At 37.2% G+C, this 1153433-nt stretch overlaps 5 protein-coding genes, 2 long non-coding RNA genes and 3 pseudogenes across 19 annotated transcripts; 3 read left to right on the top strand and 7 right to left on the bottom strand.

Moving 5' to 3' along the window:
• Nucleotides 1-14022: 14022 nt before the first annotated feature.
• ADAMTS20 (ADAM metallopeptidase with thrombospondin type 1 motif 20) lies at nt 14023-211378 on the bottom strand. The gene is made up of 39 exons (XM_055358826.1): nt 210980-211378; nt 210058-210419; nt 192996-193155; nt 161993-162252; nt 153008-153091; nt 152343-152467; nt 150577-150617; nt 134815-134920; nt 132871-133014; nt 130818-130959; nt 129128-129235; nt 120169-120314; nt 118777-118958; nt 118537-118673; nt 112817-112934; nt 109992-110084; nt 106087-106259; nt 105812-105941; nt 100404-100530; nt 98784-98994; nt 98486-98650; nt 97513-97677; nt 96527-96646; nt 95793-95900; nt 94806-94970; nt 94412-94702; nt 93484-93645; nt 91684-91860; nt 65557-65724; nt 44383-44556; nt 44137-44307; nt 37941-38138; nt 37100-37229; nt 36812-36906; nt 36633-36724; nt 35954-36087; nt 30196-30287; nt 17764-17868; nt 14023-15558 (listed from the first exon to the last, which is right to left on the bottom strand). Exons 1-39 carry the CDS (start codon nt 211068-211070, stop codon nt 15469-15471), a joined length of 5742 nt encoding a protein of 1913 aa, XP_055214801.1. The 5' UTR covers nt 211071-211378; the 3' UTR covers nt 14023-15468.
• A 16516-nt stretch (nt 211379-227894) lies between these two features.
• On the bottom strand, nt 227895-294944 carry LOC101141093 (52 kDa repressor of the inhibitor of the protein kinase-like; annotated as a pseudogene).
• A 23648-nt stretch (nt 294945-318592) lies between these two features.
• LOC101141460 (putative elongation factor 1-alpha-like 3) lies at nt 318593-319874 on the top strand (annotated as a pseudogene).
• A 65596-nt stretch (nt 319875-385470) lies between these two features.
• On the bottom strand, nt 385471-416356 carry PUS7L (pseudouridine synthase 7 like). Of its 5 annotated transcripts, XM_055358818.2 has the most exons (10): nt 416113-416193; nt 415685-415824; nt 412616-412660; nt 405836-405995; nt 402929-403121; nt 399343-399441; nt 395189-395270; nt 393264-393544; nt 388581-388634; nt 385471-387577 (listed from the first exon to the last, which is right to left on the bottom strand). In XM_055358818.2, the coding sequence occupies exons 1-10, from the start codon at nt 416130-416132 to the stop codon at nt 387251-387253; spliced, it is 1401 nt and encodes a 466-aa protein (XP_055214793.1). In that variant the 5' UTR covers nt 416133-416193; the 3' UTR covers nt 385471-387250. The 5 variants fall into 5 exon arrangements, with proteins under 5 accessions (XP_055214793.1, XP_004053035.4, XP_030856967.2 ...); XM_004052987.5 differs by lacking the exon at nt 415685-415824 and having other exon boundaries at nt 411735-412660; nt 416113-416356; XM_031001107.3 differs by lacking the exon at nt 415685-415824 and having other exon boundaries at nt 411735-412660; nt 416084-416221.
• IRAK4 (interleukin 1 receptor associated kinase 4) lies at nt 416282-445433 on the top strand. Of its 6 annotated transcripts, XM_019038990.4 has the most exons (13): nt 416323-416399; nt 418322-418369; nt 425531-425700; nt 428619-428764; nt 429579-429761; nt 430309-430469; nt 431361-431425; nt 435057-435171; nt 435620-435729; nt 439651-439834; nt 441010-441072; nt 443742-443900; nt 444020-445433. In XM_019038990.4, the coding sequence occupies exons 3-13, from the start codon at nt 425540-425542 to the stop codon at nt 444053-444055; spliced, it is 1383 nt and encodes a 460-aa protein (XP_018894535.2). In that variant the 5' UTR covers nt 416323-416399; nt 418322-418369; nt 425531-425539; the 3' UTR covers nt 444056-445433. The 6 variants fall into 6 exon arrangements, with proteins under 6 accessions (XP_018894534.2, XP_055214799.1, XP_018894535.2 ...); XM_019038989.4 differs by lacking the exon at nt 418322-418369 and having other exon boundaries at nt 416282-416399; XM_055358822.2 differs by lacking the exon at nt 418322-418369 and having other exon boundaries at nt 416353-416583.
• Nucleotides 445434-450392: 4959 nt separating this feature from the next.
• TWF1 (twinfilin actin binding protein 1) lies at nt 450393-463037 on the bottom strand. Of its 3 annotated transcripts, XM_055358815.2 has the most exons (10): nt 462888-463029; nt 461171-461248; nt 458961-459139; nt 457118-457213; nt 456080-456184; nt 455241-455261; nt 454384-454509; nt 453978-454128; nt 453651-453772; nt 450393-452428 (listed from the first exon to the last, which is right to left on the bottom strand). In XM_055358815.2, the coding sequence occupies exons 1-10, from the start codon at nt 463012-463014 to the stop codon at nt 452258-452260; spliced, it is 1176 nt and encodes a 391-aa protein (XP_055214790.1). In that variant the 5' UTR covers nt 463015-463029; the 3' UTR covers nt 450393-452257. The 3 variants fall into 3 exon arrangements, with proteins under 3 accessions (XP_055214790.1, XP_004053037.1, XP_055214791.1); XM_004052989.4 differs by lacking the exon at nt 455241-455261 and having other exon boundaries at nt 462888-463037; XM_055358816.1 differs by lacking the exons at nt 455241-455261; nt 462888-463029 and adding an exon at nt 462507-462561.
• Nucleotides 463038-492302: 29265 nt separating this feature from the next.
• On the top strand, nt 492303-1042525 carry TMEM117 (transmembrane protein 117). Of its 2 annotated transcripts, XM_004052995.5 has the most exons (8): nt 492303-492753; nt 501148-501452; nt 602568-602700; nt 798496-798595; nt 860583-860680; nt 948927-949086; nt 1029343-1029472; nt 1040793-1042525. In XM_004052995.5, the coding sequence occupies exons 2-8, from the start codon at nt 501176-501178 to the stop codon at nt 1041437-1041439; spliced, it is 1545 nt and encodes a 514-aa protein (XP_004053043.2). In that variant the 5' UTR covers nt 492303-492753; nt 501148-501175; the 3' UTR covers nt 1041440-1042525. The 2 variants fall into 2 exon arrangements, with proteins under 2 accessions (XP_004053043.2, XP_055214789.1); XM_055358814.2 differs by lacking the exon at nt 798496-798595 and having other exon boundaries at nt 492332-492753.
• LOC109029262 (uncharacterized) lies at nt 634824-639138 on the bottom strand. Its single transcript, XR_002008340.2, has 3 exons — nt 638944-639138; nt 635476-635749; nt 634824-635194 (listed from the first exon to the last, which is right to left on the bottom strand). It is a non-coding gene; the product is annotated as an uncharacterized lncRNA (long non-coding RNA).
• Nucleotides 667325-668845, bottom strand: LOC101154632 (zinc finger protein 75D-like; annotated as a pseudogene).
• LOC109029263 (uncharacterized) lies at nt 732236-735659 on the bottom strand. The gene is made up of 3 exons (XR_008670546.2): nt 735613-735659; nt 732929-733019; nt 732236-732578 (listed from the first exon to the last, which is right to left on the bottom strand). It is a non-coding gene; the product is annotated as an uncharacterized lncRNA (long non-coding RNA).
• Nucleotides 1042526-1153433: the final 110908 nt, after the last annotated feature.

Genomic DNA, 1153433 nt, shown 5'->3' with positions numbered 1-1153433 from the left:
GTTATCCTGATCAAAATCCTATGTTAGGACAATTTTGTTTAATGAAGATTAGGCTACAAAAAATATCCACCAATAGACTACTTTTATGATGACTATATTACATGCTGGAGGAGATAGCAGTGTAAAAGCCCCTCAATTATCTAGTTTCCTTGTCTTTAAAATCACCTTAGAGATTGCTCTCAGGGCAGTTTTGACACCAAAGCCTCCATCTGCTTATAATCTCCCTTGCCTTCTGAGAGCTATTTCAGTCCTTGCTATTTTGCTCAGCAGGAAGTTACCATCCCTGCTACTCACTTTTATTTTTCCTTCCTGCCCTTATTAGAGGTCACAGTCCTTGAAAGCTCTTTGGAAAAGCTTTATAAAAGGCAACAGCATCCTCTACTGACCGTGACTCATAATGTCAAAGGGGCACCAACTCTAGCATTTGAGCATGATTTGTGTTACTTCTGCTTTAGTACCCTTATCAGGGATTTGTTTTATGTCCTTATTTTATGCTGATTTTCATATTAAAATGAAACATTGGTGTGTGAACTAATTTTGAGTAGTAAAATAAAACGGTTTTCAGCAGAATAGTACACCAGGTGTTGTTTCGAAAAACATAATTCTTTGCACATGGCATGGCCTTGTTTCAGAACCTCCAGGGCTTGCATTGTGATTCTTTGCCTAAGTCTTGTCACAAATTCCACATGACATTTTTCCCACCATTGATACTTCCAGCACCATAGGGCCTGTCAGATCACATGGTCCAAGTGGCAGGGCTGCCTGGACCCCAATCTGAATGAGCTATAAGCCCTTTCCCATTCTAGACCCAATTCATAGAACCCACACACTATCCCATAATTCAGTATAAGAGCCAAAGCAGTGTTTTTAGTTGTAGAATATGTTGCCTCAGAACCCGAAGAAGTCTTCCAGCTATTTTGCTCTCTTTTTCATGGTAAGAGCTGTAAGATACGAAAGTTTGATTTTTATCAGGATAGGATGTCCCAGCAGAGCTCTGATCACTAAAATCCCTAAACTCATAGGTTTCTGTCAGGTTTCGACATTTTTATGGGGTTTATCTCCCCTCCTCTGGAGTGGGTATGTTTTACTTAACGAGACCTCCATCATCCACTTCTTGCTCATCTAATCCAGTCTACATATGACCATCAATGTAATGGATCAATGTGATGATCAAAGATGACCACATGATCTGTATTTCTTTGGAGTATGACTGTCACAGAAGATGAGAAAATTAATACAGTCTTGAGGTGAAGCATAATTGTAAATGTAACTTTTTGGGTCCAATCCATGTGATTATTAACCGTTTCTAATCTTCTTTCCTTTTGGGGATAGAAAAGAACAAATGTGGTAAATCAGTGGCTGCAGACCATGTGTCTGAGGTCATATTAATCTGTTATAGCAAAGATACCACTTCTGCCACCAAGACTGTGTTGAGAATTACTAATTGCTTGAGTTTGTGGTAGGCTATAGTCATCTTCTAGGATTCATCCAGTTTCTTCAGCATACGAACTGGTGAATTAAATGGAAATAAGATGGGAAACACTATCCCCAGAACCTGGATTCGTTAGATCCTTAAGGGCACTAATCTCTGCCATCCTCCCTCAATATCACTACCTCCACAATGTGATAAGACTTCCAGACTGGGTGTGAGATTTGGAGACCTCCATCTTCCCTACTATGACAAATCTCACCCTACAGGCCAAGGACCCAATGTGAAATTGTACCAACTGCCATGTGTTTCAATCCCAGTTGTACCTTCAGATTATAGGAATGATCACCAGGTGAACCTATGGATCTATGGACCTAGCGAACCCCATATAAATCAGAACATAGCCAGGATTCCATTTATTATCTGGACCCCATCCTAATGGTTACGATGACATTTCATGTCTCCAGATGTAAGTATTATCTCAGACACAGTATCTAATGGTCTCTGAAATGCATAGACATTCCCATTTCCTTAGTGCACAATATCTGAGTAAATGTCCATAGATGTTTCAGAGGAAGGATTGGGAAAACTATTAGCATATAAATTCACTGGGATTTGGCAGTCTTTCCTCCTGGGGACCAAGCCACTCCTCAATCAATGGGTGTTGGGTCTGAAAATTGCCTCAAGTCCAAAAATTTGGCAAAGAATGACTGTGCTTGGCCTCTTTTGATGTCTTCTACTGGTACACGCTGAGTAATGCCCTTGTTGACTCCCCTCATATTTTGACCCTTTAGATGACGTGTTCTGTTGACTATCTCCATAACTCTCAGCAGGGCAGGCCTCCTCAAATGCCACTTCTGCAGCTTCTGCCAGTACATGTTGGCTAGGTCTTGCAGCTCCTTTGGGAAATATCTCTTTTCCTTTGTTATAAAGCCCAGTAAGTCCCTAGCTGTGTCATGCTGTGACTTAATCCTACTTATAGGTCCAGTGTCCTAGTGCCCAGGAGGAGAGGGAAGGGCAGATCCAGAAAGAGGTACCTAAAACTTTGTGGAAGAGGGGCCTTTGCATCATCTTTCAGAATGCAGGGTGTACTGGTTCATACTAGGGAGAGGCTGGCCATTCCTGTAGGCTCAGAAAGTTCAGAAGTCTTTCAGTTCAAAACATTTGGAGGAATATCAGGCTAGATGACTCTCTTCATGTGTCCCAGGGTTTCCCAAACAGGTCCTACCCTTAGTTTGTCTTCTTTTTGCTTCCTTTTGTTGCTAACGTTGATCTTACAAGCTGTGATCGTGTTTTGCTTTTATTTAAAATTACAAAATATTCTGAGTCTTTCTCCAACCTACAAGTTGTTTGGAAGTTTTGTTTTCCAAATTAAATTTTCTGACACCATTACATTTTCACATTTTTTCTTGAAGGTCTGTCCATTTTTACTTTTATTTTGAAGCTATGAGTTTGGGTGCGTGGGTTCAGGATTGCAATATCTTTCTGATAAATATTTTCTCTGGTTGTGTCAGAGGCATTTGAACCAGAGTGACTCCATCTTGAATAGGGGCTGTGTAAAATAAGACTGAGACCTATTGGGCTGCATTCCCAGGAGGCTAGGCATTCTTAATTACGGATGAGATAGGAAGTTGGCACAAGATATAGGTCACAAAGATCTTGCTTATAAAACAGGTCGTGGTAAAGAAGCTGGCCAAAACCCCCCAAAACCAAGAGAGCAATGAAAGTAACCTCTGGTCATCCTCACTCCTCATTATATGCTAATTATAATGCATTAGCATGCTGAAAGACACTCCCATCAACACCATGACAGTTTACAAATGCCATGGCAACATCAGGAAGTTACCCTACATGGTCTAAAAAGGGGAGGAACCCTCAGTTCCAGGAATTGCCCACCCCTTTCCTAGAAAACTCATGAATAATCTACCCCTTGTTAAGCATATAACGAAAAAAAGTATTCTTACACAAGCAGCCCATGCTGCTGCTCTGCCTATGGAGTAGCCATTTTTTATTCCTTTACTTTCCTAATAAACTTGCTTTCACTTTACTCTATGGACTCACCCCAAATTGTTTCTTGGGCAAGGTCCAAGAACCCTTTCTTGGGGTCTGGATCAGGACACTTTTTCAGTAATAGTTGTTTGTAATAACTGTCTTTACCTTTTCCAATGCTTTAGGCTTAAAGAACATTTTGCAAATTTTAGTAATTCTACAAGGTTCATACTTACCTAAAATATCTCTTCCTCAACCCCTTATTTTTAACTTTTGCAGTCACTACGTTTTATATGCATTTCTTTAAAGCACATAAGCTGGACTTGAAAAACGAAAACAAAACCAAAATTACTGATATATCTTGATTCAGTTTTGCTGCCTATTTTGTGCTATTTTTTTACCATGCTTTCTCTTTGCTTATTTTATTTTCCTCCGTATCTCCTCCCTTGATGAAGTTTTGTTTATATTCTCTTTCTCTTATCCTTGTTTAGAAGTTAGAACTTTCAATAGTCACCCTTATAATTTTAAACATGCTTATTTAACTAAAGTCTGAATTTTGTCTCTCTACTTTATTCCCGAACAAAATGAGATCTTCAGAAAGCTTTAATTACAAATCACCCTCCTACCTCTTTCATACTCGTTGTAGGTCAGCATTTTAATTTTTTAAAAAAGGACATTTTTATTGTTAGTTTTTGCAGTCAGGGCTTATTCAGATTTACACAAATGTTAACTAAATCTTTGCATTTACATTCTGAGATCCATGCCTTTACTACTGATGTGAAATTTTTAATGGTCAGTAAAGGGTCCATGAGCAGGTCATTGAGCAAGGGTCCATGAGTAGGAAACACAGTCTTTGTATGAAAATAACTTTATTCCACATTTATTGCTATTTTTCTGAGTATACAACATTAGAATGACTGTTCATTTCCCTCTGCACTTTGAGCTTGGCTATGCATATTGTGGTTGCTGCTGCTCTATCTTATCCAGCATCTCTGCAGTGAGGGGGAGGCCTATGTTACCCCAGCTCACAGAGTGGCTGTAACCAGAAGATTTCTCTAAGAAAAGCCTTTGATTAGAGCCTCTTCAAGTTGGGATTTCCTTTCAAACAAAAAAAAAATCTAATTTTTAAAGCTGGCTTTGTCTACTCATGTGTTGAAGATATGAGCAGGGTTTATAAAATATTTTCCCACTACACAGCCCAAGTCTAAATGAACCAGATTAATTCTTCCTCTTTGTCCCATTGTACCCTGCACCAACTTGAATTATAGCACTGTCACAAACAAATTCACTTACTTTGCATATGCCTAGCTCCCACACTAGAATGTAAACATGATGAGGGTTGAAAAGTTACATACTTAGAATTGTATCCCTAGCTCTTCATAGGGTACGTATATAAACAGTGTTTCTTAAATGATGCAATGGATAAACAAGTTATGTTTTCTTTCTTTTCTTTTTTTTTTTCATAGTTAGGGTCTCAATCTGTCTTCTATGCTGGAGTGCAGTGGCACAATCATGGCTCACTACAGCCTCAAACTCCCAGGCTCAAGCAATCCTCCTGCCTCAGCCTCCCAAGTAGCTGAGACTACAGGCATACTCCATCATGCTCTGATAATTTTTAAAAAATTTTAGTAGAGATGGGGTCTCACTACGTTGCCTAGGCTGGTCCTGAACTCCTGAACTCATGTGAGCCTCCTGCTTTGGCCTCCCAAAGTGTTGGGATTATAGGTGTGAGCCACCGTTCCTAGCCAGTGATGTTTTCAACAGTGGGAAATCTTAGACCTACTTCTGAATTTCAGTGGCTGTTCTAGTCCACTCTCATGCTGCTATAAAGAGTTGCCTGAGACTGGGTAATTTACAAAGGAAAGACATTTAATTGACTCACTGTTCTGCATAGCTGGGGAGGCCTCAGTAAACTTATAATCATGGTGGAAAGAAAAGCAAACACACCCTTCTTCACATGATGGCAGGAAGGAGAAGTACCAAGCAAAGCGGGAAAAATTCCTTATAAAACCTTCAGGTCTTGTGAGAACTCACTCACTATCACAGGAATAGCAGGATGGGGGTAACTGCCCCAATGATTCAATTACCTCCAACTGGGTCCCTCCTACAACATGTGGAGATTATGGGAACTACAATTCAAGATGAGATTTGGGTAGGGACACAGCCAAACCATATCATTTCACCCCAGCCCCTCCCAAACCTCATGTCCTCACATTTTAAAAAACAATCATGCCTTCCCAACAGTCCTCCAACATCTTAATTCATTCTAGCATTAACCCAAAAGTCCAAATCCAAAGTCTAATCTGAGACAAGGCAAGTCCCTTCTGCCTATGAACCTGTAAAATCAAAAGCAAGTTAGTTACTTCCTAGATACAATAAGGGTACAGGCACTGGATAAATACACCTGTTCCAAATGGGAGAAATTGACCAGAACAAAGGGACTACAGGAACTCATGCAAGTCTGAAATCCAACGGAGCAATCAGTAAATCTTAAAGCTCCAAAATGACCTCTTTTGATTCCATGTCTCACATCTAGATCATACTGATGCAAGAGGTAGGTTGCCAAGGCCTTGAGCAGCTCCACCCCCATGGCTTTGCAGGGTACAACCCCCCTCAAAGCTGCCTTCATGGGCTGGCATTGAGTGTCTGTGGCTTTTCCAGGTACATAGTGCAAGCTGTCAGTGGATTTACCATTCTGGGGTCCAGAGGATGGTGGCCCTCTTCTCACAGCTCCACTGGGCAGTGCCCCACTGGAGGATCTATGTGGGGGCTTCAACCCCCCATTTTCTTTCCACACTTCCCTAGCAAATGTTCTCCATGAGGTCTTCACCCCTGCAACAAACTTCTACCTGGACATCCAGGAGTTTCTATACATCCTTTGAAATCTAGGCTGAGGTTCCCAAACCTTAATTCTTGACTGCTGTGTACCCCCAGGCTCAACACCACATGAAAGCTGCCAAGGCTTTGGGCTTGCACCCTCTGAAGACATGGCCTGAGCTGTATGTTGACCCCTTTTAGCTATGGCTGGGAAGCAGGGCACCAAGTCCCAAGACTACACAAACCAGCAAGGCCCTGCTCCCAGCTAATGAAACCATTTTTTCCTCCTAGGCCTCTGGGCTTGTGATGGGAGGGGCTGCCATGGAGAAGTCTGACATGCCCTGGAGACATTTTCCCCATTGTCTTGGCAATTAATATTTGATTCCTTGTTACTTAGGCAAATTTCTACAGCAGGTTTTAATTTGTCCTCAGAAAACGGGTTTTTCTTTTCTATCACATTTTCAGCCTGCAAATTTTCCAAACTTTTATGCTCTGCTTCCTTTTTAAACTTGTTTCAATTCCAAAGCATATCTTTGCAAATACATGTAACTGAATTCTTTTAACAGCACCCACGTCACATCTTAAAAACTTTACTGCTTAGAAATTCCTTCTGACAGATACCCTAAATCATCTCTTCCAAGTTCAAAGCTCCACAGATATCTAGGGCAGGGACAAAATGCCACCAGGCTCTTTGCTAAAACATAGCAAGAGTGACCTTCATTCCAGTTCCCAACAAGTTCATCATCTCCATCTGAGACCACCTCAGCCTGGACTTCACTGTCCATATCAGTTTCAGCATTTTGGTCAAAGCATTCAACAAGATTCTAGGAAGTTCCAAACTTTTCCACTTCTTTCTATATTTTTCTGAGCCCTCCAAACTGTTCCAACTTCTGCCTGTTACCCAGTGCTAAAGTCACTCCCACATTTTTGGGTATCTTTACAGCAGTGCCCCACTCAGTACCAATTTACTGTCTTAGTCCATTCTCATGCTGCTATAAAGAACTGCCTGAGACTGGGTAATTTATAAAGGAAAGAGGTTCAATTGACCACATGACTGGTGAGGCCTCAAGAAACTTACAATCAAGGGGAAGAAAACACATTCTTCTTCACATGATGGCAGGAAGGAGAAGTGCCAAGCAAAGGGGAAAAAGCCCCTTATAAAATCATTGGATTTATGAGGACTCACTCACTATCATGTGAACAGCAGCATGGGTGTAACCTCCCTCATGATTCAATTACCTCCCAACAGGTTACTTTCATGACACATGGGGATTATGGGAACTACAATTCAAGATGAGATTTGGGTGGGGACACAGCCAAACCATATTAGTGGTGGTTCAGATATTTCCCAGACTTCCTTACTAAGGCAAGTTGTCTACAATCTCAACTAGGTGAGTCATGTAGAATCTCAATAAGCTGGGGCTTTGCCATTAACGAATACATCTTTATTTCAGTAAAGTCACTCATAAGCTTCTTCATAATAATAATAAAAACATTGTACCACTTTATGAGGAGCACTTATATTTGAATTTGATGTGCATTCTGAAAGGTGTTTGCAGAACAGCTATCCTTGGAACAGACAAGACTAGAGGTAGGTATGTCTCACCAGAAATGTACAATCAGATATGTTTTTACTTTCAAACAAGACTTCATACGTTTTCACATTTGCTAAAACCTATTAGACCTTAGAGAAGCAGGGCTTTTATTTTGCATGGTTGTAAAATTCATGTCTTAATCCCCAAATTTTATTTACAAACATAGACTAAAAGATTCAAAGAAGCCATGTTAGCCTAGAAAAGAAAGTTAATAATTTTATGTGGGTTATGATTTGGCATATGGTTAGAATTAGAAAGTGACCTCTATCTCTACATTTTTGAGAGAACTGCCTCTGGCAACAATAAACACAGACTGATATTAAGTAGAGTTTGCATAGTGATCTTTTTTCTTTTCTTCCCTGTTCTTTGCTTCAGAAACTGATTCTGGTTAATTCAACACAAAATAAATTATTAAAGCATATCCAGTTGCTTTATATAGCATAAATATAAGCTATATATTATATATATCTGAATTATAAATAATATATATATATCTACATTATAAATAATATATAGCATAAATATAAAGCAAATAGCAGGAAGAAAGGCCAAAATCACTCCCCTGGTTGGTGCATTGAAGATTTGCTGACATAGCAGCTGTGCATTGGACTCGTCAGCTTGCTCTACTGATGCATGATGCTACCACAAGAGCTCCCGCTGCTGCCTCTGGGCCCTGAATCTAGGCATCACCAATGTGCCATCTGTCACTGGTGTGTACTGCACTGCTTCTACTTCTCGGAGTCACTAACTTCTGATGAAAATCAGTGATGGTGCATCCGACTGTTGGAGCTGAGGTCATATGGCTGGGTCTTAGTTGCAAGGGAGGTCAGGAAAGCAAGTTGTCTGATATTTTCAGCCTCTACACTGGGAAACATGATCCACCTGATAAAGTGGGGCATGCATGAAACATAAGAAAAATGATGTAGATACTAAACACAAAATAAATGATGACTTTTCTCCAGGGAATGTCTCCAGCAATATTAAACTATCTTTGCCCGAGATTCCATGCAACTTTCCTTTTCAGTTACTTTTTCTCACACCCTTCCCTAAATCCCAAGTCTGGGATTTGCCCCACCTATACCTCAATGACACAATACCTCTTTTTTTTTTTTTTTCTGGCTAGTCCTAATTAAAAACAAAACAAAAGCAAAACTCCAACACTTGCTACTTGAGAAGATACTAAAAACTACATACCAAACTAATTATATACTCTGTGATGACAGGCACTGTGTTGACTTGCTCAATTATTCTTAGCCTAGTGTCTTGGCTAGAGTTGTTTTCAATAAACACATGCTGAATGGCTTTGGGAAATTCATCTCTATCGAATTATGCCATTAGGCAAGGCTCTGGGAAAGTTGATTCCTCTTGGCTATCCAGACCTTGTTCAGAGAAAGCAGAGAGATACCCCTTCATGTGTCAAATTTGATATACTGGTGGTGGTTACCCAGCAAACTATACTAAGAGTTTTGAGGATATATCCAGATTGATTAGTAGTAGGAAATGTCTGGAATGATTAATGCCTACTCTGGGTGCCAAATAGGAGAGTACTGGCACGTTTCCTGGTATCTACCATCTCTGGTGTAAATACAGATACATCATTATTACATTTTTAAAATTTTGTTTTAAAAAAAAGCAAAAGAGGTTTTTTTAAAAAAAAAAAAAAAAAACACTACTTTTATGAAATGATGGAAAGACAGAACCAAAAGTCAGAATACTAACTGATGGAATAGGTAAGTGTTGCCCTGTAAAGAGAGTCCTTGTGCTAATGTAACTGAAGTTGGCTACACTCTGGCTTGGTTGGCACCTTCACAGATACCTCACATTGAGATCATCTTTTTCGACCATCTGGGTTACACATTTGATGAAGCTGCTTAGAAAGCACTTGACGTTACCTTCCAAGATGGTTTTATGATAGGTCATGCCAAGGCATTCATTATGTGATATGTTGAAACAGAAGAGAAATTGGGCAAGGGAAAAGAGCAGAGAATTAAGAGGAATATCAGAGGAAAAAGGAGTCAGAAGGGGTAGAAACGGCAAGGTCTAAATGAAACCAATATTGAGAGGTCTAATCCACACATTGGACTATGGCTAATTCTTTCCAAGGTGAGGGGTGATTGCTAATTCAGAGCAGGTCAGGAGCACAGCAGTGGTGTTCAGTAGAGATGGATGGTGAGAGCATCAGATTTAAGTCAGATGGTCCAAGATGATCTATACTGCGAATAATGTATGGAAAAGCAGAAAGCCTCCTCATTTTCCTTGGGACTTGTGTTTCCAAGAGGCAACACTTCCTCTACTCCCCACTACATACACAAAATGTTTGTATGCTTTAGAATTAGTTTACAAAAGTATTGACCCTACAGCTCATCATGACAATAGTAATGATAGCTAACATTTATGAAAACTTATTATGTGCCTGACTTAGTGCAATATTTTACATATTAATATCTGCAACAAAATGAGACAGGTACTATTAACATTCCCATGAAACTCAAAGAAATGAAGTGATTTTCCCAAGATCACAGGGCATACATAAGCAGTAGAGCTGGAGTTTTGACCTCAGAACCAGTCTTCTACTAACTATAATGCTTTCAAAGCTGCTTTCTATATTTAAAATAAAGGGATTTTGCTAATTGGGCCATTTGTACTACTGAAAACATTTTTAGAAGAATAGCTCATTTAACTTCACAATTTTTATGCTAGGAAGGTAAGCAAGACGTTTTTTCTTCTATTCGTTTTGCAATTGAGAATACTGAAGTTCAGATTGTATCAGTGTTTTGCTATGAGACCACACATCCAAAAAGTGGCAGAGCACATCAAAAACTTGGGTTTTCTTAATTATAAAACACTGGGTATAAAACTGGGAAGGGAGTAAATCTGTGCTTTGACATATGTAAATTGAACAGTTTTCTGTATCACAAAAGTGAAGAGTAGATTGATAAGCTACCCCTGAACAGTTTTTTACTCATATTAAATACCAAGTAGCTTTACACATTTAACAAATAGTAACTGCCTACTAGTGCACCAGACACAATTTATACATATAAACTTTCACAGCTGAAAAGTACCTTAGAAGCTATTTGTTTTGAATTTCTGATTTTATAGCTGAGGAAAAAAAACCCAAGTGGTGAACTTATTCAATGTTACCTTATTCATTACTGCTACACCCTGGTCCAGAAAGCCTCTGTTCACATTCCACATTTCCCCCCTTTATAGAATAAAAATTCCTGAACAAAATTATTACATGAAAAACTTCTTTATTTTCTCCTGGAGGTCAAGGAAGATTTTGTATTAAGAATGTTCTCAGATTGAAGTTGTAAAAAGAATGCATGTATGTATGAATGTAGGATATTAATATAGATGTCGATATTGATGTTAAATTGGGTTAAAGATGACTCAAAGATAGTTCACCTAATGCATTGCAATAGTTGTGCCTCAAGATTTCCAAGAAACTACGGAAGAAATTAGGTTGGCAATTTTTCTTGATTCTTCTGAGGAATCATTATGGCCAGCAGATGCCACTGTTGTCAGTTGTAAATATTCTTTCAAGTTTCAAATATGGAAAATTACTAGAAAAAGGGGTAAGTGAAAAGTAGCAAAAGTAATCCTGTTATCTTTTAAAGATCGAGTAGTGCAAGTACTGTATAATTGAATCCTATTATTTACCTTTTAGCAAAATATTTAAGTAAACACTTAGCAAATAAAGACACTCTAAAATTATAAGAAAAAAATTAACAGGGGAAAGAATGAGTTCTCTATGTTTGAAAATCCTACTCATTTTTAAAAATTAGAAGTCCATACGATGGTCAATGTTGGCTGGTAGCTACATTTAGTAGCCAAGATATATTTTATCCTGATGAGTGACACTGAGGGAGAATAAAATAAATTAATTCTGTTCCTTTTTGTTATTATAGCATCATAAAACAGTTCTATATTTTTCAAATCTGTACTCAGTTGTGAACAAGTTGTTATTGCAAAATTTGTTATGTTACTATCTTCTATTTCCATCAATGTTTGTACATGATGTGAGGGTTTTGTTTATTTGTCTGTTTAAGAGACAGTCTGGTTCTGTCGCCCAGGCTGCAGTGCAGTGGCACTATCATAACTCACTGCAACCTTGACCTCCTGGGCTCAAGCAATCCTCCCACCTCAGTTTTCAGAGTAGGTGGGCTTACAGATGCACACCACCATACCCAGCTAATATATAAAGGATAATTTATAGTATCTTATTTATTTTAAAACACACGTTTAAAGCAAGAATTTATATAAAATTGTATTTGAAGTTTGTAACACTGAAGGTAGATTATGATAGGTTAAGGATCCATATTGGAATTCCTGGAGGAAACACTAAAAATAGAGAGAGAATTATCTGTTTTACGATTTTTTTAAATTGCAGTACTGACTATATTGATTACAATCTCTCAATAATCAATACTACAATTAGAAAAATCAATAAATATATAGAAAAGATTTAAACAATATGATAAACTAACTTGACATAATTATTGATTGGACAGGAAAATGAGATATTTTTGTTTTAATATAGAAGAGAGGCAAACATGGTTTTTGAATGAAGAAAAGGAACCAGTGGTGAGAGAAAGGAAAGGGAGACAGAATAACCAATGGAAAGAAGTCTTAGAGAATTCAGAGTGGGAGAAATCAAAGGCAGAGGTTGAGTGATTGTCCTTAGACATGAGCCGGGTAATTGTTTCTCCACCAGGGCATGAACAAAAAAAGATAAAATAGATGCAGGGAGCATGTCTTCTTAAATGTTAAACAAGTAAATCGTTTTAAGTTGTGTATTAATATTTGCAACTAATTTAAGGTACAATACAAAAGCATGCTTTTTGGCAAGAGATTCTCAAATGTTTTCAATTGCATTCACATAAAGCTGCTTGGCTTTTATTCAGAAATACGACTTTTTTTTTTCTTTCTCTTTTTTGGGGCAAGGGACATGGAGAGGAGACGTAAAAGTGGCAGGAAGTTGAAAGAATTTATTTTCAATGGTTTTCTTTCTTGTGAAATAGAAAGTAATGCTATGTACTGAGAATTTGGGGTTAGAAAGGAGACAAAATATTTGAGCAAAACAGCAACACTTTGACATAGACACAGAAAAGTGACAAAGAAAGTGAATTTAAAATAACAGCCCCAAACTGTAAACTTATATTTTTTTGTTCCCACCCTGATGGTAACTATTAAAAAGCCCTTTAACTTAAAAAAAATCCTAAACCAAAACTGACAAAGATAATAAAAAAGCGATTCTCAGAAAAAGAAACCAAATGTAAAAAAGTATGAGAGATCCCCATCTACTCTGGTATTCAGATAAATATAAATTCAGACAATGAAATACCATGCTATGTCCCACCAGATTAGAAAACAAAACAAAACAGAAATTCAGGTGTCATTGAGAATGTGGATCAACTAAAATTTTTATTCTCTTCCAGTGGTAATTTAATTTATTTAACCACTTTGGAGGTACTTGGGCAAATTCTAGGGAGTTGAAGATGATATATCACAAGGACCTGCTTCTTGCCTTGGGAGAGATTGTTAAGTCCCCACCCATTTCCATAGATCTGGCCATCCCGCCCTGCAGGAGTACATTTCCCTGCCCCACTGCCTACGATTTGGTCATGTGATCTGGTTTGGTCACTTGAATCTGAGTAGACACCAGTAGTCCTTGTATATACAAGCTTTCAGAGGCATTGCAAGCTGTTGCCAGGTTTCCTGCCAGGTTTCCTCTGCCATGGGGGCATAGATAGGAGGTGTGCTTCATCCTAACTGCACAAATTTGATTAAAACTTTCTTAGAATTGTCCAGGCACGGTGGCTTACGCCTGTAATCCCAGCACTTTGGGAGGCCGAGGTGGGTGGACTGCCTGAGATCAGGAGTTCAAGATCAGCCTGGCCAACATAGTGAAACCACGACTCTACTAAAAATACAAAAAATTAGCTAGGTGTGGTGGCAGGCCCCTGTAATCCCCTCTACTAAGGAGGCTGAGGCAAGAGAATCGCTTGAACTCGGGAGGCAGAGGTTGCAGTGAACTGAGATCGTGCCATTGCATTCCAGCTTAGGCAACAAGAGTGAAACTCCGTCCCCCCCCCAAAAAAAAATTAGAATTTCTGAAGTTTTAGAGTTATAGCTCTTTGCAGTGAAAGTTCTTTTTTTAACATGTAAAGACAATAAAAACAAAGTGCTAATGAATCATAAAAATATGTTTATTTAAATGTTTATCAATTGTAAGATTCTAAATATACATGAAAAGATTCCTGGAAAATGTCACACATTTTGTCTTAATGCTTGTAACTGGCTTAAGGCACATAATACAAAATACTTCTTTTGATACAGACATCTTCAAATGTTTAACCACATTGAAACAAAATTGCATTAGAGCTTTATATGGTACAATACACCTGTAAGAAATGTTTGGGAGAAAAACACTTTGTGGGTAAAAATGTACACTAGTATTCACTGGCAAAAATCTATTAGTAGATTCCATTTGGTTTTTTTTTGGTTTTCCGAGTAGATTTCCATAGAAAAATATTATTTGTCTACATGTCTTTCAAAAGTATATTATTATATAATACATGGTTAAATTATCTGCATGAAAAAAACTCAATACCTGAGAATTTGCCAATTAATAGTTAATTTTTATACTCCCTTATGTTCTGGCTTTGAGAAACCTCTGATATAAAATAACTTAAACATCTCTAATAAAACTTTTACATATGTAAATATATTTTTCTGTTTACCAAAATAAGATCTTCAAAATTAAAAGAATTCTCACATATTTAATTAATAGAATACAGTACATAACTTTGAGAAAATAGATTTTTAAAGAATATATATACACATACAAGAATTATAAAGGCAAAACAGAATATAAACATTATAAAAACAATGTATTGTTCTTATAAGTACAATCAAATTTGAGGTAGATTTTAAAAATTAAATTATATCATATCTTTATTATACCCACAGAATTTTTTATTTACTATTTAACCCAAACATACATTTTTAATACACAATTTGTACCTCATTTTGAGGACTATTTTTTAATTGAAGCCCCATAATCCACAAGCAAAAATTAAAGAAAAAATAAAAGAAGGTATCTAAACTGTATGAGTACAAAGTATAATGGCTCTGTGCTTTTTTACGTAACTATTGATTTGCTATTTGTCGGAAGGATTCAATAATGTTTATAGTAATTTTGAATGTTTATTATCCTAATATTTACTTGCTTCATTTTAGCAAGTAGAATAAACATTTCATTGTACAATACAAAACTGAGCAGAGATTTACATGTGTGTTTATAGGTATAAAATAAGTGTGGTCCAGGCCAAGATGTTAAGAGCAACACTGTCTTGGTATAATTCATTCAATCCTGGTATTCTCTATTATAAATTATTATGTTCTTTAAAAAATATCCTGATTAGATATAAAATAAATTAAGATAGCTCTTAAATTTCTTTTATAGACCTTATTAAGCAGTGATTTGAATCCCTGATGAGCACCCTGAAAAAAAGGCAGAGACATATTGGACATGGAAATCTCGGGAAGGGAGATATAAAGAAATGAGCACCAGTTATTTGAATATTCCAGAGAATATCCCCTCTTTAGGGCATACTTCCCCCTTCTAAATGTTCATATGACTTGAATTGGGAGACCAGTAGTCATGTGAGGAAGACACTTTCCACAGTACCCTCCACATTTGCCGAAAAATCTAGTTCCATCCTGAAAATTGGAAGAAGAAATACAGAAGAATCTTATACAAGCTGGTATCTGTATGCAAATAGCAGAAAAAGCAAATGCTTTGAATCATATGGCTAAAATCATTAGCAGAGGTTTCCTATAACAATTGCATTTGAGGTCAAAGATCATACCCCTTTTGATATTAGTTCAAATTGGTGGACATGGGAAAGTTAAAGGATATTAGATAACCTGAGATTCATATTAGCTAGTTGAATATTATATACCATACTATAATTTAGACAATTTAAATCTCAATTAAGATTTAAATCCAATCCACATATTTCAATCTCAATCCACATATTTTTCATCTAGGTATCTATTTGCTTCAGTGAGTTTATTAAAACCTCTCCCAATTTGCAATCCAGTATTTACATAATTTTATATAATAATCTCTTTAAATAAAAGAAAGATATTGTACAAACTTGACTTTAAAGGCATATAATTCATTTTCTATCCCATTTATTTCAAGCATCTCGTGGAGGCATTAGAAACACACTCTGGAGAAAAGTATAGAAGGTGGTAAAATGGAGAAAATAAATAAATAAAAACTGGGCTGAAAGCAATCATTAGAATTAGAAAAGAACTAAAATGGGAGATTGTTCCATAAGCAGAGCAGTTCACTGAGGAACAGGTGGCAGAGGTAGGCTGAAGTGGGTTGGTCAGGACGTGATAGACGCCTCACGTCTTTAGGTCTAAAAGTCAAGACTGAAGACATTTCCAGAACATGAGACAAAAATAGGTTGAACTCCTATCATATCTGGAAAAGGTAATTTTTTTAAGTCTAAGAGAATAAAGATAGAGAAGAAAACTGTAGGTTCTTGGGACATTTTGAGATGGAAGAATGTTTTGAGACCGGAAGCTTTTGAAGTTACCTTCTCTTTCTAAAGCAATTTTAACTCTGGAGAATCTGAGTACACAGAGAAGGGAACGGCAGTAAAATCTCAGAGTTGTATAATTCCCTATTCCCTCTGTTGAAGTAAAAACTCTATCTTCATTAAACTTATTGGCAAAGGAAAATATGTTTGCATTTCTGTAAGTATATCTGGATTTTACCAGTCAGTTTCACACCAGGCATCAGATTTCAAGAACTAGTTATGTGCAACATTTTTGATTGAGATAGAACTTCTCAACGAAATGAATAATGAATTAATCTTTAGAAGTTAATAAAAACACAAATCCTTCGTTAAGCACAATTTTATCATCTTCAGAAATAGAATGTTTTAAAGGCTATGACTATCAGAATACTAAATTTCATTTATGAGAAATATTTATATAAATAGGAGTATAACAAAATTTACTTTTATCATAAGAAATAAAAGTCATAAAACATTAGAGTATACCGGGGCTGGTGCTGGTGCTAATTTATGTGCGATACAGGTGAGAACACATATAACCTAGATCCAGATTTACTATGAGCAGGGCTATGTTATCTAAGACACAATAACCATAAGTAATAGAAAGCATTTCATGAAGTGTACATGTTAGAACACCATACCTGCAGAAAATTAAGTGGATTCTACTTTGGATAATACAACATGTGCTATAGTTACAATAATTATAAGAATAAACTATAAAAATAGTTATAACTATATATATAAATACTACATAACAGTCTACATTTTTATAGATAAAATAACAATGTTATCTAGATAAAGATAGGAAAACATGAGTACAACATAAATACATAATCCTAATTCTTGAAAAAACTGTGAAGAATATTTGTTATATGACAAGTGTCTCCAACACCACCCCCATCACTAAAACAGTGAGGGAAGAAAACAAAAAATTTAACCCTCATTTTGAAATATTAAAACCTGTAAACCTTCAGTAATTAAAGTATAGTAAAAAGCATACCTTTCTTGAACATCTGTATTTCAAGTCATTAGCTCCAAACTTGAGATAGACAAAATCTATATGTCCTGGCATTTGGCAATTTATGTTCAAATATCCATAGCCCATATATGGATTCATAAATATACAAAACCGCCACATGCACATTAATAGAAATGAATCCCGTTTCATTTCATAAATTAATGTTGTGCTCCATTATATGTAATATACCCATTATATGCAATAACTCTTTAGTCATCAATTTCATATAAGTTTACATTTTAGGCAGAGAACCTTTAATGCTAGTTCATAGCTCAGAAGTATTTCAAACAGGCTTGTTGGTCCCGCAGGACTTACCTCTGATCTTCGTATGCTGACAGAGGTATAACGCCCCTGAGCGAGCCACTTTGCTGTGCTGGATATCTTCATCCCAGTTCCTGACAAATTAATGCTAAACTGTCCCTGGATTGTAAATAAAACAAAGAAAAATAGATGAAATTTACAAAATATATTTGATTACAAATAAGTCTTCTCAATTGCAAGGGGCAACTGAATTAATACTATATAATGTTATTTGTGGAGAAGTAACTCTGCCCAACTCTAGGACTCTATGATCCGACAATTAGAACTAATGGTCCTGTAGAAATTAGCAAGTTCTGACACAAATAGTGTTCATGGGGACCAACATTTGCTGCACTTTAACATTTCTACACGTTCCATTTTTGACCCTTCATCACTAACTTCTATGCTGTTTCACCTATTTGACATATTTTCCAGAATCTCTGTTATTGCCCCATTCCTTTTGTGGTAAGAATATTACTTCTTAACTCACCACACAAAACTATCTAATATAATATTATTGTCCTGGCAATTACATCCATTTTAAACACCAGAAACAGTGTGCAGATGTGTGATGCCACATGATTTACACACATTATGGTGTGTGGGTCCCCTGTGAGCTTCATGATCTAATTCTTTCCAAGTGCAAGACCATTTTTATGTCAAAATACTTCAGACTATCTTTGTTAACAGTTAAATTGTAAATATTAACTGAGAAAATGTGTTATTAAAATGGGTAACATTTGTGTCATATTTATATAATTTTACAGTACAGATTTAAACATTGAAAAGTAGAACTGCAAACAAGTTCAGTCTACTGACAATGTTCAGTAGGCATATAGATTCAGAACAATATTATGACATTCTTTAATTACCTCACAATATCTCAATGGCTTAAGACTCATGAATCTTGAGCAAGATTGTGATGAAACACTGGATTTTATATTATATGAATGAAAATATTATCTTGTCATAAAAGCAAAAGCTAAATAAACTCTCTCTATATATAATGTGAATTATTAATATTGCTAAAACAAATAGATATCAATGTAGTCATTAACTTGGATTTCTTAGCAATCTTATATTGTATATTTCTCATTTAAAAACAAATAAAGATCAAATATTTGCATAAAACAATGACAATAAATGGAGAATTTTCCATTGCAGAAATAATTAGTTTTAGATAAATTTCAAAGAAAATGTATCATATACAACATCACTTGGTTATGAAATTTAGAATATGAACTCTATGTCAGCTTCATTGCTATATTCCCAGAGCCCAGAACAGGGCCTAAGTTCTCAATAAGTGTTTTTGAATGGATGACTTAAGTGCAGCATTAAAAACATTAAATAGTAGTATTATAAAAGTAAATACACAAATACATATATAAAACTCTTCAGACTCTGTGATAATGAATGACACTAAAACCAGACAAAGTCGTATTTTATGTTCACAAATATTTGAATAAAAAGAATTGATTCTTAGGATATATTATTCTATTTGATACTTAATCAACCTGATACAGGTTTTGCACTGTATACCTCCAATCTCACATTCCTTCTCAGATAGGTTTTTCACCAAATAAAGTTATTTAAAAATGAAAATATATTCTACCATGTAAATTTCTTGTAACCAGATGCTCCTTGAGTGCTCAATTGGGCCATGCAACCTAATACTGTTGTTCCATTCTTCCATTTGCTCTCTACCTCCCTGATCAATGTGCCTTAAAAATATTCAAATGTATACACATTGGAAGTAAAAGGAATAAATCTGACTGACTACTGAGAGCCTTAGGTGGTCATTAACACAATTAGTTGAGTCTAGAACTATCGATTGTTCCATTTCTCTGGACTAATTTTCATGAGCTTTACTTCTGTTCTTAGTCCTCACTTAGAAAGCTACATAATATGATCTCAAAAAAATGGTAAAACAATTATCTAAAATTTGGTATGATGTTGACGGAGGTAAAAATACATCTCACTCATTTGTTCAAAATTAACTGACTGGCAGACATGGTGTCAAGTACCATGAAAGTTCAGACAGATCTCACTCTAAATTTGTTAAGTGAAACAGCATATGTACCTAAAAAAAGTAATTCAACAAGAGAACTATAAGTGCCATAAAAGGTACTTATACATTCCTATAGGATTTTAGAAGTAATAAATGAGTGTGAATAAGTGTGTTAATTAATTCCAATACTTCATTTAAGATTAAAATTTAAACCTCAAACCTAATCTTTAACTTAAAAATTAGTTCAACATACGAGGTCCTCTCTCTCTCTCACTGTCTCTCTCTCCATACATGCATATGTAGTATGAAATGTCAGGAGAGTAGATACGTAGTATGAAACTTATCTCCTCTTCTACTCTCCTGACATTTTGAAGAAGCAGCCACTACACAAAGTAAAATTCCAGTAGCCAAATCACAAATTGAAGGTAAAATGATTCAAAAGACCTAGGAATTCAATAAATTGGAATGTTTATTCTTGAGTAACTTGCTGCATCAAAGAAAAAGGTAAGTATGGGTATAAGATAGAGGAGAAGCATATAGATAGATGCAAGTTTTAATGTTTCACTTCTTGGATTGACTGGTTGGTTCATGTATGCTCATTAAATAATTATGTTTTACAGTTTTTAAATGTACTGTACACATTTTATTATGTATGTAATCTATAGATCTAATATAATACCAATACAAATTTTCCACCCAGAATCTTTGTACATACAGAGAGTTGATTCTAAAATTTATATAGAAAGGCTATGGATTTAAATAGTTGTAATAAGCTTACAAAAGAAGAATGAAGCTGGAGGACCCATGCTACTTTAACACTTATCGTAAAGCTATCCTAATCAAGACGTATGGTGTTGGTGAAGACAGAGACATGTAGATCAAAGGAAAAAAAAGACCCACATAAATATGACCAACACTTTTGACAAAGGTAGAAAGGCAAATAAGTGGAGAAAACATTGTCTTTTCAACACATGGTGTTAGAACAGTTGTCTGTCTATATGTTTTTGACTCAGACAAAAAAATCAAGTCTATAAATCCCTCAGACTTAATACAAAATTTAATTAAAAATAATTTGTAGGTCTAGGTATAAAGCATAAAACTATAAAAAGTTTTTGAAGAAAATTTCCAAAAGGAGAAAAATCTTAGTAATTTGAGTTTAATGATTTCTCAGAAATGACTCTAAATGTACAGTCCATAAAAGAAAAATTTGACTTTATTAAAATTGAAAACTGTTTTGTGAGAGATATTTAAAAGAAAGAAAAGACAAGGTTCGGACTAAAATGCCGTATCCAACAGAAGACCAGAACATATAAAAAAACTCAAAACTCAACCGTAAGGAAACAAACAACTCAATTTTTAAAATGAGTAAGACTTGAAAACACATATCACCGGCTGGGCATGGTGGCTCACGCCTGTAATCCCTGCACTTTGGGAGGCTGAGGTGGATGTATCACCTGAGGTCAGGAGTTCAAGACCAGCCCGGCCAACAGGGTGAAACCCTGTCTCCACTAAAAATACAAAAATTAGCCGGGCGTGGTGGCAGTCGCCTGTAATCCTAGCCACTCAGGAGGCTGAGGCAGGAGAATTTCTTGAACCTGGGAGGCAGAGGTTGCAGTGAGCTGAGATTGTGCTACTGCATACCAGCCTGGGCGACACAGCATGACTCTGTCTCAAAAAAATAAATAAAAATAAATTTTAAAATAAGCATAAAAAGACAAAGGACATAAAAAGAGAGTAGGGGTAGCAATGTTGATAAAAGACAAAGGAGAATTTGAGTCCCCAATCATTAAAACATGCCAAGGAAGTGCTAAAAGTAATAATCCATAAAGAAGACATAACACATAATAAATATTATGTATCAAATCATACAGAACAACTTTTATGAAGCAAAAACTATGAGATATGCATGGAGACACAGACACACCCTAATAATAGGAAAAATCAATATACCACTTCCAGTAACAAGAGAGATCAAGTGAACAAAAGTAAGGACATGATCTAAACAATGTAATCGAAAGGGTAGATCTTATGGATATATATATTAAACTCTACACCCTGATAATAATGAATACACATTCCAAATATCTAACAACTGACTCTTAACATTCAAACTGGATGCTGGCCAAGACCCACTGACATTAGCCGAATATGATTATTTCTCTTACTTTTATGTAATTACCAACCAGTTAAATAGATCCACATTACTTTTGTTTTTTAAAAGTTTTTGTGGCTTTGCAAAAAGTACAAAACATTTACTTTACTTTACTTTCGACATATGCATTCTAAAGTTACACCACACTCCTTAACTTCATCTCATATTGCAATGTGGTGAAGTTTATTTTCCCTAAAGAGTGCCATATGTGTCCATACTCTTTTTAGCATTCCTATCCCAGACTATCCTGTCACATGCAAAGACAGAGGATTTGGGTTTGATGAATCCCAAACAACAGAATAAGTTCTTTCTGTGACATCAAGCATCTGGAGAGTATTCATGCAAATGCTGTGTAACATAACACAGAATCTGGTTTATATATTACAGAACATCTCCAAAAATATTGGGCAGTTTGTATTTTTGGTAACAGTAGCCTCAAGGAGATAAATACAGGCTGAATATAGATGGGCACAGCTCCTTTTGACAGCATGTGTCTATGCCCAATAACAACCAATTTTGGAAATGGAGCTTTGCATTTCAGAAATGCCTAGAAAACCATGCAAGAGAGACATCTCGCCCCAGTGGGCAGGAAGAGCATTTTATTGCCAGTTCTGCCTATGACTTTCTTCAGGATCTTGGACAGACTGTTAACATAGAATGTCTGTTTCTTCAGCTATAAACTGGGCAATCGCAGTTTATAGTTATACGACTTTTTCAAGATCTTATAGGGAAAAAAGAGGATTACAGAGACATTGGAGAAAGGGAGTTAGAAAGAAATGGAAATAGCTATCTTATGATTTAAAAACCTGATTGTGCAAATATCTCATTCAAATTCCATGTACATGAAGAAATATTTTATTTGTAATAATTGGACTTATGTTAAGGTATTTCCTATAAGAAAATTCATTAATAAAATAAAATAAAATTTTAATTCCATTTGACAGTTATATGATTTACTTGTATATGCGTCTCCTGTGATTTTCTTGATGTCTCATTGACCAGACCTTTCCCAATACAACATGTAATGACAAGGACCAGATTTCCAGAACTGGGCGACCTTTCCAAAGTAACAACATTTGTTAGGCCTTGTATTAGCAGACTAGGTTGCATTGTCAATTTACTTATCTCTAATTACATCAAATATATGACCAGAAGGCACAGCTTAAAAGGAGGATGGGTTGTTGGACAAAGTTGACCAGTCTTGAGATAGGTTAACCATTGTAGAATGTATAATCTCCATTTAAGAGAGTTGAAATGGATGTGTCACCAACAAAAGACATCCACATATCAAGGAAAAAACTGTTTAGAATGTTAAAAGTTTTAGATTACACATCCTTGACTTAAGAACAGGTATAAAAAGAGACAGTGCAGCAGAGAAAGGACAGTCCTGGGAAGGCAACTGAATGGAAAGTAGTAGGTCAGAGCCACCATGTTGGAGGTAGGTACTCATCACCAATATGGGTGAAATAGGGAATTGGGAAGAAGAATGGAAATAAATAGGGCTAACCAGCCTCAAAGATTGAATGAGAACATAGGATTCCTCTGCAAAGTTGCCTGCCTTTAAAAATACAATCATGTGAGGAAACACTTCTAGAATGGTGATGTGAGGAGCCCATGGACACTCTCTCCAGTGAAACAAACATGACTGGTGAAAATGATAACTATAACCACCACTTAAAGGCTCTGAAATTTGTTCTATGGTTATACGGAAAAGGGAGAAACATTTATTCAAGAAAATCTTCTTCAAGAAGACATTTATTCAAGAAGAAAATCAAGAAGATTTTCTTCTTGATTTCACCACACCAACATGGCACATGCATACATATGTAACAAACCTGCACATTGTGCACATGTACCTTAAAGCTTAAAGTGTAATTAAAAAAAAAAAAGGTGAAAAGGGGCCAAGAGGCAGGGAATGCAGGCAACTTCTAGAAGCTGGAAAAGGCAAGAAAACAGATTATCTCCTAAAGCCTCCAGAAAGGAATGCAGCCCGCTGACTGCTTGATTTTAGCCCGGTAAGACCCATTTCAGATTTCTGACTTCCATAACTGTTAAATAATAAATTTGTGCTACCAAGAAAAACAAAAGAATATCTATTAAATCTAGGTAAGAACAGTGAGAACCTGTGGCATCTGAACCATGACTCACCCTCTTTTCCTCCCACCTCAGCAAGATGATCGTTCTAATCATGGTGACTGCAGTTAAGGACTCCATTTCCCCCTAGCTCCCTGTTAAGGCTATGGTTTCTCTTTGAGACAGGCAGGCCACCAGCATTTCTCATCCCACCCAACTCTGTACTGCAGAAGTTGTATTATAGGCAAGAGTAGCTGAGAGTCTGAAGCTCCCTTCTTCCACCCAGCCCCTACTCACAGAGCAGTCAATCTATTCCCAGGCATGGTAGATCAAGCACACTAGGCCTGAAATGTCCCCACAAAAAATCACTGGTAAGGCAGACACTCCATGCTGACAAGGTCAAAAGCCAAGAAGACCAGGGATTACTGCCATGACTCAGCACTCTATTTATTGAGCAGGGGTGTTACTCTGAGGAATGGGCCACTGTCCCTGTCCCCAGATCCACAGTATTGCAGAGCTTCTTCCCAGGGAGAGAATCAAGTTGTAAAAATAGGAAATTCACTAGCTTTTCCTATTGTGACTAGCTTATTTGGAATAAAACCTGGAGAAGTTCAAGTTTAGGTACTTTATGGAAAAGAAGATTTTAGTGGTGTGTTGTTAAGAGGAGGGTAGTAGCTCATTGAAGGCAAATGGTAGATAAGATTGAAGTTTAACAGAGAGAACCAGGGAATGAGGCAGCTAAGAAAGGCTCTTCTTGGGGACTTTCCTGATCTCAAAGACTATAAGACTAATTGAGGCCATGGGGCCTCTATTTAATTGGATCAAATTATGGAGTTATTTATTCCCCCAAAATATTGTTGAAAGAATAGGGAAATCATCTAGCAATTAGTGGAGATTAAGAGCTAAGCATGATATCAGTAGAGACAGACCACGCATAAACTCAACACAATTTCAGGGAAAGAGAACTGAAGAAAGTCCACCTAAGACTATTGTTATCCCTGAAGGAGAGGAGCATCACGGTCACCGTGCATGCCCAAGACTGTGCCCAATGAGGAGTAACATCAAAGGCTGCACACTACAAGGGAAATAGAATTCACTGAAACAGTTCAGCCAGGTAATTAAAAAAAATACACAAACAAAGAAGTAAACAATAACCATAACAAGAAGCCTCAGAAGGGAGGGTGAAATCAGTAATCACAGTTGCTAAAATACAGTACCTGAAATGTCCAGTTTTCAACAAAATTTATGAGGCATACAAAGCATGATGCATACACAGGAAAAAAGTCAAGAAAAACTTCCTTTGAGAGATATCAGATGTCAGACTAAGCTGACAAAAACTTCAAAGCAGCTAATATAAATATGTTCAAAGGACTAAAGAAACCATGTTTAAAGAAGTAAAAGGAGGTATGATAACTGTGTCTCATCAAATAGAGAATAACAATAAAGATGAAGATATCACATTTTACAAAGAGTCAAAGGAAAACTCTGAAGATGAAAAGTACAATAATCAAGATTAAAAAATTCACAAAGGGGCTGAAATTGTCTACTGGAGCTAGTAGAATTCGCAAACTTAAAGGGATGTTAATGATGCAATCTGAAGAACAGAGAGGAAAAAAGAAGAAAAATGAATAGGGCCTCAGAGGAATGAACGCACACCATTAGGTGCACCAACATATGCATAAAAGTAGCATCAAAAGGACAGAAGAATTAAAAAGAGCAGAGAATATATTTGAAGAAATAATGACTGAAAATTTTCCAAAATCAGTGGTATATATTAAAATAATGACTGAAAACTTTCCAAAATCAGTGAAACATATAAATTTACCCATCCAAGAAGCTTAGTGGACTCCAAGCCAAGTAGACACAAAGAGATGCACATCAAATACGACACAGTAAAGACATTGAAAGACAAATGCAAAGAGAAAATCCCCAAAAACACCAAGAGAAAAAGGACCACATCCATGGAACCCAATAAGATAAACAGCTGACATCTATCATCTACTTAGAAGTCAGACAGCAGTGTGATGACATATTCAAAGTGCTGAAAATAAAAAACGGTACATCAATAATTTTTAATAAGCAAATCTATCATTCAAAAAGGAAGGCAAAATAAAGACACTCCTAGATAAACAAAACTGAGAGGACTTCTTGCTAGCACATCTACTTTACAAGACATACTAAAGGAAGTTCTTCAGGCTGAAATCAAGTAACATCAGACATTAATACAAATCAACTTAAAAAAATCAAGAGTACTGATAAAGTTAATTATGTAGATAATTGTAAAATACGCTATAATTGCATATGTCTTCACTTTTCTTATTTTAACTGATTCAAAAGCAATCGTATAAACCAAGGTGTATATAATTATATTATTGACCTGTAATATATAGACATGTAATATATTTGACAATAATGGCACAAATAAGACAGGTGGAAGCAAAGCTGTTTTAGAGTTAGGAAATGACACAAGACGATAAGTCAAATCCACAGGAAGAAATAAAGAGAACCAGAAATACTAAATGAGAAGGTTTACGTAACAAACTCTATGAATATACAATTGCTCTATCTTCTCTCATATTATCTAAAAGCATAAAATTATTTAAGTTAATATAATAACAATATGTTGCAAGTTTGTTGCCTTTATAAATGGTATATGTATAACAAACATAGCAGAAAAAGAGAAGAAATAGGTCGTTTATAATAGTACTGTCTTTATATTTCACTGGAAAGAGAGGAATGTTCAATAGTAAAATGTAAAGTACATTCTGATAAGATATATATTGTAAGCCTTTGAATAACCACTAAGAAAGCAATTCAAAAATAATGAAAAAACTGAGGAAATTAAAATGTTACACTAGAAAACATTCACTGAATAAAAAGAAAGCAGTAAGGAGGAACAGTTCAACAAAGACAACATGAAACATAGAAAACAAAAAGTAAAGTGGCAGATGTAAATCCAGACATAGCGATAGTGACGTTAAAAAAATCCAATCAAAGGCAGTAATCCAACAAAATACTCTATAAGAGACATTTTTAAGAGCCAAAGATATAAATAAGTTGACAGTAAAGGGATGAAAATATATACAGCAATTCTAACAGAGCTGGAGTGGCCACACTAATATCAGATAAATTAGCCTTTAAAACAAAAACATTACTGTAGATAAAGAAGAATATTTTATAATAAAAAGGTCAATATGTTAGGAAGTTATGACAGTTATATATTTGTGTACAACAAAATCTCAAAATAAATGAAACAAAACAAAATACATAAGAGATTGAATTGAGAAACAGACAATTTAAAAATAATAGTTGTAGAGTTTCAGCAGATAGAACTAAGCAGAAGATCAACAAGAAAGAAAGAGTTGAACAACACTATAAACCAATAAGGTCTGTAGTCTATAGAACACTTCACCCAACAACAACAGAATGCACATTCTTCCCAAGAATGTATTGAATGTGTTCCAGGACAAACTATATGTTATGACATAAAATAAGCCTCAATAAATGTAGTGGATAAAATAACACAGAGCGTGTTTTCCAGTCACAATAAAGGTTGAAATCCAAAAAAAGAAAATTTGGGAAATTTACAAATATGTGGAAATTAAACTCCACATTCTTAAATAACCAATATATCAAAGACGTAACTATAGATAGTAGAAAATAAAATAAATGAAAGGAAACACACAACATACCAAATATTTTGGGATGCAACAAAAGAATCGATTAAAGGAAAATTCATGACTACAAATGCCTATATTAAAAAGGAAAAATAATCTCAAATCAATAATCTACCCTTCTACCTTAAAACACTGGAAAAAGAAGAGCAGAGGATTGTAAGGGAATACTATGAACAATGTGTGACAACCAATTAGTCAACTTAGATAAAACAAACAAATTCCTAGAGAGACATAACTACCAAAACAAATTCAAGAACAACAAAAATTTGAATACATCTATAATAAATAAAGAGAGTAAATTGGTAATTAAAACAACTTTCACGAAGAAAAGCCCAGGCTCAGATGGCTTTGCTGGTAAATTCTACCAAACATATAAAGAATATTTTTTTCGCAAACTCTTCCCAAACAGTACAAGAGGAAACAACATGTCCCGCTACATTCTATAAGGTCACTATTTCTGTGATACCAAAATGAGACAGATATCACAAGAAAAAAAATGATACAACAATTTCTACTACAAATATGAATGAAATATTCTCAAAAAATAGTAGCAAACCAAATTTAGCAATATATGAAAATAATTACATCCCATGACTAAGTGGGATTTATCACAGGAACGCAAGGTTGTGTTTCAACATATAAAAATAAATCAGTGTGGTAACACTCTATCAATCCAGTAATGGACAAAAAACCACAGGATCTTCTCCACAGAAAATCCAGCATCCTTTCATAATAACACTTAAGCTAGAAACAAAAGGCTGTGTCCTCAACCTGATCAAGGACATCTAGAAAATACTCCTAGCTGACATACTTAACATACACATGAAACTAACATACTTACTGCTGAAGGACTGAATGCCTTTTGCCTAATATTGGAACACAAGGATGTTCACTCTTGCCACTTTTATTCAGTATTGTAATAGAAGATGTAGTCAGCACAATAAAACAAGATAAAGAAATTAAAGATATCTAGATTGAGGAGGAAGTAAAATTATCTTTATTCACAGATGACATCAATGTGTATAAAGAAAATCCTAAGTAATCTACCGTTACAACTAATAAATGAGTTCAGCAAAGTTGCAGAATTCAAGATCAATCCATACAAATATAGGCAAAAATTGATTATTTATTTGGGCCCCAGATTTGGGTTCTCCTTACCAACCACTCTACCTGTCAAAGCCTTCTTAATGTTGAGCTGGAACCTACTGCCCTATTAATGCCTCCTGGAGGAACACACACAACCTCACTCCTCTTTCATGGTAGTTCTTTAAATATGTAAAGATCGTTACCATTATCTCTCACTCTTTTCCTGGCTACCTTCTCCATTTTCCTTAGTTGACATGATTCAAACCCTTCTTTCTTTCCTGTGATCTCCTCCTACTCCTAAATAGATTGAAAATGATGTTTTACAGACAGAAATTTTAAAATAACTGTAATGTTCCAGTGTCAAATAAAAATAAATCCTTCAGTCTTGCTATTTTGTTTTGGAACCTTACGATTATATTAGGTTGTTTATAAATCACTCCCTGCTCTAAAGGAGTCATACTGAACTCATGCTGGGCGAAGAAACACCTATGTCTTTTTCATGTAACATCACCACTTACTGTTTGAGTTTCTGGACCTAAGTTAAGATGTATAGATTTATTCAGGTTCTTATTCATTTTAGCCTGTAGTTGTAGTGTCTCTTGATCTCCTTTAAGTTCTCTAACAGAAAATGTCCTCTCTTCCTAATATAAGCATAACTTAGATGTCATATAATGAAAATTATAAATGGAATAGTCTAAGAAGAGACTATGACAAACTATTAACTACTTCTCTTCAAAATGATATCAATATAGTAATTACCACTTGTCTTAGGTAGTAGATTTGATTCATATATTCAATTAGCAATGAGTCACCTAAAAGTGCTATATTCATCTAGCTTACAATTCTTCATCTATCATAAAAATGTTTTTTTCATTATCTATGTAAAATCTCTAGTTAATAATGTGAGAGAAAATTTTCTTCTAGGAAACATGCTCTGTATTGGAAATCATGGAAATGACATAAGAGCATGTGAAGAGAACTCTAGAAATAAAGGATAAAAGCGAGAATAAAAGTATGAAAATGTATTCAATATACATTTTATTGATAACAGACTGTCATTTGGAGGACGTTACAGACCTAGGAAGCTAATAGAACTGATGTCAGCAGAAGTGTATGAAAGTCACATGCTTGTGATCCGTTCCTTTGCCTTTTGACAAATATCTATTCATTTCCATGGACTAAACGGAAAGATGAAGAAACTGATAACATATTATGGAAGAAGAAATAGAATCTGTTTAAAATTATTGTTATACCTTTTAAACAAACCCAAAATTGGCAAAGATGCTTTTCCTCCAAAGGTTATCTATAACCTTTGAAACAAAGCGCTTATGTGAAGTTTTGCATTTCTATTCACTTATGTTTCTTGCAATATTCTGGTTAAAAAAATGAATGAAGAGAAGCTATAATTTTTTTCGCAAAGAAAGAAGATTAATCAAACAAATATGAAATACCTGTGGGCATCTGAAAGCACTGTAGCAATCTCCAGCTGTGGCAAATGGAACTGCATTTCCAAATATTGTTTTGGAAAAAAGAAGGTCCGTAGCTAGAAAATAATAAATAAAACTCTTTAGCATGGAGACAATAATGCAATCTTTGTTGTCAAACAGAGTTTTCATATTACTTACTTAATAAATATACATATTTATATATTAAATTTAAAATTTTAAGCACAAATGCCACAATTCTGGTATATATCATAGAATAAGCTCTCATTGAACAAATTTTGTTTAATACAAAAATGTTCATATGATAAATTGCCCTAACAAATGGCAAGCACATTTGTAATTAAACAGAAGAGTTAAAACTAAAGAAATGCATTATTACATTTGAAGTCATAGAATATCTGAAATAGGTAAAGTGGGGTCAGGAGCAAAATCACTGGAGAAAAAAAGGTTATGTAAACATAAATGACAAAACAATAAAATTGAAGGCTTATAGACAGCACATATAAAAATTCATTTAGGTAATTCAAAATCTCTCCACAAAAAAGTATGCCATTTTCTTTTTTCGTGTCTTATTGCATTATGTTATTCTATTCATTTTTTTACTTTTGCTAACAGTGTTAGCAAAATTTCCTGACTGGTAATAATGCTGAAGAGTCTACATAAAGTATCAAAAATAGAGCCATTGGATTAAAACAGGCTGGAAGGAACACTAAAAGTCAGCTGCTTCAATCACCTATTCATGTTTGAATCAAATATTATCCCAACCAAATCATCTAGCCAGTGGCTGTTACCTCCACTATGTATTCCAAATCTCTTCACTTTCAAGACTGCAAAATCACTGCATGTCCCAGGATGACATCAGTCTTTCAGAGGCAATTCCCAAAGGTAGCATTTCTGGAAATATTTGTCATATCTCCAAACGGCAGTTTCAAAAACCAGGAAGCTCTCCATGGTTTACCAGAGCCAGCTTGTACCAAATAGTGAGAGCCAACTCTGTGCATTTCTTCCCAAGCCCAGGTACAATAAGGTCATGTTGGTAGCTTACGATTGGTCAGGGTGGGAATATATACACCATGTATATATTAGTGCCTGACACCACAAATCAGACTTTTTCTTCCCTAGATAACTGGTCGTCATTCATCTGCACACCACTATTTATTTGTGGCATTTGTGGATTAGGCTGGGGCAGAGCAGAGACACAACTTTCAAAGCATCTATTGTTACTAACTCCAAAAGCATGTCAGTCAACAGCCAGTTTCATCAGCCAATTACACAATGATGACTCAAAAGTATATATTCCAGTCCACCTGACTCTGATGAGTTACAGAACATATATCAATTTCCTATTGGGCATCATTACTTGGATGGCCTACAGATATCTGTAATTTAACATGTTCAAAGCTAAATGCATTATCTTTTTCTCCAAATTTATTTGCCCTGCTCTATTTCCCATTTCACTAAACTGTACTACCATCTGTCTTGTTATTTTAGAAACCTTTCTAAATATTCCATGTCACTAATTCTCACACCCCTTCTATCAGAAAATCCTGTAGTGTCTACCTCTTTAATATTTCTCAAACAGGTATCCTAACCCATGTTCCCAGTACTCATCACTTTTTATCTGAATTGTTACATCCACTTCCTAATCATTTTTCATGGATACAATCTGTTCTGCCTCCAACCAACTCTATTCCTTCCCCTGCTTATGCCTTTATGCCTTTATTCCAATGGCTCCTATAACTTGCAAGATAAAATTCAATTGTATAGTTTAGTATGCACTGTTCTTCATGATCTGCTCCCTGCGAACTTTTCTAATAAGCTACCATCCCCCAACCTACATTTGATTTATGTTAGACAAAACTAGACTGCTTTTTATTCTCTGACATCACCAAAATGCTTCTCCCTTCCATGCGTTTGTTCACGCTTCTCCCTCCTCCTAAAACTCATTTTTTTGCCTCTTTTGTTAACTCAAAGTTGTCTTGAGATTGTTCAAACTATCTGTTCCTATAAATCTCTTGAGAAAAGCGAGGACTTTTAATTCAACAGATACTTATTTACAATATATTTTGCATTGGGCAGTATTATAGATATTGCGAACACAACAGTGGGTGAAACAGAGGCCAATGGAACCTGAGTCTTACCAGGAAGAGACAAGTTATAAAACAAATATTACAGTATGTTAGGGGTGATACTTGCTATGGAAAGAAAATAAAGCAGATAATAGAATGGGGAGGAGGAGAATTTAGTGGTGGAGAGTGGTTCTGGATGGTCTTATTTAGAAGATAAATTTGAGCAGAGACCCAAAAGAAATGAAGGGGTAAACCACACAGACAGCTACAGATGAATGTTCCCGGCAGATGGAACAGTAAGTGCGAAGGCCTTAAGATGGGGGCATGCCTGGTGTGTTCAAGGAACAGCAAACAGGCCACTGTGTCTGTAGTAGGAGTGATGATGGGGCTCAGGGCAGCAGAAAACTGAGAGGGAATAGAGGTGGGAAGGTCATGGTGACTCTTGTTGACCGGTGAAATGCACAATTTTGTCCATAACAGCATGCACATTGAAAATTCACCTGACAGAAGTTGATGATGAATTACATGTGGGTGTGGAAGAAAGGTAGAAGTTGAAGATGTTGCTAGGTTTTAGCTAGACTAAGTAGATTATTATTGGTGGCATTTACTGCAGTGGTAAACATTTGGGTTTGACAGCAGGTTTGGCAGGAAATGTTAGAAGTTCAGTTTTGGATACATTGAGTTTGACATGCCTATTAGACATTCATATGAATATGCTGAGTAGACAGTTGGATTTTGGAGGTTAGGGTAGCAATCCAAGTTGGAAATGTGCATTTGGGACTGTCATTTAATAGATGGTACTTGAAATCTATAAATTTAATGAGATTCCCAAATAACAACTGAATCCTACAGCTCCTCAACATTCAGAGTTGTAGAAGATGAAGAATAACTTGCCAAGTCGAGAAACAGTGAGAAAGACAGGAGAAGGAGTGGTCAAGAAAGGCACAAAACCATTAGAGGATGGTGTCCTGGGATCCAAATGCTGCTGATGAATCATGTAAGATGGAAAACGAGACTTTATCGTTGAATTTAGGGAAACAGGTATTGATGACTTTGATAAGGACTGTTTCCTGGAAGTGATATGAATAAGAGATTGATTAGAGCATAGTATGGGGAAAGAGAAATTGGAGAGTGCAAATTATAACTCATTTAAGAAATTTTACTATAAATAAACACAAAGAAACTGGTCAGTGGCTGGCTGGAAGGGTAGAGGTCAAGATGATTTGCTCGTGATTATGATGAAAGAAATAAAATGTTTCTCTATGAAGAATTTAAATGATTCAGCAGCAGAATTGAGGATGTGAGAGATTAGGAAATATGCTGAAATAATGTTCTTGAGTAGGTACAAGGCACTGGGCCTAGAGGACAAGGAGCAGGATTTGCCTTGGATGGGAGCATGAAGAGTTCATCCAGAGTAAACAGGAGAAAGCAAGGAGATAGGTAAAGATTCAGGTAGGCCGGTAGATGTGGCAGTGGCAACTTGAACAATTCCCTTCTGGTTCTTATTTTCTCAGTGAAATAGCGAGCAAGATCACCAGCAGTGAGTTAGTAGAGTGGAGGTATTAAAAATTTTGAAATTTGAAGCTACAGGAGAAGGTATAAGTTAGACATTTAGAAAAGTAGCAGAGAGAATGGACTAGGGAAGTGCAATAGGATTATTTGGCAGTGCCATGGATCCGTGTAAGCTTAGTACTTATGTGTTTAAAATGGTATCAGTCAGAAGGGCTGTGTATTATTTGCCACATTCAGTTTTATGCTGCAAGCACAGAATGGGTGGAGATTTAATTTAATCAAGGCTGGATTTTTACCATGCAAGTTTAAGGAAGAAAAAGAGAGGAGAAACTGTATATATTTGACATTGCATGCTTGCATGCTCTGGGCCCAGACCAATGCCTGGCAAAATGGCAGCTTTGTTAAAAAGCAGTCTAGTTAACAGCAAATAAGCTATTGAGTGTCTATTAGAAACTTAGAGTGCTAATAACATACTTATAACCATATACGTCATTAAATAATAACCAATATTTATAGAGCATGTACTCTATCAGGGATGTCTAATCTTTTGGCTTCCCTGGGCCACACTGGAAGAAGAATTGTCTTGGGCCACACATAAAATACACTAACACTAAGAATAGCTTATGAGCTAAAAAAGTCACAAAAAAAATCTCAAAATGTTTTAAGAAAGTTTACAAATTTGTGTTGGGCCACATTCAAAGCTGCCCTGGGCCACATGAGGGCTGCAGGCTGTGGGTTTGACAAGCTTGTATTATATGTAAAACAATGACTAGATATGTTAGAAATATCATCTCTTAATCCTCACCAAACAAGAATAAAAAAAGAAGGAAAGAAAAAGGAAATGAAGAAAAAAACCTTAGTAGTAGTTTCTCATTTTACACATGAGGGAACCGAGGCTCAAAGACATATGCCCAAAGTCACAGAGCTGATAAATAAAGAATTACACCCAGACAGTCTAGAGTTTATTATTGTAACCATAGTAATATAATGCTTCCACACTGTAGTAGATGGTGGATGTTCAGTAAATGATAGCCATCATTATTAATAATAATGGTTCATAATTTTATGACTATAATTTATATATTACATATTCATGCATATACTGTCTTAATTTTTTTATTGCTTTCTATGACATGCACCATGCTAGGCACTGATGATTCAATGGCAATTGAGATGGAGTCTCTGCTAGTGAAATGCACTTTTTTGCCTCTTCATGTAGATATGTAACTTTCTGGACAGCAGGCTGCATTTGCCAGGTGCATATGAAGTTCTATAAATATGTTTCGACTTGATTGTATTATAAATTACTTTCTAGATAAGCAGTATGATCTATAATATAAGGTCTATGAGTAGGACTTTGTTTTCCCTAATGCCAGTACTAACTATATGAATGGAACAAATTGCTTAACTTCCATATTACTTACAATATTGTGATATAGTATCTGCCTTAACTAATACAAGAGTGTTAAAAAGGTCAAATGAGATAATGTGTGGGAAAATACCTGATAAATTATCATTAGAAACTAATGTAAATGATTACTTTAAACTCTGCAAAAAGCTTCCACAAGTAGACCGAGAATATTAACTTTCTTATCCTTAATGTACCTGAGGATTTTAAGGTAGAGGATTTTATCTTGGAAGGGCAGTGTCTTACTTGTTACTGTCATTACATTTTTATTAAGAGTCCCCAGCTGGGAGTGGTGGCTCACACCTGTAATCCCAGCACTTTGGGAGGCCAAGGCAGGTGGATCACCTGAGATCAGGAGTTCAAGACCAGCCTGACCAATATGGTGAAACCCCATCTCTACTAAAAATACAAAAAGTTAGCTGGGCATGGTGGCGTGTGCCTGTAATCCCAGCTACTGGGGAGGCTGAGGCAGGAGAATCGCTTGAACCCAGGAAGTGGAGGTTGCAGTAAGCCAAGATCACGCCATTGCACTCCAGCCTGGGCAGTAAGAGTGCAACTGAGTCTCAAAAAAAAGAAAAAAAAAAAAAAAAAAAGCCCCATGGTGCATGTCATTGCAGAGGAAGTAAGTAGCTAACTGTTTTTAAAAAAAGTAAGTAATTTTTGCACAATGTCAGGTCCTTCTCTGTACCCTGGCTACAACATATACCAACATATTATTTGACGTTCATAAGCAAATGGAGGCTTTTTGATTTTAAAATATAGATTGAGCACTTACTTTTAATTTGCATGGAAGTGAGATCAATTCTTATTTTGCTGAAAACAGTGTATCCAGCAGCTAAGTGTCCATTGTCACATTCACAGTCTTTCCTCCTACTCCCATTAAAAGGACATTGATATGGATTTTTTAGTCTGTAACAACATTGGAATATTTTAGTATTAGATGCAGTTACGAGGCCATAATGTAGACAAACTTTGGGAGTAGAAAAATAAAACACACTCCTGCTCTTCAATATTATAGTGTCAACAAGTTAAACAAGAAAGAAGCAAAAATCACTTAAGGTGAACATACAACATTTTCAATGAAACATCTAAGAAGAGCTTGTAGAAAAATAATTCAACTGCAATTCTTCTAGCTTTTATTACTGGAATTAGTTTGATTTTATGAAAATGCACATAGTTCTTAAATTCTTCCCTTCTCTGTGTCCTACTTCTCACCCACAGTATTCTTAGTCAATCTCTCTGTTAATAGTCAATATTAACAATACGTGTAAATATTCAAGGCTTTATTTCTGAACAGGCATTAACAACATCTGGTTTAGGTCCTAACATGTCTACCTGCTCCTACATTATTTGTCTCACATGTAAGCTATTCAAGTATCACTCTGAAGGCTAGAAGTTCCAATTCTCTTGGAGGACCATGAAAATGCTCAGATAGACCAAAACACATCTCGTACCTAAAGCCATACACTTCAGAAAAGTTTTCTTCACCTTGGACCAGTGTTAAATATTCCTTAGGGTTCTCCAAGTACATGTCTGCACAATAAATCTAAAGAAAAAATGTAAACATCTAGAAAAACTTATTCCAAAGTCAATGATCAATGTTAAAATAAAAAAGGAACTGTTTTCATAATACCTTTATTATTCTTCCCTTAATGTTAAGGTAATAGTCACCATCCTTTCTAATGTGGTTTTTCACTTGAATTTCTTTGCAGGTGGTAAATGATTTACCTTCAAAGACAAATTAACACAACTTAACACAGAGCAAATTACAAACACAGCAAGAACTTAATCATAGAAATATTGCTACACTCTGAATATCTGACACTTTGTTTTGTGGAGTGTAAAACTACTACAGATATTTATTTTAACTGAAACTTATTAGAAACCCTTAGGTATTAGATTTTTGAAGTCTACTACTTACAGTCATTGGCATAACATTTCTTTTGAGCACCTGGTTTTAAATGGTTTAAACATAAGTCACTGGACAAACCATGTTTGGTAATGCATTTCACTTGTCTCTTCATTATCCCAATTCCACAAGTCACTGAGCACTGTGAACAGAGTAAAATTTGAAGGCAAACTATATTATGAATCTTAAGGCCATAAAATCCAAGTCTCCTTTTCTTAGACCAGGTATTTCTGGAGCACACTGAGGGTCAGTAGTGGCTAGATCCACAGAAGACACAAAACTATGCTGGGGGCTGGATAGTCACAGGTGGGAAAAATCCTTAGGCATGAGCCTGAATCTATTATTTCTCAGTTACTGGCTTCTTTTAATTCATTTTGTGCAGTTAGCAACAATACATTGTAAATACTTAATAAACATTAGTCAGTGATGGTAATTAAAACTATCTCATTAAGTTATATGCTAAGTTTGCAAAGTGATATTTACTTGCTTTCTATCAATTAAATTGGAAATAGAATATGATATAAATAACTTTTATTACTCATATATTAGATTTATTTACTTCTTCACTTAACCAATAAATATTTCTTAAGCACTTACTCAAAGTGCAAGCCACTGTGCTAAGTTATCTAAGGAACAGAAATAAGTATGAGTTATGGTCTCTGCTTTAAGCGAGTTATAGCAAGCATCGAACAAGAGATAAAATATTTATATAAATAACTGGTAATGTGGTTTTTAGAAAATAGTGGTCTGAGGCAACTCTGAGGATCTAGTTAGACATACATACAGATTACCAGATTTCCCACACCTAGAAAGTCTTATTCAGAAGTTTTAAAATTCATAATTGTACACCGACCTTGCTCCATTTTCCAACTTTCCAAGTGGCCAAATGCAAACAGCTGTTAATGCATTTGTAAACCTGAGAGGAAGGCACCACAGGGCATTCTTGATAAACTATAGGCCGAAGTCGATGGAGCTTATGTTTTTTAGTAGATGGGATCTCGGTGCAATATGTAATCCTTTGTCTGTAACTAAATCCACAGTTGTTTGCACACTGAAAAATACATAATTACAAGAAAGAAAATGTCATTAACTTTAGCCAGGGCCTAATATTTGTCAGATGCTTAATATATATTATGCTGTGTCATTTCCACAACAATCCTATTTAATTAGCTTCATTTACAGATGAGCAAACATAGGTTCAGACATTAGACAAGTTTCCCAGAGTTGTACCAATAAATGAAAGAAACTCAGATTCAGGCTAGATTTTCTAGCTGTAGTGTCCGTGTGTGTGCGTGTGTGTGTGTGTGTGTGTGTTTTCATTACATTACCATCTTAATTGTATGAAACTATATCTCCCAATAGGCACAGCATTGGAGGAATAAAACATTTTGAGGGTCCTTACTGGAAATAAAGGGTATCTATTAGCCTTAGATCACTGGTAACTATGTATAAGTTAGCACACATGTATCTTCATAGATATAATGTAAAGTCTAATAACACTTAACTAAAATAGGTAAGTGATTTAGGTGTAAATTAAAGCCCCAATCCAAAAATGGGCAAATAGATTCCTGCTTTTAGCAAAAGAGGAGTAACAAGGAATAGATTTACCTTCTAACTTTAAACAACTAAAACATCTGAACAAAATATATAAAGCAATGGCTTTTAAGACACTCAACATTAGACAATAAAGAATAGTAATCCATGACAGATGAGAAACAAAGTGACACTATAAAATCATTCCAGCCTACTGCTTTGAAAAACTTTCCAGGTCTTGGCACAACGAAAGGAAGACAGCAGAGCTCTGACCAGTAGTGTGTACATACCTGCGAGGACACCAACCAAAGTGAGGCAATTAACCAAACAAAAGGCTTAGAAGTTACTTTCTCTAATGATCACACAGAACCAAATATAGTGCCTATTCCCTCCAGCTAGACTGGAAAATTTAAATACATGAGGAAATAGGTAAAGTACTCAAAAGGGTCTTGCCACAGTAGAGAGGAACAGTTAACCCTAGATTAAGCAATATACTGATCTGCCTACCAAATCTTAAGTGCAAAGCAAGAGAGAGTCAAACTGTTCTCCAACAAAATAAATGCAACCCATAACAAAACTCAAAATACATGTATAGGAATAAAAAATATCTAGTCACCAAAAAGGTAAAATTCATGGCTGACATGTAACAGAAAATTAATTGGAATGCAAAGAACCTGGAAAATAAGACTCATAATGAAGAAAAAACCCGTCCATCAAAACATCCCTAGAGGGGTGACATCTGTGAAAATGGAAGAGTAAGGACATCTAAAAATTCTCTCTTCTATAACAGCAGTGACAAAATGGGCAAAATTTGCCCAATCAGTTTTTTCAGAACTCTAGAAACTGACCAAAGACTTGCAGCAATCCAGAAGGCATTTATTCAATAAACATGGCTAACTCTTGGTAAGAAGAGCAAGTTTTGTGATGGTTTAACTTCCCCTATTTCCATTCTCTTCTTTCTAGCTCCATGGTAACCTTCAAAACAGCCCTGTGATTATGGTGAAACCAGAATTCTGGCAGCCACTGGAGGGTAGCAGAACAGGCTTGGATATCATTCAAAGCCTCATTCCCAGAGAATTGTCATTATTTGAACTGTTTAGTGGTTTTCTGGAAGACCCCACTTGCAAGAATGTCTTTATTTGACCTGACTTGCTCAGTGCTAAAAATCTAGGGACATTTGTTGCGCTCAATTAAAAACCATTGTTTAACTTTGCAGTTTCCAGGATGCTGAATAAGAGTTGGAGCAACAACAGGCTAGCTAAAAATGCTTAAAAGGAAAAGCTAGGGAATCAGATATCCATCAGAGCTTTGAAAAGCTCCAGTGTATTAATGGGATCTAGATGGCCGTGAACATGCATCAGATTGTACACGTGTCCAGGTCTGTCTGCAAGCTCAGGAAGCAACTGAGGAGGGCCTGCAGCCTCTCTTCCAGCTGACCTCAAGGCTCTACACAAGCAGAAAGTTAAGATTAAGGAACAGTTGTCAACAACCTGATGAGTGTTGAAGGCCACACCCTACTCCCAACCCCCTAACACACAGTACCTTGGCAAAGGCTAGGGAACCAAAATTATTGGTTCCAGATATTAAGGAAATTACTGCCTAGTCATAGCTGATGACTAAACTGAGCAGAGAATTCAGTGGCCATGTATGACAAAGAATACAGACTTAACAGTTAGTTCAGAAAAGTCACTAAAAAACAAACAACAACAAACAGTAGCAACAACAAACCCTGGGGAGGAGGAAGAATCTGATAGACTTATCACAAGTAAAGAGATTACATTTGTAACCAAAACACTTCACACAAGAAAAGCCCAGGACCAAATGCTTAAAGAAGAATTAGCACCAAGTCTGCCAAAACTCTTCCACAAGATAGAATAAAAAGGAGCACTGCCTAACTCATCCTATGAAGCCAGTATTTCCCAAATCCAGACAGACATCACAAAAAAAAAAAACTATAGACCAGTAGTTCTTAAGAATATAGATGTAAAGTTCTACAACAAAACACTAGCAAAACAATTCTAGCAACACATAAAAAGGATTATACACCATGACGAAGTAAGATTTATCCCAGGAATGCAAGATTATTGTAACATATGAAAGTCAATCTATGTAATACACCATACTAATAGAAGAATGGACAAAAAATATGATAATTTCAGTAGATGTAGACTAAACATTTGACAAAATCTAACACACTTTCATAATATAAACACGAAGCAAACTAGGACTAGAAGGGTACTTCTTCAATCTGATAAAGGGAATCTACAGAAAATTCATAGTTAGCATACTGAATTAGGAAAACTAAAAGTTTTCCTACAGAGAGCAGGAACAAGACTGAAATGTCTGTTTTTACCACTTCTATTTAACATTATTCTGGAATTTCTAGACAGGGAAATTGGACAAGGAAAGGTACAAAAGGCATCCATCTTTAAAGAAAGAAGTAAAACTATCTCTATTTGTAGATGAGATGATATTGTAAGTAGAAAATCCCATTTAATCCACACACTAAATAATTAAATCCCCCCCAAAATTTTCAATACACAAAAAACAATTCTATTTCTATACACTAGCAACGAATAATCAGAAAAATGAAACTAATAGAACAATTCCATTTACAGAATATAAAAAATACTCAGGAATAAATAAAAAGAAGTGCAAGATTTGCACACTATAAGACACACTTGAAATAAGTTAAAACCTAAATTAATGGAAATTCATTCCACATTCGTAGAAAAGAAGACAATATTATTAAGATAATAATATCTACCAAGTTGAACAAGAGTCATTGCAACCTCTAACAAAATCTCAGCTGGCTCTTACACAGAACTTTGACAAACTGGTCCTAAAATTCACATGGAAATGTAAGAGACTCAGAATAGCCCAGTAATCTCAAAGAGGAAGGAAAAAAGTTGGTTCACTCATACTTCCCGACTTCAAAACTTACTATAAAATTACAGTCATCAAGACTACATGGTAATAATATATTGATAGGCATATAGATCAAGAAAATAGAATTGAGAGTTCAGAAATAAACCAATACATTTATGGTCAATTGTCAATTGATTTTTGACAAGGATGCCAAGCTAATTCAATGGGGGAAAGAATAATCTTTTCATGCAGAAGGATGAAATTAGACCCCTTCCTCACATCACATATAAAAATTAACTCAAAATGTATCAAACTCCTAATTGTCTGAGCTACAATTATAAAAGTCTACAAAGAAAACATAGATATATATCTTTGTGAGCATGAAGTAGGCAATAGTTTCTTAGATATGATACTTAAAGCCAAAAAACTAAAACAAAAAACAAAATAAATTTCACTTAATCAAAGCATACTATTAAGAGAAAAGATAACCCACAGAATTGGAGAAAATATTTGCAAATCATCTAACTGATAAAAGTTGGTACCCAGAATATATAAATAATTTACAACTCACCCAGTGAAAAAATGAGCAGCCAGGCATAGTAGCTTATGCTATAGTCCCAGCACATTTGGAGGCCCAGGAGGGATGATCCCTTGAGCCCAGGAGTAAGAAACCAGCTTGGGCAACACAGGGAGACCCCATCTCTACCAAAAAAAAAAAAAAAAAAAAAAAGCCAGAAATGGTGGCACATGGCTGTAGTCGCAGCTACTCAGCAAGTTTAGGTGGGAGGATTGCTTGAGCCTAGGAGGTCAAGACTTCACTGAGCTGTAATTATACCACCACACTCCAGCTTGGGCAACAGAACAAGACTGCATCTCAAAAAAAAAAAAAAAAAAAAGATGGGCAGAAGATTTGAATAGACATTTATCTAAAGATATACAAATACCTAAAACACACACAAAAAGATACTCAACATCATTAGTCATTAGAGAAATGCAACTTAAACATAAAATAGATACCATTTCATACATACTAGGATGGTTATGTTAAAAAAAGTTGGATTATAACAAGTGCTGTTGATGACTGATGATGATATGGAGAGAGAAATAGGAACCTTTATACATTGCTGATAGGAAAGAAAAATGGTGTGGCCACTGTGGAAAACAGTTTGGCAGTTCCTCAGAATATTAAATAGAGTTATGATACCCAGCAATTCTATCCCTAGGTATATGCCCAAGAAAATTGAAAACATACGTCCACACAAAAACTTGTATGCAAATGTTCCTAACAGCATTACTGAAACATCAAAATTGGAATCAATCCAAATGTCCATCAACTGACAAATAAATAGACAAAATATAGTATATTCCTACAATGGAATATTATTTATCATAAAAAGGAATGAAGCATTGATGTATGATAAAACTTGTATAAAGTTTTAAAATATCATGCTAAGTGAAAGAAGCTAGACACAAAAGACCACATATGGTATGATTCCATTTATACCAAATGTGCAGAACAGGCAAATCCACAGATACGGAAAGCAGATTAGTGGTTGTCTGAGACTAGGAGAAAATGTGACAATAAGGAATTACTACTTATGGGTGCAGATATTTTTTTGGGAGTGATAAAAAGGCCTGGGATTAGATCATGGTGATGCTTGCATATACAGGTGATTATACTAAAATTAGCTAAATTATAAACAAGTGCATAGATGTTAGAATTAGATGTCCAGAAGAAGATGTTAAAAAGATAATTTTTTAAAAAATTCAAGAAAAAAAATAAAATAAAAATTGGAAAATTTTACCTACAAAAATAAAAGTAACTATGTTTCATATGTTCAAAATGTTAAGTAGAGATATGGAAGATATAAAAAAGCTGAAATTAAACCTCTAAAGATGAAGATGATAATGGCTTAGATAAAAAACAGACTGGATGGGGATCAGACATCAGAAAGAAAAGAAAAGCAAATGTAAAGACATCCATATAATGGAATATTATTCAACAATAAAAGAAAAAACTATTGATACATACTACAACCTGATTGAATCTCAAAATACTTACCTTACAGCAGACAGAAAAAGTACATACTGTATGATCCACTTATATAAAACTCTAGAAAATGCAAACAAGTATAGTGATAGATCACTAATATAGAAAACAGATAAGGTCACTTATTGGGTGAGGAGGGAAAAGAGAGGGGGGAAAGAGATTATAAAGCAGCACAAGGAAACTTTTGGGAGTGATGGAAATGAAAATGGTACTGGTTTTATAGCTGTGTACATGTGTTAAAACTTATTAAGCTATATATTTTTAATATATTTAGTTTATGGTTCATCAATTACACCTCGATAAAGCCATTTCTAAAAAGTGGACAACTGTACAGTGCCAGTTTGCCAAATTGTTCCTGGTGGTTGGTTTCACAGTTGGCACCTACTGACACTTGAGACTTGCACTAGAGTTTAACACATATGTCACTATTACTCTATTTGCACCATCCAACTGTCAGTGGTCTCATTCCTTAGATTGATATGCATACCATCATCTGCCCTCATATTCAAATTTTATACCCAGTTTCAGCTGTGTCAAATTGTAGATCCAGCTGTTTTATCAAGGAGCAAAAATTCTCAACTTCCTTTCTTTACCTTACCTGTGATGAGTCTGCTGTTACCACAATGTAATTGCAAGGAGGGTTCCTGCAGTTCTTGGATGTAAGAGATATGGTTGAAGAATTATAGACTATTTCATTCACTTGTCTGATATGGTTATCTGTGCACTCCATTCGTTGATGTGAATCTTTTCTCTCACATGATGTTGAACACTAGAAATGCAATAACCAAATGAATAACACATTCTTATATGCAGTGTCTTTGAAAACTTACATGTCGATACTCACATTCAGGCTCTCTCTTTCCATCCCCTTGTGCTGCACACAGTCCTGACTCCAACATCGCCTCTGAGAACAAGGTCGGGTGGACTGATCACACATTTCTTCAACCACCTGACCAACACCTTTCAGTCTGCAGTATACATCCCTCTGCTGAACTCCAGAGCCACAGGTCACAGAGCACTACAAAGGAGTCCAGTTGATTTGAACAATTAGCTAAGAAATACCAAATTATATAAAAATAGCCAATGGAGCCATTACATATTATTTATTTTAAATACAGCCTGGTATTAAAACATGAATTAGATTAAAAATACATACAATAAGTATTTTTACCATTATCTCTGTAAATGTATATTTTCCCTGTTTGGCATAAGGCACTTCAAGCTTTACAGAAACTCTGACAAGCGAATCAAGTTATAGTAGACAGCATCTCAATCAATGACTCTGTCTTCTACTTAAATGAGTATAATATCTATAAAAATTACCACACGATTAATCATGAATTATTCCACAACATTGCTTTTAAATATCAATTAAATTCTTAGACTATACTCATTATATCTCTCAAAGAAACAATAATTTCCAAGATTGTGTTATATTCATCTTTTTATCTACAGTACCTACTATAGTTTGTACCTGTTATGGAATCTAAATACTTGCTAATTTTTTTTAATACTTTAAGTTCTGGGATACATGTGCAGAACATGCCGCTTTGTTACGTAGGTATACATGTGCCATGGTGGTTTGCTGCAACCATCAACCCGTCATCTGCATTAGGTATTTCTCCTAATGCAATGCCTCACCTTGTCCCCAAACCCCCTCGACAGGCCCCAGTGTGTGATATTCCCCTCCATGTGTCCATGTGTTCTCATTGTTCAACTCCCACTTATGAGTGAGAACATGCGGTGTTTGGTTTTCTGTTTCTGTGTTAGTTTGCTGAGGATGATGGTTTCCAGCTTCATCCATGTCCCTGCAAAGGACATGAACTCATCCTTTTTTTATAGCTGCATAGTATTCCATGTTATAGATGTGCTGCATTTTCTTTATCCAGTCTATTCTTGATGGGCATTTGGGTTGGTTCAAATTATTTGTTATTGTGAACAGTGCTGCTATAAACATATGTGTGCATGCGTTTTTTATAGTAGAATGTTTTATAATCCTATGCGCATATACCAAAAATGGGATTGCTGGGTCAAATGGTATTTCTGGTTCTACATCCTTGAGGAATCGCCATACTGTCTTCCACAATGGTTGAACTAATTTACTCTCCCACCAACAGTGTAAAAGCATTCCTATTTCTCCACATCCTCTCCAGCATCTGTTGTTTCCTGACTTTTTAATGATCACCATTCTAACTGGCATGAGATGGTATCTCATTGTGGTTTTGATTTGCATTTCTCTAATGACCAGTGATGATGAGCTTTTTTTCATATGTTTGTTGGCCCCATAAATGTCTTCTTTTGAAAAGGGTCTGTTCATATCCTTCACCACTTTTTAATGGGGTTGCTTTTTTCTTGTAAATTTAAATTCTTTGTAGATTCTGGATATTAGCACTTTGTCACATGGATAGATTGCAAAAATTTTCTCCCATTCTGTAAATTCACTGTTCACGCTGATGATAGTTTCTTTTGCTGTCCAGAAGCTCTTTAGCTTAATTAGATCTCATTTGTCAATTTTGGCTTTTGTTGCCATTGCTTTTGGTGTTTTAGTCATGAAGTCTTTGCCCATGCCTATGTCCTGAATGGTATTTCCTAGGTTTTCTTTTAGAGATGTTATGGTTTTAGATCTTATGTTTAAGTCTTTAATCCATCTTGAGTTAATTTTTGTATAAGGTGTAAGGAGGGGGTCCAGTTTCAGTTTTCTGCATATGGCTAGCCAGTTTTCCCAACACCATTTATTAAATATGGAATCCTTTCCCCATTGCTTGTTTTTGTTAAAGATTTTGTCAAAGATCAGATGGTTGTAGTTTTGTGGTGTTATTTCTGAGGCCTCTGTTCTGTTTCATTGGCTATTAATTACTGCCTCAATTTCGGAATTTGTTATGGGTCTATTCAGGGATTTGACTTCTTCCTGGTTTAGTCTTGGGAGGGTGTATGCGTCCAGGAATTTATTCATTTCTTTGAAATTTTCTAATTTATTTGCATAGAGGTGTTTATAGTATTCTTTGATGGTAGTTTGTATTTCTGTGGGATCAGTGGTGATATCTTCTTTATCATTTTTATTGTGTCTATTTGATTCTTCTCTCTTTTCTTCTCTATTAGTCTGGCTAGCGGTCTACCTATTTTGTTAATCTTTTCAAAAAAACACGTCCTGGATTCATTGATTTTTTGAAGGGTTTTTCATGTCTCTATCTCCTTTGGTTCTGCTCTGATCTTAGGTATTTCTTGTCTTCTGCTAGCTTTTGTATTTGTTTGCTCTTGCTTCTCTAGTTCTCCTTTGCTTATGAAGCTTAGTTTGGCTGGATATGAAATTCTGGGTTGAAAATTCTTTTCTTTAAAAATGTTGAATATCGGCCCCCACTCTCTTCTGGCTTATAGGGTTTCTGCAGAGAGATCCGCTGTTAGTCTAATGGGCTTCCCTTTGTGGGTAACCAGACCGTTCTCTCTGGCTGTCCTTAACATTTTTTCCTTCATTTCAACCTTGGTGAATCTGTCAATTATATGTCTTGGGGTTGCTTTTCTCCAGGACTACCTTTGTAGTGTTCTCTATATTCCCTGAATTTGAATGTTGGCCTGTCTTACTAGGTTGGGGACATTCTGAATAATATACTAAAGAGTGCTTTCCAACTTGGTTCCATTCTCCCTGTTACTTTCAAGTACACCAATCAAACATAGGTTTGGTCTTTTCACGTTGTCCCACATTTCTCGGAGGCTTTGTTCACTCCTTTTCATTCTTTTATCTCTAATCTTGTCTTCACACTTTATTTCATTAAGCTGATCTTCAATCTCTGATATCCTTTCTTCTGCTTCATTGATTCAGCTATTGATACTTGTGTGTGCTTCACGAAGTCCTCGTGCTGTATTTTTCAGCTCCATCAGGTAATTTATGTTCTTCTCTACGCTGGTTATTCTAGTTAGCAATTCCCCTAACCTTTTCTCAAGTTTCTTGGCTTCCTTGCACTGTGTTAGAACATGCTCCTTTAGCTCAGAGGAGTTTGTTATTACCCACCTTCTGAAGCCTACTTCTGTCAAATCGCCAAAATCATTCTCTGTCCAGTTTTGTTTCTTTGCTGGCGAGGAGTTGTGATCCTCTGCAGAAGAGGCATTCTGGTTTTTGGAATTTTCAGCCTTTTTGTGCTGGTTTTTCCTTATCTTTGTGGATTTATCTACCTTTGGTCTTTGATGTTGGTGACCATTGGATGGGGTTTTGGCATGGACGTCCTTTTGTTGATGTTCATGCCACTGCTTTCTGTTTGTTAATTTTCCTTCCAACAGTCAGGCCCCTCTGTTGCAGGTCTGCTGGAGTTTGCTGGAGGTCCATGCCAGACCCTGCTTGCCTGGGTATCACCAGCAGAGGCTGCAGAACAGCAAAGATTGCTGCCTTTTCCATCCTCTGGAAGTTTTGTCCCAGAGGGGCACCCATCAGATGCCAGCTGGCGCTCTCCTGTATGTGTCTGTTGACCCCTGCTGGGAGGTGTCTCCCAGTCAGGAGGCACAGAGCACAGGGATCCACATGAGGAGGCATTCTGTCCCTTAGCAGAGCTCAAATGCTGTGCTGGGAGATCCGCTGCTCTCTTCAGAGCCAGCAGGCAGGAACATTTAAGTCTGCTGAAGCTGTGCCCACAGTTGCCCCTTCCACCAGGTGCTCTGTCTCAGGCAGATGGGAGTTTTATCTATAAGCTCCTGAATGGGGCTGCTGTCTTTCTTTCAGAGATACCCTACGCAGAGCAGAGGAATCTAGAGAGGCAGCTTGGCTAGAGTGGCAAAGCCGCAAGCTAGAGTTGTGGAGGGCTCCACGCAATTTGAAAAAATGAATTGTGGTGGGCTCCATCCTATTTGAACTTCCCTGTGGTTTTGTTTACACTGTGAGAGGAAAACTGTCTGTCAAGTCTCAGTAATGGCTGATGCCCCTCCCCCCACCAAGCTCCAGCATCCCAGGTTGACATCAGACTGCCGTTCTGGCAGCAAGAATTTCAAGCCAGTGGATCTTAGCTTGCTGGACTCCATGGGGTGGGATCTGCTGAGCTAGACCATGTGGCTCTCTGGCTTCAGCCCCCTTTCCATGGGAGTAAACAATTCTGTCTTGCTGGCATTCCGGGTGCCACATACAAAAAATAACCTCCCGCAGCTAGCTTGGTGTCTACCCAAACAGCCACCCAGTTTTGTGCTTGAAACCCAGGGCCCTGGTGGTGTAGGCACCTGAAGGAGTCTCCTGGTCGGTGGGTTGCAAAGATCAGGGGAAAAGCATAGTATCCGGGCCAGATAGCACCGTCCCTCAAGGCACAGTCCCTCATGGCTTCCCTTGGCTAGTGGAGGGAGTTCCCCGACCACTTTTGCTTCCCAGGTGAGGCAACACCCCGTCCTGCCTGCTTCTGTTCACCCTCCATGGGCTGCACCCACTGTCTAACCAGTGAGATGAACTGGGTACCTCAGTTGGAAATGCAGAAATCACCTGCCTTCTGCATTGGTTTCACTAGAAGCTGCAGACAGGAACTGTTCCTATTTGGCCATCTTGGCTAATTTGTTGATTCATGATTATATTTCAATGGATAGGAGTTTTGGAAAACTGGCTGTGTTAACTGTAAACTTAGACAACCTTGTCCAAGTCTTGTTTTTCTTCTGTGTACAATTTTGTGTTACTTGTGAAATATCACAGAACACTTTCCATACATTTATTCCTGTCAACAGCTCTATAAAAGCGGTACTATGGCTGAGGACACTGGGACTCAGAGAGGTTAAAGTCCCTTGCCTGAGGTACTGCCTATAGTTAGTGATTGTCTTAGTCTGTTCAGGCTACTAGAACAAAATACCATAAACGGAATGTCTCACACACCAGAAATTTATTTCCCACAATTTTGGAGGCTGGAATTTCAAGATCAAGGTGCTGGCAGATTCTACATCCAGTGAGAGTCCACTTTCTGATTCCTACAGGGCACCCTCTCACTGTGTTCTCATATGGAGGAAGGGATGAGCTAGCTTTCTGGGGTGTCCTTTATAAGGGACTAGAAAAGGCCCCACCTCCTAATACCATCACCTTGGGGGATAGAACTTCATCATATAAATTTTGAAAGAACACAACCATTCAGATCATCCCATTCTTTCCCTGCCCCACTCCTCAGATTCGTGTCCTTCTCACATGAAAAATATATTCATTCCATCTCAATAATACCAAAGCCTTAGCTCATTCTAGCATCAATTCAAAAGTCTATAAAGTCCAGACTCTCATCTCAGTATCATCTCAATCATATATGAGTGAGTTTCAAGGTATAATTGATTCATCCTGAGGCAAATATCTCTTCAGCTGTGAACCTGTGAAATCAAGAAAGTTATGTGCTTACACAACACAATGGTGGTACAGGCAAGCCATAGGGTAGACATTCTCATTCCAAAAAAGAAAAGTAGAAAAGAAGAAAAGGGTAATAGGACTTGAGTAAGTAAAAAACCTAGCAGAGCCAACAACAGTAAATCTTAAGTCTTGAGAATAATCTTTGATGCAATGTTCCACCTTCTGAACACACTGGGGCAGGGATTGGGTCCTCAAGGCTCTAGGTGGCATTGCCCCATGGCTTTGTTGGATTCAGCCCATGCCACAGTTCTCATGGATTGTAGTTTGGTGCCTATGGCCCTTCCAGACTGAAGTTGCATGCCAGTGGCTATAGTGGTCTGGGGTCATGGGGGCAGCTCTGATGCCATGGCATCACCTTAGTGGGGACAATTCAGCCAGGTTTTTTTTGTTTTTGTTTTTGTTTTGTTTTTTTGCCACTTTAGAACAAGGATGGACTTTCCTCCACTGTCCAATAACATGATAACATGTTATGATTTCCATCTGAGACCTCATGGCCTTTACTGTCCATATTTCCATGAACATAGCTCTGCCCTTGCAATGGCCCTCTTCCTTGCTCATGTGCCCAAGTCTGTAGGCAGCTCTATCCTTTGAAATTTAGGCGGAAGTTGCCACACAAGCATGACTCATTTACTCTGTGTGTCAGTGGAGATAGTCCCACTTGGACACTACTAAAGTTTATCACCTGTGAACTCTGGAGGGATGGCCATCATAGCCATTGCTGTACTTGGGACCATTGGAGACACACCTGGGGTAGTTGAGGACTGCTGTGCCAGAATGTGGGAAGCAGAGCCAATAATATGGGGTGGCACCAAACCATTGCAGCCCTGTTCTGTCCTTAGGCCATTGCACTCTGGGCCTATGCAATCCCTGAGGAGCTTCAAAATGCTGTTGGGAGGCCATCCTTCCATTGTCTTAGACAATATATTATGGCATCTGTTTAGATAGCTGTCTAATCTCCCTGTTGTACTGATAAACAGCTCATAGCTTAGATTGAAATGGCTGATTCAAACTAATCAAACTAATCTAATTCAGCCACATCTTTTGTATTCTCTCCTGAACAAACTTTCTCATTTTTTCAAATATAAATAGGCTGAGAATTTTCCAAAATGTTAAGTTCTGCTTTCCTTTTTATTAACAACTCCATCTTTGTATCATTTCTCTTTTTAAATTTTTCTATTAGCAGACAAGAGAAGCCAAGTTGCACCTTCAATACTTTGCTTAGAAATATCCTCAGCCAAACAGCCAATTTCATCACTTATCAGTTCTATCTTCCACAAAACACTGGAACATGAGTACAGTTCTGTCAGGTTTTGTTTGTTTGTTTTTTGCCACTTTCGAGCAAGCATGGACTTTCCTACACTGTCCAATAACAATTTCTATCTGAGACTTCATGGCCTTTACTGTCCATATTTCTAAGAACATTCTGTTTGCAACTACTTAGGTATTCTCAAAGATTGAGGCTCTCTCTAAAGCTCTCCTCTTTTCTTTATGGGCTTTTACAAGAATAGCCCTTAATGATCCATTCGTGGCATCATACTTTTTCTAGCATGCATTTCAAAGCTCTTCCAGCTGCTAGTCATTACCCAGTTCCAAAACCACCTCTGTATTTTAGATATTTGTTATAGCAGCACCTCATTATCAGTACCAATTTTTTTTATCTTAGTCTATTAGGGCTGCTATAACAAAATACCATAAACTCATGGCTTATAAACAACAGAAATTTATTTCTCACAGTTCTGGAGGCTGGGAATTTCAAGATCAAGGTGCTGGCGGTGTCAGTGTCTGGTGAGGGCCTACTTTCTGATCTGTAGAAGGGTGCCTTCTCACTGTGTCGTCACATGGGTGAAGGAACAAGCTAGATCTCTGGAGTGTCTTTTATATGAGAACTAATTCCACCAATGAGTGCTCTACCCTCATGATTTAGTCAGCTCCCAAAGTCCCTACCTCCTAATACCATCACCTCAAGGATTAGGATTTCAACACATGCATATTTTTTTTCAGGTGTAGGGTTGGCAAATATTCAGATCATAGCAGCAGTGAAAAATAGTTGAAGTTCCGTTCTTTTTTACTCCAGACTGAGCTCTTACTGTGTTGCCTCCTGGGGATGAAGAAGGACTTGGCAATCTTTCAACTCTAGGATGTCACATGTTCCAAAATTAAGTAGTAAAGCCATATAATAACAGAGCTTAACTACAAGAGCTGTGATGCCAATGTTACCAAAGTGTAGAGTATGTCTAAAGATATTTAATTTGTGAGTTTCATTGTTTATATTCCTTGTCATTCCAGTAGGAATTGGAGGTCATAATGAGTAATATTGTTTGGGGATCCATTAGTATTCCCAACTGTAATATTATAAGGGGGAAAAATCAGGTTATTCACCAAGTTCATTATTTCTGCAGGATTCCAGAGTAACTAATTTCCTTTTCACAACAGTAAATATATATCTGCAAAATACAGTTTTACCCTGAAAGAAAAAAATTTAAAGCCCACAAAAGCTAAGAATTTCATTTACCCAGTAGACTAAAATTCCTCTCATAAACTGTGTCAACATTTTTACTGGAAAAGCACTTTAAAATTTAGTTTTCTCTCTTGTGAGTATAAGCAGCAACCACCAACTTCAAAGAGAATTTTTGTTGTTTTACTTATGAAGTAAAATATAAGGCATATTTAAATGTATGAAATCTTATGCACATCTACATAACTTACACTGACCTTCATGTTATGCTTAAGCAGTTGAATTTTGCCAACTCGTTAAATATTTTCAGAAAAAAATATACAGTTCTTTGTGTAGAGAATAATAATTTCACATGCACTTTGTGTATGGCACAATATTAAATAGACTAAAATGTCTGGATGTAGTTTAACTTAAATGAATCTCTTATGAAAATGTCTAGCCTATAAAATAAAGCTCCTGAAAACATTTTTCACAGCTAATTTCAGAAATATAAACTATATTTGGAAAACATCCTGCCTCTAAGCCTGAAAAAGAATTCCTGGAAAAAAATAGTTTATAAAACACAGTTTAGCAAGAAGTTCTATTAGATAAATATAATTTCCTACAATTCAATAAACCACACTTAATTATTGGTCCTTTGATCCTAGCATGAGTTTTTAAACATCCACTAAGAGAGCAGCTAGCTACTATATTTTCGATATGAACCTCTTCTCTAAAAAGAAAAAGAAGGGACTACTACTTGGAAGAAAAAAAGTACCTTGTTTTTCAGTTTTTAGGAATAACAGTACAAAAGCATAAATCAGTATGGTTTTAGATTTTAACACAGATGAATTCATTGCTTAAATTGAATATTCCTTAGCCTGCTGTCATCAATAACCCCAATTGCTAAGTCCAATAGAAAGTTTTCAAATCTTTTCTTAGTTAATCTCCTGAACACATTTGGCACCACTGATCACTTTCTGTTGAATCATTCTGGTTCTGTGATTGAAACTCCTTTAGTTCTAGGGGGTCTCCTCTTACCTCTTGAATTGCTCCTTCTCAGGGTCTTTTACTATTTTCTCTGCATATTCTTTAAATGTCAGCATATCCCAGGGCTCCATTTATAACTGGCTTCTCTTAAAAAGCTCTTTCTGAGCAATTTCTTCTATACATGAGTAATTTCTAAATGTTATCTCCAGCTTTGATCACAGTTCTGAGTTCTGCATTTACATTTTCATGTATTTATAAGAACCGTTTCATGTATTTACAAGATTTTTATATGTTTTCTACTTAGATATGTCAAAGTCACCTAAAATGTAACATTTCCATAGCAGAACTCTTTCCCTTTTCCCAAAGCCATTTTCTTCTATGGTTGTAGATACGGGGAAAACACTATCATCCACTCTTAAGTGGCTTACTAGAATGGCTTCTCAAGGTACATTATAACTCCTTAATATGTATCCATTATTTTAATAGTTTTATAGAACTAATATTTATAAGCATGTTAAATTTTGTCTTTTTAAAAAATCCAGGTAATGAATGTAAAGGCATTGTGAAGCTGTAAGTGCAATTATAACACCAACTAATTGATTGGGATGTGCTACTTCATCTATATTACATAACTCAATCCAGACAGTTCATAAATATCCTATTTATGAACAAATATAACACTGCATACATTAGTGCTTTAAAGACTTGAGAGTGGAAATGGATTAGGTAAATTTTAGCAAATCCACAGGTACTGTAGCCATTATAGTTATTGTGGACCAGAGATAAGGAAATATTAGATTGTGCATTGCAAAAATGGGTTCATCAAGGCTGACTCACTCTGCTATTTAATAAATAATTATTTAAAATGAAAATAGGGAAGTCTTCTCTTTTGAAGCTTTGTTTATAATTTTTTTTTATTATGGATAAGGTTTTGATTTCATTACAGTCACTTATTTGCAACTATGGTTTATTTCAAGGGAATCAATAATATAGTAGTACCATTAGCAGTAGTATAGTATTTTGAGGTTAAAGAGACTCTAGGAATAAGTAATCCTAATTTCTCTTTCATTATGAAATCCTTCTATAACAATAATGAATGAGTGACCATAAAACCTACCCATACTTAACTTCATTGTGGGTATGTTCACTGTATTGTGAAAGCAGCCATGGCATTTTTAAATCTGCAATATTAGCAAATATTCTCTTTTATTGAACTAGAATATTTTTTAAACTTTAATGCATTGTCCAGAATCTGTCTGTCTTTTAAATGTAGAACAAATATATACCTAATTTCATGTCAGAAAGTATGAAGATGTGAGGACTGGAACTGTGGCAGCCATTTTATGACCATTACAAGTTGAACAACAGAATCACAGAAATGCCAATCCAGCACCCTAATGTTGTAGAGCTGCTGAATTAAAATTAAAATCAGCAACACTCTGATTTTGTTATACGAACAATAAAAGTCTTTGTAGTTTAAACCATTAATAAAATCAGGGCTCTTGCTACTGGCAGCAGAACACTAGACAACTGACATAGCATAGTTGCTACCATTTAATTGTTTTTCTCTAGGGATATGGAAAATTGTCAAGATTTTTCTTATAATCTGTATTCCAGAATAGGCACCACTCCAAATATCTGATCAGGATATATCAGTGCCCAACACTTTGAACATCATCCTTCTGTTAATTTAACCTAGTATGTTAGTGATTTAAGCAACTCCATCATATTTAACATGTGATCAACTATATCCTCAGTTATTTACCCTTTAACCTGTAAAATCTATATATATATAATATTTCATATTTATGCAACAGACATTTTTACATTAAAAACTTGCCATGAATTCAGCACAACTTAGAAATTACATTTCTATTGACTACATTATTACATGTAGTGCAGTGACGGCCTGAAATTGTGAACTTCATGTGTCCTTCTTGGCCAAAGGGGCAATAATTTGCTAAGGAAATATAAGGATGAGCTAATGTATAATGATAATAATGGGATAATGATAACTAGTATAATGGAGAAAGCTCAACTAGACCTGTGTTCAAATCCCTGCCCCCAACATTTCCTGCACTATGACCTACACAAGCTTCTTAACTTTTCTATAAGCTGCTGTTTCTTCATCTGCCTAATGAACGTAATAATACCTGCATTTGTGGGGAATAAAAACTCTTATATAGTGTCAGGAAGTGACTGTCCCTTGCTGCTCCCTTCTTCTCATTTTTTTACTTTTCTTATGGAGATTCAACCATTTATGCCTTGAAAAGTTTGATAAATGCCCTAAGTTAGAGTGCTAGTCACCTCAGCCTACCCCAAGAAAGGCCATTTTAAATATCAAGAAAGATGATAAAGGAGGAGCATTAACAGATAGCACTGAAATGAAAAATAGAATTTCACTATCTAGAAAAAATTAGGAAGCAAAGTTTAACCAGCGCTGGAAGCAGGAAGGCATCCTCCCTGTCCCCGAACCCTAGTCTACCTTCACCAGTAGAAATGTCACTGAATACCCTGACATTTCAAATGAAGGGATCACAGATTCTTAGGAGCTTTAGGGACTTAAAAAGTTAACATTTACTATTTTTCAAATTATAAAACATATATGTATATGTCAGAAATTCTGAAAATATAGAAATAAAGATTTATACTTATGTATTTTTGAAATATAGACAATATGGAATTACAGAAATATAAAATATCTTAAACATCTAGCATTTAGCATACAATTTCTTTCCTTTCTTTTTTTTCCAAATTAGGGGCTTTGGGTGGGGAGCACTGGGCAGCAGATCTGTGGGATTTTGGAATTTATATCACCTTTGGTCCCAGCTCTGGTCTTAAAATGCAAGTAAGAAAATGATGGGTCTCAAAGAAGGTGTAAGCAGCCAAGAGGCTGATTTGACCTGGTTCTACATTGAATACTGTTGTGTGAGATTCTTTAGGTATCTAAATTGTCCAGCAGGTTTGCCATGATTAAGGGGAGGTGAGAATTCAGAATATTTTTTTTTCTAAATAGAGATTGTGCATTTGGATGGCACTAAAGTAAGTAGATGGGACCTGAGACAATGAAGAATCTAGAACCATACTAGCTTTAAAAACTTGAATGTACAAGTGAAGCTGCTATTCCCAAATAGATAAAATTAAATGAAAAAAAAATCCCCTCGCTTCCAGGAAGTGGGGGTGGGGTGGGATTATTTTTTCTTTTAAATGATTCAATTATTTAATTTGCATCTAAGGATATACATCTGAACATAGAGGACAAATGGCCCTGTATAGCAATGTTTGTTCCTTTTTAGCAACAGTCATTAAAATGCATTACTATATCCTTTCGTTAAAAAAAAGATACAAATATCAAATGAAGAATGTTCCTTCAAAACTCATTTAAGCACCTCTGTGGTCAAAATTTACCAAATGAGTCTTTCCATTTGAGGCATCATGTAAAATAGTAATACAATGAAATTATTTTAAGAGTGAGTGATTATATTAAGGCAATGTTACAATTTATACAATCGGAATAAAGCAACAACCAGTGATTATCTTGTAACTACCTCTGAAATTACACTTCTGTTTTATACATTATTATATGTAGTGCAATGACAGCTTGCAATTGTTAACTTCGTGTGGGTGCTTTTTATAGAATAAATCAAAAGGCAATGACTTCAAAAGCGGTCATTTGTTTCTGGCAGAGATTTGGGACTGTGTGGGTGAATGCAACTAATTTCTATGACAAGGAAAACTAATTCAAAGAGAAGCAAGCAAATTATATAAAAAAGCATCTATTTTTTATAGTCCTTAAATATTCATATCTGTATTTTTGAAGCCCCAGAAATATGTTCCTTTAGCAGATTTTATATAATTTCATATTCGGTGGTAAGCCAAGGCCAATTTGTTACCACGGATGATGGATTCACTATTGTGGAGCTGGAGGTTCAGAGACAGAAAGTGTCTCTCATGAATATCAACCACAGCAGCTGCAGCAGCTGCACAGCAGCAAAAGAATCTTTGGGACCAACAGGAATATTGGTGGCCAAGACACAAAAAGTCTCTCCCACTTCCACTCCCATGCCCCCGTGGCTCCTGCCTGATGTAGGAACTGGGAGTTAACTGCTGGACAGATCTGTGGCCGTTCATATTCAGTGCCTTTACAATGTTTCACACCCTTAGGGGAAAGCTACTTTGCCATTATCCTGACACACCTCTATCCAGATCAAGTAAGGCAAACCTCCACTTTAAGCAAAACCACAATATTGGAAACATAATAATTTAAGAGATGGTGAGTATTTTTGCAATTAGATCACAGTATTCAAAGTAAGAAGTATTTAGCTTAGATACAAAGCTAGGTGTGGAAACAAAATATCCATTGTCGCCAAGAGGAAAAGAGATACTGGTCTGAGATAATTCTGAACAAGTGAGCATGGGTTAGGTTTTAGTCTTACTCCCTAAGGATAATGCTTAGTCACAGATGATATTAAGTGACACAAGATATTAAGTGACACAAGATGATATTAAGTGACACAAGCATATCTGAGTTCTTCTGAGCTCACACTATGTGAATGTAAATAATGGCCAAAATATACGTAGAGAGGCCATTACAGGCTCAGGAACAGATGATGATGAACTATTAAACTAGACCGGGGTGTGTGCAATGGAGATTCAAGAGCTTAACCTGAGGAGCCAAGATGGCCGAATAGGAACAGCTCCGGTCTACAGCTCCCAGCGTGAGCGACGCAGAAGACGGGTGATTTCTGCATTTCCATCTGAGGTACCGGGTTCATCTCACTAGGGAGTGCCAGACAGTGGGCGCAGGTCAGTGGGTGCGCGCACCGTGCGCGAGCCGAAGCAGGGCGAGGCATTGCCTCACCTGGGAAGCGCAAGGGGTCAGGGAGTTCCCTTTCCGAGTCAAAGAAAGGGGTGACAGACGCACCTGGAAAATCGGGTCACTCCCACCCGAATATTGCGCTTTTCAGACCGGCTTAAAAAACGGCACACCACGAGACTATATCCCACACCTGGCTCGGAGGGTCCTACGCCCACGGAATCTCGCTGATTGCTAGCACAGCAGTCTGAGATCAAACTGCAAGGCGGCAGCGAGGCTGGGGGAGCGGCGCCCACCATTGCCCAGGCTTGCTTAGGTAAACAAAGCAGCCGGGAAGCTCGAACTGGGTGGAGCCCACCACAGCTCAAGGAGGCTTGCCTGCCTCTGTAGGCTCCACCTCTGGGGGCAGGGCACAGACAAACAAAAAGACAGCAGTAACCTCTGCAGACTTAAATGTCCCTGTCTGACAGCTTTGAGGAGAGCAGTGGTTCTCCCAGCACGCAGCTGGAGATCTGAGAACGGGCAGACTGCCTCCTCAAGTGGGTCCCTGACCCCTGACCCCTGAGCAGCCTAACTGGGAGGCACCCCCCAGCAGGGGCACACTGACACCTCACACCGCAGGGTATTCCAACAGACCTGCAGCTGAGGGTCCTGTCTGTTAGAAGGAAAACTAACAAACAGAAAGGACATCCACACTGAAAACCCATCTGTACATCACCATCATCAAAGAACAAAAGTAGATAAAACCACAAAGATGGGGAAAAAACAGAACAGAAAAACTGGAAACTCTAAAAAGCAGAGCGCCTCTCCTCCTCCAAAGGAACGCAGTTCCTCACCAGCAACGGAACAAAGCTGGATGGAGAATGATTTTGACAAGCTGAGAGAAGAAGGCTTCAGATGATCAAATTACTCTGAGCTACGGGGGGACATTCAAACCAAAGGCAAAGAAGTTGAAAACTTTGAAAAAAATTTAGAAGAATGTATAACTAGAATAACCAATACAGAGAAGTGCTTAAAGGAGCTGATGGAGCTGAAAACCAAGGCTCGAGAACTACGTGAACAATGCAGAAGCCTCAGGAGCCGATGCGATCAACTGGAAGAAAGGGTATCAGCAATGGAAGATGAAATGAATTAAATGAAGCGAGAAGGGAAGTCTAGAGAAAAAAGAATAAAAAGAAATGAGCAAAGCCTCCAAGAAATATGGGACTATGTGAAAAGACCAAATCTACGTCTGATTGGTGTACCTGAAAGTGATGCGGAGAATGGAACCAAGTTGGAAAACACTCTGCAGGATATTATCCAGGAGAACTTCCCCAATCTAGCAAGGCAGGCCAACATTCAGATTCAGGAAATACAGAGAACGCCACAAAGATACTCCTCGAGAAGAGCAACTCCAAGACACATAATTGTCAGATTCACCAAAGTTGAAATGAAGGAAAAAATGTTAAGGGCAGCCAGAGAGAAAGGTCGGGTTACCCTCAAAGGGAAGCCCATCAGACTAACAGCGGATTTCTCGGCAGAAACCCTACAAGCCAGAAGAGAGTGGGGGCCAATATTCAACATTCTTAAAGAAAAGAATTTTCAACCCAGAATTTCATATCCAGCCAAACTAAGCTTCATAAGTGAAGGAGGAATAAAATACTTTACAGACAAGCAAATGCTGAGAGATTCTGTCACCACCAGGCCTGCCCTAAAAGAGCTCCTGAAGGAAGCGCTAAACATGGAAAGGAACAACCGGTACCAGCCGCTGCAAAATCATGCCAAAATGTAAAGACCATCGAGACTAGGAAGAAACTGCATCAACTAATGAGCAAAATCACCAGCTAACATCATAATGACAGGATCAAATTCACACATAACAATATTAACTTTAAATGTAAATGGACTAAATTCTCCAATTAAAAGACACAGACTGGCAAGTTGGATAAAGAGTCAAAACCCATCAGTGTGCTGTATTCAGGAAACCCATCTCACATGCAGAGACACACATAGGCTCAAAATAAAAGGATGGAGGAAGATCTACCAAGCAAATGGAAAACAAAAAAAGGCAGGGGTTGCAATCCTAGTCTCTGATAAAACAGACTTTAAACCAACAAAGATCAAAAGAGACAAAGAAGGCCATTACATAATGGTAAAGGGATCAATTCAACAAGAGGAGCTAACTATCCTAAATATATATGCACCCAATACAGGAGCACCCAGATTCATAAAGCAAGTCCTGAGTGACCTACAAAGAGACTTAGACTCCCACACATTAATAATGGGAGACTTTAACACCCCACTGTCAACATTAGACAGATCAACGAGACAGAAAGTCAACAAGGATACCCAGGAATTGAACTCAGCTCTGCACCAAGCGGACCTAATAGACATCTACAGAACTCTCCACCCCAAATCAACAGAATATACATTTTTTTCAGCACCACACCACACCTATTCCAAAATTGACCACATAGTTGGAAGTAAAGCTCTCCTCAGCAAATGTAAAAGAACAGAAATTATAACAAACTATCTCTCAGACCACAGTGCAATCAAACTAGAACTCAGGATTAAAAATCTCACTCAAAGCCGCTCAACTACATGGAAACTGAACAACCTGCTCCTGAATGACTACTGGGTACATAACGAAATGAAGGCAGAAATAAAGATGTTCTTTGAAACCAACAAGAACAAATACACAACATACCAGAATCTCTGGGATGCATTCAAAGCAGTGTGTAGAGGGAAATTTATAGCACTAAATGCCCACAAGAGAAAGCAGGAAAGATCCAAAATTGACACCCTAACATCACAATTAAAAGAACTAGAAAAGCAAGAGCAAACACATTCAAAAGCTAGCAGAAGGCAAGAAATAACTAAAATCAGAGCAGAACTGAAGGAAATGGAGACACAAAAAACCCTTCAAAAAATCAATGAATCCAGGAGCTGGTTTTTTGAAAGGATCAACAAAATTGATAGACTGCTAGCAAGACTAATAAAGAAAAAAAAGAGAAGAATCAAATAGACACAATAAAAAATGATAAAGGGGATATCACCACTGATCCCACAGAAATACAAACTACCATCAGAGAATACTACAAACACCTCTACGCAAATAAACTAGAAAATCTAGAAGAAATGGATACATTCCTCGACACATACACTCTCCCAAGACTAAACCAGGAAGAAGTTGAATCTCTGAATAGACCAATAACAGGAGCTGAAATTGTGGCAATAATCAATAGTTTACCAACCAAAAAGAGTCCAGGACCAGATGGATTCACAGCCGAATTCTACCAGAGGTACAAGGAGGAACTGGTACCATTCCTTCTGAAACTATTCCAATCAATAGAAAAAGAGGGAATCCTCCCTAACTCATTTTATGAGGCCAGCATCATTCTGATACCAAAGCCGGGCAGAGACACAACCAAAAAAGAGAATTTTAGACCAATATCCTTGATGAACATTGATGCAAAAATCCTCAATAAAATACTGGCAAACCAAATCCAGCAGCACATCAAAAAGCTTATCCACCATGATCAAGTGGGCTTCATCCCTGGGATGCAAGGCTGGTTCAATATACGGAAATCAATAAATGTAATCCAGCATATAAACAGAGCTAAAGACAAAAACCACATGATTATCTCAATAGATGCAGAAAAAGCCTTTGACAAAATTCAACAACCCTTCATGCTAAAAACTCTCCATAAATTAGGTATTGATGGGACGTATTTCAAAATAATAAGAGCTATCTATGACAAACCCACAGCCAATATCATACTGAATGGGCAAAAACTGGAAGCATTCCCTTTGAAAACTGGCACAAGACAGGGATGCCCTCTCTCACCGCTCCTATTCAACATAGTGTTGGAAGTTCTGGCCAGGGCAATCAGGCAGGAGAAGGAAATAAAGGCTATTCAATTAGGAAAAGAGGAAGTCAAATTGTCCCTGTTTGCAGACGACATGATTGTTTATCTAGAAAACCCCATTGTCTCAGCCCAATATCTCCTTAAGCTGATAAGCAACATCAGCAAAGTCTCAGGATACAAAATCAATGTACAAAAATCACAAGCATTCTTATACACCAACAACAGACAAACAGAGAGCCAAATCATCAGTGAACTCCCATTCACAATTGCTTCAAAGAGAATAAAATACCTAGGAATCCAACTTACAAGGGATGTGAAGGACCTCTTCAAGGAGAACTACAAACCACTGCTCAAGGAAATAAAAGAGGATACAAACAAATGGAAGAACATTCCATGCTCATGGGTAGGAAGAGTCAATATCGTGAAAATGGCCATACTGCCCAAGGTAATTTACAGATTCAATGCCATCCCCATCAAGCTACCAATGACTTTCTTCACAGAATTGGAAAAAACTACTTTAAAGTTCATATGGAACCAAAAAAGAGCCCGCATCGCCAAGTCAATCCTAAGCCAAAAGAACAAAGCTGAAGGCATCACACTACCTGACTTCAAACTATACTACAAGGCTACAGTAACCAAAACAGCATGGTACTGGTACCAAAACAGAGATATAGATCAATGGAACAGAACAGAGCCCTCAGAAATAACGCCGCATACCTACAACTATCTGATCTTTGACAAACCTGAGAAAAACAAGCAATGGGGAAAGGATTCCCTATTTAATAAATGGTGCTGGGAAAACTGGCTAGCCATATGTAGAAAGCTGAAACTGGATCCCTTCCTTACACCTTACACAAAAATCAATTCAAGATGGATTAAAGATTTAAACGTTAGACCTAAAACCATAAAAACCCTAGAAGAAAACCTAGGCATTACCATTCAGGACATACGCATGGGCAAGGACTTCATGTCCAAAACACCAAAAGCAATGGCAACAAAAGACAAAATTGACAAATGGGATCTAATTAAACTAAAGAGCTTCTGCACAGCAAAAGAAACTACCATCAGAGTGAACAGGCAACCTACAAAATGGGAGAAAATTTTCGCAACCTACTCATCTGACAAAGGGCTAATATCCAGAATCTACAATGAACTCCAACAAATTTACAAGAAAAAAACAAACAACCCCATCAAAAAGTGGGCGAAGGACATGAACAGACACTTCTCAAAAGAAGACATTTATGCAACCAAAAAACACATGAAAAAATGCTCCTCATCACTGGCCATCAGAGAAATGCAAATCAAAACCACTATGAGATATCATCTCACACCAGTTAGAATGGCAATCATTAAAAAGTCAGGAAACAACAGGTGCTGGAGAGGATGTGGAGGAATAGGAACACTTTTACACTGTTGGTGGGACTGTAAACTAGTTCAACCATTGTGGAAGTCAGTGTGGCGATTCTTCAGGGATCTAGAACTAGAAATACCATTTGACCCAGCCATCCCATTACCGGGTACATACCCAAAGGACTATAAATCATGCTGCTATAAAGACACATGCACACGTATGTTTATTGCGGCATTATTCACAATAGCAAAGACTTGGAACCAACCCAAATGTCCAACAATGATTGACTGGATTAAGAAAATGTGGCACATATACACCATGGAATACTATGCAGCCATAAAAAATGATGAGTTCATGTCCTTTGTAGGGACATGGATAAAATTGGAAACCATCATTCTCAGTAAACTATTGCAAGAACAAAAAGCCAAACACTGCATATTCTCACTCATAGGTGGGAATTGAACAATGAGATCACATGGACACAGGAAGGGGAATATCACACTCTGGGGACTGTTGTGGGGTGGGGGAGAGGGGAGGGATAGCATTGGGAGATATACCTAATGCTAGATGACGAGTTAGTGGGTGCAGCGCACCAGCATGGCACATGTATACATATGTAACTAACCTGCACAATGTGCACATGTACCCTAAAACTTAAAGTATAATAAAAATAAAATAAAATAAAAAAAGAGCTTAACCTGTTGAGTGACTAACTATGGAGGCAAGGAAAAAGGATAAGGATGGATCCAGTATTTCTTTCTTGAACAACTTAGTAGAGAGTAGTGACATTTACAAAATAAAACAAGTTAATAGAGAAATCTTTTAAATCATGACCTCTGGTAAAGCATGAAAAATAATTGATTTATTTGATGAACATTCAATATAGAAGCAAATGCCCAATAATGCATCTTTTTTTGTGGGATAAAAAACAGAGACGCATTAGCATCTAGTTTTCAATTAAACATTGACCACAAGCTCCAGCACATTAACACTTGACAGAGGCTGCCTCTTCTACAAAGAAATTTGAGATTTTTACTCAATTTGGGAGGCTTTTATTCAGTATCAGTGAGGCACTGACATAATTCCACTCCAAAGCTGTGTGCCCTGCATTGACATGCTGAGCGCAAAGAGAGAATGATGATGACTTTTGACCCCAGGGGAACTCCATTTCCTTCTAGCTCCCCAATAGACATAACTCAAACATCTGACAGAGATAAGGAAGTTCCAACATCAGAAGATGGGTGTCTTTTTCCTTTTGCAGGACTAGGCCCTTTAAGAAGTAGATAAGCTCTCTGAGGTACTGCTGAGAGCAGCCAGATGGCTACATTGAAAGTCTAGACACATTGAAATTAGTCCTCAGGAAATTATTCCAGTTATCTTTTCTGACTTCATTAATGGCTTTTATCCTGTCAATATTTCCCAAGCTGGTGGTGTTTGACAGTCATTTTCAAATGCATGCCTACCCGAATTTAAATTTTGATCTCTTTTCTCTGAGTATGCCAAGTGGTATCAATTACCCTTCTTTTACAGGCTAAATTGTCAGCCAGGGTCCCATTTATTTATCAGCTTCATTTTTGCTGAGTCTCTTCATTTTTGCTGAGTCTTTTCATTTTTGATGAGTCTTTTCATTCTAGTGCAGCCTAGGCTATCTATCTCTGACAACTCCCTAACTCTCAATCTCGGATTACAATCCCATCTGGAATTTACCAGTCCCTTCTCCAGGATTCAATCTTAGCTAAAATCCAAGATTTGGGGGTAAGAAACAAGGCAGTTACTAAATGTATCATCATATATATTTTTCTGTTAGCCTGCACAGAATAGTATTATGATTATCAGTAGCCTCTGCTAGTATTCAGTAACAAAATTTCTTGTTAAGTTTATAGTCACAAAAATCAAATGACTAGGCTGGGCACAGTTGCTCAAGTCTGTAATCCCAGCACTTTGGGAGGACAAGATGGGAGGATTGCTTGAGCCCAGGAGTTTAAGAACAGCTTGGGCAACATAGCAAGAACTGGTCTTAATTCTTTTAAAAATCAAATGACTAATTTATTATTTAACTATAAACTTAGGAAATGTGTTAACACTGTTTAGTATTAATACTAACAGCATAGTGCAAAAAAGTATATAACAATAAATTTTAGAGAAGCAAAACATTCAAGGTTATGAAAAATAAGAATGAATTTTCTTTTTAAACACAAAAAAATACATATATAATTATAAAATATACATCATATACCTCATTCCAGCTATTGGCTTTCCATGAAGGGCATCTGACAGATCTACAGGCTTTGTGAGTTGGAGGTTTCTGTACTTGACTGCAATTTGTGTCTTCTAATTTCCTTTGGAATTGGTCAATGCAAAACACTTCACGGTACTTTCTACCTTTACCACAAGAAGCTGAGCACTAGAAAAGAAATATGAATGCACTTGATTCATTTTCTTCTTGTTTAATTTAAGCTTATCTTAAAAAAGTACAAAATGTAACAATCCACACATAATTCCTTTGATATTTTTATGAAGATATGCTCTAGTATTTCTAATTAGTGAAAAGTTAAAATTTACCAATCTGCTCTGGACCATCAATTAATGTGAATATCATAAAGTAATATGATTACATTTTTATAATTTATTCTACAAAAATGTATTGATTGTCTACAATATACCAGGTACTCTTCTGACACAACAATGCTTTAAATCTCTTAAGGTTAGACTATCCTCAACTAACTCCTTTTATCATCCAATAAAACTTGTATTCAATCTTGTAGCATCAATACCCATTCTATTTTTATCTCCACATGCTTTTCTATACTGCAAAGTATGTTTTCTATGTTAAAAAATTTTAGTAATCTCTCAGTGCAGAAAACTGATTGAGAAAGCAGAAAGTTTATTTTTTTAACAGCATTTCAGTTCAGGTTGTTTTTGGCATCAGTCTGGAAGATGTCTTTCTTTACCATCGGCCTTCTGATTTATTTAGTAAACAAAAAATAACTGAAGTCTTTTTAAACATATAGGTAAAATAATGATTTGACTTCATTTGTCAGCCAGTTTTCATTTTATGAGTGCGGACAGTGCAATATGGTAGAAAGCACTTGGGCTCTGGCATTGAGTATCAGTTCTGCCACTTATAGCTGGGTGACTTTAGGCACATTTCATAACCTGTCCAAGTCTTGATTTTTTTTCATTTATAAAACATGAGTAGTAGCATCAATCTTACAAACTTGTTATGAAGATTAACATAAGATAAAGAATATGAAATGTCTAACCCAGTCCTACTACACTTGGTAGATCCTCAGTAAACATTAGCTTCCTCTTCTACCATTTTCCTTCATATAGTCTCAGAGAGGATACTGACAATTTCAGCATGATATATGTACCAGGGGAAAGCTAAGCAAAGAAGTCATGGAGTTCAGACAACCTTTCTCATTCCTCTGAGACAGTTGTTGGCATATGGTTTCATTTAGAAAGACATTATGCATTTTATGCATATTGTGAATTCATAGAATATTAGACTATATGGCCTATTTGATACTCAAATACTTTAAACTTTTAAAAAATGAACAGTCTGGAGATAATTTACCTTTTTATATTACTAGCAATATGTTGCAATAATGCATTGATTATTAAGAACTATTATCATATCTTAGATGTTCTCGACCTCTCCTCCACCTCATTAATACTTACAGCCATTCCATGCCGCTTAGAACACACTTGGTTCTGTGAAAATCTCTAATGGATCTTCATATGTTGTATTAAGATACATTCTTTCCTTCTATTGATCTAGACCTACCTATATGCTTTACCGTTCCTGACCACGTTATCTTGGGCACTTACCCTGCCTCTTTCTTTTCTTCATTGTTTATTTTTCAGAGTATAACCTATTCTATACTAAAAAAAAATTCAAATATTATTGAGTATCAAGTGTATACCATGGAGTGTGCTGACTACTTCGAGTATGTACATGTTCACACATGGAAGAATAATTTTCCCCAAAATAATACTTTTAAATTGTTACTTTTTGAACAAAGGAAGCATTTATTACTCCCTCTGCTAGCCACTTTATTAAAAGGTAATAATTACTGTGAATAGTCATGCAAAGATTCATTAAACAGCATCTCTTGCTTTTGCCCTTGATGTATCCTCCAAGTGCTTATAATCTAAGTGATACACATCATCTATGAAGTGAATTATACCAGTGTAGGTCTTAATATTGCACTCAACGAAGATCAGAAAAACAAAAACACTACACGATACTAAATACCATTAAAAGGATACAATAAAAAGTATGATAGAATTTAAAAATTCATGAAATGTAGCCATTTCTTTCTAGGATATTTGTAAGTGTTCAAAGAGAAGATAGTATTTAAATTCATTCTTGAAGGAGAGGTAGGTTTGTTGATGAACAAAGATGAATGGTCTTATGTGTATGTTTGATATGACTTATCTAGACATTGTCCAGGTGTGTCTGTTTTGTAAAATTCCCAGAGTTCTTTTAACAATGCCAAGAATCCAAGAATCAGCCAGTAAATATAGAGTAAGTTGTTGGCATTTCTGATAAGAATGGCCAATTCATTTACAAAGCTATGTAACATAAGAGGATACAGGTTAAATTCCAAATTCTAATTAAGAATTCAGCAATACATTTCCTCTATAAGCATTATCTATGAGTGGAATATAAACTCACACATGTAGTACACTGCCAAAGTTAATAATTATTTTTCAAGAAACTGAATAGTCTTCTACTCTATAACTTTAGGTCAGCTTTGCTTCTCTCTCTTCATTGTTACTTTAATCTATTAAACTAATATAATTTATTACTAGTCTAATCCAGACTGTTATTGTCATTTAACATAATTTAAACATAAATCTATTTTTATCAATCTTTATATTTTATAATTTATAAGTATATTTTTATGCTTTTTTTTTTGCTCAAGTGCTAACAATGGCTCTCTTATTGTCTTGATAGTAAACCAAACTTATACTCCTTGCTTTCTTGATCCACCAAATTTTAGTCAACATGCCTTTCCAACTTCATATTTTGTTGCTTTTCACTGTGCAAACCTTTGCTCTTTTTAAGCATAATTGCTTTCTCTTTAATGTGACACATTTGCTCAAAAACAGGGCCTAACTCATTATTTTCTTTACCTAGACTAATCACTTCCTCTAATAATTATCCTTAAAGCCCTAATTCAATCCCATGTCTAGGGTAAATACACATCAATCTTTCACTTCCCTGAACTCTTCTGAGTCCTACCCTGTTTTTAGCACTTCATCATTTTCTGCATTTTCAACTTTTGTCACATGCTTCATCTACCCAGCTTCCTGAAGGTCAAGTCCTTTTAGATCACCAATATCACCTACAAAGTGGCACGTGTAATAACTATCAGCTGATGGATGTTGATTAATGGTATAAGCAATTTTTAATTTGCTTTTATTAAACTCTAAAATAATTTACTTAAAAATTTTAAATTCCATGAAATATATTTATTGGTTAAAAAACCAAAAGTCCTCTAGGAATGATAGAAAAAAATACAAAATCAAAGAATTATAAAATAAATTATGCTTTAGATACACTTTTAAAGTAAAGTTCTTTTTCTCCAAGATCTGAAGAGGGTAAGTACAGATTCTATCTTCAAGATTTAAAAAGGAATGCATCCAGTATTTTATCATACCTGATGGAATTCCATCTGGGAATTTCTTTAAAGTAAAACAGGACATGTTATGCAAACAGTTATGTTTTAGTTGGAATGAGGCATCCATAGAGTAAACAACTAGTGAAATGATACCTTCCTTTCAAACCATAATACATTCTGAGTTGTAAGGATTCCACAAAATAGCCCATTTGGTAGGAGTATTCAAACATGCAGTTTTTTCTTCTGGTATCCCAGCAATCTGCTGTTTTTTCCCCTCCATTTTATAACTCTGACACCATCATAGTCTTGAAGTTTTATTTAGTGCTGTATAATTCATTTCTAGCATTCTCATCAAAAGACTTTTTCTCAAAAATCAGCCCTAGTTCCCTTAATTGACATAGTCTTAAACTGTTACTGAGATTTTTTTTTTTCCATGACTACTATGGAGCAGTAGATACAGCACACAACCCATTTCAGAAGTAGTGATACTAAATAAACATACAAGTGCCCTGAACTGATAATTCTTATAAATTATGTGCAGACAAATGTCTAAGATAAAACAGGGCATTTGAAACAAATGCAAAATTTGCAAGGCCTGAAAATGTAGTAGATCTTTAGAGTTGTTCTAGTTGGCTGGTACTTTGCCTTCCAGAATGGAGAGCTGAAGTTAATTAGTCCCCTCTAACATGATAACTTTGGAATAAGTATATTTTTATTTTTAGAGAAAAGCTGTACATAATTATAGAATAAGATTACTTCTCATATTTGAGGTGCGGATTTTTTTGTTTATATGTAAGGAAACTGCAGAAGAATGAATATATTGACTTAATTTGTGGGAGTCTTGTTGATTAATTCTGGAAACTTAAATTATTAAACAAAATAAAATAAGGAAATAAAATTCATTTAGTTTCAGTTGTAGGAAATGGAAGCCTTGTTTTTTTTTTAGGCTTCCCTAAACTATTATATTGATCTGGCACTGTATCCTTTCTGACAGTAGGGGGAAACATACAGGTACTGGTTAGAATTAATATGTACCCTAACTAGTAATTGTATATCCCTGAAAAGTAACTATTACACTAGTCATGCATAAACTGTGCCCTTTATAGATTTTACAAGCTGGGTAACTATAAGATACCTATTTCATATACATCTCTGGGTAAAAGTAAGATGAAAGGCATTTTTTTTTTAAAGAGAGAAATAGCCAAACTAAGAAAACTCTAAAGACATCTGTAATGCTATAGCAAAATGCAAAGTAAAATAAAATCAATAAAGAACTAAAAAGAGTACTGCAGAATATCACATTGATTAGATTCAGGACAAGACTGAAAATGTCTCCCATAAAGCAAATGGAATAGTGAAGATGAGACAGATACAGAAGAGATGGAGAGTCGACGTACGAATGTTGTTTCCCGGAAAATACTCTGTTCATTCCCAGCTCAAGTCATCATATCATTGCACATGTCATCATATCATTGCACATGTCATCATATCATTTCCTCCCACCCCAACACGTTCACCCATTTCATCCCCACGTATTTTTCAGTGCTGAGTTTAAATCTCATTTCCTTCTCGAAACTCCCTTCTCTGATGGAGGATGTCTGATGTCCAATTTAGACCAGATTAGGTAGGGTTCTTACAGAATTTTTTTAGCATCCTTTGCTATACTCAGTACACCTGGAAGTGTCTGTTCTATGTCTCTTTTCTTTTCCAGACTATAAAATCTGCTGAGAACAGACATATTGTGGGGACACACACACACACACACACACGCACACACACACACAAATAGAAAGCACCCAGAATCACTCGTTTTTAATTTAGTGTGTCATGACTCATTCTACCTTTCTTTTACAAGGAGGAAATAATACCAACGCAACATGAACCACAGGATCTTGCATCAACTTACTGACCAATGTTTGTCTGAAGTGGTAGATATTCTGCTGGCACCACATGAACTGATTTAGATGGTACATTTCCAACGTAATAGTTATTTTACATAGTAATGATCATCCTCAATTTTAGCTATAAAAATCCCTCAGCTGGCTATTTGAAAAAAATATCTGGTTTGGTGTATAAAAAATCAAATGAAATTAAAATTAAGAGTAAGCATTATTTATCCACTGGATCTTTTAATTAAGCTTGGCTACAAAAGCAGTAAATATCCATTTCATTTGCTACTACATCATTTCATCTATGGATGAAAATATATATATTTGTTTTTATGTTAATCATCTAAACTTTAGTTAAACTTCTCTAAGAGTAAGTATCAAAACTAATATTTAATACACTAAAAATTAGTCTTTGAAACACAATATTAGAAAAAGGCTTTGACATCAACTGTAAGTTTTATGTTAAATATTTTTAGTGACTATTAAGATAAAGTTGATTATTGAGAGGCAGTTTAAAGAAAACCTAGTTTACCTTCATACATGTTTCCTTCATATAAATTATTGTGTTATAATTTAAAATTTTCTAAATCCATACATAGCCTAAATTATTGCCAGCTGAACAAACTTTCAATGAGTGAATTTGGCAATGACTCTTTTGCTGAAGCAGAGATTGTTTAGTTATTCCAGGTCAATCAGTAAGAACTAGAAGTATCTTACAACAGTTAAACTACTACTCCTTAAACGTGCCTCCACATTTGCTGATAAGGAAAATATTTAAAATTAAATAGAGGCCAGGTGGGGTGGCTCATGCCTGTAATCCCAGCACTTTGGGAGGCTGAGGCCAGAGGATTGCTTGAACCCAGGAGTTTGAGACCAGCCTGGTAACAAAATGAGACCTCATCTCTACAAAAAAAAAAAAAAAAAAATTAGCCAGGCATGGTGATGGTGATGCACATCTGTGGTCCCAGCTACTTGGGAGACTGAGGTGTGATGACCCTTGGAGCCCAGGGGACGGAGGTTGCAGTGAGCCATGATCACCCCACTGCACTGCAGCCTGGGCAACAGAAGAAGAGTCTTCTCTAATAATAATAATCATCAATAAATAAATTAAATATTTCAAAATTTGATAATATAATTGTAAACATTTCATATGCTTTTTCAAAAACCATTTTGGGGATGGTTAAAAATTATGAAACTTAAGTTTTCAGCTACCATAAATAACCTAACTAGACATAAACTTCATAATTATCATTTTTCTCCCTCAACCATTTTATTTTAGTCCTCTATTGTTATTAAACAAAAAATGACGATAAGAAAATACAAAACTGAGTAAAAATAAATGAGGTGATATTATTCAATTTCACTTTGGCTTTTGAAGTTTTCTGATTGTTTTTCAAAACATAATAATTAAGAAGTCATCAAATGATCAGACAAAAGCAGATTTTTACTTTATTACTAGATATGTCACTTCTCTTTGTCTGCTTTCTGACAGCAAGGTGCATAAGTCATCGTTGAAAATGTAAGCACTTATAACCATATGGCTGGATATTGTGTCTATCCTATTGCTCATTGTATGCCAGGTATTAGCTAATTTCTGCAGACAACCAAAGAAAACATGCCGAGGGTTCATGCAACCTTTTCGTTTAAGTAAAGGTAAACTTAAGGAAACACACATATTATACATTACAAATTCAAATCCAGCTTCTCATTACAAACCAGAAATCATTTCCATCAAGATAAGTGCAACTTCATAAGATGTATCATACAATACATAAAATAGAGTGGTTTTTCCTTAAACATCCACATATTATAATAGCTAAAGATAATCAGATGTTGGAGTGTCTCTCTTGGAACAATTTGAGAGGATTAGTTGTGTTTTCTTTAGTCTTTGGCAATTCCAAATGTATCAATGAACTTTTCAACATTAGAGTATGTATTATTTATCCTGTTTTTATCTCTTTTCAAAATTAAACTATTTTATGCATCTGCAGCAAAGTCAAATTAAAAATTTTTAGTAAAAAACATATTATAGCTATTTTGCTAAATAATTCTTTAAATATGTTTGAGTGATTATACTAAATGTCTTTAGAACACTATTATGAAATAAAAGATTAGTGTATGAAACAACATATTCAATCAGGAAATGATAGAATTTCAAGTCAAAACAGACCAGAAATTAGATATTCTGAGAAACAAAACACTATCATGTGTATGCATCCCTGTATATGTCTTTCATTTTTTTAGAAGCCTATAATAACATTCTCTAAATAAAACAAAGAGGCTATATCTAAACCCCAATAGTTCTGAAATCTTCCAGAAGCCAATGATACTTGTAGATCTAAGAGAAAAGCCCACTACAGTAAAATCTTAGATATGAGTTTATACAACTACTTTGTAATTGAGGGAATTACCTAGAATGAAGAAACCTTTTTTAAATTGAGCGTCTCAATTATTAGCAAAGTAAAACATTAAAGTAGCTATAATAGAGTAGTAGGATATATTTCTGCTTAAAACAAAAAAATGACAAAATATGCATATTAAGACTAGAGTGTCAACTCTGAAATAGTACTGCTACTGTTCCTTTAATTCAATACACATGTGCTCTAGGGAGTAAGACACTAAATCCATCAACAGGGACCCCATTCATAGTGCTTCCTGAAAGATAATACTTACAGTTTTAAAGTTTAATGGAGTTTGAAAATGTCCTTTTTAACTTGTTACAGGCGTTCTTTGACTATTCAGCTCTAATAAGCCAAGAAAGCATTTGATTTTAAAAATATTTACCACTGAAATATTTCATTCAATTGCATTGCATCTAATCATATCTAAAATTTGTAGCTCCAGACATTTAAAAATTTAAAAATCAGATTAATTTGCAAATATATTTGACTCTCAACTTAAAGGAAAAAACCAAATGATTAACAACAAATATATCCAGCAGACTTCAATTAAATTAATATCATTGTAATAATAATATATAATTTTGTATTATTTTGAGCATATATGTACATGTATGTACACTCATAATGGATTTACAGTTCTTGGCTAATTCATGCAATATGAGAGAACTTACATGTAATTCATCTAACTCAATTGGAAGTAATATTTAAAGATAATTTACTACAATTATTAATATTTTCTATATTATAACTTTGGAAAAGTTTTGTGATTATTTTCACTTTCAAATATAAAACCTGAGGGAAAGCTGCAGTAACTTATATCTTGTACAGAAATATTCACTTATCTCATTTTATAATATTATTTTCCGCAAATAACTATTAGAAAATCGGAACAGGAAATCATCCTAGTGAGTGAGAATTAAAGGACTCAATTATTGGATTAATTTTCTTCAATAATAAGTTTTGATAAAGAATCATTTCAAACCTGCAAACATTAGTTATTGAACTTGAGTTTATTTTGGTAGAAGCAATAGTAAATGTAAGTCTAACTCAAGATGTGAGCACTATTTGTAGCAAAAAATACTCAAGAAAAACTGCCATTCATTTAAAGCTTGTAATTTATACTTTTAACTTTCTAATAATATTCTTTGTATGTACTACAAAGGGGAAATGAACATTTCAGACTCCTCTATAAAATCTGTTTAGCAAGTGGAACTCATCTAAAGAGTTCCTGTTTGGAGTTTTTATTGACTCATCCAGTAACATGAACCTTTACAAGTATAGGGTGACATGGAGAAAAATGGTATGGTTAATATGAGAACAATGCAAATCTTGTCTATTTTTATCAATTTCTTTGGGGCCATTATTGTGAATTTACTTTTTCTTAATGTTTTTACACAAATCAAATGAAACACTGCTTTTGAAAGAATGTGTGCCACATTCCACTATAAAAACTCCACTCCCATCTTACCCCTGAGAGCCTACATCCAGAAGCATGACCGTCTGCCTTCCTGGACTGACAAATGCAGAAAGCTATTCAGTGTGAGTAGACCATAAAAAGCTAAAGAGATTAGAAAAATATCTAAAGCATACCTTTTTACAAAAATATTGTCTTTTAAGGCATTACTATGGTAACATTTACAAAATTCTTAAAATCAAGTGCCAACAAAATAGCAGGATTTACCATTTCAAGTTCCCACAAATGTTTTATGTGCTAGCTGTGGGAGTTAACAGCCATAAAGCCAAGAACTATGCTTTTAAGTAGGGTTATAAAGGCCTAAAAAGGAATATGCACAGAGTACTCTGAGATGAGAAATAAATGAGTTCTAAGGATGCTTTGAAAAGAGAAATGTCAGAGTTGAGATTAAAAGACCATACCCACTGCACATATTAATGTCTGTTTTCCATATGTAAAAAAAGCTGAGGGGAGAATGTTTTAGAGATTAATTTCATATTTCAATGAATTTAAGTTAATTTCTAAGATTTTGCCTTTAATCATACAAAATTAACTATTTGTATCAATATTTAAGTTGGGGTTTCATCATTTTCACTAGTGGAGAGTAGTAGATGGAATACTAATCTAGTAGTACATGGGATTTGGTGTCAGAGGCCTACAATTGAATCTCAGCTGTCAGAAGCTATGATAATAATAACACTTACATCTCAAGGTGGTTGTGAGATTAAATTAGATAATGTATGAAGAAACCTGAAATAGAGCTTGACACAATAACCTAAAAGCATACTAACCTGTATTCCTTTTTTTTACTTCCTTTCTCAAATCCTGAGTGTGTTTTTATCAAGAGAAAATAAAGAGAAACTATCCCCTGAAAATAAAAATACTGTAGTTATGAGAGAAATGTAGATCCTATATGGACAAAACAAAAATAGAATACTATGACACTAAGACAATAAGAATGCAAGACAAACCTTTTGATAATTAAAAAATATAACTAAAATAAAGAATTCAATATATAGTTTAAATATTGATAAAGTTTCCCATCAAGTAAAATCAAAAGACAGAAGTAGAAATAGGAAGATAAAAACAAGAAAATTAGAAGACCAATCCAAGAATCCCAACATTTAACCAGAAAGAGTTTTTAAAAAAATGGTTGCATAGCAATTATCAAAGTGTAATACAACAAATTTTCCCGACACAAATCTTTTGAATGAAAGAGCTTACAGAAAGAATGTATAGCAAAGTAAATTTTAAGCACATTCGTTAACACTAAGTCACTTCACCAGAAACTGTAAGAATGACAGGGATAAACAGAAAGAAAATACCAAAAGCTTCAGTGGAACAGGCATGGAAACAAGGGCACATTCAATAGGGAAGGAATCAGAATGCATTTGGACTTCTCAATAATAGCTCAGAATGCTAAAGTAAAATAGGCAATGCCTTAAAAATTTTGAGGGAAATTATCTTCAAGCTAGAATTTTATAGCTAGTCAATTATTCCAATATAAGGATTGACTAAAGACAGTTCCAGGTTTGCACAGAAGGAAAATTGTACCTCTCGTTTTTTTTAAATTTTAAGGAAGGTACAGGCAGGAAGAAGTGTTTTAGTATGAGAGGGTAAATCAAAAAAAGAGAAACATATGTGATGTAAGAAAAAGTTACCAAAACCAAAGACCAGTGAAAACACAGGATGACAGACTGGTACAGCAGGGTTAAGGTCATCTGTGCCAGATCAGAGGAGGCAGATTGGGGGTGGAGGGGTCTCTGGAAGGAGTCCAAAACAGAGGAAATATCTGAGCATTTAGAAAAACCATTCATAGAGATTTTACATAGCTGTTCAAGCCCTTAAGGAAAAAAACAGTGATTAAAACATAACGAAACTAAGCAAATTTTAAAACAAGGCAATCCTCCCCAGGAAAAATGAAGAGTTGTGTAAGAAAGGAGCAGCGTTTCAAAGTACAGTACACTACTTGGTTCCACACTGACATTGCAGCACTGCTGACTTAATCAAAATTGATTTGGAATTAATTTGGAATTCTCAACCTCTATAAAAGGGAGTCAATAGGTAAATTTGTTTGGATATATCCAGAAACAGCTGAATAAGCCTATTATTTGGCAATATGGACGGTAAATATCAAAAGATATAGATGAAAGCATTAGAGATTACTTCTAGGGGAGGAAAGACTTGGATTTCTGGAAAGCAGAAGGTAGAGAGAAACAACTGTCTTCAAATATTTGCCCTATAGAGGAGGAATTTGATTGATTCTTACTTCAGGGTGCAGAATGAGAATTGGAAGCAAATGTTTATTTAGTTTTCCTAAAAAGAAATGGGCTATATTGTATTATGTATGGCCTCCAACTTTAGGAAGTTTCACTAGGACACAATTGAAGCTTTATGCACTTCAATTGAAAATTGTCTTCAAAGAATTTATGTTTTGTGTAGATAAGAAGGGATAAGAAAGAGAAAACTGCAATTTTAAAGATATGATAAAAAGAGAGGGAAAAACATACCTTAAAAATATTTCAAGAATCACAATAATTTAACTCTTTAGATATATACAGTATTTATGAACTAATGAAAACATATTGCATTATTGTTGTTTACTCAGATGAGAAAAATGCAAATTCTACCTGAATTATGGGGCATCCTTTGACAGAAAGGGATTCTGCTATCCTTTAGTCTTCAAAATTATCAAATAAGTGTCAAAGTTTTATATTGCCTCTTTTACTATGACATCAGGTGTCTAAATGAAACCTTTAAGTTTTCCTCAGACTTTAAAATTTTAGCTTTTGATAACATTGATTTTCAAAAAAGCATCTGTTGTTTGTTCGTTTGTTTGTTTGTTTTTTCAGATAAAGTTTCACTCTTGTTGCCCAGGCTGGAGTGCAATGGCACGATCTCGGCTCACTGCAACCTGTGCCTCCCGAGTTCAAGCGATTCTCCTGCCTCAGCCTCCCAACTAGCTGGGATTACAGGCGCCCACCACCACGCCCAGATAATTTTTGTATATTTAGTAGAGATAGGGTTTCACTATGTTGACCAGGCTGGTCTTGAACTTCTGACCTCAGGTGATCCACCCACCTCAGCCTCCCAACGTGCTGGGATTACAGGCATGAGTCACCACGCCTGGCTCAGCATCTGCTTTTTAATACCATAAGCTAAACATCTTTCCAAGTAATGTCTCTTTTAAAAACTTTTCTAGAATTTTTCTAAGCATCAAAAATAAATAAAAATATAAAGAAACATTTCCTCAATCTGTAAGAAACTGAGTTTTATTCATCATAGTTTTCTCCACATTTCGACTTTAAAAATAACTATGTAAAATTTTCAGAGCCTCAGAGTGACACAGAAAACTTTAGAGAGAACATTTAATAAAATACAAAGAAATATCTTAAGGTACCTCCTCAATGTATACCATAATATTAAATCACCTACTTTACCATATATGAAAAAATGGAATACCTTATTAACACACTAGAAATTTGAATAAAATGATGAAATTATAAATGAGAATGCTAAACTCAATAACGGCAGAAACCAGTTCCATAAATGTTTACTGAATAAAGAAATGAACCGATGCTCTGTAGGAAAAAACCATAGGAGCAAACATGTATATATAGAGTTAATCAGGCTTACATATGCTTTCTGTATTTCTTCTCAAATTATTTTTATACTTTTTTTACATTACAAAGCTTCAAATTGTCTAACATTTTTGCTCCAGAAACGTAAGATCTGATATACTATTCTACACTTACTCTTCAGTAGAGAGAAAATTCAGTTGCTTGAGCATTTTTATTTAAAGGGTGAAGTTTTACAAAGTTGCAATGTATATGTACAACAAAGACCTTTTAAATATGCAATCTAGTTTATCTGAATGGCGCAGAGTTGAATGAGCTTTAGTCCCACAAAAATAACCTTGAAAGAAAAGCTACATGTAATAGATCTCTTTTTCAAGATTTCTGTTGTTCTGTTCTGACTCTAACGGGTATCCTGTAGATCAGCAGAGACAAGAAAGTTCTCCTGATTTCACCTAAGATTGACACCTTGCCAGTTTTAGATGAGAAATGCTGACAAGGAGACAGGATCCCATTTGAGCCACTATCCGTGAGCCAGCTCCCTGTCACAGAAGAAATGTCCACGAGTGAGGGAGGCATCATGTCTGATTATCTTCCCTATTTCTAGATGTGAAAATTCTCCTAAGGCCCATGAATAAACAATAAAGAGGTTGCCCTTAGATAGATTCTCTAGTTAGCAGAATAGGAAATAATTTTTTTTTTTTTTTTTTTTTTTGAGACAGAGTCTGGCTCTGTCGCCCAGGCTGGAGTTCAGTGGTGCCACCTCACTCACTGCAAGCTCCACCTCCCAGGTTCAAGCCATTCTCCTGCTGCAGCCTCCCAAACAGCTGGGACTACAGGCACGCACCACTACCCCCAGCTAATTTTTTGTATTTTAGTAGACATGGGGTTTCACCATGTTGGCCAAGATGGTCTCGATATTCTGACCTCGTGATCTGCCCGCCTCGGCCTCCCAAAGTGCTGGGATTACAGGCATGAACCACCGTGCCTGGCCGGTAATAATTTTTTTATTAGTGTATCAGTATAAATTTTCTTTTATTCTTACCTTCTCCTAAAAAGAACAGTCACATCGTTTACACATTATCATTTACACATTATCATTCACACATTTTAATTATCACACCATATTTAATGACATCCCTAACAGAATGATTAATCATTAATGATACAAAATGTCTTCTGATTTTTTCTATCAACTATTATAGGGTTTGTGTATGATGGGCAAAATCTACTATAATAGAAGACATGAACTTTCCTAAATTTTTCAATGTTTACACCTTGAAAAAAGTTACAGGAAAGAAATAGAAATGGTTCTACTGTGGCCAAGTCTTTTTCTGACAATTTTAATGATTATAAGAAAGTAGATCTTGCTTTGGTATTTTAGGTATGTTGTTACTCATATTTTAGAGATATTTTAATTTAGAGTAATTCTTACTATTAATAAATATCACCTTAAAAGAAATATTTGTCTCAAAATAATGTGACAATCATGTCTAAGTATTTCAATAATCTACACTTAATGATTAAACATATCAAATTGATTTTATAAAACTATTTTTTCCTGCAAATTTAATTTCATTGCAAGTTTCTACTGATTTTGAATGGATTCTAACTTCCAGAGGTAGAATTCTTTACCAAATATCAAACTGATATTTAAAACACCTGAAAAAGCTAACAATAATGAAACTTGACTGACTGAGAAGAAAATTCATTTCTTCCCTTTTCAGTCCTTCAGGAATCTTTCCCATCCCATATCCCACCACACTCCTAAACACTTTCCTCTGCACTCACAAGATTGTGTGTGCAGAACTAACCACATGTATATTCTTTCGTTTTAACATTTTTTAACCTCCCGTAATAAAAACTCTCTTATGTCCTGATCTAATTGTATTTTTATCCTCCATATCTATTGGTATCTAACACACAGTAACTTCTAGGTAAATATCTACTGAATAAATAAACTTAATAGAAATTCATAAAGATTATAAATTAGGGATTTAACATTTTTTAAAAGGAGAAATAGTGCAGGGAGACTAATCTTTCTTCTCTTAAGTAAACCAGCAGAGTAAAGTAGCAAGTTTTCTCTCCTAAAAAGTTTGCCTTTCAAATAATTTTAAAATAAATCTTTGCTACACACACAAGCCATCCATTCTCTAAACAGAACAGTTTGCTGTTCTCTCCATATTTGTTCACTTTAATCCTCTCAGAATCTCCCATCTATCTACTTAATGCAAAGAAATAGAAACTCGTTTACTGTTGCTACTTCTCAGTAGCTATTCCTGGGATTGGATGACCATAAAAGACTGAAATGAAGAGGTGATACATCCTTCAATACATATATTTAATAGGGTACTTATATCCAGAACAAAAAAATAGCTCCCATATATCAATAAGATAATGCAGAAAATCCAACAGAAGAGTGGACAAAAGACTTCCATAGGTGCTTCAGAAAAATATGATATCCCCTGGGAATAAACAATTTAGCCATCAGAGAAATGCAAACTACAACCACAAAGAAATACCACGACACACTCACTAGAATTGCTAAAATTTAAGAGTCTGATAATATCAAGTGTTGGCAAGGATTTGGGGCAACTGGAATTCTCATACAGCCACTTTAGAAAACTGTCATATAGTATGTACTAAAACTAAACTAGTTTACACTAGTTTATAGTAGATACACTAAGATCCTGCAATTCAACTCCTGGCTACCTAACCAACAGATATGGATATACATGTTCACCGAAAGACATGTCTGAGAAATGTTCATCACAGCATTGTTTGTAGGTCCCACATTAAAAACAATCCCAAACGTTTGTCAACTGAAGGATAAATATTAATACAAATCATATTAATTCATGTATTCATAGAAGTCATACAAGTTATATACAAGTCATAGAAGTTATATGTTTATACAATACAGTACTAGATTGCAATGGGAAACTACAATTACATGCAACGTAAATGAGTCTCAAGTACAGTATCCTAACTCTCACAAATTTTCTAAGTTCCATTCAAAAAAGTTCAAAGGCAGGCAAATGAATCTACTATGTTTGATGTCAGAAAAGGGTTACGTTTTGGGAAGATAGTAACTGCAAGGCGGGATGTGGGGAATTTCTGTGGTGCTGATGTTCTTGGTTTGAGCATTGTCTACATAGATGTGTTCACTTTGGAAAATTCATTGAACTGGACCATTATGATTTGAAGTCTTGCTGGATGTCTTATTTCCATAAAAGTTTGCTTAAAAGAAAACAACTGCAGTCCAAATTGATTTCTCTCTTATACTAGAGTACAACTTTCTCAAGTAGACTTGTTTCAGATTGTTTGAAATATCATTAGCCTTTTCTACTATATTTGGATTTCTAACTCGAGGAAAAATAATATATACTTACTGGATAAGTGATAACAATAAGCAAAATATATTGAGCCTTTATGTCACAGGCCCTATTTCAACCACTTTTCCTATTCCATTTTATCCTTAAAAAATACCCTCCTTAGTGAGCTACTATTTTCATTCTAAGAAAATGAAATGTTAGAAATGCTAAGTAACTTGGCAAAGGTCACTGAGTAAAACAGGAGTCAAACTGAGGCATTCTAATACCACAGCTCTTATTCTTACCTACAAGATCTAGGATAGACTTAATATTTAATATTTCAAGGCTTAGGAATAATATGTCTTCAAACTCTTTTGGTAAATGAAAGTTGACATTTCTTTTGGCAAAGTCAAGATTATATTCTCTTACATGAGACTATCTAATACAAAATCTTGCTATGCATCATCAAATGGGCCCTTCACACTGCAATGTGTAATCCTAGTGCTCTCAGATTGACTTTTTCACTCACTGCCCAAACTTTTACTCTCCTCAAGTCCAAACTTCCCTGATCTCAAAATTACCCATCACAGCTTTTCTCAAGTTTATTCTGTTCAGATGTTGTCTTATACCTCTTTTACTCCTACCTTCAGATGCCACCCCACCCTTGGGTCAAAAACAGCCCCATCAATCACTCCTCCACTGGCTTCTTCTACTCTACCTACAGACACTTGAGTGCTCTGGGTGAGTAATCCATAAACATCTGATGACTAGCTGCACGAATGGCCCCTAAATCATCCTCGGCTTTTGGAACATTCCCTCCTTGACTTTTCGTCTCTAGTCTGTCACTTTTCAGTTTGCTGATATTTTATGATGAGAATTGTCCACTAATCTTCTCAAGACACAGTTCTGACACCCAGTCCAAAAGAAAAAAAAGATCAAGTTTTTCTATACCTATAGAATTTTTTAAATTTCTTAGGCATGATCCTCATTGGTCTTCCTGACATGGCCCTAATTCATATTTCTAACTTTATGCCCACCCCTTGTTCTCACAAACTAGTTTCACAAACTGGCTTGTCATTACAAACTAGTCAAACTGACCTTTTTTTTTTTTTGAGACGGAGTCTCACTCTGTCGCCCAGGCTGGAATGCAGTGGAGTGACCTCGGCTCACTGCAAGCTCCGCCTCCCAGGTTCACACCATTCTCCCTCAGCCTCCTGAGTAGCTGGGACTACAGGCGCCCGCCACCACGCCCGGCTAACTTTTTTGGTATTTTTAGTAGAGACGGGGTTTCACCGTTTTAGCCAGGATGGTCTCGATCTCCTGACCTCGTTATCCGACCGCCTCGGCCTCCCAAAGTGCTGGGATTATAGGCGTGAGCCACCGCGCCCAGCCAAACTGAACTACTTTTTTCTGCTCTCTATGGTTTTGCTATAGGTGGTCTCCTACCTAGTACCTCTTTTCCCAATCAAAATCCTATCTACCCATCAATCCTTAGACATATACCTTCTCCCCCATAAATCCTTTCATGTTTCTCCAATTAGATGCATATTTTCTGACTTCCTATGACATCCCTTTCTGGCTTGTTATAGTTATTTGCATGTATATTTAATTTTTCCTAGACTGTGAGTCCTTTGAGGAGAGTATGCCATTCTTATTTATCTTGTTTCCCACAATTCTTAACCCAGTGCCTGGTAGATATGGGATCTCAATAATCTTGAGTGGAATGGTAACATGCAATTCTGGCAGTGCAATGGCCATGATTCCCTTCATAACTACTTCTAAGACCTCTGGGTTTCCCTGAGTCACAGCTGCAAAATACCAAAAGCTGTCTAATAGGATCACTTTTCAGTTCAGTTAACTGACACAGAAGGATTTACTATGTGACCTAATAACTGAACTATCAAAAACTTTGCAATATTTCATTTAATTCTTACAAGTAGATGTATAACATATAATAATGTATAAGAGTTTTAATACATAAAAGGCCATGTTACAACATAATGTGATAACAAAGTACCTTCCTAGATATGTCCTACCACTGGTTAGGAATTGGGTAAATTAGTGTATGAGCTGAAGTATAATCTAGGGGGTGAGGATTACAACCAGGAAGCGGTCAATGGTGGCTATAAAAACAAATTATGTAATTCCAATACTGACTCCAATTTATAAGGTTTGAGAGATCTTATTGAACATATATTCCTCATAAGTATCAGAGTTTCTAAGTCACAGTCTTTCAAACGGATATAGTGCTCAGAGGTGGCAAGGGTGATTCACTGGAGTGCCCAAAACATTATTTTTTAGGACATATACTCAATTTGTTTTATCTAACACTCCAGGAAAATAAGCAAGATTTACCACATGGGGCTATATGCCAGTCTGACATACAACATTTATAACTCATTAGATTTCCTGACAGAAGAAGGAGACCATCACTCTGTCATTCACTTTCAGTGTACTCACTGCAGCTCATACATGCACACTGAGGAAGATATATGAACTCTATCATACGTATAAACTCAAAATCCTCTGTAGTGAGATGAGGAGTGCCAGGAGGAACTGCAACTACAACTGCTGCTGCTGCTGGTGGTGGTTGGTTTATGTTTTAGTTTTAAGCACACAGACTTTTGCTGGTTAAGTTTAAAGTCATAATGATGAATGGGCTCATAAAGATGAATTACCAATTTTTATATTACCAAAAAGAGGCTTGTTCCAAATTTGCTGAATTTTTTTCTATGAGAAAAATGTGATACCTAACATCTAGTCTTTAAGGTGAAGAAAACATTTAGCAGCAGTTGAGAAAGCAACTACTTTTAGAAACTCCTACTCAGGAGAGAACATTTTGAAATGTTTGGAAACGTTTCTCCTGCTAAGTGATTTTGCCCAGGGCATTTGTTTTTTTGAGAGGGAGTCTCATTATGTCGCCAGGCTGGAGTGCAATGGCGCTATCTTGGCTCACTGCAACCTCCGCCTCCCAGGTTCAAGCGATTCTCCTGCCTCAGCCTCCTGAGTAGCTGGGATTACAGGCACGCGCCACCACGCCCAGCTAATTTTTGTATTTTTAGTAGAGGCAGGGTTTCACCATGTTGGCCAGGATGGTCTCGATCTTACTGACTTCGTGATCTGCCTGCCTCGGCCTCCCAAAGTGCTGGGATTACAGGCATGAGCCACTGCACCCAGCCTCGCCAAGGGCATATTTTTAAAACTTTGAAGCAAACATTTCAGAAACAATATGCCAATTGTATATTTCTAAAATGTTGAAACAAAAATTTCTAATCTGTTTAAATGGCTTCCGAATATTTCAAAGTTTCTTTGAGTTTTAAAGCTTCTTGTTAAAATATTGAACTACAGCTTCTTTTAGTAGTACTTCAAGAACTGAATAACCTGGAAAATAGAAATTTGCGAAGCAAATTTCAATCTTTTTCCAATAATTATTTATACTGGATTTGAAGTCAATTACTGGTATATATCAGGAGCATTCAGTGACAAACCTTGTTATTTGGAGGTATTTTGTGAGGTATATTTTTCAGCTAAAGAAGTTATTGAAACCACATATTGAAATAAACCATATTTTAAAACTGCTATAGCACAGTGTTGAAACAAAATTTTCAAAACTAATGAAACAATCTACTACTTTTAAAAAAATTAAATGGTTAGAACAGTTGTGAGAGAAAAGTTACCATTCACAAAATAAAAATTATATTTAACATTAATTATTCAACTTACCCTTTTAAATTTACACTTGTATATCTTCTATAAATCACATAATCATATGTTAGTTTATGTGTGCAATGTATGACTATATAATACATATATATGGGCACATTCTCAAAATGTTCTACTGAGAATGATACATATGATCAAAAAATTAAAAATCAAATGACTTAAAAATGTTTATTCCTAATAAGGAACAAACATAAAAACGTTAATGTCTGAGTGATGTGATAATGTAGAAATTAAAGTATGATTTTCTCAAACTATTGGAAGGTAACACACAAAGTTTCTATAACAAAAATTTGGGATATCTAAATGTACTAAGATTAAGAATGCTTATATATCTTCTATAAACAGCCTCAATATACAGCACATAGATATTGTAGAACACTGACAACAATTTCTTGAGATGCTTAAACATTCCTAAAGCATTATGCCTGAAAAATAGGAGAACTGCCATGGAAACATGGACACTTTCACTTTCTTTAACATGGAAACATATAGAAAAAAACACGGCCTATACCCATTTCATATTGAGAGTTTTTAGGGTTATTTTATACTGTACATTCCAACTTCACTCAACATTATAACACACACACACACACACACACACACACACACACACACACAGTCTCTTCTTTTATGATCTCACCATTAATTAGAGTATCCACTTAAATTTTTCCCAGGCCATACATTTCAAATCTGCAGGGCCCAGTTTTGTCTTCTAAATTATTTTCTGAACATCATATCTAGGACAAACTATACATCCATCTACATTCTCTTCTTTGGTGACATATGAAATCCACATGTGCAGAAAAGGTAGATGCTGCAATTGTGCAAAATATTATTCTTTTATGGTAGGGAATTAGGACACTGCTTATCTCTTGCCAGGTTATGACAGAATAGCCTACTAGTTTAGGCTTTGTAGAAGGAACAATTGCCGAATTATTTTATTGTTAAATACAATCTTCATTACTAATTCTTGGATTATCTCAACCTAGTAAGCCCCAAATATTATGGGTCTTCAGTATGATAAATCACATGGTTGTTACTGAAATGTGTTAGGAATCTCACCCTGCATTCTGGCCACCTGTTTATTAATTACATTCATTGCTAAACTGCAAACACCTTGTCCACAGTGCCTGGTTTATTTTTAGTGACCATTACGATGTCTAATATGTAGTAGATACTCATACTTTTGGGGAGAATCAATGAATGTACTTTAAAAAGATACAGTAGAAAACATAATAAATGGAGAAATACTAGTTAAATACTTAATTGTTATGAGAAGTGTATTATAAAATTTATTTTTAAAATATATTTCTAACCTGTTTACTATACTTATGTGTCTTTTTCAAATTTAAGAAAACAATTACTATGTTTTCACTGAACACTCCACTTTACAAAGTCAACATAAAGAAGTGGCAGTTTCTTGAAACTATTTGCCTACACATTGCCTGGCTCCTGCTGGCCTTAGGAGCAATAGAGGCAGTTTCTTCCTGAGTGCATTTCTCTTAAATGGGAGCTACAGGGGGAGGCAGAGCCCAACACCCTTTGCTCAGACCCTTAGTGCTCTTTTCAAATGGACAAATGTCAGATTTACCGGTGTTTGCTGCTACTACATGCTCATTTCTTCTTCTTCCTCTTCTTCTTCTTCTCCTCCTCCTTTTTTTTTTTTTTTTTTTTTTTGAGATGGGGTCTTGGTCTGTCACGCAGGCTGGAATGCAGTGGCACCATCTCGGCTCATTGCAACTTCCACCTCCCAGGTTCAAGCGATTCTTCTGCCTCAGCCTCCAGAGTAGCTGGGATTACAGGCGCATGCCACCATGCCCAGGTAATTTTTGTATTTTTAGCAGAGACGGGGGTTTCACCATGTTGGCCAGGCTGGTCTCGAACTCCTGGCCTCAAGTGATCCAGCCGCCTCAGCCTCCCAAAGTGCTGGGATTACAGGCATGAGCCACTATGCCTGGCTTACATGATCATTTCCGACAGTGCTTCTATTTGTTGCATTCCATTATATCATATAATAGATTTAGTACAGTATATATTTTTTTCTGCACAATGTTTCAGAAGGACATTTTTTTTAAGAAGAAACACAAAGTGAATGCGCCAGAATTTAGGGTTCAAGTAGCAAGCTTTCATTTACAAAAAACAAAAAACAACAAAAAAAAAAACTTTCTCTTTTTTCGTGTGAGGAAAAACAGTCTTTAAGGCAAAAAGGAAAAAAATATATATTCTCTTCCCTACTGTTGGATAGTCATCATTCCCAAAGCACACTGAATACACACTATTTGTTTACCAAATATGATTTCATTCTATGTGAGGAATAAAAACATTCCAAGAAAATAAATAACTTCTAAAATGAAACTTAGTGAGAAAATTTAAGTTAAGTAATATGAATTTACTTAAAGAGCATTTGCTAGTTGAATTGTGTTACACATAATGTCCCTTACTATATATGAATGAGAAAAGTAAAACTTTTACTCACCTTTTAAAGACTACCTTGGTCATAAGCATATCTATTTTTAACTTATTAAATAAATTTGCTTACATCATTAATTTGTATTCATTGTTTATAATATATAAAAAGAAAATTATAAAAATTTCACAGTATTTAAAAATTGACTGCTAACAAATAAGTCTTATACTTTTAAATCCCAGTGTTAGTTTCTAACAAGAATATTATGTAAAAAATACAGTAGCTTATACATAAACTAAATACAATTATGAAAACATATACTATTCAACAATTAAATGTTTAATAAGAGAAATTAACAGTTTGTTATTTAAGAAAAACACCACCAAAAGAAAGGAGGCATTCCTTATATTAATAATATAAGATCTGTTCAGTGACTCGGAACATTTTAAGTGCAAGGAGTAAAAATACAACATACATATGAATGACATAAAGCACAAAGCCACAATACCCACTAATAAACGGGTTAAAATACAATCATTTCACGCTGACTAATCACCAAAACTGTAGCCATTAAATTAACATAGGTTAAGATTTATTTACTCCTTTTTTTATTACAGCACAAGACTTTCTACAACATGAAGAAAATTTAAATGTATCTTAAAGCTTTCTAATAATATTTTAAATAATTTTACATTTCACATTTCATTTGCTTTAAAATGAAAAATATTTCTGAGATTTCATGTCACTCACTCATACACACACACATGCATGCATACACACTCTTAATTTTCTACTTAGTCAACAGGATCTGTTGAAGTTAAAGTTATCCATGAAAGAATATTAATCTAATATGCTAATAAGCTATTCTGAAGTTTGTCTAATATGCACCAACACTGAAAGAGGTAAAATGTCATATTTGGTATTGACAACAGAACTTCGGATCCCCTAAACCCATTTAATATAAAAGGCTAATTTAACAAATAAATATGCTTCATATAATAAAAGAAATCCAGTCACTCTAATGATATGTAAGTACTTCATACATATAAAAAAGTAAATATGATTGTAAAAATTCTATACAAACCTTTATTGTGATTTTTAAAACTTCAATATCTTCAACTTATCAAAAAAATAAAAATACTACATTTCTTCATAGTGCAAAGAGTGAATTATTCAACGAATTCCTTTTGGGATATACATGTAATAACACTAAAGAATTCTGCACATCTTTCTTACTATTTGGCAATCTGTGATTATTGTTTTCTTGGTCATTTGTTTTTGTGAGATTGAAAAGTCATCTATACAGAGGACTTTAATGAGCATTCAGATTTTTCACTTGTGATATAATTTACATACAAAAAATAGCATAACAAAAATATGTTGGAATATAGTAGTAGATACATTTACATAAACATTGCATGAATATCACAGTGGATATGTAGAGAAGGTTGATAAACCTTAAAATGTAAAATATCAAAGGATCAAAAACATCTAAAACTGACCTGGAATGAATTATTTGTAATTTTAATATTCTATAAATCTAAGTACCTTTTTATGTTAAACTTAAAAGCATTATAATGTTTATTAAATAGAACAGGGGTCAGCAAACTTCTCCCAGAAAAAGCTAGATAGTAAATATTTCAGGCTTTGTGAGTTGCAGAGTTTCTATTGCAACTAATCAATGCTACTGCTGTAGTGCAAAACCAGCCATAGATAACACATAAACAAATGAGCATGACTGTGTTCCAATAGAACTTATTTTAAAAATAGGCAACAGGCCAGATTTGGTACCCGGACCATAGTTTGCTGACCTCTAAAACAGAGAATCTAACTCACAAACACTTAATTTTAATTGCTTCAATATCTAGTATAAAGCATGAGACCTAAGTAAATGTTTAATGCTTGGTGAATTGAAGTCATGAATGGGTAGGGAAAATAAAATGTCTATGCTCAGAAACAAATGCCATTACAATTCAATCTCATTAGCAGTTAGGATTCTGCTTTCCTAATTGGGAAAAAATTCCAAGAAAGTAATCCATAGTCTTCTTAAGAACTAGGCTTGCAAACTAAAACCAATAAAATGAAAGAAGATGCAACAGAGACACAGTAAGCAGAAAGTGGATTTCCAATCTAAGATAGCTAATAAAAATATCTTTTTATAGTGAGTTCTTATAGTATTTCAAATCTCCCCAAGTAAACTGTAAACTCCATAGGGATAAGAAATATGTTTCAATTGTCTCTGGATCACAGTGCCTAGGATATAGTAGATGGTCAGTAATGACATTTATTAAATACATATGTGAGTGCTTTCCACGGCAAAATATGTTTTTCATTAGTTCCCACAAGATGATGGTCCTTTGAGGCAGCAATTTCACTTTAAGATCCTCCTATAAAGTTAAAATGTTCTGTTGTTTAATATCATCAGTCACACTTTGACTATAAAGATGAATTTCAGCCTGAACCAGAGCTTGACCTACTCTTCAAATAACATGACTTGAAACTTGGGTTTACATCTTATTGTAAAGATGTTTGGGTAGGGCAAAACAAAACAAGAGCAGGCATCAAGGGTTGGTGATAAAACTGGAGTTATAACTAATTTTCAAATAAAGAACCACATAGCTTTATAAATTTAATTACAAATAGATTATAAACTCAAATCAGTTTTTCACTTAATGGAAATGTACTTGGTCATTCTTGATTTAAAATATCAATGGTAATCAAAATGCCTATTTCAATACAGTTATATATTAATTACTCTTCAAAAAAAGATATTTGAAGGCTACTAAATAATCATTCATGAACAAAGTTTATGAGTTTTGTCTATGGCTCCAATAAAAACCCAGAAAATTAAAATATTCCCAAACCACTAACTCCACAAAGTGGGAGAAATGCATAATCATATAGATTATTACATAAATTAAACTTTTGCATGACATATGTAAAAAACTGTAAACAAGTTATGTTATGGAAGTAAATTTCTCTACTTTTTTAAACATAATATTTTCACATTTCCAAACAAAATAATAAGTTGGATAATGACAAAAAACAAGTTTTAAAGAATACTATTTGGTTTTTGGAGCAGTTATGGATATCAACAGATGAAAGCCATGTATAACAAGACACAGCCTTAATTTGCCATTTTTACAAGCACAACATCAACATTATATATAAACGTAAATAATATAATAGTCCTGATTAATTGACAGCAAGCCAAACATAAAACGGAGAAAAATATTTCCATTAGAACAGTAGTATGGTTCAAAGTTCACATATTAAAAAATAAATATATAAAAAAACTATTATATATGTTACACTACTTGAAATTAAATAGATTCCTCTTGCAAACTATCAAATTTCAAAACACAAACCAAGAGGGCCAATGATATACTTTAAAAAGAAACTGGAGAAGACAAAGTGTATGCATCCCACAATTTATAAAGAGAATAAATTAAAGCAAAAGAGACAAAACAAAACAAAACAAAAAAGAATAAGAATATTATCATACCATACATAGCACAGAATACTATGCAGCCATAATAAGGAATGATATCACGTCCTTTGCGGGGACATGGATAGAATTGGATGCCATTATCCTCAGCAAACTAATACAGGAACAGAAAGCCAAACACTCGAAGTTCTCACTTATAAGTGGAAGCTGAATGATGAGAACACATGGCCACATGGTGGGGAACAACACACTGGGGCCTGTTGGGGGAGGAGTGCCGGGGGCAGGGAGAGCATCAGAAAGAATAGCTAGCTAATGGATGCCATGCTTAATAGCTAGGTGATGGGATAATCTGTGCAGCGAACCACCATGGCACACATTTACCTATGCAGCAAACCTGCACATCTTGCACATGTACCCCTGAATGTAAAATAAAAGTCGAAGAAAAGAAAAACAATGAACTCTCCCTCACTCAGACTCAAACTTTAAAGTATGACATGTTAACAAACAAGAGTGCTATCATACCGATGTCCATGGTTCCTGATGCCATGACACATCAGCAGGGCAAGCATGCATATGACACTGTATTACACTAGGTGGCTTGTTTACGATTTCACAGTTGTGATCTTCTAATATTTGGCCATTGGGAAATTGACATATTACAAGTCTTGATTTTATTCCTCCTCCACATGTTTGTGAACACTAAAAACAAGAATAGGAAAATTCAAAACTGTGGTTTTAAAGAGAATAATGTATTGCTTCATCCAATGTTTAAACATAATTAGTAATTATGTTTACTCTAGTAATTTTAACATAATTAGTTTACTCTAGTAATGTTACTCTAGTAATGGTAGCGTTTAAGTTTATGATTACTTCATAATTATCAACATTTCTCCCTAGACAAAAAAATAAATCAAAGTTTCAATTCCACAACTTCAAAAATTGACCAGATTTTGAGGATTAGTATCATAATATATTTCAGTAAGATATCCAGGACCTATAAGATAATGTTGGCAGGTTAAGCCAGAATCAAAATTTATTTATCTAAGTCATGAGCATTAATTACATAATGTACAATATCCAATCAACAGGTTACTAAGTAACCATGAAAGCTATTAATAATAAGGTACGTCTAATTTTATAAACATGAAATGTTCAATATATATAATATAAAAACAGCAAATAACAAAACAGCTGTATAATGTGAACCAATTTCTAAAACTCATGCAGAACAAAAGCCCGGCAGGAAATATACCAAATCTTGCTAAAAGTTTGTATCTCTATTTGGACATATAATTTGAATTTTCAAAATAAGTGCATGTAAACTCAGAAATAGAAGTTACTTTAGTTTTGGAAAACAGTAAAACCGTATCTTAAAAATGTGCTTGATATGTATTAACACCTGGTCTGGGTGTACGTTAAAACATGGTTTCAAACTCCCAATGAACAGAAATTATGTGCTAAAAATCATTAAGCAAAAACATTTGACTAATTAGGTCATTCATTTTATTTATCCAAAGCTAATAGAAAACTTTGCTTCTTATTTATTACCATTCCAAATTACGAAGGAGGTTAGTATTAAAAGTGACTTTAAAAAATTATCTTTTTATTTCCAGTGCCTAGAGAGTGCCAGTGCATGAAGCAAGTGCTCAATAACTGACAACTATCTGGCTTAAAGAAAAAGATTTGCCAAATGTATAACTTAGTAATAGGATTAAACATGCTTTATATTTTATTCTAGTTTGCTATGTTTATATCAACCTAATTTTCTAAGAAATTAAGAGAATAAACCAATTTTAGAAAGATACTAGTAATTCAAAGACATATTGCCTAGCATATTAGAGTCTGCTGAAAAATCTAGAATATGCATTTTTTAAATCATGAATGAGTGACCTAAACCATGACAGAACATCTATTAAAAGAACATGGTTTAATCACTCAATTAAAAAAAAAATTAGTCGGGAGAATCACTTGAGGCTAGGAGTTCGAGACCAGCCTGGTCAACATGGTGAAATTCCCATCTTTATTAAAAATAAAAAAAATAGCCAGGCATGGTGGCACACACCTGTAGTCTCAGCTACTCGGGAGGCTGAGGTGGGAAGATCGCTTGAGCCCGGGAGGTGGAGGTTGCAGTGAGTCAAGATCACGACACTGCATTCCAGCCTGGGCAACAGAGTGAGACCCTGTCTCCAAAAACGAAAACAACAAAAATTCTTTTTCTACATAGTATAGTGAAATCAGATTATCGAACAGTATAAGATGCTTTTTACTTTCAGTCTTCAGAGATGTAATAATCTCACAAGTTTAGAAAATATTATGACTTACTTCTCCCCAATTTCCGTAGTTCCACTGTGGACAAGGCCCTGGACCACAGTGCTGTAACTCTGGAGGCTTGGAGGCTGCATCGCAGTAACTAGCACTTTGTCCATTTTCATCCTGGCAGACCACAGCCCTACGCTGAAGACCTCCAGAACAACTGCTGGAGCACTGACAAGAATAAAACACAAAATATGCACAAACTGCGGATTCCACATCATGAATTAACATGGTAAAAAAAATCAGCATTGACTCAATGAAAATCAAACCCTACATTAGAATCTCCTTCATTGGAATCACAATTTGAATTGAGAAAATCTGTCAAAACACTTGAGTTATACTGGGAGCTTCATTAGAATTTGTTGATGAAAAGGTGGGACTTTCAAGTTTGCATTAGGAAACAATTTTCACTTCTATCATAAGTGTTAAGTAAAAAGAAATTAAAGTTTTGAGGTCTCACTAGAAAGGAATAAAAGACAGTATTAAATTACTTAACTTTACACTGGTGTTTTTCTTTATTTTGTATTATTAATGTTATGTAAAATATGAACTAAAACTATACCATTTGTAGTTTGTCATGATTTTATACCAGCTTATTGTATTGCTGTCATAATAATTTTGGGATTTAGGTTTATTCATAAACATTTATAGTCTTACCCCTTAAAGCATTTTCTTTTGTTTTTATTACAATGAATTCTAATCAGATTGTTTTATAGTACATTCCTCTGTAATCATAATAACACATTAGTGCATAATTCAATAAGAACTCTAGCATTTGTAATGAGCATCAAAGATGCTTAATCCTTTTAATATTTAAACTATTGATCTTGAAATAAATTTAGCATTTAAAGTACTGATGGCATCATATACATACCTGTTAAAAGGATGTAATATAACAAAATTACAGAATTAATATAACTCAATAAAGATGGCTTACTGATCCCCATGGTCCGGTTCTCCACTGGTTTCCTCTGACTGATGGATGGACCACCTGATTTTCATTATCTTCAAGTTTGTGAGTTAATGGCAAATTCGTGCTTAGATAATAGCTTGGCTGCACAGGGGAACTAGGAAAGTGGCTGTGTGCAGGAGGGCAGACTGCCAGGCTACATTCCTGTTCCATCAAAGGGCGAACTTCAGGATCACAGTAATTCTCATCAGTTGGCTGATGGTAGTTCATGCATAAAACTTGTCGAGTTGTTTTTCCATGGCCACAGGAAGCTGAACACTGATCAAAAATTTAGCCAATGGTAATATACAACATTAATTTATATTTAATATCAAATATATTTAAATTTTTCATTTTCATTTTTTCTCATAAGAATACTTACGGGTGACCAATCCCCTGCTTGCCACTCTCCACAAGGGGTAAAACAGTCCCTTATTTCAGCAGGTCGGGGTAAGTGGGCACAATATGATTCATCTGCTATTCTATCAAGAGCATCACGACAGCTTACATAGCGGGCTTGAGTACCTCTTCCACAAGATATGGAGCACTTTTTAAGAAATCAAATTGTATCCAGGCATTATACAGTAGTACCTCACCCATGTCCCTTTTACATAGCTGTTACTCACATTTCTAAAACATCCAGTTTCTTGAGAAATTTTAAATTATTATAGATTTACCTGACATCACTTCTGAGTCAAATAAAGATGGGGTACTGAATATTCCAATCAGTTTAGATCACAAATTTCACAAATAATGTATAGTAATTTCAATAATACATAAATATAATGATTTAAAATAATGCTTAGTTATTTGCTAAAATTAAAGATACTGAAAATATTTTAGGTAAGAGAATCTTATGATATCAGTAAAAATAATTTTGATATATAATATCTACTACTATCTAAGTAACAGATAGATATAATTCCATAATTAAAATATTCAGAGAATATATGAAGCTTAAAAATACATATTCTACAAGATTTTAGCAACGTATACTCCACATACGTTAAAGCTTTCAGTGTAGAAAAACAACATGAAAATGTTTGTAGTTCAAATAAAAGCCGATACAGCCTAATACTAAATCTGCTTCTCATAACAACCTGTGACATAAGTATTATTAGTATTCCCATTTTGAAGGTTAGAAAATATACTCAGAAAACTTCAATTTCTTGTCCAGAGACACAGAGCTCTTGAAAGGCAAAGGACTTAGCCATTAATTCCTGATTCTAAACCCTATACTTCTTTGATGCCATCAAAATACCTGAGAATAAATGTATACATTAATTTGTGAAATCTCTAGCAACCATTTTGTTGATGTCTAAAAGCTGCCATAATAGAAACACCGTATCTATTAAAGAAATTCACTTACTGGGGTCCAAGAACCATGTCGCCATTGTGCCATCTTTTTTATGAGAACAGTTGGTAATAAAGCGGTCTCAAGTTTAGAAATAAATGAGCAAGGTGTAAGTACACAGCTCTGTTCAGAAGAAAAATGGTTCTCGTAAAACATTAATTAATGACTGATTTATACAAAATCTAATACTTCACTTCTTCTGTATGTCTCAAGAACCGTTCCATACTAAATTAGAAATTGGTAATATGAATGTTTTCATTTTCAAAAGCACTAACTACAGTATCGTCAAGTGTCAGTAGTGGATAATGACTGAATCCTAAAGTTTGGACCATTCTGTTTGATTGCTGAAAAGGAAAAGAGCATCAGTCCTTTAAAAATACTGCTCAGCTAAAACATTCTGAACGGACACAAAACTCTACCTTAAAAAGCACAATACACTTTAGGAGTTCATGATATTTATAATAATAGATATAACCTTCTTCTTCAGTTCAAAGAATGGAAATTCACAAGTTAAACGAGTGAGCCCTTAGCAGATAAAGAGTAAAAAAAAAAAAAAATTCATTGATAAAGCTACAAAGCTGGCAAAACCAAGAACAACAAATTCTATTTTTTTGCCTCTCTCTCTCACATACAGGTTTTTAAGGCATACAAGTTTAAGTGGAAAAAAATAAGTAAAGAAATAATTTTAACACATCAATAATCTTTCTGTCTCATAAATCTTTTTGTTTGTAAACCATGATTCTTTTTACCTGTCTGTCACTGGGGCGACTAGCTTCATGGCATTCTGTGTCCTCTAACACTGCACTAGCTAGCTCGTTGACACATTTAACATCTCGCATCTGATACCCATGTCCACATGTGGTTGTGCACTGAAAGAAGAATATAAATAGATACTAAAAAAACATTGTTTCCCAAAAGTTACACAAACTTCTATTTTCTTAATGAATACCCTGTTAATAATATACTTTCAATAATCTTTTTATCAATCCTTTATACTAGATTTGACTTAAAAAGAGCAAATTCAATAAATATGCATATTTATTCAAATTTAGTAAATACCAGTCAAATATTGAAGTTAACCAAACTGTACAACAATTAATTTATTCTGAAAAGTTGTCATATAAAAATATAAATAGAGGCCTGATATTTTAGAAAACAGTCAATATGATTTAAGGAAACTAAATACTTTTCAAACACCACCTAGTGTATGCATGTCTTTTAATATACTAAGTAAATTTTAAAGAGACAAAGAAGGAACAGCATATAAAGTTAAAGGGAAAATGAGAGAAGGCTTCCTGTCAACTGTGGCAACCTCTACAGAATAATAAGCTACTCCATCCTCATCCAGCCTGATCATTGCTCATCCTGCAGACTCCTAGCTGCCTGTTCAGCAAAACGTCTAAACAATGCCTACCCTAAAAACAATAAAGATATCAATGCAGACACAGAGATGAAAATATTTATAATCTAAATAAAGCTGATAAAAGCATAAAGTCTGTAGCATTTCGGTTAACAAAAGGGAATTCAAAAGCAAAGCTGAAATATTTATTACAGAAAAATTAGCAGTACTGTCAACATGTTACACATAAAGATTCACATTTCAGGGTTGCTGTTGTTTTTTAATAAACCAAGCCAAATTCCACTGCATCCTCTAAGGGAGGAGTAAATATAACACAATTTTTGTGCTATTCTGTAAAGATAGATCAAATTAGAAAAACCCATATCATATACTCACAGGACCCCATGGTCCTACTTGCCAGGAAGCACATGTATGAAGTTCACATGGACTCAGAGATTCAGGTTTGGTACTTGAATTACAGAAGCCATCACTCAAGTGATCTACATTCAGCTGACACCATACCTGCCGCTGCTTTGTTCCTTTACCACATGTAACAAGGCACTGTAAGAATAAAACTGATCATTATTTATTTGCAGCATTAGTCAACACAAATGCCTTAAACTGATGCAATGATCAATTTGTATATACAAATACAGTTGAAAAACCATTCCCAAATGCATTTTCCCTCACTCCACCAGATATTCACTGGGTAAAATCAGCCTGCCCCTAACTTCTGCTGCCCAAGTCCCACTGAAACATCCATTTATCCTAGAAACAAAGGTGCAAAACTAACCTTAGAATAAGTATTCATCCCAGGCTGCTGTGGACCCTGGCACTTTCTTATGCAAAGGGTTATAGATTAAATATCAGTTAGTGTTATTACTAGTCAGATACTGTAAATAGTATAAAGACAAACTAGCTTGTATATTTCTTTTTTTTTTTTTTTTAGACAGATTCTCACTCTGTCACCCATGCTGGAGTGCAGTGGCCAATCTCAGCTTACCGCAATCTCTGCTCATTGATACCTCCACGCCCCAGACTCAAGCAATCCTCCCACCTCAGCCTCCCGAGTAGCTGGGACCACAGGTGTGTGTCACCACATCCAGCTAAATTTCACTATGTTGCTCAGGCTGGTCTTGAACATCTGAGCTCAAGCAATCCACCCACCTCAGCTTCCCAGAGTGCTGGTATTACAGGCATGAGACACTGTGTGCCTGGTCTGTCTTATAAATTTCTGACAGCTTTGATAATAGTTATTTACAAAATGATGAAATAAATTTAAGCACTTTTAAATTTTGTAAAGTCTTAGATTACAAAGCTTTACTAACACAATATTTTAATAGTTCCAAGCCTCATGTGTTTAATGTACCTCGCTCCATTCACTAGCAGCCCAACTGGGACAGGAAAATTCATTGCAATTCTCTCTCGTCACTCGGGACAGTTCTTGGCATTCATTGTCAGCAAGACGATGGCCAAAGTTATTCATACAATAAGATTCTCGAGACCTTTCCCCTCCTCCACAACTCCTGGAACACTGATTTGAAAAAAAAAAAGTGGTAACTAATGGAAAAAAATCAGATTTTCAACAAAATTATATTTCAGAGTAACATAAATATATAATTAGAAAGAAAGGGGCAACTTTTTTTAAGCAATCATTTTTATTGTACCTGAGACCACTCTGAATAATGCCATCTTGTGAAGACACAGTTACCATGGCATAGTTCTCGGGTAGGAGGTTTAAGCTGGTCACCACAGTAGTGGTCATCAACTTGAACAGTCTGTCCTTTATGAATGGAATACTTCATGCAATGGATGTCCAAGGTTCTATATCCTTGACCACATTGGGATGAACATTCACTTTTGCCAATAACATGCCACCTTGAAAAAAGATGTTACTATACTTAGGAGGTATATTACATAATTTAAAAACAGATTCAGAGACACTCACGCATTCAGTTTTTAAAATCCTAAAAGTTAATAGACAAACCACCAAAAAACAAAACCAGTCTGCAGCCAGGAAGCCAGCATTATACTACCGACCTCATGCCAGCATTTGGTGGTAGCTTTGGAGGTGCGTCCAAGGAACCCCAAGCTTCCTCAAAAACCTCTGAAAACAACTGGTTTAGATTATGATTACCCAATTACTTAGTGGCAGATTTAAGATAATAACTGAACATATCTGACTGCCAATCAGATAGTTTCTCCCTATGCAATCCCTCTATAAGTATTTCGATTTTATGACCAGGGAACGTCTAGGAATTTGACTACATCAATAAAAATAAAGCATTTAAAAAGTTAACTACTTTTTGTAAAGTACACTACACTTTCTCATTCATTCCTGTAATCTATATTTAGACATGTTTCCAGGTAAAACATGTTTTCCACAAGTAAAAATGTTAGTTATAGCCAAATTATCCCAATTGTAGTCTAGCATTCATCAATGTGAGGGCACCAGTATAACAAAACACTCACAAAATTCATTTCCGTCCCTAATAGCATCTCAAGAATTTCACTGTGCTTCCTTTTACTACTATGTAGTGGATGCAACTTATATAGGCAGTTCTACTACTGTGCTTCTGCTATGTCTTCAACCAACATCATAAATATATAGAAATTCTCATCAAGTGAAAGAGGTTCTGGCCATACCCGAATGTTAAATGGCACCTGCTACAATGCTAAAAATAAATGTATAAATATGATAGATGGACTCATTGTATACCATGTCACTACAAGACCAATCACGCACACACACACATGCACACACAAACACACACACACACACACAAACCAAATAACAAGAAATTTAAATTAGAAGTATAAACTTGCTGTCATGATCTAGGATCAATTTCCCTAAAGTTTAATGGACAAAATACTGATAGAATGTCAAGGAAATCAATCAATTTGATTTCTCCAAACTTCAGCAGTTTACTGGTTCATTAATTCAGTGGAAAGTAAAGAATCATGCTAAAAAATTTATTGTTTCAGATCTTTAAACCATCCATTTTCAGATAACAGTTTACTTATATTTATTTTACAGACAAAATTACAATCCTATTCTACACAAAATGTTGAGGCCTATATACTGGTATTCAGAAAATACTATGAATGAAAATTCAAATCAATTATGTACTGAGTTTTACCATAAAATAGTGAGCCTGCAATTTTTTCATGGCATGGCAGATGATGAGTAATAATTGCATGTCCACGCTGTGTCAGTCACTGTGTTAGACATTTTAATCTTAGCTCACTTATTAATCTGGTTATATTACATATTATTTCTCTTTTACCTTAGTTCACAGTCTGTATTGCAACTTTGAGTAACAAATGATGGAAGTGGCAAGTGGTCACATTTTTTATCAGACACAACACTATGATCACTCTTATGTATGCAAGTTATGTTTCTTCGCTGAAGACCTTGGCCAAAGTCAAATGAAAATAAAAAATGAAAGAAAAATTCACAGTTAGATGTTCCATAATTATGTAATTCTGCTAATAGCTTAAAGGAGCCAGCTAAGCAAGTAAAAATTTCCAATGCAACATACAGGATATACTAGTATATTAATCTAGTGAGGAATGACTTTTTATAATAAGTAAGCTGAATCCTGAATGACTGAAAGTTTGCTTAATGAAGAGATGTACAGAAGATGGGACAGGCATTGGAGTAAAACGAAATTCACTATAGTGGGATAGAGTGGTTGTTGGTGAATAATTGAGTAGCTAACGACAGCACTGTTGCTATACAGTACACTATATTACTGTCATCCATCAGCTACCTCAGCTACCTCCCATTTTCCCATAAGAGGATTGCACATCTCTACTGCTGCAATGTTATAGTAACTTCCTGTAGGGGAAGAACCCTTTCCTGTTGATTGGCATCAGGCTTTTTATCAACAGACTGAAAAGGAATGTGACCTATTGCAGTCCCACCCAGCTCTCTTTCCTTTTTCCCTCTGCCTCCAGAACATCATTTCCCAGATACAGCTGATCTTTCAGCCTGGAATCATGGAAAAAAAAGGCATAGACAGGCAATAAAAAGATCAGTGTCTGTCACCAGTTGTGGGGGAAGGAAGGAAGAATAAATAGATGAAGCACAAGAGATTTTTAGGGCAGTGAAACTACTATGTATGATATTATATTGGTGAATACATGTCACTATACGTTTGTCAAACCATAGAATTTACAACACAAATAGTAAACTCTAATGTAAACTATGGACTTTAGTTAATAATAATGCATCAAAATTGGCTCATCAATTGCACAAATGTGCCACATTAATGCAAGATGTTAATAATAGAGGAGTGTGGAGGAGAATGGCAGAGGGAAGAAAGATGAATATGCAAACTTTCTGTACTTTCTACTCAATTTTTCAGTAAACCTAAAACTTCTCTAAAAAAATAAAGTCTGGGCCGGGCGTGGTGGCTCACACCTGTAATCCCAGCACTTTGGGAAGCTGAGGCGGGCGGATCACGAGGTCAGGAGATCAAGACCATCCTGGCTAACAAGGTGAAACCCCGTCTCTATTAAAAATACAGAAATTAGCCAGGCGTGGTGGTGGGTGCCTGTAGTCCCAGCTACTCGGGAGGCTGAGACAGGAGGATGGTGGGTGAACCCAGGAGGCAGAGCTTGCAGTGAGCCGAGATCGCACCACTGCACTCCAGCCTGGGCGACAGAGTGAGACTCCATTTCTAAAAAAAAATAAAAATAAAAGAAATAAAAATAAAAATAAAATAAAAAAATCAAGTCTATAAAAAAAAAAACAGGGATACAGATACCAAGTTGGAGTAGACCCATAGCCAATTAGCAGCCAAAACATGACATGAGCAATAAATAAACCTTTATTGTTCCAAGCCATTAAGATTTGGTGGTTTGCATGCAAGATAACTACAGCAAAAGCAAACTAAGAGAAGTGGTCATAACTGACCAGAGTCATTTGAACTTTATGCTTTCTGCAATGAGGAGACAGTAAAGAGTTTAAGCAGTCAGTGACATGAACAAATTTCTGTTTTATCAAAGTTCAACTTTGTGCTTCCAGTTAACTAAACGTGATCATATATGTTATCTCTGCTCCTTTCTCAATATCTTTTGAAATAACTATGAGAAATTCTGAAAAGGCATAAACGTAAAAGAACAAAAAAAGGAAAAGAAAAAAACAGCAAGGAAATGAAATTTTGAATATGAAAAGTAGATGGAAATAACTATTTAACAGAGCCAAGGAAGTTGGAACCTAAGCCTGCAAAGTGGGAAAGTAAATAAGCAACAAATCATTCATGACATAGAACCCAAGAGAGGCCCAGGAATGGAAAACACCAGGTTCCTCTGACAGGGCGAATGTGTGAGGGGTAGGCCTGAAATAATAAAGAATTAACTGAAAAGTATTTAAAAAGAATGGTTAGACCACTAGCTTCCTAGTTGAGAACAGCACTATCCAATGAAAACAGTATGTGAACCACATCTGGAACTTTATATTTTCTAGTAGTCACGTTAAAAAAAAAGTTAAATTAATTTTAATAACCTTTATGTTTAGCCCCAAATATTTAAAATATGATCATTTGAACATATCAACATAAAATTATTAATAATATATTTTACGTTCTTTTTTCATTCTAAGTCTTCCAGATTTAGCATGCATTTAATACTTACAGCACATTTCAATAGATTAGCCACACATGGCTAGCGGCTACCATATTGCACAGCATAGCTCTAGAAAAAGTGAACTTGAGGGCATAAGACACAGCTGAGAAAAGCTGGGAACACACTCTACCGAAACAAGGTGGCTAAATAAAATTCCCCACACTGAATGATGTAATTCCAGCCCATTCAGCGCTCAATCTCCTGCTGGCACCATGCCAACTTCTGTTCTCCCGCAGCACCCTCATGATAATCAGAAGACGAGAGAATTCCTCTCTTGCAGGACCGTTTAACTCAAGAAAAAAGATCAACTGACAATAACATTTGAGACTTCTCTCCAATGACATATGAGAGGGCTACTTAATGACCAAATTACTCTATAATGAAACTTCTAGTTAACTTGTCTGACCCACAGAGGACTTTCAATCAGACTTTTAGTACTTTTAAAATATGAACAATCAGCGCAAGATCAGTAGACATTCTAGGAAAGCCTCTAACACACACAAAAAAGGTAAAATAAACAAAAACAAAATAGACCTAGGATGAAACACATATAAGTGAGGGAGCAGAAGAAAACTTAAAGACTATGATTAATATACTCAGAGATACGATAGAAGGTATTATATTCATAAAACAAAAGCAAGATGTTATGAGAAGAAACATTAAGAAAACAATGAAATTGAGAGAATAAATTAGAAAAGAAATATCAGTTTAGGAATGTGAACATCCAAATAATACTAGTTTCCCAAAGATAAAAGAGAAAAGTTAATGTGAGGAAGTCATCTAAGAACATGATAAAATTTCTCAAGACAAAGATTTATGTTTCCAAATTGGAATGGCATCTTAATTACCCAGAAAAATAGATGAAAAAACAACCAAATCAAGGCATATTGTCCTGAAATTTCATACCACTAGAATTAAAGACAGGATCCACAAAACTTCCAGAATACAACATGTCATGTACAAGCATGACAAGCATGAAATTGGAAAACAAGCCAGAAAACAAGACCTTCAAAATTCTAAAGAAAAACATTCTCTATTTATACCAGCTAAACTATTGATCGAGCGTGAGAATATAGTTATGTCATTTTCAGATATGAAAGGTCTCAAAAATATTCTTTTCTTCTCAAGAAAATACTGAGGGATATGTTCCACCCAATGAAAGAAGTAAATCAAAAAGAGGGACTGATAGGATTTAGAAAACAGGGAATCTAACACAGAATACTGAAGAGAATTCCCAGGACAATAATGAAGGGAAATCTCAAAATGACAGTCATTAAACAAGCCTAAAAAACAACATGAATGAATTAGAGAAAAGAGGGCCACAGTAGCCAAAGGTAAAGAAAAAGTGAAAGAAAAATCAAATTGATAAATTCTATAATATGCTTGACAATATTAAGACAAAATGTAGAGTTCTGACAAAAAGTTTGAGGACTGATAACTTTCAGTACACAGAAACAAACAAAACAGAGGGAATTTAACTTTAACTTTAGAGAAACTAAAAAAAATTACACAAAAAAGGGAATATAATCAGAGTTCACTATATGGTAAAAGAAATAATAGTTGCTTTTCCCCTGCACGTGATTGTTTAAGAGAACTCTCCTGCTTTGGACTCCCAAATCGTCTCTCACCATGTTTGTCCAAACTTCCATTTTGAATCTTGTTATTCTCTGTGTGTTCACTGCATTTTAAAATGTTCCTTCATTCTCCTGTTTCTGAAATTTCTCCTTCTAGCTCCTTATATCCACGGTCACAGATGAGCCTACCCACTCAAGTTGGAATGCTGATCCCAGCTCCCCAAATTCCAATTATCTTCTAAAAGGATATTCAGGACCTTTCTGTCAAAATAAATTTTTCCTTCTTCTATGTTAACCAAAGCTCTGTGTTTTCTACCTCTAGCATTTATCCCCATCTATCTTGCATCATTTCCTTGTATCCCTCCACTGAGACACTGCTAAAATAGGAACATTTGTTCCCATGAAATCATTCTGGGAAGCACTGTCCAGATGACACAGGACCAAGACTGTGCCTTTTCCTGAATAGGGCACCACAGTTCCTTTGGCACCTCGTCAGGTCAGATGGTAGACTGTTCTTCACATTCTCACCATCTTTGGTCACTGCCTCTGGCTGCCCACTTTCTGTGATAAGCTCATCTCCACATGGTTCTGAGCTTCCCTTGCCCTGACCCACTCCTGCCCTAATTCCCAAGCTGTTTCTCTATTCTTCATGAAAACTTTTCTTCCATTCTATACAAAATTCTCTATCTTCAGCTTCAGTCTCCTCAAAAACTGCTCCCTCCACCTTTTCTGAGGTCCACACTGTGGGTATCTATAGTACTGTATTTACCATTTTATTAATAAATTAACATATATATTCATGCATCTGTTTCAAGCACTAAAATAAAACATGAATTCAGAATTGGGATCTTATTAATAATCTGAGCATATTCCCTCAATAAATATTTACTGCATTGAACATAATATTACGCAATTAAGTATTCATAATTACAGACTGCAGACTCTAGTCTTTCCACTTTTTTCCCTACTATAAATTGCCCTGCTGTTCCCACTCTGCTCCTTTTCCCACTCTATTTCTTTCCATTTTTCATGCCATCTATACAATTATACTTTCTCGTGGTCAGGGAAGGAAAATAAAAGACGAAAGAATGTTTGATATCTCAACAATAAAAGAGGAAGCCAGGTTGTTGAGAAAGACTGTGTGGAGATGAGTGGAAGAAGGCAGATATTTCACCAGGAAGCAGGATATATATAAGTTAGAGAAACTTTCTGTGGCTGTGAAAAAGAGAATGAGAACGGGAAAGTAAAAGAACAGTAACAGATAGAGAAGGGTGAAAAGAGTAGCATTAAATAGTGCTGTTAAGTATAAGAAACAGAAAAAAATTAGTGAAAAAAGTAGAAAGGAAAAAAAGATTGAAAACCTTTGTATGTCTGTGGGATATGTGTATGGACAGTGGGGAGGATTCCATAGGCAGCCAAGACTCAAAAATACCCAAAATGATGCCAGAATGCACAGTCAGTCTTTTGTCCCTTATTGAATGCCAGCGTACCTTGACACATTTTGGTACAGCCTTCCCATGGTCCATAGGGGTCCCATGTGAACATGTCACTCCTCTCTTCCAAAGGGATATTGAAGGAATAATGTACATCAGGGTTGTATAAATTACCCACACACAACACCTCAATAAGAATATAAAAGAACATACAATTAATACATAAAAATATATTCTTGACATCATTTTATATTTGATATGGTTAAGCACTTAACCAGTAGTTTACTAATAGAATTAAATCCAAGTGTTATTACTGATGACTGAGAATTTACCTGCAAAATAAGTTCTTTCTCTTGTCGATTAGTACTATTAATTCTTTCAACTGCGTTATTTGATCCACTGTATTCAATAACAGTTCTTGTTCCTTGCACATTTATTTCTTTTTTTGATGTACTTAGAAGAAAATTTCCATTGAAAAGAAAATTCCCTTCAGCGTCAGATAATGCTGTAAAAGAATAAAGCATAACTCATGAAATAGTAACACCAATCAACAATACAGAAAACACTTGTTTAACTTTTTTTTTTTTTTTTTTTTTTTTTGAGACGGAGTCTTGCTCTATCTCCCAGGCTGGAGTACAGTGGCACGATATTGGCTCACTGTAACCTTCGCCTCGCCTCTTGGGTTCAAACAATTCTCCTGCCTCAGCCTCCCGAGTAGCTGAGATTACAGGCATGCGCCACCACGCCTGGCTAATTTTTGTATTTTTAGTAGAGACGGGGTTTTGCCATGTTGGCCAGGCTGGTCTCGAACTCCTGACCTCAGGCAATCTGCCCGCTTCGGCCTCTCAAGTGCTAGGATTACAGGCGTGAGCAACCGCACCTGGCCTTGTTTAACTTTTAAAGTTCAAATCCTTTTTTGAAATTAAAGAATGCAAACGTAAATTAATGTTGAGGAAATAAACTTTCTTTTACTGTAATGTGGGATTTTAACAATAAGTTAGGTAACTTCAGCACATCAGCCAAAGATATTAAAATAAATTCACTCTATACTTTTCTATCTCAGATGGTCATCTTCTTTCATGAGGTATGTAGCTTCAGAACAAGCAGTGGGAAAGCAGAAAGAAGTCATGACCCCAGCAGACAGATTGGTTCAATCATCCTGGTCATCAATGGTAGGGAAAGAAGGAGCAGCCAGACTGCTGCATCATTCCATTTATGCTTATCTTAGAAAAAAGGTACAAAGCTTTAAAACTCTAGGGTCGGGAGGCCGAGAAGGGCGGATCACGAGGTCAGGAGATCGAGATCATCCTGGCTAACACAGTGAAACCCCGTCTCTACTAAAAATACAAAAAAAATTAGCCGGGCTTACTGGCGGGCACCTGTAGTCCCAGCTACTCCGGAGGCTGAGGCAGGAGAATGGCGTGAACCCGGGAGGCGGAGCTTGCAGTGAGCCGAGATCGCGCCACTGCACTCCAGCCTGGGAGACTGAGGGAGACTCCGTCTCCAAAAAAAAACAAAAAAAACTCTAGGGTCAAAATTCTAGAAGGCCATGCAATGACTATGCCATTCTCTATACAAACGTCTAGATCTTCTATAGAAAAGCCCTCTATCCCTGTTAACACATACGTGGGTATCTGCTTTTCAGAATAATACTCCTATTTCCTTCTCTGTTCATGTCACCTTCTTGTTCTCTCTTTTTCCCAGTGACAGACATTAATATATACCTATAGAATATGTATATGTGTGTATATTTATTTATATACTATATATATACAAATAGAGAAGACAATTATATAGTATGTATTAGTAACATTACTTTTTAAATATAAAATTACATGTCACCCACGATCATGCGTAGTAAAAAGAAATCAATGTGGGATTAAAACAATGGATTTAAGTTTAAGTTGTTGTGATTAATGTCTATGTAATCTTGGACAAACCTCATGCTCAGTTTCCTAAACTGCATAATAGAAATAATAAAAATTTCATTTCAGTCTTTTAATCAGGATCAAGTTTGAAAAATGTTTGTAAGTGTGTGCATTGTAAAGTACTGTGCTATTTATTTTTAATTTTCAAGAGGATGTGTAATACCTAAAATTTTACACTAAGAAAACCCCCATATTAATCAAATACTTTTTTGCTTGCTTAAGTTATACTTTTCAATGGAATAATAACTTTTCCAGAAAACAGTTGTTTGGCATTCCAGGAAACCTCACTGAAAGCGCACAATTATCTATGGCTAACTTCCTAATATAAATACAATACCCCTCTGAAAAAGCAATATTGAAGGGATTATTGTAAAGTAAATTTGGTGTTTCTGTGTATATGTGGACTAGTATAACTGTCTTTATGTATTACGCTGAATTCAGTGAGGAACAAATAAAGTTCTATATTTAGTCTATGACATAGACATTCCTCTATTTAAGAATCTGCGCTTTATCAAATGTGGCTAGGTCTATTTAAGGGATTATTGGTTATGTTAAATTTAAGGGAAATAAACAAAACCTTACTGGCTTAGAAAAAAAGTCTACACATTTCACTACTTTTAGTTACCAAACGTCATAAACATAAATGTTTTAAAAATTCCTTCTATTGACATCACATGTCTATTTTACTCACTTCAATTTAGACTTTGATATTTCCGTTTATAATTTTCTCACAAAGTATATTGATACTTTATTGGTGAACATTTCTTTTTTTTTTTTTTTTTTTTTTGAGACAGAGTTTTGCTCTTGTTGCCCAGGCTGGAGTGCAGTGACACAATTTCAGCTCACTGCAACCTCCGCCCCCCAGATTCCAGCGATTCTCCTGCCTCAGCCTCCCGAGTAGCTGGGATTACAGGCATGCGCCACCACGCCCGGCTAATTTTTGTATTTTTAGTAGAGACGGGGTTTTGCCATGTTGGTCAGGCTGGTCTCGAACTCCTGACCTCAGATGATCCACCCGCCTCGGCCTCCCAAAGTGCTGGGATTACAGGCATGAGTCACCACGCACGGCCAACATTTCTAATTGTTAAAGTTGAGAATAACCTGTGATCCAGTCCCAGAAAGATATATTTGTCTACATTTGGAATCTAAGAGATACCTATTAAATTATTTATCTCCAATATGGTAGCGTATATCTATGTAAATGTACCGAAGCAGTATTTTTAGCACAAGGAAAAGAATTTCAACTAAATGTAAAAGGCTAATAAATCAAACTATTTATGTTTGATTTTAATAAATATTTTGCATTTTGTATTGAGGTGAAACTGATATAACATAAAATTAACCATCATTAAACGAACAGTTCAATGGCATTTAGTATATTCACGATGACGTACAACAATCACCTCTATCTAGTTCCAAAACCTGTTCACCCCAAAAGGAAACCTTGTACTCATTAAGCAGTTGTTCCCCTTACATTTGGCTTTATAGTTCCAAATGCAATTCCTGAGATAGGCTGTTCATTATAGATTCAGATTGCCAGTTACATAAGTTAATTATTTGAGTCAATATTTCACATCTTATTAATGTACAGCAGATGCTTTCTCAATATCAGCTCTGCACCATTACCTACCTACTCCAGCTTGGTGAATTATAGATAACTCACTATTAAGATATTTCACAGGCAGAAGGAAAAGGTTTTTGAAGCATCATTTTCATGTTTGTGTCTAAAGTGAAATTCTTTAAGCCTGAAAGCTAATTTCTAAAAGTAAATAACATAAATTAAGTTTATACTTTAGAAATAGCTAACAGACAATATACTGTGACTACATTCATTAGCATATAAAAATGTGAAACCACAGTTCTTTTTCTGACTTTTTTAAATACAAGAGCTTTTAAAAAACTGTATTTAAATACTTTAGCTACATAGTAAAAAAAAATTAAGAAAATTATTTAAAACATTTAACCCCAAAGAATTCTATAATTAATATTAGACAAAATGATAGAAGAGAATTTTATTCTAAATACACATGCAACTAATTGAATATAACTTCTGGTTATCTAAAATACTCACACGAGAAAAAAACTGAAAACAAATTATTGTTCAGAATTTCATTAAGTTTTTTTTTTTTAGTAATACATTTTTGAGTGCTTAAGAACATATGTATAGGGAGCCCTAAGCTCAGTATGAAATGAAATTGCATGTTTGCTAAAGGGACTCCTGTTGTCTTCCAAGAATTCACATCAACTACAGACTTCCATGAAATTGCACATGAGCCACATACTGGCTGTTGTTTACGAGAAATGTTTACCAAGGTAACTGTCATCTGGTTGTCCAGAATAGCTGTACTGACGAATGTCAACGTTTGTTGCTCCTGCGGGAATCTTTACAACAACATTATAACCTGCAATATAATTTTACATATGTTAAATTTCACAAAAAGCAGATGGCCCAGAGGTTATTACTGCTGAATGGATGAAAAATTCGAATAGCATAGTCAGACTTAATTTTGTTGTGTCTTTACAAAATTACACAGTGGTTATTCCTTTTGAGTCAGTACCTTACACAAATTACTGAGGATTGAGAAAAAGTGGTTGTTGTCAAGAAACAGAGTTTAAGATTCTTAACTTTTCCTAATCTTTTCCTACTTCTAATATTCTTAATATAGAATGGAATGAAGCTAGTATTTTAGCTCCTGAGACCCTTAGTACACATACCCATTTTTAAGCTTTGTTAATGCTTTTATATTTTATACTGGGAAAAAAATAGAAGATTTCAAATACAGTTCACAAGTCCAGGAGATATTAAAATAATTGGTCATTGCTATGATATATTCACACAGACTCAGTAAACAGCAAAATAATGAAATTTTTCAATTTCATTATTGAAAAATCATAAAAAAGAAAAAGTTTAAAGCTCAAGTTTTAGTTTGTAGTATAAGCAGGAATCTCTTCATCTATTCCCCAAATTTTACATTATTTTTACAAGAATACTAATAAACTTGTTATGAGAAAAGTAAAAAGTTTACTCAGGTGAAATGAATGTAGTATTTCCATTTTATGAGGCCAAATTCAGTGACATTGGCACTGCTCAAAAGAGGAAACATTTTATCTAACATATATTAAGAAAAAACATTTTCATGAAAACTAAAAACACTCACATTACATAGTTGTCCAAATACGCAGGTTTTTAAATATACAATTAGTTATACTCTAAGGATATTATTCTAAGTTTTTCCTTTTCCTTATTTATTAGGATTTCCTCCTAGTTAACTGCACCATGAGTAAAAAGTAATTTTTCTCATACACTACCTTTGATAAATATGGAATTAACTTAAGAAGACAGTTCAAAAAGAGCTTAAATTTACAACCCTAATGTCAGACTATCTTGCATGTGTTTTAGAGCAGACTTATTTCTATCTAAGGCATCACATTTTTAGTGTAAGATGATAAGAAATAGTTTCATGATTCGGTATACACTATATGCCTACTGGTTGTAGGTTATTGACCTACAAGAATAATTTTAATTAACCTCCTTTTCACTATAAAATATTCTCACCCACTACTTTTACTATTTATATCTTTACTATTTATTATATTTTTTTCAAGAAAGCAAGCCTAAGGCATTGCAAAGGTGACAAGATGAAGGCTACCACCAGGGGGCAGAAATGTGACAAATGCTAATCAGAGCTTGCAAATGAGTTTAACGCATTGTTCTGTTTGCAAACTGATTAATGCACAGTACAATTTTCACAAGATTACATATTTGATCTTAATTTGGTTCATGTGGCTTTATCCTGGAAAAAATATTTTTCAGTAAATACAGACTGTAATAAGTATGTGCCATGCATTATAGAAGGGAATCAAACGTGTGTAGCTCCCAAGAAATAACTAGAAAAATCATATATCAAATCATCTAGTAACCGAGATTTGTAAATATCAGAGTATAAAATGTACTATGTTTTTCACATACATAAAAACATAAATATTAAGTTTTAAATTATACTGTTTTAATGGAAGTAAGTAACAATTTGAACACACATGAACACAATTTAAAGCTGAACAGTCAGACTGTAAAAAATAGGCTAGGTGTGGTGGTTCATGCCTGTAATTTCAGGACTTTGGGAGGCCGAGATGGAAGGATCCCTTGAGGCTAGGAGTTTGAGACCAACCTAGCAACACATTGAGACCCATCTCTACACACACACACACACACACACACACACACACACACACACACACAAATTAGATGGGCATGGTGGTGAACACCTGTAGTTCTGGGTACTGGGGATGAGGAGGTGGAAAGATTGCTGGAGCTCAAGAGTTCAGAGCTGCAATGAGCTATGATTGTGCCACTGTACTACAGCCTGGGCAACAGAGTAGCACCCTGTCTGTAAATAAATAAATGAATAAATAAGGTTGTAAGAAATAAATTTAATTTGCAAAGAAAGTTTTAAAGATCTGCTTTAATTATCATAAAAACAAAAAAGGTTTGCCCAGAAAACATTACAATGGAAAATGCTTTACATAGTCTCATGATATTTTGGAGAAAAATTAAGTTATGGCCAATGTGTGATCCAGATACTGCCTGGAAAATCAAATGTGACAATAATTCTGAAACATTTAATTTAGAAAATATATAAGTTAATGGTTTCATCCTTCACCTTCAATCAACATTTTCTATGTACTATTAATAAGAAATGTAACAGATAGGTCAAGTCATACCAAAAAAAGAAAGTGATTCAAGTAATGAAAATATTTGAAAGCAAGTTTCCTGGGAAAAATCACAAATATATACATTTTAGGTTATAGGAAAAAAACCATTTCATTAATGGGAGGATTATTCACATATCACACATCATAGTCAAATAGCACTGAATTTACTCTAAGAAATGCACCTAATACATTTTTAAGAATCAGATTTGCCTGGGGCAGGTGAATTCATTAATCAAGGATACGTCTGGTCTAATACAGTATTTAATATTTTTATATTTAGGAAATTTTTCCTTAGCAATCATTTTGGACTAAGGGTATAGAGAAGACAAAACAGTAACAAAGAATTACTGTTACACCTTCTTTACAGACTCCATTATTATACTAAATAAAAGCGAAATCTAGAAACAAATACACAACTTACCATAATGAGAACTGTTGAAGACACCTGTTATTGTCTTGCATGAAGAGTTGTCCCCACCACACACTCCACATTTGTCTATCTTGACACTGGAGTTTAACACGTGATCACAACCAGCTGCCTTCAAGACACAATTACAATCAATATTATAAGAATGACTAATTATGAAGAAAAGAGAGAAGATCCAAATACATACAATCAGATATGACAAAGGGGATTTACCACTGACCCCACAGAAATACAGATAACTCTCAGAGGCTGCTATGAACACCTCTATGCACATGAACTAGAAAACCTAGAAGAAATGGATAAACTCCTGGACACCCTCCCAAGACTGAAGGTGGAAGAAAGAGAATCCCTGGACAGACCAATAATGAGCTCTGAAATGGAATCAGTAATAAGTAGGCTACCATCCAAAAAAAGCCCAGGATCACACGATTCCCAGCTGAATTCTACTAGATGTACAAATAAGAGCTGGTACCATTCCTACTGAAACTATTTAAAAAATTGAGGAGGAGGGACTCCTCCCTAACTCATTCTATGAGGTCAGCATCATCCTGATACCAAAACCTGGCAGAGACACGACAAAAAAGGAAAACTTTAGGCCAATATCCTTGATGAATACTGATACAAAAATCCTCAACAAAATACTTGCAAACCAAATCCAGCAGCAAATCAAAAAGCTTATCTACCACAATCAAGTAGACTTCATCCCCGGGGTGCAAAGTTGGTTCAACATATGCAAATCAACAAATGCAATTCATCACATAAACAGAACAAAATACAAAAATCACATGATTATCTCAATAGATGCAGAAAATGCTTTCAATAAAATTCAACACTCCTTCATGTCAAGAGCTCTTCATAAACTAGGCATTGAAGGAACATACCTCAAAATAATCAGAGCGATCTATGACAAACCCACAACTGCTATTATACTGAATGGGGAAAAGCAGGAAGAATTTCCCTTGAGAACTGGCAGAAGACAAGGATGCCCTCTCTCACCACTCCTATTTAACATAGTACTGAAAGTCCTGGCCAGAACAATCAGGAAAAAGAAAAAAAGAAAGGGCATCCAAATAGAAAAAGAGGAAGTCAAGCAATCCCTGCTGGCTGATGACATGATTATATACCTAGAAAACTCCATAGTCTCGGCCCAAAAGCTCCTTAACCTGACAAACAACTTCAGCAAATTTACAAGATACAAAATCAATGTACAAAACTTACTACCATTCCTACACACCAATATTAACAAACTTGAGACCCAAATAAGGAACACAATCCCCTTCACAATGGCCACCAAAAGAATAAGATACCTAGGAATACAGCTAACCAGGGAGGTGAAAGATCTCTACAATGAGAATTATAAAACACTGCTCAAAGAAATAGAGATGACACAAACAAATGAAAAATACTCTATGCTTACGGATAGGAAGAATCAATATCATTAAAATGGCCATATTTCCCAAAGCAATGTACACATCCAATGCCATTTGTATAAAGCTACCATTAATATTCTTTATAGAACTAGAGAAAACTATTTTAAAGTTCACATGGAACCAAAAAAAGAGCCTGAATAGCCAAAGCAATCCTAACCAAAAAGAACAAAGCTGAAGGTGTCATGCTACCCAACTTCAAACTATACTACAGGGCTACAGTAACCAAAACAGCATGGAACTGGTACAAAAACAGACACACAGACCAATGGAACAGAATAGAAAGACCAGAAATAAGTCCATACAGCTACAACCATCTGATCTTCAACAAAGCTGATCGAAACAAGCAATGGAAAAAGGACTCCCTATTCAATAAATGGTGCTGGGATAAATGGCTAACCATATGCAGAAGACTGAAACTGGACCCCTTCCTTACATCATATAAAAAAATCAACTCATGATGGATTAAAGACTTCAATGTAAAACCCCAAACTATAAAAACCCTGGAAGACAACCTAGGCCATACCATTCTGGACACAAGAACTGGCAAAGATTTCATGATGAAGACACTGAAAGCAATTACAACAGCAAAAACTGGAAAATGAGATCTAGCTAAATTTAAGAGCTTCTGAACAGCAAAAGAAATTATCAACAGAGTAAACAGACAATCTATAGAATGGGGGAAAATATCTGCAAACTATACATCTGACAAAGGTCTATTATCCAGCATCTATAAGGAACTTAAATAAATTTACAAGAAAAAAAAACAATTCCATTAAAAAGTGAGCAAAGAACATGAACAAACACCTTTTAAGAGAAGACATACATGCAGCCAACAAGCCTACGAAAAAAGCGCAATATCACTGATCATTAGAGAAATGCAAATCAAAACCAAAATAAGATAGCATCTCACACCAGTCAGAATGACTATTACTAAAAAGTCAAAAAATAAAAGATGCTAGAAAGATTGCAGAAAAGAGAACGGTTATACACCGTTGGTGGGAGTGTAAATTGGTTCAACCACTGTGGAAAGCAGTGTGGCGATTCCCTAAAGAGCTAAAAACTGAACTACCATTCAACTCAGCAATCCCATTATTGGATATATACCCAAAGGAATATAAGTTGTTCTACCATAAAGACACATGCAGGTGTATGTTCATTGCAGCACTATTTACAATAGCAAAGACATGAAATGAACCTAAGTGTCCATTAATGGTAGACTGGATAAAGAAAATGTGATACATATACACAAAGGAATACTATGCAGCCATAGGAAAGAATAAAATGACGTCTTTTACAGGAACATGGATGGAGCTGGAGGTCATCATCCTTAGCAAACCAACACAGGAACAGAAAGCCAAATATTACACATTCTCACTTGTAAGTGTGAGCTAAATGATGAGAACATATGGGCACAAAGAGGGGAACAACACACACTGGGGCCTGCTGAGGGTGGAGGGTGGGAGGAGTGAGAGGATCGGAAAAAGTAACTATTGGATACTAGGCTTAGTATCTGGATGATGAAATAATCTGTACAACAAAACCCTGTTACACGAGTTTACCTGTATAAAAAACTTGCATATATACCCCTGAATCTAAAATAAAAGTTAAAAAAAAAAAAGAATGACCAACTATAAGCATGGCGCCTTAAAGTTTACAAAGTTCTTTTCACAAATATCCTTTCAATTAACAGGAGATTCAGTACAACAGAATTGTTTCAACATATGTACTCATCTAGTTGTATGTCAACATTTTCACATATTCATTTAAAAAGCCAAGTTTATTAAAGGGTCATCCACAGACCTCCTGCATCAACATCATATGGGGTGGTATTTAAAAAGACAGTATCCCAGATCTTCTGAATTATAATACTTGGAAATAAAACCTAGGAATCTGTATTGTAACACTGACATTGATTCCAATACCCACTGTCATTTGAAAACCACTCCTAAAAGAAATGTAATTCAAAGAGACTAAACTATGAGTATGTAAGTAACACATTAGAATACTCCAAAAAGATGACTTCCATGGTTATTATTTTAACTCATGACCTTAGAACTCTGCAAATAGTCTTAGCTTCAAATAAGTATTTAAAAGTAACATTTTCTCTAAAACTAATACCCAGCATAACAGTGCTTATTTTTAAAAATGAATGAATAAATGAATGAATATGCAAGTAGATGGCTCGTTCCAGAAATTTCAAAAAAACAAATGCAGCTCCTCTCCATGAAGAAGCTGTCCTCTGCATACATTGCAATAACTCTTTCCATTGTTTGGAATGGCCCTCTAAATTTAGTGATCAGTAAAGAAAATTTCTTAAGCCTAGTGAATTTTTTTATATAAAAGGCAGATATTTTCAAAATCAAAATGTTAAGCATATATTTTCTGAAAGTAGTATGCCTCTATATGTTCAGATAATCTTCACCATAACTTTTGCATTGTCATATGACTTTATGCTGCTAATTTAAAGCACAACTTTTTTCAGGCCACTGAATAACCTTTTCAGTATTTAAACTGTTTCCGACTTAAATTATTTTAATTCTCTTTGAACATCTCATTAGCTCTTTGGGTGAAGAGCCTTTATCACTGAGATAAGGTAAAAGGTATTTGTTTATGGGGAGATGAAGTTGGCCCTATAGAGCTCCACTTTAACCGAAGGAATAAGTTCATAAGCTTATACTTATATTTTTAATTATTTTTATCTTTTATTTTTAAATTGACAGATAACATTGTATGTTTTTATCACGTACAACATAATGTTTTGAAGAATATCAATACATTAAGGAATGGTTAAATCTAGCTAATTAACAAATGCATAACTTCACATAGTTATCATTTTTGTGGTGACAGCACATAACATCCACTAAAAATAGAACTACCATATGATCCAGCAACCTCACTACTTCCAAAGGAAATGAAATTAGTGTATCAAAGAGATATCTACACTCCCATGTTTATCACAGCTCTATTCACAATAGCCAAAATATGAAATCAAACTAAGTGTCCATCAGTGGATGCATGGATTTAAACAATCTGGTTTATATACAAAATGGTATATTATTCAGCCATAAAGAAGAGGAAACCTTGCCATTTGTGACAACATGGATGAACCTGGAGGACATTGGGTTAAATGAAATAAGCCAGACACCAAAAATCAAATACTATATGATCTCATTCATATGTGGAATCTAAGAAAGTTGATCTCATAGAAGTACACTTACTATATTCTTTAGACCACATTCACTATCTTAGTTCTCAAACTCGCCATCCATTCTCAAGACTGCCATTGCAATGTTTGTGCTTTAACTCAGCATCTTATCTGCTCTGACCTACAACCCTGTTAAATGGACCACCTGCCTCCAATCTTCTAAACCCAGTATTTTGAAGATTCCAATATGCAAATCGAATCACATCTCTCCCTTGACTTCAAATGCTTCTATGTGTTTCCAGGGAGTTAAGAAAAAAAAAGTGCATTTGACAACCATCTGCTAGTCCCTAACTCCAACTCTGCTCCCATACTTCCTCATCTTCCTAAAACCTACTCATTTCAATACTTAGCACAAGTCTTATGCGCTCCATGAAAGGTTCTCTGAATCCTTTACCCACCTCCCCATAAAATAAGAAACTCCTTTCAATATCTCCATGCTACCTTGCAGATGACCCATAGCACTACATTCTAATTGTTTACATGCCTATTTCCCCCACAAATCTGTGACCATCTTGGAAGTGGGGTTCTCTGCTCCAATCTTTTATCCTGGTGACTTGAACAGTATCTGACATCTAGTAGCTACTCAATCAATGTTTGTTGAATGTACATAAAAAATAAGTGACAGAGAGCTGGAAAGAGGAAGGGAGAATATCAACGGTTTCAACGGACAAGGAAAACGTTACTGTAGAAGCTTACATTTAAAGTAGCAAAATCTCCTTACAATCCTTGTATCTTATTATTTTCTATCTTTTTAGGAAGCTGACCTCATTCCTATTTTGATTATGAGTACAATAGACCACAGAAAGTCATCAAATTTATCTTAATGCTTTGTTGAGGCATTCTTGATGACAGAGAATTCCCAGTAACCAGGCTAACCATACTTCTATAGATAGCATGATAACAAAGGTTGCTTTGTTGGAATGCATAAGAACATATGCTGAAATAGTATATGTTATATAAATATGTTATATAAATTGGTTATATATATAGGTTATATATATAAATTTGGTTATATAAATCGAAAAAAACATTATTCTTAAAGTCACTTTAAATCTAATAGAAACTTATAGTTTACTTACCATACACTGGCCTTGAACACAGATGTCATGAGTTTCAGTTCCACAAGGAGTACCATCTTCAACCATATCCTTCAATAGGTAGAAATAATTGGTTCCAGCAACCTGACAATAAAGTTTACAACGATCCTTTGTGCCAACTGTAAAAAAGAAAAAGGTCAAATTTTTAATGTATAATAATAAAGCTATGTGTTCTTATGTCTCAGAAAAATTTACATCAAAGAAACAGCATAATTTACTTACTGCCACTGTATCTTGGAAGCCACCTCACATTAGAGGGAATGCCACTGATGTCCAAATGTTTACCATTAAAATCAGAGCACTGCTTCTCTCGAAAGTCTTGTGTGCCTTTTGGACATGAATCAGTATTACATGATCGAAATTTCATCCTGCGGCCCACACAGTAATTTCCTCCGTTTCTTGGCCTAGTCAAATTCATTACATTTTAAAGCACATCAGTACAACATTATTTGTGCCACTTACTTCTAAAAGTTCTATTCTTTTCCAGGATCTAGAAAACCAGTGAAGTCCCACTAACACTTTTTAACAGAAGTATGTAACATGAGTTTTAAGCAATTCTATGGATAATGAACCACAAAAATATCCACCTTAACGTGGACAGTGAGCCTAGAGGGCAGAAACGATACCTTATTCTTGACTAGGTTAACTAGCAAGAAACCAACAATGGAAGTTTTTTCTTAAACTTCCAAAAAAGGGTTTGCTCACTTTCTGGAAAGAAGAAAAGACATGTGGTGAGCCAAAGACAATAACAAAGGCAGATGCCATGTTAAATAAAAAGGAAATGTATACACATCTTTGTCATGTATATCTTATTTATCACTCAATTCAAGGAGTTTTATGGTATCAATCTATATCCATGTTATTTTGACTTATGCTGGAAAATAAAATTTTTTTGCAGAATTTTTGGAATATAAAGACTTCTAGTATAATTTATCCTAAAATTTAAATGAACCAAGATTTTATTCAGAGTAAGTCACACTTCTGCATTAAAAATGCTTATTAATAATACTTTAAAGAGTATCATATTGCTTACCAACTTATATATCATATATACAACAGAAACATTAATTTAAAATCTTAATGCAATATTTAAGCCCTTTTAAATAGTTTGATGAGGGGGAGATATGCTTTAGTACTTATTCAGCTAAAGACAATGATGCGTCTATAACACAAGAAGCAGAGAAAAGAAAGTATCACACGTCACAACGCACAAAACAGTAAAAAATTGGTAACCAAACTATATATGTTATCCAGAAGATCCAAAACATAAGTGAAAGTAGCCAGGATATTTCATTAGGCATACAGTAAATGTGAAAATGCCATTATATGACTGTCATTCATATTTATATCCCAAAATTTATACTAAATTAAAAAACAAAAAAAAATGAAGAAAATGGATCTCAGTTCAGATTATAAAATTTAATCTATTTAGGGTTTTTTTAAAATGTCTGAATCTACCAAAATATAAATCAATGTGGCTTAAAGTGTTCCAGAAGTTTTCTGAATCTCAGAAACTTACGGACTGACCTCCAGTTTTAGAAGTGAGTGAAACTGATGTTTACTTTCTGGTGCCTTGAGATAATCTTAATTTATAGTGACATAAAAAAGACATACTCAGGATGATTACAGCGCCTGGTTGCGCTTTCGATTCCGCCTCCACATGTTCTTGAACAAGAACTGTAAGGTTCCCATGGTCCCCATTCACCATTTACAGGACGTGTTTCCGTTTCTTTGTTTACACATAGCCCATGACGGCAATGCTATAAAAATAATAAGCACAAAAAGAAACGACGCGTATCTCTAATTAGAACATCACAAAAATTATAATAGCAGCATAAAGATCAATAGAAGAACAAACTAAACAATTTGAAGCTAGCTGTTATTAATTCAGGTTACATTTGAAACGATTTTATGAATATTTCCTACCTACTGAGTAAGATCTGTGGAATAGAAAAGGAGTGTAATATTTCTCCTGGCTTTAAGATTTAGAGTGTCATTGGGGAGGAAGGAAAAATTAAATAGTAAAATGGAATATGGTGGGTATTTTTTGAATAGAAGAAACCAAATACCAGGTTAATATGGTATATTTCCATCCTTCCATTTTTTTACTCAAAGTATCTGTACACTCTTCCACTCTTATAAAAAGCTTTCTACTTTATTCTATCCGAAGTCTCAAATGACAACCTTGTTTCTTTATTTTCATCAGGAAAATGGAAACTTACAGAAGAATCTATCCACAGTCTCTCACCACCTGTTCTACCCATTCAACAGCATCTGCACTCACATTCAGCCTTGCTACCTGTTAGCACACATGGAAAATTCACTATCCCAGACAAAGTCAATCCCCCTGCTTGTGCACTTAATCCATCCCTTCTCACTACACCAAACATCACTCCAGCAATTCTCTCATCTCTTCTACATCATCATTTCAGTGATAGCTAATCAAAGTATGACCATGCACTCATGCCAGTCTATGAATTAGTTACCAGACTGAGAGACGATAACACAACTTGAGAGTAAGCATTAAGAAATTTTTGTAAGATTTTTACAGAGAAATTTTATGTCTAAGTAAATAATTTAAAATTTGGCTTATGTTTATTTTTAATTGTGGCAAAACATGCATAACATAAAATTTACCATCTTAGCCATATTTAAGCATATAGTTCAATAGTGTTAGGTATATTCATTGTTGTGCAACCAATCTCCAGAACTTTTCCATCTTGCAAAACTGAAGCCCTATACCCATTAAGTGACAACTCCCATTTTGTCCTCCCTGCCACCTCTTGGTAACCACCATTCTACTTTCTGTTTCTATGAATTTGACTACTCCAGATACTTCATATAATTGGAATCATATAGTACTAGTCTTCATGTGACTGGCTTATTTCACTTAGCATAATATGCCCAAGCTTCATCCATGTGTCAGAATTTTCTTATTAAAAATGAATAATATTCCATTGTATGTTGTCTTAGTCCATTTTGTGCTGCTATATAAGAATACCCAAGATTGGATAATTTATAAATAACAGAAATTCATTTCCCACAGGCCTGAGATCTGGGAAATCTAAGGTCAGGATACCGGCAGGTTTGGTGTCTGATGAGGCCTTTCTCTTCTTCCAAGATAGCACCTTGCATACTGCATCCTCTGTAGGGAGAGAATGCTGGATCCTCACAGAGCACAATACAGAAGGACCGAGACAGCTCAGTCCTGAAGGCCCTTTTATAAGGTATTAAACCCACCCATGAGGGAAGAGCCATTATGCCCTAGTCTTATCAAACAGGACCCATCTCCCAATACTGTTACATTGGCAAATATGAGTTTGGGAGGGGGCAAACATTCAAACCATAACATATGCATTTACCACATTTTATTTATCCTTTCATCCATCAATGGACACTGGGTTGCTTTCATCTTTTTTTTTTTTTTTTTTTTTTTTTTGAGATGGAGTCTCGCTCCGTCACCCAGGCTAGAGTGCAGTGGCATGATCACAGCTTACTGCAACCTCCGCCTCCCACATTCATGTGATTCTCCTGCCTCAGCCTCCTGAGTAGCTGGGACTACAGGCGCACGCCACCACACCCAGCTAATTTTTGTATTTTTAGTAGAGACAGGGTTTCACCATGTTGGCCAGGATGGTCTCAAACTCCTGCTTTCACCTTTAGATATTGTGAAAAATGCTGCTATGAGCATGAGTGTACAAATATCTCTTTGAAATCTTGCTTTCAATTCTTTGGGTATATATCCAGAAGTAGAATAGCTAGAGCATATGATAATTCAATTAATAATTTTGTGAGGAATGGCCACACTGTTTCCCATAGAAAAATATGGCTTATATTTTGGATGTCTTTTTTGCATTTCATTTTCCTAGTCAATAATTTTTATTACTTTGTACAAAAGTATCAGTTTATAAATAATCAGAAATTTCAAAAAAGAACAAAGACGATCTTTTACTACAGATAATTTGCAAAGTGGTTTCCTAGATTATCACTACAGATAATTCACAAAGTAGTTGCCTAGATTATTCTCATTAACATACAAACACAGCTGTTATTTCTCTCACTTTAAGAAAACAATAGCAACAACAAAACCTGTCTTAGATCTCACTGCCCTTACCAGCTACTGCCCTGCTTCTCCTTGAAAGAGTCCGCCATGTACATTCTTTAACTCCCTGTCTATTCTCTCATAACCCCGCCCCATGAGGAATATATCCTATTCCTCCATGAATCTGCTCAAATTGTTAGAAATGCAAAATGCTTGTTCCTCAGTGCTGCAAAGAAATAGCACTCGAACATAAATTTAAGTTTCTCAGCAAGGCAATTTTTCCTTTCTGCAAAAAGTGTGCTCCTCACAGATGGAACAATGGCGAGAGCACACCTGGACAGGGCAGGGGCAGGAGTTCTTACTCCTGACACAGATAGCCCCTACTGCTGTGTCATTCCCTACTGGCTAGGGTAGGACCGCATAGTCTAAGCTAATTCTGATTGGCTCTTTAAAAAAGAGCAGGAGTACAAGCCAGAGTGGCGGGGTGAGTAGTTTGGTGGGAAGGATGGTTAGGAACAGGTAACTAAAGATGACTTAGGTCAGAGCAGGTAACCAGGGGAACAGATATGAATTACTGATTAGGAATGGCAGGAAAGTTGTTTACTGAAACTAGAGATAAGGAGGCAAAAAGAACCAGGAAGTTAAACTTTAAAATGGAGAATCAAAGAATAAGAGAGCTGAACATACTGACATACTGATTCTTTGAAGAGAAACCTGGGTTTCACTATATTTAACAACGTGTAGGACACCAATAGCCAGTTCTCATTCTCTGTCTTCCTTGACTTATCAGCAATGTGTGCACAATTAATCACTCTTCTTCTCTGACATATTTTTTTTCTCTTCATTTCCAGGGCTCTACACACTTGGTTTTCTTCCTTTCTTCAAAACTAATTGTTCTCATTTTCTTCTGTTGTTTTTTCTTTTTCTTTGTGATAACTTAGTGTTGGAATGTTTCTCCAGGCTCACATCTAGTTTTTTTATTCTTTTCTGTTAACAGTCACTTCTAGTCCAGATCTCTCTCTTAAATTCTCTTCTTCTCTGTGACAACTTAATGTTGGAATGTCTCTCCAGGCTCATATCTTGGTTTTTTAATTCTTTACTATTAACAGTTACTTCTAGTCCAGATCTCTCTCCTAAACTCCGGACTCATATATATGCCTACTTACTTATGACTATTTACTGGAATGTCTAATAAACATTTCAAGCATAGCATATCCAAAACTGAATTCCTGCCTTCCCAACTCAAAACCTACTTTTACCAAGTTGATCTAAGTTGTTCAGCCAAAAGCCTAGTCATCATTTCTCTTCTTCCTCTTTGAACACTCCACATCTGATACATTAGCTAGAATAAATGTTCTAGTTCCTTTTAAAATATATCAAAAATTGACCTTTAATTATCTCACTACTACTACTCTGGTTTGAGCACTAGCATCCCTTACTTCTATCACTGAAATAGCTAAGTGGATGTCTGTTTCCACTCTTGTCCCCGACAGTTTAGCCTTAACACAGTTGCCAGAATGATCTCTTTTTAAACTAAGTCAAATCAGGTATGAATCCATTCATATCTTTCATTATTTTACTTTGAGTAAATATGCAGTTCTCACAATGACCTGTGTGAACCCCAAAAATTTAAGACAGGTCTCAGTTAATTTAGAAAGTTTATTTTGCCAAGGTTGAGGGCATGCCCATGACATAGCCTCAGGAAGTCCTGATGACATGTGCCAAAGGTGGTCGGGGCACAGCTTGTTTTTATACATTTTAGGGAGACATGAGACATCAGTCAATACATAAGAAGTACATTAGTTCTCTCCAGAAAGGTGGAGACAGCTCAAAGCAAGCCCCTCCCCACCCCCCAATGGGGACTTCTAGGTCACAGGTAGGTGACAGACAGATGGTTGCATTCTTTTGAGTTTCTGATAAGTATTTCCAAAGGAGGCAATCAGAATATCCATCTATCTCTGTGAGTAAAGTGATGACTTGAATAGACTAGGAAGCAGGTTTGTCCTGAGACATTCCCAGCTTGAAGGGTCCCAAGATACTTTTCTTTCACACCTGCAATGCCCTACGAAATCTTCCTTCAGTTACTTCTTATAAGTCTCTTTCTCTCTTCACTTCACTCCAGCTAAAATGTCCTCCTTACTCTTCTTTGAATACTCCAGGCATACTCCAGACTTAGGAGCTCAGCTGTTCCCTTTGTTGGAAACTCATTTACGCCAGATATCCTCATAGCTAACCCTCTCATCTCCTTTAAGACAGCTAATTTGGTAACTTCATATGTCTGTCCTGACCATCATATTTTAAATTGCAATCTGCCCTCTCCTACTATAAAACTTCTAATCAGCTTCCTGCTCTATTTTTCTGGTGCGTGGCACCAATCAGTTTGATGGTACTATTATATTAATTATTTATAATATTCTAGTCTCCCTCTAGAACTTGAGCTACATAAGGGCAGAGATCTTGTTGAGAGACAGGACTAGCTGGATTACCTAGGCTAAGAATCCCTAAGCCTAGCTGGGAAGGTAACTGCATCCACCTTTAAATACAGGGCTTGCAACTTAGCTCACACCCAACCAATCAGGTAGTAAAGAGAGCTCACTAAAATGCTAATTAGGCAAAAACAGGAGGTAAAGAAATAGCCAATCATCTATCACCTGAGAGCACAGCAGGAGGGACAATGATCCGGATATAAACCCAGACATTCGAGCCTGCAATGGCTACCCTCTTTGGGTCCCCTCCCTTTGTATGGGAGCTCTGTTTTCACTCTATTAAATCTTGCAGCTGCACTCTTCTGGTCCATGTTTGTTACGGCTGGAGCTGAGCTTTCACTTGCCGTCTACCACTGCTGTTTGCTGCCATCGCAGACCTGCTGCTGACTTCCATCCCTCCGGATCCAATAGGGTGTCTGCTGTGCTCCTGATCCAGCGAGATGCCCATTGCCGCTCCCCATAGGGCTAAAGGCTTGCCATTGTTCCTGCACGGCTAAGTGCCTGGGTTCATCCTAATCAGGCTGAACACTAGTCACTGGGTTCCATGGTTCTCTTCCATGACCCATGGCTTCTAACAGAGCTATAACACTCACAGCATGGCCCAAGATTCCATTCCTTGGAATCTGTGAGGCCAAGAACCCCAGGTCAGAGAAAACGAGGCTTGCCGCCATCTTGGAAGTGGCCTGCCGCCATTTTGGAAGTGGCCTGCCACCATCTTGGGAGCTCTGGGAGCAAGGACCCCTGGTAATATTGTCTGTTTTGTTAACTCATGTATCCTACAGCAACAGAAGAAAATGAGAAATAGTGTACCTAAAATAGTGCCTGACATAATAGGCCCTTGATAGATCTTTGCTGATTGAATGAAACCTACAGCCAAGCTTATAGCAGTAAAAATGCTTTGTGCTTTCCATTAGAAAAAGTCATTCAATATAAGAAAGCCATATTAGAAGTGAAAAAAAATCGTAATGTACTATGTGCATGTGCATTTTGTTAGCATCTTGCACAAAAAAATTAAGTAATCCTTACTCTTTTTAAAAAATAATTTGATAGACTAGAGCATGAAAAAGTTATAACGTTATACTATTCACCATGTAGTAAAATTAACTCATTATCAGAAGGGTTCACCATGGCTTCACACAAATTGATTTACTACCAAAAGTGTTCAGCACACACACTCATTAGATAGTCACAAGATAAACAGAATAAAGAAGAATGTTAAGGCAAAATTATAGAATATTTGTTTCAAATGTCCCTTCAATAAAAGGTTTATTTAGTACTGAATACAGCTAAATATATAGGGGTTCACTGTGTTTTATTAATTTTAAAAAGATAATTTATACCTATTATAATCCACATGATGCTACCCCAAATACCACCTTTGCTTTCAATCTGCATTGGCTCTAAAGTAAATCTTAGCATCTCATCACATTTACCTTGAATCTCAATAAATCCATGCCTATCCTACCATCTCATTGGGAAAATATTCAAATGGCTAATAAGCACATGAAAAAATGCATAAGATTGATAATAATCATGGAGATACAAGTTAAAACCACAATGAGATTCCATTTTATACCTAGTAGAATGGCCAAATTTTTTTTAAAGACTAACAGTATCAAAAGTCGGCAAGAAATACAGAGTAATTGGAACTTTACTCCATTGCTGGGGGGAGTCTAAAATGGTGCACATACTTCAGAAAACTGTTTGGCCCTGTCTTATGATGTTAAACATACACTCACCCTATAATCCAGCAATTCTACACCAAGAGAAACACAAACGTATGTCTACAAGAAGACTTGTACAGGGATGTTCATGGCAGCTTTATTCATAATAACCAAACACAAGAAATGATTCAAATATCTATTGACAGGAGAATTGATAAATTATAGTACATCTGTATAGCTGAATTACACTGTGGTATAAAGGAATGAACTGCTAATGCACACAATAATATGGATGAAGCTTAAAAATATTATGTTGAACAAAAGACACCTGTCCCATTCCACTCCTTCAAAAAAGATGACGCTGTATAGTTCTACTTACAACAAGAACAAGAAAAAAACGAACCTCTGGAAATAAAAATCAGAATAGGAGTTTTCTCTGGAAGGAAGGAGAGTTGTCTAGATAGAGGCACAACTAAATTTTTTAATTTTTTTTTGAGACGAAGTCTCACTCTTGTCCCCTAGTAGTGCAAATGTGCGATCTCAGCTCACTGCAACCTCCGCCTCCCAGGTTCAAGCGATTATACTCAATCAGTCTCCTGAGTAGCTGGGATTACAGGCGCCTGTCACCACGCCTGGCTAATTTTTGTATTTTTAGTAGAGACGGGGTTTTGCCTTGTTGGCCCGGCTGGTCTTGAACTCTTGATCTCAGGTGATCCGCCTGCCTCGGTTTCCCAAAGTGCTGGGATTACAGGCATGAGTCACCGTGCCCGGCCACAACTGAACTTTTTAAAGTGATAGAAATCTTCTCATTTTTATTGGGATGTTGGCTGTATGTGCATCCACATTTGTTAAAATCCATCAAATTGTATACCTAAGATCTATGCATTATACTTATATATACCTTAATTTCAAAAAATCATGTTTATGCCCTAACTGGATTTAGAATATTAATAAATTAGCTATAAATAGTATATCTCTTAATATTTATAAATATATCAATCACACTTTTGCCACAAGCAATCAGTCCTGAAGGTTCATGGCATATAGTAACTTGAAAAGTTGCTAAGGAACAGAGGAAGGTGCCAGTCCTGGATTTTAATCAGGTGAACATCTTGGAGCACATCTTCAAATGTGCCAATATCAGCAGCCCAGCATTCATACTTCAAAAATATTTTTTTTCCTCTGCTGAGCCTCAGGTAGTCACTCTCACAAATGCCACCTTTTACTCAAAAATCTATCTACTAATACTAGTCACAGGAACCGAGAAAAAAGTAAAGTCCTTTAAATAACTCTTATCCACCAAATAGAAACATTATATAAAGATTGAATTTTAAAATTCAAAGCCAGCTGAACTGAAAAAGACCACTAGAACTTTCGTCCTAAAATTACAAAAAGGTTATTAGTGTGTTAGATGATTTCAATGAGTACTTCAGCTGCTACAACACTTGAAGTTCCAAATAATATATTAGTAACCAATTAATTTGTGATGTGAGCAATATTCACAGGAAACACATACCTTTTGATGCAAGTGATTCAAGAGAAAAGCAATAGGTAGTATAAATATTTCAAGGAAGCAAGAAGTGGTAAAGGCAAAGTTCAGCTACTGAACTGACCTTATTTTTAAGAAGTTTATCTTTTTTGGCTAATGTGAAGGTAAAAAAAGAGGCACAATTAGCCAATCCATTGCCAAGGAAGTGTTCCTTTTACACTGAGGGAGCTCAGAGATGCTGACAGACTAAACACTTAATGTAGTCAACACTGGCCACTGAGGCCATCCTGGAACACAAAGTACACTCTGACTTCATCCTCTCACAAGACACTTTTCATTATCATGGTGAGCATTATCATTCAACATCATGTTGACAGCTTTAGATAAGTTCATGACTGTTGGAATAATAAAGACCTAGCATGGTAGGTGGTTGATTTTAGCGGTATAATGTATCTTGATACACTTAGAAACAATAAAGGTCTAAAGAAGCCACTTAAAACTTTCAATTGTAGTAACGGAATTTTAAGGGAGAAAACGTATGAAATGGAAACATCCCTGAATTTGGAGAATTTGCCAAAATATTAGGACTGTTATATCTGTCCTCAATTTTAATAATAATGTTATAATATACATAGATAACTATATATCCATGTAATTATTTATATGCTAACTATACAAAACTTTAATATTCATCTGCCATAGCTTAGAAATAGGGTAAAATTAAAGATTTAATTCATTGACAATGTACTATATCAAACAAACATGGCAATAACATTAATTCGACTAGCTGAAGAAAAGTTGACAGCAAATAACAAACAGAGTGCTAAAATGCAGAGCAATCACATCCTTGGATAATATCTTCATACAAGACTCACCCTTCAAGAAAACCTACCATTCCAGGACCGCAGTCTGTTCCATCTGCTGGTGGCACGTGTTGAGTGAAACAGCCTTTGTGAAGCTTTTCTGTGCTTGTGCACCACAGATGCATGCATATATTCTCCTGAGTAACAAAAGGCAGGCAAGCCAGTGTAAAGATAACACCACAACACTGGTTCAATTCAGTATTACACATTGGTTTATAAATTGGTCTGTTTCCTAGTTCTATGGTATAAGCTGAAACTAATCAGCAAATTTTTTTACTAAGTTCTAGTCATTAATTTTCTTCTAAATACATAAAATTGTGACATTTTCTTTAAAACTTTTTTAAAAAACTTTATTCATACATTGAATAGGAGTTATAAATTGGAGTGGAAATTTTCAAAATTATTTGAGATAGTTTTCTCTCTTTACAAGATATCTTTCTAAAGAACTTTTTATTGTTAAATGTTATTCGTAAGAATTTGCCAAAAGCTGCTTTTGATACAATGGTGGAATGTATGAATAATCTGCATTGAAATAATGTATAATGTATACTGAAGTTTCCTATTTTGTGAATATAATGCGTACTTTCAACTTTTGAACAAAGGGCTCTGAAGGTTTCGAAAGAAACAAAAGTCCACAGAGGTCATACGAGCTATACCCAATATAATTCCTTTCTTTTTCTGAATTTAAATTCAAAGTTTATTTAGTGTCTAAATCAGATTGGAAAGAAATGTATCTTTTACAATGATATTTTAAGGTAAATCTTCCCCACTTCACAGGAATGTTTAAAGGCTTATTGAAATTTAAGGTTTTAGGAAGAATAGTCACTATATGAAATGAGTTTTGCCTGTCCTACATTCTCTAATTAATTAATTCTTTCAACATTCAATAAGCATTTATTTTGTGGCATGTACTGTGTGACAAATCCTAAACTGGACCCCAGGAATAGATATAGATATTTATTTTAATGACTGAGTAAGTCTACATTCCTGGTCCAATGATCCTCACAACCTAGTAGGGAGGGAAGCAATTAGGCAAAAATATATAGGGAATAAGGAAAACTGAATGAGTACTCTACATGGAAAAGTAAAGCATGGATTCACTAAAGCAGTGACATTTATTTTAAACTAAATCCTAAATTTACCCCCATATAAAAGAAAATCATAATTATAGATCTAATAAAAGTGTTAGGATCAACTATTTCAATGACAAAGGTATCTCATCTATGAAAAATCCTCAAAATATTATAAAATAATAGCTCAATGAAAAACTAAACAATATGCCCCAAATTTAATTCTTTTGAATTCAAATATATGTAAAGGAAAATGTACTCTATTAGTTAGATTCCTGGTGCCTTTAAAACAATTCAGATTCAAAACACCTATATTTTCTCCTTAACCTCAAAATAATATCATTTGAAAATAAATATTTCAATAATTTTATTTTCAAATTATATAACTTCCCTATTTTCTAAATGAGAATACTTCATAGGAATTTGAGAGTTAACAAAGATAATTTTTAAGTACCCAAAACAGTACCTGACACATAATAAGTAGTCAATAAGTTTTAATTTTCCTTTTCTTAACCTCTTTTTGATAAATACTAAATTATCAGACTTAAAAGCTATATTTAGTTCAAGAGAATAAACACATTTTGAAATATATTCTAAGTATAACTTTATGGCAGTTTTTGAACAAAATAAAGGAATTTTCTTTTCTTACTATATGGGGACACATTTGTGACCCAGGACCAAACGCAAGCTCACACTGCTTGTTTCCATCATATCGTGATCCAGGAAGTTCTGAAGGCAGATTATATATTTCTTCATCTGGTTTGTCAAGAAGACATTCTCCGTAACCAGTACTGTAACAGTGACAGAAAATAAAATATTGTGAATACACATGGATGCATTCCAGTATGATTCTTTATCACATTTTTTGTAGTTCTTTACTTTCAAAGAGAATATCAGTATTTATTCACAACTTTAAAAACCAACTCACATCAATATCAGTATAGCAATGTTCGTACACATAAGGATGACCTCACAGTTTACAAAAGATCTTTAATATGCATGTTTGCACTTAATCCCCACAACCATCTTGAAGGTGGCAATTTTAAAAAATGATAAGCAATAAACACAAATTCATCAGAACATTATTTATGAAACATACATCCATATCACACTTTTGGTCTACTTTGCTATCCAATAGTAATGCCTCAAGTGTAATGACTAACTGTTAAAATGTTGGAAAAATAAGTTTTAAAATCACTTGAGAAAGCATATTTCTAGTCCTAAACAACAACAACAACAACAACAAACAAGCTTCAAAAAGTTTTATGCTGTCTCCACCTCAAGAGGTCTTTCAAGGTGGGAGTATAGCAGAGTCAAGGTCACTGGCTTTGGGAGCTTACATTTTGGTTCCCATCAATTCCTAAGATGCATGGCCATGGAAAAATTTTTTAATCTCCCTATCTCCCTGAACCACAGTCTCCTCATGTGTAAATTCAGAGTGGTAATATCTTTTAACATGCTATCAGAATACATGATATGTTTGAATGACTTAGGAAAAACATGAGAAATATACATATTACTCCTAATTTACCATGCAATGTCCAGTATGCAGAAAACTCTGTGGAAATATACAGCTATTCCAATTGGGCTAAGAGCAACAATTTGTCCCACTGCAATAATTAAAATAAATCTTTTTTGAAAAATTTTACTAGCTAAAAGGGAAAATATAAATTTTCCAATTAAATGAACATGTAATCTTAAAAATTTCCTTTGAAGAAAATCAAAATATTACCCCCTTCTAAAAAGAAAAGTGCACCATTGGTATTTTTACATGTCACATCAGTATTTTTAACCTTTGAACAATGCTATATACAATTCTGTACAGATCAGAAAGTATAAGTTGTGCTTTTAAGTCAAGCTCCTATAGAAGTATGTATTATCACTGTTGTTTATAATTTGAGGATATATTTATAAATATATATTCCAAAGCATGATTTTATTTGTTCCCATAGGTTTCATAAAGAGGGAATTAGAAAATAACTGATGATAATTGATGATTTAGAATACATCCATAGAAGAAGTGGTGTTACATTTATACAAAAAGATTATTGGGAAGGAGCTCAGGCTTGCCTTTTGGAAAAGTTTCAGTGACTGAGAAAGAAACACCATTTGGATAAAAGAAATTGGGAAGCAGAGAAACCTGAAGGAAGGTGGAGAAATGAGGCAAGAAAAACCTGGATCTACTACCTCTCTTCAGAGCTAGAAAGAGCTCCTGAAAGAATACGTAAAGTTAGAGACTTGGCATCTCTGTGGCTTTAGAGAACTATCAGAATAATTTATAGTTTGACTTTAGCTATTCTCTGTCCTTCAGGGGCACCTCAAACTTGAGCCACTCAAATTTCTCTCAAAATATTACCTAGTCACTTCGAAAAAATTCAAAAACACATAAGGAAACTGGAATTCCCATTAGTCTCCCATCAAACATAGTTTTCATCACAAGAAAGAATCCAGAATAAAAAAATAATAGCTAGGTCTAAACTACAATAAAAATATTTATTTTAAAGAGTGAAATTATATATATGTATATATATATGTACACATGCACACAACTCTTCTTGTTCTTAAACATCCATTTGTACAGTGAAAGTAAACATAAATTTAAACAAGAAAAAGCTAAACAGAAATTGAACCACCTTTAAAAATATCAATTTCAAATCTTATAATCGAATACATGTTCAATTATTTAACATAAATTTACTTACTCTAGGAATTCAGTAACATATTTCCGACTACAGTTTGACCAGCTCCAAGGACTCATGTGAAAACTTAAAGCAGGGGCCATTACATGATACTGTGTAACTTTCATTTCTTTACATCTAGGACTATCATCATGTTGAACACCAAGTCTAAAAATAAAAATAAACACTTAAAAGAAATATCAAAAGATGCTTACAATATTAGTAACAGATCCTTTATAGTCACATTATAATACAATATAAAATATAGATAAATCTGGTTATATCATAATTTGAACTCCATCTATCCGTAAGGCCTTACAATGTTCATGTTTAGAAGTACCTGATGACTGAGAAATATTATAGGCTGGTGATCTGGCATCTGAATCTACACAATCAAAATATTTGGACTCTGTTGCACCTCATCACAATATGGACCACAGCATTGACATAAAAGTGCCTGCAGGTTCAACATGGATATCCCATGTTGTGGATAGAGATGTGTGTGGATAGAGACTAGGTAAAGGTAATACCACACTAAATTCTAGACCATTGACTATAGCTACAATACCACAAGAACTTCGTGAATCCCCAATTCTCATCATTCTACAGTATCCATCTATTTTATATGAAAGACCCTAAATACTATTTTAGGTCCATACTTCCTAAGTGATGCCCAACAGAACTAGAATAATAAAAACATTCCTAAAGGGCAGTCACATCTTCATGACTTAATTATTAAGTAATTAGCAGGTTGGCAGCAGATCCTATACAATTTGGGGGGAACTCAAGTATAAGCTCAAGTTTAGAAGGAACACTGAAACCACTTAATTCAGATCCTTGCCTGCTAAAATTTGTATTTAAACAATTTTTTAAATTAAACAACTTACCCATAAACTAGAGACACCTAAAGAGTTTCTCAGAAAGAAAACAAATATCTAAGATGGTACTCTCTGCAAAAATCGTCTTCTACTGGTTAGCAGCCTTGAAAACCAGCACATAGTGCCACCCAGATGTTGCCGCAATACTTCTGTCCTCAGATATTCTGTTCATCCTATCCCCCCACTTCATAAACAACTTACAAAATAAAGTGTGTAGCTTGTTGATGATTATGAGATATAACCATGCAAAAAGGGAACTGAAGAGATGATCGTTTACTAAAAATTATCTCCATTTGAAATTATTATTCCCCTTGAATGTTCTAATGATTTCTCAAGGCATGACTAGGAAATTAAATGTGGTCAAACTAACAGAGGCAACTCTAGACTCAGGTCCTTATTAGCAGATAACAAAGAAACACCAGGAGTTCTGAGGGGTACATTTAGAATCTTTTTTCAGAGGATACATTTGTAGGGGTTTCTGATTTTCCATGGGAGCTCCAAGGGTATCATGAGAAATCACGGCCTCTATTCTTACAACACAGAACCCCAGCATATTTTTCAGTAATGCAGGAAAAGGTAAGAGAATCCCAAATTTTTATGAGCAACTATGGAAAAAGTGAATACTTAAAAAAAAATCTTTTAGTAACTAAGAAATTCCCATGGGCAATATCCTCTGTTGGGGCACATTACTGAGAGCAAGAAATGAGTTGGTATTACAAATATTTGGGGGAGTCCCCCAGAACCAGGAGCCCATGCAGGCCCTCCCATAAAATGGTAGAGGACAGTACCTGGTCATATATAGGATAACAAGAGACAGAGGCCAGAAGTGCTTGTCATGTATCCAATACAGTAAAGGAAATAAAAGAATTCCCAAGTTCTAGTTCTTTGCTTAGTCTGTTGATCTGTGCAGCCTGTCTGACCTAACATAGATCACAAAAGAGCCAGAGTTAGCATTTCAGGGAAGAAAATTACACTAATAACATTTTATGAAGAAACAAAGGTACTAATTACTCAACTGAAGATAGAATTTCAGGCATTCTGTGCAAAGATAAATAGAATGCACATTAAGGAGGTGACAGAAGGTACTTACGTGTGCCCAAGCTCATGGGCTATAGTAAAAGCAGAAATGAGTCCTTTTTCTTCATTAATAAAGCAGCTTTGTAAAGGATCACATATGGTACCTAAGTATGATAAACCTGAAAAATTTCACATTTGTATTTCATCAAAATGGAAAACACTACCAAAATCGTAAAGAACTTAATTTTGAAGCATTTAACCATTGACGTTATTACTTAGAAAAGAATGCAGAATTGGCTGTTAATATTGAATAAACGTTTTAAAAGGTGAAAAAAAGAGAATGGAATGATTTATCTGCAGTTGAAATCATCTTTGCAAATTTTGGGAATCTACTGAAGTAAATAATCCAAAATGTAGAGTGAGCAAACAACTTTTTAAAATATTTTTTAAAAATTTTTAAGAAGAAAAGAATATTTGCAGGAAGTATGAAGTGTTTTAACACATTAGCGTGGGTAGCAGGAAACAGATTAAATGTGTTGATTGGTAATAGAAAAGCTAATAGGAGAAAAAAATGGCACAGAACTCTACAAATCTATGAAGTTTCTTTACTTTTTTAAGGTTTAAAGCAGTATACAAATATTCAATTATCACATGACATGAGTAAAAAATATGTTAAGTGGTAAGAATAATGTCTGGCATTTAATATATGTTAAATAAAATAAAACGAGTTTATAATATAAGAATTACTGCAGTCACTGAATAATTTTGTAACATTTCCGCAATAGGAAATGTATTGCAAATCAGGATATATTTAGTTCTATGTAAAGAATAACATGCAACTCAAATGTGCTGTTGAAAGATGAAGGTATGAACTGTCTGGACACCAAAGATAGCAATAATTATCGTATATGCAGTCCTCTAAAAATAATATAGGATAAGAAACTCAAAATAAATATTCATTACAACAATCCATATTTCACCACCAATCATGTCAGTTTTTCATTTACTTATTTTTTAGCTTAACATAATCCCATGATTTTGCTATTATTATCCTTCAATTTGGTTGTAAATTTATCTGCTTTCCTAGAACTCTTCCTTTCACAAAAAAAAGATTTTTTCATAGATAATCAGTTTCTTACTGTAAAGCTTTTGCATTTAGAAATGTCTTAATATAGAACAAACAGACTTCATTAGCTCCTAGTTTAGCTCTTCCCTGCTATGTCATCTTTTATTCTTAGGAGTTAAAAACCTGAACATCTTCTTAGCATTTAAGGTAGATGTCCTAACAACTAGAATGTTTTTGTTGTGCTTTAAGAGAAATGGAAGTTAAACTGAGGAATCCAAATAAGCTGGGGAAAAGTCAAAAGATGAAGAAGTTCATTAGCCAATACTTTTTAATAAAAAGGAAAGATTTGCTCTCCTTCTGACCACACCATCAAAAGGTCTTGCTTCGGGCAAGGTCCCTCCAGAAAACGAGCTTTTTCCTTACAATGAAGACTAAAATCAAGCAAGGAAAAAAATTAAAAAGAACAAAAAAATTATTTCTCTGTAGAGAAATTATTTCCTCTGTAGAGTGTGAGGGAATTACTGGTTTCCTTAAAATTCTACAATTCATGCTTGCATGTTCAGTTTTTTAGTGGATCATCATCTTATTATATGTTTCTCTTTTGTCAGTATAAGTTTAAGGGAAACACATTTCTTTCATGGACATCCTACAGTAGGATTTGTTTGTATTTTCAATTTGCCAAATTACACAATTCCAATATTTTCATTTTTAGCACTATGCAGATATTTGGAACACATTGTTGAGTCCATTACCAACCAAACTTTATGTTTCATGCTTAAAGGTATATACATTTTAAACTGAACATTTTAGTCACATAAGAGATTTGTAAAAATATATATCAAATATGATTAGAGACCAAGCTCAAATATTCCCATAAGCAGGCAACACTTACAAAACTCAAAGTAAATGGTTAATATTATGGAAACATGGCGCTGGTTGATGGTTTGTGTCTAGACTCATTCAAGCTAATTCTGGGTTCTCTAAAAGTCTAAAGATAGAATAAGGCAGCATGGGCCCAAGCTTGATACAGGTTCCCTGTGTTTGGAAATACAAGAAGCTGCATACAGCCACCCAATCTAGCCATCCTGAAGAATGAAAATCATTCTGCAACATATTTTGCAAAACATGGTCAGGGACTGAGGCAACAATAAACGTAAATGGAGATATAACAGAAAATCTAGTAATTACTACCAACATTTTGTGTTTATTATTAAGAACTGTCCTTAGTTTGTTATTTTCACATATTTCAGATGAGAAAATAAAATACTAATATTTGCATTAATATAAGCTGTGTAGTCTTGTGCAAATTATTCATCGTCATCTATAAAATTAGAATAACAGTTGTTCAAATATAGTATCTCATAGGAAGCATTCAAATACCTTAACTATCATTATAATCATTACTCTTGACTTAAGGGATAATAATGCTTTCATCATCATATTATACGTTTCTAAATGTCATTATAATTTATGTACACAGGAGTGGCAGAAAGCTATAAAACCATAATTGGGGACTAGAAGACCAACAATTTCTATAGGAATAGTCCAGAATGTCTAGCATTCAAGCACTAAAAAAATAGTAAGAAATGACAGATACTCAGTAAAAGTTCATACTACTTAAGTTTAAAGATGGGACAACAGGGTATAGATAATGCAAGAAATATATTCAGTAGATTCTTATTAAGTGATCTCATAAAACACTCTTAACAAACCCAGATAATAGTTTGTAGGGAGGAAGAAATTCAGTCTGTTGTAAAAATTAGAGCAACAAGTGCCTATTTCTACAAGTGTGGAAGACTGGCATTTCCAAAGAACCCCTTAACATAAAGAACTAGATATTTAATAAAAACTAGGTTTTAATGAAAGCCTAGCTCACATGACTAGTGAGGACTATCAAGTCCAAACCTCAGTGACTTAGCACACATATGCACTCTCTCTCTCTTCTTTGTCTCTTTCTTTCTCTCTCTCTCTCTCAATACACAAGCATGCAGGCATATGTACACACATACACACACATTCATACTTTTCAAATTCTAGGTGGTAAGCAATGAATAATAAGGATAGATGCTATTCTGAGGGCAAATACTGATAAAAGTAATATGGTCCAAAGAGTAAGAGCTTGCTAGAGGAAGCTTCAAGGTGCATGTGGATGTTGAGTTTTCTTCATTAAACCAGGGACTCAAGTTATGAACACCCTTTGGATTCCAACAAGAAATAAAAATCTCTAGAAGAAAGCACACACTTTTTGAGCTAGCAATTTTTCAACCCCATGGCTTAATATTAATAAATATAAGCTCAAAATCAAACAAACAAATAAGAGAACATACGTAAAAGCAGAAATAAGATGTATGGCTATCATGTATTTGAGATATGTAAATTTTCAGATATGTAATATAAAATTATTCCACATAAGATGTTTAAGAAAATGAAATTCAATTAAAAACATGCACAAATATTTTTTAAATGTAAACAAAATGAACAGGTAGATTTTTAATAAGAACTAAATAGTATCTTTTACATTGAAAAATATATATATTTTAAAATATAAAATGTGAAGGATGGGTGAAATACCAGATTAGACATAGCTAAAGAGAGAGCCAAATATACTAATTTATATTAGTAAAATGGAAATTAGAGCTGCTTGAATGAGGCATGAAGAGAAAAAAAATGAAAGCACAGACAGCAGAATGAGAAGATCTAATACAGATGTAGTAGAATCCCACAGTGAAAACAGATAAAATAATAAGATAAAATTTGAAAGAAAAAAATGAAAATTTTCCAAAATTGCTGGAAGATAAACAGTAGATATAGGACTCATGACATAGCCCAAGCAGGATAAATAAAAAGAAACATATCTATATTAGGATGAAGTTTTAATGAAACTGCTTTATATTCAAGACAAAGAGAGGATCTTATAAAAGACAGATCACCAAAAAGTCTGCAACTAAACCCACTACAGGTTTCTCAATAGCAAAAGGCAGGCACAACACAATCATATATTCAAGATATTGAGAGAAAATAACTGTCAACCTAGAATTGGTAGCTAGAAAAATATATTTTGAAAATAAGAGTATTTGCCTGTTAAATCAGGAAAAAACTGAAACCTATGAGTTATTTTAGTAAATTACTGAATCAGAAAGAGTCGGTTGTGAGAATCCCTGACTTTGCAGCTAACTCAGACAGATGTGTAGGTACCCTGGGCACCTAATACTTGCAACTGGTGCCTGAAGTAAGGACGGTTTTATAGGACTGAGCGCTTAAACCTGCGGAGTCCGGCACAAACTCAGGGTAGTTAAGTATCAGAAATGAATTGAATTGTAGAGTATTTAGTGTCTGGAGAGTTGAAGAACTGGTTGTTGATGTGGAAAGAACCCATACATTTATTATGAGTGACAACAGCTCGACACACCAACTCTATTTTTTCTTTAAAAAGCATTATCAGAGATAAAGAGAGTCACTACACAGTTGTAAAAGGTTCTATTCACTAAACTATGTATCTAACAAGTTAGCCTTAAGCTAGACAAGGTAACTAATTGTAAAATTATATGAAGAAAGTGATAGAGATATACTTCATGTTTCAATTAGTAATGTAATTAGTAAAAAAAATAGTTGATTTGAACTACACGATTAGCAAACTTGATTTAATAGACAAATACAGAACTCAAAGAATATACATTCTTTTAAAGTATACATGGAGTATTTTCTTAAATTGGCTACATAATAGATCATGAAGGAAATATCAAGATTTCAAAGAATATCAATAGATCACATTCTCTAACTACAATAAAATTAAGTTGTAAGTCAATAAATAAAAATAACAAGTCTCCACACATTCATAAATATTTAAATGCATTTTTATGTAATTCATGAAGCAGCAAATAAATCATGATGGAATTTAAATATGATTTACATATATTTAGAATTTTTAATGACATGGAAAATACCAATAAAAACTTATGGGACACAGAAAAGTGATACCTTAAAGTAAATTGATAGTCTTAGTAATAAAATTAGAAAAGAAGAAATCCTGGACATTAATCAGTTAAGCAATCAACTTACAAATAGAACAGCAGGAGTAAATTGAAAAACAAAGCTACAAGAAAGATAACAAAGAGCAGACATTCATGAAATAAAAATAAGACACAAAAAGCAAATAGTTGGTTCATTAAAAAGACAAATGAAATAAACAATATTTCAGTGAATTGACCTATTAAAAAAGAGAGGCACAAACAATATCAGAAATAAATTGAGACACAACTAGAGTGAGAAAGCTTAAAACAATAAGAAAATGCTATGAAAATCATTTAAGCTAATAAATGTTACTAGTAAAAGAAATAGTCAAATATCTAGAAAGAATAACTTTTCGAATATATTTAAGAAGACATAAATAAAATCTGATTTCCACTGGAGAAACTCCATAAATGGTTAACCTTCCGCAAAGTAAATATGATGGCAAGTAAAAGCAAATGGTTTTCCACGTGGGGCCTACCAACTGTTCAAATGTTGAAAGGATGTATCATTTCAATAGCACACAAAATCTTCTAGACTTGGGGAAAAAATAATACACCTTAACTCATTTTATAAGGTGAATGAAACCTTATAATCAAAATTAGAAAACTACACTAAAAGAGAGGAAAATTACAGGCCATCTTCACTCCTGAAAATGTATGCATGAAATTAGCAAGTAGAATCTAGCAGTGTGTGGGGGGTAAAGAAGGAAGAGTCTTGTTCAAGGTTGGTTTACTGTTAGAAAAATCTATGCTGCAATAAACATGGAAGTGCAACTGTTTCTTCATCATACTGATTTCAGTTCCTTTCGATATATATCCAGGAGTGGGATTGCTATATCATACGGTAGTTCTATTTTCAGCTTTTTGAGAAATCTTCATACTATTTTCCATAATGGCTGTAGTAATTTACTTTACAGTATACAACATAAGTATACATCAATGCATAAGTAGATAAAGAAAATGTGGTATATATACATAATGGAACACAATTCAGCCTTTAAAAAAGAAGAACATTCTGTCACTTGCAACAGCATGGATGAATCTGTAGGACATTACGCTCAGTGAAATAAGCCAGGCATAGAAAGACAAATATCACATGATCTCATTTACATGGAATCTAAAAAAGTCGAACTCTGATAAATAGAGAGAAGAATGGTGGTTTCCACATGCTGAGGGAGTGTGGGCAGATATTAGAGGTAGGGAATGGGGAAGTTCTTAGTCAAAGGGTACGTAGTTTCAGTTAGGCAGGAGAAATACGTTTTTGAGATCTATTGCACAGGAGGGTGACTATAGTTATCATAATGTATTATAATAACTAAGAAAGTAGGTTTCAGATGTCTCACTAAAAAAAAGAATAAGATAATAGGTTTGTTAATTAGCTTGATTTAATCATTCCACATTGCCTACATATATCAAAACACTACATTTTACCCCCAAAAATGTATATAATTATGATTTGTCAACTAAAAATAATATTAATTTTTAAAATCTATGGAATTCACCAGATTAACCCATTTATACAGGAGGTTGCACATTTTTTGTGTGAAAAATCAGACCTTGGTGATGACCTTGAGCAGTAGGATATAAATAACTTCCACAAGCTTAGCGTTCCAATAATGGAACACTAGGCCTAAATGGGTTAAGATGAAATAATCATATGATCATTTCACTATCTGCAGAAAAAACACTTAAGAAAATAAAACATGTATCATTTTTTAAAAGACTCAGAAAACAAGGATAATAAATTTATCTGCTAAGAACCTACAGCAAATATTTTTCTTAATGGTGCAACCTTAAAGTATTCCTTTTAAAATCCAGAAACGTCTCTTCATCATTCTATAAGAGATTTTTATCTTGCAGTAAGACAAGAAAAGAGTTATAAGGATTAAAGAAGAGGAAATATATTGCCATAATTCACAAATATAATTATTCACATAACAATCAAAAAGAATCTACAAGTGAAACTATGACAATTAAAGTGATGAATCAGGTGGCTGCATTTAAAAATCAACAAGCCAAATAATCTGTTGCATTTCTATGGACTGGCATCATAAAACATTTACTTTAACAATAGAAAATAAAAGTCTTTTTTTGTTTTATTTTTTTTCTCCAAGATGTCTAACTGGAGGTATTTTTGGCATGCCTCTCCCACCCGGAAAGACAAAATAGCGTGTGGAACTCACACTGTGAACTTTTTTCCAAGGAGCAACACAGGAACTTAACCGAAAAATGGAAAGAAACCACAGACCCTTTGAAGGAAGCAATGGGCAACAGCCTACATCATGAACCAGACGGAAAATGGAGCCTCCCAAGGGTGAATTGGGGAGAGCCTGCCACCGTGACACACACTCCCACTGGGAAGCCAGGAAATCCAGGCCATGGGGAGAAGGCGTTAACCCTACCCAGTGCTGCAGCTGATTTAGTGAGCAGTGGGGAATATATGAGAAGGAACGGCATCATTGTGTACTCCCAGTCTCCAGCAGGGATGGAAGAAAGCCATTTCTGATCCTTTCTCACAACGAACCTCGCAAAAGTTGGCCAGCTAATTCAGGCAGTGGTCACAGGCTGAGAGAAGCTCCCAACTGAGGTTTGCAATATAATCTCAAGTGGGAACGAACCTCGTTGGCCAGACCCGAGGAGCGAGCCTGAAGTGTGTTGTCACCACGGGGGCAAGAGCTGGACACCTTTGCTTCATGGGCAGACAGGAAAGGGTGTGGCCTGAAAGTCACTCCATCTCCATAGGGAAGGCTTATAGTCTGGGGAAGTTTCGAGTTCTGAAACAAGCTGCCTGAAACCCAGTTAGCTGCTGTTAGCAGATCACTGTGGGTGTAAGACCTGCCTTGCAAGAGTGTGGGAGCTGAGTGGGGCTTACTGCCACCTCCCAGTGTAGATTCTTTTGTGTAGCAGAGGCAGCTGTGCTCCTCCCCGGAACATTACTCCAGCAGCCAGGGAGCTGCCTTCTGCTTCCCACTGGGGTCGCTTCTTATGCCTACATGTGGGGAGCCAGAGCACAGACTTGCCTGACCCGTCCCCAACCTAGCTTTACCCCTCCACCTGCCCTGGTAGCGTAACACAAAAGACAAGGACACTTGGGAGTTCCATGGCTCCACCCATTGCCTGAGACATCAGAGTACCTCCCCTGGGTAATATGAGGCAAGCACAAATTCCACTGCTACCACCATAACTGCTATACTTTTGAAAGCACCATCTCCTGGCTGGTGTGCAACTGAACAGCCAGTTACAACATCTGTAGGTCAGATAACAGATTGTATCTCCTCCCTGGCTCAGGAAGGAGAAAACCTTTGCACAACCTCAGCTGTCACCACTGCCTGCATCAGCCTGGCTAACAAGGAGATCTTGAGTCTGTCCATGAGCCAGTATATCACTACTACAGCTGACATTTGAGAAAGCCAACACACTAAGGCTACTTATAATGAAAGAAATCTCAGAGTCTACGTCACTCCTCTTCCACCTCCATCAGAGCTGGTACTGGTACCTGCTACTGGGAAACTAGAGGACAGGTCACATCTCTGGATTCCTTGCAGACATTCCCCAGCACCAACCTGGGGTGTGGCAGCCTCACTGGGCAGCTAGACCCAAAGAAGCAGCAAGATTCACGGTAGCCTGGCTCTCAGGGACTGCTAATTCTAGGGGGAAGGGGAGTGTACCATATTAAGGAAGCATCCTGTGGGACAAAAGAAACCAGACTGGAGGCCATGAGTCCCTGAATTTTCCACCTGTGGGGAGTTTCAGCAGAGGCATAGGTACAGTACTGAGCTCAAGAGTCAGGCAGCCCTGGTGCTCATGAAGGGTCTTAGAGAAGGGGACTTCTCCCCCTCACCATCTGTAGACAGCCTTACTGGAGTACTTCAGGGTGACAACATCCCCACAGGAGGAGCACCCTCCAGGTCCAGGCTTGCACAAGAGGTAGAGTCACAACCCCTCTCTAAATGGAACATTAGCATTCCTAACAATGAAATGAGGTGTTTGTCTGATCTGAATAACCAGAACATTGGGTGGGGAATGTGACTGGGTGGTGGATCTCTTTCCTGCTGGCTTGGAAGGAGAGTCACGGTGGCTCCTTCTCTTCCCCTTGAAAAGTCCTCAGTGCAGCTTCCCCAGCCTGCTCTGTCAAGGCTGAGATGTCTGCCCAACACTGGGGTATTGCACTTACTCACCTGCTTTAGCCGCAGCCAGTTTTTACCCATGGGTACCGCTTACTGGACTGAAGCATGAACTATTCAATCCAGTGAATAAAGTAATTGGGATAAAACACTTTTTAAAGTGCACACCATGGGGCAACAAGATAAGTGTCACGAGACCTCTTCCATTCCAGCCACACAGGAGACAGTGAACCCATAGACCCACCACATCACTATGACTACCAGCATCTGAGAAATCCATTGCATGAAGATTTTTCTATAATCAAGGAACTCATACTGAGTCCACCACTGAAAGCAGCCAGAACCAAAGCTAGGTGACAATAAACTATAAACATTAAAAGCACATCCTCAAGGGGGAAAAATGAAATTCTTAAAAAAACCCAGTTGAATCAAAAATAAATACAAAAATAATTAGAAGACATAGTCTACCCAAATGAGAAGGAACCAGAAAAATAATTCTGGCAATATCAAAAACAGGGTTCTGTGACATCCCCAAAATATTATACTAACTCTCCAGAAGTGGGTATAAGCCAAAATGAAATCTTTGAAACACCAGATAAAGAATCCAAAAGGTTGATTATTAAGTAACTCAAGGAGATACAATAGAGAGGTGAAAAACAAATAGGATTTTTAAAGAATTCAGGATATAAATTAAAAATGTTCTAAAGAGATATTTTAAATAAAAAAAACAATCAGAACTTCTGGAAATGAAAGACACATTTACGAAACTAGAAAATGCAGTGCAAATTTTAACAATAGACTAGAAGGAGTCTAACAACAGACTAGAAGAGATAATTTCAGAGCTCAAAGACAAGACTTTCAAATTAACCCAGACAATTTTTTTAAAAAAGAATGAAAAGAAATGAACAAAGTCTCCAAGAAATATGAGATTACGTAAAATGGCCAAACCTAGGAATTATAGGTGTTCCTAAGAGAGAAGAAAAATCAAAAAGTTTGTAAAATCTATTTGAGGGAATAACTGAGGAAAACTTCTCTGGCCTTGCTAGAGATTTAGACATTCAGATACATTCAGACATTCAGAAGCTCAAAGAACTCCTGAGAAAATCATTGCAAAAAGGATATCACCAAGGCTTACAGTTATCAGGCTATCTAAAGTCAACATGTAGGAAAGAACCTCAGGGTCAGACGGATTCACTACTGAATTCGATCAGACATTCAAACAAGAATTAGTATCAATTCTACTAAAACTATTCCAAAAGATGGAGGAGGGAATCCTCCTTAACTAATTTTATAAAGCCAGTATTTCCCTGATACCAGTCAAGAAAGGACATAGCCAAAAAAAAAAAAAAAAAAAAGCAACAACAACAACAAAACCACTACTGAACAATATCCCTGATGAATATAGGTAGAAAAATCCTCAACAAAATACTAGCAAACTGAAGAGTGCATCGAAAACATAATTCACCATGATCAAAGAAGTTTAATTCTAAGAATGCAGGGATGGTTCAACATAAACAAGTCAATAAATGTGATTCATCACATAAACAGAATTAAAAACAAGAACTATATGATCATATCAATAGATTCAGAAAAAGAACTTGATAAAATCCAGCATCCCTTTATGATAAAAAATCCTCAAACTAGGCATAGAAAGAACATATCTCAAAATAATAAAAGCCATATATGACAAACCCACAGCCACAATCATATTGAACAGGGAAAAGCTGAAAGCATTCTCCCTAAGAAGTGGAACAAGACAAAGATGCCCACTTTCACTACTTCTATTCAACATATTACTAGAAGTCTTAGCCAGAGCAATCAGGCAAGAGAAAGAAATAAAGGGCATCCAAATTGGAAAAGTGGAAGTCAAACTATCTCTGTTCACTGATTATATGATCGTATACCTAGACCATCTTACAGACTCCTCCAAAAGACTCCTAGATCTGATAAATGAATTCAGTAAAGTCTTAGGTTCCCAAATCAACATACACGAATCAGTATCACTGCTATACACCAAAAACAATCAAGCAGAGAATCAAATCAAGAACTCAACCCCTTTTACAACAGCTGCAAAAAATAAAATAAAATACCTAGGAATACACTTAACCAAGGAGGTGGAAAATTGCAACAAGGAGAACTATAAAACACTGCTGAAAGAAAACATAGATGAGTAATAAGTGAAACAAACAGAAATACATCCCATGCTTGTGGACTGGAAAAATCAATATCATTGAAAATGACCATATTGCCAAAAAATCTACACATTCAATGCATTTCTATCGAAATATCAATATCATTTTTCAAAGAATTATAAAACTACAATTATAAAATTCATAAAGAACCAAACAGGAACCCAGTAGCTAAGGCAATCCTAAGCAAAAAGAATAAACCTGGAAGCAACACATATCCAACTTCAAACAATACTACAAGGCTATAGTAACCAAAACGGTATGGTACTGGTATAAAAGCAGACACATAGATCAATGGAACAGAATAGAAAACCCACAAATAAAGCCAAATACTTACAACTAACTGATTTTTGACAAAGCATACAAAAATATAAATTGGAGAAAGAATAGCCTATTTAATAAATGGTGGTGGGAAAGTTGGATAGCCACATGTAGAAGAATGAAACTGTATCCCTATATTTCACCTTACACAAAAATCAACTCAAGATGGATTAAATACTTAAATCTAAGACTTGAAACCATAAAAATTCTAGAAGAAAACCTAGGAAAAACTCTTCTGGACATTGGCCTAGGCAAAGAATTTATGACTAAGACCCCAAAAGCAAACGCGACAAAAACAAAAATAAATAAATGGAATCTGATTAAATTCAAAAGCTTCTGCACAGCAAAAGAAATAATCATCAGAGTAAAAAGACAATGCAGAGTGGGAGAAAATATTTGCAAACGATGCATGTGACAAAGGACTAATATCCAGAATCTACAAGAAACTCAAACACATCGGCAAGAAAACAAATAATCCCATTAAAAAGTGAGCAAAGGACATGAACAGACATTTCTCAAAGGAGATGTACAATTGGCCAACAAACATATGAAAAAATGCTCAGCATTACTAATCATCAGGAAAATGCAAATTAAAACTACAATGAGATACCATCTTACCACAACCAGAAAGGCCATTATTATAAAGTCAAACAACAACAGATATTGGCATAGATGTGGTAAAAAAGAAATGCAAGTACACTGCTGATAAGAATGTAAGTTAGTATAACCTCTGTGGAAAATAGTATGCAGATTTCTCAAAGAACTAAAAATAGATCTACCATTTGATCCAGTAATCCCACTACCGGGTATTTACCCAAAGGAACAGAAGTCACTATATCAAAAAGACACCTGCACACATATGCTATCTCAGCACAATTCACAACTGCAAAAATACCTAAGTATCCATCAACTGATGAGTGGGCAAAGAAAATGTGGTATGTATACACCATGGATTACTACTCAGACACACACACAAAAACAATGAAATAATGTCTTTTGTAGCAATTTGGATGGAACTGGAGGCATTACTATAAGTGAAGTTACTCAAGAATCAAAAACCAAATACTGCATGTTCTCACTTATAAGTGAAAACTAAGCTATGGGTATGCAAAGGCATACAGAGTGGCACAATGGACACTGGAAGCTCAGAAGAGGGAAGTGTGGGAGGGTGGGAGGGGGGTGAGGAGTGAAAAACTACCTATTAGGTACAATGTACACTACTCAAGTGATGGGTGCACTAAAATCTTAAGACTTCACCACTATATAATTAATTCATGTAACCAAAAACCACTTGCATCCATGAAACTATTGAAATAAAAAAATTAATAAATTAAAAAATTAAAGTCTAGCAAAAGTTGTACATGACACACTGAAAGAAAATAATTTATTATTGAATGACATTTTAAAAGTCTTACTTAGACAGATAAATGTTTTGAGAACTTGACATGCTGATTCTAAAACTTCCATAGATGAACAAAAGTCCAAAAATAGCCAAAATATTCTTGAAGAAAAGAAGCTGGTGGTATATACCCCACTGATTAATATTTATTATAGAACTATAAAAATGAAAATATTATGGAACTGATGCATGGATAAATAGCAAGCATGGTCCCATAAAATGGTGGCATGATGTTGCAGACTCAAGTGCATACCGAAATTTTATATATGACATTTCAGATTCTAAGAAAAAGAGAGGAATTATTCAATGTATAGTTTGGGGAATTGATTATTCAAATAAAAAAGGATTATGAATGTAATTTCACGGTGAACTTCAAAGCAGTTGTTTATTTTGAGGGTTAGAAGAAGAGTTTTTTTGTTTTTGTGTTGTTGTTTTTAAATCAGGTACAACTGATTTTTCAGAGTGGTTCAATTTGGGGAGTTGAGCGAGGGAAGAAAAGATGTTAAAAAGTAATGTTTAGATGAAAACAAAAGGTATGGATGTGGTTATAGAGTTCAGGTTTAACAAGGAAAATTTTTGGCTTTTTTTTAACTTATGTGTTATATGGTTAACCATCGAGGGGTATGACAAGTTATTCCAGCTTTTCCAAATATTAATTATATTGGTTTTAAGAAGTCTCCATAATCACAGGTGGCATTTTCCCTTTATCTGTGGGAGTAGATGATGCAACCCACACAGTGACTTCGAACTTCTTTGATAGAATTTCCACTGCCTTGTTGAATTTCTCACTGTATCGCATGTCTTGCCAAATGTGAAATAATGAGTTTATGAAAACTTCAAGACTACACATCATTTTGCATGAATAATACCCATTCGAGCTAAGGAGACTGACATGTTTTGTAGCATTTCCGGTTAAATGAAAATTTTACTGGCATTCACCATTTACTAGCTTTGTACAATATTATAAAGGTAGAAGCAAAACAGCAGCACATTGTGCTTGGCTTATAAGGATTGCTTTAGCACCATTACGTAAAATAAACAATGTGCATAGTGTATTGTAAGTGCCTACTCTTGCAAATTTACAATACTTAAATATACTTAACATTCTAATGTATTAAAAGTATAAAGAAAAAACTAAACAAACATTTATAGCAATACTATGAAATCTCCAATAATTGTTTTGACTGTTGCCTTTGGCTCTTTAGTGCAACTTTTCCACATTGTAATTACTACATTGTATTGCTTTGTGTTTCCTATTTGTTATACATAACTTCAGAGTTAAGTACCAGTACACCAAGTACTGCAATTACCTTTCACTTATTGTACATGCAATGTAACAGCACACAGTTTTGGTGCTTAATAATATTCCTTTTTTTTCTTTAATAGAGGATATTTATTTGAATTTTTTAAAGGAATAAAACTAAATGTCTACCTAATATGATGTCAAAAAAAATTACCCCAATGGATTAGAGATTTAAATGTTAAAGGACAAATTTTAAAATATTTACAAGAAAACAGGATAATATGTTTAGACCTTGAGTTACACAATGGTTTCTTAAAGAAGAAACAAAAAAGCTAACTCTAAAAGAATAGGTTTATAAATTCAGCTACATTTTATATTTTCACACATAAAAGAATGAAAACAAACCAACAAACTGCTAAAAGATGTTTGTAATATGTATAAACCACAAAGGATTTGGTGTCAGGAAGTTATCAAGAATACCTGAAAAGCAGTAAGAAAGCAACAAATACCACACCACAAATATGGGCAATGTTTCTTTCATTGATTTCATTCCTTACAGAAAAAGAAATACAAATATATGAAAAGATGCTTGAATTCATTAGCAATCAGTGAAAAGAAAATTCTAATGGTAATAAAATATATCACATTTAGACTAAAAAAAAGAAATCTGAAGATACCCAGTATTTATAAAGATATAATCAAAAGGAATGTTTATTGATAAATGTAAAAATTGGTATAACCGCTTTAGAAAATAATTTGTTATATCTTATAAATGTGAATATTAGCTCACTTAATGGCACAGGCATCTTAATCCTAGGGATATACCCTAGCTCTTCCAGTGAAGTTCATGACACAAAAAAGTAGAATCAGCCCAAATACACACTAATATGATATAGATATATAAACTGTAGATGAAATATATAACAGTGAAAATGCATGAACTTTGACTACAGAATTTAAAAATAAGCAAAAGTGATTTTTGTTTAGGAACACATATATATGTAATAAAAGCAAATAGTTTTTGTTTAGGAACATACATATGTAATAAAACTATTTTTCAAGAGACAGAAGGAATTGGTAAATACAAAATTCATGCTATTGGCTACCTCATAGGGAAAAGTAGAGTGATGGAAAATGACTGAGCATAGACCAAGCAACAGTAGTGGCAAAGTTCTAACTTAAATCTAATGGTGAATTCATGGCTATTCATTTTATTATTTCCCTTTAAACTGGCATATAGGTGATTACGTATTATTTCTCATGCACAGCATTTGATATTTAGTAATTTGCAAATAAATGTTAGTTCTTATCATTTTGTAAAATTTACAGCAGCAGAATGAAACAAGTGACAAGTGTAATAATTTATCAAGATAATTAATCAAGATTACTAAAATGTAAAATAAATGGAAAATAGCCTAAACATTATTGTAAATAATTCAATAAACAATTACATAAGCTAAACTTAATTGACAAAATAACTTACCTAACATGTTACATTTCTCTTTAGATGAACAAATGTCTTCCCTTAAAATAAAAGATTTATTTTGAAGCATTTTTGGAAAATATTTTTGCAACAAGCCAAAATAAAAATAAATAAGCTTTAACTATGACATGACTACTACCACAAACTAACTTCTAAAATCTAGTTCACATTAACCTCTCAAAAAGTCTAAACCTAGAGTAACGCACCATTTTTCCACATCAATAAGCAATACGTACTATAAAATCAGTGTTGTAAATAGTTGAATCATTAACCAAGTTCAATGAAAAACTTTCATATTTTTAATGTCTCTGCTTTTACTTACACAGTATATGTAATATAGTTTACCCTCATGATGATTCAATGTCATCATCAGCTTCAGTTTTCATTCTCTCATGCAAAATAATGGTGTTCTCAGATGTTACAAAGTTGATAAATTTTTTTTGCTTCTGCATTACTTAGTCCATGGCCATTCAATTTGACAGTTCTTGTGTCTCCTTTCTTATCACCTTTTTCTCATAGCCCTTTCTTCCTCCCATATTTAATCTGCTATCTCCAATCTCTCCTGCTTGGCTTTTAACTACAATCCAAGGAAGAACCATGGACTATATATAACATAATACTATGTATAAAATTAAATCAATTCTACTTTAGTTTTGAAAAGAAATTAAAGTACAGTCATGCACTGCATAACATGTTTCAGTCAACAATGGACTGCATATATGACATCGGTCCTATAAGATTATAATACCATATTTATACTATACCTTTTCTATGTTTAGATAGGTTTAGATACACAAATGTTTACCATTGTGTTATAAATGTCTGTAGCATTCAGTACAGTAACATACTGTACAGGTTTGTAGCCTAGGGCCAGTAGGCTATACCATATTGCCTTGGTGTGTAGTAGACTACACCATCCAGGTTTGCATAAGTACACTCTATTATGTTTGCATAAAGACTAAATCGCCTAATGATGCATTTCTTGGAATGTGTCCCCGTCATTAAGAAACACATAACTGTACATGAACTACATGTTAGCTATATTACATTGGCTGAAGTTTTTCATTTCAGGATTCTAGAAAGCTGAGATTTCTTTGAGTTTGATGCCTAAATAAAGGATTTCTTTGGTTAGTCAACCAAATATCCAACCTAGGATTTATATATTCTGGTAGTATCACTGTTGCTGAAAGAAAGGTGTAAATTAACAATGTATAGCATTGCTTGTAAAATGAATAATAATTTTATAACAGCAGAAGCTGTTTTTCATATAAATAACTAGGTTTGAGAACAACCCTAGCAAAGGTAGCCTGGTAATTAAGGCAGGCATTAAGCATCAAAACGAGGAACAGATAAACAGATTTTTCAAAGGAAAGGGAGTCCAAAAATTGGACAAACGAAAGATGAGCAAAGTTGCTCTTCTTTCCAAGCAACTGAAATACCAAGAAGGGAATGAACAAAACCTGCTCTCAGTTCCATAACTATGTTAATTTCTTAATTCTCTCATTCTGTCACTAATATCGTAAGGAAATTGCTTTGTTTAGATCAAACCATTACTCAGCAACCTGACATTGCTAATTTCCTAGAGAACTAACTAGTATTCTGGTTTGAAAGAATAGAAGAATGCTTTTATTCGATAGTTTCTTTTGTAATACAAATTCTTATAGAACACTTGTGTGTATTATTAACAAAGAATTAAGAAGAAGTATCAGTCATGCAGGAGGGAAGAGTAAAGGATTGTATGGGAAGGGTTATTTCTATAACCATACCTAGTGATAAGAACAGCAGTGTCATGGTGGGAAGGGTGAACATCATCAAGTTCATTCTGAGTTTGTTGCCATGAACAAAAGTTCTTTAATGTGGTAGCACCATCAAAATTAATGACTGGTCCTTCCTATGCAAAATAAGCAATGCAATACTATGTCAAAATATTAATGTCCTCTTTTCCTTCCAAGTTTATCAGCATCTGCACAATTTATCAAATAGCATTCTCACAGGCGAATGAAGGAGTGACAGCATCTCTTCTTCATATATTAACTATAATGTATTTTAGCAATATCTAAAACATTATGATCAAAACTGAATCTAATTAGATCTTCTTAATACAACCATCCAATATTTAGGAAAAAAACTTTTAAAAACGACTATATTCTAAATCCTCTGACATTAGGATTATAAAAATGAATACTAAGGTTTTCAATATTTTATTTTTGAATTGTTTATTCACTTTTGTTACTTCCTTTACTCAGTTAAACACTGTTGTCATTCTATTTTATTTCCATCACAACAAATAAGGGTAATCTCATTCCTTCTCAAATCAAGTCTTTTAAAATTTTAAAAATATCTCATTTCTAATAAGAGTTCCATAATCTCTATGTATTGTCTCTAAAAGCTTACTACAACTAAGGTTACTAATTTTAGACCTGTTTCTTACCTCCTCGCGGTGAATCATAACTAATTTTACCACTACTATGTGTATCAGATTTCCAATACTTGGATCTTTGTAGATTGTTGCAACCTGCATGTAAAAAAAATGTAGGATTAGTTGTTTAAAACGAATACTTCTTCTCAAAAGTAAGTTGAAATAGTCACAGAGTATCAATTCTCTAATTGCAATGCACGTAGGAATCTTGGAATCTCTTAGAGTGCTTTAACAAATCCTCATGTTCAGACCACATCCCTTACCAAATAAATCAGAATCTGCAGGATTGAGACTCAGGCATCTTAAAGATTCTCAAAATTTGAGTATCTTAAACCTTGCTACTGAGACTGATCCATGGATCAGCAGCATCCACATAACCTAGAGCTGATATGAAACACAGAATCTCAGGCCCCACCCTGGATTAATGATTCAGAGTCTGCACTTTAACAAGATGTCAAGTGATCTGAACACATGTTAGAGTTTGGAACTGCTGTTATGGATGATTCAGCAAGAAATTCACTTCATTCTGTGTCATAATCCACAATTTACATGACAATATTCCATAAAAATATGTAAGTTTTACCTATTCTTTTCTGATAGTTCACCTAATCTTTCAGCCACAGTTGCATATTTCCAACTCCAAATATGGTTATTATTTTTAAAGTTTAGCATCACCAGAATCCATAGAGGCAGATCCATCTAGAATCATATAAACAGCCCTAGAAGAGGTCATGAGTCACAACCTGGTCCTCAATTTTCCAGGATTGGAGAATGTTAGGCACTCTGAATGGGCTCTGCATGGGCTCATTTATGATTCATGATCAAAGTGCCATCCCATTCGCTAATTCATATTCTCTTCTTGTAGCCATTATAGAGGTTGCCACTGCAGTAGGAGTGTCTTCCATGGCCAATGCCTCTGCCTGGTACTTAATTAGAGGCATATCCCACTCTGGATCTGGGCTACCTGTGCAATGAAAACTGCTTCTAAACCCTAGATCACCTTCTTGTTGGCCACTGCCTAAGTCAAGGCAGCAATTGCTCCAGGGTGTGCTACTTCCCTCAGTTGTTTAATAAAGAAATGTTCAGTATCTACTCATTGCTTTGTTGGCTAGAGAAGCAGATATAGATAAGAGGACAAAGGCCCTGACCTTATAGAGCTTACAGTTTGTTAGAAGTATCACTACCGGAGCCCTCACTCTATCAGACAAAGCTGCTTCACCACAACATATAACATGACTGCTACCAATGTCTCTTGTGCCAAAAGGACTACTACCAGAACTAGAGCCAAAAGCATCTTTAGAGCTGCTGACACTGTAGGGTCAGCATGAGCATAAATACATAATCCAGCATCTTTACTACTGTTATAGCTGTGCAGCCTCAAATATTTACAGGTTTGTCATCTGTACCTATAGTGATGACTTTGGCTCTGGTGGTAGCATGTTTTGGCAAGAGTGGAGGTAGCCCCAGTGGGGTTGACAGTAAGTTAAGACTGGGATGGTCAGCTGATTGGTGATTTCAAGCAGGTCTGTTAGCAATGCAGTATTTCTCACTTTAAAATAGGAGCTGTGAATTTACAGTTGAATTTATATATTCATTTTACAGGCAATGTTTTAAAATACATCTACCATGGAGAAAAAAAAGCACACCTGTAATTATGATTTTGGAGTTACTTTGATCCTGTGAGTTTAAAAGTGGATGCTTTTCTAAGTCAAATTACTAGGTAAAAGACGAACCTCAAAGGTATTTATAAAAGCTCTTTTTCCCCTATAAATGAAAAACAGCTGTGAAGACTTCTGTGTCTCAGAATAATATGCATATCCAGTAGTCCACAGAAAAAAGAGCATATGCACTATGAGGTGTCTGCATGGCTAACTACTATATCCATTGTCCCAAGTATTTTGACTATGAATGAAAATCTGGATGTTATAATATCAGCTATAAAATATATAATCACAAAAATATTTCCAGTTTCGGAAGGAAACAGATGCTGCACCTTTATTTAAAAGTGACAAATCTGCAAGCTAGAATTTGGAAAAAAATTCCCAATATTCTGATAGTATAATTTAAAATATATTACTACAGCAAAATATCCTTGAATGTAACACTAAGGAAAAGATAATGCAAACAATTGTTATGCAAGGTGGATAGTGGCTATAAAACATAGTTATTTAAGGGAAACAGACACAGGTTCCAATTCTAACAGCCATTTGATAAAACCTACTTCTAGGCTACTATAAGGATTAAATGAGATGGTCTGCAAATAGTACTTAGATTAGGGCCAGGATCAAAGGGATCAATCACAGTGGCTATTGTTCTTATTGCTACTTATAAAGCTTTTTCAGAAAAAAAGGCATAATACAGATACAGATATACATAATGCTAGTTCTAGTACATGTGTTTCAAGTTAATTATCACAGTATGTCTAAATTGGAAGCAAAGTATCCAAAAGCATGATTGCTTTATTATCTCTTTTAGTACTTACTGAATATCTATTGCCCATCAAACCCTGTGTTGCTTACTAAATATACAGAGCCAAACAAGGCATAATCTCTGCCCTTAACTCACAGTCCTCTGGGGGTAAAAGATACAAAAACAGATGGTTTGATTTAAATAATTTTTACTTCCCCCAAAGAAAGTGATATTTTGCTTTTACACTAAAATAGTATATTTCATTAAATAATTAAGGATGTCATCATGCTCATTTTTTCTAATTGTATCTCTTATTGTTTTACTGACCTTTATAATTTAAGTGCTCATATAGGATATACGTATACCTTTAACTATATTTAGATGTTTAAAGGTGATGTTATTGAACAACTCTATTCAATAAAGCTAATTTGTGATTCAAGCAATGAATAGCCACAAGGCCCATTTGGTACTCAGAGAATTTTTGAAGCAGTATGTACGATGCACTTCTCTCCTTCCTAAAACTACCACCCCAAAGTAGATTGCCTTGATGATAGGATACTATGTTTGCTATAAATAATAAATGAGTAAATATTAAATGATACATAAAATATTTATTTAATGTTTATTGTGTGCCAGATATGTTCAAGTTTAAATGTATTAATTCATTAATTATCACAACAAATCTTGTGAGATAGGAACTATTATAGTGTCCATTTTACAGATAAGAACAGTAAGACACAGAGAAGTTAACCAAGACACTGAAAGTTAGGCAGCTGGTAGCAAACAGAACCCAATTTTCATTCTGTACAGTCTGGCTTTAGAGCACTGACTACTTTATCTGATCTTTATTCAGCATTCTGAACCAATTAGTTCTTGGTACAAAACATTTCAAGACATTTCAAAACCCTGCTGCAACACATCCCCCGGCCACTGGTATTGTCCTGTTATGGTCACTTGCCCGTGGCCTCAGAGAAGTCCTAGGCAGTCAGCAGACCTGGTCTTTAGCTCCAGCTGTATTAGTAGCTACAAGCTAGTTGTTCAACCCTGGAAAATGAGTCGATTTTTTTTTTTGTCTTAATGTCTTTAATATCCATGTTGAGGCACTGGGTACCCTTGGGTCACAATGTCCTTGCATATTGGATTAATATTAACCAGGTGCTGTTGGGAAGAGTTGTGAAAGACATTTGTTTTAAAGAACAAAATCATTCCACAGTTTGAGAAATGAGCTAAAATAATTAGATATCTTCATGGAATCTTGAATAGGCTAACACACATATACATATATTAAATCTATGAGACAGAGATATTATATACAGCATTTCATGCAACTATATGACCACAGTCCTTAGCCCCCCCACCATGGAGCGTATCACAGGACTAATATTCCATTCCATAGACTACACTTCAGGAAACACCAGACCAGATTTCTAACGTATCATCCTATTCTAAAAGCCTTGTAATATTTTCAATATATTACCTTAATCACTACATTTTAGAGTGCTATGTATTCGAATTTTTATTGATCTACTTAAAATGTATTTAATCTTTTATTCCTTAAATGTTAGTTTCCTTCACTTAAGTAGTTCTGACTTGTTTATAGGTTTCATAAAATAGTAAATATTATTCTTTCATGGATATTTAATGAAAGGTGAAGAAGAAATGGTATGAATTGTATTGTTGAAATCTTTAAGAAAATTCTAGGCAAAATATACTTCATACAAAGCATGAAACAAATTGCTATCACCATTAACTTACCAACCATTTTGAAAATAATTTCTAGATAGAGCTTTAGCAAACATTCACATATGGTATGCTCATAGGCCACCTTCATTAAGAAGTACAAAGTCATCTATAAAAAACTGATTTTGACAAACAAATTTTGTTTACAAAGATCATTACTCTTTACTTCTTTGGAAAGATCTTTTCATTTTTAAATTGAAAATGATGAAATTCTACATACATACAAAGCGAATATGTGCAAATAATTAAGAATATGCAGAGCACTAAATTGAAGCGAAAAGTAATATAAATGGTTATACCTGAAGTATGAAAGCATATCATTAGTTTTTATTTTAATATAGTTAAAAATCTTCCCCATCCTAATAACGTCAGTAAAAGCAACTAACAAGATTAAAAGTAATGGTATAAAATCAATGTAATGCAAACGAGGGTTTTTAGTTGATATATGCCTCTAATAATAGTAACCATATTTTAACGAAAGGGTTAATTCTTGAGGATTACATGATGCTCCTTAAATTTACATTATTAAATCTGCAACAGGATGAATATTATAGAGTCAAAGCCTTACAAACACAATGAAGTGTGGAAGTCTTTAATACTTAGTAAATATTTAAGGTCTATTAAATAACAAATTGAGTATCAAAATAAATATACTGAAGAAAAAACTGCTCTAGTTTACATACATTTTAGTAGCTTAATAATGCATATATATATGCCATTTTAACCTGGTGTTGTCACCCAAATTCCCTATGAATAAAGGTTTTAGAATAACAGCTGAGTATCTCTGCTCATTTAACACAAACACTATTTCACTAGATATATTATACATCACAAGTGTGTTCTTCCCCACTAATTTTAATGTTAATTCCAGAAACCTTTAAGTAAGAAGGGTCTCTAGGCTATTCTAACAACATTAAGTGCAACTAAAAAGTGAATTAAGTCACATTCTTTATTTCAATATCACTGCACTCAGGTATTTCGTTAAATTGTTGAAAGCAAAGAAAAAGTTTAAGAAGACAGCACAATTGTTTACTCTGTGCAGGATGAGTAAGGATAGATAATCCAAGTTGTGTATATAATCCATTTGCTCAATCCTGAAAGCATTCCCCTATTTCCCCCTTTATATCTGGAGCTCAGCAGACAAAAATTATTTTTTCATCACTTTGAACTTGTCTTTATCATATACCAAGCCTATGTCACATTGTCTTGACCTTTTCCTAAATTACCATGACAGAATATCACCAATAATCCATGTGTATGTTTGAATAAATGCAGTTAGTGCCTTCTAAAAACTGGAAAAAGTATGCAAAACCTGAACAGCTCCTTCCTAAACTGGAAATATCTGTGGACACTTATGTGCAAATAGCATTTCTCTTACCTCTTTAAAGCGGTTTTTGAAATGGCCTTAACAAGTAGCAATAAAACAAGTTGGACTGGATTTGATCGCTACATAGTGTGATCAACAGTCCCAGTTTGCTCAGGACTGAAGGGTTTCCAAGGACATGAGACTCAAGACCAAAACTGATCAAGTTCCAGGTAAAACAGGGAGAGTTTGTCACCCTTTCTCTTAAGTTCCCTTTCACCTTTAATATTTTTGCAACCATAAATATAGTTGTGATCACTGTTTTTTAACCAATAAAACAACAATTTATGTACAGAACCATAGGGTCTACTAATTTTCCTATGTCCTCATTTGAACATTCTTTCAGTGAGAGAGAAGAAAAGCACTAAACCCAGGTAGCTTAGAAGTCATCTGAAATTGGGCTTCTTAGGAAGAAAGAAAGCATATACAAAAACTCAAAGTATCTCAAAAGAGAGACTTACCCTCCTTAATTTTTCCTCCTACCCCACTTATATTTGGAATGCACACCTTTTCCTCAACTCTGCTGCATCTGTCTCCCTAAGAACAAAAGCTTAACACAAACCAGATGACTGTGTCTATAAAAATTCTGTCTTCAACAGAAACCTGCCCTCTTTCTACTAGGCCTAAAAATCCAGAAAATGATAAGTACATGCATTGGTCTGTTGTTTCAAGCAATCTCAGATGCAGATTTGCTTTCCATGAAGTCAAAAGGTCTGTCTCCATTCCCTTCAATTAACTCTGGCTTTAAACCTTCCATGGAGAACTTTAGTTATCTCAAAGTATGTCACAATATCTTCTAACAGTGATGATACTGATTTTTTTTTTTTTTTTTTACATGGAGTCTTGCTCTGTCACCAGGCTGCAGTGCAGTGGCACGATCTCGGCTGGGAACCGAGATTCCCAGTGGCAACCTCTGATTCCCAGGTTCAAGCAATTCTCCTGCCTCAGCCTCCGGAGTAGCTGGGATTATAGGCACATGCCACCACGCCCAGCTAATTTTTGTGTTTTCAGTAGAGACAGGGTTTCACCATGTTGGCCAGGATGGTCTCTATCTCTTGACCTCATGATCCACCCACCTTGGCCTCCCAAAGTGCTGGGATTACAGGCGTGAGCCATGGCGCCTGGCCAATACTGATTTTTATGTAAAATATAGATAACAAAACCTTTCTGAGGGTGGTGATGTCACCAAGAATGCATGAAACTATTCCAAAATTAGTCCTGTGTTTATTCCTTTATTCCTTCTAGTCAGTATGCCCAAAGCACTGACAATAGTTATCTGTCATTTACTATGTTTTAAAATCTATCAAATCTAGTATTTTCCTTCAGTATCTCTCCCACCCAACTTTCTTTCCTTATTGCTTTTTTTTTTTTTTTTTTGAGAGAGAGAGTCTCAGTCTGTCGGCCAGACTGGAGTGCAGTGGCATGATCTCGGCTCACTGGCAACCTCCATCTCCTGGGCTCAAGCGATTCTCCAGCCTCAGCCTCCCAAGTAGCTGGGATTACAGGCATGTGCCACCACGCCTGGCTAATTTTTGTATTTTTAGTAGAGACATGGTTTCACTATGTTGGCCAGACTGGTCTCGAACTCCTGACCTCAGGTAATCTGCATGCCTCAGCCTCTCAAAGTGGTGCGATTACAGGCGTGAGCCACTACGCCGAGCCCCAACTTTCTTAATGAATGTCATCTCCTTTAACCATTTTCTATTGCAAAGTATATCCCATTGTTCCATATAATTGATACAATCTTGTACATATCAATTGACATCCTCCACACCATAGTTTTCATTAGAATCCCTTCATAATTTAGAGTTTGCCATACCAACATTTAGATAATTATACATCTAGGTAATATATGTAGGTAATTTTACTTCAAATTCAGAATTTAAAAAAAGTAATTAGGATAAATTTCTATCTATACTTCTGTTGTCATTTAAAAAATTCAATTGAAGTAAACAAAATAAGGGTAAATTTTACACAATTTCAAAAAATCATTTTATATATTTGTTTTTATTTATCACAATGCACTGGAATTCTGAAAAAAATATTACTTTTATTAATACTTTAACCATGTCTCCATTCATTCTTTCAGTAACTATTTATTGAGTACCCACGCTGTATCATATACTGTGTTTAGGCAACATAGACTATGGTATAACAATAAGAATTTAAGGTAAAATGTCATATTTTAGAAAAATGATTGTCTCTTATGATCTTCATGTCACAATGAACTGGGATCTAGCTAAGGGAAATTTACAATATCCTATAGATATGCCCTTGCTAAGTCTTTTCAACCAAGTGGGCCTGAATTCCCTATATGTGAATAGAAGTACTTCCAGCAATGAGATATGTTCCAAATACCCTGAATCTATAAATAGGTGGCTATGTAATTCTTTTTTTTTTTTTTTTTTTTGAGTCATAGTTTCACTCTTGTTGCACAGGCTGGAGTGCAATGGCACGATCTCGGCTCACTGCAACCTCTGCCTCCCGGGTTCAAGCGATTCTCCTGCCACAGCCTCCCGAGTAGCTGGGATTATAGGCACTCACCACCACGCCTGGCTAATTTTTTGTATTTTTAGTAGAGATGACGTTTCACTATGTTGGCTAGGCTGGTCTTGAACTTCTGACCTCAGGTGATCCTCCCGCCTCAGCCTCCCAAAGTGCTGGGATTACAAATGTGAGCTACCACACCTGGCCAGTAATTCATCAACTAAACTAGCATGAAAAGGGCTACCCTTAGTGATTACTCTAAAATAACAGGCCTAATTCAGGAATGTCCCAGGGTGGTGGAGGGGGATACGCGCGCGCGCGCACACACACACACACACACACACACACACGTAAGGATGAAGGGTGATGCCACTTACACAGGATTGACACACCCTTCACTAGCTCTAGAATTCAGTTCTGTGGGTACTAGCACTACCACTGCTTGACAAAGATAGTAACATCAGATCAAGGACCCTTAGAGTTATCGTGACCTTATATTCCAAATTTGTTAGGACTGTTGCATTAGTAATAACCTATCCCTTTATCGCCATAAATACATGTATAACTTAAAATATTAAGCATCCAAATTTCTGATTTGGAGAATATAGCCATAATAAAAATAGTATCTTCTCCCCTCTGTGCAGAAATAGGGTAAGGTTTTAAAATTCAGTTTCAAAGAGCAAAAAGATCAATGCAACTAGGATAGTCCTGTCACTAGAGGGCAGAAGCCATTCATGTGAGAAAGTAAAGAATAATTCAAGCATTTTCTATAAGCGGTTTTGGGGATTTTTAAATGTTTTAGAAAGGTGTCCAAGTAACAGAATAGGATACTTGCTATAACTCTATCTAAACTAAACTTCAATGAAATCTTATTTTTGGCTTAAACCTAGATACAAAATTACATCTAAAGAGTTTGGAAAAAAATTTAATTCGACATGAAAAAATTTCATTAAGCTAAACATTTTAGGAAATATAAAAGTCATATTAAATTTACTTACAATTGACATTAGAGTCAGTATATAGTTTTGCAAATTCGATCCATGAGCAGAAACCACTTTAGCATCAGCTGTAACCATAATTTCAATGTATCTTGGATATGATATAAGACGTTTTTTCCTGGAATGTAATTGACTTCTTTCATCTTTCAATGGTACATTTTTTGATGTGTGTCCTAAAACTCTTTCTTTCATTACATTAAGATCTTCACTCATGTTGCTGTAGGTATGAAAGGGTAAACTGGTTTCCTTTATTTGACTTTCTAGGGAAAAAAAAAAGAATATAATGCAGAGCCATTAAATTGGATGTGACGAAAAATATCGCAAAAAATAGAACACCCAAAAATATTTAATACTTACATATCTGTTCCCAACGTGAAAATAAAAGAACAAAGAGAAATTATTATTTAAAATAGTATTGTACAGCATTATCATGAAGATTGCTTTTTATAGTAATAAAAAGTTTGCAAAAGTTCACATTTTCTTAGATTTTACCAACAAGAAATTTTATCTAAGTCATATTTGAAAAGGAAGGTATGACGATTCAAAAGCATTTATTAACTACCAAGTAGAAAATAAAAATATCCAGGACTTCTTATGTTTTTCTCAGCATGTAAATGTCAAGTCAACAATGACATTTAATCTCATTACAGAGTAGTACCATTTTGCAGGGTGAAACTTCATAAAATATAGAACAAAACAAACTTTATTTATACTACATGCGAAAAGCACCAAGAACAACAGAAAATTAAGCAAAATAACAATATGTGGGTGAATCTATTGAATCCAGAAAGTCAAATGTTCCTATAAATCTTTTAATACTTGATTATATAAAATATCTGATTTATTATGTTTGCTTATATATAAATACTGCATGAAAAATAACTGAACATTAAAGATTATTACAGTGAAGTAATATGCATTTAAGTCCTACACACTTACAGAAACTTACACATTTATGCCTGTGCATTTAAATCTTAATTAATTGCCCTAATGGAAAAAAAATTCATAGGCTGCACAGGTGCTTGTCCTATTTCTCTCCCCTTCATTTTGTTCCTCTCCTTTCCTCTTTACTTCTTCCTTTTTTCTTGGCTAATTTTTCTGCCAATTGTTTGGTGGTGGTATTTTCAATAGAAAAGCGGACCAAAGGAGTCAAGTGAGAAGAAATAAAGGTCCTGGATAGTTTACAAACCAAATAATCAATACCAAAATAATCAACAACCAAGACATGGCTGTATTATAAGAATTAGATATAAATATAAAAACATATTTCATTATTATTAAAATAATTCATTTTAAGTACGAATGTAATCCTATGGCTGTGAGAAAGAAAGAACACTTTAGACATTAAGTTTCCACAGATGAATTTTTTTTAATTAATATAAAAAATTTTATTCATCTTATTCTTTTTTTTCTATTTAATTTTTATTTTAGGTTCAGGTGTACATGTGCAGGTTTGTTCTGCAGGTAAACTCGTGTCATGGGAGTTTGGTGCACAGATTATTTCGTTACCCAGGTACTAAACATGTTACCCCATATTTGTTTTTTTCTGATCCTCTCCCTCCTCCCACCATCCACCCTCAAGTAGGCCCAGGTGTCTTTTACTTGGTGTGTCTATGTATTCTTGTTATCTAGCTCCCACATACAAGTGAGAACATGCGGTATTTGGTTTTCTGTTCCTGCGTTAGTTTGCTAAGGATAATGGTCTCTAGCTCCATTCATGTTGTTGAAAACAACATGATCTTATTCTTTTTATGACTACATAATATTCCATAGTATATATGTACCACCATTTTCTTTATCTAGTCTATCACTGATGGGCATTTAGGTTGGTTCCATGTCTTTGTTACTTTAAATAGTGCTGCAGTGAACATACGCATGCATGTGTCTTTATAGAACAATTTATATTCCTTTGGGTATATGCCCAATAATGGGGTTGCTGGGATGAATGGCAATTCTGTTTTTAGTTCTTTGAGGAATTGCCACACTGCTTTCCACAATGGCTGAGCTAATTTACACTCCCACCAGCAGTGTGTAAACATTCCCCTTTCTCCACAACCTCATCAGCATCTATTTTTTTTTATTTTTTAGTAATAGCCATTCTGACTGATGTGAGATGGTATCTCATCATGGTTCTGATGTGCATTTCTCTAATGATTAGTGATGTTGGGCATTTCTTCATATGTTTGTTGGCTACCTGTATGTCTTCTTTTGAAAAGTGTCTATGAACTTCTTTTTCTAATTCCTAAAAACATCTAGCTTTTAATATTGTTATGTTCCTAGGTTTTAAAATTTATATCAGTGGGAAATTCTGGAAATTTGACAAATTGTGCAGTCCTAAAACCTTTTCTTGCCATTTTCTCCTGAAGTGACTTGGCCACTAAAATATCCATGACCAATTACTGGACCCTAGAGGAGATCCCAGATATACCTGATATATAGAAATCTCAATCAAGGAAAAGATAAATATTTATGCTTTGATTTATTTGTTAATTTAAAGGAAATATTGCATGTCTAATCCATATCAGGAAACATTTAGGTATTGAGGAGCAAATAGCACCTCATAAAGCTTACACTCTAGTTGAAAGAGGCAAAAAATAAATTAACAACATAGTAAAGATAAAATTTCAGGTATCTTTAGGTGCTTCAATACCAATTCAACCAAGAGACAAAAAAAAATATGATTCTACCTACCAGAATGACTAAAATTACAAAGAGCAATAATAACTACTGGTACAATCACTTTGAAAACCAATCTGGCAAATTTTAAATTAGACATGCATCTACCCTATGACATTGCAGTTCCACCCCTAGGTATTTATCTAAGAGAAGGAAAATATACATTCACAAGAAAATTGGTATAAGTTCATAGCAAAACAAATATATAGACTGATGAACTGCAATGGAGACCCCGGATATAAACCCTTGTGTATATGATCAAATGATTTTTGACAAAAGTGCCAAGACCACTCAATATAGAAAGACTAACTCAAAATGAGTTACAAATCTAAAAGACCCAAAATATTAAAACTCCTGGAAGAAAACATAGAGAAAGTGTTTCATAACATTGGATTTGGCAGTGATTTATTGGATATGGCATCAAAAGCACAGGCAACAAAAGCAAAAATAGACAAATGGGACCACATCAAACTTAAAAAATTATTGTTCAAAGGACACAATCGACAAAGCAAAAAAGCAGCCTATGGATTAGGAGAAAATATTTACAAACTATATATCTGATAAGGAATTAATATCTAGAATATAAAAAAATTCCTACAACTCAACAACAGGAAAACAAACAACCTGATTAAAAATGAGTAAAGACTTGCATAAACACTTTCCCAAATATATTATACAAATTATCAACACACATATGAAAAGATGCTCAGTACAATTAATCATTAAAGAAATGCAAATCAAAACCACAATATCACTTCACACTCATAAGAATGGCTACTATTAAACACACACACACAAACAGAGAGAAAGAGAGAATAACAAATGTTGACAAGTATGTGGAGAAATTGGAAACCTTATGCACTGTCGGTAGTGTTGTAAAATGGTATAACCACTACGGAAAACAATATGGATGTTCCTTAAGAAATAAAAATAGAACTACCATATGATCCAGCAATCCTACTGGGGTAAATATCCAAAAACAATGAAAGCAGGGTCTTGAAGAGCTATTTGTACACCCAGGTTCATTGCAGTATTATTTACAATAGCTAAGAAGTAGAAGCAACCCAAATGTCCATTGACAAAGGAATGAATAAACAAAATGTAGTATACACATACAATGAAATATTATTCAGTATATAAAAGGAAGGAAGGCATACGTGGTGGCATGCACCTGTAGTTCCAGCCACTCTGGAGGCTGAGGTGGGAGGATCACTTGAGCCTCCAAGTTTGAAGCTACAGTGAGCTATGATATACCACTGCACTCCAGCTTGGGTAAGAATGAGATTCCACCTCTAAAACAAACAAACAAAAACAACAACAACAACAACAAAAAGGAAGGACATGCTGTGACATATGACAACATGAATGAACCTTGAAGTTATCATGCTAAGTCAAATAAGCCAGTTTTTTTTAATCCTGTATGATATTACTTAAATAAGATACTTAAAATAGTAAAATTCACTGAAACAAAAAGTATACTGGTGGTTACCAGGGGACAGAGAAAGGGAAAATGGGGAGTTGTGAATGGATATAGTCTCAGTTTGCAAGATGAAAAAGTCCTGGAGATCTGTTGCATAACAATGTGAATATACTTAACACTACTGAAGTGCACACGTAAAAAGGGTTAAGATGGCAAATCTCATGTTACTTTTTTTTTTTTTCTTTTTGAGGTGGAGTCTCGCCTCAGGCTGGATGGAGTGCAGTGGCGCGATCTCGGCTCACTGCAACCTCTGCTTCTCGGGTTCAAGCAATTCTCCTGCCTCGGCCTCCTGAGTAGCTGGGATAACAGGCGTGCGCCACCATGCCCAGCTAATTTTTGTATTTTTAGTAGAGATAGGGTTTCACCATGTTGGTCAGGCTGGTCTCGATATCGTGACCTTGTGATCCGCCCGCCTCGGCCTCCCAAAGTGTTGGGATTACAGGCGTGAGCCACCGTGCCTGGCCATCTTTTTTTTTTTTTTTTTTTACCACAATTAAAAAATGTTTCAAAGAATGTTTATAGCACTTTTATTCATAATAGTCAAACCTAAAAATAACCCAAATGTCTGTCCACAGGAGAAAACTAGAAAGGACAAGAACTAAGTTTCACAAAGGGTAGAACAGTGGTTGTCAGGAGCTGGGGAGTGAGGGAAACGAGGAGAGGCTGGTCAGACATACAAACTTCTAGTTATAAGATGAATAATGTCTGGGAATTGAATGTACAGCATAGTGACTATAATTAATAATACTGTCTTATTTAATGGAAATTTGCTAAGAGAATAGCTTTTATGTGTTTTCACCACATACATACAAATTGGTAACTGTGAGGTGATGATGTGTTAATTAATTTGATTGCGGTAATCATTTTGCATGTATACATATATCAATCATCATGATGTATACCTTGAATATATACAGTTTTTATCAATGAATTATACATCAATAAAGCTTGGGTGGGGGAAGTTATAATGAACAAAGCTTCAGCAAGAGATGCTTTCCTTGTCCATACGCGGCATCCTATTCTGGGAAAGGCTGACTATGCTAGCTGATGTAGCAGCACTGGATATGATTTGCAATGTGGGACTACAAGCAGCCCTCATCTAAGAAGAGAAAAGCCTTCTCCACACTCCTCAAAAGAAAGCATCCCTCTTGTCAAGTAATTTACCACTTGTCTCTAGCAGAAGAACAAATCCCATCTTATCTTCTACTGCCTGTTAATATCGCACTGCCTGCAGAATCTCCCAAAGTCTGTCTGGCCTAAGTGCTAAGAAAGTATATATCTCAATGGCTAACAATAATAAGTAAAAAACAACACAATTCAATTAAGAAAGCACTATGGTTTGAAGAAATCAGGCTGACAGAGACTAAACTAGAATAGATGGTTTCTGTGCAAACTAAAATAATGAAAGACTGCCACATTATTCATAATCCTAAGCGCCCATCAATGACAGAATGGATAAAGAAAACATGGTATATATACACCATGGAATTCTATGCAGCCATAAAAAGGAACGAGGTATCTTTTGGAGGACACGGATGAAGCTGGAGGCCATTATCCTTAACAATCTAATGCAGGAATGGAAAACCAAATACTGCATGTTCTCACAAGTGGAAGCTAAATGATGAGAACTCAAGTTCACAAAGAATGGAACAGCAGACACTAGGGCCTACTTGAGAGTGGAGGGTGGGAGGAGGCAGAGGAGCAGAAAAAAAATAATTGTTGGGTACTGGGCTTAGTACCTGGGTGATGAAATAATCTGTTTGACAAACCCCTGTGACACAGGTTTACCTACATAACAAACTGGCACATGTACCCCAAACCTAAAATAAAAGCTAAAAAAAAAAAATAAAATGATGAAAGAAACAGTTTCTGTCTGGAATGAGAACACTGAAGGAGATGATAATTAGATCACAGAAAAAAAGTCTGCAATAAAAAAGCATAAATTTATAAAGAATATTATTATCATCATTGAAACATTTAATAACACCAAATAAGATAGGTGCTATTGTTAATCTCATTTTACAGATGAGGAAGCTACAACATACAGAGCTTAAGAAACTCACACAGTTGCTAAGTAATGGAGGTAGAAATAAAAACAAATAAAAGGAACAAAACTAAACAGATCATTTACCATGATAAAACTGAATGGGTTGAATTTGTCCACCAAAAAACAGAAACTTTATAGAAATGAGTTAATGAACAAAATCTAGCCATATGTTAACTAATCAGTAGCATGGCTGGGATTCAAATCCTGGGGACCTGGTTCAGAGTGTTTTCTTAATTAAAATTTTTTTATCGTTAAAAAATATTTTGTAGGTACATAGCAGGTATATATATTTATGGGGTACATGAGATATTTTGATAGAGGCATATAGTACATAATAACATCAGGGTAAATGGGATATAAATCATCTCAAGCATTTCTCCTTTCCTTGTGTTGCAAATAATCCAATTATACTCTTTTAGTTATTTTGAAATGTACAATAAATTATTGCTGACTGTAGTCACCTTGTTGTACTAGACTTTATTCATTCTGTCTAACTAGGTATTAAGCCCAGCATGCATTAGCTAGTTTTCCTGATGTTCTCCCTCCCCCAACCCTGACAGGCCCCAGTGCGTGTTTTTCCCCTCCCTGTGTCCATGTGTTCTCATTGTTCAACTCCCACTTATAAATATTGAGAACATAAGCTGTTTGGTTTTCTCTTCCTGAGTTAGTTTGCTGAGGATAATGGCTTCCAACTGTACCCATGTTCCTGCAAAGGACATGATCTCGTTCCTTTTTATGGCTGCATAGTAGTCCATGGTGTATATGTACCACATTGTCTCTTTCCAGTCTATCATTGATTGGCATTTGTTGATTCCATGTCTTTGCTATTGGAAATAGTGCTGCAATGAATATATGTGTGCGTTTATCTTTATAATAGAATGACACAAGGACTCTGCTTGACAATGACGTTTAAAGACAAAAGGAAAGAGAACCAAAATTTAACAACAAATTTTGGTTGTTGTTATTGATATTGTTATCAATATAAATATTGATAATGTTATCAATATAAATATTGATAATGTTATCAATATAAATATTGATAATGTTATCAATATAAATATTGATAATGTTATCAATACATATCTCAGGGGTTTAATTTCATCAGCAATGGAATCAACCATAAGAGAACATTCTAAACAACTCTTTGGCAAAGTAATTGAACAATTTTGAAGAAATCTATAATTTCTTATTTGAACACACAACAGTGTTAATAAATCTTGTCACTATAAGTAAGGAAAGTGAGAAAATTAAATCCAACATAGTTTTTAAAATATAGTTAAAAACTAAAATAAAAATATATGTCATATATGGGTATAATAACATCACGTAAGAAGAAGAAAGCAAGGAGATGACAAACATGGAATTAAGAATGCTGGTTGCTTCAGGTAAGGGGAGGCAAGTGAACAAAATGGGTGACGGGAGTGAAATTATGTGGTTGCATTTGGGTTGTTATCCAGGTCCTATATATTGTATTGGGTCATATATTCATCAATATGTGTTATATTATTAATAAGTTCTTAGTAAATAGTAATATACCAAACTGACTGCTATAAAAGCAATATGCTGGCTCTCATCACTATCATATAAAATTGTTTTAGTAATACTAGCTAAAGCAATAAGAAAATAAAATGAAATAAACAGTATGAATATTAGGAAGAAAATTTTTTCATTGTTCTGATTTTATTTTGTAGATGAAAGGCTTGCATAACTGAAAAACCCAGGAGACTAAATAGGAAACCAATTAAGACAATAATCCTCAATAGAGAAGTAGTTAAATAATGTAATGTTAGGCAGTTGTTAAATGAATGAATTAGGTCTATAAATTTTGATATGGAAGGATGTCCAGAATGCATTTTAAGTAAAAATATAAATGGTGTTTGTAGTTTAATCCCAGTTTTGTAAAAACAAACTCTTTTCCAAATACACAAGTACTCATAAAATTTATATAATGAGCCTAAAAGGTATACACCCCAAACATTTAACAGTAAGTGAGACAGAAGACAGAGACAGTAAAACTATTACATGCTTTCTTTAGCATCTCGGTGCCCTTTAAATTATTACGATGAGCTTATTTTATTACTGTAATTTTAAATTTAAATTATTATTTTTAAAAACAGCATATATTACTATTTTCTTGGCTAAATATCTAATCTCATTACTTTTTTTTTTGTATTTATACCTAAGTGGTGTTACAAATGTTGATACAATTCCTTACCTTTCCAAATACCCTACATAAATGGCCACTATTCAAAGCACATTGGCCAGTTTAATTACATCATTTCTATGTAATACATCCCTTTCTATTTAGGTCCCATTGTGTCAAATGTTAAAATACTGTGTTGTCTTTTATTAATAACAAGCGTATTATGACCCAAAACTAATTTAGACCAAACCAAAATACAAAATCACGCACACCATGCAACAATGATAATCTGCCCACTAGAGCATAAAACACTTGAAAATTACAAACATGGAATATCTCTTATAACAGCATGGTGTATTCTAGAATGCAAGGAGGATGTTAAAATAATAATAAGAATATAAACTACCAGAAAATTACCGTTAAATAATAATATAATTAGAATCCCATAATTCTACTTGGACGTCCTACTGGCACCTCATATTTAAACATACAGAGCTGAATTCATCATTTTCTTCTCCCATACACAGTTTCTCTTTCTATTAATGTGAGAAATAGTCTCCCGATACCTATAACTGATATTCAAAACTGAACATTACCATTGGGCTCCTCCTATCCCTCCTTCACCCTTTGTATCTAGTCACCAAGTTTGGCCATTTCTCCTTCAAAATGCTCCTTGTATTGCTTCTCCTGCAGGGTCCTTGCCTCCAAACTCATTCAGGTTCTTCTCACCTCAGAACATTATTAGAATAATGAATACAAAATTAGACACAGAGTCTCCCAAATGTTCCTGCCGTCTTCAATCTCTTGTCCCTCCCATTCATCCTTCATTTATGTCCAAAAAGATTCATTTTTAGAAACATTCCTTTTATCTCATCCCTATTTAGGATGAGATATAATGGGTCCTCACTGCCCATAAGATAAAGTATAAGCCTCTCCCTACTAGCCCACCCCTAAACACAGTCACCACCACCAAGCTATAAATTCCCTAAAGACTGAGAACACTGTTAGGCAATGTGTTCTGCCTTTTATAAGTGCTCAGTAAATGTTCGTGGAAAGAAAGAAAAAGGATTAGGTTGAAGAAAGGCAGGATAATGGAGGAGGGAGATAGAAAGAAGAAAGGTAGTGAGAGAGTGAAATGAAAGAAAAGAATATATTGAAGAGCAAGACAAAAGAGTTTATCAGGCCAGATCTTCAGGGTAGGAACAATAATTGTGATGTACAATAGGAACAATTCAAAGACAGCTATGTGCTCTTTGATTTGCCTAATATTAAGTACAATATTAATTCTGATGTCTGTACACAGGCTAGAATTGATATAATGCTCTATATTTGACCAGATAAGGAAACGCATTTTACACTTCTTCACTAACATGCAACAATCCATTTTTTAAATGAGGACATAAAAGTGAAATAATACTTGTTCTAGACTTAACATCTCAAACAACTTGCTGAATGTGCAACAGATCAAATACCGGGGTGACCCTTGAGATAAAGTGTGACCATATCAGATGTATTGTGAAATCTCACATTTTCTTACGATTTAAATTGTTTTCTGGATCTATTATATGCCCTATGTTGCCACACTATTGAGTTTTCTTATTAATACTACTATCAACAACAATAAAGATATAATACTGAGTGCTTATTACATATCAGGTACTAGTACACTTCACGTATGTTTTCTCATTTAGCATTAACAAAAACCCTATGAGGTAAGTACTATTATTATCCTCATTTTATGTATGAGGATAATTTTTATATGATGATAATAATAATCATAATTTTATATATGAAGATAATATTTTATTATATATAAGGAAAGTGAGGAACAAGAAGGTTAAACTGCCTATTTTAATATAACTAATAAAATAAAATACCCTCATTTTATATATGAGGATAATAATTTTGTATTTATATATGAGGATATTATTATTATTATATCTAAGAAAAGTGAGGAACAGGAAGGTTAAACTGCCTATTGTAATATAGCTAATAAAATATAAACCTGAAATATATTTATTTTAAAAATTAGTAGTATTTCATAACATAAAAGTGTATGAAAATGTACAGTCCTCTGTGATTTCTCAATATTATTAGAAATTTCAACCAGTACTTTAGAATTATGCCTTGCAGCTTATCAAATATTTTATAGTACTTTTTTCAAAGAGTTTCACGAGTTAATAATTGGGGCCCCAACTACTAATAATAAATTTGCAGAAGATTATGAACTTGCCAGTGGCTAGCTGAAACTTGAAACAAATCATTACACCATCAGTCTTCCTTGCATCCCCTGAATCACTCACTATTATTGTGTACATTTTAAAACATAGAGACATGTGACACAGATGAGGTGAAATTTCAACAGCCACCAACTGAATAAATGGCATAGCAAATATATGAATTCAGATTTCTCAGTATCAATTATTACAGCTGAACTCCACATCACATGACTCTTCTAAAGGTTGAATGTGGTAATATATGAAGACTGTTGAGAATGTAGTAACCAGGGTCATGTTGGTAAATGTTGATTCCTAGAAGACTAAAAGACTAGCTACTCATGTTCACAAAAATATGCATTACAGAGGTCCTCCTTGCATTGTAGAAGCATAGAACTGAGCCAAGATTTGGATATAAAGGCTTTTGGCTCTACTTAGAATAAAAACCTGAGACAGATCTGATACTGTCCTTTCATCTAGTGGCCTTGAAGGAAAAAAGAAGGCACTAGAAACCCCCAAATTACCCCCATTAATCCTACAGATATCAAAAAATTCTACCTCCTCCCACTATGTGTACTAACAAGACAATGGAGCACACTGGTCAAGCGTCACAGAGTAAATATTTTTTATTCTTCCACATTCTCAAGAAACCAACCCATAGGACTTGTTCTAAAGAAGTATAAGACACACTTCCCTTAAAAGCTGCATCGAAGATTCCTGCATACATCGGGAACTGAAAACAGGCACATGTTCATTCACAAACTCAAAGCCTTTTAAGATTTTTTTAATGGAAAGGAACATGCATACCTGCTGTCTCTTTACAGCTTTTGGCATCTTAACGTCTACACTTGAAGAGCATTAAAACAAAGGGATCTAGAACTAGAAATACCATTTTGACCCAGCCATTCTATTACTGGGTATATACCCAAAGGATTATAAAACATGCTGCTATAAAGACACATGTACAAGTATGTTTATTGCGGCACTATTCACAGTAGCAAAGACTTGGAACCAACCTAAATGTCCAACAATGATAGACTGGATTAAGAAAATATGGCACATATACACCATGGAATACTATGCAGCCATAAAAAATGATGAGTTCATGTCCTTTGTAGGAACATGAATGAAGCTGGAAACCATCATTCTCAGCAAACTATTGCAAGGACAAAAAACCAAACACCGCATGTTCTCACTCATAGGTGGGAATTGAACAATGAGAACACATGGACACAGGAAGGGGAACATCACACACCCAGGCCTGTTGCGGGTGGGGGGAGGGGGGAGGGATAGCATTAGGAGATATACCTAATGTTAAATGACGAGTTAATGGGTGCAGCACACCAACATGGCACATGTATACATATGTAACAAACCTGCACATTGTGCACATGTACCCTAAAACTTAAAGTGTAACTAAAAAAAAAAAGAGAGAATAAACTCTAAAAAAAAGTGAGGGATCATTTGTGTAGCCCTCTGCATTTTCTTTCACTATATTGACCAGGCTGGTCTTGAAATCCTGGGCTCAAGCAATCTTCCCACCTCTGCCTCCCAAAGCTCTGGGATTAAAGGCATGAGCCCCCATGCCTGGCCTCACCTTTTGCATTTTAAAAAATGCTTTTCCGGCCAGGCAGGGTGGCTCACGCCTCTAATCCCAGCACTTTGGGAGGCCGAGGCAGGCAGATCATGAGGTCAGAAGATCGAGACCATCCTGGCCAACATGGGAAACCCCATCTATACTAAAATTTCAAAAATCAGCTGGGTGTGGTGGCACGTGCCTGTAATCCCAGTTACTCGGGAGGCTGAGGCAGGAGAACAGCTTGAACCAGGGAGGCAGAGGTTGCAGTGAGCCAAGATCTCGCTACTGCACTCTAGGCCGTTGACAGAGTGAGACTCTATCTCAAAAAAAAAAAAAAAAAAAAAAAAAAAAAAAGCGTTCCACATCTTCAAATGCAATTTGCCAGAAATTCTAAGTGAAGAAGTCGGACTAAGATGAACCAATGGATCCTAATGTCAGATTTAGATGGATTATTATATGTATAGCATTGTGATATTCCAAACTCTTCCTCTATTATTTCTTGAAAAGATGTGCTTTTGAAAATCTTATATCAGTGAATTAAATATATACTCTAGCATTTGAACATGTAAATGAAATGTATCATTTTGTTCTTTAAAGAAAAACCATGTGTTCAGAATTCATGCTGAATATCGGTATCTACTGAGTGACTCTTGCAAATGTGTGAGGCTGCTGAAATTAGAATATGGCATAACGCTATTAAAATTGACAGTAATACATGATTCTACTACATTAATCTTATCTTCCTATTTTCAGATGAGCCTTCATGGCACTCCATTTCCAAGCCATGTCCACTGACTATGATTTAACAGCAGACAACAAATAACTCCCTTTTGTTTTTCAAATTTTTATACAGGTTGTTTCTGAGCTAGATCAACCACAATCTCTAACTATCTGCTCCATGTGCATAAAATCATTCTAGAAATACCATTGAGATAACTTTAAGTACTAAGAATTCTAAAATACTTTCCAAAATACAAAGGTAATTCAAAGTAACCATTTATAATTTTTAACTTCTCTATTTACTCCATCAATTCAAGTATTGATATAATACTATTTTCAACACCATTTTCAAATAATTTGATGAAATATTAGTATGAGCTTTTCCTTTTGTTATTAACTCTGTAATTTATGATGAATATTTGTTTAAAAAGTCATAATTCAGATATCTAAGATGTAAGCTAAGTTTACACTTTAACTCTTTCTTAATTCTAATGCTACTATTGCCAATTTTTTTATTAATCTACATTTACTCCTCCTGGCTCTGTAATTTCTGAAAGAGCTTTTGACTGAAAACAACAGAATTCTCATATGAAATGTTCATCTAACCTTTTATATTTCCTTAAAAGATTTTGTAAAATAAGAAATATTAAAGATATTTTCCAAAGTAAATCTAGTGTTAAAAAACTTAGAGATGTAATTAAAAGATTGTCACTAAATGAATATTAAATGTTAGAAACAAAAATTCTATGTGATATATTAATAGTACTTAATATGTTGATTATGGAATCAGTTTTATTCACATGGCTTTTGTCAGCTGTTACTAAGTTCACTATTTTTAGATGTTGACAAAAGTAGGAAAAAATCAAACTTTAAAATTGTTTATAGATAGAACACTTATTTTCAAACAGGTATTTTATTTTATGCTACATCCCAGAATTTAATAATTCACCATTTTTCAAATGAATGTTTTGTCGATCTTATTTAACACCAGGAAAAATCTAGTATCTGGATACAACTGAATACGTGCAAAAGAAATTGCAGACTGACAGGTCAGAGTGGGGAGGGAGGATCTCCCCCACCCCACCGCCCCACTGCCTTCAGTTTTCTGGCTCTCTTTCAATGGAGAAAACATTACTCCTGAGGTCCAGTAGTCTGAGATGCTCGCCACATGAAACAGTATATTTGTTTCCTGTCCTGGTGATGGCTCCAACTCACTCCAACATATGATCTTTACAAAGTACTGAACACATGCTAGGGCCAGCCAAAACCATGAACCATCCTCCTTTTGCAGTTTTCCCTTGCATTTGTACTCTGTGAATGCAGCCCAGTCAGACGTGTCAATGTCTTTAAAAATAGGGCTGCTTCTGAATGGTGCAATTCTGAATCAGATTCTAATTGCAAATAATTAGAATTACTGCTTCCTTTTCATAAGCAAAGCATCATGTGGCTAAGCAGCTCTCTACTAGAGCCAAAGATTCAAATTGACTTCACTAAGCATTTACAATTAAGTGGTTGGTAGACCAAAGGAAAACTATAAAAGGATCTACATGGCTGATTAGTGATCTACTATTTTAGATAGAAAAAGTTGTATATCTTGCTCTCTACAAATCTATTTATTTTCACTTATCTTCTTTACCTGGTGAGTAAATCTAAATGAGCATCAACTGTATAAAACAAAAATGATGTCCTTACAGAGCTTATATCGTATGGTCCATTATTTTAATCATTCCCTTCAATAGGCCCTCATCGTCCTTGCTCTTCTTCTATCCAACACAAGAAAATTACAAACCATGCACATTGTGCACATGTACCCTAAAATTTAAAGTATAATTAAAAAAAAGAAAATTACAAACTAAATTGACTCTTGAACATAGATGCAAAAATTCTAAAGATAACATTATCAAACCAAGACTGGCAAAAATATAAGGTAGACATGACATTTGAGAATCAATCACATTCATCACATTAACTTAAGAAAAGGAAATATGTATATTTATATATCTATATAATCATCTTGGTACATGCAGGGAAAAAACTTGATAAAATTCAACATCCGTTCATAATAAAGATTCTTAGTAAACTAGAAATTTAGGAGAATTTCCTTAATCAGATAAAGGGTACCTAAGAAAAACCAACAACAAACATCATATGTATTAGAAAAGGTTGAAAGCTTTCATTCTAAAACTTGAAATGAGGCAAGGATTTTTGTTATTGCTATTTCTAAGGACAGTTCTAGAAAATCCAGCCAACGTAACAAAACAAGAAAAATAAATAAAATATTGAAAGATTGGAAAGGAAGAAATAAACTGTCTACATGATTACCAAGGTACAGAATCCAAAAGAATCAACAAATAAACCACTAGAGGACATAAATTTAGCAAGGTTGCTGAATATAGGGCCAATATTTTAAAATGCTTGCATTTTTATATAGAATAAACATAGCAATTAGAAAATAAAATTTTTAAATGATATCATTTACAATACTGTCAAAAGAAAACCCACCAAATGCCCAAGAAGAAAACTAACAAAAGATGTGAAGAAGTCCCCAAAGAAATCTATTAAATATTATTTGGTAAATTAAAGAATAAATTGACGATATAACGTATTCATGGGTTAGAAAACACAATATTATAAAGATGTGATTTCACCACCACACTGATCTGTTGACTCAATGAAGTACAATAGATATCTCTTTTTTTCTTTTGGGAAACAAGATGATTCTAAACTCTGTATGTAAAATTTAAAGGGTCAAGAATGGCTAAGAAAATCTTGAAGAAGAATGAAGTCAGAGGCTTCCTCCAACATATCAAGACTTATAACAGAGCTATAATGTCTCTAAAACAGTATGGCATTGGCACAGACAGACCAATGGAAGAGAAATCAATGTCCAAAACAGATCTACAATATAGATACTTTTTGAATAAATGTTATACATGCTACGTTTTTAAAATTCCTTCGAAATATCTCAATTATCTTTTACAAGATAAGGTTTTACTAACATTGCTATTGATAATTTTATTTTCCACAGTTTTTGGGTTTTCATAAAGGAATAAGTCAAAGTTTGAAATTATTGATAAATCGAGTTCTTATTTTCAAAAAAGGCATTTAATTTCATTTTACTTAATGCTATATCCCAAAGTTCAACATATCACCTTTTTTTTAATGAAGGTTTTTACCACAATAGGATTAGTCTCCAACAAGGAAGAACTAAAGACAATTCATCTAACTCTTAACTCTCCTTTATGATACCTAAGTTTTATAAGTTTTACTTATGCAAATATTCTCAAACACATTCCAATTAGCTTGTTAAGTTCACCAATCACCTACTTTGCAAAATCCAGTAATCAATTCTAAATCTTCATGTGCTTTGAATTCTTGATACCATTTAGCCAACTAATCAGTCCTACCTTCTTGTAAATCTTTCCTCAAGCGGTTTTTGGGCAAACATTCCTCAGTCTTCTTAGAACGTCCTTGACCTCTACCTTTAAATCTTCCTAGTTGATTTCTCCTCATCTCCCCAACTGCCAACTATTGGCATGCCCCATAGTTCAGTCTTTGGATTTTTATTTTTTCTGTCTATCTAGTCTATTCCCCAGACAATCTCATTCAGCCTTATGTCTTTAAAAATCATTGGTATTCTGATTCCTAAATTCTTATCTCAAGCCTAAACCCCTCTACTGATGTTCCAGTTCACTTACTCTATTGCCTGCTTCTCTCCCTTTGGATTTCTAACAGGCACCTCAAACTCAAAATGCCTAAAACCTAGTTGTTAATATTCCGTCCTGAACTTGTATTTCCCACAGACTTCCCCATCTTAGTAAACGAGAACTCCATCCTTCCACTGGCTCAGGAAAAAAATAAATAAATAAATAATCTGACAACTCTCTTACTCTCAGCCCTCACCTACAACTTACCTGTCAGCTTGACCATCAAAATAAATGCAATACCTGGACACCTCTCGCTTTCTTCATAGTTACCACCCTGATTCAGCACCTCACCACTTCTTAACACAATTATTGCAGTATACTGCAGTACCTCCTAATTGATTTTCTTGCTTTTGCTTGTTCCCCTAGTTTTTTTCCCACATAATCTGAGTGATCTCTTTAAAATGTGGACTGATTATATCATTACTATGCTCCATATCTGACAGTAGCTTCCAATGTTAGAGTTTAGCCAGATTCAGTACTGTGACTTAAAATGTCCTAAATGTAGAGGTGGATTCACCATGAACCTAAAAAAAGCTTAAACTTTTGGTCTCTAAAAATTATGTATTCATAATTTTCTATTAAAGAGCACTTCAACTGTTTAATCTTCAGGATTCCACAACCTGGAGCCACCCATAACTACATGATCTGGCCTCCCACTACCATTATTTCTACTAATTTCTTGCTGATTTCCTACAACCCCCTTTCCTCCCTCACTGCACTTGTACAGGATAGTCCTGCAACAGTGAGGAAGGTATTCAGTAAATATTTTATGAATAAATGAACAAATAAAAAAAAACCCATGCTGGGGCAAGGTTGACACCTCATCTTGCAGAGTTCTTATGTGGAACAAGAACAGGAGTCTCCTCTTAGCAGTCAACTTTTTTCTTCACTTATTCAATGTCCAACTCCACTCTCATATTCTAACGTGGAGCACGAAAAACTTGTATGCATCTTACCACTGCACTCTTCTGGCTTTCCTTCTCACTTCTTCTCCCGGCACACCTACTCCATGGTAAGAAACTTTCCATTTATTCACTCTATGCTATATTTTCTCTTTTCAGCTGAATGCTACGCATTGATTCCTCCAGAGTTAGTACTCAGTATACAAAAGAGAGAGATAACGAATTCAGAAATTTATCTTATTTGCTGTTGTACAATCAGATTTTGAAAATTACAACCTTAATATCACCTTGGTCTTTCTACCTGAAGCCTCTCCACCTCCCAAATAAAAAATCTGAAGAGTGGTCATCAAATAATCCCAATTTGCTGGAATATACACAAAATTATTAAATGCCATGGCAAAAAAGAAATGATTTAACAAAAAACTGGGCAGTTTTGCACTATTTCTAGTTCTTGTTCTTTTACCACAGCCTGTATTATATTTGCTAATACCTCAGTTAAAATTTTTTTAAATGTAAAAAAATAAATTAGGCACCAAAAAAGGCTTCTTTTGGAGGGTATAGGTGAAGAGAGAGGTAAAAGGGAGAGAATGGCTTCAGGCTTAACTGTATTGAATCTCAGATATCACTGGTACATCCAAGAAAACATGCACATCAGGCAGTTTATAGACCCGAGTTTTAATCTAAAAACAAGCGCTTAAGTTAAAGATTTAACATCATGTATCATTTAAATTTGTAGTTAAAATTAAGAAAGTAGAAAAAAATACATAATCTAAATTAAAACATAGTCTAAAATGGTGGTCCAGGAAGAGCGCTTTAAAAAATGCTTAACTTAGGAGATGGGAAACCAGTAACAACCAAGAAGGGAAGTGGGAGGAAAGAAAGAAAGAAAAGAAGCAAAGTTAAAAGCAAAGTGTGCCAGTTAAGCCAAAGACATAAGAAAATTCAGTTAGGATAAGCTGATGGATAGTGTGACATGTTCCTCAAAACTGTAACAGTAAGACCAAGAAAGATTAATGCTTTTAGCAAGTAGAAGGTCATAAGTGATCTTTGAAAGAGTAGTTCCAGTAAAAAAGTTGGAAAGGAGAATATCTCTATAGTCATCTCTACATAGATTTAGAAGCTTAAGCTGACTCTTTAAAACACCATTAACAAGTTATAGTACGTAATAATGGGCATGGTCATGGCCATATTTATAATCCTCTGTCCCTACATTAATTAATGGCACCTTCTTCTCTGCTCACACATTTATAAAATGTTATAAATAGTAGGGGCTTCAGAAATCAAGTAAAAGATTGCAAATGAAATTCAGCTCTCATGTTTCTTTTTGTTTTTTCCACTTTAAAAAAAGAATCTAGATTTTCATCTTCTTTGTAAAGTACAAAAGATCTGGTAATACTGATCTCACATTCCCAAAGCATCTTTTGCAAGAAGCATGTATATTCCAGTGCCCAGTGGACAGCTCAGTTCCTTCATGATACCTCACCTTACTCCTTTCTGGTAAATGCCTGATCCCTTTAGCTGTAAGGTTAAAAAGTTAATAAGTTAAAAACTCGTAAGCTTGCCAATTAGTTGAATAGGAAACTGATTAAATTCATTAGCTATTCATTATCTACTTTTGGTAAGACCTAGAGAACTTTAGGTCTCAAAGCCAGTTAGCAGCGTAGCCAGAACTCTCTTACTGAGCAAACTCTGGCCTCTGCTGAAACTAAAAACCCTGGACTTCCTCCAGACCAATGCTGATTAAATCATTACATTTAAAGGAATGGGAAATAATCTGTACATAATTTTATTTAAAAGGCAGTTCTCATGTATTCACAAAAATATTTTCCAAATAGATTACTCACAAAAAAAATATAAACGTCTCTTCAAAGTTGAGAAAAATGTTTTCAGGAAATTATCTTCAATTTACTTCTTTATGTGCACTTTTCCTTGTTTGACACTTAAATCCTTTGTTGATAAGATGGCTTTTTTCTTTAATTCAGTCTCCCCACCTTCGGCCTCTTATCATTCAAAGCCAAAATTACATATTTTTTTAGAAGCTGCCACAGCAACTAATACAACTATTTTTTTAAAGCAAATTATATAATATCTGTTTTAAAACATTTTTGATAATATCTCTGCTTTAAATTTTTTTTTGTTTCCCCAATGCCTATGGGGTAAGCAACAAAATCCTTAAAGTTCTTTCATAACTGGTCTCTGTGAGCCTTGCCTGCCTCCCCAGACTACACACACACCTGCACCTTACTCTCCTAATATAGTAAATGGGTTACTCTTTTCCACACACATCAGGACTTAGAAGATACAAATGTCACATTCTCTCTTGGCTGGAGAGCCCTGTTCTAACCAATCTTTATACATTCTGTAACATTAGGTACTCAAAGACTATAAGAATAAATAAATTTAGAAAACTTCTAGGAAAAACAGAAATTTAAAGCTGGCTGACATCATCTTAATACTCAGCTGTATTAGTTCGTTCTCACGCTGCTATGAAGAAATACCTGAGGCTGGGTAATTTATAAAGGAAAGAGGTTTAATTGACTCAGTGCATCATGGCTGGGGAGGCATCAGGAAATTTACAATCATGGCAGAAGGTGAAGTGGGGAAGCAAGGCACGTTAATCACAAGGCGGCAGGAAGGAGAAGTGCAAACAGGAAATGCCAGACACTTAGAAAACCATCAGTTCTCATGAGACCCACTTATTATCATGAGAACAGCATAAGGGAAGCCACTTCCATGATCCAATTACCCCCACCTGGTCCCACCCTTGACACATAGGGATTATGGGGATTACAGTCCAAGGTGAGATTTGAGTGGGGACACAGAGCCAAAGCATATCACCATCTAAAGACATTTCATTTTCACTTCCATCCAGTCATCTGTTTTATCGCTCTACAAATCCTTTGCATCCTAACCCATGACACTGAGATGAGAGGGACAGAGTGGGTGACAGAGGAAGTGGAGCAAAACTAATGAGGTCTCCTGAGGAACACAGACTGGTTGTGATCTGCCCTTAGAGACAAGCCATAGCAGAACTACACTTCACAGAATTCAGAGGCTTTGTTTCATTCCTGTGAATCTTTTTAGGGTCCTTCCTCACTTGGGTTTCTTTATTTTGTATAGTTTTGTTTGATGGTGGTGTTTGTGGGGGTTTTTTTTGGTGTTTGTTCATCTCATGGGTTTTTAATTTGCTTGCTTTACCATTTCCACAGGATTTTATTTAGAATATATCTGATATCCATTTGAAAGCCTGACATCCACAGTGGCTAGGTTTACCAAACGTAAGTTGGATGACCTTGAGGCACACAGTGAACTTTGACCTTGGAAACAATTTAATTCAAGGCTGAAACCACCATGAATTGTAATATTTTAGGGTCATAATGAATTAAAACTATCAACAGAAATACTGTATCAGAAAAAGATATCACTTTTCCTTTTCCATTTAATCACTTCGTCTCATGTGCTAAATCTGTAGGCCCACCTATTTAAAGGATTCTCTGGGGAACCTCCTGAAGGTTCATCCATTAGAATATATAAGACCTTTGGTCCCCAAAATGTGCAAGGGGGAGAGACTGCCTCCAGGAAATACACCCCCACCAGGAAACCTGGGAATCCAGGTCACAGGGCAAGGCCTTAACCATATCCAGAGCTGGAACTGATTTAAGGAAAGGAATATAAAAGTAGGAGAGGCAGTGGAAAGAGTCTTGCATGCATTCCCAGTCTCCATGCAGAACGGCGGAAGCCATTCCTTATTTTGTCTCACAGGGGACCTCATGGAAGTTCTGCCAATTAACTCAGGCAGTGGTCATAACTTGAAAAAAGCTCCCAAATGAATTTTGTGATATAACCTCAAGTGGGGAAGAACTCCCTTGGCCAGAACCAGGTGGGGGTGGGGGGCAGGTGGAAAGAGTGCAGGAGTTGGGTACCCCAGCTGTGCAGGCAACCTGGGAGGGATGTGGCTTGAAAGCTGCTGTTGGGTTCTGAGCTTAGATGGCCTAAAATTTAGCTTGCTGCTGCTAGCAGAAAAATTGTGACTTTGAGATCTACCTTGCCAAGTGCACAGGAGCTGGGTGGGGCTTACTGATGCCTGTTACTCCCTACTCCCTGGGTGAATACTTCTGTGCAGTAGAGGAAGCTATGCTCTCCTCTAGAACATGAGACCATCTCCCCAGTGACCAGAGACCTACCCCTTGAACCCCAGAGGGGTTGTTCCTTGCCCCACACTCAGAGAGTCAGAGCAAGGACTTGCCTGACCCAGCCCCCACCTGGCTTTGCCCATGCCCCAGCATCCCCCTCCCCCCAACCACCCTGGTAGCTTAACACAAAAGACAGACACTTTGGGGGAGCTTCATGGCCCCATACATTGCCCGAGAAACCAGAGTACCTGCCCTGGGTAACATAAGGCAAGCACAAATCCCACCACTGCTACTGTAGCTGGTGCTCTCCTGCAAGCACCACCTCCTGGCTAGAGGCCAACTGACACAGTCCATTACAGCATCTCCAAGTAAACATTGTGCCCAGGAAGGAGTTAACTTGCACATGACTGCAGCAATCACAATATTCTGCATTACCTTGGCTAATCAGGAGGTCCTGAGCCTGTCCAAACAGTCCAGTAATTAATGGGATCAGTTCATTACTATCACAACTGGCTTTTGAGCAAGTCAACACATTGAGGCTATCGACAACCAAGGAATCTCACAATCTATGTCACTCCCTCGCCACTCCCATCAGAGCTGGCGCTGGTACCCACTGCAGGGAGACTTGAGGACAGGTCACATAATTGGATTCACTGCAGATGTTCCCCAGCACTAGCCTAGAGTGTGGCAGCCCCACTGGCAGCTAGACTCAAAGGTGCCACAGCATTCCCAGTAATCTGATTCTCAGGGATTCCTACTCCTAGGGGAAGAGGGAATGCACCACATCAAGGGAACACCCTATGGGACAAAAGAACCCAGATGGCAGGTCTTGAGTTCCAGACCTTTCTGCTGGTGGCAAGTTTATATCAGCAGAGGCACAGTTGCAGTATTGGGCTCATCAGGGAAAGTCTGCAGCTCTACCCCAACTCAGGTAGCCCTAGTGCTTGTGAAAGGTCTTGAAGACAGAGATTTTTTTCTCCCTCATCCACCACTGCAGACACAACTGAGGCTTTTCCCATAGGAGTGTGGCATGAGTACACCTACAACCAGCCTTTCTGGAACTCTTCGGGGTGACTGCATCCCCACAAGAATACTCCCCAGATGCAGGTTTGCAAGGGAGGTAGAGTCCAGATTCCTCTCTACTTGGAACATCGGTATCCCTGCAGATTAAAACAGCTGCCTGCCTAATCTGAACAACTGAAACACTGGGTCAGGATTGTGTCTGGGAAGTGGATAGCTTTCCTGCTGACCTGGCAGGGGAGCTGAAGTGGCTCTGGCCTTTCTGCCTGATAAAACTTCAGTGCATTTCACTGAGAGCTTCCCCAGCCACATCTGTCAAGGATGGGCCCTCTGCCCACCATTGGATATTGCATTTACTCACCTACTTTAGCCACAGCCAGTTTTTCCCTATGGGCCCTTCCCCTACTGGCCTGAATATTCAACCTAGTAAATAAAATTCTAGGAAAAAATAAAGTACACACCATGGGGGAATGAGATAAGCTTCAAGAGACCGCTGCCATTCCAACCCTATAGGACACAGTGAACTTGCTCAAACACTGAGCACATTGCTACAACCAGCATCTGAGAAAGCTATCACTCTCTATAATCAAGGAACTCATACAGTCTTCACCCCTGAAAGCAACGAGAGCCTAATTACACTACAGTAAACTGTAAACATTAAAGTCACACCCTTAAGATGGAAAAAAAGAAATTAAAAAACACAAATCAAAAATAAATTCAAGAATAATTAGAAGAAATATTCTACCCAAATGAGAAGGAACCAGAAAAATAATTCTGGTAATATGACAAAACAAGGCTCTATAAAACATGCAAAAGAACACACTAGCGGTCCAGCAATGGATCCAGATCAAGATGAAATCTTTGAAATGCCAGATAAAGAATTCAAAATGTTAACTATTTAGTTACTCAAGAAGAAAGGTGAAAGGTAAAAACTAACATAAAGAAATTTAAAAAACAATTCAGGGCATGAATGGAAAAAATTCTAAAGAGACAGATATCAAAGAAAAATCAATTCGAACTTCTAGAAATGAAAGATATACTTAGGGAAATACAAAACGCAGCGGAAACTTTCAACAACAGACTAGAACAATTACAACGAAGTATTTCAGAGCTCAAAGACAAGGCTTTCAAATTAATCTAATCAGACAAAAATGAAGCAAAAAATAATTAAGAGAAATGAACACAGCTTCTAAGATTATGTAAAACAATCCAAGTCTGGGATTAGGTAAAATAGTCAAACCTAAGAATAAATGGTGTTTATGAGTGAGAAGAGAAAGCAAAAACTTTTGAAATTTTGTTTGAGAAAATAATTGAGGAAAACTTCCCAGGCCTTACTAGAGATTTAGATGTCAAAATACAAGAAGCTCAAAGCACTCCTGGGAGACTTATTGCAAAAAGGTCATCATCAGTGCATATAGTCATCAGGCTGTCTAAAGTAAACATGAAAGAAAGAATTCTAAGAGCTATGAGACAAAAGCATCTGGGAACCTATAAAGGAAATCCTATCAGACTAACAGTAGACTTCTCAGCAGAAACCTTGCAAGCAAGAAGGGATTTTGGGTTTTAGCTTTAGCCTCCTTAAACAGGACAACTGTTAGTTAACAATTTTGTATCCAACAAAACTAAATTTCATAAATGAAGAGGAAATAAAATCATTTTCAGACAAACAAATGCTGAAGGAATTTGTTACTACCAGACCATCCCTATAAGAAATGCTGAAAGGAGTTCTAAATCTTGAAACAAAAGCTTAATATGCACCAAAATAGAATATCTTGAAAGCATAATACTCACAGGGCCTATGAAACAATTACACAACGAAAAAAGTATCTAGGTAACAATTAACATGATGAATGGAACAGTATCTCACATCTCAATATTATGACTGAAAGTAAATGGCCCAAATTCTCCACTTAAAAGATACAGATGGGCAGAATAGATTTTTAAAAATCACAAAACCAAATATCTACTGTCTTCAAGAGACTCACCTAACACAAGGATTCATATAAACTCAAGGTAAAGAGGTGGAAAAATACATTGAATGCAAATGGAAACCAAAAGTGAGCAGTAGTCAGTCTTATATCAGATAAAACAGACTTTAAAGCAGCAACAGTATAAAAAGAAAAAAGTCAAAGAAGGTAATTATATAATGATAAAAGGATCAATCTAACAAGAAGAAATTACAACTGTAAATTATATGCACCTAACACTGGAGCTCCCAGACTCATAAAACAATTACTACTAGACCTGAGAAATGAGATACACAGCAACATAATAATAATGGGGGAATTCAATACTCCACTGACAGCACTAGACAAATCATCAAGACAGCAAGGCAACATAGAAACACTAGGCTTAACGTACACTCTAGAACAAAGGAACGTAAGATATATGTACAGAATATTCTACCCCAAAACTGCAGAATACACATTCTTCTCATCAGCACATGGAACATTTTCTAAGACAGACCGTATGGTAGGCCACAAAACAAATCTCAATAAATTTTTAAAAATAGGAATCATATCGGCCAGGCGTGCAGTGGCTCACGCCTGTAATCCAGCACTATGGGAGGCCGAGGTGGGCGGATCACGAGGTCAGGAGATGGAGACCATCCTGGCTAACACAGTGAAACCCCGTCTGTACTAAAAATACAAAAAGAAATTAGCCGGGCGTGGTGGCGGGCACCTGTAATCCCAGCTACTCGGGAGGCTGAGGCAGGAGAATGGTGTGAACCCGGGAGGTGGAGCTTGCAGTGAGCCAAGATCGTGCCACTGCACTCCAGCCTGAGTGATAGAGCAAGACTCCGTCTCAAAAAAAAAAAAAAAATAGGAATCATATCAAATATCTTCTCAGACCACAGTGAAGTAAAACAAGAAATCAACTCCAAAAGGAACCCCTAAACTACACAAATACATGGAAATTAAACAATCTGCTCCTGAATGATTTTTAGGTTAACAATGAAATCAAGATGGAAATTCATAAACTATTTAAAATGAATGATAACAGTGACACAAGTTATCAAAATCTTTGGGACAGGGCAAAAGTAGTGCTAAGAGGAATGTTTATTGCACTAAATTTGTACATCAAAAAGTCTGAGAGATCACAAGTTAACAATCTAATATACACCTCAAGAAACTAGAGAAATAAGAACAAACTAAATCCAAAGCCAGCAGAAGAAAATAAATAACAAAGTTCAGAGCAAAACCGAATGAAATTGAAACCACAAAAACAATACAAAAAAAAATCAATGAAACAAAAACCTGGTTCTTTGAAAAGATAAACAAAATTAATAGACCATTAGTGAGATTATCCAAGAAAAGAAGAGAGAAGATTCAAATAAGCTCAATTAGAAATGAAACTAGGGACATTACAACTGATGCCACAGAAATACAAAGATCATTCAATATTACTATGAATACCTGTATGCACACAAACTAGAAAGCCCAGAGAAAACAGATAAATTCCTGGAACCATACAACCATCGTAGAGTAAATCAGGAAGAAATAGAAACCCTACACAGACCAATAACATGCAGTAAGACTGAATCAGTAATTTTAAAAATTGCAAACAACAACAAGCCCAGGGCCAGATAGATTCACAGTTGAATTCTACCAGACATTCACAGAAGAATTGGTACAAATCCTAATAAAACAATTTCAAAAAATTGAGAAACAGGGAATCCTCCATAAATATCCTATGAAGTCAGCATCACTCTGATACCAAAACCAGGAAACGACGTAACAAAAAAAGAAAACACAGACCAATATCCCTGATAAAAATGAAACAAAAATCCTCAACAAAGTACTAGCTAACCAAATCCAAAAAGACATCAAAAAGATAATACACCATAATCAAGTGTGTTTCATCCAAGGATCCAGGGATGGTTTAACATACACAAGTCAATAAAGGTAATATATCACATAAACAGAATTAGAAACAAAAACCATATGATCTCAAAAGATGTAGAAAAAGCACTTGAAAAAAATCCAGCATCTCTTTATGCTAAAATCCCTCAACAAACTAGGCATAGAAGGAACATACCTCAAAATAATAAAAGCCATATTTAACACACTTACAGCAAACATCACACTGAATGGGGAAAAGTTGAAAGCATTCCCCCTGAGAACTGGAACAAGGCAAGGATGCCCACTTTTACCACTTCTACTCAATATAATACTGGAAATCCTAGGCAGAACAATCAGGCAAGAGAAAGAAATAAAGGGCATCCAAATTGGAAAAGAGGAAGTCAAACTATCTCTGTTTACCAATGATATGATTGTATACCTAGAAAAGACTAAACAGTACTCCAAAAGACTCCTAGATTTAATAAACAAATTCAGTAAAGTCTCAGGTTATAAAATCAACATAAACAAACCAGTAGCACTGCTATACACCAAAAACAATCAAGCTGAGAGCCAAATCAAGAACTCAATCCCTTTTACAATAGCTGCAAAAAATAAAATAAAATACTTAGAAATACACTTAACCAAGGAGGTGAAAGATCTCAACAAGAACTACAAAACACTGCTGAAAGAAAGCATAAATGAATAACAAACAAACAGAAATACATCCCATGCTCATGGATTGGAAAATATCCTGAAAAATGACCACATTGCCAAAAATTCATTTTCAAAGAATTAGGGAAAAAATCCTAAAATTCATATGGAACTAAAAAGGAGACCAACAGCCAAGGCAATCCTAAGCAAAAAAAAAAAAAAAAACCAAATCTGGAGGCAATATATACCCAACTTCCAATTATACTACAAGGCTATAGTAACCAAAACAGTATGGTACTGGCATAAAAGTAGGCGCATAGACCAATGCAACAGAATAGAGAACCTACAAATAAAGCCAAATACTTACAACTAACTGATCTTTGACAAAGCATACTACGTAAATTGGAAAACGGGTGCCCTGTTTAATAAATAGTGGGAGAGTTAGATAGCCACCTGTAGAAGAATGAAAATGGATCCCTATCTCTCCTCTTGTACAAAAATCAACTCAAGATGGATTAAAGTCTTAAATCGAAGACCTGAAAGCATAAAAATCCTAGAAGAAACCCTAGGGAAAACTCTTCTGGACATTGGCCTAGGCAAAGAATTTATGACTAAGACCCAAAAAGCAAATACGACAAAAACAAAAATAAATGGAACTTGAATAATCCAAAAGCTTCTGCACAGCAAAAGAAATAATCATCAGAGTAAACAGACAGCCCAGAGAATTGGAGAAAATATTTGCAAACTATGCATCTGACAAAAGACTGTTATCCAAAATCTACAAGAAACTAAAATAAATCAGCAAGAAAAAAAGCAAATAATTCCATCAAAAAGTGGGCAAAGTCCATGAATAGACAGTTCTCAAAAGAAGATATACAAATGGCCAAACATATGAAAAAGTGCTCAACATCACTAATCATCAGGGAAATGCAAATTAAAACCACAATGGGATACTACCTTGCTCCTCCTGTAAGAATGGCCATTATTAAAAAGTCAAAAAGCAATAGATATTGGCATGGATGTAGTGAAAGGGGAATGCTGATACACTCCTGGTGGGTATATAAATTAGTACAACCTCTATAGAAACCTGTACGGAGATTCCTTAAAGAACTAAAAGTAGATCCACTGATTGATCCAGCAAATATGATGACTGGGCATCTACCCAATGGAAAAGAAATCATTATATGAAAGAGACACATGCACACATATGTTTATTGCAGTCAAATTCACAGTTGCAAAGATATGAAACCAACCTACGTGCCTGCTAACCAACAAGTGGATAAAGAAAATGTGGTACATATACACCATGGAATACTACTCAGCCACAAAAACGCATGAAATAATGTCCTTCGCAGCAAGTTGGATGGAGCTGGGGGCCATCATTCTAAGAGAAGTAATTCAGGAATGAAAAACCAAATACCATATGTTCTCACTTATAAGTGGGAGCTACGCTATGAGTATGCAAAGGCATACAGAATGATATAATGGACTTTGGAAACTCAGAAGCGGGAGGGTAGGAGGGGGGTGCGGAATAAAAATCTACATATTAGGTGCAAGGTACACTACTTGGGTGGCAAGTGCACTAAAATATCAGAATTCACCACTATATAATTCATCCATGTAACCAAAAACCACTAGTACCCCAAAAGCTATTAAAACTTTTAAGAAGAACATATAAAACCTTCAAGTATTTCTAAACAACATGTGAACTGAGGGAGGAAAAAAATACCTTAGATAATTTTAATTGCATTTGCAATGCTCCACTTTTACTAAAATATGAGTATTTGTTAGCTAATTTTTAGGTCATTAATTAATTGCCTTTATTAGTGATTAAAAATGTGTATGCTGATTGTACCTAAAATTGGAGGCAATTTAAGACTTGAAAAAGATACTACCTTTTACATTTTATTGGATAAATATTGTAGAAAAATGTATTTTATGATTAAAAGAAAACGAAATTATGTAGCTTTCTATTTGCTTTTTATTTGTAGCTTTCTAATAAATCTTTAGTATAAAACTGTTTAACAAAAAAAAAAGCCTAGCTTTCCTTGAATTATATTCTTGCTTGTGAATGCAAAACCTTCCAAATTATTTGAAACATTTATGTATTCAGAATATTACTTTGTGGTTTTCTTCCTAAGAAGCTAAACAATTCATTAAACAAGCTGCTCTTGAATAGGAGATCAGAACAAGCATAAGCTGCCTTCTGTAGAATTCTATTGTGAAGCTGTACCCGTTTGTGTTTTCTTTGAAGCCATAAAAATGAAACCCTTATGCTCATATTAAAAGCATAAGAAAGGCATCTATTATGTCAATAGATTTAAAACACGGCCTTAGACACAGTGAGAACCACTCTAAAGGTTAAGAAGTGCATTCCCAGGGAAAACCATCAAAGGCCTACATATCATTATATCTCAAAACAGATGGCATCACAGTGTTTGGAACTATAGTTTACGGACACCTACGATCTCAAATAAATCCTTGCTAATCCCGCTCTTTTGTCTAGATTTTGTACTTTGATGGTAACTGCAGGTGCCTTTTCTCCATCATATCATTGCATGTCATTCTATGAATCATGAAGATACATGTACCTATATGGACACAACTCTTAATAAATACAACTTTTATACAATATGTAAGTATTTTACCAGCCACAAATATACTCTTTGTAGAAATCTATGCTTCTTAGATTCTAATCTATTATAAATCTTCAGTAGTCTAAATTTTATAGAAAAAAATGATGAAAATATACCTCTCTCATAGATTGGTGAAACTATAATATTGATTTAAAAATCACTTTGTAAAACAATGTGGAATTATCTAGTATCTAGGTGTATATCCTGGAGAAACTCTCAAAAACAGGAGATGGGGACAAGAATATTCACAGCAGCATTGCTTCTAACACCAAAAAACTGCAAACAGCCCAAAAGCTCAACAGGAAAATTGATATATGAACTGTGTTACCCTCAAACAATGAAATGTTGTACAACAATGAAAATAAATGAACTGTTCGTACATGCACCAAAATAGATGAACCCCAGAAACAATACTAAGCAAAAAAGATAAATCACAGAAAACTATATAAAATATGTTTCCAATTTATATAAAGTTAAAACCATGCAAAATTGAGCAGTGTGTTTTTACTGTTACTTAGGTTCAGGAATTTTTTTTTCATCTAAAATCCTGCTGAAAAAAATTAAATAATACTAATATGACTAACAGATTAAAGTAAAATTTTTCTATGATTATTTGCTACCAATCTCATATACTGAAAAACTTTTGGGATTCAAATTTAGTTTATTACAAAAAAAGTTATCTACAGACAGAAAAATCTCTCATGCATCCATACAGGTGAAAAGATTGTTTAAAAGATCATGTCCTTCAATATTTAAGAAATATCATATGACCTTATTTATATGTGGAATCTAAAAGAGTTGAACTCATAGATGTAAAGAGTGGAATGGTGGTTACCAGAGGCTGCAGTTGCAGGGGGGAAGGAAAGATGTTGTTCAAAGGGCATAAAATTTCAGTTAGATAAGAGGAATAGGCTACTGTACTGTACATGGTGACTATAGTTAATAACAATGCAGTGTATTCTTGAAAACTGCTAAGAGTAGATTTTAAGTGTTCTCACCACAAAAAAAAAGAAAAATAAGTACATGAGTTAATGCATTTGTTAATTAGTTTGATTAAGCCATTCCACAATGTATGCATACTTCAAAGCAACATGTCATACATGCTAAACATACACTATTTTTATTTCTGAATTTAAAAAATTAATTAAAAATAAATAAAATATTGAAGGGAAATATGTAAATTATAACCTATAAAAAAAGATTTAAATAGTATCACTATTTAGCTGAAAAGAGTTCTATTTCACAGTTTACCTGACACACTGCAATACTTCAGAGTCTGCAGAAAAGAGTTATTTAATTCTTGTCTGTATATAAGATGTGGCTTGTTGTGACCATCTTCATATTCATTCCCATCTGCCTTCATTATAGGTTCTAAGAAATATTCACCGTTCTGTCCTTTAAATGTTCCCGTCTGAAAATAAAGGAAACAAAAATGAATTTTTCCTAACAGTCGCCAAGAAGAAAAAACACATAATACCACAGGTTAAATGAGCAGACAGAAGCAAAACAGCAAGGAGTCTGTTCACTAAGAGCCATCAACTGAGCATAAAAAGTTTCCCTTCCATGGGTCACTTTTCTCTCTCCACTCCTATATATAAAGTCATGAAGACTGGATAGTATTCCAACAGGCCAAGCTAAGTGACAGGCATTCCAGGTGCAAAGAACAGCATAGATAAAAGCATCAAAATGGAAAAAGTGTTTAGAATAGTCTATAAATAATAAAGCCTGTGCTTTTGATCTGTGGGAAAATAGATACTTTAATACATTAGTGTTGAAAATATAAATCAGTACAATCAGTATGCAAAGCAATTTGGCAATATTTAACACATTAACAATGTATTTGCCCTTTAACACAGCAATTCCCCTTCTGAGAATTTATCCTACATATACCATACATTTGCATGTGTGAAATAATATACTTACAAAGTTATTAACCATAACATTGTTTTTAATAGCAAAATATTGGAACTACTTCAAAAGTCCATTGATAGAGTCTGTTTACATAAACTTTGGCACAACTATGTGATGGCATCCCTTGAGGTTATAAACAAACAAACAAAAAGAGAAAACATTCTGTGTAGTGATATAGAAAGAACTCCAGTGCATATCATTACACCAAAACAAAAAAAAACTACTAAACAGAAGGTATACTTCACTACTATTGCATAATAAAGGAAGAAACCCAAAAACTAAATATTTCTATTTGCCTGGTTACTACTGAAAAAACTCTAGAAGGATTATTAGGAACAGTGCCGATAGAAGTGGGAGAAACTGGGTGCATGTAGGATGGACTAGGTATGGCATCGTGCTTCCAACATGCTGTCCCTCTACCTAAAATGTTTCCCTACTTCCCACCCTTCACCTCTACCTCTGCATCATCACTCTCAGTCTGGCTGGCTTCATCTCATCCTTCAAGTCTCAGCTCAAATAACAACCACCCAGAAAGTTTTTCCTTGACCAGTTTTCTAGGTAACTACATACCCATCCCTACTCCTAAAAACACATTACATCTGCTTGATTTCTTTAGCACATTTATCATATGTTGCATTTATATGTTTGTTTGCTATTTAAAACTATTCTTCCCCACTAGACAGAAGTCTTCAAATAAGCAGTGACCTATCCCTGAATTTCTACTGCTGAAGAGACTATCTGAGACCTAGGCACATGTGGTAAGCAGTAGGTATTTGTTAAACCATGAAAGCTATTATTTCCTACCTTTGCAAGCTCAGTTTATGTTAAGCAAAACTAGGGCATAAATTTGAAAACTTAGGCTAGACCTAGAATATAAAGACTCTTGCTTGCAGGGATTTTTGTCAGAGGAGTCCATAAACTTGGGTGAGAAAAAAAATTACATCCTTATTATCATTAACCTAATTATAATTAACCTATAAACTCCTTCATGAAAGAAATGCTAAATTTGAAAGTAGGCTGCAAATTCCAGTAAGGTTGTCAATAGAAAGCACAGATGTTTTCATCACATGATGGTGTTTGAAATATCTAAAAATATTGTTTATGCTTATCAACACTTCAAAATTAAGGTAGTTATTAGTCTGCCATTAGATCATATTATTTAAGGTGCTAATAAAAGATACATAACTTTTTTGAACATCTTGATAACTATATTTCAATATAAATGGTTTATTTTGTATTTTTATTAATATTTTAGGTGCATTGAGATTCTGAGAAGGGTTCATTTAATCATTAAAGAATTCAAATAAAAGTGGCAGTGGAGAGCAGAGTCAAAGCAATAACTTTGAAAGACTGAACAATTGTACAACTAAAGAAAGACTAGTGAAGGGAAATGTTTAGCCATCAAGGTATGAAATAACAAGGACTTGCACTCTGTTGGAAAGAAGCCCTTAAATGGTCAATTTATGTAGACAGATCCCTCTCTCGAGTCAGGTGAGGCTAAGTCATCCAAGGGAGGCATTTATAATATTAATAGCTAATACCCATATAGAGATCAGACATTATTCATTTATATATATTCATTCATATACATATTTTATATAAATATATAATTCTTTTCCACCTAATAATTATTTAAAGTAAATTATATTATTATCCCCACTTTACAGGTGAGACAAATGAGGAACAGAGAGGTTAAGTCACTTGTCCAAGGCTCATACCTAGTAAGTGGCAGGATCAACATGTGAACCCAAATACTTTGGCTTCACAATTCATGCCTTAACTCATTACACTGTGCTCATTATCACATACCAATTTTGATAAACTCTATGAACTAGTCAACAAATATTTAATGGGCACCTACTATGTGCCAAGAACCGTTCTAGGGACTAAAGATACAGAGATAAATGTGACAAAATCCCTGCCTTCAAAGAATTTATACTCCTATGGAAAAAAGGCAACCAATAAATAAAAATATAATAGAATATGCAATAAGTGCAATAAAAAATAAAATAAGGAGAGAGAGAATAAAAGAGGGTGAGAGTGGGGAGGCACTCTGGAGGGGACAGCAAAGCTGAGGCTAGAGTAATCAGGAGGTAGCCGTGGAAAATTCTGGGAGGACATTCCACATAGAAGAGAATATTCCAAATGGTGACTGAAAGGCCTAGAGATGAAAAAGTCTTGGCAGGTAAAGTGACAGAGAGAACAGTGAGGCTGCAGCTGTGCCAGCTAGGAGATACAGAGTAGCAGATGACATCAGACAGGCAGAAGCCTGGTTGCACTAATTATGCTTGACAGAAAAAAGCACTCCTCACACCTCAGAATCACACAAATATATTTACCTACATTTAAAACTTTGCACTTTTCCACATGCAAAGGCATGTTTCTGTGAAGACCCAATTCAGAAACAAATTACTGAATTGCAGGTAGTATGATAAACATAGTTTTAGTGAATGAGACTTCATTTCCATTTCTTAATCACAAATATCTTAATATAGAGATACTTTGAAATCATTGTTTTAAATTCCACTGCAAATAAAAAGCATATTTTATTTTATTTTTCATTCATTTATTTATTATTTATGTATTTATTTATTTATTGTTACCAAGGCCGGAGTGCAGTGGCATGATCTCAGCTCACTGCAACCTCCACCTTCCAGGCTCAAGCAATCCCTCCACCTCAGCCTCCCATAACTGGCGGAATTTTGAGGAGTTTTTTTGTATTTTTGGTAGAGATGGGGTTTCACCATGTTGCCCAGGCTGGTCCCGAACTCCTGAGTTCAAGTGGTCCGCCCACCTCAGCCTCCCAAAGTGCTGGGATTACAGGCATGAGCCACCACACCCGGCCCTTACTTTTATTTTTAATGTTTGTGGGTACATAGTAGGTGTATATATTTATGGAGTACATGAGATATGGTGATACAGGCATACAATGTGAAATAAGCACATCATGGGGAATGGGATATCCACCTCCTGAAGCGTTTATCTTTTGATAAATGCTTTTTGAGTTATAAAAAATCCAATTACATTCTTTATTTTAAAATATACAATTAAATTATTATTGACTATAGTCACCTGTTGTGCTAGCAAATAGGTCTTACTCATTCTATTTTTTTATACTCATTAACCATCCCCACCTCTCCCCACCCCATGCACCCTCTCACTATCCTTCCCAGCCTCTGAACCATCCCTTCTACTGTCTATGTCCATGAGTTCAACCGTTTTGGGTTTTAGATCCTACAAATAACATGCAGTGTACATCTTTATGTGCCTGGCTTATTTCATTTAACATAATGATCTCCAATTCCATCCCCATTGTTAGAAATGACTAGATCTCATTCTTTTTTATGGCTGAATAGTACTCCATTGAGTATATGTACCACATTCTCTTTATCTATTCATCTGTTGATGGACACTTAGGTTGCTTCCAAATCTTGGCTATTGTGAACACTGCTGCAACAAACAGTGGGAGTACAGATATCTCTTCAATATCCTGATTTCCTTTCATTTGGGTGTATACCCAGCAGTGGGATTGCTGGATCATATGGTAGCTCTACTTTTAGTTTTCTGAGGACCCTCCAAACTCTTCTCCATAATGGTTGCACTAATTTACATTCCCACCACAATGTACAAGTGTTCCCTTTTCGACACATTCTGACCAGCATTTGTTATTGCCTGTTTTTTGGATATAAGCCATTTTCACTGGGGTGAGATGATATCTCACTGTAGTTTTGACTTGCATTTCTCTGATGATCAATGATGTTGAGCATCTTTTCACATGCCTGTTTGCCATTTGTGTGTCTTCTTTTAAGAAAGTCTATTCAAATCTTTTGCCCATTTTTTGATCATATTATTCAATATTTTTCCTATAAAGTTGTTTGAACTCCTTATATATTCTGGTTATTAATCCTTTCTCAAATGGGTAGTTGCAAATATTTTCTCCAACTCTGTGGGTTGTCTCTTCACTTTGTTGATTGTATCCTTTGCCGTGCAGAAGCTTTTTAACTTGATGTGATCTCATTTGCCCATTTTTGCTTTGGTTGCCTGTGCTTGTGGGGTATTGCTTAAAAAATTTTTGCCCAGCCCAATGTCCTGAACATTTTCCCTAGTGTTTTCTTGTAGTAGTTTAATAGTTTGAAGTAACATATATTTTAAATCACTATTTTAACCGAACATTTAAAGACATTTAAATGATCATGGCAATTGTAGCCATAAAGTTCTCTTTCCACTGATATTTATTATTACATTGAAATCTCCTTAAAGGTAAGAACATATTTACTATTTTCAGAGTTCCAACATCTAAAACATTGCCTGAAACACAGCAGGCACTCCGTAGACAGCTGCAGAAATGAACATTTTTGTAACAAACCTGGTGAAGTACCTGGTTTTTTCTCATCCTATACCCTTGGGTAAATAATTCTTTAATTTTTTTATGAACATTCTTTTTTTTTTTTTTTTTGAGATGGAGTCTCACTCTATCGCACAGACTGGAGTGCAGTGGCGTGATCTTAGCTCACTGCAACCTCCACCACCCGGGTTCAAGCAATTCTCCTGCCTCAGCCTCCCAAGTAGCTGGGATTACAGGCACCTGCCACTGCGCCCAGGTAATTTTTGTATTTTTAGTAGAGATGGGGTTTCACCATCTTGGCCAGGCTGGTCTTGAACTCCTGACCTCATGATCCACCCACCTTGGCCTCCCAAAGTGCTGGGATTACAGGTGTGAGCCACCACGCCCAGGCTTTAATGAACATTCTTAAGTTATGTTACTCTTGAGACATGTCTAGGATATAGTTATATGATGGTTTTCTTTCAATGCTGAAAAGTAAAATGTTTAGACACCCTTATATAGTGTGCTAATGTGTTAGGATTACACGTTTTTAAATAGTTCAAAAATTAATGAAATTCCATCAGACTACTGACTATAAAGCACTGAAATTATAGTCTATAAAATAAAAGGCAAAGCTACAAATATTAAGAATTCTTATCTATTTCTTGGATACTTTTCTAGGGCCAATACCCTACCATATTTCACTAATTCTACCAGTGTCTATTTTCTAAAGATAACTACAAATCACTTACTTTCAACAAACACCAATACTCTAGCATTCTCTGCCTTCCTAGAAAACTAATTTTACCCATACTTATAAGAAGTAAAAAAGACATTGTTTTGAAACCTGAGTACATGGATCCATGGAAAATCCCTTTCTGCCTTTTTTAAAAAGCATGCTGAAGAGGGGAAATGTGATACTATCTTGACAAAATATACTAATAGACATAAGGCAGCTTGTTCACTCAACTAACTGTACCTACAAAGCTACTTTAAATAGCATCACACTATCTTCAAGCAAAATTAAAAGTACTTATATTAACCATAGATTTTTTTTTTTTTTTTGAGACAGAGTCTCACTCTATCGCCAGGCTGGAGTGCAGTGGCACGATCTCAGCTCACTGCAACCTCCACCTCCCGGGTTCAAGTGATTCTCCTGCCTTAGCCTCCCAAGTAGCTGGGACTACAGGCGCTTGCCACCATGCCCAGCTAATTTTTTGTATTTTTAGTAGAGACGGGGTTTCACCATGTTGGCCAGGCTAGTCTCAATCTCCTGATCCGCCCCGGCCTCCCAAAGTGCTGGGATTACAGGCGTTAGCCACCATGCCCGGCCAACCACAGAATTCTTTTAAGCTCCTTTTGGCTCAAACTCTGACTAGGAGGTACTATTTTAATATGCCAATAAAACTGTACATGGGTCCAATCTGTGTTCCCATGTAAGAAGAAAATACAGTTCTATCCAGAAACCATCGGTACCTCTTTTTAAGTTGTGCTAGAACACGCCAGCCTTTAAAAAATGTTGCCTTTATAACTTAAATGAAAGCTTGTATGTTTGGAAACACTAAGTTAAAAAATAATGGCAAATATTTGTCCTCAAACTGAGGATAAATACTTGTCCTTTTTATTTATTAATGAAAGACTTAGAAGTATTTTGCCCCCATTGATTTTTCTATAACCTATCCCACTGCAGTGGACTTTTTGTTCAAATAATTAAAATATTAGAGCTTTGCCTAAAGGCTCCTAAGGAAGCACTTTAAATTTTTTTTTAACTTGGAAAGAACCCAGCAAGGAATTAGCAGACTTAAAAAAACAGGTGGTTCATAGAATTGTATTTAGATCATGCCATATTTTTAGCAACATGACTATCTGCAGATGGGCCCTGCAATTTGATTCATGATAAATGCCAATCAAATTCCCAACACTTTCTTTCAATGACTATTAAAAACAGCAAAACTAGTTTTCACTTGGGTAGGAGTTTCTTGATTACTTAATGATCTTCTATTTGCCAAGCTGTTTTGAAAGGCAGTTAAGTGACTATACAACTGGCTCCAATTTATTATCATAGGCCAAAATTTTTATATGTTTAGAAGATTCTATAAAATTGTTTTTCCAAAATATTCTTATTTCAGTATCATGGCATTCTTCCATATATTTTTTTCAAAATACATAGCAAATACATGTACTTTTGCTACAACCAATAAGGTACTCTCAGATTTCATTAAAGGGTGATAACAAGTACAAAATACAAACCCTTTGAACTCTTTTCCCAAATCATTTATAGTTATCACATTAAACACTGTCAACTGGAGAACATTCGGAAATAAGGTACTGCTGAAGTGTTGACTAAAATACTTAGTTTTTCCATCTTCAATCATAAATCATATCATAAGAATCAGTATGATGATACATAAGAAGAAAGCCTAGGTATGAGTTCTGGGTTTGTACTCATAGACTCTTATGTAAATTACTTTATATCTTTGACCTTCAGTTCCATTGTCTGTAAAACAAAACTGAAATAATTGTATCTACCCAATTTCCTAGGAAGGTTAATGTGTGTTTAAGTGATATTAATAATAGGAGCTTCAATAATTATTTTGAAATTGAATGTATTTTGGAGCAAGATGAAAAATTCTCCGCTAACAACACAAATGTGACAGCCACTCTTTTTACCACTGGCAGAGTATAAATGTTATATAATCGAAGACCACAAATATGAACTCTGAGATTAATTTTTATTTGGGGATAAGTAAAAATGTAAAAAGTTTTCTCTCTCTGACAGTTTCTCCTTATAACACCATTAATCATGCCTAGGAAATAGTGTATTATACACAAACACACATTGAATAAATGAATGAATCAATGACATAAAGAAAACACAAGAATTAGCTCCAGATGCATAAAACAGAAAATTCTTAGTAAGGGTTTTGTTTTGTTTTGTTTTTTAAGATTAGTTTTTCTTCTCTTCTCTAGCAGCATTATTTACCTTCCCCATTCTGAGACAATTCCAGATCTCTAGTATAAAAATGAAACAATAAAAGGGAAATAAATACGTTGCTGGTACCTTACCTTTTTAAAAGGGACTGGTCTCCTGCCAAGTCCTGGCCTATTCAAATCAAGAAAATAAAACAAAGACTGGACTCATCTACCCAAGTTTTATGTATCCAAAAGACACAAGTTCAAATAGTGTGCCCCAGCAGCCTTGATAACATGGAGCAAATTCTGTAATATTTCTCATTCTTGTGGGCACTGAGGTGTTATGAAGTCATATGAACTAATTAAAAAGAGGAAAGAACTGTCAAAGAAATGGCCACGTTCTTGTGGGGTCTGCATAGTGGTCCTCAGATGGCCTCTCCCAAACTGTCTCCAAGATATCCGTGAAAATATGAAATCAAAAATCATAACAATGAGAAATTTAAAATAATAAGAAATCATTAAAAACTATTTTGTAGGTCTATAATGGAAACATACTCATGATATATTGTCAAAATATTCTAAAGCAATATTACTTTAAAACAAACATAAAAATACATATAATATCTAGAGGGACATATGCCATACATATGCCAGACCACCTGTAATATTTGTAGCGTATATTTTCCTAGTTTATTTTTAAATTTTTTTACAATTATTTTGACATGGAACTCTTCAATTATCATTTGGGCCAATCTATTGGTTTTTTTTTTTTATTTGTTATTTCTTGTATTTTTCCCTATCTAAAAATTACAATATAGTGTCATTTTCTTTTACTTTAGTACGGTTGAAATTTTATTTGGTTTACCAGTAAAGTGAGAATTCAAAATTTAGTTTTTCCCTATAATAAGTTCTTGGCATTAAAAGATTTAAAATAAATGCCTTTTAGGCTTTGGCAACTGTCACAGAAAACTAACTTGAAACAATTATCAAAACTTGATCTGCTGTCAGAAGCCAACTAAGTTTTAGAGGGATTATACTGTCAAAGAAAACACTAGCCTGGACTGAAAAAGCCTTTGACGAAGTTCTTTGTAAAATAACCTATAGGCTTTCAGAATTACCCCAGCATTCTTGAAGCTCCCCCAAGACAACATCCTCCTGAGAGCCCATTTTAGATGTGGCCATGGAGGAAGATGGACAAGACCGTTCCAGAAGGTAGAACCAAGGATCTGGGCAATTGAGGTCCAAGGATCCCAGCCAAAACCAAGGGCTGGGCACTTGGCTCATGCCTGTAATCCCAGCACTTTGGGAGGCTGAGGCAGGAATGCTGCTTGAGGCCAGGAGTTCAAGACCAGTCTGGTCAACATAGGGGAACACCATCTCTACTAAAAAGTTTAAAAAAGAAAAAAAAAAACTGGTCAGGTGTGGGGGGGGGGGTGTGCCTGTAGTTCCCAGACACTTGGAAGGCTGAATCAGAAGTATTTGAGCCCAAGAGTTCAAGGCTGCAGTGAATTATTATCATGCCATTGCACTCCATCCTGGGCAACAGAGCAAGGTCTTGTCTCAAAGGAAAAAAAAGAAAGAAAAGTAATCAAGGAGCTCCCCTCCTTCCACAGTAGTGAGTCTCCACACTTCCTCTTCAGGAGTCAAAAACTGCTAAATATCAGTGACTACTAGGTGTCTCCTATTCTTCTTTCTGTAGCAAGTTGGGGTTAGGGTTGCAGTCATGCTGGTCATGCTGTATACTTGGCTGGTAGCTGAAGATAATTTATCTTTTTAATTCATATTTTTCCAAGCTGCAAAGAGCCACATCTTGACTTTATGGAGAAGACTGCATTATCCAGAGATCCTGGACATTGAGCCAGAGTCAGTGCCCCTGTGGGAACTTTGAGTTTTCTCCCTATAGACAAAATGAGTATGTTTGATGTGTGATCTGTTTGGTGAACAGAAGGGCAGCCTGTAATAAAGATTATTGGTGATCACCAATATGGGTGTTCTTTCTTTCTCCTAGGAAAAATCAATGCCTCTCATTTTCTCCAGTCTTTTTTACATCTAGGTAGAACCAGGCAACTAGTTCTCCTCAATAGAATATACATAAAATTGGTTTGCATCACCTTTGGGCTGAGAAAGTCAAGATCCAGTATACCTTCTCCATGCTCTTACTATAGTTGTAAATTATATAGCTCATAAATATATTTGTAATTAATAAACAATATTTTTCAAATAGAAAACACATAACTGTACCACCAAAACCTAATAGTGGCTGTTAGGTAATAAATGACTGATAAATATTTGCTGAAAAAAAATGAACAATGTGTTTCTTCCTCTGCATATTAGTATGAGTTGGACAGCTTAAATATATTTCATAGAAAACAGTAATTACAATAATTGCAACAGAAATAAATCCACAAAAAACAAGGATGTGATGTAAGCTCAAATGAATGAACTAATAAATAGAACACAATCAACTTAGGTATCGTCGGAAAAGATTTAGTCAATACAAAATTTCTTAAATGTGCCCAAGCACTTTAACTAAAATTGGTAAAGTAATTTTCCTGCATCGAATGACTGAGGTAAAGATGAGCTAGCTAAATATTTGGCATACATAAATAAAAGTTAGCTGCTTATCTTACTCATAATACATGTATTGAGCAATTCTATATGTTATATTAGGTGCTAAAAGAAATATGACTATCATTTCTACCTTCTAATTCTATAAATGAAATAGAAATGCAGACACATAGCTTTAATTTAATATGTAATGAGAGTACACATGCATAAAACGTCAACTGGTACAACAAGGACGCCCTGGTCAATTTTGCCAAGAGAAGATCAGGGGAAAAGGAAGGCAGCTCAAAATGGATCAGGAAGGATAGTTAGGAGGTTGAGGGAAAGGACATTCTATACAGAGAGAAGAGCAAATATAAATTCCAGCAATTATGAAGATTAGAGTAAATATGTGATAGAATCAAACAAGTGTCTCCAGAATAATTACCTTTCTTGCCACTTCTGTCATTGCCGTTTTTGGTTAACAGCCACAAGATCATTCAGTCATTATAACCAGAGTCATTAAAACCTTTTTGGTCTCCTTCACCAATGCTCCAGAATTCTAAGGGGTCTCCTGCAAGGCTGCTCCACGTCAGCACTATGGACAGCTTGATAATTCTTTGTTGTAGGGGGCTGTGCTGTGCATTGTGGGATATTGCTGGCCTCTACCCATGCTCTGCCAGTAGCATGCTCATCTCAATGAACCCACAGTTGCAACAATAAAAATTGTCTCCAGACATTGCCAAATGTCTTCTGGGGGACAAAACTGCTCCCAGCAAGGAAGCACTGGTCTGCTGTAGCATACGTTCCATAGGTACCCACTCTTCTCCTTCCCCACTGCAACATTACTTTAAATAGCCTCTCTTCCTTACCCACAGTAGGGTAATAGACTACAACACAGGTCTTCTCAGTGACTCACTGCCTCCCCTGTACCCTGCACAATGTTGCATAAGAGGAGATGTGCCTCCTAATACATTGAACAAACCTACCACATACTGTTCAAATCCTCACTCCTTTACAATGCATTTCAGGACCTTAACAATCCAATTCCTTGGCCTTAAACTCTCACTACCCAATCTACCCTGTTTTTCAGCTGCACAGATCCACGAGAAGTCCTTGAATTTTCATATCCATGTTCATTCATTCCTCAAAGTCCAGTTGAGAAGTCTTGCCCAGCAGAGGTCTCACAACTCTCTTAATCACTCCTTCCTTAATTATTTCATTCCTCAAAGTTTACATAGCACTTTTTATGTTGTCTACTTTAGCAAGGGCACTTTGAAATCCATCACAGTGTTTGCACCCTGGCCATAGCTCCCAAGGACTTCTCCCTGTCAGTAACTGAGTATGGTAGGGATATCATGGCAGACCTGTTCTCGAGAGCCATAGACTCTTGTTCTGGCCAAGTCTGGCTCAAGGACGGCTTTGCTCAACCTTGCTTGGACTGCCCAGCAGCCTAGGATGCTACTACCCAACATTCTCATCCTTTTTTTTCCTATGTAAGCCTTTTTTTCTTACATAAGCTCTTACATAGCTCTCCCAGCTCTCTCCTTAGTTTCTCTAACACAGACACTTCCCCTAACTAAAATCTTATCTTTGCATCTGTCTCTTGAAAGACCTGGACTAACACACACTAGAATGTTAAAAGAACAGCATAAGAAATTTTCCGTACTGCTGTTTGACTAGTATTGCAGCAAATACATGAATAGCCAAAAGAGGTTCTTACTAGTTTTCCCAATAAGAAAAAATATGAATACAGAATGGCATGTGTAATAATCCAAGGCTATATTAGTTCTGGGAAAATAGAAAGTTTGGAAAATAATAAAACTAAAATTTTGCCAGAATACACAAAAAACAGTAAAAACACTATTGATAGTTTCTATATTTTTATTTCCTGTCTGAACAAGAAGTTACTAGAGCAACTCAATAATCAGTCATCAGAGAGGTAATGCTTGACATGTTGCAGAATGGTTCATGTGAGAAACTTCAAAAGTACACACAGCCATGACAAGCTCTACTCCATGTATAAGTCAGATGCAATGTCTGGTTTTATGACATCTGGAAACTGTTTCCTTCAACCAGAAAGACTGCATTGCCTCAAATCCCACCAAGAAATAGTGAAGTTAACTGTCTAGGCAGTTGAGTTAATCCCTGAGGACCTTGGGAAGACATGAACACCCTAGGTAATATGAGAAAAGGGCTACCAGAAGCATGAGGGATTGTCAGAAACAGCCTGTGTAAAGTTTGTCAATTCCATCCTGACAAGTATATGCCAACTTATTAAATACTGATCTCTAAATACTTTGGCAAGAGTATTTATCAACATTATGAGATGATAAATAATACGACCATAAAAAAGAAGTTTAGAGTTGGATACAGGGATATTAAGTCCTGGTAACTATACATGCTATTAGATAGCCTATCAATGGATTAAAAACATAGAGTTTGATTAGCCATTACATTACTTATAGATAATTTTATGATTCAGTTCCGTTTTTATACTTTTTATAGATCTTGGAAATGTATAAATAAATCTCTATTCAGAAATGTTGGAATTATGGGATGAATAAATACTTACACTTATGGAAAATAAAAATTATAGAGAAGAAAAGATTAGAAAAGCAAGAATTATATACATGTTAAACAAAGAAAATTTCTGCCAGACTCTTAGACTCTTCTGGTTCTTGGGCTCAAAATACTTACGAAAAAAACTAAACAATACTAGTTATGGTTCAGAGAAAAACATAAATACCAAAACTTCAAAAAGTGGGGGAAATTTAACCATATAGAAATTAAAAGAAAGTATTAGTTCACATGTTTGGGGTTAATTCAAAACTAACAACTAAACAGAATCAATAAATACATTGGGGTGTCAACTTTAACAAATGGTTATACAGAGATATTTTGAAAATATTAATTTGATTTGTTTTTCATTCTTTTTCTCTAAAAGCCACATTTGCTGCCACCAGAGAAGGGAAGGAGAGAGTCTACCTCAGTTGGGAAGACGGAAAGGCAAAAGGTCAATTAAATGAGATGTGAAAATGGAACTCAGTAGATACTGGGGGGAAAAAAAGGCAATGGAGGCAAAGAAAACAGATGGTAAGATGTATGTACATTAACTTCTCCACTGGGGGTTTAAAATCCCAGAAACAGAAGGCATATTGCATTGTTCAAAGGGACTGCCCAAAGAGGTGTTCCAGGGTGCTGACTATGTGGGACTCAAGGGAGGAACCCTCTGAAAGGGTTCCCTACACACATCAAATTTAGAGGTGTAGAAGAGTTTGACAAAGAGAGGAACTGAATCCCTCTTGACTCTCAAATGCCATAGAGGGCTTCAGGCCCTTAGAGGAGTCTGCAAGAAGAGCAATAGCATCACCAAACCAGTTTACCTGGAGAAGGTGACGCAGCAGGACTTTGTATTTGAAGGCTGCACAATGAATCACTGAGACAAGAAATCAAATGGATATTATAGCCAGAATTCAGAGGGATATACAGAACTAGTGAGAGCCCAGAGGAGGATGAGTCAAGACCAGTGAGCTCTCACTGAACAAGGAGAAAAAAGGCCATAAGTTCTCAGGCCCAGAAATCAGCTGCTGTTAACAGAAAAGTGCAATGAAACTATGGCACAAAGAACATCATCAGACACTTGAGGAACTGAAGGATGGTACAATTTCCTCACCCCTCTCCCAAACAATACAAAGACCTCATAACACTTTATGACCCTGTATATAGTCAGTTTCTATCAATGGTCAATGAATTCTTGAATCCACCAATATATGAAACAGCACTCATTAGCAGAAAAAGAAATGAAATTGGATGCTCATTTCAATATATTCAGGAAAAACATTTAATAAACTACAACATCCATTCATGATTAAAAGCAAAACTAAAGTAAAGCAAAAAGCAACTAGAAAAAGAAGAGAACATCTCTAAATTAATAAGACTAGCTCTGAGAATCCTTCAGCAAATTTCAACCTTAATGTTTAATGGACTGAGAGGCCAAAGTCAGATATCAAGTACACAAGGTGACAAAGATAAACTAGGAAGCAAGTAGGAGCAGGGCCATCAGGTTAGCATTACTGAATTCCCAAGCTTTGTATCAACATTGATCCGCAAACAATTCATCTGGTCCGGGTTTCGGATACTACAATTTACCTAGATACAAAGACTAAAGGCTGATCTGAGACTAAAAAGGGGAATCTGGTATAACTACAAATGGATTCTAAAATCTACCAGGTTCTATTATTTGATGAAACTATTATTAATCCAAAGAAATTTAATCGTAGAGTCAGTGTAGAAATAAATATATGTAAACATAAATAGGTAGCTAATATCCATTTTAGTGCTAATATAAAAAAATGCAAAATTTTTAAAAAGTCACTAATCTCATCAGTAATTTAGACTTACAATTGATTATGATCACACTACTGAAAAAAATGTAGATCTTGATACCTCTAGTTATTTCCAATGTTACTGGAAAATTTCTGTCTCTACAATGATTGAAGTATGCAACTAAGCCTTATGCAAATACAGAGAAATTATGTAAAATAAAGCTAAGTTATGGATGTATGAAAAGAAATGTTTAAATGTTTTATCAACTACTTCTGATAATATCAATAAATTATCAAAAGCAAAGTACATAAATGGGATTATTTACTTGCCATTGAAAGTATGACTCCTATAGGTGATTTTTCCTCTTCAAAAATTTAGTAAAAGAACATTCAGAACAAATCATTTTATTTGTTTGTAATTTCTAGTAATCCCTCAACTAAATTAAATAATTTTTTTCTGAATGTTTTATTATAAAATTTATATAACATAAATGATCGATTTCATTTTTGATTAATGAGTACATTGCTAAAGAAGATAAACATTGCTGATTAACTTACACATAATATATTGTATAATACATTAAATTATCCACATAAATGAGGAAATAATAAATCTTCACACGTAACATTATAAAAACTTAATATTAATTTTTAGATATGTTAATAAAATGAACTAGGTTATAAAACAAAAAAAGTATGATGATGACTTGGGCAACTGTATCCAGAATGACACAGTGACTAGAAAGTTATGACTCAAAAATCTTTAACTGCTTTCTGAATTCAAAAAGAGGATATTGATCATAAATATATATACCTACTATGTACCCACAAAAATTAAAAATTTTTAAAAAGGATACTGAATAATAATTTAACTACATCAACATTATGAATCAAAATGAGCAGAAACAGCATTCCCTATAATGCCTTCCCATCTGGAATGCTTTTCCATGAGAAAACATAATGACCATGACAAATTTGTGGTAGCAAGTCTAGGATTTTCCAGACAAACTAAACATTATTTTAGAAAGGTTTTAGAAGGAGAATTTTTTATCCTTTGAAGTATAGGTGGCTATGTAAATATTAGAGTGTGATTCTGCCATTGTGATGTTGCAAGTATTTTACATGGAAGAAAGAAAGGAAATGGTTCTAGCCATTTCATGTAAAAAACAACTCAAGATAATCACTTGAAAAAGAGCTCACATCCAGGAAGACATCTTAAATCAGTTAAGCTAAAGGAGTATTACATTTGAACTGCAGAGAAATGTTATCAATTTTTTATTTAATCAAAGAATAAACAGTGTTGATGTTCTAAAAATATCTTTGAACACCTTCCAGAAGTATCTTTTGTAAAAGTATGTATCTGCTAAACAAAAGCTAGATACTTAGGAACTGTAGAATCCTGTAACCAAATTCCTAGTTCTTGTTTTTTCTTGAATATGTATTTGTCAGAGGAGTTACTGATGGAGTGAGCCTATATGTGTTTTAAAACAACTGTCCTTACCCTGGGGTTCCAGGAACTTGGATGGAAAAAAGTTACATCTTTATTTTCACCAACCTCTGATACTGAGCATTTCCTTCAAGTATGAAGGTAGGTGAAACCACAGACATTGTGGCTTTATCACCAATAAAATAATACTTTTATATCACATTATGGTTGGTGTAGCTATGTGTCAACTGATTACCACCACAAAAATATAATAGACATAACCAATAGATCTCTGTAGGTAGACTGTTTTCATGTATGATGCATTTTAAACAGGTTCAACCTCTTCCCTACTCTACTTCACAGGCCATCCCCATACCATCAACAAAATGAACTTTTCCTATTCAGACCTTGCCAGTGGGAGCCATTTCATTTTATGTATATTCATTCTCCTTTCCTTCTATCAAATTCCAGAAACAAACTTATCTAAGTAAATCCAGGGGATTCTGCCTCAATAGGACCACGAAAGGGTACATCTGAGTCAAACAGCCTGCCCTCCATTCGGAAACCACACTCCATTGTAACAGTGGTCCCACAGGCCACTCCCTGATCACCACTCCAGGGATGATGAAAGAGCATCTTTCATCAGCGTTGCACAGAGGGTCGGTTTTGCCCAGCAGGCAGAGACCTGCTCATCCTGCCACGAGAGCCTTCCGAAGGAGTTGCCTCTGGCTTGGTGTTAATCCTTCTTGTAGCCCAACCTGAACTCCAGGGTCATCAGCCACCAACTCGAAAACCCAAGGCCCCGTTCGCTGAATGTAGCCCTTGCCTGGATCCCAAGAAAATGCCAAGGGACCCGAGGACACTCACCAGGCCTCCGCATAAGCTGACGACGGCCTTGTAATCCTCCTGTGAGTTGACCTGGCCGCGGTAGAAGCAGTGGCGCAGGTCTGAGGGCCCTGCGTCGCTCTCCCAGGCCCCGCGCTCCGGGGTTCCCAAGTGCACCTCGGTGTAGCCGGCGGCCAGAAAGGATGCATCGGCGGTCAGGTTCAGCTGGAAGAGCTGCCCGTAGGCAGTGAAGCGATAGTGGGTTCGGAACGGCATGGGTTCCAGCGCCTCGGAGCTGCGTTTCTGCCGGCTGAAGTGGTGGCTCTGAGGGAACACTTCTCCAAATTCATTGACCCGCTCGGGAATCACTACTTCGTAGGAGGTCAGTGTCCTCACCAGGGCTTCTGCAACCACAGCGACAGGACCAGTGAGCTCCCACGCGTTCCTCATTGTCCAACTCTAAACTTCTTCCACCAAACGTCCCCGCTAAAGGTCCCAGGTCCCAGTACAGCCAGGGACATGACAAATGCACACATGCTGATGCGCACGCACACACACACACGTGCACTGGGACTGTTAGTGCTCTGCTTTCCCACACCCCCAACTTGCCCTACCCTCCCCAAGCAAAGACCCTACCACTAATGGCCCTAAGCAACCCACTTCCTTCCCCAGTACCTCCTAACCTCCCCGCAGCCGCCAACTCGTTCCCTCCGGGTGCAAGCGACCCCCTGCCCCTTGCGCCCCCGCCGAGTGGTCCTGGGAGTGCGATGCGTCTTAGGCGCGCGCGATTCCTCGAAACCCGGCGCAGTCGCGACCTCTCGGGCTGACTGGTCCGGGAGTCCCGGGAGCTCCAGCAGGGCCAGCGTTCCCCAACGGGCTGAGCCACTCGTCCCCTCGACCTGCATGTCCCACTCGGGCCCCGCGCCCCCACTTCGCCGCTGAAGGCGTCTCGCGGTGACTTTACCTTGCCTGGGGTGGAAGTGAACTTCCCAAGACCTGGTGATGAAGAGCGAGAGATGGTAGAGCAGCCCAGTCAGCCACTTGGCCACCCACATGGTTCCACCCTGGGGACCCCGATCGGGGAGGCCCACCAGAGCCGCCGGCAGCCAAGCCGGCTTCCCTCGCGCTCCGATCCCTCTCCTCCCTCTCGCCCGCTGCTCTCCGCGCCGGCCGCCGCTCTCCGCGCCTCAGCAGCCTAGGGAACAGCAGCGCGGGCCCTGGGCCGGCTGGTCCAGCCACACCGCCTGTCTCCGCTCGCTGAGCCGCTGCTTCATCGCACTGCAGCCTCACTCCCCTTCCTGCGCCCGCACTGCCCTCAGAAGCTCTCTGCTCAGGTTCAGCTCGGCGCGGGGAAGCAACTCGACCTAGCAGGAATGGTGCCAATATAGCCACCCCGGACCGGCGAGCGCCGCGGAGAGCCCGCCCCTATGGGCTGTTCCCGGCCAATCAGCGGGAGGCGCGGCCCCTGCTCGCTTTTCCCCGCGCAGCCCCCTCCCTTCTCCACTCAGCCGCAAGGGGACTGCGGTACCCTTCTGCTGCCCCAGTGGGCGCGCAACTTGCTGAGTAGCCCCAAGGCCCGGCTGGGCACCAACTCTGGACCTATGAAACCCAGCGAGATGCAAGCACCCGCGTACGTGAAAGGTGCCTAGGGTTTTGAGCTCTTAGATGAAATGACAAGCATCAGATAGAACGTTTCTGTTTTTTATGTTTTACGGTACTTTTAGGCTTCTCAAACAAAATAAAATAAGCTACAACGGAAGTTCTTGTAGGCAGAGGATGCTACCAGTGAAGTTCAGTGACCGGGCCTCACTTGCATGGGCCCCTTTGTGTGCTGGGAGTTGCCGGGAGTTGAGTGCCATAGGTGGGGCAAGGAAGCCGAGTTTGCACACAAGCACTTCTGACAATTGCCGAAATAAATTCAGAAAAGGATCTGAGTCTCCAAAGTTTTAGTAACTTACTGTGGTTTATTTTTCTTCTTTTAATATTCATATTTGTACTTAATTTTGTATCAAGAGCCCTCCAAAATTATATAAACGTCAAGACCCAAAAAACTTGGATCTGCCCTGCCTGCGAGAGTTTTTGCCGTTAGTTCCACAGTATTCATATACACTTTGTTTATAGTATACAAATAATCCCGTATATTCACAATTATCCTCCTCTACAATTACTGTGGCTCTGAATCCGGTTGTCCCCAGGTGTCTGTTAAACTGAATACACCCCAGTGGTAGCCGAAAGCAATTATTTTAGTACGATTTCTCATTTCTCAAATCCACCTGTTTGATTTGCAGGTTACATAATTACTTTTCTGTATATCCAGTATGAAAGCAAAGGGGGTGGGAGTAGTCAGATTGTCTTGAAATCCAACCAGGGGAGAGAAAGAATATAAGAAAAAAAGGAAAGGAGTATATGAGTAAATCTTCACACACACAATGGAAAACACTTTTAATTTAGTTCCTGACTGCTCTACCTCCTCTGAGCTCTCAACAATGGAAATGCTGCACTCTTTGAATTGACCTCTGATGGCATGCCTCTTCGCTTTTATATCATACACTTGGTCATCTGTTGTTCACCACAAATGTGGAACAATCTTGTTCAATGAAGGAGGGTTTAATCTTACATCTCCCAAGGAAATCACCCAGCTTGGTGATAGTAATTCTTCCATAATCATTCCCCTTCTTTTGTACTCTTTTCTCACAATGAATGAAATGGTGACATTTCATTCACCAAAGAATTATAGACTTCTGGTGGGATTTTTTTCCTAAGCTAAACATAGTATTAGGATTTTTTTCCTAAGCTAAACATAGTATTATTCTCAACAAAACAAAAATGGACTTTACTCACATCTGTCTATTTAGTGGTTACCTTCAGTACATTATAATTGAGTCATTTTAATTACATTGCAGCTCTGAATGTGTCTTCACATTAGGAGTCATACCTTCTCTCCTACAAATACCAGAAAATAGAACTGCACCTGTTTAATTGGCGATCTCATTGCTGACTACAGGGAAAATTTGATATTTCATTTCCATCACTGAATGTTTGTAACTCAGGGCAGTATTTACAATCAAGCATTTGATTTTCAGCTTGCTCTAAGAATGGGGCGAGGGATTTTTTTTTTCTTTTTCCTTTTTCCTTTTTTTTTTTTTTTTTTTTTTGAGATGGAGTCTCACTCTGTCACCCAAGGTGGAGGGCAGTGGCACGATTTCGGCTCACTGCAACCTCCACCTCCTGGATTTAAGCAATTTTCCTGTCTCAGCCTCCCTAGTAGCTGGGACTACAGGCACTCACCACCACGCCTGGCTAATTTTTGTATTTTTAGTACAGACAAGATTTCACCATGTTGGTCAGGGTGGTCTCAAACTCCTGACCGCAGATGATCCACCCTCTTCAGCCTCCCAAAGTGCTGGGATTACAGACGAGGGCCACAGTGCCCGGCATCATTTTTCAAATAAATGACAAGGTATGTGGGGTGGGTATGCTATATCATTATTATCTTTACAATGTTCAGTAAAATGTATTGTTTTCCTCATTTCATAGAAGATAGATGCTACATTGTCATACAGTATCTAAGCTGGATTTCTACTAATCCTTTCTGACTCCAAATGCTTTTTCATTATACTGAGCTATAAATGTTATGATATTCACATTATCTCTCTTCTTTCTTCCTACTCTGCTAATGAAAATGTCATGAATAAGCTAATCTATGCCATTTAATTCAAACTATTTCCTCACATGGATAATTAGAGCTATCACTTATGGAATTCTTTGAAATGTATGAAATTTGAAACCAAAGAGATTTGGGTCTAACTTGACGCTAATCCAGAGTGAATTATATAATCTCTCTGAGCTTCATGGAGGTAATAGGTAAGTTAAATGGTATGTCAGAGGAATTTCATAAGTGGTACCTGATCCCAGTGCTTTGAGAGGCAGAGGTAGGAAAATCATGTAGGCCAGGAGTTTGAGACCAGCTTGGGCAACACAGTGAGACCTCCTTTTCTAAAAAAAAAAAAAAAAAAAAAAATTAGGCATAGTGGCACTTGCCTGTTGAACTAGCTACTAGGGAGACTGAGGCAGAAGGATCATTCCTGAGCCCAGGAGCTCAAGGTTACAGTGAGCTATGATCACGCTACCATTCCAGTCTGGGCAACAGAGTGAGACCCCGTCTCTAAAAATAATAATAATAATATAATATAATAATTAATAAAATATTGTTTGATTTGTAATTGAGACATTAATCATTATAAACACAAGCCATGTGATCAGTTTTTGGCACAGTGTGGAGAAAATATATTCAATCCTGCAAAGGAGAAATATTCTCACTATACTTAGGGGTTAATAGACCTTGTTTTATAATCCTAATTCTACTGTAAGCAGCTGTATAACGTTGAACAATTTGCCTAATGTAAGCCTACTTTTTCTCAGTTGTAAAATAAAGTTAATAATAGTAATCTCGTGCAATTGTTAAGATGATTAAAAGAGACAATACAGGTAACATTCTTGACATAATACTGAACAAACTATGTTCTCAATGCATATTTATGCTGATTATGGAATACTGAATGTTCATACTAAAAGGAACAACTCTTTGAATATATACTGCTTTTCTAATATTAATAGGTAGTAATTAGGATGGTCAACTTCATGATTTACCTGAAACTGGGGAATTTCCTAAGATGCAAGATTTTCATTGCTGAAACCTGGGAAGTCTTTTGAAAACTAGGATTAGTTGGCCACTGAAGTTCAAGGTTTCTCAACCAAGGCACTATTGACTTTTGGGGTTGGATAATTACTTGTTATTGGAGGCTATGCTGTGCTTTGTACTATGTTTAGCAGTATCCCTGGCCTCCACCCACTCGATGCCAGTAGTACCCCACCCCTGTTGTACAACCAAAAATATTTCCAGATATTGCCAAATCTCCCTCGAGGGCAAAATTGGCCCCAGTTGAAAACCTCTGCTCTAGTACAGGAAGAAAACAGATAAATAATAAATGCAAAGTGGATTTTGTAGAAGACTCCACAGATACTGCTTCATTTGTAATTATAAATAGCTGACTGCTTAGTAGAAACTCTTCATATATTTTAATTGGTATGAAAATTATCCAGCAGTGTAATTAAAGCAGTGCAACCTGTGGTCATTTTGTTAATAATTTTAAAACATTGTCATTGTTTCCAGGAATGCAGAGAAAAATCAAACTCCTACCCAGCCACTTATTACACTCTGTATTAATTGTATATTTACTTACCTGCATTTAATACTAAATTATATCACCAGAACCAAGTTCTGCTCCCCCTATGAAATAGAAATACATTAAATATTCATTAAATAAATAAATACAAATACTAAAATGTATATAACCTAGGGATAATTGGGCATACTATCAGCCAATCTTACCATCTCTGTCTTTTAGTTGGGATATTTATGCCATTTATATTTAATGCAATAATTTATATAGTTACATTCAAGCCTATCATCTTGCTATTTGTTTTCTATCTGTTCTATCTTTATTCATTCCTTTTTTCTTCATCATCTGTCTTCTTTTGGGTTAAATTAATATGTTTTTGATTCTATTTAATCTCCTTTACTACTCCATTCCTTGTTTTGTTATATAAGTGGTTATTTCAGGATTTATAGTATACATATTTAGCTTATCTCTATCTTCAAGTAATAGTATGCCAATGCAATTTCTTTCTTCCAATCTTTTTACTTTTTACTTTTTCATATGTTATAAATCCCATATTGCATTGTTGCAATTTTATCTAAACAGTTGCTTTCATCTAACATCAATTTTCTTTTCCCTGGAAAGCTTCCTTTAGCCTTTCTTACAGTGTAAGTATGCTGATAATGAATTCTCTCAACTTTTGTATGTCTTAAAAAGTATTGATTTCATCTTTATTTTTTAAGCCTATTTTTTCTGAGTATGGAATTCTACACTGAAAGCTGTAGGTTTTCTTTTAGTAGTTTGAAGACATTGATTAATTGTCTTCTTGCTTCTTTCTAGATTTTTTTCTAACAAAAAATATGTCATGAATGAAAAATCTGTTATACTCATCTTCTGCAATAGGGTATCTTTTTGTTGTGAAAACTTTTAAGATTTTTCTGTCATTAGTTTTGTGCAAATTGATTATAATAAGACGACGTGATTTTCTTAATGTTTCTTGTGCTTGGAGTTCATTGAGTGTTTTGGGAACTGTGGGTTCCCAAATTTATTTTCATCAAATTTGCATAATTTGAAGTTATTATTTTTTCAAAACTTTTTCTTTTTTAGGAGAATTTCTGCATACCTTTCTTCCTGTGTTCTCTAATGTTCACATATTACATATATAACTATAGTACAACTATTATTATTTTGATTTTTTTTATTTCCATAGTTCATTGTGGAACAGGTGGTGTTTTGCTACATGAATAAGTTCTTTAGTGGTGATTTGTGAGATTTTGGTGCACCCATCACCCGAGCAGTATACACTGCACCCTATTGTAGTCTTTTATCTCTCAACCATTTCCCCCCCTTTCCCCCTGAGTCCCCAAAGTCCATTGTCCATTTTCTCATTCTTATGCCTTTGCATCCTCATAGCTTAGCTCCCACTTATGAGTGAGAACATATGATGTTTGGTTTTCCATTCCTGAGTTACTTCACTTAGTATAATAGTCTCCAATTTCATCCAGGTTGCTGTAAATGCCATTAATTCATCTTTTATGGCTGAGTAGTATTCATTATATATATATATAATATGTATATATACACACACTACAGTTTCTTTATCCACTCGTTGATTGATGGGCTTTTAGGTTGGTTTCACATTTTTGCAATTATGAATTGTGCTGCTATACACATATGTGTGCAAGTATCTTTTTCATGTAATGACTTCTTTTCCTCTGGGTAGATACACAATAGTGGAATTGCTGGATCAAATGGTAGTTCTACTCTTAGATCTTTAAGGAATCTCCACACTGTTTTCCATAGTGGTTGTACTAGTTCACATTCCCACCAGCAGTGTAGAAATGTTCCCTGTTTACCACATCCATGCCAACATCTATCATTTTTTAATTTTTTGATTATGGCCATTCTTGCAGGAATAAGGTGGTATCACATTGTGGTTTTCATTTGCATTTCCCTGATTATTAGTGATATTGAGCATTTTTTATATGTTTATTGGCCATTTGTATATCTTCTTTTGAGAATTTTCTATTCATGTCCTTCACCCACTTTTTGGTGGGATTGTTTGTTGTTTATTGCTGATTTGTTCAAGTTCATTGTAGATCCTGGATATTAGTCCTTTGTCAAATGTATAGACTGTGAAGACTTTCTGCCACTCTGTGGGTTGTCTATTTACTCTGCTGACTGTTCCTTTTGCCGTGCAAAAGCTCTTTAGTTTAATTCAGTCCCAGCTATTTATTTTTGTTTTTATTGCATTTGCTTTGGGGTTCTTGGTCATGATATCCTTGCCTAAGCCAATGTCTAGAAGGGTTTTTCCAATGTTATTTTCTAGAATTTTTATAGTTGCAGGTCTTAGATTTAAGTCCTTAATCCAGCTTGAGTTGATTTTTGTACAAGGTGAGAGATGAAGATCCAGTTTCATTCTCCTACATGTGGCTAGCCAATTATCCCAGCACCATTTGTTGAAAATGGTGTCCTTTCCCCAACTTTATTTTTGTTTGCTTTGTTGAATATCAGTTGGCTGTAAGTATTTGGGTTTATTTCTGAATTATCTATTCTGTTCCATTGGTCTATGTGCCTTTTTTATACTAGTACCATGCTGTTTTGGTGACTATGGCCTTATAGTTTAGTTTGAAATCAGGTAATGTGATGCCTCCAGATTTGTTCTTCTTGCTTAGTCTCACTTTGGCTATGCAGGCTCGTTTTTGGTTCCATATGAATTTTAGATTTTTTTTATAATTCTGTGAAGAATGATGGTGGTATTTTGATGGGAATTGTGTTTAATTTGTAGATTACTTTTAGCAGTATGGTCATTTTCACAATATTGCTTCTACCCATCCATGGGTATGGGATGTGTTTCTATTTGTTTGTGTCATCTATGATTTCTTCCAGCAGTGTTTTGTAGTTTTGTATTTAAGTTTTTTTTTTTTTGCAGCTATTGTAAATGGGGTTGTGTTCTTGATTTGGTTCTCAGCTTGATCACTGTTGGTGTATAGAAGAGGTACTAATTCGTGTACATTAATTTTGTATCTAGAAACTTCGCTGAATTCTTTTATCAATTCTAGGAGCTTTCTGGAAGAATCTTTAGGGTCAAAACTTTTTCTGTTTCCTCTCTCTGTTTTCTTTCAAGGACTCCAGTTAAACATATATCAGCTTGTATGAAGTCCCACAACTCTCTGAAGCTCTGTTTCCTTTTTTAAATTATCTTTCTTTTTGTGTTTCATTTTTGATAATTTTATTGCCATGTCTTCAAGTTTACTAATCTTTTCTTCTGCCTTGTCTATTCTGCCGTTAATCCTATTCAATGTACCTTTCATTTCACATATTGTCATTTCTATCTCTAGAACTTTAACTTGAATCTTATTTTGTATCTTACATACCTCTACTTAACTTTTTGAACATATGAAATGCAGTTATAATTCATTTGATGTCCATTCTAACATAAGGGTCAGTGCTCAGTGAATTTAGGTGAAATGATTTTTCCCTTAATATTTGCCATATTTTCCTGCTTCTTGAATGCCTGATGATTTTTTTTATTGGATGTCATACACTGTTAATTTTACATTTTGGGGTACTGGATATTTTTGAATTCTTGTAATTATTCTTGAACTTTATTCTGAATGAAGTTAAGTTGCTTGGAAACAAGTCGTCTCTTTTCTTGCTTTTAAGATTTGTTAAGCAAGAGTAAAGCAGGGCTCAGTCTAGGGCGAATTATCTTCTACTACTAAGGCAAGACCCTCTGTGTACTCTATCCAATGCCCATGAATCAAAAGGCTTCCCAATGTAGTTAGCAAAAACAGACTGTTCCTGGCTTTGTAATAGCCAGAGGCACTGTTACCTCTAATGCTTCTCGGTGATTCTTTCCCTGTTGTCCCACAGTTACTTCACGTGCATGTGCACTATTTTTTAAGATGGTAATGCTTCATATAGATGAAATATAAAGAAATTAATTTAAAAGATGAATATTACTATATATACCAGAATAGTTTACTCTCACTTCCTGAAAATTTTGTTTTTTTAAAGAAGAGAGATAACTCCCAGATCACATAACAGCTACCATAAACAAATGAGGTAGAAGCCATATGGAGAAGTAAACTATCCAGAGAGGAGCAAGGAGGCTTAGCAGAGGCAGATGTCAAGTTACACCAGAAAAAAAAAAAAATGTGTTTGCTGAAGGTGAGTGTTAACCTTGTTTTGTGAAAGCTACATTCCATCTGTGGAATATCAGAGATTGAGCACATGAGCATGTTGCCAGCAGAAGTCCTCTTGGAGCAAATTTTGACCAGAAAAGCAGAGGAAGTGAGCTATGCAAATAATAACAAAGAGGAGCCAGAGCTGGAAGAAACAATCTGTCTCTGTAACAGCAGAGGACTACAGAGGCTAGAAGGCTAGTCTACACCTCTCAGCCTCAATAAATAGCTAGTCCAAGAAAATCCAGCTAATTCAAGGATGTTTTATTTTATTTTATAAATTATTTTATTTGTTCCATGATGATTTAGAGGGACTGTCTTCAAACTGGTACAAATGTTTCATAAATAATATCTGACCGTTTTCTAACCAATTGAGTAATGTGTTGCATAATAAGCTACCTCACATCTTTCAGCAAGAAATACTTTAAATTTGAATAGTAAAGACATTACGTAATGAATTAGGACAAAATTAAAATTTACTTTAAATGTTTCTTTGCGGGAAGAGGACACCACACTTCTATGAATGAAGAGAAACATTTTTACAGTCCGGAGGTATTTTTTTTAACACCTATTATGCCATGAATTCATAGGAAATATGAATAATTCATAAAGAATCATTCATCGAGGGAATAGGTTCCAGCAGCTCAGGCTCCTTTCCATTGGTTCTCACAAAGCGTGCTTCTCTGAATGGAGCAGGCTGGCACTTCAGTTGAACCCAGGTACCTTTCTCCTTGGCTTCCTTCTTTTTCTGATCATTTTCCTTCACGCATTTCGGGAAGCTATCTCAACTCTTAGAGTGCGTAATGTGTTCAATACGCACATTCATTTTCTTGGCAAGAATCTTGCCCTTGACTTGTTTACAGCAATGCCAACAGCATGTTGGGTGACATTGTAGACTCTTCCAGTTTTGCCATGGTAACCCTTGTGGGGCACTCCTTTTTGAACAGTATCTATTCCCTTGATGTCGACAATATCACCTTTCTTATAGATTCGCATATATGTGGCCAAAGGAACAACTCCATGTTTTCCAAAAGGCCTAGAAAACGTGTATCAGATGCCTCTCCTCTTTCCCTTTGTGTTCGTCATTTTGGTGAATTACTGGAAGATGGTAGTTCTGGCTGAAAGAAGGATGTTTTATTTTTCAAGGTTTGCATTTAATAAATAAAAATGTGTTATAAGAAACAAACATGGGAAGGAACATCAAAACTTACCTACAGATGAAAGAACACTGCAAACAAGTTGCCATGGAGCAAACAAAAGTCGTCACCAAACATTTTGTCATGGATTTTTTTAAAAATTAATGAAGGGACTACTTTTGAAGTAAGACCTCAAAATAGAAACATAGGAACTCTGGGAAGATATAGAAAGACAACAGAAAGAAATAAAATATGATCTGGAAGAACTCAGAAAAGAAGTAGAGAGGGGAAATTATCCTAACAAAATAAATTGAAACTTGCATAAGGGAAAATAGGCAATATGAAAAACACAATAAGGAATATGGAGAAAATGGGAAACTGACCACATTGAAATGAAAATAAACAGGAGGGAAGAAAGGAATGTGAAAGGAAGGGTAGGGGAGGGGAGAGGAGAGGAGGGGAGGGGAGGGAAGAAGAGAGGGAGAGAGAGGGACAGACTAGGGAGATAGGGAGATAAATATAAATAAAAGATATACATTGGAGATCCACATATACATGTTGGGAGAAGTCGCTGAAGAACAAAAAAAATGAACAGAACAAATTTTAAGGTATAATTCAACAGTGCTTTTGTTAAAATGAAAGACTTAAATTTTCATATTTGACAAACACATTGGGTAGCAAGAAATTGACCAAGAATGGTTAACATAAAGACATTTCCTAGTAAAACTACTGGGCTTTAAAATAAAGATTAATTTTCTTCCTAGCCAGGCAAGATAAATATTATTTATGAGGAAAAAGTCATAGGTCATACTCATATTTCTTCACAGCAACATTTAACAGCAGAAGACATCAGAAGGCATTCAACAACCAAACAAGATTCTTACTGTGTATTAAAGATACAACCTTTAATGTGTATCAAGGAAAGAAATATGAGTTGAGGATTCTATCCAGCAAAACTATCTTTCAAATACAGACTATAGACAAACAGTTCTGAATCTGCAAGAATTCAAAGAATATTTTCCTGAAGGCCAAAAGGCAACCAACCAAAGAATGGGTAAATTAGAGCAAAAGGAATGATAAACAGTTTTGAAAAATTTTAACTGACAGCTAAGACTGAAATCAGTGTTGGGTACTGAACCAATCCAAATGTTACAGAGTGAAATGAAAAATTAATAAATATATGGCAGTTATGAGTATGTATGTAAGTGCATAGCATAGCAACCACCTCCACGTAGCAAAAATTGCAAGCATTATAAGGAAATATAGGAAAGGATAGACTAGTAGTAGTAGGAAAGTAATAGGAAATATAGGAAAGAATAGACTAGTAGTAGGAGTTTTTAATTCATACCTACCATTTCACGACAGGGTAAAAGGGCAAGAATATGAATGAGAATGTAAATAACCTTTATAGTATAACTTAAAAAATAGTTGTGTCTAGACTGTTTGTTTAACATTCATAAATTCCAAAAAGTAGAACTAGTTTAGCTAACATTCTCTGATTACAATGTAATAAACTAAAAAAAGCAGGAAAACTAAAAGTTTTCTTCAGAGGGAGTTTTTGCTGTTGTTGTTCGTTTGTTTGTTTTTTGAAATGGAGTCTCGCTCTGTCACCCAGGCTACAGTGCAGTGGCCTGATTTCGGCTCACTGCAACCTCCGCTTCCCGGGTTGAAGTGATTCTCCTGCCTCAGCCTCCTGAGTATCTGGGATTACAGGTGCGTACCACCACCCCCGACTAATTTTTGTATTTTTAGTAGAGACAGGGTTTCACCATGTTGGTCAGTCTGGTCTCAAACTCCTGACCTCATGATCCGCCCACCTCAGCCTCCCAAAGTTCTGGGATTACAGGCATGAGCCACCGCGCCTGGCCTCAGAAGGAGTTTTGTTGTTGTTGTTGTTGTTGTTGTTATTGTTTTTGTTTTTTTGTTTTTGTTTTTGTTTTTTGAGACGGTGTCTCGCTCTGTCGCCCAGGCCGGACTGCGGACTGCAGTGGCACAATCTCGGCTCACTGCAAGCTCTGCCTCCTGGGTTCACGCCATTCTCCTGCCTCAGCCTCCCTAGTAGCTGGGACTGCAGGCGCCCGCTACAGCGCCAGGCTGATTGTATTTTTAGTAGAAACGGGGGTTTCACCGTGTTAGCCAGGATGGTCTCGATCTGTGGACCTCATGATCCACCCGCCTCGGCCTCCCAAAGTGCTGGGATTACAGGCGTGAGCCACCGCGCCCGGCCCTCAGAGGGAGTTTTAAAACAACTCGAGTCAAGTAGAAAATGCAAACATTTATAGTTGCGTTGTATCCATGTGCATGTTTATATGCATATTTTGAACATTGTTTTAGAAAATCATCAATAGGCCAGGCGCGGTGGCTCACGCCTGTAATTCCAGCACTTTAGGAGGCCAAGACACACGGATTGCTTGAGGTCAAGAGTTCGAGACCACCCTGGCCAACATGGTGAAACCCCGTCTCTACTAAAAATACAAAAATTAGCTGGGCATGGTGGCAGACGCCTGTAATCCCAGCTACTCAGGAGGCTGACGCAGGAGAATCGCTTTAACCGGGGAGGTGGAAGTTGCAGTGAGCCTAGATCGGCCCATTGTACTCCAGCCTGGGCGACAAGAGCAAAACTCTGTCATAAAAATAAATAATAATAAAATAAGAAAAGAAAAAAAAATCAGCAATAATGAAAAGCTACACATCAGAACAAATGGGATAGAGATACAACAGGACTCTGAAGAAAATTTATTACCTTAAATTTTTAGATAATTTTTTAAAAGGAATGAAAAATTAATTCAGCCAATAACCAAAATGTTGGTTAAAAAAATCATGTAAAACAAAATGCAGGAATTAATAAAAATACAAGCAAAAATGAAAGAGTTAGAAAATAAACTACAGGCCTTCATGATTCTAAAGATAATGTGTTTAACTGACTTTGATGGGAAAGTTTGCCATAGGAGAAGGAAAACTCAAAAGTCTGCTTGAGAAGTTAGCCTGTAATATGTGAAACAGGCCCAGTGCAGTGGCTCATGCATGTAGTCCCAGCACTTTGGGAGGCCAAGGCGGGTGGATCACCTGAGTTCAGGAGTTCGAGACGAGCCTGGCCAACATGGCAAAACCCCATCTCTAGTAGAAATACAAAAATTAGCTGGGCATGGTGGCAGGTGCCTGTAATCCCAGCTACTTGGGGAGGCTGAGGCAGGAGAATCGTTTGAACCTGGGAGATGGAGATTGCAGTGAGCCAAGATCACACCACTGTACTCCAGCCTGGGCAACAGAGTGAGACTCTGTCTCAAAAAAAAAACAAACAAACAAAAAATGTGAAACAAAATAAGAAGGCATTCACATTAACTTAGAGACATTTTGTTTTGTTTCATTTTGTTTTTTATCATGGACCAGGAGGGTGATTTTTTCAGAAAAAGAACTAGGCTTCTTAGTCTTAGTTTATATAACTGAGAGAAAAAAATAAAGAATATCTTTTTCATCAATACCATTATGTAACAAAACTAAAAGGTAATAACAATAGCAGTGTGTAGAAATATACAAATCACAGTGTCAGAGTGATACTCTTGGGTGGTAGAACATTCTGCTTTCTCTACAATGAATATGTATTCTTTATGTAATAAAAATTAAAATACGATTCCCTACTTCACAGCATACCCAGAAATCAATTCCAGATGAATTACAGATTTATATGTGAAAGAAAAAGAATAGACCTTTTAAGGAAAATGTAAGATAACATATGGGCCTTGGGAATAGTTAAAAATTTATTTAGAAAGATTCAAAACTGTCAACCAAAAATGATAAACTGGATTACAGTAAAATTGAGAACCTCTGTGCATCAGATACCATTTGGAGAGAGAGAAGTATGTTGGAGAAATTATTTGTAATTATATAAAATGACAAAGAACTTCTTTCTAAATAGAGAAACAAAGGAAAAAATAAGACATGGGATTTCTAAAGGAAAAATAATACATGGGATTATAGGAAAATTAAGAACTATTTTAAGTCACTGTCAAGAGAGTGAAACGTGTGGGAGACCTATTTATCTAACAAAGATTTGTATCCAGAACATATTACTAAAGGCTCCTCTACATTAAATAAAAGACAACCAAACAATAGTCAAAAGACTTTAAAAGACATTTCACAAACAGGATATAAAAATAGCAAATAAACATTGGAAAATTTACTCAAAACCATTAATCAAGATAATGCAAACAAAAAAAGCACATACCCACAGGCTGAATAAGTTTAAAAGACGGATAATATCAAATGGTGGCAATGACACCGTGCAACTGGAGCTCTCAGACACTGCTGAGTGGGGATGCAAATTGCTACAACCAGTTTGAGCTAAACCTAAAAACTACCCAAAAGCCAATCATCAGTAGAAAAGATCAAGAAATTGTGCTATATGTGCACAATGGAATACTAGACAGAATGAAAATGTAAAATCTGCAGTTACATGCAACAATATAAATAAATGTCACAAGGAAACTGTTTAGAGAGAGACCCAGACCCCACAAAAAAGGATAAATATTGCATGATTCCATATCTATACAATATGAAAGAACAGAGAAAAATACTCTATGTCATTAGAAGTCCAGGTACTTGCTAACCCTTGGGATGCAAAGAGTAGAGATTAGAGTGAAGTTAAGGGATTTTCTAAGATGGTAGAAGCATTCTGTTTCTTGATCTGGATTTTAGTTGTACAGGTGGGTTGTTTTGTGAAAGTTTATACATCTACACTCTTACATTCATTTTTCTATGTGTGGGTATGTAATACTGTATTTTTATTTAATATGTTAATATTGAAAACACTTTTTTTTTACTATATGGGAAAAGCTTAAAAGAACCTCAGGTAATTAAACATTAAAATAATCTTTGAGGGTAAATATTTATTTCCGGACACAATTTAATACAAAAATTGGAGCCTATAACTAGACTCTCACAATCCAAAAATATCAGGAAAATTCTGACAAAAATATCATCTATTGCTATTTATGAATCACTTAACAATGTATTCAATTTTTCTTTATATTTCCTCCAAAGAACATGCTTGCATTTAATTAGAATACATTGTCAACTACATGGCGCTTAACTCATGAGTTAAAAAATAAAGAAAGAAAAAAGGAAATTAATAACTTTCCCTTGATTTTGAGGGATTCATTAATGATTTATTCGTTTTCTTTTAAAATATGTAGTGCTGCTAAGTTTACTCAAGAGAATGTAGACTCCTGATGGGTCTAATCATCATTTTCTATTTTATTTGAAACTTCTTGACTTTTTACACCATTTTGCATATTAAGGTCTATATCCTGTTGTACAGTATTATAGGATTATTTAGTAGAAGTATTTTTTCTGACACAATGGATTCACACAAAATACATCAATTGACTTCTATACAGAGTGATGTTTCTAGTCCAGGAAAAATGAAATATAAGTGGAACAGTCAACTGCTTTAAAGGAAATACATTTTTCTAAACAATTATACCATTGTTTCTGTTTAAATGGTCCTTATATTGGAATTGTACAAAGCATAATGAACTGATGTGTCTTGCTCCTGAAATTTGTCTTTTGGCAAAATGTTCTGGAAAATAAGTTCTTATATCTATGGTTTAAGGGCCATATAAGTAAAGTGTTTCCTTCTATACAAAGTATTCAAATAGTATATTCTGCATTTCAATTTGCTAATGAGACAAAATTTTAGCAGTCTGTTAGGGGCAGAAAAGGTTAAAAGAATTATTACCATTAAGATTTTTTTTTAATTCTACACTAAGGCAAAGATATATTGTATTGAGAAAAAGTAAAAATAATTGTATTTTAAGGAAGAGTTAAACAAAAAATAGACATTATGTGGCATTTAACTACTAGAGGGTTTTGCTAGGGAAAAAAAAATGGCAGAAGATTAGAGAACACAGGAACCAGTCTTGGAGTTTGCCCCAGTGACCTGACTGAATGACAAATAAGGTGGAACACCACCAACACAGGGAGAAAAAAAGGCAAGGAGACTTTAGCAAGCCCATGAAGGAAGGGAAGATATTGTTCCAAGGATAGAAGAAGAAAGGAGATACTCTCTCCCTATCCAGCTTAAGTTACAAAACTCTGGAAGCAATGGGAGGGGCTAAAATTACAACTCTGTTCTGGCTGGGAAGGTGCCTGGAAATCCATCAGGCTAACATGATAATGACTGAATGGTTTAAATATAAGACTCTCTAATATGTTTGCAAAGAGCAAAGTAAATGCCTGCACTAAGGAGCAGGGATTTGCTGACTCTGAGCAAAAATTCATACAGGCTTTTTCATTCCAGTATACTTCACCACATTTTTTCAAAAACAATAACTATTTATAACCAATATAGCCTAGTAAGAGTGATACTCAAGACATTGTCACACCAAAGAACATGTATGTCAAACTTCTTCTTCTTTTAAGGTCTCTGTTCTCTTACCTGTAAAATCAGAAGATTGGACTGGATAACTTCTGTGACCATTTACACACACAACATTTTTTTTCTATAATTTTATGATTTAGAATAAAGTATAAAATATACAAGACCACCTGGGAAGGGAAGAGGTTTCAGGCTAAAGAAGGACAATATGAATATTGAATCTTCATTATGAAGGGAGGGTAGCAAAAAATAGATGTTGCACTTTGGGATATTATATAGGAGCTTCAAGAAATACCTTGTTCCTTGATGAAACAAAGTAAGGTGGAAATAAAAAGCTGAAATCAATATTTTGGTATCCAAAAGAGGCCTACTAAGCTCAAATGAATTACATGTAGTCAATAAAGCTTTACAAACAGCTTAGAGAGAAAAGGGTGCATTACGTGGTTTCTTTTGAGAAATTTTGTAGATTATGCACACTGACTTCTTTTGTTCCAACATTTTACACTGCACACATATATAGAGACTTAAGTATTAGGGTCATTTTAAAAACTGAAATGAACTTATCAAAGTGCATGGTTTCTATTACTGAATATTCTCACCCTCACGAATCGAGATCAAAATTATATTTTATGTAAAGGAATGTACTTTTTATAGAAAATTAAAATCAGATATATCCCAATAAATAAATTAAGATAAATAAATTCAAATTCACAGGAATTACTTTGAAAATACACCAGCCAAAGGGATGCCTTACATAGTATTTCTTTACTTTCATGGTTTTTGTTTGTTTGTTTTTTAAACAAAATTCACATTTTATTTAGATTGAAATAAACTACACAAAATTGATTTTCTTCACCAAAAATAACAGCAATATTTTCCATATTTTTCTAGATAAACCTCAACACTTATTTTTGTAGGTTTTCCAGGTTTTTCTTATAAATCAACATGAGGCAGTAGATAAGAGTCATGGAAAAAGACATACAAAAAACAGACAAATCAGTTGTCAGTATCCATGGCCTCCGATTCTGCCTTCACCATGAAACAGAAGTGTTCAACATATACCTGCTAAAAAGCTTAGGAAGATGTAGGCTCCACAAAGGAATGTAAACAGCAACAACGAGATGTGGGAAAAAAAACAGGCTCTTCCATTCAAACTTTGACTTTTGTTTGTTCCTTTAAGTTCATTTGAGAAAGGCAAAATCTACACTGAAGTCCTTGTTTGGAGAGCTCACAAGCTTTTCTCTGGTAATTTCTTGTAACTGTCCAGTATAGATTTTTAACATACTTAAAACTCCTATTAGTCAAAGGTCAGTTGTGGGCTTCCCTGTAACATTTTATAAAATGTATTCCTTCCTCCCATACCTCTTCAAAATATATTTCTTCAAAGAATTCATAACACCCAACGAGTAGAGATCCACAGTGATAATAAATGTTATGTCTAAAATGACTTAACTAAAACAATTCCAGAGTGCTGCTAGCAGAGATCACACAGAAGGAAACATGGCACTTTCAGTGTTCTCTTCTAGAAGAACAGATAGGTCTTCAAAGCATTCGAGTTCAAACAGGGGCCATTTAAACAGGTAGATTATCAACGGCTAATGTACTCAGTGGAGTCCTATAGGCAAAGATATTTAGTGATTAAGTGGCCTACATACACCTTATGGCTTTTCTTCCAAATATCAAATATGAGAAAGCCAATTTTTTTTTTTTTTTTTTTTTTTTTTAGACAGTCTTGCTCTGTCACCCAGGCTGGAGTGCAGTGGCGCGATCTTGGCTCACTGCAAGCTCCGCCTCCCGGGTTCAGGCCATTCTCCTGCCTCAGCCTCCTGAGTAGCCAGAATTACAGGGGCATGCCGCCACCACGCCCAGCTAATTTTTGTGGTATTTTTAGTAGAGACGGGGTTTCACCATGTCAGCAAGGATGATCTCGATCTCCTGACCTCGTGATCTGCCCGCCTCGGCCTCCCAAAGTGCTGGGATTACAGGCGTGAGTCACCGCATCCCGCCAGGAAAGCCTATTTTTAAAAGTCTCTTACGTATTTTCCACAGTTTCTGAATTATCTGTGGGAAGCTCTAACTTACTTGTATAGAGTTTAACGTATGTGTCCACCATTAAATCCAGGTCATTTTTTATATCAAAATTTATGTTAAGCAAAGCCAAGTTACTCGACCTTTGGTCTGTCAAAGTGTTCCACAAATAGGCCTTAAGACTCTTTCATCCGTTTTCATACTGCTCATTCTCAACCTTCATCACAGGACCTTCAGCAATGCATACACATTAGGAAAAAACTTAATGTCAGGCATGTGGAAGGCTTCATAGATGGTGGATGGAAGCTGTATATTTTTCCTCCTGTGTTTCCATTTGATTCTCCAACAATGAAGCTCGGCTGAGACCATGTTGGGATTGGGTAAGTCACTACTATACAGGTCAGCATGGTGTTCCTCCAACGTATTGACTTTGAGTTGTCCCATGACTGAGGGTACCAGAGATAAGCATTTAAGAGCTTTGAGGTGCTGTTCTGAGAATATGTCTTTAAGTTCCTGAATAATGTGCTCCACTGTTGGGACACTTAGGATTTCTTTATAGTAACTCTCAGAGGTTAGCTGAGATTCCAAGTTACCCTGGTGAGCTCTGCGGAATTTCCCAGGAAGTTTCATTTGAATATCAAGTTTGGTTGCCAAATTTGTGGCTTCCTCAAACCGAAATTCATGATAAACTTCAATATTTTCCATCACTTCGTTGAGTGAATGCAGTACTGCAGTCAAGCCACCGGCTGCAAAGAAGACATCAGAGGTTTGCGCCTGGAGGTTTTTCCCAAAGGCTCTTGTAAAAGATAGGACACTTTTAAGAACAACAATAGCAACAATGAAATCAAAATCTGTTACTGCACTGCAGAGTACAAATGCTTGGCCAGCTATACAGTTATTGCATTAATATTTGTGTCACTATTTCTACCATCTAAACATAAAACAAGTGCTTGCAGGAGTTCCACTAAAATTTCAAAAGCATTAGGCCTGCCTGTCCACTGAGAATGGCAGATTTCCTTCAGTTCTTTACCCCTTTCTTTACTATTCTGAAAAAAAAACAACAACCAGAAATTACATTGTCAACTTCTAAAAGCAGTTGTGGTGATCCATGGAAAAAAGAACACACTTCCTCAATTGTTCCTAATGCAACAGATACTCCCATAACAGGTACTGATTTTGCCAACCACATATTTAAGGCACAGGAAGAGTAGATTGTGTAGGTAGCTTGGGGATATTTCTTTAAAAGTCTGGAAGCAACACTTTTCATTTTGGAAGAAAATCCACTAGACACAATGTAAGCCTGGTCACGACAATACTCCATATTTAATCCCCACTTCTCAATTATCATAGTGTGAAATTTCACAGCCATAATTTCTGCTTCCGCTTCATAAGGCAGGAAGCCTACAAATTCCTCTCATAGGTTATGAGATTCATCAACAATCCTCACCAACACAGGTAGGTGCTCTTCCCCTGATGTCCACTACGTCGTCAATGATAATGGAAAAGAAGTGTGAGTCTCTCACTTCCCTGAGAGTTTCTTCTCGAATACAGCTCTCACAGATCTCTAGAACTGCCTCTGCTGTGTTTTTGAACAAAACAACGTTTTAACTGCTGTTGCCTCAAACCGTTTTCTCAGAACCTCTTCACCAGAATTTATCCGGCACTCCAGCAGTGCTTGAAAGTTATCTGGATTAGAGACCTTCTGGGATTTCATCAGCCTCATGTCCATCCAGAGGTATGTTTTGCCTTCCCATCAGAATCAAGATTTCAAATAGAGATTTTAGGTATTCCTTGTTTTCCTTCTCTTCAAGGGTTAGAGGCAAAATGTCCTCATCTTGCCCTTCACCCTCTTCTTCACTGGGGTTGTGAGCATTGCTATTGTTGGTTTCTTTCTGGTTTTGTTCCTGCTCAGAAGTTTCATCAATTTTTTTTTTCTGTTTCAGTGTCCTGATTTCGTCTTCACTCAGTTTTTTATTTGTTTTCTGTGTCTACTATGTGGGTTGTTCAAATGACTGGTAAGATCAAATATTGTTGATATCGCATTATCTCGAAGAACTGTCCTATAAGGACTAGTTCTACAAATCATAGAGGTCGCAAAATGTTTGGCACATAATCGATAACGTTTATTTAGCTGATCATGTGTTTTACCTTCTAAATCTGCTCTCCTACAATTCTCTACCCACTTCTGGCATCTGGCCGGGTACCGCGGGAACCTGAAGAAGGCCACGTCGGACTGTGTGCTCTTCCGCATGCGGTTGAGGGCAGCGGAGAAGTTCGGCACCGTAGCCCGCCCGCCGGCCGGCCCAGCCCTGCCATCCCCGCCTCCTCAGGGGAGTACGCCCGCGCATCCGTGCCGGAGAGGGGAGCCAGGCTGGCCGGCGGGCCGGCTCATCAGGGCCGATGCGCGGGGGAGGGGCGGGCAGGCGAGAAGCCTACTTTCATGGTTTTGTATAAATAAGTGCTATTGTAACTTTCCCTGTCCTTTGAGATGATGCTAAGAATAATACACAAAGATTGTTCGTATACAAAATAGAAATGTTGCTTCAACGCAGACCAGATATTGTCATCTCTCAACATCATCTTTTCTTGATTCTTCCAGAAGAAAACAGAAGTTTTCACAGACACACTGAGCTTGTGCCATGTAAACTTGTAAACATTGAAAATACCTAGATTCCCATTTCCTTGAATAAATACAAGATAAGGAGCAGCAGGCTCAGTCATCTATTTTAGAGTGGTTCACCATGATTGTGGATCAGATCTCACCGCATCAAAATATTTATTGATTATTCTTATTTGTGCTTTTTCTCATCGAATGTAAGCTATAGTGAATGTAGGAGTAGAGAGCCCAAACCACATCTGTCAGTAAGATCAGCCATGATTCTGCAATTTTTGTTGCAAAGTACCACATGTGAATTTACTTAAATCCTCTCTCTCTTACTATGTCTCTATTTTGATTTCATACAGTTGTCAGGGTTTTGTTTTTTCCAGAGTAGCTCCTAAATGAAGCATATTGAGGATATCTGTTTGCGATCTCCCCTTCCCCTCTTTCTCCCTGTTTTTCTCTCTCTCTTTGTTTTAAATACGGGAACACCTATAAGGATATACCCACCTCTGTGGGATTGGTTTATCACACTGGAATATAGAAAAAAAATTCTTCCAGCTTGTTGTTTCATTAAAGCTGCTAGGATGGTTCATTTTAAGAGGCTATCTTTAAAAAATTGGGGAAAAGGTTAAAATATGAGTTAAAATTGGATTACTTAAGAGCCAGAATATTTCTGGAAGGACCATTAGTCAACTAAGAATGGGGAAGAGGTAAAATAAAATGAAGAGTGACAATATCTACTGGATTTCACAAAAAGAGAATCATCCATGATGTTAGTGGACCCATTAGTGTGAAACGAGTAGATCATACACCAGGAAGCAAGGCAGGTTGATACAATGAACACAGACACGTGTTTCAGAAACTGAGTTACGGAGAGAGCATGAGCTCTGGGAGACATATGGTTGAAGAACTTTTTAAAGATAAAAGTGTCTTGAGAATATTTAAAAGCCAATGGAATAGAGAAGGAGCAGTTGAAGTTTCAGGAATGAAACAGGAGTAAAGATAGTATTCTGTAAAGTGGTAGATGGATTGGTCTTGGGCAAAAAGAGAGACATCCAGTCAGTAAAAGGATGGTTTATTTCATGTAACATAATGACCTCCAGTTCTGTCCATGTTGTTGCAGATGACTGAATCTCATTCTTTTTTATGGCTGAATAGTACTCCATTGTGTATAAGTGCAATATTTTCTTTAACCATTCATCTGTTGATGGACACAAGTTGCTTCCAAATCTTGGCCATTGTGAATAGCAATGCAATATGCATAAGAGTGCAGATATCACTTAAGTAGAGGATATATTTTTAACACAGATATTTGGAAGAAATACTTAATTCTTAATACTCTTCATTATTCCCCAATATTATAATATGAAAGGAATAAAGAGCAAACACCACCACACACGTAGAACTTCAAAGAATACTACACACAGAAAAAGTAATGGTTGCTAAATATTACTACGTGACAAGCAATCACCTAAGATTCTTTGGAGAGAAGTTCCTTCTAAGGGAATTTGCAGGATGCATCTCCAGTGATAGAGAACAAAGGGGAATCTTTGGATAGATTGGTTGGAACATTCAGATGGCATCTCATTCTCTAGCTGGATGCTTTCTAAGCTACATAAACTATTTGGATCATCCAAGGCTATTTCAAGAATGAAGCATGATAGTCTTTGAGAGAACCTAATAAATCCATGGAGTTTGGAGAGCAGAGGGTCTAGGTGTGTGGCTCTCATGTGGAGCAGTCTGAGGGTGGCATATGATTGCAGTTGCCTTTGGTTGCTAAGTGAATAGAGAGGAAAGGGAAGGAGTGGGAATGGCCAGCTTGCATTTCCAGAGTTTTGCAGGACTAGTCTGCATGAGTTCTGGGGGACCAAATGAATGTCATTGAAATAAGCCTGACTCTATTTGGAGAGAGTTGTCTGCCTAACACCTGCCTAAGAGAGTTGTCTCATGGGAAACGGGGGACCAGGAGAGAAAGGTTGTGTAGGGTCTACCTCCAAGACAGAGGCCTGAAAACCTGAAGGTTGCCCTGCAAAGTAAGGTAGAGAGAGTATCACCTATGACAGAGAATGATAATGTAGAACTCCCCAAAGCCTTTAGATGGCGTATCTCAGAGGTAGTCCAAAAAGAGCCTGCATCAAAGAAAGAGCAATATTTGGGCATCTGCCCTACAGAAGGCCCCAGCAGCCAGATAACAACAGGAGCTTCCGTCAAACAGCAGTCGTTTTCCTCCTATTGACCTCCAAAATTACTTTCTGATCAGCTGTCTTTGAATTCAGCCTGTTTAACCAACTGCTTTCCTCTTAATTTGCAGTAGTTTCTTGACTGGTCTCCTTATCCCCAGTCTAGCAGCTCTTTTTTTTTTTTTTTTTTTTGAGACTGAGTCTCGCTCTGTCACCCAGGCTGGAGTGCAGTGATGCGATCTCGGCTCACTGCAAGCTCCGCCTCCTGGGTTCACACCATTCTCCTGCCTCAGCCTCCCCAGTAGCTGGGACTACAGGCACCCACCACCACGCCCAGCTAATTTTTTTTGTATTTTTGGTAGAGATGGGGTTTCACTATGTTAGCCAGGATGGTCTCGATCTCCTGACCTTGTAATCCGTCCGCCTCAGCCTCCCAAAGTGCTGGGATTACAGGCATGAGCCATCGCACCCGGCCTCTAGCAGCTCTTTATGCAACATTTTCAATGCTGTCAATATTTTTTTAGAAAATATTGCCTCCAGGTCAGACACTATGACTCACATCTGTAATCCCAGCATTTTGAGAGGCCAAGGTGGGCAGGAGTTGAACCCAGGAGTTCAAGACCAGCCTGGGCAACATGGTAAAAATGCATCTGTACAAAAAGACAAAGAAAATTAGTCAGGTCTGCAGTCTCAGCTACGCGGGAGGCTGAGGTGGGAGAATTCCTGAGCCCAGGAAGTCGAGGCTGCAGTGAGCCATGATCACACCACTGCACTTCAGCCTGGGGGACGAAAAGTGAGACCCCATCTCAGAAACAAAAACAAATAAACAAACAAAAACCCAGAAAAGAAAATATTGCTTACTTGCTCAGATAACTGGCCCCTCCCAATTAAGACTTAACTCTTCAGTATTCATATATGGGATTCAATAATCATTTCCTTTTATTCACTTTCCAACAAAAAAGCATTTTGAATAGTATTAGGAGCCACTTTGAAGGGGAACATTTTAAAGGATCTTTAGGAATACATTTTGTTCCCCCAGAGTTCTGTGACCATGCAATTTTATTTCCCCAAACCGGCCATGGGTGTCACAACTCTCTGTCTATGTCAGTCTCTCAATCTAAAGTGTTTCCATACCCCCAATCAAAATCCAACCCACCCTTCAAAGCTCAGCTCAAATATCACCTCTTCTTAAAATTGTTATCTGATTCCCACAGTTGGAATCAGTTAGTCCTTAGCCTGCATTCCCTTGACCTTTTCTGTATTCTTTTGGTTTTGATCTTATTTCATTCTGTTTTATATTATAGTTATGCAGCATGGGCATCAGGCAAAGCCCAAAATGTACATCCACTGTAAACTTCCAACATATCAAGGAATAAAAGAAAAGAACTTGGAAGATTCTAGTTGCATGCAAACTAAACAGCCCACTTGAAAGAAGTTTCTGAGACCCTTGAACAAATAACAGGGTCAAACAAACCTCCCACTCTGTAGGGAGTGAGGTCTTGAGATGGACCTGAGTGAGCAGTGTGGAAGAACTAGAACTGTACTGGGGCACTAGCAGAAGTATGTCAGGGATGAACTCAAGGAATCAAACAGTAGTTAAAATTACCAGCACCCAACAATGGGTTTGGAAGCCTCAGGTGAAGAATTTTTAAAAACTGAGCCTAATAAAGTGTTTTTATCTCTAGAAAATTGCAAGGGATACTATTTGGGAGCTGGTTAGGAGTTACTTCACTGGAGAGAAGGCTATTTCTTACCTAAGCTGAAGATGAAAGTGATGGAAAAGAGAAAGTATCGACAAGTGTGATAATATGGGCATGAGACCAAAGAGAAGATGACAAATCCAAGTCATAGCAGTCAGCTTGTATGAGTGTGGTTAGGGACCGAACAATAAAGTGTGTGGGGTCAGTGTGTGTACAGGCAGAAGAAGTGGGACCAACAGGGCAGCTGTGACCATGATGTTGTGGTGTCAGCAGCAGGGCCCTCAGATGAATTAGAGAATTCAGAATTACAGAAACAACCACATGTGGCTACAGTGAGGACATTCCAAAAGTCACAAGAAGGATTCATAAACCACTCCACCAAGGCAAGGGGTTTGAATTTGAGTTTTAGCTACTGCTCACTCCTATATCACAACACAGAAGAAACTGTACATAAAAGTTTACAATTGTAGACAATTAATAAATATGAATTGAATAAATAATAAACATATTGTCATTTTCTGCTGGAAATTCTACGACCAGTTCTTGGAAAACAGCATATCCAGCAATTCTCATTTTCTCAGTATATCCTTAATTTTCCATATAGTGGCCATCTACATTTTTGCATGCTGAACATGCCTCTTTCTCCTTCCTCTAGTAAATGCAACTCCCTTCTTTTGGGAAACTGGTTCTTCCCTGCTCCAACTATTTGACACTGGTGAGGCTGCCAGTTGTAGACACACGAACAAGCCTCACAATCTCAACAGTATCCTGTTGTGTTAGCAGCAGAGATTGGTGTCGAGGACAGATATAAGACTGAGATGTGGTCAATCAGAATTATTCAATAGGAGTATTATATATGGAATAAGGTAGAGAGAAGCCCTGTCTTTGCTCAGAGTCATGAAATTGTCATGTTTACAACCTCGGAGCGGCTGCTACCCATCGTGTTCTCTATCATGTGGGGAAAGCCTGTTTGAAGGAGGGGAGAATGAAGGAGAGCAAGGACAATCTTAGGGGTGTGTGTGTGTGTGTGTGTGTGTGTGTGTGTGTGTGTGTGTGAGAGAGAGAGAGAGAGCACGAGAGGGAAAAGGGAGGGAGGAAGAAAGAGAGAAAGAAAGAAAATAGAAGTTTTATTAGGAAAGTAGTAACTTGAATATTTTTCTGTTTGTATTCTCTTTATTAACATTTTATGCTGTTTAAACAAAAATTTTTTTGAATAAAAAGAAAACACAAACGTATATAATAAAGCACATATCGGTAAGACACATGTGAAAGTTTATCATCATTTAGCTGATCCAGCCTCACCAGGCTTGCCTGTTTTAGACTGTTTATTTCCAGTCTATCACCATGTGTGACACTAATGAAGATTCTAGCTTCATAGCGCATATGCTAGAAGCTGCCTTGTTTTCTCTAACATGCTGGAGTCCCACTATAAATATTTAAAGCATGTCAAGCTCATTATCTACAAAAGAGATTATGGGCAAGAATAGAGCTTTAAAACTCTCTTAAAACATTAGAGTGGGATAACAGAGTCGTTATAAAACCATAAAGCCTTGTAAAATTCATGCTGACTTTTTTTATTTTAGATTTGGCATTTTTTATATCATTCTTTGTGTTTCTTATTTCTGACTAGATAGTCCTGCTTGATATTTCTAAAGCATTAGATCATCACACTGATTCTTAGAAATCAATAAAACTTAAAGCAGAGGAGGAAAAAAAGCCAAAAACCTTGGGATGAAAACTTGGCAAGGAAGAAAAGTAAATCAAAATTGTCTTGAACCATCAACAGGTTTAAAAGTTGAATTTTTCAAGGCAGCACGTTTTCTGTTTTCCAGCTCTATGCTGCAAGTATTGGAAACAGAAACAGTGGCATTGTTATATACTTTTCACTGCCAGCCTTTTGCTGCCACCACAAAGCACCCCAGCCTCTGTCCTTATTGCTAGTGGGCAAGAACCTTGCATGGAAAATAACAAGCAGAATCCCTGGTTCTGTTTTTAAGTGATAAGGACACACCTTTAGACTTCTACAAAGAAACTTCTCCATCCAAACTTTCCCTAATTAATTTGTCTAATAATATTATCAGGTAAGATTTGCTTTCATCATTTTTTTCACAGTTAAGACAGAGCTGCAAACATAAAGATTGGATGTAAGAAAGTGAAACGTTTTTGGAAAATTCATGCAATTCCCATAATTTCTCTCCAATTTGTAACATTTACGTCGACATTGTCCACAATTACCCTAAAATCATGTAAACGATAGACTCTCTCTAATTTCATTACATAATTTCACGCCTCCCAACTTCATAGTTTTAAAATAATTGGGACTGCAACAAAACACTGAATTCAGTTTGATTTTTCTTTATCCTTTTTCAAACAAACAATTTTTTTCTCTTTGAAGTTTTCTACCCTTCATTTCATCAGGATGGTCCATGGGATTTTTTTTTCTTACGTGAAGGCAGGTCTAGTCTGTCTGTAATTTGAGAAGCCCTGAAGAGACGCCTTGCCCACAATACTTTTTTTCCTCTCCCAAGACTACTTTGTATTAAATCCCACATCTCTAGAAAGCTTCAGTTATACTTCAGGGAAACAAATACCTGGGAGGAAGAAGAGAAGTTGGAGAGGGCCAGTCACTTCCCTGGGAAGGGAAAGCCCAAAAAGAGACAAGCAACAAGCAAAGGAAACACTGAAAAGCTTTGGTGTCAAAAATGAGTTGAGAGTTTTATTCAGATTTCGGTGATGCAGCACATGTGAATGCACTACCACAAAGCTTTGCATGACAAGCTCTACTACAAATGTTTCTGTCTTTCCTCCCTCCTTCCCGGTTCTCCACATAACAGAGAACGAGACTGATGTAGGATGCCACCGAAGACCCCCCAAAACACACACATGTCCACATTTCCAACACTAATTTGGATGTAAGCTAACTCGGTACTATGCTTGCAGCAGACTTGTTCTAGACAATACATGTCTAATGAAATAAGTTTGGAAAGACTAAAAGTTCCCGCTATATCTCTCAGCTAAAATTACATACAGATGCTGCTCAGTGCTTGTATTAACTTGTAACTGTGAACAAATTATAAGGTTTTAAGATCACAGAAAAGTTTTTGAAGTTGAAAATAACCACCATTACAGACAAAATAACCTGTCACTTCTTTTCGAGTTCAAGGAAATAAAATGTTGGTAAGAAAACAAAACATTCTGGCTTTGGGCCAGAGCATAACATTACATTCTCTCACGTGCTTCTAAAGTGCTGAGTGTCAGCAAGTGGCTGTTTGTTTAAATCCATGTATCTTAAAAATATTTAAGACCTTTTTAATTGACAATATGGAGTGTCTGATATATATGTGATTATGTATTAACTTTGTTCTAAAGGCAATAGTATCCAAACCTTTATTTCAACTGAATCAAACTTATATTAATTGCAAAACTCATCTGCAAACCAAGAAAAGAAAAATATTTGATATCCACAATAAAGTGACAGCTGTGTGCATTTTAATTCCGCAATGTGTTTATTTTCCTGTATTTTGTCATTTGAAAAAAACAATACACAGAGTTTAGAATGTATATATAACTTAAAATTTCTGTCTCCAGATACTTTATCTTGTAAACATAAGATGTAAGTTCAGAAAACCTACCTTGCATTATTATTATAATAATGTAAGTTCAGAGAAAATGAGGTCTGATAATAATCTTGAGTATCAGTTTAATCATAAAGAATAAATAACTGATATGAAATTAAACGAGAAGTTGCTTTCACCAACACTCTACCCAGAAAATACGCATTATAGCTCTCAAAGGGGAGAAAACCAGTTCTCTTGAGATTTCCCATCTGCAGCTGTATTCTACAGAGACTGAAAAACCATTGAAATGAATTGCCCCAAAGTTCAACTCAAGGTTTTACTTTGAAGGGCACACTGAGGGTAAATTTTTGAACCTAATTATTATGCCACTTCAGATACACTCCTTCAGCTGATAGGTGGAACACAGCCATCTATACATAGGTTCAGCATCTCAAACATGTACCCTTCTGACCCTTCTCTTTTCCTCTTCCTCGATGCCAAGCTACGCTGGCTTTTATTTTCTTCATTCCATCTTTCCTGTTCTCAAGGAGGAAAAACTAATGCGAAAGAGACTGAACCATGTTACCAAGTCCTTGGGCATGTAGAAAAGCAGATAGAATTTATCAAATATAGATTCTAAACCCTATGTATTTTTTTGAATAATGAAAATCAAGAAAATGATTTGTAACATTCACTAGCAATATTGGGTCCATTACGATATGTCAAACATGCCAGAAAGTTTAAAGTCTGAGACTACCTTCTGAAGAGCGGAATTGATGCATCATACCATTTAGCATAGGAACTACAGTTTAGTTTTGCCTTTGCATTAACAGGTATTAATGCTTTGGGGTATTTTGGAATTGTATTAATTGATTTAAAGGTCACGAGTTTCAGATCACACTCTGCCCTCAAAACTCTGTGTAATCTTGAGTAACCCCCACGTAAGTTGCTTGTAAGTTACAAGTTACTCAACGTGTTTCCTTATCTATAGAGTAAGGAAGTTGAGCCAAATCCATTTCTAACCCGTGAGTCAAAAACCCTTTCAGAGTCATGGGGTTACTGAAAGGGATAAGGTAAATCAAATGCACAACTGAATAAATGCTACTATCACACAGGTATGTAGAATACTAGTGTCATCAAATGTGTGCACATGCTATCGCTATTAGTAAAATATAAGTTCACTTAAAAGTCTTACTGAATTTAGAACAGCATTTTGTTACTTTCATTTCCATTAACCATTCAATACTAAAATTACATAAGAGATCTGAAAAAATGGCATTAAAGAGAACCCCCATAGGCTGCTTTACAGAACAGCTATAGAAACTTTGAAATAGAGCAGCAAATGGGTATCTTTTTGTCCTGTAGGCTGTTTTCCACCCAACTAGCCAGTGAAGGCCTTTATGGAGTATTGGAGCTATGGATTCTAACCGAGAATGCTTCAGACTCCAACTTAAGCTAGGAACACCGGATATCTTCAAACATGTGTATTTCTCTTTCTCAGAGTTACCTATGAAAATAGTCATGCCTATAACCATTGCAACATTTTTCTTTGAACAGAAAGTTTAAGCTACAATATTCAATGTTAGAAAATAGTTCTGAGACTTGACATAAGAAGTTTGTGGTAATTCTTCTAGAATAAAAGCTAAAATTGAGGAGATAATACAATTCTATAGAATTTTAACCAGGGAGACAAGAAAAACTATCTTCTGTATCCATTTTGATTCTTTAGGCATGATAGGTTTTCTTTTTAATTCTCTTTTTTCTATTGTCTTATGTTAAAAAGTATCTTTCTAAAATCAGAAGTAGAATAAAGTCCTTACTGGGGACACCAATTGATCAATTATCAAGACAATTATAACAAATTTTTCTTTCTTTGCATGATACTTCCACTGTCTATACATCCTCACAATCCCTTCAATGGAGTTTTCTCAGTGTCCCACCACCCGCAAATCTCAAGAGCTCCCAGATTCCTCTCATCAGCTTAGAGAATGCTGATGCTCACCTTCCATCCACGCTGATTTCTTCTAGTTCGAGTTCATGTTGTCCCAGTAGAAAAACCCAGTCCTCGTCCCCATCCGTGACTGATTCTAGGTCACTGCCTACTCAAATTCATCCTATCCTACCATCAGAGTTATTTTTCTAGAACAGTTTACTTCTATTAACAGTTTACTTCTATTAACAGCTGCACTCAGATTTTGTTTAAATCTTCAACTACTCCCCATTAGCTTAAAGAGAAGGTACACCCTACTTAACATAGCCTACAAAATTTCACAACCTAGTTGTGCACCTAATTCTTTAGCCTCACCTCCAGCCAACTTAGTCTTAGTGTATTATTTGAATACACCATGTTTTTTTTGCAAGTCTTTTTCTTTCCTTCTGCTACTTACTATGTCTAGATTATTTTCTCCCCAAAGCCTCCCCACTCCTGTATCCCTTTTATTTAGTCTTCAAGATCCAGATATTTTCTTCCTATATTTAGCTTTCTCTTACTCCCTTCTCCAAAGCAGAATTAATTGAATCTCACATGTAACACTAACTGAACATCTGCTATGTCTAATAGCACATTAGATACTGGGGGTACAAATATAACAAGACTAGTTCTTACCATCCAAGAACCTTCAGACTAATAAAGGAGACAGTCCTGTATAAAAATAAAGGCAATTGAGTTATGTTAGCTTTATGACAGAACCCAGTACAATTGACCACAAAGAAGGAGGTGGTCTGTTCTACCAGAAAAAGAGGGAAGGGAACAAGAAAGGCATTAAAGAGGAAATAATAATTGAGCTAATCTTGAAAGATCAACAGATATACAATCAGTAAATAAATAATCATCAAAAGAAGGGGGAAAGTAGAACCAGAAATACCATTTGATCCAGTAATCCCATTACTGAGTATATACCCAAAGGATTATAAATCATTCTACTATAAAGACACATGCACACGTGTTTATTGTGGCACTGTTCACAATAGCAAAGACTTGGAACCAACCCAAATGCCCATCAATGATAGACTGGATAAAGAAAATGTGGCACATATACACCATGGAATATTATGCAACCATAAAAATGATGAGTTCATGTCCTTTGCAGGGACATGGATGAAGCTGGAAACCATCATTCTCAGCAAACTAACATAGGAACAGAAAACTAAACACCACATGTTCTCACCCATAAGTGGGAGTTGAACAATGAGAACATATGGACACAGGGAGGGGATCATCACACGCTGGGGCCTGTTGGGGGGTGGGGAGTTAGGGGAGGGATAGCATTAGGAGAAATACCTAATGTAAATGACGGCTTGATGGGTGCAGCAAACCACCATGGCATGTGTATACCTATGTAACAAACCTGCACGTTCTGCACATGTATCCCAGAACTTAAACTATAATAATCAAAATAAAATAAAATAAAATAAAGAGGGAAAGTCTATTCAGTCGTTCAATTATTCATTCATCCAACATTTATTGAGTGACCATGATATTCCAGGCACTGCACCAGGTGCTGAAAACACAAAGATAAATAAATTATATTCTTTGTCCAATAAAAGACAAACAATTATATAATTATATTACAATGGATACATTAGACAGCTCCCAGTAATAAGGAATCTGACACCAATTTCATTTTTGATGTTTGACTATTGACAGCTTTCATGCCCTACCCTATGCCTTTCCCTTTTGTCCCACATAAGGGGAAGATAAAAAGAAAGCCTTGGGGCTCCATTCGTTGGTGCTGGTGGAGAAGTGCACACCATTCAAACCCAGTTCCTCTGGGAACACTCACTACAGCCCCACCCTCTCAGCACAATAGAAACCAAAGCCACTGGCTTCCCTTTTCACTCAAGACATTCCAGACCAGCTTTTATGCCTGCCCAGCTTTTTTTTAGAAAGTCTCATTATGTGAGCAATAAATCTTTTCCTACCGCTTGGATGGAGGGATGGAAGCATCTTCAGTCTCACAGTCTCATCATCCTAACCAATTACGGATGAGTGTTTATTGCCCTCCACAAAGCAACCACAAAACATACCCCTGCCTCCTGGTATTCATGCCCTTGTATAATTCTCCCCACTTGAATGTGGGCTGAGCCTAGTAACTAGCTTCAAACAAATAAAATACAGCAAAAGTAATGGGATGTCTTTTCCAAATTAAATGTCAAAAAGACTCTTGGTTTCTCTCTTGCTCAACTTCTGTTGCTCTCTTGCTTTCTCTGATGGAAACCAGTTACCTATGAACAGGTCCACATCATCAGTAACTGAGGGAGGCCTGTGGTCAATAGCCAGGGAGGAACAGAAGCCCTCAGTCCATCAGCCCATGTACAGCTGAATTCTGCCAATGACAATGTCAGTGAGCTTTGAAGTGGATCTTTCTCCAGTTGAGCATGTATATGAGACCGTTGTTCCAACCAACACCTTAAATCGTAGCCTTTCAAGAGACCCTGGATAGAGGACCCAGTTAAGCCATGCCTGGATTTCTGACCCACAGAAACTGTGTTACAATAAGTGTTTGTTGTTTTAAGTCACTAGATTTTGGGGGAGTTCGTTAAACATCAATAGATAATTAATACAATGGAGTAGTGCAGTAGTGGTGAAAATATACAAATATATTGACACTTTGGGGTGATGGTTAGGGAAGGAAGGGTGGCTAACCCAGTTTGGACAGCAAGGGTAAAATATGGAGACCAAGAAACCTGGTGAATCAATGAAATGTAGGTGCTTACAATAATTCAATATGGCTGGACTAGGAAAAAGGAGGAGAGTTTGTGGAGTGCTGAGTCTGGAGATACATATTGAAGCAGGATATGAGAGCGCCTTGTAAGACCATGCGAAGTAAGCAGTTATTAAAGAATTCCAAACAACACAACGACATGATTATATCTGTGTAACCTGAGCCTGAGCTGTTTTTTGCCTCAGATTCGGACGTGTCCAGACAGGTATTGAGGGCAGGTGGCCCAGGCCCTCAGTAATCTGTTTGCCTGAGTAGTCAAGAAACTTCTTGGGAAATAGTCCATCCATAAGAAGTAAGAGTTCCAAGAACTCTTGGAGTAAGTGACAAAAGACCAGTGAGTCTAAGCTTAGGAATGCAATGTCTGTTCCTGATTGTTCTCCTTCCTAGTCCCCAGGGACTGATGCCTCAGCCCCAAGGAGAAGGAATCGCAATGTTGCAATGACAAGCAAAGAAACACCTGTTCCACAAGATGCCCATGAGAACCTCAGATCCCAAGACAATATCATCAAATCAGCGTTAAACATCGGACACCAACATTGACATCAGTGCCATGGTAAGAACTCCAGCAGAAGGCGTTATTCTCTCTTTTCTTTGAAAGGACAAGACAGAAGAAACGGTGGACAACAAGACTATTTCAGAGCACACATTAAATGTCACCAGCCACCCAGGCTTCTGTATTTGGATAAAAATTTGAGGGATCTAGAGCTTCCCACAGAGGGAGGGAGATTTGGGAAACAGAGAGAGAGACAGAAACTATTTTTTATTAGTAGGCTATTTTGTAGTACAGTTTAGATTTACAGAAAAATCGAACAGATAGTAAAGAGTTTCCACATGCCCACCCCCTGTGGTTTCCCCTGTTATTAACATCTTATATTCATATGCTAGATTTATTACAACTAATAAACCAATATTGATACATCAGTATTAACTGATGTTCATAGTTTAGTCATATTTTCTTAGGATCCCATTTCCTTAAGATTCCATCCAGGATACCACATGACAGCTGGTTGTCATATCTCCTTAGGCCCCTCTTAGTGGTAATGTTTTCTCGGACTTTCTTTGTTTTTGATGACTTTGATAGTTGTGAGGAGTACTGGCAAGATATATTGCAGAACCCTCCTCTCTTTAAATTTACCTGATGTCTTCCCCATGATGGGTTTGGGGTTATAAGTTTTGGGAGGGGAAGTACTATTTTGATATTGATGTTGTGTCCCCTTATTACCTCCACACTGCTTTGACCTGAGAAATATAGTGTATTTCATTTGTATTTTGAAAGGATCACGATTGTAGCAAAAATATGAAGGGCCAAGAAACTAAGCAATATGACCAACTTGAAAACTATTGCAACAATTCAGACATAAAGAGGATACGGGCTGAGGCAACGGTGGTGTAAAAAGAATGGATGAGGTAGATAAAATATACGTTAAGAACGCAGAAATCACAGAATTCTACAAACAATTGTATTGGTTGTAGATACATGAATGGGGAAATCTGTAAAAGTGGCTGAGAAGAAATGGTTGAAAATGTGAAAGAAGAACCAGAAAGAGCAGTGTGCCAGAGCTGAAGGAAAAGAAAGTCTCAGGAATGCTGTAGTAATTCAAACAAATGAGGACCAAGCAACCTTTGGACTTGGAAATTAATATGATTATTAGTGAGCATTATTGGGAAGGTCTGGAAAGTGAATTCGATGTAAGGAAATAGAAATAGTGTGCATTAATATTTCTAAGCATTCAAATTATAAAGGAAAGGAGAATGATGAGGGTCATAGCTAGAGATATATAGAATTGAGGACTTTTAATGATACAAAAGACAGGAGCAAATAAAGAAAGATTGAAAATACGGCAAAATGAAAAACTGGTCTTAGAGCAGATGAAAATGTGAAATCATTAATGATAATAATAGTTACGCCCACTGAATATCTATATAACTGTTTCAGGTCCTGGGGCAGGGCTTTAATGCATAAATGACATTAACCTTAACACTCCAGGGAGGTAGGTGTGTGATTATTCCTATTTTATGGACAAAGAACTAAGACAGAAAGGACTGTGAGTCAAGATTTGAACCTAAGTAGCTTAACTCCACATGGTTATTCATTGCTATACATTGCTTCTCCAAAGCCTGTGTGGCAGCCTGAAACAGCAGAAGAGACATCTGTGAGATGAAGGAAAATTAATGAGTGTGGGTGGCACGTGGTGGTGGTTGCATAATAAATATTTGTAGGATGAATGGAAGAATAACAGAATATAGATAAAGATATGTAGCTATAGGGCCAGAAGTCAATAGAGGTCACAATTTATAGTGCTGATTACATCACCATTGATGAATGTGTACCATGTTATGCAAGAACAGTACAGCACTTTTTATTATGTTACAACTCTGTGTTTCACCTCTGTCTCCTCATTTATCTGAATCCCACTCCCTCAGCTATGAGATTGGTTGGGGCTAACCTATCTGGCCTGGTTCCTTAGGCCAGAACTGGAAAAGACCAGGAAATGTCAGAAGCAAGGAGAAAACAAAGCTCAATGAAAACATGAAATCCAATGAGCTGAAAATCAAAGATCCCCAAATAGGTGGAAGGAGCAGAAGCAGGTGTGGAATTCAAGAGTCTGAAGCCCAGAATTTGAAATCCTGGGAGTCAAGAGCCAGGAGAGGGCTGGAAAAAAATGATCTTAACAGATTTCACCTTCTGAGTTTTATTTTTATCTGTCAGTCACGGTGATGAATGGCCAAACTGGCTACTTTAAAAGGTTGCAAGGGGCCAGATACCTCCAGGTAGCAAACATCCTGGGGGAATGGGCTATGTCTTTTCTTTTTAAAACCTGTGATTATGTCCCTAGTATCTGACACAGTGCCTGGCATAGAGAATGTGTTAAAAAAAAAAAAAAAAAAAAAGACTGAATAGAATGGACTAATCATCTATGGGTTTGAGTTAAATATTTTGGGGGAGTGATTAATAACTATTTTGAGTTATAAGATATCTGAATTTGAACTTGATGATCTGAACTTGATAACACAAATTTAAGCTAAAACGTCACTTGAATTTGCATCTTACAGAACATCCCTGGCTTATCACTGGATGTTGTTGACACATGTAATCTATAATCCTACTTAAGGTGATAAATAATTACCTTTCAAAGGGAGCAATAAATAGAACCATGATTCATAAATTTATTAATCCTTCTTTCTAATGGCAGACAGCTGCAGTGTTCCAAAACATTTTTACCAAATATATAACCAACCCAGGTGCATCTATCTGGTCTTCAGGCTTTGCCAAGTTTACCAGTTAGGATTTGATCAGTGAAGTAGAAACACTGTAATTGCTATGGGATGAGGGATTTATTATGGAGATTAGGCCTTAGGAAATTGTGGGAACTGATAAAGAAGTCTAAGGAAACACATCGTCTCTGCCTCTGGTGATGGGCCTGAAGCCACTGCAAGACAATAGGACTGACAGTCTGGATGTGAACTGACGTTGTCTAAGGACAAACTAGAACCCACAACAATAAGGAACAGTCTCTCACTGTTTCTAATCCTGAGATGCAGGTGACACGCAGAAGGGATTCATTCACTTCTTCGTGGAGCTGCACATGTGCATGGCTCAGGACCCCAAGAAGCTGAAGGAAGACATGAGGGGAACAGGAGAAACTGCAGGCCAACTACAGCCCAGCACCAAGAAATTGGGCCAGTAGATCAGCAATGAAGTGCACAACCTTCAACCATGCCTAGCACCTTTGATGGACTTTCAAAGCATAGTTGCTACTGCTTTTCTTCTGCCTCCCAAATATCACACAAATTTCTGCTGAGGTCAGTTCTAATCTGGAACCATACAGTAAAGGGATTCTGGGAAATGTTGTTTCAATTTGGCTGAGTAGACACAATATAAAACCAGCATACTAAGTCATGTCTATGTGCTCTGCAAATTTGTGTTGGCCCCTCAATCAGGACCAATCTCACTCCAGGTGCTTTACAGACCACTTCCCTTTTTCTCCCAAGTATTTTGTCAGGTTGTTAACACACATCATCCTATTTCTACTCGAGTGTGGGCACAGCCAAGTCTCTGCTGAAATGTTTGATAGCCTGGAGTAATGGAAGTATGACATAGCTCTAGAAGTGGCTAAGGCCAATGGACCTCCTTTTACTTCCACCCACCAGAAGGAAACTCTAGACATCACTGACCCTTGAGCTCCCATATCAACCACCCATAGGACTAGAGAAAAGAGGCAGATTTCAAATTCCGAGCACCACACCCCAGTTTCCGTATCTGCCTCTGCCTGGTTTCCTTCCAAACCTTTCCTCCATGGGGAATGACAACTTGAAGAACGTACTTTCTTTCCTTCAGGGAGAAAATACTCTCCCGCACCTATCAAGTGTGGTTTGGCCCGCATGGCCCAGAAAAGGAAAAACAATGCTAATCCAGTAAATTTCCTAAATTAATCTTAAATAACACCCTTTGTGGGATGCCAAAGTGATGTTAAGTTAGTATGTGAAATGTGACCTGGCTCCTTTTTTAGCTTTTCCTGATATAAGATGAAGAAATCATGTCTGCATTTCTTTTCAGCTGTGATCTAGTCTTGTGACTAGCTAATAACAAAGTTTGAGCAAAGAAAACCCTTCCTTATGTACGCAAACGCATACCTTTCAAGAATACTAATGCTCTTGGGCATTTGGCAGCTTAAGACCAGAATCGATAAAAGAGAGGAGAGAATTCTGTCTCCAGCGTGGAATGGTCCTCCTAAAAATGTACAAAATATTTTTATTAAATAGAAGCTTTAACATCTCATATGAAACACTGCCTATAGAGTTCATGATTGCTTTATTGTTTTCTCCAAGAATAATGGTTCGATATTTGTCTTACATTTGTCTTATAACTAAAGGACTGCAAATATGTATTTGTATAACTAAAGGAATCTAGTGATTCCCGCAACCTCCACCACCAAATCAAAGTCTGTTCCAAGGTAAACTGACATCTCTACCTCTAGAAACAGAAAACTGTTGGCAACTCTTAAAGATTCTTCTCTAATTAAAAAAATTTAAAGACTCAACGAGCCATGCTATTGCCTACCTAATGCACCTTCCCACAGAGATTCTTTCACATCTCTGAGCCTCAGTTTGTGAAATGGGGACAATACCTTCCTTGAAGAGGTATTATAAGAAATAAATGAGATTTGGTATAATATTTTTATGGCACAAACAACATATTAAGTACTCATCTTAGTCTATTTAGGCAGCTATCAGAAAATGCCATAAAGTGAGTAGTTTATAAACAATCGAAATTTATTTCTCACAGTTCTGGAGGCTGGGAAGTCCTCAATCAAAGTACTGGCAGTTCGATGTCTGGTGAGGGTCCACTTTCTGGTTCAGAGATGGCTCCTTCTACTTGTGTCCTCACATGGTGGAAGGGAGAAGACAGGTCTCTGGCTTCTTTTACAAGGGCACTAATCCCATTCATGAGGGCTCTGCTCTCATGGTCTAACCACTTCCTAAAAGATCACAGGTCATAATACCATAACCATGAGGTTAGGATTTCCCTGTAGGAATTTGGGCAAGACACAAACATTCAAACCACAGCAGTGGTTTGAATCAATAGATAGAAGCTATTATTATTCTATATTACCTATAATATTCATTTCTGACATTTCTGACATGTATGTGTACAAACATATGGATGTATGTATGTATGAATACATTTCCTTATATATTATCTACTACATATACCAGAGAAAAATAATTCTTATTTCCATATTGCGCACATGTGTGAAAGAGAAAGAAACCCATCTGTATAAGGAGAAGGACATGGAGTGAAAGAGAGCAGTACTGGGTGAGGAAAAGTTTAGTGAAATAAAACAGAAACTCTCTCTCAGTTAACTGTAGTGAAATCTCACTTATTTTCCAGCTTAGACACACCACCAGATATGCTTGAAGAGTTTATTTGATGTCAAGTTTACTGAAATCAACTGCCCTTGATTTTTATTCTTACTTGCCATAGAAATAATTCTAAAACTTTTGAGGACAGTGAGTTATGACAAATTTCCAGCATTTCTCATAAGAAGAGGTGGTGTACTGTCTAATTTTTCACCTCATTTTTCACTTATGCTAAATCATAGCATGTGCTTTTTATACTTAAGTGTGCAAAGTTGGAACAATGTTACTTTTTTCTGTCATTTCTTATTCCTCAAATATTTTTCATTATCTTCCAAAATAAAGCTATTTATATTATATGGGGGGGAGGAATCTCTCCATTTATCATGCTTTTCTCACTTAGCAAATAATAAATAATTTGACTCATATTGCTAACGAATTCTCCCATGTGCCCAATACTCTCTGAAGAGTTATTGAGATTCTTCTGTGTACCATGCATTTTTCTAGACCCTGGAGAAGCAGGAAGAGGTATCAGTTTCTGACTCTAATAGATTATTAAGTTTACTACCAGGATATTCAATAACCATACAGTGTGACCAAAGATAAATACAAAATACTATGTGATGAGAAAGAAGGGAATAAACATTCTGTAGGGGACAAAGGGAAAGTTAAAAAATACTTTACCACTGAGGTAATATTTTAACTGGTTATTGGTAGATAAACAGGAGCGGCTTAGACAGAAATGATAGAAAAGGGTTTTCAGTACAGGAAATAGCCTAAGCCGTGGTGGGGAGAAATGAAAGACCATGAAGCTTCCTGGGTTAAGGAAAGTGATGCTTCAGGAAGGGAGTTTTTCAAGTCAGAGGGAAACAAACACAGCAGAGAAATTTAGAAAGGCAATCTAGGATGCAAGTGGAAGAATCTGGACTTTGTCCTATCAGCACAGAACCCTTCATAGATTTATTTTCAAAATATTGACTTAGCTCAAATATTCAAAAAGTGAAAATCAAATAAAATGGTATGGAATTGTTATTTTTCTGTGTATTTCTTCCTCAATTTTAACCTAGGCACTATAATATTTTACTAGGTTTCCATATATTTAAAAGGCCTGCTGATGGACTGTAAAACAAAGCCACAGAGTGAAGAAATTTTAAATAATGCAAGTCTGGGAATAAATTCAGAATAGAATGCAGCTTTCGGTTTTTGTTTTAAGGCTCTCTATCATTACATTGTGAGAAGATTTGGTGGAGGACCTAAAATATTGAGGAGTCTTTCTCTTCTAACTTACCTGTCAGTAGTGACTGCAAATTATTTGTAAGACAACGTTTTTAGTAATCCATTAACATATAAGAACAATATATTCCTTGGTGGGGAGGAAGGAATATGTATAAGAAAGGTGGAATAACAAACTAGGGATTTTAAAGATGCCTGAGACTGATCTATCAGCTGTGATGCAATGTCTTTGAAAAAATAACAAGTAATTCCAAGCAATATTAAAACAATCCCAGAAGCTGACACTCTCCCTCTGAAAAGAAGCTAAAACATTGATAGAAAGAATGCAAAACTGAAATAGACTGATTTTCAGAGTGTCACCAAACCAGGGAAGAAGGCGTGGTGGCTCACGCCTGTAATCCCAGCACTTTGGGAGGCTGAGGCGAGTGGATCATGAGGTCAGGAGATCGAGACCATCCTGGCTAACACAGTGAAGCCCTGTCTCTACTAAAAGTACAAAAAATTAGCTGGGTGTGGTGGCGGGTGCCTGTAGTCCCAGCTACTCGGGAGGCTGAGGCAGGAGAATGGTGTGAACCCGGGAGGTGGAGGTTGCAGTGAGCCGAGATCGATCCACTGCACTCCAGCCTGGGCAACAGAGCAAGACTCCGTCTCAAAAAAAAAAAAAATCACTACCATTCATAATTGACTTGCATGTGAAAGCAAAGTAGGCCAGGAATTAAGAGGCCATCCTTTAGTCCCAGCTGTATGTATTGTTAATATCCCAAGTCACTTTACTGCAAACTATATTACCTTCTTCAGACTTCCTTTTCCCAATTTACGGTAGAATGTCTGAAAGGAAGATTTAAGTCTTCTGGGTCCCAGATGCTGAGATCCTGAGAAGTACATTCATTCATTAATTCATGTACTCATTTATTTATCCATTCAACTAACATTTACCGGGTATCACAACTGCGCAGGTTCTGGGATACAGTTCCTGGGGATACAGCAGTGGAAAAGACCATCAGAAATCCCTGCTTTCTGAAATTTATACATTCATGATGGGAAGTAAACAATAAGCCAATAAGTAAATTGGGTAATGTCAGATAGTTATAAATGCCGGGAATGTAATAAAGAAAATCCAAGAAGAAGCAAGGATTTGGTTTGGGTACCTGTGTACAAACTGAAGTACAATGCAGAATATACTTTGTCTTACAGTGCTTCATCTTTGGGAAGTGTGTCTTGCAATTAAATTACCCATGGTACAGTTAGTAAAAACAAGATGCTTACAGGCATTTGATGTTGTTCTTTATAGATCAACTGCCCAACACTGACAAATTCCCTTTAAAAATATCATTATAACCCAGATCATATAGACAGAATATTAACATGGAAACGAAATATATTTAAGTGAGAAAGATGAGAAAAGGGCCATTCACTTGCTCCTTCTTGGGGCACCATGATGGATCAGAAGGGGGTTAATATTTGCCATGTTCAGAAAGGCAAGGCTGAGTCAAGAAGACTATCAATCCCAGGTTTTCTTTTATAATTTCCCTTAGACTACAAATATCTTTGTTTCAATGTTTTTCTTTTATTAAATGACAAAACTGTTTGTCCCTTTTTATTTAAAGACAAATGTATAATCTCCCTAAATATGAGATGATTTTTTGCTACTATGTGCACATTGTTTTACAGAATCTATATTCATCTCTATAATGGAAAAATGCCACTGCATAATGTCACTAAAAAGTGATTATAATTTTAAAAAATAAAAAGCAGGTGTAAGTTTTAGATCACAAACTCAAGAAATCCCTAAGGCCATTTTTTTTTTTTTTTTCTGAAATAGAGTCTCACTCTGTCGTCCAGGCTGGAGTGCAGTGGCGTGATCTTGGCTCACTGCAACCTCCGCCTAAGGCCGTTTTTGTCATAGCTGATTTGGTAAACAAGTTCTGCATCTTCTCAACGCGTATGTTTCAAGTAGTACTATGCAAAATGAACTAGAATTATTAAAAAATGAAAAAACAGTTCAACCTCTAGGTGATGGAGGATGTCTACTTTGTTGATACATTTATTCACATAAGAGTTTTGGAAAATAATATTAAATATGCCCCATTCTCCTAGAATTTTAGCAAGGAGAGCATCTTCCCTTTATGTGGATATCACATCAAATGTAAAAAATAAAAATAAAAAATAAACTTTCTTTAACAGGCCAAATTACACTTCCTTTAAAACATGGGGCCAGTGTGGTGGTTCATGTCTGTAATCACAGCACTTTTGGAAGCCAAGGCAGGAGGATCATTTGAGCCCAGGAGTTCAAGACCAGCCTGGGCAACACAGTGAGACCTCGTCTCTGCAAAAAATTAAAAAATGAGGCCGGAGGATCACTTGGGCCCAAGAGGCCAAGGCTGCAATGAGCCATGATCATGCCACTGCACTCCCACCTGGGTGAAAGAGCAAGACCCTGCCTCAAAAATAAATAAAATAAAACATGGATGGCTTGGCCATCCCTAGAATGCTAATCACACCAGCTTATAGCAGAACAGCTGCTGCCTAATCAAAGAGTTTTGGTCAATGCAACAGGACAGAGAGGAATAAGTATACCTCAGCCGAAGTGCCTGTGACAATGTAACTGTAGATAATATAATCCATGCAATTTTCAAAGTAACAAAATTACTCTGAGAAAGTACCTCAAAGTCAGAGCTAAAGATAATACCACTAGATTTTTAGATCTAAAATTTCTCTTCCACAGTATGGAAACAAAATATACATACTTAAATCATTTTAGATAACATTGTCTGGAAAATTATGAGTTCAAGACACTATTGTATTCACTTATCAATCTATTTGCAACCATAAATAATGACACATTTTGCACTGAGGAAACTATGAAATAATTTTTAAAACAGCTTTTTGGTAGTGATAGATATTCTGAAAGTAAAAGATGATTTGTTTTAAGATAAAAGCCTCTATTCAACTAGGTACACAGATATAAAATGAAAAAGTATCCCAGCTCCTTAAAAAATATGATAGTCAGAAGTGTCATTCTGGCTATGTTATAAAGAACACAGAGTATCATCCTGCATGCCATTGTCCACATGGGCCCCATGACAGGTTTTGGTACAATTGTGTATGTTGTTGCCCTTCATTTTTATTTTTTTTTTAAGTTTTAGCTTCAGGGAACACACGTGCAGGTTTGTCACATGGGTGTATTGGGTCATACTGTGGTTTGGGTTTCCAGTGAGCCCATCACTCAAATAGTGAACATAATAGCCACAGATAGTTTTTCAATTCTTGCCCCCCTCCCCTCTTTTGGAGCCCCCAGTGACTATTACTTCCATCTTCATGTTCATGTGTACCCATTGTTTAGTTCCTTGCTCATAAGTGAGAGGATGGGGCATTTGATTTTCTGTTTCTGTGTTATTTCACTTAGGACAATGGCCTTCAGCAGCATCTATGTTGCTCCAAAGGACATGATTTCATTCTTTTTTATGGCTGGTAGTATTCCATGGTGTATGTGTACCACATTTTCTTTATCCAATCTACTGTTGATGGACATTGAGGCTGATTCCATGACTTTGCTATCATGAATAATGGAGGCTGAAATGGGACATTTAGGAGCAAGCATTTATCTTTTCTTTCAGTTCTTTGCTCTTTGCTCAAGATATACAGGCACAGTGAACTGTCATAGCATGGGCAAAACTGAAGACAGGGTCAAACGGCCTAAATAACTTTCAAACCAGCTATGCTACTACCAAAGATTGTAAAGAGCTATCCACTCACAGAATTTTTGAATTGACTATCCCTTTCCACCTTGAATTCAAAATTAATTTGTACCTCATTTTGTCTATAAATATAGAGCTTGGAGTTATTCAGTGGATACTTTTCACTTTTTCTTCCAATTTAAGAGAGTGCATCTTGCTCTCGTTGTCCTCAGATCTCCCACTAATTGGTATGGCTATAATTTTGTACATGACAATGATTTTCAATATGTGGAGGTAAGTAAAAGGCTACAGTGTTTTCTTTCCCAAATTGTGGAAGTAAAACAAGTTAATAATATGTCTTCTAATCTTAAAATGATACCTTGTTTTTCTGGCATGCTTGCATGACAGTAGCAGAGACCTGCCCTCTAATATCGCATTAAATCTGCAGAGCAAACAATACACATAAAATATTTCAAAGATATGTGAAAATTTTCTTAACCCTTAGGTTAGCCAAATAATAGTTTATGGTTAACATAATTCACCTTTATTTAGTCCTTTTTCTTTTAATTTGCTGCTACTTCTCTCCCATTCTCCATTATTTTCTTCTTTCGAATTATTCTAAACAAACTGCTTGCATGGATCTAATACTGGCTCAGTTTGTGTCAGTCATTAACAGTCCTTAAAAACAGTCTAATTGTTTTTAACTCATAGGTACCTTCATAACTTCGATTGCTATCATTGTTCAAAAATATGGGCTGGTAACATTATAAATGCTATGTGTTCTTGAAATATTTTGGTTTCATTTTGTGGAAGACACAGAAGCACCAATGGGGAATGTAAGAAGAGAGAATAAATCCATGTGCTTGGTGGAGAATATCAGGCATGTGGAGGTTTATACTTGGCTTGTCCGATTGCTACTTTGACTCCTGCTGAGGAGGTGTTGTAAAGGCTGATGAGACAGCAGCCCATACAAGGCACCAAACTGGAGCCAGAGACAAACCAGGCCCACCCTGCCTAGACCTTACAGCTTTGATTTTGTTGTTTCTAGTTATATTGTTGCACATACTTATAGGAATTGAGTCATTTCATGATAATTTAATAGTATATTAATTTTAAAAGAATCAAAGTAACAGGGAACAGGCTGTATGAATGTACAGATGTTAACATTTTATAAATTAAAGGTAAAAATATTATCTCCATACACCACAAATGTACATTTTTCTCTAAGTATCCTGTTAATCTGGGTATTCACCAGATTTCAGCCTTCAATCCTCATTAATCCTCAACCTCACAATCTCCATGGGGGCAGCTTCTGTTCTCATGACTCCAGTTACATCAATAGATTATAATCCCCAAATCTATATCTTCAACTGGTCTACTCATTTGAGCTCCAGGCCCATACATGTGACTGCCTGCTAAATATCCTGCATCTTTCCTACTTTACATTTCCAAATCTGAATGAATTCCACCTCCACTACCCCTAGTATTCTTTATCTTTGTACGCTGTCAGTGAATGCCACCACCATTCACCTAATTATCAAAAGCAACACTGGAGGGCTTGGCTTCTTTCTTCTTCGTCACCACAACGCCAACAATTCTGGTCTTCTAAATTCTTTTCTTATCTAGATCTCAAAGCTGCCCATTCCCTTAGACAATTCCTTTATATATATAATAGGATATCCCAAGATCCCAGAAGACTACTAGATATAGACTCTCAGTTATGCTTTCAATAAATATTTGTTAACTGCTTGATCACCCAATTCACCAAATACAATACACTTAATAGATCTAATATAGATTTTAACCATTTTATATATCAATTTGCTTAGCAAATTTCTTGCATACCCATGAGTCCAGATTTTTTATAAGACACTGCATGATAAAACAATGCTGATCAAATCCATATAAAATATTTATACTCTATTTACTATAAGCCAGAGATGTATTATATCAGAGTTCCATTGGCCAATGATTTCATCTTCTTTTGAGTACTCAGGCTGAGCAAAAATTACTAGAGAGAGAGTGCAAGGGAATAAAAGAAGTTGGACAGAGGAGAGGATTTGGGGTTATTTAGCCTTATTTTTCCTGCCTTCTAAAGTCAGATTTATCTACATTCAGTATAGTTTTAGATCTACCAGTTGGTATGTGATCTTAACAAACCAGAAAAGAAGAAAGAATGTGTCAGCAAATTTGGTTCTGTCTTGACTGAACTTTACCTTGTTGGAATGGTCCTTTTTTGTGCCATATATTTCTTCAACACTCTAAATGTAAGAGGTATGCTCCTTGTGTTAGCATTGATATGATCCCGGAATTGTTAATTCTACATTTTGTCCAAACCTTTGTTTTCCATGATAAACATATCCAAATCTACCTGAGATATTTAGCCTACCCCCAGTCACAACTGATGACCTTTTTCTTTGGACTATCTTTGACCCTCACCTTTGGTAATGATGAGTGACTGGGGAGAATTACTTGGGGAAAGGTAAATTAGCTTCACATTCTTTACATTTAATCTCAAAAGAAAGTCAGATTTATATATTCCCTAAAGAAAGCAGCTCCTAGGCCTACAAGAGGTGAAGATAATTTCATTTAATGTATTAACTTATTGATACTCAAAGTGTGGTTTATGAACCAGCTATACTGATATAACTGCTAGCTTGTTAAGAATACAGTATCTAGGGCTCCATTTCAGATATACTGTATTATAATCTTTTTTAGAAGATCCCTAGGTGATTCTAATGCATATTAAAGTTTGAGAAGAGCTTTATTAAATTATCTCAAACAATAATGTATCAAACCAAAGGAATATTGATCAATTATGAACACTATTTTTAAAATGCTTGTCCCAGAAGAAAATGATCAGAGTCTATTCCAGTAGAGTTTAGGGGAAAAAAAGTCAGTCTTAAAGTATTTGCATTGGCAGAGTCACTCCTACTGTGAGCTCATCCTCTATAAGCATTTCTCCACAAGTAATATACGCCTAGCATTTATAACTGTCCTTAAGAGGTGGAGGAATTAGGAATCATAAACCCATTTATGACCAAAGACACTCCTGGATTAGATACGGGCACCTTAAAGCAATAGTTAAAGCTCATGTGCTCCTTATTTACTCTATATTGTTATTCTTATTATAACAAAAATCCTTATCATAATTTTTTATTCTTCTTATGGATTCAGCAAAGAGCCTTATTTTATATCTAATGAAACTGTTCCAATTCTGAACTCTTCATCAGTTTGAACAAATCTTGTGTAGCTCTTTTTGCCCATAAAATTTGTCACTGTGTTTATACCTAAGTTTAGAAAAACTCAAGCCTATAACAATTTATGACAATTAGATGTTCAGTGCCTTGGTTTCTCACTCTTTCCTTTTTATATAGTCTTTATTCTTTTCTTTCATTCTTTTCATCCTTCTTTCTTTCCTTTCTTCTCTCTTTCCTTTCTTCCCCATCCCTCTACTTCCCTTCCTCCTTTTATTCCTTGCTTTCTTCCCTACTTCTTTCCTATTACTTCTAAACCATTAATACTGTAAATATCTCTTTGTTTAAACCATTGTGCAATCTACATACTTAGGAGATATAAGAATTTCCCTTGTACCTTCTTCCAGATTGGTAACCAATATCCCCAGAAAATATGACTGCAATTTTCTGTATCAGATGAGATTAAGGAATAAGGAATGCCAAAGGATTGGGATCAAGGAATAAAATATCTATTTGCCAAAATCATTGTTTTAAATAGGGCAAATCTTTGTGTCAGGCCCAATGTCCATTCATAAGAAACAGTAGACCTTCTCTTTTGATAATCTAATGGTGGAAACTCCCTGCATCCTGGCAAGCAGTGAAGAAATGTTGCTTCAAGCAGGATTATAGATGCCTTTAAATCATACCAGGTAAGGCTGCCTAGGTAAAGAACTAGTTCAAATTTTTTAAAAGAAAAGTCATGTATCTTGAGAGCAAGTGGGTATGACAAAAACAGCATTAAACTGTAAGCTGACGACTCAGAGAGCTAGTCCTACGTTCTGCAATTCTCTGGCAATTGCTGATGAGTTACTTCAAGTCTTGGACCCTCATGTGTTCAACTGTAAAACGAGAAATCGGATCCTTTCAGTCCCTTCCAATTTCAATATCCTTTTTTCAATGATTCGTCATAAAAATGAACTCAAAAAATAGTAGTGAGGTTTAAATGAAATAAGTGAAGAGAAAAATAAGGAATATGAAAGAGAGTGGGTTGAAGTATGGAATGAAATAGTTCCATACTGCTATGGATGAATGAATAAATATACAGCTATTTATTTATGAACAAATGAGACCAATTTAACAGACAAATTCTTGCTATGCTTGTGGTCTATGGGTGTTCTAAATGTGATGCAGTCTGCTCACTGGCAGGTCAGAACCTTGTCTGGTCACTACGCTAAATTTCAGCAGTGAGCTTGAGATCCCACAGAACATGAAGGGTGTGTTTTCAGGAGATGACATAGACTCCTAGGGACCATTACTACAGAGGGAAAGGTTCTCTGTTCTGTTTCATGGATGCTGTTTGACAGCAAACACACAAGCACTGAGTATATTACTTGTTTTTTCCTATGCTTTCTATGTGAATGAAAGGGGTCAAGAAAGCAGAAAGTGTCAGTAAGAGTTCTCTTAATAACTCCAAAATAGATTATGACAGTTTGATAGAAAATTAAGTTTTTAATTTCATAATTTCATTCTTTGAGTCTCAGAAGACTAAGACTCTCCTCCCTCTTTCTTTCTGTCTTTTTCTTTTTTTTTTTTTTTTCTGAGATGGAGTCTCACTCTGTCACCCAGGCTGGAGAGCAGTGGCACAATCTCAGCTCACTGCAGCCTCTGCCTCCCAGGTTCTAGCTCTTCTCTGCCTCAGCCTCCCGAGTAGCTGGGATTACAGGCATGCACCACCATGCCCAACTAATTTTTTTTTTTTTTTTTTGTATTTTTAGCAGAGACAGGGTTTCACCTTGTTGGGCAGGCTGGTCTCGAACTCCTAGCCTCAGGAGATCCACCCATCTCCCAAAATACTGGAATGACAGGCATGAGCCACCGTGACTGGCCCCTCTTTTCCTTTCAATGTATTTATTTTGAGAAAATTATATTGAAATGCTGACTTTAAAACTTTCCCACTTAACTACTCTATGATTTCTGCAGAGCCTGAGTAACTCTCAAAGTTCAAAGATCACAGTTCTTTACAAGTCCGCTCAGTATAACATGCTTGTGTTCACGCAGAGAAATGAACTGTAGTATTTCATGCTCATTCAGAGTGTTAACTGTTGGCAGGGCAAAACTGTTGGTAATCCTTTCCCCAGCTACAAAATAACCTCTGGGTATCATATCATTAGATCTAATGACAATAAAAATGCACAATAACTTAACAAATCTACATTTAATTAAATTATTAAGACTCAAAAAATTAAGATTACCAAAATTTCACATGCTGACATCAAATGATCTTATTTGTAGAAGGTACATATTAAATTTGTTTGTTACATCACATGAAATTTACATTAAATGTAACTAACTTCATCTGACAGTGGTTTATTTGGTTAGGACGCACAGTAATATATACATGCCAGGAAGACTGCTGTTTAATAAGCAGAAAAATAATTGAATTCATAAATGTTTGTGGAGGACTGGAATGTTCTACACTAAGACTAAATTTCACTGATGTATTATTTTTAAATTATAACAACAGTTTGGAATGTCAAGTGTCTGATGTACTGTGTACTATGAAACTATATAAAAATACCCTCTATTTTGAGACAAATCTAGAAGTTTTAGTCTTTCCACTGCCACCCAGACGGGGTAAAAATCAACAAATCAAAGGAAAAAAGCTTCTCTACAGTCAGCTACTATAAATCAACATTAGGAGGAAATTATTCTGCTAAAGGGTTTCTTCAGAAATTTGTGTATGGAAACCATCAGCCAAAGCAAAACAAAAAAAAATAGAGAAAATTTTTAAGTGACGAAGAAAATAATCCTCAGGTGGAATTTATACTTAGCAAGCATGCTAGGGATGGGGTGTCAGGTAGCTGTATAACGCATGCTTTCTTGGCGTAAAGCAGGAAATGGAGCATTTCTAAGCTCATCCCATTACTTAAATGCATGAAAGTACTCACTGGAACAGCTGGGTTTTTTTCAAAGCTTTAACCCTTCATTTAGTCTGGATAAAGTAACTCATTTTAAAGCTAATTGTAGGTTGCTCCTAAATACAGTGTGAGGGTCTCCAATTTATGATTCTCCTTTTCTTTATGGCAAAGATAAAAGTACTGTGTGTGCATGTATATGTATGTGAGTGTGTTTCAGTTGAAAGACTTTAATACGTTTATTTCCTAGAGTATATGAATGGTCTTCTTAGCAGAGATATATTTTTGTTCTATTGATATGTTTCTGGGTAACCCTTTATTCTTTTTTCATTTTAATATATGTTTTATGCTTTTCATTCTTCTAAACAGTTCTCAGTAGAGTTTGATCAGAAAATGTGATACCTTTGATCAGAAAAGGTGTTTCCACTATTTTACTAATAAAAGATATTTTTCATAAAATAAGCATTAAAAGTTTATTAATGTCACTGTACACAGCCAGTGGGAGATATAGATGCGAAAGCTCTGGTCCTTAACTTTCAGGAGGCTTATAAATTAATGTACGAGATAAATTTTATGTATATATTTTATGTAAAAATATACAAACACACATTATATTTGACTTCCACATTATATAATGACATATATGAAGGAAGTTAAATTTATAGTTTATTCTTCAATACTTCTTAAATTTTTATGTTTTTAAGTTGTCAATAAAAATTGTATATATTTATCATGTATAATATGTTGTTTTGAAATACAGTATGTATACGTTGTGGAATGACTAAATAGAGCTAATTAACATATGCATTACCTAACATACTTATCATTTTTCTATGGCGAGAATGCTTAAAATCTACTCTGTTAACCGTTTTCAAGAATGCAACACGTTCTTATTAACTATGGTCACCACATTGTACAATAGATTATGGTACATCACTTGAACTTATTACTCCAATCTACCGGAAATTCTGTATCCTTTAACCAACATTTTCCCATAACCACTATTCTATTTTCTACCTCTATGAGTTCAACTTTTTTAGATTCCACACATAAGTGAGATCATGAGGTATTGACCTTTCCATGCCTGGTTTACTTCACCTAACATAACGTCCCCTAGGTTCATCCATATTGTAAAAAAATGACAAGATTTCCTTCTTTCTTCAGGCTGAATAGAATTCTATTGTGTGTGTGTGTGTGTATACACATACCACATATATATAAATGTGGTATGTGGTATGTGTATACACATTTATATATATGTGGTATGGGATACATATCACAATTTTTAAATCCATTCATCCATTGATGGACACGTAGATTGGTTCCATGTCTTCGCTATTGTGAATAATGCTGCATTGAACATGAGAATACAAATATCACTTCAAAATACTAATTGCATTTCCTTTGGATATATACCCAGTAATGGAATTCCTAGATCATATGGTAGTTCTTTATTTAATTGAGGAACATACATTCTGTTTTTCATAATGACTGTATTAATTTACATTCCCACCAACAGGTAGATTACCTTTTATTCACATCCTCTCCAACATGTATCTTTTGTCTTTTTGATAATAGCCTTCCTAATAGGTGTGAGGTGATATATCCTTGTGGTATGAGTTTACAAATTTCCATCATAATTAGTAATATTGAGCATTTTTTCTTATATCTTTTGGCCATTTGTATGTTTTCTTTTGAGAAATGTCTATTCAGATCCTTTGCTCTTTTTTAGCTGACTTGTTTTCTCACAACTGAGTTGAGTTCCTTATGTTTTGGAACATAATCCCTTAACAGATATACAATCTGCAAATATTTTCTCCCATTCTGTAGGTTGTCTCTTCACTCTGTTGATTGTTTCCTTGGCTGTGCCCACTTTTTAGTTTGATGTAATTTCATTTTTCTATGTTTGCTTTTGTTGCCTGTGCTATTAAAGTCATATTCAAAAAAGTCATTGTAAGGATATGAACAGACACTTCTCAAAAGAAGACATTTATGCAGCTAAAAAACACATGAAAAAATGCTCACCATCACTGGCCATCAGAGAAATGCAAATCAACACCACAATGAGATACCATCTCACACCAGTTAGAATGGCAATCATTAAAAAGTCAGGAAACAACAGGTGCTGGAGAGGATGTGGAGAAATAGGAACACTTTTACACTGTTGGTGGGACTGTAAACTAGTTCAACCATTGTGGAAGTCAGTGTGGCGATTCCTCAGGGATCTAGAACTAGAAATACCATTTGACCCAGACATCCCATTACTGGGTATATACCCAAAGGATTATAAATCATGATGCTATAAAGGCACATGCACACGTATGTTTATTGCGGCACTATTCACAATAGCAAAGACTTGGAACCAACCCAAGTGTCCAACAACGATAGACTGGATTAAGAAAATGTGGCACATATACACCATGGAATACTATGCAGCCATAAAAAATGATGAGTTCATGTCCTTTGTACGGACATGGATGAAATTGGAAATCATCATTCTCAGTAAACTATCGCAAGGACAAAAAATCAAACACTGCATGGTCTCACTCATAGGTGGGAATTGAACAATGAGAACACATGGACACAGGAAGGGGAACATCACACTCTGGGGACTGTTGTGGGGTCGGGGGAGGGGGGAGGGATAGCATTAGGAGATATACCTAATGCTAAATGACGAGTTAATGGGTGCAGCACACCAGCATGGCACATGTATACATATGTAACTAACCTGCACATTGTGCACATGTACCCTAAAACTTAAAGTATAATAATAATAAAATAAAATAATAAATAAATAAATAAATAAATAAATCCATTTTGTAGAGAAGAAAGCCGAAGTACAGAGAAGTGCAGGTAGTAAGTGATGAAGAAGAACTCTCACGTAGGCAGGCAGACTTGGAATGCCACTTTCCACCACCATGTGGACATATACAGAAAATACTCCTCTGCCTTTTTTCCCCCAACTGCAAACATTTCATTCAATTTTATACTTCCCTGTATTTTACTCAAGTGAAAATTAATCTGTAAAAAATAATACTCACAGCTGTTCAATCTGCTCAAATTCTTTCCCCTCATCTGTGTAACAAAAGAAGAATTTGACTATGAAGTTGGTTTGTCATTTTTATGGAACATATATGCTCAATTAAACCTCCTTCCTAAGTAAGAAAGTACTATGCTGTTTCTCTTGTTTGGAATGAAGGAGAGACATGCTACCTTAAACACCTACACCTCCTTTATCTGCACTACAGACCTTATCTGCATTTCTGATCAAACATAGTTTAGTGGCCTGATATTTTCAAAAACATGATTGCTTAGTTGGTCATTATTAAAATCATTAAAAATTGAGTATAAAATCAGGAAAGAATACAGGATGTAAGGTCAATTTTCTCGAGGATTACTGCTTTATCAACCTGTAACCCATCAGGCACAGGCTGCAAAAATAGGAAATGACAGGATGGTCTCTCTTTAATGAGAACTCTGGAATGGTTAATAAAATATATTTTAAAATGATAAAAACCAAAAAAACATAAAAAAGTCATTGCTCAGCCCAGTGTAATGGAGCTTGTTTTCTTCTAGTAGTTTTTCAATTTCAGGTCTTAATTTAAGTCTTTAATCCATTTTTAATTGATTTCCATGTGTGGTATGTGATGACAGTCGAATTTCATTCTTCTACATATGGATATCTACTCTTCCCAGCACCATTTATTGAAGAGGCTGTTCTTTCCTCATTCTGTGTTCCTGACATCTTTGCCAAAGATCAATTGACCATAAGTGCATGAATTTATTTCTGTGTCTCTTTTCTGTTCTATTGGTCTATGTGTTTGTTTTCATGGAAATATCACAGTGTTTTGATTACTGTAGCTTTACAGTATATTTTGACATCAGGAGTATGATGTCTCCAGCTTTGTTCCTTTTGCACAGGATTGCTTTGCTATTCGAGGTCTCTTGTGCACTCCCTACAAATTTTAAAATTGTTTTATGTATTTCTGTGAAAAATGTCCTTGCAATTTTGATAAGGATTGCATTAAATCTGTAAATTACTGTAGATAGTATGTACCTGTTAACACCATTAACTCTTTCATTCTATCAACATGGGATATCTTTTCATTTTTTGTGCCTTTACTTTTATCAATATTTTATAGTTTTCAGTATACAGGTCTTTCATCTCCTCAATTAAATTTATTCCTAAGTATTTTTTGTAGCTATTTTAAATTGGATTGTTTTCTTGATTTCTTTTTCTGATAGTTCATTGCCAGTGTATAGACATGCTACTGATATTTGTGTGTTGATTTTATATCCTGCAACCTTACTGATTTTGTTTATTAGTTCTAACTGGTTTGGGTGGAATTTTTAGGGTTTTCTACATATGAATTCATATCATCTGCAAACAGGGACAATTTAGCTTCCTCCCCTTCTAGTTGGATGCCTTTATTTTTTTCCCTTACCTAATTGCTGTGTGTAGTAATTCCACTACTGTGTTGAATATAAGTGATGAGAAAGTATTCTTGTCTTGTTCCTGATCTTACAGGAAAAGCCTTCAACTTTTCACCATTGAATATGATATTAGCTGTGGGTTTGTCATATATGGCCTATATTGGGTTGCAGTACATTCCTTCCATACCAAATTTGTGGGTTTTCATCGTGAATGGATGTTTAATTTTATCAAAGGCTTTTTTTGCATCTATTGAAATGAGTTTGAAAGTATTCCTTACTCTTCAATTTTTGGGGAGAAGTTTGAGAAGGATTTGTATTTGTTCTTCTTTAAATGTTTAGTAGAATTCAGCATTGAAGTCATCAGGTCCTGGGCTTTTCTTTGATGGGAATCATTCTACTGTTGATTCAGTCTCATCACTCATTATTGGTCTGTTCAGATTTTTTATTTCTTGGTGATTTACAAATTAATATTTTATGATCAAGTTATATATTATGTTTCAAAGGCAAAAATATGTTTTGCTATTACTTAGCGAAGAACCATCAGAAACATCCATCTATATTGCTTTATTTTGTAACTACATTAAGGTATAAGTGAGGTCAATAAAATACCCATATTTAAATTTTATAATTTAATCATCTTTGACATAAGTATACACATGTGAGATCCTCACCACAATCAAGAAAAACGTTTCCATCAACTCATACGCCCCTTCGTTATCCAACCCTTTCCCCACCCCCCTCCCCAATCAATGATCTGGTTTTTGTTCCTATAGATTAGTTTACATTTTCTAGAATTTTATATAAATGGAATCAAAGACTACCTACCCTATTTTATCCAGCTTTTTTCATTCAGCATAATGATTTTGTGGTTCACCCATGTGATTGTTTGTATTCATTTGCCTTTTCTTAAATGAAGACTAATATCCATTTTATGTCTATACAACAATTTGTTGACCCATTCTTCTTTTGATTGGCTTTGGGTATTTACCAGTTTGAGGCTTCTACAAACAAAGCTGCTATAAAGTATCATGTACAAATCTTAGACTTTTTATTGACTATCTTCCTGGAAATTAAAAGGTCAAGTTATGTAGTATATGTATGTTCATTTAAGAAAGTACCAGACTCTTCCAAAGTAGTTCTATCATTTTATATCCCCTTCAGCAGTAATGAGAATTTCAGTTGATACACATCCTTACCAACACTTAATATGGTTACTTTAAAAAATCTCCACCCCAAATCAACAGAATATACATTCTGCTGAGCACCACATTACACTTATTCTAAAATTGACCACATAATTGGAAGTAAAAGACTCCTCAGCAAATGCAAAAGAACAGAAATCACTACAAATTGTCTGTCAGACCACAGTGCAATCAAATTAGAACTCAGGATTAAGAAACTCACTCAAAACTGCACAACTACATAGAAACTGAACAACCTGCTCCTGAATGACTACTGGGTAAATAACGAAATGAAGGCAGAAATAAAGATGTTCTTTCAAACCAATGAGAAAAGAGACACATTGCACCAGAATGTCTGGGACACATTTAAAGCAGTGTGTAGAGGGAAATTTATAGCATTAAATGCCCACAAGAGGAAGCAAGAAAGGTCTAAAATTGACACCCTAACATGACAATTAAAAGAACTAGAGAAGCAAGAGCAAACAAATTCAAAAGCTAGCGGAAGGCAAGAAATAACTAAGATCAGAGCAGAACTGAAGGAGATAGAGACACAAAAAAATCCTTCAAAAAATCAATGAATCCAGGAGCTGGTTTATTGAAAAAATCAACAAAATTGATAGACCGCTAGTAAGACTAATAAAGAAGAAACTGAGAGAAGAATCAAATAGACACAAAAAAAAATGATAGATGGGATATCACCACTGGTCCCACAGAAATACAAACCACCACCAGAGAATACTATAAACAGCTCTATGCAAATAAACTAGAAAATCTAGAAGAAATGGAAAATTCCTGGACACATACACCCTCCCAAGACTAAACGAGGAAGAAGTTGAATCTCTGAATAGGCCAATAATAGGTTCTGAAATTGAGGCAATAATTAATAGCCTACCAACGAAATAAGGTCCAGGACCAGACAGATTCACAGCTGAATTCTACCAGAAGTACAAAGAGGAGCTGGTACTGTTTCTTCTGAAACTATCCAACCAATAGAAAAAGAGGGAATCCTCCCTAACTCATTTTATGAGACCAGCATCATCTTGATACCAAAGCCTGACAGAGACACACAAAAAAAAAGAAAATTTTAGGCCAATATCCCTGATGAACATCAATGTGAAAAATCCTCAATAAAATACTGGCAAACTGAATCCAGCAGCACATCAAGAAGCTTATCCACCATGCTCAAGTCAACTTCATCCCTGGGATGCAAGGCTGGCTCAACATACACAAATCAATAAATGTAATCCATCACATAAACAGAACCAACGACAAAAACCACATGATTATCTCAATAGATCCAGAAAAGGTTTTCGACAAAATTCAACAGTGCTTCATGCTAAAAACTCTCAATAAACTAGACATTGATGGAACGCATCTCAAAATAATAAGAGCTATTCATGACAAACCGACAGCCAATATCATACTGAATGGGCAAAAACTGGAAGCATTCCCTTTGAAAGCTGGCACAAGACAAGGATACCCTCTCTCACCACCCCTATTCAACATAGTGTTGAAGTTCTGGCCAATGCAATCAGGCAAGAGAAAGAAATAACGGGTATTCAATTAGGAAAAGAGGAAGTCAAATTGTCCCTGTTTGCAGATTACATGATGGTATATTTAGAAAACCTCATCATCTCAGCCCAAAATCTCCTTAAGCTGATAAGCAACTTCAGCAGTCTCAGGATACAAAATCAATGTGCAAAAATCACAAGCATTCCTATACACAAATAACAGACAAACAGAGAGCCAAATCATGAGTGAACTCCCATTCACGATTACTGCCAAGAGAATAAAATACCTGTAATCCAATTTACAAGGGATGTGAAGGACTTCTTCAAGGAGAACAACAAACCACTGCTCTTGAAATAAGACACAAACAAATGGAAGAACATTCCATGCTCATGGATAGGAAGAATCAGTATCTTGAAAATGGCCTTACTGCCCAAAGTAATTTATAGATTCAATGCCATCCCCATCAAGCTACCAATTACTTTCATCACAGAATTATAAAAAACTACTTTAAAGTTCATGTGGAACCAAAAAAGAGCCCACATAGCCAAGATAATCCTAAGCAAAAAGAACAAAGCTGGAGGCATCACACTACCTGACTTTAAACTATACTACAAGGCTACAGTAACCAAAACAACATGGTACTGGTACCAAAACAGATATATAGACAAATGGAACAGAACAGAGCCCTCAGAAATAACACCACACATCTACAACCATCTGATCTTTGACAAACCTGGCAAAAACAAGCAATGGGGAAAGGATTCCCTATTTAATAAATGGTGCTGGGAAAACTGGCTGGCCGTATGTAGAAAGCTGAAACTAGATCCCTTCCTTATACCTTATACAAAAATTAACTCAAGATGGATTAAAGATTTAAACATAAGACCTGAAATCACAAAAACCCTAGAAGAAAACCTAGGCAATACCATTCAGGACATAGGCATGGGCAAAGACTTCATGACTAAAACACCAAAAGCAATGGCAACAAAAGCCGAAATTGACAAATGGGATCTAATTAAACTAAAGAGCTTCTGCACAGCAAAAGAAACTATCATCAGAGTGAATGGGGAACCTACAGAATGGAAGAAAATTTCTGCAATCTACCCATCTGACAAAGGGCTAATATCCAGAATCTACAAAGAACTTAAACAAATTTACAAGAATAAAACAAACAACCCCATCAAAAAGTGGGCAAAGGATATGAACAGACACTTCTCAAAAGAAGACATGTATGCAGCCAATAGACATATGAAAAAATGTTCATCATCACCGGTCATCAGAGAAATGCAAATCAAAACCACATTGAGATACTATCTCATGCCAGTTAGAATGGCGATCATTAAAAAGTCAGGAAACAACAGATGCTGGAGAGGATGTGGAGAAACAGGGATGCTTTTACACTGTTGATGGGAGTGTAAATTAGTTCAACCATTATGGAAGACAGTGTGGCGATTCCTCAAAGATCTAAAATCAGAAATACCATTTGACCCAGCGACCCCATTACTGGGTATATACCCAAAGGATTATAAATCATGCTACTATAAAGACACATGCACACTTACATTAATTGCAGCACTATTCACAACAGCAAAGACTTGGAACCAATCCAAATGTCCATCAATGATAGACTGGATTAAGAAAATGTGGCAAATATACACCATGGAATACTATGCAGCCATAAAAAAGGATAAGTTCGTGTCCTTTGCAGGGACGTGGATGAAGCTGGAAATCATCATTCTCAGCAAACTATCACAAGGACAGAAAACCAAACACTGCATGTTCTCACTCATAAGTGGGAGTTGAACAATGAGAACGTATGGACACAGGGTGGGGAACATCACACACCAGGGCCTGTCAGGGTGTTGGGGCTGGGGGAGGGATAGTATTAGGAGAAATACCTAATGTAAATAACGAGTTGATGGGTGCAGCAAACCAACATGGCATATGTATACCTATGTAACAAACCTGCATGTTGTGCACAGTACTGTAGAACTTAAAGTATAATTAAAAAAAAAATCTTAGACATTTTAGTATCTGAGTTGTGGTATCTCCTTGTGATTTTAATTTGCATTTCCTTGATAACTAGTAACTTTGAACATTTTCCCATCTTCCATTAGGTTGCTTGTCGATCATTTACTTGTAAGAGTTCTTTATATACTTAGTATATAAGTCTTTTGTGTGATATGTGTGTTGGAAATAATTTTTACCAGTTTGCAGCTTGCCTTTTGATTTGCTTAATTGTGTGTTTTGAAGAGCAAACTTTTTAATTTTGATTAAAACAAATTTTTTTTTGAGACAGGGTCTCACTCTATAGCCCAGACTGGAGTAAAGTGGCACAGTCTTGGTTCACTGCAACCTCGACATCCTGGGCTCAAGCAATCCTCCCACCTGAGCCTCCTTGAGTAGCTGAGCCTACAGGTGCATACCACAATGCCTGGCTATTTTTTTTTTTTTTGAGATAAAGTCTCACTCTGTCACCCAGGCTGGAGTGTAGTGGTGCCATATCAGCTCATTGCAACCTCCACCTCCGGGTTCAAGTAATTCTTGTGTCTTAGCCTCCCAAGTAGCTGAGATTACAGGCATGCACCACCACGACCAGCTAATTTTTTTTTATTTTTGGTAGAGACAGGGTTTTGCCATGTTGGCCAGGCTGGTCTCGAACTCTTGGCCTCAAATGATCCACCCACCTCCGAAATAAGCACATTGTGAAGAATGAGATATCCATCTCCTCAAGCATTTATCCCTTGAGTTGCAAACAATCCAGTTACTCTTTATTTTAAAATGTACATTTATTATTAACTATGGTCACCCTGTTTTACTAGCAAATAGTAGGTCTTATTTATCCTTTCTATTTTTTATACCCATTAACCATCCCCTTCTCCCCTCCAGCCCCCCACTACTCTACTCAGACTCTGGTAACCATCTTTCTACTCTCTATGTCCATGAGTTCAGTGGTTTGGTTTTTAGATCCCACAAATAAGTAAGAATGTGTGATGTTTGACTTTCTCTGCCTGGCTAATTTCACCTAACATAAGGATCTCCAGTTCCATCCATGTTGCTGCGAATGACTGAATTTCATTCTTTTTTATGGCTGAATAGTACTCCATTGTGTATATGTACCACATTTTCTTTATCCATTCATCTGTTGATGGACACTTAGGTTGCTTTCAAATCTTAGCTATTGTGAACAGTGCTGCAACAAACATAGGAATGCAGATCTCTTCCATATACTGATTTCCTTTCTTTTGTGTATATACCCAGCAGTGGGATTGCTGGATCATATGGTAGCTCTACTTTCAGTTTTTTGAGGAATTTCCAAACTGTTCTCCATAGTGGTTGTACTAATTTACATTCTCATCAACAGTGTACACCTTTTTTACACATTCTTGCCAACATTTGTTATTGCCTGTCTTTTGGATATAAGCCATTTTAACTGGAGTGAAATGATATCTCCTTTTAGTTTTGATTTGCATTTCTCTGATGAACAGTGATGTTGAGCATCTTTTCATATGCCCATTTGCCATTTGTATGTCTTCTTTTGAGAAATGTCTTTTCAAATATTTTGCTCATTTTCACTGGATTATTAGGTTTTTTCCTATGGAGTTGTTTGAACTCCTTTTATATTCTGGTTATTAATCCTTTGTCAAATAAGTAGTTTGCATATATTTTCTCCCATTCTGTGGGTTGTCTCTTCACTTTGTTGATTGTATCCTTTGCTGTGCCAAAGTTTTAACTTAATGTGATCCCAGTTGTCCATTTTTCTTTGGTTGCCTGTGCTTGTGGGGTATTACTCAAGAAATAACCCATATGCTGGGGCCAAAAGACATTGCCCATACCAATGTCCTGCAGAGTTTCCTAGATGTTTTCTTATAGCACTTTCCTAGCTTGAGGTCTGAGATTTAAGTCTTTAATTCATTCTTATATGATTTTTGTATATGGTGAAAGACAGGGGTCTAGTTTCAGCCTTCTGCACATGTATATCCAGTTTTTCCCAGCACCATTTATTAAAGAGACTGTCTTTTCCCCAGTGTGTTCTTGGCACCTTTGTTGAAAATGAGTTCACTGTAGGTATATGGATTTGTCTCTGTGTTCTCTATTCTTTCCATTGGTCTTGTGACTGTTTTTATGACAGTATCATGCTATTTTGGTTATTATAGCTCTGTAGTATAATTTGAAGTCAGGTTATGTAATTCCTCCAATTTTGTTCTTTTTGCTTAGGATAGCTTTGGCTATTCTGGGTTTGTTGTGGTTCCATGTAAGTTTTAGGGTTTGGTTGTTTTTTTTTTTTTGTATTTCTGTGAAAAATGTCATTGGTATTTTGATAGGGATTGCATTGAATGTGTAAATTTCTTTGGGTAGTTTGGATATTTTAACAATATTAATCCTTCCAATCTCTGAACATGGTATGTTTTTGTTCTTTTCATTTTTGGGAGTGTTCTCTTCCATTTTCTTCACCAATATTTTACAGTCTTCATTATAGAGATCCTTCACTTTTTTGGTTAATTTCTAGGTGTTTAATTCTATGTGTGGCTACTGTACATGGAATTATTATTTTTTTCAGATTGTTCACTGTTAGCATACAGAAATGCTAGTGGTTTTTGTATGTTGATTTTGTATCCTGCAATTTTACTGACTTTGTTTATCGGTTCTAATAGTTTGCCTTTAGAGTCTTTTAGTTTTTCCAAATATAAGACTGTATCATCAGCAAACAATGATAATTTGACTTCTTCCTTTGCAGTGTGGATGCCCTTTATATCCTTCTCTTGTCTGATTGCTCTAGCTAGGATTTCCAGTACTATGTTGAATAACAGTTGTGACAGTGCACATCCTTGTCATGTTCTAAATCTTAGAGGAAAACCTTTCTGTCTTTTCTCATTTAGTATGATACTAGCTGTGGGTCTGTCGTAGATGGTTTTTATTATGCTGATATATTTTCCTTCAATATCCAGTTTTTTGAGAGTTTTTATCACGAAGAGATGTTGAATTTTATCAAATGTTTTTTCAGCGTCATTTGAAAGGATCATATGGTTTTTGTCCTTCAGTCTGTTGATATGATGTATCATATTGATTGATTTGCATATGTGGAACCATCTTTGCACCCCAGGGATTAATCCCACTTGGTCATGATGAATGATCTTTCTAATGTATTGTTGATTTGGTTTGGTGGTATTTTTTTGAGGATTTTTGAATCAATATTCATCAGAGATATTGGCCCTCAGTGGTGAGGTCTGTGGGCACTCGAGTTCTGACTGTTGGGATCTGCAATTGTCCTCTGACTAGGGCTGGTTTAAGTGCTCTGTCTGTGTGTGGGTGCCAGCTGAGTTGGGTCCAGTATTTCTTTCTGCCTTAACAGGACAGCACTGAGTTCAATGCCTCACAATTGCTGTGTTCTCCCTCCGCCAGTGTACAAGGAAGCTCTCCACATAAGGCAGCTGCTGCCCAGGGTGCCGGCAAGGTGATGTTGACTGCTCAGGATTTTTTTTTTTTTTTATCTCTTCGGTGCCTCTTTCAGAGATAAAAAGTTAAATCCAACCAGTGCTATGAGCACTTGCCTGATTCCTGGTTCTTATGAAGGCATTTTTTCTGTGTAAATAGCTGTTAATTTGGTCTCCTTGCAGGGGAGGGGACGATCGGTGGGGCTTTCTATTCCACCATCTTGCCTACATTTATGATTGTTTTTGAGCTAATTTTTATCCATGATGTTCAGCAAGGATTAATTATTTATTTCCATTCAGTCAAATCTAGTGCCTTTTGTTGAAAAGATGTGTCCCGTTGAATTGCCTTAGCACTTTTGTTATAAATCAACTGGTTATATATGTATAGTTCTATTTCTGGTCTCTGTTTAGTTCTACTAATCTATATGTCTCTATTATCATGAATAGCAAACTATAGGGTAAGCCCTCCAACTTTCTTCTTTAAAAAAAAAAAGTTTTTTTTTTTAATATATAGGGATTTGCTATATTTTAGGAAGAAGTTGAACTTTTCAGTAAATGGTGCTGGTACAACTTCATCTTTTTTTTTTTTTTAATTTTTTTATTTTTTTTTATTTTTTATTGATCATTCTTGGGTGTTTCTTGCAGAGGGGGATTTGGCAGGGTCACAGGACAATAGTGGAGGGAAGGTCAGCAGATAAACAAGTGAACAAAGTTCTCTGGTTTTCCTAGGCAGAGGACCTTGCGGCCTTCCGCAGTGTTTGTGTCCCTGGGTACTTGAGATTAGGGAGTGGTGATGACTCTTAACGAGCATGCTGCCTTCAAGCATCTGTTTAACAAAGCACATCTTGCACCGCCCTTAATCCATTCAACCTTGAGTGGATACAGCACATGTTTCAGAGAGCACAGGGTTGGGGGTAAGGTCACAGATCAACAGGATCCCAAGGCAGAAGAATTTTTCTTAGTACAGAACAAAATGAAGTCTCCCATGTCTACCTCTTTCTACACAGACACGGCAACCATCCGATTTCTCAATCTTTTCCCCACCTTTCTCCCCTTTCTATTCCACAAAACCGCCATTGTCTTCATGGCCGGCTCTCAATGAGCTGCTGGGCACACCTCCCAGATGGGGTGGTGGCCGGGCAGAGGGGCTCCTCACCTCCCAGTAGGGACGGCCAGGCAGAGGCGCCCCTCACCTCCCGGACGGGGCGGGTGGCTGGACAGGGGGCTGACCCCCCCCCCAACCTCCCTCCTGGACCGGGCGGCTGGCCGGGCAGAGGGGCTCTCACTTCCCAGTAGGGGCGGCCGGGCAGAGGCGCCCCTCACCTCCTGGACGGGGCGGCTGGCCGGGCGGGGGGCTGATCCCCCCACCTCCCTCCCGGACGAGGCGGCTGGCCGGGCGGGGGGCTGACCCCCCCACCTCCCTCCTGGACGAGGTGGCTGCCGGGCGGAGACGCTCCTCACTTCCCAGACGGGGCGGCTGCCAGGCGGAGGGGCTGCTCACTTCTCAGACGGGGCGGTTGCCAGGCAGAGGGTCTCCTCACTTCTCAGACGGGGCGGCCGGGCAGAGACGCTCCTCACATCCCGGACGGGGCGGCAGGGCAGAGGTGCTCCCCACATCTCAGACGATGGGTGGCCGGGCAGAGACGCTCCTCACTTCCCAGATGTGATGGCGGCCGGGAAGAGGCGCTCCTCACTTCCTAGATGGGATGGCGGCCGGGCAGAGACGCTCCTCACTTTCCAGACTGGGCAGCCAGGCAGAGGGGCTCCTCACATCCCAGACGATGGGCGGCCAGGCGGAGACGCTCCTCACTTCCCAGACGGGGGTGCGGCCGGGCAGAGGCTGCAATCTCGGCTCTTTGGGAGGCCAAGGCAGGCGGCTGGGAGGTGGTTGTAGTGAGCCGAGATCACGCCACTGCACTCCAGCCTGGGCGCCATTGAGCACTGAGTTAACGAGACTCCGTCTGCAATCCCGGCACCTCGGGAGGCCGAGGCTGGCAGATCACTCGCGGTTAGGAGCTGGAGACCAGCCCGGCCGACACAGCAAAACCCCGTCTCCACCAAAAAAATACGAAAACCAGTCAGGCGTGGCGGCGCGCGCCTGCAATGGCAGGCACTCGGCAGGCTGAGGCAGGAGAATCAGGCAGGGAGGTTGCAGTGAGCTGAGATGGCAGCAGTACCGTCCAGCTTCGGCTCGGCATCAGAGGGAGACCGTGGAAAGAGAGGCAGAGGGAGACCGTGGGGAGGGGGAGGGGGAGAGGGAGAGGGAGAGGGAGAGGGAGAGGGAGAGGGAGAGGGAGAGGGAGAGGGAGAGGGCTAAAAAAAAAAAAAGTTTTGTTTGCTCTAGATCCTTTGCATTTTCATGAAAGTTTTAGGAAAACTTTGTCAATTTCTATTTAAAAACATGCTGGAATTTTATTTGGGATTGCATTGATTCTGTAGATAAATTTGGGGACTTTAAGATTATTAGTTGGCTTAAGAATATTGAGTCTTAATTTCTTTTCATATATGTGGCATTTCTTTAATCTCTATCAGCTATGTTTGCAGTTTTCAGTGCAGATGTCTTGGACACCCTTTGCTAGTGTCATTCGTCAGTATTTTATGTTTTGACTTGTTTTTTTGTGTTATTCAGGAAGATTTTTTTTTTCAGTTGTTTCTTGTAAGTATATAAGACTATAACTTTTGTATATGAACCTTGTATCCTGCTACAATGCTAAATCCATTAGTTAATTTAGTAATTATTTTGTCAATTACCAGAGGTTTTTCTACATAAACAATTACAGAATCTGCAGATAGAAACAGTTTAATTGCCTTTTTTCAATGTCTAAGACCTTAGACCACTGTTGAGTAGAAGTACTAAATCAGGCAGTATTGGTTTGCTCCCAGGCAAATGGGGAAACAATTCAGTTTTTCATCATTAAATATGATAGCTGCTTGCTGGTACCTTTTATTTCTTTCAGAAAATTCCCTACCATTTCTACTTTGCTGATACTCTCACAAATATAAGCTGACTTTTGTTAAAAGCTTCTTCTGCATTTATTGAAAATATGTGGGGTTTTTTATTATATGAATATAGCTGTTGTTTATACGAATATTACTGATTGTTTTTTGAAAGTTAATCAACTTTGCATTCAGGGTAAGTTCCATTTTATTATAATGTCTCATCCTTTTTAAATGTTTTTAAAATTAATTTACAAACATTTTGTTAAGGATTTTTGCATTCTGATTCATGAAGGATACTGGCCTATACATTTCTCTAGGATAATGGCTTATAAATTTCTCCTGTGTGTGTGTAACATTTGTGTCAGTTTGTCATATTAAGGTAATGCTGGCCATTAGTCAGTGATCCCTCCTCTATTTTCTTAAAATGTGTGTGTAATATTGGTCTTGTTTCCTCCTTTATTTTCTTTTTTTTTTTATTTTATTTATTTTTTTTTTTTTTTTTGAGACGGAGTCTCGCTCTGTCGCCCAGGCTGGAGTGCAGTGGCGCGATCTCGGCTCACTGCAAGCTCCGCCTCTCGGGTTCACGCCATTCTCCTGCCTCAGCCTTCCCAGTAGCTGGGACTACAGGCGCCTGCCACCGCACCCGGCTAATTTTTTGTATTTTTAGTAGAAACGGGGTTTCACCGTGGTCTCGATCTCCTGACCTCGTGATCCGCCGCCCACCTCGGCCTCCCAAAGTGCTGGGATTACAGGCGTGAGCCACCGCGCCCGGCCTCCTCCTTTATTTTTAAGAAAATTTTCTGGTGATAATCTATGGGTTTCGAATTTTCTTTTTAGGAAGATTTTAGATAAAATAAATAAATTTCTTTCATTGACATGGTAGTTGAAATTCCATGTTAAAATTTTACAGCAAATTTTGGTATTTTTGAATGAATGTCTATTTTATCTGAGTTTTCAAATTTGTTAGGCATACATTTGATTATAGTATTCTCTTATTATCCTTTGGCTGTCTATGTGATCTGTGATAGCAATCCCTTTTTCATTTGTGATTCTTTTCCCCTTGATTAGTCTAACTAGACTTTTGTCAATTTTATTGATCTTTTCATATAATCTGCATTTGCCTTCCTTCTTGTCTCTATTATTGGCCTGTTTTCTATTTCTTTGATTTCTGCTCTTCATTATTTCCTTTTTGCTGTTTAATTTGGGCTTACTTTGCTCTTCGTAGTCTAGATTTTTAAGGTGGAAACTTAGGTAATTAATTCTAGATCTTTCTTCTTGTCTAATACAAGCATTAGAAGCTAAAATTTTCTCCCAAATTACTTCTTTAGCTATGTTTTACTTTGACATAATATTTTCATTGTCATTTTGTTCAGAATATTTTTTACATTTGCCTTGTGATTTTGTCTTTGACCTGTAAATAATTCATAAATTGATTAATTTTTAGATATTTGAAGATTTTCTAAGTACTTTTTTTTTTTTTTGAGATGGAGATTTGCTCTTGTTGCCCAGGCTGGAGTGCAATGGTGCAATCTTGGCTCACCGCAACCTCTGCCTCCCGGGTTCAAGGGATTCTCCTGTCTCAGCCTTCCAAATAGTTGGGATTACAGGCATGCGCCACCACAGCCAGTTAATTTTGTATTTTTAGTAGAGACAGGGTCTCTCCATGTTGGTCATGCTGGTCTCGAACTCCCGATCTTGGGTAATCCACCCACCTCAGCCTCCCAAAGTGCTGGGATTACAGGTGTGAGCCACCACACCCAGCCCTAAATACTTTTTATTAATTTCTAAGTTAACTATGTTTTGGCAAAAGAATATACTTTGTGTAATTATTGATCCCTTTAAATTACTGAGGCTTGTTTTGTTCTCTAATTTATACTCTATTTTGGTAAATCCACTATACACACTTGAAAATAATGTGAAGTCTGCAATTATTAGATGTGGTATTTTATAAGTGTCAATTAGATCAAGGCAATTGGTAATATTATTGAGATTTTCTATGTCTTTACTATTTTTTATTTTGTCTCCTTGCTCTGTCAATTGCTGAAATACTTGTTTTTAAATCCCCTACTATATTTGTGTAGGAGTATACTACTACTTGCCTTTTAATTCTGTCCATTTTGCTTCATATATTTATGGATTTGTTATTAGGGGAATACATACTTATAATTATGTATCTTCCTGATGAATTATCTGTTTTCAAGCAAGATCATTTTATCATTATTATTATGATGTACAAATTTATGGGGTACACGTGAAATTTTGTTACATATACATAATGCACTGAAATCGAGTCACTATTATCACAGGGTATTTACAGTATCCATCACTTGAGTACAATACATTTTTGTAAACTCAATCACCCTGTTCTGCTATCAAACATTGGATTTATTCATTTTAACTGTATGTTTGTATCCATTAACCTACTTCTCTTTATCCTCCTCATTTCCCCCAAACTCACTTTTTCCAGTCTCTGTTATCTATATTTTGACTCTCTACCTCAATGTGATCAAGTTTTTTAGCTTCCACATGTATGTGAGAACATGTAATATTTGTCTTTTTGTGCCTGGCTTATTTTTCACTTAAGATAATGACCTCCAGTTCCATCTAGGTTGCTGCAAATGACATGATTTATTTCCTTTTCATGGCCTAATAGTACTCCATTGTGTATATACACCACATTTTCTTTATCCATTCATCTGTTGATGGGCACATACCTTGATTCTATATCTTTGCTATTGAGAATAGTGCTGCAATAAACATGTGAGTGCAGATACCCCTGTCATATATTGATGTCTTTTCCTTTAGGGAGATACCCAGCAAAGGGATTGCTGAATTGCATGAGAAATTTTTTGAGAAATCTTCCTAATGTTTTACATAGTGACTATACTGGTTTACATTCCCACCAGCAGTGGATAAGGGTTTTCTTTTCACCACATCCTCACCAGTATCTGTAATACCCATTCTTCCTGGGATAAGATGACATCTCATTGTGATTTTGATTTGCATTTCTCTGATGATTAGTGATGTTGAGCAATTTTTCATATACTTGTTGGCAATTTATGTGTCTTCTTTTGAGAAATGTCTAGTCATTTCCTTTGCCCACTTTTTAAAGGAATTATTTGTTTTTTCTTGGTAAGTTGTTTGAGTTCCTTGTATATTCTGAATATTAATCCCATGTCTAATGAATAATTTGCAGACATTTTCTCTCGTTCTGCAAATTTGACTCTTGACTCTCTTGATTTTTTTTTCTGTGCAGAAGCTTTTTAGTTTAATTAAGTCTCATTTGTCCATTTTTGGTTTTGTTGCATTTGCTTTTGGAGTCCTAGTCATGAATTCACTGTCTAGGCCAATGTCCACAAAATTTTTTCCTAGGTTTTCCTCTAGTATTTTCTTAGCTTCAGGTCTTACATTTAAGTCTTTAATCCATTTTAAGTTGATTTTGTATATGGTGAGTGATAAGAGTCCAATCTCATTCTTACGTATGTGGCTATCCATGTCTCCCAGCATCATTTATTGAAGACAGTGTTCAATAAATGGTGGCAGTTAATAGGGTGCAGTTAATAGTGGAGGCTGTGCTGTGTTTTGCTGGTGATTAGGATACCAGCTTGGCCAGTCTTTGGGCCCTAGTGGTGGCAGCAATGGACTGAGAATGTCTTTTGGGCAACCCAGGGCAGCTTACAGTATTATTGGTTCCAGGAGGGCTGATTATTCCAGTATTGGGATCATGTGTGGGTGTGTGCTGGCTGCGGTGGTATTGGAAAGTTGAATCAGCCCAGCCTCAGAGTCTGGGAGGAGTGCTCAGGTGTTGGCAGTAGTAGGCTTGGCTGGAAGGTTTCCATAGTTCTGGATGGCATGCTCAAGTACTGGGTAGAGGGGCCTAGTCTGGAAGACTTGTCCTCAGGCCCCGTGGTGGTACATTCAGATATTGGCTGTGATAAGCAAGGGATGGTGGTCCCCAGGCCATGGCAGAATGCTCTGGTGTGGGCAGCAGTGTCTATGCTGCATACCTGCCACCGGGGAAGGTGGCTCTCCTCTTAGCTGGAGAAGTATAAGCAGGTAGCTGTGGGGAGAGCAGTTTACTCATGCATTTGTCACATAGCAGCCTACAGCAGCAGCAGTGGGGTTTGCACTAGGTGTATGTAAGTGTGCCCAGCCTTCCTTCTTCCTCCTTGTCCCAGCAGTGGCAATGGCAGTGGCAGTCCAGACACCATTGCAGAATGTAAACCTTTGAAGGCTAGGCTCTCAGAATAGTTCTGGCTGTGGGCTTACCACCAGGGAAGGGAGGACCCTCCTTGGCTGGACCAAAAGGCAGGTAGCTATGGGGAGTGGAATTTGCTTGCACCTTGGTCCCACAGCAGCCCATAACAGCACAATGGGACTTGTTCTTGGGGTGCATGGGAGCACCCAGCCTCCCTTCTCCCTCTTTAGTCTAGTGGCAAAAGCTGTGGCATTGTTCCCAGGGCAAGACACAATTCTCTGGGGATTTGGCTCTGAGGATGGTGCCAAGCTGCAGCTGCTCAGGGCTTGGATACCTGCGAGACGTTACATGAGTTCCTTCTTTCTAGCAATGTGTCTGTGCAATCTCTAGGCCATTCCCTATGTTAGTTTCAAAATTTGTATGGGTTGAGACATTCTCCCATAGCTAACATTATAAAGGACCATGGTGGAAGTATGGAGCCCTGGGGGTCTCTCTCTTACGCTTTCCCTGCACCCAGAAGCTTCTTCTGCATCCCAGCCAATTCCAACCAAGCAAGGACTCACTCTCCCCATACCTGCTTTTGGTGCTTCTCATCACTTCTCTGCTGAATCCCAGTGTTATCTTCTGGATGATCTATTTGAAATGCGAATATCCACTTGCCATTTTGGTTCCTCTCTGTGGAGGAGGTTCATACTAGCTGCATCTAGTCAGAAATTTTGAAACAGCATCCAGGTTTTGTTTTGTTTTTTAAGATAGGAAATGCTTGAATATACTTGCAGAGTAACATAAAGGAATTTAAAAGGGGAAGAAGTGAAGTTTTTTTTTTTCTTTTATTATACTTTAAGTTTTAGGGTACATGTGCACATTGTGTAGGTTAGTTACATATGTATACATGTGCCATGCTGGTGCACTGCACCCACTAACTCGTCATCTAGCATTAGGTATATCTCCCAATGCTATCCCTCCCCCCTCCCCCCACCCCACAACAGTCCCCAGAGTGTGATGTTCCCCTTCCTGTGTCCATGTGATCTCATTGTTCAATTCCCACCTATGAGTGAGAATATGCAGTGTTTGGTTTTTTGTTCTTGCGATAGTTTACTGAGAATGATGATTTCCAATTTCATCCATGTCCCTACAAAGGACATGAACTCATCATTTTTTATGGCTGCATAGTATTCCATGGTGTATATGTGCCACATTTTCTTAATCCAGTCTATCGTTGTTGGACACTTGGGTTGGTTCCAAGTCTTTGCTATTGTGAATAATGCCGCAATAAACATACGTGTGCATGTGTCTTAATAGCAGCATGATTTATAATCCTTTGGGTATATATCCAGTAATGGGATGGCTGGGTCAAATGGTATTTCTAGTTCTAGATTCCTGAGGAATCGCCACACTGACTTCCACAATGGTTGAACTAGTTTACAGTCCTACCAACAGTGTAAAAGTATTCCTATTTCTCCACATCCTCTCCAGCACCTGTTGTTTCCTGACTTTTTAATGATTGCCATTCTAACTGGTGTGAGATGGTATCTCATTGTGGTTTTGATTTGCATTTCTCTGATGGCCAGTGATGATGAGCATTTTTTCATGTGTTTTTTGGCTGCATAAATGTCTTCTTTTGAGAAGTGTCTGTTCATGTCCTTCACCCACTTTTTGATGGGGTTGTTTGTTTTTTTCTTGTAAATTTGTTTGAATTTATTGTAGATTCTGGATATTAGCCCTTTGTCAGATGAGTAGGTTGCAAAAATTTTCTCCCATTTTGTAGGTTGCCTGTTCACTCTGATGGTAGTTTCTTTTGCTGTGCAGAAGCTCTTTAGTTTAATTAGATCCCATTTGTCAATTTTGTCTTTTGTTACCATTGCTTTTGGTGTTTTAGACATGAAGTCCAACTTACAAGGGATATGAAGGACTTCTTCAGGGAGAACTACAAACCACTGCTCAAGGAAATTAAAGAGGATACAAACAAATGGAAGAACATTCCATGCTCATGGGTAGGAAGAATCAATATCGTGAAAATGGCCATACTGCCCAAGGTAATTTACAGATTCAATGCCATCCCCATCCAGCTACCAAGGCCTTTCTTCACAGAATTGGAAAAAACAACTTTAAAGTTCATATGGAACCAAAAAAGAGCCCACATCGCCAAGTCAATCCTAAGCCAAAAGAACAAAGCTGGAGGCATCACACTACCTGACTTCAAACTATACTACAAGGCTACAGTAACCAAAACAGCATGGTACTGGTACCAAAACAGAGATATAGATCAATGGAACAGAACAGAGCCCTCAGAAATAACGCCACATATCTACAACTATCTGATATTTGACAAACCTGACAAAAACAAGCAATGGAGAAAGGATTCCGTATTTAATAAATGGTGCTGGGAAAACTGGCTAGCCATATGTAGGAAGCTGAAACTGGATCCCTTCCTTACACCTTATACAAAAATCAATTCAAGATGGATTAAAGACTTAAACGTTAGACCTAAAACCATAAAAACCCTAGAAGAAAACCTAGGCAATACCATTCAGGACATAGGCATGGGCAAGGACTTCATGTCTAAAACACCAGAAGTGAAGTTTTGAGATAGAGATTGAGAGAGAGGATTATTGGAGAAGCAGGGAGGAGAAGGAATCTAGAAGCCAGGTAGAAGGATCAGCCATAGAAAGAAGGAGAGAACTGTGAATTGGCACTTCAATCATTATAAAATATTTGTCTCTGGCAATACCATTTGTCCTAAAGTCTATTTTATCTGATACTAAAGTTTTCACTTCAGCTTTTGTATGTATACTGTGTGTATGGTAGATCTTTTCCATCCATGTGTGTATCTTTTTCTGTCTATATGTGCCTGTATATTTGAGGTTTATTTCAAAGTATAGTTGAGTTTTGCTTTGTTATATGCTCTATCAATCTCTATCTTTAATTGGTGTATTTAGAACCTGACCATTTAATATAATTATTGATATGGTTTGGTTTAGGTCTACCATTTTATTATTTCTTTCTTATATGTTGCCACTGACTTCATTCCTTTGTTCTCCTTTTCCTGCATTCTTTGAGATTTTTGAATATTTTTAATGTTCCAATTTAACTTATTTATTGATATTCTGTCTATATACTTTGTTTGATATAATATAATCTACAGTTGCTCAAAAACACAGCAGACAGTGTTGTCGTTTTTGCTTTAAAGAGTTATTATACATATCTTAAAGAATTTAAGAGTAAAAAATAATATTTTCTATTTGGTCAGATATATTTACCACTTCTTTCTTCATGCCTGATGACAAACATTTCCCTCTGACATTATGCCTCTTCTCCCTGAATAAATTATTTAAAAATTTCTTATAGACTATGCTAACAACATATTATCTTATTTTACCTTTATTTGAGTATATTTTTATTTTATCAGTTTTAAAATTTATAACTATTTCTTTAATTTGTAATTTTGTAACACAAACATTATCTCTACATACTGTAGTTTCAATTTATTTTAAACTAACTTAAATAAATAAGATAATACATTTTAAATTTTCAGCATCTTTCACTCAATAGTATGTTGCTTATATTTATCCAGTTGTTAATTTTATCATCTAGCATTCCATCAATGAATGTATAGCATTTATTAATTCATTCTACTATTGACAGATATTAGAGTTCTTTCCAGTTTGAGGCTATTATGAATAATTCTGCTTTGAACATTTTTGTACATATTTATTGGTGCTCATATATATGTATTTCTGTTGGGTATATACCTATGAGTGGAATTTCTGGATCATAAGGTATGCATATTTTGAACACTAGTATGTAATATCTAATTATTATCTAAAGTGTTTGTACTAATTTACATTCCCACCAGCAATGTAGAAGAATTTGGATTACTTCATATTCTCAACAACACTTGGATTGTTAAGAATATGTAACAACCCAAATTCTCCGTAACATAATCTCAGTAACACTTGATATTGTCACCCTAGATTCAGCTTATTCCATTGGGTATGAAGTGTTATCTCATTTGTTTGCATTAATAAAATTTAGTTTTTAGAGCAGTTTTAGGTTCATATTAAAATTGAGTGGAAAGAATATAGAGTTCTTATATACTTCCTGTCCCCACACACACACAACTCCCCCTCCACTACCGATATGTAGCATTGAATGCATATATTAGAAAAGAAGTTTCTTCTTCTGTATTTAATGCTATAAATTTCTCTCTCAGCACTGCATCCCACAAATTTTGATAATTTGTATTTTCATTTTCATTTAATTCAAAATATTTTGAAATTTCTCTCCAGATTTATTCTTTGGCCCATGTGTTCCATTCTTATCCAGTTGATTGATGGTGCTATTGAGCTGAATCATGTTTTTACTGATTTTCTTTCTGCTAGATCTATCCATTTCTATTAGAGCAGTGTAAAAGTCTACAAATATAATGGTAGTTTTATCAATTTCTCCTTACAGTTCTATCAGTTTTGCCTCATGTATTTTGATGCTCTGTTGTTGGGCACATACCCATTAAGGATTGTTATGTCTTCTCAGAGTATTAACCCCTTTGTCATTATCTAATGCCTCTCTTTTTTTTTTTTTTTTTTTGGTAATTTTTCTGCTCTAAATTAACATAGCTACTCCCACTTTATTTTTATTAGTAATAGTATGGTAAATATTTCTCCATCCTTTTATTTTTAATGTGCATATGTCTTCATATTTTAAGAGAGTTTCTCATAAACAACATATAGTTGGAAACTCCTTTTTTTATCTGCTGGGGCAATCCATGTCTTTTATTGTCATCTTTGTTCCTATTTTTTTTTCTGTACTTTTTCTTCCTTTTATGGTCTTAATTGAGAATTTTATATGATTCCATTTTCTCTTCTTTCTTAATATATCAATTGTACTTATTTTTAAACTTTCTTTCGTGGTTTCCTTAGAGTTTGCAATACGTATTTACAACTAATTGAAGTCCACTTTCAAATAACATTATACCACTTCACAGGTAGTACAAGTACCTTATATAGCAAAATATTCCTAATTTCTCTCTCCCATTCCTTGTATAATTGTTGTCATTCATTTTACTTATGCATAAACATTCACGTGTTCACTTATATATGTATGTATATGTGTGTGTGTGTGTGTGTGTGCGCCTATATAATTTCCAACAAAGTCCTTGAATTTTTATTTGTCCTTCAACTTAAAGGATAGTTCCACAGGGTACATAATTCTAGACTGGTGGTTTTTTTCTCTAAACATTTTAAATATTCTACTCTAATCTCTTCTTGCTTGCATAGTTTCTGAGGGGAAGTTGGGTGTAATTCTTAGCTTTGCTCTGCCAAAGATAAAGTGTTTCTCCTCTGGATTTTTGGAATATTTTTTATTTACCTTTGATTTTTCTGTAATTTGAATATTACATGCCCAGGTGTAGTTATTGCTGGAGGGTGGGGTGTGGGTGCTTATCCTGCTTGATATTTTCTGAGCTTCCTAGATCTATGGTTTTGTGTCTGGTATTAATTTGGAAAAATTCTCAGTCATTATTATTTTAAATATTGCTTCTGTTCTTTTCTCTCTTTCTTGTCTTTCTAGTATATTCATTATGCGTATATTCATTATGCATATATTAAACCTTTTTTGTTGCCCCACAGTTTTTGGATATTTTAGGGTTTTTCTGGCTCTTTCCCTTTGCTTTTCAGTTTGGGAAGTTTCTATTATCATATTCTCAAGCTCAGCAATTCTTTGCTCAGCCATGTTCAACCTACTAATCAGTTCATCAAATGGATATTTTTATTTCTGCTACTGTGTTTTATCTCTAGCATTTCTTTTTGATTCTTTCTTAGAATTTCCATTTCTCTGTTGCCCAGGCTAAAGTGCAGTGGTATGATATCACAGCTCACTGCAACCTCTGCCCCCCAGTTTCAAGCGATTCTCATGCCTCAGCTTCCTGAATAGCTGGGATTACAGGCACATGCCACCACACCTGGCTAATTTTTGTATTTTAGTAGAGACGGAGTTTTGCCATGTTAGCCAGGCTGGTTTTGAACGGGCCTCAAACGATCCACCCACCTCAGCCTCTCAAAGTGTTGAGATTACAGGTGTGAGCCACCATGCCCATTCTCGCTCCTTATGTTATTTATCTATTATTGCATATTGTCAATAAAGTTCTTAGCACATTAATTACAGATTTTAAAACTTTTTTATTAGATAATTTCAACATTCCTTTTATATCTAACTCTGATTCTGATGCTTCTTCCATCTCTTTAAACTGCGCTGGATGGGGGTTGGCATTTAGTGTGCATTGTAACCTTTTGTTGAAAGGTGGACATGACATACTAGGTGAAAGGAACTCTGGTAAATAAGCCTTTAGTAATATGTTGATAACATGTGTTGGGAGGGGAAGTGTATTCATCTGTTCTCACACTGCTAATAAAGACATACCCAAGACAGGGTAATTTTTGAAGGAAAGAGGTTTAATGGGCTCACAGTTCCACATGGCTGAGGAGGCCTTACAATCATGACAGAAGGCAAAGGAAAGACAAAGTCACGTCTTACATGGCGGCAGGCAAGGGAGCTTGTGCAGGGGAACTCCCATTTATAAAACCATCAGATCTTGAGAGATCATTCACTACCATGAGAATAGTATGAGAGAAACTGTCTTCATGATTCAATTATCTCCACCTCGCCCAGCCCTTGACGCATGGGGTTTATTATAATTAAAGGTGAGATTTGGGTGGGGACACAGCCAAACCATATTAGGAAGCATTCTATAGTCCTATGATAAGGTGTCAGTCTTTTGGTAAGGCTGTGCCCCTGGACTGTGAACTTCATCAGTACTTCACAGTTTTTACCCTGCTAGATGGGATATGATGGCTAGAGGAAGCCCGACTTGGATATTTCCCTTCTCGCATGTGTAAAGCTAAAGGGAGTTGAAGTTGAGTATTTCCTTTCCCTATGTGGAAGGCTACAGCTGGCTGGAGCTGGGTATTTCCCTTCCCAAAGGGAGGTTTAGGCTCTGAAAAAAAAAACCCAGCAGAGTAGGCTGTGGTAAAATAGTTTCTCTTGAGGACAAGCTTTGCTAAAAACAGAATGCTCAAGTGTATTTCAAAATGGTTCTTTTTCCCCTCCTCCTATTAGATGTGTGAGAAGATTTTTCTCCAATATACACTGTAAGGACGTGGCAGAGTTCCTGCAGGTAAAATTCACAAAATCATGGAGGCCTCCTTATGACTGGGTCCTCTGGAGTTCTTAACTCAGACTTGTTCACACTCAGCCTCTAGTAATTCATGAAATACAATTCAAGTTTTCATACCCTGGCACTGGTTCCCTCAGAGATTTCTGCCTTATGGGTTTCTTCTACTCCAGTAAATTGTGATGATAGGTGTTTACCTGTCTGTCTCTCCAATTTGGAAAGTGGCATTTTTCTGTGGCCTCACTTCCCTGATAGATCTAAGAAATGGTTGTTGATTTTTCCGTTTGTTTAGCTTTTACTTGTCAGAATGAAGCTGGAATAGAGACCAGAAGTTTCCTATTTTACCTGTATCTTTAAAGGATATTTTCACTGGCTGTAAAAGTCTAGGTTGGCTGTTCTTTTCTTTCAGTACTTTAAAGATGTTATCGCACTGTCTTCTGATCTCCCAGGTTTTAAATGAACAACATGCCATTGTTCAAATCCTTGCTCCTTTGTATGTATGAAATGTAACCTTTAAAGAAAAAAAAAGTGCTTATAAGATTAAAAGAAAATCTTTGGTTTCCTGCATTTTTAGTATTATTTGTTTAAATTTGATTTTTTAAAATTTATCTGGTTTGTGGATCTGCTGAACTTCTTAAATATGTACATTTTTATCTTCCACTAATTTGGAAAACTCCAAGCCATTATTTTTCAAATATATTTTTTTATCATCCCATTCTCTTTCTCCTCTCCTTCTGGAACTCCTATTGCATGTACTTTAGACCTTTTTATACTGTCACACATTTTTTTTTTCTGTCTGTTCTTCAGATTTGATCAAATTACCTGTCTTCAAGTTATTTTGTCATCTACGTTCTGCCATTGAGCACATTCAGTTAATTTTTTATTCTTAGGGAAACTACTTTCTAAATTCTAACCTTTCCATTTAGTTAATTTTAAAGATTCTTTTCTGTGATGGCAAATTATCTTAATTCATTTCAAATATGTTCTTCTTTCTTCATAAAACCTACTTGTAATAACTGCATTAAAATATTTGATTATTCCAACATCTGGGTTATCTAGGAAATCTGTTTATTTTTTTCTCTTGATAACTGTCCACATGTTCCTGGTTTTATGCTGAATAATTTTGAATTGTATCCTGGACATTGCAAATGTCATGTTGTGTAGACTCTAAGTTCTGTTATAATACTCTGGAGAATGTTGATTTTTCTTTAGCAGGCAATCAACATGGCTAGGTTCAGATCACAAAGTCTGTCTCACTTTCTTTGTGTGGTGGTTAAAATCTCAGTTCAGTTCCAAAAACACTTAGTCCACTTGTTTGAGCTTGTCTCTCGCATCCATAAATAATAAGTGAGCCTGAAACATCTGCAGGTTTTACATAGAATCAGGGGACTCTCTTTTCTGGTTCTCTCTTCTCTGAGATTCTCTCCTCTCTCCAGCCCCCAGAATCTTCTTTGTTGGTTTCTCTGGTTGGAAGACGAGCTTCCTATCGAAGTTTTAATTATGCATCCACTGCTGATGCACTGCTCTGTGACTGGGGCTCACCCCTGGGGCAAAGCATAAGGGAAAAAAAAATGCAAAAGATACCTTGTACATTTACTTTTGACTCTTTGTCTCCTACTTTTGTTTATTTTTTTACAGTCCTCAGGTAGTTTCTTTTTGTTTTTGTCAAGATCCTTTTGTTGTAATTAGTTGGAAATCTGGTTTCTAGTGGGCTCTTGTCATTATGCTGGACACAGAAAATTCTTCCTTAATGTTTAAGTCACTGTTTCTCAAACTATGGATCATGATCATTTGTGGGTCATGAAATTAGTTCTGTGAATTGTTGATTCACATTTTTAGAATTCGGTACATTAAAGACTAATCTAGATTATATCTTATTGCATCATGTTGTAAGAAATGTAAATAATTTTATAAAATATAAAATACTTGTTTACTTGTTTTTGGTTTAACAACTATTTGTTGAATATCTACTCTGTTAAAGACCGTTAGGTTGTGGGAAATATAGCAGTGAAAATAATATATGAACATGCACACTTTTTAAAAAATGAGTTGGAAGATAAAAAATGTACAACATATAGTGTGTTGGAAAAATAAGAGAAAAAAAGTACTCCAAACCTGTCTAATCTCATGAGGAGGGATTCTGTGGGGAATATTGGGATGCAACAGTAAAGAAAAGTGTTACCTCCCAAAATTCTTCACTCTACTGACATCCACATGGGGATAGTTGTACTATACAAAAATAAACAGAAATCTAAGTTTTCTAGGCAGTGATTGGCAGCAATGTAAATGGTAGGCCAAATTAGAACAAGAGCAAACAGAAAAATAGCTACAGTGAGGGTTGTCTCCAGAGTTTCCATAAAGAAACCTCTTTTTTTTTTAAACAAGCCTCTTTTCCCCCAAAATGTGCTGAAGGCTGATGGTTTTACACTGTTTGTGGAAATGAAGATGGAGAAGGTTTTTGTCACAGCATAGAATGGAAAGTTAGAATCACTATTGTTAAAAATTCTACTACCCCACAGTCAGGAATTCTCTACTGAGCACATTTATTTTTAGGATGCAGGCTCCTGAAATAGTGTCTGGCCTATCTTTTCCCGCTCTCCCTTCTCTTTTCTGCTACTCCCTATCCTCACATTCCTGTTTATTTCTACAAGACAGTTTCAGTTTTCCTTTCTTCGACTTCTTGCCCCAGAGTTAATGGTACATCAACATGAGAACCCTTTCTATAGCCACCTATCATTCTACTCTCCCTTAGCAACAAAGCCTATTTCTTCCTTTATATTTGGGGACAGGTAAAATTTGTGGTCTTGGTCTGCCTTCGGGAGTCCTCCTATAACTCCTGCATTTGGGAAAGGAGTAGAGCTAAGTCCTATGTCCTCATATCCTGGTAGCCCCCAGTAGTGAAGGTAGCAGTTATGAGGGCATGTTTTTCTCTCTTCAAATGCTTCTGACTACTAATTGGACAGCTAATATCTAAGTAGATCAAAGAATTATACACAGTCATACACGAAAATATATATAGTGACACATGCTTTTTTCCTATGCTATATTTTGTTACTGACATGCTTGTTTTTAAGAGAAATGCTACTCACTTAGTTCTGATATGCCATTAATACTGAGATGGGAGCTACAGCACAGCTTCCCATTCCATGCGTCTGGCTGAGATCAACAACTAAACAGCTCTCTGCGACACTCTACCCCCATCTTCAAAATCTTTCCCAACCCAGGCCTAAGATAGCCAAAATCAGTATTGATACAGGAAAGGAATTCTGTGTGTCCTCTCTACTTTTGGTTAATAGATAAAACTTTCCCAGAAAGCTATGTTTTTGCCAATTTTTACAAATAAATTTGCATTGCCAGATGATAATAGCTGAGTAATAAAGCAATAGAACATCAAGGCACTCTTCTATAGCAATGTCCATTCTAACTCTTTAAAGGTGTTCTAGGCACCATTTTAAACTACAGAGAAAATTAACTGAACATATGTAACTAAAGAAAAGGTACATTTGGACAAAAACAAATATTATTTTTAAAGAGCAAATATTTCTTTCTAGTGTGCTTATTTTTAAAATGCAGATCTGGAAGCAATTTAGGAAATCTACTGCATGTAAATTATAATTAACTTTGGATAGAAATGATTTGTTTTCTTTGAAAGAGGTAGATAAACTCAAGGGCAAGGAGGTCGGGTTCAAATCTTAATCCCAAAGTTAAGTGAGGCAGAAACAGACCCTGTATGTGATGCCTACTATAAATATGTGCGAGGCTGTTTAAATTGCTGACCACAGTACAACATTGCTAGTTTGCAGTAACAGAATCTTACACATTTATTTATGGTTTTGACTACACAGAGATTTTTCTGAGTATGATCATTTAAATTCAATCTGCCCATTATATAAAAATTAAAGTAAATTAGAATTTTACACCACAAGCACCAAGCCTGATAAATGCAGTTTCATATTCAATCAAAGTTTGTTCAAATATGTTACTGAAAGCTCTTAAATAAGTTTTCAGTATTACTGAAATACTGAAATAAGATTTCAGTGTTACTGAAAGCTCTTAAATAAAATAATATCACTTATGGGGTAAAATGGATGGATAAAAGCAGAAATTAAAATTCTGATTAAAAGAGAAATGGTGGTATTCTGGAATGTCTACACTACTCACACTTCTTGAAGGGATCTTCTGCTGGTCACAACTTCTGCTGAGTGAATAATGGACCCTATGTTTCTACCTCTCTAGGCTATAGATGGCTAAAGGGGTTCATTTTGAACCATGAGTAAGATAAGTAATCATGGGAAATTTTTAAGAGAGAGAGAATGAGAGAAAGAACAGAAGCATACAGAAAAGCAGAGATGACTGAGAAGTATCTAAAATAGAAAGAGTAGTCCTATCTCTCTGTACATCAGGGAATCTGAGGTCATTGAATTTTTCCTGGGGACATTCCTCAAGGATAAAGTTTCAAAAATTATGCCTGTGCAAAAGTAGACCTCTGCTTGCCAGTGGACCAGGTTCAAGGCATTTGTTGTCATTGAGGACTAGAATGGGCACATCAGACTAGGTGTCAAGTGCTACAAGAAGATAGACAAGGTAGCTGGTCAGAAGGAGGGACATATGTCAAAAGTTACTCTTTTCTCCTGTTCTTGATTCTAATCACCTGTGTCCCCTAACACATTGCTTCATCAGATATGCAGATATGCATCTCCCCACTCAATATTTTCATTCAGCCTAAATATCTCCCGTCTTAACTCCCTCAACACTTCATCTTCTTGCAACTAAAAAAACAAGACCTTTTTTTTCTTTCCCTTCTCAATTAAGCATTTTGAAAGCCTACAGGTGTATCTATAGTTTCACACCTCAATTGTCCCTCTGCCTACTGCAATGTGGCTTCTACCCTCATCCCATCATGTTCCTTTCAAGGGTACCCTTGAAAGGAACCCTTGATCATCAAATTGCCAAGTACAGTATCTTTTAAAACCTAAACGGAATATTCTCCACTTACCCTACCAAGTCTACTCTCTACTCTTTTCCACTCTGCTTTTTTTTTTTTTTTTTTTTTTTTTTTGACACGGAGTCTCGCTCTGTCGCCCAGGCTGGAGTGCAGTGGCGCGATCTTGGCTCACTGCAAGCTCCGCCTCCCGGGTTCACGCCATTCTCCTGCCTCAACCTCCCGAGTAGCTGGGAGTATAGTCGCCCACCACCAAGGCCGGCAATTATTATTTTTTTTTTTTTGTATTTTTAGTAGAGACGGGGTTTCACCGTGGTAGCCAGGATGGTCTCAATCTCCTGACCTCGTGATGCACCCGCCTTGGCCTCCCAAAGTGCTGGGATTACAGGCGTGAGCCACCGCCCCCAGCCCTCCACTCTGCTTCTTTATCAGATAAGCTGACCTATATGAACTACATCAATAACTTTTTCCTCTGACATCCAGTTGGGTTTTGTCAATGGGAGGCACCATAAGAGGCCAGAGTATGGAAGGTATTCACCCAGCTCCCTTCCTGCCATCCCGTGGTTTGGCTGCAACTATATTTTTCTATTCATGACCACAACCACCCATGTCAGGAGGTTCTTGGCTCTTCTACAGCTCTTTCTCTCTCTCTCTCTCTCTCTCTCTCATTCTCTCCTTAATTACCCCACTTGAGGGAGCCAGCTATTTCCTGGCAGAACCCTGCCAGGAATCAGTTCCAGTCCTTATCTTGTCTTTCAATAACATTTGATACTGTTAAACATCTCCTTCTTGCTATTCTTCAGTTTCTCAGATTCTTCACTTTTTGATTGACCATTCTCATCTACTTTATCAGTTCTTTCTCTGTCACTTTTTTTTACATTGGTGTTTCCCAGAGCCTGGGTCATATTTTCTTCGTGTTTTCATTAGGGTATCTCAATTTAGTCCCCTACCTTTAATGTTCACCAAAAGCATAATTCTTGGGATCTAGTAGGTACTCAACAAATGTTCGCTATACAAGTGAGTGAATATGTATGCTGATGACTACCAAAGCTTAATCTCTACCACATGTCTTCCCTGATCTGCCTATATGTATTTCTTACTTTCCACTAAACGGCTCTACTTGGATGCCTCACAAGCATCTCAAACACAATGTGTTCAAAACTGGATGAATTATCTTTATCCCCAAATCTTGATTCTTGTAGTCCTATATTATTTAATACCAACTCTATCCACCCAGTAAACACTTCAGAAATCTAGGAGTCATACTAAACAACCACCTAATTCCACACATTGCTCACTAAATCTTGTCAAGTCTATCATGTGCATTTCTCTGTTGTCCATACCTTGCTCTCCATTTGCTACTCTTGTCATTAAGGCCCTCTTGGTCTCTCATCTGACTAGTGCAATGTCTTCTTACCTGGGCTCTGTGGCTCTTGCTTTATTCCTTCCTAAGGTACTCTTCAAATAGTCTTCAGGGTGATCTTTATAAACCACTTCTCTACTTAATTTAGTGGATCTCATTCGCATGACGTTCTTGATAGGCTCCCTACCTAACTTTCAAGCTTTTCATCTTTTTCTTGCAACATGTACTTCATACTAAAAATCTGACATTACTGAGAATAAACCTTACTATTTCCTCTGTTAGAATTTGCTTTCCAACTTAGCTTTTCAAGCTTCTTTACATCATCCAAGACTTAACCTAAAACTGATCTCCTCACTGATGCCTTTTCTTATTTTTTAACTTTCCCACCATTCTATTCTTAGATGGTACTTTGTAAATATTTAAATTATACTTCTAAATGAATTGCATTGTAATTAGTTACCTACTTATCTGCCTCATCCAAGAGACTGTAAAACCCTTGAGGATATATATATCTTATGTTTACTTAGTTTGGTACCTATAATGCCTAGCACCATGTCTGGTGTATAGTGGAATTCAATAAATAATTATTAGATGAGTTTATCTTTTAATTCTTGTTATTGTTATTCAGGATTAAATTGTGTACTCCTACCCCAAATTTATAGACTGAAGTTTGATTCTCCAGCACCTCAAATGTGAATTATTTGGAAATTGAGTCTTTACAAAAATAATCAAGTTAAAATGGGGTCATTGGGGTGTGACCTAATCCAATATGACTGGTGTCCTCATAAAAAGAGGAAATTTGGGCACAGAGAGGCATGCATAGAGGGAAGATGATGTGAAGAAATACAGAAATAAGACAGTCATCTACAAGCCAAAGAGAGAGGTTTGGAATAAATCCTTCCCTCACAGCCCTCATAAGGAACCAAACCGGCCAACATCTTGATTTTAGACTTCTAGTCTCTAGAACTGTAAGACAACACATTTCTGTTGTTTAAGCCACACAGAAATACTTTGTGATACTTTGTATGGCAGCCCTAGCAAAAAAATATACATTGCAATTTAGCAATAATTTTTTACATTAAAATAAATTTGTCATTTTTATTAAATCTTTAGTTAAATCACTCACCTGGACTCTGGGCAACTTGCAATAGGTCTAGTGTTGGCAATATTTTACCATTAAATTTCTTTCTCCGAATATCTTTCCAGTTTAGTGAGTCAAAATACAACTGCCAATGTACTCCTGTCATATTCCATTAATACTTTCAGTGGACCTTGAAAATATCTCATTAAATTAAAAATTACAATTATGCTACTTGGGGTTTATTTTGCATTTTCTCTGGCTCCACTAATTTGTATTTTTTTGCCACATATTACTTTCCTCTTAAATATTTCCTCTCTACTTAAGTTAGCCAATTAATGACCCCTATAAACTTTTTCTGTCTGAATTTTTAAACCTTATCATTCATTCATTTCTCAGACATTGATTGAGAACCTATAGAGTTTGACAAATTGTCCTAAGTACTGAGGGTGGTAAAGGATGGGGCCATCAAATAGTCTCTGATCACAAGAGGCATGTAATCTAGAATAAAGGATAAAATGAGTATAGGTCTTGAAATTATGACACACATGTCCAAAGATGTTTGTCACCAAATACCTTCATGTAATTTATCAGTGACCTCACAGCTAAAATGGGTGGAATAATACAAGCATCATGGGATATTTTGACAACTAAATGAAATAATGTATCACAGAGAGTAGCACTGAGGCCTGGGGGGTGTAGGCTCTGTGTGTTTGTTTAGCCTTTCTTCCCTACTCTATGATTCATGTTCACACACCAGCCTTGCAATATTCATAATTCAAAACAATACCTCAGCAAAATATTACATGCCATGGGCTTTTAAGTCTGCTTCAAAACCCTCAGATGACAGGGCTTATCCTGTACCTTAGATGGATACCATTTAAGCAGGTTTCAGAGAAAGGGCAAATCATATCTGCTTGAATTAGAACACACTGAGTAAAAAAGAAATTAATAATCTGTGCTCTCTAAATAGAACAACAAAGCCTAAACGACAGCATATCTGTTTATAGCATGATTTACTGAATATTTTAAGCCCACTGTTGAGAAGTGCTCAGAAAAAATTCCTTTCAAAATAGTACTGCTCATTGACAAATGCACCCAATTACTTAAGAGCTCTGATGCAGACATACAAGAAGATGAATGTTGTTTTCATGCCTGCTAACACAACACCCATTCTGCAGCCCATGGATCAATGAGTCATTTTGACTTTCAAGTCTCACTATTTGAGAAATACATTTTAAAATGCTATAGGCGCCATAGATAGTGATTCCTCTGAAGGATCTAGCAAAGTCGATTGAACCTGCTGGAAAGGATTCACCATTCTAGATGTCATTTAAAACATTTGTGATTCATGGGGGAAGGTCAAAATATCAATATAAATAACAGGAATTTGAAAGAAGTTTATTCCAACCTTCATGAATGACTTTGAGGGATTCAAGACATCAGTGGAAAAAGTAACTGCATATGTGGTAGAAATAGTAAGAGAACTAGAATTAGAAGTGGAGCCTGAGGATGTAACCAAATTGCTGCAATCTCACGATAAAACTTTAACAGATGAAGAGTTGCTTCTTATACATGAGCAAAGAAAGTGGTTTCTGGAGATGGAATCTACTCCTGGTGAAGATACTGCAAACACTATTTAAATGACAACAAAGGATTTAGAATATTACATAAAACTGATAAAGCAGTGGCAAGGTCTGGGAGGATTGACTCAAATTCTGAATGTTCTACTGTGGGTAAAATGCTATCAAACAGGAAAACATGCTACAGAGAAATCTTCTCTAGCAAACTTCATCATTGTCTTATTTTAAGAAATTGCCCCAGTCATGCCAGCCTTCAGCAACCACCACCTGATCAGCCAGCAGCCATCAACATCAAGGCAAGACCCTTCACCCACCAAAAGATTACAACCTGCTGAAGACTCCGAAGATGGTTAGCATTTTTTAGCAATAAAATATTTTTAACTAAGGTATATAAATGTTTTGACATAATGTTATTGCACACTTCACAGAATACAGTATAGTGTAAACATAACTATTATATGTACTGGGAAACCAAAAAATTTGTATGACTGGCTTTATTGCGATATTCACTTTATTGCGGTGGTCTGGAACCAAACTTACAATGTCCCTGAAGTATGCCTGTATGTATCTTTACATACTTAAACAACTTTTCTGGGAGAGAGATTAGACTTCTACAGGTTCCCAGAAGGCTTAACAACAATTGATCTGTGGGAACATAATTTCTGTAGGCAGATTGTGGCTTAACATAATGCAATGTCAAGATATGACAAGTAGCACTGGATAAGAAATTGGCTGTCTGATGAGGTGCCTGGCTTTCTGAAAAGAGAGTTTTCTAACAAAACATGCCAAAATGTAAAGATTATATTATTAGATATGATCTTGCATTGAAAGATGGTTAGATTAGAAACTGCTAAAATCTTTCCAATCTCAAGTTCTAGGTTCAGGTTTAATAGTATTATATTTTTAGAAATATGGTTTACATTTAAGTCATAATTAACAAAATAAGTCAAAGACTTCCGGAAGTAAAATACATATTTTATAAGTTCCATTTAATTTTAGTGATATATTTAAGCAAAATGAAGTATAAATTAGTTTTTTTTAAGTTATCTGGTTTCTAAAAAGAATGTTTCGTATTTAAAAAAAAATCATTTCTGATTCCTTAAAGAATGAAATATATTAATGACTGAGGTTTGTTCAACAGATTTGGAGAAAATCCACTCATGATTCATTAAATCAATTTGGAGGAGGTTGACTAATGTTTTCATACCTTCTGTCTAGACTAGAAGCTTAAAAAGCATACCTGTGACTCTCCAAGCCTCTGATAAATCATGTCTGTTAAAACAAGAGTATAAAGAATAAAAAACTCATCACCCACAATACCCACAAGTATGAATCTGGAGCCTGGGGATGCTGAGAGTCGTCATTGTGTTAGGAGTCCAAGTGCTATTTACACATGGCTCCAATAGATCTTCCAAAGAGCTTTTCACCTTTGTGTTAGTGCAGAATGTATATTCCAGGAGCAAGGTCGAGGAGGGGTAATTGTGGGAATGAAAAAAGTATGAACCATCTGTTAGTGTCCGCTCCATAAAGTCTCACCACTCTTCTTCATAAATCATTTGCAGGGGCCCTGATTCTTTTTTTCGTTCCCTGCCACTCCACCGGTACTTGAGGTTCTGACACTCTCCTAGTTTAATATTTGAAAAAGTCTGATGTTAAAGCAGTAATACTGATTTATTCACTGTGCTTTAAGCTAAAATGCAATACAGCTTTTTTAAATTATCTCATTGGGCAGGTATAGCCATTTATTAGGAAAACTCTCTGTTCCATGTTTGCCAAAATATAGAAATTAATAAAATAATCCTTCAAGTAATTAAAAATTTTGGTAGTCATTTTTAAATTTTGGCTTTTAGCAGTTAAAAGATTTTATCAAAGAAATTGTATTGGCTTTCCCAAGTTTATAACACAAAAGCTGAGCATCTCTGTTTAAAATAGCCCTAAAAAGCCTGAATCCTACCCACTTCACCTCCCCAGAGACCTGCCTTTAAATCACCCATTAGTTCCGGAGGCAACTCTGTGACTAATAGATGAGAAAGACATGTAAGTAATACAATACAAAGCAGAAATCAATAATATAGACAAAGGAAATATTAAGTTCTATTAGGGTATTTAGACAGACATCACAGAAGAATTGGCATTTGCATTGTACATTGAAAAATCAGCAGTGTTTTGACAAAAATATAGAAGGAAAAGAGGGAAAGAGTGTAAGTGAAGAAAAAGCAGGAACAAAATTCACAGAAGCTTGAAAGTAGAAGCGTATTTTCAGAACAAGTCAGAAAAAGTAGACCCTTGGTCTTTGTTTCCTAAAAAGTCATTATTTATCCTTCACTCTAGAGTGATTGGCTATGAATGATGTAGCACTGCACAGAGTCACAGAGTAGGTTCACAGGCTGTAGAGAAGGCATTATCTCTGCTCTAAATAAGCTTGCTGGCCAAACGGGAAGATGAGACAAGTATATTATACATAGGCAATGTTAATATAAATGCACAAGACCTTCTTACTGAATTTTAAATCGTTCAGTGGTAAAGTTATATCCCTAATTTGCTTTGATCATTTCTTTTTTTTTTAGTGTTCCTATTGTTATAGTCACTGAAATTTTCCCAGATTAATAGATCAAAGAGAATAAAGATATTACCAGATCACAAACCATTCTGGAGCTTTTCGCCTATACTAGAAAATAAAGGAGTTGGATAAGAAGGCCATAAATGTCCTTTCAAGTTATAACACGTTTTGATTGTATTTGCATAAATGTAGTCAGCACATAAGCTCTCTCTCTCTTTTCCTCTCCTTTCTTCCCTCCTCCATGTTCTCTATCTCTCTCTCTTTTTCTCTCTCATACATGTATAATAAAAATATATACATTTTTAACAATAAAAAATTACTTAATCCTCAGGTTAGACTGACATTTTTATACACAGGCATTTTGTCTCTAAGTGAATATTCTTAGAGTATATTTGCATATATAATCTAATAAATATAAAAATATATGGCATGAACATGTGTGTGTTATCATTGTACATATATGCTGAGGTTTTGAAGAGTTGATAATATAAAATGGTTAATGCCAAATGTGGGTTGGTACCACTCTTCAACTTGGAAAGTATCAGAGAGTGCTCAGAGAGAGAGAGTTCCAATATGTTATTTATTTTGGTAGCATTCCTAAGGCTCATCAGAACTCTCCTTGCCTCCAGGCTCTAAGGTCAAAGCAGCAGTTAGGTCAAGTCTAGGGACTTCATGCTAATGAACACTGATCACTCCTTAACACTTTCTCAGTCCTCACAGAAGAATGAGATCAATTCTTACCTCCCTAGAAGAAGTTCATCTGTGGTGATCCTGAACCCAGAGTCCTTGAAGGCTCTGTGGGACTTTCAAGACTGATTTCAGGGAAGCTGAGGACTTTTTTTTTTCCTTTTTCCTTTTTTTTTTTTTTTTAATTATACTTTAAGTTCTGGGATACATGTGCAGAATGTGCAGGTTTGTTACATAGGTATACATGTGCCATGGTGGTTTGCTGCACCCGTCAACCCATCATCTACATTAGGTATTTCTCCTAATGCTATCCCTCCCCTAGCCCCCCAGGCACTGACAGGCCCCAGTGTGTGATGTTCCCATCCCTGTGTCCATATGTTCTCATTGTTGAACTCCCACTTATGAGTGAGAACATGCAGTGTTTTGTTTTCTGTTCCTGTGTTAGTTTGCTGAGAATGATGGTTTCCAGCTTCATCCATGTCCCTGCAAAGCACATGAGCTCATTCTTTTTTATGGTGTACATGTGCCACATTTTCTTTATCCAGTCTATCATTGGTGGACATTTGGGTTGGTTCCAAGTCTTTGCTGTTGTGAATAGTGCTGCAATAAACATACGTGTGCATGTGTCTTTGTAACAGCATGATTTATAATCCTTTGGGTATATACCCAGTAATGAGATTGCTGGGTCAAATGGTATTTCTGATTCTAGATCCTTGAGGAATTGCCACACTGTCTTCCACAATGGTTGAACTAATTTACACTCCCATCAACAGTGTAAAAGCATTCCTATTTCTCCACATCCTCTCCAGCATCTGTTGTTTCCTGACTTTTTAATGATCATCATTCTAACTGGCATGAGATGGTATGTATCTCATTGTGGTCTTGATTTTCATTTCTCTAATGACCAGTGATGATAAGCTTTTTTTTTGTATGTTTGTTGGCCACAAAAATGTCTTCTTTTAAGAAGTGTCTGTTCATATCCTTGGCCCACTTTTTGATGGGGTTGTTTTTTTCTTGTAAATTTGTTTAAGTTCCTTGTAGATTCTGGATATTAGCCGTTTATCAGATGGGTAGATTGCAAAAATTTTCTCCCACTCTGTAGGTTTCCCATTCACTCTGATGATAGATTTTTTTTGCTGCACAGAAGCTCTTTAGATTAATTAGATCCCATTTGTCAATTTTGGCTTTTGTTGCCATTGCTTTTGGTGTTTTAGTCATGAAGCATTTGCTCATGCCTATATCCTGAATGGTATTGCCTAGGTTTTCTTCTAGGGTTTTTATGGTTTTAAGTCCTACAATTAAGTCTTTAGTCCATCTTGAGTTAATTTTTGTATAAGGTGTAAGGAAGGGGCCCAGTTTCAGTTTTCTGCCTATGGCTAGCCAGTTTTCCCAACACCATTCATTAAATAGGGTATCCTTTCCCTATTGCTTGTTTTTGCCAGGTTTGTCAAAGATCAGATGGTTGTAGATGTGTGGTGTTATTTCTGAGGCCTCTGTTCTGTTCCATTGGTCTGTATATCTGTTTTGGTACCAGTACCATACTGTTTTGTTTACTCTAGCCTTATAGTGTAGTTTGAAGTCAGGTTGCATGATGCCATCAGAAGCTGAGGACTTTTAGGACTAGTATTAACCCAGGCTTCAGATAGACCCTAGAAAACAACTTCCACTTAGAACTCCATCAGTCCTAATACTCACTCTCCTAGTAGACTAGACTCCCTGGACTCAGCAGAAATTTCTGGTACATATTGAACCTTAATGCTGAATGCTTAAAAGGAAGGTAAGAGCTAAACTATGCAGAAGTATGTGGAAATGCTGATCTAGCCCATGAATCAGACTATAGAAAGTCCTGAAAGACTGGCAAAGCACAGGGAATAATCAGCTTAATCCATACAAAGAGAATCTCAAATGATTTTGTATTGCGCATAAGGATATTTGTCTTCTCTCAAACATTAATTCATTAAAACTATTTGGATAATAATAATAAACAAAAAATTTTTCTAAATTAATAGCAGTTGACTATTATACAATAAGTCCTTACAAAAAGACACAGGTCAATCTGTTTATAGAAAATTTCATAAACTTCAGAAAAGCCTTATTCTAACATCTACACTTCAGAAAAGAATAAATCATATGGAATTCTTCAACTCAGTAAATGTCAGTAGTCAAAATACTTGTAGACATCTTAAATGTTCTGATTTTCTGAGGGTTTTAACAAACTTTGCCTTGTGTTCTGACATCAGCACATTGGTAATAATATATATTCCTGGAGAAATATTTAATTGCACTAGAGCAAAACAAAGAGAACTTTTCTAATGAAACGAACCACAAAATAAACATACTTTTTAAACTAAACTAAGAAATTTTATAGAATGGTTGGATTAAACTAGCCTTTAATTATATCAGAACTATTAGTTCTGGGATGATTAAATTATAAGTTGTCAACATTTCCTTTTAACTCCTTACATTTAGTAATTAATAATTTGATGAGAAAATTTTACTTTCAGCTAAGGCTAAAATATGGAATGGATATAAGTTAATTATGAAACTAGCAATAACAACCTCAACTAAGACACAGAGAGCCAAATATAATTATGCAGGAATTAAGTTTTTATCGCTTTTTCAAAGGTGTCTATTTCAGATTTGCATTGGTTAATTTTAGGTTGTTAGTTACCTGATATAGGCTGTTTTCATGTGTCATTCCTATAAAATCAAGTTCAATATAATTTCAGAAGTAAAATTTGTATATTTCCTTTAGTAGTTTGTGCATAGAACTCATGAGTTGCAGAGGAAAAATGTGTTATTACCTATACAGTGATTTTAGAAAGAGACATATTAATTTGTTATTTCAAAGTCAAACTGATGAGCTGTATATTTGATGAACAAATTGGCTCTGAAGCTTTTGTTTAAAAAAATAACACTAACATTTTAAGAAGTCAATTGATATTTGGAACAGATTACTATTATTTTTAAAGCAGACCAATTTTAAACTTTGAATTACAGAATTATTTTAAATCTGTGGCTTTCTAGGAAATATATATTTTTAATTCTTGTGAATATATGAACAAATTAAATATTCTCCTAGGGAACAATTAGAGTATTAACTACAGGTTTTAAACTTGTTTTAATAAGAATTTAGATCAAATATTGAATAACAGCAGAATAGAACTATGCCCAAGACAAGGAAAATTATTTTTCAACTTCTCTTAATGGCACCATGATAGAGAATCTTATAGTATTATCAAGTACTGCCTTATAAAAATATTAACTGTCTTATGATAATATTTCACTGTCTTACAGTATTATTAAGAGAGCAACTTAAATATCCAAATCTTATGGATTTCAAAATTAATTTTTTTGACATCCAAGTATGATATGTAGTGAAATTTTGTAGTTACGTTTAAAGTAAGGCCACTATAAGTTCTCAAATTATAGAGTTAATTCAGACAATTGAGTAAGCTGCCCCAAATCTTCATTTCCATATATGGAAAAGAGATATAAATGGAGTTTGGGCCCTCTTCCCAAGGTTTCCCAGTGCTTTTTTGATCATATAGTTCAACTACTTAGCAATTTGGGGGATTAATTAAAGATAGTAAAGAAAAAGCTACAGGAAGATATTATAAAATATCCCATGCTAAAAAGATTATGTGGTTTAGGCTTGACAAATGTGAAGTGACATCTGCTGGGCCCTTTTGTAGAAAGGGATAAAGGAATTGGTTCATCAAGAAAAAAAAGGATTCTTACCAGGAACCAGTGAGAGAAACAACACATCTTCTAAAAAGGAGCAGGGCTAAGCAAATGATTCACAAGGCTAAGCTCACAGTAGATGAAAGGCCATGATTTTTAATTCATTTTCTGTAGACCACAGATAAGGAATCCTCTAGATCAAAGCCTGGTAACACAATGGATACTAGCAAAATGCAACTAGGTCTAAAAACAGCTGTCAAGGGTTTAATGTGCACAAATGAAATACTTTGGCTGTACTGGATGATCTTTAAAGACTTTCATAGTTCTATTGTTGTATAATATTATACTATAAAATATGAACTAAAAGGACCTGTATATCTTCAAGTTGGTACTTCCTAATGTGGAAAAAAAAAAAGTACCTCACCTAGCAATGAAAAACTGGGCTACGGCAAATGGCTGAGGTATAAGTATTTTAAGTTGAACGAGAATTTTCAATGCTGTATCATTTTCAGGCAAGATTCCATGAGTTTTAATGTTTAAAGTTGATAATTTTGGGAGAAAATATACACTATTTTATTAATTGGGTCAATGAGTTTATTAAAGGTTATTGACTAAATTTCAAATATCAGGCTCATATCTTCATAATACTTTCCTCATTGTGTTCTAATTGTCTTCCCATATGTGTAGCAAGTAATTAATAGGGTCACACAGGAGAGAATAGATTTATAACTTTGTTTGGTGAAGACTCATTTAAGTGATCTTCTATAGTGATGAAAGTGTCGGGTCTATGGGTTCCATTATTCCAAGTAGAAGATAAGTAACTTTAAAGAGATAGCTCTTTCTTGTTTTGTAAAGACTCACGTCACCTGTCTTAGGTATATAGATGTTCAGCTAGGAATGCCATTTTTGTTTTGACAAATTTTTTGAAAAACTGTCTCACTCAAGTGTAGAAAGATTTGGTCACCTGAGAAGATCTGGCCTGCAAGGAGGTCCTGAGGACACCTTTACAACTAGAGCATTCCTGGACAATATTTTGGAGGAACTGGAGTCTTGGAGTGGGATAGGCTGTACCTTTGGACTTCCTGCATGAAAAGGTTTGAACACTGCAACCTGGGGACTGCTGAAGAAGGGTTTTTACAGTGCCTGAGAGGCAGAGTAAGAGTTACAAACTCATAAGTCTACAGATGCTAGACAGATGTATTACCTGAGGAATGGGAACTGGAGGGCTTGCCTCACCTTAAAGGGACAGTTGCTTCATGGCTCCCATTCATGACATGGATTTTTGCCATGAATAAATGTTTTGTCTAGAATCGCCAGACTTTCTGATTTTTCAAGACAACCGAGAAATCCAAATTTTCATGCAAAAACTTTTTAAGTGTAGCCAACGAATTTAAGATTTTATTAAAACACTGTGAGGATTATACAAAACAAATCTAGCAGGGTGGATTCAGCTCAGAGTGGTTTGCATGCAATCTCCAGTATAAGGGACACACAACTAGAATGTAAGCTCCTGGAGGGAAGGACCTTGTCTTCAATACCCCTGCTAATATCTGATACCATAGCAGGTGTTTAATATGGAGTATCAATTCACATGTAAGTATTTTTATGTATGACATATTGACACCTCTAAGCTGTTCACTGGTAGGAGACTTGCAGAAGAGTGCTTGGCAGAAGAAAGCCTCTGGTTTCAATTTTCAGAGCCCACAGGAGCCTACATTTTGTTTACCTACTTGGGATCTTGGATTCAGGTTCAAGTTCCCTCCCTCAGCCAGAGTTTCCTTCTTACCCCATCTCTGTTCTTACCTTATCAACTTCATTCATACTCTCCCCACAGTTGTGGGAGGTGATGGATTATAGGGTTTTTGGATGACAAATTAGGGAGCCTGGAGAGGAGGAAGTCACATGCATTGGGTGAACCCCTTCCTTAGCTTTCATCGGATTCTAAATTACAGTTAAAAAATATTTCTCAAATGCTATTCCAGCTAAGTAGTCCATGCTTAGTCCATGCTTATAAGTCTGAACATCAAGTGTTACTTGACCATCTAGAAAAAGTGGAAAAGTGAGCAGCAGAAAAAAGTGAGCAGGGAAATACCTGGCCAACATCTTACATGGGATCTGTGAACATTCCACTCATATACTGTTATATCCTGTCCAAAGGAGGCTAAGCTTGCACGAACCATAATTAAGAATTTTGTTTTCTGGCTCGCTGGAAGTGGACTTCACCTTTAATATATGACTATTGATAAAATTCTCAAATACATTCCCCATTAAATAAGAAGTAAGAATGACTGTAAAGATCACTGCTCATTTAAAAATTTAGCTGCATTGAGAATTTCCTGTTAGAACAGGATGTAATAAAATGAAAAGGAGAAATCCATTAACTCAAGGTATGGTTATGTCTCTTGTCATCTCAGAAGTCTGTTCTTGGCCTTTTTTTTTTTTTTTTTTTTTTTTGAGATGGAATCTTGCTCTGTCATCAGGCTGGAGTGCAGTGGTGCGATCTCAGCTCACTGCAACCTCTGACTCCCGGGTTCAAGCAATTCTTCTGCCTCAGCCTCCTGAGTAGCTTGGGGCTACAGGCGCATGCCACCATGCCCAACTAATTTTTGTATTTTTAGTAGAGACGGGGTTTCACCATGTTAGCCAGATGGTCTCGATCTCTCGACCTCGTGATCCACCTGCCTCAGCCTCCCAAAGTGCTGGGATTACAGGCTTGAGCACCGCGCCCGGCCCAGCCATTTTTTTTTTTTAACCTATTACACTATGCACTCACCCTAAGTCATATTCTTCACTATTTTGGCTTCAATCGTTATCTGTACACTCATGACAACCAAATATTTCAGCCTCCATGCCATAGACCAAACACTTACCAGATCACTCTTCACGCACCACCTGTTCACATGGCTCACCTTTGTTCATTCTTCAGAATACAGTTTATTAGCACTTTCTCTGAAGGAAACTTCTCTGACCTTCTAAGACCAGTTGCATTTTGCCCTTAATTTGCTCCTATCAGAGAATTTATCCCATCATGTGTTTATTTAATCAGTCAATAATTGAGTGCTAGGTGCTTGGGATATAAAAATAAGTAAATACAGGCAAATTCCAAGCATGTTGTAGATGCTCAATAAATATTGAGCATATTGATGTTAACTCCAGGCTAACATCAATATCCAAATTGGTGCTTGATAATGAGTGAGTCCCAACAGAATTCTACAATTCTGCTCTAGGACACTGTTCAAAGAAGTGTGATCTGGCCAGGCGCGGTGGCTCATGCCTGTAATCCCAGCACTTTTGGAGGCTGAGGCAGGTGGATCACTTGAGGCCAGGAGTTCAAGACCAGCCTGGGAAACATGGAGATACCCTGTCTCTACTAAAAAAATACAAAAATTAGCTGGCTGGGGTGGCACATGCCTGTAATCCTAGCTACCTGGGAGGCTCAGGCAGGAGAATCTCTTGAACCCGGGAGGCAGAGATTGCAGTGAGCGGAGATCACACCATTGCACTCTAGCCTGGGTGACAGAGCAAGACTCAAAAAAAAAAAAGTGTGATCTATAGACCACCTTCTGAGCTCAACCCCAGATCTACTGAATTAGAATTTCTGTCAGTGAAATATGAAGACATGTATTTTTAGAAGCTCCTCCAAATGGTGTTTAATTACCCTGATATTTGAGAGTCATTTGTCTAAGCCAAGACAATGGCAATGTCAGGCATTCGATTTGAATCATGAACTTAGCCAATAGCAGGAAATCCAGATAGAAAACAGGTTCAGTTACCTCACAAAGGTTGAGAAGGATATCACCAGAGTCCCAACTATGTGTGCTGCAGATTCATGGCAGAGTCCAGTATAAAACAGTGAAATGACAAGCTGTGATGAACCATAGAAATGGTCCCTAACTTCATAGACAAATAAAGAAGCAGAGTAACTTCATTTATGAGGCTGTGCTCTCTGCCACTCTGCAATGCTTATTCAATAGAGCTGTTTTCCTTGTGGAAATCTAAAAGTTTTGCCTCCTAGAATGCTAACCACTTAATAAATATTATTACACAATTACAAATTACTTCCAGAAACATGGTAATGGTTAGTGATGTCCTAAATGACCTTGTGGCCCTCAGAAAGATAACTTGATACCTATTCTCCGAAATTGGATATTCTAGAGCCCTATGACGTTAGTCACTCTTTAAAGGCCAGAGAAGATAGAAGAGTAGGTTAAAATGAGATCAAATGGCCAGTAGTGTCAGAGGCATTTGAACCAGAGTAACTCCATGTTGAATAGGGGTGGGATAAAATGAGTCTGAGACCTACTGGGCTGTATTCCCACATGGTTAAGGCATTCTAAGTCACAGGATAAGACAGGAGGTCAACACAAGATATAGGTCATAAAAAATCTTGCTGATGAAACAGGCTGCAGTAAAGAAGCCAGCTGAAACCCACCAAAACCAAGATGGCCATGAGAGTGACCTCTGGTTGTCCTCACTGCCACATTCCCACCAGCGCATGACAGTTTACAAATGCCATGGCAACGTCATGAAGTTACCCTATATGGTCTAAAAAGGGAGGCATGAATAATCCACCCTTTTTTTTTTTACCTTATCACCAAGAAATAACCATAAAAATGGGCAACCAGCAGCCCTTGGGGCTGCTTTGTCTATGGAGTAGCCATTCTTTTATTCCTTTACTTTCTTAATAAACTTGCTTTCACTTTAAAAAAAAAATGACAAGCTGTGACTACATTCATTAACAGTGAATATCTACTGAGGTTATACAATAGTACAGGCTCTAGACTGAATGATTTATATAAACTATGTGCACTTAAACTTCACAACAACCCCATAACATTACATTTTTATTATCCCCAAATAACAGACAAGAAAACTGAGGCACAGAATCATTCACTAAACTACCAAAGGACTGTACAATTAGCAATGTAGAGTTTATATAAATCCAGGCATTCTTCCTCCAGCTGCAATCAGGGAGAACTTTCCACTTGTACAGTAAGCTCTGCCAGGCAAAGCAAAAACCGACAAACTAGGAGACTATCGTGGAACAGCAGAATCTCCTGGCCATGCTTCCATTACTGGACAGTGACCTATTGAAGCTCAACTTTCAGAACTGAGAAGGGTGGATGAGCTTGAAAAGTGTCTGGCTTATGGAAACCTCACATGGCTTCCCATAGTGGGCCCTCTTTGGAGACGTCACCCTTTCACTGCCCAACATTGGTTCTCAATGACCTCAGTGTGGCAGGTATCCAAAAGCTGGCTCCTCTAGGGTCCTTACCACTAAACAGTTCTCTGAAGTAGAAAATCAGCTCCCCACCAAAGGAAGATTGTTTGCAGCCTTTTGCCGCTGAGGTTCTTCATCCAGCTTAGGTATCAGCAACACAGGCCAAGATCAGCTCTCCTCTGTGAGAAACTCACATATCCTTGCCAAGCCAAAAAGTGAGAGTGAGGGCATCATGCTGCTGTGAGCCTCACATCTCTCTCCAATTCTTCCCTCCCCTGTTCAGGTAGTGCAGACCCAAATCAGCAAAACTGCTGATAAGCTGATTTCCTACTGGGGAACAAGATTCCCACCTCCCTTTGCTGCATCCTTAACCTTGTGTAAGTGATTATCTTAAAACAACCCTCCTTGACACTGAGGATTGCAAACAGCTCCCTCCCTCTCGCCTCTCTGCATGGACACTACTATCTCCAAAAGACTGATGATGACCCTTCTTTCACTTGGGTTTGAGGAAGAGGGGGTGAAAGTGGTTGTTGGTGACAGGGTTAGCTATGTAATTAATGAAGATCTGCAGGAAGATAGCTAAATTAATTTCTGGAAGCTCCTTCAATGTAGAATATACAGAGCTTAGAAACTTTTGTTTCATATCTTAGAAACTTTTGTTTCAGTTTTTTACCTTAGCATAAATTTGAAGAAAACAGGAAAAACATCACTTGGCTTTCTGTTACAAGAGTTTATCTTGTAAAAAAAAAAATACCTCTTCATCTTATCCCATTCTTCATCAATCCATAGGCGTCTGGAATTTTATGGTGATAAAGTAAACTGTACAGTCAGTATTTTATTCCCATCTGTTTTTTCGCTTTATTTCCCAAGTATCAATCCAACTATGATGATAGACATGTGTTACTGGAGAAAAGTTGAACCAAATCTATTACTGCCATGGAATATCTCTAATTCAGAACATCTCTAATTCTGTGAGTTTAAGTAATTGGCCACTTGCTTGGATTATCTTCACTCTCACTGAACATCAGGGAGAATAAATGAAACCAAAGATGGATTGTTATGGACATTTAGGTCCCTCTTCAAGGAGGAAGGGCTTATTTCCCATCTGCTGGAAATATGGCCTGAAAAGAGCCCTCAATTATCAGCCTTCTTTAGCTGGAATGTCATGGCTCTAGAAAATTGCCTCCCCCAAAGTTTCATCTCCTTCCAAGATCAGATCATATCCAATAATTAATTTACATGGGGTATAACGGCCAGCCCCAGCCACAACTCAGAATAATTGGAATGACCCTCTTAGATCCAGAGCTCCCCATGTGTTGGCTGAGACCTTCACTGGGATCACATCACAGCTCCACTTCTCCCTATGCCCAATCTTGCTTCCATCACGTCCCTTCCTCTGTCTTTGTCCCAAGAATACTTCCTAATAAACATTCCACATGGGTTCCTGGGGTACCTGAGATATAGGCAGAGGTCAGAATCACAGCATTTCACCAGTTTCATTATTTTTTTCATTTAAATTATGGAGAAAATATTATTTAAGGAAATATTTCATTGTGTAAGATAAGATTACAATTCTAGAAGTTAATTTTAGAGTCTGAAGAATATTTGGTTTAGATTTAAACAGTCTCAAAGAGAATTATGGAAAGTGGAATAATGATAGTATTCTGTATGATTTCTATAATTTATTGTTTTTATGAAAATATTTGTGCAATTTTTAAAAAGAAGATACTACATAGATGTATTCAATCAAATAAATTAGGGGATTATTTACTGGCATGAAAACCAGAAGAGCATCTAATGCTGGCTCAGAAGAGAGAACCGATATGGTAAAGAGAGTTGCAGCGTTATACTAAGGCCAAGATCCATACACAAAACCCTAGGAAGATCACTATCTATCTACTCAATGTCTCTTTTATGAATGTTTTTCCAGTCCAGCTCTTTGGTAGATGGCAGGCTTTATACAGAAGAGGAGTCTCGCACCAAACAAATTCTATGTTCCTTCAAAAGTTCTCTACTTTACAACCTTTCTTCTCCAGTGATGGGTTCTACTTTCCTTCTGTTCCAGTGCAGAGTCATGAAATTCAATCTCCATTTTGCTGCAATGTGGACAACTCAATACACCATGCCGTAATAAGCATTTTGAACATAATTGATTTTCAAGTAGATGAACTCTACTTAGTTCCTTTTAAATATTTTTCTCTAATTTTATCAAACACACAGTTGGAAAACCTTACAGATATATTGGAATAACTTCTTTTTCTAGCAGCATTTTGCAGAAGTTATCTAGGGAGTAAAACATGCTGTATTAGCACTTCTCTATCCATCAGAAGTTTTCATTAATTCTGACCAAATAGATCAAATAAAGCTATTTCAGTGGCATGATGAAAGAGTAATTCTAATTAAAGGCATTGGAATAACAATACATAGGTTGAACCTTCAGAGACTACATTATAAATCTGGCCTTATACCATAGAGCAATTTTGCCCAATATCCCAAGAAAAGGAAGGAATTTGCCGAGCTTACCTATTTATTTCCAATCATTTGTAATGTTTAAAATACACTTATAATTGTCCATACTTTTGAATTTATTTTTAATAAGAGTTATAGGAAAAACTTTTAATTAAGCGACTGAAATATAATTTTCTGAAATATCTCAAGTATGTTCTTGGATCCTGGAGGTTTACATGGCCTTGATCATGGCATTTTCTTCAGGCACTGCCTAGAAATACTTTCTCTGAAGGGAATTGAACCCAACTGTCTACTAATTGTGTTTAAATTAATTTATTTATTTTTGGAATCAGTTTTCCACATTTTAAAAAATTCATAGCTCCCACAAACACATAAATAACTTCATGTAATGTGAAATTTTGGTTGTAATACACATGTTAAAATGCAAAATAGTCTTATCCTTAAGATTTTGATTTTATCAATTTAATATTAATTTTAATTTTAATGATAATTGTGCACTTTTTAACGAAAATAGTCTTATTAAAATATGTTATGAACAGATATGATCTTATACTTTGGTTTTAGAGCAGCAAAGCCATGGTTTTATTAAAATATGGTGAGTATATTGAACTCACTTGCACTATTTGCATACTTGTAATATTTGTGGATTACTAATTTCAAAATAAATCAAATAGTTGGTTATGCAACTTAAAAGATAGATAATAACAAAGAAATAACAAAATGGAATCCACAATGGAGTTAAATTTACCAAGTGATTTTACTTATATTGGATACACCATCCCTTAAAAGAGAAAAGAACTAACGTGTCAAGTAGAAAACATGCATTTCACTACATAGTAGCTCTCTGAACATGGGCAACTTATCTAAATTCTAAACTTCAGCTTCTTTAAATAGAGGTGATAATTCAAAATGTGATTGTAAGAATAATTGAGGTAACATAAGTAAAGTGCTTATAGCACATATAAAGTCCCTTGCATATAGGAAGGATTCAAAAAATCATAACGATCATTAATATTTGCTATCAACGCATCTGCATTTCTGTTTCTATCACTAGCTATGAGTCCTGGGCAAGTCATCAAGATCCTCTGACTTACATTTTCCTTGTGAGTAATATAGGGCATTAATAGGACTTGAATGGTCTTCTGTACAAGCTGTTTTGAGGATTAAATGAGATAGTATATGTGAAGGTGAAATGTCCATCATTATCGTCCTAACTTTTCAGATGAGGAAACTAAAGGCTAATAGCTGAAAGCAAACTATTCAAGGTCAGGTTACTAGCAAGTAGCTGAGCCAGGGTTTAAAAACCAAACCTTCAATTCCTGAACCCACGACTCATTTCATCTTATCACACAGCTGCCTCTAGTAAAGTTTTTAAGAACTTCCTGTGCATAGTCCAGGATTAGTCCCAGGGCATGGGACAGGATTAAGTTTTTAAAAGAAGCAAAAGCACCTCAGCTGCTAGGGTGAAAGGTCATGGGAGTGGAGAACTATAACACCAACCATACTATTTCTAATAATAGGCCTCCCTGACTACTGAATTCAGTAGTATTGCTGAAGTCAATCTTTGACTTTTCCTTCATCACCCACAGCTACTTTTGCAAGTCTCACTCTTTCTTCCCTTAAAATATTTCCATTATCCACAATTTTCTCCCCATTTTCACTGCTAACACTCCAGCGCAGCCTTTATTGCTGTGTGCCTGGTACAGCAAATAACCTTAGGCTGTTATCTCCTCCCTCTACCAATTACCCTCAACAATACTGCTAGATGGCTCTCCCAGAGATATCACTTTTCAGATTTACGATGCCTGGGATTATCCACTGGTGTGCTGGACCTGGCTCTCACCAGCTGGAGAAAGTGGATTGTGCACATGTCTTCTCAAACACTGCCTTCAGGGAAGTCATGTTGATAACTTTAAATTGTCCATTGTGGGTGCATTTATACCATAGACATCAGCAAACACTATGAATCAGGGCATATTTTCCCCCAGGGGCTTATTGTTAAACATTTAGGAGCACTGATTACATCTGACATAGTCACTACTTACAGGTACTATACACAGCATCTGACGTACAGTAGTACTCAATATACATTTGCTCAATAAATTACAGATGTTCGCCCCCTCATAAATCTGTATGTCTTGTCTGCACAATTCATAGTCCAACTCTACTGCCTAGCTTTCTAGACTTGCCTCATTTGGTCCTCCACTAGGAAGTCAATGTTTTTATTCTTTTATAAGACTGAGTTCTGGGCTGGGCATGGTGGTTCACACCTGTAATTCCAGCATTTTGGGAGGCCGAGGCAGGTGGATCACTTGAGGCCAGGAGTTCAAGACCGCCCTGGCCAACGTGACGAGACCCTGTCTCTCAGGTGCGGTAGCACATGCCTGTAATCCAGCTACTTGGGAGTCTGAGGCACAAGAATTGCTTGAACCCAGGAGGCAGAGGTTGCAATGAACCGCTATTTAAAGAAGCTGAAGTTTAGAATTTAGGTAAGTTGCCCATGTTCAGAGAGCTACTATGTAGTGAAATGCATGTTTTCTACCTGACACATTAGTTCTTTTCTCTTTTAAGGGATGGTGTATCCAATATAAGTAAAATCACTTGGTAAACTTAACTCCATTGTGGATTCCATTTTGTTATTTCTTTGTTATTATCTATCTTTTAAGTTGCATAACCAACTATTTGATTTATTTTGAAATTAATAATCCACAAATATTACAAGTATGCAAATAGTGCAAGTGAGTTCAATGTGCTCATCATATTTTAATAAAACCATGGCTTTGCTGCTCTAAAACCAAAGTATAAGATCATATCTGTTCATAACATATTTTAATAAAACTATTTTCATTAAAAAGTGCACAATTAGCATTAAACCATATTGATGGCACCACTGCACTCCAGCCTGGGTGACAGAGCAAGACTCTCTTTAAAAAAATTAAAAATAAGACTGAATTCCACTTAAGCTGCTGGGGCCACCACTGTTGCTGGCATGGTCTATGACTAATCCCTCCTCTAGGCCTCAGGTCCTTCTCTTTCTCCCACCTGGAAAGCTCTCTCCTTCTACTTGTGCAAATCCTGCTAGTTCTTTACAGTCCAGATCAGATTTCACATCTTCCCCAAAAATTCCATCATTCTAAGACCTTCTCATCTCTATATAGTTAGTCCATTTATTTAGCATTTCATTACTTTGTATTGTTTCATTCCCATTAGTTTTATTTCTGTAGCTATATCACGAACTCCTTAAAAGCAGGGTCCACTTTTTTTTTCTTATTTGTACTTCCACAAGTCAGGTAATATACATTAAGACGGAAGAAATCCATCTGCCCAGTTGTTCCCAAACACTTTTTCATGGTCTGATCCAAAACATTCTTCTCACATAAATTCTGGACTGTTGCTTTTGAGGCACTTAATGCCCACACACCTCCAACCCTCAAGCTCACAGTGCTCAGTATAAGGGGAACCTTTGAGCTTCCTAACCACAAGCTGCTCTAGCGAGTCATCCAAACTGCAGCCAAAGGTATGGCACAATCATTGCTTGGACTTTCAGTTTAGTTTTCCCAGAATATTCCAAATGAAATAAAATAGGTTTTATTTTCTATTTTTTGCCAACACTTCTATGTATTGCAAATAGTATTTTCTATGTTAAACTGTGAAAAAATAATATAGTATAGGAAATAGTTGGATGAATAAGCTCTACTTTGTGATATATAATCAAATATAGATTTCCAAATTGATAATTGTTCAAGGAAATAATTATTTATGGAAATGGTATAAAATAAGCCTTTATATTATAAATGTATGCATTTTAATAATATTTTTTCTCTGTGAATACATATGTGCATATGTATGCATAAATGTCTTATCTCGATAAGGACACCTGTATTCTGCAATTGAGTCCCTCTACCTTTTTTTGCTGGTAAAAATGACCTTCGTCTTATTAAGTAATGGTGATAGTTGAATACAGTTCATTTAATAGCTTTATTTGCAAAACTAAAAAGTTGGCAATTCAATGTTTTTTATTCTACTCCAGCCTCATCAAAACCTTGAATATGTATATATACATATATCTTATATACATCTTATATATATATATATTTATGTATCTGTTTATGTGTATGCATACATATATGTATATTTGCCTTAGTTCATTTGGCTGCTATAACAAAATTACCACAGACTGAGTAATTTATAAAAATAGAAATTCATTGTTTACAGTTCTAGAGGCTGGGAAGTCCAATATCAAGGCACTAGCAGACTCAGTGTTTGGTGAGGGCTTGCTCTGCACTTCAAAGATGGCACCTATTATTGCATTGTCACATGGCAGCAGCAGAGAATGCTATGATCTCACGTGGCAGGAGGGGCCAGGAAACTGCTTTTAAATTTCTTTTATCAGGGCATTAATCCCATTCATGAATGTGAAGACCTCATTACTTAATTACTTCCAAACAGGCCCCACCTCTTAGTGCCACCACAATGGGAATTAGGTTTCAACGTAAATTTTGGAAGAATTAGACCAAAGCAATATGTATAGGTATATATGTCTGTTCAGTAAAGGGTTAACTTGGACTTGGGCTATTCAAATACTGTGCATTCCAACTGTCTTCAAGGCTGGCCTTGACTGGCTCCTAAGAGATAACCCATAAGGTCTTGGAATATCCTACCTAATAAACATGTCATTTTATATATGAGTTTGGGCCATGCCAGAAGTGTTTCTGCTAACAATGTGATGTATGGTGAATGTCTGTTTTTGTTCACCTGGGATCTAGGGCCATTCTCTATCAGTTTGACCTCTGGGAGGGACTGGAGACTGAGTAGCTAAGGTCAGTCACGACAGCACCTCATGCCTACGTGACTGACCCCCAAAACTGACCCCAAAAATGCTGGAATGAGTTATCCTGGTTGGCCACACATGCTGTCACACCTTGTTACTGAGAGAATTAAGCACTGTCTGCTGTTTCTACAACTTCACTTGAAGAAGATACCTGAATCCATGTGCTTACCTCTAGATTTCTGTGTGTTTTTCCTTTGCTGATTTTAATCTGTATCTTTTCTGCTGTAATAATCTGCAACCATGGGTATAACAGCTTTCTGAGTTCTGTGAAACCTTCCAGTGAAGCATCAAATCTAAGGATGGTCTTGGGGACCCCCAGTACAACATATATGGGTATATGTGATTCACTGGTTGTGAAACTCAAAACCTTGATAACCACTGAGCTCAGTTCATCCTCCCTCATTTCCACCTCCAGCATACCCCAACTCTACCCTGCCTCACCCACATCCCTATCTCCTGCCTCCTTTTCTCCATTTATAAATGAGGAAACATAGGCCCAGGGAGATTAAGTAATTTTCAGTATAATATAATATTTAACATTCTGTAATATAATTACTTAGTCATCACAAAAATCCCAGAGGTTGGAACTAAAATCTTTATTTATAAGTGAGAACTCCGAAGGCTTGAGTAAGATACTTGTCAGAGGTCATCAGCTAGTTAAGATATGGAGTTGGGATTTAAGTCCAGATATTCTGACTCTAGACCCCAGCTCCTAACCTCTGTGTTCTAGTGTCTCAATGAATTAAGGAATGAGTGAATTAATCACTGCTATTAACCCTATCAAACCTTCTGTTCACTTTCTTGGGATTACTCGCACACATTGTCTACAATGAAGCAGCCATTCACCATTAATGACTTAGACCAAAGAATACTGACTTACATAGCAGAGCCAATGCACTTAGCCGTATAGGTATGTTGTGCCATTTGCCATGTGTGCTCTATGAGTGACACCTCCTAGAGGTATTCAATGCAGTGGCCTAACCCTAAGCCTAATTGCTGAACAATTAGGCAATCTGAGAAGTAAAAAGCTTAATTCAGGGGGCATACAAGGTTTATAATTGGGACTATTCATCTACCTGCAAAAAAGATTCCCTTTGAAGTACAATGATTAAATACTTATGTTTGTAGTTTGCTAAGAAATTCAGTATACAAGGATAGATCAGATAACTGTTTCTGCACTTATATTTCTTAATATTTAATTAGGGAGAGAAGCCAGTGGTTCACTCACAAATTATAATTTGAAGAACTCACTATAAAGACTGAAATTCACCAGGCCATCATTTTTTTTCTTATAACAATGCAGTCAACTCATCACCACTTAATGAGAGGCAGAATAACTAGGCAGTTAAGAACACAGATTGGAGAGCTTGAATCCCAGCTTCATTGCCAGAAGTTTTGTGAATTTGGCCATGTTACTCAACCTTTCAATGCCTACATTTCTTCGTATGTAAAATGTGAATGATAACAACAGTATCTACTCTGGGTATTAGGAGCTCAAAATGAACTAATGTTTGCAAATGTTTAGCACAAGTTCAAGCACATGGTAAATGCTGCATAAGTATATATTAAGTAAGTATTGTGCTTGGAGAGAACTTTAAATCTTTTTTTTCATTCTCACTGATTTATCATTTCTAACATGTCTTATACATTTAGAAGACTTTAGTTAGTTTATGTTGTTTGGTCACATTTAAGAATAAGATGAAAGAAAAAGAGGAGGGGAAATAATCCATATTAATATCACTGCTTTTCCTTGCCATCAGTAGATTGAAAATCTACTCAGGATGCACAGTTTCTGGTTCTGGGAAAACTGTTAAACACACTGGAATTATTTCGTATCACAGAAACAAACATACACAAACATTTTATGAACTCTTAACCAACAGGTGAGGAAATTAAAGCCAAGCTTAAAGTCTCCATGAAAAAGGCTCGAATTACAATACAAATTTGCCCTCAACTAAAATGAATGACTTCAGAAAAAAAACTGGAAATTTCAGGGGCTCCCAAACAAAACAAATTCAAAGTTTTGGTTTACCTCATAATTGTCTTTTGCAGTCCAAGCAGGCTGACAGAATGAATCAAACTTCTAAGATGTGGTGACATTTAGTTATCCTACTTAGATAGGTACAAATATTTTTAGAAATTTGCCCAGAGTCTAACAGGAAAAAGTATTGGAACAAAAGAAAGATTTCTATATTTGCTGCATTGTCCTTATATTAACTCAATAACGAAAATAAGAATCAAGGAATATAACAATTATGTACCCACCTCTGAAGTGTTTAAAGGAGTAATTGACCTTTCACAGGCTGAGGTAGTTACATACATTTTATTCCATAATTATTTACTTTGGAAATAACAGAGTAGCTATTTAACTTCCTTTTTCTTTCCTTCTACCCCATTGATGTGAGGCAGACCTTTTCTGTAAAAAGAAACAGGATCTTAATAAATCATTGGCAACAATCAAACTTAATCATAATCACCTCTCACCTACAAGAGGTATCAAAAGTTAAATCTGCATATTTTATTTCCATCATGACTTTCTCTCTATTTTGAAATTATCTTGTTCAAATGTATCCAAATAACAACCTTCACTAATTTCGCTTGAAGATACTAGAAAATGCTGTGGCAAACTGTCCAAAATAACTTCCTAGAAATTCTGAGCAAATTGGACTGCTTCAATTTTACAATACCTATTAAAAATACAAGAACAAGAAAAAGCGATTAAAATTACCTTCCTTCAAGTATGCCTGGGTCTTGGATAAACTGAATGATGAGCTTGAATATTGTATCACCATTGATATCTCCCTGTGGAAATTTGAGACCAGCAAGTACTACGTGACTGTCATTGATGCCCCAGGACACAGAGACTTCATCAAAAACATGATTACAGGGACATCTCAGGCTGACTGTGCTGTCCTGATTGTTGCTGCTGGTGTTGGTGAATTTGAAGCTGGTATATCCAAGAATGGGCAAACCTGAAAGCATGCCCTTCTGGCTTGTATACTGGGTGTGAAACAACTAATTGTTGGTGTTAACAAAATGGATTCCACTGAGCCATCCTACAGCCAGAAGAGATATGAAGAAATCTTTAAGGAAGTCAGCACTTACATTAAGAAAATTGTCCACAACCTGACACAGTAACATTTGTGCCAATTTCTGGTGGGAATGGTGACAACATGATGGAGCCAAGTGCTAACATGCCTTGGTTCAAGGGATGGAAAATCACCCATGAGGATGGCAATGCCTGTGGAGCCACGCTGCTTGAGGCTCTGGAATGTATCCTACCACCAACTCATCCAACTGACAAGCCCTTGCACCTGCCTCTCCAGGATGTCTACAAAATTGATGGTATTGGTACTGTTCCTGTTGGCTGAGTGGAGACTGGTGTTCTCAAAAACGGTATGGCAGTCACCTTTGCTCCGGTCAATGTCACAACTGAAGTAAAGTCTGTTGAAATGCACCATGAAGTTTTGAGTGAAGCTCTTCCTGGGGACAATGTGGACTTCGATGTCAAGAATGTGTCTGTCAAGGAGGTTCATCATGGCAACGTTGCTGGTGACAGCAAAAACGACCCACCAATGGAAAAGGCTGGCTTCACTGCTCAGGTGATTATCCTGAACCATCCAGGCCAAATCAGTGCTGGCTGTGCTCCCGTACTGGATTGCCACATGGCTCACATTGCATGCAAGTTTGCTGAGCTGAAGGAAAAGACTGGTAGCACTTCTGCTAAAAAGCTGGAAGATGGCCCTACTTTCTTGAAGTCTGGTGATGCTGCCATTGTTGATATGGTTCCTGGCAAGCCCATGTGTGTTGAGAGCTTCTCAGTCTACCCACCTCTGAGTCGCTTTGCTGTTTGTGATATGACAGACAGTTGCTGTGGGTGTCATCAAAGCAATGGACAAGAAGGCTGCTGGAGCTGGCAAGGTCACCAAGTCTACCCAGAAAGCTCAGAAGGCTAAATGAACATTATCCCTAATACCTGTCACCCAAGTCTTAATCAGTGGTGGAAGAACAGTCTCAGAACTGTTTGTTTCAATTGGCCATTTAAGTTTAATAGTAAATGACTGGTTAATGATAACAATGTGTCATAAAACCTTCAGAAGGAAAGGAGAATGTTTCGTGGACCACTTTGGTTTTTGTTGTTGTTTTCTTTTTTCTTTTTCTTTCTTTTTTTTTTTATGTGTGTGGCCATTTTAAGTCATTAGTTTTTAAAATCAGTACTTTTTAATGGAAACAACTTGACCAAAAATCTGTCACAGAATTTTGAGACCCATTAAAATGAAGTTTACTAAGAAATATATATTATATATATATATATTTTTTTTTTAAGAAATAATAGTAATCTCACCTAAGTTCTCCCCAAGAATAGGAAACAGGAAACTCTTCCCACTTGGGTGAAATTTGATGAGAAAGAATGATGTGAGTAGATTTTTAAAGTAGTTTAGGGGAGTACACACCATAAACTTTAGAAACAAATATAATTTTATAACTGTTCTGATTTTCAACTCTAATTAAAGCTCAAAAAATTTGCTTCTTGGTGTAACTAAATTTTTACTAATAGAATAAAGAAATTCATGTGTACGGTATTTGTTGAATACCTCTCTTCTCCCTTCTTTTTAACTTCTCCCCTGACAGTGGCTGTCCCTCATGTATTAACATGTGCAATTGCCTTCCTTCCTCAAAACTCTCCCTTAGCCCTGTCATTTCCTCTGCCATCTACTCCCTACCTTAGCCATCCAGACTTGAAAAATTAACTAGATTTTTGTCTCTAATTTTTCACTTCCCATTTTTTCTTTTAGCTTCAGCAATCTGATTTTGGTAATTCTACTCAAAATGCTTTCAGAAAAGTCACAAATGAACCCCAAATTGCCAAATGAAATGTGAGCTTTTTAGTCTTTGTTTTGCTGGACTTTTCTGCTGCACTTAACACTGTTAATGAGGAACTGCTTCTTGAAACTTTTCTCCATTGACAACTTTAATAATAATATCTCTGGCTTTCTAATCATTATGTTTCTGCCTCTTTGGGTCCTTCCTCCTTTGATTACTTTATATCTTTCCTTCAGGGGCCCAAGAGGTATGAAGACTATATGAGTACAGTTTCAAAAAGTAAACAGCCTTTCAGAAAAATTTAAGGAATGCAAATTTACTGTTTATATACATGAAGTAGAATTGCATGAATATATTTCTAAATAGGTGCTCTATTCAACTTTTTAATATATGCAATATTTTTATTCAGCAAATTAATTTATGTATTTATAATTGCTCTGCTAAAGCTTTGAAGAAACATTTTACTAAGTTGATTAAATATTGCCTCTCATTTTCTGTGAATTTATTATGAAAAATGTAAATAGTCTGGAAATAATATTTAATGCTATCTGAAATTCTGATTTAATTAATTTGTCTGAATCTAAGTTAATCAGAATTGCAACCAACTCTATGTTTCACTGATTAAAACATTTTAAATGCATCATGATAAGTTGTATTACTATCCTTAAAATAAGTAACCATATTCAGAAGAAAAAATAGCTACACATTTAAACTTCTATCTTGCTCATCTTTGGAAACTTTAGGGATGACCCTTCCTTGCTTTCAAGACAAATCAGAATTTTCAGCATTCAGAATGTAAGTGACAAGGTTGATAAGACAAGACATATATTACTTTCTACGAAACCTTTAAAAGGCAAACCAGTTACTCACCAGCACAGCTCCATACACAACATAGAGACTGAGACAAAGTCTTCCTAGAAGTACTTCACAATTGGCCCTTTCTACAAGTGAAATAAGAACATAATTGTAATCTCTACCTAATAGCCTGAAGCCTTTCCCTGGTAGTCAGTTTAAACTGAATTAAACTACACAGAAATATACAAGTCAACAATTAAAGGGAGATTGCAAAATATGGGCCAAGAGAGTCCTGACTGAGATGCTAGAAAATTATGACTTGTCTAAGTACCAGAAAGTATTTATATTAACTTGCCCTTTTGCAAGAGAAAAAAAAAAGTAGTTGAGAAGTAGTTTTATCAAACACTTTTTTGAATCAGAAAAGCAAGTGCTATTCACCTCGCTGTAACTGCAAGTACGGTTTAAAGTCTAAATGTGTCCTCAAAATAAGGAACACATGCAAATAATCATCTGTGAACTTAATATATATGATTCTGATAAATTCTCTGAAAGCAGTATCTCAAGCTGGGCAAATTTACAAAATGGTAAAATATATGTTGAATTCACCCAAACAAATAATTTCAGCTATTTGTCTACAAATTACAATCTCACATTGGCAGTTGCTCACTCACCTAATAAATTATAACCTTCTGATTAATGATCTAGTCCACAAAATCAGAGAAAACCATAGACCAAAATTTAGGATGTTTATTTTCAATTTTTAAATCTTTCTTAAAACAGTTTTAAAATATTGTCTCACAAAAAAAGTCCTTATTCTTTAGTTTGACCTTAATTCTCATACATTCTTTCAGTGAGTGAATATAAATCATTTAAAAATGGAAATTTTCTAAGCAGGAAAAAATCAATGAAAAGGAACTTGTGTAGTAGACTACTCTACTTGGAAAGGTATAGCTAAGTTTTTTAATACATTTTCATGTTTTAAAGAACATGAAATTTTTAAGTTGAAACAGAATCTGCAACTCCTTCATTGTATTTCAGTTTTGGGTAAAATTTCTTCACCAAACATGAGGCTATTCTCACAAAGAATTCTCTTTTCCTACATAAAATGCCCAGCTGCCCTTTGGGTCACTGTGGGAAAAGGGTGTGTGTAAAGCAAATATGTGCATCGGCATGTAATCCAATCCTAAGAAGGAACTCATTAATTTCATTTTAGATGAGTCTTCATAAGGTGGAGCGTGTCTTCATAAAGTGAAGCATATTGTAAAAATGCTGGAAGGGTCTTCATACTCATGGTACAAAGACTGAATAAAGGATACCATAATGGTGCCTAACATATTTGATATAAATTCAAGCATTTGCAAGAGGTGTTTTGATGTCTGTTTCCCATTAATGACAGAACAAAGCAGCTACTGCCTATGTCCCCCACCCACCTCAGTTTGCCCCTGTCAATCTTAACTGCAGCAGATTTTTCCCTTAGCTGACATGAACAGAAGTGCTCTGCCATATCATATAACCCTAGCTTTTGGGAATGACTTTTTGAAAATCTAGCAGAACCAGAAAAAGGTGAATGAGGCAAGAACAAAAACTGAATCAGAGTATGATTTTTGCTAACCCTAGCCTTGATTTACTTCCATCCCAGGTTTCTTGTCTGGCCCTTACCACAACAGAGAGTGGTCTAAATTTGTCTAAGGTTGCCTTTTGTACCCTGTCAGCTCTCACACTTTCCTCTTGATCAAACTCTTCAGTCATAGCACCACAACTGCCTTCAAGGCAAATCCCTGTTTCCTATTAAAATCTACTTTCTCAGTTCTCAACCTCCAACACCTCTGCTTCTTCCAAAATGTCTGAATTGAAGTAACAACTGTAATGAATTAATCCATTCTAATGAAGATGGGTGGAGAACCCTAAAACCACTCCCTATTGCCCAAGAAAATTAATACATTTTAACAATAACCTGAAATAGTGAAAGATAATATTTCTGGCCTCAAAAAGAAGACATTTAGAGATTAGATGAAACCTGAATATCCTTCCCTCCTTTTTTCCACTTGTGATATAACTTATATCTTTTTAGTTGACTCCTCAGATATGCATGCCGCCATAAAAAAAGTCAGGTATCAGAGTCTGCGACCCTCTCTGCAACTTACTAGGTGTATTTCCTAGGACAAGTCATTAATCTTCCTAAGTTTTATGCCCACCAATTGTAAATAGACTTCATAAAATATCTAACTCATAGAGTCATTACATGAATCACACTGACTTTTCATGAATATGAAAAGCAACAAAAAATTAAAAATTCTCCATTTTTTATTTAGTCTTACCACAAATCCCACCACTTCTATTACCTGACCTTAACTTACTAGTCATGATGATACTTTTTTCTAGTTTTAATCAGTGAGCAGACTCTTTACTGCCACATTTTAAAATTTATCACAGCTTTAACTATATACAGTTGATAACTTTTTCCTAATGAACCACATATTATACTTTCTTTATAATAAATTACCAAGCAAGAATAACTAAAAGCAAGACCCTGGCATGTGGCCAAGCTGTCATCATCAAAGCTGGGTTTGGCTTGTGTGAAGAGAAGACTGTTGAATTTCAGATGGTCCAAGAGCAGAAATATATTTTTCATATGCCAAGCAGGCAGCAAAGAAATAAACATGTAGTGATATAACTGTAACCTTTTGGCGTAGCTGTGGGAAACAAGGAAGAAGTGAAATAAATCCACCAATTCCCAGAAATGCCATCACAAAAAAAAAGGAGGTTAACATTAAAGAAAGGGTCAGAAAGTCATGAAGTAGAAAAACAGAATCACTAGGAGTGACAAAATTTCCAAGTACATAGTGGTCCATGGTTAATGTTGACTTGAGCTACTATGGAAAGACTGATGGTGGCAAGTTGACCTAAACAGCAAGATTTAATGACAAAGTATAATCACACGTTTTATTTTAAAGCCTCCAAGAATCTTTTTATCTGAATGATAACTTATTTGGCAATAAGAAAGTAAAATGGCTGAGTACCTCAAAATCACATGGTCCTAGAAAAACCTAAAATAGATTTCTTACAACCATTGTTCTTGTTGCTAAAAAAGACAAAGAGAATTTTATCTCTTTGAAATGGCTCACTGCTTTGGAACACAATCTTCACATTAATTTAAACATAGAAATCATGCTGTATGTTGGTTTCCGTCTTTTTAAAAAGTCTATTGTTAGAAAAATATTATTTCATTCAAATGTAAATATAGATTAAAATTTATTTCTGAAACAAAGCCTCCTTCATCCTTCCTTATTTTCATGATAAAATCACTCACCTTGAAGGGTCACGAACTCTTTTTTTAAAAACAATGTATAAACAATAGAAATGTATTGCTTATAGTTCCTGGAGGCTGGGAAGTCTAAGATCAAGGTTCCAGAAGATTCAGTGTATGGTGAGGGGCTGTTCCTCATAGATAATGCCGTCTATGGGTTCTCTTATGGCAGAAGGGGCAAACAAGCTCCCTCAGACCTTTGTTACAACAGTACTAATTCATGAGAGTGGAGCCCTCATGCCCTATCACCTCCTAAAGGCCCCACCTCTTAATATCGTTACCCTGGAGGTTAGTTTCAACGTGTGAATTTGGGAGACACAAACATTCAGATCATAGCAGGCCTCATCATCTGTGATTAGTTCTTATTTTATTATTTTTAATTGGCAAACAATAATCATATATATTTATGGGATGCAATATGATATTTCAACACATGTATACATTGTAGAATGATCAAACCAGGCCAGTCAGCATATCCATCACCTCAAATATTTATCATTTCTTTGAAGTGAAAACACTTAAAATCCTCTCATTTACATGAACTCTTTTTATAAAATCACTGATAATGACTCATGTCATTGTCTCTGACATATTATCTTTCTGAAAACATGCTGCAAATAAGAGTTATTACTCTATTACTCTATTACTGGCAACATTGCTTTGACTATGAGGGATCATTTAAGCTATTTTTAAAAGAATATAAAGTATGGGTTTGTATTAATTAAAAATGTATATGTGTGGGGGAGTTCTTATAGACTTTGTATAAATATGAACTTGTTTAAATAATGTAAATGGTATTTTTATGATATAATTTATTCAATACTTTAATATTAAAAATTATTGGTTTCATTTTCTTTTTATTTTAGACTTCGGGTGGAACTTTCTTTCAACTAAGGTCCAAGGATCTCTTCAGCATTTATTTCTTCTCTTTGAGCTGTGAATAATGTTATACTTATCACAGAAAATAGTCATGTTCCTTCACTGCAGAATTTCAGATTAATGGTCCAGGATTCCACTAAAAAACTAATAATTTATTTAAAATAGTTATTTTCTCCCAATAAGTAAAAAGTGCCTTTCTTCAAATCTTGAAAATGAATTTAAAGATGTTTTAGGAAAAGAATGGAGCTGACCCAGGGGATAGGAAAAAGTAGAACATCTGTGAGAATGACAGTTGACAGTTTTTTTAAAAAAAGAACAGGATTAAGAATGAAGACAATCAATAATTATATCAATAGAATGAATATGTATTATTTAAGAATTCTCAGAATTTTAGAACAATACAAATGTGGCCAGATAAAAAGTTTGTTATTAGAGGTTTGTTCTTTTATAAGGTAAAGATTAAAATAGACATCTAAGGTTAAAAAAAGAAAAATTGCAGATTACAGGTATAGTATGCATTGTTAAAGAAAATATAGCATATTTGAGATATGTCTTACCCTTATGATATTGATATAAAACACAGTTACCGCTAGTCCCCAACAAAAACCATAGTTTCACTGTAAAGAAAATGCAGCAGGATTGGTCAGATGCAGGAATTTCAAAGCCAATTTTTAAGTCTAAGACATTTTAACAGTAGTTGCTATTTCACAATGATGACAGCATAAGTAACTTGTTTCTCTTCCTATTTTTACAAGTGTTCTCTAAAGTTTTTATATGTTTTTTTCACAATGTGTATGTGTGTGTATACATATGTGTGTTATGTATGTATGCATGTATGTATAAGTCTAAAAGTATAGATTTGCCTGTTCATATATGATTAACTTTTTATTTTATTTTGTTTTAATTTTATTATTATTATACTTTAAGTTTTAGGGTACATGTGCACAACGAGCAGATTGGTTACATATGTATACATGTGCCATGTTGGTGTGCTGCACCCATTAACTCGTCATTTAGCATTAGGTATATCTCCTAAGGCTATCCCTCCCCCCTCCCCCCACCCCACAAGAGTCCCCGGTGTGTGATGTTCCCCTTCCTGTGTCCATGTGTCCTCATTGTTCAATTCCCACCTATGAGTGAGAACATGTGGTGCTTGGTTTTTTGTCCTTGTGATAGTTTGCTGAGAATGATGGTTTCCAGTTTCATCCATGTCCCTACAAAGGACATGAACTCATCATTTTTTATGGCTGCATAGTATTCCATGGTGTATATGTGCCACATTTTCTTAATCCAGTCTATCGTTGTTGGACATTTAGGTTGGTTCCAAGACTTTGCTATTGTGAATAGTGCCGCTATAAACATACATGTGCATGTGTCTTTATAGCAGCATGATTTATAATCCTTTGGGTATATACCCAGTAATGGGATGGCTGGGTCAAATGGTATTTCTAGTTCTAGATCCCTGAAAAAATCAGTTTTCTCTCTAAACTTTTTTGAAATCTAAATTTGAGGGTTCACATAGCATTTTTCTGCAGTTATCAGCTATGCTAGTTTTAAATTTGGAAATGAAAGTACTGTGAAATGTCCGAGATTTTATTCTACTTAGAAGCCAGCAAATTAGCCAGCCATAGTTTACTGGATGTTTGTGGAAGACATGAGTCTCCTGAATCAGAGACACAGGATAGTTCATTAGTCACAGCAATAGAAGCAAACTATTTATTAGTCACAGCAATACAGCAAATTTGCGCTCTATCCCTGAGCCCCAATTCCTGTAAGGTGACAAAGAGAGACCCAGTGAATCGTGCACGTGTAGGAGGTTGCATTATGGGAGTGGAATTCAGAGTTTAGGGAACTCGAATCTGTTCATAGCAGGTACCAAACCTGCCCAATCTTGCACCAAAAAGAAACATATTCATTATATTGGACAGTAAAGAAACCTGCTGTATATAGAGATAGATGATAGATAGATAGATAGATAGATAGATAGATAGATAGATAGATAGATAGATAGATGAGATAGATGCACATCTGTGTGTATCTATCTCTAATATACGTATCTGTGTGTATCTATATCTATAGATACAGATATCTGTGTGTGTATATGTGTATATGTATATGTCTGCATATATATATTTATATATATAAAATACTCATAGGAGTATTATAAACTCATACACATTCCTTAGATATTCTCTAGAAAACACAATTAAGAACTTGAAGGATGGCAAACTATAAAGATGGTGGTGATCTCTGGAGAATCTGGAGAGGTCCAAAATTGGGAGCAAGTGAGATTTTAGCTTTATCTCTAAAATCCCAAATTGTTATTTAAATAGACTATATATTCATATGTGTGGTAGGCTGAAAGTGCCCCAACCCCCAAAGACACAGGTTCTAATCCTAGAACCTAAAAATGTTACTAACACGTCAAAAACTTTGCAGATGTGATTAATTTAGATTATTCTAAATTATCAGACTGGGTCCTAAATGTAATCACAACTGTACTTATAACACTGAGGTAAAGGGAGACTTGACACAGACACACAAAGGAAAAGGCAATGAAAAGATAGAAAGAAGAGAGAAAAAAGTTGGAAGTTGCTGGTTGGAGCGATGCAGTCACAAGCCAAGGAATGGCAACAGCCATCAGAGGCTGGAAGAGGCAGGCAACAGAATCTTCCCTAGAGCCTCTGGAGGCAGCATAGCCCTGATCACACCTTGATTTCTGCCCAGTGGAACTCATTTCAGAGCTACAGCCTCCAGAACTGGAAATACATTTCTGTAGTTTTAAGTTACCCAATTTGTGGTAACTTGCTACAACAGCCACAAGAAACTAATACAATTTGTCATTTATGAAATCTTTTTTAAAAAAATACACATAGAGAAAAGACAAAAGCACAAAAACCAAAATGTTAACAACTATTAGTTCTGGGTCACAGGATATGGGTCATTATTCATCTCTTCCCTTTCTGAATTTTTCAAATTAAAAAAAAAAAGGAAAATGACAACAACAAACAGAACAAGGAGGATGCTAAGGAGATTCACTCTGAGAAACTGTCAGAAAATCAACATTTACACAGACAGTTTTACTTTAAGGCTAAGTTTCTCAGGTAAGGTATTAAATATAGAAAATTGATTTAAATATTATGTACTCTCTAAGATGGATTAATGTCTGTAAAGCAAATGGCCATTGTTTAAATAAATTTGATTGATATACAATCCAATGCCTCTGGTATACCTTGAGGAAAATCTGTTCTCTGGAATACTCTTGGCATCTCTTGGTTGTTTCCAGGTACCTTGCAATTAGCATTCCACAGACCATAGCTCAGTTTTGACTTTTATATCAAAGAAGGTCCTTAGTCTCTAATGGAGAACACAAGGCTTGGGCTAGGGTAATGCCACAAAGAAGTGACCTGTAACTGTCCATATTAGCAGTCTTCGAATTGGCTTATACTTATTCCCAGATATACACCTAAGTGGCACAAAACAAGGATATTTTTCAGGCAATAATTTTTGTAAGAACCCTGAAATTTCCCAAGACGCTGACTGAGAAAGTATCTTTGCTAAAGAGGTAGGTTTTACTCTCCTATATCCCCTTTCATGATAGTCATTTTCCCCCTTACAAGGAAAAACGTCATTCTCACCCATCCTGAACCTTACCATGATATAGTCCCTTAGGACATACCCTAGCGTTAACTAATAAACATCTGTGCATACAAACTAATTAGAGAAAATAGTTCCATATCCAGCTCATTAAGATCCAGGTTACCAATAAAAGTTAATTTTTATAGTTACCACCCATTTATCAAATGCATAACATATTCATGTTTTTGTTATTTGTATTTTCTTGATAATTATAATAATTATTTAATTCAGACACTTTTTGTACTTATAACTTTATGGTCACAGGTCATAAAAAGTTCAATCTTAATTTGTATACATGTTTTTATGACAAATAAATATGAAAGAATGCTTATCTTAGCCTAGCCTAAAGTGATCATCTAAAGCCATCATCTTAGTGAGGGATGTAAACTCAGGGCATCAGGAAAAAGGGAGAAGGAAAAAAGAGGCAGGGAAGAAGGGCAAGCTAATATTAATACAAAGGAGGGCAAGATTTGTGTCCAATACCAAGGAGGCACAAACTGGGAAGCGAAATTATTTCACCAATCTTGACTATATCAAAGAAAAATATATGTGTACTGGCAAAGGGGCTGAATTTTTCCGTTACCAAGAGTCATTAGGCCTGAGATTTTAGACATTCACCTCAATTTTCTATTACTTAAAAGACCAAACCCTCTGCTTTATCTGTCCTGTTTGATGTGTTTGCTATTCTAAAAAAAATTATATGAGAGGAAATATAGATCCAGATTTAATTTTACTGTTGCAAAACCATTTATCCTCCTACTGTCTTTAAAAGAGAAGAAAAATAAAATTTATGGCCTTATAGATGTTTAATTTAAGGATTTTGGAATACCAACAGTTTCATTAACCCTAATCACTCCATTCAAGTGTATAAACATCTTGAATGATGAAGGGCATTTTCAACAGGAAGACAGATGATTACATTACCTTTAGTTTGGACATTTGATCAAAGAGCTTCCTGTCACCTTGGAACAGGAATTTCTATTTAGATTGCCAGTCAGATAGATGCTCTATCATCTTTTTAATCAAGATAAACAACTCTACTGCCACAGTTACAGTGCAATCAAAAGAAATATAGGAACATACACTTTATAGGTGGCGAAGATGCAGATTATAAAACAGTACAATTAGCTGTTTGCTCTTAGTTAAAAGGACCTTCCCTGATTATTTTTAACAAAATTTAAAAACCTCACTAAAATTAATTTCAGGTATATTTTGCCTATAACAATGTGGGGCCAAGCTATAAGTCACAGCGTCTATTAGATTATAAAGCTTCTCAAATACTCTCTGTATTTATTGAACAATACACTCCCCACCCTCTTTGGCTTCACTGATTCTTTTTTCTGAAGTGCCACATCTAGGAAATTTTATGTTCAAAATCAAATTATGTGAGTTGTGTCTCTACTTCCTGGTTAGATTACAATTATTCTTTTAGCTTTTGTATTCCTAGACCGTGGGAGTAACTATAAGAAAGACCCTTTTCTACACTTGGAAGTTGTCTCTAGCTTCACAGAAGCTGGACCCAGATTTGAGGAAGGAGTGTCAGGGGATGGAAAGGGATAGAATGAAGCTAGTTTTGGTATTTCTCTAAACGTTTCAAAACTGTAGTGTCAAGAGATAAGCCACCGGGTGTGGTGGCTCGTGCCTGTAATCCCAGCACTTTGCGGAGGCTGAGGCGGGTGGGTCACGAGGTCAGGAGTTTGAGACCAGCCTGGCTAACATGGTGAAAACCTGTCTCTACTAAAAGTACAAAAATTAGCTGGGTGTGGTGGTGAGTGCCTGTAATCCCAGCTACTCAGGAGACTGAGGCAGGAGAAGCTTGAACCCAGGAGGCGGAGGTTGCGGTGAGCCATGATCACGCCACTGCACTCCAATCTGGGCGACAAGAGTGAGACTGTCTCAAAAAAAAAGGAGATAAGCCAAGAGTCTCTGTTTCCCTACCACGCAACCCTTAGCTAACTATTTCTGTGAAAAATTCTGTGGCCTGATTTTTACTGAAGGATTGTTTAAAAATCCAGACAAGAAGTGTTTTCTTTTTTAGATAAAATGCTTTAAATTGTTGTTTAAATAAATATTGTTACTCTCCAAGTAAAATAAATGTTCAGTTAATTCTTATCTTTGAAAGGAATTTGATTATCAAAGACAAAAGCTCCCTCTTTTTGTTGAAAAGCTGAACAATTTTCTATTGTGTTTCCTTTTAAGTAGAGGCCTTTCAATAATGTTCAACCTTCAATTAAAAAAAACAACAACTGTTGTGGGGTGGAACCATCAGCTCTGGGTACATCATTATTTTTCAGAATGATTGGTGATTAACAAATAAATTACATCATCCACTTGCATTTATTAAGTTCCCAAATGAACATAAAGTTATGCTGCATGCTGTATGAGGCAAGTTAAATAGACACAGTCCCTACCTTCTAAGAGGGAATTAATCCTATTTGTCAGATAACAGCATGATGTAATCCATGCTATCCAATGTAGCATTGAATGAGAGCAGATTTTACTCATAGGAGTATTATAAACTCATACATATTCCTTAGATATTCTCTAGAAAACACAATTAAGAACTGGAAGAATTATTCCTGTCTTTCGCGTAGGTGATCTGATAGTGACCCTAATTATTTGCTTTCTGTCACTAATCATCCGGTCATCATGAAATATTAAATTTTAGGCAAATTTTTATTTATATGATTAATTAAACTGGTTATAATAGAGTTTCCCAAAGGGTAGTAAACTTACGATTACCTAAAAATAATTTTAGGTGTCATATGCATGACATTTTTTACTTTAATAGTAATATATTTATTGTAATGCATAGAAGACATTAATTTACTGCCTTCTTAAATCTGTGATATAACATTTCCTTTTAGATAAATTTATTTATGTTTAAAAAGTGATTAGATTTTTTAAAAATATATTAAATGGCATGTAGATATGACAAGAGTCATAAAGGCAAAAGGAAAATAATAAAGTTTAGAAAACATTTGGTTAGAATATGAACTTGGCATGTAAGTAGTAACAGAGTAGTGCCAAAATGAACTAGCTGGCTTTTCACATAAAACTGTCTTGTTTGACGTGGTAATGACATCTTTTTGCATGGAATTACAACAGTTGAAATATTAGGTAAGAGACTAAATAAATCAACAAAACCTACCAAAACCGCTTGTTAAATAATTCGAGCTGTATACACTAAAAAACAAAAAACCATTTCAATTAAGTAGTCTAAAAATACAACGGTATAAAAAAAAACTTAGGAATAAAATTATTATTATTACTATTTTTTTTTTTGAGATGGAATCTCTCTCTGTCACCCAGGCTGGAGTGCAATGGTGTGATCTTGGCTCACTGCAACCTCCACTTCCCAGGTTTAAGCAATTTTCCTGCCTCAGCCTCCCAGGTAGCTGGGTCTATGGGTGTGTGCCACCACGCCCAGCTAATTTTTTGTATTTTTAGTAGAGACAGGGTTTCACCGTGTTAGCCAGGATGGTCTTGATCTCCTGATCTCATGATCCACCCGCCTCAGTCTCCCAAAGTGTTGGGATTACAGGCTTGAGCCACTACGCCTGGCCAAGAATAAAATTATTTTTAAGTACAAGACTTGTATACTGAACACACCGTTGAGACAGATTAAAGACCTAAATAGATGGTAGACATTCTTTGTACATGGATTGGAAAACTTAATGTTGTTCAGATGCAATACTGCCCAAATGGATCTACAGATGTGATGCAATCCTTAGTAAAATCTCAATTGGTTCTTTTGAAGAAATGGACAAGCTGATTCTGAAATTTTTATAGAAATGCAAGGGACCCAGGTTAGCCAAAACAATCCTGGAAAAGAAAACCAACGCTAGAAAACTCTCACTTCTTCATTTTTAAACTTACTGCAAATCTACTGTAATCAAGACAGTGTGGTACTGGCATAAGGATAGACATAGAGATCAATTGAATAGAAATGAGTCCAGGAGATTAGATTCAAGACAGCTGACTAGATGCAGCTAAGATGTGGCTCCTCCACAGAGAGGAACCAAAATATCCAGTAAACCTTCACACTTCAAATGGATCTTTAGAGAGAAAACACTGAAATGTAATAGAGATGTGATGGAAGGCACTGTGATTGAAGAGGAAGGAAGTGGAGTATCCTGCTGGGTGTTGCTAGGTGACAGAACCAACCCCTAGACCCAGACTGAACCCCAGGAAAGGATGAATGAAGGAAACCCAGGGCACCACATTCCCACCGTGGACCTCTGAGATCCTAGCTACAGGAGTTCCCATGACTCCTGCAGATATTTGGAGTGGCAAGTAGAGCTGTCTGGAGAACAAGCAGAGGCACCGCTTAAACCTGCATGGAGCCCTCAAGATTTCAGCGTGCTGGACAGCTATAGCAAAACATAACTCTAGGCACCCATCCCCTGAGGCTCTGGGTCATGCCCTAAGTGGCTGCAGCTCCTGCCATCTGTGGAGGCCAGGAGAGATTTGAGGCTTTGTGTGCTCATGGGCCCAAGACAGAACCCACCATCACTGTCACAGGACTGAGATGCATCATATCATGTGCCCCTCATGCCTGCTGGTCCCTCTCAAGACTACCTGCTTGTCATTCCCACGGTGGGGCAAGTGGGCACCCACAGCACAGTCTCTATTGCCCTGCCTGGAGTGGTTTGTTGGTGGCCTAGGAGCAGTTCAACACCTCCATCACAGCCAGTGCATGACCCTGAGTGGCCAGGGGACAATCTGCTGGTCTGGTCCCAGTTCCCCAGGACTTGACCACACCGCCTAGGGGTATGAAGATGAGACTAGTGGCCTGATCTTTAGCAGGAGAGGAGCCCCCAGTGTCAGAACACAGAGAAGAGTTTAGTGCAGGTCCATGTCATGACGCAGGAGTTGGGCACCCCTCCTTTCACAAGACCTGGAATGTGTCTGGCCTGATAACCTTACTTTCTGCCACAGGGAATTTTATACTCTGGAATGCCTGGAATGGCTCAGTGATCTGGGCATAGATGACATGGAAGTAGCCTAACTGGTTGGGCCTGTTGCCAGAGCCAGACACTGAGAGGAGGAAGACCCACCAGATCAGGGTGTGGGAGCTGGGTAGGCCCCACAGCTCCCTACTGCGCTGAAAACCCCAGGCCACCCCTCTTCCTCTGAGCTGGCTCTGTGGCACAAGACAGATGCCTCTGCCCTTCCCTGGAGGGTTGTCCCAGTGGCCTCAGAGCTGCCCCAGAACTTCACCAAGGTCAGCACCTGTACCTGCCCTAGAGAGACTGAACCAGCCTGACCCAGCAGTGTCCAGCTTTGCTGCCTCTAGCTGCCTTGGCAGCAGAGTGTGGGGAGTGACCCCTGAGAGCCACACACCCCACCCATCGCCAGGGACACCCCAGTACTTCCCCTATCAACAAAGGCCAAATACAAATTCCACTACCAGCTGGGCACAGTGGCTCACGCCTGTAATCCCAGCACTTTGGGAGGCCAAGGTGAGTGGATCACCTGAGGTCAGAAGTTCAAGACCAGCCTGACTAATATGATGAAACCCCATCTCTACTAAAAATACAAAAATTAGCCAGGCATGTTGGTAGCTGCCTGTAATCCCAGCTACTCTGGAGGCTGAGGCAGGAGAATTGCTTGAACCCAGGAGGCAGAGGTTGAGGTTGCAGCAAGCCGAGATCGCACCACTGCACTCCAGACTGGGTGACAGAGCAAGACTCTGCCTCAAAAAAAAAAAAAAAAAAAAAAAAAGCCATTACCATCACTGTAACTTCATCTTGCCTACAAGCACCATCTATTGGCTGGGAGGTCAAACCGTACTGTCCATCACAACTTTTGACATTAGTGTACGACAGCCAGTTGTCACTCACAAGCACCACCTACTGGCATGCGTGGTGAACTGTCCAACCCAATGTAATTCCTGCTAACAGAGGTGCTGGAGAACAAAATATGGCTCTCTCTATCTTTATTGGAAACAGTGAACCTGATCACACATACAGCACACTGCTACTACAACCTACAAACAACTAGCATTAGAGAAAACCACTACACTATCTATAACCAACTAATTCAAACAGAGATTTGGCCACATGAAACCACATTAAAAAAAAAAGCCAGCATATGCAACAGTCACACTCTCAAGGAGAGAAGAAAAAAACTCACCCAAATGAAAGTAAATTCAAAAATAAAAAGTGACAGTTTCTACAGGTAAGAAGCAACCAGCACAAGAACCCCAGCACCATGAAGAAACAAAATGCTGTGATACCCCCAAAAGACCACACCAGCTCTCTAGCAATGGGTCCTAACCAAAATGAAAACTTTGAAATGACAGATAAATAATTTAAGGTATGGGTTGTAAGCAAGTTCAGTGAGATCTAAGTGAAAGTTGAAAAATAACACAAAAAGGCAGAAAAACAGAGCAGGAGTTCCGTTTTATTGAAAACAAACAGTTATGTTTTACTGAAAAACAGAACTTCTGGAAATATAAAATACACTGAAGGAATTTCACAATACAATTGAAAGTTTTAACAAGACTACACCAAGCAGAAGAAAGAATATCAGAGTTTCAACATCTGTCTTTCAAATTAACACAGTTAGACAAAAATAAAGAAAACAATATTTAAAAGTGAACAAAGACTTTGAGAAATATGGGATTTTGTAAAGTGATCAAACTTACAACTTTTAGGCATTCCTGAGGGAAAAGAAGAAAAAGAGGTTTGGAAAACATATTTGAGGGAGTAATTCAGGAAAATTTCCCTGATCTGGCTACAGATGTAGACATCCAGATTTAAGAAATGCGAAGAATATCTGCAAGATACTCTACATGATGAATATCATAAAGCCATGTAGTCATTAGACTATCCAAGGTCAACATGAAAAAGCAAATCTTAAAGGCAGCTAGACAGAAGCATCAAATCACTTACAAAGGAAATCCCATCAGACTAACAGCAGGCTTTTCAGCAGAAACCTTACAAATCAGAAAAGATTGGTGGCCTATCTTTAAGCTCTTAAAAGAGAAAAAATTGCTAGTCAAGAATTTTATATCCTGCCAAACTAAGATTCATAAATGAAGAAGAAATGAAGTATTTCCCAAATGAGCAAATGCTAAGGGATTTGTCACCACTAGACAGGTCCTACAAGAAATGGTCAAAGGAGTCCTAAACATGGAAATGAAAAGGTGATACTTGCCGTAATAAAGGCACACATAAGTAGAAAGTCCACAGATCCCATAAAGTAATTACACAGTTTAGACCCCAAAGCAACTAGCTAACAAAACTATGACCAGGAGAAAAAAAAACCTCACATATCAATATTAACCTTGAGGATAAATGGCCTATATACTCCACTTAAAATATAGAGAGTGGCAAATTTGATTAAAAAAAAAAAAGACCCAACTATCTGCTGCCTACAAGGGACCTCCCAAATAACTAAAGACAGACTCAAGGGAGTGGAAAAAGATATATCATACAAATGGAAAAAAAAAAAAAAGCAAGCAGAGTAGCCATTTTTATACTGGATAAAACAGACTTTTAACCAACAACAGGAAAATAAGAGAAAATGGGTATTATATAATGATAAAGGATTAAATAAAGCAAGAAGATTTAACTATTATAAATAAATAGCACCCAACACTGGAGCACCCAGATTCATAAAATAAATACTACTAGACCTAAGAAAAGAGCTGACAGAAATACAAAAATAGTGGGGACTTCAACACCCTATTAGCAACACAAAACAGGTAATCAAGTCAGAAAGTCAACAAAGAAACTCTGGACTTAAGTTGGACTCTGGACACAATAGAGCTAATAGACATTTGCAGAACATTCTACCTAACAACCACAGAATATACATTTCTCTCATCTGAGCATGGAACAGTCTCCAAAACTGACCATATGCTTGGCCACAAAGCAGATCTCAATAAATATTAAAAAATCAAAATCCTACCAAGAACCATCTTGGACCACAGTGGAATAAAATTAGAAATCAATACCAAGAGGAACTCTCAAAAATACACAAGTACATGGAAATTAAACAACTTGATCCTGAATGATTTTTGAGTAAATAATGAAATTAAGTCAGAAATCAAATATGTTTTTAAAATGAATGAAAACAGAGACGCAACATACCAAAACCTCTTGGATTTAACAAAAGCAGTGCTAAGAGAAATTTTTATAGCATTAAACCCCTATATTAAAAATATAGAAAGATCTCAAATTGACAACCTAACATTATAACTCAAGGAACTAGAAATGCAAGAACAAACCAAACCCGAAGCTAGAAGAAGAAAATAAATAACAAAGATCAAAACAGAACTAAATGAAATTGAGACCAAAAAAAAGATACAAAGGATCAACAAAATTAAAAGATGGTTCTTTGAAAAGATAAATAAAATCAATAGACCAGTAGCTAGTTTAACTAAGAAAAAAAGAGAGAAAATTCAAATAAGCACAATCCAAAATAAGGGTGCATTACAACTGATACCACAGAAATATAAAGAGATCATCAGAGATAACTATGAACATCTCTATGTGCACAAACTAGAAATCCTAGACACAATGAATAAATCCCTGGAAACATACAATCTCCCAAGGTTGAACCAGGTAGAACCACAACCTATTTATCAATTCCTTGTTGTTAGAAATTGTCATGGTTCATATCTTCTAGTATTGTAACTGTGAAGAAACAAGCCACTTCATATATACATCTTTGTATACTTGTCCAATTATTTATTTTAAAAATATTTGTGGATCTGAAATTGCTGAGTTAAAGGTTAGGCTTTTCATACATATTTCTAAATGGCCATTCATATTATTCCCCAATTTTGAGTACCAAGCTCTGCCCCAGTTGTAGAGGTGGACAAGATTAACAAGATGGTGATTCTCAGGTAATTTGCCTTCTATTAGGATGGATACATTTTGGATTAATAAATATAGGTATGATTTGTGTTTCAGAGAGGGGAAACACAAGGCATTTTACTTGCCTAGAAGAAGTGCCTCTCTGTTCAGTTCAGGCAATGCTTTACCAAGAGATGTTTAAACTGAGATCCTGCAGAGTACAGGTTACAAAGGAAAAACGTGTTTCAGAAAGAGAGAAGACAGTATAATAGATGAACCAGGGATAAGACAGAATATGCCATTTGGGGAAAATAGGTAAAGCCCAGTTTGGCTAAAGCCAAACTGTATGACAGATAAAAAGTTAATATCCTTACTATACGAAGAACTCTTACAAATCATAAGAAAATTTGAGTATATCAGTGGGAACAGACAATTCACCAAAAAAGAAATATAAATATATAATAATTTTAAAAGTTCAATCCCATTACTAAAAAAATTCAATTAAAAATGAAAAACATTTTTAAAATTTTTGCCTATGATACTAACAATGTTTTGAAATAATCAGCATCCAAAATGGATAAGGGTCATTGTGAACAATAATACATGGTGGCTAAGAGCTTGAATTGAGAGCCAGACTGCCTAGATTCAAAACCTGCCTGTTACTAACACCATAAGACAAGGAAAGAAAAATCAAAAATTAAACGTTTTTAAAAATCTGCCTGTTTCACTTACCACCGATATGATCTTTGGCAATTTGCATAATCTCTCTATGCCTTAGTTTCCACATCTACAAAATAAGACTAATGCAACCTTCTAAGTTTACTGTGGAGATGAAATAATATATGTCAAGTGATTACAGCAGCACCTGGAACACAGTGAGTAACCAGTAAATGCTGTTATTATTATGCGACCTTGCTCAATGGCTTTCCATGCCACCGTATCCACACACTAAATCATTATAGATATTTTGGCTTATTTTTAATTGTACAATCTGACACTGGTACAATACTGAATTGATTACATAATATATGTTAATATGGAACATGTTCATTGCTGAAGTCTTACATATTAAAATATATTTCAATGATAGGATAAATGTCTTGGTTATTATTTTTTGAAACATTTTCTTAATATTTCTTATACATTTTTTCTAAATGCACTATAAAATGCCTTTTTAAGTTTTCAAATTCTAAAGTAAAATATTCCAAAAGCAAGACTTGGAATTACATTTAATTATAGATTAATACGGAGAAATTACACCTTACAATTACAAATTACAACATTGTAACAATATTAAGGATGTCCCATATCCATGTTTATGTTATTTCCCTTTATTTATTTTACTCTTATATCTGCACACAAAAATAAATACAACCACAGCAGTATATTTTGTAGTTTTACATATATAGGTCATGCAGAGGATAAAACTTTGTGCATGAATGTATGTGTATGTGTGTGCATGTATATTCATATAGGCCACACAAGAGATAAAACACATATTTACATTTTATTTATACATACATGCATACATATATGTATGTATAAAACAAATTATGTGGGAAATTCCAAAAAAATTCAATAATATTGGAATAAATGCATAAGCATATCACTTGCAAAAACGACTCCATTTTAAAGAAGAAACATATTTATTTCAAAATATGAGTGTGTTTAGCTAAAGATGAAGCTCGTTACTTTATAGTTAAACTATTTATTAGTAGCCTGTAAATATAAAGTGTCAGGAATTTTTTTAAGTAATAATACTTGCCCGCTTTACTGATGAAATTATCATTTATATTCACATACACAAAAACACCCAACTTTCTATTTCCTAACTTAGCTTATGAAAAATTCATAGAAGTTATAGGATTATTGTCTTAGATATCATGGCATTTGGAATTCTACTTGAAATACTTTGTTTATAATGGATAATAAATATTCATAGGATAAATGGGTACCATCTAACATGATTCTTTACAAGGGAAAATTTATTCATTAATCATTCCCCTTCCAGGTTAAGTTCATATTATCTCTTGTTAGAAAAAAACAAAAGGGCAGCCTCTGGGTTCCGGCACATAGGCTGAAATAGGCTGTACAGGAATCATGAAGAGTTGGGCTGCACTGCCCAGCTTCTGTTCTGTCATTTAACAAACCCAGTGTTTTGCCCAAGAAAGTCTAGTGAGTCAAAAGGAGGACTAGGTGAAGTATGAGATAAATCAGTGGCAAAAATCTGCACAAAATACATCTGAACACTGAACCAGATGCGGACTTTCTGTGACGCTAAACATTTCGGGACCTCTCCTTTGCACAGGCCACCATGGTTGCATGATCATTTTTGTAAGCTTGTAAAGATATTTTGTATTTTTATTCTTAAACAGGAGCCTCCTCTCTCCCATATTAAATAAATCTCAGGCATCACAAAACCTGAATCCACTCCTGCTCTTCACTCTTCTAACAATCACTTCCTGCCCTTAATTTTTTGAGACCTCTCACTAAATAAATATAAAGGGAATACATTCTCTTGGCATTGTCAGAATCTCCATGACTGTTGGATATCTGCATCCCATCGCCCTGGTAACCCAAAGGAAAGAAGAAGGATGAATAACTTCCAACTCATTTAAACTTAATTAGAAAGAGAAAAGGATAGTTTGAGTGAGGGTGGGGACCGGGGGAGGGACCTAATTTTATTGCACAGAATGTTAACGGCCAAAAGATAATATTTGTGTGCTACAAAATATATGTCAACATTATTTTAAATTCCTAGCTATATTTGAGGAGGAGACCAAGAAAGACCTCTTTTGTGTTATCATCCCCCTTATTCTAAAACACAGCTGCTCTCAGACGCAAAGAAAGGAAAAGAGTGGGCAGTAGATGCCTCACACTGTCTCTAAAGTTTTATTTTGGTTACAATTTCACAGCAGGTAGATGAGAAAAATGCTAACATTAATGAGGAAATATAACTACTTAATAAATGACATTTGTTTGAATGTAGCATTAGAGAATTCAATCCTTTCAAGAGCAGAAGTTCTAGGAACACTAAGCTTTCCTTCACAAAGTAAGGTATAAATTGAATAAAGCGGGTTTTTTTGTGGGGGGAAGAGTAGCACATCTTTCATATCTTGCAAGTGCAGGTGCAAAAAAGGAGAAAGTTGTGAAAAACAAGTGATACAAATAATGATTTAAGAGACCACTGAAGTTGGAACATTGTTGAATTAATGTTTTCTTTAAACTGGCGTGAAATATGTTTCTAGATATTTCTTCCTCATTTTTAAAATTTATTCATATTCAATATGAAAATAACCAAGACTTTCAAAAGGTAACATAGTTATATTCAGTATTTATCACAAAGTTTTTGTTCTGCAACATTTGCATGTCTTCCTAATTCTTTTTGATGCTAGCCCAACCAGCCCCCACCTTCTGTTAAATGATGCTTGTCAGGATTTCTAGTTCATCTCCTTTGTTTCAGTGAAGTGTACTGTTCTTTTTTCCACACTCAAAGCAATGATATAGGGATATAAAACTACTGAAGTTCTATTTTATTAAGGAGTTTTATTTCAATTTCAGATAATTTTGAACAATTCGTATTCTTTATACCTGACCTGCTTTGATAAATAGATTATTAGGACATATGGATAATGTGTTATTTTTACTATTTACTTATTTTTCTGTCCCTTATTCCAAGTATATTTAATTTACTAAGTTGACAGGGCACATGGCAAGTTATAAGATATGAGCACATTGTGATTTTTATATTAAAAAATTCCAGTGACTATCTTAAGGTATTCTCCAATGACTTAGTATTTCCATTTTTATTTTCAGAGCATCTTTAACCTAAAGTAACTCTCATATGGTGGTACAGACTCCTCATTTCCCCCAGTAGTTCTCCTTTTCCATAATAAAGAACTCTTGACTTTTTAGTTAGACCCATAGACACCCAGAATAGGAACTACATTTCCTAGCTTCCATTGCATCTTCAAGCAGCATGTGACTGGATTCTAGCAAGAACATATAAGCAAAACCTTTCTGTAAAAGTAGTTGGCCCACATATTTTCCTCCTTTTTTGGTCAATTTCCCCCAACCCCCCACCACCACCCCCCGGCCTTAGAAAATGTGAATGGAGCAGTGAACTAGGACCATGAGTAGATGCTAGGAATGGAAATCTACACATTGCCAAACAAAAAGGGAGGAGGAATGTTTCCCAAGAACTTTGTGGAACAGCTATTTCTTACCAGCATTGTACTGCCTATTTTGGAATTTTACTTAAGATGTAAATAAATTACTCTCGTTTAACTCACTGGTATTTTGGGTTTCTGGTACTGATAACTGAACATTGCCATATCCGATATGTGGTATTGTACCAGCTAATTTCCTTGGACATAAGCACCAAATACAAAGATCCCTCTCTAGCATGTAGGTCCTATTAAAACTTTATGTATAGAAAAACATTCTTGCACAGTATTTACAAGCTTTATTCTGGCAATGAATTTATATTTATGTCTGATATCAAATACTGCAAAGCTGAAGTTACTACTACTAGCTACAGAAAAAGCAGCAAACCTTCAAGGAGAAAACTACCTTGGAACTATACTCAAAAGTTAAACTCTGCACATGACATTCCAATCAGGTATGAGTCTTTAAATTCCTTTGTTATCAATTGGCCAATAATTTAATTCCATCATAACCTTTGAGGAAATAAACTACAAAGATATGTATAAATAAAATAATCAGGTCCAAAAATGATAAAGAAAAGCAAATAATGTGGCTAGTTGAACCATTCATTCATTTATTTAATGGGCATATGTTAAAATTCTTTGTACTATTTCTTGTGCCAATTTATTCATACACATATAAATAAAACATGTCCCTCCTAGGGTATTGCATTTTTATATTTAAAGAGAAACACAATTCATAAGCAAAGGATAAATAAGATACTTTTCAGGCAAGCAAATGCTAAGAGAATTTGACTACCAGACCTGCCTTACAAGAGGTTCTGAAGGGAGTAATATGGAAAGGAAAGACCAACACGGACCACCAAAAAAATTCACTTAAATACATAGACCACTGACACTATAAAGCAACCATACAAACAAGTTTGCATAATAACCAGCTAACAACATAACAGGATCAAATTCGCATATGTCAATATTAACCTTATATGTAAATAGACTAAATACTCCAATTAAAAGGCATAGAGTGGTGAGTTGAATAATGAAGCAAAACCCAACTGTATGCTGTCTTTAAGAGACCCATCTCACATGCAATGATACCCACAGGATGAAAATAAATGGATGGAGAAAAATCCATTAAGCAAATGAAAAACAGAAAAAAAAAAGCAGGCATTGCTATTCTAATTTCAAGCAAAACAGACTTTAAACCAACAAAAATTTTAAAAGATAAACAAAGAAAGGCATTGCATAATAGTAAAGGGTTCAATTCAACAAGAAGACCTAACTCCCCTAAATATATATGCATTCAACACAGGAGCACCCAGATTCATAAAGCAAGTTCTTGGAGACCTAGAAAGAGATTTAGATAACCACACAATAACAGAGGGAGACTTCAACAGCCCACTGACTGTATTAGAAAGATCATCGAGGCAGAAAACTAACAAAGATATTTAGGACCTGAACTTGACACTTGACCAAATGGACCTAATAGACATCTACAGAACTCTCTATTCAAAAACAACAGAATATACATTCTTCTCATCTGCACATGGCAGATGATCTAAAATTGACCACATGCCCAACCATAAAGCAATGCTTATCAAATTCAAAAAAAACTGAAATCATACCAATCACACTCTTGGACCACAGTACAATAAAAATTGAAATCAATGTTAAGAAAATTGCTCAAAATCGTACAATCACATGGAAACTAAACAACTTGCTCCTGAATTACTTTTGGGTAAGCAATGAAATTAAGGCAGAAATCAAGAAATGGTTTGAAACTAATAAGAACAAAGATACAACATACCAGAATTTCTGGAACACAGCTGGTGCAGTGTTAAGAGGGAAGTTTATAGTGTTAAATGCCCACATCAAAGAGTTAGAAAGATCTTAAATTAGCAACCTAACATCACATCTAGAGAAACTAAAGAAACAAGAGCAAACCAACTCCAAAGCTAACAGAAAACAAGAAATAACCAAAACCAGAGCTGAACTGAAAGGAATTGAGCTATGAAAAACCATATAAAAGATTAACAAGTTTGGTTTGTTCATTATTTAAAAGAATAAATAAAATACATAGACTGCTCATACTAGACTAATAGAAAAAAAGAGAGAGAAGATCCAAATAAACACAATGAGAAATGACAAAGGGGACATTATCACTGACACCACAGAAATACAAAAAAATCTCAAGGACAAGTAACATCTCCATGCACACAAACTAGAATCCTAGAAGAAATGAATAAATTCCTAGAAACATACAACCTCTCATGATTGAACCAGGAAGAAATTGAATCCCTGAGCAGACCAACAATGAGTTCCAAAATTGAATAAGTAATAAAAACCCTACCAACCAGAAAAAGCCCAGGACCAGATGGAGTCATAGCCAAGTTCTATCAGAGATATAAAGAGCTGGTATTATTCCTACTGGAACTATTCCAAAAAATTTAAAATGGACTGCTCTGTAACTCATTCTTTGAGACCAGCGTCACCCTGATACTAAAACCTGACAGACAGACAGAAAGACACACACACACACACACACACACACACACAAGAAAACTTTAAGCCAATATTCTTGATGAACATAGATGCAAAAATCATCAACAAAACACTAGCAAACCAAATCCAGCAGCACATCAAAAAGCTAATCCACCATGATCAAGTAGGCTTTTCCCTGGGATGCAAGGTTGGTTCAACATACGCAAATCAATAAATGTGATTCATCACATAAACAGAACTACAAACAAAACCATATGATCATCTCAATAGGTACAGAAAAGCTTTTGATAAAATTCAACATCCTTCATGTTAAAAACCCTCAACAAACTAGGCATCAAAGGAACATACTTCCAAATAATAAGAGCCAGCTATAAAAAAACCCACAGCCAACATCATACCGAATGGACAAAAGCAAGAAGCATTCCCCTTGACATCCAGAACAAGACAAGGATGCCCAGTCTCACCATCCCTATTTTAACATAGTTCTGCAAGTCCTAGCCAGAGAAATCAGGCAAGAGAAAGAAATAAAGGGCATCCAAATAGGAAGAGAGGAAGTCAAATATCTCTGTTTGCAGATGACATGATTTTATACCTATAAAACCCAATACTCTCTGCCTAAAAGCACATTAAACTGATAAACAACTTTTGCAAAGTTTCAGGATAAAAAATTAATGTACAAAAATCAGTAGCATTTCCATACACCAACAACATCCAAGCTGAGAGCCAAATCAAGAATGCGATCCCATTTACAATAACCATAAGAAGAATAAAATACCTAGAAATCCATTTAACAAGGGAGGTGTAACATCTCTAAAACAAAAATTTCAATACACTGCTCAAAGAAATCAGAGATGATATAAACAAATGGAAAATATTCTATGCTCATGGATAGGAAGAATCAACATTGTTAAAATAGCCATACTGCTCAAAGCAATTTAAAGATTCAATGCTATTCTTATCTAACTACCAATGACATTCTTCACAGAATTAGAAAAAAACTGTTTTAAAATTCATATGGAACCTGTCTACAGCCATACCACCCTGAATGTGTTTACTCCTGTCTGATCTTGGAAGCTAACATTCATATAGAACCAAAAAAAAAACAATCCAAATAACCAAGGCAATTCTAAGCAAAAAGAACAAAGCTGGAGGTATCACATTACCTGATGTCAAAAACAGACACATAAACCAATAGAACAGAATAGAGAGCCCAGAAACAATGCTACATACTTACAACCATCTGTTTTTGACAAAGTCGATGAAGACAAACAATGGGGTCTGAAATCCCTGGTCAATAAATAATGCTGGGATAACTGGCTAGCCATATGCAGAAGATTGAATCTGGACCCCTTCTTTTCACCATATACAAAAATCAACTCAAGATGGATTAAAGATTTAAATGTAAAACCTAAAACCATAAGAACCCTGGACGATAGACTAGGAAATATGATTCTGGACATAGACCCTGGCAAAGATTTCATGATGATGACACTAAAAGCAATCACAACAAAAACAAAAATTGACAAACGGGGCCTAATTAAGCTAAAGAGCTTCTGCACAGCAAAAGAAAGTATCAACAGAGTGAACAGGCAACCTACAGAAAGGGACACTCTATTTGCAAACTATGCATCCAATAAAGGCCTAATATCCAGAATTTATAAGGAACTTAAAACAAGCTAACAAGGAAAAAACAAACAGGTGCATGACAAGGCAGGCAAAGGACTTGAACAGGCACTTTTCAAAATAAGCCATAAATGAGGCCAATAAATATATGAAAATATGCTCAACACCACTAATTATGGAGAAATGCAAATCAAAACCACAGTGAGATGTGGTTTCATCTCATACCAGTCAGAATGGCTGTTATTATAATATCAAAAAATGACAGATGCTGAAGAGGTCACAGAGAAAGGAGAAAGCTTATATGCTGCTCATGGGAATGTAAATTAGTTCAGTCATTGTGGAAAGCGTTTTGGTGATTTCTTCAATAACTTAACATAAAACTACCATTTGACCCAGCAATCCCATCACTGGGTATATACCCAGAGGAATATAAATTGTTCTACCATAAAGACACATGTATGCATATGTTTGTCACAGCTCCAATTCACGTAGCAAAGACATGGAATCAACCTAGATGCCCATCAATGGTAGACTGGATAAGGAAAATATGGTACACATACACCATGAAATACTACACAGCCATAAAAAAGAACTAAATGATGTCCTTTTCAACAACATGGATGAAGCTGGAGGCCATTATCCTAAGTGAACTAATACAGGAACAGAAAAACAAATACTGCATATTTTCACTTATAAGTGGGAGCTAAACATTAAGTACACATGGACACAAAGAAGGGAACAACAGACACCGGGACCTACTTGAGAGTGGAGGGTGAGGATCAAAAAACTATGTATCAGGTACTATGCTTATTACTTCAGTGACAAAATAATCTGTATACCAAATCCTTGTGACACCGTTGTGATTAAATTATAAATTATAAAGGCTAAGAGTTGAGAAAGACAATATTTCTTCCCTTATACATAATGTTCAAGTTGCTGAATTTGGATTGAAACAAAAAAGGCTGGAAGTTTCAGGGACAGAATTAAGAATTTGGCTATGAGAGAGTAAATGTTAAGGCTATGATTAAAGAATATCTAAGCAGGCAAAGATCCAAATCAAGAATATTAACAAAGACAGGTTGGAGTTGGCAAGTTCCTTGGAATCTAATTACAAATCAGGTAGGTCAGTTATCTGGGAGGACTTAAAGCCATGCTGGAAGACAGAGGCTGAAAATTAGAGTTTCTGGGCAACACAAGATCAGAAAATCAAGCCAAAAAGCAATGCTCAGATTCCAAGTAGGTGGCTTTAGTAACAGGCATGGGAAGTCAACAATATAAATGAGGTTTATTATTGAGCTAAAGATTCAGTGAGCCTAGGGCTTTCTATGTGTTTAGCCCAGGGCTGGAATTTGTCTCATAGCAAGAGACTGGCATGAAATTTCAGATACTTTTCACTTGGATGAAGAATTAAGAGAATGAAGAATAAGGCAATTCTTGATGTAGGGATCCAAACTCTAGGTATATTAGACTTTCTTGAGCTAATTTATGAGCATGATAGAGTTTTAGCAAATACAGGATTATAAAATTGTCAAATTAGGATCTCTTAAAATCAATAGTTGGGTCAATTTCATGGAGACTCTGATATGACATTTTTACTTTGGTAGGATTAAATGTTGCTGACTAGTCTTGTGTCTTCAAAAGGATAATGCACAATCTAAATTATTGCTGAAAACCTGAAATAAGACATTCGGTTTCACATGTGAGAATATGGAGTTTTGCTCTTAGGCACTAGATCTGAGGGGACAAACCCTTCAACCCAAGAGGTTGAGCTACCTTGGGTCATAACAGCCACTGTGATTGCTGCTATGAGAAAAAAGCAATCAGTATGCAGGAATAGGCAGTATAATTAGTTCTCTACATCAACACACAGAGATACTCAAGCTTTTTAACAGACACTGAGCTCATTTACACTCAAATCTGCTTATGTACCTCAATGTAGGATTGAAGTCTACCAGAGTTTCCATAGAAATTTCTATCTTACCCAAATTTTACTTACTCCTGAAATTTCATTATCATTAAAAAATATATAAAATGCTGGTTTTTAAATTTAGATTTATAAAAAGAGGTAGAAATAGATTTTTTCCATCCATGCATAGTTAAAATTATAGAGTGAACTCTAATTAATACATATGTGATTAACAGATTAACTTGTTCTGCTATGGCCAGCATAAAAAAAATAGTCATTTGAACAAGCAGTATAGATGAAGAGATAATTCTATAAGAAAATAAATAGAAAAAGATTCCTAAAAGAAAAAAAGAAAAAGAAGAAGAAATCTAAAGTAAAGGGGTAAAATCACAAATGGGATTTCAGACAAGCAGAAGTGTTCCAGGCAATGAAGGATGATTGAAGACTTGAATTAAAAACAGATTCAACCGACAAGAAATACATTTTGTGAGGAAGGACAGATGTAATGGCTTGCGGGCAGAAAGGAAGTAAGCAATGGAGCAGTGAACAGGAAAGAGTGACTCAGCTATGCAGTCACAGAGAGGTGATCTAAGAAAAGATGAGGTTGGAAAGCACAAAATGAAGGAACAGAGACTGACTTTGCAAGTCAAGCAGGAAATTTCAAATTAGTTTCAGAATTTGATTAGAAATAAAATGGTAGCTGATAGATAATTAGCCCTACCTTATTCTTAAAATACTTAAGGTTGGAAGAGGGGAGTTGGCAATAAACCAGGGAGAAACTCAAAGAAATTAACAACTGTCTACACGTAAGAAAGCCTAAGTAGGCAAAGATTTGAAGAAGGGACAACTCATCAATCACCTAATTTATTTATTTTAAATTTATTGTTTATTACTATTATTATTAGAGATAGGGTCTCACTGTGTCACCAGGCTGGAATGCAGTGGTGTAATCATAGCTCATGACAGCCTCGAACTCCTGGGCTCAAGTAATTCTCCTGTCTCAGTCCTGAGGAGCTGACACTACAAATGAGAGTTACCACGCTAGCTAATCACCTAATTTAGCATTTTCAGTATGCAAAGTACTTTGGCATGGGTCATAGCCTTAGGTTCAAGCCTTGGTTTCACCTCCTACAATATCATCTCATGAAGTTCTTGGCTTATTTGAGCAAAATAATCTTCATCTATGAAGTGAGAGTAACATATATTTAATAGAATATCATCAGAAATAAATCCAATAAATCGTGCTAATGTTCTGGATAAACTGATGCTTACTGTTATTGAAAAATAAAAGCAGGTGGCCGGGCACTGTGGCTCAAGCACTTTGGGAGGCCAAGGCGGGCGATCACGAGGTCAGGAGATCAAGACCATGCTTTCTAACACGGTGAAAACCCATCTCTACTAAAAATACAAAAAAATTAGCTGGGCGTGGTGGCGGGTGCCTGCAGTCCCAGCTGCTCGGGAGGCTGAGGCAGGAGAATGGCGTGAACCCGGGAGGCGGAGCTTGCAGTGAGCAGAGATGGACTCCAGCCTGGGCGACAGAGCGAGACTCCGTCTCAAAAAAAAAAACAAAAAGAAAACCAAAAGCAGGTATTTCTTTTAGAGTATTTTTAAGCAAAAGAGGAAACTACTTAGAGAAATTGAGTCCTATGCCCATAAGAAAATAGTGACAGAGCTGACATTCACCCAAGGCATGCAGCTATAGAGGCTATGATTCTAAACGATTTGTGTATACTGCCTCAGTCCCTGATTTCAGGGAATTTACGATCTAGGTTGAGGTAAAATATATGGAATACTGAATAATAAGACAAAAAACTTATCACAAAGGAGCCTGTGATCCCATATTAGATGACTGTTAGAGACAGGGAACTTTATCGTGGGATAGTGTTAGAAGACCTCTTAGAAGAGAAAAAACATTTATAATAATGATTGGAATTGGCCGGGCGCGGTGGCTCACGCCTGTAATCCCAGCACTTTGGGAGGCCGAGATGCGTGGATCACAAGGTCAGGAGACCGAGACCACCCTGGCTAACACGGTGAAACCCTGTCTCTACTAAAAATACAAAAAATTAGCCGGTAGTTGTGGCGGGCGCCTGTAGCCCCAGCTACTCGGGAGGCTGAGGCAGGAGAATGGCGTGAACCTGGGAGGCGGAGCTTGCAGTGAGCCGAGATCGTGCCACTGCACTCCAGCCTGGGCGACTGAGCGAGAATCCGTCTCAAAAAAAAAAAAAAAAAAAAAAAAGAATGGTTGGAATTGGCTAATAAGAATGATGAATAAAAATAGAAGAACAGGAAAATAATGAGGCAAAAAAAGCATAGATATTAAGATTACTTAGTCCCATTTATGTTAAAGAAAAAGCTCAAAAATAAACTTTAATAAAATTATAAATACTGCTTTCATTAAGCTATATAATAATTATTAGTATTTATTTCTATTGAATATAGTAAATAATTATTCAATTCCAACATTAGAACTTAGGTCCTAAAATTGTCGTTATTTACTATTTGAAGGATATTTTGAAATAAATGATTCTGGGATACACCAACCAGAAACCAAAAAATCAATAAAAGAAAATGTAAACCACAATAAATAAACCATAATTTTTAATAAAGTGTTTTATATTTATACAAAAATAACACTATTAGTAAATAATCTTATTTTAGAATATTACTTCCTGCTTTTAATGCTTATTTCAGATTTAAAGTTTAACAAAATTATATTCAGTTTCAAAAAGACTTGTGTTTCTTGGCCTTGAAAGAAATTATAAAAAGAAAATTTTAATCTTAAGACTTTTTTATACTATTAAAAAAAATGTTAAGCCTTACTACAAAATAGTCTTACAAAGTATAAAAACTGCATTGTATAATCTGTATTTATTTTGTGGGAATTTTGAAAAGGCAAAAGTCAAACTGGGCCAGGTGCGGTGACCCACCCCCGTAATCCCAGCACTTAGGGAGGCCGAGGTGGGCAGATCACCTGAGGTCAGGAGTTCGAGACCAGCCTGGCCCACATGGTGAAACCCCATCTTTACCAAAAACACAAAAGTCAGCCGGACATAGTGGCGGGTGCCTGTAATCCCAGTACTCAGGAGGCTAAGGCAGGAGAATCACCTGAACCTGGAAGGCAGAGGTTTCAGTGAACCGAGATTGCACCACTGCACTGCAGCCTGGGGGACAGAGTGTGACTCTTGCCTCAAAAAAAAAAAAAAAAAAAAAAAAGTCAAACTGGAAATACAAATATAAAATACCATTAAAAAATATAGGAATCTGTCTCTATGTTAAAATTAAGTTTACCAAAACTTTAAGGTGCTTTTAGGCACCAAACGTCTGGAATAAATTCCTGCTCACTTTATCTCTCTGCACCCTTCTTCTTTGCTCTTTTGGCTCCTGTCCAAAGTGTGAGCTGTGAATATTATCTCTGTGTACTACAAGAGTGAGAAATATTGTTCAAGATGGTCTCTGGGCATCTTTTGATTTAGACCTTACTATATTATGACCAACATATTTTTTCCACTAAAACATTTCTTATGAAAATGCATACAATATAGGGCAGGAATAATACATATCACTATTAAAACCATGATTAACATTCATGATCAGCTTAGCTATGTATTTTCCTGGCAGGACTTACTTCCCTAGAGGACTTATTTATGGGAATGGAAGTTAGAGAAGACCCTGTCATGACTTATGTATTAGTTCGGATACTTAAGTAACAAGCAACAGAAACCAAACCTGGCTAACTTAAGTAAAAGAAAACATGATATGAGCAGCTCATAGGACCTAAGAGAGAGCTGAAGAAAAGGGATGGAAAAAGTGAAACCAGATAACCCCCAAAGGTCTTTCTAATTCCACATGACCACCACTGCTCAGATATAAACCTGAATTTTCATCACGTCAAGAATACAGATAATGAAGCAGAGTTAACATAAAAAGAGCAAAAGCAAGGTACCATTAGAAGAAAAAAAAAAGAACAAGGTTTGAGTAGCAAATAATAATAATAATAATAAACAGCCACAATACAGAGTCTTTATGGAAGGTTCTCAAAGGCAGCAGACCTGGCTAACTCCTTAGTTACTATTTGAGCAATGGTGAAAATGACTGAATATAAAATATACTAACCAGAAACCAAAATTTAATAAAAACTGTATGCCAAATAAAGACAATAGTATTTTTAAAAATTACAACAGTATTTTTTTTAATTAATGGATAGACCAAAAAAAAAAAAATACTATTGGATAAGAGCACAGACTCTGGTGCCAGCTTGATTTTGCAACCCTGAAAGAGCTACTGAATCTCAAATGATTTATGTAACTTTTTGTACCAAAAATCTTGTTTTCATCCTGCCAGACAAGGCAATATTCCTGAGATGAGGCCGGGCACGGTGGCTCACGCCTGTAATCCCAGCACTTTGGGAGGCCGAGGCGGGCGGATCACGAGGTCAGGAGATCGAGACCAAGGTGAAACCCCGTCTCTACTAAAAATACAAAAAGTTAGCCGGGCGTAGTGGCGGGCGCCTGTAGTCCCAGCTACTTGGGAGGCTGCGGCAGGAGAATGGCGTGAACCCGGGAGGCGGAGCTTTCAGTGAGCCGAGATCGCGCCACTGCAGTCCAGCCTGGGTGACAGAGCGAGACTCCGTCTCAAAAAAAAAAAAAAAAAAAAATATTCCTGAGATGAGTGGTATATGTAACACTTAAAAATTGCTCTACAAACTTGGGGTACACCCCAAACTTGGGGTCACTTCTTTTTTATTTTCCCAATTGATTGCTTAAGCATGTGCCTGCCATTTTAGTAGTAAGTTCAACATTTTTCTTTGAGCTCCACCTTTCCCCTGAATTTTCCAAAATCCCTGGCTTTACCCAGTAGAAGAGAGGTTCATTCTGCCTTTTGCACTCAAGCAGAAAGGCAGCTGGTTCCGCAATTGCTTCTTTCTGCTACATGGTGTTGCTGTTGACAGCTGGTCCTATAGCCTGGCAGATAGTGAATATCTAGCGGTAACACACACCCCTGCTTAGGCTGTGCAGGTCATGAGGAAGGATGAGCTGATTCATCAGGGGTTAAACTCCGCTGAAACTGCCCGATACTTGGTTCCCAGGGTTTCATAGGACTGTTTCCATTCTCTACCACATTAAGTACTTAAAGACACAGAATCACTCTTTCTTCCCTCCCTAAAGATCTGGGAGTGTTTTTTCTTTGAAATCCCCCAGATCCAAATGTTCTGATTACATCCTTTTCCCTCTGATAAGGGGGCTTCTCAAATATTTTCCTAAGGAGCAATACCCTCAGTGTGTCCTGGGCATTATCCCCTCCCACCCTCCTTTCGCACACACTTCTGAAGGACAGCATTCAGTGTCTTCAAGGTGATTCATTGGCCCAAAGAAATTCCCCAGATAATGAAGATAATAACTTACAATTTCTCTATTGAGTCCATATTGTCTTTGAAATCAGTATAGGCACAATTAGTTTGTTTTATATGTAATGCCACACAATCCTCATCAGTGAGTACCCATGCTAATTAAGTTGTGTGAACTTTTCAGTCACTTCTTGTTGCATGCGGAAAAGAATCCATGGGTTATAAAACCCAACGTGATTTGGCTTTCTGAATCTTATCTCATACTGTGTAACCCCTTGCCCCACTAACATTAGCCTTTTTCTTCCTTGAATGTGCCAAGCTCACATCCTGCTAATTGCCTTGAACTTGATGTTCCCTCTGAAGACTTTCCCATGGCTGGTTCTAACTCTTCACTTCCCTTTTCTTTTTTTTAACTTTAAATTTTTGTCAGTACATACTAGGCATATATACATATGGGGTACATGAGATGTTTTGATACAGGCATGCAGTGTGTAGCAATTACATCATGCAAAATGGGGTATCCATCTCCTCAAGCATTTATCCTTTGTGTTATAAATAATACAACTATACTCTTTTAATCATTTTAAGTGTGCAATTAAATTATTATTGACTAGAGTCACCTGTTGTGCTAGCAAATACTAGGTCTTATTCTTCCTTTCTAGATATTTTTTGTACCCACTAACCATCCCGGCTTCCCTCTCAACCCCAACTACCCTTCCCAGCCTCTGATAAACATCCTTATACTCTATCTCCATGACTTCAATTGCTTTGATTTTTAGATCCTACAATGCATAAGAACATGTTATGTTTGTCTTTCTGTGCCTGGCTTATTTCACTTAGCATAATTACCTGCAGTTCTATCCATGTTGTTGCAAATGATAGGATGTCTTTTTTTTCAATGGCTAAATAGTACTCCATTGTGTACATGTACCACATTTTCTTTATCCATTTATCTGTTGATGGACACTTAAGTTGCCTCCAAATCTTGGCTAGTGTGAACACTGCTGCAACAAACATGGGAGTGCACATATCTCTTTGATATACGGATTCCCCTTTCTTTTGGATACATACCCAGCAGTGGGATAGATGGATCATATGATAACTCTATTTTTAGTTTTTTGAGGAACCTCCAAACTGTTCTCCACGGTGTTTGTACTAATTTACATTTCCACCAACAGTGTATGAGGGTTCCCTTTTCTCCATATCCTCATCAGCATTTGTTATTGCTTGCCTTTTGAATAAAAGCCATTTTAACTGGGGTGAGATGATATCTCACTGTAGTTTGATTTGCATTTTTCTGATGATCAGTGATGTTGAGCACCTTTTTATATGCCTGTTTGACATTTGTATGTCTTCTTTTAAGAAATGTCTATTCAGATATTTTGCTCATTTTTTAATCAGATTATTAGATTTTTGCCTGTAAGTTGTTTGAGCTCCTTATGTATTCTGTTTATTAATCCCTTGTCATATGGGTGGTTCACAAATATTTTCCCTTGTTCCGTGGGTTGTCTCTTCACTTTGTTGATTGTTTCCTTTGCTGTGCAGAAGCTTTTTAACTTGGTGTGATCCCATTTATCCACTTTTGCTTTAGTTGCCTATGCTGGAATTTTTGCCCAGACCAATGTCCTGGAGCGTTTATCCAATGTTTTCTTATAGTAGTTTCATAGTTTGAGGTCTGAGGTTTAAGTCTAATCCATTTGATTTGATTTTTGTATATGGTGAAAGATAGGGGTTTAGTTTCATTCTTCTGCATGTAAATATCCAGTTATTCCAGCACCATTTATTAAAGAGACTGTCTTTTCCCCAGTGTATATTCTTGGTACTTTTGTCAAAAATGAGTTCACTGTAGATATGTGGATATGTTTCTGGGTTCTGTATTCTGTTTCGTTGGATTATGTATCTATTTTTATGCCAGTACCATGCTGTTTTGGTTACTATAGCTCTGTAGTAAAATTTCAAGTCAGGTAATATGATTCCTCCAGTTTTGTTCTTTTTGCTTAGGATAGCTTTGGCTATTCTGGGTCTGTTGTGGTTCCATATAAATTTTTGGAATTTTTTTCTGTTTCTGTAAAGAATGTCATTGGTATTTTGATAAGGATTACATTGAATCTGTGGAGTGCTTTGGGTAGTAGGAACATTTTAACAATATTGATTCTTCCGATCCATGAACATGGAATATTTTTTCCATTTTTTGGTGCCCTCTTCAATTTCTTTCATCAGTCTTTTATAGTTTTGTAACAGATCTTTCACTTCTTTGGTTAATTCCAAGGTATTTAATTTTATTTGTGGCTACTGTAAATGGCATTACTTTATATTTTCTTCTCTGATTGTTCACTATTGGCATATAGAAATGCTACTGAGGGGGTTCTGTCTCTCAGTTTTGGAGCCCCCCTCCCTCTGTCTCTGTACAGGGGAGCTTCTTCTTTTTTTCTTCCCCCTTCTTTCTTGCCTATTATACTCCCTGCTCCTTAAAACTGCTCCTCCTGTGCCTGTGTCGTTTTTTCTAATTCAACTCGAGACGAAGATCCTGGCATTCCTCCACTCATCAGAGCCATATCTTTTGGTGCATTGGCTCGGAATCTGAGGTACAGCCTTCATCGGAGTGGTGAGTATGGGAGCAAGCTTAAAATCTGTTCTGTCATTCCGAAGTGCTCTTTGCCTCTATATTTAAATAAATCCAATAAATCAGTGGGCATTGGTCAGCCTAGTACACATGCTTAGCGTTGGCTGCTGTACTCAAGTCGTGGATGTGAGGCTGGCTGGGAAGAACGTGGAGAACCCCCACTACCCATGGGTATTGGGAATGTTGGCCATGTTTGAACTAGTTTCTTTTCATGGGGAACCTTGCCATTGCACAAGGCTGGGAAAAGTTCAGAGGCAACCGAGAATTTCTGGCCAGGGCACACCCTGGTGTGATTCAAAGGCCTCTGGACCAGACACAGCCTCTGACAGCCCATCCTGGGTGTTGGCAGAGAACCTCAACTGTCCTGTCCCATAACTCTTCTTCCTTCTCTATCCGCAGCCTCTTACTGTTTCTCTGTGTGAAATGTGCAAGGATTTTTACAGTCTGGGAATAGAGTTTTCCCATTTTCCCCTACAGTAAGTTTACTTGCTACCACTTCTCTGGCAAGCACATAGCATTTCTAAGCCAACAACATCACCTCATGGAAGTAAATCAGAATCTAGGCTCTTCTGGGAACTGGAGGTTTCTGCCTTCAGCAGTTAGGAGTAAAATGTCTTCCATAGCCAAATTTTAGTCTCAATATTGTCCGACTGGCAGGGAAACGTCTATTTGGTTCCTAAGTTCCTTTAAGGAATCAGTTTTGTCTCCTATTAAGAGAGTACTTAATTAGTAAGGGATTTTAAGTCCGGAAGTTAACCGGAACCATTTTTTAATGGGTAAATGCTTTAGCATGGGCTATAATAGCAGGATATAGAATTCAATCTAGCACGCCCTCTCCCTTAAAGGGGCCTTGCCCAATTACGTGGTTTTTCTTGAAATTCATTGTTTTGAAAGGCACAAGGCAACACAACTCTAGAAGGTCAAAGGGAAATAAAAAGCAGAGAACTGATTGCTTGGGGACAGCACGACTAAGGTCCAAACTCAGTTCCTCTGGTGCCATGGCTTGGAGGGTCACACCTGCAGTCATGGGCGGCACATTTAAACAGGTGCTGGGAATCCAGGAAAGAAGGAGAGAAAATAGTTGGGGGGACGGACGCCTCCTACTACTTACTCCTCCATCCTGGATCACATACTGAAAGGAAAGAGACTAAAAGAACGCTTTTCTTCTCACTTCTTTTTCTAGATGGGTAGCAGATCGTCTTCAACATGTACTCCCCTGGAGTGTATTTTGAAGCACTGGGACTCCTTCAACCTTGAAACTTTGAAGAAAAAGTGGCTTATTTTCTTTAGTGGCCATATCCGGCAGGCCCAGGGAAACTAGTTCCTCCAAATTAAAAAAGGGAACTCTCAGGGAAATCATCTGAGAGTCCCCCTTATTTGGGGCCCCTTCATGTTCTCTTCTCATTGCAGGACACTAGGCAAGTAGAGGGAGACTTGGGTCATTTTTCTGATGACCCTGATAGGTGTATAGAAGCTTTCCAAAATTTAACTCAGGTATTTGACCTTTCATGCAGGAATGTTATGCTGCTCCTAAGCCAAACCCTAACCACGGTTAAAACAGACAGCTCTGACAGCAGGAGAAAATTTTGGTCATGAGCAATATGCCTCCTGTAGTAGGCCAAAAGGGAAAAGAGAAAATAGGGAAGGCAAAGAAATAGGAGAAACACCATTCCCAATAGGAAGAGAGGCAATAACTCTTAAAAACCCTAATTGGAACTCCTTTTTGTGGTGTTTTTCCTTCTTTCATGGGTTAAAATGGTTTTTATCTCTTTTATAATGCTCTTCCAACCTGGAAGAAGTTAAGTTTCCAAACCTTAAAAATGCTTGGCTTAGAGTTGAGCTGGGGGAAGGGAACCCAGAAGCCTGACATGCTGGCAATAGGGTAAAAATTTCTTACCATTAGGGCTTTTGGCTTCTCTTTACCTGTGCAAACTGGTAAAAGGGAGAAGATTAGAAACCAGGCCCAGGATCCCATGGGCCTGCTGTTCAAGCCAACCCAGCAAAATGATCAGTAAGGAACTTGGCCACAGGCCTCCATCTTATTTCATGTCCTTGGGAACATAATCTGTAACCATGTGGCAATACTTTGTTTTAGTCTCAGCCATTTTTCAACAGGAAGTAGCCTCTTCTTGTGCTAAATCAGATAAGCCAGTTTGTCAATCTGGGTGGTGCCAGCTGATCCATCAAGGGCAGGGTTTACAAAATATCTTAAGCACTGATCTTGAGAGCAGTTTAGGGAGGGTCAAAAATCTTGTAGCCTCCAGCTGCATGGTTTCTGGGCCATGGTTTCTAATCTTGTGCCTAGTTCATTGGTCTGGTCCCCAGGAAAAAAGGAAGTGTATCTTGGGAAGTGCCTGTTATCATCTTTGCTTTAGACTATAAACTGTAAACCAGGCTCCTCCCAAGGTTGCTTCAGCCTATGCCCAGGATGGGCAAATACAGCTTAGGGGTTGGAAACAAAATGGGATTGTTTAGGTCCAATCTCTTCCACTGTCACAAATTTGCAATGACAGTTTCAAAACCTGCCTATCACACCTTTAAAAATACCTTGTACAATTGTGGTTAAGTCATAACTTAATTAAGGCTTGTTGGTTTCACCTGTGAGGTTATTTTTTGTAAAATTCAAAAGCCAAAAATCTTAACTGCTTGGCATGGCTAAAGTCAAGTAACAAGTGATTTAAAAGGATTTTCTTAAAGAATGCTTAGCTTAATTAAGAGTGGATATTCATGTTATAGGCATATTTAAAAGGCCTTTATGTTTTTCTCTTCTTGGATCTTGTTTTTCTGGAAAAAGGCTCTTTTCTTCTCAGTTGACTGAATTATTTTTCTCCATTTTTTGTCTTATCACTCTTAATGCATGCATAAGAGGCCCTAAAGTAACTTCTGGCAGTATGGGACTCGTGGAGAAAAACAGAGGAGATGCAACAGACTCCAAACCCTGATTTGGGGAAAAAACCTCTGTTTTCCTCACGAAAACCCAGGAATTAAAAGGAGATAGATCCCTCTCAAAATCAAAGGCTCTGTTCTCTTTTGCATTGTGTTATCTGACAGTTTTGAGTTTTGGGGGTATCAGAAATTACTTTGCATTATGAGAGAGCTTTGGTGTGTAATAACTAGGTAGAAAATACACTGTAAGGGATGGCTAATAGTTGTTATAAATCAGAGAAGCATGTTCTTGGCCATCTGGAAAATAGGGAAACATCCCCACCCCTGACTGGGAGATGAGAATCCCATCAGGGATGGGCTGATTACAAAATAAGCCAATTAACTTTGGGTTGCCTTGCAATGAAATCCATGGTAAAAGCACTATACTGTCCTCTCCCATAGTATCTATATGGTCTTTTCATAAATTGAGCATTGAAATAAAAGCATAGCAAAGAGGGCTCTAAGACATTAATCTGCCCTTCAGTAAAAGGGTTATAAAAGGTTTGTAAAGATTTCACCTCATTGTCAAATTGATTAAAATAAGAAGAAATGATCTATAAGGTTTCATTTAAACAAACTTGGGTTAACATTAATAAATTAATGCGAGGGTAAAATTTGGCTTTGAACAGGATTTTCATGTCATAGTAAAGGCTAATGAAAGGTTTTTGCCTTTTGAGTAATCATTTTGGCAAAATAATTTATGGCAATCTGGAAATTGTCCTTCCTGATGCCTGGCTTTTTAGATGGATCAGAGTGTCCCTGAAACATTTAAAAAAGAAATAAACAGGATTATTTGACATATTTAGTCACATGAGATTGCCAAAATGATGTTCAGTCTTCTTTAAGTTATATTTTGGTGAATAATACTATGTTCAAATATTGTATGGAATTTCTAAAATTCTAATGTCTAAGTATACGCTATCAATCATAAATAAGGGTAAAGTTATTGTAAACCACGGAGATAAACAAACTTCTTTGTCAGTCATGTTTTTAACTGTTAACTATCCTGGAAATGTTGCCATTCACAGACAATTGTTGTCTTGCTTTGTACCTTCTCAAAAGATGGTTTATAATCAAGCCATATTAAGGACTTTAACAGGTGTTCTCAAATGCAGGTTTTTAATAGCTTTGAAGATTGTAACACTGGAATAGAGAAAGAATGTACAGGACTCCTAAAGAACTGACATGTTCACAAATATCAAGCAAAACAAGAGTTAACTAAGTGGACTCCACTGAAAAAGTTTAAGCAACCTTTTCAACTTTTCCTTGGAATATTGCTGATCCTTATTTTGTTTTTCAGAGTCAAGGAAACTTATTTTAAACTATTTATGGCCTTTAATAATTGAGTAAGGTATACTACTGTGAATAAAATTTGGGGCATGTTCAATTTTTCTCTGCCTGGTTCCTCTAAAATTTGGAGACTACCTGTAAGTACTCTTAACCTACGGCAATATACTTGATCGCAACAGTGCAATAAGAATCCATTTTTCTTTGTCAACAGGACACAATTGGAAAAACTGGTTATTTACCAAGGCTTTAACTGAAACGGTGCATTTCCCTTTAAGGAATCAAGCTTGACATGCAAAGCCAATAAAAGCCCCTTGGGGAAAACTTGTCTACACAGTCCCCACACAGGATTCCTAACCTGTGGTCAGTAAAGAGTGTCACTTTCTAACAGGTCTGGGAGCTCTGAGTTTATCTTGGGACCTCAAGAGGAGAGGATTACTCAGCTCGCAGGTACTGGAGGATACAAACCCATGGTTGGGCTCAGCTTTAAAGGTCTTATCTGAGATTCCTTGTGAAACAGAGTTTCATCAAAGCCAATCCAAAAGGCCTATGTAAAAATAACCATTCTTGCTGCACTTTATGCAAATAATCAGGCCAAGTATAAAACTGAAGTTTATTCATAATTAGTTTTTACCAAAAATGGGACCGGAGAGAAAAAATTTGCTTCAAAGCTTATCATACGTTTGTCATTAAATCCTAGTCATTAATTGTTTTTAAGCTGCTTGCCTGCATTTTAGACTAACCCTGCTTATTCCTGTGAATCAAGTGGTGATCTCCTGAAGCTTGGAAGAAACAAGAAGGAATGGGTAACGTAAATATCTGGATCAATATACTAGTTCTGGCAATTATCTTGCAAATTCTGCCAGGTAATCAAAGTGAATAGGGTGCCCATAACCCAAAGATTTATTTTTTTAGGAAAATAAAACCAAGGAACTTCATAGACCCCCCCAAAGGAAAATTCTATATCTTGGCAAGTAAATTTTTAAATGGAAATTATTTACTACACCACACTTGTGGGAATTGCTATACTCACTCTACTATTTGCAATGGGGTTATACACAGTAGCACCTTCTAACTAAAATATTGGACAGAGAGTTTCCATTGCTGTCATATTTTGCTTAATTATTAACCTTATAACCGGGATAATAGTTACTAACAAAAATGAAGCATAAAAGTTTTACTATCATTAAGTCTGCCAGGACTTTTTATTGAATTTACTGATGCACTTTTAAATGAAACACGCTGCTTTTGGATTAACACCTCCAGTAAAGTAAAGGAAAATCTACAAGTACTTAAAAATCAAATCAAAATTATTAACAGGCTCAGGGAAAATGCCAACTCCAGCCCTGGGTGGCTACAATCCCTCTTTAATGAATTCCAGTCTTCTTTATGGAACTGGTTAGTCACTTTATTAAGCCCTCTCTTGCTTATATGTCTTGTATTAATATTTAGACCTTGTATACTCAATACTATAACTTGAATTGTTTCTTCTCGCCTAGAAGCAATCAAACTCCAAATGGTGCTGCAAACTGAACCACACATGGACATGCCATTCTTCCGAGGACCCTTAAATCAACCCCAGGAGGAGCCCTAGCTGCTGTTCCCCATTTGACACCCCTTTTCAGCGGGAAGTAGCCAGAAAGAGTCATCGCCCAAAACCCCCAACAGCAGTCAGTGTGGCATCTCCACAGGGAGGAATGTTGTAAGAGTTAATAAGAAATTATTAAGAAATTATTTTAGGCAGATAGAAAAAGCGGTCTTGGGAAGTTTTCATTTTTTAAAGCATCTCCGGAAAAGTTTCTTGTAAAAAGCCCCGGCTCTTAGAGCCAGGCCAGCAACCTTTAATATGCAAATGCCAGCTGTTAGAAACTGGGTCCACCCAACATGGAGATTCCCACGGCCTTCTTGCCCTTGCCCCACATGTTCCTGACAACATGGCTTCCCTCACGTATCCCCACGTGTGGAGAACATCATGGCGCCCTCCATTTGCAATATTAAAAGGCTAGGGTGAAAGGGCCAGCATTTTCACCTGCTATGTGAATGACATGCCTAGTCAAACCAATCCCCTGAGCCGTATGAAAAACAGACACCACCTCCTCCAGCCTCTGCATATGGGCAATGGTAGGTGGGGTTCTGTCTGTCGGCTTTGGAGCCCCCATCCCTCTGTCTCTGTACAGGGGAGCTTCTTATTTTTTCTTCCCCCTTCTTTCTTTCTTGCCTATTAAACTCCCTGCTCCTTGAAACTAAAAAAAAAAAAAGAAAAGAAAGAAAGAAAGAAATGCTATGCTACTGATTTTTGTATGTTGATTTCATATCCTGCAACTTTACTGAATGTGTTTACCAGTTCTAATAGTTTCTTCATGGAGTCCTTTTTTTTTTTTTTTTTTTTTTGAGATAGGGTCTCGCTAGTGTCACCCAGACTGGAGTACAGTGGCCCAATCTCGTCTGGTAGGACAGGGTCCTTTCCTTCAAGGTAGCAGCTTCCCTTCTGGCCCAGAGTGTGTCTAGAAATGTCATCTGGGAGCTAGGACCTGGAAAAGGGGCTTCATGATTCTGACCAGTGCCCTACCCTGCTGTGGCTGAGCTGGTATCAAAGATGCAAAATAAAGTCCTCCCCACTTTTCCCTCTCCTCTTCTCAAACAGGAGAATGTCTCTTGGAGCCCTGAGCTGTGCAGACTGGACTTAGGGGAGGAGTAGTGCCAGCACTCCTTTGGCTGCCCCAGCTAGTGTCTCAGTATGTCACATGTAACCCGAGTCCACTGTCTCTGGGCCAAGTGCTCTAGGACTTGCCTAAGAGCTGCAGTCCTTATGGCCTAGACTGCCTTTCAGGTTTACTTAGAGAGTGGGAGCACTTTGGCCCTCAGTGGCAAGGTTTGTGGGAACTCAAGTCCAGAGGGATCTGTGATGTCCCTCTGGCTAGAGCTGATTTAAATGCTCTGTCTGTGGGTAGACATCAAGTGAGTTTGGTCTAACAGGACAGCACTGAGTTCAATGCCTTACAATTGCTATTTCAAGAAAATTTTCAATTTCCTATTTAATTTCTCCATTGACCCACTGGTAATTCAGGAGCATACTGTTTAATTTTCATGTATTTGTATAGTTTCCAACATTCCTCTTGTTATTGATCTTTAGTTTTATTCCATTGTAATCAGAGAAGATGCTAGATAATTCAACTTTTTTAATGCTTTAAGACTTGTTTTGTGACCTAACATATGATCTATCCTTGAGAATGATTCATGTGCTGAGGAAAAGAATGTTTATTCTGCAGCTGTTGAAGGAAATGTTCTGTAAATATCTATTAAGTTTGATGTTTCTTTTTTGATTTTCTGTCTGGAAGATCTGTTCAATGCTGAAAGTGAAGTATTGATGTCTCCTGCTATTATTATATTCAGGTCTATCTCTCTCTTCAGCTCTAATAATATTTGCTTTATATATCTGGGTACTCCATTGTTGGGTAAATATGTATTTACAATTATATCCTCTTGCTGAACTGACCGCTTTATCATTATATAGTAGCCTTTTTTGTCGATACTTTTGGTCTTGAATCTATTTTGTCTGATATGAGTATAGCTACTCCTTCTTTTGTTTGATTTCCATTGGCATGGAATATCTTTTTCTATCCTTTTATTTTCAGTCTATGTGTGTCTTTATAGGTGAAGTGTGTTTCTTGTAGGCAACACATCACTGGGAATTGTTTTTTCATCCATTCAGCCAGTCTATGTCTTTTGATTGGAGAGTTTAGTCCATTCACATTCAATGTTATTATTGATAAGTAAGGACTTACTCCTGCCTTTGATTATTTGTTTTCTGGGTTTTTTTTTGTACTTCTCTTTCTTTCTTTCTTTCTTTCTTTCTTTCTGCCTTTTGTCCTTTCTTCCTTTTAGTGATGGTGACTTTTCTCTGGTGATGTGACTTAATTTCTTTCTTTTTATTTTTTGTGTATTCATTGTGTATTTCTTTGTTTAAGGTTACCACAAGGCTTGCAAATACTATCTTGTAACACATGATTTTAAACTGATAACAACTTAACCCTGTTGGTATAAGCAAACAAACAAGAAAAAGAAAACTACTAAAGGCTCTACCCTTTGAGTTTGTCCCTCAACTTTTTAACTATTGTTGTTTCTATTTACAGCTTACCATACTACCTATGTCTTGAAAAGTTGTTGTAGTTATTATTTTTGATTTGTTCATTGTTTAGTCTTTCTACTTGAGATAAAAGTAGTTTTCAAACCACAGTTACAGTGTTATTATATTCTGTGTTTTACTGCGTGCTTTTGTATTACCAGTGAGTTGTCTACCTTCAGAGGATTTCTTAATGCTCATTAACATCCTTTATTTTGTCATTGAAGTACTCCCTTCAGCATTTCTTGTAGGACAGGTCTGGTGTTGATGAAATCCCTCAGCTTTTGTTTGTCTTGGAAAGTCTTTATTTCTCCTTCATGTTTGAAGGATATTTTTGCCAGATATACTATTCTGGGTTAAAATTTTTTTTCTTCCAGTACTTTAAATGTGTCATGCCACTCTCTCCTGGCCTATAAGGTTTCCACTGAAGAGTGTGCTGCCAGATATAGTGGAGCTCCATTGTATATTATTTGTTTCTTTTCTCTTGCTGCTTTTAGGATTATTTCTTTATTCTTGACTTTTGGGAGTTTGATTATTAAATGCCTTGAGGTAGTATCCTCTGGGTTAAATCTGCCTGGTGTTTGATAACCTTCTTGTATTTGGAAATTGATGTCTTTCTCTGGGTTTGGGAAGATCTCTGTTTTATGTCTTTGAATAAACTTTCAGCCCTTATCTCTTTCTCTACCCCTTTTTACAACCAATTACTCTTAGATTTTCTCTTTTGAGTCTACTTTCCAGATTCTGAAGGCATACTTCATTCTTCCTATTGTTTTTTTCTTTTATCTCCTTTGACTGTGTATTTTAAAATATCCTGTCTTCGAGCTCATGGATTCTTTCTCCTGCTTGATCAATTCTGCTATTAAAAAGAATCTGATCCATTCTTCAATACGCCAATTACATTTTTATGCTCTAGAATTCTGCTTGATTCTTTTTAACTATTTCAATCTCTTTGTTAAATTTGTCTGATAGAATTCTGAATTCCTTCTCTGTGTTATCTTGAATTTCTTTGAGTTTCCTCAACACAGCTATTTTGAATTCTCTGCTGAAACATCGGATATCCTGTTTCTCCAGAATTGGTCCCGGGTTCTAATAAAATTTATCTATCATATTTGTCTGATAAAATTTTTCTGGTAGAATTCTGAATTCCTTTTGTGTTATCTTTAATTTCTTTTAGTTTCCACAACACAGTTATTTTGAATTCTCTAACTGAAAGGTAAAATATCTCTGTTTCTCCAGAATTGGTCCCTGGTTCTTTATTTAGTTTATTTGGTGAGGTCATGTTTTCCTGGATGGTCTTAAAACCTGTAGATATTTGTCTGTGTCTGAGCATTAAAGTGTCAGGGATTTATTGTAGTCTTCTCATTCTGGGCTTCTTTATATTCATCCTTCTTAGGAAGTCTTTCCAGATGTTTGAAATGATGTGGGTATTGTGATCTAAGCTGAATCTGTGTTAAGGGGCACCACACGCCCTTTAATATTGTGCTTCTTTGCAGACTCACAGAGGTACTGCCTTGATGGTCTTGGAAAAGTCCAGAAGATTTCCCTGGATTACCAGGCACAGACTCTCATTCTCTTCCCTTACTTTCTCCCAAACAAACATATTCTCTCTTTCTCTCTCTCTCTCTCTCTCTCCTCTGTTCTGAGCCAACTGGAGCTGGGGGTGGAGTGATACAAGCTCTCCTGTGGGCACCAATACAGGAACTGTGCTGGGTCAGATCTGAAGCCAGCACAGCACTGGGTCTCACCCAAGGCCTGCTGTAACCACTCCCTGGCTATCGCTTGCAAGCTCTACAATCAGCAGGTGGCAAACACATCTAGGTCTGTGTCCATCCTTTCATGATGGCAATCTTTTTCAGGACCTGGGTGAGTCCAGAGCTGCCATCTTGGAGCCAGGAACTAGAGTCAAAAACCTTAGAAGTCTACCAGGTATTCTATTGTACTGAGGCTAAGCTGCACTCAAATCACAAGATGCAGTCCTTCCCACTCTTCTCTCCCTTTCCAAAGTCAGAGGAGCCTCACACCATGGCCACTACCACCACAGGCCCACAGGAAGTACTACCAGACTACCACTGATGTTCCCTTAAGGCCCAAGGGCTCATAAGTCAGCTTATGGTGAACGCTGCCTGGCCTGGGACTCACCCTTCAAGACAGTGGGCTCCCTTCTGACCCAGGGCAGGTCCAGAAAGGCCATCCAAGAGCCAAGTCTTGGAATCGTGGAACCCAAGAGCCCACCTGGTGCCCTAACCTTCCGTGGCCAAGCTAGTACATAAGGTGCAAGACAAAGTCTCCTTTACTTTTGCCTCCATTTTTCTCAAGCTGTAACCAGGGGAGGAATCTCATCATGTAACCACTACATCTGGGAATGTGCTGAGTCTCACCTGAGGCCAGTGAGTCTCAGAGTCTCACCCCCCTGACGTAGTACCTGGCTATTGCTGCTGGTTATTCAGGGCCCAAGCGCTCTTCACTTAGCAGTTGATGAATCCTTTGAAGGACTAGATCTTTCCCTTCAAAGCAGCAGGTTCCCTTCTGGTGTAGCATGTATCTAGAAATGTCATCCAGAAGCTGGGGCCTGGAACGGTGGGCCTCACGACTCTGGCTGGTGCCCTATCCTGCTGTAGCTGAGCTGGTATCCAACATGCAAGACATAGTCTTCCCCACTCTTCCCTCTCTTCTCCTTAAGGAGAGGGAAGGAGTCTTGAAGCTATGAGCTGTGCAGCCTGAGGTTAGGGGAGGGGTGATGCCAGCACTCTCTTGTTTGCCCCCGCCAGTGTCTCAGTAGGTCACATGTACCCCCATTCCACTGGCTCTGGGCCCAGTTCCACATTAGGACTCAGCTAGGAGTTCAGGTGAGTCCTTTCAATCTTTTCAAATTGCCTTTCATGATTATTTAGGGCCCAAGAGCACTTTAGCTCACAGTGGCAAGGCTTGTGGGCACTCAAGTTCAGACCGCTGAGATCTGCTATTCCCCTCTGGCTAGGGCTGATTGGAATGCTCTCTCTGTGGGTGGGCATCAGCTGAATTTGGTCCAGTTTTGTTTTCTGCTATAATAGGGCAGCACTGAATCAATCCCTTTCTCAAGTGCACAGAAATGCTCTCTGCAGCATGCCACCACTATCAGAGAATGGGGAAAGAGTGGTGTTGGTGATTCAAGACTGTTTTTCCTACCTCTTCAGTACCTCTTTCAGTTATGTGAAGTTAAAGCCAGGTACTGTGAGTGCTCACCTGATTTTTTGTTCTTATGAAGGTGCTTTTTTTGTGTAGATAGTTGTTAAATTGGTGTCCTTGTGGAGGGGAGACAATCGGTGGAGCTTCTATTCTGCCGTCTTGCTCCACTCCCCTCCCCTAACTCTTTATTTTTCAGTTTCTGTGTCACAACCTTAAGAAAGTCCTTCCTTGAATTCCCTCTCTATAGTCACTTTCTACTTGCGTCAATCTGTTTGTTTATTCTGTAATACTTACCAGATTTTTTAAACTTACTTGTTTATTGTTTACCAGCTCCCTCCCACCATCTTCACTAGAAGGATCATTCTCTGTCTTGTTCATTTCTGTGACTCCAACTCCTAGAGAAATATTTGACATACAGTGGGCCCTCAATAAATATTTCTTAAATTAAATGAAATACAAAGCATAACTTTTTAAGTATCTGTTTCTTTATCTATATATTGGATACAACATTTGTATGAGAATCAAGAAAATAGTCATGAGAACCTTCTATTACAGCACCATTACAAATGTATAATTACAGTCATACATAAAATATTAGAAATAGAGGATTGCTAAGTTCTTCAACAGTTACCTCCCGCGCTGTGAGTTCTTTGAGGTCAGGAACTATGTCTATTCCCCTTATCACTGTTTACTTCATGCTTAGCCTAGTGTCTGCCATGTAAGTAAATATTTGTAGAATGAGCAAATAAGTCAATCAATGAGTATATCATCTCTCTGCCTCCAGAGAGACTTTCATCTACATGGAATAAGTTTAGTTGTAGTCCTTCACAAAGAATTACATCAATAGTATTGTCTTCTATTCTTCATTTACTCAGTCATAAGAATTATTGAGTACCTACTATGTGCCAGGCACTGTGCCGGGTGCTGAGGATACAGTGATAAAAACCCACAAACCAACAATATCCCTGCTCTCATGGGACCTCATAGTACCTGTGTTTTTGCTATATGCCTTAATCATTTCTACTTGTATTAAATTGTGATTGAAAGATGCTTCCACTCTTTCAATGTTATGGGATTTAATTTTTTATGTTTGTAAATATATGGCCAGTTCCCATAGACTGCTACATTGGCAATGAAAACAAGTTTTATTCTGTATTCTCCATGTATATAGCTCATTTTATATATATAAAATATCTACCCTATGAATTAACATAATTCTTTCATATCTAAACATATTTTTTCCCACTTACCCTGTCATGGATGGAGAGAAGTGAAGTGTCCTAAAAGTAGTATATTTCTATCTTTCCTTCTATTTATATAATACCTGCTTTTGGACTGATGAAACTCCTTTTATTCAATGCATAACTATTCCAGCTTATTATAATTTTGTAATCTGGAAGTTTTAGCACCGTAAAGCATCCTTCTTTGTCTTATTTAATGTATTTTGACTTGAATTCATTCTAAACTGACATTAACATTATGACCTTTGCTTTCTGTTCATATTTGCCTTTGTTCACGACTTTATATATGAGCACTTTGAATCTATTTGTTTTAGGTGAGCCTGTATCATACAGGATAGAGTGAGATTTGCTTTCTGCTATGATATGACATATTTATGGCCTCATTTTCCTCACAGTTTTATTTTAAATTGATAGTTTGTGTCAGAAGCCAAGATGGAATTAGACATGCAAAAGGTTTTGGGGATTAATGACTGACAGATAATGAAGAGAAGGAGCAAGAGTAGGCAGGGAAAGCCTTCAGACCATGGTATGGGTCTGAAACTTGAGAAGAGGGAGGGGAAGGAAAGGACAGTTGGGTTGGGTAGGAAGATCCTCTGACTGCAGTGCAGCTCTGAAAAAGTCATGGCCAACCTTACAGGGAGCTCCAGAACAAAGACTGTGCATTAGAGAAGCCTCACATTGGGCATAGATGTGGCCTTAATATCCCTGCCCTGCTAAGCACTGGTGGAGTTGCAGGAGAGAACATGTCCTTGTCATCAACACTGCAGCACATCCTGAAAGTATGTAGGTAACTAAACGCAGGCCTGTAGCTAACTGCATGCTGCCTGCCAATCTCACTCTTGAAGGAGTATTTGAGTGAAAAATTGCCATGGCTACCACACACATTTTATAATATTTTTATTCAAGTATAATTTACATGCAGAAATGCACAGATCTTAACTGTGTACAGTGTAACAAGTTTTGACAAATTAATAAATCCATTTATCCCATCTCAAGGTACCAAACATTTCTTTCACACGAAAAATTCCCTGTGGCCCTTGGATCAAATCAAACCTCCTTCCCTCTGCACACTGGCTTTCTTCTCCCCCCTACAAACTGAGGCAACCATTGTTCTGATTTTTATTACCATAGTTTATTTTGCCTGCTTTGAACTTCATATAAATGAATCATAGTACATGTTCTGTTTTGCTTCTGGCTTCTTTTATGTAACATAATGTTTTTAATATGCATGCATGCAGCGTGATCAGTAGCTTAAAATTGTTTTTTATTCCATTATGTAACTATACCATCACTTGTTTATCCATGTTCCTTTTGTGGACATTTGGGTTGCTTCCAGTTGTTGACTATTATAAAGTTACCATGAACATTTATTTATTAATTATTTATTTATTTATTTATTTTTTGAGATGGAGTCTCGCTCTGTCACCAGGCTGGAGTGCAGTGGCACGATCTCAGCTCACTGCAACCTCCATCTCCCAGGTTCAAGCGATTTTCCTGCCTCAGCCTCCCGAGTAACTGGGACTACAGGCACGCGCCACCACACCCAGCTAATTTTTTGTATTTTTAGTAGAGACAGGGTTTCACCATGTTGGCCAGGATGGTCTCAATCTCTTGACCTCATGATCCGCCCGCCTCGGCCTCCCAAAGTGCTGGGATTACAGGTGTGAGCCACCTCGGCAGAGCCCAGTTACCATGAACATTTTTTATCCTTCTTTTGTGTAGACATGTATTTTCATTAATCTTTGGTAAATACCTAGTTTGGAATTACTGAATCATATTGTAAGTGTATGTGAAATTTATGAGAAAATGACAAACAATTTTCCAAATCATTGTTCCAGGGGTTCCCAACTCCCGGGCCACAGACTGGTACCCACTGGTACTGGCACTGGACTGTTAGGAACCCGGCCACATAGCCGGAGGTGAGTGGCAGGCAAGCCACCATTACCGCCTGAGCTCTTCCTCCTGTCAGATCAGCGGCAGCATTAGATTCTCATAGGGATGCAAATCCTATTGTGAACTGTGCATGCGAGGGATCTAGGTCTTGGGCTCCTAATGCCTGATGATCTGAGGTGGAACAGTTTCATCCCAAAACCATCTCCCCACATTCCCTTGCCCCGTCCGTGGAAAAATTGTCATCCACGAAACCAGTTCCTGGTGCCGAAAAGGTTGGAGACGGCTGATTTGTACCATTTTCACACAAACAACAGGCTGTCAAACAGAGGTTGTGTTTTGGTTGGCATTTAATCTAATCTGTACACCAATTTGGGGTAAACCATTTTAACAACATTGAGTCTTACTGTCATGAACATCATACATCTGTCCACTTATTTAGGTCTTTTTAATTTTTCTCTCAGAAGTGTTTTGTTAACAGTGTAGAGAACATGTAACCACTTGTTAAATACACTCCTATTTGTTTTATACTTTTATGCTATTGTAAATATTATTGTTTTTAAATTTTCATTGTTCAATTATTCGTTGCTATTACATAGAAATAGAGTTAACTTTTGCACATTGACCTTTTAGTCTGTGAAGTTCCTAAAAGCATCGATTAGTTCTGGCTGTTTGTAGATTCCTTTGCATTTTGTATGTCCACCAACATGTTGTCTTCCAAAGATAAAAATTTATTCCTTTCCAAACTTTATGTATTTACATGTTATTTCTTTTCCTTACTTTATCTCCCTGGCTAGGACCTCTACTATCACGGAAGTGGTGACAGCAGACATTTTTGCCTTCTTTCTGATCTTTTAGGAGAAGCTCTTCAATATTTTAACGTTCAGTGTTTTCTTCATTATGGATCACACTTTCTTGCTTCATTAAATGCCTTATTTTAAAAATTCAATTCCCAACATTGAGTATAAGATATCAGTGGTGTTTTGTTTTATTTATTTCCCAAACAGTACAAGCTCTTTCCTTATTTGGCTATTGGAAGAAAGGCTGTTTATTCTGACTTTCTAGAGTTTGAGTCGAGCTTAGGCTGGTACACAGATTATGTTAGGTTGAGTTTACCTACCCTCAGAATGGGAGCTAATATGGCTCTCTGCTTAGCCATAAAGAATTCATGTCAGCCTGGGGCAGTGCCTTGTGCCTGTAGTCCCAGCTACTTGGAGACTGTGGCAGGGGGATTGCTTGAGCCCAGTAATTTGAGGCTGCAGTGCCTTATGATAATCACACCTGTGAATAGGCAGTGCACTCCAGCCTGAACAACATAGCAAGACCGTGTTGCTTAAAAAAGAAAAAAAAAATTATGTCACCCTTATAGTCAGTCCATCAAGCTTTCCTTAAATTCAATACCCTCTGTTAATTCCATGGGAAAGTATAATTTTTGTTTTGTCTCAGAGATTCTTGTTAACACAAACATAAAGGTCTTTTATATCCTAACCCATTAACATTTCATTTTATTGTTTTTCTTGCATTTGTGGGTATCTGTTGTGTTTTTAAATCTTCATACTTGGGAGAGCTCAACTTGGTTCTAGTGGTAGTCTTTGTTTTCTCTTAATTTGTTTTCCTCATTGTCTATTGTTACCTGTGCTTCTTTCAATTTATTTCCATTTTTCTGATGATTTTGCTTTTGTCTTTTGCATCTTTCCTAAGATCCACTATCTCAGGTTTCATCTCCTCCTCCTTTTGTCTTGTCATATCTTTCCTGTGTTTTTATACTTGATCCATTTCTTTTTTATAGTCATCCTTTATAGAAATTATTATTTTACAAAAAAATTATGTGTTTATCACATTTTTTATCTTCTTTATGGCCACCTGTGTGTAGTTTGTTGGTAAATTTTGCTGCTCTCTTCCACATGTTTATCTTACAGTATCTATGTATTGAGGCCATGCCAGTATCTTTTATTACTAGTAATTCAATGAGTTAAATTTCCCAGAGCAGCTATTTGCAGGAAGATCTTGATTAGGAGGGAGAGGCCAAGAAAATCTTCCAAGCTTTATAACTCAAAGATTCCCTCTTCCACTTCTACAACTATAGCACACCATTGTTTATGATGCTTTGTTTAGCCCCAAGTCAGGTTCAGCAGGGTTTCTGCTGCCAATTTTGCTTACTTAATTTTGTACACCCTTGACAATAAGCAAATTAACTCTTTTTCTTTAGAAAAAGCAGTTTTGCTGCTTTTGAGATCCGCTATTATTGAACAGTCTTGCCACTTTTTTCATTCTCTATTATGCAAATTTTCAGGTCATCTGCTCTTGGTAGCTCATAGATGTCGTTAAATTTGCTTATTATATTGTTTGTAGGGGTTTTTTTAACGTCATTTTTCTCATTAGTTTTGTATGACTTCCAGAAGGGGGAAAAAATCCCCACTTACACAGCTATGTTCATATCAAAAGTCACCTAAAGGTGTTTTGGCAGAAATCTAAATTCTAACTCATGTCTCATAAGACAGTGTTTTATCTAGTCTCTTGGATAACATGAAATACAATTGTAAATGCAGTAGTCAAGGATTGAAAATGCTAAGTTTGCTAATTTTTCTTATCAAAGAACGTATACAGAATATTTCCCGGTAGCTCCTACTAAAAGAAATTCTATTCAACTGCAATTGCTAGAGCTATTCAGCTGATTATCAAAATACTTTAATTCATCAGCTAAAAACTGATTGCATAATAAAAATAAACATCCTAAAACTCCAGAAATAGCCAGAGTGAACTGTAGAGTAGCCCCCAGCTTTTCTTAGTGCACTAAGCCATGCAAGTATACCCAGTAGAGTTACATAAGCTATGAGGGGGTTATAAGTGCAAGGATATATTTCACTGTGAAATTAGAGCAGGCATTGAAGTTGAAGGATGGCTCCTAGTGAGTTTTCTTTTGGGAACACTAAGTAATCATCAGTACAAAGGTCACAGAAGTATCTTAAGAAGCCAACCAACCACCTATGGCTTTCTGTGGCTGTGGAACTGATCAAGTCCAATGAAGACTGAGAGCATGGGGGCATGGACCAAAAAGAGAGAGAAAAACAAAGAAGAAACACACAGGGCAATAAATGTCATTTTTATATGGACATCATATTTTATAACATTATTTATTTTTAATATACCTTGAAAATGCAGAATGGTTAAGAATAATGAGGAATTTTGCCTTCAGCTTCTTCCTCTATTTTATCTGACTCCATATAGTGTATTGCTCCCCAACTTTTTCCCCTCACATGAAAAAAATGATAATTGTGTCTCTCTAAAGTAGACTGGAGAGGATTAGGGGTATCAGTGGGGGAAAAAATGATTACCTTTCTTTACATAATTATAAGAAAAACAAAATACAACTACTAGGGAAGATATTAAGTATAGAATTTGTATAAAATTTCAACATAAAGTATTTTTGCAATTTTAATGAGACATTCGCGCTTGCTTTTCTGACCATAATACTTTAATAGTGGGTTTTGTGTGTGCAATGAGTATATACACTTCTTGGCTAAACTTAGGATTAAAAGAATAACAGGCAAAGTGTTTGTGACAGTGCCTAGCAAATAGTAAATGCTATTTAACTGCATATAAAATTTTTTGGAAAATTTTAGTCTTCTTTTAGAGTCATCCAAAGTTTGCAGCTATTGAAAAGTCCTCCAGGTTCATCCATGTTATAGCAAATGACAGAATTTCCTTCTTTTTAGAGGCTTAATAGTATTCCATTGTGTATATGCACCACATTTTCTATATCTATTCATCTGCTGAATGGTTGGTTTGTATTGTGGCTACTGTGAATGCTGCTGCAATAAACGTGGGAGTGCAAAGATCTCTTCAACATACTTACTTCATTTCCTTCGAATATATGCCCAGTAGTAAGATTGTTGAATCATATGGTAGTTCTATTTTTAATTTTTTGAGTAGTCTCTATACTATTTTCTATAATGACTGTACTAATTTACATTCCCACCAACAATGTACAAGGATTTCCTTTTCTCCACATCCTTGCCAAGATTTGTTATCTTTCATCTTTTTAAATAATAGCCATTCTAAGAGATGTGAGGTGATAGTCACTGTGGTTTTGATTTGCATTTCCCTAATGATTAGTGATGTTGAGCATTTTTTCATATACCTATTGGTTATTTATATGTCTTTCTTTGAGAAATGTCTATTCAGGTCCTTTGTCCATATTTTAATCAAGTTTTTTTCTTGCTATTAATTACTTTTGGATATTAACCCCTTATGATATGTATGGTTTGCAAATGTTTTCTCCCATTCTGTAGGTTGTGTCTTCATTCTATGGATGGTTTCCTTTGTTGTCATGGTAATCACCATGGGTTTTCTCATAGACTACTCCCCTATTACGTTTAAAATGCAAGTTCACCAGCCGGGCACGGTAGCTCACCCCTGTAATCCCAGCACTTTGGGAGGCTGAGGGTAGACTACTTCCCTATTACATTTAAAATGCAAGTTCACCAGCTGGGCACAGTAGCTCACACCTGCAATCCCAGCACTTTGGGAGGCTGAGGGGGGCGGATCAAGAAGTCAAGAGATCAAGACCATCCTGGCCAACATGGTAAAACCTCGTCTCTACTAAAGATACAAAAATTAGCTGGGCGTGGTGGCACACACCTGTAGTCCCAGCTACTCGGGAGGCCGAGGCAGGACAATTGCTTGAACCCGGGAGGCGGAGGTTGCAGTGAGCCGAGACTGTGCCACTGCACTCCAGCCTGGCAACAGAGTGAGACTCCATCTCAAGAAAAAAAAAATATATATATATATATATATATATGCAAGTTCAATATACGTGTTCGTTTGTGTGCATCTGCGTGTGTGTGTGTTCCCCAAACCCCAAAGCAAAAACAGGGCAGCTTTTAAAAACGAATCTGTTTCAATAGAGCTGAAAGGATTATTAACAGATTTAGTAGTTTCCTCAAACCAAAGGATGTTTTATAATATTTATTCTTGCATTCTAAAAAATTTGATACATAACAATATAAAAGTCCTTAAAATTTATTGAAAGTGTAAGTAATATTTTTAGAATATATACTCATGTAACCAAATTCAGGCCAAAAGATAGTCTGAGAATGGAAATTTACATTCCAAACTCACACTGAAATAGAGATGCAAAAATCCTAAACAAAATATTAACAAATAATATGATTGATCTCAGAAACAGTATTGAGTAAAAGAAGGAAGACACAAACACAGATATGTACAATTCCATTCACATAAAATTCAAAATCAGACAAAACTGTGTATTTTTTAGGAATGAATACATGGGTGGTAAAGCTATCAAGAAAAGTAAGAAAAGTATTATAAAAGTTGAAATAAAGCTAACCTTGGAGTTGAGGACTTGTGATTAAAGAGGTGTTCATGAAGGATTTCTTGGATGCAAAGCAGTCTTCTATCTTTTAGGTGTGGTCTCATAAAGTAAGAAACAGGTGGGGGGACTCTTCTTTATTTTTTCTAATCTCAGGAAAGTTTGTGTAGACTTGAATTATTATTTTTTTGAATGTCTAGTAGAACCAACCATTGAACCCATCTGGCCCTGACCTTCCCTATATGGAAAAATTTTAGACTACTGGTTCATTTAATGATTACAAGATTATCATTTCAGTATTCACATAACATAATACTGTCAAATTATATTTTTAAATGAATTTTCCATTTTATCTAAACTTTCAATAATATTGGCAGAAAATTGTTCATAATATTTTATTATCTTTTTAATTTTTACTGCACCTATAGTGATTTCCTTTCCAATTATGATATCGGTTAGTTGTAACTGCATTATTTCCATCAGTCTCACCACAGGTATGTCAGCTCTACTAGTATTTTCAACAAACCAACTTTTGGATTTGTAGATCGTCTCTTCTATTCTGGTTTTATTTCATTCATTTCTGTTTTAAGTTATCCTTTCCTTCTTTCTTTTGATGTTCTATTTGATGTCATTTTCCTAACTTCTTTAGATGGGTGCATAGCTACCTAATGTACAGACTTCCTTCTTTCCTACCATAAGCATTTATGAATATAATCTCCCTCTCCATGCTGCTTTAAGTGCATCCCACAAGTTCTGATGTGTAGTATGGTTTAATGTCATTGACTTAAAAATATTTTCTAATTTCATTTTGTCTTACTTGACATATAGATTACTTAGAAGTGTATCTCTTCATCTGTAATCCCAGCACTTTGGGAGGCTGAGGCTGGCAGATCACTTGAGGTCAGGAGTTTGAGACCAGCGTGGCCAACATGGTGAAATCCCGTCTCTAATAAAAATACAAAAATTAGCTGGGTATGGTGGCACACGCCTGTAATCCAAGCTCCTTGGGAGGCTGATACAGGAGAATCACTTGAACCCAAGAGGCAGAGGTTGCAGTGAGCCAAGATCGTGCCACTGCACGGGTGATAGAGTGAGACTCCATCTCAAAAAACAAAAAATAAATAAGTAAGTGCATCTCTTAATTTCTGATGTATAGAGATTTTCCTGTTATCTTTTTGTTGTTCATTTCTAGCCTAATTGTGTTGTGGCAAAAGAATATACTCATATGGTTTCAGTCATTTGAAATTTTATTGCATATGCTTATAGTCCAGTGCATAGTCAATTTCTATAAATGTTCCATGGATGCTTTAAAAGAATAGAGGTTCTGTGGCTGCTGAGTATATTGGTCATTCAGTATACTGTTAAAGCTGCCTTTAAGGTTTTTCTTTTTATTATTGATGTTTTGCATATTCACTATGATGTATCTCAACGTAGTTTTTTAATTTACACTGCTTGGGATTCACTGAACTTCTTAAATCTGTACTTTACTGTCTTATTAGTTCCAGATAATTCTCCATGTTTTCTCTTTCTCTAGTTTCCTAACTGCATTCTATATGTGTCCTCATCTATAAAATGAAAATAATAACAGTACTTATCCCACATGTAAGTACTTGTTGATAAAATATAAAATGCTTAATACACAGTACTCAATGATTGATAGCTATTGTCATTACAACACTTAAAGTGAATTTTCCCCAACTTTCCTTAATGTCATAAAGTTTTAGAAATATGCAGATAAATTCAGAGACAAGCAGAAATTAAATAATCACTAGCTAGGCAAAGTGGAAAACTGAAGCACTTTCCATTAGAAATCAGTAGAGCAAAGTGGTTATCATCATGCCCTTAAAACCAAAAAGGGCCAGGTTAAACTCTCTTTACAATCTAGAGGAAGCTACTTAACTTCTTCAAGCCCTGGAATCCTCATTTGTTAAATGAGACTAGTTATCATACCTGACAGCTTGTTCTAAATTTTAAGTGAAATTGTACAATGCATTTAATATTTCAATAAAAGGCAAAGATGAAATTATTACAAAAGAAAGAGCATTATAAAGATACCCAATTTTAATACTCTAAACTTTCTATGAGGGGAAAGAACTATTTCAGAACTTTCTTGAGATGTGTATTCAGCAAATAAATTTGCTAAGGTATATTTGCAGTATTCACTCAGCATTTTTAACCCTGTTATATGTCAGGCACTGATAGGTGCCAGGGGTATAAAGATCAATGCTCTTGAATAATTCACAGTAGATGATCCAGATATTTAATCAAATAAGTACAATACAATGTGAGCCATGAGATGGTAGAGAACTATACAAAAGGCTATGAGAACACAGATTTCACAGAAAAGACATTTAATATAAACAGAGATGTTCCAGCCAATGGGGATGGGAGGTTGAGGTGTATAACATGGGAACATTTGCTATTAGGCTGAGCATCTCTAATCTGAAAATTCAAAATCCAAAATCCTCCAAAATCCAAAACTTTTTGAGTACTGACATGATGCCACAAATGGAAAATTCCACACCTGACTTCATGTGATAGGTCACAGTCAAAATGTAGGTGCACAACACATAGTCTATTCAGTGTTCCCAAGGGAAAAATAAATTACCTTCAGGTTATGTGTATAAGGTATATATGAAACATAAATGAATTTTGTTTAGACTTGGGTCCCAACTCTAAGAGTATCTCATTATACATGTACAAATATTCCAAAATCCAAACATATCTGAAATCTGAAACTTTTAGTCCCAAACATTTTAGATAAGGGATATTCAACCTGTATTTGTGAAACAGCTGTAACAAAGGGTATGTACTATGGAGTAGTGACAGACGCCACTTGAAGATTTGGGGCCACACTTGCAGGTGTAAACGTGCTACGTTGAGGGGTTTGGACTGTTACTGCATAGATACTAGGAAGCTTCTGAAATGTTCTATGGCCCCAAAACAATGACATTTCTACTTTTTGGAGAATAATTGACATAGTAAACAAGATGGACTGACCAGAGTGAAAAATGAAGGCCACCCAGTTAGAACATTATTATAATCATCAAAATAAAGAAGACATAAAAAAATAGTCATCAAATGTTTTCAATGCATTGGGAGAATGCTCTTCCAACTTAGAATAACTGCTTCCCAGATTTGCTATTGCCTCCCAAATGTGAAAATTACATTATTATTTACATAGAATAAAAATGTATTCGATTCCTTTGCGATATTTTATAGAAAAATAAATTAGTTTCCTTTTGAAAATCATATGCAAAAAAATTCATTTTATTATAACCTATCATTCATTTTATTATAACGGAATTATAAAGGTTATAGAAAAAATATCCATCTTCCCTTTTTAGAAAAGAACACTAGTCCTTTATGTTCCCCTGCCACAGGGGAGGCATTGGAAACAATGATCAGCTCAGATTAAAACCCTATTGTACTGAAAAACTCAGAATCCTGACTTAACTAGTCTAAGGAAATGCCAGTAAGGCTTATTAGAAAAGGGAGCCTTGGTATAAAAGCATAAAGAACTGAGTTCAACCCCCTCCACTCTTCACCCTATCCTGCTGCCCAAACACACTTAGTTAAGGAGTGACCAGCTCTTTGATCTCTTCTCTTTTAAAATAACCAAATAGCTCTTGTTTTGACTCCATGGCTAAACTCCATCCTTGCAACAGGAGTTTTATTTCTACATTGGTAGTTGAGTTTCTAACAAAAAAGACAATTTAATGTATCTTATATTTTGTAATATGTTCTAAAGACTAAATTTAAATAATTTCATGGCTATTCTGACTTCTTTCCATAGTAAAATTTTTCTTTTGTAAGAGACGGCCTATGTACACAGGCAGAGTAAATTAACTCCTGCCTCAAAGTTGCTGAGAAAATGAATTGCTTAAGAAGATTAGAGTCATTTTCTTTACTTAGAGGTATTCTTGACAACCCACACTGAAATTACACAAGATTAACTCCATTAACACCGTTTCCCATTCTTTAAACTAGTAGCTTTTTAGAAAGCAGCATTTAGACTGAATAGTTCAAAGCATATTTTAAGAGGAGATCTCAAGATGCTTAGAAATGCTAAATAAGTATCATTTAAGGATTTAGAATGGAGTGCTGAGAGGTCAAGTAACATATTATTGGTCATACAGTGAGCTGTAAGTGAAATGAAAAGATGCTGCTTGTTTTTCTCTTTACCATTTAGTCTGCATATTCCACTTGCAAGTGGCATTTCAAATCAAATGAAAACAAGGGATATTAACACTGTTAATCCCTCAAAGAAAGGGATATTATTTATTTTTGTCTTTCCCATAGCATTTTGTAGAGTACCTTTCACTTATTCAAATATTTGTTGGTTATTATGCCATATATTTGACATTACTTTGTGGTCTATTAAATATACATAAGTCAGAGGGCTTAGAAAAACAGATTAAAACAGTACTATAAGACAGAATCTTTCTGAAACTAGAAAGCAAAATCTATTAACACAGGCCCTAAACTTTAAACTAGTTATCCTAGCTGCCATTGGTGCCATTAAAATGTACAATGCATAAAAATCTCTCTCTCTCAAAATGTTGTCATGAGCCACCAAAACCATTCTGAACAAATGCAATCATAACCCATTAATTCCCTTAAATTTCCCTCTTTGATCTTTATGTAATCTTCAATGTTTTTAACTGCAAAATAATACACAAATATACTCATGTTTGAAATTCAAACATCAAAAGTAAATGGAGGAAAAAAGTCCTATTTTCCTACCTCCCCATATCTTCCTCCAACCTCTTTTCCTACCCTTACATTAATGTAAAAGACTTTGCATTAAATTATATAGAGTTTCATTTTCTTTTTGTTCTCTTAAAGATTACTCCCAGGTAGAAAACGTTAAGGAACATTGACCTAGACAGCTCTTAAAGATCCTAATTTGAATGAACTACTGAATCCTCATATTTAGAAATAGTTGTTTCTACTATTACAAGAAAAAAAAAATCTCTAAAAATATAAATTGTAATTACTTTATGCTAAGACTAAGTCAGATCAGACCTCAATGGAAAGTCATTAACCATTTTATTATAAAAATTTTATCAGGGAGCATAGTAAAGTAATACTAACTGTAATAATACTAGCTGAAATTTACTGAGAATTTGCTAGGCACCAGTCATTGTTCTTAGAGTTTCATAAGACTTGCTAAAATCAACTATCAGTAAAATTTTAAGATATAACATGTGATCATCAGTGCCTCTGCTCATAATGTCTCAAATTTGTATATATTTCATAATTTTGTTTGATGCAATACTATCCTGGACTGAAAAATGATAACTAACAGTACTTGAAATCCAAGAATTCTACAATAGAATCAGTGGGTTACTAAAGTCGCATATTAAAGCAGTGGTAGAGCCCATCTCTGATTTCAGGGATTCTCAACTGTACCAGTATATTTCCCACACTCTAATCATTCATGTATTGGTATCATAATTACTGCTATGTCTATACTATTATTTATTTAATACCTTTAAATTGATTCTACCTCTTTAAAATTAAATTTAGTTTTAAAGGAAACATAATACCATCACAAAAACAGGAAGCCAGAATTGATTACCATAAATAAAAGGGAAGATAAATTCAATAAAACAATGCAATCCTATTACATTCTAGCTACATATTATATTGTTGCCTGCTGATGTTTCTGAGCCTGAGGCCTGCATAGTTGGCTAAAAAGGTAAATCAGCCAATGTTGATATATGTAAATAGTATCAATCAGCTTTCTCCTTCCTTAAACAGAATGATTGATGCAAGGACTGAAAGTATATTGAAAAAGAACAAGTTTCTCACTATGCTTTTTCAATGATATTTGTGCCAGGTACCATCTAAAACACCTCCTATGATCTATAATGATTTTACATATTATTGTGATACAAATCCCAAAATACTTTGGGAAAACTCCAAAATGATTTGGGGATTTCCTGAAGGGATCCCCTTTACTTTATATTTTGGTCTCAGAATCAAAAGGTATCTTGTCTCTCCCAAGACATGCCCCAATATGCCTATTAAATCAATGGCAAGTTATATCAAGTTGGTAGAAATGGAAGTTATATTTTAATTTTTAGTTTAGTTTTTTTTTTTTTGAGGCGGAGCCTCGCTCTGTCACCCAGGCTGGGCAATCTCGGCTCACTGCAACCTCCACCTCCCGGGTTCAAGCGATTCTCCAGCCTCAGCCTCCCAAGTAGCCCAGCTAATTTTTGTATTTTTAGTAGAGACAGGGTTTCAGCATCTTGGCCAGGCTGGTCTTGAACTCCTGACCTCATGATCCACTCGTCTTGGCCTCCCAAAGTGTTGGGATTACAGGCGTGAGCCACCGTGCCTGGCCTAAATGGAAGTTAATATCCAAAAACTTGTTCTCAGAAGGCAAATGTTAGGTAGATGAAAACAGTACTGATTTAAGAAGCATAATCAAGCTCAACCACACGCTATTTTGTTTGACCTTGATTAGGTTAATAAACTACTCAGGTATGTTTCCAATCTGCAAAATAAGGGAAGATAATACCTCCACACAGGGTGGGAATATGGATTAAAGTGTGAGATACTGACACAATAGATACTCAGAAAATGTTAGTTAAATCAAAAGTCACATGACTTTCAGTTTTTTACAACTCACAAAAAAAATCAAGGTGTTTTAATCTTAATATTAGTAAAAGACCTCAATTTGTTTCACCTAACTGACTCCCAGGCACTACTGCTAGCTCAGCGTCAAACAACCTTGGCAATTAAAACTAATTCAAATATAGCAACAAGGGAGGCATCACACAACCTGACATCAAACTAAACTACAAGGCTATAGTAACCAAAACAGCATGGTACTGGTACAAAAACAGACATATAGACCAATGGAACAGGTTAGAGAACCCAGAAATAAAGGCCACACACCTACAGCTACTTGATTTTTGTTAAAGTCAACAATAACAAGCAATAGGGAAAGGACTCCCTATTTAATAAATGGTGCTGGGATAACTGGTTAGCCACATCCTGAGGATTGAAACTGGACCCCTTCTTTTTACCATATACAAAAATCAACTCAAGATGGGTTAACAATGTAAATGTAAAACCTAAAACTATAAAAACCCTAGAAGAAAACCTAGGAAATATCATTCTGGACAAAAGACCTAACAAAGATATCATGACAAAGACTCCAAAAGCAACTGGAACAAAGCCAATAATTGACAAGTGAAGGCTGGGCATGGTGGCTCACGCCTGTAATCCTAGCACTTTCTGAGGCCAAGGTGAGTAGATCACTTGAGGTCAAGAGTTTGAGACCAGCCTGGCCAACATGGTGAAACCCTGTCTCTAACAAAAATACAAAAATTAGCCAGGTGTGGTGGTGGCCACTTGTAATCCCAGCTACTTGAGAGGCTGGGGCAGGGGAGTGGCTTGAACCCAGGAGGAGGAGGTTGCAGTGAGCCGAGATTGCACCACTGCACTCCAGCCTGGGTGACAGAAGGAAACTCCATCTAAAAAAGAAAAAAAAATTGACAAGTGGGACCTAATTAAACTAAATAGCTTCTGCACAGCCAAAGAAACTATCAACAGAGTAAACTGACAATCTACAGAATGGGAGAGAATATTTTCAAAGTATGCATGAACAAAGGTCTGATATCCAGAATCTATGAAGAACTTAACAAGCAAAAAATTATCCCATTAAAAACGGAAGAAAGGACATGAACAGACACTTCTCAAAAGAAGACATCCATGGGCCAAAAGCATATGAAAAAATGCTGAACATCACTAATCATTAGGGAAATGCAAATCAAAACCACAACAAGATACCATCTCACACCAGTCAGAATGGCTGTTATTAAAAAGTCAAAAAATAACAGATGTTGGGGAGGCTGCAGAGAAAAGGGAATGCTATACACTGCTGATGGGAATATAAATTAGTTCAGCAACTGTGGAAAGCAGTTTGAAGATTTCTCAAAGAACTTAAAGCAGACATACCATTTGACTCAGCAATCCCATTATTGGTTATATACCCAAAGGAATATAAATTGTTCTACCATAAAGACCATGAACGCATATGTTCATTACAGCACTATTGACAATAGCAAAGACATGGAACCAACCTAGATGCCCATTACAGTGGACTGGATAAAGAAAATATAGTACATGTATACCAGATAATACTACACAGTCATAAAAAAGAACAAAATAATGTCTTTCCAGCAACATGGATGTAGCTGGAGGCCATTATTGTGTAAGCAAATTAATGCAGGAACAGAAAACCAAATACCAAATGTTCTTACTCATAAGTGGGAGCTGAACTTTGAGTACACTTGGACTCTAAGAAGGGAACAATAGGCACCACGGCCTACTTGAGGGTGGAGGGTGGGAGAAAGATGAGGATAGAAAAACAACCTATCAGGTACTATGCTCATTATCTGGGTGATTAAATAATTTGTATGCAGAACTCCCACAAAATGCAATTTACCCATGTAACAAACCTGCACATGTACCCGCAAACCTAAAATAAAAGTTGGAAGAAAAAATAAAAATAAAGCAAAACTTTGGAAATGGGGTTATAGAAGGTCAGCAAAGGGTAGGTTTGAGATGTTTGGGTAGGTTAAGTGGGCATTTTGATGACACAGCTTCTCCTTCGGCATGTTTAATTGGCATGTGATGTTTAAAGGACATCCTTGCAGTTTAAGATGACACTTTAAAAATAAATTAACTCCTAATAATGAGGTGAAGAAAAAAAAAAAACTAATCCAAAGATCATGCTTATGAAGGTCTGAAATGCCCCAGCAAAACTGCAAAAACCTAAGTGACTAGTCATCAGTTGGTCCAAAGCATACTATTAATAATAAAAGTCCTTAAACAAAAAAAGTTTAACATGGCGTCTTATTGGCATATAAAATAATATTCCACATGAATGATATCTCAATACATTTTATGGTGATGAAATAAACTTAGTGTTCCTTTATACACTGCTGAAGTATTTACTAAATAAATCAATAAATGTCTAAAATTATAGTGCCATCTGCAGGCAAAGAAAGTAAAATCAATGATATATTTTCATGCTTTCGTTATTTTCTGATTGCTAATCAAAACTTTTAAAAACTAGGATTTAATAATGTATATAACTCATTTTATGATTACATTTATAGGATACGATTTATCACATAAAATAAAACATTTTTTCTAAATTTTTTTTACTACCTAATAGAGGATCACTTCATTCTCAACATAACATTAAAATGATGGCAGTAATCCAAAGAAAATCAATGGTACTACAATATCCAATTTTGTGTATTGAGAATTATTTATTGCCAAAACATATAACAAAAAAAACTTTTTAGTATTAAAAAAAATCCAAATACCCCATCATCTTAACAGGAAGGCATTTTCATTTATTTGCTTTTCTCTTCCAAACTTGCATCTGCAGACACTTACTTAACAATAACTAAGTGCCAGGCACTTTTTAAAGTTGCTTTACATATATTAACTTAGAAAATTCTCACAGTAATCCTATGAGGTAGGCAATGTTAACATGCCCATTTTACAGATGTTGAAACTGAACAGCCCATGAGTTTAAATAACTTTCCCAAGGCTGCAGTACTATACGTGGCAGTGCCAGGGTTCAAACTGGGTTAGTTTGTCTCCAATATCTGTGCTTTTAATCACTATGCTAACATGTCTCTTATTTATGAAAGATGAATTCAGAGTATTATTGCAGTTGTAACATATGTGTTCTACTTTTAGGGGGCAACATTTTCTCATGAAACTAAATTGTTCATTGCTTTTTTAAATAACTACATATTTTACCATCAACTTGATACATATCATTTTACTTACTTTAGTTATGTAATGCTGGACTTCGAAAACTGTTTTTAGTGTCTTTAATTGTATATGAAAATATTGCAATAAGCAAATTTTGCATTGCATATAGCTTCTCTTCCTTCTTTTGGATTTTATTTCCTAATGCTAACATTTCCCAAAATGGTTAAACTGGCTTAAGTATATATATCGCATTACTGATATATAATGCTCCATACTGCTTTTTAAATGTCATCATTATATCTTACCAACAATGAAAGAAATGCTCAGATCCTCCTAAATCAATACATGTCTACATGCCAGTCATTCCTCCCCCACCTACCCCCCATATTTAACTGATATAAAATGGTGAGGGATGATTTATAATGTCGGATAGTTAAACCAACAAAAATTAAAATTTTCAAATGGACACAATGTTTTATTCCTCCAGCAACAGAAAATGTGGAGATAATCCTATTATTTGTCATTTATGCAGTTGTAATTGTCTTGATTCTATCAGTAACCACAAACAAAAAAATCAACAACATACTCAAAATCACTAGTAAGTGTCAGAGCTAGAATCTAAGAATAAATCTGTCTGACTCTAACACCTGTTTTAGATAATATGAAAAAATTATGAATGGTCAAGAGGGTCAGCGTATGCCAAGATATAAAAATTGGATGAGAAATTGTATTTCAATCTTCATCAAAGATTACTTGTCTCACAAAGAGGTAATAACTACTCTGGGGTACCTATCACAAATAGAGGTATGGCATTTCCCTTGTATATTGTTCTGATCAATAATTTCAAAAATAGGAAAGGAGGACAATAATACTTAGCAAAATGCTTCATCTATCTTTCTTTCCAACATTTGCTTCACTGCGACCTAATTTTACCAGTGTTCTAAGCAAGGAGCTGGAGGATATGAATATTCACAACTTTTTTTCTTAAATGTTATCTTGCAGTATTATATATATTCCTAATGGTTTTAAAAGATTGTAACTTTATGACACAGAATAAAGGTCACTGAAACATATAATAGAAAAAAAACACAGGCTTTGGGGTCACATGGACCTTAAATTTGGACCCTGACACTTACATGTCCTCTATAAAATTACAGTATCAAATCCTAACTTCTCAGGATGCTGTAAAAATTAAAAGAGATAACAATTATGAAGCTCCTAACACATGGAAGGTGCTTAAGACATTTTAGCCCCTTTTCCTTCAAAGAGTGACATATATATGGTTATACCAAGGGTATCAGTTTTAAACGTCATGCTTCATTATTTCCTTCAGACAAACGGTAGCATAGCATGAAGCATCAAGATCAAAAGAGATCAAAAGAGACAAAGCTGTTTCATCAATGTGGGAACCTTTCGTTTTGACATCAATGTCATGATCTTCCATTAGTTGGTATGAGAGATTACGGGGATGTTTCAAAATCTGTCTATAGCAACCTGGTACATTCAGTTTCAGAGTAGGTACTTTAAACCTACATGTCTGTAGTCCATCTCTGCCAAGTATGTCATGGTACCACTGCCCTACTTTGTTCTTCGGGTACTGAATATTGTATCCAAGTATTGGAAGAACCACCTGTGAAAGAAAAGAGGGAAAAAATATGAAAATAGCCTTCAAAAAGATACATGATCATATTTTTAATGTACTTTTATGACTGCGACCTGGATTTGTAAAAGTAGTCTCAGAATATAAACACCACAATCAGCCTAAAACATGCTTTAAATAATATGCTATGATATTTTTATGCTGCCAAAGAAAATAGCTAACTAAAATCAAGGACTCACAATAACTAAGGTAACCAACTCAAATCAGATATTATTAAACAATCCACTATTTAAGAAGTTTAGGTACACTTAATTAGCTGATAAAGACTTAATCTCTATAAAATAAAGCATGTACTTTCTATAACACAAAGAGTAACCTCTACTGCTCAGTCACATTACTGGTATTTTGGTGGACAATTTTAAATTTTCTTATTTCTTCCAGAACAAGAAAACAAACACATAGCAACACATTCAATGTTTATTTTCTTAGCTGCTTGTGAGTAAACACTGCATTTTGTGGGGTGTTCTTCCTTTGCTGGTGTCTTCTAGACAGTTTTCTTGAACAGTACCAAAAGGTAGTCAAGAAAAGGAAGAAGGTAAAAAATTCAAATATACACAATATGAATGAATCTGAAATTCACTATGCTAAGTGAAAGATGCCAGACACAAAAGGCCATATACTGTAGTATTCCATTTATATGACATTATTTCAAAGGCAAAACCATAGTGACAGAAAACCGATCAGGGGTTGCCAGGGGTGAGGGATGGGAATGGGCGCAGGAAAATTTGGAGAGGGGAGGAAACTGTTCTTTATGATTGATATTTGTGGTGGCCACACAGTCCTACATTTATCAAAAATATGTTTATCAAAGCCTATACAATTGTAAACTAAGTGAATTTAATTGTATATAAATTATACCTTAATTTAAAAGTTGTTTAATAAAAAAAGAGGAGGGGAACTAGTCAACATTTTGCTTTTTGGGGACAATGTCTACCCTTAGATCTAAGTGATAGTAATTTTTAAGCAAATTTACCTGATGTATTGCATACATATTAGCTGATCCCTCCTCTTCAGTTACCAGGTGAATCTAGTTTTAAAAAATATGAAAATATGAATGATTCCCAAATGTTCCAAATTTCCGCCACTTTCAATTTTCCCTAACTCTATTATATATAAAGCAGTTCCTATGCTGAATATACATAAACCCAAACAAGATCTTATCATAATTTGTTTCTGGAGGAGTAGACTACATAAAAATTAGAATGATTCTTCCTGCTTTAACCACTAATCACTGAATTTGGATAACATGGAGAAAGGTGGGCTGCTGAAAACTCTGAGGCAATACTTTCACCTCAATCACCAGCAATCCTTTTCTAAATCACTAAGTTTTTCTTTATTAGGCTGAATTGAAAATCTGCTTCTATAATATCAATCCACTCCCCACCCCCACTAATCTCTGTCCCCCGAAAATATAATACTCTATACAGAACTGATTTTTCTCTGGCTGGATGTGGTAGCTCACATCTGTAATTCAGTGCTTTGGGAGGATCACTTGAGGCCAGGAGTTTGAGACCAGCATGGACAACATAGGGAGACCCTGTCTATATAAAAAAAAAATTTTTTTTAATTAGCCAGGTGTGGTGGCACATGCCTGTAGTGCTAGCTACATAGGAGACCCAGGCAAGAGGATCACTTGAGCCCAGGAGCTAAAGACTGCAGTGAAACGTAATGGTGCCACTGCACTCCAGCCTGGGTGACAGAGCAAGACTCTGTCTTTAAAATAAAATTGAAAAAAAAAATTTAAAGAGGTGGTATTTCCCAGCATTTGTTTCATAGAATGGTAACAGGTGTCACATACAAGAGGGAAAAAAGGTGCATGACAGATTAACTATGAAATGTGGCTCTAGGATATCACAGAATAAGCAGTTCTGCTTTCTCTTATACATGAAAGCTCAAACAGAAAGGCAGCTATTCTCTCTTCACAAGGCTTCACAGCATTCTCATATTCCTAAAGCATTCATCACACAGTACAGTGTCTAGAGCCCCTCTAAATCTACCTGATTTCCCCTCAACTCTCCCTAGTCTTATCAATAATGTTGCTCCTTTTTGTTTTTAATTTGGGGTTTGTTTTTTTGTTTATTGGTAATTAACCTCTTTCAATTACTGCACTCAGAAACAGAAACAAAGCTCCAGATGTGATCTGATCAAAATACAAGAGACAGACTACATGGAATTATGATCTCCCTTGCATCACCATTTCTAGCCTTTTTTCTTTCACAGAGTCATAAGTATACCTACATACTGTGATTTAAGTAATTTATGAAAACATTGAATAAACATGGTCAGGTATAAAACACCATGCTTTGTCTTTAAAGAATTCCCTCCAGGTTGATATCCAGCAATTCATGAACAAACATGCTTTCCTTGTATGGCTGCTCCCCAACTATAAATTCACCTAAGTTTTTAATTGTCTAACTCGCATTTCTCCATCTTGCCCACACACACACACACACACACACAAAGAAAAGTTACCAAGTGATTTGAAATGTAGATACACCTGTTAGTCTAGTAACTCTATCAAAAGAAGGAATCAGATTAGTTTTCTATAATTTTTAATTGTAGATGCATATTATGTGCCCCATATACCATTTATTAAGAATTTTATTCTTTTTCCTTTTCATATTTTATATTTTGGGCCTCCAAGTCCTGCCTTTTCTTTCCTCAGTGCTAACTAATAAAATAAGTGATCGATCTTAAAACAATAGAAACATTGTTTTTGCTGCTCATAAAAGGAAATTCTGCAAAATATGTAGGAGAAAATGTTTTCTCTTCTCCTATAGCTCCAAAAAGAAAGAGCTAAAATTCCAATCACAAAACTATCCTTGTAAATGTTATTCTGAATGAAGAAGTCTTATAAAACTCATGCATTTCAAAAATTGTTGCTGTATCTTGTGAAAGTAATCTTTAACTTCCAAAAATCTGAATTAGAAATGGATGACTTACAAATTAGTGTGCTTTCCAATATTTAATTGGACATGTTTTCTGGGAGGTGTTAAGAAATGATAACGATTTTTTATTATTTATCAAAAGGGGATCATTGACATATCTCTTCTCCCCACATGAGGTAAGATAAAACTTATAATGCTACTAGATTTCTTTTCACACAGTTTGAGTCTGTATCTCAATTAAATTACCATTCTTAGTAACATATGCTGCCTCCTAGTGACCATTTTCTTATCATTTCTTTCCTATTAGGTTGGAGCACAAGTAATTGCAGTTTTTGCATATTCATCCATTTAATGAAAAAGTGAAGCTGACATCTGATGTTCTGGCTTATGCAATCTTTACTCCCTCTTTTCAAGTAGTGGCACTCTCACTTTCCAGGGGACCTCTCCCAGGTGTCAGATGTGGATTAGGGTCCCAGGAAGGAGCCCCAGGAATGCAGGTTTAGTCAATCACATACTGCAGTTCACACTTTCTGGTTTGGTTCTGTACATATGATCCAGGCCAGGCCATTCCTAGCCACTGAGACTCAATTACACAGCTTTTGTTGACACTGTTGGGAAAGAAAAATCATTTTTCTGCAGAGAAGCAAGTCTAGAGTGGTGAGAAATAAGCCTAGAGTCGTTAATAATCTCATCTTGCCACCAAAGGTGTAAGCTAGACTGGGAATGGATCTAACAGAGAAAAGCAGAGCTGAATGATGAAAAAAAGGAGATTGTTTAGGACACTTAAGTTCCAAATACAGCTGCGCCTGAATCAATCATGGGCTTTCAGTTATGAGGACCAATAAATTCCCATGTTTCTTTAAATTACTGTGGGTTTGAGGTGGGTTTCTATTACTTAAAACCGAAAAACCTTAATTAATACATCAAGAATTCTGACATTAATTTAGATAAAGTTTGCTTTATGTAGAGTTCAGAGTCTGTTCTACCTCTATTTTTGAAAAACTGGACCATGTTCTAGTTCTCACTACAGACTACTTCTCTATACTCCATGATTTTTCTAGTAGAGACCAAACAGGGCTAGGAGTTAGGCAGCCGGGTCTTTTTAATTCCACTACCTGTGTGACTCTGAATCTGTCTACTCTCCAATCTGGGACCCAATTTTCATTTCTATAAAATGGGAATTAAAAAAGAGTGTCTCTAAAATCCTTTTGTTCTCTAAAATTCAATGATTTTACTATGTTACATACGAAAGTGTTACTCAAATTTTCACTAATTTTTAAAATTTATGAGACTGACTTATGATAAAGTTGGAGAATAATAATTTGTTCTTTTTGCATTACAGCACTATCAAATGAATTTCCTTGCATGATTTATGGAACCCAGTTTCATTAGTTCAAACTCACAGAGATAAAAACAACTGGATGGCCGGGTGCGGAGGCTCACTCCTGTAATCCCAGCACTTTGGGAGGCCGAGGTGGGCGGATCACGAGGTCAGGAGATCAAGACCATCCTGGCTAACACGGTGAAACCCAGTCTCTACTAAAAATACAAAAAAATTAGCCAGGCATGGTGGCAGGCATCTGTAGTCCCAGCTACTCAGGAGGCTGAGGCAGGAGAATGGTGTGAACCCGGGAGGCAGAGCTTGCAGTGAGCCGAGATTGCGCCACTGCACTACAGCCTGGGTGACAGAGCGAGACTCTGTCTCAAAAAAATAAAAAAATTAAAAATAATAATAAATAAATAAATAAAAATAAAAAATAAAACTGGACAAGGAGGAAATGGAAGGACCAAGCTTTATAATATAAACTATATTATAACTTCACTAATATAAATGTCTCTAAGACATTGTTAAGAGGAAATTATGAATCATATTTAGATAAAATCACATTTCTATAAAAGAAATACACACATTACATTGTTCCATATACCATTACAAAAATCATATTCCTTCTCCTCTCCATATTTTAACTTTTGAGTCTCTAAGTCCTACCTTTTCTTTTCTCGGTGTTAACTAATAGAATAAAAATAGATTTTCAATGGATATTTATGTGAAAACATACAGAAAGGTCTAGAAAGACACATAACAAACAACAGAGGTTGAGTCTCTGGAGGAAGCAAAGGGAATCACATTAGGACGCTAGCAGGGATGGCAGCCTCATCTGTAATGTTTTTATTTTTATTTTTAGGCACAGTCTCGTTCTGTTACCCTGCCTGGAGTGCAGTGGCACGATCTCGGCTCACTGTGACCTCCGCCTCCCAGGTTCAAGAGATTCTCCTGCCTCAGCCTCCTGAGTAGCTGGGATTACAGGTGTGCACTACCACACCTGGCTAATTTTTGTATTTTAGTAGAGATGGGGCTTCACCATGTTGGTCAGGCTGGTCTCAAACTCCTGACCTCGTGATCCGCCCGCCTCGGCCTCCCAAAGTGCTGGGATTACAGGTGTGAGCCACCACGCCTGGCCTTGATTTTTATTTTTATGGGCTGTTTTGTGCATTATTTGTGTAATCTTTTTTAAAATGGGTTTTTTAAAGGAAGCTTTACTACCTATATATCTTTCACTCCATACCACTATTTTTATCTTTCCATTTACCAACATGTGTTAAGCCTAAACTGACAGCAGACTTGAAGCAGGAGATGAGTAAATATAAGTACAAATAGATAAATAAATTACATGTATGTTTAAAGTGTCTCTATAATCAGGGCTTTTGAAAATTCATGTTCTGGTATAGTAACTACTCTTGGAAAACTCTGATGGAATGATACTTACTTTACCATTTGGGAAATTCTCGTCATCAATATCTTCATCCAAACAGACCAAATCACCCTGCACTACTCTTGCTCCATAGGTTTCAAGTCTGTAAGATACTGCCTCATTCCAAATTTTGCTGGTATATGCGTGAACATAGAATATGCGCATGGAATGGGGTAAAGAGAACCATGCCTGGATACAACCTTCCTCGGTCATGCCAAAGCGGTGCAATGCCTCCAACAATGCTCTCTCACGCACTTTGAATTCAGGCATCAATGAAAGCGTGCCTTTAGCATCCTCTGAAACAAAGGGTAAATCAGGTATAGTCAGTCACTTTTATTTAAAGGCCAGTTATAAAGGCTTTTGTTCTAATCTCAAACTGAGGCAATGAACATGGGTATTAAGATGATATTAAACACTTTCAGTTAAACCTAGCTACACTTGAAGAGCTTTAAAAAAAAATAATAAGCATAATATGGCCCTACTTTCACTTTCCGTTATTAAAAAAAAAAGGCAAGATTCCAACATTAGTAACAGCTTACTAAAGTCCCTTACTTCAGAATAGAGAGAAACTAATGAAGTTATTCACAGGACTGTTAAAATCAAACAAACAAACAAAAAACCTAAAGGATTAAATAATTTAATTGCTGAGCTAGCAGAGGCTTGAGATTTTTAAAGAGCTATTCTGGACATAAACAGAATTTTTTTACTAAGAAAGGGTTGAGATCTGGAGCCTTCAGGCATACTATCATGCCTCACAAATGCACTTTGAAATGTAGATGACTGGAGTCTACCACAAAGATGCTTATTCACGTATGGCCTTGGAATTGGCATTGAAATAGATGTACCAGGTGTTTCTTACGCATATGAATGTTTAAGAATCATTGCCATACGGAAATTATCATCTCAGGACTCTACAACAGACACAAACAAGTCATTTTGAATTTTCCTTAGTATTACTTAAATTACTCTTAAGAGTTAGAAGTGTCCACACTGTTTACACATTGTGGTATGGCACAAAAATACTACTTTCCTGTGAATAGCTGCACATATGTAATATGTACATAATTAAAAATAATAAATAAATATTTGAAAACTGACATCCTTTATTTCAATGTAAGTGAAATTCAGTATGTCGGTCAGATATCTGAATGAATCTGAAATGGTGTGCTTGCTGTTTTTATTATTTAAATAAAGGTAATATTTATAATATTATAAATAATATTATTTAAATAAAGGTAATATTTATCCATATGTAGTACACGCAAGGCATTATTCCAAGGGCATATCTAAATCTCATAATACTCTTTTAGGTACTGTGATTTGCTTCAATTTACAGATAAGGAAACTAACACAATGATGTCAAATCACTTGCACAAAATCATACAGTTGGGAAGTATTAAAGTTGAGAGTTAACCCCATGCAGTCTGACTCAAGCCATACTCATAACCACTTTTCCTTAGTGGTTTTCATCAAGCATTCTATATGTATTCCATCATATTGACCTAAAGTTTTAAAAACTGACAGGGCTAATTGGCAACTAGAATGAAAATAATGTGTAAAGTTTGGAATATCATAAATGAACTTTTATTTATTTGTGTTTGTATCTCCCCCAGCTGCAATTAATTATATTGTCATCAGTGCCAGATTAGAATTTGGAACTCCTCTCTCTTCAGAGGATTTCAGCCAAGAAAAACTAAGAAACTATTTCTCCCATTGCCCCTACCCCTAGACAAGAGTTAGCATAGACAAAAAAAACTTCCAAATCTGACCAAAAACGAAGTGAGTGCCTAAGTCATGTAATAAAAGTATTCAGTATGTAATATATTATAATCTATTTCTTATCACATTTATGTTACAATAAATGCTCTCCTGCTGATAAAACATTTATGGTGTGTATCTGTATCTGCATGGCTATGTACAGGATAAAGAAACGTAAATACCAGTTTGAAGAAAATACTTCTTTGCTCTATTTACAGGATCATCCAAGTCTTCTGGTGTAAGAAACAATTTTATGGCTTTCATCTTAAAAAATCAAGCAAGTAAACATTTGTTAATAAAAATGTCAAATTACTTTCTTAAAAAAAAGATGCAAATTCTCTAGCATCCTAAAAGAATAGGGATTTAATAATTATACTTGATGCTGCAATTTTCTCTTTAGGTTTGCAAAAATTAAACAGTCATTGTTAAATGTAGAAATAAGCCTTCTGCATGAAGTAATTTTATATATAGGTTTAAAATATTATGGACTGAAAAAAGTATTTCCCTATCACTTCCATAATTCTACTTTTGTCATTTTTTTAAATATTAAAGTTAAAATGTATTGACATTCTTAGTAAGGTGTAAGAATTCTGAAAAGCTTAGGCTAAATGTATTAAACCCTTATTTTTAAACTGTTTCCAAAAGCAAAAAAATTAGCAAGTATTATAAATAGTAAAACTTTTTTGCAGTCATTTCAGGTTCTTAACAACCCACCAAAGAAGCACCAAGAAAACCTAGCATATTTCCTAAGACAGTGGAAACTGAGCCCCTTCTGGCCTAAAAATAAATATTAAATAGTTCTTTAATATTTAAATAGATGTATTTGAAAATATTTAATATTTAAATGGCTGGAGTAGAAGTAAAATTAAACCAATGTTTGTATTGTTACAGAAGAAAAAAGAAAAAAAAAAGGGCAAATGAAAAAGGAAGACAATGTCCAGATCAAAGAGTTAAATATGGACACAAGAAATGCAAGCAGCTGTAAAGTGAAAGATCAAGAACCACTCTGAGGGCTCAGAAGTAGAAACTAGTGAACTCCAAAAGCAACCCTCAAAGAAAAAGAAAAAGCAAGAAAGATTTTAAGTATCCAACTTACCTGAGTCAAAAAAGGGAAGAAGAAAAGAAGTAGCTCTGAAGATGTAGAATGCCTCGCTCCCAGAGCAAAAGTAAAGAAAATCGCTCAGAAAGACAACATTAAAAAAAGAAGCCTCAGAAGTTTCCAAAGAAAACACAGCTATAACTTTCAGGTTAGGATTAAATGAATTCAAGTTATGTTTCTTTCACCCATTTCACAGCCACAAATATCTTTTTTGTTTGTTTTTTTGAGACAGAGTCTCGCTCTGTCACCCAAGCTGGAGTGCAGTGGCACGATCTTGGCTCACTGCAACCTCTGCCTCCCGGGTTCAACCTATTCTCTTGCCTCAGCCTCCTGAGTAGCTGGGACTACAGGTGCCCACCACCACGCCCGGCTGATTTTTGTATTTTTAGTAGAGACAGGCTTTGCCATATTGGCCAGGCTGGTCTCGAACTCCTGACCTTGTGATCCTCCTGCCTCAGCACAAATATCTTAACTGGCTTTTTTATTTCTCAAGACTTAGAAGTCCTTGAAGAACAAAAGGATGCTGGAAATATAAAAGATGGTTCTCCCTTAAAACCAAAAAGGATTCATAAGACAAAAGATAAAGAGAAACATAAAATTGGAGAAGAGATTATATCGAGAGTACTATCAAAGTAAGTACACAGTATAAATTCTATTGTCATTGGCAGTTGACAGACAACCTAGAGTTCTGTCATCCTTTATCTCTATTATTGAGCTAAGAACACAAGGGTAAAATAATGGCATAAATTTCAGACTGGACCAACACACATGACAAAAATACGAAAGTAGCAAGCAGAGGGGAATGGCAAGCCCTTAATTTCATTTGTGCTCTCAATTTCCTGAATTCTTTGGACTTAAAAATAGTTGCCAAAATCTTAATGAAAAAGTTGCCAAATTTAATATTTTAAATCCTAAATAGATTAAAAGATGTTCCTTTTTTAAAAAATAGTATCTACTAGTTCACATATCTTATCACTGTCTTTAGCACTGGGATTTATTTCTAAAGCACGTGTCTTAGAGTAGGAAAGGATCTTAAATAGGTCATTTGACCCAATTTCCCACTCAATTTTCTTTTACAGCATTCATTTATTCAAACAAATATTATCAGGTATCTGCCACATGCTAGGTACTGCATAGAGTATTAGGGACAGAGCATTGAGTAAAAGAGTCATGGTCTCTGTTCAACTAAAACTTTCTGCCTACTGACAAAATTAAATAAGCAATAACAATAAAATATAATAAAACTTAAGATGGGAAGCCCAAGATGATTCAGGATCACAAAATAAGAGGAATTCACTTTTTCTTGGGGAGTAGAATGAGAATATTTAAACTGAGACCTAAAGAATATACAGGTTTGGGAGGGGGTGTTTCAAGCAAAGGAAAGAAGATATAGCTTTTTAGCTGCAGGAACCAGCCTCTAAGATGGCCCCCAGTGCTCTCCATCACTTGGTCTTCACACAAGGTGTAGTCCTCTCCCACACTTATCAGGGTTGGTCTGTGTGGCCAGAAGACAGAAGAAGTGAAAGTATGCCACTTCTGAGACTAGGTTATAAAAGACACTGTGGTATCTGTTGTCTCTCTCTCTCTCCTTTGCATCCTTGGACTTATCTCTCTAGGAGAAGCCATGCCACAAATAGTCTTAAAGCAAGAAAATAAAGTCTCCTGCCAACAACCACGAGCATGAGCTTGGAAGCAGATCCTCCATCCCGGTCAAGTCTTCAGAGACTACACATCCGGGCCAATTGTGTGACTGCAGCATTACAAGAAACCCTGATCCAGAGCCACTCAGCTAAGCTGCTCCCAAATTCCTGACTCTCAGAAATTGAGATAATAAATGCTTGTTGTCTTCAACCACTACGTTTTGGGGTAATTTGTTACACAGCAGTAATTGATTATTACTACTAAAGCAAAATTTTTTAAAAATTCAAGAGCATGTAATATGAGGTTTGAAAGAGGTAGAGGGGTAGCCATCCAGCTTTTGCTTAAATGTTATGAGAAATAGGACATTCCAGTTATTTGAACAATTGTTAAGAAAAAGTCTTTCTTATGCTGGACTACAAGTCCCTTAAATATCTAGCCCATCCCATCTATGGATGCTTGTCTGGCACTGTACTAGCTGCCTTCACAAAAGTTCTTTCATTTGATTCTCAGAAAAATCTTGTGACATACATGCTATCTCCATTTTACAGATAAGGAAACCGAGGCTTGGAAAAGTTAAGCAACTTGGAAAAGTTAAGTACCTACAGTAACACATGTGACAAATGGCAGAACTCAAGTAGAATATCTGCTGCATCCAACAGGCCCCAAACTATTAAGTTCTTCTTCTGTATGACAAAATTTTAAACATTTTACAAGTTAATTTTCAGAGTTTTCTAGACTGAAGAACCACTGCTGAGGTAAACATTTCTAGACTCTTTATTATATCAGTTATATTCCAGTTGCTAAAATCTCCTTTGAAATGTGAAACCCAGAACTAATTATAGATTTGCAGATGTGGTCTAAATCATCAGCTCTGAACATTGTTTGATATGTAAGATGATGTTGAATGCACTACGCTTCTCACAAAATCTTTTACTGTTTCTTTCTCTTCCACTCAAGAAATCATATTAGAACACAGGTGAGTGAACAAGATACTGTCATAAGAATAATCTTGCATTTGTTCAAATATATAATTTTTATAGTTTTATAGTTTTCCTCTATTATGTGCACTCCATTTTAGTGTAAAAATATGTAATTATATATAAAAATATAAATTAAAAGTAGATATACACACATACACTTTTAATATTTCAGCAAATGCAGCTTCTTAGTTGTAACATGCATTTTTAGCTTCATTTTGAACTAGTCAGATTTTGTTTTCAAATTTACTGCTCCCCTTTTAGTCTCTGGACTCGTGGATTCCTATCTTTTATATGATCTGATATCTGATTTCTGGGATCGTAGGGTCAAAATTTCCTCTAAATCGTCTATTCAGTTCACTAAAATTGGAAAGTGATGGTCATTTCTGTGTCAAATCTCAAACATGTACTAACCACAAGGACACTCACACAGTTGGCTTTCTTGTAATGTGATATCAAGGACAGAGCAGCAGCTTACTAAATGTTCAGTGATGTAATATATTTGGTATGGGTGTGTTTACACGCATTTATATGCTAGAGTTAAGACAGCAAGGAGCTGGATTATGTAGTAAGTATAATTGACAGAAACAGATAAGATTACATTTTTCAAAATCCATACCATTTCATTCTTCAGCAAAGCTAGTCCAATTTGGTCTGTGTGAACTTTCCTTCCCTTCCCAAATCTCTGTGGTCCGTAGTAATTCACAAAGCCTTTTTTCTATGTATACAAAATAATCAACAAATCAAGAGTATATAAATACAATTATGTGTCAAAATAAACAATTGAATTTTTCTCTTCATAATTATTTTAACAGAATAACTCTGTAATCAGCAGTATACACATAGGGACCAAATGGTCTGAAAAATGCTGTAAATTAAAGAAAAGGAAAGAAAACACAGAATTAGAAGTTAGAACATAAAACCAATGAAGAAAACTTTAAAAATATGTCAGCTTTCCATTCATGTTACTGAGGGATTTCCTGGGATGTGAGATTTTCAGTGTTAAAGCCAGAAAAGTTCTGGGCTTCCAAAATGAGTTGATCACCTAGTACCAAGATCTGATCCCTACTCTGATGCTCTTTCTTATTTTGAGACTCTTCGGCTGTCTGGAGATGTCGGGAGTCAAGAACAGGCTCACTTTCAAACCCCACATATCCTGGCTCTTTTCTACATAACGTTCGTTCTTTAGTTCATCTCAGTTTCTTAAAGGCTGACCTGAGACAATGGAGCCACTTCAGCAGTACTCTACCGGTCCAGCTATTCCAGCACCTGGAACAGTCTATCCCAGGGGAAGAATACAGACTTCACTTCCTGCTGGAGGTGAACCATACGGGCCATGTTTTAAAACTGTCGCATTACTCAGAAGAAATAGAAAACTGTAACACACTACCGCAACCATTAAAGAAATTGGTCAGTCATTAAACATGTGCTCACAAAGAAAACACCAGGCCCAGACAGTTTCTTGAAAGACAAGAGTCCTCCACACTTACTTTATGAGGAGAGTATGCATTTATTCAGTCAACAATTATTATTGAATACCAACTCAAGAACTTTTTAATAAAAGATGCTGAGCCAATTTGTTATCAGCATGGTACAAAAGCAATTGCATCTTTATCTCATGTCATTTAAAAAATTAATTGCAGGCCAGGCGCAGTGGCTCACACCTGTAATCCCAGCACTTTGGGAGGCCAAGGCGGGCGGATCACGAGCTCAGGAGATGGAGACCATCCTGGCTAACACGGTGAAACCCCGTCTCTACTAAAAATACAAAAAATTAGCTGGGCGTGGTGGCGGGCACCTGTAGTCCCAGCTACTCAGGAGGCTGGGGCAGAAGAATGGCGTGAACCCGGGAGGGGGAGCTTGCAGTGTGCCGAGATCGTGCCACTGCACTCCAGCCTGGGTGACAGAGCGAGACTCCATCTCGAAAAAAAAAAATTAATTACAGATAGAATAAGTACTCCCTGAATTAAATCTCATAAATATTTTGTTATTTCAAATTTGAAAAAATAACATAAGATGACGTCCTAGAGTAACCAGAAGAGTTTTAAATTAACCCTCCAAAGTACTTAGATATAACAAAAGGTTTATAACAGAGATATAACCCCTTGAAACAAAACTTCAAAGACTCTTTATTTTCAGGGTTTCTCAATTCCTTTCTCACATCATAAGAACTAATGGAAGTTGGCTAAAACTAAGATTGTTTCTAATGGGAATTTTGTAATAGGCAGCTGTATGTTCATAAATAACAAATGAAAGACAGGGAATAAATGCTACCAGAGTTCAAAGAAACTTCTACCTTTTTTAAGATATATCATTTTAGTAACAGTTTTTGAGGAAAAAAAAGTAGAATTTTAGGTGGGTCAAGGAAAACGAAGGTAAAACAACATATGATATGGTTTGGCTGTGTCCTCACCAAATTTCATCTTGAATTGTAATCCCCACAATTCCCACATGTCATGGGAAGGACCCGGTGGGAAGTAATTGAATTATGGGGTCGGTTTTACCCCATGTTGTTCTCATGAGAGTGAGTTCTCACGATAGTGAGTTCTCACGAGATCTGATGGTTTTATAAGTGTCTGGCATTTCCCCTGCTGGCATTCATTCTCTCTCCTGTCACCCTGTGAAGAGGTGCCTTCTGCCATGATTGTAAGTTTCCTGAGGCCTCCCCACCTATACGGAACTGTGAGTCAATTAAAGCACTTTTCTCTATAAATTGCCCAGTCTCGGGTATTTCTTCATAGCAGCATGAGAATGGACTAACAAAACATATAAAGAGTATATAATCAGATAACTTCCATATACAGATGAAAGTGCTGGATTTAAAAGATCTTTAGTTGGAAGATATTTTCCTAACTACAAGGCAGATGAATAACCAGTTTTTGTTTGTTTTCCTGTTGGACAGGTATAAAATTGTGTAAAAAGGTCTTTGTGGTCAGAAACTTGAATCAGTGTTTCTCGGTATTGGCTCTAAAGTACAGTCACCTAAGAAGTTTTTCAAAAATAAGTACTAATGCCTAACCTGCATCCCCAAATGTTCTTTTTTAATTGGTTCAGGAGTAGATATCAATGGGTGAAATTTTTTGAAAGCTCCTCAGGTTGAGAACTACTCATCTAGATCAGGGGTTAGCAAACTACTATAGCCCACAAATGAAACCTGGTCCAACACCTGTTTTTGTAAATAAAGTTTTATTGGAACACAGCCATGTTCATTCACTTATATATTGTCTGTGGCTGCTTCCATACAATGGCAGTAGATTAGTTGCAAGAGGAACCATATGTCTAAAAGGTCAAAAATATTTATTATCTGGCCCTTTACAGTATAAAGTTTGCTGATGTCTAGATGATCTAAGATGGTCTAGTCTTGAAAGCTATAGTTGTATGTGCACATTTAAATGTCGGGAAAATGTCATTTAGAAACTTATGCTAAGTAATTTTTTACTGTAAAACATAAAGTTTATGATATGTTTGGCTGTGTCCCCACCCAAATCTCATCTTGAATTGTAGTTTCCATAATCCCCACTTGTCATGGGAGAGACCCAGTGGGATTGAATCATAGAGGTTGTTACTCCCATGCTATTCTCATGATAGCGAGTGAGTTCTCACAATATTTGATGGTTTTATAAGGGGCTTTTCCTCCTTTGCTTGGCACTTCTCCTTCCTGCCACCATGGGAAGAAGGATATGTTTGTTTCCCTTTACACCATGATTATGAATTTCCTGAGGCATCCCCAGCCATGCTGAACTGTGAGTCAACTAAACCTCTTTCCTTCATAAATCAACCAGTCTCAGGTATGTCCTTACTAGCAGCGTGAGAATGGACTAATACAGTGTGTGTGATTTATAATGTGTATACATCAAAATTTCCAAAAAATAAATTCCCCTGACTAAATACTACTCTATATAGCAGGTGCTTAAAAAAAATCTCTCTTATGAATGTAGATTGTCCCCTCTTCTCTGGAGGACACCATATCCTGCATTTTTAAAATCATGTTTACATATTTTGTTTTGTTTAAATACAAAAATGTATTAAGCTGAAAATAAAATATAAGCCAAATGGCCCTAATTATCACTTTAGAAAATAATTAATCACTTTTAAAAATCCCATAAAAAGGTACAAAAGAAAAAGAAGTTTCCCCTCTTGCCTCAGTGTAGAGAAAGAGACTATGAAGATTTCCCTGGATGCCTTTTAAAATTAAGTTTTCTTACCTTAACATTTTCTATTGCTTCCATAATTCTCTCCCTCAGGTTTGCAGAATCATTTATTTGTTTTTTTAAATTTCTAATGACAATATCAAAGTGATTTCCTTTGAGCTGACCAAGTCTCAGGGAATCATCTACAGACCGAATATTAAAGACATTCATTCTTTTCTTTTCAATTTCTTTTTCAATATTTTTCAACCTGTAAGTAATAAATCATATAAACTCAGTTAAATTTTACATTTAAAAATTACTTTAAAATAAGGTTTTAAGTGGCAGTTGCCAAGCAACCCCTTATATGAGAATACTAATACAATTTTTTAAGAATATTCTAAAGTTAATGTTATTTCACCAAATGTGTGCTTAATACCCATTATTATAGGATTGCATTAACAGAACTATTTTAAAAACTTGAACATATATTACTAATGTTATCACTCTTCCTGTGTAGGCCTTCTGACTTCTCCTTAGCTCGAGTGACAGAAGCTCCTAGCAGTTCTCCTGATCTTCCTGTCCCCAACTCTGCTCCTTTCCTTCTCAGTCTCTTTACCCAACATTACCAAGAAAAATCACTAGCACCAGAGGATTTTCCTGAAATTCTGCTCTGACCACTTCCTTACTCAAACTTTCAATTCTTCCCAACACCTAAAGAATTAATATCTTCAATATTTTTAGAGTAACTTGTATGACCCTATAAGGGCTGATTTAAAATTTCCTTTATAGCCATATCTTCCACAGTCCTTATAGGAATTATATACGTGACAGACTATTGAGTTTACTGCCCGCAAATGTATCTCTAGTTTTTTGCGTCTGCTAAAATCTTACTATTACTTGAAGTGTAATTAATATTCCAGACTCATAAGCCAAATTAAAGTAATCTCTCTTCCTAAGAGGGGAGCTTTCATCTTAAATACACTTTAACATCTAAAGTTCTTCTTTCTGCACTATCCTGCACTTCTTGACCACAAAAGCAAAATCAAACACTTTTTTTGCCCCCCATATAAGAGCTTAGAAGCACTCAGAAGAGTCTACTTGCACATAGTGGATACTTAAACATGCGTTAACTAAGAATCAATATATCGATATTACATTAATTAGGCTGAATTTTGACCCAATCGTTCATATTTTGAAGTTTATCTTAAGGAAATTATAAGTTACAGATTTAAGTATAAGACTATTACTCATGGTATTATTTACAGTGAAAAGCTGGAAAGAATTTCAATTTTCAAAAACAGGGAATGTTAAACAAATTAGTCTATATGATAGACATAATTTATTTCATGACATAAATTTTCATCTAACAATATTATTTTATTTTATAAAGTAAAATATAAACTGTATATGCAGTATGATTTTCATACATATAATAAATGTTGGCTGGGTGCAGTGGCTTATGCCTGTAATCCCAGCACTTTGGGAGGCTGAGGCGGGTGGATCATCTGAAATCAGGAGTTCGAGACCAGCCTGGCCAACATGGTGAAACACCATCTCTACTAAAAATTCAAAAATTAGCCAGGCATGGTGGTGGGTGCCTGTAATCCCAGCTACTCGGGAGACTGAGGCAGGAGAATCGCTTGAACTTGGGAGGTAGAGATTGCAGTGAGCCAAGATTGCGTGTTGCACTCCAGCCTGGGCAACAAGGGCAAAAATCCGTCTCAAAAAAATAATAAATAATAAAAAAAAGTTTTTGTGTGATGTAGTCTCTGAAAAAGGTCTAGAGAGAAACAGAGAAAAATGTTATTGTAGTTATGTATTTTTGTTTATTTTTTTGAGACAGAGTCTCGCTCTGTCGCCCAGGCTGGAGTGCAGTGGCATGATCCCTGCTCACTGCAACTCCCACCTCCCTGTTCAAGCAATTCTCCTGCCTCAGCCTCCCAAGTAGCTGGGATTACAGGCGCACGCCATCACATCCAGCTAATTTTTTATATTTTTGGTAGAGATGGGGTTTCACCATGTTGGCCAGGCTGGTCTCGAACTCCTAACCTCAAGTGATCCACCTGCCTCAGTCTCTCAAAGTACTGGGATTATAGGCGTAAGCCACCATGCCCAGCCTATTGCAGTTATTTCTGAGTAGTAGGCTTACCAGTAACTTCACTTTTAAAAAACTTTTTTCTATTTTCTACAATAAATATATGTCTTTTACAGTAACAAAAAATATTTGTAAAATTTGATTAAGCTGACGGAGGCTAAATTTGAGTACATTCTATTTCACAAGGATTTATTTTAAATGTAAGGATCCACGATAATAAAGGCATAATATAATTAATTAGGAAAACATGATTTATGAGACACTTTTCTGAATATAAATGCGTATTTGAATACAGTACAGGATGTTTAGAAACAATTTAGACAATTTAAATCTTCCACTTCTCAAAGTTTCAATCCTAAAATTTCTTATATTTTCAATGTAAACTTAAGACATATCTCTATTTAGAAGATAATTATGAATATAGAATGTGCTGTTCAATAAGCATATAATCAGTGAATATTGAAAGTGAGGTTAATATGCTCCCAGTATTATTCTGAGCTTTCGATCTTATACGTATTTATTGGATGAAGTATGAAAGTAAAGTTCAGCCTTTTTTTTTTTTTTTTTTTGAGATAGAGTCTCGCTCTGTCACCCAGGCTGGAATGCAGTGGCGCTCTCTCTGCTCACTACAAGCTCCACCTCCCAGGTTCACGCCATTCTCCTGCCTCAGCCTCCTGAGTAGCTGGGATTACAGGCGTCTGCCACCACGCCCGGGTAATTTTGTTTTTGTATTTTTAGTAGGGATGGGGTTTCACTGTGTTAGCCAGGATGGTCTGGATCTCCTGACTTCGTGATCTACCCGCCTTGGCCTCCCAAAGTGCTGGGATTACAGGTGTGAGCCACCGCGCCCGGCCAAAATTCAGTCTTATAAAGTAATATCTTATTACCTCTCTGGAGTCACTTTTCTAACAACCATTGCTTGATAGGTGATGGCTTTCTTGTCTTTAAGGCCTGCATAACTAAAATCCGAAGGAATAACACCAAGTTTGATAGCTAAAAAACCAATCGCTTCAAACATTTCCAGGTTTTCCTTTCGTAGGGTAAAAGCTGAAACAAAAAAAAAAACTTAGATCACAAAAAAAGCAGCTACCATACATCAATTACATTCTTAGCTAACAGATTAGTATAATAAATCAAACTATTAATCTAAGGAGTTTTTTTGTTGTTATTGTTGTTTTGAGATGGAGTGTCACTCTGTCACCAGGCTGCAGTGCAGTGGCGCAATCTAGGCTCACTGCAACCTCTGCCTCCCGGGTTCCAGTGATTCTCCTGCCTCAGCCTCCTGAGTACCTGGAACTACAGGTACACGCCACCACGCCTGGCTAATTTTTGTATTTTTAGCAGGGATGGGGTTTCACCACGTTGGCCAGGATGGTCTCGATCTCTTGGCCTCGTGATCCACCTGCCTCAGCCTCCCAAAGTGCTGGGATTACAGGCATGAGCCACCGTGCCCAGCCGTAAGGAGTACTTTTTAATGAAAATATAAAATCAGCATGATAGATTTCAGCTGTTATTTTTAAACTGCTGGTTGGCTCATTGAAGGCTTACAGGCAAAAAATTCCAAATTCCTTAATTTGGTATTCATATCTGGCCCAAATCCACTTTTCCTGTCTCCAAGTGCACCACTTCCCTTCACATATCCTGTAACCCTGCCACAGAGAACTTCTTGTAATCCCTGGATTAACTAGAGCCTTCAACAGTTTTGTACTTTCGTACGTTTAAGTCCTCCGTCTAAAACATGTGTTCCCCTTGTATGTTCATTGCAGCGCTATTCAGAATGCCAAAGACATGGAATCAACCTACGTGCCCAACAACAGTGGATTTGATAAAGAAAATGTAGCTGGGTACTGTGGATCATGCCTGTAATCTCAGCACTCTGGGAGACTGAGGCAGAAGGATTTCAAGAGCAAACAATCTAAGACCAGGCTGGGCAACATATGGAGACCCCATCTCTACAAAAAATTAAAAAGTTAGCCAGGTGTGGTAGCAAACACCTGTGGTCACAGCTACCCAGGAGGCTGAGGTGGGACGACTGCTTGATCTTAGCAGGTCGAGGCTGTAGCAAGCCACGATGGTGCCACTGCATTCCAGCCTGGGTGAAAGAGCAAGACCCTGTCTCAAAGAAAAAAAAGTGGTACATATACACCATGAAATACTACACAGCCATTAAAAAGAAAATCATGCCCTTTGCAGCAACATGGATGCAGCTAGAGGCTGTTATCCTAAGTGAATTAACAAAGGAACAGAAAACCAAACACCTCATGTTCTCACTTATAAGTAGGAGCTAAACACTGGGTACACATAGACATAAAAATGGAAACAATAGACACTGGGGTCTATAAGAGGTAGGAGGGAGGAAGGGCATAAGGCTGAAAAACTACCTATTGGGTACTATGCTCACTAGTTGGGTGATGGGTTCCATCGTACCCCAAATCTCAGCATCACACAATATACCCTTGTAACAAACCTGCACATGTACCCCCTGAAACTAACATAAAAATTAAAACATAAAATGTGTTCCTTCCATTTATTATTTGTCTTACTTCTATGCATTCTTGAACGTCCAACAGCAGCAGCCATTCGCCCTAACAATTTTGGACATGTCATTCAAAAAGCTCAGCAATTTAAAAGAAATCCCCAGCTTGTTTGAGATATCAGTTTGTTGCTGATACTAGCCTAGGTGGATAAGCATTTTTTCACCCATAAAGATTTAGAATTTAGTATAGAAATATATTTAAGAGAATCAAATCCATGATACTGTATTAATATTAGTCTGTATCTACATAAAAGTTTATGCGCTTGAATGTTTAAGAGAATGAAACTTGTAGTTCCAATTTAAAATATTTAATTCATTTAATTTGTCTTTTTACATTGAATCTTATTTAGTTAGTAAGCAATATGGGAACATTTACAAAATCTTAAGGGTCACTAAATTTATAAGTTTAATGTATAAGATTTATAACATTTTCTTAATTACTTGGAACAATTACATATTTAAAAACAAAGTCAATTACACTTAATTTTAAAATTCAATTTTAGAGACTTCCACTTTGAGCCATGTTGGAATAACTGATACCAGATGACCTCCCACTGTAAACAAATAGAATACTGAACAAAACATGAAACAGCCATCTTTAGAGACTGGCAAATAGGTACCACAAAACTGTAATCTAAAAGAAAAGAAAAACAAATGAGGAGAGTCCTAAAATACTCTAATTTTCTGCCTAGAAGTACATTCTGGAACATAGCACAGACAGAATCCAGGTAGAGCACAGGAGTTTTGCTGAGTTAAGAGGGTAGATATTGGAATTCAGGAAGGCTGAGTGGGCTGGAATTCACAGGGAGAGTACCTGATAAGACAAAGCTTTGTAGAGAAGAAGTTCCAGAAATCTACGTAAATCGTTCCTTGAGTTTGTTGCTGATCAGTAATTTACGCATGTCTACGGTTAAATGCTATGTATTATTTATTGTTGTGTAACAAGTCACTTCAAACCTTAGTGACTTACAATATTCATTTATCTCCTGTAGTTTCTGTGGATCAGGACTTCAAGAACTCTTTGGTTTCGTGGTTCCAGTTCAGGCTCTCCTGAGGTTGCATGCAGTTAGATGTGGCTAGGGCTGCAGTTATTTATTTATTTATTTTTAATTTATATATATATATATATTTTATTATTAAGTTCTAGGGTACATGTGCACAACATGCAGGTTTGTTACATATGTATACATGTGCCATGTTGGTGTGCTGCAACCATTAACTTGTCATTTACATTAGGTATATCTCCTAATGCTATCCCTCCCCCCTCCCCCCACTCCACAACAGGCCCCAGTGTGTGATGTTCCCCTTCCGGTGTCCAAGTGTTCTCATTGTTCAATTCCCACCTATGAGTGAGAACATGCAGTGTTTGGTTTTTTGTCCTTGTGATAGTTTGCTGAGAATGATGGTTTCCAGCTTCATCCACGTCCCTACAAAGGCCATGAACTCATCATTTTTTATGGCTGCATAGTATTCCATGGTGTGTATGTGCCACATTTTCTTAATCCAGTCTATCGTTGTTGGACATTTGGGTTGGTTCCAAGTCTTTGCTATTGTGAGTAGTGCTGCAATAAACATACGTGTGCATGTGTCTTTATAGCAGCATGATTTATAATCCTTTGGGTATATACCCAGTAATGGTATGGCTGGGTCAAATGGTATTTCTAGTTCTAGATCCCTGAGGAATCGCCACACTGTCTTCCACAATGGTTGAACTAGTTTACAGTCCCACCAACAGTGTAAAAGTGTTCCTATTTCTCCACATCCTCTCCAGCACCTGTCACCTGTTGTTTCCTGACTTTTTAATGATCGCCATTCTAACTGGTGTGAGATATCTCATTGTGGTTTTGATTTGCATTTCTCTGATGGCCAGTGATGATGAGCATTTTTTCATGTGTCCGTTGGCTGCATAAATGTCTGCTTTTGAGAAGTGTCTGTTCATATCCTTTGCCCACTTTTTGATGGGGTTGTTTTTTTCTTGTAAATTTGTTTGAGTTCTTTGTAGATTCTGGATATTAGCCCTTTGTCAGATGAGTAGATTGCAAAAATTTTCTTCCATTCTGTAGGTTGCCTGTTCACTCTGATGGGCTGCAGTTATTTAAAAGCCTGAAAGAAACTGGAGGATCCATTTCCAAAGGGGCTCATTTACGTGGCTGGAAGGTTGGTACTGGCTGTTGGCATGAAGCTCTAGTTCCTGTCCAAAGGGCTGTTTGAGTATCCTCACAGCACAGCAGCTGGCTTACCCCAGAGTGAGCAATCCAAGAACATGACAAGAAGTGTAATACTTTTATGACCTAGCCTCAGAAGTCACCTCACATCCACATTCTCCCTCAAATTCTTTCCAAGTTCCAAGGCTGAATGCTTCCAAAGTAAATATCATGTGTGCTTTACTGACCATTATATCCCATCCACTGGCAGACGAATGGGTAAGCAAAATGTGGCATACACCTACCATGGGGTATTATTCAGCCTTAAAAGGGAAGGAAATTCTAACACATGCTACAACATGGATGAATCTCGACAACATACTAAGTGAAATAAGCCCATTACAAAAAGACAAATACTGTATGATTCCACTTATATGAGACACCTAGAGTTGTCTAATCCATTGAGACAGAATGAAAAATGGTGGTTCCCATTTTTCAGAACTGGAGAGGAGGAAGAATTGTTTAATAAATAATGGAGTTTTAGTTTGGGATGGTGAAAAAATTCTGGAGATGAATGGTGGTGAGGGATGTACAACCATGTGACTGTCCTCAATGCCACTGATACTTAAAAATGGTTAAGATGGTACATTTTATGTTATGTATATTTTAATGTAATTTAAAATTAAAAATAAAAGGTTTTTTGAACCATCATTCCTCCTTTTAACATATGCCTCCAACTATTCACAACTTTAGAAAAGTGAATTTAAACTAATATATAAAGTTCTATAATTTTTTTACTCATTAACCCAAATTAATATTGTTAGAATTTCAAGTAGTATAAGATAAATAAGAATTCCTAGAGCTGCTTAAATCACTCACCAGCAATTCCTCTTTCTACAAGTAAAGCTAGTATTGTTTTTCCTTCAAAATGGATATATCTGTTAACACTTACTATATGCCTAATATTAAGTAACTATTACATAGTAAACAATTTCATTATTTCATTTAATCCTTCAAATATCATTGTGAGTCAGGCTTTCCTATTACCCCATTTTTCAAGTACAACCAAAAGTTATGAATTATTAAGTAACTTGCCCAAGGTATTCTTCCCATTTTTACATTTGTGAAATCAAATCTTAAAGATGTTAAAAATTTCGTAAGTCTTTTTGTGAACTAAAAGTCATAATATCAAATCAAACCCACATAGTTCCAAGGTCCAAACTCTTTTCATTTGCACCTGTAGTCCCTACATGGCACCATCCTATTTCTGTGTCACTGTGCAAATTTAGGTTCCTGGTTTTATCTTAAAATATCTTGCTAAATAAATTTATTAAATATGATCATCTGAAACAGTTCCCATCCTTCAAGTAGAATTGAGGCCAATTAAACCTAGTCAGCTGGACTTTTACAGTGAGAGTTCATCAGTTCCAGCCACCATGGGAATTAAACACAGACCCTAAAACAGTGATTCTCAAAACGTAGCAGACCAGGAAAAAACACTGCCTGGAAATCTGTGAAAGCCCCAGAATCAGAAACTGAGAATGGGGCTCTGAAATCTGTTTTAACGAGAACTTTTGATGATTATATGCATGCTAAAGTTTCAGAACATCTTGTCTAAAGACCAGCAGGACCAAGTTTTCAGGTTCCCTACCTTGGGAAGGGAAATATAATTTGTTTTGGATTACAGAGTATCTCTTCACTTTCCCAAGCACAGTAAATATATTCTTCTAGTCTCTAAAAACTTAATTTTAATTGAGATGACTTCCAAAATATGAAATCAAGATTTACCTTCAATAAAACTTATTAAACACAAACCAACTGCTTCAACTTTATACATTTGTGAATAGGCTAATATAAATGCCTAGGTTATCAGTAAGGCTAATTTTTAAATTCAGTGTAATTTAAAAGGTTTTATCATCTTCTAGTAAGTAACAGAATAAATAAGAATTCCTAGAGTTGCTTAAATTGCTTATCAGCAATTCCTCTCCCTAAAGGTAAATCATATATTCTTTCCAATCTCTCTAGCCAAGTCTGTTCAATTCATTTTCACAATTTTAAATTTAGCTAAGCTTATCCAAGAAAATGGATGATGATTTATTAAATTACCTGTATATATAACTTTTCCTTCTTGGCATTCAGAAAGAGGCCTTTTCCCACGTTTGTGTGCTTTTTCCCGAAATCTTACTGTTACCACCACATTCGGATTACCAGCACTGCAATTCATTTCAGAAAAAGATTTGGTTTCCACAAGGTTTCCAAACTTTTTGTTGACAAAATGGTGGACAGCTTTTCTGTGGTCTTTGTTTGTATCAGGTTTAAACGTAAATTTGGAATTTTCTTTCTTTGCATCCAAATATTTAAAAAAGTCAAATGCTTCCTCTTCAGATACCAAATGACAAAGTTCTTTATACTCAAGATTTGGTTTTACAACAATTTCACTGTTTTTTCCTACAGTTATTAAAAATGGAAATCTCTGCCTAATGGCACTGTGTAAACTAGCCCTCTGGTTTTTGTCAAGGATTCTGCCTATTGAGAATTCAGGAGGTAGTCCAATTAGCTCTGTTTTAGAAAGCCACTTCTCTCTTATATCACAGGCAAAATTATTCAGTAACTCATGAGTTTTTTCATCCAAAAAGGAGCTTAAAACATCAGCTTTTTCTTCACATTTGGAAGTTCCATCAACGATAGTATCTTCCTTTTCTGAACCAGACTGATGATTTTGGTCACCATCAGTGTACTTAATCAAAGTATTAACTTCTTGGTCTCTTCCATCTTCAAAGGACAGATTTTGAAGATCTAGTTTTGGTTTTTTGGGAAAATTATTTGGCTCAAGTTGTATTTCACTAATCTTGAAAATAGGCTCATCGATGGTCTTATTAACTAACTGTCCCTGTTCATCAATTTCAATAACAATAAAGTCACTTGGTGAGCTTTTTATAGTGCCATGAAATCCAACATGATCATTAAAGAAACACAAAGAACTAAACCTGATTCTATAATCTGTATCTTCTTCCATTCTTCTATAACAGTGCCTAGAAAACAAAACAAAGAGGTGGTTAGTTAACAGAAAGAGAAGTTATGTATGACCAAATAGGAATAGGTTTGCAGGATTTAGTTAATTCTGTTTCTCTTTTAATTCTGAGTCTTCTTAAATGGTATCATTAACTTAATTTATAACTATATGTACTTCCTGTGTACTTTGACTCTCCTATACCAAGCTGAATTAATAGGCAAACTATTTCTGGTATAGCTAAAGATTTGTTAACTTGTATCTTCACTCACTCCAGATTTGTACCTATTATCCAGGATTAAAATGAGTCAATTTTATCTTAAAAATATCATTTGTAGGCCCACAAGAAGAGGTGAGAACACAGGACTATAAAACAAAGATTTGTCCAAATTCCATTCCTGGAGCCTAAAATTTCCAGCTAATTCCAGAGAACATGTGGCTAAGTTTTCTTATATTATTAGTGGTTAGTGACAGGAGAGGTGACAAAAAGACAATAGGAAAACTGATGGGTAAATGAAGTTCTAAATACAAATTTGTGATTTGATTATATTTCAAGGTAGGATTAAGTCAGTCCTGGGTCTTCTCTAATGCCCCCATTAGGACAAATAGAAGCTTTCAAGGTTGACCCAGAGGAAAGTTCTAACTATATCATCGGCATCAGACAGAAGAAACCCTTACAGAGCTTCCTGGAAACACTATGCAAGAGAATAGTACTCTGATCTCTCACTTTTCACACAAACCCATGGCTACCATACCATATGGAGCTGCAGGAAAGATAAATTGCCCAGGGGCCCCATACTACTGAGTTCTGTGTTTCCCCCACATTCTCCAAGTAACTTATCATCATCTGGACCATCATCTCACACCTATAATGTATTCTACTAATCTGAACCAATTTAGCAAATCACACCTTCTCAATCCTTTCCATCATGCCATATAGAAATCACTACAAATTCTCCATATCCTAATTTCCTAAGGAATATATAAGATACATTTACTTTCCTTAATTACTTAATTTCCTGTACAGTTCCCTCACTTTCTTGCCCTAATTGAAATCTGGCTATTTCTTCAGGCTGCTTCTTCTTCAGTCCTCTCAAGTAAAGGCTATTTTTTCTTTCCCACCCATCTACCTTAGGACCTGGAGGCTGTAAATATTGGTCTATGTTTGTCACTGTTCCTTGCAAGCCATTTCTTCCTCTACTACCTCCAAAAACCCCAATTCTTTTGAAGAGCCTGCCACTGGGCTTTACCATCTGCTGTCATCCTCTCTCAGATCCCCAGACAACTCTGCTTCATTCACTGATCTCTGGCTCACTACCTTCTTATCCAAAATGATTTTCATGATCATCTATATGGATCATCCATTCAATGTCTTGGACCCTCAAGTCCTCAATCTCAACCTCAACCTCACACCTCTACTTCATCTTGGTCATCCACTGTCACGGTCATAACTTTGACTTTCTCATCTCCAAAAACTGCATTAACCTTAAGCATCTGATTCTTATGACTCCCAATGTCCTTTATCACACCAACTTTAATACTTCCATTCCAAAAACTTTTAGATATTATGAAGGTCCCTAACTCCTGCTTCTACAACTAGCCCACAAACCAGCCAGAATGGTCTTAAAAGCTAAATTAAATCATATCACAATCCAGTTTAAAACCCTCTAGTCACATTTGCAATAAAATCCAAATTACTCACCCTGGCTTCCAAGGACATCTAAGATTAGGGACCCTGCTTATTCTCCAAACTCATTTGTACCTTTACCCCATTACCCACTATACTCCAGCTACTCTGGCCTTCTTCAATAGTTTTGTGCTAACTGTTCCTGTTGTTTAAATTGTTCCCTCCCCAATCAAATAGCTGCATCTTTTAGGATTCATTTCCTCAGAGAAGTTTTTCCTGACCAATAATCTACAGGAACCTGCAAGTGATTCTCTTTTTTTTTGAGACGAAGTCTCACTCTGTTGCCCAGGCTGGAGTGCAGTGGCATGATCTCGGCTCACTGCAACCTCCGCCTCCCGAGTTCGAGCGATTCTCCTACCTCAGCCTCCCGAGTAGCTGGGACCACAGGGGCGCGCCACCACGCCCGGCTAATTCTTGTATTTTTTTAGTAGAGATGGGGTTTCACCATATTGGCCAGGGTGGTCTTGAACTCCTGACCTCGTGATCCACCCGCCTCGGCCTCCCAAAGTGCTGGGGTTACAGGCGTGAGCCACCGTGCCCAGCAAGTGATTCTCTTTCACAAAACCCTGTTTAATTTTCTGCATAGCAGTTCTAGGTAAAGTTTTTCTTTATTATTTATTGTATATCTCCTCCAAAGAGAATGTTAGCTCCACGTAAGGAGTAACCTTGTCTGCCTTATTTACTACTGATGATCACACATTTTGAACAGTGTCAAGCACATGGTAGGTCTGCAATAAATACTATTGTTAAATAAATGAAATAACTAGTACAAAATAAGAGCTGCAGGAATGAAGTGGAAGATAATTAGGAGAGGCATAATGCAAGAAGTGGCCATCTAAGTCCTCCATAGTTCAAGAGATAGAAATGAGGCAGAGACCTCACAAGTAATGTACAAACAAAACATGCAATGTGTGCAAGAAAAACAAGCAGTCCAGATACAGAGCAGTGGGGATGGGAATGCAGGGAGACTACAGTGCTGGAAAATGTAGCTGAGTTAGTACCAGATTATGGAAGATGTTGAATGCCCTGACAAGGACTTAGAATCTATTGGGTGGTCAATGGATGGCTACTGTTAGTGTTTGAGTAGAAAAGTGACACAATTCCAAAACATGCTTTTGGAATTGTAAGATGATTCTGATGGAAATGAGCAAGATGTATCCGATGGAGTAACAGTTAGAGGAGTTCAAAAACAAAACAGCATGGTCAAGAACATAGCTGTAGGGATTGGCCCTGAAAGAATAATGATCTTTTCTTTCTCCCAGAAAAAAGGAGGAAGACAGACATTCTAAGCAAGTGAAACAGGTAGGGAAACTTGGGGAGAATGTAATTCCAGCATCCTGGTAGAAGAGTGGAACTGACCTGGAGGACAGCAAAGGAACCCACGTGGTGTTAAGCCTGAAGGTGCAGTATTCCCATTCAACAGAGACTGCTGATGACAGTGGGCGGAGGAGTAGTTTGCTTGGCCCGTGGTTGAGGAATTCGTTGGCAGAGGAGGGATCCTGAGAAGGTATTAGAAACACTGAACCCAGTCCTGCAGAAGCTACTTAACTTCGCAGAAAACTAGGGCGTCGTTGCCCTCCAGCACGTCCAAAGGTGTCCCCGACAAGGCCAGCAGCTCTACCTGTTTCTTCTCCCTCCTCTTACTCTGCCTGTCCAAAGGCGCGACACTAGTCCACGTCACCTTTCTTTGGGGGCAAAGGGTATGGATCCTCAATGCCAACCTCGTCACCCCCCCCACACACACACACACAAGCCCACCATCGCGCAAGAAACTCGACCCGGTCTACCTCGGTTCAGTGGAAGGCATTCATTTGCACAACGCTGTGCGCATGCCCGGAAGCCTTAAGTGTTTCAGCCTCCGACAGGGGCGTAATTAAAGGGGCAGGCGCCCACGTAAAGACGCGCCCTACGCAAGACGTGGAGTTTCTCACTTTGTGGAGCCGCCTGGAGGCGCCAAGATGAAGCCCATCGGGGAAGTGGGGCGTGGCCAACCCGGCAGGCCCCGCCCCTTCGCGGCGCTTCCTAGTTCGGCTGGTTCTTCTGTCGCCGGCTTCAGCAGCCCGCGCCCGGGCAGGTAAGGCATTCCCCGCCTTAATGCCTCGGTCAAACGTCGTCCGAGGTCCGCTTCCAGGCCTCGGCACCTCTGCCCCAGGGTTGCTGGGGTAGGTTGCGGAACGGAAATCTCTTTATCATCCGTGAGAAAAGTTAGAGAGGAAGTGGGTTCCTTGGACAGAGCTTACTCCAGAAGAAAGACTTGGGTAGGTCCCCGGGAATCAAGAAGTTCGTCGGCCCTGAGGAAGAGCCTGAGGCTTGGAGGGACGTCACCCAGCTGTTCTGGGGCGCAGTCGGACCTCAAGTTTCTCACCTCTCAGGCCCTGGATTCCGTGAACCCGACTGCGAAATGAAGTCTCTTTTCCCCAGAACCAGGAAGTCAGGCCAGCACCTGACAGATGCCTGTGGCGCCAGCAGCTCGCTGAGCCTCCACACGATTGTAATTCGCTTGTTTCTGCGGCCTCCAAGCTTCCAGGGAATTAGAAAGTGGAGGCTGCTTATGGGATCAGATGAGTACATTCGCAGATGGGGGAAAAAAGTGTACCTGTCAGCTTGGAAGCCAGAGAGAGACAAAGGGATAAAAGCAAACCCTGTCCAGGTGCGGTGGCTCATGCCTGTAATCCCAGCACTTTGGGAGGCCCAGGCGGGCGGATCGCTTGAGGTCAGGAGTTCGAGACCAGCCTGGCCAACATGGTGAAACCCCCGTCTCTACTAAGATACAAAATTTAGCTGGCATAGTGGCGGGCGCCCGTAATGCCAGCTACTCCAGGGGCTGAGGCAGGAGAATCTCTTGAACCCAGGAGGCAGAGGTTGCAGTGAGCCGAGATCGTGCCACTACACTCCAGCCTGGGCAACAGAGGGAGACTCCGTCTCAAAAGAAAAAAAAAAAAAAAAGCAAACCCTGAGAAAGCGAGAAAGCACTTTGAGCATTTAGAATGGGAACAAACGGCGCTATTAGTGCTTCAAAAACGTAACTGCCCAAGGCCCCTGGTAAGCAGAGGATACTAAAATCTGCCTTTTCCCTTTCTTGGAGTGGTCCTTGAAGAGGGCTATCGGGAAGTTCAAATTTCTTCTGTTCTCGTGCAGAGCGTTCATTTGAAGTTTGCTTTCTACCTCTCCAAACTGAGCTTCTGATATTCCAGGCCAAACTTGCTCCTTCCTCAGCCTTCTCTATCTCAGTAAATATCGGTAAACTTGGTTATGCCAAAAACCTTGGTGCTGTCTTCTCACTCTCCACATCAGCCCATAGATTTCTATTGGCTCCACCTCAGAATCCTAGGACTTCTGCACTTGCTCTGCTACGACCCTGGTCCCAGGCTGCAGCACGTCCCACCTGGCTTATTGGTAGGCTCTCCTAAATGCTTCTTTCTTGCTTCTCTGTCCTTACTCCAACATCCTTTATTCCCAGCAGCCCCAGTATACTTCTAAGACATGAGTTCAGAGCATGTCTCTTTTCTCAAAACTTCCAGCATCTACATCTCATCCAGAGGATAAACAAAGTCAATACAAAAACTCTAAGGCCCTTGAAGACCAGGCCCCTTTACCTTTCTGACCTCATCTGCTACTTGCCTGTTCCCTCCTCTGCAGTCTCACCATGTCCTTGCTGTTGCCTAGTGGGCCCACTTCCAATCTTTGCATTTACATTTCGTTTTGTCCACAAACTTTTCCCACAGATAGTCCAGTGGCTGGCTTTCTCCTTCTTTTTGACCTTTAATCAAATGGCACCTTCTTATTGAGGCTTCCTGTGACTACCATATTTATAATTACAACCTTTTCTCTATTTCGTTTTGTTCTTTCATTTCACTTGGCATCATCTAACATACTATAGAGTTTATTTATTTGCTTATTGCCTTCCTTCCTCCATTAGAATATAAACTCCATGAATTCAGGTTTTGGTTTTGTTTTTTTTTTTTCTCTCTAATTTTCCTAATGCTTCATCTCCAGGGGCCTGGAGCAGTATCTAGCACAAAATAGACACTCAGTAAATATTTGGTGAGTCAATGGTATTATATTTTGTTTTTTAAATATATGCAAAGCATTTTCAATTACTTACTGTTGTGTTGGATCAGTGTTCAAGAAAGATAAGTTAAGTTTAATTTATGGTACACCAGCACATATCCCAGTTTGTAATAGGCAGCCCTATCTAATTTAATAGCTCTGGAAGCCCTCACCAGCTTTTGTTCATAATGATGATGTTAAAGTATCTAAAAATAAAGATTAATGGTTATACAGCATATTTTGCTAAGAATATATGGAAGTAAATAGTGTATTTTAGAAAGGATATAAATACATTAAAATTACCATGGTTGATCAAATAAGACTGCCACCATCTCAAAAGCTTAGCTATTTTCTCAGACTTGTTATTTGTACGCTTTCAGTAGATCCTCACTACTGTTCTGGAAATTGAACCTAAATACAGTCTGCGCATATCTTTAAAAATAATGTGATATAAGAATAATTTCTGCCAGAAAATAATAATTGCTCCCTTTTTTTTGACCACCTATTATTATGTGACAAGATTTGGCCCTTTGCCTGTGTTGATTTTAATTCTTACAGCAATTCTTAGGTATTACTATCTCTGTTTTTCAGATAAAGAAAAGCAAGGTCCAGGGAAATGTATTTACTAGCTCTGGTCACAGTTGGCTTTGGTTAGAACTTAGGCCTGTGCAACCTCAAAGTTCATCTTCCCTCCACCCCTGCACAATCTTTTCCTCTGATCAAAGTGCTAATGAAGCAGTCTTAAAACTTTATTAACACATTTGACAAGAATCTTTTGCCCTCCTGTTTTGGGCACAGTACTTTGGGAAGGCATTGGATTCCATAAGCAGGTGCTGATTTTAATATATTTCTCAATCACCACCCCACCTTTTATACTTGTCTGAGTTGTCTTATTTGAAAATATGAATGGGTTTTCTTTACTATGAGAGTTAGTGGTATGAGGAAACAGTCATGAAGGTATTTACTTATTTGTAAGCAACATATCCTGTTCCACCTGTGTTAATCCTAAGTGTACTAAAGTAAATCTTGAAGAGTTTGAAAGAGATGACACTTTTTAAGTTTTCATTATTACTTAATGAAACCAGTCTGTTTTCATTATTGAAAATTCAGAAAAGCAAAATGAAAACAAAACTATCATAAAAGTCGTCACCAAGGGATAACCACATTAATATTTTGGCTTATGTTCTTGTAAGTATGTGGTTGGGAGTGGTATATGAATATACATTTAAAGTAAAATTTTAATTTCTGGGATTTTGAACTTCTGGGCACATGTGTGGAGGAGTTGCAGAAGGCCTTCTTTTTCCTAGTATCCCTACACTTATCACCTCTGCTGGAAGCCTGGGTGCAGGAGAGCTACCAAATTTATCCCTGGCCTTTATATAGTCTGGGTTTTTTCCTCAATTCCTTGTATTTAGCTCTAATTTATAAGACTACTAAGCAGTTCTATCTTGTCTAGCTTTGTCAATCATGTTGTACCTTACAGTAGAGAGAAATCTTAGTAAGGAAAAATAACTTGAAGAGAGCAACTGCAGAGTCTATAGGTAACCTAGATACAATTTCTTAATTAAAGTTAAAAAATCATCAGCCTTTCATTCAACACAAATGTTGTGAGTCGTTGCTGAGGTGAATTTGGTTGGGTCCTAGCTCAGGAGAGCACCCATCTAACAGAGAAAGCAAACACATAAACAGTAAAACATAATAATTATTATAACAGAAGAATGACTAGGTGACATTTTGGAGCAAAAGAGATGACAATCAGGGGAAGCTAACAGTGCCTTTTGAATTGGGCTTGAAGGAATAATAGGCATTTACCAGGTGGCCTTTAAGGTACGTGGGCTATTCTTTTACCTGGCCCTAGATGACTTCACTTCCTGTTTCACAGAAAAAATAACAGTATGTGGGAACTCTTCTCCCTTCAAATATATCTGTATTTAAACCTCTGCTTCCTTCTTTCTAGATTCAAAAGAGGTTTCTCTCTATTCAAGGCTGATTTCTTCACCCTATATGCTATTCATTATCCCATTTGTATTGCCAAACAGCTTAAGTCTTAAATCCTTAACACCAACAGTTCTCAAAAGTCTGGTTGGAGTCCCTAATGTTCTTTCAGGAGATTTGTAAGGTCAAAATCATGTTTAGTTAAAAGATTCATTCAGAGTGCAATGGATTTTAATGTTCCAAGTTAATTTATACAGCTTCAGATTCCACATTGCAGCTTACCTTTAGGAAGTTATTTCTTGTCAAATTTTAGTGTAGTATCAAAGAGAAATATCTACTACTTTGTGAAAAGGCTATTAAAATACACCTTTCTTTATAACTATATGTCTGTGTGAAGCTGGATTTTCTTCATATACATCAACGAAGACAACATGCTGCAGTGGGTTGAGTGCAGAAGCAGATACAAGAATTCAGCTCTCTTCTATTAAGTTAAATATTGAAGAGATTAGCAAAACTTTAAAACAATGTTGCTTTTCTGTTTTTGAGGAAAAGGTAATTATTTTTATTAAAATATATATGCTAACATCTATATTTATGATTATTTTAAATGAATTAATAAGTAATTTTTAAGTTTCTCAGCATCAATTTATTATGGTAAATATTGGTAGATATAACCAACATAAACAAAAGCCCTCTGGGGTCTACAGTAGTTTTTAAGAGGGTAAAAGGTCCTGAGACCAAATTTGAAAACTGCTATTCTCTTGCATGCTCTCCTCCCTCTCTTTCCCTACCCCTCCACCCTCATTTTCCCTCCCCTCATACTCCTCTCTCTCTCTTTCTCCTTCCCTTCATAACTAGACTTCTTGGAAAATCTGTTTTTGCCATTCACTCACTTTTTCACTATAGCTGTTCCCAAGTCACCAATGGCCTTCTGATTTCAGAGTCTAACATATCCATCAGTGTCTATTTGACCTCTCTGAGTCTTTTATACCAACCTGCCACCTTTTCTAGAAGTCTCTGGTATGCTACCATCCTGGTTTTTTTCTTGCCTTCATGACTAAGCAGTATTTTTTAAAATTCTTCTTTCACATCATTCCTTTCCATTCTAAGCATTCCTAATAGGCAACCTCATTTTATTGTTGCTTCAACCGTATATGTGTATATGCTCTTAATTTGTATAAGGGCATTTCAAAAAGTTTGTGGAAAAATTGAATTAAAAGATAAAAAATGTAAACTTTGGCTCAGCGCTATGGCTCATACCTGTAATCCCAGCACTTTGGGAGGCCGAGGTGGGCAGATCACCTGAGGTCAGGAGTTCAAGACCAGCCTGGTCAACATGGCAAAACCCCATCTCTACCAAAAATACAAGAATTAGCTGGGTGTGGTGGTGCACACCTGTAATCCCAGCTACTTGGGAGGCTGAGGCAGGAGAATCGCTTAAACCTGGGAGGCAGAGGTTGCAGTAAGCCAAAATTGCACCACTGCACTACAGCCTGGATGATAGAGCGAGACTCCAAAAACAAAAACAAAAACAAAACTGTAAACTTTATTTCTGAACATAAGCTCCATGAAGTTCAAGACACTTTTGTAAGCGGTAACACCAGCCATTTGGGCCATCCCTAAAGAACTGAGAGTCCTGGGAATTTAACCATGTCAATAAAGTCTTTTTTACATTATTAACTGAAGAAAAATGGGTGCCCTATGAAGATTTTTCAAGATTGGGAAACAAAAAGAAGTCAGAAGGAGACAAATCAGGACTGTAAGGTGGATGCCTAATGATTTCCAGTTGAAACTCACAGAATTGCCCTTGTTTGATGAGAGAAAACAGCAGGGGCATTGTTGTGATGGAGAAGGACTCTGTGGTGAAGCTTTCCCAGGTGTTTTTCTGCTAAACATTTGACTAAAGCTGTAACAGAAAAGCTTTAGTTTAGAAACACTTAGAAAAGCTACTGTTTCTCAAAACCCTCTCTAATAAGCAGATGTTACCATTCTTTTTCCCTCCAGAAAGTCAGCAAGCAAAATACCTTGAGCATCCCAAAAAACTGCGGCCATGCCCTTGCTTTTGACTGTCTGCTTTTGCTTTGATTGGACCACTGCCACTTTGCGGGAGCCATTGCTTTGATTGTGCTTCAGGATCATACTCGTAAAGTCATGTTTCATCTCCTGTTACAATTTTTTGAGGAAATGCTTTAGGATCTTCATCCCACTTGTTTAAAGTTTCCATTGAAAGCTCTGCTCGCATCTGCAGCTGATCTGGGTACAACAGTTTGGGCAGCCATCAAGTGGAAAGTTTGCTCAACTTTAATTTTCAGTCAGAATTGTATAGGCTGAACTAGTTGTCTATGGTGTTCACTGTTGGTTCTGCTGTTAATTATAGGTACTCTTCATTTAGGGCACAAACGAGATGAATGTTTTCCTCGAAAATCGATGTGGATGGTCTGCCGCAGCAGGCTTCATCTTCAACATCATCTCATCCCTTAAAATGAGTTACTGATTTGTACACTGCTGATTTTCTGGGGGCATTGTCCCCATAAATAAAGCATCAGTGATTTCACGATTCTTCCAACCAACCTCCACCATAAATGTGGTGTTTGTTCTTGCTTTAGTTTTAGCAGAATTCATGTTGCTGTGGTAGAGGTTCTTTTCAAACTGTCTTATTCTTCTTAGTGTCTCAACTAGATCCTGTTTAGACATGAATGATAAGTTAGTATGAGTTTATTTTGGAAATACGTTTTGCAAAAAAAAAAAAAAATTGAAATCCATGCATGGTTTTTGTACAATATGCATTTTCCATGAACTCTTTGAAAACCCCTTATATATGAGAATACTTACATAATGAGCATTCTTTGCTGAAACCTCTCTCCTAAGCTCCAGACCACATATATAAGTACTTGGTATGAAGGCTCCTAGATAGTGCCAAAGGTAGATATTTCACATTTAACATGAGCCAAAAAAAAAAAAAAAAAAACTATATTCTATCTCCCTTTCTTCTAATCGCTCATCTCTAGTGAAATTGTTTTGATTTGGCCTCCTAAATGTTTTGACGTTTTACCTCTCCATTCCCCTACCCTATACTTTTTCTAAGCTCTCATTTCTGCTCACCTGGATTATTGCAGAAGTTTTCAAACTAATTTTCTTGCCTCAATGTACATCCCTTTGATTTTTATCCAGAGGAATCCACTTAACCATATAAGATTATTTAACATCCCTCCTAAAAATCCTAAAGTGGCTCTCCTGTAACTTTTAGTTTATAAGTTCAAACTCTTTGTCTTAGCACATGAGGTACATGATGATCTGGCCCTGCTACCTTTCCACCCTCATCTCTTCTCACTTAATCACAGGCATCCTGTGGTCCAGCCATAGCAAGCTCTTTGCCTGAGACACACAAGCTCTAACCTTTTCCCATGCTATTCCCTCTGCCTGGAATTTTCTTTTGGGCTTATCCTCATTCCCTTTCATTCATCCTTCCAACCTCCTACTCCAACCAAATCTGTCTTGATATCCCTATTCCAGACTGCCTCTGCTTGATGCCCCTTTTATGGGCCCCATAACACTCTTGCAGCATTTATCACTCCCTGTCACTGTTTGTATCCCCTGGTATACTGAACAGCTTGGAAACAAAGATTTTCTCTTCTCTGTGCTCCCATTTGTTAGTACAAAGACTGACATAAATATTTTCTGAATGTATTCATGAATGAAAGGAAAGGAATGGTCTTTCTGAAATAGAGAATGGCATGAACAATGCATTGTGTTATAAAAGCAGAGTTGTATGGCATGACTTTTGGAGTCAGACATAATTGTAAGTCCTGGATCTCTCACTTACCACCTTTGTAAAATAGAGATGATAAAACTGTACTGGGAAATAATTTAGTTGTTCCAAAAGTAAATACTGAACAATACCATTATCTACAGTATGCAAGTCACTAGGTGTATATTCATGAATAAAATTAGCATGGTCCTGAACTCATGGATCTTAAAATTGAATATGGGAGACAGTAAACAGGTAAACAAATAAGTATATGATTACAAATACATTGTGCAGTGACGAAAGATAGTTAGGTGAAGGGCAGCTAGACCTATTTAGATGTGGTCAAAGAAGTCCAAAGAGAAGAAGTGAATACTGACATAGAAGCCTATGATACAGAGAAGCTTTTCGCTTTTTACTCTTTTTGATAGTTTTAGAATGTTGTTCCATATGAACACATTATTTACTATAAAATTGTATTTTAAAAATATATATAGGGAAGCAAAAATAATTGACAGAAGAATATCTGAGTCTATTTGTCTTAATTGGAAGGAAAGATCATTTCCTATTGAGAATGAGGGACACGCAGAACAAATAAAATCCACATAGAAAGAAGTAAAGGTATGAAATAGTCACTAATGACTATGAGAGAAGACAAGTGGAAGGATTAACGGCAGTGTTGAAGGCCCTGTGGAAAGGGGGTTACCATAAATTTGTATTCACATCAGCAACCCTGGTGTACAAGTAAAGTTGTTAGATTTATCCCTGGCTGCAGCTCTCCAGGATGGAGTAGCAGAAGTAAAGGGGGATTGCAGAAATAAAGATTCTGTCTAGAGAGTAGTTGAAGCGGTGAAGCACAGGTTTTGGTGTAGTAGCAAATGAATTGTGGTCAGGCAGATCTCATGGACTCAAAAAATGTGCAGAGGTCAAGGAAGAGCAAACTATGTGAAAAGTGGGTGGGTGGACCATATCTGTTAACGCTACACAAATCATTTCAGTACGTTTTTTTTTTTTACTTCTACCAAAGAATGTTGCATGAATTTTAATTGTAAGTAAGTACTAATTGAGAAACATATTAAATTGAAAGGTAAATGTTTTTATTAATAGATTTGATTTCTGAATATGCTAATTCTGATAGTTTGTTGATATTACTCTTAAAAAGAATTTTTCTGATAAGTTTTTTGCCCCTTTCTATAAATTTTACTTGGAAAATATCAGTGTTAGAAAAAAGTCCTCCGATTTTTATTGCTATTAATAGGTGGAAAAAGGAAGCAAACCCAGAAGATAATTGGACAAATGAATTACAATTTTAATTTCATCTTAGGATATCAATGACTTGACTTTGGAATGTTTCTTTATTATGGTATAATCAGTTGCTGACATTTCATATGATATAGCAAAGTGTGATATATAAGCTTACAGATGTCATCTCTAAAAGTACTGTAAAATTTTAATGAGATTTTTCCATATTTTAGGAATAGAAGATGAACAAACCCATAACACCATCAACATATGTGCGCTGCCTCAATGTTGGACTAATTAGGAAGCTGTCAGATTTTATTGATCCTCAAGAAGGATGGAAGAAGTTAGCTGTAGCTATTAAAAAACCATCTGGTGATGATAGATACAATCAGTTTCACATAAGGTAACAGATAAAATTCTTTGTATTTTTAAATTCTTACATCACAATATGGAATGATTAATTGGTATAAGTACTGTCTAATGTGGCAGTTTAGAAAGTAAACCTCTCCACTATGGAGGAGACATTGGTAGTAGGTAACCTCTTTTTGATTGTTCCTTTTGCAGTTTTGTCTTCTTTGTCCCATATGTCAATAGGGCTAATACTGTGATCTCTCAAATAAGTTTTTTGGGTTAGAATCAAGATTCCCACCTTTGCTGTGGTTCCCTGTTTGGCAAGCCAAGTGAAGTTCACTCTGCCTCACACTTCTCATTTCCAGATTGAAGGAAAATAAGAATGTTACAAGAATGTCTGGTAAAAATCTAGAGCTTAAATTTCAAAGTGTGTGAATCTCTAACGCACTCTAACAATGTATTTTGGGACTTTTTCAATTTGACGTTTTAAAGTTGTTGCTTACAAGTGTACACTTCTGAGCACAGAATTCTTAAATCTTAGCCAGGATTTCTCAGTGCTGTCTTCAGATAATTTCAATTTTTCCTTTTTACTCATCTCTGCTCGATTTAGTGTAAAATATGCATGCATATTTTATTTTTGTCAGTCATTGCAGTTAAAACCTATGTCAAAATGTTTCTTTGGTAGCAAAAGGAAAAGAAGACTATTTGTTATTTTCAGCATTAATCTGGGAAAGAACCTAAAAGCCTTGGCTCCCTTGCAGGAAATATTTCCTCATAAGAAAAGCGAACATGTTAAATTACTTGAAAGAAGCTTAAGTTTAAACTGTGTTAAGCCAATGTTTAAAGATAATTTTTTGATATTACTGTTAAAAACTTATGGAAGATAATTGGGGCAGTGGTGGCAGGAAGATAAAGCTCTTCTCTTTTTTTTTCTTTTTTCCAAGACTCATTCCTGTGACAGAAAAAGCTTTTCTTTACAGAATAATACCTGCAAATAATTGTGAAAAGAATGGTAGAATGAGAAAAATACCTATTTGCAACCACCAATGAGTAACTGATTCATGCAAGGCTCATCACTGAACCTAAAAGCATAAGGTGAAAGGTGGTTGTTCTCGTGCATGTGAGCAGGATATGCACAAGATTTTAAAGTATTATAGGCTGAGCACAGTGGCTCATGCCTGTAATCCTAACACTTGTGGAGACCGAGGTGGGCAGATTGCTTGAGCCTAGGAGTTCAAGACCAGCCTGGACAACATGGTAAAACCCCATCTCTACAAAAAATTAGCTGGATGTGGTAGTGCACGCCTGTAGTCCCAGCTACTTGGGAGGTTGAGGTGGGAGGATCACCTGAGCCCAGGAAGTCAAGGCTGCAGTGAGCCATGATCATGCCACTGCACTCCAGCCTGAGTGACAGAGCAAGACCCCCTCAATAGATAGAGAAAAAGTATTGTACACAAATTACTTGTGAAGTATGAAAGGGAAGGGTACATTTTTAATGAGGAAATCTGAAGTACACTTCCTTCACCAAGTGATCAAACTTTAGCACCAATAATAATGGTACAAAATGCTAATATGTACCCCTGGATGTGATACAATGCGAAGGGCACATTATACCTATGTAGTATTTCTACCAAAATGCTTAATCTGAATTTAATCATGAGAAAGTAGTCAGATAAATCTAGGCTGTTAGACCCATTCTATAAGACATCTGGCCCGTATTCTAAAACACACACACCCACAGACACAGATTGAAAGAGAGAATGCACAAGAGCCCAGATATGGCACAATTTTCTCAATTATTCAATTGGTGAATCTAGGTGAATGGTTGTTCATTCTATCATTTTTTCAACTTTTCTGTAAGTTTGAAATTTTTTAAAATAAAATCTTTAGATGAAAAACAAAGAAACAATATTGGTTAAATTTTTAAATGTTACTTTTCAAAACTAATTTTTGATTTTAAAGAAATGGAAAGAAATGGGTTGAAAGCCGACTTTGTGATTTTTTTTCAATTTAATTGAATTACAGTTAAGATCAAAGGAATAATTTCCTAAGTTTTTGTGTGTTCTGTTTCTTTAATTAAGCAGGTGCATTTATTAAAAATTATATAGCTATCAGAGTCTTAAGTCATGTGGGAAGTAATATTTCTAGTAGATTAAGAATACACTCTTATGTCAAATGAGATCTGAATTTGTACCTCAACTTGGATACATCATATTGGCTGTGTGGCTATGGGCTGGTTACTCTACCTCTCCAAGCCTGGCTTTTTCACTAGTAAATTCATATGATAATCATAATATGCTCATGTGTGTGCATCCTATAACCCACTAAGTAAATATCCAGTAAGTACCCAGTAAATTATTATCATCATCTTTGGCATCTTTTTTCCTCCTATCTTTCCTGTCTCTTTGTAATTCTTGCTGGTTCTCTTGTTGTCCCTTTTCTTTAATGTTATAGGAGATGCTGTGGGCAAAATGGGCAGGGGAGATCAACACCTATTTTCATATGACCTCAGTTTATAAATGCTATTGTTTGAATGTGTCCCCAAACTTAATACCCATTGCAACAGGGTTGAGAGGTGGGACCTTTAAAGGGTAGTTAGGCCATGAGGGCTTTGCCCTTATGAGTGGATTAATGTTGTCATGGCAGGAGTGGGTTAGTTATCTAGGGAGTGGGTTTCTGATAAAAGGATAAGTTAGGCCCTATTTTTCTTTTTCTTTCTCTCTCTTTTTTTTTCTCTTTCACATGCACGTGTGCATGCTCTTTTGCCCTTCTGCCCTTCCACCATGAGATGATGTAGCAAGAAGGCCCTAACCAGATGCAGCCTCTCGATCTTGGACTTCCCAGCCTCCAGAACCGTGAGCCAAATTAACTATTGTTTATAAATTACCCTGTCTGTGGTATTCTATTATTGCAGCACAAAATGGACTAAGACAATAGACTAATTTTGTTTCTTTGTTACTTACTTTTAAGGAGATTTGAAGCATTACTTCAAACTGGAAAAAGTCCCACTTCTGAATTACTGTTTGACTGGGGCACCACAAATTGCACAGTTGGTGATCTTGTGGATCTTTTGATCCAAAATGAATTTTTTGCTCCTGCGAGTCTTTTGCTCCCAGGTAAACTGATTGTGACCAGGGTGTCCACAATTAGGGTGGAAAGACAAATGGCAGAAATATAAATGTTTCTTCTTACTCTTCCTTTTTTCTCATAGTAGATGAAGCTTACATTTGAGAGTCCCTTTCTTTCAGCACTCCTCAACTCTTTAAAAAGCAGCACAGACAAAGGACACTGTGGACTCTGCTGCTAAGGTGATAGAAGCTTCGTAAGAGTTAGATAGTTTTGTGCCAACAGGAAGTTTAGAAGGAAAGACTTCATACATCTGGCTTAGGCTGTAAGAAAGTAATTATAATTTTGAGTTCTTCCTTTTTTTCATCTTCAACTTCTACCCTGATGGGACTCTATAATCATAATTTTAAAAAATTGTATTCTGATGTGGTAGTGTCTAGTTGCCTCCCTTATAAGCTTTCTTTTTTTCCTTTGATGCCTTTCACACCAGTGGTTCTCAACCTTTATCATGCATAAGAATCACTTAGGTTCTGGTTAAACATGTAGTTTCCTAGGGTCTGTTCCAAATCTACGTAATCAGAATTCTGGAATTGGGTTTAAGGTCTATATTCTTAAACAGGTGCTTCAGTGCCTCTGATATAGGTGGCTTATGGATCACTGTTTGAAAACACTGCCTTACTCTCTTTACCCATCTTCATTATAACTTACAGATTCTTACTAGGCAGCTTCTTGTGTGTGCTGTGAGAATATGAGACCAACCTGTAGAAACTGGAATGATATTAAATGAACCAAGTTTCTAGTTTAACTTTTTCACAACCACTTTTTCTTACTGAAAAACCACTTGTATCTTACTTAATTTGTTAGATGCTGTTCCCAAAACTGCTAATACACTACCTTCTAAAGAAGCTGTAACAGTTCAGCAAAAACAGATGCCTTTCTATGACAAAGACAGGACATTGATGACACCTGTGCAGAATCTTGAACAAAGCTATATGCCACCTGACTCCTCAAGTCCAGAAAATAAAAGTTTAGAAGTTAGTGATATACGTAAGTAACATTTTCAGCACTTTCCACTAGGGATTTGTCATTAAGACTACCAGTGCTTTAAAAGAAAGCTCTTGCTCTTGTTTGTGCAGCAATCACAGGCACACTGGCAATAGCTCTTTTGTGAGTTGTTTCCTCCTGATATATTAAGAACCATCTTCATTGTATTAATAAGTGATTAGAGGCAATAGGACATGCAAACAACCAGAGAAGCTATGAAAAAAAATAAGTAAATATTTACATAACTTGGAAGGGTCACTTTTTAAAATAAAATATGTGACTAGAGTTTTGGGTAGGTAGACTAGACCCACTCAAATGTGTGACTAGAATTTTGGGTGGGTGACTACAGTGTTCAGGGGGTAGGATCACCAAACAGAATTCTCAAGAAAAACTTATAATTTGTATTTTAGAAATGGTTTTATCTTCTCTCATCTTGTCTAATTCAAAATCATAAATATATGCATATATGTGAAATCTTCAAATGAGAAAATATTAGAATTATTAAAACGAATTTTTAAAATTTAAGCATGTTTTTATTTTGACATTATAGGTTTTCACAGTTTTTCATTTTATGAATTGAAGAATGTCACAAATAACTTTGATGAACGACCCATTTCTGTTGGTGGTAACAAAATGGGAGAGGGAGGATTTGGAGTTGTATATAAAGGCTACGTAAATAACACAACTGTGGCAGTGAAGAAGCTTGCAGCAGTAAGTTATATTTTCAGGAATAAAAAGAAAGAGTTGCTTCATAGTGTGCTCTATAGTAGGTTTTAAAGTTAATCTTTAGGAAATACATTATTTCAGTATGTATTTTCTTTAAATAAACATCATTCTAAACAGTAGTTCTTAAAATTTTAAAATCTGTTGAACACTATGGACCCTGCCCCTAGAAAAACGTGGTTATGTACGTGTACACACGATCATACATACAATTTTGGGAGATTCACAAAGTAAAGTTGAGAAGCCCTGCTCCACATAGTGCTTCATGTGTAATCAAGATTAAAATGGTAAGATACCAGGAAAACTATTTTAAAAAAACCTTGTTTGCATTACTTTTCCCATTTAAAAATAAAATTTAGGAAGTATACATTAAGAAAAAACATTAAAATTTTTTTTATCTGTGTCCTTTGTTGCCATTTCTACTGAGGTGTTTACCTTTTACTTACTTGTTATATTCTAAATCTTTTGTTAGAGCCTAAAAATATCAATAGAATGCATATGTATGTGATAAAGATAGTCACTCTTTGTCATATACGTTGCAGGGCTTTTGTAGGGTTTTTTTCCCATTTTGCACTTAAATTGCTTATGTTTTCTGTTTCCTAGAATTTTTTTCAAATTTTTTTGTGTAGTGAAATTTCGTGTTATTTCATTTTGTTTCCACAACTCGGTGAAATTTATATATATTTTTCATTCCACTAACCAGCCATGGGCCTTGAGCAAATCACTAGTATTTCTAGATCTCAGTTATTCTGTAGAATTGGGAGAATAATACATTATTGTTTTAAAGAAAGGGAGATGAGCCAGCTGATCTCTTGATCCCTCTGAGCATTAGGAACCTTAGAATTGTGTAGTATTACATTGTATATTTTATTTTTTCAGATGGTTGACATTACTACTGAAGAACTGAAACAGCAGTTTGATCAAGAAATAAAAGTAATGGCAAAGTAAGTCTTAATCTGGCAGTGCGGTGTAGTGGAAAGAAAAAAGACAAGGAGTAAAGAACCTGGTTCACTCTAGAGTATGCCATGAACTAGTGATGTTTGCACATATATGAAATTAAAATAAAGTGTTTAGATTAGAGAAATTGAAAGTACTTTTGGCTCCATAATTCTATGATTACATATACTCATATGCCTGGAGATTAAATAGCAGTCATTTTTATTTATTTTTTTTTTTTGAGACAGAGTCTCGCTCTTTTGCCCAAGCTGGAGTGCAGTGGCATGATCTCGGCTCACTGCAACCTCTGCCTCCCAGGTTGAAGCTATTCTCCTGCCTCAGCCTCCCGAGTAGCTGGACCTACAGGCGTGTGCCACCATGCCTGGCTAATTTTTTTTTGTATTTTTAGTAGAGACGGGGTTTCACCGTGTTAACCAGGATAGTCTCGATCTCCTGACCTTGTGATCCACCTGCCTCGGCCTCCCAAAGAGCTGGGATTACAGGCGTGACCGCACCTGGCCACAGTCATTATTTTAAGTCACAACAAAGTTACGTGGAATTTCACTATCATGTCCTTCATTATCATGTTTTCCACTTCCAGAATTCATGAGAGATCAATTGTAGAGATACTTAAAAAAAACTATCCATAGAGTAATAGGCCCTTATATATAAAGTAGCATCTATAGAGCAACTAGAGTCGTGTTATCTGTAAGGATGCTTAGAAGGCATTGATCCTGTGTGCTGGAAAATTGTTGGACATCATCAGGAAAAGTAGAAGTGACAAAGTAGGAAATGTATTCTAATTATTATGGTGATTAATAGTGATTGATATTTGAGTGTGTGCAACATGCCAGACATTGTGCTATGTACTTTATGTGCATTGTCTGTCTAACCCTTACAACTGTTACAACTGCCCATTTTGTTTGTTAACTGAGATTTAGAAACATTAAATAGCTTGTCCAAGATCACATAGCCAGTAAGTGTTGGAGATGGGATTGAAATCCAGATCTGTTTGATTGCAGAGCCTGAACTTTAGATCTGAATCGTAATGGGATTTACCAAATTATACCCATTAAACCAACTGCTGTAAATCACCAATCATAGTTACCTAACCTCAAGTAAGAAGAATAGACTAGAATTGATTTATGCATGGTAAAAATGATACATGCTGAAAAAAGATCAAGCTTTTTTTTTCAGGATTTGTCTTCTCCACTCCTACCCCTACTCTCCAATTCTAAAAGTAACTTGTTCACAGTAGGTCATCTGGAAAATACAGGAAAACATTTTTAAAATATACAAGCCTATATGCGTGCAGGACTTAATACATAGGTGATGGGTTGATATGTGCAGCAAACCACTATGGTACACGTTTACCTGTGTGACAAACCTGCACATTCTGTACATGTATCCTGGAACTTAATAATACAAACCATCTGTCAAATATATCACTCAGAGATAACCACTGCTAATATTTTTATATACTTGCTTCATGATGTGTGTGTAGCATTTTCCCATGTCACTAAAAATAATTTGAAAACATTTTAAATTATTGTACAACAGTCTAGCATATGTGAAAATCATATTTTATTTAACCATAACTAGGTTTGTTTCTAATTTTCAGTATTAAAAATAAAGCTTCTTTAAAGTTCTTTGCACATAGATCTTTAAATGCAGTTATACTTACTTTATCATCTAGGGTAAAGTCCTAGAAAAAGAATTACTAGGTAGGAATGCATGAACTTTTTAAAGACTTTCTAAATACACATTCAAATGGCTTTTGAGATAAGTTACTACCAGCAGTGTATTACAATTTCAAACTTTACTGGTTCCTTACCTTCATTTAATATCATTACTTTTTTTTTTTTTTTTTTTTTGAGACGGAATCTCGCTCTGTTGCCCGGGCTGGAATGCAGTGGTGCGATCTTGGCTCACTGCAAGCTCCGCCTCCCAGGTTCACGCCATTCTCCCGCCTCAGCCTCCAGAGTAGCTGGGACTACAGGCGCCCGCCACCATGCCCGGCTAATTTTGTTTTTGTATTTTTAGTAGAGACGGGGTTTCACCACGTTAGCCAGGATGGTTGAGATCTCCTGACCTCGTGATCTGCCTGCCTCGGCTGGGATTACAGGCGTGAGTCACTGCGACCGGCCTATTATTACAATTTTTTAATAAGTGCCAGTCTCTGGATCTTACTAGCAGAATGAACTTGGCCAAGTTTCTTAACTTTCTATTCGTTAATTTTCTCATCTATAAAATGGAACAATAGTACTTTCTTAAATTATTGTGAGGATTAAATAAAACAGGTAAATCACTTGCCACACTGCCTCGTATATAGTATAAATTCAGCAAATGTTAACTACTCATGTTTAAAATGTGCCAGTTTGGTGGAAAATGGGACACTTACTGTTTTAATTTGCACTTCTTCAAATATTTATGAGACTAGAAGAAATCGATATAATGAACTGCTAGAATTGTGGATCATTTTGAATGAACAAAATGAATAAGCACTTAAATAATAAAACACTTATCATGTGCCAGATATGTTTCTAGGCTGTCATGTTTACATTTGCTCATTTAATTGTCTCAGCATCCATATTACATACTATTTTCTGCATTTAGCAGATAAAGGAGCTGAGGCTCAGTAAGGCTGTTAACTTGCGGTAGGTCACATATCCAGGAGGGGGCAGAACTAGACTTTAAATTTAGGATGTATAACTGAGCCCTGTTTTCTTTCGTCTTACCACAGATGCTGCCACTTTATTAGATTGTAGGTCTCTTTAGTTTTATTACTTTCAAGTATATAAAGACACTCAAGTTAGGTTATAAATAATCCAGTGTGATTAAAGATCAAAAACATGTAAATTAGATGTGATTCAAGATCATGTCTGTAAATCAGTGCTTTGAGTGTGTTAGAAAATTCTTGACAGTATTAGCATAAAAATTCAACGGACTTCTTGAAATCTTATTTGTGCCATCATTGAAAATTGGGCTAAAGAAAGTGAGCATCAGCCTAGTCCTTAACCAAACTTATCACAAGTTCCAAAAATCTGAATTATTTAGCTTTTACTGTAAAATAGAAAGAGGTTTGGCCAGCTGTAGTGGCTCACGCCTGTAATCCCAATACTTTGGGAGTCCAAAGTGGTAGGAGCACTTGAGGCCAGCAGTTTGAGACTAGTCTGGGAAACACAGTGAGACCTCATCTTTACAAAAAAATTTAAAAAGTAGCTGAGTGTGGTGTACACCAGCAGTCCAAGCTGCTTGGGAGGATGAGGCAGGAGGATCACTTGAGTCCAGATGGTCGAGGCCACAGTGAGCTATGATTACACCACTGCACTCCAGCCTGGGCAACAGAGTTAGACCCTGTCTCAAAAAAAAGAAAAAGAGGTTTTACTTCTTTTTTTTTTTTTTTTTTTTTAAGAGGTTTTACTTCTAATGTTGATTAATACTGGCTGAAAAGAGAAGTATTTGCAGAAAATTATAAACAGTTACAATAAACATATATAAACATAAACATCAAGTTAGAAATAATATATAACATACTTTTTTTTGCTCTTTTTTCTATTAAAACTTTGAATAACTTCCAACCTATAGCTGAATATATATCTATTATAATAATTTTGCATGAAAAATTATTTGTCACAGGTGTCAACATGAAAACTTAGTAGAACTACTTGGTTTCTCAAGTGATGGAGATGACCTCTGCTTAGTATATGTTTACATGCCTAATGGTTCATTGCTAGACAGACTCTCTTGCTTGGTAAGCTATTTGTTCATCAGATTGTTTGGCTTTTTGTTGATATGCTGGAATATTAATATTCATTTTGTTACTGGATTATTTAAACCAAATTCACTTTCATATTTTTCCTGCTCTATGAAAATTATACAGTTGATATGTCAACAAATTATACAGTTGATATGTCAACAACTGGGTTGCCATTTTATTAGGTGGTAATCTTAAATGTAGAATTCAGTTAAGACTATACTAGGAAGATGCTTTTATATATTTTTATCTTCAAATAACAAATGTAAACACCCATTTGAGCTTATTTAGATATTATTTTTAATAACTTAAAAATGTAGTCCTAAATTATTAGTGCTATAACATCATCTTCAGTTGTTGCCTAGAAAAATATTCTGTGTTATATATTCTCTGTAAATTTTTTATTATTCTTTCTCATTTTTAATTTGGTTTATTTCTTTATAAGGATGGTACTCCACCACTTTCTTGGCACATGAGATGCAAGATTGCTCAGGGTGCAGCTAATGGCATCAATTTTCTACATGAAAATCATCATATTCATAGAGATATTAAAAGGTAAATGCTACTGTTTAAAAGCTTTTGGAAAGCTGTCTTTAAAGAATAATTTGCTGTCACTCTATTCACGATTCACATGCATGTCTTAACCTAGAGCATCTGGACTTTTTTCCCATCACTCCATGAAAGCTCTTCTCAATAAGGACATCTATAATCTCCTTTATTCCAAGCCCAGTGACCTACTTCCAGTGCTCTTCCTACTTGACCTTTTTTGTTTGTTTTAATAGTAGTTTATTCTGTTCTTCTTGACACTTTTGCCTTATGGAAATTAGTTGTTTTCTTAGTTTATGGATCACTATTCTTTTCTGAATCACCTTCATCCTCCATGAGTACTTTTCAGTTCTCTTTCTTTCTTGTGTATTTATCTAGTTAAATATTTACCTACTATAAGTAACATATTAATATATAGAGCTCAACATCAATCAAATAATCACAAAATAATTATATAATGTTAATATGTACAGTTCACATATATAATATGTATTATTATTATATAGTATAGTACATAGGATTAATATAAAGAAGGGTTTCCAAGAAAGTGACATTTAAGCAGAGATTCAAAGAATGGGCAGGAAATAAGTAGACACAATTTGAGGGTAACTGTAGAATGGATGATGGGGAGAAGAACATTCTAGGCAGAAGGAACTGCATTTGTAAGACCAGTGGTGAGACAGAATATGGGAGCATGATGAGTTACAAGAAATGAAATATGCTTTGGGAGCCAAGATAGGAGGATCATTTGAGGCCAGGAGTAGCAGACCTGACTATGTTCCCTGAACAACATAGCAAGACCTCATCTCTACAAAAAAACTAGTCAAACGTGGTATTGCATGCCTACAGTTCCAGACACTAGGGCAGCTGAGGAGGGAGGAGGCTTGAGCCCAGGAGTTCAAGGTTGAAGTGAGCTATGATCGTGCCAGTGCTCTCCAGCCTGGGTAATAAAGTAAGACTCTGTCTAAAAAAAAATGAAGTAAATGCAGTATGACTGAGATGCAGAAAGTTATAGGGTGGTGGATTGGAGATAAAACTACAGAGAAGTGTAGGAAGCTAAGTCCTATAGGACTTAATAGATCAAGGTAAGGCTTTTAGTTTTATCACAAGTGTAATGAGATGCCATTGAAAATTTTAAGTAGGAATATGGCATCATATTTAAGTTTTGCAAAGATGATTTTAACTCTAGTGTAGAGAACAGTTTGTAAGAAGAGGCAGTTAGTAGGCTGTCATAGGTGGCAGTTCATAAGAAGAGAGGGGAGCAGATTAGAAAGATTAAAATGGCAAAACTTGTTGATAGCTTGGCTATGCAGGGGTTCAGGAAGAGGGAAGTATCAGGAATGACTCCTGGAATAATGGCATCCAGACTTGCATTCTGGAGTGATTATGGCATGATTCACTTATGTAGAAAGGACTGAAAAAAGACCTGGTTAGGTTGGGGTTAGAGAGATGGTTAGAAAATGTGAATTCTCCTTTGTACATGTTGTGTTTGGGGTGCTTTTAAGATGTAGTAGTAGAGATGTTAGATAGTGTGATATATAGATTTGGAGCTGAAGGTCTGAGCTGAAGATATAAATGTGTATTACTTGCATACAGGTGATAATTGAAGTGACTGTATTCACTTGAGGGGAGATGTAGATTAAGGAAAGGTCACAAGATTAAGTCTTGGGGAACCCTAAGACTTAATGGCCAAATAGAAGAGATCATCACAAAAAGGAATCTAAGGAAGTACACATACAGAGAAGGGTAAGATGAAAACCTGGAGAGTGTGGAGTCCCTGAAAACGAGGAAAGAAAGTGTTTCCCAAGAGGGAGTAGTCAAAAAGAGTCAAGGGCTTTAATCATTGGATTAGCATCACCATGGTCTTTGGTGACTTTATGGAAACCCATTTCCAGGTAGTAGTTGGTTTAGAAATCACATTGTAGTTGAGAGCATGAGAGCTAGAGAACTGAGATAGGAGTATAGACAAGTCTTTTAAGACATTTTACTAGTGAAGGGGACAGCTAGAAATAGATAAGTCATTCAGGAAACTTTTTTAAGCTGGCAGAGATTAAACTGTGCTTATGTGCCTATAGGAAGGATCCAGATTAAAAGGGAGAGGATACTATGGAAGAGAGAAATGAGATGATGTGTTCAGTAGGGTTCCTGAGAATGTAGAAAGCAGCTCAAGCAGAGGAACTGACCCTAGATGAGAAAAGAAACACCATCTCCTGTCCTTCATGGATTGGTACTTTCTTGTGTTCTTACATCATTGTCTCTTTTCTCCCTGTATGTTTTTTTTTTTTTTTTTTGAGACGAGTTTCACTCTTGTTGCCCAGGCTGGAGTGCGATGGCGCGGTCTTGGCTCACTGCAAATGTCGCCTCCCGGGTTCAAGAGATTCTCGAGCCTCAGCCTCCTGAGTAGCTTGGATTACAGGCATCCACCACCACCCTCTGCTAATTTTGTATTTTTAGTAGAGATGGGGTTTCTCCATGTTGATCAGGTTGGTCTTGAACTTCCGACCTCAGGTGATCCGCCCGCCTTGGCCTCCCAAAGTGCTGGGATTACAGGCATTAGCCACCCGCCTGGCCTCTCTTTGTATGTTTTTGCTGAGTGATATTATGTTAATTTTAACTGCTACTTATATGTGAGTGTCTTTTGAATCTGTATTATTAGCTTCCAATCCTGGATTTTTAGTATCCCCATACCAAAAACACTTCATCTGGGTATCCCACAGTAGCCTTTAAGTCAGAACATTAGAAATCAAACTCATCAGCTCTTCCCAACCTAAAGTCTTCCCACATTTCGTTTCTGATCCAGTGAAGTCACTATTCATTCTGTCTCTCAAGCTGAAGACGTTCTCATTCTCTATATCATGCTAATTACAAAATTCTGTTGTGTGAGCCTCAAAATTTTCACTTTCCATTTATCCCATGTTATGACCATTTAAACCCTCATTATCTCCCATTTGCTTTGTTACAAACCTTCGTAGTCAACCTAAATCCAGCCTATCAGTTCTCATCTATTCACTACCACACTACCAGGTCATGGTTCTAAAAGTTAAGTCTAATAACATCAGTTTCCTACTGTGAAAACTTTAGCTGGTATCCTATTGCTCACAGGATAAAATGCAAATTATCTCCATGTTTCTTGGACACTGGTTCCTTGAAGTTGACCATGTATACCGTATCATGTTTTTGTCACTTTGTACCTGTTACTCCATTTGCCTGGAGTGCCTTTCTTTCCCTCATATAACTATTAACTTCTAATAATCCTTCAATACTAAGCACACTTTTCACCCTCTGTTTGAAATTTTTCCTACTTTTTCCAGGTACATGGTTGTTCTCTCAGCATTTTGTACCTAATATTACCATTGTTTTAAAAAATTATTTATGCCTTTGTCACAGACAAGATTTTAAGACTCCCCCACGCCCAGCAGTGAGCTTAAATACTACACAACATAGGGAGTTCTCAATAAGATTGTGTTGAATTAAAGTATGAAAGCACATAATGAATTAATGGAGATATTTTGGCCATATTTTTTTCTCTTCAAAAGCCAGATAGTACAGAACAAAAGAATAAACAAATTCATAATTGAGATACTTTGGTTGGAAATTTGTTTTGAAATGAATTGATACATACTAAGAAAGGAATTAATAAAGGTGCCTTGGAAGACTTTGTAGTAATTTACCCTATAATAAATGATTTGTGGAATAATGAAAATCTCTCTTACTAATGTAGACAGTTTTATTTCATTTTTATTCTCCTAAATGTTTTCCTCAAGAAACATAAAAAAAGAGGACAGTTGTATATATGTGTATATATATACATATATATGTGTATATATATACGTCTATACATGCATACATATGTACATCTAGCTAAGGAACTGTTTGACTTTTTTGGGGTAGGAAAAACATTTTTTTCTTCAAACTTTACATTTTTTTCAGTGCAAATATCTTACTAGATGAAGCTTTTACTGCTAAAATATCTGACTTTGGCCTTGCCCGGGCTTCTGAGAAGTTTGCCCAGACAGTCATGACTAGCAGAATTGTGGGAACAACAGCTTATATGGCACCAGAAGCTTTGCGTGGAGAAATAACACCCAAATCCGATATTTACAGCTTTGGTGTGGTAAGTTCCGTATACATAATTATTAAAAATAATCATTGTGCTGTAATTTTGAAAATGAAGAGAATATTATTTAATACACCCATCTTGTTTATCTCTCTTATGTAACAATATAAGTTTTTCACATTAACCTCTACTTATACCAGAAAGTTTATAAAAACTTCTTCCAATGTGTAAAACTTTTGAGTTGATTTTTGAAATGACTACAAGAAATGATTTTCTTGCCATCTGTCTTTATGAATTAGCATGACACCTAATGCATTAAATGAATCATGTCATACAGTATATACTTTAGTCTCACATTTTTTGACATTTACTAATCTACCTCTCTATTCCCAATAACTTTTAAGATAGAGCAAGAGATAGGTGTGGGTGGTTGAAGAAGCCGGGGGCTTTTTCTTCATTTTATTTTTTCATACGTGTTTCATATATGGACATTTAACTTCATAGCACTGAAAATAAGGCATAGGGCTATAGAATATGCCTAATGTTTAGAAAATAATATTCTCCTAAGAGCCAGAGAAAATTATTCTTGTGAAGAATCCCCAAGAGGCAGGAAAAGGATTGGGAGTTCTTAGAATATATGTTGAGTGGCGCTGACTCTTTAGTAAGTTGCCAATAGAAAAGAGCTGCTTATGGTCATGATGGAGTCCAAGATGTCCCTGAAGGAGGGATGGTGAGAAATGCCCAAAGCTCATGTTCTTTCCACTTTAATATCTAAAAGACATAGCTTTGTATAGAATTATTAATCAAATTTTGTAAGCAAGATTCATATTCATTCTAGTTTATTTTTGTCTTGAGTATTATATATATAATTTATTAGTATCACGTATAATATATATATTTTTTAGAGAGACAAGGTCTCACTCAGTCACCCAGACTGAAGTGCAGTGGTGGAATTATGGCTCGCTGTAGCCTCAACCTCCCAGGTTCTAGTGATCCTCTCACTTCAGCCTCCCAAGTAGCTGGGACTACAGGTGTGTGCCACCACACCCAGCCAATGTTTTTTTAAAATTTTTTGTAGAGACAGGGTCTCCCTGTTGCCCAGGCTGGTCGTGAAGTCTGGGGCTCAAGTTATCCTCCCACATCTGTCTCCCAAAGTGCTGGGATTACAGGCATTAGCCACTGTGCCCAGCCTATCTTGTGTATTATATTAATGATTTTTTTTGTCTTCATAGGTTTTACTAGAAATAATAACTGGACTTCCAGCTGTGGATGAACACCGTGAACCTCAGTTATTGGTAAATGAAATATTCATTTTCCTCAATCCTTTTTTCTCTGCTTTTGTAGTCTAAATTTATATGGATAAATTTGACATCTAAAAATAACATTTTCTATTGGCAATCTTTCCATTGGCTATTACACGATAGCATATGGAAAAAGCATTAAATATTTTTCATTCTCAGCTCTCCCATGAAGTATTTGTGAAGCCTAGAAAAGTCACTTATATATTCTTTGTTCTGATTTCTTTGTGGGTAAAATGAGAATAGAACTAAATGATTTCTGAGGTCCTCTTTAGCTTATGTTTATTTTGTCACTTTTGGGGTGGCTACTGTTAATAACAGTGTTTCCAGCATTTTCAGAAGGGGAAAAAAAAAAGGCTTCCATTCAAATTTCTTTCAGAATAAAATTGCTAGTAAAAGTTATCACTTATTTCTATCATGGGGTATTTTATTTATAAAGTTACAATAAAAAACATACCAAATTTGCTATTGTTAGGAAAAATTCATATCATGTTTTTCCTTTGCTCTCACACCACAACAACAATCAACACAGAAGATTTCTGTGACCAAATGTGAGTGGGGAGAGTTTCTCCCCACCAACAAGCAGGCAATCTACTTTGCAGCGGAAGTCAGCTGGATCTCCTCCAATTTAATTCTGACACTACGTTCCTGGACATAGCATCAGAGTCAGATCCCACAGGTTAAGGGCTCAGTCTCCGAGACTGCCATCCCACCAGACACCAGTTGTAAGTTTAGGCCTCCAGAACTTCTGACCAACTGCCTTCAAGTTGGAGTTCCTATGACCTCCTCTGTGGGTATGGAGGGCTCAAGATTGAACCCAGATTGATTCACTAAGTTGCAGCATATACTTTACCTAAGTTTTCCATCGTTTTGCCTAAGACTTTTTCCTTCAAAATATATAAAAGCCTCAAAACTTTGGCTTGAGTAAGAATGAAATGCAGAAAAACATAAGCTGTATCTCAGTCACAAGTTTTGCATTTCATCATATAATAGTGGAAATCATAAATCTTTGGAGAAGGTTTTACTCTTTCACCCATTCTTAAGGTTTGACTGTGGTGTGAGTCTAAAGTAATAAGATTTTCATACAAGCACAGTTTTTAAAAAAGTGATCATCTGAAAAACTGTTATGTCACTAGATTCTGCCGTTGTCAAACATTTTCAGAATTTATCTTTGAAAGTGGTTTTGAAGAGTTTACATCCTACCTTTCATGAATAGTTTTTTTCATCTGTATTAGTTTCCTAGGACTGTTATAAAAATATACCAAAAACTGTGTGACTTAAAGCAACAGAAATTTATTTGCTCATAGTTCTGGAGGCCAGAGTCTGAAATCAAGGTATGGACAAGACTGTGCTCTCTCTGGAGGCTCCAGAGAGAATCTTGCCTTGCTCATTGGATGTAGGGCTTACCTCCAGGATTATCTATAATCTGGAATGATCTCATCTCAGGATACTTAATTACACCTAAAAGGGCCCTTCTTTTCCTAATAAGATCACATTCACAGGTTCCAGGAATTATGACATAGACATGTTTTGGGGGACCATAATTCACCCAACTCCACTATCTTATTCCTACACTTCTCTCCCTGTTAATTTTTTTTTTATCATGGCCTGCTCCCTATTTTTTCCCCTCCTTTTTTCTCTTTGATTCAACAATCTTAGTACCCATAGAGAAATTTGTTGGGTACAGGGAGGAGGAGTCAGGGTCCAAAAGTTGGAATTGCGCTATTAGAAGCACATCAAGAAGCAGACCACCCTGTGCTGCCCACCTAGTAAATGCTGCTAATGGGAACATATAAGCAATTAGCTCATAACATAGATATAAAAATTGGAAGGCAAATGGGCGGAAGTATCTAGGAGGTATAAATAATTAAATATACATTTATATATATGTGTGTGTATATATATATTTATATATATATACACATACCCAGTCATGTGTTGCCTAATGACAGGAATACGTTCTGAGAAATGTGTTGTTAGGCACTTTCATTGTGTGAACCTCATAGAGTGTACTTACACAAACCTAGATGATATGACCTACTACATACCTGGGCTATATGGTATTGCTCCTAGGCTACAAACGTATGCTGTACAGCATAATACTCTCCTGAATACTGTAAGCAATTGTAACACACTGGTAAGTGTTTGTGTATGTAAACATAAAAGAGGTACAGTAAAAATATGGTATTATGATTTTATGGGACCACCATCTATATGTGATCTGTCATTGACCAATTGACCAAAATGTCATTTTGTGGTGGATGGCTGTACTTATTTACATAGGATTTGTCCTGTATGTCTTCAATTTTTTTTTTTTTTTTTTTGAGACAGAGTCTCGCTGTGTCACCTAGGCTGGAGTGGCGTGATCTCGGCTCAGTGCAACCTCTGCCTCCTGGGTTCAAACGATTCTCCTGCCAGCCTTCCAAGTAGCTAAGATTACAGGCACGCACCACCATGCCTGGCTAATTTTTTGTATTTTTAGTAGAAACAGGGTTTCACCATGTTGCCCAGGCTGGGTCTTCAATTCTTAGTAAGGTTTTAAGATAAGATAGTAAAATCAGAGCACATGTTATTACAAAGTAGATTAATTTAAATAATTAAAATACATATTCTATTTTCTTTCACTATGATTTGAAGCTCTTAAAGTTTTAACACTCATTTTAAAGCTAGATATTAAAGAAGAAATTGAAGATGAAGAAAAGACAATTGAAGATTATATTGATAAAAAGATGAATGATGCTGATTCCACTTCAGTTGAAACTATGTACTCTGTTGCTAGTCAATGTCTGCATGAAAAGAAAAATAAGAGACCAGACATTAAGAAGGTATGCATTTTTTATACTTATTTAAAAAGTGAAAGGGGTGGGGTTCATCATATTTTCCAGAGTGTACATTTTAAAGCAACTGTATAATGTGGTTCTTTTTCTTTCTTTCTTTTTAAAAGGTTCAACAGCTGCTGCAAGAGATGACAGCTTCTTAAAACTTTATTGGAAAAGACTCTTGACTTTTTATATACACCTATCTCAACCATTTTTTTAACTGATTTTTTTCCTAAATATTCTTCTTTACCTTTAACAAGGCACAGGCTGTTGCAGGACAGTGGTTATTAAAGCATGGGTTGAACTTCCAAAATATAAAAATAGAGCCACCATATCAACACTTAGCCCTACCCATTAGTATCACCCCCAGTTCTTACAGTAATCCCTGAGAAATCTCCTTCAAGCATCACCAAACACAGTTTGAAAATTACAGGGTTAGCAAAAAGAGCCTGGGCTGTATGTAGGGTGGAAACACTCTGATCTGAAGCCCAACTGACTCCACTACTAATTTGCTGTAAAGCTTTGGACATACACTTAGCTGCTGTGAGCCACTAATAACATTGGGCTAATATCTGCTGTGCTTCTCTGACACGTAGTCATGAAAATCAAATGATGCAGAATGTATACAAGCACTTTGTAAATTGTAAAATGATACAAAATTTAAAGTTTATAGAGCCAGTTACAAAATCCTATTAGTCATATATTTATAGATTGTGTTCACAGCAATCATTTAACCACAAATAAAATATCCCTTGATGATACTGCCATAATGATATGTCCATTATTAGATTATGTTACATGACAAAGTTGAAGGAATTTGGCAGATGCAGTTAAGGTTCCTAAACAACTCACTTTGAGACTGTTGAAAGGGCCTGACCTAATCAAGTGAACCCTTGCAAGAAGAATTCTTGTAAGCCTTGAAGAAGTATGTGAGAGGGCGACATTGGCTAAAACCTAAAGGTGGCCTCTAGGAGATGAGACCTACCTTCCAGTTGTCAGCAAGCAGGAAAAAAAAATTGGGACCTCAGTTGCAACCACAAGGAACTGAATTCTGCCAAAAATCTGAGTCAGCTTAGAAGAGTACTCCAAGCTTCAGATGATAACCACAGCCTGGGCTGACACCTATATTTCAGCTTTGCGTGATCCTCAGTATGAGAATCTATCTGTTCTGTGCTGGACTTCTAATATATAGAACTGTAAGATAATGGGTCACATTGGCTGGATGTGGTGGCTCATACCTGTAAATCCCAGTACTTTGGGAGGCCGAGGCGGGCAGATCACCTGAGGTCAAGAGTTCAAGACCAGCCTGGCCAACATGGTGAAACCCCGTCTCTACTAAAAATACAAAAATTAGATGAGTGTGGTGGTGGACGCCTGTAGTCCCAGCTACTTGGGAGGCTGAGGCAGGAGACTTGCTGGAACCAGGGAGGTAGAGGTTGCAGTGAGCTGAGATCGTGCCACTGCACTTCAGCCTGGGTGACAGAGTGAGACTCCATCATAAATAAATAAATAAATAAATGGGTCACATTAAGCCTTTAAGTTTGTGGTAATTTATTATGCAGTAATAGAAAACAAATACAGATACTCTCCCATGATGTTTTTCCCATGATGATTTCCCATGATATTTACAGGTTTTGCCCACATTTGAGGGGTATGTGGAAATTATACAGAGCATGTACAGTGGGAGGCTTATAGTGTACGTACTGAAATGTGGGGTTGGAGCCCCAACACAGAGACCCCAGCAGGGCACTGCCTAGTAGAGCTATGGGAAGGGTGCTGCCACCCTCCAGACTTGAGAATCGTAGAGCCACCAGCAGCTTGCACTCTGAGCTTGGAAAAGCCACAGGCACTCAACTTCAACCATGAGGGAAGCCACGCACCCTGCAAAGCCACAGGAGTGGAGCTGCCCACGGCCTCGAGGGCCCATCCCTTGCACCAGTGTGCCAGGATGCGGGACATGGAATCAAGGAATATGTTGGGGCTTTTTTTTTTTTTTTGAGACAGAGTCTTGCTCTGTTGCCCAGGCTGGAGTGCAGTGGCACGATCTCGGCTCACTGCAAGCTCCGCCTCCCGGGTTCACGCCATTCCCCTGCCTCAGCCTCCCCAGTAGCTGGGACTACAGGCGCCCGCCACCACGCCCAGCTAATTTTTTGTATTTTTAGTAGAGATGGGGTTTCACTGTGTTAGCCAGGATGGTCTTGATCTCCTGACCTCGTGATCCACCCGCCTCGGCCTCCCAAAGTGCCAGGATTTAAAGTTTAATGTCTTCCCCGCTGGGTTTCAGACTTGCCAGGATCCTATTGCCCCTTTCTTTAGCCAATTTCTCCCTTTTGGGACAAGAATGTTTTACTCATTGCCTGTACCACCAACTGTATCTTGGAAATAAATAACTTATATTTTATTTCAGGGCTCATAGGTGGCAGGAACTTACCTTGAGTCTCAAATGAGACTTTGGACTTTTGAGTGATGCTAGAATGAGTTAAGACTTTGGGAAGGGATGATTATATTTTGCAATGTGAGAAAGACATTAGATTTGGGGGGCTGGGGGTAGAATGACATTGTTTGGAAGTTTGTCTCCTTCAAATCTCATGTTTAAATGTAATCCCCAGTGTTGGGGGTGGAGGTGGGGCCTGATGGGAAGTGTTTGGGTCATGGTGGCGGATCCCTCATGAATGGCTTAGAGCCACTGGTGATGAGTGAGTTCTCACTCAGTTCGTGTGAGATCTGGTAGCTTAAAAGAGTCTGCTCCCCCTTTGCCTTCCATTGTGATGGTAACCTTCCTGGGGCCTTCATCAAAGGCCAGGCAAATATTGGTGCCATGCTAGTATGGCCTGCAGAACCGTAAGCCAAAACAAACCTTTTTTCTTTATAAATTACCCAGCCTCAGTTATTCCTTTATAGTGATGCAAAACGGGCTAACTATATAAATTTGTAATTTTTAAGTTATAGATTGTTTTTATTAAACACTTATGAATACTGTTTGAAGTGCTTTAATTTTTATAACAATCCTATGAATTTGGTAATAATCACATTTTACAGATGAGGAAATTACCCAAGATTATATAGCTAATAAGTTGCATGGCAGAAATTAGCATCTGGTATCAGATTGCAATCTTTACCACTAACACTATGTCTGTGCATCATATTAATCCTAATCATTTTCTCTGTCATATGTTGAAAGTTATTGTGCCAAACATTGTGCTAAGAGTTTTAGAAGCGTGATCTGATTTGATAAATCTACAATGTAGGTTCTGTTCTTTTACTTCTTGAGGAAATTTTGAGACCCCCAGTGATTAAGTAACTTCTTTCCCTTGTTCATTGTATTAGACTGCAATTCTCCACTCATTATATTTGATGCCTTTTGCAATATGGCTTTGTAATTTTTCCCATCAGGAAGTAAAGTCTATTTCCTCAACCATTAAATCTGGGCTGGCCTTGTAACTTGCTTACAGAAAAAGTGATGGTCAGTTCCAAGCCCAGGTCTCAAAAGCACTAATGCACTACTTCTCTCATTTGGAACCCTGCCACTGACATGAGAACAAGCCAAGGGTAACATGCTGCTGATGACAGACCATGCAAAACAGAGACAAGGCATCTCAGATGAGGTCATCCTTAATCAGCCCACCTGCCAGCTGATCACAAACATACATGAGACATGAGAGGTCAGCCAACTGTAGATTTGTGAGGGAGGGTAGCTGTTGTTTTAAACTACTTTTTTTTTTTTTTTGTAGAGTCTCACTTGGTCACTCATGCTGGAGTGCAGCAGTGTGATCATGGCTTACTGCTGCCTTGATCTCTCAGGCTCAAGTGATCCTCCTGCCTCAGCACCTTGAGTAGTTGGAGTACAGGTGCGTGCTACTGTGCCCAGCTAATTTTTTTTTTTAATTTTCTGTAGAGACAGGATCTCACTCTGTTGCTGAGGCTGGTCTTGAACTTCTGGATTCAAGCAATTCTCCTGCCTCAGCTTCCCAAGGTGTGAGATTACAGGTATAAGCTACCATGAAAATCACATCTGGGGGCTAGTTTGTTATGCATTAGTATGGTATGGTTTGTTATTCGTTAGTATGAAGATTACAGGTATAAGCTACCATGAAAATCACATTGAAAATCACCTAGTTTGTTATGCATTAGTATGACTAAATCATGATTTAGTCATGTAGCCAGTAAGTGGCAGTCAGAAACACACACACACACACACACAAGGATGTGGCCCAGTTTGTCTTATTATAAATACAGCTTGGTAATAGAAAACTAAGAAATGCAATCTAACCCCTGTTCATGGCTTGCCTCTTTCCCATTAACCATCCAGAGTTCACTAAGAAACTACAGCCTGGCTGAATCCTAGCAAATGAGGGTGGTAGTGCAGCAGCACTGACAGTTGAGTAGGCTGGTATCAATCTTTTCAGAGCACAGAATCAGCTGAATGAAGATCCCTACTGGAAGGCATTTGATGCTCAGGAATGGGTCAGTACTGCCATTTTGTGTGGTAGAACCCATGGCTTTCGCAGGGCAAGAGATTTTGCCAGTGCTAGTGAGTTTTCCTGTGGCCAGAAATAAAATGATGGAGGCTAGATCCTCTGGTGACCTACCACTGCTGGCATGTGCTCCTTTCACAGCTGTTCTTCAAGGAAAGGTAAATTCATTTATTCATTCAATAAATTGAAAAATGCCCACTATATCATAGAAACTTCTAGGTGCTAAGGATGTAGCAGTGAATGAAACTAAGCTTCTTGTCCCCATTGAACTTGTATTTTAGTGGAAGAGACAATATATGCACAGATATAGAATACCTAAGTGCCATGAGGAGGAATAAAGCAGGATTAAGGTGAGAGGAACAAGGAGTACAATCAGATTGGGAAATTAGGGGAGACTTCTCTAAGGAGATGACACTGACACTTGAGCAGAGACCTGTAAGTGAGGAAGGCATGTAGATACCAGGTTAGAGTGATCCAGTATGGGGAACGCATTCAGTGCTCTTGAGGCTGTGCTTGGTCTACTAGAGGAACAGAGAGCTGTCAACGAACTGAAGCAGACTGACCAAGGAAGGTAGAGAGCCACGGGCAAATCATGTAGAAGCTACTGGGCAACAGTGAGACCTAAACTTTCTTCTATGAGATAGTGCCACTATCATAACTAGTACAGTGTAAAACTTCAGTTTGTTGGCTGAATTGGGGTGGGGGAGAGCTACAATTTATATGATTTAAGGTAAACTGTTCCCAGTCATGGCTAGCCATGAATCATTTGTAGAACTATTTGATTCCTGGACCCACCTACTGGGTCAAAATTTAGTATGAAGCCCAGAATTAGTATTTTATTTAAAAAAGAACATTCCAGGCTAGGTGCAGTGGCTCACACCTGTAATCCCCACACTTTGGGAGGCCGAGGTGGGTGGATCACGAGGTCAAGAGATCAAGACCATCCTGGCCAGCATGGTGAAACCCCATCTCTACTAAAAATACAAAAATTAGCTGGGCGTAGTGGCGCACACCTGTAGTCCTAGCTACTGGCGAGGCTGAGGCAGGAGAATCACTTGAACCTGGGAGGTGGAGGTTGCAGTGAGCCAAGATTGCGCCACTGCATTCCAGCCTGGTGACAGAGCAAGACGCCATCTAAACAACAACAAAAATTCCATCCTGAAACGTATGGCTCTATTTGCAAAGAAAATGTCAAAGGATATACACCAAACTGTTTACAGTACGTACCTCAGGCACATTAGTACATTATTTTAGCTCTGAGTAGAAATGCCTTAGCTTAAATGTTTAAAAGTTTTAACAATGAGCCTTTTGTTTTTTGAGACAGTCTCGCTCTGTCGCCCAGGCTGGAGTGCAGTGGCGCAATCTCGGCTCACTGCAAGCTCCGCCTCCCAGGTTCGCGCCATTCTCCTGCCCAGCCTGTATCTGGGACTACAGGGGCCCGCCACCACACCCGGCTAATTTCTTGTATTTTCAGTAGAGACGGGGTTTCACTGTGTTAGCCAGGATGGTCTCGATCTCCTGACCTCCGCCTCGGCCTCCCAAAGTGCTGGGATTACAGGCGTGAGCCACCGCGCCCGGCCCAACGATGAGCCTTTCTAAAGCTATTTCAGCATCTTTTGTAAAACTGCTACCAAAGACATCCATCTTGTCACATCTCTAATAAAAAGGATTTGAAACCAAATCGCACACAGGAGTGCATTCAACATTTTTCACATGAATACAGTGGCAAGTCTGAGTTTAGTGTCAAGTAAATCAGTACTGGGGTGCTTCTGTTACAGAAAATGAATAACTCATGGCATTTTTATTATTGCTACAACAGTGGGAAATTTTTAATCTAAGCACTCTATAGTCACAATTATTCTTGCCTAGGTTTAAAGCTACTTAAAATCCTTTTTGGACTTAGGCAGACTAATTAACAAATAAATGAATGGGATTCCTAACCTAACACCAGGTACTGAATTATGAAACATTACACAAACAATTAAAAAAACTATAGTAGAAAAACCAACAGAACATACACAACTTAAAGAGAAAAAATTTTTATTGTGATATAAAATGCACTTATAAAATGTCCACCAGAAGGCATGTAATTCTTCACTGCTATATAAATTTACTGGGAATATGTTATTCACCATCTAGGTATGATACTGCCAACTAAAACATACTGTAAACGATGAGTTATACTCTATAACAAATGCATCACTGATTTTCAGCAATCATTGGTTTAATAATAATTAGTTTAAGACTATAATCACATCTATATTCTGGAATGTCCATTTACTTTAATGTAGTGTAGTGGAATTTAGAGTATAATTGCACATAGATGGTACAGAAAAACATTCACTTCTAAATTATTTTATACCTTCATGACAGGTAGTCTTCCTGACTGAAAATAACAGCTTCAGCTATGGTCTGCTCCAGGATTCTTAATGCAATAATTTGGGTGTATGTGTGTCTGTCTACGTGTACACCCATGGAACAACTTATATCTTTAGTAAACAAGTGCAACATTATTGTCAGTTATTTTGCATGTTTAAATATTATAGTCTGATTATTTGTAAACAAACAAAACCCCACACAAATACTCTAAATTCTATTTTTAAAATCTGTCAACCCATAATTATTCTAATATGCTTTACTTACTCGAACACAAATTTCTGAAAGGTGCATATATTACCTTAGATAATAAGGTTTAGAAATGAGTGCTTCACACTATGAAATGTGCATTTCCGATAAGTGATTTATGCAGCATAAAGTTTAGGTCAAGAAATTACAAATCCTGGATCCCCACAGTTCATTTAGAAAATGCCTCAAAGTTATGGCTCTTGCAGCAGGTTTAACAGATTAAACATTAAGTGTTCTAGCTCCCTCTATTTCAAGTATCAAAGAAATATGAGGCTCAAAATCTCTCTAGGTTGTAACTGATAATGCAAAGCATTAGAAAACAGTTAAATGTGTTTTGAAATACAGTATTAACTGAGATTATTAAGGTGTTTATCTACGTTAGCCTGTTAAGTACCAGGACTTTAAAGTAATTTTAAATCTGAGTATTTGCTCCGAAGTGATAAAGAACACAATTTGCCTATAAATGTATGGTTTTGGAGAAAAAAGTCAATCCTGATTTTTAAAACTCAACATTTTTTGTTTCCTTTTGAATGATATTAATTTAAATTTCAATCTGAACAAAATGTTTGGCCTCACAGAGCATTAGAAAGATAATTTACTAAGGCTGTTTAAAGTCTTTCAATGTCATCAGAAATCCTGCAGTATAGAAAATATCTGGTACCCTTAAAGTTTCAGAGTGAGCTGATCTGCAATTTTAATGCTATTAAAAAAAAGTCAAATATAAAAGACTGCTGCAATATAAAGCACTATTTCTAAAAGTTGCAGACATGATCCTACAGTCTGACAGAGCTAGCACAGCTACTCGGAGTAAGCAACTTGCGGCCTTTTCCGAGGCACACTAAGTTTCCAGCTTAGAAAATACTCTAGCCCGGTCCTTAACATATTCATTAAGTAATATGAATATTTTAAGGTCTTTCTGTCCCACAAGAAAGTAGTAAGTTTACCCTTTGAGACATCAGACTTTCTAGAACTGGCCCAACTGTATAAAATTTTAAGAAGTATTTGAAGTGTGGAATCAACACTACGAAAACAGTGTGACAAAATTAAACATTATGTTGAACCGTTTTCTAGCTTTAACTCAAAAATAGAAATCATGAGTCTTCTATAACATTAATTTTAAAAACACACAGAAGTGAAAAGTGCTATTTTCCAAAAAGTACAATTTTTTTCCCTACTTTATATCAACATGGAATGATTTCAGTTCTCCTGTACTAAAAGCTGGACTTTTAAAAAACTAGTATTACAATGTTTAATGTGATGACTTTAATCAGTAGTAGCTTCAGTTTCCGCTGGGCCCCTAATTAGTCTTCGAATTCCTCTTTTTCCTGCAGGACCTTTTGGTTTTGCAAAACTTTGCTTGTGTGCATGCTGCTTGGGATGTACTTCTTCATAAAGGAAGTCTGCAGTCAACTCATCCCCATTGTCTATCTCGATCTGTAAAAGATAAAATTAGAAGCACAACATTCAAAACCTAATACAAGCAACAAGCTGGTTTTCAGGTATATGAATGCTCACAAATAATACCCTTTCCAGTAAGGCAGAATCAAGGACCATATGTAAACAGTTTCACTTTCTTCTTTTGGGGGAAGGGGCTAAATGAGTTACTTGAATATATAATCAGCTACATTCACTTCCTTCTTGGTTCTTTCTTAGTGCTCCAGTTTAAATAATGTTTAAAAGTAGAAGCCACCACTATATTCTCAAGTTGCTATGATACACTATTTATTCAAGGAACATTTACTCATGACCCTTTCATCACTTGGGTCACTTGAAAGCCCTCTACAAGAGAGGTAAACCATGGCCCGAAGGCCAAATCTTGCCCAAGGTAAGATTGTTTTACATTTTTTAAGGGTTGTTAAACAACAATAAGAATATATGACAGAGATTGTATGTGGCTTGGCAAAGCCTTTACTTACTATTTGGTCCTCTGTAGAAAAAGTCAGCTGATCCCTGCTATAGAAGGTGCTACCCATGATAAAGTGATTGATTCTTAGGAACTTAAAAAGCATGAAGGGTTCAGAACCTAAAAACACTGGTAGTTTTTAAGGACCTGTATTTTTATGAGTTTAAGGGCTCAAGAATATATATCTTTCCCCATGCCTTATCTGTACTTAAGAAAATTAATTTAAGAAAATTGGTAGCTTAGTTCCCAAAATTCAAATGTTTATGCTTATTCCTTCCTTCCCCCAAACTGGAAAGACTCCCAACCATCCCATAATTCAGTCATAATGGAGACTGTAATTCCTTATTAATATGCAGTAGAAATAATCACAAGTATGTAGCTCTGGCAGCGCTGTCCAATAGGACTTTTTGCACTGATGGAAATGTCCTATAAATTCTGCACTAACCAATGCGGTAGCCAGTAGCCACATTTAGCTAATGAGAATCTGACATAAGGCTAGTGGAATTAAGAAACAGAACTTTAAATCTTATTTAAAGTTAAATAGCCACATGTGGCTCACTAGAAAGTACAGATACATATAGAGATGGGGATCATGACAGGTAGTCCCCAGGCACTTAGAGGAGATCCTAAGGATTTAGGATGATAACAAGAAAAATAAATATTTTCATTTATAAATCACAGTACATCATAAACTACATAGAAATGAAAAGAAAAATTTAGCAAAAACTGAAGATTTTAAAATAGGTGGGCTACCTTTCTAATTACATCCATTTGTAGTTGTCTTTCTACAATTTCTAGCAGAGGGCTCTTGCAGCTAGAATACAGCATCCGCTCTCTTATACTGCATGTGTATCCAGGCATTGAATAAATAAAAACTGTAAGTTCAAATAATAACAAATTTAATTAGCATATCGATACATAAACTTCATAAAACTACATATATAAACTTCATAAAAACAAGTACAGAAACTTCATAAAACTACAGCTAAGCCCTCTGGGGCAAGAAATAAGTAAGAATATAGGGCTGATACACCAATAAACAAACTGAAAGTAATGTGTTAAAAACAATGTATCATATACCTATGGACTCTAAATAGTCTCCTTCATGGGAATGTTTATACAGAAAGAAATGGTAACGAGCTGAATCCTTGGGAATCCTCTTTGGCAAATCTTTCAGTTCTGTATTTGTTGTGTTGGCCAAAATTATAATTTCATTTTTTATATCTATTTCCTGCCAATAAGAAACAAAATATGTTCATTAAAACCAGATATAAGGAAATTAAGTTAAAACATATAATAAAAAGACTAAGAGATAAAGGAGGAACTTAGTTCTGGATGGTTTGACTTTTTCACAATGAACATTTACAAAATGAATTTTAGAAATCAGAAAGCTATTTAAAATGTAAAATCCATTAATAATAAACCCTATATGAGTCATAAACTACCAAAAAGAGCAGCCACTTAATAATCATTATACATCTCTTACCAACTGCACATAGTTGAGCTGTCTGTTATTCAATTTTTCCAAAGCCTGAAAGGCTTCTCGAGAAATGGGAAATGCTACTCCTTGTAGTGTTTGATGCTTAGTGTCCACACCCACGTCAGTCTGTACCTAAGTATGACAGATTTAATTTACAAGTTTAGCAGTTAGCAGTATCCTATGGCAAACATAAGAAAACCCAACCTCTATAAAATAGTATCATTCAACCCTAGCCCAACCTATAATTAAAATTATTTTTCACATTTGTTTACGGTCCTGCTAGCATTTTGTCAACATGCAGAGTGCATGACACATCTTTACAACAATGTTGGAAGTGAACATTTGAATGAGTGTACAGTTAGTGGGGTTTGGGGGGGTTTGTTTTTATGTTTGGTTTGGCACAATTTCTTTAGAGTGTCATCAGATTACACCACTGATTATAAAATTTTACTTGATAGAATTTATAAACAACAATCTACATACAATATGTATAGAACTTTACTTTGTTCTGTTGGACAGAAAATGCAACACAAACATCATGCACTGAATTGAAAGGAGTACAAACAGTGTACAAAGACAACACAGCTCAACAAGTTATACTACTGCAGAAGTTCCAGACTTAAGAGATTTCTTTACTAAGAACATGGTGTGCATGTACTGGAAGAGGAGAAAGATAAGAAAGCATTCAATGCACATGTTTAAGATTTTTATACTTGATAAATGATAGCTAGTAGAGAGTCTCATTTGCAGTGTTGCAACAGAAAGTCCAATAGAAATTTTACTTTTAAAAAAATGAATGGAGATTCTACAGCATAAATGATATTGGTTAATGAAAACATCATAGAACATATGCGAATGCATACCCCAATATGATCCTCTGGGCTCTGATTGCAAGGAATAAAACAAACTATCAAACTCGTAAAAAAAAAAAAAAAAAAAAATCACATAAAAAGCCCTACTCAAATAATATGAATTAAAATAATATGATAGATCCTTGCTACCAGTTTAATATTAAATGATATTCAACCATTCTCCAGACTGATTCCTACTGTCTGTGACTCAGGCTAATGAACAGTGGTTTCAGCTAATGAATAGTGGTTTCAGCCACTTGTTCTTTTCTGTAAAGTCCCAGTAGAAATACAGTAGTTATTCCAGTATGTTAGAATGGCTGTAGAAAACACATTAAAAATAATGATAAACTACAAAATAATATGGCTGAAATTTATTGACTCTAATATGCTCAACAGGTACTCAAATAATAATCTTCCATATATATCTCTATTCAAGTAGAGTTCATAGAAGTTAATTTGTAGACTCTCTAGAAAGCCAACAAAACAATAATCTGCTTCAGGCAACCTTATTAGATACATTCTTTGCACTAAATGGGTAACACACACTTTTTCTCTATGTAATATTCAAAGTACAAAATTCACAACAGTTGTACTTCAAAAGGAAGATTTACTATTCTGACAGGAAGATTATAGGAAAAGCTATTTATAAAATGCATATAAAGTTTAATATTCATTTTAACTTTTTTTTTCTGAAAAGACATTAAGCACATAGCCTTATCTCTAAACTAAACGGAATAAACCTAAGCTACCTAACTTCTTTAATCTCTAGTTATCCTCCCACATCTATTAATTAAAAATACAGTATTTTCAAACACTTAAAATCTTGCAAAGACTTTGTAGTTGTAACTTACCTCATTGATTTTAATCTGTCGTAATTCTTCCTCAGCTGCAGTCAGTGGGGCAGGGGAAGATTGTGACAGCAAGTATTTTTTATATCCATGTAATGATACATCTTCCTGTAAGTACAGAATAGACTATAATCAGTAATTCTCTAGAAGTAAAACGACAGTGAAGTTACTTTAGGAAAAACAAAATCATTAACAGAAAAGATTTTAAATGAAAATAAATGGCATTATGAATTTTAATATCTTTTTACTTTTCTTTAATCCTCAATTTTAAGTTTCAAAACTTTTTAAGGGGAGTACCCACTGTTCATTTTATATGAAGCTTTATAATTACTAAATATTTTGTATGAGTTTCATACTGGCAAAGTGAAATACTGAACCTGGTCATCCTGTAAGTCTATAGGACAACTGTAATTAACCTTCTGGAGAAAACTGCCCAATGATTATCCAATAATCAACATATTCAGATTCTGAATACTATGTTATAATGCTTTATATAATTTCTTTGTAATTATTCATGGAAAATTATTATAGTTTTCATGTCAAAAGAAAAAAATACTACAAAGAGGTCTACCTATCATCAAAATTTTGTGGTTTAGAAGACTAAGACTCATGAAATTAAGAAACCAGCCCACTTCACAATTAATGGTGAAGAAGCAATATATTCCCATCTAGTCTTGTGCTCTATCCACTAGATTATATGACTTTCTGAATCAGAAAAGCTCTAAACAAACAAAAAAGTTCAAAAATATATTTCAGTGTTTCAATTTGTGTATATATGTGTAAATACATATATTTACCATATACTTTAGAAGAATCAGTATGTTTCAATATCACTTATTGTCAATGTCAAATAGATACAAATGAATAAACTCAGTTACATATTCATTACAGCTAACTTTAATATTATATGAAATACAGTATTTCTCTTATTCTCATGTTTTCAGATTATCCATCTGAATTCGTATCAATTACCCATTACCTAGGAGTTCCTCTTTAATCATTTTAATTGCAACATATAGAATCCACATACAAACATAATACCTTTACTGTTCCAAATACTTCATCTTTAATGTGGCCACCTCCAAATTCCTTCTTCAGAGTTGCTCTTGTTGCTGCATACAACATTTTTTGACGAACCTATTCAGTTGTGAAAGTTTACTTAGTTTATAGATGAAAACATAACATTACAAAAGCAAGCACATTCTGAATGTATTAATATCCTAAATCACATTAAAAACAAAACTGAGCTGAAGTCCACCCACTATAATATGCTAAAATACGTGTGTACAAATAACCGTCATTAACACGGGCATCTAAACTATCAATGGTTATTAAGATGGACTTCAATTTACAATGTCACTTTTTTTGTTTTTTGAGACGCAGATTTGCTTGTTGCCCAGGCTGGAGTGGAATGGCACGATCTCAGCTCACTACAACCTCTGCCTCCCAGGTTCAAGTGGTTCTCCTGCCTCAGCCTCCCGAGTAGCTGGGATTATAGGTGTGCGCCACCACACCCGGCTAATTTTTTCTATTTTTAGTACAGACGGGCTTTCACCATTTTGGTCAAGCTGGTCTCAAACTCCTGACCTCTGGTGATCCACTCTCCTCGGCTTCCCAAAGTTTAGGGATTACGGGCATGAGCCACTGTGCCTGGCCACATTTTAAAGCTGAAAAAAATATAAATTGTTTAAATTCTTCATTTTTCAAACTCATAAGTTCAAGAATAAAAAATTAAAATATGAGGAAAACTGAAATGAAGTAACTTTGATAGTGACATTCTTCTCAAAGCTGTATCAAAGATTACGAATTAAGTTGTTAAGAATCAAAATTCACGGCTTACCGATGGCACATACCATTTTAGGGGGACACAAAGATGGAAAAAAAAATTCAAGAGTCAACTAGTATCTATGGAAAGCTACTAAAGATAACTACCAATTAACAAATAATTTCATAATCCTGCATGGTCAAACCCAGTATTTCTTTCAGATAGAACATGGGGAATTAAAGAGGAATGGGATGATCTTTTGAGAATATCTAGATAACTTTAAAAATAATTATTTTTTAATAAGAAAAATTCAAATTAATTTTTTAAATATCGGGCCATATTCATATATTAATTCTGTCTATTGTTCTATACAGTCAATCTACTACCAGCTTTCCTAAAATACTTGTTTGTACGCAGGCCCATCACTTGAATGGTAGCGATTAATAAATGTATGATAATACTAACAAAATTTAATATTATGTTCAATTAGTTCTCAGATTTATTACAATTATTACTCTCAGGGCCAGGCAGTTTCCTTCATTTTTCAGAGGCCCATGGAGTCATTTTAAAATTACCACAAATTAGGTTGGACACAGTGGCTCATACCTGTAATCCCAGCACTTTGGGAGGCCGAGGTGGGTGGATCACTTAAGGCCACGAGTTTGAGACCAGCCTGGGCAACACAGTGAAACCCCGTCTCTACTAAAAATATAAAAATTAGCTGGGCGTGGTGGCACATGCCTGTAATCCCAGCTACTCAAGAGGCTGAGGTGGGAAAATCACTTGAGCCTGGGAGGCAGAGGTTGCAGTGAGCCGAGACTGCACCACTGCAAGCTGGTCTGGGTGACACAGTGAGATTCTGCCTTAAAAAAAAAAAGAATTGCCATTGCCACAAATTTTTAAATCTTAAATCAGTAATAATTATTTTGATTTCAAGGACAAAACTCCCGAATCTAAGCACATTATTCCTGATTCTCCGTTATCAATCCAAGGATTTTCCTCATGATCATTCCCTTCTATGGGAAATAATTATTGCTTTTTAACCTTTATTTGACCTAGAAATTTCAAAAACATCTTTCTAGCATTTAATGTTAAACAAACTATAAAAAAGTTACTTACATGAGAATGATCTGGAGACCATGCAATGAATATCCATTCATATCCCTGGGCATTCTGAGAATCTAACCTGAATAATATATAGCATGGTTGTTTGTCCTCCAACAGGGGTAAAACAAAGGAATCATAATCCTTATCCCAGGAATCTGAAGGCTGACTATATGATCCAATCACAAGTTGCTCTATGAAAAATTATTTTTAGAAAGATAGGTAAATGGTTTGAAATATCAAGTGGTAGTGTGATGAAGACTAGAAAAATAAATATATAGTCATTTCCCAGTTACTATTATTCACATCAAAAAGTTGAAAAGAAAAATGTGGCAACATAGAAAGTAATTATGACATAGAGTATTATAAAAACTGTTAACTTTTTATGAACATGGTTAAAATTTTTAAAATATACACAGCCTAAGAAAGAAACATATAAAAATGATCATAACAGTTGAACTGAATGGTCAAATAATGTAATGACCTACAACAGTCATTACATTTCTATTTTCCAAAATGTTTGTGCTTAAGTTATCAACAAAATATATTTAAACTACCATTCAAAAGTATAATTTCTGACATTAACAATGAATTGTACAGTAAGAAATATTAAATAAAACCATGTTTAACTCCTTTTTATTTGGCCATAATGCTACAGATTTAAACATTTGCCTAGATGTATACACTGGTATAGCCACTTAGAAATGCTATTCGGCAGAATCAAGTAAAATTGTTAATCTACTATGCATACAGAATCTCTTATACATAAATACAAAGGTGTTCACTGCAGCACTATACAGTAACAGTGAAGTTATAGCCTCAATGTTCATCAATAAGACAATGGAAAAATAATGTGTGGCATAGTCATATAACATTCTGTTCAGATTTAAAATGAATTATTGAGCTATCAAAACTAATTGCAAATGTAACATTTTCAGAAAAAGGAAAGATACAGAATAAGATGGTATCATGCAGTTTATGTAAACTCAAAGAGCACTATATGCTATTTAGGGATACATGTAAAAACAGACTGCACAAGTATCAGAACTCCCAATTGTAGTTGCCCCAGGGTAAGGAGGTCAGAAGCAAAATTGTTTAAAGGGGATGCTCTTATACCAGAAAAACACTGAATTTTCTAAAATGCTTGAAGTAAATAAGATAAAATGTTAGCAGTTATTAATAAAGGGGAGATATAGGTATTTATGATACAATTTTAGTCTTTGGAATTTTCCTTATTTAAAAATTTTCCCAAAACAAAAAAGTAAAACCAGAAAATAATAACTTAGGAAGTAGTGCCATTTTCCTTCTGTAGAGATGCTAGTTAGATTAACTTTTCCATTTTAGTTCCTTAACTAGTCACTTAGGAAGTGATGGCATTAAAAATTTTAGCTCAGTATTTTTAAAATATGCTGTTTTACAATATACATATATTCCTATTGAATGTTGTATGTAAACAAATGCATATCTTACAAACTATTCTGGTATTTTTTATATAAGCAGAAAATAGAAAACAAATTAGATTTACTTCCAGTTTGTGAAAGAACAAGTTACTTCTCCAAAGCAAAATATTTTCAGATATTTAAGAAATTAGGCCGCTGGAATATTTTAATATATTCATTTGTGACTGAGTACCTATAACAGTAATTGTTCAAATTCAATTCTGCCTGATTTAAAAGATTCTCCCACTCAACCAGATTCCCTGTTTACAGAATTATTTTTAAAGAATCAATTTGTAGTTTGTTATATTCTCAGAACTTTCCCAAAACAAGAAAGGGAAATGATCATTTCTGTGGCAAAGGTTGCAATCAAATGGAGAAAATGGGAGTTTGAAATCCTTTGTTTATATTTAAAACAAACTTTATTGAATAATTCACAAGTAACTATTTTTTTTTTTTTTGATAATCACCTGTTTAGTGATTTCCATTCCAGAGATGGAAGCACTGACATTAGAAATGGACTGTGGTGCAGAAACTGAGACACAAAAAGTAAAAGAGGAAGAAGTCACATCAAAAAACATCTTTCTGTTTCCCTGATAGTCACATAATTCAGAATGAAATTAGGGGCCCATAGGGACCTGCACAAAATATGAGGAATCCAAGTTACCGTAAGATTTGAACTTGCTTCACATTAATTAATAGTTCAAATCACTGACAACACACAGTAAGTTTAAAAATACAACAGCCACTAATCCAGGAACAGAAAATATTTTAAAATATTTAACTAACCATTTTCAATAGATATTTTCAGAAGTCTGTACTTTCCATTTCTGGCTCTGGCAAAGATCTCTTTAACATCTTCACTTGCTGTGGAAAAAGATAAAGAAAGTAAACTTTTTATACTTACATATAAATACTTTCCTATCTATATTGGAAAAGTTAATTAGAATACAAAGAAAAAATCTGGAGCATGTAGCATCCTTATTATCAGTATTATAAAACTTTACCGCATAAAATAACGAAGACTGTATACAATTAAGAAATATAAATATTAGCATTTTAAAAGTATGTTAATAATTCTAATCTGTTTTAGCTACATAATTCTGTGCAGAAATAACACTGGGGTAAATATACTTAAGTTACTCAAACCCAATAATGAGCAAATTACAATTTTGAAAAACTTTTCTTGCTCTTTTGAAAAATATTGAAAACCTGCTTTCATTCTCTAATTCAGTTTCAAGCTTATGACAGACACTCCTTCATCAATTCACTTTCTGTATTTTCCCGTTAAAAACAACAGTATATATCAAATATCCTAACTTGTTTAAAGAAAAAGACAATAAAATGCATTCAATCTTAACTCTGGTTATATTTTTCTAACTTGCATTTCTCAAAAGCTAGATTAAACTCATTGAATAAATATGTATTTAATAACTAACCCTTGTGTTCCTATTAAAGCTTCAATTTCGTTCTAATTTCGTTGCTGTGTTGTCTATTAGCAGCAAGAACCACTATGTAAGTAGGTAGTGCTTGCTATAAAGCTCAAGCATGAGAGTCAATAACTACATATTTATATATCGAAATTAATGCGGATAAATAAAACAACGTTTTCAGATTTGAGACTATTTTGCTTCTGCGTGCGTGCAGGGGGATGTGTGCGGTGGTGTCAAAAATCTTTACGAATAAAACATACAATTAAGTGTTCATCTGGGAGAAAGACTCGCTATTAACAGTAAGAGCTTGAGTTTACACTAGAACTCGTTAAGTGATCGCGGGTAACCCGGGGATATATTATTTGACTCTTGATGAGGTGAATACCTGCAGGCTGCCCAATTTCAAACCAGGAAATAATGGAGGTCAGATATAACTGCATATTGAACTGTCTGCACGCATTACATGCAACCATACAGATCAGTTTCCCTTGGGGAGTATCTAGGAAAAAGATCAAAACACACGCTTACACTCGAGATTTCTCAGAACATAACTCTCACTTTCCTATTTGGGGAGAAAATGCGGGAGAGTTTTGGGAAGCACCCCTACTGATGTGAGAAAGATTCTGGCATGGTTCTTTTTGCAATCAAAGTCCTGTAATATTCTCCTTTGGACCATGAAAAAGAAAACTCGCCTGGCTCTCGACAGCGTAGTGAAGCCCCAGTCGCCTCCACTGTCCCAGCTCTTCCCTACGTGACCAAAAGGGGGAAAGTTGGGCGACTGTCGGGGACGGTGGAAGGCACGCCCCCTTCAACCAGGCCGCCTCGAAAGCCAATTTCCTTCGCTCGCCCGAATTTCGGATCAATCTGCAACGTGACGGCAGCAGGGACCGGGCTGGAGGAGGACGCAGGCCGGCAGCGCCCGGGAAGCAGGAGCGCGGAGAGGCGCCGAGGCCCGGCTCGCCCCGCGACACCGACTTCCGGAGCTCCCGGCCCGACTCCAGCCCTGCCCGTCCTGCAGCCCTCCCGGCTCTCCCGGAAGCCCCTTCCCTGCGAGTCGCGCCGGGCGCTGTTACCTTGGATGCCGGTCTGGTGGGACATGGCGGCAGCCGCTAGCTCCCGGCTCCGGCGCTGAGTGCAGCCAGCGGCCCCGGCCGGCGGCTCCAGGAAGTGGCTGCTCCTCCGCCAGCCCCGGCGCGTCATCCGCCCGCGACCCGCGGCCGCCCCGCCCCGTGAGGTTGACTGAGTGCCCGAGCGTCCCCGCCGCTCCGCCGCCCCGCCGCCCTTCCTGGCCACCGGGCTGCGGTCCAGCCCCCGGCCTCGCTATCCTAGCTCTCTGCTTGGGGTCCTGCTTCTGCTCTTGCCGCCGCCTCTCCCGCTTCTTCCGGGGGGGAAAGCCGCAGAATCTAGACAGCTCAGTGCTCCGACGTCTGCTCTCTGACGACCCCGCCGACGCCGCCATTCGCTGCCTCAGCAAAGGGGTGCTCAAAAACGGAAGTGATCATTTTACCAAATAGGCATTTTCCAGCTTAAAAAAGATGTGCACATTATTTTTCTTGGTTTACTCTTCCTATAATCGATACCGTTTAGTGTAGAAAAGCCTTCTCCTTGCTTCATTGTTTTGAAAGAATTAATATAGACTGCCTCTCATCAAATTTTTCCACGATTTTAAATTAAGTTAATCTCAGACTGTTAACTTTTCTTTTCAGCTGGACACATTTAGAGACTCAGTGTATCTTTCTCTTCACTCCGGAAAGAGACAGCCACTAAGAGATTAGCTGATTTGAGTATCCCTCTGTGGTCGATTATACCATTGCAAATCCTGCTCTGCTTTAGGTTGGCAGTTTATTATTTAATCCAGTAATTATTCAAAATTCACTTGGACAGATGTGTAAGGTAGCAGCAGATATTACTTAAAAATCTTTTCCTTTCCTGCTTTTACAAACGTAGTTCCTTCCTGAAAGGTAATGTTAGTTTTGTGGGGGGTTTGGTTTTTTTTGGTACTGCTTCTCTACTGCTACTAGGTGGGAAGCTAGTTCTTATTTTTAGGGCCTTGAAGTGACACATACACAAAATTATAATCTGCTAATGAACAAATAATTTATTCAGGTCAATAATATAAGTGCAAGTTAATCACTGTTCAAATACTATACGATGTATTTTTCATGAGTGATGAACAGGCCTGCAATTGTTTTTCTTTACAAGAATCACAGCAAACAAGGTTATGTTCTATTCCCTGTTATCTGAGCTCTGTTTTTCAGACATATTCTCATATTCAGGAATAAACTAAATCTGAGTTTTATGACTTGTGTGGATTTAAGAAATGTAGGGAGGAGTTTCATTCTAATCAAATTCTTCCTGACACAATGGTTCACCCTGATTTACCAGTTTTTGACTACATTGCTGAGCAGAGAGAAAATTGCAGAGTTGACTTGCAGTATTTTGACTGATTCATGTCCTAGTGCTTCGGGGAAATTGCTTAAGGAAGTTGGCGTTGCTCAAAAGTACAGATGAGCGAAATATAATCCTTCCATATTCGTGCTTGGGAAAGGCCACTGTATTCTCAGTCCTGAAGAAGAGGAATGTCTAGTTAGGTTGGGACCACCCTGACAGCCACCAGAAAGTGCTTATTTACTGCCAGTACAATAGTTTGACTTAAAAGCTATGAGCGTCTTGGGTGCCTTGCTCTGCTCTAGCCACAAATATTTTCCCACTTTTCTTCATCTATTGTGTCTCCATTTAGTGAACATTTGCCAGAGCTGTCATGAGAATAATACCTTAGATTTGTATGGTAGTTTACAGTTTAGAAATAATATATAATAGACTTATTTTGAGTACCAACATAATCCTGTGTGACGAGCTGAAAAAAATAGCAGGTTTTGTTTTTTAACTTTAAGGGGTTTGGAAATTGAACCACAGAGTTGGGAAGTCAGCAGGTTTCAAGGCTAAGACAAGTGTCTGTAAGAAACAAACCATTTGAAAACAATGTATGGAGATAAGAGGGTTTATTATAAGGATATTGGAGGATCTTATAGATCTTGACAACTTGGTTGTCACCTCTGCTTTTCTCTTCTTTTTCTCCAAATAAGATCTCTCTGCTTGTGCAGTCAAAATGGCTGAATATGGCTACCCTACACTTTCCAAATTGACAGGGTTGTAGCTGCATGCAGAGATTACATAGCTCTTCTAAGTCCAAGTTTAAAGTTCCTAAGAGAAAGCACGTGAATGACCCTGCTTGGCTTGTGTCAAATCATTCTTGGCCAAGGTGGCTGGTTTACCCAATATACACTGCCCATGAGTGAAAGGCAATTATCACAGGAGGGGAGATGGATCTTGGGTGTGGGAAACAGGTGTAGAATTCCTACTTTTTACAGTTTGGTAGAGGTAATGTTTAGAACCTAAGATGGTGGTCACAAAACACAAATGCTTATGGGGTCAGTTAAATAACATAAATGAATGAAGCTAATAAATGGAGACTGTGGCAATGAGAGGGAGCACAGGATCCATCTAAAATGAGCTACTACTAGGCCAAGTGGGATGGCTGACACCTGTAGTCCCAGCTCTCAGGAGGCTGATGTGGGAGGATCACTTGAGCCCAGGAGGTAGAGGCTGCAATGAGCCATGATCACCCAACTACACTCCAGCCTGGGCAACAGACCCTGTCTCAAAGGAAAAAAAAAAAGGAGCTACTACTACTCAATTCAATTCTGACTGACTGATGCTCTGTGGGAATTCAAGCGCAAGGTGACCAATCTTATGTTTTGCAAGTGATGTCGGAAACTGGGATTTTATGTAAAATCTCTATTTCAATTATGTAGGAAAACAAAACAAAAAGGGAACTATAACTGCAAGTCAGGTTTGACCTATGAAATGGTAGTTTAGGACTTCTGACCTAGACCATCTGTGTGGTCAATTGCCAAATAATGACATTTTAAAATCACACCCTCCATAAAGTCTTTTTACCATAGGAGAGACTATGATGTGTGCCACATTAATGTGAGCAGTATACATGTTTGTGTATAGTGCATATACACAGGAAACTATAAAAAAATCATTCATCCATCCATCTTGTTTCTTCTCTGAATTGAAGCCTTTTTGATAGATTCATTTCTTCTTTACTTGGTGAGGTAATTATAAACATCTGCACTATTTGCATTGGATTTTCCTAGAGAAGAAACCCTGCTGTAAAATTTTTAAAAACACATAGAAGTTGTATGACCATGAACAACATTACTTAACCTCTCTAAGTCTCCATTTTCTCTCTGGTTATGTCATACCCATGTCTCATGGTTGTCATGAAAATCAAGTGAAATATGACTTTATGAAGCTCTAACATGTATGAATGCTCAATGTATGTTAGGCTTCATATTTTGTTAGAAGTAAGTCTAACACAATACATTACAATACAGTATGATTCAAAATAAAAGGTCATTTAAAACAAAGCAAATGGAGTTAGATTGAATTTCCAAACCTCAAAAGCAACAATCCAAAGTTGATTTCTTATATAGGTTCATAAAACCACAATATCGCTGGGCCCTGTGAACTGCTGTGTTTTGTGTAACACGTCCTTAGATTTATAAAGCATTAAATAAGAAAAGTAACCCTTTGGGTTATAAAAAATGAGGATCAAGAATTAAGCAACATACCTTGACTGAAATTAACTTTTATTATATGCATGTAATTATAACCCTCAACAATTCACAATAAACACCTGACAAGATTGCTAAAACTTCTCACGAAATGGAATATAAAAGATAAAATTCTTTCATTCCTATTGGACTCAGTGGTGCTTGAGAAAACAGAACAGAGAGTCTGGGTTAAGGAATAGTTCAAGCAAATGATATTTCTTTATTATTTTCCCAAGTAAAATCTAGACTGAAGTAATATTAATAAATGATACGTACTTTCCAATGAAAGAAACAGGGAACACTTTGGTTCAAAAGAATTGTTGATAATGATAAGGATGCATATTGGAATCAAAGTGCAGGAAAGCACAAAGCAACCAGCTTTCTGATGTATTATTTATAGTGAGATTTTCACCCTGGGTTGGAAAAGTGCCTTAGCAACAGCATCTTGAATCTCTTTCTCATTATCTCTAACATGTCATGTGGGGTAGGATGGTTTAAATGCCTAATAGGAATATTTGCAAATCACTTTGAACATACTGCTTGCTCTCTTTCTCTGTTTCTCTGTCTTTGCTAGTGATGCTAATTAACACCCAAAAACCTTCCCTAACGTTTAAATAGCATGTACAGGAGATATTATCTCATACTGAGTCCACAAACGGGGACAGTCTTCCTTGTCCTTTATGTATTTCCGTAATCGCAACACAGGCCACTCCAGACTTTCCATATTAGATAAATTTAGGGCTGGAATCTGCAATCTGGTGGGAAGATGGTGCAAGGGGAACTGTGAGCTGAGCTTGCATAGCAGGGTTTGTTTGTTTTGTTCAGATCTGCTGTATTTTTTAAAATAAATTCAAGAAAGGCATTCATAGCAAACTGACAAGCAGGGCGAGAGGGCAGGGATGCTCAGTGAGATTATGGGAGAGTTAAAGCTCCTTCACTTCCAGCCTAAACTACTCTTTGGAGCTGCCTGAAAATCATAGCCTCATGGTTGGGATCCAAAACAGATTAACCCTTTCACTAAGCGCTGCTCCGTAACAAATACTTTATCATAAAGCTTCAATGTATCTGTTATGTTTTTTCAGAATAGGCTAGGTCAATATGGTGACCTTTATTTAGGGGTGTGCCAATGAAGGAGTTAACTCTTACATTTGATGTTAATGATGGGAACAGTAATATAATGTATCCCAGAAAAAGAACTGTTCAAAAGTAATTTATTAAGATAATTATATTGGCGCATATGTGTTTGTAATGCTTTAATGATAGTTTTTGGTGAGATAGACTGTTGCTACACAATAATTTTTATTTCTTAACAAAACAACTAATATTTGATGTGGCAAGGTGCTTAGCTAAAAGTTCACATTTCTACTTCCTTTGCAGCTTGATGTGGCCATGTGATTAAATTTCAACCAATGATATGAAAAATTGTTGGGTGAGTCTTCTTGAAAGGCTTCTTAAGTGGGGCTAGATAGTGGATGATCCTTTTCTATTTCCCTTCCCTGCCTCCTCCTGTTTTCTGTTGGAATGAAGTTGTGATGGCTGGAGTTCCAGCTGCTGTCTTGGACCTGAGGGTATCTAAATGATGAAAACCACAAATTAGGATAGTGGAAAAGAAAGACAGAAAGGAATCTTCTGCCTCCTTGTTGATTGTCACTCTCCCCTACTGGACCTGGCATGCCTCCTCCTAGAATTATCTTACATTCAAGAAAAATAACTTCCATTCTATTTAAGCCACAGTTTATTACAGTCTGTGTTACTAGCAGCCAAATATATTTTGTAAGTGAGGCACCTTGTTTTACCAAGACTGTTAAGTAAAAATATCCTTCATCATACAGTTCATTGGTTCATAGAGTGAAATCTTTCATAGCAGGTTAGTACAACAGGGATGCTGTGTTACCAAATTCATTTGATTCCTAAATTTTAGATTGCAATTAGTGAGAATTTGAGCAGCAAAGGACACATATAGTTTTAAAGTTGAAATTACAGCAAATTAATCTACATTCTTTGCATGTAACTAGATAGTGGCAAAAGTTTCCTATAAGTTTGCTAAATAGAGAAGCAAATCAGCTGAGACCTGAAAATATTCCTTTGCATAAAAGCAGCTAAATATGCCTTGGTTATCAGATTTAGAAATACTGTATATCTTTCAGCATGTATTTATTTATTCATAAAACTTTAATGAGATTCACTACTACAGTAAATGAAAACATTGTAAGAGATACATATATCTTCTGAATTTCAGCATTTTTATTAAATATTGACTCATCCCAAGGTTATATAAAAATCCAAAAAGTACTCACCATCTGCAAAAAAAAAAAAGTTTAAGATTCTATTTGTTGAGTAGCTTTGCTAAACAGCTGAATAGTACTGCGAACAGACATCAATAGTCTCTGAATTTATGATGTAATCTTACAATTCTGGTTCCTACTTCATTCTTTGTTACCTACAGGCTTAGACTTGACACTATTCTCTCTTAAATGAGTTCTCAGAGACAGCGCCTAAAAGAGAAAACCCTCGGGAACAATTTCTCTCTGGCCTTTCATTTCAGTTATGTTTGACCTGCTGTCAATGGAGAATCAAGCTTGTTAGAGGGTTGGGTGGGCTGGGATCAAGGAATCCACAGAAGCATGGAGCTTGACCCACCTTTTCTTTCTGTTCTTTCTCTTTACTCACTGCAATGCAGCACATTTTACTACAATTAATGTGCACCTTGGAGAGAAAGGAAAGTGAAGGATATATTTACATACTAGTGAGAGAAATGTCAAATTCTTGTTTTTGTGCTGTTCAATTATCAGGTTAGCAAAGGTTTCACAAGTTAACCGTACTCTTCCAGGTTCTTGTTTCTGCTCCCGGGTCCACACTAGCCCTTGCACTTGGCAATTTTGATCAATCTTATTAAGCCAGTTGACTTTGATCCTATACTAGGCTGGGCTTTTTTAAAGAGAAGCCGAGGTCGGGTGCGGTGGCTCATGCCTGTAATCGCAGGACTTTTGAGGCTGAGGAGGGAGGATTACTTGAGGGAAGGAGTTCAAGACCAGCCTGGGCAACAAAGTGAGGCCTCCCACTCCCCATCTCTACAAAAAGTACAAAAAGAAAAAAAAAGTAGCCTGTAGTCCCAGATACTTGGGAGGCTGAGGTGGGAGGATTGCTTGAGCCCAGGAGTTCAAGGCTGCAGTGAGCTATGATCATGTGCACTATACTCCAGCCTGGGCAACAGAGTGAGACCCTGTCTCCAAAAAAAAAAAAAAAAAAAAAAAAAGCAGCAGCAGCACCAGCAGCAGCTGAGTCTGCCACTCAAGTTTCCAGATTAGATTTTCCCTTCAGGCTCCCAAGAGCACTTTTCTGTTTGGATTCCTCTGACTCACTGACTCCGTAGGTCCATCCCACTTGCCTTCATAGTCATACTCCTACCAGCCTTATTCATGATCCTAGGTGCTATTTCATTCAGGTTTTCTGAACTGCTTTTCTCTTGTTTTTTTTTTTTTTTTTTTTTTTCTGAGACAGCGTCTTGCTCTGTCGCCCAGGCTGGAGTACAATGGCGCAATCTCGGCTCACTGTAACCTCTGCCTCCCCAGTTCAAGTGATTCTCCTGCCTCAGCCTCCAGAGTAGCTGGGATTACAGGCGCCTGCCACCATGCCTGACTAATTTTCGTATTTTTTAGTAGAGACAGGGTTTCACCATGTTGGTTAGGCTGGTCTCGAACTCCTGGCCTCGGCCTCCCAAAGTGCTGAGATTACAGGTGTGAGCCACCACACCCGGCCCTGAACTGGTTTTCTTTCTTACCTTTCAAATCCTGAACTCTTTTTCCCTCCCTTTCTCTGAGATAACATTACAGTTTATTTCTTCACACAGTGTGCCAGCCTACATGAGTCTCATCAGTTCATTTCCCTAGGCAGTGTTTTCTACGCTCTCAAAGAAGCTCATTTCAAGGCCCTTCCTTACTCAGTGACTGTTGTTTCCTCGTGAACTGTTCTTTCACAAACAATAGCACAGGTCCAGCTAAATCACAGTTCACTTTCCCTGGCTCTAGTAGGTAACCTGCAATTCACTTTAGCCTCAATTTTGTTTCATTTTAAACTCTATTTTTCCCTCCTCCCTTCCTTTTTTTCCCTCCCTCCCTTCCTTTCTTTTACAACCATTGTCAGTGCCCTGATATTTCCTATTTATTCTAGCTCATTAACAGTGAAGTGGGATAGAGGGCAAAGATCCCTAGTAGATTTTCAGGTATATTCATACTGTGACAGCACAGCTTAGATGTTTATAATGGAGATGGACTAACGTGTTGAAAAGGACACAGACCTTTCTGTTCTACAGCTCTGGTCTGGAGCAGGAATATGTTTGAAATGATATGTAATTTTCATTAAAAAAATACAACTCTAAGTAAGCTGAATTGCACTTTGAGGAATTTAAAGTTTGAGTACACATGAGAGAAGCAGTGTTTCCCCTATGGAAAAAGCTCACTTCCACGACTGCCTACTTGTGTGATGTTGAATGGGAGATGGTCAAAGGGAGAAAGAAGGGACCACAGCAGCAGGGTCATCTTTGAACAAGAGTATTATCCAAGAATTGGTTTTGGTGTTTCATCTTTGCTGGGCTCTTTCTTTCTATTCTCTTCCCTACCATCCTTCTAACGTCATAGCATATTTGTGACTTTCTCCCCACTGGCTTCTCTAGATGTTATCTCACCTAACCCTGCTCGTCCTGGCCCTCTGTTCTGGGCTGCATCTTTCCTTTCTCCTAGCACAGCTAACTTGTCCAGACTCTCGCTTGTTCAGAATACTTGCCAGGTAACTGGAAGCCAATCTGGTAAACTAATTCACCACGAGGAGCTCATTCACTGATTCATCAAACATTTATTGAGCACTGCAGCTCCTGTGGAGGTGTGAATGGCTGACCAAGGCTGTTCCGCTGCATTACCAGTGTACAATGCAGCAACCTTGGGTTTTGGGGTCAGGCAGTCCTGGGTTTGAATCTTTTTTTTTTTTTTTTTGAGACAAAGTCTCCCTCTTGTCCCTCAGGCTGGAGTGGAATGGCGCTATCTTGGCTCACTGCAACCTCTGCCTCCCAGGTTCAAGCAATTCTCCTGCCTCAGCTTCCCGAGTAGCTGGGATTACAGGCACCCGCCACCATGCCCAGCTAATTTTTGTATTTTTAGTAGAGACGGGGTTTCACCATGTTGGCCAGGCTGGTCTCGAACTCCTGACCTCAGGTGATCCGCCCACCTTGGCCTCCCAAAGTGCTGGGATTACAGGCATGAGCCACCACACCCAGCCCTGGGTTTGAATCTTACCCTGTCACTTGCTAGATGTGTCGTCTAGGAAAAATTCCTTAATCTTTCCAGACGTCTCACTTTCCTCATCTGTAAACTGGGGACAATAATAACATCTTGCAGGCCACGTTGGGTTTTAAGGACAAGTATATTCAGTGGCTAGCTCCTAGTCAATGTTAAGTAAATAGTTCTTGTTATTATATTATTGGTTATCTTTCTCATTTATCATTTATGGAGACCTTTAATGCTTTAACTTTGGATACAAATTGTCAGTGCCTTAACAGTTAAGAATTTTAAGTCTTGTGACGAGTTGGCAAGAGCTATTTAGGAAGTCAGGGAAGTTTCTGTTTGCCTCTCACCAACACCAGTTGTCTTAGTTCTGTCAATAGAATACCCCAGTATCAGCTGTCTGAGGAACTGATGCAGAGTGAATTGCTGAAGACACAGGAGAGGTGTTATAAGGATACACAGAGGTACATTTTCAAATGAGGCAGCCTGGCGATAAAATACCAGGAAACAGCAACAGCAGATCATGAAGTGAAAAGTAGGTCATTTGTTTGGAGTCAAGGTGTCAGGTAGCATACAAGGTGAAGAACCCAAAGCTGTAAACAGTAACAGGCTGTAAAAATTGCTACTGCAGCCATAAACCAAAGGGCTGCCTTTTCACATATGCTGGATGGAGAGAACTGCTGGTCATGCAGCTGTCTTTTTGCCACAGTTGCACACATGCAAAACAACACCGTCAGCCATCAGTGGCATCATTTTGAACACCGATGACAATGATAAATTGAGACCCAATAGCTGGCTCTGCACAAGGGCAGGAAGGCAGTGCAAGAGAAAGGAGGACAAAACTCCATTCCTTTTGTTTGCCACTCAAATGTGTTGTACTTTACAAATGTTTAGGGCTTCAAATTTTTTGCGTTAAATTTTGGAACGTCTAAATAAAACATCCATTTGTTTGCATATTCGTGTATATTGAGTAGGCTTTCTATTATCTTAGGTAGTTTTTGTGTTGTGAAGATTTTTTTAAATACTTATTTTGTGCACAAATTGTAAGGGTTCTAAGCTCAAAGTCTTTGGCTATCACTTCAAATGGCATTTGAGCAGTTATCTGGGGTTGTCAGTTTGGGGAAAGGGACGAGGTAGACAAAATGCCATTTGGCTTGTTGGCGGTAATTGTGGGCAAGGTGTTCTGTTCTGCTTCATTATACTCCAAACCACTTCATTTCTTTCCACACCACAGTTAGCTCACTTCTGACTTTACTCACCTCCTGTCCACTACCCACGATGTTACTCACCTCCTGTCCACTACCCACAACTTAACTCACCTCCTGTCCACTACCCGCAAATTTACTCACCTCCTGTCCACTACCCACAAGATTACTCACCTCCTATCCACTACTCATGACTTTACTCACCTCCTGTCCGCTACCTATGACTTTACTCACCTCCTGTCCACTACCCAGTCTAAAACTCTGGAGAGATGGTCGAGTAGCTGGCAGAACAGGGATTTTGATAGGCCCTGCATTTGGAAACTAGCTGCAAAGAAAGAAGATACTTAGCCATCATATGCCAGTGTTTCACCTCGGTGATTTGATTCAAGCAGAATCCTCCAAATTTCTCAGGCTTTTAAAATTAACTGCACTATGAACTAAACATTCTCTAAAATGAAACATCAATATTGTTGAAGTTATTGAAAATAAACTACCTGAGACCCAAACTATAATATGATGCCAGCATTAATTTATCTGACATCTGATGTATATTAATTTTATACAAGATGGTATAATTAACATTTCACACAACCTGAATGCATTAGGAATTTAGAATAAATTGAAGTTATTTGGAAACTGGGAACTATGAAAGAATGCAGAAATATCCTGGCTGCCTAGCTCTTTCAGCCATCAAAGAGCACACTGGATTCTTCAGCATTCTGAGCAGATGTAGGGCCTTTGAAAGGCCCACATTTAAATGAATCTAAATACTGGTTTTAATATGCTCTTCTTAAAATAGAAATAAGTAACAGAATTGAGTAAAAATTCATAGGGTTTTCAATTTTCAGGAAAAGCAATTTGGGTGCAAACTGTGCCTGTTAACCTACACTCAGAAAAATAACCTTTGTGGATCTCTGTCAAATGCGTTGGCCTTACCTGAAGAGATAATGAGCTAGTTAGGGAAATATATTTCTGCTATAAGAGTTATGTTTTGAAAACATAGTGATTGAATAAAAACTCCTCTTGGGAGAATAATGAGTATGATTTAGGAGATATTCCCTTGATTATATGATTGAAAAGAATATATACATTTGTTTATTTCCATTTGGAGTCCTGAACTGACAAAAGCAAAACTTGAATTTTGACCTTAAATGACTGGAATGAGCTTAGGATTTTTATATATTTAGGCAGCACCTAAGAAACTCTTCCACTACTGAAGGCAGTGGAAACTATTTAAATATTTCACAGCGGACTTACAAGGAACTACATCATTCCTTTGAGTTAAGAAAAAAATCACCTTTTATTTTTCAGGCAATAAATTATGTTAGTGTATGAATACAGTCATCCTAGAGTATTTCTGAAGGTACACTTTATTAGATTAGTTGATTCCACTTAGCATCAATGCAGAAAAAATAAAAATACACTTCTTTTCTAAGCTCAGGATTGGACTATGAATTATTTCATAATTCTCCACTTGCATAAAATTTACTCTTATCAGCTACATTAATGCAAGCATAAAAGCTTTATTCTTCAGAGAGTTTAGTTTTGCGTACTAAATTTAGAGCCATATCTCAGTTTATCTCATGAGTGAAGAAGCTATTTTTAAAAAATATACAGAAACAAGGAGACTCCATGTCCACTTTTGACTTCTACTGCTTGAAAATATGTACTTAGTTATAGCACAGGTATATACTTGCACTTATTTAGCAGCTCTAAAATATGGGAGAGGTTTAACTTTTCAAGGATGCCTCTCTGATGAGTTTGTAGAATGTTAATTTAAGTCCACCTTCATACTGTTATTGAAATAAAGGACTTTGATTTTTCCCCTCTCCATACACGTTAAAACTTGCAAACAAAGTTATACAAATACATTCTCACTTCTACCCATTTATATGTGATAAGCTTTAAATGTTTGAGTGCATCAAATTTCCTGTGAGAATAGAAAGTACATATAAGTAAGTACTGACATTTTTTCCTTCTACTTACTGGAAAATAAAATGAACTTTTAAACACCTTTTTTTCTAATTTATAAACAATCTGCTCCCCCCACTCCCACACCCCACCCACCTTAACCTAGTTTTCTTACTTTGAAATTTGTATCTGGTTTTTTTTTGTTTTTTTTTTTGAGATGGAATCGCGCTCTGTCGCCTGGACTGGAGTGTAGTGGTGCAATCTTGGCTCACTGCAATCTCCGCCTCCCGGGTTCAAGCAATTCTCCTGCCTCAGCCTCCCGAGTAGCTGGAACTACAGGCGTGTGCCATTATGCCCAGCTAATTTTTGTATTTTTAGTAGAGACGGGGTTTCACCATGTTGGTTGGCCAGGAAGGTCTCGATCTCTTGACCTCGTGATCTGACTGCCTTGGCTTCTCAAAGTGCTGGGATTACAGGCGTGAGCCACTCCACCCGGCCTGTATCTGTTCTTTTAATCTTAACATTTTAATATTACCCTTATGGTCTCAGTTCAGATTTTGATACACATTTTAATGGAGTCAGAAATAGAAATTAGAGGGGTATGTACATCCATAATATTTTAAAGGAACCTCTTTCCACTTTTTATTTCTTCCTATAACTTTCTTTTTCCTTCCTTGTCATTTGTTCTTTCAATTTTAAATACATCTCAGTGCCACATCACTCTAACAAAACCGATAGGGTTCCCATAATTCTCCATGATGTGATGCATAGATTGAGAACACAGGGTTAATAAGAAACTAAAGATACAGAATTGTACAGGGAGAGGCAACATTACCCCACAGCTAGGGATTAAGTCACCAAATACATGGCAGAGGGGAGGAGGGGAAGGAGGGATTTGTTGAACCAGTTGTTTGATTGTAGACCTAAAAATCCACTTAATATGAAGTACTGTAGACACAGTGTATGCCAAATTCTTACTTGCTTTCTTGCTTCTTAGTTTTGGTAAAGGAAAAAAAGAGTGAAGGCCTCCACCGGTCTTCAAGTCTTGCTATTTATTGTAGATCTTTCTGATTTTTGATTCTAAAGTTTGATTGGTGGCAGATTCCACTGTAAGCTGAACTTTCCTATCTTGTTTCTCAGAAAAGTATTGCATTTCCCCTTAGGGTATTTCAGAAGAGATGTCTGACCCAACAGCATTGATTTTCTCTATTATAGTACCCATGACTGGGTGGTTAAATTGAAACAGGCGGCTGGGCGGGATGGCTCACACCTGTAATCCCAGCACTTTGGGAGGTTGAGGCAGGCGGATCACGAGGTCAAGAGGTCGAGGCCATCCTGACCAACATGGTGAAACCTCGTCTCTACTAAAAATACAAAAATTAGCTGGGCGTGGTGGCGCGCGCCTGTAGTCCCAGCTACTCTGGAGCCTGAGGCAGGAGAATCGCATGAACCCAGGAGGCGGAGGTTGCAGTGAGCCGAGATTGCGCCACTGCACTCCAGCCTGGTGATAGAGCGAGACTCTGTCAAAAAAAGAGAGAAAGAGAGAGAGAGGGAGAGAGAGAGAAAGGAAGGAAGGAAGGAAGGAAGGAAGGAAGGAAGGAAGGAAGGAAGGAAGGCAGGCAGGAGGGAAGGAAGGGGCATCATTACGTATGAAACTCTGTAGGCTGATGCTGAATTCTACAAAAGAGTTGTATTTGGCATCCTAATTATTTTATGGTTCTCTTCTATATGGAAAGATCTAAGCTTATATTTCCCACATAAAGGCAGTTGAATAAATATGGTAAAATTAAACTTGTAAAAAAAAGAGAAAAGAAAACATTATTATCCATTGCATGTGCTTTCAGATATTCTACCTCTCTAGCTCTTAACAGGGTGTAATTACAGGTGTATTTTTTTTTGTTTTTGTTTTTGTTTTGTTTTTGCCAGGTGGAGTGCTGTGGCGCAACCTCGGCTCACTGCAACCTCCGCCTCTCCGGTTCAAGCGATTCTCCTGCCTCAGGCTCCCAAGTAGCTGGGACTACAGGCGTGCGCCACCACGCTCAACTAATTTTTGTATTTTTGTTTATTATTATTTGAGATGGAGTCTCGCTCTGTCGCCCACGCTGGAGTGCAGTGGCACAGTCGCCACTCACTGCAAGCTCCACCTCCCGGGTTCACGCCATTCTCCTGCCTCAGCCTCCCGAGTAGCTGGGACTACAGACACCGGCCACCACGCCCGGCTAATTTTTTGTATTTTTAGTAGAGACGAGGTTTCACCGTGTTAGCCAGGATGGTCTCGATCTCCTGACCTCGTGATCCGCCCACCTCAGCCTCCCAAAGTGCTGGGATTACAGGCATGAGCCACCACGCCTGGCCACAGGCGTATTTTTTTTTTTTAATAGAATCAATACATTGCTGTAGAAAAATATGTAGCAAGCATTGTTATTCTGCAGGTGTGCAATTTTATGCATTTTGCCCACTTTATTGTCCTCATAATCAAAAGACAGCAGGAAGGGCACTGCTTACTCACAAATAGAAATTAGTCTCAAACACACATAGACAAGTAATAAGTTAAATGTTTGCCAAACCCTTCAGTCTTTCTATAAGAAGCATAAAGTGGCCGGGCGCGTTGGCTCACGCCTGTAATCCCAGCACTTTGGGAGGCCGAGGCAGGCGGATCACGAGGTCAGGAGACCATCCTGGCTAACACGGTGAAACCCCGTCTCTACTAAAAATACAAAAAATTAGCCAGGTGTGTTGGCGGACGCCTCCAGTCCCAGCTACTTGGGAGGCTGAGGCAGGAGAATGGCATGAACCCGGGAGGCGGAGCTTGCAGTGAGCCGAGATCACGCCACTGCACTCCAGCCTGGGCAACAAAGCAAGACTCCCTCTCAAATTAAAAAAAAAAAAAAAAAAAAAGCATAAAGACACAATATGAATAAAATTTGCATTACCACTTGATACAAATTATTTAGGACTATAGAATTTTAGGGACTAAGCAAATATTTTTTAATCCAATACCCTTATTGTGTGACTGAAATCATGAAGAAATCTTCTGCCTTAGCAAAAATACACATAAGCACATGGGATGAACCTTGGGTGCCCACAGAGGTCTTAACAGGCTGGAGTGCAGTGGTGTGATCATAGCTGGCTGCAGCCTCAACTTCTTGGGCTTATGCAATTCTCCTACCTCAGCTTCACAAGTAGCTGGGACTACAGGCACACACCACCAGACCTGGCTAATTTTTGTATTTTTTATAGAAACAGATTTTCACCATGTTGCCCAGGCTGGTCTCAAACTCCTGGGCTGAAGCAATCCTCCCACCTTAGCCTCCCAAAGTGCTGGGATTACAATTGTGAGCCACTGTGCCCAGCCAAGAAGTCTTAAGATTTTGTATATTAATTTCATATTCCCCAAAATGCCTGAATCTAAGGCCCTGAAAGCACAGAGTTAAGTAACTTATCCAGGATGATACAAATCAGCAGTGGCAGAGCTGAATAAGCCCGTCTTTCATGATTTCCATTTGTATTCTGTTTGTGTTATACTTCAAATGTGACTATCTGCAAGGATACCAAATATTAAATCATTGTTTTGTTTTTAGCGGAGAAGGGCAGGGATTTGGTTCCTCTCAAGAAAGGTAAGTTTTTAAAGCATTTTTAAAAGAGTATTATTTTGTGCATTTCTAAGGTGTCAGCCATGAGGGCCTAGAACACTATGTTGGGTGACCTAGCTGTGGGTGTGACCATGTTGTTGTGAATGTATAATTTTGCCTGTCTCTTTCATGAGGAAGCAAAAGATGATGAGTCTCAAAGAGTTTTTATAACTTTAAGAGGTCCAGACATTTATGGACATGGAACCGATATTCAAGATTTCAGGACTTCTCTAGGGTACTGAAGATGTATTCCAGTGCATTTTTTATGTGTATTTTTACTAAGGCACAAATGTGAGTTGACTTCAATGTGAGACTGGCTTTGGGAAGACAGTTACTTAACTCTTGCGTGAGCCTAGATAATTACCCAACATCCACATTAAAACAAGATTTTTATTTTCTTGTTGTTAAATTGGACAGAGAAACTCTCAGAACACATTACAAATTTTGGTTTTGCAGACTTAAGTAAATTCGTATCATTTATTACACTACATTAATGATTTTCCAGTAATGATTTAACACAGTTCAGTTTGGTGACAAAATTAATTTGTGTAATTTTATAGATGGCCATAGCCTAGTATTTATCAAATCTTTAAATATCTTTTTTTTTTTTTTTTAAGATAGAGTCTCACTTTGTCACTCTGTGAATCCTTTCATATGTCTAGGTGAAACTGGTGATCCAGTACTCTGTGTTCTCATGAGACACTTATTCCTCAGTTTCTATAAGTTAGTATAATAAATATGTTTACCTGTCTGTATTATTTTTCTATCAGATGAGCAGGGATGATGTTCTTTTAGCTGCTCCTATAGTAGACAGTAAATTTTTGCTGAGAGGATGAATGAAATATTGATTGAAATAAGTGGCAATAGCCAGGCATGGTGGTAGCTTCCTGTATTCCCAGCTACTTGGGAGGCTGAGGTAGGAGGATCACTAGAGCCCAGGAGGCAGAGGTTGCATTGCAATGAGAAGAGATTATGCCACTGCACTACAGCCTGGGCAACAGAGTAAGACCCTGTCTCGAAAACAAAAAAAAAAAGGGGGGGTAATCTACTGAAATTTGAAAACCTTTTTCTCTCTTTAATAGAGATAATTATAACTATTAGACCTATTGTACAAATGGAACCCACAATACACGTTTAAGGGATATCAGGTCAAAGTCATGGACCCAGAGGGTATGATGATACTTTTCCACTGAATTTATGGCAAAGCATTTATACAGAAATTTTATTATAAAAATTTGAGGACATTTATTAGGCCTACTATCCACTGGAATGAAACTTGATGTATTAAGAAGGTAATAGGAGATGTGCCAGGATGTGTTTACTTATACTATTTCATTTAATCCTCACTGCAGTCCATACATTTTATATGATTAGCCAAAAATGTTAGATATGGGTATGTGTCTCAGAGAGGTTAAACAACTTGGCCAAGTTCACAGATAGAAAAGGTAGCAAAGTAGAATTTGAATCCAGGCCTAACTCCAAAAATCTACCTCCTTTCCATTATACTATACATTTATTGAGGCTAAACGATGAGATGATCAAGAAAAGGATAACTACATTTTTTGGTGAGGCTGAAAACAATCTCACAGTAGAGAGAACAAATTTGTGTGAGTGTAATTTCATTTTTATTTATTTATTTATTTTTTTTTTTGAGACAGAGTCCCATTCTGTCTCCAGGCTGGAGCACAGTGGCATGATCTTGGCTCACTGCAACTTCCGCCTCCCAGGTTCAAGCCTCAGGCTCTTCTGCCTCAGACTCCCAAGTAGCTGGGACTACAGGCACGCGCCACCACACCCAGCTAATTTTTGTATTTTTAGTAGAGACGGGGTTTCACCATGTTGACCAGGATGGTCTCGATCTATTGACCTCGTGATCCGCCCGCCTCAGCCTCCCAAAGTGCTAGGCATGAGCCACTGCACTGGCCATGAGTGTAATTTAAAAAAAAAAAAGCTTTGTGTGCTGATAGTGATTAAATTGAAGTACTTTCCATATCAGTTCAAATGCTAATTTCCTATTGTTTTCCTTTTTACTGTAGATAAGAAACATTTGTGCCAGCTTAATAGTTTTAACAATAGTTTGACAAATTACTTACATTAGTATACATATACATTCTCACAGCAGGAAAACAATAAAAATTTCAGCTGTCTAGCATTGATATTTTAAAAAATAATTAATTAGCTAATTAGTTAGCTAATCCATTAGCTAATATTGTGATGTAATTAAACAAAAGAGACTTGAGAAAGTTCATTACTTGAAGGAGGGGCAATTTTCTTGAATTTCTCTCACCAAGCATGTCTATCGAATTCTAATACAGAATCCAGCCTTCCACAGTCCTAGGGAGACTCTCTGGTCAAACGAGGTGGCATTGCTTTCTCCTGAAGAAGAGTGATTTCACTAAGGCTTGAGGGACTTGCCAGGATTCATTCTGGGAGACCCAGGTGTCCAGCTAATTTGTGATTAGGAGGGAATCTATCCCTGTTGGTAGAATGCAGAAGTATCAGTTTTGGTGTCAGACTTCACTTGGCCTGAGGTGAGTGCCGCTTCCAGGGTAGCAGCTCTAGTTCTCTCAAGAGGACATGAGACTTTGGCAACTATGGCTCCAGGAAATGGGCTCTAGGAGAGGATAAAACCAGCAGATAAGGTGGAGCCTGTTTCATGTGATTTTCCCAAACCATTGTCATGCTTGCTCAGGGAAACCTTGAGATCTGTGACAGGAGAGGCTAGCGTGGGGCCTTGGATGCAGGAAGGCAGATGCCGAGCTAAGAAAGCCCTGTAGGGCCGGGCGCAGTGGCTCACGACTGTAATCCTAGCACTTTGGGAGGCCGAGTCAGGCGGGTCATGAGGTCAGGAGACCACCTTGGCTAACACAGTGAAACTCTGTCTCTACTAAAAATACAAAAAACTAGCCGGGCATAGTGGCGGGTGCCTGTAGTCCCAGCTACTGGGGAAGCTGAGGCAGAATGGTGTGAACCCGGGAGGCGAAGCTTGCAGTAAGCCAAGATTGTGCCACTACACTCCAGCATCCCAGTCTGGGCGACAGAGCGAGACTCCGTCTCAAAACAGAACAAAACAAAACAAAAAGAAAACCCTGTGGTAGGGTGCACTATAGTCCCCAAATGCCTTCAGAGGCCAGGCAACCAGGTGGGGAACTTAAATGACTGAAGACCTTGTTAGGCAACTGTATGCCATTCAAGAATGTAGACCCTGTAAGGTCAGTTCTTTTGGTTTTCATGAGAAGCTAAACATTCTGTTTTTGTTTAAAGTGAAATCTACTGGTTTTTAAATATTTGCAACTCAGCTGAAGTTTTAAAGTAGTATGAGGATCAAAGAAAATAATCCACAGGAAAAATTGCCACTAGTTTACAAGCGTTGGCGTAGAAGCAGCTATTTGGAACTATGGAGGGAAGGGGCCTGGCCTACCTGCTTTTAAGGAATATTGATTTCATTAGTCTGGCTGGGTGGACCCCAAGCACTGGATTATCCCAATACACAGCAGGGGTTGATCCCTACTCACTTAAAAGGTGGTATGAAGTGACTGGATTCTAGGCACCACAGGGCCCTATCCATAAGCCTTTCCTGGCTACCTTCTCTCCTCATTCTCTCTATTCTCCTCAGGTGATTTTATCTTCATGTGAATGAATAAATCACAGATGCATCTGTCTGTGTTTGGTTGGCAAATCCAATGACCAGAATACTCCCTTTGACATAAAGAACGTGATTGTATTTATTATTAAATATTATGTGATTATATTATTATTAAATATTATACTATTCAAATATAGGAAGAGCAGTAACATGAATAATTCCCTTTCTATGTGTTTCTCTGAATTAAAAGTGCATAAGAGTTATTTAGGAAGTTATTACAATGAAGATTACAAAACTCCACCTCAAGAGATTCTGGTTTAGTAGATAGGGTTCTGGAATTTGTTTGTTAACAGCCACCTGAGTTTACTGTAACACAGATGGTCTGGAGACCACACTTTGAGAAACACTGACTCATAATGGATGCTGATGGCTGGCACATCTCTTATTTCAGCCCTAGTTTCTTGCCTGAGTTGTATAAACAACTGCCTAATAGAAATCTCCACCATCTCTACCTGGATAACTTCTCATTGTCTGAATCCAAATGTATTATTTTCCTCCAAAGCCTGAACACAGACTTTTAAAAAAACTCCATTGAAATGCACCATCAAAGGTATATTTCTCTTGCCCAAGCCAGAAATCTACATTTGCACCTTTGGTGGGTGGATGCCAGCAATCAGGGTGCATGCAGTATGTGGCAGGCACCAGTGTGCCCACTGAGGCTTTGCCATGACTGCTCAGTGAGTCTACCTTGGCTTTCTAAGGGTAATCCAGTTCTTCTGGGACAAGCCAGTAATAGCAAGAGCTTTATTTATTGAGGTTTACTCTGTGCCAGGCACTCTTTTAAGTGTTTCACATGTATTAACTTAATCTTTTCTTGAAGCCACTGAATTCTCTGTCCAAGTTTTTGGCAGCTCAGTACCCCCTGAGGCTAGATCTACTCCCCATATTTCCAATTGCCAGCTGGGACTGCTGCTTCAAACAGATAATGTCATCTTTTTCCCACAATGAGACCACCCACCTAACTATAGACTTCTAGAGTTGGGGATTCCTGCTACTGTTTTCTGCTCATAATTCCAGGGATATTGGTGGCTGCCTAAATTGGAAGCTATTTAACATATCTGGCTAGCTATTGTAAATTGGGTTGCTGCCTACCTTAAAACAATAGAGTGCAGGGGTAAGAAGAAAATTCAGAGATTGTCTAGTCCAATTTCCTTACTTTATAGACTTGGAAACTGAGGCCTACAACTAAAAAGTGATTTACTAAGTGTAAGAGAGGAGTAAGAGAGCTGAGGAGGAAAGCTCGGTTTTCTCTCTTCACATCTCATGCTGGAATGCAAGCCTCATTCTAACAGAGTTGTGTGATACTGGGGATTTTTGTCTGTGTTGATCATTTCTGTATCTGCCTGCAACTAGAATAGTGCCTGGAATGCAGTGACTGTGAAGGAATACATCACAGATGCGTTAGTGTATGGTTGGTTGACGATGCAATGACCAAAATACCCTTTTGACATAGAGGACTGTGTTTATATTACTAAACATGGTTATTTGAGTTATATTCAAATATAGAAAAAAATACATTTAATCTAGTATGTGGACTACTTATTGCCTCTAGTAAGAATGCAATGGAAGAAACAGATGTAAAATAGACTTAAGTAGCAAGGAGGTCACTTAATTATTCTGCATAAATGTCACCTCAAAGGAAATCTGCCCTGACCACCCTTTCTAAAATTGTCACCCACATCCTTCTTGATGCTCTGATTCTACCTATTTTTCTTAATAGCACGTCTCACAGTCTAACATTACATCATTATGCATTTTGTATTTACTGTCTGTTCACTCATTAGAATAAGCTGTTTGAGCCTTGAGCTTTATCTTTCTCACCACCAAATTGGCAGAACATTGAAGTGCCTGACACAGAAGAGCTTTCTGAAAATGATGGTTTTACATTTTGGAATGGTAGCATAATTAACATGCAATACTTTGGGATTCAGAGGCCTAACATACCTCAGCAGATAGAAGCAAAATAAAAACCCAGTGCTGTACAATGCTGGAGTAAATGTGAGAGATGTAAATAACATTATTGGGGGGGATATTTACAAAAACACATTATCTTTATCATTAAGTAAATGACTTCTTTTATGTATTTTTAGACTTCTTTCATGTATTTTTACCGCATATTGAAGAAATGACTGGTATAAGTAAAATTATGACATATAGATGAGGGATAGTTGCTTATTTAAAAATGTGATGTAGTGGGCTGAATAGTGTCCTGCCCCCCACCCAAAATTCATGTCCACTTGGAACCTCAGAATGTGATCTTATTTGGAAATAGAGTCTTTGCAGATGTAATTAGTTAAATCTCAAGAAGAAATCTTCCTGGATTTGGAGTGAGCCCTAAACCCAACAATGTGCCTTTCTAAGAGAAGATAGAGATTTGAACACACAGACACAGAAGAGAGGACGCGTGAAGATGGAGGTACAAATTGGAGTGATGCGTCTGCAAGTCAAGGAATACCAGGAACCACCAGAAGCTGCAAGAGACAAGGAAGATTCTCTTCTAGAACCTTCAGAGGGAATGTGATCCTACTGGCACAGATAATTTTACACTTCTAGTCCCTAGAACTGTGAGAAAATACATTTCTGTTTTCTTAAACCACCAAGTTTGCGGTAATTTGTTAGGGCAGCCTGGAAAATGAATACAGTGAGGATAGGAGATACATGCTAACTTGAGAAAAAGAGGATATGGGAATTGTACCTTAGTCTACAATATTTTGAAGTATTATTATAATACCTAAAGCATATGAGTGCTCACTATGAGCAGATAATGTACTCTGTGAGATTCAGCTCTTTAATGGCATCCTAAAACTCAGAAGAATGGGCCAGCCAGGCCTCAGGGCTCAGCAGCTATGATGCAGGAAGGGCCTCAGACATGTCTCAGGTAGTTCATCGGAAGAAGGCATTCCAGCCTCCCTACCTTATTCCTTCATATGAAATACTAGGGGTAGGGGGTTGCTCCCCTTAACCCTTGAGAGGCAGAGAGACCAGCCCTTCCAGTCCATGGGGAAAGGATGGCTCTTACTGTTTTTCATTTCATGGCAACTGGTACTTATAACCCTTGTCATGAAACAAAGAAATAATTTTTGTTTCTTATTATTTAAAATTCCTGGTGCCAATTATTTCCCTTGACTTCCATTTTATTCTCCTCTATCCTGAGTCCCTGCCCCCATCCCCTTACTGATAAAATGGCTGGACCTGAGAAGTCCATTCTCAACAATCTGTTTTTTCCTACTACTACAAATGATATATTTCACTATCCCCCATGAGTCCCTGCTCTTTTGAATGGACCACAACATTCTGGCTCCTTCTGGCTTTTTTTCTTCGTCTTTCCCTCTTTTCTTTCCTACCCTTTTTGCTGTCTTTCTCCCCGCTTCAGCACTTGCTAAGTGAGAGCCTTTTGGTAATTAGAGCCTTGGGCATTGGGATTTTTTATTTTTGTTTTTTAAAGAGACAGGACCTTGTTATTTTGTTGCCCAGGTTGGTCTCGAACTTCTGAGCTCAAGCCTTCCTCCTGCCTCAGCCTCCTAAGTAGCTGGGACTATAAGGGCATGCTACTGTACCCAGCTATCATTACTGTTTCTGTGCTGCTCCTCATTGCCTGGAATTTCTTTCTTCCCCCCATTACTGTGTATCTAAATTCTCCTTATCCTTCAATGTTTGCTTCAAACTTCTGTCTGGCTTTCTACAGCAATTCTTAGGGATAGTTTTATTTTCCCATTTCAGATTTCTGTAGCCTTTATGGTCAGTACAATGCATTTAGCCCCGATCATCTGTAACCTTGCATTACTATTTATGGTGATTATAAGCCATCTATTGTCTGCTCATTTAGATGATGAGTACCCTTAGGAAATAGACACAATGTATTTATATTAGAAACCTCAACATTTTCAAGTGCTTGATAGACTAGTTGCTTGGAGATGTTCATTGATTGGGTGGTGTATTTGGTACTTTACATGAAGTCAAGAGCTCTCGAAAGCCAGTACATTATTCTGTTCCCCCAGATTAAGCCTCCCTTCTACCTTGGGTTAGGTCTATCAAACTTGTCTGAGGTCTATTTTGAAGAAAAAACGTTTCGAAGAAAGAAAAAGATCATTTGTTTTTGAACCACGAAGAAAAGGAACGTCAGCTCAAAACTCCCCAAAGGCAAATTTGCCATTTAAAACCAGCAGTCACATTCCTGTTTATGAGGTCATCTAAGCACTGCACACTGGAAGTGGGAGCCTCTGTGTATGTGGGAGCGAGCATGGGGCAGAGGAGAAAGCAAGAGGCAGTAAAAGGAACTGTAGGCCGGGAGTAGTGGCTCACGCCTGTAATCCCAGCACTTTGGGAGACTGAGGCGGGTGGATCACGAGGTTAGGAGTTTGAGACCAGCTTGACCAACATGGTGAAACCCCGTCTCTACCAAAAATACAAAAATTAGCTGGGCGTGGTGGTGCGTGCCGATAGTCCCAGCTACTCTGGAGGCTGAGGCAGGAGATGTGCTTGAACCCGGGAGGCGGACGTTGCAGTGAGGCGAGATCACGCCACTGCACTCCAGCCTGGGTGACAGAGCGAGACTCTGTCTCAAAAAAAAAAAAAAGGAACTGTAGGGGGACAGGCAGCAGCACAATTGCCCCTCTCTGTCAAGGTAATAGGAATGGCCCTGTGAAGAAACTGCTGCATTTATATAGATTCTGCAGGACAGTCCTGTGTATGAATCAGGAGTGATGCTGACCACCCCACCAGGCAAGTAACAGCTGTATTTCTGGTGTGACTGCTAGCCCACCCTCTGTTTGCATGACTCCTTTGCTTTGAAAACTGTTTAGAGCCAGGTGTGGTGGATCATGCCTGTAATCCCAGCACTTTGGGAAGCCGAGGCAGGTGGATCACGAGGTCAGGAGTTCAAGACCAGCCTGACTAACATGGTGAAACCCCGTCTCTACTAAAAATACAAAAAAAATTAGCCAGGCGTGGTGGTGCACGCCTGTAATCACAGCTACTCAGGAGGGTGAGGTAGGAGAATCGCTTGAACCTAGGAGGCAGAGGTTGCAGTGAGCCGAGATCATGCCACTGCACTCCAGCCTGGGCAACAGAGCAAGACACTTGTCTCAAAAAAAAAAAAAAAGAAAACTGTTTAGAAAAGTACCTTTGCCCAGCCATTTATAGGGTTAAGCCAAGGCTAGGTGAACCAGTTCTTTTAGTAAAAGAAACTCTGTGGGACATGAAGAATATAAGCAGGGCAGGGGTGAAATGAATAATAATGATGATAAAAAGAGCCAACATTTATGGAAAATTTAATACGTACCAGACCAAATGCTAAAAGTGTAACATTCATTTTTTAATCCCTCTAAGACATGCAAAGCAGCTACTTCTAAAGTACAAAGAGGTTAATTAATTTGCTTGATATCATATTGCTACTAGTTGGCATCATGGGGATTTCAGAGCACGGGTTCTAGTATTCCAAGCAGCATACATGTGATGGCCATCTTTTCACAAGCAAAATTCAGGATATGGGGCTTAAAATATATCAGCATGCATTGGGCTCAATGAGAATGAACACTTGAAATTAGGATTGTTGAGGAAAATCCTAGCAGTAGAGTCATTGCCCTTAAATACCAAAGAAAATTATGGATCATAATTTGTCTGTGTTTGGTTGGCAAATTTCTATTCTTGCCTCTTTGGCAATAAGGAAATTATGCTGTTTATATTCAGAGTATGTAATTAGCATCATCCCGACTGACCTATTGGAAGTTAAAAATAGTTTTGCTCAGAGTCCATCTAATCACTGACAAAAGCATTTACCGATTGACTTGGTAGAGGTTACTGATGATTACACCTATACTTTCCCCTGGCTTTCAAGATGCCATTTAGAGAGGATAAATTGGTTCATAATGAAAGCTCTCACCAATTTTTGAAATGTACATTGAGCATTGATCTTGTCTTTTTCTTTTTTTTTTTTTAATAAAGACTGAAATGTATTATTGAGGTACTGGGACATGTGAGGTGAACGGAAAAACATCATGTCTCATGTGGTTACTTCTGATTTTTTTTTTTTTTTTAGACCAAGTCTCACTCTGTCACCCAGGCTGGAGTGCAGTGGCACAATCTTGGCTCACTGCAACCTCCACCTCCCAGGTTCAAGTGATTCTTCTGCCTCAGCCTTTCAAGTAGCTGGGACTATAGGTGCGCACCAACACTCCTGGCTAATTTTTGTATTTTTGGTAGAGATGGGGTTTCACCATATTGGCCAGGCTGGTCTTGAACTCCTGACCTTGTGATCTGCCTACCTCAGCTTTTTCAAAGTGCTGGCATTACAGGAGTGAGCCACCGTGCCCGGCCTTACTTCTTTATGTTTTTTTAACTCTTGGATCAAATTTTACAAAGGAATGATATGTAAACAACACACATTTTAAGCCTATGTGGAGGTGGAGTAGGCAGATGATTGACTAGTGTGATCTGAGAGTTTTCAAAAACTATTTCTATTGTTACCCTGACACTCTGAAACTGTGGCCAATTGGCTAAACTCCTGCATATAAAAGAAATGGAGTTGTTTGGGCTAAAATATGGATGAGAGAGTGGGAGATTTATGCCCTACTATCTTGGTTTCTTTTTGGAACTTCTATCTGTACCCTTTGAAAATCACTGCTGGCCAACACTGAAGAAGTGGTTAACTCTGCGTGAGTAAGCAATCACCACCTGGCTACTGGGCCAATTGATTTTGACCTAGAGGAAAGTTTTCATAGAACGGTAATGTTTGATAGGAAGGAAGAATGGCCTTTACTGAGTACCTATTACATGGCAGACACTACAGGTGTTTTATAGATGTTGGTCATTTAAAACCCCTAATAGGTCTGTGTGGTAGTGATTGGGATGGAAGGAGACTGAAGAATAGGAAGAACAGTAGCTGAAATCCTGAGTGAGATCTCTGTGTGAACAGATTTCAGTGACCTACTTTGAGCTCCTAAGTCCACATCCGGATCTAACATCTCACCACTTCAGTGGTGAAGAAGGAAGATCTGGGGATTCCTATTGTAATTTTTCAGTAGCAATTTGTATAACTTTATAGCGAGTAAGCAGTGGAGCCAGAATTTCTACCAATATTCATTATATCAGGTCTCCTAACCATAAAAGCCACATCTCTTTCCTCTTATATGGGGAGGAAGTATTATGTAAGATGAGAGGTTAAAACGTGGGCTGACAAGCCACATTGCCTGGTTTCTGATCCTTACTCTACCACTATGGCTACTTGTGAGATCTTGAATGAACTACTCAATCTCAGTATGCCTGTCTCCTCAAAGGTAAATGTAGAGAGGGATACTCCGTGTTTAGCAGCTATCTCACAGGTCTTTAATACATGTAATGAGCTTGGTATACAATAAGCCTTCAATAAGTTGAGCTTTTGTCACTAATTGTTATTGTGATCAAACTGAGAGGCTATTCCTCTGTCCAGTTCTGAAACAGGGCTGAGCTGGAGATCATGGCTGGCTACCAAGGCAAAGGGCACGGGCTTCTTGGTCAGTGGTTAAAAAGGGAACATTGATGCTGAAAACAAGCCTTGCCCATTTCAGTATTTTGCCTTGAAGTGGTCCTAGAGAACTACACTCTCTAAGCCCTGAGGTTTCTCAACAATAAATAGTAAGCATTGGTAGAGCTTATTCTTAAAATTATTATTACATGAAGAGAGATCTAAAGGTCTAAAGGTTGGCTAACAAGTTCCATGTAAGTGATGCCAGACATTTCGGTTCTGATGAACTGAAGTTCATTTTAGTAGACACTCATGTAGTTCAATTGATTATGGAGTGGATTGAGTTCTATTTCTTAAGGAGACAGAAGACAAGCTGCTGAATGATTTTTATCCCACTATCCCCTGAAATACAATATATTTTTCAGCCTCTTTCTCAATGAAAAGGAAAGTGCCTCCTCTTTTCCTTTATTTTCCCTTATTTTATTTTGTCTGGAGGTGACAGGGGGTTATAAATTACAGACCTCAACTGAGTGCTGTGGCTCACCCTGAAATCCCAGCACTTTGGGAGGCCGAGGCTGAAGGATGGTTTGAGGCCAGGAGTTCACAATCAGGTGGGCAACGTAGACCCTGTCTCTACAGAATTAAAAAAAATTAGCTAGGTGTGGTGGTGTGCACCTGTGGTCCCAGTTACTTGGGAGGGTGAGTCAGCAGGATTGCTTGAGCCCAGGAGTTTGAAGTTGCAATGAGCTGTGATTGCACCACTGCATGCCAGCCTGGGTGACAGAGCAAGACTCTGTCTCTTTAAAAAAGAAAAAAAAATAGGCTGGGCATGGTGGCTCACACCTGTAACCTCAGCACTTTGAGAGGATGAGGTGGGCAGATCACTTGAGCTCAGGAGTTTGTGACCAGCCTGGACAATGTGGCAAAACCCTGTCTCTACAAAAAATACAAAAATTAGCCAGGTGTGGTGGTGTGTGCCTGTTGTCCCATCTACTCTGGAGGCTGAGGTGGGAGGATCACTTGAGCCCAGCAGGTCAAGGCTGCAGTAGGCTATAATTGTGCCACTGCACTCCAGCCTGGGGGACAGAGTGAGACTCTGTCTCAAAGAAAATAGTAGTAATAAAAGAAATAAATTACAGACCTCAGTATTCTGTATAATTTGTGAAGCTTTACTATTTTTCAGTTTTAACTGACTGAAGAGTCCTTGCTTTAAATGGAGATCCAAGGAAAATATAGCATATGGAATCTTTGTTAAAGTTACCCACGTGTAACAGTTTAAAAATTCTTTAGAGAATAATATTACAGTTATAAAAGCACAGTGGAATATAATGACTAATATGTGGAATTAATCCACTATCTATGAGCCATTACTATAACTTACTATGTTAGGTACTAAGGATACAATCATGAGTAAGATTTAATCTCTGCCCTTGAAGAGTTCATAGCGTAGTGGGAGAAAAAAGAAGTTGCAAAAAAGAACAAAAGTGTAATAGTAAAATGTACCAAGTGCTAGCATAGGCAACAACTCTTTCTGGCAAAACTTGTTAAAGCATTACAAAAGAGAACCTTACTAGTTAAGAGTTCTGTAAAATGATCACAAATGATTGACTACTATATATCCAGTGGTGTGGGGATGTGGGGGTTCTATCTCTTAAGAAGACTGAAGACAAGCTGCTGAATGACATTTCGGTTCTGATGAACTGAAGCTCATTTTAGTAGACACCCATGTAGTTCAACTGATTACACAGTGGATTGAGTTCACTCTCATATACATGAGAGGCATATATATATATATATATAACCATATATACATGGTCATTCTTGGAAGCTAGAAAAATGTCAAATTAGTGGGAAGTATGGCAGTGAATTCCCAATTATGCCTATGCAGATAAACTACCCTGTGGCACTTGGGCATGGCTCTCTCCATCCCATCTTAAAATCCGCGGACACTTCAGTTCTCCCTCTTGCCATCCACCCATTCCTGAATCAGGCTACCAGTACAGCGGAGGGCCTAGCTCTGCCTTCATAAGTTTGCTAATATGGGCATATAGAAGTCCTATTTTCCATTTGATTGTACAAACTAGTGATAACTTCCATTACACAAAATATTAGCATGCTGGATAGCAGCTGTTAACACATTTTCAGCAACCGGTAAACTGAGGTAGCAGTTGCTATTAGGTGTGGAAGGAAACAGAGGCCACACATACATGATGGAAAGGAGGTTACATTCAGGAAGAGAGGAATTGGTCAGATGTAGTCAAAGGGTCTTCCTGCCCTATGCCGCAGAGGTATCATTTAGGTATCATAGAATGACAGGCTCCGGAGAGCCTCAGACTGCAAAAAGTTTAAAAATTGTACATGAGTATGTGTGCTGATGTATATATGTGTGTATGCATGTGTATACGTGTGCTTATGTGTGTATACATATGTATGCATGAGTGTATTTGTGCATCTCTATGTGTATATGAATGTGTGTATGTATGCATATGTGTGTGTGTGTGATACCAGGCAGGTTGGAAAGTAAGTGGAAGACTTCTCATTCTCCTCATCGGCTCTGCCTCTCCCCACCCCCACATCCCCACACCACCAACAGACAAAAACAGAAATCATGTTTTGCGACCTGAGATTGCTTTCGAAAGTTTGTAGCTCTTCGAGGACATTCCAGTGGGACCCTCATTGGTTCCCTGCAGGATGGTGGATTTTCTGTCAGCCGCCCCCCAACCCCCACCAGGTTCCTGAGTCCGTCCCTCGCCTGCAGCTGCCGCTCTGCAGAGGCGGGCCGGCCCGGGCAGGCTCGGCCCGTGGCGCACGCGGCCCGCGGGCTGGAGTCAGCCCGTGGTGCGGGCAGGAGGGCGGGGGCGGGGAGAAGCCATGCATGCCTCCAGCTGCAGAGGTTGCACACAGCTGGCATGATCGCGGTCACCTGCGCGGCGCCGGTGCCCTTGCGCTCGCGTTGCCCGGCCCGCGGCCGCGGACTTTGCGGCGGGAGCGCGGCGCGGTGAAGCACCGGCGCGGAGGGCGCCCAGCGTAGGCGGCGGCGGGTGTGGGCCGAGCCGGTATTTATAGCTCCGTGACAGCAGCAGCGGCAGCAACGCCGCCGGTCCGTCTCGCCGCGCTTCCCAGCGAGGCCGCCGGCGCGCCGAGGGCTGTGCTCGACCGCGAATCCCGTGTGCAGTCGCCCCGCGCCCCGCGCGACCCTTCGGGTGAGTACGTGGGCCCGGGCGTTGGGCGAGCCTCCACAGCCGCTCGGTCCAGCCGCAGCGGAGCCCTCCCGGCCCTGCCGCCTGTGTCCCGGCTGCCACCTCGTCACTGCCCGCGAGTGCGGAAGCAGCCGCGGAACCGCGGCCCGGCCCCTGAATTCTCCGGCGCCTCTGCTCCTGCCTTCCTGGGGATGGCAGCCAAAGAGGCAGGGTGAAGTGTCAAGGAGGGAGGGGGGACGCGCCAGCCCTCTGGCTAAGGGCAGAGGAGACTCCCGGGCGAAAGGCTCTTGGTGGGAGTCCTCAAACTCCCGGCTCCAGGGTGCAGAGATACGGCGGGAGAGCAGACCTTGAACTTTCCTTGCTTCAGCGATTCCTAGCCTAGGAACTGAGTAAAAGCCCTATTTTTCTTAATTAAATTAACAGGTTGCAGTTCGTAGGTGTTGTTCTTGGGAAAAAAACAAAGACTTGGGTGTTTGGGTGTTTGCTAACTTCATCGTGACTAAATAAAACTATTTTTTTTCATTCTTATTTTTGAAAATGCCACAGGCCCACAAGTGTGTTCTACCCTCTGTGGAACAATGAAGTGTGTGTATGTGTGTGTGGGTGTGCGTGTGAGAGAGAGAGAGAGACACGGGAGTAAACATCACATGCTTATCAGGAACCAAAAAGGAAAAAAAAATGAGTAAAATTATGTTGAATATAAGGGTATGTATTGCCCCCAGTTACAAATGATGTATTGTCTGAAATCCAAGGAAGGACTTCTAGGAAGCTACAGGGTTTTGTTTTGGCTTCAGAAACAAGGTCTTCCAATTTATTGAATATAAAAGTAGTTGAATCCCTGTAAACCCCATTTTTTTTTTGTAAAGTATTGACATTTGACCGTGGATATACTTTCTTTTATCCCCCAAGTCTTTATAGTTTAAAAGTAATTATGGATTTTGACATTTTGTCTCAGGCATTTATCCCTCCTATTCCACCCTCCATCTGATCCGTGTGATGAGAAACTGGCTCTTGTCAGTTTTATCTAAGTTTCTTTAAGCTGTCATTAAAAAATAAACTTTTCACATGAATTCTATTTAATTCATTAAATGTATTTTTCTTTGGCATTGTGTTTGGAATATGATCATGGCAATTTCTTTTCTTTTCTTTAATTTCTGTCTTTCTTTCTTTCATGGAGTTGGGCTCTGTCGCTCAGGCTGGAGTGCAGTGCCATGATTTCCAGCTCACTGCAACCTCCGCCTCCCGGGTTCAAGGGATTCTCCTGCCTCAGCCTCCTGAGTAGCTGGGATTACAGGCGCGCGCCACCATGCCTGGCTAATTTTTGTATTTTTAGTAGAGATGGGGTTTCACCATGTTGGTCAGGCTGGTCTCGAACTCTTGACTTCGTGATCCGCCCGCCTTGGCCTCCGGAAATGCGGACATTACAGGTGTGAGCCACTGCTCCGGGCTGGCAATTCCTTATTGCAAACAAATCACTGAAAAGGAGGTCTAAACATTTTTAAAGGATATAGTAGTGATTATATTTTAATTTTATAATGTGCTCGGGCTCGTAAATATTTTGCCATTTCAATGGAGAGTTTTCTCTGTTCAGAGGACCCCTAGACCTACTTTGCTTTTGGAGTTGCTGTTTTAAAAACTTGCATTGATTAAGCAATTTGTTTACCCAAGGACTGCAGGATAGGAACAAGGGAAGAAAAATCACTTAAAGGTTGAGACAATGTGAAGAGAAAATCTAGGAAGTGATTTATAGATGTAAACCTCTAAATTAGCTAAGGTACCACAAATATTATCCTGGAATCTATCAGAACCACTTATGGTGGTTTTATTGATTGACTTAAAAGGTTGCTTTTTATTTAAAAGCCCCTGTGGTCTTTTGTATTAGACTAAAAGTAAGAAGTTCTAACTTTATTTCTGTTATTATTGCTATTTGTGTTTTTTTTTTAACCTGTATTAGGCACTTGCATTATGTAAAATGCTATGTATAATCTTTTCCTGCCTTTTTATCTAACAATTTAAGATAGTATACTCAGACCTGTCATTACCTCAGGACTGGTCTGTGTGTATGTGTACATATGTGTGTGTGTGAGACCAGGTAGGTTGGAAAGTAAGTATAAGACTTTTCATACCGCTTGTGGGCTCTGCCTCTCCCCACCCCCACATCCCCATACCACTAATAGACAAAAACAGAAATGATGTTTTGCCACCTGAGATTGCTTTTGAAAGTTTGTAGCTCTTTGAGGACATTCCATATATTTGGTTTTTCACCTTTCTTCCATTTATCCTTTTGCAGATTTGGATATGTATTATCCAGACTCTACTCTCTCTCGAATGGAGTCTTCCAGTTTTTTTTTTTTTTTTTTCCCTCACCCAGGCTGGTCTGTTACCTGTTATCCATACATCTGTTTATTCATTTATTCATCCATCAGCAAATATCTATTGAGGGCCTACTAGATTCAAGTCATCACTTAGTACTTACTCTTACTTCCTTCCCATTGGAATTTTATTCTGTGTTTTATACTTCACACAATGGTAACTAAGAGTAATAACTTTGGGGTTATATAGAGGTAGTCGTGCCTGTTTCTGTCAGCTGGTAGCTTTATGACCCTGGACAGATCATAACCTCTCTGAATTTCTGTTTCTTCACTGGTAAATCCAAATGGCTGGTATCAGGAATAATTGAGAGAATACATGGAAAGTGCTTTCCAAGAGCCCAACCCCTAAAAGCGCTAAAAAGTGTTAATTACAAGTTTGCTGTCTATATCTACTGCATCCCTCTTCATCTCAGGAAATGCATTTTCCATCTCAGGAAATGCATTTTCTATCTCAGGAAATGGCAGTTCCATTCTGGATTTTGCCTAGGTCACATCTACATCCAATGTATTAGTAAATCTTATTAGTTATTTTTGAATGTGTCCAGAACCAGAGTTGTTTAAACTGCCTTAATTTCTCTCTGCTTGGTCCAAGTTGCTGCATCTTTGGCAACGGCTTCCTCAGTAGCTTCCCTGCTTCTGTTCCTTGCCCTCCTTTCTTACAAAATATTTTCAACCAGGAAACAGACAGGCCTTTCTGTCATATAAGTCAGATTGTGTCCCTCCTCTGCTTCCTATCCTACTCAGGGTGAAAGCCCACATAGGAGGGCTTCAAGGCCTGCTCATGATCAGATGCTACCTCCTGTACCTAATCTCTTTCATACTCCCCTGCACCTGCTCCCCATCCAGTCATACTGCCCTCCTTAAAGATCCTTAATTTGCTCTAAATATGCACCCAACAATGGCCTTTCCAAGTTTTGTTCCCTCTATCTGGATCACACTTTCCCTAGATAGCTGCTGGCTTCTCTCCCTTCTTTCATGCCTGTCTTCTAATGTCACCTTATAATGAGGTCTTCAACTTCCCTCACACCTGACACTCCCTGTTAACTTTTCCTTGCTTTAATTTTCTCTATGAACTTTCTTAAATACTGTGTTTAGTTTTTATCTGTTTAATATCTGTTTCCCTCAAAGAAACTATCAGATGCATGGCAACAGGACTTTGTCTGGTAGTTACCCTAGCACATAGGCCAGTGCCTGGCAAAAAATAGGCAACTGGTAAATATTGAACAAATGAATGAATGAATGTTATTATGGAATTAACAAATCTGTACATCATCACTTTTATATGATGATCAGCACTCTTTTGCTCTGAAACTTTTGATAATTCTCTATTTTCAGTAAAATACAGACCAACACTTTTGGATAATCTTTGTTGGACTGGCTCCAAATTATCCTTAACTCTCACAGGATAACTCCAAGCACCCAGTGTTCCAGCCACACAGAACTAGTGATACATCTCTACATCAGCCCCAGGTGGTTTCCTTTGTGCCTTTGCACAAAATAGAAGTACTGTGATTTTTTTTTTTTTATATCAGATGGCTTTATTTTTCTAACTAATGTAAAGGGTAAGATTTTAGAATTTATGTCCTTGTGTGTGGAAGGCATTGCATGGAGTGTTGAAGCCAGGTGGCTTGGATTTAAATTGTGGCTCTGATATAAATTAATTTTGTTATTTTTTCAAGGTACGGAACTCTAAGTCTCTGTTGCAATATTTGTAAAATGAGGAAAATAATATTTTCTTCATTGGGTTGCTATGAAATTTAAGAGATGCTTGTAAAGCTCATCAGCATAGTATCTGGTATATAGTATGTGCTTAATAAATGTTAGCCTTAGAAATATTAATTTAACACCTCGTGCTGAAATGAGAGGGAGTTGAGGGGGGGTGCATTAGTATTGTTACTGGCCACGTCATCAATGCAGTCCTTGGACTCCACTGCTTCTCTTCGCTTTGTTTCCCTTAGCGGAAGTTGAATGGCAGGTTGCTCCACCTTCTCATCTCACCTAAACAATGAGGGAACTTCTCTTTGTGAGTGTACCACTCAGCTCATCCAGCAGATGCCTACTGATCACCCAATATGAGCCCAGTATTGTGCTGTGCCCTGGCAGTAAACAGCCACTTCTCTGAGGAGCTTATGATCAAGTGAGGGAGACAAACGCATACACAGATAATTTCACTATAGTGAGCCAGGAGCTAAGATAAAAGCTCATTCTCATCTGTGGTTATAGAAATGAATTTTTAAAAATGGAAAGGTTTTGCAGACTATGTGCCCTGTGTAACACAGTCCATTTGAACAGCCTCAAGCCTGCATTTAAATTAACAGTAGATACACCAAATGATCGTACTGATTGTAAAGATGTTTTATGTGCACTACAGAGGTGAAAACAGTTTTGGTTCTCTGGATAATTTTGGGGTACCTAAGGAACTAGAAAGTAGGGCTGAGATGACTAGGCAAACATTTGCAGCCTGTGTACGAAGTCATGAAGTGAGGATAAGCAGAGGTTTAATTCAAATTATTATGTAAGGGTTTGAAATTTGGGACCCTCTAGAAGATATCACCTCAACTTCAGAATTATGAGGCAAGAATAAATTCCAGCCAGCTTAAATGATCAATAATGGGGTCCTGTTTTGTTCTGCTAGTTGAAATTGTTAGTGGAAATAAAGAATGAGCTGTAAGCATGATGGGAAATATCTTACGGGAAGAAACACTTCCAGCTTTGTGGTAAATTAGAAAGATTAAGGGCTAGGTGTAAGTCTGGATTCAAATCCTGATGTTTCCACTTGTTATGTAAATTAAACAGGCAGCAACTGCTCTGAGCCTTTGTTTTCTTCCCTGTAATGTGGCAGTGATAGTAGCATTCATGGCATTACTGTGGTAATTAAATAAGATCATGTACTAGTGCAGGATTATTGCTATAGTTCTCTTCCCTAAATAATATAAATGCTGGAGAGAAACAGCTGTCTCAGAAATTTTTTGAATGTTCTAATCTAACTTGAGCATGTGGACATTACATAGCCCACGAAGCAAGTTTCCGAAGTTAAAAACAACAAGAAAATAAGTATGTGCTAGCCTCCAAAATGCGTGTATTTAACAAAAGAATCAAGATTGTATGTATTGGAATTGATCTGGCCGTCTGCAGGAAATGGTGATCAGGCCCTGGAGTCAGCCTCAGAGGCTCAGATCACAGCTCTTCTGAGAGGTGACTTTGGGCCAGTTACAAAGTCCGTGTAAGCCTCAGTTTCCTCTCTGTAAAATGAAGTGATAGGAATGATAATAATGGTATTTCAGTAGTATTTCTAAATCCTACTGCCTTAATTGTGTGTGTTCATGGTGGGAGGGGAGGTGGTGATAGCAACCATATCAGAATTCTTCACTGGCGAAAGAAGCAACAGCAGCCTGTAATAACAGCTTCTTAAATAATACTCCTTTCTAGTTCTGATGGGCATATGGGAACTATTTCTTTTTCATGACTCACTGGTGACCAGTGATGAATTTTTTCTGTAGTGGTGGTCTTTGGACACTTCCAAAACTGTTGTGTGAAATCGAGTTCAAAACCAACCTATTCTGGCATTCTTACACATTGAATATCATGAAAACACATAAAAGTTCATTTTTTGTTCTTCACTACTTGCTCTGCTCTCTTTGGTGTGAGAGTCACACATATAAGTTTCTGCTGCTATAGCAGGTGATGAGCCTCATACTAAAAAATATGAAAACAAAAACAAGACTCTTGAGGTAGTCACCATTCCTAGGTGGTCCAAGCTACAGCCCCTGGGGACAGATTTCAGAGTGTTCACAAAGATAACAAGGGACTTAAAATTGCTTAGAAGGCTTATGAATCCAAGGCACAGTCACTATTTGCTTGGCTGAATTCTATTGCCAATGCTTTTGCATGTTTATATTGCTTTTGTAAAATAGTCATGACAAGTCCTCATTAACTAAGATTGTGGGTTGAATTGGCATTCGTCAGCCCAGAATATTGGATTGGGACTCAGGAGCCTTGGAGGCTATCTCAGATCTTCCATTGACTTCAGGCTTGTGGCATGGTCTTTGTGATTTCAGTCATGTATAAAGTGAGAATATTTATTAATGGATACTCCCCCCACCAAGTGTTCAGGGTTTATAAAGGATTCTTTCTCAACACACACACACACACACGCGTACACGCACACACACAATTTTTTTTTATGCATTAGAAGTAGATATATTACAGAGTTATTATAATTGTGTCTGAAGAAGAACATGTCTCCAGAAGACATTTAAGGGATGGCATCCCTGGGACTGGGACGTGGGCCTGCTCTCTAGGCAAGGAAGATGCAAGGAGTTGATCTGGCTGTCTGCAGAGAATGGTGATCAGCACCTGGAGTCAGCCTCAGAGGCTCAGATCAGAGCTCTCCTGCTAGGTGACTTTGGGCAAGTTACAAAATCTGTGTCAGCCCCAATTTCCACCCTGTAAAATGAAGTGACAGGAATGACAATAACAGTATTTCAGGGGGTTGTTATGACAAAAATGATACAATGATACACGCAGACATCCAGCACAGAGCCTGGCATGCAAACTGCTGTAGGCTTTGTAAAGGACCCTCTTCCCCCTCTTCCCTTTCTGAATTCTAACTAAATTGGGAGAGAAGAAAAATGAATTGGCAGATGGCAGTCAAATTTTTGTCTGTATTATTTTTGATATCTAAGATTTAATCAGTGTTATTGCTGAAAAACAGACATAGTTTAGTCTGAGAGCCAAATGGGCTCACGAAGGCCAAACCCCAGAATTAGATAGACATAATCATCCACTTACAAGCCCTGGTGGACCCAGACAGATCTCTTCATGTGGAAGTTACAGCTTGTGTTCTTTATGGGCAGGCTGGTTCCCAAAGAGGGAAGAAGGAGGAGCTAAGCAAGACTTTGGAGGTGGGCCTGAACATTTTCATTTTAAGACAGCTATGTACTTCCAGTGCACATATTCAGTTTAGGACCTACTACTGTGGGCATATTACATATTTTGCAGTGCTCTGTGCCTTTGGATGTGCCGTAGCCACTGCCTAGAGTGGCTTGCCTTCTATCTGTCCCTTCTTCACTAGTAAAAAAATTCTACTAATCCTCCAACCTTAAACTTGGGGATATCCTTTGTGAAATCTTCCTCTTTATTCTCATTCACCCAATGCAAAGTTGCCCAGTCCTTTCTGTGGGCTACTACTCTACTGTAGACTTAGCTATTTCATAGAACTTACTCTCTATTGAAATTATTTGATAACTAGACTGTGAACATTTTAATAAAAGTTTATTCACCTGTATACATTTGTCAATGTTTAGAAGAAGATCTGAAAGTAATTACACCAAATTCATAAGCAATCATAACTCTGAGGAGAGGAATTTGGGCAGAGGAGAGAATATTGTTTAACTTTTGTTAATATATGCTCATTTTACCTCTATATTGTTTTGATTTTGTAACAATCAAAAAGAGGAGGCTGAGTATGGTGGCTCACACCTGTAATCCCAGCACTTTGCGAACTTTAGGTGGGCAGATCATTTGAGCCCAGAAGCTCAAGACCAACATGGAGAAACCCTGTCTCTACAGAAAATACAGAAGTTAACCAGGCGTGGTGGCACATGTCTGTGGCCGCAGCTACTGGGGAGGCTGAGGTGGGAGGATCACTTGAGCCCAGGAGGTGGAGGCTGCAATGAGCCATGGTTGTGCCACCTCTGCATTTCCGCCTGGGAGGACCTCTACATGTCATCTTGGTCACCATCCCAATTTTGGACAGTGTTCTGCCCTCTCACATCCCATTGTCTCCCCATACTCTTTCACTGTTTTTCTTTCCTACGTCCCCAGATGATCAGAGGTATGATTAGATGTTAGGGAAGGGACAGTATTCGCTTTCCTCATTCTCAGACTTGTCTTGGAGCCATGAGTAGGAACAGGTATCATCTTTTCCAAATACATTTTTATGGAACTGTTATAAACCTGAACTGATAAAAAGAAGAAAGCCACTACTTGTTTTCCTCCTCTAACCCTATCTTTTCTTATACAGGTAAACTACGAACTGGGAGTTCTGAAGAATGGGTAAAGACTTTCGTTACTATTTCCAGCATCCCTGGTCTCGCATGATTGTGGCTTACTTGGTGATCTTCTTTAACTTCTTAATATTTGCGGAGGACCCAGTTTCTCATAGCCAAACAGAAGCCAATGTTATTGTTGTTGGAAACTGTTTTTCATTTGTTACAAATAAATACCCTAGAGGAGTTGGCTGGAGGATTTTGAAGGTGCTTCTATGGCTACTTGCCATTCTCACAGGACTAATAGCTGGCAAATTTCTGTTCCATCAGCGTTTGTTTGGTAAGTACCATGACCCATGAAATGTAACATCACTAATTATTTAATTTCTATTCTCCAAGATACAACTTTGCTATTTCTAAGTGCCAGTGTAGGAGGCATTTTAGTTTGTCCTCCTGCCTTAAGTTGTTATGCATGGTTGTAACTGGGTTCTTCAACTACTCTCTGTTAATGGTTTACTTTTCCTACTGTCTAAGGAAAATTAGCACGAGGTAAAATTAGTACCAAACTTCATTAAAAAAAAATAGCATTAGGCCAGGTGTGGTGGCTCACGCCAGTAATCCCACCAATTTGGGAGGCCAAGGTGGGCAGATCACTTGAGGTCAGAAGTTTGAGATCAGCCTGGCGAACATGGTGAAACCTCATCTCTACTAAAAATACAAAAAATAGCCAGGCGTGGTGGTGCATGTTTGTAATCCCAGCTACTTGAGAGGCTGAGGTGGGAGAATCGCTTGAACCTGGGAGGCAGAGGTTGCAGTGAGCCAAGATTGCACCACTGCACTACAGCCTGGGTGACACAGTGAGACTCCATCTCAAAAAAAAAAAAAAAAAAAAAGAAATAGCATTAGAGATAAAATGAATATATACCTAGTCATTTTTTAAAAACTTTTTTTTATTTTTAAATTTTTTTTTATTATACTTTAAGTTCTAGGGTACAGGTGCACAATGTGCAGGTTTGTTACATAGGTATACATGTGCCATGTTGGTTTGCTGCACCCATTAACTCAACATTTACATTAGGTATTTCTCCTAATGCTATCTCTCCCCCTGCCCCCAACCCCATGACAGGCCCTGGGGTATGATGTTCCCCACCCTGTGTCCAAGTGTTGTCATTGTTCAGCTCCCACCTATGAGCAAGAACATGTGGTGTTTGGTTTTCTTTCCTTGTGATAGTTTTCTCAGAATGATGGTTTCCAGCTGCATCCATGTCCCTGCAAAGGACATGAACTCATCTTTTCTTATGGCTACATAGTATTCCATGGTGATATATACGTAATCTTATTTAGAGAAGATATGAACATGAAAATAGCTTTTTCCCCCATAAATAGTACCAAAGTGTTGTAGAGAGTTTATAAATCATAAAAAAATGCCTCCATATCACAGCACATTTTCATTAAATATATTTTACACATATTGTTCATTCAGGGAGTTGGAACTATAAACTTTTACTCTCTCTTTTTTTTTTTGAACATTGGCTTTAGGATGTTTATTTTGAGCCTATCCAGCCAAAGAATAGTATATTAGTAAGGGATCTCTTGATAATGACAGAAGAAGAGACTAAATTAGTTTAAGTTAAAAAGGTAACTTACTATAAGGATGTTAGGATATTTCAGAGACTGAGGGTAGAATGAAGTGACAGGGACATTGGGACATTGGGATAAATGAAACCAAGGGCTTGACATCTGTTATGATGCTATTTGTCTCACTTTCTCTATAATATCTGCCTTATTCTCCTTTTACACTGAAAATGAATTTTTATTACCTAGAGAGACTGGGTTGACTTTCCTGGTCTCAAGTTTAAACTCTCAGGGAAGAGTGTGAAGTTGTCTCAGGGTTTGGTTCCCACCTCTGAACTAACCGATTTTTGCCTAGAGGTAGGTGGTATTTATTCAATGAATGTTCATCGCTTATTACATGCCAGACACAATTCTAGACAGTGAATCAAGCAGGCAAGGTCTTTGCCTTCATAAAAACTTACTTCCTACAGGAGAGAGAAAGACTAAACAAATAAATGTATACTCTGTATGCAATGGGGGAAAAGAAAGTAGTTTTGAGTGCTGTAGCTGGGTCAATTAGGAAGAGAATGTAATAATAGAGCTTTGGACTTAGCAGTGATAAGATAAATAGGTGACTTACTGAAGGTATTTTTGGTCTAGAGGTTGGGTTAGAAACCAGGCAATGTTTTAGGGAATAAATAAATAAATAACTATCCATACACACACACATACACATAGTATTATGTATGTATTTTTCTCTGTTCCTCAAATTATTGCCATCTTTCTATTATATAAATATATAAAATGTACATATTTTATATCGTCTTGTGCATATATGTATAAAATGCACACATATGTATAGATGCGCATAGTTTCTAGACATTTGGTGAGAAACTAGAAGAAAGAAATGGAGAAGTGCTAAAAATGGAAGAAGGGCCAAGGGAAAATTTTGTTGTTGGTGGTGGGGCAGATAGTTTTATTTGGGGGATAAGATTAATTGACCTGCTGATATTTGTGGGAGAAGGAGCTAGATTAAAGTGGACATAAAAAGATATAGATGAAAGATAGCATCTCTGAAGGTTTCTGTGGTCTGGGACTTAAGACACAGGTAGAAATGGTGGCTTAGAGAGGACAAGAGGAGAGACCCTGGTTTCTCAAATATAGGCATGGGCAAGATAAAGACTGGTACTATATTAGGTATTTTTGAGGTATGGAAACAGGAAGGTGAATATTCTTCTCTCTGTTGAACCTGATAACTTTTGAACCTGATAACCTGATATCTCTTTAACCTGATAACCTCTGTTTTACTGTGAAAAAGAAGATCTGATGATAAAGATGGAGGGGCTTGATGATGCAAGGGGTTTAAGGAAGTGGTCAAGGTTTGGAACAGTGGCCCTAGGGAGTTGGGAAGGGAACTGACTCAGAACAAATGAAAGGGTTGCTGATTATCATGAAGATTGTTAGCCACTATAAATTTGAATGATACCAATCTGGATTGTTGAGCAGTGTTCTTTTTGAGAGCTCAGTCATCCAGAAGAGAATTTCAGCATGATTCATCTGGGTGGGGACTGCTCAGGCTTGCTGTATTGGAAACAAAGGATGGAAAATAAATGGAGAGTTCTAGTAAAAGCATTATTCATTTGATTGACAGGGGGTTGTGGTTGGACATGGAAAACAGGTGAGGGAGATGATGGTCTGGTATTGGGGGAACCTGCCCCCAATATTTTAACGTAGGTTCTATTTTCCATAAGTGTCAGCCGGCTGAGAAATAAACAGAGACAGTATAAAGAGAGGAATTTTACAGCTGGGCTGCCAGGGGTGACATCACATATCAGTAGGACTGTGATGCCCGCCTGAGTCTCAGACCAGCAAGTTTTTATTAAGGGTTTCAAAAGGGGTAGGGTTGTAAGAACAGAGAGTAGGTACAAAGATCACATGCTTCAAAGAGCAAAAAGCAGAAGCACTGATAAGGGTCTAAAAAAGATCACAGGGCAAAGGGCAAAAGCAGAACCACTGATAAGGGTCCAACAAAGATCACAGGGCAAAGGGCAAAAGCAGAACCACTGATAAGGGTCTATGTTCAGCGGTGCACGTATTGTCTTGATAAACATCTTAAACAACAGAAAACAGCATTTGAGAGTAGAGAACCGGTCTGACCACAAATTTACCAGGGTTGAGTTTTCTCAACCCTAGTAAGCCTGAGGGTTCTTCAGGAGACCAGGGCTTTATCTCAGTCCTTATCTCAACTGCACAAGACAGACATTCCCAGAGCGGCCGTTTATAGACCTCCCCCCAGAAATGCATTCTTTTCCCAGGGTATTAATATTAATATTCCTTGCTAGGAAAAGCATTTAGCGATATGTTTCCTACTTGCATGTCCATTTATAGGCTCTCTGCAAGAAGAAAATATGGCTCTTTTTGCCCGACCCCGCAGGCAGTCAGACCTTATGGTTGTCTTCCCTTGTTCCATAAAAATCACTATTATTCTGTTCTTTTTCAAGGTGCACTAATTTCATATTGTTCAAGCACACGTTTCACAATCAATTTGTACAGTTAACGCAATGATCACAGTGGTCCTGAGGTGACATACATCCTCAGCTTATGAAGATAACAGGATTAAGAGATTAAAGAAGGGCATAAGAATTATAAAAGTATTATTTGAGAACTGATAAATGTCCATATTAAGATGAAATCTTTACAATTTATGTTCCTCTGCTGCAGCTTCAGCCTGTCCCTCTGTTCGGGGTCCCTGACTTCCTGTAACAGTCTGGGAGGAGTGGGCAGGGGCCTAAAGATTTGGATGAAACTCAACAGCTGAGATGGGAGTAAGAAAGGGGAAAGGATTGGTGGGTGTGGTCACATGACATGTTGTAACAGAAGTAAACCATTCTTTAGTAGTGATTCCCAAGTAGGGTGTGGTCTTTAGAGAGTGAGTCCTAAAGTGGAGTGGAGAGATGGGTCATTGACACAGAGAATATTTAGGAACTCAGTTGGATCATCCACCAAACATTAAACAAGCATCATGTCCTACATAGTAATTATATGGATAGAAGAGGATAAGGGTGGATAGCAAATGGGAGTGGGTCGTTTTCCAAAAATGGATGGAGAGTGCTGGGGAGACAAAACAGTAGATACCTGTTACAAGCAATGGCTTGGATGTATTTGGATCCCATTCAAGAAATTTTCTCAGCATAGGAAGCTAAGGCAAATTTAGACCAAAATATCTAGTTTGGAGAAAAGTCATCTGTCTGTATTGAAGATTGATTGAGAATCACACCATTAAGCTAATGGTATTAATTATAAACAGGACATTTGGTTTTGTAATTGCAACATTTTGTTAAATTATTCTCTTGCAAACTTTTATCTCTTATACTAAAATCACATTTCAGTTATGGCTTAGATTTTAATTCTCCTGGTGGTATAAGTAATCAGCCCTGAAAAAGCACTTTCGATTTCAAGTGATTTATGGAGTACAAATTATTTTAAAATAATGCAAGTGAATTCTCTCTCTCTCTTTTTTTTTTTACTTACAGTAGAAAAGATTATATGATGTAGTCAGCTTTATTTCTTCTATTTGGCAGTTTCTCCTTTTTTTCTTACTAAAAACCTATGAAATTATATGGAATATTAGAGAAGGAATCATAACCTTCTGTAAATCTTGGTGAGGACTCTTGATTTAATTTCCTGATGAACTCCGAACTTGTCACCTCTCATTCTCTGATCCAATTTCCTAATAAACTTTGAACTTGTCTTCTTCTGTCTCTGCTCATGGCAATTGATTCTTCATTACTTCATGAACTATTAATCATTTCCTCCTAATAGTTATCTGCTCTTCTTGTTCATTATGGATTTTGCTAGTGGAATTATTTTTTTCATATTGCTAAATGGCTTCTACCACTGTTCTGTGGTGAGCAGGTCTGTGCAAACCTATCCCCAAAGACTGAGGAGCTGAGAGGCTGAAGAAAGAGGCTGACACATCCGTTTTCACAGGAAACAACATTTAATAGGGCCTTACTAACAGAAGCCATGTCTCGGTACCTGTGGGATGATGGATCCTTGCCCTGTTATCCTCCAGACCCAGGGCTTATACACCATGGGGAATTTGCCTAAGGGAAGGATTCATGGTAAGTAAAAATCTTAGAGGCCTTCTTAGAACTAGGGTTGATCAGAAGTCAACATGATGGATTAGCATTTAAGATGGAGTTACTTTGACCTGCAGAACCACCAACAGAATAAAAGCTAAACTCCTTTGATTGATATCCGAAGCTATTTATCATCTACTCCTTCCTCACTCCAAATCTGATCTTTCACATTCCACATACTGCAGGGAAATATTTTCTTGTTCTCAAACTTGCCATGTTATCTCATGTCCCAGTGTTTTTTTGCATATGTGCTCTCCCATGCCCATTATACTCCTCTCTGCTTTGTCACCTTGGCTAGTTTTCCATTTTCCTTCAAATCTCAGTTCAAGCATTATCTCCGCTGTGACACTTTCTCTGACTCCCTCCCGTAAGACTTCAGTTGTCTTCTCTTCAGCTCCTGCTTGTGACTACTTGTACCAAAGAGTCACAGCCATGCAATAATATGGAAAATAATTAAAAATTTAATGCAAACATTAATGTTCTTATTGGCTTGGTATGTGATAAATGTTTCTGCCCTGGTTCCCAAATAATTAGCATTTATTCATTATTCATTTTTAAAAGGACATACTTAACAATTTGTACATGCAAACTTCTGATAGGTGATGATGATGGTGGTGATGATGATGATGATGTGTGTATGTTGGGAGGAGTGGGATTGCTAATGACGAGCACAGAAATTTTTGTTACAGAAATATTGGAATGCCTTACAAAAATGATCAGAATCATTTCTTGAGATCAACTAAACAGCTTCTTTTTTTTATATAATTCTCTAATAAGATACCAAATACAAATATTATATAGAATGCCAGTATCCCTTTCATTTAATCAACTTGTAAGTCTTCCTTCATTTATTTTGTTATGGGAAGTCTCTTCTTAGTAGATTCCAGAAGGACAATACAGTATTGCCAATTTAAGGGATGTGTGAGAAAGAGTGAATGATTCTGTGAGCACATGATTTAATATACTTCATTGGTTATAAATTTAATTTTTCTGTGAGACATAAATGTTATGATTTTGTGACTCTTTAGGTAGTAACATAATTCAGGAGCAATTCTGAAATCAGAATTGATATGTTTAGAATTTTTTTTAGTTTAAAATGGAATCTTTGGGTATTAGGATTTTTAAAAGTTAAATTCCATTGGAATGTCAGTTTATACTCTTCCAGTACCTCTCTCTCTCATTTGCTTGGATGATTCTAGTTTTTTTTTTAAATGTGTTTTAATAATGCATCCTAGCTTTTTGGGGGATTATACTTTAGACATATCCATGAATAGAGACATCCAAAATTCTTATGCTGACAATTAGGACTTATATTCAAGGAGAATTTAATTTCTTGAGCTTATTCAAGAAATAATTTTTATTCCAAAAAGGAATTGAAATTATTTGCAACATACATGCATAATACAGTAGAAGTAGAAAATCAGGACCACGGAAAAGGCAGAATCAAATTTGTTTTGATTTCATGGGTTTCAAAACCTTGCTTTGTTTTGAGCTTCCTCAGAGCTGAGCACAAGGGGAAACTACATCACTGTGGTTATCAGCAGTGATGAAAATTGTAAGTTCAACAGAGGTCTTTTTCTTTGCACCAAATTGTAGAACTTCCTTGCTATAAATTTTAGTAAAGCATTTCTTTTTTCTTGTGCTTGGTACAGGAGATGCTGAATGGTGAAGTGGCAAATGCAGAAATGGATTTCATATTCTTGTGTCTTAAAGCAAACTTTCATCAAAGTGTAGAGTATAACATTTAACCAGCTGGGCGCAGTGGCTCACGTCTGTAATCCCAGCACTTTGGGAGGCCGAGATGGGCTGATCACGAGGTCAAGAGATCAAGACCATCCTGGCCAACATGGTGAAACCCTGTCTGTACTAAGAATACAAAAACTGGCTGGGCACGGTGGCTCATGCCTGTAATCCCAGCACTTTGGGAGGCCGAGTCGGGCGGATCACGAGGTCAGGAGATTGAGACCATCCTGGCTAACACGGTGAAACCCAGTCTCTACTAAAAGTACAAAAAATTAGCCAGGCGTGTTGGTGGGCGCCTGTAGTCCCAGCTAGTGGGGAGGCTGAGGCAGGAGAATGGCGTGAACCCGGGAGGTGGAGCTTGCAGTGAGCCGAGATCACGCCACTGCACTCCAACCTGGGCGACAGTGCAAGACTCCATCTCAAAAAAAAACAAAATACAAAAATTAGCTGGGTGTGGTGGCGCATGCTTGTCGTCCCAGCTACTTGGGAGGCTGAGGCAGCAAAATCGCTTGAACCCAGGAGGCAGAGGTTGCAGTGAGCTGAGATTGTGCCACTGCACTCCAGCCTGGCACAGAGCGAGACTCTGTCTCAAAAACAAACAAAAACAATTAATCATGAAAGCAAGCCTGTGATGCTTTATTTCATGAAAACATTTCTATGAAGGGCAAAGTGATAAGGGTTCAAGTTACTTTGACTGAATAGCTTTATCTGAGGATGGATTTTAGAACATCAAGGCTGTAATAATGTATTTCTCAGACAAACTCCTTTCCTATTATTTACCTTCTCTCTTTTTTGTTTTCCAACATGTGCAGAGATCCTCTATTAGTTGCCATTTTCTTTTTAACACTGCCCTTTTAACACATTGTCAGATGACCTCCACCATAAGGAGCTGTCAGTCTCTCAACAAGAATGATGTTCTTTGTATTCATTGAAGGTATTACTTAGCTGAAACTGGAGTGGTTGGAAGGCAGGCCACCTCAGAATGAGTTGGTAGGTGTAGCATCTGAAAATGATTCTAAACCTGTTAATACTGCATACTTCCTTTTCCAAACATGTGTTTGCTTATATAGTTATTTGTATAATGTTTCATTAATGTCTGATTTCCCAGCTATACCCGAAACTCTATGAGTGAGAGATTATGTTGATCTTGCTTACCTTTTAATTTTCAGTGCCTAAAACAATGCCTGGCACAGTAGCATTCCATACATTTGATTGAATAAATAAATTTGTTTCTTCATCCTTTACATGTTATCTTTGCCAGTGTTACCTTTTTTATTTTTTGAGACAGAGTCTCACTCTGTTGCCAGGCTGGAGTGCAGTGGTGCAATCTTGGCTCACTGCAAACTCCGCTTCCCAGGTTCAAGCTCTTCTCCTGCCTCAGCCTCCCAAGTAGCTGGAATTGCAGGCACCTGCCACCATATCCAGCTAATTTTTGTATTTATAGTAGAGACAGGGTATCACCACATTGGCCAGGATGGTCTTGATCTCCTGACCTCGTGATCTACCTGCCTCAGTCTCCTAAAGTGCTGGGATTACAGGCCTGAGCCACCGTGGCTGGCCCAGTATTGCCTTTTTATTGTAAGATATAGAAAGGTATTTATTTGTTCATTTATAAAAAGTAAGACATGGTCTCTGATCTCAAGGAATTTAAAATCTGGTTAAAAAGACAAGATACATATGCATGAAAAATTAAACACTCTTGATGATACAAGAAAATGTGTATCGAGTATCAAATGAATAGTATGGACTGTGAGTGCTGTGAGAATTTAGGAGAGAGGATCATAGTGGGACAGGACGGGGGAAGAAAGCTTTGTTGCCCACGTGGGACCTAAATTGAGTCTCAAGTGTGAGTGGGATTAAAATAGTCAGATATGATGAAAAGGTATTCCTTATAGATTTCAGGTCATGGGGTAGAAAGTGTGAGCAAAGATGGAGACAACTCAGCTTTTTTTTGGAGTTGGGGGAAAAGCTGAAGAATTCATGCTCATTTTGACTGAGAACAATTTATGTTAGGAAAGAGGCGTTGCAGTGAAAAGGTAGTTTGGGCCAAAATTCTTTGGTCTTTAAATGCCAGTCTTCTATCTTTAGACTTTATCTCTTCCATTACAGTCTTTAAGTCAAGGAAAATATTTGAACAATGTGTGAGATGATGACAAGATTAATCTTGAAGCAGAATTTAAGGGGAATTGGAAAGGGAGAGATTTGGGGAGTAAAACGGAAGTAAGAAGGTATTTTAGGCCTGCAATAATTCTGGCTTATGTTTGTTCAGACCAGTCTAAAATAAGGGGTGGAGCAAAGGCAAGCAGATTGGGGTATGTGAGGCGATGTGAAACCTCCACAACTGATAGGATATGAGTAGGCAAGAGTGAGAGTGAAATGAAAGGTAACTAGGAAGATTAGGCTGGGAGACTGGAGGAGTGATTATCCTACTGAAAAAAAAAAAAAAGGTCCATAGTGGAATCCGGTTAGAGAAGAAGATAATGAGTTAAGGAAGTGATGGCAGCAGGTCATGAGCACATAAGTGATGGCACATTTACCTTGAACAGTTCACAGAACAGTAAAGGTGTGTGTTACTAAGCTTAGTCCAGGCACACTTTTTAAAAAATTTTATTTGTATTTATTTATTATTATTTTTTTTTCTGAACCTCGCTCTGTCACCAGGCTGGAGTGCGGTGGCGTGATCTCGGCTCACTGCAACCTCTGCCTCTCAGGTTCAAGCGATTCTCCTGCCTCAGCCTCCTGAGTAGCTGGTATTACAGGCGTCCACCACCACACCTGGCTCATTTTTGTATTTTTAGTAGAGACAGGGTTTCACCATGTTGGCCAGGTTGGTCTCGAACTCCTGACTTCAGGTGATCTGCCCGCCTTGGCCTCCCAAAGTGCTGGGATTACAGGTGTGAGCCACCACTCCTGGCCCAGGCCCACCACTTCTTATCCAAAACCTTGAGGCCAGATGTGTTTAAGAATTTAGAGCATTTGCCTTTATTTAAGGTCACCCTGCTAAATACCCCATCATCAGACATGTTAATATTTCTGTATATATGTATACATATTTACATGAAGTTGGATAAGTAAAGACCACAGACAGACTCAAGTAAGTTCAGGTTAGGTTTTGCTACTAAATGGATTCAGGTTTGGTCAGGTTTTGCGAATAAATTAGTTACAAAAATCAGAGTCTTTTGGATCTTGGAACTGTGGAAACTGGATTGTGGACCTGTACTTGACTATGATAAGCATTTCTTTTTTTCTTTTTTTTTTGAGATGGAGTTTCACTCTTGTTGCCCAGGCTGGAGTGCAGTGGCGTGATCTTGGCTCACTGCAACCTCTGCCTGCCGGGTTCAAGGGATTCTCCTACCTCAGCCTCCCTGATAAGCATTTCATATACATCTTTGCTTACCCCAAGATAGCCAGCTGCATAAAAATCATGATTTTTTAAAAATGCTGTAGTTAAAAAAATAGAATAATTTGATAACTAAATATCTGCAATAGATGAATACATGCTAAAGATGTACTTTTCTTGTGTTTATATTATGCAAATCATTAAGGGGTTTGCTATTTTCTATGTACCTATGTCTGTTTTAGTTTGAAACAGGAAGTTTGGGGACAAAAGCATTCTCAATATATCCAGAGATTTGGGAAGACAAATTCTAGTTTGTATATTTCATTTTACTGTAACAAAAAGGATATCTCCCATACAATACCAAGTAACTCAACAATATTTTGTCATTTAATGAATTTAATAAAGTGAAATGCCTGTTTGTCTTCTATTTTCTTAGCTTTAAGCTTAGTTTGAATTTTTTTGGTATGTTGAACTGCACATATGATTTTATCATTTCAAAATAGAAGAGGTTAAAAGATTCTGAAAAGCATGGTCAAGGTAGTCATGGTAATACAGGAATATCAAAACATGAATAATTAGACATTCAGGAATAAAAAACTATTATTTTAATACAACGATATGGGTATGGTTTGACTTCCTTTGTGTTAATTTGAGATCTGAATAGCTGAATAGTATAAATAACCAACAAGTTATCATGGTCGTTGAGAGTATATTAAAACTATTTATGACTACTCAGGGCAAATGTCAACAACTGATTATTTTAATAATTGTATTATCAGAGTGCTAAGGACTTTTTTGGGGAAATTATTTGAACAGACGCTGTCTATGTAGCCAAATGCCATGTAGAATATCTATAGTTTTAAGCTTTGCCCCCTCAAAATGTTATATTTGATACTCATGACAAATATTTAATGTTGTGTCACCATCTTCATTCTCAACCAGTCTGTACGGAGTTCTGGAATCATACTTCTTCTAGGTGCTTGAATTGTCAAGACCCAGTCCTTTTTCACAGAGTTAGTAATTTTAGAGCCCAAAGTGACCAACAGAATTTAAGTTAGAGAAAAATGTTATTTCAAAGTTTGGAGTGACCTTCTGGCATAAGGAATTTAAAAAAGCAGTTCCTCATGTCTATCACTATGAAACAGTCCCTCATACCCCATCACAATCCTCCTCCTCCCTCTCCAAACCACTCCTGTCAACTATAAATTAGTTTGCATTGTCTAGAATTTTATATAAATGAAAACATACAGTATATACTCTTTTTTGTCAGGCTTCTTTCATTCAGCATAATTTTGAAATTCATTCATGTTTAATGTATCAATACTTCATTCCTTTTTATTTCTGACTGGTATTGTGTGACTATGTCAAAATTTGTTTACCCATGGTATCTGTTGATAGACATTTCTATTTTTTTCAGTTTTTATATATCACAGATCTATGAACACTCATGAAAAAAAATAAAAAAGCAGTTCCTTAAAAAGACATGAGATAGATTAGGAAAGGTAACCTGGAAAATTATTCATATTTGATGTTTTAAAAAATTCCCAGGAACACCCTTCTTCAGAGGGAGATTTGGTGTGTTGGAGCTACTGAACTTTGTAGCCCTTTTCAAAAAGCTGATCTTGTTACTTTATGTTCCTGTTATGTTCTCTCTCCTAGAGCAGGAAAGCAAGGTAAGGCTGGAAATCCCAAGTACATGGCCATTTCCTCCCACACCTGCTTATTAGGTGCCTTCATTAGTTTGCAGCGCAGTCAGTTGCACATCCATTAGCGCTAAAGGGCAATGAGCTGCATGTAGCTTTCAGTGTGATAGAATCGTCTGGCTGCTCTAGTTCCCCTAGGACAGAGGATACAAACACTGTAAAAGGATACCTCAAGGACTTAATAAACTAACTTAGGTTAGAGCATTATAATTAAGCGATTATGAACCAGGGTGCCTTTCTAGGTACTTTTTTTTTTTTTTTATTGTACTTGATACAAATGAGTCATTCAGGGACCAAGGGACTCTTTTCTTACCAGGTCCAATCATTGCCTCCACGTCCTTTTCTCATTTCCTACCCATGGGAGGTAATGCTAGAAGTTTTTCACAAAGGGGGCTATCACATGGAATTACAGAAGGCAGACTCATATACATGGTGCAGAGGGAAACCACTTCACTATTAGTGAGATGTAACCAGCCAGGGTGGAATTTGACAGCTGGTTAAATAATATATGGTAAAATTGAAAATGAAAAGTGCTTGATTACTTGATTCATTTAAAACCATATTGATAGAGGTCTTAGTTTGCTTATTCTTCAAATAAAGGGGTAATCAGTCCTGGCTGAGTAGAGTACTGTGATTTGAGAGGATGCTGCCAGAATTTTCCCCTGATTTATTTCCTTTTATCTTTTATTAATTCCTACAACTAGAATCATTTCTTGAAGATATTTTCACTGGGTTTAAAATATTATGCTACTTGAGAGGTGTGATGAACTAACAAGGATGTTAACAATCCCATCATAGAGAGATCTGTGCCCAAAGGATAAATAAGTGGTGGTAGGTGGGAGGAAGTAGGCGAATGTGCTGATACGGTAACTATGTTGCCCTGCACAGTTCTGGATAGAAGCACAGGTCAAAGAAAAGCTGTTAGAAGATTTAGGGATATGCAGAGGGTCAGACTGGAATAAGGGGCCTCTCCAAAGACAGGCTTTAGTTGTTTTACAGTGGTGGCCTTGACACTATATCTGATTTTGAGTATCACAGGTGGTCCAAGCAGTCCTATTGTTTTTAATTTGGATTCCTATCGTGGCTGTGACCCAGAGTTATTGTTGATGGGTAAATAGAAATGTACAGGGTTGATCTGCCTGCCTCCAAGGTCATAACAGTAGCCAGCAGTAAAATTGGAACATAAACCGAAGCCTCCTGATTCCCAGACAGGCGCCTTTTCAGGCATCCCAGATGGCGAACTGGCAGCCGGTGTGCCTTGTCTGCCTTAGGACCGGATTGTGCTAGGCCACTCCCTACAGTTTTGCTCTGCATTGCCTGTGTTCTGGCATCTTTTTCTGGCACCACCTCCTGCCTGACGAGCTCTCACTTTTGGTTAAAGAAAGTCATTTAGTCGCCCCCACAAGAAGTTCTATAGTTTCAGGGCAAAGTCTGTCATTGCTGCGGAGCCCAGAGAAACTCAGTACAGTGCTTCCTGTCCTTGTGGCCATCAGTAACCTCATGTTCTTGGCTGGACTATACTTTTTCCCCTTAATTTCAGAGGAGTGAAATCTAGATATTCTTAGGCTACTCCATGCTTGTTATGATACTTCGTGTGTTGTTGAGGATGTAGCCATTGAAATGGACAGACTAGCTAAGAGTAACCAGCAAATACACTCAAACCTGAGAGAATGAGTTGGAACTTGCTCTTCAATATCTCAGGGAAGAGTGTTTTTTATGTCCTTTCCACTTTATTCCTGTTTGAACTGTGCTGTTTTTCAACATCATCATTGACAAATGTGTTGAATACCTGTTATTTGCAAGGGAAAGCACCAGGTGCCATGAGCCTCTGCCTTTTAGGAGGGAAAATTATCAAATATGATAATTGCCAGCACTGCAGTGGGAGTGGAAGGGACAGTCTCTTTTGAAGGGGGCAAGAAGTCAAACCGAAGAGAAATCATCAAATAAAGCTTCCTAGAGAAATAGGAGTTTGTGGGAATCATAGAATCTCAGAGTGAATGGAATTGGTGAGAGCTTTCTTGTTACATTTTCAGCCAATCTCTGAGCACCTCCAACAAAGGCGACTATCCCCAAAGAAGTCTCTGTGTTCGATTATTGTTTCTGCATTTCCTGTGTGTGAACCTGAGCTTTGCCATTACAACTCCAGCAGAATTCTATTGGAGGGAGGAGGGCCCTCCAAGCTGGAGAAGTGGCAAGCGCAAAGTTGTGGGGAAGGAATGGGCAAAATGGTTGCAGTGTAGAGCGTGAACAGGCCAGTGTTTCTGGATCAGTAGTTTTGGGTAGACTGGCAGCAAGAAAGAGAAACTTCAGTGCAAATTGTGAAGGGTCTGGAATTCCAGATTTGGGAGCTTAAAATTCATTCTGAAAATGATAGGAAGCCACGGAGCATATCCCTCCCTTCTTGATTTGTAAATGTAAAAAGTTATATAAACCTATTGTGGGAAAAAAAACAGAATATATGAAGTCAAAGAAGAAACATTTTTTGATCAAAAAGATGACAAGATCAAAACAGTATCGTAGGAAAATGCATGCAGGCTTAGTTGGCCTTGAGGAAGGGAGGTGTGCCACAGTTGCTGGGGTATACCTGACCTCAAGTGATCAAGGCTTGATTTAGAAGTGGTGGCAATGAGAATGAAATGGAGGGGAAGGAAGGAAAAGAATATGTGAGGAAGACTGATAGTGCAAATACAGTTTTCTTCTATTCTAAATAACATCATTTTAAGGACTCCTATTCCCTGAGTCCATTCCCATCATATACTGAACATAAGGCATAACAATCTATTTCTAAAATTGGCAACTTAAATTATCATTAGATCATCTTACTTTATTCTCCAAGTTTGCTGAAAGAAACAAATGTGTGGTTCTGGTGGTTATTTGTGACACTAGAAGAGACTTTAAGAAAAAACAGATTTATGCTCACTGATACTAAGCTATGAAGGTGTTAATGTCATTGAGTTTCTTCTTCTTATTATACTTTAAGTTCTGGAATATATGTGCAGAATGAGCAGGTTTGTTACATAGGTATACACGTGCCATGGTGGTTTGCTGCACCCATCAACCCATCACCTACATTAGGTATTTCTCCTAATGCTGTCCCTCCCCTAGTCCCCCCACCCCGTGACAGGGCCCAGTTTGTGAAGAATTTCTTTTTTGAAGCTTAGCATTTGTTGAATTTGTGGATCATGCTCATTAATTTGTCTCATTTGCAAAGTACAGGAGCCTTAATGATATAGGACTTGATTTTGTTCATTCAATAAACACTTAGAATTTTCTAGGCCCTGGGGATCCAGCATTGAACCCAACAAGGTCCCTGCTGTGACTGAGCTTATAGTCTAGTAGGAAAAGATGGATAATAAACAAATAAATCATTATATATTATATCAGAGGGTGATAAATGCTGTGGTGAATAATAAAGCAGGGAGAGTCTAGGGAGGGGTCCAGAGAGTTCCCAGAATTCCCTCCCTAATGAGATGATCTGAAGAAGATGAAGGAACAACCTGTGTAGCTTTCTGGGGGAAGACATCCCAAGAAGAGGGCAGGGCAGCCCTGAAAGCCCCAAAGCAGTGGTGTGTTGAGAGTGTTTAGTGAACAAGGTGGCAAGGAGGTCAGTGGCTGGAGCAGAGGGAACAGAAAAGAGAGTAGGAGGAGAAGTGGAGGGAGGAGGGACAGCCGGTCATAGGTTTTATAACAAGGCTTTATAACAAGCCTTCTCTCCTTAAGTAAAAGGGAGACACCAATAAACACATAAATCTGTATAGCTTTATTTAGTTTCTAAATTAAATATGGTATATTTAAAGTTGGTGTTTTAGTGACGCCCTTGAGCTCATTGTCTTAGTTTATTCAGAGAGAATGCAGGATCCATGATTTTTATTCTGGCAGTTCCTTTACTCTTCTCAGCTCCCCATTATGGCTCCTTTATGGGGCTGTCCACCTCACCTCCCTCCCTCCAGTGGGACATAGAAGTGAAGGAAGTTGCTTTTTAGGAAGGCTGATTTATTTAATAATTTTTAAGAGAGATTCTTCTCTGTGCCTGTTCCCCATCCCTGTCCGTAGTGGAGGCAATGCTAACTTTGTAATAGTATTTTCAGCAGTGGAGGTGGGGAGCGTGGTCCTGGAGGCAGCCATGTGGAGAAGTCACAGTTGATTGTCTTTAAAGTTCTAACTCTCAGATCCCCCCATAGAGTAAGAAAAGCATCTTTCTTTCTCTAGGGATGAATAGATTTTCTGTCCATGTGGGGGAGGGGGTTGTAGAGATGGAGGTTCACAGACCTCTCAGATTCTTTCCCTGTTATAACCCCAGCCATGAGTCTGCTAGTTCAGGCGCATGAAAATGACTCTTATCTGTTTTTTTCTGGGTTGCTCCCCTGCTTCTATTTAGAGCTTAAACAGATTACTGAACTCTATGCTATCCACTGAATTTTGTAAACACAAGTGCTTAACAATCTATGTTTAAAAGAGGACAGAGAATTTGCTTAACAGCTGAATTCTAGATGACAGATCAAATTGAATATGAAAGAAGAATATTTTTACTCTTCTTCGGAACACTGTCACAGTGGGTGGAGGAAGATCTTTAGATACAATACTTTGAGCAAATCTAGACATATTTTAGCTTTAGGTGTGCAAGAAAGGGTAATAAAAGAGACGTTATACATTCATTCGAGAGATATTTCTAGTGTGCCTATTATGTGGGAGGATTGATTCTATGCACTAGGGATACAGTGGTGAATAATAATAATAACAAAACACGCAAGATTTTTGTTCTTATAAGTTATGTATTCTGATGGGGGAAAATATACAATTGTGGTCGGTCATTCCTGCAATTCATCAGATATTTTTGTCTCATCATGTCTGACATGTGGTGAGGTTGTACTTGTGATTAGTTATGGCTGGTTAGGTCAGAGCAGGGGTGATGTGTGGCATTTCTGAACTAGAGCATTTGATTGCACATGCCAGACCCTCCAGCTTCTTTTTCTCTTCCTTGGCTATCAGCAGTTTTCCAGACAGTTGCTTCGCTGTCTGCTTGAGTCTGCCAGAGTGAAGGCAATGTGGAGTAGGGCCCTTAACTGATCCTCAATGGATACATAGTATGAGAAGGAAATAAACTTTTGTCTTTTTTTGAGATGGAGTCTTGTTCCTTTGCCCAGGCTGGAGTGCAGTGGCGTGATCTTGGCTCACTGCAAGCTCCGCCTCCAGGATTCACACCATTCTCCTGCCTCAGCCACAGGAGTAGCTGGGACTACAGGCGCCTGCCACCATGCCCAGCTAATTTTTTGCATTTTTAGTAGAGACAGGGTTTCACCATGTTAGCCAGGATGGTCTTGATCTTCTGACCTCATGATCCGCCCGTCTCGGCCTCCCAAAGTGCTGGGATTACAGGCGTGAGCCGCTGCACCCGGAAAACAAATGTTTATTGTTTGAAGCCACTGAGATTTTAGAGTTGGCATAACTCCAAGCATGGCATAACCTAACGTCCTGAATGCCTGACTGGGAGAAATTAAAAAGTCCTGACTGATATAGAAATTTAAAAAGTAACATTTTAGAAAAAGAAGTACTTCTAGCTAGTGATATAGTCTATAAACAAAACAAAACAGGGAGCTGTGACAGAAAATGCCTGGGGTGGAGTGCAGAGGATACTCTAACTAGAGTGGTTAGGTTAGCTCCCTCAGAGGAGGTTATACTGAAACTAAGACCTGAATGATGAGAAGGAGCTAGCCAAGTGAAAATCTGGAAGAAGTGCATTCAAACTGAAGGAATAGCACATGCAGAATATGAGTGGTGAAAACATTTGGTACATTTATAAAACATCTGGGAGGCCAAGACAGGAGAATCGCTTGAACCCGGGAGGCAGAGGTTGCAGTGAGCTGAGATTACGCACTGCACTCCAGCCCGGGTGACACTGCCAGACTCTGTCTCAAACTGAAAAACAAAGAAAAAAACCAAGAAAAACAAAAACATTGGCCAGGCACAGTGGCTCACACCTGTAATTCTAGCATTTCGGGAGGCCTGTGGTGAAACCCTGTCTCTACTGAAATATAGAAAATCAGCTGGGCATGGTGGTGGGTGCATGTAATCCCAGCTACTCAGGAGCCTGAGGCACAAGAATTGCTTGAACTCGGGAAGCAGAGGTTGCAATGAGCCAAGATTGTGCCACTGCACTCCAGCCTGGGCAACGAAGCGAAACTCTGTCTCAAAAACAGCAACAACAACAAACAAACAAAAAAAACTTCAAGGAAGTTAGTGGAGCCTAAAGAGTAAGGAAGGAGGAGGTAGCTAGGAGTTTAGTGATGTTAGACTTGATAGATCATGGTATTTCATTTTAAGAATAAGCCATCATAGTTTTCAGCAGAACATGGATATGATCTGAATTAGATTTTTAGAGTGACTCTTTGAAAAGATCAGACTATTACGCATGGGGCATCTCTGACTCTAGAAGAAAGCCACAATTCTCTTGATTTGGGGACTCAGAGCATGGAGTTCAGGGCTGACAAAACAGTTGGAAAGTAATAGAGCAAATCTTAGAAAGGGCAGACCCACAGAGGGAAGCCCCAAATTTTATGTATAAACTCTCCTTTAATTCTTAACTGGCCCTGAACTGTTCACACTTGAGGGAGTTTTTAAGAAGCCCAGCAAAAGCAATGGCTGAGAGGTGGTGAGAGGGGACAGCGTGCTGGCAGCGCTCGCAGCCCTCACTTGCTCTCGGTGCCTCCTTGGCCTCAGCGCCCATTCTGGCCGCGCTTGAGGAGCCCTTCAGCCTGCCACTGCACCGTGGGAGCCCTTCTCTGGGCTGGCCGAGGCTGGAGCTGGCTCCCTCGGCTTGCAGGGAGGTGTGGAGGGAGAGGCACAGGTGGGAACCGGAGCTGCACCCGGCGCTTGCGGGCCAGCTAGAGTTCTGGGTGGGCATGGGCTTGGTGGCCCCACACTCGGAGCTGCCGGCCGGCCAGCCCTGGACAGTGAGGGGCTTAGCACCCGGGCCAGCAGCTGTGGAGGGTGCGCTGGGTCCCCCAGCAGTGCTGGCCCACCGGCGCTGCACTGGATTTCTCACGGGGCTTTAGCTGCCTCCCTGGGGGGCAGGGCTCAGGACCTGCAGCCCGCCATGCCTGAGTCTCCCCCACTCCCCCCGCAGTGGGTTCCTGCGTGGCCTGAGCCTCCCCGACCAGCACCGCCCCCTGCTCCATGGCACCCAGTCCTACCCACCGCCCAAGGGCTGAGGAGTGCAGGCACACTGTGCGGGACTGGCAGGCAGCTCTATCTGCAGCCCCAGTGCGAGATCCACTGGGTGAAGCCAGCTGGGCTCCTGAGTCTAGTGGGGACTTGGAGAACCTTTATGTCTAGCTAAGGGATTGTAAATACACCAATCAGCACTCTGTATCTAGCTCAAGGTTTGTAAACACACCAATCAGCACCCTGTGTCTAGCTCAGGGTTTGTGAATGCACCAATCGGCACTCTGTATGTAGCTCAAGGTTTGTAAATACACCAATCAGCACTCTGTCTAGCTCAGGGTTCGTAAATACACCAATTGACACTGTATCTAGCTAATCTAGTGGGGATGTGGAGAACTTTTGTGTCTAGCTCAGGGATTGTAAAAGCACCAGTCAGCACCCTGTCAAAACAGACCAATCAGCTCTCTGTAAAACAGACCAATCGACTTTCTGTAAAATGGACCAATCAGCAGGATGTGGGTGGGGCCAGATAAGAGAATAAAAGCAGGCTCCTGGACCCAGCAGGGGGTCCACACTGTGGGAACTTTGTTCTTTTGCTGTTTGCAATAAATCTTGCTGCTGCTCACTGTTTGGGTCCACACTGCCTTTATGAGCTGTAACACTCACCGCAAAGGTCTGCAGCTTCACTCCTGAAGCCAACAAGACCGCAAACCCACCGGGAGGAACGAACAATTCCAGACCCGCCACCTTAAGAGCTGTAACACTCACCGTGAAGGTCTGCAGCTTCACTCCTGAGGCAGCGAGACTACGAACCCACCAGAAGGAAAAAGCTCGGAACACATCCGAACATCAGAAGGAAAAAACTCCGGACCCGCTGCCTTTAAGAACTGTAACACTCACTGCGAGGGTCCACGGCTTCATTCTTGAAGTCAGTGAGACCAAGAACCCACCAATTCCGGACACAGTGGGAAGGGTTGAACAGAGATTTTAGTGCTGTCTACTGCAGTAAAGACAGAGTTTGGGGTTTGAGTCATACCAAGTTAGAAGGATTGGTAAAGTCACGGGCATTGAAACCCCAGAAGGGTGCCCCTTAGAAATAAACAATACATCCTTGGGCTATAGGAGTTGCCTCAGGATTGTGGGCAAAAACTAATGTAGATTTGGCCAGGTATAGTGGCTCAGACCTGTAATCCCAGCACTTTGGGAGGCCAAGGTGGGTGGATCACTTGAGGTCAGGAGTTTGAGACCAGCCTGGCCAGCATGATGAAACTCCATCTCTGCTAAAAATACAAAAATTAGCCGGGCGTGGTGGTGCATGTCTGTAATTCCAGCTACTAGAGGGGCTGAGGCAGGAGAGATGCTTGAACCTGGGAGGTGGATGTTGCAGTGAGCTGAGATCGCACCACTGCACTCCAGCCTGGGTGACAGAACGAGACTCCGTCCCAAAAAAAGAAAAAAAAAAACCACAACTAATATAGACTCATACATACCAAGTATCAAATCAAGCCTTCGCAAGTTCAAAGTGATTAGCCAGTAATTTTAAATTTAATTTAAAGTGATTAGCCAAATCAGGCCTTCACCAGTTTGAAATGATTAGCCAATAATTAATAATAATAATTAGTAAAATTAATACTCTTAGAGGAAGATAATAAAACAATGTATCATCTATAAAGTCCAGTTTAAAATTAAAGTTTATTGTACATACAAAAAACCAGGACAGTGTGACCCATAGTCCAGAGAAAAAGTAGTTAATAGAAACAAGCACTTAGATGATCCAGAAGCTGGCATTAGCAAAGACTTTATAACAGTGTTCATACTTTGTTCATGGGCAAGGACATAGAAAACCACCAACAGTTTCATAGTCAAACTGCTGAAATAAAAGATAAAGAGAAAATTTTGAAAGCAGTCAGAACTAAGGTCACATTTCACATAGGGGAATGAATATGAATGATGGTTAATTTCTTATCACGAACAAGGGAGGCCAGAAGATATCTTTAAAGTACTGTAAGAAATAAAAATTTCAACCTAAAATTCTATATCCAGCCAACATATACTTACAAAATGAAGGTAAAATAAAGACACTTTCAGGCAGGAGGATTGCTTGAGCCAAGGAGTTGGAGACCATCCTGGGACACATAGTGAGACCTCATCTCTACCAAAAAAAAAAAAAAAAAAAAAGTTGTGTGAAGCGGTGCACACCTATAGTTCCAGCTACTTGGGAGACTGAGGCAGGAAGATTACCAGAGCCTGGGAGGTCGAGGCTGCAGTGAGTTGTGATTGCATCACTGCACTCCAGCCTGGGTGACAGAGCAAGATCCTGTCTCTTAAAAAACAAAAATAAATAAAAGACACTTTTCAAACAAATCAACAAGACAGTTATCTATAGCAGACCTGCTCTACAAGAAATGCTAAGGAAGGTTCTTCAGGCTGCTGATCAGTGAAACCATGTAGAAATATCAAATATACAGGAAAGAATGCAGAGCATTAGAAATCATAAATATAGGGCTCAATTAGAAAGACTGTTTTTTTTCTTAATTTTTTTAAAAGACAAAAATGTTTAGGTTGGCGCGGTGGCTTACGCCTGTAATCCCAACGCTTTGGGAGGCTGAGGCGGGTGGATCACCTGAGGTCGGGAGGTCGAGACCAGCCTGACCAACATGGAGAAACACCGTCTCTACTAAAAATACAAAATTAGCTGGGTGTAGTGGCGCATGCCTGTGATCCCAGCTACTTGGGAGGTCGAAGCAGGAGAATCGCTTGAACCCAGGAGGCAGAGGTTGTGGTGAGCCAGATTGCGCCATTGCACTCCAGCCTGGGCAACAAGAGCAAAAACTCCATCTCAAGAGAAAAAAAGAAAAAAAGAAAAGACAACAATGTTTAAAAGGAAAATTGTAATATTGTATGTCATGATTTTGTAACATGATACTATAAAATATATGACAATAATGACAGATTGGAGGCAAATGGAATTACACTTTAGCAAGATTCTTGTATTTTATATGAAGTGGCACAATGTTAACCCTAATTAAACTGTGATAAGTTAAAAAGGCATGTTTCAATCTTTAGAACAATCAGTGAAAAATATAAAGAGGATACATAAGAAACCTAAATAGGATGTAAATTATACTAATAAAATAATATTATGCCAAAAGAAGGCAGGAAAAGAGGAGCAGAGGAAGAGTATACAGATGGGACAAGGATAAACAGCAAAGTGGTAGACCTAAATCCAACTGTATAATTTTTTACGCAGAAAAACTAAACATTCCAATTACAAGGCAGAGATTGTCAGACTGAATTTAAGAAGTTTGATCCAAGTATATAGTGTTTATAAATGATGTATTTTAAATATAACAGCAGAGCAGTTGAAAGCAACAGGATGGAAAATGAATATATCCTGTAAACAGTTAACAAAAGAAAACTAGTGTGAATATGTTAATATCAGACAAAGTAACCAAAAAGATGTTTTAAAATAATGAAAAGGGTCAATTCATCTGCACAATAAAACAGTCATATACCTATCTAGAGAATCAAAATATCTGATACTAAAACTAACAGAGCAAAAGGCATAATCGTAGGTAGATAATTTATTGTCCTTCTCTTACTAATTGACAGAATTAGCTATACAGAAAAATCAGTAAGAATATAGACAATTCTAGCACAAACACCTTGATCTGATGTTCACAGAACATTACTCCAGAAAAAGAATACACATTTTTTTCAAGTGCAATGGAATATTAATCAAGATAAAGCATATATTGATCCATAATAAAAATTTTCAAAAGATAAAATAATACAAAGTATGTTCTCTGACCACAAAGGAATTAAATTAGAAATAAAAATCAAATATACACACACACAGACACACACACACACAGACACACACTCTGTCTGCTGTCTCTCTCCCTCTCTCTCTCTCTTTCTGTCTCTCCCCCTCTCTCTGTCTCTCCCTCCACCCAACCCCCGCCCCCCACCAATTCTCTTTCTCTCTCCAAATATTTAGAAATTAAAAAACACATTTCAGGCCATGCATGGTGGCTCATGCCTGTTATCCTAGCACTTTGGGAGGCCAAGGCGGTTGGATTGCCTGAGCTCAGGAGTTTGAGACCAGCCTGGGCAACGTGGTAAAACCCTGTCTCTACTAAAATAATAATAATAATAAAAAAAAGCCAGGCATGGCGGCCCGTGCCTGTAATCCCAGCTACTCTGGAGGCTGAGGCAGGAGAATTGCTTGAACCTGGGAGGCGGAGGTTGCAGCGAGCTGAGATGGTGCCACTGCACTCCAGCCTGGCGACAGAGTGAGACACCGTCTCAAAATAAACAACCCCACCCCACCCTCCAAAAAAAAAAAACACACACTTCAAAATGCCTATGGATCAAAGAAGAATTTATAAGATAAATTATAAAATATTTCTAACTGAATGATGAAGTTATATAAAAGTGTATGGGATGTGACAAAACAGTGCTTAGGGTAAATTTATATTTTAAATGCTTATATTAGAAAAGAAAAAAGTTGCAAATCATTGCTCTGTTTTTATTGTGAGGGGTTGGGAAAAGAACAAATCAAATCAAAAGTAAGTAGGAAGGAGGAAATAATAAAGCAAATAAGAGCAGAAATAAAAAAGGAAAAGGAAAAAGAAAAACAATAGAGAAAATTAATAAATCCACATGTTGATTATTTGAGAACATTAATAAGACTAGAAATCTCTAGAAATATTGGTTAAGAAGCAAAGAGAGAAAACACAAATTACCAATGTCAAGAATTAAAGATGGGATTTCATTACAGATCTAAAGTGATAAAAAGTACAGGGAATGCCAGTTTATGCCAATAAATTCTAAAAAATCCACTAACGAAATATAATAGAAAAAAATTCTTGATAGTCATAACTTAACAAAACTGACATAAGAAGAAATAAACCACATAGCTATATATTTATATAAGAAATTGAGTTCGTTATCAAAAACCTCTTTAGAAAGAGATTTCTTGGCATAAATGGTTCCCTTCTTTTGTGCTCTTGGGGACTTGTAGCTGCCATCCTTCTCTTAAGCAAAAGGGAGAGTCAAGGCTTCACTTATTTATTTACTTTATTTAATTCTATTGTAGCATTTATGATGTGCCAGCTACTGTTCTGAGCACTTTATAAATAATAACTTACCTGTCAGAGATGTGATTCATAGTAAGGACATGAAGAGATGAAGGAAAATTTCAGGAATGTTTATTTTCTACAATATATGCAAGTAATGTATACTTAACAGAATTGTTTTCTACCCACTGGTGACAGAACCTTGTGGGCAAATGGGAATATGCCTTTAAATGTGTACTCTGATGGCAGGAGCAATCAGTCAGTGGCTTACTCTCATTTTCTCTCTGTATGACGAATAGAAAACAATTGTTAAAACCTGGAATATGAGGCTAAACTGTAATGCTTTCTTTTTCCTGTTCTTGCTGCATGATTTTCTGCCTTTCAGGCTCATGCTATTTCCTTGGATCTCTACATTTTTTTTAAAATTTGTTATTTCCAACTTTTTATTTTGAGTTCAGGTGTACATCTGCAGGATGTGCAGGTTGTTACATTGGTAAACGTGTGCCATGGTGGTTTGTTACACAGATTATCCCATCACCCAGGTATTAAGCCCAGCATCCATTAACTTTTATTCCTGATCCTCTCCCTTCTCCCACCACCCCCCATACCCTCCTACAAGCCCCAGTGTGTGTTGTTCCCCTCCATGTGTCCATGTGTTTTCATCATTTAGCTCCCAGTTATAAGTGAGAACATGTGGTATTTGGTTTTCTGTTCCTGCAATAGTTTGCTGAGGATAATGGCTCCAGCTCTATCCATGTCCCTGCAAAGGACGTGATCTCATTCCTTTTTATGTTGCATAGTATTCCATGGTGTGTATGTACCATATTTTCTTTATCCAGTCAGTCATGGGTGGACATTTAGGTTGATTCCATGCCTTTGCTTTTGTGAATAGTGCTGCAGTGAACATGTGAATAGTGCTGCAGTGTGCATGTGTCTTTGTTTTTTTTTTCTTTTTTGAGATGGAGTCTAGGCCTGTCGCCAGGCTGGAGTGCAGTGGTATGATCTCGGCTAACTGCAACCTCCGCCTCCTGGGTTCAAGTGATTCTCCTGCTTCAGCCTCCCGAGTAGCTGGGATTATAGGCATGCACCGCCACACCCAGCTAATTTTGTATTTTTAGTAGAGGCGGGATTTCACCATGTTGGCCAGGATGGTCTCAATCTCCTGACCTCAGGAGATTCACCCACCTCGGCCTCCCAAAGTGCTGGGTTTACAGGCGTGAGCCACTGTGCCCGGCCTTGTGCATGTGTCTTTATAATAGAACAATTTATATTCTTTTGGGTATATACCCAGTTATATACCCAGTATATACCCAGTAATGGGATTGCTGGGTTGAGTGGTATTTCTGCCTCTAGGTCTTTGAGGAATTGCCACACTCTCTTCCACAATGGTTGAACTGACTTGTACTCCCACCAACAGTGTAAAAGTGTTCCTTTTTCTCCACAACCTCACCAGCATCTGTTTGCTTTTGTTTTCTTTTTGAGACGGAGTATCGCTGTTGTTGCCAGGGCTGGAGTGCAATGGTGCTATCCCCGCTCACTGCAACCTTTGCCTCCTGGGTTCAAGCGATTCTCCTGCCTCAGCCTCCCCAGTAGCTGAGATTACAGGCACCTGCCATCACGCCTGGCTAGTTTTTGTATTTCTAGTAGAGACAGGGTTTCACCATGTTGGCCAGGCTGGTCTCGAACTCCTGACCTCAGGCGATCCACCCGCCTTGGCCTGTCAAAGTGCTGGGATTACAGGCATGAGCCACTGCACCCAGCCTTCTTTTTGTTTTTTTTTTGTTGTTGTTGTTGTTTGTTTGTTTTTGAGATGGAGTCTTGCTCTGTCGCCCAGGCTGGAGTGCAGTGGCATGATCTCAGCTCTTTGCAACCTCTGCCTCCTGGGTTCAAGTGATTCTCCTGCCTCAGCCTCCTGAGTAGCTGCAATTACAGGCGTGCACCACCATGCCCAGCTAATTTTTGTATTTTTTAGTAGAGATGGGGTTTTGCCATGTTGGTCAGGCTGGTCTTAAACTCCTGACCTCAGGTGATCCGCCTGCCCCTGCCTCCCAAAGTACTAGGATTGCAGGCATGAGCCACTGTGCCTGGGCTTTTTGACTTTTTAATACTAGCCATTCTGACTGATATGAGATAGTATCTCATTGTGGTTTTGATTTGCATTTCTGTAGTGATCAGTGATCTTGAGCTTTTTTCCTGTTTGCTGTCCACATGTATGTCTTCTTTTGAGAAGTGTCTGTTCATGGTTTTGTGTCTGGAAATTAACTCTGAATAAAATATCTATCTTTAGCTGTCTCCACAACAATGACTAGTATTTAATTACAACTAGGTAAGCCATTACAGAGCAGTTTTGCAATATTTGAGAATTGGATTGACTTGTTATTGATCTGATTTGATAATTTTTGTTAATTGATGTATGCTAATAAGAAGCTAATAATGTTTCATAAAAGAGTATTTGGAAGTACTTTTCAAACATTATTGAGGAACCTTTTTCACTTTGTTCACAGCACAGTACTAGGCCCTATTTAGTCCAGCAATTTTTCTAAGTATTGTTCTGATAGCAAAAAAATATACATATCAGTTGATCAGTTTTCTGGGTGCTCTCTTACCTTAAATGGTAGATGCTCAAAGGTTATGGATGTGAGTAATCATAGCTCACTGCAGCTTTGACCCCCTGGGTTCAGGTGATCCTCCCGCCTCAGCCTCCTCAGTAGCTTGGACTACGGGAGTGAGCCACCATGCTCAGCTAATTCCTTTTTTACTTTTTAATTTGTAGAGATGGGGTCTTGCCTTGTTACTCAGGCCTGTCTTGAATTCCTGGCTTCAAGTAATATTCCTGCATTGATCTATTCCTGCCTTTTTAGCGGAGTGAGATGTGACTAAGGCATTTCAAAGCACTCTATCTTCAGAACTACCTGCTACCTATCTCAATTGCAGGTTCATTATTTTCTATTTTTGGCTTATATCCTGTAGTAATCAAAGATTGGCTTGAAAACAATATTGGCACAGACCATCATTATGAGCACGAATACTATTCTAAAAATAAATGAAAAAGGTGTCTGTACCTCTAACTACAGAAAAGCTATGCTGAAGGCATTTTGACTGTTCGGCCAGTGGAACTCAGTGACATAGCAGGTATTAAGAAATAGGGAACTTTTCTGTAAGATACTTTCTTCTGGGCATCTAATTTGCTCATTTTTAGTTGAGAATTTCAAATACTTATTTTTTCAGAGCTTTTGTATGTATTTTAATGTTACCAGAGAATTAGCTTATTCAAGAATGGAAGATCATAAATCATTACATGACATATTGTACAGGAAGACATTGAGCATAATTTGTTGATAATGCCCACTCACAAAGGTATTTTTGAATCTTTCCATCTTCCAGTTATGACAGTTAAGATAATAGTGTGCTTTACCATTCTACCATCAAGTAGTGTGTCGTGCCTTATGGTACAAAGAAATTGTCATGAAATAAAATTCAACCAGTCTTTGAATTCTTAATACCTTAATAGCAATATGAAATTTCTGTAAAATCCACAGATTATAGCTTTCTTTTTCCGCTCTTGATTCTTATTTTGTGGCAAAGAGAGAAAAATAAAAAATGATGATGCAAATGAGATGTTTTATAGCGCTGGAAAATATCTTGAAATAAAAGATAAGTCAGACTCTAAAATGTAGGGGCAATATGAGGATGTAGGAAGATCAGTAGAGAATTTCATCAAAGGTGCCATGAGAAATAAAATCTTAGGAAGAGGATGCTCAATAGTGATGGATGCTTGAGGAGAGACAGAGGATTTTGCAAACTGATTAAAGGTGATAGAAATAATAGTTTCTAATTAAAACTGCTTCTAATTAAAACTCCTTTTAATGGAAGGATAATAGTGAATTTGAGTTCTCAAAGTACTGACTTACAGTTTAAATATGAAAGTCTGATTTTTCTTCTAATAGGGTTAGTAGAGTATAATTAGGCAAACTTAACAAGTGTTGTGCAGCACAGAGATTATTTTAAAAGTTAAGTATTTGAGAATCCACTTTAATCAAAACCTTTTAGTATGTGAGAATATAATTACATTTTACAAATATATTTGAAATTCTCTTTATGATGGAAAGGTATCAAATTCATCCAACATTCAGAGGTTTAGTACCCTAATGACGTTCTTATTTAACAATTAATTTTAATACCAAAATGCAATAAAACACATTTAGCTATCTTCTTGCTTGTCCTGGATATTAATAAAAATCTGAGGCTTATGCTGAGGCAGGAAAACATTCGTTAATTTTATGTCATTAAAAAAAGAAAACTGTACTCACTTTTGTTCTAATCTTAAATTTTGTCTTTCTTTCTGTACAGTTTCTACCTATTTTTACTGTATCTTTCCAGTTTTAATTTTTTCGTTTTATTTTATTTTATTTTTTCCTTTTATGTTTCTCAAAATTTCATTCTGAGAGCCTTTTACCAACAAGGCTCTCAGAAGAATACTTTGATAAGTTCTCTTAAAGCTTTGCTGTTTTATTTGTGTCTTTTGCATTCCTTTTTCTCTACCTTAAAGCTATCTGCATATACTTGTTTTCTCTTTCATTTCTTTTATTCTTCCAACTGCCTTTTGATCATTTATTATTAAAGCCAGTGAATTATAATTATTTTTTGTTGTAGCTTGCTTTTAATTTGAGCTGAAAAATCCATGTTTTTTTTTCATTTGTTATATTCTAGTCTTACATTTTAACTCCCTTCTTTTCATTTCTTTATTCTGTTCTGTTTTCCTATCTTAGTTTTTCCCACATTGGTAATTATTGCTTTTTTTCTCTTTGGACTAGATAAATTTCTTAGTTCAATAACATTGTAGGAAGGAATGAAAATAGTGAAGACAACAGGACATTTAACTTTTGCATTACAATAAATAGGAAGGAATTATGGAACTTTAATTTGTCTCCTCATTTCATTGGTAAGAGGTCAGAAAGTTTTATTAAAAAACATATTAAGGCTGGGCATGGTGTCTCATGCCTGTTAGCCCAGCACTTTTGGAGGCCAAGGTGGGTGGATCACTTGAGGTCAGGAGTTTGAGACCAGCCTGGTCAACATGGTGAAACCCCGTCCCTACTAAAAGTACAAAAAAAAAAAAAAATTTAGCCAGGCCTGGTGGCAGGCACCTGTAATCCCAGTTACTCAGGAGGCTGAGGCAGGAGAATCGCTTGAACCCAGGAGGCAGAGGTTGCAATGAGCCGAGATTGCGCCACTGCACTCCAGCCTGGGCGACAAGAACAAGACTCCGTCTCAAAAAAGCAAGCAAACAAAAAGCCATATTAAATCCTGGGAGATAGCCTCATATAGTCTATTTTCCCCAACCATTTTGTTAGTCTACACAGGTTCTAGGATAGTTGATCCTGCACTTTTAGTATTCTTTTTAATTTGACATGTTTTTCAGTTTAAGTCCTTTGTCAATATAGCACAGAATGAGTACTCCGTTTGTATCAGTTGAATTAATTTGAGCTACTGTCTAATGTACTGACTTCATTACCATTTAAATATGCACTGAAATCCTTCATTTCTGGAAGAGTAATGGGGATATCAAATTAGATCCGCTGGGATGAAGTGAGGCCAGGGTCACTGAAATCCCTCTGGGGATGCAGGTGGGAATTACATTTTCTCACTAATAAATAACATTTGACATTTGATAAGTATTCTTAAGTTCAGGGGAGCTGAACTTGTTCATACAAACTGTGTTAATTATCTTCCGTAAAAAACAGGTTAGCCTCTATAATTTTGAGCTGCAAGTAATAGATACAAGTCGCCCAAAATTATTTTGTAAATGATGTATTTGTAAGAAGTTAAATACAAACAGCTTCTTTACAGCAGTAAGATTTGCTTAAACTCAGGACAGGGGGTTGAAAAGAATGGTGGGGAAGTGTGTGTGTGTGTGTGTGTGTGTGTGTGTGAGAAAAGAGTCAGAATCGGGTAGGGCAACAGGATAAGTAGAAAGGGTTGTGCTAAAGGTGTGCCGGGAGCCATCTGACTTGTGCTGGAGATCCAGTAGCTGAATGTCACTATCAACAGTAGTGAGGGCTCAGAACGCTGAAGCAGGTTTACATGATATATTTTTATTTTATTTTTTTGAGATACCTGGAAATCCACATCTGAGCTTTTGGGATATGCTGTTGCTTTTTGCTTTCAGTAGCTTAAGCAATTCAACTTGGCTTATATGTTTCTCATTTGTAATCTAAAAGTCATGCAGGACTGTGTCCAATAAAGTTTCTCTCATAAATTCATTTCTCTATCTCTTGATTATTTTCTTTGCCTTTTCCTCTGACTGTGACTTTGGTTGGACTGATTATCTAGCTGCCTAAAATTCAAAGAATTAAATTTGGGACAGAGCCTAGAACAAAAACCTGTTGGGCTACTTTATTTACTATTGAAAGGAAGAATGACAAATTATCACTCCATTATTGGGCCAGGCTAACAGTGAATAAGGGAAAGAAATCAGAGGCTACTTTAGCTTGCACTCATGTCCTACTCACTCTTCTCTCTTCCCCATTATATATTACGTTTTTTTTCCCCCCGGGATGATATGAGTCCACAAGCTTCATCTGGAAAACCCGCATTTAGTCCCACTTGGTCCACTTATTCATATGGAATAATTCTGATGGCTTAAACTTTTAGTCTTCAAAATTGAAAACCTTGTTGGGATAGTTTTGATTGGCTTAGTTCTTTTGAGTAAAATACTTAGTATCTCAGAATTCTTCTTCCTCTCCTCCAAGATGTCATCTGAAGGTACAAGAGAAAAGTGTGCCCTTCATGATCTGCATGGTATCCAGTGGCTCATCCTGTTCTCATGACTTTGTCCTTTCCTTTCCGGTTATTGTTCACCTTGCATTTATGATGAAGAACAACAGCTAGTGTAACTCATGATTTGGTTTATCTAGGATTATTGAGCTGTGGTGGCATTCTCTGGCTGATTTTGCTCTCTGAGTCTCTGTTGTTTCCTAGAGTTGAGACACACCTTCTTGCCATGCGGGGCCCAACCAGACTGTGGGCTTTCAACTTGGTTTCCTCTGGTATTGTCTTGTCATTTCTAGGGTCATTCAAGAGCTTAGGTTGATCTTCAAGATGTCGTTTTCTAGGAAACTCAGCTCATATCTAGCTGCCAGATGGAGGATAAGAGGATGGAGAAGACATTCTTATTTGCTCAGTAATCTTAGACAATTTATAGAAATTTTGCAGTGCACTGAATATGGTAATATCTCACAGCCTTGTTAGAATGATTATACAATTTCAAATATTTTTTGAGCCTTTAACCTGTCCTGTCTACCTTCTGAAGCTCCCCTCCCCTCACCTTTTCTGAGCTTCCACTTTCTTCCTGCCTCATAGACACACAGGATAATTTTCATTAAGGTATTGCGTTTTCCAATGCTGTGCTTAGCATAGTTTCTGATATATAGATACTCAGTAAATATTTGTTGAATAAATGTTGGATAAACAAGACCTATGAAGTAAATAATTATACTTAGTTTAAAATACTATATAGAAATAAGTATTACTAGTATTTTGTCATATCCTTTCCCTCAATACCCCTCTCTTTTAAATTATTTTATGACAGTGACATGTAATTAATTTTTCTTATTTTTAAACATCTTACTGTGTCAATAAGCATATATTTTCATAATGTGTAATGTATAATATAAACCCAATTTTAATGTCTGCTTATTGTTCCATTGAGTGTGTCTAACATAATTTATTTCATAGTTTTCTTGAATTTGGGGTGTTTTCTATGTTCCTCTTTTATAAACAGAGCTTTAAAGAATGTCCATGTACATACATACATTAAAAATTATGCTCATTTGCACAATATATTTAAGAAAAATGCCTAGAATTAGAATTTTTGAGTCAAAGAATGTGCACATTTTTCACTTGGTATATATTTCCAGGTTGTCCTATGAACTTTGATCTTCAATTTGGAGAAATATGAATTTTTGAAAAGAAGCTATAATCTTTGACCCACTAATTGAGAGAATCTATCTCATAGAAATATAAGTAGTTTTGACTGGGTACGGTGGCTCACGCCTGTAATCCCAGCACTTTGGGACACCGAGGCAGGTGGAACACCTGAGGTCAGGAGTTCGAGACCAGCCTGGCCAACATTGTGAAATCCTGTCTCTACTACAAATACAAAAAATTAGCTGGACATAGTGGTGGGCGCCTGTCATCCTAGCTACTTGGGAGGCTGAGGCAGGAGAATCACTTGAACCCGGGAGGTGGAGGTTGCAGTGAGCAGAGATCGTGTCACTGCACTGCAGCCCGGGCGACATAGTGCGACTCGGTCTCAAAAAAAAAAAAAAGTGCTTTTGTATAAACATATATGTAATATTTTGAGGGCTTGTAGCAGCTAATAGCTGAAATCAGTGTGAATGACCACATATAAGAAAAAGTTTGAATAAAATGTGGATCATTCATGTTACATAATATTATGTAGCCCTTGGTTTAGATCTGTTAACTCATGGTAATGCCCATGATACTAAGTGAGAAATACCAGTTGCAAAGTAATATGGATAGTATGGTTCTTTTTTTGTAAAAACAAAACACACACACACACACACACACACACACAATAATACTTTATATATGTTTATGATTTGTTTGAATGTACAGGAAGCTGTGAAAGGATACACTCAAGTTCTTAAAACTGTATCTTAATGTGTGCATGTATATCTTAGGATTGTTTCATGTTTTACAATGAAAAAGTTTTGCTTTTGTAAGAAAAAGTAAATAAGGAAGACAAAGAAAAAAATCAGGGCCTTAACAAACCACTCTGACTTTTCTGCAAACTGTGCTTTCAAACTAGACAGCTTCCTGTAGTTCTCGGAGGAATTTCAGGGCTTTAAAGAGTGTGTCCTGAAGTCAGGATCACTTTTATAGTTAGCTTAATTGGTATATTATTTTACACAAGATAACAGCGAAACTGTTGCGATTTCTCAAGTCATTGATGTTCTCAGAGGTAATCATCCTCAGAAAGGCTGCTGAAAATATGGTCAGCTTACATCCTGGTCTGGTTCATGTCAAACAAGCAATTTTTGTAGAAGAGGAAATAGAGGATGAAATGGCAAAAATGTTTCAATTTAAGAAATTGTTTTCAGAAATAATCTATACTTTTCTATTGATAAGAGGAAGGAACAATTTTTGTTACAGCTAAAAATATAGAATAAAATAAGGTGACAACAATAGGTTGTAGCTAAATGCATGCTTTTATTAACTCACTAGATGTATGCTGTGATTTTGATTAAAATTTTGTCTTTCTGAAGGAGAGAGGTAAATATTAAAAAGGAAAAACCTTGGTATGTCTTAGAAAATTTTAAGCCTAGTAGCGCTATGTAAAATCATTTTAAAATGAGAAAGTTTAGAAACTTGGAGAACAAAAGTGAAATAAAAACTTTATTTGGAAAAGTAAAATTGGTTATTGCTCATGGAAGAAATCTTGATCATTCAATGTCTGTGAACAGAGATGTTGACACAGTGAATTAAATATGGCAGGTGACCATTCATAAATGTGTACCAATGATATATTGAAAATATCTAGTGAAAGAAGTTCCTGGAATACTGTATTTATACTTGATTAGCCAGTAATACTTGGGTTAAATGATAAATGCTAGTCATAAATGCTGATGAATGAATAAGTTTGTCAAGCATGATCAGATCAGGGATCTGAAAACCCTGTATGTTAATATTATTTTTAATATAGGTAGATATTGGATACACATATGAACAGTTTTATCAAAGGATATACTGAAATTGTCTATTCCTGTGCGAGCCTCAGAATTCAAAATCAAACTATAATTTTGACATAGATCATAAATAAGTGATAATAAGTTAATGAGTAAGGCAGATTTTATTTTATGTTTGCTAAAACTTTATCATCAAAACAGTTTAAAGCATTGTATTCAATGTCAATGAAATTAAATACTAAAATAGAAACAAAAGTTTCCATGGGGGTCATTGGTGACTACTGTATATTTCAGTGTATAATTGCATATGCAACTCCATTGCTCCCTGTTGGTGAGGTCAGTGTGAGTGCCATATCACTCTGAAGCAAACTTTTATGTCTTCTCAGTGCAGGCCTCAAAGTAGTATGCAAATATATTTTGCTATTGGATGAGATTAAGTGTATCAATGCGTATAGCTAACCAGTAGAGGTACAAGTTGTGCCTCCTCCTAATTCTGGGTCTAATGAGGGCTATGTCATCTCCATAGTTTGATTCTGAACCATCCTACTGTGCCTGCTTGCTGTATTTTTGGAGAGCCCCAACTCCTTTCTACGTATTTCATCAATGTACATTGTATCAGCATGCATAGTTTGAAACACTAATTTATTCAAGTTTATCTAATTCAACTAACTGTTAATTTGTTTCTGCTGCCTTTGGAGTAATCTATCTCCAGGCCTTCCTGTGTTATCTTGAATAATTGAGAGTGTACTCGTAGAAAGAGCCACATTGCTGCAGAAGATGCTGCTAAGCCTCCAAGAGGTTCCCTTCACTTGAGCAAGATTGAAAGTGATTCCAGCCGGCTAGAAAAAATTACACGAAGGCTGTAATAGACCTTTAGGAAGGAAATCTGTTTCTACCAAGACAGAAGAATAATTCATTTGTAAGGAATATAAATTAAAGCTTTCTTCAAGTCATTGGAGTGTCTCTAATATTTTTCAGGTAGCATTTTTCATACTTCCCTATTTCATCAACTTTTAGTACGAAATTTTCCAAGCTTTAGTTTTCTCATTTATAAAATAAAGTAATAATGCCTGTCCTCAATTCTACGAATTTATGAAGATCAAATAGGAGGATGTAAAGGCTCCTATAAATTATAAATTTACCCACTATCGTAAGGCATTGTTTTCTTTATCAGGGTGGCTTTTGCTTTTTTATTACTTTTCATAACTACTTGCACTATATACTGTTATTTGAATACAGTAACATAAAACCAACCATGTTACATGGTTACATAACTTTTTTAAAAAAATTTCTTTCTAACTTCAATTTTTATTCCTTTTATTTTTCCTGTGCAGAAAGAAAAATCAGCCTGTCAGCTACTCATGTCTAATTTCAAAATTATCTCGCAGAATTAAGCAGTTAAGACTTTGTAGAAATTTGGGGAGTATAAGGAATTGCAGATGAATGCCAGCTCCTCCTGGGCATACTGTTGTTCTTAATGTAAAAGTCCGGTTTTGCCCAGCATCAATTAATGGTGCCTTGGAACTGGGTGCAGGGGTCCCTAAAGATCTCCTGCAGGCTGAGACAGTCTCCCTTGAGCCATTTTCCACAGAGCCAGAGTGGTGTGACCTCTTGCTGCTGCAGTTTTTCAAAGTGATTGTATTTCACTGCTCTCATAAACACATCTTGTAAAAGAAACAAGGTTGTCTTTTAAACTGTGCTCTTGCTTGACAGGAAAAATAAAACCCAGTCTACTTTCAGGACCTTATGGCCTAATAAGAAGTCAACCCTTTTCATTTTTGTTAAGAATACTTTTGTATCAACTTGCCATTCTTCATGTAAAAGTATAATTTATTATGAAAGAAGAGAATCTGGATGATAAATAGGACTTTTATGTTCTTGTTACCTGTGATTCAGAAAATTCTAACTCACAGAGCTGGTTAAATAGAGAATTCTAAAACCGACAACAAGGAGATGCTTGTTAAATCTACTTTTTAATGCTTGTTTATTTTATTATACACATGACATGTACTATTCACTGTTCATCTTATGTATATGGGAACTTGCAATTTTTGGTCTATTATACATGCCTATATATTTTATGTTTGGTGCTATCAGGAACATAGATATTATTAAACAAGGCTAGGATTTATTTTACTTTATATTTGTAGGTTATTATGCAGTCCAAAGATTACAGAGATGAAGGGAAATTAGACCAATTATTTTCATATGATATATAGAGAAAAGCATTTGTGCATTCCTTTGTGTCAGTAAGCATAAGAACTCTCTGTCACCCAGGCTGGAGTGCAGTGAATACAAAGAAAATGTAAGATATTTTACTAATACTTTTTATATTGATTATGTGTTGACATGATAATATTTTAGATATATTTGATTAGGTAAAATAGGAAATTAAAATCAATTTCACTCTTGAAAGAATTTAAGGCCGGGCGTGGAAGCTCATGCCTGTAATCCCAACACTTTGGGAGGCCAAGGCCAGCGGATCACCTAAGGTTGGGAGTTCGAGACCAGCCTGACCAAAATGGAGAAACCCCGTCTCTACTAAATCTACAAAATTATCCAGGTGTGGTGGTGCATGCCTGTAATCCCAGCTACTCAGGAGGCTGAGGCAGGAGAATCGCTTGAACCCAGGAGGTGGAGGTTGCGGTGAGCTGAGATGGCCCCATTGCACTCCAGTCTGGGCAACAAGAGTGAAACTCTTGTCTCAAAAAAAAAAAAAAAAAAAAATGGCCAGGCACAGTGGCTCATGCCTGTAATCCCAGCACTTTGGGAGGGCGAGGTGGGCAGACCATCCTGGCTAACACAGTGAAACCCCATCTCTACTAAAAATACAAAAAATTAGCTGGGCGTGGTGGCAAGCGCCTGTAGTCCCAGCTACTCAGGAGGCTGAGGCAGGAGAATGGCGTGAACCCAGGAGGTGGAGCTTGCAGTGAGCCGAGATCGAGCCACTGCACTCCAGCCTGGGAGACAGAGCAAGACTCTGTCTCAAAAAAAACAAACAAACTAAACAACAACAACAACAACAAAGACTTTAAAAATGTACTTACTAAAAAATTTAAAATTATGTGTGAAGCTTGCATTATATTCCTATTGCACAGTACTTCTCTAAGCAGTCTTGGCATAGAAATATTATGGAAGGCCAAGGCGGGCGGATCACCTGAGGTCAGGAGTTCAAGATCATCCTGGCCAACATGGTGAAACCACGTCTCTACTAAAAATACAAACATTAGCCAGGCTTGGTGGCAGGCACCTGTAATCCCAGCTACTCAGGAGGCTGAGGCAGGAAAATCGCTTGAACCCGGGAGGTGGAAGTTGCAGTGAGCCAAGATCACACCATTGCACTCCAGCTTTGGGGACAAGAGTGAAACTTCATCTCAAAAAAAAAAAAAAAAAAAAAGAAATATTATGTTTATATCCTTTATCCTTCTTTACCAAATTACCTCACTTTACCCCATATTTTGAGGACAGTTTAAAGAGGTCTGCACATTCTGCAAGCACTAATTTCTGTTGTCTCACATCAAAAATTTCATTAGAAGTACCTGAAGAGTTTGCTCTTCTCTAAGAGGTTTCATCTATAAAAAGTTGATTTTAAATTCACTTTAGGTCAATGAGCATAAATGTTGTGGAGTTTAGCTGTGCATGTATGGAAAGGAGGCTTTCTTCCTTGGGCGAGGGCACCTTCTGGTGGAATATACTGAACATAGCAGCTTATTCGATGATCAGATGTAGACTTTAAGATTCTGGAATTGGCAAAAAAATTCATTTCAGGTGTTTGGAGGAAAAAAACTAAGATTAACAATAAAGATGTTCATTTCTCTGCAGCATCTTTTATAATTGAAGCTCATCTCAGTTCTGGGACTTATTTTTCTTAGTTACACAAGGCTAAGGTTGAGACAGTATAATAAGAGCATTCTGATTTGGAGTGCTTTTTAAAATTGCAAAGTTCTTATTTGAGTTTTTGGGTTATTTTTCCCAAAAGTTTCCAATGGTGGTTTTCGTATCCATTATAAAAAGGAGAAGAGTTCTATATTTTTGTTCTTTATAATGTAAAACTTGAGGATGTTTAGGTTATTTAGTATATACAAGTAAGCTTCATTAGATAAATGAGGAATAAGAGGTATAATAAATAAGCCCTATTACATTTTCTCAAGAAGTAATTTTAGTTATTTTGGAGACATGCATTTAAAAAGAGAAACATTGTTGAAAGGCCCAGGATCATGTATTTCTTGTCTTTTTCTGTTTCTTCTTGATGTATTATAGTACATATGATTATTCAAGTCATATCTCTTCATCACCGCATTTCATATACAAAGCCTGCCAAAAATAACTATGAAATAGCTGAGATCTTAAATACTGAGAACAAAATAGATTTCTCATAATTTGGAATTACATTAACCAGAAACAGTAAGACAGTTAAAATATGAGCCAACATCCAGCTATCAGCTAAATAAAGATTTCCAAAACCACTTATTGCCTTTCAGGCTGATGTAAGAATAGTTATGAGTGGTTATAAGGGAATGCATCAGTTGGATTTCCTTTTAATGTAGAGACCCTGGCAGCCCATTTCTAAAATTGTGCTTTAGTTATGCATATTACCTTCTTTGGAACCTAGTAAAAATGTGAAAAACGTTCAGATGATGAAAACATAACACAAATACCATTCTTTCTTTGTATGAAAGACAAAACAAAAAACAAAAAACAAAAAAAACCCCAAACAAGGATCTAGCCAAGCAACTCTATTCTAAGGGAGGAAATATAGTAAGAGTGGCCTGTAGCCAGGCATAGTGGCTCATGCCTATAATCTCAACACTTTGGGAGGCTGAGGTCGGAGGATTGCTTGAGCCCAAGAGTATGAGACCAGCCTTGGCAACATGGCAAAACCCTGACTCTACAAGAAATACAAAAATTAGCTGGGCGTGATGGCTCACACCTGTAGTCCAGCTACTCAGGAAGCTGAGGTGAGAGGCTCTCTTGGGCACAGAAGGTCAAGGCTGCAGTGAGCCATGATCACACCACTGCACTCCAGCCTGGGCAACAGAGTGACACCATCTCAAAAAAAAAAAAAAAAAAAAAAGAAAGATTGTATTACTCTATTAGTGAAAGGAGCCAAAATTTACCCATATTGATAGCAGAGAGCTGAAATGACTATTTTACTTGTATGAAAATATTGTCTTTGCTTATTAATTAAAATGCTTTCATGAGTTGATATGTGGTAATATACTTTTAGATCAGTGTATGAAATAGCATATATTATTATATTGTATTATTTATTAGGTAAATCTCAATGGAATAAAAAAATTCATTCAAACTCATTTTCCCAAAAAGGCTATTTTTAGATTTATAGTATTTGTTTTAGTGATAACTTCTGTTCAGTTCTCTCTAGCATTTCCAGAAATCTATGCTTGTTTCATGGCCTCCAGTAAAGGCTTCTGTTGATGAGGGGGTTTTGATCCCATGTCTGTCCAAAAAAGACAATTGGCTTTTCTTGGTAGGGAAGGATTCATTTAAGTGGAATCTTCCAAGCAACTGTCTCTACCATCTTCCATATTCTTGCTCCACTCTTACTGTTTTGTTTGCCTGTTGTGGAGTCCTAATTAGGGAAAAAGTCTCAGGCTGGTGGGAACAGGGGAAAGCCAAAAGAAAAAGCAGATAAGCTAAGTCTGCCTTTCTTCCTGGTCCAGGACATGTAGCCCTCCTGCACAAATGACTCACAATCTTCCTGCATTCAACTTACCACCAGACCCTACAAGTTAGCACACTGCATTCTTGGCATTATCAGTACTGCACAAAGCCCTCTTCAGCACACAGCACAAGCACCATCCTATAAAATCCCCAGCCAGCCTTTGTCTCCTTGCAGTCAGCTCCACTCTTGCTGACTTGCCCATGGCATGCTCGCAACATATTTTCATACTTTCTGCTTTCTCTAATAAATCTGCTTTTCTTTACTTACTAATGTCTTGGTAAATTATTCTAACTGCCTGCGCAATACAGGCCCCAGATAGTCACTACCCGAGACACCTATCCCATCCCATTTATGAAAGTGAGGCAGCAAGCCAATAAACACTTCATGGATTCGTAGCAATCACCGTCTCTTGAGAGCAGGATGTCCACCTGACCTCTTTTGGTGTGAACAATTCAGCTTTGTGTGTATTGGTCCTAGTCAGGGCGGGCTGTGTAAGGACACTGTTTCGAGATCAGCATGCCCTGTGCCTGTGTAGGCTTGTTGTCAACATGTGAGTGCTTCAAAGAGAATAGAGTACAGCTTCCCTCCTGACTTGTTCTCTTGCTTTCATAGAGATTTAAGGGCCTCCCCTATTTTCTTTTTCTTTTCTTTTCTTTTTTTTTTTGATATCCAGATACAGTTTATTTTCATGAGAAAGGACTTTTTTTAAAAAAAAAACAAATGTGAATTCATTGTAAAGCATTAGGGAAATGCAGCCAAGAGGGAAAAAAAAGAACAGTATCTATAATTTACCATTTTGAGATGACTACTGTTAATACTTTTGGGAGTTTTCTTTTTAGGCATAAATATATACTTTATTTTTTTTAAATAAAGAAGATTTATTACTTTTTGGCTTTTTGGCTAAGACCAAGTGTAAATAAAAAAGCTTTAACCTTAGCGTGTGAGACAAATATGTATACAATAAATTTCACCATAATATGGTAGAAGCAGTAATACGGATATGCACAGGAAGCTCTCAGAATACAGAAGACAGACATTTAGTTCAACCAGAGGTAACCAGTGAAGGCTTCCTGGAGATGGTTACACAAGAGATTAATTTGAAAGAATAGGTAGAAGTTAGCTAAGTACGGACAAGAGAATAAGCATTCCAGGTATGAGACATTTTACTATGAAACAGTATGTTGAGCACAGATAATTACAACTAATGAGGTATTTCTAGAATATTGAGCATAAGTTGGGATAGAGATAAAGGCAGTCACCATGACATGGGGGAACCTTGTGTATCATATTATCTGTCCCATATGCTATAGAGAGGCATTAAAAGATCTTAAGCAGGAGAGTAATAATTTAGATAGATGGTATAGATCACTTTGGCAGCAGAAAGAAGGATTAATGGTGGAAAATCCTGGAGACAGATTACAAGAAAACATCTAAGGAGGTAAAGAGAGAGGAGAACAGGGACTAAGGAATATAAGGGACATATAGAGGGCGGTGTACCTGCAAAGAAGAGGAAGAAGAATTGCTAGAGATGGAGGAAATATCTAAGAGAGTGTGGTGTCATAGGCATCAAGACAAGAGAGTATTTCAACAACAACAACAACAAAATGGTCAAGTAGGGAAGGACTGGGATGTTTCACTTAGATTTGTGTGTAGATCACTTAAGATTTTATAAAAGATATTTCAGTGGAGTGGGGATAGAAGTCAGATTGCAGTTGGTTCAGGAGTAAATAGTACTTAGGCAAATTCAAACAGCTTGCATAGCTTAAAAAATTGGGCTTTGAAGGTGAGGAAAGAGACAGCAATAATTTGAGGGGGACATAGGTTTGAGAAATGTTTTTTTTCTGGCGAGGTAACCATTTCTTTTTTTTAACTTTTAAGTTCAGGGGTACACGTGCAGGATGTGCAGGTTTGCTGCATAGGTAAATGTGTGTCAAGGGGGTTTATTGTACACGTTATTTCATTAGTCAGGTATTAAGCCTAGTACCCATTAATTGTTTTTCGTGATCCTTTCTGTCCTCCCACCCTCCATCCCCAGAAAGGCCCCAGTGTGAATTGTTCCCCTCTATGTGTCCGTGGGCCTCACCTATTTTCTTTTTTTTTGGAGACAGAGTCTCTCTCTCTTGTCCAGGCTGGTGTGCTGTGGCGTGATCTCGGTTCACTGCAACTTCTGCCTCCTGGGTTCAAGCAATTCTCATGCCTCAGCCTCTGGAGTAGCTGGGACTACAGGCACACGCCACCACACCCAGCTAATTTTTATATGTTTCTGTAGAGATGGGGTTTTACCATGTTGGTGAGGCTGGTCTCGAGCTCCTGACCTCAAGTGATCCGCCCGCCTAGGCCTCCCAAACTGCTGGGATTACAGGTGTGTGCCACAGTGCCTGGCCTGGGCCTCACTTATTTTCAGTGAGGGGTTGGGTGGCTGCACCTGCTGTCATTTTTACCTAAAGCAAGAAGCAGAAGTACTGCTTGGGACAAAGCTAGAATCCAGTGCTCAGGAAGTTTCCTAGGATAAAATGTTATTGAGAATCTTATAAATAGCTATTCCCTGGGGAGAGTAATGATTAATGCCAGTTAAAAGTGAAGAAAGTACTTCTCTTCCTGCTGTTTTGTGCAATGTACACAAAACTGAGTAAAACAAATTATTGTAGGTTGTTGAAATAGCATCATGAAAAATTAAACAGTTGGAAGACAACCATTGTGGCATATATAGGGGCTTTTACAAGAAACTAAACTAAGGATGTTCTTTAAAATGTGGAACTGGAGTCTACTTAGGGTTTAGTCTGGTTTGTGACCATGCCCTTCAGCCAGTGCAGACATTTAATCTCAGGACAGGTGCCTCTACTGCAGAAGACCGCCAGCACTCTGACTCCAACAGCTCTGATGCATCTCACTGCCAAGGCCTGGATGGAAAAAAATTCAGCAGAAGTTACACTTATGACGGCAGAAAGTTCAGCAGAAGTTATACTTATTTAGGATCAGATAGAGGGCTGGGGTAGCTTCAATAGCCAGACAAGGACCAATCTACTCAAGAACAACAGTGATGAGAAGACAGATTTTATGGACTGGGTGTGGAAGGAAAGGGGCTGTGGCTGTAAGAGTAAATTATGTGGCTGCAGGTGAGACCATTTGTTTGTTTCATAGTGAGGATCAAAATAGCAGTTACAGATCCCTTCTTTCTGTGCTATGCTGTGGAAGCTAAGATGGCTCTATGTGTTTTTGTATAGCTGGTGTGCCAAAGTTAGCCTCTATTTGGGGCAAATCTGTAGAAGAGAAGTAAAGCAAAAGAGATTCTATAGTATAATACAAAAGTCTAGGTGCAGAAAAACTAAGTTCAGATGTTGGTTGTGCCACTTACTAGATGTGTAACCTTAAATAATTTACTTTCTCCGAACATCACCAGTTTCATATCTGTGAGATAGGCATAATACCTACCTCACAGTATTGTTTCAAGGATTAAAGAAAATATAAAATGCAAAACACTCCACATTGTACTTCATATATTCTAAAGGCTCAGTAAAGACTAATTTACTATTCTGTATGTGATTCTATGTAGTATGAATAATCGTTTCCCATATCTTATTGATCAGATATGCCATCCGTTAGCCGTACAACTATTTTATAATTATGTGCTCTTTGTTAGTAGGGGTTTGCATCATCAGTGCGAATGAATTGCTTATGGAAAAGCAATTGTGAACTCATGCCCCATGGATAATGAACGGAGAGAGGTTAGGGGATATTTATTGAGCACTTATTGTGTATTTTTGTGTACATTAGTTTTCTTTTCTTTTTTTTTTTTTGAGATGGAGTCTTGCTCTGTCACCCAGGCTGGAGTGCAGTGGCATGATCTCGGCTCACTGCAAGCTCCGCCTCTCAGGTTCACGCCATTCTCCTGCCTCAGCCTCCCGAGTAGCTGGGACTACAGGCGCCTGCCACCACACCTGGCTAATTTTTTTGTATTTTTAGTAGAGACGGGGTTTCACCACGTTAGCCAGGATGGTCTCGATCTCCTGACCTCGTGATCCGCCCACCTCGGCCTCCCAAAGTGCTGGGATTACAGGCGTGAGCCACCGCACCTGGCCACATTAGTTAATCATTACAACAACTTAATGAGGTAGATACTATTACAATTTTTTTAAATCATGAAGAAACTGAGTATCAGAGATTAAGTTGCCCAAGGTAATGTTGATCAGCGGTCCCCAACCTCTTTGGCACCGGGATGGGTTTTGTGGAAGACAGTTTTTTCAGTGACCAGGGTTAGGGGAGTAGGAGATGGTTGCAGGATGAAACTTGCACTTTAGATCCTCAGGCATTGGATTCTTTTTTTTTTTTTGAGATGGAGTTTTGCTCTTGTCACCCAAGCTGGAGTGCAATGGCATGATCTTGGCTCACTGCAACCTCCGCCTCCCGGATTCAAGCAATTCTCCTGCCTCAGCCTCATGAGTAGCTGGGATTACAGGCGTCTGCCAACATGCCTGGCTAATTTTTGTATTTTTAGTAAAGACGGGGTTTCACCATGTTGGCCAGGCAGGTCTTGAACTCCTGACCTCAAGTTATCCACCTGCTTTGGCCTCCCAAAGTGCTAGGATTATAGGCATGAGCCACCGAGCCTGGCCTGGATTCTTAAAAGGAGCACACAACCTAGATCCCTCGCATGTGCAGTTCACAATAGGGTTCACACTCTTATGAGAATCTAATGCTGCCACTGATCTGACAGGAGGTGGAGCCCAGGCAGTAATGCTTGCTCTCCAGCCACTCATCTGCTGCGCAGTCCAGTTCCTAACAGGCCATGGACCTGTACCAGTCTGCGACCCAGAGATTGGGGACCCCGATGTAGATAATAAATGGTGTGGTTGAAATAGTTTTGTTTGAAAGTAGGATTTATCTTTTTTTTACTTTCTAATGTTGCATTTACTTATAAATAAGAGAACTGTTGAGGGACAGACTATAACCACTTTGCTGAAACTATGAAAAAAGCAAGACATAGATTTTGTTTATATTTAATTCTTAAAACAATGGGTGATTCTTGCATCTTTCTTGCAGGTTCATTGGGTAGCAGACTCTGAGAAGGAGGTGCAGGAAGTTCAATGGGGAGTGGTCTTGGGAAGGGAAGAAGGCAGAGCAGGATAAGACAGAGGCACCAGTTCGGTTGCAATATAGTCACAACAGGGTCCCTATGAGCCCCACACAGGGAGCTCTGAAACTAGAATAGTCCTTCAGAGTAGGCCTGAGTGGGATGAGGGCTTGGGCTTTTATACAGTCACACAGATCAGCCATTGGATCAGGGCTGGTTTGGGAAGGGAGCATGACCTTGGGAGAGACAGCTCTCTTCAGGCAAGGGCAGTTCTTGGAGAGGGCTGAGGGCTGAGAGTTGAGATCAGTCAGCTGACAATCTTCCCAGCAGCTTGGAAAATCAGTCATTTGGTCTTAAAAGGGGTATATGGGAAGTGCCACCCAGTATTCATGACATGTTCTATAATATGTAACTCATAAAAAGGAGAAAAGTAACATTTAATGTAGGAATATAGATTTATTTTTAGTGTTCTCTTTTTGAAGCAGTTATGAAATAAATAGAAATTTAATTTTTGATATTTTCCTTTCAAATGTTAACAATTCTTTTTGTAACTTCTGGGTTAGGTTGACATCGTACTTTGGTCTGGACTGTAAGACCGTTAGTGAAAATCTGTCAATAAATCTCACCCCATACAGTGTAAAAGTACCTTTTCTCTCTTCATTCAAATGAGAATCGTTTAGATGTCCTGTCATTCTAGATGGGTTTTGAAGACAAAAGTAGCGTCTTTCTTTTTCATCAGATTTTAGGGCTAGAGAAAGAATTTATCCAAGGGATATTTTCTCTTCTTTTTTGTTTTTTTGTTCTTGTTTTTGAGACGGAGTTTTGCTCGTCACCCAGGCTGGAGTGTAGTGGTGCAATCTCGGCTCACTGCAACCTCTGCCTCCTGGGTTCAAGGGATTCTCCTGCCTCAGCCTCCCGAGTAACTGGGATTACAGGCATCCGCCACCACACCCGGCTAGTTTTTGTATTTTTAGTAGAGACGGGGTTTCACCATCTTGGCCAGGCTGGTCTTGAACTCCTGACCTCGTGATCCACCAGCCTCGGCCTCCCAAAGTGCTGGGATTACAGGTGTGAGCCACCGCGCCCAGGCCCAAGGGATATTTTCTTATGAATACTTTTAAAGAAGACATTGATTTGTCTCAGTTCACTTAGATGTCATGTTATATATATTCTAAAAGTATTTTAAAAATTCATCTGACTTTTTTTTTTCTAAAGAGGAAATCTCGGCAGAAAAACAGTACTTATTTTTGTTATTTTCTTATTGATTCCTAATGATTTCCCCAGAGGTGGTCATGCATGTTTCCTATTCTGTTTAAGGGCCATCCTCCTCCACACCCACTAGCTTCTTACTTTACTGACAGATATGATAGAATCATCTTTGACATGTCTCAATTCTATTCCTCCACATTTCAGGATTTATCTACTTTTAAAATAATGGCCCTTCCTTTTCCCTTACCATTTGACGAGTATTTGTTGAGTGCATACCATGTGTTAGGTATTCTTCAAGGTGCATGGAATATGCCAGTGAACAAAACACACAGAAGTACCTGCCCTCATTGAGCTTACAGTCTTAACTTTTCTAGATTCCATCTTAAGGCATCTTCTAACATTTCTTTTGGGAAATACCTCTTGAATTTTTTTTTTTTTTTTTTTTTGAGATGGAGTCTCGCCCTGTCACCCAGGCTGGAGTGCAGTGGCGCGATCTCAGCTCACTGCAAGCTCCGCCTCCCAGGTTCATGCCATTCTCCTGCCTCAGCCTCCCCAGTAGCTGGGACTACAGGCACCCACCACCATGCCCGGCTACTTTTTTTTAGTAGAGACAGGATTTCACCATGTCAGTCAGGATGGTCTCGATCCCCTGACCTCATGATCCACCCGCCTCGGCCTCCCAAAGTGCTGGGATTACAGGCATGAGCCACCGCGCCCAGCCAGAAATACCTCTTGAATTTTTAAGCTTTCTAACTGCTTTCTAGAAAACACTCATATCCTCTTATTTTATATAATTTTCTCCTTATCAGGCTACCCTAAAACTACCATACTCTTATTTTTTTCGTCTATTGTTTTAAAGTAGTCTGCACTTACTCTCAGCTTCCTTAGTTCTCTATTATTCCTTAACCTCTTGTGATCCAATGTCTTTCATTAGAAGTTTGCAAAACTGTCCCGTGGAAAATATACTTTAAAAAAATCCATTTTTTTTGCCTCCACTGCTACACTGTCAATATCTCTCTCTTGGACCATTGCAATAGCCTTTTTCCAAACTGGCCTCTTTGTCAATAATTAGTCATCAGATCTACCTTATAAGCTGCTGTCAAAATACTCCTGGTATCAGGAGGTCAAGACTACCCCTAGTTTTAATGACTCATGAGGAGAATTCACAGGCCTCAGCATATATTAGGACTCATGGCTGGGATTTATTATGGAGAAAGAATCCAAAAGAAAGTCAACTAAGGGAAAAGGTGCGTGGGGCAAAATCCTGGGGAAATTAGGCACAAACTTCCAGAATTGTTTCCCAGTGAAGGCACACAAGACACACTTAATTCCCTCAGCAAGGGATTGTGACAACACATAGGAAATGTTGCCAACCAGGAAAACTTGTTAGAGACTGACTCATTGGCCAGGGTTCTTATTGGGTGCTGGTCTTGTGGGCACCCTCTGCCTGGCATGTAACCAAATTCCAGGCTCCCAGAAGGAAAGCAGGTGTTCAGGGTAAGCCATATCGTTTATATAAACATTTTAGGCATAATGAACCAGGCTTTTAAATTATGGAATGATAGGAACCTTCCCCAAATCCAAGTTCCCAGATGCCAGCCAAGGGCCAACTTTGCAAGCAGGCTTTTCTAAGGACAGCAATTTAGGCCTGCTATGTTAACTATTTTCTGTACACTCTTCCTAAAGTGTAGCTCTAATCTAACTTCCTTCTTTCCTTCCGGAAATTCCAGAGATATTTATTGGAAATCTGCAATGCATCAGCCACTATTTTAGATACTGGGGCTACAGTGATAAACAAAATAGATAAAATCCTGTCATGTTTTGATCTATAAGAGAAGATAGACTATAAAGAGATAAATGAAAAATGAATAGTAAATGTCAGATGGTAGTCAAGATTATGAAATAAAGTAGTTTAAGGGGGAAAAGAACAAGGGATGGGGTAGGCACTATTTTAGATAAGGTCATCAGGGAGGCTTGTCTGAAAAGGTGAGATTTTATCATAGACTTAAGGGAATGTCTAGGCAGAAAGAATAGCAAGTGAAAAGCCCAGAGGTGAAATGAGCTGGATATGATGTTCCAGAAACAGCAAGAAGGACAGCGTAACTGGAGTGCAGTGTGGAAGGTAGAGCGTGGAAGGAGATGGATTTGGTAAAATAGGCAAAAAACAGATTATGTTGGCTCTTTTAGGAGGCCACGATAAAGAGTTTGGATTTTATTCTAAGTATAATGTAAAATTCTCAAAGCATTTTGAACAGGAAGGGAGATGACCTAATTTATATTTTTAATTGATTATATTAGTTGCTGTGTCAAAAACGAACTGTAAGAGAACAAGAATGGAAGCACAGAGACAAATCAAATGCTTTTCTAGAAGTCTTAAGACATCATGGAGGCTTGGACTAGGGTGAGAGCAGTGAAGAGGCGAGGATATTATGACACTTTAGTGCTTAAAAACTTAAATCACTCAGTTGGCTACAGTATGTAGTTCAGATACCTTCAAGGCATTTTTTGAAACCAAGTTTCAGTCTTGCACTTATTCCCACTAAAAATTTCTCAAAATTCTGCCTTTTTCAGTGCATATTTAAATCAACCTAAATCTCTGTCCATTACTTAGACATTCTAGACTTTTTTACCTCCATGATTCATTATATACTCAATTCTCTTTGTGAAAAATCACAATCTCCTTTAGCCATTTTTTCCATCCAAATGTTACCTGTTCTTCAAAACCAGCTTTTCATGAACCTTTCCCTATTCTCTACTTTGAAATTAATTTTTCTTCTGTTATCCCATATATTTCACTTATCTATTACTGCCTAAAACCCTAACCCAGACTTACTGGTTTAGAATATCAATTTTACCTTGCTTCTGATTTTGTGGGTTAGAAATACATGAAGGACTCGGGTGCATGACTCATCAGCTGAAGTAGCTGGGACTAGAGGATCAATTTTCAAGATGGCTTATTCACTCACAAGTTTGGCACCTCAGTGCTTCTTGGCCTTTCTCCACCTCTGCATGGCACCTCATCCTTCTGAGCTTTGGCTTTTCTCAGCATGACAACTTCTTAAAGCCATCAGGAGACCAAGATGGAAGCTGCCATTCCTCTTAAAGGCTAGGTCTGGAACTGACATACCAATACTTCCATGGTACTGTATTGGTCACTGAAATCACAGGCCAGCTCAGATTCAAGAGTGGAAAGAAAGTCTCTGCTCATTGCCAAGAGCATGGCATGGACATACAGGGAGAGAAGAAATTAATGGCAGCCACCTTGGGGACAGCTACCAAAGCATACTCCCTTACTCACATTTCCATTTTCAAGGTGTTGGTTGGTATTAAATGTATTTTCACAGATGTCTCATCTTCCTTATTAAATTGTAAATTCTTTGAGGGAGAGAATGGTGGCTGGTTCATTTTTGCATCCCTAGTGTCACATTACAGATTTTCTTTTTCTTTCTTTTTTTTAAAATTTAACTTTTAAGTTTGGGGGTACATATGCAGGATGTGCATGTTTGTTACATAGGTAAACATGTGTCATGGGGGTTGGTTGTACAGATTATTTCATCACCCAGGTATTAAGCCTGGAACGTACTAGTTATATTTCCTCCTTCTCTCCCTCCCACCCTCCACCCTCCAATAGACCCCAGTGTATACTGCTACCCTCTGTGTAAGTCCGTGTGTTCTCATCATTTAGCTCCCACCTAGAATTCGTGGTATTTGGTTTTCTGTTCCTGCATTAGTTTGCTAAGGATAATGGCCCCCAGCTCTATTCATGTCCCTGCAAAGGACTTGATCTCATTCTTTTTGTGGCTGCATAGTATTCCATGGTGTGTATGTACATTTTCTTTATCCCGTCTGTCATTGATGGACATTCTGGTTGATTCCACATCTTTGCTGTTGACATCACAGATTTTCAATGCCCTTTTTTTTTAATAGAATTTATGTGGCAATATTTTTAGAAAATATATACAGAAATAAAAACTAACTCAGTTGAACACATAATTATTGCATATGTACTAAGTTCAATGGGTTTATTAATTGTGAGGATTGAACATTTTGCTTTTTTTAACTTTTATTTTAAGTTCAGGGCTATAAGTGCAGATTTGTTACATAAGTAAACTTGTGTCATGGGGGTTTGTTGTGCAGATTATTTCATCACCCAGTATTAAGCCTAGTATCCATTAGTTATTTTTCCTGATTCTCTTCCTCCTCCCACTCTCCACTCTCCAAAAGACCTTAGTGTGGTGGGCTGTTCCTTTTTATGTCTCGATGTGTTCTCATCCTTTAGCTCCTGCTTGTCAATAACAACATGAGGTGTTTGGTTTTGTGTTCCTGTGTAAGTTTGCTAAGGATAATGGCCTCCATCTCTATCCATGTCTTTGCAAAGGACATGATCTTGTTCTTTTTTATGGCTGCATAGTGTTCTGTGGTGTATATGCACCACATTTTCTTTATCCAGTCTATCACTGACACGCATTTAGGTTGATTCTGTGGCTTTGCTATTGTGAATAGTGCTCCAATGAACATATGCGTGCATGTGTCTTGTTATATTTGAATAGTTTTACAGTTTATAAATGAATTAAAGCCATTATACATTTACTAGGCAAAGTTCTGTGATGGGTGCTGTGGGGAATACAAAGGTGAATGACACCATCTTCAATACAACATTATTTAATTCACATATCAAAACAACTGTCTGAAGTGGTGGAGAAAATTTGCCAGTCTCATGTTATACATGAGAAATGGTCAAGGAAACTTTTATCAGATCTGGTGCTATAATTTAGTCTCTTTGTTTCCAGGGCAGTGATATTCAGTACACCATGCTAAAGGTCCATGCTAATGCTAATGCTAATGCTTAGTTTATGTTCAAGGCCCTTCATAATATGTCCTTAAACTTACCCTTCCTTTTATGTCTCAATAGTCTTCAAGTACTGAATATTGTTTTATCTAAACAGGCTCAAAACATTCTCATAATTTTGCTTATGAAGGCTGTAAGGCTCAGCAAATCTGCGATTTCATTTTCTCCTGCCTGCTTTATTCCAGCCACACTGGCAGCTGGTTAGATGGGATGGTGCCCATTCAGATTGAGGGTGGGTCTGCCTTTCCCAGTCCTCTGACTCAAATGTCAGTCTCCTTTGGCAGCACCCTTAAAGACACACCCAAGAACAATACTTTGCATCCTTCAATCCAACCAAGTTGACACATAGTATTGACCATCACAATATTTAATAATAAAATACTAATATTAATTGAGCTCCTACCTTGCAGCAATAGTGTATGAGGCACTGGAGATATAAAGGTTCGTGGGAAATATTCCTTACCCTCAGGAGGTTCTCAGACTAGCAGTGGAGACAGTGTCTTCTAGATTGTGCCTTCTCCTTCCCAGTCTCCCTGTTTCCATCTCTTATTAAAATTTTAGTCATTTTTCAGAGCTCAGCAAAAATGTCACCTCTTCTATTAAGTCATTTGTGTTTCCTCTAGTCATCTGATCACTTTTATATGGCATTTACATTGTTCATAGTTTGTTGTTATATGGTTGTCCTCAACTTGCTTTGTCTCCTACTCTGCTGACATTTGGGAAGACGCAACATTTGAGTTCAGTCTATAGCACCTTGTACAGGGTAGGCAACCCCATGTTTTTGAACATTGGATTCATTGTAACGGTCACTTCTAGGTTGCCTGAAATAAACACATTTTTTTTTTGTGGTCCACACTTCCTATACATGCTTTTAAAATTTTTTCTCAGTCCATGGCCTTTGCTGGAGGCTTTGTTGGCCATGGTTATAGCATGTGACTCCTCCCTCACTACAGTTGACTGGATAGGAATGTGCACATAATCCGAGGCTGGTGAACTCAATTGCTGACCCACAGCTTATCATTCTATCATATTTTCTAATCAGTTTGCATTAATATGAGGAGGTTTCAGTTTATGGTGGGTGTTTGCCCTATAATTTAATATATTTTTGTGTCAGGCAACCATATTGGTCTGTGTGCAAGAAGAGGAAGCTGCTCAAGAGAAAAAATAGAGAAGATGAGATTCATCATATAAACTTCGAGAGAATGACTAGACCTAGTTGCCTGAGTCAAGTGCCTATAAGACAACTTTTTCTTTGTCTGTGAGATTGCCTCTCTGATTATTAAGTAAATTCTCCCTCACTTGAACTATATTGAGTGTTCTTTTGCAACCCAAAATGCTTTGAATAAAACATTGCCACATTCAGTCTTCTCAGTCTACATTTTCCTCAGTCTCTCACCATATTCTTAAACTTCTGCCGAGAGCTGCTTTCTTGAAATGTTTCCTTGGACTTTTGTGGTACTGAATTATTTCAATTCTTTTCTCACCTATCAGTTCCATCTATACTTTCCTTTTGTAACCGTTCTTTTTTTTTTTTTTTGAGACAGAGTCTCACATTGTCGCCTGGGCTGGGGTACAATGGCATGATCTTGGCTCACTGCAACTTCCGCCTCCTGGGTTCAAGTGATTCTCCTGCCTCAGTCTCCCGAGTAGCTGGGACTACAGGCATGCACCACCATGGCCCAGCTAATTTTTGTATTTTTAGTAGAGATGGGGTTTCACCATGTTGGCCAGGATGGTGTCTCCATCTCTTGAACTCGTGATCTGCCCGCCTCAGCCTCCCAAAGTGTTGGAATTATAGGCGTGAGCCACCGCGCCTGGACTTTTCTTTTTTTAGAGACAGAGTCTTGCTCTCTTTCCCAGGCTGGAGTGCAGTGGCATGTTATTGGCTCACTGTTGCCTCTGCCTCCTGGGTTCAAGCCATTCTCCTGCCTCAGCCTCCTGGGTAGCTGACCACAGGCGCGTGCCACCATGCCCAGCTAATTTTTGTATTTTTTTTGCAGAGGTGAGGTGTCACCATGTTGGCCAGGCTGGTTTCAAACTCCTGACCTCAAGTGATCCACTCCAGCTTTGGCCTCCCAAAATGCTGGGATTACAGGCATGAGCCATTGTGCCTGGCCTTTGCCTTCATTTTCTTTGTCCATGCTTTTTCTCTCATGACCCTTGTCTAATTCCCATGGCGTCGGCTGTCAAGGCTATGAATGTGACTAATATACTGCACACACATGCACATGCGTACACACACGCGCGCGTGCACACACACACACACACCGATTTCCTTCAGTTTTAGCTTCTCTCCTAATTTCTGCTCTTTACTTATTGGCATCTGAAACTTAACAGCTCAAAACAGAATTCCTCATCTTTCCCTCCAGGTGAGTTTGTAGATTTGGGATGATGTTTGAAGTACTTCTTCACTCTTAATCCTATGAATCTGAGTTCTTGTGACTTTACTTCCTGTTAATGGTGTAATTTTTCTCTTAGTAATCTAGCTAGACATATGAATGCCCTTTTAGGTATTTTAGTGTCAAGCTGGACTTTCAGGATATATTGTGATTAATATATATTATTAATAATATATATTAATTAATAATATATTAATAATTAATAATACACTTCAGGACATATTGTAATGATTAATAATAGACCCTTTCTATTAAGAATAGATTAATAATAGACCCTACTTGAACCTCACGTTTCTAGATCTATTCTAGATCTGGCTGTGGGATGGGAGGCTGTTTTCATCTCATCTGTAATCCACTTTAGATATCTAGGATACAGGAAAAAAGTGCCTTCAATGTTCCAGGAGTGAATTAATCTTATTGACCTATTATAGTGTCCCCTGCACAGTTTTCCATGGCTGAGAGCAGCATGTGATGTCGGTGTTAAATAACTTACTTCACAATGTCCAACACAGTAGTTAGTTGTACTGTAATAGGGTGCTTCTCTTACATGATACTTTCTTGAAATTCAACTCCTGAACTGATTCATTAGCATTTGCAACAGAACCGGAGAGTCTAAGAAGATCTACCGAAAGTAGGATTGGCTCTGAGACAAAAGTGGCCCCATAAGTTGTTGAAAAAGTAACCGATCTGACGGACTTGAGAACTTCCAGATTCTTACTTCAGCCAAGAAAGACAGCGGCCATTTTCTAGTTGGGATGGAGCAGCTGTCCGTCAGTGGATTTCTGTCGAATATATGTTATAGGCAGATAACCAAGTATTATGGCAAGATCAGAAAGATCTTGAGAATGCAGCCGCTGCCCTTGCACAAGAACCTGTCATACTGCTGAGAATTCAATACAAGTCCTAATCTAACCACATGAAAGTAGCTGTTTTCTGTAGATTCATATTGCTTGAAGTCTGATCCTAAATATGTTTAATTACAAAACCCAAAATATTTTTCTTAGCTGCAATTGAAAGCAGCCTATTAGCAATGAACTTTGTAAGGTAGTGAAAGTTGGATTACCTAGGGCTCCTTTTACTGAAAATCTTTACTGATGAGTACTGTTTATAAACCACAGTGACAATTTATGTTGATAATTTGTAAAAGATTCTGAACTTTCTTCATCGTTAAAAATATAAACTTATTTTTAGTATGTGGTTGGGGGTTTTATTGTATGTACAATGTAAAACATTGGTAGTTCATATATTCATTTTTAAGTGGCAATAATAGCCAGCCTCCTATCATGATCATTCTGAAGAAACAGTAGTTTGCCATATTGTGAATTCTGCATATTGGAGTCCTGGGGAGTTGTGCTTTGTTTCCTCAGTAAGCCACTTCAATTAACAGAAGATCTTTGAAATTCATTTCAGGTGTGTTTCCCTAAATTTTTATTTTTTTTTCAAATGAGAATGTACACAAGTTACTAACTTTTAGCAATTATAAAAATGACTACTATTTATTGAGCACCTGCCCAATACCCATCACAGTGCAAAGTACTTTACATACATTCTCTTTAATTGTCCTCTTTTGAATTGGCAGGATCTTTAGTCCTAAGTAGTGTATTAGAAAGAAAATGAGCTTTGGAAGCAGACAGAGCTGGATTTGCCACTACCTAGATATGTGACCTTGTGCAAACTGCTTTTCTTCTCTCTGAAGAGGTTTATAATAAAGATTTATATATATTCATTTTATTCTCATGTGTATTACTATGAAGTGGGACAAAATTGGTAAGCACTCAGTGAGTGTTCACACCATCCATGATCATTTCCTGCTAATGGTTTATAATTGAAGGTGGTTTATAATCGAAGGTAAGTTTTAAAGTTTGGAGCCCACTCACAACTCTTTTCTCAGCTTATTCTCAAATCTGATCCTCCAAACTACAGTAAAAATCTACTGGTGGGATTAGACCGCTGGAGTTTGCTGCAGCGTATTGTATTTAAATAGGGTACTTGCATATAGGGTTTTTTGGTTTATTTGCTTGCTGACTTTTTCCTTAACATCTGCTTTAGAGATCTGCTGGGACAGTGTTCTGAGGATGGGGGCAGTCATTACCCAGAGGTAGTTTAGGAAGTTACAGCAGCGACCACTGCTTTTTGGAAAATTACCCATTAATTTATTAAGGAATTAAAAAGAGAAATCAATTAGATTTTTCTTTATTACACCTGAAGAAACTCTCACGCCCTTAAATTATCTTACATTCTCGGCTGGGCACGGTGGCTCACGCCTGTAATCCCAGCATTTTGGGAGGCCGAGGCGGGTGGATCACAAGGTCAGGAGTTCGAGATCAGCCTGGCCAATATGGTGAAACTCTGTCTCTACTAAAAATACAAAAATTGGCCAGGTGTGGTTGCACGTGCCTGTAATCCCAGCTACTTGGGAGGCTGAGGAAGGAGAATTGCTTGAACCAAGGAGATGGAGTTTGCAGTGAGCTGAGATCGCGCCACTGTACTCCAGCCTGGGCGACAGAGTGAGACTTTGTCTCAAAAAAAAAAAAAAAAAATTATTTTACATTCTCTGCAATTCTTTCTTTTTGGGGGAGGGGTTATTTAAAGAGCAATGCATGTTAAGTATAGAACATTTGGAAACTACAGAACAGAGAGAGAGAGAGACAGAGAGAGAGGAAGGAAGAAGAAGAGGAAGAACAATGAAAAAGGAAAAGAAAATTAAAATCACCTACTATTCGAAGACTCTTGACTAACCAGAGCACAATTTTTTTTCTGGATTTCCCTGATTTCATTAAGTATTATAGCCCATCATATAGATAGATGTACTGTGATTTATTGAATCAACCTTCATTGCTTACTTAGGTTGTTTCTATTTTTCTTTTGATATAAATGAAACATTTTTGTATATAAATCTTTGAATAAATGTCTAATTTTTTTGGAAAGACTCCTAGAAAGAGAATTATTGGGTCAAAATGAGTTGACTTTAAGAAAGCTCTGGAAACAAATTGTGCAAAGGCTTTCTGAAAAGAATGAAACAAGTTATGTTTCTGCTAGTAGCATATGAGAGTTATTTTTCTCCAGATGCTTTCTTTTTCAACAATAGATCATTCATTTGCCCCGTTTTTTGTTTGTTTGTTTTTGGTTTTGTTTGTTTTTGAGACAGAGTCTTGCTCTGTTGCCCAGGCTGGAGTGCAGTAGCGTAATCTTGGCTCACTGCAACCTCCGCCTCCTGGGTTCAAGCCATTCTTCTGCCTCAGCCTCCTGAGTAGCTGGAATTATAGGCATGTGCCACCACGCCCAGCTAATTTTTGTGTTTTTAGTTAGAGACGGGGTTTCACTATGTTGTCCAGGCTGGTCTTGAACTCCTGACCTCAAGTGATCCACCATCTCAGCCTCCCAAATTGCTGGGATTACAGGCGTGAGCCATCACACCTGGCTGGTGCTGTTTAACTTATTTACATGTGTCATTTTCCTCAACAAGAAAATTATAAAGTGAAATTGCTAGTGTACAAAATAGAGCAGAGCATCACAGTGCTACTAACCAACTTTTTAGGATTATGAAGAATAGATGAAGCACCTGAAGGCATTTTTAAGGTCTCTATTTCAAAAAGAAAAGAAGTAAAATATATGTATTCCATGAAATTATGAATCTGTTTGCCTAATGTTTTTTTCAAGAGCCTAGGAGAGAATGGGATTTAGTATTCAGTAAATATTGTACCATTTCTTATAACAATATACAAAATTTACATTTTGTGGTCTATTCTGTGGTGATAATGGTGGCATATTACATAGAGAAAATGATAATGTTAACATTTTATGGATTTGGGAAGACATTTGCTTACTCAACCTACATAAATTTTATAGGTTTATAAATCTATGAAAATACGCTGTTTGATCAATTGTGCATTCTGTTGGTGAATTTACAACTGGTTGTCTTATATTGCAAGGCAGAGTCACACCTGACGGTGTTAACTGGAACAGAAGTGATCTAGGGAACCTGGAAGTTGGAACTAGACATGTCCTTGAGTGAGGGAGGCTGGAGATGGGTTGGGACCAAGGCATAACTATAGACACTGGGGGAAAGATTATTTCAGGAAGATACTTTATGGTATCCAGAGAGCTGACATAATGGTTTTATCAGAACAAAGGCCCAGGCACAGAAGGAAATGAGCAAGGGACCCAGTTACCACATCTAGAGGATCAGCTGGGACTTGGTTTCAGGAAAACAAGACAGAAGCCTGTTGTTAGAACTTTGCCAAAGAGTCAGTTTTCAGAATTGAACTAATAGCAAGGTTGACTTGATATCTAGTGCTCTACATTGAGCTAAAGTTCCCTTCTTATGAGGATGCTGTTGGTCCAAAGCCTGAGATAAGATTGAACATCCAGGAAAGCTTAAGTGGCTTCCACTGCAGGGAGAGAAGGGATAGGGGTAGGAGGGTATTGGAACCAGACAGACCATGGTAGTATCACCCAAAGGTGACTATTAATGTTTTAGAAGTAAGAGGGATACATGATGACCCAGAGGAGCCAGTCCTAGATTCAGTGCTATTTAACACTTCCATTTAATGGATAGATTAGAGAACAAGCCATTAGTTACTCAAATGGCATCAAGTAAAAATAGTTACTTGCATATTAGTAAATAAGATTTCAGCATAATCTTAAAAAACTGGATAACTGATTAAAACCCAAGAGTAGCTTAACAAGGACAAAAGCACAACAGTACCTTTAAATAGAAAAAAAAAATGCTACAAGTAAATTATTTTTCCTAAAATTATAGACCAAAAAATGGAAGACCTTTATTTTCTGGTTGACCTTTTCTGGAAAACTCATGAGGTATTGATGGAATTTTTAAACTGTGACATTAGTAACTTTACTCTTCCCAGTTTTAAAGTTTTCTGAAATTTACTTGATTTTCTAAAGTCCAGTTATGCTTAGAAAAAGAATAAAATATTATCAGACCTCTCTTGGTGCTACTTGATATATACTTTTCAGAAGAAGTATTGTATATATTTTTTGGGTACAAGTCAAGAAGAGTGGATACCATGAAATTATGAAAAGTATAATCTGATTTTTCTAGTGCTGGATGGGAAAAGGTCACTAAGCACTACTATTCACTGCTTCTGCTGGTGTTTTAATAAAAACTTTTCTAAGAAATCGAGTGTTGAGGATATAAAATCAATTGAGTCCAAGAGGGACTTATTGAATATAGAATAAAGAAAAATACAGATTAAGGGACATTAGAATGAGTCATCTCACATAAAAAATGGGATATCAGTACAGCAGAAAATTTTTTTAGAATGATTTTTATGTGTTGCATTAATAATTTACATTCAATTTCATTTAAAACTGGTTAGAATATTTGAAAAATATCTACTGAAGTTGGCAGCTTTCTTTTTAGATAAAGATAAAATGAAGAGGCAGGTGATAAAGGAGCATTTATAGCCTAAGATGTGGGTTTAGGGGAACTCTGACATTAAAGAAAATGTTAAAATGTTTGATATGTCTGCACTTTACAAAAGAGTTTCTGCTAGTGAGCTTTTTCTCTTGGAGATTATTCAACCCAAGGAACACTTGATCTTGCAGTGCAGCTCAGCCTGGGCCATTTATATCCTACTCATGGTTATCTGGTTATCTGACCTCTTGGAACAAGAATCCTGTCCTTTCTAATTTTCCTACCACCAAGAATGGCTGAGCAAGTGTTTAACCCTGCCTCAATGACTCCTTTATGTACTCAAATGCCATCATTCTGATGGCTTAACTTTTTCTTCCACAAAAAGAAACAAAGCCCAATTCTTTAACTTTCATCACTATCATATTTAATGATCATGCATTCACAGAGTATTGTGTTATAAGTGAATGCCTGGTCATTTTGCCAGATGGTATCATTTAAGAAAAGAAGTATTTTGATTTTTCTAAGATCAGTTTGCATGAACAACTTGACATGTTCACAAATTAAAAAGAATGATTTCTTAATTTCCTCAAAATCATACAATAAAACAGATTCATTAAATAGTTCACAAGAAGAAAGTTTATTTCCTTAAAAACAACCTTTTAGGCCAGACACGGTGGCTCATGCCTGTAATCCCAGAACTTTGTAGGCTGATGGGGGAGGACAGCTTGAGCCCAGGAGTTCAAGGCTACAGTGAGCTATGATGGTACCACAGCACTCCAGCCTAGGGTACAGAGCAAGATCCTGTCTTTTAAAACAAACAGACAAAATTATTCCTAATGATATTAGTGTTTTAAATTCTATTTAACTTTTAATATCTATTTAAATTTTAATGTCCCCAATCCTAGACCTTTCATCAGGCCCTTTCACAAAGCAGTCTTTCTCCTGAGGCCCCAGCCAGCTCTTTTGGAACAAGAATTCTGTCTTTTCTAATTTTTCTACCACCAAGAGTGCTTGAGCAAGTGCTTAACCCTGCCTCAGTGACTCCTTTATGTACTCAATAGCACTACATTGATCTGTTGATCATTTATCACTCCCTGGTTGGTGCCTGACTTCCATTTCCCTGGTCCTAAACATTTACATCTGAAGAAGAAAAATCAGTTATAAAACTAATATTCTCTGTACGCAAGAAAACTTTTTTACATTGTTATACCAAGCAGTTTAGTCCCTTGTTGTTCCAGTTTCTTCACTCCAAAATAACATTTGCATCAACATTTGCTTATCAAACGATCTGTTTTTGGCTGGGCGTGGTGGCTCACGCCTGTAATCCCAGCACTTTGGGAGGACAAGGCAGGCGGATCACCTGAGGTTGGGAGTTCGAGACCAGCCTAACCAACAAGGAAAAACCCTGTCTCTACTAAAAATACAAAATTAGCTGGGCGTGGTGGTGCATGCCTGTAATTCCAGCTACTTGGGAGGCTGAGGCAGGAGGATTGCTTGAACCCAGGAGGCAAAGGTTGCGGTGAGCCGAGATGGTGCCATTGCACTCCACCCTGGGCAACAAGAGCAAAACTCGGTCTCAAAAAAAAAAAAAAAATTGTTTTTGAGCATGTCTGTGCCAGTGTATGTCTCCCCTATCCTGAAGATTTCTAGTTCCCCTTAAGTTATGCAGAGAAAGCTTAGAAAGGGCAGCTGCAGTTGCAAGGCATCAGATGAGTTTCTTAGTACTCAATCTAGAATACTTGAGTATTCTTTCTATTCATTCTCTTATTCCCAGTATGCACTCATCTGCATTTTCTAGGCACTCAGTGGGAGGGGTGATGGACAATCTTGATGGGGAGTGGGGACCAGAAGATGATCACCCTTCTTCTCCTGGCAGACCCCGTGGCTGAAGACATTCTTCCATTAGATTATATTAACTGTTAGTCAATTAACTTAGACTTTATTTATTTTTAAATATTTATTTATTTATTTGCATTTTCACATAGACTCTTAAAACCATAATGGGTAATAGCAGAAAGCTGTATTTCTGGGCTCTTTGATATGCAGCTTGAGAGTGTTAGAAATAACCTAAAGTGTTCAGATTAGAGAAGGATGGAGACTTATTTGCTCATTTAACTTAGGAAAATGATTTAGGCTTGGAGCAAGAACTTCCTTTTCTATGAATTTCTGGATGTGGCATATCTTTATATTTTTAGAGAAGGGAGCAAACTCAGTCCTGAGTCTGATGACATCCTTATTTTCTGTTTCCTCCATGTTGTGATCCTGCATTCCCAAATCCCCCAAATCTTTCTGTAGCTTTTGCTTAGATCACATGAATAAATATAGTTTAAAAGTGTACTGTATATTCTCTAAGAATTGTCAAGCACTTAATATCATTACTGTTTATTTGTATGTTTTGGTTATAATAATTCTGTTCATTTTAACCAAATATTTATACCAGCATGCTAAACATATATTGTATTTTGCCATCAATAATTTTCTACCCAACCATTATTTTCTCTATAAAATACTTTTTAAACTCCTACTTTATTTTTTCTATTTTATTTCTATTAACACATTCATACTTGTGCAATACATTTTAGATGAGTTCAATTGTTAAACAAAGATGGCAGAATGAGACCTAGTGCTGTGGCTCATGCCTGAAATTCCAGCACTTTGGGAGGCTGAGGAGGGTGGATCTCTCGAGGTCTGGAGTTCGAGACCAGCCTGGCCAACATGGTGAATCCTCATCTCTACTAAAAATACAAAAATTAGCTGGGCATGGTGGTGCACGCCTGTAATCCCAGCTACTCGGGAGGCTGAGGCAGGAGGATCACTTGAACCTGGATGACAGAGGTTGCAGTGAGCCGAGATTGCACTACTGCTCTTCAGCCTGGGTGAGGGAGTGAGACGCTGTCTCAAAAAAAAAAAAAAAAGTTGGGGGGGGGAGGAGCCAAGATGGCCGAATAGGAACAGCTCTGGTCTACAGCTCCCAGCGTGAGCGACGCAGAAGATGGGTGATTTCTGCATTTCCATCTGAGGTACCGGGTTCATCACACTAGGGAGTGCCAGACAGTGGGTGCAGGTCAGTGGGTGCGCGCACCATACATGAGCCGAAGCAGGGCGAGCCATTGCCTCACTCGGGAAGTGCAAGGGGTCAGGGAGTTCCCTTTCCTGGTCAAAGAAAGTGGTGACAGACAGCACCTGGAAAATCGGGTCACTCCCACTGGAATACTGCACTTTTTCCGACAGGCTTAAAAAACGGCGCACCAGGAGATTATATCCTGCACATGGCTCGGAGGGTCCTACGCCCGCGGAGTCTCCCTGATTGCTAGCACAGCAGTCTGAGATCAAACTGCAAGGCGGCAGCGAGGCTGGGGGAGGGGCGCCCGCCATTGCCTAGGCTTGCTTAGGTAAACAAAGCAGCTGGGAAGCTTGAACTGGGTGGAGGCCACCACAGCTCCAGGAGGCCTGCCTGCCTCTGTAGGCTCCACCTCTGGGGGCAGGGCACAGACAAACAATAAGACAGCAGTAACCTCTGCAGACTTAAATGTCCCTGTCTGACAGCTTTGAAGAGAGCAGTGGTTCTCCCAGCACGCAGCTGGAGATCTGAGAACAGGCAGACTGCCTCCTCAAGTGGGTCCCTGACCCCTGACCCCTGAGCAGCCTAACTGGGAGGCACCCCCCAGCAGGAGCAGACTGACACCTCACACGGCAGGGTACTCCAACAGACCTGCAGCTGAGGGTCCTGTCTGTTAGAAAGAAAACTAACAAACAGAAAGGACATCCACACCAAAAACCCATCTGTACATCACCATCATTAAAGACCAAAAGTAGATAAAACCACAAAGATGGGGAAAAAACAGAGCAGAAAAACTGGAAACTCTAAAAAGCAGAGCACCTCTCCTCCTCCAAAGGAACGCAGTTCCTCACCAGCAACGGAACAAAGCTGGACGGAGAATGACTTTGACGAGCTGAGAGAAGAAGGCTTCAGACGATCAAATTACTCTGAGCTACGGGAGGACATTCAAACCAAAGGCAAAGAAGTTGAAAACTATGAAAAAAATTTAGAAGAATGTATAACTAGAATAGTCAATACAGAGAAGTGCTTAAAGGAGCCGATGGAGCTGAAAACCAAGGCTCGAGAACTACGTGAAGAATGCAGAAGCCTCTGGAGCTGATGCGATCAACTGGAAGAAAGAGTATCAGTGATGGAAGATGAAATGAATGAAATGAAGCGAGAAGGGAAGTTTAGAGAAAAAAGAATAAAAAGAAATGAGCAAAGCCTCCAAGAAATATGGGACTATGTGAAAAGACCAAATCTACGTCTGATTGGTGTACCCGAAAGTGACGGGGAGAATGGAACCAAGTTGGAAAACACTCTGCAGGATATTATCCAGGAGAACTTCCCCAATCTAGCAAGGCAGGCCAACATTCAGATTCAGGAAATACAGAGAACGCCACAAAGATACTTCTCGAGAAGAGCAACACCAAGACACATAATTGTCAGATTCACCAAAGTTGAAATGAAGGAAAAAATGTTAAGGGCAGCCAGAGAGAAAGGTTGGGTTACCCTCAAAGGGAAGCCCATCAGACTAACAGCAGATCTCTCGGCAGAAACTCTACAAGCCAGAAGAGAGTGGGGGCCAATATTCAACATTCTTAAAGAAAAGAATTTTCAACCCAGAATTTCATATCCAGCCAAACTAAGCTTCATAAGTGAAGGAGAAATAAAATACTTTACAGACAAGCAAATGCTGAGAGATTTTGTCACCGCCAGGCCTACCCTAAAAGAGCTCCTGAAGGAAGCACTAAACATGGAAAGGAACAACTGGTACCAGCCACTGCAAAATCATGCCAAAATGTAAAGACCATCGAGACTAGGAAGAAACTGCATCAGCTAATGAGCAAAATAACCAGCTAACATCATAATGACAGAATCAAATTCACACATAACAATATTAACTTTAAAATGTAAATGGACTAAATGCTCCAATTAAAAGACACAGACTGGCAAATTGGATAAAGAGTCAAGACCCATCAGTGTGCTGTATTCAGGAAACCCATCTCACGGGCAGAGACACACATAGGCTCAAAATAAAAGGATGGAGGAAGATCTACCAAGCAAATGGAAAACAAAAAAAGGCAGGGGTTGCAATCCTAGTCTCTGATAAAACAGGCTTTAAGCCAAAAAAGATCAAAACAGACAAAGAAGGCCATTACTTAATGGTAAAGGGATCAATTCAACAAGAAGAGCTAACTATCTTAAATATATATGCACCCAATACAGGAGCACCCAGATTCATAAAGCAAGTCCTGAGTGACCTACAAAGAGACTTAGACTCCCACACATTAATAATGGGAGTCTTTAACACCCCACTGTCAACATTAGACAGATCAACGAGACAGAAAGTCAACAAGGATACCCAGGAATTGAACTCAGCTCTGCACTAAGCAGACCTAATAGACATCTACAGAACTCTCCACCCCAAATCAACAGAATATACATTTTTTTCAGCACCACACCACACCTGTTCCAAAATTGACCACATACTTGGAAGTAAAGCTCTCCTCAGCAAATGTAAAAGAACAGAAATCACAACAAACTATCTCTCAGACCACAGTGCAATCAAAGTAGAACTCAGGATTAAGAATCTCACTCAAAACCACTCAACTACATGGAAACTGCACAACCTGCTCCTGAATGACTACTGGGTACATAACGAAATGAAGGCAGAAATAAAGATGTTCTTTGAAACCAACGAGAACAAAGACACAACATACCAGAATCTCTGGGACGCATTCAAAGCAGTGTGTAGAGGGAAATTTATAGCACTAAATGCCCATAAGAGAAAGCAGGAAAGATCCAAAATTGACACCCTAACATCACAATTAAAAGAACTAGAAAAGCAAGGGCAAACACATTCAAAAGCTAGCAGAAGGCAAGAAATAACTAAAATCAGAGCAGAACTGAAGGAAATAGAGACACAAAAAACCCTTCAAAAAATTAATGAATCCAGGAGCTGGTTTTTTGAAAGGATCAACAAAATTGGTAGACCGCTAGCAAGACTAATAAAGAAAAAAAGAAGAATCAAATAGATGCAATAAAAAATGATAAAGGGGATATCACCACTGATCCCACAGAAATACAAACTACCATCAGAGAATACTACAAACACCTCTACGCAAATAAACTAGAAAATCTAGAAGAAATGGATAAATTCCTCGACACATACACTCTCCCAAGACTAAACCAGGAAGAAGTTGAATCTCTGAATAGACCAATAACAGGCTCTGAAATTGTGGCAATAATCAACAGCTTACCAACAAAAAAGAGTCCAGGACCAGATGGGTTCACAGCCGAATTCTACCAGAGGTACAAGGAGGAACTGGTACCATTCCTTCTGAAACTATTCCAATCAATAGAAAAAGAGGGAATCCTCCCTAACTCATTTTATGAGGCCAGCATCATCCTGATACCGAAGTTGGGCAGAGACACAACCAAAAAAGAGAATTTTAGACCAATATCCTTGATGAACATTGATGCAAAAATCCAATAAAATACTGGCAAACTGAATCCAGCAGCACATCAAAAAGCTTATCCACCATGATCAAGTGGGCTTCATCCCTGGGATGCAAGGCTGGTTCAATATATGCAAATCAATAAATGTAATCCAGCATATAAGCAGAACCAAAGACAAAAACCACATGATTGTCTCAATAGATGCAGAAAAGGCCTTTGACAAAATTCAACAACTCTTCATGCTAAAAACTCTCAATAAATTAGGTATTGATGGGACGTATCTCAAAATAATAAGAGCTATCTATGACAAACCCACAGCCAATATCATACTGAATGGGCAAAAACTGGAAGCATTCCCTTTGAAAACTGGCACAAGACAGGGATGCCCTCTCTCACCACTCCTATTCAACATAGTGTTGGAAGTTCTGGCCAGGGCAATTAGGCAGGAGAAGGAAATAAAGGGTATTCAATTAGGAAAAGAGGAAGTCAAATTGTCCCTGTTTGCAGACGACATGATTGTATATCTAGAAAACCCCTTTGTCTCAGCCCAAAATCTCCTTCAGCTGATAAGCAACTTCAGCAAAGTCTCAGGATACAAAAAATCAATGTACAAAAATCACAAGCATTCTTATACACCAACAACAGACAAACAGAGAGCCAAATCATGAGTGAACTCCCATTCACAATTGCTTCAAAGAGAATAAAATACCTAGGAATCCAACTTACTTACAAGGGACGTGAAGGACCTCTTCAAGGAGAACTACAAACCACTGCTCAAGGAAATAAAAGCGGATACAAACAAATGGAAGAACACTCCATGCTCATGGGTAGGAAGAATCAATATCGTGAAAATGGCCATACTGCCCAAGGTAATTTACAGATTCAATGCCATCCCCATCAAGCTACCAATGACTTTCTTCACAGAATTGGCAAAAACTACTTTAAAGTTCATATGGAACCAAAAAAGAGCCCGCATCACCAAGTCAATCCTGAGCCAAAAGAACAAAGCTGGAGGCATCACACTACCTGACTTCAAACTATACTACAAGGCTACAGTAACCAAAAGAGCATGGTACTGGTACCAAAACAGAGATATAGATCAATGGAACAGAACAGAGCCCTCAGAAATAACGCCGCATATCTACAACTATCTGATCTTTGACAAACCTGAGAAAAACAAGCAATGGGGAAAGGATTCCCTATTTAATAAATGGTGCTGGGAAAACTGGCTAGCCATATGTAGAAAGCTGAAACTGGATCCCTTTCTTACACCTTATACAAAAATCAATTCAAGATGGATTAAAGACGTAAATGTTAGACCTAAAACCATAAAAACCCTAGAAGAAAACCTAGGCAATACCATTCAGGACATAGGCATGGGCAAGGACTTCATGTCTAAAACACCAAAAGCAATAGCAACAAAAGACAAAATTGACAAGTGGGATCTAATTAAACTAAAGAGCTTCTGCACAGCAAAAGAAACTACCATCAGAGTGAAGAGGCAACCTACAAAATGGGAGAAAATTTTCGCAACCTACTCATCTGACAAAGGGCTAATATCCAGAATCTACAATGAACTCAAACAAATTTACAAGAAAAAAACAACCTCATCAAAAAGTGGGCAAAGGACATGAACAGACACTTCTCAAAAGAAGACATTTATGCAGCCAAAAAACACATGAAAAAATGCTCACCATCACTGGCCATCAGAGAAATGCAAATCAAAACCACAATGAGATACCATTTCACACCAGTTAGAATGGCAATCATTAAAAAGTCAGGAAACAACAGGTGCTGGAGAGGATGTGGAGAAATAGGAACACTTTTACACTGTTGGTGGGACTGTAAACTAGTTCAACCGTTGTGGAAGTCAGCGTGGCAATTCCTCAGGGATCTAGAACTAGAAATACCATTTGACCCAGCCATCCCATTACTAGGTATATACCCAAAGGACTATAAATCATGCTGCCATAAAGACACATGCACACGTATGTTTATTGTGGCATTATTCACAATAGCAAAGACTTGGAACCAACCCAAATGTCCAACAACGATAGACTGGATTAAGAAAATGTGGCACATATACACCATGGAATACTATGCAGCCATAAAAAATGATGAGTTCATGTCCTTTGTAGGGACATGGATGAAATTGGAAATTATCATTCTCAGTAAACTATCGCAAGAACAAAAAACCGAACACCGCATATTCTCACTCATAGGTGGGAATTGAACAATGAGAACACATGGACACAGGAAGGGGAACATCACACTCTGGGGACTGTTGTGGGGTGGGGGAAGGGGGGAGGGATAGCATTGGGAGATATACCTAATGCTAGATGACGAGTTAGTGGGTGCAGTGCACCAGCATGGCACATGTATACATATGTAATTAACCTGCGCATTGTGCACATGTACCCTAAAACTTAAAGTATAATAATAATAATTAAAATATATGTGTGGATATATATATATATATATGGCAGAATGAAAGCTCCATGTGGGCAGGGATTTTTATCTGTTTTGTTAACTCCTATATCCTTGGCACTTTTAAGAGTGCCTGGTACATATTATACACTCAGTAAATATGTGTTTAATGAATGAAAATAATGGAAATATGTCTTTTTTTTCACCTTGGTTAATATTATCCTTAAAGTACTGATGTTTTTATTGGTGCTTTTCCATGTGATTTTCAATTAATATATGTGTAGCCTTTAATGCATGTACCCCAAGAAAATTAGTCTAATTTATAGTTATATTCATTTTATCCAAAAATAAACTACACAGTTTAGGCATCTTCCTGTTGTATCTGTCTGCCGTGTTTTTGCATGACTTTAAAAATTGGAGTCTTCCTCCAAGAAAGGCTTGTCATTATTGAGATTATTCATAAAAGCTATCCTAGGCTTTGAAACATTCCAAAAGAAAAGTTCAAAAAAATATTTTGAGCATCTGGAGCTGTTTTGAGAAGTGGAATACTTTATAAGCCTCAAGGCAGTCATTCTTAACTTCATTAGGGCTACCAATCCTTTTGAGAATTTGATCTCTGTTGAACATATGGCCCTGCCAAATGCACATACCAAGACGTAAACATGCTACATTTATTTAAGGGATTTCTAGGCTTCTGGAAGCTCATTCATGGACTGTCTATGAGTCCTTGGACTCCAGGTAGGAAGCCTTGCTTTAAAGGCTTACCTATGAAGCTCTAAATCCTTGAATATAGCTGCTGCATCTGCTTCATTCTTCACCACAGGAAAGTGCCTCATATTTAATAAACATTGCTTGAAACAATGTCTAGTAACAAAAAAGTCATATTGTTTTATAATCATATTTTGAACTTCTTACTGTATATTTATTCATATAGATTAATGAAGTTTGTATTAAGTATCTGTCCCATCATGTTATGGGATAAAAGATCCCATTTACCTGAAGGAAAGGGAACTAACAGAGAGGGACTATTTTTGCCTGATAGAGAGGGCTGGGGCTATCTGAGTGACATCCCAGAGAAACTGGGGACAGAGAGAGGAGAAGCAGACCATGTCCAACTGGCATTCTATTTAAATCTAACATCCAGGTGTTCTCTGAGTTTATGAGTCATTCCTGTTTTTGCCACTGTGTGACAGTTGCTTTTACAGTATGCATTATATTGTCTCTAGAAAATCAATACAAACTGGATTTATGCAAGGCACAGAATCACACAACATGCTTTAATAAAAGAATAAAGGAAAATTTTGGCATCTTTTAATTATTCATTTTGTTCACTTTCATTATGGCAGAATATAAGATATGTTTTATTTTTAAATTTATGTTTACAGAGAATAGAAGTATTACACGTGACCAAATATTAACTATATCATGTCAAGTAGGACAAAAGTTCTTATGGGCTTTTCCATTTATAATGATGTATTTTAATTGACTTAGTTCTGTTAATGTTTTTGGGATATCAGGTATAAACGCCCAGATGTGAAAGATAGAAATGCTTTATCCTTTTCATATTTCCTCTGGTGCATCTGAGGGTAGACAAAGTATCACAGGAGAAGTCTTTGGCTAAATTCAATCAATTAAATGGAAACCGTGATCCTACAACCCCATGTATACCAATGCATGGGAGAGTCGGGGGACATGCAGCAGGTTCAGGAGGGGATGTGCTTGAAGGCTTGGTACTAGGAATATTTATCTATGGGGAAAACCTTGAGTTACTAAACTTTCTCTGATACTGCTTTGGTTTTGCTTCTCTTCCCTCTATTACTGCTTTCTTCCTTTCTCAGACCTGCAGGTCTGCTAAGAAACTTAGCTCTAATGAACCCGCTCCTCAGTCTTCCCCTAGATTGTGATCACATTTTATTCTTCTTTATCCCTGCACTAAGTCTGATCTGGCAATTGAATGAACTAATTCATTTCACAAATATTCGTGGTGCCCCTTCTATGTGCCAAACACTGTGCCGGGAATTCAGTGGAGAACAAGACAGACACAGGCCCTGCCAATGGAGCTTTCAGCCTCCAGTTAAATGCATGATAGAGAGGATGGGAGAGAAAGACAGTGGGGAACAATGGGTTACTTTTACTGTCCCTGACTGATATGTCTGCATATAAAAGAACAGTCAGATTGGTGAGATTTCATGGTAGCCGTGCCTGCTCTTTATTCTCCTGTCTTTCTTTCATTCATGAAATAAATCAAATTTTGGATTGAGGAGCTGACCAAAAAGCATTTGGGTATGTGGAAACTTTGAGATCAAAGGGAGAGGAAGCTGAAACCTTCAGAGGGTAGAGATTGATGGTATTTGATTTTGTTCATAGTGTAGTATTTATTAATAGTTTTGTAATATTTGGTGGTATAAGTTCTGGTACCCCCTCCTTCAGCAAATTTATATTAAAACTCACTGTACATCTGCATATCAGAAAGCCTAGTATCTTCATGGGATTTTCTTCTCATCTTGATTTACCCAAGAACCCCTGAAGCTTATACTGTGAGAGAAAAATCTGGCTACTTTCTTTCCCTATGGGAAAGCACTGATGTTTAAACAGTGTTACTGCCATTTCTTCTTTGCTTCCACATGGTGTCAGTATTGAGTGTTAGTTCTTTCCAGGCATACAGACATCCAGGTTCTCAAAGTCTAGGTCTTACCTATACCCCTTGGAGGGAGGCTTGGCCACCCCTCAGTGACATTTACCAAAGGCGCTCCACACTTTAGACTTCTCCTTCAGTTAATATTCCCATGATGAGTCATTACCTCTTAGGATCCAAGCATTGTGCCAGGTGGCTGGAAACAGAGGGGCAGACCCTCTGTTAACCCTCCTCTGTGGATCTTGGACTTCCTGTCTTGAGTCTGGTTCATCAGTCATAGTTCTTCTTGCCTCAAGGTTATTTTGTTTCTAGAGCTTCATTACCCTTTCTTACCACTTGACCTTGTCCAGTCCACACCCATAACTTTCCTTAATTTCAAATATCAGTGCTTCTTATACAAACTGATCTTCATCCCCTTCAGTGACCAACTTTGCATAGCTAAGTACTCTTGCTTGGTCACAGAAGGGTTTATTGCACTTAGTCCCAGGCCAGTGACTATCTGCTGGCTCTAGAATTGTCTAATTTAAAGGCCTGCTCAGGTGAGGCCTAGGAGAATAGAGAAGGCTTGTTTCTATTATTAAAAAGAAAGAGGAAGAAAAAGAAAGGAGGGGAAGAAGGAAAGAAGGAGTGAAGAAAGAAAAAGAAAGAAAGAAAGAGGAAAAAAAAATCCAGTGGTGTTTACTGAGTATAGTGTTTTCAAACTAGAGGAGGCAAGGGTAAGGGAACACTTTTTTTATTTTTATTTTTAATATGGGAGGCTATGACCACATTTCACTGCCACTGTTGCAGATATTACAGCTTCAGCACCCCCCTCAACCTCACCTCCCAACCCCACTCTAACAACTCTCTTGTCTGATCTAGCAAAAGGACTGCTGTGGCCATTATGGTAAATAGTGGCAGGGAGAGGGTGATGGTTGGGCAAGAAAAAAGTGGGGGATAAATTCATAGTCACTACTAACTTATTCTTTTTCCAGCCACATTTTGAGCCACCTTCAAATCCAACAGAAGAGGGGAGGCATGGAGGGAGAATGTTAGAAGGGGAAGTGGAATGGAGAGAGGGGAGGGATTCCCTGTTCCACCTCTTTGTTCTTCATTGCCTAATATTTTTCAGTGACTTAATGCCAGCCATGGTGACCTCTTTATTTTCTTCAAAATGTTGTTTAAATTATTAAACTAAAACAAGAACGTTGTGTAGAATTTAGAAAATGTAGCAAAGTTCAAAGAAGAAAAAATTCTCTAGCAATCTGTCATCTAGAGAACACCACCATTAACATTTTGGCAGTTTTCTTATGGATATATGTTTATAAAACATGAATTTATTCTGTGTATTCAATATTTATAATGATTCTACCCCATCTAGATTATTAAATATCATGTATAAGCACATCTTAATGGTTGCATGATTTTATCACTTTATTGTACCACCATATTTATTTGAACATTTAGGATGTTCACAGGATGCTGCCTTTATTTTACTACTTATATCACTCTGATGTGGATGTCTTAGTCCATAGATCTTTGAACATTGTCAGAAGGACAAACACAATGAAGAGTTGTTACATTACTGTTGCTGGAGTATGAAACTGATGAGTCCTGATGGTGTTCTCTCTTCAGTTACTGGGACTAAAAAATTAAATGGCATCTCAAAGTTTTCCTACTTCATCCTAGGAATTGAAAGGGCTAAACATAAGCCAGGTAGATATATCTGATTTCTTGTTGGCGTGAAGTAGATCTAGGCTTCTTTTCTGATGTTAACAATCTCACTGTTAGAGCCTAGACTCCCCTCTCTACTCCTCCCAGTGGTCCATCCTTCTCCCCTGCTACAGTCAGATCCATGTTAAGGTTGCAGCCTCCTAGAGCATAATCAGATTACCTGAAGCCATTAGTTACCTTAACCATTTATTTACGACCTCCCTATGCCCAGTTTTAGATGTGATGAGTTACATGCAGAGATCAAATATGATTTATTGATATAGTGATACAATAATAGTACTATGGCTGGGCAGAGTGGCTCATGCCTATAATTCCAACACTTTTGGAGGCCATGGTGGGAAGATTGCTTGAGGCCAGGAGTTTGAGACCAGCCTGAGCAAGATAGCAAGAGCCTCATCTCTACAAAAAAAAAAAAAAAAAAAGCGTGCTGTGGTGGCACGAGCCTGTAGTCCTAGCTATTCAAGAGGCCAAAGCAGGAGGATCGCTTGAGCTCAGTAGTTTGAGGCTGCAAGATCTTGTCTCTAAAAACAAAGAAAGAATGCTAACTCACCTTGAGTGCATGCCCTGTGTCAGGGCACTTTAGTAAGTGGTTTATGTAATTCACAATGTAATCTTCACAGCAATCTTATGAAGTGGTTACTATTATTACCCTCATTTTACATATAACCAGAAGCAGGGAGAAGTTATGTAACTGTCACCCCAGTGGGCAGTGGCAAAACCAGGAATTAAGCCTCAGCCATCTGTCTCTCAAGCCCTCACCTTTACCCATTATGCATATCATAAACATAAACATTTTTAGCTTTTAGTAACATTTATTTTTAAAAGATCTTGGGCTGCAATATTGGGGTTCATAATTCTTACCTGAATTTTCAAACCAATTCTTTTATATGTATCTAATTTTAGGATTCTTTTAAAGATTTTTATCAAGCAAAAGGCAAACATTTTTATGAGGATTTATAAACTCATAGAAGGTGGGAGCTGGAGTGAGTGACCTCACAATCCCCTTGTCCTGTCACCCTCTTGCACAGACTTGGGTTATACTTTTTTAGACATTGGCCAGTTGAGGTTGATTTAGGTTTCTATAGAAGGAGTTGATCTCTATTCCAGTCACTTGGTCTATGGCATTGAGTCATCTTTACTAGTTTGTTAGATTGATTTCCTAGGGCTATTATCTGGTAGATAGGGAAATCCTTCAGTTTCTATTTCTGCTCCACTAGAACACTCTTATCATCAAGGACATAGCCTGAGGTGGAACATAACTGTCAGACACACTCACATTATTTGACAAAAATATAGCCTACAGGGTGCTGCAGACTGCCTGCAGAGTGCTGTGATTATAACTGTTACAAGGGGGGACGTCATTCTGTCATTGCCTGGAACAGTTCTTTTTTTCTTTTCTTAATATAATTACTGACAGTACACTTTTTGTATATGCAGGCTCCATCTGGTCTAGTCTGATTAAAGTTGATGGCTATTTTTATGTCATCAGCAATCATAATTTTTTGTTTCATTTTTAGAACATCTCTTGCAGGGGTTTTGAATACTTTTTTTGACTTGTCTTTTTTAACTTGTCACCCAGTTCTTGCCAAGGTTAACAGCAAAGTTTACAAAGGTTAACAACCAATCTCACCTGAGAATCACTGCCTAAACAAAAGGTTATTTCACCATGCTAATTCTTTTGGATAGCTTTGTCTAGCTGCTTAGTTAATTAACCAATTAGAAGCTACTTCTGATATTATTTTTCAAGATACATGCTTGCTTGTCTGTAGGCCTTTTCTTTGAATTTATTTTCCTTTTTTAAAAAACATTAATTTGATGCTTCCTTCGTACAGATGCTTCCAGTGGGTCTTGTTAGCCCTTAGCTCTATGCCTGCCTCTTGAACACTGGGAATTATCCTGCATTCTACTGAGTTCCACAGCTGTCTGCCTTACCAACACTCAAAAGCATTTTAATATTCTCACCATGCCTCTGAAAATACTTTCTTCAGTCTCAATTGACCATCACCTACCAAATCCACTTTTCTGTCTTAATTCTCTAATCTCTGTACAATTTGATACTGTAACTGCACTTGAAGTTTTCTCATTTGATTTCCATAATGAAAATTATCTACTATATACTCTGCTTTTTTGGTGTCCTTTATTGGCTCTTCTTTAATTTCCAGTTTCCTACAAGTATTAAGTGAGCCACATAAGAGAGCTGCTTCCCTAGTTCAAAAACTTCGGTGTTGTATCTCCAGCCCTGCATTCTTTCTTCTCCTTTTCTCCTCATTGTATGCATCCACTCTCTTTTTAAAAATTTTATTTTATTATGGTAATAACACTGGACATGAAGTATACCCTCTTTAACAAATTTGTAAGTGTACAATACGTTATTGTTGACTCTAGGTATAGCGTCGTACAGCAGATGTCTAGGGCTGATTCATAGTTGTTTAACTGGAACTTTATGCCCATTGATTAGTATTTCCCTATTTCCCCGTCCAGAACCAGACAACCACCATTGTACTCTCTGTTCAGTGCATTTGACTGTTGTAGATACTTCATATAAGTGGAATCATGCTGTCTTTGTCCTGTGACTGGCTTGTTTCACCTGGCATAATGTCCTGAAGGTTCATCCATGCTGTCTCATATGGCAGGACTTCCTTCTTTATTAAGGCTGAATACTATATCATTGTGTGTATATATTTCACATTTTCTTTATCAATTTATCGTATCAATTTCTCTGTCTGTGGACATTTAGCTTGTCTATATAGCTTGGCTGTTGAAACTGCAGTGAACATGAGGATGCAGATATCACTTTGAGATCCTGATTTCAGTTCTTTTGGATAGATATCCAGAAATTCAATAGCTAGGTCATATGGTATCTATTTTTAATTTTTTGAGAAACCTCCACACTGACACAGTGGCAGCACCATTTTTTATTCTCATCAGTAGTGTGTAAGGATTCCAGTTTCTCCACATCCTTTCCAACACTTTTTGTTGTTGTTGTTAATTGCCATTCTGACAGGTGTGAGGTGATATCTCATTGTGGTTTTGATTTGCATGTTCTTTTTTTTGGTGACTTTATTCTCAAGAATTGACTGATCAGCTCTAAATTGATGCAATTTGTATTTATATCTCTAGGTCCAGCATCACTCACGATATTTTCATCTCTCTTTAGGACCTCTTCATTCTGTTACTTTAATGGAAATCCAGATTCAATCTTCTCCCTGTGGCATAACCCATGTCAGTAGTTAATCTCTGCAACCTCTCCTTTTTTACTGGCTTTACCATTTCCCCAGTTTCCTGAGTTTGAAACACTGAAGTTGCTCTCTGACCTCTCTCTCCTTACACTCAACAGGATAACAGCTACCAAATTTTATAGATTTTATCTCTAAAACATCTTTGCACTCCTCTCTTTAAAAATTACTTTTTGTTGGTCAGGCATGGTGGCTCACGCCTATAATCCCAGCACTTTGGGAGGCCGAGGCGGGCGGATCACGAGGTCAGAAGATCAAGACCACGGTGAAACCCCGTCTCTACTAAAAATACAAAAAATTAGCCAGGCGTGGTGGCAGGCACCTGTAGTCCAAGCTACTCTGGAGGCTGAGGCAGGAAAATCACTTGAACCCGGGAGGCGGAGGTTGCAGTGAGCCGAGATCACACCACTACACTCCAGCCTGGGTGACAGACTGAGACTCAAAAAAATGACTTTTTGTCATACCAGTTCAAACCTAGAGGGCCTTTTTTTTTTTTTTTTTTTTTTTTTTTTGACAGGATCTCACTCTTTTGCCCAGGCTGGAGTGGAGTGGCATGATCACAACTCACTGCAGCCTCAAACTCCTGGGGCTCAAGGAGTGATCCCTCTGCCTCAGCCTCCTGAGTAGCTGGCACCATAGGTGCACCACCACACCTGGCTCTAAATTGCTTTTTACTGTACTATTTCAGTAGCATTTTAAAATCCATCCTTTAAAATGTGGATTACTTCCTGTAAAGGATAATTCAGAGAGTATCTCTTCTCTGCTTGACAATCTAGTTATTTGTTATGCTCAAAATTAAGTATAATATCTTAGCCAGATATTTGAAGTCTGTCACCTTCCTGTGGTTCCCTCCCTGTATCTTACACTTCAGTCACACTCTGCTTTTTGTTAGTCCTTGATCTGCATTGTGCTTTCCACTTCTACGCTTTTACTTATCATTTATATCTGGAGTAGCTTGTTCCCATTCTTATAAACTTGTCTACCCTTCTGTGTTTCCTAATGTGGCCCTATTGATGCTCTTAAAATAATGTGATCTTTTCTTATCTGAGCCCATGGCATTTTCTCATTTTTCTTTGGTACTTTTTTTACTAAGCTTTGCATTATTTGTTGGTTTGTCTCTATCTGTCTTATCTATCTACCCACCCATCTCTAGCCTAGAAGCTTCAAAAATGTAGAAAAATATTTTTCTTTCTGATTATTTTTCCCCAGAACATGCATATACTCAAACAGAGAGTCAATTAATATTTGGTGGATGAAGGAAAGTGTTTTGCTTGTTTTCCAGTGTTCAGTTTCCTTTACATTTTTTTTATTAGTATCTGGTAGAGAGAGAATAAGATTTGGAGTCTGATAGATTTAGATTTAAATCCTAGATATCCCACTTGCTAGCTGTATGACCTTAGAGAAATCAAATAATCTCTCTGAGCTTCTACTCTCTCATCTACAAAATGGGAGCAATTATACTTAGTTGCTTATTTTGAGATTTGAAGTATTATGTGAAAGACCTTTGCAAAGAAGAGCTCAGTAAGTTTTATTGTTTCTACCTTCTCTTTCTTCCTTCTGATTTTCTCTATTCTCATATATTAAATTTGTTATACAACTCCACTGTTAATCACATTTTGTTTTAATGCTATTTACCTTTTCGTTTCTATGTATCTCATCTTCTCAACTAAATATCAAGTTTCCTGAGGGAAGGAAAAGTTTTTATGTTCACAGCTGCAGTTAAGGTTAGGTTCTGCATAGAGAGTCACTCAATGAATATTCATTGAATAAATGCATTCCCCCATTTGCTCAGCTGACATTCTTTCCGTTCCACTGACTCCATGTTGGTGACTTCTCCATTGCCACCTCTGTTTGGCAGCTTTCTAATTATTACCAGGTGTCCCAAATGTCCACTGTCAAACTCTAAAAATGGACTTTCTTCCTGAACTCTACCATAAAAGTCGTAAAGCTTCTTTCTTCAAATTAAACCTCCATGTAAATTGCCCACCTTAGGGCACCTTCTTGTCAGCAGAACCAGCAAAAAAGCACAATAAGGACTCCTTGGATTTAACCAGTGAGTCAGATATGTCTTACAAACTGTGGTTTCTCTTAACACTTGTGTGGTCTCTCTTTCTGTCTCTGCTTCTCTCTGTCTCTCTCTCTCTCTCTCTCTCTCTTTCTTGGTATTAGAAGGCAATACGCGTGCAGTGGGTTCTCTAAATAGAAAGGGATATAACACTAGAAATTGGAGCAGTAATTGAATTGTAATTATTTCTAGGTTTTTAAAAATTGAATTTAAGGATACATTAAGAAATAAACCATCCCTGGTGACTTAGTGAAAGAAAGGAGAATGTTATATGAAATTAACATATAGGTAAATGTAGCCATTATTTGTGTTTTGGTTTAATTATACGGAATAATGTAAATATTTATGTGCTTTTGTAAGGCAAAAGCATTACAATAGAGTGACACATTTGGTAAATTTGGATTTTGTGTTAGCATGACTTAGCCTCATTAGGGCGTTCCGTTTAGCTTCTCAGGTCTGTTGATGGCTAAAATCACCTTTGCTTTGAGGTTTGGTTAAACATGTTATAGTTTGCTAACTTTACACTTGATTAAGTTATTTGAATCTCTTCATTGTAACTTCAAACAACATAGGTAGTTTGCAAGAGAATGAAAGTTGGAACTCATGAAAATGCTGGTTAGTGTCCGGGGTGGTTGTCTTTGATCATTTTGTAGACTATTTGGTTCTTCTCACCACTGATGTTTTTAAGTCCCTTAGGAGGCCCAAGAAGAAGTACCCCTTTTCTCAGCCTATGTTTTAAATAGAGAAAGAAATAAGACAGAAATAAAGCCTGTGGTTACCAAAATATCACCTTTATTCCTAAAAGACTGTATACTGGAGAATCTGCAGGCATGGGACTTCCCAATACTAAACTCCAAAATTAAATAGATTTCCCTAGTCCCTGACAATACTAGGTTGGACACACCTCTCCTGGAGGAGCAGAGCAGAATTTGGAGTGCTCTCCCAGGAGAGATTTGGTCTCTAGAGAAAAGATGTTGACTTATATATGCCAAATTTATTCTTTCAAAATGGTCTATCAGATATGTTGCTTCTTCCCTGGAAGTGGAGAGTGGGCCGTTCTTTATCTGGAAGGAAACACCTAGGACTAGGGAATAGACATTCTACATAATAGGGCCAATCCTCTTGTGTAATCTAGTTGGTAGAACAAATGAGGTGGCCCATTATAATGGATTTATCCCAACATATTTGTTAAAAGGAACAGTCAAGATTTCAAGTAATGCTTTGCATTTAATAGCTACCTAAAAATGATTTTTCATTTGTTAGATGTACAGACCAGGGTGGCATCTGGTCACACATTTTTCAGTTTCACAAATGTGACAATACTCCTACAACAGGTATCACTGTTTTATCTTATGTGTTAATGATGAACCACAGCAGAATATAGTGTGTTACAATGAGTCAGTATTTTTCATCACAAACTCATCACGTTATTACTTCTTCCAGGCACTAATGGATAACTATTTCTAAGACTGTATAAGAGGCTAATTCAAATGATATTATATTTGGAAAGACTCTCCTACTAATCTCTCTGAAGTTGGAGGTTTGCATATTTGGTTGAGTAAAAATGTATAAGATAATTTTCTGTCATAATTTCAAGTTAGTGTACAATAAAAATTATCAATTTCTTTTTACATAGCCATGTAAAACCATTGAGTACAGACGATGCTGGATATGGAAAGTATTGAGTAATATACTAATATTCTAACCACAGATTTTTCATGTCCTTATATGTAGAAAAATAAATGTCAGTAATAGTCAGCAGTGTTTAATTCATAGATTTATTTGTGAAGTTCAGGAAGGAAACACAATTTATACTATATAGATATTAAATATTATGACCATCAAGTGTTAGAATAGTGGCTAAGTAAATTACTCTTTAATAAAACACAGAGCCTAGGACACAGCACTATATAAATGCCTGTTAAATAGGAACCAAATAAAATAGTGAATTCTGTAGGAGTGGGATTTCAAACAAAAAATGGCACTGTGAATCTTAATGGGTTTTATATACTAATCTCTTTTCTGTAAATACAATTTCTTGGCTCTCCAGAGTGTGGTGTGGCTCCTTGTCTATTCTTTCTATAACTGAGACGTTACAAATCTCAGTAGATTAAAACTTGGGAGGAATATTGCCTGAATTCTTAAAGATGAAAGAACCCTAAGCATTTAAATTATAGTGCTTTATTATTCATTGTTTGCGTAGACACTGGTCATATAAAATAACTCCTATGTCTATTATTTTATTGTCAATATAGACATCAACATTCTGACTAAAAGGATATAAAATATGGTAAGAAAATATGATACATTATGTGAATTACAGTAGAGATAAAAAATGCCATTACTGACATTTACTACATAAAAGTTGCCCTTTGAAATTATTTAATTATTTCAAGTATTTCATGCTGTGAAGGTTATTTTCACAAATGTTCTTTTGCCCTGTCTTAATAAAATGTCAAACATTTTAATAATGTAAAATACATATTTACCCTATGAATATTGTACTTTATTTCTAGTTTGTGATCTCACATCTCTCCTCATAAAAATTGCATTATCATATTACATTTTTATCATGTTATTTCCATGCTTCAAGTTCTCAAGTGGCTCTTATTCATTTTCAGAATAATTATAGAGCACAAAGTTATTTATTGCTGTGTAACAAACACATCCAAAACTCAGTGGCTTAAAACAAGAAAAAACATTTGTGATCTCATAGTTTCTGTGCGTGAGGAGTTTGGGAGCAGGTTGGCTGGTTCTGGCTTGGGATCTCTCATGAGGTTGTTGTGACTATATCAGCCAGAGCTATAGTCATCTGAAGGCTTGACTGGAAAGTTACCTTCCAAGATGGATGGAAGATGTTCTCTCAAATGGATGGCAGGTTGGTGCTAGCTGTTTGCTGGATCCCTCAGTTCCTCAAGTGGAATTTTTCATAGGGCAACTTGATTGTCCTCGTGCCGTAATAGTTGATTTCCTCCAGAGACAGCAACTCGAGAGAGGGACCACGGTGGAAACTACGATAACTTTCACAGCCTACCCTTGGAAGTTCCTCATGTCATTTCAACCATATTCTGTTGGTCACATAGGGAAGGCATAATTCAGTGTGTGTGGGGGTGTCTAGCCAGAGGTGAGACTCATTGAGGGCCATCTTGTAGGCTGGCTACCACACTTGCCAAAAAAAATTTTTTTTTTTTTTTGTTAAAAGTATTGAATTGGGTTAAATGGTCACATTTATTATATGTGCAACCCAATTTCACTGACTCTTTGTAACCTTCAATTTCTAATTTTATTTAAAATCTCAAACATTTATTTCTTATCTCTGAGTGTGTCATATGGGCTTATAAAATCGTCTGTCATATTCTGTTCTGTGCCCTCTATTGATGTTGACTTCCTGGAAGCTGGTGGAGGCTAGTGCTCCGCCACAGCTGCGGGCTTTAGGACTCCACCTCGTCAGTCATCCATGCCAATGGTATGGTTTCCCAGGGTTTCCATATTTATAAGCCCCCAGGCTGCTAAAATGAAGGTGAATTACGTGAAATCCTTCCTATTTAAAAACCTGTGCTTATTTCCACCCAGAAGTGGAAAAAATATTCCCTTTTCTACCTATGAATGATATATATTTATCCCCTAGTACAAGATAGTGTGCTTCTATATCTGGTGGGGCTTAGACCAGGATCCATGGGCTGAGCTTGACCCTCGTGTACCATCATGTGCTTCAGATGCAATGTTGTGTTGCCTATTTCATTTGACATTTAGTCGGAAAGTAGACTATTGAAATTATTGGAATTCTTTGCTTTCAGTTTAGCAAGCCAGTCTGGGTCCCAGCTTTAAGCTCAAACTAGCCACTTGCCATGTATGTGCAACACAGAACATATTAAACATACATATCCCCAGTGCCATTAGTAGCTGCATAAATAATGTTTGAGGTTAATCTGTATGCTAATTAAATATATGTTTAGAAAAATTCAGTATATATCTAAATTTTGGTCTTATATATCTTGAAGTTATTCGTTGCATACATCTGTCAAGGAACTTTTATACTTTAATGGAATAATTCAATTCAAAATTGGCAGTGAAATTCTTACCTGAAATCAGTAGAAGCACCAGGGTGCTTTAGTCCTAAAACATTGGCTGGCATATCCTTTCCATTAATGGATAATTGATTTGTTCTCCCTTATATAAAGTGAAGTGCTATGCAACTGTAGATTCAACCCTCTTCTCCTCTCTTCCAATCAGCTTACTGCTCCTCTTTGTAAAATCCAGGAGTTATATTGCTTAAAGTCTTCTGATAAACATTTTCATAAGCTAGGGAATATAGTCTGAGAAAAAAATAAATGTTTACATCGGAATTTCAGATTTAAATTCACATTAGTCATTCTTATAAATATCTACCCTTTTAAATTTGATTTTTTAAGTGGATTATAAAATCTTAGGGAAGAAGAGTTTATGAAATATTGGAATTAATTGTTACTTGAATGTTTGAAAGAACTCCTCTCTTAAACCATTTAGACATGGTGTTCTCTTTACCGAAAGGTGCTTGAACTACTGAATAAAATATTTTTTAGTAATAGAATAACTCAGGTTTCATACTTCTTTAATCATTTTGGCAAATAATATCTTTATCAAGGTATTTATCCATTTTTTATCTCTGCTATGTTTGTAGTTTTTCATTTCTAATACTTTTATTACCTTATCTCTTTTTTCTTCATCAGTCTAGTAAGATTTGTTGGTTTTATAAAACTTTAATGTTTTTGGCTTCATTGATCCTCTATATTTTATTTTTGCCTTTGACTTAATTATTTTTTCGTATCTTTTAATATCAACTTTCTTTTGCTTTCTATGAGTTTATTACCTTGTGTTCTTTTTCTTCTTAAGTTGGGTATATAGCTTATAGATATTCAGCCTTTTATAATCTATTGAAGACTAAGTTTCCTATTTTCAACTATTTTTGTTGCATTCCAAAACTTTGAAATGTAGTCTCTTGATAATGTTTCTTAATCTCCATTGGGATTTTTGTTTTATTCATGAATTATTTTGAAATGTGTTTTTAAATTCTGAAGTATGAGGTATAAAAATTATTTAACATTTTGTCATTAATTTCTAATTGATTACATTTGTTTGGAAATGTGGTCTGTGTGATATCTAATCTTTGAGCTTCACTGAGGTTTGTTTTGTCAGTTTTAAAGCTTCCAATGCATGTTGGAAGAGAATATGTGTTTTCTAATTGTTGCATGCAGGGTTCGATATGAAGTCCATTAAATCAAGTTTTAATTGTAGTATTTAAATATACTATATCTTTGTTAAATTTTTTTGTTTTTGGGTTTTTTTTTTGGTTTGCATGACTTATTAAATGAGAGAGGAATGCTAACATCTCACACTGATTATAGATTTTTAAATTCCTTCCTGTAGTTTATCTGATTTAGTTTTACATACAGTATTTTGAATCTATCTTATTTATATAATCTATCTTATTGATCAATTTTAAAATCATTCTATTAACCTGGAGAATTTATTATTTGTTATTATGTAATGATTCTCTTTATTCCTAACATTGTTTTTTAACTTAAAATCCATGTTGTCTGAAACTAATACATATTCTAGCTTTCTTTTTGTTAGTTTTATCTGGTATATAATTTTACAGCCTATTACTTCCAACACTTCTGCATTCTTAGTCATATCTCTTGCAAACACACATCTTTGGATTTGTTTTGCTCTCAGTTTTCTATCTTCTATCTAACAATTATTGTCTTTTAACTGGCAAGATCAATATATTGAATTTATATTAGGACTTGATTCTGCCAAGTTTTTTTGTGTTTTCTGTTAGCACAGCTTTTCCTTCTTTCTTTTTTCACTTTTTTTTGCACAGATTGAATTTTGTTTATTCTTTTTCTCTTTCTATCCCTCCTTCACTCCTCTACTAGGTTTAGAAATTATGTATTAAATATCTACTATTTTAGTGGCTACCCTTGATACTTTACTATGTATATTTAAAAAGGTAGCTATTCTAAAGCTGATCAATATCTTAATCACCTGCTAAATAATAAAAGTTCTCTAGAACGTTTTAACTGTAATCAACCTCCTCTTACTTCCATGGGATTGCTGTTCAGGGTTCTAGTTCTTTTTTTGTTTCAACTCCACAAAGTAGATGTTAATATTTTTATTATTTTATATAAATAATGTTTGTCTAGATTTGATACATTACTTACTAGTTTATTTTATCACCATTTCTTTTTCCTCAGATATGTCTTCTGAGATCACCTCTGGAATTAGGTTCATTCTCCTTGAAGTACTTTTAAATGAAGGTGTATAGGAGGTATACTCTCTCAGTTTTTGCTTTTTGTTTTTTTCATTTTTAAAATCCTGTAGCAAATGTCTTTTAGTGGAGTATTTAGTCCATTTGTACTTACATAACTATCAAATATTTGCATTTAAATATATCACTTTACCATGCTAGTTTTATTTATTTATTTATTTTTTATTATTATACTTTAAGTTTTAGGGTACATGTGCACAATGCGCAGGTTAGTTACATATGTATACATGTGCCATGCTGGTGCGCTGCACCCACTAACTCGTCATCTAGCATCAGGTATATCTCCCAATGCTATCCCTCCCCCCTCCCCCCACCCCACAACAGTCCCCAGAGTGTGATGTTCCCCTTCCTGTGTCCATGTGTTCTCATTGTTCAATTCCCACCTATGAGTGAGAATATGCGGTGTTTGGTTTTTTGTTCTTGTGATAGTTTACTGAGAATGATGATTTCCAATTTCATCCATGTCCCTACAAAGGACATGAACTCATCCTTTTTTATGGCTGCATAGTATTCCATGGTGTATATGTGCCACATTTTCTTAATCCAGTCTATCATTGTTGGACATTTGGGTTGGTTCCAAGTCTTTGCTATTGTGAATAGTGCCACAATAAACATATGTGTGCATGTGTCTTTATAGCAGCATGATTTATAGTCCTTTAGGTATATACCCAGTAATGGGATGGCTGGGTCAAATGGTATTTCTAGTTCTAGATCCCTGAGGAATCGCCACACTGACTTCCACAATGGTTGAACTAGTTTACGGTCCCACCAACAGTGTACACCATGCTAGTTTTTTATTTACCTTCTTTCTTTAGTTCTTTACTCCTTTTTGCTTTGCTTTGGATAAATAAAATATTTTTAATATTTTATTATTACTACTATACTACCTTGTTAATTACACATACTTTTATTCATTTAGTGATTACCCTAAAGAGTAAAACACACATAATTGACATTAAAGCCTACCTTTAATTAATATTGCCAACAATTTCCAAGAACCTTATAGCACTTAACTTTATTGATCCCTTCTGCCTTGTAGCTTATTTTTGTCATAAACTGAAATTCCACATTTTAAATTCTAAATGATATTATTACTGTTGTTTTAGTCTTTAACAGCATTATTGAGGTATAATTGACATATAACAAACTTCATATACTTAAGTATACAGTTTTGTAAGTTTTTGATGTATGTATATAACTGTAAAACCACCATGACAGTCAGGATAACCATGTCTGTGTGAGCTTTTGTAACCTGCTTCTCTTATCCTTCCATACATTCACACAATCACTGTTTATTTGCATTTTCTAGAAATTTATATAAATGGAATAATATATTATGTGCATATTTAACAGCTATTAAATCTATCCATTGGTTATTTCTTTGGTAAAATTCATAATCTTTTTATATATTTCTTTGAACATATTAATTGCAGTTTTCTGACTTCTACGTTATAATGCCAATCTTTGCATCATCACTGAGTCTGCTTATGTTATCAATTTTTTCCCCGCTTTTCAGTAATTTTTTTATGTCTTGTTTCCTTATGTGCCTAATTTAAAAAATTGAATATTAGAGATAATATCTAAAGAATTGTAGAGGTTCATGATGATACAATCTTCCCTAGAGAAAATTTTATTTTCTTCTGGTCTGTAGATACTGGGTTCAGGCTTTCTTTGGTTTGATCTGTTTCTGATTTGTCCTTACTCCTATGATATTGCCTTTGATATATCACATCCTAAAGCCTGAACTCTGCCCAGAATTCTTCTACTTTGATGTTCCCTGAATTCTAATTTTTGTTTACTCAGCATCATGAGACTAAAATTTATGCTTAGTTTTTTTTGCTTATCAGCAGTTCTATGCTTGATCTTACCTCTCACCTACATAGTTTAGTAGGTGTCAGCAAATGATCTATGGGAAATTGTGTTAGAATTTTGGGTCATTTCCTGAGTTTCCTTTTTTTTTTCTGGTATTTTGTTCCCTCATGTCCTGATTGCATTTGTAGACATGAATTTCAATTTTTATCTCTGGCCCAGTGACACTGCCTCAAGCTCTAAGCCAAAGTTTTCCATATGGTCCCTATGACACTGAAAATCAGCAAATCTCACAAGGGGAAAAAGATGCAATAAATTTGGCTCATCTAAGTGCATTTTCTTTCCTTAGTGATCTTGGCCTTTCAAGTCTTGCCTGCCTTGCTTGCTTGCTTTTTGATGCCTTCATTATGATAAATACACTTGCTAGGTACACAGCTATAGATTGATAGTTATTTCCTCTTAGCAGTTTGAGGCACTGTCTTATGACATCCGCTGTTGCTGTTGGGAAGAAATCAGTATAATTATTGTTCCTTTCAAATAATCTGCCTTTATTATTGTCTGATTTTAAGATCTTTTTTGTCTTTTAAGATAAATAAGCCCTGCAGTTACTACAGCTTACTTCCTGGAGAGTTTTTTGGCCTCATTGCAGGAAGGAGGAAATCAGGCAGAGGCCAGGGTCTTCCTGAATGGAGGAGATAGAGCTGGGTGTGTGGGGAGGCCAAAACAGCTATTTCATATGTCAGAGTACCAGAGTGAAAAAGAGAGCACAGAGGAATAACCCTAGAGATCTGAAGATGCCTGTTGACTCTTCACTGAGTAATGATCACCACAGGGATGTGAGAACCCACCCCAAGCTGGGGAAAGTATCACTCAAAAGGAACACAGGAAAAATTCTTAGAGCTCACACAGGACTAAGAATAGTTTGTGTCCCTACAAGGCAAAAACACAAAACCTTGTCATTTATTTGCCATCAGGTAGAGTAATCAGAATGGTAGAAGTGGGGCAAAATTAACCTGAGGGCTCCTGCTGCCTAATAAAGTTTAATAGAAATATTCAGTAGCATCAAACTATTTCCAAGTAATTTAAATGCATCCAAGAACAAAACTCAAGAGTACTTACAGGCATACAAAAATATCCTGCACCCAATAAAGTGAAAATTCACAATGTCTGGCATCCAATCAAAAATTACTAGACACACAAAGATGCAGTAAAATATGACCCATAATCCAGAAGAAAAATAAGTCAAAAGAAGAGCCCAGGAATGGTACTGTTGATATAGTTAGTAACAATGATATCAAAAATTATAACTATGTTCCATATGTTTCAGAGGGTAGAGAAATGCTCGTGTGTTAAATTGACACACAACAGATTTCAAATATTTTATATTTGGTAATTTCAATATTTAAAGTTCTTGTATTGTCTAAAGTTTTATTTGCTATTTCTATCAACTCTCACTCATGGTAGCACTTCTTTTTGAGTTTAGTGAATTTTACTTTGAACTCATATTTTAATAATGTAATCTATCTGAATTCTGAGGATTTAAATAAAGCTTGTTTTTCTCTAGAGAGTATTCACATTTGCCAAATTTGGAATCCAAGAGATACAATAGTTTAAGGACAACTTTACATTCTTTGAAGGGTCCTGATTTATTATGGGAGACTCAGGCTTGGCATCTCCACCTTGCAGTGTCCTTGAGCTTACACTTTTATTTTCTCAGTGTTTTTATGGGCGTTTGGTCTGAAAGTAAGTCTAGATTTTAAGTTTGCTTACTGGTACTCTTTAAATTTTAGCTGACTCTTCTTGCCTCTAGCCCTTTTGATGTGCGTGAAAATCTATGTTTGTTGTGTTTCCCCTATTTACCATCATATTTACAGTACACAGCACTGGCCAGGCTCATAGTTAGAATTAAGAATTTGCCATATGAGTTACTATCATTAATACAAAAGCCTATGGTGTTTAAAATTATATTGTTTATTTCTAGATTTTTTAAATCTTAGGAGTCTAGATAAAATAGAGAAAATGACTACCTCATATAATAATTTATATAAAATAACTTAGATTTTTAATAAAAATTCTTTGGTAGTCAGATTTACTTTGCTTTGATTTCATTAAATAATTTTTTTTTTTCAGAACTGGATACTTTTTGTTTGAACACCTTTCAAATACCCTTTTTGATGGTGATCACCAAAGTGATTCCTGCATCCTGTTCTTTTGATTCTACTTTAACTTGGGCTTGGATAGTTATTGGAGAATTGTCTGAAAGATCTTTACGCTTGGCTTAAAAGAAATAATGATTGATAGATTTGTCCTAACTCACCTTAAAGTACATCAAAAGAGTCCTGGACTCTGCCTTCAAACTGTTGTGTGACTATTGGTGGGTTATTTGAACTACTTACACCTCAGCTTTCTCATTTATTAATCAAAGGAGTTGAAATACATTATTCTTGGATATTACTAAGGGATTAAAAAGCATAGCAACTTAAAATTAACACCTGTCTATGATACTCCTAATCTGTCATTTAAACTTGTATCTTATGAATTATTAATATATTTTAGTAAATCTATAAATGGAATGGGTAGAGACAATAGCACATTTGCAGGTACAAGACACCAGTCTGAAAGACTTAGAGGACTTGTGGAAAGTCGTGAATGAAAATCAAATTCAGGATAAAAGGGAGAGTCAGAGAGATCTGAATGCATAGGTACAAATAATAGGAATACTATAAATGTGGATGACATGGCAGAATCTTGGCCTTGGCATCCACCCCTTGTGATTGATCAAGATTGCTTAAGACCATGGAAATCAGCCTTCAGGGGACTATTCTTGACAATTTAACTTTTCCTTCTTAATTGCATTAATATAATGCCTGAAGTTAAAGGAAAACCTATTTTAAAATTGTTAAGTATTCTTGTTTTTTAATATTGGTATCAGTATAATGATGAAGATGTAAGAATTTAATAATGGTAGTAAGATTAACTTTTTTTTTTTTTGAGACGGAGTCTCACTGTCGCCCAGGTTGGAGTGCAGTGGCGCGATCTCGGCTCACTGCAGGCTCCGCCCCCCAGGGTTCACGCCATTCTCCTGCCTCAGCCTCCCGAGTAGCTGGGACTACAGGCGCCAGCCACCTCGCCCGGCTAATTTTTTTGTATTTTTAGTAGAGACAGGGTTTCACCGTGTTAGCCAGGATGGTCTTGATCTCCTGACCTCGTGATCCGCCCGCCTCGGCCTTCCAAAGTGCTGGGATTACAGGCGTGAGCCACTGCGCCAGGCCAGTAATACTAATTTTTAACAATTGGGAACTATACTTTCTATCTCATTGCCCATTTCAAAATACAAAATTTCCCTTTTTTTTTTTGAGATGGAGTCTCACTCTGTCGCCAGGCTGGGGTTCAGTGATGTGATCTCGGCTCACTGCAACCTCTGCCTCCTGGGTTCAAGCTATTCTTCTGCCTCAGCCTCCCGAGTAGCTGGGAGTACAGGCGCGTGCCACCACACCCAGCTAATTTTTGTATTTTTAGTAGAGACGGGGTTTCACCGTGTTGGTCAGGATGGTCTCAAACTCTTGACCTTGTGATCCGCCGGCTTCAGCCTCACAAAGTGCTGGGATTGCAGGCGTGAGCCACCACTCCCGGCCCAGAATTTCAATAGTGACAATCTCTAATGGTTCAGAAAATATTTTGTTTACTTTTACTTGAATTATAAAAATAGATTCAAAGAATTTTGATTATTAAATGTTGAAATAATGTTTCTAATATAATTATTTTAAACCTATTATAGCTAGTTATGTCGTATTAAGTTAAGTGATATCAAATTGCTGATATTTGGTGGGTTTTGACCTTAAAAATGCTATTTGATATAATTTCACTTAGTAGTAAAATATAGGCCAAATTGATTCTGTCAAAATTAGAGAACATAATATATGTATGCATAAATTAAGTGTGCTGATAAATTCTACCTTGGGCTACAAGGTAATATGTAGTATTAATATAGCATTCTTTTTATTTGATGGCTAACTTTTCCTTAAAAGGAAAACTAATAGATTCTAATAAATGAATACCTTTATTTCCTCTTGGAGTCATGTTTTTTCATGTTGAGCAATAAGCAATTTGATTTAGTTAAACTTGAGGATAGTTTAATGGAAAGAGCCAAATAGTAATAGTAAAATATAATATTCAGACTCTCTCAAATGGAAGGTTTATTACTGTGTTACTGAGACTAATTTATGTCAACGTGTTTATTTAGTAATTTTACTAAACATTTATTTTAATATGCACACTTTTGAAATTGACATTAACTTTAGTTAAATTGACATTAAACTTTAGATCTGAACACACTATTATTCATGCTGTTTCTAACCATGCTTTTATTTTCCTTTTTTTATAGAACCTCTTTTGAATTTCACATTGTAATCTTTGTTAGTATTATATGAGATTGTATCTCAATATTCAGTGTTTGATATTCTGTCAAATTCAGTGAATAGCCGACATTTCTTGAGTATGCTCCTATTCCTAATAAGAGATGATAACCATCTGCTCAATATTTTTAAATTCTCTTTGTACCCTGAAATAAGATTTGATCTGAATATTAATGTAGTGGTACTCTTAGAGTACAAAAGTTTTATGATCTTTCATTTATTATATAAAGCCGTGTTTGTCTAACTAGACCATCCTAACCGCCATAATGATACTCTGGTGTAGTTTGTTAGATAACTTTGTTGATGTCCCATTCATGGAATAATTCTCATATTTTAGTTATTTTTATTCTGTTACCGTTTTTTATTTTTTATTTTTTTGTTTGAGGCAAGGTCTCACTCTGTCACCCAGGCTGGAGTGCAATGGCATGATCATGGCTCACTGCAGCCTCAACCTTCTTGGGCTCAGTCGATTCTCCCACCTCAACCTCTAGAGTAGCTGGGACTACAGGTGCTCCACCATGCCTGGCTAATTTTTTTGTATTAGAGACAGAGTTTTGCCATGTTGCCCAGGCTTCTGTTACCAGTTTTTAGTTAGTGAATTTAAACAAAAATAGTCATATCATGTTTTTATAAACTATAAATTTACACAAGCTTGTGATGAATTCTTAATATACTTATTTTAGTCTGACCAGAAGTGAATTTCAATTAATTTTCAACTGCTGTAATCAAATTTCATTTTATCTTTTATTCTCTTCTTCCAGCCATAAGAAATAGGGATTACATTTCTTGTCAAGTATTCTAATATTTAAAATGTTAAATATTAAGTTGGCCTTTAAAGAATGTTATCAGTTTGTTACTTCGGGTTCATTTTATATATTAGAGAAGCATACATTGAGAGATAAAATATAAGGAGGAATATTTTTTCTTTTAGTGGGTAAGGATAATATATATAGCAGATTTTGAGCTAATCTCTCACTGACAAAGCAAATCATAAATCTCGGAATTGGTCTGGATCTTAAAAGTCATGTAATCCAGTCTATCATTGTTGGACATTTGGGTTGGTTCCAAGTCTTTGCTATTGTGAATAATGCCGCAATAAACATACGTGTGCATGTGTCTTTATAGCAGCATGATTTATAGTCCTTTGGGTATATACCTAGTAATGGGATGGCTGGGTCAAATGGTATTTCTAGTTCTAGATCCCTGAGGAATCGCCACACTGACTTCCACAATGGTTGAACTAGTTTACAGTCCCACCAACAGTGTAAAAGTGTTCCTATTTCTCCACATCCTCTCCAGCACCTGTTGTTTCCTGACTTTTTAATGATTGCCATTCTAACTGGTGTGAGATGATATCTCATAGTGGTTTTGATTTGCATTTCTCTGATGGCCAGTGATGGTGAGCATTTTTTCATGTGTTTTTTGGCTGCATAAATGTCTTCTTTTGATTTATGTTCTGTTCATATGTGTCTGTTCATATCCTTTGCCCACTTTTTGATGGGGTTGTTTGTTTTTTTCTTGTAAATTTGTTTGAGTTCATTGTAGATTCTGGATATTAGCCCTTTGTCAGATGAGTAGGTTGCGAAAATTTTCTCCCATGTTGTAGGTTGCCTCTTCACTCTGATGGTAGTTTCTTTTGCTGTGCAGAAGCTCTTTAGTTGAATTAGATCCCATTTGTCAATTTTGTCTTTTGTTGCCATTGCTTTTGGTGTTTTGGACATGAAGTCCTTGCCCACGCCTATGTCCTGAATGGTAATGCCTAACCCAAATGTCCAACAATGATAGTCTGGATTAAGAAAATGTGGCACATATACACCATGGAATACTATGCAGCCATAAAAAATGATGAGTTCATGTCCTTTGTAGGGACATGGATGAAATTGGAAACCATCATTCTCAGTAAACTATCGCAAGAACAAAAAACCAAATACCGCATATTCTCACTCATAGGTGGGAATTGAACAATGAGATCACATGGACACAGGAAGGGAAATATCACACTCGGGACTGTGGTGGGGTGGGGGGAGGGGGGAGGGATAGCATTGGGAGATATACCTAATGCTAGATGATGAGTTAGTGGGTGCAGCGCACCAGCATGGCACATGTATACATATGTAACTAACCTGCACAATGTGCACATGTACCCTAAAACTTAAAGTATAATAAAAAAAATAAAAAAAAAAATAAAAAAGATATTGATCAATATTTGGATGAAGACTCTTTCATCTGGTGAATACCCAGGTGAGCCTAAACTTACACAAGAGGATTTACTGGTTTATGTAAGTGAAAATTCCAAAGGTACATCATTTGAATTCCAAATTCAAATGATGCCATTGCTGCTCTCCTCTGCATTGACTTCATCATCGGTTGGGGTGGACTCTTCCCTTGTGGAGCTAAGATGTCAGCAACAGCTGTGGGCTGTTACCCTCCTGGATCACACACCCCAACACTGATGGGGGTGGGCTGGCAGTAGTTCAAGTAGAAGTCCTGGAGTTGAGTCTCACTAGACCACCTTGAGTTGTGTGTTCATTTCTGAGCCAGTCCCTGTGGCCAGGGAGATGTGATCTTGGGCAGGCCGGAGTTAATAGTTGACTACCCTGCTATTCAGGCAACTCCAAAAGCTTGCTTCTGTAAATAGCAGTATGTTTTGAGAGCCGGGCTCTGAGCTTTGTAACCAAAATTCAATTAAAACTGTTTAAATGGGGGGGGGAAAAAAAAAAAAGTCGTGTAATCCAGCCTTTTAAACTATGCTTGGCAACGGCCATTTCTCCTTGTCTGCACTGAAAGGAACTTACTACCTCCTGAGAGAGTCCATTCCATAAGCTCTTTCTATAATCCCAGATATAAAATATTAACAAAGAAGACAACTTCCCAGAGAAGATCATTTCTGACCTGCATTCTGGGCTTTATAGGAAGTAGAGCAGTTAGTTGAGTTATGGAGAAGGAAGGAAGGTTATCCAAGGCAGAGGGTTCAGCATGAGCATAGAAAATGCAACTGCTTAGTGTTGATGGAAACAGAGTGAAAGGATGGGAGTGGTGAGGGAGGAGAGGGAAGTATGGGTCAAATTAATTCATGCCTTGTATACCATGTTAGGGAGCTTGGATTTTATATTACGGGAGAATTGTGATTATTGAAAGTTTTTTTAAGTGAAGGGGTGACTTGATTTGACCACATAGGATTTTAGTCAGATCTATTGGCTCTGTGGTGGATGGATTTGAGATGGAAAAGGTTGGAGTAAGACAGGCCAGTTAAGAGGGCATCGCAATAGGTCTTATCAAAAGACAGAACCTAAATTATGAGAGAAGAGTTTGGATGTAAGGACATAAAATGATAGGACAATTGATTGAAATGGAAGGTGTGTAGGAGTAGATTTAGGGATGGGATGGGTCAAGTTGCAAATAGCGGCATATTGTATGTTGGGGCAGAGGGTAGGGATTTTGGCTTTGTTTTTGTCTACTGAGTTTGATTTGCTGGTAGGATATCTAGGACTATAGTGGGCAGCTGACTTCCAGCATGAAGCTCAGGAGGAAAAATTTCTACTGGAGATATGGGATGTTGAAACCATGGGAGAGGATGAGATCATATAGTGATATGATGAAGACAAGGACTGAGGACAGATCATGGCACATCATTATTTATGGGGTAATTGGAAGAAGGGATGCCTAAAATGGTGACTGAGAAAAATCAGGAAAATAGAAAAAGAATGGCATATTTGGTGTTAGGGAACCCAAGGAAGTAGTGTCAAAAGAGATGGAGAACAACTGTTAGGTCAGATGCAGCCAGGATGTCTTGCCAGTTAAAGACCAATATATTTATTCCGGATTTGGGAGTGGTGGAGGTCAATGCATTTGCCAGAACAACTTCAGTGGAATGTTTGCATGGCAAGTAAGATCTCGGTGAGTGGGTGTGATAAAGATTACTCTTTCTTGAAGTCTAGATGAGAAAACAAGGAGAATGGGTGGAAGTTCAAGGACATTTTTTTAGGATCAACTTAAGAGGCCTCAGAGGTGGAGAAAAAAGAATGAGGAGAGAGGGAGAGATCAGATATACAAAGGAGTGAAAGGATGGCTGGACCAAGTCCCCCAAGAGAGGAGGGGGTGTGGTTTTAAAAAGGCACAGGTAGGGTCTTCTTTGGGAGGAGTGCTCCATCCTTTGAGGAATAAGGGAAGGAAGTTAGGATAGTCATGAAGGTAGTAAGTAGATGAATGTGAGCAGGTAGGAAGTTGAGGGAAAATAATGTTTGATGACAAGGATGTCTTCTTGAGGTTGAGACCAAAGTCATATTCTAAGAGTGAAAAGGGCTTAGTGGGAGCTTTGAGATGAAATTTGAAATAGATATTAAGGAGAACAGGAAAGAGAATTGACAAGGATAGGGAAAAGCATTGATGCATTAATGTGCAGTGCTGTGATAGCAACTAAACTCTGGATCATGATTGTGTAGTGGCTTCTCAACTGTGTTGTGCAACTTTTTTCCACGGTAGTCAAAACTGGAGAAAACGAACTGTAGCTGTACATCAGAGTTGGGTGTTTGCTGGGATATGTAAGACAAATATAGGGTATACAGAAATGTATGTGGTGTTGATGAAAAGGCTGATAAGGAAGCAGGAGCTTCTCGCCAAATAGGAGGGAACAGAATTTAGGAGGTGGCTTATAGATGGGGAGAAAGTTGGGGAGGAGAGCAGCTTAAAGAACTGAAGGGCTCAGAGGGCAAGTATAATAGGACCTAGATGTAGAAAGATAGGATTCCATACAGTGGAATATTATTTGTTCATTTATTTGTATAGCCTTTTTTTTTTTTTAAATCCACTGGACAAATAAGACATACTGTGTGCCAGGTACTGTGCCATGAGGACATAGTGGTAAAGAAGATCAATCTGGTCTCTACTGTGCTACAGTTTATAGACAGGTGTAGCACACATATAGTAGACAAAAAGTATACATATCTTTGGGTCTCAGTGTTATAGACCACAGGCTTTTAGGCTCCCGTGTAATAGAAATTTACATAAGGCCAAGTAGATTAGCCAGACAAGGCTTTATTTTGCGGCTTGTGCTCAAGCTCAAGGGAGACAGTGGAGGTAAAAGAATTCTCTGGCTGGCTCCCTGAAAAGAGCCCGTAGGGATTTTTTATTAGGCAGTGTGCAGGAACTGACATCGGGGGAGGGTGTGCAGGCTGGGCTGGGTAGAGCATGTGAGGGCTGGGGTATGCAGGACAGCATATCTGGTTGTGATGGTTTGAGGTAATGGGCCACCTAGTGGTCTGGCTGGGGGCAACAAGGCTATATCATATATTATATATTATTATATATTAATTGTATATTATATATTATTATATATTATATATTATTATATATTATATATTTATTATATATAATATATATATTAGCTAATCCTAAGGCTTAGTTAAATTGTTTTTCATAACTCTGGCTAGGGTAATTGCTTCAGGACCCAAATGAGCCCGAATAGAATAAATCTCATAATTTTCTCTAGAAGTGCTAGGGCAAAAGCGTTATCTTTTCATCCATGGACAACAATGAAGAAGCAGCCCCCAGGTTGTTATGGTCATCTTGGGACAACAAAGGGTGTGTGCATGTGTCTTGGAGGAGAAAGTAGTGGGAGCCTGCTAGGATAAGACGCCACACTGAGGAAATGGAGCTGGCAAATAGAGATTAATCAAGCCTTGATAATATTATCTGAGTGCTGGATCAGGCTTTGCTTGAAGTCATTCTATGCCTTTAGTTAAACTAGATCTACAAAAATTTTGTTTAGAGAACAGACATGAGAAAAAAAGATGGAAAATGTGAGAAGGGCCGGGCATGATGGCTCACGCCTGTAATCCCAGCACTTTGGAAGGCCGAGGTGGATGGATAGCTGAGGTCAGGAGTTCCAGACCAGCCTGGCCAACGTGGTGAAACCCCATTTCTACTAAAAAATACAAAAATTAGCCAGGCACGGTGGCGTGTGCCTGTAATCCCAGCTACTCGGGAGGCTGAGGCAGGAGAATCACTTGAGCCCAGGAGGTGGAGGTTGCAGTGAGCTGAGATTGCTCCATTGCACTCCAGTCAGGGTGACAGAGTGAGACTCCGTCTCAAAATAAAAAAAAATAATAAAAAATAAAAAAAAAGAAAAGAAAATGTGAGAAGGAAGCCAATAAAGAATCCTTATAATTTAATCTAATTTAAGTTTAGTTTTTGTTTTCGCTTTTGTTATTTGCAACAGGAATATTACTGGTATGTGGAATGCCTGCTATGCTGATTTTTTGACTATTATATCTTTTGACTCCAACAAACCAAATATACTCCTTTAAGTAGCTGCAGATTCTATTTGTTTCTTGTATATATGAGTGGGCCAAATCATATATAGGTTGGCCAAATCATATATAGGTTTTAGAGCAGAAGACTTAATGGACAGTAGTGTTAATTTCAGTTTGGAGTCCTCTTGAGGAATGAATCCCTTCATTTGTCCTTTTATATTTCCTAGTCAGGGTCTTATGTGTAATGCCATACTTTTTCCTCTAAATTAAATCTTACTCTGAGTTTTTGCTTACCAAGGTAAGCAGAGAGTACAATATTAATAATATTTCACATCACCTTTTCTATCACTAAGGTTTTATAGGAGTTCCAGGGCTACAGTTACTGAAAAGACTCCTTTAGCTTGTTTTTACTTCTCCATCCCTTTTCCTACTGCCACTTCAGTAATGGTCTTCTACCACTTTGGCACAATGACTCAGACTAAGGTGCCTGGGATCTGCTCAGGTCATTGTGCACCTAATAGAGGTGGGTGGCTGCCCTAACTGGCACCATTCCCCTGGGACTAGCTTAGTTTGGTAACTCAGACTTCCAAAGCCATGTGTATTAGTCTGTTCTCATTCTGCTAATAAAGACATACCTAAGACTGGGTAATTTATAAAGGAAAGAGATTTAATCGACTCATAATTCCACATGGCTGGGAAGGCCTCACAATCATAGCAGAAGGCAAAGGAGGAGCAAAATCACATCTTGCATGGCAGCAGGCAAGAGAGAGCTTGTGTAGAGGAACTGCCATTAATAAAACCGTCAGCTCTCATGAGACTTATTCACTACCACAAGAACAGCACAGGAAAGATTCGCCTCCGTGATTCAGTTACCTCTCACCAGGACCCTCCTACAACACTTGGGAATTATTACAATTCAAGGTGAGATTTGGGTGGGGACACAGAGCCAAACTGTATCAACATGACCCTTGATACCTTGGCCTTGACCAACATTCATGTAGTCATCCAAATGAGGCTCTGCCACCTTGGAGACCTAAATCCTTGTATTCTTTATGAACCCAGAAGCCCTCGGTCTATGTGATCCCTGCTTTAACAACCTTCCAGAGGTAGGGCTCCCCACATCTCCTACCTGGAAACACAAGCACTTCTCCTTCTCCTCTGAGACTCTTTAGTGTATTTCTTTGCACAGGCTCCATGTGAAAATCACTCCTAAAGAAAAGGGACCTAGAACTCTCAATTTAAAAAGTCTAGCAGTGAGGTAGAAAAGAAATTCTTCTTTCCATTCTTTTGGTGAAGAGAACACAGCAGCAAAAAGGCCAAGAAACCAAGTAGTTTCTCCATAATTCTCCCTGTCACAGTTGTCTACCTCTGTTTTCCACAACATATGTTTGCTCATTTTATATACACTTTTTTTTTTTGAGATGGAGTTTTGCTCTTGTTGTGCAAGCTGGAGTGCAATGGTGCGATCTTGGCTCACTGCAACCTCCAACTCCCGGGTTCAAGTGATTCTCCTGCCTCAGCCTCCCAAGTAGCTAGGATTACAGGCGTGCACCACCACGCCTGGCTAATATTTTTGTATTTTTAGTAGAAACCGGGTTTCACCATGTTAGCCAGGCTGGTCTCAAACTCCTGACCTCAGGTGATCCGCCTGCCTCGGCCTCCCAAAGTGCTGGGATTACAGGCATGAGCCACTGCACCTGGCCCATAATATATACTTTTAAATATGCTTTTATATCATTAATCTTGTTAGAATTTTATGACATCTTAGTGATCCTAAACCTACTGTATTTCCAGAAAAAATTCTGAAGTTCTAGGCCATTTCACCTGACTTTAGCCAACATTCATAATCATCAATCCCTGTGCCCTCCCACCCTCTCCACCTTCATATATACAGGTTTGTGTCCCACTTTAATGCTTTTGATTTTTCTAAGCTGTATTTTCTAATTTCTTTGACTGTATTGAAGGTAACAGTCTATATACTCGAAGATGGATCTTATTAAAACATAAATACACACTCCGATTTACAAATATTCATGTATCTGTGATTAAAATAGTCATGTTTTTGACCATGTCAGAAATGTATCCCTCTTAGTGGTGTTTTCACTTCTGTTGGCCTGTAAGGATTGTTGTCACTTGGTTGTCTCCTGAAACTCCTCTAAAAGAAGGTCATAAAATTCTGAATTCTGGGACCTATAGACCTGTAGGAAAAGTAGCACATAATTTATTTTCCAAACCAGCATACCTAAGAAAGGAAGGGGTTACTATTAATAATTATGCCAGGACAACAATTATAAACCACTACTGTCCCAGGGAAACCACATATATAGTCACCCTAAAGGGCAGAGACAGTGTATTTCCATCTGACATCCTCAGGCAGTTCCAAGGTTCTTGGTCTGATTACATTGCATGGGAGGAATCCTTCATGAGAACAGTAAGCTGAGGGCAGTCTATGTGTATATGTTTCTAACATTTGAGGGTTACTTACAGAGTTAACCTTTAAGTAGCTTATGGGAAATTTTTATAGTACAATTTGACTGAACACTTGGGTCATACTAGTTCTGGACTTAATATTTTGCAGCACTTTTATTGTTCTCTTCAAATGAATTTCAAGTCATGTTAACCTACCATTTTGTTCTAATGACACTAATGGCTGAAATTAGTGGCAGACGATGAGCTTGGCAGTGACAGCATAAATGGTACTGCCACATCTCTCTTTTTGCTAACTTTGTATTGTTTCCACCTGTGTACAGTTAGTCCACAATGTTTTATTTGCAAAGCACTGTTAAATCACCAGCATTATTATTTGATTCTTAACATACATTTGTTAGTGAATGTGTTTGACATATGCTTATGTTAAGAAAGAAATTTACATTTAAATCTTAAAGGAACTCTAATTGCCGGTCTTTGAAGTGCTTCATTATCAACTGCTGAATTAAATAAATAGGTCTTGGTCTAAAGCTGAAAGGACTTGCAGCAAAGGGACCCCTGAACAAAGAGAGCCCATGAGTCCAAAGTAAGGTCACAATTCCATTAAATACTCAAATGATAATTGACTTCAAGCACTGTCCTGCATTGCTTACAGTTGAATCTCCAGCACCTAGAACTGTGTCTGGCATGTAATAGGCACACATTAAATATTTGTTCAATGAATGAATAAATATTCTTTATAGTGTAAAATATTTGTAGCATGTGGTTTTACTCTCAAGCATTCTGTGGTTAATATATTTTTTTAATATTCTTGTCAGTATGTTGTGTGGAGGCTTGAAAATCCCTGGTTTTTCATAATTATTGATTAAATTAATCAGCAGGTTCTATGATCTTATAATTTGTGGGGGCTAGTATCATTTGTTTTAGTAGAAGGTTTTCCACATTCTTCTTTTAGTTATACAGTCACATTCTCCCTGACTTTCAGTTTTAACCTTTGCTTCTCTTGTATAGGCCAAGAATCCATGGCATGATGTAACCAAATCTCCTCCCCGCTCTTTTTTATTTACTCTTCATCTCAAGTTTTAGCTAGGATAATGTTTCTGTTAGCCTAGTTTCCAAATGAAATCTAAAGTACTGTTTTCATAAAGGTGAGATATAAGGAAAAGTTCAATAGTTAAATCTTAAAAGATTATTTCTTCCTATGCTCAGTGAGATATATGAGAGATACTGTTTGTCGCTAGAGAGATAATTTCCAGATAGAAATACATACATATATTTCATAACTGACATATCATTAAAAAAGGGAATATTTTCTAATGTAAGAAATTTTAGGATGGGCATGGTGGCTCAGGCCTGTAATCCCAGCACTTTGGGAGGCCGAGGAGGGCAGATCACGAGGTCAGGAGATCGAGACCATCTTGGCCAACACAGTGATACCCCGCCTCTACTAAAAATACAAAAAATTAGCCAGGCATGGTGGCGCGTGCCTGTAATCCCAGTTACCTGGGAGGCTGAGGCAGGGGAATCACTTGAACCCAAGAGGCGGAAGTTGTGGTGAGCTGAGATCATGCCACTGCACTCCAGCCCAGCAACAGAGCAAGACTCCGTCTCAAAAAAAAAAAAAAAAAAAAAAAAAAATTATTGTAAGATTCAGGTCTACTCTACTCTATTTTAATTGTAGTTCCTATATGCACATCATCTCCATTATTATTCTTAGGAAGGGAGGTAAGTATAATAGACACGGTTTATCTTGGGAGAAGCCAGGGTGACCTTTGCTCACTTCTTTCTTACTCCCAAGGTTTTTTACCTTCCTCATCTTTCAGGGTACTGGTGCCATCATTTCTCTTTACCATAAATCAAAACATTTCTCTGATCGAATTCTGATATTAGTAATTTTTACTTTAGTGTTCATCTTAATATATGTTTCTTCCTTAAAGTGTTTGCATCTTAACATTCTCTCTAACTTTAGCATTTGTCTTCATAAATAGAATTTTATCATCAGGGTGAAAACTATGTTTTGCCAGGAGCCACACCAAGCTTCATTAACACATACATTGTCACCTCTCATATGCACTTGTGTTTGTACTTGTACAGGGGCATGTGTGTTAAGAGTGAGGCTAAGCTGCGTGTTTTATAACAGAGACTTAATTTTTTCTTTCAAGTTTTCATTTACCTTAAACAATTAGACCTTGTAAGTAAGGTTGGCCTGGTTTTATCATCTGGCCAGTATTGGGAATGGATCTATAGAAGCAAAGGGAAACGATATGGGATTCATGCAACTTCTTTACCGTTTGCTATGAACCAAAAACATATTTGTAAAATAAAAAATAGCAGGTAAGTAGGGCTGTAATTCATCTTGTTTTCATGCTAGCATGATGAACTATCTCTGAACGCTAGATTCTTGGATTAGTACTATTTACTCTAGGATGAAATGTGATATGAGGATCGTCTTCGACTTTATTTATGATCATTTATTTACAAAAAAGCAAAAAGAACATTATATTGTGGCTTCACTCATAAGGCAGTCTTATGGCAAAGACTTCAGAATATAGTGAGACATTAAAAGATTCATTAAAATAAAGCAAAGATCCATGAATTTTGAGTTACAATGTACATTAATTTTTAATAATATTTGTATTTCAGGTCAGTTGCTCCGATTAAAAATGTTTCGAGAAGATCATGGGTCGTGGATGACAATGTTTTTCAGCACAATTCTCTTTCTCTTCATATTTTCTCACATATACAACACGATTCTTCTAATGGATGGGAACATGGGGTAGGTTATCTTTCCCCTTTCTACTGTGGTGAGTGTTATGTTTGAAACTAGTAAGAATTTAAGAGTTTTTTAGCTTGTAGTAGTCTAAGTCTGCTTTACAAATATTCTACCCTAAGAAGAAGGAGTATTTTGTGTATTTTTCTTACCTAAGACATTAACATTTTTTTTTCCAGGAAGCATATAGTACATTACAATATTTAGATTTTGTTCTTTATCCTTTAGGACTTTTATATAGGGTGGTGGGAGGGCAGGTACTAATTTCATTATACTGACAAGGGGGTATGAGAATCAGGAAATCTTATTGATTTGCATATATTCAAATTATTCATAGAGTGGGGCTAAGATGAAGGTTTCCAGGTTTGCAATTTCATTGGTCTGCAATGCCTGGCTAGATAAAAGTGGTACAGGAGGCATTTTCTTTAACTCTCTTGACAGTCCTGAGAGAGAGAGACCTTTGTTATAAATAGGTTGTTTTAAAAGTGGGCCACAGCTCGGCATGGTGGCTCATGCTTGTAATCCCAGCACTTTGGGAGGCTGAGGTGGTGGATCACAAGGTCAGGAGATCGAGACCATCCTGGCCAACATGGTGAAACGCCATCTTTACTAAAAATATAAAAATTAGGTAGGCATGGTGGTGCAGGCCTGTGGTCCCAGCTACTTGGGAGGCTGAGGCAGGAGAATTGCTTGAACCCAGGAAGCAGAGGTTGCAGTGAGCCGAGATCGTGCCACTGCACTCTAGCCTGGCAACAAAGCAAGACTCCGTCTCAAAACAAATAAATAAATAAATTTAAAAAGTGGGCCACCCTGTATTAACTCCTAGCTTGTGATATATACTTATCAAATCACTAAGACATGAATATGTTCTAACAAGTAGTTGTATAATTTTTCTAACTTTTTTCACTTCTTTCATTATATAATGAAACACAAGGATTGGTCTTTCAGTATAATTTCCTCTTGGTTTGTTCTCAGTAAGTTTTTTTTGAGAAGGAATCTCACTGTTGTCGGCCAGGGCTGGAGTGCAGTGATGCGATCTCGGCTCACTCACTGCAACCTCTGCCTCCCGGGTTCCAGCAATTCTCCTTCCTCAGCCTCCCGAGTAGCTGAGATTATAGGCGCCTGCCACCGTACCCGGCTAATTTTTGTTATTTTTTAGTAGAGGTGGGATTTCACCATGTTGGTTCGGCTGGTCTCGAATTCCTGACCTCAGGTGATCCACCCGCTTTGGCCTCCCAAAGTGCTGGGATTACAGGCGTGAGCCACTGCGTCTGGCCTGCTCTCAGTAAGTTTTAAGGCCGGAATGTAAGGAGATTGGCTTAGTATTAAAATTAGATTTGTGACAATAATAAACCACTTTAGGTATTTGTTGTGTGTTGAAATAGTTACTGAGAAAGATTTTGATCTATTTTCCCCAATAGATCAGAAAGCTAGGTAATATCCTTTTCTTCTAAATGTAGGCTAGGCAGGATTATTGTCCAGTTCCATGGGAAACACGGAACTGTTTTGATGTTACGTATAGATTTTGGCTACCATTGTTCAGTACTGAGAGGGAAGCTCATTTAGAATTTCATTGTTTTTCCCTCACCACTAAAGGAGATGAATAGCAAAGGGAAAAATACATTTCACATGTTTTATATTTTAGTTTATACTAACAAGTGATAAATTCAAGAATGTGATTTTAGATAAAATGTTCAGGCTTTAGAAAGTTATTAAAATACTTTGTAATTATTTCTTGGACTTAGAATGATAGTTTTAATACCAGGTCTGTTTTGAAGGCTGTAACCTATGGCTAGTCAGAATATGTCTCAGCCTTGGAGCAGTGCCTGTAATACTAGAATGGGTAATGATTGGAGTTAGCTAACACAGCCAAAGGTTTCTCTGTGAGTTGTTTTTGAACTCAAAGCACTGAGAGCAGAAGGAGAAGGAACCTCTGTGAAACTACATTTTAAAAGCAATTGCTGGAAATAATACATGATATAATATATAAAATATATCTTCTGCTCAGAAGCAGACTTTTGATATAATTCTGTTTTTTTTTGTTTTTTTTTTTATCTAGAGCGAATGAGGTCTGTGCTAACTGGAAATGCTTATTCTGAGGAAGGGAGCAGATTTGAAAGCAATAAATTAAATGCAATAAATAATTCCTTGTACTCTGTAAAGCACTTAATAGCTGGAAATAAAATGAGAGTTAATAGTTGTTGAGCATTTACACCAGGCATGAATTATCTCAATTAAATCTCTCAGTGACTCCATGGAATAGGAGTTATTACCTCCATTTTGCAGATCAAGAAACTGAGGACTAGAGACATTTTGCCACTTTGTTGTTTAAAGGAGAACACAGGTCCGATTGATGGTTGACCCTGTTACTCATTCGCCATATCCTATTAGCCTTTCTCTGTATTTTATTATTCAAGCTGAATTTGACAATGAAAGAAGCAGGATATATGCTTAGGAAATAAGAGAATAGTTAGCCTAGAATTTATGTGTAGCCTAACTAAAATTGAAAGTTGTCTTTTTTATTCTCAGACTAAATATAATCTTGCAGATTTTTAGGTAACTGTTGAACTCTTCACCATTATGCCTCATCTTCATAGGAAAAGCATCATTTACTGAGAGGATATATTAAAGGTGCCACATTTTAGAAAAATTCAAAGCAAGGGACAAATGGTTTAGTTCTGCAGAAAAAATAAATCAAGGCTGAGCATGGTGACTTATGCCTATAATCCCAGTGCTTTGGGAGGCTGAGGCAGCAGGATCAATTAAGGCCAGAAGTTTGAGACCAGTCTGGGCAACAGAGTGAGACTTTGTCTCTTACAAAAAATAAAAAAACTTAGCTGGGGATGATGGCACGCCTTGTAGTCCTAGCTACTTGGAAAGCTGAGGCAGGAGGATTGCTTGAGCCTGGGAGTTCAAGGTTACAGTGAGTTATGATTGTGTTACTGCACTCCAGCCTAGGTGAAACAACAAGACTCTGCCTCTAAAAAGAAAAATAAAAAATAAAAATTAAATCACCATTTATAAAAGATGTATTATTAACTTTGATGACACACATCATTTGATCAAGTGAGCACATTGAAATAGGAGTGTAAACTTGGAGGAAAATCAGTTCTTAGAGCAAGTGGATACAGCTGTGCTATTGGGGTTGTCCTAGAAGACACCATGTTTTCTGAGGTATTGCTTCATCCCATGTAGCACAGGGAATCATGGAGCCAGAGAGTGCAGAAAGGACAGTGAGCACACAGACATCACAAGTAACTGGTTTTATGTCAGAAGATTCTTGGTAGTAGAGAGGAATTCAGGATTCTTTACACTGAATCTCATTTGCATTACACTGAATTTGTGGGGAGTCCAATGTGTCTTTGTTTATAGGTCTCTCTAGGAATGCTGGCCTAGAATTATTTCCAAAACGGTTTCAAGAATATCCTATGATGACTAGATCTGTGTTAATGTATTTTAGGATTCCTTTCCAAACTGGAGGAGTTCAGGACTAGAATGAATGGTGAGTGGCTGTAGGGTTTCCAAGGGGAAGAAGGAGTTTTCTTACACTGGTCTGCATTTTGTGTGCATGTATGCCAATTTTAGGAATGGTATAAATTTAATCTAAACTGGGGTCTCATGATCTCTTACTATAGAGAAAAGAATCCCTAGGTTTATCTAGACCGGAACCTCAAGAATTTTTAGCCCAGAGTTGTCTGGCTCCTGTTCTTCTCATTACAGTGGATTCCCTGAAGTATGCACTAACTCTTATGGCTTTAGACATCTCTGGGGAGCCAAGCTGAAAGGCAGTCAGATGGAGAGAGAAAGAGGTAAGTTAGTTCGTTGAACTAAAAAGGATCAAGGCTCGGACAATCCATATTTGTAGCACCACGAGGAAAAACCTTGTCTCAAATTTGACTCTCTTTCTGCACCTCTGTACCTTATACCACTAAAATGCTGCTTATTGTAACCTCCTTTATTCTTTTTTTTTTTGAGACTGAGTCTCACTCTGTCGCCCAGGCTGGAGTGCAGTGGCATGATCTCGGCTCACTGCAAGCTCTGCCTCCCGGGTTCATGCCATTCTCCTGCCTTAGCCTCCTAAGTAGCTGGGACCACAGGCGCCTGCCACCACACCCGGCTAATTTTTTGTATTTTTAATAGAGACGGGGTTTCACCGTATTAGCCAGGATGGTCTCGATCTCCTGACCTCGTGATCCGCCCGCCTCAGCCTTCCAAAGACAACCTCCTTTATTCCTTAAGTCACCAAGATGTAACTAAACTCATCATTTTATAAATGTTGAGGGTTCTGCTGAGGAGAAGGTGCTGATCCTGGGCATAGTTTTGCATCTAGCTATTTTATGAGTAACTTCTTTTTTTTTATAAGGTGGCAGACTAGGTAACCTGAAGCCTTGCCTACTACAAAATCTTTAGAACAGCTGGAAGAGATAATGCAGCTTGGTATACTCCTTTAAAATGCATAGCTGAGTTTACCCAAAGGTCAGGAAAAATCCCAGAGGACAAAAATGCAGAAGGATCTGAAAACTCGGGCGGTAAGACTAACAACTGATTGATACTGAGATGCTCAGTGGAGGTGACTTAGGCACTTGAATTTTAACCTTTATGTAGGGACCAGAAACAAGGATTTGGCTCATATTAATTGAAAAATTGAAAATAGAAATTTCCACACAGATGATCCCGCAGTGGGCTACAGTGGGAGGGGGAGGTGAAATGGAAAACATGTAACTGTTATCAGCAGTGAATCCATCGGATCTGCAGCAAACTGGATTTTTGCCTTGTTGGAGGAAAGAATTCAGCCAAGGGACATAAGGCAGAGTGAGAGACCGAGACAAGTTTCAGAGCAAGAGTGAGAGTTTATTAAAAATTCTAGAGCAAGAATGAAAGGAAGTACAGTACACTTGGAAGAGGGCCAAGCGGACAACTTGAGAGATCCAAGTGCCCATCTAACCTTTGACTTGGGTTTTTATACGTTGGAATGGTTCTGAGGTTTGCATTTCTTCTCCCCTGATTCTTCCCTTGGAGTGGGCTGTTTGCATGCTCAGTGGCCTGCCAGCACTTGGGAGGTGCTGCATGTGCAGTGTGTTTACTGAAGTTGTGTGCATACTCATTCAAGGCATTTTTCCCTTAGCAGTCAAGTGTTCCCAGAGGAAGGTCATATACTAGTTAAACTCTGCCATTTTGTCAGTTACTGCACATGCTTGAGCCCACTAGCCCAACTTCTGAGATCTTATCGGGAAGCTGCTGATCACCAAGAGTTTGCTATCTGTTGGGAGACTGCCTTTCCCTGGCACTGGCTGCGACCAATTATTATTTTGGAGAGACTGTTTAATGACTGCCTATCACCTGATGGTAGCCTGACATTCCTGAGGAGGGCCCTCTCCTGCCCTGCTCATGTCTGCCTAGCTACCTACTCCAACAAAACCACTTAGCACAGGCAAGCATCAAGGAAGCTTGTACTTAAACTGGGCTCTGGGGGAAAAATATCTCCCGGGGAACTGCTACCATAGGTGCAGTTTTGTGATTTTAATATACAGTTTCCTTTGGATTTTAGAACCTCAAAACATTCCCAGCTATTCTCTTCTCCCAGTTTCAGGTTCTTACTTTTCTCTGGACACCCCTCCCCAAATAACTTGAATTCCTGTTTTATTATGTAGAGCAATTTAGTTTCCTTTTGCCTCAACTTCTATCCACTTTTATTTATCAAGGGCTTTTCTTTTAGTGAAAAAAATCATATTAATGCATTTTCCAATCAAAGGAACCAATACTCTGGTTTGCTGTTTTCTCAGAATATGAAAGTGTTGACCTAAAAGGAAGAAACTGAGGCAAAATTAATATAAGTAGAGTTTGTTTAGGCCAATCTTGAGGACTGCAACCCAGGATGATAGATTCAAATGGCCCTGAATATATGCTTCAATTAACAGCAGTTATAAGTGTTTTTGTTAAAGGAAAAGAAGAGGCAGATTTTGAGCTGTTTACCAAGAATTTATATTAAAATAACACAAGCTGTTGATTGGCTATACAGCTGGTCAGGAACAAAATGACTTTAAACAGTTGCCCCCAGGCATGGGTGATGGGTGTGGTGGAGGCTGGGGGTGGGGTCTTGTGGGGTTGGGGGCAATGACTGAAGTTTCATACTCATGTCTTTCTGGGCGTGAGTACCTCACATAGCTCAGAGTGCTCTGAACTATTTTTTTTTTCTCAAAAAAAAAAAAAAGTGTACTTTTGTTAAACAGTCTCTCCAAAATAATAATTGGTTGCAGCCAGTGCCAGGGAAAGGCAGTCTCCCATTAGATAGCAAATTCCTGGTGATCAGCAGCTTCCCGATAAGATCTCAGAAGTTTGGCTAGTGGGCTCAAGCATGTGCACTAACAGACAAAATTTTTTTTCTCAAAAGAAATATTTTCCTCAGTATTTTGGCTTTGTTTTAGAAGTAACAATTGTCCTTATTTTTGTAAATTCTACTATCAGTTTAATGATCTCTTGTGGAACAAAGGGAAGATGGTGGGAGGGGCCAAGATGGCCGAATAGAAACAGCTCGGGTCTGCAGCTCCCAGGGAGACCAACACAGAAGGCAGGTGGTTTCTGCATTTCCAGCTGAGGTACCCAGTTCATCCTACTGGGACTGGCTAGGCAGTGGGTGCGCCCCGTGGAGAGTGAGCAGAAGCAGGGTGGGGCATTGCTTCACCCAGGAAGTGCATGGAGCCCAGAGGAGTGGGGGGACCTCCCTCCCCCCAGCCAAGGGAAGTGGCAGGGGACTGTGCTACCCACCAGGGTTACTATGCTTTTCCCGTGGATTTTTGCAATCCATGAATTAAGAGATTACCTTGTAAGCCTACACCACCAGGGCCCTGGGTCTCAAGCACAAAACTGGGTGGCTGTTCAGGCAGGCACTGAGCTGCAGGACTTTTTTACATACTCCAGAGATACTTGGAGCTCCAGTGAGACGCAAACGTCCACTCCTTTGGAAAAGGGGCTTAAGCCAGGGAGCCAAGTGGTCTTGCTCAGTGGCTCCCACTCCTATAGAGCCCAGTAAGCTAAGAACCACTGGCTTGAAATCCCCATTACCAGCACAGCAGTCTCAAATCTGCCTGGGATGATCAAGTTGCCAGGGGGAGGGGAAGCGCCATTGCTGTGGCTTCAGTAGGCGGTTTGGGAGGTTTGGACTGGGCAGAATTCCCCACAGTGCAGCAAAACAGCTGTAACCAGACTGCTTCTCTAGATCCTTCCTCAGCAGGCAGGGCCTCCCTGTAGAAAGTCCACCAGCTCCAGTTAGGGGCTTACAGACTGAACTCTCATCTCCCTGGGACAGAGCACCTGTGGGGAGGGGTGGCTGTGGTCTCAGGTTCAGCGGGCTTAATCTTTCTTGCCTGCCAGCTCTGAAGAGATTGATGAGGGCTCTGATCCTGATGAGGGCCATTCCCTGAGCACAGCACACCAGCTCTGCTAAGGGACAGACTGCCTCCTCAAGAGGGTCCCTGACCCCATGCCTCCTGTCTGGGTGAGACCTCCAAACAGGGGTCAGCAGACACCTGATGCAGGAGAGCTCTGGCTGACGTCAGGTTGGTACCCCTCTGGGAAGAACCTTTCAGAGGAAGGAGCAGGCTGCAATCTTTGCTGTTCTGCAGCCTCCACTGGTGATAACCCAGGCGAACAGGGTCTGGAGTGGACCCCCAGCAAACTGCAGCAGACCTGCAGAAGAGGGGCCTGATTGTTAGAAGACAAGCAAACAGAAAGCAACAATAACAACAGCAACAACAACAAAAAACACTCCACAAAAACCCCATCCAAAGGTCATCAGCCTCAAAGATCAAAGGTAGATAAATCCACAAAAATGAGGAAAAACCAATGGAAAAATGCTGAAAATCCCAGAAGCCAGAACGCCTCTTTTCCTCCAAATGATCACAATATCTCTCCAGCAATAGCACAGAACAGGGCTGAAGCTGAGATGGATGAACTGACAGAAGTAGGCTTTAGAGAGTGGGTTATAACTGATTTCACTGAGCCAAAGGATTATGTTCTAACCCAATTCAAAGAAGCTAAGATCCATGATAAAAGATTACAGGAGCTGTTAACTAGAATAAACAGTCTGTAGAGGAACATAAATGACCTGATGGGGCTGAAAAACACAGCAAGAGAACTTTGTGATGCAGACACAAGTATCAATAGCTGAATTGACCAAGCAGAAGAGAGAATATCAGAGCTTGAAGACTGTCTTGCTGAAATAAGGCAGGCAGACAAGATTAGAGAATAAAGAATGTGAAAAGGAATGAACAAAACCTCCAAGAATTATGGGACTATGTAAAAAGATGGAACTTACAACTGATTGAAGTACTTGAGATGGGGAAAATGGAACTAAGTGGAAAAACACACTTCAGGATATCATCCAGGAGAACTTCACCAGCCTAGTAAGACAGACCAGTATTCAAATTCAGGAAATCCAGAGAACCCCAAGAAGATACTCCATGAGAAGACCTACTCCAAGACATGTAAATCACCAGATTCTCCAGAGTTGAAATGAAGAAAAAAATGCTAAGGGCAGCAAGAGAAAAAAGCCAGGTCACCTACAAAGGGAAGCCCATCAGACTAACAGCAGACCCCTAAGCAGAAACCCTGCAAGCCAGAAGAGACTGGGGGCCAATATTCAACATTCTTAAAGAAAAGAAATTCCAACCCAGAATTTCATATCCAGCCAAACTGAGCTTCAAAAGCGAAGGAGAAATAAAATCTTTTTCAGACAAACAAATGCTGACGGATTTTGTCATCACCAGGCTGTCTTGCACATTTAGTACTTCCTTCAGGAAGCACTAAATATGGATAGGAAAAACCATTACCAGCCACTACAAAAACACACTGAAGTACACAGACCAATGACACTATGAAACAACTACATTAGCAAGTCTGCAAAATTAACCAGCCACCATCATGATGACAGGATCAAATTCATATGTAATAATATTAACCTGAAATGTAAATAGGCTAAATGCCCCATTAAAAGACACAGAATGGCAAGCTGGATACAAAGACAAGACCCATTGGTGTGCTGTCTTCAAGAGACATATCTCATGTGCGAAGACACACATAGACTCAAAATAAGGGGCTGGAGGAAAATTTACCAAGCAAATGGAAAGCAGAAAATAGCAGGAGTTGCAATCCTAGCTTCTGACAAAATAGACTTTAAAGCAACAAAGGTCAAAAAAGACAAAAATGGGCATTACATAATGTTAAAAGGTTCAGTTCAACAAGAAGAGCTAACTATCCTAAATATATATGCACCCAATACAGGAGCACCCAGATTAATAAAACAAGTTCTTAGAGACCTACAAAGAGACTTAGACCCCCACACACAATAATAGTGGGAGACTTCAATACCCCACTGTCAGTATTAGACAGATCACTGAGACAGAAAATTAAAAAATATATTCAGGACTTGAACTCAGCTCTAGACCAGGTGGACCTGATAGATATCTACAGAACTCTCCACCCCAGAACAACAGAATATACATTTTTGTTTTAGCACCACATGGCACTTACTCTAAAATTGTTCAAATAACTGGAAGTAAAACACTCCTCAGCAAATGCAAAAGAACTGAAATCATAACAAAAGTCTCTCAGACCACAGTGAAATCAAATTGGAACTCAAGATTTAGAAGCGCACTCAAAACCACACAACTACATGGAAATTGAACAACCTGCTCCTAAATGACTTCTGGGTAAATAATGAAATTAAGGCAGAAATCAAGAAGTTGTTTGAAACCAAAAAGAGCAAAGAAACAATGTATCAGAATTTCTGGGATGCAGCTAAAGCAGTATTAAGAGAAATGTATAGCACTAAATGCCCACATGAAAAAGCTAGAAAGATCTCAAATTGACACCCTAATATCACAACTAAAAGAACTAGAGAACCAAGAGGAAACAAATCTCATAGTTAGCAGAAGACAGGAAATAAACAAGCTCAGAGTGGAACTGAAGGAGATAGAGACATGAAAAACCTTTCAAAAAATCAATGAATCCAGGAGCTGGTTTTTTGAAAGAAAAATCAATAAAGTAGATTGCTAGAGAGACTAATAAGAAGAGAAGACTCAAACACAATCAGAAATGATAAGGCGGATACCACCACTGACCCCACAGAAATACAGACAACCATCAGAGAATACTATAAGCAACTCTATGCACATAAACTGGAAAATCTAGAAGAAATGGATAAATTCCTGGACCCATAAACCCTCCTAAGACTGAACCCAGAAGAAGTTGAATCCCTGAATAGAGCAATAACAAGTTCTGAAATTGAGGGAGTAATAAATAGCCTACCAACCAAAAAAAGCCCAGGTCCAGAATTCTACCAGAGGTACAAAGAGGAGCTGGTACCATTTCTTCTGAAACTATTCCAAACAATTGAAAAGGAGGGAATCCTCCATAACTCACTTTATGAGGCCAGCATCATCCTGATACAAAAACCTGGCAGAGATACAACAAAAAAAGAAAACTTCAGGCCAATATCCCTGATGAACATTCATGCAAAAATTCGCAATAAAATATTGGCAGCAGACTGAATCCAGCAGCACATCAAAAAGCTTATCCACCACGATCAAGTTGGCTTCGTCCCCAGGATGCAAGGCTGGTTCAACATACGTAAATCAATAATGCAATTCACCACATAAGCAGAACTAAAGACAAAAACTACATAATTATCTCAATAGACACAGAAAAGGCTTTTGATAAAATTCAACACTGCTTCATGTTGAAAACTCAATAAACTAGGTGTTGAAGGAACATACCTCAAAATAATAGGAGCCATTTATGACAAAAAACAGTCAATAACATATCAATAACATACCGAATGGGCAAAAACTAGAGGCATTGCACTTGAAAACTGGCACAAAACAAGGATGCCCTGTCTCACTACTCCTATTCAACATGGTGTTGGAAGTTCTGGCCAGGGCAATCAAGCAAGAGAAAGAAAGAAAGGGTATTCAGGTAAGAAGAGAGGAAGTCAATTTGTCTTTGTTTGCAGATGACATTATCCTATATGTAGAAACCCTATCATCTCAGCCCAAAAGCTTCTTAAGCTGATAAACAACTTTAGTGAAGTATCAGGATACAAAGTTAATTTGCAGAAATCACAAGCATTCCCATACATCTACTGCAGACAAGCAGAAACCCAAATCATGAATGAACTCGCATTCACAATTGCCACAAATGAATAAAGTATCTTGGAATACAGCTAACAAGGGAAGTGAAGGACCTCTTTAAGGAAAACTACAGACTGGTCAAGGAAATCAGAAAGGACACAGGCAGATGGAAAAACGTTCCATGGTCATGGATAGGAAGAATCAATGTCATGAAAATGGCCATACTGCCCAAAGCAATTTATAGATTTAATGCTATTCCCATTAAACTACCGTTGACATTCTTCACAGAATTAGAAAAATCTATTTTAAAATTGATATGGAACCAAAAAGAGCTCGCATAGCTAAAGTGACAGTTGTAAGCAAGAAGAACAAAGCTGGAGGTATCACGCTATGATGCCTTTAAACTTACTACAATGCCACAGTAATCAAAATAGCATGGTACTGGTACAAAAATAGGCACACATAGACCATTGGAACAGAATAGAGAACTCAGAAATAAACTCGCACATCTACAACCATCTGATCTTCAACAAACATGACAAAAACAAGCAATGGGGAAAGGATTTCCTGTTTAATAAATGGTGCTGGGAGAACTTGGTAGCTATATGCAGAAAATTGAAACTGGATCTCTTTCTTACACCTTATACAAAAATTATCTCAAGATGGATTAAAGCCTTAAATGTAAAACCCAAAACTATAAAAACCCTAGAAGACAATCTAGGCAATACTATTCAGGACATAGGCATGGGCAAAGACTTTATGATGAAATTGCCGAAAGCAATTGCAACAAAAGCAAAAATTGACAAATGGCATCTAATTAAACTAAAGAGCTTCTGCACAGTGAATGAAACTATCATCAGAGTGAGCAGACAACTTATGGAATGGGAGAAAATCTTTGCAATCTATCCATCTGACTAAGGTCTAATATCCAGAATCTATAAGGAACTTAAGCAAATTTACAAGGTAAAAACACAACCCTGTTAAAAAGTGGGCAAAGGATATAAACAGACACTTCTCAAAAAAAAAAAAAAGACGTACATGCAACCAACAAACACATGAAAAAGAGCTCAATGTTACTGATCATTAGAGAAACGCAAACCAAAACCACAATGAGATACCATCTCATGCCAGTCAGAAAGGCAGTTATTAAAAAGTCAGGAAACAACAGATGCTGGTGAGGTTGTAAAGAAATAGAAACACTTTTACACTGTTGGTAATGTAAATTAGTTCAACCATTGTGGAAGACAGTGTGGTGATTCCTCAAAGATTTAGAACCAGAAATGCCATTTGACCCAGCAATCCCATTACTGGGTATATACCCAAAGGATTTATAAATCATTCTATTATAAAGGCACATGCACACCTATGTTCATTGCAGCACTATTTACCATAGCAAAGACATGGAATCAACCCAAATACCCATCAGTGATAGAATGGATAAAGAAAATGTGGTACATACACACCATGGAATAGTATGCAGACATAAAAAAAAACGAGATCACGTCCTTTGTAGGGACATGGATGAAGATGGAAGCCATCATCCTCAGCACACTAATGCAGGAACAGAAAACCAAACATTGCATATTCTCACTTATAAGTGGGAGTTGAACAATGAGAACACATGGACACAGGGAGGGGAACAACAGACACTGCGGCCTGTTGGGGAAGAGTGGGAGTGGGAGAGCATTAGAGAAAAGAGCTGATGCATGCTGGGCTTAATACCTAGCTGGTGGGTTGATAGGTGCAGCAAACCACCATGGCATACATTTACCTATGAAACAAACCTACTCATCCTGCACACGTACCCCAGAACTTAAAAAAAGAAAAAGCTATAAAAAAGGCAAGATATTCAAAGAAAAAGGGGCTAGGCAATCAACTATATTAAAATGAGAATTATATAGTAATCACAGTTGAACTTTTGCAGTGACTATACAATATGCTACATTATTTATATATAGGAATGAAGCCTTGAGAAAATGAGACATCAATAGAAAACTATTTTCTTCCATAGTAACGGGATTTGACTTGATTAAAAATTATTCCAGATACATTTTCTAATTTCCTCTCTTTTCAACTATGTACCCTGAACCAGTCTATTTAGAAATTATTTATTTGGTATTAATAAAGAGAGGCATGCTCCCAAGTTCAGGTCAAAATCTTTACTGACTAGAAACTGAAAAGGTCACCCAGGGCTGGGAAGGATTTTTCAGTTTTGGGTACTTCAAACACTTTTTGAAGTTGTCTTTCTAAATAATTTCTTAGTAATGTAATTTTTATAGCATCCATAGTATAAAGCCCTAATTTAGGAAAGCCTTGCTTGGTCTTTTCAAATATTCGTGTTCCCCAAAGGATGATAATGTATAATGTACAAGGAAGGAAGTGGTGGGGGAAGCAGTGCTAGCACACCATGACGTTGATCAGAATATTCTGAAAAGAGCCACTTGATGGCAGCAAAAGGCATGTTTTCAGCACTGATTGTCTCATTAATGAATCACAGGAAAGGAAGGGTATCTTCCCCCTTCTGAATTTCTGAAACTTGGTGTTGAAATATTCTCCTGCTGTGTTGTTAATGGGCTTTTTGAGGAAATCTACATAGTGAACTCTATAATAAGCACTTGTTATTTTGTGATGTGCTTGGCCCCTTTTACTTTATGTTCCAAAACAGGTTTAAATAACAGTATGTATAGATACTTATATGCTTGCATATGCATCTATATGTTTATAGACTTATTTTCATATTATAATGATAAATACTGTGTTTAGCACTGAGGGAATTAGACATTTGACTCACTGGTAAAAATCCTTCTGTGAACTGGAATGTTTCCAAAGAGTGCATACTATTTGGGGCAGAATATGAGGAAGCTGATTTTTTTAGTGTTAATCAAAAGGAAAAGTTCCATTTTTCCTGATACAAAGCCTTTTCCAGAGAATAAATTACCAATATTAATACATCACTATGTGTTAAGTATTTCAGAGAGAGAAATTGAGAAATAAGACAAAGTGATGCAGGCAATTTTGAAAATAAATGTTACTATTTATTTGAAAATAAATGTTACATATTCAGGACCTGAACAACGTGAAGGTGAAAGTTAGGTGGTGACTGTAATGAGAATGGAATAGACTCTGTCTCTCTGTTCTGTTTCCTTTTTGATAAGCTTTAGTAAGAAGTCACATGGAGAACTCATCTGGCTGGGTGTGGTGAGTACCCTCAGTAAGTGTGATCTGACCAGGACGACTGCACCAAAGGAGGTGGCAGGAGAGAATATCTGAAATGGAGACTTTCCTAAAATGTAAAACGCATGGTTTCTTTGTTTGTTTGTTTGTTTGTTTGTTTTTGAGACGGAGTCTCACTCTGTCGCCCTGGCTGGAGTGCAGTGGTGGGATCTCGGCTCACTGCAAGCTCCGCCTCCCGGGTTCACGCCATTCTCCTGCCTCAGCCTCCCGAGTAGCTGGGACTGCAGGCGCCCACCACCACGCCCGGCTAATTTTTTTGTATTTTTAATAGAGACGCGGTTTCACCATGTTCGCCAGGATGGTCTCGATCTCCTGACCTCGTGATCCGCCCGCCTTGGCCTCCCAAAGTGCTGGCGTTACAGGCGTGAGCCACCGCGCCCGGCCAAAATGCATGGTTTCTATGTACTGAGGGGGCAGCAAAAGCAAGCAAGGATAAATAGGAAAAATAAATGAGGGAGAGACGGGCATAGACTTGGAAGGGTGAAAGAAATTGTTCAAGATCTAATTAAAGTCCATGCACCAAGCTGACTTAGGCCTTAGCCTCTGGAGCTCTTACATTTATCCTGATTTTTAAAAGAATCACTAATACAGTGGTTCATAAGTATGAAAAGACTCTCTGATTTGTAGCTTCAGTTTCTATCGTCACAGTTGTAGGCTTCAGCACATAATTTTTCTCAAGGCTGAATTATCATTTAGTGGAAAAAAATCAGGGTGAACTTTTACTTTAAGCAGTAGTTTATTTTTAATTAAAAAATTTTTGTTAAGTTCACCATTTTCAACGGCTTCAGTAATGCTTTCTGATCCCTTACACAAACTTTTTTCCTTTTCTAGTCAATATTGATTGAGTAGTAGAAGCCCAGGTGCACATTTTTACTGATAAGAACAGTGATTTTCACTTCTTATTGCTCTTCAAGTAATAAGTTGGTCAACCTGCTTCCATTGTTTACACCGGTAGCTTCCTTCCAAGGAAGGAGTGCTTGTGTGTTTGCTTCTTTGTTTTATTTATTTTGGGAGGTGGTATTTGTTTGTTTTGGGAGGTGGTATTTGTTTAATTTATTTTGGGAGGTGGTAAGAAAAAATTTAAATTTAATAAAATATAAGTGACCTAAACTGATGAAACTATTGAAGTACAAAGCTACCAACTGTAGCAAATTAAAAAAAGAGATACAATATGATTTCCAAAGGTATGTAGCTAAACACAGCATTTAGGGGTGGGTAAAGAATGGACGACTGGGAAAGGGTTCAGGAGCTGGTGTGGGAAGAGAGCCGAGTTGTATGTTTTAATGAAGCCCAGAACTCCTTGATTCAATAGCTGAAAAGCTTGATTGTCTGCTCATACAAGGCTGGATGCAAATTCTGCTGGAGTGGTGCTTTAGATAATTTGTTGGGTTCACTCTTAATTAGGCTAAACATTGACTTGCTTGTACGATTAATTCACAATAATAGCACAATTAATTACTAAGGCTGGGAGTAAGGGGCAGAGCCAGTTGCTGAGAATGGGCTGGTGGCAAGAAAGGCTGGAAATGAATGGCTGATTCTGGTCAAGGGGGTTGACCCAGGGAGGCCCTGGAGAGGGGGGTTGAGTAAGGGGAGAGAGAGAAGGAGAGGGAAGGGGGTAAGAGGGAGGAAGAAGAAAGAGAATGAGACTAGACTTATTTAGCTAGAGGAAACAGCAATAGGGCACAGTTTGCTGCTGTTAATACTATTGGTTTTGCATTACTTGGTTTTAATAGTACAAAGGTAAAATAGCACAGCATATCCAAATTATCACGAGTTTGGTTAGTGTTGTTTGAATTGGTGAAGTTTTAAAACATTAATGAAAAACATAATCAATGTTGGATCCTTGTTACTCTGTGGGAGTGCTTTGTTACCTATTCAGAATGAACACTGATTTGACACACTTAAGAGGTGTTCTGTGATCGTTATTCATGGTTGTTTACTCCAGCTCTCTTATTAAATATTTTATCAGCTTGTTAGAGGGGGAAAATTCTGATTTGGCAAATAAAATACTTGAATGTTAACTACATAGAGGCAAAAATAATGTGGAAAAGTTAGACAGTTTTCTTATTTTCTAGAAATGAGTTGTTATATCATTTATAGTTAATGATATTAATAGTGATATTAATATTACTATTCCTGACATCATCATCATCATCATTAATCCGGGGGAAATGCATGCTTCCAAAGTGAAGAGGCAAACTAAATTTTTAAGGTCGCAAAAAATCTTGGTTGTCTTTGGCTTTATTTTATGTGGGAGGCGGTGTGATATAATAGAAACAGCATGGACTTTTGTCCCAGCATTCTTTAGCCATGTGACTCTGAGTAAACTATACTTTCTGAGGCTCAGTTTCCTCAAGTGTAAAATGAGGATGTTAGTACCCATTTCAGGGTTGTTGTGACAATCCAGGAAGATAATAAATGCAAAACAATTAGTATGATGCCCACCATATAATGAACTCTTGATAAATATTAGTAGCTATTATAAAAACAGAAAATATATATTTTAGTTGAAGTACTTTAACTCTCAATAAATATTAATTGCTGTAATTAAAAACAATAAGTAATTTGGCCAATATAATGAAATGACCTAATTTGTGGCAATAATATTATTACGTTATCTTGCAATTGTAATAATTATTATTAATTTCATACAAAATGCCCAAATGAATACCTGGCTCCAGTAGGTCTTTAATAAATAGGAATGTCTTATGCCATAGTACTTAATGTGTAATCTTAAAGATACTTATGGAGTGAAATTAGCCCATGGAATATATGGCACCTGGCTTGAATGGTATTGGAATGCATCTTTATGAATGTAAAGCAGTTCCTTATTTGATTTTCCATAAATGAAAAGTAAATATTAAAATCTATAATATTTCATTAGGGTTCACAAGTTATATTAAGTAACTAAATGATTATTTGATAATTCTTTTTAAAAAGAGGGAAAATTTGATACAATTATGGATGATAGCATGGGAATTAATGACTTAGTGGCCTGTGTGTATGCACATGTTGTGTGTGTATTTGTTATCTAGAGCCCATACGATAATGAATATCTTTAGATCTATCTGAGTTCCTTCTTCCCAGTGGTGAGTATGTAGGAACTAATTACGTTCTAGTCATGGAAAATTGATGTATATTGATAGCCTGAGGTTTCAAGGTTTACCAAAAGTTATATAGTCTGATTTAATAAATTAATAAGAGATCGCCCAGCACCATCTGAGAAAGTGATATTTCTGTGACAGGTTATCCTATTTGTTATTAACTCCATAGTTATTCTTGAGGAATTGATGAAAACAGTTAACAGAGTCCTATTAAGAAAATATTTTAATATTTAAATATTTCCCTCCTAAGGTAGCATCAGTGACAGTACAACTGTTATACATTATCCTTGCTCCTGAGTTAGAAATGTCTACAAACTCTTCTACCGTTCTGGTACCAGGTCAGGAAGGTAATATTTTTTTTCATAGTGGACTTAAGTAAGCTGCCTGTGCTTTCTTAAGAAGAGCATCACATTGGAATTGGTTAACTTTTCTCTATTTCATTTGCCTTTAGGCTACCACCAGGGTACCCTGACACTCTACTTTTTCTTTTTTTCTGGAGAAGCAAATATGCATAACATAATTAAGTTAGTGTCAGAAGACGTGGGATTATGGGACTTGGAAGAGCAAAATATTTACAATAGTAAAGTTCTTTAGAATTGGGACACTCAAAGACTGATACCGATTTAAGTAACATACTAAATTAATATCCGTATTTAATTTTAAGAACCACCACTTTATGTCATTTACAATAGAAGATCAATAAAATAAAAACAAAATATGAAGAAAGAAAGGGAAGTATTGGATTTTGATATATATTTTGTAGCCTACATAGTTTAATTCTCTCTCCCTAAAATACATATTTTAAAAGATTAGGAGGGGCCGGGCACGTGGCTCACACCTGTAAACCCAGCACTTTGGGAGGCCGAGGTGGGCAGATCACGAGGTCAGGAGATAGAGACCATCCTGGCTAACATGAAGAAACCCTGTCTCTACTAAAAATACGAAAACAAAAAAAATTAGCCAGGCATGGCGGCGGGCGCCTGTAGTCCCAGCTACTTGGGAGGCTGAGGCAGGAGAATGGTGTGAACCCAGGAGGCAGAGCTTGCAGTGAGCCGAGATTGCACCACTGCACTCCAGCCTGGGTGACAGAGTGAGACTCTGAGACTCCGTTTAAAAAAAAAAAAAAATTAGGAGTATAGTTCCTAGGCATATTGCAAAGCATACATTATTCAGCATCCTATGTAGTAATAGGAAATTATATATATATCACATATAAGATGCTTATATTCTTTTAGCAAAATCAGTTGGTTTTTATTGCTTCAGTATTGCCTCAGATTTCAATGTTGCGTCAATATTTGCTTGCTTAAATATGGTTAATACAGCTACATATGCATATTCTGTTATTTTAAATATATTATAAATTATATTTTAAATATATTACTTAATGTATTCTAGTATACACTATATATATATCTCTATGTGTATGTGTAATATCCATTATTAGGTAATAAAATCTAGTTATTAAAGCATTTTACTTTTATTAGAGAATTTGATGTACAAACTTACAGCTGAGTATCCAAAATAAATCACTGATGATAAAAAGTTATGAGTAACAAAGAGATACATTTTGAACCCTACAGAGGCATCTTAAGTGTGTGGAGATATAGTTCATAAAACTGAGACATCAACAACATTTCATAGAATAGATCTTAAAGGAGCAACAGATGTGTTATTTCTGTTGGGATGCTGTCAAGTTAATACAGGGCTCAGCGGAAAAGAGATGAGCTAGGAAATTTCAGCTCTAGCTATAGTTTAAAGACAGATTTCCCTGACATCAAACAGAGTTGGTTCAAGAAGTAGGTCATTGACACATTTTGTCATAGCCATACAATGAGTGATGATGGCTTACAAAGGCAAGGTAAGAATTTAGGACTAGAAGATGCAAGTCAAGGTTGGCATGATTGGAGATCCAAGTCATTAAGATTGTCATTTGTGGTAATAGTCTAAACTCATGGATTACTTAGGAATTAGCAATAAGATGGAGCTAAAGTCAGGAGTTTTGGAGAATTTAATGAACTCCATGGACCCACTTCCTCCAGCCTCCCAAATTTTGTGTACAATGTGAGAGAGTTTACAGACTCCCAGCCATTGAACTAAGTATCTCAGAATTAGGAGAGTAAACAGGAGACCTCAATGATAAGCCCTTAAAACTAATATGTATCAATCAGGATAGGTTAGATTATGCCTCAGTAACAAACAAATCCAACATCTCAGTGGTCTGAAACAACAAAGTTTATTCCTTGCTCTCACTACATTTTCATTGTGAGTCAGCTGGAGGGCTCTACTGCTTGTCGCTGTCTCTCTGGGATCAAGGCTGAAATAGCAGTTGTAATGTGGAAGGTTGCTAGTAGCTCTCAGGGAGGTCTCAGAGCAGTCAGTAATTGAACATTCTGTCTGGAAGTGACATAAATCACTTCTTCTCACACTCTGATAAGAACTAATTATTTGGCTCCACCCAAGCACAAGGGCATGGTAAGTGCATGGGCCTGGGAGGGGGAGAACCAGAAGCATTTTCAGGAACAACTCTACAGACTACAACATGAGACCACTCCTACCTCTCAACTAGAAAGGGATTATATACTTCCTGATCTCTTTCCTAAAATTTATCTTTCCTACTTCTTTCCTACTTCTCTTTCCTAAAATTCTTCTCCACCTTCTAACACACAATGTCTTTCTTCCTATGAAGGAAATATATAGAATATTTTAAAAATCATCCCATCTATGGCTTGACATAAAAGGTGTGGATGCATTTCACATCAAAATCTAGTTCTTTTTCCAATTGTACATCATAGTGATACCAGTTGGCCAGTCAGGATAAGTGTGCAATAATTGAACAGAGGAGAAATCTATTTCATGAGGAAGGTAAGATGTCAGGATTAGTTAGACACTGGACTGACTGGTGGCTACTACGCTCTGGTTGGTTTCTTATCTATAATTAGTACTGTATACATTCTGATACGGTCACTACATTCATTCTGATTGGTACTTCTTATGCCATTTTGGTTCTAAATACTTTGAATGTCATCCTTAGTTAATAGAAATAAATTAGTTATGTTATTGAATTTCGAAGAAAAGGAACAGGTCAACAGAACTTTATGGAGATATGGATAAAACATGTATAATAAGTCAGAGGAATTATAAAATGTTATACCTTCTTATGTCTACAAATTTAAAATAAGTCAAGAACACAGTTGGAATTTGATCATTTAAAATAGAGGCTCCAACTGTGGCTGAACTTTTGCACTCGTCCTGGTTGCCCTAGTAACAGGGCTCCCTTTCTATGCTAGTAATGTTACAGTGTGAGTGAGGTAATAATTGGCAGTAGAGACATACGCGTTCAAGTCAGCTCCTACTTCTGGGTAAGTTAGGAGTTTGCTGAAGGCAAAGGATGAGGTCATAAAGGGACGAATTTGAGTTAAAAAGAAAATAAGGAAAAGAATTAAGTTGAGCCTTATCTTGAAATTTTCTGAGCAGAGCCCCACACATCACATGCATTTCTCCTGATCTTGGTTGAAGTCAGGGTAGACAGTAAGTCATGTGATTGTATATCTCTATGAGGTCTTCCATCACAGCCCAGAGGAAGCACTAGACTGGAAAATTGTAACCTGTGCAAATTGGCTTGGATTAGAGCCACCTGTGTGTGGATTACTCTGTCTCTCTTACAGTTACCCAGAAAGTTCTCATCTGCCCAAAAGGTTCAAGAGGGAGTCAAAACAGGCTTGCTCATATTTTTCTGTAAATGTTGTTTACTTTCTATTTGATATTGTCCTTAGGCATATTGTATCCTTGCCAAATGTATCTGTTCGAATTCTGCTTAATGGTCTGAGCCTTTTTTTGCTTTCATTAAATATATGTCAAATGTACACCACTGCTTGGACTGAGATTAGGAAGAGTAAGCAATGAGCACTTCACTGTTTTTTCTTTTTATAATTTTGACTTTTATTTTAGATTCAGGAGGTACATGTGCAGGTTTGTTACGTGGTATTGCGTGACACTGAGGTTTCGGGTACGATTGATCCTGTCACCCAGGTAGTGAGCGTAGTAACCAATAGTTAGTTTTTTAACCCTAGCCCCACTCCATCTCTCCACCCACTAGTAGTCCCTAATGTCTACTGTTGCCATCTTTATGTCCATGTATACTCAATGTTTAGCTCCCACTTAAAAGTGAGGACAAGTGGTATTTGGTTTTCTGTTCCTTTGTTAACTCGTTTAGGAGAATGGCCTCTAGCTGCACCCATGTTGCTGCAAAGGACATGATCTCATTCTTTTTTATGGCTGCGTAGTATTCCATGGTATATGTCTACCACATTTTCTTTATCTAATCCACCATTGATAGGCAACTAGGTTGATTGCATGTCTTTGCTATTGTGAGTAGCTGAGTACTTCACTCTTTCAATCTGTTTTCTCTTTATCTAAACCTTTCCCACTAGAAAAAGAAGGGGATAAGAGGTGCTTCCTCTGTTCCACTCTTTAAAATTCCTGAAACAAAACCCAATAAAACTATAACATAAATAAATTAAAATAATACACATTACCTAAAAATAGGATGGTTTTTAATTTGTTATTCAAATGAGGACACCTTTGAAAGTGAAAGAAGGTACTGTTAATAATAACACAGAAGAAAACACATAGATTATGATGTCCATGCCTAACTTAAAAATATAGTCACCATACCTAAAGCCAGTAGGAGAGAACAGAGAGATAAGGAGGGAAGGAGAATTACCTTGGGATACTCTAAGGGGAAATCTTCACCTTGATGCACACTGAGTTTTCATACTCGCTTGTAACTAATTTGCAGCCAAGTTCAGTACTATTAATAATAGAGAACATGAAATTATTTTAAGATAAAAGCTCTCTTCCAGGAATAACTTGTATCAGGCTGACTATTTAAGAATGAGTTACTAGGCAAAGAATAAAGTCATAGAAATCCATATTCATAGTGAAGCCTCAGAAATGGTCTTAGTGACTGACAAAAGAATTGTCAGATTAAGGACTAACTCACTAATTTGATTGCATTTTCTGTGCCCATGACAATAATTTAAGAAAATTAAAATGAGCTCCACTTTTCTTAAGGCAAACCTGTCATGCCCTGCCTCAGATTTCAATAGGACTAAAGAAGAGTCCCTAGAATGTGAGAAATGACTATAACTGTGTAGTGGGCAGCCTCTGAGATGGTCTCAGTGATCCCACTTCCTGGTATTAAGCCCAATCCTTTATTCTTTTCCCCTTAAGTATAGGTTGAACCCAGTGGATCCTGCTTCTAATGAATAGAATTTGATAAAAGTAATGCCATGTTACTTCTTCTTCTTCTTCTTTTTTTTTTTTTTTTGAGTGAGGTGTCATTCTGTCACCCAGGTTGGAATGCGGTGGCACAGTCACAGCTCACTACAGCCTTGACCTCCTGCTCAAATGATCTTCTCACCTCAGCCTCCTGGGTAACTGGGATTACAGGCATGTGCCACCATGCCCAGCTAATTTTTTGTATTTTTTGTAGAAATGTGTTTCACTTGTTTCCCAGGCTGGTCTTGAACTCCTGGACTCGAGCGATCCTCCCACTTGGATTCCTAAAGTGCTGGGATTACAGGCATGAGCCACTGCACCCAGCCACATGTTACTTCTGAGGCTAGGGTGGCTTCTGTCTTGCATGCTCTTTCTTGCCCTCTTTCTGGGAGCCCTTACTCTGGGGGAAGCAAGCTGCCACATTGTCAGTATGTCGTCCTATGGAGAGGCTTATGTGGCAAGCAACTATCTCCAGATAATAGCCAGGAAGGACCTGAGGCCTGCCAACAACCTCATGAGGGAGTGGAAGCAGTTCCTTCCCAGATCAAGCCATGAGATGATTATAGCCTCAGCCGATGTGGTGATTATAGCCTTGTGAGAGATCCTCAGCCAGAGGATCCAGCTAAATTGTGCTCTGATTCCTGACCCACAGAAACTGAGATAATGAATGCTTTCTGTTTTAAACTGATACATTTGGTGATAATTTATTCCCTAGCAGTAGATAACTAATGCACTGCATATAAAATAAAATAGTGTGTTCTGAATGATGAAAATACACAGAAACATGCGTGTGCGTGTGGACACGCACACATACACAGAATGGCTACAAAATCCTTATGTGTGAAGGATAAGAGTTTTTCCTATGCTCTCCTGCATTCTCTGCGCTGATTTTATTTTTTGCCATGTGTTTTTCTGGATATTTTCTTCTATGTTTATGGTAGGGGGACTTTAAAATGGTTCCACAGAATATTAGCAAATAATAAACAGAAGACTTAGGCTCAGGCATAGAGACCACATATGATATTTATTATACAGCATATATTTGGGAGAAGCACTATTGATCTTTCTTATTGAATGCAAATTTTTCCTGTGAGTTTTCATAAAGAGGATTCTCTAAAATGTAGAGAACACCTTCAGTGACATTCTAACAACATCCTTACCGTAAACAGAACAATGAATGTTAGCCGGCTGTTTCTTTTCAAGTCTGTCAGTATGGTCTTTATTTGCAGTTTTAAGGACTAGCCTAATTGTAGCACATGGCACCCAAGTGGAACTTACTAGCCTCCAAGGAGAATATCTTGCATATTTGACTTTTTCAACAATATCAAATGTCATGACAAAGGAGTTCATCAGATTTCTTCTGCAGACGGATGGTTGTCTTTTGGGAATGGTTTAAGTTCTACTTGTGACAAAGGAAAAAATAATTGGCAGGTAACACCTTTTTTCCGGCTATATAGTTCTGTGATTTGTTGTCTATAACTTAACTTTTAAGTTATTTGTTCCAAAAAGGTAAATATTCAGCTTGAAAAGCTGCTGAAGGAAGATTAAGTCCAGGCTACTTCTCATCCTATTCTGCTATAGGGGTAGCTAAAACCCTTTGCAGAATTAAAAAAAAAAAATCTCTTTAGCACAATACAAATTATTAGAGTCATCAGATTATAGGTGCCGTATACCACATTAATCTAGGAATAATGGTGTAATGCTGTTTCAGTTATTTATGAGAAAGTACCTGTATTTAAAACTGTTTCCAGAATTGGCAGTTTTTACTGCAGCCTGCACATGGGGAAATAATTCTTACTAAAATCACTTAACACTTCCTTATGAGCTTTGTGTGACACACGGATTTATGTGCATGTCCTTTTAGTAGGAAATGAGTTTGAATTTTACTTTGGGAAGTAAGATTTATATTGTAAGCGGAAATATAAAAAGATATAATAAAACTGTTTTGGCTGGTAATGTCACAGTATCACTAATCAAAGAAAGCACAACAGAGCCATAGAAATATCTTTTTACTTTACAGAATGAAGTAGAAAATGCACTTTAATTGCTGTCAAGAAAAGATAGAAGCAAAATATTGTTTGTGATAGATATCTGTTAGTGTACAGTACAGATTTATCAACGCTTTAAAACTTAATTTAAAATTGGCCGGGCATGGTGGCTCATGCCTGTAATCCCAGCACTTCGGGAGGCTGAGGTGGGTGGATCACGAGGTCAGGAGTTCAAGACCAGCCTGGCCAAGGTGGTGAAACCCCGTCTCTACTAAAAAAAAAAAAAAAAAAATTAGCCAGGCATGGGGGCGGGTGCCTGTAATCCCAGCTACTCGGAAAGCTAAGGCAGAGAATTGCTTGAACCTGGGAGGCGGAGGTTGCAGTGAGCCAAGATCACACCACTGCACTCCAGCCTGGGCAACAGAGTGAGACTCTGTCTCAAAAAAAAAATAATAATAATTTAAAATTATATTTTCATCCTCGTATGAAAACCCTTGGAGGCTTCTGGCATTCAACTTGTACTTCTTCCATTCTGTCATCTGGCAACTTGCTGAATATTCCTTCTCTCTCACTAAAAGGTTTCTGTGCCTGTCTCACAGTCTTGGTCTTTGCTTCAAGTCTTGCCATCATCTTGGGTGTTTCTAAAATCCATACGGTCACCTAGGGACTCTGTCAAATCATCCAGTGGATGCTTCCCAGTCATTATTCTCCTTAACCTCTTTCTCTCTCCATCCCTTGACACTTATCACCATTCCTGCCTCCTGGAAATACTGTATTTCCTGGGTTCCTAACACCATTCACTCTCCTCCTCTCTTTAATCTCTCCTCTAGGTATAGCAGTATCTCCTTATCCCCAGTTTTTCTTTGCAGTTTCAGTTACCTGTGGCCAACCATGATCTGAGAATATTAAATGGAAAGTTCCATAAATGAAGAATTCATAAGTTATAAGTTGTGAGTCATTCTTAGTAGCTTGATGAACTCTTGTGCCATCCTGCCTGGGATGTGAATCATCCCTTTGTTCAGCATATCCACATTGGATATGCAGGAGGCAGGTCTCGGTTATCACTGTCTTGGTTATCAGATCGACTGTCAGTGTACAACAGTGCTTGTGTTCAAGGAACCCTTATTTTACTTCATAATGACCTCAGTGTGCAAGAGTAATGATGGTAGCCTGTTGTTATAATTGCTCTCCTTTATTTATTTATTTTTATTATTATTATTTTTTTTTGAGATGGAGTCTTGCTCTGTTGCCCAGGCTGGAGTGCAGTGGCTCCATCTCGGCTCACTGCAAGCTCCGCCTCCTGGGTTCATGCCATTCTCCTGCCTCAGCCTCCCGAGTAGCCGGGACTACAGGCATCTGCCACGACACCTGGCTAATATTTTATATTTTTAGTAGAGACAGGGTTTCGCCATGTTAACCAGGATGGTCTCAGTCTCCTGATCCGCCTGGCTCGGCCTCTCAAAGTGCTGGGATTACAGACATGAGCCACTGCACCTGGCCTGCTCTACTTTATTATAAAGTATTGTTGTTAAGTTCTTCCTCTGCCTAATTTAGAAACTAAACTTTATCATAGGTATGTATATATAGGAAAAAACAGTGTATATAGGATTCAGTATTATCTGTGGTTTCGGGCATCCATTGGTGGACAAGAGGGGACTACTGTACTGCTTTTCAGTTTTCTTTGGGCTCTCATCACTCAGGGTTTTAATCTTGTTTTCTTACTCTAGTTAGGCTACTTGTATGGACCTACCTTTCTAGCTTGATTGACTGTCTTTATGCAGGAGATTCTAAAATATGTATGTCTACCCTTGATTTTTTTTTTCAGCTGAATATCATACTAGCTACTAGAAACAGCCATTTGAATATGTCATCAGTATTCAACCTGATAGTTTAAAATTGAACTCTTCACTTCTCTCACCCTACCCTTGCCACCCTCTCTGTTCCATATCAACAAATAGCACAGTTATGTACCCAGTAGCTAAGGCCAGACTTAGGTGTGTTGTTCATTCTTTTTTTTCTTCTCCCTTACCTCATGCATATAGTAAATCACAAAGGTTTATTGATTCTACCTGCTAAGTGTCTCTCAAATCCATTTAATTAGTCCTACCTTACTGATGCTCTCCTTATTATTTCTTTCTTGGATTACTGCAACAATTGCCCTTCCTAGTTCAATATGTTCATGTGGTGGTAATTCCTCTAAAACATTTATGTCCTGGCTTCTAACTGTTCACTGAACAACTTATCATTGTCTTCAAAATTAAGTCCAAGTCCTTCCCGTGACTTTTACTACTCTAAGTAACGGCCCCAGCTTATCTCATTATTCTGCTCTTTTGTAATTTTTGCCCAAAGGCTAAGTTCTATCCAAAGTGAACTTCTTTCAGTTCTATGAAGAGGACTTTCTTTTTCAAACCTCTAGGTCTTGATATAAACCCCTTCAGCCCCTACCCTCCATGCCTTCACTGCCTATACCCTGGCAAGCTCATACTTATTCAGGTCTCTGCTTAGACATCACTTCCTCTGGGAAAACTTTCCTAACGCCTTAAGGTCAGGTAAAATGTTTCTTCTGTGTGTTCACATGGAACCATGTGTCACTCACATCATAACATTTAGCACACCATGTCCCTCCCACCTCCAGTACTCTAGATGAAAATTATTTTTTATGTGGCAAGAACACTTAACGTGAGATCTGTCCTCTTAACAAATTTTAAAATATACAATGCATTATTGTTAACTGTAGGCACAATGTTGTATAGCAGATGTCTAGAACCTAGTCATCTTGAATAACAAAAACCTTATACTCGTTGATTAGTAACTTCTCAGTTCCCCATCCCTCCAGCCCCTGGTAACCACTACTGCACTCCCTGCTTTTATGTGTTTGAATATTTTAGATACCTCATATAAGTGGAATCAAGTTTTTTTATTTGCCAGTTCTTAATTGGATTATTGGCTTCAGGGTGGAGCCCTTGGAGGAACAGGGCCAGGATAACATGCATTGTTAGGGCCTAATAGGCACAGCTGAAGGCAAAGACAAATCCCCAAAATTAAGGGTCCCATTTTATACTGGATCTTGGATCCCCAACAGGAAGGAGATACTATGGGAGAAGACAGCACATACCATGCATTTCATAATAAGGCAACCCAAAGCCAATCAACTTATTTTGTAATCAGCCCATCCCCCATGGGAGTCTCATCTCTTAGTGTGGGGGTGGGGATGTTTCTGTGTTCAGAGTTGGTTCCTTCCGGTGGGTTCTTGGTCTCACTGACTTCAAGAATGAAGCCGTGGACCTTCGCGGTGAGTGTTACAGCTCTTAAAGGTGGCATGGACCCAAAGAGTGAGCAGCGGCAGGATTTATTGTGAAGAGTGAAAGAACAAAGTTTCCACAGCATGGAAGGGGATGCAAGTGGGTTGCCGCTAGTGGCTGGGGTGGCCAGCTTTTATTTCCTTATTTGTCCCCGCTCACGTCCTGCTGATTGGTCTGTTTTACAGAGTGCTGATTGGTCCATTTTACAGAGCGCTGATTGGTCCATTTTACAGTGTGCTGATTGGTCCATTTTACAAACCTCTAGGTAGCCACAGAGTGCTGATTGGTGCGTTTTTACAGAGCACAGATTGGTGGATTTTACAAACCTCTAGCTAGCTACAGAGCGCTGATGGCTGTGTTTTTACAGAGCACAGATCGGTACATTTTACAAACCTCTAGCTAGCTACAGAGCACTGATTGGTACATTTTACAAACCTCTTGTAAGACAGAAAAGTTCTCCAAGTCCCCACTTGACCCAGGAAGTCCAGCTGGCTTCACCTCTCATTTGCATATCTTTCAGGTGACCAAGAGCATGCTTCTGTGATTCAAATGTGCAAAGAATTAAGTATCCCTCCTTAACTATTAGTTATCTTTTAAAGTATATTTCCTACCTAGTTGTTACATATAAAAGCTCTCATAATATTAAGTAATTTGATACCCCCAAAACTAAAAACTTAGCTAACACAGTGTAAAACAGAACAGAGCCTATGATTTTGAGAGGGAACTCTCTGCTTTTAATTCCTAGGATTTCATGAAGAAAACAGGTTTTTTTCTGAAAACAGGTTTTTTTTCCCAAAACAGGGTCTGTGACACCTCCTTTGTTTTTCCCAAGGAGTCCCAGGCTACCAGAATTTATCTTAAGGCCTCTCATGTGTGCTTTAAGAGTGGCAAGACAAAAAATGAAGAAAAATAATTCAGTCGACTGAGAAGGAGAAAAAAATTTCCAGAAAAATAAGATTCAAGAAGAGAAAAATGTAAAGGCCTTTTAAATATACTTGTAACTTGGATGTCCACTTTTAATTAAGCTGAGCACTCTTAAAGAAAATCCTTCTAAATCCCTTGTTACTTGACTTTAGCCACACCAAGCAGTTAAGATTTTCGGCTTTTGAACTTTACAAAGAGTAACCTCACAGGTGAAACCGAGAAGTCTTAATTAGGTTATGACTTAACTGCGAGTGTACAAGGAATTTTCAAAGGGGTGATAAGCAGCTTTTGAAACTGTCATTGCATTTGGTTGAAAGTGTGAGACAAGACCAGCAGCTCTTTGCAATGGCATGTAATTTCAGATTATCATATACTTACTGCTGCAAGAGCCTGGTATTCAAAGCTGCTACAGCAATTTGGGGTTCTTGGCTTTGGACTGGTTTCCCAGATGTTATAATTCTTTCTGGGACACTTATTTAGAAGTCTACCATCAAGGAAGCCACATGTGAACTTCTTTGACTATTCCTAAATCAGGATCATAACCCATTTTCATATGCCACATTATAGTGACTTTAAAATCTTTTAAGTAGAAACGTTTGCTTGGGTAGTGAGACTTTTTAGAAGCAAAAATACTATTTTGTATCTTTTTTGTCAGTTTAGATTATGTTAAACAAGAAGTCTTTTGGATTATACCAGAATTTACTTGGCTCTTTCTACAAAACTTCTCTAGTCACCAGACCATAGAAAGAGGGCTTGATTAAATTGAATCAAGTAACTTTTTCTATACCCTTCAGCGATTTGACTTTAAGCCACAGTTGGAAGAGAACAGTTTCCTGCCTTTGTCAGGTTCTGGAAAGATTTATTTGTTTCACTACCTATTTCTTCACTTGACACAGAGTAGTGGCACGTTATTGTTTTTTCTTGGGGACTGCAGTGTCTAGAGAAACTCTAATTGTACTTCTCTAGTTGAATCCCAATATTAAAGTCTTTTAAGTATTTTATAAAGGCTTTTAAGTATTATAAAGGCTTTAGCATTTTAAAATCTGACTTTATTCGGAAAACTTTTCCTTTTATAGGAGACTATTAATATTATTTATTTAAAATGAAGGGATATATAGCTGGGAATTATCCTTTAGAAAGTATGTTTTGTAAAGGACTTGTTCTATTTCTGAGTTCTTGTTTCTTTCACATGTTTTAAGAAAGTGCTGAATGATTGATTAAATAAACTTTAGATTGGTTAACACCTGATAGTGAGAAGACTGCTCCTTGGAATTTCTGTTTTAATTTCTCTTTATCCTCTTGTCTAATAACTATGATAGGCAAAATTTATGATCTGTCTCTCTATCTCAACTTACCTTGTTCCAGATGTACATTTTTGATGTCTGTTATTCCGGTTATCATGTATTTAATATAATTTCCTCGTTTGCTACAACATGGAAATAGGCTTTTTTACTAAAAATTATAAAGTAATTATGTCTTCTATGTTTATATTCTTAATAATATTGACATATTTGTTAATAATATTTAATGCTAATGAATAATTTAGTTTCCTTAGTGATAGTTTCCATGATGTTATAATTAACATCCCTACCTATGAAAATGTAGGGAGCTGTCTGAAGCCCAGGAAGGTCAGGAAGGTGTTAAAAACCAGGACAATGTATTTAACCTATCACAATCAAAATGCCATTCAGCCTTTGCCCTCAATATTTGACAGCAAATGAATTTGTCATTGCCTCACAAATATCCTGCCTTGAGCTACCACTTGTCTGCCTTGTAACTCATCTTTTCCGTGACCTAGTTCTTAACCTGGTTTTTGTCTTTAAGTTGTCATTATAAAATCTCTAACTGGGAGATATCTTTGGTTGCATTGTTCCTCTTATGAGTCTCAACACCTCATATTTATTATTATATCAAAGGATATGGTCAGGAAGACAAATTGTATTTGCTAGAGGAAAAATAAAATTAGTTCTGTGTGCCCTTGACTCTATATATTTGTAGTGGTTTTGGGGTCAGACAAACTCTGCTTCAAATCCTGCTTCTGCCACTTCTCAAACTCTCTTGTCCTAGGTATAATAATTATAGATAATGGTTATCAAGACCTAACTCTTTGCCAGGTACTGTGTTACATGATTGATGTATATCATTTTATTTAATGCTCATGACAGTTTAGGAGGAGAGACAGACCACTAACAGAGGTTAAGTAGTTTGCTGACCGTCATGTAGCTGATATCATGTCAGGCAGAGTCAGAATTCAAATGCAGGCTTTCTCGCTCCAGAGAACTGGCAGTGTTAGCTACATGGAGTTTTCCTAGGTATAAAGTAAAAATGATAATATCATATCTACTTTATAGGATTAGTGTGGTGATTAAGTCATAGAATATCTGAAAAATACATTCTCTTCTGTTTAAAATAAACTTTTATTCACCAAGCATTAGCAGACTCTCAGGGAACATTGCTTTTATCCATTAAACAAAGGTGATCTTTGCTGGAAACCCAGTGGCTTTGTGATACAATTCATTATGCTGGACTAAAAAGCAGAAAGCATTATGGCTTTAGGTTGACATGGAAAAACATACACTGAAAAGACTGATAGCCGGATGACCCTCCACAGTATCTAGCAGCATGCCATTGGGCTCTGGATCTGCCACCTATCAGTCTTTGGGATGATGGTGAGAGAAGTAGCTAAAGGAATCAGAATTACAAAAAGTATCCATAGGATGGTGTGATGGCTTGAAAGTACCAGGACTAAAATGAGAGACAACTTTAAATTCTACACTTGTATTAAGTATCTCCCCGAAAAATAGAGAAGTTTGTTTTTAGTAAAGCTCTTACACTTCTAGTCGACTGGAGGCTAAATGGGAATCACCAGTGTGACATGACTGTTAAAGGAGCTAATGAGTCATAGGTAGCATTGTTTTCTAAAATAAGGAAATTAATAGTATACTGCAGTATCAGACCATGTTGCCGAGTCTGTCCTGCAGACTGTGGCAGAGCAACAGATGAAAGGATTTCTCAGACACAGGTATCCAGTAAAAGAGTGGGCTAGGGGACTGCTGGCACTAGGGTCCCAAGAGAGTTAGCAGCCCCCCTAAGCTGGCAACGCTCACATTTATTTAGTACAGATTTAATGACAAAGGCTTGGAGCAAACACAATTTGTGGGTAATAAACATTGTCGACCCCCTGAGTAGAGAGCATCCTGAGCACGAATCATCAAAGGTTGGTTTCTGGAGACAGGAGTGAACAAATTTATCTAGATAGATTTCTTTACATTCCCTTGTTATCTGCCCTCACCCTTTGCCAGGGTAAGAACAGCTGCCTTCAGCTCATTCTTCCCTGAAGCTTTGCAAAACCTCCTGGCCTTCCAAGAAGGTTTGCCTTTTTCCCTATAATTTTTATAACTTTTCCTACCAGCCTGACTGATCTCCTACATCTCCCCCTTTTCTGATTTTTGCATCAGGTTTTGTTGATTGAAGAGTATAGATGTGTGCAGCAACAGGTTTGTCAGGTGCCACGGTTATAACTCATGTTCTGGCTTTGCATCCTAGAATTAGTAAATAACATAAGACAAACATGAGTGTAATCAGTAACATTCTTTTCTAATCAAAGAGTGACATGTAGTATTACTTGGCACCTCAGTTCAATGTGTGCCGTTACTAAGGAACCCCCCACTAGGGGTATGTTAACCCCTTTCAGCTAAGCAGTTATGTTATTAGAGACTGCCCAAGTAACAGGGTGGAAGAAAGGCAGATCTAAGAGATGAGCCTAATAGAGTATAGCAGGTTCAGGTTGCAGGCAGAGTGAGAGCATAAAAAGGATAAATACCCTATGTGAGTTGTGATGTACAACAGAGAGTATAGCAAGGAACAGATTATCTGAAGTGAATGGTGTCTGTTTCTGGAGCAGGATTCACTCAGCCTCCTGAGTTGTCTTCTTCAGCATTTCCTAGGTAATGTCCGGGGCTTGTGTCATCCGAGGAAGCTGCATCATCCAGGGCTGTGGGTTCTGCAGGGACATTTCCTTCATTTCTGATACCAGGTTGGGTCCTAGCCACACCATGATATGGGTTTGATGTGTCGTGCTGGAATCCACAGAGGACCTGAGGGGGTATGAACACAAGCATATTCTCTTCCCCATGTTAGCAATTTGTTTGGACCACTACATACATTACTGTTTACGTCTTTCCATAAAACTGCGGGTTTTATGTCTAGAGAGGTTTTAGCAAAGTGCTTTTCTATAGCTAACTGGAATTTATTATTTAAATTTAAGAAATTAAGGGTAAATAAGGCTTGTGCTAGTAGTGTTGCAGGGTCCTTACTCATATTCCCCCTTTTTTGTTTTCTGAGCATATTTTTAAGAGTGGAATGGACACATTCTACTGTGGCCTGTCCTTGAGAGTTATATGGGATGCCTGTGGAATGTTGGATGTTCCACATGTGGCAAAATTGTTGAAATTGTGAGCTGGCATAAGTCGGACCATTACCAGTTTTAATTTTTGTGGGCCACCCCATAAATGCAAAAGTTGAGAGAAGATGTTTAATAACATATTGGTTGGACTTTCCAGGAAGAGCATGTGTGCTAATTAGGTGAGAATAGGTATCAATGGATACATGTACATATGTAGTTTTAGTTTTCTGAATTCAGGGACATGTGTAACATCTGTTTGCCATAACTGATTAGGTTCTAGTCCTCTAGGGTTAACACTTGTTGAAGGAGGGGACATGCCTGTGAGCTGGCAATCTGGGCATTGCAGGATAATTTGTTTAGCTAGTATTTGGGTAAGTTGAAATTGTTCAGTTAAGTTCCTCCAGTTTTGGTGGAAAAATTGATGTGATTGGGTGGCTTGGTCAAGCAGTGAGGTCATAACTTGCAGGTCTGCTTGATTATTACCGTAAGCCAGTGGGCCAGGCAGTGAGCTGTGGGCTCGAATATGTGTGATAAAAATAGGACGTGTACGTTGATCCAGCAATTGCTGAAGTTGAAGAAAAAGTGCACACAGGGTGGGCTCAAGAGTGGACTTAATGAGAGCTGTTTCAAGGTTCTGCAATAAATAGAGTAAGCAGAGTCACTAATAATATTGATAGGCTGAACGGAAAAGGTCTCCAGGGCCAATATTAAGGCTCTAACTTCAGCTCTCTGAGTGTTAGTAAGTCCAGAACGAGTGAGGGAATTATGTGGTCTCCACCAAACAGCCACTTTTCCATTTTTACCAGAGCTGTCAGTAAAAGGTGTTAAAGCTTTAGGTATGGGGGAGTGAACTACTTTTGTAGGCACAACTACAGGAGTATGAGATAAGAACTGAATTAGTTTGTCAGCAGAAAGGGCATGCTCTATATGGCCTGTATAATCAGAGAGTGTTATCTGAAGATCTAGAGATAGGGGCATTATTGCTTCAAATTGCTTTTTACTTAAAGTAATTCTTATGACATCAGGGTCATAACCTACCAACTGATTGCATCATCTGTGGCCTGTATAGATGAGTTTACTACCTAGCTGGATATAGGGAGATAGTGTTTTAGTCCCTGTATGTGAGCAAAAATCTCATTCTAGGAAGTATAGCCTTGGGGCCATCTGTCCTATTAATCTTGTTGGGGAATGTTTAGTAGGAAAAACAAACAATTGGACTGAATATTTTGGGTCTGTGCAATCTAGTTGCCTCTGAGAAATAGTATGCTCTATTTCCTTAATTTCCCTTTTTGCTGCAGGAGTTAAATGCCTGAGGGAGTCTAGGGCTGTATTGCCTTTTGGGATAGAAAACAGGTTTTGTAACTTATCAGTAGTTATGTTCAAGGAGGGGCGAAGCCAATTAATGTCGCCCAGTAATTTTTGATAATCATTTAAGGTGTGTAAGTTGCTAGTATTTAATCTTTTGAGGTCTTATTGACCAGGAAGTTAATATGTATCCAAGATACTTCCAAGGAGAAGACAATTTTACTTTCTCAGGTACTATGATTAAACTTCCTAACTGTGTGTTCTTTATGACAGAGGCATATAAACTTAAAAGTACTGGCTCCACTGGGGCTGCTAGTAAAATATCATCCATAAAATGAATAATCTTGCAATTAGGAAATTTTTTTCTACTGGGGAGCAAAGCCTGATTTACATGATACTGACACATGGTAGGACTGTGTAGCATTCCTTGAGGAAGTACTTTCCAATGAAATTGGCGAGCTGGCCTTTCATTATTGATAGTTGGTATTGTAAATGCAAATTTTTCTCTGTCCTGTTTTGCAAGGGGAATAGTATAAAAGCAGTCTTTTAAGTCAACAATAACTATAGGCCAATCATAAGGAATCACTGTGGGGGAAGGGAGGGCCTGTTGAAGGGGCCCCATAGTTTGCAAATTAGCGTTGATAGCCCATAAGTCATGCAAAAGTCTCCATTTGAAAGATCTTTTGGGAATGACAAAAATGGGCGAATTCCAAAGGCTGTTTGATATTCTATATGGCTGGCTTTAAATTGCTCCTCAGCTAATTCATGGGCTTGTAATTTCTCTCCCTTTAAAGGCTACTGTTCTATCCAAATAGGATTTTGAGAGAGCTATGTCAGGGGTAGGGGAGGAATAACAGTGGCCATTATTAGAAAGGGGTCTGCAGAGTGACCTCAATTAACCCTCTTGTAAATGGGCTAGCAGCTCCATTTTCTCTAATGCTTTTTCTTATCTCTTTATAAGCGTCAAAAGAAATGGGTTCATAGACCTGATTGCCTTGTTGATCTTGTATTACTGGGCAGGCTAAGAGCTCCCCTTCTAATGACACTTGCCTAAGATAGGGTCCCAGAGCTGTAGTGTATCCCTTGTCTTTTTTCCAATTTATTGGAGGAGGGGGCTTAGGCAAAACCTCCGTTTCCTCTTTGTTATTTTTGCCCAGTAATGGCTTGGCTAAGGGAGAAGGAGGAGGTAGTAAGGTAGGTGATAGTTCTTCTTCCCTTTCCCATTTAGGCTCTTCTTGTGGAGTGGGATCAAAGCAGCCCTAACTAAAGCCCATAATGTTAGAATTGTTACTGGGACCCTTTGCCTTTGTGCATGATATTGTTTAAGATTTCTTCCCACTTGTTCCCAGAGTTCTACATCTAGCGTACCTTCTTCTAGGAACCATGGGATATGGGATACAACAGTTTGCATTAGGTCCCTTAATTGAGCCTATGAAACTGAGGCTGTGGTAGCTTTAAGCAGCTGCTTCAATACTTTTATATACTGTTGCTCTTGAGCTGATAACTGTTGTCCCATGATGAAACCCTAGCCTGAATAATTCCCTTAAACTTGGAAATCCCGAGTGGGCACCAATGACTTACTGACTTACTGACTGTGCAGTCTCTTCACTTCCGTTTTAGAGGGTTCCATTGTGATCTGTTGCAGTATTCCTCACATGGGGCACCACCTGCCAAGTCTGTCCTGCAGACTCTGGCCAAACAACAGATGAAAGAAGTACTCAGACACAGGTATCCAGTGAAAGAGCAGGCTAGGGGACTGCTGGCATTAGGGGCTGAAGAGAGTTAGCAGCCCCCCAAGCCGGCGATGCTCACATTTATTTAGTACAGATTTAATGACAAAGGCTTGGAGCAAACACAATTTGTGGGTAACAAACATTGTTGACTCCCTGAGTAGAGAGCAGTCCTGAGTGTGAATGATCAAAGGTTGGTTTCTGGAGACAGGAGTAAACAAATTTATCTAGATAGGTTTCTTTACATTCCTTTATTATCTGCCCTCGCCCTTTGCCCCAGGGTAAGAACAGCTGCCTTCAGCTCATTCTTCCCCAAAGCTTTGCAAAGCTTCCCGGCCTTCCAAGAAAGTTTGTGTCTTTCCCTATAATTTTTATAACTTTTCCCACAACCCTGACCGATCTCCTACACCATGTCTAGCACATTTTCACCACATCTCAAGTCTATATTCTTGAAGGTTCATTGGCCATTTGATTATATCTGGAGGCCAGACCACTTGAATAAAGGCTTTTCTGACCATTTTATTTCAGGAATTGTTCAATCTGGGTTTTAGCTTGGGGAATGTTATCACTATCTTCAAATACTTGAAGAGCTGTCATGTATAATTGGGAGTAGACTTAATCTGTATAGTGCTGGAGCACAGAAAGAGGAAGGATGAATGGATCATAGTTATAGAGCTTCAGTTGGGGCTTAATATAAGCAATAACTTTTTAACTGTTAGAGCCACGTAAAACTAAAGTGCCTGCTTTGTTGGTAAAGCAATGAGTTCCTTACTGGTAGAAGTGTTCGAGAAACTATGAGATAGACTGCCTATCAGGGAGAATATAGATAAGATTTCTGCTTTGAGTGATTGGTTAAACCTTCTGACTTATAATACCTCTACCTAGTCCAAAATTCTTTAGTATTACAAAAAAGATACAAATGTTTGCAGTAGAGCAAAGTATTGCCTCAAAATGAAATCTAAATGAAGAGAAAATGGGTTCTACTACAAAAATTACCTTTTCAAGAGATGTTCACTCATATATGGAATTGCAAAGAAAAAAAAATGTTAGTATCATAGAAGCAGAGAGTAGAACAGTGATTACCAGAGATAGGAAGGTGAGGGGGAGGAGAGAATGGGGAGAGGTTGGTCAAAGAGCAGAGAGTTACAATTAGATAGGAGGAGTAAGTTGTGGTGTTCTATTGCACAGTAGGGTGATGATGGTTAACAGTAAGGTATTGTATATTACACAATAGCTAGAAGAGAGCCTTTGAATGTTCTCATCACAAAGAAAGGATAAATGCATGAGTTGATGGATACACCAAATACCCTGACTTGATCATTATGCAATATATATATGTATAAAAACACTAAATTGTACCCTGTAAATATGTAGAATTACAATATGCCAATGAAAAATTAAAAAATTTCATTTTAATGTATAAATAGGAATGTGAGTTCATTCTTTTAAGGTGAGACTACAAATGTCAGAGAAACCAGATGTGTGGGTCAGCTAAAATAGTTTCCCCGAGGAATACAAAATGATCAGAAGGGTCCAGGGTGAGTGTGAATCTGAATAAGGGAAATGGGTGCACTATTGAGTGGCTCATGACATCAGGTTCTAATGTATCCATGTTCACAAAAGGGAGATGTCTGGTAGGCAAACTGAGTCTACACACTAGCTTCACGTTAGGTACAGGAAAATATGGTTACTGCTAAGAAACCCCCATACTCTTGTTTTCTAACCTTTTTTTTTTTTCAAATTAAATGCATTAAAAAAGAATACCTTCTACCTTTTCTACATTATGTAATTATTTAATCTACTTCCCTACATATACTTGACAAATTATTGAGATGGCATCTTAATATTTTCCACTTAGCTCATTCTGGGAGAAGACCTTCTTTTCCTCTTAAAAATTATCTTGTGTGCTTATCCCTTTCAGGAAAAATCACAGAACAAATTCCTCAGTCACAATCTCTCCTGGGAGATAAACTGTGAATAGAATGACTCTTCTTTTACTTGTTCTGTCATATTGCCAAATAGAACACAGAACGTATTCACATATTATGTATTTTGTTTAGAAGCTCAGCTATCAAAGACTTGAGCTATACAAATTTCCCGGAGAAGGTATTTTGACCCCTTCCATATGCTACCTCATTTTCCCTGGCCAATGATATCCTTAATCTATTATTCTCAAGCAGATTAACAGATCTCACTTTAAAATTCTTATTATAAAGTTGAATAAATACTATGCAGTTAAAGGAGTTGCATCATAAACCACCTCAATGTTTAGAAGCTTGAAACAGCAACCATTTTATTTGATTGCTGATCTGTGGGCCAGCAATTCAGGCTGGGCTTAGCTGGATATTCTTTTGCCCATCTCAAGCAGCTGTTTTCTGACATGCTTTAAGATGACCTTACTCACATGTTTGGTGGTTCTGGCTGTTTGCAGGACTACAAGTCTCTGGTAGGCTTTGCAGGTTTGTTTACATGGTGGCAGCCTTCTAAAAGTAGCAAGAAAGAGTTCCCAGCACCAAGAGGGCAAGATCCAGTGCACGAGCAATTCTTAAACTTCTGTTTGTGTCATGTTGGCTAATACCTCTTTGGCCAAAGTAAGTCCCATGGCCAAGTTCACAGTCTGTGAGGAAGAGGGCCATGTAGGGTCATGGATACAGCGAGGTGTAATACACTAGGAGTCACTGCTGTAGCCTCTATCACACTTCGCGCATGAATTTATAGGTTGGTGCAGAAGTAATTGTGGTTTTTGCCGTTACTTCCAGTGGCAAAAACTGCAATTACTTTTGCACCAACCATATATATATATATATATATATATATATATATATATATGGTTGGCATTTAATATTTGGCTTTGATCAACATAATATGAGGATTTACTTTATATATAAGTAACAAAGAGTAGTGTGAACAGGAGGGAATTAATCTACATTGAGAACTCATGATATGCCAAGAACTTTACATATGTTATTTAATTTTGTAAACTCAGAGTGAAAAAAACTGAGATACCAGGAAGGTAAATAACTTGTCCAAGGTCACAATTAGCACTTTACACTCCAGTCTATGGGATTCAACAAGCATTAAAAAAATCAAAAAAGAACAGAATAAAAAATATCAGTAATGCATATATTAATAATAGGTACTTTTTCATAAACTGTATTTGCTTTTTTGTGTTGGCTTACAATGCATAATAGAATTCTTGCCATGAATTGTTTGTTTTTGTTTTTAAACTGGAAAGCTACTGTTACCCCATATAGACTCCCATAAGCATGTGAAACCAGAATGGTCAGAACCAGAGGGGATTAAAAGTATATCATGGCTGAGTGGGGTGGCTCACACCTGTAATCCCAGCACTTTGGGAGGCCTAGGCGGGTGGGTCACTTGAGGTCAGGAGTTTGAGGCCAGCCTGGCCAACATGGTGAAACCCCGTCTCTACTAAAAGTACAAAAATTAGTCAGGTGCAGTGGTACACGTCTGTAGTCCCAGCTATTCGGGAGGCTGAGGCATGAGAATCGCTTAAACCCGGGATGTGGAGGTTTCAGTGAGCTGAGATCACATCACTGCACTCCAGCCTGGGCGACAGAGTGAGACTCCGTAACAACAACAACAACAACAACAACAACAACAACAACAACAACAACAACAACAACAAGAAAAGCATATCATTAGCTTCCCAATCCTGATTTAGCTGAAAGGTGTACCATGACTACTATATTACATTGAGATAGTGTTTTCATCAGATGAACACCTGACTCTTTCCACTGCAGTTAATCTCCTTTTATCAATATCTGCTAACATTTCTTTGTGACTTACAGAAAATCATTATCATAGGGAGAGATTTGAATTCTGGGTGGAATAAATTAGAACATCAATTTCCACTATTGATAGACCCTTGTAGGAACCAATAACTAGTACAAGAGACACTTGAACAATTTGGATGTAATGCCTTGTGTTTGAACCAAAGCATTTATTACTCAAATATTTAGTCCAAAGAGGTAAAGGAAAAGTATTATTTTGTAATCTATTTTTTTTTGTTAATCTCATTTGTCTTCAGTCATGCAAAATGGAACGTTTGTTTTAAAATCGGCCCACATACCAAAATCTCTTTTATTTGCAAAATGAAGCCATGCCATTAAATATTGAAGGAGAAAGATTCTTTTAAAGAAATATCAATGAAATGGGAGCATTTCCAATAGAAATTTGAGCTGAAATAAGTTCCTGTGTGATGGCTTTATTTGCAACTTCTCTCTTTGAGATTTTTTTTTTTGTACTTACCTAACATGCATAAAGATTGCATATTAATAAACTGGGAATCATTTGATGGAAAACAGTGGGAGGGAAATGTCCATAAGTTCCTACATATCTCTACATGCAAAGAGGTCGAACGGTTGCTTGAAATTCTCAAGAATGTTTTATAGATTGAATAGAGATTTTTTAAAGCCGTTATCTTCTGTGCTCACCAAGTAAAGTGTAGGCTAGAAAGTTATTTTAAAGTCATTTTATTGCAAGAAAAACAGCAGGATCCTGCCAAAGCCCAAAAGCCAGTAAAATTGCAATGAAACATTGAAAATTACAAGGTCAAAGCTTTATATTTATATGAAAGTAATATTTGAACCAAAAAAGGTGATATACTTTTAAAAAAATTTGGCCTATTCCAAAGAAACACTGAAAAACAAAATAGCTGGGTTATTTATCATTGTATATTTTGATTGTTACCCCAAATTTAAGAAATTATTAATGAAGAGCATAACTTTTTACATATTAATTATGATAGTTATTCATTTAAAAAGTGCTTGCAAAAAATAATTGTGGATGATTATTTCTTACTGTTTTTATTTTCAAATGTTTGTGTATGGAACATTGTTTTGGAAGGAAAGATTTAGCAGCATCACTCAGCTTATAATTAGTGTCAGATATGTTAATAAAAACTAATCAAGATGTTGGTAAGCAAATGCTAGAAACTGAAAATGAAGGTGATTAAAAGAAAGTAATTTCTGAAACAAGCTAGGATTAACTGAGGATGGAATCCCAACAGGATTTCTGCTTTTGTTCATTGGCCTTGCCCATCACTGCTGACATAATATGTCATGCTGAAAGAACAAACCTTCAGTGAGGGGTCCAGAGGACCCCTCAAGTATTCAAGTTGAAAGTTCTATGTTTGTTGGTTCAACAATGCTGAGTTAATTACATTTTATAATTCTGCTATACTTGAATTCTAAATTGCAGTCCCACGTCTTGTCTTAAATTGTTATTATTATTTTTTTGGTCACACATTTTATTGGGAAAGAATCAAAGTCTGAATGAATGATATTTATTCTAGTGGGCTCTGAGATGTAATACACCAGGAAAGAAAAATTACTGATTAAAGTGAAGAAAATGACTATGAAGTTATTCTATTTAGTTGTCTTAACAAAGATGAATGTGTTTTAATTAATTTTTTTGTGTAAATGTAAATTGTTAATGTTAAAATGATAGAGGTTAAAAAAATCAACTAATTACAGAAATTTTTGAAAATACAGAAAAATATAAAGAAGAAATAAAAATCATCTACAGTTAATGTACTTAGAAGTACTCATGATTAAGTTTTTGATATAAAGTATTTTTCTTTTCCTTTTGCATTCTCTTTTGAATGATAGTATAACTGGATATAGGATTGGAATTTGACTATTATTTTCCGTCAGCACTTTGAAGACATTACTTTGTTGTCCTATGGCATCTATTATTGCTGATGTCTTTATGATTTTTTTCCTTCCATTACTGCTTTTAAGATCTCCTTGTATTTGAAGTTCTGCACTTCACTACAGTACATCTAAATGTGGATTTCTTTTCATTTGTCTTCCTTAGAATTTCGTGGTATTCCTAAATTTTAGAATCAATATCTTTCAGACTATTGGAAAATTCTCAACCATTATCTCTTTAACTATTACCTCTCACTCACTTCTGTAACATCCTTTCTGGAATTTCAATGAGACATAAATTGAACCATCTCATCCTATTCTCAGTTTCTCTTAATCATTCTGTCTTATCCTTCACCTTTCTATTTCTCTGTGCATGTTGATGTTATCCACAGGTGTTTTCCAGTTCACTAATTCTCTTTTCAGAACTCCAAACTGAACTTCTGCTGTTTAACCTACCAATTAGATTTTAAATTTAAGGCTATATTTTTTTATTTCCATAAGTTTTATTTTATTCTTTTTTAAGTCATATTTTCTCCCTTCTATACAGTTATAGGCTAAAGGGCTAAATCAAGTCCCCATCTCCCAAATTCTTTCGTTGAAGCCCCAGCCCCCAGTATCTCAGAATGTGATTATATTTGGCTACAGGGTCTTTAAAGAGATGATTAAGGTAAAATGAGGTCATATGGATAGGCCCCAATCCAATATGACGTGTGTCTTTATAAGAAGAGTTAAGGCACCAGACACAAGCACACATAGAGAGAAGACAGTGTGAACACACACCAAGAAGGTGGCCATCTGCCAGTTAAGGAGAGAGCCTCAGAAGAAACCACACCTGCCAACACCTTGATCTCAGACTTCTAGTCTCCAGAACTGTGAGAAAATAGATTTCTGTTGGTTTAGTTACCCAGTACATGGGATATTTGTTATGGTACACTCACCAAGTCATGCACATGCTAGAGTGATTTTTTAATGTGACTTTTATCATTTTTTGATATCTTTAATTCTGTTTAACATATTTTAATCTATTTTCTAGCTTTTTATTTCTGTTATCTTGTCCCTATGATACTCACATTGTCTTGTTTAGAATGTACATTTTACTGTGAATTAACCTCTCAATGAAGCTTTTAGTTAGTTTTTTTTTTCCCCTTGGGAGTCTTATGTGCCCTGAGTCAGTTTAAAATCAAATGGACAAAAAATTGAGTATCATTTTAATTTGTGTTATTTTAGGTACTAATGAGTTAGAACTTTTTCATGTGCTTGTTAGCATATGCATTTCTTCTTTCGTAAAGTTAGGAGCAGTGTTCATATTTATCCCTATAAAATAAAAACATGTACATTAATCATGGACTACATTTTGTTCTGATGATTCAGTGTTATCGATTTCTGAGCTCTGTAATATCTGCAAGTTATAAGTCTTTCTTGGCTTCCTCCAGGAAGTTGAAAGTTAATATTTATTTCTATATTTGTCAGGAAAACACATGAATGTTTGAAGATGGGGTGGGATTTTGTTTTTAACTCTATATAATATCTGCAGTTAATCATGGCAAGCCACCAGTTTCAATTTGTCAGGGTATTGTTATCATATTCTAATTTTGTATCAACTAAAATAATATATTTCTTTTTGGTTGAAATGCCTTTAGAATCTTAGAACAAGCCTTAGGAAAGACATTACTGCCTATGGAAAACATGAAAATTTGAAATATTGTAATAGAAAGGTTTCATTTAAATATCTTTTTATAACAGAGTAAAATAAGATACTGTGTGGTAATAAGCCTTCACAGAATTGGGCACGTTGGATTCACCTATATATTAAAAAATGTGTGTATGTATTAGATGCCTGGCAGCATCTAGTAAAATGAGATCTACATGTGTGAATTTGTGTTATTTAACCCTTGGCTTAAAAGTACCACTCACAGAAATAGAAGTGTGAGTGTTAAGGTTTTGCTTATGTCCATATATATCACACACATTTTTCATATTTTAATGACCAAAAATTGGCAGTGTTACAATTAAATTACATTCATATGGTAGTGCTTTATTTCTTCTCCTTCAGGAAAGCTGTTATTAAATTGCAGCAAATTAGAATGAAAGTATGTAGTCTTGAGAACATATGGACTGTAATGCACTGGAAAATTCTACAAAGAACAGCATCAAGTATTTCAATGGTTAGCAATGGGAATTGCATGGTGATAGGTTGGGGTGTGTCAGTAAGAGTTTTGTGGGTACAATGTATATTATTTGGGTGATGGATACCCTAAAAGCCTCTGATTTCACCACACTGCACTGTATCCATGGAACAAAATTAATGTTTACCCCATAAATTTATACAAATATTAAAAAACAAAATGAAATAAATATGAAGCTGCTCTGAATGATCGTTGGTATTTTGCGAAACGTTTACAAGTATGTATTTAAGTGTTTGCTAAACATAATACGTAAATAAGAAACCACTGCTTTTTAATTATAAGCACCTTTTCCTTATGAGTTTCTAAGTTGTAGATAGGAAATAGCTGTCACCTCAGAACACAACTCCAGTTGATAGGTAGTGACTAAGTGGGGCAATGTTTTCAAAGGGATTCAAAAACCCTCCCTATACTCAGTGAGAAACTATCATTTTTCAATAAGTTATGTTTACTGTGGGCAAGGGAAAAGGGAGCGGTGGTACCATTATGAGGCATTTACTGACTCTTCTCCAAGTGCTAATAAGATAGCACATGTCATGTTCAATTTTTTATTGGTCCTGATGAAATATTTAAAAAGTAGGTTTACAAATAGATAAAACTTTATGCCTTCCAACTTTATATTTCTGGGACAGGTTTTCAGAATCTGTTCCTCTTGGGCGTATGTTTATATTATTCATTGCTTTCTAGTCACTGTGCTTGATTCAGACCTCCCTGGAATGGGAAGTAGGCTGACAGGTAGTTTTGCAGTTATGCTTTCCTGATGACTCATTTGTATTTGAAATTTAGTTTTGGTTTCATAAATATAAGACCTAGAATCTCTCTACTGCTACATTTTTTTTTTAAACTGCAATCTTATTCTACATTCTATAATTTGTTCTACCCGTGGCTGGTTTCTCTCTTTTTTCAAAGAATGGTTGATATCTGTGAAAGCAGAGTAACATTTGGATATTAGAAATTTCAATTGCAAGATTCCAATCAGAGATCAATGACCTCTTTTAATTCAAATGTATTTATTTTTCTGGACAATTGTTTTCTCTGTTAGAGGATGCTGTACTTAGCTGTTTAAGCCTTATGAGAATGTCATAGCTCTTGTTAGGAATCCTGGATCCATAAAATCTGTTCCTCTGTTCCTCCAGATAATTATTATTAATTATTGTTATTATTTTAATTTATGCCTAAAATTTTAGCCTCAAACAATAATCTGGAGTAATTGATCTTCATTTGAGAACTTAGATCTTAAAATCTGTCTTATCTTGTGGATCAGTGGCATTTTCTGACTCTGAAACAAATGTTTATTTCTGTGTTATTTCTGCATACCTTCCATACAATGCCTTTGAATAAGACAGTGACTGTATTATCTACTAGCTCTCAGATGGCATTTTAGACTATATTTCTAAAATGGGAAACATGCCCTTTGGTAAGATTTAAACTAGTACATAAATCAAGGCCAGCATTTCCTAATATGGAAGCTGATCTGCCTTAGGAAATATTAATTATAAGAAAATTGATTTAAAAAACTCTTAAAGGTAGTTCTTGAAGTAGAGGATATTAGAGCAACGGATCATCATCCTTTAGTCTAGAACTCTGTCATTCCTGGCAGCTGTTAACCATCTGCCTGCTTTCAACCCACGTGAAACATGTAGATGAGCACAGGAATTGAGGGTCAAATGAATCTGAGGTCTTTTTTCTTGCAGTTTAAAAACTTAGACTTTACACTATTTTATTATCCAAAAATGACTTTAAGGTAACTCCAGATTTCCTTTTAAGATACTATCATGGGACATTTCACTATCCTTTGAAGTTTTAGAAAAAAGATGGAATTGAGCACTACTGGCTTTTAATCTAAAAGGAGAGGGCATTTATAAAGTGATCTTTTATTTTAATGTTTTCATACCTCACACCGTAAAAGATTTTTTATATAGCTTATGATATCATGGTCCATTCCTCTGAAATATATACATTTAATAGGATTTGTGTGCCTCTTTAATTCTTTAACATTAATTAGGATTTAGTGTGCTGGATCTTTCATCCAAAGATCTCAAAGCATCTTGCCTGTCTATATTAGCTCATTATTTTTTCAGTATGTCCCTGTGAGGTAGCTGTTAAGTATTATTCCTTATTTTACAAATGAGGTACAGATGAAGCTGAGAGAGGCATAAGAGACTTGCCCAAAGTCCCAGAGCATGTTAATATTAGAAAAGCAATAAAGGCACAGTCCTCTGATTTGAGAGATTTTCAACCTTTCCTTGGAATATATCCCTAATTCCATTCTAAAATGCTACATTGTCCATGGAAATTAGCATATTATTATATGCTGGTGCTTTAGGAAATTAAAGTGGACTTAAGAATTTAATAAAATATCACTGTGTCTGTACTATACTTTGATTAGGTTTTCAGGGAAATATGTGTGATCAGTGTCCTGTCACACAAAGCTAGGTATTTCCTTTTGCCCTGTCATATGGGGAGCACTGAAAGAGGGCCTCAGAAATAGTAGCCAGAGAATATGGTGACTGCAAGTGTGGGTGACACTAGTGATGATTTTCTTACTGGTGGAGAACCTTGCAAGCTCAGAGGTTTCTCTTTTAATGATCAAGTCATGCATCCTTTGAATTCCTCCAATTATAAAGTCGTCGGAATGTTAGTATTATTAGGGGCCTTAGGATTTTCTGAGAAAAACTTCCACACAATATAGGATTTTGTTTCAAAACATCCTTGACAAATCGTCACATAGTCTCCATTTGAGCACCTCGGGAGATAAGAAATTGTCCAAGAAATTTTGTTCCACTGGATAATAATTGTAATAACCAATCCACAAATATTTATTGTTATCTATCTATCTATCTATCTATCTATCTATCTATCTATCTATCTATCTGTCTATCTATCTATCTATCTGTCTATCTATCTCTGTCTATCTATCTGTCTAAAATGAAAGAAATATAAGATATTGTCTCTGACCTCCTCAAGGACCTCGGCCAAGTAACTTGATTTCAATCTGTTTCCTAATGTATATAATGAGGAACTGGCTTGTTTTGAGGATTAAAGGGATCAAATATAAAGCACTTAGGAAAGAGACTGCTACGTAATATATGCTCAGTAAATATTAGTTCTAATTATTATCTACGGACAAAATGAGAGAGAGAGAGAGCAAGAATGAGAGCAAGAGAGAGATTGCTTATTACATCTTATTTTGTTTTCCATACTATCATCTTAAATGAGACCGTCATCCATTCTCATTTGAATGACGGCAGCAGCCTCCAAACTGCTCTCTCCGTTTCCAGTCTCAGCCTTTGTGACCCATTTTCCACACTGAAGCCAAACTGAACTTAATGCAAGTTTGGGAGGCCTAGGCGGACGGGTTGCTTGAGCCCAGGAGTTTGAGACCAGCCTGGGCAACATGGTGAAACCCCATCTCTACCAAAAAATATACAAAAATTAGCTGGGAGTGGTGGCACATACCTGTAGTCCCAGCTACTCAGGAGGCTGAGGTGGGAGGATCACTTGAGCCTGGGAGGTGGAGGTTGCAGTGAGCTGAGATCACACCACTGCACTCCAGTACACTCCAGTCTGGGTGAATGAGTAAGATCCTGTCTCCAGGCCGGGCGCGGTGGCTCACGCCTGTAATCCCAGCACTTTGGGAGGCCGAGGCGGGTGGATCACGAGGTCAGGAGATCGAGACCATCTTGGCTAACACGGTGAAACCCCGTCTCTACTAAACATACAAAAAATTAGCCGGGCGTGGTGGCGGGCGCCTGTAGTCCCAGCTACTTGGGAGGCTGAGGCAGGAGAATGGCGTGAACCCAGGAGGCGGAGCTTGCAGTGAGCCGAGATCGCGCCACTGCACTCCACCCTGGGCAACAGAGCGAGACTCTGTCTCAAAAAAAAAAAAAAAAAAAAAAAAAAAAAAAAGATCCTGTCTCCAAAAAAAAAAAGCAAGTCTGAGCATAATAACCACTGTCTTAAAATTCATTGCTCTCAATGTACTTCTGAATTAGTTTATTTTAATTTTAACTTAATTTAATTAATTTGTTTAATTTAGAGATGAAATCTCACTGTATTGCCCAGGTTAGAATGCAGTGGTGTGTTTCCAACTGCAGCCTCCATTTCCCAGGCTCAAGTGATCTCCCACCTCAGCCTCCCAAGTAGCTGGGACTACAGGTGCATGCCATCCTGCACGGCTAATTTCTTTTTTGTTTTTAAAACTTTTTGTAGACACGGGGTCTCACCATGTTGCCCAGGCTGGTTTCGAACTCCTGGGTTCAAGCAATCCTTCCATCTCAGCCTCTCAAAGTGTTGGGATTATAGGCATAAGCCACCATGCCCAACCTGACTGCTTCTTCAGGCTTGTTTATACCACATATGTCCTCTGACTTTGTGTCCAAATTCTGAAATAGACTGTGTTCCAGCTCTCCATGCTCTCTCAGGTATGCATGTGTCCAGGTCTGGCCCAGGCCCCCAGCTTCACTTCCTGCTTGAGCTGTGGCACAAGTTGCATTATCGGACCCCATTTTTCTTCCTTTCCTCAGGCTATGTTCGACTCATCATTCAAGGTTCGGTTTATATGCCAACTCCAAGAAATCTTCCCTGATCCCTTAGGTGTAATAACCTTTATGTCCTTGTTTATCTTTAAACCCAAGAGGCTTGAGGTTAAAGACTACGTCTTGTTCACTGGTATTTCCCCAGAGTCCAAATCTTGGCACAAAGAAGATACTCACTAAATATATATTGAAAGAATAACAATACACAGCAGTGTGGAGCAAATGTTCAGTAGTTCGGACAAAAAGTGCAAGAAAAGCTAAAGAAAGTAGACACTGCCTTGATTATGTAGGCAGAGAAAAGGTCACATAAATGTGATACTTTAGCTAAAGTCTTTTGCTTGGTCTTTCTGGAATAAAGACATTCAAGTAAACCTCTAGGGCATCAGTTAGACAAACTGTAGTCTTTGTGCCAGAATGCAATCCCAACTGAGCTACTTCCTGGCTATAAAATATTGTACATCTGTTAAATGGATGTTATAGTAACACCTACTTTACAGACGTGTTGAGAGAATTTTATAGTATGAAATGTGAAACGCCTGGCACATAATAGATGCTCAACAACGGGTGTTTGTTACACTTATCATTATCACTTGTACTATATGCCTCAGCTCAATCTAAGGGATCCTTAACTCTTTCAAGGGACAGATTACATAGATGTAAGCATTTCCTAAGACTAATGATTGAGCACACATATATCCCTGGTGCACTAGACTCTTGTGTTAGGGTTTGGGATTGAGAGGAGAGACTTGGAGAAGATGGAGGAGGGTGGAAGATGTGAGGAGAAACTGGGAGGGAGGTGAAAAAAAATCACTATGTATCTATCTCAGGCAGGCAGCAGATATAGAACTGTTTATATTAAATTAAAAACCACCTATAATTCAGACTTTTTTTCTCTTTTTTCTATTTTTTTGAGACAGGGTCTCACTCTGTTGCCCAGGCTGGAGTGCAGTGGTACAATCTTGGCTCACTGCAGCCTCAACCTCCAGGGCTCAAGTGATTCTCCCAACTCAGCCTGTTGAGTAGATGGGACTACAGGCATGTGCCACCATACTCACCTAATTTTTGTATTTTTTGTAGAGACAAGGTTTCGCCATGTCGTACAGGCTGGTCTTGAACTCCTGGGCTCAAGTGTTCCACCCACCTCAGCCTCCCATAGTGCTGGGGTTATGGGCGTGAGCAACTGTGTCTGGACAAGATTTTTATTTTCTTTCAAAGCTCATGAGAATGTTTTCATGAGAATGGAGATGTTAATGTAGAATATTTTGATGTTCTTAATCCTGCTAAGTCAGGGACCAACCTGAGTCCATGGAAGGCCTATAAAGGTCTTCTGGTTCAGGTCAGCAATGCCAAATTTCATACTTGCAACTTGTCTGTTTTTGAGGAAAGGGACCATCGTATTAAAAGTTTCCATGCCCTTTCCAGAGGTAAAGAAACATTGTTATTTTTGTGCTTTCTCCAGTCAGAACTAAGGCAGTGAGCTACATCTCTGAGGAATGGAGGCATGTTTATTAATAATAGACCCCTTAAAATATTTGGTGACTATGGAATATCATGATTCCACAAGAAAAGTCTTTATCTTATATTCCTATTTCTCATTATAATAAAAAAGAGTTTCCTAAGTGATTTTAAGCCTAGCATTTGATGATGGCCAAAATTTTTTTCCCATGGAATAACTTTTGTGCAATCTTTAAGCTTTGTTATTTTGGAGGATCAGAGATTGGAAAGCAAAACAAACATGCAAATAAACAACATCAACAAAACAGTAGTAAAATCCAGGATTTTGTTTATTAGCAATAGTTACATGGTCCGAACATTTCATATAGTTTTTTCTTTTTTATCTAGTAGTGTATTTTTTAGCTACTATTCCTTTTCATTTAATTGAAAGAAAGGTTTATAATTATCCTTTTCTCATAGTGAATATATATGCTCAAGAGAAATCATGTTTTGCATTTATTTATTTAACATATTACGTTTGATGGAAAATGGTCTTCGTTGGACTGGGAAGAGGAATTGGGATGGGAGATGAAGGAGGAAGTGAACTTTTGATGAGTGCCTATTGTGTGCCAGAAGCACTACCTGTGATAATGAGAATATCATGTGTTATCTCATCCAATCCAACAGCAATCTTATATGTTAGAAGCATTATCTTTATTATAGGTGAGAAAATTGAAGCTTCAGAAATTAAGGAATTCAGTCGGGTGTGGTGGCTCATGCTTGTAATCCCAGCACTTTGGGAGGCTGAGGTGGGTGGATCACGAGGTCAGGAGATCGAGATCATGCTGGCAAATATGGTGAAACCCCATCTCTACTAAAATACAATTAGTCGGGTGTGGTGGTGCATGCCTGTAGTCCCAGTTACTCAGGAGGCTGAGGGAGGGGAATCGCTTGGACCCGGGAGGCGGAGGTTGCAGTGAGCCGAGATTGCACCACTGCACTCCAGCAAGGCTCTGTCTTAAAAAAAAAAAAAAAAAAAAGGAAATTAAGGAATTTGCTGAAGGCCGCAGAGCTTGCAAAACTGGCCTTTAAACTTTGACTCTGAAGCCTGTGGTTTTTTTCCCTCTGACTAGATACCTTTTGTAAAACCTGGTATCTCCTAAAAGTGATTGATTTTAGATGCCTTAGTGTTTACACAGGGATTGACGTTGTTACCAGATAGATTGGAACTCTCTCTCCATACTCTTTGAAGCACTGTAAAGAAGCCATCGCTAGTGATTACTTGTCTTCTTGTTTTTTAAAATTTTTATGTCAATAGTTTTTGGGGAACAGGTGGTGTTTGGTTGCATGGAAAAGTTCTTAGTGGTGATTTCTGAGATTTTAGTGTACTCATTACCTGAGCAATATACACTGTACCCAATATGTAGTCTTTCATCCTTCACCTGCCTTCCATTAGATAATGCTAGCTAGTGATCTGGACTTTGTATGATCTGTGGAATACTGAATGCTCAGATATCACAGGCTACAAGAAGACAGACTAATAATCCGCACATTACCGAAACAATAACAGTAATATGATAAATTTCCAGATTATAAAATTAACAACCGATGTGATTTTAATGAATCATCTCTGAAAACTCCTTGTTCTGGAGTTTTGTCTCCAAATAAACTCATATATTCTCTGGACAACTTTCACAATTACTGTAGAAGTCACAAGAAAGCTTGTAGAACTTTGTCTCATTCCCCTGGATTTTAACTAGGGTTATGTATGAGCCTGTCTTAATGTGTTGCAGAATTTAACCTGAAACAAATATAGGTAATATTAAAAAAAAAGACAACAGAAATCTTTTACTGTTTCATGCTGATTGTAAAAGTAATACAAGCTTATTGAAGAAAAAATATAGAACAAGTAAAACATTTAGAAAAAATGAAAGTTATTCATGATTCTATTATCCAAGTAAACACTATTAATGTTTTAGTGCATTTTCTTACAGTGATTTTGGTATATATTATGCTTTCTAAAGTTGAGATTGTTTCCTAGATACAGTTTTATTTCATTTTCACTTAAAAGTTAATGAATCCATTTTCACTGAAATGTATCATTAAAAGTTTAAAGAAACATTATTGGCTGGGGCCAGGGGCTCACACCTGTAATCCCAGCACTTTGGGAGGCCGAGGTGGGCATATCACGAGGTCAGGAGATCAAGACCACCCTGGATAACACGGTGAAAACCTGTCTCTACTAAAAATACAAAAAATTAGCTGGGTGTGGTGGCGGGCGCCTGTAGTCCCAGCTACTTGGGAGGCTGAGGCAGGAGAATGGCGTGAACCTGGGAGGAGGAGCTTGCAGTGAGCTGAGATCACGCCACTGCACTCCAGCCTGGGCCACAGAGCAAGACTCCATCTCAATAAATAAATAAATAAATAAATAAAGAAGTAAATAAATAAATAAATTTAGTGAATGTCTGTGGGATTTTCTCCCAGCATGATCCTTTCTTCTGTTGTCTACTATGGTTACTATAGGAGCAGCCATCATCTTATATAACCATATCCCAGTGGCAATCTTTAGTTGGATCAGAGATGGGCACTTGACTCAAAATGAGCTTAGTGGAGCACTACCTTAGGAAAAAAATTTTAACTTGGAACCTCCCTGGTAGCTGAAGCAGTGGGAACTTTCACTGGGCATATTTGTTGGTGTCAGTAAGAGGAAATTAAGTTGACAATATAGAGAGCAGATACAAGAGTCAGAAAAAATATCCAGACAGTGCCTGTGATTCCAGTTGTTCTGGCGGCTCAGTCTTAAGCCAGTAGATTCTTTTTGTTGACACTAGTTTGAGTTGGATTTCTGTGGCGTTTTACAAAATGTTCTAATACATTTGCTTTAGAAGGGTAAAGATAAAAAATCTGAGGCCCTGAGAGATTAGGTAAGCTGGAAAGTGGTAGAACTGACATAGAACCCAGATATATTTGACTCCAAAACCTGCATATGCAACCATTAAGATTCATAGTCTTGAAGCAGAGTATTTCTGGAACTTCTCTCTCCATGTGGTTCTCTCCAACAGAAATAGCAGCAAGAACAGGTGAAATGATGCATAGGTACCTGCTTGTTTTAGTTTTGTTTCCATTTTTCTTCTTTTTTTTTTGGTATAAGGACAGGGGACTTAATAAGAAACAGTAAGGAGATCTTCCTTTTTTTCTACTTGAATATCTCCACTTCTATTTTCAATATATACCCTGTTCATCAAGTTCAGACTACATATTTAACTGGGACTAGTTATCAGTTTCTTTGCTAAAGATGACTGGTTTCTTTCTGCTTCTTCCTTTGCATCCTCCAGTTCTATACCCCTCAAGTTCTAAAAATAAGAACACCTTATGTAGAACACCATATATAGAATCTGTAATTTCTCATTTTCATTATGATCATTACCATTGTCACTGGCATTGTATTTACTGAGTGCTTGCATGGGTCTGGCATGAATTAGGCAAATCAATATTATCTCATCTAAGTTTTACTATATAGCCCTGTAGGCCCACCTCCTCTTCACCTCCTACTACCATTCTTATTATTGATATGCCATTGTTGTTATGGTTCTCTCCATTTTGTATATGAGGAAACTGAGCCTCAGAGAGCTTTTCTGACCTTTCCCAAGATCACATACCTAGTAAGTGTTGGTGCCCAGATTTGAATCCAGTTCAATCTCCTTTTAAAGTTCATGCATGCACTCATGCTAATATTACCTCTTATGCCAGATTCTGTGATACAGCTGGTTCTCACAACTGCATAGGGTAAGAGAGGGAGATAAACAGATAGTGTTCTTACTAGTCTAGTAGAGTGTCTGGCTGCTAGGCTATAAGTCCAAATCAGTGTTTAAAGCACTATGGAATCAACTAGGGAAGGTAAGATCTATAGCAAAAGTCCCTCACAACTGGTGCAATACCTAGATTATTTTGTAGATAGGATAGTGGTTCTGCCTACAAGCACAGGACTTAAATTGCTGCTTGGGAATTCCAGAAACAAAATCATCCAGACATTGGTAGAGGGAAAGGCAAGGACTGGAAATGTTGTCAGGGCTCCAGTCAAGAATATAACTTTCTTTTAATTAGTGTTAGCATAGTATATCTTTATCTATCCATTTACTTTTAATCTATATGTCTTTATATTTAAAGTGGGTTTCTTGTAGACAACATATATTTGAGTCTTGGTTTTGGATACACCCTGATAATCTTTCTTTTAATTGGTGTTTCTAGACCATTGATATTAAAATGACTATTATTATAGTTAGGTTAATGTCTACCATATTTGTTACTGTTTTCTATTTATTCATTTTGGACATATCACATTTTATTTAAGAAATCAATTCCAGATGAAGTATAAGTCTAAACTTGTAAAATAATACAACTGGGAAATTAAAACATAGGAAATTATTTTCATGATTTTGAGTAGGCAGTTATTTCTTCACCAGAACTCCAACAGCACTAATAATGAAAGAAAATATTTGATAAATCGGACTACATTACGACTTGAAACTTCCCTTCATCAAGGGACATCATTAACTGAGTGAAACAGCAAGCCAGGAAGTAAGAGAAGATATTTGCAGTATATATATCTAACAACTCAAATTTAGAATCAAACAAATCAGTAAGAAAAAAGATAGACATAGAAATATGGTCAAGAGACTTAGCAGGCACTTCACAAGAGAATATTCAAATACCCAAACACATGAAAACACATCTTAATTGATCATCAAGGAAATACAGATTATAACCACAACACAGTACTACAATTCACTCACTAGGAAGGCTAAAATGAAAAAGACAATTTCAAATGTTGACAAGGATAAGGAAACCCTCATACACTGCTATTCGGAATGTAAATTGGTACATTTTGAAAAACACTTTGGCAGTTTATAAAGAAGGTGAACATATATTAATATTCCAGTCATTCCACTCCTAGAATGCTAGAATGCTGCTGTATGTTATTTTTCTTGATCTGGATGATAATTACAAGGATGTTCACTTAGTAACAATTCACTGAGCTTTACACTAAATACTCCTGTTTGTGTGTCATGCTTCCAAAAAGGTTTCTTTTAAAATTCATATAAATAGAAAAACTTTCTTGTGACCAGGAGGCTAAGTGCTATGTTTCTTCTGACTGAGCTATTACAGTTATTAAATGCTTTTGATCAAACCAGAAAAATGTTATACATTTAAATAATTATGAGGAAAAATTAAAATGTATTAAAAATCCCACTTCTAATGATGCAGATGGTTTTTGTTTGTTTGAGACAGAGTCTGGCTGTGTTGCCCAGGCTGGAGTGCAGTGTTACAGTCTTAGCTCACTCACTCTGCCTCCTGGGCGGAAGTGTTCCTACCACCTCAGCCTCCCAAGTAGGTGGGACTACAGGCACACGCCACCACAGCCAGCTAGTATTTTTGTTATTTGTTTTTCTTTTTTTGTAGAGACGGGGTTTCACCATGTTGCCCAACCTTGTCTCAAACTCCTGAGCTCAAGCAGTCCACTCGCCTCAGCCTCCCAAAGTGCTGGGATTACAGATGTGAGCCACCGTGCCCGGCTGGATATAGATGGATTTTTGAAATTAGTTCATACCATGAATTAATATTAGTTATTTCCAGAATAAAGCTTGGCTCACCACCAATTAAATCTCTATTTCTTATTTTCAGAGATGGTATGTTAGTGGGAATGAAAGGAATTTTCTTATAATAAGGTCATTCAAAATTTTAAATTTCCTTTAGAGTTATATGGCACAAATTAAATCCTGAACTATCATGAATTTTGCCCAATGATCAGCTGACTAATTGATGAAGTCCTTCTTCAGTTCTGTTGAAAGGAAAACACAGGAAATCATTTGCTATGCAGGATTTCCTTCCCAGCCTTTCCTCCTTTCCTGGGCTAGGATATTTTGAAAGCCCCTTTGGCTCCTGGGAGGCGGTAAACTCTGGGGCAATGTACCCGGGTAAGTTCAGGGAAGGAGAAAGTGGTGGAAGAGGTTAGTGAAAGGAAGGCAGGAGAGAACCTCCCTCGAGGTTTCTCTTGGATAGGTCTGGGGAAGAAGTATGTATGGAACTGAGGATTTGAAAATAGATTCCTTTAGAATTCTTCATGCCCACTATTCCCGGGGCAGTCTTTGTGTACTCCCAGAGGCAAGTGACCCTTGTTTGAAGACAGCTGACTAAGGACTTCTCAGGACTTGCTCCTCAGACTGCATCTCCAGAGGCCTCTCTGGGTCTTAAACACCTGTGCTACTGCTGACTTGTAGGGGCTGAGGAGCTGCGGGCCCCAGAGGTGAGGACTCTCTGAAACCACTAGAGGGAGCCCCAACTTTCTCAGAGGACTTTGGACAGGCCTGGGCAACTGGTCTGAGTCTTACTCAGCACACTGTCAACTGTACCTCCGGGACACTGGATGGATCTAGCCCCTGCCCACCACCAGAATGAAGCAAGGGCTAAGAGTGTTCAGAGAAAATTGAATCTCCCTGGAGAGAAGTAGGTCCCTGCACTTCCCTGCTACATCATTTCAGGCTTCTCTGTGACCTCTTCCCGGGTCGGTTTTCAGTGGGGACAGCGTGCAAGGTGGGCTGAGTTGCAGAGGTCCAACAGGTAGCAAAGTGGAGGAGACACAGCACTAGAAAAGAGAAAAACCAGTTTGCAGAGATGATTCCTGGGTGTTTAGGTCAGTTCCACCCTTAGAGGTCACCAGATCCCAGAGGTCCTCACTATGTATCCAGCTTTGAAGTTGTGGTGACTGATGTGCAAGGGCCCAGAAAAGCAGATGGAAGAAGTGCTAGTTCATGAGTTCCTGCTCATGGAGACCCAGAGGTCTTCGACTCCTCGAAGGCTTCTGGCAGTCCCGGAGACATCAGGAAAATTAGGAAGACAGGCATTGGAAGCTTCTACATTGAGGGAACATATGGAGATTTTGTACCACTCTTAATTATTGGTGCAGATTTGCCAATTGGATGAAAATAAGGTACATATTAAGTTCACATTTAACCCTAAAATGGTCAGGCCCATCTATTCAGAGAGTGTATATAGATACCTAGCTCTGGGCCAGCCTTTGGTAGAATTACTAGGCTTCTAAGGCAACCCCTCCCCTCTGGAGAAAGTACAGGAGAGGTGCTCTAAGATAGTAGTTCTCAAAGTGGGGTTGCTGGAACATCAGCATACCTGAGAACTTGTTAGAAATGCCAGTTTTCTGGCCCTACTCCAGACCAATTGAAGTAGAAACTGTGGTATAGGGACCCACTGATAGGTGTTTAATCAAATTCTGGATTCCAGAAGCTGTTCTAAGAGGACACTATGAAGTGAGTTTGCGGGGGCTACACGGAGGAAACAGGGTGTGATGCCGAAGAAAGGATTTGGACAGGTCAGGAGGCGATATTAGGGGCTAAAAACAAAGCATAATCAAAGACAGATTCACAGCCTATTTCAGCATCTAGTATATGTGAGCTGGAACAGAGGAGAGAGAGTGGCTATCATCCAGGGCAAGGCGAAGTAAGGCCTTGAGGCTGAAGGAGGGAGTGGGACTTCAAGGGTATGGGAACTGGGAGCTGTTGCAGCTTTACGAGTGGAAGAGTGACATTGTGACCATTGTATTTGAGAAAAATTACTGAATATTTGGCACAGAAATCTCAAGGTGGGATGTTTTGAGGATTCTGCCTTTCCGGGGGAATTTCCCTGTGTCCATCCTTTCCTGTGACTCTCCTGCTTCAGAATGGGTAGAGGAGGGGCAATCAGACTGTATACAGGGACAAGAAGTGCTCCTGGAGGACATGGCACCACCTGTTAACAGGCCAGCTCTTTCTTAAAGAGTTCAGGAGTGAAACCTCTGCTGAGGGGATATCCTGAGAGAATAGGTTTGGAACCCTCCAAGAGGAACAACAACAAAAAGCCCAGACCATCCTAAGAAGGGATTCCTGGACTTATAGGAGACAGCCAAGAGAACACCTGCACCAGGCTTCAACATAGAGAGTGCCACCAAAATAAGGTCTTTACACTCTTGTCACTTACAGCAGAATGGGCCCAAGGTGAATAAATAAAATTAGAATAACCCCTTTTATGGAAGCTGAGGGCCTCCCTAATGGAGGCCTGGAGATGGGCAGATGCACGGGTACAATCTGAAGAGACAACCCCCTTTAGGGATGAGATCTTTTGCTACCAAACTCAGAGTCCCTCTGAAGTGTCTGCTGCAGCTCTCGGGTTGGGGTCAGTTCCTTTTTGTCATCCAAAGTCTCACCCTGAGATACCCAGAGCCTGAGGAGGGACAAGGGAAATCTTTCTAGGCATTGCCTAGCTCTTCCTCCCTACTTCATCCCTAACTCCCAGCCCTGGAGCTGGGAGTTTGCTTCCCAAAAGCTGACCTGGCCTCCTTCCCTCCCTCCTTTCCCTGGGTTGTCCAGATCTAAGGGTGACATTGTCCTTCTACTGCTCTCAAACATGGCTTCTGATCTCTCCCCTCATATCTCATGATTATTGATCCTTGAGAGTTTCCCTGGTTCCCTGTCCCTTCTTCCTTCTATACCAGTGTCCCTTGTCTGAACCCACAGTGGTAGGAAGGAGTGGGCAGCATGGACGGAGAAGAGGCAGGCAAAGAAGACAAGAATGAGAATGGGAGGGCTTTGCTGTTGAGCCAGGGACAGGACTTTGTAGGTGGCTCCCTCCTTTAGGTTCCTCCCCAACATGGTCATCGCCATGCCCACCTACCTGCCATTTACTATTTTTCAAGGAATAAAGAGGAGGTAGCAAGGAGGGCCTTTAACTTACTTGACAAAGACTAGGCCATCATTCTTTTTTGTTTATTCTTTTCTCCCCAACCCTGCCTGCCATTCTCAGTTATTGTGCCCATTCTTCTGGGAACAGTGGAACACAGTAACACTCACTAGGCCCTGCCTCTGGCCCCCTCCTCCTCTACTGCCCTGGGAAAATGGAAGTGGCAAAGTGGCAGGGGCAAGATTAGCTTGTGGCAGAGGGAACAAGGTAATGAAGGAGGAAGAGGTTTCTTGGGAGTGGAGAAAGACCTAGAAGAAACTTTAAAAGGCCCATGGGTAGAAGCCATGTCGTTGTCTGCTGGGAGGGAAAGATGGAGACCTGAATCTAGCACAGGGTAGGCTTGACCCACTCACATGCTCTTGTGCCTCAGCCACCGCAAACAATGGCATTCTGTCCCTGAATTCCTGACTTCCAACCTCAGGCCTCACAAATGCACACAGGTGGAAAAAGCCTGCAGTCCTCTGCTCTCACAGACCCTTTCTTGTCTTTCTCCGCTCAGCCCATCTTCTCTGGGAGACTGAAATATGAACCCACACCCCCTCACACTTGGTTCAGGTCTTCAGTTCCATCTCTGCCTGTGGGATCTGGAGTTGGAGCATTCTGCCTCTTCACTCTGTCCCATGCATGAATAATCTGTCCATTTCTCTAGTTCCTGAGCTTTTGTATGCTGTCTTTCTCTTGTGTCCTCAGAAAGGCAATGGAGTTTATGTCTCTTAGCCATGTGCTGAGGAGGTGGTGGGCAGATATGCAGTAGAATGACATCTTTCTCCTTTATCTCATTTTGCCATTTCTTTCCTTACTGCCCATGTCTCCATGGACATATGTTTTTTCTCTTTTTCTATGATGGCAAGGAAATGACATGAGTAGTCAGGATGCATAGGGAATGTGGCCCTGGGGGACTGTGTCAGAGGGCTGAAAGGGCAGACTGGGCACTAATGAGTCAGTCAGAAGCCCTGACATTCTGATCCTGTTCTACAACCTCAGGGATGAGAATATGCTTTTTCCTGGAGCCCTTGTACTCAAATAATGGTGGAGTATCTGAACTTGGAATAACAAATCTCAATTCTCTGTTTCTGCTCAGACACATCTAAAGGTAATCATTCCCTGCCACCTGCCATAAATAATTGATCTCTCAAATAGAACCATGTTTCCTGCTCTCGAACCCCGTTGGTAATGATGCCAGTGTAGATGGACCTGCACGATAAGCTTTGAAGCTAACAGGGATTATAACAGGGGTAAGCAGCTTTGGGAAAATGGAGTGCTCTTTTGCTGACTTGTTTTTGGGGACTTTGCTGATCCTCATGAGGAGCAATAACTGCTGGGTCCATTGATCTAGTACATCCTTGACTTTTTGAGTTAACTTCTTTTCTTTCTAAAAGCTACATGAATAAATTCTTTGGAATGATGGTATGCTAGCATCTATCCGGGATGCCAGCAAACATGGATTCACACAAAGAGAATGGAGCCCTCTGCAGGAAGTTGAATTTCCCCTTTTAATTTCAAGCGTATAATCTCAGATCATTATAGGGAGGATGGTGGCACAGTCGTAATCTTCAGCCTTTGGGAATATAATGAGATCTTTTCCTCCCAGATCGCTTCCTCCTCTTGGCTTAGCATTTTCATTATTTTTAGTGGCCAGTTTATATGATCACCTCTTTCCTCTTTCATTTCTACTTTATTGGCTTGACGATGCACCTAAGAGCATAAATATTGTCTACAAAAATTCCACCTCCAGCCATCACCTCCCCTCCATTTTCAGGAATGTCAAGTTGGGGGTTTCTAGTGTATTTTTGTTTTATTACTCATGAGCAGTATACCTAGCTGAGTTGGGACATCAGTGTATTGTTTCAGGCTGACTGGAGAGGAGCACCTCCAGAAAGAAATATCATGCAGAAGGCTACCATTCTGACCATTATTAGTGGGCCTAAATACCAGCTAGAAATGTGGGAAAACTCATTAATGAAGGATGCTTAAAAGCCGGACAAGTAGACAAAGCTTATTGTCTAATAACTAGCTGAAAGAAGAATGAAGAAAGTTCCACATGTTTAGGAAACATCTACTGTGGCCAGTCATTGTCAGGCATGCTCACATGTGTGCATTTAATCCTCACAGTAGCCCTAGGAAGTAGGAATTATTATGCTCATTTTACAAATTTGTAAACAAGATTAGAACGGATTCTTGGTAGAAAAAATACCTGAAGACCTCTGTTTCAAATAAGTGAACATTGGCCATTTCTGGGTGATTTGGTAACAAAGTTTTGTTTAATGTCTAAATTTAACGTGAAACGTCATTTTCATTAAAAAGTGCAATTTTATGAAATACTAAATATATAGAAGCCTTGGCCAACATTATAAACCAGGATCTGACATAAATCCATACCTTCCAACTTCCTTTGACATCACATTATCTTTTCATAAGAGATAGTCACATTGGCCAATAGGGTAAAGAAGAAAACCAATAACATCAGAAAACAATTCCATCCAGCCTTACTCTGACTGGGGTCATCACTCTAGGCCACATGCCTTATTTTGCTCTGACACTTCAGGATGTTTCCTGCTGGTATTAGCTGTGCATCAAGGCTAAGAGGTCACAGGGCTGTCCTTGCCATTCTCAATAAATCAGTTTTGCAAAATCTCCAGGCCTTCTTGCAGAGGATTCAGACATAGAGGGTGATATAGGTGATATAGTTTTGCTGTGTCCCCACCCAAATCTCATTTTGAATTGTAACTCCCACAATGCCCACGTGTTACAGGAGAGACCCAGTGGAAGGTCATTGAATAATGGGGGTGGGTCTTTACCATGCTATTCTCATGATAGTGAATAAATCTCACAAGATTTGATGATTATATAAGGGGGAGTTTACCCTGTACAAGATCTCTCTTTTTTCCTGCTGCCATCTGTGTAAGACGTGGCTTTCTCCTCCTTACCTTCTGCCATGATTGTGAGGCATCCCCAGTTACGTGCAACTGTAAGTCAATAAACCTTTTTTTCCTATATAAATTACCCAGTCTCGAGTATGTCTTTATCAGCAGCATGAAAACGGACTAATACATAGGGTTGTAGCGGATCAGCTATAAAGATGGGCCTCCCTTTAGGCCAAGCAGCAGTATGGCACCAGTTTGAAAGCCTCCATCCAGTCCACATAATGAAAATCAGAAAAAGAACATTCACCACTTATCTGTGCTTTCTGCAAAGAAACAGATACCGGGGTGAGGACCAAGACTGCCTTCTTCTTCATGTCATTTTGTATGTCTGTGTAGACAGAGTTGGCAAGAAGAGAGATATGAAGTGCTTGCAAGGTACCTAGATCTGTCCTTGCATCCAGACATTCCCTTGCTACTTGTAATTCCTTGACAGAAGACATTGTGGTAGTGGGTACTTAGGAGAGAAGCAACTAGAATGGGGCATTTTTCCCAAGGCAAACATTGAATCCTCTCTTGCTGTTACAGAGTAAAATTCCCTGAGGCCTGGGCTTGGTTTTTCATGCAGATTGAATGATAGCTTTTAATACTGTCTCTAATTTAGTAATTCTCTGTGAGCTCCGTTGAGAAGAGGGCCCAGGTACTCTTATTTTCCATCTCTCTCAAAGAATCAATAATGAAACTAAGTATTGACCATTATATCTGTCAAGCATATGATACCTGAAGAATTTAGATGGCTGGGGGCGGGGAAGCTTTGAATAACCAGATACATACATATAGATAGATAGGTAAAGATATCTCATAGCTCCACTTTCATTTTTTTTTTGTTTATAAAATACTTACTATGTGTAAGTCTTGTGCTAGGCACTGAAGACGCAATGCTGAATAAGACAGCTTGAATTCCTTTTTGTGAAGCATAAGATGTATCTCTCCCAAATATTCTATTGATGAAAGACTTCTATCATTAGAAGCCTCATAATTTTGTATTCTTTCATCACTTCTAAGGTCAAGCTTTACATGGTAACCTTCCTCAGTTTAGACACATACTTGTTTTCTTACTTTTTAGATATTTTTCCTAGAGTTTGCAGTATACATTTACAAGTAATACAAGTCCCCTTTCAAATAACACTATACCACTTGATGGGTAGTGCATGTACCTTATAATAACAAGACATTCCTAATTCCTCCCTCTCACCCCTTGTATAATGGCTATCATTTGTTTTACTTATACAAAACTATACCTAAGCATATACACATGAGCATACATAATCAAATATGTTTTTGCTCTTATTTTGAACAGATTGTCAGATTAAGAATAAGAAAAAGAAGTTTTCATTTTACGTTCATTTATTTCTTGATGATGCTCCTTTCTTCTTTATGAAGATCAGAGTTTCTGACCTGTATCATTTCCCTTGTCTCTGAAAAACTTTTTTCTAACATTTCTTGCAATATAGGGCTACTGGCAATAAATTTCCTCTTTTTTTTTTCTTGCCGAAGAAAGTCTTTATTTCTCTTTCACTTTTGAAAAATAATTTCACAAGACACAGAATTCTAGCTTTTTTCAAGAAAAAAATGAGTTTCTTTCTCTCAACCCTTCATTACAATGGTCCCTCCTATCCATAGGGGATACATTCTAAGACTGCTGGTGGATGCCTGAAACTGAGGATAGTACTAAGCCCTCTAAATAGTATTGATATGGTTTGGCTATGTCCCCACCCAAATCTCATCTTGAATTGTAACTCCTACAACTCCCATGTGTAGTGGGAGGGACCCAGTGGGAGGTAATTGAATCATGGGGGCTAGTATTTCTGGTGCTGTTCTCGTGATAGTGAATAAGTCTCAGGAGATCTGATGGTTTTGTAAAGAGGAGTTCCCCTGCATAAGCTCTCTCTTTTTGTCTACTGCCATCCATGTAAGTCATGAATTGCTCCACCTTGTCTTCTGCCATGATTGTGAGGCCTCCCCAGCCACGTGGAACTGTAAGTCCACTAAACCCTTTTTCCCATATAAATTACCCAGTCTTGGTTATGTCTTTATCACCAGCATGAAAATGGACTAATAGAGTTGTAGCTGATCAGCCATAAATACAGGCCTCCCCTTAGGCCCTGCAGCAGTATGGCACCAGTTTGAAAGCCTCCATCCAGTCCACATAATGAAAGTCAGAAAAAGACCATTCACCACTTATCTGTGCTTCCTACAAAGAAACAGATACCTGGATGAGGACCAAGACTGCCTCCCAGATTGAATGATAGCTGTTAATACTGTTTCTAACTTAGTAATTCTCTGGGAGCTCCCTTGAGAGGGCCCAAATACTCTTACTTTCCCTCTCTCCTGACAAAGAATAAAGAATGAGTCTTGACTGTTATATATCTGTCAAACACCTGATACTGGAAGAATTTAGATGACTGGGGCTGGGGAAGCTTCGAATAACCAGATACATACATATAGATAGATAGGTAAAGATATCTCATAGCTATACTTTCATTTTTTTTGTTTATAAGATACTCATTATGTATAAGTCTTGTGCTAGGCACTGAAGATGAAATGCTGAATAAGACAGCTTAGATTCCTTTTTGTGAAGCGTAAGATCTATCCCTCCCAAATGTTCTATTGATGACAGATTGCTATCATCGAGTGCCTCATAATTTTGTATTCTTTCATCACTTCTAAGGTGAAGCTCTATGTGGTAACTCCTCAGTTTAGCGACATTGAACATGCCTTCCTTCTTCTGTGGCTTTTCTGGTGTCTAAGACAGTTCAACCGCCTACTAAAGTTTCTTCTGCATATGACACAAGTATAAGGCAGTTCACCTGTGTGGGTTCTCTGGTGTTTAATAAGGTGGAAGTTCTGAATGAATCTTTTTCCATGTTCATGACGTTTAAAGGACTTCTCTCCCATATGAATTATTTGGTATGTGTGTAGATTTGTGTCATGACTAAAGCATTTCCCGCACCATGAGCCTCTATATGGTTTTACTCTTTGATGTGTCATGTAGTGCGTATTAAGATCTGAACTCCATCTAAAGCTTGTGTCACATTGGTGACGCTTATAGGTCTTCTGTTGAGTGTGAATTCTTTGGTACTTAATAAGATCAGAGCTAACTGAAGCTTTTCCCACATTCCTGACATTTAAAAGGTTTCTCTCCTGTGTGGTGTTTCCCATGAAGACACATAAGTTTTGGAAGCTCTTGTTTACAAGTGGCAAGTTTCTTTACTTCCTTGGAAAAGCTCAGTGCTGTTTCTGTACCTTGTGTATATCACCATGATTTTCCCTGCCTGTTGTTTTCTGGGCAATTTCATTCTGGTCTGTTTTGATATTTTGCATCCTAGCATTTGTATTTCTGATGCAGAAACCGATACAGGATGATCATTTCCAGTGTCATATTTTAGCTTTAACCATAGAGAGATGACAGCTTCATAGATACTCTGCATTACAACATCGTAAAGTCTTCTCAGGAGGATGCAATAATTGACATTCTTCCTCAGAAAAATACACAGCCACTTCTTCAAATGTCAGCAAACTCTGGGACTCAGGCAGGATGAGCTGAGATGCCATCTTCCAGTCTTTGGTGCTTTTCTGCTCAGCACGGGCTAAAACCTGTTGAGCATACACAACTCTTTCATATACGGGCTGGGTTTCTTTGTGAGTATTCCAGCCTAGCTGTTCTTGTAGTACCCAGTATATATTCCAACATTCTTTCTGGAACACACGCTTTGGTTGGGGCTCCGCTGGTTTATACTTGAAGTCTGGGGTCACTGCTGTTCCTCCCAGGAGCACTGCCTTCTCTCCCAGCTCATGGGCTGTGACCTTATTCTTTGTTTGACCAGGTTCTCTCTGCAAGCATTTCACCAGGACCAGAGCCTGTTTTGACATTCTGTGGATGATGCTTCTGCACCCAGTTCTGGGTATCCTTGTGCAAAATGGTCAGGAACTGCTCTAACATCAATATTTCCAAGATCTACTCTTTTGGGTGGATCTCTGGCTTCAATCACTGATGGCATAATTTCTGAAGTAGGCTGATAGCCTCCGGAGTTCCAGTTGCTTTATCGTATCAGAAGGTCTGGAAGTGCCTGTGAGTGCCCTCAGGCCGAGATACCCTATTTATGTGGTGTATTTCTTACTGGGACTGGAGTTCTCTCTCACAGACCCATTAGTCTCCCACATAGCCCCCATCTGGGGGTTCACATATGCATCTGCCTTCAGCTCTCTTATCATTGTTTGCTCTAGGAACAGTTTTAACCCTGTGTGTGACACTGACACCCACCTGGGGCCACCTCTGACAAATGAGGGTGCATCAGGTTTGGTACAATATCAACGAGTAGATCTTCCTAAGAGCACTTCAGTCAGCTCTGGCTTCCCTGGAGGCCACTTTCCTCTTCCTCAGCTTGACTACCCTCTGTTGCCATGTCTCCCTGCTGCTCTGGGTATTGAAGCTCTGTTCCTGCGCCACATGGGGAAGCGGTGTCAGGAAAGTGCACTATGCCTGGCAAGTGAAGCTCCAAGATTTTCGGAGCCTTGGAAGGGGCCCTGGAAGATCAGTTTTCCCATTCTATCCCTCCACCTCCCAGAGACCTTACCCAGATTCACTATTCCTCGGTCGACGTCTGTCTATTTTCTCTTTATTGCGCTTGTTCTTTGCTTCTGTTTTTGTGTTTCACACTTTTGCTGCCTTTTGTGGTTTAAATTATTTTATATGATTTTATATTCTCTCCTTAGAATATTACCATACTTGTTTTCTTACTTTTTAGGTGTTTGTCCTAGAGTTTACAATATACATTTATAAGTAATCCAAGTCCCTTTTCCAATAACACTGTACCACTTGATGGGTAGTGCATGTACTTTATAATAAGATACTCCTAATTCCTCCCTCTCATCCCTTGTATAATTGCTATCATTCATTTTACTTATACAAAACTGTATCTAAACATATACACATGAGCATACATAATCAGATACATTTTTGCTCTTGTTATTTTGAACAAATTGTCAGAGCAATTAAGAATAACAGAAACAAAAGTCTTTATTTTACCTTCATTTGTTCCTTCACAATGCTCTCCTTCATGAAGATTGGAAGTTTTGACCTATATCATTTCCCTTGTCTCTGAAGAACTTTTTTCTAACATTTCCTGCAAGATAGGTCTACTAGCAACAAATTTTCTCATTTTTTTCTTGCTTAAGATAGTCTTTATTTTTCTTTCACTTTTGAAGAATAGTTTCAGAGGGTACAGAATTCTAGGTTTTTTTCTAGAAAAAAGAGTTCCTTTCTCTCAACCCTTTATTACAATAGTCCCTCCTATCTGTAGGGGATACATTCTAAGACTTCTAGTGGATGCTTGAAACTGAGGACAGTACCAAGCCCTGTATATACTATTGTTATGGTTTGGCTGTGTCCCACCCAAATCTCATCTTGAATTGTAACTCCCACAATTCTCATGTGTAGTGGGAGTGACCCAAGTGGAAGTAATTGAATCATACATGGAGGTCTTTCTGTTGCTGCTCCTGTGATAGTGAATAAATGTCATGAGATCTGATGGTTTGATAAAGAGGAGGTCTCCTGCACAAGCTCTCTCTGTTTGCCTGCTCCCATCCATGTAAGACGTGACTTGCTTCTCCTTGCCCTCCGTCATGATTGTGAGGCCTCCCCAGCCATGTGGAACTGTAACTTAATTAAACCTCTTTTTCATCCCAGTCTTGAGTATGCCTTTATCAGCAGCATGAAAATAGAGTAATATAACTATATTCCTTACTATATATACATACATACATATGTATGACCAAGTTTATTTTATAAGTTAGGCATAGTAAGATATTAACAATATTAATGAAATAGAATAATTATAACAATATACTGTAATAAAAGTTATGTAAACATAGTTTCTCTCTCAGAATATCTTATGGTGTTATACCACACTTCGTTTTGTTGTCTGTTCTCTGATAAGTGAGAAGACTATTAAGTGACTATATACATTTATAGCATATAAACATATATACACTGGACAAAGAGATGATTCACTTCCCAGGAGGGATGGAATGGGATGGTGTGAGATTTCTTCACACTACTTAGAATGGTGCATAGTTTAAAACTTATGAATTATTTATTTGTAGAATTTTTCATTTAATATTTTCAGACCACTGTTGACAGAGGGCAACTGAAATCATGGAAAGCAAAACCATGGATAAGGGGGACACTGTATTTCACCCCAGTCTCTTTTTATTGCGTGGTTTCTGAGGGGAAGTTGGATATATTTCTTATCTTTTTTCCTTTATATGTAAGGTGGTTTTTTCCCTCTGGTTTTCTTTTAAGATTTTTTTCCTTATCTTTGATTTTCTGCAGTTTGAATACAATTTTCCCAGGTGTTATGTGCTTTTTTTGGTACTTGTTCGCCTGGTGTTCTGTGAGCATCGTGGAGCTGTGGTTTGTTGTCTAACATTAATTTGGAAAAATTCTCAGTCATTGTTGCTTCAAATATTGTTTCTGTTTTTGTTTTTTTTTCTGTTGCTTCTTTTTCTGATATTCCCATTACACAGTTATACCTTTCATGGTTAACCCACGGTTCTTATATATTCCTTTTTATTTTCTTTTTTTTTTCCTCTTTGCTTTTTAGTTTTGGAGATTTCTATTGACATATTCTCAAAAATAAAAGTTCCGATTTTTTTTCCTCAGTCATGTCCAATCTATTAATGAGCCCATCAAAAGCATTCTTCATTTCTGATCCACTTGTTTTGATCTGTAGCATTTAAAAAAATCCTTTGTTAGAATTTCATCTTTCTGCTTATGTTATCCATCTGTTCTTGCAAGTTATTTTTTTCGATAAAAGCCCTTAGCATATTAACGATAGTTTTTAAACATTCCTGGTCTGACAATTCCAACATTCCTGGCATATGGGACTCTGGTTCTGATACCAGTTCAGTTTTTTCAAACTGGGGTTTTTGCTTTATAATTGTTTTCCTTGTAATTTCTTGTTGAAAGGAGGACATGATGTACTGGATAGAAAGAAGTGCAGTAAATAGGCCTTCAGTGATGCAGTGGTAGGGTGTGGGGGGAGGGGAAGTCTTTTGTACTCCTCTGATTAGGTATCACACTTTTTTTCTTTTTTCTCTTTCTTTCTTGCTTTTTTTTTTTAGACAGGGTCTCACTTTGTCACCCAAGCTCGTGTCCAGTAATGGCGTGAACAGGGCTTGCTGCCGCTGCCTTAACCTCCCAGCCTTAAGTGATCCTTCCGCCTCAGCCTCCAAAGTAGCTGGGTCTACAGGCTCACACCACCACACCCTAGCTAATGTTTGTGTTTTTTGTAGAGATGGGGTTTCGCCATGTTGCCCAGGTTGGTCTCGAACTCCTGAGATCAAGCGATCAGCCTGCAGCCTCCCAAAGCGCTGGGATTACAGGTGTAAGTCACCGCGCCCAGTCTAGGTCTCAGACTTTTAATGAGCCTGTGGCCCTGGGCTCTGAACTTCACCAGTGCGTCACAGTTTTTCCCCAACTTAGGCTGGATATGATGGCTAGGGTGGTCTGGAGTTAGGTATTTCCCTTCCCCCAGGTAGGTTAGGCTCTGATAAAATTCCAAGAGGTTAGGGTCTGGAGGGCAGGCCTTGCAAAGAACAGAATATCCTTTCTTTCATATTTCAAATGGTTCCTCTTCCTTCCCCACTGCTGAAAGTACAGGGGAATTTTTCTCTGATAGTCGCTGTGAGGGCCTAGAGATAAGACCCACAGAAGGGTGAGGGTCCTCCGTGGCTGGGTTCCCTGGAGGTTTTAGCTCTCAGACTTGTCCACACCGAGCCTCCATCTGTTTATCAATTGCAGCTCAGATTTCTGTACCTCAGCATTGGTTCCTGAAGAGGTTTCTGCTCATGAATTCCTCCTCTGGTAAGTTGTGATTCTCTGTATTTGCCTGTCTGTCTCTCCAATTTGTGGTGTAGGGTTTGCCCTAAGACTTCACTTCACCGACAGATCTAAGAAGAGTTGTTGATTTTTCAGATCACTCAGCTATTTGCTTGCTGTTAGGATGGAGTGGCAACTTCTAAACTCCTGACATGTTGGAGTGGATACTGGAAGTTGAAAAAGGGTTTCAAACCTAACAAACTTTCAGGGGAGGGGCATAGGGAGAACAATAGACACCTCAGATACAACTGTGGACTAGAGAAGGAAAGACTTGTGTCCTTTTCACGGTGAAGCCTGGGCAGTGGGAAGCCGTATTCAGAAGTCCCCCTGTCCCCCACAGCACAAAAGCAATAGAGCTGAACCGGCTCTAGGTAGATAGGCCATTGCAGGTAGAGGGGCCATGGCAACCTTGCAGAGTTCCAGTCACCCCACTGTGGTGCAGAGAATAAAAGAATCATTTTCTCTTTGTCACTGAGGGTGGTATGGACATGCTCCCTCAGCAGACCTGATGAGGCCTTGGGGTTAGGATGAGGGGGATAAGATAAGATTGAAAGATGAGGCCGATGACTGTAGGCCAGGTGCCTGAGGAGCTGAGTTTCTCATAACCTAACATGAAGTGTCTGCTTCCAGAGAGGATATGAGCCCGAGGTAGAAATAGCTGGGGTATGGCCTGAGAATTTCTAACACTTTCCCAGGTGATGCTGATGCTCCTAAATCTGGGATAACACTTTGAAAACCACTGCATTGTTTTATTCCAAACTTCCTAACCTCCTATTATTTGTTAAGTATAAGTAGATCTATGCATAATCAAAAGATACGTTACACTACCCAATTCCACAGGTGGTGTACTTTCTTGTATATGGTTAATCACCTAGATGTAGCAAGGAAAATGAACACTGGTATCTCCCATCTGTTGGTTACTGCTATTTTTTCCCCTTGATGTTGTGCTTTTATGTTGACACTTTTCTTTCTTTCTTCCTTCATTTTCTTTGTTCTCCTTACTCTGATCTTTCCTTATAGCCTCTATTTGTTGTACCGTTTTTTTCTATGTTCTGTGAAATACTGTGATCAGTATGTGAAAATAATATCATTTAATTAAGCTTTAAGGCACACTACCTTGCATCTAGCCTGAGAACAGCACAAGCCTGCTGTAATTTCTATGATTGGCCTCACTTAGGAGATTTTATTTGTTGAGAGGCACCTGAAAAATCTTAGCAAACTCGGTTCAGAAAAAAAAATGGTGGCTACAGTAATAATATATAAATCAGAGATTTGAGACACAGATGATGTAGTTACCATAGGAAATTTTTTTCCTCTTTGGCTGTTATTACTCGTACTGTCTACAAGATCTGTCCAAGAACAGTGTATCATCTAAAAGAGGGGATGCTGCACTTAAAAAAATAAGTGAAAAAGAAAATTTAAATTAGAAGTCTTAAGTCAGTCGTTGTATCCATATTGATATTCTTAACTGAAAAAGAACAAAACCCAGGAAGGCTTTTATTTATCGATTCCATGAAGAACATATTTCTTTTGTGTCATGGTGATCAGTGATTTTTGATTATATATATCTATAATATACTCAAATAAGATTTCTTGGTATTTTTTGGACTTAAAATTTTTGGATTGTATGATTCTGAGACTTACATGCATATGTTCATCTCATAAGATGGAAAAGCTTTTGCTCAAATTTTTTTTTGTCCATGTTGAAATGAGAATTAAAACCGCTAGAGGGCACTGTGGATAAGCATTTGTAGCAAAGATACCTATAGGAGCTAGAACTTGCCAGAATTTAGTTGTACAGGAAGTCCTCAATTACCGACATGTACTGGTCCAAAAATGTGCTTATAAATTAACTCTTTGGAATTCAGGATTCAGAGTGTATTTTCCTAATAGAAACAATAAAATAAGTAGTAGTATAATAATTTCCCAAGTTGACCTCTAATAGTCTGTTAAATATATATATATGACACAGGTTTGTTTGTTATGTGAAGGTAAGCAGCAATAACAAAAACAAATATTATATACCTCATTGAGATATAATGGGATTTACCAAACAACAAATAAGACTATACAACTCATTTAGATATAATGGGATTTAAGAAAATTTTGATGTAGAGAGTTTTATTTTGGTGGGAACTGGCTTAATTACAAAAACCCACTGGCTTGGAAATATTACAGAGTTGCAATCTCTGTGTCTCAAAAACAAGAATAAAACAAAATACCCAGGAATAAACTGTTAATCTGTGGGTCACCCCCGTTGAATGGATTGATAGCACTACCCCCTCCTCCCAACTCCCTTCAGTTTTTAGTGGAGTGGGGTTCATACGGTTCTGCCTCCTCTGCACCCCACCTGGCTGCTTTGTTCTTATGTCCACTACCTCTCACTACTGCTGCTTCTCCTCCTGGTGCTGTTCAGTGGCATGTTTGGCTTCTTTCCCTTTTCTTTAAAGGCATCCAGATATCCAGCCAGTCCCAGCCTCTGGGTGAAGCCATTCCTCCTAGTTCCAAGCTAGCAAGGGTAATTTAGCACTGTTTGCTTGCAGACCTAACTTTGGGAATTCACTCAGTTCACCTCCCAGGTGGAAACGGGACCATCCCTATGGCCACAGCAGAGTCTCCCTTTCTCCCTGTGTCCCACCTGCCCTAGGAATGGTTCCCCTTTCCTCTTTCTTTCTTCAGCTTTCTTCCGTCTAACTTAATTACTGTTTTGGGATTATTTAATTTTTTTTCTCTAGGGCTTTCACTACGTAAGTCTACATTTCAATCAATGAATGTTTTAAACTAGATGGGAAACAGTACATGACTTGACAGTTAATTTGCCCTGATTTCTTGCCACACTTCCCTTTATTCTTTAGTGGAAATACAAAGTCACAGTTTTCTTTCATCTTTTACGAGCTAATGGGAATGAAGGCAGAGGTCAATGGTGAACAGAGTGCCTGAAGGTTTGTGGATGATGCAAAGTATTGGGGGAGTACGCTGAGCCCCACAAACCACCTTTATAATTTAGGTTGCATCAGTATCACCTGGGTGCCTGCCAAAAATACAGATTCTGTGAGGTGTTAGGTGGGACTCAGAAAAGTGCGTTTTAATTAAGTATCCTTGATGATTCTGATGAGTGTTATTCTGGCCACAGATATAAATTGATAAATTATATAATAGTCCCTCCATCCTTAAGCCTCCTTTCAGGCAAATGTGTCATGGATTTTAGAGTGTTATCTTTTGTTTATGGGTTTTTGTTTTAAGGTGGCAAATGTGTCACTATCACCAAGGAGATGGGAAAGGTATGATTACTTTGATTTTTGGTGAGGTTGTGAAAAAATAATGTTTAGTAAAGATGAGCATCAATCTGATCTGCTCATTTAGCAGGATACATGTAGTATTTCCACCTACACTTTTCACAAAAGGAGAAAGCATTATTTATGAAGCCTTCTGTGTGTGTGTGTGTGTGTGCGTGTGTGTGTTTTAGGTGATAAATAATTGAAAGTAAAGGTTGGCATCACTATGCCATATCAAGCTTTTCCTTTTCTTTCTTTCCTTTTTTTTTTTTTTTTTTGGTAATGAGACAGATGGTATTTTTTTCTATAGATGCCAAAAAAGGAAAAAAACCCAAACCCACCAAGTCTCACAGTCGTGGAAAGAAATCTTATATGATTTCTAAAAGCAAGGATCTGCTGGCCCTCCTCTTACCCCAAAGACTAGGGACAATGAATCACTTGGAAAATAGATTTGTGTATTCTGAGTGCTTGTCACTGGGTTGGCTAACTTAGAGGGGTTTTTAGTTGAAACCAGGGCTTTCTAAGTATGCACTTGATAAGCATGTAAGAAGTAAGAATGAAATATATCCAGCTGATTAATAATGATATATTTCAAATATACTGGTGTTTATATGGATATTAGACACTATGTTACCCTCTCCACCACTTCAAAATATTATACCATGTTAGGCTTTATAGTCTTTCATGACATCAAAGGTAATGTTATTATTTAAATAGAATAAGGACATCTGTTTTAGAAAGAGAAAACAGGTTCTTCAATGTGTGTTTTGGCTAGGCATATGATAGCAGAAAAAACCTCTAATGCATCATTTTTAAATAGATCATTGAAATGACAGAGTTTTGATTTTTTTCAATGTTCTTTTTAACATCTGACAAGTCTAAGTACTTCTGTCTACATAAGTCACATACTAATTAGTAATTAACCACTGTTATTTAATTAGACTATCTAGTTGGTACATCATGCATTAATCACTCCCAATTTGGTATGTGCTGGCTGCTCTTGGTGACTAGGCCACTCTGCTGGGGTTCATTTCATGCTGTGTGTTGCAGCTGTGCCCAGACACAACCTTTTTCTGCCTTTGTCTTGAAATTAGATAAGAAACATAAAAATGTGGAGAACTGAACTAACTCTAGTTAGTCAACTAGATTTCCAAAATGGTTACAAAAGTGAATTTTTGCTGATTGAATGAAAAAAGGACTCTTTCATTCAAACATTCATTTTTTTCTCCTTTTTTATGCTTCAGATTTTCTTTCAGATGATTTGATAATGATATGTATGCTTTAAGGAAAGGTCAAAATTATATTTTAGACCTACTGAATTTGCAAGTGTTCTAAGCATGCAATAAAAACGTGTAAAATCTCTACACTATATTAGATGAAACATATTTGAAGTAATTTTAATTAGAAATGGCCAAAGTAATTTAGAGACAATTGTTTTAATAAAAATGGTACATTTCTTAGATTATGAAACTAACTTTTTGCACTGTTTATTCCATTGGTTGTTACATAAATGGAGACTTCTGCTATTATCAATTCCTTAAACCACATAGTATGTCTTAAGCAACTCCTAGGACCTTATCAATATTTTATCCAGAAAGTACTCTTGATAATTAACTCTACTGTTTTTTTTTTCTTTCTTTTTCTTTTTTTTTTTAGAAGAAGTCTTGCTCTGTCGCCAGTCTGGAGTGCAGTGGCGCAATCTTGGCTCACTGCAACCTCCGCTTCCCAGGTTAAAGCAATTCTCCTGCCTCAGCCTCCCGAGTAGCTGGAATTACAGGCACACAGCACCACACCTAGCTAATGTTTGTATTTTTAGTAGATACGGGGTTTCACCGTGTTGGCCACGATGGTCTTGATCCGCCTGCCTCAGCCTCTCAAAGTGTTGGGATTACAGGCATGAGCCACCGTGCCCAGCTGATTAACTCTACTCTTGTAGCTGCACTCAACCCTAAGTAGACTTCACCTAAGTCAGTGGTTCTCAGCTCTGGGCAGAGGCCAGGGAAGGAGGAGATTTATGTATTCAAATTGCCTATAGAGTTTTTTGCTTAATTGTCTTTTTGTATGAAAGAATGTTGTCTGGGGTGGGGCTTTATGATGAATGGCAGCCATCTAGTGTGACCAGACCATCATTTTCCCAGGATATGATGCACACAAAACCCTGAGACAAAGACCATCTCAGGCAAATCCTGTAGAGCAGATTGCGCACTTCCCTGAAAAGACTAGACACAGTCAATTCTCACTCCCCAGGAGACCCATTGTAGTTTCGCAGAAACAGTCACTTACAGCAGCCCTGACAGAGTGGCAGCGGGAGAAACAGAGGCTTCAGGAGGGTATTGGCTCATTCAAATCTGCACCATTAATAAGCACTGGAAGTAGGACCAGGTTTCAGATCTTTAGCTTCCTGATCTGGGGCTCTCTTCTCTATACATTTCTCTCCTCTTCCTCCTCATCTTCATCTTTCTTCTTCTTCTGGATAAAGACATTTAGGCAAATAAGTTTAATGTGCTCATTATTTCAAGTTTTATGTAATGTTATTTCATAAATGTAATTTCTGATTAATTTTCATTTATTCTAGTTGGCAGGTTCATTAATCAGTGTAAATATGTGTAGATTATAAACTATGCAGGTGGTGCCTTTAATATTACATAGATATGTGGAAGTCCTTCCTTTTATTCTTAATTATCAAAAGATGGAATTCTGTCTCTAGAAAGTTTTGGAAGCATTCTAATAAAGGCTCTATGAACGTGAGTAATGAATCCCCCCAAACTTCTTTGATTTTTCCTCATTCCACATATGACAATCCCCAATTTGAGAAAAAAGCTCTTTTAAACAGAGTGAAAGGTCTGATTGTTCATATTTTGTAATAGAATCTGGTTGTTAAAAATATTCAGCAAATAGACATTCTTCCTCCCACTACCTCTGTGTAGCATAGGGAATGGTTTAGTCAGTAATGGTGTTTTCTTAGAAATTTCTAATAATTGTGCATATTAAAAATAAATTTTAAATTCAGAACAAACCAGGATTAAAAAATTCCAGGTTTTTTGGTCAAATTCAATGATCAGGTCTATGATATCTTTAATAAAAGAAATAACTCTTTCAATGAAAATAATATGGTCTGTGTTAGCAGTATCCAGATATTGTTATCAGTGGATCATTATTCCCTCACAGTTATTTTATGTCTTTTTTATTATATGGAGCCCTATCTGACAAGGGTCAGCATTCTAAAAGTACTACATGGGGCAGTGGTTATGCCTCTTAACTATCCACCTTCGATGTATTCTCTTGGTCAAAGACCAACTGTGAAGGATTTATAAAGTGGTAGCATGACATAGTTCAAGAACTCAGTTTGAGCTAAGATTCCTGACTTCTTGTGTATTGTTACTGTCATCTACTTTTGTGTCCCTGGGACATCATTTATTCTGATCTACAAATTTAAAGGACTTCCCTAACATTATCATTTGTGCCTTTTAACCCTAAAGTTTTATGTGAGTATTTAAGCAAATATGTTGAAAACTTTGGGCACGCACTAAGGCTATGAATGCTGATTTAAACCTAGGGCTAGGGATTTTTTATGTAAATTTCAGTGATTCCATAAACATTCTGTAGTTCTTGATAGGGTATTTTATAAATATTTTAAGGAGTCAACAGTTTGCCAGAAATAGCTAGCAGCCAGAACTCAGCCCACAATCTACACGTCAGTTGGAGAACATGCTAAAGACAGAAAAGAGGCTACAATACATAGAAATGGCAAAATCCAAGATCCAGTTTATACATCAGTTGGTTAAGCAAATAACATATACCATGATTTGTGATGCTAGCTGAGTTTGATGATAATAACTATAGGGCTTGCAAAACCCAGGCATTTATTTCTTTCTGCTTGTAGTGTGAAATCAGGGTAATGAAGTAGTTTGTTAAAAATATAAAGAGGAGGAAAACCCATGGATTTAACTATTGTTTTTCACTGTCTCACAGATTACCTGAAATTCAGTCAGTAGATGAGAGATTTGTGTGTGTATATACATAAATAAACTTATTTTAGGATCGGGGGTACGTGTGATGGGTTGTTACATAGGTAAACTCATGTCACGGGGGTTTGTTGTACAGATTATTTCATCACCCAGCTATTAAGCCCCGTACCAAATAGTTATCTTTTCTGCTTCTCTTTCTCCTCCCATCCTCCACCCTCAAATAGAACCTAGTTAGTGTCTGCTGTTTCCTTCTTTCTGTTCATAAGTTCTTATTATTTAGTTCCCACTTATAAGTGAGAACGTGCAATTTGGCTTTCTGTTTCTGCATTAGTTTTCTAAGGATAATAGCCTCCAGCCTCATCCATGTTCCTGCGTATAGTGTTATAGAACGGGCTAAAGAAGGCCCTGGTGTATTAGCTTGATTTGGCCTCTGTGTTGTTCGCTTCTTCATAGCAGGCTAGGGTGGTTAGCTAGAACCAAACTCAAATTCTTACACATCCAGTTGCTTTAAATATAGCCCAAATAAGCATATTTTTAGACACTTAGAGCTTGCCTGTTTTACATAGCTTGTGAATCTGCACCCAGCATCTGCTAACCACAGATAAGACAAACTCCAGCAATAAAGACATGAAACCCTGCTGCCCTTTGATCCCTCCAACCCAAATAGTTTGCTGCTGAATGCCCTAACATAGGCATGTAAGCCACCTCTCCAAGTTCTCCTCCCCGGGAGATCCCTTGCCCTATTCTCCTTCTGAGTAGTGGCCACCTGCCACTGTCTCTGGAAGTACTCTTGCTGGGAGGAACTTCCTCTCTCATGCAACCATAAGTTGCAATAAAGCATGCTCTGTGGTAGTGCCTCTTGGGGTCTTGCCTTTTCTGTGGTCAACCCCCAAATCCTTGAACTTACCACATATGTGTAATATATATCTATGAGTATGTTATTTAAAAATAATAAGCCAGGTAGGTTTGTTTCTGCCTTGGCATGAAGAAAATAAATCTACATAAAGGATGCATTAAAAATTGTTGTTCCTTCATAGTATGAAATTGTAATTTGGTTCCTGTTTTTATGTGAACATTAAAGACAACATTATATAGTGAAACACCAAAGGACTTAAAGTCAGAAGCCTTGAGTTTGAGCCTTGATTACTCATTAGCTGTGTGAACTTAGACAAGCCATTTAGCCTCTCTGAGCTGTAAAATAATGATGATACTACCTATAATTATTTTTATTGACCAAACTACAACACAAAGGTGACATAAAGGGTGTAAAACAATGTAATTAAAACAGTGTAATTAAGAGAGTGAACTCTTCTTTGAAATTCTGGCCTCATGACTTGGGCGTCCAAAGGGGGAACCTTTTTGAACTTGTTTTTTTAACCATCAAATGAGGATAACAATACTACCTCATTCATGTGGTTGCTCTAAGAATGAAAAGATGTCTCTTTTAAATGTTTCTAATGCATAGACGTGCATATTATGTGTGTGCTTCAATAGTAAAGTGAAGTACAAGTGTCATCTAAAGCATTTACAGGTGTCATGAGGAATGTGAGCATAATAAAGAAGCATGATGTTGAGGAGGGGGTGATATTCAGTTTTAAAAAGCCATGAAGTCTTTAGGCAGTAATTTTGTATTGATGTGAAAAGTGTGAAATATTAGGAAGGGATAACACTCAGCAATAAAAGTTTCCCCAAATCATCAAAATAATTGTTGTATGTTCCTTTCTCATGATTCACATAGATATAGACTTCACACATATTATACTCTAAGCACAAAAATACTACCCAAGTACAGAGATGAATTTAAAAGGAAAACAAGGAGTTTTCATTTTAATTTAATTTCCAGACAGTGGATTACATCAATGAGGTCTGGCATCTAATCAAAAACTGCAAATAAAGGAAGCAGATCAATTATCAGACTCCAGTTCAGTGGCTTCAACATGATGCCGAGTGCTTTTATTCATGTTACACAGATGAACCCAGCCCTCTTAACAGAAAAAAGCAAAGACTGCCCTTGCATGAAAACAAGGTGACTTAGTTTCCTAAAATCCAGTAGGAATGATGATTTCCAGTTTCATCCATGTCCCTACAGAGGACATGAACTCTTCATTTTTTAATGGCTGCATAGTATTCCATGGTGTATATGTGCCACATTTTCTTAATCCAGTCTATCGTTGTTGGACATTTGGGTTGGTTCCAAGTCTTTGCTATTGTGAATAGTGCCGCAATAAACGTATGTGTGCATTTGTCTTTATTGCAGCATGATTTATAATCCTCTGGGTATATACCCAGTAATGGGATGGCTGGGTCAAATGGTATTTCTAGTTCTAGATCCCTGAGGAATCCCCACAATGATTTCCACAATGGTTGAACTAGTTTACAGTCCCACCAACAGTGTAAAAGTGTTCCTGTTTCTCCACAGCCTCTCCAGCACCTGTTGTTTCCTGACTTTTTAATGATCGCCATTCTAACTGGTGTCAGATGGTATCTCATTGTGGTTTTGATTCGCATTTCTCTGATGGCCAGCGATGATGAGCATTTTTTCATGTGTCTGTTGGCTGCATAAATGTCTTCTTTTGAGAAGTGTCTGTTCATATCCTTCACCCACTTTTTGATGGGGTTGTTTGCTTTTTTCTTGTAAATTTGTTTGAGTTCATTGTAGATTCTGGATATTAGCCCTTTGTCAGATGAGTAGGTTGCGAAAATTTTACAATGAGAACACATGGACACAGGAATGGGAACATCACACTCCGGGGACTGTTGTGGGGTGGGGGGAGGGGGGAGGGATAGCATTAGGAGATATACCTAATGCTAAATGACGAGTTAATGGGTGCAGCACACCAACATGGCACATGTATACATATGTGACAAATCTGCACATTGTGCACATGTACCCTAAAACTTAAAGTATAAAAAAAAATCCAGTAGGAAAACCCATGGATTTAACTATTATTCTTTTCCATGTCACTGATTAACTGACATCTGCTCGTTCCACATGAAGACAGGAAGCCCTTTTCAGAAGACTAACATGGTAACGTGAGATCAGAAAAAACAATGAACTGTAGACATTTGCTCCTTGTGAGCCTAAGCGTAATATTGCTAAGTGCACCACTAAGGAGATGTGTATAGTTTGTCTTGTGCACTGCATTAGGGTGTGACGGCAAAGAAAATGTAGCTAAAATGAAGACAAGTCAGTTGATATATCTACTTAGATTATATGCTGAGCAGCAGAAATGCCTTTGATGGATAATGAAGTCATAAAAGTAAGGTGACCTCAACAATGTGTAGGATAAAAATATGAGTGCTGTATGGGCAGATATGAAAGGGAGCAGTCCTCACCGTTACAGTACTTATTTCTGTGATGTACAGAGAGCATGGATTGAGTGCATATACTGATGAGAACAAGTTAAGAAACAAGAGCAGGGGGATTATTTAGTATCTCATAAACTTTTGGGGAAGAAAGCAGGGTATATAACTAAATGAAAGAAAGGAAGGAAGAATGGAAGGAAGGGAGGAAGGGAGAAAGGAAGGTAGCAAGGAAGGTGGGGTGGGAGGAAGAGAGAAGGCAGGAAGGGAGGGAGGGAGGGAGAGAGAGAAGGAAAACAGCAAATGAAAACAAAGTGGAAGGATTGTGGTGATTGAAAGTCAAATTTACCCAAACGTTTCATATTAGATTTTCTTAACATAAGGAAAAATTATTTTGACGATTAGTCAGTGTAGGTATAAAAATATTATGCCTTTGAATGTATATATACACACATGTATGTGTATATATGTATATCTACATATATATTTGTGTATGTATATATATGTGTGTGCACACACATATATGTACGTACATATAAGTACATATACATACAGAGAGAGAGAGCGCCTTCATCTATTCCTAAGTATAGGAAGGTTGGAGTGCTTGAATCAGGAGCTAGATTTCATGTTACAACCAAGAGGTGACTAAGTTGCTCCACCACATACATAATAGGACTCACTGTGTAGTAACTGAGTGATTGACCTTAGGCAAGTAACTTGACTTTGCTAGGCTTTAGTCTGCTCCTGTATAGAATGGAGATTATAATGCTCAAATGGTTGTTTTGAGGACTCAATGAAGCAATGCCTGTAAAATGTTGATGTGAATTAAAGACTCCATCTTGTATAATAATAATAATTGTAACACAATGAAGCAGATGTCAAGTTGAACAGATACGGTTCGGGGGCGCCTAATCACCATATGCAACGGGTGTGCAGCTGATTGGATTCATCCTGACTTTTATTTAAGAGGGAATTAGATAAACTCCAGATTTGCTTAAATTAATAATTATTAATAATAGGCTTCTCCTTCTGCTAATGTGGAAATAGAGTTTAAACTTCTGTGGAATTTTAGGAAATTAAACTATATAGGTTAATGAAAGATATGGAGGAATAGGTAAGTGTTAAATTAACCCTATTTAAAGATAGAAAAACAAGAATGTAGAGATCTATTCCTCTTTTTTCATGATTGTATTGATTGGTGTTGAAAGGACTTTTTATAAGTTTAGGAGCATGTAGTAATGAAATGCTGGGACAATTTGTGAATTCAGCTGTTGTATTTTCGAAAAAAAATGTTGCTGGCAGCCTGTTGGAACATCTCATTTTTTATGCTACTAAATGAGTATTAAAGAGTCTTCTTTCCTTAAGAAAAGGAACATTTCTAGAGAAAATTTTTGAAGTTTAAATATGATAACAGATGGTATTTCAAATTTTCTGACAATTACATGTGTGATAGAACTCCAAATTTAGATTCATTACACAGCTACAATTCTTGACGAAGAATTTATGAATTTCTGGTATAATCAAAGAATTACCTATCCACCCCCCCACCCATAGAGGTATGTGTATATCCTTTTGGAGGAAATTTTAGGTGGGCCAGGTCACCGTTCTTCTCATTCAAAGATGACTTTAGTTGTCAGCACAAATAATCTTTGTGCTGTGGACCAATAATCTTTTCTACCCTCTGCACTGGAAACCATACTGACTGTTTTGTGGCTATAGCCGGTGACCCTGTTATATGAATTATCACATCTTGGTCTTGTGATTATTCTCATTCTTTCACTCAAATGAGAAATTTCATTTCAAAGACTTGGCTTGCTCCTTGCTGTGGTTGTTTTTAAGCCATCTGCAGTGGTATTATCTTGTTGGAACCATGTTCATATGTCCAAAATAATTCCATAGGCTGTTCTGATTTTATACTCCTGCTGCTCTGGTACCCTGCTGCCACATTTTTTTCTGTCTTTCCTTGTAAATTTAGACTGTGATTAAAAACCTGGGGACCCACTTCAAGACCTTTGCACATGCTGTCCCAGATGCCTCTGTTGCTTTTCCCTGGGTTTCCACGTGCCTCTGAAGAGACAGGTTTTCACATGTCACCTTCTCACTGAGACAGTCCCTGACCTTTACATCAGTGGTTCCCATTAAAACCTTCCCAGTCCCATTATTTCTTAATTAAACACTGTAGGTTTTTTTTATAGCATTTATCATGATTTATAATTATTTATTACATATTTTACTTGTTTCTTTATCTTTCTGTTATACTTAATGAGAGTAGGACTGGAACACTTTTATTTTCCCAGATCTCTTAATTGGCAAGTATGTGTTTAATCATTTTGTTAATCTTTAATTTGAACTCATTTAGAACTTACAGAAAAGTTGTAAATGATACTACAAAAACTTTCAAATATTCATATTTAGCAATTATCACCATATTTTAAAATCATATTTGCACTATTATTTTCTGTTTGTATATATCCCTAAATAGTTGTGTTTTCTAAGAACAAGAACATTCTTGTTTGTAAACACAAGACAATTATCAAGACATTTAACACGGATACGGTATTAATAATCTATATTATTATGTAGATTTTGATAGACATTTCGATAACTCTTTCATTAATGATTGTTCTATCAACTGTTTTACCAGCCCAAGATGCAATATGAGTTGCATTTAGTAGTTAGCTCATTGCTTTGGTCTCTTTAAACCTCAAACCATTTCTTAGCCTTTTATATTTTATTTTATTTTATTTTATTTAGAGATGGAGTCTCTCTCCGCTGCCCAGGCTGGAGTGCAGTGGCACAATCTTGGCTCATTGCAACCTCCACCTCCTGGGCGCAAGCGATACCTCCCAAGTAGCTGGGATTACAAGCATTCACCACCATACCTAATAGCTATGTTTGTATTTTTAGTAGAGATGGGGTTTCACCATGTTGCCCAGGCTGGTCTTGAACTCCTGACCTCAAGTGATCTGCCCGTGTTGGCCTCCCAAAATGCTGGGATTACAGGCATGAGCCATCGCATCTGGCCTTCTTAGCCTTTTATAACCTAGACATTTTAAAAGAGGATAGGATAGGTCAGTAATATAGTAGAATGTTCCTCCATTTGCAGTTATCTGATGTTGCTACATGATTGGATTCCATGCTGCATTTTTATGAGGAATACTACATGAGAGGTGTTTCCTTCTTACTGCATTACATGAAGAGGCACATGATGTCAGATGGTCATGTTTAAATCATATTTCTTAACAGTGACTAAATGGATGGTAGAGGGTTGTATTCTAGGACTTTAGACCTATCATTTGATTGTTAGGATACCTTACAAGTAGTATTAAATAAATTGTTTAAATATAGAGAGAAGACATGAGTGTGAGTTCAGGCCTTTGGAGCCCTCGTGTTAGTCTAGAGTTAGCTGTTACACACTCTTAAGTTTTCTGTATTTGAAACATATGCTTATTATTTACTGTCAGAAAGCTGTTTGAGGCCGGGCGCGGTGGCTCACGCCTGTAATCCCAGCACTTAGGGAGGCCGAGGCGAGTGGATCACGAGGTCAGGAGATAGAGACCATGGTGAAACCCCGTCTCTACTAAAAATACAAAAAATTAGCTGGGCGTGGTGATGGGCACCTTAGTCCCAGCTACTCGGGAGGCTGAGGCAGAAGAATGGTGTGAATCTGGGAGGTGGAGCATGCAGTGAGCCGAGATCACACCACTACACTCCAGCCTGCGTGACAGAGCGAGACTCCGTCTCAAAAAAAAAAAAGCTGTTTGACTGAGTGTAGATTTTTTTTTAAAGGTATTAAAACACTTCCATCATTCCAGTATCTGGAACAAAGGCATGAGGTGAATGAATGAATGAATGAGCAAATCAGTGTTTAAGCTTAATGTTATTTTGTCAGAGGCATGTGAACCAGAGCAATTCCATCTTGAATAGGAGCTGGGTAAAATAAGGCTGACACCTACTGGGCTGCATTCCCAGATGGTTAAGGCATTCTAAGTCACACGATGAGATCAAAGGTCAGCACAAAATACAGGTCATAAAGACTTTGCTAATAAAACAGGTTGCAGTAAAGAAGCTGGCCAAAACCCACCAAAACCAAGATGGCCACCAGAGTGGCCTCGGTCATCCTCACTGCTACACTGTCACCAGTGCCATGACAGTTTACAAATGCCATGGCAGTGTCAGGAAGTTACCCTATATGGTCTAAAAAGGGGAAGCATGAATGATCCACACCTTGATTAGCATATCATCAAGAAATAACCATAAAAATGAGCAACCAGCAGCCCTTGGGACTGCTTTGCCTATGGAGTAGTCATTCTTTTATTCCTCTGCCTTCTTCATAACCTTGCCTTCACTTCGCACTGTGGACTCACCCTGAATTCTTTCTTGCACAAGATCCAAGAATGGAGTCTGGATTGGAACTCCTTTCTTGTAACATCTTTCTGGTGACCATGGAAGGGACTATAGTGTGGAAACCCCTGACCCGAATGCTAACTTTGGATAAGTGGTGGGGTCCAGTAACTTCTTTCTGGCGAACCCTGAAGGGATGATACTGAGAGACCTCTCATCCAAAGGAAATAGACAGCACTGATTGGATGACTTTGGGTATATGCATACCCAGGAAAAGAATGGAATTAGGTTAGAGGCTTAACTCAGGGGAGTTAGAGTGTCTCCTAAGACAGAGAGGGTTAAAGGCTTCTCTCAATAAAAGGCAAGGATGCTTGACTGACCTTGTGTTAGAGGCCTGACTTAGGAGGGTTGGAGTTCCTTCTAAGATTTAGGGGGTTAGAGACCCCTCTTAGTAAAGTCCCTCTTGGTAGAGTCCTTCTCGTTTAAGTCCTTCTCGGTTAAGAATAGGTTTGGCACTACGGGATGTTAACTGCTATTCTCTTTGGAATAATCTGCTTTGCACTCTTTGCTTATGACTATGGTAAGCCTAATCCTTAGGCATGTACAGGCATGTACAGGATTAGGCATGTTCAGGATCATGGGACATGGGGAGCTTTTTCCTCCCTAAATGGGGAAACTTGAGAGCTATTAGGACTGCTGGAAAAGATTCCTTCACTACTGACAAGCGGCTGCCCAAACTTTTCAGTGTCGGCTGCAATGGGGGGTCTTTCTCTGGCCTCCCTGAGTGCCTCGCTTTCCCCACTCTGCCACAGGCAATGCTCCTCTCTCTCTCTCTCTCTGCAAACTGATTGAAAGAATGGTAAAAATCATTGTTTATTAAAGTTTTGATTAATGGGAAAAAGGATTTGCGAGGCTAATCTTAAGCTGTTGTGAATTCGGTGTGTGTGTCTTTCTGTGTTCTATAATGGAGAGGGATACCTTAGGATAGAACACAGGCTTAGGACACCTGTAAGCCCGCTTTTCAAGATAGCCCAGCAAACTGTTCAGGTAAAAACTTTGCTGCAGTTCCCTGAAAAAACTGGATGAGGTTTCCTTCTTGTCTTGTATGTCCTTGGGAGCTTGACCTTGTAACCATGTGGCCATGCTTTCTCTTTTCACAATGGCGGCCTGCGTTTAGGGTTCAATTCCTGGTTTAGAGATGAGTCCTTTATCTTCTGTCAGTATGTATATGTATATATGTTGTGTGTGTGATATAAAAGAGCTTTGATTAATTGGCTTAAAAATAAGAGCTTAAATCAAATATTTTGTTAGAAAAGTAAAAAGTGTAATGCTTTTTAGTTCATGTGACTTAAGTAATCTTTAGGAAATAAAGACAGTTTTAAAGGTTATTGGTAAAATAAAAATATCTTCAAAAATGTAAACATTTGGTCTAAGTTATGCACGTTCAATATTAGGTTTGCTAAATGCTTTAAGGTCGTAAACTGCTTCTTTGACTTTTGAAAATTGTTCAATTTACCTACCTTGGAGCATTAAATTCTAGATAAAGCCTGGGGACATGTGGAGTTAGCCACGCTGTCTAGCTATGCTGGAGTCAGCCCTTATCTGCACTTCTGCCTGGTGTGTCCTAGGATAGGCTCCACACCTAGTACATAATTAAAATCACTTACTAACCAGGATTTTCACCAAAAGTAAAAGTCACTAAGAGTTAACAGTGTAACGTGTATTTGAGACTACTAAAGAAACAGTTTTACATGCAAAGTGTGTAAGAAAAGTGAAATGTGTTTTTGGAAACGATTATAGAAAGGCATGGGAATGTGGATTTTTCTTGCCTAAATTAAAGGGTTTAAGGATTGTTTTAACCTGTATATGCCTAGTGTTCCATTATTGGAACGCTGAGCTTGTCCTACTGCTCAAGGTCAACACCAAGGTCTGATTTTCCACCCAAAATTTGTAACCTCCAGCATAAATGGGTTAAGTTAAATAGGATAAAGCTGAAGGTTTAAGCAAGTTATAGAAGTTTGCGAGAAGTTAATTATAAAAGAAATTCTGTGTGTGAATATACTGGCTAAAGTTAAAGTGCCATTATTCAGTTTTTCTGTATATTGAATTTTGCAATAAAAGCACAACAGGTTTTTCTTAAAGCAAAAACTTGCTTATAATCTGCTCTTTAACAAAACTTATAAAGGGTTATAAAAGGTTTATGAGAATCTTACCTTATGGTCAAACTAATTAAGATTAAATTTGTCTATAAGGTTTTATTAAGAATTGGGTTTGACATCAATAATGCACTAATGCAGCAGTGACGTTTGGCTTATTTGGTACAAAAATCATGCAGGTAGCATTGTCAAATGTAAAATAGTGTTTGCTTTCTTTGGGCTGTATTTGTATAAATGTACTATTGATATGTGTTGAAAATGATAGGAAACTCCTATAATTCTGATATAACTTAGTGTATATTAATAATAATAATTGTTACATAAAATCATTGTGTGCCACAGAGGTAACCAAAATTTGTCAATTGTGTTTTTGACTGGGGCTGTCCTAGAACGTTTTGCCATCCACAGACAACCGTGTTGTCTTGTTTTGGTCCTCTTTACAAGATGGTTTATAGTCAGGTATAGGACTTCAACAGGTGCATTTAAATGCAGGTTTCTGATAACTTTGGAAATTGTGACATTATAATAAAGGAAACAACTTTCAGGACTCTCATTGATAGCTGAAATGTTCATGAATATCAAACAGGAGTTAAATACATAAACTAAACTAAAGAAATCTGAAGTAATCTTTTTACCTTTTTGCTTAAAATGCTGCTGATACTTTGTTCTATTTTTCAGGGTTGAGAAAACTTTTCTTTTGAGCTATCTACAGCTTGTAGCAATTGAGTAAAGTATACTCAAGAACAAAATTTGGAGCATATTTGTTTCTCTCTACCTGATTTGTCCATAATTTAGAAACTATTTGTGAGTATCCTTAATTTATGGCAATGTAGTTATTTGCATAAGTGCAATAAGAATCTGATTCCTTTTATAACAGGACACAATAGGAAAAACTGGTTATTTTACCAAGGCTTTGGCTGGAATGGCATGCTTTCCTTTAAGGAATCAAATTTGACTTGTAGAGCCAATAAAAGCCCTTTGGGGAAATGTCTCATACCTTGTCTCCACAGTTCCTGTACAGGGTTTCTGACCTGTGGTAAGTAAAGAATGCCACTTTCTAACAAGTCCAGGAGCCCAAAGTTATCCTGGGACCTCATAAGGAGAGGAATTTACTCAACTCATAGGTATTTGATGGTACAAACCCATGGCTGTGCTCAACTTTAAAAAAGTCTTAATTGAGATTGCTTCTATGGAACAGAGTTCCATCAAAGCCAATTTAAAAAGAGCTTATGTGAAAAATAATTATTCTTGCTACACTTTATACAAATAAAATGGCCAAGTGTAATAAAGCAAATCAGTCTTACCGTGATTTGTCTTTAGTAAAGATGGAAAACTGGAGATAGAAATATTATGTTTCAAGAACTATGGTACACATTATTAAATTCTAGTCTCATCAGTTGATTTTAAGTTTGTTTCTTCAATTTAGGCTAATGTTACTTATTCCTGTGAACCATCCAGTAATCTCTGACAGCAGCTCAAAAGAAACAAGAGAGATGGGTAATGTAAAAATCTGGATCAGTATTCTAATCGTGGGCACATATTGGAATCATGTAGCAACCCCATATCAGCTTGGTTCCAACAGTTGTCCAGTTCATGGAAAGCCTTCTAATTTAGTTTATTTGAGATAATTTTACTTATTTCACTTTACTGTTGTGGAATATTTTACTGTTGTATTCTTGGTGTAGGAATGCAGGACAAGCTTATTAAATGTTTTCGTAAACACTTACTAATCTTTCATACAGCACCTTTTGTCAAAACTCAGAGTTATGAATGACCCTCACCATACTGATGCTTTCTGACTGAGCTCCTCTCTACCTTGAATACAAGAGACCCTATAGTGAGGTAGGAATATCATTGCCCCTGTTCAGCCTGAAGAAGTTACAGAAGATGGATCTTCATCCCTCTGCAACCCTTAGGATTAAGGGTTCTCTTATAAAAGGGAGGGGAGGAATGTCAGAGGCGTGTGAACCAGAACAACTCCATCTTGAATAAGGGCAGGTTAAAATGAGGCTGGGACCTACCAGGCTGCATTCTCAAATGGTTATGGCATTCTAAGTCACAGGATGAGATAGAAGGTTGGCACAAAATACAGGCCATAAAGACCTTGCTGATAAAATGAGTTGCAGTAAAGAAACCAGCCAAAACCCACCAAAACCAAGATGGTGACGAGACTGACCCTCTGGATGTCCTCTCTGCTACACACTCACCAGTGCCAAGAGAGTTTACAGATGCCTTGGCAACATCAGGAAATTACCCTGTATGGTCTGAACAGGGGAAACATGAATAATGCACCCCTTTATTAGAATATCATCAAGAAATAACCATAAAAATGAGCAACTAGCAGCCCTCTGGGCTGCTCTGTCTATGGAGTAGCCATTCTTTTATTCCTTTACTCTCTTAATTAACTTTCTTTCACTTTATAGACTCACTCTGAATTCTTTCTTGCGTGAGATCCAAGAACCCTCTCTGGGAGCCTGGATCAGGTGGGACCCCTTTCCTATAACAATTTTATAATAATGTGCCAGTTTTGAAAACCGATCCTTTATCTCCATAATATGTCCTTGATAGAGTCATAATATGTCCTAGCTGGAAAGCCAACAAGCTCAGCTAACAGATGAAATAAGAGGCCCAGGATTACGGAGTGATTTGCCAAAGGTCACACACATGATGTGATTTGGATCTAAACATTTCCTCAATGATGGTCATCAGGCTTTTGGATAATCATCTTAATCCCTTCAGTAGAAAAGATTTTCTAAGCGTAGAAGCACATTTTGACATCATCTTCAAAGTTTTTTCTCTTTCCTTCAAGGAGGACTGAATAGAATCTAATAAAAATGCTTTTAATATAATGTGCCTTGATTGGAGATGAATAATGGACTAGACAGTGTTCTGCCACTGGACGTTACTCATCCTGCCTTCAGCTTAAAGATGCTGGTGATCTTTTCAGAGCAGAATCAAAGACCATTAATGAAGTTTGATGTTTTCTTCAGTTCAGTGGAGGGGGAGATGTAGTGACTGTTTCTTGTGATTCTTGTCTACCTAGTCAATGGCAAAGATCATGTATATCATTCTTGTGGTATCCATTTACTCTTGATACTGTTAATTTCGTAGAGCATTTTATACATTTCTAAGTCCCTCAACAAAAGCAGGATGAGAAAAACATGCAGATGGAAAACAATTTCTTTCTTAGGCAACAGGTTAAAATTCCTTTAATTACACTGTGATAGATTTTACGTCCGAAAAAATCCTCCTGCTACAAACATAGAGAAATGCTAGGTTAGCTACAACAAACATCCTTTTATATTAGTAGCCAAGAAAGTAAAGGAAATTCACAGAGGCTAAACTATGAAAAAGGAGTAATGTAAACAGGGCAGTGAGGGGCTCTATCCTCGGGTTCTTATGGCCTCATAGGGAAATCAGTAACATTTATCTTTGCATGGTATAGCATTGGTATTAGATATAAATAATTGATATTAACAGTATAAATAATAGTTGTTAAATTAGTCCAAATAGATTAAAATATATGTGTGATGTTTAATGCAATTAAGTCCATGGTGATTACTCCTAAAGTCATGTTAGAATTCTGCAAATGCAGAATTTACAATTTTTGGTAGCTATTTTTAGACTGCAGTCTTGAATTCAGAGTGGGCTCACAAGCTGTCCACTCAATACATCAAACTCAATTGAAATTAAAATTTGAGAAAATGAAAATTCAAAGTGAATAATTCTTTTACATTTTGAAAAACCTGTATTCTGTAGGAAGGTAATGCTATTATGAAGTACCTTTTAACATTGTGACAGTTTTATGCATCAGCTTGAATGGACACAGGATGCCCGGATTAATTATCAGTTCTGGGTGTGTCTGTAAGGATGTTTTTAGATGAGATTAGCACTTGAATCAGTGGACTCAGTAAAGTAGATTGCCCTCTCCAGTGTGAGCAGGCACCAGTCAATCTTTCGAGGTCCTGAATAGAACAAAATGGAGAGAAAGGAGGAATTTGCCCCTGTTGCTTCTCGCCTTAAGCTGGAACATCTCATCTTCTCTGGTCCTCAAACTGGAATTTCCACCATCAGCTCCCATGGTTGTCACACTTTCAGACCTGGACTGAATTACAGTGCTGGCTTTCTGAGTCTCGCGCTTGCTGATGGCAGATTGTGGGACTTCTCAGGCTTCATAATTGTGTGAGCCAATTCCACTATAATAAATCTCCGTGTGTGTATCTTCTACTGGCTCTGTTTCTGTTGAGTTCTCTGATTAGTACAGTAAGGATGCAAATGAAACAACCCTGTAGACATTTTGAGAAATCTGGATGGTCTCATTTTTCTCACCTGTGAAACAAAGGAATTGAGTAGATGACTGCTTATGTATTCTGTGATTATATCTTTATTCATTCATTTATTTAATATTTATTGAGTGTTACTATATGCCCAATGCTGGACATTTGAAGAAGAATAAAATACATTTCCTTTGCTCAAAAAACGTATGTTCTAGTGAGAGAAACAATAGTAAGCAAGTAATTAACCCAATATGTTATTTAACTGGATGTATATGTAGAATTGACTGACTGAATAAACTTGAAGCAGGAGACCAGCCAGGAGATGACTACATTAGCCTAGGGTTAACATTGAACGTTGATTCTTTCTATTCATTGCTTTTTACCTTAATCTAGGTTGTTAACTTGAGTGTACTCTTTTCTTAAAGTCTATAATCTTTATTAATGTATTGAATCTGGCTTGGATTTTAGATGACTTTTACCTGCTGACAGTGCTGAAGTGTTGAGGTCTTGCAATTAGCTAAATAGGTTATGCTTGATAACAAATTGATGTGAGGTTACACCAGGGAGAGAATGGGACCATGAATTTTCTGTCATTTGATTCAAGATGAAAATGATGGGAATCACACCTGAAGAGAAAGGAAGGCAACTGCAGGACTGCTGAGGGCCCCTGAGTTTTCTTAGTATCTTTTATCAAATGAAAGATATGGCAGGTGTTTTATGACATGATAGAAGGACATATCTCATTCTTTCCCACTAAGTGTTTTCTAGCTCTTTGTTCTCTGATATTTAGCTCTGTGCTTTTCTATACAGTTTTGGGACACTAATAATATAAAGTAGAAAAGTAGAAAGTTTGTAGATCACAGAGATCATTACAGATCTCAGTGGTTGTCATCTCACATTGCATTAAAAATAAATCTCTTCCACTGAAGTTGCTATATACATTATCCTTTTTAACAATGATATATGCATTTTGAAATATGTAAATATAGAAAGAAGTATATAAAATATTTGTAAGTTTAAAGAATAATAGTGAAAGGAACAGTCTTCTACCTACCACTCAGCTTAAGCAGCTAATGTCCTGAAGCCTTCTATGGACATCTCTCTGATCTTCTCCCACTCCCCTACTGCCTCCTTCCAGTGGAAACTTGTATAATTAATTATGTGTTTGTAATTATTTGCCTTTCTTCATATTTTATCAGGTATAAATGCATTCAATTAATATGTTATTTTTCATTTGTGGAACTTGATATCATACTCATATAATATACACTGCCAAGACTTGCTTTTTTCACTCAACTTTATTTTTCTGAGATACAGCAATGTTGCTGTTTATGACTAAGGTATTTGCTTTTATTACTGTATTCTGTTGAAGGAAAATAACATATAAAATCTTTTTTTGTCCTTAGTGGAAATTCTTGTTGTTTATAGTTTTCTTGCCATTTCAAATATTGTTGCTAAGAACATTCTTGTAACATGTCTCTTTGGGTACAAATTTACAGATAACAAATATACCTAGGAGTCAAATTGTAAGGTTATATGTTATGTGTATCTTCAACTTTGTTATGTAATGCCAAATGATTATCCAGGTTGGTTGTACCAATTTACACTCTTATCAGCTGCAGGTCTGTTCTTATTATGTAACAAACTACAATTTTTACCCATCTATGTAATATGTTATCTCTTCATGGTTTTAATTTTAATTTCCCTGATTACAAATGAGGTTGAAATATCTTTTCATATTTATTGATCTTTCATATTGATGGCAGCAGCGGCCCACCTGGAGTGACCGCTGCAAACACACTGGCTACAGTGGGGGAGGTGTGGCCAGGGCTGCAGCTCCATGGAGCTGGTGGGAGCTAGAAACAGGTGGAAGCCCCACTCCCTTCCAAGTGGGCAGGTTAGGAGCCTTGCACTTCCCGGGAGAAGCTGCAGCCACCCAAGCCGTGGCTGCAGACTCAGAAATCCCTGTGCTCTTGGGGGCTGGAAGCAGGCAGGAGCCCTGCTGTCCTGGGAAACAGCTATAGCCATCCAGCCACAGCTGCAGGCCAGGCATCTTTGTGTTCTTGACGGCCTGGGAAGCCCCCCTTCCCTGCAGCTTGGAAGTGCCTGCTCCTGCTGCCTGGCCTCTCCCTGCTCCTGATGCTCACTCCCATCTTCAAGCAAAATTGAGGCTGAGCCTGGGTGCTGTCACAACCCAGCCACTTGGGGCAATGCTAACATGCTAGACTCCTGCTACCTCGGCCCCTCCAGACACTGGGCACTGACAAGTATTGGAGGGAGGCTAAGGGTGGCTGCCGGGGCCTGCAGGCACTCCTTGTCACAAAGAGCCTGGGCAATGACAGGAGGTAGATAGGCTCCTAGGCAGAAAGGGGTGGGTCCCCTGTGAGGCCCCATCTTCAAACCAGGGAGGGCCTGAAGACTGGGGCCTGGCTGACGGACAAGAATGGGAACATATGATGCTTTTTCTGGGCCCACCCATGTCCACCCATGAACCAATTAGTACGCACTTCCTCCTCTTTGAAGCCCCTGAAAACTCTGAACTCAGCCAGACCCAAGTAGATGACTGGATGACCTGCCTGTGGAAAGGAGTGATCCACTCCAGGGTCTCTTCTCTGCTGAGATTTGGGCAGACGTCAGGACTACCAGCTGCAGAGAGGAGCTACCCACTACAGGGTCTCCTCTCTGCTGAGAGAGGAGCACTCCAGGGTCTCCTCTGCTGAGAGTTGGGCAGATATTGGGAGTACCAGCTGCAGAGAGGAGCTACCCCCTGGGGGTCTCCTCTCTACTGAGAGCTCAGTACTTGTCGGGATGCCCTGCCTGCAGATGGGAGCTACCCACTGAGGGTCTCCTCTTAGCTGTTCTGTCACTCACTACAGCCCCTCTTTATCTTGCTCACCTTCCACTTGTCTGCATACCTCATTTTTCCTGGACACAGGACAAGAACTCAGGACCTGCCAAATGGTGGGGCTAAAAGAGCAATAACACAAACAGGGCTGAAGCATGCCCCTTGCTTGCCTTGTTGCAGGTGACAAGAAGGAGAGAAGAGAGAATGAGAGAAAAGCTGTGGCCCCTTGGGGAGCCTATACCTAGGAGCTCACCAAACCAGGGCTGTGACACCCTCTCGGGCTCTGCAGTTCCTCGCATCTTCAAGCTTCTGGGTGCCATTGTGTTCCCCAGTGCCAGCCGTGGAAGCTGCTTGTGGTACACCTGGTCCAGTCACAGCCTCACAGGGAGCCGGCACCCTTCTCAGAACCCGGAGCTAAGCACCCCACCACAGCCAGTGTGCATGGCTGTGCACAGTGACTGCACCCCATACTCAACTGCTCACACACCCCTCACCACTCGCGCCTGGCTTGCCCTTGACAGGCATGAGAGTCAGACCAGTAGTGTGAGCAGAGCACAGTCTGCCAGTCTGAGTGGGTGGAATGAGCCCAGCAGGCTCGAGTAAAAACTTGGGCAAAGGTGCCCCTGGCCACAGAGGTTTCCAGCTGGCGAATCAACACCTGACGGATCCTGTGACAATATTCCTCCTGTGTAGAAAACATATTTATATCTGGTGGCCATTTTCTTTTCTACTGAATCCTTTTTTTCTTATTAACACTTTAGGAGTTGTTTAAATGCTTTGAATATTAATCTTTTTTTTAGTATGTGTTGTGAATGTTTTCTGCAAATTGTGGCCATTTCAAACACATGTAAAAGTAGATAGAATAGTGGTACCCACTGCTCAGCTACAACAGTATCCATTTCATCAATTCATGGTTACTCTTATTTCATCAAACAGGTACTCACAATTCACCACCTCCCCGCCAAGCAAATGCCAGACATCATATAATTTTACTGTGGCTTGTTTTTCATTTCTTCAATGTTTCTTTTGATAAACGAAAGTTTGTAATTTTAATGCAGTTGAATTCCTAAGTTTCTTTCCTCTATGGATTGTGTGTTTCTTATTTAAGAAATTCTTCTGCAAAAGATTGTGGAGATATTTCCTAAGTTTTTGTCTAACTGTTTTAAAGCTTTACCTAGACACTAGTTATAATAGCCTTTCCCCATTCTTTCACAGATTTCTTATGCTATCTCTGGCATATCAATTTTACAAATCTGTGAGATCTGTTTCTGGGCTCTGTCTGTACTCATGCTAATACCATATTTTATTAATCACTATACCCTTATAATAAATTAATACTATATATTATTGTATCTATAGTATTCTTATATATTATTGTATATATAACTATATTAATAATTATTAGGGCAGGAGTTCCCAACTTTGCTCTTCAGAAACTTTGACAATTCTTGGGCTTTTGTTCTTTCATGTAAATTTTAGAATTAGATGATGAAGTTCTACCAAAAACTTTTGAGATTTTGACTGGCAATCCATGTATAGATAAATTTGTGATAAAGTTACAGATTTTATGAAATGCAAAAGTATAACATATTCACAGATTAAAATTCCCCAAATTTGAAATATTTTGGGGTTTTAATCTGTGAATGCGTTATACTTTTCAATTTATTTAGCTTTATTCCTCTTTTTATTTAGGTTTTTAATTGGCTTTTTCCTTCTCAATGAAATCTTTACCATCCAGACTATTTAAAAAGAAACCCCACCCTCTGCTAGAATATTTGTATTTTACTACCATAGTTCTTAACCTCATATTACATGTTGCTTCTCCTTGATATAAATGATAACAAAGAGTTTTATCTGCCTGATTATTTCCTGGAATAGTCCCTGGTATATAGTAGGTGCTCAATAAATTAATTTTAAATAATTTTTTTCCATAAAGGTCTTTTAAATCTTGTGATAGATTTGTTCTTTGGTTTGGTGATGTGCCAGTAAATGTTTAACAATAGGTTACCTGGGGAGTGGGAGAAGCAGAACAACTTGTAGATTTGCTGATTTCCATGCTGTAAATTCTCCTACCATGGCCAATATCAAGTTATTGACATGACATCACAGAATGGGGGAGTTGAGAAGAGATGTGGAGTAGTGTGCCATTATATGGTATTCCCACTAAACAGAAACAATAGATGCCAGTAACCTCAACAATGTAAATAATTGCAAAATGTAATAATAATTATTAGTAATTATAAGTTTATATAATTTAATTTTTAATTATGATCATATTTAACAACTGGCTCACAAAATTCTTAAAAATTTAACAGCGACTTCTTGCGAGCTGTACAAACTGGATCCAGAATTCCACTGTTTAGTTTCTTTATGTTTTTGTGCGACTGTTATAAATATATTTCCTTATATAAGCTTTCTAACAATTTCTTCTTGATTTATAGGAATGCAGCTAACTTTTATATTTGTTCTTACATCTGGCAAACAGGCTAAAATTTCTTCATAATTTGAATAATTTATATGTACATCTTTCCAGGTTTCTTTGTGGACTGTTCTATCATCTGAAAAATGACAGTTTTGTTTCTCACTTCCAATCCTTATATATTTTATATCTTATTCCTGTATTATTGCATTGACATGAACTTCCAGTGTAATGTTGAATGTTAGTGGTAATGAAAAGCATCCTTGTATTGCTTCTGATTTTAAATGAGTGCTTTAAGATTTTATGTTTCTTTTTGATATTGTCCTTATTGGACAAAATAAGTTTTCTTTTATTTATAGTTAGATAAAAATTTGTTTTTATTATTCATGAGTGGGTGTCGGATTTCATAGCATGATTATTCTCTATTCATTGAGATGGTCATATACTATATAACGAAGATGTTCAACATACCAAGAATAGTTTGTGGCTTGCTTAATAACATAGTGTCAAAATGCAAAAAGCAATGATTGACAGAAGTAAATGGCAAATGAAAAAATAAACACATGGAAAAAAGAAATACATGTGAACAACATGACTAGCTACTTGATCTACTGCAAAAGTACAGAACACTCCAGTGAATGCAAAAATACATAGTATTCTTTTTTTAAATTATACTTTAAGTTTTAGGGTACATGTGCACAACATGCAGGTTTGTTACATACGTATACATGTGCCATGTTGGTGTGCTGCACCCATTAACTCGTCATTTAGCATTAGGTATATCCCTAATGCTATCCCTCCCCCCTCCCCCCACCCCACAACAGGCCCCAGTGTGTGATGTTCCCCTCCCTGTGTCCATGTGTTCTCAGTATTCTTGAGCTACATTAATTATTTACAAAAATTAACCATTTAGCAGATCAGCTATAAAGCAATTTTCATCAAATTTCAAAGAATCTGTATTATGCGTGCAATGTTCTCTGACCACAATTAAGCTGCTTGCACTACCTCTCAGTAATGTTTTCATATATGTTTTTCCTTTCCTTCCAACTTTTATTTTAGGCTTAGAAGGTACATATGCAGGTTTGTTACATGGATAAATTGCATCTGGGGTTTGGTGTACACGTTATTTCATTACCCAGATTGTCAGCATAGTACCCAATAGTCTTCCGATCCTCAGCCTCCTGTGCCAGCATCATTCTGATACCAAAACCTGACAGAGACACAGTGAAAAAAGAAAACTTCAGACCAATATCCCTGATGAACATAGATACAAAATTCCTCAAAAAATATTAGTAAATCGAGTCCAGGAGCACAGCAAAAAGCCAATCCACCATGATCAAGTAGGGTTTATTCCTGGGATGTAAGGTTGGTTAATACAAATCAATAAATGTGATCTGTCCCATAAACAGAACTAAAAACAAAAAACCACATGATCATCTCAGTAGTCACAGAAAAGGCTTTCAATAAAATTCAACATCCCTTCATGTTGAAAACCCTCAACAAACTAGGCATTCAAGGAACATACCTCAAAATAGTAAGAGTCATCTATGACAAACCCGCAGTCAACATCATACTGAAAGGGCAAAAGCTGGAAGCATTTTCCTTGAGAACCAGAGCAAGACAAGGATACTCACTCTCATTACTCCAATTCAGCAGTTCTGGTGGTCCTAGCCAGAGCAGTCAGGCAAGAGAGAGAAATAAAAAAGTCATCCACATTGAAAGGGATTAAGTCAAACTTCTCTCTTACAGGTGATATGATTCTATACCTAGAAAACCCCATAATCTCTGCCCAAAGGCTCATAGATCTGATGTACAACTTCAGCAAAGTTTCAAGATACAAGATCAGTGTTTTAATATTCATATTTCATTTCATAAATTCCCTTTTCAGCTATGTGTAATCTGCCTTTTATCCTATTCATTTTTTTCATGTTTGATAATTACAGTTTTCAGTGTCTGAAGTTGTATTATGTTTTTGGTTTTTTTTTAATCTGCTGGGATTTACTTATTTATTTAAAAAAACTTAAAATCTTAATTTTTTTTCAAATATTATTAAGCATAGTTATTGTGATGGTTAACACTGAGTGTCAACTTGACTGGATTGAAGGATACAAAGTATTGATCCTGGGTGTGTCTGTGTGGGTGTTGCCAAAACAGATTAACATTTGAGTCAGTGGGCTGGGGAAGGCAGACCCACCCTTAATCTGGTGGGCACCATCTAATCAGCATCCAGTGAATATAAAAGAGGCAGAAAAATGTGAAAAGGAGAGACTGGCCTAGCCTCCCAGCTTACCTCTTTCTCCCATGCTGGATGCTTCCTGCCCTCCAACATCAGACTCCAGGTTCTTCAGTTTTGGGACTCGGACTGGCTCTCCTTGCTCTTCAACTTGTAGACAGCCTATTGTGGGACCTTGTGATTGTATAAGTTAATCCTTAATAAACTACACACACACACACACACACACACACACACACACACACACACACACTTATTAGTTCTGCCCCTCTAGGGAATCCTGAGTAATAAGTAATATTGATTTTGGTACCAGGAGTAGTTGTAGAGGAACAGAATATTAAGGATGGAGTTCTTTCATTGGTTTTGGGTTTCTGGAGTTGGCTTCTTAATATGATTAGACCCCAAAATGCTAAGGACTCTACTTCTAATGGTATGGAGAACACTGATTAGTCCTCAGCGTGAATTGTTTAGAGAGTTATGCAAAATAAATGCATTTGACACTCTTCTTTCACCACTTGTGAGAGGCAAGGAGTTTAGTGACTCCTTGACCGTATGTGGAGAACCAAGGAGCGTAATGAAGCCGGTGGTTGCTCCTAAGTTTAGTGGACAAAGTGATGAAAGAAAATGATGAACTCAGGGATTTGTTTCCTGGCTTCAGAAGCAGATACTAAACCTCAAATCTACTAAGATTGCCCCCAGTGAGTTTTATCTTCTATAGAGAAAGAGCTGAAATTGTGGAAAAACAGATACAAGTTCTTATCATGTGAGTGGCTGACCTGCAACGAAAGATGGATGCACAGCCTCACCAGGTGTCTACTGTTAAAGTGAGGTCATTGATTGGAAAAGAACGGGACCCTGAAACTTGGAATGGGGACATGTGGGAGGACCCTGATGAAGCTGGGGGCACTGAGTTTGTAAACGCTGATGAAACTTTTTTTGCCATAAGGAACAGCTGCCCCATCCTCCGTAGTGGCAACATCCCCTCCGCGACCCATGCTGCCATCAGCTTTTCCACTTTTGAGGAGATAAACCTTGCACTGCCTGAGACAACAGTGATGGCCTCCCCGAGCCTGTTTCCAGGCAAAATAATGTTGATTCTCCTCAGAAGTCACCCCCAACACCCCTATTTGCTTCTGGACCTATAACTAGACTAAAGTCCCAGTGGGCCCCTGGAAGTGAGGTTGAGAGTGTGACCCATGAGGAGGAGCACTACACTTGAAAATAACTGTTTGAGTTCTCTAGTTTATATAAACAGAAATCTGGAGAACAGGCATGGGAATGGATATTAAGGGTATGGAATAATGGTGGAAGGAACATAGAGTTGGATCGGGCTGAATTTATTGATTTGGGCCCGCTAAGTAGGGACTCTGCATTTAGTGTTGCAGCTCAGGGAGTTAAAAAAGGTTCTAATAGTTTACTTTGTTAGCTGAAAAGATGGCCTGCTGTGAGTGAGCTGGAAATGCCTGACCTCCCTTGTTTTAATGTAGAGGAAGGAATCCAAAGGCTTAGGGAGATTAGGATGGTGGAGTGGATTAATCACTTTAAATGTACTCATCCCAGCTGGGAAGGTCCAGAAGATATACTGTTGACCAATGCCTTGTGAAACAGATTTGTGAGAGCAGCACCTGTGTCTTTGAAGAGCCCTGTAATTGCTCTTCTTGAGGTGTCAGTGGCAGACAGGGATGCTGTTTGAAGCCTTTGGCAGGCCCCCACAGGTGAATCACACCAGTGTCATCTAGGATTTTGGAGCAAGGCCCTGCCATTCTTCTGCAGATAACTACTCTCCTTTTGAGAGACAGCTCTTGGCCTGTTTCTGGGCTTTGGTGGAAACTGAACGTTTGACCATGGATCATCAAGTCACCATGCAACCTGAATGAACTGGGTGCTTTCTGACCCATCCTGCCATAATGTGGAGAATGCGCAGCAGCATTCCACCATCAAATGGAAGTGGTATATATCTGATAGGGCTCAAGTAAGTCCTGAAGGCACAAGTAAGTTACATGAGGAAGTGGCTCAAATGCCCATGGTCTCCACTCCTGCCACCCTGCCTTCTCTCCCTCAGCCTGCACAGATGGCTTCATGGGGAGTTCTCTATGATCAGTTGACAGAGGAAGAGAAGACTAGGGGCTGGCTCACAGATGGCTTTGCATGATACACAGGCACCAATCGAAAGTGGACAGCTGTAGCACTACAGCCCCTTTCTAGGACGTCCCTGAAGGTCAACAGTGAAGGGAAATCTTCCCAGTGGGCAGAACTTTGAGCAGTGCACCTGGTTGTGCACTTTGCATGAAAGGAGAAATGGCCAGATGTGCAGTTATATACTGATTCATGGGCTGTAGCCAATGGTTTAGAACTTGGAAGAAGCACGGTCAGGGACTGGGAAGAAGCATGATTGGAAAATTGGTGACAAAGAAATTTGGGGAAGAGATATGTGGATGGAACTCTCTGAGTGGTTAGAAACTGTGAAGATATTTGCATCCCATGTGAGTACTCACCAACAGGTGACCTCAGCAGAGGAGGATTTTAATAATGAAGTGGCTAGGATGATCCATTCTGTGGACACCACTCAGCCTCTTTCCCCAGTCACCCCTGTCATTGCCCAATGGGTCCATGAACAAAGTGGCCATGATGGCAGGGATGGAGGTTACACATGGGCTCAGCAACAACGACTTCCACTCACCAAGGCTGACCTGTCTACAGCCACTGCTGAGTGCCAGCAGTAGAGACCAACACTGAGCCCTTGATATGGCACCATTCCTCAGGGTGATCAGCCAGCTAGTTACCTGGTAGTAGGTTGACTATATTGGACCTCTTTCATCATGGAAAGGTTTGTCCTCGCTAGAATAGACACTTACTCCGGATAGGGGTTTACCTATCCTGCATGCAGTGCTCCAAGACTACCATCCATGGACTCACGGAATGCCTTATCCACCATCATGGTATTCCACACAGCATTGCCTCTGACCAAGGTACTCACTTTACGGCTAAAGAAGTACAGCAGTGGCCGGGCACAGTGATTCACGCCTGTAATCTCAGGACTTTGGGAGGCTTGAGGCGGTTGGATCACGAGGTCAGGAGTTCAAGACCAGCCTGGCCAACATGGTGAAACCCTGTCTCTACTAAAAATAGAAAAATTAGCCAAGCGTGGTGGCGGGTATCTGTAATCCCAGCCACTAGGGAGGCTGAGGCAGGAGAATCCCTTGAACCTGAGAGGCGGAAATTGCAGTGAGCCGAGATCGTGCCTCTGCACTCCAGCCTGGGCGACTGTGCGAGACTCAAAAAGTGCAGAAGTGAACTCATGCTAATAGAATTCACTGGTCTTACCATGTTCCCCATCATCCTAAAGCAGCTGGATTGATAGAACAGTGGAATGGCTTTTGATTGATAGAACGGTGGAATGGCCTTTGAGGTCAGAATTACAACATGAACTAGGTGACGATAATTTGTAGGGGTGGGGCAAAGTTCTCCAGAAGGCCAAGTATGTTCTGAATCAGCGTTCAATATATGGTACTATTTCTCCCATATCCCTGAATAACAGGTCCAGGAATCAAGGGGTGGAAGTGGAAGTGGCACCACTCACTGTCACCCCAGTGATCCACTCGCAAAATTTTTCCTCCCTGTTCAAGTTACATTCTGCTGGGCTAGAGGTCTTAGTTCCAGAGGGAGGAACACTGCCACCAGGAGACACAACAACAATTCCATTAAACTGCAAGTTAAGATTGCCACCTGGACACTTTGGGCTCCTCCTGCCTTTAAGTCAACAGACTAACAAGGGAGTTTCAGTGTTGGCTGGGGTGATTGACCTGGACTATCAAGATGAAATCAGTCTACCACTCCATATCGGAGGTTAGGAAGAGCATGCATGGAATATAGGTGATCCATTAGGGCGTCTCTTAGTATTACCATGCCCTGTGATTAAGGTCAATGGGAAACTAAAACAGCCCAAATCAGGCAGGACTACAAATGACCCAGACACTTCAGGAATGGAGGTTTGGGTCACTCCACCAGGGAAAAAAACCACGACCTGCCAAGGTGCTTGCTGAAGGCAAAGGGAATACAGAATGGGTAGTAGAAGAAGGTAGTCATCAATACCAGCTATGACCATGTGACCAGCTATGGAAATGAGGACTGTAACTGTCATGAGTTTATTTCCTCCTTTTTTTGTTAAAAACGTGTTTGTGCATGTATAGACTTGCACTAAGAAAATATCTTCATTTTATTTCCTTTTCCTTTATCATATGACATAAGATTTATTGACTTCATATCAGCATTTAAGTATCACTACCTTTATGTAATAGTATTTTTGGGTTGGGGATTGGTGTGTTTCCAGTTGTATGAAGGATAATTGTATTATGTTAGGCATAATTATGACCTCATTATTGTCTTTATTTGAAGATTATGTATGATCTTAAGAGATGTGTATGGATCCCAGTTGACACGGGGGTGAACTTGTGATGGTTAATACTGAGTATCAACTTGATTGGATTGAGGGATACAAAGTATTAATCCTGGATGTGTCTGTATGGGTGTTGCCAAAATAGATTAATATTTTAGTGTATATGTGTGTGTGTGTATATATATATATATAGTTCTATTAGTTCTGTCCTTCTAGATTGCCCCGACTAATATAGTTATATTAGATATCTGCTAAATGCAGTGTCAGCAGTCTTTGATTCTGTTATTTTCTGCTCTCTGCATTCAGGTTGCTTATTTCCTCATGTGTTTGATCGTATTTACATTTGAGCTCATAATCCATGAGATTTTATCTGTAGGAATTCTTTGAACTTCACATTTAAAGTGCTTTACTGCAGAGAGAATTTGAGTTTGCTTTGTCTAAAACTGTAGGCTGTGGCAACCTTGGATTACTAGATATTAATATTTTGGCTTGGATTTTTTTGACCACACAGATCCTGTGAATTCAGCCCCCAAATCACCTACCTTCATCCATATTCAAGACAAAGAGATTGTTTTTCTCTTAGTTTGTTCTGTAGGGTGTATTTTATTTTCTAGTTCACTATTTCATAGAAGGTATTGCTTTTTAAAAAATTCTTGCTTTGTAAGGAGTCAATAATTTTACCAGCTAAATTGAATAGTCCATAGACTTTGCATCTAATCCTTTATATGATTGTAGACCATAAAACCCAAAATGGTAGGCCCTCAGAGAAAAATCCCCAATTGGTCAATATGTATCATTTGTTTTATATATTACTGGATATAGTTGGCTGATATTTTGTTTAGGATTTTTGCATTTATGTTCATAAGTGAAACTGAGTTGAAATTTTCCTTTTGCACCAATTTATTGTTAGAATGTAATACCAAGGTTATACTGACCTAAAATAAGTTGAGAAAAGTTCCCTCTTTATCTGTTCACTGGAAGAGTGTACAAAGTTGGCTTTGTTTTCCTGTTAAATATTTGGTAGTATTTTCCAGTGAAGCTACCTGGGCCTGAAATATTTTGGGAAAAATTTTTAAATCACAGATTTACTTTATAAAATTATTAAAACTATTGAAATTATTGAAATTTTTTGTTTATTGTGTCAATTTTGTTGTATTTTAGAAATTTATCCATTTTCTTTACATTTTCAAATTCCTTATCACATGTTACAGTACACTCTTATAGTTAGAGATTTTGTAGTGATGTCCCTCTTTCATTTCTAACATTATTACTTTTCCTTTTCCCTTTTATTCTTCATTCATCTTGCCAAGGGATTATCAATTTTACAATCATTTTCAAGATCCAATTTTTAGCTTCATTGATCCTTTCTAAGTTTTGTTTGTTTTCTATTTCTTTAATTTCTGTTCTTATCTTTGCCACCTCTCTTTTTTCACTTTATTTGCATTTGTTTTACTGTTATTTTTGTAAATTTTTGAGATGGATTTAGCTCATTAATTTTCAAGTTTTTCTTCCATTCCATTATATTAAAGGTTGAACATTTTCCTATACACTTCAATAACAGCTTTAGCTGAATCTGGTAAAGTTTTCTGTGTACTATCATATGCAAATGTTTTTTTGGCTACTATGGATCAAAATGGTTTGCAGTGCACAAAATAAAGGGCAGAACTGAGGCTACAACTAAATAAATAGTATATGTTTCAGAGTATGTTCAACTCCTAGTAAGTTAGCATATCCATTGCGTGAGAGTATTTTTAGCGTGATAGAGTAATACCGTTGGCCAAGACAGCGTGGGTGTATTTGTCACACTAGGTGTCATTGACTGTGAATATATGTGAGTATTCAGAACATGAGAAATACAAACACGTACTGGACAGAGTATTTCTTTAAGATAAAAGAAAGCTTTTGGGAATATAGTATTCTAACAAATCAGTACTTCAAGGGAGTGGCATTTAATGCTGTAATCATTTTTGTCATTATATAACTATAATTCTCACTACTTTTTTATATTTATATAGCAGGTATTAGGAAATATGTCTGAAATGTTGGATAATTCTATCCTAGTTTAAAAGGTGGTCAAGAAATGCCTGGGTTACAGCAATTCCATTACTGAGTATATACCCAAAGGAATATAAATCATTCTACTGCAAAGACACATGCACACGTATGTTTACTGCAGCACTATTTACATTAGCAAAGTCGCAGAACCAACCCAAATGCCCGTCAATGATAGACTGGATAAAGCAAATATGGTACATTTACACCATGGAATACTACGCAGCCATAAAAAGGTATGAGATCATGTCGTTTGCAGGGACATGGATGAAGCTGGAAGCCATCATCCTCAGCAAACTAACACAGGAACAGAAAACCAAACACCACATGTTCTCACTCATAAGTGGGAGTTGAACAATGAGAACACATGGACACAGGGAGGGGAACATCACACACCCAGGGCCTGTTGGGTGGTGGGGGGGCGAGGGGAAGGAACTTAGAGGATGGGTCAATAGGTACTGCAGACCACCATGGCACAGGTATACCTATGTAACAAACCTGCACATTCTGCACATGTATCCCAGAACTTCAAGTAAAATAAAAAACATTAAAAAAAAAAAAAAAAAGAAATGCCTGGGTTAGTCCCTATCTATGCATTTATTTCCTTGCATGTGGGACATTATGTGAGAGCACCAAAAGACAAGTTTATGCTATATTTATGTGTTAAGATAATGATTTTTCATTAATTACAAAATCTTTTATCTAAAATTATAATAGTCTATAAACTATTTTTATCCACAAGACAAATGGGTTCAATCATTTTAAAAAGTGACATCAAGCATAATAATTTGTGCCCATAAAATAAAGGGCTGGGTTAGTAATAGTTTTTCAATTGGAGAGAATGGCCCGAGGAATTAACTTTAGATTCCACCACTTTGCAAATAACAGCTTTCCCAGAGCAAATAATGATTGATACTTAGTGAGTAATAAAGTTTTATTTTATTTGACAAATTTTACGGAAAAGCTAGCTGCGGTTAGTGTTTGATTCTGATTAGCCTGGGGGATCAAGGGACAGATAAGGCAAAACAATCAATAATTCACAATTCTATAGCAGAATGAAGGGAAATGAGGTGGGGCCTCTGGAAGGGTAGGAGTTCAACACGTGAGCAAAGCTATTGGGTAGTGGGGAATCCAGACTACAGTCTTTGTTTGCTGGATTGGATGTTCAGAATAGCAGAGCTTCTTTGTTTTTGAGACAGAGTCTCATTCTGTCGCCCAGGCTGGAGTGCAGTGGCACAATCTTGGCTCACTGCAACCTCTGTCTCCTGGGCTTAAGTGATCCTCCTGCCCCAGCCTCCAGAGTAGCTGGGATTACAAGTGTGCACCACCATGCCTGGCTAATTTTTGCATTTTTAGAAGTGACGGGGTTTCACCATGCTGGCCAGGCTGGTCTCGAACTCCTGACCTCACGTGATCCGCCTGCCTCAGCCTCCCAAAGTGCTGGGATTACAGACATGAGACACTGTACCCGGCTAGAATAGCAGAGATTCTTAAGCAGGTCAGAACTTTAAGGGTGATGAGCAACTTCTAGGCACTGAGAAGTTGATATGGAGATGAATCTCTTTCCTCATCAGCTCTCTCAACTCTGCCTCAGTCTCTTTCTCTGCCTTGCCTTTAAAAATAAAATCTAACATTGATGAAACAAACATATGTTGTGGCATTGTGCTTGTTAGGTACATGATCTTAAGGAACTTTCAATCTGGTAGAAGAACCCTTAGGAGATCTATCGCTAATATAGTTCTAAAGAGTGATTTCTTAAACCATTTTTGGCTGTCACCTTTTGTTTCACAAAGAATGTCTTATATTCCCTTGAGTTAGGAATTTACATCAGTAAAGACTGAAGATTTAATCTTACTGACAGCCCCGAGGACATGCAAGGGCAATATCGCCCATGTCCTGGGAAGTTTAGGAGTAAGACTGATGGCAGGTATTAAGGATATTCAGATTGCAGCTCCTTCTAAATGAAAATTTATTATTTCATTATTCCTAGACTTCATTTATTATGATCCTTGGGATTTGAGATCATTGAAGACAACAATAATAATCTCTTTATGTGTTACATAGTATGGAGTCATTCATTTTGAAACATTCCCAAGTGTATTGCCAACTGCATATAAAATTCAGAGTGGGAAGCTCAGGAATGGTGAAGGAAATGTGTATAGACATACACATGGATGCCCTTGAAGTCCTGAGAGGACCTTGTGGCCTCAAAATACGATAAATCCTGTAGAATGTTTGACATGTTGTAAACCCTCCTCCAACTCATAGTAGCCATGGCAATTTGATGTGAGAGGGAGGATACTAATAATAATAATGACAGTAAAAATAATAGACAATATCCACATCTGTTCTACTGAACAACAGTAGCAAAAACTATACTATGTATGTATGCAAGAAATGTCAGACTTCCTTTCATTTCTCAAGAATAAATGAATAATAAAATATACTTGAAGCCCAAAAGTATATAATTAAAAATTATTGTAAAACTAGGTTCTGACAAGACTAATGTTGTAAGGGAAATTGTACATTATATATTCTTTCACTAATTATTTCCTCTCCTGTCAAATGGTAAATCAGGCAACCATTTAAAGGCATCTATTTAAATTAGCCATGATCAAGTTATATGACAGTGGAAATCACACCATCTTGATAAAGAAATTGAGATGCATAAAATGGTAACAAGACTGTGTGAATAGGGGCAGTGCTAAGACAGAGGTGGGAATTCGTCTTCTCAATGGCCATGTCTCACATGCACCCTATTCATTATTGAAAGTTACCCCACTCATTATTCAAAGTACAAGCTAATGAACTTAAGTATATAATAACAACTTCAAAAGGAATCATATGGGCTTAACCATCGTTATGCAATTTGTCAATACGATTTTAAAAACCTATATGCAGTGGGCAAGTCAACGTGATGCATTAAATAAGGGCACTATCTCTGGGTCAATGAGATCTGGGTTCATATACCAGCTCTACTCCTCAGTCATGTGCAATATTGGTAAGCTATTTCATTTCTTTAAGTTTTAGTTTTCTTATCAAATACAAAGATGATAATAGTACCTATAGTTGATAGGGTTATCATGTAGATTAAATATGTGCGGCACATAATAAAACAATACATATTAGCAATGCTGACAAATTTGAGGAAGATCTTTATCTCATTGAATAACTAGGTTTCTTCAAAGTATTCTATTTTTAGCTTCAGTACTATTGGGCTTGTTCGCCCTTTCCCACCTTCTTTGACCAAAAAGAGGCCATATCTCATGACTTTTCTGGCATCTTTTAGGTATAAATACATTTATTTATCTGGTTACTTTTAGTGCCCCCAGAGCAGTCTCAATCCAGTCCAGGGCAATAATCCAGCCTCCCAATGCACTGGCTCCTGCAGAAAAGAAAGAACAAGGAGGTAAGGAACAGGAGAAGTCATAATTGAGTGTGGCAGTCACGGACAGCCCCTCAAGGACACTGCAGGCAGTGGTGGGTGTTTTTGTGGGTTCTTTGGAGACCTTCTGTAGTGTTGCTGGGAATCTCTCCCCTGAGTTCCATGATGTGGGTGAATAAACCTCTTTGGCTGGTCACTTATGTTTCTACCCTCATTTCCCAGACACTGCTGGTGTCTCTACCCTGTCTCAAGGACCCTCGGGCAGCATTTAAGGCAACAACTGCTGGCCCTGTCAAGTGTGGCCCATGTCTGACCCAGGGGAAATAGTCCCATGCCCTTTGCCCCACACATTGTGTAATTGCTTTCTTCCCCCTGTGCAGGGACCACTCTTGGCAATGTTGTCAGAGCAGGTTGCCAGACAGTCTCTTCCGCTTTAGATTTCTCAGGTGTAGGCTCACTTTCATTCTAGGGGACACATATGAATCTCTCTGATATCCCTTTCCTTGGGCAGGAGGTGCAGAAAATTACTCCCTGCCCCCAAGGAATACCACGAACTGTTATAACTTCACACCTCTCCTCCCAGTCTTTCCAACCTTAGAGGTGGTGTCCAGGTCAGGGTGCAAAAGTTATTGATCACCTCCTTTAAGGTCTTTTTTGGTGGTCCCTGACACCAACTGGGTGTCCTACAATTCAGTTCACTTCTGACACTACTGTGAGTTTGTGCAGACACCACAGGTTAAGAAGCTCAGTCTCATACACTTGCCTTCCCTCCAGATGTGAGCTGGACATCCTGGGTCCCCATGCTACCTGCTCTTCTGCTCAATTTGACTATAAATATGGAAGTTCCCATCAGGTTCAAAAATTTGTTAGAATTGATTCAAGACTTAGGAAAGTGCTGTAGTTACTATAGTTACAATGACATTTTATTATAAAGGATACAAATGACCAGCCAGATGAAGAGATACTCAGCGCAGCAAGGTCTGGAGGGGTCCTGGGTACAGAGCTTCTGTGCCCTCTCCAACTGGTCTTTCTAGCATATCAATATGTTCACCAACCAGTAAGCTCTCCAAGCCTTATTGCTGAGAGTTTTTATCTAGGTTTCATTTTATGGATATAATTGGTTAAATCACTGGCCATGTGATTGATCTCAATCTCTAGTCCCCTTCCTCTGCCCAGAAATTGGGAAGGTGAAAGTTCCAACCCCCTAATTACATAATTGGTTTTTCTGGCAGCCAGCCTCCCCACCCCACATCCATGAACCCCTTTGCTGGCATAAATTCAGGTATGGTCCAAAGGGGTTTGTATGAATAATAAAAGACACTCTTATCATTAAGGAAATTCCAAGGGTTTATGAAACACTGTGCCAAGAACTCGGGACAAAGACCAAATGTACTTTTAAAAATTATACCACAAACATGGAATTTGGGAGTGGTTGGTACCTATCCAAGGGCCTTAGTCAAAAGTGAGAGGAAGAATATTATTTTAACATCTTATTACAGAATGAAAATGCAACAGAACTATTGCAACATGAATGTTAGTTCAGATGGGGCAAATACAACTTTTAAATTTGGGTGTGATTAGTTTTAAATGTTCTTGGAAGTTTTTTGCACCAGGTTAGGTAATTGTAAGTGAAAAGAAGTGACGCAGATCAAAGGACTTGTTGAAAAATTGCATCCCTGATAACTAGTGACATATTTTTAATGTTAGTTATATACACCCTGGAGGTACTGCCGTTAGTGAACCAATTTAGTTGGAGATCCCCTGGGTATCAAAATCATAAGAGCAATGGCGTATATTGAGAAGGATATTTTCCTATTTTGGAAGGTTTGTGCTTACAATCTATGTGCTTATAAATCTTAATCAAGGATTGGAAAGGAATAACTTATCTGGTAATTTCTAAATTTTCAGAAATGTTTGAGGGAACTAAAATGCTTTGAATTTGAAGAACACCTTGGGGTCGTATTGAGACTTCTTGAAAGGCTGCTCTTTTTTATAATCCTGAAATAGATTATATTGCAAATCCCCCTGAATATATGAACAATCGGCTTTGAAATTCAACTGAACTGTGTCACAGTGTTAGTTATGATCATTGTGAAAGCTGCACGGAGAGGTTATCTTAAAACCCACATGGCACATTTCAAAACAGATGTCTCATAAATAAAATTTGAAAACTTTGGATTTTTTGCAAACTGTGTTTTAAATATCAGAAGTACATTGTTCTCATTTGGAGCACAACTTTCCTTTAGGTTTTTGCCTTATTTGTTAGGTTGTGTGTGACAATGATACTTTCCTTATGGATACCAATAGGATTATTATTATTTTTTCAATTTTTTTCTTCCTCATCTTCATTTTCTTTTTTTTAAAAAAATTATACTTTAAGTTCTAGGGTACATGTGCACAACATGCAGGTTTGTTACATATGTGTACATGTGCCATGTTGGTATGTTGCACCCATTAACTCATCATTTACATTAGGTATGTCTCCTAATGCTATCCCTCCCCACCTTCCCCACCCCACGACAGGCCCCGGTGTATAGACTGGTCTTATTCTAAAAGAATGTCCATGTCCCCAAATACTGGAATAGTATCAGACTAGTCATGGCCATAAACTCACCTCAGTGTTAATCCTACTCAGAATTTTTTAGATTTATTACATGTTTATTACTTTCTTCCTTTATAATAGGTAGGCAATGGATGATCACAATTAAACTGTTAACCTAGAAAACATTTTAGATAAGAAAAGTATAAAAGTTCTGTGATGCAAACTCTATTTTATTTAAAAAAACTCTGTAAAAACTGTATAATTAGCAGGAAGCTCCTTTTTCTGTTAAAGCTAAGAAGAGATAGGAGAATGCAGATTAGATAAAATTGTATCAAATAAAAATTTTGTACATCTGTACTGATTATTTATGTTTAGGACATTTTTCATGAAAATAAAAACATGCTATGGCAAGAAAAAAACATGTAGCTGTTGGAAACAGTTACCCAGGAAATGTTCTTTTAAAATATATATCTCTTACAATACACTTAAAATCACTTTGATTATAATGAAAATAATACAAATTCACTGTAGCGTATTAAACATATGGATAGGCAAAAATCAACCTTAGGAAAAATAATCAGTGAATAAAAGCATGGACTGTGGAGCCAGAATACTTGAGTTCAAGTCCTGATACGTCCATTTACTAGCTGTGTGGCATCAGGTAGGTGTGCCGCTCTTTTTGTGTCTCCATTTTCCTCATTTGTAAGGTGGTAATAATAATAATATCATTTTCTTATAGGGTTAAAATCAAGATTAAATTAGTTAATATTTGTAAAGTGCTTAGAACAGTATCTTAAACATATTGAATACTATACAGATGTATTGTGAATAAGATATACACAGTCTCTTTAAGTAAAAACTTTACCCTATACGTCTTGCACCTACTTTTTTAACTTTGTATATTATAATTATTTTCCACATCTTTAACATTTTATTTATTATTACAAGCTTAAAGCATTTTATTGTATATTTCTACCAACAATTATATAAACTGTCAGACTTTCAGCTTGTTTTCAGCTTTTTATTCTTTTAAACACTCAGCATAATTGTTGTATCTAAGTTTGTAGCAGTTATAATTTTAGAATAAATTACAAGAAGTGGAATTACAAGTATATAGATGCATACATATTTTTTAATTAAAATTTTACATCTATATTTAACAGTTTTCTCTTCTTTTCCTTTTTTTCTTTTTAATTTAGAGATACGTTCTTGCTCTGTCACCCAGCCTGGAGTTCAGTGGCGTAATCATAGCTTACTGCAGCCTTGAACTCCTGGGTTCTTCCTGAGTAGCTGAGACCATAGGCACACACCACTGCACTCCATTGTATACACATTTGAAAGCATTTTTTAAATATATTAACAAATTGCTTTTTGTAATGTGCCACTGATGTTCTTCCCAGCATCAGAGGATGAGGGACATTGACACACTTTTCCAAATCTCTTTTCTCAAACTACTTGTTTATATTATGTTGGGAAAGGTGCTCCCAATAAAAACTTTCTCATTTGTCAAATTAACATTTTAACTTTTATTTTAATCTCTTTTCTAGAGAGTGTTTTAAAGTTTTAATTATACGTACTTGAACAGAGTTTTGAAAGGAGTTTTGTAAAATTAATAGTAATTATGGGTGTTAGAATATAGCTTTGAAAAAATGTGTCAACTTTGGAAGGTAGCAAGAATTTGACTCTCTCTTTTGTATTTTAACATAAATTATACATTTGTGGGAAAGTGGGTGACTTGGGAGGAAAAACCAGTAATAGGCTGCCCATTACACCTGATAACAATTACTACTATGAACCCTCTGTGCTAGGCACTGTGACAGTGTGTGTATCTCTCTCTCTCTCTGTCTCTCTCTCTTTCTCCGTGTATAACATATATTTTATGTATTTTCAAATCTTCTTATTGATATATTAACCTTATGGGACAGGCTATATTATTACCCAGTTTTACAGATGAAGAAACTGAGGCACAGAGAGGCCTTTTATTCAGAACAGATGTGAGCAGGCACCCACCTATATGTAGGGTAAATAAATGGTTACCTGAGCTCTGATCACAGCAAGTCTCATGCCTTTGAGTTGTCACTGACTCTCTCAGAGAAAGCCAGAGATCTCCACCTTATTTGTGCTTAATGACCTTTGGAAAGAAACTGCCTTAAATGATGGCTGTCTTCCATTTGTGTAACTTTAAAAGTTATATTTTACTTTGAGGTGTTGAATCTGAGAGGTGGCTATGTTTTGTGAACTTCTGCTCCCTTTAGAAAAGGAAGCAGTGTATCTAAATTGCCCAGTTGGTAAGCGGGTCTTATGAATAAGTCATTTATTCAGGAAAAATGTCTTGATCACCTACTATGTGTCAGTCATGGTCCCGTGAATTTCTGGGGTTACATGATTAAGATAGCAGCCCTGCCCTTAAGGAACTTGTAGTGGGAGACAAATAATATACAAGCACGTAAAATAATGACAGACTGGGTATAAATGCTATGAGGAGATAGCAGCATGATATGATAGAGTAACTGTTCTGTGAATACCCAAAAACCGCAAGCACATACCATTTCTGTCTCCGAAAGGGAGTGAAAGGTTTGTCTCTCTGAGTTAGCATATAGTGGCAGAGCATTTTACAGAGGTCCTGAGAGAAAATTTGCCATAGAAAGTCTTTGCTATGATTTTTTTGAAAAAAAAAATATAGGAAATATGTGGCCAGCTAATTGATAAGAAAACAATATTTCTCAAAAAAAAAAAAAGAATATGTCACTTGTTATTTAAATTGTTGAGGGACAACCCAAAGAACACCATTCAAAGTTTCTGTCTAGATTCTGGCTCTGTTCTGCCACATTGATAAGCTGTGTGGCTCTGGGGGAACCATATACTTCTGTTGCTTGATTTATTTATCTAGAAATAGAAAAAATGTGTATGTCAGGATATAACTTAATAACAAACCCTGTGTAAAGCTGATTTCTTCTGTATGAAATGGTGTTTATGTGTAAAGCACTGGTGATTATATCCAGTTATCTAATACCTGTACAGGCTTCAATTCACAAAGTCAGGATTTCACCAGTTTTCCCAATTTTATTTAACCAAGAGTATTCTCTGTGAAAGTGAATTATCGCTGAAGCATTTTTAAATTCCAGCTGTGTTAATAAGAAGCCATTTGAGAGCAGCTGTGCTTCATTATTTATTTTTATTCAATATTTAATTTGGAAAAAATAATAGAGAGATGTAGAAAATAGAGATTTTTTTTTTCTGGGACAATCATCATACATGTTATTGACATCAGAGAGTGGGCAATTTAACCTTCTCAAAAATAATATATTCGCTAAGAATCTCAGCAGCCTCAAGTCAAAAATGAAAGCTTACGTATATCACAAGGGATAGTCAAATCAGTATGAAAAAGTCTGAAACCTGTATTTTCTGGCTGAACATGATCTTCTGTAATCACAATAGAAAGCTATTTCACCAAGTGTTACCCAGGAAGGGATTGGTAGGTGATATTATCTGGATCAATTTTTCTATGCTGTGAATACCAATGTAATCATTTTCTCAGGTTTTTGTATTTTTCTTCAATATCCATTTAAAAATGAACCAAATACTGCTTCTTGTTCTACTGTAGTTCTTCCATGGCACTGTTTCAAGCAGTTAACAAATTTCATATACTGAAGGAGTAAAAGTTATCTTGGTGACTTAAGAAAATACCCATACAGACATACTCATTCTTAAAAGGGTTTCTTCTGTGCGAAGGAAGTGGTTTCTACAACATAACATGTAATTACTACAGTAAATTGTATTGTGAATATGAAGAAGATGAAATCTGAGCCCTATAGACTCATGGATTTTGCTATTACGTTTTGTTTTCAGTTTCTTTTTTTGTTCACTCTGTTGTCAAAGTACTTTGTACATTCTTCTCTGTGAACTTTGCAGATCAGAGAAATCAACTGAAAGAAGGAAATGATATGTTTTAGTTTATTCAAAGGATCTATAGCAGCGGTCCGCAACCTTTTTGGTGCCAGGGACCGGTTTTATGGAAGACAATTTTTCCATGGATCGGGGGATGGGTGGAGGTGGGCATATGGTTTAGGGAAGAAATTTTCACCTTAGATCATCAGGCATTAGTTAGATTCTCATAGGAGCATGCAACCTAGATTGCTCACATGTACAGTTAACAACGGGGTTCATGCTCGTATGAGAATGTAATGCCACTGCTGATCTGACAGGAAGTGGAGCTCAGGTGGTAATGCTCATTGGCATGCAGCTCACCTCCTGCTTTGTGGCCTGGTTCCTAACAGACAGCAGTATCGGTCTGCAGCTCAGGGATTGGGGACCCCTGATGTATGGTTTAGAAATAAATTAGGATAATGTATAGATTTATAAAAAGTGGCTTAGAGGTACCCGCTTTCTTGTCACTTTATTAAAATCCCCTTAAGATAAAAAGAAAATGTGTAAATAATTGTGAAAAATTATATATCACTTTTTTCCCCAGAATCTCCATTGTTACAAGGAGAGAAGCTTAGTTTTTGAGAGAATTCTGCCAACATTTGCTGTAGCAGATGTATTGTAGTTGTTTAAGAATGTGTGATAATCTCACTCTTTCATTTTGGGGTGGTCTTTACTTTAAAAATAAGTGTAAATGGATTATGGCATCCATTTTGTAAGTCATTTATAAAAGTTTGCACCATTCTACCTCTTGTGACATTGAAGAAATAAGGCATAATTTTCATTTTGTCAGCAAATCTCTCTGACAGGCAAGGGCTTACATAGTGTATACAGCAACATTCTCTAATGGATTGCAGGTCCCATATGAGAATGTGCAATGTGCTCATTAAAATTACAGCAGCAGAAAAAACAGAATAAATTGCCACCAAGTATTTAACTATGACATTTATATGTATTTCTTTTTGACATGCCTATGGGCATGTCACTGTAAATTGTCCATGAGGATTGTTGTGACAGCTTTATGGACTAAAGTTAGGGACCCAGCCTCTCACTTGGCTAAAGGATGACAGCCTAAATAAGAAGAATATAGTGAAAATAGCTTATGAATAGCTGTATGATTCTGCTATAACGAAGTTTAGGTACAAACTATCCCAAGTACCTTGGGAATTTGGAACAAAAAATGAGAAAGCAAGTATCATCAAATGATTTCCAAATATGAGAAACATGAAGGCTCTATCCCTGGAAGAATTTAACACGCAACAGTAGTATCTACCTCTCAGGACTATTGGGAAGATTAGTGAAAGCTGCTAGCCCAGTGACTAGGATACGTGGGAAGCTTCATAGATGTTTAATTTTTTCTTCTCTTCTTCTGGCATTGTCTTTCTTTTCTTTTACCAAACCATCTAAGGAAATAAATGGGAAAAGAGCAGGTGTTATAGCAACAATAATCATTGCAAATGTTCTGGGGAAAGTTTGGGGCAACTGTAGAAGGATTCAGGAAGAGGTGGAATTTGTCTAGTCTTTGAAGGAACTTAGAATTTAAGTTACAGTTGCGGGAAACTGGGAGAGTATTCTTGGCAAGAGGGCCCTCAAGAACAGAGGCTCAGCAGCAGAGTTTAACCTGGTGTTTCTGGGGAACAGTGCAGGAAACAGCTAAGGTTGGAGGCTGATTGTGGAGGGCTTCAACATGAGAGCTCAGGAGCCTGTGGACTTCATCTTCTAAGCTTTGGGTGAAGCTGTTGAGTAATTTTACTTGCTAGAACAGTGACAACATTTATAGAGAAAAGTATGTCTGGAGAGGAGCAGGTTTCAGACACAAGATTTATTTTTAGACATATAGAAATTTTAAGAGATGAGAAAGTCACAAAAGCACGGGAGGAAGGTTAGAGCTGTATATGTTGAAGCCACAAAATTGGTGAGTTTTCTGAGAGAGAGACAACGAGGAGGAGGAACAGGAGGAAGTATGAACTCAACTAACTTTGACATATGCTTATATTTTGTAGATGGGAGAGACAAAACAAGCAAGAAACAGAGTTAAAGGAATGGTCACTGAGAGAAAAGGAGACGTTAACAGTGAAGATAGTCATGTTTGGTGGGGGAGAGTTACTTTTCTTTATTGCCTCAGATTTAGGCACTGTTTGGTGGCTTTATGTGTTTTAACTCATTTTATTTTTATAACAACCCAATTAAGTAGACAGTATTTTCACCAAATTATGGAACAGAAAAGTGGGCTTTTGTCATTAAATAGGGCCATACAAATTTTAAGTGGCAATTGAGTTGAAAATATTTATTGCAGGGGGTTAGGGAGTTGGTGATTAGAAAACAGCAGAGGACATATATTTTCTGGAGAAATTTTGTGGTGTGAAAAAATGTTACAATGGTAGATCTCTGGTATCTGGGGTCAGAGGAGATTTTCAGACTGTGATATGAAGAAGATTTTATCTTCTTTGCAACTCATGAGAATTTCTTTGTAGGATGGGAAGAACATTTCTGAGAAGACAGTAAGAGGGAGCTGTTGGAGCTTAGCTGAGCTACGTTTTATATGGAAGCCAAAATTTTTGCTTTCCAAGAAAAATAAGTGAGAAAGAGAAAAGACTGGTCTCAGCACTCTGCAGTGGGAGGATTGTGAGGTGAGATATGGTGACTAGGGATCAAAGAGAGGGACTGGAAAGGAGATGTGTTTAATGGGGATTTTTCTGAGTGAAACTCTATGCTTCATGGTACATGACACCTCCTGTTATCCCCACACATTTCCGTAACACTACAAAATCCAGGATGTACTTGGTATGATTACCTTTTTTTCGTGATTGCCTGTAAGGGAGATGAGATTTATATCAATGTTAGTGAAGTACTAAAACAGTCATTCCATATGGAGGAGGACCCATATTCATGGGGATTTAATTTGTCATTGTTGTTTTATATTGGTTTAAGATTAGGGTAGTTGAGGTAATAAATTTATGGGGTGGGAGAAGAAAACAGTAGGGAGTGAGAGAATAAAGGTTCAAAAGTGAGATTAGATGGACTCAAAAATAGGTTTATAGGCCATGAATAAGAGGTGGTTATCGTTTCCTTAGAGGCAGAGGAAAAAAGAGAAGGTTGGGGAAAATAGAAGGGCATTTTTAAAGTGAATTGGTGGTTATGCCTATGATAATTTTGGGAGAGCCACTCAAGATGAGGAATTATGCCAAGATCAACTTCATCATATCAATCTCTCTATCAAGCAGGGAGCAGTATCATTTTGAGGGATGAGGAAGCAGCATTAAACATAAGATTTAAAGAAGGCAAATGTTTTGGACCATCTGACTGAACAATGAATAAAATGATTGCCTAGAGCAAGAAAGGGTTTGAATGCTATCAGATTCATTTTATAAATTTTTCCAGGAATATTGCCACTTGCATTAGAAGTAAATAAAGTTGAAGGATATATTTAGGTAGGAAGAACTAGCTATGCTTCAAATTATATCAGAAGGGTTGTTCCCCACTTTCTTTGTAAGAGGCGGTTAGGTATGTACCAGTTTTCTTAAAAGAGACAGTCCGCCTAACTAAATTTATATGTCTCAGGGTATCTAATTAAAGTATCTATATAGATGTCCATACCATCTATGAAATAGCTCAGTATTTTGCCTCCAAGACTGTAACCTTGGTGGAATAGTCCAAATATGATTAATTTTCCCATTAACTGGTTCAGAATGTTGCTGATGATGGGCTAAATCAGATATGTTTCATGGCATTTCTCTACCCTTTGTTCCTTGTGAGAAGGAGTTTTTTGATTAAAGTTCCCACTGAGGTGATACACCTGGGAGCCATGGTCTTAACCAAATGATCCTAATTTTCCCTAGACCACAGTGGATTGGAATACGGGAGTCTCCTGACAAAAGAGCTAAGCAGTAGTTAGTAACTTATGAACCATTGCCTGGCAAGAAAAGGTGAGGTAGGCCAATACAATTCTCCCTTTAGGGAATCTGATTTGATAAGTGCTAAGACAAGAAACTGCAAGTGATCACTGAAATGGAAAGGATGTCCTGAAGTCTAATTGTGGCCATAATGGTGGGTTAGTTATGAGTCCAGGTCCAGTTTCTAAAATGACTTTAAGATGTAAACCTAAAAATGTAATGTTAAAAGTTTGTTTTTGAAGAGCATTAACTCTCGGCCTCATGGGTGAAATGATGTCATGCACCTGCTGTACGGAGACACACAATGTCTTCTCAGTTGAACAGTCTGAACATTTAGAAACAACACCCTCCCTCCTCCTGCAGAATGTGACTGCTCAGAGACGTAGAGACACCAAGACTGAAAATCCTATCTCCCAAGAATCTTTTATCATCTTCTTTCCTAAAACATGAAGACTGTATATGTGTATTTCTTCAATGTAGAATTATTTCTGTTTTGAAGCTAGAAGATGTTTTTAAAGAGTATAAAGGAATGCAGTGGAGCCATTAAATCCCTCATTGACAGTTTGTATTCTCTGCATAACCTTGAATACCTTATTAGCAATGTCAGTTTGCTTTTTGAAATGCAATCTCACTGCTCAAAGTAACCTCCAACACACTTGCCAGTTGAAAAAAGAAAGTTCCTGTGTGGTTAAATAGAATCCAAATTTGTCAATCCTAGGTTTGTTTCTTTTTTTTTTATTATTATACTTTAAGTACTAGGGTACATGTGCACAACGTGCAGGTTTGTTACATATGTATACATGTGCCATGTTGGTGTGCTGCACCCATTAACTCGTCATTTACATTAGGTATATCTCCTCATGCTATCCCTCCCCCTCCCCCCACCCCACAACAGGCCCCGGTGTGTGATGTCCCCCTTCCTGTGTCCAAGTGTTCTAATTGTTCAATTCCCACCTATGAGTGAGAACATGCGACGTTTGGTATTTTGTCCTTCCCTCTGTACATTGTTCTTATTTCATTTCATACTTAGAAGATGTTATAAAGCCAATTAAAATTATATGCAGTTCTCTGATGATATGAAAGAATGCATGGCTCTGAGGGAGAGAAGTGGCTAAAGATGGTTGCCAGGGGCAACCAACGAAGGAGCTGTAAATTAATAGGCTTGTTCCTTTCAGATATGGCATTAATCAGAAGCAAGGAGGGAAATTTAAAATAATTTCTTAGAGCAAAAACCTCTTCCAGTATTAGGGAGATTCTAAACATGTTTTTATGCTAGGTGAATTTATGGGCCTCCTGGGGGGTCTCCTTGAAGGGGTTACTGAGAACCAATTCTGGAGAGAGACCTGCATCTGGCAGGATCAAAAAAGACAACCACAGAGAAAGAGATGATTCCCTAAAAAAGAGAGATGATGACAGACTTCAGGAATCAAACCTAAATTAAGCAAGTCAGGGAGGAAATGCTTTCTCCTTAAAAGCCCTAAGAACGGTGTGAATCAGTTGACATTATTTCTATTTTGTTTTTTAAAAAGTTTAAAAGTTTCCGCTTAAATATTGCTGTTTAAGTTCATTTAAACTTCAGCTATTTGCAATATGTATATATGTATTTTGTTTTTAATTGGAAAAGGGTTTGGAAGCTCATACTAATTTATTACTTCAATAAAGTTTAGGGATTGCAATTTAGACCAAAATCGAATCTTTGATTCTGCCACTAACTGGTGCTAAAGTTATTCAGATTGAAAGGATATTTTATCAGGTGGCTCTTTGAAGGAGTGTGTGTGTGTGCTTTGTCCGTCTGTTAGCTTTGTTAGTCAAGACTTCTATGAAATGTTTTGCAGTGTCATTAGTATAATGACTCGTGATTAATTTTTTAAAAATCTGTTTTTTTTTAAAGAAAAAAGCTTTCTCTCCTGAATGGTATGATTACCAATGTGATATGATAAATTTTTGTTTCTATCCTTGGTTTTGAACACTAGGAATTGTATGCGTAATTTAGCGTTCAATAACATAGCCCTATAATGGAGAGATGTAGGTCAAAGGTTATATAAAGTTGTATATGTATAGGATGAATAAGTCTAAAGCTATGATGTACAGCAGACTATAACTAATAATATTGTATTGTGTTTGTGATAATTGCTAAGAGTAGATTTTAGGTGCTCTTACCACATACAAAAAAGGGGGGGTAACTATGTGTGATGATAGGTTTTATTTGCTTGACTATAGTAACCATTTCACTGCATATCAAAATATTATGTGGTATGCCTTGCATACATAAAATAAAAATACAATAGCCCTTTTAGTTTAATTTTAGTAATATGATCTGATAAAATAAAGATAAAATTAATATGTAAGAATAATAGTAAACTGGCTGGGCATGGTGGCTCATGCCTGTAATCCCAGCACTTTGGGAGGCTGAGGCGGGCAGATCACTTGAGGTATTCAAGACCAGCTGGCCAACATTGTGAAACCCTGTTTCTACTAAAAATACAAAAATTTGCCGGGAGTTGTGGTGGGCACCTGTAATCCCAGCAGAGGATGAGAATTGGGAGGCTGAGGCAGGAGAATTGCTTGAACGCAAGAGGCGGAGGTTGCAGTGAGCCGAGATCACACCACTGCACTCCAGCCTGGGCTACAGAGCGAGACTCTGTCTCAAATAAAAAGAAAAAAAAAAAAAGGAATAATAGTAAACTGTAAACTCCCTGAAATGGAGGCTTTGGTCATACCTTAGTGCCTAGTACATTACATATCCTTAGTACCTAGTACAGTTTCTGGGACATATTTAGAGCTCATTACATATTTCTTAAAAACAATCAGTAGTTCATAGGGAATTGTGAATATGATTATAGGATTATATTTTTTATTTGGCAAAATCAAAACTCCACCAAATCACAAATTTTATTTGGTAAAAATCCATGTAAAGCAGTTGTGCTTGAGGGCTTTCTAAAAAGTGCTGAACTTAAATTGTCCTGATAGACAAGAAAGGGAGAATGAGTTCATATGGTGAGCAGCAGAGATGAGATGAAGAATCCCACTCGTGTACAGATAAACATACCTAGCTAACGTTCAGCAAAGTGGGGTAGAGGGCTACATTAAAGTTACCCTTATAATGTGGTTCCTCTCTCTTCGTTAATGATGCATAAGGAGAATATCATTTGCAGATGAAGTAAATAGGTTTGATGGTGTTAAGAGAAAAACCTTAGTTTAAATTTAGCAGAGTTTAATTGAGCAAAGAATGATTTGTGAATCAGGCAGACTCCTGAACCAGAGTAGTCTCAGAGACTAGTGCAGCAGTGGTGCAAGAAAATTTATGGACAGAAAAAGGGAAGTGGCATACAGAAGATAGAAATGAGGTACAGAAACAGTGCCTTATTTGATACAATTTGAACAGTTGGGCCCTTGATTACTTGGTGATTGGCACCAGAGTAGGTTACAGTCTGTTTACACATCCAGTCAGTTACAGTTTAATGTGTACAGAGAAACCTTTGGGCTGAACTTAAAATAGGTAAGGAGGCAACTTTAGGCCAAACTTAATTTAACAAGGGATAACTATAGGTGAGATGATGGGAGTGGCTTTGGCTGTAGAAGCAAAAGACAGTATACTAAGCATTCTCTGGAACTGTTTGTAGAGTTGTTGAATTTCCTGTTGACTTTGTGAGCCATAGTAAACAAGCTAAATGTTTTGGGTTACCTGTGTCACCTGTTGAATTCTGAAGCTATTGCTTGATTGGAGGAACCCCTTCCTTGGGAGATATGCAGATTCAGTTCTAGACTGCCAAAATAAAGCAAATATTTCAATAAAGCGAGTCACATGAATTTCTTGGTTTCCCAATGCGTATAAAAGCTATATGTACACTATGCTGTAGTCTAGTTAGTGTGCAGTAGTCTAGTAAGTGTGCAGTAGGATTATGTCTAAAAGATGTGCATAACTCAGTTAAAAAAACTTAATTGCTAAAAAATGCTAATGATCATTTGAGCTGTCAGCGAATTGTAATCTTTGCTGGTGGAGAGTCTTGCCTTGATGATAATGGCTGCTGACTGATCATGAAGGTGGTTTCTGAAGGTTGAGGGAGCTATGGCAATTTCTTGAAATAAAAATGAAGTTTGCTGCATCAATTGACGCTTCTTTTCATGAAAGACTTCTCTGTAGCATTTGATGCTGTTTGGTAGCCTTATACCCACAGTAGAACTTCTTTCAAAACTGGAGTCAGTTCTCTCAAATTCTGCTGCTTCTTTGTCAACTAAGTTTATGTAAAATTCTAAATCCTTTGTTGTAATTTTAATAATGTTCTCAGCATCTTCACCAGGAGTAGCTTCCATCTCAAGAAAATACTTTCTTTGCTCATTTATAAGAAGCAACTCATCATCTGTTAGTTTTATGATGAGACCTGCAGCAATTTAGTCACCTCTTCAGGCTCTACTTCTAATTCTAGTTCTCTTGCTGTTTCTATAACATCTGCAGTTGCTTTTTTAACTGAAATCTTGAGCCCCTCAAAGCCATCCACAAGGGTTGGAGTCAACTTCTTCCAAACTCCTGTTAATGTTGATATTTTTACCTCCTCCCATGAATCACAAATGTTCTTAATGTCATCTAGAATGGTGAATCCTTTCCAGACTATTTTCAATTTACTTTGCCCAGATACATCAGAGGAATCACTATCTATGGCTGCTATAGCCTTATGAAATGTCTGTCTTAAATAATAAGACTTGACAGTTGAAGTTACTCCTTGATCCATGGGTTGCAGAATGGATGCTATGTTGATAGGCATGAAAATCTCCTTGTACATCTCCATCAGAGCTCTTGGGTGACCAAGATTGTCATTGTCAATGATATTTCATAATATTATAGTGGTAATATTTTGAAAGGAATATTTTTTTCTGAACAGTATGTCTCAACGGTAGGCTTAAAATATTCAGCAAACCATGCTGTAAACAAATGTGCTGTCATCCAGGCTTTGTTGTTTCATTTATAGAGCACAGGCAGAGCAGGTATAGCATAATTCTTAAGGGCTCAAGGATTTTTGAAATGGTAAATGAGCATTGGTTTCAACCCAAAGTCACCAACTACCTTAGCGCCTAACAAGAGAGTCAACCTGTCCTTTGAAGCCAGGCATTTATTTCTCTTCTTGAGCTATGAAAGTCTTAGACGGCATCTTCTTCCAATAGAAGGCCATTTTATTTCCATTGAAAATCTGTTGTTTACTGTAGCCATTTTCATCAGTGATCTGAGCTGGATCTTCTGGATAGCTTACTGCAGCTTCTCCATTAGCACTTGCTTCTTCACCTGGCACTTTTATGTTGTAGAGGTGACTTCTTTCCTTAAACTGCATGATCCAACCTCTGCCAACTTCAGACATTTCTTCTGCAGCTTCGTCACTTTTTTCAGCCTTCACAGAATTGAAGAGAGTTAGGGCCTTGCTCTCGATTAGGCTTTGATTTAGGGGAGTGTTGTGCCTGGTTTGATGTTCTATCCAGACCACTAAAACTTTCTCCAAATCAGCAAGAGGCTATTTTGCTATCTTATCATTAGTGTGTTCACTGTAGTAACACTTTTAATTTCCTTCAAGAACATTTTCTTTGCATTCACAACTTGGCTAACTGGTGCTAAGGGCCTAGCTTTTGGCCTATCCTGGCTTTTGACATGCCTTCTTCACTAAGCTTAATCATTTCTAGCTTTTGATTTAAAGTAAGAGATGTGAAACTCTTCCCTTCACTTAAACATTTGGAGGCCATTGTATTAGTTATTAGTATTATACTATTATTAGTTGGCCTAATTTCACTATTGTTGTGTCTCAGGGAATTGGGAGACCTGAGGAGAGAGAGAAAAGGGGAACAGCTGGTTGGTAGGGCAGTCAGAAGACACAACATTCATCAATTAAGTTCACTTTCTTAAATAGGTGTGGTTCGTGGTGCTCCAAAATAATTGCAAGAGTAATATCAAAGATTACTGATCACAGATTACTATAACAGATATAATAATAATGATAAAGTTTAAAATATTGTGACAGTTACCAAAATGTGATACAGAGACACAAAGTGAGCCCATGCTGTTGGGAAAACAGCGCTGACAGATTGCTTGATTCAGGGTTGCCACAAACCTTCAATTTGTGAAAAACAAACAGTATCTGTGTAGCACAATGAAGTAAAGCACAATAAAATGAGACATGCCTGTATTTACTTAGTATAGGTACTTCTGTAAATTGCCATCTCTAGCAATGATGGCAGCCAGTTGTCATAGTTAATTATTTTTTCCTGGGTCTTACCAAGGAGTTTGAGCCCACTCAAAGAGCTTAGAGTAAATACAAAGGAGAATCACCATTAAAATCTTTATTCTTTATGGTTTTTAGTTATGTTTATTTAGGTAATGACTGACTATGCATATTGCTTGTTTTGTAAGGTGCTTCAAATCTCTCTTGGTAGTTGCCCTGACATAAATAATAAAATGTTTTTTAAAATGTTACATTTTTATGGTTCTGAAAAAAATAAACCCTCAAGTCTTAAATCAACTTTTTATGTAAAACCTATACTTTGCAGGATATATATAGGATTTATATTAATTAAAAAGGTTATAGACTAGTAAAACAGTGCTGAGGGCTGGGGAGGTAGTCTGATAGAGGGTGAAATAAAGACCTCACTGAGAGGTGACATTTCAGCAAAGTCCTGGCAGTAGAGAGGGAGAGGGTGGTAAATATTTAAGGGAGGAGTGTTCCAAATTGAAGAAACAGTAAAAATGAAAAGACTCAAGGCAGGAGTGTGCCTGGTGTGTTGATTCAAGACCAAGAAGCTTATTTTGGCTGGAATGGACCACGTCTGGGAAGATAGCAGGAGATGAGGTCAGAAAGTTCACAAGGGGGCCTGATTGAGTAGGGCTCTAGGGTCTTGGAAAGGCTGACAGTACCCTGTGTGAGGTGGGAAACCACTGTAATGTTTTAAAGCAGAGGAGGAACATGATCTGATTTAGGCTTTAAAATGATTATTCTGGCTTCTATCCCTATTTCAGGAATATATTTGGCTGTAAGCAACAAAATATCTGACTAATAGTAATTTAAACAAACAGAGAATTGCTTTTCTTATTGTTTTCTTTGATGCAGGTTTCTGAAATTGATTCAGCCTTTCCATGATGAAATCAGGGATTCAGGCTCTTTTGTTGTTGTTGTTGTTTTCTGTTTGAGACAGGGGACAGAGTCTGGCTCTGTTGCTCAGGCTGGCGTGCAGTGGCATGGGCTTGGCTCACTGCAACCTCTGCCTCCCAGGCTCAAGTGATCCTCCCACCTCAGCTTCCTGAGTAGCTGCGACTACAGGCGCATGCCACCATGATTGGCTAATTATTTGTATTTTTTGTAGAGATAGGGTCTTGCCATGTTGTTCAGGCTGGTTTTAAACTCCTGGACTCAAGTGATCCACCTACCTTGGCCTCCCAAAACGCTGGGATTACAGGCGTGAGCCACTGCACCCGGTCCCCAGACTCCTTTTATCTTTTTTCTCCACCATCCTCCACATGTTGGCTGTCCACATTGTACTTTTTGTTTCATGGTTATAGGATGGCTGCTGCAGCTCCAGATATCACATCCTTGCTGAAGGCAGAAAGGAGGGAAAGACAGCACTAGCCACATCTACTTGGAAACCTTTATCTCTGTGTTACAGGCTATGTGGATCTGTAAGGAAAGATGAAACAGTTAAAATATTTTCATTCTTAGCTCCTATAGAAATGGCAGTTAAGAAATGAAGAAGTTGGGGGTGGATATTGGGTCAGTCAACCTGCAGTGTCTGACAGTCATGATTCATGATACCTGTTGTGGTTTATCATTTTACCAGGCTCTTCATGTACATTTTCTCATTTGGGTCCTGCAGTGATCCTCTGGGGGAGAGCAAGGAAGAGATGGCAAGCTTCATTTTAGAGATGAGAAAGCCAAGGCCCAGAGGGAAAGTGACTGCCTCACAGATCTTTTGATGACAGGGCAGAGACTAACACAGATGTCACTAACTCTCATTTGTTATATCCTGGGACCTAACTTTAGCATTATATGAATACCTTGTATGAGGCATTACCAATTGCATTCAGCCTCCTCCAGTAAATGAGAGAAGCTGCCTGGTCTCTGCAAGCGTTTAGAGACTATGATGACTTTGTGGCTTTTCTCTAGTTGTCCCAGGGCTGAGCTTCTGCAGGCAATGAAGAAAGCCAAGGAGTAAGGAAAATCATTACTCTCTGGAGGGAAGAGGCAGATTCATCCTTCTGGCCTGTGACACAGTGGAAAAGTTCCTGAGAATTCAGGGGTAGAATATGTTTCTTACAGAAAAACATTTTAAATGCACCAGAAGAGCTCTGTCTGTAAAGAAAGTATATTTCATTAGTTTTATAAATTGCATAATTATTTTATCAAGATAACAATGGCCCTTTGTTTTTTAACTAACCCTGTGGTTTCTTCATAAGATTTGCTTAAAGCTGGGTTTCCAAATAGCTCTGGGAGCAGAACAGCTGCGCTCGTGCCAGACGGGTGTTTTTCCTCCTGCCTGAGTGGATGCAGCTGGGAGACACTGCTCTTCAGATCCATCTTGTGTCCAGGTGTGTGTTCACCCTTCCCTTGCACATGACTGATGCTGTTTTATCCAACAGACCTTGGGATTGAAATAATGAATGACCCAAGGCTCCAAAATGGCTATGAAAGAATATAGAAAGCCCCTAGGTTTAGGCATAAATAATAAAAGGGAATGGGAATTTTAACCTATGATGCTGAAAATGTAAACTACATTTAATCTTTATAACAACGTGTGAAAGATGTTACTGTTTTATTACAATGTCTGTTTTACAGATAAAGAAACTGAAATTTAGAGCTATAATTAAACTACTTACAATCAGTATTCAACCAAAAACAGATTTGGATCTAGTTGTGTTCTGCTTATGTAGCTGCTAACAGCTTTCTGTAGTGTCCTGGGCACCCTAGCAAAACTCGAGGGAAAAATGAGGAGCGGTGATGAAATTCTGGGGCATCTCAGGACCTTAATTTCACAGACAGGTAATATCACATGTATCCTATAAAAGGCATGTGTTGTGGCCTGGTTCAAGTCCAGTGATTGGTTCTCAAATTCCTGTGTGCTTAAAATTCGTCTAAGGAGTGTTACAAAATGCAGGTTTCTAGGCTCCAATTGGGAGGTTCTGGTTAAGCAGGGGTGGTGACAAGCCTGGGAATCTGTAGTTTAGTAAGCATCCAGGCTTCTTTGATGTAGATTTTCTGCAAATGACATTTCAAGAAATATTGCTTTAAATTGAAATTTAATAGCCAGAATGGCACTAGGCATTCAGGAGGCTTCCAGCTTCACATCCAGGAGTTGGTAGATTGATGCACTTCTCACTAATAAAGATAAACAAGTTATCTCCAATGGAGACTTTTTCCCATTTATTCCAGTTTGGCATTGAGAACTTTGAGGAGATATTGAAAAACCACAGTAGCTCTTTTCTTGGTAATAATAGAGAAACAAACAAACAAAAAAATTAAGAGGCAACATACAGCATGCTTTATTTACTCTTTCCCTTTACTTTGGATCTGGAATTTTTTTATTTCTTTTACCTAGCCAGACACACCAGAAGAGATTCTCAGAGGATGCTAAAAATATTGCTCTTGTCACTACAGGCTTCACATTCCCATTGCTCTCTCTCTGCCTGAATCCTCAGTAGAAAAGATGGCTTTTGTCTTTTGTCTCTTTCTGACAAGAATTAGGTCCCTGGGTTCTGAGTTACTTTTGTGATAAGTTCTTGCCTGTCTGGCCAGACACACTAAGTCCACATTGAGGTCAAGCGTTTAGGTCTCAGGAAGTCATAGGACCCTATATGGGGCTCAGGTTGGGCAGGGCTTTTGTTTCAAATAGGGAGTTCAGTCTGGTAATGAAAAGAAGAAAATAAAACAAACAAAAAACCTCCTGAACACAGCTTGAATATAACAAATAACCTGAATATAAGTTTGTTTCTCCATTCCACAAATGTTTATTGAGTGGCTGCTGTTTGTTAGATATGTGTCAAGGACCAATCAGGTAAATAATTTATGATTAAAAGAAGCGATTTAGAAAACCACATTGTCGGCCAGGCACTGTGGCTCACGCCTGTAATCCCAGCACTTTGGGAGGCCGAGGTGGGCGGATCACGAAGTCAAGAGATCGAGACCATCCTGGCCAACATGGTGAAACCCCATCTCTACTTAAAATACAAAAATTAGCTGCGCATGGTGGTGTGTGCCTGTAGTCCCAGTTACTCAGAAGGCTGAGGCAGGAGAATCGTTTGAACCCAGAAGGCAGAGATTGCAGTGAGCTGAGGTTGTAATACTGCACTCCAGCCTGGCGACAGAGTGAGACTGTCCCCTGCCCCCCACAAAAAAAAAACAAAAAAACAAAACAAAACCCACATTGTATTTTGTTTTCTGTTGAAAACCTTTAGCATTTGCTTTTAAAACATTAATAAGTAGATCATTTTTGAACACTTATTGTGCCTAATGCCCAGATAACTCTGTTTTCAGGCCATGTAAAGAAGAATATCAGAGCAAGGATTTAAGAGGCAACCAACTGTGGGTCACACTTTGCTTCTGCTTTCCTTCCTATTGGCTGGGTGAACTCGGGCAAGTTACTTTGCCCCCACCCCAAATACCCCATCAAGCATTTTTTTTTTAAACGGTGATATAATACCTTCAAATATGTTTCTAAAGATTAAATAACTAAAGAATGTAAAGCATTTGGCATACATTTAGTGTTTAATGAATTTCAATTCATAGTATTATTGAGGTTTTCCAACTGCTCTCAAGGAGACTTTAGTATAGCTGGGAACACAGATATGTCCTTATTTAACAGTGTATTGAAAGTCAACGTGGCAAGTTTCAGATCAGTCGAAGCTGGAGACTGGAGGTCGTTGGAGTGCTGTTGGAGGAAGTACTGTTGGAGGTTGGAGCAAGGAGAGCAGTTGCTGGAAGGAACTTCTTAGAAGAGCCAGTCTCAAAGATATGGTGTAGACAAAGCCTGAAGCTGCACTCTTACTACATTTGCAAGTTGATGTCCAGTGTTCGGTATTCTATTTGTGGCTACACAAATTGAGAAATGTCAAAAATGTAAGTGGCAGAAAAAAAGGACAGAAAATTATTTCTGTAAGGATAAGTTAAAGGTATTGTGATTATTTTAATCTGGGAATGTGGTTCTTAATGATTTTAGTACATGAGCCATTTTGGAAAGGAAAAAGAAAAAGATACAAGACAACAAAACTAGTGATAGTGATTGTGTTCTTTATTTTTGTTGGCCTCATATGCCTAACAGAGGGGTTAACACAAGAAGTTTTTAATCAACCTTTGTTAATGAATCAATGTACCTTCCCTGTTTTCTGTTTGATTTTACAAAGCCACAAATAAAAATAACTTTTGAAAAAAAACCAACTTACCTGGAATGGAGAAAGTGGTAGCCTTTGAAGTTATACCAGTTGCATTATAGTCAAGGTAATCATACAATTTGTCATCCAAAACGGGACACTTCTGAGAATCAAAGGGGACTCTTTATTAATAATTAGACAAAGACATTAAGTATCAACTTGAATTGTCCTGGGTACATGGGAACATTTGGGCATCATGATTATAGTTTTTATTTATTAAATCCCTTCTCGTTAGTCTTTTATTAGTTAATACCAGAAACAAATTAATAGCTCCTATGGAAATTAAATTTACGAAGTCTCAGTCATGCAAATGCTATAAGAAAAGTTAAGGGATTAAAATAAAATGAATAAATAAAAGAAAATATTTATTGAATGCTTATTTGCTAAGCAATTGTATCTCTCAATTATAGATATAAAGCTCAGAGAGATACATAACTTCCGTAAGGTTCTGTTGCTAGTAAGTAATAGAGATGAATGAGGCTTTAATTCTAGATTTGTCTGACTTGGGACTTTATCAGAATATACATTTGACAGTTCTGGTCTAAAGCAGAAAGATATCTAATAACTGTGTTTAAGTAAAAACTGCAATTCTTACAAAAAATTATTGATGCCTCAGAAACAGAGAATTTCAGAGGAGGAGGCAAATTCAACCTTTTCATGAGAGGTAGGATCTTGTTTCCTAGAATCCTTAAGAACATGCTAGCATCTCTTGCTTCGTGATAATTTAGACAAAATTGAGAAAGGATGTATACACTCTTTATACACTAATGCATTAGTGTAACCCAATGTACATGAATGCATTATTTTTTATTGTCATTTTCTCCTTCATGTTTGAGGCTCATTCAGTCTTCTCAGAAGTTGAGTTTTTTCAACATAGGAAGAAGCCCTGTGCTTTCTCCATAGTGGTAAATGCTGATTTTTTTAGACTGGCTTAGTCATAACTTTGTCTACATGTAAGAGACTAGACCAGGGTTATTTTGTGATTCCCACCTTAAACCTGAGCTATGCTCTCCTCTTAGGTTTTGGCCAAGACTGGGTATATCTGAAGGGTGGTGGGGATGTTGTATTAGGAACAGAGCACATGGTGGCTTCAAATCTAGGAGCTGGAATCAGCCCTCTGTGTTCAAATCCTGATTCAGGCATGCAGTAGATGTGTGGCCTTGGGTAAGTTACTTCATTTCTTTGTGCAGAGTTGGCTTCATGGGCATGTGATCTGCATAGTTGCACAGCGCCCTGGTCAGGAGGGCCCTGCACTTGGTTTAATGTTCTGTAGTTGCTATCTTGAAATGCGTAATATTTTTTGAACAAGGAGATCCATATTTTCCTTTTTCACTTGGTCTCAAAAATTAAGTAGCTGATTCTGTTTCTTAGCCTTAGATTTTTTACTTGTAAAACAGGGATAGTAATATTTTCTTCATCTTTGTGTACATAGGATCCTCCTAGGAAAGGATATGCCAGTGGTAAGGTTGAGTCAGGCAGTGAGTTTAATCTAAGCTAATTTATTTAAAAAGGAAGGTTGAACTTGGCTATTATATGGTGTCCACCTCTCATGTTGTTTTTTAGCATATCTTGGTGTAGACTCGTGCCTTGGGGTATAGGGGGGAAATTATAGTACTCTTTTACATGAGAATATCTGGGAGACATTAGGAGCAAAAGCAGCCTTGTTTTGAAACTGTGGCCAGGTAGTATCATATGAAGATGGTGGGGAGGGTCTCTTTTCTTCAGTAAAACTGGGCTTTGGTACCACAATTTTGGGATAGCATCAGTGCCATAACTTGGTAGACTAGCATTGTCTGAGTCCTAGCAGTGCTGACAACAGTGGGGCCAAAGTTCCCTATTAGGTTTTTGAGGACTTCGGAGAGCCAATCAGCTGATGCAATCACTGCCGTTACCACCACCTAAATGAACTGACTTTTTCATAGGAGGAAAATGGCAGATGCCGGGTAGTACCTCAGGCATTGCATTAAAAACATACGTGAGAAATTGCCTTCATTCTCTAAGAAATAATTGAAATGGATTTTGTAAAGCGCTGGAAGTACTTTAAAAATTAGTGAGGAAATGACATCAGAGAAATTTGGGTTATTGATAACATTAATAACTATATTGTATTGTGAGTGTCTGTGGCCTGTGACACAAAAGTTACCTTGATAAATGAGCCTTTTTCTTCTATTAATTAATGACAGGAAGAATTGGATTTCAGTGACATATATAGCAACATAACATTCAAGCAAATCATACTTGAACACCAAAGGCAAGGAAGAAACAATCTTTAATGAAAAGGTTACTAATTCATCTCTTCTTTATAAAAACTAATAATGGATCATTATTGTGGTGTTAGAAAGGTTTTCATATCTTGCTCACACCTCCCAGCTCATGAAGTTAAAAGCTATTTAGCATGTAAGTGAGATATTCTGTTCATGATTCTACATTTATACCATAGATTTAAATATGGATATCAAATCAGCACATATCTCCAATTAACCAGTGCTGATATATATTTGAGTAATCAGTGTCCACAGCAATATGGTAATTTCTGATTATGCATGGATAAACATAGTTGTCCCCTTAGTCGTTGAACTTTACTATAATAAATATAGCCCTTTGAGAATGGTAGTAGATAATGAACTAATGGGGGATTTATTGTAGCAGGCTGTAAAATAGCCCAATGGAAGATATGAAAAAATCAAAACACCAACCATTTCCAGGAGCAGTAGTAGACAGGCCTTAAACTATTGATTTGACAGTTTGGGCCGTTAGAATGAAGGCCCAACTAAGAAGCAGATTTCCCAGTCTGCAGAGCCTGCCAGGGAGAAGAAATATGCCATTTAACAAGTACCTTGCCCAGGTGTTTTTGCTTCTACCAGCTGGCAACTACAAAATGTGGTACAGTCTCATACTCACCAGGAGACATTACAACAAGTTCCTGGGGAGTTAACAAATAGAAAATACCCACGCAGGCTTAGCAGGAACAAAGCTTTAATATTCTTAACCTGCTGAAGGCAGTGAAAAGCTCTCATTAGAACAGTTGCTCAAATGAGTCACATTTCTATCGCCTTCCAAGCCTGTGTTTCTTTACTAAATGCTACTTTGAAGCTGGCATTGCCACAGGTACAACTTGCTGCAAACAGGTCAAGAACTCTGCTCTAAAGTTGTGCAGAATTTGAAAATCTTTATTTTCATTTAATGTTAGATTCATTTCAGTTTATAGCCTGTGTGAGAATATTTGCCAAAAGGAACTCTTTTTTTTTGTTACTTTGGTCTGATCTAAATTTATTACTTAGAAACATTGAGCTGAATTTATTACTTAGAAACATAAACAATGGCTTGAACTACTACATTTTCCAGCCCTTTAACGTGGCCAAACGTCATGTAACATGTCAGCCCTGAGCTTGGTTAATTTATTGCACCTTTCTGTTGATTGGAAGGGCATGAATCCTAGAAGATTTTGCTTTCATTTTGAAATACCATCTGCTAAATTGCTAAATTATATTCTAATCACTTTTTTTTATATGAAGGGGTTCCTTTCTAAGAACAACTTAGAAATGTTAAGATAATTTCACCTGCAATTGTGACCTTGAAAAAGATGCAAAATGTTACTGCTTCATTCTTTTGGCATAGTCCTTCAAACCAAACAAAGGATTCCAACAGCATAATCTTATTATTCCTTTTGCTGACAGTTCAGGTTCTTCATTCATACTTTGTATTTTCTTATTTATAGAAAATATTTTCCTCTCAAAGACATAGCTTTAGAAATTCCGATACCAAAATATGTTGTTGTACTTATATTTTACAAACTCAAAAGAAGGAGGAAAAATACCAGTATTTTTTTTTGACATTTCCTACAAGCAAGTAACTCAAAAGAAATGCAAAAAACCAAAGAGACAGAATTCAGAAAGGCAAATTACAGGAATTAAGTAATCATAACTTCTGTGCTGATAAAAACTCAGAAAAAGTAAATGACGTAATTATCCAAAATGTTTAATTTTGAGAAATAGAACACTATTTATGTAAAAGACATCTTCATATTATTTGCACTTTTGTTCCCCTCAACTAGTATTTTGAAGGATCACACCTTCAGAGCAGAGAGATATGCCAACGACAGAAATATTTAAGATTCCACAGAATTTTAGTTGATTTGTTGTTGGAGTTAACAATAAAACCATATCAAGTAATTTGAACTGGATCAGTTGGTTGAGGATAGATGTCAAGCAACATACATGACACAGCTCTTTAACGTTCTAGGAAAGTGGCTGTCCCCAGCTGGATACAGCATTTTGACAGCATGTGTGCAAACATAGCTGGTTCATCCTTGGTGAGTCATTTGCAGCCACAAGTATACTCTGCAGGCGACACAAGAACCAGTGCATGATTGGATGAACCGCAGAGGAGGCACTTTGGTGCTCAACTTTCAATATATTCTGTTTTTACATGTTTACATTTCAATTTTTTTTTTCCTGAGGATACTCAGTTTAATATCCTCTATTTGAGGTGCCTTACAATTGTGTAAAATTCTTAGGTATTATCATTATTTTGTTTGTTTGTTTTTGTTTTGTTTTTATTTATTTATTTTTATTATACTTTAAGTTCTGGGATACATGTGAAGAATGTGCAGGTTTGTTATATAGGTATACACATGCCATGGTGGTTTGCTGCAGCCATCAACCCATCACCTACATTAGGTATTTCTTCTAATGCTATCCCTCCCCTAGCACCCCCCCACCCCCCAACAGGCCCCAGTATGTGATGTTACCCTCCCTGTGTCCATGTATTCTCATTGTTCAACTCCCACTTATAAGCGAGAACATGTGGAGTTTGGTTTTCTGTTCTTGTGTTAGTTTGTTGAGAATGATGGTTTCCAGCTTCATCTATGTCCCTGCAAAGGACATGAACTCATCCTTTTTTTATGGCTGCGTAGTATCCCATGGTGTATATGTGCCACATTTTCCTTATCCAGCCTATCATTGATGGACATTTGGGTTGGTTTCAAGTCTTTGCTATTGTGAATAGTGCTGCAATAAACATATGTGTGCATGGTCTTTATAGTAGAATGATTTATAATCCTTTGGGTATATACCAGGTAATGGGATTGCTGGGTCAAATGGTATTTCTAGTTCTAGATCCTTGAGGAATTGCCACACTGTCTTCCACAATGGTTGAACTAATTTACACTCCCACCAACAGTATAAAAGCATTCCTATTTCTCCACATCCTCTCCAGCATCTGTTGTTTTCTGACTTTTTAATGATCGCCATTCTAACTGGCATGAGATAGTATCTCATTGTGGTTTTGATTTTCATTTCTCTAATGACCAGTGATGATGAGCTTTTTTTCATATGTTTGTTGACTGCATAAATGTCTTCTTTTGAGAAGTGTCTGTTCATATCATTTGCCCACTTTTTGATGGGATTGTTTTTTTCTTGTAAATTTGTTTAAGTTACATTTCAATATGTAAAGCTATCTCAAGATATTTTAGATAAGGCAGATATGATTATCTCAACATAAGATTTTATGAGACTAAGGGGAAGCAAACCAAAAATTTGTTTATCTCCAGAGAGGTACTATTTTAAAGGAATTAAAAATGAGGGCCAGGTGCAGTGGCTCATGCCTGATATCCAGCACTTTGGGAGGCCAAGGCAGGTGGATCACCCAAGGTCGGGAGTTCAAGACCAGCCTGGCCAACATGGTGAAACCTCATCTCTACTAAAAATACAAAAAAAATTAGCTAGGCGTGGTGGCAGGTGCCTGTAATCCAAGCTACTCAAGAGGCTGAGGTGAGAGGATCACTTTAACCCGGGGGGTACAGGTTGTAGTGCACCGAGATGATGCCATTGCATTCCAGCCTGGGTGACAGAGTAACTCCATCTCAAAAAAAAAAAAAAAGAGTGCATATGGGAGTCTTTCTCTACATATACTGAGGTTTGACAGTTCTGTCCAAAGTACCATTGTAGAACCTTTAAAACCATATGAGAAACACAAAATTCTTTTCTCATGTTTTATTAGTCTGTTCTCACACTGCTAATAAAGACATACCCAAGACTGGGTAATTTATAGAGGAAAGAGATTTAATTGACTCACAGTTCAGCATGGCTGAGGAGGCCTCAGGAAACTTACAATCATGGTGGAAGGGGAAGCAAACATGTCCCTCTTCACATGGCGACAGCAAGGAGAAGTGCCAAGCAAGTGGGGGAAAAGAACCTTATAAAATCATCAGATCTCATGAGAACTCACTATCATGAGAACAGCAGGAGGGTAACTGCCCCCATAATTAAATTACCTCCCACCAGGTCCCTCCCATGACACGTGGAGATTATGGGAACTAAAATTCAAGATCAGATTTGGGTGGGGAAACAGCCAAACCATATCACATGTTATGCATAAAGATGATGTTTTTAAGAAAGGAACTTTTCTTAAAGAGGATAGTTTTATGTTCTAAATCAGGGTCAGCAAACTGTGGCTCACAGGTCACATCTTGCCTCCTACCTGTTTTGGCATGGTCTGTGAACTAAGGATGATTTTCACGTTTTTAAATGGTTGAAAAAAATCAAAAGAAGAAGAATATTTTATGACCCAATGAAGATGATATAAAATGTAAATTTCAGTTTCCTTAAGTAAAGTTTTACTGGAACACAGTCATGTTCGTTCCTTTATGTATTGTCGGATGTATTGTCTGTTACATATGGCTACTTTTGTGCTTCCATGGCAGAATAGAGTTGTAACAGAGACTATCTCGCCTACAAAGCCTAAAATATTCGCTATCTATCCCTTTGCAGAAAAAGTTTGCCAACTTCTGTTCTAAATTACTTATCTTCTGATTTTGATACAAGATTGCATAATGAAAAGTAAGTGTTTTTATAGTTAAATGGGAATTTATGTTATAATTACTTTTGGACTAATATTATGAACAAATAATTATAACAGATTTAATTAAACTATAGTATTATTTTCCATTGGCATTTGCATGACATGAAATAGGTCCCCAATAAGTATTTTTTGAAGAAATAGATAAATAAATTGACACATGATGCAGAAAAATATTGGTACTAAAAGAATAATCCATTTTAGCCACTTACTTTTTCTTCTGATTTAAGTTTTGTTTTTGAAAACTTGTTTAATTTAGTAATATTTGTCATGTCTCTGAAGTAATCAGTTGCCATAAATTTGAAAATGATACAGTTGTGGAATCACAAACTATATTTGTGTCTGATTAAATTCAGCTGAATGTGATCCTAATTAGATGCATGGTGTTCCAGCTTTTTGTGTTCCTCAGTTCATTTTTTGTGGTTTCTTTGTGCAGGCAGTATTAAACATATATGCAAATCTCTACAATTATTCACACTGAGAGACAGAAGCGTCTGTGTTCTGTGATCATCCGTTTATACATTTAAAAACCTTATTTGTAGAGAATCAATAATTAGATGGCCTTGGAATATAAATTTGAGATTTCTGCTGTACAGTGATTTCCTTCTGGTAGAGTCTTAAGTTCTGAGTTTGAAGCTTCCATGATTATTGATTATAATTATTTTTAAAGTTAATGACTTCTTTGGGGATTTGAGACTGAAGTAAGTCCAACATGCAAAACTTCTAAGTTAGTAAACAAATAAATCTCCAATCTCATCAAGCAAGTTATTTACTGGAAGCCTTGTAAATTAGAAGCATGGTGCCCCACAATTCCATTAATAAAATCTCATCAGCATAATTTAATGTCACATATACAGTATTAGGTTTTAGAGCCAGAACCACAATTACTATGAGAGAGAGTTAACTGTATAAATCTTAATGGGATAAACTTTCAAAACAGTTTAGAACAGACAGGTATAACAGAAAAACTCCCCTAGGTAAATAATATTAAAATATTATTTAATTTATATTTATGAAATTATCAGCCAAATAATTGTGATTTATAAGATCGTTTCAACAAAAAGGACAGCAACTATTGCTCATCTGTAAAATATAATAATTCTATTAGAATGACATTGATACCATATTAATTTTTATTTACACAGTTTGATATAAAATCAAAATTGTACCCATGTTATTTATAAGCATGAAATCTATGGACATGTAGAAAATTTCAGTATGAGTCAGAAAATAACTTAACAATTAAAAATTTTATGGATTTCTTAGTCCAAATTCAACATTTTTTCTCTACGAATGTATGAAACTTAATTGATGCTACTGAGTATTTTAACTGACTTCTAATTGTGTTTGAAGGATGTATTATTATCTATGGGTTCTATAGCTACTGTTTTCTATAGGTTTCTGTTCTAAGTCAGTGTATCTATAGGGATATAGGCATAGATATAGATATTACTAAATATTTTTCTCATAAACAAAACAGTAAATATCCTTACTTTTTCTTCTTATGGTTTTTAAAACACATATAAATGATTGATCGATATAATAGAATTGAGAGAAATATGTTACATAAAAGTACTTTCTAGAAAGTAAGGGAGAAAAATTGGAAATAATTACAACTATCAAATAATAATTATGTAACAGTTTTACATATAAGCCTTTAAAGACATTAAAATATACCAATTTATAAATATAATTCATGCAACATGAAAGTATGTTATGCAACACAACAATATAATGAGCTCTACCACTCAAATCAGGAATCAGAACAATACTAGTAGCCTTACCCTGGATCCCTTCACAAATAGTGATTATTTTGCATTTTGGCTTTATTTCTCCCATGCCTTTATTTTAAAATAGTTTTATGTCATATATATATATGTATTTGTGTGGGTGTATGTGTGTGTATGTGTATATATAGCCAAAAGTAGGTTGCCTGATGTTGCTTATCTTTGAACTTCTTTTTTGTAATTTGTTTTTTTCATCTTTGATGTTGTGACTATACTTTATTAATTTTCTCATAGTAAAGCATTCCATTGTGTGAGTATACCACAAGTTATTTATCCATTTTTCTATTGTTGGATATTTGGACCATTTCCAGTTTTCTTCCCAATTTTATATGTGCTGCTATGAATATTAGTGTAAACATCTTCCTTTAAACATACGCAAAAGTTTTTCTAGGCATATAATGAAGAGCAGAGTTGCAAGACCATGGTTTATCCAAATGTTCAACTTGGATATTGAACATTTATGTTCAGTAACATAAATAACATACTCAATTATCATATAATGACAAATTGTTTTCAAAAATGTTTGTGCCAGTTTACACTATTCCTGGCAATATTACCCTTGATCCATATCCTCACTTAAATTTGTATTGGGTATTGTTAGTTTTTTTTTTTTTTTTTTTAGACATGGTTTCACTCTGTTGCCCAGGCTGGAGTGCAGTAGTCGGATCTTGGCTCACTGCAACCTCCGCTTCCTGGGCTCAAGGTATCACTCCTGTCTCAGTCTCTTGAGTAGCTGGGAGTACAGGCATGCACCACCACGCCGGGCTAATTTTTTGTATTTTTTGTAGATACGAGTTTTCGCCATGTTACTCAGGTTGCTCTTGAACTCCTGGGCTCAAGCGATTCACCTGCCTTGGCCTCCTAAAGCCCTGGGATTACAGGTATAAACCACTGCACCTGGCCAGATTTCATAATTCATGCTAATCTCTTGGGTGTAAAATGATCTCATTGTGGTCTTAATTTTCATTTGCTTGATTACTAATGAGAGTGATCATCTTTTTATATTTTTATTACTATTACTTTTTTTGTGAGTGAAATATTGTTTGCTTGTTACATGTTTTGTTCAGTTTTTCCTCCCAGTTAGGTTGTTTGTCTTTTTTCCTATTTATTTGTATTAAATTAATTTTCCTAAATTAAATTGTTTCCTAAAAATACAACAAAAAACACAAGCAAAATATTTTGAGCACAACTGTTTCAAAATGTTATGTGAATTCTCTAAAGCAGTACGTTTTATTTATTGAAATGGTCTCCAACAAGAAAATGTCTAACTGGTTAAATATTGGTTTAAAGGTAGATGACAGACTAAATCATATATATAGATAGGTAGAAATATGTTTGTGTTTTTTCAGCCCAAACTAAGAGTGATCCTTTATCCTAAAGCCTTTAGATTCTAACATATTTATTATTGGAACAAGGGGAATACTAAATTTGGGTCTGACATTTTTATGTTATTTAAACATCATTTATATTATACTTGTACTTTGAAAAGTCTTCCAATATCCATGGAACAAAAAAGTTCAGAATGATAATGACCTAAGCCATTACTACCACATCTGTAGATTTTTTTAAGCCTTTGTCAGTAGTCTATCATTATGCCATTATCAATATAACATACTATCGATAAAAAGGTACTTAAATATCATTATACTAATTATTTTAATTATTTAAAATACAACTTTAAAATCCAGTTGTGTCCTAAAGTGATATTTCACAGTAAGAGTCAAATGTATTATATGAAGCATGAGCTTTCCCTGTTGTGTCTTTCATTCTTTCCCTCATCTGTATCAGAAAAGGTCACAATCTGGGGATAATTATTCACTTCACCTTTTCTACCTGGTGAGATGGCTTGAATTCCCAAGATCTGTCCTTTTCAGGGCTTCATACCGGGATCTCAGGCCTCCATGCTAAGCCTAATTTACTTATTGACTTCATATATTTATAGTGGCATAACAATGACCATATGGATTCTCTGCTAAATATACTCTTACGTTGTTGCTTCCTATATAAAAAAGCACTCAATCCTACTGGTACCATCAGACCAGTGCTCCCCAGGTGGTGTGAAAGTTTATCTGAAATCCAGTTTCTGAAGAATAAGTAAACTTTATATGGGAGGACTTCCCTGAAATGCTTGCTTCTCTGTACCATCTAATATAAGCAGAATTTCTGAAAACTACATTCAGCTAGGGTTGCTGTGAAGATTCAATAACAGCACCTGATATATAGGAAGTTTTCATTAAATGTTACCAGTGAGGAAAATGATGTGATTTTGTATTGTTAGAAATCTTGACACATTTGGCATCATCCATGTTTTGCTATTAATTCATAAGACTACCTCATTAAACCTTTATTTTGAATGTACAAACATTTCTCATTTGTAGTCTTTGGAGGCCTACTTTTACACATGTTTTATTTCCATAATTACCTAAAGCTAATTTGACAGGTACTTTGTCTCATTTTTTTTTTCTACTACAGTGTCTAGAAATGTGCTTTACATAGTGCTCAATAAATGTGTGATTAAATTAAAACATGGTTACCAGGGCATCTGCATATTATAACCACAGATTAAGAAATGTAGATACAGAACATGTATTCATTTGGACTTCAAAGTACGAATCCAAATAATAAAGCTGGTGTCAAGGTGCCTAGTGGTTCTGGGGCTCTGGTATAATCACTCTGTCTGGTTTGCTATCACCAAATTATCAATAGGGAGCTTGATCTGAGAACACATGCAAAAGCAGATCACCTTCAGCTCCCCTCTACAGGGGTTCAAGAGTCCATTTTCACCAATGCAGAAAATACATTGAGAAACATATATTTAGGGGAAAGCAAAATGGTGTTTTCTCACCTGCGAAAGGTAGTTGCTAATAATGCATTTTAACTCTTGTATGCCATCTCACTAAATCTGTACTACTTTGAAATTATAAAACATGTTTTCTTCCTGGAAGACAGAAATTATCTTCTTTATCCCCATGCCTGATCATTACTGAACATAACAATTACAAAATGTATAAAAACACTGTCTCTTTGGGCTCCTTCTTTAGCTATTTTTTTTTTGTAGAGAAGAATAAGGATAAATAAAGCAGAGCTTCTTTCAAAATTACAATTTCTTCTGGAATCACAGTTTCAGAAAAAAGAGAAGAGGATGAAGAGTATGAGAAAGGAGAGAGAGAGGGAAGGATACAGAGAATAGCACAGGGTTTTAAATGAATTTAATTATTCTCCTTTACCAAGGTTTCTTGCTATAAGTCATCTAAGGTCAATTTACTCCCAACATCAGTTTTAACAAAGAAAAGTGAACAAGAAAGCTAACAACAATGGAAAATGATGCTAGACTTTGCCAGAGCTTTTATTTCAACAGGATATTGAGTATTAAAATGCTTTGGCTTGGAGTATCTTGGATGTTGCTTCCAAGTCTTTTTTTTTTTTTTTTTTCTGAGATGGAGTCTTGCTTTGTTGCCAGGCTGGAGTGCAGTGGCATGATCTCAGCTCACTGCAACCTGTGCCTCCCAGGTTCCAGCGATTCCCCCGCCTCAGCTTCCTAAGTGTGACTACAGGTGCGTGCCACCACTCCCAGCTAATTTTTTTTGTATTTTAGTAGAGGTGGGGTTTCACCATGTTGGCCAGGATGGTCTCGATCCCCTGGCCTCGTGATCCGCCCCCCTCAGCCGCCCAAAGTGCTGGGATTACAGGCGTGAGCTACTGCGTCCGGCCACAACTCTTGATTCCTGCCTCCATTGTACTTTGGTCCTGTTTTCCATTCCAGATCCAGGTTTGTTCTGCATGCTGGCATTCAACTTTGTTTCTATTCAAATCCAGACCTGCTTTGCTTTCTCAGTTTCTGGCTCAAGTCCCAAGCAAAATTCTATCTGGATAGATCAGAGATTCAAATGGTCAAGGGCCATTTGCAAGCAGCTGTGCTGCTGCATTTGAGGTTTTGGTAGGCTCTTTCGCTATCAAACAAAGTATGAAAGCATAGTTTTTAGGAACAGTTTTTACTTTTAGCCTTGAAATGCATGAACATAGTACATGAGGTCCAACAATACTTATGGCTTATATTACAACAACCAGGGTGACTTCCCTTGGTCTTGTTTCCATCGGACAGCAACTGTGATGTCATTTTAATTAAATTCATTGTCATTATTTACATTATCATGACTTTATAATTATAAATTATATAATTAATAATTAATAATTATAAGTTATATAATTAATTATAAATTATATAAATATATGATTAACAATTATTAATTATATAATTATATAATAATTATAAATTATAATTTGCAGAACCAAGCCAAAGAGTATGATGCCTTTTTTCTTATGCCTCTTATACACACTGTCATAGATCTATTCCTATCCTAGTTGTTTTTACTTTTGATCTGTGCCACAAAATTAGTACACTTTAGTTCCAAATTATGTACAATTATATTATTAATTTCACAAAATAAAATAGCTCAGTCAGAATTTTAATCAATATTCATATTGCCCTAAAAATACTCTTTTATTCACTAATTACTCGAAGGTATTTTGAGTAGGAAGTGTGTTGGATTTTTCTTGTGTGTGCCTTAGAACAATGTGCTAAACATACAAAAAGTATTCAATAAGCACCTTAGTTGATATGACTGAATTTGCAGTGTTTTTTCTTACCATTCTTTCTATGTGTGTATGTATGTATGTATGTATATATGTATGTTGAGACAGAGTCTCACTCTTGTTAATCAGGTTGGAGTGCAGTGGCATGATCATGGCTTACTGTAGCCTCAATCTCTGCGGGCTCTGGTGATGCCCCCACCTCAGACTGCCGAGCAGCTGGGACTATAGGTGTGTGCCCCCACGCCCGACCAATTTCCCTATTTTATGTAGGGATGGGGTGTTGCTATGTTGCCCAGACTGGTCTCAAACTCCTGGACTCAAGTGATCCACCCTCCTCGGCTTTCCAAAGTGCTAGGATTACAGGCATGAACCACCACGCCTGGCTTTATTATTTTTAAATTGATAAGTTCACAAATGTATAGCATTCAAAAATGTTTTTCTCTGCCTCTCTAATCTTGACATGTATTTACCAAAGGAACATATGATCTGTGCATTATTTGTTTATAAAGTACAAAAGGAGTTCTAAACTGATATAAAATAGTGGTTCTCAAACTTTTTGATATCAGAAGTCTTTTACATTCTTAAAATTTATTGAGCACCCCAAACATTTACTTTAGAAAATTCTGGAAAATACAAATGTACACAAGCACAGCATTCTGTCAGCTGATAGCGTGATGATATCATATGTCCCTTAGCCTCTGGAACACTTCACTGTAGCTTTAGATAGTTAAGAGTGAAAAAGTCAAATAACAGCTTAGTTCTGTTATAAAAACAGTTTTGTTGTGGCAGAACTCAAAGGGTCTTGGTGTCTCCAGGGCTTCCCAGCAACACTTTAGGAATTTCTGTATAAATATGAAGTGGTAATAATAAATATTTTCAGAACAGCTTAAAGTTTACAATGTAGTTTCACCAGTGTTTTCTCTTTGATTTCCCCCATAACACTGTGAGATTAATTAGTATAGTCATGACAATATTATATAAGTTTACAGGTAAGAAAAAATTATATTCAGGGAAATTAAGTGATTGTCTCGGCGGTACTCAACTAATAAAATTAACTCAGATATTCTAATTTTAGAGCTTGTGATTTTTCCATTATATTGTATTTCCTCTTAAAAAATTTCCATAAAACAAGGTTAGTTGAGTTAAATCTAGTTCTATCACAGCCTCTGGAGCATGAGGCTGATTTGAATTAGAACTGATGTCTCCATTTAGATTATGAGTGATCTTGTGAAATCTAATGTGGTCCTGGGTGACACCTGAAAGTTTAATTTCATTCAAGGTTAACCTGAAGATGTGGGGAGACTTCCTTAGATGGATCTTAGGTAGTTCTGGGAATACACCTATCATGAACCTATAATTCTGCTGCAGAATTTACCTGGACTCTTAGGCACAAATGGTTGACAACTGAGCTATACCACTCAGGGTCACTGGATACTTGAACAGACTTGCCAAATCTTTCCTGGGCTGAACTGTTGCCTCCAGCACTAGACTAAAATGGCCAACAGCCAGGAGCAAAAGTATCAAATACTATATGCCTGGGAGCTGGCCCTAGTGTATTTATTTCTTTGGAGGACTGCACTTTCTATACTGTTTTTAAGTTTTAACCTTTGGGCAAATCAAAATGACAGCACCTGTACACCCTGTACATCAAAAGGGACCTGGTCAAATGTCATTCTTTTTCTCTGTTGCTGCTCAGGGCTTTGATACTTCAAGTATTAAACATGAAGACAATATGGATCACAGGTATAAAGGACACAAATATGTGCTGGGTAAGAAGCTATAAATAACAATGTTAAATGTTCTTTGAAATGAATGAAAAGGAAGGGTGAATTTATAGAAGTGGTATAAAAAACTCCTTGACAATCTTTGCTCTGCCGCAAACTGAACTAGTTAGAAGAAATATAATAAATGCTTTACTGAAATACAAAAAATGGTAATATCTTCTAAACTGTGTCTTTGATGTTTCACTTAGCTGCTAAAATAAAGCAAAATAAATAAAGCCACCACCCCGACAACCACAAAGCTCCCCTCTGTTGACTAGGAGGAGAAAGTCTCTGTTTCTTCACTTGACATTTAGGTGCTTTTTGTCAGTCTTGTGCCATACTCAAAACCACCTTTTCCACTTGGTCTCCTCTTCCCAAACAATGGCCCCTACCACCTTAAGCCAGGTTGGCTTCTGTATTGTCCCACCTCACAGATTTTCACCTCTGCACTTTTGCTCATGTGACTCTCTCAGCGTAAGAGAGTCACATGAGAATACACTTACCATGAATCTATAATTCTCCTGTAACACCTTTCCTCACTGATTTCTACCCATTCTTCAAGCCATTCTTTCCCAGTCTAGTGAATAGCAATTTCTTCTTCCTCTAACCTTTTACAGTAGGGGATAGCAAACTTTTTCTTAAAGACAGTAAGTATTTTAGCCTTGGTGGGCCATAGGTTTCAGTTGCAATATTGAGTCTTCTTGTTGTAAATAAAAACAGCCATAGACAATTCTTAAACAAATAGGTGTGGCTGTGTTCCAACAAATTATCTACAAATAATTTGTAATAATTATTAACAAAGGAGCTATATTTTGCCAACCCATCTTCTAGAGCATCGATTGTGATTAGCAATACTTACCACATAATGTCTTCTTTTCTTATTGTCTTATGTGTTTATCCCATACTTGATCAACTAGACTATAAATTTCATGAAGACAACCATAGCATTTTTTCTATTCCACACATCAATTCTGATACATTAAACATGGTATATATTCAGACATACAGATATTTGTGATTGATTTAACCACCTTTAAACAATGTTTTTAATTTAAATTTTATTTTAGATTCCGGGGTACATGTGCAGGATTGTTACGTGTGTGATGCTGAGGTTTGGGCTTCTACTTATCTTGTCACTCAAGTAGTAAACATAGCCTCTGATAGGTGGTTTTTCAACCCTTGCTCCCTTCCCACTTTTGGATTCTCCAGGGTTTATTGTTCCTGTCTTTGAGTGCAGGGCCCCTTTTATTTTTATTTTACTTTTTATTTATTTATTTATTTATTTATTTATTTATTTATTTATTTATTTATTTATTTTGAGACTGAGTCTCACTCTGTCACCCAGGGTGGAGTGCAGTGGCACAATCTCAGTTCACTGCAACCTCTGCCTCCCGGGCTCAGCCAGTTCTACTGCCTTGGCCTCCCGAGTAGCTGGGATTACAGGCGTGTGCCACCGTACCCAGCTAATTTTTGTATTTTTAGTAGAGATGCAGTTTCACCATGTTGCTCAGGCTGGTCTGAAACCCCTGACGTCCTAAGGTGATCCGCTCGCCTCAGCCTCCCAAAGTGCTGGGACTACAGGCATGAGCCAACACCCTCAGCCCAGAACACCTTTTAAAGACAAGAAAAACACTTAATTCCTCTTTACTTCTATTCTTGTGCCTTTTTGTTTGTGTACTAATTCTTAATCCTGTATTTTTGTGTTGGTTTTTTTTTTTTTTTTTTTTTTTGCTGAATGCAGGCATCACCTCTTGCTGATAGAGCGTATTACCTCTGATAGACTGTATTACCTCTCTATGTTAAGGTATACAAAGATACATATTAAAACATATCAAGATAAATACTTTAAGTTATATCCTCAGAAAAATATTTTGCGACTTACGTATTAGTCCATTTTCATGCTGCTGATAATGAAAAGAGATTTAATTGGATTTACAGTTCCACATGGCTGGGGAGGCCTCAGAACCTCATGGTGGGAGGTGAAAGGCACTTCTTACATGGTGGCGGCAAGAGAAAAAGAGAATGATGCAAAAGTGGAAACCCCTGATAAACCCATCAGACCTCAGGAGACTTATTTGCTATCGTGAGAATAACACAGGAAAGACCAGCCCCCATGATTCAATTACCTCCCCCTGGGTCCCTCCCACAACACGTGGGAATTCTGGGAGCTACAATTCAAGTTGAGATTTGGGTGGGGATACAGCCAAACCATATCAACTTACTTGTTGGCAGAATGATTAGGATGAGGCCTCATGCTTAGCCTGCCAACATAGCACTCATTTCTTAGGAGAACAAAGTACCATAGGTTGGGCTCCTGATAGAAAGCCTGTTGAGTTTTGCCATTTAATAAAATATAGTGCACAGTGTAATTTGTACAATGTCAAACTTCAAAGAACAATTTATAACAATAATGTTTCTATTTACAGCGTGCCACTAAGGAAGGGACAATAAAATGTCAAGTTTGACAGTGTCTACTGATTGATATTAAGGTCATAAGGGGGGAATATTTCTATTCTCAGCATTTTATTGTCAGTTGGCACAACAGAGGGCAGAATACAATCAACTTTGCATTCTTTTCAAAATTCAAGGCTTTGGAAAGGACAGTATTCTAGATGTTATATTTACCCAAGGGAAACCGGAGTGTAAAAACAGAAACAATTTAAAACTGCATGTTTCTAGTTGTTTCTTTTTTCTGTTAGCCTCGAGAAAAATTCTGATAAATGTAGTCCAGTCATAGGTTTTTATTCATGCTGTATTGTAACCATATATTTGGATATGTTAGCTGTTCATTTCAAATACTACACCCACATTTTCTGGTGACATAGATGGGGTCAGTAGATTAATGATAAGCCATATGATTTGTAGAACTGATGAGGGGGGAAAGAAGTATAGCCATCCCACGTGACACAAGAAGATACTCAGCTCAGATGGCTCATCTTGGAATATGAATTAGCATGGTTCACTGGTAACAAAGAATGGTTATGCTGATCATAGTGAAGAATCCGATATGTATCAGCTGCATCTCTTTATAATAAAATAACACAGAGCTAAGTATAGAAATAAGTCCATTCTCTTGCCACTGTGTGGGATTAAATGCTCAACTTTGTGTAGGCATTTATTACCTTCTAGATTCTTCACATGTTGCTAAAATCATAGAATTTCTGAAAGCATATTTCCAGTCACATCCTCTGACAGGGTGTTCCTTTCAAACAGCAAAGCAGTGTTTGGCTGAGCTCAGTACAGTGGGCCAGGTACTGATGGGTACCAATCAGAGCTTGACATTTAGAACTAGGGGCTTTCCTAAGTGCAGTGCAGTGAGATCATCTTGCCTAGGAGGTAGGAGATGAAATACTTTAATGCTAGCTTGTGTAGAAGACATTACTTTTATTACCATCTAGGGACCATCCAGAGGCATATTGAAATAACATCACCTCTCGCCCACACATAGGAGTGCCTTTGCCAGTGGAATAGCTGTTGTTGAAGCTAACTCATGGGAATAAAAATACTGAACTCCTTCAAAAGCAGCCACACACTATAGAAAACCAGACATCTACCCAGAGAACTCAAGTGGCATGGAAAAGCGTCAGCAGCCTCCATGTAGATCCTAAGAGGCTAAGAACTATTCATTCTTTCACTAGTAGTTTTTGAGCTCCAACTCTCTGCCAGGGGGTGGACCATACAAGACAGACATAACTCCTGTGAACACAGAGCATATATTATGACCACATAATCTTGTGAATACAGTTTTCTTAAATTCAATAAAGGAGGAAGAGTACAAAGTGTTCTGCACTTCTGCAGTACAGGAAATTGACTTGACCTAGTTTGGAGTGGGGTTTGGAGCAGAAAAATTCCCTTGAAGCAGTGACATTTAAGTTGCAAACATAAGGATAGAAATTAGACTGAAATGGGGGTGGGAGGAAGGAGCAAGTGTTTCAGAGATAGGGAATAAGACTGTGAAAGTTTGAGATGAGCATGGTAATACTCCGAATCTATAAGAACGCTAATTGGGCTTGGAGTTATATTAGGCTAAATCCTATTTTTTTTCGGTGTCTGGTCAAGGGAGATTTTTTTCTGAAGAAAGAATAACATGCCAGAATTACTAACATTATTCAAATTAAATTATATATTCACAGCTCCCCAGAGTATAAAGCTAAAGACTTTGTCTCTCTAACTTTGTTATTTCTAATTGATACTGTTTTCATCAATCCCAGTTTGATAATTATTAATATAATTATATGATTTTTTAAGTTTCTGAAATGTTTTTAACCTGTTTTACATATATCATTTCATTCAGTTCTCACGATTAATATGAACAAGAATCACAGTGTCCAGGATCCCTCTCTGGGGGATGGAGGACATTGGCACAAACCTCACAGTTTTGTATTAGACCAATTCTAATGTTTACAATGAAAATCAGATGATGGATGTTAACAAAAAACCATGTTTGATTTCTCAATCCAACCATGGGAAGTTTCTTTTTCTTATTTCTAGGAAGTTATAAACCAATCATCCCAATGAAATCATCTTTTTTTCATTGAATAGCATTACATAGATCTTTTAAGAAATATTTACTCATTACTTTTTCTTAGATGCTACTAAGAGACAGAATCATCTAAGGGACAGAGGTGGAATGTGAGAAAATTGATCTTTCTTGGAGGAAGGCAGATAGACTGGATGACCACTAAGATTTCTTTAGCTGTGTGTTTCAGTGGCTTAAGAATTCTTCTGTTTAAAGAAATATGAACTGGTTTGCGTATCATTGTGCATGATTTAGTATTGCTGTGGTTTATACAGGGATGATTTAATATTGTTAATTTACTCACAGAGTATATTAATCAACTAATAGTATTTAAAGGGCTAGAGTATGAAAAATCAAGCAGAATGAAAAGCAAAACATGGAAGAATCTACTTTAGCTGTGTCCCTTATGATGTATTATGACCCTTGTTTGATACATGACTATAATAAAGCATTGCCATTCAATTAGAGTAAGTTAACTTTAAGATTAATATTGTGCCTATGCTTGATTCAATTTAAAGGGCTGAAGAAAGGGAAGAGAATTTTGAACCATTCACTATGCATTAGCTCCAATGACAGAATATAAATCATAGTAAGTCATGGGCTTCTGCCCAGTTCTGATCTCTGTGTGGTGCATGTCAATGTCAAACTTAAAAAATGTGCACTTTGGTTAGAGCGGCATGCATTTGGTAATTGGACAGAAGTGAATGGAATGAATTGGAGGTTAAAGTCTAGCCCCTTGGAAATGTTTTGACACTTTACCCAGGAGCTTGCATTTATTAATAGTAGTGGTTCCTAAATTTTTATTTTGGCTGGCTTTCTGATTATATTGAAAGACCCAGAAGGAGTGATGAAAGAAATGCATTAGTGAAAAGTATTAAAAAATTACCTTTGACATCTCTAGCACACGGAGCAATTCTAGATGGTTGATAAAAGAGCATAAATCAATCGACACAAATATCCCCTTAAACCTTGTCTTTCATGTCCGGTATTTAATTCTTCCCATTCCTAGTATGAAGATAGGAATTCCATTATCACTAAGAAAATCCACTCTGGGCATCCAAGTCGATATTTCTAAAAATTCACTCACTATTAATTAATGAATAGAGCAAATTAGGGAAATAACTTGCATATGTGTTAGTGTGTGTATAGGGGGAATACTCAACTAAAAAGGGGAGAGAGAAATTAAAATGTAAGTTCTTACTGTGTGCCAAGGACTTTGTTAGACACTTTTTCTAATTTATAAACAACTAGTAAATATTATTTGTCTGAAAGTATTTGGCATTGTTTCATACGTATGTACCATCATATTTTTACATTGGTAATGTGATCCTACAAGACTAATTAGTTAAAATATTACCATGTTGGTCAACACTTTTTGTCAGGGGTGGGATCAGGGCAAAAAAATATCGTCTGAGCATTAAAAAGATGCATGATATCACTACAACTTGTTCTTGCTGCTTCTGTAGTGAAAAGCACTGTAAGGGAAAGGACACTTGTCTGTGCTGTACATGCACATGACCCATGTACAATGCATATTGCACAAGCATGTACTAGCAGTTTAGTGAAAGTCTGATCCTGAAGCGTTAACACTTGTTAACATTTTTATTTGCTTTATTAAGTTTAATATTCTTAATTCTTTTTGGCTTTTTGTATGTGGAATCCTCAAAACAGACCATTTTTTTGACAAAAACTTTGAGAAAAATAAGTAAATTCATTCAATGAGTAGGATTGGGAAGCCATTTTGTATGAATCTTATGTTGAGAGTGGATTTGAATAGAAATCTAAATTTCTGCAAATAGAAATTTGATGGGACCACTGGGAAGTAAGTAGCAAAGTGGGGAAAGAAATGGAAGATATGTGTTAGTTTAGTTGAATGGAAGCTGGATAGTGAGTGTGTATCAGTACAGAAGTGAGAAGAAAAAATGAAAGTAGGCCTTTAGATTCAAGAGAAAGTTGCAGGGAAAAAGCCTGGAAGATGAATAGGAGAGAGAGAAGAAAAGGCTCGGTTCAAAGTTGTCACTTATTTTCAGGTTAGGTATTCATTTTCATGACTCAAAGATATAATAGCTTCCAAATCCTCACCAGTGGCCAAGTTGGAATTATACCAGTTAGAAATACTGAATGGACAAAAACTGGAAGCATTCCCTTTGAAAACTGACACAAGACAGGGATGCCCTCCCTCACCACTCCTATTCAACATAGTGTTGGAAGTTCTGGCCAGGGCAATTAGGCAGGAGAAGGAAATAAAGGGCATTCAATTAGGAAAAGAGGAAGTCAAATTGTCCCTGTTTGCAGACGACATGATTGTATATCTAGAAAACCCCATTGTCTCAGCCCAAAATCTCCTTCAGCTGATAAGCAACTTCAGCAAAGTCTCAGGATACAAAATCAATGTACAAAAATCACAAGCATTCTTATATACCAATAACACACAAACAGCCAAATCACGAGTGAACTCCCATTCACAATTGCTTCAAAGAGAATAAAATACCTAGGAATCCAACTTACAAGGGACATGAAGGACATCTTCAAGGAGAACTACAAACCATTACTCAATGAAATAAAAGAGGATATAAACAAATGGAAGAACATTCCATGCTCGTGGGTAGGAAGAATCAATATCGTGAAAATGGCCATACTGCCCAAGGTAATTTATAGATTCAATGCCATCCCCATCAAGCTACCAATTACTTTCTTCACAGAATTGGAAAAAACTACTTTAAAGTTCATATGGAACCAAAAAAGAGCCCGCATCGCCAAGTCAATCCTAAGCCAAAAGAACAAAGCTGGAGGCATCATGCTACCTGACTTCAAACTATACTACAGGGCTACAGTAACAAAAACAGCATGGTACTGGTACCAAAACAGAGATATAGATCAATGGAACAGAACAGAGCCCTCAGAAATAATGCCGCTTATCTACAACTATCTGATCTTTGACAAACCTGACAAAAACAAGAAATGGGGAAAGGATTCCCTATTTAATAAATGGTGCTGGGAAAACTGACTAGCCATATGTAGAAAGCTGAAACTGGATCCCTTCCTTACATCTTATACAAAAATTAATTCAAGATGGATTAAAGACTTACATGTTAGACCTAAAACCATAAAAACCCTAGAAGAAAACCTAGGCAACACCATTCGGGACATAGGCATGGGCAAGGACTTCATGTCTAAAACACCAAAAGCAATGGCAACAAAAGCCAAAATTGACAAATGGGATCTAATTCAACTAAAGAGCTTCTGCACAGCAAAAGAAACTACCATCAGAGTGAAGAGGCAACCTACAGAATGGGAGAAAATTTTCGCAACCTACTCATCTGACAAAGGGCTAATATCCAGAATCTACAATGAACTCAAACAAATTTACAAGAAAAAAACAACCTCATCAAAAAGTGGGCAAAGGATATGAACAGACACTTATCAAAGGAAGACACTTATGCAGCCAAAAAACACATGAAAAAATGCTCATCATCACTGGCCATCAGAGAAATGCAAATCAAAACCACTATGAGATACCATCTCACACCAGTTAGAATGGCAATCATTAAAAAGTCAGGAAACAACAGGTGCTGGAGAGGCTGTGGAGAAATAGGAACACTTTTACACTGTTGGTGGGACTGTAAACTAGTTCAACCATTGTGGAAGTCAGTGTGGCGATTCCTCAGGGATCTAGAACTAGAAATACCATTTGACCCAGCCATCCCATTACTGGGTATATACCCAAAGGACTATAAATCATGCTGCAATAAAGACACATGCACATGTATGTTTATTGTGGCACTATTCACAATAGCAAAGACTTGGAACCAACCCAAATGTCCAACAACGATAGACTGGATTAAGAAAATGTGGCACATATACACCATGGAATACTATGCAGCCATAAAAAATGATGAGTTCATGTTCTTCGTAGGGACATGGATGAAACTGGAAGTCATCATTCTTAGCAAACTATTGCAAGGACAAAAAACCAAACACTGCATGTTCTCACTCATAGGTGGGAATTGAACAACGAGAACACATGGACACAGGAAGGGGAACATCACACTCTGTGGACTGTTGTGGGGTGGGGGGGAGGGGGGAGGGATAGCATTAGGAGATATACCTAATGCTAAATGACGAGTTAATGGGTGCAATACACCAACATGGCACATGTATACATATGTAACAAACCTGTACATTGTGCACTTGTACCCTAAAACTTAAAGTATAATAATAATAAAATAAAATAAAAATACAGTAATCTGGAATAGGTCAAAATGAGTGTTGCTGGTGCTTGGAGACAGTTCAGATAGGTATCCGTAATGAATTTTGAAATAGGAATATAGGATGACTCCTCTAAGAGTCCAATTTAATAAGTTAGAGCAGAGATGGATAAGGTCAGCTTTTGTATAAAATGGCCCCAGGGTCAGTAGGGTCTATAGTAACTGGATTGAACATTAACATATTTGAAAATAGAATATGCATTGGTCAGCATTGCAAACATAGAAAAAGGTGAGTTGAATTCATTCAGCCAAACAAATATATATTGAATGCCTTCTGGGTGCCAGACAGAGGCTATAGTGATGAACAAGACAGGCGATGTCCCTGACCCCTCAGAGGTCTTACAGTCATAGAGGTCAGTGATGGCATGATGTGGCTGAGCATTGTCCAGGAGAGAGGCTGCCAGTGATACTGTTCTCCACTTTCCAGAACATCTCTCCTTTGAAGACAGAGACAGCAGGCATTTTTGCCTATTATTACAGACTTAAATCATCTCACAAATGCCCTTTTTTTTTCTGAGACCGTGCTAACTCTCTAAGTTTCTGATCATAATTTGGATTCTTAGATGTGTCTGCCTATGAGAATGAATACCAGAGTCAAGCAAATATGGGGGCTTTGGTCCTGGTGATGTTTACATTTCTCTTTTAAAATATGGCCATTAGTATTCTGTGTGTTACATCAGCCTGCTAAGGGTATATCCCTAAGGGCTAAACCCCTTCTTAGACTTCTGCCAAAGTCAGATTTTTGAGTCTTGAAGGCTGGGAGCCAGATCCTATACTATCATAACTTTCTTGAGAAACAGCCAGCTGGGCTCATTGGTGACACTCAAAATCTGTGTTAACTGTTCTTGTTTTGCCTTAACATTTCTAGAAGGAATAGGTCTTAGTCTCTCCAAATAATATTGAACATATATCTGAGAGATACTGCTTTCAATCAAGTGATGGAATAGATACGTTTATCTTTTCTTGTTTCCTTATAGTGGTTCCCTTGTGTCATTTCTTGATCTCATGGCAGACGTCTCTTGCCTCAGGTATGGCTGGCAAAGGGCCAGCCCATAATCTTATGGGATGTCTTTCAACTGTTCAGGGGATGGAGCAGTCTCATGATGTGTTAATTTGCTTTTGACATCTGGTTCTTATCCATCTGCTGTTATTATTTGATTACTGGCAAAGCCAACCTCAGGCTATCTTTTTTTTTTTTTAAAGTCAACCTGAAGTTATTTCCACTTTTCTAAAGTGATCTTAAGTATCAACAGCTAATTATTCTTTAACAAAATAGCAACCTCTGTGCTTTGCAACCTCAGCCTTTTCTTGGTATCAGCATTTTTGTTTTTTAATTTTTTAAAAAAATAATTATTCCATACAAAATACTTAAATAGATTTCTGGCAGGTGACCATTGCCCTTTGCAGATCTCTGTGATGTTTTGATTTTCATGCCCTAAATGGTATGCCACAATGGACTTGGTTGAAGAAATTAATAGTAGCACTATACTTTTAACACTTTTCCATAAGATGGTAAAAATACTTGGGTATATGTGGAAGTTTAATTATTTACATTTTTTTTTAAAATAGTGATATAGTAGGGTGTCTAAAACTTTAAAACTTTTTGTTTTGTTTTTCAAACTTTTGGTTTAGCAGTACAACCTTGTTTTAGCAGTACAACCTTGTTTTCAGATAAAGTATAAAGAACCTGATATAATAAAGTGATAAAACTAGAGATAGTCTAGATGAAGCCTGAATGCATTGGCGAATTGGGTGGAGTCCTGGCTTAGAGCTGCATAAAACATGACTTCAAAATCTAGAGTTTAGAATTTCAGTATCAAATGTTACCAATGAGGAGGAGCATGAGAAAGAAACAGAATAAGAAGCAGAATATTATTTTGCCATATGTATATGGAGGAGCACTTTGAGAAGTCCACCAAAACAAGTGGGATATTAGTAAAAAGGCTAAAATGAGCCTAGAAGCTGTAGCAGATTGGTAGCTGAGCAAGCCATGTAGTGGTGAGGACATTAAGAATGATGACCTGATACTGATTTAATGGGAATGCTAGTTACAGATTGCAGAGGAACAGTAATATCAGACTAAAAAAAGCCTTTGGGGGTGTTTCAAATTGTATTAAAATTAGAATGATTCTTTTAGAGCAAAGGAATCAGGCATATCAGGACTCCAAAAATAATGACAAAGTTTAATTCAGTTCATTTATCCTCTATAATGGGATAGACATGGTGCTAGGTATGTTTATATTATGTAGTGTACTGAAAATAATGCTGAAGCTAAAAACTGAAAACACAGGTTATTTTATGCCCCATAAACGTGCCAGATGGGAATCACTAGCATTCTATTATCTACTAATATGTGGGATAAGGTTGCAAAGTGACATTATATATATAAAAGAATTGAGATTTATTCTTTTCATTTGGAATACTGGTCATTTTTTTATGGGCAGTACTAGCAGAGAGTTTGGAATATATATAGATATCTATGCATGCAGAGACCAATAAATTCTATTAAACATCCTAATTGTCTCTTAGATTTACTGCACACGTTAATGCCTAATGCTTCATATCATGGGAATATTTAATGCCAGGTTCATTCTGTTTTTAGCCAAAGCTTACTCATTGCCAAGTGATGATGTGTTTTCACCCATAAAATATAATGCTTGATGATACTTTGCTCATATTGTGCTTATTCTCTTTTGTCTATAACATCCCCCAAAGCAAAACTCCTCTCTGCCTCTTAAATTTTCCTCAAGTTATTGCTTTATCTTGTTTCTCATCACCACCATAAAATTTCTAGAAATAATAGTTTCTATCACTCAGTATTTACTTCTCAATGCACTGCAGGTTTTCTTCTGCATCTCCAGTGCTTAATAAAAGTACTCACTTCAGAGCCGTTATTGGTGACCTGCTAAACACCAGCTCTGGAGTGTCTTTGCAGCCTCTGTGCTACTGCTTGTCCAACCGTCAGTTTGGTGCTTGTCTTGGTCCAATGCAGTATTTTGCTGTAATAAAATATGACACACTGGGTGGATTATAAACAATAGAAATTTATTTCTCACAGTTCTGGAGGTGTGAAGTTCAAGATTAAGGTACCTGCAGATTCGGTGCCTGTTGAGGACCATCTTCTGGTTCCTAGAAGGTGTCTTCTTGCTGCATCCTTACATAGTAAAAGGAAAAGGCAGCTCTCTGGGGACTCTTTTAGAAGAGCACTAATCCCATTCAGGAGAACTCTGAATCAGATTCCAAAGGCCCCACCTCCTAATACCACCAAATTAGAGATTAGGTTTCAACTTATGAATATGTTGAACATATGTTGAACATACGCTTAATACATATGTTCAACATAATCATATGTTGAAACCTAATCAACATATTAGGTTGGTGATGGTGCCTTCGAGTGACACAAACATTGAGACCATGGCAGTGCTATTTGCCTTAAGTATCACTCTCCCGATCTGCTTTCTCCTTCTTTGACTATTTCCTTTCAGTCTCTTTCATGGACTGTCCTTCCTCTGTCCATTAACGTTCCCTGAATGTGGGTCCAAATCTTCAGTCTTTATAGTTTTTGCCTTAGTTTGGGACTCATCACTTCTCACCTGGTTTACTTCCGGAGACTCCCAATATCCTCATAGCTTGTTGGGCATAAGCCTCTCCCACCTGTTCCACATCATACTACATACTGTGGGAAGAGCAGCTGTCTATTAAAACAAGCCTGGTCTTTCACTAGATTACTTAAAACATCCATTGTGCAATGGATCAAATGAAAAAATTCTTGCATGGCATGCAAACCCCCTCAGAGACCGGCTGTCGTTTTCTGTTTCTGTCTTATGTCCTTCCACTCTCCTCCCTACACCAGCTGGAATGGCTGCCTCTGCACTTGTGTTCCTGAGCATGTGGCTGTCTTCCTTTCTCTGTCTACTAATATCTAAGGTGTTTAATCCCTGCATGCCTTTTTCTTTTTGATACAGCAAGGGTAACTGTAATGTCTGTATTAAGGGAAGATTGTGATGGTCAAAGGAAATAGGGCCTGTGTAACTGCTTTATTTTCTACAAGCATCATAAACTGATCTATACACATTTATGTAGTTCTTGTTTTTAGATCACTTTGAGGTGGGCTTGGGGGAATTTGTGGAGGATACTCAGGAAACCAATAAAGATAATTAAAAGTTTAAAAATTAGAATAATGAAGAACAGGAAAAGGAACAATTATTCAGCCAGGAGAAGAAAAGCCTGAAGGGAGATATAAGAAAGAAAAATTATTTCCTAGAGGACAGACTTAGACCATCCTCCATTAATATTGAGAAGAAAGCACAGCAAAGCGTATAGGATTTATGCTTGCTGTAAGGAACATTTCCCACATTAAGGGAATCGGCTATCTAGAATAGTTTATTCATTAAACTCCCCAAATCTGTTCATCTGTAGATCTAAAAAAGATATATTTTCTTCTGTCTAACCCATGTAGGTATGAAGAGGCCTGAATGTGGAGAAGTGAGTTAGGTGATTTCTTGCAGTTCTTTTTTTTCCCCTCAGTAAGTCATTCTTTCATTCTCTGTCTCTCTCTGCCTCTATCCATCTCTCTAAATGTCTCTCTCTGGCTTTCTTTCTCTTCATCTCTGTACTACTATTTCTCCCACTCCTTTTTCTTCCATTTGTTCTCTTACCTTTCTCTCACCATTCCTGAATACTTTTTCATTTGAGCTCCTATCCTCCAAGCCCTAAAATGCAGTACAAACAAAAGGTTTCAGAAATAGTCCAAACACCACTATTCTACCCATTTTTTTTGGTCTTAAGTTCCTCATATTTTTTGGTTGGCATTGTAAATATTTTGGATAAGACGATGATGTGGTTTGGCTGTGTCCCCACCCAAATCTCATCTTAAACTGTAGTTTCCATAATCCCCACTTGTTGTGGGAGGGACCCAGTGGGAGGTAATTGAATCATGGGAGTGGTTACCTCCATGCTGTTCTTGTGATAGTGAGTGACTTCTCACGAGATCTGATGGTCTTATAAGGAGATTTTCCCTCCTTTGCTCTGCACTTTTCCTTGCCACTGCCATGTGAAGAAGGACATGTTTGCTTCGCCTTCCGCCATGATTGTAAGTTTCCTGAGGCCTCCCCAGCCATGCTGAACTGGGAGTCAATTAAACCTCTTTCCTTTATAAATTACCTAGTCCTGGAATGTCTTTATTAGCAGTGTGAGAATAGACTAATACAAAGGAAAATTTTTATTTCTGTAGAGTTAAGGAGAGAGGCATTTTTATGATCACTTACTTTACATTATTTTATAAGGTCTTCTTTCTTCTGCACTTTTCTCAGCATAACTCCATATCTTTTTTTTTTTGAGAGGAATTTTTCCTGTAACTTATGGACAACATATTTTGCCAGTTAACTATAAAGTTCCTTCATTACATGGTATTGTAATGAAGTCTGAGGGAAGAGGACATTAATCAGTACCATTACTCTGGGGAGCAAGAAGCACCACAGAATGCCCTGCTGAACTTTGAGGTATATATTTGTAGGTTCAATTTCTAACCATTGCATTTAGTAGGTTGTACTTGTTTCTTATATTATCTTTCTACCTATGTGTGTACTTCCTGCCTTTCTTTTGATGATGTTGGTGGCAATCTGTCTCTCATTAACTTTGCTTCCTATTTCTCCTCTATTACTTTTTTTCAGTTCTTCTCATTCCTTTTTAATGTTTAGCCTTTTGGGGGCAGATTTCATCATTTACTGAGATTGGCTCCTCAAGGATGCAGTCCTGAAACTTGGCATGCTGATGGATCCCAGCACTTGCTACTGGAATCCACACAACTATGAGGTGACAAATGTTAAACTTGTATTATTTGTGGGAAAGTCACATGGCTGAATCGATACCATCATTTTTCTTTTTCTTTTCTCTTGAGAAGCTACAATATCTCATCTTTGACTTTTTATCTAGTCTTCACTAGATTTTCCCCTCAAGCACTTTTAAAACATATAGATAATTGAATTTTGTTCCTGTTTTTTTTCTCACTAACTTTCATGTCATAGTTGAAGAGAACTATGTAATGTTCATTATCGCAGTTTCATTGTGAATCAACAAACCCCTGAATTAAAACTTTACAGTATAAACTCCAATAAGAAGAGTGAAATTGGCACTTCTGGAAAGCAAGAGAGAGAAGCAGTGGTCATTATAAGCAAGATATGGAGTTAACAGTTTGTAAATGATCACTCATTACTGCTATTTCAACAGATGCTGTTAAATGGAAGCTATCCTGGAAAACTTATTTGGAATTGAATGTAAATATTGTTGCTATAAAGTAGAATGATTAATTAGTATATTAACTATAACAGGAATATAAGGTCATTTAAATTATAGCTTTGGGTTTCCTCCCTCCCTCCATCTCTCCATTCTTGTTTTTTCTCTCTCCACTCCTCCTTCCCTTTATTTTTTTAACAAATATTTTGAGCATACACAATCTGATCAATCAAAATTATATCAAGCTTAAATGTTTCAGTCAACTGGTAATTAGGGTTTTTTTTTCCTGTCATAAATATTTATTGAGCACCTACCATTTGCTCTTTTGGTGAGTTAGTAAATTACCTTATTTATGTAAACTTATTTAAGTCCCACAAAGGTCCTATGACTGGTATTATTATCTCCAATTTTCCTTAACTTATTTTCTTTCTCCAACACTTTTCCTTTATGTGGCTCTGAGTTTCTGACCTATATACTTTTTCTTCTCTCTGAAGAACAACTTTTAACATTTCTTGCAAGGCAGGTCTACTGGCAACAAATTCCCTCCATTTTTGTTCATCTGTGAATGTCTTTATTCTCATTCACTTTTGAAGAATAACTTTGCAGGGTACAGAATTCTAGACTGGTGTTATTTTTTCTCTCTCAATGCTTTTAACATTTCACTCCACTATCTTCTTGCTGTATGGCTTCTGAGAAGTTAGATGTAATTCTTATCTTTACACCTCTGTAGGTAAGGTATTTTTTCCCCCTGGGTTCTTTCAAGATTTTTAAAAAATATATTTTCTATAGTTTGAATATGATATGGCTAGATGTAGACTTTTGACATTGATCCTGCTTGGTGTTTTCTGAGCTTCCTGGATCTGTGGTTTGGTGTCTGACATTAATTTGGGAAAATTCTCCATCATTATTGCTTCATATATTTCTTCTGTTCCTTTCTCTATTTCTCTTTCTGTTAGTCCCACTAAGCTTACATTACACCTTTTATAGTTGTTCCATAGTTTTTGGATGTTCTGTTTGATTTTTTTTCAGTCTTTTTTCCCTTTGATTTTCAATATGGTAAGTTTCTATTGACATAGCCTCAAGCACAGAGAGTCTTTCCTCAAGTGTTCCTAGTTTACTAAGGAGCTCATCACAGGCAGTCTTCATTTCTGTTACACTGGTTTTGATCTCCAGAATTTTTAAATTATTTCTATCTCTCTGCTTACATTACACATTTATTCTTGCATGTTTTCTACTTTCTCTATTAGAATCTTTAGAATATTAATCAAAGTTCTCAAAGAAAATTTCTGGCTTGATAATTCCAGCGTTCCTGCCATATTTGACTCTGATTCTGATGCTTGTTCATTTCTTCAAAGTGTGTTTTTTTTTTGCTTTTTAGTATACCTGGTAATCATGCATTGGATAAGAGAAACTGCAGTAAATCGGCCTTTACTAATGTGGTAGTAAGATGTGGGAAGAGGGGAAATGTTCTATAGCCCTATGGTTAGGTCTCAGTGTTTTAGCCTTTGGACTGTGAACTTGAAAAGTGCTTTTTAGTCTCCTTCACCAACCTCCTGGCCCCTGGGTGGGACAGGATGGGTGGAGGGGTCTAGAGTTGGGTATTTCCCTTCCCCAGGTCAGATAGGCTCTGATCAAATCCCAATAAGGTTAGGCATCATAAAACAGTTTCTCTTGAGGGCAGGTCTCGTGAAGAGCAGAGTGCTCTGTCATATTCCAAAAGGAGTGTTTTCCCCTGCTGAAAGTATAAGGATGTTTTAAAGCAATTTTCACTCTGAGAACCTGGTAGAGTTCCAGGAAGTAAAACTTCTAAATTTCGGTACCTTTCTATGACTTGCTCCCTGTGGAGATTTTAACTCTCAGATGTGTCCATACCGAGCCTCTAGCAATTTATCAATTACAGTTCAGGTTTTTCTGTCCTGGCACTGGTTCCCTCAGAGGTTTCTACTTAAGGGTTTCTTCTAAGTTGCAATTTTCTGTATTCACCTGTCTATCTTTCCAGTTTTGGGGGCAACAGCTTGCACTTCTCTGACAAATCCAAGAGGAGTTTTTGATTTCTTGGCTTGTTCACCTTTTTTAACTTGCTGTTAGGATGGTGTAATGACTTCCCAGCTCCAGTTTGAAAGAGGAGCCTGGTGAACTGAAAACCTTGTCTATTATTTATATTTAAATATATGAAAGCAGGCAGTTTTCAACAAGGCTGAGTAACTTGCTTGAGGTCAAACACAAACATAAGGGATGGAATCTAAAATTTAAAAAAATTGAACTCCAATTAAAAAATGTATTTTAGCTGTTACAATTGGTCTTTTGCTCTGAGTGACAATTATATATTGTTATTACTTTGAATAACAATTATATATCTGGGTGCTTATTGGTACAAAGAGTATTAAGTTTCAGTTAAACAGGAGAAATAAATTTTTGAGATCTATTGCACAGCATAGTAACTGTATTTAACAATAATATATTGTATACATATAACATCACTTTGTACTCCATAAATATGTACAAATATAATTTGTCAATTTTTAATAAAAAATTAAACAAAATTATGTATCTGGGAAAATACATCTGAATCACAGAAAAATTCTTCTATAGATTACATAATCTAAATTAATAATTGATACCACAGAGTTACAGATATTGAGTATTTCACATGTGGAATAAAAGATGAATTCCAATTACAGTGAATAGTACATTGAATATTTCTTTCTTATTTTTGAGCTTAGTTTCTTTCATGGAAATGTATACATATATTTCCTATGTAAAACAGAGTTTATAAAGTACTTTATTATTTTTTAATCTCTTTTCTGTTTTATTGCTATTATACTACTAACATTGCATTCATTAGAGGTCATCCTTCAGATGGCAGTGAGGATGAATGATTATTTGGCTGTCCGTCAGTAAAGTTGATGATGGTATAATTTTAAAAACGAACAACAATACTCAATTTATTGAGTACTTAGTAGAGGTCAGGCACAAAGTTTAAGTGCTTTACATAAATTATCTCACTTAGTTCTCAAAATAACCTTATATATAAACTATCATCAATTTCTACTGTAAAACTAAGAAAATTGAAGTTAAAAATTAACTTTCTCTTATTTCCCAGGGTTAGTAAGATATGGGGCAAGGATTTGAACCTAGCCTCCTTGGCTCCAGGGCTCACAGTGTTAAAAATAACTCCATGTATATTTGTCCAATTAACACATTCTCTTTTAAGAAACATTTATTTGTGACCAGCATCAAAAGAGAGGAAAAATTAGTCTCAGGTATACATTATCTACTTTTTTAGAAGAGAAATACAAATTCACTTAGAACCTAGACTCTTCGTGCTTTATTGCACAGTGGTTTGAGAGCATTGTCACATTTAATTGAAGACTCATTCACTGTGTCACTGTATTTTAATGTGAGTTGACATGGAGATAGGAAACATATAATTTTAATGTTAAAAATTAACATACAGTAGTGAAGGGTAAACAGCACAGACTGAATTTTTAATTTTTTGACTATTTCTAATGAAGAATATTTAAAATATTTCAATGGTATTTAATCAGCCTTCAATTATGAATTTACATAATATTTACTCCACAAGAAACATTATTTTACTTCTTTCATGATCATTTTAAAATGTACAATTTTCAAATCAACTTTTCAGAAAGCAACTTTGTTTTCTTTGTGGACAGATGGCAAAAATTATATCCACAAAACTTTTTGTTTTCATATTCTGGAAAAGTAGTATGCAGTCATTGTGGAACAGGGCTTTTAAAAGTTGCTCATGTCCTGCACTGAACCAATTGAATAACACAGCAAAAGAGCCACCAGTATCTGACCTGGCTTCTACAGACCAAATAAACCCTTTGTATGTTTGTTTATTTTCATCTGTAACTTTGTTTGCTTATTTTTCATTCTGACACTTTTTAGTAAAATGAGTAAGATCTTCTCAACAGTTTAGACTATACTTCCACAGATCTGTTGACATTTGATGAGCACATCTGCTAAATTGAATTTAAAAGGGATAGTTTACTTCATCTCTTTCTTTACCTGTTCCACTAATCACTTGTACCAAATTTAAATAAGTTTAAATTTTTATTTTAAAGAAAAATGACAACTTTTTACTCCTTTATATCCATCTTCTGCCTGTTCATAATGGCAACCAAAAATGAGTGAATGGCTATGGAAATAAAATGATTTTATAACTAGATATACAGTAAAATTAAGGTGCTCACCTCTGCATTTAGGACTGTTATTTTAGCTTAGTATTGGACAAATGGTAAAACTCAGGGGTACTGAACCCAGATCTCAAGAGAACCTTTTTCTGTACAGCTCTGGGACGGCTGAGGAAATGCCTAAATCAAGCCTTCCATCTGCTTGGCCAAAGAAAGATTTCCACATCCATTTCTAGTTTGTTCAGTAGCCTCTGAAAAAGTAATTTATTCTCTCTGTGCTTTGATTTCTCCATCTAGTCAGTGAGGCCAATCATACTTACCACCAACCTCCATCAAGACAAACTTCTGAGAGAAAAGAATCCACTGAGCGTCAGGGATGCTCAAAAGTCACCACATAAGTATTAGTAGAAGTATAAGGGGTGAGGGTGGGAGAACACATTATTCTTCTGTGCGTTTAGCTAATAGAACAAACACTACTGTTTCCTATAAAAATGCTACTACTTCCACATTTCCTGTATGTGGACTCTATTCTAGACATTCTAGTTTGGTGTTTTTAAAATCAGATACAGGCTATGAATAAAATATCTCTTTAATCTTAAATCCAATTTACTGTAGAATATCTTTAAAAACTTAATTATGAATGAATTTTCAGAAAAAGACCATAAATCATATATAATTTTTTATCTTTAAGAGCTGTATACATGAACTATTTCAGGATTGGCAAATATGTAGCATATGTGTCATCTGTTCCTCCTTCTGCATACATGGCAGACATTGCCAATCCTTTAAAATCCTCTACTCTATTGAATAAAGACAGAGCTGCAGAATTCTCTGCACTGTGTTTCAGGAAGTATGACCAACCCATCAGAGTTGAGGATGAGTTAAAACCCTCATAGGTGGGAATTGAACAATGAGAACACTTGGACACAGGAAGGGGAACATCACACACCGGGGCCTGTTGTGGGGTGGGGAGAAGGGGGAGGGATAGCATTAGGAGATATACCTAATGTAAATGTCGACTTAATGGGTGCAGCACACAAACATGGCACATGTATATATATATGTACCAAACCTGCACGTTATACACATGTACCCTAGAACTTAAAGTACAATTTAAAAAACCCTCTATGCCATTCCTGATCAACTCTGACTTTCTTATTTACAGATGAAGAATCTAAGACTCAAATAGTATGGGATTTTTTTTTTTACTGAAGTCATATAACTTGTTATTTTTGCTATTATTTGAATGAAAAGCCAGATGTGCATGTTCCCACCATAGTTTTATTCTGTGACATCAGGCTGTTTCTACAATTTTCAAGCCTGTCTGCATTCATTATAGTCATTATAATTTTCATATTCTTTCTGATTGATCAACTCATTCATTTACTCTTTGATTAAGTAGCATTTATGGAACAGCTACTATGTGTACTATGCCTGGGCTGGTGTCTCTGCACTCAAGAAACTTAGAGTTAAATAGAGAAATCAGGTCTTTACAAAGCTAGCCCTCATACATGATAAAGTGCCTTCTGGATCAGTTTCATCTACTAGAAACACGATCGTGTCTTTCTCATTGCTTAAGCCTATGTTGCCTAGTTATTGGTGTATCTTTCTGTCCCTTTCCAGCCAAGCTTCACATTAAAATAAATGGCTACAGTTATGGTCTTTATCTCCTTTCTTTCTATATATGACCCAACTGACTGCACGTTAGTATTTTTCTCTTCTCAATCACTGAAAATATTCTTGCTGAAGTCAATAATCATCTACATGTTAAATTTAACAGATATATTTCAATTCTTAATTTTCTCTCTTTATTTAAGCATTTCATGCTGTCAATCATTTCATTTCTTGAATTTCTTATTATATTCTGTTTTCTTGTATTCTTTGTTATATCGCTTTACAATACTCTTCGAATGTGTTCTCATTTCTCTGAAGCTGCCTTCTCTTTAAACAGTGTGGGTTATTTTCTTCTTCCAATTCCTTTGAGGTTGGTTTCCCTGGGATTATGACCTCAATTTCCTTTTCTTCTCTCTGTGGAATTTCACCTACTATTAAAACTACAAACTGCAAACTGTACTTCTAGCCTGAATATTCTTGTATCTTTCTCTCAATCTCAGATTATGGCCTCAATTTCCTTTTCTTCTCTCTGTGGAATTTCACCTACTTTTAAAACTACAAACTGCAAACTGCACTTCTAGCCTGAATATTCTTGTATCTTTCTCTTGATCCCAGTGCAGACAACTACTTACTGGGCATGTCCTTGTGTTCCACAGGCATGTAAAACTCAACTTTTCCAAAATTGAATGTATCTCCTCTCTTCAAACCTTCCTCACTTCCTGTATTTGCTAATTTGGTGCATGGCAGCACCACTGGTTCACCAGTTGCTGAAGCAGAGATACTGAATTTCTTTTAACCCCATCTTTTTTCTTACCATCCTCATCCTACAAATTCTATTGGTTCTCATCCCTTAAAAGACTTTAACTGTGTCCCCACCTCCTCATAACTGCTGCTAGTTCCTTAGTTAGGCTCTTGTCTTTCCTTGACTCTCTGCAGTAGCCTCCTAAGTGATCTAATTTCATCTCATCGTAACCTTATGAATCTCCATGTTGTTGTCAGCTGAATGTTAATAAAACACAAACTGTATCATCTGGCATCCAAGCTTAGAATCATTGAAAACTCCCTTTAGATTCTGGAGTAAACTCTCTCCCTTGTACTTGGCTCTTGAGGATCAGTTCCCGCCTACATTTCCACTTTTTGTTGCTCATCACTCTAACTCCCTAGTTTTCCATCAGCTAACCCCTTAGTTTTGACTTCAGTTTCAGCATATTTTAAGTGCCTTGAGTTCATCATCATCTCTCTTGCCTCCTTACTTTTGCATATATTGTTTCTTCTACCTGAAATGTTTCCACCTCTCTTTTCTTAGCTATACTGACTCATCTTTTAAATGTCAATTCTGATGCCATTTGCACATGGAAGCTTTAATCCATAGCATACTGTTTTTTTTTTCTTTAATTGTAGCATTTTCTTCAAGGCGTTGCAGTTGTCCTCTTTGATCTTTAGCTATTGCAATGCCTTTCACTATTTGCAGGATGTATTGGTCGAATCAGTTGCATCATGATTGGTCTTGTCCCCAGAGTCTACCCATTCTGTCCTGGGGCTCTGGACATGCCCTTGGCACAGTTCCTCTGCTTGGGTTTGTCACTGCATTGGCTCATGGTGAGCAATATGCAATAGCTTGATCCTGAAGTCATCAGGGGTTTTGAGAATGAAACTAGGCCATATCTTGTTTTTGACCAGTGAAGGGGAAAGAAATAAAGTAATTCTAGAACAACCTACCACTTACTTTAGAGCTTCACTTTTATATCATCTATATTTGGCCTGGAAACCATCTGTGTTTTTGTCTTTGTGGTCAGCCATTATTGTTTGTTTTGCCATGATATATGTCGGAATGATATTATTTGACTCTCCTTTAAGTACCTCCTGCTTCTTTGAGTAAGGAGATCCTACCAGTAAAACTCCTTTCTGTATCTTTGTGTTACCAATTTATTGAGATATATGGACTATCAATTGTTTTGTTTGTAAATAATTTTATTTTTGTAAATTGTGATCTATCTACCTAATTATCTATTAATAGCATCTCTCTAAATCTTCTGCCACATTTTATCCTGATACACACCTTGACTTCTTTATTAAAAGAAAAACATGTACAGAGAGTATATTGGGAGGAAATTGGGGCAGTTGTTCTGAGTGATGGAATATCAGGTGACGTTTTCCTTCCCATCTTTAATGCTTTTTATAGATTAATGAAATTTTTAAACTTTCATGGTTAAAAAGCTTTTTAAGTGAAGAAAGACAAATAAATAAAAGGACAATATTTTCATGGGAAATAATTTTATGTTGAGGTCAACCCCTTTCTCATTGAGTAGTGATCCAAATTTGATTTGAAGAGAATGACATGTATTTAACCAAAAGAATTCTATTAGGCACCTACGTTAACTGTGGTTTAGAAGAGGTAGAAATCCATTTCAGCTTTAGAAAGCAGGGGAAGGATGGAAAGAAGAGGAAGTGATATTGGAGCTTTATTTTAAAAGAGAAGCAAGGGTCAACTGCTGAAAATGATAAAGGAAGGTATTCCAAACATAGGGAACAGCAATTGTATAATAACCTCAGAGATATAGCAAAGCAAGGGCAGCTCAGAATGGCTGGATATTACTATGTTTATTAGATGACGAGAAGTAGAGAGATTGTATGTCATGTTATTGGCTGATCCCTAAAACTTTAGTAGAAATTGGTGAAAGTAAGGATTTTTGTGTGTGTGTTTTTGATGAGCTCTTCAAGTATTACATGATATCTTATTTTATTAAAATCAATACACATTGCAATTTTTCTTTAGCCTCTACTTTTCAGGCAGAGGTATTTTTTCACTTCTTTAAACTTAATGCAGTTTATTTTTTATAACACCATTTAATCAATGAAATCCTGTTACCCTTTGTCACGAGTAGGTTTATTTGCATCTCTGGTTTAAAACACATTTCTTGCATTTTACTTTCCAGTTCTCAGGTGTCATTTGGGAATATGATGCAGCCATTAGCTAACAGACTTTCCCCCAATTCCTAAATAACCTAAAGTAATATGAAACTGTATTTTAGCTCATCTGTACTCATAATTCAAGTTTTACTGTTAATTTTTTTTCGGAAAGCTGACTCCAAAGTGAACAAAAGTAGCTTGTGTGGAATTATTTTTACTTATGCTCCACTTTGAATGCAATGTGTGCCAAGCACATCACCTTATGATGACAGCTTGTTGCAGCCAGAAGGTCTCTAATTTAAATAAATTCTGGTTGTGTTAATCACCAAAGATATAATTATGTCATCATATGCTGTGTGCTTTTTAAATAAATGATTCTGAAACAGACTGTTCTTTGATAGTTTCATCATTTTTTCATGAGCTTGCAGAGGAAGTTTATGTAGTGAAAAGCTGACCACCTCAGCACACTCTAGATGCCTCTTGATGGCAGGAAGCTCACGGTTCTTCTGAATGAGATTATTAATCTAGTGAACACTCAACTGAATGAATAAATGATGCCATTTGTTGGAAGTCAGGAGAGTGTAAATGTTTTGTTTTCATGAGCCCCAGCCTTGATCATTCCTATCTATCCAAAGGTACTTGCTTGTGTCATTTAAGCGCTTAGGATTCTTACAGTGCTTGTGATTCTTATTGCAATGGTCCTTTTTAGTGACTTCTGAGACCCTTTGTGGCTTAGTATGGTGACTCACACCCCAGATCATCTTCCTGACTACCTGACTACCTGGGGCTGTGTGTAGGAGCTTTAGCCATGTCAGTGACTCCCCAGTCTGACCATGTGTTAGCATCACCAGGAGGTTAAAAAAAATACTGATGCATTTGCTTTTCATCAGCTTAATTAAGTCAGAACCTCTTAGGAAGTGGGCTAGGCAATAGTGCCTCTTTAAAGTGCCCTAAGGTGAATCTAATGTGTAACCAGGGTTGAGAATGAGTAGAACATGGATCAGGACTGAGAGGTCTGTGGGACATGCTCACCGTGGGCAGTGGTGAAGGATGCTCAGGAGTCTAGGAAGTAGTATCTTGGAGAAGTGGCAAAGAAAAATCCAGATAGGCTTTTAAAAGAAGTCACTTAAAGTCAGTAGAATGGGAACTTTAGGCCTTGAAGAGAGAGAGAACTCAAAGGAGAGGTTAGAGATGGGGCCTGGAGGTAGCACCTGGGCAATTGTCTGGTGCCCATGAAGGTGTGTGCCCAGAGAAGGTAAAATCATATTGTGAAGAGGAAATGACAGAAGAAAGGGGATGATTTAGCTAAGTTGACAAAAAAAAAATACTTCAAATTAGTAGGAATTATCATTTTCCCAATGGCTGTCTTCTATTCTTAATTTTGGGTGCTGCTGATTTGCATGTGTATTGTTAGGCCAACTAAGGCCACTGAAAATTTATCAAAGCAATGTTAATTAAAAAGGTGCTGTCTACCTATTTTTTCCTGCATTATATACTCATAACTTGACTATAATAATAGTATAAGGTTCACCAGGTACAGACTTGGGTATTTATCTAGAGGCCTCCTGTAGGCTTATTCTTCTGCCCATTTTAAGCTCTTCTAGCATGCCCTTGCTCACAGCTCCTGGAGCTGGGTAAAAAGCTAGCCATGTATGTAACCAGAGGGCCTGCTTTTCAGTCCAGGAGTTGCTACTAGCTTCCCCTGTGCCTGCCTGTAGACATTGTCTGATTTTATACCCTGATGTCCACATTTCTAGTAAATTTCCTCCCTAGATTTGGTGATTTGACTTTTTCTGTTGGCTGAGCAGCTCTAGCTTGGCCTCATTTGTCTGCTGAACCTTAGATGCAGGATCACAGTTCAGACTCTGATTGCTTAGGACCTCATCCTGGTTTCTGGGTGTTGGAATACAGACATTTAATAGCAACCATAGTTAAGAGGTCCTACTGTGTGTTCCCCATCCCCTTCATCTGTGGAGGCCACCTGTTCGCAAGTAATGAGTCATTTCAATTAAAGATTTTATGAAGATGTCTTTATTAGTCCATTTTCATGCTGCTGATAAAGACATACCCAAGACTGGGCAATTTACAAAAGAAAGAGGTTTATTGGACTTACAGTTCCACGTGGCTGGAGAGGCCCCACAATCATGGTGGAAGGTGAGAGGCACGTGTTACATGGTGGCAGGCAAGAGAAGAGAGCTTGTGCAGGGAAACTCCTGTTTTTAAAACCATCAGATCTTGTGAGACTTATTCACTATCATGAGAACATCATGGGAAAGACCTGCCTCCATGATTCCATTTTCTCCCACTGGGTCCCTCCCACAACACATGGGAATTATGGGAGTACAAGATGAGATTTTTGGGGGAGGAGTCACAGAGCCAAACCGTATCAATGTCTAAAAGTATCTTTTGGAGTATGAGTAAACCTAAAATCTGTAATAAATATGGTTAACCATTGAATAACATGGGTTTGAACTGTATCAATCCTCTTATGCAAACTTTATCCCACCTGTGCCACCCCTGATACTGCAATGCCAACCCCTCGTCTTATTCCTCCTCCTCAGCCAAGTCAGCGTAAAGATGACGGGGATGAAGACCTTTAGAATTATCCATTTCCACTTAATGAAGAGTAAATATATTTTCCTTATGATTTTCTTAATAACATTTTCTTTTCTCTAGCTTAACATATTGTACAAATGTAGTATGTAATACATATAACAGGTTAATTACATATTAATTATTTATGTTATCGGTTTGGCTTCCAGGCAACAGTAGACTATTAGTAGGTAAGTTTTAGGGGAGTCAAAATTATACACAGATTATTTTTCTCTTTCCAATTTTTATTTTAGGTTCAGGGGATACATGTGCGGGTTTTTTGTATGGGTAAGTTGTGTGTTGTGGCAGTTTGGTGTACAGGTTATTTTATCACCCAGGTAATAAGCATAGTACCCGATAGTAATTTTTTTATCTTCATGCTCCTCCTACCCTTACCTCAAGTATGCCCTGGTGCCTCTTGTTCTCTTCTTTGTGTCCATGTGTACTCAATATTTAGCTCCCACTTGTAAGTGAGAGCATGCAGTATTTGGTTTTCTGTTCCTGTGTTAATTCACTTAGGGTAGTAGCCTCCAACTCCATCCATGTTGCAGCAAAGGACATGATTTCATTCTTTTTTTTTTTTGAGACAGAGTCTCACTCTGTTGCCCAGGCTGGAGTGCAGTGGCGCAATCTCCACTCACTGCAACCTCTGCCTCCCAGGTTCAAACAATTCTCCTACCTCAGCCTCCCAAGTAGCTGGGATTACAGGCGCCCACGACCATGCCTAGCTAATTTTTTGTATTTTTAGTAGAGACGGGGTTTCACTGTGTTAGCCAGGATGGTCTCAATCTCCTGACCTCGTGATCTGCCTGCCTCGGCCTCCCAAAGTGTTGGGATTACAGGCATGAGCCACCACACCCAGCCTCTTTTTCTTTTTTGTGGCTGTGTAGTATTTCATGGTTCTATATGTAGCACATATTCTTTTTTTATTGCAACTTTTAAGTTCGGGGTACAGGTGCAGGATGTGAAGGTTTATTACATAGGCAAACATGTGCCATGGTGGTTTGCTGCACAGATCATCCCATCACTCAGATGTTAAGCCCAGCATCCATTAGCTATTCTTCTTGATGCTTTTTCTTCTCCCACCTCCCACCCTCTGAGAGGCCCCAGTGCATATTGTTCCCTGCCATGTGTCCATGCATTCTCATCATTCAGCTCCCACTTAATACGTGAGAACACGCAGTATTTGATTTTCTGTTCCTGCATTAGTTTGCTGAGGATAATGGCCTCCAGCTCCATCCATGTCCCTGCAAAGGACATGATCTCATTCCTTTTTATGGTGGCATAGTATTCCATGGTGTATATGTACCATACTTTCTTTATCCAGCCTATAGTTGATGGGCATTTAGGTTGATTCCCTGTCTGCTTTTGTGAATAATGCTGCAGTGAACATATGTGCAATGCATCCTTAAAACAGAACAGTTGGTATCCCTTTTGGTATGTACCCAGTAATGAGATTGCTGGTCAAATGCTATTTCTGCCTCTAGGTCTTTGAGGAATTGCCACATTGTCTTCCACAATGGTTGAACTAATTTATACTTCCACCAACAGTATAAAAGTGTTCCTTTTTCTCCACAACCTCACCAGCCTCTGTTGTTTTTTGACTTTTTAGTAATAGCTATTCTAACTGGCATGAGATAGTATCTCATTGTGGTTTTGATTTGCATTTCTCTAATAATCGTTGTTGAGCTTTTTTTCATGTTTGTTGGCTGTACGTATTTCTTCTTTTGAGAAGTGTCTGTCCTTTGCCTACTTTTTAATGGTTTTTTTTTCTCGTAAATTTGTTTAAGTTACGTATTGTTTGCTGAATATTAGATGTTTGTCAGACGGATAGATTGCAAAAATTTTCTTCCATTCCGTGGGTTGTCTGTTTACTCTGATGATCATTTCCTTTGCTGTGCAGAAGCTCTTTATTAGTTTAATTAGATCCCATTTGTCAATTTTTGCTTTCATTGCAATTGCTTTTTGCATTTTTGTCATGAAATCTTTACCCATGCCTATGTCCTGAATGGTATTGCCTAGATTTCCTTCCAGGGTTTTTATAGCTTTGGGTTTTACATTTAAGTCTTTAATCCATCTTGAGTTGATTTTTGTATATGGTGTAAGGAAGGGGTCCAGTTTCAATTTTCTGCATATGGCTAGCCAGTTCTCCCAACATCATTTACTAAATAGGGAATCCTTTCTCCATTGCTTGTTTTCGTCAGGTTTGTCAAAGATCAGATGGTTGTAGGTGTGTGGTCTTATTTCTGGGTTTTCTATTCTGTTACATTGGTATATGTATCTGTTTTTGTACTGATACCATGCTGTTTTGGTTACTGTAGCCCTGTATTATAGTTTGAAGTCAGGTAGCGTAATGCCTCCAGCTTTGTTCTTTTTGCTTAGGATTGTCTTGGCTAGTCATGATCTTTTTTTTTTTTAATGTATAGCGTTTAATTTATTTTTCATGTTTTAATAAACTTTACAGGGGGTTTATATAGCTGATGTTGAAAAAAATGTTATTGAAAAAGTATACTTCTTTTCTTTTCTTTCTTTTCCTTTTTCTTTTTTTTTTTTTTTTTTTGAGATGAGGTTTTGCTCTTGTTGCCCAGGCTGGAGTGCAATGGAGTGATTTCGGCTCACCGCAACCTCTGCCTCCCGGGTTCAAGCGATTCTCCTGTCTCAGCCTCCCGAGAAGCTGGGACTACAGGCATGTGCTACCACTCCTGGCTAATTTTGTATTTTTAGTAGAGACGGGGTTTCTCCATGTTGGTCAGGCTGGTCTTGAACTCCGGACCTCAGGTGATCTGCCCACCTCGGCCTCCCAAAGTGCTGGGATTACTGGCGTGAGCCACCATGCCTGGCCCCAAAGTATACTTATTTTCTTTTTTTTTTTTTTTATTGATCATTCTTGGGTGTTTCTCGGAGAGGGGGATGTGGCAGGGTCATAGGACAATAGTGGAGAGAAGGTCAGCAGATAAACATGTGAACAAAGTTCTCTGGTTTTCCTAGGCAGAGGACCCTGCGGCCTTCCGCAGTGTTTGTGTCCCTGGGTACTTCAGATTAGGGAGTGGTGATGACTCTTAACGAGCATGCTGCCTTCAAGCATCTGTTTAACAAAGCACATCTTGCACCGCCCTTAATCCATTTAACCCTGAGTGGACACAGCACATGTTTCAGAGAGCACAGGGTTGGGGGTAAGGTCATAGATCAACAGGATCCCAAGGCAGAAGAATTTTTCTTAGTACAGAACAAAATGAAAAGTCTCCCATGTCTACTTCTTTCTACACAGACATAGCAACCATCCGATTTCTCAATCTTTTCCTCACCTTTCCCCCTTTTCTATTCCACAAAACTGCCATTGTCATCATGGCCCGTTCTCAGTGAGCTGTTGGGTACACCTCCCAGACGGGGTGGTGGCCGGGCAGAGGGGCTCCTCACTTCCCAGTAGGGGCGGCCGGGCAGAGGCGCCCCTCACCTCCTGGACGGGGCGGCTGGCCGGGTGGGGGGCCGACCCCCCCACCTCCCTCCTGGACGGGGCGGCTGGCCGGGCGGGGGGTGACCCCCCCCACCTCCCTCCCGGACGGGGCGGCTGGCCGGGCGGGGGGCTGACCCCCTCCACCTCCCTCCCGGAGGGGGCGGCTGGCCGGGTGGCGGGCTGACCCCCCCCTCCACCTCCCTCCAGGACGGGGCGGCTTGCTGGGTGGGGGCTGACCCCCCACCTCCCTCCTGGACGGGGTGACTGCCGGGCGGAGACGCTCCTCACTTCCCAGATGGGGCGGCTGCCGGGCGGAGGGGCTCCTCCCTTCTCAGACGGGGTGGCTGCCAGGCAGAGTCGCTCCCCACATCTCAGACTATGGGCGACCGGGCAGAGACGCTCCTCAGTTCTTAGATGGGATGGCGGCCGGGAAGAGGCGCTCCTCACTTCCTAGATGGGATGGCGGCCGGGCAGAGACGCTCCTCACTTTCCAGACTGGGCAGCCAGGCAGAGGGGCTCCTCACATCCCAGACGATGGGCGGCCAGGCAGAGACGCTCATCACTTCCTAGACGGGGTGGCGGCCGGGCAGAGGCTGCACTCTCGGCACTTTGGGAGGCCAAGGCAGGCGGCTGGGAGGTGGAGGTTGTAGCGAGCTGAGATCACGCCACTGCACCCCAGCCTGGGCACCACTGAGCACTGAGTGAACGAGACTCCGTCTGCAATCCCGGCACCTCGGGAGGCCAAGGCTGGTGGATCACTGGCGGTTAGGAGCTGGAGACCAGCCCGGCCAACACAGCGAAACCCCGTCTCCACCAAAAAAATATGAAAACCAGTCAGGCGTGGCGGCGCGCGCCTGCAATCGCAGGCACTTGGCAGGCTGAGGCAGGAGAATCAGGCAGGGAGGTTGCAGTGAGCAGAGATGGCAGCAGCGCAGTCCAGCTTCAGCTCGGTATCAGAGGGAGACCGTGGAAAGAAGGAGAGGAAGACCGTGGGGAGAGGGAGGGGAGAGGGAGAGGGATCTTTTTTGGTTTTATATGAACTTTAAAATTGTTTTTTTCTAATTCTGTGAATAATGTCAATGGTAATTTAATGGGAATAGAATTTAATCTATAAATTGTTTTGGGCAGTATGGCCATTTTAACAATATAGATTCTTTCTATCCATGAGCATGGAATTTTTTTTTCCATTTGTTTTAGTCATCTCTGATTTCTTTGAGCAGTGGTTTATAGTTCTCCGTGAAGATGTTCTTCACTTCCCTTGTTAGCTGTATTCCTAAGTATTTTATTCTTTTTGTGACAATTGTGAATGGGAGTTCATTTGTGATTCAGCTTTCCACTTCCATGTTGGTGGTGTATAAGAGTGCTAGCAATTTTTCACATTGATTTTGTATCCTGAGACTTTGCTGAAGTTGCTTATCAGCTTAAAAAGATTTTGGGCTGAGATAATGGGGTTTTCTAGATATAGGATCATGTCATCTGCAAGCAAAGACAACTTGACTTCCTCTCTTTCTATTTGAATACGCTTTATTTATTTCTCTTGCTTGACTGCCCTGGCCAGAACATTCAATACTATGTTGAATAGGAGTGATGAGAGAGGGCAACCTTGTCTTGTGCCAGTTTTCAAGGGGAATGCTTCCAGTTTTTGCCCATTCAGTATGATATTGGCTGTGGGTTTGTCATAAATGGCTCTTATTATTTTGAGGTATGTTCCTTCAATACCTAGTTTATTGAGAGTTTTTAACGTGAAGAAATGTTGAATTTTATTAAAGGCCTTTTCTGCATATATTGAGATAATCATGTGGTTGTTGTCTTTAGTTGTGTTTATGTGATGAATCACATTTATTGATTTGCATATGTTGAACCAGCCTTGCATCCCAGGGATGAAGCCTGCTTGATCATGGTGGATAAGTTTTTTATGTGCTGCTAGATTCGGTTTGTCAATATTTTGTTGAGGATTTTTGCATCAATGTTCACCAAGGATATTGGCCTGAGGTTTTCTTTTTTTGTTGTATCTCTGCCAGGTTTTGATATCTTGAGGCCAGAATGATGCTGGCCTCAGGATGAGTTAGGGAGGAGCCCCTCCTTTTCAAATTTTTGGGAACAGTTTTAGTAGGAATGGTACCAGCTCTTTTTTGTACCTCTGGTAGAATTCAGCTGTGAATCTGTCTGTCCTGGGCTTTTTTGTCTGGTAGCCTATTTATTACTGCCTCAATTTCAGAAGTCATTATTGGTCTATTATGGGATTAATTTTTTTTTCTTTTTTCTTGTTTTTTTTTTTTTTTTTTTTTTTTTTTTGAGACGGAGTCTTGCTCTTTCGCCCAGGCTGGAGTGCAGTGGCGTGATCTCGGCTCACTGCAACCTCTGCCTGCCGGGTTCATGCCATTCTCCTGCCTCAGCCTCCGGAGTACCTGGGACTACAGGCGTCCGCCACCAAGCCTGGCTAATTCTTTTTTGTATTTTTAGTAGAGACGGGGTTTCACCGTGTTAGCCAGGATGGTCTCGATCTCCTGACCTTGTGATCTGCCCGCCTCGGCCTCCCAAAGTGCTGAGATTACAGGCGTGAGCCACTGCGCCCAGCCTGGGATTCAATTTCCTCCTGGTTCAGTCTTGGGAAGATGTGTAGTCCAGGAATTTATCCATTTTTTTTTCTAGATTTTCTAGTTTATGTGTTAGAAGTATTTATTTATAGTATTCTCTGATGGTTGTTTGTATTTTTGTGGGGTCAGTGGTGACATTCCCCCTTATCATTTCTGATTGTATTTATTTGAATCTTCTCTCTTTTCTTTTTTATTAGTCTAGCTAGTGGTCTATCTGTTTTATTAAGTTTTCAGAAAACCAGCTCCTGGATTCATTTATTTTTTGAAGTTCTTTTTCTGTCTCTGTCTCCTTCAGTTCAGCTCTGATCTTGGTTATTTCTTGTCTTCTGGTTGCTTTGTGGTTGTTTGCTCTTGGTTCTCTAATTCTTTTAGTTGTGATGTTAGATTGTTAACTTGAGATCTTTCTAGTTTTTTTCATGTGGGCATTTAGTGCTATACATTTGTCTCTTAACAGTGCTTTAGCTGTATCACAGAGATTCTCCTAATTGTAGCTTTGCTCTCATTAGCTTCAAAGAACTTCTTGATTTGTAGCTTAATTTCATTATTTACCCAAAAACCAGTTAGGAGAAGGTTGTTCAGTTTCCATGTAGTATATGGTTTGAGTGAATTTCTTAATCTTGACTTCTAATTTGATTGCACTGTAGTCTGAGAGACTGTTATGACTTCAGGTTTTTTTTTTCTTTGCATTTGCTGAGGAATGTTTTAGTTCTAATTATGTATCACATATTTATCCAATCCACCATTAATGGGCATTTAGGTTGATTTCATGTCTTTGCTATTGTGAATAGTGCTGCGATTAACATATGAATGCATGTACACAGATTTTTGAAACTGTTAGATTTTTGCAGTTTCTCTAACCCCTCCATTGTTCAAAGGTCAACTGTATGTGCTTTTATATCAGATAACTGAGTATAAATGTATACAATGCTTGGTTTAGTTTGATATCAACTTCCAATTCTTCTTCACTCATTTAACTCTATAAGGTGGAATTTCTCTCCCTCCTTTTTAGATTTAGCAAATATTCTCTAGACATGTACAGCATTAGGCAATATGTCAGATTCTACCTGTGTTCTTCCACCTGTATTCATATAATGCCTTGAAACTATCAGGATTTCAGAAATGGTTTCTGACCTTCAAAGTTCCAGCAGTTGGTGATTTCATATGATATTAACATTGTACAGTGTTTCTCATAGGCTGATGACTGTTTAGTACACAGTGTGGTAGTTGCAGTATTTGGCTCTGTTCAAGGAATAGTCTATTTTTAATGGGAAAAAATAGGTCATTTGGTAAAAACACCCAACATAAACATGACCTCTATTCTCAAGAGGATTTTAAAATGAATACCTTGTGGTTTCAGAGGAACACTTTTTAGGTTGGTCATGCATGTAATTTACCTGTTATCTGCAGCTGTTAACATGCAAGCAGAAAGTTGATGCTTGACAGCATAAATAATTCTAGTGCAGGAACTTCAAAAAGGAGCCAGAAGAAAAAGAGAGCCATGTAGTTCTGTGTTGCAACAAAACTCATGGATTAAGGCACAGGTATGAACTCATGGAAACTGAGTTAAAATTTCAGAAATATTGTGAAATCCCACAGTTTAAATGATAAAATATTCAGGTATGAGTAAGTCTGTTGACTTCTCAATGATAATATTGATGAGAAGCACCATTTCTACTTGATGAGGTAGCTAGGGAAAGTGGGGGCAATTTTACAGGATTTCTGTGTTGAATTCTAAAATTAGGATCATAGAGATTTTAAAATATTGTGTCATATGTTGATAGGCATTGTATTTTTGGATGTAAAAACAACTGTATCTTTAAATGTAAATTATTAATATGATTTCTATGATAGTTTTATGTATCAATTTTGCTAGGCTATAGTACCCAGTTATTTAATCAAATACAAATCTAGACGTTGTTGTGAAGGTATTTTGTAGATATAGTCGACATCTCCAATAAAATGACTAAGTAAGGCTGGTCGCGGTGGCACGCGCCTGTTACACCAGAACTTTGGGAGGCCGAGGGGAGCAAATCACCTGAGGTCAAGAGTTTGAGACCAGCCTGACCAACATGGAGAAACCCCCTCTCTACTAAAAATACAAAATTAGCTGGGTTTGTTGGTGCATGCCTATAATCCCAGCTACTCGGGAGGCTGAGGCGGGAGAATTGCTTAAACATGGGAGGCTGAGGTTGTGATGGGCTGAGATCGTGCCATTGCACTCCAGCCTGGGCAACAAGAGCAAAACTCTGTCTCAAAAAAAAAAAAGACTAAGTAAAATAGTTTCTTCTTGATAATGTGGGTGGGCCTTACCCAATCCGTTGAAAGGCTGCAGAAGCAAAAATTGATGTTTCCCAGAGAAAGAAGAAATTCTTCCTGAATTTTTTCAGTATCAGCTTCTTCCTAAGAAATTCCAGCCTGGTTGCCAGATCCACAGTTGCATAAGCCAGTTCCCTGAAATAAATCTCTATTTATGTGTATGCCTATGTCTGTCTGTCTGTCTATCTGTCTATCTATTTCATCATCTGCTGGTTCTGTTTCTCTGGAGAACTCTGACTGATACCATTTCCTAAATGGAAAGCCTTTTAAAGATATGAAATAAATAATATTAGGTAGATGTTGGGATACAGGTTTATGCTTCTAATGTTCCCATTTCAGTTCTCATTTCAAGCCTTGTTAAGGCTGTGCAAAGCCTGCTGGGACATATCCTCTGCCTCTCCAGCCTGCCTGCCTGCTGCACTGGGCATTCCAGCAGCAGCCCTGAGCTGCCCTCTCCGCTCCTCTCATGCCCTGCTGCTTCCAGCCTTCTCTTCCTTTGTCTGTCTGTTTTCTTCTACTTCAAACACTTTTGCCCTCCTCTGCCCTTCTCTGTAAAGCCTTCTCTTCTCTCTGCCCCCTTCTCTTCACACCAGAAGAATTAGGCTTCTCTCATCCCCGCTTCCTCTCTCATGCACAACATTTTACACAGAGGGCTCTGTTGAATTGTTTGCAAGTCTTTTTTCATTTGCTAAATGGTAATGAGTATGTCTTATTCATCTTGGTATTCCCAGCACCTAGCACAGTTCCTGGCATCCAGGAGGTGTTCAATCAATATTGTTGAAAGAATGAATAAATAGCTGACCCTCTCCTTCAGGGATAAGCAGCTGCCTTTAAGTTCCATTGCAGATGGCTGGGAGGCATCCTAAGTGGCTTTTCTTTCAGGGCTGGGTATGCTCCTAAGCTTCTTGTTCCTGAGTTGCTTGAAGAGAAATTCCCAGGCAAACAGACCTTTAATTACCACCAAAGGCCTGTGCTTTCAGTATTTGTGAGGGATTATATGTATGCCCAGCAGATTTAAGCTGATTGTGTAGAAATATCTGGCATCATATATTGGTGGCATGAATGCTTTGCAAAATGAGTATAAATTTGGGCTGATATATTTTAACCTTTTAATTAATGTGTTGAAGTCTTACCTGCATTCATTAGCAAGAAATCCAATATCCCTTTTGAAGTTATACCCGCCCAGTCAACTTTAAACTTGATGCTTTGCCCAGTCCTATGTAGGGTCACTAGGGTCTGTGTTTTTCAAATACCAGCTATAGAAAAAGCTGTGCCATTCTGATTATTCTTCTACTTCATGTGTGTCTTACTGTTAGTCTGCTACATGGTGTCATTGTTGAAGCTTGCTCCTGCATAGTTCCACAGACTTCTGTCTACTCAGCATGAGTGTTGTCCCTGGCCCAGACCCTGCATGGGCCACAGCGCTGTTTCTAACCCCAGAATGGTGAGTTCAGAAGAGCTTCCATTAGTCATACTGGGGGCTGAAAACAGCTCTCCTACACATACCCTTTAGTGAGCAGCCCAAGTCAGCAGTGTGGCCATCCACTTTCCCCACAGTTTTTGTTTGGAGACGTCTCATCATTCTTCTTTAGCGCTGGGCCTGTCAGGTCTTTCACAATAAGCCTGTGTGCTTCCCATCTTGGGGAGCAGATCTCCTCTTTTCCTCTCTGGTGATCAGCTCTGCATGTCAGTGTCTTGCAGAGCTTTACTAGAGTCACAGAAGTTTATTACACTCTTTCCCATTCCCCTTCCTCAGTAACTTTCTTATCTTAACCCAGAGAACTACCGGGAAATTACCAAAGTGATTCCTCATGGAACCCAGGGAACATTTGCTTCGAGGTGACTTCCTGCCTCCCTGTCTTGAAATAAATGAAGCAAACATAAATTTTTATGGGTCTTTCAAATGGCACTAGATTTAAGCTCTACCTTGTCATGCATTATGTATGTAAAAATGGTAGCCCTTTCATTCAACTATACCATCACTTTCCCCTTAAGAGGTACCAAGAAGCTTAGTCAGTTAGAATGCAGAAAGATATTTAAAGTGTAGCAACTTATGGAAGAAACTGAAACAATCTAGTTTCCAAATGTGAATTGTTCACATACTTTAAAATATAGGCTAAATTACATTGTAGGCACTCATTACAATACCCTTCACTACATCATTAATTTTCAGCTTCATCGTTTATTATTTTTTTACCTTGCCCTTGTTCTAGCCAGGATATTTCACTAATTGCACAGCCTCGATCATATTTCAGGAATCTTCGTTCTTCTACTTCCTTTTGTGGCACCATCCGATCCAACATAAAAATAATTTTCTCCCAAAGCTATGTTGATCTTTTACTATCCCAGTGTTTCTCCCATAAAAAAAAGTAATAGTTACCATTCGTTGAATCTTTGCTATACTAATTGGTTCTTTATATTTTTGGTAATTTTTAAAATGTGGAAATAATCTACCTGCATAAATGTGAAGGCCGATTGCACACGGGTATATCTTAATTATTGTGGAGTAAATTGTTATAAAATATTATTAAGTGAACACTCATGTTGCTCATGTTATCATCACTGATGTCAGTCAAAGGAGTATTGTCAGGATCCCAGAAGCTGCCCTCTGGCTGTCCTAGTGATAAACCTCTCCCTTCCCTCCAAAGTAGTAACTATCTCATGTTTTAGGCCCTTTGCTTTCTTACTTTGCTAAATAGTTTTACCACTTATACAACTTCTCTAACACCATAGCTTAGTTTTGGCTATTTCTGAGTTTCATATATTTGTAATTATATAATGTTTTTGGTGAGGGGGTTTTGACTTCTTTTCTGTGACAGTTTCTGAGAACTATCCAGGCTTCAATTAGTAGTAGTTTTCATTGTTGAACAGTCTCCATTGTAGGACTGTACTATAATATGCTCATCCATTCTTCTGTTGATAGGCATTTGGGTAGTTTCCCATTCCAGATTATTATAAATAATGATGCTATAAACATTCCTGTACCTTTCTCTTGGTGCCGATGTGCACATCTGGGCCTGGATTTTTCTTGTGGGAAAGTTTCTAAATATGGATAGAATTTTGTGAATAGTTACAAATCTACTTTTTATTCCTATGTACATTTGGTAATTTGTAAATGTTTTTTTTTCTAGAAACTTATTCATTTCACCTAAATTTTCATTTTTAGTTTGCATATCATTTAAAAAAAGAGCTGATTATTTGTTTAATCTCTGAAGAGTCTATAGCAATGCCCCTATTTCATTTCTGACATTGATTTCTGACATTGTGCTTTTTCTGTATATTTTGATCAGTCTTGCCAGGGACTGATTAATTTCACATCTTTTCATAGGACTAGCTGTGTTGGTCTATTGTATAATTCCTTTTTTCTTTACTACTTATTTAATTGAAGTATTTAAAAAACTTATATATTTCTCTCTTTGTGGTTAATTTTGCTGTTTCTTCTCTAATTCCTTGACAAGGATTTTTAATCATTCAGTTTTAGCATTTCTGATTTTCCAATATATTTATTCAAAATTAAAAGTTTAAGCATGGTGTTAGCTGTTTCTCACAGTGCTTTCATTATTATCCTGTTCAAAATATTTACTCTGCCTCATTGAGGTTTCTATTTTGACTCCTGTTATTTGGAAGTGTCTCTCTTAGTTTCCAATGATCTGGGAGTTCTCAAATTATATGTTACTGATGTATAGTTTAGTTATATTATGGACAAAGAATATCCTATGTATGATTTAGTCATTTTAATTTTTTTGAGACTTGTTTATGGCCCTGCTGATGATCAATATTTCTAAGTGTTCTCTGTTGCATTAAAAGAATGTGCATTCTGTAGTTGTGGGGTGAGTTTTTCTCTATATATCCATTAGGCAGAGTTTGCTCATCCTCTTATTTAACTCCTTTATATCCTTACTAGTTTTTGTCTGCTTGTTCCATTGATTATTGAGTAAAATATGTTATTTCACATTTTCTAAGGGAATTTATTTTTCCTTAATGTTTTGCCAATTTATTTTAATTTATATATTTTGATAGCACACTGTATCTTCCTGATAAGTTGACCCTGTTATCATTAGTAAGAATCCGTCTTAATTTATAATAACACTATTCACCTTTAAAATTGATATTAATATAGCTATACCAAATTTTATTTTGTTGTTATTTGCATGTTATCTTTTCCCACTATTTTCAACCTTTATGTAGCCTTAGTTTTAGGTATTTTTATAGCAGCATATAATTGAATTTTTATTTTGCAGGTCTGAAAAATATCTTTATTCTGTTCTCACTTTTTCTGTTTTCTGTATTGTCTGTTTTGTTCCTTGTTTCTATTTCATTTTGAGCTTTTTATTTTCCTTGTTAGAGATTTTCTTCAAATATATGATAATACCTGAAGTCTATCCATATTTAAGGCTGAGCGATAAAAAGATGACTGGGAAGTCTCTGTGCATGGATAGGCTTATTGATGGATAAGAATTAGGGAGACGGAGGCTGTGTAGGAATTTGGCCATTTCACTGGGAGACCCTCAATTGTTAATAAGCCTTTTTTAAGCGGGAGGGGCTGCTCATGTTTTTTTTTTTTTTTAGATGAAACTTCTGTCTTTAACCTAGACAAACAACATTGTGGATGATGGGACTCATATGTGTATGTACACACACACACACACACACACACACACACACACACACCCTTTGTATTTTAAAGCTCCTTCTCATTAAGGTACCTCATTCCAGGCTTGAATTTCTTCATGTAGCAAATATCCCATCTAAGTTAGGTGGGGTGAAAGTCATTTCCAGGTTTCATTGCATCAGGGAAGATACCTGGTGGCCTGACAACTCATTGTGAAAGATTTCTACTGATCCTCCATTGGAGGATCATTTTTCTCTTTCATTCCTCTTCTCCCTTGCCTTCAGAAATCCTGAGCTTCTCATCCCTGAGCATTATTGGGATCCAGAGGTAGAGTTTAGCTTCCTTCTTATTACATGCTCCAGAAAAAGTCAATACAACAAAGAAAGCTGAAACTATGACCATCCCCGTTCCTCAACCTGCTTTCTAAAATTGCATTAAAAATTTCTCATGTTCTGTCATTTCTTCTCCTACTCTGCAGTTTTTTTAAAATTCCTACATTGTCATTGTAGTAAATTTTGGAAGAGGGAAACATAATTTCTTGCTCCACCAAGTTTATGTGTAATCTTACTTCTAGGGTGCTGTTTACATGTGGCACCAAAAGGCCTAAAAAATAACATCTAAGAGACAGTTGAAGCAGGGGTGTCTAGTTCAAAGACACTGGGCAAGTGTTGAAAAAGGAAGGATTATTGTGAATAAAGCACAGCGTATTTTACTCGTGGTCCCAACTACTCACACCTGAATCAGATGGTAAGAGCAAGTACAAGAACAAGTAAAAGTGAAAAGTGAGTTTTCCATAATCTCTTTGGGAATTTGAGACTGCAGGGCATCAGTGTCCCTGTTGCTATTGGCTTATGGTAGCACAGGCATGGTACAATGATGTGGGTGTATTCGTTGACTGATTACAGACATTATAAGGGTGGCATCTGTTGTAATAACAGAATTTGCAAAGATGTCTGCATTGTCTTTGGCACAGACATGAGTACCTTGGTCTTGGTGCACATGTTGACAACATGAGTGGCAGTAGCAGGCTCTTTGGTGGGCATCAGTTGAGGAGAGGGTATCTCTGGAACCACTTTTGACATTGGAATCAACTAGCCTTCATGACAGTGAGTGGAAGAAGAGGAAAATAGCACTGTAATAGCTAACAGTACTGGTTCCAACAGCGCAAAGGAAACTCTCAGAAAACTTACTGAGTTATTCGGAGGAACTCGATGGGTCTGAAATGTTCACAAGATGGGTGGAATTGTGGCTTTTCTTCTCTCCTCTCTTTTCCTTTTTCTTTTTTCTTTTTTTGACCATGGTCTGATAGCTGGTGTGGTGCAGCTTTTGAAACACACATTTCAAAAGCAGAGCATGAAATTCTTGGTGGTTAAGTCAAGAGAAACTATATAATTAGTAAAATTATGAAACAAATTTATGGGGCAATGAGAACTAATTCACTTCTAATTTGAAGGGCATTTGATGATAATGAGGCTTTGTGAGGCTAAAGAGATGTCCCTTGGGCTTTAGAGCTCTTCGTGGAAGGTCCAAGTTCAGGTATGGCCAAGCACAAATGGGGAAAGTGCTTCATAATCCTTTATCTGATATGCCACTTCTATATTATTGGCAAACTCAATTCCAGGGCCCCTCTCCCAAACTCCTGTGTTGCTCTCTCCAGCTCTATTCTATACTACTAAATGATGTCTGCTTAATATTATCTTCTTGTTACCTTTTTCTGACACTTTGTAAGAGACCTATAAAGTACGTTTGGTCTTCAGAAATGCAGCCTCCACTCTTTCCAGGTTACACATTATCTGCCTTTATTTTATCTTTTGTCAACACTTTATATTTCAAAATCAGGCTCCCTTTATATTAGCTAGTTAAGTGATGTCAAATCTAGCTTTTCATCTATTCAGTCCACAGATATTCCCTCACTTATTGTGACTCAGTTGACACACTCACTGTTTGTCCCACATCTCTCAAAACGGAGACACATTGGTCTTTTGGGGTTTTTGTTTTCATGTTTTTGAGACAGGTTATCACTCTGTTGCCCAGGCTTGAGTGCAGTGGTGCGATCAAGGCTTGCTCACTGTAGCCTTGACCTGGGCTCAAGCAATCCTCCTAGCTCAGTCTCTAACTAGCTTGATCTACAGGTATGTGCCACCAAGCCTGGCTAATTTTTTGGTTTTGTAGAGATGTGGTGCACTATGTTGCCCAGGCTTAACAGATTGGTCTTAACTGGAACATATATCACATTTTTTAACTGGAGAGAGAGGGGAGTGCTGTTCTAAATTTCAGGACACCTGTGAAATTTGTATGCGGAAACAGTACATTAGATTTAAACAAAAGTTTTCCCCATTTCCTAGAGCAGTGCCACAAAGTGTGGGCACATCTGTTTATCTTCGTTCTAATTAGGAATAATTTGAGAACCAACCTCAGTCTACCAACTACACTGATGGCTTTTTTCTTATAGCCAATTTAGTGTCATTTATTTCTAAAAGGCTAGAAGAATGGTTGCACAGTTAAAATTGAACAAAATACTCAGAACCACAATTTTAGACTCTACACTCTTTCCCGGGTGAATATTTACAGTGCTTTTCATTGCAACGAATATAATCTCAGTGACGTTAGCTCAAGAACAAAGATAAGGTAGGGAACAGTGATTCTTAGGAAGCAACATGGATGTCCCATGGAATCCAAAGTGCTGGTATGCATGTCCCAGGAAGGCATTGGAATTAGACTGCCACACCAGCCATGTTTTTTCCTGTCTTCTCTCTTTTGCATATGTCAGCCAGCTTTCATCCTCTGCCTGCCCTCTCACTCTCTGCCACTCTCACTCTCTTTCCTTCTCTTGCTTTGTCTGCAGATTACAGGGGATAAAATTGTGGTCTCCAACAATCACTGGGTTATTTTCTCATATAACCTCCAGGAAAGATATTTCCTTCTTTCTCTCTTTTTGTATTGGTTCTAAATTACCAGAAAAGGAAACAATAGCAGAGTTGGGCATCATTATATATGTCTCCATAAGCTTACCCCAATGGCAGGAAGAAATTACTAGAAAACAGGCACTGAGTGATAATCCAAGATGGGGCCACTAGCTCTGGGGTGCTATTTTCTTTCCCTTGAAAATTTATGAGTTTACAAGTATCAGGGTCATGGTCTAGCATGCAGTGAGACATCAGTAATTATTTGTTTAATGAATAAATGAATATAAATTAAGATAGGTGCTTATCCAATATAAATTTACATGCTGCAATAAGGTTCCTGGGTAAAAAGACAGTTCCCTTCTCCCTACCCCATATCACTGGAGCCTAAAATTGTTTCAACAGGAATATGGAGTAAATCATTGGGAAATAGTGTTGAGTAGCTACAGGGAAGAGAAAAAGAGGTGGTTGAATTCATATCCAGAGGAAGATGGATGAAAAGAAGAAAGAAGAAGGAGGAGGGGAGAGAAGAGAAAGAAAAGAAATTGTCACAATTGATTTGAATTTGAAAATTTTGTAGGAAATACAAGAACAGTCTCATTTTTCAGGTTTCTTCATTTTATTATATACAGTGGACAAATTATAGTTCCTGGCAAATGTTAATTATTGTATTTATGTCCCATTGTTTTTATTCCATTATTTTGATCATTTACAACCATGAACACTTGCCTCCACTGACACATACCCATTAAAATTGAACTTGGTTTTTGTTCTACTTTGAACAGCATCAAAATCTTTGCAAAACTTGTAAGTTATTTTATGCCCTTCCAATTAGTTTAGATAGAAGAATCATTATATAGGGTAAATTAATGAATGCCATTCTGGCTTAGCTTACAATTCCCTTTTACAATAATAAAAACTTATGGCAATGCATTGTATATATTTTACTTGAATAGTTCTAAACACTTAATTTTATTTAACATTAAAATGTGACTAAATTAATTATGAAATTACTTTCAGGTAATTTGTGACTCTCTGGATTCCTTTGGTGATTTATTGGGGTTCTCTTAGCAACAAGCTCAGGATTTTAAAGCTTGGTTATCTGTATCATTTTTCTAATAACTTTAGTGAAGATAAATGAAGTTTCTTTGTTGTATTTGTTTACTTCATTAGAGGTAGAGGACAGAACTATTCAGAGCATCAAATTAGATTGCATATTCCTGGAGTGTTTGGGAAGTTGATAAAAGAAAAAAAATTAAACTATGAAAGAAACTTGGGATATAACCACACAAAATCTGGGACTTTAGAATTAGTTTTGAGGCTATATTGTTTTTTAACCTTATAGACCTTTATATTTTGACTTTAAAAGACACACAACAAATGTAGTTTTACAGTATCCATTTAAAGGGCAGTGGAATACATTTTGTTTCCTTTTTTTCATATGAATAAAATAAATGTGTGTTTACTATGTAGCTCTGGTATTGTTTGTGCCAGCAAATTGGTGCACTAAATCATGTATTGATAAGTAATCTCATTTAAAAAATACTTTAATATGATTAAGTAGATTTTCAATATTTTACTTTTTAAATTATTCAACTGATGTTCAAAGTAAGTAAATTTACAGCATGTGTTGCAGAAAGTCAAAGATATGTTCTTTATTTTGACTTATTTATATTCTAGCCTCTAGCTTTTTATTCCAGAAGAGGTAATAAAAATGATACAATAACGCTCTATTCTAACTTTGTTAGAGCATCATAATTACATGGCACACAATTTGTCTTTGATGTTTGCTTTTATTTTATCTTGTATTGCAAATCCTTGTTTTTACCTTTTATGCTTTTATACTCATCCTACTTTGGCCCTGATGTCAAATGATTTAAGTAATTTACTACTTAATTCATTTACTTATTTATTGCATTCCTAAAACATACTATACCCTGGGCCAAGAATTTCATTTGCCAAAAAAAAAAAAAAAAGATACATGTTTTTTACCCTTGATGAAGTAAATCTTATGGGAGAGAGGGGCAATGTAAGAAAATCATTGAAATACTCTGGAAAAAAGATTTAACATAGAGGTATAGTCAAAGTATTATGACAACACTAGGGAAGTGATAACTTTCAAAAGTAATGGCAGTAGATTTCTCAGTGGACAGACTGAGTTAGTAATCTCAAGCCAGAAGACAGGGATTGGCATGGAACAATAAAGAGAGCATTCTGGGAAGCCATTATAAGTGTATTATGAAATGGTGGCATATTGGTGAGATTGATTTCCTAGTAGGAGAAGGGCCTGAAAGGAGATTCTGAAATGTAAGGAGATGAGTCTAAAAATGAAGATGCCTTGCAGAGTGGAGGTTCTTCTTATCCATGTTGTCTTAGTCCATTTTCATGCTGCTGATAAAGACATACCTGATACTGGGAAGAAACAGAGGTTTAATGGACTTACAGTTCCACATGGCTGGGAGGCATCACAATCATGGCGGAAAGCAAGGAGGAGCAAGTCACATCTTACATGGATGGCGGCCAGCAAAGAGAGAGTTTGTGCAGGGGAACTCCTCTATTTAAAACCATCAGATCTCATGAGACCCACTCACCATTGCGAGAAGAGCACAAGAAAGACCCGTCCCACTTATTCAACTACCTACCCCTGGGTCCCTCCCACAACACGTGGGAATTGTAGAAGTTACAATCCAAGATGAGATTTGGGTAGGGACACAGCCAAACCATATCACATGCTTTACCCTGTGACATTGGGGACCACAATATTATTTTGAAAAGTGGAAGCCAGTAGGCCAGAAGTTTACCTTTTTTTACATGCATATTATGAAATAGTTGTACTAGAAGCTTTGCATACTTTATATCATGTGTTCCCCAATAAACCCCTGGGAAGGAAAGGTATTTTTATTCCCACTATATAGATAAGGAAATGGATGATTATCAAAGTTGATCATTTGTCCCAAGTCATGGGGGTATGGGGTGGGTTGCAAGCTTAATCTTTTCCAGTTCCAGGACTTCTGCTTCTCCAGTATGCCCTGTTTCTTTGCTAGAAATCCCCATAGTCTCAATAAAGAATTTACTGTGGGTGGAAATAGTTACAAAAGAATAGGAAATTATTACTTTAGTTTCAGATTAGAGATGATTATGGACAGAATTTAGACATTGATAGTGGTGATGACAGAAAAACAGCATAGATTTGAGAGCCTTTCAGAAGTAACATTAGTGATTAATCACTAATGTTGAGAGTAAAGGAAAGGGAGAAACTGATGTAATACTAATGTTTCTGTATACAGCACAAATGAATTTCACTGAATGGGCTGAAGTAAGGCAAGGAATGGAAGAAAGAATTGATGTATGCTGGATGTATTCACAGTGAGGGTGGGCTTGGTTAATGATACTCTGTCTCCAGTCTTCTTAGATATGTCTTCCTTATAGAACTTAGAGGGAATTAATGGCTAAAGTTAGGAAATTTGAGTTGGAATTTTATCAGTGACCATTGTTAGGTTCAGATGCAATTTTAATCATTACAGGCTACAGCTAACAATTGTCTGCAGCTTTTTTGTGACATTCCAGGGGATCTTGCCCCATAGCTTCAAACCATAGGTCTGGCCTGGAAGGTCCTTACACATGTATTGAGCTCCATCAAAGTATTTTAAATCAAGAACTAGAGATTTTGAGCAAATATACTAAAATGTGGTTATTTGGATAATAATCGAGTAAGTGACTGGAGTCATTAATCTAGTTAATCATTTCATTACAAACACAAAATTATTGAGGAAAGGTTAATTTTAAAAATCTAGGTTTAGTTCCTGGCATTTTGTAGTGACAAATTTTCACTTTAATGCCTTAAGAATCCTTAGAGCTTTGCTTTAGTTTTAGTGTGTTTAATGCAGACCTGTACTCATGCAAGTCAACTCCTCGCCCATGATTTACTTGTGTGTGAAGCCCCCAATCTTATTTATGTTGCACAAACATGGCTGAGAGAGACAGCTGTGACATTATGAATCCAGCTGGCTACATATGGGTTTTCAGTGAAGCATGGATCCATATTGGTTTGGTGATCTGTGTGTACTGCCTCCTGTTAAAATTCAGACTCAACCACTAAATCACCTGGCATTGACTGCAACCACTTATGTATGACTAATAGACTGAAGTGAACTGGAACTTTTGTTGCTGGTGATCAAGACCCTTACTGTAAGACCAATTCACTATATTATAGTTTTATTGACTATTTTGCTCATGTTAGAGTCTGTTTAGTTTAGTCATTTTGCAACAGGTTTTAATAGCCTTGGTATCTCGTATTGTCAAGATGTTATGATAATTAGCCTTTTCCAGATCTTGTATATTGAAATCTCCACATGTTTGTTATGGATTTGATGGTTAAGGTTTAAATCTCAAGGAAAAAATAATTGAAGTTAGAGGCTGAGAAAAAATTTATTTACGATCTTAAAAGCCTATATCAATGATCAATAGTTACTTAGAAGGCTGGTAGAACTGCAAGATTTTCTAGATAGTGGAAAAAAGAAAACAAATAAAGCATAAAAGAAAACAAAGGATATATGAGTTGTTAAAATAATCAGCTAATGCACCAAACAAAATAACTTTAATTGTGCCTCTTAGCAAATAAAGTTTAATTCTGAATTACTTGCCCAAATCATTAGCTATATGAAACCTCACAATTTCACTTTTCTAGAGTCCAATGTGATATTCAAACTGGCTAAAATTGCTGATATAAATATATGCCTGTCTTGTTGTTTACAATCCAACCAGGAAATCTTGTTAAATGTTAATGGATATGCAAATGAGTGAAATAGTAGCTGAAAATTTTTATGACAGGTCTGCATATTTGTAATTCTTCTTCATATTTATCCAAAGCAGCAAAAATAAGAATAATTACTGAATAATGACTAGTCTTTATATATTATTCTTCATTTTTAAGTATGTTAGTTATTTCATAAGTTGTCAGTACTATCTCATCTGCATTGTTATAGCATCTAGCACTTATCATATGTCCACAGCTACAGGCAAAGGTACTTTATTTTGTGCTGATATATTACTCTGGGTGAATACAGGACAGTTATCTTCCAGTCAGTCAAGAAGCTATAAATGTAGCTGGAGAGATAAAGTGAACACACAAAACAATTTTTAGAAGTTTTTAATATCTTCCTCCATGGAAAAGTTTTTCATGATTCAATCTCATTTTATTGCTGTTTCTAGGATTTAATGTATGGAGATCTACCCATGCCATATATAAATAAATATGAATGATTTGGGTCACTTTATTAAATCATAATTTAAACAAATATTTATTAATTCTCCACTGGAGAATCAACAGTAGACAAGATAGCCAAAATAGCTTCCTATTCTTCTGGACAGTTTTTTCTCTTGGTTTTCAGTGATAGGAGCTTGTTTCTTGACATTCTAGTAATTTTTGAATGATGGACAGATATTATGTATAAGTGTGTAGAGGATAAAACAAAATTTTATTTTTCCACAAAACGTTTACTTTTTCATTTGTTAAGTGGAGAGAGTAGAAGCTGATCACCACAATCCGGTCATCAAATGGCCTGGGTAAGGGCTGGTTTATACTTTCATCAAGGATTCATCCATCTGTGGTTTTCTGTAGCCCTCCAGAGGGCTGTATTCTCTTGGACCACATTCTCTAGCTGGTTCTGAACTCTAATAGAGTCCTCAATATGAGGAAGTTGCCAAACCTCCCTAATGCTCTTTAGAGATTTTACTTAGTCTTTTAGTCTCCTTCCTGTACAAGTTCAGAAAGGTTTGGCAAGTGTCTTGAAAGGCAACCAGCTGTGTGTCATGCTGTCTTCTGGGTTTCTCCTTCCTCACTAGGATCTTGGCTCCTTAAATTTCCAATGTTGTCTGTTCTTCACCATTCTAACTTTCCACAGTTCTCTCTAATCTGGTATCTTGATTTTTCTAGTCTTCATTGCCTCATCAATTTTAAGTTTTTGATTATTTAAACAGTGTTAACACTTCTGATTAACATATATTCAAATTGTATACACATGTACAGTAGCACCACTTCATTAAAACTCCTTTTGTCAATAACCTCCATGATACCAAATTTGTGACATTTTTTGCATTTTTAAAAAACTTTTAAGTTCAGGAGTACATGTGCAGTTTTGCTATATAGAATCTCGTGTCATGGGGGTTTGTTTTACAGATTGTTTCATCACTCAGGTATTAAGCCTAGTACCCATTAGTTATTTTTCCTGATCCTCTCTCTCCTCCCACCCTTTTCCCTCTGAAAAGCCCCAGAGTGTGGTGGTGGTTTGGGTTTTTTTTTTTTAGTTCTTAGCTGGATGATTGATCTGTTGCAAGTGTATCCAGCCGCCTGTTTCTATTTTTAGATAGTAAAATAAAAGAATGATACCTTCTCTTATACACATGTATGCAATTACAGGGAATATACCCTAAAATTTCCACTCTACCCCAAGATATTCTAGAACTAATTGGAAAAGTGGGCAGGTGGGGCATTGAACAAGTTCTTCAAATTAGGTATCATTGAAAGAACTGGGCAATTACCAGAGCTAATCCTTTATAGTAATGTTGAGTTCACTGACCAAGAGCTGTTCGGTGATCATGGTACTGAATGGTGCTACACCAAGTTGTCCAAGTGAATAACTTGGGGGCTTTCAAGTGGATGCCACTTTGATTGGTGAATTCAACATGAATTGAAACTCAAGATTTGATGGTTGCTCTGGAGAGCTAAAGGTTCTGCATACTATTCTTGACTTCTTATTAGGATTTATCTTAAAGGGAAATAAGTCTTAATTTTTATCATCTACTAAACTACTTGTGGACAGAGTAGATATTTGTTGTGTTTTATATCTTCACTAACACTTATAAGAAGAAGGTGTTGCTTAGTGGTTAAATTTCTGCGTTTGTGAGTCAATCAAGTTTAAATTTAAATCCTGTCCATTTACCAGATGCTTGACCTTAAGCAAGTTGCAAAAACTCTGTAAATCTCAATTTCATATTGTGAATTAGGAATAATAATACATTTCATTGTACCAGTGTGAGAGTTGATGTATACACTGTATTTAAAGTGGTAATAACTATCTTTGGCACCTCGTAAGCATGCAATTTATGGTAGCTATAAATTTTGGGCTACTATCAAAGTCCATGGAATTGGAGATCCAGAATTTTGGGGTTAGTCCTTAAAACACTTACAGAGAGCCTCCAAGGTAGGTGAATGAAGTCTGTTGAAAAAGAGTTATGTTAAGAATTTTTAAGTTTGCTTTTGTTGTTAAATAAAACTAGTTAAATATCTGTTTATTTTATGGATAACAGAACCATCTGAAATAACTCCAGAAAAGAAAAAACTGAATTGGAGATAGTTTACCTCTCAGTGACTTCAAAAACATGTTTCTTCATAATTTCAGTAGATAAATAGTGAACAACCATTATCTATTGGATGTATTTTAAAATTAAGAAGAATTAAGTTTTACCAATACTCTAAATTGTACAGGTATTATTATGTATAAGAAAAGGAGCAAAATTTAAGATAAAAGTAGTTAAGTGAACAAAAACTTAAGAGTAAAATAAAAACTAAAAGAGGGAGAGAGAAATTTGTCACCTAGCTACCATTCGTTAGTTATATGATATGAATAGGGCAAGTTATGTGATCTGAGTCCCAGTTTTTTCAGAGAAATTGCAAAATTAGAAAAATAATAATTAGTGTTTTCTTGAATATTAAATGAAAAAGTAGAAATGAAAATGCCTGATGAACAGTAAGCATGGTCTTAATACTAATATTTAATGATCAGTGGAAATAGGAAATAGCTATACAAAAAGTAAATGGTATAATTACATTTTCTTATTTATATTTCAGTAATAATTTAAATCACACATATTTGGATCAAATTTCATACTGCTTTATTATGCATGGAAATTTTTCTTAAATCTCGATGTTTTTCTGAACGTTATTCAGGTATGATGTTATATCTAAAGCCTAATCCCAGCATTTTTCCAATTGTTTTGATTTGATGGAACTGAAGGAAAGTTAGCTCTTCTCTCCTCTTTCAAGTTACTCCAATTTAGGAAGTGTTTCTGCTCTGCTCATACTTGAGTGAGCATGCAGTAATACCTTTGCTGAGTATTTCTGTTTGATTTTTCAAAAGCTGTCATTAGTCGTACAGCTCAAATATGAAGTGCACATGGTAATTGGTGGAGCCACATTCAGTCTTCAAGTATAATTGAAAATGACCCAGACACCCTGAGAGCTCTTCTTAGACTTCCAGATTTGTAAGCATATGTGATGGGACAAGAGCCAGACAGCTTGTTGAGAGTGGGAAAAGTCCCTTTGCCTGTTGCTGAACCAGAAAGCCTTAACTGTATGACTCTCTGAGTCCGGACAATGTCTTGTGTGTTTGTTTCCACAGAGCATATATCATTACAGACTATATGGGCATCCGAAATGAAAGTTTCATGAAATTAGCTGCAGTAGGGACCTGGATGGGGGACTTTGTCACAGCTTGGATGGTAAGAAAATTTTAACTTCACCCATTTCAAACATCAAACGGAAGACATGTTCACAGTGTTGGACAGACACTGCTTTTGACGATGTAGAGTAAAATAATTACCTCTCTTTGAGTGAAACAAATTAATGAGTAAAGATAATTCCAGAGATTATATCCAATATCTGTGGACCTCAGAAAAAAAATCAATGCAATTAGAATATAAGTAATGGCACTCCACCAGAATCTGTCAATCGATCTATCTATCTATCATCTACCTATCTAAACACACATGTATGTTTGAGCATATAAACATATACAGTCATAACATTAATAGAAATTCTCCCTGTGAAGTTATAAATAATTTTGTTTGTCTAAATAATTTTGGCTTTTTCTTAAGGCATGTACAATTTTCAGGTAAGGAATGTGGTCTGGCCTGTCTCAGAAGACCGTATGAAATATTTTTTTTAGCAATTTAAGAAATCGTTTTCTACATTTATTTTCCTCATTGGAGCTACTAATATAATGGTAACTGAGTTCTGAGTATTATCTCTTTTAATCTCTTTTGTATTTTCTTACTCCTTGTTACTATAAGCCTGGAACAAACAAACATGTCTCCTGCTGAGCTCATCTGTCAATAAAGTATCTTCTGTTTTTAATCATTGGATTAAAATTTAAAGATAGCATGTTGCTAGAAGGCTCTGGGTTCTATAAATTTATGAGAGACTCACAAAATGCAAAGAGCATAACTCCCATAAAAATGGAGCACTTCATTAACACCGTTCATAAATGCAGTTGATTCTAATTACCTTTGTCAGTCTATTCACTAGAAAATGAGGAGATATACCAGAAGGCAGATAATGCCTGACTCAAACAAGACCTGGCATGGACATGTCCCTGCAGATATGTCCCAGATATTGTAGGTAGATATTATAGGTAGGAACAAAAGAGTTCCTGCCATTTCTATTGATTGCTTCTTACCTGGAACAGGTGCTTTCCAGGATCAGGAAGCAGTTGTAGCTTAACTGCTCCTACTGAGAACATCCAGGAAGAGTATCAAGTAACTACCAAAGGGTTTGTATGGCCTGTTTTTGAGCCTCTACCTACCTCTGTTGATTTTTAGAATGTTAACAGAACAGATTACTGTATGGATTCTATTCCATTAACTTTAAAATGTAAACTTGAAAAACGATTTATTTGTAATCTCTAGAAATAGCAATTAGAATAAGCTAGACATTGAGAACAGGCTGCCTCACATGAAAAATTTCTTTTTTCCGGGCCGGGCGCGGTGGCTCATGCCTGTAATCCTAGCACTTTGGGAGACCGAGGTGGGCGGATCACGAAGTCAGGAGATCGAGACCATCCTGGCTAACATGGTGAAACTCCGTCTCTACTAAAAATGCAAAAAATTAGCCAGGCGTGGTGGCGGGCGCCTGTAGTCCCAGCTACTCGGGAGGCTGAGGCAGGAGAATGGCGTGAACCCGGAGGCGGAGCTTGCAGTGAGCCGAGATCGCGCCACTGAACTCCAGCCTGGGCGACAGAGCGAGACTCCATCTCAAAAAGAAAAAAAAAAGAAAAATTTCTTTTTTCCATTGGAAAAAGCTTTTTAGGAGGAGATACATAAACTTTGAAAAACGTAACTTCCTTGAAATTTGAGGGGATGTTTAAAAAATTTTTTTGACAGTAATTATGCATCATGATTTTGACATCACTTTGTGGCAAATCTGCTTAATAAGATGGAAAAGATAACTAGATTAAGAGTCCAGGAATTTGAATTATCTGACCTGACCACCTATGGTTCGACCTTCCACAAATAATGAACAGTTCTCGGAGGCTCAGTTTGCAGATTTATCAAATAGGATTAACAGTTCCTTCCTGTGTTACATATTTTCTGTAAAGCTTAAATGTGTGGCCCTGTGATGTGACTTAAAATGCTAACGTATAAGGTAGACATAAGTGCTTCATTGTGCACATTGTGGGGCTTCTCATCACTTTAGCTTGGCTCAGTCCTTTGAGGGGATGGCAAGGGCCAAGTCATTGATCCAAACCTCAGGATGCCTAGACTTCCTGAGCCCCATAAGTGTGAGCAGCCCACCTTATCCCAGGCCTGGGGTCCAGAGTGTCTGGAGTTTATTTCAACCGCCAATGCTGCAGGAGGCTAAGATGATATGGTACATTGCTTCCTGACTTTTGTCTTATACTGAACCTGACAAAAGTTAGAGGAGAAACAATGAACCAGCAGGACCTAGGAGCTGAAGTTTGCAGGCTCATGCCAGCCATTTATTACATAAATCATTTTCTTTTCCACTATGGCAACATTGTTTGTTTCTAACCCAATTCTATCCAATTCTTCCCCAGCCATTTCTTCAAGATGGTGCTTTCTGTACCATATACAGCTCTGCCTCTCTTTATTGGTTCATTATTATTATTTTTTAAATTAGCATTTTTTCTTTTTTAACCATAGGGAGGGGTCCAATTGCTGCAGCACCCTTAGGAGGAAAATGCATGGTAGAGTTTTGACCAAAGACCTTTAACCCTTCCTGGTTGGATTTCTATTCTGCACTTGTCTGCCGCTTTCATCTGGCTAAGGGGAGTACAAATAATTCCACAGTTCAGCCTGTGATCTTTGTCTCCTTTCAAGGTCTGGCTGACCTTCATAGTTTCTTCTAATTTTACTGCTTTAATGTCTTATATTTCTACTAGCTAACCTGATAACTTCACTTTTTTCTATATGAAAGATTACTGCTACATCACAGAACTAAGACTGGATTGAGAGTCAAGAAAACCGTGTTCTAGGTTGAACCTCACAATGTGATCTTAAGTCATCTAACCCCCTGGGGCCTTTCTGTAAGCTGGAAGAGAATCCAAAGTCTCTTTATGCTATGTTATATGAAACATTGACCTTTCCACATTAGACACAGGGATAGAAATAGCAAAGGAAATACCAAGTGCTCCTGATTTTAAAATATAGCCACACAGGGAGGATTCCCAGAGCACATCATTTCTATTCCCATTTCTGTTCACTGATTGGGCAGTGAGTTTCTGTATAAATATTTATATGTCTACATATGTGTATGTTGATAACATTTAAAAAAATAATATTTTCCCTCATGAGAGAAGTCTAATGTAGCCTTGACCTTCATCTGTCTATAGGATTCTCATCATGAAATGAATATCAATGATGAGGGTGACTGTCATGGAAAAGCAACTATTTACATTAACAATCAAAGTGTGTCTTTTATATATTTCTGAAATGGAGGATTTTTCTTTTATGGAAATAATACAAAACTTTTTCATAGTTTTAAAAGGCATATCAGTATTAATGTGATCCAAAGATAAGGATGGTGTCAACCAATATGAGAAGTATCTTTGGCCCTCACATTACAGAGCTTCAAGCTCTACTGGGTCCAATTTCTTAGGCAGCTCTGACTTTTCCTGGCTCTGTGGTACTCCCCAGGCAGAGGACAAGAGATATATAACTCAGGGTTAAGGGTACTAATTCTTTTGTCAAATAGGTTTTTAAAATAGGTTAATATGTAAGAAATACGTAAAGTGCTGAGCGATGTAATCCACATTGAGCTGGGTCTTTGCTATGGGCAGGATCAGAGAAAAGCTCTGTCATGAAGCTGTAAATAAAACAACATGGGGTGTCTCACGAGACACCATTTCCAGGTATCCACCTATGTGCCAGTACACTGTGCCATTAAGTCAGAAGCTGGAGGAGAGTTGGCCAGTTCCATATCACATTACCCCAGTTTTGCCATTGCTGCTTCAGCTTCTGATGAGGTCTAAGGTGGCAGGGGATTCCAAGGACATCATGATGGCACTTGCTTCTGCCCTTAATTTAATGCCAGAGAGAAGAAGCACTTCTGCTGATCTGTGCCTAATAATCCCCTGTTCTAGCCCCTGGTACATCCTGTTCTAGTTGCTCCCATCTTACAGAAGTAAATGGTGTGACTCACAATAGAATCAGGGCATCAGACTCTAGGTTTGAGGTTCTTGTTGGGGTGAGGGGTACAGATAAGGTAAAACTGAGCCATGACCTAAGAAGACAACTCTGGGCCGGGCATGGTGGCTCACACCTGTAACCCCAGCACTTGGGAGGCTGAGACGGGTGGATCACTTGAGGTCAGGAGCTCACCAGCCTGGCCAACATGGTGAAACCCCATCTCTACTAAAAATACAAAAATTAGCTGGATATAGTGGCACATGCCTGCAATCCCAGCCACTCAGGAGGCTGAGGCAGCAGAATGGCTTGAACCTGGGAGGCGGAGGTTGCAGTAAGCTGAGATTGTGCCATTGCACTCCAGCCTGGGTGATAGAGCGAGACTCTGTCTAAAAAAAAAAAAAAAAAAAAAAAAAAAAAGAAAAAGACAATTCTGTTAGCCAACACTGAAGTCATCATAAAGCATCCTTCATCCTGAAAACCGTATACTGTGTGTATCAACTTCTAACAGTCACAGGACATTGCATGGCTTTAACATAGTAGCCCTCGGATTATCTGTCGGAATTTATGTGTATGTGCCACTACTAGCAAAGGCTTTACCATAAAGTGATGTTGTAGACACATAAAACAGGAAAAAGTCAGTTTAGTTGTTTGCCAGTTGGCTTTACTTTTATTTAAGGCATTTATAGTGACCGTCTGTTTATAAAATTATGTGTGATTTTTAATGGACTTTTTTCCCCTTGAAAGTTGGAGTTTCATTAGAGCCAGCCAAGCTTAACTACTAAAAATGCTTTTGGATTAATAAAACATAGCCTTTGTAGTTGGAATATAGTAAGAAATAAGTTGTAGTTTTTGCTGAATTATTTCTCTGTATTGAGGATCTAGCAAGAACATGATTTTAGAAAAAATGTTGATTTTAGAAAAAAGGTATTTTTTAGAAATATATTTTACCTTTCTATTTTAACTGTGTCTATTTTATGTATAAGTATTGCAATATCTGTCTAAATATTTGAGTGACAATTTTTGCTGTCTTATTTTTCATACACGTTGTATTTTTTCAGAGAGATTTTATCATTAATATTTATACTGCTATTATCTTTGCTTCAAAAGACTGTTCATACTAGTTAAGAGAAAAAGTTGAAAACTCTTCCTGACTTGACTAGAAGCTTCTTGAGGGGAGTTACAATGTCAATCATATTTATAATTGTATTCCTAACACCCAACACAGAACCAGGTATAAAATAGGTGCTCAAGAAATATTTATTTAAAGAATAAATAGATCATAACAGCACATAAGCACTGTTTCATTTCTTTTTTCTGGTTCAGTTTTGTGACTTATTATTGTAAAATGAGCATTCTGGAATCCTATAAAGGTGGAAGGAGGTCAGCTATATTGTTCAGGGTATCATATATATTAACCCTGCTTTGCTCCTCTCCCTACCCCACCTCAACCAGCCTATGCACTTCTTCACACTAAATTTGTTCCCAGAACCACAGGGACACATGCTTGTGAACACTCTTGAATGGAAGTGATGAATTGCCAGTGTAAGTCTCCCAAAATGGTGATGTCATTCTTGAGTGTAAATGGCAAAGAGTATAAAGAAAAGATTGAGTTCTGCAGATCCTGCCTGTGCATTCTTAGAATGGTCATTACTGCTTTCAGTGGCACTGTGTTGATCCCAGCTCTGGGGCAGAAGGAAGCTGGGTTGAGATATGTCCCTTGAGTCATGTGAGCAAGAAGAGATTACTACATAAGACAGAAAATTGGTTAAATTTCAGTGGACAGAGAGAATTAAAGAATGGCATATACTTGAGAGTAAATACCATTACATCAAGGGTTAATATTCATTTACAACTCTAGAACAGAATAGAGGGAGGAAATATTTCTGCAGTGTTTGAGCATATAAGTATTCCTTCTAGCTTAAATATAGATAATATGAAATAAAATTTATAATTCTATAAACATACAACCTAAAATGTGGTGATGTTTTTAATTGTCATTTTATGCTTATTGCACACTTATTTAGGAAGGGAGTTAACTGTTTGTGTTATTTTCATTTTATCAAGTTAAAAATAGTTTAGTTCAAAATTTTCTAGTTTATACATGTCACTATTTTGTGGACTATTTCACAAACACTAAGTGTGTGAATGAACAGTAACCTGGAATATAACCAACATCTAGCTTGTTATTCTGTCTGGAATTGAGTTTGACAATGCATATTATAATCAGTGCCAATTTTCTAATTATTTCTCTTCTACTGATGTTTCAAAATGACAGAATAAGAAGCATAATTGAATTTGATTTAGCACTTGAAATAAAGTATCAATAACAGTTTTATTGAACTTCATAATAGAAAAAAAAATTAAACCATAAAACTTGGAATAGAAGGCCAGGGTGAGCAAACTCATTGAACACATGTATATGAGAAATGGAAGGGTGCAAACCAGATATTTAGCCATGGGAGCTGGACCTAAGAGCTGAACATTCCTCTGGGTCTTTCTCTTTTGCTGTCTTTCTCTGCCTGTTCATTGGAACCATTTTGACCTCAACCTACCCCTGATTAGTTAACCTCATGTTTGGTACATTCGTATGTTCCATTTCATTACTTATACAGTGAAAATACAAACTGGATCAAGCATTTAATTAATACACTATCTTTCTATAAAGATTTCGTGTTATGTGAGGTTCTCTAAGAAAAAAAGCATGCATCAGGGATTTAGGGGCACAAGATTTAAAGAGGAAGTACTCTTGGGGAATCTGTAAGAGATGAGAGAAACAGGAGAGAGAAAGAGAAGGAGGCAAGCAAAGATACAGTTCTATGGTGTCACATAAAGTCTGCCCTCAGCCTGATCTCCTGGGCCTGTGCTCTTGGGGAATGGAGTGCTCCAGTAGGTCAAGAGGATGTGAGTGGGACACCAACATGGACCATCGCACAGACAAAACCCAAGGATGGCAGATTTAGTGGCACCCATACTTGCCAAAAAAAATTAATAATAATCAGTTTGTTTGATCATTTGATTGAAGCAAAGAGCATAAAAGGGAAATTATTTTTTGCATTTCCTTTTTGCTCATTAGGAAGTTTAGAGGGAAGTAAATGTGGTCATTTTGCTTTTGCATGTATAAATATTTTAATGTCTCTATAAATATTTTAGCTTTGTGTTTCATGTTCCTTCAAAATAATAAGTTCCAGCTAAAAAATTAATAAGGCAGGAGAGTCTAACTTCCTGTGTTCAGATAGCATCATAAGTGATGATCAAGAGTCTTTTAATTTTCATGAGTTTTGGAATTAAAAAAATAGAATATGACCTGGAATAAAAAAGGATTTCCGGGTAAAAAAGATTGTACTATAATGTATAGATACTTAAGAACAGAGGCACAAATTCTGGCTTTCACTGTAAGTCTCCTAATGCCAATGCCCATCAAAATATCAAATAATTCCATAGTATGTGATAGGTATATTGTATGCAATTTATATTCATTTATTAAAAATTTATGGAATATAAATTTTATATTCATATTCACCAAGAATATGAAAGGCACCTAGGAAAATTCACCTAGGTATTGAATTGAACTACATTAAGATATGAAAGAAACTGAGGACATCTCTTATAGAAAGACATTCCCACCAGAGACAGGGGATGCTCATTTTTCATCTTTTTCATCCCCAACTTAGTTTCAGCTTCTTCCAATTCCATTATACTTTATTTCTATTACTTAGTTTATACTTCCTCTAGGTGGGTACCTCCTTTGTCCACATATTCTTTATGATTTTTCTAACGTAAAGTTCCGCACCTTTTTTTTTTTTTGATGGAATTTTCTTTTTTTTTCATTATTATTATTATACTTTAAGTTTTAGGATACATGTGCACAACGTGCAGGTTTGTTACATATGTATATATGTGCCATGTTGGTGTGCTGCACTCATTAACTCGTCATTTAGCATTAGGTATATCTCCTAATGCTATCCCTCTGCCCTCCCCCCACCCCACAACAGTCCCTGGGGTGTGATGTTCCCCTTCCTGTGTCCATGTTTAAAGCAGTGTTTATCCACCATTTACCTGAAGAACTTTGAATAAAGCCCAGGAGGCATTGATACTTGATTTTTTCCTCTTTGAAAGTCAATGATATAATGAAATGAGAGCTGGCTGTTAATATAGGCTCATATTAGAACTTGAAAAAAGAAGCTATGTGCTTTTTTGTAGTATGTTTAGGAGTTGGATGGCTCCCTTAACATTTCTTTCACCTTTTATTTAGTGCCTCTTGTGGGCCGAGAACTATTCTAAATACACATATTTAGAATAATGTTTATATATAATATATTATATTATATTTAATATATTATATATTATATTATATTTAATATATTATATATTATAATATATTTAATGTTATTTCATATATAATATATAATATATAAACATTATATATTATATTATATATTATATAATATATATTATATAAATATAAGTATATATTTATATATAAACATTATTATAAATATAATATATATTATATATTTAAATATATAATATATATTATATTAATCATATATTTATATTATAGATATAATATATATTTATATTATAAACATAAATACATAATATATAATATAAATATATATTATATATTTATATTATTTATATATTTATATTTATATAATATATATAAAATTATATTTATATAATATATATAAAATTATATTTATATTATATATTATATATAATATAAATATAAAATGTATAATTATATTTATATTATATATAATTATATTTATATTTATAATTATATTTATAATATTTATATATAAATTTATATATAATATTTATATATAAATTTATATATAATATTTATATATAAATTTATATATTTATATTATATATAAAAATTTATATATTTATATAATATTTATATATATAAATTTATATATTTATATAATATTTATATATAAATTTATATATTTATATATTATATATAAATTTATATATAAATTTTTATATATACTATATATAATATAAATATATTTATATTTATAATTATATTTATATTATATGTAATATAAATATAAATATATTTATATTTATAATTATATTTATATTATATGTAATATAAATATAAATATGGTGTCACATAAATATATATACATTATGTTTATCTGAATATAATGTATATATTATATTTATATAAATACAATATATGCATTATATTTATGGAACCATTTTGACCTCAACCTACCCCTGATTCGTTAATTATATTCTTAAGTATGTATTTATATATACTTAAGTATATATTTATATATACTTAAGAATAGTGCATATACACACACACACATACATATTTTAGAATCATGCTGGGCCTGCAGGAGGTGCTAACTAAAAGGTAAAAGAAATGTTCAGGGGAGTCATTCGACTAATTCCAGAAGTACTACAAAAGAAGCACATAGCTTCATATTTCAAGTTCTAATCTCAGCTAATATTAATGAGTACTCATTTTATTGTATCATTAGCTTTATATCAGATACATACTGATTTTCCATCCATAAAAACTCTGAAACAGGTGGAGACACTGAAGCTTAGGAGGTTAAGTGTCTTGCCCTTGCCCAAGGTCACACAGATACGGCAGTATGAATGGCAGAACTTGCAATATAACCCAGGCAATCTGGTTCCAAAGTTTTTATTGTTTTCACATACTATTCTGACAAACTGAATAATTTTCTTGCAAATATTTAATAGTAGATCTTAATCTAATATGGCATATAGACATAGATTTTGGTTCAATTTTTTTTTCTGCTTACATGTCAATTGAATTTGTTGAATTTTGTCATCAGATGGGGGAAGTGAGTATATTTTTAGGCACGAAATGATATAACCATCACGTCTCAGCCAAACTGTTGATTTTCAACTTTAGAAAATTCCTAGATTCCTATATTCCTATTCCCTTTTGATAAAGATGGTGGAAAGCATCTTATTTCTGGAACGGGAAAAAAGTAAAAGAATAAGTTTTATCTTATTATTGTTTAAGATAGATATTGCAGTTCCTGGTTACTTAAGTGCTAAGTGTTTTTATGAAATTGCTATTCTTTAGCAGTTGTTTGCTCCATGGATTTTTAGAGCAGTAAAGTTTTTTATATTCATAGAGTATACCACATTTTTAGTTAAATGTGTTTTAACCATATTTAGTTGAACATCAGAAAGAGATTTATAGCAATGAAGTATCTTGTATTTATGCTTTATTGTTGTTGCTTCATAAAAGCTTCATTATGTTTCAAGAGATTAAAGTAATTTGAGTGAACACAGGGAATACAATATTTGATAAGAAATGATTAAGTAAGAGTTTTCCTAAAACTAAGAAAACTAAGTTTGGGATATATTCTTCTCTTATATATCTGAAAGCTGATTAGGAAATAAATAACTTCTTTTTTCCCTGGCTGACAAAATATGTTAAGCTTTATCTCAGACCTGGACCTGCCTCCACGATCCTTCACTAGTCTACCAAATTGCTCAGTGAAACATCTTAAGTAGCTTTTGGAACATGATATTGCATAAGGAGTCAATTAAGCATGCAACAGCAATAGAAATTACTGGTCAAGTGTAAGATCAAATAAATATCTCTGTCATTTCCAAAGATATCAGTTAAAACAGAAGATAAAGTCCACATCAACAGTTTCTTAAATGCTATAGACAAGGACTCACAAAAAGAAAGTAGGACACCACGTGGGCCATGTTAAGAATTCCAAATTGTTCTTGACTACTGACCAGAGGATATATGAAAAGTAATGCCTATGAGTCAAGTGAGTGAGAGTGAGATAAAACAGAAACCTAGAGAGAAGCCATCTGTTTTCATTGAAAGAACAGCACCTCTCGTAAAGATTTTAAAATACATCATAAAAATACTATGAACCTGTAGCTATTGAAGAAAAATGAAACCTAATAATTTTCAAAACCCAAGTACTTTTTTTCTTATGTTGTAATTATCCTAATTTCTCTTTGACATTTTCAGTTTGAATGAAAAATAATAGAATCAAGGAAGATTTTTGGCAAATCTAAGTTGCAGGTTTGAAAAAAAAGAAGGCATTTTATTTTACTTAAATAAAATTTAGCAAAGTGAACCAGTTTTCCCCCAAACAATATGCTATATATCTAAAAATAAAAAAAACCTTTGTTTTGATTATATGATTTTTTTTAAAAAAATAAGCAGAATAATTATTCCTGGTACTTCTGCATACTTTACTTTCTTAGCCCTGCAAGTCTCTATCGTAATGCCATTGCTATCTTTCTAAAATTGGTGACACCTTCAATTGACTATCTCTGTGGACCATAATATCTTTGAGAACATGTTTTCTCTGGTGTCAAGGGATTTGTGAAGTGCAGAGCTTATACAACTAAATGAGGAATAGTCCAAATTTATTTTTGCTACTATTTTTGTCCAAATATTTCTTAAGATAATCATCTTTTTCCTCCATTCAGCCACCTTTTTGCAACAAACATTTTGAGATAACAAAACTCATGAAATAAGGTATTTGTATACATAGTTTTTAAATATTTTATCAAATTTTGATGTTGCAAAATTACAGACCTTCAGTATTCCAAAACCCCACTGAGGGTCTCTCTTACTTCTTCATGAATCTATTCACTTAACAAATATATACGAAACACATGTAAAGTCATAACAAATTAGTAAGGAGTAAACATTGGACTGTATTAAATATGGTAAAAATTGAGTCAAAATACCATTGCATTTGAAGTTAACTTTCTCTTATTAATCTCTCAATGGTCTTGTTCCAGCCAGCCCCTCCCTAGACTTGCTGGTTTGGCAAGTGGTCATGCTGTGTATAATTTGTTCTGCAATACCTTTTGGTCTGTTCAAATCTTACCAACCATGTTTCAGTAGCTTAAGTCATCAGTTTGTGGTGAGGTCTTAATGAGTGACAGTGGCTTTCTCTGTTAAACTTGCATAAATAATAAATACCAGCATTGCAAATTCAAATGCCCTCAAGGCCAGGCTCATCTAGTAAAAGTGTGAAACATCTGGTATGAGATAAAAGGGTCTGTGAGGAGTTGAGGGGAGCTGCGTTGAACCAGAGATCGTGTTTCTTGTAAAGAAGCATTAAAATTCAGTTTACGACAAAAATATCACTAATGCAAAGTAGGATATAACTTCAGCAGAAATTCTGCCCTTTGGTCACCTGACAGGGAGTCCTGCTTTGTGCTTTTTAAACAGGGCACATTAATCTGGAAACTGATTATGGCATGAATGTTGCAAGAACAGCACAGCACAGGGCATGAGTTTGGGACAGGTGCCATGTTGTAATGTCTCTATCACACCCTTAAACTTATCCATCCTGTAAAAGGTTGGTTCTCCCTGTTCTGTCCACTAAAATTCAGGGGAGACAAGGACTGTCTGCCTGTTAATCATAGCTGATAAGAACAACCAGAATCTTTGTACTGCTTAGCACTAATTCCACCCAAACATTTAAGGCTCAAGCAGGCAAAAAGCATTTTCATAATAACACTTACTGAAGTGTTAATTAAATGCTTGTTATAGTAGTCAGGTTAGCCCTTACCAGCATGGATTCAGAGAGACCTCAAGTTCGTGCTGTATTTGTTGACTAACTTACTAGCTTTAGTTTCTCATCAGGAAAGTGTGTGCAGATGCGTACTTAACATGCATTGTGGAAATCTTAAATGAATACAAATATCATTAAGCTGTCAATATTTGTAAATCTCTTAAGCAGTTTATATATAGATTTAGGGAACAGAGCTTATTGTTTAGTTGGGTGCTCTAATCAGTTTTTACCTGAATTTCATGAGGCTATGATTCCCAAACTTGTCTGCATACTGGAATCACCTGGGAAGTTTCAAAGACTACTGATGCCTGTGTCTCACTCTGGGATAGTGGTTTAACTTGTCTGCATGTAGTCTGGGTGTTGGAATGTTTAAGAGATTCCTAGAGATTCTAAAATGCAGAAAAATGCAGGGACTGTTTCTCTAAGGTGGTTCCGGGAAGTTTGGCGTGGGAACATTTGGAGATATTCTATGTCAAAATCAGATATTATGGGGTCATACTTATCAGATATTAAGGTTGAAGAGAAACCAGGAGAAAGAATCTTTTGGTGCTGGAAGACTATACAACAAGCAGGCATGAGGGTAAGATGGATATGAAGAGGGTTGGCTTTCTTTTTGGGTTGCAGCACCCCAAGGGCCTGTACATTGCCACAAGGCAATATAAGTGCTCAGTAAATGTTACCTAGCCTCCAGAGTTAAGTCTAGAACTTGCTGTGGGATTCTTACAGAGCAACTTTGACTCTGGGTTCCTTTTGATGCTCACAGTGTATTCCCCTTTTCCCAAGGCTAGATTCTACCATCCTTCATGGAAAACCTGACAGATGTTACTATGCCCAGGCTTTGGCTCAGATAATATTTAAGTTTTCCTCTCTCTAGTTATCAGGACAAGCACTGCCAGCCCACCGCTTTCAGTTCATAATATGAAGAACAATCCTTTTATAATTTTGCCTATTGCAATAAAGTGTCATCTACATAAACTTTCTTCTGATACCTGCCCACCAGCAAATGACCTGCTCCGCCAATTCTTCATGTGCTTTAATTTGATTCTTTACTTCTTATTAAACATTAGTAGGTATTGTTGCCATTTGCTCAGGGGGTGGCTTATTTTTAGTAATTATTACTTAGAGGATATGGCTGTGAACTGCTGTGAGATAAAAGATAAAGCATGTGGAATTATGACTGCTAATATTGTTAGTGTTACTTAATTTAAAAAATTACAGTGTTTCATACATTAGAACATCTTAAAATATCGTTCTCAATTTGGATTTTCTGAATGAAGACTTTTTACTAATTTTAACATCTTTTTATTGTTGCTCTAGTGTCATTTCCAAAGCTTAGCCAAACAGGAACTGATACCAAGACTGTATAATCACTATTTTACATAGCAGCCTTTTTAAAAAAATAGTGAGGTCGGCTGTAAGTAGGTCACTCTGAATTATAAATATACCTGAAGTTAGTGTTATGTCATTTTACAATTTTCTCTGCTTATAGAAATTAAAATATGAATTATATGAATTATGTGATGAAAACACAATAAAAAGTTTGTGTTCTGTAAGGAATGCTTATATGTTAGGTATGCTTTTCAAAAGATGGTAAGACAGTCTTGAGCAGGCAAATCATAGTCCCATTTATTAAAATAAGTGACTAAAAAGAAGTATTGAGGAATGCAAAACTTTAAAATATAATCTTGACTCAAAGTAGATAATTTGAGTTTTGCCATAAAACTTTGTCTCATAATTTTCCATCCTGATGAGTTCTGAGTTCTAAAGTCTATGAGTATTTGAGGCAAAAATTAGATACTCATCCAAATAGTTTTCTTGTGTACACTTTTAGTCCTGCTTATTTTAGTAGAGTCCAAGTAGCAGATTTTATTAAAGTATGAACGCTATATTCTCTAAAATGGATTATATGCAGAAAAACATGAAGGAAAGGGAGTTTGGGCCAGATATGTAATTCAGGAAGCAAATTTGGGAAGCAGCTGAGTAAAGATGGTATTTTCCTAGTCAGTGACAATTATCAGGAGCTCTCCTCTGCGTTATGTTTCCACAACATTTCATTGACTTGTCTATAAAAGTAAAGCTTGGAGTCAATTCAGGTGTGACAACAAAAGAATTCAATAGTAAACCCAGGGGAATCATAAAGGCAAGTGCAGATTTTAATTCGAAAGTTTTGACAAAACAGCTGCTCAAGGACAACAACTTTTGATGTGAAGTGGATCCTGACAGAAGCTCAGATCCCTGATATTTCAGTCCTGTTCATTTGTCAACATAAAGGCGAGATAGTGTCTTATGGGATTAAGCAAACTCCATGGCTAAAAATATAGTTTGACATTTCTTGAAAGCACTTGACAGGACTCCACACAAAATTATATTAGTATTCTTTTCAGCTGAGAGACAATTTTTAAGGGAGTCTGAGTTCTATTATTCAAATTCAAATTTAATCTTTGGTTGCCATGGCATCTTAAAAAATTTAATCATATATTGTTGGGGTTTAAATGTTGGGTCTAGGGTGTCTTAGTACAGTTGGAAAATAACAAACTCTAGAAATATTATTGCAAAAATTAAATTGCATTTGGGAACTTTAAAAAAAAATAGCAGCCCTGAAAAAGTCAATTACAAAGATTTTACACAATAGGAATTCTACACAATAGGAAAGTGATTATTGACCATGTTGTCAGTGGCCATCAGTGTCTGCCCTGGTCTTTGGCATCCTTGCTGTGGTACAGCTGGCTGGCAGATTGTAGCTAATGTGCAAGTAGAGAAGAAAGGTGAGGAGGAGCAAGGGTTGCAGAATACAAGATGCCAGCAGCCTCAGAGACTGGGGTGATGCATGTTTGATGTTTAGCGCTGGGAGGAAGAAATCTGCAGAGAATTTCTGTGGTACTGGGCTGATTGGAGATGGGGGCGGCAAATGGAAAATATTTTATGGGTAGGTAATTATATTGGTTCTGAGATAATATTTCAGCAGCAGAAATGGTGAATGGCAATCCTTAATCACCAAATGTTGCAGCCATGGGAAGTGGAAGGCTGAGTTTGAAAGTGTTAAGTCTTCTTCAGATGGAATATCTGTTACTGCCTTAAAATCTCTGTCTTCTTAGCATGTCCTTTCCTTTGAAAAAACATTATTTGCCAGCTTGTTGGACTCTAGGTCTTGTTCTGTTTACCTACAGGGAAAACAGACTGCAGTGTCCAACAGCATTACTTACTCTTTAAAGACTTTTTTTTTTTTAACCAAAAACTGCAGATGGTTTAGTTTTCTAAAACAAATGCAAAGGTGTGAATGGTTAATCAAGCTGAAACAATTGCAGAGCTGTGCTTTTGAAAGCTTACCAAATGCTAGCCTCATTTTTGATGTTAGCTTTTTTTTCCCTAAACAGTGTGTCCATAATTTCTAATGAAGGCTTTGCCCATTCATGCTTGAAATTCATGATAATAATGTGCAGCCAGATAATCACAAGATTTGGTGTCAAACTGTGGGGCATATAATTTCTGCGTGCCTGTGAATTAGCACTGATACCCTAAACATATGTATATTTATGGTTCTCCGTAAACATGCCATTAAAAGTTAAAATGCTGATAAAATTATTAATTACTTTGTAACTTTGTTGAAAACATCAGCAGAATGAACTTAATTCAGATGGTTCTTGATAATACTAAAAAATAATTTTAATAAAGAATCTAAGCTACCAGATGCCTGGTGAGAAACAAAGTGCTGGTGTGGAAATGACAGAGCAGGCACAGGAACAAATGTAGGCAATTTAGGATAATGCTCATCTCCACCCAGGTTCCTAGTTTCAAATCAGAGAGAGGATGAAAGCACAAAGACCCTGGCCAAAGGAGGGCTCAGAGAGAAGTGGCAGATTGTAAATTAGCAGGACCCTGCTACTAGCCTGGAAAGCAACATGACATTCCCTGAAGGTATTCCAAGGATAAAAATAGGTACTGAGAATGTGTAGATGTCCAATCCACAGAGAAAGGCTCATGTATTTGTAAGCTGCATTAGCCCTTTTAGATCAGCAAGTCAATTCAGTGGTGTTATATTGAGCATCTAAATTATTTTGTTCATGCATTAAGTAAATTACATACACATACACATATATATACACACACACATACTTATATAACTCACAGAAAAGTTAATATATATCCATATTTCTCTACTTTACCATTTTAAAAGATAAGTGACAAAAGGAAATTACTAGTTACAGTGCAGTACATTCCACCACTGAAGCTTATTTTCAGCAAGAATGCTATTTACTTTATTAAAAATTTGATTTGTATATAATTTTTCAGGAATGTAACTATTGAATAATGTTGGATTTCCTTATACCGTTTAAAAAATTAACTGGGTGTGGTAACTCACACCTGTGATTTCATCACTTTGGGAGGCTGAGGTGGGAGGATTGCTTGAAGCCAGGAGTTTGAAACCAGCCTCACAACATAGCAAGACACTGGCTCCACAAAAAATGTAAAATTAGCCGGGCTCTGTGGTGCATACCTGTAGTCCTAGCTACTAGGGAGGCTGAGGTGAGAGGATCGCTTGTGCCTAGGAGTTTGAGGCTGCAGTGAGCTATGGTTGGTCCACTGCATGCCAGCCTGGGCAACATAGTGAGATCCTGTTTCTAAAAAAAGAAATTACCCTATCAGTGCCTTGATCCGTGTTGATGATTTGAAATGAATTATTGTAGCTGCCATAGTCATTACAATAGTAATATACAAAATTTGAATCCATGTGCTAAAGCCTGTTCTAAATGTTTTAAACCTATTGATTTATTTAGAGCCAAATGGTATTAGGTATATTATGATTATTTCTATTTTATAGCTGAGGAAGTAGAGGCATTTTGAGTCAAGGTTACACAGCCACTAATTGGCTATAATCATGAAGTGCGGTGAGCACTGGGCAATAGGGTTTTCAGGGATATTGAGTAACATCTCATTTATTTGACATCAAAATACATATTTCTCTTTACTCAATAGTTAACATAAACACAAATTAAACCCTGGAAGTTTGTGACTATAATTGTGTTTTGATGAAATTTTTCTGAAAATTTTTGCGTCTGTTCCTATCTTAATAAACAGAAAATTATAAAGATAACCTATTATATTAATAATGGAAAGAATGTTGAATTTGCATACAGTTGGGTTTAAATCTCAATTCTGATACTTAGTAATTGTATGACCTGGGTCTTAATTTCCTTATTGGTAAAGTGAACTGATCCCTACATCCTTGTAAGTCACTTAGCATGGAACTTATGTCATGATAGGCTCTCATAAATGCTGGCTATTGCCATTAATTTTATTGCTCCTATTTCCTTAAAAGGAAAGTGAGGGACTAATGCTCACCTGATAGGAGTTTTGCTAATTAAACGAATGGAATTTATATATGCCATTTGGAAATGCATATGTGTGTGTGACATACCCTAGCACAGTTCTTAGTAATTATCATTCAGTAAGCATATAGATTACATGAATTAATGCAGGCAGAGCACTTAGAATATGCCTGGCATTTAGGAAGGACTTATCACATGTTATCTATTATTATTACCATATGATCATTTTGTTTTGGTATTTCAGTTGGTTGTCCTATTGTACTTATTCCCTATTCTTGGTTTATGGTAGTGGCAAATTAATTAATTAATTAATTTTTATTACATGGATAGGTGTACCAAGTGACAAGTTGACACTGATCACGAAAATCCATAATTCAGGAAGGTGAGAATTATGTGGTGAGAGAGGTAGTGAGGTCAGATATATATGTTAGTTGAGGCATCTATGGAACATCAAGGTAGAGGAGTATGGTCAGCAATCAGATACAGAAAATAAATTGGACTTTATGCAATCATTTGGGAATCATCAGAATAAGCCTGTTATTTGAAACTACTAAAGTGAGTTTAAAGAATGAGATGCCGTATGGAGCTCCAGAGAACGTCAACATTCTAGAGAACTCCCCAAAAATAAAGATGATGATATGTATTTGGAGACATAGAAGAGAACCACAGCAACTTTTGGGCACTGTATGTGGACAGAGAATTTGTGGTCCACCCCAGTCTTTAAATGCCTATTCACTTCTACAACAGTTGACATAGTGTCCCTTCTTTAGGCCCTCATGCAAAGTTTGGGGTGGGTGCCACTTCTTGGCCCCACTGTCTCAGCTTCCTCAATATTCTTCTGCATGAAACCATGCCCTCAGGGTGCATTTTCTCTCCCTCCCCAGACAGAGCTGAATGGTGTTGGACAAAGTAACTCATCTCTGATCTTTTCCAGTAAAACTACTCCCTCATCTGTCACTCAACCTGTCTCTTAGCCCTTCATGCTCTGACCTAATGCATATCCATTAACTGGCTGCTTGGGTTTTCTTGGTTTAGAAGCTTACATAGTCAAAACCTAACGCTTTTACAAAGTCATTATATCTTGTCCTTTTTCTCCCTCTTCCTTCCAGATGTATCTGTTTACTGTAGCATTAAGACTGAATGAATGAATACATAAATAAGGTTGTAATAGTTATGAGACTGAATGAATACTGATGATGCAGTGGCCTTTGCACTTGTTCCGTTGAAAATGACTCTCATGTTGTCTTGCCTCCATTTCATAAAAGTAGACTAATAACACATGTAGTTGTGTGACCTTTGGAGTAGGTATTGCATGATGACCTTTCTCAAAATTAATTATTAAATCAAAGATTTTTTAAAAATAGCCTTTTCAGGTGATTTTTGCTCCCTAGGAAAAATCCTAAGAGATGTGATCAGTGTATTTTGACTGGTCACCAACATTGGAAAAATGCATATGCAAAATTCCTACAACACTAACAGGAAGATCAGGCCTTCTGGTCAGCCTCGGTTCTTCTGCCTCACTTAAGTGTCTGTTGAAGAGTCTTAAATAAGGGATTTGCCATTTGAAGAAATTGAGCTAGAAAACTTTAGAGATGACTTGCTGCAAAGCTTGCACATTCTTCGGTGGAAGAAAGAATGGTTTAGCAAATCCATAAGATTAGCATTTTAACAGGTATTTCTAGGCACGAGCCACATTTAAGAAACAAGATTAAAATTCTTCAGTAGTGACTGCATTATTTTTAAATTGCTCACTGAGGCTTTTCAGACCTTCTTAATACCATTTGTCTACAAGATGATCTCATGACATAACCTTTAGGGACATGGAGAACTTTAAAATGCTGTAAAATCTGTTTTATTTTATTTTATTTTTCCAGAATGAGTTCAACATTTATTTAATAATAATATAAATTTTCTATCTTTAGCTAAGTCTGCATTTCTGAAATGATCTTTTACTGAAGGTATGAAAAGAATCAGGTGGCAGACTTACCTAATGTTAACCAAACTTACCTAAGCATACTTTGCCTTAGAAGCAATAGGTAAGTGTGTGACATTTTGGAAAGCACTGTAATAAAGATTTCTTTTAATCATCATCAGTTTTATTTATGGGACAAAAGAGAATTTGGCCTTGTTTCACTACAGCCAGAATGATGATTGGAAAAATTATTTCACTGAGTCTTCCTAGGATAAAAATGTGAACATCACCAAAATGTACTAATTTTAAGAGCATTGTTGGATTGCCATTGACTAGCCAGTGTCACAAATGTGACTTCTAAAATATAACATCCTAGGTAGCACCCTGGTTACTTTTTATATTTTAAGACAAACATTGAACCTGCTAATGGCATTTAGAGATTATTGAAGCCACTCATCATAATATGTCAGGTCAACTGGATTTTCCCAAAGTACTTTCTATTTTCATCTAGCATTGAGCCCTATATTGGCAAAACCTCTTTTTTCTCCCTTCCCAGATGACAGGGATCCTAAAATAAATGGATTGGATCCAAGTGGATCCTAGGGGCCTGGTGCAGGAGCTAGGGTGGGATTGGGATTGGACAAAGCTTTCTCCATCCCCAGTGGTCTTGGAATGAGAAGACTATACCGTGGAATAAGAGAAACCCGAGAGACAGCATAAAGGGGTTGAGACATAAGCCAAAGTCAGAAAAACATACTTCTTTTTTTCTTCAATGAATTTATTAATATCTTATTTTAAATTTATTTAAATAGTTTTTGGGGTAAAGTGGTTTTTGGTTACATGGATAAGTTCTTTAGTGGTGATTTCTGGATTTTGGTGCACCCATCACCCAAGCAGTGTACACTGTACACAATATGTAGTCTTTTATCCATCACCACCATCCCACCCCTTCCCCTGAGTCCCCAAAGTTCATTTTATCATTCTTATGCCTTTTCATCCTCATAACTTAGCCCCAACTTATAAGTGGTAACATATGATATTTGATTTTCCATTCCTGAGTTACTTCACTTAGTTTAATGGCCTCCAGCTCCATTCAAGTTGTTACAAAGGCCATTACAGAAGCTATACTTTTATGAGGGGCTGGAAAAAAAACCCTTGTAAAAGGCAACAGTATGAAATACAGGAACATGAATTTTGAAATGAAAAAAATAGGCTATGAAGATTCTGTAAACTCTGGGATATAATAAGAGGATTTCTGAATTATGGGGCTACAATCTTTGTCTTGATAGAGGAGGCAATTGAGGCAGAAGGTGTGAGCCTGTCAGTACTCTGAGAATCACTTAAACCATGATCTGGATGGTATATTTTGTATTGATATACAATATTTGTACATACTTATGGATACATGTGATATTTTGATACATGCATGCAATGTGTAGTGATTAAATCAGGGTATTTAGGATATCCAGCACCTCTAACATTTATCATTTCTTTGTGTTGGGAACAGCTCAAATCTTCTGTTCTGGCTATTTTGAAATATACAATATAGTGTTAACTATAGTCACCTTACTGTTCTATGAAACACTAGAACTTATTTCTTCTATCTGTACATTTGTACCCATTAACCAACCTCTCTCTGTCACTACCCCCCTGCCACTGCCTTCACCCCACACTCTTCTCAGCCCCTGGTAAGCATCATTCTACTCTCTACCTTCATGAGATCAACATTTTTAGATCCACATATGAGTGACAATATGGTGTGAACACACAAAAGTTTAAAAACTCACTGATTGAGCGGACACACAAATATCAAAGAGACAGGAATCAAATGTTACCACTACAGAAAACCACCAAATCACAATAAACAATGAGAGAAGGAAAGGAATAGATGATACATAAAACAACCAGAAAACAATTAACAAAATGATAGAAATAAGACCTCACCTATCAGTAAACTTCAATCTGTTTACAAAACAGATTAATTTCCCCACTTAAACGATATAGATTGGCTGAATGGATGAAAAAATAATAACGTGACCAAACTATATGCAGCCTAAAGAAATTTGTTTCACCTGTAAAGACTCATATACACTGAAAGTGAAATGATGGAAAAAGATACTCCACAGGAATGAAAACTAAACACTGACAGGAGTAGCTATACTTAGATAAAACAGACTTTAAGTCAAAAACAGTCAAAAGAGACATAGAAGGTCATTACATAATGATAAAGGGGTCAATTGAGCAAGAGGACTTAACAATTCTAATTACATATGCACCTAACACTGGAGCACCCAGATACATAAAGCAATTATTATTAGATATAAAGGGAGAGACAGGCTTCAATACAATAACAGTTGGGGACTTTAACACCCCACTCTCAGCATTGGACAGATCATCTAGACAGAAAATCAACAAAGAAACATTGGATTTAAACTGCACTTTAGACCAAATGGACCTAACAGACTTTTATGGAACATTTTATTCAACAGCTGCAGAATATACATTCTTCTCATCAGCACATGAAACATTCTCTATGATAGACCATATATTAGGCCACAAAACAAGTCTCAACAAATTTTTAAAATTCGAAATCATATCAACTATCTTCTTGGCTCACAATGGAATAAAACTGGAAATCAATAACGTGAACTTTACAAACTGTACAAATACAAGGAAAATAAGAGTGTGCTCCTGAATGACCATTGAGTTGAAGAAGAAATTAAGAGGGAAATAAAAACAGTTCTTGAAACAAATGAAAATGGAAACACAACATACCAAAACCTATGAGATACAGCAAAGCAGTGCTAAGATGGAAGTTTGTAGCAATAAATACCTACGTCAAAAAAGTATAAAGATTTCAAATAAACAGGCCAGTGACATCCTCTCAAGGAACTGGATGGTATAGCTTAGCCACATATGTTTAGTAGTGCTAACATCTTTAGTTGAGTTAATTAAAAAGGTGAATCTGTAACAATGAATTTTGTTGGAGGGTATTAAAAATAGATTTTGTGAAAGAAATGAAGTTTCACATTGTGTTTGGACCAAATATGCTAAAAAACAACTTGATTTCTTTCATACAAACATTTTAGAGGGAGAGTCAGTATAAAAATTAAAAACGTTTGCAATTTCACAACAAGTTCAGTCTTTATGGGGTGAATTACACAAGATTGCTCTGTTTCTAAGTGGACAAATAAAATTTTCTAAAATAAACATGTTTTACTACTTAAATGATCATGCTGCTACAAGCCTTGCAGGAAAATGATTATATTTATTAGTCCTCTAGTCAAACTCCTATCTATGTTCACATGAATTTAAGCATCCTGCAAAATCTTCTTCCTCTGTGAATGGATAAGAGCAATTTCAGCACAGAATTTTAAATTCTCCAAGTATTCCTGTCTCTGAAATTAGCCTCTCTACCCAAATTTACAAGGCTTGTTATCAAATATGAAAATATACCAGTCTGTCAAAATTTAAAACCTATAATTTTTGGTTCCACACCAGTATTGTATGTAGCTCAGTGTTATTCTTTAATAAATATTTGTTGAATGAACAAACTAATTTTGCAATAATTTGTCAAATATGCTCTTTCTTAAAGGATTTCCAGTCTCTTGTGGGATTATTACATCTTTTTTCCACTTGAGTTTCACAGAAGTGTAGTATACATGCACTAAGATGGCCCCTAGAATATGTATTTTTTCCTGAAATTATATGCAATAAAACGTCCTCCATCCTACTTGAGCATAATTTTTATATACCATATTGAACGTCTCCACAGATGGGTTTGCTGTCAAATCGTTGAGTTTAAATGATTCTGAATGTATTGTAGTCCTGTTGGACATAGAGAGGTTGCCTTGCATTAAATGCCTCCCAGGGATCAATGTAATTATTCCAGTGCCCACTGCACTCCTTTTGCCCCAAGTTGAATACACTGGAGACTTGCAGTGTAGAAAGAACATAAGCTGTAGGCTGGGCGCAGTGGCTCACGCCTGTAATCCCAGCACTTTGGGAGGCCGAGGCAGGCAGATCAAGAGGCCAGGAGATCGAGACCATCCTGGCTAACACGGTGAAACCCCGTCTCTACTAAAAATACAAAAAATTAGCTGGGCATGGTGGCATGCGCCTGTAGTCCAGCTACTCGGGAGGCTGAGGCAGCAGAATCGCTTGAACCCGGGAGGCAGAAGTTGCAGTGAGCTGAGATTGCACCACTGCACTCCAGCTTGGGCGACAGAGCGAGACTCTGTCTCAAAAAAACAGAACATAAGCTGTAGAATCAGAGGGGTTCTGGTTTCAGCTCTGCCATTTCAATAGATAAGTAAGTTGCTTAGCTTTGTTGAGTCTTAGTTTCTTCCCTAGAAGAGTAGAGGAAATAATGTCTATAGGTTCACAGTTCTGAGGTCTGCATTACATAGTGCAGCTCTAGTGTGTAATTCAGTGCCCAGCACAGCCAGAACTACAAGAAGTTATTTACTCTCCTCTTGAAAATTCCATGTAGTCCTGTTACTTCCTAAGTGCCCATATTCAGATAGGCCAAGTAGAAAAATCCTGGATTTAGCCAGGCGCGGTGGCTCACGCCTGTAATCCCAGCACTTTGGGAGCTGAGGTGGGCGGATCACGAGGTCAGGAGTTCGAGACCAGCCTGGCCAATATGGTAAAACCCCGTCTCTACTAAAAATACAAAAATTAGCTGGGTGTGGTGGTGCGTGCCTGTAGTTCCAGCTACTTGGGAGGCTGAGGCAGAAGAATCCTTGAACCCGGGAGACGGAGGTTGCAGGGAGCTGAGATGGCGCTACTGGACTCCAGCCTGAGCAACAGAGCGAGACCCCATCTCAAAAAAAAAAAAGAGAAAAATCCTGGATCTGTAGGATTGATGGCTACCTTGGAGAACCTACTGCTGTTTCCCTCCCCCAAATATTGTTTTATTGAAGCAATAGAAAATATTTCTAGCACAGTGTGAAAACCCATGGTTAACTTGTGATTTATTTTCTTTATAACTTCTTATGCATTTGTACATTATTTTATGACAGCGTAATAACATAAGCATTTACTTCTTTTTATTAAAATCTTCTTAATGACTGTATCGTAACTCTGTGTGGTCATAACATACTTTAATTAACCATTCTTTTATTGTTGGACATTTAGGCTCTTTCTTGTGTTGGGCTATTCTAAATAATGATACATCTTGTACAGGAAGCTTTTTTGATTTTTTCATGTTATTTTCTTGATAAAGGTTCCCAAAATTAGAACTTTTGAGCTAAAATATATTTTTTTATTGTGATAAAACGTACATAACATAAAATTTACCATTTTAAACATTTTTAAGTGTAGAGTCTGGTGATGCTGGTCATTCACATTGTGTGGAACCGGAACCACCATTCATCTCCAGAACTTTTCCCCCTTTTCAAACTGAAACTCTGTTTCATAACAATAATTCCTCTTTTTATCCTCCCCTCAGCCACTGGCAGCTAGCATTCTACTTTCCATCTCTAGGAATTTGACTACACTAGGCACCTTATGTAGTTGAAATCATACAACATTTGTCCTTTTGTGTTGACTCATGTTACTAAATAAATGTCTTCAGGTTTCATCCATGTTGTAGCATATGTCAGAATTTCCTTCCTTTTTAAGGCTCGTATTCTATGTTGTATGTATACTAAATTTTGTTTATTCATTCCTCCATTGAAGGATATTTGGATTACTTTACCTTTTGGCTATTGTAAATAAGTCTGCTGTGAACATTGGTGTACATTATCTCTTCAAGTCTCTGTTTTCACTTCCTTTGAGTACATACCCTGAAGTGGAATTGCTGGATCATATGGTAATTCTATGTTTAATTTTTTGAGGAACTGCCATTTTGTTTTCCATTGCTTCCACAGTTGCTACCAGCAATGCACAAGGATTCCAGTTTCTCTATGTTCTTACCAACAGTTATTTTCTTTCTTTCTTTTTAAAAATAATGGTCATTCTGTCAGGTGTGAAGTCGTATCTCTTCATGGTTTTGATTTGCATTTCTCTAAAGATTAGTGATGGTTAAGTATCTTTTCATGTACTTATTGTCCATCTGTTTATCTTTTGGGTATATTCTTTGACTGTTAAGGATCTTTTCCCATTTTTTAACGGACTTACTTGTTTTCTTCTGTTAAGTTTTAGGAGTTATTTACATATTCTGGACATTAATCTCCATCAAATATAAGATTTACAAACATTTTCTTCCATTCCATGGTTGCCTTTCCATCCTGTGGATGGTGTTCTTTGATACACAAAAGTTTCTAACTTTGAAATTCAATTTATTTTTTGTTTTATTGCATGTACTTTTGGTAGTATATCAAGAAATCACACCAATTAGAATGGCGATCATTAAAAAGTCAGGAAACAACAGGTGCTGGAGAGGATGTGGAGAAATAGGAACGCTTTTACACTGTTGGTGAGACTGTAAACTAGTTCAACCACTGTGGAAGACAGTGTGTCCATTCCTCAGGGATCTAGAACTAGAAATACCATTTGACCTAGCCATCCCATTACTGGGCATATACCCAAAGGATTATAAATCATGCTGCTATAAAGACACATGCACACGTATGTTTATTGCAGCACTATTCACAATAGCAAAGACTTGGAACCAACCCAAATGCGCATCAGTGATAGAATGAATTAAGAAAATGTGGCACATATACACCATGGAATACTATGCAGCCATAAAAAAGGATGAGTTCATGTCCTTTGCAGGGACATGGATGAAGCTGGAAACCATTATTCTCAGCAAACTATCGCAAGGACAAAAAAACCAAACACCGCATGTTCTCACTCATAGCTGGGAATTGAACAATGAGAACATGTGGACACAGGGTGGGGAACATCACACACTGGGGCCTGCTGGGGGGTGGGGGGAGGGGGGAGGGATAGCATTAGGAGGTATACCTAATGTAAATGACGAGTTAACGGGTGCAGCACACCAACATGGCACATGTATACATATGTAGCAAACCTGCACGTTGTGCACATGTACCCTAGAACTTAAAATAAAAAAATTTATAATTTTTTAAATAAAAAAAAATTATTACCAATTCCAATGTCATGAAGCTTTTCCCTGCTTTGTAGTAGGTTTTGAAATTAGAAAATGTGAGACCTCCAACTTTATTTTTCTTTTCTGGATGAACTTTTTTAAGCCTGCATTTTCAATACAGACATGCATGCATTCAATGTAGGCCAAGCAAGGTCTAAATCACCAAGCAAGTTTCTTTCTACCTCCTGGAGGCAGAACCAGTGAATTTTACATCTTGATAGATCAATGTTCTCTTTTCCCTGTGACTTTTTAAAATTAATTTTTAAATTTTTATTTTGAAATAATTTTAGTGTGACAAAACAGTTGCAAAAATGATGTGGAGTACCTTGTACCCTTCAACAAGTTTCCCTTAATATTAATGCTTTACATGATCACAATTCAATTATGGAATCAGGAAATTGACATTTGTGCAAAGACAAAACTAGAGATCTTATTCAAATTTTGCCAATTTTTCCAGCAACATGTTTTTCTGTCCTGAGATCTGTTCCAGTATTCTGTATTTTCTCTTTTTATTAATAAATATCTTGAGGGAGATAACTTTGAGACTTACACAAATATCCTATTTCTCCTCAACTTTTGCCCATTAATCTTAGCATCCATTAGTGGATCTTATCAGCAATAATTATTACTGTGGTGTTTGCCTAATGGTGATACTATATTTCCCTCTTTCCTTTGACATTCATTGACTGGAATTCTTTTGAAATGAAAAACTGTCCCTTTTCCCTCATTTTCTTCTTAGAACATATTTTTGAAGCCTCTGAATACATTGAGCCAAATGTATTCCTGAAAGATTTCTCCCAAGTTATGCTTCTCAGCAATAGTATTTAATATCATAGTAAAATGGTTTTACCCATTCAGTGGTCCAACATGTCAAGAGGCTGTCCCTAATTACCCCATCTAGGTTAGACTCCTCTTAACTATGCTATTTTCTATGGCAGAAACTGATTACCATAATAGGAAATATCAAGACTGGGAGAGGGGACGGTAACTTTAGAGATGATTAAGGAATGCCTCTTAAGAAAGTAACATTTTTGCTGAGAAGGAGAGTAGTATGAGAAGGAGCCAAGCAGAGAGAAAGTGGAGGGAAGAGTGTTCCAGGCATAGGGAACAGCATGTGCAAAGCCCCAAGACAGCCAGGGCATTTGCCTTAGCTCAAGGGAGCTAACATCCCTGAGGAACTCAAAGATGGCCGGAATAAAACATAGTGGGTGAGGCAGCAGTGCTTGGGAGATGAAGTTTGGTTGTAAGCAGTGGCCACATCAGGTAAAAGTCTTGAAAACTTTGTTAAGATGAATGGATTTTACACTGGGGACAGTGGAAAGCCACTGGAGAGGATTTTTCATAGGTTCTTTTAGGATTGCACATTCTGTTATTTACTGTCTATATTAGATTCCTATGGCTGCCATAACCAAATACCATTAAATAAGAGGCTTAAAACAACAGAAATGTATTCTCTCCCAGTTCTGAGGCTAGCAGTCTGAAACCAAGGTGTTGGCAGGGCCGTGCTTCCTCTAAGCCACTAGAGGAGGATCCTTTCTTGCCTCTTTAGCTTCTGATGGCTTGAGACATTCTTTGGCTTGTGGTATCGTAATTCACTCCTCTGCCTCCATCTTCATTCACATGGCTTTCTTCTCGCTGTGTGTCTCTGTGTCTTTACATAGCAGTTATTCTTTCTGAATCACTCTCCTCTTCCTATTAGGACACCAGTCATATTGGATTAAGGGCTCACCTATTCCAGTATGACATCTGAACTAATCAAATCTAAAATGACCCTATTTCCAAATAGGGTCACATTCTGTGGGGGCTAGGATTTCCATATATACTTTTCAGGAACACAGTTAAACCCGTAACACTGCCTCTATTGTGTGCATGTGTTTTTAATTTCAGCACACCTACTTATGTGGTAGTTTTCTTTGCAAAATCTTTCTCTTTTTTTTGAGACTGAGTTTCGCTGTGTCACCCAGGCTGGAGTGCAGTGGTGCAATCTCAGCTCACTGCAACCTCTGTCTCCTGGGTTCAAGTGATTCTCCTGCCTCAGTCTCCCGAGTAGCTAGGATTACAGGTGCATGCCACCACGCCCAGCTAATTTTTGTATTTTCAGTAGAGATGGGGTTTCACCATGTTGGCCAGGCTGGTTTTGGACTCCTGACCTCATGTGATCCACCCACCTTGGCCTCCAGAAGTGCCGGGATTACAGGCGTGGGCCACCGCACCCGGCCGCAAAATCTTTCTTGTTTTCAAGTTATAACCTTTTAAAGTAGCTTGTTTTTGTTTTGTTTTTTGTTTTTGGGATGAGGTCTTACTCTGTCACCCAGGTTGGAGTGCAGTGGTGAAATCTTGATTCACTGCAACCTCTGCCTCCCAGGGTCAAGCGATCCTCCCACCTCACCCTCCCAAGTAGCGGGGACCACAGGTGTGTGCCAGCATGCCTGGCTAATTTTTTGTATTTTTAGTAGAGACAAGGTTTTATCATGTTTCCCAGGCTGGTCTCAAACTCCTGAGCTCAGGCAATCCATCCACCTCGTCCTCCCAAAGTGCTGGAATTATAGACGTGAGCCACCATGCCTGGCAACCTGTTCTTATTTTATTAATTTAATAACTTTCTTCATTTTACTGAGGATATAAAGTAAAGTTGTGTTTTCAATGGATTTTTACAGTTGGGGGCCATTTGCCTTGGTGTTTAACTTGATTGCCTTCTTTTGAGTTTGGATGTGGATGGTTTTCATATGTTTGTGAGATGTGTGTAGTTTCATGAATTGCCTGTTTGACATTTTTTTATTCTTTAGTTGCTGAAAACACTAGAATCTTTCCTATTACCAATAGGTTCTTAATATAGATAATATATTAATGTTTCTCTATCAGATTTTCTGCATAAAACATCCCAGGTTGTTTTGAGTACTTTAAATACTTATTTTCATAAAATATTTGATTGCGATATTATGTATTTTAGTTTTTTCTTTGAAATATATTTCATAAATTTTAATAATAGAAGTTTATCAGTAAGTCAAATAAACGTTTCCCACATATTTTCTTCTAGTTATTTATGGGTAAATTTTCTTTACACTTAAATACCTTTAATGCTTATTTTCCCCTAATTATTAAAATGATGAATTATTTATTTCTAAATATAAAACAAATGGTTAATGTCTAAGAAAGTTCAGAAAATCTCAAAGAGAAATCAATTCTCCATACATTCATGACCCACTGGTAATTGCTTTTAACTTTTTTTTAAAGTTTTTAAGCTTTTTCCGTGCAAATATTTTAACCATATTAATTTAACTCTGTGTAATATTTGGAGAACCCCAGATTTCTTTTCTTGACATTATAATCTAAGCATATTATAGAACATACTTTGTGAATATGATTTTTTTTAACCAAATGTACTATCATGTGGACATCTAATGAAGAGATCAGAGAACTATGACCCTCGGGCCATATCCAGCCTACCATTGTTTTTTGTAAATAAAGTTTACTGGAACACAGCCACAATCATTTGTTAACATATTGTGCATAGTTCATTTTGGGATAAAATAGCCAGTTTAGAAGTTATGACAGAGAGACACTGTGGCCCCAAAAGCCAAAAATATTTACTATCCAATTATTTACAGAAAAAGGTTGCCAATCCCTGCTCACTATACTTAACTATTTTTTTGAGTTTTGTGCTTTGGATAGTTTAATTTTTTTGTTTTAATATATAACATGATGATGAAATTTTATCAATTATATTTGTTACTTATCTTGAGTTTTCTTAGGCCAGAACTTTGAATACCTTTAATAAAGTCATTCACTTATTTATTTCTTCTTTTATTCAACAAAAACATACTGAATACCTATCTCATAACTAGCACTGTGTTTGTTTCTAAAATACGCTTGTAAATAAGATACACAGAATTCTTTTAGGGAGTTTACAATTTGGCAGGGAAAACAAATATATTTAAATGTGTTGAGCATTTGATGAACATTTTGTACAGAGTTTATCTAGTGAGATTATCACACAACAGAAACTCCTGACTTAAAAGAAGGAGGTCAAGTAAAACCTCTCGAAAAAAGTGGTGATGCCTGAAGAATGAAACTCAGCCAGCAGGTTGAAGAGAGGCAGTGGCAACGGGCACGGAGTCTCCTGGAGAAGGATCAGAGTATTTGAAGATCCAAAGAGAAAGAGATTCCTAGAAATACCAGGACCTTGAAATTGTACAATTCTGGCTGAAGTTGCATGAGTGAGGAAAGGAGCTGGAGAGGTTGAAGGACCAGGCTTTACAGATTTTACAGTATGGTAAGTATTTTGAATTCTAATGATATAAGAAACTATTGAAGCAGATTTTATCACTACTTTGGCTAGGAAATAAGGAATTTTTTTGAGGACAAAGAGTTGCTGCAGAAATTTCAGTTAGGAGTTTAGGCCAGAGAAGATGGAGCTTGAGGTGTTGATGGTGGAGAAGAGAGAAGAGGACATATTTGACAGATATTTTGGAGGTTGAGCTGGTGAGATTTTGTGATACTAGTGGTGGGAGTTGAAAATAGGGAGGAAGCAAGGATGACCCCAGGCTTATGAAACTGGGTTAGTGTCATTCACTGAGTGAGGGAGCACTAGAAGAAGAGCAGTTTGTTTGCAGTGGGATGGGAATAATGATGTTGAGTTTGAGATGGCTGAAAGAAGTATAAATGGAAACGTCAAATAAGGGGTGAACTAGATCAGCTCAAGTCTGAGGGCACATAACTCAGGGGAGAATACAGTTGGATATACATATTCAAACGTCTTTTGCCCACAGATGATTATAGAGGTTATGGGAGTTACCTGAGCAGAGAGTATGGAGTTAGGTGACATGATGGCCAAGATAAAGGCTCAATGAATACCACCATTTAGTTATTTATTTATTTTTTTGTCAAATGAAGAAGGTAGAGCTGGAAAAGGTAGATTGACAGAGATGGAGGAGGGGCAGCAGATGAGAACAGTATCACAAATCAAAGGCATGAGAACTATAAAAGGGAGCAGTGGTCAACTGTAACAAATGCTGCTGGAAAGTCAGGTATACAAAATCCTGGACAGATGTTTATTGATTTAATTGAAATGAATGAATGGTTTTTGTTGATATGTAGGAAGTCAGTTCAGTAGATGTTATGATGTAGAAATAATCTGGAGACAGGTTAAGTGGGAGGTGAAGATAAAGAACAGCAAGTATAGATGATTTATTCAAGAAGTTTGTAATGGAAGAAAAATAAAATAGAAGCTCAAGGGGGAGATGGGAATAAGGAAGGTGTATTATTTGTTTGTCTGATTTTTAAGAAAGAAGTTTAATCTTCTACATATTTCAAAATTTCTTCTCAAACATTATTACTAATATTATGAAGAATAACACCACCTACATATGAAAGTGCTTGCCTCACTTAGGGTTGACTAGACTGGAACATTATCATTTTTAGTAGAACTTAAGCTCTGCTAGGGCAAGGATTTTTTTTTCTCTTTCATTCTTTGTTTTATACCCAGCGCCTAGAATGGTGCTTGGCACATAGTACATACCCAACAAATACCTGTGGAATGAACGAGTGAATAATACATCTCTGTTAATATGAAGTATAGAAGTGCTATCTCAGTATTGCTTTAGCGTGCAAGTCTTTGTTAACTACTAATCTCATGTATAGAGATCCCTATCAAACTGAATTCCTCAGTGGCAAGAGCTATGATTTGTTTATCCATGGATCCCCATAAAGTTGTATAGAGTTTAGCACTTAGGCTGTCAAACATAGTTGTGCCAGATAACTATTTTTTTGCCTTACATATGGAGAGAAGGATGAGAGTTCAAATAACTTAACCTAGAGTCCAAGGGAAATTGGCCATAGAGCTTGCTTTCAGCTCTCAATTAAGCTCTGGTTTAGTTAAACCAAAAGGAAATATTTTTCCCTTTAAAAATAATTCTATATGGAGAATCAAATCTGGTGGCTCTCACTTGACTATAACCATTTCATTCTCTGCATTGTGAGGTGTTTCTAATACTATGGAATTGCTACTGGTGATGGAAAGAATGCTCTCTCTATATATAAATGTCCTTAAAATGCTATCCTCACAGAATTTTATAAAACAACACAAGAAGAGAGTAACAGTGTTAAGAATATAAAAAATGAGGTTTGGTACAGTATTATATCATGGAAGACTAGCTCAGGAAGGAAAGGGGTAAAGTTCTGCATGACTGTAAAATACCCAAGCCAGTCATGTTACTCATATTGATAAACTACTGTCCCAGCTGCATTTTTTAGAGTAACAAAAATCAAGCTACAAACAAAGAAATATAAGAGACATTTCTTACTGGTTTCATGTAGGGGCATTCAATTTACGGTGCAGTACCTATCACTTCAGGAAAGAAACATTGCTTTAGAAAAGAAAGATATTTCTAACTGTTTTGGACTAAATGGTCAAGTCTCTAAGTCTGTAAATTTCACTAGATAAAAAAATTGTATGTGCTGGGCAAAATATTATTGAGCATCCATTTTCCTTTTCTTCTTTACACAAAAAATTTACTGATATAGCTCATTGAAGGCTCAATGTGAAATGAACAAGCTCTTTGCAATCCTGTCACCCAAATCTTATAAACAATCAGCTCTTTCCACACACACAATCGTAAGCACAGACTATAATTGGGATATTTATTTATTTATAGCTTATTTGTGTTCTGTGTTTATTTGTGGCTGTGCCTCTGCAGGTAGAGTGAAGTGGATTGTTCAAAATTCAGTTAATGGTGGTGAGCTGGGTATACAAAGGCTGAAACGCTGCATATTTCTTTTTTTATTAGATTTTTGTCTCATTCTATTCACCATGCTTCAGGAAAGTTATTAATAACTCAATCTTCACAACTTATAAAGTGGTTACTGATTTGGGTATGAACTGATTAAAATTTAGCTATAAATCATCCATTTAATTGTAGTTTCTCAGTTTGGGAGGAGAATTTCATGATTATTTTGTTAATTTCAGCATTGGATTATTCTTGCAAAAGAATTGTCTAGACTGTGCTTCGATGCCTCCAATAATGGAAATCTCATTACCTCACAGGAAAGCCCCTTCCAGCTCTTGACGAGTCTCAGTATTTGAAAGTTTCTCCTTACAGTGACACCCAAATCACTTTTCCTGAGCTTACATTCTGTGATTATTGTTCCAACTGTTGAAGTTATACCAAAACTTTCTCTTCCGTATGACAAACTGTTATATAATTAAAGACACATAATATAATTCACCTAAGTATTTTTTTTCAGGACAAGCATCTACAACATCTTGTTATTTCTTAATTGACTTGAGTTCAAGATGCTTCCGTATCTTGGACACTTACCAATCTTTTTCTTAAAATGTGGAGTTCTGCTGTTACCTCTCATGTTTTAGATACACTGTTAATTTAGCCCAATATTACATTTGTCTCTGATAATCACATCAATTTATTGACCCATATTGAATGCACTGACAACTAAACTTTGTCATATAACTCTTGTCACTACTAAGCCATGCCACTCCCATTGTGTACCTGTCTAATTTGTTTACTGGCTATGATAACAGAAACTTATATTTAACCTTATTTACTTTTAATTTGTAAGACCCCAGTCGTTTCTGCATTCTTTTAATAGATGTTTTCATCCTTTTCTCTCATGTAGTCTACTTATCTCTGTCAGCTCCCTGTCACCTGCAGGTTTGATATGCAGAGCTGTATATCTTCATCCAGTTCATTGATTGATATATTAAACCTCAGCATTCCCGCTAGGTGGGCATCATTTCATTAATCAGGCTCTTTGGATAAGGTCATTCTATCAATTTTAAACCTATAAATACCACATTGTAGTTAAGAGTTTGGGTTGAAAAGAGATCCTAGACATGGTTCTCAAATCTATTATGTAAAAGATACAATATTTTAATTACCCTTGATAAATTGTGCAATTGTCTACATTATGGGTTTTTTTCCCCCTTTAAAAGGAGATGACATATCTACTTCTGAGAGTCTGGGATACACTTTAAATGGGATAATGTATATAAATTGCTTAGCATAATACCTGACACATAGTAAGTAGTTGTACTAGTCAGGGTTCTCCAGAGAGACAGAACCAAGAGGATGTATGTAAAAACTGCTTTATATGGCTGGGTGCAATGGCTCACGCCTGTAATCCCAGCACTTTGGAAGGCTAAGGCGGGCGGATCACCTGAGGTCAGGAGTTCGAGACCAGCCTGGCCAAAATGGGAAAACCCCATCTTTACTAAAAGTACAAAAATTAGCCTGGTGTGGTGGTGGGTGCCTGTAATACCAGCTACTCAGGAGGCTGAGGCAGAAAAATCACTTGAACCCGGGAGGTGGAGTTGCAGTGAGCCGAGATCACGCCACTGCCCTCCAGCCTGGGCAACAAGAGCAAGACTCTGTCTCAAAAAAACAAAACAAAACAAAACAAAATTGCTTAATATATATATATATATATATATATATATATATATATATATATATATATATACATATAAAGGGAGTTTATTAGGGAGAATTGGCTTACACAATTGGCTCACACAATTACAAGGCAAAGTCCCATCATAAGTCATCTGCAAGCCGGGGAAATAGAGAAGCCAGTAGTGTGGCTCAGTCCAAGTCCAAAAGCCTCAAAACCAGGGAAGCTGACAATGCAAGTAGCAGTCTGAGGCTGAAGGCCCGAGAGCTTCTGGGAGTCTGCTGGTGCAAATCCTACAGTTCAAAAGGCCAAGGAACCTGGAGTCTGATGTCGAAGACCAGGAAAAGAGGAAGCCAAGTGTCCAGCATGGCAAGGGAAGAGTGAGAGTGGGAAGACTCAGCAGCAAGCTGCTTATCTCCCTTCTTCTACCTGCTTTGTTCCAGCCTTGCTGGCAGCCAGTTGGATAGTGCCCACCAATTGGTGGGTCTTTCTTCCCAGTCCACTGACTCAAAAGCCAATCTCACCTGGCAGTACCCTCGCAGACACACCCAGGAACAACGCTCCTTCAGCCACCTGGGCATCCCTCAATCCAGTCAAGTTGACACCTAATATTAACCATCACAGTGGTCTATTATTACTGAATATCTTTATCATTGTGTTAGTTTGGGAAATACTAGCTGTAATAACAAATAACCCAAATATTTCAGTGCTATATAACAATTCATTGTGGGCTGTCCTGGTTGGCAGATGGCTTTCTTCCATGTTGTGATTCAGTGGTGCAGGCTCTTTTTATTTGGTAGCTCAGCCACCCCTTAGGGCCTCAGTGTCTTCTTTATCTAGGCAGAAGAAAATAAAAAAGAAGGTTTATAACTAACACCACCTAGAAGTGAAATAAATCACTTCAACTCACATTCCATTGAGGAGCACTGATCACATGGCCTCACCTAGCTTCAAAAAAGGCACCAAAAAATGTGGCCCCTGACTGGGCAGCCAGTTCCCAGTGTTAACAGTTGGTGAGAGCACACATTTATGGTAGACAGTGTATCTCTGCTGTGATCACCATCACCATCATCATCATCATCATCGTTATCATCATCATCATCATCATCATCATTAATATTCCCTCATTAAGCCACATGCAGCTCATGTTCCTCTATCTTGTGCAGTAAGATTTTGTAAACAACCATGTAAAAGAACTACCTGACATCTTATCATGTCTCTCTACATACTTAAAGGTTTTCAGCCATTGTAGAATTGTTATGAAAGCTCAGGAAAAAACGCCTAGTGGATAATTCAGACATATATCCCCTGCCATATCTAGAGTTAACCTGAATTTCAGCAAGTGGATGCAGGTACCTCATAGCTTAGTTGTACTGATTGGCAAAAGTGTGATGAGTCGGTCAGTAGCACCTCCATTTTGTATGCAGAAATAACTTCATTTGATGTGTAGTTAAACAAAAAACCCTTTTAATCCAAACTGTTACTTTAAAATAACTTTTTACATCTATTAGTTGCCTTCTCTATCTTAGTATGTACCTTTACTTGGTTTTTTCATATTTAAGGATAATAAAATAATCCAATGAACATCATTATAATCATTTATAAGCAGCAATTGTTTTGTTTTTCTTTCACACATGCATACAGAGGCATATATGTAAAATCATTTTGGATTTAGAAAATTTAGAAATTTATAAAGAAATAAAAAATTGCCAATAATCCTCAGCTAGAGATAATTACAGTAAAAATTCTGGTGTATTTCTAATATTTTCCATTCATATAGGATAATTATTATCTAATGACTATATTTAGTAAGGATATAAAAATGCCATTGTTTATTTAGACATTCCCTATTATTGTATGTATGTCAATATAGTTGTTGCATGTGTGAGAGTACACTGCGGTGTGATCTTAGTAAATGCATTGCTGTCTTAATTTTGGATACTTACTTTGCATAGCTCTTAATTGGGAATACTTACATTTTTAGGTGACATGAAGCTGGGTGTGATTAATTATAAAGTGCTTTATAAAGTACCTTAGCTATACTAAAGGTATGTGCTTAACATGTTTTTGCCTGGTTCCTGCACAATTATCACTATATTGTTTGATGTAAACATTAACTAGGCAATCTTAGAGAGTGCTGTGCTGTGGCCTTCATTAAGGGAGCTGGGAAAACTTATTTTAGAGACCAGTAGCAAGCCTAGAGATCACACAGAATGATTTTGTGCAAGTGAAAGTGGGTTTTAAAAATAGGATCAAAGGCAAGCTGCATAAGGAATAAGGTCTCAAAGGATTAATATGCAACTGAGTAGCCTAGTGTGCTGAAAGAAGAGGTGGGAAAGGGGGCGGGACTGCATGTTTGGCCTGGGTGTATCACATAAAACAGTGAGGGAGTTGATAGCTAATAGCCCATTTGATAGAATCCCTCTTTTCTACATATTCATTGATTGACTACTTACCTCACATTTCACACTCAGCAAGACCTTCCCAAGCCAAGGCCTAAAATCCACATCCCTGCAGTAGGTAGAATTCTAAACATGTCTCCCAGCATTCCTGTCCCCTTGTTCTTCAACCAAACACCAATCTAGACACTGCTGGGAAGGGACTTTGCAGATGGAATTCAGGTTACTAATCAGCTGACCTTAAAGCAGAGAAACTGGCCCGGGTGCAGTGGCTTCCACCTGTAATCCCAGCACTGTGGGAGGCTGAGGCGGGCGGATCACTTGAGGTCAGGAGTTTGAGAACAGCCTGGCTAACATGGCGAAATCCCGTCTCTACTAAAAATACAAAAATTAGCCCAGTGTGGTGGCAGCTGCCTGTAATCCCAGCTACTTGGGAAGCTGAGGCAGGAGAATGACTTGAACCTGGGAGATGGAGGCTGCAAGAGCAAAGATCATGCCATTGCACTCCAGACTGGGTGACAGAATGGGACTCCATTTCAAAAATAAAGTAAAATAAAAAGTAGAGAAATTAGCCTGGATTGTTTGGATGAGCCCACTGTGACCACATAAGCCCTGAAATGCAGCAGAAAAAGGCAGAAGAGTTAGGGAGATGCAGCAGGAGATATGGGGCAGATGGGGAGGGGAGCCCAGGGAGATTCAAAGCATGAAAGGGAGTTGGCTCATCATGACGTGCCTTGAAGATGGTAGAAGGGGACCAAGCAGGCAGCCTCTAGAAGCAGAGAAAAACCCCAGCTTACAGCTTACCAGGAAATGGGGACCTCAGTCCTACAGCTGCATGGGACTGAATTCTGCCAACAACCGGAATGTCTTGAAAGCGATCCTTTCCTAGAGCCTCCAGAAAGGAACTCAGCTCTGCTTATACCCTGTTTCACTTTGTGGCTTTCCTGGTTTTCTCTTCCTGGTTTTATAATTTACCTCATTTTCTGACTACGCAACTGTGAGCTAGTAAATGCATGTTGTTTTAAGCCATTTAATTTGTGGTAATTTGTTCCAGGGACAATAGAAAACTAATGCAATCTCAAACATATGTAAGCATAACTTCCTATGCCAAGTACTCGTACCTTTTTGCTTGTACGCCTCCCTCTGCCTAGATGGTGCTTTTCTTATTCCTTAAGGTAAGCCCTTCTCAGTCTTTGAAATAACCATGTCACCTCTTTCAGGAAGCTTCCCTCAATAGGGTTGAGTGTAATTTAGGTGCTCTTACTCTGCACTGCAATAGAAACCTATTTATAGCTCAATCTTTGAATTTATATACAGGTAATCATTGATTTATTTGTCTGTATTCCCCTTCAGCCTTAAATGCCTTTTGATAAGAGCTGACATCTTGTCTTACTTTGCATTATCAGTGACTATTCTAGTATCTAGTCCTGGTAGTAATACAAAGCATGATTGCTGAAACAATGGTTGAAGGAACAATGGTTTCTAAGCTGAGATCATGAGCTGAATCAAAATGTTCCATCACGAAAATTAGATAAAGATTTTTTCCTATTTATAGAAAAAATACAGTGATAAAAATTCCCAATTTCAAACCTTTGTCCTATAAGTTATATTTCAGATTTTGCCACCTGCTGTTGCATATCTTCTAAGAAGAGCAAGTCTATAAAAAGCAGAACAGAAAAGCGAGTTATTAAAAATAACAAAACAAAGCAAAAATCATTAGGAAAAGACATTGGTGCTTAAAAAAAGCCTTTGTTTTTCTCATGAACTCCTATTTATGGTTGTGAATTTATATTGTATACATATTATTTAGTCATGTTTTACTAGTTGGTAAAATTATTCCTAGTTTTCATGATACAAATATTCCAGTATTTCACCATGTGCAATGAATAGCACTGACTTAGTGGTGCTCTATTCTCTGAATCAAGTAGATGGTCTTTGCTCTATCTGGATTTGGGGTCTTTTTACTTCTTTTTAACATGATGCTCAAGAAAATATGGTCTGGTTAATGCTTAAGATGAAACAGTTTATATAGTTCTGCTCATTTTCAGACCTAAAAGACATACACACACACACATACACACACACACACACACGTGCTCCTACTTTCTTATAGTGTTATTATTAGTGCCTTTTCTCACATGCATTCTACCACCCATTCTAACCCAAAGCAGCACTTTTAAAACATGTAATCAGAATGTTCTGTAGCAATTTGTGACAGAAAATAATAACATATCCAATAGAAATTCCTAAAGGTGTTTCAGCAGGTGGAATGCAGAATGATCAGCAAATGATTTGGCTAGAACCTCTGCCAAAACCTCTGCTTTTGTGAAAAGGGCCATTGGGAGTCCTGATAATGAGATGTGGTTAGGATTTTGACATCTGCTCTTAAAGATATTACTGGAAGCCCTTCCAGGACCAATACTGACAGCTCAGGAACTCCTTTTGACTTGCCTTTCCAAGGAATCTTATGCCTCAAAGAAAGTAATCAGAAGATTTGTTTCCTCCAGAAAGCCAGGGTTGGCAAACCGAGCAAGACTGGTCTAGGGAGCCTGATATCCTTCATTCTACAACTTGTTTGTTTAATTGATAGCCAACTATGCAAATTCTCTCTGAGCTGTTAAATGCACATGGAAAGATGCAGAGAGGGCAGCATACATGTGTGAATTACTGCCAAACATCTCCATATGTTGTGTCACACGTAACCAGTTTTCCTATGGAAAGGGATAGGTGAAAATGAGAATGATTTACTCTCACAATAGCCTATTTTTGCAAGGAGCATATGTTTAAAAAATCTAGTAATAGTCATAACTCTGCTCAGTTTCATGTAGCTTTGAGTTACCACATGGTATATCCTGGAAGACTAATTTTACTGTGTCTAATATTAGGACTACCTTAGCACTCTTCACTTTATAATGATCCTGTGAAAGAAAAAAAGGAATAAGAGTTAATAATTTATACATAAAAATTTAGACCATAATGGCACTAAAAAAGCAAAATGGATTTTGTCTCCATTCTCCCAAAGCATCGTTGTCCTGTGCATGTGTTCTTGGTGCTTTGGAAGCACATTAACACTTAAATTCTTGAGAGGTTACACGGTAGTGATTCCCTGAAGCAGTTACCCTACGTTTAAGCAGGCCTACCCTATTCCTTGGGAGTCATTTCAACAGTAGGAGAACCTGGGAGTATGTATAAAATAATCTTATGCTAAACCAGCAGTAATTTTATATTTAGCCATCCTTACTTAATTCTCAAGGCAGACAAGTTTTCTACTACGTATTAGTTTCTTGCACAGATGGACTCTCACTAGGGAGGCTTCTTATAACTATTTAATATGTATGTGCTTTTTCATTATATCCAGACTTATATTTGCTTATTTATTTCCTCCATATCAGTCTAATCCAGATGGACAAATGTAAATGGGAAAAAAATCAAGATCATCATGATCTTTAATATTTTCATCTGTTTTTTGATCTATATGCTTATCAAAACAAAATTCTTATTTCTCTATTTTTAAAAAGTATATTATGCCTTTTAGAACTTGTGCTGATAGCCTGATATTCACTTGTTAATTTAATTACTTATCAAATATTTGAAAGTCCCTGGGACAACAGCTATATATTTTTAATGCTTAGCACTCAGTAATGTTTTTGCATTAATACTATGTGCTAAGGAAATTCAGATTGAATAAGATGGGATCTCTAACCTGGAGGAATTTCATAGTCTAATGGAGACAATGGATATGTTGCATTTGTGCTGGGTCTTGAGTTATAAACAGGATTAAATCAAGGAAGCAGCCACTTCTCAGGCAAAGCACCATGTCCTAATGTTTCAGTCATCTCCTGAAATAACCCTTTTGGCCACCAGTATTTGTTTTTTTAGATGGCTGCTTCAGGTAAGGGGTACAGTACACACTCTGTAATATCTCTTAGGATATTAGAGACCCTCTGTAATATCCTAAGTGACTCATATGGAGCTGTCACCAATGATTTACTTACCATTGATCTATCTATTCACTACCTCTAAGGAAGAATGGATACAGCAGACTTTCTATTTCAAGAGCATTTGATGAAATAAAAGCTTTTTTCAGGTGGCTCTGAGAATGGATTAAGAGAATCCAACCTGGTATTTGTAAGAAGATGTACCTAGAGCCTCTTCTAGGACACATTTGAAAGGGGGATATAAAATACAATAAAATAGTTGTAGATAACCTTAATGAGGCAGAAAGGCATAAACACAAGCCTTAAAGATCACATTAAATAAGCTGGCCAGTGTGAGCTACTTACATGTCCATATCTATTATCTATTGCTGATTTGGGGTTCTCTTTTAGGCCTGCAAATCTGTTTTCTCTTTCAATGACTTTGATCATCTTCTATCTGAACATCCAATAAGTGATTTCAGCTTTGCCTTTCTGCTTATCTTTTGCAGCTAATCCTGATCCATTTTTCCTTATTGTTTTTCTGGTACCAATTTTAGTCTTGCTACATCTTACTGCTTAACTGTTTCAAGGGGCCCATAACTTGATAATGAGACAGGATGTGAGAGTATTGGAAGATTATTGTGGTTTCTAGAGTAAGTCAGCCCTAACTATGCCATTCCTGGGGGCCAGAGAGCAAAGGAGGTTCTTGTCAGGCACCAGTTATATCTTATCTCTTGTCTTCAGAGGTCAGTGGGTAGATAGAGATAATCAGCACACTTTAGTAACAAGCTTCCTTGCTCCTACTGCTCTGTTTGTTGTATATAATATCTCCCACCTGCTGTCCATTTTGCTCAAATGTCATCTCAATGAATTTAGCCTTACCACCCCAAGTACAATTGCAACCATTCCCCTCCTCTGCTCCCACCTCCCACAGCACTCCCACTTGTCTTAGCAGGCTTAATTCTTTTTCTTTTTTTCATGTCGTTTGTTGCCTTGTAACATATTATGGAACTTATTTATTGTGTTTACTGTTTAAGTATTTTCTTCCCACTAGAATGTAAACTCTGTAATTTTTGTTTGTTTTTATTGATGTAGCCCAGGAGTCTAGAAAAGTGCTTTAGCATGTAACAAATTAATTTTTTATTGGTACGTAATAGATGTACATATTTTCAGGGTACACATGATAATTGGATACATTCATATAATGTGTAAAGATCAAATCAGGGTAATTGGGATATATACCACCTTAAATATTTATCTTTTCTTTATGCTAGGAATATTTGAATTATTCTCTTCTAGCTATTTTGAAATGTACACTCGATTATTATTAACTATAGTCACCCTATTGATCTGTCAAACAATATGTCTTATTTCTTTTAACTATATGTTTAATTTTTAATACTTATTAAATATATGAATGAATAACTCCAATATCCACATCATTGCCATCATTCAGAATAGACTTATTTTGCATTCTTAATTCTTATTTCAACTATATATGTTTGCTAAGAATCTTTCTTTTAATCCAGTGTTACTGCAGAAAATGATATTTCTCTGTTCAGTATGAAAGGATTAGCTATCACAGTGAAAAAGAATATAAAGATATGTGAGAATGGCTTTGAGAAGCTAGAGATGCTAAAAGAATGTTAGATTTGCTTCTATACAATAGTAACCTCCAGGCAATAAAAGTATTTACCTTAGGCTCATGTTATCATGAGTATGAATTTTATTAACTTACTTGTTATGTACAAAAGGAGATGACAGCATGCTACATCTGAAAGAAAAAATAAACTTTTGCCTTGTGTCTCCTCCAGAAAAAAACGAAAACCTCAGTAACCTGCAGAGCTTAAAGATCATTTACGTAAAAGGGAAAGGAAAAAGGTTCAGAAGCCTTAAACAGGCAAAGTGAAGCAGCAATATATTGCCATTCCTCAGTACTTAAGGAGAGAACTTAGAAGTCCTGTAAAATCAACTTGTCTGCATCACTCCAAGGAGATATAGTAGTGATTATAGAAAAAAAATAGTTTTATAAATACAAATACATAGTTTAAGTCATTTCTTCTAAAGTCTTGGAAATTATATGCTAGATGAGATGGCTGAAAATTATATGAAATTGTGGAGTTACCTGTTTTTACATGACTAGTAACCAAGCATGATTTTTTGACAGAAGGTTCACAGGCCTATGCCAAAATCTGATTAAATTGCTCAATTAAGTAAGAAGAGATGACAAACAAGAATAGCTGTAGGCCAAGGATTGGTCCACATGAGCTGTGCACACAGTATGGATTCAGAGTATGGAAGTGTCCATCTAGGGAAAGTAATAATGAAAATGGCCACTGAAAGAATGGCCATTTTTGTTCTGCCACTTTTGTAATAGCCTAATATTTTTTAGTAGCACTCAAAATGCTAAGGTTTTGGGAAAGGCAACTTTGGATTTGGAGAGTGGTTAATTGTACACGAAATAATCTTGTTTGTTGAATTTCTTATGCTGTTAAGCCACATAGCTATAAAGGAAAAATAAATTTTAGTATATTGTCTCTTCAAGCTATGCTTCTCAATGAAGGGTGTATAGCAAATCATCTGTAGGAATTTCGAAAAAATACAGAGTTCTGGGTTCTACTTCATAGAACCCAAATGCCCTGGGGTGAGGCTCGGCAACTGTGTGCCAGGAGCATTGCTCAGGTGATTCTGATGCCTGTTGCTGACTTGTAGTTGCTACAGAAAGAGAACCCACTTAACTTCAGGTCTAGACAAATGGAAAATGTGGAGAAGAAAATAGAGGATAAGTAACTGTGTCAGTTAAACACACTTCTGAGATTTACAGCTCCTTATTCACAATTCTGAAATCTTGAAAGCGTTGAAAGCCAGAAAAGAAAAAAATAAGGCTTCATGAAACCTGCCCAGCCCTCATCCAGTTTCTGGCACAACCGTATCTGAACTGACATGAGGCTTTTCATGATCTGTATTTATCCCAACAAGTGTGAAGAGATATGTGTTTTGTTACAGAAGCATGAATGTATTTCTTATGGAAGTTTTACTTGATAAACTGTATATGTGCACTCTCTCTCTATATATATATAGAGATACATACATATATATATAAAAAGTATATATGTAATATATATACTAGTAATGTGTATACTATATATAGTAGTCTATGCTAATATATATAATATATGTATATATATATATATATTAGTCTATTCTCACACTGCTAATAAAGACATACCTGAGACTGGGTAATTTATAAAGAAAGAGGTTTAATTAACTCACAACTCAGCGTGACTAGGGAGGCCTCAGGAAACTTACAATCATGGTGGAAGGGGAAGAAAACACATCCTTCTTCATGTGATGGCAGGAAGAAGAAGAATGAGTGCCCAGCAGAGGGGAAAGCCTCTTATAAAATCCATCAGATCTCTTGAGAATTAACTCACTATCACAAGAGCAGGATGGGAGAAACCACTCCTATGATTCAATTATCTCTGACTGGCCCCTCCCATGGCATGTAGGGATTATAGGAACTACAATTCAAGATAAAATTTGGGTAGGGTCACAGCCAAACCATGTCTATCTATCTATCTATGTATCTATGTATCTATGTATCTATGTATCTATGTATCTATCTATCTATCTATCTATCTATCAATCATTTATCTATCTATAAACTATATACATATAGCTGTATATATACCATTTTCTCTTCTAGAATCTAAAGAATTTTAGATCTTAAAGGGTATCTGGTCTCAATAAGTTTTGAATAAGACATGGTAGAGTTGTAGTAATGACTTCAGTTGACATTTTGTTCTGTCCTACTCAGATGATTTGAATATATTTTACTGATTCTAAATTTTTTGAGGGCAGAAACTCTGTATGCTCACCTTATATAATAATGACCATACATATTGGGTCATTTAAAATAGTACCTCATCCAGGTCTCACAACAATCACGTCACGAATGCAGGGCTCACTGTTCCAAGGATGCGAGTCAATGAGCTATCACAATGCTTAGTGGAGGGGCACAGAATTAATAATCCATGAGTATTTAGTAAACTGAATATTGTTTTAAATTGAATTGAACCACTACATTTTTTTCTATAAGTAATAGAATACATTCAATGTGTGCTGGTCAAAAAAACTTTAAATGGGAAAATATTTAATAAATACTTTTATAAAATATATAGACATTTTGTAAATCCTATGAGCAAATGTAAAAGGTCAAGGGATACAAATTTTATTGATGTATGTATGACCAGAGTCAGCTTTAAGCATTAAATTTAATGTATAAGGGTAGGATTGATACTAATCACACTTATTTTGATAAACACTTATTTTTATAAACTTCCCTCTAATGATATATACTCAATCTTAGAGGAGTATACCAGTAATGTGGGAAGTGGGTTTGGGATAAAGGGTGCAGGGTGGTCAAATGTCACCCTCACTCCTTCTCCATCAGTGAGGTCTTCAGCAGCTGAGCCAGTGGTCCACTCCCAGAACCCGAGGTCCTCTGCACCTGAGACTTAGACATGTGATTCCTGCTCTGATTGCACTGCCTTTCAGGACCTACTGGATGCTTACTGTTTTCGATGTTTGCATAAGGAGATTACCATTTTCCAAATGCTAGTATAAGCAAAGGGAGAAGACCAAATAAAATGGACTAATTTGGCTGCAGTGCTAAATTGTTCTGTGCAAATCATGAAACTTCTCTGTGCCTGCTTCACCATTTGTGAAATAAAGATTGTCAAACTGGGGTGACACTGAATGGTGATGAGTACAAATGAACTGAAGTTTCCAAGAGTCCTTTGAAAGTTATTGTATATTTAATGTAGGTGAAGTATTGGTTGAATGCACTGAATAAATAAAATGTTTTTACAAAAAATCTGAAAATATAAAATAATTAGTTTGAAAAAATATTACTTCATTAAATATTGTTAACATTAGTGAAATACACACATAATCCATTTGCTAAGAGCTTGGACTTTGGGATCAGGCATGATTGTATTTAATCTGCATCCTGGCTCTGCTGTACTGTGACACTGAACCAGCTATCAAGCCTCTCCAAGCTGTCTGGTTATATTTTCCTGTTCTATAAAATTGGGAACATAGTAATGCCTGGATCATGGAAAAATATGTTAATTAGTTGTTAATAAATATATTGTAGGTCCTAAAAGGTACAAAGTGAAAACTTGGTTAGCCTTTCCCTTCTTCAGAGAAATAAAGGTAGAATTGAGGTATGTGTTGGGAGGGGAGACACTTCTTAAGTATAACCAGACTTAGAATCTGTAGGGTTTATTTGGCTGTGCACCTTTGAAAATCATTAAATATCTGTATTCTTTCTATAATTAATTATTTCTGGACTTTAAGAATACCTTTTTAGGACTAATGATGAAAACTTGAATTCTTTGTTAAAACATCTTGTGTTCTACAGTGCTAAAATGAGGGTGAGAGAAAGAGTATGGACAAATTGAACTGTTCCTAAGAATACAGTGGACAAGATAACCAGGAAAAAGCAACAGCAACAATTTCCCAATACAAAACACTTTGGCTATATAATTTTTTAAAATAAAACAGACAGATAAGAAAAACAACAATCTTTTCAAAACCATGGTCTTTTGTACAAAAGTAAAGGATATCTTTAGAGACCAAAAATAAAGTGTGACTCAAACCCAGACAGGTAATGAGTGGGACTGTGACTGGCTTGAGGGCATCTGCCAATGCTAGTGACTTAGAGCACTTGTTTTTTCACTCATGTGAAACAAAACCCAAGGGCTCAGACAAAGCCTGTTGTCAAATCAGAAGCAACCGATATAAGGCCAGGAACCTTGAATAGCTACACTCTCAGTGAAAAATCAAAAAACTACCTTAAATAAAAAAGGTGCTTTGGAAACTTGGTTGTCTTGTCAGAGATCCTAGAGAGAGGAAAACATAAAGTATCCCCTGAGAATTCATAATATTCTGTTCCTCAAGTGAGTTGATGGCCCAAAGTCTCACTACCTGTAGGCTTAAAAAACTCCACATAAAAATTTATTTTGGAGAGATCCCAGGTTGGAAGTTTCCTTAGTCCCTTCACAGAACGAAGCAAAAATTCTCTCTGAGGGAACACACTAACAAATCAGTCCTTAAAATATCTCCACAAATAAATTACTGATAAACATGACTGCATAATCAAAAATTACAAAACACAGAAACAAGTGTCATGAGAAACAGCAGTAAATACAACTAGCAGAATCAGACCCACAAAGATTTTAATTATTAGAATTATCTATATAGAACATAAAGTAATATATGCAAATAAATAAAGAGGAAATTGAAAATATGGGTGAGGAATGAAAGACTGAACCATTTGAAAATGACCCAAACAGCACTTTTAGGAATAAAAATTTTAAATGATTGAAATGAAAAGTTCAGTTGTGGGTTAAAGAGCATGTCAGAAAAAGATAGAGAATATGTTTAATATGTTTTTAAATGTAAGCAAACATTTATCATATTAAACAGCTACCATAGTGATTTCTTTCTGAAAAAGCTTAAGCAAGTGTTAACAAAAGTCAAATGGAACTGAAATTCTGGAAAAATTTCCATAACATTTGGGAAGGAGGGTTAAATAATCACAAATTTTTCAAATTGGTGGGAGTAGAATGGTGATAGTGATTAGTTCCGTTTTGCTAATTTAAGTATGCAGAGTGAAACTTTTAGGACAACTTCCTAGTGAATAGAAATCCAAACCAATATAGAAGAAAGGAAGAAATGAAATGAAAATAAAATCTCAGGGCTGGGTGTGGTATAATCCCAGCACTTAATCCACTTAATCCCAGCCTGTAATCCCAGCATTTTGGGAGGCTGAGGCAGGCAGATTGCTCGAGCTCAGGAGTTCGAGAACAGCCTGGGCAACATGGGGAAACCCTGTCTACAAAAGATACAAATATTATTCGGGCATGGTGGCATGGCACACACCTGTAGTCCCAGCTACTTGGGAGGCTAGGGCAGGAGGGTCACTTGAGCCCAGGAGGCAGAGGTTGCAGTGAGCCGGGATTGAGCCACTGCACTCCAGCCTGGGTGACAGAGGAAGACCCTGTCAAAAATAAAATCTCAATTAATCTGAAAGAAAGCACAAAGAAAAGTTTGAGCACAGGAGCATATAAAATGAAGTGGTAGAAAAAATTATGTTAGTAAGCACAATTAATGTAATTTTTCTGTTAAAGAGCAAAGATTAGCAGGCTAGCTTAAAACATTTCCATCTATATGCTGTGCATTAGTTTTCTACTGCTGCATAACAAGTTACCATAAACTTAACAGCATTAAACAAGACACATTTGATAGCTCACTCTTCTGTAGGTCAAGTCTATGTGGGCTCCACTGGGTTCTCTACTTAGGTTCTCATAAATCTGAAATCAATTACTGGCCAGACTTGGCTCTTTCCTGGAGGAGCCCGGAAGAAACTGATTCCCAGCTCATTCAGCTTGTTGGCAGAATTCAGTTCCTTTTGCTTGTAGGGCTGAGGTCCCTGTTTCCTTTCTGGAAATGGCCCTGACCACCTTAGGTCTTTTCAAATTGTCTCTTCCATGTCAGCAAAGGAGAGCATCCCTGCATTGAATCCCTCTTTAGCTTCCAATATCGCTGACTTCTACTGCTTTTTAAAGGACTCATATGAGTAAATTAGTACCACCCAATAATCTTTCTTTTGCTGCTTATCATAGTCACAGGTTCCACCCAGAACCAAAGGAAAGAGGATTACACAAGAGCAAGGGCCATAGGAGGTCATTCTCGGAATTCCATCTCACGTATACTGTTCTCAGAGTCATGTTTAAAACGTAAGGTAATAATGCCTGGAAAACATATACCAGGAAAATACGACCTAAAGCAAAGTTGATATAGTTATATTGCTATCTAGCAAAATAGACTTTTGACAGGAAACAAAGCATTTTTTGGATTAAAGAAAGATACTACATAATTTTTTTCCATTTATTCTAAATTACAATTCAATGTGGTGCACCATAGTTTTCTTATCAGTTTTCTCAAGTGTCAGGCAGAAAGGGAAGAAGGAGGGGTGAGGCTTAAACGTTGTAAGCAATCAAACATCAAAAAAAATGGAGTCATTTTTCATACTACAGTTATGATGATGTTGGGAGAAACTTTGGGAAATATGACTGTAGTGTATTTGGGACTTTATATCAATATGCTTAGAAGCAGAGAAGTAAAATGAACAACTTGAAGAAATACTGGAGCCCTGTTGTTCACCTCACCTCCTCTCCAATCTAAATTCTGACATTTTCTGGTTGGTAACCAGTGTCTCATCACTCCTAGTCACTGCTCATGTCCTTCATCATGATAAAGAGTCTTTCCTTTTGGCCTGTGTATGTGAAGATGCTCTCATTTTGATGTTGGCTTTGGCTATTGGTAAATCAGTATATCCTGAACCATATTCCATGGGCAGTAAAAGTTCTCAAACATTAGATCTGCTTTTACAAATTAAAAGAAATTCAATATCTTTCCATCCTGTCACTGAATGAACCACCATAGGAAATTTCAAAGCATATGTTAAATTATGGGTTTTCTTAATATTGAAAGCTTGGCATTAATTAGCTATACATACTGAGAAAGTGCCAAATACTTGCTTATAATTTCACCTAAAATATTGTTCCTGATGTGAACCAGTATATGACCACAATATACTGACCAATATATGACCACATTTTCCTCAATGAAATTGAATAAAATATCAACCAAGTCAGGAAAATAATATTTCAGTGATAGGGAAATTCTTCCCTAATTGTCTCAATTGACTTTCTTAGTTGCACAAGGAACTAAAAGAATGTTGGCCATGATGACAATTATACCAGGACCTTTATTGAAGTATTTAAAAGATAATTAAGGAAATCTATGAAAATCCTATTTCTGGTGGCATATTTTGCTGTAATTTTCATGAGATGGGAGACACTACCAATGTGGGACTATGGTATTACTATTATCTTCAAGAGAAGAGATGAAAAATCTACCTACTAAATGCTGTTAAACAATACTTAGCAGCCGGGCTTGGTGGCTCACGCCTGTAATACCAGCACATTGGGAGGCCGAGGCAGGTGGATCACCTGAGGTCAGGAGTTCGAGACCAGCCTGGTCAACATGGTGAAATCTCATCTCTACTAAAAATACAAAAATCAGTGGGGTATGGTGGCACACACCTGTAATCGCAGCTACACAGGAGGCTGAGAGAGGAGAATCAGCTTGAACCCTGGAGATGGAGGTTGCAGTGAGCCGAGATCGTGCCACTGCACTCTGGCCTGGGCATTAGAGCGAGACTCCATCTCAAAAAACACACAAACAAACAAACAAAAAAACAAAAAAGAAACAAAAAACCCCTTAGCATTCCATTTATGAAACACTTTTCTTGTTTCATTTATGTCATAAAGATAGGTAGTCAGATAAACCCAATGTTTAGTTTACCACATATACTGAATATTAAACAAAATGTTTCTTCAAAATTATCTCTCAAAAGAGCTGAAACAGTTTTATGTTCAAACTCCTACAGAATCTCCTATTACATTTATTTTATTTTGAACAAAGTTGTATTTGGGGAAGACATTAATAGAAAACATTGTTAATTAAAAACTGGCCTTAAATGTTATTTAGGTCATCTGATGGATGCTGTTAAAAAAGGAAATAAGCCTCTCATGGAAATACTAATTATTTTGGGTGATATATGCTCAAATTTGCCAAAAATCTGTGTTATTGCAAATGGGTCTCTTAGAAATCACTTTAAATAACAATTCAGAAATTTTGTTTTAAAATAGAGAAGTTTTGGCAATCAACCAAAATAACACAGAGAACAGGAATCAAGACTAAGTGACATATCTAACTCTGAATCAGTCTGTAATGGAGGGTTCCCAAATGCAGTGACGGTCAACTATGTTTCAAGACAATGAAAAGAGGAAACATGATGGTTACTGATCAAAGGCAAAGTTGGTAAAGGACAGTTCTTCAACGTAGGTGCCAGACTCTAAAAGCCCTGGCACAATGCGGGTAGAGTGTGCTGGCTGAGTGGGTCCTGCCACCCCTCAACATGAGCCTCTTGGATACAGAAAGTCTGGAAAAAACTCACATCATTCAGATGTCAATCAGTCCCAAAGGAACTAGCGTGAGAATTTTGTTACCAAGAAGAAAAAAGGAAGAAAGTAATAGGAAAATCCAGCAGAAGTTGGAAGAGTCCTCCACCAGAAAATGCTACCAAGGATGAGAGGAAAATGATGACCAAACATATTATATTGAATTTTTTAAAATTAGGGAAGTAATTGCCTTTTAAAATGAGGTTTCAAAGCAATGAGGTTTCAAAGCAATGGCATAAGAATTCAGAGAGGATGATGTGAGACAATAGAAGATGAAACAAGAGATGGTGGACTCAGGAAAGAAACATGGAAGAAAGAAAATTAGATAAATAAAGGTCAAATTGAAATCTCTACAAATATCACTTGACACACTCCAAAATCCTCAGTATAGATCCTAACTCAATGAGCAGAATTGAAAGCTAATAAGGAATGTAGACATAGAGGACAGAGAAAACCAGCATATACATAATTGTTGTCCCTAAAAAATATAACTAAAGTAATGGAAAATAAAAGTCATGGATTAGGATAAGATTCCAAAAAGACTGAACAGAACAAAGGAAAACTTGAATTCTTAGATAGAAAGGGCAAATCATGCCTAGAAAATTGACACAAGTCAGTAAACTTAGCAAAATTATTCTACTCAAACTATAAAAAGAATACTTTATAAAACTAATTTACCTGGAAAGATGGAAAAAAATAATTTCAGGTTCAGTTTTCTCACTTCTTAGCATCAACAATGTTAAGGCAATAAAGGAATGCCTCCAGTTTCTTAGGGAAAAAATGTGACCCAATAATTTTAAACTCAGCCTAATTATTGGCCAAGTGTTTTAAAAATAAGCAATTTGGTTGTAGGCTATATCGTTGTCTTGCCAATTTAGTTTTAGGGTCAAGTTTAAAAGAAATACATAACACCCAATTATAAAGCAGAATGTAGAAATATTCCCAAACCCTAAGAACATAAAAATTTAATATAGTGTAAGAAAGTAAAATATTTTTATTTTCTCATTTTTATAGATGAGGGGAGAAGATATCACGTGATATCTTTATATCATGTGATATATCATATCATGTGACATCTTTATATATATCATCTTTATATATCAAGATGATATCTTTTATATATCAAAGATGATAAATAAAATAGGAATATAAGATATTCAAAGAGTTAAATATGTTAATAGGAAAAATAATAAAATAGGGTAGTGAAGGGGAAGAAGACAAAAGGGGAGGAAACAGAAATAAAATTTTCTTGTCTATGCTCATAGTAGGGAGTAAGTAAAATCTAAATAAATAGAAAATATTAATACATGCCTAAATGAAGTCTAATTATAAAGATAATAATTAGAACAAAATAGAAACCTTTCATATTTTAGAAGAATGCACATAAAAAGGTATGATGTTTCTTTGATGCCTAGTTTGTTTATTTTTAACGTGAAGCCATGTTGAATTTTATAAAAAGCCATTTCTGCATCTATTAAGATGATCATGTGGTAACTGTTTTTAATTCTGTTCATGTGATCCAGTAAATGGATCATATTTATTGATTAGCATATAATGAACCAAACTTGCATCCTAGGAATAAAGCCTACTTGATTGTGGCGGATTAGCTTTTTGATATTCTGCTGGATTTGTTTGCTAGTATTTTGTTGAAGATGTTTGTGTGTATGTTCATCAGGGATACTGGCCTACAGTTTTCTTTTTTCATTGTGACTCTTCAAGGTTTTGGTATCACAATGATGCCGGCCTCATAGAATGAGTTACGGAGATATTCCTCTTCCTTGATTTTTGGAATAATTTCAGTAGGATTGGTACTAGCTCTTCTTGTATGTCTGATAGACTTTGGCTGTGAATCCATCTGGTCCAGGACTCTTTTGGAAGTGGTAGCATTTTTTTTTTTTTTAGATGGAGTCTTGCTGTGTCACCCAGGCTAGAGTGCAGTGTCACCATCTCCGCTCACTGCAGCCTCTGCCTCCAGGGTTCAAGCAATTCTCCTGCCTCAGCCTCCCGAGTAACTGGGATTGCAGGTGTGTACCACCACGCCTGGATTTTTTTCTTTTTCATATTTTTAGTAGAGACAGGGTTTTGGTATGTTGGCCACGCTTGTCTCAAACTTTTGACCTCAGGTGATCTGACCATCTTGGCCTCCCAAAGTGCTGGGATTACAGGGGTGAGCCACCACACATGGCCTTTGTTGTTGTTGTTGTTGTTGTTGTTGTTGTTGTTGTTACTGATTCAATGTTGAAATTTGTTTTGGTCTTTTCAGGATTTCAGTTTCTTCCCGGTTCAATCTTGGGAAGTTATATGTTTCCAGGAATTTATCCATTTCTTCAAGTGTTTCTAATTTTTATACATAGAAATGCTTACAGCAGTCTGTGAGGTTTTTCTGTATTTCTGTGGGGTCAGTGATAATGTCCCTTTTGTCATTTCTAATTGTGTTGATTTAAATCTCTCTTTTTAACTTAATCTGGGTAGCACTCTATCAATCTTGTTTACTCTCTTGAAGAACCAACTTTTTGTTTCGTTCATCTTCTGTATGGATTTTCATGTCTCAACTTTGTTCATTTCAGCTCTGGTTTTGGTTACTCATTTCTCCTGCTAGCTTTGGGGTTGGTTTGCTCTTGTTTTTCTAGTCCTCTAGGTATGATGTTAGGTTGTTAATCTGAGATCCTTTTAACTTGATGTAGGTGATTAGCACTATGAAATTTCCAGTTAACACTGCTTTAGCTTTGTCCTAGAGATTCTGGTATGCTCTTTCTTTGTCTTCATTTGTTTCATAGAACTTTTTATTTGTGCCTTAATTTCACTCTGTACCCAAATGTCATTCAGGAGCAGATTGTTTAAGTTTCATTTAATTGTATGGTTTTGATACATCTTCTTGATATTGATTTCTATTTGTATAATGTTGTGGTTTGAGAGTGTAGTTGGTATGATTTTTCTTTTTTTGAATTTGTTGAGAATAGCTTTATGGCCAAGCATATGGTTGATATTAGAGTATGTGTCATGTGCAGCTGAGAATAATGTATATTCTGTAATAAGAGCCATCTATGGCAAACCCACAGCTAACTTCGTGCTTAAGGGGCAAAATGTGGATGCATTCCCCCTGAGAACCGGAACAAGACGAGGATACCCACTCTCATGACTACTATTCAAAATAGTACTGGAATTCCTAGCCAAAGCAATCAGGGAAGAGAAAGAAATAAAAGACACCCAAATAGGAAGAGAGGAAGTCAAATTCTGTCTCTTCTCAGACAATATGATTCTATACTTGGAAAACCCTAAAAGGCTCCTAAACTGATAAACAACTTCTGTGAAGTTTCAGGATACAAAATCAGTGTACAAAAATCAGCAGCATTTCTGTATGTCAATAATGTCCAAGCTGAGAGCCAAATCGAGAACACAATCTCGTTCACAATAGCCTCAAAAAGAAAAAAATACATAGGAATACAGCTAACCAGGCAGGTGGAAGATGTATCTACAATGAGAATTAGAAAACATTTTTGAAAGAAATCAGAGATGACACAAATGAATGGATAAACATTCTATGTTCATGAATAGGAAGAATCAATATTATTAAAATTGCCATATTTTCTGGAGCAATTTACAGATTCAGTGCTATTTCTACCATTTTTCACAGAATTACCCATAGTCTATTCTAAAATTCGTATGGAACAGTAAAAGAGCCCAAATAGCCAAAGCAATCCTAAGCAAACAGCACAAAATCAGAGGCATCACACTACGTGACTTCAAACTACACTACAAATCTACTGTAACCAAAACAGCATATTGGTACAAAAACAAATACAGAGACCAATGGAACAGGTTAGAGAACCCAGAAATAAAACCATACACCTACAACCATCTGATCTTCAACAAAGTTGATAATAACAAGCAACGGGGAAGGGACTCCCTATTCAATAAATCGTGCTGGGATAACTGGCTAGCCATATGCAGAAGAACGGAACCGGCCCCTTCCTTTCACCATATACAAAAATCAACTCAAGATGGATTAAAGACTTAAATATAAGATCTAAAACTATAAAAACCCTAGAAGAAAATATAGGAAACACCATTCTGAACATAGGCATTGACAAAAATTTTATGATGAAGTTCCCGTAAGCAATTGCAACCAAAACAAAAATGGACATGTGGGACATAATTAAACTAAAGAGCTTCTGCCCAGCAAAATAAACTATCAATGGAGTAAATGAACAACCTACATGATATGGTTTTGCTGTGTGCCCACCCAAATTTCACCTTGAATTGTAATAACCCTCACATGTCAAGGGAGGTGCCAGTGGAGATAATTAATCATGGGGGCAGTTTCCCCCATACTGTTCTTGTGGTAGTGAATAAGACTCACGAAACCTGATGGTTTTATAAATGGGAGTTCCCCTGTACAAGCGCTCTTGTTTGTTACTATGTAAGTCATACTTTTGCTTCTCCTTTGCCTTCTGCCATGATTGTGAGACCTCCCCAGCCATGTGGAACTGTGAGTCCATTAAACCTCTTCCTTTATAAATTACCCAGTCTTGGGTGTGTCTTTATTAGCAGTGTGAGAACAGATGAATACACTACAGAATAGGATAAAATACTTGCAAAACATCCATCTGACAAAGGTCTGATAGCCAGAATTTATAGGGAACTTAAATAAATCAACAAGCAAGAAAACAAATATATAATCTCATTAAAAAATGGTCAAAGGACGTGAACAGACACTTATCAAAGGAAGACATACACATGGCCAACAAGCATATGAAAAAAAAGCTCAACATCACTAATCAATAGAGAAATGCAAATCAAACCACAATAAGATACCATCTCACACTAGTTAGAATGGCTATTAAAAAGAAAAAAAATGACAGATGCCAGCTAGGCTGCAGAGAAAAATGAATGCCTATACGCTGCTGGTGGGAATGTAAATGAGTTCAGCCACTGTGAGAAGCAGTTTGGAGATTTCACAAAGAACTTAAAATAGAACTAATATTTGACCTTCCAATCCCATTACTGGGCATATGCCGAGACCAGCTCTGTCATGGAGACCCTAACCCAGAGAAGCTAAAGGAATTAAGACAAAGACACAGAAATGGAGTGCAAAGTGGGAATTAGGGGGCTGACAGCCTTCAGAGCTGAGAGCCATGAACAAAGTTTGACCCATATATTTATTGACAGCAAGCCAATGATAAGCATTATTTCTTTTAATTTTATTTTATTTTGTTTTTTTTTTTTATTATACTTTAAGTTCTAGGGTACATGTGCACAACGTTAGATTAGCTAAAAGCATTCCTTATGGGAAACAAAGGGACAGGCTCTGCCTTGTTATCTGCAGCAGGAACATGTCCTTAAGACACAGCTCGCTCATGCTATTGTTTGTGGTTTAGGAATGCCTTGAGCAGTTTTCTGCCCTGGGTGGGCCAGGTTTTCCTTGCCGTCATTCCGGTAAACCAACAACCTCCAGCATGGGCATCATAACCATCATGAGCATGTCACAGTGCTGCAGAGATCTTGTTTATGGCCAGTTTCTCATGGCCTGTTTATGGCCAGATTTGGGGGCCTGTTCCCAGCAGGCGTATGCCTAAAGGATATAAATTGTTGTACCGTAAAGACAAATGCACATGGATGTTTATTGCAGCACTATTCACAATAGCAAGATGTGGAATCAACCTAAATGCCTATCAGTGGTGGACTGGATAAAGAAAATGTAATACATAAATACCATCAAGTACTATGCAGCCATAAAAAATAATGAAATCATGTCCTTTGCAGCAACATGGATGCAGCTAGAGACTATTATCCTAAGCAAATTAATAAAGGAACAGAAACCCAAATACTGCATATTCTCACTTATAAGTGGGATCTAAACATTGAATATATGGAGGCACAATGATGGGAACAACAGACACAAGGGCCTACTTGAGTGGGGAGGGTGAGAGGAGGGTGAGGACCAAAAACTTCCACCTATCAGATACTATGCTCACTACCTGAGTGATGAAATCACTTGTACAGCAAACCCCAGTGACACACAATCTACCCATGCAACAAACCTGCACATGTACTCCCTGAACTGAAAATAAAAGTCAAAAAATTTTTTAAAAAGGTATGATGGATGATTAAAGCAAGAAGAAACTATCTAAACAGCTTTATATGTGCTAATATTGAATGAAGTCAGTATATTGTTAAGTAGAAATAAATAAAATGACATACTATCAAATAAAATTTTATCTATTATGTTCATTAATATCCTTTATGTATATGCTTGTTTATTGATAGAATAACATTTGTTTATCTTAAATGATACTCCACCAATTAGTGGCCACCTCAAGAGTGACACTACATAGCCATAGTTATTTTTCTATTTTGGCCTTGTATCCCTAATAAATCAATATTTTACATGAATATCACATGCTTAGCATACAACTATATCAAATATGACTTTAGATACAGTATAGGTAGTACCTGCATGGGAATTAGCTTGTAATCAGGCTAAGAAGATAAGAATGGCAAAAGTAGAGAATCATACAGAATGTCAATTAATACTCAGTTTTGTCACACAAATATTTTACGAAGCCCTCTTAGACGACTGCAGCCTTCAGTGACCTCCTTCCTCTGATTTTTAACAGGAATTATAGACTGTATCATAGTTTAACATTAAATTATGTCTTTATCATTTTCTAATAGTTCAGTATATGATGGTCTTGTCTTTATAGAAAAGATTGATTGTCAAATCCTTTGACTCTAAATTCATTTGTGTGTTGTATTACTGATGTGAAGCAAAGTGATGGGATAGAAATCTCAGATACGAACAATAACACCCCAATAATTATTATACCACCTGCTAATATACATATTTTGTGCTCATAGGTGATTAATAAGAAAACGAGGTGCAGAGAGGTTAATTACCTTGCCCTAAATTAAAAAAAAAAACCTACTAAGAAATATATTTAGGGTTAGAACCCAGGCAGGCTGGCTCTGGAAATAGTGCACATAATGGTATAATAGATGTGTGACCTTGCTCTGTTATTTAACCTCATTGACTTCTCTTCCTCCATTGCTGAAAGGTGGAAAATAATGACTTACTTTACAAAGTTGCTGTGACTCTTAATAAGAAAAATCCATTAAGAGCTTTGTAATCCATGAAGCTGTATAGCAAATGTGAAGGATAACTCTCATCATTGCTATTTTCATGCTGTTGTTGCCTGGCATCCTATAGGCTCACCTCAAAGGAAAGCAAAGATTTCACTTAGATTTCTGTAGAGATAATTGTTTTTTACAATCATTTACTGACTTTTAAACCTCAAAATGCATGTTTTTGCTCAGATTGCACAATATGTGTTCTAAAATAAGTTATATTCTATTGAAAAAGATTATCTGACAAGCCATGATGCGGTGAGTGCCATAATGAGGTTCTGAGTTCTGTACAGAGACCTAGTAGAGAGGAAAGGGGAAGGGAAGGATTCTGAGACTCAAAGAGTTAAGCACATTTCTCCCAGCATAGAAAGATTTGCAATTTCAAATTCTAATACCTGCCTGTGAGAGAGGTATTCACAGGTTTTGTGTATTTATGCTACACAGAAACCTCATGGCATTGTCTTTAGTCTCCCTTTCTGGCATCTTTTCCCACAAAGACTGTCCTTGACCAACACCAGAAATGAATTTGATTTCTCTAATGCAGGAGATAATTGGATTTTTCTTTATGGAATGCATCCCTTTAATGACTGTCTCTGCTTCTGCCAATTTAGCTACAAGTGACCTGACATTGATCTGATGATATGAATTAAAATAAAGAGTTCGAGCTGGAGGTGGCAAAGATCAGCTGCCTGGCATCAGAAAGAATGTTTTTTTTTTTTTTTTTGCTTCATCTAACCATTTTCCTGAGAAAATGCTTTATCCTTGAATGTCATTTTTACAAAACATGCAGCTGTAGTAATTGGTCATACAGCAGCAGATTGTCTCCTTCTAGAAAATATAATAAGTATTTCCCAGAAAGTGCCCTGGAGAAAACATTGAAAATTGAATAAAACCCACCCAGTAATCATTCTGTTCCTTGGAAATATTTATTACCATGTTGATTCTTTCTGGAACAGGATAAATATTGCCTAAGAGAATTAATTAAATCTTTTAAAAGTCTGATGCAACAAGAAATATTTATTTACGTATTTATTCATGTAACCTTTAGGTTTTGTTAAAATATTTGACACTAGACCTGTTATTAAAGAAGGTTATAAAGGAACAGTGGCTGAAATTGTTGTATTTGGAAAAAACAGCAATTTCTTCCCCTAGAGAAGTTACGATATAAAGCTCTTTTTATACCTAACAGTATGTGAGATTTAAATTTCTCTATTTTCAACTTTATTCTGTTTTTCCAGTAACAATGTAATTCACTTGATTCATGGTTAATTTTTATTCTATCATCTTCCCCTTACTCCTTTTGATAAGTATCATGAATCATTTTGATGGAAAATACAATTCATGGGCATTAGTTTGAGTGAGAAAATATAATCCTGTAATTTAAAAGGATCAAGAAGAAAATAAACAGTTGAAAAAATCATCGATGAACTAGTTTCTCTTTAAAAATAAGCAAAAAGTGTTTTCCTTTTTGAATTCTTAATATTAGTTGCATTCACATTTGTATAGTGATTGACAGTTTAAAGAGAAATGAACTGAAAGTTTATATTAAAACCACGCATGATTGTTGAATCTTTTTTGATTCAACAGTGAAGCCACAAATTATTGTAGGCCCTATGTTAGATAGAGCCTACATAAATCTGTAGTGTTACTCAGTGAAGGGGAATGGAATAACTTTGGTTTTCATCAACCAAGAGAATCTTGGGAACTCTATTCCTAGAAATGACATTGAGAAATAATATGAAGAATTAAAATCAGATCTTTCCTGAAAACTGGAATCCTTATCCACCATTCTGATCGTGTCACCTAAGTGAGCATGTGAAGCATTGACATGCCGGTGAATGTTTCCAGAGACCATTTTGGATGACCCTGCTTGAGAATTGATGTGCCTTCCACAGGAAGTCCAGTATTATTGAAGGGGTCACTGATCTAAAAGGACTCCCCACTGAATCACAATCTTTCATCATAAATGATTAAATTTCACCCATTTCAAGGCCACTGTTGAAAGCTATACTTAAATGCAATGATAAAGCTTTAAGCACAAGAGAAAAATTTATTTTAGTAGATGACGAAAATTCTCTCTTACTCAATGCAGTAAACCTCATTTCGTTTCTGTTTTCATAAATTTGAATCTGTCTTGTCTGGATTTGAACATTATTAATTAAAATCATAAGTAATGGAATAGTGTTCTCTTCTCTTGAAGGGAAGGCAGATTTTCTGGGAATGGGAAAAATGTGCATGTGTATAACATACACACACATTTATGTAACACTTTTTTAAAGGAAATTTATTCTCCATCCTCATTGGATTTTTAAAATACCTTTCTAATAGATTAACTATTTATAATACTTTGGGCTTCTGCTGAAACCATTAATATGTGATGTGGTAGATGAGAAATGTACTTTGTTAATGGATCTTTAAAAACAGGCATTTATATCTTAATTTATTTTATCATTTCTTCTTGAACAAATATTTTGGTCTAGCATATAAAAATCCCTTTGACATTAGAAGGGGTAGAAAGATCTTCACCGGCAAGGATTTCAAAGCCTAGTGAAGAGAGAAAAAAGCATATAAGTAAGTAAAAGAGAAGGTAGAAGGTGATACATGACATGAGAAGGATGGGTCAAGAACCACAAGTTTTCTATAAGTGGGAGAGAACAGTGAAGACATCACAATAGTAATATGACTTAGGCCTTGGAAGATGGGCAGAATCTGTGCAGGTGAGGAAAAGAGGAAGAACATTTTTAGATGAAGGCACAGAATTGTGGGTGAGAGAATGCTAGCTAATTAGAATAAATATGCTGTAGAACTGGGTACAAGTACTTTACCACACATATAGCTGGAAGAAGTAAGGAAGAGGAAAAGAGAAGATAATATTTTGATTAATGATATCGCTAAAAATCTAGATATCAGGGAATGCTTGAGTTTTGGATTTAGACAAACTTTAAAAGAATATAGTATTTTATTTGTTACATATGCTTTGTTTCTATGGCACCGTCTTATATCCGGTAATCTTAATATTTAAAAAATTCTTAATATCTGACATGTTGAATGACTTTAAATGTGCTTATTCTGTATGTACAGTCGAAGAAACTATTAAAGTTTTTAATTGAAAGAAGTATATCCTAATTTTTGTTTCTGCATATGTTATAATGTTAAAACGAGTACTTATTCTGTTCTCAATAGAATGTAAATTATAGGCTTATAGTTAAATCTGATTTTAAGATTTCTGAAAGTGCTGAATAAGTTCCTTTCATTGCTTCAGGTCACTGATATGATGCTTCAGGACAAACCCTATCCTGACTGGGGAAAATCGGCAAGAGCTTTCTGGAAGAAAGGAAATGTTAGGATCACTTTATTCTGGTAGGAAATTGTTTCACTTATTTATTTCTGCCTTGCCTCATTCACTAAAGGACTTTAGTTGGATGTAATTTTCCTTACAATTATAGAATTCTATCTAGAGGGACATTTTAGGTAGCTACTATGCTCCATTAAAACCATTATCCTAATTATTTTATGAATTAATTTCTTCTTACGTATTGTGTATATTCACATTTATAAAACAGAAGTTTTGCTAATATAGTGATAGAATTAAGATTTGACCAGAGGTAAGTTCTTGACTCAGCAAAAACAAGCTGTAATTTTCATCAGTAAAATCTGATAGATGAAACTGTCTCCTATAAATACTAAATTGCCTAGTATATTTGACAGGATATGATTTTGCTCTGAGAAGTGATAATGAAAAGGAACCTCTTTACAAATCACATCTTCTACATTGGCATTTCTTCTTTATGTAGTTTCGTTTAGCTCTCCAGCCCAATCTTTGCAATTAAAAAACAATTCATGTCTTATGGAACTTTGTTTCTTGTGAAGTCACCATTATTTATGTGTATGTGAACAAGTTCAAACAGAAAAGATAGGAATGGAGAGGCAGCAAGAAGGGCACTTTCACATGGCTGTGGGACACTCCCCAAGCACAATGATTCTGTGTGATATACAGTTGAATAATTATATAATCCCAAGAAAAGTTATGTAAACTAACACTTATAAATGTTCTACAGTATTTCCCCCTTATCTATGGTTTTGCTTTCACTGGTTTCAGTTACCCTTGGTCGACTGCAGTCTGAAAATATTAAATGGAATGTTCCAGAAATAAACCATACATACATTTTAAATTGTGTGCTGTTCTGAGTAGTGTGATGAAGCCTCATACACTCCCGGGAGATCAATCATCTCTTTGTCTAGCGTCTATCCATGCTGTCGATGCTACCTGCCCTTTAGTTACTTAGTAGCTATCTCACTTATCAGATCTATTGTTAAGGTATTGCAGTGCTGTGTCCAGGTGATCCTTATTTTAGTTAATGATGGCCCCAAAGCACAAGAGTATTGATGCTGGCAATTTGGGTTAAGCCAAAGAGAAGTGATATGGCTTCCTTTAAGTGAAAAGGTGAAAGTTCTCTACTTAATAAGGAAAGAAAAAAGATCATACACTGAGGTTAACATATCGTATGCTGAGAAATATGGTAAGAATGGATCTTCTGTCCCTGCAGTTGTAAAGAAGGAAAAATGTTTGTGCATAGGATATATAGGGTTTAATACTATCCAGGACTTCAAGTATCCACTGGGGGTCTTGGAATGTACGCCCACCAGATAAGGGGGACTACTGTAATTGATTATAGCTGGCCCTGGTGTATATTATCCTGTATACCTGCCTTTTGAAACAAAAGAGAAAAAAATCTGTTTATTCTTGGATTTAATTCTGGCGGTTGATTTTTTTTTAATGCAAAAGCTTCAAAAATCATAGTAACTAAGTACTTGAGGAAAATATACACTCTATGTTATCTTTTGTGCTTTAGTACTATCATTAAATGTTGCTGGAGATATAGGACATTTTGAACTCAATTCTTAGCAGGTAAACAAAAGTGGATTTTCAATACTGTTATGAAAATGAATATGATTTTTTAGATGTGTATTCACACCTCATCTTCATGGGTCACATGTGGCCTATGGTACTATTTAACCTCCATCTTTTTTCCTATTTGTAAACTTCCCATATACCTTTTCTGAATAATATATAATTTAATGATTATAAGAAATATTTATTGATAGTATGTTTTGCTTGAGGCAGCAGGCCAAAGACTTTACATCCTATATCTTTATTTATTTAATCATGACAATCCCATAAGATAGGTGCTATTGTTATAGGCATAGTTCTCTGACTCCAGAGCCCTAGTTTGTAATTATTACACTAGGACTGCCTCTAGGAGAACAAAAGATACATCAGTGTGCAAATTTCCAAATGATTAATGTTCATTCTTGTTTAGGTAGGGTGCTAAAGAACATACAGTTGTTGGGAGCCCTCTTCCCTACAAAATTCCCTACATGGGTTTTAAAAGTCAGAATTTGAAAGGAGGTAAACTAATATCAAATGTGTTTATAGATGGTCTCTCTTAAAACAATATTTATTTACTATGTTTACACATGTTTCTTATTAGTGTACTGATACAGTCTCACTCTATGTCCCCACCCAAATCTCATCTTGAATTGTAGTTCCCATAATCCCCACTTGTCATGGGAGGGACCCAGTGGGAGGTAATTGAATCATGGGGGCAGTCACCCCCTTGCTGTTCACGTGATAGTGAGTTCTCAAGAGATCTGATGGTTTTATAAGGGGCTTTTCCACGTTTGTTTGGCACTTCTCTCTCCTGCTGCCATGTGAAGAAGGGCGTGTTTGCTTCCCCTTCAGCTGTGATTGTAAGTTTTCTGACGCCTTCCCAGCCATGCGGAATGGTGGGTCATTTAAACCTCTTTTCTTTATAAATTACCCATTCTTGGGTATTTCTTCACAGCAGCATGAGAATGGAGTAATACATGTATCTTCAAAGGTAGCTGATTGATGACTGTTCTCTGCTAGTTATCAAGGTCACATGTATACTATTTGCAAGGGTAAGCCATGTATTCTATAGGCCCCTATGATTGTTGTCATTAGCTGTTCTTAATCGTGATTGCTGTTTCAGAGGAGAGAAATCCATTAATATGATTTTTTCTTTGAACATTATCACTCAGGTCTATATATCACCCATGTCTTACAAATTTTTTTTTAATTTTTTTTTTTTTTTTTTTTTTTTTTTAGACAAAATCTCACTCTGTAGCCCAGGCTGGAGTGCAGTGGCACAGTCTCAGCTCACTGCAGCCTCTGCCTCCCAGGTTCTAGTGATTCTCCTGCCTCAGCCTCCAGAGTAGCTGGGATTACAGGCACGCACCACCACGCCCGGCTAGTTTTTTTTGTTGTTGTTTTTTGTTTTTGTATTTTTAGTAGAGACAGGGTTTTGCCATGTTGGCCAGGCTGGTCTCAAACTCCTGACCACAGATGATCCACCCACCATGGGCTCCCAAAGCGCTGGGATTACAGGTGTGAGCCACCACACTCAGCCTCAAATGGGTTTATTTTTAACATATGTGATAACATAGCCCAGTGGGTATTCTAAAACGTAGTTTAAATGTTGTAAAAATGATAATTTAATTAGTCACTGGCAAATAGATAATATACTTAAATAGAGAGCAACTAAAATTCACACTTTTTTTGTAGTTATTCTTTCTTTAAAATTATTAATAATTAGGCAATATATTAGAGAGATTGTTTTCACTGTTATATTTCAAAAGTAGTATTTCAAATCATTGCATAAAGTAACTGAAGAACAATTTAAATGCCACTTTAAAAATTTTTTCCATTTTATCCATTTCTATACATTTAGATTATCTTGACAATGGTATTCATGGTTGTAAAAAAGGGAAAGCTGATGGAAAAAGTTGAATATAGAAATTATGTGGGAAGCGAAGAAATCTTCCTTTTTGTTCATACTTTTCGCATAAAAGGGATTTAGCAAGTAAAAAGGGCATCTGGGGTTTGGTTTTGTTTTGTTTTTTTAGCCCTAGGAGATAAAATACAAAACTCATTGGCAAGGTTTTAGATTAAATAAAAGACAGTATTTACATACGTTATGTCACCCACTCAAAAATGGGTATTTTCTTTTGATTTTGCTTTAGTTAAGGAAAGAGAGATTAGTGTGAAAAAAAAATGTATGGTGGAGAAAAAATTTTGCAAAGGAAATCTTTCTTAACTTGCAATGTGACTATGCACAGCAGTTTGAGCAGCACAACATGTAATTTTGTTCTAGTAAACATATCTCTTACCTACTTGTAGCTGCTTTAACTCACAAACACCTGTCAGAAACTGAGTTCTTCCTTAATTTTCAGTGATAGGTGTCTCTACGTTGAAGAAAATGGTTCATATTTCTTTCTGCAGTTGTGCAAAGATGAGGCTGCTGTAGCACCTGGGCTTTCATATTGCAAGGGAGCCTAAATAGTGGCAATATTTGAAAGGCGGAAAGGGAGGAATATGTATAGATCTCTTCCAAAGCCCTTTTCCTAGTCCTTTTGATAATGAAAAAGAGTAAAGATCTAAGAATCTAAATGCTATATGAATGCCTTATGCTCTTCTATTTTTCAGAGGCGCTACCAACAACTATTTTCACTGACTTGTGTCTGAAGTAAAAGAGCAGCTACATAAAGAACAAGTAATATGATATTCATGTTAGCTTTTATCCCCCTGATTTGTGTACTCTCTAGAGAAACAATTTGTACGCTTTTGAAGGGAAGAATTTTAGGATGATATTTCCCAAAGGCTTAGCTTTTTTTAAAAAAAAAAAAGACAAAATAGACTTCTATGATTAGTAGAGGAATTGGTGGAAGAAGGGATTGGGAGATCTAGTGGTCATTAGGGCTTCACAAATACTCCAGGTCTTCACCTTCCAGACACGTAAGAGGATTTCACCTTTCTCCCCCCTCTGATTACATGACTTGCCTTGATCAAGGCAAATGTGAATAAAATTGGCATGTGCCATATCTAGGTGGAAATATTTAATATTCAATGAGATGCACTGAAAGGAGCTCCTTTCTTTCTTTCTTTCTTTTTTTTTTTTTTTTTTTTGAGACGGAGTCTTGCTCTGTCATCCAGGCTGGAGTACAGTGGCACAATCTTGGCTCACTGCAACCTGTGCCTCCTGGGTGCAAGAGATTCTCCTGCCTCAGCCTCCTGAGTAGCTGGGATTACAGGCATGCACCACCACACCTGGCTAATTTTTGTGTTTTTAGAAGAGAGGGAGTTTCACCATGTTGGTCAGGCTGGTCTTGAACCCCTGACCTCACGATCTGCCCACCTTGACCTCCCAAAGTTCTGGGATTACAGGCATGAGCCACCGCTCTCAGCCAAAAGGAGCTCTCTTTTCAGTTGCAATTGTGGAAGCCTGTGTCTAGCTGGAGCCCTTGTCATTTAGATTCCCTGAATGACCAGGATAAAACAAGCATCCTTGATAACACTGCAGACTTGTAGTTTGAGTGAGAAATAATCCACTGAGATTTAAGGACTGTTTGATACTGTAGCATAAAATAACCCATTCTGATGTTTACAAAAAGTCATCCCTAGAAATGGGGCGCTGCCATAACGGAAAGCTGAAATTTGTGTATTAAGGGCTGGGCAGCAAATGGCAAGGAAATTGATGCTGGAAACTGGAAAGATGGTAATCTGAGTATTACTGAGTAATATACTGGCAAGTGTTATAGTATTTGAGTATTATAGTGGCAAAGCAGTTGGTAAAAACTGTGGTCTGTGATGACTTGGAAGCTCCAGGAGAAGCTGGAAAGCAAAATGTTCATAGTGTGTTGCTGTATGTATCTGTGTACAGCAGTTGTGTACTCTGTTCCATCCTGGAACGTAAAATCCTATGGAAATTTAATCCATAGGATTAAATTTTATGTTTTCTCTTTTGGATGTGCAATGTTGTATATTTTTTAGAGTACTTTCTCTACCAGTGTAATGGTGTGGCTGGGGTATCTCTTAATCATAATTATCTTAATTCTTAACTGGGAAGCAAATGTAGCAGCTGATATTTTTCCTGCTTTGAATATCATAGTTATTAAAGTCTGACAAAAGGAACTTAGTTGTTTACCTCTGACCAGAGAAGAGTTAATCAACAAATGATTATTATCTTAATATACATTAAATATGGTATGGAGAGTAACATAATAATCATAAAAATACAATAAGGTAATAAAAAGACCTAACAATCAGGGGAAATGTCAGGCAGAAGAGTTTTGGTAATAGTATTAGTAACTAGTAGTTTGATGTCCTCTACAGAGCAACTCATTTACCATTATTAAGTGAAAGTGAATTATTATTTGTTTTATGAGCCATGGTTCAAAACTAAGGGATGTGGAGAGTGCAGGGGAGGGTTCATCTGAGACAAGTTGAGACCTGTGACAGTCCCCATTGATGAGCAGTCTCTTTCTGGGATTAGGCTGCTGCCATTGCCCAGATCCAGCGTGAATTCCCCTCAGCAGTGCTGGTTACATAGTGCCAGCTCTTGTTTTCAAAATATCTTTTTTCTTCATTTCCCCTGCTGTCCAGAGCTCCCTTTGTGTGTGCCTTCTTTCTTTAGAATAAGGGATAAATGCGTTAAATATATGGAAGGTTGAAATGCTTTGATGTTTGTTTTTGCACGAAGGAAGTTTTCTGACAAACTAGAGGTAGAATCTATAGGCAGGTGTCACAGGTCAGATGAGTCAATCTCTGAATTAGTTCTCACAAAAGTTAAATAAAACCTGATTATAATGACTGGGCATATGAGTGACTCATATTCCAGAAACCAAAGAGGAACCAATGTCTCTATGTGTAAGCTGGACAAAGCTTTGCTATTAAGTCAGAGAAAAATACATGCTTACCTTATTTATATATTTGTTCATATTGATATCTTTCAATTGTGTTAGTCCTTCTGGGAATGTAATATGGAACAAGAAACATACACCCTGATGAACAGAGATGCAACAATTGTTTAAAAATACTAGCAAACCAGGCTGGGGTGCGGTGGCTCATGCCTGTAATCCCAGCACTTTGGGAGGACGAGGTGGGCAGATCTCTTGAGTTCAGGTTCGAGACTAGACTGACCAACATGGTGAAACCCCATCTCTACTAAAAATACAAAAATTGGCTGGACGTGGTGGCACATGCCTGTAATCCCGTCTACTCAGGAGGCTGACGCAGGAGAATTGCTTGAACCTGGGAGGCAGAGGTTGCAGTGAGCCGAGATTGCACCACTTCACTCCAGCCTGGGCGACAGAGTAAGGCTCGGTCAAAAAAAAAAAAAAATACTAGCAAACCAAATTCAACAGCACATTAAAAAGATCATGCACCATGACCAAGTGGGATTTATCTCTGGGATATAAGGGTGATTCAACATATGTAAATCAATCAATGTAATTATACCACATTAGAGTAACAGAATGAATAAAAACCACAATTATCCCAATAGTACAGAAAAAGCATTTGACAAAAGTCAACATCTTTTCATGATAAAAACTCTACAAACTTGGTATAGAAGGAATGTACCCTCAACACGATAAAGGTCATACATGAAAAGCCCACAGCTAACATCATACTCAATGGTAAAACCTGAAACTTCTCCTCTGAACATGCCAAGGTTGCTCACTCTCCCCCACTTCTTTTCAACATAGTACTAGAAGTCTTAGAGCAATTAGGCAAGAAAAGGGAAACAAACAAGTCCAAATTGTTGCACCCAGACACAGAAAGACATTTAACCTATCAGACATATGAGACATATTACCTATCAGTCATTACCTCTGTAGTGAAGTCTCCTTATACTCTCCTTATAATTCTATTCTAGAGCAACTATCATTCAGTGCTTCCTGTATTCCTGGTACTGGGCTTTTCACATTCGTTGTTTCCTTTAATCCGCACTGCCACTCTTCATGGTAATTATCATTATTAGCTGTATTTTAAAGACAAAAATCTGCTGTTTAAGTTGCATAGCTAGTGAACCTGGGAATCCAGTGTGGGCAGAGCTTGCACAGTACTGCACTGAATGGCTACAGTTATTCTAAGATTTTAAGATATTTAACGTATTTAAAAATGATTAATCATATTTTCAACAAATGTATTTACTATAACCCTTTCTTTCTCCTTGCAAATGAATTTGGGTTATGTAAAGGAAGACAAAATATCCAGGAAACCCTTGGAGTTTATCTGCTTATGTTCTATTACCCTTTTATTATTGACAAAGAAATTGAAACAAAAATAAGTTACTTGTCTAAGCACAAAATTAATGTTTCTGTGGCAGTGAGCACCCAGGACTACTGATTCCTGGTCTAGCAGACTTTTGACTATTTCACATTACCTCCCTATATTCTTTGTTGTTGTTGTTTGTATGAAAGAGTCAATAAAATTGAAACTAAAAGAGTTTGCTGACGATTAGATGTATTGAGATAACAACTCTTTTAAGTCAGTAGTAACAATCAGAACATTCTGTTTAGTTTAACTTGATATAATTGTATATCATTTTCTCTCAATTATGGAGGTTAAGCAAGAAAAAGATGTACAGTATATAGTTTAATTTGCCAGTAAAACATGATGTATTACCAGAAACTTCACTTAATTTCACATATAAAAAGCCAATTGCTCTTATTTTTATTTTGTTTATCTTCAGGGTTTTCAAGGGCTTAATTTCTTTAAAACATATTTGCAAGGTTGAAATTAAATATTATAGTTGATGTCCTAAATGTTGGCTATATTAAGCACAACAAAAGCCCAGCATTTTACTGGGGACACTAGAAGTAATAAGATAATTCACATTATAGGTACTCAAATAATAACTGTACTCCTTGGAAAATAATGAGTTCATTGTTCCTGCCAAAAGCATCTACTAGGGAGATAACATTCCAGCACTGGTTGCAAGAACAGTTGGTATCTAAAGTTCTTTGCATTCTAAAATAATATAATTCTGGGTAGTCTATTTCCTTGTCTAAGGTAATCTATGTGTTCAGACAAACATGAAGTCTTCAGTATAATGATTAAAACAACTCAAAGTAACATCCTAAGAAAATGTTAAATTAGTTTTAGCATGCTCATTCCATAGAACACAATCTAGCCACTATCTTTCCACTATCTTTGGAAAGATATTTAATGACATGGGAGGTGGAGAGAAAAAGATACTAATGTAGGTATCTTTAGAAAACAGTGTGTTGACTGGGAATTTTAAGAATTAATATGAAGGAAACTAGACATGCACAACTGTATTCTAGTTGGTAGAGTTATTTCTCATGGGGTTACCAGTTAACAACTCTGAGCTTGCTTTACATGTTTGCTAGAATTGATTGATGAGTAAATGAATGGTAGATGACAGAATCCAGATTTCTCACTGTCAAAGACTGAAGTTAACAGAGAAGCAAGGGGTTGGGGACAAACTATAATCAACAATGTGGTACTGGATTAGAGACAGAGACATCAGGAATTCATGTTTAGCTTAATACATAGAAAGATGGATAGTTACAAGGATAATTTTAGCTATGTTTGTATACAGCTCATTCTAACATAGAAAGATGGATAGTTACAGGGATAATTTTAGCTATGTTTGCATATAGCTCACTCTATCTGCTGAGAGAGCTTAGATAGAATAATACCTCAGTGGTAATAAGCACACCCACTACCCAGATCTTGGTTTCTGACATCATTCTCCAATAAAAGGAACCAGGGCTCTTTGGAGAAATGACTGATTCTAAATCTGGGGTAGAGAATATAGAAGATGATCCTGCAGCATCGTGTCATGCCAGAAAGTAAGGAAGTGTTCAAAAAACAGAATGATGGAGCATTTCGAAGGGATGCAAGAGTCAACCCAAAAGAAGTCTCAATGGCCAAAGCTAGAGAAATTTGGTCAACAAAATGAATTACATAGTATTAGATTATAACCCAAACTATCAAGTACTCATGAGTTCATACTTAGATAAAAATGATTAAATAAATAAGTAAATTGGAAAGAAGAGACAAATCTCCTGTACAGAAGAATTTACATAATTTATGTAGATATTCCTGTCCTCAAGATGGTGAAGCTTAACTCCCCACCCCTTGAGTATGAACTGAACTTTGTGACTTGCTTCCAAAGAATAGACTGTGGGAAGTGGCGGAAAGTGCTTTACAGTAGAGAAATCTGACAAACATTACCTTGACCTTGTGATGAAACTTAAAGTTATCAGTGATAAGTCATGTTGATAGAATGTAGGTTATACATCTGTACCATAAAAATGCTGTACCATTATAAATATTTTATATCTATTTGGGCCCAATTTTTAAAATACTGTATCCTAGTTAGAATAGAAAGATAAAGGAGAAGGCCATCTAAGGGGCCTTCTCCCAAATTATTCATTAATGTTCAGTTGTTTATAGCAGAAGATTTTGTTGTTGCCTACTTATGCATAAACCTCAAGGCTGTAGCAACCACTCTCTTATAGCCAGTGTGTTTGCCCTAGCATAAGCTTCCAACTATGGACTATTTCTTTACTGATATCATTCAGTATAGGGATAAATCAAATGTGCAAAAAGTTAGAATAAATTTGTGATCTATAGTTGATCATGTCTTCCTCATGAGCATCCACCTAGCTGCTATAATGTGGGATATAAGGGTTCATCACAAAATTTTAAATTAGTAATTAATGATATCTGTGAAACTTTTGTCTAAATGGTATCTTTCAGAGAACTCAGTCTTATTTGGTTAAGTCTATTTTGAATAAATGTTTAGTTTTTTAGATCTCCCTCTTTCTTTTTTTTTTTTTGAGACAGAGTCTCACTCTGTCAACCAGGCTGGAGTACAGTGGCATGATCTCGGCTCACTGCAACCTCCATCTCCCAGGCTCAAGCAATTCTCCTACCTCAGCCTCCCGAGTAGCTGCGATTACAGGCATGTGCCACCACACCCAGCTAATTTTTGTATTTTTAGTAGAGACGGGATTTCACCATGTTGGCCAGGCTGGTCTCGAACTCCTGACCTCAGGTAATCCGCCCGCCTTAGCCTCCCAAAGTGTTGAGATTACAGGTGTGAGCCACCGTGCCTGGCCGATCTCCCTCTTTCACTCCATCTTCTTGACTTCTTTACCTTACTTTATAATGATGGAGGAGGGGAAGTCTGTGTATCTTTGATGGTCTCACCTGTTCATTTAGCCTTACTCATGGACAGTGATGGCTGAAGTCCAGCTTCCTGTTTGATCTTTTAATTCCTAGCCTTGTGTCTCTGGTCATGAATTCCACTCACCTACCCCTCCCTTCAGGTCCCCACAGTCCAGGGACTTAGTCTTGGACTGCTGGGACCTAAAGGGTCTTTGAGTCCAGGCCTTTGCAGTCTTCTCATCACCTTTGCATCCTCTTAGTGAATGCAGGAACTTCTGGGTCATCTGCAGGACTTTGTGGCATTGGCAGAGAGAAAACGAGGGCATCCGGAGCTTTCTCAGTCTCCTGTGCCTACCTATATCCATTTACAAATGCCCTAGACTGTGATAATCATTCTTTTATAGGAAAGACCTGCCATCTCCCTTGGGCTACAGTCAGAGAAGCCCTGATGCACCTTGAGTGCCTTCATGTGAATCTTGTCACTTCTACATATCACCACTCCCTCCTTAAAGTAGATGCTGGTGGTATAGGGGAATAAGATCCTTGCTGTCTGGCTTTCTCACTCTTCTATCCCTCTTTTGCTGCCTCTAGGTGGAAGGGAAGATTTCCTCCATTTTCATGGGCAGGAGTTGCTTTTACATTGTGTCCATCCTGCCTATTCTCTCCACCTCTGTGGTCAGGTCAGTCAGGCCTCTTGATATAGTAGCTCTGAGATTTAGAAATTAGGAACTACCAAGAAATAATGTATTGGCTTAATAGTTCCAAAACAGAATCCCCATTACATCTCTATAGCAAGTAGTGCTATAATGCCACAAACTAGGCTTTCTAGCCATATAAATCTTTCCAGAATGCTACATTCTCTAAATCACATGTTTTGGTGGTTATAGATCCAGGAAGGTGTTGAAACTATTTAATAGTAAGTGTGAACCTTGATAAAAAGTCGTAAACCAAGAATTCAAAAACTTTTCCTTTTTTTTTTTTTTAGTGCTAGTCTTCTTCTTTTAACTTTTATTTTAAGTTCAGGGGCACAAGTGCAGGTTTGTTACATAGGTAAATTTGTGTCATGGGGGTTTGTTGTACAGATTATTTCAGTCACCTAGGTATTAAGCCTAGTATCCATCAGTTATTTTTCCTGATCTCTCCCTCTTCCTACCCTCCACCCTGCAAAATGCCCCAGTGTGTGAACACATAGATGCATAGAAGGGAAAGATTTTTTTTTTTTAACCTTTCTTTTCAGTCCTCAGTTCTTGGGACATTCCATATGAATTTCTTTACACGAAGTTCTCCTTTTTCAGCATTATCATTCCAGTGTTTCTGTAGATGACTTGAGCCTTTCCCCCATACCAGACCTTACTCAACCCCCCAGACCTTACTCAACCCCCATACCAGACCTTCTCCCTTCATGGTGGCTTCTACCTAGATCATCATTTGGAACTAGATCCCTCAGTTTGTATGACTATTTGATGGAGTCTCTTTCTTACCCCCAAAGTAGAAATTTACTTATTTTGTACACATGGTTTCAAAACAAAGGCTATTAAGAGTATTCTGCTTTTCTCCAAATTGGCACTTCCTTTGCTCCTAAGAATAGGCTGCTCACATTTTAAACCAAAGCACCCTCTTCTATATAAACTATGAGTTTTTCCAAGTTTTAGGGTCCTGTTTCCTGCTATTCAGGTTGGAGTTTCACCTCAGTTAACTAACTCAGCCAACCAGAGCTTATACAGGCTGACTTGTGAGGTCCTAAAGCAAACCAATGCAAAAAACAGAAATTCAGGTCAATGATAAGCAAAAATACCAAAGCTGCCAAGAGAAGCTTCTGAAAAGTATAATTGTTTGCCTCGTTCTGCCAATTGGCTTGGCCCTTCCAGAAGATAAAGAATTTCTGGGATGTGATCCATCATCCTGGCTGTCAATCTACTGCTCTTCCATATTTTATTAACTCTGTGTGGGCTTTTACTGTACTCTCCTTTTTTGGTAAACATTCTTCCCCACCATGTCCTAGCCCTTATAGCTTCCCTTCTAATGTGAAGAAAAGACCTTTAACTTCATTCTCATTCCATGTTTACCTGTCTCTGCCTTGATTCTCTTACACACACCCACACACACACATGCACAACCTCATATATGCACACACCCAAGCATGCACATACAAACATATATTGGATTGATTATAAGCCTTGATTCACTACAGTTTTAGTATTAGCCCATGCAAGACCATCTTTTATCTATACATCTTTGTATCAATATTAGGCATTAGAGATTTTATTTGTTAATCTGCCCAAGAACCCAAAATATACAAGTTCTTTAAATTAGACCTTTTTGTCCCATCTATACTTAATCTGCAGATTCATTGATGACTCTTCTCTACATCCTTCATCTGTGCCAACTCTAGCACAAAGGGGAACCAGGGAGGAGTAATGATTTTTTTTTTTTTTAGTTTTTCTTTGCTTTCTTTGTCTTCTTCTTCTCCTTCTCCTCCTTCTCCTCCTTTTCTTCCTCCTCCTCCTCCTTCATGTTAATATAAAAGGAAATTACCTTTGGCAAAATGCCAAGTATTGGAAAGCATATGAAGCAGGATGTGAAAGTCACTGGGAGCTTATTTTTTGTCTCTGAAACTCTATCGCCATGTAAGTGTGGTCCCCCAATCGCTTGATCTGTAAAGCAGGTTCTGCTTTTGAATACCCTTTTAGTAAATAAACTACCCCAGAGGCAATGAGATTTTGCTATAATAAATCAGTGAGTGCAGGTGTCATTGTATGGTAAACTGGTAATTTAAAAAAATCGCCATAGTTTTGCTCTCCCCAAGCCCATTCATTTCAGTCTTCCTCAGCTCTCCTCCCAACCTCCCCAAAGCCGTGTCTGGAAAGCCTGGGGTAGAGAGACCACAGTAGCTCCAGGCTTCTATGCAGCATCTGCCCTTTTCCCCTTCGATAAGGAATGAGAATGCTGAGCTCAGTGCCTGTAGATATGCATGATTTATTCATACTTGCAGTCTTGATGAGAATCACTCAATGCTGCATTTTCTTGATACAGTATTTTTATGTGTCTTCATGTTAGAGTGGCAATTTGGGGTAAAGAAAGGAACAAAGACTATATGTCAAAGAAAAATACTTAGTATACTTTATTCAGTTGAGAAAGAACATACAACTTTTAGGTTTCCCCTCACACTTCTAAAATATAGTTGGTTGGGATTCTCTTGTAATATACCGTGAAGTAACCTAGTGCTTAATGAAATGAAATTTGAGTATCACAGAGAGGAAATGATGAGCCAAGAAACTGCCATGAAACTACATTAAAATGTACTTGGCATACATCTGAATTACCCCAGTTGCATTGCAAAAATAGTGCAGTGATACAGTTTCTGGAATTAAAAGAACAGCATGTTGCCAAGGTTGAAACTATCAAAGGCAATTTAGTATGTTTTTTTCTCTATGAATAAATGAACGGATTTTTTTCCTTTTAGCATAAGATGATTACATATAGAATCATATAATCTGAATTCTAATTTCACACCTACATTATATGAAGATACTTTTATCATTTTTCCCATTAAACAATTTTAGTATATAAACATCTTAATCAGTGACTTTACCACAGTATATTTTTTAATGTAAAATATGGTAATGCCAACTGCAGGTCTCTGAGGTTAATGAATTGGACACTTAGCATCATTGCTTCTTATAAATCCGTCCTCGCTGTAGCAGATTCCAGTTAAACTGTCCATGATTTTCTGCACTATGGAAGTATTATTTAACAAATTCGTGTCCACAGTGGATTAAAGTTACTGGACTGGGTTTGGAGAAGGAAGGGTACTAACATCTCTGAGACTCTCTACTAAGACTGGTGCCTTAAATATATACTCACACTTAACTTGTAACAGCCCTGTGAGATAGATGTTACAATCACTGTTGTATGAGGAAGAAACTCAATTTATCTGACTAACATCGCAAAAACAGTTTTAAACACCCATACACATGTTCATTTCGCCCCATCGTGCAGCTTATAGACTCTACATTTACATGGCACTCTAACTGTTTAATAAAATAAATAGCAAAAATTAATACAGCTCCTGAGGAAAGCATTTTCCCCCTTTGGGGGAACCACCTTGATTTCTTAGAGAACCAGGCGGAATTACTACCACTATTTATTTAGAAATTTTTCTTCTTGCACCTGTTTCACAATCTGTTCAGGTCTCATGGCCATCTTTTCCATGTAAGTGGTTATTGACTGAGAAGTCATCTCTCTGGATAAGAATGGGATCACTGGGGCAGAGATAAAGGTCACCAGAAATGCCCTTGAAATAGCATGGTGATAGAATTAATTATTTCTTTTAAATAAGGTATAATAACCATTAGACCTCTGGGTTCAGTATCATAGCTTCTCATCTATCCTGAAGTAGGGAGAGTTTACCTCATTTATATCCCAATAAACTATAAATATAAATATAAATATAAATATATATGTGTGTGTGTGTGTGTGTGTACATATATAATATACATGTTGTTATGGGCTGAATTTATATCCCCCAAATTCACATGTTGAAGTCCTGATGCCTCAGAATGTAACTGTATTTGGAGGTTGGGACTTCAAAGAGGTGATAAGGTAAAATGAAGCCATTAGAGTGGGCCCTAGTCTGATATGACTGGTGTCCGTATAAGAAGGTGAAATTAGGATACAGACACACACAGAGTGTAGATTATGTGAAGACACAGGGCAAAGACAGCCATCTATAAGCCAGGGAGAGAGGCCTCAGAAGAAGCCAACCCTGCCAACACCTTGATTTGAGGCTTCTAGCCCCTGGAATGGAGAGAAAATAAAGACCTGTTGTTTAGGCATCTAGTCTGTGGTACTTTGTTAGAGCAGCCCTAGCAGGCTCATATACATGTGTAATATAAATACAATAAAAATTGGCCCAATTAATCCCAATCCCCAAAGCAACCAATTTTTTTTTAAATAAAGAGTCAAGAAATACAAGCACAACTTCATTTCATGGATTTTCACAAAGGCAATTTCTAGGACCTGCATGCCTTTGGCTCAAGACATGGCTTAGGATTGGACTTGTTATGCTTTAATTCCCACGTATTCAATATTTGCATTACAGGGTCATAGCAGTAACTTGATTTGCAAAAACATGACCCTGGGAACTTTATTATTTGCAGTCACGAAAGAAAAGATTCACCCAGTGCTTTGGGAGGCCAAGGCAGGCAGATTGCTTGCGCTCAGGAGTTTGAGACCAGCCTGGACAACATGGCAAAACCCCATCTCTACAGAAATTAGCCGGGCATGGTGGCATGTACCTGTAGTCCCAACTACTTGGGAGGCTGAGGTGAGGGGATCACTTGAGCCTTGGAGGTTGAGGCTGAAATCATGCCACTGCCCTCCAGCCTAGGTGACAGAGAGACCCTGTCTCAAAAAAGATTCTGTCATATGTAGTCTATTACACTTACAAAAGCAAGAAAATGGATTATTTGATTTTACTTGCAAGTTGGAACAAAATGGGTTTTGGGGTTGGCTAGACAGCTCTTTCTGCCTAATCTTGTGGTAAGGCAGAACAAACTTTACTGAAAAGAAATCTCATACTTCTATATTTGAACAATAATTTTATTTTATATATGTCACATTTTCATAGTGCTTTACAATGTAGAAAGGTCCTTTTTGAGCATTGTCTCTGCTTCTGTGAAGCCTTCCCAGGCTCCTACAATAGACTCAGCACCATTTGATTTCAAGTCCCTGTCTTACAGCATTCATGGCACTGTAGTTGTTTATTTCACATGTTGATCTCCTCAAGGGCAGTGACTAAGCCTGTTTAGATTTCTGTTCCCAAGGCCCAGGATAGATTCTGCCACACAGCATGTGTCTACTAAATGTTTGTGGAGCATCTTATGCCTTTCCAGAACTACTATTTTTATAGCTGAAGAACGTGAGATCCAGAAAGTTTAATTGACAAGATAACTTAGAGAGAGAGACACAAAACCTGGAGGTTAAGGGTAGGGTGGGTTTGGGAGGGAGGGAGTGATAGTGGAGAGTTGGCAGCAGTCAGAGGTTAGATCATCTCAGGTGAAAAAATTTTGTTCTAAGAGAGATAGGAAGTGATGGACAGTTTTAAATATAAGCACAATATGATTTCATTTACATTTTTAAAGATTGTTCTGGCTGCTGAGGGAAGCAAGAAGACCAATTAGGAAAGAGGACATTGCAGTCACCCCGAGAGAGATCATGGTGACTTGAACTATAAAGGAAACAGAGGAGATGAAAAAAAGTAGATAGATTCTAGAAATGTTTTGGAAAGAAAACTTTGCTGACATTTTGTATGTGAGGGGCCTAATTATAAATTTGACAAATAGTTTTTACCTGTTAGGTGTCAGTGACTATTTTAGGTTTCGAACATATGTGGAAAAAACAGATGAAGTACCTTCTGTCAGGACCTGCAGTTTACATTCTGGTGGAGTTATACAGACCTAAATAAATAAAAGATCACCAGTCAATCAATAAATCCCATAATGGCATATGTCATAAAGAAGATAAAGCAATGTGGTGATCTGAAGAGACCACTTCAAATTATGAGCCAGGAAAATTCCCATGGATACCTAATCAGAGAACTGAATGACTGGAAGGAATGAGCCATGTGAAGGTCTAGGACAAAGCATCCCATGTGCAGTATATAGTTAATGCAAAGGCTCTGGGTGGGGATATGCTTGGCATGTTCCAAGAATCGAAAAAAAGGCCAGCATATCCTATAGGAAGTGAAAAAAGTGGAGGGTCATTTGAGATATGGTCAGTCCAAGAAGTAGTGGGCAAGATGTGGTGTGGAGCCTGTGGCCCACACACAGGGTGTAGCAGAAAGCCATTGTGAAATTTTAGGCAACTTTATAAAATGATTGCTCTAGTTGCTGTATGGAGAATGGATTACAGGAAGGCAGTACAATAAACAGGGATCTGGGCAAGACATGGATGTTGGCTTGGACGAAAGTGGCAGTGGTACAGGTGGAGAGATGTACATAGATTTGGAACATGTCTTACAGGGAAAATAGACATGAGGAGAAATGGAAAGAGGCTATCTCCAAAGATGACTTAACTTGTGGCCTTGAGCATCTAGTAATAGTGCCATTTAGAGATGGAAAAACTGGTGGAGGAGCAGGTTGGGAGAAGAGGATCAAGATTTCTCTTTGGACAGATGCCTGCTAGGCACCCAAGTTATGATGCCAAATTAGTTGATTATCAGAGAATGAAATGGGGAGAAATGTTTGAGCTTCAAGGTTTCTGGTCCCAGCAATGAAATGTTACATGTTAGATTGAGATGCCTGTTAAACATCATGTTAGAGATATTAGTGAAGTGTCCTAGCTTAGTTAAGACCATTTTTACCTTAGAGTCACCCCACTATGACCTCCCATTGGTTGAGATGTGATCACAGTTCCACAGTAGCTGCCAGAGGGGAACATGTGCTCATGGGGTCCAGGTAAATGTATCATGCTACAGGAAAAGACACACAGCACAGCTTATGTGCATTGCCCAGGGATTTTGGAACAATTCACTTCTAGATTCTCTTTGCCCCATTTCTCACTTTTCTAGAAACCATCTTTTGACTTCTTCTAATCCCTGGAAGACTTTGCTTCTCATTTGCCTCCTTGCTTTGTAAAGCTGATAGAGACAATAGATATGCTTGTATTTCCACCAATTCCCCTGTTCAAGATATCCTTTGGGAGCCATAATTAATCTGTAGCATTTAACAAGTGTTAGCTTTAACTACATTGGAAGAAAATTTGTTATAGATTACATGCATGGGCTTTGGGGAAAAATGTTTCTCTTTATTCCAATAATTTTAATATAGAACTTCATTAAGCACACAAATCAGTGGGAACATTTGCTTATAAAAATAACATAAACCAAACTAACTTTGCATGTTTAAAATCCTCTTGTTCAGTTTTGTGAGCTCTGAAGTCACATTTCTGATGTATATGCTAATGGTGTGTTTTCTCACACGTTATGTAAAAGCAACCTATTATCTTCATTTCAGATTCAGATTCCTGAGTCAAGCCCCTATTAGGACCTCAGTATGGTATTTTTTTTACTGACTCGTTTAATCAGAGCATGAACTTTGTGAAATAATACTGTTTTCCCAGTTTTATATATAATGAAACAGGCTTAGAGTGGTTCGTGACTTGCTGAATATTATGTAGTCAGTCAGTAGAGGGGCTGACCCCTCGATATTTTCTATTTCCTGCTTTTGAATGGTGATCAAATTAGCTTGGTTTGAAAATACATACCCAAAAGGGAACTCTATTTTCCTCTCAATTCTGCTTTTCCCTCTTCCCCTCCACCTCTCTCTCTCTGAAATGGCAATGTCATTCATTTAACTTTGTTTTCCATTCTTCACCTCTACATCCAATCAGGTCCTTAAAATTCTTCCTTTCTTTCTTTTCATTACTGTGGAATCAGCTATTTGCTATCCTCCCTGCCATTTGCTTGTTCAGATTCTCACCCTCTTTCTCCTGAAGAACATCAACAGCCAACTTACTTATCATCCTGCCTACATCCTTTCTTCCTCTTAGTAAAGGCTCTTCTGTTCTTCACTAAAAGACAGATCAAAATGTCTTAAACACAAATTTTATTTTGGTACTTCCCTATTTACAATCATCGATTGGCTTCCCTGTGCTCTTATAACTTCCAAACATTTTAATAGACTCTCAAAGCTGATATTATGCGTCTTTTTTCTTGGGCCTTTAGCTTCATTCCTTGTCACTTTCCACCTGCAATTCTCTTTGACATTCTTTGCTCTAGAGATAATACATTTCTTTAATTCCTAGATGGCTGAACATTGTCACTTGCCTTTGGTTCTTTGAATATTTTATCCCTCCTCCTTGAAGCACTTACAATGCGTTCTTTTTAAAAATTGTGAAATAAAACACACATACAGAAAAAGATTTAAACACAATGTACTATATAATGAGTAATTACAAAGTGAACCCCTGTGTATCCTCTACTGCCAAGAAATAAAATGTCATCAACATTCCAGATTCCTCCAATTCTCTTTTATATTACATTCTTCTTATCCCCTTTCTTCCACTCCAAGGACTTATCCAGGCTTTGTGGTGATCATTTCCTTGCTTTTCTTTATCATTTCACCAATTGCACATGCATTCCCAGGCAATACAGTTCAATTCTTCCTCTTTTTGAAATAAATAACCACACTCTATGTTTTCCTTCTTTCACTCATAATAATGTTTGTAATGTTTATACATGTTTTAGAGTGTATCTCTAGTTTCGTTTTCATTATTGCATTGTATTACATTGTTTGAACATAGCCTTTAAAAAAATCCATTCTCCTCTCGATGGGCATTTTAGCTATTTCCCATTTTTAGCTATTAGAAATAATGTCTTCAGGATCATTCTTGCATACACGTCTCTTGGATGATGGGTATCCCCATAACTCTAGAATATGTATATTCAGGAGTAAAGGAGAGATACATATTTTCACCTTCACTAGATAATCTCTACAGCTTTCTGGAATATCACTTTACACCCGCACAATTAGTGTATGAAAGTTATCTTTGTTCTACCCGTTTCCTTCACCTAATGTTTATAGACTTACATTTTAGCCAATCCGGTGGTTGTTGAGTAACATCTCATTATGGCTTCAATTTGTATTCCCCTGATTATTGTATTGACCATTAAAAATCTTTGTTTCTGAAGTGCCTGTTCAAGTTTCTTGCCCATGTTTCCATTGGTTTATATGTATTTTCATAATAGAAGAGTTTTTAAATATTTTCTGCATGCTAATTCCTTGTCAGTTGTATATGTTGCTCATTTGGTACCTGGTCTTTTTACACTTCTTATGGGTTAAAGCGTAAACTTTGATGCAAAATTGTCTGATTCAAATAATGGCTATATCTCCCTTAACAATTTGAACTTTGGTAAGTCATTAAACTTCTCCATGCCGCTTCTGTAAAAATGAGAATAATAGTAGTCCTACCTCACATGGTTGTTGATTAACCTATATAAAGCAGTAAAAAGAGTGCCTGAAACCTAGGAAGTATTATGTAAATAAACATTTGCTGTTCTTTATTTTTATTTTTTGATCATGATTTCTTAATTATAATATAGTCAACTTTTTAAACTTTAGTAACTTTTAGTGTTTTATTAAGAACAAAAAGGTTCTAAAGTTATTAAGATATTCTTTGTATTATTTTCCAAGCTTACTGCTTTGCTTTTTAAGTCTACAATCCAACTGGTGTTAAGTGGTTGCAGCAGAAGTAAACTTTTATTTTTTCTTATATAGATAAACCATTGTCCCACAACCATTTATGGAAAAGTTTTATTTTTTTCCCACTGGTCTGCAGTGCTACCTTTGCCATATAATGTACATTTATTTGTGGGTCCATTTTTTAATTGGCCTAGTTACTCAGTACCAATATCACATTCTCTTAATTACTGAACATTTATTATTGATATATATTGAAGTAGTTCCTGCCACTTCGCTCTACTTCTTCAAGAGTATCTTCATAATTCTTTGGTTCTTTATTTTTAACTTTAAGAATTTTTCCATTTAACTTTATGAATCAGCATGTCAATTTCCACAATAAAATTGGAATTTCGACTACAATTTTATTGAGACTATAGATCAATTTGTGAAGAATTCACATTTTAAGAATTATGAACCTTTCAATCTCTGAATATTGATACATATTCCTTTATTTATGTCTTTAATGTTTCTCAGTAAACAATATCATGTTCTCAATTACATATTCCTTTATTTGTGTCTTCTTTACTGTTTCTCAGTAAACGATATGTTTTCAATAGACGTGTTTGAAATATTACTAGCACTTGGTATTTTTAAATACTATTGTGAGTTATAGTCTTTTTTAATAGTTTTCTTTCTTACTTTTGTACATAAGAATCCACTCAAATTTCATATGTTGATTTTGTAGCCAGCAAGCTTATTAAATTATTTTACTAATTTTAATGATTTATATGCAGTTTATTTTTGATCTTATTAATATCATATCTCTTGTGAATGACAGCTTTGTTTTCACTGTTTTCAGTTCTTTTATCTTTTCTCTCTTTGTCTTGCCTTATTGTGGTGGTTAAAACCACCCAAACAACACTTGAAATTAGAAGAGTTGAGTTGTTACTTATTTCAGTAAAGTCTTTATTAAGTATGATGTTTGCAGAGAGTTCATAGTTTACCTTTATCAGCTTAATGTTGTCTCCATTTCTAGTTTGCTTAGAATTTTATTATGTATGGATGTTGAATTTCATACAATGATTTTCTGCATCTGTGGAAATAATCATATGATCATATATATTTCAGTTAATATAGTAAATCACATTTATTTATTTTCTTGTTTTCCTTTTCTTAATTTTTTTTTGAAACTCAAGTAGACAGAATTAGATTAATCATAATCCTTGATTCAGGAAGCTGTTTCTTCTCTAGTTCATTCATGGTCAAGTTTAATTATTTGGTTAATTATTTCCAATAATATGTTAAATATGTATGGCACTAACATGCAAAACAATAGCTACATCACTGACAATAATTGACATTTACCTTCATTCCCTGCCTTCCAAAGCAAAAATCATCGGAAATATTTATTTTCCTTTAAAAATATTTTATTGTATCTTTCATTTTTATTTATCTTTATGAAAAGGCATCATAGTGGCATTTTCTTTTCCACGTGATATTATATTGCCAAATTTTATCACATTAGTGTCTTTGTCTATAATTCATTGATTTTGACTGCTGAATAAAATTCTATTAGGTGAATATATGCAAGTTATTCGTTCTCATTTTGAAGAGCATGTAGTATGCTTTCAAGTTTTTGTGATTATTAACAGTGCATTTATGAACATTCTTGTATGTTAATTTCCTAATATTAAAATAACCTACATAATTTGGTATAAACAGAATTTAGTAATCTTGCATCTTACTCTCCATATATTGCTAGATTCAATTGCCAATATTTCTTAAGAGTTTTTGCCTCTAGGTTCATATATGATATTGGCCTCTATTTTTCTTTTCTTGCACTATCCTTGTGTCTCTATCCCGATTATGCTGGCATCATAAAATCAGTTGGGGAGTGTATACTCTTTTCCTTCTCAGGAAGGGTTTGTATAAAAATAGTTATTGATTTCTTGAATATTTGGTATAACTCAATGAAGGCATTTGGGACAAGAGCTTTTTCTATGAGAAATTTTCTTTATTAATTATTCATTTTCTTTAGTTGTTAGAGGATGATATATAGTCATATTCTATTTCTGTCTTCAGTTTGTTTTGATGAATTATACCTTTTTCAGCATTTGTCCAGTTTTTTCTACATTTTCAAATTTATTGCATGAAGTTGTTCTTAATTTTCTCTTAGTATCTTTAGAGTCTGCAAGATTTGTAGTGATGGCTTTTTTATCATTCATTCCTAATATTGGTTATGTGTGCTTCTTTTCTTCATTATTATTTTCTATAGTTTTTCAAATTAATTATTCATTTAAATAAACTAATCTTGGTCTTTGTTGGTTCATTTTATTGCATGTTTCTTTATTTTCTTAATTTCTGCTCTTTTTTAATTCTCCTTATTTCCTATATTTTTTTTGCTGTTTCTTTTCATAATACCTTGAAGTGAATACTGAAATAATTACTTCACAGGCATACTTTCTTTTTCATATATGCATTTCAGGATCGAAGTATTACTTTAGTTACATATCAGCATTGTTTACTTATCTATTATTTATTTCTGGCATAATTAAATTGTGTTAGATTATATACTGTGTGTAATTTCAACATTTTGAAATTTGTCAAGACATACTTTATACCTCTTTATATATCATCACTTTTTGAAAATCTCCTGATATGTTTAAAAATGTGTATTCTGTATTTTGGGAGTACATGTTTTCTATGTATCCATTAGGTTATGTTTATTAACTGTGTTCAATTCATCTATATTTTTACCATTTTTATGTGTCTACTTCTTTTAGTTACTGAGAGCTACATGTAAGTGTATTAAAACCCTCAAATAGTAATGGAGTCCATTTTTTCTTATTATGCTAACAATTTTTCTTAGTATTTTGAGGACATCTTAAGTGGTGCATAGAATTTGTAAGCCATCATTTTTTGTCATTTTGAAGTGATTCTCTTTGTACTCTCTCTAGATATATTTTTTTGACTTTAAAGTCTGTTTTGTCTGATATTAATATAGAAACACCCTTTTTCTTTTGTTGTCATGGGTATCATTTTGCCTACTCTTTTACTTTCAATCATTTAGGATATTTACATTTTAAATGTTTCCTGTTAAATGCACAGTTAGATTTTTAGAAACAATCTAAAAATCTTTTTTTTTTGGACTGGGACATTTGGCCCATGTACATTTAATGTAAACACTGATATACTTGGATTTAAATCTATCATCTAAATTTGTACTTTTATTTTTACCTTTTTTGATGTTTTTGATTGGATCAGTGTTTTTCCACACTTGCATTTATACTCCCCTATCAGTATAAAAGTTATAAACTCTGCTTTAATATAAGAATTTTAAAAAATGTATCCTTAACTTATTAAAGTCTTACATTCACTTATTTTCCCTTCTTCCAGTTTGCTTTCTTTTATTTTAATTATTTTCTTCATCCATTAACTTGTCTCTGGGATCATTTTCCATCATTCCTTCTGCTTGAAGTAAGTTCTTTATTATTCCTTAAAGTACAGGTCTGTTAGTTACAAATTCCCAGGTATTGTTTCCTTCAAAATGTCTTACTTTAATCTTATAGTCTGTAGTCATTCCAAGGTAGTCTGTATCTGGGAATTCTAATCTTGAAGAATATTTTGCTGACTATAGTATTCTAACTTGAAATTCTTTTTTACATTAAACATATTGAATATACATTTCAAAGACATCATTTCACTCTCTTCTGGTTTCCATTGTTTCTGTTAAGGAGATGGCCGCTTAGTCTGTCCTTTCTCTGTAGCTACTTTTGACATTTACTCTCTGTTTTTGGTCTTTCTCTTTTATAATGGCATGCCTAGATGTGAATTTTCTGAAAATTTTATTTATCATTCTTGTGATTTCTTGGGATTATTGAAATAGTAGATTGGTTTTCATTCCTCAGTTTTAGAAATGTTTTAGTTTCTAGCATATATATATATAGAGAGAGAGAGAGAGAGAGAGAGAGAGAGCGTGCCATTGTGCCATTCTCTTCCACTTTTCTATCTGAGGTGCCAGTTAAATACATATTAAGCCTTCTTTGTGTATGCCCTATTCTCTGACACTCTCCTTTGATTTCTCCCCTCTTAACATTTTGTCTCTCCATGCTATGCTTTCAATAGGTTCTCCTAGCCTATTTCTAGTTAGTTTTCTTTTCTTCTCTTAATCCTGTTCTTAATTTCAGCCATTGTTTTTTACTTCTAGAATTTCTATTTGTGTTTTTGTCAAAGCTGCCATATCCTTTAAAAAGTTTTATCTCCTTGAAATTTTAGAACTGAATTTTTATTTCTTGACTTTCTTTCTTAGAATATAATAAGCGTGGTTGTTTAAATAGTTTGTCTGCAAATTCTAATATTTGAACATTTTGAGTGAATGTTTCTATTGGTTCTCAGTGTTGATATTTTGTTTTCTTGCATACCCATTTATCACTGGCCCTATAATAGGCGGTTTATATTTTAAAAACACTTTATAGGGGTAATTTCAGGCATAAGAGGATAGCTTCTTTTTCAGAGTAGGTTTTTGTTTCTTTTGCTAGATGCTACAGATTTTCGTCAATACAAGTTCAAGGCTTGAGGTGTCATGAACAACCCAGAATGAAGTAATAAAGCTGGGATGGGAGTTCACGCAAGGGCCACTTTATTCAAAGTTCACCTGTCATAAGTATGTAGCCTTTCATGCTCCCAACTTGAAGTCAGGAAGGAATTATCAGAGCCCCTACCCTTGTGGATAACTAGGCTTTCATTTTGAATCATGAGCGGTTCAAGGTTGCTAAAATCAGAGTTAGCAGGTCCCTTCCAAGCAGAACTAGGCTTCCTTGCAAGGCCAGTAATACCTCACTACCTTGTTAGCTCTTTGATGCTTTTAAAGAATATTCTTTCTATATGTTTTGCAGGCTTTTTAGTTTTTCAGCAAGGGGTTTGATCTGTTTCCTAGTTCCCCATTACTTGAAGCAGAAGTTTCAAGATACATCTGATTAAAACAGTCACGTTTCATCTGCTTAGTTTTTCTTATCCTTCGAGACGTGACAGACGTCATTTCTTCAGTAAAGGCTTCTGAAGCCCCCAGACATTGTTCAAATAGGTTTTTTTTTTACCTTCATAGAATATAATTCTTTCCATTACAGCACATATTCTACATTGTAATTTACACTTGTTTATATACCCCCCATTAGTCTGCAAGCTCCTTTAAAACAGGGACTATAGGCCAGGCGTGGTGGCTCACGCCTGTAATCCTAGCACTCTGAGAAGCCAAGACAGGCAGATCACTTGAGCTCAGTTCAAGACCAGCTTGGCCAACATGGTGAAACACCATCTCTAATAAAAATACAAAAATTTGCTGGGCATGGTGGCAGGCACCTGTAATCCCAGCTACTTGGGAGGCTGAGTCAGGAGAATTGGTTGAACCCAGAAGGTGGAGGTTGATGTGAGCCGAGATCCCACCACCGCACTCCCGCCTGGGAGACAGAGTGAGACCCTGTCTCAATTAAAAAAAAAAAAACTGGGACTATAGCTATTTTTGATTGTTTAATCATCATTATCTGATATAATTCATGGCATATAATAGGTATTAGATACATATCTGTTGAATAAATGAATGAATGCCCTATTACATCAGGGCACAGATGAAATAGTATCAGTTGAAAATAAGTTAATGCATTTGCATTATGCATGTAGAGAAATATTATTTTTGTATGCATTGAGAATATACTCAATAAAACAGTTACATCTGCAGACATTTATTCAGCACTGCTGTGTGAAGAGTTTTAGGACACTAAAACTCATTAATAGAATCATGAGAAAAAAGAGCCATCAAAGTAATTCTTTCTTACATATCATCATGGCTTTGACTTCACCATTGAAACGATTAAATTCTCACATCTCTTAAAAACTGTGAGGAAATTACAGATAAGAAGTGTCTGTGTGTGTCTGTGTGTTTTGCAACAAAACAACAAAACATTTATTAGAAAAGTTAAAAGAGTTGAGCATAGGAAAGAGGGTGAAGCATTACTTAATGAACCAGTTTCGTGTGAAGTATCTTTACAAATATTGTAAGTACATAAGGAGAAGAGCTTTCAAACTGATTTTTGTATGTTGAATGTTGGTTTAGTTGTACATAATAGTAAACTCTCAGTAAAACTTTATGGAAGGAAAAATAGAAGGAAGGAGGGAGGGGAGAATCAGGCTACTAATGTGTTTCATTTTTACTAAATCGAGGGATTTTATACGTATATCGCTATGAAAAAACTCAACCTACCTGGGCACAGTGATGTGTGCCTGTAGTCCCAGCTACTTGGGAGGGTGAGGCCTGAGGCAGGAGGATGGCATGAAACCAGGAGTTCAAGACTGTTGTGTGCAATTATCGTGCTTGTGAATAGCCACTACACTCCAGCCTAGGGAACATAACAAGACCCTGTCTCTAAACAACAACAACAACAACAACAACAAAACTCAACCCAGTTGCAACTCCCTTCTTAACGGGAATTCTTATAGCATGTAAAGACAAAGGTATTTTTCTTTTAACCATCTGTGGAGTTCAAAGAACCAGTTCAATCCTGGATTCAACTAACAAACTCAAATGGTTTCAACTAGTTGATTAAAAATTTTTATCAACTTATCTTTTAAGACAAATGCACTCAGTTGATCATGGTATACCACATGTGATCTTTTCTTCTTCTTTTCTTCATTATCTTTTGTGCTTGATACTGTATTTCTTTGAATTCTGCCTGAAGTTGCTTTAGATTATTGTGACAATCATGGCACATTGTGCATTTAAATTGAGCTTATTGTCAGAAATATCTGCATTAATATAGGTTTCTCCATTTTTCAATCCCAGTGTAGGGTTTTAAATTTGCCTTTGTTAAATATATTTCCTTATTTATTCTAGGTTCAGAGTATAATTTCTAGCTTGTCGCAATCTGTTTTGTGATTTTGTCTTTCACGGTATTATGTTTCTCAACTTTTTATTAGTCACAAATTTCATAAGTGTATCTTCTCAGTGTGTATTCAAATAATGGGTTAAAATGTTGAACAGAACAAGATTGAACACAGATCTGGCAACTTATTAGTTCTCCCAGCAAGTATACAGCATAACTCTTACTATTTGTTACTTTTTGGGAATGGTAATTCAACAAGCTACAACTGTACCTGTGGCATTAAGGATTGTTCTATCAGAAAATTTTATCAAATACACTGAAATTAAGATGTTCCTGTCACAATATTCCTCTTATTTATCAAGATTAAACCTTTTAGCAGCACAGAAATTGTTATTTTTGTATGACTTTCTCTTCTTAAACCCATGTTGGTTCTTAGCGATCTCAATATTCATTCAAAATAGTCCAAATTTGTTCAGTATTCAGTTATAGAAACTTTCTAATGAGAGGTATCAAATTTACCAGAATATTGTTTTCAGAAGTATACAATGGAAATTAGGACATTTGATGCTTTTCACGCCTGTAGCATCTTTTCTATTGTCCATAATGTCCTATCAACAGTTGTCAATGGTACCAGTATGACAATTTATATGCCAGATATTTAATATCACAGAATATAGTCATATGCCCACATGCACACATACACATGCTCTTATACACTAAAGAGTGTTATAAAAAAAGATAGTTGCTATTTTCCTCTTTATAAGTGGCTGAGATATTAAATCATATGCCTTTTTAAAAAAATTTCAGTTTTAAAGATCATTTTTGATATATACCAAATAAATACTGGTAATTTCTGCTTTCCATTTGATAAAGTAACATGTTCTATTATTTAATAACTTACAGAAATGACTTTTGAATAGAAAATGCATGCAGATGAAAAAAGATCAGATGAAATTAAAAGGTATTTGGGCAAAAGTGACTGCCCTGCTACATTAGCATGCCATTTAACTGAGAGTGACAGAAACCTATCAGCAACAGTACCTTTAAAAAGTTCAGAATTGAGCCATGTATTCTGCTGCATGATTTATAGCTTCCCAACCTCCTTATATTTTGCTGCACTGCTATCTTTGCCATTCTAATTTATGGGTCACGGTAGATGCTTGAAATCCAGTTTGAATCTTCACATTCCAGGTTGTAGGAAGAAGGAAGGTGATTATGAAAGGAACATGTCTCTTTCTCCTTTTAAGGCCATTTCCCAAAAGTTGCACATATGACTTTCATTTATACCCTGTTGGCTCAAATCTAGTCACATGCTTGCCCTTGGTGTGACTGCCACACACTTATTGAATAATCAAGTGTTCTGTTCTAAGGAAGAAGAGGGAACAGATATTGCAACAATTGGTGGTCTTTGCTATCCTCTCCTTATCTCCCAGCTACCCACTACTTCTTCCCAGAAACTGTGGCTAATTTCTTTTGTATCACTTAAGAAATCGGTATGTATATGTTTGTGTGTGTATGTATTTATAGACATATGTATATGTTAATGCTTTTTTTATTTCTTGTATATAAATATGGGAGTATATCATAGAGACTGTTTTGCACAACTCTTTTCATTTAATGTTATATTTTGGAGACCTTTCCACATTTTATAGAAAAAAACATAATTTATTAAGCCACTTCCCTATTAATACCAATTTAAGTTGTTTTCAAATGTTTGCAGTGAATATCAATTTACATATATTATTTCACAGTTGAATGAAGCTATATGTATGTTCCTAGAAATTTAGCTCTTGGGCCAAAGGGATATGCATTTTTAATTTTGATAGGTGTTGACAAATTGCTTTTCTAAGTTGTACCAAATCTCCCCACTATTAAATCATGCATTGGATTAGAGTCTTCCCTTGTTATCCGTGTGAATTGGTTTCAGAGCCCTTGTGGATACCAAAATCCATGAATGATCAAGTCCCTTGTATAAAATGCCCTAGTATTTGCATATAACCCATGCACATCCTCCCTTACACTCTGAATCATCTCTAGATTATGTATAATATCTAATACAATGTAAAACACAATATAAGCAGTTGTTATACTTTATTGGTTTTTTAGATGTACTATTTTTTAATGTGTTGTTTTTTATGCTTTTTTCCCAAATATTTTTGATCTGATGTTAATTGTATCCACAGATGTGGAGCCTGCACATAAGAAGGGCTGACCATATCTGATAATTTGTGCTTTGTCAGACACTTTTACCAAAACAGTATAATATCAAAATTTTTAATCCTTGTCTTTGATAGATTAAAAAGACATAGTGATTCCTTGTTGTTTTAATTTGTATTTTTCTTACTTTGAATGAGATTGATAATTTTCTTATTATTTGGTGATAGTGGACAATTTTTTGCCATGCAGAAATATTTTATTTTTACGTGATCAAATCTATCAACCTTTCTGTTGATGACTTCGAGAATTTGTTATTATTAGAGCGCTCTCCTACTCCAAGATTATGAAAAACGTTTTCTCTTTGGCTTCTTTTGGTAGTTTTGTGCCTTTATTTTTGTGTGTTGAGGCCTCTGATCCATCTGGAGTTTGTCATATGGTATGAGATAAGAAACATGCCATGATATTTTAAAGCTCGTAAAACAGTAGTCCCACAACAATTTGTTGAATGATTCATCTTCCCCCACAGTTTTGATATATCATTGGCATTATATACTAATCTCTGGACTTCCTAGTCTTCTCTATAGATCCATTTTTAAAAATCTTTCTATGCATACTAAATCGTTTTAATCAGTGGAACTTTATAAAATATTTTAACATGTGGAGGAATGGTCCCCATTTATTTTTTCTTTTTCAGACTTTGCTTGGCTATTCTTCTCTTTCCTGTTTAAATTTGAGAATAAGTTTATGTTACTTACAAAATAAGGTTGACGTGGCTCTGTTTCTTCCTTCTTGCTCTGCATGGAGTTCAGAAATCTCTTTGTGAATATTTAACATTCTCCTCAAGTCTCATCATGTTTTCCAGTCAACTCCCAGATAATTTGTCTTTTTTTTTAACTTTTATTTTAGATTCAAGGGTACATATGCAGGTTTGTTATATAGGTAAACTCGTGTCATGGGGGTTTGTTGTACAGATTTTTTCATCACCCAGATATTAAGCCTAGTACCCAGTAGTTATTTTTTTTCTACTCCACATCCTCCTGCTACCCTCCACCCTCAAGTAGACCCCAGTGTCTTGTTCCCTTCTTTGTGTTCATGAGTTCTTATCATTTAGCTCTCACTTGTAAGTGAGAACATGTGGTATTGGGTTTTCTGTTCCTGAGTTAGTTTGCTAAGGATAATGGACTCCAGCTCCATCGTCATCCCTGCAAAGGACATGATCTCATTCTTTTTTTATGGCTACGTAGTATTCCGTGGTGTATATGTACCACATTTTCTTTATTCAGTCTGTCATTGATGGGCATTTAGGTTGATTCCATGCCTTTGCCATTGTGAATAGTGCTGCAGTTAACATTCGTGTGTATGTGTCTTTATGATAGAATGAATTATATTCTATCTATCTATATTATATTATATCTATATGTATAGATACCTATACATATTATATCTGTATATAGATATCTATACATATAGATATATTCTATCTATATATTATATTCTATATTTTATATTATATATATGGGATTGCTGGGTCAAATGGTAGTTTCATTTTTAGCTCTTTGAGGAATCACCATACTGCTTTCCATAATGGTTGTACTAATTTACACTCCCACCAACAGTGTATAAGTGTTCCCTTTTTTGTGCAACCTCGTGAGCATCTGTTGTTTACTTTTTATTAACAGCCATTCTGACTTGTGTGGTATCTCACTGTGGTTTTGATGTGCATTTCTCTAATGATCACTGATATTGAGCATTTTTTCATATCCTTATTGGCCACATGTATGTCTTCTTTTGAAAAATGTCTGTTCATGTCCTTTGCCCACTTTTTAATGGGGTTGTTTGTTTTTCTCTTGTAAATTTGTTTAAGTTCCTTATAGATGCTAGATATTATACCTTTGTCAAATGCCTAGTTCACAGATATTTTCTCCTGTTCTGTAGGTTGCCTGTTTACTGATCTTTGATTTTTGAATCTCTCTTGTATTTCTTTGTATGTTACCTTTTCAATGATAGCATTATCAGATTTAGGTCAGAATAGAACTAATGTCTTTATAGAATATCTAGAAATGGGTCAATAGGTCATTATCTTGTATACTTTAACAACAGACTCAATTAGAAAGCTATACCTGAGAGTTTACACACTCCTGAAAATTTAAAAATTAGATTAAATACTAATTTTAAATAAATAATAACTAAAGTATAAATGCATTCAAACCAGTTATCCTTTTTTAAAATTTTGTTTAATTGACAAGGAATAATTATATATATTTATGAGGTACAATGTGGTGCTATGACACACACATATATCATAGAATCATTAAATCAGGCAAATTAACATATCTATTATTTCACACACTTATTTCTTTGTGATGATAACACTTAAAACTCCTTCAGCAAATTTTGAAATATAAAATATGTTATTATTAACTATAGTCACTGTGCTGTGCCATTCTGATCGCTAAAACTTATTCCTCCTAACTGAAACTTTGAACCTTTTGACTAACATCTTCTCTCTCCCCATCCACCCCCCACCCTCCCACCTCTAGCAACAATCTTCTACTCTCTACTTCTATACATTCAACTTTTTAAGATTCCACACATAAGTGAGTGAGACCATGCAGTACTTGTCTTTCTGCGCCTGACTTATTTCACTTAGCATAATGTTCTCCAGATTCATCCATGTTGTCAAGTGACAGAATTTCTTTCATTTTTAAGGCTGAATAGTATTCTGCTGTATGTATATACATTTCCTTTATCCATTCATCCATCGATGGGCACTTAGGTTGATTTCATATCTTAGCTATTGTGAATAATGCTACAGTAAACATGGGAGTGACATATACCTTTGACATACTAATTTCAATACTCTTGTATATATATCCAGACTTGGAATTGCTGGATCATGTGGTAATTATATTTTTAGTGTTTTGAGGAACTTTCACATGGTTTTTCAAAATGGCTGCACTAATTTGCATTCCCACCAACAGTGTCCAAGGGCTCCCTTTTCTCTACATCTTCACCAACACTTATCTTTTGTCTTCTTGATAATAGCTATTCTAACAGGTGTGAGGAGATGTCTCACTGCGGTTTTAATTTGCATTTCCCTGATGGTTAGTGATTTTGAGCATTTTTTTTTTGTATATCTGTTGGCCATTTGTATGTATTTTCTCCCCCCATAATCCAATAATTTTTATTCTAGCAACACAAAACAATTCAACATTAGGCAAACTAATGTGTTTGTCTTTTTTGGATAAATGTCTGTTCAGGTCCTTTGCCCATTTTTAATCAGATTTTTTTTTCTTAATATTGAATACTTTGAGTTCTTTATATACTTTAGACATTAACCCCTTATCAAATATATTGATTTCAAATATATTCTTCCATTACATAGATTGTCTTTTAATTCTGTTGATTATTTCCTTGGCTATGGAGTAGGCTTTTCATTTGATGTCATCTCATTTGTCTATTTTGTCTTTAGGCAACTGGTGGTCGTATACAAAAAATCATTGCCCAGACCAATGTCATGGATCTTTTCCTCAGTGTTTTCTTCTAATTATTTTATAGTTTCAGGTCTTAGGTTTAAGTCTTTAACTCACTCTGTGTTGATTTTTGTATATGAGGTGAGATAAGGGTCCAATTTTATTCTTCTGTATTTTGGTATCAGTTTCCTCAGCACCACTTATGAAGATACTGCATTTCCTTATTGTGTGTTCTTGTCTTCTTTGTCAAAAATCAATTGACTATAAATTGGTTGGCTTATTCCTAGGCTGTCTGTTCTGTTGCATTGGTTGGTGTGTCTATTTTTATGTTAGTATCATGCTATTTTGATTATTAGAACTTTGTAATATATTTTGAAATCAGGTAGTGTGATACCTCTAGGTTTGTTCTTTTGGATCAAGACTGCTTTGACTATTCAGAGTCTTTTGTGATTCCATACACATTTTAGAGTTTTTTTTTTCTTTTTCTGTGAAGAATGCCATTGGAATTATAGTAGCAATTGCCTTGACTCTGTAGATTGTTTTGGGTGGTATGGAAATTATAACTATGTTAATTATTCCAATCCATGAACACTGGATATCTTTCCATTTATTTGTCTTTTCTTCAGTTTCTTTCATCAATATTTTATAGTTTTCAACATACAGATTTTTCACCTTCCTGGTTAAATGTACTTCTAAGTATTTTAATTTTTGATGCTATTGTAAATGGGATTGTTTTTTAAAATATTTTTCAGATAGTTTGTTTTTAGCATGCAGAAATGTTACTAATGTTTATATTGATTTTATGTCCTGCAACTTAACTGAATTCATTTATCAGTTCTAACGTTTTTTTTTTTTTGTTGGAGTCTTTAGTATTTTCTATATATAAGATCAAGTCATCAACAGAAAGAATTTCACTTCTTCCTTTCCTATTTGGATACCTTTTATTTCTTTCAATGTACTTATTTAAGGAAAAAGCTAAGGGAGCAACTAACAAAATGCTGCTGAGAACTCTGGATAGTAGAGTAAGATGACTAAAGAGAGTGCTTGTGGTGGACATTAGAATGATTGTTAGGAAAAAATCAGTCAGGAAAACAGAACTTTCTATAATCCCAAATTAGCCTACAGTTATTGGTTGGAAAGGACCATTTAAAAGAAATACATTTTATATACAATGTACATAGCATCAAAATAACTCCATATGAGAATTATCCAAAACAGTTACTATATGCACCATTTTTAAAAAACTACTTTTACTTGTTCTAAATTAGGTTAGAGCATTAAGAATTTTAATTTGATCAGCATCTACAGACTAACAAAGAGATAAATAAATATGAGAATTATAAGCTCAGTTTCTCATGCTGAGTCATATTACATTAACATTACTTAGGTATATCTAATTTTTATGAACTATGCATAAAGGTAGGAGTTTTATTTTTGCAAGTACAGTAATGGACACTTTACTATTTTGATATATGTTTGTAAAAGATCTTAAGAAACATTTAGTTTTCCCTCCCTAGTAGAACTAAATAATAAGATATTCTGGGTTTTACTTTTATGTAATAGAATAAAATAAATTTATATGTTTTCTTACAATAAATACATTAACCACAAGGAGAATTGGAAGCTGCCAGAATAAGGTATTAATATGTCCCCAAATGTTTATGCTCTTCTTAAAGAAGACTGTTTGCTTTTGCCTTGAAAAATGTATTTTTCGCTGCTTTTTTCCAGCATTGTAACTTAATTTGCTGCACACTGTATTTTAAAAAGCCAATTCAGATAAGATGTTTAGTGTCATCATTTAGACGTGCCACTTTCTCCTGCTACAAGGAATTTAAGTGACAGCAATATATGTTGAACATTTTCTGAAAACACACTTTTTCTTTTAATATATACACAAACTCAATTAGAGTCCAGGTCAGTCAGTGGAAAGGCATTTATAGAATCAATCGTTTTGGGTTAAGAAGTAGACACCCTGCAAGCTTACTAATGGAATGGAAATAATGCCTGGAACCTCTCCAAACAGTAACAGTCTCAATGGAGCAATTAAATATGTATGAAGAATGTTTGCTGAGAAGTTCGAACACGTCAACCTGGGGTTTATATTTGTGGTTTAATTTATTCAGCACCTTCCAGTGAGCCGATGCTTGATGGTCTAAAAACATTGCTGGGCCCTGCATCTATTGCATCCTGCACAGAGTTTTGAGTGACAGTCACTCAGAAGCAGTGGTTATTTTTAATCATCTCAAGAAGTACAGGCAGAGGGGGGAGAATGGGAGTTTTTGATTTGCATTTAGATACCCAACACTGCCTCATTAATAAATTTGGCACTCTTAAGAGTATGTCAGGCAATCTTCAGCCCATTTAATAGAAAGTATTGGCATAGGCAAAACTCCTATTTCTGCTCACAGCAGTGGTATTTAGGCCTTCAAATTACAGTTCACTTGTATGATTGCTGCAATCTGTATCTTCAGATCATTTCTTTTCTCTCTCAAAAGCGAAGTCTGTATGGTACTAACTAGCTGAACTTTATACTATTAGGAAATAATGGTGCTACTGTGTTATAATACTACTGATTAAATTATGGAAAAATTTCAGGGGGAGATAGCAACAGGATGAGACGGCAACATTTTCTTTTATGCTCAAGCTTTGTTTTTAAATGCCAGAGAAACAAGGATATATTTTTTCTTGTTTTATTTTTAAATTTATAATTGATACAACAATTGTACATATTTATGGTGTGCAATGTTATATTTCAATGCATTTATACATCATATTATGATCAATTGGAGTTTTTACCATATCCATCACTTTAAACATTTATCCTTTCTTTGTGGTGACAACATTCAAAATCTTCTGAGTATCCTGAAATATACATTACACTGTTTTTTGCTAAATGGCAAACAGATGTATGAAACCATGTTCAGCATCACTAATCATCAGAGCAGCGCAAACCTTGACCTCTTAATTGGCCCTTTATCATCACCTATGCCCCAACCCCATGCCAGGGGGCAGTATTTCACAGGAAGGAACTTTCAGAGGAGCCAACTCTGCCTGGACCAGTCGTTGAAGAGGTTAGTCCTGGGGAGAGGGTGCTGTGATAGCCTGGGGTCTGACACTCACCAGAGGGTTGGGCTGGCAGCAGAATGCTCTCTCTCCCACCCCCTTGCCTGTGCAACATCTTATGCCAGGCCGGTCTGGAGGAAATGAGTTCTAGCTTCCATGTGGGGCTTGAGGGCAAGGGAAAGATAGGGTTTGAGATGAGAATGAGGACTTGGGTTATGCTAACAGCTTCCAGTTTGGGTCTCAGATTCTGACTCAGAAGCCAAGTATGAGGATATAGCCCCCAGTTGGGCGGGGAGACAGGATCACAGGGTTTGGGATGGGTGGACTCCTCTCAATCATGTGGATCAGGGAACAAACCCTGAGCAACTAGACCCGGATGGGTGAATTTCTGGAGAATTTGATGCTATTGCCATCACTATCAGCCCCCAGGCTTCCATTATACCCAGTCTTGGGGAGGGTGCACCATTTACATAGACCAAACATGAATGATGCTTCCTGGAGTTGGCTAATTGACCGATCTGTACCCTGAACTTTCCTTCGTTAGGCAGACATTGCTCATCAAACACAGTCTATGTTCAGTTTAGATAAGGACTAGAGTCCTTCTCCATATGGGGCTGCAGACAAGCCCTGCCAATTCCTCAAGATCTCCAGCTCAAGAGGCAGCGGTTGGCCATCACTCTATAACAAACCTTGATGAGCCCCCAGGAAACACAGAGGCACCTCCAGTAGCCCTGGATGATGCAGACAGCATTGAGGATGTGGCATTAGCACTGGCAGATGTGGCACATGTGGGCTAGGGACTGCAGTGTGACTGCTGCCCACTCCTCCCTTGAGAAGTCCTCCAATGCTGCCTGCCCACTGCCTCATCTCCAGAATCCTGGACAGTATCAGCCACCATCAGCACTGAATGATCCTGGTGCTGAGGGCTGTGTGCCACAGTGCCTGATGCACCAGGGTGCCCCAACACCAGACTTGGATCTTGATGACTGCCATATCTTTGTCAGAGAGCTTCTTTTGGTTTTCTGGGGGTTTTCCAAATTTCTCATTGGCATTAGCCACTGTTTGTGTCTTAACTAGAGCCAGAGTTTTGGCCTCTGCCTTCAACTTTGAGGTTAATGGTCCCGAAGAAAAATGGGCCAGCATGTCCTTCTGCTGAGGCTCATCTTTTGTGTGTGTGGGTTTATTCATTTTTTTAGGCTGCTTCTTATTCTGTTCTGCAAGTTGTACAAGAAGCATGGTGCTGACATCTACACAGTTTCTGAAGAGGCGTCAAGGACCCTTTACTCATGGCAGAAGGTGAAGCGGAGCAGGCATCTCACATAGCAGAGCAGGAGCAAGAGAGGAAATAAAGATATTTAATGTAGGGAAAGGTTGGGAGGGTGTGTGTGTGTGTGTGTGTGTGTGTGTGTGTGTGTTTCCAGGGGTTTGTATTCAAATATATGTGGTATACAACTACTAATATCTTATCAAAGTTACATGTTTATTATTCTAGGCTGAAGTCTGCAGGAGATAGAATTAGCAAACAACTAGAATCCATACAATGGGTAAAATTCCAAATATGGTCAAGATTTTGAGAGGGTTCCATGGATAGGAAGAATCAATATCATGAAAATGGATATACTCTCCAAAGTAATTTATAGATTCAATGCTACTGCCATCCAAACTACCATTGAAATTCTTCACAGAATTAGAAAAAACTACATTAAATTTCATATGGAACCAAAAAAGAGCCCGTGTAGCCAACACAATCCTAAGCAAAAAGAACAAAGCTGGAGGCGTCACACTACCTGGCTTCAAACTATACTACAAGGCTATAGTAACTAAAACACCATGGTACTGGTACCAAAAGAAACATATAGATCAATGGAACTGAACAGAGACCTCAGAAGTAACACTACACATCTACAACCATCTGATCTTCAACAAGCCATGTAAAAACAAGCAATGGGGAAAGGATTCTCTATTTAATAAATGGTGCTGGGTAAACTGGCTAGCCATATGCAGAAAACAGAAACTGGACCCCTTCCTTACACCTTATACAAAAATTAACTCAAGATGGATTAAAGACTTAATTGTAGGACTTAAAACCATAAAATCCCTAGAAGAAAACCTAGACAATACGATTCAGGACATGGGCATGGGCAAAGACTTCATGACTAAAATACCAAAAGCAATTGCAATAAAATCCAAAATTCACAAATGGGATCTAATTAAACTAAAGAACTTCTGCACAGCAAATGAAACTATCATCAGAGTGAACAGACAACCTACAGAATGGGAGAAAATTTTTGCAGTCTACCCATCTGACAAAGGTTCGATATTCAGAAACTACGAGGAACTTAAACAAATTTACAGGAAAAAAATAACCCCATCAAAAAGTGGGCAAAGGATATGAACAGACACTTCTCAAAAGAAGACATTTATGTGGCCAACAAACATATGAAAAAAAGCTCAGCATCACTAATCATTAGAGAAATGCGAATCAAAACCACAATGAAATACCAGCTCGCACCAGTCACAATGGCTATTATAAAAAAGTCAGGAAACAGTAGATACTGGCGAGGCTGTGGAGAAATAGGAACGCTTTTACACTGCTGATGGGAATGTAAATTAGTTCAACCATTGTGGAATACAATGTGGCAATTCCTCAAGGATCTAGAACCAGAAATACCATTTGACCCAGCAATCCCATTACTGGGTATATACCCAGAGGAATATAAATCATTCTACTATAAAGACACATGCACACATATGTTTATTGCAGCAGTATTTACAATAGCAAAGACTTGGAACCAACCCAAATGCCCATCAATGATAGACTGGATAAAGAAAATGTGGTACATATACACCATGGAATACTATGCAGCCATGAAAAGGAATGAGATCATGTGCTTTGCAGGGATATGGATGAAGCTGGAAGCCATCATTCTCAACAAACTAACGCAGGAACAGAAAACCAAACACTGCATGTTCTCGTACCTAAGTGGGAGTTGAATAATGAGAACACATGGACATAGAGGGGAACAACACACACTGAGGCCAGTGTGGGCGGTGGGGGGCGAGGGGAGGGATAGCATTAGGACAAATAGTTAATGCATGCAGGGCTTAAAACCTGGATGACAGGTTGATAGGTGCAGCAAACCACCATGGCACATGTATACCTATGTAACAAACCTACACGTTCTGCACTTGTATCCTGGATCTTAAAGTAAAATAAAATAAAAATAAAAATAAAGATTTTGAGAGGGTTCTTGGTCACATGATTGCTCTGGTGCATGTCTTGACTCAGCATTACATATCATCTTGTCCAAGATGCAGTGGTGTCATAGGGTTGAGGGCTGATACTCCAGAGTGAATGACACCTCTGATGGATGCACTACAAAGCCCAGGGATTCACCTTTGAATTAGATTTACAACATTATTAAAGGAAAAAGCTGAAGTATCATCATAATTTAATGGGATATAAAATGAAAACAGGTCTTCTAAAATGGAAACTTGAAATCCCAGGGAGGCATTTAAAATGTGGTTACTGACAGATCTGTCATGCCAATTTATGAGCTGTGAAAGCTTGTTGCTTTCAAAGCCTCTTTCAGGACACTGGTATTTAAGGCCTCTAAGGCCATCAGTTGGATGCTTTTTTTATATTGATGAAATCCTAAGGGTAGCTTATAAGATGATAGATTTAGCTTCACTGAGAACCGGCATTTAATCATCTGTGATAGTAACATGAGGCCAAGTGTAGTTTGACCACTGTCCTACATCACTAAGGACACATTTCACAGCTCATTACTTTATATGTAAGATGGATTTTAAAAAAGTATATATTGGATTAATTTATAACCCAAACCACAGAATAATTGGAAATATCAAATAATCTTATTAGCTGACACTGAATCTACCAACAGTCCTAACTAGTCTTTGAGTTAGTAACTCTATACCCTGGGTGGTCAAAGAAAATATTTAAAGTCATTTATTTACCTCTACATATGTCAGACGAAAATTTCAGAGGCCACAAAGAAATAAACAACAAACAAAAACATTCAGCATTAGCTTCTTAAAATGTGGATTGGATCAGATCACTCTTAGAAACTATTACTATCTTAGTGGTAACTTCCTACCCAGAGATCACCCCACCCCTCCTTCACTACTCCCTTCCTGCAGATTCCTTACTTATAGGCGAAAAAAGAAAAAAATTGCGTACTTCTCAGCATAATGTTCAAGGCTTTACAGCATCTAGCTCATCCTTCATTGCTAGCCTTTTTTCGTCTCTTGACATATCAATGCTTCAATTTATCTACAGTCTTCTCCCAGTTTCACAAGCTTGCTGCATGCTTTGTCTCTGGTGACTCTGATCATGCTCCACCCTTGCCTACAAGGCCTTTCTCCTTTTTTTCCACCTATTAAACTTTATCCATATCCAAAGATTCAGCCTGTGGCCAGGCCCAGTGGCTCATACCTGTAATCCCAGCACTTTGGGAGGCCGAGGTAGGCAGATCACTTAAGTCCAGAGTTCGAGACCATCCTGGGCAACATAGCAAAACCCCGTCCTATTAAAAATACAAAAATTAGCCAGGTGTGGCAGCACACACTTGTTATCCCTGCTGCTTAGGAGGCTGAGGCAGGAGAATCGCTTGAACTTGGGAGGTGGAAGTTGCAGTGAGCTGAGATCACATCGCTGCACTCCAACATGGGTCACAGAGTGAGACTCTGTCTCAAAAACAAACAAACAAACAAACAAAAAACAAAAAGCAAAGATTCAGCTTGAATGCCATTTTTTATGAAGTCTGCTCCCAATCCCTATTATGTAATCAGGGCTCCATCCTCTTCATTTGCACATCCCTTGGTTAAGTCTTATAGAATAGTTGTCTAGGATTTGGCTTTGATGTTTACACAGGTTTGAGTTATACTGGGATGGAATCCCTTTATCAGTTACATAACCTGGAGCACCTTATTGAACCCTCCAAGCTTCAGTTGTTTTCCCCACAGGACTGTGAAAAGTATCTAGCAGGATATTTTTGACACAGAGGAGGCATTAAAGGGGCAGTGTGGACATGTCAGTCCCACTCCTGTCCAGGAAAAATTTCACTACAGAAAAAATGAGGATAATAAAGCTTCTGAAGTAAAATTTTATGGTTGTGGTTATTAATTATTTAGCAAAGAAAAGAAGAAGAGGTCGGAAAAAGAGGAGGAACAGAAAGGAGAAAGAGGAGAAAAAAAGGAAAAAAGCAACCCTCTAACTAAGAAATATTACTGCTGTGTGAAACACAAATGTCTATAAACCAAGTGAAGTTTTGGACTGTGGTTTAAAATGATATGTTTCTAACATTATCTTTCTACTTTATGTGTAATCACCTGTCAAAACACAGGAAAAGAATAACTAATTAAACATTAATGAATAGGGGGAGTGTGTGTGGGAGGGAGCACATATTTAACCTGTTAGATTTATTTTTTAAATTATATGATCAAAAATTAAAACATTATGTTATCGGTCCAAGAATCAAGAGGCAGGATAAATACTGCTAAAATTTTCACCATATTTGAAGGGATGTTCAGGATGATGAACTTAAAATGTGGTCTTTTACAATTTATGCAAAGTTCAGTGTATCCTAAGGGAACACCTTAAAAGGAGATCAGTAATCCACTCAAAATCCTAAAGCTGAGGTCGACAGAGGGTAAGAAAAGACCCGATATGAGCCTCCCCAAATTGAAAGCCACAGGGCAGAGATGCTGAATTTCAGTTGTGGGTTATAAGGAGCTCCCTTTTCCCACAGCCAAATCTAGAGATTAGAATCCAGGATTGCTTGATTGGGTCCATTAACTCAGCAGGTGAGCTGGTGCGCTCTAGGTTCCTTGTGTGCTTAGTTTATGCCATTTTCACATCATAGTGAAGCTGACATTATTGTTATCCATGCTTTACACTTAGAAAATGTGGGCATACAGAGATCATTTGTTCAAGGTGATGCACTAGTAAGTGGTAAAGCCAGTTATAAATCCAGTGTGACTTCAGAACTTGCATAAAAGCTACTGTGCTATATTGATAATTCCTACACACACACACACACACACACACACACACACACCCATCTTCTCTCTCTCTCTCTCTCTCTCTCTCTCAAAGAAACATTACAAAACTGCAGAGAACATTTCTATCTTCAGTAGAGAAACTTGGAAAATCATCTACTTGGAAAAAAGTCAAGTTTGATCATCATTATTTTTCCCTTCACCTCATTTGACCAAAAAAAAAAAAAAAATAGAAGCAGGCTAACCAACTCAATGACAACAATAACCACTGTGAAGCAAAAAATAAAAAATGAATATAGATTACAATGGCATATGTGTGAGGAGTTGAGAACTGTAAAAGATTTCTAAGCCTAAAAGGAAAAATCACCACAAGTAAAAAGATTTATATATTGAACTACATAAAATATATATATTCTTGACAGAAAATAGTTATCAACAAAATTGAAAATGACTTACATGCTAGAAAGTTGTTTTTAATTAGTATGAAGAGGATTAGTAGTCTCAGTAGGTGAGAATCAATCAATTAGAAGAACACTATGAAGTAGACAGTTTACAGAAAAATGCATAGAAATGACTTCTAAATATACAAAATAAAAACCTCATTATTGATAACACAAAATGAAATGAAAACTCTAAGTACCATTTTTATCTATCAAATTAGCCCAGATTTTTAAAAAGTTTTTACTAGAAAAGATAAAAGTAAACATTCTCATACTCTACTGCTAGAGTGTAATTTGAATCAACCTTTCAAAAAATAAATTTTATAATATGGAAAATATCCATAAAATAGTCATACCCTTGATTCAGTAATTATTCTGCTTCTAGGGGCGTGTCTTAAGAAAGTACCAGATATATATATATATTTTTTATTATACTTTAAGTTTTAGGGTACATGTGCACAGTGTGCAGGTTTGTTACATATGTATACATGTGCCATGTTGGTGTGCTGCACCCATTAACTCGTCATTTAGCATTAGGTATATCTCCTAAAGCTATCCCTCCCCCCACCCCCCACCCCACAACAGTCCCCGGAGTGTGATGTTCGCCTTCCTGTGTCCATGTGTTCTCATTGTTCAATTCCCACCTGTGAGTGAGAACATGCGGTGTTTGGTTTTTTTGTCCTTGCGATAGTTTGCTGAGAATGATGGTTTCCAGTTTCATCCATGTCCCTACAAAGGACATGAACTGTTCATATTTTATGGCTGCATAGTATTCCATGGTGTATATGTGCCACATTTTCTTAATCCAGTCTATCGTTGTTTGGACATTTGGGTTGGTTCCAAGTCTTTGCTATTGTGAATAGTGCCACAATAAACATACGTGTGCATGTGTCTTTATAGCAGCATGATTTATAATCCTTTGGATATATACCCAGTAATGGGATGGCTGGGTCAAATGGTATTTCTAGTTCTAGATCCCTGAGGAATCGCCACACTGACTTCCACAATGGTTGAACTAGTTTACAGTCTCAAACAAATTTACAAGAAAAAAACAAACAACCCCATCAAAAAGTGGGCAAAGGATATGAACAGACACTTCTCAAAAGAAGACATTTATGCAGCCAAAAAACACATGAAAAAATGCTCATCATCACTGGCCATCAGAGAAATGCAAATTGAAAGTACCAGATATTAACTGGGATTTATAATACTGACACATAACACTGATATATATGACATATAGTAACTAAATGTCTAATAACGAGTCCAAGTAAGTTAGATAAATTTATATCATGGAATATTACACAGCTGTGTAAGATAGCGTGTTTGAATGATAGTGTGTTTGATTTTTCTTAAAAATATCCACAATGTAAGCAGTTAATTGTAAAAGCAGGATATAAACTTGGACATGGTAGGATCACAATTTGGTAACACAGACACATGCATACACATATACATGCATAGGTATAGAGAAAATACAGGAATAAAATACAGCCAAAGAATAACAAAATACTGGCAAAAAATCAACCACTGCATTACTGGAGGGATAATTTCATTTTCCGCTATACCCTTTTCTGTGTTTTTCTATTAGCATTTAAAAAATATTTTTTAACATGGAAAATATGTTTTGGAAAACAATCCTCATATTTCAGAAAGAGAATGTCATTACTGGACACCAATGATAACTATAGTATTGTTGTTCAGTGAAGCAAATTATTAATAACCTGACTCAGAAAGCCAATCCAGACCATTCCTCATATCCTCAAGCAGATTTTATATTAAATTATTTATATAAGTCATTTATAACTCATTATATTACTAAAAACACTAGTTAGGAACATCATTTGTGGTCAGCATTTTTGTAAAACTTTAAATTAAAAATAAACATATAAACACATGTATACACACTATGTGCATACATATACACATACATACCCACAGAATAAGGATATATATAAATTTATGTATACCTAAATTTATATAAAAATTTTATATTTACACATGTGCATATAAAACAATGTATGTATGTTGAAAGGAACCAGACTTTTGCCTGCTTTTTTATTGCATTGGTCAGATATATGGAATCTCATTATTATACTTAAACTACTTACTATTGAATGTGGACCCAAAATGTCATGTTTTAACCTTTTAAATATGAAGGAAGGAAGAAATATGCAATCACATATTTCAATAAAGTTAAATTCCATTTCAGGTTTCATCTCATTATTTATAATTTGATCAGATTCACAAGATGAAATTACTCTTATAAATAATACATGGATATTTCATGTGAATTTTGATGTAGATTTATACAATGTGGAATTTTACTGCTATAGATTACTATGCATTCTTGAGTTTTATGATGAAAGATATAGCCAGTAGTAATATAATGCAATAGGAATTGATATGATGTCAGAAACCCCAAAAAGTGTTTGCAGATGCAATTAAAATGTATAAAATAACATGGGCTTTCATCTTACTTGATTTCTGTTTCTCAGAATAGCATTATTTAGGATAATCAAAGAAACGTTTGTTTTAAAAAATCAATACCCTTGAAGCATCATCATTATTTTTAAGTATGTGCAATTGTTTCTACAAGTTATTGATTTTACCTGTCTCAGTATATAATGATTGTTTGGTTTTAAGTCTTTTCTAAAAGGGTTTGTAACTTGGCCATTATTTACACATATATGTTCTATGGTTAGTGCCTTCTCTTTTCCTGGTCTGTGACTGGGCCCCTGCTGACCCTGACAAATGACTTTTTTATTCCTCCTAGTTAACCCTTCTTCACATAAAAGAAGAAAGGATTTATGAAATATCTATTGCATACTAGATGTTTATTTGTATGTGACTTGATTGAATCCTCGAATAGCCTATATGCTAGGTCATTGGAGAACACATCACTCAAGCAAAGAAGAAAGAGGCAGAGAGAAGGAGAAGTTGCACACCCATGGGAAGAGTTTTCCTCTTATGGTGGTTTAGAAGTAGTCCTGCTGCCCTGGGCTCAATATTATGTGCTTGAGCAGAGCCGTAGGCATCTGCACTTGTATCCATTTGCTGATTCTTCTCACCCTTTTGACATGTTGACTCTCTCTATATATATGTGTCCACTCCATTTGTTGTTTGTCTTTACCATTCTGTTTTGGGATTGGAGCTCTGTCTCTAATCCAGATCTTGACACAATGTCTAGTCCTTTTAGCCATCTCCAGTAGAGGAAGGACCTTGCCTGTCATATCCTCAACTACTTGCTAGGGTTGTGTCTTCAAAGGACTGGTAGCTTGAAACAATAGTTGCTACTAATATCTGATTTCGAGTTTCTCCTCTACATAAAACCTTTTCTCCTGACCAGAATTTTCACCGGTATTGGGGCAAATTGCCACATAGATTTCATTGTAAATCACTACCTTTGGCATCCTAAAGCCAAATCAACTACTCCAACATAGATCCCACTTGACACCCATGTCTCTGGTGCTACACCCTGAATAAAACACATTATACAGGAGACACAGCTTATTTTACATTTTCCTCTCGGAACAAAAATATATCATATGCAATAAGGAGGAAATTTATGAGAAAATATGGTGTTTCTATTTTTAAATAAAGTATATATTATGCACATATGTTTTTGGATTTTGCCAGAATTATTTTTGACATAATCTTTCTGAACTCATTGCTATTAAGTCATAACTATGTTAATTTCAGTAGTATTCTTTAGAATAATGTTAATCCAGTATATTTAAAATAAATAGATTAGAAAACCTGGAGATTATTAATATTTATTACCTTTATGAGAAGACAGAACATAGTTTGAAAATTACCTTTTTCATAGTAGGGATTTAATTATCTTTTTCCAAGGAATTTCTTTATCTTGGCTTAGCTTTGAATTCAACTCTGTAGCTACCAAAGCATTAGGTGGGCATTTATCAACAAAATGCATTTTTTATATAATTTTTGATGCTAGATAGTACAAACCCCTCCAAAGCATAAATGACCTCCCTGTTCATTCTATTACATTTAAAAAAATGTTTTTATATATTTTTGACATTAGTTCCTCTTACCTCAGGTAATTACTGTCTATGTATAATGAGCAGCTGTGGCCTCATTGAGTAATGGCTGTTCTATTTCTTTCGAGAGTTTAAAAGACTTGTAGCTCATATGGCTGATTATGAAGTTTCATTCACTTATGGAAAACATTTTTTCTTCTTCCCTCATGACATATGGTGTGTATTCTAGAGAAATATTTTTAACATTAAAGCATCACCAGGAAAAAAAAGATTAGAGTGTTTTGACATTTCTGTTATTTAAATTCTTAACAGAAGAAAAATCAACCTTGTTAAATGAAAGAATCTATATTTATTCAAACTCTTTTGAAAAAACATTAAAGATTGGTTCAAAACATTTGTAATTACATTTTATTTTGGAAAGCTTTTCACAATTCAATAGTCAGGGTTTCTTTTAAGTCATCTCAGTGGAGAATATAGCTATCCTTGAGAATCACATATAAACTTTACAGAATTAGCAAATGTGTAGTGGTAGCTGTGTCCAGAGACTGCTGGAACATTGAGATGAATATTGATGAATTCAGCCAGATGTTCATTAATGTTCATTTTCTAATACAGGAGCCATTAGCTACATATAGCTACTGAGCACTTGAAATTTGTCTGAATTGAGATGTGCTGTAAGCATAAAGTCACCATGGATGTCAAGAATTCCTTAAGAAAAAATATAAAATATCAAATTCATAATTTTAAATTGATTTTATTGATTTGTGGCTTGTGTTGTATTTCTGCCTTTGTATACAAAACATTTGAGTAAAATATAAAAATGTACTTCACTTTTCATATTAGTGTTCTGTTATCCCTTTAGCATTTCCCAAGTCATTGTTTCTTACTAAACTGCATAGGAGGTACAGCAGCTCCTCTAATGGAGTGAGCTCTCTTGGTATTGAGGTGGCCAGCATTATACTAAATGTTCCAGCTATATAGCAACCTACAATATGAGTCCCTACAATGTGCTGTGTGAATTACATAAATTATCTCACATAGTCTTCACCATACTCTATGATGTGGTTATTATAACTGCAGTTTTAAGATGAGGAAACTGAATCTCAGATGATTCAAAAACATGTTTAATATGATTATTACAAAGCTTACTAAAGGGACTGAGTCAGGATTCAAAGCAAAGTTTGTCAGTCTTTATGGTCTCACTGTGCAACTACTTTTCTTTCTATTTTAAGACTTTCCAGGAAATTCATGAAGATACGGACTTCTTTCAAGGAGTTATGTTAAATTGATCTTTGGGAATGATGATGGTCATTACGATAATTGTCGGTAAAAGTTACACAAGACTTCTCCAACCTTAGTAGGTAATTAAGTATGTTCCACAAGGAATAGTAAGTGATGGCATTCACTGAAATAGGCACTTTATCTAAATGTTTCCGTGCATCCTTATTGTTATAATGAGTAAATAATAACAGTGGCCATATTAAAAATAGAATTACCCTTTTTGAATTAAAATTATGTATTTGAATTAGAAAAAAAGCATTTGAAACATGTATTTTTAAAAAGCAACAAGAACTCGTTATAAAATTATTTGTAACCTGGCCCACATTTAGCACTACTGCTATTTGATGAGTTGAAGAATGAAGGACATCAGTTTATGTAATGATTTTTAGTTAAGAACCAATCGTTTCTTATTTTAAAAACCACCATGAAAAATTTTGGAGATTTATATGATATCTGAGAACATTTAGAACACCATGTGAAACCTCCCTTGACTAGGTTCTGCTAATTGGTTTCACTGGTCAGAATTGGCTGTGGAAATTTTCCCTACTGCTCCCAGGCCAACGTAGGGACCGATGGTACAAGAAGCGTCTTTCCATGACACTTAGCTCTTCTGTCCAGAAGACCTGCCTTGGCCACTAAGGCCATTATTGCCACAGATATCTGCAGGTTAGAGAAAGGTGAGAAAGCATGTTCTTCAGCAATTTGAGTTACCACCATATTTACACTGGTAATTTTTATGGTAATGAGATTGTGTCTTACAGACTAACGTGTGATTTTTTGACTTGCCCTCTGGTTAAGTGGAGTCTAGACGTTTCCTCATATGCTGCCTCAGCCATCAGGTGCACAAGTACAAAGACTCCTTTCATGATGAGAAGCTGTGTGATTTCAAATGAAATTGTACCTAAAGGATGCTGTAATTCGTACTTACAAAGGAAAAGTTCTTACTAGGAAATAACTTTCCATTTTCTAATATCCTCTATTTTTAATCCATTGGTAATATCTATTATTAACCTCTATGGTAAATACAAAAACAAATAGAAACATACAGTATTTATTATTTGGTAATATAAGGGAAAATTGCTCTAGTCATAAAATTATTTTAAAGTTGGTTACTTTGGTTATCATTTGCCCCAGCATGTACTTCAGACTACATGAGTTTAGAAGGGAAAGACAAATATCTGTTTACGGATAGAGATTAGTTTTGTTTTGTCTTGTTTAAAACCATCCTCCACCCCTTCCCACCCCAACTAGTTTCACAGTGGAAAACCATGTGCAAATCATAGATCCTGGCAGCGAGAGGAGAGGCAGATGGGCATAAATCTTGAGATTTAAGTATCTTAATCAGACTCCACAAGTAAAAAGAGAGACAAATTTTTTTAGCAAGCTGCTTTTAAAATTTTCTATTTTGTAGTTGTGAGTGGCACATTGAACTTTATATAGCATGTTTCTTCTATAATAATCTCTATTAACTGATAACTATGTCCTTTACAGGACATTATCCAATTATGTCTTGGATTTTTAAAATAGATTTTAAAATTGTGAGTATATACAAGTTACATTAATGCGTATTGGATCTTTGGTCCATCTTAAAACATTTTTTTAAAAAAATCAATTAAAAAATCAATAATGTCTATAAAACAGAAATTATTTATGGAGCAATCTTATAGGCACTTCGCATGATTAACTCAGTAAAGAACTGAAGGGTGGCTTATCGCTATCTCAGATGAAGAAGCTAAGGCTCAGAAAAGGTAAATAGCTTGCTTTTATTATTGCTTAATTAGTAAATAGTAAAGATTCAAACACGACTCTGCCTAACTGGAAAACTAACGTTCTCACATGCTATCTGATTTAAAATATCAAACTATAATGTGGAAAATGCAAAACAATTCTGAAATTTTGGTATTTATGAAATCAGTAGTCTGGATTTTTTTGCACAATGGATAAAAAGCTTTTTGATATTACTGAGGATTTGGGCTGTCTTGGTACTGCTTTGGCTTCAAGATTTATATTTTAAAAAAACTTGATGCTACAGATTCTTATCAATAGTATCGCTATGGGGAGAAGTCATATTAAAAAAACAAAGCTTAAGGAAACAGTCCAATTTGAATAATAGGAACATAGATGGAAGGTACGATGGTGTTGAATAATCCTGCTGTTGCTATTATGACATTTTGCTTATAAAGAAAACCACAGTAATTTTCCCAGTTTAGTGGTAAATTGAGAAGTAGGAATCTCTGAGAAACCTTCACATGCGCAGCATTTTGAATGGTGTTTGGAACAAAGCATTGGAGTGAAATTCAATTAAAGCAAGTCAGGAAGCCCTTCTGAATGAAGTTCTGAACTAGCTTTTCCTTTACACCCTGCAAGATTCATCTTATTGTAATTCTCTAATGATTTGGGTATGAATTACAAGTTAATGACTTTTGTTCAAAGGTGGAGAATTACCTTGTTTAATGAAATGGAATGTAAACAGCCAATGTTTTTGCTATTAAAAGGAAATCCATGTGGAGTTTTTATAAAAGAAATACCTGTAAGGATTAATGTAGGTGTAAACCAGCTTCTCCAGAGACTTTCCTGAATATTTTATGCAAAAAGTAAGTCCTGCCTTTAAAATAAGGAGAAAAAAGTGTAAAAGGTTATGCTGACTATAGTCAACAGGCTAAAATTTTGATAGTACCACAAATTTTTCCATTTGTACACACACACTATGCGGTGTGTATGTACATGTGTGAATTCCAGTGTCTAGTATATACTATACTCATACATTGTTTAGTTTTAGGAAGCTATGTAATATAAATATAGCAAGAAAACTTTATTTTCCCTCGGCAGAAAGTAGAAAACTGAAGAGAGAGTTAAAACATGACCAAGGATCCTGTGGTTATTCTGGTAGAACCAGTAAAACAGAGAAGTCTGTTCATTCGTGTTGCTTCCACAAACCCACGTGTTTGATGGAAATGAAAGAGGTTATCTTGTCCAAACTATAAAAGTATAAAAGACCTTCATACTAAGATAGCCACCAGAGTAAAAAAGTTTCATGTGATTTGCTGTCATATAATTCTATAGCAGTTAAATTAATGTGATCTACCATGATTTTCATTGCATGAGGTTCATTTACTTATTTATTAATTTTTGAGATGGAGTCTCGCTCTGCATCCTGGGTTCAAGCGATTCTCCTGCCTCAGCCTCCTGAGTAGCTGGGATTACAGGTGCCTGCCACCACGCCCGGCTAATATTTTTGTATTTTTAGTAGAGATGGGGTTTCACCATGTTAGCCAAGATGGTCTCGATCTCCTGACTTCGTGATCCACCCGCCTCGGCCTCCCAAAGTGCTGGGATTACAGGCGTGAGCCACTGCGCCCCGCCGAGGTTCATTTTTAATATTGCTGTCTTACTAAAATGAAGCAGTTACTTTAAGAATGGAAACTAAGTAAGAAAAATTCTCACAACCAGACTTTGTTTTAATCTCTGCTCTATTTTTTATACAATAATTCTTTATTGAAATTGTGCTTTTTATAAGGCTGTGACTTTCCTTTTGCTATGTCACAGACAGGCAATGACATTTATAAGTTAACACTTTAAATAGGCTGGTGTTTGAAATAGCATTTTCACTTTGAGAAGTTAATAATATGGTGAAATAAATTCTGTTGCTTTTATCTATAACAAAGTTTTCTCAGAAATCTGCTTCTCTGTGGTGTTTCTTTAATGTGGTCAACAAACATATGAAAAAAAGCTCATCATCACTGGTCATTAGAGAAATGCAAATCAAAACCACAATGAGATACCATCTCACGCCAGTTAGAATGGTGATCATTAAAAAGTCAGGAAACTACAGATTCTGGGGAGAGGATGTGGAGAAATAGGAATGCTTTTACAGTGTTGGTGGGAGTATAAATTAGTTCAACCATTGTGGAAGACAGTGTGGTGATTCCTCAAGGATCTAGAATCAGAAATACCATTTGACCCAGCAATCCCATTACTGGGTATATACCCCAAGGATTATAAATCATTCTACCATAAAGACACAAGCACATGTATATTTATTGCAGCACTATTCACAATAGCAAAGACTTGGAACCAACCCAAATGCCCATCAGTGATAGACTGGTTCCTTACAGAATTGTTTTTAAAAAACGAAATAACTTCTTCATTTGTTATTTTCATCACCTTTAAAGCAAGATAATGCCACTTAGATAAGAGGGGTAATTAGCCATTTGATTGATCTGCCATAATAATGCTACACGTTCTTTGGACTTATTTGTCATTATGCCTCTCATAAGAAAAGATAATGGAAGAACAGACCACTGTGCATGGAAAATATAAATATAAAATATACAGTCTCTTCACTTTGTAAGATAAAATAATCAAGAATACTTTTAGTTCATAATTTATTTCAGTGAAGGTGCATTTGTATCCTGGAGGATCATATTAATATTTTCAGAGCAATAGAATTGTGTAATGTTTTACAACAGTTCTACTCAATTAGAATCCCTGTTTTATGCTTTAAAATGTTGCTATGTCAGTTTCATGGTTTTCTAAAGACTTTAGAGTTCTCAGTATACCTACAAATAGCAATGACTGTCTACATATACAAAAGATTCAGTGAATATGGTAAAACTATAAGTTGATGAGTGTTTAGGAGATAACCTATTTTTTTCTGACAAGTTTGTTTTTCTGTCTATTTATTTGATCATTGTTTTTCATCTTTGTTGTCTACCTGGATGATCTCCCACTAGCTGGAAATTCAAAATCCATTTCTCAGTGCGCCCTCTCACTTCCTTGATTTTATAACTATTACTGAAGCTTCACCCTAAGACAGTTACTTTTCCCTCACCAAGCACAAATGTGAATGTGGTGTTGTACCTTCAGAATCCCCTATCAGCTATGTTAGTCCCCTCCATATTTGTTACCTTAACTCTATGGCTCTCAGAACGCTGGAGCCAGTGTTTCTGTGAGGTGGGTATTTGTGAAGGAATATGTAGACTGGAGAAGGCTACTCACAGATCCCTCAGATAAGAAGGATGTTGATGGGAAGCTCTTAGGGAAGGGATAAGGACAGCAGAGATGTCCCACCTAATTGCTACAAGGGAAGTAAAGGACTGAGCAACTTTTATTATTTTGATAGTGTATGTATGTCAGAAGGATGAAACTGCTCACAGAACTATAGAAATCTGAAAAAACAGATGCTTTTTCTAGGTAACATAAAACCAACAGAAAAAGAGAAATATATAAAGATGTGGTTTGCATATATTAAAATCATACCAAATGTCATCATTTATATGGATGATCACTAAAAGAATTGAAAATAAATAATAATAATAACTAGCATATACTACAGCTTTTTAGCATTTACTAAAGTTTTAAGCATTCTATAAAAATTACATCTGAGCTTCACAACAACCTTATGAATTATGTACAGATAATATAATTTGTCCCAAAAGTGACAGAGCTGGGATTAGAAACCTAGCAGTATAATTCCAAAATATGTGCTCTGGGGATAGTAGATGATAAAGAAACGAATGAGAAACAAGCCAAAGAAAATATCAGCTTTGAAGATGCTTGTCAAGAAGTAAAATACTATGACAAAAAGAAACGAGTGTTTAGGTGGCTACTTTGGCCTGGGAGTTTAGAGAACTCTCTGAGGTTTAAGCGGAACACTATATAACGAGAAGCCAGTAAAGGAAAGAGACCAACTAATCCAAAGGCTGCACAGCAGAAAGGAGGCTGGTATGATCCAGAAACAAAGGAAGGGCCAGAGTGAAAATGGTACCACATGACTTTGGAGAAGGGAACAAGGTGTAGATCATGTAGTGGGGCTAAGGTAGGGTATTCGGATTTCATTCTAAGTGCAATGACACACTACTGGAAGAAGTGAGTGATAGGATCTGGTTTAAGTTTAAAAGGTCATTTTTGGCTGCTCTGTGGAGCATGTATCATAGAGAGGCAAAACTAAAAGCAGTAATTCCAGTTAGAAGGCTATGTCAGTGGTTTGGGTGAGAGAGGGCAGAGCTTTGACTAGAAGGTGAATAGTGAAGATGGAGACAAGTGAACCCGTTTGGGAAATAGTTTCTTTTTTCCAGCCTTTATTTTTTTATTGAGGTGAAATTGACATAACATAAAATTAACCATTTTAAACTATACAATTTAGTAGCATTTAGGGCTTTCATAATACTGTACAACCACTCTCTCTATCTGATTCTGAAACATTTTCATCACTCCAAAAGAAACCCCCTACCCATTATGCAGTTGCTTCCCATTCTCCCCTTCCCCAGGCCCTGGAAAACACCAGTCTGTGTTCTCTTTATTTATTTACCTATTCTGGATATTTAAATAAATAGAATAATACACTATGTGGTATTTTTAGCTAGTCTTTCACTTAGCATAATGCTTTCAAGGTTTGTCCATTATGGAGCATTTATTAATCATTCATTACTTTTTATTCACAAGTAATATTCCATTGTATGGATAAAGCCAATTTTATTTACCCATTCATGACTTGATAGATATTTGGGTTATTTCTACTTTGGGGCTATTAGCAATAATGCTCCTATGAACATTCAAGTACTTTATCTATGGATATATGTTTTTCTCTTGGGTGTATAGCTAGAAGTGAAATTGCTGAATAGTATGGTAAACCTATAACATTTTGAAAAAACTCCTGGGTAATATAGTAACATTTAACATTTTGAAGAACTACCAAACTGCTTACCAAACTGGCTATAGCAGTTTGTAATCCTACCAGCAATGAATGATGGTTCTAATTGTTCTCTATCCTCTTAAACATTTATTATCATCTGTCACTTTTATTGTAACCATCCTAGTGGATGTGAACTGCTATCTCATTGTGGGTTTGATTTGCATTTTCCTAATGACTATACTGAGCATCTTTTTATGTGCTTACTGGCCATTTTTATATCTTTCCTGGAGAAATGTCTATTTAAAATATTTACCCATTTTTAAATTGGGTTATTTGTCTTTTTATGGTTGAGTTGTAAGAGTTCTTTATATATTCTGCATATAAGGCACATATCTGATAAGTGATTTGCATGTATTTTCTCCTAGTTTGTGGCTTGCATTTTCAATTTCTTTTGCTGTCCTTTGAAGCACATATGTTTTTAATTTTGATGAAGTTCAATTTATCTGTATTTTCTTTGGTCAGACTTCAGGTATCACATTTAAGAAACAGTTGTCTAGCTCAAGTTGACAAAGATTTATTCCTATAATTTCTTCATGAGTTTTATAGCTTTAGCTCTTATATTTAGGTTGTTGATCCATTTTGAGTTATTATATATGGCATGGGATAGTATCCAACTTCATTATTTTGCATGTGATTTTCCAGTTGTCCCAACACCATTTGTTGGAAAGATTATTCTTTTCCCCATTGTATAGTGTTGGCCGCCTTGTCAGAAATCAATTGACCATGGATGTATATATATGGGTTGCTTTTTGGATTCTCAATTCTGTTTTGCCTATATATATATATCTTTCTTTATGCCAAGGGTCCCTTGCATTTCCATATGAATTTTAGGATTAGCTTGTCAATTTCTGCCAATAAAGCAGCTGGGATTTTGGTAGGGATTATATTGAATATGTATATCAATCTGAAGAGTATGTCCATCTTAACAGTGTTAAATCTTTCAACACATAAACATAAAATATATTTCTATTTATTTTTGTCTTCTTTAATTTTTTCAACTATATTTTGTATTTTTCCGTGTATGGGCCTTGACTTATTATGTTACATTTATTTTTAAATATTTAGTTCTTTTTGATGTTATCATAAATGGAATCTTTTTCTTAATTGCATTTTTAGATTGTTCATTACTAGTGTATAAGAAATAAAATTGATTATTTAAAAATAGTTAAGGTATGATTGACATACAAAAACTGTACATATTTAATATATACCACTTAATGAATTTGGAAATAAGAATACACTGTGAAACCGTCAACCGCAATCTATGCCATGAACTTGTTCATCCCCTCTAAAAGTTTGCTCCCAATTTCTTTATTATTTGTATGATAAGAATAATTAATGTTAAGATTTACTTTGTTAGCAAAATTGTAAGTTTACAACACAATATTGTTAATTATAGGCACTCTGCTGTCCAGTAGATCTCTAGGACTTACACACCTTGTATAAGCAAAATTTATACCTTTGACCCTCCTTTCTCCCTCCAAGTCCCTAGCAACCATTCCATTCACTGCCTCTATGAGTTTGACAATTTTAGATTCATCTTATAATTGGTATCATGTAGTATTTGTCCTTTTGTGTCTGGCTTACTTTATTCAACATAAGCCTGAATACCGTAAAAAGGAAGGAAATGCTGTGATTTTTGATAACATGGATGAAGCTGGAGGACATTATGTATGCCATGTTTTCCTTGTCCGTTATTCATCAATGGACATTTAGGTTGTTTCTGTGTCTCAGCTACTGTGAATAATGCTGCATTGAACATGGGAGTGCAGATAGCTCTTTAACATACTGATTTCATGTCCTTTGGATATATACCCAGTAGTGGGATTCCTTGACCATATGGTAGTTCTATGTTTAATTTTTAATGATTTTTATAAAGGTTATGGGTCTGTAACTTTCGTTTGTTGTAGTGTCTTTGGAAAAAATTCTACTTGATCATGACATCTTTTTTTTTTTTTTTTTTTGGAGACAGAGTCTTGCTCTGTTGCTCAGGTTGGAGTGCAATGACGCGATCTCAGCTCACTGCAACCTCTGCCTCCCAGGTTCAAGCAATTCTTCTGCCTCAAGCTCCCAAGTAGCTAGGACTACAGACATGCACCGCCATGCCTGGCTAATTTTTTTTTTTATACTTTTAGTAGAGATGGGGTTTCACCATGTTGCCCAGGCTGGTCTCGAACTCCTGACCTCAGGTGATCCACCCGCCTCGGCCTCTCCAGGTCTTGGGATTACAGACATGAGCTACAGCACCTGGCCCCATGGTGTCTTTTGTTCAGGGGAGAAATGAAGTCATTTTTAAAAATTATGAGAAATACTACATATGTATGAGTTTATCATATATAGAAGAGTATATTATAAATATATTTGTTACATATTACATATGTATGAGTTTATTATTTATAGAAGACTATTATAAATATATTTGTTACATATATGTATACTATACAGTATATGTTTCTATGTTTAATATAGGTATACTAACAACTCTCACATTGTTGGCAAACTAGTAGGTGTATGCAAGTATATCTTTGTGGTTTAAATTTTAATTTCCTTGAAATCTAGTAAGTATGAGCACTATTTTATATTGAAATTGGCCCATAGTCTTCCTTTTCTAATAAGTGTCAAGTACCCACCACTCAGGTCAAGAAATAGACAAGTATAGGGACCCCAAAAACCTCTGTTGTTTCCCTCCCAGATCACAGTTCCCTCCTCCCTTAAGATAGCCATAATTTGTGCTTTGTAATAATCAGTTACTTGGTTTCCTTTAGTTTTACCAACCTTACATGGATCCCTAAATAATATAGTCGATTATCCATTTCTGAATTTTATCTAAATAAATACATACTTTTATCTCTTGCTTTTTTTCACTCAACATTACATTTAAGAGATTCATCTCTGTTATTTTTATACCTGTATCTGGTATCTAAGGCAAGTTTTCTCCTTTCTCTATTGTCTGACATTCCAACTGGATTGCTTTTGGGTTAGCTATGTGATAATTTTATTACTCTAAAAGTAACACATGCAAATGATAAAAACAAAAATAAAAATTCAAGTAACACCAAAAGGCATAAATTTAAAAGGAAAACACTACCACCCCAATCCACACTCCTTAATGACTACACAACCCTTCCTGTAATTGACTCCTTTTGTTTTAAAATCCTAAATTATTCTATTATGCTAATTTTAAAAATGTATCCGTTTCACACAGTAATTATTAACAACACACAATCAGTGATAGGAAATTTACTGTCTTATATTACTACCCTCTACTGCACCTCCCAGACTACTTTTTGCAATTATTATTATTTATTTTTTTAGTTTTGTTTTTTCTATTCTTATCTTTAAATAATGGCTCCATGTTTCTCTCTACTTCATCTCCCTTCCTCATCCTCTACATTTTTATGAGCTATGTTGTTTTCACATTGTTAAAATTAAACATTCTCTCATTGGAATTATGATTACCTTTGATTTTGTTTATTGATTCAGCCCAACATTTGTAAATCCACTAATTATATTTATATTATGTTATATTTTTCAATTTGATGAATGATACTTTCCAAGTCCTCATTGGGTCAAAACAGATACTTATGTTGCTATATCAGCATATGCTTCTTATCACTTAATACTACCAAACAAAGCAGAGAAAATTATTGTCAATAAGAAATCTGGTTTTGTGGATTACAGATATCATCTCTGGATAAAAAGAAAACTTAACAGTCTTATAATTTGAAAGAAAATTTCCCCAACTACTTGTTAGTGGGATAATTTATAGTAGCTTTATCTTGGAATACCTGTGAAACAACCTGGAAAAAGAAGACTAAAGAATGACTAAATTGTTGTCATTTAAGTGCAATAATAACAAATATATTTTTCAGTGTTATTTCACATTCATTATTTCATTTAACCTTCACAAGAAAACCGTAATTAGGCACACCCAAATAGCACAGTGGCTAAGAGCTTTGGTGTTGGAGTCATAGAGATTGGGGCTTAAATTTAAACTCCGTATTTAATAACTTTGTAATGTTAAACAGGCTACTTAATCTCTCAAAGTATAATGCTCCTTACACAGAAAGAGGTTGTTAATAGTTTCTTTCAGCCATGTTTTGTAGTTTTCCCTATAGAGGATTTTCACCTCCTTGGTTAGATACATTCCTAAGTATTATATATTTATTTATTTATTTGCAGCTATTGTAAAAAGGGGTTGTGTTCTTGATTTGATTTTCAGCTTGGTCGCTGTTGGTGTACAGCAGAGCTACTGATTTGTGTGCATTAATTTTGTATCCTGAAACTTTGCTGAATTCATTTATCAGTTCTGTAGCTTTTTGGAAGAATCTTTAGGATTTTCCAGGTATACGATCATATCATCGGTAAAGAGTGACAGTTTTACTTCCTCTTTACTGACTTGGATGCCCTTCATTTCTTTCTCATGTCTGATTGCTCTGGCTGGGACTTCCAGTACTATTTTGAATAGAAGTGGTGAGAGTGGGCATCCTTGTCATGTTCCAGTTCTCAAAGGGAATGCTTTCAACTTTTCCCCATTCAGTATTATGTTTGCTGTGGGTTTGTCATAAACAACTTTTATTACATTAAAGTATGTCCCTTCTATCCCAATTGTACTGAGGGTTTTTAATCTTAAAGAGTTGCTGGATTTTGTCGGATTATTTTTCTGCATCTATTGAGATGATCATGTGATTTTTAGTTATAATTATGTTTATCTAATTTTTATTTTTAATTCTGTTTATGTTAATTCTGTTTTAATTCACATTAAACAATACATTAAAAAGATCACTTGTGTTTGTTAAACCATCCCTGTTTCCCGGGTATGAAACCCACTTGACCATGGTGGATTATCTTTTTGATATGCTGTTGGATTTGGTTAGCTAGTATTTTGTTGAGGATTTGTGCATCTATGTTCATCAGGGATATTGGTCTGTAGTTTTGTTTTTTTGTTATGTCCTTTCCTGGTTTTGGTATTAAGATGATACTGGCTTCATAAAATGATAGTATTTACCTCATAGGATGTGTTTGAAAAGTGAGTATATGGGTATAGTAATATAATTTTAACTACCTAATAAATTTTAGCTTTTATAATCATTGTCTCCTTCTGCCCATTCTGCTTTTCCTTCTTCTCCTTCTTCATTTCATAGATTAAGAAATTAGGCCTGAGAGCATAACTGTCTTTTCCAAGTACACATAAACAGTACAAAAAATATACATATAGGCCACTGGAACAGAATAGGGAGCCCAGAAAGAAAGCCATCCATTTACGGTCAATCAATTTTTGACAAAGATGCCAAGAAAATACAATAGGGAAACAATCATCTTTTCAATACGTGATGCTAGAAAAACAGACAGTCCACATGCTGAAGAATGGTTTTTGATCCTCCACTCATATCATATTAAAAAATCCACTTAAAATTGTTTAAGGTCTTAAAGATAAGACCTGAAACTATAAAACTACTAGAAGAAAACATAGGGAAATGTTCCATTGTATTCTGGGATAATACTCAAGATGATCAAAACACAGGCAACAAAAGCAAAAATAGACAAATGAGATTACATCGAGCTAAAAAAACTTCTGCACAGCAAATAATCAATAGAGAATAAATAACTCATAGAATGAGGGAATATGTTTCCAAACGGTATATATGATAAGGGGTTAATATATGAAATATATAAGAAACTCACACAGCTCAATAGCACAAAAACAAATAGACTGATAAAGAAATGGACAAAGGACCTAAATAGACATTTCTCAAAAGAAGACATATAGAAATCCAACACATATGTGAAAAAATGCCCAACATCTCTAATCATCAGGGAAATGCAAATAAAAACCATGAGCTATCACCTCATACTCGTTAGAGTGGCTGCAATCAAAAAGATGAAAGATAAGTATTGGTAAGAATGTAGAAACCTTATTCACTGTTCCACTTTATTCCACTGAATAAAGTGGAACCTTATTCACTGTTGGTGGTATGTATATTGGTACAACCATTTTGGAACACATTATGGAGGTTCCTCAAAAAATTAAAAATAAGAAATCCAAAATCTAAACAGACTCAATAACAAGTAACAAGATCAAAGCCATAATAAAAGTCTCCCCATAAAGAAAAGCCCAGGACCTAATCACTTCACCACTGAATTCTATCAGACATTTAAAGAACTAATACCAAAACACCAAAAGCAATGGCAACAAAAGCCAAAATTGACAAATGGGATCTAATTAAACTAAAGAGCTTCTGCACAGCAAAAGAAACTACCATCAGAGTGAACAGCCCACCTACAGAATGGGAGAAAACTTTTGCAATCTACTCATCTGACAAAGGGCTAATATCCAGAATCTACAATGAACTCAAACACATTTACAAGAAAAAAACAACCCCATCAAAAAGTGGGTGAAGGATATGAACAGACACTTCTCAAAAGAAGACATTTATGCAGCCAACAGACACATGAAAAAATGCTCATCATCACTGGCCATCAGAGAAATGCAAATCAAAACCACAATGAGATACCATCTGACACCAGTTAGAATGGCGATGATTAAAAAGTCAGGAAACAACAGGTGCTGAAGAGGATGTGGAGAAATAGGAACACTTTTACACTGTTAGTGGGACTGTAAACTAGTTCAACCACTGTGGAAGACAGTGTGGCGATTCCTCAGGGATCTAGAACTAGAAATACCATTTGACCCAGCCATCCCATTACTGGGTATGTACCCAAAGGATTATAAATCATGCTGCTATAAAGACACATGCACACGTATGTTTATTGCGGCGCTATTCACAATAGCAAAGACCTGCAACCAACCCAAATGCCCAACAATGATAGATTGGATTAAGAAAATGTGGCACATACACACCATGGAATACTATGCAGCCATAAAAAATGATGAGTTCATGTCCTTTGTAGGGACATGGATGAAGCTGGAAACCATCATTCTCAGCAAACTATCACAAGGACAGAAAACCAAACACCGCATGTTCTCACTCACAGGTGAGAATTGAACAATGAGAACACTTGGACACAGGAAGGGGAACATCACACACCAGGACCTGTTCTGGGGGTGGGGGGAGGGGGGAGGGATAGCATTAGGAGATGTACCTAATGTAAATGATGAGTTAATGGGTGCAGCACACCAACATGGCACATGTATACATATGGAACAAACCTGCATGTTGTGCACATGTACCCTAGAACTTAAAGGATAATAAATATATATATATATATTTAAAAAGAACTAATACCAATAGTACTCAAATTATTCTGATAAATAGAGGAGGAAGGAATACTTCCAAACTCATTCTACAAGGACAGTATTACCCTGACACCAAAATCAGACAAGAACACATCGTAAAAAGAAAACTACAGGCCAGTATATCTGATGAATATTGATGCAAAAATTCTCAACGTAATACTAGCAAACCAAATTCAACAATAAATTCAAAAGATCATTCATCATGACCAAGTGGGATTTAGCCCTGGGATGCCAGGATGGTTCAACATATGCAAATCAATCAGTGTGATATATCATGTCAACAGAATGAAGGACAAAATCATATGATTATTTCAATTGATGCTGAAAATGCATTTGATAAAATTCAACATTCCTTTATGATAAAAAATGGAATCCTCAGAAAACTGGGTATAGAAGGAACACACCTCAGCATAATAAAAGCCATCCAAACAGACCCAAAACTAGTATCATACTGAATGGGAAAAAACTGAAAGCCTCTCCTCTAAGATCTGGAACATGACAAGAATGCCCACTTTCAACACTGTTGGTCAACATAGTACTGGAAGTCCGAGAAATCAGACAAGAAAGAAATAAAGCGTGTCCAAATTGGAATGGAATAAGTCAAATTATCCTTGTTTGCAGATGATATTATCTTATATTTTGAAAAACCTAAAGACTCCACAAAAAAACTATTAGAAATGATAAATTCAGTAAAGTTGCAGGATATGAAATCAACATACAAAAATCAGTAGCATTTCTATGTGCCAACAGTGAACCATGTGAAATAGAAATTTTAAAAAGTAATCCCAGTGGCCACACACAAAAATAAATACCTAGCAATTAACTTTACCAAAGAAGTGAAAGATCTTGATAATGAAAACTATAAAACACTAATGAAAGAAATTGAAGAGGACACCAAAAAATGGAAAGAGAGTCCATGTTTATGGATTAGAAGGATCAATATTGTTTAAATGTCCATAGTACCCAAAGCAATCTACATATTCAATGCAATCTCTATCAAAATACTAATGACATTCTTCACAAAAATAGGAAAAGCAATTCTAAAAATATATGTAACAACAAGAGACCCAGAACAGCCAAAGCTATATTAAGCAAAAGGAACTAAACTGGAGTAGTTGCATTACCTGTCTTCAAATTAGGCTATAGAGCTATAGTAACCAAAACAGCATACTACTGGCATAAACACAGACACACAGACCAATGGAACAGAATAGAGAACCCAGAAACAAATTCATACAGCTACAGTGTACTCATTTTTAACAGACGTGCCAGGAACATACACGTTGGAAAAGATAGTCTCTTCAATACATGGTGCTAGGAAAACTGGATATAAATGCTCAGAAGAATGAAATTAGACCCCTGTCCCTCACCACATTAAAATCATATCAAAATGGATTAAATATTTAAATCCAAGACTTCAGCCTATGATACTACTAATAAGAAAACATTGGGGAAACTCTCCAGAACATTGGTCTGGGAAAAAGTTTTCTGGAGTAATACCCCAGAAGCAAAGGCAACCAAAGGAAAAGTTGGCAAATGGGATCACATGAAGTTAAAAAGCTTCTGCACAGCAGTGGAAACAATCAACAAAGTAAAAAACCCACAGAATGGGAGGAAATGTTTACAAACTACCCATCTGATGATGAATGACTAGAATATATAAGGAGTTCAAACCACTCTATAGAAAAAAAGTTGAATAACCAGATCAAAAAATGGGCAAAAGTTTTGAGTAGACATTTCTCAAAAGAAGACATGCAAATGGCAAACAGGCAGATGAAAAGGTGCTAAACATCATTGATCATCAGAGAAATGCAAATCAGAACTGCAGTGAGATGTCATCTCACCCCAGTTAAAATGGTTTCTATCCAAATGACAGACAATAACAAATAATGAAGATGTGGATCAAAGGGAATCCTCATACACTGTTGGTGGCAATGTAAATTAGTGCAACCGTTATGGAGAACAGTTTGGAGGTTCTTCAGAAAACTAAAAATAGAGCTACCATATGATCAAGCAATCCCTCTACTAGGTATATATCCAAAAGAAAAAAATCAGTATATCAAAGATATATCTGCAGTCCCATATTTGTTGCAGCACTGTTCACAATAGCCACGATTTGGAAGCAATGTAAGTGTTCATCAACAGATGAACAGATAAAGAAAATGTGGTACATATATATAATGGAGTACTATTCAGCCATTAAAAAGAATGAGATCCTGTCATTTGCAATGACATGGATGGAACTAGAGATCATTGTATTAAGTGAAATAAGCCAAGCACACAAATAAGAACATCGCATGTTTTCACTTATTTTTGGGATCTAAAAATCAAAACAATTGAACTCATGGACATAGAGAGTAGAAGGATGGTTAGCAGAGTCTGGAAAGGCTTGTGGGGGTGGGGAGGTGGGAATGGTTAATGGGTACAATAGAGATAGTGAGGAAGAATGAATAAGACCTACTATTTTATAGCACAAAAGGGTAACTATAGTCAACAATAAGTGTATATTTAAAAATAACTAAAATAGTATAATTGCATTGTTCGTAAGACAAGGCATAAATGCTTGAGGGGATGGATAGTTCAATTTTTATGATGTGATTATTATGCACTGCATGCCTGTATCAAAATATCTTATGTATCCCATAAATATATACACCTACTATGTACCCACAAAAATTAAAAATAGAACTATCATGTGATCAAGCAATCCCTCTACTGGGTATATATCCAAAGGATATGAAATGAGTATGTCAAAAAGATATCTGCACTGCCATGTTCATTGCAGTAGTGTTCGTTACTCACACTAGCCAAGATATGGAATCAACTTAAGTGTCCATCAATGGGTGAATGGATAAGAAAATGTGGCATGTATATAGAATGGAATAGTATTCAAGTTTTAAAAAGAAGGAAATCCTATCATTTGCAACAATATGGATAAAGTTGGAGGACAATGTGTTAAGTGAAATAAGCTAGGCACAGTAATACAAATACAGCATGATCTCACTTATAAGTGAAATCTAAAAACTTGAACTCAGAAAAAGAGAATAAAATGGGTATCAGCAGCTGGGGGTGAGGGGACTGGGGAGATGTTGGTCAAAGGACAAAAAGTTTCAGTTAGGCAGGAGGAAGAAGTTTAATAGATCTATTGTATACCATGGTACCTATAGTTAATAACAATATGTTGTATACTTAAAAATTTCTAAGAGAGTAGGTTAAATGATGTCGCCCCAAAAAATAAGTCTGAGAGATAATGCATATGTCAAATAGCTTGATTAAGCCATTCTACATTGTATTGTATACATATATCAAAGCATTATGTTATATACCATAAAGATATATAATTTTTACTTATCAATCTAAAAGCTAATAAATAAAATAAATAAATTCAATTTAAAAATTAATTAGTGTGAGCTATGTCTATTAGCTGGACCTGTTTTTTTTCCTTTGAGAAGTTCTTTTTAAATACATGAAAAGTTTGTGTGCGTGTGCGTGTGTGTGTGTGTGTGTGTGTGTGTGTAATAGATCCTGACTAGCAATCTTCTAAGGCTGTGGTGGTTAAATTTAGCTAAGAGAAATTGCATTTAGATATTAGGTAGCATTTTAATATGCCTGGATGGGTTTTGAAGGCATTATTCTTTCTCGTGAAATTTTGGGAAAAGAGGTAGATACAGCCTTCCTTGAACAATTATTTATGAATTTGAAGACAAGTAGCTGGACAAGATTTTCTTTCAATGCTAATTTTTGTTTTCTAATTCAATGATCATTTTCCTGTGAATACATGTTTTTGCTTAAGCTGAGGTTTGTTTTCCAGTTTGTGTAGGTAATCCTTCTTAGTTGATCTTAATTATAGCTGTCAAGAGCTAAACATTTCTTTTCTACATCTGGACTAGGAAATGTTTCCAATGAACAATCGTTTTAGGATCCCAAGTATCCTAAATTTCTAAAGCTGTATTAGTTTTCTATTACTGCATAACAAATTACAAGAATTTTGATATCTTAAAAAAAAAGACCCATTTATTATTTCACAGTTCTGTAGGTCAAAAGTTTGTTGAGACATGGCTGGGTCTTCTGCTTTGGCTTAAGTAAAATTGTCTGCTGACTATTTTAATACATTTTTATCTTGAGCTTGGGGCTCTTTACGAACTCTTTTCTATTGTTGGCTGAACTCAGTTCCTTGCACTTACAAAACTGAAGTCCCCATTTTCTTATTGTCTGTCTCGTAGGGCTGCTGTCAGCTCCCAGAGTCACTCTCAAATTTAAGCCACATGATTTCCCCCCATTTCAGCAACAGAGAACTTCCCTCCCATGCTGCATCTACTGCCACTAGCCAGACAAAACTCTGAGCTTTTTTTTTTTTTTTTTTTTGACAGAGTCCCACTCTGTCACCAAGGCTAGAGTGCAGTGGTGTGATCTCGGCTCACTGCAACCTCCACCTTCCGGGTTCAAGCGATTCTCCTGCCTCAGCCTCCTGAGTAGCTGGGATTACAGGCGCATGCCACCATGCCCAGCTAATTTTTATATTTTTAGTAGAGATGGGGTTTCACCATGTTGGTCAGGCTGGTCTCAAACTCCTGACCTTGTGATCTGCCTGCTTCGGCCTCCTGAAGTGCTGGGATTACAGGCGTGAGCCACTGCGCCTGGCCAAAACTCTGAGCTTTTAAGGGGCTCATGTGATTGGGTTAGGCCCATACAGATAATCTCCCTTTTGATGAACCCAAGGTTATCTGATTAGAAATCTTAATTAATGCTGCAAAAATCCCTTTGCCATGTAAGGTAACACAATCATGAGAGTGATGCCTCATCATATTCATAGGTTCTACTCAGGATTAAAAAGAGATTACACGAGAGCAAGCATCATTGGAGATCATCTTAAGAGTTTGCCTACTAAAAAGTACTAGTATCTGGGGCAAGCAACATAGGTTTTTGAGGCTATCTGAATATCTGTCTTATAGTCTTCTATTCTCAAACAAGCTTTCTTTCCAAATTCCCTGTTTCTGTAAGTGTCATCCAAGTTTAGTAATAAGTTTCATTAACTTTCCTTTCAAACATGTTTTATATTTGTTCTTTATATCATTGCTATTTAGCTGTAAGCATGCCATTCATATATTACTGCAGCAGTCTACTTTCTGCTGTTCCTCAATGTGAGCTCTCTCTTCCTTCCGTGGCAGAATCCATCCTGAAAAACAATGATGTTAAAGAATATTATACTACTTAAAAATCAATGGGATCTCTTTTCTGTAACATTAAAATAAGTCTTCATTGAACAATTTTAAGAATTTAAGAATTTTAAGTCCATCAGAAATATGGTTTTGCCCATAAATATCTAACCTTATTTTGCTTGGATAAGCATGGATCTAAACCCAGTCCATATCCCCTATCCTTTTTCTTGTCTAGGCAGATGTATCCACTTCCTCACAACACAGTGGTGTTAATAATTCCTGCTAATTTTATCCCTAGATATCACATGATCCTTTCTCTTGATTTTATTTGCTCTTTCTTCAAGGCAATGGATAATTTTAGTGCCTTCTTGAGACTTTCCTTTATTCTTCATTACAGTTAGAAGTACATGATAGTCTTCTCTACCTAATTAAATTATAGCCCATTTTCCAAATTATGTTATAAAGTGCTTGAGAGTAGATATATTTGTATCTTATAATTTTGTGCCTCTATATAATTGTTCCTCAAAATATTAATGCCAACTACTTTCTCTTAATAAGGAAATGATAAAGTCAAAGTCAAAAGCTATGACTGAGAAATATGTTTCTACAAAGTGGAATGACTTGATATTAGGTAGCATTTTAATATGCCTGGATGAGCTTTGAATGCCCTTCTCCATTCATGAACATAATGGAAAATTAAAGTACTAAATACCTTTGCTTCCGATATTTGGGTAAACGCTAATAAAGTTGTCAATTACTTGGCCAGTTGCAGCCAGATTGTTTTAAATAAATTATCCAAATAATGTTTTTTTCTCTTCACCCTTACCAAGAGAGACCCTGGGAGCAGAACACAAATTAAGCCTATATCTGAATTTACAAGGAAAATATCTGAAACTATATTTACATCCAAGTTTGCAATTTTCTTTTCTTTTCTTCTTCTTTTTTTTTTTTTTGAGATGGAGTCTTGCTGTGTTGCACAGGCTGTAGTACAGTGGCATAATCTCAGCTCACTGCAACCTCCACATCCCAGGTTCAAGCCATTCTCCTGCCTCAGCCTCCTGAGAAGCTGAGATTACAGGCGCATGCCACCACGCCCGCCTAATTTTTTGTATTTTAGTAGAAACGGGGTTTCACTGTGTTGCCCAGGCTGGTCTTGAACTCCTGGGCTCAGGTGATCCGCCCACCCTGGCCTCCCAAAGTGCTGGGATTACAGGCGTGAGCCAGCACACCCGGCCTACAATTTTCAAAGCAATCTCGTGTTGAAGAAGGAAATGTCTTCAACAGTGGTCCATCTTCAGTCTTTATCCTATAAAACCTCTATGTGGTTTTTGGAGTTTTGGGCCACTAGTTTGTTCCTGAAATTCTCTCCTTCCCTAGATTTTTACTGGTTTTCTCTGGATTTCTTAAGCTATCTCTGGCTACACCTTACTAGTCTCAATCTGTCTCTGAATACACCATAAAAAGCAGTAATATTCAAGATTCTATTTTTGTTTTCCCTATATATATTTTTTATTTTTATTTTTTTTACCTGAAAAAATTCGTTCATCGCTGTGACTTTAGCTTTTATTTGAAAGATTCAAAATTCAGGCCCTGACCTTTTCTTGGTCTAGATTCCTATCTCCAGCTGACTGTTGTTAATCCCTGTATAGATGTCCTGCCAGTTCATAAATTTAACAATCAGTGCAAAACCAAATTCATATTTCGTTTCTATTTTCTTTCCTATTTCTCAGTTGAGTTAATGGTTTTACAGTTCTTTTATTCACATAGTCTAGAAACTGTGGAAATATCTGCCATTCTTCTCCCATGTTTTACTACCCACCCGCTACAATTTCAGCATTTCCTTTCAAATTTGTCTTCCTGCCTGCAGTATCCTTTCTACTGTGGAAATTTACTCATCTTTTAGGTCCAATTTAATCACAACTCTCAGCCACCCCTCATACATGGATAAAAATCAATCAGATATTCTTAGAAACTTCTATAGCATCTTTTTTTTTTCCTGAGGTATGATTATTTGTGTACATATTGGCATCCTTCAATTGGCAGCAAGTTACTTAAGGCCAGAGGTCATTCCCATGTCTCTATATTTTAGCTCTGTGTCTTTATCATGGTGGTTGCTCAAAAAATGTTTCCTGAATTCTCTGTGCCCTTGCCTACATGATAATATAACTTTCAAATTCAAAAAGCAATCCTATTTTCCAATCTTTTACATTACCTGAAGTAACATTTTTGGTTAAGAGAATTTCTGAATTCTGATGAAGTTATACTTTTTATATAGCTTTAAAATTCCCCACTGGGTTTACCAAACAAGGTTGATGATTTGCCTTTAAAATGCCGACAATCAATTCTTAATTCAGTCAAACTGATGAGTGGGTCCCCCGATCACAAGTACTATCATGCATTTTCCTTATTTTTGAGTGAAGTATGGTTGTTTTCCCAGTTTTTCCTGAATTAGTCTTAAATAAGTCAGCGTCTTCACAAGTTCCCAAGAGAAACTAAGTATATTTCTACAGTAATAAAGCATTAGATGCTTTAAAAAATCTTTCCCCTTAGAATTTAAGAGTGAAATGTGTCTTACATGAATCCTAATATTAATTTTTTGATCTTTCATTGTGACATGACATTACATCCTTTAAACATTTTCATATAATTTCAGGCAATTTTTGTGTTACTTTTATTTTATAGTTTTCTTTCACAACAGAAAATTATTTTATGTTTATAATATCTGCCTTCCTAGCCATTATGTCATGCGGCCCTTATCATGGAAAACATTGTCTCTTTTAGGGGTACTTTTGGGGAGTTATCAAAATATGTTTCCTTGTGGAAAGTCTCATGATGATATATCCTCTTCAAGAGATGTTTGAGATGCAACTCAGACATACTCTTGTTCTTAGCCTTGATTTATGTAAACACTTTGTCTTCATCAAAGTCACAAAATTTTATCAGAACCTTATTTTTAACCCAGTATATAAATTCATCCTATTTAGAAATCAAATAAAACATGCTTTTGTCCTGTTCACTGCCATTTGACAGCATCCTACTTTTTCTTTTCTTTTTTAAAAGTACTTTTAACAACAGGTAAAAGATGCAACTTGATACAGTTAGTTAAGAAAATTCTACTTTGTATTTTTAAAAGTTGAGACAATGTTTGGAGTACTGTAGGTATCATTTTATTTTCACTACATGAATAATAATGGATATAGTTCTTCCTGGCATTGTCTGTATTAATGGGCATTAATCTATTGCCATATCTTTATTATGACTTTCTTTACCAATCTTGCAGTAATATTTTATGCCTGGGGTAATGATTAATAGATAATAGTTTGTGTATTTCTGTTATGGTTTGGCTGTGTCCCCACCCAAATGTCAACTTGAATTGTAGCTCCTAGAATTCCCACGTGTTGTAGGAGGGATCCAAGGGGAGGTAACTGAATCATGGGGGCTGGTCTTTCCCTTGCTATTCTCATCACAGTGAATAAGTCTCACAAGAACTGATGGGTTTATCAGGGGTTTCCACTTTTGCTTCTTTCTCATTTTTCTCTTGTTGCCACCATGTAAGAAGTGCCTTTCGCCTCCCGCCATGATTCTGAGGCCTCCCTAGCCACGTGGAACTGTTAAGTCCAATTAAACATCTTTTTCTTCCCCGTCTCAGGTATGTCAGTGTCAGACTAATACAGTAAATTGGTACCATTAGAGTGGGACGTTGCTGAAAAGATACCCAAAAATGTGGAAGTGACTTTGGAACTGGGTAACAGGCAGAGGCTGGAACAGTTTGGAGGGCTCAGGAGAAGACAGGAAAATATGGGAAAGTTTGGAACTTCTTAGCGACTTACTGAATGGCTTTGCCCAAAATGCTGATAGCGATATGGACAATAAGGTCCAGGTGGAGGTGAGGAACTTGTTGGGAACTGGAGTAAAGGTGACTCTTGTTATGTTTTAGCAAAGAGACTAGCGTCATTTTGCCCCTGCCCTAGAGATCTGTGGAACTTTAAACTTGAGAAAGATTATTTAGGGTATCTGCAGAAGAAATTTCTAAGCAGCAAAGCATTCAAGAGGTGACTTGGCATTTAGTTTTATAAGGGAAGCAGAGCATAAAAGTTTGGAATATTTGCAGCCTGACTATGTGACAGATAAGAAAAGTCCATTTTCTGGGGAGAAATTCAAGCCAGCTGCAGAAATTTACATAAGTAGCATGGAGCCTAATGTGAATCCCCAAGACCACGTGTAACATATCTCCAGGCTGTGTCAGAGACCTTCACAGCAGCATCCCCATCACAGGTCCGGAAGCCCAGGAGGAAAGTGGTTTCGTGGGCTGGGCCCAGGGTCCTCGTGCTGTGTGCAGCCTAGGGACTTGGTGCCCTGTGACCCAGCCACTCCAGCCATGGCTGAAAGAGGCCAATGTCCAGCTCAGGCTGTGGCTTCAGAGGGCGGAAGCCCCAAACTTTGGCAGCTCCCACGTGGTGTGGAGCCTGTGGGTACACAGAAGTCAAGAATTGAGGTTTGGGAAACTCCGCCTAGATTTCAGAAGATGTATGGAAATGCCTGGATTCCCAGGCAAAAGTTTGCTGCAGGGGCGAGGCCCTCAAGGAGAACCTTTGCTAGGGCAGTGCAGAAGGGAAATGTGGGGTCAGAGCCTGCACACAGAGTCCCTATTGGGGCACTGCCTTGTAGAGCTGTGAGAAGAGGGCCACCGTCCTTCAGACCCCAGAATGGTAGACCCACCGAGAGCTTGCACCATGCACCTGGAAAAGCCACAAACACTGAACGCCAGCCCATGAAAGCAGCCAAGAGGGAGTCTGTCCACTGCAAAGTCACAGGGGCGGAGCTGCCCAAGACCATGGGAACCCACCTCTTGCATCAGCGTGACCTGATTTTGAGACTTGGAATCAAAGGAGATCATTCTGGAGCTTTAAAATTTGACTGCCCCACTGGATTTCAGACTTACATGGGCTCTGCAACCCCTCTGTTTTGGCCAATTTCTCCCATTTTGAACAGCTGTATTTACCCAATACCTGTACCCCCATTGTATCTAGGAAGTAACTAGCTTGCTTTTGATTTTACAGGCTCATAGACGGAAGGGACTTGCCTTGTCTCAGATGAGACTTTAGACTGTGGACTTTTGAGTTAATGCTGAAATGAGTTAAGACTTTGGGAGACTGTTGGGAAGGCGTGATTGGTTTTAAAATGTGAGGGCATGAGATTTAGAGGAGCCAGGGGCGGAATGATATGGTTTGGCTGTGTCCCTACCCAAATCTCAATTTGAATTGTAGCTCCTAGAATTCCCACGTGTTGTGGGAGAGACTCAGGGCTAGGTAATTGAATCATGGGGGCTGGTCTTTCCTGTGCTACTCTTATGATAGGGTGAATACGTTTCACGAGATCTGATGTGTTTATCAGGGTTTCCACTTCTGTGTCTTTCTCATTTTTCTCTTGCTGGGGCCATGTAAGAAGTGCCTTTTGGCCGGGTGCGGTGGCTCACATCTGTAATCCCAGCACTTTGGGAGGCCGACGCGGGCAGACCATGAGGTCAAGAGATGGAGACCATCCTGGCCAACATGGTGAAACCCCATCTCTACTGAAAATACAAAAATCAGCTGGGCATGGTGGCGCAGCCTGTAGTCCCAGCTACTCAGGAGGCTGAGGCAGGAGACTTGCTTGAACCCGAGAGGTGGAGGTTTCAGTGAGCCGAGATCATGCCACTGCACTCCAGCCTGGTGGCACAGCGAGACTCCGTCTCAAAAAAAAACAAAAGAAAAAGTGACTTTCACCTCCCACCATGATTCTGAAGCCTCCCCAGCCATGTGGAACTGTAAATCCAATTAAATCTCTTTTTCTTCCCAGTCTCGGGTATGTCTTTAGTAGCAGTGTGAAAACAGACTAATACAATTTCCCTCTGTTGAACTGGTGAATAATTTAGCATGTACAAGGTAATTCAGTAGTAAGAAAAATGGGGCTGGTGAGTTTACTAAGAGACACACAGGATTAACATGCCCATTAGGTGCATCCCACCTAATTTTGCAATGCACAGGCCTCTTTGCTTTGTAAAGAGGAATGTACCATTATTTGCAGTAGCATCTCAGCTTGGTGGATGATAAAGGATGAACATTTTCCACCTCAGGTCAAATAGATGAATTTATTCATTCTACTAGTTATTAAGCAGCAGCAATGTAGCAGTCATTGGTAATCAATAATAAATGGCATAGGCCATCTCCTAATGGCTTTGCATTCTACTAGGTATTTTTTTTCTATTTTTTATTCTACACCCTAAAACTGTGAAACACAGAGAAACTAAAATGGTTCTTCCTAACCAAGATTAACTATGTTCTATACCAATAAGCTACTTTTAAGTGCCTCTCAGTAAACTATATCCTTCAGATATAGGTAGAGGAATTCAAGCCACTACAATAAATACAATTATTTCAATCATCACTTTTTATATGGAGATTGCCAATGTGCGGGGTCCAACATAGTTGCAGTGGCTGGGCACTGCAGAACTCCAGGGGACATTATTTACATAGATTAGGATGCTGGCACACTGTTCACATACATTACAATCTGAGTGACCAAATGCTCCAACCCAGAGGTATCTTTTTCAGCCACCTCTTTTATGGCCTGTCAAGAACAAGCATTACCGAGTTGTTCCTTCATTTTATTTTGTTTACACTTTTGAGGTGCTGCTGTGCTCAGGGTTCTTCTCTTGTTGAAGTAAAGAGATATACAAAGATAAATAACACGTAAATGTGTACTTTAATGGACAACATTAGAGTTTAGTAATTTCCTTTACAGACTCCAGATCTCAATGGAGCCACAAACAAGATAAGTTCATAACTGCATCTCCGTTCTCAAGGATGCTATCTTAACAAATGTGTTCAGATTGGCCAAAAAACAGCAGCAGCATTTACTTACTGAAAGCCATATGGAAAAGCTATACTCTTTCACTAGGTCACTTGGCAAACATTACCTTTGTGCTCCCTCGACGTTTCCTGACCTCAAGAGTAGGAAACCAGAAGAGAACCAAATCACTTCCTTCCCTACTTCCTAAAGAGCAACGTTGACCTCATCAGCTGGGCTTCAGGGTTCAGTAAACCCACATATTTCAGGATAAACTGGCTTGAGTACATGAGTGGTGATTGCTTTTGTTACAGAGTTGAGGTGACAATATTGATCATTAAAACAAGCAAAATGAAAAGTGTTGGCATTCTTTCATGGCCATCTGTGACTTCAGTGTGCTGGTACTTAGTGTTCACAGGCAACTGAATGTTTGAACTGGTTCTTGGTTTTGCAGTGAAAAATGAAGGAAAGCATTCTTCTGCTTTTGCCTGTTTATTTTTTTCTCATAAACAACATGGTTAGAAATTATGACATTTAATTGTTTTAAATTCCATTGTCATGCCATATTTTGTTTCACGTATTTAGCATTTTCATATGTGACACTATATCATAATTTAATTGTAAATTTAAGTTTGCTATCCCACTTCACTTTAAACCTTTCTATTTAATAAGATTCACAGATTTTTATTTTTCTGTAAGAAACTGATACATTATTTGACTTTTTTGGTTGCATTCCAACATTTTAACATTAGTATTATAAAAAGAAATCAAAGTTATTTTTATTTCCTTTAAGATTTTATAATAACTGTGCAGCATGAACATAAGGAATATGATATTCATGACTGGAATCAAAGATTATAAACATTTAGAACATGAGTAATAGTTAATGTATTAAAACATAGTTTTATATATAATATATATAAACATAATAAATATGTTTTATTGTGTTGAATCACATGAAGTTTCTATTTTTGATAGAAAAAAATCGTCAAATTTTGGCAATCAGCTTATATTAGGTAATTCTGCACATTTTTGCTACCAGTTTAATGAAAATTAAATTGCGTGATAGTTAACCACCATAAATGAGTCAGCCCTTTGTGGATTGTCTAAACCTAATACCACTTCCTCTCTCTTTTGATTTAATGACTGCTTTCAGGCTGACTACTCAAGAAGTCTATCTTAAGTGGTAATGAATGAAAGAAAACAATATCCATAAATTTAGATACCTAAAGTAAAAGTTCCGTATTTTATAAAACCCAGGAGTTAGAATAAAGGAGCAGTTAAGACTATGAATTAAATCTTGTTTTGGGAGATTATCTGGATTTATTTACATGTGCTACTATGTCTCTAATCCCATATATAATAAACAATTGAGTAGGCTCTAAAATGCATGTTTCCAACAAATGATATCAAGATGATATTATATTTTTGAGAATTTGTGCAGCTTTTTAGCTGAACAGAAAAAAGGTGGTCTACTACAAAACTTGAACTCTACTACAAAGCAAATCCTTACTGTCAGTAGATACAAATTCTCATCATTTCTGTCACTGGCAGCCTCTGTGACACAAGCAGGTGGCCTAACCTCTATGGAAGCAGTTTATTTGTTCACTTTACCGAGATCTTAGTGCACATATGCATTCACACTTTTTTAACAACAACTCTGTGATTCTCAGGAGCCCACCCCAGAGGTTAGGAACCATTGGATTATAAAAGCTCTGTTAACCCTTCTTAGTCTCACATTCTAATTTCTATTAACCTAAGAGGTATTAGCAACAATTGAGGAAAAGGAAATAGACTAACTGGAAATATGGAATCATTATAATGAAGATTCCAACCACTCAAGCTGATAATTATGTATGAGTTCTTTCCATTTGACTAGCGGCCAGAAACCAGAGAGGGTGGAATTGATGAGCCAGTGTGTCATGCTGGCAGTGGCTGCAGCCTGAAAGGAAAGTAATCCAGATAATTGTTTAATTGGATACTACTTAAAAAGAGAAGTTGAAACCCCCCAAGAAGTATGGTCCAGATTAAACATCTTTTCCACCATATTGGTTAAATAAAAACCCAAGGATGGTGCACTGATGGCCAACATCCGTGAGGTTCCATTTTCACTGCCATGAAATTTCCTTTTAACTGTTCCCTGCTGTCCTTGACAGTCTCTGTCAGCTTTATTTTTCAATGTTAAGTACTTCTGGATGATGATTTTACAATAGTATGCTTATAATGAAAAATAAAAATGAATGAAATCCTAGCTACAAACATAATAACAGGAGGGTAATATTCAAGTGCTTCCTATGAAAGGCATTGCAGTGCAGTGCTTATGACAAAAACTGTGATGAGTCAGCCTGGACTTGAACCATCTTACATCATTTCTATCTTATATGTTATATAATTTATAAAATATGTGTTATAAGTTTGGTTTAGTTATTGAAACTTTCTGTGATTCAGTTTCAGCACTTTTAAACTGGGTGGGATGGTATTGGGGTAGTAGTAAACATTACATAAGTTAATTGGTGGTTAATTTGTATAAAGACTTCATGCCAGTGCTTGGCTTAAGTGCCATATATCTGAAACAGTAATTTGCTATTATTACTATTTCCTGCATGGCAGTTTTACAGAAAAGTGACTCTTTTTATATGACCTAACTAACTGAGCCCTGGCTCTTTAAAAGTAATGGTTTTGGCTGAATTATCATAGCATGGTGAAGTTTATCAATTTTACAAGAAGTGGCTCAGAAAAACAAATGGCATGCAATACATCTGCATCTGCAGTTATATCTACATAAGACACTGAGCATAATTTTGGAGGTGATATGACCAATTAAAGTATTTTGCTCCCTCTTTTCTTTTTTCCATTCTCTTGAGATTTTATTTTTAGGTCTTTTTCTCTGAGCTGTATGCATTGATATTTAATGATTGCCATTTTTATTCCTTTTGGAGAATTAAATATTAAATATCAGGCAGAATACCTCCTTTAATTTCCCTTTGGAGTAACAAGATGATACCAGTAACTGTTTCCTGAGATCTGTAGCAATACCCTTTGTCAAAATGGAAGTACATTATAAAGCCAGAAAACCATGTATCAAGAGCTCTTAGAAAGAGTGTTTTATATTATATAAATATGTCAAATAATGAAAACATCCAAGAGATGAATTGGTGCTGATTTGGCCTCAGGAATCTCTCACACAAAATGTTACAATAAATCCTAATTACCAAAGTACTTATCAAATTATAAAAAAGTTTTAATTACTAATTTTAATTACTTTATTCACAATGAGATAATTAGCATGAATAAGAATTACTCCCTTTTTCAGCTTTATTGAGGTATAATTAACAAAATTGTATATGTTTAAAGTGCACAACATGATTTGATATACATATGCATATATCAACACAATCAAATTAATGAACATATTCATCATACATAGTTAACCATTGTGTGTGTATGTATGTATGCATGTGGTGAAGATACTCAATACCTACCTTCCTAGTGAATTTCAAGTAAAACTTCAGTATTATTAATTATAGTCACCATGCTGTACATTAGATCCTCTGAACCTATTCACTTATAACTGAAAGTTTGTACACTTCAAACAACATCTCCCAATTTTCCCCACTCGTAATCCCTGATAACTGTTCTTCTACTCTTTGCTTCTATGAGTTCTACTTTTTCAGATATCACATGTAAGTGATACCATACAGTATGGGTATTTCTATATCTGGCTTATTTTATTTAGCATAATGTTCTTTAGGTGCATCCATGTTGTTGCAAATGGAAGGATTTCATCTCTTTTAAGGCTGAATACTATCCCATTTTGTGTGTGTGTGTGTGTGTGTGTGTGTGTGTGTGTGTGTGTGTGTAACATTTTCTTTCTTCATTCATCCATTAATAGGTACTTAGGTTGGTTCTACATCTTGGCTGTTGTGAATAATGATGGTATGAACAAGAGAGTGCAGATATCTCATCAAGATACTGACTTAATTGCCTTTAGATATATATTCAGAAGTGGATTTGCTGGATTGTATAGTAGTTTTATTTTTAATTTTTTGAAGAACCTCCTTACTGTTTGCCATACTTGCTGAATCAATTTACATTATCATTCCCACTAACAATGTAAAAGGGATCTGTTTTCTTTTCTTTTCTCTTTTTTTTTTTTTTTTTTTTTTTTTTGAGACAGAGTCTCACTCTGTTACCTAGGCTGGAGTGCAGTGGCACAATCTCAGCTCACTGCAACCTCCGCCTCTCGGGTTCAAGCGACTCTCCTGCCTCAGCCTCCCGAGTAACTGGGATTGCAGGCACACGCCACCATCCTGGCTAATTTTTTGTATTTTTAGTAGAGACAGGGTTTCACTATGTTGGCCAGGATGGTCTCAAACTCCTTCCTGATCCGCCCGCCTCAGCTTCCCAAAGTGCTGGGATTACAGCCACTGCACTGAGTCTAGGGATCCCTTTTCTTAACACCATCACCAACACTTGTTATCCCTTGTCTTTTTGATAATAGCCATTCTAACAGCAATATGTCATTGTAGTTTTAATTTGCATTTCCCAGATGATTAGTGCGATAAAGCACCTTTTAATACACCTGTTGGGCATTTGTATGTTTTCTTTGGAAGAATGTTTATTCACACCCCTTGCCCATTTTCTAACCAGGTTATTTCATTTTTTGCTATTAACTTGTATGAGTTCCTTATATATTTTTAATATTAACCCCTTGTCAGATACAAGGTTTGTAAAACCATCTCCCATTTCATAGCTTGCCTTTTTATTTCTTTTGCAGTACATAAGTTTGATTGTTTCTTTTGCAGTACATAAGTTTCTTACTTTGATGTTATCCCATTTGCTTATTTTTTATTTTTTTGCCTCTGCTTTTTGTGTCATATACAAAAAATCATTGCCAATACGAATGTCAAGGAGCTTTTTCCCTGTTTTCTTATAAGAGATTTATGATTTCAGGCCTTACATTTAAGTCTTTAATCCATTTTGAGTTAATATTTGTGTATGATGTAGGTGTCTAATTTCTTTCTTTTGCATGTGGATATTCATTTATCACAATGCCATTCTCTTTGTATTCTTAGTGCTTTTGTCAAAGATTAGTTGACTGTCTATGTATGGGTTTATTTCTGGCTCTCTGTTCTATTGGTCTTTGTATCTCATTTTTATGCCAGTAGCATACTGTTTTGATTACTATAGCTTTGTAACATAATTTGAAATCAGAAGGTGTGACACCTCCAGTTTTGTTCTTTTTTATTTTTTAAGGACAAGTGTCTCTCTCTGTCACCTGGACTGCAGTGCAATGGCTTAGTCATAGCTCACTGCAAACTCAAACTCCTGGACTCAAGCAATCCTCCCACCTCAGCTTCTGGAGTTGCTGGGGCTATAAGCATGCACCATCAGCCCCAGCTGGTTATTAATTTTTTATATATAAAAACGAGGTCTCACTATGTTACCCAGGGTGGTCTGGAACTTCCAATCTCAAGATCCTCCTACCTTGGTCTCCCAAAGCACTGATATTTTAGGCATGAGCTACTGTGCCTGGCCCTGCTGTACTTTCCCAAGATTCATTTGGCTATTCACCATCTTCTATAGTTTTATATTAATTTTAGAAATGTTTTTCTGATTTCTTTGAAAAATGCCATTGGAATTTTTATAGGGATTACATTGAATCTGTAGATTTATTTGGGTAATATGGATATTTTAGCAGTATTAATTATTCCCATCTCTGAAGATAGGAAGTATTCCATTTATTTGTCTCTTCAGTTTCTTTCATCAACATCTTACAATTTTCAGTGTACAGATCTTTCACCTCTCGTTAAATTTATTTGCAAGAATTTTATTCTTTATTATTCTTTTGTAAAGTAGATTGTTTTGATTCTTTTTTAGATGGTTTATTATTAGTATGTAGAAACACAGCTAACTTTTGTATGTTGATTTTTTTGTCCTGCAACTTTACTCAATTTGTTTATTAGTTCTAACAGTTTTTTTTTTTTTTTTTTTGGTGGAGTCCTTAGGGTTTCTATGTAAGATCATGTTATCTGCAATCAGAAAGTTTTTCTTCCTTTCTGATTTGGATATCTTTTATTTCATTTTCTTGCCTAATTGCTCTGGCTAGACTTTCAGTACCATGTTAAATAGAAATGATGAGGGTGGGCATCTTTTCTTGTTCCTGATCTTAAAGTAAAAGCTTTCATCTTTTCATTGTTAAGTACGATGTTGGTTGAGAGGTTGTTATATATAGCCTTAGTTCTTTTGAGGTACATTTCTTCTGTACCTTATTAGTTGAGAGTTTTTATCATGGAATAATGTTGAATTTTATCAAATGCTTTCTCTGCATTTGAGATGATCATATGATTTGTATCCTTTATTCTCTTAATGTGATGCATCACATTTATTGATTTGTGTAAGCTAACATATCCTTGCTTGCCAAGGATAAATGTCATTTGATCATGGTATTCTTTTAAAGTGTTATTAATTTGGTTTGATTACATTTTCTTAAAAATGTTTGTATTTATATTCATTAGGAATATTGACCTATGATTTTCTTTTTTTATAGTATCCATATCTGGCTTTAGTATCAGAATAATGCTAGCTTCTTAAAATGAGATTGGAGGTATCCTCTCCTTCTGAATTTTTAGAAGAATTTGAGAAGGATTGATACTAATTCCTCTTTAAATCTCTTATATAATTCACTTGTGAAGCTATCAGGTTTTAGGCTTTTCTTTAGAGGTTTTTACTCATGATCGGTCTGTTCAGGTTTTCTACTTCTTCATTATTCAGTCTTGGTAACTTGTATGTTTCTAGGAATTTATCCTTATTCCAGGTTATCCAATTTGTTGGAATATTATTATTCGGAGTAGTCTCTTATGACCCTTTGTATTTCTGTGGTATCAGTTGTAATGTCTTCCCTTTTATTTATAATTTTATTTGAGTCCCTTCTTTTTTTCTTGGTTGGTATGGCTAAAGGTTTATCAATTTTGTTTATATTTTCAAAAAACCAAGTTTTAGCTTTGTTGGTATTTCATTGTTTTATTAGTCTCTATTTGATTTATTTTTGCTCTGATCTTTGTTACATCCTATCTTCTACTAACTTTGGCATTAGTTTAGTTTGTTCTTCTTTTCCTAGTTCCTTGAGGTATAAAATTTAGTGTTTTATTTGGGATCTTTCTTTATGCTTATTATAGGCAGTTATGATTATAAACTTCCCTCTTAGAACTGTATTTGCTGCATCCTATCAGTTTGGGTACGTTCTGTTTTTATTTTTTGTGGTCTCAAGATACTTTCTGATTTCCCTTTTGTTTCTTCTTTGACCCATCGGTTGTTCAGGTAGCATGTTGTTTAATTTTCATATGCTTGTGAATTTTACAAAATCTTCCTGTTACTGATTTCTAGTTTCATACTATTGTGGTCAGAAAAGATAAAGTGCTGTTTTGTGGCTTAATATATGATCTTATCCTGAAGAATGTTCCATGTATGCTGGAGAAGAAGGTTCATTTTGCTGCTTCAGATGGAATGTTTTGAATATATTTGTTAGTCATTTGGTGTATGGTGTTATTCAAGTCCATTGTTTCGTTGTTGATTTTGATCTGTATGATCTATTCATTGTTGCAAATAGAAATTGGAGTCCCCTATTATTATTGTATTGCTGTCTCTTTTTTTTCAGTTCTGTTAGTAGTTGGCTTGTATGTTTAGATGTCCTGGTACTGGATACATATATATTCAAAATTGTTACATTCTCTTTATATATTGACCATTTGTTATTATATAATGACCATCTTTGTTTCTTGTAACAGATTTTGACTGAAAGTCCATTCTGTCTAATTTGAATATATCCACCCCTGCTGTCTTTTGGTTACCATTTGATTAGAATATCTTTTCCCATTCCTACATTTCAGCATATGTGTGTCCTTAAGACTAAAATGATTCTCTTATAGGAAGCTTATAATGGGCTCTTGTTTTTGCTTTTTGAATCTATTCAGCCACTCTGCATTTTTAGATTGAAGAATGTAATCCGTTTACATTTAAACTAATTATTGATAGGTAAAGACTTATGACTTCCACTTTTTAAAATGTTTTGCTATTCTTCTGTTCCTTTCTTTTTCTCCTGCTGTCTTTCTTTGTATTTTGATGATTTCCTATAATCTTATATTTTTAATTCCTTTTTGTCTTTTGTGTGTCTACTAGAGGTTTTTTCTTTGTGGTTACAATGAGGCTTGCGTAAAAGATCTTATAACATTCCATTTTAAGTTGATAAGAACTTGACTTCAGTTGCATACAAACACTCTACACTTTTACTCCCCAGTCAACGTTTTATGCTATTGATGTCACACCGTGCATCTCTTTATATTGTATATCTTTAACAAACTAGTGTATCTATAGTTATTTTTAATACTTTTGTTTTTTAACTTTTACTCTAAAGTTACAAGTGGTTTATATACAACTATTACAATATTCTGAACTTGACTATATTTTTAACTTTACTAGTGAATCTTATACATTCAGATATTTTTATTTTGTTAATTAGCATCTTTTCAGTTCAATTTAGCATTAAGTTCTACCTTCAGCATTCTTTTAAAAGTCAGATCTAGTGGCAATGAATTCCCTTAGCCTTAGCTTCTATGGAAAAGTCCTTCTCTCTCCTACATTTCTGAAAGACAACCTTGTTGGATATAGCATTCTTTTTTAACTCTTCATTTCCTGAACACTTTGAATATATCATTCCACTCTCTCCTGGTTTTCAAGGTTTTTTATGGAGATGTTCACCAATAGTTTTATCAGGGTACCCTTCTTTGTGATGAGTCTCTTTTCTCTTGCTGCTTTAAAGTTTCCCTCTTTATTGAAGACTTTTGTCAATTTGATCATAAAGTATTCCCTCTCTATCTGCGAGGAATACATTCTAAGATTCCCAGTGGATGCCTGAAACTGTGGATAGTACTGAATCCAATTGCCATCAGTTGGAACCTGTTTCTGTTCATGTCTTCTACAAACAAATTTAATGCCTTTTCCATCTTTGCTTATCACACATTGTGACCATAACTTCTGCAGTCTGAAGTGCAACAGCAAATGGAAACTAGTATGAATTTCCATTTTTTCTTCTTAATTTCATGGGTAGAAGATTTGTTCTTACCATGGATCTTGGGAAACTCAGCATACCATTTTTTTTCTTTCTTTACTAAGTCAAGAGCTTTCACCTTTCCACTTGATGGCTTCTCTTTGGCATATCCAAATTGCCAGCATCACTACTCTTGTGATTTGGAGTCATTATTAAGTAAAAGAAGTATTACTTGAACACAAACTGCAATACCACCACAGTCAATCTGATAACAGATGGCTACTAAGTGACTAAATGACTGTTAGCATACTCAGTGTCATATCCTGGAAAAAGGGATAATCCACATCCTGGACAAGAAAGAGCAGGATAGAGTAAGATTTCATCACTCTGCTCAGAACAGAATGCAATTTAAAACTTGTGAATTGTTTATTTCTGGAATTTTCCGTATAGTATTTTCAAACTGTGGTTGACTGACTGTAGGTAAATGAAAGCATTGAAAGTGAAACCACAGATAAAGGGGAACTACTGTAATGTGTCTCAGAAAAATATTCTCTGGGTGGGTCCTTCTTTAGATTCTTTGAGCTTCATGAATCTGGATGTCTGTATCCCTCTGGGAAGTTTTCAGACGTTATTTCTTTAAGCCTTCTGTTTCTTTCTTTCTCTCTTCTCCTGTGACTTTCATAAATCATGTATTTATTATCTTGATGGTACCCATAGGTTAGTATGCTCTCTTTCTATATATATTGTATTTATTTATTTATTTATTTATTTGAGACAGGGTCTTGCTCTGTCACCCAGACTGGAGTTCAGTGGTGTGATCTTGGCTCACTGCAACCTTTGCCTCCTGGGCTCAAGTGATTCTCCTGCCTCAGCCTCCTGAGTAGCTGGGACTGCAGGCGCAGGCCACTATGCCTGGCTGAATTTTCTTTTTTTTTTTTAAGAGACAGGGTTTCACTGTGTTGCCCAGGCTGGTCTCGAACTCCTGACCTCAAGCAATCCACCTGCGTTGGCCTCCCAAAGTGCTGGGATTACGGGCATAAGCCACTGCGCTTGGCCTAGTATGCTGTCTTTACTCTTTTTTAATTGTCATTCCTCTAACTGGCTAATTTCATGTGACCTGTCTTTAAGTTTGATATTTTTTTCTTCTCCATGATTAAATATGATATTGTAGCTCTCTTTTGCATTTTTCAGTTCTATTATTGTATTCTTCAATCCAGGATTTCTAGTTTTTTTTATGGTTTCTATTTTTTATTAACTTCTAATTTTGTTCATGCATTGTTTTTCTGATTTCATTTAGTTGTCTGTTTCCTCTTCCATCCCATTGATCTTCTTTAATGTGATTGTTTTGAATTATTTGTCAGACAGTTCATAGATCTCAATTTCTTTGGGGTTGTTACTGGTGCTTATTAGTTTCCTTCTGTGGTGTCATGTTTATCTAATTCTTTATTGTCTGTGTAGCTTTGCATTTGTGTCTGCATTTGAAGGAACAAATACCTGTTCAAGTCTTTACAGATTGGCTTTGGCAGATATTGACCTTCTCCTGTAGGGTTCCCAGCCTGCTAGGATTGGTTTTGGGACCACAGTTGACTGGAATTTTAACTGGGTCATGAGACTTTTGCTGGTTCTTACGAGGAGCAGAGTGTATATGGATCCTGTCTGGTCTCAAGACAGATTGGACTTTGGGCAGTAGAACAGACACTAGGGCAAGGGTGTGCTTTAGATTCCACAGTTGGCTCCACAGATGGTAGGCCTATTACCAGGTATACTATTCGGTGTCTTTCTCTCCAGGTTCTTAGGAGGGCTCCCACTGGGTCACTAGGTGGATCCTTGGTCAGGCAGAACTGGTCCTGGACTATGGCTGAGAGGGGCTAGAACTGAGTTACAGAGTGTGCTTCAGGGTCCACAGCTGAGTTCAGTGTGTTTAGGTCTCTCTCCAGGGTCACAGACAAATGTACCTCCTGCCAGGTTCTTGATTGGGCAAGACTGCCCCTGACTGCAGCCGAGCAGGGCTGGAGCTGGGTCACAGGTCTACTTCAGGATCTACATTCAGCCTGAGGCCTATTTCTGGGAGCATGGATGAGCATGTTTCCTATAAAGTCCCTTGGTGGGCAGAACTGCTCTCAGATCACAGCTGAGAGGAGCTGGAACCAAGTTAAAGGGCTCTTTCAGCATCTACAGTGGGACCAAAGTTGGTGGGACTGCCACCAGGGCATGAATGGGCATATCTCCTGGCAGGTCCCTGTGTGGGCAGAAATGCTGTCAGACTACAGGTGAGAATGGCTAGAGCTGAATTACAGGGCCTCTTTAGGGTCGACAGCTAGGCCTGAGATCAGCCAGTCTGTTGTACAAAGTGCATGTGGGCATGACTCCTCCCTCATTCCTTGGTGGATGATTCTGGTGGCAGGACAAAGGCCAAATGGAGTTGTAGCCAAGTTCATAGGGGGCTGAGGCTGTTTCTGGGTCTGTATCCAGGACCACTGTTCATAAGCCTGGCAACTGGGTACAAGCCTGCCCTCTCAGACAGCCCTGATCAGTCTTGGACTTCGTATCTGAATCCAAAGCTCGAAAAAGGCACTTTTTTCCATAGATAGCTGCCAAATTATTGTTCTGTGGGAGGATATGAGTAGAGGATCTCCTATTCTGCTATCTTGCTGACTCCTAGAATAGTTCCTTTATAAATATTGTAATAGATGAGGTTTCTAATTTCTCAGCAGACGCTTATTCCAAACTCCTAGACTTTCACACCTAAAAATGTGCCTCTGAATAAATATTTAATTTTACAGTATCAGTTTACATTTTTAGACCTATGAAGTAATATGAGTATTAATTCTTCTTAATCAACTGTCTTTACTAAAGGGGGTTCCAGATGAAAATACAGTAATGATATTAAAAATACCACAGAGCACAGGCTCTGACCAATAGAATAGACACTGGCTATAGAATTAGAGTGAGGTACTAGAGTACCCTTGTTTCACCAGAGGTTAACCAGGCAGTGCTGGATAACAGGGAGGTGAGAGGCTCTGTGAAGGAGGCTGGGGAGAAAAAGAAAGTGGGACATGAGGAAATTGGAGCCCCAACTATTTACCAACCTATACAGCCATATGAATGCATCCTGTAAAGTGTATATATTTATAGCATCCTTGTGGGAAATGCATTTGAAAAGCCAAGAATGATAAGAAAATACCCTTATTACCAAAAAACTTTGAATAATAATCAATATTTATTCTTCATCAAGGTTGTTATATTCCTTCTTGAAAAAAAGAAATTGTGGTGATTTCATTCAGAGTTGTTTGAGGTTTCTCAAGCTCAAGAAAACAAAATCAAAAACACATAGACTTAACCTGGAGAAAATTTTGCTTAAATCCCACTATTCTTATTACATAATACTTGCAATTTCTATCTATTGAGTTATAATAATTAGTTAGAACTTCTCCCATGCTTATTTAATTCATTTGAATTTCTGTGATCAAAGTTACTCTACACCATAGCAGGAGACAATCTGTATTTTATATTTTAGAGGTCATGAGTCAAATTCTTTTGAAAGTTTGCAATTTTAATAAAATAATGAGGTTTAATAGGAATGTTTATTTTCTAAAATTTTAAAAAATAATGTATCTTTCCATTCATGAGGAGAAAAAAAAGTAAGAAGTGTTTCTTTATATCCATTATATTAAAGTATAACTTGCCTCAAATAAGAAATTGTGAAAAGGAAAACCAAATTTTTGGCTTAGAGGTTTACACTATGTACAACTGAAAAGAGAATTCTATGAAGATTCATATTATTTTTTATGAGTTTCAATTATTATAAGACATTAGAGGGCAAAAACAGTTTTGTTAATTGCCAAAATGGATATGTGTTCTACAACGTTATTTCACCTCTATGTTTTTTCTTCTGTTTTCCTTTATTTCCCTTTTCTTTCTTGCATTTTTATCTGATTAAATTTATTTCAAATAATTGTTTTTTTTCTTCTTATAATTCTAAACAATATCTAGCCATCAATATAGCCCTGAAAAGCACAGGCTTAACTACATTATGGACAATTCTCTGGCAGATCAAATTTTCATCACCCACATTTCAGATCAACTTTAAAAGTCAGCATTAAAGACTAATTTGAGTATTTTTCTGATTTTTAAAAATGCTTTAGTTTCAACTAACCCTCATTGAATTCCATCTGTGTATACTTATGCAAGATTTTATGGGGGCTACAAAGATAGATAAGAGAAAATGTCAGGCTCCTAGTATCTTATCTAGCAGGGAGCAGTTGCTCTGACATGGAGAGAGGTCACTAGACCACAAGCCATGGATGATATATTTCCTATGAGAACAGCCTACATTATTGGCTTTTAGAGGTGGTCCCTGTATGGAGCTTATCAAGTCTTAGAGATGGTGATGAGTCTGGTCTAACTATCCCTCTCTTTTGTAGAAGGATAATGGAATCCAAAGATTTCCTCACCCATTCACCATCTGCCTTATCTTCTTACATTGCATGTCCACTACCCTTGGTAAACAATGTACAGGTTTACTAAGAGCTACACACCAATGTTTTCTTGGGACACTTACTGCACTAACCAAAGTCATTTTTAATATTGTTGTTGTTAATCATTTGTTCCATAATTATTATCTTAATGTTCTTTGGGGAAAATTGCTTTTGATAGAACGCATTTAATTTTTTTTTTTTTTTTTTTTTTTGAGATGGAGTCTCGCTCTGTCACCCAGGCTGGAGTGCAGTGGCGCAATCTCGGCTCACTGCAAACTCCACCTCCCAGGTTCAAGTGATTCTCCAGCCTCAGCCTCCCAAGTAGCTGGGACTACAGGCGCACACCACTGCGTTTGGTTAATTTTTTTGTATTTTTAGTAGAGACAGGGATTCACCACGTTGGACAGGCTTGTCTCGAACTCCTGACCTCGGGTGATCCACTTGCCTTGGGCTCCCAAAGTGCTGGGACTACAGGCATGAGCCACCATGCCCGGCCAACTTTTTTCATCTTCCTTTTGGCTAATATACCTTAGGGTAGGTACTTGCCAAGGAGCAGACATTTAATACAGCACAGATAACATGCACTCTCTAGTATCTATATTTTATGCCTTAAGTTCTTTAATGAGTGTCTTGTTCCTTACAGGACAGTTCTTTTTACTCTGACGTCTGTGGTTGTACTTGTGATTACAACGGACTGGATCAGCTGGGACAAGCTGAATCGGGGATTTTTGCCCAGTGATGAAGTTTCCAGAGCATTCCTTGCTTCTTTTATCTTGGTCTTTGACCTTCTTATTGTGATGCAGGTAAGTGTATTTCCCTCCCCTCAGCGAAGCTGCTGCATGCTCTGTTCCCAGTATAACAAACAGGATATGGCAACAGGCTCCATAAATCTAAATAAGTACAGCGTTTACACTTACTTTTAATGGGGCCTTCTCTGTTTATATTTTCAGCTATTATACTGGGAGGGAAAGCCAACTGGACTTTTATAAGAGGGGCACCAAAAATGTATTTTATGAACATTGCAAGGTGGGCCCCTAGAAACCATATAGCACATTGGTATTTTCTGCCTAGGCTTTAGGGGGGAAAAAAACAGTCAGAAACAAAAACCAAAAATCGTTGTCATTTAGTAAATGGAAAGCTGCAGACATGAGGATGATATAAAAGCAGCAAAGCAGGGAAAAGCAATTGTCAAAGCAACTCAGGGTTTTATAGCAGTTGAAATGGAGTGATGTAAAAATTCTTTTTCTGGTTATGGAAATTGTTACTTTCTTTCAGTATTCACCAGAGATCATTCCATTTTCATGTAAACCATATTTCTGCCCTGCTTAGCAACAGATTTTTCATACAATAGCATCACACTAACCAGTGTTACTCATGTAATCTGGCGTGACTGTTTGGCGTTTTAGGACTATTCTTTTGAATGGGGCAGAAAGAGACACTAGCTATTTCTTGCTCATTAAATATCCATCCATTTGTTAGACATTTTCTTATTGCTTTCATAAGGCAATTTTTTTCCCTCCTGAGGCATTGTAAGTCCCTAGACCAAAGACTACAATTACTGAAGGAATACTCCATTGTATTCTGAATTTATGTGAGATTTCACAGGATAGCAGATTGGTTTTCTCATTTCTAGAGGCAAAAAGAGGCCTTTTTGAGAAACATTCAGTGTTGTCTCAAAAGAGAATAGCAGTTTATTTATTGATTTGTTTTAATTTCTTAAATAATATATCTTGCTTTGAATGCGTCCCAGAGATTCTGGTATGTTGTGTCTTTGTTCTCGTTGGTTTCAAAGAACATCTTTATTTCTGCCTTCATTTCGTTATGTACCCAGTAGTCATTCAGGAGCAGGTTGTTCAGTTTCCATGTAGTTGAGCGGTTTTGAGTGAGATTCTTAATCCTGAGTTCTAGTTTGATTGCACTGTGGTCTGAGAGATACTTTGTTATAATTTCTGTTCTTTTACATTTGCTGAGGAGAGCTTTACTTCCAACTATGTGGTCAATTTTGGAATAGGTGTGGTGTGGTGCTGAAAAAAATGTATATTCTGTTGATTTGGGGTGGAGAGTTCTGTAGATGTCTATTTTTATAGCACTAAATGCTCATAAGAGAAAGCAGGAAAGATCCAAAATTGACACCCTAACATCACAATTAAAAGAACTAGAAAAGCAAGAGCAAACACATTCAAAAGCTAGCAGAAGGCAAGAAATAACTAAAATCAGAGCAGAACTGAAGGAAATAGAGACACAAAAAAACCTTTCAAAAAATTAATGAATCCAGGAGCTGGTTTTTTGAAAGGATCAACAAAATTGATAGACCGCTAGCAAGACTAATAAAGAAAAAAAGAGAGAAGAATCAAATAGACGCAATAAAAAATGATAAAGGGGATATCACCACTGATCCCACAGAAATACAAACTACCATCACAGAATACTACAAACACCTCTACGCAAATAAACTAGAAAATCTGGAAGAAATGGATAAATTCCTTGACACACACACTCTCCCAAGACTAAACCAGGAAGAAGTTGAATCTCTGAATGGACCAATAACAGGATCTGAAATTGTGGCAATAATCAATAGCTTACCAACCAAAAAGAGTCCAGGACCAGATGGATTCACAGCCGAATTCTACCAGAGGTACAAGGAGGAACTGGTACCATTCCTTCTGAAACTATTCCAATCAATAGAAAAAGAGGGAATCCTCCCTAACTCATTTTATGAGGCCAGCATCATTCTGATACCAAAGCCGGGCAGAGACACAACCAAAAAAGAGAATTTTAGACCAATATCCTTGATGAACATTGATGCAAAAATCCTCAATAAAATACTGGCAAACCGAATCCAGCAGCACATCAAAAAGCTTATCCACCATGATCAAGTGGGCTTCATCCCTGGGATGCAAGGCTGGTTCAATATACGCAAATCAGTAAATGTAATCCAGCATATAAACACAGCCAAAGACAAAAACCACATGATTATCTCAATAGATGCAGAAAAGGCCTTTGACAAAATTCAACAACCTTTCATGCTAAAAACTCTCAATAAATTAGGTATTGATGGGACATATTTCAAAATAATAAGAGCTATCTATGACAAACCCACAGCCAATATCATACTGAAGGGGCGAAAACTGGAAGCATTCCCTTTGAAACTGGCACAAGACAGGGATGCCCTCTCTCACCACTCCTATTCAACATAGTGTTGGAAGTTCTGGCCAGGGCAATTAGGCAGGAGAAGGAAATAAAGGGTATTCAATTAGGAAAAGAGGAAGTCAAATTGTCCCTGTTTGCAGATAACATGATTGTATATCTAGAAAACCCCATTGTCTCAGCCCAAAATCTCCTTAAGCTGATAAGCAACTTCAGCAAAGTCTCAGGATACAAAATCAATGTGCAGAAATCACAAGCATTCCTATACACCAACAACAGACAAACAGAGAGCCAAATCATGAGTGAACTCCCATTCACAATTGCTTCAAAGAGAATAAAATACCTAGGAATCCAAATTAGAAGGGATGTGAAGGATCTCTTCAAGGAGAACTACAAACCGCTGCTCAAGGAAATAAAAGAGGATACAAACAAATGGAAGAACATTCCATGCTCATGGGGAGGAAGAATCAATATCGTAAAAATGGCCATACTGCCCAAGGTAATTTACAGATTCAGTGCCATCCCCATCAAGCTACCAATGACTTTCTTCACAGAATTGGAAACAAGTACTTTAAAGTTCATATGGAACCAAAAAAGAGCCTGCATCGCCAAGTCAATCCTAAGCCAAAAGAACAAAGCTAGAGGCATCACACTACCTGACTTCAAACTGTACTACAAGGCTACAGTCACCAAAACAGCATGGTACTGGTACCAAAACAGAGATATAGATCAATGGAACAGAACAGAGCCCTCAGAAATAACACCGCATGTCTACAACTATCTGATCTTTGACAAACCTGAGAAAAACAAGCAATGGGGAAAGGATTCCCTATTTAATAAATGGTGCTGGGAAAACTGGCTAGCCATATGTAGAAAGCTGAAACTGGATCCCTTCCTTACACCTTATACAAAAATCAATTCAAGATGGATTAAAGACTTACATGTTAGACCTAAAACCACAAAAACCCTAGAAGAAAACCTAGGCATTACCATTCAGGACATAGGCATGAGCAAGGACTTCATGTCTAAAATGCCAAAAGCAATGGCAACAAAAGCCAAAATTGACAAATGGGATCTAATTAAACTAAAGAGCTTCTGCACAGCAAAAGAAACTACCATCAGAGTGAACAGGCAACCTACAAAATGGGAGAAAATTTTTGCAACCTACTCATCTGACAAAGGGCTAATATCCAGAATCTACAATGAACTCAAACACATTTACAAGAAAAAAACAAACAACCCCATCAAAAAGTGGGCGAAGGACATGAACAGACACTTCTCAAAAGAAGACATTTATGCAGCCAAAAAACACATGAAAAAATGCTCACCATCACTGGCCATCAGAGAAATGCAAATCAAAACCACAATGAGATACCATCTCACACCAGTTAGAATGGCAATCATTAAAAAGTCAGGAAACAACAGGTGCTGGAGAGGCTGTGGAGAAATAGGAACACTTTTACACTGTTGGTGGGACTGTGAACTAGTTCAACCATTGTAGAAGTCAGTGTGGCGATTCCTCAGGGATCTAAACTAGAAATACCATTTGACCCAGCCATCCCATTACTGGGTATATACCCAAAGGACTATAAATCATGCTGCTATAAAGACACATGCACACATATGTTTATTGTGGCATTATTCACAATAGCAAAGACTTGGAACCAACCCAAATGTCCAACAATGATAGACTGGATTAAGAAAATGTGGCACATATACACCATGGAATACTATGCAGCCATAAAAAATGATGAGTTCATGTCCTTTGTAGGGACATGGATGAAATTGGAAACCATCATTCTCAGTAAACTATCGCAAGAACAAAAAACCAAACACCGCATATTCTCACCCATAGGTGGGAGTTGAACAATGAGAACACATGGACACAGGAAGGGGAACATCACACTCTGGGGACTGTTGTGGGGTGGGGTGAGAGGGGAGGGATAGCACTGGGAGATATACTTAATGCTAGATGATGAGTTAGTGGGTGCAGCACACCAGCATGTATACATATGTAACTAACCTGCACAATGTGCACATGTACCCTAAAACTTAAAGTATAATAATAAAAATAAATAAATAAATAAATAAATAAATAAATAAATAAATAAATAAAATAATAATAATATATCTTGGGCATTAGGTTCAAGATGGTTCTTTGAGTATATTACTACTTTAATGGATAATATTTTAAAATACACTATCATTTTAAAAAATTATTTAAATAATTAAAACGGAATATTTTTGTCGCATTTGAAAATTGATAAATTTCTTATTTCCTGAAATAGCAATGGAAAAAACTTTCCAATCTGACTTTGCGTCAGACAGCACTGGCAGGTTCTAGATCTGCCTGTCACTAAGCTGTAGGACGTCCCAAGGGTATCTACAGAATTGAATTTTTAGCACTTATGCAGTAATGTATCAAGCATTACTTATATAAAGGCTATTTTTATCTTCCTCTATTTCCTAACTAATATAATTTCTCTTGTAAAATGTCCACATTGGCCAAATGGCCTACTGATACCTCTCTGAACCCATCTTAAAGTCAATGGTATTAGTAGCCAAGTAGACTGTTGTCTAATTGAATTTGCTTACATTCATATATTTGAGAGCATAAATTCTTTGATTGTCCATTACCATCCTCATGCTTCTACTCTATTTGTGTAAGTTTTAAGTATTCTTCCAATAAGTTCACGAAAATCAAGGACTTCAAGTGGGAAAATATAACATTGTAATTTACAGATATTATGGATTCACTCAAAAACTGCTTAATAAAGACAGATGGAAGAAAGAAAGGATAGTCAGGATTTACATAGGCAGAGTCAGCAAAGGGGAAGGGAAAGACATTCTAGATGAAAAAATATCATAACAATGTAAAATGTCAATAACATGCGGAAGTGTTCAGAGAGTAGTCAGAGCACCAAATGACCGACGATGAAGAGTTTATACTGAGGAATATTTAAGTTTGGACCATTTTGGCTACAAGTAGCAATAACCCTGCCAAGCTAATTTAATCAAAGGAGGAATGTATTGCTGCATTTTAGGGATATCCTACCCAATTCAAGAGGAGGGATGTAGTTGCCTCTAGGGACACATGAAAGCAGAGACTAGGGTGTAACAGGGAATCCAGACCTACCATTTATTTTCCATCTCTTATCTTTTTTGTTTTTGCCTTCTCTTTTTTTTCCTCTTGTTGTAAAGCAGCCTTTCCAGGTTTCTCATTCAAATGGAAGAAAATGGCTACTGCCGACACCTGAGAGGGCAATCACCCTCTAGCTGTCAGGCCTGATTCCAGATTTCCTAGGAAGGAATTGGAGAAACTCATGGGCTCAGCATGGGAGGCTATGGTGATGAGGTCATCTGAAAGAAAAGGGGAGAGAGGTTGGGCTATAACTCCAAATTAGTAGGTTTCTAATATAAAGATAAGTAAAAAATTAGCCCCCAAATTTAGGTCTCTTAACTTCTTCTTTTCTGTCTCCCCTAAGTCAGCTAGCCAGGCCTACTGATTTATCTTTATGCCTTTAATATCATTCTTCTTTCTCATTTCCTTGCCACCATTCCAGTCTTGACTCCCCTCTATACTATTTAATCTCCTATGGATCTTCTGCCACCACACATCCACGTCCCTTCGTACCATATGCCCTATGCAGCTCTTCTGCATAACCTTCCAGTTGGAAATGTCATGTTTTACACTTCTCAGCCCTAGATATTGTCCATTACTCCTCATTGTCCGAGAGGAGAGTCCAGCCTCTGGGAGCTCTCTGAGTGCCCTCCATGGTCTGGCCCTGACTCTGTATTCTCCCACGTCTTCTATGCTCTAGTTCCACCCAGATCAACATATTTGCTGCTGGGCATTTGCCCACAGCATACTTATTCCCCAGTGTCAGGAGTCTCTTGTTCCTCTACAGATTGCGCCTTTTCTGTTCTGCTCATTTAGATCCTACCATTGGAGACCATTTCAACTTTCTCTTCATTAAAGCTGTGTGATCACTTCCTCTTCAGAACTCCTGTAGCACTTTTTACCTGAACTGCAAATCAATATGTCACTTTTTCCTTATAACTCTTCATATCCCTGGAGCTTCCCAAGCAAAGTGCCTTACATGGCAGGAGTAGGCCCAGATTAATAACTGCTTGATGAGGATAAAGAAGTGACAGCTAAGCACTGAGTCATGTGCAAACTGTATCCCTCTTTGTGAGCATCATGTAGAAGTTGTAGGAACTAGTACATGTGGTAAGAGAGTTAATTTAAGGAAACAGAGCCCCAGAAAGCATATGTACTCAAGACATTTGAAAATATATGACAAATATCCTAACAAGTTCACAACCAACTAAACTGTGTTCTAATTCATCCCATGTTTACATATTCCAGATGAAAGAAAAATAAAGAAGTAAAATTAGTGTCACTAAAACACCTGTCCTTATTAGAATTATTTAAATGATTTGAAAGCAGTCGATCCTAGGTTTTCTATTGGTAGGAAAATTCCACTTATACTATAGAAAGGTATTGTAATTTTTTTTTTTTTCTGAGATGGAGTTTCACTCTTGTTGCCCAGGCTGGCGTGCAATGGTGTGATCTCGGCTCACTGCAACCTCCGCCTCCTGGGTTCAAGCGATTCTCCTGCCTCAGCCTCCCGGGTAGCTGGGATTACACACATGCACCACCATACCTGGCTAATTTTGTATTTTTTTTTTAGTAGAGATGGGGTTTCTCTATGTTGGTCAGGCTGGTCCCGAACTCCCAACCTCAGGTGATCCGCCCACCTCAGCCTCCCAAAGTGCTGGGATTACAGGCATGAGCCACTGTGCCCAGCTGGTATTGTAATTTTTTTTAAAAGAAACCATTAGAATTTGGTGCTACTTTTGTAAAGTTCTTTTTATTATTTTTAATAAAATTAGCAGGCCAGTTCTGAATACTTTTAGAGAAAGTAAATCATTAATTTTTATAGATATTTACTAAATGGGATTTTTCTACCTTTATTGTTGTATCACATTTTTCTGTGGTTTTAGTAAACTCACTAGAACTAGGGCATAAACAGATACCAGCAAAGTGTAACGTGACTCACACATGCTACGTACAGGACACAAGAAATAAATTGTAGAGAAAACATTCTTCTAAGGAAAACTTAATCTCAGTTTCTGTTAAGTATTTGTAATTATGTCATTTGATTTATATATATCCCTCTATTTCTTTGCGTAAGTATTTGACTTGTAGCATATCCCACCCACCTTTCTTCTTTGCTAGGTTAAGGAAAAGATTCAGGTAATGGATACCCTAAAAGTGCTGACTTCATCACTACCCAATCTATCCATGTATGAAAATTACACTTGTACCCCATAAATTTACACAATTTTTTAAAAAGAGTTAAAATATGTTTGTAAACAAAGGAAAAAAGTGGGACAAATGGAGCAAAATATCCAAATAGAACCTTCCAGTGATCGTCCCCCTATAGGAGCATGAAATTTAACAATTCATATAAGAAAGCACCTCCATAAGAACCAAAAATCAGATGAATGATCACAGTGCTTGGTTTTAACATTATATTAGGAAAGAGGCACTGAAGAGGGTAGGAGAGACAGTCTTGAATTACTGATACCTCTCTTCCCCCATCCCCCAGCAGTGGCCACGTGGCACAGAATCTATGTGCTTAGGGGAGGGAGGAGAGCACAGTGACTATGGGACTTTGCATTGGAACTTAGTGCTGCCTGTCATAGCAGAATGCAACACAGGGCAAAATTCAGCTGGCACACATAGAGAGCATCTAGACCAGCCCTAGCCAGAGGGGAATTTCTGGTAGCCTCCCAACTGCAGGCTAAAGTGCTTTGGGATCCCAAATAAATTTGAAAGGCAGTCTAGGCCACAAGCACTTGGAATTTCTTGGCTAGTCCTTGTGCTGTGCTGAGCTTGGAGGCAGTAGACTTTGTGTCATGCGACCTAGTGAGACACCAGCCAGGGTGGCCAAGGGAGTGCTTGAACCACTCCTTCTTCAGTCCCTAGTAGCGCAGCTCACAGCTCCAGGACAGACTCCTTTCCTCTGCTTAAGGAGAGGAGAGGAGACAGTAAAGAGGACTTTGTCTTGCAACTTGGATACTAGCTTACCACAGTAGAATAGGACACCAGGCGGAGTCCTGAGGCCCCTATTTCAGGTTCTACCTCTGGACAACATTTCTGGGCCAGAAGGGAACCCATTGACTTGAAGGGAAGGACTCAGTCCTGGCAAGATTAATCACCCATTGTCTAAAGGGCCCTTGGGCCTTAAATGAACATAAGGAGTAGCTAGGCAGTACTCACTGCAGCCTTGAGTGACATCCAGAGCCATGTTGGTTTCAGGTGAAACCCAAACATCCCCACCTGTGGTGGCCATGGTGAGATATTCCTTCTACTTGAGGAAAGCAGAGTGAAGAGTAAAGGGAACTTTGTCTTGCAGCTTGGGTACCAGCTCAGCCGCAGTGGGGTAGAGCACAGAGTTGGCTTCCGAGGTTCCTGACTCCAGGCCTTGGCTCCTAGATGACACATCTGGACTCATCCTGGGCCAGAGGGGAGCCCATTCCTGAAAGGAGAGAGCCAGGCCTGGCAGTATATACCATAAGCTGACTAAACAGCCATTGGATCTTGTGTGAACATCAGCAGTAGCCAGGCAGTACTTGCCATGGGCCTGGGGCAGTGGTAACCATGAGGAAAGACTCTTCCTTCTTGACATTGGCTTTGGAAAGAATTTATGACTAAGTCCCCAAAAACAATTGCAACAAAAACAAAAATTGACAAGTGAGACCTAATTAAACAAAAGAGCTTTTGTACAGAAAAAGAAATAGGAGAGTAAAAAGACAACCCACAGTATTGGAGAAAATATCTGCAAACTATGCATCCAACAGAGATCTAATATCTAGAATTTAAAAGATATTTAAACAACTCAACAAGCAAAAAACAGATAATCCCCTCTAAAATTGGGCAAAAGAACATGAACAGACACTTCTCAAAAAAAAAAGACAAGCAGCCAACAAGCATATGAAAAAATGCTCATCATCACTAATCATCAGATAAATGCAAATCAAAACTGAATGACATACCATCTCACAGCTGTCAGTCTGACCTATTATAAAAAAGATTAAAAAGAATAACAGATGCTGGCAAGGCTGCAGAGAAAAGGGAATGCTTATGCACTAATGGTGGGAATGTAAATTGTTCAACCACTGTGGAAAGCAGTTTGGAGATCTCTCAAACAGCTTAAACAGAACTAGCATTCAACCCAGCAATCCCATTACTGAGTATATACCCAAAGGAAAAGAAGTTGTTCTACCAAAAAGACACATGCACACATATGTTCATCCAGCCTAGGTGCCCATCAACAGTGGATCAGATAAAGAAAATGTGGTACCTGAACACCATGGCATAGTATACAGCCATGGAAAAGAATGAAATGATGTCCTTTACAGCAACATGGTTTCATCTGGAGACCATCATCCTAAGTGAATTAACAGAGGAACAGAAAACCAAATACTGCATATTCTCATTTATAAATGAGAGCTAAACCTTGAGTACAGGTGAACATAAAAACGGGTACTACAGACACTGGGGACTACTGGAGAGGGCAGAAGGGGAGAGGGGAATGGACCGAAAAACTACCCATCAGGTACTATGCTCTCTCCTGGGCAACAGGGCCATCCATACCCCAATTCTTAGCATCACATAATATACCCATGTAACAAACCTGCACTTGGACCCCCTGAGTCTATAATAAAATTGGAAATTATTTTAAAAAGAAAAAGAAAAAAATGGAAAGTAGATGATAAACCTAGCAGAAATCTACTCATATTTCTATATCAATAAATACAAATATATGTGTGCCTATATACATAGATATATATGTGCAGGTGTGTGTGTAATATCTAAGATTTATGTGCATCAAGTTCATAACAGAAGCTGAATAGAGGAGAGACTATTAAAAAGAAGAAGAAAGTTTCAAAGATCAAATTTTGGATCCTTATACTATTGATATCTTTCAATACTTCTCTCTCCTGTAATTTATCTAAGTACCTGCTTGTCACCTGTGTACATACATACCTCCTATAATGTGTAAGCTCCTTGAGGAGAGGAAATGTTTTATCAATTTTTTCATTCCCACAGCATGGTTAGTGCATTGCAGTTTTACCATAAATATTTTGCTTTGTGAAAGAGTAAAGGAATTAATGTAACATTATTTCACATGCACCAAATAATGTGATTTTTCAAGAGGTGAAATACCAGCAGCAGGAGAATGAACTATCAATAATATTACATTTGGTCATTTTCACTGAAGTATGATCTTACAGTAATTAACTATCTAAATATAAATCTGAATAAATTGCAGTTAGGTGTTAAAAAGCACTCTTTGGTATAGTCAAAAGGCACTTGGAGAGAAGTGATATTTCCTGAAAAGCAATTCTTAATGCACTGAAAAAATAATCATGAAAATTGCATTCCACAAACATTTCACCGTGTAACAGATTTAAAGTGTGTTTGTATTCTGTTCTGTGCGTGGCTCTAAGAAGTAGGTTGACTACTTTAAAAATAGACATTGTGACTCTTGGTAGACTTTATTTTAAAACCCCATTGACCTGACGTTAGTAGAGCATTTCTTTTGAGGTCACAGTTGTGGAAAGTGGATTCAGTCATTTCAGAGCATATGGCAGAGCAACAAGCATAAACCTATGTTAATTAAATAGTCATGGTGTTTTAACAAGTTGGAATATATTTTCAAGATAAGTTATTCCAAATGATTACATTTACAGGCTGCTTAGAAAGAAAGATTTGTTTAAATGTCCACTGGATTTAACATCTCCTTGAGCTTTGGGAGTATTTTCTATAACTTCTTCAAACTATTTTAAGTTCCTCTTTACATGTGTTTAACATCTTCATTTTTCCTTACTAAAGGAAAAATACTATTTGAAAACACAATAGTGCTGGCTTCTGTTATAGGGTCCCAAGTGGTGACGTGGAATAAAGGGCTTATCACTTAGGTAATACCTGGATTAACCATAAATGCCTACTCTCCTCATGGTATGTGCTTAAGGGATTAAATCTCAACTTTATTTACTCTCACATCCCTCATTACTGCTAGTACAGTGGGGAGACAGACTGTTCAGGGAGAATCACGGAGGAGGACTGCATTATGTTTATTAGCAGTCCTGGCAACAGATCTCCAAATAGTAGACAGACTTAACACGGTGAGTTTGTCCATACAGAAGGAAGGAGTCCAGCCAAGTGGGTAGTCTGCATGAAGTGCCAAGGAGGATGTCCTAACAGGTGGCCCATGGTATCAGAGGAATTTGGCAGAAGGTAATAGTGAGCTGGAAGCATTGGGTTTATCAGGCAAAAACTTTTAGGATTCAATCATGGGTACTGGAGTGACAAACGCATTCACCTGAAAATGAAACTAATAGTCTGGTTAGCATATGATATAGATGACAGTTGAAACTGATAGTAAATTCTGTGAGGGATTATCGTGAGCGGGAGAGATCACTCAGGTTTTTATGTATAACATGGAAAGAATGTAGTTTGAAGGAATTATAAGATTTGGTTAAGTAAGTGGAAAATAGAGACATTCAAGTTTTATCCCAATTTAAAGTAAAATGCTTCAGTCCCTGAGGTATTCGTTTAAAAGAGAGCTAGAACATGATTTAAAAAACTGAAAAGATATAAATTCTATACTACTGCAGATGGGCAGGAATTTTTTCAAAGCCATCCTGAAGCAGCAAGATATAACTCATTTGCATTTGTATTTTTCCAATGAATGTGCTTTTTCTTATAATTAGAGCTTGACCATCGCTCTGAAAAGAATATTTCAGCCCTGTCCCTCACTCTCATCTTTGCATGTGTGTCAAGGTTGGCCCTGGAAGTCCTGTGTAGTAGTTGCTACTTGTCATTGTCTCACTTGTACCCAGTAAAAAAAAATGCAGCATTGAAGACTGACACATTCAGCCATGCTATTGGCACCCAAACTCAGAGCACGGCTGTACTTCAGGTCAGAATTGTATAGGTGATGCTAAATGCAAGCTATGGTGCAAGCTTTTCCCAGATCTGATGGACTGATTCTTTGTAACTTTTTTTTTTTTTTTTTTTTTTGAGACAGACTGTTGCTCTGTCGCCCAGGCTGGAGTGCAGTGGCGCCATCTCGGCTCGCTGCAAGCTCCGCCTCCCGGGTTCACGCCATTCTCCTGCTTCAGGCTTCCCAGTAGCTGGGACTACAGGCGCCTGCCACCGCGCCCGGCTAATTTTTTGTATTTTTAGTAGAGACGGGGTTTCACCGTGTTAGTCAGGATGGTCTCGAGCTCCTGACGTCGTGATCCGCCCACCTCGGCCTCCCAAAGTGCTGGGATTATAGACTTCAGCCACTGCGCCCGGCCTGTAACTATTTTTAATGGATGCTGTCAGGGATATGAAGTATTTCTATGGGCTCCTCTATGAGCTTTTTAAGTTACAATGATAAAGCTAAGGAAAAAATTACAAAAGAACTTTGTAGGCAATGGAATCATGGAAGCCAGTATAACAATCCTCTATAATTCAGAGCATTCATTTTAAACTTATGCCTAAAATAAGAAATGAAAAAGGGCTATTGTTAGACCGACAAGTTCATTAATATCATGAAGTCATGAAATTTTAGAGCAGGAGGAAAATTTAGGATCACTTTTTAATATCTTGAGTTTTACAGCTGAAGCCCAGGGAGGTTCTTTAATTTGCCTAAGGTCATAAAGTCAGTCAGTGGCAGGACCTGATGTAGAAGCTGGGTCTTCTGAACCTCTACCCACTACCCCAACGGGCAGTTTCTAAGTCAAGGTTTATTAACTCTGGAGTTGGACGTGAAGAGGCACGTTGGAGAATGTTGTCCAAGAGGCTCAGTGTCAAGTCTAGTTAGATTAAATATGGAATCCAGTAACAGGAGACCCTAATGAGAACACTGCACAGTGAAATGAGGAACGAGCTACTAAGATGGGCAGAATGGTGCAATGAAAACACTACTGGACTAAAAAGACAGGAGTTGAGGGAGAGAAGAAAGCAGAAAAACTAAAAGGCCAACATTCATTGAGCACTTAGTATGTACTGGGCACTGTCCTGGATACTTAGAGGTACTTTATTTCATTTAATCTTACAAAACCTTCCAATAAGGATAATATTATTAATATTATTTATAATTTTACAAATGAGAAGAAAATGGGAATTTCCTAAGGCACACAGATACAGTCTGGATTCAGCAGAATGAGAATTAAAAAAAGAAAAACAGATCTGTCTGACTTCAAAGACCATACTTTTTTTCATAACTTGTTGTACTGTTGTGCATATAAAATGAAATAATATGCTGTGTACAATGTTGAAAACAAAGCACATTGCAGGTGATAGGAAGTTTAATGAATGACGGGAACACTCTTGGAATAAAGTCAGGGCTGCATAGTTCTTAGTGGCAGTGTGACCTTAGTTAAGTCAGCTTGTTTCTAGGAATCCACTTTTCTCATTGATAGCATGACAGTTTTTTCCTTCCTCTTGTTACAAGATTTTTTTGTGATGGTCAATTTTTTTAAAATGCTTGAAGTATGATGTTTTTGCATGTCAAAAGTACATAATATGGATAGAAGAAAATTAATTTAGTTGAAAAATGTTTCAGTTTTTCTTTGAATTACAATTGATCATTCAGACCTTTGGTTTTAACTAAGAAAAACTATAGTAATATGACGGTATATAAAGAATTTGGAGTAGGAGAAACAATGTAGCCATAACCTACAAATAGAGGCATACTCTAAGGCAGTGATTCTCACTGTTATCTGATGATAAGAATCACTGGGGGCAGGGCACAGTGGCTCACGCCTCTAATCCCAGCACTTTGGGAGGCCGAGGCGGGTGGATCACCTGAGGTCAGGAGTTCAAGACCAGCCTGATCAACATGGAGAAACCCCATCTCTACTAAAAATACAAAATTAGCCGGGCGTGGTGGCATATGCCTATAATTCCAGCTACTCCGGAGGCTGAGGCAGGAGAATAGTTTGAACCCTGGAGGCGGAGGTTGGGGTGTGCTGAGATTGCGCCATTGCACTCCAGCCTGAGCAACAAGAGCGAAACTCCGTCTCTCACACGCACACAAAATAATCACCGGAACCTTTACAGAGATGTGAGTTCTCTGGATCAGAAGAGCTCCAGAAGTTTCTTGTTTAGTAAGTGGGTAATAGTGCCTGGGATATATGTTTTTTTAAATCATTACAGATGATTCTTGCATAGTTACCTGCATTAGAAGCACCTGGGTTCTGCTTAAAAATGCAGATTCTTGGGTCTTCCTCTTACATCTAGTAGTATGAGAATCACTAGGGGATTCTGCCTGGAAATATGAGTTTAAAATTAGACTGTGATTTCTCGGTTCTCATGTAACTCTGGTAATAAGTGAATGTTTGCTGTTGCTTTGATCAGATGGCTGTACATGATAGAACTGCAAGAAAATTCTAAACTGCTAGATGATAGTCTCAGTTTATTGCATTTGAAGATGTTTGGGGAATTGTTCAGAATTTTGAATTTCTCCTATAAAACTATATCACTACTGTTGTGTATTTGTGGAAAGCTGAAAAATAAAACTAAATATATTCTTGATACATTTTTCTCTAATTTTTATGTGTGTGTATATATGTATGTATATACATATATGTATGCTGAAAACGATATTTATATCCGAGAGATTACCATTTGTTCAACCTTTGTTTGATTTCAGTAGCTGAGTACATTCATTTGGCAAGTCGAATAAGGTCTAAAGCAGAGAAACAGCAGGAAATCAGGGAGGTACATATATCTCAGTTTTATAACAAAATAAATTTACACACAAAAATGTGTCTAGAAAAAAGATAAGTAGTTGTTTATAATCCCTTCCTGTGCCTTCTAAAGAGGGTGAATGCCAAGAAAGATCTTTTGTTTTAATGAATAGGGTGGTGGGTGTAGATGCAAATTGGAGAAGCTCAGGAACCTAGTTGAGTATTCCTGCCTATGCAGAAGGTTGAGAAGACTTGTTATGGGGAAAGAAAGAGGGAGGACATAGAGATGACAGCTGCCACAGCCAAGAGAAATTGTAACAGAGAGGATTTTCAAAACAATTTTGCTGTATTGTACATAATGTTACATCTTACATCCAGCTTCAGCTTCCCAATAAATTTTCAGTTAATATTAAATATATATGTGTGTGTATATATATATATATACACACACACACACACATATATATGTATTTTTTTCTCCCTTTCTTTTGGCATTTGATGGCCAGGTCAATCCTCCTCTTTACATGCCAGATGGGTTTCTGGGCAAGAGCCAGGGGAAGGAAAAGGTCATGGAGGCCAAGGTACATTATTTTTCTTAATAATTTCAACTTTTATTTTAGATTCAGGAGGTACTTGTGCAGGTTTGTTACATGAGTATATTGTGTGATGCTGATGTTGATGAATGATCCTATGAATGATCATAGGATGATGATCCTATCACCTATGGTGTGCATCATCCTATCACCTAGGTAGTGAGCATAGTACCCAATAAGTAGTTTTTCAGTTTTTCAGCCCTTGTCCCTTCCCTTCCCTTCCCTCTCTAGTAATCCCCAGTATCTCTTGTTGCCATCGTTATGTCTATATGTACCCAATGTTTAGCTCCCACTTATAAGTGAGAACATGCAGGATTTGGTTTTCTGTTCCTATGTTAATTTACTTAGGATGACGGCCTTCAGATGAATCTATGTTGCTGCAAAGGACATGATTGTGTTCTTTTTCATGGCTGTGTAATATTCCAGGGTGTACATGCATCACATTTTCTTTATCCAATCCACTGCTGTTGGGCCCTTAGATTTATTCCATATCTTTTGCTGTTGTTGAATAGCTCTGTGATACACATGTGAGTGCACATGTCTTTTTGGTGATGGAATGGTTTATTTTTTATTGGATATATACCCAGTGATACGATTGCTGAGTTGAATGGTAGTTCTGTTTAAGTTCCTTGAGAAATCTCCAAACTGCTTTCCAAAGGGGCTGAACTAATTTACATTCCTACCATCAGTACATAAACATTCCCTTTTCTCTGCAGCCTCATCAGCATCTGTTATTTATTTTTATAATAGCCATTCTGACAGGTGTGAGATGGTATCTCATTGTGGTTTTGATTTGAATTTCTCTGATGATTAGTGATGATGAGCATTTTTTCATATGCTTGTTGGCTCCTTGTATGTCTTTTGTTTTTGAGAAGTGTCTGTTCATGTTCTTTTGCCCACTTTTAGATGAGATTATATGTGTTTTGCTTGTTGGGTTGTTTAATTAAGTATATTACAGATTCTGGATATTAGACCTCTGTTGGATGCATAGTTTGCAGATATTTTCTCCAATACTGTGAGCTGTCTGTTTACTCTGCTTTTTATTTTGCTGTACAAAAGCTCTTTATTTAATTAGGTCTCACTTGTCAATTTTTGGCTTTGTTGCAGTTGCTTTGGAGGACTTAGTCATAAGTTCTTTGCCAATCCTGTTATCTACAATGTTATTTTCTAGGTTTTCTTTTATGATTTTTATAGCTTGAGATTTTACTTTTAAATCTTTAATCCCATCTTGAGTTAGTTTTTCTATATGGTGAAAAGTAGGGGGACAGTTTCATTCTTCTGCATATGACTATCCAGTTATCTCAGCACCATTTGTTAAATATGGAGTTCTTTCCTTATTGCTTATTTTTGTTGACTTTGTCAAAGGTCAAATGGCTGTAGGTGTGCAGCTTGTTTCTGGGTTCACTTTTCAGATCTATTATTCTATCCATCTGTTTTTGTACCAATATCATGCTGTTTTGATTACTGTAGCCATGTAGTGTAGTTTGAAGTCAGGTAGTGTGATGCCTCTGGCTTTGTTCTTTTTGCTTAGCATTGCTTTGGCTATTCAGGCTCTCTTTTGGTTCAGTATGAATTTTAGAATAATTTTTTATAATTCTGTGAAAAAAGACATTGATAGTTTGAAGGAATAGTGTTGAATCTGCCGATTACTTTGAGCAGTATGAACTTTTTAATGACATTAATTCTTCCAGTCTATGACCATGGAATGTTTTTCCGTTTGTGTCATCTCTGATTTTTTTCAGCAGTGTTTTGTAGTTCTCCTTGTAGAGATATTTCATATCCTTAGTTGGTTGTATTCCTAGGTACTTTTTTGTGTGGGTGGGTATTGTAAGATTGTGTTCTTCATTTGGCTCTCAGCTTGAACCTTATTGGTGTGTAGAAATGGTACTGATTTTTATATGCTGATTTTGTGTCCTGAAACTTTACTAAAGTTGTTTATCTGGTCTAGGAGCCTTTGGCAGAGGCTTTAGGGTTTTCTAGGCATAAAATCATATTGTCTGCAAACAGAGATAGTTTGACTTGCTCTTTTCCTATTGATGCGTTTTATTCTTTCTCTTGCCTGATTGGTCTGGCTAGGACTTTCAATACTATGTTGAATAGGGTTGGTAACAGCATCCTTGTCTTGTTCCAGTTCTCATGGGGAATACTTCCAGCTTTTGCCCAGTCAGAATGATGTTGACTGTAGATTTTTTATAGATGACTCTTATTTTTTTGATGTATGTTCCTTCAAGGGCTTGTTTGTTGAGGGTTTTATAATGAAGAGAGGTTGGATTTTATCAAAAGGCTTTTATACTTCTATTAAGATGATCATACGGTTTTGGTTTTTAATTCTGGTTTTGTGGTGAATCACATTTATTTAGTTTTGTGTGTTGAACCACCTGGCATCTCAGGAATAAAGCCTGCTTGATCATGGTGACTTAACTTTTTGATATGCTGCTGGATTTCATTTGGCAGTTTTTTTGCTTTTTTTGAGGATTTTTGTGTCTATGTTTATAAGGGATATTGGCCTGTAGTTTCTTCTTCTTCTTTTTTTTTTTTTTAAGACAAATTCTCACTCTGTCACCAAGGTTGGAGTGCAGTGGCGCAATCTCAGCTCACTGCAACCTCTGCCCCTTGGTTCAAGGGATTCTCCTGCCTCAGCCTCCTGAGTAGCTGGGACTACAGGCTAGTTTTCTTTATACATTGTGCCTTTATCAGTTTATGGTATCAGGGTGATACTAGCTTCATAGAATGAGTTAGGCAAGAGCCCATCCTCCTCCATTTTTTGAAATAGTTTCAATAGAATTAGTACCAGCTCTTCTCTGTACATGTAGTAAAATTCAGCTGTGAATCCATCTGATCCAGAGCTTTTTTGGTATCTAGGTTTTTTTGACTAATTCAATTTTGTAACTCGGTATTGGTATGTTCAATGTTTCAATTTCTTCCTGATTCAATGTCGGGGCTTGTGTGTTTCCAGGAATTTATCCATTTCTTCTAGAGTTTCTAGTTTGTGTGCATAGAGGTGTTCATAATATTCTCTGAGAATCTTTTGTGTTTCTATGGGATTGGTTGTAATATCACCTTTGTTGTTTCAAATTGCACTTTTTTGGATCTTCTCTTTTTTTGTTAATCTAGCTAGCAGTCTATCTGTCTTGTTTCCTCTTTCAGAGAGCCAACTTTTGGGTTCATTGATGCTTTGTATGGATTTTGGGGTCTGAATTTTCATTCAATTCTGCTCTTATTTTAATAATTTCTTTTCTTCTGCTAGCTGTGGAGTTAGTTTATTCTTATTTTTCTAGTTCCTCTAGATGTGATACTAAATTGTAAATTTGAGATCTTCCTGACTTCTTGATGTAGATGTTTAGAGCTATAAATTTTCCTGTCAACACTGTTTTTGCTTCATCCAAGAGATTTTGCTATGTTGTGTTGTCTGTTCGTTTCTTTCAAAGAATTTTTTAATTTCTGCCTTAAATTCATTGTTTACCCAAAAATTGTTCAGAAAAAAGTAGTTTAATTTCCAAGTAATTGTGTGGTTTTCAGATACCTTCTTGGTTTTGATTTTATTTGTATTCCACTGTGGTCAGAGCATATGGTGGGTATGATTTCTATTTTTTCTAGTCTGTTGAGACTTGCTTTATGGCTGAGCACTATTGTGTGGTGGGCTAAGGCTTTTCATAGATATAGGAGTACTTGTATTACTAATCTGGGTGCTCCAATGTTGGGTGCACATATACTTAGGATTATTAAGTCTTCTTGTTGAATTGAACCTTTCATCATTATATAATGTCCTTCTTTTTCCTATTTTATTATTGCTGGCTTAAAGTCTGTTTTATCTGATATAAAAATAGCAATGATATAAAAATAGCAACCCCTGTTCTTTTTTGTTTTCCATTTTCATGATAGATCTTTCTTTCTCCAGTTCTTTACTTTGAGCCTGTAAGTGTCATTTTTCCTGTGAGAGGGGTCTCTGGAAGACAGGAGACAGATGGGTGTTACATTTTTATCCAGTTTACCACTCTCTATGTCTTCTTAGTGAAGCATTTAGACTATTTTCACTCAAGGTTAATATTGTCATGTGTGGTTTTAATCCTGTGGTGAAGTTATTAGCTGGTTGCTTTGTAGTTCCTGTTATGTAATTGCTCTATAGGGTCTGTGAACTATGGACTTACATGTATTTTTGTGGTAGCAGGTATTGTTATTTTGTTTCCATTTTTAAAATTCCCTTAAGGACCTCTTTTAAGCCTGTTCTAATGGAGATACATTCTCTTAGCGTTTTTTTTTTTGTTTTTTTTTTTTTTTGTGGGTGGTGTCTGGAAAACATTGTATTTCTCCTTTGCTTATAAAGCTTAGTTTGATGGGATATGGAATTCTTGGTTTAAATTTCTTTCCCTTTAAGGATGCTGAAAATAGGCCCCCAATCTCTTTTGGCTTGTAATATTTCAGCTGAGACATATGCTTTTAAACTGATGGGATTCCATTTGTGCATGGTCTGAACTTTTTCTCTAGCTGCCTTTAAGATTTTTTCCTTAGCATTGTCCTTGGGCGTTTGATGACTATATGCCTTGGTGATGTTCTTTTTGTATGGTATCTCACAGGTGTTCTCTGGATTTCTTGTTCCTGGGTGTCTACCTCTTTAAAAATACTAGGGACACTCTTTGTACTATTGTTTCAAATATGTTTTCCAGACTGTTTACTTTTTATCCTCCTCTCTCAGGAATGCCAGTAATTTATAAATTTGTTTGCTTTACATAATCCCATATTTTTCAGACTTTGTTCATTAAAATTTTTTTTCTTTATTTTAGTCTGATTTGATTAATTCAAAAGACTAGTCTTCTAGCTCTGTAATTCTTTTTTCTGTTTGGTGTAGTATATTGATAAAACCTTCAATTGTATTTTGAAATTCTTTAATTGAATTTTTCAATCCTGGAAGCTCTGACTGATTTTCTTTAAAGATGTTTATCTCCTTCTTCATTTCCTGGATTTCTTTTTCTTTTTTTTTTTTTGGCTTTCCTCCTTGTCTTGAATCTTGTTGAGCCTCCTTGCAATCCAAGCTTTGCATTCTTAATCCGTCATTTCTGAGTGTTTGTTTTAGTCAGGGACCATTGCTGGAGATCTAGTGTGATCCTTTGGTGGAGTCACAATATTCAGATTTTTCATGGTATGAGAAAAGTTGCACTGGTTGTTTCTCATCTGGAGACACTGGCACTTCTAATTTTTGTAATTATTAATATTTTCATGTGAATAGGATTTTCCCCTTTCTTTCCATATATATATATATATATATATATATATATATATATATATATATATATATATATATATTCAATTGTTCTTTGTTTTTCTCCCTAGTGGGTGTAACTGTAAAGAATGTTGGCTAGGGTCTTTTGGCTTTGCTTCATTTTTTTGTTTTTGTTTTTGTTTTTGAGACAAAGTTTCACACTTGTTGCCCAGGCTGGAGTGCAAATGGTGCAATCTCAGCTTACTGCAACCTCTGCCTCCAGGGTTCAAGCAATCCTCCTGCCTCAGCCTCCCAAGTAGGTGGGATTACAGGTGCCTGCCACTACACCTGACTAATTTTTTGTATTTTTAGTAGAGACAGGATTTCACCATGTTGGCCAGGCTGGTCTCGAACTCCTGACCTCTGGTGATCCACCAGCCTGGCCTTGGCTTTGCTTCTATAGCCCTATGCACTTCTGTCAGCTGGTTTTATGTTGGACTGTGTGGTTCTACCTACAGGCCAGTAGATGGCACTTATGGGTAAAAGTCAGCTCTGGCCAACGTGAATGGGTATATATTTCAACCTTGTTTACTGGGAGGTCTCTGTTGCTGCAGGCAATGGGCTGAACTGTTTAGTGCACAGTGGTCTTAGCTCCCTACTCACCACCACATGAGGGAACCAAGAGAGTAGGGCCTGGACTGGGCAGGCTCACTTACAGCCACTCAATGGCAGGTACTAGCACCAGCACCTAATGCGTGGCCACCTAGCGCCCAGAGGTATGTCTAGGCATGGAGCTTGGTAACCTGCTTGGCCCTAAGTTCTCTGCATGGGGAGGGGTGACTGCCCGAACTCCTAATCCAGTAGAGTGGATGCGCCTGGAGATCTTCCTGGGCATGGAGCATAGGGGGCCGCACTGCACCACAGTCTCTCCACAGGAAGTGTGGGGCAACTCAGGCCACTGACCCAAGCAAGGGGGTACTTCAGATGCCTGGAGATATGCCTAAGCATGGAGTGGAGAGGGTCCTGTTACACCACAATCTGTGCACAGGAAGGGTGGGAGACTCAGGCTGCTGGTCCATGATAGGAAGTGCTCTGATTGTCTGGAGATCCGCCTGCATGCATGGAACAGAAGAGGCCCTGCTACACTCTAATCTATGTACGTGAAGGTGAGATGGCTCAGGCTACTAGTCCAGGAGAGTAGGTGCTCTGAATACCTGGAGCTCTGCCTGGATGTGTAGCAGAGAGGGCCCTGCTACACCCTAATCTATCCACAGGAAAGGTAGGGTGGCTAAGGTTGCTGATCCAGGCAACAGGGTGCTCCATCTGCATGGAGATTTGCCTGGGCATGAAGTGGAAAGAATCCTGCTACAAGCCAATTTATGCACAGGAAAGGTGGGGTGGCTCAGGCTGGTAATCCAGAAGAGCAGGTGTTCTGAATGGCCAGAAATCTGCCAGGGTGTGGAGTAGAGAGGACCCCACTGCATCCCAGTCTATGCACAGGAAGGATGGGGCAGCTCAGGCTACTGATCCAGAGAGTGGGTGCTCTGACTGCCTAGGCATGGAGCAGAGAGGTCCCTGCTGCACCACAATCTAGGCACAGGGAGGGTGGGATGACTCAGGATGCAAATTCATGTAAGTGGGTGCTCCGAATGCCTGGAAATCTGCCTAGGCATGGAGCAGAGAGTGTCCCCTGCACCATGATCTCAGGTGAGCAGGATGGAGCTCCCAGCAAGGTCACACACAGGCCAGTTCCAGGTCGCCAAGCTAGGCCTGGTTACAAGTCTCATTGCTCAAGAGAAACTGTCGCTGTAGCAGCTCCCCTCTCACCCTGGAACTACACAGGGGGAGCACAATTCCAGCACCTACAACTGGGGCACTGTCCACACGCACCATTCAGTTCTGGCTATGGAGGCCCCTACTCAGCACCAGAGCAAGCTCTGCAATCTCTGATCCAAGACTATAATGCCTGCATGGCCACGCTGCTGGGTTGTCAAAGAATTGCTGACTTTGTATGCACCTGGATTAAAAATGGCATCCTGCTCTCCATCCTGAGTCTGGGAAAATGCCTGCAGGAATTCCTGATATCTTTTCCTCTCAATGTCCCCAAGCATCACCCCAAGTTAGTCCCAAGGCTTGGGAGAAACAAAATGCTCTTTCTTGTCCTGGGTTGCATGGATCCCCATTGGAAAAGTGACTCACAGAGGGAGGCTCTCTGCCCACCCCCTGTTCTGGGTCTTCACTCACTTTTATTTACCAAATGCCTTCCCAGGGGCTGCTTGCCCACCTTCTCCTCCCTGGGGTCTGGGACGTCCTTCACTGTCTTAATGGGTTCCCGTTTTCCTTTTTGAATTAAAATTCATGCATTTGAATTAAAATGTATGATTTTGCTGTTTCCAAGTGGCTAAGACACACTGCAAGCTTCTAATCTGCTGTCTTGGAAGAAAAATAATGCATTTTCTGATGACATAAATACAAAAGTGCTAAATACATGTATTAAATGAGTGTAGAAATAAGATCTGGTGGCTGCATTCACTTTACCTTCTGACTACCAGTTAATTCAATATTTAAAATTCATTCTTCTTTGGCTTTCATAAAATTACCTATTTTTTTTCTTGGCTCAAAACCTAACTATATGTCTCTTTCTTTCCAGTCCAGTTTGTCAAATTTCCTTCCTCTAGCTGTCCATTATACATACTCTGTGATTCTGCCCTGTGTTTCCTTATCTTCTCATCCAAGTTATTTTTTAAGGCAGTTCTGTTCACTGCCGTGGCCTAACAGCCTCCCAATAGGCTAGTCTTTCTCAAATCTCCCTCAAGCCCTAAGACTTCTGCTGAATTTCGGACCTGGATATCTAACTGGCAACCAGCTCTATCCACCTGGGTGTTTACATGGGCATCTCTGGTTCATCATGTCTAAAACCAAGCTATCATCAACCCTTCAAACAGTTATCTATCCAGTCACTCACACCAAAAAACCTTTTAAAAATCCAAGATTTCTCTTTCCTACTTATCTTCCAGTCAGTCATCATACCTATATATTCTTCTTGCCAAATATCTTTTGAATCTGCTCCTCCTTTAGACTCTTATCACCTATACCTTACAGTTCATGTTACCATCAACTTTCGCCTATATTAGTACAAAGCCCTTTCTCTTCTTTTGGTCTTACTCCATTATTCCAAAGTAATCTTTTTAACACCAAAATCTGATCTTCAAAATTCTTTAAATAATAATTCATTTGCATGTCATCTATACAAGGCCTTTTATCGTCTAGCTCATGCCTAGCTTCTGACCTTCTCTTCCTGGTCATTATCACCACCTTCCCTCTCCTACCCCCACCTCTTGCATTTTATACTCTATTAAATTTTGAAATACTTGTTGATTACCGAGTTCTGCCTTTTTAAAATAGTGCAGACCTTTGCATGTGCAATACAAGGGCATCTCCCCAGTGTGCATGCTTCACTGCCCTCAGCCATCCAACCCTCAACTTATATGCTGTCCTCTCTGTGAAGTCTCATCTGCCTCTCTCAGCTAAACTTTGGTGCTTCTTTTATTATTTGTTCATGGCAATTTTTAGATATTTCAATTAGAGTTATTTTACTGTTCCATTTAAATTTGTTTGGATGTATTTAATTGTTTTACTAAAAAGTTGTAAGAATTGCCTAGAATAGTTCATGTCAGACACAGAGAATATTCAACAGATGTTGGCTGAATTTAGACCAGCACCTAAACTAGTTCCTTTCAGGTCATTGGGACTCAATATTCACATTTTAAAGGAAAGATTTTAGAGTACTGTCAACTGGGAGCAATTTTATTTTTTCATTTCTTTAGAATTTCGGATCAATGTACTTGTATGAGCTATTTTTAAGATAAATTTTCTGTGTGATAATTGTATTTGAATTGATCAGAAACTGAAAGATTTGTTTTACAGGGATTATTTAAAGCCTGTTGACATTAGACAATTCCTGCATTAAATTTACTGTAGGCTGTAGGAGTGTTTATGATGTAATTCACTTTTCATAGTATTTTACAAAGCACAATCATCATAGACCCAGAGTAGATTGTTTGTACTGACTCTTTTATACATCTCTGAGCCCAGCTTTTCTTCTGGTAACTCTTTTAGTTGAAATGGGTATCCTCTATGTGTGCCATTGGCATATCTATCTCCTAGAGACAGCTGCAAAGAGTAGCAAAATTGGGAAGTATGATTGTTCTTCCGTGTATTATGAAGCAAGCAAGGAAAATTCTGAATGCAAAGTCACCAGGAAGAGATTCTGAACGTGGCATACCCCATGTTGTCTTTCCTAATCCCTAGAAGAAGGAAAAGAGGTAAACATATTATGATAAAATCTGGATTCATTTTGCTACTGCCGACAGGGATGAATCTGGTGACTCCCACCCAGAGGTGCTTCCTTGAGAATGGAGAGATGGAGAATTGCAATCACAGACTTTCACATTAGGAGTAAAAACTTATATTATGATGGGTGAAAAAACTATGCCTAACGAAGTACAACTTTAAGAGCTCATAAATCTTAAGCTCAGTCATAGATTATTAATTTAGAAAAATAACAACTATGTATTCTCAACTGCAAACTACTCAATATTAATAACATTAGTGTGTGTTGTATATCCAGATACAGAATCACTAAAGGTTTCAAGCTTAGTGGCAAATGTATCTTTAAATATGTATTTACTATGCTCTCTGTAATAAAATGAAAATCATGTTTATTTGATGGAAAGAGAATGATAGTTTGTAGGCTTTCACAATAAAATGAGAAAACTTGAAACAGGGATTCTCATAAAATCAGATTTTTTTCTAAACTGGGAAGTTCTCTAGCCATAATGACCCGGGTAGAGATAGGAGGAAGAGAATGAAGTATAACAAGGGCGTAATTTCATTTGAATAAAAGGAATTGGCGACTTATGTCAGAGAAGCTATGTTAGAGATATCTAACTGCCAACCAGCTCTGTCCATGGATATTTACCCAGATGTTGTTACTTCATAGCATGGCTCGGGTATTAGTTCTCCCTGCATCTGCATGGTGAGTAGCTCTGAGACATATTCTTTTGACCTCTAGGATTCCTTAGGTCATAAAGTGTGTATTTTCTGACCTAATGAGGCAAAAATGTAAATGAATGATAGAACATCTTTTTAAAATTGATTCCCAGAGATCTAGAGTGTTTATACACCCTCTCTGTTTTCTTCTCAGAGTTGCAGAAAGCTTCATTTCACTACTAAAAGGTTTCCTGATTCCCTTATCTATCAGTAAGAGTAAGCCCAATTCTAAAAAGTGTTTTTAGAAAATTACTTTCATCTCTGCATGGCCTGGAATTTGCTTGAGGACACCATGAATAGTAGGTCATCACCACTACATTTCAGGAAAGAGAGCCAATGTAAATATTTTTGACACGTCTTTGAGATATGATTTAAAACTGTGCTATAAAAAGGAACTTGCAAATCTAATTAATATTTAATTTTAGTCTCACGATGCAAAGTAACCTACATGGACATTTTAATGCCAAAATGCCAGATAGGTTGTAAGAATATACTGTACACTCCCACCAATAGTGACTGGAAATACCTGGTATAGTAGGCAGAATAATGTGCTCCCCGCTGGCCGGCCCCCCACCAAAAAAGATACTCATACCCTACTCCCAGGATCCTGCAAATATGTTAAGTTGCATGGCAAAAGGAAATTAAGGTTATACTAGAATTAGGTTTGCTAATCAGCTGACTTTAAAATGGGAGATTTCCTTAAATTTCCTTATCCAGGAGGGCCCAATATAATCACAGGAGTCTTTAAAAGAGGAAGAGGGAAGCAGAAGAGAACCAGAGAGATAGCACTGTGAGAAGGACTTGGCCCTACATTGCTGGCTTTAAAGGTAGGGGTGAAGGCCATAAGCCAGAGACTGTAGGTGACCTCTACAATCAATAAAAGGCAAAGAAACACATTCTTCCTTAGAGCCTCCAGAAGGAACACAGCCCTGTCAACAACTTGATTTTAGACTAGTGAGACCCATTTTGAACTTTTGTCCTCTAGATCTTTAAAATAATAAAGTTCTGTTGTTTTCAGGCACTAAGTTTGTGGTACTTTGTTACAGCAGGAATAGGAAGCTAATACACTTCATTTTCTCCACATCTTTCCCAACACTGAGTGTTAACTGATTTTTTAAATCTTTTGCTAGCCAATAGTCAAACATACCCTATTGCTCTTTTTTTATTATTATTAGTTAGATGGATCTTATTTCCTCTATTAGATGCTTGATGAATATTCATATTGTTTTATGAACATCCAGCTCATGGGCTCATCCTATTTCTTTATTGAGGTTTTAGGGTTTCTCTTACCCATTTGACCATTTAGTATCACTTTTGCTGTTGGTACCTGCTAAAACATTAAGAAAATAACTTATTGTTTTATCAGGAATTTATGATGAATTTTATAGAGCACCTTTTTACATTCTAGGTAATTTCATGTGCTTTCTTTAAGTATGTTTTCTACTTTTAACTATTAATGTAACAAACTTTAAGAATAGATTTGTTACCTTATCCCAAACTTACATTACTAGGGTATGTCCCACTTTGTGGTACTGCATTATTCTTTTAAGATACTTCTGAATCCAGTTTTGCATCTATATTTATAAATGAGGTGTGTGTATTCTTTTTTCCTGCAATTTTTTAAATCATGGTTATGTTAGTCTTATAAATAAGCTGAAGCCCTTCTGTCTTTTGCTGTGCTCTAGAACCATTTACATATATAGGAGCTATTTGTGGTATACTCTATTTTTTTCCTGCCTCATTACTGATCCTCTTTCTTCACCTCATTTTGACATCATTTCAATAATTTTAATGGTATTTAGAGAGAAAAGAGAAGTAAATATAGTATCTCAAACTGTTATTTTGAGGTAGAACCTGCCCCATCTTTTGAAATCAGAAAGCTTTTGCATTCTTGAGCCATTCTCATATAATTATGGAAGGAAAAGGAGGTGAGACATACGAAAGGATTGCTTTGGAGAGTTGTTGGCAAGGTGACTTCTGCTTGCCTGTAATTTCATTAATTTCTTTTCTTTCCCCTTCTTTTCCTATGATGATGCTATTATTAGTACTATTTTCACCATCATCAGTATCATTACTATGCTCTATAACATATTAGAGCCTGTTTACACTGCACTAAATTATAAATAGTTAATCATTTATACTGTAAACTTGGGCTGTATTAACAGAAGTGTCCAGGGTAAGGGAAATGATAACTTCATGTTACTTTTTCATGGTCAGAATATTTCAGCAGAATTATGTTGAGTTCAGGGTACTACATTAAAAATGTGTTGACATTTTAAGTAACAAAAACATTACAGGTTCTTTGGGAAAAAAAATTGAAAGACTAAATAGTAAAAAGGAAACAAAAATGACCCTGATACAACCTTATGGATAAATCCATCATTCTAGGCTTCAATCTGTGCACATAATTCATATATATTTTTACAAAAATAGAATTATCTTCTATGTTACTGTTTTGCAAACCTGCTTTTTCAGGTCACAATATGTTGCTAACATTTCTCATGTCATTAACTATTCTTTCCCAAGATCATTTTAATGAATGCATTGTAATTTTATCTGTAACTGTATTAACAGATTCTCTATTGTTAAATATTTGTTTCCATTTTATTACTATTTATGGTGCAGCAATGAACAAGATATGGTGATTATTTTCTTGAGATAAATTCCTGGAAGTGGAATTGTTGGTTGAACATTATGACTTATAATAAGCTAAGCCAAATTTTTCTCTAGTGGTTATTTCATCTCTCATTCCATAGTAAGAGTAAAAAGGCAACCATTCCTTAAACCAACAAAGAGGACTGTATTTATATTAGTAGTTTCCAATTTGATTGACAAAAAAGAATATTTCATTTTGACATGCATTTCTTTAATTACATGTGTCCATGATCTCTAGTTCAATGATTCTTTTAAAATTTGGATTTTGTTTAGATTTTTAGCAAGGTAATATAGAACTGTATATTGTACAACCACCTCAGGGGACCTGAGATTTAAAAGCTTTAAACAAACAAGCCCCTTCATCTTTCTACAGTGAAAACTATGAATATCCACACTAAGTGGGGGCAGACATCGGCCATTCATATTCTCCCTTATTATCAGGTTTTGCCATCAGGTCCAGTTCAGTTTTGCTGCTGAATGAATGATGAAAAATCTTTATTTTCAGAGCTTTTCTATTTCAAAATTGAGGACAAGGGACGAAAGATGTGCGGTGGAGATATTTTTTTCTCAACTATTTATATTTATATTATTTATTATATTATTTATATTATATTATAGCTATTTATATTATTTATAGCTATTTATATTTATTCTTTTTGTGAATTGGTTGTTCACATCCTTTACATAATTTTATCTTAGGATCGTTAATATTTTTCTCATTGTCTTGTAATAGCTCCTTGCACATTAAAGAAATTACCCCTTTTCCTGTTATATATGTTACACATATTTGTTCTGAGTTTTATTTGTTGAGATTGTTTACAACAGTTGTTTTCAAGATTGAATCTACCCAAGAACCACCTGATATGTGTGTGTGTATGTCTGTATGTGGTGTGGAGTGGGTGTGTCCATGTGTGTATACAAATTCTTGAACACTGCTCATAGAAAATTTTATATAAAACATATAAAAAAGGTCAGGATAGAACTCTGGCATGTGAAGGCTGGGTGCAGTGGCTCACACCTATAATTCCAGCACTCTGGGTGTCCAAGGGGGGCAGATCCACTTGGGGTCAGGGATTCAAGACCAGCCTAGCCAACATGGTGAAACCCCATCTCTACCAAAAAATACAAAAATTAGCCGAGTGTGGTGGCGTGCGCCTGGAATCCCAGCTCCTCCAGAGGCTGAGGTGGGAGAATTGCTTGAACCTGGGAGGCAGAGGTTGCAGTGAGCCAAAATCCTGCCACACTGCACTCCAGCAGCCAGGGCAACAGAGTGAGACCCTGGTTTTGTTTTTGTTTTTGTTTTTTGTTTTTTATTTGAAAAAAAGAACCCTGGCTTCTGAATGTTAGAAAGCCCAAATATGTTATTAATGCAGAAATCCATATTTTAATTTATGAGAGGGTGTGTTCAACATACAGTTGTTTTAAATGTATCAATCTTTTTCTTTGTGATATCTGCTTTTTATGTTAAGCTGAATGTTCTGTGTTTCAAACGAGACAGTGAAGAACTGGAAAGTGTATCCAGAGGCCAACATCCAGGATCTTGAGAGACCTAGAGAATGATATTAGAGGACTGATGGAGGAAAGGGAGGTGTTTAGCTTGAAGCATAGACTTTCAGTAGGAACATGCTCTCTACCCTCATGTATTTGAAAGACTGTCATATGGAAAAGAGAATGTAGCTATTCTATGTTGCATCAGATCATATGAAGAGCAGTGTGCTGAAATTCAGGGCATCAAATCCATCTTCCGCTGTGAGTTTTCCTTTATAAAACAGCTCTGATCATATCACTCCCCTATTTGGAAAACTTCTGTGGCTTTTGTTGTCTTTAAAACATTCAATGTCCTATGAGGCCCTTTGCAATCCAGGCCTCATTGGGGAACTTCACCACACTATTCACCAAATGTGTCGCCCAAATGAATGGTTCGATGTTTCTTAAAATTCAATAGGTTCACACTGTCCTCCTTTTCAAACTGTAGAGTTTCACAGGCTACCTATATACTGAAGCCTCCTTCTTTCTAGCCTGAGCCGTATGTTAAGCTCTAGTCAAGGCGGAGGCCTTGGAAGTCAGTTTCTCAACAGCCTCTCTGCAGAATGTCACCAATTTGACCTAATACAAAAGATAAGTCATTAAAAAACTTGATAAAGTACTTATATTTGTATATATTTACCTATATTTTTATGTATTTAATATTTATTAGCTATACTGTAGGTACTGGGGCTACAAAGGTAATTAAATACATATCCTCTCTTCTAAGAACCTTAACATCTCAAAAAAACAATGAAAATTCAATAGGAAAGATTAGTGAATATTTAAAAATTGAAGAGGTGATTACAACTCTGTAATTCATATTTCAGCCATTATTGAAATTTGAATGAATTTATGGTACATTCAGGTATAAAACTATCTTTGGTAATACAGTGTTTAGGAGGATAAATAAAAGGAAAAGAATTAAACTTGTTTGAGTTGTGTAGAGGAATAACAGGATTGTGTTTGGAATCGAAATGCATAATTTTTGCCAAGATGATTAAGTAGAAGATGTTTATGATTCCATTGAAAATTTGATTGGTGTTATACAGTATGTTAACTAAAAGACACACTCATTTTTACTTGCTCAGGAATCCTTATAATGTTCATTAAAGTGCCTGCGTGTTTTTGCATAACAAAAGAGAATGTGCATAGTTAACCACCGAACATCTTGGGATAATAAACATTTTATATATTTTAACATCTGTTATATTTATGTTTCATTCTGGCCATTAACGGATAGTTTTAACTTCCATGACTTTTTTTTTCTTATTGTTACATAGAAATATGACGCAGGAGTTCTAGTTTTTCTAATAATCAGTTACTCAGGTGTATTGCGTATTGCATTTAGAGTCAGTCCTTTCAGATATAAGTGTGCTGTGCAGGAAAAGTTCTGAGTCAGTAAGAACTCCAGAATTGCCAAGATCAGAAGCCCCTAATATTTTAATTCCATATCTCCACACTTCCTGAGCTGGCTAGTGAGCTGTCATGGAATGCCCATTAAGGAAAATGCATCCCGCCACATTACATACTGTGACTTAAACATCCAGACCCAGGCCTGAACTTCTGTGACAGATTACAAATGTGTTTTTCTCTATGGAGCAGTGAGCCAGTTAAGTAATTTGTAAATAGTGAATTTGTCAACCAAATGTGGCTTGATGTTATCTCTAGTTGATCAAAAACCCTAGCTTTTTCTCCAGTTGATTAATGACCCTTTTATTCTTTCACTATAGAACATTCTAAGAGTTGATACTAATTGTATTAGTTATGGCTGATTTCCTTTGGAAGTTCTAAAACAGTGCATAACCCTCTAGAATATGAACTCCTTGAAGGCACAGCCGTCATACATATCTTAGTATTGCCACCATTTGGCCAGTGTATTGCAATAAGAGTTTTCATAAATGTGCGCTGACTCAAATTGAATTGAATTAACTTCATTTGCCATGGAAGATAAAAACTATTAAGAATTTCAGCACTGTTAACATTCTCAGTTCTGTGTAGGGGTTGAAGATTTACAGAAACAGTGCATTTTATTCTGCCAGTAAGTAAATAACTCTACAAGAAAACTGCTAGCTTTTATAGTTCCTTCGTTCATCTACTTTTAGAAAATTAGTGTCACGGATCAGCCACAGCAGCAAATTCTAGCCAGACAAAGTGCGTGTTAAAATCACTGATATAATTTATAACTAAAAGATATCTTTGGTTGGAATTTAGATGTTTTCCCCAAATTTAAAATTTTTCAAATCTTTATCTTTTTCTGCCATTTCAATTTGCTTGTTTCTACAGAATTCTAGAATCTTCTTGTAGCAGAAAGATCTTTTCATTACCAGGAAAGTCAGATACCATTCAAAAAAACCAATGTAATGCAGAAAAGAGAGTGTCATAAATAGTTCTTAAATATAGATTTTATCAATAAACAAGTCTCTTGTTACATCAGTGATTCCTGGAATCAGGATGAGATGCTTTAAACGTTTAGGGACCTGATGTAATACCAGAAATAAGACAAGTCTTGGATAGCTCAAGACAAATTATACTTCTCAGAACCCTAACTTCCACAGAGATGCCACATGGGTCACAGAAGGGACAAGCAGAAGCCATGAAGTGAGTAGTGGATGGGAGATGGACTATCCCACCACAACCAGAACACCTTCCATCTTATTGCAGATTCCTATAAAACATCTCTCAGGGTTTCACTGTGTAAAATATTTTGACTGCTACAGCTCTACAACAGTGGCCCAAATGTAATATGAAATTACGTAGGAAGAATGTAAGGGTTCTGAGTAATCACAGTGCAAACATACAGAATAGAGGCTCAGCAGCAATAGGTGTGAAAATATCCTGTTGCACAGTATCAACCAATACCATGATGTGGCTGCACCCCTACACACACACACCAAAACTAATAAGAACTGGAGCTGTAGTAAAAGAAATAAGGAATTTAAAGCAGTGGAGGTGAGCACTAGTCTGAACTGGTCAACTTCACTTAGCCAGAATAGTCTTCAGAAAGATGTACACAAAACTGTAATTCCCATTTGTCTGTACCGTATTTGGTGTTTAACCCAATCTTTCTTCCTGTTGTGATAGTGTTGACATCTATCACAATGGTCTGAATAAAGTCTTCCTTACCATTTTAAAAAGTGTCAGAGTATTGTTTTCTTCAACACAACTACCACCTCACGATGCATCTCCAGAAATTTTTTATCTTGTGACTCTGAAACTCTGTGTCCACTAAACAGTAACTCCCCATTCCTTTCTCCCCTTGTGCCTGAGCAACCACTCTTCCACTTTCTGTCTTTATAAATTTGACTACTCTATGTACCTCGTACAAGAACAATCATATAGCATTTATCCTATTGTGTCTGGCTTATTTCACTTAGCATATGTCTTTAAGGTTTATCTCTGTCATAGCAGGTGTCAGAATTTCCTTTCTTTTTAGGGCTAATTACTATGTCTTTGTATGTATATACCGTATTTTGTTTATCCATTGATCTATCCATGGACACTTGGGTTGCTTCCATCTTTTGTGAATAATGCTGCTATGAACATTTGTATGATGGGCATAGAAATGTATGTTCAAGTTCCTACTTTCAGGGGTTTTTTTGGAAATATACTCAAAAATAGAATTCCTGGATCATCTGGTAATTCTATTTTTAATTTTTTGAGGAAGTGCCGTACCATTTACATTCCCACTGTCAATGCACAAGGGTTCCAATTTCTCCACATCCTCTCCAACACTGTTATTTTCTGGATTTTTCGGGATTGTAGCCATCTTACTGAATGTGAAGTGGTATCTCATTGTGGTTTCGATTGCATTTTTTAATGAGGAACCTTTTTAAAAAAAGTTAACTTTTTTATGTAAGTTAAAATAAAACCTTTATTTCTAAGTTATTTGGGGCTGTTCCTCCTAATAACCCTAGAAGCCTCCTGACTATGCTCTAAGGCAGCTCTGTCCAGTGGAAATACATTGTGAACTACATGTGTAATGGTAAGTTTTCTAGCAGCCACATTAAAAAAGGAACATGTAACATTAATTTTAATAACATCTTTATTTAACCCAGTATATTTAAAATATTATAATTCTACCTGTAATCAATATAAAATTATTGATGAGATATTTTACATTTTTTTCATTCTAAGTTGTTAGTGTGCATTTTATACTTATAGCACATCTCATTTCTACCTGTCCACATTTCAAGTGTTTAATAACCACGTGTAGCTAGTGACTACCATATTGGACAAGTCCAAGATCTGGATTCTAATTGAATACTCACTAATCCTGTGACAAATTAGAAGGCAAAAACAACCAATTATCATATGTGATTTGCAGAAATCGTATGTCCATAGGCAGCTTGTGCATGGAGGTAACGTTTCCACCTCACCAACATCCACACATTGACCATGTGTATGCACACTCACACATGGAAGGAAACCTCCTTCTGGATAGAAGTAGCAACAGGGTCTCACTATTTTGTTATATTACTATAAGGTAATGGCATTGTTTTATACTATTTTACATTTTAATTTAAAACTGAGGGTATTTCAGCTAAACTATAAGTTTAAAAACATTGTTTAGCAAGTCTGGGTACCTAACCCCAAATTATTTGATTTCCCAGGAATCAATATGTAAACAAAGTCTAGAATCACAACATTTATGATTTGGTCAATTTCTGTGTGGAGGTGACCACTGAATATTTGATTTAGATCTCCAATAAGGGCTTTTAATTCCGCTCTAGTATTTCTTCTAGTGGGACCTTTTTTAAAAAAAAAAATAAATCTTTTTTTCTCTTTTTTTTTGTTGGCAGCAGGTGAGCCACCTTAGTAGTACTATTTAAACTCTTTGATCATCTAAGTGACTTTTTAAGTTAAGGCACTACACTACAAAGTAAATAAAGCAACCTGGGTGTCAAATCAGACATTGTCACAAGAGAGGTAAGATCCTCTGAGAGCTTTGTCAGCTTTAATAACCATGGTGTTTCATAAGCTGAGAGTTGTCTTCAGGGCCCAACTGTCACTGAAAAGCCCATGATGGTGTTTCTTGGGCTGGCATATTTATTTCCTCTGTGCACAGCCTCCACACTCAAGAGTTAAAGAGCTTTCGAGTGATAAGATAAGGAACTGTTAGATAAGGAACTTCAAATGATAAGATAAGAAGGAACTGTTTATCAATTTAAGCTTAAATGTTGACTGTTTAGATAGCAGGGTGATTGTTCATGAATTAATGATGCAGTAAAGTTCATTTACATTTAATGGACAATATTAACTATCTTTCCAAGTTTCCTATAGAATTCAACAATTTTTTACTGCTCAAAGTTTTGAATACCCTTTCTTGTCCACTGGAAATTTTTCCCTTTCTCTAGGGAGTAGATACCTGGAGACCGAATCCATGCCTGCTACTAGCCTTCAGTACCCCAAGCACCCAACTTCACAGCAGTACTTTGTGACACTTGCTAATTCATTGACTGATGAAGAAAACTTTATTCTTGTCACCTTGGACACATGGGTTCTATCTGTGCTGCCAAAAATAAATTTAATTAATTAAGATAAGATTTATTAATAATGTGTGAATGCCTACCAATCATCAACTCTGTGCTAGAGGCATCACACTTATTTATCAATTTATCACATATCTGAGGCACATGTAGATGGAACAGCCACTTTTTCTGTTACATGTATGTAAACCAAGTCCCAGAGAAGACACATCTTGACTGCATCTGTTACCAGCTCTGGCACACTGGCTATATTTAACCTCTCTGGGTTCCAGTTTCCCATATCTATAAAATGGGGGTAATAAAACTAAGTGTTGCTATAAGAAATAAATTGCGTAGTTTTATTTTAATAGCTTTCCTTCTTCACTTTGTAAGAATGGAATAAGTTTGTGCAGAGCATTTCACTTCTTACTAGAAGGTGGAAAAAATATCTTCTCACTTTGAATAACAAAGCCAGTCTTTGGGTTATGCCAAATTGCTCTGTATCAGACAAAGAACTGGACCAAAGGAAAAGAAAACCAAGTGGGCTTATTTAAGCCTACCTTTGAATATTTTATAATAATATGACCACTGATAAAATTGTTCTAGATCCCTGTTGTAATCTAAGTTAAAAGTTATAATCCTGGCATAATTAATGTCTAAATTCTCAAGCACTGTGAGAGTTCTATCAATTCTAGAATTTCATAGAATTAGGAGAAGTATGGAATTTATTATAGAATTTTCATAAGTCTATGAACTTTTTTTTCAGAGCCAGCTTCCAGCTAGGAGCTTATAAAAACAAATTAAACTACTGTTACTACATACACACACACACACACACACACACACACACACACACACACACACACACCCCTACACTTAGAGAAATTCTTGACTAGAAATAAACTGTCCTAAATTGAATATCAGCATTTCCCAGCATTTTCATAGTAAGGATAATTCTCTCTGTGTGTGTACACAGTTTTAATTAATATAAAGGACTGAAAATATCCATATCTTTAAGATCTCTTTTACTTTAAAATAATTTATATAAAGCTATACCGATTCTGTTGCAACTGACATTAAGAGATTTTAAATGTCTTTGTACATTGACAGTTTCTTAACACATTACATATTTTTATTACAGTTTGATAAGATTTAAATGATTACTGAAGAGTGTTCCTTAATATTTCAAAACTGATGGCAATTGTGTTGTCAAAACCACCCAGACAATTTATAGATCTCTCACCAATTTGAGACTGCATTGTTCTTACTGGAAGTGCCTTTGATCAACAGCTCCAGGTTTCTTGCTTCAGAATGCATGGAGTAAGTGTACTACATGGAGTAGTGTCATTTATTTGATAAGAGCTTTTTAAACCCAAACAATATGCCAGGCCCTGGGCATAAAATATGTTGGATAAAACTGGAACTGCCCTTTTGGAGCCTGGAATCTTGTGATAGAAGTAGATATTAACTAATGAATTATAGAAATAAATACATATTGATATGGTTTGGCTGTGTCCCCACCCAAATCTCATCTTGAATTGTAGTTCCCATAAGCCTGACTTGTTGTGGGAGGGACATGGTGGGCGGAAATTGGATCATGGAGGCAGTTACCCCCATGCTGTAATCATGATAGTGAGTTCTCACAAGATCTGATAGTTTTATAAGGAGCTTTCCCCCTTTGCTTGGCACTTCTCCTTCCTACCACCATGTGAAGAAGGACATGCTTGCTTCCCCTTCCTCCATGATTGTAAGTTTCCTGAGGCCTCCCCAGCCCTGTGGAACTGTGAGTCAATTAAACCTGTTTCTTTTATAAATTACCCAGTCTTGGACAGTTTTTGATAGCAGCATGAGAACAAACTAATACACATAGGTACAAGTTGTGGTGATTTGTATTATGGAGAAGTAAAGAGAGATAGGAAAACACTGAAAAGGGAAGAGACATGGCATGGTCTGGGGAGCCTGGTTAGAGTTTACCTATCTGACTGATCAACCCCATGAAGAGGTTGATGAAAGGAAAGAACTGGGCTTTAAATGGATATGAGCTTGGGTTTCAAATCTGTCTGCTGTTATCCTGAGGGACGATGCTAAACCTCTCTGAAACCTCTGTTTTCTCATTTATAAAATGAATTATTGTGTTTACCTCTATAGAATTTTTAGAGACTTTAAAATAGATTTCCTGGTGGCTGACACATAATGTGCATTTAGTAAACAATAATGTTCTTTCTTGGACTTCTCTTTTGATGACAAACTTTTGCTTCATGCCTAATAAGATTGTATTCTTCTTCTTAAGTATGATTTCAAATCCTATTCATGACAAAGACTGTCAAGACAAGTAATTATGACATAAAATTGTATCTGCTGTGGAAATACTTATATTCAGTGTAGGGCTTTTTATTTCAGGTCAAGTATTTGGTAATATAATTAAGGGAATGGATTCATTGACTTTAGGAAAATAGCATTCATCCTGGATATCATTAGATTGGCTAAGCAAAGCTATGTGACTTAATGGAAAAGCTACCTTACCAAGAATTAGGAGTACATGATTGTCATTGAGGCTCTTGAAAAGGCATGGTGCAGCTCTGGGCCTCAGGTGAACCCTAAGTCTTTTTTAATCACCTTGGAAAGCTGAAGAATGTGGTTGGTGCACATTTCACCTGCATGATTCTTATTCTTTCTGAGATTTTTAGCTTAAGAGTCACCTCTTCTGAGACACGTGGCATGATTACTTAAGGTTTTCCTTATGTGGCACTGGGCTTCAGAAAGGAGGTTCCATTAAGAGAACCTTGCAACTCTTTACTTAACGCCTGGATGTAGGACGGAATCCTCCACCACATGATGCTCTCCACGAGGAGTGGAATAGTGGCCACCACACTCCTCAACTCTTGGCACAGTGACATTTAAAAAGTACTGCTTCATGAGTATCTGATTCATGATCTAAGAAAAAAATTCAGTTATATGCTAGACACTATAAAAATCTTCTGAAAAAGTATATAGAATGGACTTTCACTGTGAGATTATAATTTCACAAGGAGAGCAAGCCAAAACACAAACAAAAAAATCAGAGAATGTAAGGGGGGCATTATAACGTGAGGTATACTCTGTATGTTCATAGCCTCCAGAAATTGTCATGGAAAATTTGGGACTTTGGAGACTGGAAGAGAATTCACTAAGTAGAAAAGCAGACATGATATATTGGGAGCACTGTAGGTGAGATATGGAACATTATGGTGATAGGCTTGAGAAGAGCAACAGAGTCCATGATGATTGTCAGTGGAAACTAACACTGGATACGTGGCCTGAAGTCAGATTATGGAAACACTTGAAAATTCAGAGGAGTGTAGAAAGGTGGGGTCAGAAATATGGAGACATTAGTAGCTTTTAGCATGAAATTAACATGCTTAGAATAAAATATTTAGGTTAGATTACAACAGATGAACTAAGTCTAAACAGAATAAGTCTCTGAGTAAAATCATTTTAAAATAATACTTTTTATGAAAATAGTATTTTTAATTCACTCTCATTGCTTTTTTCTCATTGATCATCATAGCAGTTCAATCAGGTAAGATGATACTTGTATCTGTTTTACAAAGGAAGAAGTACTTGCTCAGAGAGGTTAAGTTGTATATTCAGGGTCATCTAGTTAATTAATGGCAGAGCCAGAATTATCAGAAAAACATCCTGAATTTCAACTTTCTATCATTAAAGTTAAAATGTATCTAATGGTAATAACTATGTAGTCCTGATTTTCATGTATATTGTCTAAAAACATAATCTTGGTAAAAACATGTAGAGATTTTTGTTAGTGAAGCTTTTCACTTTTTTGTTAAAAATATATACCTGTTAGTAAATCTACACAACAGCATTGAAGAAAATCAAACAGATTTTGCTGGATTAACCCAAATTTATAATACTCAAGTACCATAATGCTTAAACAGTAGAATACGTTAATTGTCTTATGTATGGGCAATCAGTGACAATTCTTGCCACTAAAACTACATACACTACAATCTAAAGGGGGAAATGTTTGAACTATAAGAAATAAAACCAGAAATATGAATTTGTTGCAAAGATGGGTTTTTCTGTAGAAGAGACATGATATACCTTCCATAAACAGAATCAGTTTAGGATGTGGCAAGTACCCTGTTTAACTTTTAATTTCGTGAGTGCAGCTATTTGATTCATACTTTGGGCCACATAAAAATACATTTGATAATTTGTTGCAGAATGTTTTGAGGGAAAGCTGTATAGTATTGTGTTTAAAAGGACAGATTCTAAAGTCAGCTTTGCTGAGGTGCAAATCCTAGTCCCAGCATTTACTCACCCTGTGATCTTATGCAAGTTTGTAAGCCTTATTGTCTTTGTCTGTAAAATGAAGAGAATAATAATTCAGTAAATTTTATCTATGATTGTTTTTAAAATAGGAAAATAAAAAAGAAGTGAATTGATGGTAATGAGTAAAAAGGTTCTCATGCCAGCAAAACCACTATTATGCATGTATTTCATACATAGACACATACATATATATATTTTCTATTTGCCATGAGCTACTAATTTGTATTCTAGAACATGTCTAACCCATTCAGTTTTCCAACCCTTTACTATAGAAGTGTCAGCATTAGATTTGCAGGAAAATGGAAAGCAAGCTTTTATGACATTTTACTGATTTTTAGTGATCCGTGGTGATTAATGAAGCTTTATGGGAAGCCAGAAACAAATAATTCCTGGATTCCTGGTTTTATGTTTTAAAGAAATCCATTAGGCATTGGAAAAGTGCCTGAAGGTTGCATTTAAAGCCTTTTTTTAAAAAAACCATAGGGGTTTCTTTGGAAAGCTATATATGTAAAACATGGTATCAGTCATAGAGCAAGCACTTTATAAATGATTAAGTCTAGATTGTTCTTCCTTTCCCTTTTCTCCACTCAAGCTACAATCTACATCTTTTACAATTATTCATTCAAATGGATGTGAGTAAACATCAATCAGACCTACTGTCAGCTAGAGCAGTTCCTAAAAAGTAATAATAATAATTGATGCTGCTGCCGGGAGCAGTATTATGAAGTTAAACGTGTAAGAAATAAGACTGATCTTTTAAAACAGTGTTTGAAACTCAGTGTCTTTGGTATCTTTTATCCTCTTTTGTGTGTAATATTCCTTTGCAGTTGGGGAAGCTTATAGAAGAAGCTGTCTTAGTCCATTTGTGCTGCCATAACAAAATACCTGAGGCTAGGCAGTTAATAAGAACAAAAATATTTCCTTACAGTCAGGGAGGCTGGGACGTTCAAGATCAATGCACTCACAGTCTTGGTATCCAGTGAGGGCTGCTCTCTGCTTCCAAGATGGCATGTTGTTGCTGTATCTTCCAGAGAGCATGAAGGCTGTATCCTCATGTAGTAGAAGGAGCAGAAGAACTGACCCTTTTATAAGGGATGGATTTTATAATCCATTCATGAGGACTATAGCTTCATGACTTAATCACCTCCTAAAAGTGAGGTGATTAATAGTATGACATTGTTGACTAAGTTTCAACAAATTAATTTGGGAGACACATTCAGGTTCTAGCAGTACCTGGTGACATTGGTCAGGTAAGAATGTCACAGAGCTGCTTTGTGGGGAGAAAGAGATCTCAGGAGATGAACAGGTGATCCTGCTTCCAGTGACCCACGCCCTTCATCCTTCAGGGACATCTTTCCAATAGACTGACAATCTGACTCCATATTTGCAAAGGACTAAGTCATACAGCTGTGAGAGGAAAATAAACAAATGATGTACCTTCTGATAGAGATGAGGATAACCAACCTTGAAAGAGCTCCTTGGGGGTTAGTGTGACGGCATGCAATCCATTCTCAAACAGATATTTTCACATTAAAATGCATATCATAGTCAGTAGTTCAAAGTATCTTGGCATTAATTGAATTAGGGAATGTAGAATATTTGGGGGAAAATGTATAAATCAAGTGCTGATGAAGAAAAATGTAGCCTAACAGTGTTTCTTTCCATTGCAAACTGTAGAACAGAGGGAGCAGCCATGAATGATTAAGAACCACTGACCTACATGGGGAAATGCTGACTGAATGTTTAAAGTAGAAGGAAAAGCACTATTGATTTCTGATTTTAAGGATCTTACAGGCTTTACATTAGAGCTAAAGCTTTCAGAATCTTGTTTTAAAATATTTTATAAGAAGTATTTTTAAAGGTTCATTAAAGCAGAATATTTTTAAAAACAGACCTTGACCCTCTCGGCAATTGATGAATTATTTGAGAAGTTTAATACAATGTCCTGCTTTAAATTAAGATAATGTGGGTAAAGATGAAGAAAAAATAAGTATAATTTGGTGGATTTGAAACTGATTAAAGATTATACCTAAAAATGTTAATAAATAAATCTATGTCAGTCTATAAAGTGATTTCTAAAGGTTTGCAGGAGTTTTTATCTTTAGACCTATCCTGTTTAACTTTTTGTTTTAAATAAATTATATAAATTTGTATTCTGGTCAGATTTACAAATGAAACAAAGCTGGAAGGTATAGGTAATACACTGCATTATGAAATTCTAGGCCAAATCCTTTACACACACATACACACATACACACACACACGAAAAAGATGGTGGAAAATAGGCCTAAAAGTAACATGTGTAAAACATTTTAAAAATAGTGCATGTCCATATAAATGTGCTATTACAATGGGAAATTAAGGAATCCAAGGATTAAAAAAAATAGAAATGAGAAGCATAAACATCCATGAGTATAAAGGAAATTAAAGGAATAATTTCAAAAGTATTTTTTAAATTTCATGCAGATATATTTATACACACACATATTCAAAAACCAGCATCATACTTAGTGGTGAAATATTAGAATTATCAATATATTTTCTTTAAAGTTAGGAGCAAGATAATAATGTTTTATCATTAGAGTTTTTGGCAGACAACAGAAACCAATCTAGCTAGTTTAAGTAGAAAGGGCCATGTGGCAAAATTCATTTTGAAATTGTTGGAAAAGTTGGTGGAGCAAGCTCTGGGTATAGCTTCCAGGTATGTCTTGTAGAACAGCTGCCAAGAGAGCTGCTGCATCAGCTGTGATTATGAAGCTACGGAATCTTGCAGCCACTGCCCAACTATTGGCTCTATGACCACACCATCTCAGGGAAGACCTACAGTAGCAAAATGACTACCCTACCCACTGCTTCTCAACACCTACAAAACTAGGCATTAAACACTGGTATCTATGCTGTGGTTAAGAAAACTCCAGAAACTCTCTGACCATGTTCTTGGTTTGACTAATCAATAGAACAGAAGCACAGCCCAATCTGCTTCATTTCTACCCTCCAAATTTCATGGGTAAACATCTGCTTGCTAGATTGAAGGTAGAATCCAAGCTCAAAGAAATCCTGGGAAACGTGGTTTTTCATTTTCCAGCTTCTAGCAGACTAAAGTCGTACTAAAAGAGAAATGACGTGGCCCTGATTGCAATGATCTACAACATCCACCATATTATATTCCCTACACCTGACATTTATCAGAAGTAGTAGCCAATGGAATTAAATAAGAGATATAAAGCAGGAAGCAAGATCATCATGCTTGCTGTTAACATGATCCTATACTCAGAAAACCAAGAGAATCAGCACAAATATTATTAGAAAAATTAGGTTTCAGAAAGGTAATGGTTATAACATTAATATGCTATACAGAAATCAAATAGCTTTTCTATAATCAGTAACTAATTAGAAAATACAATGAAAGATGTTATCTCATTTATAAGCAATCAAAAAGGATACAATAGCTATCATAAAGTTTAAAAATATGTAGATTTTATTGTGAAGAAGCCCTTAAAAATTTCTGCTGAGGTATATAAGAAAAAATATATAAAAAGTACTTTGCTTTTAATTGGAGGATTCAATATTATCAATACTTTTAATTTTCCCTAAATTACTCATATATGATTTTTATATATAATATATCCAATATACATATATTAATATATCCAAATCAAGAAGTGTTTTCCGAACCTGACAATTCTACATTTAAAGTGAAGAAATACATATGCAAAGTTAGCCGTGGAAAGTCTGCAATGCACTGCCAGATATTAAAATATTGTAATGAAGCCACAGCTAAAATAGTTTTTGCATTAAAAAGAAATAGAGAAGTTAACTGGATTAGGATAGAGATTTGGAACATAACTACATATAGAAATAATTTAATATAAAATGAAGGTGGTATTTTACATCAGTCAGGGAAAGGTAAATTATTCAGTAACCTTTGAGACACTGGCTAGGCGTCTGTGAAAAAAAAATGTTGGATCACAACCTGACTCCTTACACCAAAGGAATAAAGATGACGTAAATGAAGTAAATGCATGAAGGTAAAAAGTGAGTAAAGACTATAAAGAGAAAGTTGATTAATATAAATGGCTAATACATTTCCCAAGAAAGGCTCAACCTCATTTATAATTAAAGGAAAACCAATCAAAACAGGGAAGTACTACTTCTTACCTATCAAATCTAAAGGCCACAGGATTGCGTTTATAAACACTGTGATTTGGCTATGCTTTCTACTTTCCTGAGAAAGTTTGCCAGCATTCCCACAGTTCAGTTCTCGGTAACATCTGTGGTGCCTGCCTGCTCTTTTCAGCCAGTCTCCAGCTACAGAGGCCCTTTCCTCTTAAAAATATATGAGGCTTGGGGAAGAAACAGCTGAGTCTCCCATGCCAAACCATCTAACTACTTAGCTATGCACGTCAAGAATTTATTTACTGAAAGAATATCTAGTAGTTGCCTTTACAAGAAGGAGATGGAGCTGGAGGTTGTGGAGGAGGATAGATCATTGATTTTGTGTTATAAGCATCTATATGCTTACAGGACATGTTTGAATTTCTGATCATGTGAACATTTTTTACATTGTACACATATTTTTAATTTGCATCAATTTATAGCATACAAGTGCAGTCCTGCTACATGCATAGTGCAGTGGCCAAGTCAGGGCTTCTAGGGTACCCATCACCTGAATAATGTACATTGCATCTATTAAGTAATTTCTCACCATCCACCCACCTCCCATCTCTCACTCTTCCAAGTCTTCATTGTCTTATCATTCCATTCTCTGTGTCCAAGTGTACACATTTTTTTAGACAGGATTTTACTCTGTTACTCAGGCTGGAGTGCAGTGGCATGATCACAGCTCATTGCACTCTGGACCTATTGGGCTCAAGCAATCCTCTTACCTCAGCCTCCCAAGTAACTGGGACTACAGGTACACACCGCCATGCCCAGCTAATTAGAAAAAAAAAATTTTAAAGTCAGAGTCTCACCATGTTGCCTAGGTTGGTCATGAACTCCTGGGCTCAAGCAATACTCCCACCTCGGCCTCCCAAATTGCTGAGATTACAGACATGAGCCACCATGCCCAGCCCAAGTGTACACATTGTTTAGCTCCCACTTACGGGTAAGGACCTGTGGTATTTCCCTGTGTCTAACTTAGTTCACTTAAGATAATGACCTCCAGTTCCATTCATGTTGCTGTAAAAGACATGATTTCATTCTTTTCTATGGCTGAATAGTATTCCACTGTGTATATATGCTACATTCTCTTTAATCATCCATTGATGGACTGTTCAGTTGATTCTGCATCTTTGTTATTGTGAATAGTGCTGCAATAAACATGGGAGTGTAGGGTTGGTGTTAGTCTTGCTCTGCTCTGAGGTGGTCATCCTGGCCTGTGACTGTGTTTGGGTCTCTAAATCAACTAGAACATGTTAGGAGAAACAACCATGGCATGAGAGAATTTGCAGTCACACCAGATGACAAAGGATCCAAGCATTTGATTGGGTTATATAGCTGGGAAAGGAATAACGGATAGAAACTATAGCAGCGTTCATGGATATTGAATCTAGAAGAGTCAGTAAACATATTAGCCATGGGCTCAGAGAATATGTTAAAGGAAACAGTTTTGGATTAATGAAACAGAAGGCTAAGCAGTGAGGCACTCCAGCAGAGGCTGACGTGGCAAGTGAGTTCTCTCATCATGAAAACTGTTCAGAACTAAGCGTATTGTCAGATCGAATAAGGAACAGAGATCAAACCCTGGAATTCTTAGAGGCTACCATATTCTTACTTGTACTTCATAGGAGTTCCCAGATATTTTAAAAGACAAAAAAAAATAGTTCCATATAATAAAACAAACTTAAAGTATATTGTAAAACTACAAGTCAGCTATCTAGCTTCTCAGGAACAATTCCAGTGTACTGGCTTTTGAAAGCAGAGCTACAGAAGGTCGTTTGTCATGTCTAAAGGCCATAGGATCACTTTTATTACCTTTTCGATTTAGCTTTGCTCTCTACTTTTTTCTGAAGTTAGCCAGCTTTACTACATCTCTGCTTCCAGGAAAATCTAGGGAATCAGCCCTCCCTCTTTTCAGCCAGCTTCCAGCTGATGGATTCTGGGCAACTGCTTAGAGACAGCAAAAGTAGACATGACCTTGGGAGAAGGTGGTAAAGCAGCTTTGGTCTGACCTTTCCTTCCTCACAGACCACCAAGTCCTGAAAGTGAATGTTTAATACCCCTGGCAAGATTGCTGGCCTCTGTTCCAAACAATTACTGAACTAATCTAAATTATACAAACACAGACCATTTATCAAGGTCAGCCTGCAACAATTTGCATATGTAGGCAGAGTGTTCCCAGTACAAAGGGTGAACTGAGGAGAGGTAAAACAGAAATGAGTTGCTGACTAGTCAAAAAAAAAAAAAAAAAGACTCATTAAATATCTAACAGTGGGCAAGTTTGCAGGTTTGGTTACCTAAATTATTGTCTTATTATCATGAGACAAAAAGGCATATTTTTCTTCTTTAGTAATAACTTTTAAAAAGGCCATCTGGCAAATGTAGATTGAGACATTTGACCTCAAAGGTTTTTAACATTCTTCTTGATAAATAAGAATAAAAGGAAAAAGAGAATGGTTTGTTTTTGTTTTTGTTTCTGAGACAGTCTCACTCTGTTGCCCAGACTGGAATGAAGTGGCACAATCTCTGCTCACTGCAACCTCTGCCCCCCACCTCCTTCCCCTGCTTCAAGCGATTCTCGTGGCTCGGGTATCTCAGCCTCCCGAGTAGCTGGGTTTACACGTGCCCACCACCATACCCAGCTAATTTTTTTTTTGTATTTTTAGTACAGGTGCCCACCACCATGCCCAGCTATTTTTTTTTATTTTTTATTTTTTGTATTTTTAGTACAGATGGGGTTTCGCCATGTTGGCCAGGCTGGTTTCAAACTCCTGACCTCAAGTGATCCGCCCACCTTGGCCTCCCAAAGTGCTGGGATTATAGGCATGAGCCACCACACCCGGCCGGAAAAGAGACTTTGCCTGGGGGAAGTGGTGATGAGAATATTTCCAACCCAGGGAACAGATCCAACTCTCCCTTTCAGTTGTTATTTCCTATGGGAATAAGCAAATTCTGTAAAACTTACTGGTTGTCTATTGATGCCCCTAAAGGGACTTGCTTCCAGTTCTCCACACTCACCTGAAAAATTTACATCCAAAGTTAAATAATGCAGTCACAAAAAGGGAAATACTGTATGATTCCACTTTTATGAGATACCTAGAGCAGTCGAATTTATAGAGACAAAAAGTGAAATGGTAGTTGCCAGGGGCCTGGGGGACAGGGGACATGGGGACTTGTTTAATGGGTGTGAAGTTTAAGTTTGAGACAATTAAAAAAGTTGTAGAGATAGATGGTAATCAGGTTGACCAAAATTTAAATGTCCTCAACACTATTAAATTATACACTTAAAAATGATTAAGATGGTAAATTGTATGTTGTGTGTATTTTATCACTGTTTAAAATAAAATGTTAAAATCAATCAATTATATTCATAGACGAAGGAATATCACAGTGACTGAACTTTAAAAATCCAGTTTTACATCCTCAGTGTCAGAGTCTCCACTGGACTATTTCAAGCCTGGGGAGCTTGGTAATAAGCTGATCATCTTTGACTATGTTTGGCTGGCACTAATGTGGACCATGATGTTGAGTTTATGGTCTTGCTCATGGCAAGGAGCCAGAAGCCGGAAGCTGGGGTAGATCAGACAGGTGGGGGCAGCTCATAGTGGTAGGCTGCCTGGCTTGTTCAGTGCTGAGCACAAAGGTAATGGGTGGTAAATATCAAAGCTGGTCTTAAATTCTCGAGAAATAAGTAGGGAGAGCAGGCTTGCATTTAAAATCACAACTACTATGTCAGGGAAATATAGGTAACCTATTAACATCACCTGAGAACTGTAAGGTATGATGAAAAGCAAACGTCTGCTGCTTTACATAGTTTTGATAATAGAGTCATCATATGTTTTTATATCCCTAGAGGAGAGGCAACTAGGAGTATGGTTTTCACCAAGTAAAGACTGAACAGGCACCCAGGGCTAGCTTTATAAGTATGCCACTTGTTCAGTTACACTGCTTCCCATGCTCTGAAGAACTTTGTACTTGGTTTAATGACAGTTGTTGCATTCTTCATATTTGTAATACCTTTTGAACAAGGGGCTCCATGTTTTCATTTCTGCTAGGCCTCTCAAATCATGTACCTGGTCCAGTTGGCACCAATAAGAATATCAAGCTACTGTCCAGGTGGTCACGCAAGGAGGTGATGCACAAGCCTAATTTGGGCAGATATGGAGTGTTAAAGAAAGGACCTGGGGTTGGTCTAGATATTATTTGGGAATCTGGGTGGAGATACTATTTGGGAATCTTGGTGGAGTCGAAGAAAAAACACAGATGGAGAAATATGTAGTATTGCATAAATTTGTGACTCTAAGCTCGCCTGTCAGTAAACTGTTGGGGACAGAGTCCTGTGTCCAGTCAGCATCATTGTCCAGTCACATAGTTACATGTCTGCAGTGCTCCTCTCCTTTTCTACTCATGCTGTCATTGCTACACAGAGGAGATCCTGGATAGGAAAAGGTCAAGGTTCTGTCTCCTGTTGTGCCCAGTGAGTAGGATTGCAGGGTCTCTTATGCCTTCTATTGGGACATCTGATTGTTTGCATTGCTTCTCCTGCCCTTGCTATCATCTTTCATCTTTATCCCCTCAACAGAGTGGGCCTACCGAGAGAAGGTGCATTAAACCAGTCATCAAGAATCACAACAGGGATTTCAACTAACTGGGGACTGGGAAGAAGAATGAGATTTCCAAGCTACAGGCTGGGTTGGACTTGGGGGCTGGTGTGGAGGAGCAGAGATTGGCCCAGAAGAGAAGGAGTAGGGCTCCTTTGGTGGGATAACATGGTGGAAAGGGGGTTCCATCCATGCCAGTGGGACTCACTGTCAGAAGGACTGTTGTCCAGGCAAAGTCATCAGAGCTGAGTTTTCTGGAGGGAATATTGAGGGTATTGTGTTGGCTCTGAATTTCTGGTTATTTCACCAGCTCCTATTTCTTCAGGGCATATTCCCCTCAATTCCTTTATCATGTGGAATAGCAGCACCTTGATTTCAGTCTGACACAGATTCAATTTCTAGAATTGTCACTGTATAGATGGGGGAGACCTTAGGTAGGTTACTTTACCTCTCTGAGATGAGTGCATATTTTCTCATTTTGTAAAACAGATAAAACACATATTCATAGTATTGATTAAATACATAGTGATGATTAAATAAGAAAATATGTAAAATGTGGAGCACAAAATAGATCCCAAATGATTTGGATCTGTTATTACTATAATCAGCGTTATAAGTGTTATTCAAACAGGGAAGAACTAAAGATATACCAAACAGACTAATACAAAAATCCGTGGAGATTAAGTTAAAAAGAACTCTAATTGCTATTCATTTACATAGTCAACGTATCATTGTTATTTATTTACTTATTTCCTGGTTGTTATTGTTATTTTGTATGTACAGATGTAATTAATTCTACATTTTAAAATTGAAAATATATATCTGAATAGTGAGTCCTGGAGCTATTAGATTATCTTTCAGGGTTCTGTAAATAGGATTATAATTAGGCACAGTGTAATCTCTTATCCTCCACAAAGGCTGCTTATTTTACTTCTATAGAAACAGAATCTTCTGGACCTGCAAGAAATCTTACAGATCATCTACTAAAATTCCCTCTTTTAAAAGATGAAGAAATTGTGATCTGTTAAACTATATCTTTTAAAGTATTGAATTATTTTCCCCTGAAGTTTTATCAGTTCGATACAAATAAAATCATTTTATTTGTTTAATTTGGTTACCTTTAAGTAAGTTAACTTAAATCATTTCAGTCTAAGTCTTAGCTGGGAAACAAGACTTCTATTATTGTATCCACTGCTTTCCTTTTATTAAGCTCTTGAAATGATTATTTTGAACAAAATGCTTGGTACTAAATTTATAAATGGTGTGTTGCTTTCCACTGCAGTGTTCTACAAAGTTGGATTGAATTAATTTACCTATACAACTTTCTGTTCCTGCATAATGATGCTTTTTCTGTGTGAGTTGTTCATAAATCAGATAAATGTGGTTTTTCATCCTGCTTCAAAATATACAATGTGGTTGCTCATAATCTCCTCCTCAAAAATGCACAGGAAACATGCAGCACACACAGTACTCAATGAAGAGTCTTTCTCTCTCTCACTCTTGTTCTTGCACTCATTCTCACCCTCTTTTTCCTTTTCCCAATAGGAAAAGTACTCAATGGGTCTATTTGTCTTTCAGACTCTTGCACATACCGTGCAATCCCATGGTATAGGCAGCAGGACATGCTTTGTTCCTTGTTCCCCAGACTGTGTCACTTCAGCATATGTTGCCAAGTTGTACCTCGTTGTGTCAAATGCGGTTTGACCAATTCCCTTCAGAATGCAATTTGAGTCAGCAGAGTGATTTCAGAGTTGAGTGCTTCCTCTGAATGTGGATTTTAACTGATGAATTTTCCAGCACAAGGGAAAAGATGCCATAGGCCAAAATATCAGTAAAATCTTCAGCTCACTGAAGTGGCATAATGGTTGTCTCTTTGCAAGTGGTTGTATTAGGTAAGCATATTATTGAAAATAATGCTCTTCTGAGGGATGCGCTATGAGAAAAGATAATTTTTCTAGGCCAATGAATTAGTTTTAACCACTTTTTTTCCTGATAAGGACATTTATTTTTTATTGTTTAGACAACTGAATATAATTCATTTGTAAATCTTCTCCCCTGTAATTTCTATTCCAATCTGCCTTTACACACACACACACACGTAGAGCAAATTAGTTAAAAGCCTTCTTTTTCCCATTGTCTAATCTTCCATTTAAATCAATCCTACCTATATCGTAACCTTTTATTCCATGGTGAATAGTTTTCTAGATTAAAAGTTTGGAGTTTTTCCCACAGGTAACAGATTCTGGAAGGACTTCAAATGCCATGCATTTTTAACCTCTACTTAGGGTACATAGATGTAGAAATAAATATGAGTGCCAGAAAATTCACAACCTGTGATAGAATCATACAAATCTCAAGTATGTTCCCAAGAATGCTCTAGGGTTGAAGGGTACTTAAGTTTTAAGAATTCACAGAGGACAAAGGTATTAGTTTCTCTGAATGATTCCTATCTTTCAACATAACCTCACAGTTTCAATGGTATGTATGTGTTTTGTTATGTAGGAAACTTCCTCACATTGTAAACCCCAAATCTTTCATACATGAGCATAGGAGCTCTCTGGAGAGACAATCATCAAGATCATTTATGAATTTTCTTATATCTGACACTGTTCCCCCAGTAATTTAAGATGGTAACAATCTTCAGTGCAGGTGTCTCTTCTCTCTTGGGAAGCTTTGTGTTCTGCTTACTAACAGAGGTGATTTTCTTACAAGAGTTAGTAATCAAGGGGTCAAAATGAGAGGACAGCATATTTTTAAAAACTCAGAGAAATAGTCAAACACCGCTAACTGTACCATGTTATCAGAATTTTTCCTCTCTTCTTTACTCAGCTCTTAAGTTTCAAATCTGGCTGCATGTTATCATTTTGGGACTTTTAAAAAACTTCTACATCCTGGCCTTGCTATCGAGCAATTGAAGCGACTCTGAAGGTGGAACCCAGTGAGTCAGGATTGAGCACCATGACCTTATAGGCTGAAGTATGTGCTGAAGAGGGTTAATCACAAATAGTGACCAATGGAGTAATAGAAACTACTGCTAGTTAGAGTCCTACCTGGACATCATCTTAAAAAGAAGCTGAGGGACCTTTAAGGGTAGTTGCGTTTCTCTTCAAGAGGATGTGAAAGTTTTATCACAGAGCTCAACATAAAGTAGGAACATCATGTAACATAAAGAACATCTCAGAAATTAACCAAGGTTGACTTTAAAACAGAACACATTCTGGTTTAAGATATAAAGGAATAATATCTTTGACAAGGGCAATACTCTTTAAGAATGAAAAAAAAAGAGAGAGCTATAGAGAAATATACTCTGGTGGGAAAAGGGACCCGTTCTAATGATCCCAACTCTTCACCCTCAAACTTCTAACTATGTCTTGGGGTTTTATTATTTTGACCCTTCCTGTCATCATCACCCTTTACCCCAAGGTACCAATACCCCCTTTTCTTAGGTACCAATACACCCTAGTCCAAAGACAAGAGCCACGAATGAAGCAATATGCCCAAAACACATTCTGATAATACGTTCTTAGTGCCTAGCAGGTGATGGCATGATTTGCTATCTCAGAACTGTACATTTTAACAATTTTTAAAAAATTTTGTGTTTATAGCTCTTGAAATTTTTCTTAAATTTTCTTTAGAAAGTTAATGCTAGACCTAGTTATATTAAAAAGAATAATGTGAAGGGCATTTTGTTTCATTTGTGGGTTTTGTCTTTAGACTAAGAAAAGGGGATATTGGTACCTTTGGGTAATGGGTAGTGATGGCAAGTAAGATCAAACTAATAAAACCTCAAGACATAGAAGTGTGAGGGTGAAGATTTGGGACCATTAGAACGGGCCCCTTTTCCCAAAAGAGTGTGTTTTTCTTAACAGGTCTTATTCTTTTTTCATTCTGAAAGAGTATTGATTGAATGTCAACCAGAGAGGTGATTGTCAGAGAGATGATTCCTTTATAGCTTAGCCTGTATCTCCAGGCTTGAAGTTCTACACCAGTGAGATAATTAAAACAACATGCTTTGGTTGAAAGCCTTTCCCAACCACAGTGAGCACTGAAACTATATTTGTATTAATCAAGCATAAATTTCTAACAAAGATCCACTGATACAGGAATTCAAACAAATTGCATTTTTGCCCCTCTTAAAATATTATAGACTGTTATCAATGATAACATTTTCAAAGGCATAGATTGTAAAGTTTGATGGAGTGTGCCTCTTCAAACTTTCAGAGATGTACGTTTAATTCTTTTCTGTGAAAGGTAACAGCTAATAGACCCATTTAACTCATTCTCCAGGGCTTCTGTTATACAATGAATTTCTATTGTTTAAACAAACAATACGTCAGTTTCTTTATAATAACCACATGTTGAAAGAAAGCCACCCATTCAGTAAAATATGAATGAGGTAGTTATTTTAACAGCTATGAAAACTTGAATCAAGTTGTCTGGGTACTTCAGCTGAATTGATAATGGAGGAAATTAGGCAGTGCAAGCTGCTCTTTTCTGAGTGCCTGTACTGTCCCTCCATTATTAATCACAACATGGCCATTGACATTCCTATCAGATCCACTTCAGTGTGCTGATTGCTGGTCTGTGTCACTCCATGTGAGAATACATTCTGGAACCTGCATTTTATGTTCCCAGAGAAGTGCTGAGCATTCTGTTGGAAGTAGCATCCTTCTTTCCCTGAGGGCTTAATCTGTCAACTTTTCCCAGTTTAGGAAAGTGCAGCTGCCTTATGGAATAGAAAGTCACTCATTCATCATTCACTCACTTACTCATTCCTTTGACAATTTTTTACGCATTTGCTATGTTCCAAACACTGTACCATGTACTAGAAACATAAAAGATGACTGAGACCTAGTCCTGGCCTTCAAGTTACTCCAATCTAGCAGAAGAGAAAGACAAGTATCAGCCAATTTGCCGCATGCAAAGTATACCTGATGTAGCCAGGAAAGGCAAAGGTGGCTCATTTGCAAATGTCAGTTCGAGGAAGTGAAATACAGAATGGGTCGTCAGAGAAGTGGCCAGTTGATGGACTGTGTTTTCAATGGATTCTGTTCTTATCCAAAGCATATGCCCATATCATTGATATTTTCTTAAATTATCTTCCAATTATTTTCTGTCTTTCAGAAGTAATTAATTTCTGGGAACAGCCTGTCTTCACTAGGAAAAGCTTGTCTTACATACTCTTTAATTTTTAATTTTTGTGAGTACATACTAGGTATATATCTTTATCAAAATCTAGCAGAGGAGAAAGACAAAAATCACCCAACTTGCCGTATGCAAAGTATATATATCATGGGGTACATGAGATTTTTTGATACAGGCATGAAATGCATAATAATCATATCATGGAAATTGGATTATCTGTGCCCCCAAGCATTTATCCTTTGTTTTAAACACAATCCAACTATATTTTTTAGTTATTTCAAAATGTACAATTAAATTATTATTGACTATAATTACCCTGTTTTGCTGTCAAACTAGTTCTTATTCATTCTTTCTAACTATTTTTTGTTGTATCCATTATCCTTCCCATTCTCTGGCAACCATTCTTCTACTCTCTATCTCCATGAGTTCAGCTGTTTTGATTTTTAGATCCCACAAATAATTGAGAACATGCAATGTTTGTCTTACTGTGCCTGGCTTATTTCACTTAACATAATGACCCCCAGTTCCATCCATGTTGTTGCAGATGGCAGGATCTCATTGTTTTATGGCTGAATAGTACTCTATTGTGTATATGTGCCACATTTTCTTCATCCATTCATCTGCTAATGGACACATAAGTTGCTTCCAAATCTTGGCTACTGTGAACAGTGCTGCAACAAACATGAGAGTGCAGATATCTCTTTGATATACTGATTTCCTTTCTTTCGGGTATATAACCAGCAGTGGGATTCCTGGATCATATGGTAGCTCTATTCTTAGATTTGAAGGAACCTCCAAACTGTTCTCCATAGTGGTTGTACTACTTTACATTCCCACCAACAGTGTACAAGGGTTCCCCTAGTCTCCACATCTTCTCCAGCATTTGCTATCACCTGTCTTTTGAATAAAAACCATTTTTAACTGGAGTGAGATAATATCTCATTGTAATTTTGATTTGCATTTCTCTGATGATCAGTGATGTTTTCATATGCCTGTTTGTCACTCGTATGTCTTCTTTTGAGAAATGTCTATACAAATCTTTTGTCTATTTTTTATTGGATTATTAAATTTTTTCCTATAGAGTTATTTGAGCTCTTTATATATTTTGGTTATTAATCCCTTGTCAGACCGGCATTTTGCAAATATTTTCTCACATTGTGTGAGTTGTCTCTTCACTTTGTTGATTATTCCCTTTGCTGTGCAGAAGCTTTTTAAATTGATGTGATCCCGTCTTTCTATTTTTGCTTTGGTTTCCTGTGTTTGCAGGGTATTGCTCAAGAAAATTTTTCTCAGACCAATGTCTTGGTGATTTTCCCCAATGTTTTCTTGTACTAGTTTCATAGTTTGAGGTCTTAGATTTAAACCTTTAATTCATTTTGATTTGATTTTTTTATGTAGTGAGAGATAGGGGTCTAGTTTCATTCTTCTGCGTATGGACATCCAGTTGTCCCAGCACCATTTATTGAATATACTATCTTTTCCCCAGTGTATGTTCTTGGCACATACTCTTTTATTCATTCAAGGCCTACATATATATTCTGATTCATATAGAAATCCGATTTGAGTTGCACAGAGAAAATTTCATTATATTTTGCTTGTGGATGTTTGACTAAAAGATGATTTAAAAACCTAAACCTATTGTGTTTGTCAAAATCCAAGTGATTTACAATAATTATAATATAGTTCAGAATATTTTTGACAACTCTTCCTGAGTGATTTTTGAAAACTGAAATGCTTCCGGGATGAGGTTCCCATTCTTTCCACAGCATTGACATTAGTAGATATATCACCATGACGTACCTTAAAAAAAAGCTGAAATTGCATTTCCCAGCAATCAGCCTCAGTACAGCCTTTATGCGTTAGGGTCGGATACAAGGCTGGTGACTAAATTTATCTTCCTTTATTTTTATTCACTTTTCTTGCCTTTTTCTCTTTTGTTTCTTCTTTAAGACAGACATATATACATGGTAAGTAAAAGCTGTAAAAAGATAAATACTTGAGGGGATGGACACCCCATTTTTCATTATGTGATTATTAGGAATTGCATGCCTGTATCAAAACATCTCATGTACCCCATAAATATATACACCTACTATGTACCCACAAACATTTTTAAAAATAATTTTGTTTTGTTTTGTTTTGTTTTTTTGTTTTTTAAAATTTTATTATTATACTTTAAGTTTTAGGGTACATGTGCACAACATGCAGGTTTGTTACATACGTATACCTGTGCCATGTTGGTGTGCTGCACCCATTAACTCATCATTTAGCATTAGGTATATCTCCTAATGCTATCCCTCCCCCGTCCACCCACCCCACAACAGTCCCCGGAGTGTGATGTTCCCCTTCCTGTGTCCATGTGTTCTCATTGTTCAATTCCCACCTATGAGTGAGAACATGCAGTGTTTGGTTTTTTTGTCCCTGCGATAGTTTGCTGTGAATGATGGTTTCCAGCTTCATCCATGTCCCTACAAAGGACATGAACTCATCCTTTTTTATGGCTGCATAGTATTCCATGGTGTATATGTGCCACATTTTCTTAATTCAGTCTATCATTGTTGGACATTTGGGTTGGTTCCAAGTCTTTGCTATTATGAATAGTGCCACAATAAACATATGTGTGCATGTGTCTTTATAGCAGCATGATTTATAGTCCTTTGGGTATATACCCAGTAATGGGATGGCTGGGTCAAACGGTATTTCTAGTTCTAGATCCCTGAGGAATCGCCACACTGTCTTCCACAATGGTTGAACTAGTTTACAGTCCCACCAACAGTGTAAAAGTGTTCCTATTTCTCCACATCCTCTCCAGCACCTGCTGTTTCCTGACTTTTTAATCATCGCCATTCTAACTGGTGTGAGATGGTATCTCATTGTGGTTTTGATTTGCATTTCTCTGATGGCCAGTGATGATGAGCATTTTTTCATGTGTTTTTTGGCTGCATAAATGTCTTCTTTTGAGAAGTGTCTGTTCATATCCTTCGCCCACTTTTTGATGGGGTTGTTTGTTTTTTTCTTGTAAATTTGTTTGAGTTCACTGTAGATTCTGGATATTAGCCCTTTGTCAGATGAGTAGGTTGCAAAAATTTTCTCCCATTCTGTAGGTTGCCTGTTCACTCTGATGATAGTTTCTTTTGCTGTGCAGAAGCTCTTGAGTTTAATTAGATCCCATTTGTCAATTTTGGCTTTTGTTGCCATTGCTTTTGGTGTTTTAGACATGAAGTCCTTGCCCATGCCTATGTCCTGAATGGTAATGCCTAGGTTTTCTTCTAGGGTTTTTGTGGTTTTAGGTCTAACATGTAAGTCTTTAATCCATCTTGAATTAATTTTTGTATAAGGTGTAAGGAAGGGATCCAGTTTCAGCTTTCTCCATATGGCTAGTCAGTTTTCCCAGCACCATTTATTAAATAGGGAATCCTTTCCCCATTGCTTGTTTTTGTCAGGTTTGTCAAAGATCAGATGGTTGTAGATATGCGGCATTATTTCTGAGGGCTCTGTTCTGTTCCATTGGTCTATATGTCTGTTTTGGTACCAGTACCATGCTGTTTTGGTGACTGTAGCCTTGTAGTATAGTTTGAAGTCAGGTAGCGTGATGCCTCCAGCTTTGTTGTTTTGGCTTAGGATTGACTTGGCGATGTGGGCTCTTTTTTGGTTCCATATGAACTTCAAAGTAGTTTTTTCCAATTCTGTGAAGAAAGTCATTGGTAGCTTGATGGGGATGGCATTGAATCTATAGATTACCTTGGGCAGTATGGCCATTTTCACTATATTGATTCTTCCTCCCCATGAGCATGGAATGTTCTTCCATTTGTTTGTATCCTCTTTTATTTCATCGAGCAGTGGTTTGTAGTTCTCCTTGAAGAGGTCCTTCACATCCCTTGTAAATTGGCTTCCTAGGTATTTTATTCTCTTTGAAGCAATTGTGAATGGGAGTTCACTCTTGATTTGGCTCTCCATCTGTTATTGATGTATAAGAATGCTTGTGATTTTTGCACATTGATTTTGTATCCTGAGACTTTGCTGAAGTTGCTTATCAGCTTAAGGAGATTTTCGGCTGAGACGATGGGTTTTCTAGATATACAATCATGTCATCTGCAAACAGAGACAATTTGACTTCCTCTTTTCCTAATTGAATGCCCTTTATTTCCTTCTCCTACCTGATTGCCCTGGCCAGAACTTCCGGCCAGCATCATCCTGATACCAAAGCCTGGCAGAGACACAACAAAAAAAGAGAATTTTAGACCAATATCCTTGATGAACATTGATGCAAAAATCCTCAATAAAATACTGGCAAACCGAATCCAGCAGCACATCAAAAAGCTTATCCACCATGATCAAGTGAGCTTCATCCCTGGGATGCAAGGCTGGTTCAACATACAAAAATCAATAAACGTAATTCAGCATATAAACAGAACCAAAGACAAAAACCACATGATTATCTCAATAGATGCAGAAAAGGCCTTTGACAAAATTCAACAACCCTTCATGCTAAAAACTCTCAATAAATTAGGTATTGATGGGACGTATCTCAAAATAATAAGAGCTATCTATGACAAACCCACAGCCAATGTCATACTGAATGGACAAAAACTGGAAGCATTCCCTTTGAAAACTGGCACAAGACAGGGATGTCCTCTCTCACCACTCCTATTCAACAAAAAATAATTTTAAAAATTAAAAAAAATCACTGAAAAGAAAGTGCTTTTAATTCGGAAAACAATTTTTAGTAGTGTTAAACTATAAAGAAAATTAGTCACAGGAAGAAATTTTGTATCTTCTAAAATCTTTTGAAAATTCTATGCAGAACTGTAATCACTGGGGAAGGCTTACAGTTAGAATTAATCTGTCCAGCATACTCATAATAAATAACTTATTATTAATATTAAAACTAATAAAGTTAGCAGACCCAAAGTAAATGGATATGTGATATTCTGTTTTTATTATTATTTCCAAAGGCTAAGGTAGCTAAACTTTCATGCATGATGTTGTAAAAATTAAACGATGCACAATCATTTGAAAAATGGATTTTCCTTGTACAAGTTGGCCTTTTCTGCTCTATATATTTGTTTAGAAATATATCTGTCTTCTGGCTGATATTGCTTTAGACTGATCAAATTTGTGTTTGAATATAATAATGGGATAGTGTTTTGAGTTTCTCAAAATAAATGTCTGAGAGATAGCATTAGTTCTTTTTGATTTGACACTTCCTTTCCATTGCCTATTTGGAGGTTACATAGTCTTTATTCTGGTTATTCTACTTGAGATGCACAGCATAACACATGATCACCCAATCAGTATTTACCTTGAGTGAGGTATGATTAGATACATCTGGAGAGTCTTAGAGGATGGGCCTGCCAGGAGCCCATTTGCATGATGGACTGAAGAGTCTTTTAGGAAGTAGTCCATCCTATGGCAATAGAGAGTTGACATAGAGAAGCTTGATATAAATTCAATGCTTTGAGAGTAGAAGGAACCAAACCATGGAAGTTGCATGGTTCATTCTGCCATCCTCCGAAATGTAGGCTTGAGTGTGTTGATGATCAAATCCTAAAGCATCCTTTACCAAATTTTTGAACAATTTTGGAAACACTGAAAACTCCTGCTTTGTATTCTATATATAGCACCAGAATAAGCAGGGGTACATAGAACTAAAACAGTGATGGCAGCAAGAGGCTGGAGCAGCCTACTACCTGACCCACTGAAGAAGCAGGACAGGAGACATCTTTGGCAGTGGTTAGCTGGAGGCAAAACCAGTCATGCTAGCACTGGAGGGAGACTGTTTCATAAAGATTGATGGCTAACTCAGTGGCTTTCCAGCATCTTCCAAGCAGGTTCATGGACATTGTCTTCTGCAGTAGATATCTGTTTAGAGTCAGGAAAAAAAAAGAAAAAAAGGCAGATGCCACATGGTAAAAGAGAGAACTGGGTTTATGTGCAATTGTGAGACCCATTGGTCACTTCTCAGAACTTGTGTGTGTGAAGGACCTTATTTTAAGAATACAAGGTCCTGAAATGCCTTAAAGTACTTTTCCTCAGGAAGATGTCTTGGGGAAGATAGAAAAGTCTGGTATGATAAGAATGACAAATTACAATATGACATGTAAAACAGATAAATGAACTGCATTTGTTGCAAACTACAAAACTAAGCCAAATGCATAATTGTAAAGGAGCAAACCGTTAAGCTCTTTTCATCCATTTTGTTTATATTACTGTCTTCTGAATGAGTTCATAGTGTCAACAGCATCTTTGGCAAAAATAATGGAATTAACAGAACAAGAGAGGTCAGAGTAATACCTCACTAGGTATTCAACTGAGTTCCTTTGAACTATTTTGTTCTGCTTATTTTGTCTGGGGTTTTTCTTTCAGTTTATTTCCAACTTTGACAAGCTGCAGATCCACGTTTCCAGCTGTCTTCTGTATATTCCTACATGAAGATGTTATTACCTTATAATTATTCCCCAAATCTTCTGCCCTCTATATTTTGTTGTTGATGTTGTTGTTAATGATGTCACCATCCCTTTGGTCTCTCAAGTAAGGAAAACAGATTTACTTTTTCCTTCTCCCACTCCTTTGGTTCCCTTATCCAATATGTTAACGTCGGTGCCATTAGTAACTTCTGAAATCTCACTCCTATCTTTCTACCACTGGAGTATAGGTCTTCACCGTGTCTTGTCTGGACTTTTGCAATAGCTTCTTAACACAAGACTCTCCCCACTGTAGTCAATACTCTACCTTCGTTATTATAGTCATCTTCCTAAGGACAAATCTGATCATTTAATTTGCTCTTCATAATCCCTGTTAGCTTCATTGCATGGGGCATAAAGCCAAATTTGTAAGCACTGAAAATAAAACCCTTCACACACTGGCTCCTTCAGCTTCATCCCTATCACCCAGATTCAGCCATATTGGACTTCTCACTGTCATTTGCATAAAACTGGCCCATTCACATTTGTTCGTATGCAGAATTCTTTCATAAAATGTCTTCAGTTGGCAAAATCTTAGTCATCTTTTCAACAGAGAACAAAATCACCTTCTCTTGGATTTTGAGCTTTCCTGAATGCTCTCAGGGGCAGAAATAGTTTCTCCCTCTTTTCTGTTCCTTGGCACTTTCCTTCCTAACCACAGCATGGCACCTGCCACAATTATGATCATTTCTCTATCTTGATGTCTGTGTCCCCACTAAACTGTGTGATCCTCTAGAACAGAAAGGTATTAGCAATTCTCTTTGTGTCCCCAGAGCCTCACGTGGGACTACACCATGGGTATAGAATAAGTGTTGACAGAGTGAATGAATAAAGAAGCACAGCGAAGTGACTAAGTCAGAGGAGGGACACTTAGATCAGCTTCAGAAAGTGGAACTACAAGTGGATAGAGTGTGGCTATACATAGAGTAGAACATTCTAAGTGTCAGAGCTTTTAAAAATGGTAGCGTTTCCATGTTACTAATCATCAGAGACATGGAAATCAAAACCACAACAAGATACCATCACACCAGTCAGAATGGCTATTACTAAAAAGTAAAAAATTAACAGATACTGGCAAGACTGCAGAGGAAAGAGAATGCTTATACACTGTTGGTAGGAATGCAAATGAATCCAGCCCCTGTGGAAAGTAGTTTGGAGATTTCTCAAGGAACTAAAAATAGAACTACCATTTGACCCAGAACTTCCATTACTGGGTGTGTATATTCAAAATAAAGTAAATCGTTCTTCCAGAAAGACACATGCATCCATATGTTCATCACAGCACTATTCACAGTAGCAAAGACATGGAATCAACCTAGGTGCCCATCCGTGGTGGATTGGATAAAGAAAATGTGGTACATTTACACCATGGAATACTATGCAGCCATAACAAAGAACAAAATCATGTCCTTTTCAGCAAATGGATGCCACTGGAGGCCATTATCCTAAGTGAATTAACACAGGAACAGGAAACCAAATACCACATGTTGTCACTTATAAGTGGGAGCTAAGCAGTGGATAAACAGGGACGTAAAGCAACAAAAGACACTGTGGATTACTAGAGGCAGGGAGGGAGGGAGGCAGTCAAAGGTTGAAAAACTAGCTATTGGGCACTATGCTCAGTACTATGGTGACAGGATCAATCATACCACAAACCTAGCATCACACAATATATCCAGGTAATGAACCTGTACATATAACCCATGAATATAAAAGTTGAAATTAATTTTAAAATGAAATAAAATAAAATTGAAAAAAATGAAATAAAGAAGTAGCAAGTGTTCTTTAATTAGAAATTCTCAGAGGATGGTTGGCCACTTGTGAACAAATGGATAGGTGATGTACATCAGGTAGTTGTTTGGCTATGCTAAATGACCTCTAATTCTACTCAGAGATTGTGTTATTCTTCATTAATACACAATCCCTCATGTCACCTGATAATTTCCAGTAGTCAGTGATATCTGTCTTTAACCCTGGCTCTGTAAGTTTATCTTCCATAAATAGATTGGAAATGTATTCAGTTGGAACTAAGCTGGGGAAGGGGGAGAGAATGAAAATGAGAGTATCAAGTAAACATAAATGACATGCTATGATTTTTTTGAAGATGGTACATGAAAACTGAAATGTTCTGTTTGTAACATTGAGAAGAGCTGAGGCTTTGCATTTTTGGTACTTCAAGTGCCAGGAGGGAGAAGCAGCAACCTCCTCCCACTCCTGGGAGTTTGGTGTAAAGGGACATGGCCCAGCCTGCAACTAACTTGGAGTTAGTCCAACCCATCTACTTGTGCTAAATTGTAGCTCTAATATCTCTGTGGGTTTTGTAATAACATATATAATTATGATGCATTGTTTTTATATAGCACCTTTCTCTAAGGAGCATAAAGTGCTGTGTGGACATTATCCCATTAAATCTCACAGCACTCTGGAGACATTGAAAGAAGGCAGGTGATATTATATCCCCTTTGAACCCAGAGCTGAAAAGGAATTTCTCCAACCAAAAGTAAATACAAGCAAGATGGAATGAAAGCAAGATTTATAAGAGGATATAAGGTTAGAGTTTAAAGGAAGATATTGACTATGTTGGAATTAAAGGGAGATTTAAGGCAAAAAAAAAAAAAGTAAAAGAATTGCTGTGAGAAAATAACAAAGTGTCTAGAGTGTGTATATATATATATGTGTGTGTGCACAAAATTAAAATAATATACAAATACTTTCAAAACTGGAAAAGCAAGATTATTTTAAAACCATCTATAATTTTACTACAATAATAAAACTAATTTGATATATTACCTTATGTCTTTTTGTTTTGCTTTTACTGTGCATCTGTGATTTTCCACATAAAATTATACCATATATTCAATTTTGTATTGTGTATTTTTCACTTAATTATATATCATAAAGTTTGCATACTTATAATTCTGAGTAGCCGTATAATTTTCCACAGAATTATAAACCATAATTTGTTTTACTCTTTTCTATCAAAAGGCAGTTTCCACACTTTCACCATAATAAATAACAATAGATTGAAAATCTATCTTTATGCATATGGATTTTTTATTTTTTAAATTATTTCCTTAGCAGAGAAAATTTCCGGGAATAGAATTACCAGATTAATATGGATATGTAAGTACATTTAAACATGACTGCATAAACATACTCTCAAATTAACATGTAAGTGAAAAAAGGAATAAGAAAATTATCTAAAAACCAACTATGTTTACACGTTACAAACTATGTTTACAAGTTTCCAAGGCAGCTATTTTAAAAGTAAAAATGTTAGCAATTATTTTTGTCTGTGCACAAACAAGTAGTTTGATTTTATTTTTATCACATCGTCATTCAATTCAATTTCTTTGGTAGTGTGAAACCAGATTAAAAATAAAAAGTCGAATCTCAAAGAAAACATAAATTTGTACCTGATTTTTAAAAGTAGATTTACTTGACTGGAACATGTAATTTCTCTGTATTCTTAATTTTAATTTACATGGTCAAATGTTCTATGAAAATAATTAGGAAAGTGTGTATGTGTGTATACTAATACCTAAAGCCCCATTTTAAGAAAGTAAATATAATTGTAAATTTTTCTTATTAATTATGGAAGCACTGGAGAAAATGACATGTGTGTATTACTGTTTTTGGTGACAAGTTGTTACATGGTATCATGTACCAAAGTGATTAACTCAAGAGTCAAAGATTAGGTCGGGCGCAGTGGCTCATGCCTGTAATCCCAGAACTTTGGGAGGCCGAGGTGGAGGGATCACCTGAAGATAGGCATTTTAGACCAGCCAACGTGGTGAAGCCCCATCTCTGCTAAAAATACAAAAATTAGCCGGGTGTGGTGGTGTACACCTGTAGTCCCAGCCACTCGGGAGGCTGAGGCAGGAGAATTGCCTGAACTCCAGGGGTGAAGGTTGCAATGAGTCGAGATCACACCACTGCACTCCAGCCTGGGTGACAAAGTGAGACTCTGTCTCAAAAAAAAAAAAAAAAGGTCAAAGATTAAAAATACTGGCTTTTAAAAACATTTAAAACACATTAAAAACATATTGATGTGTAAGGTAAATACTGACCAAGGAAACTGTCAGGCCAGTGTTTTTCCAAATGGCAATCAATCTAAATGATGTCAAGAATATGAAGTCAAAACTAGCTTAGATATGAATGAGGCATACAGCCTTAACCATGGACTTGAGAATCTTGTTTTAATCACTGTTCTCAATAATATTCTTGCTGATCTGAAGTCACATACCCCTTTTTATCTATTTTATGGTTTTAAGTAATGTTGCAAATTGACTGAAGTTAACATGGCACACCAAAACATTTCTACTAGCTGACAGAAATTTTGCAAACCATTCTCATTTTTATGGCTTTAGCAATAGTGTTCAAAGATATTAATTGAGCATTGAAGCAGTGCTAGAGATTGCATTTTCTATTTCACCACACAGTCTAACAAGCAGGGTCTGTCTTGGGAAAAATGGACTTGAAGTATTATAAGAAAGACATTTTTTCACAGACTCTAAAAGACAATTAATCTAAAGTTAAGTAAATTAAAGCTACCCACTGAGAAAAGTTCATTTGGTCTCTGTTTAAAACTAAAAACTCCACGCTATAATTTGTTTTCAAATTATAGCAAAGATGAGCAATTAATACAGCTACATCCTACTCCTGTAATACAGTGATGAGCTACATACTCTCAACAACCTGTGGTCACCAAGAAAATGGAAGATAGAGAATGATTGGTTAATTTACTCATTCTCTCAGAGCTTGAATGAGGAATGTATTCCCCAATGGGTCCATAGGTAACTTCTTTCAATACTCTATTATTAATACAATGCTTCCATATTATCCTGTAAGTATTGTTTAACTTGTTTGCCTCTTCTACTAGAGGATGAGCTTTCTTGGAGGCAAGAATTTTGATTGATGTCTTTGGTATTCCAAGGCCTTGCACAGTTTCTGGCACATGGTAAACACTTATTAAATATTGGTGAATAATCAAACAACCAAATGGTTTTTACTTCCCACCGCGCATCTACTATTGTGCTAAGGACTGAGAGAGACATAAAGAAGTGTACCTTCAAGGAGTGTATAATTAATACATAAATGTGAAGTTAATGAACACCACACGGTAGTCTGTTGTGACGCTGTAATAGAAGATTCTTTGGTGCTGGTACTAGGAAAATAGTCAAGAAGAGTTACATATACAAAAAAAAAAATTGTGCCATTGTGATAGGTGAGTGATAGATAGGCATGGCCATACAGGTTAACTGAGAAGTACTAAGGTCTATTTCCATCATTGTTTGATTAGTGTTCAACTCCCTTTCTAGACTGTGCTCTAAAAAGTCAGAGTGCACATGGGTTTTCATTCACCATTGTATTTCTAAGATCTAGCAGAGCACTGGCATGAAGTAGGTAATTGAGCACTTGCTTTGCTCAATATTCTCTACTTTTTCAAAGGCTAGATCATTCTCATCCTCATCTCCCAGCTTAGGTGTCCTTTCTTCCAAGATGCCTCGCAAAGTGCCCTCTGTGTTATTTCTTTTCTCAATCCCTAGTTTATTTCCTTTGCAAAACATATCACCACTTATTTGGCTCTTTACTCATTCTTTTACCTGTCACTCCCACCAGACCTGATGGTAAACCTCTGTCCATCTGTTTTGGTCCTGGTTGCAACCATAGCACATATCACAGCACCTGGTACCCTTTCCCTGCAGAGGCTCTTACCTCATAGAGGTCTTTTCTTACCCTATCTAACGTAGCTTCTCCCAATCCTTATCATGGTTTATTTTCTCTCTAGCGCTAATATTTTCTGTAATTATTCTGTGTATGTAGTTATGCCATATTCAAACTATAAACCCCGTGAGGACAGAGCCTAGAGCCATTTCTACCTGATTCATTGCTGTATCAAGGCTTAGTAGGGGGACTGACACAAACAGTTCTTGAATGTGCAAATATTTAGCAAATAAAAGGTGATGACACAAATAAAAGACAAAATAATTTTAAAAAAAGCAAAGGAAAGAGATTAGTTGTTAACTAGGATAGCAAAACAAGTGTTAGCTTAGAATTGTGATGGTAAAAGCAAGATCTATTTTCAATGAAAAATAATGGTTGGAAATCAAAGATTGTTAGAGTAAAGAGAAGTGACAAGGACTAAACCAGAAGAGCAATCTGAAGACTTTTATCTCTACACAACTGTGGGCAAACATCTGTACACAATTTGGCAGCTTCTTTTTCTTTTTTTCTTTCCTTTTCTTTTTTTTTATTTTTTTGGTTGGTTGTTTGTTTTGAGATGGAGTCTCCCTCTGTTACCCAGGCTGGAGTGCAGCGGTGCGATCTCGGCTCACTGCAACCCCTGCCTCCCAGGTTCAAGTGATTCTCCATCCTCAGCCTCCTGAGTAGCTGGAACTACAGGTGCATGCCACCACGCCCAGCTGTGGTTTAATGAGAGACACAAACGAAACAATGGTTAGACCAAGACAGTAATGTAAGGTCATTTAGAGCCAGGACAAGCTGAATTACTTGCCATCATGCAAAAACACTCATGGGACTGGACAGACCTAGGTTTGGCTTTTACTCTTCTATTTATAGCTGTATTACAGTGGGTAAGGCAGGTGCCTTCTGTGAGCCACAGTGTCTCCAATTGCAAAATGAGAAAAATAAAACCTGCCATGTAGTATCATTTTTAAAATAGAACAAAGAAATATATGTAAAAGGCTGCACCTAGTACAGAATCTACTTCATGTGGGAGATCATTGAATAGTGGTCATTGTTAGAACAGTGCATCAATTACAGTACCCAGCTAGAAGGGTGGCAAGCAAAATATTTAATCATATTAGTAAAGGAAGATGTATTTCCTTTCATTTAAGTAACTTTAAAGGACATCTCTTTATTTTAGATTATTGCATGAGCAACCAATTGATCATAATATATAATTGTCAGTAAGGGCATGATTAATCATAAACTACTGACTTGAAAAAGAAAGATCATTAATTATGATAATTATTATTCTTTCTCATTGTATATAATTAAGGCTTAGGAAGTAAAATTGAAAAAAATCTTTCACTGATTCTGAGTTAATTAGCATACCTTGCAGGTATTTACATTAAAACACCCAAAATGTTCTTCCTATGTTTTGTTCTAAAAGAAGAGATTTGAAGAGCTCTCCATTTCAGGCTAAGGCTAATTGAAAGGCAGATGCTACATGATTAGTTGAGGTATTTGTTTTGAGTGTGTAGTTGTTAGAGTGAATTTTTCATTTGAAGATATATATAGTATTAAAAGTCCAGGAATCTCTGAGTTGAGAATTAGGGGCAGAGAGCAGTCAACAAATCATATATTTGTAAAATAATTTGGAACCTTCTTCAGAGAACTGATTTCTGAATAGTCTGTCACCTAAACAATTTCATAATGATGCTGATTTGCCAACTTCTGCTCCAGCAAGAGGCAATAAATCAAGTGTACCTGGGTTTATATGGGGAAAAACATATTAATTGATTTATGCATATAACATTGCAGATATCCATAAAGCAAAGCCTTTGGCAACTGGCAAATGTAATAATTTCACATTTACCTATGGTTCACCAAGTACAAGCCACTGCTTGAAGGCAAAACTGTATGTTTTATGTTTAGTTTTTACGATTGCTTCCATATAGTCTCTCTGTGCATTAAAAGTCCATTTTCAGAACCATGGGTTTACCAATTTTTATGAGTAAAAATGTTATGAGATATTATACTGAGGTACCATCAAATTATTTTCTGATAATTTTTACCACCTTCAGAACTCCACTGTTACTTTGTTTCCACATATGCCTAAGGATATAATTTGTAATACTTTTAAATATGACACATTTCATTAGAAATATGATATATTGCAGAGATATTATATGAAGCTTCAACCTCACAATAACATTACAGATTAGTTTTTAATGTTGGTTACATTGACAATTTTATTTAAAATCAAATATAAAGAAGGATATTTAATAAAATGATTAATGAATTTTATATTTATAGGCAATGTGTCATCTTCTGATCATAATTATGAGCAAAAAGAATTAATCCTTTAAGTGAAGGGCATCTTGTAACACAGTAACTTAAACACTCCATTGATATACAAACAAGGAAGACTTAAGATAAAATAGTTTGTTAGGTTTCTATGCCAAAAAATGTTATTGTTACCCATATAGATCTTCTTGTGTTTTTGCACTGCCTTAAGTCATATACGTAACATAAAAGTTTTACCATTTAATGATATGCACAGCCGCAGTATGTTGGGAGTACAAATCTTAACCATCACATAAGTTCCGAAGAAACATAAAAGCTGTGTCTTTTTAGCAAGCTGTGAAGTGATAGCCATCACTAGTGGGCTCTAAATCATCTCAAAAGCCATTCTGTTTTTCCATGCAGTGATATAGGAATCTGACATCAGAGTACCTAAACATGTTGAAAAATATCCTCAGGTGAGAAAAGCGAAGTGCAAAGAAGTTAGGGAGATAGTATTCATTACTAGAAATATGATAAGTTTAGAGCCAAATCTGTGCATTGGCAGTAAAAATTCTAAGATGGCCATAAACCATCTAGAGTTAAATGCATATCTCAGCCTGCATATTTTGTAGGCTTTGTCAATGACTTGCAGGATAAACATAGGACCACTTCCCTTCCTTCACTTTGCAATGTGTGTTAGACAGGATTCCCTCCCCAGGTGCTCCAGGTAGCAAAAAATTCTGAGAAAATATTATTTCAAGATCAGCTGCAACATACCACTGAAAGTCAACCTTTCATTACAGATATAATTTAGCATCAAACAGAAGGACATATCGGCATGATAGTTGGGCTTAAAGTGGGTAGATAATTGCAATATTAGGCCTGATGGGGGAAAATGTCATGAAAAATCTTACTATGGTAAACAAAAGAAGTCTTTTCAATCAGACTGTCCTGGGTACAAATCCTTTTGGTATCAATTGTGCAGCATTGGACAAGCTATTTAACTGCTCTGTGAGCCTCAGTTTACTTCCACGTAAATTAAGAAAAATCCTACCTACCATATATATTTGCGTGTGGTTTACAATAGATTAAATATATCAAATGTCTGGCACAGAGCAAATTCATGACAAATGTTTGTTTGCTTAGTCTGAATTGAATACGAAAATATAGTCAATCTCCTATATAGGATTTTCTTTTTTTATTATTATTATTATACTTTAAGTTCCAGGGTATATGTGCACAACGTGCAGGTTTGTTACATATGTATACATGTGCCATGTTGGTGTGCTGTGAAGAGTCCTCAGTAATGTGGAGGGAAATGTATTGAAATATAGTTCGGGGGCTACTGATTGAATTTCATCTGGTCTCTACCAGTAATCTGTTGGATGATATGGGAGGATTCCTGTAACCTCATTGACTGTCATTGTCTGTAACTATAAAAGGAAGAGTTTAATTTGATTCTTTATTTATCAATGTTATTTTATATTCTTTGAGAATAGATGCTTTGCATCTAGTGAGCATTGAGTAACTGTTGAATTAGTTCAATAATAGTGTGATGCCCTCCTATGGGGAACTTGAGTATATCATTGGGAACTTCTGTGAGAAATGTAGACGTCACATTCACTCTATTCATGCTATGTGGAATCTATAAAACAGATTTGCTGTAGCCACCTCAGGCTTTGAATGGATTGTGTCAGTATAAAAATAGGCAACTGCTAACAAGCATGTAAGGTTCTTTACCCCAGCATGTGGACTTGTTTTCCAAAAAGACCCTGAGGATGATAGAATCTCTCTCCCATAGGTGTCCAACAAGGAAAGTAATGTATTTTAGACTTTTCTTGGCCATTGACCTCTGGACTAACAATCGTTTCAGAAAATTTTTCAATTCACTGAGGGAATAATTCTCCAACAACAAAATGTATTTTATTCTTTCCTTCCCTCTAACCTGCTCCAGTGTATCTTGTTTTCCTAGTCTTTCCTCTCTTACATGAGGATGGATAATTTTTCTCTAGAGCTCAGAGGATGAACACTCTTGACCTAACACTCATTGAAGAAAGGCATGGAAAGCCTGCCAGTTCAAATCCATTGCTCTAAAGGTTTTACTTTCTGTTACATATTATCATTGGATGTTCCAAAGGGGTCAGAGATGGAGGTTGTTTCAGAACCTGAAGTCTTTACTAAAAAAGATGAAACCAGAAAGAAACCACACTGGGTACAGAGCAGTGAGGATTCAGCCTATTGTTTCCAAAAGCCTGCTACATTCAAGACACAGTGAACTTAACCCAGTTTTGTTTTGTTTTTTAGAAGAACAGCCATCTTGACTTCACAAAGAGTGATGGTCAGAATATTTAACTACTGGTACAGCAGTGGTACTGACCAAAGAGAATAGATACTGCCCAATCAGAATGGACACCAGCTGTAAACAACCAGTGTATCCATATTGGTGCACACTGGCTTTTAGCATTTGCCCTTGCAAAAACTACTGAAAATATTAAAAGGGAATCTCACATGTCAGAGTCCTCTGTTCTACCAAAATTCAACTTATTTTATGCTAACAAAATTATTTGAAACTAATCTAATCATAGTCTCTCTCCAGTTACTGCCTCTTTGTCCTACTTCAACTAACAGCAAAGCTCCTTATTAGAGTTCTGTATTTATTTCCTCTACTTCTCACCTCCCATTTTCTCTTGAACCAACTCCAATCAGGCCTTTGTCCCCAATGTCAGCTTCCTCAGGAGCTCAAAGGTCTTATCAATGTCAACAACCCCCATATTGCCAAATCTGATGGTTAATATTCAGTCTTTTTATTACTTAAACCTTCAGGGGCATTAGACACAAGTTAATCATGCCTTCCCTTTTGAAACACTTTTTTACCTGGCTTCTAGGACACCGCTTTCTCTTGTTCTTCTTCTAATGCATGCCATTTCTTTTCAGTCTTCTTTACGGGATTCTCTTCCAGCTTATAAATGAAGGGGTGCCTCAGTCAGTCCCTGGCCTCTTCTCTTGGCTTTCTATGCTCCCTTTCTAAATGATTTTATCCGATTCTGTGGCCTTAGATCAATAGACTGGTGAGCCCACATCTATATCTCCAGCCTTGTGCTCTCCCCGAAGATTCCCAAGTGCCTACATAATATACCTCCACTTGGATATCTAATAAGCCCTGCCATATTAGCATATTCTGAGCTCTCTGGATTTCTTACCCACTTCTCTATTTTCTGCAAGTGTATTGGTTCCCCAATGTCTCCGTTCTCAGCAAATGCTATTACCATTTACCAGTTGCTCCAGCCATTCAGAAATTCAGTTGGTGATGCCTTCAAAATACACCTTGATCTGACCACCTGGCCCACCCTTATTTAAATCACTGTCATTTCACACCTAAACTACTGCAACAGTCTCCTAATAGATTTTTTACCCCTCCTACAGTCAGTTTATAACTGTCCACATAACTCACACTCCCATGACCATTGTTACCTTGCTGTTTCTTCAATATAATTGTCTCATTTCCTCCTCAGGGCCTTTGTACTTGCTCTTTCCTCTAGCTGATGTGGTCCTCCTCCAGAGCTTCTCAGGGCTTCCTCTTTCATATCAATCAGTACTCCACACAAAGGTCATCTTCAGAGAAGTTTTCTTTTTAATAATTAAAATAGAAGCCACACCCAACTCACTATTCTCCATCCCCCTTCTCTGCTTTATTTGCTTCAGAGCACTTATCACTATTTGACTTCACATTATCTTGCTATTTTCTGTTTGGTCTGTCTCCCCAAATAGAATATATGCTCCATAAGACATTCCAGAAAAAACATATAATCATAGAACTAAAACCATTGTGAAGAACTCTGGAGGTCATTCACCTCTACCCACCATCTAATATTTAGATCAACCTTGTACTCTCTCCATTATTTGTAAAGTGAATATTTTTATATTTAATCACATTTTCCCACTGATCTCCATCATCATTATTTTTTCATGGAGAAAAATGACCTCAATATTAAATAAAAATGTTACCAAGGACAATAATACCTACTCTTGACAGTATGCAATTAATTTTCCTATATAGCCCATAGAAGAAATTAGTCATTCAGACAATTGAATGTGACCATTCCTGGCAGCATGTGTGGAGCCAGAACAGATACTGGAGCAGTGACATTTTGTACCAAATATGCAAATATAACAAAGCACCAGATAAGTAGGAGCTATGTGCTATTGAACTGTAGCCAGAGCCTGAACAAGAACACAAATATGTTGTCTAATAACTTTGTTCCACTAGATTTCATTCATTCCTTATTGGAGGAACACGCATTTGAGTAAGAAATATGCCGATTTATATAGTTAACTTTCATTCTTCTTAAGAACTGCTCACTAGATCAAGTTGTTTGATAACTGATGAAGATGATCCAAGATGACTTATCATTGAGTGTGTTTCTTTAGACTTTGCACTAACTTTAGTTATCAGCAACTCTTCAGAGCTAGTTATTTGTACCCCCTTTCCCCTTTTATTGGTGTCTTTAAGATGTTAAGCACTCTTTCCTGTGTACTGGTTAACTATATTTGCCTAGTGAAGGAGTACTGATTTTCCATTATTCCTAGATGCCACATGATGCATTCCTATTCTTTGTAAACACTTATAAGACTGACTTATATTTTGTCCTTCATCACCTCAGTCTGCCAGGGCAAGATGTCTTTAAATGAGGCCCAGTGCGTTTCATCAGACACATTTCTACCTTGACACTTAAAGGAATGATGTTTTCAAGGTGTCTAGGTGTAATGAAGTTTGTTTTAAAAACCCGCTGCTATCTTGCCAGAGCCTCAAGGCAAGGCCTCTGAAAAGTAACAGACTATACTTACTTTTCAGGCCTCTTCTGGGCTTGACTTATTTGCTTTTTCTATAGGCACTAAACTATTACTTATATTTCATTTATATATGTTGACTTCAGAATTTTCCAGAAAAATTCATATTGGCCTTTGCAAGTAAGAAAAATGATTGATGAATAAAAGATATTAAACAATCCTATAAAATAGATCCTTAGGATAATTAAATTGCTTGAGCAACAACAATTTTGAGAGTTCATTGCTATTTTAGAATACACAAAAGCACATAAAAAAGTGAAGTTTTTAACAACATTTCAAGTAAGGGTTTACAGTTTGACTTGGATCTGTTTTAGTGATGAATGAGGTCTGCCATCTTTACTACTTGTTGAAAAAAGCCTACTTGAACCAGAAAGTCTAGATTTTTCTCCACAGATTTTAAATTCTTTAAATAGCATAAGTTCCTCCTGAGAGAAAACTCCAAAGAGTTATAGAATTAATTTGCCCTTGAAGAGAAAAACAACAGTGAATATTAAGAGAAAGTGAGAATACAACATATGAGAAAAGGGGAATTGTCAAAGGACATCTAAGAAGTAACCTCCTGCAATGTCTCTATTGTTCATCCTTCAAATTTATGGCAGGGCATCTCTTAACATTCAACCTTGCCTTAATGCTCCTCCTGCTGTCATCCGCTATGTGAAATGATCCCCCGACCTTTAAAATCACATGTTGGTTTACATTCTCTTTCCTTGTTCTCTCACTTGGTTAGACATGTCTCATGAACTTCTTTGTATTTACATGACGACTAAAAGGGTGACTTGGTTCAACCCAACAAACATTTTTAACCAACTCTCCAAACATTTACTGCCTCTTCTCACAATATTTACAATGACTTCCACTCTCTCTAATTGTCCACTCCTTTCCTCTGTGATCAATGACAAATGGCTCGATCTTTGTTTCACTCTCTGTATAATTCCAGTACACCTAGTTTATAGGGAAAAAAATAAGACAACCAATTTTTAATAATAATTAATGTAAGATGATGTATAATGTTTATTTACAAAAACAAGTATTTATTGTGTTGTTTCTGTTTACTTATATCCATCCTTTGTTTCCATTTATGTGAAACCACAGAGATTCTTTTTTTTTTTTGAGACGGAGTCTCACTGTGTCGCCCAGGCTGGACAGGCTGGAATGCAGTAGTGCAATCTTGGCTGACTGCAACCTCCGCCTCCTGGGTTCAAGCAATTCTTCTACCTCAGCCTGCCAAGTAGCTGGGACTACAGGCATGAGCCACCATGCCTTGCTAATTTTTGTATTTTTAGTAGAGACGGATTTCTGTCACATTGGCCAGGGTGGTCTCGAACTCCTGAACTCAAGTGATCCTCCCGCCTTGGCCTCCCAAAGTGCTGGGATTACAGGTGGGGATTGTTATATATCTTTAACCTTCAGAGAGCTCCATTCATCAATTCAACAAATATTTGAGTTCTTACTATATACTGAGCATTATTTCAGCCATAGAAAATACAGCAGTGAACAAAACGGAAAGAAATTCCTCTAAGCTCCCTGGAGCTTACATTAATAAACAAATAAATAAGCAAAATCTACTGTATGTCAAGGTTTCCAAGGGTTTATTCGGCCGAGTGATACTAGGACAACTTTGCCAATTAGAATAAGTACAGTGTTGCTGAAAGAAATCAGGCACTCAGGTTTCTTAATAAGAAACAAAAATATCACCCAAAGCCTGAGTACAATTCTTCAGGCCACCACTGCTCACTGTCATCTGAAATTCGGTTGCTAGGACACTGCTAAGCATAGCAAAGCTAAGGACACTTTACAAGCTGGGGAAGTTTTTGGTAGAATGATGTTATGATATTCATAGATCTAAATTCAGTTATGAAATACGGGGCATAGAGATTAACATAGAAAGAAATAAATATATCTGTAAAGTTGACTTTTGATATCATTCAAGCTTAATCTAATGCCTATAAAAAGAAGATATACAAATTATTACATTGAAAAACTGTTGGTATTTTATAGTAACATTTAAGAATTTATAGCTTTTCACTAAAATCTAATCTAATCTATCTCTTAATTTCCTCATAAATCAGGTGGCTAATTTTTAGCCTAGAAAATACAACTTTTGTTCTGATACTATGGCTTTAGTTTTGCAGGGTAGGGTAATCAGTATCATTACATTTTTATCCTCTAACGCTTCTCTAAATAGAAATGAGGTCTCTTCGTTTAATTTGGGAAATTGAATGCCAGTCAGGGACTTCAAAACAGTGTTGGTTTCAAGTTTGAGTTCCCCTGAATAGTACCAAATTATTTTCCTTGACCCTGAGGCATGGGTCTCAGTGAGAAAATATAGGGAAATTATGAATCCAAGATATCCTGAGACGATCTTGCCTACATATTTAACAGTGAACTGAAATTTTGTGTCTATTGTGGCTCATGAATAATAGGGATCAGTAACTGATTTTCATTGCATAGGCAAAAGTAAACCATCCATATATGTAAAAAATAAGATTAGATATATGTCATGACACTGTCCTTTTATTTTTATATGGGAAATACACCCATATGAATAAAAATTAACTGTTCGTCATATATGAAGCAAGATGCAAAGTTGGAAGTCTGTTCACACTGTGTACATTACCTTGAACTGATGAGAATTGGAGTAGCGTAATACCTTGTGCCTAAATAATTCTCACATCACTGAACCACAAATCTGATAGACCTCTGCAGTTATTGTAAGATTTAATAGCAGAGAACGATAAGAAAGCTTTGAATTACTAAACACTGATAACACTTCTTAAAGAACAAAATAAATGAATATTTCATAATATACAATCCCAGGATTAGCCTCTCTACCATGGGCTTTGTAGCTGAACACCTCTTGCCTCGTCATTCCCTTAATTCAACATTTTTATCTTGTGTTCAAAATATATATTTTACATTTATGTAGAAGGAAAGAAAGCCATGACTCTCATAACACTTCTATACAATCTGTATATAAAACTGGCTATACATCCATAGTTATGATGCCAGGAGAATCTCAGTGTTTGCTATGAATCACCCATTAGTCAAATCTCTCCACTCATCAGAGTCTGATTAGAAGCCAACTATCCCTGGGGCAGTTGTTTCTTGAAGAAAATGTTAAAGTTGGTCTTCTTGTTTACATCCGGATAGTATGAATCAAATGACATCCCTGTGATGAAAAAAAGAAAGAAAGAAAGAAAGAAAGAAAGAAAATAGTTTAAAGCCTCTCATGGAACTGGCTTTTGGTGATGACTGCCTTCAGTGATTCTCAATTAGAAAACATAGAGCAGGTAAAAATCATTCCAGTTCTGAAATAAAAGCAGGAAATGATGTCACTTTCCATAGTTAAAGGCAGCATGACCTAGCAGAAAGTATGTATTCTTTGGAGCCAGATAAAACCTCAGCTCTGCTGCATGGCACCTATGTCACTTTGGACAAGTGACAACTTTCCTGAGGCAGATGTTCACATCTGCAGGTGGACGTGTTAATTAGCTTGATTGTGGTTATCATTTTATAATGTATGCATATATCAAGACATCACATTGTGATCTTAAATATATGTAATTTTTATTTGTCATTTATACTTCAATAAAAAATGGACTAATAATAGCAAGTAGGATGGTTTTGTATGTAAGTATATACAGGAATATACAGCCTAGGATTATAATAGAACGTTGCAGGTGCTCCATAATTTATAACCCAAATGTCCACAGATTTCCTCTGCCATCAGTTACACATGTTGCTGGCTGTCCCTCCCACCTGCATAGCAGCAGTGTCTCCCTCACACTGTTAAAGTCTTTCACACACAGTGTGACCCACATTGCACAAGAAACCAGTAAGCTCCTGTTCTTCTGTCTTCATGAAGCTAATGCTTACATGTCTCTGAGGGAGGTGCCCTTCTCAACAGCCCTGTTCCAGGCGCCCTCTGGGAGGACTGTGCTCTGGCCCAAGTCCTGGGCAAAGGCCCCAGGGGGCCAGTGCTCTGCAATGGATAAGGGCAGAAAGGAGAACACGACTTTCTTCCTTTTTCTCCTGGACCTTGAAACAGCCAATATGTGACCCTCCTGGAAACATACCTATCCACTTCCTTTGCTTCACTGTCAGGATAAACTTGACCTTGAAATTATGCCAGGAAATAAACCATTTTTGTTGGACATTCACCTGTCTTTCACCTCTGTCTCCAGTAATGTGCTAATGTTATCTCATCCTCCCAGGGAGCTTGTGAGGCTGACATATTTAACACCAATTTATAGATGAAGAGACTGGAACCTAGATAGATTCAGAATACCGTCCCCACTCTCTCTGCTTTCTACCTCCTTTAAATACCTGAGGTTTCACCAGCCTAGGATGTCCATTTCCTTTTTTTTTTTTTTGAGATGGAGTCTTGCTCTGTCACCCAGGCTGGAGTACAGTGGTGCGATCTTGGCTCACTACAACCTCCGTCTCCCGGGTTCAAGCAATTCTCCTGCCTCAGCCTCCAGAGTAGCTGGGATTTTAGGCACATGCCTCCACACCTGGCTAATTTTTGTATTTTTGGTAGAGATGGGGTTTCACCATGTTAGCTAGGCTGGTCTCAAACTGATCTCAGGTAATCTGCCCGCCTCTGTCTCCCAAAGTGTTGAGATTACAGGGGTGAGCCAACACGCCTGGCCAGGATGTCCATTTTCTATTAAATGAGCACCACATGTTCTGCAAAACATTAGCAATTATCATTATTACTTTTCTGCTCCAAGTCAAATTAGGCCAGAGTTTACACTCACTCAAGAATGATGAGTCTGAAGAGGTATCTAGAGTAGGAATTGAAATGTAAAAATCAGAGTAGTAGAGAGAGAGAATGGAGGCAAGGCTTTAAGAGATTAAGTAAAAGAGGTTTGGAAAAACAAAATCTTGATTATAAAAAGTAAAATAGAAAGGATGGCTATGAAAGACTTTATGAATGAGTCATCATCTATTTTATTTATCTTCTTTTAAAAAATTCTTACATGGCACCAGCTGCTTCTGTCACACTTCACACCCCCAGGCCCAAACTACCTTCTCTGAGCCCTTTCTTTAAAAAAAGACAAAAAAGTAAAGTAATCTTCCAGATAAAAACTAAGACTTGTTCTTCCCCCTCTTTCCTTTACCCTCCATTTCTGTAACTTATCTCTCTCTGTGAAAGTACAGGTGGGAAATAATCAAGGAACTATTTGTGTGTGTGTGTGTGTGTGTATGTGTGTGTATGAGATTTTGATCATAGTCTACAAGAAATCTCTAGAGATTGCTTTCAAACTAAAACCAATTTCATACCCAATAGAAAACTTTAGTTTCATTGAAGGAAAAGCTAAATGGGAGCATTCAAAAATGTCTTTCTAAAAAGAAGCTGGTTCTGAATACACTTGCCCAATTACTACCAAGAAATCTTCTCCTCCTTAAACCCAGAAATAAAAAGAGAAGTGCTCTATTGATAATGCTTCGTGTCATTTATCCAGGGAAAGTGAAAGATATTCTGGTTATCAGTCATTTTCTTTGTCAAGCATAATTTTTCATGAGTTATATTTTAGCAAAATACTAAATTCAATGTCTATTATTATTATTATTATTATTATTATTGCAAACATCTTCCAAGCAACATAGAAAGAACAAAGGTGGCATTAGTGGAAAATAAAAGGCAAATGCACATTAACCTCAGCAATAGTTCACATGTGTTATCACCGATGCATCTTCTACCTCCTTTAATGCATCTTAAGTCATAATATTTTAGATCAAAATGTGCCAAATTAATTCAGCTCTAGTGCGTTGGGTTTTATGAACTTCCCAAATTACATGTCTATTTGCTGCTGATGTCTGAAAGACAAGTGGAGGTGAGACCAACAAGACATTTACATGTACCCTGATAGAAAGGGATAATGTTGCATCGTTCTGTTTTACTTCTTGTATATTTATTTCTTTTTAGCAGCTTGAAATGATCCATAGATCCGGAAACTGGTAGACATTGCAGGCTTTCCTCGTTACTGCCACTCACATATTATCTTCTTCAAGGCCCATTCCCTCTTAACCAGAACTCCCAACAGAGAGGACAGTGGAATGGACATGGAAACCTCTAAAAAGTTTAGGCACTATATTACTAGCACATCCCTCTCAGCTGCATATATAAAAATCTCAAATAGACTTAATTTCTTTATATTGATGTAATAGATCAAAATCTCAAATTAATATTTTGTTTCTGACTTTTTCATATTCAAATTATTTAAAGAATATTAACTAAATATAGGACTGATTATTTGGTGATTATTTAGGTGTTACAAGTGAAAATGTGTATACTAATGTCTATGGATCTATCTCAAATGTTTCTTCAACTTTTGTGTATTCTTTCTTCACATGCTAGTTTTGAACTTTACTTTGATGCCTCTATCTGAAAACCAAGAGGAGATGAGACACCTAAAAATTTGCTCATTTGCATCTGTTTCCCTTCCTTCAGAGAAGGAGGGTTGGCCCACCCAGTTTTGCCTTGACAACCAGGAAATAACTAATGACAATTTGGGAATTAATTCACTGTTGATCTCTCATGCTACCATGTCAGGTCTTCCATTATTTGGCTCAAACTGATGCTGAATTGCAAGAGAGCAGGACAGGAGCCTGTCATTTTTACATTCCGGATGGTTGCCAGCAGACATGAGTAATAAAAGTCACTTGATACAAATCAAAGAACTTGGTTAAGTGAATCAGATCCTCTTTACTTTGTCTTCTTACAGAAAACATGCTATAAGGTTCATACTTTTTAAAAGTCATGAAACAAAATATAACAAATTTACCCCATATTTATTAAATACGGATCACTTCCTTCCTAAAAACATTTAAGTGCAGTTCTCCAGAATGAAAGAGATAAACATGTGTAGATGCAAATCAATTCTGTATTGGTTTCTTATTACCACATTAAAAAGAAAATCTGAAGATATAAGTTATGACTTAATTTTGATTTTGAATGCATACTGCTACCTAATGTACATAAAATAACCATCACAGAATGAAACTGATATATCCAACAGCTGGCTGCATTTAAATGATTTTAAAATAAGTGCTTATAAAAAGTCAATTTTTGGTGTTTTGCTGCTTAGGAATGAAACGAATCACAAATGTTTTTATTTGATTTTCTCTGACAGGACTGGGAATTCCCACATTTCATGGGAGATGTTGATGTAAATCTCCCTGGTTTGCACACCCCTCACATGCAGTTCAAGATTCCTTTCTTCCAGAAAATCTTCAAGGAGGAATATCGTATTCACATAACAGGTGTGTTATATCTTTGAACACAATTTGATTATCTTCGTACATTAGTTAGAGTAATGCTAGTTGCTGTAAAAAGCAAGCTATAATATTTGAGAGGCATAAATACAATGTTATTTCTCATTCACTTAACAGTGCAAGGTGGTTTTCAGATCAACAAGGGGCTCTGTACTATCATTCTGGGACCTAAGTTACTGGTGGCTTTGACAATTTCAGTGTTAGCATCCAGCAGGCAGATGGAAATACAGAGAATGGGGAAAGTGATTAAGAAGGCTTGTCTGTTCCTTAATCTCTTGGGCTTGGAAAAGAAATATGTCACCTTTCCTCAAGTTCCATTGATGATAACTGGTACATAGCCCTACTTAGATTCAGGGAGAGCAAGGAAATGTAGTCCTTAGCTGAGCAGCCACTTCTGGTGTCAGATCTGGTATTCTAGTATAGGATTATCAAAGAGGGAAGACAAATCTTTGGTGTGGGGAGTCATTTCTGCCATACTCCATATGCCACTCTACCTTGATCTTGTTCATTGGATGGGTTTATTTTTCACCACATAGAACTCAGTATCTATTTTCAATGTTATATTCTTTATGCTCTTGTTCTTCATTTGTTGCTTAAATTAAAACAATGGTATCCTAGAGCCCCAATCAGAACATATGCCTTTAGGGAGTTAGGCCACTTCTCATTTGATTTTCTGAAAACCTACTTCTGTGGCAAAGCTCAGGTTCGTCTTGAGTGATTCTCTTGTGGATCTTCAGATTATTTTATTTTCAGATATTTTCTGCTTTTGAAATGGCTAAAATATGATATATTGTAATATCCTTTCATGACATATCAGTCATTCTCATCTAAAAAGGGCTTCCCGGAGCTACGTTTTATATCTCTCTTTCTTTATGACGAGAAGCAGACAGCTGAATGATCACAGATAAAGGATGGCATTAGTTCCAAAGCTGTTCAAATGCAGGTAATGAGTGTGTGTCTGTTTTAAGGACAATGGCCTAGGATCCCACACCTGCTATAATAAAATCTGCTGAAGAAATCTGTGCTTACACTACCGTCTGTGCTGCCAAATAAAAATAGTCTGAGCCCAGAAAACATTAACATCTGAGTACTGCAAAAAACCTTTGCTTCCCAGCTAGGAGGCTGTTTTTTGCTTTAAGCATGAGGCGACCTTCCTAAATTGGAGAATGAGCTCATGAATAGGGAAGATGCAGCAGGTTTCTTTTCCTATTCAAAATGAATGAGGCTCATCTATTAAATTCACTGGGTAAATCAATCAATTTGAGTTCAGGTCACATAGTCTGGTTTCAGAGTCCCCACTTAATCTCTGCAGCATGCTACCCTCTTGGACTTCTAAAACAGCTATCACACACATGGCATCATCATATCCCTTTGGGGGGACTTTTGCGTAGACCATCTGTTCTTGCTACCAGCTCTTGTCCCAGGCCATCATTACACTAATATTGTCTCTGACTATCAGAATGCCTTGTCAAAAATATCCTGCTTAAGTACAGAACTTCAGGTTAAAGAAGGAAAAAAAAAAATGGAGAGCCTATTGGTAAGAAAAAAAATGAGCTGCTAAAAATATTTAATTTAGGATTATTTTGTATAACTTTATCATTTACATTGTCATTTATAGATGGTACAGATTTCAGATTTGTGGTGTCCAGAGTTTACACAATGTGGAATACTCTGTTTAAGAAGATGAATATAAATTACATCTCAAAATTATATTCAGTGCCTCGGAAGGGGGCTATGCATGCAGAGTCCCTAAAGCTTCAGTGTTATTAACTTTGAGGTAAAGCCTACTGTGCATTTAGATAGAAGCAGATACATGACTTCCATTTGAACTAAAACCCTTTTCCCACCAATAATTATTTTCTGAAAACCTAAAAGGATGAAAGACTAGTTCAACTTTTATAGCAGAGACTACATATTAATCTGGTTTGCCCGAAGGTGGTAATGTATTGTAATTAAGGCTTTGGTGCAGTGTTTGCCATATGATGCTGATGGCCAAGTCATCAGGGAACTTTATAAATACACAGATTGTTGGGTTTCATTACTAATGTTTTGATCCAGTAGGTCTGGGTGAGGGCCAGAGAATCGAACTTTGGGAAAGCTCCCCCAAGTGATGTTGATAATTGGGGATGTCTCCTTTCTGATTGAGAGATGACAGATGAGATCAGAGCATCTCCCTGAAATGCGCCATGCAAACAATTGGGTGTCTGGACTTGCCGAAAAGGCCTTTGAGGATTCTGGAGCTTAAATTCAAAATATTAATAAAATAAGGGGCTGAACATGGTGGCTCACACCTATAGTCCTGGCACTTTGGGAGGCCAAGGCAGGAGGATCACTTGAACCCAGGGGTTTGAGACACCCTGGGCAACATAGGGAAACTCATCTCTAAAAAAAAATAGAAAGAAAGGAAGAAAGGAGGGAGGGAAGAAAGGAAGGAGGGAGGGAAGGAAGGAAGAAAGGAAGGAAGGAAGTTAGTTTGGCATGATGGCACACACCTGTGGTCCTAGCCACTTGGGAGGCTGAGGTGGGAGGATTTCTTGAGCCCAGGAGGTCAAGGCTGCAGTGAGCCATGATGGCACCACTGCACTCCAGCCTGGGCAACAGAGCCAGATCCTGTCTCAAAAAATAAGCCAAAATAGGGTAGGTGAGGACTTTGGAGTGAAGGGTTCCACCATAAACAAATTAAATCCAATTTGTGATAAACCCAGTTTGTTCACATGCATCCACATAGCCATGATAAAAATACCTGGGAAAATGGCACAGGTTTGGAGGTTGAAGCAGTCTGAACTTTTCTCTCTTACTTTTGTTCTGTTTCTTTTACTCTCTCTGTTTTGTTAATTGGCTGAAGAGATTGCTGAGGCCACCCCAGAGTAGCATCTAGTCTTCTGTGAAGGGCTTTTTACTTTACCTGACTACATTTGTAAGACAATTGTTTCTGTGGAAAACTAGGTAAAATTTCCAAAATACTGTGCTACATGCTGCATTTCAATATTCTCAATAGTTAGCAGACTACAAATTTCCATGTGAACTACAAATTCTAGCTTGCTGATCAGCTCCTCCGAGCCCTGGTACTTTTTTTATGGAGACTTCAGTGCTTTCCTTGATAACTAAATATAGTGTCACCACTGGGGTTATTAAGCATAAAACCCTCTAGATCCATCAGGGGATGACAAACGTTAATGTGTATTGGAATCACCTGGAGAACTTATTTAAAAGACAGCTGCATTAGCCACACCTCCAGAATCTGATGCCTGAGGTATGCAGCAGACTTGGAATCCACCCTTCTGTCAAGCATGGCAAGTGATACGTCTGCTGGCTGGCAGAGGACTGCTCTTTGAGACATGCTGCTGCTGAGAGACATTTTCTATAGTTAGAATTCCTCTTATCTCAGCTTTAATTTGTTTTCATATGCAACTGTTAAAATCAAAAGCCAAGGGGTAGAATGCAAATTCAATAGCAGCGGGATGACCAGGGAGAAAGGCACATGGTAGAATCCTCCTAGGAGCTGAAATTTTAGAGCTGGGGCCAGCAGAGGAGACTATGACTGGGGAAAGGTGCTGGTCTGAGTGACCACAGAGGAAGCTGGAGCCAGGGATGGGAAGGGAACCTGTAGAACCCCAGATGGCTCCCTCTTTTGCTTTATCTGCTTTGTTTGTTCTGCACTAGAAGAGCCTGGACAAGGACCGTGAAGGGTCTCCTGAGTCAAAAGTTGACTCCACTTGGCCCCAATCTACCATGTCCCTATGATTTAGAAAAGACATCCAGCATACACTGCAGCAATGGAGCAAAGAGGTTGGATACATGGGCTCTAGCTTTGCTACTTACTGGTGGTGTGGTCCTCATCGAGTTCCTTAGCCCTTCAGAGACTCAGTTTCTCGTCTATTTAATGGGCACAGTAATAATACTTATCCCATAGGGTTGTTGTGAGAATTAAATTAATATATGTAAGGCACTTATGTCGCTGCCTGCCATGTAGTAAGCATTCAGTAAGCTTTCACTGTTTTTTACTTAAAGCTTTTCCTTTCATCTGGCCAGAGATTGTCTTTCCTATTTAATTCAGAAATGTTGGGTAGCTTGAGAGGGTGCCCTCTTGCCACTTACCCACTATTCTGAGTTTTCTACTGTTATCTGCTGTCCTGAGTCCTTGAAAAGGAGAAAGCTAAGAATGCAAAATTCTCTCTCCCAATGAAACACTCTGTATGTAGAGGGTTATGACACTGATGAGTTCCCATTGACATTTTAAAAGCATATAGGATTTGAGTATTTTTTTAATCCTGATTCCAAGCTAGTTTTATTTATGCATGTCAGAAATAACTTGAATTGTTGCATCTGTTTAGCTCATCTGGATCCCCCTTGACAGATGGCTTGCTGCAGTATGTATGAGCTTTCATTTTATAAGCTGGGCTACAGCTTATAAAAATAAATCATTTCTATCCAAGAGTGTTTTAAAATATATTTTTTCTTAGAATATGGACTTCAGTAACAAAGGGAATAAATGGTTAGTGATTAAGTCACACGGGTACTTTTAGCCCAAGTTCATTGTTCTCCTCCTAAAAGTAAACCCTAAAAGCAACTGTATAATGATCTTCTCTGCCCTCTTCCCCTTTACCTGTAAGGTAAGTGCATAGATGGATTGAAAATGCGATGTACTAAATCTCTGGAGGTGAGAGAGGAATGGCCTCTCAATTCAGTCTCGGAAGCTCCTCTGAGTCCTATTAATGCCAATCCCGGTGGAAGCTCTGCCATCTGTCATCGCAGCCAGACAAAGGAAGTGTCCCATTGGTGGCCATCATCTGAGTAAATTAGGAGGGGGTTGGGCAAAAGGCCAGAAGGAAGGCCTGTGCAGCCTTGAGAAAAGAATTCACACTGTTGGCACGATGATGCCCACGGGAACCCTTTTGGCAAAAATGAAACATGTAGAAGTAAACAAGCCTGTGTAGTGTCTGTTCTATTTCAGTTTCCTGTGTTGTGTGAGGGTACAGGTGTTTTAAAATGGTGAGAATGTGGAAAATAATGAGTAAAAATGAAGGATTTTATTTTCATAGGTGCATGATTTCTAGCAAATTAGTTCCCAGAGACTGTTTTTTTTTAAAGAGCTCTCCTGTATGAATCAGGCCATGAGAAGGCTGGGGAGGGGACGGCCAGTGGTTCCTCCAGCAGAATGTTCTGTCTGGCAAAATTAGCAAGGGACTTGTTATAAGGAAATGTGTTGCATCCTGTATACAAAGAAAGTCCCCAAAGATCATGAATTTATCCAAAGTACACAAAGACCTCTTGCTCCTCTCTCAGTTGTGAATTTTTCCAAACCTTTCCTCAAGCAATTTTCATTTTCAGCTCTTAAGAGTTAACTATGTTTACTTCTATATAAAGCAGCAATTCCTTTTATTTGTCCAAAACTCATCTTCTTCAGGGCCATCATTTTGCCCATGGCCTGTCAGTTCTTGCTGGCCCTGAGTTTCTGCCCTGCCCACCCTGAGGTATCCTGTCTTCATTTGTACATACATGAGCACCTTTGTAATAAAACTTACATGCCCTTTAGGAATTGTCTTCAGAGCCAGAGGAAGGACTCGAAATATATAATTATTCATAATCCTTGAAACATGAACATTTTGCTTTTCACAGTTTTTCAGATTATGTCCAATTTTAGCTATATCGTGGAATTCATCAGATAATTATGATACATGCATTTTATTTGAAATGCTAAAACTTCTCTTTTCGTATTTTTCTGGGCACATTGTCTCAGAGTTTACAAGTTGGTTAACAGATATTTTTCTGAGTTAATATGTGTCAAAAACTAGTTGGTATCTGGAGAACACAGAAATGAACACGACACAGTTCCCAATCTCAAGAAAGTCATAGTTTAATGGTCATCTAATTCAGTATAACCACTTGTCTTCTTCTTTCTATGCTTATGATCACATGTTCCTACCTGTACTCATCACATTGGATTGCTTCCTAAGAAATAGTCTCCCACTTAGGAAGTAACAATGACAAGAGAGGCACTTTGAGAAGTTGTATCAGTTTGTTTTTAAGTCTTAAGAAGGTACTTTGATAACTCAAATAATTATGACTACTTCATAAATTAATAAGTAAATATTTTCAGTTTATGAAATGGCCTCCTCATGACCCAAGCACTTAATGTGGTTTCTAGATATCCCTAAATTGCCTAGGGAGAGACATGAAGAGATGCTAACTTGTGAGCCCTGTTTTTACTGCTCACATCTGGAATGAGGGGAGATTAGGATGGATGGCCAAGAAGACTGATACAGCAAATTGCATATTTCTTTTACTTATCCAAAATTCATCTTCTTCAAGGCCATGGTTTTGTGCTGTCCCATGATGGTTGCTGAATGACTTTGGGGAGCGTAACTGCACATCCATACACCTGCACTAGATGTCAAAGTCTGGCCAGGTAATCGCACCCATGTGGTAGAGAGGGGCCCACAGCACAGCTCAACCACAATGCTAACTGGCACCTCTGAAGAGTAAAAGATTAAAAATATTATATTTGCATATTTCAGTCATGAAAAGTTCATTATATGGTGGAATTATCAGTACCTTATAGTCTTTTTCCTTAGTTGAAAAAAATAACACTTTCCCTCAAATTGTTGTCATTTGCTTTTTAAGTGAGGGTGATATTTAATGAAGAATCCTTTTAAAATGATCTATCCTCAGATTCTGTAAACTCCCACAAAGTAAAAAGATAAGATTTTCATTATAATATCATCTCTGACAACCAGTAAGATTCATTAAAAGCCTAAAAACCAAAAAAGAGGTAATCCCACCAACACCACGCAGTGATTTCTCATTAGAGGAGATAGTGAAGTATTTCAACAAGGAGATTAATAGAAAGAATGTATGGATTCTTACCCTACCTCCTTGCTGATTTACATTATGCTATGTAGTTGAAACAACAGGGGAAAATGCAAAAGCTCTCATATGATTATTGCTGAAATACCAACCCTCTGGTTACTGTCGATTGTATATTCACAACAACACACTTGGGAAAATGGCTATAGAAGCACTTTCTATTCTGTTCTTTTTTGTCTTAAATCCTTTCTATCTCGGTCACTTCAGGGACTCAAATTTATTTTTTATGGTAAACACTGCTTCTCAGAAGATACAATTTTTTTTCAGAAAACCTTTCTCCTTCTAAAATTGTATATTCCATCTTCTTTGCTCTAATGTTGAGATTTCCTGGTCCAGCATAAAACACTAAGATTTAGGCAATGTTTATTTCACAGACTCATCAAAGAAACTTTTAGGGCTGGGAAGAAATCTTAAGGATTATCTAGCTCAACTCCCTCACTTTATAGACAAGAACACAGGGGTTGGGTTGCCCTGCCTGACTTCACCTTCTGCTTTGCCACATCCGATAGGGCAAAAGGAATTTTTTAAGGAGGAGAAAGCATTACCAAGGTAACGACACAGTGTGTGGGAAAAATGGAAAGATGAATGACAGAGAAAGATGAACATCCTTCTTCTGTAAACAGATAAATGAACTAGAGGTCATGTCAGATGGACAGAAACAAACAAACGAAAATAATAAAAAGGGCCATTTTTTCTACCATTTTAGCAGCTTCAAGTTTCAGCTGAGTGAGAGAAGGACACTGCTGCATCCACAGGGGGGAGAAGAAGGGAAATGTGATATGAATAGGCAGCCTGGCTCACTGCATCCCTTCTCCTCTGCACTTCCCCACCCCCACATGGCCTCTCTTCTGTGGGGGAGAGGTAGGGACACGATCCCCTGTTTTTTAGCCTCAAAATTCATAGATATAAAAGGTCTTTCCTCAGGGCCAATACTACTGCAAGCAGTAGACAAACTACTAATTGCTAAGGATTTTTAACATGTTAAATATGCTGATTTACAAAGCATATTTACATAGAGCCACACACTGAGTCCTCTTGGATAACTGGTCCCATGTCATCTTCCTATTATTGTTGGTATTTAGTAATGCATACTGTTTTATTCCAACAAAAAAATTAGATAATGTGATCACTTTTAGGATATATCTTTGTTACAATCCTTATGTGTCCTTCTCTCCCTCTATTCCATCACCAAGATCCTATATTGTCTGGATTGAAGAAGTAGAGAAATAAATTGGAGAAACAATACCACCCTACATTTTTGGCAAACAATATATTTCAGAGAATGTTCCAACACAACATCTCATTTTATCCTCACAAATAATCCTTTGAGGTAGTTACACTGGTATTATTCTCCATTTCACAGAATAAAAAATTGGATTCTATACACGACCAATAAGTAGACAGATTTGGGGTAGAAGGGAAGAATTATGGAACTGGAAGACATCTAGTTCAGTTTTCTCAGTTTGAAAATAGAATAACCGTGGTCTAGAGAGGTTAAACAGGTTACCCAAGGTCATATGCTTTAAGTTCAGTGTTGGGATGAGATGCCCATCTGCTGATTTCCAGCCTGCAGCTTTGTTGCCATGGTGCTCCCTTTTACAAACCAGTAAAGATGTGTTGGAGTAGGTGATGATATCCGTTAACTGATGTTAGGCCATACAGTTTTAATTTGCTCCTTCTCCACCCCATCTAAATGTTCAGACATCAGGACACATGAGAAATAATAAAAAGTGATCCTTGGGTGTGCAAGTTTAGTGGTCAAACTGACCCAGCACTATTCACTTGGTAGAAAAATAATTGAATAGTGCTGGAAAAGTTCTTTGGGAGAAAGAAACCTTTGGGAGTCAAGAAAGTAGTGGGAGCCAGGTATGGTGACTTGAGCTTGTAGTTCTAGCTACTTGGGAGGCTGAGGCAGGAGGATTGTTTTGTCTAGGAGTTCAAAGCTGCAGTGAGCTATAATTGCACCACTGTGCTCCAGCCTTTCAACAGAGTGAGACACTGTCTCAAAAGGAAAATAAAAATTTTATAAGGAGATGGTGATTAGTCATACAAGCACAAGGACCTCTTCCCCCACCATCTGGTCTGGCTTTGTAACATGTACAATTTACAGCAAGAGAATAAATATAAAGCTCCGACAACAGAGGAGAACCCAAAGCCCCTCCTTCAACTTGCTTTCTGTCATGGAATCTACAGATTAGTGTCTCCTTAATACTGGATAAGAATCTCTGAACTTTTTCATTTCTCCTGTTTCTCATCCCTTTCCTGCCTTTTTCTACAATAATCTCCATTCTTTTCCTTTTCTCTCCCCTCAGCCTCTTTCTTCCATGTTATCTCATCTTTTTATATATGCTGTTCTATCTACAACATACTGAAAGCATAAACGAAAATAAAAACACAAAATTTTCCAAACTGTTTTCTGTCCTGCTTGTTCTTCAAGGACCACATGAATTGTTCCGTCCTCAAAATCTTTCCTGCAGAAAGTATCCTTCAGTTTTTTTTTCCATTTCCTCAATATTTACAGCATTTATGGTTTGTATCACTCATTTGGCACCTCCAGATGTAGCCTCTCACTATTTATCTGTTGATCTCTGTCCTGTTCCCCTAACAAGATGATGAAATCCTTTCTGAAAGGCAGAGACATATGTCTTCAGCATCTACCAGTGTGTTCTACACGGAGTCTGTTATGGTTGATCTTTAATATGAACCTGGTTTAGTTTTGAAGATCTCATGAGTGGTTTGAACTTAACAGCACCAGACGCTATAGATATTTTATCATATCTGAGACAACATTCCCAATGTTCAAAATTACTTTCCAGTTGGGTATGCCCAAAAAAATCATTCAGGCAAGAGTTTTCATTTCAAATATTATAAACTCTATATAGCTGAACAATATCAGGACAAGCAGTTACTATTTCCCTTCATATAGTTTAGGTAAGCTCTCTTCATAGAGGAGCAAGTTGCACCTTCTCATGCAAATAAAAAAATTATCATGGTTTAGGCAAGGCTTTCGTGATGATAATTATAGCAATTACTGGGCCCCTATTATGTACCAGGCACTGTCCTTAGCATCTAGTAATCGCATGAAATTCTGACAACTTTAATAAATACTATTATTTTCTGCATGTAAAGAAACTGGGCTTTGGAGTGTTTAACAACTGGCTCAAGATCACACAGCTAGTAATTTTGGAGCCAGGATTAAAAGTATTTAGCCTTACATATAATAGGAGCTTTAATAAAATATGTAATTATGATGATAAAATATTTTCCTAAACTCCTCACAGTTATGTCTTTTATATTTTTATGTAGCTAGATATTTTATTAGACTGTATATTGCCAAATACATAATCATATGAAGCAGTAACAATAACGTTAAATAATGTTACTTCAAATACAAAAGAAAAAAGTTTTGGCATAATACATAAAATTATTATAACTAAAGCTTCTGGAACCTGGTACATACATCCCCTAACTTGCTACAGCAAACCTATGAGGCAGGTATTACTGTATTATTATAATATACATGATACTTGCAATAATTTATAATAAAAAATTATAATAGAATCTAGTATCACTCGAAAGTTTTCTCACCTTTTGTCCATTTGTAGAAATCATAATAAAAATTATAATGGACTCTAGTATACCTGAAAAGTTTTCTAGTATACCTGAAAAGTTTTTCCACATTCTTTCCATTTGCAAATGTAAAAATATCATTTGATAACAGATCATTAAATATTGTATTTATATAAGATTTTAAATATTAAAAAAAGAAATAATAGTTGCAATCTCTTCAAATATATCTTTTCAAGCAGTTCATAAGGTATGGTTACATTTATGTCTGATAAATGCATTTTGTTCAATGAGAATTTGATGTAATTATTTTTAAAGTCTTGAAATGAGTGCTCAAGGATTATTGATCTGAATCACATCAACTAATGGTTTAATCAACAGGTCACCTACAAACAGCAATATGAATTAATTTGATATACTGCTGTGCTTGCATTGCAAAATGATTTATTTCTTGCCAGACATAATTATAAAACTGTAAGAGATGTTCAATCATACATTGAACTTTTCTAAGAATTTCATTAGACTTTGTTTTTTCACATTAATTGAAATGTTCTAGAGGATAACCTACATGGAACCAAATTTGAGAATAGCTGTGGTGCCTATAAAACAAGGAGACTTAATCTTGTTAGTATAAATGCCATAAATTACTGGCTCAGGGACCTACAGTTGTGTTTTCATATGCCCAGAATCCATTTAGTAAATTCCCTTTGCCAATTCACTTAATGGCAGCACAGCACTCTCAAAAAATTAATTGTTAACCAGTCTGAAACATTAACAATTGATGTTATTATACCATTATCCTCATTTTATTGTAGAAAACCTTATTGCAATTTTATGGCCCTTTGATTAATGCAGTATTTCTTTTTTAATGCAGGCAAATGGTTTAACTATGGAATTATCTTCCTCGTCTTGATTTTGGATCTTAATATGTGGAAGAACCAAATATTTTATAAACCTCATGAATATGGGCAATATATCGGCCCGGGGCAGAAGATATATACAGTGAAAGACTCAGAAAGTTTAAAAGATTTGAACAGAACCAAGCTATCCTGGGAATGGAGGTCCAATCACACTAACCCTCGGACTAATAAAACATATGTTGAGGGAGACATGTTCTTACACAGCAGGTTCATAGGAGCCAGTCTTGATGTCAAGTGTCTGGCCTTTGTTCCAAGCCTGATAGCCTTTGTGTGGTTTGGATTCTTTATTTGGTTCTTTGGACGATTTTTGAAAAATGAGCCACGCATGGAGAATCAAGACAAAACTTACACTCGCATGAAAAGAAAATCTCCATCAGAACATAGCAAAGACATGGGAATCACTCGAGAAAACACCCAGGCTTCAGTAGAAGACCCCTTGAATGACCCTTCTTTGGTTTGCATCAGGTCTGACTTCAATGAGATCGTCTACAAGTCTTCCCACCTAACCTCGGAAAACTTGAGCTCACAGTTGAACGAATCTACTAGTGCAACAGAAGCTGATCAAGACCCAATGACTTCTAAAAGTACACCTACGAACTAGACTCGGAGATAGACTTGGAGATAGCACAAAAAGCAACCTTGAGTGTAACTTTAAAAATTTAGTCTTTCCTTTTGTATATGTAAGGTTTACGTAGTGTTAGGTAAAAATATGAACAATGCCACAACGGTGCTCAACATGCTTTTTCTAGGATTCATTGTTTTCTATTTGTATTATAATACACGTGCCTACTGTATACTCAACAGTCCTCTAGAGATTGCTTTTCACAATTGCACAAGCTATTACTGACTTTACAGCATAGTAGAAGATTAGCTGATGACCCGTGTATCTGATGTTCAACCATAGTGGTGCCTTGAGACATTAAACTGTTTTTAACTGTACCAGAAATGAAGTGTGGAACAGTTACCTAACCTATTTCACATGGGCGTTTTGTATACAACTATTTTGATCTACACTTGATGTCTGAGCAGAAAACAGAAATAGCTAAATGTGACTCAGGAAGTATCTCTTGGTTTCTTATTCAGCAGCAGAGTTGGTGACTTTGACAACTGGACTGCAGAGAAACATGGTGATCACCTTTTAATTTTTATTGGCTGTCTGCCAAATATAAATACAGATGCAAAATTCAGTAATAGGAGATCTATAACCCAACATGGGTCACTACTCGTGAAATGTGACTTTCTCCCACCAGTAATTGAAATTAGGTGATAATACCTAATTATGTTTTCCTAATTAAAGATAAATTGCTACTTGATTAAAAATCCTGCCCTTCACCTTTGGGAACAAAGGTTAAGAGACACAGTTGGGCGAACTCTCAAATTTATTGGCATTTACACAAAGCCCCAGACAACCAAGGAACTGAAGTTTTCATCATATGAGAGCAGCACATCCCACCATTTACAATATTTGTATATCTTTCTGCAAATATGGCTCTGGATAGTGAAAATTGAAAAACATATGCCAACCCTGAGCAAGGGAACTCCTCAAAAAATCATGCAGCAGAACCTTGTCAGGTAGAGAAGCCGTGCATGAAAGAATTTGTTTAATGTCTTGTTTTGCGTGTGTGTTTTTTGTTTTTGTTTTTTAAGAACTAAATATTGCACATTAATAAATAAGAATTATACAGCAGTGATTATGTGATGTAGTTTTTGTTTAATTGTATCTTGGCTTAAGAAAAGTCCATTTACATGGGGTTTTTAAAGCTTGATGCCAGGCAAGTTAAGAAAAGGCACACTGCCAACTTGCTTCCAATTTTGTTCCATAAATTGTGGTTACGTTTCTTGAGGGGGTGAGGGAGATCACTTTTAAGGAAAAATTGTTTTCCTGTCACACACTGACATAGCTGCATTTTTTCTTTATGATTTTTTAAATCTCTCTTGTTTTGATCTACTTTTAAGCTTGCAGCATACTGAATTTAGCATGCATAATAGAACTATGCATTTATCTGTCACTTGAGAGCCAGCTTTAATAAACATCTTTACTAAGCATTTGGAACCATGCCCCTGCTGTTACTTTTACCTTTAATAGCCATGCATGGTGCTACTTAGAATCATAAACATATCTGACACACACACAAATGCAGAGATCAAGCTCACTATAGTAACCCATTGCCCATACTATCTAAAGGAACTTACCATGTTATGTCTGATAGGTGGCAACACTAGCTATTACTAAATTTTGGCAGCCTAGAACATTCAACTTTTAGCTCTGGGACATGTAAATAATAACACCTAGTACCACATTTTTATTTATTCTGAAAGTCATTGTCTTGTAGAATGACGAAAGAAGTTGATTTAGAAAGTAGATGTTTATTATCAATATGCATGTCTTATAAAAATATTATTTGAGAATTTTTACATGGGTATTAATGGAAAATGTTTTAAATGAGAAAATCTAATTAGCAGAAGTAAGACAAAAAAATAACAAACCTAGAACAACATGTTTATGTGTTTCTAGGGATTAGCTAGAAAAACTATTAAAAAATGAAAATATATATTTAAATTTTCATAAATTTAGTAACAAATGGAATAATTTCCAAGGACATTTTAATAGTCAAACAAGACTTCAGCCTTCTAAGGCTTCCACTGTTGAATTGTATATACTGATAGTGACCTTTTCTTACCTACATATGGATCTACTTTCTTCTTTTGCTGCCTCTTTTGGGTATTGCATTTATACCAAGTAAAGATACTAAAATGAAATAAAGTAAAAATTAAATCCATTCACATTCAGTCTTGAATCCTGAGTCATACCAATAGACTGAGACTCTACAGAGCTTTTTGAATACCAAAACTTTTAAACTATTAAGGACATTTTAAAAAGAGATGTGTAGCAATCTCAGAAATTGAGGTTAAAAAAAAGGATTTAAAAAATTACTAAGCACAGATTCTAAAGAAAGCTTAACAAATGTGATGTCTTAATTGCAGTGATGCTTAAGTACTATAAACAATTATATTTCTACTGTTCAGTAATTACAGTACTTTCTTCCACATAGTGCAGAATTTGAACTAATTTGACATAATTTTAGTATCCTACATTTATAAAGTACTTCATTAGTAGTTTAAATGGAAAATTAAATAAACACTATGAATTTGTGCCTGATAATATACACTTAGACATAAATCTCATCACCACATGTCTATTTGTATTGTATAATCATAATTAGTTACCCCATTTTCTCCCCATGGTAGCTACTTATGTTACCTTATCTTTTAGCATAGCTGAGATCACCAGCAAATTCTATTTAAAATGTTAAGAATTATTTCTTCTCCATCTGCCCTAAGAGTCAACCAGGTACAAATTTTTTTTTTATTTTTGTAGTATCAGATTTCACACAAGTAATGTCCAAAAACACTGCACCACTGGCTGACAGTACAGTGGAAAGAAGTCCAACACAGGCATTCAGATTTGAAGGAGGGAGTCAATACACGGCAGCTCACCACTGGGCTCCATAAGCAATTTTATCACATTATTTGGCTTCCCCATGGGTCACCAACACAGCCCAATGTGAAATATGAGAAAGACAATGCTAATAAATCCTAAATGTCTCTATAACTGATAATTCAGGAGGCCAACTGGATTATCTGACATTCAGCTAAGACCTCAGTACCCTGCCATTGTTTCTCATCTGCCCTCACTCTGAACTAACCCTTATTTTAAATTTCAACTCATGCTTAGGCAGCTACAAATAGGGTATTATGCTTATATTGGTTTTTCCCTCTGAGACTGACTTGGCTCACTACTCTATCTGGCCTGATTTCTTCGAGCTTTGTCCCTCAGAACCCAACTCTGACCTATTAGCCAGCCCGTACCTTTAAGACAGCAAGAGCAACTCAATTAATTCTGCAGCAGATAAACTGGCACTTTCCTCATTTATCCCCATTTAGACGTTTAAACATGTTTGTGTGCATAGAGTTGTAATTAGTGAGTATAAATATAGGTAACAGAGTCAAGCTCAGAAACATTTGGGTTGCTTCCATTTAGACTGGCCTAGAACTGTCTTACTTGAACAACTAGGGAAGTTTAGATGTAGTATTTATAACTCACAAGTCACTCTTGTTGAAGAAACTAGAAAAAGAGGTGGATATTTATAATGAAAAGAGAAGGTTAGGCAGATGGTGGAGAACAAGTGGAGGTTTCAGCAATGAAATCTTAGAAATAAAAACAGCAATTTTACTTTAAACAGGCTTTAAAACTGCAGGGAGAGAATAGAAGCCTCTATGAAAGGAACTTTACCATAAAATTCTCATTAGGCTAGTACTCTTATGTGTTGTGTAGGGGACTCAAAAGTTATGTTCAACATAGCTGACTGAGGGTATTACATAAAAGGCTGGTTGGTTGGTTGGTTCGCTGGTTAGCTGGCTTTTTTTTTATTATTATACTTTAAGTTTTAGGGTACATGTGCACAATGTGCAGGTTCGTTACATATGTATACATGTGCCATGTTGGTGTGCTGCACCCATTAACTCGTCATTTAACATTAGGCATATCTCCTAATGCTATCCCTCCCCCCTCCCTCCATCCCACGACGGGCCCCGGGGTGTGATGTTCCCCTTCCTGTGTCCATGTGTTCTCATTGTTCAGTTCCCACCTATGAGTGAGAACATGCGGCTTCTTAAACATTCTAGCATTGAAATTACTCTAAGTCTGCCCCAGGGAGCATGATGAGACCTGGGAGGGGAGAAATGTTACTGTGAAAGAAACTACAGTAGGCAACATGAGAAGAGAAAGAAAAATCACATCAATTTAGAGAGACTGGAACATCCCTGATGGAAGAACAAACATCGGGGCAAATTTGGCTTGTAAGCATATTATCAGCATATAAAAGCTGATATCCTGTAAATGAAAATATCTTCCAGGTACTTTCTCCTAGAGAGAGATTCTGAAAAAATTTAATGAGAAACAAAATTGGAAAGTATTACTAATTTAATATGTATAAAATACTACTGATAATATTTTAATTTAGTGTGAGGTATCAATTATTTTACTTTAGTGAATATAAAACATATATTTCACAGGTTTATATACCTACCTCCAACATAAGCTCTCCTAAGGTCTAAATTCCTTAATACCAACTGTACTATTGGGCTTTTTAAGGACTTACATAACTGAGAAAGACCACGATAATTTATAATTGAGAATCACAGTAACAAAACAAATTTATAGATACTCCTTGCTCTAATAAACTTTTTCACCCTATCCAGATCTTTGCTTAATTCTCATATTAATGATACCACCATTTTGAATGTTTTCTATGTGAAAATAAATATTCCATTCAATACTCACATTAACCTTAACAATTGAAGGTAAGTAGGGTTAATTTCACTATACAAATGGTGAACCTCAGGCTTAGAGAGGTTTTTTTGACTTGCCCAAGGACTGAAAGCTAGCCAAATGCAAAGTCAAGATTGGAATTCAGGCTTGTCTGACTCCAGTTTTCCATCACAAACATCTATAAACACCCATCAAAACCAGAGTATCTGTATCAAATGGGATCTTTGGTAAGGATAACCTGGGAAATGGTTGTAAAGCCGTAAATATGCTTAACTTCTAGCAATTCTTACCGCTCCAGAATCTAAGTTAAATATTAATTTTTAATAGCTGCCTGGATATAATTTACAATTTAAAGCATATGATTGAAACAGATAAGGTCAAATTAAATGGCAAAAGCAGTCAGTTCATTGCCCCGTGTTTTGATTTAAGCTACGTTTTTAAAACCACAACACAGATTTGTCTCAATACAATTCCTAGCACTGGAATTTGTTTCTTTTGTCATTTCACTTTCTTTGGGGAAGGGAGACTGGAGCTCTGCATGTTTTGAACACATCCCCAGGAGAATGTTAGAGGAAGAACTGGTAGTTATGAATATTAAAACAAGGGAAAAAAAGATTAGCTAATGGCCAGTTCTAGGAAGAATAATTTGAATATGGGCTCTAGAGACAACCATATTTTGAAAACCATATTTTGAAATGATGACTCCAAATTTATTATTTTTAAGAATCCTTATCCAGGTATCAAGACTGGCCATGAAGATGTTTCCCTTGACGTGATGAGCCCTATTCTCATCCCTGGAATGGAAATTCCTCACAGGGTTTTGAAGAGGACCAAAGTAGACTGTATATATGTGAAAGCATGCAGGTACCTGCAACAAGTCATGCAGACGTGAGGTGAATATGACAGACATGGGCTCCAGTCCCCTCTAGTGCCCAGCTTTCAACAGAACCCCCTCGGCTTCTTCCAAGTTGATGCTGCCATTAAACATGATTAGGCCATTTGCTCCCAATTTTCTGTCCCTGTTGGTTGCTTTGAACTCTACAAGCTGCAATGTAATCCCTTTTCACTTGTAACAGAAGTTCAGATCCCTTAGTTTAAAGCAAGCAGCTATATTGTCTGAAATCAATGGTCATAATCCCTTGGAGCTGCTGGGCCAAACTTATTCCTCAAGGTTTCCTAGGCTCTAGAGTTCTAAATTATTTCCTTCCTTTTATGATTTCTTTACTAGCTTCTCTTATCAGGACACTCTCATCTTGCCAGTAATCCACCACCTTTCATAAATCCTGAAGTGAAAGTGCTTGTGTCTTTAGCATTTAAAGAAAGCTGACACATGCACCTGAGCCCCTGCACTTTAGGATCTTCCAGCTGTATTTGGATGCAGTTGAGGTAGCCACTTCTGAACTGGGATGTCACTCTAGCCTTGCCTTTTAGAAAGCTCACCTTGGCAGCCTGTGGAATCAGGGCAACACTTCAGCCAAGCCACAGTGCTTTGTAGAATAAAATTTTAAAACAGTGTCAGGGTTTTCCATTCACCATATAGACTTATTTGCTTTGAATACATCATTTTATCTGGATAGCAGTTGACTTCAACCAAACCACACTAGAAAATATCTGCATTTAAAAACAGTTACTCTTGACTGAAACAAAATGTGTAAGATGAGACGAAGAGCAATGGCCATATCAGGAAAGATAACTCTAACAATTACTCTTCAAGCTTGATAACCATGAAATTACTATAAAATTATCTTTGAACAAATTATAATGTTTTTGCATTTGAAGCACAACATGTTGAACTTCAAATACACTAGAAAACTCAGAGGCTCTGTCATTTACATATCCAAATGGTCTCCAAAATGAATAGATTTTATTTACTTCTGTCTCCTATAATTGGTCCACTATCCTATTCCCCATCATTATCACTACTGCCATGCTGCAATCTCATATTCTATTCCGAAGATGACTGCAATTAATCTTAATTGGTCTTCCTGGCTCTCACCTTTTCCAGTGCTATCTATTCTCCACACTTGTACCAGAATATTTCTGAAGTGTAAATCCGATTGTAACACTTCACACTTTCAGTGGCCAGTTATTGCCCAGCAGTGGTTTTCAAAAGTATTGTGTACAAGTCCAAAATCCCACTGGCTTAACACAATACAAATCAATTCCTTGCTCATATGGCCACTGAACTGGGTGTTCACTGGGTAGCCTTACATACAATGACTCAGGGACTCCGACATGTTTCGGCAAGAGGTTCTTTGACTTTCTAGGGTCTTACGGTCTTCAGCATATTCAACAGGCTGGTGATGAAGGAGAGCAGGTGAGGAAGATGCTGTAAGAATTTTCAGGAATAGACTTGGAAGTGGCATGTATCACTTCTTGCATTCCATTGGCCAGAACTCAGTTACAGCCTCTGCCTAACTGCAAGGAATGCTAGGAAATGCTGTTTGCTCTATGCCCACAAAGGACATGGAACAAGTTTCGGGAGTTTCTGGTCAGAAGAGCATTTGCAAAATATGCCCAGCCATGTCTCACACTTGGAAGTACATTCAGTGGGTTTGGGATGGAGCTAGAGCTGAGCTGAGTTTTTAAAGTTCATTTGAGAACCACTAATAAAATGCATATTACTGCCTGGCACTCAAGACTGTATGCCAACTTCTCTGGTTTTTCTCTCCCCTGTCCAGTGACTTCTAACCCTGCAGCCATGTTGAACTACTGACAGCTCTCCATTGCATCACTTGTACCACTCAACTCTGCTTTTGCTCAGTGTCTTCTGTTTGGAATCCACTTTTCCACCATAACCACCAAGACCAATTCAAATATCATCTCTTTTATTAAGTCTTTCTTCATCTTCCAAAATAAAATGTACTGCCCCTCTATTGTGTTCCTATATGACCTACCTTTTATCTATTATAGTATCTTTAGCATTTCTTCCACTATATGTTTATGTATCTGTGTCTCCTATTAGATTATAAACATTTTGATCCTGCCTATAATGATGACTTGGTGTGGGGGGGAGGAATTATACATTAATTAGCTTTATAGTTTCTGACTCCATAAAATTTGACTGAATAACTGCATATTAAGTGAAATAATGTACTTAGAATTGATTCATTTAGGCTGGGTGTGGTGGCTCAAGCGTGTAATCCCAGCAATTTGGGAGGCCGAGGCAGGCAGATCACTTAAGGTCAGGAGTTCGAGACCAGCCTAGCCAACATGGTGAAACTCTGTCTGTACTAAAAATATAAAAATTAGCCTGGTGTGGTGGCGGGCACCTGTAATCCCAGATACTCAGGAGGCTGAGGCAGGAGAATCACTTGAACCAGGGAGGCGGAGGTTGCAGTGAGCCGAGATTGTGCCTTTGCACTCCAGCCTGGGCAACAGAGTGAGACTCCAAAAAAAAAAAAAAAAGAAAGAAAGAAAAGAAAAAGAATTGACTCATTTGTGTAGCATAATATTCTCAAATTATCTGATCCTCTCCATGATAGAGGACTCCATGACTCTGCCAGTCAAATCCTTTCAGTTAAGAGGGAGGCAGGATTATTTCTTACATTCAATATGGGAAATGAGGGGTAAGAATAGAAAATTTAAAAAATCCAATTTAAAGTGAGTATCCCAGTTGAGCCAGAAAAACTTGAACAAAACTATCAAGTAAGGGAGGCCCACGGTAGGGAGTGACAGCAAACCAGGACAAAGCATGAGAGAGTTAAAACAAAGAGCAGCCAGTCAGAGGGGGCAGCTAGAAGTCCCCTGCACTAATTTCTGAAACAAGAGTGCAATATCCTCACCTGACTCTTCAGTTTCTTCTTCTACTAGAGCTTTTCATGAGTGAATTGACTGTGATTGATGGGAAGGCAGTTATGTGATGACTGACTCTGTATCTTGAGATGCCAGGCTTTTAAAAGAAAGGAAATATAATGTCCCCATTCTTTATGTTTTTCTACCGTTCATATCTCTAAGTGCAGACCCATAGCACTTAGTAAGTTTACAGGCAGGACCAGACAGAATGAAATTGAGATGACGAAACAGGTTTGCATTTTACATGTTGCTCTCTGAAAGACACAACTGGAAAATAAACACAAGTCGGAAGCTCTAAAACTCAGACGAGCTGTGATTATAGCTGTACTTTTATAACTGGTATCTCAGAACTCCCTAGAAGCTTATTTACATGTTGAAAACATCAATTATTCCTTCCATTTGAAATACATAGTTCTTGTAATCAATTGCTTTGAGTCAATGTTTAGAATTATTCATGAAAGAGTTATATTTTAATGGCATCTGATGAGAACCAGCAGCAGCATCCATTAATTTGATTAGTTGTTTATGGGCTGGAAGAGAAGCCTGGCACCTAGCCCTAAGCGAATCAATAGTGTGAGGTCTAAGCGTAAGTATCCATCCAAGCCAGCCTTGCCAGCCAGGATTCTACACAGAGTGACAACAGTGGGGGGAGGGCAAAACGTTAGACAAGAAGTGTCTTACGGCCCCTCTTTCTGCCTGCTTGGCATTTTCCCATCAGTTACCTCTTATCTAAAGGCAGTGAGTGTAAGCTGTTTTTCTACTCCACCCTACTCCAGCCCCACACCCTGTTGTCCTTTCTGAAGGACAGAGTCGAGGGATTTTTGTGGGTGGTTTTTTTTGTTTGTTTGGTTTGGTTTGGTTTTTTTGAAACCTAAGGACTTAAATATGTATCATCATCCAAGCCTGAAAACAAATAAATCTGGACATTGAAGAAAACAGGAGCAAGAGCCAGGGGCCCAATTCCGCTGCAGGTTCCTCTGTTTGAAAGGGTTGAGGAGTAGCTGCCAAAGAAGGCAGAAGAGCCCATGATGCAAGGGATCCAATGTGGAGGGAAGTGTAGCAGCAGACACTGCTGGAGCTGGCAGGGTGTTGTCATTGTTCCAGAGAAATCTGTCCAGTTTGAAGCAGGAAGCATTCCTGGGAGAAGCCAAAGGAGAGGCATACAGACAGCCCAAGCTGGGACGTCAACCAGTTTGCATTTTGTGATTGACCAGTCACTTGGCCTCCAATCAAATGGTCTCGGGTTTTGGGCAGGGTACCGGTAGAAAATGGACTGCAGACAAGAGACCAGGCTGTATTCTAGTCCCAACCACCAGACACACCATATGGGGGAAAGTGACACCTCAGTGCCCACCCCACCCCCACACAGGAGGAGCTGGCTCCTGAGAACAGACCTAACTGCTGGGGGCAGGCTACTGGGACACTGCTGGATTTTGGTAGGAGTCACTCAGTGATTGAACAAAGCCAAATCCACAGACCTAAGGATGCTCCTGCACAAAAAACCAACTGAAATAATGCCAAAGAATAATGCTTTGCTAAGGCGGGGAAGATTGCATTTGTTTTTATAACAGTCTACCTTCAAAAAAAGGTAGTCCTTTCTATAGCTATAATTAAATCATTATTTGTGTCATTATGTGTTTTAAGTGTATCTTTCCCTCTAGTTATTTGTATGGCTCAATCCTGTATATCTAGTGCCTCTCTCAGGATATATGATAAATGTTTGTGAGGATGGATATGTTAACTAGCTTGATTTAATTATTCCACATTTGTATTACAAAATCATAGCATCATTTTGTACTCTATAAATACATACAACTATAACTTGTCTATTTACAATAAACTTGTTTTATAACAAGGATATGCTGAGATGGGAGAGGTGAGCAGGGTTCAGCTCATGCTTGGGCCTCATTGACCATGCTGAGGACTTTGTACTTTCTTCTGAAGATAGCAGGAAACCACTAAAGAATTTTAAGCAGAAAATAGCATTATTAGGTATAGCATACTTAAAAAAATACTCTGACCAAGAAAAGATTTCAAGGCCCCATCAATACAATAAAATAATTAAATCAATTTTGGCTTGACTTTGGTGTCTCAAGATTCCCTCTCCACAACTGGATGAAATTACTCACCACCTGCTTGTGGGAGGATGGCACACCAAACTGGCTCCAGGGATTCTTTTTCCATGTACTCGCTCTAGGCAGCAGGGTCATGGTGACAGATGATGGTTGGGCTACCCAGCTGAAGGACCTCAGAAAAGGCTCTTGTAACTCAAGTCTTTATAAGGACAAAAAGGATTACCTGCAAATATTTCATTTCATATAATAAAGTAAAATATATTCTGTTCTTCAAAAAGTTAACCTAAGCCTAGACATAGGGAAGCAATAGGCAGATATATCTGGGTTTATATGTACAAATAATATGCAAAAGTAGAAAGGTACTCATAGTGCCCCAGTTCTAGCTCCTTAAATCAAAACAAAACAAAAGAAAAACTTCAGTTCTCTAAAGAGTTCTCACAAAACAGCAAGAATACCAATACAAACCCTCTTAATCACTTGTGGTAGACATGGAGATGTGCTGCCCCAGATCCCTTACAAAGCACTTCCCATTCAGCAGCAGGTGATATACTCAGTGAACAGCTTCCAGGTGTCAGCTCCTTTAGGGTCTGCCTCAGCTGTAGAGAGCCACCTTGCCCAGGGACACAGTCTACCTGGAGCAACACACATCCTGTCATGGAGCTATGACATAAGGCCAGAAGAGCCACTGGATGATTAAGCTCCACAGGAAGGCCCAGGAGATGAACGTTGACCAAGAACAAATAAATGTATTGGTAAGAAAGGCAATGGCATCATCTAAACATAGACAACCACATACTCAACCAAATAGTAGGTCCAATCACAGCTGCTGTGCCAGATGCAGTATTTTTGTTAGAACAGTGGTAGCTCTAGCAACCACCAGAGCTAGAGTGGGCCACAGCTGATGGTGAGAAAGGTTGCTATTTACTTGACTTATAGCAATGGAGTTGATAACACCCCAAAACAATTGGGGCCATGTGGTGGTGCTTGAATAATGAAATCCAGGGTGTAATGATTAATTGTGATTCCTGGCAAGGTTAGAGTGGCTTCCAGTGGGTCAGATCTATAGAAAATATAGGAGATGTGTCTTTACAGGCAAAGTAAATGGGCAGTGGACTAGGGTAATACTCAGCCTGCTGCGGCAAAAGAAATTAAGTACAGAGGTTCAGCAGACTAAGCATAATCACCCGAATAAGTCATTACCCTTGTTCAGTTTCTAGACCTGAGCCAATTTAAGACCTGAAGCCCGTTGATCAAAGAGAGAACTGGGTCCTCAGGAAGAAAGATCCTAAAACACCATAGCATGTACTATGGCAATGATTCTACCAAACTTCCACATTTTACACACTTGCCTGAGTAAATGGCTATAGATCCATTTGGAGGAAAGTTTGAGAAGTTTGGGACATGGTGCCTGCATCCGATGAGAGACTTCTGTCTGTGCCATAACATGGCAGAGGGCATTACATCGTGAGAGGGCAAGAGCGTGTCAGCTCAGGTCTCTCTTCCTCTTCCTATAAAGCCATCAGGGTTCCATCATGGGGCTCTACCTTGATGACCTTGTCTAATCCTAATAACCTCCAAAGGCCACACCTCCAATCAACATATGAATTTCAGGATTAAGTTTCAACATATTAAATTTGGGGATGTGTTCAAACTACAACAGTGTCATAATAGTCTGTTGTTATATTGAGGAGCACTCAGAAACCAAGTTATAAATGGAGTCCTGGCCAAAATCCGGCTTGCAATAAGTTCACTGGATCCATGGACCTGCCCTGTAGTCATTTCTGCCATCCCTGAATGTATAGTTGAGATTGATACACTTAATACTTGAAGTAAGCTCTACATTTTGTCCTTGGCCTATAGACTGAACGCTATCATAGTGAAGAAGGCCAAGCAGAAGTCTCTAAAACCAATCATCTATGCCCAGCCAAGATAGCAAATTAAAAAATACTGCACCAGAGTGCAGAAGAGTGGAAATTAATGCCACTCTTGAAGACCTCTAGATCCCAGGGTAGTCATCCTTATCATATATCTGCTTATTTTACCAGTCTGACCTCTGGAAAAAGCAGGTGGGTCCTGATGGTAGGATATTACCACAAATTCAACCAAATTATAGTTCCAACCACAGCAGCTGTGCCAAATTCAATATTTTTCGCTAGAGCAGATTAATATGTCCTCAGGTACAGCATATGCAGTGATTAATTTATCAGATAAATTATTTTCTATCTTAATCAAAAAAGAGTATTGGAAACCACTGGCATTTACATGAATCAGGCAAAAATATACATGTATAGTTTTACCCAAGGATAACTTTCCTACTGCAGTCACAACATAGTCCAAAGAAATCTGGACCATGTAGATATCCTAGGGAACTTCACATTGATCAATATCATCAATGATACTATAGTTATAGGGGCAAATAAGCAAGAGATAGCTAGCATACAGAAAGTCTTGGTAGTAGATATGTGCCCAACAGGGTAAGATATGGACCCTGAGAAAATTGTGAGGCCTGAAACATTTATAAAATTTCAGGGGCCCCTGTGGTCAGTAACATGCTGACATCCCTTCCAAATTAGTGTACCTTGCACTTCCTACCACCAAAAAGTAAAATAAAATAAAAAGAAACATAATGCCTAACGAGCTACTGTATTAGTTCATTTTCATGCTGCTGATAAAGACATACCAAAGACTGGGCAATTTACAAAAAAAAAGAGGTTTAATGGACTCACAGTTCCACGTGGCTGGGGAGGCCTCACAATCATGGCAGAAGGTGAAAGGCACATCTCACATGGTGGCAGATAAGAGAAGAGAACTTGTGCAGGGAAACTCCCCTTTTTAAAACCATCAGATCTCATGAGACTTGTTCACTATCATGGGAACAGCACTGGAAAGACCTGCCTCCATGATTCAATTACCTCCCACCAGGTCCCTCCCGCAGCACATGGGAATTCAAGATGAGATTTGGGTGGGGACACAGCCAAACCATATCACCTACATTACACACAAAAAATACTTCTCCAGTTGATACACTGGGCAATGGGAAAGGCTTCCAGGTTTTAGTGGGATTGTTAAATCTAGAACAGAAGAGGACTCTACAGCAAGTCCAAGAAGCACAGCAAGCAACTCTGCCACCACTTGGGCCATAGACAGGTAAACCCAATGGTGTTGGAGGTATCAGTGCTGAGAAAAGAGGCCAGGTGGATCCTGTGTCATGCCACAGTGGGAGATCACAACAGAAGTGTCTGGGTTTCTGAAGCAAGGCCATACAATGTACAGCAGGTAATTACATGTTTTTTGAAAAACAACTTCTGACATAGTACTGGCCTCTGCTAGAGATGGGGTACCTTACCATGGCACAACACATGACCATACAATTCAATTGCTCATCATGGGCTGGGTCCTATCAGTCCTAGTCATAAGGTTGGGCAGGACCAGCAATAGTTCATCATAAGATGGAAGTGGTATATCCAGCATCAATCACAAGCAGGACCAGAGAAGACAAGTAAGCTGCATAAGCAGGTAGTCCAAGTCCAGGCACCCAGAGCTTCCCCCTTTATTATAATAGCATTCCTTTTTCAACTCACACCTCTGAACATATGCTGGTCACCAACTGGCCAACTACTAGAAAGGAAAAAAATTAACCTTGGTTTATGGATGTTTTGGCTTGGTATGCAGACATCAACAGAAAATGGACGGCAACCATAGCATATTCAGGGATGACACTGAAAAACATTGAAAAGGGATATTCTTCCCAATGATCAATGCTTTGGTTTGTTTACCTGGTCATATCCTTTGTGTGGAGAGAAAAGTAACCCAAAGTTGGAATATATATGAATTTATGGACTGTGACATGTGGCCTAGTTGGCTGGTCAGGGGTTGTGGAAGAATATGGATGGACATAAGCGAGTGATCACAAAATATGAAGATCTTTACAACACATGTTAATGACTGCAAGAAAGCATTCACTATAAAGAGGAATTAAACAACCAACAGACAAAATGACTCAGCAGTGGATATCAACATCTGTCATCAGAAAATGTTAAGGCTGAGTCATAATAGCAAAAAATTAACTAGGAACAAACTACAATCAGCAAGCTAGACTGTCAGCCCCTACATGAAGAAACCAGAGCAGCCCACTAAAGACGTATCATGTTGTGAAAGATGGTTTGTCTGTTATAATCCAGAGAGATTTTTCCGCAAAATAGGTTAATTTGTGCTCGTTAAGACAGCAAAAACAATCTGTCAACCTGACCCTCTCCACTATCTTTCTGGGAGCCTCGGGGCTGTCCGGAAGCTATGGGGAGAACTGCCTGCTTGACAGCTGGTTGGAATACTTCCACAAGATGCTGCTATGAATAGGAATTTTTAAATAAGTGCGGTGAGGTTTTTTTCTCATTCTGCCTAGGTATTCAAAGACCATCTAAGGATATTGGAATGATTTTTAAAAGCTTACATTAATTAAGGAATATTGGATCAGATGCCCTCTTGCATCCAAAAAGCATGTTTATTCTATCATCTTGGGACCAAAAAGCAAAATATGGAAGATTAGCAAAGGAAAAAGATAGCAAATCCACAGATGCAGTCCTACTTTAATTGTATTGTTAATAATTACCTTTGTTGAACAGATGCAGAAATATCTGATAATCCGTGACAGATGGGAATTCATCTATTCTTGACTCATAAGGGCTGAAGTGGGTGTTCATTACTTGGTGACAAGAAAAGCTGTCTTCATCAGTATCTCTTCTGATGTGGTCAGTTTATGTTTGTCATCAGAAGAAAAGACAATCGGGGTTTCATGGGAGCCAGATCTGACACTGAATTGCAAAAATGCGTGTCTCCATTGACAGATGAGGGAGAGCCCACCAGAGCATGCTTTCTGAGGTTTTCTTCTCCAAGTACTGGTAGATTTTGGAAATTTTCTATTGTTTTGCAAAACAAACTTTCACACCAAATAGCAGTCACCACACTAAAACTGAGCAAAGACTGGCATACTTTGTCATTCTGAGAATCTGTAAACACAAATGTTTGTATACACACACACCGCCCCCACACACATACACACATACACAGAGTGAAACATTTAGCACATATAGTAAGGTGATGGCTAGACTTTTCTGAGTATACCATATTTCATTAGCAAAATAGTAACAAATCAAATGTAATGATAGTCCTTCCTGCATTATCCCATTAAACATGTCTCCTTGATATGATTATTGGCCACTTGGCAACCAAAACCATGCCTTATAAAGCTCTCTGTTTTAAACAGCCCCTGTAAAAATGCATGTTGATGGGTGAATAAAGGAAGGAGTAAAGGAATGAATGAATGGATAGATGGATGCATGAATACAACGTAAGTAGTATGATAGCTTTGCATAATACATGGCCTTATCACTTGTATTTTCTTAACTAATCTCTTAAAATTTGCTTCCCCATATTACTCAGAATCCAATAATACCTCCCTGAGGTGCTCTCATTTCAACTATTAACCCTGTGGATCACTCAGCCCCATGGGCATTTAAGAGCAATTGTAAGTCTGCTCAGTCCATCATTGTTATTGATTCCTTCATTGCCATACACGGTTACTGTTGGAAGTTGGTCCCTTGTAGACACATGGGTTGTTTGACACTGCTGACTAATCTCAAATTATGGGAGTTCACCATAGAGTTTCTGATAATATTGAACCTCAAAATAGGTGACAAAGGTCTCTCTTACTCTAAGGAGGCTTTTTGGCCCCCGTATGCCAATTTACTCACCTTTATATAGCAGGGGATGTTGACAGGGACCTCCCTTGTCAGGCTACCAAATGTTCTGCTCTTTCTTCCTCAAAGGAAATCAGCCTTACTTTTACCTAACTAACAAGTACTATACTGCTCAACTGATTCCTGCCTGAATGCGGAAAACCCGAGGCAAGGTAAAATGTGAGTCTACCCAACGAAGAAAATACAAAAGCTAGTTCTTTTGCAAAAACAATTTAGAGTTCTCACTCACCCAACACTATCCTGCAATGGTCTCATTAACATATATTAAGTACTGTGTCCCAGCCCTTTGTTAAGCACCTCACATGCATTAACTCCTGTAATCTCCACACAATTTCCATGACAGGCACAATTCTTACCTCCTTTTTACAGAATGGAAAACTGTGGTCAAGTAATTTCAGGACCTTGGACTTGCAGAACCAGTGAAGGGTGAAACCAGATTCAAATAAAGAGCATCTAGCTTGTGTGACAGCCCTGTCCTGTGTTATCCATCCATGCTTTTTGCAAGCAGCAGAGTGCGCAGGCAGCCGGAGGCATGGAAGGGAGAGATCAAAGATAGGCTACTGGTGCAGGTCAGGTCATTCTGTCTTTTTTGCCATCATGATCCCTTGCTATGGCTCTACAGACAGAATTATTTTTCATGTACCCTCTGAAGCTCTTCAATGAATTTAAGGTGAAGAAGTCTCAGTCTCACTGAATCAAATTGGACTACAGATATATTGCATACTCTGATCTTCTGCAACATTATATGAGAATCAACACATTTAAAATCCATACATGTTGGAATACGTTGTTTCTCTGGCCAGTCTTTGTTCTGATATGCTCCTGCCTTATTGCTTGTTTAGAAAAACCAATTTTCTCAAATACAGAAACTAGGAAAAAAATTGCTGGTGGAATGGCCACTTTTGGCTTTTGCTGTGTTCTTCTATTGCCAGAGGATTTTACATGGTGCCAAAGATAAGCAAAGAACAAGTAGATTTGAAAAGAGATTTTTTTTAATGGTCAAAAAATCTCCTATTATGGGTAGTTGTATATTTTTGTAGAATGTCAGGATTTACATAAGCAAATTTTTCTTCTTTCCTTGAAATCATTTCTCTTCTTGAATCCCAGATCTTGGTGTTACCGTGTATGCAACTTACTTTAAAATACTTCACCCTAGACAGAGTGATGTAAATATGTGCATGTTTGTTTAAAGTACACTCTAGGGAAGTCAGCTGTCCTAATAGGAACTCTCATTTCTTGGATGGTCAATTAGAAAGCTACCATCATATCAGAAAGGTGACACTCTATAAAGTACCTTCTATACTGTATAAAGTACCTTCTATACTGTTCCAGCTATGTTGGCCTTGGATATGATATTGTTATGTAGTATAATGAATTTCAGAAACAAGACCTCCTTGGTGAAATTAATGATAGTTAAGATTTGAGGATACTTTAATGATACTTCTAATTCTTGCATAAGCCTGGAATAAGTGTTCTAACAAGCCCTTTGGTCCCACTTTAGAAAAGACACCCAAAGACCGGGTGCGGTGGCTCATGCCTGTAATCCCAGCACTTTGGGAGGCCAAGACAGGCAGATCACGAGGTCAGGAGATCGAGACCATCCTGGCTAACATGGTGAAACCCCGTCTCTACTAAAAATACAAAAAAATTAGCTGGGCATGGTGGTGGGCACCTGTAGTCCCAGCTACTCGGGAGGCTGAGGCAGGAAAATGGCATGAACCTGGGAGGAGGAGCTTGCAGTGAGCCAAGATCGCGCCACTGCACTCCAGCCTGGGCGACAGAGTGAGACTCTGTCTCAAAAAAAAAATGAAAAGACACTCAAGACTTGATCCGTAGAGGGCCCTCTGTGTCCAGCCACTGAATCAGAGGATCCAAGTTTCCCGATTGTGAATAAAAAGGTGCCTGAATCCTGCCTCTATTATTCAGTCAGCCTCAAATGAACATTTAATGTAAGCTTGGGTCAGTTACTTAAAGGACAGACAAATGGGATGTCAACAAGGTTACAAGACAGGTTGTATGCACTATTTTATGCCCACTTAGAAAATATTTAATAAATGTCTAAATGTGTGGCACAATTGGGTCTGAGAGCTGCTTTCATTATACATTCTATCCTTATTGCATAATAGCTAAACTTCATCACTTCAAATTTTTCGAGGCTACATTTATCTACAAAAGCACCTAAGATGGGTACACCTTCCAATAGACTTGAGTCTATTTATACTTGCTTATTGTCACCACTCATCCACTTACACAAACTAGAAAACTGAATCAACTTCAACATTACCCTATTTCTTTTTAAGAGGCAGGATCTCTCTCTTTCTCTCTGTCACCCAGGTTAGAGTGCAGTGCACAATCGTAGCTGATTGTAGCCTCAAACTCTTGGGCTCAAGTGATCCTCCTGCCTCAGCCTCCTAAGTAGATAAGTCTACAGGCAAATGCCAGTACACCCAGCTGATTTTTTTTTTAAGGACAGGGTCTCACTGTGTTGCCCAGGCCGGTCGCAAACTCCTGGCTTTAAGTGACCCTCCTACTTCGGCCTCCCAAAGTGCTGGGATTATAGGCATGAGCCACCGTGCTTGTAGTATGCGTTTTTTTTGATAATAAATTGGACCATGCAGCAAATCTAAAACTTTCTAGTATACTTCAGATTCTCTCTTCTCTGCCTCCACTGCTGCTCCACAGATTAGCTTTTTGTCATCTATTACATGGACTGTTGCCACAGCCCCCAACTGTCTTTCACCTTAGTCTTTCTTTTCGCATTGCTGCCGTAATATTTCTCAAGGGTAACCATGTCATCCACTGTTCAGAAACCTTCAATAACCATTCCCTCCTTTAATAACAGAATAAAGCAGAATTCCTGCAGTTTGAATTCAAGGACTGTCATAGCCGCAGTTTACTTTTCAGCTTCATCTCTTCCTCTTAGTTCTCCCACATTTGCCACACACATGCCAGTCATTGCCAAGGTCTTTGCTGTTGCTCCTGGGGCTTCCTCTGCCTAGAATGCACACCTTTCCTTCTGCATGCCTCAGAGCTTAATGTAAATGTCACCTTCTCCACTAATCTTTCCTGATCCCCTTAAGTAGAAGTAATCCTTGCTGCTTCTATTACTACATGTCTCTAAATTTGATGAGTATTATAATTAGATGTTTTATCCTATCTCCCCTAGTAAATTGTGTTTTGAAGGCATTGATCGTATATATCCTTCCTTTTATGTTCTTTACAGCACAATAGTATTCAGTTAATACGTTTGAATTGTACAGTATGCATACATACTCAGTCTAACTTAGTGGTTTCTTAAATGTCTACTCCAAGAGCAGTAGGATTCAAATTTAAGTGAATATGAGAACTGTGGTTGTTGTGGTGGTGGAGCAGGAGCAAAAGGGATTTATATTCAGATTCTGACACCCAACATCCTAAAATCTTGACTCAGTTCTAGGACGCGAACTTTTAAACACACATCCCAGGTAATCCTGAAACAGATGGTCCCAAGACCACATGCTGGTCTATGAGTCGATGGCAGAGCATGAACAGGGAAATACTAACGTGAGCTGGGAGGACTTGCTGGCACTGGGAAAGGAAGCTAGTAGGCAGAGCAGATAGCTCTCTGGGTTCTGTGTCCTGGAATCATGCCAGTCAACCCAAATTAGTGTCCTAGGGTTTCACTGTTTTTCAAACTGATCTACAAAAGCATTCATACTTTTGAACTACACTTAAAGAGCACCTGCAGGAATTCATCAATGGTGATTGTTTCCTTACTTTGAACATAACATACTTGAAGTTGTCAAACAGAATGTAATATTTGGCCTGGAAAGTGGGAGATGGGGTGGAACGGTAGAAAGAAAGCCTAATAGAATCCTGTCTCTGAAGGCTAAAACAATTTGCAACAATCAGTGATAGTCCTTCTGTTATCACTAATTCAACTGATTAAATGCAATTGCAGGCTGGGCATGGTGGCTCACGCTTATAATCCCAGCACTTTGGGAGGCTGAGGCGGGTGGATCTTCTAATGTCAGGAATTCGAGACCAGCCTGGCCAACATGGCTAAACCCTGCCTCTACTAAAAATACAAAAAAAAAAAAAAAAAATTAACCAGGCATAGTCCCAGCTACTTAGAAGGCTGAAGCAGGAGAATTGCTTGAACCCGGGAGATGGAGGGTACAATAAGCTGAGATCACACCACTGCACTCCAGCCTGGGCAACAGAGCAAGACTCCATCTCAATAAATAAATAAATAAATAAGTAAATAAAGCAATTGCATTATACTAAACAAATGGAAAGTTGATCATCAAAATGTATAAAACACCTTCAGTTTCAGCTACAACATGTCAAAAGTTTGAAAGTCATTACTTCCATCCTTATAAGAAAAAGCCCAACATATTGAAAATCAATGACTTTCCTTCAATTCGTCAGATAATTGAGTTCAGGGGAAAAACTGTGCCCCTCAAATTTAGAAAAATAGATGAACACATAGAGTTATGGCCGAACTCAGAGAATCATAGCCAAATACAGAGAATCACAGCTGAGATTAGCTTATCTGCTGCAGAAGCCACAAGAGCTATAAACTGGTAGAAACACTTTAATGATTATTTTGATGAATTGCTAGAGGCCGAGTGTAAACTGGCTTAGAGTAAGACTTCTTGGGCACCCAGTCCTAGAGGGGTTCTCACACTTTTCTGAGTTTTATCTCCAGGAATCCTCAGGTTCTCATGGTGAACAAGCCATGGAAATTAAAAACAAAAAAATTCTTATTTTTGGTAGGAGGAGGGGAAAATAAATCATTTTGAGAGAAACCCAGAACATGCTCTATGACAAAAGCCTAATCTCTAGGAGAAACAATTTTACCAAATGCTTATAACACCAGTGAGAAAGGTGTTTATCCAATCCCAGTTTCCTCCAGCCTTTCTATTTCACCTAAGAAGAGAATAAACAAGTTTAGAAACACTGTAAAAGTCACAGTGCAGACACACAGACCCAATAAAACACTGAGATACCATCATAAAATTACAGAATATTTCTTCTCTTGTACCTTATCACCAACAGGGCTTCAGTATAATAAGAGTGGAGTGCTGCAAGACGCAGATTCTATTTAAGGAGTAGCTCCTTGGGAAGCCAAATACAAGAGGGGAGACGTAAATGAGGAAAGTGAAGGCTTTGGCAACTACATCTGCCATAAACATAAAAATAGCCCAATGCCCAGCTGGATAAGCATAAAACCTTATACTAAAGGCCTATTTCCCTCAGTTCCTGTTGTTCAATACATGTCCAGATTTCGACAAAATACTACGAGTCATGCTAAAAGGCAAGAAAAAAAAATAGAACCTAATGAGATAAAGCAATATAATAACAAAATTCAGATATGACATAGGTTTGGGGATTATTAGACAGGAATTTTAAACATTATGATTATTATGTCAAAGTCTCTAGTATAAATGTAGACATGTAAGAACAGATGGGTTTGTAAGCAGAGAGACAGAAACTCTAATAAAGAGTGAACAGGAAATGCTAGTCAAAAACACTGTAATAGAAATGAAGAATGACTTCGATGGGCTCATCAACAGACTGATCAGGAGACTGATCAGGAGACTGGGCATGGACAAAAAAAGAATCAGTGGACTTGAAAATGTGGTAACAGAAACTTCCAAACAGAGATACAAAGAGAAAATACAAAAGATAATAACAATTTCAAAAATAGAGCACCCAGGAACTGTGGGGCAATTTCAAAAGGTACAATATTCACAAACTTGGAATGACAAAAGAAAAAGAAGAAGGAGAGGAGAACAGAAGAAATATTAAAAGTAATAATGTCTGGGATTTTCAAAAGTTAGTGACAGACACCAAATCAAAATAAAGGAAGCTTAGAAAACACCAAGCAGGATAAATATGAAATAATCAACACCTTGGCATATCACATTAAAACTGCAGAGAGAGGGAGAGAGAGAGGTTTTTTTAAAGCCAGAGGGAAAAAAAATACCTCACCTATAGAAAAATAAAGATGAAAATTATATTGGACTTCTCCTCAGAAACCATGTAAATCAGAAGAGAGTGAAGTGAAATATTTAAAGTATTAAAAGAAAAACAATACCACCAGCCTAGAATGTTATACCCAAAAAAATTATTTTCAAAAAAGGAAAAATAAAGGTTTTCTCAGATAAATAAAAACTGAAGTGGTTTATTGTAAATAGGCCTTCTCTGTAAGAAATATTAGAATTTCTTCAGAGAAAAGAAAAATTACGTAAGTCAGAATTTTGATCTACATAAAAAAGGAAGAGTGCAGAGAAGGAATAAAGAGGAAATCAAATAAAATACTAAGAAAATGGAATTATATTGAATGCTCAATCAAAACCTGCCAGAGAAGGTAGAAAAAGAGAGCAATATATTTTTAAATGCAACCAATAGAAAACAGTTACACACATAGTAGTTATTAAACCAGTTAAATCACTGTATCGGTCTTATTTGGGCTACTATAACAAAATAGCATATACTGGGTAGGTTAAACAGCAGAAATTTGTTTTCTCACAGTTTAGGAGTCTATAATTATATGCTTTCAACAAGAAACCCCTTTGACACATACAAACACACATGTGTGCACACACACACACACACATACATATATATAAAGGAATGGAATGCTGATGCTAATCAAGTGAATGCTAGAATACCTATATTAATTTCAGACAAACTTGACTTCAGAATAATGAAAATTATCAGGGATAAAGAAGGACATTACATAATAATAAAAGGACTAACTCTTCAAGAAGATATAGCAATCCCTAATGTGTATGCAGTGAACAACAGGGCATCAAAATACATGAGGCAAAAGTTGATAGGGCTGAAAGGAGAAACAGATAAATTCACTCCTATGGCTGGAGAATCTCATACCTCTTTTTCAGTAATTGAAAATGATTCAGCAGGCAGAGAATCAATAAGGATATAATCAAAATAAACAATACCATCAATCAACTTGAACTAACTGACATATGTAGAATATTTTTATGCTTCCCAAGCTCAAGTGGAACATTTAGCAAGATAGACTACATATGAGCAATAAGTAAAATACAACTTAACATATTTAAAAGAATATAAATTATACAAAATATGTTCTCAATCACAATGAAATTAAATATCAATGACAGAAAGATAACTGAAAAATCCAAAAACACAAATACAACTCTATAAAAGGTCAAAAAGAGTCTCAGACATTTAAAAATATTTAGAAATACATAAAAATTAAAATATAATTTATCAAAATTTGTGGAATGTAGCAAAAGCAGAGCTTAAGGAAACAATAGCAGTAGCTGCACATACTAGAAAAGAAGAAATATTTATAATCAACAATGTAAGCTTACACCTTAGGAAACAATAGAAAGAATATAAATTTAAGCCCAAATCAAGCACAAAATAATAAAATAATAAAAACTAGAAAAGGAATTGATTTCATTGAAAACAGGGAATCAATAGAAAAAAATCAACAACAGCAAATTCTGGCTTTTGGAAAAGAAATATAAAATTGATAAACTGCTAGCCAGGTGTCTGAATCCACTTTGCTTCTACAACAGAATACTTGAGACTGGGTAAATTATAATGAACAGAAATTTATTTCGCACAGTTCAGGAGGCTGGGAAGTCTAAAATTGAGGGGCCAGATGATGGAAGGTAGAAGGGCAACACTGGACAAGATGCAGGGAGGGTAGACAAACTTCTTCTCCCTTTTTAACAAACTCACTCTGACATTAATTTAATAATGAAGGAAGAGCCCTTATGGCCTAATCACCTCTTAAAGGTCCTACCTCTTAACACTGTTATAATGGCAATTAAATTTCAACATAAATTTTGGAAGGGACAAAGATTCAAATCATAGTACCAGGCCAACAAAGAAAAGAAAAGAAATGATAAAAATTGCCAGTATTAGAAATGAAAGAGGAGTCATCATTACTGATCTCATGGTCATCAAAAGGAGAATAAAAAGATATTATGAACAACTCTCTCTCCACAGATTTGATAACTTAGGTGAAGTGGACCAATTTTTTAAAGACACAAGCTACCCAGTTCATACAAGGAGGAAAAGACAATCTAAAAGAATCCACATCTCTGAAAGAAATTGAATCAATAATAAACTTCCAAAACAGAAAGTACCAGGGCCAGACAGTTTTACTAGTAAATTCTACCAAACATTCAAAGAGAGAATACCAATTTTCTATAATATCATCCAGAAAATAGAAACAGAGGAAATTCTTTCTAACTTATTCTATAAATCTCTCATTACCCTAACAGCAAAACTACATAAAAACATCACAAGAAAGAAAAACTACAGACCAATATCCCTCACAAACATATATATAAAAATATTAACAGTCAACTCCAACAATGTATCAAAATAATTATACACCATGAGCAGGTGGGACTTATTACAGGTATGCAATGCTGGCTCAACATTAGAAAATCAATTAATGTAGTCCGCCACATAAGTAGGCCAAAATAAATTATATGGGCAATTGATAAAGAAAAAGCATTTGACAAAATCTAACATATGCTTAACAATAAAATCTCTCAGCAAAGTAAGATAAGAGGAGGACTTCCTCAACCTGATAACATTTACAAAAAACCCTGAAACTACATAATGCTTGATACTAAGAAACTGGCAGCTGTCCCCCTAAGATCAGGAACAAAGCAACTATATCCCCTCTTACCACCTCTCTTCAACATTGTACTGGAAGCCCAGCTATGCAATAAGACAAAAAAATAAAAAAGGGACTTAAAAGTTTACATTTGGTATACTGCAGCAGGCCAAGAGCTGTTTCTCAAAGGAGCATAGTTATCTTTATTAAGAACACCACCATTTATAATAGCACAAAAATAAATTAAACACTTAGGTATAAATCTAAGAAAACTCACATAGGATCTATATGTAGGAAACTACAAAATTCTGATGAAAGATATCAAAGAAGATATAAACAAATGGAGAGATATTCCATGTTCAAAGATTGGAAGACTCAATATTGTTAAGATGCCTATTCTTCCCAACTTGATATAAGACTCAACTCAGTCCCAATCAAAAGTCCAGCAAATTATGTTTTGTGGATGTCAACAAACTAATTTGGACTCTAGTTTGTGTGGAAAGGCAAAAGACCTAGAATTGCCAACACAATACTGAAGAGGAAGCACAAAGTTGGAGGGCTGACATTACTGAGCTTCCAGACCATGTAGTTATATACTTATAGTTATTATATAGTTAATCAAGCTTATTAGTGGAAAACACAGACACATAGATCAATGTAACAGAACAGAGAGCCAAGAAATATACCCACAAAAACAGCCAATCAATCTTTGACAAAGGAACAAAGGCAACCAAATGGAGAAAGGATAGCATTTTCAGCAAATGGTGCTGGAAAGATTGGACATACTTATGCAAAAAAAAATCTAGACACAGACCACATACCCTTCACAAAAGTAAATGAAAAATGAGTCATAAACTTACATGTAAAGTGAACAATTAAAAATAAATATTTAATATTTATTAAAGAAAACAGAAGAATGTAGACCTTGGGTTTAGAGATAAGTTTTTAGACACAACACCAAAAATATGATTCATGAAAAAAAAATTGATAAGTGAAACTTTGCTAAAATTAAAAACTTCTGTTTTGCTAAAGACACTGTTAAGAAAATAAAAAGATGAGCCACATACTGAGAGAAAATATTTGCAAAACATCTCTGATAAAGAACAGATATGAAAATATATAAAGAACTCTTGATTTTTCAACTTTAATTTTAGGTTTGGGGTACATGTGCAGATTTTTTACATGGGTAAATTGCATGTCACTTTGGTTTGGGGTACAAACGATTTCATCCTTCAGGTAGTGAGTATAGCGCATAATAGGTAATTTTTTGATCCTCACCCTCCTTCCACTCTCCATCCTCAAGTACGCCCCAGTGTCTATTGTTCCCCTCTTTGTGTGCAGGTGTACTCAACATTTAGCTCCCACCTACAAGTGAGAACATGTAGTATTTGGTTTTCTGTTTCTTCATTAGTTTACTTAGGACAATGGCTTCCTGCTCCATCCATGTTGCTGCAAAGGACACGATCTCATTTTTTTTGTGTCTGCATAGTATTCTATACTGTATATGTACCACATTTCCTTTATTTAGTTCACCATTGATGGTCATCTATGTTGATTCCACCTTTTTTGCTATTGTTTATTGTCATTTTTTGCTATTATTTATTGCTACAATAAACTACTATATCAATAAATAATACTGCTACAATACAATAAATAGGCATGCATGTGTCTTTATAATGAATAATTTATACTCCTTTGAGTATATACCAGGTAATGGAATTGCTGGGTTGAATGGTAGTTCTGTTTTTAGTTCTTTTGAGAAATCTTCAAACTGCTTTTCCTGGTGGCTGAACTCATTTACATTCCCACCAGCAGTGTATAAGTGTTCCCTTTTCTCCATAGCCTCACCATAATCTGCTGTATTTTGATATTTTAATAATTGCCTTTCTGGCCATTATGAGTTGTTGTCTCATTGTGGTTTTTATTTGCATTTCTCTGATTAGTGATGTTGAACATTTTAAAATAGACTTGTTGGCTGTTTTTGTATCAGTGTCATGCTGTTTTGGTTACTGTAGCCTTATAATATAGTTTGAAGTCAGTAGTTTGATATCTCTGGCTTTGTTCTTTTTGCTTAGGATTGCTTTGGCTATTTGGGCTCTTTTTTGGTTCTTTATAAATTTTAGAAGATTTTTCTAATTCTGTGGAAAATGACACTAACGGTTTGATAGAAATAGTACTGAATCCGTAAATAGCTATGGGCAATATGGCCATTTTAACAATATTGATTCTTTCTATCCATGAGAGTGGAATGTTTTTCCATTTGTTTGTGTAATGTCTGATTTATTGCAGCAGTGTTTTGTAATTCTCCTTGTAGACATCTTACACCTCCCTGGCAAGCTGTATTCGTAAGTATTTTGTTCTTTTTGTGGATATTGTAAATGGGATTTTGTTCCTGATTTGGCTTTCAGCTTGGATGTTATTGGCATATATAAATGCCAAAATACCCATTTTTGAACATATCCTTTGCAGGGACATGGGTGAAGCTGGAAACCATCATCCTCAGCAAACTAACACAGGAACAGAAAACCAAACACTGCATGTTCTTAATCATAAGTGGGAGTTGAACAATGAGAACACACGGATACAGGGAGGGGCACATCACACACTGGGGCCTGTCGGGAGGGTGGGGGGAAAGGGGAAGGAGAGCATTAGGACAAATACCTAATGCATATGAGGCTCAAAACCTAGATGATGGGTTGACAGGTGCAGCAAGCCACCCTGGCACATATATACTGATGTAACAAACTTGCACGTTCAGTACATGTATCCCAGAACTTAAAGTAAAATAAAATTAAAAAGAAAGAAAAAGAAATGTTACTCATTGATTTTTATATCCTGAAACTTTACGGAAGTTGTTTGTCATTTCTAGGAGGCTTCGGGTACAGATTATGGGGTTTTCAAGGTACAGAATTATATTGTCTGCAAAGGGAGATGGTTTGACTTCCTTTCTTCCGATTTGGATGTCTTTTATTTCTTTCTCTTATCTGATTGCTCTTGCTAGGACTTCCAGGACTATGGTGAATAGGAGTGGTGAGAATGTGTATCCTTGTCTTCTTCCAGTTCTCAAGGGAAATTCTTCCAGCTTTTGCCTGTTCAGTGTTATGTGGGCTGTGTGTTTGTCATACATGGCTTTTATTTGAGGTATGTTCCTTCAATGCCCAGTTTGCTAAGGGTTTTTAACATGAAGACATGTTGAATTTTATCGAAAGTTTTTTCTACATCTATTGAGATGATCATGTGGTTTTAAATATTAGTTGTTTATGTGATCAGTCACATTTATTAATTTGCGTATGTTGAACCAACCTTGCATCACAGGAATAAAGTCTACTTGATCATAGTGAATTATCTTTTTGATGTGCTACTGGGTTAGGTTTGATAGTATTTTGTTGATGATTTTTGTGCCTATGTTTATTTGGGATATTGACCTGAAGTTTTCTTTTTTCATGTGTCTTTGCCAGGTTTTGGTATCAGAGCAATACTGGCTTCATAGAATGAGTTAGGGAGGAGTCCTCCTCCTTGATTCCTTGGAATAATTTCAGTAGTATTGTTACCAGCTCTTCTTTATATGTCTGGTAGAATTCAGCTGTGAATCCATCTGGTTCAGGGTTTTTTTCTGGTTGGTAGGTTTCTCATTACTGATTCAATTTCAGAACTTGTTATTGGTTTGGATTTCTTTCTTCTTAGTTCAATCTTGGGAAGTGATATGTTTCCAGGAATTTATCCATTTCTTCTAGTCTTTCTCGTTTGTGTGCACAGAAGTGTTCATAATAGTCTGTGAAGGACTTTTGTATTTATGTGGGTTGGTGGTAATATCCGCTTTGTCATTTCTAATTGTGTTTTTTTTTAACTTTTATTTTAGGTTCAGGGGTACATGTGCAGGTTTGTTATATAGGTAAATTGTGTGTTGCAGGGGTTTGGTATACAGATTATTTTGTCATCCAGGTATAGGCATAAGCACTTGATAGGTAGTTTTTCAATCCCCTCCCTCCTCCCAGCCTCCACCCTCAAATAGGTCCAGTGTCTGTTGTTCCCTTCTTTGTGTCCATATGTACTCAAAATTTAGCTCCCACTTATAAAACAGAACATGCGGTATTTGATATTCTGTGCTAGTTTGCTTAGAATAATGGCCTCCAACTCTATTTATGTTGCTGCAAAGGACATGATCTTGTTCTTTTTATGGCTGCATAATATTCCATGGTGTATATGTATCACATTTTCTTTATATAGTCCACCGCTGATAGGCATCAAAGTTGACTCCACATCTCTGCTGTTGTGAATAGTGCTGTGATGAACCTATGTATGTATGCATGTGTCCTTATGGTAGAATAATTTATATTCTTTTGGGTATATACCCACTAATGGGATAGTTGGGTCAAATGGTAATTCTGATTTAATTTATTTGAGAAATCACCAAACTGTTTTCCCCAATGGCTGAACTAATTTACATTTACACCAGCAGTGTAAAAGTGTTCCCTTTTTTCAACAACCTCACCAACATTTGTTAATTTTTTGAGTTCTTAATAATAGCCATTCTTGTGTGTGAGATGGTATTTCACTGCAGTTTTGATTTGCATTTCTCTAATGATTAGAGATGTTGAGTATTTTTCCACAGGTTCATTGGCCACCTGTATGCCTTCTTCTGAAAAGTGTCTGTTCATACCCTTTGCCCACTAGGTCAATCTTATTTATTCTTTCAAATAAACAACTTTTGGACCCGTTGATCTTTTGTATAGATTTTCATGTCTCAATTTTGTTCAGTTCAACTCTGATTTTTGTTGTTTATTTTCTTCTGTTAGCTTTGGGAGTTGGTTTACTCTTGTTTTACTAGTCCTATGTGTGATGTTAGGGTGTTAATTTGAGATCTTTGTCTTTTTGATGTAGGCATTTAGCTATAAACTTTCCTCTAAACATGCTGTAACTATTTCCTAGAGATTCTGGCATATAATTTCTTTGTTTTCATTAGTTTCAAATAATTTTGTGATTTCTGCTAATTTTTGTTCTTTACCCAAAAGTCATTCAAGAGCAAACTTTTAAAATTTTCATGTCATTGTATGGTATTGAGAGATCATCCTGATATTGATTGATATTTTTATTGTGCTATTGTCTGAGAGTGTGGTTGTTGATTCCAGTTTTTTTAATTTGTTGAGAATTGCTTTATGATCAAGTATGTGGCTGATATTGGAGTATGTGGCATGTGAAGATGAGAAGAATAAGTATTCTGTTGTTGGGTGGACTATTCTGTAGATGTCTGTTAGGTCCATCTGGTCAAGTATCGAGTTTAGGTCTCAAATATCTATTAGTTTTCTGCCTCAATGATCTGTCTAATAGCATCTGTGGGTTGTTGAAGTCTCCCAATATTATTGTGTGGTTATCTAAATATCTTCATAGGTCTAAGAACTTGTTTTATGAATCTGGATGGTCCTACACTAGGTGCATACATATGTAGGATAATTAAATCTTCTTGTTGATTTGAACCTTTCTTCATATGTAATGCCCTTCTGTGTCCTTTTTGATCATTGTTGAGTTTTTGGTAGATTTTTCTCCATCCCTTTACTTTGAACCTATGGGTGTCATTGCATGTGAGATGAGTATCTTGAAGATAACAGACAGTTGGGTCTTGCTTCTTTATCCAACTTGCCACTCTGTCTTTTAAGTGGTGCATTTAGCCTGTTTACATTCAAGGTTAATATTGACATGTGAGGATTTGATTCTTCTATGATCTTTTTTAGGTTTGTTGTTATATAGACTATATATAAAAAATAAATATCCTCCCCATGCTCCATGAGCAATAGAAAATGGAGCCCACTTTAATGACGATCATCACAATGAAAACAAAGCCTTCAGAAAACAAAGCCTGACTGCTTCCATTTCCTGAAGCTTCTAGATATTTAAAAAATAAGGATGGATCAAAACAGTACCACAAAAAGTTGTGATAGTTCTCCAGAGAGGTACAATCAGTGAGGACATTTGCCCTGCAGTCCATGGGAGAGAGTTATGCAAATATTTTTCCTCACAGTTGCCTGACCCTACTGAGGAGCCAAACATCCAATTACCCTCATGGAGGACAGAAAAGGGAGCATCCCATTTCTGGAATTCCCTGACTCTGCTTACTGGCACTGGTTGTGCTTCCTTTCAACCTACAGCTTGGAAGTGCTGCTTCCCAGTGACCACATTATTTAATTAAGAAGCTTCCTTTAACTCTAACACTGAGGTGGGCCTTACAGGAAGCAACAAAATATTTCCATAGTTTTTATTTAGTGGCAGTAACCTGACTTTCTATTTTAAAAATAAAGAAAACCGGCCAGGCATGGTGGCTCACGCCTGTAATCCCAGCACTTTGGGAGGCCGAGGTGGGCGGATCACGAGGTCAGGAGATCAAGACCATCCTGGCTAACACGGTGAAACCCCGTCTCTACTAAAAATACAAAAAATTAACCAGGCGTGGTGGCGGGCGCCTGTAGTCCCAGCTACTCAGGAGGCTGAGGCAGGAGAATGGCGTGAACCTGGGAGGCAGAGCTTGCAGTGAGCCGAGATTGTGCCACTGCACTCCAGCCTGGGCGACAGAGCAAGACTCTGTCTCAAAATAAATAAATAAATAAATAAATAAATAAATAAATAAACGAATATAAAAAATAAAGAAAACCTCTGCATTTCACTCATCTAGTAAAACAACCTAATAATAAGATTTTATTTTCCTTTTAGTGATGAAAGTCCCAGGTGTTGTATTGTGTGTGTGTGTGTGTGTGTGTGTGTATGATCTTGGACAAGTTACTTAACCTATTTGTGCCTTGGTTTCCTCTTCTATATAAATGGAATAACAACAATACCTACCTCACAGGGTTATTGTGAGGATTAAATAAGTTAATACATGCAACTAGAGTGGCTACTATGATACTATCCATGAGAAAAAGAAATCAAGCAATCTACCCAGGGTAATTATGCAAACAAATTTCTAATTATATGTATACTGACTGCCCAAGCCACTTAAATTGCCACTTTTTTTTATCTATGCCTTTTGTATTAATAACGACTAATTCTACGTTTTTGAGCCCTCTCTCTTGAACTTTAAATTTAAATATGCAAATACCCACTAAACATATAAACAGACTCCACTGGCATTTTATATTTAGTGTATGTAGAACTTTCTGACAGACTTTCCTGATATATTGGTAATTTATTTAAAAAAATTTCTTATTTCTGTATAAGTGGTGTGAAGTAAGTTTAAATTTTAAACAGTTGTAGAGATTAATCCTAAAAATACCTGGGGGAAGGCAGGTGGGGGTAATTAGGAAGTATTTGAAGTAATCCATCAGAAATCAATGCTCCAAAGATGGTTACTAAACATTTGAATTACCATTATCAAAATCTGAGACCCTAGAGTTTGTAATTATCTTTAAAATATTAGCAATATTTTAATAATAAAATAATTAAAAAATTATTAAGTAAATGAATGTGTTTAAGAAAGGTGACTGGCTAGGAATGTTCTACAGGCTCCACTACCCTTGCAGGAACACAATGGTTCCATGGTTCAGTGTTCCCCAGCCAACCCCCAACCACCAGTCCCCAACACAAGCCACCCCTGACTCCACAAAGAACCTTGTAACCTAACTCAACCAAAAAGTTGTCTGGCCCTTCATTAACAAAGTCCTGGAATCAGTTCTCACTAGCCTTTACTGCAAGGTGTTGGTCAGTTGCCTAGTGCAGAGTGTGGCACTGGTTTTGTGCATTTTTACTAATAATTTTTGGGACTTGCTTTCAGGATAACACTCCATCTTGTTACAAATTGTAAGGAAAAGGAAGCATAGACCACACCTACTTCTGCCCCATCAGTGGCTACTGTATTTACCAAATAATCTGGCATCTTCTGATCTGCTAAATTAGCTTTAGAACAGTTTCCGTGAATTTCCTGTCTGATGGTTGGCCCTATGGTTCACCCAGATGCCTAAATCAGACCTGTAGAATTTATCCTAGATTATTTTCTTTTCTTCACCTCACCCATTCCCATAGTTGACATACTTACAGTCTCTCCAGGGCATCTCTTTGAGTAAATCCTTATTAACTGTACCCTAGTTCAGAACCTTTGTCTTCTTCCTGGAATACTAAAAATGCTTTCCAACTGTCCCTCCCCCTCATCTTGCTATACCTTCTAGCACCTTCCATATTGCAGTCACAGTAATATATCCACACGTATAACCTTATTCCTATTCCTCTGCCTAAAAGCTTTTGAAAATTTGCATTATCAACATAGTGAAGTCCGAACACTTTGCTTACATTCATCATTTTTTCTTCCACCTGGGAAGTCTCTGTCCCTGGTCAGATCTTGCTCCCATGTTCTAGACTTACAGAACCTCATGGTAATTTTCTCTCATTCATCTCTTTATCATCAACAGCCAGAGGGTTGCTCAATTCAAATTTGCTAGAAGAAAGAGAAACACAGTAGTTTTCTGAGTAACTACTTAGAATAGAATTCAATATAATAGCTAACAATTTTTGAGTACAGTAATTACTATGTGCCAGACACTATTCATAAGCACTCCATATGAATTAATTCATTCACTTCTCAGAACACTATAAGGTAGTATTGCAACCATTCCATTTTTACAAATGGGAAAACTGAAGCACAGAGAGGTTAAATACCAATGCCACACTGGTTGTAGTTAACAGAACCAGGATTCAAACTGGCAGTCAGGCCCCAGAGGTGGTATTTCTAACCATTACGCTCTGCAGTCTTTTGCAGCCTTTGGGACAGATGGAATTCATGGTTAACAGAATTTTGAATCAGACACTTCACATCTCTGAACCTGATTCTCATTCAGTAAGTGGAGGTAATTGTGCCTGCCTCACAGAGTTCTATGAGAACTACATGAGATGATTCCTTACAGAATCATAGCATTTTACTCTGCTTATTATATTGTTGCCTTCTACTTCCTCTGCCCTGGCTGTCTCTGCTCTAGTCCCTGGCCTCCTTGCATTTCCTCCAACACACCTCACAGGCTTGTGCATACCTTAGGACATTTGCATAAGATATTCCCTCCTGTCCTTCCAGATGCCCACATGGCCAGCCCTGTAGCCATCTGCAAATCTTTGCTTGGATACTGCCTCCTCAGCAAAGCCAAACCTGAGAACTGTATTTAAAATGGCAACACTACCTTCCTTTCCTGCACTACTGAGATTCTTACCTTGCTCTGTTTTGCTCATCTTTCCAGGTCACGGAGTCATCTTCTAGCAACTATATAATTTATTTATTATGTGTTGATTGTCTGTCTCCCCTGGCTGGACTGTAAGCTCCGTATCTGGTTTATTCAGAGATTTAGCCCAACCACCTAAAACAGTGCCTCACATGGAGACGCACTCAACAAATACTTGTTTAATGAATGAAAGCTCTTTTCCATCACCTATCTTCATACATTTTAGCCCCTTCTTATCCTCTAACATCAGTTTAGCTTCACTTTTGCAAGGAAACCTCTGACAACCCCACTCCACTCCTAGCCCAAGACTGTGTAGTCCCCTGGTTATTTTTTCTCCTTAGCACTAAGTACAATTTATCAGTGTTTATGTTTGTGAGTACTTGATTAATGTGTTTATCCAGCAGGTGATAATGTCTGTGAGGATGGGAATTGTTTTGCTCATCATTTTATCCCCAGGCCAAGCACACTGGTGGGTATGTGAAAGGCCTGGAATACAAATGGATAATGAATGATTGGAGATAAAGGAATGAGTATCCCCTTATATTCAGCAGGCAGTAAATAGGTAAGGCTCATATGAACTCCACATATGAATATCTTAGAGTCATGTGATGCTTTAATTTACTTAGCAAGTTTACCTACTATGATGGATAATTTTGTGTGTCAGCTGACTGGGCCACAGTGTACCCAGATAATTGGTCAGACATCAATATTATCTGGTGTTTCTGTGAGGGTGTCCTTGGATAAGGTTAACATTGACACTAGTAGACTTGGTAAAGCAGATAGCCCTCTCTAATGTGCATGGACCTCATCCAATCAGCTAAAGGCTTGAGTAAAATAAAAAGGTTGGCTTCCATGAGTAAGAGGGATGGAACTCCTCCTGATTGGCTGTTTTGAGCTGGGACATTGGTCTTTTCTTGCCTTCAGACTCAAAATGAAATATTGGCTCTTCCTGGATCTTAAGCCTAGAGCCCATCAGACTAGTCCTACACCATAAGCTCTTCCGGGTCTCCAACTTGCCGACTGGAGAGCTTTGGAATTGACAGCTTCCATTATTGTGTGAACTAATTTCTCTTTCCTCTATTGGTTCTGTTCTTCTGGAGAACCCTAAATAATACACCTCCCTTATTTGGCTTAATTCTCATCACAACTTTGAAGTACAGGAGGGATAGATGGTTTGATATGAAGTCACATATCTTCAATGTGGTCAAACCAGAAAGAGAACCCAAGTCAGAAGACTCTAGAAAGTCCTGTTTTAGCGCCCTCTTGCTAACCACTTCAGACATTTAGTAGAATTTTGTCTAATATTTGCTTTCAGAGTAACATACCAACTGGTAGCAAGATTGTTGGATGGCTTTATAAAGTTGTGTACTCTTCAAATGTGCCTAAAGATTTCCTTGGCATCAGATTCAAGAGCTCCCAAACCAACCCCTCCAGCCCTGTCTCAGTCCTGCCTCCATTTATCATTTTGCCCAAAATCTGCAACAAGAAGGACAACTACTCAATTAATTGCTTCCTAGTCATTGTTGCCTATGGCAAGGAGCTATCAATTAAAAATATAAGTATATACAATTTTAATTTAATGATACATAAAAATACAAATCATATTTCAAGAGTCACTGAAGGCACAAGTAAGAAAAAGAAGTATGTGTAACTGCATAATTCAAATTTAACATTGGAAATGTAAAATGTATAATGGATTTTAAAACCAAATCTGTCGAACTCTGTTACCTGTGAGACCAACAAAAATCTCACCTCCTTTGTGAAGCCTTAGCAATCTGGTCCCCAAAGAATCAATTTCTTTTGACTCTGCATCCTTTTCTCTGTAGAAAAATGTCATTCTCATATCAATTATCATACACAATTGCAATCATTTCTTTACATGTTCTTCTTTCCCCTAGACTGAGACTTTTGCATTTGTTTTGTTTTGTTGAAAGAAGGGCAGTGTTATCCTAGTAGCTCAAGTCTTGAGCATAGTGCCTACCATCTTCTAGTTGCTCTATAAAGTTTCATGTGCACCTCCCAATTTCCCCACCCTCACCAAACCAGACACTCTTCTTTTTTCAAGGAATGTTCAGAGAGAGAAAACAAAAGAATATATATCCATTAGCCAGAATATTTTCTAACATCAAGCTCTCACCACTTTAACCAAAAATAACTAGACATTTGTCACTTTTTTCTAGTTGCCTTGATGATTTTGGAGTGAAGGGGACATAGCTCTTTAGACCTTTTATTGGATAAATGAGAGGAGAAAAGTGCTTACCAAGGTGCAACTACCAAAGCTTATGCTAAAAACTGAAGCTAATGTTGTTCAGGAAGAAAAAATTTCTGATGAATTTCTGCTGCTTAATTCACACACAGAGAAATAAAGAACAGCAGCCACTCTAATTAGCAAGCGGTTCCTCCAGCAACAGGATTTACACCTGGACATAAACATGTTCACTCAGGTTGGGATGAACATTTCCTAAGGCAAACACTTTTTGAAAAATTGTAAAGCTAATGATCTTGCACTGACAGCATAACCTTGAGCTTGTTGCCAAACAGAACGCCAAGAGTAAACATTTAATGAAAGGAAAAAAAGCTGCAGTAATGATCCTTCTTGTGACCCCAAGCTCAGTGACTCCAAGTGTTTTTGAAAAGTTCAGTGAAGACATTTTTCTATTTGCTGGTACTTTTTCATACAGTTTTATGTATTTTATGATCTAACTTCATATGGATGAGATGCATCTCATCAATTAGAGCAAGATGCAACAATTGCACCTCTTCCTCTAATTTCTTATCCCCAGAAGAGGAAATAATCAGCCCTGAACTTTAGTAGGGGTCAGTCATTATTTTGAAATATTGGTAAGGGCCATAGGTAAAAATCCTTAAGGCTTATTCTGTGGATAGGGGACATTTGTGTAATTTATCATATATGGGGGTGGGGAACTGGAGCCACGGGTTGGTCGATGAGAACACAATAAACTTCCCATTATTTAAAATCCCAGTAAATAAACCTCTCTATTAATTGGAGAATGGCCTTGTGAAAGAAACACAGGACATAGAATAAAAGCGCTTGGGTATCAATCCTGTTATCCAACCTCAAACAAGTTAAATTATCACTCTGAACTTCCAATTACCTTATCTCAAAAAAAAGATGGATGGTAATTTAGGGTTATATGATTGTTATAAGGATAAAATGGGATAATGTATGTGTAACTGGCTGGTACAGTGCCTGGAACAAAGGGCTCAATATATATTATTAGGTAAATATGAACTAATAGAAAGTATCTATACTTTAAATTAAATATATCTATATTGTACTATTTTTTTCTATATTTTTGCCCCCTCAAAATCCAATTTCTCCCTCACATCACATTTTTAAAGTCCAATTTCCCCAAAATCCAATTTCCCCCAATCCAATTTCTCCCTCACACTCATCAAAATGGACAATTTATTACATATATGCAATGGGGAGTTGTATATATGTAATAAATTGTCCATTTTGATGAGTATAGAAGCCAAATAAAGACATACACCCTCTACTTACTTCAGAGAAACCAGGACCAGGTATATAATTACATAATATATTTTACTTATTTATCATATTTATTTTTATTATATTTCTTTTCTCCAATACTATAAGCTTCATAAAGACAGGCATTTTAATCTATTTTGTTAATTAATATATTTTCAGCCTCTAGAACACTGCCTGACACTAAAAGAGATGATCAAGAATATATGTTGAATAAATTTGATACTGCTCTCCAAAATATTGAGTTGTGAACAAAAAATGCAAAAATTAAGAGAGAGTTCAAATTCACTCTAGCTGGCAGACAATAATAGTTGAGACGCATGCTGGCAGAACCATTGAGTACTATGAGATGAAGCATCATGCCAGGATCTTCCTGTCTTTTAGACTCCAGAGCCCTCTTGATTCCTGCTTGTTTCCCAAAACTGCTTTTGCAGATTCCCCCAAATCTTGGAAGCTACCTGACACTCTTTGTATATGTTCATTTATTTCTTTAAACAAGTCTGGTTTCTCTTTTTGCAACTATGTGGCTGATGCTGAATTGATGCTTGTTCAGTGCCTGTAGAAGAGAGTAACTGCTAAACTCAGAGCTAGTGGGAACATTATGACAGATGCAATCTCATTTTGATGGGGTCACATATGGCTTGAGCTAACCACCTATAGGCTTAAACATCAACTAAACAACTGGAAAGGCAATTAGATGCATTAAAATCATACTTCTTCTGATGTAATAACCGTAAGTTCAACAATCACATAAACATCACTGGAGACACCTGTGAGCAATTCCTTGATCAGAGATAATCCTTGCCTTTAAAATGGTGAGATTGGAAAAGGCAAAAAAAACTTTTTATGTCATAAAAAATACTAACAAATGAGAAAATGATTTAAATTTCTGCTCTTTAAAATATAATTTTAAGAAAATGAAAAGGCAGGCAACAATGGGAGAAAATATTTGCAATTTCTAACAAAGGACTTATATCCAGAATATATAAAGAACAGATACATGTATATAATTATGAATTTATGTCAGTATAAAGAATATATAAAGGACTCTTACAACTCAATAAAAAGAAGACAAAAAAGCCAATTGTAAATATGGGCAAAAGTCTTGCATAGTACTTTTACCAAAGAAGACATACGAATGCCACTAAGTACATGAAAAGGTCATAAAGTCATCAGGGAAATGCAAAATAAATTCTCATACCTTGCTAGTAGGCTTGCAAATTATACAGTCACTTTCAAAAACATGTTATCAATTTTTATAAAGATATTATTATAAAGCTCACTGCTTCTACTCTTAGGTATGCACCCCAAATAAATAAAAGTATGTGTGTACAAAAGGCATACACAAAAATGTTCACTGCAGCTGTATTCAACATAGTCCAAGCTGAAAACAACCAAATGGTTTACTAACAGGTAAATGGATACACAAATTGTAGTGTACCTATGTGGTGGAATACTACCCAGCAATAAAAATGGAACTACTGATACTAAATCAACATGGATAAATTTCAAAACATTATGCTGAGTAAAATAAACCAAACGCAGAAGAGTTTGTGCTATACAATTCATTCTAGTCCTAGAATCAGCAAAACTAATCTGTAGTGATGGAAATGGGATTTTGGTTACCTGATGCAGGAATCAGTAGGGTAAGAATGGGCTGACTGCAAAAAACATGGCAGAAATCTCTGTGGTGGTGGAAATAATGGATAACTTGACTGGGTTAGTGATTAGACGAAGTATATATTTGTCAAGCTCCTAAAATGTAAACTTGGAATGTGTGTGCTTTATTATATGCAAATAATACCCACCTCAATAAAGTTGATAAAGAAGCAGATAGATTGTTTGAATACAAAAAGCATGAGGCAGAATGTGGTAGAAGCTACTCAATGACTGATAGAAATTTACATGGAAATGGAGCGAAGAAATTATTTTCATCTGGGGAAGTCTGCAAAAGCCTCGTGGGAGACATGGTGTTTGAGCAGAGGCTCAGGTCTGGATGGCATTTCAATAGAAGATGATGGAAAGAGCACAGATAGAGTGTGTATAAGGGATAACAAAGAATCAAGTATGGCTGCGGTGCATCCTAAATTCCTTAGTCAATTCAGCAAATATTTTACTGATAGCCTGCTAGAAGTAGGCACTCCCTTAAGAGATAAAATGAAGTACCTGTTTTCATGGCTCTTATATTCTAATGTGGAGAGACATATGTGAAATAAACATAAAATATCAGCTAGTGCACTATAAAGCTGGGCAAAGGGGAGAGAACATACAGGGATGGGTGTGGGATATCTCTGTTAGATAAGGTAGTCAGCAAAGTTCTCTCTGAGAGGGTGACATTTGAGCAGAATCAGGAATAAAGTAAGACCAAGCACTGCAGATATCTGGAGAAAGTACCTTTCAGATGAAGGAAAAGCACAAGCCTTCAAGAGGGAGCATGACTAGTGTATTTGGGGAACTGCAGTGAGCAAGGGAGGATGTAGTGGCTCCAGAGCAGGAACAAGGAGAAGGCAACACATCTGGAAAGTAGTGGGGATTGTAGGGGAAGGCAGAACTCATAGGGTGGTGCTTCTTATTAGCATGTAACATGAACCACCTGGGGATCTTATTCATCTGCAAAGTTGACTCAGCAGATCTGGGAGTAGGGCCTGAGATTTTGCATTTCTAACAAGCTCACAGGCAATGTAATGCTTGCTGTGACACTTTTTATGTAGACAAAGTGTAAGGCCTTGGAGGATACCTTAAGGATTAGCATCATCTGCCAGCTCTGTCTAGGGTAGCAAGGCAGAGTAGGGGAAAACGGGAGGCTATCGAAATACATTCAAGAGATTATAGTGGTTTGGACTAGGATGGCTATGGAGGAGGTAACAAGAAAACATTAAAATTTTGATATATTTTAAAAAGGAAGCTGAGTGGGCTTTTCCAACAAATTAAATTTGCCACATGAGAGTAAGAGAGAGGTCAAGAATTACACCAAGGATTTGATTCTAGCAAGTGAAATATTATATGAGTCTGTAGTTCAGGGAAAAGCTCCAAGGTTGGGATATAAATTTAGGAGCAGTGAGGGTATGGATGGTACTTGTTGCCATGGAATGAGATGAGATCACAAACTGAGTGTAGAGAGGAGATGTCCTAACACTGACCCTGGGTGAACTCTGAAATTTAGGAGATTAGGTGGAACCAGTAAAGGAGACTGAGTATAAGTGGCCAGTGAGGTGTGTGAATCAAGTACATGGTGTCCCAGATGCAAAATCATGATAGTTTTTCAAGAAAAGAGTGATCATTGTGTGGAATCTACCAATAAGTTGATGAAGATGGACCTGAGAATGCTCAATGGATTTGGCAAGGTAGGGAGGGACCACTGGTGACCTTGACAAGTACTGTTTTGCTAGAATGGTGGGTATGAAAGACTGATTAGAATGAGTTTTAGAAAGAATAAGAGAGGAGGAAGTGGAAACAGTGAGCTCCTACAGCTCTTTGGTGGAGCTTTGCTATAATAAAGAGCAGAGACTGAGATGTAGATAAAAGCAAGATCATGGAAATAATTTTTATAATGGGAATTATTAATGTAAGGTGTATGTCAATAGCCATGATTTAGTGGAGAGTGAAAGATAAGGGATAATTGCAGGGTGAGGTTCTTGAAGAGGTGAGAGAGCAAAGTATTCAGGACACAGGTAGAGAGAGTGGCCTCAGAGCCACAGGTGCAGGTGGGAAGGTAGGATTTAGATGTAGCAAAGTGGTAGATGGGATGTGAGCTTGTGGAAGTTCTCATTGGTTCAATTTTTTTTTTTCAGTGAAGGAGGAAACAGGATCATCAGCTAACAATAGCGAAAAAGATGCTAGAGGCCTGACATGCATTGTGACGTAGTTGTTCCAGAGGATGGGAGGAAGGCTATACCAGTGAAATGTTATCGGATTGGCAGGCAACACAGAGGTAAGTTTGGGATTTAGAGAGAGAAAAGTTAAGATCGTTTTTGTCTTTTTCTCCAAACATGAAATAAACTGTGTGAGTGTAGGTTGAGAATAGGCTGTGAGTTTGAGTTAAACTGGGTTTTGCCAGACAAATGTGATTCAGAGAGAATCACATTGTTAACATGTTAAGAGAATTGTTAATTTCTCTTCTTATTCTGAGATTAAAATGTTAAAAACATTTAATCTTCTAGCTTGAGACAAATTTATACAAGTTTATGTCTATTAATTTATTTAATTTCCATAAAACAGACTTAAAGCAAGTATTATTCTTTGTAGATAAGAAAAATGTTGCTCAGAGAACTCAGTAAACTTTTACAAAGTCCCCAAAAGTTGTAGGACCAGGATTCAAATCCAGGCCTTTGAACTCTAGTTCCAATGTTCTTTCCACTATTCCACAGAAATGCCCTTACAATGTGATATTATGTCCTCAGGCTTTACAGAGTATCAATTCAAGAGCCATCCATGCTCACAGCATTATTTATCTATTGAAACTATAGATTCAGGGGTGTATGTGCAGGTTTGTTACATGGGTATATTGTACAATGCTGGGTTTGGCCTTTAGGTAACCCTTCATCTAAATAGTGAAGGTATTATCCAATAGGTAGTTTTTCAACCCTTGCCCACATCCTTTCCACCCTCTCAACTTTTGGAGTCCCAGTGTCTAGTGTTTCCATCTTTATATCCACGTGTGTACCCAGTGTTTAGCTCTCACTTATAAGTGAGAACATGTGGTATTTCATTTTCTGTTTCTGTGTTATTTCACTTAGGATAATGGCCTCCAGCTGCAGTAATGTTGTTGCAAACTAGCAGCACTTAAGCATCTTTTGAAAGTCATAGCATCTTATTTAATGACTCATACAATAAATTCATGTTTGGATTTAGTTTATGAAAGAAGTTTCTCTACTAACAAATTTGAATGTTTTCTTCTGCCAGAAAGTCAATGCTTCATAACTCACATCTTCTTTCTTTTCTTTACTGCCAGGAAATTTAATTCAGCTAAATTTAAGACCTAATTATGGTAATCAAATCATCTTGGGTAACTGATAACACTGAATTCCTTTACTTCTGAAATGTAAGGGATTGTCTTCTTTTTATAACTTTTTCTCTTGAAAGTATCATCAAATAATTTTGAATAAATGGTGTAAATTGACAATAAATAAAAATGAGTTGCTATGTTCTGCACTTTTTAACAGGTATTAAGGGGTTCTGAATCTAGAAACAACTTACCGGGGATAGGTAAGAAGAAAGGCAGAGAGTTAACCTGCTCTCCTTAAGCAATTCAGGAGAATTTGGAAGGTTAGGAAGGATATCATTTGGGGAGGAGAGACAAAGGATAGGAGATTGAAAGAAAGAGAAAGCAGTATACCAATGCTGGGCATAGAGAGCTCACACAGAAGAGATGACTGGCGAAGATCCCTCAGGAGATCTCGATGCAGAGCCCAGGGACTGATGTGCATTGTGCACTCTCAACTGACTCCTGTGATTCTCCCTAAGCTCCTGTCCCTCGCCCTTTACTACTGGTCACATCAAAACAGCTCCAGTACAGCTACCTCCCCTAGCATTCACCTGGAATGTGGAAACTCATGCCTTCTTGCTCCCTCATGCCTCCTTGCTTTTGAATCCCTGTTAAGGCAGGCTGGTTGAACCTCCTTTCTACCTTTAGGCTTCTCTAAAAATAAAGAATTCAGCAAAATAATGTATGTCCCCAATATCAGACGATGGTTGATATAGTTTGGATGTTCCCTCCAAATCTCATACTGAAATGTGATCCCTAATATTGGAGGTGAGGCATGGTAGGGGGTGTTTGGGTCATGAAACAGATCCTTCATGAATGACTTGGTGCCCTCCCCATGCTAATGAGTTGCCATGAGATCTGATTGTTAAAGAGTCTGAGACCTCTCTCATCTCTCTCTTGCTTCCTCTCTCACCATGTGACGTGCCTGCTCCCCTCTTCACCTTCTGCCATGAGTGAAAGCTCCCTGAGGCCTCATCAGAAGCCAAGATGCTGGCACCATGCTTGTACCATAAACCTGTACCTGAGAGAAGTGCATAGGCCTATAGAAGTAAAGTCAAAAGACCCTACACAACATTCTCTATAGTCACATCTACTAGGGATGCTACGTAGAAAATGGAATGTTTATACACTGCTGGTGGGAATGTAAATTAGTTCAGCCACTGTGGAAAGCAATCTGGAGATTTCTCAAAGAACTTAGAACTACCATTTGCCCAGCAATCCCATTACTGGGTATATATCCAAAAGAAAACCAATCAGTCTACCAAAAAGACACATGTACTTGCATGCTCATTGCAGCACTATTCACAATAGCAAAGACATGGAATCAACCTAGGTGCCCATCAGTGGTGGATTGGGCAAAGAAAACATGGTACATATACACCATGGAATACTATGCAGCCACCAAAAAGAACAAATTCATGTCCTTTGCAGCAACATGGATGTAGCTAGAGGCCATTATCCTAAGCCAATTAGCACAGGATCAGAAAACCAAATACCACGTGTTCCCACTTATAAGAAGTGGACGCTAAACAATGGATACTCATGGATATAAGGATGATAGCAATAGACAGTGGGAACTACTAGAGTGAGGAGGCAGGAAGTGGGGCAAGGTTGGAAAACTAACTGTTGGGTACTATGCTAGTACCTGGGTAACAGGATCATTTATATCCTAAATCTCAGCATCACGCAATATATCCAGGTAACAAATCTGCACATATGCCCCCTGAATCTAAAATATAAGCTGAAAAAAAATAAAATGCCATAGCTTAAAAATAACAAAAAGAAAAATAACTATAAGAGTATAATTGTAACATTTGTAACACAAATAAATGATAGATTCTAGAGGTGATGACTACCCCATTTTCCCAACGTGATTATTGCACATTATATTCTTATATCAAAATATCTCATGTACCCCACAAATTTATATGCTTACCATGTACCCATAAAAGTTAAAAATAAAGATAAATGAAAAATGTAAAAAAAAATTGTTGAATTCCTCAGATATTCTTTAGAAGATGCAAAACATTCTGTAAATGATTATTAAAACACTTTAATGTCTGCACCCCTAAAGAAGAAGAGTTTAGTGGGAAGGGGTGTGTACATGATTAAAATGAAAACACTCTAGAAATTTAAAAAAAAAAAGGCAATATGGAACTGTAGATGGCATTCTTCTTGGGAAGGTGTGAGTGGGCAGTGAAACCAAGAAGTAAAGTCTGGTTCTTCTTGGATTTGCTTATTCCCAGCAGTGTTCATTTGAATGATATTCCAGATCATGACTATTTTTACTATTTCTCTGTAGGAGTCATGATTTTTAATAAAGATGCATCCTACTATAATAAGTAGTATAAAAAATACAGAGTTTTTGTTCAGGTAATTTTCCACTAGTATGTTCTAAAAAGTAGCAATAGCCATAATCCCATAAGAATATATGTATGAATTAATTATGTTTAAGGGCACAAAAGTGGCTTCCAGCGCTGAATAAATCAACTTGCCACCATTTCTTTCTCTAAAGGTCAGCAAAACAAAGTAGGTTACAGTTTGCTATGATTTGAATGTGGCTTGTCCCCACCAAAAGTCATGTTGAAAGTCTATTCCCAGTGTGGCAGTGTTGGGAGGTGTGGTTGTTTGGGTTTGGGGGGGCTGATCCCTCATGAATAGATTAGCATCATCTCTCAGAAGTGAGTGGGTTATTACTCTTTCAGGAATTGATTAATTCTGGTGAGAACTGGTTGTTATAAAGTGACGTTCCCCCTTGTGTTTGGTCCTTTTTCATACAGGTCACTTCCCCTTTGACCTTTGGTCATGTTATGATGCAATAGGAAAGCCCTCACCAGAGGTCCAGCAGATGCTGGCACCATGCTCTTCGATTTTCCAGCCACCAGAATCGTGAGGCAAATGAACTCGTTTCTTTATAAATTACCCAGTCTCAGGTATTCTGTTATAGCAACACAAATGGACTAAAACACAGTCCCTGCTACCTTTGATAGGTATTTAAAATGAAAAAAAAAATCACACTATACTTGTACCTTTCAGCATATAGAAATTGTTCAGACTAGTTCAAACACCACCATCTGGCTTTAGAGGTGATTAACAGCTTTCTTCCAGTTACTTAACCAGCCTTAACATTTATTGAGCACGTTCAAAGATAGAAAGCTCTTATCTTGGCGGAAAAGGGTGGTTATAGATACACTCACAGCACATTCAGTAAGACTTTAAGGAGCCACCGTGACAGATCTGACTTCAGGAAGTTCTGCCAAACCGTCAGTTGCTGCTTGTAAACTGTACAGCTTGGAACAAGAAAAACATGTATTACCTTGTCAGGAGGATGCAAAACTTGACTGAAACTCTTCTGGGCTTATCCATCTCACCTGATGTTAAAAATGAGCAATTGATTTCCCTCATACCATGCAATCTGTTGAGGAAACTAGCAAAGGTACAATCTCAGGAAGAAGTAGGCCAATGTTACTATGCTATAAAAATGAGATGTTGGAAAAGTTTTGACAACACATAGAACTAATTAGAAAGCACCACTCAAAAAACAAAGCAAGTTACCATTATATAAAACATTTAAAGGTTGGTGGCCCAAAACTTATCTCACGTTGTTCCGTCATTAATTGCAATGCTGGACTGGCATGCTAACTATTAATAGTGCCTCCTTCTCTGCAAATAAATGATGTCTTTTAAAATATATTCTTCCAGAAAATCGCTAAAGACATCATTTCAGAGGCACTGATGTATTACTCATTAGAAAAGAAGCAGTACCATGATGCAAAAAAAAAAAAAAAAAAAAAAAAAGAATAGGAAGCAACTTTTGGGTCTAAAATGTCACAATAAAAGATTTATCTTTCTATGTTTCTAAATCGGAAAACTAAGCCTTTTGTTCTCTAAGGAGCAAGTAAAACTGTGAGAGGCCCCAGTGCTGAGGAGAGTGGCTGGTACATGGTGGAAAGTCAATAAATTATTCTGCAGTGAAGAAATAAATTGTTTTTTTGTTGTTTTTGATTTGTCAGATCACAATATTTATTGCAATACATCTGTTTACACTTCACAAATAGGCAACTTTTATTAATTGGCATGAATTTAAAAGCTTATAGTGCAATGGATACAATCTCTTCTAGAGGACGAGGGTGACGATTTTCAAATTCCAGAAGAGAAACCACAGTATAGACTAGATTTCTCTCATGGCTAGCTCATTGGATTGTTCTGAAAAAAATCCTTATTGTGTTATAAAGACCTTAAAACCCTTGAAAGTTATGTTTTCTTCGGGTCTATCTGGTACATAAGGGTATCTTTACAAATGCTTTCTTACAAAATCATTAGTCCTACAGGCAAGTGTATTTAACCCATTAATTTAGCATTGTCCCATCCTCCTTGGCCCTCTTAATCATGAATGAGGAGTATTATACTGAGGTGGGTAAAAGCATGAACTATGTTTTCAGATTGCTGGGCTTGAACGTTGGCTTTGCCCACTTAATAGCTATGATATCTCATGAAGATCATTTTAGTTGGTTGTGCTTCAGTTTTACTATCTGTACCATGGGCCTAATGATAGCACTGCTATAAGAAATAAATTAGTAAATTTAACTTGTTAATTAACTTGGTTAACACACGTGAAGCATCTAGAAAGTAGAATATAGTAAGCACTACATAAATATTAATTATTTTATTATTCATTATTATTTTAACACAGAAAATAATTTGTTTCTCACAGGCACAGATAATCATAAAAGTGAAATAAGCAATGGGAAGGCAAATCCAAATGTAATATGTTAATTCATGATCTGTTACTTGATTTTGGTCAGTTCCATCTTTTGGTTTCCATATTACCAGTTTTGAAGTCTCTGAGACTGATTCTGGATAAGAACTTATTTTGAAGATAATTGTATTATATTCCAGAATGATCAATACTGCTATCTTTATGAGGTCATTTGTGTCAATGGTTTATCAATGTTTTGAATTTATAAGGAGTGGCTTTTACTTTCCTCGATTATAGGAAATGGTAAACGGTACATCCAATTGCCCAGAAATGAGCTTGATTCCATCCTCTTCTCATCTTCCACATCAAATCTGTAAGTTCTTATAGTTCTATGTTTCTGATTCATCCACATTCCTGTACCTCCAGAGCCACTATCTTAGTCCAAGCTGACATTATCTCTTTCTCCTTTATCTTAAGCCAAATCTGCCTTCTATGCTCTTTAGATATTTGGGGCTTTTGCATTTGCTGTTCCTGTGTCTGAAATGATTTCAACCTAAGCGTCACACAAGATTGCTACTTTCTCAGCTCTCATCTCTCAGCTCAGCTAGCTCTTCCTCAGAGAGTTCTCTGTTATCCTAAAGTTTCTCATCTACCCCAGTACTCTCTATTACATCACCCTATTTATTTCTGCTATGGACTGAATTGTGTCCTCTCAAAATGCATATGTTAAAGCTCTAACCTCTAATGTGATAGTATTTGGAGATGGGGTATTTGGTAGGTAATTATATTGAGATGAGGGAACGAGGGTAGCAACTTCATGTTGGAATCAGTGTCCTTATAGTCAGAGACTATAGAGCTTGTTCTCTGTCTACTATGTGAGGACACAGAGGGAGATACTCATCTGCAAGCCAGGAAGACAGACCTCACCAGAACTGAACTCTAGCAGAAATTTATCTTGGATTTTCCAGTCTCTAGAACTATGAGAAATAAATTTATCTTGTTTAAGCCACCCAGTCTGTGGTATTTTGTTATGGCAGCCCAAGCCAACACAATTTCCTGTATAGCATGTAGTGCAATCTGGATTGCTCTTATTTCTTTATTTAGCTCTGTAAGAGCCAGGACTTCACCATCTTGTTTTAATTCTTAAGGGCCAGGACGTTGTCATCTTGTTCATTGCCATAACCCAGAAACTGGAACACTGACTGACAATGTATAGTAGATATTCACTAGCAATTTCTGAATAAATGAGCAATGATGCACAGATGAGATACTTTTTCCAGATGTGATGTTTCCTTTAAAGAACATTACCTGAGGGATGAAACGCTAAAGTTTTAGTAGAAATTCAGTTTATAGTCCACTGATTGAATCACAGATTCCACTCCATCTCATTTCTAAGCAAAAATAAATATACCTTCTCAGACAACTAGTTGCATATTTTTCTGTAAAAAATACCATGAAGTATAGAATCTATGTGTCACTGCCAATACTTTATGGCTAGGATATTATTCTTAAAGCAGGAGAACTCCATTTGGCAACATATGTCTCTTTTATTTCACTTGAATTCAAACTTGACTAAATACTTCTAGAAGACTAATGGAAATGGGTATGCCACCAGCTTATTTGCTTTAGGGACTGAGAGTGTGGACCTGGGGTGGGTGAAGTTAATCTAAAGAAGGAAGGACTGAGGTTCATAAGTTTGAACAAAGGGAAATGGACCATTTTAGGGGGCAAACTAATTACAAAAGGGAAGGGCAATTTATGATGGAACACAAAGTTTCTTACCCCTGTCCCTGAAAGGAGAAGGGACTACATCAAAAAATCCAAAGGCACCCTAAAGAGCTATTTTACTGTGATCTGTGGAGGCAGCTGGGGTAGAAGCAACTCCTCTCTGTAGTCTGGGAGGAGTGAAGACCACAGGACAGCAAACGAGGGTTTCCAATTTGCCATTCCTGTTGGAGCACAGTGTGCACTCAGAGTCCCAGCAGCAAACCAGAACAATGACGTCTGGAATGGAGATACCACAGGGGGGGACATCTTATCTTTGTGACTTTATTCACCTCTGGCTTCTATGATAGCAAGTCATTATGTCAGTGGAGAAAAGGACATGTCAGCCAAGAAATATCCCCCCAAAGACTCCTGAAATTATATGAGTTTAATTAACGTGATCTGCTAAGAAAGGAATGGATTCTATTGTTGAAATTTTAATTTTTAGTTCCAGGCTGGTGTACTAGGTCATAGGCATTGCATCCTTAATATATAACTTCAGTGTTCATTGGGACTTTTGTCCTTAGTATTAGCAATAAATGCTGCTTAATGAATCAGCTCTGAATTTTGCCTCATATGATGACTACTCTAACAATATTCATACAGTTCTTTACAGTGTACACAACCAAATCATCTCAGCAACTCAATAATGAGAGAAAGTTTGGGTCCTAGGGAAGGAGCTCAGTGAACTCTGAGGGAAGTCATGTACTTTCACTTTAATTCTTCATTCTTCTTAGTCAGACTGAGAAATTCAGTGCTTAAGGGCAAAGCTTCTTACAGTGCTTAGCATGTACAAATAATTTTGCTCTTACCTTTCCCCTACTGTGGTAGGGTACCATTAAAGCCCCAAGAGAAAGGAAAGAAAAATTCAATATGATACAGCCAGCACTGATGGGACCCTTTCTTCTCCCTTTCTATCCAGGCCTGGCCCCTGAACAACCTTGAGAAAACTGCAACTAGGTTAGGAGGACTCACATCAAAAGGAGCGTCTGTCCAGGCTGTCTTATTCTAATTGTAAAATATTAAAATAACCTGCTCGTGATATTCATGCATTGCAAAGAGTGTTCTACAAAAGATTTTTAAAACCTCACATTAAAAAAATAATATATATATATATTCACTAATTAAAAAGAAAGTGAAAAATATTACATGGTTTTTTATCCAAGGAGGAGGAGTATAACACCTAAATCCACAATTTTCTCCATTTTCTGTTAGGACTTTCCATTTCACAGATGAGAAAATTAAAGATCTAAGAGATTTAATGACAAATAGGTAGTAAAACCAAACCTCCATCTCCAGAATTGTCTTCCTCATTTTTTTTTTTGTTTTTTTTTGTCAATTTTGAAACTTCAAGAGGACTCTTGATACATAGCATTGACTCAGGCTCCTTTACTCAAATGAATTTTGTGCATTAAGTTGCTTTCCTCTGAATTTATCATTAGTTTTTACATTTTTTGAATGAAACTTCAGAGTATCAACTGATCTTTAAGTTCTGCTAGTCTATAAACGTGTTCTTATTTCTGCAGCAGGGATTTCATCTTTAGTACAATCTATGTCTTCTGCTGACATTCTCATTCATCTAGAAAACTTTGGTATGGCCCCAACTCAAGTCTCTTTTCACAGGGACTCAGAAGCCTCCTGGAAAAAGAGTTCACCTAAAGGGAAGAAGGAACGAGGAATGCATATTTATAACAAAGTCTTTGCCATTGAAAGAGAATAAGAAATTTCAGCATAACATAGTGGCCGTCACTCAAATACATGTCTCACCCAGATGCATGTCTAGAATGAGAAAAATTTAACTAAAATAGAAAGAGCAGTTTTACACAAAAGCTCTGAAAGTGTTGGTGTAGAGGCAGTGCTGCTTGGTGATCTCTCGGACAAATTATAACACAAAGGGAAGAAAGGCATGCTACCTTTCCCCATTTAACCACTGTGAGACTTGAGCACATATTCATTGATGCCTGGGGGAGCAGTGGGAGAGCCTACTAGAAGATTATGGTGCCCAAGGTAATCGTTGAAAGCTAATGGAGCAATAGCAGAGTCCCAAAAGGGCATAACTGTTTATGAGAACACATTAGGAACCCTTTTGGGTTTTGTGGAAATACTTGGTGGTGAACATTGCAAAGCCTTATATCAGAAACTCAGATTGGATTTTACCCTTCTTCAGCTTCTGTCAATTGAATGTGTAGGACTACAGAGGGTGGGATAGGGATGAGGCAGGAATAAGTTGGCAACATATTCCCATGCTCCAATATAGTAAGGTTATTTAATTGTAATGTATAATAATATATGCAGCAGCCTACATCCAGTAATTGTCAATTCAATTTCAGCATTCTGTCATGTATTCCAGTTCCTGTGCCCATTTCTACTAGGGCTTTAGTCAATTGCAGAGAGAGGACAAAATATAAATGTAACAGTAAAGCAGGTAGGAGCCTCACTCAAAACATTTCATCTTCAGCTAATCTGTGACAAAGTAAATCAGTCTCTCTCTCTCTCTCTCTTTCTATATATATATATATATATATATATATTTTTTTTTTTTTTTCTCTACATAAGGAATAATGAGGTAGAGTATTTCTGGTGTATGTATATATGTTATTTGTGTAAAAACTACATATATACATATATTCAACATTTTATATTTTATTGTATAGGTACATGTTTACATATATTTTACTTATATGTACATACATACATATATATATAACTAGGTATTTTTGCTCCATATGCCTTATTTTCTTTACCAGCTCTTCAGTAGTGACTGTATTTGATTTTTCATAAATATTTCCATGGAATATTGTTGATTTTTCTTCTTAAATGGATGAGCCACTTTTGTCCAAGGTTAATGGAGGATGTGTTGTCCTACTGGTCGTTTTTTAAAATTCATAAATCTATCCAGTTAGAAAATTTTAATGTTTTCAGAAAGGTTACAGGAAGAGATGTAGAGATCATGTGCTTATTAAAGAAAATTGCTTTAGACATTTTAAAAATGAAAAATGCTATTTCTGGGCATTTACACAACTACAAATGTAAAATTATAATGGGCAAGGTGACTCTGGTTCAACATAGGTACATTAACCAAAATCACAAGTCACAGTTACATCCAGATTGCGTGACCCTTTTGTCCAGTTTCATGGAAAAAAAATTAGATAAGGACCCAGGTCTTATAGGAAATATAAAAAGTAGTCTTGACCTAGGGCCAAAAAGGACATTTGCAGGCAAAATTAGTGAGTGAGAAGACCACTTAAAATATTCCGAGTACTGCAGATTGTATTTCAGAGGACTCCGTGTTTAGAGAGCAAAACTGGTGGGGGGATCTAAGTTTACTTGATGTGGAGAGAGGCTGGTATTCTCTTAGCTTTAGAAGACAGACAAACAGAATATTTGCACATAGTTCAGGTTCTGCCCTATGCCTGTGTATCAAAACCATAAACATTTCATAGATATTAATATTTTACTCTAATTTTATGGCACATAAAATTGGTCAATATTGTGAGTGTGTTATAATAATAGCAATTCCATTACTTACTAATTGTTGATCTTAAGTCTACTACTTTGCTTTTCTTAGACTTAGTTTCCCATCTGTAAAAGGGAAAAAATAGTTTTTTTTGTAAACATCTTAGAATTGTGAGGATTAAAAGAGAAAATATTCATGCAAGTTCTATATAAATGTAAAGTATCTTTGATGAACATTACATTTAACAAACACTTGATCAGTGTGTCTCCATGTACAAATAAACATAAAGATCCAGAAACTTCTTGCAAAGTAGCAGTAAAAAAGGAAGGGATAGAGGGAGGGAGGGAAGAGGAAAGAGAAGGGAAAGAATAAATCAGCCAATCTATTTAAGACACATTTTCTCTAAAAAAAATAAATAAATAAAACCCTGAATTTAGTCCTATTGACTCTTGTGAATAGACATCGTGCTCTCCACTGATGAGCTCCTATTAGAAGTACTAAACCAAACAAAACATAAGAAAACACTACTAATTCACTTGCCATAGGCTTAGAATTTGTAAAAGCAGAGAAATACTGTTTTATGGTCATGTTTTACTCTCCTTGAATATCTACCAAGCTAAGAAAATTCACATATGTAAATAAGATTATAGGTAGAAAGAAAGTTTAAAGCTCTTGAAAATAAACTTTTCAAGATGCCCTCAGGCCCTTTAACAATATAATTTGCATATAAATAATTGATACCTAATTATAAATCATTTTGATCTGTTCATCAAAGCAGGTTCCAAAGGACTGCTGGTAAGCAGAGCTTTGTTTGCCTAGTTCCAATTACTGTATTAATTAAAATTTAATTGAACAACCAAGCTTAATTAATTAATTAACTAAATAACATAATAGAAAATGAACAGTAAAAACAGTGCAATTTTACAATTATGACTGCTAGTATCAGATTAGCTTCCCCAGGACATATGAATTACTGCAGTCTTCATGCAGTTGCATTTACTTTCATTTTTTAACCCTTTAATTCTCAAATGTTTCACATTTGTAACCTTTGAGCTTCCTATCTCCTAACTCTGTCAAGTGCAGTCTTGACATGTTTGTCTTTTAGCTTTCACATCCAAGCTCCAAGGTGGGTTTGTTCAGCCAGCTTATTCATAAATATTTGAACCAAAGTGTGTAGTTTTGGTTGAATGATTTACAACAGAGACAGAGAAGGTGGTGTGACATTATGACTCATAGTCACAGCTCTGGTTTTAAGACTTAGGAAAATCCCAGCTACTCAGGAAACTGAGGCAGGAGAATCGCTTGAACCAGGGAGTTGGAGGTTCCAGTGAGCCGACATCGTGCCACTGCATTCCGGCCTGGTGACAGAGAGAGACTCCGTCTCAAAAAACAAAAACAAAACAAAAGCAAACAAACAAAAAGATTTACGAAAAACTAATACGAGAAGCTTGATTAATTTTCACAGCATTTTGTTAGTCTGCTTAGTTTTCGAATTCTCTTTCGTACTTAGAAAATGTGCTTGGCCTAGTAGTTCCTTTCTTTAGGATTGTTAGCAATTCCTGGAAAGGGTCTAGGGAGTAAGTAAGGTTACTGAGTTGGAAGTTTTTCAGTTCTCCCTCAGCCTTTAAATATAGCCTCTGATCTAGAAAACTGGTGAGAGCAGTGCTGTGTCTTGACTTTGGCCCCATTACAGACAGCTGCTGATTCATCCGAGCAGAACTCTCACTGTACTTTGCTTGGTCATAGTCAGAAGAGAGGTGAGGTAGGAGTCTCATCCTGGGAGTGGACATGCAACACAAAGGGAAAATATTAAAAGAGAAGCTGAGACTCAGGGTCACTGTACCTGTCAGTTTCCTTGCCCACCCCATTCCCAACCAGCACAGCCAAAAACTATCCTCCCAACATGCCTACTCTTTCTCACTCTCTTTCCCGCTTCATTATACATTGAGCAAATGATCACCTCTTGTTACCATGAAGCTTCCATTATTTTTTGACCCACTGCAAATGTGTCTGGGCAGTAGAACAAATAAAACACCTTTCTGATTGTGTTTGGAAAGTTTTTAGAGTAATAGTATATTAAGCAGTTGCCAGGCATGGACACTATAATGGGAGGACAGGAACCATGGTTTTCTTTTTAAATTTTTGCTTCCTGCCTGTAGCATCCATTATCATACCTGGCATACCACAGGGTTCTAATAAATGTTTGGATAAGTAGCAATGGATAAATAATCTTAAAGTCACTGCAGAAACAAGTCTTGTCCTTCGGGTCTGATTTGCCAGGCTTCATTGTTCTATTTCTCTCTTTTTGCTTTTTCACAAGTCCTGTGGTTTTGATAAGTGGGTGCTATAAAAACAATTTAAATTACCACAAGGTTAATTCTTACATTGTATTGTAGTCAAAATGATGCAGATTCATAGGAAATTAAGACTGACTTGCATGAAAGTTTAAAAGTATTCTGTATCAGTCTAAAACTGAGGACGCACTTGGCTGAACTCCAGAGGTATAGAATGTAGTATTTCATTAACATTTCCTGGTAGCTTTCAAAATGTTATCCAGTGCTCAGGCAACAATCCAGGATTCCTGCTATGGCTAATTTAAAATCTGCCAAAGTCAATGGTCATTCTTCTAAAGTTAGAGAAAAAAATCAATAAGTCAGTTCAACATTGTGGTTTTCAAGACTTCAGCATCCAGTAACGATGGACTGCGTAATTTGGAGTAACCCTGTCACTGAGGACAACTAGAAAATATGGACAAGAGATAAAAAATCATCCACTTGAGGGCATCAGAGAGATAACAGAACAATGAGGAATATCGGGCCAAGATTGGAAGAAGAAAGGGACTCCTACCCTAATGATCTTAACCCAGCAATTGGGGCTGGTTTTGCCCTGGGAATATTTGCTGATCCAGATGAGGCTGCTAAGACTAACTAGAGTTTTCACAACCTTAAAAAGGGTACAGGGATGAACACTGAGTTTGGTAAACCACCTTTATCTTGGATTGGGACTCAAAAGGCTATGCTTCAGGAGTAAGGGTCACCCAGAAGTAAACTAGCCTTCTCCCTAGCTCTAGCCTGGCCCAGATCACCCAGAACAATCTCACCCTGAAGTTGGATTAAAATAATCCTTGTTGGCCTGGTGCTGTGGCTCATGCCTGTAATCCCAGCACTTTGGGAGGCTGAGGCATGAGGGTCACCTTAGCTCAGGAGTTTGAGACGCCTGCCTTGATCATTCACCCATGTTCCTTTGGTGGCAAGTCAATTGCAGGGATGCCTGCTTTGGCTGCTCACCCACGTTGGAGCCCAGGGCTTCCCCCCACCCCCTTCTCCATGTTTCTACCCTTCTTTTTAAACTTGCCTCCTTCACTATAGGCAAACTTCCACCCTCCATTCCTCCTTCTTCTCCCTTAGCCTGTGTTCTTAAGAACTTAAAACCTCTTCAACTCTCACCTGACCTAAAATCTAAGCATCTTATTTTCTTCTGTGATGCTGCTTGACCTCAATACAAACTCAACAGTAGTTCCAAATAGCCAGAAAATGGCACTTTCAATTTTTCCATCCTACAAGATCTAAATAATTCTTGTCGTAAAATAGGCAAACGGTCTGAGGTGCCTGACGTCCAGGCATTCTTTTACACATTGGTCCCTCCCTAGTCTCTGTTCTCAATGCAACTCGTCCCAAATCTTCCTTCCCTCCCACCTGTCCCCTCAGTCCCAACCCCAAGCATCGCTGAGTCTTTCTAATCTTCCTTTTCTACAGACCCATCTGACCTCTCCCCTCCTCTCCAGGCCGAGCTAGGTCCCAATTGTTCCTCAGCCTCTGCTCCTCCACCCTATAATCCTTTTATCACCTCCCCTCCTCACACCCGGTCCGACTTACAGTTTCGTTCTGTGACTAGCCCTCCCCCACCTGCCCAGCAATTTCCTCTTAAAAATGTGGCTGGAGCTAAAGGCATAGTCAAGGTTAATGCTCCTTTTTCTTTATCCCAAATCAGATAGCATTTAGGCTCTTTTTCATCAAATGTAAAAACCCAGCCCAGTTCATGGCTCATTTGGCAGCAACCCTGAGATGCTTTACAGCCCTAGACCCTAAAAGGTCAAAAGGCCGTCTTATTCTCAATATACATTTTATTACCCAATCTGCTCGCAACATTAAATAAAACTCCAAAAATTAAATTCCGACCCTCAAACCCCACAACAGGACTTAATTAACCTTGCCTTCAAAGTGTACAATAATAGAGTAGAGGCAGCCAATTAGCAACATATTTCTGAGTTGCAATTCCTTGCTTCCACTGTGAGACAAACTCCAGCCACATCTCCAGCACACAAGAACTCCCAAATGCCTAAACTGCAGTGGCCAGGCATTCCTTCAGGCCCACCTCCCCCAGGAGCTTGCTACAAGTGCCAGAAATCTGGCCACCAGGCCAAGGAATGCCCACAGCCTGGGATTCCTCCTAAGCCATGTCCCATCTGTGTGGGACCCCACTGGAAATTGGACTGTCTAACTCACCTGGCTGCCACTCTCAGAACCCCTGGAACTCTGGCCCAAGGCTCTCTGACTGACTCCTTCCCAGATCTTCTCAGCTTAGCTGCTGAAGACTGACACTGCCTGATCTCTTTGGAAGCCCCCTAGACCATCATGGACACCGAGCTTCAAGTAAGTCTCACAGTGGAAAGTAAGTCCGTCCCCTTCTTAATCAATATGGAGGCTACCCACTCCACATTACCTTATTTTCAAAGGCCTGTTTCTCTTGCTTCCATAACTATTGTGGGTATTGACGGCCATGCTTCTAGACCTCTTAAAACTCCCCAACTCTGGTGCCGACTTAGACAGTACTTTTTTAAGCACTCCTTTTTAGTTATCCCCACCTGCCCAGTTCCCTTATTAGGCTGAGACACTTTAAATTATCTGCTTCCCTGACTATTCCTGGACTATAGCCACATCTCATTGCCGCCCTTCTTCCCAATCCAAAGCCTCCTTTGCGTCCTCCTCTTGTATCCCCTAACCTTAGCCCACAAGTATAGGATACCTCTACTCCCTCCTTGGCTACTGATCATGCACCCCTTACCATCTCATTAAAACCTAATCACCCTTACCCCGCTCAATGCCAATATCCCATCCCACAGCATGCTTTAAAAAGATTAAAGCCTGTTTATCACTCGCCTGCTACAGCATGGCCTTTTAAAGCCTATAAACTCTCTTTACAATTCCCCCATTTTACCTGTCCTAAAACCAGACAAGCCTTACAAGTTAGTTCAGGATCTGCACCTTATCAACCAAATTGTTTTGCCTATCCACCCCATAGTGCCAAACCCATATACTCTCCTATCCTCAATACCTCCCTCCACAATCCATTATTCTGTTCTGGATCTCAAACATGCTTTCTTTACTATTCCTTTGCAGCCTTCATCCCAGCCTCTCTTTGCTTTCACTTGGACTGACCCTGACACCCATCAGGCTCAGCAAATTATCTATGCTGTACTGCCACAAGTCTTCACAGACAGCCCCCATTACTTCAGTCAAGCCCAAATTTCATCCTCATCTTTTACCTATCTCGGCATAATTCTCACAAAAACACACATGCTCTCCCTGCTGATTGTGTTTGACTAATCTCCCAAACCTCAATCCCTTCTACAAAACAACAACTCCTTTCCTTCCTAGGCATGGTTAGTGCAGTCAGAATTCTTACACGAGAGCCAAGACCGCACCCTGTAGCCTTTCTGTCCAAACAACTTGACCTTACTGTTTTAGCCTAGCCTTCATGTCTGGGTGCAGTGGCTGCTGCTGCTTTAATACTTTTAGAGGCCCTAAAAATCACAAACTATGCTCAACTCACTCTCTACAGTTCTCATAACTTCCAAAATCTATTTTCCTCCTCATACTTGATGCATATACTTTCTGCTTCCCTGCTCCTTCAGCTATACTCACTCCTTGTTGAGTCTCCCACAATTACCATTGTTCCCGGCATGGACTTCAGTCCAGCCTCCCACATTATTCTGGATATTACACCTGACCCTCATGACTGTATCTCTCTGATCCACCTGATCCCCATATTTCTTTATTTCCTGTTCCTCACCCTGATCACATTTAGTTTATTGATGGCAGTCCCACCAGGCCTAATTGCCATTCACCAGCAAAAGCAGGCTATGCTATAGTATCTTCTACATCTATCATTGAGGCTACCACTCTGCCCCCCTCCACTACCTCTCAGCAAGCCAAACTAGTTGCCTTAACTCAAGCCCTCACTCTTGCAAAAGGACTACGCATCAATATTTATACTGACTCTATGCCTTTCCTATTCTGCACCACCATGCTGTTACATAGGCTGAAAGAGGTTCCCTCACTGCGCAAAGGTCCTCCATCATTAATGCCTCTTTGATAAAAACTGCTCGAGGCTGCTTTACTTCCAAAGGAAGCTGGAGCCATTTACTGCAAAGGCCATCAGAAGGTGTCAGATCCCATTGCTCTAGGCAACACTTATGTTGATAAAGTGGCTAGACAAGCAGTTAGCTTTCCAACTTCCGCCCCTCATGGCCAGTTTTTCTCCTTCACATCGGTCACTCCCACCTACTAGCCCGCTGAAACTTCACCTATCAATCGCTTCCCACACAAGGCAAATAGTTCTTAGACCAAGGAAAATATCTCCTTCCAGCCTCACGGCCCATTCTATTCTGTCGTCATTTCATAATCTCTTCCTTGTAAGTTGCAAGCTGCTAGCCCATCTCTTGGAACCTCTCATTTCCTTTCCATCCTGGAAATCTATCCTCAAAGAAATCACTTCTCAGTGTTCCATCTACTATTCTACCACCCCTCAGGGATTGTTCAGGCCCCCTCCCTTTCCTACACATCAAGCTCGAGGATTTGCCCCTGCCCAAGACTGGCAAATTGACTTTACTCACATGCCCCTAGTCAGAAAACTAAAATACCTCTTAGTCTAGGTAGACACTTTCACTGGATAGGTAGAGGCCTTTCCCACAGGGTCTGAGAAGGCCACCGTGGTCATTTTTTCCCTTCTGTCAGACATAATCCCTCGGTTTGGCCTTCCCACCTCTGTACAGTCTGATAGGAGACCGGCCTTTATTAGTCAAATCAGCCAAGCAGTTTTTCAGGCTCTTAGTATTCAGTGAAACCTTTATACCCCTTACAGTCCTCAATCTTCAGGAAAAGTAGAACAGACTAATAGTCTTTTAAAAACACACCTCACCAAGCTCAGCCACCAACTTCAAAATGACTAGACAATACTTTTACCACTTTCCCTTCTCAGAATTCAGGACTGTCCTTGGAATGCTACAGGGTACAGCCCATTTGAGCTCCTATATAGACCTCCTTTTTATTAGGCCCCAGTCTCATTCCAGACACCAGACCAACTTGGACTGTTCCCCAAAAAACTTGTCATCCCTACTATCTTCTGTCTAGTCATACTCCTATTCACCATTCTCAACTACTCATACATGCCCTGCTCTTGTTTACACTGTGCTCTTGTTTACACTGCGCTCTTGTTTACACTGCCAGTTTACACTGTTTCTCCAAGCCATCACAGCTGATATCTCCTGGTGCTATCCCCAAACTGCCACTCTTAATTCTTAAAGTAAATAAATAATCTTTGCTGGCAGGACTATGCTGAATCTCCTTAGGCACTCTCTAATTAAATGTACTAGGTCCTCCCAATTCTTAGACGTTTAATACCTGTTTTTCTCCTTCTCTTATTCCATTTAGTTTTTCAATTCATGCAAAACCGTATCCAGGCCATCACCAATAATTCTAAATGACAAATGTTTCCTCTAACAACCCCACAATATCACTCCTTACTACAAAATCTTCCTTCAGCTTAATCTCTCCCACTCTAGGTTCCCGCGCCGCCCCAATCCCGCTCGAAGCAGCCCTGAGAAACATCGCCCATTATCTCTCCATACCACCCCCAAAAATTTTCACCGTCCCAGCATTTTACCACTATTTCATTTTATTTTTCTTATTAATATAAGAAGACAGGAATGTCAGGCCTCTGAGGCCAAGCTAAGCCATCATATCCCCTGTGACCTGCATGTACACATCCAGATGGCCAGTTCCTGCCTTAACTGATGACATTTCACCACAAAAGAAGTGAAAATGGCCTGTTCCTGCCTTAACTGATGACATTACCTTGTGAAATTCCTTCTCCTGGCTCATCCTGGCTCAAAAGCTCCCCTACTGAGCACCTTGTGACCCCCACACCTGCCCACCAGAGAACAACCCCCCTTTGACTGTAATTTTCCTTTACCTATCCAAATCTTATAAAATGGCCCCACCCCTATCTCTCTTCTCTGACTCTCTTTTCGGACTCAGCCCGCCTGCACCCAGGTGAAATAAACAGCCTTGTTGCTCACGCAAAGCCTGTTTGGTGGTCTCTTCACATGGATGCCCATGAAAGATACCAGAGGAATCTACATGAACAAGCTGTACTAAAGAGCCTTATCTGACATTTATTTTTCTACTCACAAGTTCTCACCCCTGGAACTCAAAGTCCTTTTCCTTAGTCTCATCACTTCTCTAAAATTTGTTGTTCATTGTTAAGATGCTATATAAGCTGGAATTTGAAGCCACCTCTTGGAGGACTACATATTCCCTGGTCATCTCCATGTATATGTGAAATTAGACTTCTGTTTTCCTCTTGCTGATCTGTCTTTTATTATAGGGGCCCATTCCAACTAAGGCCCTATTGTTGATGAAAGAAAATGTTATTCTGCCCTACTCACCCATAGGTATGAAGAGTAAATGAATAAGTTAGTGAAATAAGTATTGTAAAAGGAAAAATATGGATATAAATCCAGCACCATGAAAACAAAGAAGAAAAAGGGACTCCAACTAAACGTATCAAGAAAAGCATTTTGGAGAAGGCGATATTTTCTCTAGACATTGAAGAAAGGTGCTATGAGGTGAATTGTGTCCCCCTAAATCCATATATTGAAGTTCTAATCCCCAGTACCTCAGAATGCGACCTTACTTAGAAATAGGGCCATAGCAGATGCAATTAGTTAAGATGAAGTCATACTGAGTAGAACAAGACCCTAACCCAGAAGACTGGTGTCTGTTAAAAAAGGGGAAATTTTGGAGAATGCCACATGAAGATGGGGCAAAGGCCAAGGAATGTCAAAGATTGCCAGCAAAACACCAAAGCTAGGAGGGAGAAGCATGAAGCAAATTCTTCCTTGCAGCCCTCAGGAAGAACCAACCCCACTGACACCTAATTTCAGACATATAGCCTGCAGAATGGAGAGATAATAAATCTCTCTTATTGAAGCCACCGGTCTGTGGTACTTTGGTATGGGAGCCTATTAAGCTAATATGGAAGGGTAAGAATTCATCAGGAAAACATTGGGAAGCACAATACAGCTTGAACAAAGGGAAGAATAGTGAGTGAGCCCTGGGAGCAGTCCATTCTCCTCAGGAGTGGAAAAGATGCTGCATGGGCTAGGGGCAAATATATAGCAGAAGTTAAGATGATATGAAAAGCTTTGAGCCTGATTATAAAGAGTTCTCACCTGTCTTGCTGAAAAGCTAGGATTTTTTTCTAAGTAATAGGGACATTTCCCACCTTGTTAAGCTATGGAGAATATTATCAGTCATGATTCAGTCATTTATTTAATCAACAAATACTGTGTAACTACTTCATTGTTCTAGGCATTGGGGATAAAGTAGGGGGTGAGAGACAATAAACACATAAAATAAACAAATGAATTTTATATTGCAATGATTGTTGTGGAGGAAAAGAGTGAGGGTAATAACTGGGGAAGATAGAGAAATAAATATATGTCAAATAATGACATCAACTGAAGAAAAATAAACCAGGCAGGTTGAGGAGACAGAGAGTTCAACAGAGGGGAAGGGAGCAGAGCGGGATGTGTTATTTGAGGAGGGTGATCAGGGAAGTTGTCTCTTTTAAGTATCATTTGAGAGCAGCAGGAATCCAGGAGCAAGCCTTGCAGTATTTCCAGGATTAGCAGTTCTGGCCCCAGGGGTGGGGGTGGTGGGAGTGGTGTTTGCCTTATGGTGTTTGAGGGAAAAAGAAGGAAGTCATTGCAGCTGTCTTCCAGTGAGCAGAAGGGAGAGTTTGAGGAGATGAAAGAGTTTGCCAGGAGGTGGGAGATAACAGGGTATCACAATGAGAAATAATTATAATTGCTAACTCTGGGTTCTTTTCTCTTGGGATTGCACATGAAAAGGTGAGGCCACCTCAAGATGACCACTATGAAGTCCGTCAAGAGCCAGGTGTACATTTCCCATTGTGGAAAGGCTAAGGAGTTGGACAGCTACCTTGAATGCTAGCATGCAGCTTTTAGCACACCCGAATAAATGAAAGATCTGATGACACAGCCAGCTCTACCAGTGAACAAAGGCAATTTCAACATTGTTGGGTGTGTGGATAGTGCTTCTAAATGTAAGTGCTGGATTTTTCACCTTGGAAGAATGATGAATTATTGAAAAGCACTCAGATTCATTCTTCTTTCCCCGTAACACATATTTTATCATAGCGTTTAATGTACAGGAGCCAGGAAACTTCACCAAATATTATGTATAGAAAATGTTCTATCATCTTAAGAGTCAAGTCAGCAAGAGAGGTGATTGAAATATTTTCATAATTAGAAAGCATGGTCAGAATTTAAATAAATCATTATAGACAGTCTCCATGAAAAGCCCTAAAGCTCCCACCTAGCTCCAAATTAATGCAAAGGGAAGAATGGCATCAAATTACACACCAAACTCAAGTTACAGTAATTACTCAGACCTCAGTCAATAACCTGGCCAATTTTACATTACAGAGAAACCATACTTTGCAAGTATCCATGCCTATCATTTTGTTAACATTTACAAACAAAAATGAGTTCTAACAGCTCTCTGGAGAGGCATGATATATTTTATTTTTCTTTATTTGGAGGCAGAGACATTTGCGAGAGTCATATTAAGTACCTTTTTTAATGATTGCACCAAAAATCAAGGCTAAAACAGAAAATCAAACTTGGTCCTGTGCTCTGGTTGAGAGGACAATAGTCATTTCCAACTTCCCGGAGGTTTGAATTCTAGCCATTGTGGGAAGACTGACAAACCTTATCTAAATTGCCATTTTTCAAAAGCTTGCTGAAAATGTGGTAGGGAAAATCATTCCCCTCCCCATTCTCACTTTTATATAAATAGAACATAGCCTCATTAGGATTTCATTTCAGATTCATTGGAAAGGACTGGGTTTTCACTTCTGAAGTTTCTGTCTAACCAGCTAGAAAGAATACCCATGGGGAATCAGAAAACATTTTTGAAAAAAAAAATAGAAACAACACTGCCTCAGTCTAGGTAACATTCAATTATGCTTCTCTTTTTCTTTTTTGAAGGTATTCCCTTGAATATAGTAAAAGCAAATGATTTTAAACTCACGACCACCGTCTGCTATTTAGAAGGCAGGATTCATCAGGTTGAATTAGAAAAATGGCACAACTGGAAAGGAACTTAGAGCTGATATAGTTTAACCTCATCCCTTTAAGAACCAATGCCCAAAGGGTTAACTAATTTGACCTAAGTGGCATAGTAAAAAAGCATTGCCCTGAAATTAAATATGAGTTTGAGATTCTGATTTGAAGTCTTCTCTTTGAAATGAAATATTTAAGCTCTTAGGGAATGAACTAAATTTCAAAACTCTCAGTCCTGGTTTACTGCAGTTTAATGGTTTTCATGAAGTAGGATAATCATTCATCCAAAAGATCATGTATGAAATGTGTTTGGCATGTAAGTGCTTAATAAACATTAGTTATTATTGTTATGAAATAATTTTCAGCTCTTCTCAAACATTAGACATCTCTAATATGCTTGGACTTTTATGACAGAAACACCTTCCAAAGCTCAGTGCCTCAACAAGAACAATTGCTTAGCTGTGAAGCCACAGGGAAATTTAAGGACACTGGGAATGTGAGGCAACTATGCAACCCCATCATCTTTTACTGACATTAAAACAAGAGCATCTGCCATCACAGACATCTTTGCTGGCCTATTTTAGGATACCTGAGATTCTGACTAAGAGTATGTTGCCAGGAGCTTCCCTGGGGAATGAGGCAATCTCAAAGTGGCTGAACACATGCATGCTCAGTAGGAAGACTGGATTAAACTCATCACATGTTTTTCTAGAGGCTTTGGTCTGTGTCTGAGCTGCAGTCAAGTACAACCTGGTTTATGCAAATGCTGACAATACCACACCCTACTCTTCAAATCTCACCCAATAATGCCACGTGTGGCATACCTGTCTGAGGAAGGAGGGAGATGAAAGAAAAGGGAGACTATTTCTGGATCTGGAATTTTTTCCACTCATTAGATTCTGCATGGTTGCCCCTTCATCTTTGTTGCATCTTCACATCATGAAGGTTGTTAAGTAATCATTTACTTAAAGTCTATTCCTGTGAGTTCACCAAGAACAAGGACCGTGCCTGTTTGGTTTATTGCTATTTCTCAGTGTGTAGCATGGTGTCTGATATGTAGCAGACACCCAGGAAATCCTGTTGAACAAATGAATGCACACTTGCATTCTTTCTGACCAGAAATGGAGTAGCCTCAGATCTTTGCACACAGGGGATGGAGGCGGGTTGGAAGAGGCAAGTGAATTAATATTTATTGGGTATCTCCTTTGTTCAGGGCATTTTCACATGTTATTTTAGGAAATCACTCCTCAAAAAGGATGGGCAAGAAAACAGGCCAGCTGCTTGTCTGACTAACAGCCGTGTGCATTTCACTTCAAGGCATTACATTTGTTTCCTGCTTGCTTTTCCTACTGTTCATCTGGGAGTGCTCAAATTTGGAGTCACTTTAGTTAAGCACTACTTAACCAATTAGCAACTGTCAAATTTTTTTCCCTTTCTTTTTAAAGAAAAGGATTCATGGATGCATTTCTATGTTACATTTCTGTCTAGGAATTGGCTTATGCATGTGGAAATGCTATATTTGTAAATAAAATATAGATGTAAAATTCTATTTCCTCCTGCTCCCTAAAATCATAGACTCTGACTGAGTTCCAAAGCCCTAGTCCATCTTGTAGGTGATAGTATTTGCTCCCTTCAAAAGTTTCCCTGACCTCAAGAGAAAAATATAGGTGTGGATAAACTGTTTAAGTAAATAGATATAGATGTAATAGGTAGAGAAATAATTTCCAGTTTCTGTTCTGTTTCTAGTTTATGATATATTTAGATTGCTGATAAAATGTAGTTCAAAGACAATTGAACTAAAATAAAAGTGGCAGCAGCCCTTTCTTTGTAGCACAGAGTAGATCACGTGTTTAAGGAATTATCCCATTTGCTGGCTTTCTCTAGATAAGCCACAGTTCTGGTGACTTTACCACTTATTAGCTCTACGACACTGAACAATTTCTGTTGCCTCATTTGTAAAATACGGATAATAACTGTGACATTTAAGTTAGATAATACATATAAATTGTTCTTCACAGTGCCTGGTGCATAGCTACATACCAAATAAAAAGATCCCCTATTAGTAGTCACTGAAGAAACATTTATTGAGCATTCATATACAGTAGGCATGAAGGTCAATGTTGGAGATTTGAAGTCCATTTGAAGTTACCGAAAGTTAATTTTTGTTACTTGCAACCAAAAATCATAGCAAATATTACTGTCTTCCATTTGACTGGGTAACATAAAACTGAGATAGTTCATGGTGTCTTTGCTGTAATCTGTAACTGAGGAGAGATGTCTTTTCTCCCCCAGGAAAAATGTAGGCCTGGAGAAGAAGCACTTGGCTTGCTGCAGAAAACATTTGAATGGTTGTAGAAGACACTTGTGGTAAGTGCAAGAAGAAAGAAAGAAAGAAAGAGAGAGAAAGGAAGGAAGGAAGGAAGAAAGAAAGAGAAAGAAAGAAAGAAAGAAAAAAGAAAGAAAGAGAGAAAAAGGAAGGAAGGAAAGAAAAGAAGGAAGAGAGAGAAAGGAAGGAAGGAAGGAAGAAAGAAAGAGAAAGAAAGAAAGAAAGAAAGAAAGAAAGAAAGAGAAAGAAAGAAAGAAAGAAAGAAAGAAAGAGAAAGAAAGAAAGAAAGAGAGAAAGAAAGAAAGAAAGAAAAGTTTGATTAAGGATAGTAAGTGTGTACTAGGACCTACCCTGATATTTTTAGGTCTGGAGTCTGAAGCAGTGACTTTGTTTTTATGTCAGCTCTGACAACTTTGGGGCATAAACATGACTCTGCTTTAAAAACATACATATATACTCACACACCAGGAAAGGACTCCAGGAAATATTTCATTTAGTTCTTAATATATTTAAATTATAAAGCATAAATGAATAGTTAAATGAAAACATTATTTTATAAATTACTAGCCAGTGACAGCCATTAGCAGGAATGCAGACATCACATTTAATGTTTAGTCTCAATCTTACTCTGTCTATTCTATTATATGGAATGGAGGAATGCCAGAAGATGAATTTTATTATTTCAAGGCCAAAGTTAGTAAGATGAACGAAATGAGGGGTCCTTAGTAAGCTGATATAGTTTGTATATTTGTTGCTGCCCACATTTCATGTTCAGAAGGTATAAATAGGCTTCAGATTGGATCCAGCTAGGCATCAGTTCTTCAGGTCATCTTCAAAGATAGGCATGAGTCACTATGCAGTGTTATGCAGGTTATCTATCATAAATGCAGACCTAGGGGAAATGAATAAATTCATTGAAAATGTTTTGTAGGAGGATTAAATGAGATGTATATGAGAGGCATGTTAGAAAGGTTTTTGGAAACATGGCTGCCTGAATGCAGCCTCTTTCCTCTCCTCAACAACTCCAAGGTGCTTTGCTATCTGGAATCAAGCAGCTGCTGTGATTTATTGGTTATTTAACCAATAATAAATAATAAATATTGTTTATTGGTTAAATAACCAATAAAGTTAAAAGGGGGAAATAAAATCAAGTATACAGGTTATTCTGCTACATGCACATGAAAAATTTAAAGACAGAAACTGTCATATTTTCCTGAAAACAGAGCAAAAAGACTTCTATATTGCTCATAAGTAACCTGCACAAAATAATTAATAATGAAATTCTTATTTAAAAAGAAGACTGATAGATAAAAACCACTAGGCAAATGCAAACAAAAAGAAAGTGAGAGCATCAATATTAAAATCAGTCAAAATGGAAGTTAGGGTTAAAGGTACTAAACAGGCTAGAGAAAAGCATTGTACGATGGAGGGAGTTTCCGTAGGAAAGAAGAAAGAGAATAGAGACAATATTTTAATAGATAAGAAATAAAAATTTTCCAAAATTGATGAAAGACATCAAGCTACTGATTCAAGAACTGCTACAAACCCCAATCAGAATAAACAGTAAAAACAGGTACTTCATAGTGAAACTGCTTAAAAACAAAAATGAGAGGAAAGCATTAAGACAGCCAGAAGAAATAGGACTATTGTAATATAGCAGAGCAATGTCAAAAGTCAGAGGATATTGGAATGATCCCTTTCACAAAAGAGAATAACACAAAAAATGGGAGGGGAGGGCTAATAAAATTTCTGCAGTTCTAAATTGCTAGGGAAATGGGAAAAGTAATCATTTTTATTATACCATAATAAGTCATTACACTGGACATAAAGGGAAAAAGCAAGTATATGCAGCTTATCAGAATCATGCATTAAAAATAAGATTAAATTTTTTGTTTGTTTACAAGAAAAAAACAAACAACCCCATCAAAAAGTGGGCGAAGGACATGAACAGACACTTCTCAAAAGAAGACATTTATGCAGACAAAAAACACGTGAAAAAATGCTCATCATCACTGGCCATCAGAGAAATGCAAATCAAAACCACAATGAGATACCATCTCACACCAGTTAGAATGGCAATCATTAAAAAGTCAGGAAATAACAGGTGCTGGAGAGGATGTGGAGAAATAGGAACACTTTTACACTGTTGGTGGGACTGTGAACTAGTTCAACCATTGTGGAAGTCAGTGTGGCAATTCCTCAGGGATCTAGAACTAGAAATACCATTTGACCCAGGCATCCCATTACTGGGTATATACCCAAAGGACTATAAATCATGTTGCTATAAAGACACATGCACACGTATGTTTATTGTGGCATTATTCACAATAGCAAAGACTTGGAACCAACCCAAAAGTCCAACAATGATAGACTGGATTAAGAAAATGTGGCACATATACACCATGGAATACTATGCAGCCATAAAAAATGATGAGTTCATGTCCTTTGTAGGGACATGGATGAAATTGGAAATCATCATTCTCAGTAAACTATCGCAAGAACTAAAAACCAAACACCGCATATTCTCACTCATAGGTGGGAATTGAACAATGAGATCACATGGACACAGGAAGGGGAATATCACACTCTGGGGACTGTGGTGGGGTGGGGGGAGGGGGGAGGGATAGCATTGGGAGATATACCTAATGCTAGATGACGAGTTAGTGGGTACAGCGCACCAGCATGGCACATGTATACATATGTAACTAACCTGCACATTGTGCACATGTAACCTAAAACTTAAAGTATAATAAAAAAAAATAAGATTAAAAACCAAAAGTAGAGAAAAGACGTATAATACGAACACTTTAAGAAAAATTAAGGCATCACCATGAGGCAATGTAAGACTGTAAGGAAAACAGTATTATTTGAGATAAAGAGACATCCTATAAGGATAAAATATTAATCTACTAAGAATACCTTACAACTTTAAATCTATATGAATCCAATGATATAATGAGAACAGACAACTGCCTTTTCTGGTTGAGAACTTGGCTGGAAACCTCTGCTAACTAGAAACTGCTGTTGGAACCAGGATCAAGGACAGGTATGGCAGTCTTATCATTGGTAGTCCCTGATCCTCTCTGCCCTTTTAATATGAGTGACCTTTGATGTCTGGGAAGTAGCTAAAGATTATTGTTGTTTTTATTTTATTTTGTTTTTAGACTATTTCTCACTAGACAGATGTCCTGCATGCTGACTCACACTAGGTAGCAAGATTTTAAATTGTATCCAGACCATCCGATTTCTGGCAAAGGATATGGCCCATGGTTATAGAGCTTACATGAAAATATCTTCCTTGCCTTCAAGCAACATTTACTTTGGGGAAGACCAACCTTTAAAAGTGACTAAAATACAAGGCATGGTATGATAAATGTAGTGAGAATGGTAGAAACAAAAAAATGTATAAAAGGCATAAGATGTTATATATTCTAAAGAAAGTTAGAAATAAAAGCAAAACTCAAGTATCAAAAAAACGAAATCAAAGTTGCTAACTCAAATGCAACATGACAGTAAGTCAGAATTTTATTTTCCATTTAGTGCCAGAATCACCACAAAGATAAAATGCAACAATAAGAATATCAGATCTCCATGGGTCCTTCTAGTCAGGCATCCCATCCTTTCAATATTTGCATTTAAGTATAGTTTAGATCTACTTTTAAAATTGTGATTTAACATAAAAAGATGTAGAGGATCAAAATGTAAAAACACGAAGGCACCTATGAGAACCTTGCCTCACACAGCTATCCATGGGAACTGGCTTGCTTGGCCAAGGAGTCTGATTTTTACATTCTCTGCTGAGCCTTCAGTAAGTGTGCATCTCTTTGGAGGGAATACAAACAGAGAGCTCTCACTGTCTTCAAAGGGCTGCCATGCTGAGTCAACTCAATAGGACAAAAAGAACAAAGTGAGACAAGCTGCAGCCTTCCAAATAGCACCCTGCAAGCCCCTCCACCTGGAAGTTGCAGGGCAGGATTCTAAAAAGAAAAAGAAAACAGGGGAGTTCAGAGAATTGTCTGTTTAATTTTCATCATCCCTAATGTAAACTGGGCTAAAGTGGTCATAGACCAGGCCCAGCAGATTCCAGCATCCCGTTTTTTTAATGCACTTGAACATAAGCTGAACCACAGCTTGGGGTTTAAGACTTAGCCTTATATTCCTTGCATAAATGACAGGCCAATTGAAACTCATTTATAGTGAACAGCATGTCCGAAATAGGACCAAGAGGCAAAACTAAGTTCTTTTAATGTTACTCTTTAATTCTGCATATTGCCCTTGTCTGCTTACCCAGGGAAAATAGAGATTTGGAGTAAGAATCAGAAAAGATTCTTGGTGTTGTTTACTGTATATCTGTGTGTCTATAGAGAGAGGAAGAGATTAATTAATTAGCTTAGTTACACAAGCAAGGTATGTTTTTAAACTATGGATTCTGGGGATTCTGGTATCTCTCTCTCTCTCTCTCTCTCTCTGTGTGTGTATGTGTATGCACACACATACACACCCATACACACATGGAGAGGAAGATGTGTCACAATGAACACAACAAAATTTCTGACCTTTGGGAACTTAATTTCTAGGTGAAAACAGTAAGCAGATAAATTGATAATACATAATATGTTGGGAGTGATCCATGCTATAAAGAAAAAATAAAACAGAGTAATAGAGATTAAGAGTGACAGACAGTGAGGTAGTTACTATTTTTACATAAAGAGATTGTCAGAGAAGGCCCCATTGATAAAGTGAGATTTGAAGAGTCGTGAAGAAAATGAAGGAACCAACCATTAGGATATCTGTAGACACAACAAAGGACCAGAAGTCCAGCAGAGGGCATAGTAAGTGAAAATGAGGTGAAGTATGTTTAGTGTGAGTAAGGAACAATGAAAAAGCCACCAGGGCTAGCCAGAGTGAAATGATAAAGGGAGAGATAAGAGGAAAAGAGAGAATGTCTCCGAGTGATACAGAGGAATAATCACAAGGTGCCTTGGGGTCCATGGTAAAAACGTCAGCTCTTGTTCTGTGTGAGTCCATTGGTGGATTTCGAATGAGAAGTGACATGATATGATGTACATTTTAAAATGATCAACCTGGTTGCCCAATAGAAAACAGACAAAATTGGAACAAGAGCTAAAGCTGGGAGATCAAAAATGTAGAAGGCTATTGTAATAATCCAGGCAAGTGGTGATGGTAGCTTAAACTAGTGTGATAACATGTTGTGACCACTTCAGACAAACGGGATGTTCTTCCACCCAAAGTTTCATTTAGATATTGAGACTGATGTTGACACACACTCATACAAACAGGGCATAAAAAGATTTATTACTCACATATTAAGGCTTGAGGGAAAACAAGGCAAGCCTCCCAAGTTGGTCCAAAGAGGGCCGAATCTGCCCTTGAGAGAGAGCAGGGAAAGCAGACTGACTTGGAGTTTTGATGGTAGTTAGAAATTGGGGATGGATTGAGAGTTCCCATGCATGCTTTGAACTTCCTGCTACTGCCAAAGGAGGGAGTATCTAGGACTTTCTCATCAGCTTCTCTGATGTAGAGCAGAAGGCAAACAGGGAGGGGTGAGGCTTCAAAATATCAACAAATGAAGCCAGACTTTTATACAATGGTGGAGATAACAAGAGGTATCAGACTCTGGAACTATTTTTTTAAGAAATAGGTATAATATTTATAACTGGAATGGGATTTGGGGGGTAAGAGAGGTAGAAGGTAAGGATAATTCCCCTTTTCACTATAGCTTAGCAAATAAAAAATGTAAAATAATAAAAATGTAAAAAATTAATCAAAAAGCTACTTTATTTGTTCTTGGATTTCCCCCACTTTTAGATTGAAGATTTTATTGAAATATAAGAACCAAATCCTTTACTTCTCTTTAGTCCTCTCTAACTTCTCCAACAATTTTCCCTGGGAACAAAGACAGTGCTTTGCAAATAGGAATGTAAAAAAGGGGTTTGTTGATTGAAAAGATGTGTAACAATTTAGTCACATGTCACTTAACAGGGATACTTTTCTAAGAAATCAGTCATTAGGCAATTTCATTGTTGTACAAATATCAGAGTGTACTTACAGAAGCCTATGTGGTATAGCCTACTCTACACTTAGGCTAGATGGCATAGTCTATTGCTGCTATGCTACAAATTTGTATAGCAAGTGATATGGTTTGGATTTGTGTTCCTACCCAAATATCATGTCAAATTGTAATCTCCATTGCTGGAGATGAGGCTTCAGGGGAGGTGACTGGATTATGGAGGACGTTTCTCATGGTTTAACACCATCCTCCTTGGTGCTGTTGTTGCAATAGTGAGTTCTTGTGAGATCTGATTGTTTAAAAGTGTGTAGGTCCTCACCCTTTCTCTCTTGCTCCTACTCCAGCCATGTAAGATATGCCTGCTTCCCCTTTATCTTCTACCATGATTGTACGGTTTCTGAGGCCTCCCCAGAAGTCGAGCAGATGCCAGCACAATGCTTCCTGTACAACCTGCAGAACCATGAGCCAATTACACCTCTTTTTCTTTATAAATTACCCAGTCTCAGGTATTTCTTTATAGCAATGTGAGAACTGACTATTACAGAAAATTGGTAGCAAGGAGTGGGTCATTGTTATAAAGGTACCTACAAATGTTTAAGTGACTTTGAAATTGGGTAATGGACAGAGATTGGAAGAGTTTAGAAGTTTCAGAAAAAGACAGACAGATGATAAAAATTTGGAACTTACTAGAGACTTGTTCAATGGTTGTGACCAAAATGGTGATAGTGATATGGACAATGACCAGGCTGATGAGGTCTCAGATGGAAATGAGGAAACAACTGGGAACTGGAGTAAAGATCACTTTTGCTATACCTTAGCAAACAGCCTGGCTGCGTTGTGCCCCTGCTCTAGGGATATGCAGACTTTGGACTTGAGAGTGATACTTTAGGGTATCTGGCAGAAGAAATTTCTAAGGAGCAAAGGGTTCAAGATGTAGCCTTGCTGCTTCTATAACCTATAAACCTATGCTCATATGCATGAGCAAAGAAATGATCTGAAATTGGAAGTTATATTTAAAAGGGAAGCAGAATGTAAAAAGTTTAAAAAATTTGCAGCATGGCCATGTGGTAGACAATAAAAACCAATTTTCAGGAGGAAGAATTCAAGCAGACTGCAGAAATTTGCCTAAGTCAAAAGGAGCCAAGTGCTAATAGCCAAGACGATGGGGAAAAGGCCTAGAAGGCACTTCAGAGACCTTTGCAGCAGCTGCTCCCATCACAGTCCCAGATACCTAGGAGGGAAAAATGGTTTTATGGGCCAGGCCTAGGGACACTGCTCCTCATATCCCAGTCACTCCAGACATGGCTCACACAGGCCCAAGTACAGCTCAGGCTGCTGCTTTAGAGGGTGCAAGCTGTAAACCTTGGTGGCTGCCACATGATGTTAAGTCTACAGGTACATAGAGTGTAAGAGTTGAGGCTTGGGAGCCTCTGCCTAGATTTCAGAGGATGTATGGAAAAGCCTGGGTGTCCAGAAATAATCCTGCTTCAGGGGCAGAACCTTCATGGAGAACCTCTTCTAGAACAGTGTGGAGGGGTAATGTGAGGTTGGAGCCCCCAGGCAGAGTTCCCATTGCTGCACTGCCTAGTAGAACTGTGAGAAGAGGGCCATCATCCTCCAGACTCCAGAATGGTAGATCCACCAGTAGCAGAATGGTAGATCCACCCTGCACCTGGAACAGCCACAGGCACTCAACACTACCATGAAAGCAGCCACAGAGGCTGAACCCTACAAAGCCACAGGGCAGAGCTTCCCAAGGCCTTGGGAACTCAACTCTGACACCAGTGTACCCTGGATGTGGGAAATGGAGTCAAAGAAGATTATTTTGGAGCTTTAAGATTCAATGACTGCCCTACTGGCTTTTGGACTTGCATGAGGATTATAGTCACTTTGCTTTGGCCAATTTCTCCCTTTTGGAACAGGAATATTTACTTAGTGCTTTTATCCCCATTGTATCTTGGAAGTAACTAACTTGTTTTTTATTTTACAGGTTCATAGTAGGAAGGGACTAACCTTGTCTCAGATGAGACTTTGACATTTGGACTTTCGAGTTAATGCTGAAATGAGATAAGACTCTGGGCGACTGTTGGGAATGCATGACAGTGTTTTGAAATGTGAGAAGAACACAAGATTTGGGAGGAGAAGAGGGTAGAATGATATGGTTTGGAGCCATGCTCCGATGCAAATTTCATGTCAAATTGTAATCCCCAATGTTGGAGGTAGGGGCTTGTGAGGCAGACTGGATCATAGAAGCAGTTTCTCATGGTTTAACACCATCTGCCTTGGTGCTTTTGTTGCAATAGTGAGTTCTTATTAGATCTGGTTGTTTAAAAGTATAGCACTTCCCCCATCTCTTGTTGCTGCTCAGGCCATGTAAGATGTGGCTGCTTCCCCTTAGCCTTCTGCCATAATTTTAAGTTTCCTGAGGCCTCCCCAGAAGCCCAGCAGATGCCAACATCATGCTTCCTGTACAGCTTGCAGAAATGTGAGCCAATCACACCTATTTTCTTTATAAATCACCTGGTCTCAGGCATTTCTTTATAGCAATGTGAGAACTGATTATTATAGCATGTTACTGTACTGAATACTGTAGGCAATTATAACACAATAGTAAGTATTTGCATATCTAAACATAGAAGAGGTATGGTAAAAATATAATATTATAATGTCACGGGACTACTACCATTGTATATGTATTCTGCCATTGACCTAAAGGTCATTATGTGGCATATGACTGTATATAGTACAGCACTATCTTGACTTAAAACTACATGCCACACTGCTTATAGCTCAAGCTGAACACTGACTTTCAGTGAAAATTTCTTAAATGCTCTCAATTATGAAACTGGTATTTCATAGCACTATTTATTACAGACATATTTAAATATCTGGGGCATAATAAAGAATCTTTTACTTACAACTTTTATTTCAGAAGTGACCTTTTATTATTTTATAGCTAATTAAGAAGGCAGCTGTGCTATAATGAAAGTGTCCTAAAATAGAAACCTAAAATTCTGTTTCTTATTCTCATTTTTGCCATAAACTAAGTGAGTGTATGGTCCTGGGTACCTCAGTTCTCTTCTCTGAGTCTCATTAGTGAAATGAGGGATAATAAGATGCATTACTTTTCTCTGTCTTGTCAAATACAAGGGAAAAGTTTTTATGATTAGTTATATTCAGAGGACACATGTAGTCCCCAAGTTAGAAATTTTATGAGAATTATTTTAAAGTAATATTTTTTAAAAAAATGAAACCATAAATGTCTATTGTAGAATATAGAAAAATGATAAACAGTATATAAGAATATTTAATAAAAATGAATAGAATTGGCTGTGTCCTGCAATTCCTGATTTCTTGTGATTTAGAAATAGTAAGGTAAATAGAACCTGTATGTTATTAAAATTTAACATTCAAATACTTTGTATACTTATAGTCAAGTGTTTTAAAAGTCAGTAAATCAGAGTTTGAAAAATAAAAGTTAATGGATGAGGCTGGAAGCCATCATCCTCAGCAAACTAACACAAGAACAGAAAACCAAACACCGCATGTTCTCACTCATAAGTGGGAGTTGAGCAATGAGAACACATGGACACAGGGAAAGGAATAACACACACCAGGGCCTGTGGGTGGGGGTTGGCAAGAGGAAGGACAGCATCAGGACAAATAGCTAATGCATGTGAGGTTTAAAACCTAGATGACAGGTTGATAGGTGCAGCAAATCACCATGACACACATATACCTATGTAACAAACCTGCACATTCTGCACATGTATCCCAGAACTTAAAGTAATATATATATATACACACACACACATATATATGTGTGCATATATATACACACACACATATATATGTGTGCATATATATACACACACACATATATATGTGTGCATATATATACGCACACACATATATGCATAGGTATATATATGCACACATATATATGTATATATATACGTGTATATATATACGTGTATATATACATATGTATACATATATATGTATATGTGACTTTTAGGTAGTCTTACCTTTCAGCAGGTCAAAAACACACACATACACATATATATGTGGCATATATATATACATATATATATATATATATGATTTTAGGTAGTCTTGCCTTTCAGCAGGTCAAAAACAAATTAATGGATGAAAAAGATTGTAATCTTTCTCCCAATGTGTGCAATGATCTCCTCAAAATGATTACTGCTATAGTTGAAAAAGAGTGTATACCAGCACAAAGTTAAAATTTGTACTGGTACAAAGTTCTACTTTTGTACAAAGCAGAATATTACTAGTGCATACCAAAGAAAAGAACAGGAAATTCCTGTTTTTCCTGAGAGAACTTGTTCCCATATACCATTAATATTATTCAATGTAGCAGAACTTTTTTGGGTAAGTGTTCCATAATATGTGTACTAGTTACATGCAATAAAGACTTAGAACTGTACTAGAAATAAAAAATAATATAATATGAAACTATAACTCTGTCTTTGTTTTTTAGGTCCATAGTGCAAATTAAGTGTGGTTTTTTTTGTTGATTTTCTGCCTAGAAGATCTGTCTAATGCTGAAAGTGGGGTGTTGAAGTCTCCAGAGAATATTTTATTGGCATCTCTCTCTTTAGCTCTAATAATATTTGCTTTATATATCTGGGTGCTTCAGTGTTGCGCCCATATACATTTAAAACTGTTATATTCTCTTGCTGAATTGACCCCTTTATCATTACACAGTGACCTTTAATGACCTTTTTTGTCCCTTCTTATAGTTTTTGTATTGAAATCTACTTTGGTATAGATATGGCTATTTCAGCTCTTTTTTGGCATAAATTTTTATTTCATATTCAGCTACTCTATGTCTTTTGATTAAAGAGTTTAGTCCATTTACATTCAATGTTATTATTGATAAGTAATAACTTACTCCTGCCACTTCATTATGTGTTTTCTGGTTGTTTTGTGGTCTTCTCTTCCTGCTTTCCTTCCTGTCTTCCATTTAGTGAAGGTGATTTACTCTGGTGATATGACTTAGTTTCCTGCTTTTTATTTTGTGTGTATCCATTGTATGTTTTGTGGTTTGAGGTCACCATGGGCCTTGTAAATATTATCTTATAACTCATTATTTCAAGCTAATGACAGCTTAACAATGTTTGCATAAACAAACAAGCAAAAAGAAAACTAATAAAAATGCTACACGTAACCTTAATCCTCCCTCTTTCTAACTTTTTTTTGTTTCTTTTCTGTTGTAACTTTTAAGTTCAGGGGCATATGTGCAGGTTTGCTATATAGGTAAACTCTTGTCATGGAGGTTTGTTGTACAGATTATTTAGTCACCTAGGTATTAAGCCTAGTACCAATTAGTCATTTTTCTTAATTCTATCCTCCCTGCCACCCTCCACCCTCCAGCAGGCCCCAGTGTCTGTCATTCCCCTCTATGTGTCCATGTGTTCTCATCATGTATCTCCTACTTATAAGTGAGAACATGCAGTATTTGGCTTTCTGTTCCTGTATTAGTTTGCCAAGGTTAATGGTCTCCAGCTCCATCTATGTTTCTGCAAAGGACATGATCTTGTTCTTCTTTATGGAGGCATAGCATTCCATGGTGTATATATACCACATTTTCTTTATCCAATCTACTTCTGATGGGCATTTACATTGATTCCATGTATTTGCTATTGTGAGTAGTGCTGCAATGAACATATTTGTACATGTGTCTTTGTGATAGAATACTTTATATTCTTTTGGGTATTATTCCAGTAATGGGATTGCTGGGTTTAATGAGAGTTATTTTTTTAGGTCTTCGAGGAATCACCACACTACTTTCTACAACCTCACCAGCACCTCTCATTTTTTGACTTTTTAATAATAGCCATTCTGACTGGTGTGAGAGGGTATCTCATTGTAGTTCTGATTTGCCAGGTCCATTTGATCCAATGTTGAGTTCAGGTCCTTAATATCTTTGTTACTTTTCTGTATTAATAATCTGTCTAATACTGTCAGTGGAGTGTTGAATTCTCCCATTATTATTGTGTGGGAGTCTAAGTGTCTTGGAAGGTCTCTAAGAACTTGCTTTATGAATCTTGGTGCTCCTGTGTTGGGTGCAATATATATTTATAATAGGTCTTCTTGTTGAATTGAACCCTTTGCCATTATGTAATGCCCTTCTTTGTCTTTTTAAAAATCTCTGTTGATTTAAACCCTGTCTTTTCTAAAATTAGGATTGCAACCCCTGCCTTTTTCTGTTTTCCATTTTCTTGGTAGACTGTCCTCCATCCCTTTATTTTGAACCTATGAATGTCATTGCATGGGAGATTGGTCTCTTGAAGACAGCATGCCAAGGGTCTTTGTTCTTTATCCAACTTGCCACTCTGTGCCATTTAATTGGGGGCATTTAGCCCATTTACATCCAAGGATAGTATTAATATGTGTAGATTTCATCCTGTCATCATGATGTTAGCTGGTTGTTATGGAGACTTGTTTCTGTGGTTGCTTTATAGTGTCACTAGTCAGTGTAGTTTAGTATGTTTTTGTAGTGGCTAATAATTTTTCCTTTCCATGTTTAGTGCTTCTTTCAGGAGCTCTTGTAAGGCAGGTCTGGTGATGATGAACTCCCTCAGCATTTGCTTGTCTGGAAAGGATATTATTTCTTTTTCACTTATGTAGCTTAGTTTGGCCAGATACGAAATTCTGTGTTGGGATTTCTTTTCTTTAAGAATGTTGAATATTGGCTCCCAATCTCTTCTGGCTTGTGGGGTTTCTGCTGAGAGGTCTGCTGTTAGTCTGATGGACTTCCCTTTGTAGGCAACCTGACCTCTCTGTCTTCCTATCTTTAATTTTTTTTTCATTTTGACTTTGGAGAATGTGATAATTATGTGCATAATAATCCCATAATTCTTGAAGGTTTTGTTTACTCCTCTCTATTCTTTTTTCTCTACTCTTGTTTGACTGTCTCATTTTAGAAATCCAGTGTGTAAAGTTTGAGATTGTTTCCTCCGCTTGGTCTATTCTGCTATTAATATTTGTGATTGCACTATGAAATTGATGTAGTGTATTTTTCAGCACTATCAGGTCTTTTTAACTTTTGTTGTTTCTATTTATATCTTATTGTACTGTCTATGTCTTGAAAAGTTGTAATTATATATTATTTTTGATTGTTTTGTTGTTTATTATTTTTAATTACAGTAAGGATAGTTTACACACCACAGTTACAGTGTTATAATAGTCTATGTTTCTCTATGTACTTACTATTACCAGTGAGTTTTTTTACCTTCAGATGATTTCTCATTGCTCATTAATGTCCTTTTATTTCTGATTGAAGTACTCCCTTCAGCATTTCTTGTAGGACAGGTCTGGTGTTGCTGAAGTCTAACAGTTTTTGTTTGTCTGGGAAAGTTTTTATTTTTCCTTTAAGCTTGAAGAATATTTTTCCTGGATATACTATTCTAAGGTTAAATTTTTTTTTTCTTTTACCTTAGTATGTCATGCCATTCTTTCCTGGCCTGTAAGGTTTCCACTGAAAAGCTTGCTCCATTGTATGTTATTTATTTCTTTTTTCTTTCTGTGAGTTCTTGGCTCACTGCAATCTCCGCCTCTCCAGTTCAAACAGTTCTCCTGCCTCAGCCTCCTGAGTAGCTGGGATTACAGGTGCCTGCCACCACACCTGGCTAATCTGTTTGTATTTTTAGTAGAGGTGAGGTTTCACCATGTTGGCCAGTCTGGTCTCGAACTCCTGACCTCAGGATCTGCCCGCCTCAGCCTCCCAAAGTGCTGGTATTACAGGTGTGAGCCACTGCACTTGGCTGTATGTTATTTCTTTACTTTTGCTGCTTTTAGCATCCTTTCTTTATCCTTGACCTTTGGGAGTTTGACTATTATGCCTTGATGTAGTCTTATTTGGGTTAAATCTGCTTGGTGTTCTATTACCTTCTTGTACTTGGATATTTATATCTTTGACTAGCTTTGGAAAGTTCTCTTCCCTTTGAATTGTTATTATCCCTTTGCATAAACTTTCTACCCTGTCTGTTTCTTTATTTCTTTAAGGTAAGTAACTCTTAGAATTCCCCATTTGAAGCTATTTTATAGATCCTGTAGGCATCATTGTTTTCTATTCTTTTATTTCTTTTGTCTCCTCCAACTGTGTATTTCAAATAGCCTATCTTCAAGCTGACTAATTCTTCTCCTTGCTTGATTCTGCTATTAAAAGACTCTGATGCATTCTTCAGTATGCCAATTGAATTTTTCAGCTCCAGAATTTCTGCTTGATTCTTTTTAATTATTTAAATCTCTTTGTTAAATTTATCCAGAATTCTCTGGATTATCAGACAGAGACTCTTGTCCTCTTTTCTTCCTTTTTTCAAAATATATAGTCTCCCTCTCTGTCCTGAGCCACTTAAAACTAGGGATGGAGTGATGCAGGCACCCCTGTGGCCACCAGCACTATAACTGTATTTGTCATATTCATCAGAGCTAAAGCCAGCACAGTACTGAGTCTCACCCAAGGGCTGCGGTAACAACTCCCTGACTACCATCTATGTTCCATCAGGGACCCGGTGCTCTACAATTAGCAAATGGCAAAGCCAGCAAGGTCTGTGTCCTTCTTTTCAGGGCAGTGAGGACCCCAAGGTCTTGAGTGGGTCCAGAAGTGCCATCCAGAAGTCAGGGACTACAGTCAAAAACCTTAGATGTCTACTTGGTTTTCTATTGTATTGCAGCTGAGCTGGCACTCAACCCACAATATGCAGTCCTTCCTACTCTTCCCTCCCCTTTCCAAAGGCTGAGGAGCCTCACTCCACAGCTACTGCCACCACAGGCTTACAGGGAGTACTGTCAGATGACCACTGATGTTTCCTTAAGGACCAAGGGCTCTTCTATTCCCTTTGATATAGGAATTAAGAAGTGATAACTTAGGCAGATAGTAAGGGCATGGTAATCTTGGTAAGGCTTTACTTTTTAATAAAAAGCAGCTCCAAACCATTTTCTAACAAAAGCAGCCTGTAAAGTCAAGTTGCAGACATAGACAAGCAAGCTAGGAGCTTGCACAGGTGAATGCTGGCAGGAACTAGGGACTAGACATGTTCAAGATGGCGGCTCCATCTTCCCTTCCCTGCCAGCCATATGTACAGTAAGGAGCAGATAAAAATGACACTGACCAAAGAAAGTTTATTTGCATAATAAGATTAGGAGGGGCAACTAGCCTTCCCTGCACACTAGGTAAATGTCATACCTGATTGAACCAATCTGCGAGCCCTATGTAAATCAGACACTGCTTTCTCAAGCTGTACTATAAAATCCAGCATATCCACCACCAGCTGGTGTTTTTCACTCAGAGGACACCTCTCTCTCTACAAAGAGAGCTATTTTTCTTTCTCTTTTCTTCTGCCTATTAAACTTATGCTCCTAAACTCATCATGTGGGTCTGTGTCCTAACTTTTCCTGGCATGAGATGATGAAACCCGGATATATACCCCAGACAACATAGCTGCTTCATATTGGGGACCTCATCCAGGATACCAAGGTACAACATTCATTGAAATGGTGAGTAGAGGAGCAGACTCAAACTCTGTCCTTTCATTTCAGGGCTCTCACCTCCATTTTAGAATGACATAAAATCAGTAACAGGCATTCATCAGCCAGTTAAAAACAGCATGGCTCCTGTTTTTGAAGACTCAGATGTGAGGCTCACTGGGGAGAACATGGAGAATCCCACAGCACCTACAGGTTGTTGGACATATTGGCCATATTTTAAGCTTCCTTTCACAGAGGACTTAGCTGTCACATGGGGCTGGAAGAGGTTTTGGAGCAACTGAGGATTTCTGGCTGGGGATACCCCCCAGTGTTATCTGAAGGCTTCTGGACTGACTCCAGCCTCCAACTGCCCAATGGGGTGTTGGCAGCAAGATCTCCAAATTTTCTATCATAATTTCCTCCTTTTCTTTTCATGACCACCATATCTCCTGCCCTCTCTGTGTATGCAATGTACAGGAATTTTTACAGTTAAGTGAAGTAATCTTGTTTAGCAAGATCAGGAAATGTTACAGTAACCAGGAATATAGCTCAAGGGAAGGCATCTTTGTGATTTTCTAGGAACACAGGGTCCCCGGCCCACAATAAGCGTCACTCTCTGCCCTTGGTCTGGAGAGCATATGACATTTCCAGATCTCTCTCTGTCCTTGGTCTAGAGAGTACATGGCACTTCCATGTCACTCTCTGCCCTTGGTTTGGAGAGAACATGGCATTTCCAGGTCTCTCTGCCCTTGGTCTGGAGAGCATATGACATTTCAAGGTCAACAGCACCACCCAGGGGATCCTCTCCATGTGGTGCATTGTTGGTCCTCTAATGAAACACTCTAGCTCCCCAATTCTCTTCCCTTTTTGTGCCTCTGTACTTGAAACCAGGCTTCATGCTGCTTCTGTAAATGGGAAAATTCTACCTTCAACAACTAGGAGTAAAATATCCTCAGAAGTGAAATTTTAGTATCAATACTGTCTTATCAGCAGGAAAATGGCCATTTGGTCCCTCCATTCTTTAAAGGCACCTATTCTGCTTCCAATTAGAATCGTACTTAATTAGTGAGTGGATTTTAAGTTCAGAAGTTAACTGGAACCATTCTCTAAGGGTAAATGTTGTAGCATGGGCCATAATAGCAAGATATAGAGCTCAAACCAGCACTCTTTTTCCATTAAGGAGGGAAGTAGAAAAGTTGCCCAAATGCAACTGTCACATAGTCTCTCCTGAGATCCATTTTTTGGGGAGCCAGGCAGGTCACACAAGTCTAGGAAGTCAAAGGGCAATCACAGGCAGAGAACTATAGTCATGTGGGTGAGTGTGACTAATTCCAATCGCTTAGTTCTTCTGGTTCCATGTCTGGGGGTCAAGCCTGAAACCATGGGTGGCACGTTCAACAAGGTGCCAGGACCCAGGAACCATGGAGTGAATACAGCAGAGGGGGACGCCCCCACTGTCTTCCCCTCCACTTTGTATCACATCAAAAGGAAGGAGACTAAATGGACACCTTTTTCTCACATCTCTTTCTAAATGGGTAACAGACTATCTTCAGCTTGCACACCTCTGGAGTGCATTCTGTAGCACAAGGACTCCTTTGACCCTGAAACTTTAATGAAAAAGGGGCTCATTTGCTTTTGCACAAGAACTTGACCTTCTTACTAGACCATCACAAGTGTTGCACAATCAACCCAGCTCTTTTAGCAGTCATGTCAGGCAGGCCTATAGAGAATGATTCTCCCAAGTTAGGGAAGCAACTTCCAGGGGAACAATCTGTGAATCCCCCTTATTCAGTTCCCTAACTCCTCTAGTCCCCTAATTACTGCAGGACCGTAGGCAAGTAAAGAGATTAGGTCGGTTTTCTGACGACCCTGAGAGACATATAGAAGACTTCCAAAATTTAACTCAGGTATTTGACCTCTCATGGAGAGATGTTATACTGCTCCTAAGCCAAACTCTAATTGCAGCTGAGAAGCAGGCAGCTCTGCAGGCAGCAGAGAGATTCAAAAATGAGTAATATGTCTCCTATAGTAGGCCTGAAAGGAAAGGGGGAAATAGGGAAGGCCGAGAAATAATGGAAACACCATTCCCAATAGGAAGGGAAGCAGTTTCTCTTGAAAACCCTAATTGGAACCCCAATGATGCTACAGATGAATGGAAAAAGAAACATTTTTAAATGTGCATATTGGAGGGCCTACTAAGAACTAGGGCCAAACATCTTAATTACTCTAAACTGTCCATGATAGACCAAAAGCTGGATGAGAGTCCCGCAGCTTTTATGGAAAGACTTAGAGAGGCTAATAAAGCACACTTACCTATCCCCTGAATCAATGGAGGGACAGCTCATCCTAAAGGACAAGTTTATTATACAGGGAGCTCCTGATATTAGAAGGAAACTACAGAAGCAGGCTATAGGACCAGATAGCACCTTAGAGAACCTCCTGAAGGTGGCCACTTCAGTCTTTTATAATAGGGACAAGGAGGAGGACCAGGAGAAAGAGAGGAAGCAAAAGAGAAGGACGGAGTCTCTAGTAGCTGCTTTGCACACTTGCAAAATCCAGGATCCCTCAGGTGCATCCACTAGTTGCTATTGGTGCGGCATGTCAGGGTACTTTAAGAAGGAGTGTCCAGGCAGCAAGAAGAAATCACCATGACCCTGTCCAGCATGTGGCAGGGGACCACTGGAAATTGGACTGCCCCCAGAAACAAAGGTCAGCATGTTCAGAATCAGTCTTTCAGATAGTACAACTGGACTGATGCATCCCGGGGGTCAGACCCACAGCTCCAGTGGCTCATACTGCCATTACAGCACAGGAGCCCTTTGTGATTCTGGAAATTGAAGTAAGGAAGGTGGATCTCCTTCTTGACACTGGAGTCAGCCTCTCTCTGCTCCTCTCTAATACAGGCCTTCCCTCTTCCTATAGCACAACCATGAGGGGAGTCTCAGGAAAGACTCACATTTGATATACCTTTTTCAACCCATTAGTTGCAGATGGGGAAACCTACTATTTACACATGCCTTTTTAATCATGCTAGAAAACCTTATTAGGTTTTTATTTTTACCTTTATTAGGTAGAGACATTTTAGCTTACATGGGGGCCCATATCTTTATAGCCCCAGGACAATCTTTTTGTCTCCCCCTGGTGGAAGCTAATATCAATCCAGAAGTGTGGGCAACTCAAGGAAGAATAGGTTGAGCTGTAACTGTTAGGCCAATCCAAATTCATCTTAAAGACCCCACTTTTTTTCCTAACCAGAAACAATATCCTCTAGAGCCAGAGGCTAAGAGAAAGCTAGAAGCCATTATTAATAACCTAAAGATACAGGGCCTCTGCAAACCCTGCAACAGCCCCTGCAACACCCCAATATTAGGAGACTGCAAAAACCCAATGAGGAATGGAGACTAGTTCAGGACCTCCATCTCATTAATAAAGCTGTAGTCCCAATCCACCCAATAGTACCTAATCCCTATACCTTGCTGACCCAAATACTTGAGGGAACTAAATGGTTTATAGTCCTAGATTTAAAGGATGACTCAAGGATTTTGAGATAGCCCTGATTTGTTTGGACAGGCATTGTCAAAAGACCTCTCTGAGTTTTCCCATGTTCAGGCCAAAGTTTTGCAATACATGGACAATAATTTTTAGGCTGTGGATACCTGGGTATGGTGAGATAGCTCATCCCCTGTATCATCACATAAGAGAAATTCAGGTGGCTAAAACTTATCTCCTAACCTGGGAACCTGAAGCTCAAAAGGCCTTTATCCAGTGAATGCAAGCCCTACTTAAGGAACCAGCTCTCTGCCTTCCTGTAGGAAGGGCCTTCAATCTTTATGTATCAGAAAGGAAAGGAATGGCTCTGGGAGTCTTAACACAGGCCCAAGGACCAGTTCAGTAGCCAGTGGGTTACTTGAGTAAGGAACTTGATTTGGTGGTTAAAGGATGGCTAGCATGTCTCCAAACTGTTGCCACAGTGGTCCTACTGGTCCCAGAAACATCCAAATTAACCCTGAGAAATGACTTAACTGTTTATACCCCACATAATGTGGTGGGATTACTGTCCTCTAAGGGAAGCCTTTGGTTAACACACAGCAGCCTCCTTAAATATCAAGTTCTACTGTTAGAGAGTTCCACAATCCAGTTAAAAACTTGCTCTCACTTAAATCCAGCTACTTTCCTCCCTGAGGGAGCTGGGAAACTTGAACATGACCGTGAACAAGTTGTGGTACAGACCTATGTGGCCAGGGAAGATCTCAAGGAAACTAACCTGGAAAATCCAGATTGGACCCTCTTCACAGATGGAAGCTCCTTTGTAGACTAAGGAGTCTGTAAGGCAGGATATGCAGTAGTCACTCTGAATAATGTTATTGAAAGTGCATCTCTCTTTCCAGGCACAAGCACCCAACTAGCCCAATTGATAGCTCTTACAAGAGCACTTGAATTAAGCAAGGGAAAAGTGGCTAACATTTACACTGACTCCAAGTGTGCTTTCCTAGTTCTCCATGCTCATGCTACCATTTGGAAGGAAAGGCATTTTCTTACTACCCACCACCAATGGATCTCCTATAAAATACCATCAGGAAATTAACAGGTTATTATCCTTAGTTTATCTCCCATGGTTAGTAGCAGTGATGCATTGTAAGGGACATCAGAAAGGAGTAGATTAAATAGCCAAAGGAAACAAGTTAGGTGGTCAGGCAGCCAAGTTAGCAACAAGGAAGCCTCATGATATCAACACACTTGAAGCTCCTCTAACGTGGGAAGGCTCCACAAGAGAAATCAAGCCTCAGTACTCCCCTGCAGAAATAGAATGGGCCTCTTCTCGAGCGTACGTCTTCCAGCCCTCTGGATGGCTGTAGTCAGAGGATGGCAAGCTCCCCTTGCCAGCCTCTAGCCAGTGGAAAGTACTTAAATTCCTTCACCAAACTTTTCACTTGGGAAAGGATAAAACTTAACAATGTGCCCAGAGATTGTTTTCAGGAAAGAACTTACTAAGCACAGTAAAACAGTTCGTTATGTTTGTGAAGTCTGTCTTAAAAATAATCTCCTGAGAAGATGGTTCCTTCCTCCTCAAACCCAAAGGATGGGAAGATATCCAGGGAAGGACTGGCAGATAGACTTCATTCACATGCCAAAGACAAAGGGCATCCAATACCTCCTGGTATGGGTAGATACTTCCACTAACTGAGTGGAAGCATTTCTATGCCATATAGAAAAGGCCTCTGAGGTAGTAAGTGTGTTAGTTAATGAAATTATTCCCCGTTTTGGTCTTCTTAAGTGCCTCCAAAGTGACAACTACCCCTCATTTAAGGCAGCCATTTTACAGGGGCTCTCAAAGGCACTAGGCATACGGTATCATCTCCATTGTGCTTGGAGACCCCAGTCCTCAGGAAAAGAGGAGAAGACAAATGATATCAAAAGACACCTCAGAAAACTGTCCCAAGAAATTCACCTTCCTTGGGTTATCCTTCTTTCCATGGCTTTACTGTGAGTAATAAACACTCCTTCAAAGTTAGGTCTAAGCCCTTCTGAGATACTGTATGGATGGCCTTTCCTCACCGATGATTTCTTATTAGACCAAGAAATCTAATAAGAAAGGGGTTCTTGCAACTCTGACCAGTGCCCTATCCTGCTGTGGCTAAGCTGATATACAAGATGCAAGACAAAGTCCTCTCCACTCTTCTCTCTTCTCTCTTCAAGTGGGAAGAAGTGGTGTCTTTTGGAGCCATGAGCTGTTTTCCTGAGGTTAGAGGAGGGGTGATGTCAGCACTCCTTTAGCTATCCCAGCTTGTATCTCACTAGGTCATATGTCAGCCCAGTTCAGCGCTAGGACTTGCCTAGAAAATGCAGTCCATGTGGCCTAGAATGTCTTTCAAGTTTATTTAGGGCCCCAACTCACTTTAGCCTGTGGTGGTGAGGCTTGCAGGAGCTCAAGTTCCAACTGCTGGAATTAATGATTCTCCTCTGGCTAGGGCTGGCTTAAAGACTCCCTCTGTGGATGGGCATTAGCTGAGTTTGGTCCAATTTTGCTTTCTGCTATAATAGAGCAGCACTGAGTTCAATGCATTACAATTTCTGCACTCTCCCTCTCCTCAGCATACAGAAGCTCTCTCCACACCATGCTGTAGCCACCAGGGGCTGGAGATCAATGGCTTCAGTGATTCAAGAATGTTTTTTCTATCTTAGTGCCTCTTTTAGCAATATGAAGTTAAAACCAGGTAATGTGAATGCTCACCTTATTTTTGGTTCTTTTGAAGGTACTTTTGGTGTGTGTACATATTTGTTAAATTGGTGTTCTTGTGGGGCAGGGGGGAATGATTGGCAAAGCCTTCCATTCTGCCATCTTTTTCTGCCCCTCCTATCTAACCCTTTTTTTTTTTTTTTTTGACAAGTAAGGAAGGACCTTTAGAATTGATGTAATCTGGTTGAGAAAAAAAGGTATATCTCACAGACAGTACAATCCAATCTGTATTAGTCTGCTCATACACTGCTAATGAAGACATTCCTGAGACTGGCTAATTTATAAAAGAAAGAGGTTTAGTTGACTCACAATTCAGCATGGCTGGAGAGGCCTCAGGAAACTTACAATCATGATGGAAGGGGAAGCAAACACGTCCTTCTTAACACGGTGGCAGCAAGAAGAAGTGCAGAATGAAGACGGGGAAAGTCCTTTATAAAACCATCAGATCTCATGAGAACTCACTCAATCTCACTAGAACAGAAAGGAGGTAACTGTCCCCATGATTCAATTACCTCCCACCGGGTCCCTCCCATGACATATGAGGATTACAGGAACTAAAATTCAAGATGAGATTTGGACACAAAGCCAAACTACATCATTCTGCCCCTGGCCCCTCCCAAATCTCATGTCCTCACATTTCCAAACACAACATGCCTTCCCAACAGTTCCCCAAAGTCTTAACTCATTCTAGCATTAACTCAAAAGTCCATAGCTCAAAGTCTCATCAGAGACAAGTCAACTCCCTTCTGCCTATGAACCTGCAAAATCAAAAGCAAGTTAGTTACTTCCTAGACACAATGCAGGTACAGGCCTTGGGCAAATAAAACCTTTCCAAAAGGGAGAAATTGGCCAAAACAAAGGGGCCACAGGCCCCATGAAAGTCCAATATTCAATAGGGCAGTAATTCAACCCTGAAGTTCCAAATGTGCCCATCCTGGGCACATTTATATAAGAAATGGGCTCCCATGGCCTTGGGCAGCTCCACCTTTGTGGCTTGGCAGGGTACAGCCCCCTCCTGGCTGTTTTCGCAGGCTGGCATTGAGTGTCTATGGCTTTTCCAGGTGCACAGTGCAACGCGTTTTTGGATCTACCATTCTGGGGTCTGGAGGACAATGGTCCTTTTCTCACAGCTCCACTAGGCAGTGTCCCAGTAGGGACTCTGTATGAGGGTTCCAACCTCACATTTCCCTTCTGCACTGCCCTAGCAGAGGTTCTCCACGAGGGATCTGCCCCTGCAGCAAACTTCTGCCTGGACATTCAGGCATTTCCATATATTGTCTGAAATCTAGGCAAAGGTTCCCTGACCTCAATTCTTGTCTTCTGTGTACCCACAGGACCAACATCACATGAAAGCTGCCAAGGCTTGAAGCTTGCACCCTCTGAAGCAACAGTCTGAGCTGTACCTTGGCTCACTTTAGTCATGGCTGGAGCAGTTGAGATGCAGTTCTGAGGCTGCACACAGCAGGGGGGCCCTGGACCTGGCCCAGAAAACCATTTTTCCCTCCTAGGCCTCTGGGCCTGTGAGAGGGGCTGGCCGGAATGTCCTTGACATGCCCAGAAGACATTTTCCCCAATGTCTTGGTGATTAACATTTGATTCCTCATTACTTATGCAAATTTCTGCAGCTGGCTTGAATTTCTCCCCAGAAAATGACTTTTTCTTTTGTACCACATCATCAGTTTGGAAATCTTCCAAACTTTTATGCTCTGCTTCTTCTTGAATGCTTTGCCACTTAGAAATTTCTTCCACCAGATACCCTAAATCATCTCTCTCAAGTTCAAAAAGTTCCACAGATCTCAAGGGCAGAGGCAAAATGCCACCAATCTCTTTGCTAAAGTATAGCAAGAGTCACCTTTACTTCACTTTCCAAGAAGTTGCTAATTTTCGTCTGAGACCACCTCAGCCTGGAATTCATTGTTCATATCACTATCAGCATTTTGGTTAAAGCCATTCAACAAGTCTCCAGGAAGTTCCAAACATTCCCACAGCTTCCTGTCTTTTGAGTTCTCCAAGTCTCTAGGAAGTTCTAAATTTTCCCTCATTTTTTTCTGTCTTCTTCTGAGCCCTCCAAACTGTTCCAGCCTCTGCCTATTACCCAATTCCAAAGTCAATTTCACATTTTTGGGTATCTTTATAGCAGCGCCCCGCTACCCAGTACCAATTTACTGTATTAGTTCATTCTCACGCTGCTAATAATGACATACCTGAGACTGGGTAATTTATAAAAGAAAGAGGTTTAATTGACTCATAGTTCAGCATGGCTGTGGAGGCCTCAGGAGACTTACAATCATGGCAGAAGGGGAAGCAAACACAACCTTCTTCACACGGCTACAGCAAGGAGAAGTGCAGAGTGAAGGTGGGGAAGCTCCTTATAAAACCATCAGATCTTGTGAGAACTGACTCACTATCACGAGAACAACATGGAGGTAACTGTCCCCATGATTCATTTACCTCCCACTGGGTCCCTCCCATGACACAAAATTATGGGAACTAAATTTCAAGATGAGATTTGGGTGGGAGCACAAAGCTAAACCATATCACAGTTCAACTAAGATTACTCTCTTAAATGACTCCAGTGGCTATTTGCTATATTAGATGAATCCCAACCTTCATTTTTCTCCATGCTTGCTCAATTAAGTGTTCACTTTGATAATTCCGTTTTATGGTTCAGTTCAAGTTATATCATGCTTTGCAATCTAGTTGATAGTTTGTGGACCTATTCATGGTACCATACAGGTTTTTGAAAGGGAAGGCAGTGACTGTTCTTCTTTGTATGCCTAGAGCCTTGCACGGTGCTTAATACATGAAAGGCTTTCCATATATGTTTGCTGTATTAAATAAATGAGTTTCTGGACAAAGTTCAAGCAGTTATTGAAGAATAAATAATCAAAATACAATTTTGTCTTTTGCTCTAATATGAGCTAAATGATTTAGATTTGGTGATTTAGAAACAGTATTTGAGTTGTGGGAGAGCAATTTCAATATACACTAGAATAGAAGATATTTCCATATAAGAGACAAGGTTGGGAAATTTATCAGTAAATTTGAGACAGAGTTAAGATGGAACCTGTCTCATGGAAATAGGCAAAAATCAAAAAGGGCTGAAAGCCAGGCTAGAAACAGGTGATAATGCATAAGGTCTTTTTGGATACTAGAAGGGAGTTTTTATAGGATTGTAGCTATTCTTAGGAAAAGAATGTTCATGCTGTTTATATATTACTGTTTAATGTTATATACTTTAGAACCACTGGCAATTTAAAAAAATTCTCACATAGCTCAGTTATGCTGAAGGTTAATAATGTTAAGATTTTTCCCATTATTGGATCAGTTTTAAAGAGTGAATAGTGGCAATAATAATGAAAGTGAGAGAATCCTGCAGAAAGGTACCAGCCACGAGTTTGACAAAATACTGTTTGAATATTGTCTCCCCAGAGCTTCCATCTTTTCAAACATTAGGAATTTCCTGTTTGATTACAAAGATCAGCAAGTGATACAAATGAATAAAATAAAATTTCCCTCAGCAGAGTTTATCTTAACTTATATAAATAACTCCTCATAGTTCTTACACCTTGATGTCTACCACCAGTCATCAACTATTTCAAAATTTCTGGGACCAATCTTGACTGTAGGAAGGGACATGTACATAATATCAGCCCAGTGCCTTGGGGCTCAACTTTAAGCCACCTTATGATTACTTGTCTTTACATGTGGCTGATAATTTTGATAACTTAGATTTTGCTTCTATTACTAAGACATAGCTTTCATCTCAGCACCCAGTTTTGCAAGCGGTTAGAAAATCAAGGAAGTGCAAGGCTAGGCTCTGCATTCTAAGGGGAAATAGCAGAGTTGTTTCTAGGGCATAATTTGAGGGTCTAGTTGTAGACAAGTATTAGCTCAGAACAACATGTGAGAGCACAACATGGGGTCACATAGTGGCCTACCCAGTCAACAAAGCATAAAGGTGAGAATCATAGTATTCAGAAATGTAGGGGTTGGTTGGCAAGGTTTCAGACCATTTAGATCCTATCCTTGTTTCTAGACCTTGGAAACTTTTTAAAAAATGTCTTAATACCCCATTCTACCCCTGAGGCAGCACATAGCTATGGAAGCCTTAACTTACTAAGAAGTGATAACTTCTTTAGATTATCCTAGGTTAATTCATCATTCAAAACATTTTTAATGTTTATTAAATGTGTTATATAATAATAATTGATTGTCAGGCATTGTCCTGGGTTTTGTAATAGTAGCATTGAAGAGAAAAATGAAAACAAGCAAAAGCATCTATGCTCATGAAATGTACAGTCTGGTAGATCCCGTCTCTCAACAAACACATGCTTCCAGCCCTACCAGGAGGGCTTTGTGGTCCTAGCCTGAGGATGTCTCCACCTGGAGAAGCAGTGATTAAACACTTTCTGTGATCCTTGTCTTTTGATGTGTGCGTGGTAGGGGGCAAGGGATGGGGTAGAATAGCAATGGGCAAGCATACTTGCTGTCCAAGCATCAATCAAGGAAATTCAAGGGTATCTTGATACAGTTACTGACTTTTGCTCACAAAAGCATTCCTATATGATGAGGAAAGAATAGGTTTCAAGAGGTACAAATGATGGTACCGCTCTAGAGCCCACTGCTGTATCATGTTATCATTGGTGTCACATTCCTTATTAGTTACAGTTCAGTTCAATAAACAGAAACCACTCTATTTCAAGCAGGAACTGACATGATACTGGGAATTAGGTGCTTACAAAATAGTTGGAAGTTATTTTAAAAGTTTATTTCCTCTCTGAACCTCCAGGAACAATTCTAGAACAATAGGTAATAATTGTAACTATGCCAGAAAAAAAGGACTACTGCTACTTCTAAAACAGCCACTGTTTAGCACACAGAAAACTGGATCATGCATACTAAAACATTACTTTAGAAAATCCATGACCATAACCATGCTAAAGCAGACATAGCCAAAAAGAGGACAAAAAGATGGCTTCCACCCTGTTTTGTCTTCCGTGTTTCCCACAAGTGCATCTAGTTAACAGAATTAATTTGCAGACAGAACCCTAGCTGCAAGGGAGTCTAAGAAGGCAGAAAAGAGGTTAAATTAGCCAGTTCCTGATATCTAGCATACATTCTAACTTTCAAAGTGAACATTTTAACCTCCAAGGTGAATTGGTGAAAGTGCAGACCCTTGGTCCCTCACTACACTTAATGAATCTGATTCTGGGATATGAGAACCAGCATGTTAACAATCACCTCCTCACCCTAAGTAATTCTCATGCTTGGGAACATTTAGAAAACATTGCTTAAGATTATCAAAGTGTGATCTAGGATACACTGTCATATAGGTATCCAGAAAATATTTTTAAAATGTAATTTAAAAAAATTAAAACTGGGCCACACTTATATCATTTAATTTTATAGACCTGATTCTACTCAGGATCAGAAAGTGAAATGCTTTTCACTTCAGGTAATTTTTCACTCTATAATGCCAAATAGGAGAACATTTCTCTCCTTAGTGTTTTGCTTTCTGTAGTTCTTCATGCAATTGGGACAAATTTTGGCAATTTGATGACTGCATTTTATTATAGGAGTATTTTAAATGTTCTTTCTGTGGGTATTTCAAAGTAATGCCCAATTCAGACCTTGAAATTTATTCTTTTCTAATTTGCCAGTGGAAAACAGCACAGTATCATTCTAAAGAGAAGAGAAATTCCTCTTTTAGGAAAGCAAAAATACATGTTCTTTGTCTTAGTAAAGACTTTCATTGAACAAATGATTGCATGGGGCTTCTACAATTTATTGACTTAATAATAAATGCATTTAATTGCTCAATTTAAAAATAAGTGGAAATTTGTAGCTTCAAAGAAAAATATCAAATCAACCTTGCATACTGCCTTAATCACAGCGCCTCAAAAGAATGTTGGCTGAATTAACAAAAACCAAATTATGCTGATTTACTTTGTTAAGGTAATATATCTGTAGCCATTTCCTGAAGTGACAGTTTTTCGTGGAAATACTTGTGGTTTCTGAGATTTCCTGAAATGTGAATTTCAGTCATGTAATTAAGAGGTTGTTTTAGTCATGGTAAATAATACTGGCTGCTGTAACAAACAACCTACAACCTTGTTAGCGGCTTACCGCAACAAGGGTTAATTTCTCACTTGTGTTGTGATTCAGCGGGATGTTTGGTAATCAGCCTCCCACACAGTGATTAGAAATACAGTCCCCTTGTATCTAATGGCTCCCTCCACCAACTGCTAGAGCAGGGATCAGAAAATATTTTTTTGTAAAGGCTGGATAGTAAATATTTTAGGCCTGCCAGCCAATAGACAAAATCAAATATATTATCTAGGTACTTACGTAACAAGAGAGAAAACAAATTTTGGCAAGTATTATTTTGATGAAATTAAAAATATAATAACAATGAAATTCTCTGTAATACAGGTGTACTAATGAGAAAAATTGAATAGTTCTTTTAGGGGGATACACTTTGGCTTAATTGGGATTCATAATTAGTTTCCTTATCATCAAAATGATTGCAAATGTTCACTGGATAATGCTGATCTGTAATACAATTTTATATATTTTATCTTTTGTATGTTTTTTTTTTTTTTTTTTTTTTTTGAGACGGAGTCTCCCTCTGTCGCCCAGGCTGGAGTGCAGTGACACGATCTCGGCTCACTGCAAGCTCCGCCTCCCGGGTTCACGCCATTCTCCTTCCTCAGCCTCCCGAGTAGCTGGGACTACAGGTGCCCGGCTAATTTTTTGTATTTTTAGTAGAGACGGGGTTTCACCGTGGTCTCCATCTCCTGACCTCGTGATCCGCCTGCCTTGGCCTCCCAAAGTGCTGGGATTACAGTTATATGTCTTTTTAAATAGATAAGTTCTGCTCAATATTGATATCAATCTGTGAGCATACAAATTTAATTGGCCATATTCATCTCTTAGAAAACATTTGCAGGAGGCCAGGCACGGTGGCTCACGCCTGTAATCCCAGCACTTTGGGAGGCCGAGGTGGGCGGATCACGAAGTCAGGAGATCGAGATCACCCTGGCTAACACAGTGAAACCCCGTCTCTACTAAAAAAATACAAAAAATTAGACAGGTGTGGTGGCGGGCGCCTGTAGTCCCAGCTACTCAGGAGGCTGAGGAAGGAGAATGGCGTGAACCCGGGAGGCGGAGCTTGCAGTGAGCCGAGATTGCGTCACTGCACTCCAGCCTGGGCGACAGAGCGAGACTCTGTCTCAAAATAAATAAATAAATAAATAAATAAAATAAAATAAAAAAGAAAACATTTGCTGGATTCTATTAGATTCTTCTCTTGTCTTGTAACATGTCATTGCATTGCAGGCTAATCACTTTTAATTGAAGATTAAGAGGAAGCTCCTCAATAGAACAGTTTTGAAATATGCAAGTAAGTATAGGTTTTTATAAATGGGAAATTCTTTTGCACTTGTGTTGAGGTACCAAAAACATTGCTGCAAATTTGTGTGCAAATGGAGATTTTTTTCTTCCTTTAAATTTACAGAACAGAAAGTGTGTAAAACAGCTTGACATGACTTGTGAGTCAAGTTGTTATGAAAATAATGTTATAAAGTTTTACTTGTAAGTGCTATTTTACCTCAAATTTTTACGTTGGATTTCTTAAACATCATCAATTCTGTGGAAAAAGCTGTTTTCCAAAGCTATTTAGTGTTTGCTAATCACAGCTGAGTGAAATTTTCCTTGTTCAGAAAAATTTCAATTTTGACCAGAAGCTCAAAAAAACACAAAAAATTTTTACCACTGACAGGCCCTTGATCTCCTGTGGGGTAAAACAAGTCAAGATATCTAGCTTCTATTCCTGACCAAAATTAATGGAATTGATGATAATTAAGTCCATGAGAGCAAATGAAGTTTACTGTTGATGACTCTGGTTCAATAACACGTGATAGAGTAAAATTTTTTCTGCAAAGTACCTGATGATGATCACAGCCTTTAAATACCTCATTTTTTCACTACCTTTATGAATTTGTTCAACTAAATCTTTTTCTGCTGTACACATATTTTTTTTTTTTTTTTTTTTTTTTTTTTTGAGACGGAGTCTTGCTTTGTCGCCCAGGCTGGAGTGCAGTGGCGCGATCTCGGCTCACTGCAAGCTCCACCACCCGGGTTCACGCCATTCTCCTGCCTCAGCCTCCCGAGTAGCTGGGACTACAGGCGCCCACTACCACGCCCGGCTAATTTTTTGTATTTTTAGTAGAGACGGGGTTTCACCGTGTTAGCCATGATGGTCTCGATCTCCTGACCTCGTGATCCGCCCGCCTCGGCCTCCCAAAGTGCTGGGATTACAGGCGTGAGCCACCGCGCCCGGCCTGTACACATATTTTTACCACCATCAGTTGAAACACATCTTAGCAGATCCCACTTCAGGGTGTACTGAATTAAAGTTTTCTCAACTTCTGTGAAAATAGCTCACCTATAGTTGTTCCACACACATTATTCAGTAACTTCAAACTCAGCATTGAATAAACAATAACAATGAGCAGTACATATAACATCTACTCATGAAGAACTAAGACAAACCACTCAAAATCATTTGCCTTATTTTTTGTTGCCTATTGATATCGCTCTCATATCCTTAACTCTTTGAGCAACTTGTTTGCATCAAAAGGCTAATAGTTTTAGATTCATTTTCTCTGGGTCCATTTCTTCTACTGCTACAGTCAAATATGATTTAATTAACTCTTCATCAGGTAACGGCTTTCTTTGCTTGGCTAACAAGCCACTTGGAAGCTTACTGAGGGTGCAGCCTCATTTTCAGTTTTTACTTTTGTGAAGAAATTTTACCATGAGATATTTTGTTTTAAATTTTCTAATTTTTCTGGACATTGCTTTCCTATGAGTTGAGAATGTTGTGATGAAGGCTTAGTTTGAAAATACCCATGTGTGTTGTCTTACTTTCCTATTTTTGCTGAAACAAATGTAGGGACTTAACACAAATTTATTTTCTTATAATTCTGGAGTATAGAATACCCCAAAGGGGATATTACTGGGTTAAAACCAAAGCATTCCGGAGGGTGTAAGGAATAATCTGGTTTGTTGTTTGTTTGTTTTGCTTTTCCCAGATTCTACAGTGTTTCTGAACTCCTTGACTTATAGGCTCCAGTCAGCAATCACATCATTCCAATCTTTGCTTCCATTTTCCAGTTTTCTCTTCTGTCTCTAACTCTCCTGCCTCCCTTTTATAAGGACCACTGTAATTACATTGAGACCACTAGAAAAATCTTATCTCAAGATCCTTTACTTAATCACATCTGAAAACTCCCTTTTGGGATGTAAGGTAACATATTCACAGATTTCAGAGGTCTTGATTTGGATATCTTTGGGAGGCCATTATTTTGTCTACCACAAGTATACTGTCATTTCATAAAAAACATAATGTTTTGCTACCTAATTTGATAACAAAATAATCCACATGTTACTCTACCTTACAAGTGTGCCATTTAAAGTCCTGTTCTTCTGCCTTTCTTCGCTTTTTTTTTTTTTTACCTGATGGACATGCACTCATAGAAAAAAATACTTATGTGTAAAATGCCATGGTACAATAATATACATGGCTCAAATGCTGTCAAATTATAGTAACATCATTGCAGTGCGTAGTGTATTGAGTCAGCATGTTACAGCAATGAGATTGTCACATATGCTGTCTATTGCACCAATTCAACTCTGCCATTGCAGTATAAAAGTAGACATAGACAATATGAATGAATGTGAACATGAATGTTTTTAATAAAACTTTATTTGTGACATTGAAATTTAAATTTTAGGTAGTTTTACATGTCATAAAATATTATTCCAATAATTTATTAAAAAATGCAAAACCATTTTATTTGTGGACTACACAAAGATAGTCAGTGAGCCAGATATGTGCTGTAGTATTCTAATCTTTCTAGGACTCTCAGAGTCCTCCATTGCAGAAGGCTTTGCACGCTATACCTAGAATTAGGATACACTTCTGCCCACATTCCCTTAACTGGAATCTAATCACTTGACCATATCTAATTGCAAGAGAGGCTGGAAAATATAGTTTTTCTGTGTGTCCAAGAAAAGGGAACATGGATGTTGGTGAACACTAGCATTTCTACCATAATCTACTCCTCCTGGTAACCAAATTTTCAGTTTCTTCTTTTTTTTTTCCACACATAGATTACACTCATTTTCAAAATCTTGCTCAAAGTCTTGGGCCTCAATATGTCCTCTACATCATCATATCACACATAGTTCCGCATAGTCCTATGACTTGTAAACTTAGTATCTGTCCCTGATATCCACCATATCAAACAGTCCCATTTGGTAAGGATGAAAAAAGAGACACAGCACTTACTGTTCAAGGGTAATTCAAACACTGTGAAGGCTGTCAGTCCCGAGAGCAGAGGAAGATCCTTGATTCTTCCTTGGATCTGCTCTCTGTAAGGAATTCCTTTACACATTATTCTCTATGGCCCCCCGACTCTACCCTGTGGGAGGGACCTCCTTATCATGTCTTACTTGGCATATCTGAAGTGATTGAAGACTTCCTTAGGGCTGCGGAGCTTTGCCAGGGCACTGCCCACCTAAAGGTTTTTAAAATGTTCTTTAGTTACAAATTCCTTTAGACTACCCTCCTGGTTTCATCTGCCATGCAATTTCCACAAAGTTTGAGATTTGTTTGCTTGCAATCAATACCATGTGCCTGTAACCACACCCAAGTTGCTTTCCAGACATTGGTCTCTAATCAGCTTGATTTTATTGCTTAATTTCTCTATTTTTCTTTTTCTTAATTTAAGGTGGCTAAAACACCTGAAATGATTTTAAGGTGGCTAAAACTGGTGATTAATGTGGTGTTTGATGCTAGGTTTAGTCACTTTAACCCACAGATGTTTTTTTGGTTACCCAAAGTCTCTCCCAATCACATCACTTACTGTTTGGGATCCAGAAGCTGTAGTCATAGACGTTTCCAACCTGTTCATGGCCCAAATTTTTAGACTTTTTCGGGTTTGTCTCATTTCTGCTTGCAACATGGATAACTCTTTCCTGAGCTCATCTCTTTCTTCTAACACCCTGACAAATGCAGACAACACTAGCTAGCATATACTACTACCATTGTTTTCCAACCTCTTCCCCTAGAGGTATAATTCAGTAGGCACATGACCTGCCTACCAAATTATTGTTGGCAACACATTTTTTTTGCAAATGTATTTTCCATAGAAGAACACTTTTTTTGATTTTCAGCCTGCTGACCACCTTCCTACTTAGAAGCCAGAATCTCCAATATCAATTAGAAAATCTAGGTACAGACTAAGTGCTGTAGCAAACAACACTAAAATCTCAGTAGCTTAACACAATTACATTTTACTTCTCATTCGTGCCTTAGTCCATTTTGATGTTCATTGAGAAGCTTGCTATGCAATGATTCAGAATCTAGTCTTTGAGGGGGACTTTAAAAAGTAATTTAAGGTTCCAAATCTAAAGATTCTGGGAATATACTATAGGGAATAAAATAGGAATTTAGGTATTAGAAGACCATTAGAGCAACTTAGGAAACAGTAAACCAAATATTAGAACCAGATGAGGAGCAAGAATCACTAGACGCCCAGTCCCAGAGAACTGGGTTAAAGCTCTTAAAGTGTTTCCTGGTGTTCTCCCATGACTAGGATTGATCAAGAAAGCCCAATCAGCAGGTAGGCATATACTGGCCTCTGCTGTAGGAGCCGGAGAAAGGCAGAAAAAGGACACCAGGCAGATGTTATACCCTTCCTCCTAAGGGCACCCAGCATGGCATATGAAATAACTAGGACCTAGGGAGAGCTCCTACTTTCACAGTGGGAATTGTCACTATTTCTTTATACTGATCATCACTTTCATTGTAATTTTGGGAATTGGTTTAAAGCTCAGGAATAACTTTTCAACTTCTTTTGTTTTGTTTTGGACCCCACAAAATCATTTATATCAGGGTTTGTTGTGTATTCCATTTTATGATTAACCTTCTTTGGATTTATTTATTTTCCAGTTAAAGCCGCTAGTCTCAATGACTAAATAAATATAACTAACTAAATAAAAGAATGTAATTTCTTAGATAATTTTATATGTTAGACATTATTAATAAAATACACTATGTGTTAGGATATATACACATTTTTTAGAAAATGAAGTTCACCAAGACTAAGTTAGTAAGTGACAGAGCAGGGGTGTAAAGATGTTTAAAACCGGATTCCTTGTTTCTAAAAACTTTCAAATGTTTGAGAATGTTTTGGGAAATTTTGGATAACTAATATTGATATCCCTCCAATAATCCAAAGACACAGATATTTTTGGTGGCTCAGACTAAAAAAAATGCCTGTAAACTCTGGCATATTCTTGAGTTGAAGTAAAGGCTTGGGATCCTATACTGAACCAGCCAGATGAGCATGGACCACTTCAGGGGGCAGTGAGTAGGAGTGGCCCTAAGTAGGTGTATTAGTCCACTTTCTCACTGCTATGAAAAAATACCTAAGACTGGGTAATTTCTAAAGAAAAAAGCTTTAATTGGCTCATAGTTCCACATACTGTACAGGAAGCATGATGCTGGCATCTGCTGGGCTTCTAGGGAGGCCTCAGGAAACTTACAATCGTGGTGGAAGGCAAAGGGGAAGCAAGCACTTCACATGGCTGGAGCAGGAGGAAGAGAGAGAGTGAGGGGGTGCCACACACTTTTAAACAACCAGATCTCACGAGCACTCACTCGCTATCACGAGAATAGCACCAAGCGGGTGGTGTTAAACCATTCATGAGAAACTGCTCCCATGATCCAATTGAAAGAAGGAAAGTTCCCTTATCCCTCTCACAGGGTGTGTGATGGGGGTGTGGCTTGCTTCTTTGGTGCCCCGCTGCTCAAACCTCTGGGAGCATGCAGACGGTCAGGTTGTGAGGCTTCGATCCAACAGCAGTGTCTACCGGTGAGTGTTTACAGCTGAAACTTCAGTCGGCATGTGTTACAATGTGCTCTTTCAGTTCAGCCGTCCATAGGCAGCTTGTGTTTATCAGCTCAATTGGCCGCCCTGCCTTATGATAAGGACAGAGGGCTTTCTGTATCCTAGGTTCTTGCCTCGGTGTGCCTGAAAAATAGGATCACACATGGGCTTGGAGGATGGATGCAAGGTTTTTTACTGAGTGGTGGTAGCTCTCAGCAGATGCAGGAGCCAGAAAGGGGGTGGAGTGGGAAGGTGGTTTTCCCCTGGAGTTGGGCTGACCAGTGGCCAGGTTCTCCTCCAACTACCCTGGCCAAAATCAATGCCGTTCCACCAGCTGGCCTGCCAGCATCTGCTGGTGTCTGCCAGTGTGTTCTTCTGCCGGTGTGCCCCTCTCATTGTCCTCCTGACGTCCAGCTGCTTGTGTGTTCTTCCACTGGTGTGTTCCTCTTGATGTCCAGCTGCTTGTGGACATGCCCGCTAGGGTCTCAGGGTTTTTATAGGCACAGGATGGGGGCAAGGTGGGCCAGGGTGGTCTTGGAAAATTCAACATTTGGGCACAAAAACAGAAATGCCTGTCCTCACCTAGGTCAGTGGGCACAGGTCCGCTGGTGGAGCCCTAGACAGGGACCTGCCCTTCTCTACACAGCACTTCCTTGTCCCCCTTCACAATCACCTCCTACCAGGGCCTGCCTCCAACCATTAGATTACAACTGAACATGAGGTTGAGTAGGGACACAGATACAAACCATATCAATAGGCAATATTATTTAGCACTTGTCATAAAGATATCTATATCTATACTAATATAGATTGATATCTGTGTATATGCTTCTCTATCGATCTCTCTACATATCCTTTTGCTCCAAATGAAGATGAATTCTGATGCTACTTTTAGAGATCTCACAAAGTCTAAATCTATTCCTCTCTTACAGTTTTGGTGGTTAGAAAAGAAATCAGGTTGCTTTTACAATTTTCCCCAAACTTTTCTGAACTGATGCCTCATATTTCTCTGCAGGGTTTGAGCTAAAGAAGCTTTCATGAGACAGCCCTCTGATATGGCTATAGTGAATTCAGAGATGCTAGGACAGGATTGGATTTCCTAGATCCCTAATGAGCTAGATTTTTTGGCTGCCTCTAGGTTCAGAAGGAAAGAGTTGTGTGCTTGAATAATGATCCATATAATGGGCTCAAGAGGAGAAATGTAGAATGTGTAGTATATATTTTTGCTATTAGGGATATGACTGACTCATTTTGGGGACCTGAATAAATGAATATATCTTGGGAAGAAAATTCAACAAGCTAATTGTTAGCAAACTTGTGGCTTTTAGTTAGCTGTTAGTGGCTTTTTGTAAAGGGATTAGGGTGAGGTCCTCCTACCAGCCTCTTTGGCACTGAGAATAAGTATTAATAATAATAGGTAACATTTAAAAGTACTTATGCTAAGCACTGTACTAGGTACTCATGAATAATCTTATTAAAACTTTGCAAAAGCCCTATGAAGTAGGTAATATTGTTAATTCCATTTTATAGGTGAGCATACTTAGGCTTCCAGGCTTATAAAAGATATATGGGTTTGTCTCCCTGGATTCCAAAGTGGCAATGCCACCCAGCCCTATGGATTAAAGAAAGTATATTCACTTGCTTATACAGGTCAAATAAAATCCTTGATGTTAGGTTTGGTTGGCTGTATCTTTTATGCCTGGTAAATTCTGAGAATCTGTTTCTGGAGCCTTGAGTTCTTAATGTATGCAGTAAAAATACATCTATTTGTAGGTCACTGGAAAGGCAAAGGTCTTTCTGTGGTCATGCATTCTCAGCTTTAATTAGTTCAGAGTGAACAGGTAGAGAGTTTGGAGGCTAAGGAAAGACAGAGGCAAGATTTACTAGGGTGGGCAGCTTGACTATATTTGGAGTAAAGGCTCTGAAAATGTGGTCTTTTTTACTTTGCATTTCCCAAAAGGCTTTTAGGATTTCAATCACGAATTTCCTCTATATTTAAATACAAGAAATGGAAAAATAAGTTTAGAACAACACATTCCTGAATATCAAGCAGGCTGTATATATTGCCATTGCAACTTCCCAGGGTATCTATAACTTAGAGTAGAGGTTGACAAACTATGGCCCATGGGCCAAAAATGGCCTGCCATCTGGTTCTGCAAACAAGGTTTTATTGAGACACAGTCATGTTCATTTATTTATGTATTATGAATGTCTGCTTTAGTCCTACAAATGCAGAGTTGAGTAATTGCAACAGAGACTGTGTGCCCAAAATATTTACTCTTTGGCCCCTAGGTGGGGCTTTGGCCACAAAACCTACTTTTGGTCAAACTCCTTGGACCTAATGTGAGCTAGAACTTCTATTTTCCTCTTTAAGGCCTAAGCTAGAAGCCAGCTAAGAGGCTTTCCTGGCCTTCATGGCTTCCTTACTCAAACCCATCACTATGATTTTTGTCCTTTCATCAGAACAAGTGTTCAAAGAGTTTCCCTAAGGCTTGGAGCACAGCTGCTTAAGTAGTCTTACATTAATGACAAAGTGATGGTTATCAGACAGTAGGAGTAATAGGATGGAGAGTAACTACAAAAAATGTGATAAAAATGCATAAAGTAATACATAAACAAAATATTTCATGTTTGATAAAGTCAAAGTAGAAGTTTTAGCAGTTAAAGAAAAAAACTGATCAAATTCTGGGAATGTTAACAGGTGTCACATACAGGATAATAAAAATGAACATTCAGAAAACATGTGTCAAATTTGTCAATGTAATAATTCTGCTTTATTGTTAATCATAACTTGGTGCACTATTTTACTAGTGTCCTGTCCTAGGTATAGGAGAATGTAACCAAAGTGATACCAATTTCATGTCTATTGGCTTTACTTTGCAGTTAAAATGATTCAAATTATTAAAATAAAATCAAGCTGTTTTATTCATAACAAGCCAAAGTTATCTTCTTTTGGAATATCTTTTAGAGATGATGAAAAGATGTATGAAGACCTGTGCTGAGAAATGTATTTACTACAGACCAAAAATCCAAATTACTAGAAAAATTCAATTCGAAGTAGAAAATACACGCTGTTGGATTCTTCATGGAATAGTAACAATACCACTGAATAGAATGTGATTTTTCACAATGTTGAATACGCTCTTAGAACGATAATTTTGTAAACACACTTGGGAGAATATAATTTGAATACAAATGTACTCTTATTTAGCATTTTACAGTATTTATGAATTTCAAATATATCAGAAGAGATCACTTGGCGAATTGGGAGGAAAATATATTTTTCTTCTCTGTAAGACAGAGAAATCCAGTAAAAGAGTCCCAATTTATAGCCTCAGATTCTAAACCAAGTATGTCTTTGGATGAAGAGATTTCTCCTGGAACATGGTGTGTGGTTCTGGGCATGACACATACAGAGGCACATAAACAACTCCAGAACTTCTAGAAGGGAACAACTGATATAGTTTGGGAGAAATCTAGCACTGAAGAAGAGTGTGCTGGAAAGATATTTGAAAAGGAGTTTGTCAGTATGGCCCAGTGACTAAAATCAGGACCAACATTATGTAAATTCAGTTGAAATGTAAGGAAAACAGATTTTAGTTGAATCATGTTCAGAAGAATTCAAATACAGAATTCAAGAAAAGGAATGAATGGTTTCTGAAGGTGGTGACATTCTTTATTTCTGGAATGTCCATAAGCAGCTATTTGGAGAGACAGTATTCTGAATTTTGAAAAAATATAAGAGGTTATAAAAGAAATCATCAATGATACATATTAAAATTCATTATAATGAAAATAAGCTCTAAACATAACAATATAATTGAAAAAATTGCAGAAATGTGTTAAAGGATTTCTAACAATTATAAGGGATATCTAATTCTCACATATAAAATATCAAAACACCCAATATATGAACATAAGACATAAGTAGATAATTCATACATGGGGAATAAACAACTATAAATGTTTACCTTCACAGTTATTTAAAGAAATTCAAATTAAAACAAATATACCATGTTATACAAATAAAAGAAACAAAATGGAGGACAAAAACTAAATTGGTAATATTCAATGGTGGCAAAAGGGTGTTTTAAAATGAACTCCATACATTGCTGGTGGCATTGTACATTGGTATAGCCTTTGCACAAGCAAGAAAACAAGTTAAAACACATCATATAAACCATTCATAACTTGCTTCATTAAATCTATTCTTCATGATATTGTCTAAAGAAACAGCTCACGTGATATAAATTACAGTGGCATTTATAGTAGTAAAAAAGTTAGAAGGAAATAAACTATACTTACAACAAATCGGTGAAATACGTACCAGCCATTAAACTTTTACTAACATCTAATAATTTCATTGGAACAATTGTTTCTCCAAAATTTCATGCAAAGGTGGAGATAAAATGATACACACCATGACTGCAACGATGCAAAATGTGTAGGCATGTGAGCCAAGAGAAGATAAATAAAAACAGTAGCAAAGGTGGTGAAATTACGGTGGTGATTTTCTTCCCTTTACAATTTGTCTTTAAAGGAGTAGTACTGTATTTATTTAAATAAAGAATTAGGAATGAAAATTTTTTAGACAATTCTGTGTATACTTTTTAAAGTCTTGCTTTGATAAAGCTTGTGGTATTTTTACATGCCTGTGAAAAACTAACTGGCTTAGTTAGGAAACTATAAGTGTATATATTTAGGGTAAATTTGTATATATATATTTTATTAAATATATGTATTTATAAAGTAGAAATATAAAAACATATAAAATATAAACATGTTTAATCAATTTGTAAACTCATTTTTTGAATGTTAGAAATAGTATTATTTTGAAATAACTGGAATATATGGCATAATATGATACATATTGGCAACACAGTTATGCATCCGTGTACCTGGCACCCCTCGTCCACTTCTTAGGATAACTACTATCCTAATTTGATGTCTGTTATTCCCACGCAATTTAATATACTTACACTTGCATAATATATGTCTACACCACATATACGTTGTTTTTCCCATTTTAAAATTTTATAAATTATCAAAATTATAACATTAAAAAAATTTATTCCTTGTTATACATGTATATTCTGCATCGTAATTTTGTGTCTGGAATTGGTGGGTTCTTGGTCTCGCTGACTTCAAGAATGAAGCCACGGACCCTCGTGGTGTTACAGTTCTTAAAGATGGTGTGTCCAGAGTTTGTTCTGTCAGATGTTCAGATGTGTCCAGAGTTTCTTCCTTGTGGTGGTGAGAGGTGACAGCATGCTGGCAGCCCTTGCAGCCCTCGGTCTCTCTTGGTGCCTCCTCGGCCTTGGCACCCACTCTGGCCATGCTTGAGGAGCCCTTCAGCCCGCCACTGCACTGTGGGAGCCCCTCTCTGGGCTGGCCGAGGTCAGAGCTGGTTCCCTCTGCTTGTGGGGAGGCGTGGAGGGAGAGGCGGGGGCGGGAACTGGGGCTGCATGTGGTGCTTGCGGGCCACTGAGAGTTCTGGGTTGGGATGGGCTCCATGGGCCCTGCACTCGGAGCAGCCGGCTGGCGCCACCACAGGCAGTGAGAGGCTTAGCACCTGGGCCAGTAGCTGTGGAGGGTGCACCGGGTTCCCCAGCAGTGCTGGGCCGGCGCTTCGCTCAAATTCTCACTGGGCCTTAGCTGCCTCCCCATGGGGCAGGGCTTGGGACCTGCAGCCCGCCATGGCCAAGCCTCCCACCGCCGTGGGCTCCTGCATGGCCCAAGCCTCCCCGATGAGTGCTGCCCCCTACTCCATGGTGCCCAGGCCCTTCGACCACCCAAGGGCTGAGGAGTGTGGGCGTGTGGCGTGGGACTGGCGGGAAGCTCCACCTGTGGCCCTGGTGCGGGATCCACTAGGTGAAGCCAGCTGGGCTCCTGAGTCTAGTGGGGACTTGGAGAACCTTTATGTCTAGCTAAGGGACTGTAAATACACCAATCAGCACTCTAGCTCAAGGTTTGTAAACACACCAATCAGCACCCCCTGTCTAGCTCAAGGTTTGTAAATGCAACAATCAGTGCTCTGTGTCTAGCTGTTCTAGTGGGGACTTGGAGAACTTTTATGTCTAGCTAGAAAATTGTAAATGCACCAATCAGCACTCTGTGTTTAGCTAAAGGTTTGTAAACACACCAATCAGTGCTCTGTGTCTAGCTATTCTAGTGGGGACTTGGAGAACTTTTATGCCTAGCTAAAGGTTTGTAAATGCGCCAATCAGCACCCTGTGTCTAGCTCAAGGTTTGTAAATGCACCAATCGGTGCTCTGTGTCTAGCTAATCTAGTGGGGACTTGGAGAACTTTTGTGTCTAGCTAAAGGATTGTAAATGCACCAATCAGCACCCTGTGTCTAGCTCAAGGTTTGTAAATGCACCAATCGGAGCTCTGTGTCTAGCAAATCTAGTGGGGACTTGGAGAACTTTTGTGTCTAGCTAAAGGGTTGTAAATGCACCAATCAGCACTCTGTGTCTAGCTCAAGGTTTGTAAACGCACCAATCAGTGCTCAGTGTCTAGCTAATCTAGTGGGGACTTGGAGAACTTTTGTGTCTAGCTAAAGGATTGTAAATGTACCAATCAGCACTCTGTGTCTAGCTCAAGGTTTGTAAACGCACCAATCAGTGCTCTGTCAAAATGGACCAATCAGCCTTCTGTAAAATGGACCAATCAGCTCTCTGTAAAATGGGCCAATCAGCTCTCTATAAAATGGATCAATCAGCAGGATGTGCGTGGGACCAGATAAGGGAATAAAAGAAGGCTGCCCCAGCCAGTAGTGGCAAAGCGCTTGGGTCCCCTTCCACACCGTGGAAGCTTTGTTCTTTCGCTCTTTGCAATAAATCTTGCTGCTGCTCACTCTGGGTCCACACTGCCTTTATGAGCTGTAACACTCACCACAAAGGAGTGCAGCCTCACTCCTGAGGCCAGTGAGACCACAAACCCACCAGGAGGAATGAACAACTCCAGATGGAAGGAACGAATAACTCCAGACGTGCCACCTTAAGAGCTGTAATGCTCACAGCGAAGGTCTGCAGCTTCACTCTGGAAGCCAGCGAGACCATGAACCCACCAGAAGGAAGAAACTCTGAACACATCTGAACATCAGAAGGAACAAACTCCGGACACGCTGCCTTTAAGAACTGTAACACTCACCGCGACGGTCTGGGGCTTCGTTCTTGAAGTCAGTGAGACCAAGAACCCACCAATTCTGGACACAGTGGGTTCATGGTATCAGTGACTTCAGGAGTGAAGCTGCAGACCTTCACGGCGAGTGTTACAGCTCTTAAAGGCGGCGCGTCTGGAGTTGTTCATTCCTTCCTGTGTGTTCGTGGTCTTGCCAGCCTCAGGAGTGAAGCTGCAGACCTTCACGGTGACTGTTACAGTTCATAAAGGTGGCGCGTCCAGAGTTGTTCCTTCCTCCTGGTGGGTTCGTGGTCTCACTGGCTTCAGGAGTGAAGCTGCAGACCTTCGTGGTGAGTGCTACAGCTCTTAAAACACAGCGGGGACCCAAAGAGTGAGCAGCAGCAACATGTATCGCGAAGAGAGAAAGAACAAAGCTTCCATGGCGTGGAAGGGGACCTGAGCAGGTTGCTGCTACTCGCTCAGGTGGCCTGCTTTTATTCCCTTATCTGGCCTCACCTACATCCTGCTGATTGGTCCGTTTTACAGAGAGCTGATTGGTCCGTTTTACAGAGAGCTGATTGGTCCGTTTTGACAGAGTGCTGATTGGTGCGTTTACAAACCTTTAGCTAGAAAGAGTGGTGATTGGTGCGTTTACAAACCTTTAGCTAGACAGAGTGGTGATTGGTGCATTTATAATCCTTTAGCTAGAGGGAAAAGTTCCCCAAGTCCCCACCTGTCCAAGAAGCCCAGCCAGCTTCACCTCTCCCTGGCACTCTCTGCCAGACTTTGTGGCTCCTAGCTCTGGCACTCAGGCAGCCCAGAGGGAGGTTGCCCCAGACAACCAAGAGGAAAAGAGGGGAAGCGAGAAAGAGACAGAGACCCACCATCCTGGCCAACAACCCTGCGAAGAGGGAAATTGGCAGTCCATGCAAAGGACCCAGCCTCTGATCAAGCCCAGCAGGCGCAGGCTGGCCACGTGGAGTATGGGGCCCTCCAAGCCGCGCCCATCCAGAACCTAGGCCAGCCTGCCAGCGCGGCTTGCAGTCCCGGCTCCCACCTGTGCCTCTCCCTCCACACCTCCCTGCGAGCAGAGGGAGTCAGCTCCAGCCTTGGCCAGCCCCAGAGAGGGGCCCCCACAGCACAGCGGCCGGCTTAAGGGCTCTTTGAGCATGGCCAGAGTGGACGCTGAGGCTGAAGAGGCACAGAGAGCAAGCAAGGGCTGCTAGCACGTTGTTACCTCTCAATTTTTCTAAACATTGTGAGACTCATTCATGTTGGTATATGTAGTTTTATTTATTTTCATTCGAGTATTCCAAATAAACATACCACATTTTGTTTATCAATGACTGTATTAACATTTGAGTGGTTTCCAGTATTCTGTTATTACAAATAAAGCTGTTATAAACATCTTCTTGTCCATGTGTATGAGAATTCTTCTATATCACTTCTGTTGAATAGAACATTTTACAATTATAGAAATGTTCATTGTGCTGCCCAGTAGAGTAGTCACTAGTCACAGAGTAGCTACTGAGCTCTTGAAATGTGGCTCATGCAAATGGAGAACTGAATGTAATTTAATTTTAATACATTTTAATTTAATAGCTACAAATGGCCAGTGGCTACTGCATTGAACAGTGCAGTTCTAGATCATGTACTTAGGAGTATATACTGAGTCATGAGGGGTGCACATCTTCAACTTTCTACACTGCAAAGTTACCCTCCAAACTGGTTTGGAGGTGTGTGTATAGTGTACAAGCACAGCATTCCTGTTGTTTCATACGCTCACCAATATCTGGTGTTACATTACTTTTTAATTTTGTCATTTTTCCCTATTGCGTCATTGTGGTTTTAATATACATTTACTTGATTACTAGTGACCCTAAGCAAATTTTACATGCTTGTTAGTCATTCTGGGATTTCCTTTCTTGTAGCATACCTAGGCATTGCTTCTGATCATTTTTCTGTTGGATGCATTGTACTTTTCTTCTTTTTAGGACATATATATATACACACACATGCACATATATATATATATATGCATATATATATGCTTTTTGAGTAAAAATATTCTAAAGCCAAAAACAATTCTAATTTTTTTTTCATAAATTTATTTTATTTTTCACATTTTGGTCTTTCACCTATGTGGAATTTATTTTTATGAAATAAAGATCAATGTCTATGTTTTCGTTTTCCTATAATCAATTTCACAGCCTCGCTCAGTGTAACTTCTATCTTCTATCAAGTATCTATATGTGTATAGGATGGTTTCTGAGGTTTTGATGAAAATGTTCATGTTATCTAGCTTGTTTATTCCTGAAACAATGACTCTTAATTCCTATAGCTTTATACCTTCTTGATACATGGTAGAATAAGTATCCCCTGTCTCCAGATAGAATCTTTGTTCAAAGTATTCCTGGCTATTCCTGGACATTTGTTTTTCTATAATAGTTTACAATCACCTTAAAATAAGATTTTTAAAATTATAACTACTGGGGAGAATTGACATTTTTGTGACATTGTCTTTCTGCCCATTATTTCATTAAATTGAATATTCTTTCATGTTAAATCTTTTTGGTTCTCATTATTACCATCCTAGTCCAAACCATTATTCTCTTGTCTGAAATTCTGTGGTATGAATGTGCCTCCTGAGTACATGTTCACCAACACCGCTCGTTTCTCCCCCAACCCCACCTGTTTGTTCTCCACATAGTAACAAGACAGATCATTTTACCTGTCATATTATAGCACAGCTATGCTCAAAACCCGCTAATGCCTCCTATGTCACTAAGAATAAAAACACAAATTGCTAACCATGGCCTAGGAGAACCTGATTTGGTCACTCCTCTGACAGCATCTTCTACATGTTTCCACATTCTCATTCCACTCAAAACATGTAGGTGTGCTTCCACCTCAGACCTGTGCACACTGTTCCCTCTGCTTGTAACTCCTTCCCTCCAGGTATGAAAATGGCTCCAGGTATGAAAATGGCTCATGCTCTCGCCTCATCCAAGTATTTGCCCCAATACTATTTTGTTGTGGAGAGGACTTCCTGCCCAACCAACCTAAATGATCACCCCTCTCCACAGCAGTATCCCAAGCCAGCTTAACTTTTCTTCTAGCTCTTATCACCACCTGAAATGGTATCTATTTATTTGTTAATTTTCTTTCTCCTCCATTAGGACGTACTTTATGAGTCAGCAATAAATGGATGCTTATGCTTTGCACATACTTTGTTCATTATTTTTCTTTTCTTTCTCTATGGCTGTGGTTTTGTGAAAGAAAGAGAAAAACCCTCGAAAATAAACTTCAACTCACTATCATTTCTGCTTTTACATAGAATTATACTCTTATTTCAGGCTGCTTTTCTAAAACACCTAACATTGGAGATAAATAAGAGGTCATGTTTTAAATGCAATATATTGGTGGTGGCAGTAACATAGTGTGCCATCCATCATTTGGAATAAATAAAAATTTCAGGCTCTGTCATGCAAACAATCTCTATGAACAATTATTTAATACAAATACAAAGACAAAAGATGTGGGGGAGAGTTGTCCCAGCCTGGCAAGTAGAGAGAATACAAGAAACTGCAACTCAGATTTTCCTGTTCCAAACTTCTCCAATAGTTCTGTTCCTTGCCTATTTATGTCACCACCAATCCGGAGCTACTGTAGCCCAAGGAATTCCTGACTTTCTACCTGCAGGTCTATTAAGTAAGGGCAATTATTCTGCAAAGAGGTGACAACTCCTTTACGGGAAATGTTGAATTCTAGGGTAGAAAACTGTGCAGTAATGAAATGTCAGTAAGACCAC

The sequence above is a fragment of the Gorilla gorilla genome, chromosome 10 (genome assembly GCF_029281585.2).
Source record: "Gorilla gorilla gorilla isolate KB3781 chromosome 10, NHGRI_mGorGor1-v2.1_pri, whole genome shotgun sequence".
NCBI lineage: Eukaryota > Metazoa > Chordata > Mammalia > Primates > Hominidae > Gorilla > Gorilla gorilla.
Note: the sequence above shows the minus strand (reverse complement) of the source record. Positions and strands in the feature narration are given on the sequence as shown.

Coding starts and splice junctions, on each gene's coding strand:
- ADAMTS20 (XM_055358826.1), bottom strand. CDS start 211,070: ATGTGGGTGGCCAAGTGGCTGACTGGGCTGCTCTACCATCTCTCGCTC. Junction 150,618..152,342: donor ACTGCTGTTCTTATCACTAG/GTATGGTTATAG, acceptor TTTTATTTTAAG/GGAAGACATTTGTTCATCTA. Junction 130,960..132,870: donor TATGTTACTGAATTCCTAGA/GTAAGTAAATTT, acceptor TCACTGTTACAG/TACTGGTTACGGAGAATGTC.
- PUS7L (XM_004052987.5), bottom strand. CDS start 416,132: ATGCCTTCCACTGAACCGAG. Junction 405,996..411,734: donor AGGAAAAGTTATATATACAG/GTAATTTAATAA, acceptor TTTTTGTTTCAG/CTTTTACCCTACGAAAGGAA. Junction 393,545..395,188: donor GAAGTATTTTCTTCAAACTG/GTATTTACGTTT, acceptor CCTTTGTTTCAG/AGGATGCTAAAGGCACGCTT.
- IRAK4 (XM_019038989.4), top strand. CDS start 425,540: ATGAACAAACCCATAACACCATCAACATATGTGCGCTGCCTCAATGTT. Junction 431,426..435,056: donor GAAATAAAAGTAATGGCAAA/GTAAGTCTTAAT, acceptor TATTTGTCACAG/GTGTCAACATGAAAACTTAG. Junction 441,073..443,741: donor ACCGTGAACCTCAGTTATTG/GTAAATGAAATA, acceptor CTCATTTTAAAG/CTAGATATTAAAGAAGAAAT.
- TWF1 (XM_055358815.2), bottom strand. CDS start 463,014: ATGACGCGCCGGGGCTGGCGGAGGAGCAGCCACTTCCTGGAGCCGCCG. Junction 453,773..453,977: donor AGACTATTTAGAGTCCATAG/GTATATGATACA, acceptor TTGAACTTACAG/TTTTTATTTATTCAATGCCT. Junction 452,429..453,650: donor AAATGGATGTAATTAGAAAG/GTAGCCCACCTA, acceptor TATCTTTTACAG/ATCGAGATAGACAATGGGGA.
- TMEM117 (XM_004052995.5), top strand. CDS start 501,176: ATGGGTAAAGACTTTCGTTACTATTTCCAGCATCCCTGGTCTCGCATG. Junction 798,596..860,582: donor ACTTTGTCACAGCTTGGATG/GTAAGAAAATTT, acceptor TCATTGCTTCAG/GTCACTGATATGATGCTTCA. Junction 949,087..1,029,342: donor ACCTTCTTATTGTGATGCAG/GTAAGTGTATTT, acceptor TTTCTCTGACAG/GACTGGGAATTCCCACATTT.